The sequence below is a fragment of the Nipponia nippon genome, unplaced genomic scaffold (genome assembly GCF_047370975.1).
Source record: "Nipponia nippon isolate SJK-2023a ecotype South Korea unplaced genomic scaffold, ASM4737097v1 scaffold_15, whole genome shotgun sequence".
NCBI classification, from domain to species: Eukaryota; Metazoa; Chordata; class Aves; order Pelecaniformes; family Threskiornithidae; genus Nipponia; species Nipponia nippon.
This window is the reverse complement of record NW_028262331.1, coordinates 11897722-13001213: the sequence shown is the minus strand read 5'-3', so window position 1 is coordinate 13001213 and position 1103492 is coordinate 11897722. Positions and strand designations below refer to the sequence as shown.

General features: G+C 50.9%; 50 protein-coding genes, 7 long non-coding RNA genes and 7 other non-coding genes across 171 annotated transcripts in view; 33 read left to right on the top strand and 31 right to left on the bottom strand.

The window, feature by feature from the left end:
• UNC119 (unc-119 lipid binding chaperone) overlaps window positions 1–16615 on the top strand; it is a 19267-nt gene extending 2652 nt beyond the window's left edge. Inside the window, exons 2-5 of the mRNA XM_087752052.1 lie at window positions 7553–7666; window positions 8545–8647; window positions 9598–9770; window positions 10632–16615. Of these exons, the coding sequence (XP_087608178.1) occupies window positions 7553–7666; window positions 8545–8647; window positions 9598–9770; window positions 10632–10744 (503 nt within the window). The 3' untranslated portion in view covers window positions 10745–16615. The remainder of the gene's footprint in view (window positions 1–7552; window positions 7667–8544; window positions 8648–9597; window positions 9771–10631) is intronic.
• A 4591-nt stretch (window positions 16616–21206) lies between these two features.
• On the top strand, window positions 21207–40269 carry LOC148056363 (uncharacterized). The gene is made up of 5 exons (XR_015703474.1): window positions 21207–21431; window positions 36038–36130; window positions 37071–37334; window positions 39032–39085; window positions 39919–40269. It is a non-coding gene; the product is annotated as an uncharacterized LOC148056363 (long non-coding RNA).
• On the bottom strand, window positions 26477–48416 carry FOXN1 (forkhead box N1). Its single transcript, XM_087751872.1, has 8 exons — window positions 48297–48416; window positions 45992–46495; window positions 43646–43756; window positions 37427–37554; window positions 36514–36610; window positions 30388–30595; window positions 29317–29844; window positions 26477–27333 (listed from the first exon to the last, which is right to left on the bottom strand). The coding sequence occupies exons 1-8, from the start codon at window positions 48414–48416 to the stop codon at window positions 27071–27073; spliced, it is 1959 nt and encodes a 652-aa protein (XP_087607998.1). The 3' UTR covers window positions 26477–27070.
• A 35698-nt stretch (window positions 48417–84114) lies between these two features.
• On the bottom strand, window positions 84115–97205 carry SLC13A2 (solute carrier family 13 member 2). The gene is made up of 12 exons (XM_087751873.1): window positions 97095–97205; window positions 93497–93625; window positions 93039–93175; window positions 91727–91953; window positions 90636–90816; window positions 90287–90409; window positions 89142–89363; window positions 88942–89039; window positions 88233–88354; window positions 86016–86177; window positions 84919–85056; window positions 84115–84319 (listed from the first exon to the last, which is right to left on the bottom strand). The coding sequence occupies exons 1-12, from the start codon at window positions 97194–97196 to the stop codon at window positions 84188–84190; spliced, it is 1773 nt and encodes a 590-aa protein (XP_087607999.1). The 5' UTR covers window positions 97197–97205; the 3' UTR covers window positions 84115–84187.
• A 2445-nt stretch (window positions 97206–99650) lies between these two features.
• SLC46A1 (solute carrier family 46 member 1) lies at window positions 99651–104359 on the top strand. The gene is made up of 5 exons (XM_087751874.1): window positions 99651–99887; window positions 99970–100822; window positions 101217–101300; window positions 102336–102492; window positions 103048–104359. Exons 1-5 carry the CDS (start codon window positions 99669–99671, stop codon window positions 103133–103135), a joined length of 1401 nt encoding a protein of 466 aa, XP_087608000.1. The 5' UTR covers window positions 99651–99668; the 3' UTR covers window positions 103136–104359.
• Window positions 104360–105390: 1031 nt separating this feature from the next.
• On the bottom strand, window positions 105391–114712 carry SARM1 (sterile alpha and TIR motif containing 1). Its single transcript, XM_087751933.1, has 9 exons — window positions 114252–114712; window positions 111031–111649; window positions 110638–110850; window positions 110421–110512; window positions 109671–109906; window positions 109459–109552; window positions 108785–108974; window positions 108560–108681; window positions 105391–107975 (listed from the first exon to the last, which is right to left on the bottom strand). Exons 1-9 carry the CDS (start codon window positions 114710–114712, stop codon window positions 107846–107848), a joined length of 2157 nt encoding a protein of 718 aa, XP_087608059.1. The 3' UTR covers window positions 105391–107845.
• An 816-nt stretch (window positions 114713–115528) lies between these two features.
• VTN (vitronectin) lies at window positions 115529–121043 on the top strand. 3 transcript variants are annotated; one of them, XM_087751940.1, is made up of 9 exons: window positions 115529–115547; window positions 115636–115733; window positions 117424–117573; window positions 118035–118154; window positions 118479–118796; window positions 118902–119041; window positions 119313–119469; window positions 119639–119788; window positions 120376–121043. In XM_087751940.1, the coding sequence occupies exons 3-9, from the start codon at window positions 117513–117515 to the stop codon at window positions 120972–120974; spliced, it is 1545 nt and encodes a 514-aa protein (XP_087608066.1). In that variant the 5' UTR covers window positions 115529–115547; window positions 115636–115733; window positions 117424–117512; the 3' UTR covers window positions 120975–121043. The 3 variants fall into 3 exon arrangements, with proteins under 3 accessions (XP_087608066.1, XP_087608065.1, XP_009463431.1); XM_009465156.2 differs by lacking the exon at window positions 115529–115547 and having other exon boundaries at window positions 115561–115733; window positions 120376–120648; window positions 120856–121043; XM_087751939.1 differs by lacking the exon at window positions 115529–115547 and having other exon boundaries at window positions 115559–115733.
• Window positions 121044–121148: 105 nt separating this feature from the next.
• KIF12 (kinesin family member 12) lies at window positions 121149–125666 on the bottom strand. 5 transcript variants are annotated; one of them, XM_087751938.1, is made up of 17 exons: window positions 125483–125567; window positions 125107–125172; window positions 124895–124973; window positions 124702–124823; window positions 124457–124532; window positions 124214–124339; window positions 123990–124125; window positions 123644–123735; window positions 123264–123399; window positions 123056–123174; window positions 122811–122915; window positions 122442–122731; window positions 122072–122255; window positions 121891–121965; window positions 121688–121824; window positions 121440–121576; window positions 121149–121286 (listed from the first exon to the last, which is right to left on the bottom strand). In XM_087751938.1, exons 1-17 carry the CDS (start codon window positions 125560–125562, stop codon window positions 121222–121224), a joined length of 2025 nt encoding a protein of 674 aa, XP_087608064.1. In that variant the 5' UTR covers window positions 125563–125567; the 3' UTR covers window positions 121149–121221. The 5 variants fall into 5 exon arrangements, with proteins under 5 accessions (XP_087608064.1, XP_087608061.1, XP_087608063.1 ...); XM_087751935.1 differs by having other exon boundaries at window positions 121688–121965; window positions 125483–125661; XM_087751937.1 differs by having other exon boundaries at window positions 121193–121576; window positions 121688–121965; window positions 122442–122521; window positions 122615–122731; window positions 125483–125666.
• Window positions 125667–125935: 269 nt separating this feature from the next.
• On the top strand, window positions 125936–126917 carry SEBOX (SEBOX homeobox). The gene is made up of 2 exons (XM_087751893.1): window positions 125936–126359; window positions 126453–126917. Exons 1-2 carry the CDS (start codon window positions 126069–126071, stop codon window positions 126687–126689), a joined length of 528 nt encoding a protein of 175 aa, XP_087608019.1. The 5' UTR covers window positions 125936–126068; the 3' UTR covers window positions 126690–126917.
• Window positions 126918–127607: 690 nt separating this feature from the next.
• On the bottom strand, window positions 127608–130395 carry VMA12 (vacuolar ATPase assembly factor VMA12). Its single transcript, XM_087751892.1, has 6 exons — window positions 130155–130395; window positions 130008–130081; window positions 129844–129933; window positions 128659–128695; window positions 128207–128319; window positions 127608–128049 (listed from the first exon to the last, which is right to left on the bottom strand). The coding sequence occupies exons 1-6, from the start codon at window positions 130324–130326 to the stop codon at window positions 127954–127956; spliced, it is 582 nt and encodes a 193-aa protein (XP_087608018.1). The 5' UTR covers window positions 130327–130395; the 3' UTR covers window positions 127608–127953.
• LOC148056361 (uncharacterized) lies at window positions 128219–128733 on the top strand. The gene is made up of 2 exons (XR_015703478.1): window positions 128219–128354; window positions 128472–128733. It is a non-coding gene; the product is annotated as an uncharacterized LOC148056361 (long non-coding RNA).
• Window positions 130396–130436: 41 nt separating the features above from the next.
• On the top strand, window positions 130437–138381 carry POLDIP2 (DNA polymerase delta interacting protein 2). The gene is made up of 11 exons (XM_087751891.1): window positions 130437–130664; window positions 131040–131121; window positions 131809–131906; window positions 132780–132876; window positions 133342–133417; window positions 134013–134120; window positions 134358–134494; window positions 135526–135552; window positions 135738–135863; window positions 136269–136348; window positions 137904–138381. Exons 1-11 carry the CDS (start codon window positions 130480–130482, stop codon window positions 138016–138018), a joined length of 1131 nt encoding a protein of 376 aa, XP_087608017.1. The 5' UTR covers window positions 130437–130479; the 3' UTR covers window positions 138019–138381.
• Window positions 138382–140600: 2219 nt separating this feature from the next.
• Window positions 140601–148050, top strand: TSR1 (TSR1 ribosome maturation factor). Of its 2 annotated transcripts, none has more exons than XM_087751890.1 (16): window positions 140601–140755; window positions 140843–140946; window positions 141285–141501; window positions 141581–141715; window positions 142272–142699; window positions 142987–143146; window positions 143480–143640; window positions 143936–144138; window positions 144591–144753; window positions 144883–144993; window positions 145325–145457; window positions 145876–145992; window positions 146295–146435; window positions 146560–146634; window positions 146730–147052; window positions 148030–148050. In XM_087751890.1, the coding sequence occupies exons 1-15, from the start codon at window positions 140656–140658 to the stop codon at window positions 146906–146908; spliced, it is 2427 nt and encodes an 808-aa protein (XP_087608016.1). In that variant the 5' UTR covers window positions 140601–140655; the 3' UTR covers window positions 146909–147052; window positions 148030–148050. The 2 variants fall into 2 exon arrangements, with proteins under 2 accessions (XP_087608016.1, XP_087608015.1); XM_087751889.1 differs by lacking the exon at window positions 148030–148050 and adding an exon at window positions 147564–147944.
• On the top strand, window positions 144208–144298 carry LOC148056360 (small nucleolar RNA SNORD91 family). The gene has a single exon (XR_015703610.1). It is a non-coding gene; the product is annotated as a small nucleolar RNA SNORD91 family (small nucleolar RNA).
• On the top strand, window positions 145520–145610 carry LOC148056359 (small nucleolar RNA SNORD91 family). Its single transcript, XR_015703609.1, has one exon. It is a non-coding gene; the product is annotated as a small nucleolar RNA SNORD91 family (small nucleolar RNA).
• Window positions 147547–149369, bottom strand: SRR (serine racemase). The gene is given in 6 exon segments (XM_087752092.1): window positions 147547–147698; window positions 147701–147761; window positions 148011–148217; window positions 148421–148489; window positions 148585–148703; window positions 148748–149369. Coding segments are annotated over 6 exon segments (1230 nt in total).
• SMG6 (SMG6 nonsense mediated mRNA decay factor) lies at window positions 148943–264431 on the top strand. 5 transcript variants are annotated; one of them, XM_087751885.1, is made up of 19 exons: window positions 148943–149077; window positions 150491–152252; window positions 154358–154550; window positions 155256–155366; window positions 156104–156210; window positions 157196–157274; window positions 158542–158652; window positions 159318–159530; window positions 175017–175078; window positions 178980–179125; window positions 204402–204518; window positions 205032–205200; window positions 213989–214190; window positions 245599–245775; window positions 248887–249036; window positions 256383–256536; window positions 259909–260120; window positions 260427–260508; window positions 262142–264431. In XM_087751885.1, the coding sequence occupies exons 2-19, from the start codon at window positions 150496–150498 to the stop codon at window positions 262270–262272; spliced, it is 4173 nt and encodes a 1390-aa protein (XP_087608011.1). In that variant the 5' UTR covers window positions 148943–149077; window positions 150491–150495; the 3' UTR covers window positions 262273–264431. The 5 variants fall into 5 exon arrangements, with proteins under 5 accessions (XP_087608011.1, XP_087608014.1, XP_087608010.1 ...); XM_087751884.1 differs by lacking the exon at window positions 148943–149077 and adding an exon at window positions 149224–149529 and having other exon boundaries at window positions 248890–249036; XM_087751883.1 differs by lacking the exon at window positions 148943–149077 and adding an exon at window positions 149224–149529.
• A 332-nt stretch (window positions 264432–264763) lies between these two features.
• Window positions 264764–269304, bottom strand: HIC1 (HIC ZBTB transcriptional repressor 1). Its single transcript, XM_087751723.1, has 2 exons — window positions 268980–269304; window positions 264764–268291 (listed from the first exon to the last, which is right to left on the bottom strand). The coding sequence occupies exons 1-2, from the start codon at window positions 269029–269031 to the stop codon at window positions 266346–266348; spliced, it is 1998 nt and encodes a 665-aa protein (XP_087607849.1). The 5' UTR covers window positions 269032–269304; the 3' UTR covers window positions 264764–266345.
• An 11313-nt stretch (window positions 269305–280617) lies between these two features.
• Window positions 280618–302569, bottom strand: DPH1 (diphthamide biosynthesis 1). 4 transcript variants are annotated; one of them, XM_087752007.1, is made up of 12 exons: window positions 302472–302569; window positions 301637–301789; window positions 299167–299230; window positions 291059–291180; window positions 289155–289309; window positions 288302–288423; window positions 286982–287050; window positions 286002–286158; window positions 284964–285064; window positions 284536–284614; window positions 284065–284196; window positions 280618–280840 (listed from the first exon to the last, which is right to left on the bottom strand). In XM_087752007.1, exons 1-12 carry the CDS (start codon window positions 302533–302535, stop codon window positions 280619–280621), a joined length of 1440 nt encoding a protein of 479 aa, XP_087608133.1. In that variant the 5' UTR covers window positions 302536–302569; the 3' UTR covers window position 280618. The 4 variants fall into 4 exon arrangements, with proteins under 4 accessions (XP_087608133.1, XP_087608130.1, XP_087608132.1 ...); XM_087752005.1 differs by lacking the exon at window positions 280618–280840 and adding an exon at window positions 283057–283187 and having other exon boundaries at window positions 302472–302552; XM_087752004.1 differs by lacking the exon at window positions 286982–287050 and having other exon boundaries at window positions 302472–302552.
• On the bottom strand, window positions 281439–282783 carry OVCA2 (OVCA2 serine hydrolase domain containing). Its single transcript, XM_009465193.2, has one exon. The coding sequence runs from the start codon at window positions 282781–282783 to the stop codon at window positions 282010–282012; it is 774 nt and encodes a 257-aa protein (XP_009463468.2). The 3' UTR covers window positions 281439–282009.
• Window positions 302570–304130: 1561 nt separating the features above from the next.
• Window positions 304131–336928, top strand: RTN4RL1 (reticulon 4 receptor like 1). The gene is made up of 2 exons (XM_087752099.1): window positions 304131–304238; window positions 332924–336928. The coding sequence occupies exons 1-2, from the start codon at window positions 304226–304228 to the stop codon at window positions 334285–334287; spliced, it is 1377 nt and encodes a 458-aa protein (XP_087608225.1). The 5' UTR covers window positions 304131–304225; the 3' UTR covers window positions 334288–336928.
• A 10742-nt stretch (window positions 336929–347670) lies between these two features.
• Window positions 347671–352013, bottom strand: LOC148056358 (uncharacterized). Its single transcript, XR_015703477.1, has 3 exons — window positions 349930–352013; window positions 349112–349187; window positions 347671–348242 (listed from the first exon to the last, which is right to left on the bottom strand). It is a non-coding gene; the product is annotated as an uncharacterized LOC148056358 (long non-coding RNA).
• Window positions 352014–362309: 10296 nt separating this feature from the next.
• Window positions 362310–385290, bottom strand: RPA1 (replication protein A1). Its single transcript, XM_087752020.1, has 17 exons — window positions 385135–385290; window positions 384764–384811; window positions 384415–384493; window positions 383750–383858; window positions 382849–382937; window positions 378109–378195; window positions 376789–376921; window positions 375678–375780; window positions 374466–374534; window positions 374133–374325; window positions 372896–373035; window positions 371124–371272; window positions 369697–369829; window positions 368491–368667; window positions 367093–367200; window positions 363692–363778; window positions 362310–363327 (listed from the first exon to the last, which is right to left on the bottom strand). The coding sequence occupies exons 1-17, from the start codon at window positions 385165–385167 to the stop codon at window positions 363220–363222; spliced, it is 1845 nt and encodes a 614-aa protein (XP_087608146.1). The 5' UTR covers window positions 385168–385290; the 3' UTR covers window positions 362310–363219.
• Window positions 385282–402349, top strand: SMYD4 (SET and MYND domain containing 4). Of its 5 annotated transcripts, none has more exons than XR_015703522.1 (11): window positions 385282–385520; window positions 385598–385745; window positions 385924–386013; window positions 386477–387617; window positions 387929–388111; window positions 388421–388587; window positions 389281–389413; window positions 389856–389972; window positions 390315–390438; window positions 391158–391364; window positions 401469–402349. XR_015703522.1 is itself a non-coding variant. In XM_087752017.1 (10 exons), the coding sequence occupies exons 1-10, from the start codon at window positions 385390–385392 to the stop codon at window positions 391306–391308; spliced, it is 2385 nt and encodes a 794-aa protein (XP_087608143.1). In that variant the 5' UTR covers window positions 385282–385389; the 3' UTR covers window positions 391309–391477. The 5 variants fall into 5 exon arrangements, 3 of the variants coding, with proteins under 3 accessions (XP_087608143.1, XP_087608144.1, XP_087608145.1); XR_015703521.1 differs by lacking the exon at window positions 401469–402349 and adding an exon at window positions 395670–395792; XM_087752017.1 differs by lacking the exon at window positions 401469–402349 and having other exon boundaries at window positions 391158–391477.
• On the bottom strand, window positions 391983–399200 carry SERPINF1 (serpin family F member 1). 2 transcript variants are annotated; one of them, XM_087752026.1, is made up of 8 exons: window positions 398878–399200; window positions 396355–396440; window positions 395751–395952; window positions 395517–395672; window positions 394533–394736; window positions 393597–393739; window positions 392772–392982; window positions 391983–392391 (listed from the first exon to the last, which is right to left on the bottom strand). In XM_087752026.1, exons 2-8 carry the CDS (start codon window positions 396430–396432, stop codon window positions 392132–392134), a joined length of 1254 nt encoding a protein of 417 aa, XP_087608152.1. In that variant the 5' UTR covers window positions 396433–396440; window positions 398878–399200; the 3' UTR covers window positions 391983–392131. The 2 variants fall into 2 exon arrangements, with proteins under 2 accessions (XP_087608152.1, XP_087608153.1); XM_087752027.1 differs by lacking the exon at window positions 398878–399200 and adding an exon at window positions 396582–396645.
• A 135-nt stretch (window positions 402350–402484) lies between the features above and the next one.
• Window positions 402485–411067, bottom strand: SERPINF2 (serpin family F member 2). Of its 6 annotated transcripts, XM_087752022.1 has the most exons (10): window positions 410630–411067; window positions 410381–410510; window positions 409214–409277; window positions 408464–408526; window positions 406986–407403; window positions 406531–406674; window positions 406127–406330; window positions 405168–405310; window positions 404372–404576; window positions 402485–403556 (listed from the first exon to the last, which is right to left on the bottom strand). In XM_087752022.1, the coding sequence occupies exons 2-10, from the start codon at window positions 410392–410394 to the stop codon at window positions 403231–403233; spliced, it is 1581 nt and encodes a 526-aa protein (XP_087608148.1). In that variant the 5' UTR covers window positions 410395–410510; window positions 410630–411067; the 3' UTR covers window positions 402485–403230. The 6 variants fall into 6 exon arrangements, with proteins under 6 accessions (XP_087608148.1, XP_087608147.1, XP_009463439.2 ...); XM_087752021.1 differs by having other exon boundaries at window positions 410381–411065; XM_009465164.2 differs by lacking the exons at window positions 410381–410510; window positions 410630–411067 and adding an exon at window positions 409744–409876.
• Window positions 411068–411191: 124 nt separating this feature from the next.
• On the bottom strand, window positions 411192–423691 carry WDR81 (WD repeat domain 81). Of its 4 annotated transcripts, none has more exons than XM_087752014.1 (11): window positions 423555–423691; window positions 419174–422740; window positions 418776–418883; window positions 418464–418654; window positions 416353–416543; window positions 415918–416083; window positions 415575–415740; window positions 414566–415264; window positions 414251–414396; window positions 413899–414078; window positions 411192–412980 (listed from the first exon to the last, which is right to left on the bottom strand). In XM_087752014.1, the coding sequence occupies exons 2-11, from the start codon at window positions 422727–422729 to the stop codon at window positions 412654–412656; spliced, it is 5730 nt and encodes a 1909-aa protein (XP_087608140.1). In that variant the 5' UTR covers window positions 422730–422740; window positions 423555–423691; the 3' UTR covers window positions 411192–412653. The 4 variants fall into 4 exon arrangements, 3 of the variants coding, with proteins under 3 accessions (XP_087608140.1, XP_087608141.1, XP_087608142.1); XM_087752015.1 differs by having other exon boundaries at window positions 419174–422737; window positions 423555–423680; XR_015703520.1 differs by lacking the exons at window positions 411192–412980; window positions 413899–414078; window positions 423555–423691 and having other exon boundaries at window positions 414262–414396; window positions 414566–414750; window positions 415076–415264; window positions 419174–422981.
• A 1223-nt stretch (window positions 423692–424914) lies between these two features.
• LOC148056357 (uncharacterized) lies at window positions 424915–427355 on the top strand. The gene is made up of 2 exons (XR_015703524.1): window positions 424915–425253; window positions 426960–427355. It is a non-coding gene; the product is annotated as an uncharacterized LOC148056357 (long non-coding RNA).
• A 2097-nt stretch (window positions 427356–429452) lies between these two features.
• On the bottom strand, window positions 429453–438702 carry LOC104016700 (apoptosis-inducing factor 3-like). The gene is made up of 21 exons (XM_009469629.2): window positions 438668–438702; window positions 438094–438201; window positions 437503–437652; window positions 436649–436711; window positions 436361–436470; window positions 436167–436276; window positions 435655–435699; window positions 435488–435569; window positions 435241–435353; window positions 434733–434819; window positions 434180–434271; window positions 433832–433962; window positions 433173–433288; window positions 432600–432671; window positions 432197–432260; window positions 431657–431733; window positions 431458–431575; window positions 431215–431313; window positions 430692–430767; window positions 430160–430264; window positions 429453–430033 (listed from the first exon to the last, which is right to left on the bottom strand). The coding sequence occupies exons 1-21, from the start codon at window positions 438700–438702 to the stop codon at window positions 429991–429993; spliced, it is 1896 nt and encodes a 631-aa protein (XP_009467904.2). The 3' UTR covers window positions 429453–429990.
• Window positions 438703–444331: 5629 nt separating this feature from the next.
• TLCD2 (TLC domain containing 2) lies at window positions 444332–449553 on the top strand. Its single transcript, XM_087751801.1, has 4 exons — window positions 444332–444618; window positions 445036–445118; window positions 445990–446072; window positions 447634–449553. Exons 1-4 carry the CDS (start codon window positions 444437–444439, stop codon window positions 448009–448011), a joined length of 726 nt encoding a protein of 241 aa, XP_087607927.1. The 5' UTR covers window positions 444332–444436; the 3' UTR covers window positions 448012–449553.
• A 1469-nt stretch (window positions 449554–451022) lies between these two features.
• On the top strand, window positions 451023–471577 carry PRPF8 (pre-mRNA processing factor 8). Of its 2 annotated transcripts, XM_087751356.1 has the most exons (43): window positions 451023–451150; window positions 451271–451380; window positions 451459–451627; window positions 452326–452490; window positions 452589–452807; window positions 453400–453612; window positions 453877–454002; window positions 454080–454185; window positions 454696–454886; window positions 455072–455191; window positions 455270–455459; window positions 455643–455762; window positions 456097–456231; window positions 456342–456471; window positions 456849–457045; window positions 457144–457350; window positions 457440–457603; window positions 459071–459197; window positions 459322–459514; window positions 459868–460055; window positions 460271–460509; window positions 461045–461191; window positions 461443–461653; window positions 462005–462121; window positions 462208–462455; window positions 462639–462818; window positions 463303–463438; window positions 463901–464070; window positions 464395–464524; window positions 464707–464853; window positions 465077–465237; window positions 465898–466089; window positions 466701–466938; window positions 467193–467321; window positions 467911–468024; window positions 468159–468332; window positions 468590–468783; window positions 469128–469367; window positions 469459–469600; window positions 469956–470096; window positions 470345–470484; window positions 470666–470868; window positions 471361–471577. In XM_087751356.1, the coding sequence occupies exons 2-43, from the start codon at window positions 451281–451283 to the stop codon at window positions 471513–471515; spliced, it is 7008 nt and encodes a 2335-aa protein (XP_087607482.1). In that variant the 5' UTR covers window positions 451023–451150; window positions 451271–451280; the 3' UTR covers window positions 471516–471577. The 2 variants fall into 2 exon arrangements, with proteins under 2 accessions (XP_087607482.1, XP_087607483.1); XM_087751357.1 differs by lacking the exon at window positions 456097–456231.
• RILP (Rab interacting lysosomal protein) lies at window positions 471525–477012 on the top strand. Of its 11 annotated transcripts, XM_087751367.1 has the most exons (8): window positions 471525–471941; window positions 472522–472645; window positions 473054–473175; window positions 473369–473560; window positions 473990–474159; window positions 474308–474430; window positions 475591–475674; window positions 476054–477012. In XM_087751367.1, the coding sequence occupies exons 1-8, from the start codon at window positions 471675–471677 to the stop codon at window positions 476208–476210; spliced, it is 1239 nt and encodes a 412-aa protein (XP_087607493.1). In that variant the 5' UTR covers window positions 471525–471674; the 3' UTR covers window positions 476211–477012. The 11 variants fall into 11 exon arrangements, 10 of the variants coding, with proteins under 10 accessions (XP_087607493.1, XP_087607490.1, XP_087607488.1 ...); XM_087751364.1 differs by lacking the exons at window positions 475591–475674; window positions 476054–477012 and adding an exon at window positions 474590–475584; XM_087751362.1 differs by lacking the exons at window positions 475591–475674; window positions 476054–477012 and adding an exon at window positions 474590–475584 and having other exon boundaries at window positions 473369–473681.
• A 136-nt stretch (window positions 477013–477148) lies between these two features.
• SCARF1 (scavenger receptor class F member 1) lies at window positions 477149–484252 on the top strand. 2 transcript variants are annotated; one of them, XM_087751358.1, is made up of 11 exons: window positions 477149–477978; window positions 478742–478803; window positions 479124–479225; window positions 479339–479864; window positions 480303–480521; window positions 480609–480737; window positions 480814–480917; window positions 481080–481191; window positions 481268–481392; window positions 481584–481721; window positions 482066–484252. In XM_087751358.1, exons 1-11 carry the CDS (start codon window positions 477884–477886, stop codon window positions 483070–483072), a joined length of 2619 nt encoding a protein of 872 aa, XP_087607484.1. In that variant the 5' UTR covers window positions 477149–477883; the 3' UTR covers window positions 483073–484252. The 2 variants fall into 2 exon arrangements, with proteins under 2 accessions (XP_087607484.1, XP_087607485.1); XM_087751359.1 differs by lacking the exon at window positions 479339–479864 and having other exon boundaries at window positions 480609–480917.
• A 3040-nt stretch (window positions 484253–487292) lies between these two features.
• Window positions 487293–517077, top strand: SLC43A2 (solute carrier family 43 member 2). 3 transcript variants are annotated; one of them, XM_087752153.1, is made up of 14 exons: window positions 487293–487334; window positions 488789–488985; window positions 496387–496576; window positions 497567–497622; window positions 498355–498431; window positions 504789–504881; window positions 505705–505838; window positions 506277–506479; window positions 507085–507228; window positions 510795–510933; window positions 511357–511489; window positions 512451–512524; window positions 513823–513946; window positions 514796–517077. In XM_087752153.1, the coding sequence occupies exons 2-14, from the start codon at window positions 488826–488828 to the stop codon at window positions 514955–514957; spliced, it is 1689 nt and encodes a 562-aa protein (XP_087608279.1). In that variant the 5' UTR covers window positions 487293–487334; window positions 488789–488825; the 3' UTR covers window positions 514958–517077. The 3 variants fall into 3 exon arrangements, with proteins under 3 accessions (XP_087608279.1, XP_087608278.1, XP_087608281.1); XM_087752152.1 differs by lacking the exon at window positions 487293–487334 and adding an exon at window positions 487856–488613; XM_087752155.1 differs by lacking the exons at window positions 487293–487334; window positions 488789–488985 and adding an exon at window positions 493128–493456.
• Window positions 517078–521141: 4064 nt separating this feature from the next.
• Window positions 521142–546303, top strand: PITPNA (phosphatidylinositol transfer protein alpha). Its single transcript, XM_087752160.1, has 12 exons — window positions 521142–521282; window positions 526507–526537; window positions 532152–532297; window positions 532881–532972; window positions 535426–535433; window positions 537785–537859; window positions 538236–538319; window positions 539665–539742; window positions 540690–540800; window positions 542454–542576; window positions 543314–543383; window positions 544718–546303. Exons 1-11 carry the CDS (start codon window positions 521263–521265, stop codon window positions 543359–543361), a joined length of 816 nt encoding a protein of 271 aa, XP_087608286.1. The 5' UTR covers window positions 521142–521262; the 3' UTR covers window positions 543362–543383; window positions 544718–546303.
• Window positions 546304–547434: 1131 nt separating this feature from the next.
• Window positions 547435–566228, top strand: INPP5K (inositol polyphosphate-5-phosphatase K). 5 transcript variants are annotated; one of them, XR_015703537.1, is made up of 14 exons: window positions 547435–547760; window positions 550377–550484; window positions 551174–551282; window positions 554567–554683; window positions 555014–555186; window positions 556259–556370; window positions 556943–557052; window positions 557639–557665; window positions 559395–559587; window positions 559836–559973; window positions 560506–560589; window positions 561836–561940; window positions 563573–563770; window positions 564792–566228. XR_015703537.1 is itself a non-coding variant. In XM_087752156.1 (13 exons), the coding sequence occupies exons 1-13, from the start codon at window positions 549889–549891 to the stop codon at window positions 563669–563671; spliced, it is 1650 nt and encodes a 549-aa protein (XP_087608282.1). In that variant the 5' UTR covers window positions 549868–549888; the 3' UTR covers window positions 563672–564377. The 5 variants fall into 5 exon arrangements, 2 of the variants coding, with proteins under 2 accessions (XP_087608282.1, XP_087608283.1); XR_015703536.1 differs by lacking the exon at window positions 547435–547760 and adding an exon at window positions 548726–550163; XR_015703538.1 differs by lacking the exon at window positions 557639–557665 and having other exon boundaries at window positions 547444–547760.
• On the top strand, window positions 564907–627037 carry MYO1C (myosin IC). Of its 14 annotated transcripts, none has more exons than XM_087752142.1 (32): window positions 564908–565044; window positions 569396–569597; window positions 605700–605855; window positions 606474–606589; window positions 609979–610177; window positions 611199–611279; window positions 612058–612237; window positions 612442–612540; window positions 612775–612888; window positions 613429–613500; window positions 613795–613914; window positions 614142–614224; window positions 614927–615032; window positions 615419–615499; window positions 615900–615991; window positions 617119–617213; window positions 617440–617486; window positions 617750–617830; window positions 618012–618117; window positions 618631–618748; window positions 618970–619083; window positions 619263–619339; window positions 619510–619578; window positions 620020–620104; window positions 620322–620481; window positions 621284–621367; window positions 623113–623206; window positions 623307–623362; window positions 623864–623999; window positions 624865–624935; window positions 625330–625427; window positions 626727–627037. In XM_087752142.1, the coding sequence occupies exons 2-32, from the start codon at window positions 569523–569525 to the stop codon at window positions 626902–626904; spliced, it is 3243 nt and encodes a 1080-aa protein (XP_087608268.1). In that variant the 5' UTR covers window positions 564908–565044; window positions 569396–569522; the 3' UTR covers window positions 626905–627037. The 14 variants fall into 14 exon arrangements, with proteins under 14 accessions (XP_087608264.1, XP_087608268.1, XP_087608271.1 ...); XM_087752145.1 differs by lacking the exons at window positions 564908–565044; window positions 569396–569597 and adding exons at window positions 571521–571653; window positions 625679–625778 and having other exon boundaries at window positions 626526–626869; XM_087752146.1 differs by lacking the exons at window positions 564908–565044; window positions 569396–569597 and adding exons at window positions 575365–575621; window positions 576401–576505.
• Window positions 627038–628647: 1610 nt separating this feature from the next.
• Window positions 628648–654940, bottom strand: YWHAE (tyrosine 3-monooxygenase/tryptophan 5-monooxygenase activation protein epsilon). Of its 2 annotated transcripts, XM_087752159.1 has the most exons (7): window positions 654743–654940; window positions 641377–641576; window positions 635639–635745; window positions 634586–634792; window positions 633623–633759; window positions 631135–631181; window positions 628648–629563 (listed from the first exon to the last, which is right to left on the bottom strand). In XM_087752159.1, the coding sequence occupies exons 1-6, from the start codon at window positions 654804–654806 to the stop codon at window positions 631174–631176; spliced, it is 723 nt and encodes a 240-aa protein (XP_087608285.1). In that variant the 5' UTR covers window positions 654807–654940; the 3' UTR covers window positions 628648–629563; window positions 631135–631173. The 2 variants fall into 2 exon arrangements, with proteins under 2 accessions (XP_087608285.1, XP_087608284.1); XM_087752158.1 differs by lacking the exon at window positions 631135–631181 and having other exon boundaries at window positions 654743–654939.
• A 3462-nt stretch (window positions 654941–658402) lies between these two features.
• Window positions 658403–675978, bottom strand: CRK (CRK proto-oncogene, adaptor protein). 4 transcript variants are annotated; one of them, XM_087751715.1, is made up of 3 exons: window positions 675642–675978; window positions 667675–668210; window positions 658403–661794 (listed from the first exon to the last, which is right to left on the bottom strand). In XM_087751715.1, the coding sequence occupies exons 1-3, from the start codon at window positions 675883–675885 to the stop codon at window positions 661657–661659; spliced, it is 918 nt and encodes a 305-aa protein (XP_087607841.1). In that variant the 5' UTR covers window positions 675886–675978; the 3' UTR covers window positions 658403–661656. The 4 variants fall into 4 exon arrangements, with proteins under 4 accessions (XP_087607841.1, XP_087607842.1, XP_087607844.1 ...); XM_087751716.1 differs by lacking the exon at window positions 675642–675978 and adding an exon at window positions 675185–675603; XM_087751718.1 differs by lacking the exon at window positions 658403–661794 and adding an exon at window positions 664594–664767.
• A 3855-nt stretch (window positions 675979–679833) lies between these two features.
• Window positions 679834–721050, top strand: NCBP3 (nuclear cap binding subunit 3). Of its 5 annotated transcripts, XM_087751712.1 has the most exons (18): window positions 679852–680134; window positions 681880–681945; window positions 683588–683693; window positions 684683–684808; window positions 687136–687264; window positions 689546–689619; window positions 690543–690651; window positions 691415–691514; window positions 691852–691958; window positions 693675–693960; window positions 694782–694939; window positions 696115–696279; window positions 696943–700641; window positions 701688–701711; window positions 702224–702300; window positions 702575–702620; window positions 702835–702964; window positions 703060–703229. In XM_087751712.1, exons 1-13 carry the CDS (start codon window positions 679982–679984, stop codon window positions 697176–697178), a joined length of 1815 nt encoding a protein of 604 aa, XP_087607838.1. In that variant the 5' UTR covers window positions 679852–679981; the 3' UTR covers window positions 697179–700641; window positions 701688–701711; window positions 702224–702300; window positions 702575–702620; window positions 702835–702964; window positions 703060–703229. The 5 variants fall into 5 exon arrangements, 3 of the variants coding, with proteins under 3 accessions (XP_087607839.1, XP_087607838.1, XP_087607836.1); XM_087751713.1 differs by lacking the exon at window positions 702835–702964 and having other exon boundaries at window positions 679834–680134; XM_087751710.1 differs by lacking the exon at window positions 702835–702964 and having other exon boundaries at window positions 696943–700636.
• Window positions 702002–702076, top strand: LOC148056356 (small nucleolar RNA SNORD49). The gene has a single exon (XR_015703604.1). It is a non-coding gene; the product is annotated as a small nucleolar RNA SNORD49 (small nucleolar RNA).
• LOC148056355 (small nucleolar RNA SNORD65) lies at window positions 702913–702986 on the top strand. Its single transcript, XR_015703608.1, has one exon. It is a non-coding gene; the product is annotated as a small nucleolar RNA SNORD65 (small nucleolar RNA).
• On the bottom strand, window positions 720135–832318 carry LRRC75A (leucine rich repeat containing 75A). Of its 2 annotated transcripts, none has more exons than XM_087751714.1 (4): window positions 831467–832318; window positions 780475–780603; window positions 755717–755829; window positions 720135–722401 (listed from the first exon to the last, which is right to left on the bottom strand). In XM_087751714.1, exons 1-4 carry the CDS (start codon window positions 831539–831541, stop codon window positions 721816–721818), a joined length of 903 nt encoding a protein of 300 aa, XP_087607840.1. In that variant the 5' UTR covers window positions 831542–832318; the 3' UTR covers window positions 720135–721815. The 2 variants fall into 2 exon arrangements, with proteins under 2 accessions (XP_087607840.1, XP_009467107.1); XM_009468832.2 differs by lacking the exon at window positions 831467–832318 and adding an exon at window positions 812576–813471.
• Window positions 721963–732297, top strand: LOC148056354 (uncharacterized). 2 transcript variants are annotated; one of them, XR_015703450.1, is made up of 6 exons: window positions 721963–722101; window positions 723343–723539; window positions 725935–726132; window positions 729130–729222; window positions 729349–729667; window positions 730236–732297. It is a non-coding gene; the product is annotated as an uncharacterized LOC148056354 (long non-coding RNA). The 2 variants fall into 2 exon arrangements; XR_015703451.1 differs by lacking the exons at window positions 723343–723539; window positions 729130–729222; window positions 729349–729667; window positions 730236–732297 and adding an exon at window positions 728011–728632 and having other exon boundaries at window positions 721969–722101.
• A 2758-nt stretch (window positions 832319–835076) lies between the features above and the next one.
• On the bottom strand, window positions 835077–854986 carry TMEM248 (transmembrane protein 248). Of its 7 annotated transcripts, XM_087752182.1 has the most exons (11): window positions 852077–852351; window positions 848750–848927; window positions 848099–848291; window positions 847792–847973; window positions 842687–842861; window positions 841725–842010; window positions 840181–840331; window positions 839214–839397; window positions 838600–838743; window positions 838345–838512; window positions 835077–837805 (listed from the first exon to the last, which is right to left on the bottom strand). In XM_087752182.1, the coding sequence occupies exons 5-11, from the start codon at window positions 842843–842845 to the stop codon at window positions 837785–837787; spliced, it is 1113 nt and encodes a 370-aa protein (XP_087608308.1). In that variant the 5' UTR covers window positions 842846–842861; window positions 847792–847973; window positions 848099–848291; window positions 848750–848927; window positions 852077–852351; the 3' UTR covers window positions 835077–837784. The 7 variants fall into 7 exon arrangements, with proteins under 7 accessions (XP_087608308.1, XP_087608310.1, XP_087608311.1 ...); XM_087752184.1 differs by lacking the exons at window positions 847792–847973; window positions 848099–848291; XM_087752185.1 differs by lacking the exons at window positions 847792–847973; window positions 848099–848291; window positions 848750–848927; window positions 852077–852351 and adding an exon at window positions 854842–854986.
• A 149-nt stretch (window positions 854987–855135) lies between these two features.
• Window positions 855136–879781, bottom strand: RABGEF1 (RAB guanine nucleotide exchange factor 1). Of its 9 annotated transcripts, XM_087752172.1 has the most exons (11): window positions 879654–879781; window positions 879075–879178; window positions 869108–869293; window positions 866567–866733; window positions 865398–865517; window positions 862205–862374; window positions 860544–860625; window positions 859506–859638; window positions 859017–859108; window positions 858392–858648; window positions 855136–857347 (listed from the first exon to the last, which is right to left on the bottom strand). In XM_087752172.1, exons 3-11 carry the CDS (start codon window positions 869284–869286, stop codon window positions 856949–856951), a joined length of 1599 nt encoding a protein of 532 aa, XP_087608298.1. In that variant the 5' UTR covers window positions 869287–869293; window positions 879075–879178; window positions 879654–879781; the 3' UTR covers window positions 855136–856948. The 9 variants fall into 9 exon arrangements, with proteins under 9 accessions (XP_087608298.1, XP_087608297.1, XP_087608299.1 ...); XM_087752171.1 differs by lacking the exon at window positions 879075–879178 and having other exon boundaries at window positions 879654–879775; XM_087752173.1 differs by lacking the exon at window positions 879075–879178 and having other exon boundaries at window positions 862205–862371; window positions 879654–879775.
• Window positions 879782–879836: 55 nt separating this feature from the next.
• Window positions 879837–895815, bottom strand: KCTD7 (potassium channel tetramerization domain containing 7). Of its 7 annotated transcripts, XM_087752191.1 has the most exons (9): window positions 895688–895815; window positions 894769–894889; window positions 893841–893955; window positions 891245–891437; window positions 890286–890455; window positions 888450–888628; window positions 882659–887982; window positions 881758–881983; window positions 879837–881302 (listed from the first exon to the last, which is right to left on the bottom strand). In XM_087752191.1, the coding sequence occupies exons 4-7, from the start codon at window positions 891386–891388 to the stop codon at window positions 887573–887575; spliced, it is 903 nt and encodes a 300-aa protein (XP_087608317.1). In that variant the 5' UTR covers window positions 891389–891437; window positions 893841–893955; window positions 894769–894889; window positions 895688–895815; the 3' UTR covers window positions 879837–881302; window positions 881758–881983; window positions 882659–887572. The 7 variants fall into 7 exon arrangements, with proteins under 7 accessions (XP_087608317.1, XP_087608314.1, XP_087608315.1 ...); XM_087752188.1 differs by having other exon boundaries at window positions 879837–881983; XM_087752189.1 differs by having other exon boundaries at window positions 879837–881983; window positions 884842–887982.
• A 1082-nt stretch (window positions 895816–896897) lies between these two features.
• On the bottom strand, window positions 896898–929308 carry TPST1 (tyrosylprotein sulfotransferase 1). Of its 10 annotated transcripts, none has more exons than XR_015703513.1 (8): window positions 928566–928668; window positions 921141–921265; window positions 918927–919870; window positions 911627–911825; window positions 901700–901750; window positions 899909–899984; window positions 898827–898874; window positions 896898–897430 (listed from the first exon to the last, which is right to left on the bottom strand). XR_015703513.1 is itself a non-coding variant. In XM_087752013.1 (6 exons), the coding sequence occupies exons 2-5, from the start codon at window positions 919769–919771 to the stop codon at window positions 898857–898859; spliced, it is 1113 nt and encodes a 370-aa protein (XP_087608139.1). In that variant the 5' UTR covers window positions 919772–919870; window positions 929084–929307; the 3' UTR covers window positions 896898–897430; window positions 898827–898856. The 10 variants fall into 10 exon arrangements, 1 of the variants encoding a protein (XP_087608139.1); XR_015703514.1 differs by lacking the exon at window positions 928566–928668 and adding an exon at window positions 922358–922740; XR_015703517.1 differs by lacking the exons at window positions 921141–921265; window positions 928566–928668 and adding an exon at window positions 929084–929308 and having other exon boundaries at window positions 899914–899984.
• A 21248-nt stretch (window positions 929309–950556) lies between these two features.
• CRCP (CGRP receptor component) lies at window positions 950557–983411 on the bottom strand. 2 transcript variants are annotated; one of them, XM_087751821.1, is made up of 6 exons: window positions 983269–983411; window positions 979663–979699; window positions 976200–976298; window positions 972827–972921; window positions 960566–960623; window positions 950557–951889 (listed from the first exon to the last, which is right to left on the bottom strand). In XM_087751821.1, the coding sequence occupies exons 1-6, from the start codon at window positions 983274–983276 to the stop codon at window positions 951746–951748; spliced, it is 441 nt and encodes a 146-aa protein (XP_087607947.1). In that variant the 5' UTR covers window positions 983277–983411; the 3' UTR covers window positions 950557–951745. The 2 variants fall into 2 exon arrangements, with proteins under 2 accessions (XP_087607947.1, XP_087607948.1); XM_087751822.1 differs by lacking the exon at window positions 950557–951889 and adding an exon at window positions 957870–958676.
• Window positions 983412–983488: 77 nt separating this feature from the next.
• On the bottom strand, window positions 983489–983559 carry TRNAG-GCC (transfer RNA glycine (anticodon GCC)). The gene has a single exon. It is a non-coding gene; the product is annotated as a tRNA-Gly (tRNA).
• Window positions 983560–987863: 4304 nt separating this feature from the next.
• On the top strand, window positions 987864–995985 carry LOC148056352 (argininosuccinate lyase). Of its 2 annotated transcripts, XM_087751632.1 has the most exons (17): window positions 987864–987991; window positions 988091–988153; window positions 989359–989553; window positions 990290–990373; window positions 990685–990741; window positions 990999–991096; window positions 991739–991816; window positions 992125–992202; window positions 992347–992399; window positions 992758–992820; window positions 993039–993153; window positions 993822–993906; window positions 994081–994140; window positions 994419–994502; window positions 994704–994784; window positions 995159–995265; window positions 995745–995985. In XM_087751632.1, exons 2-17 carry the CDS (start codon window positions 988142–988144, stop codon window positions 995893–995895), a joined length of 1401 nt encoding a protein of 466 aa, XP_087607758.1. In that variant the 5' UTR covers window positions 987864–987991; window positions 988091–988141; the 3' UTR covers window positions 995896–995985. The 2 variants fall into 2 exon arrangements, with proteins under 2 accessions (XP_087607758.1, XP_087607757.1); XM_087751631.1 differs by lacking the exons at window positions 987864–987991; window positions 988091–988153 and adding an exon at window positions 989133–989252.
• A 5006-nt stretch (window positions 995986–1000991) lies between these two features.
• Window positions 1000992–1009971, top strand: LOC148056351 (argininosuccinate lyase-like). The gene is made up of 17 exons (XM_087752009.1): window positions 1000992–1001127; window positions 1001241–1001303; window positions 1003347–1003541; window positions 1004278–1004361; window positions 1004673–1004729; window positions 1004985–1005082; window positions 1005725–1005802; window positions 1006111–1006188; window positions 1006333–1006385; window positions 1006744–1006806; window positions 1007025–1007139; window positions 1007808–1007892; window positions 1008067–1008126; window positions 1008405–1008488; window positions 1008690–1008770; window positions 1009145–1009251; window positions 1009731–1009971. The coding sequence occupies exons 2-17, from the start codon at window positions 1001292–1001294 to the stop codon at window positions 1009879–1009881; spliced, it is 1401 nt and encodes a 466-aa protein (XP_087608135.1). The 5' UTR covers window positions 1000992–1001127; window positions 1001241–1001291; the 3' UTR covers window positions 1009882–1009971.
• Window positions 1009972–1014980: 5009 nt separating this feature from the next.
• Window positions 1014981–1023962, top strand: LOC104016074 (argininosuccinate lyase). Of its 2 annotated transcripts, XM_087751408.1 has the most exons (17): window positions 1014981–1015113; window positions 1015230–1015292; window positions 1017336–1017530; window positions 1018267–1018350; window positions 1018662–1018718; window positions 1018976–1019073; window positions 1019716–1019793; window positions 1020102–1020179; window positions 1020324–1020376; window positions 1020735–1020797; window positions 1021016–1021130; window positions 1021799–1021883; window positions 1022058–1022117; window positions 1022396–1022479; window positions 1022681–1022761; window positions 1023136–1023242; window positions 1023722–1023962. In XM_087751408.1, the coding sequence occupies exons 2-17, from the start codon at window positions 1015281–1015283 to the stop codon at window positions 1023870–1023872; spliced, it is 1401 nt and encodes a 466-aa protein (XP_087607534.1). In that variant the 5' UTR covers window positions 1014981–1015113; window positions 1015230–1015280; the 3' UTR covers window positions 1023873–1023962. The 2 variants fall into 2 exon arrangements, with proteins under 2 accessions (XP_087607534.1, XP_087607533.1); XM_087751407.1 differs by lacking the exons at window positions 1014981–1015113; window positions 1015230–1015292 and adding an exon at window positions 1016946–1017200.
• Window positions 1023963–1024608: 646 nt separating this feature from the next.
• LOC148056350 (uncharacterized) lies at window positions 1024609–1025470 on the bottom strand. The gene is made up of 3 exons (XR_015703389.1): window positions 1025202–1025470; window positions 1024788–1024935; window positions 1024609–1024694 (listed from the first exon to the last, which is right to left on the bottom strand). It is a non-coding gene; the product is annotated as an uncharacterized LOC148056350 (long non-coding RNA).
• Window positions 1025471–1025729: 259 nt separating this feature from the next.
• Window positions 1025730–1038798, top strand: GUSB (glucuronidase beta). The gene is made up of 12 exons (XM_087751404.1): window positions 1025730–1026008; window positions 1028544–1028732; window positions 1029196–1029377; window positions 1029897–1030039; window positions 1030585–1030772; window positions 1031944–1032096; window positions 1032850–1033028; window positions 1033404–1033550; window positions 1034705–1034789; window positions 1036351–1036527; window positions 1037163–1037298; window positions 1038572–1038798. Exons 1-12 carry the CDS (start codon window positions 1025745–1025747, stop codon window positions 1038727–1038729), a joined length of 2001 nt encoding a protein of 666 aa, XP_087607530.1. The 5' UTR covers window positions 1025730–1025744; the 3' UTR covers window positions 1038730–1038798.
• On the bottom strand, window positions 1030794–1036357 carry LOC148056349 (uncharacterized). The gene is made up of 3 exons (XR_015703390.1): window positions 1034932–1036357; window positions 1033372–1033613; window positions 1030794–1031613 (listed from the first exon to the last, which is right to left on the bottom strand). It is a non-coding gene; the product is annotated as an uncharacterized LOC148056349 (long non-coding RNA).
• Window positions 1038799–1041036: 2238 nt separating the features above from the next.
• VKORC1L1 (vitamin K epoxide reductase complex subunit 1L1) lies at window positions 1041037–1057948 on the bottom strand. Its single transcript, XM_087751418.1, has 3 exons — window positions 1057713–1057948; window positions 1045816–1045925; window positions 1041037–1045112 (listed from the first exon to the last, which is right to left on the bottom strand). The coding sequence occupies exons 1-3, from the start codon at window positions 1057904–1057906 to the stop codon at window positions 1044886–1044888; spliced, it is 531 nt and encodes a 176-aa protein (XP_087607544.1). The 5' UTR covers window positions 1057907–1057948; the 3' UTR covers window positions 1041037–1044885.
• A 3764-nt stretch (window positions 1057949–1061712) lies between these two features.
• Window positions 1061713–1064147, top strand: CHCHD2 (coiled-coil-helix-coiled-coil-helix domain containing 2). Its single transcript, XM_087751419.1, has 4 exons — window positions 1061713–1061873; window positions 1062394–1062640; window positions 1063221–1063374; window positions 1063834–1064147. The coding sequence occupies exons 1-4, from the start codon at window positions 1061824–1061826 to the stop codon at window positions 1063842–1063844; spliced, it is 462 nt and encodes a 153-aa protein (XP_087607545.1). The 5' UTR covers window positions 1061713–1061823; the 3' UTR covers window positions 1063845–1064147.
• Window positions 1064148–1065725: 1578 nt separating this feature from the next.
• PHKG1 (phosphorylase kinase catalytic subunit gamma 1) lies at window positions 1065726–1073108 on the top strand. 2 transcript variants are annotated; one of them, XM_087751414.1, is made up of 11 exons: window positions 1065735–1065865; window positions 1067436–1067491; window positions 1068081–1068214; window positions 1068505–1068680; window positions 1069014–1069068; window positions 1069666–1069731; window positions 1069959–1070122; window positions 1070730–1070820; window positions 1071801–1071954; window positions 1072042–1072167; window positions 1072794–1073108. In XM_087751414.1, exons 3-11 carry the CDS (start codon window positions 1068132–1068134, stop codon window positions 1073043–1073045), a joined length of 1167 nt encoding a protein of 388 aa, XP_087607540.1. In that variant the 5' UTR covers window positions 1065735–1065865; window positions 1067436–1067491; window positions 1068081–1068131; the 3' UTR covers window positions 1073046–1073108. The 2 variants fall into 2 exon arrangements, with proteins under 2 accessions (XP_087607539.1, XP_087607540.1); XM_087751413.1 differs by lacking the exon at window positions 1067436–1067491 and having other exon boundaries at window positions 1065726–1065865.
• A 791-nt stretch (window positions 1073109–1073899) lies between these two features.
• On the bottom strand, window positions 1073900–1079240 carry SUMF2 (sulfatase modifying factor 2). 4 transcript variants are annotated; one of them, XM_087751411.1, is made up of 10 exons: window positions 1079088–1079240; window positions 1078701–1078836; window positions 1077855–1078041; window positions 1077348–1077462; window positions 1076732–1076776; window positions 1076382–1076532; window positions 1075701–1075752; window positions 1075166–1075250; window positions 1074472–1074631; window positions 1073900–1074122 (listed from the first exon to the last, which is right to left on the bottom strand). In XM_087751411.1, the coding sequence occupies exons 3-10, from the start codon at window positions 1077944–1077946 to the stop codon at window positions 1073929–1073931; spliced, it is 894 nt and encodes a 297-aa protein (XP_087607537.1). In that variant the 5' UTR covers window positions 1077947–1078041; window positions 1078701–1078836; window positions 1079088–1079240; the 3' UTR covers window positions 1073900–1073928. The 4 variants fall into 4 exon arrangements, with proteins under 4 accessions (XP_087607537.1, XP_087607535.1, XP_087607536.1 ...); XM_087751409.1 differs by lacking the exon at window positions 1077855–1078041; XM_087751410.1 differs by lacking the exon at window positions 1077855–1078041 and having other exon boundaries at window positions 1075701–1075756; window positions 1079088–1079239.
• A 610-nt stretch (window positions 1079241–1079850) lies between these two features.
• CCT6A (chaperonin containing TCP1 subunit 6A) lies at window positions 1079851–1087607 on the bottom strand. Its single transcript, XM_087751405.1, has 14 exons — window positions 1087398–1087607; window positions 1087040–1087103; window positions 1085382–1085516; window positions 1084582–1084755; window positions 1084317–1084420; window positions 1083527–1083637; window positions 1082815–1082974; window positions 1082470–1082552; window positions 1081962–1082058; window positions 1081393–1081540; window positions 1080943–1081076; window positions 1080729–1080831; window positions 1080365–1080437; window positions 1079851–1080182 (listed from the first exon to the last, which is right to left on the bottom strand). The coding sequence occupies exons 1-14, from the start codon at window positions 1087529–1087531 to the stop codon at window positions 1080110–1080112; spliced, it is 1593 nt and encodes a 530-aa protein (XP_087607531.1). The 5' UTR covers window positions 1087532–1087607; the 3' UTR covers window positions 1079851–1080109.
• LOC148056348 (small nucleolar RNA SNORA15) lies at window positions 1083782–1083917 on the bottom strand. The gene has a single exon (XR_015703607.1). It is a non-coding gene; the product is annotated as a small nucleolar RNA SNORA15 (small nucleolar RNA).
• LOC148056347 (small nucleolar RNA SNORA22) lies at window positions 1084882–1085013 on the bottom strand. Its single transcript, XR_015703606.1, has one exon. It is a non-coding gene; the product is annotated as a small nucleolar RNA SNORA22 (small nucleolar RNA).
• Window positions 1087608–1090704: 3097 nt separating the features above from the next.
• On the top strand, window positions 1090705–1103130 carry PSPH (phosphoserine phosphatase). Of its 4 annotated transcripts, none has more exons than XM_087751417.1 (8): window positions 1090705–1091169; window positions 1091392–1091522; window positions 1091829–1091934; window positions 1097953–1098111; window positions 1098808–1098942; window positions 1100530–1100675; window positions 1101481–1101629; window positions 1102944–1103130. In XM_087751417.1, exons 4-8 carry the CDS (start codon window positions 1097972–1097974, stop codon window positions 1103052–1103054), a joined length of 681 nt encoding a protein of 226 aa, XP_087607543.1. In that variant the 5' UTR covers window positions 1090705–1091169; window positions 1091392–1091522; window positions 1091829–1091934; window positions 1097953–1097971; the 3' UTR covers window positions 1103055–1103130. The 4 variants fall into 4 exon arrangements, with proteins under 4 accessions (XP_087607543.1, XP_087607542.1, XP_009467230.1 ...); XM_087751416.1 differs by having other exon boundaries at window positions 1091824–1091934; XM_009468955.2 differs by lacking the exons at window positions 1090705–1091169; window positions 1091392–1091522 and having other exon boundaries at window positions 1091542–1091934.
• The last annotated feature ends 362 nt before the right edge of the window (window positions 1103131–1103492 follow it).

The following is a 1103492-nucleotide window of genomic DNA, read 5'->3' as shown; positions in this document are numbered from 1 at the left end:
AGCAGGGCACCGTGCTCACGCCCGGGAGGGCCCTTGCAGCCCTGCATGTGCCTGTGGTGTGCTGATCTTGCAGATGCTCTTTTGGAGCCAGGATTTGCTGTTTTATGCTCGCTCTGCCTGCTGTGGAGCTCCTCAATGCTTCCTGATACACTGGGCAAATCTGCTCGCCCTTCAGCCCTGGACGAGCCGGTCTCTGTGGAGCCAAGCTGCTGCTTGTGGTTGCTACGTGCTGACCAGGCAGCACGCAGGTGGGCTGTTAGCCCTGCTCGGGTGTTTGAGTCTGGGGAGAGCCCTTACTTTTGCATCAGGGAGCACAGCTGGGCTTTCCTCTGCCAATAGGTACAGCTGATAAATGACCAGATGTTAAATGTCTCAGGCTGGGAGGGTGGAGGTGCAGGATGTGGCTCTGTGGCAAAAGCATGCTTACTGCTAACCCAGAGAAACCCGTCCGTAACCAGCCAGAAGAGCCAGCTGGGCCCTGCTCGTAATGTGCTTCTAATAAGCTTAAAGGGGAAGCTGTGCAAACTGTCCTGCATATGCTGCGTCCTTTCAATGTTAAATTCTCCAGCATCTCCGGGGCCATGACGTTTCCGGGCGCGCTAGGGTCCAGCCTGATGGATCTGGGGTGCTGCCCTGGAATAGCTGGGCCTTTTGGCTGGGCTGGCTCTGGTGCTGCTCCAGCTGGATTAGGTATAAGGCGAATGGACCATTTTCTTTGCAATTAGCAGGATTTGTTACTTGCTCACACAGCTGCAGTTACAAAAAGAGGAAAAACCTTACGACGTGATTAATTTAGGATTAGCAAAGAAGCGGGGCAGAGCTTGGTTCAAATTGCAATTAATTACCGAAGCAGCCAGAGGATCAGAGGAGTCTGTCTGCAGTTATTGGGATGTTGGTGTCTGCAAACACTGTGTCCTGCTTCGTGGAGCCAGCGGAGGAGCTGGGGCCTGTCGTCCCTGGGCACTGTCCCTTGTGTCTTTGACCACGCTGCATCTCACAGCTTCGCTGGGTCACGCTGTGCTACTCCCACGTTCACTGAAGGGCGAGGCTAATTCAAGCAGAGCTTTAATTTCTTCCTCCGTCTTTGGGGTTAGAGTCATCGGTGGTCAGCAGAAAGACGATATTGCAGCCCCCATAATGCCTTCCCCTTTTGCCACTGTGCAATAGTACCAGGCTCAGATACGTAAGGAAAGGCAAGCTTCAGCCTCTGAGACTGCCCTGATTATCGCAGCTTCAGGTGCCTCTACAGTTTGTCTGTAATACTAGGTTAAAGCTTATATTTTAAGCTTTATTCTAAAGCTTCTTTTATTTTAGCAAACCGAATGCTAAATACTCGATTACATACTTGGAAACAATTACAAAACAAAACCTAAAAATAAGGAACACACACTTAATCATTTCTGAAACTAATCTCTTCCCCAAGCTGTCATTTAGGATTTCTCTGAGACTTCTCTTAGCAGCTTTAGCTAAAGGCCGGCTTGGCAGAGGGCTGCCTCCACGGGTCGGTCAGGGCAGGCCCTTCACGGGTGACTTTCATACCAGTTTCCCTGTGGTGTTAACGGGACGCTGATGCGTGCGAATCAATCTTCAAAGCTGTTCCTGGACCACGACTTTCCTTTCCTTCCCCAATTATTTGGGAAAATGTATTGTACTAGGAGCTCTGGTTAGCCGGGGGTGTTTGTGAGGAGGTTAATAAAGCACTGTTCCGAGTTGTCCAGGGCTGTGATGTGTGAAAGCATTTTGATATGCTGATTTCTTGTCGCAGAGCAATATCCCAGAGTGGTGTCAGCTGCTCTCACCATGGCTCCTTGCCTCGGCAGCGGCACATATGTTATGAACCTTTTCAAGGCTTTGTGATAACGCGCAGCTCCAAGTGTTGTGTAGACGAAGGGGTTTTTTTGTCTCACAGTACAATATGGGCTGTTAAGATTTCCCGGGGCAGCACACATGGTGCGTGTGTAGCACAGGGTGCCGGGCTGGCAGCGGGGTGGGTTCCTCCTTCTGCCGCTGTTTGGGCGCGGGCCGTCCCTGGTGGAAATGGCAAAGGTGAGAGAAAGCTGTGGCACACGCCGGGGGAGTCAGCGGGGGCTTTGGGCAGGGCCTGGTTGCTTTGGCTTAGCTCCACGTAAGAGGAAAGTGAGCTGATTTTGTTAATGATGTTGTGCACGTGGTTTCAGACTTTGAGTGCAATCAGCAGGAACAAGGGGGCGGAGGGCTGGAAAGAGAGTTTGGATGCTTGGGGATGGGGGAAGAGCAGCTCCATCCTTCCTTAACACAGCCTGGAGGGCTGTGATCAGATTAATCGCGAAAGGGTGAAGACTGGGAAGCTCTACCTAAAAAAAAAAAAAAAAAAGAGGATGAGCAGGCTGCCACAAAGAGCAGAGCCTGGTGAGCCGTGCAGCAGGACGGGGCGCGTGGTGTGGCAAGGCCGGCTGACGGGGGGCACGGGCACCCTAGGGGCTGTGGGGACCTCTGTAAGAGCCCCAGCTCGGAGCGTGCTGGGGTGTCCCCCTCTGTGTCAGTCACAACGTTGGTCAGTAAATGTGCCGCTGCAGAAAAACTCCTGTGGGATCCTCCTGGGGTGAGATTTTTCCTCTGGGGTGTTCAGAGCAGTCTAATTACTGAGCTAGGCGGGAGGGCTGCAAGGTGCCCCCCTCCCCGTTTGCCCCCGCTGTCTTTGCTTATCCAAATCCGAGGGCTTTAGAACTGGCGTGGATCCTGGCTGGCTTAGCTTGCTTCTCTGCCTCTCTCCTTACGAGACTTGAACTGCTGAGGCAGAGGGCGGGGGAAATGGTTTAGTTTTTTCTTTAATTGAACTCCGGTTGTCTAAGCAGGAATATCAATACCACTTGGAACTTGCCCTGCCTTCCCCTTGAGGTCTCACCCTCTGTCCTGCATCCCTGCTCTGCATCTTCACGGGGTTCGTGCTATTTTTGCTCGCTTCCTCCTGAGACTCTTCAATCTGATAATCTCCTAATCTCTAGCTCCTAGCAATTAATCTGCAGTTGTCTTTGCTTTATACCTGTCATGTCTTGGGAGTTGTCTTCAAAATAGCTTCTAACCTTGTTGGCTAATGCATATTAAGAAATAGGAGCCTTCTCATTCCTCAGATTCTTGTTATTGCCTGTGTTGGGGAGAGATGTCCCTATTACAAGTAATTGCTGTTGCATCAGTTTCTTGTAAAGCATCCTCCTGTTTTACACCCATTTCAATGACCAGATTTTGAGTTCTTTCTTACCCCAGGTACACTCTGCTTTCCTTTGTGGGCTATTAAAGCCTTAAAATAGGAGCTGCCTGATCTGAGCTCAGATGCTCTGATGAGCACCACAGAAATATCTGTAATGTCTGTGAGAGGGGACATGTGCTTTCTCCTGGTTGCAGAGACGGAGAAGGGCTCCTGAAAGGAGCACACCGAGCGCTAGCCCTATTGCCCCTGAACTCCTCTGGATAAAACATGCCTGGTGGGGTAGTTGCAAAGGAAGTCTGAAAATATAGGATCGACTTTTAGCTTTCTCTGACGAGGATCAAACGCCTAATCTCTTCCATTGGATGACTGTAATAACAGGGAGAGGGCAGGAGGAGAAAGTGCCTTCATTAGCTTTCTTCTTGTATTATCTAGTGTTGTATTATCCCTCACCTTTTGTGCTCCTTTGTAACACCAGCTTGCTAAAATACATGGCTGGACACATGCACCAGGGTCCACAGTGTACCATTGTTCACAAGAGAATAGGCAGTGCCTGCCATCATTGCCTAGGCTCCTCTGCCGGTTCCTTTTGCAGTCTTGGTTGTTTCAGGGAGGGGAGGAAGGTTTCCTGGATGAGAACTGGCTCTCCTCTGGATTGGGCAGTGGAGGTGCCGCCTCAGAACTGTAAACAGGGAATGAGCCTCCACTGGTTCCGACAGCAAAGACAGAGACCTCTTAATGAGTGCCTCACTATGGATTGCTGTTTGGGATTTCTTTGGAATCACTTTTTCATACAAAGGCAACAGGAGAATTCATGAAGGAATCCATGAAGGAATCCGTTGTGGCTGGCTCAGGAAGTTCATCACCTCTGCTGCTTCCTGAGGCCACTGCAGGGTTGCTAATTGTGCTTCTAAACTCTTCAAAACCATGGTAGGACTTAAGATAGAACATGTCTCCAGCAGTGGGGAGTTGCAGATCTTTGGGCATGATAGAGAGATTATGGGAAAGAAGCTGCAGAGGCACCAGCATATAGTGAGAATACCAGGCACCAGAATAGTGAGGTGAGCGAGAAGTAGCTGCTAATACCAGGCTTGGGCAAGTTGCAAGAGTTTGCTCTTTGCTTTGAGAACAAGTTCAACTCAGTTGGTGAACTCTTTCCAGGAAGAGTTTGGGTGTGGAGGTCTGGGATATGGCAATTCACTGGGCTTTAGGAAGGAATAGGAAATGCTCCTCCATCACCTGTGTTTGCACTACTTAATGGGGGTACTTCAGGACAAAAGCCAAACTGTTGGGTTGTCTAAGGCCGTGCTGATGTGTCCATCCCTTCATCCCTTGTTCAGCGTGTGTGTGCTCTCTGTCAGCCCTGAATCGGGTGAGTACTGAAGGCTTGTTCAGGGAGATACCACGATTATTTGGTTACTAACGGGAAACAACACAACCTGCTTCAGGGGAACTGGAAGAAATGAGAAAATGTTCTGTCCTGAGAGACCAAGCCCACCTTTCTTGTAACAGTTGACTTCACTCAATGGAGGTTTGAGCTGCTTCATGTCTAACGAAAATAGACACGGATGCTGCCTCCATTCCCCAACTTGTGGTGACGGTGAATTAGGATAATGAAAGCAGATGATACATTTAAGTGCGTCACGGAAGTGTGGGCAACTGAGCCCTACAGTAGTTTAAAAATAAGTATGTATGGGATGAGATTAGCAAATCTGACAGTGCTCAGCTAAACAGAAGTATCTGCCAATTGCAAGCAGCCCATTGCGAGTAAGACCTTCCAGTGTAGCTGCGGGCTTCTGTTATGTATGGGGGAAAAAACAGCATGTGGCTACTTTGATTGATTTTTGAACAGGAATTGCAGCAAGCAAATTTAATAGAGACTGAGAGGAATATATATCCCCCTTATTTTTTTCCTGCTAGGAGACTGGGCACTGCCAGAGGAGGAAAAAAACCACTTGATTGCAGTACTCTGACAGCTAATCTTCCCAGATGTCATCCAGTTAGATACTGGCATGTAAACTTAAAAAGAAAAAAAAAAAAGGTTTAAAATATTTTCAGTGCAAAAAGACTTGGAAAATACAGTGCAGGGGTGCAAACATCAATGAGCAGGAGCCTGGTGGGGATTCTGCCTGGGGTTTACTCCTCTTGGTGGTTCTGCTTTGCGCTCCTCTCCTCCAGATGAGTCATGGACACTGTTACTGCAGCAACGCTGCTGCCAAGGAGGGGGATGAAGCTGTTGCCATGGTGCTGGATGGGCAGGAATTCTGCAGGAGGAAAAACACTTAATAATTAACTTGCAGACAAACGCGGCTTCAGACTTTGCCTGCGTGCTCTAGGGAAGGTGTCCCGGGCTCCCAGGCGACCGGCAGCCTGTTCTGGTGCAGCCCATGGCCTTCGCAGAGAGCAGCGGGGCCGAGCGTGGCCGTGGGCCGAGGGAGGCGAAGCCGGGACTGTGGGAAGCTGTGCCTGCTTCTGGCAATTTGTGTTTTGCATGCGGCTGCTTGGATCGGGGAGGTTGTGGGACGGGTTAAGGATTTGGGCTTGCTGATGAGTTAGAACCTAAAATCATCGTGTAATTGCAGGACATCTACCTGAGGACTGCTAAACAACAAGGGGTTGATTTAAATTCCATCTCTTTGGCTACTGTTAAAGACAGAAAAGAAGATTTGTGCAGTTGTTAGGCTATTTCATCTAACAGTAGGCTTGTGTTTTCTTGTGGTAGTAAAAATGTTGAGCTTTTTTCTTGTTCTTCCTGACAATGTGGGTACTGGTGATAGTTTTTCTTTGTGCTGTGTTGATAGGAAAGGGAAGCCTCCCCGCCAGATGCCAGAGATGCTCCAAACACAGTCCTGTCTCCTAAAGCCCATTCCTTTGAGCATTCACCGTCTGGTGGTGATGATGGAGAGCAGTAAAACGGTCCAGAGATTGTTTAACACCTCTGTGCCTTCTGCCAGCGAGCACTCGGACAGCTCTCCAAGTTAAGGAGATTTGCAAAGAATAAAAGGCTTCTAGGACAGTACAGGTGCTGGATGTGCAGTCCACGCTCAGCAGTGCCTAGGAGTGATCTTCCACAGTGCTGACTACAGCTTGCTTTGTCTCTCACTGCGGAGGGGCCTGATTTCTGTAATTACAGATCCCAGCATGGGAGCCTTGCTGTCTGGCTGTTGCAATGCATGGCATTTCGGATGTGCTCTTACTATACCACAGCAATCTTTTATTAACTCCTTATCTATGGGATATTCTAACCACAGCCCATAACCCTCAACCATAATGTAGGTACCCGAGGTGTTCTGCCGGTGCTGAAGTAGGGGTTGTGATGGGCAGGGATGATCTCCGAGTACACTGTAACTTGTTGTCATATATTCAGTGAATAAGCCTTAGGTGGATGGCTGTATTTGAATTTTAGAAATAGGAAAGCAGACAGAAATGTGATTAACGCAGACTAACAGCAGGAATTAGGAGCTGAGAAAGGGCTTAGAATGTATTACTCTCACCTTAGAACCTCCAAAACAGGTCTCCTACAACATGCAGATGTGTGGTTGTTCAAAAGCTAACCTGGCTTGCATATGTACAACATTTATTCAGGTTTGTCAGGATAAAGTAAGTTATTGGAGCTGCTTTCAGTCTGTGCTTACGTGTGCAGTGAAAGGGAAGCACCACTGCTCTTCCCAGAGCGGCGGCGGCTACCCAGGCCAGGGAGCTGTCTCAGGGCACAGTGAGGCTGAAGCCAGGAACGATGACTTTCTCCCGAAGATGCCCTCTCTGGTGGAAGCAGGGAAGGGCTCTGTTCCCAGACTTTTCCTAGTACAGGGAAAGGCTTTGACACCATTTTCAGTGCTGAGGAAAGAAAGTCCTTGCATGGGACAAGCGTCGGTGGAGAGAAGAGGCCACCCTTTGTCTGCAGAGGGCTGGAGGCAGGGGCGGTGGCCCAAGGCAGGACACTCCTGTTCCAGTTAAGTGCAGTCGGCTTAGCGCTCGCAAAGCTGCTTAGCACTTGCGTGTTGCCAGAGGGCAGTTTTTAAAACAGGCAAAGCCTCTTACACTGAAAAGGGTAGGATTTGATGGAGGTGCTGACTATTCTCAATACCCAGAGGGGAAATGGGTGCAGAAGATACTGGCACAGGGCTGGAAAAGGGTGATGACCTCCGAGTGCTGGGGTGAGAAGCCTTTTCCCTGCCTTGTCCAAGCAGGGCAGTGTGAGCGTTCAGAGCTGGGGCTGTCTTCATAGACATCGGTTTTGGATTAAAAACAGGGTAGCAGTGGAGATGCATTTGGGCTGCTTTCACTGCTGGTGGTGACCTGCAAAGAACAGCCAGCCATACCCGGTAATTCTGGGCAGCCTTCATTTAAATTTGCTTTCCTCTGCAGATTATTTGTGCACTCCAGAGGAAAATGTTTACAAGATAGACTTCACCAGGTTCAAAATCCGGGACATGGAATCTGGCACAGTCTTGTTTGAAATCACCAAACCAGCAGCATCAGGTGAGTGCACACACAAAATAGTTTTCACAAACAAACAAATGCTGGTATCTGCTTGCTTTTCCCTTTTCCCACTCCTTTTACTTGATGCATTTCCCCAAAATAGGAGATGCTCTCAATTGCAAGAGCTGGAGTCCCAGCTTGCAGCAGAAATACGGTTCAGGTGTCCCTTTGCACCCACCCAGTGAACAAAACTTGTTGCTGCTGGGTTCTTGTGATTGCCATCTGTGGCGAGAAAGGACAGATGGGTGTTGTAAACAGAGCCCAGGAGGAGGAGGTCACCATGTGTTCGTTTCTCAGCTGCTCATCAGCTAGAGTCCCCCTGTACATAGTTTAGCTGTTAGTCTAACACCTTTCACTCAGGAGCCAGGAAAATGGTGTTTCCAAAAGGGAGAAACTTTGTCAATCGTGCAGATTAGACAAACTGAAAATTTGCATTTTTTTCTTCATAATTTTTAGGGGTTACTTGTAACCATCACAGTGTTACCAGTGGTAATAAAAACCCAGGCCAACTGTTCTTTTCCTGATCAAGCGCTCCTTTAACTCTTCCCCATCTCCCTGCAGGTGAGAGGAAGTTTTCTGTAGCTTAGAGAGAGCAAACCAGACATGCTGCAGTGAAATGCAGTCCTGAATCGGAGGTAGGGCAGTAAGTCACTTCAGAAGATAAGTATATCAAACCGAAGGGCCATCTTGCGATGCTCTGTCTGAGGGACCAGTAGTGGATGCCTTAGAGAGGGTAGGAAGAGGGTAAGCACATCATCAGGTGATCTCAGAATAGTTTCCTGGCTTATAGGACTCAATACTGTATGCTTGCAAGTATTTTTCACTGGGTTTCTGTTTCTCAGACGACAGTGACAGAGCTTTACTTTGCGCTTTTCCAGAACGTGAACACAATGACAAGAAGGACATTGACCCCAATGCTGGACGGTTTGTACGCTACCAGTTTACCCCAGCTTTTCTTAGACTTCGGCAAGTGGGAGCCACGTAAGTAATTGCTCCTGTGCTACTTTTTCTAGTAGAGGAAACAACTGAAATCTTATAAAAAGTGGGTCCTGCTTGTTGACCCTGTCAGGAAGTTGATTTAATAGGGATCTTTTGTTATTACGAGGATCCCCAAACATCTTTGGATGCCTTGCTTTCTCCATCCCTTTAGCTTGTTTATTTACCTCAGGAATAGGCATGGGGTTGAAGAGATTAATGCTAAAAGGGGCAAAATAAGATGGGCAGACCATCCAGGTATTCCAACTTTTTTTCTGCACATTATAGTTTGTTTGTCGGAGGCTCTGCCAGCTTCGGAAGATGTGTCTGCAGCCTTCCACATTGCATCCCCCCAAGCATTAATCCATAGACGCACGGGAAACGGTGACGGAATGTTTGACGCTTTAAGTACCGGAATGCTCCTTGACGTGTCTGGCAGTACTGCTTGCATCCGTCCATAAGCCACACCAAAACGTGACACCTAAAGTATCTTTCTGTAAAGCTTTAGGCCACAGTTATTGCTACTGTAATACAGGTGACAGAGTGTGTTGTTTCCTTAGTAAAAGTTAGTAGTGATTACTACTAACTACACTATTACCACTAATTTACTGCTAACTCTACTACTCACTCTAGTGAGTGATCTAGTGAAGTGCCTAGCCAGTATAGTTGGAGGGATCTTTTCTTCACTGAACATCAGTTTAAATTTGTAAAATTGTCTTGCATGTCTTTTTTTTTCTTGAGTAAAAAGAATCAAAATCTAGTATAATCTGTGATTCGTAATGCTATGTTGTGGCCCTGTAGCATGCTTTAAGAAAAAGAGGAAACGATAATTTGGTTTGCAACATTGCTTTAGATTTTTGGCTTTTTTTAGAAGAGCTCTCTTCTACCTTTCAGCAACGGTTGGAAAATCTTACTTAAGGAAGAAAGCTCATTTCAATCTTGTCCTTCTCTTTCAGGGTGGAATTCACAGTAGGGGACAAACCCATTAATAACTTCCGCATGATCGAGAGGCACTACTTCCGGGATCAACTGCTTAAGAGTTTTGATTTTGAATTTGGGTTCTGCATCCCCAGCAGTAAAAATACCTGTGAGCACATCTATGAATTCCCACAGCTCTCTGAGGATCTCAGTAAGTGCTCTTTAATTACCGGGTTGCCGCATAGTGATGTTAATCTAAGGTGTTCTGAGGAAGCCCCTTCTTAAGAGCCGTCTGTAGAAAGTGGGTAGGGTAGAATACTTCCAGGGAGTTTTGTGTCTGTGTTAGTACAGGTTTCGTTTTCTAGTAGCGTGTATCTTGTCACCCGCCAGACAGTTGGGTTGTGGTTTTTTTTAATTCATAAAAGGGAAGCTTCAGTGTCCAGGAGAAAGAAGATAATTGTGTTATAAACCAACGAAAAAAATAGATTTAAAAAGAAGTCCAATAAAAGGGTGATTTAAATGTTATGTTTGATGTGCTATAGTGATAGCTTGAGAGGCTTTAGTATGAACATAACTTTACTTTCTCTTCTCTCTCCCAAGACACAGTAGCATCAGTACTAAATCTATGGGACCGTATATTTTTTAAAACCCCTAATCATGTACGTCAGAACTAATATTACAGTCTCTGGAAAACACAGTGATGCACTGCTGCGTATTTATTGTCACACCAGAACAAATTTCTTTTGAGTTCACTGTTTTATCAGTTTTTTTAAAACAAAACAAAAAAAAAGGCCCAAACTCTAGTGTGATGCTGTTTTGAGGTTAGGTGGAACACTTACACTTTGTATGGTGCCTTAAAATACTTGGATTATGTGTGAGTTCTTTAAAAGATCCTGCCAACGAACGGTTTGGGTAGGTTCCTGTTTTGGTTTTGGTTTTTCACTTGAGAGTTTGCTGCTGTCTGAGCGATGCTATTAAACGTAACTGAAACCCAGTGCAGAGCGTTGCCTCAGCAGGGCTGCTAGGCAGCACCATTGGTTTTTTTTTTTTTTTTTCTTTTTTCCCCCTGCAGTTCGGGAGATGATCCTTCATCCATATGAGACACAGTCGGACAGTTTCTACTTTGTGGACAACAAGCTCGTGATGCACAACAAGGCAGATTATTCATACAGTGGAGGACCTTGAGCACAGGACGGACAGCCAACCTGCGCTGGCCCTCCCCTTCCTATTGAAGCCGTCAGGGATACCAACACCTTCAGTTCAGTTGCCTGCAGCGTCAACTGGACAAGGATCCACAAACCAAGGACTCTCTGCCACAGTAGGAGTTTCATGACTAAATTTGACAGTCTCATCTTTTTTGAGCTTTGAAGCAGACCTAGTTCTTCAGAACTTTAAGCAGTTCTACAATGCTAAATGATCTTTGGATACCACTTCCCTAAGTTCTTGAAGTGTCTGCTTTGAAAATGGCCTTGTGGGACCTGGGGGATTTTGCCCTAATTCTGCCGATTTGTGTTCTTGCCCTCAAGTATCTTTCAGGACATGATTGCTTTCTCAAAGAATGTAGTCTGAGAAACCACGTGAGTGGATGGATGCAAACGCAGAGGGGTTTTTATTTGTTTCTCTTTGTGAATGCCACAAAGGCATGGCCAATTTAACGTGTACATCCAGCTGAAAACGTCGAGCATAACATCTTAAAAAAGCAAGTTTCATCTTTAGGTTAGTTCTCTAAAGAAGTATCTCATCCTTTAGTTTTGTTCCTTCTATGTAATATTCTGTTTAAGCGTGCAATGAAGACCAGCAGTTCAGTGACAGAGCTGTTTTTAATCAGGTACTGTCCTTTTACATTTCAGATGAAGGCAAAATAGCATTGAGGGCCTATGAACCTCCATAAGCATTTTCCACTAATTTCAGTTTTTGCAAACTGATTGCAGAATATCAGGAAAAATTGAAGGATTTTAGCTTTATTTAACATTTTTACATAGCTAACATCCAGCCTATTCATGCTGTATGTTTTCCATGTCTATTTGCTTTCATCTCTGCTCAATACTAAGATAAGGGCTTCAGCACTGCTTGTTAGAGCAACACTTTCATTTGTCTAGGGCAGTTGGAGAGTGTGGAATTTCTAATTTTCCATTTGTATCTGAATTTGAAGAATGTTATGACAGTGTTTTCCCTTTGTTAAAAATGTTTCATGGCAGATATTAATACAGATGAAACAGTAAGTCTAATAATGTAGGACTTTAAGGCACTGCAAAAATTTAGCAAAAGCTCACTCTTCAGACTCTGTAAGAAGTTTAAAACCAATTTTGCCCAAGTTTCTGAGCATGTGCTTCTTAGAAAGACAGAAGTGCAAAGAAGTAGCAACATCAAAAGAGCAAATTAGTGTATGCAAAACAAAACCTGCGAAGGCAGTGTGGGGTAGCCTCTTGTCATGAAACCCTTACTCTGAAGGTCAGTTCGCTGACACTTTAAAAGGCAGTGGCAGTTTGTAGATATTTCTATAAATACTTGATGTCTCCATGTCTAATTCTGTGAGTTTAAAAGTGGAACATTATATGTTAGCCTCAGATAGGTGTGATTGTAATAATTTTTATAAAATACCATTTCCAGTCATGATTAACATCTTTCTAGTCACAGCCTAAGTCAAACAGAACTACAAATGGTTCCCAATCTAGCCATCTGCCTAAGAACAGGGAGGCTTCTGTGCTCTTATTAGTGTTGTGATCACTATGAAATGTGTTACCATTTGTATTTGGCTTGGCTTTCTTTACTTCTAAAGAAAATGCAGTGAGTTTAGGTTACAGCACAGAATTCTTTATTAAGATCGATAGCTAAGAAAGTACGTAAAGTTCACTGATTTTACACAACTAATGTCCTGTAGTAATTATCACAATGAGACTTGTATTTATCACTAGTTTTGTCTGTAATGTATTAAATCATACAGTTAGCCTATGGCTGACTTATCTGTTTGAGAGTTACGAAGAATTTCCTCATTATTTGTACAATGCTTTGAGCTACTGATCATTAAGTTTTATAGCACAATAATTACTAAAGGTGAAAATAGTTTCAAAAAGTCTAGGTGTCCACCCCCCCCCCCCGTTTTTTTTTAATCAGGGCTATTAAACTATCTATATATTAAATGACATTTTGCAAGTTTAAGTATTTATGAATTTTGTTCCAGCTGTTGAAGGTGAAAATATACCAATTTGAAGACAGAAGAGAGTGTGTGTGTTTATAACTAGCACCCTACACAGGTTTTTTGGGGGTATCTTTCAACTCTCACCTGCTATTCATAATAATCACTTCTGTGCACAAGATTTTTAAAAAACTTCTAGTGAGGGTGCTTGCCCAGACTTGCCAGTCATACCTTTCAAACAGATGGATGGTTCAAACAGAAATACACATCTCGGTATGTTTTGGTGAGAGCACTTGTACTTTGGGACAAACTCTTGTCAGCCCTGGGTTGTGGTACTGAGTACCCTCTCTGTATAGCGTATCATCGTCTGCTGATCTGAAAGAGTCATGTTCTGCTCCTTTTTTATGCTACCTCCTTTTCAGAATTGGGACTTCAAAAGCAAAAGTAATTCCATAAAAATATTACTGTACTCAACGAAAACTTGAGTGGTAGACATGCCCCTTTAAAAACGAACCCAGAGGAAGTTACCTTTTCCCAATAGTGCACTATGTCGTTGAGTGGACGTTCCCACGCTCTGCATTTTATGGTAGGTTTGAGGTTGAAGAGGATGAACTATCTGCTCCCGATCTCCTGAATTCTGCTAACTGGTCTGATGATTGAGATTCTATGGGTAATAATTTCAAGCTGGCAGAAAATTTAGAGTGAATCATATAGGCGATATTTTATTGAGTGAATTTGTTGTCTTCTATTATTAGGAATACTTTAAAACAGAGACAAATATTGGACATTTTTAATAAAATAAATTTCAACCTATTTTAGCTTTAGCTTTTTAGTTTGAGGAATTTTACTTTTTTTAAAAGTCCTCACAGTTTGCTACAAATAACAAGTTCTGATTCTTAAACCAAGGCAAATAACAAAACTTTCTGTGTGAAATGTAATGAAGGTGCTTTTTTCTGTATTCCAGTGTTAACAGTTATCGCTGTTTTCTCTCTCTCTCTCTCTCTCTCTCTCATTTGGAAACGCTTTGTTAGCATTTCTTTAAGGTCATCTACATCCACAGCGTTTACAACCAGGTGGGAATCACTGGCCAAGGGAGAGGTTCCGTTCCTTTTCTACCTGTTCATGCAGCAGTATAATGCATAGTGTTGACACAAGACATTATATTGTTGCACATAACCAGCACTAGAAGAGTGTTTCTTCAGAAACTTTTGCAGTACGGTTGCTGTTCTAATGCCACTTCTGTCCTTGTTTTGCATTAAAACTACGTGCAAAATTTAATGTTAAAGACTGTGCTTAGTACAGCACTGAACAACTTCAGCTTTTACCTGAAAGGGAGCCGAGAGCTCTCCGGTCAGTTGTAAAATGAAACCCACATTTTTTTCCCTTAAATTGGCAGCTGATTCCTATTATAAACCAGTTGAAAATCAAATTTTAACAGCATTGTTCACAGAAAAATTTGTTAGTCTCCTTGGCTAGTTATTATTTTTATATTAATCATTATTGGGTTTACTTTGGAAGTTCATCTACAAAGTCACCAAATATTGGCTCTGGAAAAAGAATTCTTGTATTTGTCTTTGGTCTCATTTAAAAAAATTATTTTAATTAGCACTACAGCTCTGTTTTAACAAGCCAGTCTGGAAATTCAGGATCTGACTTTCTGAAAGTGAAAGAAAACATCTAAGAGCTAACCCAGATTATGTGCTAATAATGACAAGCTGTTTCCTGTCATAAAACAGGATTATATGTGTATTTCATGGAGTGAATTAATCTTGGAAAAAGAAACTAAGTCTCTGTGAGTGCTAATAGTGACATAATTTTTCTGAGAGACAAGGCAGTTGTAACTCAACAGATTCTTTCACTTTCTTAGTCTTGGATTCCTTTAAACTTCAGGTATTTTTTAAAGAAAAGCAACAGTAATACCTTTGTGGTCAGCTGCCATGCTGCATGTTCTGATAGTTCACAGACTTCAGTGGCAGGAAAGAGAACAATTTATTTTTAAAATTAACACATCAAGCATAAGTATGGTTTAAATGCTAGAAACTTTGTTCTCGGATCAGTGACAAAAGCCAAAATTGTTTCTGTGAATGTATCCTTTATGTGGTGACATTTATGAAATAACTGAATACTCCACTCTCCCTGACTTGGAAGAATTTATTTTTTTTTAAATGTAGAAAGTCTCTTCAGGTTTGAAAGCAAGGTGTTGGGGTTTAGTTCTTGCTCATAATCTCTCTCTACATCTTGTTGAGCAGGTCAGTAAGACAGCTCTATTTGCCACCTCTGTCCTCCGATTCAGTTTCATTTCAAAAACTTGTGTAGAGTGTCAAAGCAGTGGCTGCGTGTGAAACATTGCAGGCTACCAAGTTCCAAATTCCTTCATTTTGAGCAAACAGACTCTTAAAGTATAGTGAGAGAGAGTGCTATGTGTTGACCCATAAAAACTAAATTCCAATCTTCTTGACAAAAATTAAAGGGAACTCTTATTCATGCAAAGATTATTTGGGGGCTATTTAAGGTAAGAAAATGCTAAGATCCAACTCTCGTACTTAATAAGTATTATAAAAAATGTTCTCTTAATTATTTGTAACCTGAAAAAAATCTGGTTAACAGCTCAATTTTAATTAGATCTGGTTGGGAATGAAACTGTAGGGATTATTGCTGTCCCTTGGCGGGGCTGGGGGGAGAGCATCTAGAACTGTATGTATTGCACAAGAGCTGGACAGGTTTACGTGCTGTGACGCTAACGGGAAAAGTTATCATCTCTGGGAAAAAATGAGGGAGAGGGACAAGGACAGGAAAAGAGTTAATTTCAGCTAATTTGAACCAAGCGCTTTAAGGCCATGGTAAGTGTAAATGCTTTTTCTCTTGAGTTTGAGATAGCTGGTAGCTTCTGTTAGCAGCTCTTTTCTGTACCCCCAGCATAAGCACTACCTAAGTTTATACAAATGTGTCAGTATTAATCAGATATTAAATCACATTGACAGTTCATATCATTTCCTAAACATGGAAATATATTTGAAGAGCGTGATACTCTAGGCCTCAAGTTGCAGCTCAGTTGTTTTCTAAATCACAGGACAGTCTGACTAAGCGGGTGAACTGGTGTGTTTGTGTATCTGTTCACAGGCTGTAGTTAACTGCCTCCCTAGGATCACTGTGTTAACGCCTACTGTGAAGTCTGCTTGTACCTTAATGCTATGCTGTTTGAGAAAACCTGTTTGAATGTGACATTGACTTTTTTGCATAGAATCAGAATTGTCTGTATTAAAATGTATTTATAAAAAAATATATTTTTTGTGGAAGGAAAGTAGGATTCTAGTTAATATACCATTGGGAAAATGTTAGAAACATTTTTACTAAGTTCATTTATAATTCTTTGTATCTTGTTAGCTACCTGATTTGTTTCCTGTGAGAAGATCCACTGTGGCCCGTTCAGTGGCATTGCAATGCACTGTCATGCAGAGAATCTGGTTTTCAGAAAACTGGGAGTCTTTTGTTTCCTATTGGGACAGTAGGAAACTGAGTAGGTTGCCAGGAGAAAAAGGAACCTTGGCACCGAATCCGCTTCTGTGGCTTTGGCTTCAGTAACTAGTCTGTTTGACTTGTTTGCAGATAGATAAGTAGCGAGAGCAAAGATTGAGACTTCAGGATAAAGAAAATGAGATGCTACAATTTAGTCTTCCTGTAGGAGAAGGAGAGTACTAAAATTAATTTACACAAGGAGTCAATAGGGAGTACACTTGCTTAAAATTATTTAATATTGGCAGCTTAGTCATAAATGTGCATACTAGGGAATATGCTTAACTTTTTCCATTACCTCGGAAAACGGTTAAAAAACATGTCACTTTCATTAGGAAGTGTTTCTTCTCCTGTAACAAATTGCAAAATGTAAAACATAAAACTAAATAAATTATTGATCCTAGAAATGGGGGTGATTGTCTATTTTACTTAAACATTTATATTAGCACATAAAAACATTTACATTTTCATTTCAGATGTCTTCCATCAATATTTGAACTCCAGTTTTGTGCAAATTTATGTAACGCTTCACTTTCTGATGATTATAAACTAACCAATGCACATGTAAAAACGCTTCAGTGGTTTGCGTAGTTACACGAGTAAAACGATTAAATTAAAAGTGTTTCAACAGGATTCAGCTTTCTGACCGGTGAAAGTATCTTGGGGCACAATTAAAATAATTTATTTTCAAGGTATATTAACGGAACTTAGTTGTTCCACAGATCACAGTTATGCACCAGGTTGCGCTTTTGAAAAATCTGCCGGCTGGACTCTGGAGAATCAATTTTTAAGATTAATATGACACCTACAATTGCCGTCTCTGCCACATTGACTAAAACTGAAACATCTGCTCAGGCTGAAGTGAGTTGTATTGGAGTAATTCCATCTTGATGTTTTTGATATTTTAGTCAAAAATTCCTGGGAATATCCCTGTATTTCTCTGTGAAGCAACTGTCGTGGTTTAACCCCAGCCAGCAACTAAGCACCATGCAGCCACTCACTCGCTCCCCCGTGGTGGGATGGGGGAGAGAATCGGAAGAGTAAAAGTGAGAAAACTCGTGGGCTGAGATAAAGACAGTTTAATAGGGAAAGCAAAAGCCGCGCATGCAAGCAAAGCAAACCAAGGAATTCATTCCCTCCTTCCCATCGGCAGGCAGGTGCTCAGCCATCCCTAGGAAAGCAGGGCTCCATCACGCCTAGCGGTGACTTGGGAAGACAAACGCCATCGCTCCGAACGTCCCTCCCTTCCTCCTTCTTCCCCCAGCTCTACCTGCCGAGCATGGCGTCCTGTGGTGGGGGACAGCCCTTTGGGCAGCTGGGGGCAGCTGTCCCGGCCCTGTCCCCTCCCAGCGCCTTGTGCCCCCAGCCTGCTCGCTGCTGGGGTGGGGGGAGAGGCAGAAAAGGCCTTGACTCTGTGTCAGCACTGCTCAGCAGTGGAGAAAACATCCCTGTGTTATCAACACCGTTTCCAGCACAAATCCAAAACACAGCTCCATACCAGCTATGGGGAAGAAAATCAACTCTATCCCAGCCAAAACCAGCACACTGACCTACTCGCAGAGGAAAAGAAGTATAATGGTTTTGTTTGAAAATATCTGCTGTAACTCACTTTGATTCCTCAGAATTACTGGGGCTGCCTTAGTAACGCAGTATCCAGCAGAACAATCATTGTGTCCTGGAGCTTGCAGAAGAAATTTATTAATACAAGGCTTTAACTTTTGGACTATTACTTGGAGCTGCAGGAAATGCCTGCGCGGAGTTCTGCAATAAGGTGATGACCTGAGCACAGGTTTGTAATGCGACTACCGCTCAGCTATCACTCACCAGAAACCTGCAATGAAGATATACTCAAAGCTTATACTCAAAGCTTATACTCAGTTCTCTTACAGGCTCTTCTAAGTCAGAGGACAGCTTCTGGTTTTGCCTGTACAGGTTCTCTGTGGTTAGATGCTCTCTCCTGATTAAGCTTACTCTCGGAATTACCCAAACAACTAGAAGCACCAGGTCTATTTTCTTAGAATTCTTGAAAGGACTAGATGCTGATTTCACTGAATACCTAAGCAGGAGAGATAGTAAAATCAGTACTAATAACTCTAATAAGGCAGGTTAAACATCCTCTCTGATTTTGATGCTCAAGGATAATTACCTGGACTGGTTGAAAAACTTCTGAAGTTGAAGAGAACCTTTAAAAAAAAAAAAAAAATCCAAATTTTATTCAAGTGAAAATTTCCCGTGTTGAATGTCTGCCAAAAATATACTGCATTCCCAATGCTGCTTCATTTTTTTCCTTAGCTAGTATGTCAGTCTCATTTATTAATAAATACGCCTAATCATCCTGGAGATGTTCTGTACCTCTCCTCGCATTCTTATTTCTTACGGCATTTGTCAGCTGCTTAGCTATTGTGGCAAATCTTACGTGTTTGCACCATGCTTCTAGTTCTTTTGTCATTGTTCAAGGGCATTCATCTATCTGTGACATTCCCTGAACATTTCTTAACTGCAGTAAGAACAATTCTCAGGGTTATACTATTCCAAGTTTCCCAGCGTATACCTTTAAGACAATGTGTCTTATTTTTAAATAAAATTTTAGAGATTACAGAAGTCTGTCATTGCATGCTAGGATAAAACAAAGGTATTTTATTCTACCTATTTAAGTCCACAAAAAGGAGTAATTGCTTTACAGAGATAATTTTTTTTTCCTTAACCAGTGCTGTACAAGAACTTAAAATAGGAGGTGAAATCATGCTGGATAATGTATTTTAATTAAAACTACAAAGAGAATTTAGGTAGGTAGGGCATAATTGCACTTGGATGATTCCCAGCCATTATTTTGAAAACTGACATGGGACCTTAAATAACAAAGGCCTGTTTTATTTAATAATAATTTAATTATTCTAGTAGAGGGCGTAAACCATGTTAATGAAGCTTGCATATGGAAGTAATTTGTAGCAAGAAAGAAAAGCAGGCAGGGAAGTTGCAAACAGCAATCTAGAAAACACAGCATGAAACTTACCAACGGAAGTTAACACATGGGGGAGAGAAGAGCTCCGAACACTTGCGGTTCTTCCGTTCCTGCTGAACGGCAGAATGAATCAGAAGAGGGGAAGAGCAAACTGGATATTTTATAATCTCTATAGTTTAGCTATAAAGAGTAAAAAATTATTCCAGATGATGAATTATTGGGATATGCTGGTTTTACCACATTTACTGGAACAGTTATGCACACAGTTGTACTTCTTGTATTTGCTTGACTATGGAAGCGTATGCAGCTTTTGCCTTTTCAGTAAAGGCAAGACAAAAGCTGGAGTAGCAAAGCCTGGGCAAAGGGAAACCTCTGGCAGTTATAGGTAAAGCTCTCAGTGAAATATCAAACTGTTACGTTCATGTACCACTTGCCAGTCCCGTGTATGCTGTAAAGTGTATTTCCTCGCGCATGCAGCCAAGCAAAGAGACGGGCGTACTAAGCATCCTTTGAGCATGTGTACACAGACCCTGTTTCAGCTATGAAAGGTGTCTTCACTACATGCACCAGACCTGAAAGCTAGAAATATCTAGAACCTATTTTAGTAAAAAAAAAACCCACACCAAACCCAAAACATTTTCTTTATGAATGATGTTGTGAAAGGTACGGCGTACCACAGTTATGTGAATGTTACTCTGTTTACTGGCATTCAACTAGTTCTGAAAACCATGTTTTTATTTCCCAAATGCATACCTTACCACCCATATATATAATTAAGCACCTAATTAAACCTGCTGACTGTTTTGATGTCTGTGCAGTTTCGTAAGTCAGGAGAACAGAGGGCACACTACGTCCCCTAAAATTAAAGCGTGCACGGAGACCTGATTATAAGTTCACAGGAAACAAAACTTTCTGCCCCAGACATGCCAGGTCCCTTCAGCAGGGAGATGTCATGTGCCATTCAAAGACGTTCCCCCGCTGGCGTTCATCAGCTGGCATTTGTCACAAACCAAATTTGCAAGGGCGGCCCGGAAGCGTCCTCTGCAGCCAATGCACGCGCACGCTTCCCGCGGCCGTCTGGCAAGAGGCGCTTGCAGGAAACACGGGCACGAGTGTCACCACCTAGATAACTTTAAAGACTATTATTTCAGCTAACATTTGTATTTCTTTAAGATAAGTTAAAATGAGAAAGATAATTTCCAGCCAAAGCAAAACTTTGCAGTAAAAGCATTGCATTTATTTCCTTGGATTAACTGGATACATGGTACAAAATATTTTTCTGTGTGGTTTTTTTTTGTTTGTTTTGGTTTGTTTTTTTTTTTTAATGTTCTAAAGTCATGGAGTTAAAGGTAAGTATACTAAATGCCTTAAGTAATCATTTAAGCCTGGTGCCTCAGACAGGCACAAACATGCTAAGCTTATTCATGTGGTTGAAATTAAGTTCTTCAGTAGCTGCTTGATGAGTGAGATCTTAAATTCTTTGTTCATCTAAATCATGTAAATTCTCTTTTCTAGTGTTTTTTGTTACTGATTCGCTTCTACCCGAGAGCTCGGTGCATGGCCGCCTGCAGCCACTCGCTTTAACAGCACAAATCCTCTGGGCAACCGCCTCCCTGGAGGTTTCTGGGGAGGAAAAGCAAGGCCTGTAGGAAACGCTGGCAGAGCCACACCTGCCTTGCTTTTAGCTCATTACTCATTACCCGCTGGAGGCCTTTCACCTTTCCTTTCAGCGCCTTTCCCGGCACCACAAGCCGCGGCTCTCCTCACCCGGGGCTCTGGTGGCGACGAACCCCGCTCGCGCCCAACGGCCCTTCCCGCCCTCCCCTTCAAATCCCGGCGGCGGCCAATCGGCAGGCGGGGCTGGGCTGGGCGCCCCCGCCGGGGGCCGCCGCTGGAGCCCTGAGGCGGCCGGGACCCGCGGTTGCCCGCCCGCCCGCCCGCCCGGTCCGTCGCCATCGCAAGGGAGGCGGCTCCACAGGAGCCGACGGGCGGCAGGAAGGGGCGGCTCCGCGGGCACGGCAGGCGGCCGAGCGGCGGCTGGGCGCTGCCTGCCGGGCGGCGGGGAGCCGCTGCCGGCGAGGGGGGTCCCGGCAAATCACCTCAGCGCTAGTTTGGGAGGCCGGCGTCCGCCCCGCCTGTGCCTGCTGCTTCTTAGCTGACGCAATTAATTTTCCGCTGACGGTCTTGTGAGTCAGAAATTTGAGTAATGCAACTAATGACGGTCTTCGTTGTGCAGCCGGGCCTAATTGGTTTTGTCAGGAGTAAGTGTTTCATGTTTTTACGCACCTCTTCTGTGCCCAGGTCGAGAATCGATAGGTTCAGAATAGGAAGCCCTCAGTTCATCTAAGCAGCAAAATGTTTCAGTGCGTTGTTATTCGCATGGCTGAATTACAAAGGTTTAATAGCAGCTGCAGTCTGCTCGTTGGTATTTATTGGCCTTGAGGCATGTAGCACACTTTCTATGCATAAAAATGATTTGCAGCAAAGTTGGTGTGAACTCACTAGTTCTTGGAAACCGATTCCAGCACTTGGCATCTTGTGGCCCTTCGTGATTCAGAAAGATTAATCCTAGAAAAGATTGCTAGGCTGGCTGGCTTCCTACTTATCGCTGTGTCCCTCACTGTGCTGAGCCCAAATTGACTTAGAAATCTGTAGCTAAAGGGTACTAGAACGGCATCCAGTCCTGACGTGGAGATAATAAAAGACAAAAAACCATCGCACAATGCTGAAGAGCGCTGGCTACCGGCGTACCACCAGGGAGGGCTGCTATTTGGTGATGGTTTCACACTGAGGGCTCTTTGCTGAGATTTGGCAGTTCATCATGTCTTCGATACGTGCTGTATTGACATACAGTATCGGAGATTTTTCATCAGTGTGCTAGCTGACTGAGGGGCAGCCGGGGCGATAAATCCACTATGTGTTAATGGTGTTCCTACTGCTCTTTATTTTCAGTGTAAACAAGTATTGTTTGTGGGTGTTTGTTTCTTTGTATTGACAAAAAACAATTGCCCTTTTCTGCTTCTCAAAAGGACTGGATTTAAATTTTATTTTATGAACTAACTCCATCATTCATTATTTTAGTGAAGAAAGCAGTAGTTCTCAATTAAATTTTTGCTATGGCCACGCATGGGAAACGCTAGTTTAAAGCTTCCATTTACATTACTGCAGTGAGGGGATGCGTGGCAAACCACGTAGTTCTTCTTCAGCTAGTGCATGTTTTGGTTTTGTTTGTGTTAGACTGGAAGTGGATTAAGAAGTGTCAGAAAAAGCTTATGTAGAACTGTTTACTGGTTTTGATACTTAGTAGTCTAAACACAAACATGTACACACAGATCTGGAAGTCTGACTGAAGTGTAAAAATGGAGCGTCAGCACGGATAAACTAAGTTCTGGAATCCAAATATTTGTTTCAGCCAGTAGTTTAAACTTACTTGAAAGTGCCAATAAGTCAATTGCACTTTTCAAGCTTTGTGTACAAAGTTAGAGACATAAAGTAACACTGACGAGCTATTTAATACTTTTTCTGTTCCATAACACCTATTAATCACTGTCGGTTTTAAGTAGCTTAGTGCTGTGCCAGGGTTTTGAGAGATTGTGCAAAGATTTGCACGTATCGGAGAAGAACTGTATCAACAAAAGCACATGAATCTTCAGGGGTGATGGTTTTATACCAGGAACATGCAAACATAGGGGAGGCAGCCTACTTTAGCCAGAAGTCTTCTGAGTTTGGGCTCATGGCAAGAAAAAAGAGCTCAAAAACATAGTTCTAATATAAATTGCTATTATTTGAATTCTCTGAATTTTAAATGAAACATATAATAATAATAATAAAAAAGGTTAAACTAATAAATCCTAAACTTTAGAATGCAAATTTTTCCTGATCATATGTCGGGAAGGGCAACAGTGAACACTGTCTTCTCTTTGGTAATAGGATATTTTTATGGTAATTATACTTCAGATTTTTTTTTTTCCTAGACAGAAATAGCTGTTTGCATAATGTGTTTGGCTTAGGCTGATTAAGCAAACATTGTTAGCCTTGGACTGGGAAATCTTCATTCTTTTCCTCCTTTCTCCTGCTGTTTTCAGAGTACTACTTAAAATGGTCTTTAATGCAAATGTGTCTGAAATAGATCCGCAACGTGTGCAAATTACTTATTTTATGGTAGGTACAAAGTAAGGTGTCACCAGCTCTACAAATTCTAAGAAAATGTTTACTGTGCTATAAACTGTTCAAAAATTATTTTAAAAGTACTTGCACAAGATATGGATATTCTATACAAATTTAAATAAAAGTAGTTAAATAAACATAGTTAAATAAACATAGTTTTTTTACTTTTTAAAGAATAATTGTTCCAGAATTGTAACTTATAGTATGACTCTTTCCTCATGCACCCATATTTAAGTGGCATTTTTTTCATGTGTACCAGAATCACTAATGCTAAACGGAAGCAAGACAATAAAATTCTAGATGTAAGAGCCTGAAAGGGGCGGATGGGAAGGGAAACCCAGACAACTGATATTAGTTAATAACTTGCAGTCTGTTTAATGACTTTTTTAATATAAGAAAAATCATGTAATGACTTTTAACTTTGGTGAAATGTCCAACCATGTTAAATAGGGAATGCATTGGAGAAAATACTTTAAGGTGCTTAGAATAAATAACTTTATATAGGGAGGACAAACCTCTCTTGTATGTCAAGAAAGTCAAGCAAAATACAAGAAAAAACGTCCTAGAGTGTTCTTTTCCCTTTTGTTCTTTATGTCTGATCACTCTTCAAAGACTTATTACCAAGAAAAATATGGAATACAGTATGACACTTAGATTTCTCTCTTTCTTCCTCCTTCTCCACCTTGTGATCATGTGTATGGTCACAAGCATGGAATATATTGGTGCATCTGAGAGAACGCCCTAGCCTGTTAAACACAGATCGTAGAGTATATGAATGACACATAGGAACTTACAAATCATGAATGAATTGCTATGCCCATAAATGATAAGTCTTTAACACAGAAAAAGAAGCTTAGCTTTTCTTGATTTAAAATCTGTGAATTTGGAGTTTCTGTAGCAGATATTTAGCTCATCTTGGTAAAGTCTTGTCCAGAATCATACTGTCGATTTTCATGGATTTTTCATGTGCCATGGATTTGCTTTAATCACAAATATTTTATTACAATTTTGCTATGTTTTTAGAGTGATGGACCTTCCTGATGGCCTTCATCTGGTATGGTCTCATGCATTTTCTTGTCATCATCTCCCTCTGCCAAATATAAAATATTGGGAAGATTGTTAATTCTGTAGGGTAATATCTTGCATAGGTCTGTGTCATTCTATATACTGGCCATAACATGGTTCACTGTATGCTACTCAGTATGTATCGTTATAAGGATTTTTAGAAAGGGCTAACAAGGATTTGATGCAAATGGTGATAGAAAGTAATTGAGAACTGAGTATCTCGCTCCCTTAGGCCTCTGAAAATTTTGATCTGCGTACCAGCTCTTTGGTGTTTGTAGTGAAGGACTTCTAAACAGCGAGAATCTTATCCTGAAAAGTCCTTAAGGATATAGGTAGCTGTATGCAGACGTCCTGCTGATGTCGGAGCGGCTGGTCACTGAAGTTAAGTGAATGCGTTTGGGGAGCTGGGGAGGGTCTGGACAGGCGGTCCCACCCCGGCGGTGGGGTGCTGGCGCCGTCCTGTTCTCCTCTCCTAGTCAGAGAGCGAGCATAGGAACACAGAGCTGTGGAAACCAATCTCTCAGCAGAAGCCAGATGTGTTGTAAACAGTCTAATGTTTGTGGATAACATTATTTACCAAATATTATTATTATTTTTGGCTTAAGGGCGATGTTGACATATTTTTAAGGAACAATAGTAGCTATGTGTTGCAGAGCCAGCAGGGATACAAAAACACGCTGCCTGAGTGCAGGGCAGGGGGTTGCTTTGGTTTTGCTTTTCCTCAGTGCATGGTTATATTAGGATATATATTTGTTTGACTGATTCTTTTTTCAAAAAAGGTATCTAGGATAAGAGTATTGCTCTTAAAGTCTGTACTTGGTAGGTATTTATTTGTAACTTGGTAACTCTTAAATTATACTGAATATAATGTTTAGCAGCTTTACACTTACTATATGCTTTAGGCTTATTATTTAATGTGCACATTTCTAGTGATGTGGCATACTTAATTTTTTCCTTATTTCTTTATCTAAGTGTTAGGACGATCAATAATTGATTCACCTAGCTCTAGTATGTTTGCATAATTCTTTTCCTGCTGTTTTTTTTTTTTTTTTTTTTTTTTGCATAGAACAGCTTGGCAAATTTGCCTGCATTTCTCACTCTGCATATTCTGTTTGCAGGAATGCAGAGGAAGAGGGACTCAAGTCAAGTGAGGGTTTCTTGATAGCTGCGTAAGGGATTACAAAGTTGCATCACGTGTGTTCTTCCTAAATTGTCTCTGTCTGTCTGCCCCTAATCTGATTTTGTTTTAAGTCTGGGCTAGTAGGCATGGTTGAGGGTGTAGATTTGAACCTGGGTTTGGCTTCAGTCTTAGCTGGCAGTACTCCCACCTTGCTGTGAGAAAACAGCTAATTGAACCTGCATGCATTTATTTTAACAATACTATCTCACTCTTCTGCCTGGTCTGTAGTTTTCATTGTAATTCCTTGCTGCTTTTTCATAGTGTAAGTGACCCAGTCTGACTCGAATTTTAACCTCCTTAGTTTCTTCCGAGTTTCCGTAATATGTGAATAGAGATGTCATTCAAGACACACTGATATTGTTTTGGTTTGTAGACTGTTTTCCTTAGTGTTGTTAAAGGTTCCTGCTCCAGATTGCTTTGTTTTTAGATTGCTTCACTTGAAATAAAACATTGTTCTGTCGTGTCACAAGCAGCACCTTTATGGTAAATCAGAGAGAAGCATGTTCCTGAAAATCTGGCTACTGAAATGCCTTAGTTACCTCCTGTTAGGAACCATACGCTATCCTAATGCAAGGGCTAGTTCAGCATCATAGTAAACCCGGTTGGATGTATCAGATGTCAGCTGGATGTTAAAATAGAAATGCTTTCTGGATTCGGCTAACTGCAACAATTATTGTTCTCTTTTTTGTTAGCATTTTTCAAAATCTTGATTTAATGGTTGAGTAATGCATCTTACTGTTCAGCTTATGTGGAAAAAATTGGAGGAATGAATGTGAATAATTTCCAGCCAAGTAAAAATTCTACTAAATTGTTTTGTTCTTTTTTATTAAAAAAGCAGAGTTTTAAATTTCTTTTTAAACACAGTAAAACTTAGATTTTTCACGGAAGTATATTTGTTGCTTTAGTTTAGTCTGTCAGCAGCTAGTCCTCTGTCTTCTAATACTTGCAGAATTTTCAGCTTATGTTCTTGTCTCTCGAAACCCAGAACTTCTTTCAAGGGGACTATAAATGTTTTAATATGCAGATTTTTTTTTTTTTAGTGGTCTGTGGCAGATGTTGTTGACATCGTTGGCTCCAGGAAATAAATTAGGTTATTGTTTGCTTTGACTTCTATGTTCATTTGCAAACAGCTTTCATAAAAAAAAAAAAAAAAAGTGTCAATCATTTGTTTTCCTCTTACAGTCATTTGTTTCTGGAAGATGCAGAAGGTGAGTGACCTGATAAAATGGTGTTGACCAGTTCAGCCATTAACAATATCATCTTTAAATAGTTTAGACTTTTTTTTTTTTTTTTTTTTTTTTTTTTTTTTTTTAGTATCTGTCTGTAGAAAATTATTATAGTAAAGCTACATATCCTGCGGGCGTGTTCTGGAAAAAGATTATTCCAATGGACACAGTTTCAGCTGACATAAATCAGATAGGTAAGTGTGTGTGATGGTTAGGACTGTATTGAGACAGAAGAATAATAATAGTTAGGCTGGTGCATGGTTCACATTAGTGCTATAGGTTTGGATCCAGAATTACTTAGGTAGGCGGGAGACACTGTATCCAATTCCATAAAGGCAGAGTAAAGAGTAGTGAGCTGTAGGTCGGGTAGGTTGCTGTGTGGAGTTCCGTTTTGGATGTTGGCACTGTTGCTGTTCTCCATCTGGCAGTGAGAAGGGAAACACTGGGAAGACGTTGGGGATGATGAAATGAGGACTAGGGGATCCACAGCTAGGCTGTCATCTTTCAGCTCCTCCCAAAGATTTCCTATAACAAAACAAAATGGATCAGTTCAACTTTCTTCATATATGCTTTCCGAGACATTGTTTTACAGGAGAAGTCGGTAATTATACAGCTGTGTATGCTGTATGTGTAGGTACTCTTCATCACTTGGGACTGAGAAAGGAAAAAGGTTTAGATAGTTATTATTTGTCTGTCTCCATAATCAATTTATATCTGGGAGAAAACAGCATTAGTTTAAGAAAATTATTTCACCTGATAATTGGCAAGCTTCTGTTGCAAATGTATCTTTATGAAGCATAACTTCTATTTGAAAAAAACCCACTCATTTTGAAAGAGGAAATTGCCTCTCTTATCTTTGTAAGATATGGAAGAGCTAATGGCACTTTATGGGACAAATCTCCAAATAATACTACTTTACAACTGGCCTTCTTGTATTCTTACGGTGTAGCGTTCTCTGAATTGCAATCTGAATTACTGGATATGTGATTGACCTGACAAATTAAAAAAGGTCTGAAATATTATTTTTTTTCTAACGTGTACCAAAAAGTTTCTCATCTTTCCATTGAATGTGCATATCACAGTGAAAGCATTAAGTATGTACTGCAGGAGGGCTGTATTTTTCATATTTGTCATTGAAGATCTCTTTGGGGTGGTGGTGGCAAGGGGACCGTTGCTCCAAAGCTACACCCTCCGTCTGCAGGCTGTCAAATGGGATAATACTTAGCCCTTTTGCTAGACATTGGATTTTATTTTGTTTTTATTTTATTTGGGGTGTGTGTGTATAGTGATTTTGCTCCAAGTGTGCAGGCCTTGTCTTAAGTTCTAGGACCTCTAATTTGAGATTTGATAATTTTATAAAGAAAGAAAGTAAAAAGCTTAGATAAGGTTAGATAATTTAAGGTAAAGGGCAAGGATGGAGGGAAGTTGGAGTTGTACCATATTGGTGAAGCATATAGAATATTCACAGTACAAATAAGCGTGTTCCAGATTAACTGAATAAAATGGAAAGAGGTGCAGAGAAAGGAATGGAATGTGAGCTCCGGCTGCCTGAAAGAGCAAGAAGCTGAGGATTCAAAAAACTGTGTTGTTAATCTCAGTAAAGCAATCTGGGCATGGCAGGACTGCAGAACATCTGTGACAGTGCAATGGCAAGGCAGCTGCGTTTGCTGAGTCATGTAGATTATTAAGACTGGTTTTTTGCTCTGTCTTTTAGGTTGCTTTGTGTACCACTTGTCTGTGCAGGAAGGCAATTCTGGCATGTTATTTGGTGCAGCAAGAGCTTTATCATTTGGAACCCACAGGTTTTATTTTATATGTATACATACATACATATATATATATGCACAAACATAAACTTGGTGTGTTTTTTTTTTTTCTTATTTTTGCATGGAAAGCTATGTTCTTAGAGTTCAAAATCCTGTCCATTCCAATTCAATTATTTAATACCAAGAACTTTACTGTCTGTGTTACATGACTAGAACACACCTCAGAAAGTATAATTATTCAGGGCGTAGATGATACGAATGCTTTGCGAAGGAGTAAATAGCATTCTTTTGAGCAGAGATGTGGAAGGTGTTTGAATAAATATTGATAAAGAAAAATGTTACCATGTTAATTCAATCAAAATTATTTCTCTTTGTGCCCCTCATGACAGTTCTCTTGATATGCACTAAATAGTTGTGCTTGAGTAGTTTTCAGTGGAAAGTATGTCTGAATTTAAGAAATACATTCTAAATACTGTATTGCAGTGGTTAATATCAGCAGTCGTAGTCAAGAGTAAGCAGGTTTTTTTTAAGCTCTGGATGTAAAACTGTAGCTTTCTTGGGAAGCTTTTTAAAGATACAATGCAAAATTCCATGTTGTGCAAAATATTGTAACCTAGTAGGCTGGTCTTTGTAGCAGCGGCAAGGACAATTAGTTAAAAAAGGACATAAACGCATCTTGTGCAGGTTGGGATGTGATGTAATAAGCCTGACTCTACAAAATCGAAATGCCGTAGATACCTACCTTGGAGATCAAAATCAGTCAGGGATGGATTAAGAGCATCGATGTCGTTGCTGAGGTCTCCTTCCTGCATGAGTGTGTCCTGCATGGTCCTGGCGGTAGAGTGCTCTGTCAGCATCTTCGCACCACAGATTGGGGGGGTCTGAGCCGGCAGGGGAGAATCCTGCGTGATGCTGGGCTGGGTCCTGAGTTCGCTTTGAGCCTCCCCAGAAGGAAATAGGGTCTGAGGGTCAGGTGAGTGTTGCATCAGTGTGCTTGAGATTGGAGGAAAACCCTGCGGTGATGTATAGCACGCCGTTTGCTGTCCCCCGAGCAAATTTGGTAAGGAGTTCTTGACGTGTAGAGCTCCTGATGCGTGGATACTATGCAATGGCTGTGGTATACTGGAGGAAAGAGAGGGCTCGCATAAGGAATGGGATTGGACTGCCATCTGTCTGGAAAGGGAGGCACTTGCAACACCAGTCGGACTGCAGGACATGATTGAAGATCTCAGCTTTTCGCTTTTGTCGCCTATCAGTGTGTCAAGTTCTTCTACAAAACAAGAAAATAGTCCATGACTGACTGAATCCTAACAGAGCCTTAATCTTCATAGCTTGCAGCTAAAATTTTAGTGTTCCTCAGGAAACGGGTGAGCGGAATGGCAAACAAAAGTGCTAGCCCATAAGAACTCCAAAAGCCTGAAATGTTTTTCTAAATCATCATTGCCAAGTGAGTACATAATGAATTGCACTTTTTTGTTTAAAGGTTGGATACTTATCAGTTAATTTCAGATTTTATTCTATAGTACTTATTTCAGTGTTGTTTTTGTCTTAAAGTTTAGTGAGGTGTCAAGAGAGAATGTTTCCTTAGTCAGGCTTCTTTGTGCTTATGTGGATGCACTCCTGCAAAACCAGGTTTATTTAATTTGGATTTTGATTTTTTTTTTCTTGTTTTGCCAATCACTTTATAACCAGGAAAAATTCTTAAATGCTTTCCTAAATCATTTATAAATTCTCTTATACAGCTTGGTGCCTATTGCAAAGAAGAGTTCTGGGGACCCCTGTTTGAGAACTAATAGGCTAACATATTACTGACCTGGCTTTGCCATACTCTTCCTTACAGCAACTGGGTCTTTCCTCTTCCATTTCTGAAGCTCTTCCTGCATCTTATCAATTTTGGCTGGATTCAGAGCCCACAAGCAGCCTTTCCGAGAAGAATTGCCTGACTTGTTTTCAACTTTCTCAAAGCATTTATTCAAAGATAAGTTGTGGCGTACAGAATTCTTCCAGCCATCTGGAGCTGTCTGGAAAAACAAATCCAGTCTAAGAATGGAACTTCAAGGAAAAAAAAAAATACAAAAATATTTCTCTGTTTTGACTGGTGAAATTGTAAGAAATGCTGTTTACGTTACACTTGCTACAATATGAAACTTGTACATTAGAAACAAGCCACAAAAATGTTATAGTCATGTTGTGCAGGAAGAGAGGAATCAGATGAAATAGTAACTGATCTTCTAAGCAAGAAGGTTGCCCCTTCAGAGGGGCTGCTGAATTTTTAAGAGTGAATTTGCAAATCACAAGAATTAAGTGTGTGAAGAATTATATTCTAGAACTGTGAACTAACAGGAAATTTATCTTAATGTATTTTGGAATACCTAGAAAAATTTCAAACACTCAATTGAAGGACTGTGTGCTACTTGGACTCAAATTAAGTATCCAGGCAGACTTCAAACAATTTTTAGCATGCTACTATAGGTATAACTTTGTATGCTAGCCAATTAGATAACCAAATGGTTTAATCACAAGCCCTACAGATGAGATACAGGTTTCTACACCTGATCGCTGCATCTTTTTGCTTTGCATTTATTTTTAACTCGGTACTGGAAGCTGGAAGGTTCTTTAAACTGAACAATACCTATAAGCTTCATTAAAAGGATTCCTCTATTTTTATTTAGGCTGTTCCCGATCAACAAGGGAAATGAAATTCCCTCCTTTCCCTGAGGACAGTTTTGCATTCAACTGCACAAATGGAAAGAAAAGAAAACCTAGTGCAAAGCCTCTGTTTATGCAATTTAATTTTTACATTTTTTTTTTTTTCCCCTGATTGCTTGTAAAAGAACTTTGAAAACGAATGTTGCTGTCAGGGATGAAGAGGGAAATACCCAGCAAAATGGTCATGCTCAGGTTCTGATGGGAAATGCCTGTCTGCTTGCTAGTCCGAAATACTGATCCTGAAGAAATGACACTGTATCCTTTTATTGCATATAAGTTTTTCTGGTGTTTGTTTATTTGTTTTCACTCATTTCTGCTTACTTAGTCATGCAGCCAGAAGATACGGCCCATCACATCAAGGCTTTGTAAATTAGTATGTGCATTCATATCAGAAGATTCCTATAGTAAATTCCTGATGTGTCACTTCCTTGCTTTTCTTTTGGTGGGTACTGTACGATGCTGTTTGTTGCGTATCTGAGTAGAACTGCCTTAGCTCATTGCCACTGCACTATAATCTTTAAAAAAAAAAAAAAAAGAGCAGGAAGAATGACTTGCTACGTAATGGTAGGAGTCAACCTGAGAAACCCAGCTTCATTGTAATAGATGCAACTGCTAGTCCAGCTAGACTTCCCCTGTCATTGTAAGACCCGTTAAAAAAAATAAAATTGTAGCTTTACCTGTGTCAGTCAAATGATATTCTTTCCAAAAGGTCTGCATTTGCAGAGATGAGAAATCTTGAGAGAGACTTTAGAGCTCATCAGATTACAAAGAATAATCTTCAGTACTAGTGTATGTGAGGCCTTTTTCTTTTTTTTTTTTTTTAACCAATTTTGGATGCTTTTTCTTTCTTGTTTCCAAAAAAATCCTCGTCTGTGTGTCATAAGAATTAAAAGAAATTAAACAACTCCCTGAAAGGTGGGCGAAGGTGTCTATGTGCCACTATTGATTCTTATTCACAGATGCAAAATATTTGTTGTCATAATTGTTTATATCAGCCACAGAGAATTATTGAACGGAGAGCAGAAGAAATAAATATGATTTTCCGTAGTCTTTTTAAAGAGGTTAAAGACTAAAATTTCCCTTTTAGGCACATTAAGTTCCCTTTCCATTGCTATGCTTTATTAATAGGGATCCTTCTCTCATAGAAAGCCAGCTTTTTGATCGTTTCTCTAATTGTTGCCTAGTGTAACGGATGTCCTCTAAGACCATCTTTTATAAATGGACTTGTGTCCATTTTTGCTTTTGCATGATACCCCATGAATTTTTGAACATACTTTGACAGAAATTCTACTTTTATCAGGAATGTAAAATCTCTTCTTTCCTAGCTTGTTGTGAGGGACTATCTTGTGGGTTAAGGTGTTAAAAGCCTTACTGAAGAATTTGAGGGTCAAATTTAATACTTTCTTCATTAGAAAAATTAATTAGTTGTTGAAGTTAAATAGATGTTATTTACTATAAAAGAAACTGTTTTCCCTTCATAGCAGCACAGTTTCTACCCTTTTGGCCCACCTGATGTCAGCATTTCACTATTTTGTTAGCCAGTCCTATAAGTGAGACAATGTGCACTTCTATTAAAAAAAAAAAAAAAAAAGGCAAAAAAACCCTTTAAAACTCCTTCTGCCATAGAGTAATGCTAAAGATGATGAATCAGATTTTCTCTCTTGCAGATAATATTCAAGTTGCTTTCTGGCAGTTCTGAAAGTAAATAAAACTGTTCCTCCTAGGTAAGATGTGTACTTAGCTACTGAATAAGCTGACCTGAAAGAGTATTCATGTGTCTTGCCCTGCACATGAGGCTGCATACACCTCTCTATCTAGACAGGATAATTAGGGTTTCTGCTAAGCACCAGAGAAGATGGGAGTGGCATGTGTTTCTCAGAGGTTTTCAGAATGTGTGGGGGTGTAGACTATGAGATAGTTTTAGAAACGTAAGAGCAAAAAGTACATGGATTTATTCTGGAGACTGCTGCCAAGAGTTGAACAGGTTCTTGCATTAAACTTGGTAGTGCTGAGCAGTGAAAACCAGTTGTCTACCTAGGTAGGCCCTGAAGGGACACTCCGGCAGCGTGTTCAGGTTACAACTCTGTCACCAGCTTTTTAAGTTGACATTTGGTTGTCTGTTAATGAACTGAGCTTTGGCTACTGAAGTCGTTCTCGTGTAGTTGGAATCTCTTTGCTATGGCTCGTTTCTGCCATTGCTGAATTCAGCACAGTGTGGATGAAGCTGTGTGGAATTTGATGCTGCAAGAGAATACTTGCTGCTCTAAGCTCCATCAGACCACAGACCTTTCTAACCTCTTGGACCACTGGCAATAACTCCAATTAACAAGATTAAAGCTTTCTGTTAGACTCACTAATCACTACAAAGAGAAAAAGGATGACAAGCAAGAAATATTATTGTACAGACCCATTGATCCTGACCGCCTCTTGAAGTTTAAAGAGTTCAGTGATCTTGCAAAACCCTTTCTCTTTAAATCTAGGTCTCAAGAGAAGGGAGAGGTACATCAAAGAGTAATTCAACTTTAGCTGCGTAGATGTTTTTTTTAGGACGTAGGAGTTGGATTGCTCTGTTTCAACTAGAAATGAGATTGTTGCATCATAGAAACTAAATTTGCTGCGGCAGCGAATACAAGTTAATTTGACTAGGCTTGTATCATCTAATGTCTCCCAGCAAGATTCTGTGTACACTTGTACTTTGTTTCTCTCCAGCTTAAATTGCTTCCCCTCCCCCTGTTGTATCCTGCGATTTAGTGAGTTCTGGTAGCAAAAACAAAGCGTTCTTTGCTGATTTTTATATTACTTTATCTTGCTAAAGACTCTCCAAAAAAGGGAGGATAGAGGATATTAGCTTTTGCCATGTATTGATGATTTTGTGGGCTGCTGTAAAGACCAGAGGTAGATAGAGCTTAGTGCCCATAAGTATAATGTTTGCTTGCTTATTCTCCCCTGCTTATTTTAAGGATGTTTGGGGTGGAACTGTTCAATCATTTGACTGTAAGTAAAATGCAGAAATAAAGCTGTAACAAAATAGTGAATGTTCCAGTAGTACCCCTGTACCATTCTTTTCCTATAATGCATATGACAAGAGTAACCTCATTCTCATCAATTTTTAAATGAATTAAGAAAAAGACATGAGGATGTGCCAAAAAAAACCCCAAACCAAACAAACCACCACCAACACCCACTCCCTGTGGAACAGGCAAGTTTTGATAAGTAAGAAGGGAAAAGTTTAGATTAGGTATAAAACAGTTGTTAAAGCTGTGGTAGAAATATACCTACTGTACAGATGAGCATATGTACACACAGAGCCGTATGTATGCACATGGACAGACATATGAACACACTATCTATACACATTTATGCACAAAATATCACAATATATACAATACACAATATTTACACACAGTATATACGTGAGGAAAGGGTGTATACCTCCCTAATGTTTCTGCTCTGTCAGAATAACTTTAACTGCAGGACCAGGAAGGTGACACCTGGCACAGCCACAGTCTTGTGTCTGAGGAATTCTCTGCGTGCTGGCAGCAGCAGCAGCATTTGGTTTGCAAGCTGCTGCTGAATTTTATAATTGATTGTGTTGTCAGACAAAGGAGAATTAATTTGTTTGGTCTGATGAATAAACGTGGATGTGCCTGTAAAACTTATTTTTAATATTCCCACTTCTCTGCTTGAAACTCCTGCTATTTTTCTAGAAAGCAGTAATCGGAGAAGAATGTATTACTTTGCTGTAGATCCCATGATTTCTGCTTATGCTAAGAAACGTGGTTCTGCAAAATATCAATTTCAAGATGTTGTGGCCCAGGACCTTTTTTGCAATCCTCAAGCTATTTTCCTTTGGATTATTAATATTTCTTGCAACTAGTGGTAAAAGCGTGGAAAATAGAGTTAATATTCTGTTAGGGACAAAATACAAATCTTGAAATTTATTCGTGTTTTGAAAATGAAAAAAAATTTACAGCTACTATGTTCTTGTCATGTGCCATTCCACCCTTCTTCCTTTCCCTGTTTAGATTACTGTCATTACCTTATTTCATGTGTGTTTAGCCTAAAAATCAGTTGCATCGCTGTGACTTAACAAAGTTAAAGTGCTTCAGGTTTGTTTCAGTGGATTATGAGTTGTCATGTTGTGATGGGGTGCTTATCAAATTATAATGGTAGGCTTCTTTATTTTTTTTCCTCCCTTCTCTCTCAATTTTTTTTTTTTTTGCGGGCATTCTTTATCCTCAGTTAGTGTCCAAAACCATTGCAAAATTGTATCAGAACATTTATTTTTAGTTATTCTTAGTGTTCTTTTCTTAATACAAACGTTTGAATTGCCTTTCTGTAGCTGCTTTAAATTTGGTGTAATTGCTGCGTGTTTATTTGCGATAGGAAACAGGACAGACTCATGTTGCTTTATTTTCATGTCTGCGCCTTGCTAACAGTTGGAGGTCACCTGATCTGGACTTCGAGTGAGATGCTTTTGAAGAATCAGCAATAATGAAGCTCTGTGTTGAGCAGCAGTCGACGATTCTATTATAGCTCTTTTTAAAATCTTAACTGTAATCCTTCTGCTCTTCGGTCATGTGCTGACTAATCACTTTCCACTTGCATTCCAAGTGCAAGACACCATTCTCTTAAGCATGGATTTAAATTTCAATAGTATCTGCTGCAAACCATCCACCCTTACCTTCACCAACGTTACTGTGTAATTATGAGCTTAGTATCATTTCTCACATATTATACTTTTCTTTGTACAGTGCATGCGAGTGACGAAGTTGCCTAAGACGGATATCCCAGCTCCAGAACAGAGCAAGATAACCTTGAACCTCTGCTTCCCCATGAGTCTGGAGGTGCTGTTGATGGCAGAGGAAGCCACAAGACCAGTTCTGCCTGTATTTGAGATCTGAGAGGAAGGAATGGATGTGTTTTTAAAAATATTTATCCTTTTTATGAGTTGTTAGTGAGGAATGGCCACTGTTACTGCACAAACTCAAAGTTGGAGCAGTTCTTAATATCTATTTGTGTTAAATGTTACCGCGTATCATGTTCACATTTCTCCCTTAGGCCTAAAGCGCTGGGTAGTTTGTGACCATGAAGGTATATAGTGTGTAACTGATTTGATATTAATCTATTAAGAAATTATGCCTTTTCATAGATTGAATCCCCTCCCTTATTCCCTCTGCTGCCAGGTAAGCTTAGAGAGAGATTTCCCCCCACTCCCTGTGGAACTCACCTTGAAGTAAGGAAAGTGTTCCGTCATGAAATTGTAAATCTCACTGACTGGCAAACTCCCTGTCTTGCTGTTTTTGAGTGCCATGAAGATCAGGATGCTTTAGGGAGAGAAAGAAAAGTATTTTAGCCTGTTCTGCTTGACTCCTCAGAAGCAGAAAAAAGGACTGTTTTTCACAGTGAGCGTGATTACTCCGGTTTTTCACTGTCATAGCATGAATACCGATGATGCTTAAAGTTTTCCACTCGGTTGTTTATAAGCAATCTCCTTACACTGCTTAACTTCTAGAGGTAATTCTCAAAGCGCATACAGCAGGTCCAACCTGGGTTTAAAATAAAGTAATAGGAAGTGGAGTCAAGACCACAGCCTTCAAATCCAGCTAGTGTGTATTTATTTAAGGTTGTGTTTGAATGCTTAAACTGATAAAGGCCACAAAGAGGATATCAAACTGATGGTGACAGAAGGTATAATTAAAATTTAATTGTCTGGTCTGCTTTGTTAGACTGCTATTTGGGGGCTAAACCTGTGTCGTGACTGGCATATCTGATGTTTTTTTCTAGGCATTTCCTTGCCCTAGTAACTGGAGGAAAAAAAGCTTTAATACAGGTCCTGGAAAAGACAACCAAGTGTGATTAGTCTGGTGCTGATGAAATTTGCAACACCTAAGATTTTGTATTGGAGAAATATCTAGCTTTTGTGGGGGTGGTCAAGACTGTTCACATGCTTTACAACATTTCATTTCCCTCTGCCTTGGCCCCAGAGTCTGGAACATCTTGAGATTCATACAAACAGGACAGAGCACACTGGGAACAAGACAAATAAGAGTAAGCATGTTATTGCAAATTATGCTGGAAATAGGCCATGGGTAAACAGTGTGTTGCCTGTAACATTAGGACTTGAAAAAATATTTTATTACCTGTAGGAGTAGATGGGTTTGGGAAATAGAGGCTGCTGGGATTCTTGACTGCTTTGAGGAGCAATTCTTTGGTAAGGGTAGTGTGAAGAAGTAATATAAGTCACAGGATAGCTGCCTCCCGAGGGATACTGATGATACAATAAAAGAGATGTTACTTGGCTTAGCAACAAGCTCTCAAAATATTTCTTTCTTAATAACTGTTAAACTATTTAGTTCTGAGGCTACTATCCTCTGCCTACATTTAATAGCTGTTATGCCAAGTCAGACCTAAAGTCTTTCTAACATGGTATTGGAAAACATTAATATTACTAGTTAAAGCTTAAAAAGTAAAAGAAACAGGGCATGTATGAGGAGGAACTCACTGATGTGTTGGCTGTTACCAGGTCCTGTTGCAGTGTGTTCCAAATTGAAGTATGTAAAAGAAGTACTTATTTTATTATTGCCTGCCTACTGAGTTCTTGTGAAAAATGGGGGTAACTGTATCTATTAATTGTCTCCAGATAATTCATAGTTTTGTAGACCTAAAGCATATCTCTCTTCAGCCATCTCTCTTGCGGTTGAAGTATCTTAGCCCGGTCAGCCTCCCCTGCACATTGCACTATGCAGACAAGTAAATTCATGATGTAATTTTACTTATATAAGTAATAAAAAAACCCAGAATAAGTTACTTCAAACAATGTACACCATAGAAAAATAAGCCTATTAAGTAAAGCCACTAAAAATATAGGAAGAAACAGGGAAGTTTTGACTGAGCCTTGTTTGGTTTTTTGTGCTGTTTTTTTGGATTTTAGGTGGAGAGGGATACAACAAGGCAAAAATTCAAAGTGTATAAAATCTGAATAGATCTGAATAGAGAATAGCATCCCAAAGCATCCGTTCAATTTGCTGTTACCAGGCAAGGCAGTAAAAAAAACAACCAAACCAAAAAAAACAACAACAACAAAAAAAAACAAAACAAAAAAACCCCAAAACCCCCAAACAAAGAAAAGCAAAAAAACCCAAAAAACAATAACATCAAAAGCTTTAGTGGATGGCAGCAGAATACGTATAAAGTGAATGTACTGTTATAGAATAAGTTAGTAACATCATTCCAGGGGTCAGGAGAGTGGCATAGGAGACATTTCTCACAGGTTTTCCTATTGCCTGACTTGCGCTGAAGTGTAGTCGATGACAAGAAACAGGCTTCTCCAAGAGGCTGGGAGTTGAAGTGCTGTTAGCCACCACCTCAGGCAGCTTCTTTTTTTTCCCCATTTTTTCTATCAGAAAGCTAAAAAGAATAGCCAGGACACCTAAAATCAGATAGCAGTTATGCTACCCTCACCCCACTCCTAGGGACAGGCAGCAGAATACTACCTGAGACTGAGATGCTAAGCTATCTCTTTAAGAGATCTCTAAGTCTGTCCAGCTCTCAAGACACACTAAAGAAAAGGCTGGCCTATCACGCGATCACCATGATAGAAATATGCCAATGCAAAAAAAAAAAAAAGGTGAAAGAGGGGAGATTATACATATGCATAGCCTCGATTGCGTCAGAGTTTCTGTAGGTTTGCTCTCAATTTTTTTCACGCAGCAGTTGGTCACATATTTTTCTTTTCCAAATTACAGTTTAAACCTGCTGGCAAGCAACTTTCGAGTACAAAGAAACGCTACCCTGCTAAGGTAAGATACCATCAGTTGGCTCTCCGTGAGGCAAAGGCTCCCACTGAACTCAGAGCTCAGTGAGAGAGGAATTTCTGCCTCTTACAGATTAATCTTTCCAGATGCCAGGGCTAGGGCATGGCCAAAATTAGGAGTCAGGTCGTATGCTATTAAAAAATCTACCTGCATGCCTTCCCTAGTGCTCAAAGGTTGCTGAGCCCTGTTCTAGTGTTTTACTGCTTACCTTTGGAAGTCCTGTGTCATGAGGTTTTTATGGTTCCTCTGAAAGATTATAATGTAGCTTTTGAGACTTGTTGGGAAAATTTCCTTGGTAATTAGTTTATACCTCTCCTTAGTTTTGTACTGTTATTCCTATTTTTGGACCAATAGCTTCTGCTGTTCTTGGTCTTTGTCCTCTGAAAATGCCTGTGAGAGGCTACCATGTGCTTGCAAAGTGTTCACAGTTTATTTATTCTGGATTCTGAATAATATGTTTCAGTTTCTCAGCAATTTTATTGTTGTTGCTTGAGTTTTTGCATGTTTGCTTTTGTCTTTCTAACATTGAACTGTCTGAAATGGAATGTGGAAAAACATACTGAATACACTAATCTGTTTGCTGCGGTAAGCAGGGTGAAAGAAATGAGATGCACATAATTAATCATGTCCTGCCTTGTTAAACTAAATACCGGGCAGAACTGCAGTCTCCAGAGCAGCTGTGAACTAATTTCTGCGTGCAGTTGTGTGCTGCCTGCTTTGTTGCATTGTGTGCAGGTTTTTCACCAGAGTTGAAAACCAGGCAATTCATACAATAATTTTGATTTTATTTTTTTATTGATTTTATATTTTTATTTCAGTGGCTCTTTGAAAGGAAGGGATACTAAGATGGGACTGGTTGTGATGTCATCACCAAAGGCAAGAACTGGGCGTTCTAAGGATTATTTCTGTTTTATTGGTTTCATGACTCCTTTTTGAGGGAAGAGAGACTGGGGAATGGTCTGGAATGACAGGCTTGAGCTGGTTTTACAGTCGCACAACTGGCATGAAAGGTGTCCGGGTTTTATGGTGGGTGGGTAAGTGATTTCAGTACGTGTCTGCTGTTTCTTTCAGGTCAGTAAGAAGGAGTTTTTCTTATGAGTCATCATTTGTGTTGTGTCCAGCAAAGGGGAAGGTGAGGCCATTTTATCATTTGGGCAAAATTAACAAAGGAGTTGATCTCTCTCATCCCTCTAATGAAAAGTGAGGCATAGTTTGAACACTCTTCACTTCAGGCTGAAGGGGCCGTTCTCTTGCATGTAACTTCCTAGTGATTTAAATTGCTCTACTCCATTCAAATTTGAAATGTAAAGTGTTAATACTGAAGCTGCTTCATGCAAAAGATGTTATTCCACTTCTCAGTCTTGTATCACATGTTCTTTCATTTCCCAGTGTCTGATTATGGCACGTGGACAGCAGTTCTGCCTGTTACGACTTTGGCTGCTTTTTTCCTCGGAGTAGTAGAACATGTTGCCATACTTTTACTATAGTAACATTAAGAAGCACAAATATGGAAAAGTCTAACAGAAACCTGCTGCATGTAAGAGATCTGTCACAGTGCCAGCCTGCAGGTGGATGGAAGACTTTCCTCTTAGTGCTTGTTGCGTCTTGCCTAGCCACTCCCGGAGGTGTGTTTCAGCTTTGATTTTGTAGGTTTTTAGAATGTGGTTAATGCCAATGTATAACAACAGTACTGGTATCAAATCAGCAGTGACAGGGGAAGGGTGCCTGCTTCAGAATGAGTAAAGAAATTAAAAAATATTCAAATGAATTAACAGGCTAACTGGAGTTTCTGCTAAAGCAACACACAAACCTGGCATTTACGTTGTGTGTGAAATATGTGGTGCCGTGGCACATCCACAGTGTCTGCACTGCAGTCCCAGTGGGGAACTAGTTTATGTTTGCAGCAGAGTGGCAAGTTAATCCTTCATTTGAGACCCTTTTCTTCCAAAATAACAATAATAAAAGCAATCAATTTGTACGTTAGGATGGTAGTGTAATATCACCTTTTTATTCTATTTTAATTTTATTATTCCCTTTTATCACTTCTATTGAGTTTTAGGCTAACAAGAAAAAACAAGTAAATTAATTATGATGATGTTGATAAGAACTTAAAGGATAATTAACATTTTGCCACATTATAGGGGGAAAAAAAAAAGGTTCAGTAAATTCTGGCTAGTGGAATGCCAGAGTGATAGGTAAAAGAAAAAGCCAGGAGTGAGATTATTCTCTAGCCGTATTTCCTGAATCAGTGTAGGAAGACTGCTTCTTTCCATTATCTATGCCTTCTCGCATCTATTTAGCATCTGTGCACTTCTCAAGCTTTACAAGGCTACCCACTGAGGAGAGCGGATACCAAAAGCCCTTGATATTGAAACTATTTGAATATCAGTAGTAGCTGGACGCTCTAAGCAAATTGGCCTGTCCTTGCGCAACACCTCGTTGGGGAAGAACCTCTGTGCCCCTGAGTTCCTAAGCTGATCTAAATACAAAGTCCAGTTAGTGGTCAGGGGCTGGCCACAGCTGAGGGAGCAGGAAGAGAAAGATAACAGTAATAGGAACCTGATTTTAGAAGTTTACTTCATGCAAGGGTTGGTACTTGAGGGTGCTTATTGAGCTGCCTTGCCATACTGTCCTGTTGATCATTTTAACTGTCCCAGGCACTAGAAGTTCAGAAAGGCCATAGAAGTCCCTGAAGCTTTTCACGTGGTTGATACAGTTAGTCCCTGTTTTATTCCTTTCTATATCTGAGGGGTCATATACTGTAATAATGAGACATCTTCCTTTCAGTTTCAGTAGACAGCTTGGGGGATTTATAAGAAATACACGCTTAAAAATATGCAAATCCACTACTGAGGTATGGAATACTTTCATTCTTCCTTAGTAATGTTTTACAGAACTGTAACAAATGAAATTCCTAAAAAGTCATCTGTGACGGATGATTTAATTTTATCAGTGATCATAAAATTCCACCATATGTCTATTCTTGTTCTTTATGGTCATTCAGCATGTGTTCTCAGAAGTTACTTAAATTTCGTCTTAAAGAAAATCACGCCAAAAATAACCTTTCTTTTTCCTCATGAGGGACTAAATCCTGATGATGAATGGCATGATTGCTATTTCAATGACTCAGACTAGTAACACCATATGAATGAACAATCCCAAGGAAATATCGTATGGTGACCTGGTTTTTGTCGGTTTTGCACAGTTTTAAATCACTGCTCTGTTAGTCACATTTTTTATACTTCTTGAGCAAGTTGAATGAGATGGTACAGTTGATTCCACAATATCAGTCATCAGTCGCTGGGATCAAAGGAGTTGTAACTCAAGTGTGAGCTTTTATGTTCAAATATTTTACATACATGAATTTCCTGTGAGTTTAGTTTAATTCAGTTCTAATGATTGGGAGTTTTGGTAGTTGTGCTATTTTTGTATATGGATTTCTGCCTATATATCTGAAAAATCCTTGTTGCCTTAATTTCACCTTAAATAAGTTTTGGGGTTTTTTTGTTTGTTTGTTTTTAAATAGGGTGTTTCAAGCATATTTTTATCTCCTCAAACATCTTTCTTGCTGAAAATTTTGTACATTGCAGGTAACTGAGCATAAAAGAAGAAAATTTTCAATGCATTGAACAGCACCACCATTTATATCTAAAGGAAATAATTTAAAGACTTTTCAGAGTCATGAAAATGACTTTCTGTAATACACAGCCTCCCTCTATGCCAAGTTTTCAAAGCTCAGTAGACCACACTCACTAACCTCTGTAAATATGTACTATGGTCACATGTAAGGTTAAGGTATATAGCTATGATTTTACAAAGATACTGTGCATACACTGCTTTGGAAATAGGAACTGACATGTATTCAAATGACATCTAAACACACTCAAGAAAAACAAGGTGTCAGTTACTCCTGTGCATTTTTAGCATTAATAACATAGTTACGTTACGGAAGAACAACCTTAATACTGTGCATTCTCGTGCATCATCAGCATTGTTGTCAATTATGCTTCAGCTGAACAATCTTTCACTGGGGATGATGTAACAGTCAAAAGATTGCAAAAGAGATGTGTGTGCCATCAAGCACAAGGAAAGCGAGCGTCATCTTGCTGTTAAAATTTTGCTTTTTTCTGTGTTTGATCTGAATTTTAAGTATACAGTCACATATATTTAATTTGTTATTCTGAAGTCAAAGCACAGTTAATACCCTGGGATCCTGAAATACCAACAGTTATGTTAATAATTTATCTGGTTTCAAAACCAATTTTCTTGAGCATAATGTGTAAATATAAATAAGCAGTACTAAGATTCCATTTTTACAAGTTGTTTTTTTTTTTTCTTTTTTCTGGAAGACCATTTTAAAATGCATTTAGATGTGGTTCTCTTAAGATCTCATTGTCATAAACATAATGTATGTATACAAACGTGGCCCCGCAAATGCAAATTTAGCAGGTATTGTTTCATCTGCCTTTTTGTATCATTAACACAACTACTATACCATTATAGTGCTAGAAATACAGGGGATTTTGGTCTACACGTTGTACTGACCTGATGGAAAGGATGTGAGGGGCAATACATCTGCTGCACTTGAGGCTGATAGCAATACAAACCAGGCTGCCCTTCCAGCGGGGATGTCCGAAGCTTGATGTCTGAATCCTGCTAGAAAATATTTAAGGAAAGAGTTATTAGAGAAAACACTTCAATTTAAAATACAGTAATTCTGTTAATTACTCTTCTGATTTGTCTTTCATTATACTTACTACTTTTTTGGACTGGATTCTGTCACAGTAAGTGTTACATAGAATTTGTTTTATCACCCAGTGGTACAAGAAGAAACATTGTTTCCTGTATTTATATAATTACTGCTTGAAAGAGGAAATCCCAGTCCAAGTTCCCTACAAAGAGCAATTCATAAAATGTCAGTTTCTGTTTCTCTTTTTTCCCTACATACCCAAACTGCACACTCCAGCCTTCGTTCCTGAGTGTGCACGTGTGTGTCTGTCTCTCTTTTTCATACTCTGATTTTATCTTGCAGACCGTCAGTACCTCAAGCTGACGCTGGAGTTTTGTCATTAGGTAGAGGGTGAGGTCTATAATGCACAGGAAAGAGGTGGCAGAGAAGAATCAAACTAGGCTGGCTACTGAATTGAATCAAGATACAGGAAATATAGTAAGATTGTGATTTATTTCTGCAAATGTGGAAATAAGACTTGATCAGCTTCTCTATGTTTAATTTCTCACAAGTCTGCCCAGCTGCCTGTCCTGGATGCCACACAGGGCTTGATTCTGTTAAGGGCTCAGGCTCCTGGGTGTTAAATGTTGCTGTCTTTCAGTTAGAATGCCAAGTGCACCATACGGGGTGTGTGGTAACACTGGGTGCTTTAGAAGAGCGATTCAAATGAACTGCATGCGAAGCAGAGAGCGAGGTAGAGCTCTAGCTGGTAATAAACAGTGCAGGGAATGACGTGTCCGAAGCAGTGTTCTTATCCATGGGTCTGGTGACTGACTTCAGGTTCCTTCCCCCACTTAACATCCTTGGCCAGGAATTCTCTTCTGAGAGCTGATGTCGTAGACATCTTATTATTTCAAGGAACCAGTAGCGCTTATCCTTCTGTTTTAAAGCAAGGCCATAATGACCATCTTTTATGGTATAGATTAGCGTAGGGGTACATATTAGACTTGATTTGATATCCTGGCACCAAGCAAAGGTCACATCCAGTATTAATAAATGTCCTTGCTATTTTGGGGACCATAAGATGAAGTTTTTCAGAAACATCAACTTGCCAGCAGCATGTAAGCTATTTAAGAGCTTTGAAGTTGCATGCTGACTGAACCAGTGGAGACATTAAAAAGTAGCCAGTCTTTTCCTGAGTAGTCACATGTACTTGGTAAAGGGCTCCTGCAGTGCCAGCTTTATGTTCTCTCCATCTTGCAGCTCAGGGATTTGGGAAGAAAACAGGATTTTTTTTTTTTCATCCACTGCTTATAGATTTTGCATTAAACTCATCTGACCTAGATGAGTATTTATCCAGGAAATAAGAGATTTAGATCAATTTCCTCCTTAACCGGAACGGCTTCAGTCCCCAGGTATGTACCCTGACAACATCCCTCCATTCCCTGGTAAATCGTCTTAATCCAATTCAGATTTCTTTTTTTAAACACCTCTTTCTTTTGGTAACCCTCAAATTCTTTGCCTCACAGCAATTTAGAACCAGTGGTTAGGGCCCTCTCCTGGCAGACGCAGACATTGTTTTTGTCTGCACTAGATTATGAAGATATGCTTTACACTTTGGATCACAGCAGAGATACCTTGTGGAGATACTGGAGGGTAATTTACCTTGTTTTTCAGGGATCTCTGTGCTGCCCTAAATAGGCAGTCGCCCCTATCCAGTATGTGAATTAGCCCAGGTACCTTTACACTGCACATCCCATAAACAGATATTTAATTTTAAGTAGTACTGATGTCTTAGAGTTTCTCTTCTGTTTGCATCCAGGAAAAGTGCAGCTCAGCTGAGGTGTTGTAACAAATCTGATAACGCTTCTCCTCATACTTGAAAAATACTGTTTTGTGAACTTTTGTCCCTTGAAAATACTAGTTGATGACAACTACTGATATAAAACCTGTTGTCAGGAAGAATTTGGATATTTAGGATTCGTGTATTGTGTCTAGTGAAAAACCATTTGTCCTTGTGCACCTTTCTGAGGGCTGTTTTTCAGTAGGGAAAGGCCATAAAATAGAAAACATTAACAAATAAATATGGATGTCTATGCTGAGCTTTAGCCTGTGACTTGACAAGACGCTAAATGCCCATGTAGTCACATTAAGAGATAAGAAAATAATTCCAAAAGTATATTTTTGCCATTGAAAACAGAAGGACAAGCAAAAATACTGACCACGACTTGTGAACCGTGATCTTGACCTGTGTTGCTGTATTGGAGGCTGTTACACCATGGTTGCTCTGTGGAGATGTTCGGAATGTGTGTAGAAAATGACTCTGACTCGTCAGGACCTGTAGATCCTGGTAAACCCTCAAAACCGTCGATGCTTCTAGGATTTTTGAAGGGTGAACCTTCTGGTGGGAGGGCTTGATGTGCTTCCTGGAAGACGTCTTCGCTGATCTGCCTCTTGTAAGGGTGAAAGGGGTTTCTGCTGCTCTTGAGAAACCGGTCATAATTTCCTACAGTACTTTCCTCGTAACTGTACCGTCTGAATTTTTCAGTACTGAAAGAGGCTTTAAATTTGTTCTTGCCACAGGGAATTCCTTGGCTTGTAGGGTATCTCCCATGAATTTGATCCTGGGCTGGAGAAGCAGGGCTGGGACTGTGAGAAGACTCTGAACTCTTCCTTTCTGTCCTGCTGTCTGACTCATATGGTTGGCAATGATAACTGGGATTATCCTGCAATGAATTATTGGCATTTATTTAGGATTAGTATGAGCAAATATTTTATTATTTTTATTATTTACAAAAAAGTACATTAAAAATATATTATTGATGAGAAGTATAAAATTACTAGTCCTAGCCACCTTCATGCAGAGAAGCTCTAAAAGATCTAAAGGGTTTTCTGGTTACCTGGTATCCAAAACTGTTCAAAAGTAAATTAATGAAAGCATTGAGAAGACTGAAGTAATCTTAATTTGTGCAACTATCTTGGAAAAACAGGGTGTCTCAGGTAACTATTGACTAGCTGGTCTGACAATTTCAGGGGAAAGATGATGTATGATCAAGTGATGAAAGATTAAATGACAGGAATATGATAAGTGCAAGTCTTGTCATCTACAAGTTTAGTCAAATAAGCTTGATCTCATTCTCTGACGGTGTTACAAGCTGCCAGATATGTTGCTAGTTACATCACTTCCTTTCATTAACATAGCCACACTCATTCTGTGAGACAGGGAGGCTCTAGGCAGACATTTTAACCTTCTTCCTGTCTCATCTCCTCCCTTCCCTTTCGCATTTTAGCCAAAAGAAAATCACAGCTACTAAAGTGCTCTTTAATCTAGAAGAGAAAGGCTTAACAAGAACTAGTGTCTGGATCCTGAAGCTGAACACGTTCAGCTCAGAAATTATGCATATTTTCCCCGACATCAAGGATGAGTAACGACTTGGATGCCTTTTGAGAAGACATGCTTAAGTCAAGAGCAGGTTATTGTGTTTAGTGAAGGGGAGAATGTAATGTTCCGCGTTACACACAAAGTCAGACCAGATCAAGTGGTACCTTTCCTCTTTCCCCCTCTAAATCCAAGTTGCCCTTACAGTGTTTTAGGAGAACGGGTAAAGGAATATATGCCTTCATGGAAGAATCAGATTTCAGGAAGTTCCAAAGGGAAGTCAGCATAAAAGCCGGTGCTTTCTGCAGAGTGGAACATGGCGCAGCTTTTTTGTTCATCTGCACACGGGTCTGTGCATCAAGGCTGTTAACGTTTTGTTCTGTCGTGGATTCCTGCAGAAAGCAAATCTGACCTCATGACACTTTTGGCTTCTCACATGAATGCAAACTTGCTCAGTTTGTAACTTCTTAATTCTTACTTCCTTGCTCTCCTCTGTAGTCCTAATACATGTGTTTATGATATCTTTTGTTAAATAAGAATTAAAAAAACCCCTATATTTAGTTATATAAAGCTGTATGAATGGCAGTGCTGTCAATTCTCCACCTGAAATGTTCATAATAAAAGTATGACAACTGTTATTTTGCTGTTGTTGGATGAAAACCACTATTCTCAGTTGTACTTTTGTTATGAAAGGTAAACGTGATGAATATATAGGCAACAGGAGAGAGATCATTTTATTCCAAAAAAATCCCAAGGAATTCTGAAATGCTTGAAGGTATCCTCTACTGCCAGGGAGTAGACAAAAAGGTTCTGATGTCTCTCTGTCTGTTGGCTTTTTAAAAATTTATTTCAGAAACAGGATGAGGATTACTTTAAATGCAGCATTTGCACTGGATTAGTAGCTAGATGGATTGCCTGTTTGGTTTTTAAAGTAATACAATTTTTAAACTATTGAATAGGAAATTTAGTATGGAGCTTAAGACTAGCTCAGAATAACAACTCAGGTTTCTACTCTTCAAGAATAAAACTTTCCATGTTTGCTTTGTTGCCAGTTAAGTATGCTGAGATTTAGTACAGCAATTGCTGAATATTGTATCTGAACTTGTGTGTCTGAAGAAAGAGAAAAAGAACTGGGCCATCTTACTCACAGTTTGCTGAACTGGGGATATTGAATCCCCCTGTGTCTTCATGAGGTCTTGTCGGTCCCTTTCCAGAGTGTCCGAAGAAGAAAATTTAATATTAGATTGATCTTGGAGTAGTGAAACCATTACCAAATCCACGTCAGGTAGAAATCCTGTTATGACAAAATCAAATGACGATAAATATTTTCTAAAACTTAAACTGTAAAAGAAACCATCTCGTTACGTGCAGATGAGTGTTAGTTGTGCAGCTGGACAATAACCCGTCCTGCAGAATTCCTAATACAGCTGAATTTTTTTTAGCTCTCCAAGAAATGTTCTGCAGGTGCAATTACAATGAAGATGTGATACAGTTATATGGATTTACCACACAGTTTTTACAAAAATAAGTCACTACTTTGTTTTCTATAGGTTCATAAGATAATGAAAATGTATTGCTTTGGGGCTATGCAAATTTAGTGATACTGCTTTACTGAGAGATTTTATATGAATGCACCCCCATTGCTTTCAGTGGGACTACATAAAATAAAAGGGTTTTTTTTCTATCGTTAATTAGACTGATGGTTACTACAGACTTATATTTTTGCTTTTACTTTTTTATTAGTACCAATCCCTTCAGCCTTCTTGTTCTGTTTTGCATGATTAAATGTATCTGAGATATGTAAATAACTTCATCATTCCATACCTATTTTTGTTAGTTGTATCTCCTCTCAAGTTCCCAGTCTTTGATCTTTGGATATATGAGACACATGGTGTTCTTTGGATTAAGAGCAATATATTTAATCTTCTAGTATTTTGTTTTCTACCATGTTTTTTCCCCAGTCCTTGTTCACTGTAACTGTACAGTAAAACTGCAAAAGAAGAACTCACATCCTCCTCTTATGTCACGCACATAACGCTGCACCAACTGTGTACCTATGTAAAGATGTCTTGTGTTCATAGTTTAGATTTCAGGTGTAAAAGTTGGGGGAAAAAAGCCACTGTACTTCAAGAGTTAATTTGCAAAGTCTTTGCCACGTGTTTAAATGGCTGTTAGGTAAATAACTAAGGGGTTTATTAGGTTTGATTAACAAAGATATATCGCTTAAAAATGTGGAAAACCTTTTTTGTCCTTATAGTTCAAAAAGAAATCTATATTTATGATGAGTAAGACTGCACTGCCCAAGGGAATAAAGCACAGTGGGGCTTGGAAATCAAGTATGAGGCCTGTAGTAGTATATCAGGAAAAAATGATGTTAGATAAAGTTCAGAAATGTCTTGGGTGCAGACTCTTCTCCCGGTAGCTTAACTGGAGGCTGATGAGGAGGTATACTTCTAACTGACGCTCATCTTGAAAGAAGCAGATGGGAGAGCTGACAACTAGGAAATAGATGTGTGTGTATGTTGGTAAGCGTTCTACACTGTCTGCCCTCTTAGTGCTGGTTTCCCACTTATCTTCAGGTTATATAAAGATGCATCTGACCTCTCTTTTATGCTGCAGTTTTTCAACCCAGCTGCCTAATTTGTGGTCTTAAGCATTAGAATTTTATTAAAAGCTTTTGCACAGTTACGATCCTTGCCTAATGACTTTTGCATTGCAAGAAACATTTCACAAATGGTCACAAATAAAGAAAAAGGAGGAGCTTGATTTCAGGAAAATCAGATTAATGGAAATAAGAAATAGGTAAGTCAAAAAGCTCTGATTGCAGAGTACAATAATGCCTGAAGCTTTTCTGTTCTCATGTTTGCCGTTAGGATCTGTGACAGAACCAGATAAAAAGAAGCATTATCTAAAGGGTTAGTTGAACAAGTCAGAAAGGTCTGGCTCTGCTTACTGAAGGCACTCAGACTTCCTTTTTGAAAACAAAGTGAGTACATCATGGTTATTTGGACAGTCAATACAAAAGGCCCAGGAAAACCAAATGATTATTGTCCCTCCCCTCCGAGACTTTTGCCAGGTTCTGTTTATGAATTCCGTTTTGCTGTCTCATGGAGACTGGTAGGAAAGGAGGAATCTTACTGCCATTTTAATACTATAAAAATTCTCCCCTGGACATTGAAAGTGTTCTACTGAATTTTAAATGAGAAACAGCCTTGTACTACAACAATGTTGAGCTGATAATCTGTATCCGGTGGTGGTTATTTAATGCCTTTGTCAAGAATCCATTTCAGAGGGATCTCCCATATGGGGAAAAATCCCAAGCCTATGATCACAGTGCTGTTTTCAGTTTTCACATTAAGATCAGCACTATTCCGAAGCAGCTCAGTAATAACTGCCTCTCCAAGTTATCCTTATCCTAGAAATTACATGCTGTGGACATCTCTTGCTGTGACAGAAAAACCTTTAGCCATGTACTTCTGACTTGCTCATTTTTTTCTTGGAGTCCAAACTTTTCACTCCAAAAACCACGTGCAACTTTACTTTCACTGATATGTATCACAGCAGGGTATGAATACAGACAAGTAGAAACTGCCACATTAACGTACTGAAAAAATCTTTGCTGTTATTGTTCTTTAAATCTTGTTTTTTGTTTTTGAAATGTGCCTTAGAGAGAATAACTTTATTCTGTAGAAATAATATATAACAAAAAACCCAAAACGCTTTGCATTGTTAATATAGATTTTAGCAAAGAGAAATCAGACCACTTACTGACAAATCTTCTTTAAGAGGGAAGAAGTTACAGTCAGTGGAGGTTGTCGATAACCAAACCAGGATTACAATAAATCATTTACAATAAACTGTTCCTGGGAGGCAGAGAGCTTAAGGAAATTGTGGGTTGCCTAGATGTAGGACTTGTTAAAGAAAACAATGATGCTTTGATTTAGAAAAAGGTATCTGATTATCCCAGATGTAGCTGGAACCATTCCTCTCCAGCCCATGTCATTTTTACTTTTGTAAATGTTGCGTGACAATCCTAGGCTCCTATGATAAGATAACTATCTTTAAAAATAGAAAATAGTGAGAAACTGTAACCTCAGCCGAGTGTTTGACTAAGCAAGGTAGCAGCAGCTGATCTATTAGCTCTGCATGACTGGAGTTCTGTGGCAGCAATCCATAGTTTAAACAATTCTTGGTTTTGTGTCTTTTCTGGATATTGGAGGGCATTTTGCCGGTGATACACTTCACCAGAGCTTGGCACTGGGCGGTCTAAGCAATCCGAACTGCTCAAAACGCTGTATGTTACTGTAAATGCCCTCTCCATCCCTTGGGGCTGAGATCAGCTTTCATGAGAGGAAGGTGTGTTTGGATGCTCCCCAATTTGTAATTCATTCTGCATGCATGCCTTGGGCAGCTCACTGAGCCTTGCTTGACACTGGCTTGTGTGATCTGCTCTCTTCTCTGCCCCCTCCCCAAAACACTAAATCATCTTTTTCCTCTCCAAATCATACTGATGTTTTCCAGTGCAAGAAAGAAGTAACTATTTGGGATTTTTTTCCCTTGAGTCTTTTATTAGAAAGGACTCAGAGAAGCCATGAGATCTTAGAATTTAACTTCTCAGTTTATAGTTAAAAATCTGCCCCCCAATAATGTCAAGTTCCAAATATTGTAGAAGTGACCAAAATTTTGTGACTAAAACTTGCCACGTATACAGGAATATTTCTGTGTGTATTTATATGGGAAACTTTCAGAAGGAAAGGAATTTATTAATGAGAATCGGAAATTTTTGTGGCTTGCAATGAATGCAAGACCACCTTTTTAAGCTTATTCCTGACATATTGACACTGAAGGTTGTGCTGGATCATGTTGGTGATAGCTATGATTGCTTCGTGGATCTCTAACATTCTCGTCACTAAGGCTTGCCCTGTTTTTAGAAGACATTTTCAGGAGCGGGATTTCAATCTGTACAGCACAGCACTAAACTGGGGTTTAGCCACATCAGTTTCTTACTGCTTTTGTGCTTATCTTTGTAGTATGTATTGGACTTTGATTATAAGCTTTTGCAGAGCTTCTATGGATTGTATTTTCTTCTCTTCTGAATTTAGATCTGTTTGTGAGTCTTTCTTTAACTGTGCTGGTTTTGCTTTCTTATTCAGGGGTTCTGAGCTCAATTCTCTCATGGTTAGCTAGTAGTTACTGCCCACATTTAGCTATATCTTGAAATAACTTTTGCATATTTAGTGGGAGCACGTGGAAAATAAGCTCAATTCGTCAGGGCCAGAGCAGTGATAATCTCAAGTATGGGTGAAGAAAGTTTGCAACCATGAGACCCTTTCTGCATCACATTACATGGGAAGTGCTTCCTACCCTCTTAATAGTAACTATCAAGGAGGAAAGAGGGCTTGCCTGCAGCTGCGTTACAGCTTGCCTGATCTCTCCATGTGCATCCATTCCTATGGAACAGTTATTCTGAGAGTGATATAAATAACCTGAACATTACAACATTGGATGAATTTACATGTAGGTGGTTGGTTTTCAGAACTACACAGAAGTGTAGAATCTACTCAAGTAGATCTGGTTGTGGAACAATTCCGTGTAAGTATGGGTTTGAGACTTGTTATGTGATCTGACACCTGAACAGAATGATGATGAACTTAATTTCATAAATCTAAACAGAGCAAGTTGTCTAGTGGGGTACTTCAGGGTTTAGGATTAACTCTAATATCATTTATTATTTTCATTAGAGATTTGAGAGAAAGTAAATTGATTGACGACATCCACATGTAGAGGTAAATTAAGACTGTGTGCGTTAAGACAAATATTACTGAAGGGAACTGGGTGCTAGAAACACGGTGGCGTTATGAAATCGCAAAAGATGTAATGACAAATGGAAAAATGAAGAAGAAGCCCAGATCTAGCAATTCTCTGAGAGATTTAAGAGTGATTGACAGCATAGTGGTCTGCAGTATCATAGGCCATTAAGAAGTCTACCAGCATTTTGGGTCACCTACATCAAGGCACTGAATTCACATAAGAGAAGGATGCCATTTTTTAATGAGATCATTCCTGAATTATTAGGGTGTATTTCTTTTCATGAAGGGCTACCTGTAGGCAAGGCTGAATACCAAGTGATCACTGTGTACTGTATAGAGACTTAGGGTAATTGCTGCCATGTCCAGATGTGCTCTCAAGCAGGAGTGGTTGGGAGCTCTAAACATCCAGGTGTTGCCTGGTAGGTGGAGAGAAGAGTGGAGTGTTTGCAGCAGGTGTTTAATCTGCTATAGGAACGCATTTATAAAATACTACAACTATCTGTATAAAAAAACTCTTTCAAAAAAAAAAAAAAGGCATTTGTCCTAAATCTATTATATGAAAAAAAAAACCAAAAAACCAAAAAAACCCCAATACATTTTTAGAGGCTGATCTAGGACATTTCTTTGTGCGGCTGAACGTAGTAAAATATACAGGCAATGCTACTGTCGCTGTGGTCTTTAGTCCAGGTTCCCATCCCTAGATCAACATTTTAGCTCTTATTTTTTGTTTATACTTTATCCTGCCTCTGTTACTTCTGACACCAACTGTGAGGAAGGAAGGGCATGACTGTCCCCGCAGAGGACTTTGTGATTTATTACATTTTTGTTATATTTTCCTCCCCACCATTGGCTTTTTTCCGGGCTGAAATTTAGTTGTTTCTCATTCTGAAGTCATTCCAGACCTTTGGTTATTCCTGCAGCCTTTCCTTGAACAGCTCCTAGTTCTGCTAACACCTTTTGGGGGTGGGTGGGGGGGTGGAGGACCAAAACTACATGTAGTGTTCAAGATGTAGGCATGCCATGGTTTTTACATAGCAGATATTCTCCAAGTACACAGCAGATCATAGGGTTTCTCCTCGGCTGCACTGCATATCTTATTCATTTTGGGTATGTATTTTCTCTCTAATGCTAAAGTATTCATTTATGCAGAAATAGAAAACATAGCAGAAATTCACGCAGTATGGCCGAGATAACAATACTGTAAGAACTTCCATATTTCTTGTAGACTGGGCAAACCCATCATTTGGGAAGCCCTTGATAGAGAAAAGTCCCTCACAGGTATTGAACCAATGTAATTAGCTCAGCAGAAAGGGAACTCAGCATTGAACAGAAACCAAGCATGGCAAAATTTAGCTAAGAAGGTGAATGAGCTTGTCATTCGGACTGGTTTTCCCCACGCCTTGTTCCTCATCATAATAAACACTCATACATCTTTCCAACTACACCAGTTAACCTAATAAAAAAAGATGTTTGCTCTCCCTACCAGCTTTGCAACTCTGATGGTATTTTCAAAACCGTGTCCTCTGCATACTCTGTCCTGTTTTCTGGATCAATGATTGTGCTGTTTCCTGAATGAGGAGTATGAAATTTCATTGCTTTGTACTAGACATCTAAGCATGAAGTCGGACAGTTCCAAGAGTTGAAGTAGTTAATATGATACAGAAACTGTGATTCTTTCATGAATAACCGACTTGGTTGGCAGGTCGAACCAGCACAAGAGATAACGGCGTAGCGTGTTCACGGGCTGATTCTAGCAAGTATGTAACTGAATTCTTTGCGCTGAATTCAGAGCAAAGTTTTACTCTGCAGCGGGTCTGGGGAGTGGGAGTGTATAGATGCAACAAGTATAGTAGGGCTGTCAGTACAATTGGGTGTCTTATAAAAAAAACATAGGAAGAAGCAACAATAAAGCAGCTATAGCCATTAAATTGAAAGGTTGATAAAGAGATACTGTCTTTGGCTCAAAAATTCATGAACTGCAGATTGCTGAAAGCTAGGGGAATATACTAGGGCATTACCCCTTTGCTCTTCTCCAGGTATCCCTCGCAGTCCCTGCATCTGTGCTTCACTCTTACCTTTTTTTATAGCCCTGTTTCACATAATCTTTTGTTCCCATCAGTGTCCCTTTCTCCTGTCATTATGTAGGTTGTCTCCTTCTAAGTATTCCTTTATCTGTCCTCTTTCCTTTCCTCTCCCTGCAATGAGAGTCCTTGTCACTTTCTTCTATCACATGATTAGTTCTTTTGCTATATTCCAATGTATCCCTTTCCCTTCTACTGTGGCTATTCTAGTACCTGGTTTCCAAAGTGATCTACGGGCTATCCACAATATTTTCTACAAGATCTCTTTTTTTAGAGTTCAACATTACGTTTTAATTGAAAGGCACATGTCAGTTGGTTTCAAAGACAAATGCTGAGAGATGAGATTGGTTAATGTTTTGAAACATGTGAGAACCACTGAATGATATAATAAGTAATATGGTCAGGAATTGTCAGCTACTCTGAACCCAACATAAAACACGTTGTGGCCCTGTTCCTTGCTTCTTATGTGCTAGTGTAATAAATGTGATTAATGTAAGATGTTCCCATGAGTTACCTATTGATAGCTTAAGGGCTGTGTGCAATGCAGTGTACCCTATTAATCCTCTTTGGGGAACATCTTGTAGGAGGAACGTGGGGGACACATGGCATAGATCCTTCAGTAGCCTCATGGTTTGTTTTACCTTCCTTTTCTCTCTCAGTGAGTCATGCTCATCTCCCTGTGACTTGAGAGTTCATCCTGGGATCTCATGCCATCTTTCTGTCTTTATGAGAAGGTGTGTATGATGATCCACCCTAATGGTTTCTGTTGCTGGCTGTGGCAGCATGTTTTATGATGGGTGTGGTACATTCCCATTTTCTCTGTTGTGCATGTACAGTATTCACCTTGCAGCCCCACCCGTGGCCACTCCCACCCTCCCACTGGGAATCGCCCACAGTAAGCTCTGTAATTACCTTTATTTGATCTGAGGAATGGATTTGGGAATCTTATTTGCACAGTCGTAAGCTGAGTATGTTAAAACAAAAAAACAAAAAACTTTGATTCACTGAGCAGTGATGTGTTAAGTAGAGAAACAGCAGAGACACAGATAACCGAGTTCGGGGCTGTTTAACTGCTGTGGTTTTGGAGCTTTTGCTTTGGAAACGTCTGACTACAATACATGTGTACAAAGGGGAATTTCACCTGTTATCACCTGTTTTGAGTTCTTAATGTTAGCATTAATGCTGTAAGCTACAGTTTTCATTGGAACAGTTTCTGTTAGTTTTACATTGAATTAAACTGAATCCGTGCAAACTACAGTTTGTACTTGTTTTACGTGTTTAGTCTGGGTTATGCAGTCTGGTTTACACTGGCCTCTAAGACTCTCAGTGAAGAAAAGAAATTGTATGCAGTCAGAAGTAATGCAGCACTAGTTCAAGCATTTAGTTTCTGGGGAAACCTTTGAAAAGAAAAACAAAAAAAAAAACCCAAGACTGAAGCTCCTACTTTGGCTTCTTAAGATCAAAGGTCTTTCAGCATCCACCTGGCAACTAGTGACTACTTCAGCTAGCTCGTAGAAGCACAGCTGATTTGGAGTGATGTATTCTGCTGACACCTATTCCTAGGCATGCATGAAAAATGTTGCATATAAAGTAGTGAAGATGGAGGAACAGGTAATGGACAATGGTGTTTATTTCTCGGGAGGGAACCCACCCTCCAGTCCTAGCAATAGCCTTTCTGTCCACAAAACTTAAGTTTTTGGTTTTGTATGTGCAGTGGTCAATACTAGTTAGCACGTTAAAGTATTTAAAACAGGTATACTGTGGAAATCGGGCTGATAACTTGCTTAGGTTACCAGAAAGAGCTTTTGACAAGATGCTTCATCACAAGCTTGTAAGGGAACTAAATATCCACTGAAATCCTGAATATCCGCAGAAAAGGTCTTTGCATGGATAAATATTTGGTTAAAAGCTAGAAAGTGAAAGGTAAAGGTGAGTGATCAGTTTCCACAAGGAAGGAGGTCACTGGTGCTGGGGGCGATCTTTAGGGGTCTGCTGAGACGTTGTGTTGCTTAATGTATTCACAAACAATGTGGAAAAAGATGAAAAGCACCATGACAAAATTTGCAGATGATACTGTTATTCTGAATAGTTAGGCTGAAGATTGGGTGGGAGGAACAGCAAAAAGACATTATGAGATTCAGTGATGGGGCTTTTAACCTTACCGGTAAACCTAAAGAGAAGCACAAAAACATTGTTTACCAAAAAGCAATCCTAACTTCCTTTAAAAAAAAAAAAAAAGGCATTTAGCTGACCATTAATACTCAGGAAGGAGTAATGATGGATGGTTCCATGAAAACGTCAGCTCAATGATAACAGCAATCACAAAAGCAAAGCCAAATGTTAAGAATTGTGAGAGGAAACCAGAACAAAGAGATAAATATTTTTTCCACGGTATAAAGCCGTGATGCATTGCCATCTTAAACAGCGTGCAGTTCTGGTTCTCCCTATCTCGAAAAGGAGACAGTGGTACAGGATAGGTTGAAGAAAGGGCTGCAAGTCTGATGAAAGGTCTGGACCAGCTTCTGTATGAGGAATGAGAAAGTGGGCTTTGGCCTGGAAAAAAGATGATCGGTGGTGGTGATGGTGAAAGAATGAGAGAAGTGTATTAAGTCACAAGTGGCACGGAGAGGGTGAACAGGCATTGAGGGCAGCTTTTTCTAGTTCAACAGCTGCAGACCATCAAATGAGCCTAGTAGGAAGGAGCTTCAAAACTGGCAAAACGAGGTGGTTCTTTACACAGCGTGTAGCTGAGCCGTGCAAGCCCCTACCACAGGGTGCTGTAGATGTAAAAATTTATATGGATTCAAGGGGTGGCTGGACAAGTTCATGGAAAGGAAGATCCTCTGTGGCTTATTAAATAGGCGGACACCGCTCTGACTTAACAGGTCTGTGACTTGCAAACTACGTTTGCTGTTTCTATGCTTTTCTCCAGGCATTGCTGGAAACGGGATACTGGACTAGGTGGGCTTTTGGTTTGATCTGGGATTATGTGTTTCAGCATCATGTGCACTGCATTGCACACTATTTTAAACACACCAACCCAGAGAATGTTTCATGTTTCAATGAATTCTCTGCAGTGTAAAAGGTAACATATTTCCAGAGAGATGTAGCTACCTACCTGCAGAAGCAGACACTCTAGTTAGGGGAAAAAGGAGAGAGAAAAAACTTTAGGGTGAAGAAATAAAAAGGCAAATGCCTGATTATCCCCACACTCTTTCCTCCCTGCCCTCAAAATTACAAAGTCATTCACACCCCAGCATCAAGTTGAGAATGGAGTTTTGTAATTTAAAGCATCGGCTTTGGAGTACCAGAAGGAGCAAGAGGCAGACAGACAGACTAAAGAATAAATAAGGGACAGTTTGGAGATTAAAGAACCTTATGGGAAAATATGGCCTGACATGGTTTTGCAAAATAAGTAACATACAAATACGCTAATCCTTTAAGGGAGGAATAACTGCTGAGAACAAGATGAGATACAAGCGAATTGAAATTAGGAAGACTAAAAGAAGTGGGGAGGGGGAAGAAAAAGCAAATCTAATATGGTGAACAAAACAAGAAGTCATGCATGAAGGCATTAAACTTCCCAGGAAGAATTATGGATTATTATTCTTTGTGAGCCTTGGAAAACTTAATGTCTGCTGTTAATATAAGTACAAAGGAAGTTCCAAGGGAAAAAAGATCTGAAAACGAGGCAAGTTATGAGAGAATAGGCATAGCTAAAACCATCCCTGTTTACAGTTATGAGATAGGAGACCAGCGTAAGAGTCTCTCAGAACTGTAAATACGGCCATATCTGATAGACTGAGTCGCACCAGGGTTCATTCACCCAATTAACCTCCTCTCCGCTTCACTGCAAAGTGACCAATGATTGTTCTTCTTTGCCCTCCCCACTTCCCAAGTACTCATCCTCTGCTACGCCCACCTGTCTTCCCAATGCCTAATTTATTCCTAGAGTCTATTTCTGTTTCATAAACACTGCTTCCTTACTGTTAAAAGCAAAAGTATCAAGAACAGCTCTTTGACTTTTAAGTTAATACTATTTAATTCTTCATCTTATGCTATTTTAACTCTTTCAGGAAAATTCTTCAAGCTTTGTGAAAACTGTTTCTTCTAAAGGAAAAGCAAAACAAAGTCAAGTTTCTTTCCCCAGTTCTCTTCATTCCTGGTTGTTTAAAAGCACATTGTTCAAGCCAGCATGACTTAAATGCTTGATGCAAAATTTTCACAAAATAATGTGATTTGTTCATCTAGCACGAATTTTTCAGCCAGGTTCCTCTGCCTTGTGAAACGTGAGGTGCTTTTATATTCATTTTTGTTTGGCCATTATCTGACTGAACAGGAGAGCAGTACTAGGTGATTAATGGTCCCTGTGCTCAGCAAAACCACTGAAAAGAAAATGCACAAATTTGACATGCATACCCCTCTTCGGGGGCTTAAGTGGACCTCTTCAGGGCTTACATCTCAAAAGTATTATATCAATAGAGTAAGAAATGGAGACCATCACAGCAGTCTTTTCCATGCTTAAATATTTTGACTTTTTAATGAGTATCTGAAGCAACAGAGAATCTCCTTCAAGAGCTGTATGTGTATTCAAAACAGTGTATCTACTTTCCACTGTTTTTTAAATTCCGAATTCTGTCTGGTTGTGTGTCTGTCCATCTACTGAGCTGATCCCTTCAGGGTAAGCATGTCTACTATATTGATAATTGAGACAACAAATAAGCTTTTAATTCTTTCTGTCCCAAATTATGGTTAATTAAAATATCTTATGGCAAAGTATTTTAAAAAAATAATTAAAACTAGATTAATTAAACCACAAAAACTAGAAAATGTGAAGTTCACAGCTTTTTTAGGAGAAATTCCGTTCTATTACACAACGAATAGCATTCCCCACCTCTCACTTACAGTAAGGCTCCAAAGACTCTACTTTAGAAAGTAGAGATTTCTTTCACCACAAAACATGAAGTAATAACACACTTGAAATAAAGGATAGGAATTTCACAGAAACAGCAAACATCCAAAAACTGTGTGTGCAGAAACAGTTTTGCAATAAACAGTCTGAATAAACAGTCCCTTTCAGTGAGGAAGCATCATTTAAGCAAGTGTATTGAATTACATACGCATATTTGATGCTGTTACAAAGTTCTTAATAGAGATGAAAATTAGAAACAAGAAAAAGGCTAAAATTAAGTAGGAATCATACAAGCCCTGCATTTTCTCCCTGTACTCGTGTTCCATTTGACACACACATATCACCATGCAGCTTATGAAGCACAAGAGATTCTTCCTGGGAGACTCACACCCCCTCTAACAGGGATTTTGTCCGTTCTCTCCTTAGTGTGAAAAATTAACTCCTTTATTGCAATGGAATCTTACATTTTTGGGAGCAGCTAGATGGAGAGAGGTTGAAAGCATGCTCATTTCTTCTCTTAAAATATTAAATGTCAGTGATCCATAAAACAGAATTAACTGATCTAAGGGGATTGCCACATTAAAGAGATGTAAAACTAAACATAGTACAAAAACCATTCTGTTCTCTTATACATAAAAAATAATGCAAATTAAACTTTTTATAGGTGTTTGTTTCCAACACTTAAAGCACAGCTGATAAAGAATATTCATTAAGGGACTAGAAATACAGTTTTATATTATTGCTAACTCTGTCCTCAGAATAGTAATTTCAGGAGAAAAAAGAGAATTGATATATTAAAATGTATTTGTATTTTATAAAAACCCCACAAATCTTTATCAACATTGATAACAGCAACAGCTCACCATATTCCTTCATCTTAAAGACCTCTATGTCATACAGTTTTTCACTCATTCTGGTGTTTTAGCTTTTCAGGTTGGCTAAACAAGTATAGGACTAAATTTATAATATTACGGTATTTTGGGGGACTGTAGACTGTAATGCAAGAACAGAACATAGTGTTACAGATTCAGCGGAATGAAAAAAACATCAGGAAGGGAAAATAGGGTCCTGACCAAAGAGCATGCTGCTTGGAGACCTTTTAGATATTTATTCATAAAGTAATGCCTTGAAATTAATTAACATGTTTTATTTTAGACTTTTTTGTTTGCATTCACATATTTATGCCCTCTGATTTAATATTTTTTCCAGCCGAACCCAAGATTTTATATTATGGTAGCTATCAGTTATGAAGTGTGGAACGTGTTTTATAGTCAAGGAGAAGATTTGTGTTTGGGATTAGTTTTATCTGCAGCTGTGTGAAATGAATTTCTGTATGAGAAGCTGTTGTCAGCTTTAGTTATTCTTTGCTGGCGAAGAGGCCAGTCGGCTACTGGAAGCAACCTCATGCTTTGCTTGCTTTGTCAACTTGTTTTGTGGTGACGGTAGCATCCTACGGCAGTTCTCGTGCTACGATCGAAGCTCATTTTTCTCCATGGTTAGGAGTCTGTAGAGCAGAGCTGTAAGGCGCCTGGTTTTCACAGCTATTATTTCTAATTCATAACAAGATCAATTTAGCAGAAATACCATTGGAACTGAGAGGACAGCTGAGGCTGGAAGGGACCTCAGGAGATCACCTAAACTCACCCTGCTCAATGCCAGGTCAGCTAGATTAAAGTGGAGAGAGGAATATCAGCAGGAAGACAGCTAAAAATAAAAAATAAGAAGCACGTGTGTAGTTTCTTCTGTCAGGGAAATATTGGGCCTATGTTGGTTACAAAAAAACCTGCATGTTTGTTTGAACATTGAACATCACTAATGAACGCATCATCAAATCTGGCTTGCCAAACTAGGGCAAAGGAATTCTTCATATGGGTTCTCTTTATTTGGTTTTCTATAAAGTATTCCTTTCCAAGTTAAATATTGCCAGTTACTACTTCTATTATTGTGATTCTTGGCATATCTTACAGTTTTTTGAGAAACTCAGTGCTGCTGGAATAGTGAATACACAAGAATCATAACTTTTGTTTTGTCAAGAATGCATATTTTTGCATTGGTAATTATGAAATAAAGGTGGAAGCGTGATTCTTATAGCATCTGAAAACAGAAGCAAGTATCACAGATCCATCATACACTTATTTTTGAGAATTCTGTGATGATAAGATTTGATTATCCATATTGTTAAATTCGAGGAGTTCGCTCCTGGTACATCCTACCTTCGGTTTCAGAATATGCATATTTCCAGTTTCCACATTTCCATTCTGTCTTAAATTTTGCTTTGTCATTCTTTCTCAAACCTTTTAGCTCAACAGTGTCCTTATATGTGGGAAAATCTTCGATTCGTGTATACCTGATCTTTTCCTATTTTTGTTGAATATCTTTTTTAAAATAACTTTTTCCGTGGAGACTTTCAACAATAAGGAACACCATCTCTTTGAGCTGAATTTTGCAGTCCCTTTTGCAGTCCTTTTGAGCCTCTCTGCACATATGCATAGATAAATCTGGCTTATTTTCCCTGTTGAAAACAGTCCCCTGTTGCATTTGTATAGGGTCAGGGAGGAAAAAAGAAGAGGTGTGACTGAATTATGCTGTGCCCCATTTTTTTTCTGGCAGTTGAGTTCGTCTGCTGAAAACTACTGCTAGCCAACGCATGTCAAATTAGGCTGCAGGGTACTCTCACCTGTATGAGAATGGACCGAAATCTAGGAAGCCATTACTAGATTTCTAGTGGGTCTTAACCATTGAATGAAAATTTTGTGAGGCAGAGAGTTTTTCCTTACAAGTACGGGTATTTTATGCTGTGTACTGAACGGATATATACCTATGGACAGTAAATTTCCATAGATTTAAATAAGTGGTATTATTGCTCAACGCCTCAGAAGACTATGCACAGACTATCCCAAACAGAGTACCTTGCATTAATGGCTAATCTTGAAAATGTTGGCCCTAGTATGTAATTTTTCAGTGCTTTGGAAGGTTCTTATAAAAAATGTTAGACAATAGTATTTCTTGCACGTTACCAAAACAGAATTCAGATATCACAAAGCTGACCCCCAACCCATATGGTAGATCAGGTGCTCTCTAGACACTCTGCATTTCAAAGAAAAAAAACCCAGCCCAAGTCTATTCCTGGGTGGAAAAGTAGGGCATACATTAATTAGTGACCTTAAAGCACAATGGAAAACTAACGGGGCAATGCCAAGTCAGAGTATGAGAAATTCTGGAATATTAATGTTTGCCTCTGATCTCACACGCTGAAGAATACGTGTGTTCTCACCTCCCAGAGGACAGGGCTGAGGCTTTTTGACGTCTTCAGGTTCAGTGGCCCCAATTAATTTCATTCTAGTGAATTTAGAGAATCAGCTGAAGTAACTACAGAGCTGCAGGTCTTTGAGAATTTGCTGGGTGAGAGTGCCATATCAGAAGAGTGAAAGGAGGTAAATATAGTGCCTGTCTTGAAACTAGAAAGTTTTCCCTAGAAAGGGAATTAGAGATGGCAGATTTAACTTTAATTCCCAGAAAAGTACAAAATTAAAAAAACACCAAAACAACAAACTAAGGAAAAGAAGGCAAAAGTAAACACCATTATGAATTTGCTAAGAAGAAATTGTCATACCGGTGTAGTTTCCCTGTTTACTGGCCTTGTGAGAAGAGGAGAAGGTGTACAGGTAATACAGCTTGACATTAGTGAGGCTTCTACGCCATCCCTTATGATGTTCTCATAAGCAAACTAAGAAAATTTATTTTAGATAAAAGTCTAGTAGAGAGGAGGTAAAGCTGGGTGGAATAGAACCTTAAGAGTAGTTACTGACTGTTTGTTGTCAGAATGAGAGGATATTTTGAGTGGATATCTTAAAGAGTCTGATACTACTTGGTATTTTCACTAATGACGTGCGCGATAGAGGTACACTAATCAAATTTGGAGAGAGTATGAAGATGGAAGGCTTTGCATATGTATTTAGAGGACAGGATTAATATTCAAAAGGAGTCAGGAAAAATGATCTGAAGAAAGTAAAATGCAGTTAAATAATAACTAAGTTCAGCATCTAGGCAGGAATAATAAACCCTGCAGATAGCGAATGAGAACAAGTGACTAGGTAGCAGTTCTGCATAAAAAGATCTTGAGGTTTTAATGGGCTTTAAGCTGAACCTAAATCAGCCACATCATGCCGTAATGACGAAGGCAGACAAGCCAGCAGGTATAAGGTGCTTGCAGAAGTATATTCTGAGAGACCTGTGGAGTTAACTCCTCGTGGTGTTGGTAAAGTACCAGCTGAAGGTCTGTGTCCAATTTTGGGCACGGCATTTTGAAACAATGGACTCCAGTTTGGAGTCCCAGGAGAGGAGAGAGAATGGTCAGAGGCCTAGAAAATGTGACTTATGAGGAAAGAGTTACAGAATTAAGGTTGTTTAGTCTGGAAGAGAATTTGTATTGAAGGACATTCCAACTCTTTTTTTCCCCTTTCATTTGCTCTTCTTTTCTGCAGCTTGGGAGGACAGTGCCTAGCTGTTTAATTATTCCAGCTGGGAAAATAGTAAATTATTTCCTTCTATGAATTACTTACATTCCTGGGAGAACAGGTTCCTGTCTAATATTTCTGGCATCCTACCATTTGCCCACAGAGGGGAATGTTGCAGGGACCTGTCCTGGCAGGTCTGTTGAACCAGCAGTTAAGAGTTTGCAGGGCAGGGATACCTACCCATTCCAGGAGTAAAGTACGGGCTAGGTGTGGAAGTTGTAAGCTGACACTAGATGAGCTCCTTTGAGAGGCTCTAACAAACTGGTGAGGCAGCAGTACAGAGGGAAACAAATTGGGTTAAAATGACAGCATGTTTAGCTTCATTACATGACTCTGATGGAACCTCACCCTATATGCTTCATTCATTTCTGAGCACTTCACCAACAGAAAGATAATAACGCTCTGGATTGCAGTAGCCCTGTCTCATCCAAACATCTTAAAATGATTTTACATCTATTTACTAAGCCTCAGAAAACACTGTCGAGATTTGTAAAGGCTATGCAGGGAACACTTTACTAACCACATGTTTAGCAGCTCCCTTCAGTACTCGGCAACATTTACCAGGGCACAAAGAATGCAGGTTTCATTTGACAATGTTAGGGAATTTAGGTAAAATACTTAGAATAATCTGATGTATTATTATTTTGTTTATGTAATGCAAAAAGCAACGTGGTTGTTCTGTGGACAACTCTAAAGGTCTTGCATCCCAAATAAAATAAAGAATAATATATTTTATCACAGTTGTTTGGAATACGTGGCTCTTTTAAGTGTTGATTTGAAGGAAGAATAATGGCATACAGGCCGCTCGGGAAGAGGGTGTTTGCAAGAAGCTAGCAACACGGCGTGCTGGATTATAGCGAGGGGCCTGAGCTTTCTCGGCGTTGTGGAAGAAACCACTGGTAGTATCTCATGTATGGCCAGGAGACCTGGTTGCACAAGAGGGGTGCAAAAGATGGGCTGTGTTGTACAGGACTTAATTGATTTAAAAGAAAACAACAAAAAAACCAGAATGTTTGTCTGCGGGGTGAGGAGCCAGTTAGGGCAGTAGCAGAGCAGCTGGCTATGATTACGAGGGCATGACTTGAATTTGTTTGAAATGTGGCAAAAGGGTTAATTATTTCCCTAATCTTATTAAAAGTGGCATAGTGTCTTTGATAAATAGAATTGGCCAAGACTTTGCTTTTAGTCCTTCATGTAAGCAGCATCCTGTCGTTAGCACCGTGTTAGGGTATTGATTTAATAGTGACTCAGAAGGAAGAGCAGCACCTCACAGCTCTGCTGCCCAAGACAGACAGAATGATGCTGTTCTGCGGTGATTTATTAGCGGGCTCCTACTCAGGGTGTTCCAAGCTCTTTCAACCTTGCATAGCTTCTGAGAACGGCCACCTTGCTTTCGAATCTTAACTAAATGAAGAATTGCCTTGGAAAGATGTGGCACTGGCCGTACTCACAGATGTACGAGTGGAGGATTTTATTTTTACCTCTCGCTTAATCTGCATTATCTCCATAATTAATCTCTTTGTATTTCAAGCTAATGATTTTTGAGGTGGAGGAGAGCAGAGAGGTGCGTTTGACCCAAATCATAAAGCTCAGGCTTTCTGAGTAGCAATAGAGGACATGGCCACAAACAGTAAATTCTGTCTGCTTGGAAGTGATAGTCATTTGCTGTTTCTATGGCTTATAGACACTGACTTGCCATACCAAAAACTGTTTTGCTTATGCCACATTCAAAACAACGCTTTTCCTTACTTTCCAATGGACACAGTCAGAAAGAGCCAGCTTCCAAAGTTTCTGCATGAGTGAGGTGTAAACAGCCAGAATATTTTGCATCTGTAATTGTTGGGTTTATAAAGAGGACAGAGTGGTACATGTAAAAATTCTTCATTATACACTCTTCAGTATTTTAAGTCCCTGCCTTTTAAAGGCTAAGTACATGGTGGTGGGCTTTTTGGAGGGTTTTGGGTTTTTTTAGTAACTTTATGCCTTTTACATTTTATTGCCTGGATTACTGCAGAACTTCTGCCTTCAGGTTTGGCTGTGGTCACTCTGGCTGTAACCAAAGGCTCCTTTTGGTTCTAATGTGAATCAATTGTCAATATTTTTTGCAGGACTTGGAAATGTCTGTTTCAGATTTTTTGGATGCCGAATCACCGTCTCCCTGTCCTTGGTCATTTAACAGCCTATGAATCTAGGTTATGGGAGTGATTTCATGATTGAAAGTAGTTCTGCATGACACCACTTCTTGTGTTAAATTTCTGCAGTTTGCGGCCAAAAAGATTAGAATGTTGTTGTTGCAGTTAATGTTTAGTTTCCAGAAATCCTAAACAAGTATGTTTTCTTTTTATTTCTGTTTTTACAAAATAGATGCTCTAAAAGGACATAGTGCATTTTCTGTTTTTTTGGTTTTTTTTTTAATGTATCTTTCTCATTATCCCCTTCAAAAACTGTATTTGAGCAGCAAGCTATTCTCCTAAAAAGGAAAAAGCCTGTTATTACAAGGAATGGATCAGAAAGACATTGCTTCATGTAGGTGACCCTCTTTCTACGCTTTCCTCCTTCAGCTCAGTGTTTTGCAGTAATGGCAAGTGTCTTCATGTGGTCCTGGCAGGTTCCTATGTTACACCTATCACAGTGGCATACAGATATCTGCATTTACTCCCCAGAGTACTTGACTGACTCCTATCTCAGTAACTGACACGTGGCTCCAGTTCTATCTAGAAACACGGCAATATTATACAAGTATCTGTGTTCATGTACAAGCTAGTATTATCTCAAACTATACTTTAACATTTGAGGCGAGTGTAGATGCTCAAATTAGCAGGATGTAGTCCCTTATTTCACTTACATTAATACTACTTCTACCCATGTTCATCTCCCCTCTGCAGGATGTACGGTAAACAATGTGCTTTAGTTGTATATTTTCTTGGCAGCATATATAATACAGGGTATCACCTGGCTGAAAGCAAACTACACAATCCTCTACTTCTTAAGAAATATGCACTCTAGATATTTAATATTCGTTGTTCCTCTATGCTCATAATTAGTTATGAACAAACTACATATATTTTCAGCCTAAAACTCATCCAGTTCAACCTAGCTCGTATCAGTATTCAAGTTAGAAACATATGATTTGGATAAACCAAACTGAAACATTTATAGAATAAAGTCTAATTCCCCAAGATTTAATCTGATGTCTAGTAAATTTGCAGGAGGGCCAAGAGTGAATGATGGCTAGGTGTTATTTATAGGTTTGATAATTATTGTGTTTGTAACACAAACAGTTCCTTTCTTGCTGGAAATCTAACAGTCTGAAACTAAGAAGTGAAAAGAAAGCGATATACTTTCTGTGCGTATAGAGAAATAAGAAACAAGTTTCCATTTGCAGTACTCCAATTTAGTAATTTCTGCAGTTAACACATCCTAGCTTCTGTCTGGATGTCACTTCAGTCACCTTTCAATATAGGACTAAGTCTGAAAAAAGTTTTCATCTACTGCTACAAAACACACGAGGCAAAAGTAACAGATTTAAAACGGAGGCCGTAGTAAAAGCAAGCTTGATTTCAAAACATATAACTTCCCAAGTTTTTGATTTACCATTGGAAAAGTTTGAAATAAATCTATTATGAATCTGTGAGACATGAGACTTCCCACTTTTTTTTAGAAATACTTTTCTTGATTTGTCTTTCTGTTATTTAATTCCTTTTTTTTCAGGTAATGGTAAACACTTTCAGCTTTCTTTGTAACTACGGAACAGAAAGCAGTTTAGATTAAGCTGGTATACACCCGAGACAAGAAGAGCTGTTTTTTTTCCTTTGGGAAATCACCTACAGTCTTCATTTCTCCCAGTACTAGACCAATGGATCTATGAACTTACCTGGTGCTTTCTTGACTCCTTCTCTTGCTACTCTTCACTCGCAGCTGATAAATACCTATAGGAGTTGCCGAGGAACGGGATGTAGGTGCTGACCTTCCCCTTCCCTCAGCCTGAAGTTCTTCAAAGTCAGCCTCAGGGACTTCAGATTAAATAGATGAGCCAAGGCAAAAGAGTTCTGCTCCCCCTTCCGTTTGGCTTTCACGGCTGAATTCTAAAAAGCTATATGAAGTTGTCAGAGGTTTCCTCTTACCTTTTTACTGAAGCAAAACGGCGTGCTGCTGCTCCAGGACAGGATTAGGTCATTCAAACAGCCCTGCAGAGAGAGTGGAGGCTCAGCGGTACAGAGTCTCCAAAGGCTGGAAAGATCTGATCTTACATCAGGTGAGAGAAGGCAGCTGGCTAGGCAAGCCAATAATTATGATATCAGCTCTTGTTTGCCTCAGGCAGTCCTGCATTTAATAAGAATACAAATATGACTAAGCTGCAGGTTTTTTTTCCCCTTGTTCTCTTGGTAATTCTTCAGAGAAGTTGGGCAGGTATTGAGCTCTAACTGTCTGGAAAGAGAGTGCTCCCTCTCAGCCTCTCTGGTTTTCTTTTGATTTAAAATACCCATCTGTTACTGTGTTTTGCAAACCTATTATCCACCTGTGGTTATTAAAAACACTCTTTCCTGGCATGGATTTTGCCATACTATCAGAAAGCATTCAGCTACCAGAAATGGGCGTCTTTTTTGCATTTGCTCAGTCTGAACTCTCATTGTGGAAAGGAACTGTGGCTCCACCATAGAATGTCAAAGCATATTGCACCATTTAAATGTGAGAGGAACACTACAAGACCGGTATACTCAAGGTAATATTCCTTCCCAAAAGCAGGCTGCCTTAGCACAGTCATAAAAATAGAACTAGATTGGAGGAGTGTATGCATTTGTGTGGGCATGTATGTATATATATTTATGTGGAGGTTTGTTTTTTGTGTGCAGATATGTAGAGAGGCATATGAGTTTAAATGTGCAATTGCAGGAATACGTATTTCTGCTGCCCTTACCTGGCTTTGTGCACACTCTACAGTCCCCTACACAAACCTGATCACACCTACTGTAATAATACTTACCTACCTCATAGGGTGTTGTGAGGATTAATTAATGTTTGTAAAGTGCTTTGAAGATGAAAAGCCTTGAATGAGTGCTAAATACAATTATCGTCATTCCACAAAAGAGTAGAAACATCTTTGCGGCCCCCAGGTTATTGTATAGGTACACCCATGTTTATCTCCCACGATTATGGTAAGATACTCAATAAGGTCTTGAAACTTTGATAAACACATGCTCTCTGCTTTGGAGGACGTATTTATATTCCTGTTAAGTTCATGCTATTCATGAAGTGTTTTTGTGATTCCTGTTGCAGAACACTTTACACAGATTTGTGATAGAAAAGATCTGCCACATGTCGTGATAGCAAGACCTGTGGAAGAAAACCCATGTTTTTACCTGTGATGAATTATTTCCTATCAAGAGTTTGCCAGTTTGATTTTATTAGCTCTATCAGGAACTTCTGATACTAGAAATGAAGACCGTCAATTTATCTGCTGGATCTTGTAGAGATAGTGGGCATAGAGTGTTGGTGGATACACTCTTTCCTGTCTGGAAGATCTCAGATAGTACTGGATAATTACTTGTCCTTTCCAAGGGCTTTCACATTTGATGTTCCTCAGGGTTACATGTCTAAAGCTGGCGGGGAAGACTCTGAGATGGTTTGGGCTGAACTCGACATCTTACTTAATTATTCCCAAATTCTGCACTGCCCTTAATTTACGATTCTTACTCTGGTGGCTGAGATAGACAAATCTGAGATGGTTTTATGTTAGTAACTTAGGTACTAGCTGCAGAACCAAAGCAGACTAATGGCCTGGTTATTAACCCAGTCTCTGTAGTGAGCTTTGCAGCCTGCCTTGACATCCGGGCCGCTGCAGCTATGTGGCTATTGGTACCTAAGTTAGCTAGTTTAACATTAACTTGTTGGGTGTGTGTACTTGAGCTGGCGTCACAGGTCGATTGCAGTGCAGAGATAAGATCCTGAATGAAAGTGAACCACTGACTGGCAAGCATTATCTTGTCTTTCCTGGGATAACTATCAGGAGGAAATACCTAGAGGAAAGGGGGGTGTCAGTATTTGCTGCAGATTTTTCCTGTTTCTTACCAAGGTGTACCACAGCCTTATATCAACATCCATTTTTGCGAACATAAAGAGCACAGCCCACCTAGCAGTACTGCTTTGTAGTGTTTCTCCTTTTGACTGGCAAAATACTTTTGTAGAATTTGAAGGCAGTATTTTTTTTTTTTTTCTCACAGCTGACTTATAGTCAACTTGAAGAGTTTTGTTAAACTAAAACAGTTTGGTCTTCAGGAGATGAAGCCATATGCCACAAGCAAAGAACAGAAGAGATCAAGAGGCTTACATCAGAACAGACTTCGGTTTGTCAGATCCAGACTAGACTGCTGTAATGAGTTAACTTTAGATCTGTTCTGGGTCTGAGCTTTTATTGAAAGACTAAGGTGTTTATTTGGTGTACTGGCAGCTATTCTAAACTGTTAAATTCTGTTCCCAGATCCAATCTTTCATTTTGGGGGAGAAAAAAAAAAAATGCGGCCATCAAAGTTGCAAAGTAAATATTCAAAATGCAAATCAGTGGAACCGATTCAGTGATGTCTGACTGAGACCATGGTTTGGACGAATTATGTCAGCAGGTGCAAATGGCTCCTGTCTGCTTTCATGAGGGCTCAGCTGCCCAGTGAAAATTACTGAAGGGGCAGTGCTCTTTGGTGCTTCTATACAGGCAGCACTGCACGGGGACAAGAAATGGCAGTCTGCATAACTGAGACGGCACGACGTCTTTGTAAGATGTCCAGAACGAGTGGCTCAAGAACCCGCTTCTGTATTTGTTTCCCTCGCTTAGGGGGAGTCATCCTGCATGATCTGCTTCCTGTAGTGCCACGTTTTGGCATCTGGGGTATATGGGGTTGTTTTGTAATAGAAGTTAGGAAAATATTATTATCTTCTTATTTTCCACAGTTTGATCCTTGTCTCAAAAGTGTTTTCTGGACTAGCTAGTGCTTTTCAAAGCAGAGCACTGGAAATGGATAAGCTGAGCTCAAAGGTGTGCATGACACTGTGTCCAATTCAGAATGTTTGATCAAGTTTAATATGAAATGTTATTGGGCTCCCTTACATGGAAAACTACTGTTGACCTCATTATAAACCCCTCCTGCTATTTAAAATTGGCAAGAACAGTCTTGTTGATCTGGAATTTTGTTAGTGAGGAGTTCTCCCTGTGAACTTACTTCATTTTGTGCCCAACCAGAACATAAATTCATTCGTTTGATAAAATATTCTTACTTAATTTAGTAGCGGGATAATTGCTTATTTTTAATACATTGTTTATATTTTATTATGCAGTGATGGCAGCAGTATTTGTTATCATAAATAGCTTTGTAGGCTTACAATTTTTGTATCCTAACATTTGGATGATAAACTTACAAAATGACTTAAGACGTAATCTAACCAGCTATTCTGCCACCATTAAATAGGAAAAGTGGCCTAGCATCTCCCTTGGGATCACCTGAGGGAAGACACACCTGGGTGTAACTTAACCGTCTGCTGTACTGCCTTTAAATAGTAGTCAGGGCTTGCTTTTTATCTTCTCAGATATCCCTAGGGAATACACACCTTGGTTTAACCTACATACACTTCAGCCCATTTTTGTCCCTAAGAAATAATTCGAAGTGCGTTTCCCTGGTATTTTAAAGTGTCTAGAAAAACACATTGGTAAACTGAACTTGTCGATTTTGGCTTTCAATATATTTGAGTATCACTCTCCTTCCCTTCTGAGCCTCTTCTTTTGGCAGAACATATCTGTCTTTTGCCCTGTCGTTATAGCGTAGAGATGCTGTGAGTTGCAGAAGACTGAAGGATAAAATTCACCAGGGACATCTGAATGACAGCCTCCAAATCTGGCATGCGCACAGGATGCTCTTTTGTTGGCATTTGCAGAACTTTGTTTGTTAATTGTTTAATCTTAAATTAAAATACAGAGAACCATTATTATATATGAAATATAATTTCCTGACCAGTGATTTAGTGTTGCCTATAAAGCATAGCATCTGTAGCAATGTGACAGCCACTATAAGCTATTATTGTTTTGTTATTTTAGAAATGAGGATGAGCTCAAGACATGGTGTTAGACTTGACTCTGTGCCTTTCTGCTCTAGGTGAAATTCAGGTAGGTGCTCTAGACATGTGTTATAGTCATTGTGTCATCTAGCAATACGTTGTGCTTTGCTTTTTTTGACAAGACTGCTATTAGTACGCGACTTTCATTACAGGAGTCAATAATTCATTTAAGACAGAGATATTGGGCTAATGGAGTTATAATCTCTGATTGTCCTAACAGGTTTATTTTGTCTTGTGCTTAGTTATTTGTTCCTTATAACTATTCAGTATCATATGCCATGCTCAGGACCCTGTATTGTTCCAGGGTGGCTGGACCTCTCTCCTGTCCTCAGGGAGGAATGCTTATCCCTCCTTGGAGCTGATCACTGTAAATAAGTAAAGTTTCAGACCTCCTAATCAGGTTGAAATGTCCTGTAATGTATCATAAACTTTCTTCGCTTCTCACAGAATGTAATTTGTGAGGAGTTGGCAGCATTCTGTCAACTTTCCCTTTTTTGTTGACATTGCACTTCAGAAAGAGTCTTTTGTGATTTTCTTCCCTTTTTTGTTACAAGGTTAACAGCAAGAGGGAAAGCTTTCCTAGCCTGAAGCTGCTGGGTAAGTGTTAGGTTGCCAGGCTGTCTTTGTTTGTTTGGTCTTATGGCTGCTTCATTGTTGGCTGCCAGGCTTTTTCTAACATCCCAGAGTTGTGCAGAGCGAGGCTGTTGGGGGAATTTTGGTGTCATGATGGTAATAAGGAGAAAGTCTACCTGACATCAGTTTCCAGAGCATGGTAATTTGAAGAATGCATTCTCTGACAAAGTCAAGAATGGAGAAGAATGTGGCCAATGTCAGAAGACAGATGACTGAATCCTACACGTGTTTCAATAAGCCACCTGACAATGGCACTGGAAACTGTGGTACTGATACTGGAGAGGAAAGAACAGTTGGCTGATCCTCTGTCTAGTCACCTCTAACTCCTCTATCTAAATAGGACTTTCTAAAGGTCAGACCACATGAGATTCAAAGGAGAATGGCGTTGCATTCTGGTTTTAAGGCCCTGAGGGACTGTGGGAGTTTAAAGAACATGTGGAGCTACAAGCGAGGCCTTTGAACTGCGCGAGTCTTCCAAACCCGATCCTGTCACATTCATGATTTGAATATGTTATGCAGGTTTGGCCACTTAGCACTAAGGCATAAGCAATGAAACGATCGCTCATACGTTACATTACCTCATATTATTGCTTCTAAGGCTTGCTGCCTGCTCTTTTTATTTTCCATTTATTTTAAACTGCAAGGTGATTTCAAAGGTGTTGAATAACCCACACCTACCCCAAATAGTGTGCATCTTTTAGTTCTCAGGCTATTTTCTGGTCTGTTCCTCCTTGCTGACATTCTATCATGAACATGCAGCATCCTTTCTGGAGCTGTGACAGAGCTTAGAAACAACATTTGTTTGTGAATGACACGCGATGTTGCTTTGTGGTACAGATGAAGCATGGTAGCAATTTACTGTACTTACACACTCTGCAACCCAAGATGACACACATCGTGTTCTTGCACCGTTCCTTTACAACAGCTGAAGAGAGTCTGTTTTGAATTGCTTGAGGATCTCTCGTGTAGCGCTCAGAACAGCGCTCAGGACCTGCTGTACGTCTCAGCTTGCAGAACCTCCTGTATCCCTTTCAAAAAACTGACGAATTTGCTAACAACTGGAATATTGCTCTTGTATTTGCCTTGCTCAACATATTTTCTGCAGACGTCTAGGAATACTGCAGCTAGAGATAAAGCAGTACACCTTCTCTGTACCACAACATTCAACCAAGTTTCTAACCGGTTAGTGACATGATTGGTTCCGAACAGGATGATTAATATTTAGCTAACTAGAAGACAGCTAACAGTGTTTTACTCCTGCCAGAGGCTTAGGCTAGCACATGATTATCTCCTTATAACTGACTTGGCAGAAGTGTGTGTGTGTTGGTTTAGGTTTGGTTTTTTTTTTAGCCCCTTAACCATGTCTAATAACCAGTACAACTGGTCTGTCTTCTTCCTTTCTTGGAGTGTGCTTGGATGTTCCTAACTACAGCGCTCCATAAGCGGCTAGTGCCAATACATGCACGCCCTTTTAGCGTTTCTCCACGACCATAGACTTTGGGGGAACATTTGTTCCAAGCTTCCCAAAATGCACTGACAATATTAATGTGAGAAATACAGATGCATAAACAGGATTAGCAGAGTTGTATTGCAAAAAAACTTTTAGGAATACAACTCAAATTTAGTTCTTGAAACATGAGTTTCTTAGGAGCTCATTAAGAGAACACAGTTATATCTGCAGTATTTATAGGCAAAGCTGACAGGTGCTTAATATCACCACTCCAAGGCGTTATCTCAAATTCTGCCAGCTAGTATTGCATTGATTTTGAAACAGAAGGAAAAAGTGGGCAGAGTTTACCTGGGACATTCATCAGGACTAGCATACTTGGCTTTTCCTAAGCAATTATAATGCAGACGCAGCCTGGGATGAAGTATTTGACAGTGTAGGGCATTGCTTGGATTTGGGGAAATACGCAGCACGTTCAGCAGGAAGGTTATGGAGCTATACCTGGCTGTCAGTTCGGGTTCTGAGCTGACCTTCCTGGCTCGGGTGTGCACGACTTTAGCGCCATCGGGTCAGTACGCAGAACTATGCGAGAGGTTTCCCCCAGCCCGTCCAAAACCTTTTCACATCTTGCTTGGGCAATCCTTCCTTCATCTTTATCTTCACACACAATAGTGGAAAACATAAAACCTTGTGCTTCCGCAAACAGCAGTTGAAATCATCCCAGAGGTATTATCTTAGAAACTAGAAAATGATTCAATGAAAGAAGGAATGAATCATATAAATACTCAAAGTGTTATACCTCAGCAATGTCCCTCCCTTCTTAGTACAAAGCAAAGAACAAAAGCAGGCTGCTGCCTGGCATGGGCCCCTCCTAGATGACTTACTGGGACTGTGAAATCATCAGAAGCCTCAGAAAGAAGTGCTTATGCAGCGTTTATGGCTTCAGTTCTCTGTCAGCATGCAACTGGTAGCTGTGTTCTCTTGAATGTCTGCATATATTCTAGAAGATGGATGAGGAAGGGCATGGACTGAAGCAAATGTTTTATGTTCACAGATTTCTGGATGGCTTTTACATTTCAGAAACTGAAAATGGATTTTTAGAGATAAAACATATTGCGTGGAAGAGGGGGCATAAACATTATAAGGTCATGAAAATATGAAACCACATTTTCATTGCTGAGGATGATTTTAAACACTCTCTTAGAAAACAAGCAATGTGAAGTTGTGTGGTCTGTTCAAATGGAAAGTTATAATGGGAGGTAACAATCCTGAACAGGCCATTAATTCCTATCTGGCAGACAAACTGAGGTTGCTTTAGCACTTAGAGGAGCTTCAGTGAGAAAGAAATATTGATCTCGGATTGCCAGATTTTAAATTAGATGTGTGAGATACAAGAGTCAGAGTAACCCACTATAGAAGGTACTCAGTGCAAATTGTTTTTTTGGAAGATCATTGTACAAAAGATGAAAAGAATTAAGGAGTATAAAAAGAAGTAATTGCAAGTGAATTGTTAATTCTAAATTCAGTTTAAAATGTTTCATCTTCTTAAGCACGTATTATGAGTTCATGTGATTCTCCCAGCGCTCCAGTCTGTAAGGTTCCATAGGAAGCAATAGGATTGGTTCATCATCACCGTCAACTCTTTGTAAGTCCTTAGTTTTAATGGTTTGTTCAGTAACAGGAGAATCCACTGCAACTACTCTACATAGCTTGAATGTCTCTCTGCCAGTGTTTTTTTTCTTTCTTTTTTTTTTTCTCTCTTGTTTTTTTGCACAGTATGCTTTTCACTCAGGCTCTTGTGACATCAGTGGCGAATGTCTGTGAGGAATTGCCTCAGGCCAGTGTGACTTTCAAAGGATAAGACAATTTGTTACCTTGCCAATGAACAGTTTATTACATTTCTAATTATTGTTATTAGTCTGGCAGGTGGTGCCATGCGTGATATTTTTACAACTGCCAAAGATGCAGGTACTTCTTTCATGACAAAAAAATGACCTGAGAAAGATTTAAAGAAAAACCAGGCATTCTGCTGTAGTACGTGTTTGATAATTCTTTGTGCTAACATGGTGTACACAGCACCTGGCTATTTTTAAATCTTAAGCTGAAACATACTGACTCTTAAAAGATTTTGTTGTGAGACCAATTGTAATTAGAGTGTGTTAGCACCCTAAGTTAGATACGAAGGTATTTTTCCCTCCCTCTTAAGCTCTTTCCTCTAATCTTTATTACTCTACTTGTTGTGTAAATTAAAGACTCATCATATTTATAAACTCTAACTCAGAGTTCGTGTTAATCACCACCTAAGAATACTAAATATTCCTTTCCCAATGAAGATCTACATTCCTAAACACAGAGACTTTGCTTTCTCTGGTTGGTAGGGTTGCATGCAGTCAGATTCAAGAAATAAAAATGATGGAAATACTCTGTGCGTTCCCGTATGGGCTACTGCAATACCGTACTACCCCTTTTGAGCAGCACGGTCCGGTTCCACCCATCGCTATCTATACAGAACAGTTGATAAAGCATGTCATGCCTTTTGCTTTGTCATGTATTGTGTGGCAAAATGTACTTTCTTAAAACAGCTTCACATTGCTTATTCTGCTTCGGTAAATACTGAATGATTTCTGTCACACTATTACTAAAGGGAAGAAGTTAATTCAAAAGGAATTGAGCTGGGAAATAAATTTGCTGTTTTCATGGCCAGCAGTATGTTTGGTCTCATGTAATCAGTATTGCAATAGCAGCTACTTTGTTCTTATTTGTGGGGCTGCTATCTTAACAAACATGAAGCATGTTTTTCTGTCATTCTCATAACACAAAGAAAGTTGCTTTTGTAAAAAAAAAAAAATCAATTTGTTCTTTTTATATATAGCCCTCTTTGCTTCTTCCCTGTTTAGCCAGGAATATCGAACAATCGTATTCAGGAGAACTAGACACTTGGATTTGTTACAGTTAATCCAACTGGATTTTACTCTATTACACTTTAGTTCAAGGAGCTAAGGAGACGGGACAGTCTTCTTGTCCAGCTCTCTCTCTGTCCTCTGCCTTGATGTTTTATGATACGGCTGCATTGTGACAAGACAACGAGTTTCCTTAACGCCACATTTATGTCCTGTAAAAATGGAAGGTAAACTGGCAGCAACAGGAAATTAAGTGGTGCATCTTGTAAGAAAATGAATTGATACAATAGTTCAGTACAAGATTTAGTGGTTTTGTCTTTCTGTGACTTGGAGAAACTGCAGCTGTGCTAGAATGGTTTCAGGATTTGGCTGACTTGTGTATGCACCCGCCAGGGCTCCAGGTAAGAACGGATCTTGCTGGAGCAGAGAGCATGGGCATGCTTTGGAGTCGTTCCTGCAGGGGCTGTTCAGCAGGTACAGTAGGCCAAAAGTGGCACTGGTTCAAAACAGTGGCTAGAAAGATATTACATACTTGACTGCACCTGGTGCAGAGGAAACTGAAGATGTCAGTCCCCTCCCCTTTCCCCATCAATTGTCTCCTATTTCTGAGATACAGGTGTGTGGTTACAGTGTAAACAGACCAAAGATTTTTCTTCTAGGCTAATAAGCTGCATGGTTTTTTTCTTATACCGTCTCTGCCAAAATATGGAAACATACAGTATGAACTCCTGCACTTCCACACACCCCATGCACGCTGGGGAGAAAGACTTTTGTTTCTGGAGCGAGGACAGCAGACAGAACCCCCTCTCCGGCAGTTATGGTTCAGTCTTCTCTGAATATCTCTCGGAAATTTATTTTTGTCTTGTCCATACACCATGCTTTCTATCAACTGTCAGAGCATCTTAAATTAAGAGATAATGTATGAGCATGAAAGTGGAGTTTGGTTTTTCTGTGCCATTCACTGCCATGCTCCAGAAGGACTGGAGCACCAGCTGTGGTCATTGGCTTTCGCCACTAATTAGAGGAAAAACTGTTCTGCCTTCATCCCTAAGCTTGCAAGTTCCATTGAGCGGTCCAGTCTCTGGAAGTCATCTGAACAAATTCTGTTGATGTTACTGTTTTCTGTGTAGCCTGGATAAGGATGTATCACTAAAGGAATTACAAAGATTATTTCAGATTGGCTAGGTAGTATCTTTTGAGACTGCTGTTTCTTCAGCACTGGTTGTAGCTCTTGATACCACAACGCTGCTTCCTTAGGTCTAAGGAGAAAAGAAAAAGCACAGGTGTGAGGAAGCTTGCATTGTACAACTGTTATCTGCAATGCAGACAAATGATTTATGATTGCATGTTTCACGTAGCAGGAATGATATTGCCAGAGGTAAGAATAAGGAGGAAAATTCAAACTCCCTTCAGGTGACAGACGTCTTAAAAATAAAGAGGATCCTTTTGAATTTTCTGGCAAGTCTCATCAGGATAGTCCTACAGCAAAAAGAGAACTGTGACTTTCCCTTTGCAGTCGCTACAACGGCTCCAGAATAACCACTACTCACTGCCTAGGATCCCCGTGATAGGCAACCAGGAAAACTGCTGCCATAACAGCTAGCTGCACTGAGACTGTGTTCCCCTTCTGCTTTTGCACACTACTTTCTCTTCTGACATTATGCAATTTCATATTAATATGGACATTAGTTTCATGGACAACTCTGGCCACTTTTCCTTTTGCTTTATAGAAAGAAGTGAGGAGCTCTGTAATCAGCAGAATTAATGAAATTTGGTGTCCTAGGGCTTTCTGTTCCCTTCCAAAGAATGGAAAGCACTAGGTCCCAGTGGCACGTATTGGGAAAACTGGAAATTGCTCTACTTCTTATAGACTGGACAGGGATCAAGGGAAATGAGGAAATTTCTGTAATGCTGCTAGGTTGGCAAGAGAACCTTAGTACTAATCTGAAGTCGGCTGAATAGTATAAACTTGAAGCAGAGTAAAATTTTGATGTTTTAGTTGATCATACTTAACGCTAATATTTCAAGTACAGTGCCATCTAAAAGTAGTCACGACTAATGTTTTATCAAGATAGATACCTTATGCAGGCAGTTGCATCTGGTCTGATCTAAATCATGTGTAACAAGATGTAAGGGTTGAACCCTTGAATTAACTGTTCTGTTCCTTCTCTGTTTTCAAGTTAGTTTGTGCTTTGGTTTTTTTTTTTTCCTTTTTGACAATTTGAATCAATTTTATTAATTTAGCAGCTATGCCGTCAGGCCCTGCCTTTGAACAGTGTTCCTCTTGTTCCATTACTTTCCCCTTAGCTATTTAAGGGTGTTTTCCGAGGAAGATCAACACCAGACTAGATGCTTGGCCTGGATTTGGGAACTTTGGGCATGCCCTGGTAGCGTGTCTGCAGCCACTAGATGGCACATCGCAAGAGCATCTCCACAGCCTGAAGAGCATTGACGTGTTCGGTCTGTTAGTATGATTAAAGGATAAATAATATTAAATGTTTCTTTAATAGGAGAAAATGCACAGCATTCACAGTAGTGATTAAGTTCTATTAAACAGTTGTTATTTTGGACACCAGGTGATTAGTATGTTCAAACCACTTCATCTCCAGACTTTGGTACCTTGGTCATTACTAACTCAAATCATAAAGTTCAGTGAATCAAGTTGTAAATAGTTTTATTGGTTCCGTGTTGGAAAAAAAATGAGGGTTGTGAAATTCCTTGATGATTTAAAGTTACGTATTTCCTAAGTCCTTGTATTTCTATTTTCTCTTCTTTATTTGGCTGTTCATCATTGCAGAAATTCTGAACGCTGTTTCTGCCGTTGCAAACACTAAAAACAACATGTTAATTGAGAGCAAAGACTTGTATTCCTAGAACAAATATGCCAAATGGAGAGAGCTGGAGTTTTGGACTAAGATGGACACTACTGCCAGTGTGCCATAGTTATCTGAAGGAGGAATTACCTCCAGGGACGAGAGTAGAACTGCTCTTACAGCTTCTGGAGAAAGGTCCATATTTACATACATGCTGATGACTATTGGGTGAAACACAGGACCTTCATGTTTCTATTGGTTTGTATTTTGTTGCCTGAAAATATTTTTTAGCTCTTTGAGAATTATTTTATGTCCATTATAGGATAAGGCTTCCTTCAAAGCAGGTTTGTTTTGTTTTGTTTTTTAAATGAAAGCTCAGGAATTAAATTGTAAGTTCCAGATATATTTCAAGGTTTCAGTACTATACAACAAGGCTTCCTTAAAGTTCATTTTAATAGCTTTTAAGTGACTGGGAGCAAATTTTTGGTTTCTCCAAACCAACTTGAGGATTAAAAAACCATGCTGGCTTTATCCTGTTTTGGCTTTAAAATTGTCATTTGTTAAGTCTGTTTATGATTTCAGTGCTTGATGAAGTGACACTTGCATCACTTACATGACACGCTACAAATTTCTGTCAAGATGTTTACGATGACGTGCCTTTCTCAAATGTAAGCTGTTTTCCTTGTTGTGTTAGCCTGCTTAAAATTCATCTGGTTTTCTGGTGTGGTCATGTGTCGTAGAAATGTCTATGTTTACCAGGGTAAGTCCTTCACGTTGTCTTAGGTGTACATGTATGTGCCTGTAGAACTTGTGTGTGTGCGTGTGTGTGCGCGTGTGTCTGGGCAAGGCAAGGCAAGACAGCACCATAACTCCAGGCAAAATGGAGGAGGTGACTGCGAGTCACCCACTTACTCACTGGCATATACTGTGGGAAACCTGTATTTTGTGGTTTTGTAGAGCATTTGCTTTTTAGAGAAGGCAGGCAAGAAGGCAGACATCCCCTTCTCATTAACAAATTTATCACTTACAACCCTTATGTGAAACAAACTCAGTGTCAACTCTGAAACGAAGGCTGCACTGGAAATCACACCTAACTACAACAGGTGCTGAGCTGGCAGTTTCACAGAAGATTGTGAAATTTGATCACGCAGTGGGAAATAGAGCCACTCCTTGAGGGCAATATCTGGAAACGTAATGGGGAACCACCCTTCAAAGGTGATCTGTGTAATAATGGGGCTTAGAAACACTTTCTACCTGCTTTGCTTAGAAAATTATGAACATTTTAAATAGTGTTACTGGGTTTTGCACAAGCACACTATATTTAGCTGTACCTTGACTAGTCCTGTGCTCAGACACACCCAAGGCAATGAACTGCCCAGTGCGTACTTGCTACTACCATCGCTTCAAGGTGGAAACTGTTAATGAAATTTTCCGTTCTCTTTATGTCCCGGTATTATTGTTAGCTTTTCTTCTCTGTCTACAGATTACAGCTTTTCAGCTGTCGTCTTCTGGAAGCTGGGCATTTGTGTACCCCTTGAGTAACTTTTGCTGCAGCCATTTTCTGGTAAGTCTCTAACCTTTATATACTCATACATGCTAATGAACATGGAACACCCAGCATTATTGCATTGGCCCCATGACACTCTGTGCTACTTGATGTCTCTCTTCTTTCTTCTTGAGATTGCCGTAAAGATTGCACCTGTGCTCCTACATGTACTTATGCACACCACAGCCTCTGAATAATGTAGACTAATAGAAAAGACTTCAAAGAATCATAACACAGTTTTAAAGGGCTGGAAGGAGAGGCTGATGGGAAATGTTATAAGAATTCAACATTTCCTGCTTAGCTAAGCAGTAATTTAGAAGGACATGTAAACTATATGCAAGTATTTCAAAGAAAACAAAAAGCAAACAAAAGCTATGCGCGCTGCCCTGATGCTGTAGACAAAGAGCAAAGAAGGGAGAGGTTTGCAGCAAATCATCTGCTTGAGTTTGTCATTTTTTTGGGTACTCAGACACAGGGTGAGCAGGGTAATGAAAATATTTAGACAGGTTTGGATGTTATTTGATAGAGGTAAATGCAAAGGGAAAGAAGGTGAGTGGTTTAGCAGTGACCTGAGCAAGTCATTATGTGATTGAAATCAATTACCCAGGAGCTCCGTAGCAAACGAGAATAAATGTTCTTCCTTCTTGTGCTGTGGGTATTCTATTGGGTCCCTATCAAATATAAAACCAAAACACTATCTTTCAAAGCCAGCGAAGGGTTAATACCCAACTGTTCGTTCTGGGACAGTGATTTTCGAGAGCAGTTGTGCTTGTCAGGCCAATGAAGCTATCAGTGCAGAGGGAATCAGTGATCAGCAGATACCAGAATTGTCTTGACAGTTGGAACTGGAAAGAAACCACTGCAGGTCAGTGATTGCTAACATTTTATAAATCAAATGTACCTGCACTTTGTCCTCGTCTTCTAATAGTTAGGACAGAGAAAGAAAGAAGAAAGATTTTGAAGAGCGTGCATACTATTCTAGCGTGAAATTCACTCATGTTTGCTCATTGAACCAGTATGGTTCAAGTGGGATTTCGGAAATGCAATAGGCTTTGTGCAAAACTTAGGCAGGCAACAACAGAACAAAGCATTTGGTGCAAAGTTCAGGGGCAGGTATTGTACAACTGATCTGTCTGAACCCAATCTCATTTATGGTACTAAGTGCTTGATTTGGCAGTGTCTTTGGATAGTCCATATCTTTGTCAGTATGGTCATATCAGTAGCACTATGTGCTACTGAAAGTCGGTTCCAGCAGAATAGGGATTAAATATTTAACTGTATTAGAGGCTTTTGAAAAGTAAGATATTGGTTTTGAGAGTCCAAGGAGATTGGACTCTCAATAATGAAGTAATTAATACTTTAAAGATAAGAGGAAATCAATTATGCTAACTTCTCTGATTATTTCAAGATATTTTAGGGAAGCACACAGACAAGGAGTTGACACATGGAAGACAGAACTAGAAGCTGTGATACATAGCAGGAAAAATCTCCGTAACACGGAGGGTACATAAAAAAAATCTTTAATTCAATCATATATATTTTAGGCCACAGGGATTCTCCCCTTCTCAAGGGAATATTGCTATTCTCATCATGACCTTGCAGGCTACAATCTTACATAAATAACAATGGGACAGATATTCAAGGAAAAAATGGTCTTTTACATTCATAACAAGTGGACTGCAAATAAATATGCCTCAAAGTAATAGAGCGGGCTGACAGTATGTGATTTGTCTGTAATCATACAACACATGCCTTGCTGTGAATGCCCATAGAGTATATAACAATCGTACATTTTGAACATATACACAGAGGCCTGTATACTCATGTACAGGTGAATATTTCTATTGGTTGTGACAATACACAGATATATGCGTGAAATCAGGTCCATCGAGTCTCTCTCCTTCCTTTTATATACACACCTCTCTCTTCTTTCTCACTGCAGATTTCAGACTTTACAGGTGGAGCTTGAAAAGCGATGTAGCTAGTACTGGGGGAAAATCTACCCCTGCTGAGACAGAAAATCTAAAGATACCTGGAACAGTTGAAAAGCCAAAGGTTACCTCGTCTTACTGCTGGGGTAACAAAATTACCTGCTAAACAGCACTGTTAGGCAATTCTATTGCTGTTATCAACTGAATGATTTTGCTTGTAGGTGGCTTGTTCTTTTCCACAGACAGGCCTGTCTCTTAACCACTGCCTCGGCAAAACTTGTGTAGATGATAGGCTTGCTCTCATTGCAGTTCTAACAGGAACAGTTGTTGGTTCCCTTGCCTCTCCATCTTACGGGCATGAACCTGTCCTATTTGCCCAAGATGGGAAAGTTTGCAGTTGGAACAAGGATGAAGCCCAGGTGTTGATGGCAAGAGTTATCGTCAGAACTCCTATAATGTTGAGTACAAACCCAGCCTTGGCCTAGAATTATAAAAGAGAAGGGTTATTAGTTGAACTGAATACCTTTTTCCTTCCCTGCTGATTAGGATTGCTTTTATGGTTAGATTTTCTCTTTGGCCTTTTTTCACAACTCCATCAGAACTCCATCAAATTACATTCAAGCTGGCTTTCTTCACAAATACAATTTGTATTAGGGGAATATGAGTTTCCATTTGATAAAACTCTTAAACTAGAAGTCCTGAAATCCTTTTAATCCACTTCTGTAGGACTTCCTCTTCTGACCTGGCATCTGTCTCTAATGTTACTTTGGATTTCTTCTTGGATCAATTATAAATTAGGAAAGTTAGACAGTGCCATTTCTCACTGACAGCAAGCTTCTGTTGGAACACCTTCAGGAGGCCTTGGGTGTTTTTCAAAAGCTCAACAGCATCTTTATAAGGCTCTGTGTATATATTAGAGTCAGCGTGACCCTTTATTAATTCACACATGTATGTTCTTTCCATTTGACTTTAGCTGAGTACAGTGAGTTTTCTAAGACTGTTTCAAGAAGAACCAATGTTACAAAAAGGAAAGATCAAAACTAGTGATGGAAATTCTGAGAAGAATGTGCTTTTGCTCACCATGTCTATAACCTTGAGTTGTCCATATGAGAAGACAATGGCGTTAGGAGGAGTGGCCACTGGGAGCATGAATGCCAACGATGCAGAAAGTGTACAGGGCAGCATGACATAGAGTGGATTGAGGCAGATCGCTTCAGCCTATGCAAGAAGGGAGAGCAAAGATGATGGTTTTGATATACAAAAATGCATACAAATCTTTTGGCAGAAGACTGATTGTATTTGTCCGTGTCAGAAACCTCATTCTTCCACAAACACTGCAGCCACTCATATTTTCGTTCTGCTTTAGAAACTTCTAGTCAATGTCTGTGTGCAGCAAATGCAAGAATTGATTTTGTGGTCAGTGCTTTGTGTTCCCGATTGTGGAATCTGATCACTGCTGCAGTATAAATTAATAATAATAGCTGTATTCAACTCTAAAACCAGGAAAAAATGTAGAGTAGCTTCAAACTGGTTAAGAACAAAATTAAATTATCAGGGGAAACAGGGTAGCCCAAACTCTGAAGGCAAGTGGATCAGTTTAGGGGTTAGCTGAAGTCTGTGATTTTGGTGGAGCTTATTCCAGTTTCTGTTTGGAACCAGTTTTTCACACTGCAGAACTATGTCTACCCCAGCAACAGGAATCTCCTGTGGAAATGCAGAAGTCTGAATTAGGTCATAGAGCTTGACTAACGCTATCACCTTCAGAGACTTCTGGAAGGCTAGTGGTCAGAGTGAAATACAGTAATGGAATGTTGCAGGGAAGCAAATGCTACTGCTGTTGCTGTCTCTGTGCAGAACAAATAGGAAAAAACAAGTACAGCTGGCAGTGACCTCATGAGGTTGTTTAGGCCAGAAGGCAAAGTCTAATATGCCAGTGAATTTAATCCCTTTACTGTTCACCAGCAATGATTTTAGAAAGGTTGAACTAAGCACGATGTGTGTGAATATATGTGCATGCACATACATGTATGTATATTTTAAGTCTTGTATTCCTGATCAGATACACGAACCAGTGCTCGGCTATGTCACCCAGTTAGTTTTTATAATTGAGCAGATGTGTGCTTGGAGAAGAGTTGAAAGCTGTTCTTATAAGAGTATTTTGAAACGCTGGCACTTACCATTGAAGCCAGAATAGGGAGAAAGAGGGTAGTGGTGGCCACATTGCTGGTGCACTCGGTGAAAGTGGCAATAAGGAGACACAACAGGAGAGCAATAGCTGGATGAGGGATGTGCTGCAGAGGAGTCAGTTTGCTACCTAACCATGAAGACAGACCAGATTCCTGTAACAGAGGAAAGAGGTCTGTCAAGATAGTAGGTTGGAGAAGAAATAGCCACATCACAGTCCAATTACATGTCTCATACCAATTCTACCTTCCTTACTTACAGGAGTTCTCATACAAACTGCTTTCTGTAGAAAACATGTAAGAGGCAGTGCTCATAGACATGATAATTCGGTAGGTTAAATAAAAATAAATGTGCTTTCCCTTCCAAAGAATTTGAAAGAAGAAGATACTACGTTTACAGTATGTTATTGATAGAAAATAATTATTTCTCTGTTCAGGCCATTGGTTGTACATGATCAATATTCAGGGCTTTTTTTTTTTTTAATCTAAACAAAGACCTTTGAACTCACTTTCTAAAATACTTTCATATATCTTAGCAGATATTCTAGCAATTTAATGTAATTTTGTCACATTGTCTGAGATCTTGATCAGCTACCTGAAGTTTTTCATACCTTTCATCCTTCTTAGTCACTGAAAAATGCCAGCATCTTCCCTACCATTTTGGGCATCATTATTATTCAGCTGTTCTCAAGAGAACATATCCTGACTGTGCCTGTCTTGCTTCTTCATGCATTAGGGCCTAGCTTTCTTACTGGTTTTGCAACCACCATTCTTCTTCATATCCTCCCTATTTCATATCTTGGCTGCTTCAGCCTGTCTCTTCTGACATGGAAAAGTGCTGTCTCACAGGAGGGCTGGAATCTGTCTTGAAAGGACTAGTCTAATTCCCTGTCCTAGGGCAGGATCAGCTTTACCTAAATAATTATTGATAGATGTTTTTCAAACTTGTTGTTAAAAATCCCTAGCAATGACATTTCCAAACTCTCCCCAGATAGATAATTTTTTCAAGTGCTTAACTATCTTTACAGTTGGAACACTTTCCTACTGCTTAACCTAAACCTTCTTAGCTGCAAATTAAGCCCTTTAGCACCATCAGAATATAAAAAAGTGTACTATCTTCCTTTCTGCAGCAGCTTTTATGTATTTGATGACTTAATCTAGAATAAAATAATGTAATTTCTTGAATCTTTCCTTTTCCCAACATGTTTCCCAGAGATCCAATCAGTCTTATTACCTCCCTCTAAACTTTCTTCATATAGCCCACACATTGTTGAAGATTGATATCCAAAACTGAATACATTACTGTGCCTGAGGACTTACCAGTCCTGAGGGGAAGGATTATATTTTACATGTCTAATGTATGATGGTCCTACCTATAGTTCCCAGTTGTTTGCTTTTTTCTCAGCAGCAATATAAAAATATTGACTAGAAGAAGGTGTACGAGCAGCTTTAAAACTTAGCCAGTCGTTTCCACACCTTGCATTTGTGATACTTGGTTATTTCTTCCTATTTCCCATATTGAGTTGCATCCTTGTTTTCTAGAAACACTTCTACAGGTCATTGTGATCTTTGAATTCTAAACTAGTATTTCCAGGCGCTTGAAGCCTTTTCCAATTTGTTTATTGTCTATAGATGTAATAAATGTATTGTCTGTTCCATCACCTAAGTCATTACTGAAAAATAATTTGTAGCACTGGACTCCTGGCAGATGCCTGCAGAAGTACATCAGTACATCCTTCAGTTTGACAGCCAGATGTTTTTATCTGCTCCTGAAGGTTCTCTAGCTAGCTCTACATTTGTCTTCTAGTAGTTTAATTTAAATCATATTTCCATAAGTAGTTTGTTTGAAATAGTTTGGAGACCCATCCTGGGCACATTATCTCCTCATGCTTGCCACATCAGTTAAGTTTTATTTAATAGAACCTTTAATGTATTGGGGTAGTTTCTTAATCATCCACTTTTCTAGAAACACAGGTAATCATGCTGCCTTGATTGGTAGTACCGTCCCAGTTGCATAGGGAACAACAAAGATTTGTTCTAATCACAGGACTCCTCCTAAGGATGGTGAAGTTTGTCCTACTGCCATGAGCTGGGGAAATGTGCGTTTGGTGCTACCAGCATGCCCTCTTGCGTTCTGGGAGAGCACGGATGAAAAGCAAGACGGGAAACACCCAGGAAGACACAAATACCAGGTGAGCAGAGGAATGTTACCTCGCTGCCTTTGGCTAAGGCAAAGCCACCTCCCAGCAGAATCACAATGTTCCATGGCATTTTCTGGTGAACTACTTTCCAGTCCAAGAGAGGTGGAGGTGCTCGGATCTTTGACTTGCTGCCTAAAATCCAGAAAGATTTTGTAAGCCATGTTACATTCCCCAAAGAAAGGAGGACTTCTTGGTGGGAGGTGAGTTTAGTCTGAACATCAGGAAATGCTTCTGTCAGCAAGATCAAGTAGACTGTGGAGTTATCTCCTAAAGCAAATGATGGGAGCCTCATCAACAAAGCTTTTAAAACTTGACTTGCAAAAATACTAATGAATGATCTGTAGCTGCTCCAAGAGGCATAGTAGAATAAAGGTAAAAGTGAGTTAAAAGCATGGCACCATATCTGCAGAACTGTATGTGTTTCTGTTAAGTCATGTATTCTCTCCTGAAGACTCCAGCTTCAGAAGCTTTTACATATGTGTATACTAGTGTCTGGGACACTGCTGGGATAAGTGTTTCCTACTCAGTTAAATGACAAGAAACAGAGAACTTTTATGGGGTATAGGCCTTACCTAGCCTAAAGCATACAGCTGTAGCTATGCAGGAGGAGCGGTTTGAAATCTTGTTTAGTGTTTGAAATTTCCTTTGTAAATCTAAAATGTAAAACTTCCCGTGTCCCTATTCTGACAGTTGATTTTTTATGCCTTCGGTAAACTTACCTGTTTGTTGCTTGTCTCTGTCATTGTTAGAAATGTCGGAAGGGATGATGAACAACAAAACTGAAATGAAGATGGCAACTGTAGCATCAGTGACATAGCTGCAATAGATCAGTCAGAAATTTAGTCTAGTCATGTTTTCATCTTTATGAAATTTAGCCTACTTCATTTTTATTCAAAGTGAGGAGGAATAGTGGTGATACCTTGTATTATTTTTGTTGAAAAGAACTGTTGCCCAGCCTGGTATGAAGCCAGGGTCTCTTGTAAACCAGAGCAGTACCAGTAGTATGAAGAGGATCAAAACTGCTATTTCTGCAAATTTCATTGAGCCCAATTTCTTGGTCTCTTCCTTGATAATATCATAGGCCCGTTGCTCCTTAGCCTTTGCAGCGGCATTTGCAGCACAGCCAAAATTCTTCTGAAAACTGGAAAAAATGGACAAGAAATATCAGAGAAATTTGCCAGATATCCTCAGAGTTAAGAATCCAAAATTTATACTCAGTCATATTGTCTTTTAGATATATGTATTTATATATGCATATAGAAATTATATATAAATTACTGTCATAGCATCAGCAGCCATAGGTGTTGGACAGTAACTGCATTGTACTGTGTAGTGCCAAGATGATCAGAGGGAAGCTTCTTACCCCTAAAAGCTCATGATCTAAATATAAACAGGTGTGCTATCTGGGCACACGGGGAAATAACGACAATGTTAGTGTGACTGACGCAGCTGTATGATCACCAGGAAGTAAACAGTTGCCAAGCTTTTTAAAATTATGGAAAAGGAGAATTTTAAAAGAGGAATTTGAAGATGAAAGTGCCATTGCAGGTATTGCAGAGCTCTTTCCATTTAAAAGAAAGGAGGTTGGGGATAATACAAAAGCGATAGGCTAAGTATTAAACAGGTAGGTAACGCAAGCTGGTTGTATGGGGCGATTAGCATTGGGAACTGGCACACTACTAATCCTCTAGGTCTGTAGCAACTCTCGTCACAAAGGTATTTACCAGCTGTATGTGGAAATCAATTTCCTGGTTTGAAGCACAACAATCTTTCAGGACATGAAAGCAATGCTACAGAACAGGTTATATGCAGTTATAACTTTGTATTTGCAGCTACAGAGTATATTTAGCTGGGATTTGATCAGGTTCCTTGGAGAAAAAGTTGCAGTATTTTAGCAGATAGTATGCTGTTCTGCTAGCCTCTGTTGTATGTGAGGACTTTGTCGCTTGCTGTCTGACTTTCAAGCATAGGCTCATCAACAGAAGCATCACTGGTGTTACAACACGTAATGAGTACTTGCTAGCAGGCCTGTCAGCTGTATTACAACGTGTAAAGGCTACTTACTTAAAGCCCAAGTACAGTATCTGCAGCCAAATCCATGCCAAAATCAGTAACACGATCATGGTGGGGAAGGCAAAGGAGAACCAAGAGGCAAAGTTGATGATATTGCCATTGTTAGGAAAGAGCCTGTAAAATGTAGATGGCTGTTAGCGTCCAAAATTCTGCATTCTCTTCCGTATTTCATTAATGATTCAGAAAAGAGGAGGTACTATGAGGCCCACTAAGGAAGAGAAGCTAACTTCCTGACAAAGTTACCAAATTGGTATTTTCCTTCTCTGTGTTGGCTGGAAGTCAGCTGTAGCAGAATGATGCTGTTCGGTGAGTATGTAATCCCAAATTCAACCAGACTTACTCATCAACTTGTCCTTGCAGTACCAGATTTGGTGTTGTCCCAGTCAGAGTTGCAATCCCTCCAATACTGGCTGAGTAACAAATGCAGAGAGACATTCCCTTGCATAATTTCTTGTGTTTCTCCTCTAGCAGATTTTCTTTTTTCTTTCTGTCTTCCTCGACTGTCAGGACATGACTATTACCTGGGTGCCAAGACAGGAACAAAAGAGTTACAGGAGCTCGACTGGATAGGAAAAGATCTTGTGCCTGCGTGATTCAGTACTTCAAGGCTAGGACACAACGGACTCAAAGCTGAAGGAGCCAGATTTCCTCATTTTAAGGCTGGCATTGTTAGTTCTTTGATCTTCTGTCAATTTTCACTGGTTGTCTTGATACAGAGCAGTTTTTCAGAGGAATAGAATTTGAAATGTGTGATAAAGCCCGAACATACTGCTGACCTTCTCGATGAACTAGGGCAATGTCTGAACTGCACACGGCAGGGAGAGAGGCAAGAATTCAGGGAGGTACAACAGAGTCAGAGGAGCTGGACTGAAGGGAACTCGTTCTGTACCAGCACGTGACTGCTGGCACTGAGATTTACATTCAGAAACACTTGAGTTGTCTCAAAGATTGGAAGAGGGCAAGACAGCTGGTAAAGAGATATTATTGCTGATTGTGTATCTTTGGATTAGAAAGATCATTTTAATCCCCAACCTTCCGGCATGAAGTAGGCCAGAAATTTTCCCTCAGAAATTCCCTATTATCTGATAAGTTACACAGTAGATAATAATTGAACTAACATATATATATATAGGGAAATATCAAGCCTAATGTGAAGGCTTCAGCTAATGGATAATTGATACATTTTGTTGTTTTATTGATTAGTTATCATCGCTTCATATTTTCAATCTATTTCTAACTTCAGCCAAGTCAGTAGATCTTATTGTGCTTTCATCTGGTTCATGGAGGAGCCTCATAAATGCTCTCTGATACAGTCAGGATACTTTAGGTACATTCTTCTTTTATAATTTACTAGCAACTGTAATGACAGTGAAGAAGGCATCAGGTTATCTTCCATTATCCCAAAGAGAAAAACACCCATAATCAGCTCACCTTTTTCCTCTGTTTCTTTGGAGCTCTCTGGTTTGGTTGGCTCTTCCTGCAGCTCAAAGGCTTTATTGATGTTTTCAGATGCTTGGCCAGCTGCGCTAGACTCTACTTCTGACTTGTGCAGCTGTTCCAACACCGCTTGTGCTATTGGGACCATCATGGCAGTGGTGGCGGTATTGCTGATCCACATCGACAGGAAGGCGGTCACAACCATGAAACCCATGAGAAGTCTGAAATGAGGAGGTTTGAAAAAGCCAGTTCAGAACTCAGCACTGTAATGCCCTTTCTTTGTTACAAAGCTTTGGTTGCAAATGCTGGGTTTGGAAAATGCTTAGCAATTCACACCTAGTACTTCCTCTTACCCTAGTTCGCTTTGTGAATGACACAGTCAGATTTAACATAAATTTTTCTTTTTGCAATTTCAGCCAATTGTGCTTTTACATTCTTATGACTAGGAAAGTGGGAGCTGGTATCTTGGAGCAAACAGTTTATCTAGTCTGTATCCTGCTTATTCCGTATGCTTCAGAGGAAGATGTAACACAATAACACATATTAATGTATTAGAATATATCTTGAAGAGGAATTGCAAACTGAGTTTGATCCCAAATGGCAATCAGTTTAAGCCATAAGGAAGATGATCTCTTTTTTTGTGATTTTATCCCACCCCTGTCATTTAAGATTCTCTTCTTACTCATATAAAATTCTAATCCTTGTTTCAGTATTACTATGTTATTTGTCTCAAAATTATTCTTTAGATGAGATGTAGATTAGATATTAGATGAAAAGGGCTTTATCTTGTATGCATTTCTATTCTATTGCTTTGTAATTTCCTTCAGTATTCATGATCTGAGACAAATTAAATAGGGCCATGGAGCCTCTGCATAGCTTAACGTTCTGGTCTGGTAAACATTTGTTCTTTTCAAAACAAGCATCCCCATATTTTCTCTTCTCTTTGCAATCAGTATAACAGTTAGAGAGTATATGTTTTCTGTGTTTCAGCTGTAGTCTTTCCTGATTGTCTAAAGCTGTGCTCCTGGCCAAGCCTAGCAGCACCCTTGTCTTTTCAGAATTGACTCTCTTGTTGCTATTTCTCCACCTAAAGCCATTTGGAATTCAAAAAAGAGGCACCAGGTCTGTAACACATCAAAGGATCCCCGTTTGCAAGCTTTGCTCAGGCACTGACTCACTTGGATTGTAGAAAAGCATCTGTAGGGTATGATTTGGAGATTCACATAGGAGACTACAGGCAACTCTGAGATAGGAACTAATGCCATAAAGTCCTTTATCCCACAGCGTTTTCGTGACCGTTACTCACAGGGCTGGTCTGACACCAGTGATAAGCAAGACCCGCAGAGCAACGCGCTTGTGTAGGTGCCAGTTCTCAATAGCAATAGCCATCAGCAGTCCCCCAATAAAAAGCATGTTGGTGTCCTTCAGATACTCCCTGCAGACCTGTAACGTGGAACAAGGGAGAGAAAACAGGGACAAGAAGCCAATGTTTAGAGAGAAGGCACTTTCTGAGGGAGAATCTTGTCCCAAAGACATTAGCATGCAGTAGCTAAACAGTGAATTTGGTTTCAGATTAGCAGCTCCACCCAGAGTTCACTCTGGACTCATGCAAGTTCTGTTCCATGGAGAGGACAGACAATTCCCTGTGTGAAAATAGCGCGATTTTCTCTTCTTTGCACCACACTCTGGAAATCACCCTGGAAATAATCCCAGAATAAGAGAAGCTGACCACTAAATACATAGGCAAAGAGTAAGATCTCTTACTGTTGTTGAATCCATGATATTCATTAGTGGGAACAGCAGGACAGGAAAGAGAGCTGTGACAGCCAACGGCAAGGCTTCCGTGCACCAAAACAGTGCCATCACTATGATAACATAACCACATTGGGCCTCCTAACAAAAGAAGAGCACATGCAATCAGAACAGACTGTACATCTCACTTAGGCTTTGAGAAGGCAACAGCCCATAATTATATTCATTGCCTGATAAAGGGATTTGGGAAAAGGTTATTTTCTATCTTTCTCTCCCATCTATCCTCCTACGCATGCAGATTCTAATCAAATTACAAACTATTCAACAACCTTGTCAGAACTGTGAGGAAAAGATTGGAGCCTCCAAGAAACTGAGGAAAAAAACCAAACTGGTGACTGAACCCTTCGTGATAATGGACTGGCAGTCCTTGCACAAGGGACTTCCTGATTTTGCTGATGGTGGTATTTTCTTTTTATATATTTCTGTCTTTGAGTTGCAGAAATAGTTACTGATCCAGTCAAGGTTTCTCCACCTTTTTCTCCGCGTGTTTCGGGACATGGCCCAGATGAACCCCAACTAATTTCAACAGCCTGGATTCCTTGTACTGTAAATACTTTTATCTATTTTTCATTGGATTTTTTTAGCTTAGTACCGACTTTGAAAGGCTCACTGACAAACTGGTCACAGATCAGTTTCAGCTTCCACTGGCTTTGACTTGTTTCTTTCAAGAAAGTATGATCCCCTATTTCATGTTACTCTCTTTCTGAGAAAACATTGATTTAGTTCTGCTTTGGACAACCACTCCAAATTTTATGTGAAAATATTTAACTTGGTCCCATACACTAAAAAGATTCAAAATAACATGTCACCACAGATTTTCATATGGCTGGGCTGATGCAGAAAGCAAGGAAAAGTAACACTGCAGGTTACAGTGTCTTCTCATTTTGGAACTAGCACAATAATGGGCGCCAGCAAATCCAAAGGAAGAAGAAAGTGGTTGTGTGGTCTTGGATCAAGGATGTCCACTAAAATATGCTGGGCAGTGTGAATGAAGATGTAGTGATGCTTATTGAGAAAACAATGAAGAGATGGAAATTGTAATGGCTAGATTACGGAGAAGTCAACCAAGGAGCTGGAATAGTGGCTGGCAGGATCCAACCTGTGATACGTTAGAACATGCTCAGGACGTCAGAACATGGCATGGAAGTTACAGAGCTGGTGAAGGGAAAGGACGAGCAGGGGAGCTGAACAGTCTGGAGGAAAGAAGATAGCAATCTAGGTGGTAAATTACCAAAGCAGCAGGGTTGGAGAAGTAAAGCTGAGAGAGATTCATGAAGGGATGAAAAGAGGCCTTTTTGAGCCTTATTTTTGAATGAGAGTTGTAAGAACCTTAATTATACACCCCAGCAAGCACTGAAAGCAGTTTTCCATTTTGATGATCTTTTTTTTCCCATTTTTGTTATGAAGAGAGGCCCATGGGTGCCTTTTGAGAGACCCTAGCAGGACTTTGGAACATATATCATAAGCACAGTGCTATTCTCTTCCAGCCTGCTGCGAACAGGCTCACAGTAAAAGGCTTTTCACAAAGTCAGTTGTCCTGTAAGGACATTCCTCTGTCTTTAGACAAAATCTTTGGCATTGTCTGCTCTCATTTGTAATGGTTTAGTGTCCAGTGCTATGTCATTATAGGACAGGTTAATAGCTCAACAGAACAGAAAAATGTGAGATTCCATCCTGTAAGTTGTTTGCTTACAACACTGCGTGCTGAGGTACCAGCTTTTCCTGCTGAGCAGTACCACGATGCACAATTCTAACACAAGAAATCTTCTTACAGATTGCAAAGGGAAAAGGCCAGGACCTTTTAAATTTTTGTGTTGCAGCTGACTACGTAGAAACCAGAGAGTCATTTTCAAAGAGGAACTGAACCAAGACTGCCAAGTCATTCCACAGGCAATACCAAGGACTTATTGTATGGTAACAATGACTCTAGCAAGTAAGTTAGCACTCGTGGCCTCAGAACAAAAAAAAAAATACCTCTCTCTTTCTGGCTACTTAGAACTTTTCTGATCCAGATCTCTCTTAACTTCAGTAACTCTTTGCCTATGGAAAGTTAACTAGAAAATAAGTACTTTTTCTGTTTTTCTTAGAATCATAGAATCGTTTAGGTTGGAAAAGACCTTTCAGATCATAAAGCTGAACCATTAACCCAGCACTGCCAAGGCCACCACTAAACCACGTCCCTAAGTGCCACATCTCCCTGGCTTTTAAACACCCCCAGGGATGGGGACTCAACCACTGCCCTGGGCAGCCTGTGCCAGGGCCTGACAGCCCTTTCGGGGAAGAAATTTTTCCTCGTATCCCATCTAAACCTCCCCTGACACAACTTAAGGCCCTTTCCTCTTGTCCTATTGCTTGTTACTTGGCAAAAGAGACAATTTTTCTTCTTAGTAAGCTTTTAAGTGATAGTTTAAGCTTAAGTTTATTTGCAGAGCAAGGGAATAGGAGGACATGCCTGATCTGTGACCACATTTCACCTCAGGCCAGTGCCACTCTATCATTTTTGCTTGCAATCCTCTGGTCATAGCTCCGAAGTCTCTGATAACACTCAGAAAAAGAGCTGTGAGGGAGAAGGAGTTTTGGGACAGGCTGCACAAAAGACAGGGAAGAGCGAGTGGAGTGAAGAGGGAAGCTTGGCAAAGGAGACTAGAAACTGGGAGTCAGGAGGGACTGGGAGACAGGCAGGCAGGCAGAGACCAGAGGAAAGAGCTATGACTTGACATCCAAAGAGCAGTGACAGGAGAGGTAGATTCGGACTAGCTACGTAATGATGCTGGACTGTAGTAAGAGACCTGAAGACCAGAGATAAGATCTGTCTGCATGAAGAGACTGGGAGTGGGGGAAGTAAGCCAGAGTGAAGCAGCAGCAGAACACTGGCAGTCTGCCTGCTCCCAGTGCTGTATTTAAACCATCCATGTCTCAGAAATACCTGTCCCACTGCTACAGGTTTTTGTAGCTAACTTTTTCTGAAGGAATCCTAAGCAAGGTGTCTTCCGAAACTTGACATTTTAGATTTTAAATCATTGGTTGCAAAGATTCTTACAGATATATGCTAAAAAAAGAGAGAAATACATATTGTTTTGTCCTTATGTATCAGAATGCCTTGTCCATCTGACCAAGAAAAAAATGCCTCTTCTGTCTGGCAATGACAACAAGGAAAAAATTAAAAGAGGTTGTGGACTGGATACTTTTAGAAAATCAGAAGGCGGATTAAAATTGAGCCTTAGATTGCAACTTAGGTTCACATGTATGAGCTTCAGCATAGAAAATCCTTTTCTAGATCAGTTAGATGCAAAGCAAAAGTTACAAAATTGCATGTCACTGAGCGTTCTTCTAGAATATGCAGTCACAGATGTATCTGTTCATCCATCCTGTTGCTTTTATATTCCCCCACTGTCAGTGGTCAAAGGGGTCTGCTCAGAAAAAAAAGATCTTCAAGCAATAAATGAAGGAAGCACCTCTGAGAAAGAATCTGTATGTTCTCTTCAGCTCTGTCACTCAAAAGGAGAGATTTGGAGATTTGGCTCTCAAATTCAATTTAAAAAATTCTTACCTTGGTAGGAACAGCCAGAGGCAGAGGAAGAAACAAAAGGGGTACAAGCACTATGATCAGGTATTTCCTGAAGGCTAGGGTCATCTGCAAGAAGCCAGCCATGGTGCTGGAGCTAGCCCAGTGCTGAAAGGTCCGAGTTCTGCTGCTGGAGACTATATAAACACTCGGGAGTATTAACCGTTGACCTCAGAAGGTTGGGTGTTGTTTTTGGAACTGTAATCGGAGAAAGAAGGAAGAGAACAAAGAAGGGAGGGGACAGCAAAAGAGTGTCAGACCAGGAACTTTCTTAAGACAATCTTCCTGATAACTGATAAATCCAGGAGAAAATTAACTCCTTGTGGACCAAGTAGGTTTATTAAAAGCATCCTGAAATGACCTACGCTTTGTTTAAAGAATATTAATGCTTTGGTCTTTAATAATGCCTTCTTTGTATAGGTACCGTTATTCCTCCCATAAAAAAGAGAAACGGCTCCCTCCATAATAGGTAGAAAATTGTTTTAAAAATATGTAGAGTACTGAAAAACACATCTGCATCTGTAGTACTCAAACATAGAGATTAGAAACATCTAGGCAAAATGCTATATGATCGTCCTTGTATGCGCTGAGAAATTCTTTGGGCAGCAAAATCCACTAGAGCAGAGCTCCTGTCACGAGATGCCACATCAAGTCCCCATGCCGAAAGGGACTTGTGGTCCTTACTGCCTGAGAGCAGGGACACCGTCTCTGTGTGGGCCAGGGGTGACCCTCACGACAATTCTGTTTTCTTCTACTCAGAGAGCAACAGGGGAAGTGCTGAGGCCTGGTCAGAGCTCCATTCCTCCCACATGGCAGCCCAGGACGCTGTAAGAAAGGCCTAGGGGCAAAGAGGGAACCCAGGAGCTCTGACACAGCCTGTGGTATCTCAGGGGATTGGGAAGGACTTGGCTACAGTGCATTGCTTTGCAGACACTGGGCTATTCTTTCTCACCTTTCTGATCTTGCAGGTTTATAGGCACAGCTTTAGTAGCTTGCAGGGTGTATTGGGCGGAAAAAAAGGTGCTACTGGGAAATTACCAGCACTTCTTGTCCCGGCTGCAAGAAACTTCCAAAATACAAGCACTAAATTACTTGGTTCTGTAAATACGCTGGAACGGAACTGAAGTTTTTCATTCCAAAGGGAGTGTCTTGTTAATGTCACTTTGATGGCTTTATTTGGTAGGCCATGCAAGCGCATACTTCAGATAATGATGATAACATTTCCATTTTATTGGTATAAATTGTCACAGCTCTGTTTATAGCTTACTCAAGCAGAGAGAGAGAGAAGCACAGACATTAGGTCATCTGGTGTCAGCTCCACAAAGAGCTTCTGCTGTTTCTCTCTCATCCCTTTTCTGCTGGGGCTTGTTTGCTTTCAGTAATGTGCTTATGGTTGAAAAACAGCGGGGTTTCAGTTGCCAGAGCTGCAAACTCACAGCTCTCTTGCGAGCCTGTTGCAAGGCATATTGCTCAGAAGAAACGGCTTCATGTTAAGTAACTGCCGATCCTGAGCTTTAGCATTTCACCCTCGGTACAAAAAGAACGAGAAAGAGCTTTCAAATGAATCCTATCTCCCCCCAGTTTTGCATCCACTTAATGTTGAATTAGTGTCTGAAAAGGTGCAGTGACAAAACCCGCCAAGGACAAAGTAATTTTTCTACTTTCTACCCTTATGTCCTAAGGTTGCAGGGAAAATCTGAAAGGCGGCCTCTTGCTTTCACATCTCTGTAATGCGAAGGTTGGCCTCCGGCTGCAGCCTTGCCCAGGGGATGGAAGCAACGCCGCAGAAGGCCCCCAGCTGATGAATCGCGCCTGTTCTTTAGAAGCAGCACGTCCACAGCGCTTGCTTCCGCTGCTACGTGAGTCCTGTTGCTTTCACGGATGCTATAGATGAACTCTGTAGGTGTGCTACTGCAAAACGAAGGGTTTATGTCTTCAGGGGGACTTGTTAGAGCTTCACCTGTACCCGTGAACACTCCCTCAGTGCTGTTAAAGGAGTGATGCCAATTTACATTAATTTGGAACTACTCCAGTTTATACAAACGGGTTAATCTAATACTCTGAATTGTGTTCTTTGAATTTAAAGAACAACTTGGTCTCTGCTTACTGATCCGCTCTTCGAGGCAGACCAAACCTAGCAGGAAACCTAATGGCACAGCCGAGACCTCTTGTGTGTTACAGCTTCTAAGTTATTTTGTCCTTTAGAAAAAGCAGTATTTTCTAACGTGCTGTGAATTAATAGAAGCGATTACACATTGCTACCGGCAACATTTTTTTCAGATCCTAGTGCATTTAAGATGATAACTTTCCTTTGGTGGGAGAACAATCGGCTTTTACGTTCTGGTTGCTTTCCCGCAGCGCCTAAGCGCTGGTGAAGTTCGTAGCGAGCAGCCGGGGCGCAGGGCCCCGCCGCCCCCCGCCGTGCGCCGCGCAAGCGGGGACGGATCCCGGTGCCCCGCCGCCCCTGACCCGCTTCCCTCCGGGCGCCGGGGCGGGGCCGGGGCGGCCCGTCCCGTCCCGGGCGGAGCGGAGCACGCCGCTCCTCCGCCTCCCGCCGCCATGGCCGCCCCGCCGCCGCTCCCCGGCCGCCGCTGCCCGCCGCTGCCCGCCGCCGAGCCGCTGCTCTTCCTGGCCACCCTCTCCCTCGGCCTGCAGGGCCCGCTCGCCACCCAGTACCTCTGGGACCGGCTGGGGGCCGAGCGCGGCTACAGCGGCCCCAACGCCAGCAGCGCCGCCGGCTGCGGGAACGGCAGCGCCGAGGAGGAGCCCCTGCGGCAGGTGGGGAGCGGGGGCCGCGGGGCGCCCCGGCGCCGCGTTGGGCGCTGCCGCCCGGGGCCTCAGGCGCCTGTTTCTCTTGCAGGAGGTGGAAGCGCTGGTCTCCCACTGGAACCTCTGTATCAACCTGGGAGGCTTCTTCGTTGGTCTCTTCTCCGTGACCCTCTTTGGACCATGGAGCGACAGTGTAGGCCGCCGGCCGGCGCTCATCCTGCCGGCAGTGGGTATGGCCGTGCAAGCAGCCGTCTGTCTTCTCGTCATGTACCTGCAGCTGCACGTTGGCTACTTTCTCCTTGGACGCGTTTTGAGTGGCCTCATGGGAGACTACAACCTGATCCTGGCCAGCTGCTTCGCCTACGTGGCCGACACCAGTGACAAACGCGCACGTACATTTCGCGTCGCCATCCTCGAGGCATGTCTCGGCATCGCGGGCATGCTGGCCAGCATCGGCGGCGGCCAGTGGCGCAAGGCGCAGGGGTACATCAACCCCTTTTGGCTCGTGCTTGCTGCCAGTCTTGCTGCCGCTCTCTACGCTGCTTTCTGTCTTCAGGAATCGGTGAAGCAGCAGAAACCAGCCAGGCTGTTCACGCTCAGTCATTACAAGGCTGTCTACAGGCTGTACACAGCCCCAGAACACTTGAGCTCCAGGCGGAAGCTCGCTCTTTACTCCCTGGCTTTCTTTCTTCTTGTCACTGTACATTTTGGAACCAAGGACCTCTTGGTTTTGTACGAGCTTGGCTCCCCTCTCTGCTGGGCCGCTGATCTCATTGGGTACGGCTCAGCCGCCAGTTACCTGGCTTACCTGAGCAGCCTGGGAGGGCTGCGGCTGCTGCAGCTCTGCCTTGAAGACACCTGGGTGGCAGAGACAGGATTGATCTCCAATATTTCTGGACTGGTTGTGATTTCTCTTGCTACTACAACACCACTGATGTTTACAGGTGATGCTGAATTCATAAATCCCTATATCTCAGGCTCTTAGCTTAGAGATGCCAGTAGATGCAGAATGGCAGTGTGCTTCTGGGAGTTCAAGCACGTGGAGGAAGTTCTGCCCCTGCTTCAGCTCGTGTACTGACAAAACTGTGGCTTGCTAACAGCAAAGCTGGCCGAACACTGAAGGTGAAAGTGCAACCATATAGTTCCTAGAATATTAGGTTTCCCAGAAGCTGCATTACACTGCAGACACAGTCTAAAGTGCATTGTGAGATGCAGGAGGGTGAATTGGCTCTAAATATAGCAGGAGGAAACTGCCTGGAGCTACAGATTTCTGGGATTGACTTTAGAGACTTTATTTTTCAGCCGAGCTTTCCCTAATGTGCTGTATCTTGCTCACAGGTTATGGGATTCTGTTCCTTTCCATGGCAGCCACTCCAGTCATCAGAGCCAAGCTCTCCAAGCTGGTCAGTGAGATGGAACAGGGTAAGGAGTTAGCCACTGCACTTAAGCCAGGCCCTGAAACACTGCCTTCTTGGAATATTGAAATCAAACTGCTTTGGGAGGTTAGGACTTCCCTAGCTCCTTTGGACTCCTGTGCCCCTGCGTTCACCCTCAGGCCCAGGGTAACATTTTATTTTTTTTAAATAATTGTCATTCATCCATTTAGACTTGCTACGTTTTCAGGATGAGCACAAGAGAAGAAAAGCAAGATGAAAAGTATTGCATTCAAGCTCAGGAATAGTTCATTCATCCATCTGTTTCTTTCCAAAACTTGTACAAGGAGCAGGAGTTAAAATGGATTATACAACAAGCAGAAAACTGATTTCCCTGACCATGACTCTTTTCTGTAGATCAGTAACAGTGGGAAGAAACCTAGAGCTGTTAGAGGGTTATATCATTGACCATGGTGAAAGATCATGGCTAACTGGTAGGAGGAGCATATTTGCCTTTCTTCCAGTAATTTGTTTGAAGAGCTTGCACTTGCTGTTGAACACTGCATAGGAATGCCTCTGCAGGCAGACAGGGGAGGAGGGAATCGAGGTGGGAAGGGTCGAACGGTGACTGCGCAATTAGTGTTTCTTATATTAGAATGAAGGTGGCGCACACTTGATACCAGATTTATGATGCTAAATCTGTAAAGTGCAGTCTTCTGCTGTACTTAATGTTTAACAAGCGATAAGGTGTGCTTGGCAGTAAACAGATCTATATAGCCCTGTCTAAAGCATTTACAGTATAATATCCCTGGTCAGCTCCGGTGATGCAAATTCTGGAGGTTAATGAGGTGGTCCTGGCTAGAGAGAAGCTGAGCTTGACAGGTTTGGCCTGCCAGGCCAGCACAGCGTGCCTCGTCTCTGCTGCCAGCTCTTCCTGCCACGCTTCACAATGCAGACCCCAGTTTTCTGATCGGAAGTGCAAACCCTGAGAAAGGGTCACAGAATCCCACTGAAGGAGGTGATGTGGTAAAGACATTTGCAGGCAGGGCCGTCTCGTCATTAACCTCTCGTGTATCTTTTCCAGGTGCTCTTTTTGCTTCCGTTGCCTGTGTGGAAGGGCTGTGTTCACTTGTGGCTACAGGAGTGTTCAACTCCCTCTACCCTGCCAGCTTGCACTTCATGAGGGGATTCCCATTTCTCTTTGGGGCTATAATTCTTCTTATTCCAGCAGCTATTATTGGGTAATTTACTTCACATTTCTAAACTTTGCCATAGGACCTGTGAAGTGTAATATGAAAAACACTATTTACTCTACTTCGGATAGAGGCTCACAGTTTTTAAGGCATATTTTCAGTTATGCTTATGAGAGGGTGTTTAGTGCCCCAGTAAGCAGAGGTGCAGGTCCATTTCTTTGGGCATCTGAATCCCAGCAATTAACCTACAGCCTGAGTAATGTAGCTGCCGACATTCAAAGTGCTCCAAAGTCTCACTCTACCCTCAGAGTGGAATGCAAAATCTGGAGCTGAATTTGAAAGTCCTCCGTTATGGAAGAGATGGAGCTCTTTTGGAGTCTCTTGTCCTCTTGTTTCTCTCCTAATTAAAGCAAAAGTTGCATCATGATAGAAAACAAGTCCCCTGGTAAGTCTTGGGACAGAGAATGTGTTGGGATTTGCAGTAGAAGTGCAACAGCTCCTGGCAGGGTCATTTTGTTCTGTTCCTTTGGAACTTTAAAAGTCACTTCATTCAGCAACATCCCAGTGTGCCTTTGCAGGCTCTAACTGTTCTTTCTTTCTTAGGTGGATAGAAATCTGGGACTCAAACCACGACTACAGTCACTTCTCAGATGCTTCCCTCTCCCCTGCAGATGGCTCAGCAGCAACTTAGCAACGAGGAATTGGCCAGCTCAGCAGTGTCCATCTGAAGACTGCTCTTTATTCTTCCCTTGAAGGACAGATTAGTGTGCGAGGGACACCTTCCTTGTCCTTACTAATTTTTAAATACCAAATAGTTGGAAATCATGGTTCTGACTACCAGTAGGAACTTGATTTGCAGATGTGAATGCCTCCTCGCTGTTGTGTTGGCTCATCTGTCGGAGAAAACCCAAGAGACCCAAAAGCCAATCAAGAGTAAAAGCAATTATTGGCCATTTGCAAGGCCGGTTAGTGGTTTGGGGTTTGTTGGGAAGGGAAGGTTCTGTGGCATGCTTTTAGTGGTGAGAGAGGACTGAATTCTCGTTTAATTGCCAAACACGTTCCCCTCTGAGTACTACAGTGTGCAGCAGATGAGCTGTTGGCATGGGTGAGGCCCAGACCAAAGCCTGCAGAGCAAGGCTGAAGCAGAGGTACCCAACAGCGTGCTGCTGAGGAGAAAGGTCTGCGCTCCGAATCAGTGTGTTGTCAATAAAAGTCATACAAATGTCGCATGTCAGACTAGGCTCCTGCAGAAATCCTTATGGTGGGCGGTAGTTTACCACAGGAGCGCTAGCGCTGTCCTTATCGACTACACTAGCTTTAGCTTCGCAAGTTAGAGGTGTCCGAGGAAGAGAATCTAGTGCATGAAGTGCTTGTAGTGAGGCATGCCAGTGGCCTGTCCTGCCTGCCTGTCTGCAGCTCAGCCCGGGGTTTCAAAGGTACTTTGGAGAAGTAATAGCTTGTGTGAGAATACTAAGGTGCAAGTAGGTGCCTTAATTGACAGTTGCCCAAACTGATGAAGTCAAGGCTAAAATTGACAAAATTGGGCCTCCCTAACTGAAGACCCTTACATTATAAATTTGAGGGCCCAACTGTGATGAGTGTGCCCTAGTGTCATCTGAAATTACTGCTGTGCTTACGGCAAAGCCAGAAGCAGTCCTTCCTCATCCATACACGGTGCTGCTGGGATGAGCCGGTGTGGGGACAGGACTAGTGCCTTTGGAGATAAAATTATGCCCCCAGACTTTGTGTCAGTGACCTCACTTCTGCTGCTCTTCTCAGGATATGTTGATGCCAGCAAGCAAACCCCATGTTCATGGTACTCATAATTGTTCTTCTCAAAGCATTAACTGTATTGCCTCTATGCTATTTTCTTCGAACTGCAATAAACGAGCAGTTCTGTGTACCTTGCATTGCACACACTGTTCAGATGCATGCCGTAATGCCCTTAACTGTGAAATTGCTTAGCAGACATGTTAGTTTCAGAATGAATAAAGCCTCCATTCTCTTTTATGGTTCATAAAAAGATAGCTTTTCTCGTACAGCTGTTGATGTCATTTGTCCTTGCCTCATTCCAGGCTTCTCCCCATTATTTTCATGCTTCTTCCTTTATTGAAGACTCTGCAGTAGAGAAGCAGCAGCAGGAAGTTGTCTGCCTTGCGGAGAATGAGCGTGTAAGAGTCCTGAGTCAGGAAAAATGCAGATTTGGGACTTATAAGCAGCCAAAGCTTGCTTTTCCTGAACACTAGAGTAAAGCTTGCAGGAGTGCTTAGTCTGTAACCTGTCCTTCAATATGCAGTAAATGTGAAATGCTTATATACGGTTTTGTTCCCTGTTCGTTAGGAGTTTGTGATAAAAGCAGGAGAACTGGTGAGTAGAGAAGCAGGAGGTGGAGAAGTAGGGAGGCTTTAAGAACTTGGTGTTATGCCACTTGAGCTGTGTAGTTGTGCCAGTGGACATAGGCAGGAGTTACGTGTCCGATTGATGGGCTAAGCCCAGCATTAGCCTCCCTGAGGAACAGGGCATGCTGTGAGTGTTGCATTAGATGTTTGTAGCTGAACTGATTGTGAAGTAAGTCTTTTCTACCAACAGACTCCATGGACGCCAATGCTGCTCAGTGTTGTGCAGTGAAGTGAAACTTGTGTACTTGGCTCTGCTTTCCTGTTCGTGTCAGTGTGCTTGCAAAGGAGAAATTCAATAGGAACTATTATGCTCTATTAAAAAAATTAAAACAAAGTTTTTCTAGGCTGTCCTCCAAGAACTACAGCCGTGAAGCAAATACATGGTCCATGCATCGTGCCTGTGGGCAGCAGGTAGAGAGTCCCTGGGGATGCAGTGAGCTACATCAGTCCATGCAAAGATGAGCGTGAAGCATGGGTCCCCACAGAGAATGGTGCCTGGAGAACGTCAGTTCTGCTGCCCCTTCAGAGGATGAGAAAGCATGACAGTGAGAGAGAGCAGTTGTGAGAAGGCTGCAGGGAGAGAAGCACGTGACACAAACAGAAGAGAGGTGGGGATTTAGAGTATAAACCAAATTTATTAATAATGTCTGATAGAACAACTTCAAACACTTTCGGACATGACATAGCAAAGGAATAAGGAAGGGTGAGAACAAGAAGGATTCATTTCCTTGAGACTGTCTGCTCGGACTGGAAGGGGCTGGGTATGGAATGTTCTGTCAAGAGCAGGGCGAGTTCCTTGAGGTGAAGATAACTGAATGATGGGGAAACGGGAAGAGTCACAGTCTGGGCAGCTGGAGCACGAGATGGGACCTCCCTGCAGGTGAGACACCTACGCTATAGAGAGCAAGTAAATCTCTACGTTGAATGGTGGGTGAGGAGGTTAATTGCTAGAGAGCTGGGAAACAAGACACGATAATCTTACTGTGTATTACTGTAGGGAGAAAAATCCTTCGGACTGTTTGTGTGGGACTCCTTCAGTGGCCATGGGAGCCTTGACGTTCAATCAGTTACTCAAGACTTTTCCCTGAAGCAGCTCACGAGTGGCTTTTATCCTTTGGCAGATTCACCTTTGGCTTCCTCATATTTAATCTGGAGATTAGATAGATTCTATTTCTGATGAATGCTGGGCAGATATAGCTATTAACCTTTCACTGGAGAGCAAAGGTGCCATTAACTGTGTGCTGATAAGAACTATCTGTAAAGCTGTGATTAAGCACCAGAATTTTGTTTTTTTTCTCAAACATTCATGGATCTAAGCCAAAAGGAAATGTCTTTGTTCCTGCCAGTTAAGGCAGGCAGCGAGGTTCGGGGAGAGCCAGGAGAAGGACAAGGAGGCTGAGACTCCTGAAAGGGTTGAGTTATCTTGAGCAGGGATGGGCAAAGGAGCTTGCTGCTGCAGGGTGGTGCATCAGCCTGGTCTCCAGACCGTCAGGCAGGCTGGTGTGCCCTGGGCATGGCTTGCTCTGCCTCCTGTGTGTGCTCTGAACAAGGATGTCTTTTTGCATTCTTCACTTTGCTCTGCATCAAAAAAGACGAGCTCGGGTAGGAGCTGCAATTTCTGGTCCTAATTGCAAAACGACATGATGTTGAGAGCCTGCTTACCCTCCAAGCAGGTGTGAGAAGCAGGACAAGGCTGGCAGTGCAGAATTCAGGGGAGGGTGCCAGGGTGCCCATGGTTCCTCACCTGCCGCGTTAGCAGCAGGTGCTGCCAGTCCCGCTCCCAGCCGGGGCTCACGCCTAGCAACGACTTCGCTCTTTCCTGGTATTTCAAAGTGAGTAGCTACAAAAAGACCTGGTGGGTGTTGAAGAGATCAGTAGAAAGAAGCAAATGCTACTTGGTAATGCATCCAGCAGAGAGGAGGAACATCCCTGAGCCTGAGGAGCTGAGCCAGGGCTGTCAGGGGTGAGCGGCACTCACCAAAGAGAGACGCCGGCTCCCGTTTGAAGGAGCAGACCACGGGGGATCTGCTGTGGAGCACCAACAACAGAATAAAATACAGCCGGTGTATAATAACTCTGCAAGTACAGTACAGCAATTAGCATCTTCCGTATCTGCATGGATATATGTTTCCCAGAGTCACGATCCAGGATCCTGTGCCTGACAAGTATAGACCTGATAAAGTGGTAAAGCTGAGACATCAGATGGAGGGAAGGGGTCGTTTTAAAAGCACTTTTTGCAGAGACCCTGCGGAAACTTCACGTGATCTAAACCCAAACTTCTATCGCCAGAGTTAAGAGCACAAAGTGGTTTTGCAGCATTAGGAGGTAAAAGGCCCTCTAGGAGGGAGCAAGCTCATGTAATAAAGGGACATTACTGGGAAAGAGAAAGCTGCTGCTGAGCAGTTTAGAAGGCCACTGTGTGTTATCTTTCCCAAACATGGGGATTTCGTTAGGGCTTAGTTTTTATTTGCCCTTTCCTGCTCCCAGCTTCTGAGTGCGATGATGTTCCCGTGGCACCCAGCAGAGGCCATAAGATGCTTATGGACCGTTCCCTCTCAACTGCTCTTCTCTCATGTGTCCTCTTGCAATGTACCCTCACCAGTTCCCCAGCTTTCCGTCCTCAGAAGAGCCCTCCTCTTCGGGCGTGCTTCTAGGGGAAGCTGCAGCTGTTTGCAGGGGTCCGGACACCGTCGTCTCCCTCGCACGCCCTGCGTTGTGCGAGGCGTAGCCTGTGTGTCCTGCCACCCCAAGGGAGGATGTGGAAGACAACTCGTCCGTCCCAGAGTCCACCCTAGCTTCGCTCACCAGGCACTGTATAAGTAAGTACTGGCCTTCTAGCGCCAGGGGCTTGCATTTGGAGGGTGAAGGGGGGCTAGTGAGCCAAGGCCTCGTCTCAAGCCAAGGTACTAAGATGCAGAAAAATCTAGAGGGAGAAATTTGGCCCCACATAAAAAGGGGTCACCTGGGAAGTCTCTGGAGGGGATGAGGCAGCTGCGCTCGTTCTAGGTCTGCCCCAGGGAGGGCAAGCAGTCCAGGCCATTTTCCGACCCAGCCGAGGAGTCCCGGGAGGAGCGGCCCCGGAGAAAGCGGATGATCTTGTCGATTGTGGCCTCCTGGTACTCGTGGGACCACCTGTGTTCAAGGGAAAAATTGAGTTAATTTTTCCATTGTGCAAGATGCCGTGAGATAGCTCGGTGCGTTTGGGTCGGGAGCCAGAGACCCCCTTCCTCCAACCCGGCTCTGTAGGAGCCCCCTTTTCCCCATGGACAATGGAGGAACACTGGATGCTGCAGGAAAGCCCCTGCCCCTGTGCCCTGCCAGGCTGGAGGGCTACGAGCAGGTTGGGATGCCGGCCTGGAGCACTGCTGCACGAAGGAGGAGCAGGAGGCGAGAGGAACCCAGGCGAGCTGCGAAACCTGCCAGCATCATCCTGCCTGGAGGGCTGGGGGCACGAGGGTGGGCACCCTCCCAGCAGCGACAGGGTGGGGAGCTCTGTTACCTGGAGGAGCCCCAAGCACAAAACCAGCAGAAGGGTTATGGTGGGGATGTTTGCTCCCCTCATGCTCTGGAGTACCTGAAGTGCCTCACCTCGCCTTTGGCCTGTTCTGCCTCCCTCATCTGCTTCTCTCAATCTCCTTGTGCTCTTTGCTACTGCTTATGCAAGCTGTTCTCTCCAGGTGTCAAGGAACCCCATGGCACAGATTCCTTTTACTTACTTGATACCATTAAATTTCAGAACAGCCCTCATGTCCTTGGGAAGTGTTTCTGGGTCTGGCCACTCAAAATGGTCTGTAACAGGTACAATGTTCTTCCCAGAGTTCAGGGCTGTCACAATCTCCTGCAGGAACATGTGAGTGCTCAGGCTATGGCCCGTGTCAGCCCATCACCAGCCCTCTCCTGCTCCAGCATCCACCAAGCTCCCAGCTGATGGCATCTCCTACCTTGTGCACCCAGTCCTTGCACTTGGGGTCTCCCATGCATTTATCCAGTGCGTTTGGCGAGAGGACCAGCACAAAATTGCGGGCGCTCATGACGCTCTGGATCAGCTTATCCTCAAACTTCCCTGCCTCCAGCTTCTCCACATCGATGAACACGCTGAAGCCATGCAGCTGCAGGTGGACCTTCAGCAGGCTGGTGGCAAGAGGAGACAGCACCGTGAGGAGAGCTACTGCCAGCGCCTGGGTTTCCCACCACGTCGGCCAAGACATGATGAGACAGAGGAGCAGCGAACGGGCTCCCACTGAGAACAGAACGGTCCTTGAGATGCCAGCTGCCGGCCCAGCCTGCTTACGGGTGTCTGGGCCCACGCAGAAAACACGGGGAGCAGGACATTAACTCCCTGCTGCGATCCCCTGCAGCCCTACAAGCACAGTGTGAAAAAGGGTACGTTGGTGTCAAAGAGGGACAGGGTGGCAGTGATGGGACTGGCAATTAAACTGTCCACCATGCAGCTTTTGGCACGTGCTGTCCCCAATTGCACTGCAGCTTTTGGCAGCCTCCCCCCGCTCCCCACTGCAGCCTGCAGCTCTCCTGGCTCCACACTCTTCCCACAACTGATCACCAGCCTTCACTCTGGGCTTCAGCCCAGCACCATAACATTGCCTGCAGGACTCACCTGGCCAGCTGTGACCCAGTGCTCCTCCGGTAGCTGATAAATACATCAGTCCCATCGGATGTGGTTTGCAGCGTTATAGGGGAGTGAAGCATTTCTAGGCAGAGCAAATGGCAAACAAAAGTTAGAAGTACCCAACAACTCATCCCAAACAACCCTCAATACTCGCCCCCAGGCCCCTGCTCCAGCGCAGCGAGCAGCAGCGGGACCCGCACCCCTTGCAGCAGTGAGGATGCGGATGCGGTGGAAGCCCGTGTTGATGTGGCAGTCCTCCTGCAGCTGCTGCTCCGTCACCCGGTGCAAGAAGTTGCGGTTGATGCCGCACGTCAGCAGGTTGTACGTGTACTGACGAAATTTGGGGTCGATGCTGCCCAGCCAGTCGGCCAGGTTGCTGTGGTCGCAGGTGGAATAGTTTGCGAAGGTCTTCAGCTCTGTCAGCTCCCGGAAAAACCTGGCAGAGAAACAAATGGAAGTGTGGAGCAGGGAGAGGAGGCTGCTGGACCAGGCAGGACCTAGAGACATTTGGTACCACATCTCTTATCTGCACAGGAGAGAGTACAGCTGCATGCCGTGGGGAAGAATGAGCTGAAAGAACAGAAAAAGAGACGAAGAGCTGCATGACTGCAGGAGTGTTGGTCCTCAGGACACGGAGGTATGAGGAGCTCAGCTAAGGGAGGAGAAGCTTGGGTAAGTTCCCATCTTTGGGGGCAACTTGCAGGATCCCACCTCCCCTGTGCCATAGGTGGTCTCTCCTCATCCCACACGTCTCCCATGCATTGGCCCCATTGCAGGCATCCCTCTGGGACTGCATACTGCATTGGAAAAGCCCTGGCAGCCCAGGTTTTGCATTTTGAGGATCTCTGTTCCTGTCTTTGCAAGAAGGGAAAGGCACAGACCTTCTCCCTGGCTCTGCCACTGTGGTGATGACCATGAGAGAGGCCAGTGTGCCGTGGTGGCAGTCCTACCTTTTACGAGTGATGCTGGAGTCCATCCCCAAATCCTCCTGCAGCTCCTCCTCCGTCAGCCTCAGGAGAAGGTCCCCATCCACCTGGTGGTCCTGCCAAGAGAAATCCAGGCTGGAAGGGTCCCAGGAAAAGCTGTTGGGTGAGATGCCTACACCTCTGCTGCAAGATGGGGCAAAAGGGCCCATCCAGGTGTCCCTCCCCCAGCACACAGCCCTACCAGGAAGCTCTGGCAGTATTTGTTGAATCCGATCTGCTGCAGCCACGTCTGCACCTCGCAAGGCTTCCAGTTGGGAACCGTGGGCAGGATGCGCCGAGGAACCTCCTCCCCTATCATGCGCAGCACCTTTTTGGCCAGGGAGGAGGTGGTGCTGCTGGTGGAGTAGCACACTATCCTCTTCAGGCTCTGCGTAGCCCCAATCTCACTGAAAATCTGTGGACACAAAGGGAGGAGACATCACTTTGCTTTCCCTCCTCCTCTCCACAACCTGTGCCAGGCCAGCTGAGGACCAGGGCACTTGGTGAGCTCATAGGGGAGCAAAAGACACCAAGATGCAGTTGTGACATCTCTTCCCTTTTGCATCTCCTTCCTTCAAGCCAACCTACCCTTTACCTTTGTTTTCTTTTGCCTGGTTTTGATGGCAGCCTCTGTGCAGAGGTAGAAGGCAGCGATGCACTGTGCTTCCAGCCGTGAACTGTCCAGCAAGGGTACCAGCCGCTGCAGGTCGTCCGCCGTCCTCCCCTGGCTGTTGTCACTGCTGTCCAACATCTCACAGGCGAACTGCTCAGGATCCAGCGAGGCGATGAACGGCTCCACCAGAGCCAGCGTTCCTGAGCGCTCCACCTCCTTCTCGATTTCTTTGTTGGTGGCCAGCACTGTGATGGCCAGGCACGCGTGCAGGCGGATTAGTTCATCATCTTTTGAAAACACCAGTGGGAAAAGCCACTCCGCCGTCCTCTTCTCGATCATCAGGCGCTGGTTGGCCTGCCCTCCGTACATGGCACAGTTGGCCAAGGCCATGGCGCAGTGCCGCAGCACAATGGGGTCCATCCAGCGGCACCAGTAGAGGATAGCATCCAGGCCTCCATCAGAGATAAGCTGGAAACAGGTCTCCTCGGTGTGTTTGAACATGTGCTCCAGGATACCGGAGACGCTCTGCGCCAGCTGGGGAACATCTCGCTCCTTGGCTAAGTTCAGAATCACTCCCAGACCGATCCGAGCGATCCGATCCCTGCAGAAAGGAGAGGCACAGGCAGGTGAGGGGCAGACGTCCATGCAGGGAGCGAGAACAGTGACTGGCGTGTGAACTCCCCCGTACTTTCGTGGCATTTGCCCCATGACAGCCAGATGTTTCCCTGAGGGACACAGCTGCCAGATATGCCGCCAAGCTGTGATGCAGCGAGATGCGACAGGCTGGTGTTGGAAGAACCTGTCTGGGTCTGATGGAAGAGCTTGTGATGGGACACGACATAGGGCGCATAGCCCAGGACCACCATGCCAGAGACTCTCGTGCTCAAGGTAAGGCGTGCGTAGCAATTAACAGTGCAGGGTAGGCTAATGCCAGGCTAGAAATAGATCTGCTTAGTCAGCTTTGCTGGGTGTGTGTGAGCTGCTTCATGTTTGGGGGTGAAAACTCGTTTGTCCCTAACCAGTGCTGTCCTCTGGCTGCTCTCCAGGTTGGTGCCAAGCCCAGGACAGGGGTTTCACACCTGGCTGAGCAACCACGCAGAACTGGCCACGGGTGCGTGCGAGAGACGGGGATCTGCCCATCCTGAGATGGCAGCATGGAGGCAGCTCAGAGGAAAGCTGTTTATTTCCGCAATCCTGCGCTCTGCTGGAAGAGGACAGCAAGAGCCCGGGGGCAGGCGGCTGAGAGCCACCAGCTACTGCTTAGCCATGGCTGGCCTTGAGCCCCACGTTGCGAGGATGGTCTTAAAATAATGCCTCAGTGGGGCTGGGTCCTAAAAGTGTAGAGCAAGGAAGGGGGGAAACGAAGGGCTCTCCCCTGCCCTCCTGTGAGCCTACCCGGGATGAGAGGGCAGCTCCATTTCTGGCCTTAGAAGTGACCCGTTTGGTGCCATGGTGGAGCTGCTCTGTCACAAGTGCTGGGGTGGATGCCCTGTGCCGTGCTGCCTGTAAGGGCAGTGGGACGAAGGCACGCCAGCCTCTCCGCGCTGGCAGGCAGGCAGAGCATTTCTGGGAAGCCTGTGGCCCACATGGCTCATGCTGACCTTGGAGTGGGTTTGGCAGCAAACGCTGTGGAGAGGTCTGGAAAAAAAGCCCTCAGCCTGGGACTGGCTCTGAGCCCGGACTCGGCCACGGAGCTGGATGACAAACACAGCCCTGACTCCCTGCAGCTGCAGGATGGAGCCAGGACCAGTCCAGCTCCCAGCTAAGCAGCACTGCTGCTGCGCGCAGCTGCTGCGAGAAGTCTGTAAGCCAGAGGCTTGGACCCGGGGGGGACCCTACACCCCCCTGCCATCGCTCGGAGGCTGATGGTGGGTCAGGCTGCAGGGAGCCAGGCGCTGGGGGCCCACAGCTGCTCCGAGACCCTGGCCCATGAACTGCTCCTGGAGCAGAGATGGTGACTCCAGCAGCTGCTTTCTTTTGCCAGGAAGCTAAGTGCTGAATTCAGACCATGCCAGTGATGTTTCCTGGGATTAATTCCATTCTAATGGATTTCCTGATTTAGCTGTTGCTTCTTTTTGCCTTCCAGTGAGTGCAGCAAGGTCCAGGCTGCGAGTCCACAACCTTACAGCAAGACACATCGCCCATGAAGCTGGAGCAAGACCGTAAACTTTGGCCAGGCTTCCTTCACATGTGCCCAAAGCCCTGGCTGGGCCGGCTGAGCTTGGGTGCACCGAGGGAGAGCAGAGCTGCAGAGCTGCCTGTTTGCCTGCGGGATCCCAGGAGAGAAAGGCCTGATCCTGACCCAACTCACGGCAGGTACACAGCTCCTCTCTGGGACCGGCACGCCGCAGGCAGTGCTGCCGGGGCATGCCGTACCACACACGGGGCAGAGCAGAGAGTTTGCCTGTTGGGGGACCTTGTGGGAGCGCGTTCATGGTGTTTGAAGGGCGAGATGCATGCAGGCGCCGCAACGGTACTGCTGCGCGTTTAGATGTGTTGGGTGCCACATCTGCACATGCACCCTTGTACACACACTTAATGTACACACATGCACAGACACACTCCCACCCCACCTGTGCCAATGCTTTGGCAGAGCCAGCCCAGCGCCTGTCACCTCTCCTGGGGAGCAGCACACGCGTCTCTAGCCTCTGAGCTACGGGCCGCGGGCTGGGGGGCTCTGAGGGCTGCTGACCAGCCGGCTCCCTCCTTATGGCCTAACTCCAGCCCTGTCAGCAGCAGAAAGTCTCTGGGAACCGGCTTTGTCCTCCTCCTGCTGCAGTTATGGCTAAGGGGGAGTCGTGTCTCTCATCCTTGGGGTCAGATGCTCTGGGCCAGTCAAACCGACTGAGCTCACCTGTGAAGGGTTTCTTGTCTGGTGGCCCCGGGCTGAGGGTGGCTTATGAGGATACCCCGATCCTCACCAGCATCCCTGAGCTTGGGCTTGGTCCTCCTCCCTCCAGCTGTGGGGGGGGGTCAGGTCATGCCATTGCCCAGGTGTGATCAGCAAGTCAGGGACACCCATGCGCAAGGGCTGGGTGTGGGGGCACACGGCGTGGAGCCAAGGGTGTTTGATGCACCGGGAGCACCCAGAGCAGGGAAATTTGGGGGGTGTGGGTGGAGGAAATCCCTGCTGTGCTCGGGGTGGTGGGCATGCCTGCGGTGGGAAGGGCTGTGTCTGGGGTGGGGGCTCTTTGCAGACTCACCTGTTTTCTGCCACCAGAATCTGCTCCAGGAGTTTTCCTGCCTGGCACTTGGTCTCCAGCTCCGCCGTGTACAGAAGGTTCAGCAGCAGGTCCAGGCCCCCCTCCAGGCGGATCACATCGCACAGCACTTTGGCCACATCCCTCCCCAGCGTGGGCATCCCCCAGGCTTCTTCCACCAGCTGGAAGACCTCGGCAATGGCCCTCCTCAGCTCTGCAGGGCCGGCTGCCTGCTTGGTGTGGGCGATGGCCCGGTGCAGGGTGGGCAGGATCCGGTCCAGGGCTGCCCGCACATCGGTGTTCACCCCGGGGGAAACCTCGCGGTGCTCCTTGGAGCTGCCCCCGCCTGCCCAGCTGCCCGCCTGGCTCACACATTCGGGCACCGCCAGCCTCTCCACACCCGACATAGCGAAGAACCGACACAGTTTATAGAGGGAGACGAGCAGGGTGAGCACCATCGGCATCTCCTAGCACAGCATCCTCGGTCACCCACCTCCTGGGAGCACCCGGGCAGGGCCACTGTGCTCCTTGGGGGGGACCCGAGCTGGCTGGAGGGGAGGCAGAGGAGGGGGAACGGAGCTGGCCCGGGGTCCAGCCGCAGGGCTGGGCAGCTGGCTCCCTCTCCCCTCCCTGCCCTGCCGGGATGCGGAGCTGGAAGCGGTGGAAGGAGCCGCCTGCCCAGAGCCAGGCTCAGCATCTTAGGTCCTCAGGGGCTGATGTCACCCTGCGCAGGCGCCGCCTCTCCAAGGAGGGGCTCATCTCTGGGCAGTAGCATCCCCCTCCTCGCTGCAGATGCTCTGGCATCCCCCCAGACCCCTCCTTCCCCAGCCTGAGCTGGGTCTTGTCCCGCTGTCCCCATGGCCCACGTCCCCCCGCCTTGCCCAAGCTGCTGCAGAGCCTGTGGTCACCTCCACGGCAGGCAGGGACCCCAGGCTGCTTTTGCAGCAGGTCTCTCCTGGACCCTCTGTGACCGGTGAAGGGGGCACAGGTAGAAATAAAGGGCCGGGCACCATGGTGGCAATGGCCGTGGTGATGGTGAGGTTGTGGCCATCCTGGCACTGCATTTTGAACCCGTTTGGTATCAGTCCAGGAGGGTAAATAGCTCCCTTTGCACAGCAGAAATTCAGAGCAGCTCTTCTGGGTGGGCTCAGGATTTGCATGATAAAAGAAAGAGCAGAGGCAGCCTGGGCCCCTCTTATTTTCTTTTTTTCCAGGCCAGACGTGCTCAGGGCAGAAATGCTTTGGACACTTCTCGCCTGTGTTGGGAGGAGCAGCTTAAATCCTTGGCTCCAAAACCAGGTTGTTGCCAGCTCAGCCTGAGACTTAAATTCAAGTTGATGTTTTGATGCGACAGTCGCTTTTAATCCTCTCTGAATCCACTACGCAGGGAGAGACAGAGGAAAGGGACATTAGCTCCCAGCGAAGGATGGTAAACAAGGTGATCTGAGTGGCAGAGTACCGCAGGAGAAGCTCAGCACAGAACCAGTAAGGATTTTCCTGTTATTATTAAGCAGGGGTAATGATCGGGGCTGTTGCAATTGCAGCACAGCAGAGGGGTTTGCTGCCTTGGAGGAGGCTGCTGGGGGGGGGAGGGCAGAATTCAAGCCATTCCCTTAGGCTTGTCCTGACAAGTCCAGAGACGTGAGTTTTGCTTTGCTTTGCTTTTAGTTTTGTTCTGCTTTGCTTTGTTTTGCTTTGCTTTTTGAGAGGGCTTTCCAGCACCAGCAGCCTGGGCTCTGGAAATGGCAGGGATTCCCAGCCTTGCCCTGGGGGATCAGCCCCATTGCCTGAGCTCTCCTCGCTGGCTCTGCTCAGCCCTCGGCTGCAAGGGCTCCCCAGGGCCCTGTGACCCGAACCAGCCCCTCTCCTGTGGTCTCCTCCTGCCATGCTTTGAGCGCAGCAGCCAGAGAAGGGCTCGGCGAGCCTTGAGTCTGCGGTTGCTGGTGGTCAGGAGCCTGGAGCAGCAGGAGGGAGCTTTGTCTCAGCCGATCAGCAAAAGCAGCTCAGACTCTGCCCAGCCCTTCTGCCCCCAGCCTCCCCGCAAGCCTGCGCCCTCTCAGGGTGCTTGTCCCCCAGGTTCGATTCAACAGGGACGGGATGGAGCTTGAATGCAACACTGGGGTGGTGCTTGCACCCGGGGATGACGCCAGCCCTGCCATAGGTGAGGCCAGGGAGCAAGGAGGTGGGTGTTGGGACTGCACAAGTCCTGCCCCAACAGCCTGTGTCTGGTGGCTGCCCTCGGCTCACCAGGGCTTTCCAGGTGGAAATGCCTTTCTCAACACCAAATCAAAGCTCTTTCCAGCCAGGGTGGGAGCAGCTGAGGCCAGGAACTGCCTGTGTCCAAGCTGGCAGAGGCGAGGCCCCTGGAGAAGCGGGCACCCTGCTCAGTTTCTTCTCTTCCCAGATCTTTCATCACCTACTAAAGCCCAGAGCTGCGCCGCTCCTGGGGACAGACCCCACGGAGCTCTTGCCCCAGCAGTGCCGCGGTAGCGGAAGCAGCCAGAGGCAGTATCTCTGTAGCCTCCTGTGTGTTTGCTCCTCGCCCCTGATTAAATAAACATCCTGGAGTTATCAGGGGCTGCTGAAAGAGCTGAGTCAACATTAATTAGTAACCAAAAAGATTGGTCAGAAATTGAATGATGGGAGCAAAATACACAGGCTTTTGTTTGCCTACTGCAGTGAAAGTGCAGAGGGTTCCCGCTCTCCCTCCCTCCCGTCTGCTCACCTCTGGCCCCTGGTCCCCATGCACAGCGGTGGCACCTGCCCCATCCCGAGCCGCCGTGCCTTGGGACTCTCCAGGGCTGCTCCCAGCCTTGCTGACATTGAGAAAGCTGAAATCCCAAGAGCAAGCCCTCCAAAATGGTGACATTTTGGTCAAACATAAGCCCAGGGCTTTTCCCTTTGCCCTCTGAGCACTGCACCCTTGTCCCCTCTTGTTAGGCTTTTTGTCTTGGTGAGACCAGACCGGGAAACAGCCGCCCCTTGAGACGGAGGATGGGAGCTTTAATACCATGAGATTCACTATGAAATAAGTATGGCAGGACCTCAAAACTGGTTCCTGGCTCTGGCTTGCTGTCTCCCCTGCTCTCAACCAGTGCACAACCCGCACCCTGGCATCTCTGCCCCTTTCCCCTCTGCTCTGACCTTGGCCTGTTTGTTTTCTCCCACTGGGCAGGCTGAGCAAACAGTGGATGCCAGGGCCCCAGCCACAGCCACGCTCCAGCCCACACAGTTGCAGGAGGGCTGTGCTCCCGGCCGCCCAGGATGAGGCTGCTCTTCCCTGCTCTCGTGCTGGCCCTGCTCGCCGCTGCCCGTGCTGCTGAAGGTGAGCCGGAGCCGGCCAGCCCGGCACCGGGTGCCTCCCGCTTGCAGCCAGGGTGGGGATGGAGCGAGTGCGGCTCCTGGGCTGATGGAGGGTCTGGGGAGCCCGGGCAGGGTGAGGAGGGGACCAGGTGGTGGCCATGGCCACTGGCCATGTTGGCTACACCTTGCAGCATGGGGAGAAAGCAAGCAGGCAGCACACGGACATCAGTGGTGCCTGGGCAAATCCCTGGCCATCCTACAGCTGGACTGCCAGCGTTGAGCTGGGACCCCAGCACAGCCTGGTCTGTGGCTCCTGTCCCAGTGGGACCTGGGTGGGAGTGGGAAGAGGTGCCGCTGTAGCTCTGGGATGGGGGGTCCCCCCATCTGGGCTGTGCCCATGTTTGCTTTCACACCTGGGGCTGGGGGGGAGGTGCTGGCCCCACTGCCCACCCCGCATTACTCCTGCGCTGTCGGCTCTTGCAGACTCCTGCGTGGGCCGCTGCGATAATGGCTTCGACGCGCAGCACAAGTGCCAGTGCGACACCCTCTGTGTGTACTACCAGAGCTGCTGCAGCGACTACTCCACCGTCTGCAAAACCAAAGGTACTGGCCCTGCGGCCACCCTCCCAGCCAGGGCAGGGGCTGCCGGGGTGGCCACAGGTGCCCGACACGACGAGGGCTTGGAGGGGTCCATGCTGGGTCAGCTCTGCACCCACCCATGTCCACAGGGTGAAGTCAGTGCCAGGGTTTGGTGCTCAGGGTGCTGCAGCACAAGGGATTTTTGGCAGCTGCCTCACTGCCACCTGCAGCATTGGGGCCCCGGGGGTCCGTGCAAATTCCTATTGTCTGGGAGCAAGCGGCTCCCGCACCCAGACCCCGTGGGAAGACACCCAGGTCTCTCGGGGACCAACCTGCTCCCTCCCGCAGTGACCCGGGGAGACGTGTTCGCCTTGCCAGAGGACGACTACCTTGACTACAACCTCACGGTCGACCTCGGCAAGGTAGAGGGCACCGAGGCAGCCCCCACAGAACTGCCCACGTTCCTGTCGCCGGAGCCGCCCACGCTGGAGACCACGCCGGGCTCAGAGCAGGCACTGACAGAGATGCCCGTGGAGGAGGTGCCCAGCACCACACCGGATGGGTTCGGGGAGCGGGACCCTGTGGAGGAGACTGAGGAGCTCTGCAGCAGGAAACCTTTTGACGCCTTCACCGACCTGAAGAATGGTTCCCTTTATGCTTTCCGAGGTACCTCGGGGACCTTTCCCTGGGCACATGGGACGCTGCCACGCTGTCACCCTGCGCCGGTGGCTGCAGTCCCTCCTGCCGCTCCCACCTCCCCTCTCTCCCCAGGGAAGTACTTCTACGAGCTGGACGAGACGAGTGTGCGGCCTGGGTACCCCAAGCTCATCAGTGACGTCTGGGGCATCGAGGGCCCCATCGATGCAGCCTTCACCCGCATCAACTGCCAGGGCAAGACTTACCTGTTCAAGGTGGGCAGGAGCCTGGCCGCAGGGCTGAGGGTGCTCTGGGGGCAGCCAGCATGGCTCCCCAACCCACCCTGTCCCCACCCTGGCACCCTCCATGCACACATGCACACAGTGGCTGCCAGATATCCCCAAATCCCTGCGGCTGTCCAGGGCCCCAGGCAGCCACAGCCTCACCACGGGGCTTCCTAGCATCCGCTCGCTCCCCTCGGCAGACCCGCGCCTGGGGGATGCTGCACCCAGCCCCCTGACCTCCTCTCTGTCCCGACCCCCCCAGGGCAGCCAGTACTGGCGCTTTGACGATGGAGCCCTGGACCCCGGGTACCCACGCAACATCTCCGAGGGCTTCGAAGGCATCCCGAACAGCATCGACGCAGCCTTCGCCCTCCCTGCACACAGCTACCACGGCAATGAGAGAGTCTATTTCTTCAAGGGTAAGGGGTGCAGCCCCCTGCTCCCGGGCACAGCCTGGCACCAGTGGCCATGGGCAGGACACGGTGTCTGAGCACCCCACCACCTCTAGCTGCTGCTCCCCCTCGAGTGCATGTTCCCCACTGATGCCCTGTGTATTCTCTTGCTAACGCCCTGCGCATCCTCTCCTAGACAAGCTCTACTGGTCCTATGACTTCGCCCACCAGCCCACGCAGGCCGACTGTGAGAAGTCCTCCCCCTCGGCTGTGTTCAACCACTACGCCTTCATGAACCGCGACAGCTGGGAGGATATCTTCCAGATCCTCTTCGGCGGCAGGATGAGTAAGGGCTGGGCCAGCCTGGGGGAAAGAGCTGGCGGGTGCCAATATAGCCCGCACCGATGGGGCACGAGGGGTGCAGGCACCTGGGGAGGAGGGTGCGATGCCTGGGAGCACGGGCAGCCTGGATGAGCCGCCGTGCCGGGCAGGAGCCTGGGCTGTGCACAGGAACCCCCAGGCCATGGCCGCGTCTGCCACAGCACCCCACATCCCACCCTCTGCAGCCCTTATGCCCCACACTACTGAGCCCGTCACCAGCCACCTTGCACCGCAGCGTCACTGCTGGGGACCGTTTATTCCCACTGGAGCTGGAGATGCCATAGGAAAACCCCAGCCCTGGGCAAGAGAAATGAAAGATAGGGAGGAGGAGAAGTGGGCTCAGCAGCACAGGGCTGATCCCAGCCAAGGTGGGGGCGAGGGGCTGCTCCCGGCTCTGCCTGGCCCGTGTCCCCGTCACACATCCCATCCAGGCTGGGACCCTTTGGAGCATCCCCCGGGTCTTGGAGCAGGTGCTGGAGGCTGTCTGTGGGGCTGGGCTCCGCTCACCCCCGTGCATTGGTGCCCCTCTAACTCATGCTCTGCCTCTGCCAGCTGGGGTGAGCAGCCCGCGGTCCATCAGCAAAGACTGGCGGGGGGTGCCCAGCCAGCTGGACGCTGCCATGGCAGGCAGGATCTATGTGGCCTCCCGGCAGCCTCGGAGGAGGAAGTCTCGCCGCCAGCGCAAGAGGTACAAGAGCCACCGTTCACTGAATTTGGGATTCTGGAGCTGGCTGCAAAATGACTCTGACTCTGCGGGCGTTGAAAGCGACTGGTTGTCGGGCTCCCAGTGCGAGACCCTCCAGAGCGTCTACTTCTTTGTAGGAGGTGAGTCTGGGGCGGCAGAATCCAGGAGAGATGTGGGACCGGGACCCCCCAGGGCTGCCAGGGCAGGGGGAGGTCTCCTCTCGCTCTGCGATGTCCCCAAGCTCCAGGACATGGTGGGAAGGTGCCTGGGGCTGGCAGCGAGGGCTGGCAGCTCCCCGCAGCTCTGCTCCATGGGCAGTCCTGACAGCCATCTCCCCTTCCTCACAGACAAGTACTACCGCGTCAACCTGCGCACCAAGCGCGTGGACCTGGTGCAGCCCCGCTACCCGCGCTCCATCGCCCAGTACTGGCTGGGCTGCCCGCAGCCCGAGGAGGAGAGCACCTGAGGGGGGGCCCCCGAGCCACCCGGCAGCACAGCCCCTAGCTAGACAGAAATAAACTGTGAGTGCTGTGCAGGCTGGGGAGCCCTATCTGTCTGTCTGTCCATCCATCCCATGGTCTGCACAGTCCTTGCAGTCCGAGATCCCTGTGCCCCAAGGGCTGTGGTTGTCCCCCCAGTACAATAACTGTGCGTGGGCTGTGCCAGATCCCCGCTGCTGGCCCCGTCCACGGCGCGGCTGTGGCTGCAGCTGCTCAGATCTGCTCCGCCAGCCAGTCCGGTGCCTCTTCCCACTGGAGGAGAGGGACGGCGCCGGCGGCTGCCAGCCGGGAGCCAGCGGGGTCAGGTCTCCAGTGTCCCCAGCATCAGCTCCACAGCACCATGCATGAGTGGCTGTGCTCGGAACGGGTGCCCCACCCCAAGGGACCACATCTGAGGCACTGCCCAGTGTCCCCCCAGTCGCCCTGCTCACCTCTCGGCTCCCGCAATCCCGGCCAGGGTGGTGCCGAAGGGATGACCCTTCCCTCAGGACTGGCACAGCGCTCGGGGCCCGGCAGCGCCCGGGTGAGCAGGTGCCGCTGAGACGAGCTCCTGCTCCTGCCCTGGCTCCTGGCGTGAGGACACATGAACAAACCCTGCCCCGCCACCCCCTTGTAATCCCAGGGGCTTCCTGAGCTGCAGCTGATGCCCAGGGGGGTGGCCTCGGGCCCTGGCTCTCACCGCTTCCCCTGCTGCGGCTGGGGGTGCCCGAGGAGCTGATGGGAGCCGGGCAGAGCCATGTCCTCCTGGCCAGGTGGCAGGACGCCGGTGCTTCCCTCGGCGGGGACCAGCTGCAGTGCGGGGGGCCCTAGCAGTGCCTGGGGAGTGAGGAGAGCAGTCAGGCTGCTGTGCCACCCCCTCCGAAGAGACACCTGGGGCCGTACCTGGGACACGATGGCATCGGCTGGCGCGGGGCAGCACTGGGGGCAGCCAGGGCGGCTGGAGGCAGGACGCAGCTTCTGCAAGAGGGGATGGCAGCGGGTGAGCAGCTCGTGCATCCTCACCCTGCTGCGGGTGCAGCCCCACACGAGGATGCCCGCAGAGCCCTGGGCCCCCCACACTCACCGGCAGCCGGGGGCCGGAGGTGGCTGTCACATCAGGCTGCCGGAGCCTCGCGGGGTGGCCAGGGGGGACGTGAGGGCTGCGGGCACTCCGGAGCGGGGGCTGGGTGTCACAGGAGCTGCGGGTGGCTCTGCAGGATGGGCCAGCTGGGACATCACCACTGGGGTCTGGGGACAGCCGGGGCTGCCTGGGGAGCAGTGAGGGAGCAGGGCAGGGCATTGGCAGCCTCAGGCGAACGTCCGAGCCCTGCCTGGCCCCCGGGAGTCCCTAGGAGAGGCTGGCTGACGCAGGGTGCTGTCCAGCCAGGGTCTCTGGCTGCCCCACCAGCCCCTTGAGCCCCTGCTCATGGGTCCTGCGCGTCCCCCCCCCGTACCTCAGCTGCTCGTTCTCCACCACGAAGTCCCGCAGGAGGCCGTAGAGGCTGGGCCAGGCCGGGGCTCCCTCCGATGGGAGCTGCCCTTCAAGAGGGGAGTGATGCAGCCCTGCAGGGCCATACCTGCCTCCCCAGCCCGGCCATGCCCCCGCCCTCGGGGGGGTCCCTGAGACCTCTGCACTCCTTGTCGGCACCCTGGGCAGGCACAGCTGCTGGCGCAGGGAGAGGTTTTCCAGCTGCAGGGCATGGATTTCTTCCTCCAAGGTTCGCAGCAGCTTCTCCCGGGATGCCTGCGAGCACAAGGGGTGGCTCGGGGGGGGTCCCAGCAGCGGGGCAGAGCACCCTGCCCGCAGCCCCTGCCTGCTGTACCCTGTTGGCCAGGGGCCTGGTGGTGACCCTCCGGGCCCGGCTGGCGTAGTGCAGCGTGCTCAGCGTCTCCGAGAGGCAGCGCGAGGACGGGGAGATGCAGGCGACCTGCCAACGAGGAAGAGCCGCAGGTGAGCTGCCAGCCGGGGGTCACCCGTCCCCCTCCAGCCTTCCCTTCCACGGGGTGAGACCCTGCCCCCCCCCCCGTGGCTCCACGTACCCCTGCCCAGCCTCCTCCCTGCACGTACCATCAGGGTGACGCCCGAGCCGCCCAGGGAGCGGGCCAGCAGCTGGGTGAGCTTGCTGTCCCGGTAGGGGATATGCGTCCGCTTCCCTCGGGGTTTGGCCAACAGAGAGATGCAGTGTCCTGCCAGAGGATGAGCCACAGAGGGTGCAACAGGGCTCTGACAGGGACCAGCAGCTCGTGCTCCCATGGCAGGGTCCCCCAACTCTTACCCAGTGCCAGGAGGCTGCGGTTGATGCTGTTGGCCTCCACAGAGAGCTCCCCGCTGGAGCCGGTCTCCTTTACCCGCTCGCTGCCGGCCAGGTCCACGAAGCACAGCGTGCCTTGCTTGCTGGGGCAGGCGCTGGGCTGGGGGACCCATGTTGGGGGGGTGATGCTCTGGCCCCCCTCACCCCTTCCCCATGGCCCACGGCAGTGTCCCAGCCCCTTGGTCTGCGATCTGGATCCCTGCTGCTCATCCAGCCCCACCAACGCATCCTTGGGGAGGAGGTGACCCCCCCCCCCCCCCATCCTGGGGCTGTTTGCACCCCCAGGAAGAGCCCCAGCCCCCTCAAGCCCTCCCCCATGTGCCCGGAGCAGGACACGCGCTCACGGCCCGGCTGCGGACGTGGATGGTCAGAAGAGCATGGCTGCGACTCGAGTGCCTGTTGAGGGCGTGTGCTGAGGTCCGTCGCCTCTGGGATCCTGCCGGGGGGATCAAGAACTGCAAGGGGGGGCACAATGCCCCACGCCCCGGCACAGCACCCACTCCCCACCCCTTGCCAGACACAAGCCTGCCTGGGCTCTGCGGCAGGACAGGGAGCTGCCCCCTTGGCTGCCATCAGAGCCCCACTAGTCCCAGGGACAGCTCTGCGGGGGGCTGAGAACCCCCACAGCGGGTCCGGTACTCCCCCAACATGCCCCTGCATGGCCCCAGCCCTGCGCCCGTGGCTCAGCACCTTGCAGGAGCAGATCAGCGATGGCCTCCAGGCTCTCGAAGTCCACCCTGAGCTGGTTCTCCACGTAAAAGCCACAGGTTTTGCTCCACCGCAGGGGCAGGGCGCACGGCGGCCCTGGGCTCAGCAGATCCCGGACCTGGGGGGTACGGCAGAGGGGAGGCAGCGGCGGAGCGGAGGCACAGGGTGCCAGCAGGGCCTGGCTGGGTGGCCGGGCAGGCGCTTACCTGCTCGTTGTAGATCTCCAGGTAGGAGGCACTGAGAGCCAGGTCAGAGCCGCGGCTCTGGCTCTGCTCCAGGAGGCAGGCGAAGGACCTCTGCATCAGCCCCGGGGCCGCCGGCCGGGTCTCGCTCTGCGGAGACGCCAGGAGGGCGAGCAGTCAGGCTGCTTTGGCACCCACCTCCTCCCACCACCCACGACCGGGTGAGAAGAGCCCGTCCCACTGTCAGGATCAGGTCAGGCATTGTACCTGGGCGAGGGGTCCCATCAGGGTGTAGGTCTTCCCCGAGCCGGTCTGCCCGAAGGCGAAGACAGTGCAGGAGAAGCTGGGGAAGATGCTGAGCCTCAGGCATGGCCCCAGGCAGTGGCACAGGGATGCCACCTCCTGCATGGCCCCGGCAGTGCAGACCCGCCGGCGAGGCCTGGACGGGCACAGCGCAGCGGGCGCAGGGTAAGCTGGAGGGCTGGGGTCCATGGGGGCTCGCCGGGACGCACCCATCTATTGCCAGCTCCACCAGCTGCCTCATCCCGCTGCCTTCGAACACGGCCTCCTGCGAGGCTCCCACATCGAACACGGCGCTGAACCCGAAGGCGGCATCATGCCTGGCCGCGCTCACCTGGGCACGGGGATGGTGGCGGCTCAGGCGGTGCCGCAGCCCCCGGGCCCCGATGGGGAGGTGGCACTTACGTGGACGGTGTCATCACCAAGGCTGTGCACGACGCGCCGGTCACCTCGCCGCGTCTCCGTGCAGGTCAGTGGCCGCACCCTAATGGTGGCGGGGGACGGGGACACAGAGGTGTCACTGCGTGGGGACCCCGGGGAGCCCCGCTGTACCCCTGCCCGGGGCAGGAGCGATACTGGTCCCTGCTGCGTCCCCAAGCCCTTCGCGTCCCCCTTACCTCAGCACCACCCTCAGGCGCCTCTCCCTGCCCGCCGCGGGGCCCTCCGGCCGCTCTCCAGGGCTCCTTTGGGGAACAGAGGGCAGCGGGGTGGTGGGTGCGCCCCGGCTGGGGGAGCTGCCCGCCGGCACCCCGGGGCCAGGGCGGAGGAGCCCACGGTCGCGCTGCGCTCGCGGCGTCCTCCCGTCCCCGCTGTGCCCCGCGGCCTGGCAGGGACAGAGCGCAACGTCCCCCGTGTCCCCGCAGAGGGACCGCCCCGTGTCCCCCGGCCTCTCGGGGTGCCAGCCCTCCGCCGGCTGCCCGGGCGGCCGCTGCCCAGGCCCTGCCTGCTCCAGGACGGGGCGGCCTCCGTTCCCTCCGGCTCCCGCCGACTTACGGTCTCTCCTGGCGCCGCGGGAGCGTTTTGGGCTGTGCGCGCAGCCGGGGCTCCCAGCCCCGCTCCCCCTCCGGCTCCATCCCCCGCACCCCTCGCTCGGGGCGCCCGCCGCACCCCGCTGCTCCCGGCAGCGGCCGCCGCCAGCCAGCGCGGGCCGCCCCGCACGGCCGGTACCACCGCCGCGGTTAAACATTGACCGGTGCCAGCCCCGCGGGAGAGCGGCCGGCGCGGCGGGGGGCGGGGGGGCAGGCGGGGGCACCGCGGCCCTGGGAGCGGGGAGGGGGCGCGGGGGGCGCCGGGCTCCTGCGCCTGCCGGGGGTCCCGACCCACCGCCCCTCCGCGCCCCGCGTCCCTCACGGACCCCACCGTGCCCCGACGGCGGCGGGGGGGGGGGGAAGGCCAGCACGGGCAGCTGGCGGGGCTACCGGGGGTGGCGGGGGGCGCGGAGCGGGGACCGGCCCCGGGAGCCGCCGGGGAAGGGCCGGGGGGGCAGCACCGCCCGCTCGGGGCGGTCCCAGCCCGCCGGGGGGGCCCGGAGCGGATAAAAGCCGGGGCGGCGGCGGCGGGGCCGGGGGAGCCGGGCAGGATGAGCGCGGCCCCGGGCACCTCCCGCGCCCCCCAGCCGCTGCTCCGCTTCCCCGAGGGGCCGGGCGGGCCGGGCGGCGGACGGGCGGCGGCGGGGGGGGCGGCCCGCGCCCCGGGGCCCTGCCCCAGCCCCGGCCCCGGTCCCGGGGGGCCGCGGAAGCGGCGGCGGACCACCTTCAGCCGGGGGCAGCTGTGGGAGCTGGAGCGGGCCTTCGCCGCCGTGCCCTACCCGGACATCGCCACCCGGGAGCGCCTGGCCGAGCTCACCCAGCTGCCCGAGGCCAAGATCCAGGTGAGCGCGGCCGGGACCCCCCACCCCTCCCGGCGCCGGGACCCCCCCTCCCCGCGGGGCCGCCCCGTCTGACGGTGCCCCCGCCCGGCCCAGGTCTGGTTCCAGAACCGCCGCGCCCGCAGGATCCGCAGCGCCAAACCGCAGCCGCTGCCGCCGCCGCCCGGGGAGCGGGGTCCCTCCGCCGCACCCCCCGACGGCACCGCCCCGGGCGCGGCCCCGCCGCTGCCTCCGCCGGGAGCCCGCAGCCCCGCTCGGGGCCTCCCCACCTCGCTGGGCTCCATCTCCGACCTCATCTACAGCGCGGCCATCACCAACCTGGGCGAGCCGTAGCCGTGGCGGGGACCCCCGGCAGCGGGGACCCCCAGCAGCAGGGACCCCCGGCAGCGGGGCCCTCCAGCTCAGCGCCACGATTTCATTAGGGTGTGGAATTACGGCTGGTCCTGAAGGTCCCGAGGATGTCATCCAATATCCTAAATGCCGGCGGGGCCGCGGCGGGGCCCGCTCCCCATCAGCCCCCTAATACCGACTAATCTTTTGGAAAAAAATACCTTAATCTGAGGCCGTATCCGCAGATGATCGTGGCGCGACCGCCCCTAATCCGCAGGCACGTTCGCAGGTGCCGGCAGATCTCCCCGTATCGGATATTAAACCGTGTTCGCAGAGGGGCTTAGCTGCCATCAGAGCATTAATCACCGTGTCCGGCCCTGGCAGGCTGCCCGCCCCGGCACCCCCTCCCCACCGCGGGGCCTTGGGTGCACAGAGCCGGCCCCGCTCTCTGCTCTGTGGTCCCCGAGAAGCCCCTGGGCTCTGCATCGAGGCGCGTCCCCTCCCTTTGGCACCCTTTGGCCGGGGAGGCAGAGAGCTGGGTGCCCCTCGCTGCTCCCCGAGGCACTGACAGCCGCGGCAGCCCCTGTGTGAGGACACCGAGCTGCTGCAGCCAGTGCCCGGCCAGGCGCCAACCCCAGCATCGCTGCGCCGGACGCCGCCGTCCTCCTGAACGGATCTGCGCGGAGGGGGAAGGTGCTCGCCCCAAACACGAGCTGGGTCAGGCGCTGCCACGCGGGTCGCAGGGGAGCAGCGCTCTCCTGAAAGCGGGCAAGGGAGTGGCGAGGGCAGGCGAAGGGAGGTGCCGGCAGGAGCAGGATGCGGGATGCAGAGGGAGAGGGAAGATTCACGGCTCTCTGCGGTGTCTTTTAGATGTCAGGTCGGCGTTCCGCATAGCAACAGACATCTCCCATCCGGCAGGAAAAAGGCTGCAAACACGCAACGTTATTTATTTCCAGAATAAAAGGACAGCAACTTCACAGGGGAGCAGGGACAGCGGGAGCTAACGCCCCTCTCTGTGCTGGGGTGGTGAGAGTCCACAGCTGTGCCCTCTTCTGTTCTGCAGCTGCAGGGTTTTTAATCCATGATTCATTTCAGGAACATTAAGGAGCAAGAAGCAAAGGAGGAGGCCTGAGGAGCGCAGCAGCCTTCCCGGTAGCAGGAGCAGGTACAAAGAGATGGCGGGAGATAAACCTGCCCCAAATTAACGACTCCTGGGGAGGGCAAAAGCCTCCAGTGCGGGGGCCGCGGTTCACGGGGACGCGTGCGATTACAGTTTCCCAAGGTCCCCTTCGAGGGTCCGCACCATTACGTACAGCTCAGCCAGGCCAACCACCGAGGCCACGATTACCGCTGACAGGACGCGCTGGGGACACAAAAAGAGATCAGTGATCCCGTGCGCGCCTCCGGCTGCCGCCCAGCCTGGGAGCATGTGCCTCTGCCGCTCCGGCCTGGCTGGCGCAGAGCGCGCCGTCAGCGGGCTCCGAGGCTGCGGGCTCGCTCGCCGCCGCGCGCTCACTCACCGCCGCAGTCTCTGCGAAGACGTACTGGCTGCCCAGGTACGTGCAGGCAAAGGCGGCCACCACGGTGACAATGAAGTTGAATATGGTGATGACAATGGCTTTAACGGAGCGAACTGGAGAGAAGGGGGAAAGACGATTGTGCTTTTAGGTAAGGCTTGGCGAGTGGGGCTGGGGACAAGCCGTAATCCTGCTAATGGAGCCTGCCTGCGGCTGCCTCAGCTGGACTACAGCAATACGGGAGGATTCGCATGCTTTATGCCTCCAGAAATAGTTGTAAGAACGACCAAGAGGCTGTTCCTTTACTCGAGGAACGCTTTTGTGCATTGAAACCTTCCGGGGAGATCCTCGGGGAGGGACGGGCCACCGGTGTCACCAGGCAGCGGTGCAGCGGCTCCCGCGACTGACCTGCAGGTTCCCGCTGCCCCGCCTCAGCAGGATGGGGAGCCACTCACCTTGCCTCCCAAATTCAGCCAATGTCCCGTTCGTCTCCTAAAAGAAGGGATTAAAGCAACTTGTGATCAGTTGTATTTTAACGTTAGCTGCATAATAAAAGCAACGCCGATGCCCTGTCCTGTCCCTAAGAAGCTCAGAGAGCCGCGGGGCGCCCTGGCAGCGGTTGGGCAGGCTGCAGGGGAGCAGCGGTTCCGCAGGGCCCGGGTTGCTCTGGGTTTACGTTTGTGGTCCGATTCAAGGACGCTGAGAAGGGATCGTTTCTAATCAGAGCACTTCTCACAGCATAAGTGGTTTCTTGCATGCGGGTCCTCCACTGGAGGTTTGTCTTTAATAGAGACAGTAAAGGGTCTCACCCGTGCTCACACAGCTGGCGAGAACTAAATGTTGTGAAGATCTGCACGCTCTTTGTCAAATCAATTTCAAACACTGGATACTGGGGGGAGGCAGGGAAGAACGTGATGAGCACAGGGATGTGGGAAAACTCCTCTGCTTCTCCGTTGTTTGAAAGGAACCCTGCTGCCACTGCTACCCAGCTCTGCCGCGACCACGCCGGTTGGCAGATGAGGCGGCTGAGTTCGACAGAGCAGAGCAGACCTTCCCACAGGGTTAACGCGACAGCAGGATACGCGCAGGGACTCGAATGCGCAGGGACACCAGGGTGAAGGAGGGACAGGCAGGACGGGATCTCGAGGAATGTCAGCAGGAAGGGACGCTGGCTTGTCCAAACAGTCACTGTGCCAAAAGATCCCACCTCTTCCTTGGAAAGAACGAGCGCCCAAACATTACCCTGTTTTTTCAGCTTTTACCTTGACATGAACGATCTCATTTTAAAACCATGATGAAAATGTAACTGTTCAGAAAAGGGCAGCACAGGTGCTCCCAGTAAAACATTCACCGTGGGTGCTCGGTCTCCCTGATCCAAACCCGAGACCTTTGGCACAGCGAGCTGCTCCCAAACGCCGGCATCTCTTCTGTTCCACCGCCCCGGTTACCCCGTCCCACCTCTGCCCTCGACGCCGCGCCTGGCGTCCCCGTGCACGGGCAGCGTGCGCTCCTCGAGTCCTGCCCGTGCTCCCTCCGCCCCGTGCCCGCTCCGCGGGGCAAATCTCCTTTGCTGCCGGGCTGCAGCGGCCGCGCTTCCGAGGGGGGGAAGCCGACAGCGGGCGAGGCAGCAGGCCCCTCACCTGGCCAGTGATGTTGCGGGTCATCCGCCGGTACTCCTCGTTGGCCAGCTTGGCCTTTATCCGCTCCAGCCGGGCCACCAGCTCGGGGTTCTGGGGGAAGGGCAGAGCCGTTGAGGCCCGGGGGCAGCACCGGCCCCCGCGGCCCCCGCCCAGCCCGCACCTACCCGCGGCGGCACCGGCACCTCGGGCAGGTGGATCTCGCTGCCTTCCAGGAGCTCGTGTAGGTGGAGCGGGGACCCTGCGGGGGGACGGGGCGGTTCAGGGCGGCCCGGCCGGCCGCGGCCCGGCGCGCCAGGGGCGGCGCGGCCTACCTGCCTCCCGCAGCGCGGCGTGCAGGCTCCGCAGCAGGGCGAAGGGCACCAGGGCGCCCTCGGAGGCCAGCGCGGCCCGCAGCTCGGCCCGCAGCCCGGCGGGCAGCCCCGCCAGCTCGCCGCCCTCCGCCGCCCGCCGCAGCCGCGGCCCGGCCCGCACCGCCGACGCCATCTTGCCCGGCCGCCGTCGCCTGGGCGACGCGGGGCGCCATAGAGCGCGGCGGCGGGGCTAGAGCGCCGCCGCGGGGGCCGCCGGGAAGCGGAGGGGGCGGAAGCGGGGCCGCGGTGCATTGTGGGCTGGCGGCGGGGTCGGCCCGGCCGCGGGATGTCGGGCTGCGCGGCGCGGCGGTACGTGGCGGCGGCGCTCAGCCGGTGCCGGGCCCGCGGGCTGCCGCTCTGGGAACCGGCCCCGGCCCGCGGGCTGCGGCCCCCGGCCGCGGGGGGAGCCGCGGCCCTCCCGCCGCCGCCGCTGCCGCTGCTGCTGCCGCCGCGGCGGCACCTCTCGTCGCGGTGAGGCCTGTGGGGGGCGCGGGCTGGGCCCGGGGGGCGGCCGGGGGGTGTTGAGGGAAGGGTGGGGGCGAGGGGGGCCGGGGCAGGCCGGCGGGGGGTGCGAGGGGGCTGTTGGGGGGGGGGGCTGGGGCAGGGAGAGGGGGCATTTGCCTAAAGGGGCCACCAGGCAGGGGGTGCCCAGGGCAGCTGGGGAGGGGGAGACTGGCAGGGGGCAGGGAGGGGGGGCACCGGATAGCCCGGTGCCTGGTGGCGCTCTCCTGGGGATGCGTGGTGCCGGGGGGGCCGTGCCTGGCCGGCGCCTGGGGCTCGGGTGCCCCCTGGCCTGGGGGCTGGCTTAGCCCCTGCGCACCCACCAAACCACCCCTCCGCTCCCAGAAACCGTCCAGAGGGCAAAGTGCTGGAGACCGTGGGGGTGTTTGAGGCACCGAAGCAGCACGGCAAATACGAGACGGGTCAGGTAAGCGGTTCTGGGGAGCGGAGCTGACCCTGCGGGCTTGTTCCACAGAGCGTGGGTAGCCGAGTGGTTTACTCCTAAGGAGGCTGCTGCATTGTAGGAGAAAGCCAGAAGTTTCACAGTTCAGTGCTCCCTTGCCTCTGCTGTGTCTGCACTTTGTCAGTCATCTGACAGTAGCAAGTTGATAAGAATCTGCAGCATGACACAACTGCTCCTGCAATGGTATTTGCTCCGCTGGTTTTATTTAAGGGTTTTCTCCGTCTGGCAGCAAAAGAGACAATCACTGAATTTAAGAAATGGCCACTAAACTTGTCATTTCTGTGCTGATGGCTCACAGATCTGTTTCTGTGTTCCTGAGCGGTCTCTCCCATGCTGGTCTCCTTTTTGCACTTCTGCCGTTCTGTTGCTTTATTACTGGTTTAGTCGTTCACTTTTTTGGTAGAGCGATGACGTGAATTTCTTCTCTCATCCCGGACTGTTCTTTGTTTCTGCTCTGGGTTTGCACAGTGACGATTCTCCCTGTATTCCCATCCGTGCATTCATACTCTTTGTAAATGTTTCTAGTTTTACCTCAGTTAACATTTTTCTTTAAATACTATCAGAAAAGGGCTTTTGGCTTCCAGTTTTCTGTTGTGTTGAAGTTGATTAAAGCTCACCGTGTATTCAAATGCAATTATTTGTTCCTTTCAGCTATTTCTTCACAGTGTGTTTGGCTATCGAGGAATAGTCCTGTTTCCCTGGCAAGCCAGGCTTTATGATCGAGATGTGGCTTCTCCTGTCACAGAGAAGTAAGGATTTGTCCTGGTTTATATGTTGTGCTGTTACATTTACATTTTGCAGCGAGTTTCCTGGTTGGGGTAAACAAGACTCTTTAAGGAGGACAATGGTATGGGTCTGTTTTGCATGAATGTAAACTAGATGAGAGGTGCCTAAAGAAGAGACATTGCATGAGTACTAATTTTTTGTTAATTAGAGAGAGGATGGAAGTATGAAGGATGAGAGTGTGTGTTTATGAAGGAAATGAGAAAAAAAAAACCCCAAACAAACAAACAAACCAAAACCAAACCGTGCTCCTGGCATTCTTCGTTATAAAAAAGCCCCTTGTTTTGCTTTTTGAGTTAGGTCTAGGCTCCTGTGTTAAAATTGCAGGCTGCTGCTTCTGTGGGTTGCCAGTGAGCTGGACTTGTCAGCTGCCCCCGCAGTCTCAACCCAGTGGGCCAAGTTCATCCTTCTTGTGGACCGAGTCCCTGTTCACTTCTCTCTTCCATCCCTTTCCCCCGGCGCTCCAACCTGGAGCCTGTGTTGGAGGTGTGCCGGGCGAGTGTGCGTTTGGAGTTGGGAAGGAATGAGGAGTAAGCGGAGAGAGAATCGGAGGGGCAGTTGAAAGACCCACCCCAAACAGGAGAGTGGGCTGAGCAGGAAGAGCGTCCGAGTCGCCTGAAGCAGAGCTGTGGTGCCTGTGACAAACACCGTTGATTGTCATCTCGGCTCGTCTGTCGTTGTGTGGGTGGCTGACAGGAGTTTAATTTGGATGGAGTTGAATGATTACAGACTGTGAAATGTATTTTAAAAAAATAATTGTTTATGAACGTGCTGGGTCCTGGTGACAACAGTTTGCTGCCATCCTGCGCTTGAGCTCAGCACTCTGCTTTTCTTTTTAGAAGCGAGAACGCGGCAGGCCATGGTTCCAAAGAGGTCAAGGGCAAAACGCATACCTACTACCAGGTGCTAATAGATGCCCGGGATTGTCCACATATAGTAAGTAACCAATAATCTTGGTGTTGAAACTCAAATATCTTCTCCTATGTGAATGCTTTAGATGGACAGGCACTGAAAGAAAATGGCTATGATGGCTAACTTGATTGTTTAGAATCTTAGGACAAATTCATTCTTCAAGTCGTATCTTCCCTAAGAAGGATAATCTGCAACGTCGTATGACTTTTCTGGGTCATGTTTCCCCTTTCCAACCTCACTTCCTCATCCTGTTGGCATTCCTGTTCTGTTGCACACAGGTCATTAGGAATGTGGGTTGCAGCACTGAAAATGCTCTTCACTTGTTCGAGTGGAGAATTAGTCTAGAGGAATTAAAAGGAGAGATGTTCTGAGGTGAATTGGTTAAATAAAATAAACGTTACACGCTTTAGAAATCACAGTAGTAAACTGAAACGTGAAACCGGCCCACAACAATCCACACAGAAAGATATAAACCTCCCTTTTTCTCAGTCCCAGAGATCACAGACAGAAGCAGTGACGTTCCTGGCAAATCACGATGACAGCAGAGCCCTCTATGCCATACCAGGTGAGCAAAATGCACCTGTAACCTCCGCAGAAATGCGGATTGTCATGAGGTGAGGTCAGAAGAGTCACCAACAGTCGACGTCTGCCAATGAAGCGGCAGTTCCTACAGGGTATTCCTGTAGTGGGTCTGTCTGTGGTTTTGGGCTGTGCTAGAAACAACAGAATGACTGAAGTACGTGAAGCCCTTTTGGATGGATGGAGGTTGGGCAGACCCTGATCAGACACAAGCGTACCTGCTTTGTTTTCCTGAGACATAGAGCCCATAGGCATACCCTGTTGCATTCTCCTTTATTACTGGCACAGCTAGATCTCTTCTTGTCCTGCGCCTTTCCTGCCCAAAGTCCTTTTGTGACAGTGCAGTCACTTCCCAGGCAGCGTGTCTTTATCAGAGAACTCATTCTATGGAGAAATCTCCCAGGAGGACACTGCCAGGGGTTATTACTGGCCTGTTTCTTCCATTCTCGTATGCAATTTTGGCTGCTGCTGCCAAAATCCTTTTCTTTACATCTCAGTAGCGTGATCCATTTCTCTGTCAGGAGATTTCTGAGCTGCTCTTCGCTGGGGAAGTTCCATGGCTTTTGGGGTTTCTTTTTCAGGTTTAGACTATGTAAGCCACGAAGATATCCTTCCCTACAGCTCCACTGATCAAGTGCCCATCCAGCATGAGCTCTTTGAGAGGTTTCTCATGTACGACCAAACAAAAGGTAATTTCTGGCTTCAGAGGGAAATCTTCAGAGCCGGATACTTGAGGTATTCTATGACAAGTATCCAGAACTCATCGTCTTGGATACAGCGGAGAAATCTTGGTCTGGTTTGGGGTTTCTTATGCTAAAGCTTCCTTTAAATAATTTTTGTAACTACGTGAAAGGAGTTGCTTTGAGGGGAAAGCTCTCTGGTTACGGTATGCCTCTCCTGATAAACTCATCTTTCTCTCCCCATAGTTCCACCTTTTGTAGCAAGGGATACGCTGTGTGCATGGCAGGAGAAGAACCATCCCTGGCTAGAGCTCTCCGATGTGCACCGAGAAACCACAGAGAACATCCGTGTCACAGTCATCCCCTTCTACATGGGCATGAGGGTAGGTCTGTGTTGCCTGTCGCTGTGGTAGTTCTGCCATCTGTTTAACTTGCACGTTTTTCTAAGACCAGTTTACTGACCGAAGGTACCTTCTGCTTACTGGAGAAATGACTTTTTTATCGCAGTTGTAATTTTATTGCCATTATGTTCAGCAGAGGTATGAACATGAAACTGTTTTGTCATTTGGAGAACAGCTCCTGCAACTTAGCTTTTGTTTGTTATTTGTGGGATGGGAAATAGACTGTACTGTTCTGCAGAACAGTGTTAGCAAGATGCCGAGGAAGATTTTTAGGAAGGCTTGTGAAATGGTCCTTTACTGCCTCAGTCAGATGGGCGTGTGCCCAACGGGTGGCACCAAGACCATCTGCCCTGTAATGACAGACGTGTCCGTTATCCTGCCCGGTGGTGAAGTGCTGTGGGTGTCTACCCTTGCTTCCTGGCTCTAACGCGGGTTAGAGGGTTTGGCTAAAGCCTTCTGGATTTAGCTGATAACCATGTGCTCTTTATAGTGTAAGAACTTCATATGGACCATCCAAAATAACGAGGTTCCAATAGGCTTGTGAGTGAGTGGGCTGGGAATTACCGCAGCAGTTTGATTTCCAAGCCCAGACGAGCACAGCTGCTTGCGAGCCTGCGCCGTGGCAGGTGGACATTTTGGTGTGGAACTGCAGCTTCTGCGGAGCCCAACTGATGTTTGTCCTAACCTTGTCAGAAAAACAGGTGCCCGAAGGCAAGGAAACGGGTGTCTCTAGATCTGTAGAAAGTGCGTAATTAACATGGAGCTCAGCCCTCCGTAGTCACGAGATCCTTGCAAATCTCCCACCTCATGATTGCATGTCTAGAGCAGAGCCAGTGCCAGGCGGTAACTGATGGACTGCTTCGGAGAGCAGCTGTCTTTGTGCTCATGTGAGTTGTCTGCGTCAATCTGGCATGGAGCGAGAGCCCCTGTGCTTGTGCCGTGCTGACAGCTGAAGAGGTTTTGGCGCTGAGCGTTGAAGGGCAGCTGCTAAAGTCTTTTGTTTCTCTTGACAGGAAGCCCAGAATTCCCATGTCTACTGGGTAAGTGCCTTTTGTTTCACAAAGCAGCTAAAGGGAAGGCGTTTATTTGCTGTGGCATCATTGCTGCGTGATAAGCTCTGAGGGAGAGTAGCCCTTGCCTGGCAACTGTTTCCCAAAATTGGCTATGGGTTATCAACTGTTCGCAGCTGATTCCAGTTCTTGATAACGGTCTTTCTTCTGTCCAGTGGCGCTACTGCATTCGCTTGGAGAACCTTGACAGCGAAGTGGTACAACTCCGAGAACGGCACTGGAGGATATTTAGCTTGTCTGGCACCTTGGAAACAGTCAGGGGCCGCGGCGTTGTAGGAAGGGTAGGTATCGCGTAGCTGCTTTTGGGAAGCGCAGCCCTTTGCTGGAGTCCCCTTGCTTGGATTGGTTGGCCAGTAATTTGCTTAGTGGGCAGTAGAAATAGATGGGATAGGAAACTGGCAATGAAAAAAAGTCACATGAACTTTTCATCTGTTGTTAGTATGCATGAACTGAAACTTCACACCGAGTATTAGAGAATGGTCCTAAATGACTGGTAATGGGAAAACTGGAATAAGATGCCATTCTGGCGCTACTCACTGGGCGAGTTGTTTGCTGTGTAATTGGTAGCGATGCTCAGGTGTGGATCTCTGTTTTTCTTCTCACCGTATAACTTTCCTGTTGATGCCTGTCTGGAGAAATGTTAAGATCTGTCGCTGATGCAGAGCGGTCTCTTCTTGTCTTCTCAGGAGCCAGTTTTATCCAAAGAGCAGCCAGCATTTCAGTACAGCAGTCACGTCTCCCTGCAGGCATCCAGTGGTCACATGTGGTAAGAAGCACTTATTGCTGCAGTAGTGCTTTCGATATAGGACCCCACAGCGCTGAGCTGGGATGCAGTTTGCGGTCTGGAGCTACGGCTGAAAGGTGGGGGGAAGTGGACTGGATTGGACGCATCTGATAGTTAAAATTTTTATGAGCTTCTCCATAGCAGTATCCCAGTTAGCGGTAAGATCTGTTGATTCTCTGCACCAAGAGAGGTTCCAGGCTCATTTATCCTCCTCCTCTGGTCTGGGCTAGGCTGGATTTGAAGAGACATGAAGCAGTTCTCTGTCATCTTCTGCTATACTCAGTTTCTGTCCCTTTCAGTCCTTGGTGCAAGAGGCAAGGCTTCATGCCGGTGTTACCCAGGCAGCAGGGATGTCTCCACTGGTATCCTCTCTCGTTGGAGAGGACTGGGCTTTGGTTCTGTCCCTGCCTGAAGCTGTGCAGTTCTGTGTCTGCAAGGAATTGGCACGTGGGGTTATTCCCAGTTTAGGCCAGCTAAGGCCGTCAGTCTAACTGGCGTTCAAGTCCCCTCTTCTGCAAGCGGAGGTAGGAAAGTGCTCAGCTGAGTTGTTCTTCTCCTGTGCCACAGGGTTAAAGCAGTTTCCCTCTGTTTTGCATTTCAGCTGGGTTACACATTTAGTGTCATCTCTGTGTGGACAAGAAGTGCGTGGCCACCTCTTGCCTTCTGTATGACAGGTCTTTCTGGCTTGTGTTTTTTAAGTAAATCTGTTTCAGAGTTAAGCTGCTTTGGAACTGCCTTTGAGTTGAGAAAAGCAAGAGAGCACCTCTTTGCCTATAGGATACACCCTTGTTTACCATGTTAAGTGTTTTGCATTGCCTGAGTGCATACCAGCTTGTTTAGTAGCTTTTTCCTCTCTGCGTGCATCCTGAAGAGAAAGAGACAAAGGTTCTGCAGCTCAGAAGCTGCTCAGCTTGACTTCTGCTGTTCGATTGTGTCCTCTCTGTCACGAGAACCTGTTACTTTACCTCCAGGATCCTCCTGTCCCTGTCATGTTCTGCATGAAGTACAGTCGGCTGTAGTTCAGGGCAGTAAAATTCCTTGTTTGTACAAGGACAGGCAGATTCAGTTCTGAAATGCCCTTTCTGAAATGCAAAGCAGAAGCTATTCCAAATTACATCTGTGATGGGATTTCATGGTGTTGCAGGCTTCTTACCCATTGGAGCTTCTGCCAAGAAATACGAATCTGAATTTATGCGTAATCAGTTTGTAAAAATAGCTCAGATGGCTGTCTCCTGTGGGATGGGAGTTAGGTAAACACTGCCGCAGACGCATGGAGTGCACTTACCTCCTGGAGGCTCCAATCGTGACATCTTTATTCAGGAAATGTATATTAGAGATGTGATGTAAACCGCCCAGGGGTCTTCCAATAAATGAGTCATCTTGGCAGGCCGATGTCCTTGCTGCTGGACCGGCCTCGCAAACACAGCCCCAGAGTCCCCGTGCAGGGTGTGGAAGAGCTCGTGTCTTGCCTTCTTGCTGATGATTCCTAGCTGTGTTTGTCCCTGGCCTCAGTGTGATCTCTGCCGTTATTTTGCAGGGGTACTTTTCGATTTGAGAGGCCTGATGGCTCCCACTTTGATGTCCGAATCCCACCCTTTTCTCTGGAAAGCAACAAAGACGAGAAGACCCCCCCCTCCGGCCTTCACTGGTAGAGCAGACCGAGTGCCGAGACCCACAGAGACCTGTGTGTGTTGTAGACCTTTCCCTCCCCACTATGCTGCAGCCAACCAAGAACACGGAGCTTTTAAACATTTTAGACCATTTTTGTTTTAACTGTTGTCTAACGGGGAGGCTTTTTTGAACTTTAATCCTGGCTCTCTCAGGCTGCTTGTAAACGTAAGCTGTGTTACAGTTAACCCTCCCCTCTGTGGCACCTGCTGGGGTTGGAGCTGGGGGACGTAGGTCTGTGCTGCATCGGAGGACTGGCCCCCTTGGCAGGCCTGGACCCTTTCCAATGTGTTGTGAATTCTCCGCAATGTGAGGTTTCTCTAATAAACTGGCCCTTCCAGTTGCAACCAGTCTTCCTTTATAAACCAAGGCCTAGGCTTTGCATCCAGCCTGCCCCAGCTTGTCGCTCCCCCCTTGCCCATGTACAAAGCGGCATCAGCCCAGGCTTCTTACCGCTTCAGGAGGCAGCAGCGGGGACGGTTTAGGGAGCAGGAACGTGAGCTCGGCCTTCCCGCAATGCAGCTGCTTTCTGGGATTTAGCCAGCGCGTGGCAGAGCAGCCTGTGAGCTCCGCTCCTCGTTGCACAGCTTGCCTGGGCTGTGTGCTGGAGCGATACGAAGCCTGCTTTGTTGGAGAAGAGAGCACAGAGCGGGGAAGGTGGCTTGGCCGGTGGTGCTGAGCAGGCTGCCGCCGTGTCTCGTGTGCGTAGAGCACCGGGCTGCGTGTTGTGATCGTACAGGAGAGCTGGAGGGGGCCCTCCCCCGGCAAGGGCTTGCCTCGCTGCAGGGGTGCGCGTCCCAGCTGCTGGAGGATACCTCCCTGCTCGCGCTGTGGCTGTAACCGAATTTCCTTGGTAGTTTCTGCTTTGGCAGGAAGAGCTTGTTCTAACCTGCCGTGCTGTCAGCCGCAGTGAGGCGGTGCTTGGTTTTCTGCTCCTGCTTGCTCGGCTCGGTGGGTTGTGATTTCTTGGTAGTCTGTGCGGAGGGCGCTGCAGAACCACAGGGCAGCGAAACACCCGTAAGCTTACGACGTACGGATTTGTGAGAACTTTTGCTTTTACGTGTGAAGGGCCTGGTCCACAGTGCAGATTGGATGTTAGCTCTTTACTTGGCAGCTCCGAGGATCGCAAGGATCTGGAGACATCGGCCTCCGTGGTGGGTCCCTTCCCTCTGTCTTTGGGCTTCTGAGGCCAGGCTTGGGGGTGACTCGCGGGGGCGGAGGTAGCTGGCGCTGTGATGGGAGCCCTAGGCAGAAAGTTTCAAACCTTTCTTCTTTCCCTGGTCTTGCTTAAAGAACAAGGTATAACTAACCCACAGGACTGTTGTTTTTCTTGATTCAGAAGTATCCTGGTTATCCCCTCTTCCCCCGAGTCCTCTCTGAGCAGCCTCCTCACGTGTGGCTCTGCAAGGCAATGCCGCGGCAGCGCTATCGGCCGTCTCGGCTGATGGACAAACAGCTTTCGGAAATGACAGTGGGAGAGACATGCACGCTGTCCTGCAGGCAGTGGATGCTTGTGCAGAGAGACTTAAATTACTGCTGCGTAAACAGTGTTTATCTGTCACTGGTCTCTTAATTTGATGTCTTCCTTCCTCTCGGGTAGGACATGCTGTCTACGTTGCTGGTAGGGTGAAAGGCTGACAGCCAGCCTGGGCTTAGGGGCAGAAAAGGATCCGTAAAGCAGAGCCCACAGCTGCCAGCCCCACGTTGCCGCTGTCATGCGGATTCATTTGCGGGAGGAAGCGGGGGGATACGGGGGGGTGACGCCTCGTGTTCAGAGGAAGCAGGGACTGGTGGGAACCTGCTCCTTCCCTCCCATGGGATTGCTCAGCCGGGTTGGAGTAGCAGCTGCCCTGCCTCTCCCTTGGGTGACTGGTTTTCACCGTTACTGGCAGGTGCAGCACTGCTGTAAATGTTTAACGCTGTTGCTCACCTGCCCGTGTGTCGGGGGTGCTGTGGCCCTAACGCTTCCCGTAACGAGCGGAGTTATTGCTAAGGGCGGCGCGGTCCCGGGGGCAGAGCAGTGCTGGCAGCCGAGCTGTGCTCGGTGTGACGGGGCAGGGCTGGGCCCGGGAACAGACGTTCCTGGCTGGGTGACGATGGCCAAGAACCGAGGTGACCGGCGCCGCAGGAGCGCGGGGGTGCTGCGGCGGGGTCGGTCCTTGCCGGGGCTGGGCGCGGGGGCCCGGGGCTTCCTCAGCCCCTTCTTCCCCCAGGAGCATCTCCAGAGCGCGGGCGAGCCCCTCTCCGGGGCGGGCCGCCCCCCTCTCCCGCGCGTCGGTCCCTGTACGAGGGCCTGGTCGACAACGCGCTGAGGCCCGGCTGCCGCTCCCGCCTCGCGTCCCCCCGCGGCGCCGCCGGGCACCACCTTCCTTCTCCCCCCGCCCCGGCCCGGGGCTCGCCCCGGCCCCGCGGCGGGGCTCTCCCGCCCCCTGGGCGGGCCTGGGCCCGCCGCTCCTCCCCCTGGGCGGGCCGCGCCTCGGCGCTGCCGCGGCCCGGGGCTCCGCCGCCCGCCTCCCCCGCGCCGCCATTTTGGTGCATGCGCGGCGCCGAGCGCTCCCGGCCTGCCCCGCGGCGCCGGAAGTGACGCACCGGAAGCGGTGCGGAGGCGGCGAGGAGGCAGCATGGTGGCGGCGGGCGCCCACCGGCCCGGGCCGCTGAAGCAGCAGAACAAGGCGCACAAGGGCGGGAAGCACAGCGGGGCGTCGCAGCGCCGCGCTGGAGGTGAGGCGGGGCGGGGCGGGCTCCGCCGGGTTCCCCGCCGGCCCTGCCCTGCGCGGCGCGGCCTGCCTGACCGATCTCTCCCCGCAGGCCGCGTCTCCGTCAAGGCCCAGCCCCGCCGGCGGCTCCGCGACCTCAGCAGGGTGGATCGGCGGCACCAGGCGCTGCAGCTCCGCCGGCAGCGCAAGGAGGCGGTGAGGGCCGCGGGGGAACCGGGCCGGGCCGGTTGCGGTGGTGCGAGGGGAGCGGGGTCGGTTCGGGTCTTTGCGAGGAGGGAACGGGAAGGGGCCGGTGCGGGTCTCGATGTGGGTGGGTGTCTGCGGGGACCGAGCCAGTTCGGGTCTTTGCGGGGGGATCAGGAGCTGGGCCAGGCCGAGGAACGGGTGCCTGGCTCGGTTCAGTTAGGGGCGAGCGAAGCGTTACTGCACCGAAGGGCTTCGGGTTGGGCTGCGGAGGGATCCGGCCTTGATCTGAGGGGCGGGACAGGAACCGGATGGGGGCCGGGGTTCACGCTGTGCAATTGTGCCTGCAGGTGCTGGCTGAGAAGCGGAGCTTGGGCGGCAGGGAGGGGCCCCCGCACCTCGTGGTTCTGGTGCCGCTGCACAGCCGGGCTGCGGCCCACGACAGCCTCTGCTTGCTGCAGAGCCAGGACTCGGCTGTCGTCCGCATGGATGAGGGGAGAGCTGGTGACTTCGCGCTCCTCTGCCCCCGACTCAAGCAGCGCTGGCGCTTTGTGACAGCACAGGCAGGTGAGGAAACGCTGCTGTTGGTGTGGTTCTTGGCTCCGTACCCCTGGCAGCCCCAGTAACGGAGGTGTTCTGCGTGCAGGGGACCTTCACGCTGTCTTAGACCTAGCAAAGGTTGCCGACTCCCTCCTGTTCGTCCTGGATCCTGCAGATGGCTGGGACAGCGCGGGGGAGCACTGCCTCTCCTGCCTCTTCGCACAGGGGCTCCCCAGTTATGGTGAGCGAGTGAGAAACGTCAAGGGCTTCTAGGGGGTATGGGTCGAGGGAGTGCTTGATGGGGATTTACTGTTGTGGTAATTAAAAACTCCGTATGTTAATAGGCAGTCACAGGTCTTTGACCGCGCTGTTTCTGAGCATAGGTCGATCGGCTGAATGCCATTCTCGTGCTGCCTTGTTGTGTTACTGCCCTGGTGGGGGAGCGTTGGAGATAAAAGGGGGAGTTCTAGATTTAGGCCTCTGGGTGTGTGGTGGTGTCAGTATTGAAGTGGCTATCTAGGCCTGCAGAGCGAAGCGATTCAGACGCTTTCTTGCCAAGTTCAGTTCCTGGGCCCTTATCTCCACAGCCTCATTTAGTCTCAGAATCTTATCTCTGAAGACAGATTTTCTGTCCTGAGTGTTCTTTTGAACGTGTGAAGCTGCCTTTGCACCTTGTGGTGTGAATCTGTTTAGTTATTTGGGTTGCTGATAGCCGAGCGTTTGTCAATGCTGGGTAAAAGGGGCATAAGAAGATTTCCAGTCTGATCCCAAACGCTGTTCTGTGCGCTGCTTGGCAGCTCTTGCTGTCCCAGGAGGCACTGACTTGCCACCGAAGAAGCGGATAGATGCCAGGAAGAAACTTGCCAACGCCACTGAGAAGCGCTTTCCCGAGGCCAAGCTCTTCCCCCTAAACACGGAGCAGGAGTCCGCGCTGCTGCTGAGGCACCTCGCCACCCAGAAGCAGCGCCGTCTTGCGTTTCGGGACAGGCGGGCTCACCTGCTCGCCTGTACCGCAGAGTTTGTGCCCGGTCAGGAGAGCGACCTGGTTGGGACCTTGAAGGTGTCCGGCTTTGTCCGGGGACAGACCCTCGACGTGAACAGCCTGGTGCATATCGTGGGGCATGGAGACTTCCAGATGAGCCAGGTGGATGCCCCCCCCGACCCCCTCTCTTTGAACCCCCGAGTGGTTAAAGGACAGAAGAGGAGTCAGGACATGGACGTGCAGGTGTGTGGGAGGTCAGGGCTTTGCCGGTCCTGTTGGAACACTATGTTTCTAAACTTTCATCAGGAAAATACAACTGGGTGTAGGTGGTTAAGGGTGGGAATGGGGTTTTATCAAGAGAGCCAGTAGGGCCGTGTTCTGCCTCTGAGCTGAGATTCCTTGCATGTGGCTTGTAATGAATGTTGTGTTACAACGCAACGAACATGATATTGAAGGGAGTTTTGCTTCAGACTGATCGCCAGCGCGAGTTAGGTGTATTCACAGCTTGGAACTCTGCTCTTGCCCTTCAGGATGACTCTGTGAATGGTACCGATGAGATGGAGGAAGATGTTAAGGTCCTGATGAAGGCAGATCCAAACAAGCAGGAGTCTTTGCAGTCAGAAGTGGTTCCTGATCCTATGGAAGGGGAGCAGACGTGGCCCACTGAAGAAGAACTGCAAGAAGCAGAAGGTGAGTAGCAGCAATACTTCTGTACCTTCTCCTTGTCCCTGTTAAGAGGGTTTTAGAAATCCTCTGTCACCAGGATGGCTGAGGGTGGCTGTGAAGAAGCGTGCTAGTTGGGAGCCCAGGGCTTGCGTTCCTAGTCCCATCGCCTGACTACCAGGCTGTGTGGTTTGCCTGGCAGTTAGCAGGGCTACCTTTTAGCTGCCTTTTTTGGGCCCTGACATTCTGTGCTGGGAAACAGTGATTCTGGTCTAGAGCTGATCTGGGCTGTCCCGGTGTAAATGTTGCTGAGGGAAAGGAGAATTGTTCCTGTATTAAGGATTGGTGGGAATCCTACAGCTTCTCTGAAGGCCAGCAGGAGAGTGGTGAAGGTCCCCAAAGGCACGTCCAAGTACCAGGCTGCCTGGATTGTGGATGATGAAGAGGGCCATCAGGAAGATGATGATGACGATGAAGATGATGACATCGATGATGATATGATGGAAGAGGCAGTTTCCCAGGTACCTCCAAGAGCCAATACTGCAGGTGATCTCCAGGGCGCTATTGCATATCCTAGGACAATCCTGTCATTCTAGCTTGCGCCATGCAAGGGCACAACGCAGAGCCAGGACTTGCCTGGATTAACTCTCTTGCGTGCATCACATTGCTTCTTTGGCCTGTTAGATACCGAAATGAGGGACTGTGCGGTAGCTTGGGGCATAATTCAAACAGTGTGAGTACACGCAGGGTTTGCAGTGCTGCAGGCTGTCAAGAGAGCGCGTGTGCTCACAGGCTTCGTGCTGTCCTCTGTGTCAGGAGGGGGAAAACAGTGAGGAGGAAGAAGAACCTGCAGATGAGGAATGTGAGACCATGACTGTTTCCGAGTGCTTGCGAGATGACCAGTACGATGAGAAGGTGGAGGAAGATGAACAGATGCTGGAGAGATACAAACAGGAGCGAATGGATGAAATGTTTCCGGATGAGGTGGACACGCCACGTGACGTACCTGCCAGAGTCCGGTAAGAAACGGGATGCTTTGCTGGGAGAGGAGCTGGAGGGCACCCTTCTGTCGAGTTTGGTGAGATGGGGCAGGAAGCCTGTGATGTCTTAGCCGTGGTGTCTGAACCTGGCTGAAGGACTCTTCTGAAGACTCCCTTAGGCTCTGAGGCTTCCAGGGGAGGCACTAGTTGGGGGGCAGTGGGTGGGCCTGGGCAGCTCCCTGCAGCAGGGAGAGCTGGGTCCTGACCTGGGAGAGGGAGGAGGATGGTGGAGCCCTGATGCGAGGGCAGGTTGTCTGGGGACTTGGCTGCTGTTTCTAGCTTTCCCTGCACGAAGATCTTTTCTGAAAACTAACGTTTGCTTTGCTGCCTTTGCCCTCTCTGAAGGTGTGAGTCTCCGATGACCACAGAAGGCGCTGGCCAGACACCTCAGTTTGTGAAGTAATTTGTCTTTCCTGTTATCTGTCCTTTAGGTTCCAGAAGTACAGGGGGCTGAAGAGCTTCCGGACTTCTCCATGGGACCCCAAAGAGAATCTCCCAAGGGACTATGCCAGGATTTTCCAGTTCCAGGACTTCTCCCGAACCAGAAAGCACCTCTTCCGGCAAATAGAGAAAGAGGAGACTGAAGGAGCCTCGGTAACAACCCTTTCTCTTCCTGATCGCTTCCTGTACTGGGTTCCCTTGCTCCCAGTAGGAGGGACTTGGCAGGGAGGTGGCTGAGTTCTCTATCGAGAGAAGTATTCACAACTGATCCTCTCTTGGCAGGTTGGCTGGTATGTCACACTTCATGTCTGCAATGTCCCCGTCTCAGTGATGGAGAGCTTCAAAGAAGGGAAGCCACTAGTCCTGTTCTCACTGCTTCCCCACGAACAAAAGGTGACTAAGTATGGCCCTGCTGATACCTTGTAGGTGTGCAGCTCCTTGTCTTGATTCCTTCAGGCAGCCTGGTTTGGAGCTCTGGCTGCAGAGGGTTTGGGTTGAAATCTCCCTGCGTTGTTTGCGTTTCAAAGTAGGTCCTTCCCTTTGGTCAGAGCAGGCGGAAGCTGCCAGGGGCATTCAGGCTAGTGTCTGAGCCTGGCTGAGGTGTCCGCGTTGGTGACCAGCGGTCCTTTGGGAAGCCGTTGTCAAATGCACTCGTCCCTTTCTGCTCTGGCCACCATCATTTGCCAGCCCTGCTCAGCCCCTCGCTGTGCTGCGTCTCCCACAGATGTCCGTGTTGAATTTCCTGGTGCGTCGGCATCCGAGCAACAGTGAGCCAGTGAGGGCAAAGGAGGAGCTGATCTTTCACTGTGGGTTCAGGCGCTTCCGAGCATCCCCCCTGTTCTCCCAGCACACCTCAGGTTTGTGAGGGACTGGTGGCGGGGGGCTGGGTATGCTGGGAGGCGGGGCTGGGGTTGCTAGGGCAGGAAGCCTGTGATGTCTTAGCCGTGGTGTCTGAACCTGGCTGAAGGACTCTTCTGAAGACTCCCTTAGGCTCTGAGGCTTCCAGGGGAGGCACTAAATAGTGGGGAGTGGGTGGGCTTGGGCAAGGTGGCTCACTGGGCCAGGCAGGGTGGTGGCAGGCTCCACGCGGTGAGCTAGTAGCTCAGAGGATCACCTTCATTCCCAGGTGCTCTGTGCCAGCAGAGGAAGGGTGTGTGTCACCTGTTTTCCTAAAGCGCAGAGCCCGTTTGCCAGGAAAGAACAGGCTGGATGGGGTTTCCCAGAGCTCTGAGGACTGCTGTGGGCCTGAACTTGATCGTTGCTGTTCTGTCCTAGCTGATAAGCACAAGTTGGAGCGTTTCCTGCGCCCGGATGCTGCCCTGGTGGTGACCGTTTATGCGCCCATCGCTTTCCCTCCTGCCTCAGTGCTGCTTTTTAAACAGAGAAGTAACGGTAAGTTGATAAGTGCTGAGGAGGTGGTTGGTGTCTGGGAAACAAATGTTAGCAGGCTGTTCCCATACCCCACTGACAAGTGCATCTGTCCAGAAAGTATGACTTGAAAAAGCTGTCCCCCTCACCGTGTTTGAGAAGATTAATGCATTTCCATCCCCAGTATCACTGGCACCTTTGTCTGTCCCTGCTGTGGGGTTGCTCTGGGCCTGGAACCATTTGGGGAAGGGAGTCGTGGTGAGGGAGGAGGCGGTGGAGGCACCTTCTGTGGCGCTGCCCTGTGCATTAGTGACTCTGCCTTGCAGGAATGCATGACCTCATCGCCACGGGTTCTCTGCTTTCCGTGGACCCAGACAGAATCGTCATCAAGCGGCTGGTGCTCAGCGGCCATCCGTTCAAGATCTTTACCAAGACAGCTGTCGTGCGATACATGTTCTTTAACAGAGGTACGTCCCGTCTCCACGTGGTGGGAAGAGGGGATGCGGAAGCGGAACTTCTGCCCCTGCGGGAGCAGTTGTGTTGGTGCAGCAAAGCCTGTTCCTTACCTGCCTTTCGCCTTTTGATTGCCAGAGGATGTGATGTGGTTTAAGCCAGTGGAGCTGAGGACAAAGTGGGGTCGGAGAGGACACATCAAGGAGCCATTAGGTAGGTTTGGTCCTGTATTTCTCTCTGTGATGCTGGGCAGGATGCGGTCCTCCTGGGCAGGAGAGACAGCTAATGGCCTCTTCTGCTCTGCCTAGGGACCCATGGTCACATGAAGTGCCACTTCGATGGACAGCTGAAGTCCCAGGACACGGTGCTGCTGAACCTCTACAAGCGCGTTTTTCCCAAATGGACTTACGACCCCCATGTTCCGGAGCCCGTGCCGTGGGTGAGGAGCGAGAGCACGCTGCCGGTGCAGGAGGTGGAAATGGATTAACTGTCCAGCATGGCTAACGCAGTTTGTGCCTCAGCTCCCTGGATGCTGTTCTCGGCTCGTGCACAGCGAGGACAGCACTCGTGTCTCGGACGTATTACTGCTGGGGTCTGTACAGGGGTGGCTGTCTCACCAGCCGCTGCTCAGGTACCAGCTACAGCTATTTATTTTAATGGAAAATGTTTTAAAAAACATCTGAGTGCCTCTGTCTTGGTGGTGGCCGGCTGCGGAGGCCAAATGGGGAGGCTGTGTGCACCCCTTCCCTTGTGAACCTGTGGCCCACTGGGGCTGTTGCCTTTCCCTCCTGCCCTGCCATAGCAGTGGGTCTGGGGATTTTGCTGTTTTGAGGACAGGAGTTTGCTGGAAGTTATTGTTGAGGCTGAGAAAGAAAGAGCAGGTGGGGAGAGTGACTGAGTGCAGCTTACTGGAGGCCTGTCCCAGAGCAGGGCGACTGGGGAGGGGGGAACAGGCAGTGCTTTGCTTCCAGGCCCCCCCCCAGTAGTGACCCAACGCCAGCTTCCTGTATCCCTCCACAAAAGCTTTAAACCATTTGGGGCTGTTCATCTGTTTTTAGTTAAGGGGCAAACCAGACTGTACAAATGCAGAGTGAGGTTTCCGTTGCTTGAGACGCTGCTCCGTTCTCATTCTGCTTTCCCAGGGAGGTCTGTGAGCCAGGTCAGGGAGCTCAGGTCCACGTTTCCCCCGCACAGCACGATGCAAACGTTCTCCACGTCCCGGGGGACTGCCCGGAACTGCTCTGAGAGCACGGCCGCCACTCCCACACCCGCTGCTGCTCAATCAGCAGCTTCACCCTTTCCCACACCAGCCGCACGGCTCGCCATTGGGACAGCAGCAGCTGTCATCCCAGCAGCAAGTACAGGCTGCTCCGGGGCCGCGGAGGGCACTGTGCGTGTGGATCTCTGCAGCGCTCTGGGAAGGGAGAGCGGAGCTTCCGCCAGCCCTTTCCAGCTGGAGACTGTGGGTGTTGCACAGCTGCGGTGGTCTGCAGGGGCTTGTGCTGTCCTGGGAGAGTGGAGGGGCAGAGCATGGATGGAGGCAGCTGCCTGCCGGCAGCTACCGTGAGAAGGGAGCTGGGAGCGTTTACCTTGATTTCTTCCCCCGAGGCTGTCGGGATGTCATCAGCCGCACCCCTGATGATGGGCCGCGCGTTCGGTCTGATGCTGGCTTTGACTGCACCTGCGATGGCATCCGGCGGGTGAAGGTTGGGGTCGGTTCCCCTTACCTTGGACTGGTAACAGTCCCCCGCGTTGGGCGGCTCAGCAGCGAACGCTTTCACATCTGGTCTCAAAGCCTGCAGAGAGCAGGAGGAGCTGCTCGGTTTAAACTAGCGTGTGCCCGTCCGCTGTCGCTGCGCGCAGGGGGCCAGGTACGCCGTACAGCTGCCGCGCAGAGCCAGGCACGGCGGAGATTCCCACAGCTGCTGCCTGTCTTGGGGAGCCCTGCACTTCCCACGGGGAGATGCAGCCACCGCTTCCCCGATGAGCTGCTGCCTGCCTGGACGGCAACCGCTATTCCCACAGTCATTCCTCCGCCGGGAACCACCGCTGTCTTCACGTCGGGCGCCTGTGCAGAAAGGAAGCGTGAGTGCTCCCTTCCACTGCACCCTGCCTGCGAAGAGCAGAGCCCGGGGCTGGGTCCGGGCTGTGCGTTTCCCTCGCCCGCTCCGGCAGCGCCAGGGCCGTAGTGCCTCACCCCGTGATAACCGCCAGCTCGGGGCTGCGGCGCGCCGTGCCTCCTCCTGTCTCCTGGGCTACGCCAGTGCGCTCCCAGCTCTGCGCTAAGGGGAAGAGTGCGGATGGCCGCCTCTCGGTCCGGCTGGGCCGTGTCCCTGGCCGGTCTCCCCCGTGCCTTCCCTTGTCGCTGGGCCGTAGGCACAGATAGCAGCTTGCTTACAGCGCGGGGCCGTCCAGGGCACCGCCGTACAGGCAGGAATCCCTGCGTGATGAAAGGAGGCAAATCCAACAGCGAGAAAGGTGCAAGCAGCCAGTTGGCGCTGCGGGAGCGCTGCGTGCACAGCCTTGCCTCCGCTGGCTCCCGCTGAGGAGAGGGACACCCCCGCCACTCCCTGGGGCGCCAGCTCTGCACCCCCCGCTGCTCCCTGAGCCGGGCTGGAGGCCGGGGTATGCGTTGCCCCCGGCCCGGGCAGCACAGGTGAGTGGTTGCCCGCGATTCCCCCCGCCCGGGGCCGTCGCCTTCCTCGCTGCGGCTCCCGACTGCGTCCGGGGCCCGCGGATCCGGAAAGCGCCGCTGCCCGGGAGCCGGCGTGCCGGGCGGGGGGGCAGGTGGCGAATTCCCTTCCCTGCAGCCTCCCGCGGCGGAAGGGGAGCCCTGGGAAGCGCTGCAGCCCCGGCCGCTGCCGGCGGAACGGGCGCTCCCGGCCTGGCCCCGGCCCCGCCACCGCCACGTGCTGGCCGCCGCGCGGCCCCGCGGCTCGAGCGCGCATGCGCGCGTCGGCGGCTTTGGCCCCGCGCGGCCGCCGTCCTCGCGCCCCGCCCCCGGCGGAGGGAAGATGGCGGAGGGGCTGGAGCGCGTCCGCGTCTCGGCCGCCGAGCTGCGGGACATGGTGGCGGCGCAGGCCCGCGCCGCGGCCGGCGGCGGACGAGGTGAGGTGGCGGCGGGGACCGGCGGGGCGGCGGTGGCGGGAGGAGGCGGGAGCCGCCGCTTGGGCCTCCCCCCGCCCCTCGGCGGCACCTGTCCGGGGGCGGGCCGGGCCCCTCGGCCGCGCCGCCCGGCTGGGGTAGGGGCCGGGGCCGGGGCCGGGCCGACCCGCTGCGCCCGCGAAGCCCCGGACGCTGTTGTCGCCGGAGGGGAGAGCACGCAAGCGCTGAGAACGGGGGCTTTGCCCCGGGGCAGGCCGGTCCCTGCCCCCTCGGGGCCCCCTCCGGGGCCGAGCCCCGGTAGCTGTGGCTCTCCCGTGGCTGAGGCTCGCTGGTCCGGGCCGGCGCAGGTTGCTGACGGGAGGAGGAAGCCGAGGGAACGCAGGGCGTAGCAGCCCGGTTTCGGTGAAACGTTTAAGGACGCGTTGCCCAGGCTGGGTTCCCTGAGGAGCTTTTGCGTAAATACAGCTACGGAGAGGAGGGGAGAAGCGCTACCGAGGTGTGAGCCGGGGGGATCGGCCCCGTCTGTCGGCAGAGCGGGTGGAGAGGGCAGCGCCTGCAGGCAGAGGGGCTCCCGCACCAACAGCAGGCAGCTGCTGCTGAAACTGTGACGCTAAAACTTCTCGTCCGGTACTTGTTGTGAGCGCTCGAGTATTGCGTTGTGCTTTCTCTGTCGCTTTCTCAGCGTGCCGGCTCTTTCAGGCAAAACCGTTGCGGGATGCGTTCTGTAAGCGAATGAGGCCGAGGATTTGCTCAGCATTGTTATCCTTTCTTGTTTCCTACCCTTGCTCTGTGATTTCCTGTAGGCCTTGACAGAGAACGTCAGATCTGTTTGCTTGGACCTGCCTGGAGGGCATCAGGCTTTTTGCCTTTACTTAAGATCTCCCCTTGAGTATTTGTCGTGATGTTTTTTTGTCCCTGGCTGGCTTGTGGTGGGAATAACTTTCTTCTCTCTGTTTTTCCCCAGAAAATATGAAGGAAGTGAAGGAACCGAGACATCGCAAAGACAACAGGCGCCCAGATCTGGAGATTTACAAGCCTGGCCTCTCCCGACTGAGGAGCAAACTCGTGCTGCCAAAGCACGAGGCCTCAGAGAAGGAGAGGAGCAGAGCTGAGGAGCAGAGTGCCAGCGACAAGGGCCCTTCAGGAGGAGAGGCTCCAGTCACAGAGGATTTTGGCAAAGGTGATGGCCCCAAGCAGAACGGTCCTTTGCAGGAAAATGAAGAGACAGAGACTAAAGGTGGTCTTCAGAGCCAGGAGAACTTGCCCAAGCAGCCTGCTCCGGATGAGTGGTGTCCCAAGACCACCAGGAGAACCAAGAAGCCGGACCAGCAGATCTACCAGCCTGGGAAACGCCTGCATTCAGCTGCTAAAGAACCGGCTCTGCGGTCAGCTGCCGAGGAAGTCACCAGTAAGATGGAGCAGCTGAAAGTGGAGGGAGATGCAGAGGCTGAGAAAGGTACTGGAAAAGACAACAACAGGAAAACCAAATCAAGCAAGGAGGACAGAGACGGGAGCCAGGCAGGGGAAGGAGTGAAAGCCTCAAGGGGAGAAAAAGGAAGACGAACAGAGCGAAGCGACAGGGTAAGGAGAACAAACGATGAGGTGATGCAGGGGAAGCTGGGCTCTACCAAGCGCTACTCCCGCTCTGACAAGCGGCGGAGCCGATACCGCACCTGCAGCACAAGCTCAGCCGGAAGCAACAACAGCGTAGATGGAGCCCTTCTTGTGGATGGGGTGGAGAGGCGGCAGGAGCGTGCCAGAGAAAGAATACGTCCTAGGAAGCAGCTCTCTGCATCCTCCACTGACTCCTTGGACGATGACAGAATCGATGAGGCAGAAGCATACGTCTTCAGCAGGAATTCAGACAAGAAAAAGCGTTCAGAGCAGAGTCGAGCTTCTAGGAGCGAGAGCGAGTGGAGCAGCAATGGCAGGGAAGTCAAGGGACCCTTTCGAGTCACATTTGACAGCAAGACTATGAACAGGGATATCAGTCTGGCAGATACAGATAAAAAAAAGCCCCTGAAGGCGTTTGTTGGTTGCAATGACTCAGAGGCTTCGGAGGCGAGGAGCCAGAGCAGAGAGCCCCAAGGGAGGGGCCGTGGGATTCTGTTCCTGCCTGCCAACACGGACATCTCTGCCAGCACCGCGGGCTCCCCCGAACCCAGTCACCCTGGGCCCAGGCTCCTGCTTGGCGGTGCTGGGAGTAAAGGCCCCCGGAGCAGGGGCCGAGGCGGCACTGCTCGCAGGCTGTGGGACCCGAACAACCCGGACCAAAAACCCGCCCTGAAGAGCCAGACCGCTCAGCTTCACTTCCTAGACACGGACGATGAAGTGAGCCCCACCTCCTGGGGGGAAGCCCGCCAGGCCCAGACATCCTACTATAAGTTCCAAAACTCTGACAACCCCTACTATTACCCTCGGGCCTCCGGTCAAGGCCCCCAGTATCCTTACGGTGGGTACTCCCTGCAGTATCCCATGGGTCCAAGCAACGGTGTGTACCCAGGAGCCTATTACCCTGGGTACCCCGGCCAGGCGGGGCAGTACCTGTGCGGCCCGCTCCCGCCGACTCCTCTGAGTTCCGAGATGGAGCAGCAGATGCGGAACATGCAGCAGCAGGAGCTCAGCAAACTCCTCCGCGAGGCTGGGAACCAGGAGCAGCAGCTCAGCAATCTGCTTTCCAGAGACCGCATCAGCCCGGAGGGGCTGGAGAAGATGGCCCAGCTGAGGTTTGTGGCTGTGCTGTAGAGGGGTGTGTGACCGGGTCATTTCCAGGGTGAACTGCTACCAGAACTGTTATCCAGAGAGTGGTGCTCCTTGGGGATCTGGTAGACTGGAGATGTCGATGTCTCAGAGACTGGGAGATGGGGCAGTGGCTCGCTAGCTTTCGATGTGCTGGGACTGTTTGTCAAGTGCCAGAAGTGTGTGGGGATCAGAAGGAAACTGTGGGCGAAGATATTGTTTGCCTGGGCTGGGAGCTAAGCCATGGCTTCTTGTGGTTGTGGAATGCCTTGCCTGCTTCACAGGGACGCGAGGGAGCAGGACGAGCACCCGCTGCGGCTCTTGCATTCTCCTTGCTTTTGCTGGAGCTGGTCTCTCTCAGTTCCAGTGCTCTCACGTGCTTTCAGCGTTTGCTGGCGGACTTCTGCTTTCTTACCTGTCCTCGGTTATCCGCTGTCTGATTTGCATTGTGGGCTTCAGGGGCGGCGACTGTCGGCTTGTGCTTGCGAAGCGTTGCGTGGGTTCCTGATGCTGTGTAACAGTGACAGCGCCTTTCAAGCACTGGGTAGTTTTGCTCTTGACACCGCTCAACCCTGTGACATGTGGCGGTCCAGTGGGAGTAGCCTGGTGACGCCAGCTAGCGAGAGGGAAGTGACACTGGTGCTCTGGAGGGTAGTAAACATGGCTGTAGCAAGTTTCTACTTGACATCTTTCACATTTACTTGTGACCTCCCTGTCTCCGGGGCTTCTCTGGAGACTTATTTTCAGAGCTGACTGGCAGCAAGTCTAGCAGGTGAGCTCATTTCGGGGCTTGTTCTGTGTTTTGGGGACTTGCACTATAGAGCACAGGGTGGGACGTGTCTGAGCTTGAAGTAGCACTGGAGGTTTTGGGTCTTCCTCAAGGTGTCAAGGTCACCCCGAGCTGTTGTCTGGAGGGAGAGGAAAGGCTGCGCAGTGCTGCTGTGGCCCGCGTGAAGCCCACCCTGCCCTGGGAGCGTAGGCATGGTTGGCCCTGTCCCTGCCGGCAGCATCCATCCGCCTCAATGTGTCTCCTGCCCGCGGCTGAGTGCGCGCTGCCAGCCTGCCTGTGGAGCTGTGCTGGGGCTCTTGGATGCAAGCGCTGCTTGTCAGGTGCCCGTCTGCAGAAACGCCCGGCTCTCTCGGGCGGTGTTGGTGCTGTCCAAGCGTGTGTGTGCAGGGTTTGGGGACTGCGTGGGGTAGGGCAGCAGAACCGCGCTCTGTGCTTTGCACGGGAACTCGCCAGCATCCTTCTCATGTTCTGTCAGGCTCTTCCGGGCATCGCCATCTGGCTTCACTCCAGGCTTTGCTATCTATGCTGTTGCACTGTTTTCTGCAGGGCTCGAAGCATTGTAAGGGATAAGGCTGCCAAGCCAGCAACTGCTGAGGATCCTCTTTACCATAAACTTGCCCCACGTATTGCGGAGCTATTTCTAGCCTGCAACTATTTTATTGAATTCGGGGAGGAATGCTGCTCCGGTGTTCGGGCGAGGCTGTAGGTAGCTGGTGAGGGGAATGTGATTTCTGGGACTCTGAGGCTTTGTTTCCTTCAGGTGTGACATTCCCAGCTCTCATTCACTTTTGAGGAAGCGGGGTCTCTGTTTCTGCTGTGTGGTTTGGTTGGATGGAAGGGAGGTGGGGATTGTTTGAACGGCAAGACCTCTCCTGCCCTTCTGGTTCTTTGTGTGTTTGTTCCTAGCCCTTAGGAGCCTTTGTGCTCAGAAGGAGCAGAGCCTGGCCGTGCACACTTTCTCTGTGTTAGTATCAGGAGACACTTGTGCCTTGCTGTTCCCAGTGGCAGAGCTGTAGCAGAGCTCCTTGCTCTTTGGCAGGCCCTGATCTGTTCCGATGCATATGTAAGAGGGAGGCGGTCCTTTCAGATTTGCCCTCCTGGAGCAGGAAGGGCGTTTGACTGCACCAGCTCCCATCTCCCTCTGGGCCAGGTGTGGTAGCATCGATTTGCCGTAGCATGCGAGCCGGCTGAACTGCTGACGCCTCGTGCTTGCAGCAGGTGGCTCAGCACATGTTTCCTGGCGGCTCAGCCCCGGGCTGGGCAGTTGCTGTTGTATTGACCGCTGATTGTGTTTCGCTGTAGGGTGGAGATGCTGCAGCTGTACGAACGGTGCATTCTGATGGACATCGAGTTCTCCGATACCCAGAACGTGGACCAGCTGCTGTGGAAGAATGCCTTTTACCAGGTGATTGAGAAATTCCGGCAGCTCCTCAAGGACCCTCAGGGGGAAAACGCCCAAGAAATTCGGAACAAACTGCTCCAGCTTCTAGATGAGGTAAGAAGAGAGAAACGTCCCCAAACTCCACTAAACCTTTGGGTGGGATTGGCTGGTGTTTAGAATGGGGTGGTGTAACTGGGCAGCCAGCCTTCTTGATCCTGTTCGAATCTCTGTGCCTTAGACCATCCTTGTGCAAGGAGAATGCTCCGACAGGTTATGGTGTAGTGTGGCAGGTGTAGGTCCAGGTGGACATTTGTTATAATTTAAACCAGGCTTGTTTTGTTGTGTTTTATGTTAATTAGAAATTGATTTAAGCTAAAGTGAAATGAATGCCCTGAAGTGGAAATAAACAGAAGCATTCCTGGAGGTGTTTGTGCCATCTTTCTCAAATTTGCTTAGAAGTCATTCTGTTAAACTGTGCAGCTCTGTTTACTCTTTGTAGAAGGTAGGCTGACAGATCCGAGAGGATGTGTTTTATAGAATTAGGTTGGTGGGAAGGGGCTGCTGGAGGGCTTTAGTCCAACCTCCTGCTCAAAGCAGGACTCCTCAAACACTAGACCAGGTCAATCTTGGTTTTGTCTAGCTCAGTCTTGGAAACCCCTGAGGCTGGAGATCCCCCGACCTCCTTGTTGTTTTTTGAAGAGAAACAGCCCAAACCTCGGGGAGAGGGACCTTCTTTCTTGCTCATGGCAGGGATGGTGTGGTGATTTTGTGCTCATCATCAGAAAGACTGTAACATCCAAGTATGTGTGTGTTTTGCAGGGCACTTCTTTTTTTGATGGCCTACTCCAGAAGCTGCAGGTGTCATACCAGTTCAAGCTAGAGGACTATATGGACGGGATGGCTATCCGCAGTAAGCCTCTGAGGAAAATGGTAGGTTGGCTTCCTCCTGGAGACTTCTCATCCTGTTAATTGTATGCAGCATGCTGAATCGGTGTGCTGCCCTTGCCAAGAGGTAGGCAGCTGTACTCGGAACAGATGTCAGTATGTTTGCAGGGAATCTTTCTCAGCTGTTGGAGAACTTTTTGAACCAACTCCGGTGCATTAACATTTCTTAGCTTCATTTACAAAGAAGAACTTTTTTTGTACCAGCTCTGTGACCAGGGCTAATAAAGGGAAAGAAGTGTCCAAAGGTACCCTGGCTTTGCCTTAAATATTGAACACATTTTATTTCTCTCCATGGAATCCAGAATAATGAACAAGGAAAGCTAAGAGTTGCGCTGCCTCCCTGACACTTGACGGCGTGTTGCCCTGAGCTGCCAGTGCAGGTGCGAGGGACAGCTGGGAAAGGAGGTTTTAGTCCAGCTCCATTCCCGGGGAGATGTGTTTGTCTAACAGCTGTCTTCCTCAAGCTGGTCATGGACTGAACAAGTCTCTTCTGGAGAGAGATGGGACGTTGTAAGAGAGGAGGTGTTCGGGGGATTGGCTTTCCCCTACAAATGCTGAACCAGTGCCATGGAGCCTTGTCATTTCATTCTGCTGCCCTTTTGTGAGACCTTCAGTGTCAGTGACCTCCTCTTAGCTCTCTGCAGTCCCTGTGTGCTCGCTCGGTCTGCAGGCAAGCCAGGGTTGCGCAGGTCCCACGTGACGTACCGAATGCTTCTTTCCAGGTGAAGTATGCGCTGATCAGTGCTCAGAGGTGTATGATTTGTCAAGGGGACATTTGCCGATACAGAGAACAAGCAAACGACACAGCAAACTACGGAAAGGCACGCAGGTATTGTGTTCTCTGTAGCACTGAGCACAGCCCTTCCTCTATCTACAAGGGATGTATCTCCTTGCACACTTAAACTTGCTTCTAGCCAAAGAGGTCTTTTCATGCCTCCTTATTGTATTGCAGTCCTGTGAAGCTTTTCAGCTAGGAGAGCTTCCAGTGTGTCCGTGTGTTCTGACTGCGTCAGGAGTTACTGCCAGTTGTTGCTTCCTGTCACTCTTTTCTTTTTGCCTGGGATACAGTCCTTCTTCTGATCTTTTTTTCTGGAGCAAAGACTGGTGGGGGGGCAAGTGAGCCCAGCATGGGGGATGGAGCCCTGAAATAGGGGGAGGTTTGGCCAACAGGGCAGGGAAAGCTGCCTATTTTGGGGCCTGTGAACGTCATGGAGTACGCTGATATCTCAGGGAGGCTGGAGGGAACGTAGTGGGTTCGCGATGTGTCTGAACAGTGTTGATGGATCCATGTGCGGCATGACATAATCTGGAGAGTGGATAATACAATTGAGGTAAATAGAGAGGAGAATGGAGGGCTGAATGGACTGCCACTGAACAGATGCCTCTTCTCTTGGGATGATTAAGTAACTTGAAAATATGGGGAATGAGCTAAGGAACACAGAGGGTTTGGTCCCAGCTGCCATGGAGCTAAAAGGGGACTGAGAGAGAAACGTTCCCTGAATAACCTGTTGTCTGTGCCTGAGGCTGCACAGGGGACAGCGCTTGCTGGCTCTGGCTAAATGCTCATCTTCAGGCTGAGCCAAGAACATTTCCTTCTGCAGCTGTATCTGCCCCTCTCTTGTCCTGTGCGCCCTCCAGACCAGGTGCAGGCTCGCTGCCTGTGCATGCTCTTGCAGGCAGAGGGCACTTGTGCAAAGGGCCTGTTGCCTGCGGGACTGCCAGCGCTGCAAGGGGAATTCTGTGCCCTTCGCAGCAAGGAAGGCAACCTGATGTCCTTTCAGTAACTCCTTCTCTCTGGTTCTTCCCTTCCTCAGCTGGTACCTGAAGGCTCAGCAAATTGCTCCCAAAAACGGCCGCCCGTACAACCAGCTGGCACTCCTGGCCATCTACACGGTAAGACGCTCATCATGCAGGGATGTAGCAAGCATAGGGAGAGCCTCTGGGATGGCTATGAGATTCCATCTGGTGGAGAAGGGCATTGTTTAGGGCAGTGCTTCCAATGTTTTCTTAAAAGAAAAAAGCTGATGGCAGGATGTGCTGTGTGGATTCCAGCTGCTGTGGATTCAGGCAACTTTGTTAGATACATGCTACTCCCTCCGGCTATCGGCATTTGGGGACTGTTCTGTGGGCTGTTTAGGGTGCACGTGTTTTAAAAGTGGGTTGTGTTTAAAGTTTTGCATAAGATTTTTGTGCTCAAGGCCATGCTGTCATGAGGACGCTGTTTCTGTTTGCCATGTCTTCATTGAACCTGTGGGCACTGGTCTAAGCGACATCCACATGTCGTTCTTAGGTTTCAGCTTTGCTGGCTACTCCAGCCATGCAGGAAAACTTACTTCAAGGAAGATGTGACAGCAGATAATGGAAGCATCAGGCTGGGACATAGGAGCTGGTAGGGATCTGCCCGTTGGCAACACTGAAAGATGCTGGTTTAAAGCAGAGCAGTTCAGAACTGCGGGGTTCAGAAGCGCGTTTTCTTCATGGCTGGGAATGACCTTTCTGACTCTGTGGTGGTTTGTAAGGCCTGCAGCACAGGGGTGAAACCCTAAATGGCTGCGTGTCTTGGTAGCATAAAGACCTGGGGGGGCCTTCTCATGGTATTCCCTGCGGCCAGCCTGTGGGAGACAAGGTGCTGAGAAGTTGCTCGGGCACGAGGGGATCAGCCCAGCGGCAGGCCGAGATGAGGGGGCCGTCCTGCCCCACCGCTGGCAGGAGGCTGGCAAAGCCTCCAGGCTTCCTGGACCTCTGCTCTTTGTGAAACTCGTGTGGAGTCATTTCCATGTTCATGGTAACGCTGAAAAGGGTTATTTCCTGAACTGTCAGGAATTCAGTATTTATACTGTTGTCCCTTACCATCACGTCCGCAGAGAGATTGTTTTGCGTGAGCTTCTGGGTTGATGGTTTCTGTAGCAGCCCTGGGGCTACAGCAAGTGAGTCTGCAGGCTGCGGTGTCACCTGCGCTCCCTAGCCCTGGCAGAGGGCTCGTGCTTTGTGCTGGTGGTTGTAGGTAGCTGTGAATGTGGATGGAGAGTTCAAGGTCCTGCTTGTCATACTGTTTGTCAGCATGTCTGTCCCAGGCCGTATAGAGGGAGAGAGCATGTGTACTGAGGGGCTCTCTGCCCCAGAATGAGTGGCAGCTCTGAGTCTGGTTGTGTTTTTGCAGAGGAGAAAGCTGGATGCTGTCTACTATTATATGCGCAGTCTGGCTGCCAGCAACCCTATCCTCACAGCCAAGGAGAGCCTCATGAGTCTGTTTGAAGAGACAAAACGCAAGGTGAGTCTTGGAGCTGGGCTGTGGGATGGTGCAGCTGCCAGCGCTGGCTCTTCTGTCCTGGAGAGCTGTGATCCAGAGGGGAGGGCGATGGTGGCTTTTGGACTTGGAGTCACCACTTATCTACTTCTACTTCTTATCTACTCCTTCCATGTTGGCAGTCAGATGAGGGACACAGTCTTCAGAGTTACGGTGTCCGTTCTGCCTCTCCTCAGACTCCTTTTGGGGTTGTTTGGGCAGCTGAATCTCTTGTTTCTGGGTCACAAACTGTAAAAAGCCAGGCTCCGCGCGGGCTGTAGGTTGCTGTGGTTTGCAGCATGGCCTTGGCATGTGGCACGATCATTGTCTCATCCCAGAGGTGCCCCACAGGGGTGGACAAGAGAGGCTGCAGTCCCTTTGTGCCCCAGAGGATCACCCCAAGTCAGAGATACAGCATGTTGGCTGTCACACGCTGGGACTGGACACAGCTTTTCTTGTCCCAGGGCAGCTGGAGTTGAAAACCTCTCACCTGCACTGTCCTGTAGTGTCAGAAACCAAATTCTGGAACTGTCAATGAGTTACTGTAGTTCTGAAGCAGGGGGAAGAGCTAATTTCTCCATGAAAATGAAATGATACACTTTTCCTGAACTTTGATCCCCGGGTGATCTGAATCTGTCCTGTCTGCCCAGGCTGAGCAGATGGAGCAGAGGAAACATCAGGTGCTGGATCTGAGCCCCAGCCACCGGGGGAAGGGCAAGAAGTCCACATTGCGACAAGTTGGAGATGATGCCACGCGGCTGGAGATCTGGATCCATCCTTCCCACCCCCGCGCCTTCCAGGGCCATGAGTCCGGCAGGGATTCTGAGCAGGACAACGGTCTTGGGAACCTCAGCCCCAGCGACGTGAGTACTGCAGGAGGCGGCAGTTGGCTTTGGTGTCATGTGTTTGGAATGCAGTGGAATGACACTGGATCTGTTTTGCTTTCCTGTTGCTAAATTTTCCAGTGTTTTGGCTTCCCCTATGGGAGCTGTGCCTGGGTCAGGCCAAGGAGCTGGTGACCTCGTGCCTCTCGTGTTTAAGGCATGTTGTTACCATCCCTTTCTTGGCAGCATGTGCTGGTGTGGCTGATACGGAATAGGAGAGGCACAAACAGAAGATGCTGTAAAATGCCTCTGCTGAGGGCTCTGACTTGGGTGAGGCTGCCAGTGGGAAATGAGGTCAGATGCTGAAGACCAGGGTTGAGAGTGACCCTGTAAGCTCTGAGGCTTGATCTGGAAGTGGATCACTTGTCCCAGCGCCAGGTGATCGGAGGTTTGCACTGGGAATGTGAAAACCATGGTTTTAATTTCCAGTGTAGGTGTCATATTTGCATTACTTGTTCTGCTGAGCGGCCAGACTGGTGCCTTTCTTTCGCAAGGATAAAAAAAAAATGCCGAACGGTATCTCTCGTGAGTGCGTTTGGGCTGCGTACCTTGCAAGAGGAGCCTGAGCGAACTCTGTTTGTCCGGCACAGGAATGCGGGCGAAGGCAGTGGTGGTTGGGAGCTCATCCTCTAGGAATCCTTGCACTGCTTTGGCACATGCGGCTTGCAAGGGAACTTGCCAGGGAGCTCTGGGCTGCCTGTCCTAAAATGGCTGTTAAGGATGCGAGTTTAGAAGAACTGGGAAGACCTTCCCCGCATACTGTGGGGCCCAAAGCTGCTCAGACATGATTGCACTTTTATAACTAGTTTGTGACTTCAGCTGGGTGGAACTGGGGTGAAGTCTTGGAGCGCTGAAAGATAAGCTCTGGCACATAGCTGCAGCATTTTTAAGACGTTACTGCCCTTGGTTGTTTTCCCTCTCCTCAGCTTCTCTTCTGGAGACCTTTGCTTCCTCAGCATCATTGACAGGAATGTGCCAAGCTTTAGCCTATCCATAAATCATTGATGAAGATGCTGTGCCGTAGGATGCTGTGAGCGGTTTTGAGGCACTGGAGTTTCTCTTCTATGGCGCTCCCATGTGAGGCAGTGTAAACACCAGCAAAGCGGGGGGCAGCGACGTCTTGTTTATAGTGCAGCACTGTTTGCTAGAGCTTGCCCGTGGTCTGGTTGACGGGGGGCTGTGTTCTCTGAAGTGCAGGTTGCTGGCAATGCCTGTACAGATTGTGTGTCTGATTACTACCATTAGTCTTGATTTCTTCATCTGTTTGAAATGTTGGCTCGTGGAAAGCTTTCCCCACTAATACCGAGAGGCTGCGTGATCAGAAATACAATGGCAAGAGGAGCTGAGGGCGCAGGTTCGGGCACTGCTGGTTTTGGCAGCCAAGATATTTGTACTCGGGCTGCCTGCGCCTGCTGCGGTGCTGCGCTGCGGCGCTCCACTCGCATTGCCGCGGCCGTGTCACCAGACTGATCTGCATTAAAAATAACCAGGTGAAAAGGAAACCTTAAATCGTGTCGCCGCCAGAAATACCGTGCTGTGAAGCTGCGGGCTGGACAAAGACAGCAGCCCGTCGGGAAGCTCTGGGCTCCTTGAGGCCACAGCCTCTTGCCCTCCTCCCGGCTGCACCCGAGGGCGGTTTGCAGCTCCGTGGCCGGTGCGTGGCCGCTGTGTGGCACTGTTTGCCCTGCGAAGGGCCCTGCTCGCCCAGGGAGGCGGCAGCCCGGCTCCTGGCAGCCCCTCTGCCCCCGGCCGGCCGGGAGGGCACGGCTCTGCTCCCAGGGGCCCCGTGCCGGTGCTTACCTGCCATCTGGGGGAAATGAGTCGGAACCGTGTCGTCGCCTCCTTGGTCCCTTCCTTGCCGGCTTCAGCCCTTGAAAAGGCTGAGGCAAGCCCTATCCTTGCGTTTGCACTGCAGCTGTGCTCTGCAGGTAGCTCCTTGGGCGTCAGTCTTTGTGGCAGCTATTTCTGGGCCAGAGAGGGGAATTTTACAGGGTAGAGTAGGAAAGCGTTCAGCTTCCAGAAGCAGATAGGACACCGCAGGTAGAGACCCTAACAGCTCTGGACATGCACTGGCCAGAAGCACGGGAGAGAGGCTCCTTCTGCCTTTCCAGCAGAGGCTGTTGCTTCAAAGCCAGCCCAAGCCAGAGGTGACTGGTGTTTTTACTGTGGAGATACTGGCTGTTTCACAGGTGACAAGAAATTGATTTGGGATGTTTTCTGTCCTCAGTCATCGCTTTCTTCGTTGTGCAGGCGGTTAGGTGCCCGTCCGATGTCGTGGCACACTTGGCAGGGAGACGCTGAACGATTGCTCTCCCAGGACCTGCCAATGCGCACACTGTCCCTGCAAGCGAGCAGAGAGCCTGCTCAGCACGTGCTTGCGCGTCTCTTCTCACTGATGACTTTACAGGGCTGCAGGAGGGAAAATACAAAGACGCAAACATCACTACTTTATTTCCAGGTTAGGAGCTGACTGCATGGAGTTAGTAAAGCCTGATGGCAAGTTTGCAGAAGGCCGGCTCACACTGCAGCCATTGCTGTGGCAAGAGGAGGTGGTGTGCAGTGCTGGCAATTTCCCTTGGCACTGTGTGTTTAGGTAGAGCCTTGGCATAGCTGCTTCTTTCACAGTTTGCTGCATCGTGTTTTCTAGGAAGATGCAGAACTGGAAGAACGTACCATCTGTCCACGCCAAGGAGCATGCATCTGCGTTTGGCCCCTTCCTTAGCCACTGGCTTTGGCGCTGCTGGCACGGAGGGTGTGGGGTGGGTTCAAAGTAAGCTGAAGAAGTGTTTGGGTTGCGGCCTGGCTGTTCCATGCTTAGGGTTCTGTCCGTTATGCCCGCAGCCTTTTGGGGCTTCATTCTGTGAAGGGCTGTTCTCTGTGGTCTCTTATATTTTGCATGTTTCTAGGTGTGCAGTGGCAGGAGAGTCCGGGCTGACCCAGTGCCCTGCTTGCCTGACAATATTGGGTCTCTTCGTGTGGGATTCCGATACAAAATGCAAAAAAGGAGGCCGAGCCAATGAGCAGCTGTATTGCTTTTTTTTAAAAACAGCTGGATAGGGCAAAGTGAGCTGAAGAGCTGAGTCTCTGCCATTTCTTCTCTGCCACTGGTTTCATTTGCCGTGGGTCTGTCTTGATCTTAAATCTGATAGTACTGTATGCAGCTTACTGTGCAGACTGTGAATTGGTAAAGCAAACAGGGCAAACGTGCTGTCAGTCTCTTGAGAAAGTGTTAATATTACACTGAGTTTGAGATTTTAATCGCCTCTGTCAGGAAATGCTGAGTTAAGGTTCCCACAGTTGCTATTGCCTGCTGCCTGTGCTCTGCAGTAGATGCTTCCTTGTGTTATCACGCAGCATGCATGCGCTAATAAAGATTACTCCATAGCTGCAGCTAAGATTAGGGAAAAGAGATTTTCCCTTGGCACAACAGTAATTGAATAATACTTCTCTCCAGATGCCTGAATACTTTAGCATCATTAAAGAATTAAGTCTTCTAGCCTCTTTGTGAGAGGTCAGTCTTGTGGAGCCATCAGAAGTTTGGTAGGGCCACCCAAAAAGCTCTTAGGAAAGCTAAGGCCAGAGTCAAGATCTGCTGTCTCAGCCCTGTGCGTCGGCTGCAGGAGTCTTCCCGCTGCTGAGGGACAGAGGTGTTGCGTTTGCCTGGCGCTGGGTGCCCGTGGGGCAACAACCCCTTTGCAATAGCAGAGAAATTGCGGTGGAGTCATTAGCTCGGATGTTCAGAGCAGGTTTTAACCTCCATTTCTTTACACAGGCTTTCTTCTCAGCAGCAGGGAGTATGGACAGTGCATCAGTGTTTCCACAAGTGAGCAGTAAATACCACCAGGAGGTCTACCAAAAAAAAGAGGACAAAGTTCTCTCAGTAGGCTGAATACAGAGGGTTTCTTACTTTTGCATTTCTTCTTTATTGCCTACTGTGCTCTTCTTTGGAAGCTTATTGTAACGTTCAGGTGTCACTCTGTGCTGGTAATGGGTGCAATTACCAGGGGACAGAGCGGCGATGTTGGAGCTGTAAGCAGTGCCTGTCTTCGGGTGCTTGTTTGCATTTTCTTTCAGATGAGTAATGCTAGTCTCTTTTGGACCCCTTCGTCTCCTTCCATCTCCCAAGTCCTAGAAAATCAGGTGAGTGCCACGCATTCAGGGAAACGGTCCTCTGCAGCTGGGTGAGGGCACTGTCTTCTCAAAGCAGCGGAGGTTGTGAGAGCTTATCCCCCTTTTTTCCCCCTAGGTCAGGATTCGGCTAACTGGGAGCTTATCCAGCAATGCCTGGTTGGGGCTATCTTTGCAACTTGCTCTGATTTGTTTCTTTCTTAGATGAGACACCTCTAAGGATTCTCACCTTCTGTCTTTCTCAGTTCTTCTCACCTGCTTAGTTTTATTTGACTTTGCCTGCCTCACCTGTGCACCGTAATGCTGTGTCTACTTACACTTCTGCAGCCCAGTCATGGTCCAAGGCTGGAGAAGGCACTTTTGGGAATGCCTGTGCATCCAGGAGCACTGGGGAGTCCTCGGGGCTGCCCAGGTCGCTGCCTCAACAGAGGCCACGTGTCCTTAGTGAAAAAGGTCACTGTCCTCGTCAGCTCCTGCATGTTTCACATCCCTTTTTCCTTGGTGGCGTTTGTTGTTTCTGCTCTGCGCGCTTGTTCCTCTTGGGCAGCAGCCGCTTGGGTGGCTGGGCTGGCTCCTTCTCCTGGCTGGTTTCAGGTCGGTGCAATTTTTCGTCTGGGAGAGCTGTCTCTTGGCCTCGGCATCTGGAGAGGCATGCTGGTAGGGAGCAGCGGGATAAAACCTCATGTTAGTCTGGTAGCAGTTTTGGTGGGAGTTTCTTGGCCATTTTGCTCCATCAGCCTGTCCTTAGCTTGGACCAGTCACACACGGGAGTGGTAGTCACCTGTGTTCAGAGTTGGGGTTGCCTTGAAGCCACTACCTGTGGTCCCTCAGAGTGTTAAAAGGCTGTTGTGGTGTGAGCTGGGCGTCTGTGAGCACGGCCCAGCTTTGCTCGTGCAAATATGCCACAGAGGCACCCCTGTTTGCTGAGAGCGGCTCCCTTCACTCGCAGCTCTTTTCTCGCCTTGTAACTCTTTTCCATTACACATGACTAGAAATAAGTGACAGGCAAAAGTGGAAATGATGTATTGCTATAATGATGGCTGTTCTTCCATGTAGGTCCATGGGGTCCATGGCTGCTTGAGGAACTCGGTGTTTCTGGAGTGTCTGCCGCCGAGTCTGCTGCCAGGCTGGTGGCAGCATTTCCCCGCACTGCCAGCGTGGCTGGGTGGTTTTTCTCAGGACAGTGAAAGATTGATCTTTTCTCTTCCATGCAGGCTCTTATGAATAATCCCTGCTGGCTGAAGCACAGGGCTCCCTCATTTGCTACCTCCATGGTGTCAGGTGGGCAAAGTGCTCAGAATGGTCCTTTTTCAGGAGCCTCTGATCTGGAAAATAAGTCCAGGCTGTGCCTCTGGTTTAGATGGGCAGCGTAAAAACCCTGGCATGCCCACCTTCCCCCTGCTGCCAGGACATGACTGCCCAAAAGGATAACCCAGCAGGCTGCACACGATGCCCTGGAAGCCTGTGCTGACTCTTGCATGCTTTTGGGTTTATTTTTTTTACCCAACGCTATATGCCTGTGCAGAGAGCGGAGGGACTGGAAACCACTAGACCAGCAGTGCCGGAGATGCCCAGTGTGCTTTTCTACCGAAGCCATTTCTCACGCCTGTTAAACATGTGAGCCGCACCAGAGCGGTGGCGTAGGTGTGTCCCCAAAGGGAGGGGACACACGAGGGAGCGTCCCCTTGGTTTTTCTCAGCGCACAAGCCAGTAGCGGGATATACACGAGGTCTTACAGCAAGGCCTTGGTCAGGCTGCCATCGGTGCCTTGTCACAGGAAGGTGGCTCGTGTTAAGTCAGGAAGTTTGTCTCCTCTATGGTTAGGTGCTCTCTAGTATTTGATGTGAGTGATCCCATCTGTGGTCTGTTGCATTATGGTCCGCCCTTGCTGTCAAGGGAAGGCAGTGCTTCCCCTCCAGCCTGCTGCTTGTTGCTGTATTGCCTTGTATTTGATCTGCACCTCTGCAGTGCAGAGGTGAGCCTCTGCTGAGCCTCCCTGGGGGCGCAAAACCAAGCAGAGCAGCTCTCTGGGGCGGGAATGCTGGGCCCTAGCCATCAGCTAAAGGCTGCCCCTTCTTATTTCTCTCCTGTACCCCCCCACCCACGTGAAAAAGCAGCAAGAGGTATTGCATCCTGAATTTTTGTGCCCAGAGTGGGACTTGAGAGGGAGAAACCTGGAGTTCCCTCTGTCCCTTCCAGGCAGCCTCCTTTCCTCACCCCCGCAAGCTTGCAGGAAGCTGTTGGGTTTGGTTACTCATTCGTGGAGGTCAGGACTAGGTCTGGGTTTTTTTTCCTTTGTGTTTAGGAAACGGTTTACAAACTGTTTTGAGCACAGGGGAGCTGGTGGCGTGTGAAAGAGGCTTCTCAGCCTCTTTACTGCTGGACTTGTGTTAATTCTCTGCCCTGCCTCCTTTTCTGTAATCTCTTTCTTGGTTGGCAGCGTGAGTATTTGAGTGCTTTCCCCAGCCTGCAACCCCTCCGCCTCCTAATATGACCTCGATCACCAAACCACCTTGGGGCTTTATTTTTACTCTAGCCGTTTTGTTTCGCGTGGTAAGGTTGGTTTCTTTCCCCTAGCAGTGAGAAGACTTCTCTGTGGAGGAAGTAAAAGAGTGCCAGGCTGCAGTTGAAACTGGTTAAACGCTAAAACCACACTCCTAGCCTCTCTGGGTTTGAGACGTGACATTCAGCCATGCAGCTTAGCACTGGCTTTTTTTGCCCCCCAGTTGTGCACCCTCCCTACACTTAACTTTTTTAATAAACTCTTTTTTTAACTTTAAAATGCTGGTAAAAACTTTCTCAGCTGCAGTTCTTGCGTTAGCGATCCAACCAGAAACCCTGTTGCACCTTGTCCGGACTGGAGATCTTCCGTGGATGCTCGGTGCTGCTCTGCTGAAGCTCCCAGAGCTCGGAAGAGCTCGCAGAGCCTGGTTACCAATTTAGCTTGTGCACGCATGTCGTGTAGAACCCACATGTTGCTTTCTAGCGCAACTTGACCTTTTGTCACTACCCAGAAAGTGAAGGCTAAGCTATCGGTAAGAGTTTCCAGAAGTTGGTGTTGATTTTTTTTTTTTCCTTCCCTTTTCCTTTTAGACCATGTTGGTGGTTTTATTTAACTGTGAAGGACGAGGCAGGGACTAATGTTACTTGAATGGGAGAAACACCGACATGTTCTCCTTCCGGTAACAGGCATCTGGTGCTAATGTGTGTAGAAGTATCGTGGTGGTTCAGAGGTGGGAGCGCTACAAGGACATCAATGACTTACGCCTGTGCGAGGGGCTCTGCTATATCCCAGTGCTCAGAGAGGCTGCGGTGAGGGGGGCGAGACTTCAAGTTCCAACAAGCTTCTCATACTCTAAAACCAAATACAATCATCCCGAAACCGCCTTTCCCTGTCAGTCACTCTTTCCTCATTTCCTCTCCTGCTGGTGCTGATCAGCCAGGGATTTGTGTGTAACCAAACCCCCTCCGGCTGCTGCACATTCGTCCTTCTCGCGGTAGCGGATTTGACGATCCAGGCGCTGCAGAGTGGTGTTGGGAGGGAGAGTTTGCACTTCAGACGAGAATACTGCCAGAATTGGCAGTACTGGTAGGGGAAGTAAAATGCCTAATAGCGGGGTTGGGAAATTACCCAGAGCAGGGTGAAGGCTGTAGACAGTGATTTCTCTTGAGCATTTTTTTTTTGTTAGTCTAACCTTGATCTTTGTCTGAAGTTGGCCCAGGCCAAATTTTTCTGCTGTCTGTTGTACACTTTATGGGATGGGCACCTCGTATTCCACAGCCAAACCTCTTAATTCTGCCATGGGGAGTGTTTATTTCTCTTCAGTGTTGAATAAGCCATTTCCAGACAGGCTTCGCATCCCCTGTGGAGGTGGGTATTAGGAAAGAAACTTCCTTCCGGAGGATCAGGGAGTGGAACCTGCTGGAATCTGTGTCGTTTCCTCTGTCCTTGGCTCTACTCTTCCTCCCCAGCAGATTTCATGGCTGCATGATTCAAAGTGGAGAGGGAGATGTCTCCATCCCCTGTGTTATCCTGGCCAGGTAGACGTGAAGGCTCCAGAAGTACTCTGGGAACGCAGCAGGGTGGGCAGCTCCCTCCAGGCTGTGGGATCCTGGGGCACGGGCTGGCTGTGAGCGGCTCCTGTTATCCCTGCCGGTGAGCGCGGCTGGGAGAGCGGGAGCGTGAAGGTTGCGTGCGATAATGCTGTCATCCTTCTGGAAGGCTCCGTCTCTGCTCAGCCTGCTGTCCAAATGTCTTCTCTGTTGGCCTAACTCCATCCTAAGCCTTTCGGGGTTAGATCTCTTCGGTCTTCACCCTTTTTAATTTCTTATGTTATCTGTCTCCTTCCTGCTTTAACCCCACAAATAATCTACTCCAGAGTAGTGAAGAAGGCTGACGACACCCTGAGCTACATTAGCAGGAGATCTCTTATGACCAGAACTCATCACACGTTTCTTGGAGTCAGTTTTCTATTGCAGGAAGGGGATGCTGTTTACTCCTGGCAAGCAGTATGGGTTTGATTATAAGCTGCTTTTTGCTGGTTGGGGCTGCTTCAGTGCGCAGCACATGGCCTCCCCTTTACCTGCTGGACAAAGAAGGGCTCTGCCTGGGTCATCTCGCTTTCAGTGCTTAACCAGATGCAGCCTTGCAGAGCTGAGCTTGTATCCTGAACGACCTGCAGCACCAGAGCCAATTTGTGAAAAGTTTTGTGTTGAGAGTTAACTTGATATCTCAGCTGAGGACTCTCTGGCATGTTTGCAGAGATTCATAGGGTTTATGGCCAGCAGGGACCATTAGATCATCTAGTCTGATCTCCTGTATATCACAGGTCCTTAAATTTCACCCTGCTACTCCTGTATGAAGCCAAATAACTTGTGTTTGGCTAGAGCAAAACTTCCAGAAAGACGTCCAGCCTTGAGAATCCACCCTTTTCCTCGGGAGTTCATTCCAGTGATAATTGCACTGGTTCTGAAACGCTTATACCTTACTTCCAGAGTGAATGTTTCCAGTTTGTTCTTGCGCTTTGCTATTCTGTGAGTGTAAAGAGCCCTTAAGTACCACGGAGGCACTTCGCACCCTGCAATCAAATCACCTCCCAGTCTTTTTTGATCCACTAAGCAGATTGAGCTGTTTAAGTTTTTCACTGCAAGACATCTTTTCTAGCCTTTGAATCACTTTTATGGCTGTTTTTTGGACCCTTTCCAATTTTTCAGCATCCTTTTAAAAATAAGGGCACCAGAATGGGATGCGGTATTTCAGCGTCAGCCTCACCAGTGCCGTATATAGATGTGAATGTGCTGTCCAGTGCCTGCTCTCTGCTCGTACATCGGAGGGACACGTTAACCCTTTTTACTGGACATTGCGTTGGGAACTTAGCCACTATAGTCCCCAGAGCCTCTCTGGAGAAGCTGCCTCGGGCACGGTCTCCTGGAGGCTTAATTTTACATGATCCCAGATGCATAACATGACATTTGATGCTGGAAAACCCCAGATTTTGAAGCGATTATAATAACGTTGTGTGAACGCGCTGTAGCCATCGTTACTTACTGCTCCATTCGCCTGTGTGTGACAAGAACTTTGACAGCAGAATTTGTTTTCAGTCTGTTGATTAAAAACGTTGCTAGTGGGTCTCTACCAGCCTCTTTCCATCCAGTTTGGTGAGGGTCCCTGAAGACTGCTGCTTTTTAAGAGGTTACTTAATCAGCTTTTAATCTATTTAATGGTAACATTTTTTTCAAAAATGTTGCATATTACTAATTTGTAGAAACCAAACTTAGATACAAGTTTGGTTGAAAAGGAAATAACATGCATATAAATATTTTGTTTGACTTGTTCTCCTTAAATTGAAAGTTCTACTAGTAAATTCGTTATTAAATAATGTTAAATTTATTTATAGGTCAGATATTTGTTTCGGAGCCAGTGGAGTCACTATTGCTTGATTTTTACATCAGCAAAGCGCACAATTTTCTTGCTTGCGTTTCTCATCTCACCTGCTCCCTGCAGTAATGAAGGGAAAAATCAAAAGCTCCTTGGTTTTGCTGGGGGGCTTCCTAAATGCCTCTCTTTTGTCTTGTTGGGTTGCTGACTTGCAACTCTTATAGCCCTGAGATGTGCCCTGGAGCCGGAGCTGCTGCAGCCTGAAAGATCAGGAAGCTGCAGGAGCCTCTCAAGGTCTCTGTACCTGGAAATGAAGGTTGTATGTCTCAAGTCTGCAATACGTCAGGGTTCCCTCTTTCTTCCATGTCATAGCAAATTGGATTTTACATTTGTGTAGTGTCTGATGTTAAGTATCAGGATTCTCCCTGGAATTGCTTTTAATGCTACAGAAAGTAATCTGGTTCAGGGCAGGACATTGCGACTGCTAATCAGAAACCTGCCCTGAACACATGGCAAGAAGCAGCCAAGGCGAGCTCGGTATCCATTTGTGGTTGCAGGTGGTATATGAAGAGGAATGATTATGGTAATTAGCCCAGCTGGAATTTGCCCACAGCTCTGTGGGTATCTTGTAAATACTGCAAAAATGCCAGACAATCTTAATAGCCCTTTTGTCTCACCTCCTTTATGTAGGTAGCCATTTGCACAAAACACTTTCCACCAGCACTTGGTTACGATTGCACCTGTAACAGTAAAAACCTCCTCCTGCTATCTTGCCGGTCGAGCCCACTGCAGCATCTTGGGCTTTTCAGGAAGCTCTGTATCAGTGCTCAGTGATATTTCAGCGAGATACTGCCATGGAAAACACCAGCCAGAGCTCTGCCTTGCAGGTTTGGGATGGCGTGGGATGAAGGCTCAGGCTCGTATTTGTAAGGCCGTCTCCAGGGGAGACAGTGGGCTCGCTGCTGCTGTTGGACCGGGTGGTGTAAAGCCTGCGGAAGAGAGGAGTAGTCTTAATAGTTAACGTGGTATGTCTAGCCTTTGAGCTGGAGTGGGAATATGGCATGGTTTGGGTGCCTGGATGTTATTTCAGAGTTCTCAGCAAGGAGGCTGTGCCTGGAAAAGCCTGGCTGCCCAAGAAACCCTGAAAATATTTGGGATGAGTGTGGTACGTGTTTTGGAGCAGAGCTGTGTGGCTCTGTGGTCTGTATCCCAACCCCTTGTCACTGAGGAGACCCCTAGACTCAGGAGAACGTCCCGCTGTGCTCCAGTCCCTTCCACTCCGGTGGAGGCAGCGCGTTTGTTACAGGCAGTCTTGCATCTGGTCTCTTGATTAATGGACTTGTCTTTTGCAGCCTATTTTGACTCTGACACCGCTTTCTGCTCCACAGATGCTTTGCTGATGTTGAAGAAAGTTTGCCTCGCTTGATAAAGACCAGATCCTGAAATTTACTTCCAAACCTGAAGTAACAATTTTTAACTTGAAATGCTTTTTCCCCAGGAGTCGCCGCTCCAGAATCCTTCCCTTATTTGGTGCCTCCTTCACAGCTGGGACCGATGCTCAGGTGCCAAAGCTCTGCGCACTCCTCCCAGTGAGCCAAATGGGTCTGTGCTGGGTTCAAGCGCGGCAGCTCTGCTTCCCAGCCCGGTTCCTGGCACTCCTTTTCCCGTGCACCCCAGTGGCATTTCCAGTGTTTCTGTGCTGGGATGGGAGACGCCGTTTTCAATCAACCCTTTTCAGTCAGTGCACAGTCTCTTGAGGTTTGGTCTTGCTTTCTTCTTTTCTGGCTCAAGACATGACAAACCTTTCCTGAAGCTGTCTGACCGCCTCTGTTCCGTGTGTTGTCAGGACATACTCCTCGCGGCCTCTCAGTGATTTGAGCTGGCTGTTCCAGGACCGTTGCTATCTCTGCACTTAGCTGCTCCGTGAGAAGTTGTTAGTCACTGTTGATTTCTTCCATGGTAACAAATCCAGTTTGGTTGGCGGTGCGGTGTGTGAATGCTCCCCAAGCAGCAGTGGGCTGCTTCCTCTGGTGAGGTTGCCTCTTCCCAGGTGGATTTAGTCTGTCTGCACATGCTGACTCATGACAGCCCAAACAGCTGTTTCCAGCTTCAGGCACTACTGTGTGCAGGGACCCCTTCTTCTTCTTGACAGCTGGTTTGTTTTTGTAACTAATGCCTTCACTATATGCTCATAACTTCCATATCTGTGATGCCCGCTTTTCAACTGGAAGGGCCAAAATCCATTTTTTGACATAGTTTCATTGTTGTATAAGCTTTACTTGGTGGGCTCTTCCCAAGCGACCAACTGGGACCAGCCAGGTTTGGCCCCTGTCCCAAGGAGCAAAGCTGCCCGCAAAGGCAGCGACGTCAGTGCGCAGGGAGCCCTGTCTTCCCTGGCATCGGCACAAGGGCTGTTTTCAGGAAACCTTTGGAGGGGGCCACCTTTGGACTGCACAATGAGGGAGATGAAGGGAAGAAGTTGTTGCAGGTCTCATGCTAGCAGCGTCAGGGTAGCAGGCACGCTAGCTGGGCTTTGGGGAAGTGTTCCTCTCCGCCGTGCGAATGCAGAACAGCAGGTGATGGCACTTCCTCCTCCCTGCCCCAAAGCCGGGCCGCTCGGTGGAAGTCGCTGTTTCCCTCTTGCTGTGAGAAGCAGCAGGGAGGGCTCCCAGAGACCGAGGGACAGGTGAGTCACTAGAGAGAGTCATTCGGAGAAAAGCCCAGTCAAAGCAGCCCGTGGCCTTAGAGTGAACTTGGAGATGAAAGGTCCAAAGTTAAGTGATGAGCTCATCAAAACCTTGAGGCTGTGAGAGAAAAAGTGATGAAAGTAGTGTGAGAGGTGCCTGCTTGAGATGCCACGGTGCTGGGGCACACAGATCTCTGCCTGGGCTTGCTGGGTTCGTGCTTAAGTTGGCAAGAGGTATGAAATGTGCTTCTTTCCTAGAGGCAGGTATCCTGCTTCCTTTTAAAAAACTTAAATGTATATGCACATATCTATGTCCCAGTTCAGCACTGGTTCCTGTGGAGTGTGACTGGTGAGTCCTCGGGACTGCGAGTGAAAAGGGTGAGAGTGAAACTTGCTCTGAGAAGATGGGGGTGAAGCCGATGCCCTGGCGAGCCCTCCCAGAGCCGGGCGTCTCTGTGGGAACACGCCTGGCACGTCCCCGCTGGGCGCGGGCGTCACTTTCCATTCAAGGTGGGGAGTTTTGGTACTCCCCCGCTGCCAGTAAAGTGTTGCGGGGATTGCAGGGTGAGCGCTCCCGGGGCTGTGGGTGAATGTGGGCCTTGGAGGAAGAACTTCTGCCCCAATTTCTTCTTTCCCCCACGTGCAGCCCGCTGATCAGTGTTGCAACAGGCTTTCCTGTAGAGATGGGTCAGGTCAGGAGCTCCTGCTCTTTTCCATATCCCCTGTCGGAGAGCACAGAGCCTGGACCAGCTCCTGCAGGCAGTAGCAGCACATGGGCTCGCTGCGGGGCTGAGCGCTGCCCACCGCCCCGCCAAGGCTCTTGCACCTGAGCTAGGGGCTCAGACTTGTTAGGCTGTGTCTGTTGGGGTACGTGATTGCAGCTGGAGCTGCGGAGCCGGTCACAAACCAGCTTTCTACCTCTGCACGCTGTTGCCTGAAAATGGTTTTGAGCTCTGAGCTGCCTTGCTGTCCTAAGGAGGATGGTGGAGAAGCAGCTCTACCCAGACTTCACTGGCAGAACGAGTAAGGGCTTTGCTCTGCTGTCCCAGTATTCCTCAGTCTCTTCTGGGTTTCATCTGCAGAGTTAATAAAATGGTGGCAAATAAAGTCGAGTTCCAGTGGAAAGGGCTCTTTAGGGCAGCAGTAAAATAGTGAGTAAGCAAGAACCCCTTGCTGCGGGGGCCAGTTTAATTGGTCTGGGTTGTTTTATGAGACAGGTTTTATGTTTAAACTCGCACATGGCCCAGGAGTGACTCTGCAGCAGGGCATCATTCTCCTGCATGGGTCCTCTGGGAATGCAGCCCGGGTTAATTACACCTAACCGAGCAATCGCACCTCGTGGAGCAGCCGACATAAGTCATGGCGTGAGCCGGGGGGTTCAGCAAATGAGGGTGGGAGGCAGTGCCAGAGCTAGTACTGCCCGTGATAACCATCCCCTGCAGCCAGGCCTGGCGGGGAGCTCGGTGCTGCCTGGCGGCACTGGCCGGTGGCCGTCAGGCACCCTTGCACATGTGCCTGGCTGGGCATTGCCACAGCCCTGCCTGGTGCCCTCGTCCTCCCTCTGCGCGTCTGATCCCCCCGTAAATAGAATTGGCATCGCTGACCTTTATAGAGGGGTTCAAGATACAAAAATCTTGTGTGAATGGGAGCAGAGCGGTGGTGCTCAGACTGGGTCGCTCCTGGTCAGCATCTCCCCGCGCAGTGCTCGGAGCCTGGCTTTTCTCACCGTGCTGAGGCTGTGCAGGCGTGCGGGCGCGAGAGGAAAGCCTCTTGCTGTGGAGAAGGTAAGATCGAGGCCAGTCCACTCCTAGCATGACACAGCCACCTCCAGGGTCAGGCAGAGTGACTACTTACCCACCCACCGCCTTCTTCAAAGCCGTTTAGATAAGGACTGGAAAAGCCCAGAGCTCTGCTGAGCCAGCAGAGGTGGCTTAAAGCAGTAGTAAGTAATGATTCAAATCGGGTTTTGGCGTTACCGGACCTAAGTGGGGCAGAAGCTGCCTTCGTGCCATGTGCTACAGCCAGCTCCGCTCTGTCCCCATAGCTCCCTGTTGTTCAATAGCAGCATTGCTGCTGCAGGCTCTCAGGGGCTTTTCTGATAAATCTGAACACCGTCTCTCTCCTCCTAATTGCTTAAGGCTGGAGTTAAATGAAGGGGTGCAGCATCACCCCAATGCCCCCTTGCTTCTGCAAGCTGCTCCTGGCAGGGCTCCTAGCTTTGCTGCCGAACTCGCCGTGTTGGCTTCACCGCAGAAGAGCGTTGGTGCGGACATCCCGCGCCCTCTCCCCATCGACTAGAGGCTGCTCGGCCTCCGCCGCAGTCGCGGAGCACCGAACAAGTTGCTTCTGTTTGTTGGTTGGGTTTTTTTTCCATTGGTGGGAAACGCTGGTGGGAAAGGCTGCCTTTGGGGACTCCTTTTGCTTGAGCCCTTGGGCTGTGCCGTGGAGGAGGAGCCCTTCGGGCCGGAGCTGCCCGGGGCCAGGGCCGGTGCCCGGGCCCTGCGAGGGAGCTCAGGACCCGGCAGAGGGTGCTGTGTCTCCACCGCCGCTCCCCGCTCCGGCTCCAGCTGTTTGGCACTTGCCCGTGCCTGTGTGCATGATGTTTGTAAGAGTTTGGGCATGTCCATTTGGTTCCCATCTCCAGTGCCACCCCCAGCATCCAGGCCAGGTTCTTCTGTCACTGGGGACATTCTTAATTCACAGGAAATCGGAGAGAGTTTAATTGTTTTCTCCTCTCTCTCTTTTTTTTTTTTTTTTTTTTCCCCCCATGCAGCTGAACAAAAGGTTCATCCTCAGTTTTCTCCATGCCCATGGGAAGCTGTTTACCAGGATTGGGTAAGTGTGCAGGATGTTTATTTTATTTTCCTACATTACAAGTCTTTTTGGAATTTAATATTGTTAGCAACTAAGCTGTGTTTGGAGCCGAGGGCACAGGGTGTGAATTCTTCCAGGCCTAGTCTCCTGGTTCTTATTCTCTTTACCCGCCCTCCGATCCACACTGGTTATTCTTTGGGCTTTTTCTTCCCCCACCTCAAGGCCCGGTCCTGCCTGCACACCGGGACCCTCTGGCAGAGGCTGAGCTCGACCGGCTGATACACACAAGGGTGGGACTGGAGGCTGTATTCTCTCTCCCATCGCCTAACTATGCTCCGTCCCCCTTAATTTCTGGTTTTGCCCCCCCTCTCCCATTCCCCCCGCTCTCAGCCAGCAGAGAGGTGGCTCTGGGGGGCTGCTGCCTGCAAGGAGCACGAAGCCATCAAGGCAGAACCGTGCAGTGGCTGAAAGCTACCATCCGGAGCGTGTCAAGACAAGCCTTGCCCTTCGTCTCCTCGCTGCCATTTCAGTGAAAGCCTCATAGCTGAGAGCTGCCCTGGCTGTGGGAACGGGTTTATAGAAAGTGCCTGTGGCAATTTCTGTCACAAACTGGTTTCAAGTAGTTGAACATCTACCCTCGAAGCAAAGCAAGCCTGATTCAGGCCTGGGCTGAGATCACAGCCTGGGGGAGGTCCTGATGACCCCGAGAGCAGAGCTCAGCCTCGCAGCGGATGGGCTTCCCGTGGAGCTGTCCCTGCCCCGGCTCCAGCCTGGCCCTGGCGGTCAGGTGGTGGGGCGGCCGCATGGGGTGGCTGTTGCAGGGAGACCTCGCGTGGGTTCAGATGGTCTCTGGCAGTGGTGGTCTCTGCTCGAGCCTGCCGGTGCCTCGTAAGCAGATGTAGTCTCACGAGCTCTGTTGGCTCCTTCAGTCTCTTGTGGAACTAATGGCTACAAGTTACAGGGTCGAGAGACCTTATCCAGGCCAGTTAGGTAAAGGCAGTGTGGATGCAAAGCGGCATCTTGTCCCTGCTGTTGGTTTTCTGACTCAGACGTACGGTTCCCTGCCTGTGTCTGGGCCTGTCCCCTTTCCTCCCTGGAGCGGGGAAGCACAGCAGTGCAGGACACAGCGCCCACGCTGCCGTGCAGCCTGAAGCCTCAGCACTTGCTCCATCCAACGCGCTCGCTGGGGTGGCTCATCAGGAGTGGCACGTGCTGGACTTTGGACCCTTCGTAGAGCAAGGGGAAGCAGGAGCTGTGCTGGCCAATTTGTTGGCGATCCAGTTGTCTGAGGGCGAGGGGCAGAGCAATCCGCTCGCTGCCGGTGCTGTTGATCTCTCCCCCAGTCACAAGGCACTGATTATCTGCTTGTGGGCAGCAGGCTGGCCTGCAGCGAGGAGGCAGAACTGGATGTCCTCCCGCCCGCAGGAAAAGAGGAGGAAAGCTGCGAGAGCCCAGGAAAGGTTTGGTAACTGCAGCGCGTCTGTGCCGGAGGGCAGAGCGTCCGGGGAGCTGCTGGTCCTCGGCTCGGCAGGGCCGTGCTCGTGGCCAAGCGCTGGTTGAACGCGTGCCAGCAGGGGGATTAATGGGGATGTTGCAGAGATTGCTTGCACATTTGGCTCCTGGGACTTTTATGAAATTAAGATGCAGCGTTTGAGGCGGTTGCTTCCCAGGACAGTCATTTAGAAAACCCAAGCGTGTTTAATGGTAGAATATCCCCCGAAGTACTTAGAAGAGAACTAGAAAGTAATACCATGGTACAGGAAGACAAAATCGTCTAGCCCTGCTAAACAGCTTCCGTGCTTAAAATAGGTAAAAGGTGAGGAACAGTTGAGTCCTCCTTGGGCAGGATCTTCAGTGATTTATCTGTAAAAAGTACGGAAAAGATGATGTTGCCCTAATTGGACTCTTTTGCTCTGAAAACCACAGGTAAGCAATTTATTAAAAGCTTCCGCTCTGCTCCTGACCTGCTGGTTCCGAGCTCAGTGGGGTTACTGCATGACGTTCCAGATGTGCTGTGGTATCAGAGCACAGCTGGCGGGGCTGAGGAAGCCCTCGCTCCTTCTTGTTATTCCATGGCAATAATCTTCATCTCCTCCCTGACAACCCAACCTGCAAAGGGCTCCTCCAGCCCCAGCGTCCTGTCTGCCCTAGGAGGATGTTGCTGTATACGCTGGATGTGGTCTGAGATTTCTCAAAATGAGGAAGTCTTTAGAAGCAATCAGTTTGCTCTAAATCCCTGGCTGCACCCCAAATCCAGGGAAGTTGCCTCTTACAGGGGGAGCAGTGCTTTTGTACTGGTAGAGCTGCTCTGTTCTGCACAGCTACAAAGTACAAGGGGCCTGTTTGTTACAGCCTGTGTTTGTGGGAAGGTAGCAGAGACTTTGAACTGCTCCAGCAAACAGTGCCCGGGGAGAGGGTACCCCTGCTGCTAGGCAGAACCGGTTGTTGCAAGGCATCTGTGAAATATGGTTAAGAAGAAAGCCATTTCTGTCTTTAAAAATAGAGCCTATTACTGTCCTGAAAGTCTGTTGGGGAAGCCCAGCAGAATTGCCCATGTGGGTTACCAGAAGTGGCTTGCTAATCCAGCCTGTAGCGTGCTGATATCACAAGATCTGAATCTCTCGGGGGAAGACAGAGGAAATTGCTATGAAGGCCCCTGAGGTTGCCTGCCCCAGCTCCAGGTGCCTCGCCCATTGCGGATTTTGGCTCCCTCACTCCCGTGTACGCTCACTAGTACAATGTCACTGGTAACTGGAGCGGACACTTGCTGCGAGACAGGTATTCATTCTTGCTGGGTCTAGCTGTGGCTTTTTCTAGTGTAGGAGCAAGAAGTAGCCCAGCAAGCTCAGCAGGAGAGGCAATGGGACAGGAAGATCTTCCCCCCCCCCCCCCCCCCCAGTAGTTTCCAAGGTTTTTGGCAGCTTCTTGGTTATAAAGCTGTCTTCATGGGATACCAGGTGAGGCCTCTCATTGGGAGGGTTGTTGTAGGCAACCATGTCTCAGTCATTTTTGTGAATTAACTGTGCTCTTCTTTGCAATCAGTTCAGTTTTTGACCCCACTTCAGTTGGGTGGTTGCTGAGGATCCAACAGCTCTGATAAGTAACCTCAGCTAATTCCCCTTGCGATGCCAGATGAAGAGTAGGATAAATGTGTCAGATTTCCGTGGGCGCTTGTCAGCGGTGTTGAAAGCGCACCCCATCCCCGGCCGTGGCACTGCAGCTGCTGGCTGCTGTGTCCTGATGAGCGACAGCAGCGCTGTGTGCTGCGGGGACCGGCTCCAGCTTTGACATTTCCAGCAGCTAGATGAGGCCAGTCATTAGTCTGCGAGTCCCTGTCCTGTGGGGCTCTAAGTGATGAAGTTTAGGGGCTCAATCACGCTGCTGGGGAGCGTGTAGCCTGGGGAGACGGGGCTCGGTGCCATGGGATCTGATCCTGCAGTGCAGAGCCCAGGGGCACCGTTCTTCTGGAGGAAGCACACTCTGGCCAGCATTCAATGCGCTGCAATTGCCACATCCGCAATGTGGCACCAGTGTGTGCAGTTTGCTGCAGCCTGGGTTTCTTGGGAGTCCCATGGGCTGCTCCTGGTCCAAGTGAGCTGCTGGCCTCTTGGCAGCCCTCCCAGATTGGTAGAAGTCAGTAGAAAAAAATGGTTGGTCAGAAATGACTCATAAAGGCCGTGTTTTCCTGCCAAAGGAATGCTGCCTGCCGGTCACAGAGCAATCCCTCGCTACCCTCTCTAAGGAAGGCTTCAGCTGCCTCCGTCGCAGCCTGCACCTTCGTTCCCCATGGCTCCTGGATGGGAGACAGCACCCCAGGGGTCCCCCCTCCCCAGGAGACATGACACTGAGTGAGCTGTGCCGACTGACCGCCCTGCGCCCCGGGGCATAGCCTGCGCTCTACAGACTCTCTCTCTGTCTGCAGGATGGAGACTTTCCCTGCGGTGGCCGAGGAGGTCCTGAGGGAGTTCCAGGTCCTGCTGCAGCACAGCCCCCCTCCCATCGGAAGCACCCGCATGCTCCAGCTTGTGGCAATCAACATGTTTGCAGTGTACAACTCCCAGCCCAAAGGTACCACGTGCTGCTTTAGGGGAACCGGGCTGGGGATCAGCCGCTCTCTGTATGGCCGAGTTGCTCATGGAGAGGGGTGGGGGGGACTCGCCAGCTGAAGATGGATGGGGAAGATGTGGTTGGATGCCTGGGGGTGTCGGCGTGTGTAGGGACAGCAAAGGGACCTTGGCTGAGCCTCGGTGGAGCTGGCTGAGGCATCTGAGGAGCGAGGCGCCATCGCATCTCCCTGGAGCCTGAGTCATCAAGCGCAGAAGGAAGGCGCTGCTTTATGGCTCTGCCTTCCTGGCATTTAGCTTGGGCCATGCTCAGTGCCCACACTGGCACCAGAAGGGCTGGGAGGATCTCAGAGGGCCTTGGCTGTTGGGAGCGTGGCACTGCCTGTGACCACTCGTGTCCACGCAGGAGGCTGGGCGATGCGATGGGAGATGCCGCTCTCGGAAAGGCCAGGCTGGAGGCCGTTCCCCATATTGAGACACCTAGAGATCTCGTATTGCTCGTCCTCCTCCATCCACCCAGGAAGCTGTGTGTGGTCTCTGCCATTGTCGGGTTTAACGTGTTGGTCAGCAGAGATGCCACCAAACCAGAGTCTCATCCACTGAGTTTGGAATGGGGACGTGCTTTCCCTGTGGCTCCCCGACACACACAGCGGCAGGTGCCCAGGTCTGCCCGAGCCGCGTGTTTGGGAGCAGGGATGGGGCTGCGCTCCCCGGGTGGGAGGAAGCAGTGCTTCGCATGCCGACGGCTTGGGATTTAGATCCCAAAGATGGAGGCCTCCAGCTGATGGATTTCAGTCAAAGCCACCATGTGGGCAATCAGGCTGAGCCCCAGAAAGCTGCTGCTGGAAGATTTCTCCCTCGTGAGCCAGTTGGCCACTTGTCAGGACGGTGGTTAGTGGCCGAGGTCAGCTGATGGAGCAAACTGGCGTCGGACGGAGGGCTGGGAAGCAGCTCCTGTGTGCCGTGCCTGCTGCCCGGCCAGGCTCGCAGGCACCTTCCTCTTCTGGGGGAAGCCCTGGGGGAGCTGTCAGTCCTGCTGGCACGGCAGCCTTGCCCTCCTGCCTGCTAGATGCCAACCAGCAGCGGTGTGTTTGTCTTTGAGCTGCAGAGTACTTTATGATTATGAGCAAATGCCTCTGTGCCGCCCCCCCAATAGGTATATTAATAGCAGTGTCTGTGCCGCAGACGGGAGCTGGTGGTAAGGAGAGGAAGAGATTTGTCTGGGCTGTACGGCAAGCCCCTGTGGCAGAGCTGGAAGCGGTCCCAGCTCTCAGACCACTGGACTCTGCTCTTCCATCCCTAGCTGAGTTGTGGATGTGTGTGAGTGACAGAAAGGGAGCGCTTTTTCTCTCATGTGAAAAATAAGTATTCTCGGAGTTTTCTGCCTCCTGCATCGGTAGCTGCCAGCTGCTCCCAGGTTTTGGATCTCTGGAGGAAGCGAACCCGTTCCTGCTGGGGACTGCCGGCTGCGTGCGGAGCAGGTGGCGGTGTTCGCGAAATGCCTGCAGGTTGGATGGCGCTGTGGCTGCCATCTGACACCTAGTGCCCTTCAGGGATTTCCCGGAGGGCTCCTTGCTCTGGTGACCCTAAAATATCACTGAGAATATTGTTGGCAAAGCAAATCGCGTTGTCAGCGCAAATGCTCTGGTGGTCTCCGAGCACTTGTGTGCTAAGTGCTGGCACAGCCCAGGTTGGGCTCGGTGCCGACACTGTGACATTGAGAAGAGCTGGGTGCAGAGGGGAAAAAAAAAAAAAAAAGCAAAGGGCCTGGAGTTTAAAAGGCAAGCAAGAATGTTTGCTGAATTGTTACGAAGTGCCCAGCATGGATCGAGGGTGTTGGCTCCTTCCCCGGCGTGTGGGTTGCTGTGGGCAGAGGCCTGGCTGGAGCGTACGGCAGAAACGGCTGTCAGGAGGGCGCGGGTTTCCATTTCCCAGCACATGAGTCACCTCCCTGGGTTGCAGTAGCATGGGCAGCGGCAGGAGCGGGTGCGAGGGGGCCGATCCGCCGCCGCAGGCGTGTGGGAGGCTGGGAGGGCGCAGGGAGCGGTCCCACCCTGCCGGCATCCCAGTTGCCAGGAAGCATTACCAGGGAGCTGCGAGCCGGGCTCGCTGCAGTCAGAGCTTGGCTGCCTGAGCCCTGTAGAGCTGGATCTAACTTTGCAGTTGGACCGAACGACCTCCAGAGATCTCCTCCTACTGAAATCCTGCAAATCTGGGATCAGAGCGTGTCTGTGTCCTTCCCATCGCACAGGCCCGTCTGACCTTTAGCTGCGAGCTCTCAGTAGCAGGAGGAGATGTGTGCGTTTGGGGCTGGCTCTGCCTGAGAGCCTCTCTTTCCTGCTGCCCAGGGGTAGTTCTCTCTGGGGACAGCTGCTCCCTCCCTCCCCTGCCATGTATTTCCAGGTCTCTGGAGCCCCAGCTACTCCTGAGAAACTTGTAAACTTGCTTGCTTGCCCTGTGTCTGGTGTCTAATGAATCCCTTGTGCTGGGATCCAGTGGTGCTAGCAGTTGTGGGGCGGTGTTGCCAGCAAAACAGTCTTGATGTCGGGAATTTTTACACAATTTAATGCCCCTGAACACAAACTTTTCATCACAGATTCAGGTATTGGGGGAAAAAGGAAACTTGAACAATCAAATGCTTTAATAAACACCTTTCCTCCCTCCTCCTCAGGCCCCATCTCAGTCTCAGCTTCCCCCATTTTCACTGCAGATTGTGCTCAGTCTGTCCCAATTCCTTCAGCGAGGCAACAGGCAGCACAGAAGATTGGGGACTCGTGCATAAATGGTTTATATCTGCTGCTCCTTGCTTTTTACTTGTTTTCTTTTGCTGTGGCATGGGTAGACTGTGGTCCCTCCAGGGGGTCCCTGCCCCGGGGTGGGTCCCTCGTATGGCAGTTGCATTGTGTCCTCCTGCGCGTCTCTGGCTCCTAGCAGCTGCCACTCTTTTGTAAATCAGTCTGTGCGAGGCCACCACGTGCTGTTCTGGCAGGCTGACTTTCTGGGGTGCAGTGGGGTGTTTAAACTGGTATCAGAGTCATCCAGCTGTGAGTGGCACGTGGCATTTCACAGCCTCCTCCCATGCAGGTCACCGCCGTGGCCCCCGGGTACCCGGACCCTGCAGCGTGTGCCCAAGGCAGGGCTCGGGTGAGCGCAGGCAGGAGCCCCGCGGTCTGTGCTCGGTGCCGGCAGCTGAGCTGTGCTGGTCCCCCTGGGGCAGCGCCAGCCGCGCTAGAGCTGGTCTCAGCTGCCCGTGCAGCAGGGCAGCACTGGGAGACCCTGGGAGATGGATTGGGTCTGTTGTTTTCTCTGACAGAGGAAGCCAAAGAATTCCCACATGAAGTGCTTCCCCCGCCGTTTGGCATCAAACGGCTTGTTCCTCCGAGTGAGCCGCTCTCTCCATTGTCTACGGAGGCGTGCAGCCATCGAGGGGCCCTCTGACCTCCTGGCTGCCTCCTCTCGGGAGCGTTCAAGGTGTGAAAAAGCTTCTTGTAGACCTCAAACCCATGGGGCAAGGAGGGCCCACCCAGGGGAGCGAGGCAGAGAGAGACGGGCAGTCGGCGTGGCAGAGCCGTGCAGCTGCTGGAGCTTTCAGTCACGGGACGTAGGTGACTACCAATGTTTTGGGCCATCCTGGGCTCTGGCTGGGGCGGGACCTTTGTGGGGTGGCCCGTTTAACAGTTTGGTAGCCATCTGCACAATCAACTTACAGAGAAGCTTGGATCCCTTTATCCCAACCACAAACACTCCAAGAATTTTAATTTTTTTTTAATTCTGTAATTTGGGGAAATAAAACTCTGGTTTCTGAAAAGGCTAATTGAAGCCGTGCTTGCGGCAGGGGCATCTCGGTGAGGGGAGAGAGAGAAACCCCCTCCCAGCCCATCTGTGCCCAATTTACTCCGATCTGGCCTCTCTGAGGCTTTTTTCTTTCTCTCTCTCTCTTTAATAATTTGTTTTATAATTCCTGGAATCAAACCCATCTCAGACACACTGTTTTATTTTACTGTATTATTGGATTATACTTCCTATAAATCACTGGATGTTATTCATAGGCCACCACCAGAATAACTTCCCCTCTCCCCCCCCGACGGCCCCGCATTCCAAACAAGCGCGCACCAAAGTGGGGGTGCAGCAGCACGGGGCACCCTAGAGACACTTCCCGGAAATCCCAGCAAATTTGCCTGGCTGCGGGTGTGAAGCATCAGGCTGCAACACCTGGATGCCTTCTGGCACTCAGGCCAGTCGCGTTGTGCCGTGCGGAGGTTGTTAGGAGGTCGGGCTTAGGTGGAAGTGGAGAGGGGAGGGGGCTGCCATATGTGCATCCTCAGCACATGTAGGGAATGAAGTTGCATCCCCTGGGGCTGAGCAGAGTCGGGGCACAGAGGCACGGGGAGGTTCTGGCCAAGCGCGTGGTTTTAGCTGTGGACTGGGGAAGTGGCTTGTGTTTCCACCAGAGGAAAGTTTCGGCAGGGCAGGGTGACCAGCCTGTAGGGCGTCTGCTCTGCCAAGGCCGATGGAGGAGGAGGAAGACCCGCTACCTGAGCGACAGTGCCACTGCCAAAGCCCACGTGGGACGTGAGGAGGGGGCAGCCACTCTGGCAGGGCCAGGCTGGGCTTTGGTTTGCGGCCCTCCCGGGTCCGTCGTCTTGAGTGGAACATGGTCGGGTTTTCTGTGCGAGATAGAGTTGGCTGGGAAACCTTGGAGGCTCATGCAGCAAGGGAGGATTCGTGCCCCGCTCCCTGCAGCAAATTCAGAGCAGCGTCTGTCCCCTTTGCGCTGCCACACCAGCGTCCTCAGAGCAGCGTAGAACAGGTCAACACTGCACAGGCCGCTTGGTGTAGAGGTACTCCGCCCGGCTCAGAGAGCCGCTCTTACGCAGCAAGTGTCCACTAACTACAGCCTTTGCAAGGGTTTGCTAATGTGCACAGTCCTGCTTGCTCCTTGAAGACCTACACCAGCTTCTGAGGCACTGATCTTGTCCAAGTCTTCTTGATAGCCCCAACAAAGGATCTCCAGGTTAGTGAAAATCAACTGCAATGTCGAAGCAGGTACAGGACTCCCCCTTTTGCGTGCATGTTGAGCACCCCAGCCTGGCTGGAGAGGACGCATCAAACCCAAAGGACCCCCTGAATTCAGCCTGTGCTTTTGTAACCAGCAGCCTGCTCTGCTGCCATCCTGCCACTGCGCACGGCCCTGCGCTGGATGGAGCGTGTTTCGCTTTGCTGACCACAGCTGCTCTGGCTTGCAAGCTAAAGCGTGAACCCTTAAAATATCCCCGGAGACGTTGCAGAGGCTGGTGGTGTCTGCCCTCAGCAGAACCTCAGCTCTGATCATCTCCACGGTTCTTGTTTGGTTTCTGATGCTCGGACCCAGCTTTGCTCAAAGAGCTAACTGCAGCATCAGAAAAAGACTCAGCGGAAACGAGTACCGCTCTTCTGCTGCAGCCACATCTCAATGGCTTCTCATGAGGCTCTAACCACATCTTGCATATTGGAGCAGACAAAAGGTGCTGGGAGTCGAACACAAGGGAGTCAGTGCATTTGAGTGAGTTTAAAAATAAAGCAGTGCTGTGGACAGCTGCCTTGGTTTGGTGGAGTTTTAAAATTAGGCACAAAACAAAGCTTAATAAACCTCAGGCTGTAGATAGCAGAAGCAGCAACTTGACCTTCCCCTGTCCAGGGAACAGAACCGAGTCCTTTTCTCCTAATTCCCCTCCTTGCGTGGTAAATACGCACTTCGCCATAGTCCATCTGGCTCCTTCGAGCAGCCAGCTCTGTGGGCCGTGCCAGCTCTTTGGGCACAGGCAGATCGATGAAGATGTCTTGCAGGACTGTGTCCTGGGGAGGCTGAGCATCTGCAGTCGTGTGCGGGCTGAGAGCAGAGCCTGCGGGCCCTCCACCTGCCTGGGGGACTCGGTTTTGTAATGCAAACACAGGCCACTTGAAGCAAGGAGGATGGAGTTCAGCAGTTTCATAACCGGCTTTCTCAGGGGTGCTGGGGCTCCGGTCGTCATATAGCAAGCGTGGACTGAAGTGTCTGTGCTGGGATTGCCAGCGCGCACCTGGCAGTCGCTGCGTGCCTTTCCCTGGGAGGCTGGGTAGTGCTGTCTTCAGCGAGGTGCTGTTAAGACATAACGCTTCCCAAGGCCTTAAGTTTGGAGGAGCTGGTAATTAAATTCATCCTTCCCCTCCCTTTGCATTGCTGCTCTTATTTGCTTCGGGTTTGAGTTGTAATCAGGAGAGGAAACCCTGAGGAGGGCTGGCTGGGACTGGTGTCCATCCTCCCCCGTGCTGCCTGGCTCGCACAGGGGCCCTCTGGAGTGAGCGGGTGCTGAGATGTTGCTGCCTGGGCAAAGGGCTTTCATCTTTCACCCCTCGTCGAGTGATGCCTGCTACTCGCTGTGTCCAGGCGCAGCCCAGACCGCAGCCGCGTGAGCAGGACGAAGGGTTGGAATGGCGTGGGGCATGATACCTGGCGTTGCTCATCTCGGGAGCCACGCGACGTCCTGTGCCGAGCTGCTTGCCCGTGCTGAGCCTCCTGAGGGATGCGTACGTGTCCGGAGGTGGCAGCCGACCCTCTGGAGGCTCTCGTCTGAGCGGCTGGGAGTGTTGGAGGTTGGCACAGTTGCCAGGAACTGTCGGCGCCTTTCCTTTCAGGGAAGGAAGCTGTCTCGGACTTGAGACACATCAGCAAAGTTCAGGTAAAAGACTTTTGGCCCAGATCATCTTCAGAGTCTCGCTCTTGGGCTCTTGAGGCTGGTGGCAGCAATGTTTAGACCAAAGTCTTCCTTTGCTTATTCCCCTCTGTTTCCTGTTTAAAAGGCAGATTGTCACATATTTCGGGATTTATTTACCGTAATTGGAGTTATTTTCTTGGCTGCTGGCTTCTGCCCTCTGATGCAAGACTCCTTAGTGAAACGTGTGTCCAGAAAGCCATGTGACTTTTTTTCCCCTTGCCACAAGTGCCAGCAGGAGATGCAATAATCAGCACACTGCAGGGAATTTCCACTTGCAGTTCAGGTTTCTGAAATCTAGACATTGGCTTTGGAGGCAAAAGATCGAGCAGGGCTTTGTGGCAGGGAAGGGAAAGGTTTCCAGCGAAACCGAGCGTTTGCTGGTGTGTCAGACTCTCCAGTCCTGCCCTTCAGCCAAAGTGCAGCAAAAGTCCCCGCCGAGCAGCGTCGGATGAGCTCGCTGGGGGCTTCTGCCCGGTCTGCCTGTCACACGAGCACATTCGTACGTCTGCCCTTGACGCTGTTCCACCAAACACAGGGCGATACCGAGATCTCATTTCAGGGCAACAAATAGAGGGGAAACGATTTGTAATCACAAAGCTCGAGTCTGCTTTGCAGCCAAGCTTTGGCAGCCCGAGCAGCAAGTCGGGACAGAGCCGGTGACAGGCGAGGTCAGGTTGGAGGGGCTTTCATGCTGCAGTGCCACCAAGGCATGGGCCAGCTCTGCGAACGCCAAAACAAAACCACTGTTTCGATGAAGAAGCAGCGTCGCTGTGTAAAATGAAAGGCAGGAAATGGGGCACTGGCACGCAGTGTCCGTCCGTCCTGCTGTAAACTGAGAAAGGAGGTGCCTGAGGCAGCTGTCCCGGGGCTCTGCCTCACCTCTGCCTTGGTGGTGGAGGAAGAGGGGTGCCAGGGAGCTGGAGTGGGGCTGCACCAGGTGCAGTGGCTTTGGTGAAGCTTTAGATGTTTGCACGGTGCCAGGAAATCCTCTCGCTTTTAAAGAGATGTTTCTGACTCTTTAATGTGCGTTGCACCTTTGATTTCCTGATGCTTCTAAGCAGCACCAAGTCAATTACTGTATTTCTGTTTAATTCTCTGAGAGAACATTGTATAATTAGGCTAATTACGGTGCTTTGTGAAGTTGTAAAACTCTTGATTGAGCTTGCGGGGCTGTTTTATAGCCTGCCAGGTGTAGGCAGGGAGGGCTGCCTGCCCTGTGCCCCGCGCAGGTTGGGGTGCAGCCTGCCAGCTCGGTGAGGGTAGCTTCCTCCCTGGGGCTGCCCCGCGGGCTCGCCCCCGCCGGCCCCCTCCTGCCTCCATCCGCTCGCAGGCTGCGGTCCCTCACTGAATCGGGTGCCCGGTGCTGGGGGGCTTCAGCTGAGGACATGCACCCTTGGGGGATCCCTTCTTGCCTTAATGCTGAGGCGGGGAATGGCAGCGTAACCAAGGCTGTGTTTCTACTCTCAAGTGCATCTGCAGGTAGGAGGTGACCCCACGCGGGTTCACCTGCGGAGGTCCTTTATTTTCCCTGGTTAGGGTCTGCCCAGAACCATGCAGCAGCTTCTTGGAGCGTGGTGCTGGCTCTGCCCGTGTTGATCGATGGGCAGGAGGAAGGCAAGGACTTGTTGAGCCTGACCTTCAGGAGTCACCCTGCCTGACGTGATGCTCAGTCCAGCTTCGCCGCTGGGACGAACCGGGACAGTTTAACTCCGGCTGGGTGACAGCACTGAAGGTACGTGGCCCTTCTCTGATTGAAGGGTCATTTTTAACTCTGATTGATGTGGCTTGTGCTGGCTGTGGTTAGTGTGATCATAGGGCTGGCTCGTAGGTGGCACGGAGAGGGCACGAGTGATTTGTCTGTCCCTGAGGTTAGCACGGGTCTCTGCCATCTGCCCGCGGGTCCCGCATCCGGCGGGGTGGGGCGAGAGGCGGACAGGAGCACATCGCCATGGGGTGGGAGGGAGATGCCCTGTAGGGACGGCTTCAGCTCTGGGGTTTCTTTGTTCCCCCTTCTCCCGTCCCACCCGGGAGCGTGCGCTCCCCTGACCCTGCCGCAGTGAACTCCCGGTGCTTCTCCGCCGGACCTGGGAGCGGAGCAGGGAGGTCTTGCGTAAGCAGTGCCTGCTCTCCGGGTAATGGCACGGAGATGGAGAAGGAGGCGCCGGCTGCCAAAGGCGGGTTGGGAACAGCATAAACCCCTCAGTGCGGGGCGTGGGGAGCCGCGGTCTGAAAAGACCTCGTGCCCGGTGCTGGGAGCGGGGCTCGTCCCACCCGAGGGGCCCCAGCCGCGCGCGGGGCCGTGGCGGGGAGCGGCGAAACGCCGCCACATGGGCTTGTGTGTCTTTAAAAGCAGGCGAAGCGGAAGTGATGCTCGCGGGCCCATCTGCACGGGGCTGCGCGGGGAGCGGGAGACGCGCCCCAGCTGGTGCGAGGCCCTGGCAGCCCCAGGAGCTGCCGTCTGTTGGGGTTTACTGCTGTCTACGTTGAAACACGGCTTGGGAAGGGGGGGTCGGTGGCACGGTGCCAGTCCCGGTTCGCCTGGCCTTCTCGTTCCTTTCTCCTCCTCCTCCTCCCTGCTCCCTCCAATGCTTTAAAGTCACATTTCCAGGCCAGACATAGAATTAATCTCTGGGCACTTCACATTGCTGGCAGCGCAAAGCAGGATGTGGGATCTTTTTTTCTCTCTCTCTGCGTCTTGGCTGACTTTTTTACCTCTCGAAGAATTTGGAAGGGCCGTGAGATTCCCCCCGCCCCCCCTCGCCTCGGTGCCGTGCAGTTTTTCAGCACACTGATCACCCTGCTGTGGCTTCACCCTAATAGATTTCATATGCTGACACAGTTGACATCAGTACCAAACTATTTTACATGTGATCTGGTGTATTTCCTGAGGAAATCTGCAAGATATTTATTAAGAACTAATAAAATAAACCTCTCCATGAGCTTTTAGGTAGTTTTCAATTTTTCATGTCTCTCTCGTTTCCTCTTATCAATGAGTTTCTATTTTCTCCCTCCTCTCTGACCATTGCAAAAGGAAACAAAAATAAATGTTTTAAACCGTTCCTGAATGGACACTGGGAATATTTCTGTAGTGATGTATTAGCAAAGTCGTATTTTTAGTGCTGTATTGTCAAGACTAAAAATATCCCGCTGCAGTGCATCCTTTTTATAGGGCTTTGTGTGTGTGTGCGCGCGTGCGTGTGTGCTGAATGTTGTACAAGTTTGCACCAGTGTGTAAAGATCTGTCTTTGTACTACTGCAGCGTTGCCTCCCCATCGCAGCTGGACTCCATTAGGCCTCGAAAATTAAAGTAATCCTGGTTAAGAAAGAAAAAAAAAATCATTCAATCTCGTGGAGCCGCGTTTCCCCAGCTGAGCCTGGATACCTGCGTGGCAGCCCCGCTTTGAAAGGCTCCAGCAGCCCGGGCTTGCGTGGGCCGGCAGCACGCCGTGGGCCGGTGGTTTTGCTGTTGCGCTCCTGCTACGGAGGGTGTTCCCTGCCGCCGGCGCGCGCCGGGCTGAGAGCGGCAGCGCCGCTTTCCCTGCTGCCGCGCGGAGCAGCGGGGTCAAGGGCGAGCTCGCTGGCTGGGGGGCCCGGCTGCGGGCTGCAGTCACCCAGTGGGTTCCTGCTCATTTTTCGTGCTCGGGAGCCCTTGGGGGCCGCGCTGTGCTGGCGAGCGGGAGCGTGTGTGTAGCTGGGAGCAGGCTGGATACTTTACGTTTTCAGAGGAATTTTCTACCTTTCTGCTATTTCTGTCTCCTTCAATTAACTGTGATTGTAACGGAGAGAACCAAAGGTGGGAGCTGGGCTGAGAAGCCGCCTGCCCTCCGTTCCCCGCAGCCAGCGCCAGGGACCCGCGCTCCGAGGGCTGGTCCCCTGAGCCGTGATGGGAGGCGGCTCTGTCTCTCTGCCGCGCATGATTGATGCAGCCATTTCCAAATGTCATTTGGTCGCTGGTTTGCATCCGCAGATACCCGGCGGAGCTCTGCGGCCGTTGCTCTGGCCCCCGGGAACAGCCTTGCGTCACAGGTAGCGGGTGCTGCGAGTGACGGGGACCTGACGGCCGGCCCCGGAGCGCCGTGCGCACGGCACGCAGCGTTTTATGAACTGATGTGTGTCATGCTCCAGCCAGGCGCGAGCGCTCCCCTCCGCCCGCCCCTCCGGCGGCCCGTCTCCTCTGAGTCACTTGCCGCTTTACTCGCGGGTGCCTCGCTTTGCTGTCTGCTGCCGTCTGGAGAGCCGCAGCCTTGCAGCTTCCTGTAGAGCAGTTCAGCGAAAGCAGTAATTAGGGCCCGTAAAAATTTATTTTATTAGCAAGAAGTGTTGGTGGGTAATTGGCCATAATTTGAACCCAGCCAGATTGGAGATTAATAAAAAAAAAAAAAAAAGATCACAGCGATCTTTTTACCAGAAGGGCCAGGGCTGTTACTTGCAAACCCTTCCCGAGGCGGGTGGGACGGGACGGGATGGCGGCTGCTGCGGAGAAAGCGGCCGGCAGCAAGCGCCTGTGCTGTACCCGTCCTTGAGGGTGTTTGACACTGGCATGGGAAGAAAGGAAACCTTGTTTTCCAAGAACTCTGCTCTTTCTCAGCTTGATAAGCATTTAAAATAAAAGCTGCACAATTGGAATTGGCAGAGCATCCTCATTCTTTTGTCTGTCTGTTTATTTTTTTCCCCTCATCCCTCGACATGTGTGCTACAGCCCACGGTTACTACACCCCGCAGAACCACAGGCCTGGAGCTCTGCAGGCGCGTGCCGAGCTCTGCCCACCCCCAGCCTGGCTCTTTGAAGCCTGGCAGAGCAGCAGAGATCCGGCTCCGTCCCTGGTCGGGCCCCAGCCCCGGCAGCCTCTTCATGTCCAGGGCACTGAAGTGTTTGACGAAATGTACGTTTTCAGCCCCTTTTGGTTCCCCTTCGCTCGCGGGGCAGCAAACCCGGGGCTCTGCCTGGAGCGGGAGCGGTGGTTTTGGACCCGAGCTGTGACCGCGCTATACAGACCCGATCGCTTTGGTATTTATAGACTTCGTTAGAATAGCTTGAACGCGGCCAAGGCGTCGGAGCGGGAGCTGTCTGACGGCCGATGCCTGCATCCCGCACGCTCATCGCGATGGCTGGTGTCAGCGATTGGAGAATTAACTGCTCCACTCAGGGAGTGAGGAAGAGCCAAGCCCCTGCACTCGTGTCACGCTCGGTTACTGCTGGTTGAATCAGACTGGGAGCTGCTTCAGGTTACTAGTCCTGGTTGTTGCTTTGGTGTAAGGGACGGGGGGCGTTGCTTCAGGTTAGTAGTGCTTGTTTTTTGCTTGGCAGCCCGGGCTGGAACCTGGTGTAACTGTTTCCCAAAGAATATTTTTGGTTTGAAAACTGAAGGTCAGCAGTTCGCAAGTGCTGCGCTTGCAGCCAACTCTGTGGTTCGCCGTGTGCCACCGGGCCAGCAGCACTTGAAATCCTGATCAATTGATCTGCAACAATATGAAACCACGAAGGGTGACTGCCAGTTAAAACTCCCCGTCTCGCCCCATTTTCCCCACCCAAAGTGTCTTTCTGCCCATATCCCCTTTCTTGCCGCCTGTCTCCCTCCCTCCCTTTCGGCTGTGTATTGGAGTTTTTGTCTATCTTTTTCCATCTCTCTGTCTCTTTTCATAACAGTTTTTAATAATGTTTTAGTTAGTTCCAGCCTTTTCCCTCAATGGATCCCATTGGAAAATGCATTTGAAAGGAAACAGTTATACACTTCCCTTCCTTTGAAACTCTGTTGGCACCTTTTCCAGTGCAGTAAACCATACAACATGGATTTTCAAAGTTTCCAAACACAGACATGCTGGCGTTAAATTTATGAAAAAATATTTTATTCGGCTGTATAGTAACTATGAGTCTCCGAGCTGCTGGTCACAGTGAAATCGAAGCTCGCTTTGGAACTGCAACAGGTTTTCAAATCTCTGCAGGAAACGTAGCGGCGCTGGCTGTACGGGAGCCTGCAGCTCCCTCGCGCCCTCCCGGCGGGAGAGGCAGCGTCAAACAGAAGGGGTGCTGGGCACCCCAGGGCTGAGCCCGCCGCCCTCGGGTGCCGCTTTCCCCGCAGACAGCCCTGCTGGGAACGGTGCAGCAACGGTAGCTGCGGGGAACTTCACGGTCATGCCAATCCTATCTCACATCACAGGGGAAAAGAGGAATTTGGCATAAAATCCTTACGTCTTATGCTTGTTAATGAACATAGAAGGTTAAGGCTTTTTAGTTACTGAGTCCCGTGGCAGGGGGGCTCAATAGCCGGTGTGCGCATGCTGCAGGCTGCACGGGGTTTGGGGACCTGAGGCTCCAGCTACAGGTAAGTTGTTGGAGCCCTGAGATCGTATTTTCTAATATGGGGGCTCGGACGTTAAAGTTCCCGGAGTCGTTTCTCTGTGTGCTGTGGGTTTGTGCCTGTGGTCTCAGCCCTTCCAGCAGGGAATTGCTCACTCGATGCCTGGGAACCTCCCTTTGCGTGGCACCGCTCAGAGCAGACTTTTTCCCGAATGTTCCACAGGAGACCGTGGTCCCCATTCACCGCGAGAGGTCGGGTGGGTGAATCTGGCCACGTCCTCATGCGGACCATTGGGAAGGGTCGTTTCCAAACACAGCGAGCTTCGAAGCCTGTGCTCAGCAGCACTTCCAGGCACTTGAGGTGTGGTGTAATGCAGGTAAGGCCTCCTGTGATAGACGAGATGGTGACGTGGAAAGAGATCCTGGCCTCAGTTTTCTTGTCGTCCTTTTGCTTGTAGAATTCCTTTCCCTTCGCATGGGAGTTTTCCAGAGAAGTCGCTGATTACGTGTTATCATCATGCTCAGTGCCCCATGGAGCATAGGAGGAGCTAGAAGGTTCGGGTCCAAATAACTGGATAGCATAAACTCACTGGCTTCTGTCTTAAAGCATCTCGGTTTTGGATGCCTTTCTGCATGGTATCTCTAATGCATACAGATGGGGAACTGAGCTTCAAGAAAATAACAGGTTGTCTAGTTTTTTGACTGCTCACCTTGAGATGCAGGTGATGGAGTTCTAAAAACATAGTCCTTCAGGAACTGCATTTGCTCCTGTTCGAAGCAGAGTTGCCCAGCGTCTGCAAATTTCATCCCCACTGTGTCGCCACGGCCAGCCAGCAGGCGAGGGATACACAGATACTGACCCCGTGCCTTGAGACCGGTTAAGGTGACTTCTGGATCCTCCTGGAAGTTCAGGACCAAGGCAGAGACAGGATCTGGTTCTCCGGTATAGCGCTAAGCCATCTTAATCCCCAAAACGTTACCGTGTCCTGCAGCCCTCAGCCTTACTGAACGTGTGCACATTTCAGCACATCAGAAAGCAGTTCTGCAGGAGCGTCTCTACTGACCGTTCATTTTCTGTGTTGACTGAAAATGGCAGCTTGGGGGGGGGGGGGAAGTGATATGTCGTTAGGACTACCTTTAATGTGCGTGTGCGATGGAGTTAACTTGAAATTGCATAGATCGCTCTAAAACTGGTGTTCCTGACCTTTGAGTGCTTGACTTTGCGTTCATGTAATGGTTTTTGTATGTGTAATTCCCATCGTTTCTAGAAAAGCAAGCTCCCCTGTGGAACTGGACTGACCTCGTCTGGGATCCTCAGCTGGCCGTAAATCTAGATTCACCACACGAGCCTCTGCCGCGGCAGGAGCGCTGGACGTGCGGGGCTGTTACCCTCCGTGCGCTCCGGGCACTGGGGGCGAGCAGCCACTGATGGTGCCAGCAAAGCAGCGCGGGGCCTGGAGAACGGGCTGCCACGCTGTCCCCTGGCTTGTACTGCTTTCGGCCACTTCTCTACCTGCCTTTCCCTCTCCGCTGTCTTGCCTGGTTTGGTTTCCTCTTCCCTCATCCAAGCAGGTGAACCAGCTGCTGCTTCGGTTGCAGTGGCACATGAGAGCTGTCTGATAGTGAGCGCTCAGATTTCCACAGGCCCCTGCCTTGGCAAAGCAGGGATGGATGGAGGTGGCAGAAGGCATGGCCAGACCCCGCTGCCGTCCCCTGCCAAACTTCTGGTTCCTGCTCCAAAGCGTGAAGGTGCTAAGGGATTTCGCTGAAATGGTCAAAGAATTTTTAACTTGAGAAGAACAATATGTTTTCCCTAACCTCATTCTGGCAAATGGCTGAACCTTTGTAGATGAAATTTTCCCAATAAATTTAGCTCGAAGAAAGCTTTTGGCCTGAAGGGTTGCAGCCTAAATGGTTAAAGTTTGGCAAAGTTGTTAGGAACTAAAACCAGGGTCTTATAATGGAAAGTGTTAGGTAAGCTTCACTGTGGGCAGCGGCTGGGCTGTGCCCCTCTCAGAGGGGTGTCCTGGTGCTGGGGTGGCACTGGCACCAGCCGGGGAGGCTGGAGGGGCTGAGCCGGCGCTGGAGCAGGAGGTGAGGGGCAGGGCAGGCCTGCAGGCATCCCACGAGGACCCTGGGACTCGCTGCCTCCCTGGGGTTGGGGGGGGCATGGGTTTCGCTTTACGTTTTGGCGTTTGCTTTGCAAATTGACAGACTGGCGCTCTGGTCCCTCAGGAAGCTGTAAAAAGAAGAGCAGCAAACGAGCGAATGTGTTGAAACGGAAGCTCCGCACTTTGCTGTTCCTGCCCCATCAAAGGCTGCTTTCTCCGAATGTGCCTGTCTGCAGGCGCTTTCTCTCATTAACTTTTACTCCAGGCTGGAAGCGCTCACCGAGGTTCACACCGGAGGAGGCATGTTCCAGGCTGTCTGTTTGCGTTTGCTGCCAAAGACATGCCCACCTCCAGCACCGGGAGGAGGGGGGTAGAAAAGGCTGCCTTTTATTTGCTGCGATTGTCCTGGTAAAACTTCACTCGGGGCTGGAGTAAACCTCTTGGGAAGCCCTGTTCACACCTCCTCCCCCGTTGTAAATAACATCTGACACAATTATGGTTGGGCGCATGCAGCTCCTGGGTGGGATGCTAGTAGCAGCTTGCCATGCCTGCTGCGTAGCGCCGAGCCGGGCTCCCATGGCACATCCTCCCCTGAGCACATCTGCTGAGGAGCTGGCTTTCCTTGCTGGCCCTTCTGGGGCGAGGTTCAGGGCTCTGGCTGTGCGGCTGGCTCCTTCAGGAAGGGATGAAAGATCTGTGCAGACGGAGGACAGGCCGTCAGGGCTTTTCTTGTATCAGGCTGCATCGTCCTGCCTCACTGCAGTGCCCCTGACACCTCTTTATGTTTCCATCATCCACATTTTTTCTTCTTTTGGTGCAGTGTTGCCTGTTTGGTCCGGATGCCCTCTGCACGTACCGAGCCCTGCTCACCTTCGGGCCCTTTCACCCTTGCAGCCCCTTCAGTCCCGTCCTGCTTGTGCATCCTATAGCAAATATTCCCTCTGCAGCAAGAGACAGCTGGTGCCAGGCTGGTCTGGAGCTGTATACATGCTGATGAGCTGCCTTGCCATCTTGGAGGGACATACTTTTGTACGAGCTAGCCAGGAGTTATGTACATTTGGGTTTGCGAGCCTTTTAGCTGCCAGACAGTCAAATTCATGTTGCTGTCAGTTGTTGGCAGCAGAACCAGTAGCTCTGGGGATCACGTAGAGCCTTGAGGCTAGTGAAGATTTTGCTGTGCCTGTGTTGTAAGTCCTAGCGTCAGCCACTTGCAGCGGCTCCAGTGAAGGCAGTGCTGAGAAATAACAGTTTCTCTGGCGATGCTCCAGGCTTTGCCAGTGTGGGTGAGACTGTAGGTGCCTTTGCCCTAGCCGTGCCGGGCTGCCTGCCTGGGACTGGAGTGTCTCGGTGCAAATGTCACTAGCGAAAGCTGGGATGTACGTGACTCCCCGAGCAGGAGGAGTGTTTCTGCCGCTGCGTGGGGTGTTGCACATCCAGAACTGACTCCTGCAGCCTCGCTGGGGCCAGGGGTGCAGAGCAGGGTCCTGGCCCTGTGGCTGGGTCAGGCACCCCAAGCGCGGAGGGAGAGCTCCGAGTGCTGCTTAGTGCAAGTGGAAATGGCTTCAATCTGTGTTTTGACTGATGGGTCTTTTCAGGAAATTTCTGAGAATAACATTTCTAAAAACGGCTGCTTCTTTCCACTGATATTTCCTGGAAAAGGCTGCAGTTAATTTTAAACCACTATCCTTTTCCCTTTTCAAGTGGAAATGGCTCTGTGCTTGTCCTCAAGGCTAATGTCATTCTTTCTGTCCTAGCCCAGGTTGCGCGGTGGAGGGGGACAGTGTGCCACTGCCCTGGCCTCCTCTTGCAGGACCCGTTGGTCTTCCAGGGCTGCAGAAATTGGGGTGTTGGGGGCACTCTGTGCACGTGTCTGCTTTCCCCGTGGAAGTGAATAACTGCCTCTCCCCCAGTCACTTCACAATGATGTTCTTTGTCGGTGACTCCTGGCCAGTCCCAAATACACAAGAAAGCTGCCTCTAAAGTAATTCCCTTGCCCAGCCTAGAGCTGTGTTCGTCGGGGTCAGGAAGGATATACTGAGCTGGTTATCACACCCCAGGTGCAAGGATCCAGCCCTGCGCCTGGATCCTGGGCCTGGGGGCGGTCAGAGCCGAAGGCGAGCTCCCGGATCAGCCGGAGGGAGCTGGCAGCACGGAGCTGTCCCGGGCAGGCAGCCCCTTCGTGTCGGGCAGAGCACGGTTTCCCCTGTGGCTGTCGGGCAGGCTTGCTGCTTCGGGTGGGAATATGTCATTAATTTTTATACCTTCCCCTGTAAACCATCGACCCTTTTTATGATGTCATGAGGGATTCCTTAATTTTGCAGCTGCTTCCTGGTTACGTCAGAGAAGAGCCTCCCGTCCTAGAGCCCAGCGCTGCAGTCCAGAACGGCTGGAAACAAATGAAGTGTTGAATATCTAATGGCTTCCACAGGGAGAGCTGCTCCATCCTCCCCAGGCCCCCGGCATTCCTCACCTCCTAGGCCTCCCTCCCTCCCTCCCTCGGACAAGACAGGGTTTCAGCACAGAGCAGAGGGAGCCGCGGGCTCCTGGGCGGCCCCGGCTGCTTGGGAACACGTGCAGCCGGCTCCCCTGTACTGCTGCGTGTCTGGGAGCTGCGGCCGGGACCTCCCCCGGGGCCTTCCTGCCTCTCCACGGGGAGAGGTCTGTGCAGGAGGTGGACTGGGGGCATCCAGGTTATTACTGCAGCCTGAAGGTCACTTTGGGAGGGATTCAGCCCTGTGTGCTGCAGGTGGTGGCATTCAGATCGGCCGCAGGGCTGTGCCGGGAGGGCTGGGGCTGCCATTGTGTCTGCTGCCTGCAAATTCAGAGCTAGGGAGCATCTTTCCAGGAAAGCTGCCCGTCATTCCCAGGCTCTTGGCAGGGTATTAGCCAGGGCTGAGCGAGGGCCTCCAGGTTCCCAGGCTTTTTTGGGGGCAGATGAGTGCGTGTGTGACTCGCCGGTTCCCAGCGGAGAGCTGGGAGTGCCCGTGACTCACAGGTCCTCTGCGAGGCGGTGTTGGGGAAATGCCCCGCAGCTGTGAGCATCCCCCTCGCTTTGCCGCTTTATATTCCCGTCGGTTGTGTGCGGTCTCCACCGCGGGCAGGCGGCGGTGGGACCGGCTGCCTGGACCGGCAGCGCGGCCTCTCCTTACCCGCTTCCTGCAGACAGCCCCATCCCGGTGGGCTGCCCCATAGCCCTGCCAACCCTGTGTCTGGCGGAGGGTGACTCACGGGGAAAACACTCTTGTGTCTGACCGATAAGAGAGCAAGCAAACCAATTGCCTTCAGGTGGTGTCAGCTTGGAGGTGACCAGCCTCTGTCTTCTTCCCCGCAGGGCAGCAGCCGGCTGGTGAATCAGTTGTCTGTGCCGCCGAGCTGCTGACACATCAGCCGGGTGCCTTAGGCACGGCTCGCCCGCAGCCCCCGCGCTCGCCGAGCTCCGCCACCTCCTGTGTCCCCTGGCCAGCCCATTATGTCATCCTCGGGATTGTGTCTGGAGACCCGTTCGTTCGCTTGATTGCCTTCGCGCATGGTCCTTTACCATGTCACCGGGGAAGGTGGGTTTAGCTGTTGCTCCCCGGGAGCAAAGCACATCCATGCTGCGCTCCCTGCCTGCGCTGGGGCCACCTGCTGCCAGCGCCGCTGCCTGGAGCCGCAGCTCAGGTTAGGACGAGGAGGTCAGCACGGAAACTGTCTCGCTGGAGTCCTCCCGACCCTTGGCTAGAGCAGTCCAGTTGCCTGAATCAAAAGAATCTGGTCTCCTTTGAGATTAACGCTTGTTTGCTGGTGTTGTTTTAACTGCAAAAGATTCAGCACTCCTTGTGTTAGCTGGGATGGATGAAGGAGCATGTCTGCTGCTTGCTTGCGAGCTCGGGGGTTGCTGTGGCTCGCTTCCACCGCTGCCTAGAGCGTGCTCAGAGCGGAGCAGCTGGGAGCCCTCACTTCCAGCCCACCTGCCCCGTCCCTGCGAGCACCCCTCCGGCCGAGGCCACGTGGCCTGCACTCGCTCTGCCCTGATTGTCCCTCACAGGATTTCCTTCGGCACATGGCACTTGAGCGGCCGCAAGAAGCTTCCTCCAGCAAATCCCTCTCCTCGGAGGCAGCTGTCCCTTGCATCGCCTGCTCTTTTCCCATTCCCATTTCCTGTGGCTGGTTGCGTTGCCCTAATAGAGGTTTGGCATTGCTGTTTTGCACACCCTAGTGGGAGAGGGGATGTGTTTATCACTTTTCCTGGAGATTATCTGTTTAAGCACTCTCTGACAGTTACAATAACAAGGGCAGCGCGTTGTGTTTCCCAGCAAAAGGACACTCGCTGCTGAAAGATGTATAGCACTAATTAGAAATACATAACATCCGGCCACATGGCAGCCTTCTCCCGGCCGCTCCGTTTCCTGAGCTCAGACGACTTTGACGACAGTTGGTTTATGTTTTCTATGAATATAATGTTCTCAGAGAAACACGGATTTCTCCCCGTTACAAAAGTCCCCATTCTCCCCGTCTCTCTCTCCCCCCTCCCCACGCACTCTTTCCCCTGCAAAGCAGGTAGATTTATGACTGTAGAAAGCCTGGGTTGGATCCTGGGTCGGAGCAAAGCTCGCAGCCCCTGCCTGGAGGCAGCTGAGGGCCCAGGTGGACGCTCGCGGAGGGTGCTGGCAGCCGCACTGGCCGGCCCGGCCCGCTCCCCAGGCGCTCGGCAAAGGAAACTGCCTCCTGGTAGAAAAACAGCGCTCTTCGTGCAGACCAGTACCCAGCCGAAGAAAAAAAAACTCTCTTTCCTACATGCGAAGAAACGGGAGGACTCTTCTACAGCTCAGAGGGTTTTCATGATCTTCAGAAAAACCGCCCATCCCTGGTTCCCAGTTGCTTTTTCTCTGTGCTCGCAGTCTGATGCTCAACAGCTCCCATTTTTTCCATCCCATCCCCTCTCCCTCCTCTCGCTCTTGGGCTCTGTTTCAGAGCAGATAGCCTGGGCGTCAGTTGGAGGAGCCTAGGTCCAGTCTCCAGCTCGCAGCAAGCAGCAGTGACTAGTACAAGGACATTTTTTCGGAGGTCCCCGTGTGCTGGATTGCAGCAGGGCGGCTGCTCTGCTGAGCGTAACACAGGTTAGGTGTAAGGGCAGTTAGATGTAAGGGAGGTAGGAAGATGGAGCATGCTCGGGGAGGTGAAATCTTAGAAGGTTTTAGCTGCTGAAATGAATTCCTATTGAATATGGAAAAACTGCTGTATTTCATATGTTTATAGCTTGGCCAAGCATGGACAGATTTCTAGTAGGACAGGAAAACTCTCTGTTAAAAAGGTTATTCTGCAGCAGAATCTCAGATCCCCTTTCCAGGATTTGCAGTTGCTAGATTAGCTCAAGGAAAAGGTTGTAAGTGTTTTTTCTAACAAGGGTAAGCTGCTATCTTGCTTCCTAGCCTCATTCTCACAAGTAGCCGAACTGTTTTGGCTGAAGATTTCCGGAAGAATTTGGGCTGAGACAAGGCACCCAGCATGGAAACTTCAGCTCCGATAGTTAAAGTCTGAGCCAACTGGAAAAAGGGTCTTACGAGTGGCTAGTGTCAGGCAGGCTTAATAACGTGGTGCTCAAAACCCTGCCTGCAGAAAAGACTGTCGGAGCCCATGTCCCACTGGCAGGTCCAGCATCTGGAGCCCTAACCTCCCCGGGGGGTTTGCCGAGGGCTGCAGGGCTCTCGCTTATTTTTCTGGTGCAGAAAGACAGATCTTCGAGGCAAATTCAGCCTATGAAGTGTGGGGTAATGCAAATTACCCAGGCTGTTGGTTCAGTGCTTCATGACATTCCTACTTTAAAATACTCTGCTGGCTCCTTTCTAGCCCTGTGCAGCATTGCACGTACCTCGGTTTTGCTGGCATAGCCGATGTGGGGCTACAAGTGACTGACAAAGCTCCCAGAGGGTGGGTTTTCAGGCCAGCTCAGCTCCCTGCCGTGGCTGCAGCATGGCTCCACGAGCCGGGTGGTGGGGCAGCGTGTGGCGAGGCTGCGGTGTTACCCTGAATCAGTCTTGGCTGCAAACGCTGCAAGTCCTGAAGCCCTGACCTTAAGCTGTGGTTTAACAAGCAGTTATTTAGGTAGCGGTGCCAGCTGTACCCATCCTCCTCTCCCCCCCGCAGCACCTTTGATGGTGATGGCACAGCTGAAAGGTGACATTTCTAACCCCGATGAGCTGCGTGGTCTGGTTCACAGGGTGGCTGCGCAGGCGAGAGCTGAGAGGTGACGTGGTGACAGGAGCTGCCTAGCTGACGCTGGCATTAAGAGGGATGTTTGCCTGGCTGCAGGGGGAGAGGGCGGAGGGGGACCGCGTGCTGGCTGTTGGTACACAGCCCGGTGGTGTGCTGGATGATTTCCTGCAGAGCATCGCTGCTGCAGCTGCTGGTGGCACAGGGGAGCCACATCTCCGACCACGTCGGGCCCGTGACCTTGTCGCAGCTTCTTTCGCATGAGATTTCTGTCCGTAGTCTGCCTGACCACCTCCGCACCGCGCCCCGGCTGTGTGGCGTGGCGGGGTGCGAGGACAGGAGGGTTATCTGATTACCGCCTGACTTGGGGTTTCAGGGGAGGAAGTGGAGTGCAGGTTTGTGGCAGCTTTAGCTGATGGGATGCCCTCGATGCCACCTGAAAACGCCTCTGGCACCAAGCTTTTGGTGACTGCCTGCGGGGATAGGATGTGGGATTGCCTGTGGACCTGACGCTGTAGTTCTGCTTCTCCTGAACCCGCTGTGGATTTGGGGAAAGAGATCTGGGAATTACAGGGTCTGCCCTGAGCTGGGCAGTCAGGACGTCTCTGCCTGCCCTTGTTGGTCTGCAGCCGCTGGTGGCCCCAGGTTATACTGGTGCTGCTCAACTGCAGGGACAGGAATCACCTAAGTGTTGCTCCAGCCTCCAAGAACGTCTCTTTCCATCTCTTTCTCAATGCACTGTGCATTACCAGCAGCACAGACCGTTGCTCAGCTCACAGGTAATGATGCCCTGTGGGCTCCAGAGCAGATGAGTTGCTCCAAACCCCCTTTCAGCAAATCTTCTTACACAGTATTTTTCTCCTAGTGCCAGGGTAAGCTCAGAGACTTTGTGCTGTGGGCGAGAGACCTTGCCGTGGGTGCAGAGAGCTAGTTTCCTTACTGCTCATCACTCAAAACACTCCACAAGTTTCTATCTAAACACCCCTGTTTCGTGAGTTCTCTGCCCTTTGGTTGTACCCTCACCTCGACTGTCTTCTGTGGCGCGGGCAGCCGGGGGCGGCCGGCGGTCTGCCACCCCACGGCCTCCGCGTCGCGCAGGCGTGACCCCTGGCTCCCAGCTCCCCGCTCAGTGAAAGCCCAGGCTCCCTGCCTCCCGAGGAAAGTGGTGAAAAGGCACAAAGAGAAAGTTTCTTCTGATTTATGGTGCTTTCCTCTTCTGTCCTGCAATTAAGCTCTTACGAGCCTTTGCTGGCAGGGCTGGGAGCGGGAGTGCTGGTGCATGTTCAGGGGTCTTGAACAAGCACCCACCTGGATGCTTGTCCTTCCCTGCAAGGTTGTTGGGCTGGGGGAGCCTCCTTGAAATGAGGCTGACAAGCTTGGCCAGGGAATGAACTTTCAGGACCAGGGGAGTTTTGTGTAATTTAATGAGGAGATGACAACACCCACAGTAGCTGAGCTGAAACCCTGGGGAAACGACCCTTGAATTTGGGTGTCCTGTTCCTCTTACCCGCACAGTGGGCAGTTTTGCAGGCTATACCAGGGCTGAGCATCGTTGCGGTATGTCAAAGCACCGTGGCTTTATGTAAACTGGGTGTGAGCCGGTGGGCACGTGGTTCACGTCTGTAGCAATAGGAGATGTTTGGTGGAGCTGTGGCCACAGTGCTCAGCTTGAGCGAGCGGGTCGGGGATGGCTGTCCCTGTGACAGATCACGTACATGAAACGTTTTTACTCTCTTTTGGGTGTTTAATGTTTTATGGGGAACGTGTAGCCTGCAAGAGGAGCTGCCGGTGGCCGTGGGACGGGCTGAGGCCCTGGTACCAAGCCTGGCCATGGCCACCACAAAGCACTGCTCCGGCGCTTGGAGCCGATCTCCGGAATACATCGGGACTGTGTAGTGCTTGTGACCCTCGGCATCACGAAAGCCTTTTTTGGAGGGGGAGGACTTAGCTTTTGTACCAGCCCAGTTTGGGGGTGACTGCAAGTCTGGCTTGAGCACGGTGCCCAGGGTCCCGGGGGTGCTGCCCACCCCAAGTGTGGGGGTGCTTGCTGAACTGCCCGGAGCTGGGACTTGCCAGACTCAGGCATGGCAGCGCGACAGCCACGGTCTTGTTGTGTGCCCATTTAAGACAAGAAGTGAAGAGAGTCCAGCATCTTGCCCGAGTGCGGGAGGAGGGAGCGCGGGGAAGACGACTGTAATTTCTTGAACTGGACTGTGGCCAGAGCGCTGGGACCAACACTCTTGATTGTGGGAAAGGCTTCATGAAAGAGATTTACTGTCCCAGAGTGGTCACATCTTTAGTTTTATGTTTCCTCCAAAAGCTGACAGCCCCTGCAGTATGGCACTTCTTACCATTGCTCTGCGGCACTGGCTCAGCCCTGGCTCCGGCAGCAGAGCACTCCCGTTCAGCTCCCAGGCGCCTCTGGTGCCACCCTGGGTTACCCTCAGCGGTCGCCCCACTGGGTGCCGAACTCGTTGGCAGCTGTAAGAGCTGGCCAAATCAAGCTACAGATCTTCCTCCTATTTTTTCCTGTATTTTCTAGGTGTGCTTTAGTCTTTTTCTCGTTGTTTTTAACCTCCCACCCCATTGCTCTGAAATAATTTGCACTTAAAACCTCAGTGTTTGTTCTCTGCGCCTCAGGTGTTTTGCTAGCCCCGGCTGGAACGGGGTCTCAGTGTCTTGCTTTAATCGTCTTGCCCTTTGCTCAAAATCCCTGGTCTGCCACATCAGGGGAGTTCAGCTTCCAACACCTTCTCCTTGTCCGCATGCAGCTGATGCTTGCATGTGCGGCGGAGGTGCCTGGGAGCCGGGGCTCCCGCTCCCCGTCCCGGCACTGGGGCTTTGCTTGCACGGGCACTGGTTTGGAGTCGGTACCTACATATTTGCGTTCACTGTGCAAATCCTTTGCCTGGCTGGTGGCAGCTTTTCACAGTGGCTGCAGGGTGAGGGCTGGAAGAGCTGGTCCTGCAGCAGGCGGTGTGCAAGCCGGCAAGGTGCCTGCAGCAGAGCAGCCTGCGCAGAGCAAATGGCACGGGCTTGTAGGAGACCCCCGAGTGGCACGAGTGCATCCCATCCCCCTGCAGTGCTTCCCTGCCTCCCTCCAGGCAAGCCCCCGGCCAGCCGCTCCCCCCACATCTCAAGGGAGGATGTGAATTGGGGGCAGAGGGGATTCAGGGGGCAGAGGGGATTCGGAGGGCAGAGGCTGCCCACAGGGCTTACAAATCTTCCGCGAGCAGGCAGCGCGGTGCCTGGGCGAGCACGGGCAGCCTGGCATGCCCCACGGTGCTCTCGGCCTTGCTGAACGTAACCCACGCCCAGCTCCAGGCAGCTCCCTCGAGCCAGCTCCCCGCTGCTCTCAGCAGCCTCAGAAGTGGTTTCTGGCTGGGTGTAGATGTGCCGGGGGGATTTGCTCTCACTCCGAGCCGGCTCTGGAAGAGCTGTGGTCGTGTGGCATCTACTTGAGTAACAGCTTCAATTAAGCTCTCTTGACAAGCTGTTGTGTGACTGGTGAACTAATGGGAGGAGCCCCCTCCTCAGCTGCTGAGGTTAAAACTCCAGCAGGGACAAAGATCAAACATGCAGCTAATTACCCTTTTAACACTTAAACATACCCCCCTCCTTCAGGGGAAGGCATCAGCTCCAAGCAGCAGCTTCTGTGCTGGGAGTCCCAAGTGCCGGCTCAGGCCGGGCTGGCTCAGCACGCGAGGTGGGGTCAGGCATGACATGGGCAGCGTGACTGCAGCCCCTTCCCGCTCCAGAGCAGCTACTCACCACCTTTTTCCCCCCTACGTGGAGCGGTTGGGTCCAGGACAGGTGCGAGCTGGGGAATCGCCCACCCCTGCAGAGATCCCCACTCCATGCGGGATGCGGAAAGGGAGGCTGCGAAGGCGAAGCAAGATGGAGCACCTGACCTGCTCCCCGCTGAACCCTCTCTCTGTCTCCTAGAGTGCATCTCTGAAGACTGCCGCTCCGTCATCCAGGAACAGGCCACAGCCCTGGGGCTCTCCATGTTTGCACTCTTGGTGAGGAGGTGCACCAGCCTGCTGAGGGAGTGCGTGCAAGGTAAGACGTTACCGGCAGGGTCCATGCAGCTGCCCGCGAGGCAGCCTGGTGGGGTTCAGGCCCTTGTTCCCTGCTATCTTGTACACCCCTTCCCATCTGCTGAGGCCCTTGGATTCTGCCTGGTGTCCCAAGCTCTGCCAAGGTTAGGGCTGGATCATCTGGCAGGAAAGCCCCTGGTGCGTGCAGGCAGAAAAGTTTGGAAGAAAGGGATGAATGCAGAGCATGCTTTCTGCCAGCTATTGGGAAACGTCCCAAAACTGGGACCTTGGGATCCTGTCTCTGTGACTGGTGCACTGGCACCCCACTGCCCTCAATAAAAGGGATCACAGGCGTCCCGGCTTGCCCGCCCAGCCAGCGCATGTAGGGAGAACAGATCTGTCTTTGCGCTTGCTGTGGGTTGTGGCTGTTCCCTTGTGCGTCCAAGGCGGGGATGTTGGGATCTGTGTTGTCCCTGCCTGAGCCTGGCTCTTGGCTACGGTGAGCTGCCTCAGCTCTCACATCTTGTATTTGCAGTTCAGCCACGAGAAGTGGAGCAGGAGGATGAGGAGGATGACATCAAGGTCTCTGCCTTGCCCCAGGACCTGAAGGAGCTGCTCCCCAGTGTGAAGGTCTGGTCGGACTGGATGCTTGGCCACCCGGACACCTGGAATCCTCCTCCGACCTCTCTTGAGCTCCCCAAACAGTACGTGCATCCTCTGGTCTGTCTTCTGGTGTCCGCTCCCTCCCTGGGCTCCTTGTGCCACCTTTCCCCCTTGCTTGTGCTCACTCCTGGCTGTGGTACTCTGACCTGAGCACCCAGGAGACACTTGCTGTGCAGGGGATGTCTGGGGGGGACTTGTCACCCTTGGTGACACAGTGACTTCTTCATTGATGCATGGGTGCGGTGAAGTGGCTCTGAGGGGGCCTGGCAGGTGCCCTTTGCTTCTGTGCGTTAGAAAATGTCCCATGAGCTGAGTTTTTACCTTCTACTTAGGACGTGTGTCTGCTTTTGTTGCGATGCATCTCCTTTACGCGTTCTGCTGGCCCAGCCCGCCGAACAGGCAGGGCCTTCCCCTTTGCAAGAGGAAAGTCCATTTCCAGCATGAGCATTTCATTGCCTCTTTTTGACTGAATCAGGCCAACGCTGGTCAGGCTGGGCTGGCCTGGAGCAGCTTGGCTGTTGCTGGAGCTCCAAAAGTCGCCTCCCTTCTCCTTCAGAAACAGCTTGTCTCTACCCCTGCAACACACAAAAGGGTTAATTTTCTAAACTGGCCGATTCCAGCCCATTAGTCCATAATGCGGACTAGGCAATTTGCATATTTTTGGACAGAAAATCGAGTGAAAGGGCCAAGTATGGAGTATGCGAAACAGTGTCTGAGCATGCTCCGTAGCTGCTTTCCCGCAGGATTTTCCATCTGCCTCTGGTACTCCGGATCCAGAGCCTGAAATCACGTCTTATTGTTAATCCAAAGGAGCCAGAACCCAGGGTGATGGGAAGGCGCATTAAGAGTAATCCAGCAAAGTGGCTTAACCATTAATGGGTCCCCGCTCCGTGCGTCAGGTCCAGTCCTGCTCTCCTAGTTTATTGCCTCTTACTCCAGTTCTTTTTCATTTGGCTGAGGAAATGGAAATCTCACACAGGAAGTTCTGGGCCTCATTTTGTGGAGATGGAGTCTGTTTTCTGTTTGTCGGCTGCTCGGTGTGGGACCGCTGCCTGCTCATGTGAACTGCTGCCCATCTTTGGGCAGGAACTCAAACTGGGATCTGTCACGTGAGAGCGCGTGCACCAATCCCCCCTTCCCCTCGCGCTGCCTGCGCAGGGAGCTGCCGAGCCCTTGGCGACGGGCAGCCTCGAGATGGAATTTCTGATTGGGTTCGCGCAGCCAGCGCTCGGCGCCTTCCCCGGGACGAGCTGCCTCCCCTCCTGCGGGGCGCGAGGCCGCATCCCCCCGGGCTGCCAGAGCAGGTGCGGGCTCCCGCTAGCCCATCGAGGCGGGAGAAGGCAGCGTTGGCAGCCCGCCCCGTGGCGCGGCGGCGCGTGGCTCTTTGGGGAGCGGTGGGTATGGGTTGGGGGGCTCTACTCCACAAGGTCATGGTCTACTTGGCGGAGGAAAGAGGGTCTTCATTTTGTAGCAGACACCCAACCCCTTCTTCACCTTGCCCTCTCCGTGGAGCGTGGCTGAGCAGCCCATCTTGCCCCATCCATGCCTTTAGTCTGGGGCGTGGGCAGCCGTCCTTGTGTTGGCTCCCAGCTCCTCCACCCTGGTGCTCTTTGGCTCACCAAGAGCATCTGTCTTGTCCATGGCGAGGAGACGGGCTGCTCTTTCAGCCCAGACCTCTTGTGTTGACCCAGCATTGCGTGGCTGGGCGTCGGTGGTCCGGGATGCTGGGACAGCAGCAGCTGAGCTGCCCTGGGGGTGCGGGGAGCTAGCTCCGCTCTTGGGCACGACCTGGGACTTGCAACGTTTTCCCTAGAGGTGGGAGAGGAAAAGGGGAGCACTGGGTTAGTGTTTCAGCTCTCTATTGACACAAGCCTGCTGTCTGGCCTGGGCTGTTCAGTAACCAGGTAGAGTCACCGAGTCCGGGGGTTTAGATAGGAGCAGCTTCAAAGAAGTTTAGAAGTAAAACATGGGTCAGAGCAGCAGGCGTGTTGGAGTAAGCCAAGGTTTATGGGCAGGGTGAGCTCAGGAGCAGGGAGAGCATGTGAGGAGCAAGTGCAGATGCCAAGTTGCAGAACTGAGTGAGGGGCCTGCGCTGTTCCACGCGTGCTCTGTGCCCCACGGCAGTGGGACGTGCCGCGAGGTCCCCACCAGTGCCAACGGAGAAGCTGGTTGGACATGCTGAAGCTGCCTCCCAGTGCTCTGCAGCCGTCGCTTTCATTGCCCTTCGTGATGGCGCGGGCACAGAAAAGGGACAGTAAAAAAGCACCGAAGCACCCTGCAAGGATGCCGTGAATGTGCTAAAGCTTCTGGAAAAACCAGGCCCCGTACCCACCTGGCAGCCCCCTAGGAGCAAAGGCCTGGGCCAGAGCTTGCATCAAAGCGCAGCTCATCCGGGGCCAGTGCCGCTGCCAGAATGACGGCCTGGGCTCGGGGCCAGCAGGGCAGCTTGTCAAGACTCCGCCAGAGCCCAGGGTCTGGGCTGCCGGGGCTATACGTCCCGAGGCCTCTGCTCACGCTGCGTTCACCATGTTCTCGATTGCTCGTTCTTAGTGAGGGAAGGAGCTGGGGGACTTTGAGAACGTCTAAACTCAGCCCAGCTGTGGCAGTTGGTTTATTGCTTTCAGCTGGTACTTGAACCCGGGTCCTGGTCTTGGAGTCTTTCCCAGGTTTAATCCCCGGAGCTTTCTCTGCAGCTGTATGACACTGCACTGACCCCGAATGAGGATAGGAAAATAGAAACGGTGCCAAGCCAGAGTCTCTTTTTCATTTGGAGTCTGGCTGTCTGCCCATGACCAGGGTTACATAATGGGAAACATAGCTGGGGCTCTGGAGAGCCCGCGTTTCACCACGCTGCCCAGACCTTCGCGTTCTGATGCTATATATCTTCCTAATTGTAGCTCGGATGCATTTATCACACTGCTGGATTTGAGTCCTTACAATAAAAAAAAAAAAACAACACACCAAATTCCTCAGCTTGCTGCTTTCCCCCTTGGACAGAGGCGGAGGGAAAGGTGTGAGGGGTGAGCGCCGCCGAAACCCGGTGTGCGGCTGCGAGCCATGCAGGAGCGGGCTCTGCGGAGCGGGATGGGAGTCTTGGGAGCCTGTGTCTTCAGGGTCCTTTTCTTGGTGGGGGCTTGGGAATGAAGCCCGGCTCCCGGCAGGCATCCTCGCCCTAGCTGGGGGCTCAGTGGTCCCAAATTCAACCTGAATGAGAAGCTACAGCTTTCCCCAGAACCACCCTCCTTGCTCTGGCACATTCAGCCAGCTCTCAGCAACACCTGCACGGTCAGTGTGGCTCGGGATGCGCTGGGACGTGTTTTCAGGCCAGGAGGCCATAGAGAGGTGACAGCCTGCCTCGATCCCTCCCTTGGGGCTGCTGTGTGTATTTGAGAGGCTGGGGGTATCCTTCCCCTCCACCTCTTTGGGAGAGGGGCTCAGCGAGTTTTCTGTGGCTCTTTTCTCAGGTGTTTCCAGGAGCTAAACCTGACCGTGGACATCTCTGCTTCAGAGCAGCAGCGTCCCGTGGCTCAGGGATTGTGTGTCTGGACCAGGTGTTCCCAGGTCTTGCAGCAGCAAGCAACAGTCACTTCTGTGTCTTAAAATTACTTTATATCTGCATGTTTCATGGCAAACATGGCATCGAGGTCTGAACAGGCGGTTGTTTGAAGCAGTTGCATTGCCATGCAGCTGGGTTGGAGCAGTGTCTTTCAGACCAGCTGTCCCCAGGAGTAATTTGCAGAGATCGGGGGGTAAAAGCAGGCAGCCCTGGGGAGAGGGGAGCAGGGTGGATTTCCTAAGGCAGGGATGTTGGCAGCAGATGGGGCGAAAGGCAGATCTCCGAGGAGGCTGCTGTCATTCGAGTGAATCCATCTCCTTTTGGGACATGTGGCTGAAGAACTGAGATGGGTGAAGAGCGCTGGGCACAGGCGAGCAAAGCTTCTCCTTGCTCCGCTTTGTTGCTGCAATGAATCCATTGCTAAACAAAGCACAGGAATCAATGGGGAAGGCACAGGCTAGACAGACAAACTGCCGCAGGGCTGACCCTGGAGAATCTGTGCTCCTTCCACGCTGGAGCGAAGGGCCTCTCTTGGTTTGTGGAGACTGTCTGCAAGCATTTAAAAATGGTTAATTTAAACCAAGTATTAAATTAAATCCAAAAGCTCTGAGCACATTCTAGAGCTTACCTTCCCAGAGAGATCTGCCAGATCGCTCTCATCACATCGCTCTTGCGGAGAAGTGTCACTGAGATGGCAGCTCCCACTGGGAGAGATGGACAGAGTCTTGGACAGGGGTGCCAAGACCTTGCTGGAGTTTGCTGGAGACTAAGTGGAAAATCCCTTTTGCAGATCTCAGCCTTCGTTAGTAATGCTGGCCACCAGAGTTTCCCTATCGAGACATCAAAGCGAGGATTCAGAGGTGTCTTGGTAGTGTAAACCTGGCTGAGAACGAAGGTAAAGTCGAGCGAAGCAGAAGCCAAAAGTCTCCGTGGAGAAGGGGGCTGTGACAGAGCAGAGGCTGGCTGGGAGGAGACTGCATCTCTCCCAGGGAGGAGAGCATCCCTCGAACCGCAAAGGCAGGTTCCCAGGAGAGGAGCGGGTTTATGGATGCCCGGCTGGCCAAAGGGGCCACGTGCAGGGCAGAGCGGGGGAAATCATTGGTGCCACGGGGCAGAGGGGCTGTGACCACCTCATCCCCGCTCTGAGCAGCTGCGTCTGACTGCAGGGTGAGGTTGGTGAACGCCGTCTGGGGAGAGCTCCCACTGCCAACCCCTTTTGTTCCTTGCAGAGGAGCTGCTTTTAGTTCGGCTTCCCCTGGGCCAGGAGAGAGGAAACCCAGGAGGGGGACGCGGAGCACTTCGTGTGGCGGTGCAGGAGCTGGGGTGGGCACCGGTGCTGCCTCGCACCAGGAGCCGGTGGGTGCGCATCGCCTGGCCCCGGGAGCACGCGAGCCCGAGGCGTTTGCCATCTGCACGGCAGCACGGCTCTTGGCGGCTAGGGAACACAATGCAGGGCTTCTTCTGCGCCGCGCTTTCCGGGTTTGTTCTGCAGCTGTGGAGTTTGAATGTTAGTGTTTAAACAAGCTGGTATTACACAGGAAATGGCCACCTCCACAGGCCCCCGCAGGCTTGTAACATGGGGTCATTGTGCTTGATATTAATCACCAGGCGGCCTGCGCCCCCGGTGAAGATGGTGGCTCACGCCAGAGCGCCGCGCAACACCCTGGCTGGCGGGGATTCGGCAAGTGTCAGGCTTGCCCCGGTGCCCTCTGCTCTCCCCTCGCTTCAGTGTGTGCCTTTTGCCTTGTGGTGATGCATGCCCATTGTGGGCATCCGTCTTTGCCAGGAGCCATCCCCGCGCAGACCCGGCCCCACCGGGGCTGCACTCTGTCCCCGGGCCGCGCTCCAGCCTGCGCGCTCGGCTGCGCACTTGTGCGGCGCTCTCGCCGTCGCCTGGCCGGGCTGCGTCCTGTCGGCGTGCAGCTGGGCTGCGCTCACACTGACAGCTACATTAAACCTGGAATCCTGAGGCAATAAAAAAGAAATTAACTCTTATTTTTTTTTCCTGTCCTAGTGGAATAAGCAAATGTAAATGTGTCTGTGGGGAAGTGAATGAACCCCCGTTCTGAGGAAAGACCTCGCGCTAACCCCCTTCTTGCTTCCTCGGTTAAAAGCTCTGGGAGCCTCGTCCCTGTACCTGAGAGCTGCGTGCCTGGGCTCAGTGTCAGTAATTCGGGGCCTCCCTCCGCAGAGGGACCCCGAAGCCGTGGCACTGTGCGTGTGCAGTGCTTCCAGGCACCTGGCCCTGCCTTGGCTTGGCAGAGCGGCTCCGGCACCGCAGTGCCGGTGCGTGACATAAGCCAGAAGTGCTTGGAGGTGGCCGCGGCGGCGGCCTGGGAAGAGGCAGCAGGGAGAAGGCGCCTGACAGGGCTCCCGAGTGTTGTGCAACCTTCCAGGGCGAGTGCGCGTCCCAGCAGATCCACGGGGCCGTACAGTGTCGGCACGAGCTGTTAGCCCTCGCTGGCTTTGCCAGCGGCTAGCAGCTGGTAAATGATCTTGGTGGTGCCAGTGCTGGAGATGCACTACAGAGGAGGAGCTGCACTCGAGGGGAAGACAGAAAATTGTCAGACCCACTCTCTGCGGTGCTACCTCTGTGTCGCAGGAGAAAACCAGAGCAGAAACGCCAACACCTTCTTCTTTGTTGGCTTTTTGAAGGCTCTGCAGGGTGCTGCATGTGAGGGGGTGCTGTCTGACTGCCAGCCGCGGCCGCAGAGCTGGTCGGCCTTGCATTGCAGCGAGATCTTGCTACCCAGGGAGCCAGCACAGTCTGCGGTTTGACTGAAGGAAGCCCAGGGTGGAAACCTAACACGTCCAGTGCAAATGACAGATGTGGCAAGGCACCGCGAAGCTGTAGGGAGCTGTGGATGAAGGGGATGAAGTGACAGGGACTGCTGCCATGCTCAGGGGGCGGTGAGGGGCTGCCCTGCCTGGCAGCGCTGCCGGAGGGCTGGGGGGAGAGGAGAGGCGGCCGCTGGGCGGGCTGGCTGCAGGGGTGTCAGCAGTGTTGGCTCGGTCACTGTTCACATGGCACTTTTCTGACATGGGGTGCCAAGCCCCGTGGAGGGAGACGGCTGCCTGTGCTTCATCTGTGCTGCTCCTCTGCCCCACTGCCACCCCTGCCCGCTGTGCATCCCGGGCCTGCCTGGCATCCTGCCGCTGCTCTCTGCCTCCCTCCTTCCCTCCCTCGCTGCTTATCTCCATCCCCTGCCTGCAGCTCTGCTTCTTGGGGAACACAGGCGAGGTCTCTGCAACATGTCTTTCCCTTCTCCTCCGCCCTGGCCCCGTGCACCTGGCTGTCCCAGCCCCCGGGAACGTCCCCTGCATCGGTGCCTGTCCCCAACACCCCAGTGCGCTCGTTCCCCGGCAGCTGCAGGCGCTCTCCCGTTCCTCTCCCCCGCCGATGCCTGCAGCCTCTGCACCTCCGTCATCCGAGCGAGCCCTCGCTGCAGCCCACGCTGGCAGGGCCCCACCAGTGCTATGTGACCGGACTCAGGCAGCCCAGCCCAGTTGCCAGCAGGGCACTGGGGGAGGGCTGAGCCTCCCAAGCCCTGTGCATCTCCCATGGGCAGAGCTCGCCTTGGAGGTGGCCCAGAGCAGCCCTATCACATCCGGTGCTTGTCTCTGCAGCCTGGGCCGGAGGATAAACTATCAGGGCTGTGGGGCAGTGGATCATTCCTCTTATTATTTTCTTCTTTTGCAGATAGGGGTCGTGGAAAGTTCAGTTCCTTTTAACCCTCGCAGCTCTGTTTATTTTCCAGCTGGTAGCACAAACGCAGCGTTTCCCATTACATCACAAAGGGCCTCGGACAGATCCCTCCGAAAAACGTGTTGCAACTGTTTATTTTTTTCCATATTTAAACATTTCTGACAGCCAGACCTGGCTGAGCCAAGCGATGGAGCTTTGTGAATGAACCCAGCTCCTGGTGTCTGTGCGCAGAGGGCTTTGAAGGACCTCTTCTCCTCTGCAGCGTGCGGGCTGGGGCTGGCTCAGGGACGTGGGCGACTCTGCGTTACATGTGTGCTGATTACGTGCCGGGCTTTGATTAATGGCTCCTCATTCTGCCTGGCTCCCAGGACGCTCTTGAAAACAAGATGTTTCATTTCAGTGTGCTTTCCTGGTACATTGATTCCCGTAAATAACCGAGTGCAGACTCTGTCCACCTGGAGCAGTTCAAAGAGCAGGGGGCCTCCCTCCAGCCCCGGGCTGCCGCGGGCCGCGCTGGTCACTGCTGCGCCCCGGTGATGCTGGCTGCTCTGCGCTTTTCGCTGCCCCGGAGGTGCAGGGTGGAGGAGCAGCCCTCCTTGCTGCCACCAGAAGCAGATCAGCTCCAGGTTCCCCTGTTCCCTGCTTTCGTCCTAGTTTCCGCGCTAAAAAAACGCTCTCTGAGTGCTTTTAGAAACAGGAGGAAGAAATGCAATGCGAGGCAGCCTGGTAGGCTGCATTGCTCCCGTGCTTGTTGCCTGCTTCCCCCATGCTGACCCTCTCTGGGGTGCTGGGCTCTCCCCAGGGTGTGCTCAGCGATGGGGATGCGTGGAGAGCGGTCCAGGGCTGCTGGTGGCCTTGTGTTTGAACCCAGCTCCCCGCATGTCACTGCTGCTCCGGGAGGGTGAGGCACTGCAGAGGCAGCTTTGCAGGTCACTTGCAAGTGTTGAAACCATGGCCAGAAGCAAAACATGGCTCAACACCCCTGTGGCTGGGGGTTAACTAAAAAAATCCTGGTGCTTTAGAGCGTGGCTGCAGCGTGTGGTTGCAGCAGATAACAGCCAGGTGAAGGAGAGGGTGCCCTGGGCTGGGCTGGAGCCCCCCAGCCTGGGCCGGAGCCCCCCAGGCGTGGCTTTTGCCCCGGCAGCAGCGCGGGGGATCGGTCTGTCCTCCCAGCAAGCTTTGAAATTGAGTAATAAGCGGCATTTCTCCCATCTGGAATGAGCTGGGTTCCTGCCGGCACTGCAGGGGAAGCTGCTTCCCGCCGCCTGTGCCAGCTCAGGAGCGGGCAGAGGTGGGCAGAGCAGCGGGAAGGGCGAGATCCTGGGAGCCGCCCCCATCCAGGGGGACAGGGTGGTCGGTGTTGGCGCTGGCGGGCGAGGGCTACGAGCCCTCCTGGGTTCGGTGCCAGCGCAGCTGCGCCTGGAGCCCTCCCGGTGGGGTAGGTTAGCAGCGGCGCAGGGTGGCGTGCCTCGCCTCGCCTCACCTCTCTGGTATTCGCTGCAGCATTGCAGGCAACTCCCAACGCATTCCAGCCCCGAATTGCTCACGTCTCTCCTCGTTCTCCCAGGGTCTCAGTAGATGTGTGGGCGACGCTGGCTGACTTCTGTAACATACTGACCACAGTGAATCAGTCGGAGGTGCCCTTGTACAAGGACCCAGATGACGACCTTGCCCTGCTTAGCCTGGAAGAGGATCGGCTGCTCTCGGGCTTCGTTCCCCTGCTGGTCGCCCCCCAGGAGCCCTGCTACGTGGAGAGGACCTCGGACAAGGTCAGCAGTAGGCCAAACATCCCCCCTCGATTCCTCCAGACTTTTATTCTTGGGAAGTTTTCTGTGCAAACGGAACACGATTAAGTCATTGAGAAGGGTGTTAAGGGAAAATATCGACCTTTCAGCCGCTGACATCCAGCTCTGTGTCATGAAAACCCCTCTCGACTTCCTCTGGTGTGTGTGTGCTCGCTGGCATGTTGTATATACGATCATTTCCTCACTTGTTTAAATAGTGCAGCTTGTGTTGGCAGTGCTCTCGGTGCACTCCAAATGGTTTGCATCATGCTTAAAGCACCCTCCCCCTCCCCCCGGCCACAAAACTCTGCCTTAGGAAGGCAGCCAGGACTTTTTTCCTTCTCTAAAGAGGAGAGTGATAAATAGGTGACTAGAGAGAAGCAGACACCATGTGTTAACGTACAAAAGGCTTTTAGGAATATGAAGCATTCCCCACTGCCCGCTCTCTATTTTCCTTTCTTTGCTCTAGGAGCCCATTCTAGCCTGAACTTTCCTTTGGCTGTTTGTTTTTAGAATAATGAAATCAGTTCCCTTGTTGATGTGGGGTTTTGGGTCTGCTCTCTGCCACCACCTGGCCAGAAGGGACCTGGGGGCTGCGCTTGGATAACGTATCTGAGCCTGATGGGGGATGGAAGAGGCACAATGGCATTTGTTTTGCACGCCCGTGGAGGCACGGCGGGATAAGAGCGGCTCTCAACAGTTTCCTGCTTGGAGGCAGAATCGCAGCACCAGAAACGCTGCTCATCTGGGAGGCTGTAGCGTTGCCTCCCCGAGCGGCTGGTGCTACAAGAGGAGAAGTGGCGATGCAGGGGCTGGTTTCTGTGGAGAGCCTGCGTGTGACGGTGGCAATGTGCCTTCCCATGTGCCGCTTCTTCTTGACATTTTCCTGAAATGACGGTGAGAAATTTAGGACCTTTGTCACAGAGGGACCCAAGAGGTGCAAATTTCTGTTTCACTTCTCTGTCTGCCCGGCCCGTGCTCACGGCACTGCCTGTGGCAGAGGAGCACAGCATCCCAGTGAAACTGAAGGCTCTCCCAGTCTGGGGAAGCACCTTACTCCAGGAAGTCGCTGTGGAAAACCAGATTTTCAAGGCTCTATTTGAAGGGGTGAAAAAAACAAGCATGTGGTTGCCATTGCTGCCCTGAGGTAGCCTGTTTGCCCAGCGTGTGCTGTGGCCTCACAGGTGTGCTGCTGGGGACAGTCCCAGTGCCCCACTGCACAGGGTCTATTTCCCAGCCGTCACAAGCCAGAGCCCCCAGCAGGCAGGTAAGGTGGCTGAGCAGCCTGGTCTGGTGCCCCATAACTGGGGGCAGGGGGTCGGTATTCCCTGAGCTCTGCCTCTGCTAACCACAGAGCGGTTCATTCGGAGTGCCATCGGCCTGCCCTGCCGGGCACTTGCGCTCACGCGTGTAAGAGACGAGACGCGTCTTTGTCCTGTAGCTGCACCTGAGCTTCCTCGCTGAGCTTCCTCGCTGTCCTGGCTCCCCTTGCTCCTGGTGCTTTACAAACAAACTGTACAACGCTGCTGGCGGGAGCTGGTGCCCTTCATGGCGCAGCAGCAGCCACCCAAGCACCCAGGATTATCGGGCACGGTGGTACCAGCTCGGCACCGCTGAGGAGGCAACGCAGATCCCAGAGCAAAGGAGCCAGGCCTGCCTGTGTCCGTCTCCTGTTTCTTTCTTTTCTTTTTTTTTTTTTTTTTTTTCCGCCTCTGTGGGTCTTGTTTGGTTTGAAAGTAGCTGACTTTGGAACCGTGATCCCACCCAGCAGGCTGGGGTGTTCGCTCGTGTTTGTGCAGGTCCGAGCCCCTGTGGTGTGCCAGTTGTGTTGCGCTGTCTTCTGGTCTCTGCCTTACGTGCCCAGCACATCGCACGGAGGCGGACGGAGGAACCCGCAGGTGCCAGCGCTACCCTGGACACGCTGAGCAGAAGCAGCGGGTTCTGCGAGGTCCCTTCTCGATCCAGTACTGACCAGTGTTTTCGTTAATGGTCAGACTGGTGAAATAGCAGGTGTGCATGTTCACTTTGTGGAGGTCACCCAGGGGGGTTAAGGGGAGACCAGTGAGACAGAGCAGAGGTCTCAAAAGCCTGACTTCCAAGAAGGGACTGGAAGAGCTGGGGCTTTTTAGTCTAGAGGAAATTCGGGGAAAATGCAGTGAGCTGTTGCAGAGAGGAGGAGAACAAGCTGTCCTCCAGCTCTATGCTGAAAAGCACAGGAAGGAATGGGCATAAATTGCAGCAAAATAGATTAAGGCTAGACTTTAGGGAAGGCTTCATACCTCTGGGTAGTTAAGCACTTGAAAGCGGCTTCCTTAGCGATTCTGCAGAATCTCTTCAGCCTTGGAGATGTTTAAAAGCAGGCTGGGTGGCTCTCTTGGGTACAAGTTGGGCGGAGGTGAACTGCGTCGGAAAAGGAGGCAAAGTGACCTCTTTGGATGCTCCTACCCCATTTGCTGTGATTCGGTAAAGCTGTAGAAAGGGACTGGAGTGGCAGCTGCGTCGTTACAGTCAAATGACTACCTTGTTCCCCAAATCTTCTCCTGCAGTATTAATGAAGGGAATTATTTGACTCTCCAGAAGTGGGGTGTTGTAGAAGGCAGCGCAGACCAAGCCAGGAAGGTATGGCTGAGAGGCACCAACCCATATGCCTTTCATAAATGACTGTGAGCAGGATACGAAAAGGCCCTTCCCTGCAAGAAGCCCCCAGTCCAACTTAACCGGGGGATCCTTGTGTGCTGTCTCCTGTCCACCATCTGCTCCCTGCCCTCCTTTCAGCGTGCAGAGCCCCGATGAATCTGACTCCTCAGCAGAGGCATCACTGGGCTGTTTGCAGTGGAAGGGTGCTGTGTCCGTGCCAAGCATGGTGGCGCGAGGGGACCCGTGTCCCTGAGCCTCAGTCAGGCAATGGCAGCAGGCACTGCGGCGGAGCAGCTCTGTCTGGCACGTACTGCATCCAGCCGCCTTGCGGGAACCTGCCCCTTTGCGTGCTCCTTGTTGGGTGCCGGTTGACTGAGCTGCGAGCCGGTGAGAAACGGTTGGTCTGTGCAGCGGGAACTGTCCTTCCTGTACGGACTTTTCATTGCTTTTTAGCAGGAGTTATTTTTCTGCACCCAATTTCTTTCTCTTGTGTTCTCAGTCTTGGCCCAGTTTTCAGCCCACATTCCTGACAGTTCTGTGCTGGAGAGGCAAAGAAAATGTACTGCTCTTTATATGGCACCCTGTGAATGTCTTGTGGGCTGGGAGGAGGGTTCTGGTATGCCGAAGTGGCTCTGGGAAGCTCGCTGTGATACCTTTCCTATCGCCTGCTTGGCTAGGAAGAGGTGGTTGGCTTTTTACTGCAAGGATAATATCTCACCTTGCTTGCTGATGCTCCAAATCCTTACCCCATGCTTCTGTGCTGTAGTTTTTTTAATGAATTTGTAACATTTTGGAGGAAAGGAATCTGTTGAAAGGCAAGACTGGAGAGTATTGGGCTTAGACGGTGTTAGGTGATTGGCTCCACCAAGAGGATGGTTGTTTTGTAAGCTGTATAGGACAAACACTGTGCTTCCCACTTCTTTTTGTTCTCCACGTCCCATTTAGCAGATGGAGTGCAGTATTCAGCCAGAGTTTCTCAGCAAGTTTTTGAGCATTTGGCCTGGCTCTTATTTTGAGTGAAAATGTTCTGACTCCGTTCATTGCCATGAAGCTGTGCGTTCGGATTCCTGCTGGAGCCAGTGTGACACTTAGAGCTTCCCATCGTCTCTTGCACTGTCATTGAAGCTGTAACCAACAAAAGCTGGCTCCGGGGTGAGCATAACTTGGTGATGTTTTCCTGGGCGTATGTTGGGCAGATATCCATTGCAGCTTGTGTGATGGAACACCATCGAACGTACCAGTCAACAGCAAACTATGCAGCCTGGTGCCTGAGCTGTCAGCCTGTGTCTGCAGCATTTGCAGCCGCAGGAGACGCTGCCAGGACCTCGCTCACCCAGCGTTGTACCCGAGGCAAGAGCAGGGAACAGCAGCATGGCTGAGTTAAGATGGGGAAAGAAGGAAGGTAATAAATGTGGATTCATCAGGCGCGTGTGGTGCTGCTGTGGGGGCCTTGTGATGGAAAACCCTTGGGTCGTGTTGAGGTTGAAGCAAGCTCTAGTGATGGTGCATCTGAACTGTGCATGGGTCTGTCCTTGCGCAGCCCTGGGAGCCTGGGGCCTGTCCTGGTTTCCTCAGCTCCCACTGAACCCCGTTGTCTCCGGAGCACCCTGCTCCGCAGTGGCCCCAGGGAGCTGGTGGCAAGGCTGGAAGAGGGCTGCAGGTTGCCCGGCATGGAGCAGGGCGGGGAGGTCCTTCTCCTCCATGCAGGCCCATGGCATCGCTGCTTGCCCGCATCCCTGCAAGCTCTGCATGGGCTTGACGTGCACCACCCAAGGCTGAGCCTGCAGCGCCCGCTCTGCCACGTGCCCCAGCCAGGGAGATGTGGAGGAGAAAGTGTTAATGTCCCTTCCCACAATAAACCTCTCTGCATGGGGGGTCCTGAAACCTGAGCCTCTCTCTCCTCCCCCAGCCCTGACACACTTTAATAAAAGGTTTTTAAACGCCAATAAAAAGGCAGCAGCCCCAGCTCACCAGGTCCGGGGCCCAGGGTCCTTGGGAAGGCACTTCACAAATGTGTTTTTTGCATTTTCAGGCTTTTGGCTGGTGAATAAGATTGAGGAGAAATACTCCTTCCCCTGATAACAATACAGTGAGATGCAGGATCAGCAGTGTGTGGATTAAAACCAGACGGTGCATGATTAATACATATGCTTATAGGGCTAGTCACTGTGGTTCCCTCCTCTCAAACAGAAAGGCACTTTTTTTTCCCTCGTGTGCATGCTCATGTGTGGAGTGGACTGTCTCAGATACTCACCACTCAGCTAGTCTCAACCCTGTCTCACCTCACCAGGCAAATGAAAGCCCTGAAATGCAAGGCTCTGAAAAGTAACCAGCAATATTTTACTGCCCCAGACCTACAGGCTGGGTGCTGCGTGGCTCCTCCAGCTCCAGGGTGGCCAGTTAGCTTCCCATACTCGGTGCCATTCTTGTTTCACAAGTGCTTGCTTCCTGCTCTTTGCACTACTCGCTTGTCAGTGCAGACAGCCCCAAACCCAAGCTTTGTTCTCCTTAGAAAGCACAGATCTCTTTCCTCTGTACTGTCCAGCTCAGGTGAACAGTCCAAATTTGACCCTCTCTAGTTGCCCCAGTGTGCTCTAGGTTTGCAGAGCCAGTAGCCTTTGAATTAGCTATTTAGGAGCTAACTGTTATTTAGAGTTGGGCTAAAATTAGTCCTGTCTTGTTATTCCCTTCACTTATTTACGGTATTTCAGTCTTCTTAAGACTTGCAGATATCTCTTGGCAAGGCGTAGTCATGTCTCATGCTTCTTGGAAAGGGAGCCCCAGGTTTAAAAGCCCAGGAGGAATAGCTGTTGGAGCGACCGGGCTCTGTCATGCCTCTAGACATCGGATGGTTTGTCCTTTCCGAGACCTAATGACTCCTGGGATGCCAGGGGTGAAATCCACGTTAGAGTGGCCACACTACAGTGATTTTGGGAGGATTTCTTGCAAGGCGTCAGAGGAAAAGTAGCAAGACCAGGGCTCTGAGAGCACAAGCTCGTTGTAAGCAGAGAGAAAACCCCAGTGAGCAAATGTAACTGTTTTCTCAGCATCCTTTCCATATTCCCATTCCATAGCCTTGGAGCATCTCCCTCCAGCTGGCAGGCAAATGTACTCAGCCCATGAGAGCGAGAGCTTCCAGCTTGGAGTTTGGTCCAGAGAGGAAAAGGGAAACTGTGAGCAGAGATCGGAGCCCCAAGTAGGAGAGTCCAAGGAAGAGTCATCCTTGAAAAACTCCTTCCATTCCTGCCTGCCTCGGTTTCCAAACAAGCAGTGAAAGATCCCTGCCACAGGCAGCCCTGCTCGGAGCGGGGACTTGGCAGGAGCTGGCAGCCCCGAGGCGGCAAAGTTAGAAATGTTTACATTTTCTGACCAGTATCTGAACTCCATCCCAGCCTCGACCTTCCCTTTCATGTGGTGCCTTTGGATTGTAAAAGGCAATTAGGCTAAATTATGGGCCATGTTGGAAGATGATGTCACCGGGCGATGGAGGAGAGGCTGGATTTTATGCCACCATGAAGGCAGCGTGCAGAATATCACCTGGCTTGAACTGCTCATCCATCCTTGGCGTCTCCTTGAGCCGCAGGTGCCAGGGACCGCGTGGGCACCACGGGAGCCGCGCTCTGCCTCTGCCAGGCGTCGCTAGCGCAGCGGGCATCGTCAGGCCAAGTCCGTGTCCCCGGGTCTGGGCGGCGGAGGAGGGTACGCTGGTGTCTGTTGGGCTATTTTAAATGTACCTTCGTAGAAATGGGCACGAGGGCTGTCGCAGTGACTGCTGCTGCATCTCCTAGGGCTGTGCAGGGCACCTTCCAGAGAGGTATTCTGTTCATTTATCATTTGGTCTCGGTTTTTAATCACTCTTTAAGCTAGGAGAGTTTTGAGCTTATTCTTAAAGCTGTGTTTCTCCAGCTGAAGGTATAGGGAACTCATGGCAAACAAGCGCTAGCGCTGCACGAGGACGCTGAATACAGCCCTGGAGAAATCCGCAATGTGGAATAATAGTTCAGTCTCTTAAAAGGGGGGGTGGGTTTAAAAAAAAAATACTGCAATAAATCTAGCGAGTGGAATCTGAGGGAAATGATCCCATCTGGAAAACTCCAGCGCTGGTGCTGCTGAAGGCTTAAGGAGCGATGCAGATCGCAAAAAGAAAACCCTGCAGTCTGAGGATGACAGGCTTCTTAATTGATGTCCATTGCAACTGGTACTCTGCCAGTTTATGTTGGCCACCTTCCAGCGTGCTGTAATTTTGGGGCCAGGTGTGAAGCGTTTCTGTTCCATCTTGTTCCCGAGCACCTACAGAAGCCTCACACATCTCACTTGAGGCTGCAGCCCTGTAGGAAACAGCTGTACAGGTATAGGTGAAGGGAAATGGCACAGCTGGGCTCGCAGTGCTCCCCCGTGCCTGGCCTAGGGCTCTGTCTGGGGGGCCGCTCTCCCCGGGCCGGCTCTGGGGAGGTGGCGGCTGTCACAGGCACACCTGCCTGTCTGTCAGCAAGGTGCTTTGAACATCGGGGAGCTTCTGGGAAGAATGTACGGGTCAGAAACCTCCCCTGCAGAGAGGAGCCCACAGTGGTGTGCCGCAGGCCTGGAAGCGGGGAATCCAGCCCAGGAGAGCCCCGGATGCTGGCAAGCCGGGGAGCTGCGGCCATCTCCTCTGCTCTCTTCCCCCGCGGGAAACCATGGGGAAATTTCCAAGGGAACAAAAGCCAGTCTTGTAGAAAGCACTCAGCCTTGGTTTCGAAAGCCTGAGGACCCATCGGGATCTTTAGCAAACTGCTGCAGGAGCCAATTTCAATCGCCGTTAAATGTGTGTGTTGTTTCCGGGCTAAATTTGTTTTGTTTCAATTTCCACTAATTGAATTTTGCTGTAGGTTGGGAAGTCCTCCATTGCTGCTCTGACCCTGATATATGAATGTGTCCCAAGTCCCCCCATCCCCATCCTCTTTTGACAGGCTGAATAGATGGAATGAGAGCCGTGATGGTCTCTCGGGCATGGTCTGGATGCCCTGAGCCATTCTCACGGCGCTTCTGAGCTGTGGCTGTGCAGGCTCGATGTGTTGCTCCATCAGCTGCTGCACCAGCTTGTAAGGAGGAGGTGACTGCCCTGCTCTGCTGCTCTCCTCCTTGCCCACCAGACGCTACCAGCATCCTGCAACCTTTGCTCCTCGAGGGGCAACTTTGCATTTGGTTCTGTTAAACAGGGTGTTGTTTGCTCATGAGTAGGCGACTGAGCAATTTTGAGTTTTTCGTCTGTTGGTGAATTGCTCTCTTCAAAGACTGGGAGGGTAGGAGATGGTGTCTAATCTGCAGGCTTCATCAGTAAAGGTTTTCTTTGTCCAGGTCACTGAGCCTATTGTTAAGCAGCATAAGCCCAAGCGAGCTTCCCCATGGCCCCGCCAGGACTGCCCTGCTGTTTACACTGACATTTTAAGACCTCTGTTGACCAGATTTTAATCCACTCCATATCCTGTGCACTGCAGTCTCTGGGGCATACTAGCTTTTCACGTCCTCTCGTCCCAGCCGTGCAGAGCGCTCAGGCTGAGGACAACTGCCTGCCTGATGACGCACAGCCGTGGCATCGAGCTGCAGACAGGGTTGAAGGCAGCAGGAGTTCAAAGCTGTGCAGCTCCTTTGCCACAGCCAGGCATTAACAGATCCCGTAGCCCTGGCCAGGCAGGCACAACGTCGAGGAGGAACGGATCTAACAGTACCTCCAGCCAGCACCCCTCTGCAGAGCTGAGGTCCTGCTGCTTTGCCTCCGTCCTGAAGCTGAGAGCTGGTGTGTGAGAACTGCAGTCTCACTATGAGGTGAGGAACCACCTGCCAATGTGTTAAGATCCAGTTACACGTTCTCTTAATGCGCATTAGCAAGCGCGAGAGTGGCTTTGTGGTCTGGATGTGGCTTGCAGGGAAGTACGAGGTGCCGCCTTCCAGGCAGCGACATTTTGGGCGGGAAGTGGGAAGGGAAGAAGCAGCAGTTGGTGGAAACAACCTTCCCTACCCTGAGATGCCTCTTCCCTGGCACATGGAGGGAGCGAGCGACACCCCGGTGCATGGCGAAGCCACGGGGAGTTTGCTCAAGTGGCTCGTGACATTTCCATCCCTTCCTCCCCTGCCTTCTCCCAGCCTTGGATCCACCTCTGCCTCTCCTCCAGGCTCGTTTTGGACAGGGCGCTTCAGCCACTGCGTCGGCTCCAAGTGAATCAGGCAGCCTGGGCGTGAGCTGTGCACGTGTACCAGCACATGTGCGGTTCCTCAGCCAACGCTGCACAGTTTGGCTCTGGTGTCAGCAAAAGGCTCTTTTAAAGTGCTTTCTGGAAGCGTGATGTGATCATCAGCTCAAGGCTCAGACTGACAGGATAAATCAGCCTTGTCCCATGCCTGGTTTCAGGCAGCGTTGGATCTTTCCATGCAGATCAGATGACACTCGTTGTCAAACATCTTCGCTTCTGTCGTCGTCAGGCCGGGTTTATGTAATGAGACAGAAAACTTATTTGTGTTCAGTCCTTTTGTCCTAAAAGCTGCCTCCAGAGGTTCGGCACGGACTCCTGGGAGACGGGAAATGTCCTATTCAAGAAACTCACTGACTGCGTGTTCCCGGAGTCGGCATCAGTGGAGTGACGTAGGAGAGGAGAGTCAAGCCATGAAGTCTCCTGGGCAGCACCTCCTCGGCGTATGCTGCATGCACCCTTCTCTTTCCTTGGGGTTTTTCAGCAGGTAACAGCCTCGATTCTGCCACACCAGCACCCTAACAGCACAAAACCTGCCACGTCTTGGCAGGATACCAGGCCCGGATAGTGCATGGCTCTGGCTATAAAAGAGGTATTCACCATGACTTTAGCGTACTCAGAATGACATATTAGAGTCCAGACCTCATGGAATTTGCTGATTAGTCTGTAAGTATATTGAAAGGCCTCATTAAAACCCCATTAATGCTGGATCCCCTCCCAATGAGCCATCTCTTATTGCTGCCCAGAGAAACCTTGAGGAAATGGAAAGGCTGTTCTGGCTGGCCGAGCCGGTCCCTGGGCATGAAGCGTAGCCTCACCTCGGACAATCTTTGTGGTCCTCAAGACTTAATGTGGCGCTTCTGATCATGCGGGAGGCCTCTGGGACTCGGGGTTGCCTCTTTGCCTCCTGCTTTGCCTGCTGGATCCACCACCACCGCTCAGACTCTGCACTCCGGTGCTAAACTCAGTCCTGGGTCTGACTCTTCGTCTCTGACCCTGCCTTAGCTTCGGGGGTGACCCTGTTTCACAGCACTACCTATATTTTGTCTTTGACCAAGCGAAATGCCTAAAACATCCCTGCTGAAGACGATGACGGCTGTGGTATCCACCAACGCAGCTATTGGAAGGATCTCAGGAAACCTGAAAAAAGACCCAATTAATAAGTCCTCATTGTTATCCTGAATAAGAAAGATCCACGTCCTGGGAAGCTTGCCAGAGAAGTGGACTGGGTGGAATGCAGGGAGTGGTCAGCCCAAATAACAGATGGGGATCTACTCTGTCTCTACGGGAGACGGAAGGTGACCTCTGTCATTGAGCTTGGAGTCTGCTCCCCACGTTTCTGCTCGCAGCCGGACCTCGCGCTTTTTTTGTGGATGCCAAATCCGTCTGCCGGCGCTGGCCTGAGTCTGGGCGAGGATGGAGGGTCCAGCTCCTGCGGCAGGCTGGAGCTGTCACCCTTGGTATCCTCATGCTGTCACATCCCAAACCTGAAAGAGAAGACACCACCGTGGTCTTATTTATTGTTTTCTTTTCTCACCGTCATTGAAGTCAAAGCACTTCTCAGGCATTAATGAACGTAGCTCCACAACACGTTCTGACAGAAGGAAAAGCAATTTCCTTGTTCGAGATTGGCAACAGAGGTACGCGAGGCTGAGGGACTGACCCGGTCCCACAGGAAGCCTTAGCTCCAGGATGAGAACAAACCCCTGATACCCAGGATTTCGGGCCAGTGCCTCAGCCCCAGGCCGCCCGCGTCCCGTAGGAAGATGAGGGGGCACTAAGTGAAGGTTCACTGGGAAGCGTTAAAATTCTTCACAAACATGGGCCTTGCACGAGCAGCATCGCTGCTGCTGGTCTGTGTCTGCGGTGGGACGCTAAAAATGCTGGATATTTAATCCGGATAATTTAATCAAAATTTTCCCCATAACATATTTGCATATATTTGCTTAAACATGTGGTAAACCCCATCATTTATTTAAATTAACAAAATGTGCCATAACATTTTGCATACCAGTATTTTACATAAAGCATTTCCTCCACCATGTAGTGAATGTCTGTAAGTTTATATATTATGAATAGAGACAATAATAGTACATATTTCTAGTTATTTTCTCCATTTTTTTTTTTTATTTTCCCCAAACTTCACTGTACTTGGGATAGGTAGACGCATGTATGAACACGAATTCTTAGTATGAAGACACAGATGTTTTCTGAGGTCTGAGAAGTCATTGCCTGCCTGGTCTGCTTGGTTTGCAAGCAACAGAACGGATTTACATTTCGGTTCCGTATTTACCTTAAGCATAAATGATATAATGTTTATTATAGCATCCATCATTATTGAAGGAGAGAGATTTATGTCTATAAACAGAAGATGGAGTTTGCTCTGTCCTTCCTCACGCTGGGTCTGTTCACCTGGTACCTGGTTCATGCGCGATGTTTCCCGTGGAGAAGTGGCCGCGGTGCAGCGCTCCCAGAGCGTGTCAGGGACATGCTGCTGATGTACGGTTTTGGAACCTACCAGCTGCCAGTGATGTCCCACACTCCTGGTGCTGAAGTCACTTTTGAAGACCGTGCTTGCGCTCTCAAGTCATCCAGATGCTTCTTGAACTTGCACCCACTGCCAGCTTATACTGGTAGCTCCCTCTAGTACTAGGATCTTTTTTAGTTCAGCATCTGTCCTAATGAACAAAGTTTTGATCAACATTGATCTGAGCTTTGCAGAAGCCTGATGGATGAAATGCTCATCAGTCCAGTTCATGAGAGCTGAATTTCCTCGGCAGCTGCATGTTCTCACAGCTGCAGCTTCAGCCGCCTTTTAGGCACGAGCATCCTCGCCGGCTTCCTTGTGACTTGAGAGTTGCTCGCTAGTGGCTGCCCTGACATGGGAAAGGAGAGATCCTCCAGGTACCGGCATGGAGGGACACCTCATGTTTTGGAAGTACGTAGTACCTGCTAAATGTACAAGAGGCTTAATGATGTGGGAAATGCGGGGGTTGTAAAGATGAATCCATGGAGGCTGGAGAGCTGGAAGGGAGTTGTGCGGATGGATTTGGCTAGGTGGGAATGGGAGCGAATGTCTGTACGGGCGCGTTGGATGATTATGTCATTGCAAGCGTGTAGACGGAGCAGTTGCTAAACAGAAAAGTGGGCAAAGAGGTGGAAATGCTGGCTGGGGACAGCAAGGGGCTTGCAGCTGCGAAGGTACCAGCAAGGCACAGTGTGCTGCTGACCTCTGCAACAGGGAGCCGTCTCCCGTGCAGTAACTGGCCATCGCTGCAGGAGAGTTGGAGCCTGACTTGAGGCCACGGCCTGCATAATTCTGCGTCAGTGCAAGTCCTCTGTAGCTCTTGGGTGGTTTAGAGACTGAACGCCCAAGGCGGCATTTCTGAGGGTTGCGTGAGTGATGCGGGTGAGATGACAGAAATGTGTAGGTGTGGCACTTAGGGACGTGGTTTAGTGGCAGACTTGGCAGCGTTAGGTTTACGGTTGGACTTGATGATCTTAAGGGTTTCTTCCAACCTAAATGATTCTGTGATTCTATGTGAGCAGCCGCTGCTCTCCCCATTCCCTGCCCACAGCGTGCTCCGGCGGCGTGTTGGCTTTTTGCGGCATGGGTGGGATTGGTTTGCTGTCAGCATTATGCAGGAGGACTTCAGGATCCATTCATACTTGTTCTTCTGGATGTCCTCTGCCTTTTTGCTCCCAATAGTTAGGTGAAAGTTGTTCCACTGGCAGGGTGGCACCTTTAGGTTGCTTAAGGACACAAAACTTGGCTTGGCTGATGCTGTGGGGTGTGGAGCATGCCTTCCTTGCCTGGGAGGATCTGAGCACCTTCAGTACCTAACCTGTGGAGACAGCAGAGCCCTCATCGTGGCCACTCTTTGCTCCACAGCATTTCTGGCCATCTCTTAACCCCTTTTCAGGATAAAAACCCACCACATTGGAGAACGGTTTGTTTAAATGAGTTATTTTATGGTTTATGTGGGTTTTTTTGTCTAAAATGAAACATCTTGGCATGGTGAAATGTGAGGACAGGAGAGAATTTGCTGGAACTTCTGAGAGGCTTAGCATGTGTGTGCTAACGGGCTGTAATTTCTGTCCTGCCGTGTCTCTCCTCATACAGACTGAAGCGCAAGGGCTGTTCCTTGTTGCGATGATATGCTCGAAGCCTGGGTTAGATGGCTTCGGGGCAGTCCGGTGATGAGGAGGAAGGCTGGTAGGCTGTTACCCCTCAGAGATGCGTGCATGCTCCCATCCCGTCTTGGGCAGTGCCGCCCCTTCCTGCAGGCACCTCGCTCCTCCCGTAGCTCGTGGGTCTCCTGTTCCCTTGGGCAGGATTCCCGCTTTTCAGCTCTTCCCAGATTTCACCTTCGTTTCCCCCTTTTTAATAGGAATGCTTGGCCTCTTGCACTCAGACTCGGGGAGGAGCAGCTTGTTTCTGTAGCTGGCCCGGTGCCAGATGTCATCACTTCAGGCAGTGCCACGCTGCACATCTTCAGCAGTTTGAAATGGAGAGACAGAGAGAGACAGATAAGATCAGCAGCTTTAGGTGATGGCATTGTTTCAAATAAACCATGCATGACCCAAAGCTTCCACTTCAAATGGGGAATGAAATTGCTTCATCCTTTGACAGCTTGCTCCATGAAAGAAATTTATCTTCACTTAATTGCTTTAGATCCCAAGAGGCTGTGTACAGTAATTTCTAGGAGATAATTATATCAAATTAAAAAAATATGTGACTATCCGACTGCTGAGCATGAATGCAGTGGCCAGAGAACAGGAAGGAAAGAGGCACCACATCTGACTCACGCTCGCAGGTTATCGCTTCCTCTCCTTCTCGTGGTCTGCAGGCATGGCACTGGGAGACCGCAGGAGGACTGGGCACCGATGCGCTGAGCAGGGTGCTCGGAGCCAGGAATCCTGCTCTCCCAGAGCTTCTTTGGGATCCTGCCTTCAGTCCCCTGCTCTGAGGCATGGCAGGGGTTTCCATCCCCGTACCTCGTCGCTTGTTGGGGACGGCAAGCTTTGCCAGGCAGGGCTTGGCAGTGCCTTTATCCAGTTCGTTCTCCTGTGTAGTTGTATAGTAGAGCTGAGGAACAAGAAAGCTTGTTGATTTAAAAACATGTATATTTAGAAGCAGAGTGTAAACTTCCTGCCCAGGCTGGGATTGGATTCTTGACTATGTTTGAGTTTCCAGTTTTCATTTCCTTTGCCCTCATACTTAACATTGTGTATCTCCCAGAGTGTGCCCCAGACTAATCTCTCCTTAACCCTCCCTCGCCCCACATTTTTCTCTCATTATTTGCACATCAGTCCCAGTTCTTCCAGGAAGCAGCGTGTCTCCTGACTGTCGCTCCGTGCCAGGGCTGAGCCTGGGCTCCTGCAGGTCCCCTCTTTCCCTCTGGAAGTGGCCTCAGACCCCAGCCAGTGGCAGACCCAAGCTGGGGACTGCAGCAGGGACAGAACTGCTGGCAGTTGCCATCCCTCGGAAGAAGACAGACTCTTTCGGCTCGGGTTGAAATCCTGAAGGGACATTTCTCTTTGTGGCTCATGGGAACAGCCACTGACCAGTTCCAGGAGGGGCGAATTGCTCCGTCATCTAAATCTTCTTCTCTCTCTCCTTCAAATCAGACCGCTTGCCCTCCTTGACCGCTTTGTGTGACCGCTCCTGCCCTGCCATTGCCTTTGCAGCCCATCTCCTGGGGACAAAGGTGATTTTGTCACCCCAGGGCTGTGACGATTTTTGTGTGTGATCCTGCATGGGCTTTGAAATGGTTGTCAGCGATCCTGGGCCAGAAGGGAGCTCCTCCCCACCCCTGTGATGTGCAGGCTGGTTTTTGAAGTGCGGCGCTGCTTCGGCTGTTCCCAGGAAGTCTGCAGGGGAACTGCGTTTGTACTAAGGAGGTAAAGTCCCTGCGCGTTTCTGGAGGGGATCTACTCAGTGGGCTCTTTGATGTCATCTCAGGTTTTGGACTAACATCAAGTAAGTCTAAAAAAGAAAAGAAATGTTTTGGCTTAGCCTAGAACATTTGCACCTGAGCAAGATGACCTGTGGCTGTCCTGGTGTCTAAGGAAGAAATCCACGGCCACCAGTAGAGCTGTGGCCCGGAGCAGGGAGACGGAGGATTCTGGTCCCAAAAGCTGCCCGCCCGGACAAGCTGGCTCCCAGGGTTGTCTCAAGTGGTGAGGTGGGAGAGTTATCACACGTAAAATGTCTCCTCGAGGCAGTCCTCAAACTCAGCACTGGCCCTGTGTGCTATTCAGGATGCTGCTGGTGGTTGATCTCATACCACCCTGCGTGCAGACAAAAGCAGCCCTCTGAGCTGTGCCTGGTGCACCGTATGGTTCAGTTCACACGTGCCAAGGTGAACAGCGTCTCCCATCTCCCTGTGTCTCTAGAGCCCGAGAAATCTTACGCTGTTGGGATGACCATCCCCAAATGTCCCCGTAGTTAATGCGTTGTCTCCAGTTCAGACCTCACGGTGCTGCCACAGGGCTTGTGTTTAATCATCTTCTGGCCTGGCTGCCCAAGTCCAGCGTTCTCCAACAGGTCACGCGTCCTGATCTTCAACTGTAGTTTATCGTTATCTTTTTTTTGTATGAGATGTCCGGACGAAGCTTGGCACATTGCAGTGGTTAGCTGTGTCCGCTGCTGTCCTCGGCGACCTCTGCAGCCCAGATAGCCTTTGCCCTTTTGTGTTCTTCTTCTGGGAATGATCCTGGGCTGGTCTGAGGTTTTGGTCCTTTAGTCCCAGGCTCTGAGAGGAGAGGCACGGTGCAGTTGCTGTGTGGGGACACGCTGTGTAGCTCCATGACTGCCCTGATGCGCCAGTCCCATAATAGTTAGCAATTAATCATCTGGAAAGGGATGCGCTGTTGAGGACAGCGAGAAGAGGGACGTGATCGGAGGTGAGGGACCAGCCGGGCATGGTGCTGCACAGCCACACCAGCCAGGTCCATAAGCTCGAGCCTGGGTCCCTTGGTCCCTGGGGTTAAGACAGCGCCTTCTGCCACTGTGGGTTTTTTCTGTGTTTTCCCATAAAAGCTATGTCAGCAGCAGTCGTTCTGTCCGTCTCCTCTTGTCCTTTTCCTTTTCTTTTCTCTGCTTTCTTGACATACTTCTTCACTTACTCCTTTTTGTTGCTGTTAGTGAAGAATATATCACCTAAAGCCATTTGAAATACACTTTCTGCTCTTAATAGTTTCAAAGACTGGCTGGCCCTGATGGCCAAAGCCTTCGGGGACAGGCGAGGGGGCTGCACGGGGGTGGCACCCTGTTGCAGAAGCCGGCAGAAGAGCATTTAAGAAACTGAGAATACGAGGAGCTCTCATCTGGCTCGAAGCTGCTGCTCCCAGCGTTTTGTTTCAGAGGCCACGAGTGAATGAGTTAATGATGATCCCAGATGGCTTCAGAGTTTGCCTCTTGCCACCCCTTCCTGTTCCCCCAGGATCTCAGATGGTGGCGGGAGATGAAGTAAAATTCTAGAGTTTATTGTAAAGTTCATCTCTCCCCCTAAATCATGCTGGAACTTGTGCGTGCTGCGTTGGCAGCTTCAAGGGGATGCTACCTGGTAATTAATTAGTTGTCAAGAGACAGCCCAGAGGTTCCAACTCTTTATATTCTTGCTAATAGAAATTGCTCTGATTACATTTTCCCCCTTGGCTGGAGGGCTGAAGAGCGCGGAGCAGGAGCTATGGTCCATGGGCAGCTGGCGCACGCCTGCCTGTCCTTTGTTGGGACTCCTCGGAGCATGCTAGCACACGCTTCCGCGAGCACGAACCCCGAGGGAGCCCGGTCCCAAGCCCTGTCTCTGCCAGCCAGTTCTGCTCGTGTTTCTCATCGCACGCTTCCCCTGCCTTTGCAGGTGAGCCCTGCCACGATTTCCCATCAGCTCCTCCTTGGGGTCTTCCCATGGCATCGTCGTTCCCACCGACCCTTCCCCTGCAGCCCCCTCCCCAGCCCCGACAGAGGTGCTTTGCATGTTTTCTTTGCAGAGCCCTTTTTCTGGGCTAAGCTTAGAGACATGTTCAGTGTCTACAGAGATTCTTAGTGTTTTTCTCAACCTCGCTTCTGTTTTCTTCCTTTCATCTTTATCTCTGTGCTGCTGCCATTAGTCGTGAGCAGATTTAGGTTTCTTCTTGCAGAGAGAGGAGTCTGGTCGGGGAGCTACATGAGAGGTGCCTGGATTTTGAGGTCCTGTCCCAGCCAAGCAAGGCACTATACACACAAAACTGGTCTGGAGCTGGGTTATCCAACGGTTTGTTAAAGGACCGTTTACATTTTTGTGCACTATTTTATTTTTTTCCCATCTTTTTGCAGAGGTTCTCTGCTAACAACTGACAGTTCCCCCTTTCCCCTTCTCTGGCCGCTGTCCGTGTGTCCCCCAGCAGCCTGGTTGCATCTGACCTCTTGAGCAGCTTTGTGCCCGTTCAAAAGTAGCATCCTGGGAGCTGAACCCCATCGTCCATCCAAACTCTCCTGCTTATCGTGCTTCTCTGGTCAGCGCCACCATCCTGGGCAGAGCAATGTGTGACATCCCAGCTACTGGGGAGACGTCGCTCTCCTCCTCCCTCTGCAGCAGGACACAGTCGTTTTCTGTTGCATCCCTCAGCACCGTACTGGAAATCAAACCTTCCCGTGGCTCCAGGAAGCACTTGTCTGGGAAGGAGCTCTGGAGACCTGCAGGAGGTGGTGGTGGCCTGCCAGCTTTGTCTCCTTGTGTCTGGGAGAGACTCCAGCTTTCTGCTCCTCCCGAGCACCCCTGGGTGGGCAGATGCAGCAGGGCCGGGAGCTGGGGCTGCTGCCGGGCCAGGCAGGGCGCAGCGGGCAGCGAGGCGAGGCTGCTGGCTGTGTGAGCGGAGAAGCAGCCCAGCTCTTCTGGCAAGCGTGCGCTTGGGAGAAGAGCCCAGCCCGTGGGCAGGGATGCTGCAGCCCTTTGAAACCCATCTCTGCTACCTTAGGGAGCAGCTCTGCCCTGGCTGATCCCAGGAAGCATCCCGTCCGGCGTCCCTCTGGATGCTGTAAGTAAGCCGCCGCGAGCAGCGCTGCTCTGCCGGATGCTCTCACGCCTGCTGGTGCCGTGCCTTCCCTTCCCACCCCCGGGGAGCCCGGGGAGCCGGGCTCCGGCCCACCTGACATGGCTGCCTTTGCAGACATATGGTCCCTTCTCGTTGTGTTTGGTTAAGTGTGGGAGGACTCGATGCTATAACTCCTGTAGCTTTTAAGCTATTGTTATTGCTGATACAGCCCTGCAAGCAGACGTGGCAATTTTACAAGCATGGCCCCATCCCTAACAAAGGCAATTAGGATGCTATTCTGTTATAGCTGGGGGGAGAGAGGTTTCTAGTGTCTGGAAGGAGCAGTCTGGAAAGGGCATAATCTATTGCAGAAGATGAAGACAAAGGCATTTTGGAGGCAGGGTGCGGGGAAAACGGGGGCATGACGAGCTCAGAAGGCAGATGTGCAGCAGGAGTGAGGGGACGGGAGCCCAGCAGCTCGGGGTGCAAGGCAGGAGAGCAGCAGAGACACGCCGCTCTGGGCAGGTACAGGGAGGTGCATCGGCTGGGGTGAGGGTGAGGAGCAGGGTGCTCTCTGCTCGGGCAGGAGGTGGTTGTTCTGGGTGAGAAGGGTGAAGGTTTGGGCTGCAGGGTGGAAAAAAAACCCAAGATGTGATAACCACTGGAGCGTGATCCCACAGAGCAGTGAGCAAAGGCGATGGAGAACGCAGCTGGGACAGGAGCGGCCCAGGGCTGTCAGCGACCTCGAGGCGGCGGAGGTGGCACGGGAGAGCGCAGGGGAGCCGGGGAGGCTGGCGAGGGCCGCGCTGCCCCGCGGCGCGGTGCGATCCACCCAGGGCAAGTCAGGAGGCTGTTTCCAGTCACAGGGCTCGAGCTGCGTTTTATGCTGCTGGCTCCTTCCTTGCTTGGCTTTTCCAGCATCTGAGCTGAGTGCTTGCTTGCAATGATTTCAGTTGTTTTCTATTTTAGCTTCTGACCCCGAGTGCCTGGGCTGGGGCAGGCAGGCACCGTTTGAAAGCCGCCACTTGGCGGCAACAACTGTTCGAGCCACGGAGCAGCACCCATCTAACCCCTCTTTTCACACACTCGGAGCTTCCCAAACATTAACCTTTGGATTAAAATTTTCCATGCTTGGTCTCTCCCCAGATGTGATGTCTGAGCTTTGGTTTGGGTTCATGTTTTTCATGTTTGCTGGATTTGTGTTATGGGAGAATGAAAGAAATACTTTTCCCATTTAAAAAAAAAAAATTATAGTCTCCATTTATTTATTTTTTTTATTCGGGGATTCACCAAAAATGGTTGAAATTTGAAGCTGAAAATAATTAGCTTGGCTGCAGCAAGCTCGTGTGGCAGGCACTCGGGGAAGCGCCGCGGCCGCAGGTGTGCGGTGCGGCAGGTACCAGCGGCCCAGCCCGCTCCAGGTGCGTGCAGGCTCTGCCGGCAGTGCCAGCAGAGCCTCGGTGTGAGTCAGGCTGAGTAACTCCAGATTTGGAGGAGGGCGGCTGGTTTTTTGTTTTTTAGCAAAAAAAAAAAAAAAAAAAAAAAAGTTGTTTTTCAGGCTCCACATGCAGGATCACGATGCGCTGGGGACGCGCGGGCTCCCGGCTGCGGTGACTCAGGCGCAGGGCTCGCCGCGCTGTTTTCAATCCTCTGCTCCGTGTTGCCATACCATCAGCGGGAGATGACGTGCTGTAGACCCAGCGGTACGGTCGCCCCGGGGAGGGTGCGTTGTGGCACAGATCCTGCTCCAAACCCCCCGCACAGCGCGGCTGTCACTCCCCTCCTTTCTTTTGCGGGAGGAGCTCTGCCTCGTTTCAGGTGGCATCAGCCGGTGGCTGCACCTTTCCTTGTCCCGAAGCCAAACGCTCAGATCCCACTCTTGACACCTCCTTGTCGACTTCAGGGCCACCTTGGACACGCTCAAATGCTCTGCATTTCCCTACATTGATTTTTTTTTTTTTTTTTTTGCTGGCTGCAGCACCCCTCCTCTCTGCTCCAAGTCTGCGTGCTGCTCATCGGGTGGGGACCTGTGCTGCTCACACCAGCGCTTGTAATGTCTGGCCTGCAGCTCTGCCAGAGGCCAAAGTTGGCTTTCGGAGCGCGGCTGGATCGCAAGGACAGTGTTAGATGGAGGGTGGAGTGAGCGAATACCCCTCTCTTCCTACTGTGCTTTCAGGAAATGTCTCTAATGCAGCTGTAAGTGTGAATGAAGTCAAAAGGATGGATCGGTGCCCCTGCTCCAGCCCACCCCACTTGTCGGGGCCCATCCAGAGTCCCCACCCTATTGTTCTGGTTCAGCTCCTCCGTTTCGGGGCAGGGGCCCTGCTCTGCGCTCAGCATCCCGCTCCCGGGAGGAGGAGCTCTGCAGAAAACAAAGACACGGAGAATAGTTTTCCTCTCCCCAACAAGCCGCCGTTCCAATTCCTCCTTCCCTTCCCTTCCCTAGGTGTGTTTGCAGCTCTTGGCCCAGCTGGAAGCAAGCGACTGCGAGACTTGGGCCATTAATCATCTGCCAAAAGAGCTGAGTACTGGGTATAAGTAGCAGAGCTGCGCTCGCAGCTTCATTAGAGGCAGAGCAGGATCCGCGCAGGCTGGAGCTCACATCCAGTGCATAAAGTTACCTCTCTGGTAGGCTAACAGCGCGTCTCGCTCGGAGCAGCCCCTCCTCGAAGAGGACATGGGCTCTCAGGCACGAGAACGTCATTGGGAGTCCCCTAAGTGGCAGCATTTCGCTGTAAAGCAAAATACAGTGTTTGTCCCTCCCTGAAGTGGCTGCTGGAAGTGGTGTGAGCTGCTTCCCGCCCTGCCCCGAGACGCTGGGAGCGTGCTGCCAGTGTGGTTCTTGCGGTGGGTGGAAATGCCAGTATTGCTAGTATCTCTGGGGCTGTGGTGTCGCAGCCGACCGAGCTGTGGTGGCATTTTTCTGGTGTTATTACATTGCCTTCCGTATCCCCACCCTCTGTTTTCAAGGGAATTTAGTGGCGGCCCCGACGGAGGAGCTGATGGTCGGAGGAGCTCCTCCCTGCACGCAGCAGCCCCGGCCGTGCTAGCTGCCCTTCCGCTTGGGCTTTGCCTGCTTGCTAGTTCAAAGCAAAGCTGCTTCTCTTTCAACTTCCAAAGTTGAGGGGAGCCAGAGCGCCCCGAGCTCCCCGGCAGCGCCAGGGCCAGCGGGGCGTGCGGAGCAGCAGCGGGGCAGCGTGGCGCTGACGTTGCTCAGTCTGGCTTCTGGCTTGCAGAGCGGAGGTTTCTCATCGCATTGCTCTGACTCAGGTATCTGTTTCCTCTGATGTGGGCAGCCGTTGCTGGAGCTTTTGCCCTGGGCACGCAATTGCTCTGTGGCTCCCAAGGGATGGTGGGATGTGCGGGAGAGCTCCCCGAGTGCTGCCGCGACTGGCCGGTGGCTTGGGTCCCTGGGGTGGTAAAAGCAGCGTTGCAGGAGCAGTATCTACCACACTGCTATGTGTTCAAAAGTTCCCCTAAAATCAGTGGGGCAAGCGTCCAATTTGTGTCCTAGACTAAAAAGTCTGAAGGAAATGAAACACACAACCTGACTCGAGCCGGCACGTGTGCGTGAACTCAGGTTTTGGGCTGCCGCTCCCCGTAACTCACCCGCTCGGCTGGGTGTCAGCTCCGTGACCCTCAGCTCTCTGCTCCCCGTCCAGCTCCATGCAACGGCAACGCCGGATTCCCTTGGCCCAGGGTGCTTAGGAGGGACCTTTTATGGTGTTTATTTGAGTGCGTTTTCCTGGCCGAATGGCCTCCCTGAGCTCGGTATCGTTCTGCCACTGAGACTAACCACTCTAACCAGTTTCCCTTGAGCGGGATCCCAGTTCAGCAGGTCTGGATTGTCACCCTCTGAGAATCGCTTGTGTTTGAGGAAGTGAAAAAACCCGTGGGGAGGCTGTGAGCAGCGGCCAGGTGGGAGCTGTGCTGCTTTAGGAGGTTTTAGCGGTTCTCATTAAAACAGTCTCCTGTAGACTCAGTTTCCTAAGAGAAGAGGAGAAAATTCCACAGGCTTTCATCCCAGTTCAAATATCAACCAGGGCAAGGAGCTGTGGAAGTTACGGTGGGATCTCAGATGACATTCTCTGAAAAGCAAGCTTAACAAGTACAAGTATGAAATGCTCAGACCGGCAGTGGCTGTGCCCTCTGCAAGGGCTTGGCCAGCGTCTGCACCTCTGCCTCTCCTGCGCCAAGCCATGAAGGGCAGAGGGGGGAATCGGGGGGTCTGCCTGAGGAGCCCCTCCGCTTTTGAAGCCTTTGGCACCTCCATGAGATATTTAAATGACAGACAGACATAGAGGGATCTGTAAATACTCATTTGGTGCCAACTAAACCACAAAGAAGATACAGCATTTGTGGTCCAAGGAAGTTTGAATATTTGTGGTCAAACTTAAATTCGACATAAAACTCTCATCTGTGATGGAAGGCGTCCAGGAACTGCATGGAGAACGTATAAGCTGTGTAAACTCACAGAAACGGCTTCCCAACCGGCTCTGCCAGGACCAGGCAGAGTATTGCAGCTCTTACCTCTCCTCTCCCTCCCGCCGCCAGGGTCAGAAGTCAGGTTTGCGAGGGACGTGGCAGCCTGTTAACACCTGCGGGGTGGAAGTCCACCATGCCATGGGTGCTCGCGGCTAACGCAGTGGTTTCCTCGCAGAGTTCACCTTGGAAGGGTGAGAGGTGGATGGTGCGGGCAGGGCAGGTGGATGCTGTAAGGGCGAGCTCTGGTTTGCACCATTTTTTGCTATTTTTGTATGGTAGAACCTCATCCCCGCTCCCCCATTCCTGTGTTGTAACTCTTTTCCTTCCACCACCCGACTTCCCACTGTCTCAGCCCTCTGCTACCCCAGGCACGGGTGTCTTGTCCCGTGGGACAGGAATCACCGAGTTACTCTGTGGGTCAAATCATGGGGCAGTTGTCTCCATGGGGAAGTCCTTGCGAAAGAGCTCGTGCTATCGGCGAGAGCAAAACGCTTGCTCTGCCCCGCTGCCGTGCACAGCACCTTTATCTGCTCGGAGGGTGCCTGGGTGAGGGGTGGGCACGGGGTCCGGAGGGGCTGAGCTGAACCTCCCCGTAGCGCTGCAATGCGGCGGCGTGCCAGGACGGACACGCTTGGCAGGAGTTGTGCATCTCAGGGCTTCCTCCATGTGAGCGCCCCGGCAAGGTCAGCTCCCTCCTGCCGCCGCTCAGGAGGTGCTTTCTGACACGGGGAGCTTGCCAGATAACTTCAGCATTCTCCCCACAGCGTGGGCAGCCTGGACTTGGCTCCTGCCTGGTTTTTTTTTTTCCCACATACCCTGCAAAAGGGGCTTTTACTGTTGCGAGAGCACATGGAGATTTGCAGTTGAGATGTTGGGTTGAACATTCATCAGCTGCATTTCCCAAATTCCAGAAGAGACAGGTCCTAGCCCTGGCACAGGAATGGCTTCTCTGGTCACCGGCACGGTGTGGCCCCACGAGCAGCTGTACCCGAGAAACGCCGGGGGTGGAGAGGTGTGGGGATGGACCGGTCTCATCCCCAGCGCCAGCGTCTCCTGGAGCGGTGGCCTCAGAGGAAGGGCAGCGTGTGTCTGCCGAGAGCGGAGCGGTCCCCTTTCCCTTACTAAGCAATCCTCCCTTCCTCCACCAAAGAGCCTGCTAACCACTTTCTTATCTTTCTTAACTTTGCAAAACAATCTCTGGCAAGGCAGGCATCCTCCGAAATGGCAGAGGAAATAAATTCCCCCAGTCCCTGAAAAGGAAAACACTGGAGGCTCTTGCAGCAGGGAGAACAGCCCATGCCCTGCAAAAGCTGACGGTGGTGCCCTATTGGCTTCGCTGAGGGTACGGATCTTGCCTCCTCCTTCCCAGCCCGGGACCACGAGCTTGGGGTAGGCTCTCAGGGACTTGTCTTCCCTGGGTAGTGTTCCAGCAGGACCTGCAAGGGAGGAGCGGAGCGGGCTCTGGTCTTGGCTTTACTCTCTGGCGTGAATTTTTCTCTTTTTTCCCCCTGGGAAGTTTGGGGATGTGCTGGGAGCTGGGGTGGGAGAGAGGAGGGCATCGAGTTGGCTGTAACAGGGAGTCCCTGGCTGCGACTCGCTGTTTCTCCCAGAGTCATCTGCCTCTTTCGTAGGCCTCTTTCAAAGCTGTGATTTTTTAGCCTCTTGTTCTCCCGACAGACAACTGAAACGTGTGGTCCTGTTCTCGAGGCTTCACCTCGGAGAGCAGAAACGCCCCAGATATTTCACAGCTGCGGGGATCGGTTTGCCCAGCGCTAGGGGCATGTGGCCACGGGGAGTGGAAGCAAATGCTTTCTGCGATGGAAATTCCTGCAGAAATTTCCCGCAGCATCTTACTGGAGGCAACATTTTGCAATGTGGGGAAGCCCGTAGCTCTCGCTGAGCTGTTGGCAGCGATGCCTGAGGACACAATGAGAACCAGGCAGGAGCCACAGTCACAAACCAGATGAAACATCTGCATCGCTCTGTGGAGACCTCCTGTACCCCATCGTCTGGGACTTCTTGCCCAGGCTGAAGTCATGCTTTTTTCTCGTTTTGCTGCTGCCCAGTAGGAATGGGCTGGTGGGGGTAAAATTAAATAAGCTGACCATCCTCAGCCTACAAGGTGTTGGCTGCAGCCTGGCGCCAACTGCTCCCTACTGCGAACGCTGTGGCTCACTGGAGAGATGAACTGACAAAAAGGTTCTTTAGCACATTTAACAGGTGATTAAGACATCAGGGCAAGTCCTTCCAAGCATCAGCAAAAGCCAAAAGCTTGGTTTGGAAGCCATCAGAAACTTTCCTCTCTGGGCTGTGTAGCTCCTCATGCTTCAGAGGAGCAGTTGGTCCTGGGCTGGGCCGGAGCTCGAGAGGGGTCTGAAGGATGGTTTTCCATCCAGAGCATCCGCTTCAGGTGACTTTGGTGTTGACTCTTCCACACAAGTCACAAAAGGTTCCTGCAGCACCCTCAGGTGTATTTTGGGGTGGACAACCCCAACCCCATGGTAAGCCATCACCAAGGAAGGGGAGAGTGGAGAGGGGCTGGCTGCACTCCGTCTGGAGGAGCTGCTCTGTAGGGCAGTGCCAGGCTGTGCCACAGCACAAAGGGTTTCAGGGACGTAGGCTGGGACCTGTGGCAGCGTGGGGCTTCTGTACAGAGTTTTGAGTGTCTTCTGGCCTAGATCAGTAAAAATTCAGTCTGTATTCCTGCCCCACAGCCACTAGGTGCCAGTCAGGGAGAGAGAACTGGTCCCTGGCAGACGGGCAGCTCTGGGGAGGGCCGCTGCCTCCATGTGCCAGTGCAGGGATCCCCTCCTCTGGGGAGGCTTGCTGAGGGCAGGCTCCAAGCCCCAGCACTGCTCACAGCTTCCCCCGCGTTGCTGGGTCTCACCTTCATGTCCTACAGCTGCCGGTGGTGACAGGTACCGGTGCCTTGGGTGCAGCCGGAGGACCTTCATGGTAAGAATCTGTGCAGGCTACTCAGGGCTTCTTCTGATCTCTGACACCAAAACTTGGATGACTCAGCTCAGATCTACCGCTTTGCACCTTTTTATGATCCGTGTGTCCTCTCTGCATCACTGCATGGGACAACAAGGCTGGCCTTAGCCCGGCAAACCCTAGTGATGGTGGGCAGTTGGCTCCCTTTCCGTGCTGCTTTCCAGTTTCAAAGGCCAGTCATGGCTGAGCTACGTGGCCGAGGCTGGAAAGACGGAGGCGTCTGCCAAGGCCAGGAGCACATCTGCTCCGATGACTTGTGTGAGACCATGTGCCCCAGTGCAGAGGCTGGAGCCATGCCTCTGCAAGGCTCGGGGTGCTGGGAGAGAGGTTTGGCTAAGGCATGGCTACACTTTCTCTTTGGGGAGCCCCTGCTTTACAGAGAAAGTGGTTCTCCAGCAGTGGCGATGGGGAAGAGCAACTGGAGTGGTTCTTGTGAGCTTCTCTGTCTTCCCTGGGTGTTTTCTGATGCACCTCTCTGCTGTGGTGGAGCATCAGATAGGGATGTGGTGGGTCCTTTCCCCATGCGTGCTCTGGTTGGCGCTAGGCACTGCCCACGCTCGCACTGGGTCCTGCAGAGCCGGGGCAGTGGTGAGAGACATCGGAGCCAGTGGTGCCTTGGTTTGGGCCCCGTTGCAGCCACAGTGGCTCTCCTGGGTCACGCACAGAGTTGCGGGCATGTGGGAGCCGCGTCCACCGAGCCTGCTTGTGGGATTAGTCGAAATCAGAAGTTTCTCCGAGAGAAGCTGTGGCTGAAGTCAGCCCTCAGCTGCAGAAACCAGGGTTGCAATCCAGCTGCGAGCACCGCTGCCCAGCCGTGACGGATGCCTTGGTCCTCCCTACCCAGGTGGCCAAACCCTTCCAGACTGTATTTGGGGCTGGGCAGGGTGAGGGGCTCCTCAGGCCGCATCCTGGCTGGGGAACGAGCCCAGAGAAGCTGGGCTGTGATAAGTCCAGGGTTAAACCCAGCCCAGCTTTTGTGCAAGCCTGCAAGATGAAAACCCAGAAGGGATGAGACCAAACCGGGTGCTTTCCTCTGCGCTCCTCCTCCAGCGCGCTGGGCCGCCCTCTGAGCCGGCTCCCCCGGGACGGGAGGAGGCAGCACAGGGCACTGGGAGGCATTTAGCCATGGCCCATGTGGATATTTTAGCAGGGCCAGTGCAAATGTTTTAGCTGAGCCATGTAGACGCTGCGTGGTTTAGATCGTTTGGGGCTCACTTGGTTTCAGCATTGTTCAGCTGCTTCAGCTAAGCCATGTTTAGACCGATGTGGCAAAACCAGTGTTATCCCCACGCTGGATCGTGCTGGAGCTTGGCTCTGAGTCCCGGTCCTATCCCGTTCCCATCTCCGAATCTGGGATGGGATCTCTCCGTGCAATGACTCAAACTTCTCATGTCCTTTTCCCCTTCTGAATCCAGCTGTCAGGATGTGCTCGTGTCTCCCCCTCGCACACAGGAATGCAGAGCCGGCAATGGCAGCCCGTCCTCCGAGCAAACCCTCCTCCAAAGCCGCTGCCTCCTGTTTGCTCACGGAGTCTAAGCTTTTGCGGAGAGAGAAGCTGCCGGGGTCCCTCCACACGACGCTGGCAGCAGCGTGGCGCTGCTGCAGGCGCGGGGCAGCCCTCTCCGGACCAAGCCCCCCCGGGATGTGGTGGGTCCCCGCGGCTGAGCGGGGCTCCCCTGGCCAGCTGGCTTGGCTGCCGGAGGCTCTTTGGACCAGCTGAAGGAGTCTGCATTCCTGCCTCCCAGTTATTTGCTCTTTAGGACGCTGCGTAAAATTAACAAGTTGTAAAAGTTGATTGAAGGCGGTGGTGGGTGTGACAGCGATTTGCTTAGCTGCGGGAGAGCCGTGTGCAGGCCAGCGGGGCCGGGCGGGGGGCAGAGGGGCTGCCCCCCGGCTCCAGGCGCGCCTCTGACCCAAAGCGAGATCGTGACTGGTTTCTGGTGGCGTCACCCCGCCAGCACCAGGTGCACGCGTCCCCCGGGCACGGCGCTCGCAGCTCTCGGAGCGAGTCCCTTCCCTCCCCTTAAATCTCCTGGAGGACACGTGCTGGCGTCGGGGCTGCGTCTCCTTGGGGCCAGGTGCCGGCCGCCCCGTGCGGGAGTGCTCTGCCCTCCTCTCCTTAAAGAGCAGCACGCGGCGCTCGGGGAAGCTTTTCCCTGCAGCCTGTTTTATCTGCGGGGGGAAATACAGCCAAGGCCATAGAGGGGATCAGCTGCGTTAGGTCTGGGGACCCCTCATTAGACCTGGGGACCCTGCTCGCCGCTGGCAGGAGATGACACACGCGGGGCACTGGTGGCACCGGCACTGCAAAGTGGCTTTGAAAATACAACAGCTGGTACCGTTCATGCGCAGCCCAGTGGGCCTCTACAGGCAGTTAGTGTGCGTTAATGTGTGTCCTGCTGTGTCCTACTCAATGATTAGTATGTTAATGTATGACCCGTGAATTAGCAGTCGGAGCGCTAATGAGCCGCCTCAGCCTGCCCTAGCAGCCACCAGCCCGCCGGTGGCGGGCTGGTGCTGGGAGCTGGTGGTTGGCCTGTCTGATGCAGCAGGAGATTAGAAACCTCCCGTCTCCGGGCCTGATGAAATCAGGCTGGCGATCGGGGCTGCTGCAGCCGAAGCCACCTCCACCCCGCGGCTGGTCCCCAGCCACGTGTCCCCGAGAGGCACCTCGGTGGCGAGGGGCTCGGCGATGCCTCAGTGGCTTGTGCCTCTGGGGAACTGAGCCCGGGTCACGGACGGGGGCACCAGACCACTTCAGCAATTCTCAGTTTCAGTTTTCCTTTGAGAGCGGCTGCGTGCATGTCAGGCCTATTTTAATACCCAGCGATGACTTGAAGCCAGGCTTTCAGTTCCTGCTGTCTCTCTGCATGGTCGGGGGGGGAAGGGTGTGCAGGGCAGCCGTATTCCCCGCCGGGGCCAGGGTGTCTCCTGCCACATCGCCAAATACGTCGACACAGTGTCATTGTGTCCTTGGCCGTTCCTTGGGGAAGGTGGGCATGGCTCCTGGCATCCTCACCGCGCTCCGCGCCGGCAGTGAGGAATCGCCACGTGAGCTGGCGAGCGCCTTCGTGGCCGTCCCCGCTGCCCCGGGCATCCCGGCACTGCTGCGGGCACTCGCGTTTCCACTCCGAAACAGGAAGTTTCTGACAAAAGCGGGTTGCTCTGCGGCACGCAAGGTCCCGCTCCGCCGTTCAAGAGAGACCTGGGTGCCAGTCACAGGTCACTTCTTTCCCAGCATCTCGGAGGCTGGGCTGCCCCGTGGCGGGGCCAGCCTGGCTGCCGGCAGCCTGGGGCTCTGCCGCGTCCTCCTCAAGCAGGGCTGCACATGACGGGGATGTGCAGAGCATTAGCTCCTTCCCTGTTTTTCATTCATGTGGGCTGGAAAAATGTGTTCATGAGACGAGTTGCTGTGGCATTATGTCATGGGCCTTCAGCTGGGCTCTTTTCTCCCCAGCAGATGAGATGAATTTAAGCATCAGGCTGTGCTGGTTTGGCAGGAAATCTGGTGTTTCCTACTTGTTTCTTCTTCAGGGGAGGAAGGAACGAACCCACCTGCCCTTGTCCCCAGCCCCAGCCATGGGCAAAGGGAGCTCTTCTGCACTCTGCCTGATCATTCGCAATCCAGGAGGCTCTGACAGCGAGACTGAAGCCTTTGCTGTGCAGAGATGGCTGCGCTGCAGCTGTGTCAGCGCCCAGCCCTTCATGCGTACATGCAGCCCTCACGGGTCCTAAGCTAGATGCGATGGCTTTTATTTCTAGAGGTGTCTTGAGAAATCCCTCGGGAATGGTGTCAGGATGGGGTGCCCATCTCTTCCCCGCCTAGCCAGACAGTTCCTGCGTCCCCTTCCCCAATGATGCTGCCATCAGCCACATCTGGCATCCCACGGCACCTGGCTGCTGGCAGCGGGGCTCGGCCCCCAGTGCTGCCACAGGCACATCCCCGCAGCTGTGCCGGCCGTGGCGGGTGCCTCGCTCGCCCAGCAGCCTGGGCACGAGGGAACTGCAGATACCAGGGCTGGAAAATCCCTGGGCTGAAGTCACCCCGTGTGAGTCGGGCCGGGTCTCTGCAGCGTCGGGATCCCAGTCTGCAGGGGATGAAGCAGACGGTGAGGTTTCCACCACTTCCCCCAGGGTGCTGCGGCCCGGAGCTCTCAGGAGGGATGTTTCCCATGACAGCCATTCCCACTTTGCTCTTGTTCTCTTTCCTTCTTACTTTCCCCTGCACAGAATCGTTCCTAAAGGAGAGCCAGGAGGATGGAAATGTTCCTGCGGTGACACTTGCCGGGGTTGCTCCTGGCTGGATGTCCCCAGCAGCAAAGGGCTCTCCCAGGAAAGAGGGTCCCCAGCAGCTGACCTGCTCCCGGGGCTGCTGGGCCTGTGTCACCTTGTCCTCTGCTCACCTCTGTCCTGTAGCACATGTTTTGTAGGAGCAGAATCGGCGGTTACAGATCCCTTGCTCCCTGAAATATTATATTCTTGTGATCACCCTGCTCGCACCCCCTCTCCGCAGCAGTGACTGCCTCCCGTGGGGAGGAAGGGGCTTCTCCTCCCCCTCCGCCTGTCGGTGCAGGTACGGGGGGACACAGGGTCCCGGGGGGCAGCTTCAAACGGAGGTGGCCCCGGCTGCTGGTGCATGAGGGTGCCTCGCTCAGGCAGTAGCCGGGGTGGGAGGTTGGAGGTCAGAGGAGGGTCAGGTTTTTGACACGCACTACAGCGACACGGTGGTTAAAATTAGCCCGCAGAGAGGAAACTGGCAGCGTTGTGGAAGAGCAGAAGTTTCCTCTCACGGCAACCTGGTGCAGCGGGGCTGCTGCCAGCCCTCCGCTCGCCGCGGCATGGCCCCGTCCAGGACATGCACCGCTGCCGGCATGGCACGTGATGAGCCGGTCTGTGCCAAGCCGGGGCCAGGGCACGGGGCATTGGTGTCGCATGGTGTGAGCATGCAGGGGTAAAGCAGGCAGTGTCCCTGGCTGTGAGGCGGCTGGTTGAGTCACCTGTATGGGGTCTGGCCTTCTCCCTGGCATCAGGATCCTGGTCCTGGGAGCCTGCGGGGACCCTTTTGGGATGGGGGTCTTGGAGGCCGCTTTGCTCTGTACGAGCAGAGCAAAACCAGGGTGGTTTGGGGGGGCAGGAGGAACTTGGGCATCAACGTGGACTTTGTCTCTAAGCATGCAGCACTTCCAGCCCCTGTTTGCTGACTTTCTCCCTATAAATCTGCTGCTCTCCGGGGGTGACACCGGTCAGCAGGAAGCACCGGGGGAGAGCTCTGCAGGTGCAGAGCCCCGCTGCGAGGGGATGAGGTCTGAGCCGAGGCCGGTCGTGGTGGAGGCGCCAGCAGAGGCTGTGCCGCACGGAACGGGGCCGCGGAGGCACTGGGCTCCCACACTCTGGAAACTCCATTTGAGAGCCTCATAAATTGGATAATTACCTGAGCTATTGAGTTTCCTTCTGGCCAGATCCGTCCCAGCCTCCCTCACGGGGCTCCCCAGTTGGTCTGTGAGACGGGCCCATGGGACGGGGTCGGGCTGGAGATGAGGAGGGGCTCGGCTTTCTCAAATGCCCCCACCTGCCCGCTCTCGCACCTGCATCCCTCCCCGGCTTTCAGGGGGGAGATTCTGGCAATGGAGCCGAAATGAAACAGTAAGGACAGACCACATCATCCATCTCTCACGCTTCAGCAGGGCTTCCTCCCGTTCGGTGGGGCTGGGCAGGGGGCTGGCTGCCCCCGGCAGCCCTGCGGCCCTGGGGTGCACGGAGGGGGAAGACAGGACATGGATCGGTGCCGACTTTGCCTGCCTCCTTTTCCCTGGGGACACTGGGCTCCAAGGCACGGGCAAACCCCTTCCGTTCCCGTTTAGAAGAAGAGGGTTGCACCCTGCACATCCCCGCAGTGCTGCGCGGTGCCGCCTGCGTCCCGCTGGGCCTTCTAGCCCCAAACGTTTTCCCCTGGCCGTTGCCCGTCTGCCTTCCCTTTACACTGACTTTGTTTTCCTTTCCCTCTCCCCAACCCCCTCGTCCTCACCCCGTAGGTTATTGCAGCCGACTGCAAGAGGGTCACAGTTCTGAAGTATTTCCTGGAAGCCCTTTGTGGACAAGAAGAGCCTTTGCTGGCATTCAAGGGTGGAAAATATGTGTCAGTGGCACCCGTCCCAGACGCCATGGGAAAGGAAATGGGAAGCCAAGAGGGAAAACAACTGGAAGATCAGGTACCGTGCGGGAAGAGCGCGCCTCGGTGAAGGAAGAATCACCCCTGTGGGGCCCAGCCTCTGCCTGCCCTGCAGCTCCCGCTATTTATAGCCGGCGTAGCTGCGTGTGCATTTTATGGGGGGAGGCGGTGGGGGGGCAAGTGGTGCACAGCCCTTGTCTCCCGAGTGTACTTCGCTCATGCCCTTTCCTGCCAGTCCAGCCCGCCTGCCTCTATCTCGCACGCTGCTATGAGTTCCAGATGCTGCTTTTTCATACCCGAAGCGGGGGGAGCTTTAATAACGTGCAGCGCCGCGGCCCCGGGAGAGGAGGTGGGCGAGGGGGTGTCAGGGTTCAGCTTCAGGATCAAGTTTATAGCCATGGAGCTCGTTGCGGCGGAGGCCTGAGCTCCAGCCTCCAGCACACGTACAGGAAGAGCTGACATTGGCGCCCCGTCCCTCCCCTGCTTCTCACATCCTGATGTGATTAAGGAATTCAGCTCTTGTTTTTCTGCCCTTGCTTGTTCCTGTAGGCCTTGCTTCACTCCAGGCTCCGTGTGTGTGTTTAAGGGCCCTGCCAGCCGCTCTGCAGGTTGACTCTTTTCTTCTGTTTAATCTTGCAGTTGGAAAGGCCAGGGAAACAGGAGAGAGGGGCAGAGCATTGGGAGCGGGGAGCTGGGTGGCCCGGCGCTGCCCAGGCTCACTCCGGGTCCCCTCCCTGCGCCGGGGCCGGGCGCTGCAGAGCCAGAGGGGGCATCGCCCCGTGCAGGGGACAGTGCCTTGCCTCTGCCGGCGCTGGGCGGCCCGTGGCCCCCTGTGTCCCGGGGAGCTGACAGCCAGAGGGGCCCAGAGCAAGAACGTGCTCGGCACCCTCCTCGTCCCAGCACCCGGCTCCGGCTGAGCAGGAGGCAGATCTTAGGTGATTTTTTTGCACTGGGGCTCAGAGCAAAAGCCCAGGCAGCAGGAGACGTGTCTGTAAGGTGGGAGGCCTGTCCCCTTGTCCTCTTCTGGAGGCAGTGCAGGAGTTTTTAAGGGTGACACCGCCAAGAGCGTGTGATATGGGGGGATCTTCAGGTTCCAGCCAGTGTCACGACAGGGACGCTCCTGTTCTCCGGAGCATTCCTCTTGTCGGGTTGGTCCCTCCAACTTCTGCTATGAACAAACACAGGATGGAGGATCGCTCCCTCCTGCCTCGTCTCTGCTCGGCTGTGGGAACCTCTGCGTGAGCTCGTTGCGCAACCCTGGAGCTTCCTCCTTGGGCTCTGAGCGCAAGCGAGCTTCCAGCTCGCCAGTGTGACCACCACCGGCCTGGGCAAGCGGATCCTGACCCACCGCAGCAGATCTGCATCTGACACACACTCTGTGCCCTTGCGCGACACTGTCCCTCTGGCAGCATCCCCCCATCCCCTGTGGTCCAGGCTGTCCTGGCCGAGGGAAGTGAGCCTGAGGGCTCCATCTTCCTCCTTCCCATGGCTAAAAAGTCACAAGGAGAGAAGAGTACGTGGTTCTGTGGCCAGGCGGGTGTGCGGTCCGGGTGAAACAATTGAGTAGGCGACTGTGCAGCGCTGGGGTTGTTCTAAAGACTGCGAGCTCCTGCCCGAGTCCCTCCTGCTGAGGCACGCCATGGCAGCCTGCGCAGGGCAGGGCATGTGGCAGTGCTCTTATCCCTCCGAGGGGTCCTCGTGTCCAGGGTCCATCCCCTGCAGCCCTCTCGGGGCTCAGAGCAGGTCTTTCTGCCCGGCTCCCAGCGGGGACCCCTCCCCAGCCCCATCACAACCCTTGGCTTTTGTGCAGAGAAGGGGAGATGGGTGCTGGCAGGGCTTGGGAAGGCCCACGGTCTGCACTGGGGAGCAAGGGGGTCTGGGCAGGCCGAGGGGGCTGTCTGGGTCAGCGGCAGAGCCTGGTTCGTGGGCAGCACGTGCCTGCTGCTGGTGGGACACATGTTGAGGAACGGGGACTTGTGGTCTCCCCTTTGGGCAGGGAGCCATTGGGAAGAGCAGCGGAGCTGGGGGCAGAACTAGGTTGTGGCTGATGCCCAGTGGGACACCAGCCACCACCTTCCTCCCTCCTGTGTCCCGGAGATTTGGGTGCGCAGGGACAGGCCAGCACAGTGTTCACCTGGGGTAGGAACAGCATGGCCTGTTCTGGGGCCTCCAGTTCAAGCAGTGCAAGCATACTGGGAAGGGTCTGCAGACCTCCTGGTGCGGACAACCAGAGAAGGGTCTCTGGGAGAGGGTGAAGATGCAACATCGTCCAGAAGTGCCTGGAGGCAGGAGGCTGGAGAACCAGGGACCCTTCAGTTCAGCAAAGACAAGGTTCCTGGCCAGCAGGAGCATGGCAAAGGCAGACTAGAAGTAGGATGCAAATGCTAACAGAGGAAGTAATTAACCGTTGAAATGACTGACCTCAAGACGCAGTGGATTCTCCATCATGTGGGGCTTTAAAATCAAGATTGAGCATCTCCTCCTAAAACATCTGTTCCAGCTCAGCTGGGAGTTTTGAGGTGGGTGCAGAAATCTCTCTGGCCTATTCAGAGATCAAAACGGAGAAGGGGACTGGGCTCTTTGGTCTCCTGTGTTCATGGATCTGAGTTTCCTGGCAAGTTGATCAGCTTGCATGCCCGGCCTCGGATGAGGCAGCAGTGTTAGAGCAGCGTGGCACAGCCCCGGTGCAGGCAGGTGGGGAGAAGCAGCATTTGCTCCGAGGGGCGTGCGGCCTAAACAGCCAGGCAGAGCGGAGAGACAGGGAAATACCATGGGTTTACAGAACTGGAGCCTATAAAGCATCGGTGGCTCACCCAGGGCCATGGGAAGAGTTTTCCAAGGCTAGGGAGTTTGATTTTAGAACAGAGCTTTAAGCAGGGCTGCCCCTGCCCTGCCCGGTCACTGCCCTCCCTGCCCCGTTACCTCCTGTCTCACCTTGTCATTTCCTGGATGTTTACTATCTTATTTATTTTGCTTGCTTCTTTTGGATGTTTAGAAATAGTCAGTCACTGATGAGCAAGTGGTGATGGACCGTGCCTGGCGGAGATTCGTCTGCTGGAAGGGGGAGAGCAGAATGAGCACGGTCTCTGCCACCAGCATCCCTTACAATGACTTCTCTCCTGTTTTTTGTTTTTTCTGTGTTTCCTGGAAGAAGGAAGATGATGTGAGGATTGAAGCATTTGAAGAGGATTCTGAGGCTGAAGGCAGCGGAGGGGAGATGGACATCAAGGAGCTCAGAGCCAAGAAGCAAGCCCTGGCCAGAAAAGTAGCTGAGCAACAGCGTCGTCAAGACAAGATTCAGGTAGGACGGGCTGTGCGGCTGCAGTGCCCAAGCTGGCTGAGGACCTGCTGTGCTTTGGTACATGGGCTGATCCTGCCTCGCTGTGCCGATGGTGCGCAGCCATTTCCCTGCCTTGCTTCAGGACCAGTGGCCTCTCGGGATGTCCCGTAGCACCTTGAGCTTCCCGGGTGTAGGTGCCCTGCGCTGCCTCTGTGAATCCCAGCAGCAAGCTTAGCTTTGGCCCTTTGGAAGGACCAAATCGGTGCTGCTGTCCCCGCCCAGGGTAAGGTCTGCCCTCCCAGGCCCCGAGGTGAATGTTTCAGGGGCTCCTGTGACGCTCGTGAAGCCAGGCGCAGCTTCTCCGTGGAGCTGCCAGCACGCCCAGGAGCCCTGGCAGGGGAGCGCTTTAGCTGATGGCTGCGGTGCGGTGTGTGCCAGGCAGCGAGCTGTCCCCCCGCCTGGGGCAGATGCTCCATGACAGTGATGTTTGGCGAGAAATCAGCTTTCCTCTGCAGCGGGGCACAGGCAGACAGGGGAGAGGGTGGGACGTGAACGGCAGGGTTCATGTGGGAGCCAGCGGCAGGAAAAATAGTCTGCGAATGGCTGCTGCAGCCAGAGCGCCACTTGCAAAGTGTTGCCATCGTTATGAGGACAAACAGACGGGATACAGGTGATCCTGTCCTGGCCCTGGCCTGATCTGAGCATGTTTTCCAGTGGGAGCTGGTGAAGTAAACTGGTTGGACTGGGAGCAGGCGCCTGGTGGTGCACACTGTTGCTTTAAGAGCGATCTCACATGCATGGCTGTTGGCTGCCTCGTTGCTCGCAACCCCTCTTCCTCCGGCCTCGCAGCCCAGATGAGGATTTCTCAGCAGAGGAAAAATTCTCCCTGGCTCCCCTCCCCCTCACCTCCGCCCTCTCTAATGCCCAGGGCCCTTCACTTCCATAATTCTTCATTTTCCAGCCTTGAACGTAAGCCAGACACATCTGTCTGGCCATATGCGTGAACTCTGCAGTGTGTGCCGAGGTGGTTGTAAAACAGGGCTGCTGAAGGCCCTACTGGGAGAGCGTGCACATGTGTACCCTCCGGCTACTGGCGCCGGGCCCAGAACCACTGCGCTTCGCTTTTCCAAACCCACCCCAACCTTTCAGATTTCGCCTTTTTTCTTTTTTCATTTGAATTTTTGAGCAATTCATATCAAGGCGAAGGTAGAAGTTGCACCGGGAGGGAGGGGCCGCCCCCGCAAGCGAGTCCATTATTGTTGGCAGGTACCTGGGTCGCATTAATACAAGGAGGAAGAAAGCAGCAGCGAACGAGTGAGAGATTGGAGAGATGGGCTGTAAATTAAAGCGGCCTGAAGCCTTCCAGCCTCCCAGGGTTGTTAAGCGGGAGGTGTAAGTAAATTCCCCACTTCCCACTGCCTTGTACAGACACAGCAAACAGGAACTGCACATGTTCGGGGAGGGCAGCGTGCGGCAGATCCCGGCCCCGGCGACTAGCCCAGCTGCAGCAGGGCCCCCCGGGACGGCCGCTGCCCATTCTGCGGGGAGAGTGGGGGCTGCCTGATGTTGTCAGGGGCTTTCTCCCCCCGGCGTGCTCCTCCCTTCCTCCCCAGCCGTGCTGGGGCCAATGCTCACAGGCGGAGAGAGGTCAAAACGAGGGTGTGGGCAGCTTCAGGGGCTGCACAGCTGAGAGCTGAGGTGCAGTTGGAGTCTGAAGGCGCGGGGTGGAGGGGAAGTCCTTGGGGCTTCGCTAGAGTCATCCAGCCCGTAGCTAGCTGGGAACGGCCCGGAGCAGAACATGTGTGCAGGCCCCGGTCCTCTCCCTGCCCTGGTACTGACCACGCAGCCAAAGCCGGAGGAGCAGAGGAGCTCGGGTGGAAAGCGCTGCCTGGGGAGGCCAGGTCGGAGCCAGCTCAGCATCCACCCCCTCCACTTTCCCTCTCTTGGCCTGTGGTCCTTGACCTTGCTGGTCTTCCCAAGAGGTTTTGTGTTTCCTGGGACCTGGGGACCTTCTGCCTGCCCTGTTACAGCCTATTTCTCTCAGTCATTGCTCACTTAGGGAGTTCATGCATCGGCTGCTCTCCGAGTCCCCCTTTCATTGTCCTGGGGACAAGCCACAGCTCCATGTATTCGTCTGAGCCCAGCAGATGCGGCTCATGTCTCAGCACGGCTGAGAGCCTCAGCTCTGCACGCACGGCCGTAAGGCTGTGCCTGCACAGTGGCAGGAACTCGGGTTCAGAGAGCCCAGGTGCCACCGCTGCCTCCCGTAGTCTGTGATGATGATGTGGGCAGGGACCCAGGGTTCGGGGCAAAGCCTTCATCTCTTGGCCATTCATTTTCTTTCTCTCTGTTTTAACACTCCCAGCCCTGAGTTTTCCCTGCTTCTTCCACGCTGCATCCCTTGGCCAGGCGCTCTGTGCCAGAGGGGAGCTTCTCGCAGCTAAATTCACTGTCTTGTCCCCAGCAGGTTTTCTTGCCCTATCCCTGCCTTAGCCATGCTGCCCACACCTTACTGCCCAGCTCCGCTGCTGCTGGAGATCATCCCCCTGACATTTGTCCCAGGGTTGCTGGTTGCACCCTGCATCAGCTGGCGGGGCAGCTCCCAACCATGACCAGTGCTGGGCTCGCATTTACACCTCAGAGGGGGATTTGGGCTTCACTGTGCTTCCTTTGGTGCCTGCCCTGGCTGGGTGTGCGCAGGACTGTGGCTCGAGCTGCTGGGGGAGTATAGGTCCGGGCAGGGTAAATCGCAAACAGGGGTGGCCCTCGGCCAGTGCTGACAGCAAACGGAGAAGGAGAGCTCAGCTCTGTTCCCCTACGTGAGCTTGGACCCCAAAACCATCACTTTGAGGGGGGCAGATGGGCCAGAGCGGGGTTAGGTCATAGTTTCTCATGTCCCTGGGCAGCCCTGGTTGCAAGGAGGCAGCCCTTTGCTGCTCAGTTATGGGTTGACTGGTGCTCCCTGGCTCCACTGCCAGCCTGCCTCTGCCCGCACCGCTTGCCCAGACTGGAACGGAGCCGCCTGCCAGCCCCATGTCACAGGCTGGTGACAGCAGCGATGCGTCAGGACAAGGCAAAAGACCAGGCACATACCTGGGTGCTGTCCAGATGCTTGGAGGGACGAGAGGCCGGGCAGGCAGGTGGACAAGAGGAGGCAGCAGTGGCGCTGCCGGGGCAGGCAGCGTTCTCTGGCAGGGCTGTGTCCCCAGCCAGCGCCGGGTCCTGCCGCGCGCTCCCAGCCGCCCACGCCGCTTGGCCAGGCCCTTGGTCCATGCTGTTCAGCGTCCCCTGTCCTTTGTGCCGCCGCTGTGCGCTGGGAGCGGTCGAGTTTCCTGACCGGTTGAAAACATCCCACCTGAAACATAACAGGCTCTTCCTCTGGATGCTGCTATTGTTTTGCTCAGCATTACAGAAGCAGCTTAACCGGGGCGGCCAATTATGACATGTCTTCCCAAAATAGCCTCTCTCCTGTCCCTTCTGAGCCCACGGAACGGCCGCCCCCTTAAGATGCAGCCGCTCCTTTGTGGCGGTAGTGTGAGTAAGTGGCTAAATATAGCCGTATCCCATTCACGCTCTCCTCGGCGCGCAGGAACAATGCCGCGGGTGCACACGCGCCGACACGCACCTGCCTGGGAGCGGGTGCCTGCTGGCTGCGGAAGACGCACACCCACCCACGGCGGCTCCGCCACGGCGGCGGCCCCGGTTTGCTACCAGGCACAGGGCACGTTTACTCCTGAGGAAGACGCTGGAGATGAACCTTGAGAGGAGGAAGCCCTCGAGCAGAGACTGGAGAGGCATTGTTCTCGGCCCTGGAAAATCCGCCTCCGATCCCCGCGGAGCACACGGGGGCTAGAAGGGGCAGCGACGCCGGGTTTCCCCCGCGGTTGGAGAGCGGGTCCAGGCAGGAGAGGTGGTGGCAGGATGGTGACGACCCATCCATCCTAGCAGAGCGGTGTAACCCCGTACGACCCGTCCCAAAGGTGGCAGGGCACTCATCTCTGCTGGGCTTCAGCTCCGGGCCTCTCCGCCAGCCCAGCACCGTGGGCAGAGGAGCTCTGTGGTCCATGTGCGGAGCCCCGGTGGGGCTGATGGGGAGCCCCCTCCTATTCTGCGCTTACGGTGGAGACCCTCGGGTCTCCCCCCTGGCACTCTGCAGAAAATAGCGCCCGGCGGCCTGGCTGTCAGGGGACCGCTCCGCCGTCCACACTGGAAGCCCTCAGCTGGGCAGCGGCTTCCGGGGAATCCCCCAGGTGATCCCAGCTGATGGATGAGCTGGGAATTTGGGACTGTGTGCGCAGGAGTGTCTGATCTCAGTGCTGCCACCAGCTGGGGCAGCCGGGGGAGCCACCTCCAGCTCCGGCCCAGCTCCTGGGAGAAGCCCCCATGGCCGGAGCAGAGGCCGGGCAGGGGGCTGCGGGTGGGAGCTGCGCCGGCTGCCGCAGCGTGCGGGTGCAGGAGGCAGGAGACAGGGAGCTGCCTGGCCCCGGGGCGAGCAGAGAGCCCCGGCCTCAGAGGCCCCCCGCCACGTCCGCACTGCGGGGTCACTGCCGTGGAGCCGTGCGGCGTGTTTAACCCCAGTAAGACAAGGCTGAGATCTGGCCGTCCTAAAGCACTTGGGCCAGGGCGAGGCTGTACCTCCACTGTTTTAACCACGTCGCTCTCCCCAGGGACTTCTCCAAACCCCACCTCCTGGCGGGGCACACGGGCCACCCTCTCCCTGTCCTCACATCGGGGAAACTGAGGCACAGTGGCACTGGCAGCTCGTTTCTGGTAGTGGTGGTGGCACAGAAGCCGGGCCCCAGATGCAGGCATCCTGATCTGCAACCCGCACTCTCCTTCCTCCCCACGGGACTGTGCCCCACGGACCGGCAGAAGGGTTAACGCGGCGCTCGCCTCCCTGGTTCCCCGCACATGGGCTCCCTTTCATCTCTGGCGTGGGGCCAGCCAGCGTCCCCATGAATCACAGGCCACTCCTCTCCCCCCCGAAACCCCTTGGCCGGAGGCTTCTGCAGCCTTTTACTCACACAAACAAAAATAAATCTCACTGCCGGCCTCTGAACTCTGCAAAGGCGAGTTTCCCTCTGGCTCCCCGAGCGGCCCGGAGCTGTACGCGGGGACTTGGCATGCTCCCCGCCGACCTCGCTCTTTCACTCCCGGCGCATCCTGTGTCCTTCTCTCACCGGGCGGCCCGGCAAGCGGAATGGGACGTGACGGCCGGCACAGGCGTCGCTTGCGGCTGCCAGGAATCAGCCGGGTATGGCCTGCGAAAGCCTCCGGGGCAAATGCCACACATGAGGGTACTGCCCACCCTCTGCCATCACCCCGCGCCCCTCGGCCGGAGGGGTAGGTGAGCTTCCCGCTCGCACCGCGCTCCTGAGGTCACCTGCATGGACTGGGACAAGCCCCGGCGTCGGGGAGCCATACTGGGGCGCAGACGGGGGTCCCCTCCTGCCACTGGCGCTTGCTCGCATAAGACTGTCGTTGCCCATCGGAGGCTGCGTAGTTTCGCCCCCCCCCCTTCCTGCAAGTTCGGGGCCGTTGACCTCTTTGGCCGCCGCACAAGGAACTTGCTCCTTCGCTCTGGGTCTCTGCGTTTGCCGACGGGCCCCTTCTCTGTCTCCCCATGGCAGGTGGAGCTCGGTGGAGCTCAGCAGGTCCTGGTGCGTCCCAAGGACGAGCATCTCCTCCCGCACCCCCAAACCCTGGAGAGAAACCCCACCTGCCACCCTCCTGACGGTGAGGAGGCAGCGGCAGCGCCATGTTGGGGTTGCCAGCACAGGGTTCCTGTGCCACTGGGGAGTGCCAGCACCTCCCTGGGTGAAGGCAGGGTGCAGGCAGGGATGACACCCAGCATGTGGATGGCCATGGCAGCATCTGTACAGGGACACTGGTGCCGTGGTAGCTGCCCCTGCACGACGGCAGGCGCATATCCTCGCGCTGTCCTGCCAGCTCAGCGCTGCTATGCAGCAGATGGGACCTGGCACGCTCCCCGCTCTGCCCGTCTGCCCTCAGGGCTGATGGGAGCTGCGGCCCCAGGACCGGCGCTGCCGGGAGGCGGGTGGAGGCACGTGGTGAGGTTATGGTTGCTGCTTTGCCTGGAGAGATTTGTGGGAGGTGGCAGCATCAAGTCACCTTGATTTAAAGCCAGATGACAACACTTGGAAATGGATTAAAAACCACTTCTTTCCATGGCCACTGCTGGCCCGTGCAACTCGTCGTTCCAGGGTGCCTCCGAGGCTTTGGCGTGACTGCGGGAGGGTCCGGATCCTCGCCCCGGGCAGGGGGAGCTCCCCATAACATTGGGCAGAACAGGGTCGGCGGTGGCCTCCTGTCCCTGGGGTGCGTCTTGTGGGTGCGAGCCCGCTGTCACAAGGGCTTGCACAGTGGATGTGTTCCACAGCAGTGCTGCTGCGCTCCGTGGGTGACCGGTTCCTATTAGAGGCAACAAACATCAGCGAGTCCAGGGAAGCTATTTTTAAGCAGAGGAAGCACTAGAATAGCATCCTGAGTTTTTTAAGCCTGTGACTTACTAAAGAGCCCAAGTCCTTCGATAGCGTCGAAAGTAATATGGGAGCTCTTGGGTCCCATTTTGGCAGCTGGCATTGTCCAGAGGTCCAGGTGCAGCCCCGCAGTGTTGCTAGTAAGACCTAGCAGACCCTGCCCATGTGTGTGTGAGCACCTCTGGTCTCCAGCGGGCGCGAAGGGCTCAGCCAAGGACAGTGCTGTGGGTTTCCAGGGCTGGAACCCACCTGGTTTCCCAGCTGGATGGAGTCAGAAAAGGCAAGGCACGTGTGGGAGCTGGTGGGACAGTGGGTGAGATACTCAGCAAAGCATCCCCGCCCCACAGACCTCCCCTCCTGCTGCCTGCTCGGGGTCCCTGTGTTAGGCTGCCGTTGGCAGGACTTGTGTGTCCCAAACTGCTTCATTTTGGCTGTTGTTGCTTTGAGCTCTTTTCCACCTGGAGCCCAGAACCCGCTTCCTCCAGCCCTCTTTTCTCCCCGCCATTTTGTATCGGGGTCGGTCCCTTGGCACCAGTGCCGATAGTCCTGGCAACTGCCAGTCCCGTAAGTGGGACAGTTCCCAAAACACCTCCATTTTCAAGGCTGGTCCCAGTTGTTCTCTCCAGAGCCTGAACAGGGCTGTTCTCCTAGGAGAGTGATGTCTTGGAGGCTTTCACCATCCCACTCGTGTGCGCTGTGGACCTGCAAGAGTTGGTGTCTGAGGTGCGCAGCCTCCTGCCGGTCCCCTTCACACGATGCCCTCGCTGCGGGAGGCGTGCATGCCAGCCAGGGTTATCTTCTGCTGTCGGGGTCCACGGGTCGTAGGGCTGACGTCCTACTTACTCATCACATATCCTTCTCCTCCAGGCTGTGCTGAAAGACCAGAGTCAAATGAGGCAGATGGAGCTGGAGATCAGACCTGTCTTCCTGGTCCCAGACACCAATGGCTTCATCGACCACCTCAGCAGCTTGATAACACTGCTGGACTGCAGAAAATTCATCCTGGTGGTGCCCCTGATCGGTGAGTAGGGCTGGCGTGAGGTGGGGGCTTCCCCTCTTCCCCCGGCACGGGCTGTCCCTCCGTGCCGGCTCCCTCTCCCTGCCCCACGTGCCCGCAGTGCCTGGGTGGTCTGGGGCTGGACAGTTCGTTCCGTGGCCGGCTGGCAGCAGAGGTGGAGCTGGCATCTGTCCTGCCCTGTCTCGTCCCAGCCTCGGCCGGCATTCCTTCAGCCCGTGTTGCCCTTCTCCCTTCCTACCAGCTTTCTGCCCACGGTGCTCAGCGGGCTCCTCTCCCCCTGGTGCATTTGAGGGTGCCAGGGGCTGGGAGAGGCACACGGGTGTTAAATGGGATTTGGAGGGAATTTTGGAGGGAGCGAGGAGGAGGAATTGTTAAACAATCAGAGCAGATAGCTTATCCCAGCTGAGCTGGGGCTTAGGCAGCCTGAGCAAATGGCCGGCCTGTGTCCCAGCGTCTCAGAGCTGCTCAAGCCCAGCCCTTCTTTTTATCCTTATAAAGCTCGCAGTAAAACAGCAAGCTGGTTCCCGTTATTGGTAAACACTCACCCTGGCAGATAACGGCTGTGCTGCTGGGTGGTCTCCCAGGGTGGCGGGAGGATTTGGTTAGATGCCTTTGCTCTGATTGTTTGATCGCGCTCCGGGCTGGAGGTAGCATTCCTCCAGCCAGTGTCGCTCCGGCGCCCGGTGCGTCCCGGTGCCAGCCTGCCATTCCGAGCATCCCCGAGGGCAGCAGGAGAGGCCGGAGCAGGAGTGGGGCCGAGCCTGGCAGAACCCCTGGGCTGCCCCCGTCCCAACCGCAGCCCCAGGAAGACCGGGGGCCAGCTCTGCCCTGTGCGCATCTCCTGCGTCCAGGCAGCGAGGCGGGCGCTCATGGCAATCTCCTGGCCTGCAGCACACAGGGGTGCCTGCCCTCCAAGCCGTTATGGGGCTTCCTTCTCAACTCCTGTTGTCCAGCAGACAGCTCTGCCTGCCCCAGAGCCAACGTCCAGCAGCCATCCTGCCCTGCAGGCTGAACAGGCTCAGGAGGGGTTCCTGGGGCTGGGGACAGGACCCCTGGGTGCGGGGAGCAGGGCTGACCGCCTGCCCAGCTCAGCTGTGGAGCTGCCGTGGAGCTCCGTGGCTTGGCACTGCAGTGCCAGGGCTTTGTGTGGCAGCGAAGGGAAGGAAGCCGGCAGAGCCTGGGCAGTCCTGGGAGCCGAGGAGCCGGGTAACACCTGAGAGAGCTGGGACCTGCCCTGGAGCCGTGGCCCTGCCTCCCGGTTGGCATGAGGCTTCTCCAGCTGAACCCCAGCCAGGGCCAGCAGTTACAGGAAAGCTGAAGACCCTGGTCCTGTCCCTGTCCAACATGCTGCTGCCCTCAGCCTGCAAAAGGAGCCTGCCCTGCCCTGCCCTGCCCTGCCCTTCAGCGCTCTCCTGTCCTGCTGCCTCCCGGCACAGACCATCATGGGGGGACAGAGTAACTCATCTCCCACTGCCTGCCAAGAGCCTCCCCTGCCGCTGCTGAAGCACCCTGAAGCCAGCGACTCCCTCTGTCCTCACCGGGTGTTGGTCAGATTCCCCCTCGTCCCCCAGGAAAGCCATCAGTGCTGCGACCCGGGGGCAGGCGGGGGAGCCCCGGGGTAAGCGGGGGGCCTGTGGCTGCTGGGGGCAGAGGCCTTGGTGCCGTGCCCCATCGCCGGAGCGAAGACGCGTGCAGTGCCCTCCCCGCGGCACGGGGCACTCCTTCCCGCTCTTCCCGGGGATGCAGCAAGGGGTTAAGCGCGCGGCTTCGCGTTGGGTTTGTTTCTCTTGCTCTTTAACCTGCTCCGTGCTCCTTGAGGCTGACCCCGCCATGGAGAAGCCAGGCCTGGTGCAGAAGCACAAACAAGCCTCCCCTTTGAAGCCTGTTTAGCTTGGAAGCAGGAAGGCGGATTTCGGGAGGGAATACCAGCTTTTCCTGTTTGATGTTCCGTTCTTGCACGGCTCCCCCCACCCCGGGCCCAGCCGTGCATTGTGTGGAAATGGCAGCATCAGGTCGGTAGCAAGAAGAGTCGCGGGCCAGCGAAGAGCAAAGCAGCTCCATGCAGCTTTAATTTGAATACCCAGACAGTGAGTGCCAGTCTCACCATGGAACAGAACGATCACGCAGGCTCCCCGGGCAGTGATTCACAGCACTGGGGAGAGGCCTCAGACCCCGAGCTCTCTCCCCGAACCCCCAAGGAATGCATAGTTCCCACTTGAACTCAGGACTTGGCTCCAGGCTCGGAAACAATCTTCAGAAATGAAGCCATGGCTAAAACACACACTGTGCACACAGAGGCTCCCTTGCGCACACGTGCACACCAGCTCTCTCGCGTGCCCGGCCTCGCGCACACGCAGCCCTGTGCACGATTGCAGGCAAGGACGCTCCTGCGCACATCTGGCTGCATGCTTGTGTGCCCGGCCTCGCCGCTAGCCACCTCGGCGGCATCTTGCTCGCACACGCGTGCTTGCTGTGCGACAGAGCGGCTCTTCCAGCAGCCGTGGCGCCGGAGGGTGGGTCCCTCCTGGAGCTCTGCTGGGGTCCCTCGGGCTTCTGCTGGGCTTGGGGGGCCGGAGGAACCCCAGCCGCTTGGCAGCAGTACAGGAGGCTCTAAGGCTTGACGGGTTCCAGTTAAGGCGAACGGGCTGGGAATGCGCCTGATCCCAGGCTCAGGCTTGTCTCAAGCATGTGTCGGGACAGATGTGCGAACCCAGATGGGTGAGGTGTTGGAGAGAGCGTGTCCCCTGCTGGGAGCCTGGGACGGCGGCTTCAGGTGGGGAAAATGGGGCCAGGACTTTTGCGGGAAAGTGCTGAAGTGGGAACTGCCTGCTCCCACGCGTGACCCTGTTCCCGCGTGCAGCCCCGCGGCGGGAGGGCAGCAGCTTTTTGTGTCTGGAAGTAAGCACAGGGAGCCGAGAGGCGCGGGGCCGGGCGGTGCGATGTGGGGCAGGAGGCATGGTGCTGCTGGCCCTGGCTGTGCTCGGAGGCGGAGGAGCGGGCCGCAGGAGGCTCTGGTTTCCTCGGGCACACATGGAGGTGTAAGGCAGGAGCGTGGGGCAGGGGGCACGGTGGTGTCCCGGCGTTTCGCAGGGCAGAGCGGGATGCCCTTAGGGAGCATTACCCACACACTGCAGGGGCGAGGTGCCTGCGCTCTCGGGGCCAAGCCAGGTGACCCACAGAGGTGGAAAGCAGCAAAGCTTTTCCAGACCCGCAGCCAAGTCCAGGAGTGCAGGGCCGCTGCAGCAGCTGAACCCAGATTTCCTGAGCCAGCTCCCAGTGCCCCGGCCCCAAGGCCTTGGCAACTTGCGTGCTCCAGCAGCAGGTCACGGGAGCACCTTGTCCCATAGTAACTGTACCTCCTCTTCCTGTTTGAAGTGATAAACGAACTGGACGGCCTGGCCAAGGGCCCGGAGATGGAGCACCGGGCCGCAGGCTATGCCCGCCAAGTGCAGGAGAGAGCCAGGAAGTCCATCGAGTTCCTGGAGGAGCGATTCGAGAGCCGGGACAACTGCTTGAGGGCTCTGACCAGCCGAGGCAACGAGCTGGAGTCCATCTCCTTCCGCAGCGAAGACACCACCGGCCAGCAGGTAAGGGACATCCCAGCCCCAGGAGGGTGGGATGCGGAGGCAGCGATGCCGAAGGCTGGAGGCTCTTGGCCACTGCCTCTTTGGGGGGAACCAGGGACCCTGGGGTCTGCGAGCCCTGGGCAGGGGGTAGCTCTGTCCCCACCTTTGCAGGCGGCTGAGCAGTCTTCTGCGGGCTGCATGTGTTTCGGCTCCGAGCAGCCCTGCTCTCCGCTGAGCTGCGGCAGTGCCTGAAGGGCAGTGCAGAAATCAGGGTGGTGGGGTTGCAGGTTTTTTCCTGCCAGGGGTAACGTTGCCCTTTTCTTCCAGGGAAACAACGATGACCTGATTCTGTCCTGCTGCCTCCACTATTGCAATGACAAGGCCAAGGATTTCATGCCCTCCAACAAAGGTAGAGCGTCCTCACATCCTCCTCGTCCCTTCTCTGTTGCGTCCCACGGACCCGTCTCGTTTCTCTTCCACGGCCCTTGGAGCGGATCTTCCGCATTTTGCCTCTTTCAACACCAAGGTGCCACCTCCTGCCTCTGGTCAGCCCCAGGCTGCGGCCCTCTCACCACATTGCCAAATGCGCACCTCGCTGTGCTGGGGATGCCCCAGCCTGGGAGAAGCCCACCATAAATCTCTCCAGAGCAATTTCATGGTGCCAGCAGTGGTGACAAAGGGCCAGAATGAGCCTCCTCCCCGCAAGCCCCGGTGCCTCCTGGCCAGGGCCCTTCTCCCTCCTGATGCCCAGTTGGCACCGGTCACGCGTGCTGGGATCAGACAGCCCCCGGGCTGTTGCCAGGGCAGTGGGGATGGGAATCGCATCAGCAGCTGCCCAAGAAATCAACCCGCATTTGTCAGTGCGAATTCTTAGCAGCTTAACTTGTCAGATTCACAGAGAAACCGTCACCAAATGTTTATGTGCAAATGATGCTGAATTTTGAAATCATGTGGATTATGGGGAATGGGGCCTGACAAGCTGACAGCCTCTGGTTTGTAACAAGAAGGCGCGTCACCAGCGTGGAGAAGAGGATGTTTATTGTTACACATTTCTTAAAGTGTCCGCACAAAACCTCCTGATCCCACTTTCAGCAGCCTTCAGCCCCGGGCCTGCCCTCCCGCCGAGTCCCTGCTCCCCTTCCCCCCGGCACAGGCCGACCGGGGCGCTCGCCCCAACACCCTCAGCCCAGACACCGTGGCCACAGCCTGCGTTCCTGGCCACCCTCCCCTTCCCCTCGTCCTGCCGCTCCCGCGCAGCCAATCTGGGCCCATGTTGGGCTCCCATAAACTCTGTTTTTTCCATTCCCGTCCTGGCTCAGAGGCACTGTGTTTCCTGTGCTCATAGGAACAGTACTCTGGTCACAGGACCCAGCTGCTTACACATACCCCATATGCTTCCCCTGCTTCGCACACACGTAAGCGTGGCTCCCACATCCCAGCCCGGCATGTTGCGTGCGGGGCAGCTCATCCATCTGGGGGCAAGATCCCTTCGGTTATTTCTCAGGCTTCAACTCTCTCTGGCTGTCTGAGCCCCAGCCAGAAACGCCTCAGTGTCAGTGGCAACTCCAAAAAGCTTTGCAAAAAATAAGGGGTGGTTTTAGATCTTATAATGAGATCACCAGAATAATAGCACCAGCTTCCTGCTGGAGCCAGGGTCGCAGGCCATCTTCCTGGCCTGGGTCAGGCAGAGGGACCTCCTCTTCCCTGCCTGCGGCACAACACGGCACGGCGCACCACCCCATGCGGGCAGCGGGCAGCATGGGACCCTGGTGCCGCTCGCTGGCCTTCCTGGCCCTGGGGCTGCGGGCATCAGAGATCACAAATCATCCCCCAGCCGACGCGGGGAGGCGAGAAGGCGGCCTTCGCGATGAGTGTTGTCTGTGCGCTGGGCAGCCTTAGCAGGGAGCGGGCAGCTGGGAGTGCCGCCGGGTGCTGGGCACCCCGGGGTGGGGTGGGGGGCACAGCGTGGGGAGAGCATGGTGTGGGATGGGTGCAAGGGCTGGGGAGGGCTGAGCTTCACACCACGCTTTCTCTCGTTGCAGACGATCCCATCCGTTTGCTCAGGGAAGTGGTTTTGCTGACGGACGACCGGAACCTGCGAGTTAAAGCACTGACCCGCAACGTGCCAGTGCGGGACATCCCCACCTTCCTCAAGTGGGCCCAGGAGGGCTGAGGGGGCCGAGCGGGGCCGACAGCCCCTGAGCGAGTCATGCAGCCTGTTACGGTGGGAGACCGGCCTCAGCGGCAGCCCTCACCACATGCCACCACCGCCTTCCAGCCCACCACGAACAATAAACGCCACGTCTTCAACCCACCCCAGAATGGCCATGCTGCGAAGGGCCCCCTCCCCACGGGCAGACCAGCTGGGAAGGTCATTGCTGTGGATGGTTCACGTGGAGGCTGGGCCGTTGAGGGTCCTGCCAGCCTTTGGGTAGTGCCAGCGCGGAGCTGGCGAGCCCCGCTGGCCAGGGAAGCTTTGGGTGAGCCCGTGCCAGATTGCCAGCCTTTTGCTTGGTTTGCTTGGTTGCAGAGAGCTCGAGTCACGAGTTGGTGGCTCTTCGGGTTTGTAGGCTGCGTAGGGCAGCAACTGGGGACGTGCCAGCGCAGACTTTGGGATTGCTTAGTCTAGCTCGTGCCCCTCAGAGAGGCCATGGACTTCAAGGGCAGGTTCCCCCCTGCCCAGCCTGTTGGTCCTGCATGGTCCAGGCAGCCCCAGACTGCCAGCCCCTTCCCCACCCCACGCCCACCCATGCAGGGGGGCCGCTTGCGGAGGTGCTTGTCCTCTCCCTGGTGCAGGGTTTGCTTGTTGGGTTTCATTTCAGATGTCAGTATAGGTTAGTTTTCAGGTGTGTCCCTGCCTGCTTTGCTGGGGGAGGCTTTGAACACCCCCAGTCCCACCACAGCTGCTTTCGGTTCTGCTCCCCTGCCCACCCCAGCCATTACCTGCCCCTTCCCTCCTCCCCCAAACCCCTCAGTCCCACCCCACTACCTTTAGACACATTTTTGACCCAAGACTCAGCGTGAGGCTAACAAAATCCTCCAGGTCCCCAAGGACCCCAGGACTGGCTGTCCCACAAGTCCCCACATCACCACGGGCTCCTCTTGCCTGTGGGATTCAGCTTCTGCCCGTGGCTGCAGGGCTGGAGAGAGCCGGGGCAGCGCCCGGCCCCCCACCACTTGCCCAGCTGGGAGGGCCCCCTCTTGAGTTGCCCCTTCACCGTGGAGGAAGCCGTGAAGGGACCCCCCTGCCTCATCCCTGGGTCATACCCACCGGGAGCCGGTGCAGGGCTGGGGGGTTCCTGAGTGCCCCCCACCCCACATTGTCCCACCGCTGTGTCCCAGCCCCAGCCCAGTTACACGCCAGATATACAGAAGCTAAGAGGGAGCATTAACCCGTGAACTGGAGCTCTGTTAAGTCCCAGTCCCACGAGCAGAGGGTGGGAGTGACCCCGAGGCTGTCCCCGGTCCCTGCGGGGGCACCGCGGCCGTGGGAGGGAAGCGTCAAAGGTGGCGGAGGAAGCAGTAGGACGGCGCCCAGCGTTTTCCTTTCCTGTGTGGGTGGCTCGGACCCAGTGCCTGCATCAGGAAGCCCGGCGTTACCCCTGCGCTGGCCACCCGGCATCACGGCGAGGGCCAGCTCCGGGGTCGGAGCCTCGGCAGCACCCGGCCGCAGTGGGGCTGCGCAGCGCAGCGACAGAGACGAGCGGGGTTGTGCTTGCTAACCTGTGCCATACGAATGTCCCAGCCTTGGGGCGCCGAGCAGGGCGGCTGCCAGCGAAGGAGGGTCTGCGCTGCAGCACCAGAGCCTGTTCGACACAGACTTTGGGGTGTCTGTGCCTGCTGCAGGGTGCCATCACCATGGCTGAGCCCACCCAGGGCCGCGGCACACACAGCACCCACGCCCCGGATCGGCGCCCACGGCCATGTGCAGCGCCGCGCTGGCTGTAAGCACCACGTAGACTTTGCCTTCTCCTCCACACCGGGTGTTTAAATGTTTGTTTTCTAACAGAGCTGCCCTAGGGCTGCTTTGCAGGGCCCTTCCCGGGGTACCACCAGCTCAGAGGGACCTGCAGCTCTGCCCGATGCCGACCCCTCGCGCCGTGCCACGGGCTTGGCCGTGGGACAGGGGTCTTGCCGCCACCAGACCAGCTGGCACAACGGCGAGCGGAGCAGGGGCTCGCTGGCTTGAGCGCCCCGTGCCTGGGGCCATCTGTGCCAGGCTGCTGCCCCGAGCCCCTGTAAGGAGCCCGCGTCTCGGGGAGGCGGCCACGTTCGGGCTATTTTGTTAAGATGGTTTTAATAATTTTTTAGCATTAAACACTTGTCTGTGCAGCACGTTGTTTCATTTGCCATCGGCGGGCGAGTTGCTGTCGAGCTCGGGGCAGGGGTGGGCGTGGGGGACAGCGGGGAGGGACGGCAGCGGGAGGCGTTTGTGCTCGCAAAGACGGCGGCAGCTCTGTCCCACCTGCAACCGCCGCTGCCCCCCAGCCGAGGGGGCTCCGGGCAAACCAGACACACGGCAAAGCCCCTCGCCTCCCCTCCCCGCAGCTCCGCACCCGCCGTCCCCCCAGCGCAGCCTGCACACCCGGGGTCACCTCCCAGCCCCACGCAGCACCGACCCCGCACCGGCCGGGCCCGTCCCCAGAGAAGGACGCGAGGCCACGCATGTTAATGTCACTTTATTGCTCGTTCAGTTTCGACTATAGAAAAAAAAAAAGGGCAAGGAGCCCGTGTACAAATCGGACGTGATACAGAGGGGGCCGGCGGCCCCGCTGGGCGCTGCCAGCTGTGCTTTGGGTGCTGCTGCCGCTCGCCCCACGGCAGCTCCGGAGGGACGCTGCCGGCCCCGGGGGGACCCGGGCAGCCCAGGGGGGCAAGGGGGCACCTGGGCAGGAGCGGCCAGCTCAGGCTAAGGCACAGTGGCTGCGAGGCCGGGGATGGTCGCTGCTGGCGGCCACCCTGGGGCCTCGTGTGCAAAGGAGAGGAGGGGGCTCGGGGAGGGGAGAAGCTTCACATTAGCCCCAGGCAGAGGGGTCAGGGCACGGGCCGGGGGTCCAGGCCAGGGGGGCTTTGCCCGCACCGAGCAGAAGGCAGGAGAGGGGGTGCGGTGGCGGCAGGGGAGTCCCGCGGGGGGACTCGGCCCCAGGCCACCGCAGCCCAGCCCGGGGCAGCCCCGCGGCTCTGCTCCCCGGCCCCCTCCCGCAGCCCCTGCCCACCTCCCCGTAGCTGACAAACCAGACCGCTTTGTCTTTGTCATGAACCCCCCGGCCCGGCCCGGCCGCGCTGGGGACGGGCATCTTTGGCAAAAAAAAAAAAAAAAAAAAAAATCAAGGCAAGTGGCTGCCCGAGGGCGAAGCCGCTGGGGCCCCCGGGCATCCCTGATGGCGAGGCGCCTGCTGGGGCAGGCCCAGGGGCTCAGTCTGTGACAGGCCCTGCCCCACCTCCCGAAACACGGGGTGCCAGCGGCCGAGCCGCCAGGTTCGGCCGGGAGGTCAGTGCTTGCTCCGGGGCGAGGAGCATCGCGGTTCCCTGGCCCCCCTGGACTCAACCGCCGTCCCCCTGCCCGCTGCTCAGACCCCACCGTCCCCCTCCATCAGTCTGTCCCCGAGCTCCCAGCATGGCCCCGCGGAGTTTGGCCGGCACAGACCCCCCCAGCCCCGGCACAGCCACGCTCGCCGCTCCCGGTCAGGACAGCTGCCGGCGGCTCGGAGGCGTCGCTCCGGCCACGACGGATGAACTACTCACAGGCCCGCGACGGTCGAGGCGGCACAGTCCAGGTCCCGTCAGGGCAGAGCTGAACGCCGGCGGGTCCCGCCACAGGGCCGGGGTGTCGCGGGCAGCTGCCGAGGGCATCCCCCCGCCTGGGGGACGGTGCCGGGGACGGCCCTGAGGTAAGGAGCGGGCTCATGTCCTCCAAAGCCTCGGGGCGCAGCCCGGCCTCACAGCTTGTGCATCGCTCCTGCCCCGGTGCCGGGGGCCCAGCAGCCCCCCACGGCAAGCGGGGGCCATGCCACGAGGTCAGTCCCTGAATTATCGGCTTCTCCCGGGCAAGCCGGGGCGCTCGTCGCGGGACACGCCATCCAGCCGTCCCGGGGAAGCTCTCATGGGACCTTCCACCACGAGCGAGTTCTCCGGGGCCGTCGGCAGCGCTGGGGGATGAGCACCCACCGCCTCTCGCCCCCCCAGCTCCACGCGGGGCAGCAAGGGGAGCCCGACGGCCCCCCCCGCCCCCCGGCCGGGCCGGCGCTAGGGGGGCGAGTATCGCTCTATGGTCCGGGCAGCCTCGGCGTGGAGATGCGGAGCCTGCGCCAGCACCTCAGCCGCCTTGTCCTGGCTCAGCCCCAGGTGCTCGGCCGTGAACTTGGCCAGCGGGTAGAGGCTCTCCATGGCCTTAGGGTCGCTAAGGAAGTGCGAGGTGTGGGAGAGCAGCTCGGCCGCCTTCTCCTGCTTGAGCCCCAGCTGGTCGGCGGTGAGGCGGGCCATGGCGTAGACACTGTCAGGGAAGTCCAGCTTGGCTTTGCCATCGGGGCCGGCCGCGTGCATCTTCATGTGGCTGATGAGGTTGCGCTGCTGGGCGAACTTCCCGCCGCACACCTGGCACTCGTAGGGCTTCTCGCCCGAGTGGATGCGCATGTGCTCGGTCAGGCGGTACTGGCGGGTGAAGCGCATCCCGCAGGCGTCGCAGGCAAAGGGCTTGAGGCCGAGGTGGCTGCGCATGTGGCGGGTCATGGTGCCGCGTTGCGTGAACTTCTTGCCGCAGATGGTGCAGGGGTAGGGACGCGTCAGCCAGTGCGTCTTCTCGTGCTGCCGCAGCGTGGCTGGGTCCTTGTAGGACTTGTCGCAGGAGGAGCAGCGGTAGGGCCGCAGGATGTCACCCAGCCCCGGGCCACCCTTGTCCAGGAAGGGCACGGCCTGCTCAGCCGCCGCCTTGTGATAGAGCTCCTCTTCGTTGTGGGCCTCCACGTGGGCGTTGAGCTGCTCGGAGCTGGGGAAGCCCTTGCCGCAGGGGATGCAGACGTATAGGTTGTCTCCCAGGCTCTCGGGCTCATAGCCCAGGTGGCTGCAATAGCGGTCCAGTGCGTCACCAGGCGAGGGGCCCTCGCTGCTGCCCGTCTCCTCGCTCGTGCTGTTATCGGGCTCCAGGTCGTTGCTCTCCACGCTGGGGTAGCGGGGCTGCGGCGCCGCGGGCGGCGACTCGGCCTTCTCCTCCCGCTCCAGCTCCTTCTCCGCCTCCCCCTCGTCCAGGTAGGGGCCCAGGGGCTCGTGCTTCATCCAGCGGTACATCAGCTCGCGCCCGTCGGCGCGGGGCAGCGGGGGCTCGGCGCAGGGCGGCGTGCTGCGGAAGGGGTCGGGGGCGTGGGGGTGCCCGCCCGGCTCGCCACCCGGCGGGGAGTCCTTGTAGGCGGCGGCGTGGCCGGCCAGGAGGCCGGCGCTGACCGGGGGGCTGTCATGCCGTGGGGGCAGCGAGGGCTCGCGGGGCTCGCCGGGCAGCAGGCGGTCGGTGGGCAGGAGCTGGGCGGAGGGGCCGGTGGGGCTCTTCTTGGAGAGGTCGAGGCCACAGGGCGGCGAGCAGTGGCGCTCGGGCGGGCACAGCCCGTGGGGGTGCAGCGGGGCGCCCTGGGCGGCCGAGGCGTACAGCTCCCCGCACTGCGTGTTGAGCGGCGCCGCCGGCTCCACGGGCGGCAGGTCCACGGGCCGCGGCGTCCCCGAGTAGCAGGCCTGGATGACCGGCGTGGTGGCGCGCAGCCCCCGGCCCAGCTTGTAGGGCGCGTAGCCCCCGCGCAGGTGGCAGTACTTGCCGCTGCGTTTCAGCTTCTTCTTGCAAAGGGCCACCAAGCCGGGGATCTGGAGGTAGCTGGCGGCGGCCAGCACGGCGCCCAGGCTCTGCTCGCCACCCGGCTCGCACTCGGCCAGGCGGCCAGTGTAGATGAAGTCGAGGATGAGGCGAAAGATGCCGGGGCTCACCATCTCGTGGTCCAGGTTGAGCAGGTTGTCATGCACCACCAGCGACTTGAGGTAGGCGCTGCTGGCCGCCAGGATGTTCTTGTGCGCGCGGAAGAGCGCGTTCTGCACCACGATGATCACGTCGCACAGGAAGCCCTTGGTGCGCTGCGTGTTCAGCTGCAGCAGCAGCTGCCGCGAGTGGCTCGGCACCTCCATGGCGTCCAGCATCCCGCTCCTCGCCCGCCGCCCTGCAACACACCGCCCCGTCAGCGGCGCGACCGGGCCCGGCCGCTCGGCCCGCGCGTGGGGGGCTCGGCCCGCGCGTGGGGTCGGGGCGGGGGTCGGGGCTCGGCCCCCAGCCCCGCACGCCGCCGCGTCCCGGCCGCTCTGCGCGGCCGCCGGGCCGGTGCCACCGCTTATATGGGGGCTCGCTTCTCGGCGGGCCGGGGGGGCGGGAGGGGGGCGAAAACCCCCGGAGGCTTGCGGAGAAAGTGACATCACCGCCCGCCGCCGCCAGCGCCGCGCCCGGCCCCGCAGCGCCCGGGAGCCCCGCGCCCACCTGCGCCGGGGAGCGGGGGGGACCGGGCCGCCGCCCCCCGCCCGCCGCCCGCCGTTACCTGCGCGGCGCCGCTGCCCCGGCTCCCGCCGCGCCCCCCCGGCTCTTATGCGCCGCGGTCCCGGGAGCGGCCGGCCGGGCCCCCCCGGGCGCCCCCCGCCCCCGTTTCCTCTCCCCCTGCCCCCCCGGAGGCGAGCGGGGGGCGGCGGGGGGAGACCGGGACCTCCCCTCCCCGCCTCCGCTCCGGTGCCGGTTCCCCCCTCCCAGGTGGGCAAAGCCAAGCGCCCGCGGAGCCGCTCTTTGGAGGGGGTTTCTTCCCTTCTTTTTAAATTGTTTGGGGTGCGTCCCGTCCCCGTCCCCATCCCCCCGCCCCGCTTTACCTGGGCGCCCGGTGGCCTCCGCCAACCAGCCGAGGTCTCGGTGAACTCTCATGGCTCAGCCCCGGGGGGGCCGCCGCCGGTTGCTGCTCCCCTCCACCCTCCTCCTCCTCTGTTGCTGCTGTTCCTCCATGCCCCGCGCTCCCGGCCGGTCCCACGGAACGGGAGGAGGAGGAGGAGGCGGCGGCGGCGGTGGAAGAAGCGGCAGCAGCGGTTCCTCGGGGTTCCCGACGCCGCCAGCTCGGAGGTGAAACCCGGGCTGCGAACTCCCCCTGACCCCGGCCTGAACTCCGAGCAGCGCCGCTGGCTGTTAAAGGGACGGCGGGAGGTTTTCCTCCTCCCATCCCCGGGCGGGGCACCGACAAGCCGGGCCCCCCCCCTCCCTCCTTCTCTTCTTCCCCTCCCTCCCCATCCCGCTCTCCTCCTCCTCCGAGCCCGGTTTTCCCCAGCCCGGTCTCCGACCCCGCCGTCCCCTCGGGGGTCTCCATCTCCGGGACATCAGCGTTAGCCCGGAGCCACCGGGGGGGGGGGGGGGGGGGGGGGCCCCCGGGGGGGCCCGGCCCCCCCCCCCCCCCCGGTGGCTCCGGGCAAAGTCCGCCGCCCCCCCCGGCTCGGTACCGTTCGTAGGGCGCCATCTAGCGGCTCCCGGTGCCCTCCGCCCCCGCCCGTTACCGGTGGCGGCTCCTCCCCGCGCAGGTGCCGCGGTGGGACCCGACGGGGCGGCCGGTGGGGAAGGGTAAAACGTGTGTAAAAGAAGGGGGGGGGGGGGAAGTGTCCTGCTAGGGAGGGGCTGCTGCCCCACGCGGGGGGGCGACACGAGTGGAGGGGGGCGGCCGGTGGGGGGGCGCTTAGGGGGAACCCTCATGGGTGCAGGTGATGTGGGGAAGGGTTTTGGGGGGGGGGAGGCAGCCGGGGTTAATTTGCCGCTGGTGGGGGAGGGCAGAAAGCGGGGGGGGGCCCGCAGCCCTGGCGCCCAGATGTGCGGCGGCTCGGGGTGGGCCGGGGGCTTGCGGCGGTTTGGGGGGAGGAGGGGGAGGCGGCGCCACGTTTCCCCTCGCTCCGTCCCTCCAGCCGCCCCCGAAAAGGCTGCGGGGCCGGGGGTGCGGTGCGGGGTCCCCGCCTCGGTGCGGGGGGAGCCGCCTCTCGCTTCGCGCTTTCGCTTCTCCTTTCTCACGGCCGCAGCCTCTTGCACAACCCCCTTGTACAGCGAAGCACCGTGAGGGGCACCTCCAGGCCAGCCGCTCGTCCTGGGGGGTCCCGCTGGCACCCCCCGACCCGCGCAGGGCTCCCCGACCCTCGGCCATCCTGGCTGGGGCCGCCCGGGATGCTCCCGGGGTTTCACCCCGTAACCCTGGGCCCTTGGTGAGTGGGAGCCAGCGTGGGGTCCCAGGGGCTGGGGACGGTGGCCGGGACAGCGCTGCGGGGGTCCCACAGTGCTTGCCAGCAGGACAGGGTCTGGCCAGCCCTGAATTTGGGAGAAAAGAGGATGGGTGCTGGCAGGGAGGGTGCACGGCCATGGTGGCCCTGGCCCTCCCGGCTCAGCACCACTCGGCTGGAACTCGTCCTCAGATTCCCGTCGGGTCCAGGGTACCCCAGCTCACTACGAGGACACCCCCACGGGGACCGGGACGGGGCGTCGCTGCCCGTGGGGACCCTGCGGTGGGCACGTCCCAGGCACCGGCTGAGAAATCCCCCTCCCTGCTCCCCATCCTGGGCTCGTGCCCACAGGGAGCACCGGGATCCTGGGAGCGGGACACGGGCGACTCCTCGTTACAGAGCTGTGGTTTAATCCCAACTCCCCGGGCACTAATTCCACCCACCCCCCCCTTTATTTTTTTTTTCCTCTTCAATTAACGGCTGGAAGTGTTTCAGGTTCTGGCAGCGAGCTCTGGACGTCGCTGTGAGCGATGGCTCCCGCGGGCTCCGTCCCGGTAATTTATGGGACTGTGCTGTATAAATCACGGCAGCGAGCGGCTCCCAGACAGCTGCCTCCCCCGGGGCCGGCCGGGACCCCGGGCTGCCCCAGCTACCTGCTGAGTGACGCCGAGCCCTCGGGGCAGCGGCCGAGGGGGGGAATGGAAAAACCTTCACCTTTTCCACCCTCTTTTGCAGCTCCTCTCCCATTCCCAGCCTCTCGTGGGAGCAGAGGGACGGGTCGGTGCTCGCAGGGGCTTGGGGCAGGTGGAGGGGGGTTGGATCCACGAATATCCCCCCTTCGGCCCTGCTCTGCCCGCCGGAGGGGTGGCCCCAGCCCCAGAAGGGCCGACCTGGCTTCTGCAGCCGCGTCCTGCACCCAGAGAGCCCCAGACCTGCCCGGGACCCCCCGGGGACCTGCGGCACACGCTCAGCCCCGAGGGATGCCGGGCTGCGGGGCCACGGGCAGAGCCAGCCGGCGAACGGGAGCGCGCAGGGAAAGGGGCATTTTCGCCTCAATGTGCTGAGCAGATTGGAACCAGCTCTGGTTAAGTCATTGGCTCTGTTGGGAGGTCTGAGCTGGAGCGTCTCCCGCCCGTGCCCCCTCCCCACGATCAATCAAAGTTGCAGCAAATTAGCCCAGATGCTGGGAGATTCGGTTCAAATCCAGCTGTGGTTTGGATCGCGTTCGCATGCCTGGCTTCATGTGGGACCTGGGCTTTTGGACAGGATACAGCCCCCCGGTCTCCGCAGGGCCCTGTTTCCCAGCGCAGCCTCTCCCCAAAGCCCACACACATGTCTTCGATTACGGCGCGTTGGCCAGCCGGGCCGCATCCGGCACCGCCAGGAGCCTGCAGCCCCCGCTGGCAGCTCGCACTTCATTTTCCCGGCGGTGCCGGGGTACGGCAGCCCCCCGGCGCCCCGTGGCTGCAGCCCCTGGGCTTGCGGGGGGATGCATGTCCCCTCTGCCTGGGCTGGGCTGAGGCCGTGAAACTCATGACAGCGCTGAGCTGCTCTGGGCTGGGCGTGGGTCGGCGCTGCCCGCCTCCTGCCCTGCTCCCGGCGCTAGGCAGGGCCATGGGGATGCCTGCGCTGAGCCCTGCCTGCTGCAGAGTGAGGCTGGGGGCAGCCCCCGGACCCTGCCGGGAGCTCCTGGGGTGCCCGGGGCCCCCCAACATGACAGGACCCCTGCGGGGCGGTGGGAAGGGCAGAGCCCCTGGTACGGCGCAGCCCCCCACCAGCCCACGGCTGCTGCACCAGCTGTGGGGCAACGCTGGGGTGGGCGAGGGGCCCTTCCTCGGGGGTGATGCTGGGGTGGGCGAGGGGATCCCTTCCTAGCAACGTGATGCTCAGGTAGCTGAGGAACCCTTCCTCAGGGGATGATGCTGGGGTGGGCAAGGGGACCCCCTCCTTGTGGGGTGATGCTCAGGTGGATGAGGGGAGCCGTACCCCCAGGGCAATGTTTGGTGGGGCAGTGGGACCCCTTCCTCCTGGGGCGATGTTCAGGTGTGCGAGGAACCAAATCACGCAGTGGCTGAGGTTGGGAGGGACCTCAGGAGGTCATCACCCAACCCTCTGCTCAAGCAGGGGCACCCAGAGCTGGTTGCCCAGGACCGTGCCCAGGTGGCTTTTGGCGATCTCCAAGGACGGAGGTGACACCGCCTCCCCGGTGCCCGTGCTCCCCTCACGGTGGAAAGTGTTTCCTGATGTGCAGAGAGGAGCCCTGGGCTTCAGCCTGTGCCCATCGCCCGTGGTCCTGGCACTGGGCACCACTGAGCCCGGCTCTGTCCTCTCTGCACCCTCCCTACGTGGACAAGGTGCCTGGAGCCTTCTCCAGGCCGAGCAGTCCCAGCTCGCTCAGCCTCTCCACAGAGGAGCTGCTCCAGTCCTTTAATCTTCTCGGTGGTCCTTCACTGGACTCTCTCCAGTACGTCCACGTCTCTCTCGTACCGGCGAGCCCAGCACCGGACCCAGCACTCCAGGAGCGGCCTCCCCAGCGCTGGGCAGAGGGGCAGGATCCCCTCCCTTGCCTGCTGGCCACGCTCCTCCTAACGCAGCCCAGGGCACCGTTCGCCTCCTCCTTTGCCCCGTTGCTGGCTCGTGGTCAACTTGGTGTCCCCCAGGACCCCAGGGCCTTTTCTGCTGAGCTGCTGCCCAGCCGGGTGCCCCCGCGCTGTTCCTCCCCAGGGGCAGGGCTTTGCACTTCCCCGTGTTGAACTTCATGAGGTCCCTGCCAGCCGAGGGGGCAGTGGGACCCCTTCCTTGGGGGGCGATGCTCAGGCAGACGAGGGCACCCATCCCTGCCAGGCGATGGTTCCTGGGGCAGTGGGACCCCTTCCTTGGGGGGCGACGCCTGATGGGTGCTGGGACCCCTTCCCTGCAGGCTGACGCTCGGGCGGGTGAGGATCCCATCCCTGTGGGGCGATGCCCGGTGAGACGACGGGACCCCTTCCCTTATGGGTGATGCTTCCTGGGGCAGTGGGACCCTTCCTTGTGGGACAGTGCTCAAGTTGGGTGGGGAACACTGCCAGTGGGGGGATACCTGGGGGAGAGGTGATGAGACCCCTTCTCTGTGGGGTGGTGCTTCATGGGGCAGTGGGACCCCTTCCTTGGGGGGCAATGCTTGATGGAGCAATGGGACCCCTTCCCTGCAGGGTGACACTCGGACAGGTGAAGACCCCATCCCTGTGGGGTGATGGGACCCCATCGCTGCGGGGTGATGGGACCCCTGCCTTTGGGGTGATGGGACCCCATTGCTGCAGGGTGATGGGACCCCTGCCTTTGGGGGTGATGGGACCCCATCGCTGTGGGGTGATGGGACCCCTGGCGTTGGGGGTGATGCTCAGTCAAACAAGGGCACCCATCCCTGCGAGGCGATGGTTCCCGAGGGAATGGGACTCCCTTTATTGCGGGGCGATGCTGACGCTCCCCCCCCTTTCCCCGTGGGACACCATCTCCCTCAATCCTCCTCATTTCCCAGCCCCCGCCCCACCTTTGCCAGCCCCACGGGTGACCGCCCCCTCTCCGCCCACACCGGGACACGGCTGCAGCCGCCAGTGGAAAGCCCACGAGATGGCAGCAACGGGCCACGCTCCGGGATGCGACCCCCCACCCCCCCCAAAATCCCGACCCCTCGGGGGCCGCTTTCCCCCCACCCCACGCCCCGGTCCCCCGACGCGCACCGGAGGTGCGCGTCGGGGGACCGGGGCGTGGGGTGGGGGGGAAAGCGGCCCCCCTCGGGGGTGGCGGCGGTGGAGCTGCGCAGCCGGTTGCGGGTGGGCCGGCCTCGGTTGCTGACTAATCCCGGGGCTGAGTCACGGTTGCGGCGGGGAGCTCTGCGGCAGCGACCACCACCCCCCCCCCCCCGGTCCCCGTACCCGAACCGGAGAGCCCCGACGGGGCGGGCGCCGGTCCTGCGTGGGAAAAAAGAGGGGGGGGCATCCCCGTATCCTCGGGGGGGTAAGGCGTTTTGGGGGGGGGGGGTCTAGGGGGTGGCAGCACCCTAAGCCGGGCGGTTGCTGGAGGATGCGGGGGCTGCTGGTGGGTTTTTTTTGGGGGGGGGTCGTTCCCTGAATCCCTCTGCAGGCATTTGGGGGTGTGAGTGGGGAACTGGGGGGGGGGGGTGGGGTTGTGGCCTGGGCCCCCCATAGCAGCGTGCGGCCTTGCGCAGCGGCGGATGCTGGCGGTGCGGATGCTGCTGTCAATGACAACGCCGCTGTTGCTGTGGCGACCGGTATGATGCTTCGCCAGAGCAGAGTGAGGTCAGAAGGCTCCAGTAGAGCTGGGGGGGGAATGGATGGGTACAGAAGGGGGGCAAGGATCCCCCCACGGCCCCCCGGACCCAGCTCTAGGCCCACCCAGGGGGGGCTGGCACTTGAGATGGGGGGGGGGGCAGAGTTAGTCCAGCCCCAAAGGCGCAGCCTGTCCGGCTCTGGGGCTCCAGCGGCTTTTTGGCGGGAGCGTGGGCCAGGCCCCGCTGCCAGGCCGGAGGGGTCAGGGCAGCGCGGTGCTGCCATGGGGTGCCCCCCCCGAACTCGCCCCCCCACCACTTTGTGCCATCCCATCCTCCTGCAGGCCACTGGGCTGGCACCCACGGGTGCACGTGGCACCGGAGGGATGGGGGCTCTTACCGGGGGCGGGCGGGAGGCGCTGCCCGGGACACGGCCGTGGGTGGGAGGTGCAGGTGGGCAGGGGCACCCCGGGGTGGGCGCCCCCGGGGCCCTTCGCAACCCCCTCCCGTGACGGGGGGCTCGGGCAGACCCGCATCGCCAGCCCCGTGGTGACACGGCGAGGCCATGCACCGGCCCCGTGGGGTGGTCGGGGGGCCCCGGGCGGCCACCTCGGGGCGGGGGCAGGGGGTGCCCCAGGCCGCAGCGCCGGGGGTCGCGGGCCCCTCCGCTCCCGCCGGGTCTGGGGGCAGGCGCAGGAGGGGTGCGGGGTGCAGGGTGCTGCTCCGCCGCGCACCTCGCGGAGCCGGGGACCGTGGGGACCGTGGGGGCCGGGGGGGGCCGGGGTCGCGGTGCAGCCCGGACCCCCTGCCCGGCTCCGGGCCGCTGTCCTCCCCCCGCGCCGATATAAATAGTAGCGTCTTCCCGTTCCCTAAATTTCCTCGCTGACGTAGCGCTCACGTCATTGTGTAGGTTGATGCTTTTCTATGAATGAGCCGAGATCCCCGTTACTACGAGCCCGATCCTATAAAAGCCCCGCGCGCTGCGGACAGCGCAGCACCGTCCCCGGCGCCGTCCCCCGCCGGGAGCCGCGGCCGGGCGGGAGCGGGGGCCCGCCGGAGGCACGGCGCGGCAGGGCCGGCCCAGGTAAGCGGGGAGGGGGCGGGGGGGCGGAGGGGGCAGCGGCGCCCCGCGGCACCGGGCGCTGCACCTGCCCGCCCGGGGGGGCACCGGGGGAGCGGGGCGGGGGGGCTCTGCGGCGGCGGCGGCGCGGGGGCGCCTGGCGCAGCCCCGTGCGGGGCCGGGCGGGGGCGGGCGCTGGCGCGGAGCCGCCCCGGGGGCGCCGGGCGGGGCCCGGCCGCCCGCACCTGGCGGGGGCGGGGGGGGGGGGCGGGGAGAGGCGGCGAAGCGCGTCCGTGCCCCGTCCCGCGTCCCCGTCCCGCGTCCCCCCCCCCGCCGCTGCGGGGACACCGGCGCCCGCCGCCCCCGCTCCGAGCCTCTCGGATCCGTCCCCGACGGGACGCCCCCAGCCCCATCCCGCGGTGCCGCCGGGCCCAGCACCGCACCCCCCGGCTTCCCCCGCGCCCCGCTGCCCCCCGCCCGGGTGCTGCCGGCCCCGCAGCCCGGGGGGGGGGGGGGGGCGGCGATCGCCTTCACCCCGCCGCTGCCCGCCGCGGCGTCGGAAGAGCGCGGAGACCCCGTCGAGGAGAGCCCGAGTCAGCGCGTCGGCACCTTGGCTCTAGACTGCTTACTGCTGCGTAGGGACAGGACAGTAACAGTCTACAGTCATGGCTACTGAAGCATGACCCACCGCCGGCCCCGCCACGGCCCCGGCCCCGCCACGGCCCCGGCCCCGCCACGGCCCCGGCCCCGCCGCAGCGCGGGGGGGGGGGGGGGGGGGGAGCTGTCCGTGGTGCTGAGCCGTCGGGGAGCGCTCCCCGCCGCGGGGGGGCGGCGTGGCGGGGGGGGTCCCGGTGCCCGCCTGACCCCGCTCTCTCTCTCCCCCCCCGCAGACACCGAGCCCCCCACGGCGGACGCCTCCCCCCGTCCCGCTGCCGCCCAGGTAGGGGGGGCCCCCCCCCGGCGGGGCGGACCCGGGGGGGGGGGCGGGGGGCGGGGAGGAGGGGGGGGGAGGACGCTCCCGACACTGCCCCCCCCCCCCCAGCACCGGGAGCCCCCCCCGCGCCGCGGGCGGGGGTCGGGCGCGCTCGCTGCGGTGGCGGGGCCGCCTCGTCGCCGTCGCCAAGGCACCGGCTGCCCCCGCGTCCGCCCCCCCCCGACGCCGCCCGGGCGACCGTGGCTTTAGATTGTTACTGTGCCGCTGGGGGGGTAACAGTCTACAGCCATGGTCGCCGGGCCCGGCGCACTCGCACCGCGGGCAGCACCGCCCCCCCCCGGGGTCCCGGAGGCGGCGGGGGTCCCGTCGGGGGCGGCCCGCCTCCCGGGGCAGTAGGAGCTCACATGCAGGGTGCAGCTCGCCGCACATCAACTCTTACTGTTCGGGGGGGCGGGCGCCGAGCGGCTCCTCCTCGGGCGGCGGGGACCCCCCGGCCCTGCCCCCGCCCCGCAGCCCCTCACCTGCCCTCCCGGCGGGGCCCGGCGCCGCTCGGGGCTGCCCCCGCCGGCCTCGTCCCGCCGCATCGGGAAGCGGCTCCCGCGGCGCGGTCCCGCGTCCCCCCCGCCGCCGGTGTGCGCGGTGCCGCGGCGGGCGGGGGGCGGCGGCTGCCGGGGGCCGAGCGCGGCCGGCGGCGGGGCTGGCGCGGCGCGGACTGAGCGCGGCCCGACGGGCCGGGCCGGGCCGGGCCGGGCCGGGGCGGGCGGGCGGGCGGGCGGGGGCGGGCGCAGGTTGCACAACTCGCCCGCCGCGGCCAGGAGATTCCTGAGCGGCGAAGTCAGAGCGGCCCGGCCCGCCCCGGCACCGGGCACCGGGCCCTCGGCAGCCGGCGGCGACTGGTGCCGGCCGGGCAGGGCCCCTCGCAGCGGGCACCGGGGACCCAAAGCCCCGGGCGGAGGGGGCTGGAAGGGGCGCAGCGAGTGCAGAGCCCCCGGAGCGGTGGGGGTGCCTAACCCCGTGGCGGTGGGCTCGGGGGACAGCGGGGACGGGGGGGACAGGCCCAGGCGGGGCGAGGGTAGCAGCGGCGGGACAGGGATGCGGCCCCTGAACGAGGCCCTGCGGGCCCGGGGGGGCCGCAGCCGCAGCACAGGGTCCCACGGGCGTCCCCAGGCCCCCCTGGCTGCCACCCACACCCGAGTCAGGGCTGTGCCAGGCAGGGCCCCCTGCTCGTGCCCCCCTCCAGGTCAGAGCCGCCCCCTTAGGAGCAGCCACCCACCGGGATCCCTCACCCGGCAGCTCTGCCCTCGCCCGGACAGGCACGGCCACCGCTGGGTCCCCGGGGGCCAGCAGGGCCACGGTGCTGCAGAGCAGCCACGGGCAGGGGGACATGGTGGGCACCGGGCCTCCGCCGTGCGCTGCCCATCTCCTGCCCGTCCCCTTCGCCTCCCGCTTTTCCCATCGCTGCTGCTGGCAAGGGGCCCTGCGCCGCACGCCCCCAGGAAGGGGGTCTTTGGGCAGCCCCGCCAGCGCCCAGGTAAAGCCGCAGCTGCGTTCGGCACAGCGCACGCGGCCCGGCGCAGCCCTGCTGCCAAGGTGCCGCTGGCCACGAAACCCACCCTCCACCCCCCGGGAAAACCTCCTTGCTCGTGCCCGGGGTGGGCAGCGGCAACAGCGGCGCAGCACAGTGCAGGTCACGGTGGCACCTGGATCCCCTTCGGGGCGTCCCCGGGTAGGGCACACGTCCCATGGGCTCCACCTCAGACCCCGCTCTCCGGCCCCGGGAAGGCTCCAGCTCCGCTGTTGTTATTTTGAAGGCCAAGTCTCTCCCGCTGACACCCTGGAATTAGTTTTTCTTCCAGAGTCCTTAAAAATATCCTGGATTTCTGACACCAGGACTTGGCTTCCATGGTGCTTCCAAGCTGCTGGGCCTGGGGCCAGCCGTCGGTGCCGGGGGACAGAGGTGTCCAGCTCCCGTGCTCCTCCTCAGCGCGGAGACGATGGCAGTGCCAGGCAGGAACGCGGCGGTGCCGGGTTGGAACGCGGTGCTCACCACGGCCGAGCTGCTACTTGCCATTTCTACGGTGGGATGGTGCTTGGTGGGGCACGGGCACGGCGCAAACGCTCCCTTTACCTCGGCCTCGCTCCCGGCAGCTCGCGGCGCCTGGGCGAGCGTCCCCGCGCGTGGCCGGGCGGGCGGGAAGGCTCTTCCCCAGGGACTCCAGCAGCCACGACCCCACAGGGCCCCACGGCTGAGGACTGGGCTGCAGCGAGGGCCCCCGAGGGGCTCCCCCCGGCTGGAATGTCTCTGTGCATCCCTGGGAGAGCCCGTGGCCCCCACAACCAGCTTCTGGTCGAAGGCTGCGACCCGCTCCCGGCTTTGCCAAGGGGCACCCGTGCCGTGCTGGCACCCCGGGACTTTGGGGTGGGCCGGGGGGCTGGCGGGGGCGCGGGGAGCGGTGCCGCTGCCCCCCCGAGAGGCAGGGCAGCTGCCTGCCGCCCCTGGCCGTGCGCGCTGCTGCTGCCATCTGACAGCTCTTGGCGAAAGCGGCCTTTTGTGATTCAGCCGTGTTTATCCCAGCCCGCGGCCCGGCCCAGCGTGGGTTTCCATGGAAAACTTCCATCCAAAACACGGAGTGAAGGAGCTACAGCAGGAGTGACTCAGCCACAACTGGAAGCTTCTGCGGGCGAAGCGAGGAGGGGGGGGCTGCTCCCAACAGCTTGGTCCCGCTCCGGCAGTGGGGCCCCGGGATGGCCCCCGGCTCTCCCCTGCCCGTGCCGCTGCCTCCGGGCAGGCAGGAGGCGGGCAGCTCGGGGGGAGCCGCGCTGCACGCCTGCCCGAGGAACACCTCGCCTTCTGGGAGCACCCCCTCCCCAGCCGCCTGCGTCGGGCCCCCGCTGGCGGGGACAGGGGAGGAAGAGCGCGAGATGAGTAAGGCTCAAATCCCAGCGAGATCTGCACCCGATGCCAAGCTCGGTGGGGACGTTGCTTTTTCCAGCGCTGCCCACGGGACCCCCCGCCGGTGCCCGGCGAGCCCCGCGCAGGCGGCTGGCGCGGTGGGCAGCGGAGGAGGGCCTGAGTCAGCAGCGGTGCAGGGGGAAGGGATGCAGGGAGCTGGGGAGGAGGCGGCGGGGCTTTGTGGGGAGGCAGCAGTGCCGGCAGCGTCTCTGCCCGTGCTGGCCTTCCCCATCCTCCCCGGGACACCGGGACAGGGCCGGGGCCCGGCTCACCCGGCAGGTGGGGAGCAGAGCCGTGCCCCACCGAGCCCCAGAGCCCGTGCCCACGGCAGCCCCCAGCGAGCGCAGCCCTGCCAAAACACCCGGGCTCCCGGTGCCACTGGGTGACACTGGTAGCCATCCCCAGAGCCCTCCGTGCCCCAGGCCAGTGTCACCGCTGTCACCCGGAGCCCGGGCTCGCTCCATCGCCCCCCAGCAGCGCCCCTCGCTCAGGGACCGCCACACGCTGTTTTGAGGGAAAGCCCCGCTCCCCTGGGCCACGCGGGGTGGGGAAGGAGGGAACCCCCCGGACCGAGCCGAGCGTGGGGCGGGAGGGCCTGGGTCAGTCTCGCCTCCAGGCTCAGCTCCGCGGGCGGCTGCGCGCCGGGAACGGCAGCACGGGGACAGGGCTGCACCTGCCGGAGGCAGGCAGGGGCCGGCGCGGAGGCGTCTGGGCAGTGGGCAAGGAGGCGGAGGGCAGGGCTGCGGGGCAGACCCCTCCGTCCAGCAGGGAGCGGTGGCGACGGCCGCGGGAGCCGCTTCCCTCTCCCATCGCGCCAGGGGCCGCGCACGACCTTGCTCCGCTGCTCGCACAGGCACCTCCCGCGGGCGAGGGTCGCGTTCGTTGGGTTTTATTAATTTGTTTAAACTGGTACAGGAGCCACCTGGCAGGAGCCACCTTCTTACGCGCCCTGGGAAGAGGCGGCGGGTGCCGTAGCACCCCAGCTCGGGTCACTCAACACCCCTCCACGACCCACCCGACGCAGCCTCCCGCGGGGCCGGGACCGTTCTGCTCACTCACCGCAGGCCTGGGCTCCATCTCCCTTCGCAACGGCCGCGCGCCGCGGCGGTGCCTCCGCCCGGGAGCAGGGAGATGCCAGGCGGCGGGGCCACGGTGCAGGCTGGCGGCCGGGCAGCGGCCATGGCTGCAGTGCCTCCTCCGCGCCGTCCTGTGGAGCCGCTCGGGCGAGGAGGTGAGATGCTGCGCCGGGAGACCACCGCGGCGAGCTGTAGCTCTGCGAGAATTAAACTGCTAACAGCGGGCTAGCGAAGTGCTATCTGTTCCCATCCTTCGCCAGCGGCCGCCGGCTCAACTCGGAGAGCGGCGGAGACAAAGGCCCCGGTGCTTTCTCACAGCCGGCCGCCGCGTTCGGCCTCGCTCCCCGGAGCTGCCGCTGCCGCTGGGTGCGCAGCCCCCAGCTGCATCCCTCCCCTTCCCCCCCCCAAACCAGCCTCTGGTGTCCCCGCCGCGGTGACCGAGGGGGTGGCAGGCACCCCGCGCCTTCGCATCGCCTGCGCGGGCAGCACAGGTGCGGCAGCCCACCCGCTGCTGCCCTGCAGGGTGGCAAAGCGGGCAGGTGCTGCCCGAGCCCCCCGGGACAAGAAAATTTCAGAAACTTCATCCAGTTCCTCTGTTTTACCAACTACGTTGCGCCGCACCCCCAAGGAAAGCCACGGTTAGAGAGAAGCCCTGCGAGCGCAGCCCGGGGCACGGCCCCTCCGGGCTGCAGCCTGGAGAGCCCGGCCTGCCCCAGCAGCAGGCAGGCAGGACGCCTGCCGTTGTAACAACAATAAAGATTTCCGTGTGCTTCTGGAAAATATCAGAGCCAGAAATGTAGCGACAAGCTTTTCTTGTTCACAAAGGCACTTTGTACAGAGGAAAATACAAAAGTCTCCCACCACACACAGGCTGAGCCAGCAGACATTTCGCTCCTGAGACGAAACACCAGCCCTGGCACTGCCAGAGACAAGGGGATTTTCTAGACCCAGACCAGCTGAAGGCTGGCTTAGCAGCTCCCGCCACAGAACACAGATCTTTGGGGTCCAGCAGCTGCAGGAGCTGCATGCTCTGCAGGCAACTCCCGTGGCCGAGCGGAGGAACCCTAATTTGGAGGAGCTGGTCACGTCTCTGGAAGCACCTCACAGGCAGGGCAGCGCAGGGCAGGGCCACCCTCCCGTCCGCAGAGCCCTCACTGTCCCACCCGCACGCTCACGCGTACAACAAAGGTGCAAAGAGGGATAACAAGGAACCATTTGGCCTGGCCCTGCGCGAGCGCTGCAGAGCAGCACGGTGAGCGACGAGGACTCTTTGGCCCTTCTGAGGGCACGGAAACACAGCGATGTTTCGCCACGACGGCGGGCTGCGCGTGCCTCGCTGGAGCCCCTTTTATTACAGAGACTGTTATCAAACGGCCCCCGCCCCCACAGGCTCAGTCTGTCCCCGCCCGGGGCAGAAGCGGTCCAAGAAGTCCAGGTAAGCCTTCTTCTGCGGGGCAGCCACCGGGACGAAGTGCCCGCCGGGGTGGGTGAGGACGACAGGCTCCACGAAGTGCTGGGCCAGCTCCCTGCTGAGGGGGGCGGCGATGACGGCGTCAGCATCGCCCACGACGTGCAGCGTGGGCAGGGCGATGGGCTCCCGGTAGAAGTGGCCGTGGGCCGGGGCTCGGCTGGCGAAGCCGGCCACCAGGATGGCGAAGGCCACGGGGAAGCGGGGGTCGCCGCGGGCCCGCAGGGCGCACACCATGGCGGCCAGCGCCGCGCCCTGGCTGAAGCCCAGCAGCCCGTCAAAGGGCCCGTGCTCCGCCAGCGCCGCCGCCACGGCCGACAGCGACTCCTCCAGCCCCGCCGGCGCCGCCGCCACCTCCCCCGCCTCAAAGGTGCCGGGCCCGGAGAACCACCAGCCGCGGGGAGGGTCGTCCCCGTCGTCGTCGTCCCCGCCGCCGCCGGGCACGGGGTGCGGCGCGCTGACCGCCACCAGCTCCGCGCGGCCGCGCAGGGCCTTGCGCAGCGCGCCGGTGCGCTGGCGGAAGCGGCGCTCGCTCTGCCGGTAGCCGTGCAGCGCCAGCAGCCGCAGCGGCCGCCCCTCCGACATGGCGCCCGCCGCCGCCGCCGCCGCCGGAAGCCGAGAACGCCGCTTCCGGCTGAGCCCCCCCTTCCCGCCGAAACACATCGCGCTCATTGGACGGCGCGGAGAGAGGGGCGGTGCCCCTTCGCGCAGAGGCGCCAGCGCGCCCCCTGGCGGCGGGAGGCCGCGCCGCAGGGAGCGGGACCAGGGCCGGGCCGGGGCCCCCCGGTGCGACCGGGGGCAGAGCCCGCAGCACGGCCTGGCCTTGCGGGGTCGCTCCCCGCGGGCAGCCGGGACGGCCCTTGCGGGCAGCGGTGTCCTGGAGGCACGGGGTGCGCGTCCCCATCCATCGCAGCGCCGGTACCGGGAGGCCCCGTCGGTGCTCCCCCGCGGGCGGCCGGTGCCAGCGCCCGCGCCGGGCCCCGGGGCGCGGCGGCAGCGGGACAGGGCGCGGGCTACGCTCAGGGGGCTGCCGGGCCCCCGGTGCCCGGCCTCTCCTCGCCCGCGGGCGGGTTCCCCTGCGGGAGCGGGGGTCAGGACCGGCCCCGGCGATGGGGCTGCCCGGGCTCGGCCGGCGGCACCCCGCGGGCGGGGCCCGGGAGCCGCGGGGCCAGGCGGCCGCTCGCCCCGGCCAGGGCTGGGGGAGCTCGGGCGTCCCCCGCCCCCGGCCGGGCCGGCGCCGGCCCCGTTACGGCTCGGCGGGAAGGAAGCCGCCGGGTGGCGCTTTGGGCACGCGGCACCGGGAGCCCCCGGGCACCGGGCGGCACCGGGACCGCGGGGGACCGGGCACCGGGCGTTCAGCCCGCGCCAAGGCTCCCACCGCCCGTCCCTGCCACCCTGCACGGCCACCAAGGGCAAAGGGACAGAGTGGGGACCCGCTGCCTCGGTGACACCCTGCCGCCCTGACACCCCAGTGCCCCGGTGACACCCCACCACCCCCGTGACACCCCACCGCCCTGACACCCCACCATCCCCATGACACCCCACCGCCCTGGTGACACCCGCCGCCCCGGTGACACCCTGCCGCCCCCGTGATACCTCACCGCCCCCATGACACCCCACCGCCCTGACACCCCGCCGCCCTGGTGACACCCCGCCGCCCCAGTGACACGCCACCGCCCTGACACCCTGCTGCCCTGGTGACACCCCGCTGCCCTGCCACCCCACCGCCCCGGTGACACCCCGCTGCCCCGGTGAGACCCCGCCGCCCTGACACCCCACCGCCCCGGTGACACCCCGCTGCCCCGGTGACACCCCGCCGCCCTGACACCCTGCCACCCCATCATCCTGGTGACACCCCACCACCCTGCCACCCTGTCACCCTGACTCCCCACAGTCCCGGTGACACCCCGGCGCCATGACACCCCATCACCCCGGTGACACCCCCCTGCCCACCTGGGCCGGCTGGCTGTGGGGCAGGGGCCGCGCGCCGGTGTGGTTCACCGTCCACGGCCCCAGGGACTGGCTGGCGTAGAAGTCCATGGGGTAAGGCTGCTGCCACTCCACGTCCTGGAGAGCCACCGCGGCCTGCGGAGGGGACAAGGAGCTGAGCCCCCGCGCGCTGCCCGCCGTGGGGGAGCCGGCGGTGCTGGGAGAGGTGCCAGCGCGGTGGCTTGGCGTGCCAAGCAGGGCAGTGCTGGAGGGAAGCTCGCGCCACCGGGAATCCCACTGGTTTCACAAGAGATCGGAAATTCCAGCGGGACGCCCGGGCTGCGCACGGAGCACAGACAGGGAGCGGAGGGGATGCCACCCGGCCGCAGGGACGTCCCCGTCCTGGTGGCTCGCAGCACCGCAGCTCTGCGGGAGGCTGCAGGGCGTCACCCCGAGCCAGGGCTGGTCCCCCCAAGATGGAAGGGGGGTGCTCACCTCGTAGGGTGTCAGCAGGGGCTTGCTGAAGGCTTCTCCCCAGTCGATGGAGAGCCGGGGACAGGCCACCTGCACCCACCTGGAAGGGAAACACACAGCAAGGGGTGGGGACGAGCGTTTTGGGAAGAACAAGCTGCGATGAAGCCCCACAGCAGCCCCCGGGGAAGGGAGCGGAACGGGCAGGGAGCAAGGTCCCCACTGCTGGAGCCACCCTGCCGAGGACAGCCACGTCCCCAGCGCCCAGCCACCCGTCACCTTTGTCCCCTCCCCGCCCCGTGGGCACAGCACCCGTCGGGGTGCACGCTGCCAGGTGACAGCAGGACAGACGTGGCAGGGGCAGCTTCCAGCGGGAATCAGAGGCCTGGACAGGGATGGGGCACCCTGGGGACCCTGGCGTGGGGGGCTGGAGCGGGGCCAGCAGCACTCACGCATCCACGTCAGGGAAGAGCCGCAGCTTGCTGGGGAAGATCTCGGACAGCAGCACCCGCACGAAGGGCCGGCCCAGGGCACGGAGACGCGACTCCAGGTGCTGCGGGGGGAAAGGCACCCGGTGGCATTAGGGGAGCCCAGACAGATGCCCCCGTCCAGCCCCCCAGGCCCTGCCCACAGCCCCTTCCAGGCCATCTGTGGGTCCCCGCTCTGCCCCATGGCCACGGCCCCTCGGCGGTCGCAGGCCGGGCACAGTGACAGGGACCGCGGCCATTGCTCCGGCTTGTGCCCAGCTCTCCCCAGCGCGTGCCTCAGCCTAATGAAGTAATTACCGCTCAATGACAACAATCTGTTCTCGTTAGTGGCTGCCTTCCCCGGGCCGGCCGCCTGCCACGGGCTGGCTGTGGCCAGAGGCTGCAGGAGAAGGAGAGGGGCCCAGGAGGGACCAGGGACGTCCTTGTCCTCGGCCCCACTCCCCGGGGCCACAGCGGTTGCTGGGACCTTGCTGCCCGGCTCTGCCCGCCGGTCCTTGTGCTGCCCCAAGTCTCACCTGTGGCTCCCCAAAAATTTCTGGGCGTGAGCGGGGCTGCTGTGCTCAGGGCACCCCACTGCCACGGGGCAGGACACCGTGGTCCTGCTCCCCTCACCCGGCCGGGTGCAGACAGCGGCAGCGCAGCGGCTGAGCAGGGACGGTGAACCCGATCAGAAGTTCATCCAATTAAAACAAACCCAGGGAATTAATTGCCGAGCTGCCTGTGCGGGGGGGGCTCTGAGGCTGGCCAGCTCTCCCCAGCAAGGGGCAGGTTTAATGAGCCCTTGTCTGGCCTCCCTCATCCGCTGCTAACTGCCCTGCCCGCTTGGCTCGGGGCACGCAGACCCTGGCCAGTGGCAACCGCTGGGCCACTAACAGTGCCGGTTCCACCCTCGCCCCAGCAGCGAGACCACTGTGCCGACGATGCTATTGCTCCCCTGTCCTTCTCCCCGCCCAGGAGCAGCACCGGGTGCCCAGGCGGGGGCCGTGGGGAGGGGGCCGGTACCTGCAGGATGCCGGGGGAGCCCTGCCGCCCCAACGTGCCCAGGATGAGCCCCCAGCAGTGGGCGCTGGCGGCGGCGCAGATGGCATCCTGCCGAGCACGGCGCATGTGCTCATGGCCGTAGTGCTCCTGGGAGAAGACCTTGCTGTAGGGATCGTACCTGCAAAGCAGAGCCAGGCTTACACGCGCCCTGTCACCTGCCTGCACCCCATCACCCTGCCCCCCAAACGATGCCCCTCCCTCGTTAGCACTAATTGCCTCCCACGGTGTATCTCCCCCCCGACTGATGCAGGGCCCAGCTGGCTCGCCAGGGCGCAGAGACGGGACAAGGACGGGGACAAGGCAGGTGTCCCACCGCAACCCCCAACACCTGGCACAGCCTGGGCCGCGTGCTCAGCTCCACACTCTGCTCCACGCTCGGCTCCCCCCCATCCCAGCTCATCAATTATGGAGAAATCTTTGATTTGTTGCTTTGTTTGACGAGGAGAATTTTAATCAAATCCCATTCGGGTTTCGGCAGCTTCCCCAGCGCCATAAACCTGACGCGCGCCTCCCGTTAGTAACAAACGACCTACTAAGAAATTCAGATTTCACCAAATGGGCCCAGCCTTTCGCTCTTGATATTTCATCTGCTTTCAGCGGCCTCATCATCGCGCTTTATGGCCTCTGCCTGCAGCAGCCGGGCTTTAATGGCTGCACCTCCATGAGCTTTCACAGGTACTTGTCAAAATGTTTATATTCAGCTGGAGTAAATGGCTGGCGTTCGTCTCCCTGCCGCACCTCTTCACCCACCCAGTGGCCCCTCGCCTGCCTGTGCCCACTGCAGGCAGCTGCCTGCCCAGCCCCGGGGCAGGGGGTGCTCCTGGGGTGCAGCGGCGTGCTGGGGGAGCTGGGGTGCTCCCCACCGCAGGGCTGTTGGGGACCACAGCGGGTGCCCGCAGGCTGCCTGTACCTGTAGGCAGGTATCCCCAGGCTGCCCGTACCTGTAGGCAGGTATCCCCGGGTTGGCGATCATGATGGACTCCAAGTGGAAGCGCCCGTCACCCAAATACCTGCCGAGAGGGGAGGGAGAGCTACGGCACGCAGGAAACGGCAGCGCCCATACATGTGCCTGCCGGTTTCCCAATGCAGTGCGTGGAGATGCTGGGAGCCCAAGCTCCCACGCTGGGACCCGGGGGCAGTGCGCACAGTCAGGGCTCCCCCGTCTCCATGCAGCCCCCTGCACGCTGGGGCAGGAGCGGTGGCCGTGCTTGGGGCAAGGAGGGATGCCCACGGCGGCGTGGGGCAGCCGGGAGCTGCTCCATCTCAACGGCTGGTTCTAGACGTTGCTGCTTCCATTTCTAATCGGATTTCAAGTCAGCAATTACATTTCAAAGCCTTTCATTCAGCTGCCCTAATGGAGTGAGGGCTTGGAAAATGAATTCAGACGTAAAACTTGACTAGATTTTGCCCTTAATTGGAGAATGACATTTTGGGAGATCAAAGCTAATTTGTCTGCAAAAGTTAGCCCCAGAGACGGGCAAAAGAAGAAAATAATAACGCGGGGAGGATGCAGGTACGCCAGCTGCGTGCACCTGCATGGGCGGCTGGTTGGTACCGCACCGCGGCTCCTCCAGCAACGGGAAGGACTCGCTCACAGCGATGCAGTGCTGGCCCGGCCACCCCTGCCCACTCCCGACGCCCCTGAGGAGAGGTGGAAAGCAGCGCCTCTCCCCCAGCCCTGGCACGGCTGAGGGCAAAGCCAGAGCCCCGCCAACCCCCTGCCCCAGCAATCTGAGCCCGGCTGCCCGCACGGCCGTGCTCAGAGAGGCACCAGCACTGTTGGCTCCCAGCACGGCGGGCGAGAAGGAGCTTGACAGGGCCTGAACCCACACCCAGGCTCCCCAGCTCCCCCCAAGGGTGGGGTCCTTGTATTTATTTATTCTGCAGCACACTGTATTCACAGTACATTAAGCATTTCCATTACCTAAAATAATTAGGTGATAGGAAGCGAAGTGCTCCCTCTAATTTGCTGTCCTTAAATAAAATTAATGTTGCTGTGATGTTGGGCCCTGGCCATTTGTCTTTTCCAATTATTCACCCGCCCTTCCATCTATTATCTATTCTGATATACGACTCAATTATTTCCTCTGCACTACAAGCACACGCCACTCCGAGCAGCACGGGGAGCTGGAGCGGGCCTGTCCCAGCCCGCAGACGTCCCCTCGCCACCCCCAGCACCGCCCAACGGCCAGGCAGGGGGTACAGGCAGGGCGGGCAGCCTGGGCCAGGAAGGAGGGTCCTGGAGGACCCCTGGTACTTACACGATGGCGTCTGTGTCCTGGGCGAGCCGAGGCGACGTGCAGCCCAGGATCTCCCCTGGGGACAGCGGCTTGCACTGGGGCACACACACCTTGTACTGGGAGCGCAGCTCCTGCGATGCCGCCTGCAGGAGACATGGGGTCAGCTAGCCAGCAGGGACAGGCGGTGGCACAGAGCACGGCCAAGGCCGGCGGTCCCCAGCAGTGCCGGGGACCCCTGGGGACACCCTGGATCTGGCAGTCCCAGCTCCATGGGGCACCAGCAGCAATGGCTGTGCTGTTGTGCCTCGGCACAGCGGCAGCGGAGGGGAGCCGCTCTGCTCGGGGCATCACCGTCACGGAGGATAACGGCCCTGCGCAGCCAAGACGCTCAGCGAGGCTCAGCCAACGTATCAATTAAAAGACAAGGGAGAACGCTTAACGCTTCAATAGCCCCATGTTTAGATAGACATGGCTCAAGAGGCTCATTCATCTCCTCCGTCCTGCCCAGCCGGCCCAGCCGGCCGTTCAGGGGCAGACAGACAGACCCGCCAGAGCTTCCCCTGCTGCTGCCGGCACTGCATCAAAATGCCAAGTGCTCCACCGCCTGCCCTGACATTTACAGAGCAGCTCCCAGGGGAGCCAGGGAGGGGTGCCGCCATGAAACATTGATCAGAGTTATTATAAAGTACTTGATCAACATTACAGCAGCAGCATATTATCGCAGCGACTCATCAGAGAGGAACCATCACCGCCAGCACACTGGGGCAGCCGCTCCACCCCGGAGCCGGGGCAGGGAGGGACGGAGCCGGGGCCAAGGTCGGGGGCAGAACAAGCCCCATCCCGCGCCCTGCACTGCCGGGGGTGCCCATCTCACCTGCACCGTGGAGACGAACTGGATGGTGCTGACGAGGGCCAGGGAGGTGCCTGCTGCGAAGTTGAAGCGAATGGTCTCCAGGAAATGGGATGTGTCGATCTTTATGTCCACAAACACGTAGAGCATCTTCAGCCCCTGCGTGGCGTCGATGGGAACTGGTGAGAGGAAGAGAGAGGATGTGAGTGCCGCCTGCAGACGGGGGATAAAGCACATTGGTGGGGCTCCCTGCGTCCTGGCTGCCCCGGTGCGGGCAGGCCAGGGTGGGCTGTGCCACCCCTCTGCCCGCCCTGGCACCCCAGGCGCCCCGGGCAGGGGTGCAGATGGGAGCCGCAGAGAGCACCCGCTCATTTCTCTCCAGATAATGGCAGCCTGGGGAATCAATGAACACAAATCTAATTACCCCCGGTGCTAAGAAGCCTGTGTCACCACGATTAAGTGAATAATTAAAGTACACAGAGTCCACATCGATCCACAGCTCCGCGTTCACTTCCCATTCTGGTGCTCTTCACCTGATCACAATTAAGTGCAAATTACTCCCTCCCGCGGGGCACGTGGGGCCAGGAGGGAGAGGGCAAGCGCCTGTGTGCTGCGCTGGGACGCGCCCCGCCATTGGCCACGGGGTTCCCCGCGAAGGCGGCTGCACTGAGCCGGTGCTGGGAGCGCTGTGGGCAGCCTAAAAGGAGCCCAGCACCCTCTCAGCACCCTGTGGGCACCCCAGGATGCCCTGCGACCCATCCGGCCTGGTGCAGGCAAGGACCATGCAGCCATGGGCAGTGGATGTCGGCTGGGCTGGTGACGGGCAGCCTGGCAGTGCCTGCCTGTCTCTGCAGGGAGCAGCTCCAGAAGATGTGACTCCCGTCCCCCGGAGCAGCCTGGCTCTTGCACCGGCGTGCTCCCGAGCACCGCCGAATGTGGCCCCTTCCTCCCCTTCCCGCTGTTCATTCACGTAATAGCAGGCTACAAACCAGGGGTTTTATACGCCCTGTTCCAGTGGTGCCCATAACCCTCCCTCTGTAACAAAGCACCCAGCACAGATATTTATCATGGCGAATGCTCGTGCTGACGTGGCTTTCGGGACACAGTTCTCAAGCAGGGAGTCAGTATTTCATACGGAGCCTGGCGCAATTCTTCAAACCCATTTATATGGCCCCATAAACATCCAGGAGGGCTGCCGGGTGCTGGGAGCGCGGCGGCGGCAGCAGCAATGCACATGCCTGCCGCTCGCTACGGCAATTCTGCCGATCCACCTTAAAACCCAGAGCGTCTTATTGTTATTTTTGGGCTGATTCCATCCTGGGTGGACTTCAAAGTTAGCAGCATCTGGGACAGCAGCGCAGTTTCCATGGCAACTGGATCCAGAGTACCGTCCGCCTGGGGAGCACACAGCCTCCTCCTCCCTTCCCCGCCCAGCCTGCGCTGCACCCGCAAAGCCGCCTTCCCCGGCCCCACGCCAGCCGCCGAGCAAGCGGGACCCCAGGCCATGGCTCCCGACTTCCCCCAAAGCCCACAGCTGCGGAGAGGGGGCGAGAGCCGCCCCGTCCCCATCGGCAGCTCCTGGGCGAGCGGGGTCTTGCCAAGCCATGGCCTTGCTGCTCTGCTCTTGGGCACAGGGCCACGATTTGGGTGCTGTGGCAACACATGGCCGAGCAGGAGGAGCACGCCCTGCTGCCCCCAAAATCCTGCCTGCGGGCAGCTGCCCAGCCAGCCTGACCCTGTCCAAAGCCAGCAACCGAGGCTGGAGAACAGAAATCCCTTTGGGAAGGGATTAGCCCTTGGCACTAAGTCTCCGAGCTGGCATCGAGCAGGGCGGGGAGCCACTCGGCACGGCACGGTGGTGGTGATGCAGCCTCCGCAGTGCCACACACGGCTGCCTCAGCAGTGCCCCGGGGCCGAGTGTCACCTACTCAGGCAGCTGTGTCCGTAGTGCACCAAGAAGTCAGCGCCCAGGGCCCGGGCCGTGTAGTCGTCCACGCAGCACGCGCCGTAGGTCACGTCACCCATCACCACCGCCTCCGCGTCCGTGAACCTGCGGGGAGGCACAAGAGTGAGGGTCACGGCTGGCTGCCGTCACCACAGCCCACGTCCTGCCCCCCAGCCCCGCGGCGTGCCACTACCGGGGGACCCCGTGCTGCCATTGAGCCCCTCGCCACGCGCCAAGGAAGACGATCACTGGCTACTCTCCGAGATGTCAACATGATTAAGCTGGAGAGCGGTAATCCGCCTCTTCAATTGGGTAAAGCTGTTTGCAATTCAGCGGATTATCCGCTCATCAAACAATACGCTGCCAGCCTCCTAATGCTCCAGCAGGGAGAGGAGCAGAGGGAGACCCGGCGCAGCGCAGTGCTGCCGCTCCCGCCAGCCGGCCCTGGGGACCAGAGCCACCAGGCTGGGCAGAACAGCCGCCCTGGCATCCCCAGTGATTCCGGCCGAGCCACCACCTCCCCGGGCCCAGGCACCACACGAACTAGTGCACCCCAGCCCGCACCCGGTTGCGTCACCCATGGGTGCCAGTTTGGCCAAGCTGGGTGTGCTCCACGAGCAGCTGGTGCTTAGGTGGGACTTGGCAAGGAAAAGCACCGAGCGAATGCTGGCACTGTCCCCCATCCCTGTGCCGGCATCCGCGTGCTCTGGCCCAAGCCTACCCGGCACCTGCCAGCCAGCGGATGGGCACACACCGGCACCGGATGGCAAAGCCGGGGCTCTGGCATGATTTAAAGGCGCCACCTTTCTGGGTATTTTATTGCACCATTCTGGGGGATTATTAGCTTGGCTGCCTTCCCGGGAAGCCGCTGTGGTAGTTTACGGATGAAAGCAGGTATCGCGATGACAAAGCCCCGTGCCTGGAGGGGCTACTTAAACCAGATGCTAATTCCTTATTTACACGGAGGTTGCACACGCCGCCGTAGCTCGGTGCCAGTGGGGTCCCTGCTTGTGCGGGGCTGGGGCAAAGGGGCTGGGGGAGGTGGGTGCCCCGGCACAGCGTCACCCCCCGCCGGCACCCGGTGCTGGCTGGGGGCCAGGGTCCCGCGCGCTCCCCCCCAGCGCCAGGCAGGGAGCGTTATATCGGCGGCAAGAATAGAAATGGTGGGCAGAGCTGGGCAGATGGCAGAAGGTGGAGAAATGGCGGAGCGTGCTGAATATTAACAGCTCTGGCCCATCCGTCAGCGCCCAGGGAGGGGGACAGGGGAGCAGCTCTGCTGGAGTATCCCCAGAGAGGGGGCAAAGCCATCCCCACCTCCCGTGTCCAGCCTGGGCATCTCCTGCTCCCCGCAGTGTCCCAAGGGCTGGGGACGCAGTTGGAGACCATCAGAAGATGGGCCAGATCCTGCCAGCACCCAAATCCCACAGTCCCTGGCCGCCAGCGTGGCCCAGACGGGAGGACAGCTCCTCCGCTGCCTGCACGTCTGCACTGTGGGGCTGGGGGCTGCCGGTGAAGGTTCGAGAAGGCTCTTTCTCACCCCCTCGAGCCCCCAGCCCCCTCCTCTAATGAGAGGTGATGAGATGAACGTGAATCAGACTCCACACATCTCAGCAAAAGTGGAAAATTATTCAGCTCCTTAAGATTCAGGACGGGGAGGTCTGACTCAGAGCGGCAGCCAGCGCCACTTCATTTTTTATAGATTAAAATGTATGCAAATTGGCCCAAACCCCGGAGAAAGTCCCTCGGGGTGAAGAGCAAGAAAGTGAAATAGCAACGGCGGAGGGAGGAGGGCAGAGGCTGGTGGAGGCGCCCGTGGCCCCTGCCCGGTGCGTGGGGCTGCAGCCACTGGCCCGTGGGCAGGGAGAAAGGGGGCTGAGCCATGGGGAACAGTCCTGCTCCGGCTGCAGGGAGCGGAGCCGTGGCCGAGCAAGGAGCAAAGAGGCCACGGGACGATGCCTGTTGAGGAGGGAGCCCAATGGTGCTGCCATCGCGGCCAGCGAGGCTGGAAGGGTGCCGGCAGCCTGGCGGTGCCGGCAGGAGAAGTGCAGAGGCGCCAGGATGGCACGTGCCGGGGTCACCCGCGCCAGCCGGGCTGGACGGTCGAGCGGAGCAGCAATCATCTCCCAAGACAAATCAAAGGCAAGCGCGGGGGCCTCCCCTTGATGTTTTAATCAGTTTGGTGTCGCCGGAGCCTTTCATCAAACTACAGAGGAAGGAAACGTCAATTAGCAGCCACCTGCCTCTGACGCGGGCCGGGGAGCTGCCTGCCAACCAGACCGGACCGGGATGCGGGCGAGGGGCAGCCATCAGAGCGTCCTTGCAAGTGTTTCACGTCCCCGCAGCTCGTCGCGGTCACGGATGGGTCCCAGTGGCGCGCTGGCAGGGAGGACGCGGTGACGGGGCTGTCCCCACCCAGCGCTGAGCCGCTCACTACAGCTGGGAGCTCATGAATATTGAACACGTGGGGAGGTTATTCATCTTTTACGTCCCGCAAACCCCAGCTCATTCTGAAAAACCGCCCGGCCTTAGCATTTTTCTCATCTCCCCCTAATTTGTTATCTCCTCCTTTAAACAGATGGCTCCCGAAATCCCATTTATAAAGCGCCATGCTCAGCACTGGCAGGATGAGCACCCAGGCAGGCCAAGTCCCGGCCTCAGTCCCAACTGCCGGGACCCCTGGACCCTCCCAGCCCCACTCTTCCCTGAGTGAGTGCGGGGTGGAGGTGACAGCGACCTGGGAACAAGTTTGGGAGCTGAAAATGCTGGGACAGACAGGCACACACAGGGCCAGCATGCCCCCAGGCACAGGGCAGCCAGTCCCCATTAGCTGAGTGGCCCTGATTTATCCTGGCCCCTCGACAAATAAATGAGAGCGTTTGCTGCCGACAGGAGCGTGGGGTCCCCTGACATCGTGGCGGCGTGTGAGTGATACGGTGCTGGTCCTCACCCCATGAAGCAGAGCCGCTACCCCTGGCAGAGAGGAGTCCTCCGCCCCGGCACATCCATCGTGCCTGGCTCCAGCCACCCTGGGCAGGGAGGGGACTGCAGGGACTGAGCTGAAAGTGGCCGGTCTTGGCACCGCGAGGCTGCCGGAGGACGGAGCCGGCACCCAGATGCTGGGGCGCCCGTGTGTCCCGCGGGGATGGGGATGCGGAGCGGGCTGCTCCTTTCCTCACAGTCCCCTGCCTCACCTGTGCGTGGCCCTTCAGAGCACGGTCACGCCGCAGCATGTGTCACCTCCCTGCCGGGAAACACTTGGGATAAGCAAGAGGGTTATGCCCTGCAAATACCCACAGCCAGGCCCCCAGGGGAAAGGCAGAGCCGCACAATCACCCCACAAACCCTACACCCACTGCCTGCACTGCAGCACCCAAGCCCAGCCCGTCCCAGGGACGGGTGCCAGCGGGTGCCGCTGTCCTGGGGCATGGGGGCTGAGCGCAGCCCCGGCCGAGAACAATGCGCTTAATTAGTGGAGACGCCCGTCACCAAGCCCCATTACCAGACTCCCAACTTCATTAGCACAGGAAGGCTGCACGTAATTAAAATAATGAGTTTGCAATTTTACTGCAAATAGTGCTGGAAGAGCCCCGCTGCAGCTGGGCAATCACCGCTTGTGGGCAGCGTGGGCCCCGCAGAGCATCTGCAAGTGGGTCAGGACAGGGAGAGGCGCGTGTCCCTGCAGCCCCCCGGAGCAGTGATCTCCGGCCAGGTCCCCTCCTGCTCCATCCTCACTGGAGGTGCCAGGGCCAACCCCACCCTCCCGAGGGCCACGTCCCAGGGCACCCCAGCTTTGCTGGCCTTGCAGCCGCAAAAAACCCAAAATAAGGCAAAGCAAGGGCCCAGCACATAGTGGTGGCAAAGCCACCGTGGCTGTCCTGTGCCCAGACGGTGCCTGTCCCCTCTTCCTCGCAGCTGGGCCACAGCGCTGCCCATCGGTGCCAGCTCCCCGGACTCTGCAGGAACACAAGGAGGTGGCGTGGGGTACGTGGTGGCGGGTGCCGCATCTGCGCTGGCACGTCCCAGCCCTGGGAGGTGACAGCCCTAGAGACCCCACACACTCCCCCCTGCCCGGTCCCCCCCACGCCGTCCCTGCCGGGGCTGAGGCTTTAAACATCTCCAATGAAGTGAGAACTTCATTCTCCCTAATGATGCTGTTGTGCGGTTAATGACGGTGATTAAATTCCCCTGCACAGTGTGCTGCACCACGCTGCCAGCGCCTCTGGGTTGCGCTTAAAGGACAAGGGGAGAAGGGAAGGCAGCGCCGGCCGGCAGAGCTACAGCACTGCGAAGCTGAGGCTGGATCCTGACTTGTGCCAGTGTCCCAGGATGGCCCTTTGGGACCTCCTGGTGACGTCACCGGCTTTGCCATGCCGCTCAGTGGCACATCGCTCAGTGGCACATCGCAGACCTGCCAGGCCAGGGGACCCGGTGCCCTTGTCCTGCCCACCCGCCAGCCCCAGGAGGGGACAGCCTTCATGGCACGGGGGACCTGCCAGGCACACCAGCCTTCAGGGGCTTTTTTTGTCCTCGCTGTCACAGCCACTGGCCATACCTGGGCCACAGCGGGGCATTTCAAGCCGTGTCAGAGCTTCTGGGCTGTGTACACAACATTTAAATCTTTGCTGCTCAACCAGAGATGATCCAGGACCCCCTGTCACTCTGAAATGTCCCCGTACGCTCCTCGGCACACCGCGGCACGGTCACTGGGATACTCTGCGCACCCCCGCCGCTGCCTTGCATGGCTCCTCGAAAGCCACCGGGCCGTTGGGAGGTGGTAAGGCTGCAGCAGGGCAGCCTGCGCAGGCATCAGGATGCCCCTCGCCCCCCTGCCATCGTCCGCCCGAGCCACGGCTGATTAGCAGGAGCCACTCGCCACTTGCAGACAGAGGGATTAGCAGCTGCGAAGCCTGACAGTCGACTTTATTAACAAGGAATCAAAAGCCCAGCTGAGAGCCCAGCTGATCCGTCTGCTCCCGTCCCGGCTGGGGGAGAGGAGGGGTCCGCTCCCAGCTGCGCCCCCCGCACCAAGCCAGCAGTGCAGGGGGCACCGCTGCCGCCTCCCCGGCACGATGGCGGGTGGGCTGGGGGGCTGCCCCCTCCCCGAGCCGCGGTCCGAGCTCCCCCCACGCGCCTCTCCACGCTGCCGCCCCCCAGCACGAGTTACCCTCTGCCAAATTACATCAGCCGTGACAAACGGAGCCAATTTGGAAGGTGCCGCGAGAGCGTCGTGATGCGGTTTCGGCAGCCCGCCGCCCTGCCAGCTCAGCAGACCCCGGCCCCGCCGCCCCCCCGCAGCTGGCCGCTCGCCCCAGCACAGGTTCGATAATGACAAACTTATTAACGCTAATTAACTGGGCTTCACGCCGGTCAATGCTGTTAAGTGCACTCTCGATTCCAAAGGCTCCAGGCTAAGTACCCCACTGGCCCTTCCGGAGGCAGCGCCATGACACTTCAGCTACATTTTCATCCCCGCAGCCCCTCGGGGCTCGGCAAGCGCCAGTGCAATGCTGGGGAGCCTGGATGAGGCGCCGGGGGTCCCCAACCCGCAGTCCCGACCCCTCCTTGCCCCCACCGGGGCTCCCTGGGGGCCTGCTTGCTCCCCCATTGCCATGGGGGACATGGTGACACGGCCGTTCCTTTGCACGGGGACAGACAGACCCACAGAAAGCACCGCGTCCTCCCCGAGCCACCTGTGCTGCGGCAGAGCGAGGCCACATCCCCGCTCTTGGCCCTCCCCAGCACCGCCAGGCCACAGCGCGAATATTTTATTAAAAGGCAGCTCCAGCAGAAGGGATAAATATTCCATCTGAGTGGCGGCAGACACAGCTCCGTCGAGCCGGAACACACAGGGACGGGCACCATCGCCCCAGGGGCACCAGCCCCAGGCACGGCAGAGCTGTCACCAGAGCACGCAGGGGAGGGGGAGCTCGCTGGCATCCCCAAACCCCAGCTCCCACCAGCAAGGAGGGGGCAGGAGGCTGCGGGGATGGGCTGGGGAGAGGGCTGAGCACTGCCCATGGGCGCAGGTATCCCTGGCACAGGGGGATCGCTCAGCCCTTGCCTCCCCTCCGTCCCCAGCGGGAAGGGGACACGCCATCCTGGGGCCGACAGTACCCCGAGCCCCTGTCCCCAGCCTGGCCACAGCAGCCACTGCTGGAGCACGTGGCTGCAGCGATTCCTGTCACGTCGGAGGCTCGTCCGGCCCAGTGCAGGGTGAGGAGGGCCAGCAGGAGCAGCGGTTCCACATTAATGCCAGCAATGAATATTAATAGCAGGAAGAGGCAGGTACTAATGAGGCCACCTGCCGATTCACACCTCACCCACAGCAACGTAACCGGGTCCCAAGCGCGTCCCCGAGCGAGCGGGGACAGGGCTGGGCTCCCTCCTGCCACGGCCACGATCCTCCAGCCGGCAGTGCTGGTACCCGGCAGGGCCATGTCCCCAGCCAAAATCACCCCAGGATGGCACCCGGTGCTCCCGGCAAGGGACTGGCAGTGGGGTATCTCTGGGTGCTGCGCGGTGCCAGCGAGGGAAGGATACGGCCCTCCTGCTTGGCCTCAAAGCCATCCTCCATCCGATCGCCACCCCATCGGTGCTGCCACGTCCCTGCTTTTGGCCAGGCACCTCTCCCCACGCAACACCCATCTCCACCACCCATCTCCCAGCAGCACCCCCTGCCCCGGCACCCAGCACCCCCCCTCAGCCCTGCGGAGCACCCCCAGCAGGGAGGGCGAGTCCAGCGGGGATGCCAGCACCCCGGCATCCACTGGCACCTCGGCATCCATGGCAAGTGGGGCTTAAGGTTTCATTCAGATAAAAGAGCCCCTTAATCCGCTGCCTTTGAAGTCGGAGACATGAAAGCGGCTGGGTGCCAAAGCTGGAGAGGAGGCAGCTCCGCTTAAAGGGACAAGCCCACGCGGAGCCGCCCGCACTCGCACCCATCCACTGCCCCCCGCACCCGTCCCCTGCCTGCGCCCACCTTCCCGCCGCTCCCTCGCCCAGCCCGAGCGTGGGGCTGCTGTGGTCCCGCGGCGGAAACGATGGCAAAGCGGGGACAAAGCGCGCGGGCACGGCTGCCTTCCCACCCGGCACGGCAGCGGCTGCTCGGCTAGCGGCGGCGGGGAGGCGAGCCTGCTCGGCCAGAGAAGGCAGCTTACTAATGAGTGCCGCGACCCCGATGGCAGACGAGGCACGCAGTGCTATTAGCACTAATTCACTGTGCGAAAACACAGAGGGGCTGGGGAGGGGGCAGCCGCAGCGGGGAGAAGCCGGCGGGAGGGGAGGGAGCGAGGGAGGTGCGCTCGGCCGTAAGGAGATTATGGCCAATTTCTGCGAGGTGCCTGCATCCACTGCAAAGCCCAGCTCCTCTCCAGTGCCTCTGCCTTCACCTCCCAAGAGGCACAGAAAATCAGGAGAGGAGCTGCAGGGAAGGGGCCACCTGGCAGGAGCCGCTTGCAGTCACCCCCTCCGGGCCATCATTGCGGCTTCGGGCCTCCCCAGCCAGAGAAGGGCTGCCCCCAAGCACCTCCGTGCTGCCCCGAGAGCGGCACAGCCAGACCGTGACTGTGGGGACAGGACGGGGCCACGCGGGAGGAGGGCAGGAGACCTGCGTGGCAGCGGTAGCCCTGCTGCCAGCCCTCCCCTCACCAGCGGTGCTGCCGCGGCGAGCACGCAGGCACCAAGCTGGCGTCAGCTGGTTGTTACGACGGCCGCTCCCCAACCCCATCACCCTGGCGATGGCCCCAACACACCGAGCTTGTCAGCAGCTCCCGGCAGAGCAGCGAAGGGAGGAGAAGCCGAGCAGCGAGGGCCGGGCTGGTGCGGTGCTGGCCCCTGTCCTCAGGCCTGTCAGCGAGTCCCTGTGACCTGCCGCAGGGCAGCAGCGTTGCCTGCGCTCCGCCAGGCTGTGGCCGAGGTGTCCCTGCGAGGGCAGCCACGCCGGGGCCCCCTGCACCCCCCTCGGCAGTAGCCCTGGGCCTCATCCTGCCCAGGTAGCCCTGTCCAGCAGCCACCCCTTTCCTGGCAGCAGCCCCCATCCCCTTGCCAGCCCCCGGCGCCGAGCAGGGAAGCGCGGAAAAGCCATCATCTTACCGCTCAATGATGTCCGCGATGGTGCAGGCAAACATGAGGAGCCCTTCTGGCATCTGCAGGGCCACTGGGAAAAAGAAACAGCCCCGGGGTTAGGAGGGGCTGGAGGGGACGCCCCGAAATGGGGACCTGGGCATCAGCCCCTGGGGCCAATGTGCCCAGCTCGAGCGGCAGCCCCAGGAACCACCCTCCCCAAAACAGGCAGAAATTGGCCAAAACTCCCGGCAGCTCCAGCAGCGGGGGCGCATGTGGTCCTGCCTCAGGCCGTATCTCCCTGCTCGCACCCAGACCCTCGCACACACCTCATCCCTTTGTGAACCTGCTGACACTGCTGGTCTCTCTCACTTCCCGCAGTAATGAGTTCCAGATTTTAATTATGTGCTGCACAGGAAAAGGTGCTTTCTTCTGTTTATTTTAAACCTGCTCCTAATAATGTAAATGCATGCTCCTGGTTCTCCCGGTACAAGAAAGAGTGAATAATCAGCCCCTGTTCAGCCTCTCCACATCATTCACAATTCTATGTACCTCTATCACATCCCCCTTCGTTTGCCTCTTTTCCAGCTAAAGGATCTAAATCTATTTAATCTCTCCTTGTACAGAAGCTGTTCCAAACCTTTGATCGTCCTCGCTGCCCTTCTCTGCACCTCCCCTCCCTGCTTCTCTCCCCGTTCCGGGAGGGTGGCCGGCAACACCACGGCATTGTGCCTAGCAGGAATTTATTCATCAGCGAACGATACCTCCCAGTTTGCTCCCTCCTCGCGGATGGGAACAGTCCCTTTGCCTCCCCACAGCGCCTGGGGTCCAGCCAGGAGCCCCCCTTGGGTCCCTCCAGGCTGCCCCAGGGCGGTGGGGAGAAGCAGGGACCATGCTGAGGGAGATGAATGAAGGAGGCCCCATTAATCCCGTTGTCAGTTGTCGTTTCACCGCCTGATCCCACTAAGACATCCCAGCTCCAGTGAGATCTACCCAAACATCCTCTCCAGATCCCCCTCCAACAGAAATCCGCACGCTGCCAAGCCCAGCCTGCTGGCCAGTACGGAGCTGTGTAAAGACCTGGCCCAAACCGGGCTAACTTCACCCTGCTCCAACCTGCAGTGCCCAGGGAAAGCTGCACGTGTTCTGCCAGCCCCTGCCCGAGCTGGCAGGGCCAGGCAGCTCGGGGTCCCAGCGTTCCCCAGCCCGTTTGGGACCACTTGGGACTGCCCCCTGCCCCAGGCTGCCACCAACAAGCAGACCTGCAAACCGCTTTGCCTCCCCCAGCAAGGTGTTGACAGCTGGGTCACTCTCCACCAACACTATGGGGACAGGGGGTGACACGCCAGCCCCCCCAAACCCCGCAGCAGGCAGGGTGCAGGCAGGGCTGGCCGCAGCCCGGCGGGAGGCTGCGTTCCCCCAGCAACGAGTCCCTGGCTGGGCTCTGCACGCGCAGATTTTTAAATCCCAGCACGGCTGGCTGGCTGATGGGCTCCGCTCCCAGCTCTGAAGCCTAAATCCCAGCCGCATATTTACATTTAATTAGGAGGTGCCAAGCAGCAAAACATGGCAACGAAAGCTGGACCGGCACGGCTGGGCGGGCAGCCTCGCCGCGTCCTGATGGGCAGCCCGGCCTCCCGCATCGCAGCCGGGCTGGACCAGGCAGCCCTGCAGCCTCCAGCCCCTAGGCCTCACGGCCGGGACCGGCTCAGGCAGCAGCTCCCTGGAGCCTCCCCCGCGACGCCTGCCAGCTCCTGCCAGCCCTGCCAGCTCGGTGGCAGCAGGCAGAGCCATTCCCCGGTGGACACAGCACTGCAAATCTGGCTCTGCCCGGAGCTCCTGGCACCGCACAACCCCGCAAGCAGCCCCCTCCCGCGTGCAAAGCGAGGGTGGGCACGCTGGTGACACCCGGGGACAGAGGGGGAGGGTCCACGCCCTGATGCCTGTAGCCGATCACACACCGAGAGCCAGCTCAGCCACAGCGGGATGCGCACACCGGGAGGCACAGCCCTGGCAGCACCCCGCAGCACCTGCTCCAGGGCCACCATGGCCACTCCCCACCCCTCCGGGGCTACAGCAAACCCCCGAGGAAGGCTCAGACTGGGGCGTAGCGTGGCCTAGCTCTCCGTTAGCCCCTCCAGCCCCCCGGAGCCCGGCGTTGAGGGGCTCCCCCTGCCTGGCCCCGGCAACGTGGCAGGGAAGTGCAGGGAGAGAGGAGAGCAGCAGGGACCTGGCCGGCATCCCAGACACATCTCGCAGGCTGACAGTTCCACGCGGCTCAACCTGTCCTGTCCGATGCGATTATAATCCAGAGACACAGATCTATTAACCCGCCTCGAGGCATGCCGGGGCACGCCGGGGAGCTCAGCACCAGCCCTGCCCCAGCAGCACTGGCCCTGTGCCCTGGCCCGAATGGGTTCCCTCACTGCCGGAGAGCTCAGCAGCACCGCCCCACCACGCTGCAGCCCCAAAACCCCTCGTCCCTGGGGCTGGCGCTCACCCTTCCTGGCCTGAGCCTGCCGGATCCGCCAGACGGTCTTGGGGATCTCGAAGTTGTAGTTTCGGGGCAGGGCCTCTGCCGCCTCCCGCAGCTCCGCGTTACTGAGGATCTCCTCGGGGATCTGCTGTGCCGCTCGCCGTGCAGGGCCTCGGGCTGTGGGACAAACCGGGTGGCCTAAAGGAGGGACTGGGAGGGCAGGGCACCCCGTAGCCCGTGGGCCACCAGCACCCTCGCTGCCCTCATGGCTCCCCCGGGGACAAGCGGGCAGGAGAAGGGGGTGGGTTTCTGCCCTTCACGCCAGGGGCAGGTTGCTGGCACTTTTGGGGGGAAAACACCTTTTTTTTTGCCCGGAAAGCACCACTGTAACTATGTGAAACCCTGTGAGTGGGGCTGGCTGCCCCCAAGGCAGGGGGACACCAGGCACAAGCCCCCCCGGGGGTCCCTCCTGCCCCACCAAGGGGATCCCGTTATCCCACCGGGAAAAAGGCAACAGCAGCGGCTGAGCCAGGCCCGTCCCCGGGAGCCTCATCCTGAAGTCGGCCCCCGCCAGCAACCGCCCCCCTACAGCTCCGGCGAAGCCGGAGAGCGGCGGGGGAGTGACAGCAGGGGGATTATTCACTATTTCCAGCCCAACACCGGTACTCATGAGCCACCAAACCCTCCCCGCACGGCCCACGGTCGAACCGACAAAGGGCCAGCTGGGCCGGGCCGGTGGCGGGGGAGGCCGGGCCGGTGGCTCCGCCACCGGCCCGGCCTCCCCCGCCACCCGCCCGGCCTCCCCCTCCGAGGCAACCGAAATAGCGCCTGGTACCGGCACCGGGAACCCAGCACTGACCCGGCCTCGACCCGCCTGCGGCGGGCACGGGGGCCGCGCTCCCGGCCCTCACGGAGGCCGCCATGGCTCTGGAGCACGTGAAGGCGGGAAGGCAGCACTAAGCGAGCCCCGCGCTAGGCCAGAGCAGTCGCTGGACGAAAGATCGAGTGCGGGAGCGCGCCGCCGCCGGGCCCCGACGGGACGGGCGGTGCAGCGGGGACCGATGGGGCCCGGCACGGTCCCGCCCGGCCCCTGGGTGTGCAGCGGGCTGTGCCAAGCGCTGCGGTGCCGGGGCTGACCCTCCTCACCTCGGGGGCCGTCGTCCCGCCCCATTCCCCCCGGTGCTTAAAGCCCCGGGGCTGCCGGTCCCACGTTAACGCAGGGAGGGAGCCGGGGCGCCGGGGCCGTTGCCATGGTGACGGGGTGTGTGTGTGGGTGTGTGTGGGGGTGTGTGTGTGTCCATGTCGCGGGGCAGAAGCCAAGTCCCTGCGAGGCTTGGGGGGCAGGAGGGACCCGGGGGTAACGGGGACCCCTGGGGGCGGCAGGGGACAGGGGAGGCGGCAGGGACCCCCCCCGAGGACAGCGGGAACCCCGGCGGGGCAGCGGGGACAGCAGCGCTCCCGGTGGGATAACGGGACCGCCGGTGGGGCAGAGGGGACGGGGCGGGAGGGACCCCCAAGGGGCGGGAGGGACCGCCCGGGGGCGGCGGGGTCCCGGCGGGGCGGCGGGACCCTGATGGGGAGTGCGGGGACAGCAGGGACCGGGGAGCAGAGGCGACAGCAGAGCTCCCGGTGGGGCGTCCGCGACCCCGCTGGGCTCTCAGGGCCCCGGAGGGGACGGTAAGGGGCGGAGGGCACCGCAGGGGGCGGCGGGGACCCCGGGGGGCGGCAGGGACGGTGCCGGGGCGGAGGGGACAGCGGGGACAGCCGGGCCCCCGATCGGGCGGCGGGACCACGGCGGGACACCGGGACACGGCGGGGCGGAGGAGGCGCCAAGGGGCGGGGGGGGCGGTGGGGGCGGCCGGTCCCGGGAGGCGGCGGGGACGGTGCCGGGACGGGGGGGACAGCCGGGACCCCGGCAGGCGCGGGGGGCCGGCAGAGTCCCGGTGGGATCGCGGGGCACCGGGGAGGGGGCGGAGGGGACGGCGATGGGGCGGGGGTGACAGCGGGTGCCGGGGGGGCCGCGGAGCCCCGGGAGGGCGGCGCTGGGCCGTGCCCCGGGGGGCGGCGGGGGGGCGGCGCGGGGAGCGGGAGCAGCGGCACTTTCACGAACTGTCCACGGGAGGCGGGAGAGGCGGCGGCGGCGGCGGCGGAGGAAGGGGGGGCCCCGGCCGGGCTCGCCCAGCCCAGCCCAGCCCTGCCCGCCCCGTCGCTGCCCCGCCCCGCCCTGCCCAGCCCTGCCCGCCGCTGCAGGCAGCGCGGCACCGGCACCGGGCGCCCCTTTATAGGCTCGGCCCGAGGGGGTGGGGGGCGGCGGCGGCCCCAGCCCCGAGGGGGCGGCTCCCCCCTAAAAGCCGGCGGCGGGACGCGCGGCGGGCAGAGGCGCGGCCGGCGCTCCCCGGTGCTCCGGGGCCGGCGCTCCCCGGTGCCGCTGCGGCTCGGCCCGCCATGCCCCCGCGGGGGCCGCTCGCCCGGGCCCCGGCTCCGCGTTCCCGGTGCAGCAGCAGCAGCCGCCGCTGCCGCCGCCGCTATCGCTCGCCGCCGCCGCGCCCGCGGCTCTGAGCGCCGCCGCCGCCGCCGCCGCCGCCGGGAGACTGCGCCCGCCCCGGCTCCAAGATGCTCCGCCAAGGTGAGCGCCGCACCGGGAGGGCACCGGGTACCGCGGGCACCGGGGGCGGCGGGACCGGCCCCGAAGTTTGTCTCCCCCGCCGAAGTTGGGGCCGCGCCGCCGGGCGCCCCCCGCCGCCGCCGCGTTACGGGCGCCGCCGCCGCCACCAAGGCTCGGGCACCCCCGGGGTCCCCGGGGAGCGGCACCGGCGGCGCGCGGCGGGAGCACAGCGCGGCGGGGCGGGGGGCACCGGGAGGAGCGGCGGGGGCGGCGGGGCCCGGGGGCGGCGGCGCCCGGGGGCAGCGGCGCTGCGGCGGGCGCGGGGGGGCAGCGGGGCACGGCGGGGCCCGAGGCGCCGGGGGCACGGCGGGGCCCGGGGTCGGCGCTCGTCCCCCGGGAGGACGGAAAGGGAAGCGGGGCTCAGCGGGGGACGCGGGGGGGCTCGGCGGGGAAGTTGGGGCGAGCCGTCCCGTTCCGCCCCCCCGAGGAGATTCGCTCCGCTGTGACATCACGCTATTTCCATGGCAACCGCCTGGGACATCATAGCGGAGCTTTTTGACATCACAGCGAGGGGAGAAGCCGGCCCTGCCGGGGGTCCGGGGCGGGGGCAGGACCCCGGCCCCGCTGTGCCCGGGCCGGTCCCGGCGAGGTGCGGGGGACAGCGGTGCCGTGCGGGGAGACCCCGGCCGGACCCCGGCTCCCGTCCCGCGCCCCGGGAGCGGGCGGCCGCGCAGCCCAGCCCTCGCCGCCACCACCGCATGCCCCTCTCCGGCGAGGCTCCGGCAGCGGGCGAAGGTGCCAACGCCGCACCCGCAGCCCCCCGCCTCGGGGCGCGGACCCCCGGGCAGGGCAGAGCCCCCGCTGCCGCCCCGGGGATGCCGTTTCCCACTGGGGGGAAAGTCACCTTGCGGCTGCGGGGCCTCGCGCTCGGATGCTCCTCTCTCTGGCTCCCGCCTCGGCTTTGTTCGGCGTATTAACCCAACCAGGATGGCGGTCCTGCGAATAAACCCCGAGCCCTCGGAGCAGCCCCGTTTCCCAGCCCCGGCTCCCAGCCCCGCTGCTGCCGTCTGGGGGAAAAGCATCAGCCGGGCAGGGAAACGGGGAGCCCGAGGGGGAGGCAGGCGGCGGGGCTGCCGGCAGGCTTGCATCCCACCAGGGGTAGCCTGTTAAGGTCAAGATCTACAGCTTTCATTTCTGGAACTAGAAAAACAAAATGCAAATTGAAGAGCCTGTGGGCTAATGCAAAACCTATTCTTAAAGTTTTTGTCTTGTTAAGCAAGGAAATAGAGTGCCAAATAGGCTTTGTTAAGTGGCAGTCTAATTAATAATTTAAAATCTTGTAGCTGTCTTTCATTAGAATTTATCTGTACATCAACCACAAAATCAGTCAAACACACTCATTTATAAGTTAATGCCATTCCTGAATAATTCAACAGGCAGTTAGAGGAGGCCTCCAGCCCGGCGAGAGGCTCTCCCCTCCCCATCTCGCCCTGGCCAGGTGTCCCCGGGTGGGGGGTCCCGCTCCCCGGCGTTTGCCCCGGGGGGGTGCGGAGGGGTCACCCCACACGGGGGGCGCGGGGAGACGGGGAGAGCTGCCGCCGGGGCGCGGGGCCGGAGCTGAGCCCTCCGCGGGGCTCGGGGGCGGCTGGCTTTGTCGAGGGAGGTGGCGGCGTGGGGCTGTGCTGGTGGGAGGCAGCGGAGGCTGATGGTGGCACTGCCACCGCCTTCCCCATCCCGCTGCTGGGGACCGGGGTTGGGCTTGGGGCTGGGGGACGTGGCAGGGCTCGGGGGACCCGCAGGCAATGTCCCCGGGGGAAGCAGCTCCGTGTGCCCGCTCGCGGCGGGGACGGCTTCGTGTGCGGTACCGTGCGAGGCGAAGGTGTTTGCTGCTGGAGGCTTGCAGCAGGACCGGCAGCGGCGGCGTGGCCAGGGCAGCGCTGCGATGCCCGGGGGCGTTCTGGGCCTCCTGCACCCCGTGAGCTCCAGCTGTGGAGGCACCGGGCACCCCCGGTGAGAACTGGGGTGCATTTTGGACCCCGGGACCTCATCGGTGTGGCAGTGGGGGACAGCGCGGGGCGCAGCTCCAGCCAGCGCTGCGCTGTGCACCCTGCCGGAGGTGGCCGCAGGCAGGAGTGCGACGCTGGTGATGCAGGAGAAGGAGATTTCCAGGTCAAGGATGACACCAAGGTCACGGGCAGCCACGTCCCCATCCCTGCCATTGCTCGGCCCATCGATGGGGTGTCAAGCCCCCATCCCTCCCTGCAGGGGGGCAGCCGGCGGGCAGGGTGCAGGCACAGGCTGGGCTGCGGTTCCCGCGCTGGGAAGCCAAGAGCCCAGAAACCTTTCTGCTTATAAAAGTTTAATCTCCTAAAGAGCTGAGAGGAAGCCACAAGCTCTCTGTGCCTACTGAAGCGAGGGGGGTGGCTGGGGGTGGGTCAGGATGCGGCCCAGGCTGTTCCTGCAGCGGTGCTGGGGGGGAGTGAGGGGGGCTTGGGCAGACGAGCCCTGCCTGGACCTGGACCCGGGATGCAAAGGAGCCGTCGCCGCTTGGTGACCCGCTCTGATGGAGCCCGGCAGGGTCAGAGCCACGGCCACGCTCGGCTAAATGTTATTCCCACCTTTTGCCTAAAGTGCCGCACCCAGCGCCCCGCGGTCCCATCCGGGTGCCTGAGGCCGCAGGTGACACTCCAGGTGGCCTCGAAGCGCTGCCCTAAAAACACCAGCGAACCTGCTGGGGAGACGTAAAAATATGCATTTTTCCGGTGTGATTTCACACCCACCTTTCCCCAAGGCACCCGGTGGTGCCGGGGCCAGCGGGGCCAGAGGGGCCAGAGCTGCAGGCGGAGGGTCCCTGTGGTTTACAGGATGAGGCCGTGCGCAGGATGTGGTCACCCCGGGGCTGGGCAGGGGCTCGGGTTGCTGGAAACGGCCGGAGCGCTGATGGGTTTTGGCAGCAAAAGCCAAAACCCCATCTGGAGGCAAAAACCAGGAAGGGACGCGCAGGAGCCTGGGCACGTGGTGGTGGCTGGGTGCAGCCACGGCCACCCCCGCGGGGGTGTCCCCAGGGGCTCTGTCAGGGTGTCCCAGCTCCCGGCGGTGCCCCCAGCCAGCCCTGGAGCAGCGCGGAGGCAAACCCCCCTTGCAGAGCAGTGACCTAGGACGCAGCCACTTGAGCCCCGCGTCGCGGGGCACAGCCACCCATCCCACTCCGCCCCATGTTGGGGCACCCCTGGGTGATGCCACTGCCTGTCCCCACCCCAGGGAGCGGCTCCAGCTGCCCCAAACAGCCAAAGACTTGGATTTTGTTTGCAAAGTGCAATCCCAGGGCTTAGCCGCGTTCAGTATAAACTCTGGTTATTAACGGCAGATTATATCTTTAAAAGCACTTTGGTGGAGCAGCAGGCAGAGGCAGGCAGCAGCAGGCAGGCGAGGTGCCGGCACCCGAGCGATGGTGGCTGTTGTTTGGGTTCCCTGCAGGGTGGGATGGGCGAGGTGCTGCCCCGACGGGCATCCGCCAAAGGAGGCTGGCATCTGGTTTAGGAGAGGAGGCAACGAGCGGGGTGCCGGGAGGCCGTGGGGAGAGCCGTGGGGCCGGCAGCAAGCGGGACGCTGGTGGGGGTCAGCGAGGAGGAGCCGGGGGGTCCGTGCGCCGGCGTGGGCAGGGGGTGCAGGGCATGGCCCCAGGGGCACACTGGGATGCAGGAGCATCCTTGTCCTCTCCGGTGAGGGTGCTCCTTCCCCGCTATTTTGAGTGATGCTGCCCAAGCCCAAGGGGGGACGAACCAGCTCGGCCCCAGGTCCCTCCGCCAGCAGCGCAGCCGGTGCTGTCCCCGCTCTGGATGTCGGCACCGCGTCCCATCTCCCAAACTGAGGAAGCGCTGATCCCCCGTACCATCCCTGCGGAACGGCATCGCCATGGAAACCCGCAGCCCTGCGCCTGCCGCCCGGCAATCGGGGGGACACTTTTAGGAGTATTATTTTTACCGATGACAAATGATGGAGGCTTGGCGCTGATGGAGAAGACGCCCACGCCCAGCTCCGGGCATCGCCTGCCCTCCCCAGCGGCTGGTCTTTCTCCTGCCCGTTCGCCGAGGGCAGGGCACAGCTTGACATGTGCCAATCCAGCAGCCGCGGTGCTGCCCGCGTGTTAAGTGTGGGCAGCGGCAAGCGGCAGATGCAGGACGGGGCGATGTAGGGGCAATCTTCTTTGCGCAGATTAGGATTGGGGGGTTATTAAGCAGAAAATGCTCCATTTGGTGTAGAAAGCTCCTTTTCCTCTTTAACAGCACATGTGCCCGTCGGCTGCTTGCTTCCCGGTGGTGCTGGCACAGCGGCTCCGAGCCAGCCCGGCTTTGGTGAGCGGCTTTTTGTGATGCTCCTGCCCAGGCTCGTAGTGCCGTGACTGCCCCGGTGACTCCCAGCACCGAAAGCCGGTTGCGCTCAGGGCTGCATCTCTCCCCGGCTCGTGGTGGGCCGGCCGGGATGGCAGCGGGTCTCAGCCCCGGGGAGGTGATGGCACAGCAGGCTGGGGCTCTGCCATGGTCCATCGTATCCTGACGGTGCCCGGCCGTGGGGAGAGCGGGGTGCTGGTGCCGGAGGCCATCGGAGATGCTCCACGTGCTTCCCAAGTCCCAGCATCCCCATCACCCGGGGAGACTGCGGCCGTTGTTTACCGGGGAGCGGCGGCAGGAGGGAATTGGGCTGCTGCGCTGGCAGGGCTCCTTACGGAGGCAGCCCTGCAAGTGGAGGGGAGGTGCCAGCGGCTCCGCCAGCCCCGTGTGCCGCACTTGGGAACCGCTTTTTTTTTTCCCAGCTGTGTTTGCACCGGCATTGGCACTGGTTTGCTGGGGGAAACCCTGACCCCGTGGCCACGGGACCCCCACGGTGACATCCGAGGGGGTGTCCTCATGCATGGAGAATATCCCGGTGCTTTGTGGCCTCGTGAAGAGCCCAGGTGGCCCAGGCGAGCTCTCGGCCACAAGACCTTCGCCCGGCCGGGCACCAATGAGCATCTGGGCGCGGGGATGTGCTTGCATGGGGCAGAGCCCCTCCGATCCCCCGGTGTGAAGGCGGAGGGGGCAAAGGCTGCCGGCTGTGTCTGCTGCCTGCCTCTGCCAGCTCCTGCCCGCCGAGCCGCCCTGCCTCCTCGCAGCCTGCCAACGGGGCAGCCCGCGGGGTGCTGGGTACGGCCGCCCCCCGGGCAGCACACCGGCGCCGGGAGAGGGGCCGTGATGGTCCCCCCTCGGCAGGGATGTGCCAGGGTGTTTGTGCTAACAAGCCCGGCGTATTATAATTTCAATGGAATTTAAAAAACAAAATAGTCCTCAGACAAATGGCTCCGCAGTGCCTCTGCCAGGGCCTAAGATCTGCTGCTATCTATTTTTTAATAATTGAGGGTAATAAATATGTATTTCTTTCTCCTTTCTCTCCGTACTCCGCAGCTTGTCAGCTCCCTGCGTCTCTCCTCTGATCAGACCCCATCTTTGCCGCGTGGAAAGAAAAAAAAGGAAAAAAAGGGGGAAAAAAGAGAGGGAAAAAAAAAAAAAGATCCTTTAAGCAAAAAGGATTAAAGCCTTGAAAGTAGGTCTGCCCGAGCTGCTCGGCTCTCCCTGCTCCCCGCCAGCCGCAGCCAGGGCCAGGGCGGGCGAGAGGAGCATCCCCAGGCGGCAGAATCCGGCCCAAGGGGCGTCTGTGGGTGTGGAGCCCGGCCGGGCAGCGGCAAAGCGGGGGCGACCCCCCCGGAGCCAGGCAGAGCTGCCGGGCAACTTGGCAAACCGCTGCTCAGAGCCAGTTCTGCTTCAGCGGCAGATATTCCCCAGCGCTTGATTCCCTCCAGTTTTTGGATGGGGAGGTTGGCCCGACAGCGAGGGGGGGGTGACGGCAGGGCCGAGTGCGGGGCAGGCTGCGGGACCCCCCCGGGCTGCGGGGTGCTGGGGCGGAGGAGGCGCTGGTGTGAAGGAGGCGGCTATTTATAGCTTCCCTCGGCTTTTGTTCCTTTTCCAGTAGAGCTCCTCTCGAAATAGAAACAGCGCCGGCTGCGCGGCCGCTCCCAGGGCCCAGTCTGGCTGCGGGGGGCACCTCCCGGGCCAGGGCGGGGGGACACCCCCTGCCACGAGGTGCCGTCGCGTTGGGCATCCCCCCGTCCTGTATCCCTTGGGATGGGGATGGGGATGGGGAGGGATAGCCCCCCCGCTGCAGCCCTCCCGCTGTGCTGGCGATGCTGGTCCCGGCCCTGGGGAGGGCTCGGGGCTCAGGGGGAGCAGCTCTGCGGGGGGCCGGCAGCGGGTGCCCCCGGCGAGAGCGGGTGCAGCCTTCTGGGGCGCCCTGGCAGCGTCCGTCCCCGTCTTGCAGCTCAGATGTTGCCTCTGCTCTTCCCTCCCAGCATCCGACCGCCCCCCCCCCCCCATCTCTGATCAATATAGCTGGGAAAAACAAAACAAAACAAAGTAAATATTTAATACGATCCAGGGAGCCACGGCGAGCGCTCCCCCCGTCTGTCTCCTCTGCCAGCCGCTCGCAGCAGCTCCCCGGCCCTAATGAGCCTGAGTGCAGCAGGGATCGATGGCGAAGGCAACCTCTGCAGAGGGGTCAGGCCCCCCACGTCCCCCCCGGTGCTGCGCCGGAGCCGGGGCTCGGCCCCCAGGGCCCCCAGCCCCCCGCCTCCTCCTGCCCTGCTTCTCCTCTCCTGCGTCCCCTTTGTCCTCTCCGGCTCCCGGGAGGGATGGGGGCTCCGCTGCTCCAGCGCTGCCGTCCCTTGTCCTGCTGCCACACAGGACACAAGCTGTGTCGGGCATCAGCTCCGGGCTGGGGGCTCCCACGGGGGTGCGGGATGGGGGGCATAAGGCCAGGTCCGACGCGGAAAGCCGGTGTCTGTCCCTGCACTCAGGGAGCAGCTCCTCATGGAGGGGGGCACGGAGCCCGGGGGGTCCCAGACACCCCCAGAGCTGGCGCCAGCTTCCTAATTGGTGCCAAGATGCTGTCCCTGCTCGTGGTGTGACCAGACCTGCCTCCTCCTCCTCCTCCTCGGCAGCCTCTCGCCCCTTCACCTCGGTCCCCACTGGGAACCTGTGTCCTTTGGTGTCCCCCAGAGACCCCGGGCACTGGTGCCATTTGGAAAGCGCCGGTGCCGGGCGGCTGGCAGCCTCGCCCTGGTGATGCTGGTGTGGGACCTGCCTCATTGTGCTTCAGCTCCACGTGTTTTCCAAGTTCGGATTGTCCCTCTTGCTTCGACACCAAAGCCGCCACAGGGAGCTGCCAAATCGCCTGTCGCCCTGACTCAACCGACCTCTGCCAGACAAAGTCCCTGCCGTGCCCCCCGGCCTGCGCCGTGGGTTTAGGAGACAGAGCCGTGCCCCCAGCCAGGCGTTCCAGCGGATGGACCCGTGCATCACCGTGGGGCCTCATTGCACCCCGGGCCATGGCTGGTTTCCCAGTGGGATGCAGACGTGGCACACTGGAGGCAAAACTCAAGAGGGGCACCCGGCTGTGCTCCTCTGTCACCATTAGCACTTTGCAAATTGTTTTTCCGTGGAAAAGTCAATTGTCCTTGGTGGCACCTGGGATGAACCCAGGGCCGAGCGCTGTCCCCGGGATGAGAGGAGAGGAGCAGCCGCCCTGCCCGATGCCCCTCGTCCAACCCTGCCAGACCTCCAGCGCCACGAAGCCCCGGCCAGGCTGCGCTGGGGATGGCGACTGGATTTACAGCTGGAGAACAACCTGGTGCGCTCCAAGCAGAGTGGGGAGGGTCCTTCCCTGGCTTCTGGGGGACCATCGCATGTCTCCGAGGTGACACCGAGCACCTTCCCGCAGCTCGGGGGTCTCCAGGCAGGCGGGGGTGCAGAGGGGCCGGGACAGGACTGCCCGTGGGAACTACGGCAGCAGCGGCGCGAGCCGGAACAGCGGCGCGGGTCCTGCGTCACAGATGCGGGCTTGTGGCAAGGTGCCGAGGAAGTTTTGCAGCAGCATTAGAAAACGTTGACATGTTTTTTGAAACAATTTCAGATCTGATATCTGCGCCAGATTGAGTTTGTAACCAGCTTTATTGTTTAAGCCTGCTGGGATTTCATCAAAGGCGTCTGCTGTTTACCCAGAACCATTTCATTGGAGAAAACAGCAAACAGACCTGCATTTCTATCTGATTTCACTTTTTCCTTTTCCTCCTGAATTTAAGTGCTTGTGAAAAGCATGGCTGATAAGGCAGAGCAATGTGGCTAAATCCCGAGGACCGGCTCGGCGGAGGCTCCACCAGCTGCTTTGAGTTTATCAACGGACTGAAGGCAGTTGCGGACCGGCTGCCGAGCTGCCCTGGCTGGTTTTGGGATCTCCATCCCGGGGGGCAGAGCCGGGTCCTGGCTCCCTGGAATGCCAAAGGCTGGGGAGAGGATCCACGCAGCGCTTTTTTACCGCTTTCAGTACGACTTTGGATTTGAGCTATGAAGGAGCCCGTGTCTGTCCCTCCCCAGGGAGCGGCAGCGACCCGGCAAGCGATGTGCTCCACGACAAGCCCAGCCAAAGCCAATGCAGCCACGGGAAGCAGAGAAAGATGAAGGAGACCCCAAACTCGAAAGGGGCCTGGCAAAAACCGCATTAATCCTCCTCGCACCCTGGTCCCTGGGGGCTGTGGCGGCTGCCCGCCTGGCTCTGCCTTCTGCCCATCGCTGACCTTGGAAACACGGCGGAGAGGAGGGCTGGCGGCTCGAGACGGGGCCCCGGAGGTTCTCACAAGGAGCTGACCTGGGGGCAGCAGCCCCCTCTGCCACTGACTGCTCTGCCCTGGGCACCCTTCCCACAGCTGCGTCACGGGTGCTCCTCGTGGTCACCCATCACCAGCATCGTTTTCTCCAGCGTTCGGCATCTTCCCTGCTTGGGAAGGGCCTAGGTGGCCGTCGCCACCCTCCCCGGCCTTTGGGACAGGGACACGGCGGGCTGGGGTCCTGCCTTTCCCCGAGCCCCTTCGGCACCTCCCGGCCGCCGGTGCTCCCTGGGTGGGTTGTGCCGGTGGCACCTCGCCGCCGCTCCAAGGGCTTGTCTCTTCCATCGATCACACCTGCATGGTGACAATGTAATTTTTATCTCTGGTTGTTTATTTCTCAGACAGAACTACTTGTAAATTCCGAGAAGAATATATATCCCCGCGCGTGACAGATCCAGCACACGGCGATTAATCTGCCCTCTTAAGACCTGAATGCAGAAGTATCCCAATGTCACACCTGGACAGGGTGTCAAGCCCTGGGGCAGCGCTTTGGGGACGTGCAGGGACCCGGTGGCAGAGCGTGCCCTGGTCCAGGCGATGCTCCCCTCCTACTTATTGCACATGCTCTCAGCTCCGGTGGTCCCCGTCCAATGCTCACACCCGCTCTGGCTCTCCAGTCTCAGGCTCCAGCTCCTCTTTTTGGGAGGTTTATGCAAATAGGACTTTTTTTTTTCCCTTTTTTTTTTTTTTTAAATTCCTTGCCGCTGCTGCTCCGCCGTGCCCCAGATAGCAGAAGTGCTGAGGACAGGCGTTTGCGTCAGGTCCTGCGGCACCCGCGTCCCGGCCAGCCGCCCAGCCGAGGGGAGGAGCGGTGCGGGGAGGGGGTGTCCCAGGGGGAAGGGGGCAGAGAGCAGCTGGCAGAGGCCAAGTATGGAGAGGTGAAGGTCCTTTAATGGCCGGTACCTCCACGCCATGCTGGCGTGGGTGGGCACTGGTGCCAGCGGGCATAGGTCTGTGCCCAGCCCGAGCACGGACCTGTCCCCAGTGCGGGGCAGGATGGGGTGGAAGTGTCAGTCTGGGCTCTGCAGCAGTCCGCAGCCCCGTCGGCAACACCCCCCGTGCCATAAAGCCGCTTATTTACAACCTCCTACTCGGGAGCATCTGGGAAGCGAAGCGCCTCATTTCCAGAGAGAGCAAAATGCTGCATATTTCAGTGTCTTTTGAATTTTTTAGGTTTCCCTGAACTGAGCTAATGGGCTGGCGGTGGCAGGAGGGAGGTGAGGGCCCAGCCCCGCTCCCGGCCTGCCTTGCTGCTCTGCCGCGCGGCCATGACTGCATTGCTGCTCTTAAAATATTCAGTGCTGTTGGCCACAATTTCACAGCAGGTCAAAGCGCGCCAAGCCAGCAAGAAGGAGGGAAAGTGTGACAACGAGATTAACCCCGGCCCGGCAGGCCCCTTCCGTGCTCAGCAGGCTGAGCACGACGTGCTGCAGCTGCCTCATCCTGGGGGACGGGCAGCGAGGCCGGGGGGGGCACGGCACCCAAAACGCCTGCGGTCGCCCCATCTTGCTGCGGCCATGGCGTCGCCTCCAAAATGCTATGGAGGGACGGGGGGAGCATCCCGGCTCTCGCCAGGAGGGCTGGGCATCCCCTGGGCTCCAGCGTCCCCCCCGGGCAGGGGATGGCTCCCCTCCTTGCTCCAAGCTGCTGCAAAGCCGGAGCCGTGCCGGGCGCCTGGCATTGCCCTGGCCGTGCCGCCGGTCGAAGGGCTGAGGACACCCCCCAGGTCTCGGGGACGTTGCCAAGAGTCCTCAGCGGCTCTGCACCCTGAGACATCGTGGTTCCCAGGCCTTGCACAACCATCAGTTAGTGCTAATGATGGAGCGGCAGGTTTGCAATGCAAAAGAGCAGCTGCTTGAACCTAGAGGGGATTGTGGACGGGGATTTAATAATCCTGCCATCGGCCCCGAGTTCGCTCTGCAGTTGCTGGCTTGTCTGCCAGGCTTCTCTAAGAAAAGTTCTGTGGCTGGGGGAAAAAATGAAGCAAAGCAAATAGTCTGTGCCACCTGTGCAAGGGGGGATGGTGGGAGGTGTCCGTGCACCGCTGTGGAGCCCAGGGTGGATGGGGGATGCTGCAACAGGCAAAGGGGCTGCGCGAGGCTCAGCCCCGGCAGCCACGTGGTGTCCGGAGGCTGGAGACCTCCAGCAACTGCCCCTCGCACGGGCCGCGCGCCCTGGCGCTGGGCCACGCTGCATGGCCGGCTTGGCCGAGGCTTGGCCTCGTGCCTCCTGCACTTTCCTTGGCTTCTCGGTCCGTGCCGGAACTTTGGAGCTCACCGACAGCGGCACAGATGATCTGCAAAGCCCTTCTCCTAGCATGCAAGCGTGGTGTCGTTTGCAGGAGGTGCTGCAGCTGATGGATGCTCTCCTGGGCTTTTAATGACGCTGTGGCTGAGCTTACTGGGGTGTTCTTGGGGGTCAGGGTCGACCCCTGGCACCCCACCGGCCTCCAGATACAAGAGGCGGCTGCTGGGTTGGGGGCTGTGATAAGGAGCTGATGGTGCCGTGACCCTCATCCGTTCCGGGTGGCCACCTCCATCCCAAGGGCAACCAGCCCCGTGGCGACAGCACCGGCACTGCCCCGTCCCCAAGCCCACCCGCTTGGCCCCAACATCTCGCTCCCCAAGCGTGCCCAGGTGCGTTGGCATCTCCGCTGCAGTCAGGAGCTGGACCGGTGGTGCCCCCCTCGAGCCGGCCCCGGGGGTGCCCTCCTGCACCCCGCGCCGCCAGCGAGCTGGGCTCCTCTCCCTAATTCTGCTTGATCCCTGCTAATGTACCAGCAGATGTTCTCATTATCCATTTAAACATATAATCCTCCCCTGAATCCTGCTAAGCTCCTGGCCTCCCCGATACCTCGTGGCAGTGCGTTCCACAGGTTAATTATGCATTTTTAATTAATCACCGAGCAGAGAGTGACCCATGAATAAGGGATGCGAAGCTCCCGCGGCTGGGAATAGTCGGCAAACTGTCCCCAGGCGGAGCCGCGCTGGTGTCGCGCTCCCCGGAATAACAAACCCGGCTCTAAAAATTCCTGGTTTGTGGTGCTGACGTGAGTGGAGGATGGGAGGGAGCCGTGCCCCGCGCGCATGGGACCCCCCGCGCCCCACGTCTCCCACCAGCGGGGAGGAGCCGCGTCCCCACTGGAGCTGCCTGGGTCCCACCTGGGAGCGATGGAGCGGGAGCCGGGGGAGGAGGAGCGAGGCAGAGAGGGGAAAAAAATCACGTTGTTTTTAAAAGGCATTTTTGAGTGAATGCTGAATAGGGTTTGGGAAAATTGCCTTAAAGGCCTGTTCTCTGCAGGGACGGAGCTTTTCATGGAGCACAAGTATTTTGAAACTTAATTGCACATTTGCACGGGCTAGTGTTTTTATTTCTCTCAGGTCTCCGAGGTGGTCTTTGAAGATTGCTGTCTCTCTGTAATGGTTTTCTTTATCTCAAATAAATTCTGCACACCTGCGAGGTGGAGCTGCTTGAAAGAAATGATGTCAAAATTGGCTCTCGATTTAATAAATCTGCAAATGGAGCTGGGATGCAGAGAGACGAGGTGGCTGGTGGGGCCGGCCGTGCCTCCTCCCCGCTCCCCACCTCTCCCTTCCATTCTCCTGCCCTCTCCATCAGCTCACTTTCAGCCTCTCCACGGGCTGGGGCAAGCGCAGGACCGAGCGATGCGGGTCCAGATGCCGCCCTTCCCCCGGCAGCCGCTGCGGCCCGTCCGAGGGGGCTCCGGCTGAGCGCCCTGTGGTGCAGACCCCTCTAATGCCCACCCAGCCGCCTCCTCCGGCGACGCGTTACCCTGGCACAAACCCACCCGTGCTTCCCAAACCAGCAGCAAAAGCTGCCGTTGAGCAAGTGTTTAGAGCCCTGCCATGTGCCGTGAGCATGCTGGCCGGAGACAAGCCGAATGCCAGCTATCCCAGGGACCCTCCTTCAAGGACCCGCCGATCCCATTTCTTTCCTGGCCTCAGGTTTGGGGTTCGGAGCTGCGGTTTGCTCCAGCAGCTCCTCCTGCGGCTGCCCACTACGTGCTGCCACCATTTCTCCTGTTCCAGTAATCCATGCCATGGCTCCCCAGCTCACCAGGGGACATTTAGCCGGCTCTCCATTTTGGAAGCAGAGCAAAGCACCGGAGAAACGCCTGCGGCACAGTTCAGCGGCGCTGGCTGTGCCACTGCAGCAGGCAGAAACAAATCCCTGGGCGGCCGGGGCAGCGTGTGCCGGGCAGCCCCGCTGTCAGGCGGAGAGGAATGGGCGGCTGCGGCAGTACACAGACAGGTTAATGGCAGCCACGGATACTGCACAATTGGATTTCGCCTCCCCGTTTCATAAGGAATCAGCATCTCTCTCTTGCTCAGAAATCCGCCAGTCCCGCTCCTCTCCCTGGGAGCCTTGGTGGCAGCGGGGTGACCTGTCACCCGTGGAGAGCACCCAAAAGGCCATTTAAAACCCTCCCTCCCCTCACTGGGCTCCCCAGACACCAGGTTACCCACAGAGGCCACGCTGCCTCCTGCACAGACCCCGGCTGCTCGCGCTCACTTGGCTTCAGGCGAACAAGATGCCGGGTGATTTTATTGCATTGCTGGATTTTGTTCCACTCTGTTATTCGTTACGATTGAATTTGCTGCCGTGGAGGCAGGAGCCAGCCCAGCCAGAGCTCCCATGCCGCCCTTGCTGCTCCGGTGGGACCGCGACCTTGTCTCGGTATCCCACTTAGCCCTCGGCTGGGTAATTCGGTGCCGGCGTGGGAGCTGGGCGTTCGTCTGCCTCCTGCCAAGCACCCTGGCGTGATCCGACTCCCTTGCCTGAGCCAAATCCTCGCTCTGCTCCACTTTTAATCGTTGACCTTGTAAATGCTTTCAGGGAAAGCATTCGCCTTCCAACTCCCTCCTCTCTCTTTCTCACGCGATTGTGTCCCTCCGTCCTCATCTCCCTGAGTAGCTGTCGAAGTTTCGATGCCGTGCGCATCACCATGGTACCTGAACCCCTGGGCAGAGCAGGAATGCACGTCCCCGTTATGCAAACCCTCCCCAAGTTTTAGTCACGCTTGCCGGATCACAGTGTCAGCTGGGAAATGGCACTTCATCTTTCTCCTTCCCTGCTTCTTGGACTGGTGTAAAAAACACCTCGGGCTTTCCTGAAATGGTGGTTTCTTGGCCCGTTTTCTCTTTGTGCTGGAAGCCGTGGGGCCGGGAGCATCCCACCCTTCGGTGCGATGGTCTTTGATCAGTGCAAACCCGTACAGTGGCACCGATGCCCCGCTCTCCCCCCGCCGGCACTGCGGCCAGACCGGCCCCGGGACTGCAGCTTCATCACAGCCCCAGCCCCCAACGGAGACAGGGAGCCATTCCCGGTGTGTTAGGAAGCGCAGCTGGGAGCTCCATGAGTGGCGGGGGGGCAGAGCCGGCCGGGAAGGCTGCCGAAGCCTTGCTCTCTCGGTATCGACAGCGATGGCTCTTGTCCCCCACCGCCTGCGCCATCGCCTCTGCCCCTTGATTGAATTAGGGGGCTGTAACTCGCCTCCCTCCTGGCCGTGGTCCCTGCTGCGCCGGGCTCAGATGCTGAACTTGAGAGCCATAATTTAATAAGTCTCAGGCAGACAGTGCGCTCTGATAGCCGTCGGGATCTCTCGCCTCCTCCCCACCCAGCGATGTGCTGATTTATGCTCCCAGGCGACAGCCGGGATCTTGCCAGGGATTTTTGGTCTGCCGGGATGTGTTGCTCTTTTCCCAAAGCGGGAAGCTCGCGGGGTGAGCCGGGAGCAGGAACGGGACCGTATGCGCTGCGGTCGGTGTGGTGTTCGCCTGCACAGCCCTTCGTTAGGCTGGGCCTTCGTTTGGGGGGAGCAGCGCCGGGGAGCGGAGGGACCCCGTGTCCTTACGGCAGCGGCTGCTCTCGGGCTTCCTGGGCACAATGAGTTAAAAGTTGCAATTAGCAAAGTGCTGACGATGGGAAGGTGGGGTGGGAAGCGAGCAGCGCTAAATGAAACCTGAAAGGTTATTGCAATAAGTGGCAGCGCAGTTTGCAGCTGCGCTCGCTTTCCTGGGAGCTGGGGGACGCGGGAGGGGACCAGGGAAGCTGGGCAGGACGAGGGCTGTGGCTCGAGGGTGCTGAGGCACCAGCAACGCCTGCGGCACGTGGGGGCTGCTCTGTGCCCTCGCCGGGAGAGCAGCAGCATGAGAACATTTTGCAGGGGTCTCTTTGTAAGCGCCCAAAGGAAGCGCGTCAGAGGCCGGCAGAAGCTCGGCACTTACTGGAGTGAAAAATATGGCAAGGGAATCAAAGCGGGAGGGGGACAGGCCACTGCGCCCCGAGGATGCTCATGCTGGTGCCAAGCCGGCAGCGCGGTGGGGTGGGTGCTGCCCCTTCTGTGGCCCTGGTGGCTCCTCTGCAGGGGCCGAATCCTGCAGCAGGCACAGAGCCCGGTGCCCCCCGCGTTTGCACGGGGAGGGTTTTGGGGAGCGGCACGAGCCACGATGCTTTGTGCAGGGGATCTTTGTAGCATGGAAAATTGGCCGTGAGCTGCAGCGGGGCTGCAGGAGGGAGCAGAGTGGAGCTGGGTGCTGGGATGGAGAGGAGCTGGGCAGGGCGGAGGTTCCCAGGAACCGTTTCTCTTCCAGCTGAGCAGGCAGGAGCCCGGGCAGGCGGAGGCAGCCAGCGGTGGCCTCTCCCTGCCAGACGTAGCCATTCCAGCTCCACGCTGGTGTGACACCACGGCGCTATTATTAGACTCCAGTAGGTCTCTGTGGGTAGCTGTGAACTCCCTGATGCCTCCAGCAGCTCAGCAGACACCACGGCAGAGCGGGATCTGCCGGCACCGGTGGGGACGAGAGGCCCTGGTGAGCTCGGAGGGGGTGTGGGGGGCAGCGAGAGGCTGCAGAGCCCCCCGGCACGAGGGCATGGGGAGCCGTGCACCGCAGCCTGAGCTGGAGCAGCAAAAGGCAATTAGCTGCCTAACGAGAGAGGTTTGGCTGATGAGGAGGGCACGGAGCCCCTGGGAACATTGGCGGCGAGGAGGGCAGAGCACGGGGGTCGGCGCTGGCCAGGAGAGACGCTGCCTCGGCAGAGACGCGGGACGCGGGGCTCTGCATGAAGCCGCACCTAAAACCCACATCTGAATTTCACAGCATGGAAACGCGATGCTCCATCGCCACCATCTTCGGCAGGAGCGGGGGAAGAGCGGTGGGGCTGCGGCACACCGGGACACCCCATCCCGCGCCACAGGAGGGCTGGGGCTGGGGGACGTGGCGTCTCCCTGCTCCCTCCCTCTCCCCAGCCTGGTTTCCAAGCAGGAGTGTTTAAACGCCTTTTATGTTGTGACTCAAATGATGAAAGGCCCGAAAATGGGACTAACAAAGACGAGTTGTACTTCAGAATAAAAAAACCCATGAAAGCAGCAGATGCTGTCATAGGAATAAATTGTATCAACAGCGATCAGATGGGGAGTAAAAAGTCAGAACGGAGTTGCTCCCTCTTTCCCGTTTCCAGCGAAAATGTCTGGGTCCATGAATTTAGCCAGAATCAGGGAGGATGAAAGGCTTTGTCTGACAAGGCATTTCAAAGCACCTGGGAGCCTCCGGAGAAGATGTGGCCACTTGGACAGGGAAACAGAGCCCCTCAGTTTTAATGAGCGTTTCAGTTGCCTTCCTTTATCCTTCTGCCAAGTTCTTCCTTCCCCCCCCCCCCCCCCCCCAAAATCCCGATTTCTGCTGTTTGCAATTTGTTTCAGCTTTGCAAAACGCGCATTTAAACAACACGACATGAAGAGGCTGAGGGTAGAACGTCCCTGTCGCTCCATACAGCCCGGCCTGTTGCTTCTTGCCATAAACTCCTCGCTGTGGCCAGCCTGGCCATTTTGGCTGCTGCCGGGTCGGCACCATTTGCCCACAGCCAGGACCCTGGCCCCGGGACCCCGGCCCCAGCGGAGCTGCAGCCCCTTGGGAGAGTGCTGGGAAGGGCGGTGGGGCCCCCCAGCCTCCCCCAGCCTCCCCCAGCCCCTTTTGCAGGAGCAGAGCCGCCCATTGGAGATGCTCCTTTGGGGACGGGCTGTGTATTTTAGGAACAGCCCGTCTGAGCATCAGTGAGCAGTGCTGCATTCCCAAAGGCTGTGTCTGCTCCCCCCAGACCAGTTTGCACAGCCTGCCCAGTCCCAGAAGGATGCTGGCAAACTGGGAGGGGGAGGAAAGGATGCTTGCTCACTGCGCAGGGAGCAGGATTGCTTTTGAAGGCAGATGGCAGGGCTCAAAGCAAACTCTTTATGAGCACTGAGAGCCAGCGGGCACAGTCCCCGCAGCCATCCCGCATCCTTCTGCTTCTGCCGACTCAGCAGCTCCAAAAAAATGGGTGTCACTGCCCCCGCAGCCGGGCGATGCCCCCAGCGCATCCCCCAGCCCTTCCCCAGCTCCTTCCCCAGGGCAGCTGGGTCGGACGCTCTCGCTGCTCGGCTGTACTCCACTTCTCTCCACCTTGCAGCATTTCTCCACAGCCGTCTTCCTAATGGGAATTTTGGGCTGTGGGCTCCAGTCCATCCATCCCCAGCAGGAATATCTGTTCCTGGAGAGGCTTGGGTACCACCCCGCCTGCGGTACACCCCTCTCTGGATGCAACTGCGGGTTTTTTCCTTACATTTCTGGCTCATCCGCCTCATCCCTGGGCAGCCTTGGGGGATGGATTGGCGAGGGTCTGATGCCCAACTTGTCCATCCCACTGCTGCCGCAGACAAATGCTGGCGTGGGTGGCTTTACGCCAATGCATGTCTCGCGCTCACCGTTATTACCTAGCGGAGAAGGAATTGTAACAGGATTTATAACGACTTACTGAGAAGCGGGCTCTGATTAGCTTGATGGGAAGCGATGGGCATCATGCTAGGGGTGCCGGCAGCCCCGGCAGCAGGACAGGGCTCCAAAAAGTGGAGGGTGAAGGAGCCGGGCCCCCCCCCGCGTGCCCCCTCCCCAGCAGCCGGGCCGTGAGGGCTGTGCCGTGACCGGAGCCCTGCCAGGGGAAGGCGAGGACATCGGCTTTGAGTTTTTAACTGGCTCCTAAAGCAGCAGGAGATCACCGGAGCCAGTGGAGGGGCAGGGCTGCGCGGCCGGCGTGGTCTCCTCCTTGCTCCCCTCCACATTTAGGGGCCTTTGGCAGCTCAGGCAGCACCTCCCCGCCGCACGCTCCCCTCCAGCCCCTCTGCGTGCTCACGCGTGGCCCCACGCTTCGGTGACAGCCCAGCCTCCGCGGTGGCTGCAGGTCACAGCCGCTTCGGCATCGCCTCGGTTCCCATACACCCGCTTTGGTCCGTGAATACTTGTCCTGGCCCTCCGCTCTGTGTGCGGCATCATTGTCCTCCTTCCCACCAGTTAGAAACCTCCCAAATAATCCAGTTTGGGGCTGGGGTCCAATCCCCTTCCCCAGCCCTCTGCCTGCCCCGGGTGCAGAGCAGGTACCACTTCTCAGCATCATCCAGCATCTCCTGTTCCCTCCCCAGCCCCTGCAATGATTTACCATCTCCCCGTCTCCCCTTTCCGCTGCGACTGGATCACGCGCGGGCTATAATTAATAGAAATTAGACTGTCGAGACCTTGCAGCCCCCATCCCGTAATTACTTGGCCTTGCTGCATTCGAGGCACAGAGATCGGCAGCGAGCTCGCAAGCCACCGGCGATGGCAACGCATCCCGTTAACAAGCTATTTTTATTAAGCTTTTAATGCAGGCACTTGTGTGGCACTGGGGGATGTGCAGCATCTCCACAAAGTCCAGTCCCAGGGGGAAGCGCGGGGGGATATTTTGGGATGAAATGCCGGCATCGGAGCTAGACAAAGCAGGATATTAGCTAAGTGCCATGTCCCGACCACGTTCATTGCTCGCACATTAATTCCCGGCACCCAACCGCCATCCAACCGTACAGATTTCAGGGGCTTGGCAAAGCGTTGATGCTCAGCGAGCAGTGACCGCCCCGTCCTCAGCTCCCCCACATCCCCCCGCGCCCCCAGAGCCGTGCGGGAGCCTAACGATGCCCGACATCAAACTGGGACACAGCACCTCCCCACTGGCTCATTAAACCTCCTAACGGCCCCCGTGTGAGGTGCGGGTCGGTCCCGGGCGATGGGCAGAGGAGCGGCGGAGCACAGCTATTCCCACTGCTCTGCTTTTATTGCTGTGCTTTTCGTGAGCCGGTAAAAAGTTCAGTGCAGAGCACAGGACGGGTCTCTGCAAGGCAGCCGCACTCACGACCCAGCGTGCCGGCACACGTCTCCGGTGGGGATGGGGTTTTGCCAGCGTCTGCAATGCTCGCTCGGCTGCCGACCCGCAGGGACGTTCACCCGCAGGGCTCATGGCATCACGCACCCACCCTGAGAGGAGACCAAGGGCCTGGGGAAAGGTGCTGCTGCCCATTTCGGGTGCGGGAGAGAGACCTGAGGCTGCGGGCTGGGCTCCAAATGACGCCATCGCTTTTGCTTTTTTTTTTTTTTTTTTTTTTTGTGGGAAGAAAATGTGACAGAGCCGGTGGCTTTGATGCCCGCCCGTCAGTCTCCTTCCCCCCTGCTGCAGGCAGAATGATATGCCGCGGAATGGGGAAGAAGGTACATGACAGGCTCCAATTTGCCCTCTTCTCCACCAAACACAAGGACATCCAATAAATCTGAAATGCAGAAAGACTGAAAAGGGATGAAAGGGAGCCTACGCGGCACGGTACGTAATTGGCTTGTGGATCTCGGTGGCACAGGACACTGCTGTGGTCGGGACCTCAGCAGGATTACACATTTATAGAGCTAATTCTCTCCCTATTAGCCATGCTAGCATAAAAACACTGCAGAAGGGCCCTTGGCCTCCCTGTTTCAGGCCGTCATCCGCTCCCTGCTCCATCCAGGTGAAGACCTTCCCCGGCCAGTCCATCCAGCGCATCCCTGGCTTCCCGCAGCCTCCGGTTTTTGCATCTCCTGTGCGCGTGGGCCGGACGGCAGGGCAGCCGCGCGTGCACCGAGAGCCCGGGCAGCTGCCGCTTCGCTCCTCCATCTCACATTTGCTCCGTTCTGGCTGCATTTCTGATCCTAAAGAAACTCTTCGTAGGTCCCGGCCAGCCACTGGCAGGGCAATGAGCTGGTGAATCTGCTTTCGCTACACATGAGCTTGTTCAGTATTTGATACCGATCTGGCTGGTGCTCGTTTGGGGTGGGTTTTGTCATTTCATCTGCAATTGTTTTGCTGTAAAGCCCCGCGGAGGGTTCACTAGCTGCCTGGTTTACAAAGGACACCCTCCTTATTACTCCTGTGAATGAACTACTTTGCATTTCCGTGAATGGGAAGGAAAACTTGTCACCTCAGGACAAAAAGGGAGTGGAAGTCTCTGATGATCCCCTGAGACGCCTCAGACAATCCACTAAGCTCAAGTCATCCTCCTGTATTTCTCTCTCCTTGGGGGCAATTGGAATTATTAGTCCCTTCTCGAGGACCCCAAGATGTCTCTGTCCTTTGCCAGTTCCCGTCCCGGCTTCGCTGCAGGCCAGTGGCGTGTCCCGCCGGAGCCCCGTCCTGCGCTGGGGACCAGCAGCGGATGCCTGGGGGCCAGGACCGCAGCGCTGGGAGTCGGTGAAGCCCCCGGCCATGCCTGAAATCCCGCAGTATCCATGGACGCCATGCTGGGGATGTCCCCTGGGCCACGCCGTCCCTCCCGGAGGAGCGGGAGCATCATGGTGTCCATCGACGCCTCCAGCTGCGGCAGGACCCAAGGACTCAACTCATCCATCAGTGAAGCCCGACGTGCTGTTTCCCTCTGGTGTGCCTCCGCTCCAGCAAGGCCCCAGCGGCTTTTGAGACGCTGGTCCATCATGTGCGATGGGATGAGACGCAGGGGCACAATAAACCCTCCGGCAGCGGGGAAAGGAGAGCCAGGAAAAGAAGGTGATCTCTGCTCCCTGCTATCCAGGGACAGGACGTGTGGGAATGGTTCAAAGCTGCACCAGGGGAGGTTCAGACTGGACGTTAGGAAGCATTTCTGTACCGAGAGGGTGGTCAAACCCTGGAACAGGCTCCCTGGAGAGGTGGCCGATGCCCCAAGCCTGGCAGCGTTTGAGAGGCATTTGGGCAGTGCCCTTAACACCAAGCTTTAGCGTTTGGTCAGCCCTGGCGTGGTCAGGCGGTCGGACGAGATGATCGTTGTGGGTCCCTTCCAACTGAAATATTCTCTTCTGTTCTGTTCTGAAGATCTGCCTCCAGCCCCATGCAAGCAGCAGCCCAGCCTCTGGTTTAGGTAATCTTCTCCCAAATGCTGGCTTTTGGGCTCTGCACCGAGGCACTGGGTTTGTGCCCCGTGCCTGCAGCCGTAGGACCGGCAGCATCCAACTGCAGCCGTACTCCGAGGGCAGTGCTGCAGTGGAAGGAGTACTGCAAACGGGGGTTAAGCAGAGCAGATTACACCGGGAAAACACACTCCGCACTCCCTCTGTTTCTGCATATGTTAGTCCTGAAGCAAGCATTTCAATTAAACAAGTTTCTCTAGCTGAGTTTCCAATCCCACAGCCACTTCCACCGTCGGCTTCTTTTTTTTTCCCCTTTTTCTTTAGCTCGAGCAGAGGGAGGAGGAGCTGCAGACACAGAGAGGAGTGCTAATTAAACAGGGAGTTCCACATTAGGGTACAAATCCTCTGGACCAGCACAAACCCTGCCAATTTCTGTATTTATTTATTATTTTTTCAGCACAATTGTAATTTCCAGCGGTGCCTCCAGCACTGGGAGAGAGTTCAGGGGCTGCTCTCAGAGAGGATTAGCACGCTGGAAGCATTATTACTTTCCTTCGCTGTGAATTCAGGAGTGATTCCCTGATGGCTGCACTCTATATAGAAGTGAATCGGTGCTAATTTGTTTTTGAGGATCACACATCCACCAACATGTGAAAGACAATCCTGCCTCTCGATGTATATTTCGAATCAGTGCCACAGCAAACAATGGAAAATAAGCAAGCAAAGGAAGCCAGACCTCCCTTGCCCGGAAAGCCAGGGCTGGAAAAGAACAGACTTTAATTTTTTCTGATGCCCGTGTGAGCTGGTGCTGTGCCTTTCCAGGAGCATTTTGGGTTTTGGCTGCGCTGCCCGTGGCGATGGGCAGCAGGGGCTGGGGCATCCCTCGCATGGGAAGCCTCAGGGACGCCGCATGGACGGGATGTCAAAGAGACTGAGCATAAAAGGCTCCCTTTTTATTTTTTTTTTTCCTTTTAAATCATCCTCGAGTTTAACTGCAAGAGAGGAATAAATTAACTAATGGAATCTGTAGCGACGGAGGGGCCGGGCACCTGGCGGGAGAGCGGCCGCCCCGCCACCCAGCGCTCCTCTCTGTAGTTGTGTGATTCAGAGGGACGCGGTCCGTGGGGAGATACCAGAGCCGGCTGAAATGGAAGACAAAGCTATTGTTTCAAACAGAGTTATTGATTTTTACATTATTACACTATGAAATTTATGGTCTGGTTTCAAACTGCAATAGGAGTTAATGACCACCATCCAGAAACTTCCAGGTGACCTTGGCCTTGACTTTGGCGGAGGAAGGTGAATAGCTCCAGATACCGGGTCAGCAAACGTAAAATGAACTTGCGACACCCGAAAGGACTTGATTTTTGGGTGCTGCTGACCCCAGGTCTCTGCCCCGAGCTTTAGCTCACGGCAAACTCCAAGCTGGTCGCCAGCAGTGATGGAGGGGGGGAAACGGGACCTTCTCGGCTCCAGACAAAAGCCACTTCTGCTGTTAAGCAACATTTTGCTCCTTTGAAGCAGCGTGATGTCCTCAGAGCTCCCGAGCACGGTTCTCCATCCTCAACCGCCCGCCCGGCGCAGCCTGGCTGACCAAGGGTTTGCTCCGGTCGGTCGCCGCTGGAGAAATGCAAACCGGGGGCTGGGGGATGGCTGAGGAGCACCGGGGAGAGGAGGCAACGCAGCCCGGAGCAAGAGGAACCCCGTACGAGGGGAGAGCAACGGGCAGTGCCCGCAGAGCAGGCAGCTGCCTGCAAAGGGCTTGGCCCATTCCCGGTGCCGGCTGGCTCTCCTGTCCCGGCCGCGCAAGGACGATTTGCTTTTTAACGCTGGGGCTACCAAACCGGGGTCAGGAGGACGTCCAGTTAACACGCGCGATACTGGTGCTACAGAAGGTTCGCAGGGGCTGCAGCACTCCCCAGTCCAAAGCCTTTTCCTGGCTTTTCTTTAAAAGGTGCCACCCAGCGCATCTTTTGGCACCAGCCTCTTCCCAAAGCTTTCCTTAGCAATATTCCTTCCAAATTTCCTTGTATGCTTCTTCCTCTGGGAACAGTCTTTCCACTTGCCAGCAAAGAGATGCCATTTCCAGCTGCCGGAGAAGGATTTTTTCTTGTCGTACCTTCTCCCTGGAACATCCCTGACGCTGCACCCTGAGCTGAAGTTGTGTGAAGCCAGTAGCCTCCAAGCTCATCTTCTGCCTCGGAGGTCATAATTGCCATTAAATCACAGCTTGCCTAACCAAATTATGCAAAACCGAAATTATCTCCAATGATTTTTATGTTGCTGAAATGTTCCAGAACTGCCAGGGTGATGACTGGGGGATTGGGAGCAGCTGTCACTCCATCAGAAACCGTAACTCCAAACAGCTGGGATCTGTCAGTTATTTATGACACCGCTCGCAAAAAAAAAACCCACAAAAAAGATGAAGGTGGATGGGTGGTTGCCACTCTCCGGCTGAAAGGCAGCTCGTGCAGAAAGCAAAGCCCCGTGCCGCGTCCCGGCGCCGGGAGCTGCAGCCGACGCTGCGGGAGCAAACCCCGCGCGGCTGCTCCTGCTGCCGAGCCGCAGGGCAGCGCCTACAGGGCTTCGCAGAGAGGCCGAGAGCAAGCTGCTGCTTGCTGGGGAATTCAGTCTTTGTGACAGTCAGGACGGGCTTGTTTATTTTATCCTCTCTGTTGCAAAAAAAAGAGGAAAAAAAAAAACCCTGCACCTGCTAAGCACGGGTCTGACACCGCTTTGTTGAACTGTCCCAGATCTGCAGTGCCGCCCTCGGCTCGCGCCCCGTTGCTGCCACTGCTCCCGCCTTGCCCTTCGTCGGCCTTCACTTGGCAGATGAAACTGTGAACAGTGGAGGCTTCTTTTTCTCCCGAAACAACAGTTTCCCTCTGTGGCGGTGCGAATGTCCCACTCCGAGTTAGTTCCCAAGTTTCAAAGTATGTTTTCCCCTGGGGTCGCAGTCGTGTCTCTGTGCTCCAGTTCACCGGGGCGGATTTAGAAAGCACCCTGTGATGGATCCAGGGTGTGAACGGGCAGGAAAGTCTCTCTCTGGAGCCTGTTGACAGCGCGGTGGTGTTACCCCGGGTGTGAATCTGGCCGCAGAAGAGGGTGAGTGATGAGTAAGCTTCTGCCTGGTCTGTAATACCGGCTGCGAGCAGAAGCCAGATGCTTTGTCCCCACTTGTAGCTCGCTCTGGTTAAGTATTATTATTTATATTATGTAGTAGCTATACATAGTGTTTTATGGCAGTAAAGATACATAAATCAGCAGCCAGAAGACGAGGGCTTTGCTCTAAAGAGCTTATAAATCTAACAGCTTGAGCAGCACCGGTAATGGACACAGCAAGCAGGCAGTCAAGTTGGATGTAGACATGAGCTAAGATGGGTCTCCCAAAGCAGATGGCGGTTCAGGAGAGATTTGAGAGAGAAGCAGCCTGCTCCATCCTCGAGAGCAGATCCCACCGGAGAATTAGACGGGCCGTGACCCACGTAGCCGGGCCGGGAGGCGAAAGCGCCCGCCTGAGAACAGCAGCTGGCAGAGGGACCGGGCAGGGGCTGGCGAGGGCTCGTGGCAGGGCTGCCTGTTGGGGGGCTCTGCAGGTGCGTCCCCGGGGCTGAAGCATCTACTCTTGTCCTAAGGGATTCTTCCCCTTGAGCCTGAGACTCCCCCTGAATATCAGTAGCATTACATCTTCCTAAATAAGCCAAGGCTCTGCCTTGCTCCAAGACACAGTACGGCGTTAAAAGCCTCGAAACACGGGCGAACTGCCGGCACAGGTACGCGCCGCTCCCTGGACCGAGCAGTGCCGTGGGGACAGGCTGCCTGCAGAGCGGAGCCGAGGCCAGCATCCCCGCCGCGGTGGCAGAGAAGTGCTTCGAACCTTCCCCCCCCGATCCCGGGTATCAAACCGGCTTTTATTTTTTTTTTTTAATTTCTTCCTGTGCTGGCACCGGCCCGGGAAGAACCTGGTCTGGGCTGGAGAGGGATGTGCTGTGTCTGGCCGAGCACGCTGGCTCCGGGTGTCTGCATTCTTCTGGCCGCTTTCAGCTCTTGCACAAATTGAGGCTTCACGCTAAATGCATTATGCTGTATAACAATTAATCCCATGCTACATATAGAAAGTCCTTACTCATCAATAATGCATGCGAGAGGAGTGATTTTCACTCTCGGTAATAAGGCTAAGACAATGGAAACAAGCAGGTAATGGAGAACATTTATAATGATGTTAATCTAATAATGAGTCTAATGCTGTTAAAAGTAAGACTGCAAACTGGACGCATCCAAAGATAAATTATTTCAAGCATTCATTAACTGATGTCTAATTAATGCCCAATTAGAGAGATGCTACATGGGAAATGGCTTGGACAGTCGGACAAATTCATTCCAATCACTGAAACCTCAGTCAAAAGCAGGAGGCGGCAGCGGCACACGGCGAGCAGGAGCCGGGGTGACACAGCGCATCAGAGGGAGAAAGGCAGGGGATAAACACCTCCTGGCTGGGTTTATCGGTGTCGGCAGGGCTTTGTTTTCATTCACTTCACCGGCAGGTTTCTCTAGGATTTTTCCGTGCCGCTTTCGAAGCTCTCCCTCCCTGGTGAGCTCCGACACACGTGCTGGTGACCCTCCATCTGCCTCACACCCTTTACAAGGTGAGGTCAAAAGGGCTGTGTCAGGAATGACGAGTTCAACCAGTTAGGCAGGGTCTAACTTGCCGGAGCCAGGCTGGGGCCTCCGGGAGGCTCCCACCAGTGCTTTCCAGCCTGGGAAGCCCAGCGAGACCCATGGCTGCTGGCCATCACGATGCTGGTGTAACCAGCCTCAGCAGCTCCATGGCTTCCTGACCACAGCCTGTTTGTTTCCAGAGGGTCTCATACCTGGATCTGAACTGTGGCCAAGAGGGCATCCCAGGAGCAGCTTCTCGCAGCACTAGGCTATCGGCAGGTTTTATGGGCTCGGAGGGAAAGCATCCTTGATGAGACCACGTGCCCATAGCGCATCCACGTGTTTCCTCTTTCCAAGTCCTGCCCACCTAATCATTATTTTTTCTAAGCATCCATCCTTCTGTTTTCCCATTCTCCTTACCCCCAGGTTGCAGCACGTAGGTAGAAAGACATCCCTGGCTTTTCTCCCTCCCATCCTACTCTCAGGAAGCCGAGAACCAGAAACACCCCAGGCTACCCCCACTGCCATGCACGGCCGCCGGAGTCCCACCTCCCTCTCCGCAGGAACTCCAGCCCTTAACTCACAAGCGCCTGTTAATTAAAGAGATGGACTCGGTTCTCTTTGACCTTTACCTCCGGAGTTATCCCTGCAGGCAGGGAGCCGCTAAACACCGTGCTCCCTTTCGGCAGGAGCCTCTACCTTGGCCGTGCTCCAGGGAGACCCAGGCTGCCTTCGTCCATCGCCGCGCATTGCTAACAGCCGCCTGTCATCACCATCCCTATACGTGAAATCGAGTCTGCTCCGAGATCCCTGCCCGGCTCCACCTCCCGTCAGTAATCCCATTAGCCTGGCAACTGTCGTGTCACGGAAGAGCACATAAAACTGTTTGGAAGCAATATGTAATCTTCCAACCTGCTGCTTATAGCTGGGAGATGGTTTATTGATTCAGACCCTTGTGATTTGGTATTTGCAATAACAGACTCCGCATGTGGGAGATCGTCACAGCACTTGTGCCTGGCAGGATTTTACTAATAAACATAAGACCTACAGAAGGCTTCGTACTTCAGTGTCACCGAGGTAAGACAGGGAACGTGAAGCCGTTCCACCTCGGCGAAGCACATCCATAGGTAAAGAACCCAGCAGAATGTATCTGCAAATGTAGCTTTATCTTCACTGTTGTTTCCTGGCCCTCGGATAATGGCAATATCCTCGGGATACCGCTGTTTCCCAGGCTGCGCCTGCACGGCGAGTTGCAGCGAGGGCTCCCGTTTTGGCAGGGAGCGCTCGATAGTCAGCGCCGGCACGATGCTCCCACCGGCGCAGCCCCTCTCTCCTCGCAAAGGCACGACAGCAAAGCCAAAACGGCACGGCGGTGACTTGGAGAACGTTCCTTTTCCTACACAGCCGTAGGAGTTGTTGCAAATTAAACGTTCCCGACTTGCAGCCCCTTTCTGGCAGCGGCGCAGGAATGAGACATCCCTCCTGGTAGCCGATGCTTAATTTCTGACGGGCAGTGCCTGGAAGAAGCCCCCCCTTCTCATCGCAGCCAAGGCTTGGTCCAACGCTTTGGCTAGCGATGCTATTTTTTTTTTTATTAACAGCCCAGTCAGAGATGACTGCCTCCTACTAGTGATGTATGGAGAGTCTGAATAACCCAGTTTATCTGAAAATGTGACAACTTTGCCTTGAAAGGATGGGTCCAGATGGACGGGTCACCTGCTGTTAACTATACGGTAATAGATCTCCATACCAGGCAAAAGGCAACGGTGACCACGGAGTTGTATTTCAAACACAATAAGAAAACAGCGAGGGTTTTTTGCCTCCCACTTGTATTCAGCTGTAGGCGCTGAAAAGAGGGACTGTAAAAGCCCAAGGGGTCCAGGCTCATGGACTTGCTGGTGATAACGACGTGGAGTAATTAGAGATGAACTCCACTTCCACTCTCGTTTTTCAGATTATTACAAGCCGAGTGCGAGGCGAGGACTCGTGGGCAGGACGGCAGCGGCAGCTGCGCGCTGCTCCGATGCTACTCCTTTCCCCTGTAAAGTCCGGAGGCAGAATTCATTAGACATGAGCAAATTTTGCGTGTAAGAGGAAAAAGCCAAATCTAGGAGGAAAATCTGAATGAGGAATGACAAGTCTGGTGCAATGAGACTGAAAAGCCACTCAGCGCAGAAGGAATAGCCTGAAAGCAAGCCTGGTGCGAGGAGTGGGAGCGAGACGGGAACGGGGCGGCGAAACCGGCTCTCAGAGCTGAGCAGAGGGAGGGGATGATTACTGCCTTGCTCACTGCTTCTTCTCCGCGGCGAGAAAGCCCCGGTCACAAGCACATACTGCAGCATTAGAGGATGCAATATGCTTTGCCACAGGACATCCATTTAAAAATATGTCTGAGCATCCCACTTCCAAACCGAGTTTTCAGCTCAGCCTTTTCCGCCAACTGCTGACAACATATTTTCCTGTAAATCACTTGGTTTTCGGGGTGGATGGTGGTGTCTAACAACTGTAGGAAAAGAAGACGGCAGGGATGGGTCCGTGCCTTCGGGGGAGCTGGGTGCGCTGTGCAGACGTGCTGCACAAGTGTAATTTTAGGTGATTTCGCTGGGAATTACTAAAGCTTTTCCTCTCCAATACGTAAGCGCGGGCAATTTGAGAGATGCGTTACAGGAGGGGTGGGCACCTATGAGGGTTCGCAGCTCCTGTGTTTGCTCTCGCACATTTGTACAACTGCCTTGCCCCCGACTGCGCTGCCTGCCTGCAGGCAAAGGGCTTTGCTGCCTGCACTGCCAACGTGAATTCCCCCGAGAAAGTTTCTCCTGCCTGGCTGGGGCTGGGAGCGCAACCGCCTGCCTGTTGCAGGCAGGGCGAGGAGGCAGGGAGTGCTCCACACCTCACGTTCAAACTGCCGTGTGACGGGCCCGCTATCAATGCCGCATGGGTAATTCACGAGCGGAGAGGAGGGCTGAGTTAACCGGGGGCGTTTTCCACCCGGAATAGTCCCCACGGCGGCGATGGGTGGGCGGGGGGTGCCCGAGTCCCCGCTGACGTCGCTCTCCCCTCTCTCCGCACAGGGGGGTTTGCAGAGCTGCTCCTGGTGCTGCTGGGGCTGAAGGTGCCCGGCGCCCTGGGCTGCCCCACCGACTGCGTCTGCTACCCGTCCCCGATGACTGTCAGCTGCCAGGCTCACAACTTCGTCACCATCCCCGAGGGCATCCCCGAGGACAGTGAGAGGATCTTCCTCCAGAACAACCAGATCACCTTGCTGCTGCGGGGCCACTTCAGCCCCTCCATGGTCACCCTCTGGATCTACTCCAACAACATCACCTTCATCGACCCCAACACCTTCGACGGGTTCGTCAACCTGGAAGAGCTGGACCTGGGGGACAACCGCTACTTAAGGGCTTTAGCTGCAGACACTTTCCAAGGGCTGGTGAAACTCCATGCCTTGTATCTGTACAAGTGCGGGCTGAGCTCCCTCCCCAGCGGGATATTCAGTGGCCTCCACAACCTGCAATACCTGTACCTGCAAGACAACCACATCGAGTTCCTTCAGGATGATATTTTTGTTGACTTGGTTAACCTCAGCCATCTTTTTCTCCATGGAAACAAGCTCTGGAGCCTCCATCAGAACACGTTCAGGGGACTAATAAACCTGGATCGGCTGCTCATCCATCAAAATCAGCTGCAGTGGATTCACAGGCGGGCTTTTCACGACCTCCGAAGATTGACCACCCTTTTCCTGTTCAATAACAGCCTCTCGGAGCTGCAGGGGGACTGCCTGGCCCACCTGGGAGCCCTGGAGTTTCTCAGGCTGAACGGGAACCCGTGGAGCTGCGACTGCAAAGCCCGTTCGCTCTGGGAATGGCTGCACAGGTTCAGAGGCTCCAGCTCCAGCGTCATCTGCGAGTCCCCCGAGCAGATGCACGGCAAGGACCTCAAGGTGCTAAGAGCAGAAGACTTTAGGAACTGTTCGGGGTCCGAGTCACTCCATCAGATAAAAACACATACTTTCTCCACAGCGGACAGAGGAGCCTCCAAAACCCACCACCCCCACCACTCCTCCAAGGAGAAGGGGAAGGAGAGAGGGGCCAAGGACAGTTTGCACAGCAGCCAGCCCGCCGCCCACCCCAGCTCCCGGCCGGGCTATCGCAAACCCGGCAAGAACTGCACCAGCCACAAAAGCCGTAACCGAACCTCTAAACCGGTATCCTTGGGGCCGCGGAAAAACGGGCAGGAGGTTCCAGACTATGTGCCTGATTATCAGCACAAATTCAGTTTCGGGGCGATGCCAACACTCCCCCCCAGGCGCAAGGGTAAGTGCACCCGGCGGATGCCCATCCGCCCCCCCAGCGGGGTCCAGCAGGCAGCCGGCTGCGCGGGGCTCAGGGCGTCGCTCCTGGTCTTTATGATGGTGTTAGCGGCCGTCATACGCTGAGCCCCGGCTGCGGACGGAGCGAGTCTGTACTGCCACCAATCTACAAAGGACCAGAGTTTCTTTTCTTCTTCTTTTTTTGTACGTGGCGAGCGTTGGCCTGGCGAAGGGAAGAATGTTGTCTCGGCTTCTGACGGTCTCTCCGCGCCCGGCCAGGCTGCCAACGCGGACTGTGCCGAACGCAGCGGGAGCAGATTAAAAGGCATTATCACACCTTGTCACAAACAGCCTAACCGAGCACCTACAACAAAAAAAAGCCAACCTTACAAAAACCCAGAAAACAGGGATGGTAGCCAATTCGTCGGTGACAACAGCGGGACAAGTGGACTGTACCCATGCTCTTGTGAAATCCCGTTCATTTGAGCGCGCTCTGAGCGACCCCTCCAATTACCGAAAGGAACATAATTGCTGTAAAAACGATCACCAGTTAAGCCTACACCGTTTCTCTGAAAGCGAGTGCGAGGACACTGATACCGATGTAGTACGGACATTGGTTCTCCCGCGTTTTAGCCCTTTTGGCTCCAAACCCAGAGGCCAAAGTTGGCTGGGAATCTCTTAGAAGACAATCTCAAACCCCTGAATATCTCAGGCATTACAGCAGAACAGGGCTTGCCTGCTGGGCTTGGAGTAGCCAACAACCAAAGGAAAGACTGATTAGAGGTGGAATTAAACAAAAAAACCCCAACAAACCCAACACTTAAAGAAATGAGGTACCCGCAGGAGGTGCGTTTTTTTGTAACCATGTTCACACATCTGAAAAAAACCCAACAAATGCACCGGCTCCCCCCTCCCCTCAATTATCCATGTGTATGTCTTATAATGTTTATAAACTATATGGAAACTATATCTTCAGAACTAAGGATTGTATTGTTGAATTTATAGCAGACCAGTATATGATTTTTTTCTCAAGAAAACAAACCGGCAGCAGTGCCTACAGATGCTGAAAGCCATCGGGCGGGCTCAGTGCGCACGGGGGAACCACAGCGGACCAATGTTCTCAGCAATTCAGAGCACTAAACTTTGGGGGGGGGGGGTTGTATGCAATGCAGCGAAGTCCATATCCAGAGAGCCAGAACTCACCCTTACATCCTAATTTGTAACTGGGGGGGGGAGAGAGATTAATTTGTCCAAATAAATAGAGCCATAGAGCTCTGTCTCCGGAGAGTGCTGCGAGGCCCCGGGGAGGCGAGGGGCTTTTTTGGGGCTGGAGGCAGAGAGAGGCTTCCCAGCCGCGTCGGTGGCGTGAGGACCTTTATAGCTGGACTAAGGTTTTCACTGGGGCAGCAAGGAGCAGCTCCCAGGCTGCAGATAGTCCTGACAGCGTCAGGAGGTGTTTCGTTTCTTAAAAGGAACGGGTTGCGTCTCGGGAAGAGTCAGAGAAGGGGGAAACTACAGCTCGTAGAGGACCGGCGAGAAGCGCAGTGCCCAGGGTTTCTGTTCCGCCGTAGGAGGGAAAAATAAATGGTCCAAGACAGCCGTAGGAAGGGGGTTGTGGCTAGGTGGAGGAGAGGGAGCAGATCCACGTGTTCCCCTCGTCCCGAATTAACCCCCGCGGAGGAGGGATGCGATTGCCGGTCGGGGGCACGGCAGAGCTGGCGGCATTGCCAACAGCAGCCCACGGGCGCGGGGCGGCGCTGCCCAAATTCTGCAGTTGGTGTGAACTCCCCGTCAGCGTGGACATGTGAGACCAAACAGACACTGAGGTTAATGAAACAAGGGAAATAAAAGTGATCTTGGACGAGAAAAGGCTGCTGTTCATTTCATAACGACATCCCAGCGGCGGCACACTTCTAGCCCGTAGCTCACGTCTGGGGCTGGAAAGCCCAGAGCATCGGCTCGTGTTTTCCCTCAGACACACCACTACCTTCGGGAAGAACGGGCCAGCTCGGGCAATCTGCGCTCCCAGCCTCTTCGGGGATGGGGAGGGGGTATTTACACAGCGGCAGATCCCCGGAGGTACCTGAAAATGAAAAGGGAAACTCCCAAGCAAAAAAAAGATGACAATTCCCCGATGCGCTTATTTTTGAGAGCGGCGGGGTGCTGGGAGCGGGCAGCTGGGGGGGCACGGTGTCTTCTGTCCGCCTCGCAAGCGAGGAGGAGCAGGGGCTCGGGTGCTTCACCTTTAAATAAATTCCCCGTCTTGGGGAATGGCAGGAGTGACTCTGGGAGGAGAAAGGAAGAGGTTACTTCATCAAGCCCTCTCCCTTCCAGCTCCTACCCAAACTTTTCCGTCTGCAGGGCTCTAAAGCTCCACTAAAGGGATGTCCAATGCAGCCAGAACAAATAATCCGTGATCTGAAATAGCTCCCTCATGTCCTACTCTCTATAACCAATAGCAACTGAATGAGTCTGGCACTGTCCCTTAGAAGTGGAGAATGTTGTTATGTTGGTTATTTCGTTTCATACTCTGGAAATCAAAGCGCTCAGTGGGAGAATGAAGAAGAGAAGCACTTTATTAATTTTTTTTAAGTCTGCGTGTAACTCCTGTAATATAGGAGTGAAATGTCAGCACAGGAGATGCTAATGTTGTATAAATGATTTGGGTGCAGCAGGCACGATGGATAGTCTTTGAGATGAATTATATTAGAACAGACTACGCCTGGCTCAAAACCATAATTGTATTTTTAGTATCTTTTCCTTTAACATGTAGGAAAAATAAAGGCAACTCCATGGTGTATCGCGAGCCTTGTCAATCAAGCGCTCTAACTCCTAGCGATGAAGGCTACTGTTTAAAAACCAGAAGGGAGAGATGATACGCTGCTAAAGAGGAGGTGTCACTTGACATGGACCACAGCTTTCTGGTGTTCCTCCTGCCTTCCCCTTAGCTGCCGTCCCTCCCCGCGCCCGTCCCTCCTCCGTGACCACAGCTCTCTGAGGATAAACTAAATTTTTATGGCATGCTCTGACGCTGAGCCTCAATAACTAACTTCCCACCTGCATGGTTCAGCTCTACCACAGCCCCTGGTTCACTCTCGTGTGTTTTTTCCCCAATCCCTTCGTACAGCATGTCTTCATGCATTTTGAATGTTGCTCTGAAGGCTGGCACAAATCCCCTCTTCTCCGAAGCAGCACTCCCACCACCTCAGAGCAAACATCTCTGCGGTCGAGCAGACGCAGGTATGACCACGGCTTGCCAGAGCTAGGCTGGCTCAGGCTGGAAATAAGTTGGAGAAGTTTGAGATTCAATTAGAATCACTCCCAGACACCAAAAGTTGGACGGGGAGGTGCCTGGGGTGAAGGGCTGAGCCCCCGAGGAGGTGGGAAGCACCACGGCCCCTTTGCTGGGTGGTGGTCCACATGCTCCCATTTGGCCACACTGGGTCAATGGGCCGCGGCCAACAGGATGAGGTCCAACAAGGCTGAGTGCTGGTCCTGCGCTTGGGGCACAACCACCCCAGGCACCGCTGCAGGCGTGGGGAGGAGCGGCTGGGAGCTGCCCGGTGAGAAAGGGCCTGGGGGTGCTGGTCGACAACTGGCTGAACATGAGCCAGCAGTGTGCCCAGGTGGCCAAGAGGGCCAATGGCATCCTGGCTTGTGTCAGGAACAGTGTGGCCAGCAGGAGCAGGGCAGGGATCGTCCCCTGTGCTGGGCCCTGGTGAGGCCGCCCCTCGAATGCTGTGCTCAGCGCTGGGCCCCGCACCCCAAGGCGGCCATGGAGGGGCTGGAGCGTGGCCAGAGCAGGGCAGCGAGGCTGGGGCAGGGGCTGGAGCCCAAGGCTGGGGAGGAGCGGCTGGGGGAGCTGGGGGGGCTCAGCCTGGAGAAGAGGAGGCTGAGGGGAGCCCTCATCGCTCTCTGCAACCGCCTGAAAGGAGGCTGGAGCCGGGGGGGTCGGTCTCTTCTCCCCAGGAACAAGCGATGGGACAATTTCTTCATCGAAAGGGCTGTCAGGAAGGGGCTGAGTCCCCATCCCTGGGGGTATTTAAAAGCCAGGGAGATGTGGTGCTGAGGGACGTGGTTTACTGGTGGCCTTGGCAGCGCTGGGTTAACGGTTGGACTTGCTGATCTTAAAGGTCTTTTCCAACCTAAATTATTCTGTGATTCTACAAACCGCTCTGTGCTCCACAGGTCTGCCCGGGCTCCCCTGGCCGTGGCACCGTACCCCTTCCCAGCGAGGGGGGAACTGCTGCAGTTCACCATCTCAGCCTTTGGCCGCACGTCAGCTCCCCGCACCGGGGTCCGGGCAGACCGGCCGCCTGTTGCCGAGGCGGTTAGACGCTGCCGATCGCTCCCCGCAGCTCGGCTGCAAGCCCGAAACGCCTCCCTTGGGAGCCCTGTCACTCGAGCATTTATTTGCTCATCGGTTTCCCATTCCTTGAGCGTTCCCCGGTCTGCCGCCCGCGCCACGCGCTGCTCCGGCAGCCGAGATGAGTCCCTGCCGCTGCAGCTGCCTTCCCCTTATTTACCTGATTGCATCAGTGAGCTTTAATGCTCTAACTTGGGGCTGTTCATGCAAATCCTTTCCATTAAATAAAATAAATGCCAGAGAACCCAGAAGAGACCCCAGACTGTGCCTCTGGAAACTCACCCCGGTGGCAGAATCCCGTTTCCTGAGTCGGAGCCAATTTTCTCTCCATTGTACCACTTTTCCACAGTTTCATCCCATAATTGCTAATACGGAGCTTTTCACACATGCTTTGAAAACACAAACCATACGACACTGCATCTCTTTTATCCTCCCAGGCAGGATGAAAACCAGACGGCTCTCGGATATTGAGAATAAATTTTTAGTTTATCAGTCTAAACCAAGACCACAAGTCCGTGGTTTCTCCCGTGTTCCCCATCGCTTCCCAGACAACACTTGTGCCCCCCAGCCCCAATTCCAGATTATTCCCTTCGTCTCGGAAAGCTGCTCTGTGACACCTACCCCCCTTCAGAGGGGCGGAGCAGAACAAAAGCATCACTTCACGTTTCTCATAAGCTAAATAACACTTTTTGTGGTCCTTCAGGTTCACCCTTCCCTCAGCCCTCCGTCTGTGCACGCTTTCCCTGTCTTAGCTTCAACCACACCTCTGGGAACACTTCCCATTTCCCGCTGCATGACCAAGAATATTTCCCTTTCCGTCGCTTACTAATTCCTCGAGGTCTCGTAGGCCAACATCATTCCTCTGCTCCACCGGCCCCTTCTCTCCCTTAGCGCATCCAGCGGCCCCCGCGCACGACCGCTCTGGTGAGACACGCGGCGCTGACACCAGCCGATGCCGATGGGAGCGGTGATCACAGGGATCACAGGGATGCCCCGGTGCTGCTGGCCGCGTTGGAGCTTGTGGGTTACAGGTGGGAGCAAAACCGACCATGAAAACGGGCCGCAGGACTGCAGCGGTGCTCGCCCCAGCGGCCGATTAGGCGAACAAAAGCAAGCGTTAGAACGCAAGCCCCTCGCTACCCGGCTCGGTGCTGTAAGGAGCCGCTCGCTAAAATCCATTTTTTCCTCCACCCGGTGGTGAAATCGTCCCCAGGCCCAGCCGCTCCGCGGGAGCATCCTTCCCTCTCTGCGGGCTGCTCGGCCCATCCCCACCCTCACCCCCACAACCCCAGCCCTTTCTGGAGCTGCCCTCCATCCTCTTCCTCCTTTGTGAAAACAGAATCAAAATAACTGTTTAACAAATCAGCCGTTACCTTCTCCCATGTCACCAATTCCCCTCTATCATTTCATAATTGGCCAATTTTCTCTTTTACCTTCTCTCTGCTCTGAATACGTCTCGGGAAGCTCCGATTGTGTGTTAAAATATCCTCCCTAATTCACTGCTCAATATCTCTTTCTGCTCTTCTAATTGCCCTTTTAACTCGCTTCTAATTTTTTTATAAATCTCCTAATCCTCTTCCTGCACAAGTTGTTTACACGCACCGGAGAATGTATATGTATTAGCAGATGTTCCCGGGTAAATAATGCGCACAGCGATATTACTGCTTCACGCACGCTGCAATTACGGCTTTCCTCGGAACCAGCCCCGGTTAACCCCCCTGCTCAGGGCACGCGCCCTGCTCTCGCCGCGCATCTCCTGCTGCAGAACATTTCCACCACCCGCTCCGCCACAGCTCGCTCGCTATCTGCTGGGAAAAAAGAATTAAAAAAAAAAAAAAAAAAAAGAATCAAAGGATAAAGGGAACGGTACAGTTATATTCCAACAAATTTTTTTTTTCAGGAACACAGCTAGAAGAAACGAAACAAAATAGCTACACGACTCAAACCCAGCGGCACAACCCAAAGTAATAAACAAATGTGATAGTCTCGGTGCCTTTGATTTATGGACAGCTTACCGCGCTCCCCGCTCTCGGGGAGCCGGTCGCCCAAGCCCCTGGGCCGCAGCGCGGCGCCGGGTCAGGCAGGCGCTCGCCATCCGCTGTGCAAAAGGCTTCCTAGAATTACCCAGAATTTCCTTTCTCTTTTCCATTTCTTCTCTCAATTTGTTTGCCGCCTCCTTCTCACAAAACCCTGCAGTACCTGCCAGATGCTCTGGATTCTGTATTTTCCAGCTAAAGGGGGATGCTAAATCGCGGGTTTAACGTTACCCATCTCATTCAGATGAATGGACTTGGGCCGTCGCCCAGGGAAAGCGACCCTGGGTCCAGGCAGAAGTCGGTGTTGTGCAACCCAACCCTCGATCTCGCTCGGGGACGAAAGGCGCCGCCGGTGCCGGGAAGCTCCGGGAGATGGGGGCCGTTTCATACTTACAGCCGACGCTTACGGAGGCACCTTGTTGCTGCCTAAACACCAAATCGTGATTAACAATAACGTTCTGGCCACCACAACGTCTCTGGGCGCAGCATCCACCTCTGTCACCTCCATCCTGCCAAAACCAGGTCCTGCTATGCCCCGCGGGGCTGCCTGCACTGCGCCGAGCACCGCGCCGAGCACCGCTGCCCGGGGGGCAGAAGATAAACAAAAAAAGAAAATGGAGAGTGAGGAACCCCAGAGTCAGACGGAACCAGTAAAAGCTCACCTCCCGCTTCTCAGGGGCCGCTCTGCCACGCAGGGTCAAAAGCAAAACACTTCTATTAAAACACAAAACTGTTCCTGTGACAGACTGCGCGTTTCTGAGGCCGTTATGGAATAATGAAACTCTTGGCTATTTGCTGACTCGCCCAGAAAGATTTCCATTTCTTCCCTGCATCCATACACTTTATTTCCCAGAGAAGCAGATCCCGCTCCCAGCAAGAGCTGCCATCCCCAGAGACGGGTGTTGTTTGCTTCAACGGGAGCCGCACCAGTCTATGTGCTCCCCCTCCACCCCGCGGTCCCCGCGGGCAGGTATCGCAGCATCCTCAGCACAGGGCTTTGCTGCACCTTCCCCACCTCGCAGCCGAGATTTAACACCTCTACTTCAAGCCTTCCAGCGTGACTTGGTTATTTTTTTTTTTTCCTACAGACCTAGTGAAACTTCTCTCAGACCCGATTTGTCAATAGTGCATGCAAATTGCTCCCCCTGGAAAAGGTTTTCATAGTTATTCCCTCAGTCAATCTTTCTACAGCTAAAACACCCTGTAATCAAAGGTCTTGGCTTCTCACAGGTCTTCTCCAAAGCAGCGTTTCCAGGTGGGCTGTCTCGTGAGCTGCCTTGCATGCCCTCGTGTCCTCAGAATAAGCCCTGTGGAACCCTCCTGCGAGTTCAGAGTTATCTGTATCATTTGCAACTCATGCATTAATCTCCTTCTAAAATATAAAAAATTAAAAAGAGACAATTGAAAGGAAAAGCAGAGCGACCGTTTTTGTGCGTACCCTGCCAAAGGGTCCTGAGAAGGACCAGCCACGCAAAACCCAAAGCCCACCAGCACGCAGAGCCGGCCGCCTGCAGGGTGCCGTTCCACGGCCCCACCTGCCCCGTCCTGGGGGAATCCCTGCCGCCGCAGAGACCCTGCCACGTTTTCAGGCGTTCCTGATCGAAGGAGACCCGGGGACACTTGCTTCTCTCCAGCTCTTACACTAATGCTTTTCTGAAGGCAGAGCTCAGGGAAGCAGCCCCAAAAAAGGAGCACGGCACGTGGAGCGGCAGAACCGCATCCTCGCTGTCGCGGGAAGGCTTCTCGACTCCTTCCTGCATCTACTTAGCACGCAGAAAGCAAGAGGAAACAGGAGAACGCACACATATGGAGCCCCCGTTAAACCTGAACTAAATATACCGCGGGATGCCAACAGCCTGCCTCGACCCGCTGGTGCTCCAGCTGGCGCGCCGGGACCCCGAGCACCAGGTTCGCCGGGTGGCTGGAAGGGTTTCCCGCAGAGCAAACACGGGAAACTCCGAAATCCCCCTCCGCATGTGCTGCGAGCACCGCTGCCGGCACAGCACTGCCCGGGGGCTTTGGTGCAAGCACCCAGGTACCAAAGGGGCGCCGGGAGGCGCGGGGCAGCCCTGCCTTCCAGCAGCTCTTCTGCTGCTCCGTCACCCTGCGCGCTTGCAGGAGCCCCTTCCCCGCAGCGCCCGAGCACGCTGGGTGGGAGCCGCGCTGGGACCGGCCAAGGGCGTCTGCGTGCTCGAGCTGCGCAGCACGGGCCGAGGCCAAGCAAGCGCTCGCCATCACCCGGGGGGGATCTCCAGGGAGATGGGAACTCTCGAGACTAAAACAGTGAGAGTGAGGCAAGCGCAGGAGAGGCAGAGCAGCAGGAAGGAGAGCACACGCGCAGGCTGCGGCGGGTGCATGGAGCCTCGTAAAGGGGAAAAAAAAGGGAAAGGTGGTCATATTTGACTCAAGAATGAAGGAAAGCCAGCTGAGAAATTATTAGAGGCAATTATGTGAGCAGAGTACGTGAAAAGTAATCCCAGCTGCAGGGAGCTGGGGGGGAAAGACATCATGATGTGATTCAAGGGGGCCCAGGAGAAAAAGCGCAAGAGCAGCAATGACCTGGTTTGCAGATGGATCCATTTCTATTTCTGCTCGGATGCTGAAGCCGAGCCTCATCCAGCGCGCTCGGCTCTCCGATGGCTTGCGTGACTCCTTCCCCGACTGGTGCAAGCGTCAGGCACGCGCACGTACTGCGCCGCACCTGGGAATCCTGCTCGCCTTCGCGGGCTGCACAAATGCAAGCGCCAACGGGAATTCACCGCCGACACGAACCGCTCTCCTTCCAGCAGAACTATGTTTTTCAGTCCAATATAATACCCTGTCCCTGAGCGTCAATATTTGTGATATATGCTAATGGCTTTATTTCTATTTTCTCTCTTATTTTTCACATCGTTGGAAACAAAAGCTAATTCATTGTGCTGATGCTGCTAATTTCGAGTCATGCACTAAATACAGCAAGTCTCAAACAGATTTTTTCTTTCCCCCTGCTGCGTGACTTCCCCCAAGTTAGGCTATATACAGAAAAACCAACAGCAGCTTCAAACACCAGGGCAAGAAAACAAAAAGCAGCTCCTACATCAAGCCAGATCCCAGCTCCTCAGGCTTCCAGCACATCTCGACACGGAACTAGAGCAAAAGGGCAGATTATTTAAAGCCATTGCATGTAGGCCAATTTTCACTGCAGTTCCTTTTGGCTCTGATTTTCAGGCCCCAGTGGAGTGGGGAAGTCATGAATAAATGCAAGTAAACTGAGCTTATCCACTCTTATTTTGAGCAGTGGAGTTTACTCACCTCATGCTGCTTCGGCTGGAACACCAGAAAGTAAGTTTAAAGGGAAAAAAAAAAGGGGGGAGCGGGGGATAATCTGCCGCTGCCCTCACCTACCGCCTCAGCGAGGCCGGCACGGAGCAAAGGCAGGGCCAGGGTGCTGCAGACCCGCAGCGTCTCACGCTCCAGGCGCCGAACGTCCTCGGTTATCTCCCGGTGCCGTGGAAGGGCCGGAGAGGGTCCCCCGCTGGGCGACGGGCAGGGTGAGGCTGCCCGTGCCCCCGCCGCGCAGGAGGGATTTACAGCGGGTCCTGCCCAAAACGCCGCACGCAGAAAGCTTCATTTGAGGAGAAGGCGTCCTCAGACGATATCCTCCATCAGCAGGCAGCGCTGGGTGGAGCAGGGCTGGATTTTGACTGCAAACTACATTGCAGCCTTCCAAAGTGAAAGGAAACGGAGCAAACGTTTGAGTGGCAGAGGCGGCCGTTAGCCTCACACCACTTCACCTGGCCGCCGCTGCCCTCCCAATCAGCGAAGCAGGACCAACAGCCAAACAAGGCTCACCTGAGCACCCTCCCCAGGAGGCGGCCGCCGGCCAGGCACCGCACCGGCTGCGTAAGGGCTGACACGTGCTGAACGCCTACCCGGTTCCTCAGAGCTGGGACCGTACTTGCCCACGCGCCTGGGCTGTACGACCTACAAGCTCCTCTGAGCTCTGCCCAAGAGCGGCAGAGCCTGCGGAGACCCACGTAGACAGGATCTGAAGTCTACAGAGAGAAATCCATTATGGTTATCACGTTAAGGAAAAAAAAAAGAAGGAAAAACACTCTGCAATTTTATCTCCCTGCGAGCATCCCTCCCGCTTAGCTTTGACCATAGCGGAGTGACCGCCGCACTGGTCTCCTTGTGGCCAAAACAGCGGCGAGAGCCAGTTTCTTCAAAGTTAAAAGAAAATAATAATAATGGAGTCCCCACATTCCTGCTGTGTTTATAAAGAGATGTTTTCTTCCTGAGCTATACAGCATGGCAGGCTTAATCTGAAATTTCTTTTTAATCATAGCAGGAGTCCCAATTAACGTGTCGGGTAATCGTTCAAGGAGAACTGGAGCTTCGCGGCTGCAGCAAGGCAAAGAAAGGCACAGGATCGGGGTCCCGGGGGACGGGCAGGGACCAGGAGCACAGCTGGGTGCTGCCGACCGGCCTCGCGCCCTCCCCGGACCGCGGCCGGGCGGCGGGGGCAGCTCCCCGGCAAGACGAACGCGCAAGCAGGTCCCCCAGCCCCCCGGCGTCGGGGATGCAGCAGCCCCAAGAAAAACCGCATGGCGAGAGCCACTGCACGGGCACGCCGTGAAGCGCCAAATTGCTTTTCCATGCACCTTCCCAAAGGAAAAAAGAGAGCATCGCAGTCGCTCCTGCTTCAATCCGCAGGCGTGTGATCCAACACATGTGCTTCCAGCGCGCAGGCGGGGAGGGGACCGGCGCTGACCTACTTTCTTTTGTTGCTGGAAGTGCTGATCTCTATGCGGAATTCAGTGCACAGGCAGAAGCCGCTATTAGGATCTGGCTTCACCTCTGTCTTACACCACTTCTTCCATCACCACAACCGCCAGTTCCAGCCCAATTACTCCCGACCTAGAGCGGCCTCAGTGACAGGACGTCCTGACCCCGTCCCGCCCGCAAGCAAAGAAAATTGCTGTGGGTCCGGCAGCGGATTTTGGCCACGCAGGGGGGTTACCTGCAGCCTTAGGAGGTGAAAGCTATACTTACCTGGAGGATGCTGCCACGGTCAGCACGCCCTAACAGCCTAAGCCAAGGCAGCACACAGGCAGCCTTACTCTACATCTTTTTATTTTTCACTCACAAGGAAGTTGCGTCCGAGTTAGGCACCGCGCTGAGCTGGAAAGCAAAGCTCTTTAAAATTCAAACGCGTGCACCCAGGGTGGATCTCATCGGCGAGCGCTAAGAAAACACGGGCACACGAGCTCTCAACCACGCAGGCTGCCCGCTTCGGGTACGGCAGGTCCGGCGCGCGGGCAGCCCCCCTCCAGCCTCCCGCTGCAGCTCCCGTTAGGATGCTGAGCCGCAGCCCTGAGGTTTGGGAGTTACAGGCTGACTGCAGCCACTGGGGCTTGTGTAAATTGGTCTTCAGGGACAAACAACTCCATCGCCTTATGCAAAACCACTCCTTAGTAACCTACTAAAGAGCTGCTTCTGAATTCCTCTTCCCTGTGCTCCCAGGTACCTGCCTTGATTTTGCAGATTTGGAGATAAAAGGATGTTAGGTTTAACTCGCGTTCGTCAGACCTTGTAAGGCAGCTGTGTGAAACAAGCCTTCCCTCTGCCGTGGCTCCAGAACGGGCCATTTTAATTGATTAGTTTGCCCATTACGGATAAGCAGAATAACAGCCCTGCAATTGAACTTGGGTCCTGGAGATACAGAGAGACCCCAGCCTGCGGGGCGCTGGCAAGCCTCGGGGGCTCGCTCCGGCCCTTTCTGCTGCTCCGCTCTCTCCGCCTGGGATCCGCCCAAGCACACGGGATGCGTCTCGACGCCGGGCGGGGGGAATCGCTTCGCGCTGACGTTCGGTCAACAGATTCTAATGATAAAACAATTTCAAATCCACACTTTGATTAAAATCAAAGCCATGGAAAAATCACGCTAAGGTTCTTCTAATGAATTTTTCTTTCCAAAGAAGCCTTTAGCAGCAGCCTGCCAGGGACTACATCCAAGGGGGTAAAGCTAAATTTGATAGTCTGATAGTCATCTTCACCCCAACTCCTAGAGCAGGCTTAGCAGTATAAATAAATCTGTCGTGGCCACCAAGAAAATAATCCCATCTACTTAGCAGCAACAGTCTACTGGGGAGAGGATAAGAGGCATTTGAAGACAAAAACAACAATCTCAAACCGTATATATAGGAAATTAAAGGATGTAGGTAATTAATTGTTTGATAAGATAATAAAATCTGCACTAAGCTAGGGCCATATGAGTCAGAGAAATAAGAGAGAGAAAATATGTTCATCACTCAGTCCACCTCTTTACCAACACATATTTTCTAGCATTTGTCCAGTGTAGGTTTTGTTTTGTTTTTTAAGTCAATGAATCAACTTCTTTGATATTCAGCCCAACGCCAAACAGGAGCTACTGGCATTTGCCGAGGATGAATAAATAACTAGTAATGGTGCAGTCTCGTGAGATGGTCCAGGAAAATCCTGGGAGAGGTTTCCCCGGGACACAGCTAGCTCAAGCTCACTACCCTCTGCTTTCCAAAAGAACGTATATACCTACATATCTCTCTCTCTCTCTCTCTCTCTCCTTACAGCGGCCGTCGCCGCGAGCTGCCCATCCTTCCCCTCTCCGCGATGCTGTTTTGCCTGCCGCTCCCATCTCCCCTAAATACCAAGCGACTTGTTTTGAGAAAGCTCCTTTCTCCCGGCACCCTTGCCTCACTCTTAGCAACCTTCTATTTAAAGTCACAATCTGTTGCAGCAAAGCGGCTTCGGAGCACATAAACAAGCTGTTATGACCCCGCCGCAGGAAGGGGAGGAAATGGCCTGTGCTTTAAAGTCAGCTGCCTTCAATAATTAGAAGCCAGTAGACAAACATGAAAGCAATGACGCTTCCCCGTTCCGTTATTTAAAGGGTACGCCGGCGGCCGGGCCCCTCCGTACCACCCAGGTATGCAGCGGAGCAAAGACGGGTGTCGCCTGCCGCAGGAGCGGGGCACGAGCTTTTTCACCGTCGCCGTTACTGGAAGAAGTACGTGGGGCTTTTTTTTTTTTTTCCTTTTTTTTAAACCAGCCTTTGTCTCTTAGCGTGCAACATCAGCTGCTTCTCACACCAGAAACCCCGAAAGGTTTTTATTAGTCCTAATGCTCCACCGAAGAATCAAGAGGTAACAGCACATATGTTCTGCTCTGCCCCAAAGAGGGGAAAGGAGGAAAACCAGCGATCGCGAAGCGAACGCGTCCGTGCGCAAAGCGCTCCCGTTACGAAGGGGCAGTCTCTGCGTTATCGGCCTGAGAGGGGAGGCGAAAGGGCCCAGGGAGAGCAACGGGAACGCTGCTTTTGGAGCTGCCAGCAGAGGAGACAGTCTCCTTGCGAAAGGCAAAGCAGGGCTCCGCTTTATTCCATCTCCCAGATGGGAAGTGGAGAAAAAGGCAAAATCAGCACTAACATCACACCTGGGAAGCTTACAGTGCTGCGTGGCTTAAAACGGAGCGGGGCACATCTCTCCCATCAGGCTGTCTTGACATTACACTCACAAATAACCCTCACATGCTTTCAGGTAAAAGCCTGAAACTTGTTTGCCGAGGGACTCGTTCACATCAGCATCCTGAGCAGGGAGCCGGCTCCTTCAAAGCATCTTCCTTTAGGGAAACACAACGGCAAGGAGAGCAGGCGCTCGGCTCTTCCAGGAGAGATTAAAGAGGAAAATTAGCAAAGCTACAGTTTATGCCCACACCAATAAGAGCAGGCATTTACCACCACTTAAATAATTAAAGAGATTTTTCACTAGCGACCAGGTTGTCCCTGACTCATCTCGGCCACCACGGACGCAGGCAGCGGGGCGGCGGCGGGGGCTGCCGCAGGGCTCTGCTCCCAGGGCTCCGCGGCCCCCGCGACGCCAGCGCGGCCAGGCGGAGGGGGGAGAGGAGGGAGGAGAGGGGAAGAAGAGGGGCTGGAGGAAAGGCTCCCCACTTTTCCCAGAAAGCTCTGACATGATTTCTTCTGGGATGGGACCCAAGGTTTGTTTTGAACAATTTTTAGCTAGACCATGTAATACCGACTACATTAAAATGCTGAGACTTTGGGAGCAATTATCCCAAAAAATAGCATGTCAGGCGGCACAGTGCGAGCAGGCAATTAGGCTGCATGTTAAGAGGCAGAATCTAGGCATTAGCACACAAGCCAGCGCACGCGGGATGCGTACCGCATTTAGCGTATTTACAACACATGACCTAATAGTAAAAGCAATAATTAGCTACTATTAATACGGATGGAAGGAAACCGAGGGAAAGGGAAGCCAGGTAGCTAAAGACAAGTTATTTCTGCAGAGGTGGCTAACACAAGCCAGGACTAAAGATGGCACGGTGTTGCAGCGTGAGCACGCTCGCCCCAAGCCCCAGCCGCGGCACGGGGGGACGGGATGGTCCAGGGATGAGGGACGTCTGTGGAAAGCCCTGCAGCTGCACCACGGGCACCCCTGCTCGCCGGGAGGACGGGCGCGCCAGGCTGAAGTCGTGGATTTGAGTCCCAGCTACATCGCCCTCCACGTACCCAGCTCGTACGCGACGGCCGCTTTCCTTGGAGGACCTCTCCCAGAATTTCCAAACGAGATGAAGTCGCGCGCGACCTGCGAGGGTAAAACAGAAAGATGGCATCGCCCCCCCTTTTTACTTATCCAAAATATTTCCAGGCAGTTGGGCAAGGCAACAACCGCAGCGATGCAAAGCAACGCCGCACCGTCTGCTAGAGCAAGGAACAGGACTGGCTCAAAGCTTTTGTTAGAGCGGAGAGGGTGCTTTCATAGCACAGCCCTTTGTTCTGCCGGAGGAATTCAACTGCTATAAATTCATTCCCCTGGTAAATGCAGCAGTTATCAGGCATTTTACCACGGGATTCCTGGTCTCCTAGTGAAGTTAAATGCAGTGCCATTACAGCAGCACTTTAACGTGTAAATATTACATTCCTGGTTCTTTAGGAGATGTTCATTTAGTGAAATAAAATCCTGCTAGTAAAACACCTGATCAAACCCTTCAGCTGAACTGGCCCAGTAATTGCTCTAGGACTGGAGGGAGTCCAATGACTGGTTGCAATTTATGACCACTTTAGAAAAAAAATCTTCCTTGAAGCATCCGCTAAGGGCCGAGTCGTGGATGAGATCATGGAGTACATTTACATCGCAGCTTTCTATAACATTAAGTGGCCACTAATTCGTGCTGAATTCCTTTGTAATTCTGATGGAATCGCATCTGACAATCACATAAATAGCAAAAAATTCCTCGGGAATAATGTTACTACAACAAGGAGTAAAAGGCAAAGGAGTGATTCATCTTTCATGGTGAGACATGCCCTTTTCTATCATCTCTACTCACCCAAAATAATTTGCCCAGCCCAAATTTCACAGCCAGGGCTGACAGACACCAAGTTGTAAAGGGGTCGCTCTCCCGAGCCACAACCAAACCGCAGTCGTAGTTTGAGGGAAATGCAGTTAAAATATGAAGCTGCGAGAAAGCATAAAGACAATTAAGCAACGAGACGAGCTGCCCGAGGGAGGCTGCAGGAAAACCTTGATGAAGATTTTGCTGCAGGCAGGGGGCTGCATTAAATGACCATCATCTCCGCTGTTATTAAAAATCCAAGGGTCGTGGTTGGAACCGGCCGGAGAGAACGGACGCAAAATATGACCACTTTAACCATTTCAGTTCAGCACAGAGAATCAGGATTAGAAAAGGGGGGGGGGAAACACCACAATGCAGGAAAAAGCAGAGAGTCGTAAGCGTATCGGAAGCCTACGATCCAGCTGGAGGTCTGCAAAATGGCAGACCAGAGCTCGGAACAACGTCCGAGAGATGGAGCGGTGGGATCGGCACCGATTTTAAGAGGTTTGGCATTTTCTCCTTTTTGCAGCGAGGGTGCATCCTCGCCGTGCTCTGCAGCCAAGCAGTAAAAGCGGGCTTGGGCTCCCTGCATCCCTCCGGCTCCAGAAAGCAAACGCGCTGGTCCTGCCCTGGGAGGAACGCGGTTTCATCACCCCCAACAGCACAAGGCCGCTCCAAAAGGGGTTTATTAGAAAGGCCACGATCCTTCGGCCAAAATTAAAACCCAGCTCAGCTCCCCAGTCGAGCCGGCACACGGGCAGCTTTGGAGACGGCAGATTCCCCTCCCGCCTCCGCATTGTCCCAAGGAGAAGAAATGCCCGGGACATCTCCTCGCCTTGCTCCGGGGACCCGAGAAGCTGGAGACAATGAAAAAGAAGTCGTATTTTGACTGCCTCAATTAACCAAATAGCTTAAAACTTTGTTATTTGCCTGGCACCAGTAGAAACAGGGTCCATATGCTGAACTAGGACAAGAACTTGTTTGAGGAATCGTTGCCTCAACCGTGAGATGCCAAAAGCCAGATGGGGGATTTATAACAGCGCGAGGCTGGCTTAACGGGCCAGGGCAGCTACAGCACAGCCTGTTCCTGGAAGAAAGCGACCGTCACCAAAGCCATGGGAAAGGGTTAAAAATAAAAGCGAGCAACTTTCTTATCACACACTCCTTGCCTTCCACTAAATTAACGTCGGAATCAGAAATCAGGCTGCCTGAAAATTGTTTTTACACTTCTAGGACGCCCGTGGCCAAAACCTAGACAATATACGTTCGGTGTGAGGTGATTATTTAATGAATTAAAGGAGCAGATACATTAGGAGGAGCTGAAGCTCCGCTCTGCTGTTCTCCCCTGCACAAAGGCTTCAGGACCAGCGTCGCCCACCAGCAGGAGCGTCGCTGGGAGGACGACGGGCTGATGCCCCCGCTCTTTCGGAGAGCAAACGCCCTGCGCCTCTCGTTGCAGCGCGGCGGCACGGGCCCGACGCGAGGCAGCGGGACACACAACGTGAAGGTGCATTTTTAGATTCCCGCTGGGTGCAATAATCGTGGGTACGGAGCAGCAGCATCTCTCCTTAAGGCTGTTAATAACGTTCACCTTCACCAGCTAAGCCCATTCCTCTTTCCTAAAGACTGGAAGAGATTTTATAGCAGATTCATCACCTCCACCCTTTAATTCTATTTTTGGAGTCTATTGAACTTTTGCATATGTTGAAATGAAAAGAGTCTATATTAACACAACCACTTTTTTGTTACTGTAATGAGAGCCTTGAAACCACCACAAAGAGAAACATGCCTTTTAGCAGCTGAAACAAATTATTACAGCAACTGAGTCTTAAAAGGAATTTCAAGTAAAAATATAGTATTGCATGAAGTTGTTATGGCAACTGATGTTGTAGAGTAACTGCACTGGGGCAAGTTTTCCTCCTTCATCCCGCTCAGCAAAGTCTGGGAAAAACTTTATGATAAAATTGTGCCTTAATTAGTGAAATAAGTCATAAATATAGCTTATCCCAAAATCCTTAATATTCCAGCCTCATGCAGTCTGTGTGCAGTTAGTCTACTAATGAGAAAATATATCTACTAAAGCCCCACTTACCGTTAAAAATCCTATCCAATATTGTTCTAATACAATTTATCAATTTAAACACATTGCACAATGTAATATTCCGCAGCATTCCATTAAAATGATGAATAGCTGTGGAAAAAACAAGGGATTAAACATACTGTAATGTAATCTAACGGTATTTAAATAATAAAATAATAAATAATAAAACTTAAACACAGACGGGGCAGCGTACCGTATTTGAGAGCAAAAAGAGCGCAAGTTCAGCCACCGCTCTCTGGCTGGGAGTATTAATGGGCAGAGGAAGCAGGGCAATGAGAAATGACAGTCAACTTCAGAGGATATAAAATTTCCATTAGGCTTTGTTATAAGATTACATCAAAGCAGTTCATATGTTTTAATCTGGGGAAAGAGAAAGCAGCTACTTGGGGTCTGTGCCTGGGGGCTGCCTCTGTGTACTGAACCAGACAGTTTGCATAATGAACAATTTTTATTCAATCAGGATTTCAGCACCGATAGCTCCCACTCCATGGGCTCCAGCACAAACGGGGCTGGGAACTGATGCTTTTCTTCAAGCTCCACCTGCTGGCTCCAGCAGAAGAGCCGGTGGCTTTCCGAGGGGCCACTGCGTGGAGGGACACCAAGGCAAATCCCTCCATTAAGTTATTGGGATAGAAATCCAAGCCCAGGTTCTGCACTTCTTGCCTTTCTGAGTTAAAAAAAACGAAACAAAACAACACAACAAAAAAACCCACCAAACAACTCTTCCCCCAAAAAAACCCCCAAACCAACAAAGACTGAAAAATCCCCAGACCCTAAGCCCGCGTTTTTCTCGGGTCGCACCAGTAACTCGGCTGGCGCCCGGTGCTTCGGCAGACCTCGAGCAGCACGGGTGCTCCCAGGGCAGAGGGGCCGCCCAGAGCCCCGGTTTGAGCCCCCGGTGAGCGAGGGAGTCCTCTCGTCCCCAGAGTGCAGCCCGCGGGGGAATCGTTCCGCTCGGCGCGCGCTTCCGCACGACAATGACTTATTTAAATTTTACGCCGCTGCTCGAGCCATTAGAAAATGCACTATAAACAAAGGTGATTTTATGCAGACAAGAGCTGAGCCAGTCATTTTTAAAGACAGGGCAGGGTGACTTATCTCCCAGGATGAGCAGCTCTTACGAGAGAGCTGAAACAAGGTTTATAGCCTAAACCCTCTTTCCAAGGGTTATTCCAGTGGCTGCGCTGCCAGATCACCTTCAGCTTCAGCAGCGGCACGGGGCGCGCTGGCCCCGCCGATGCAAGCCGGGGTCACTAACAGCTTTACGGAGAGGAAGCGCCCAGGCAACGCTTAGCTGCACAAAACTGTGGGCTAAATCCTAGGATATCGGTTAAGGGTTTCAAATACACACCTGATAATTCAGAGTTAATTACCGCCGGCATATTAGAGACGTTTCTGCCGGCACCTCTGGATTCTGCCTATTGATCAGGCGCTGCGGCTGCTCTCCGGCTCTTGGGGAAAGCGTTGCAGTGAATCCAGCCTCCTGCCTGAACCAGGGAGGCTTGCTTCTGACTGGCACCAAATCCCTTCTTCCCATTTCCAGAAGAAAAATAGCTACATTTTAATCTAGACCTTCCAAAGCGCCTGCCATGCCTGTGATGTCCGGAATGCAGAATTATCGCTTTCCCTGGTTTTTGCTCATTTGTCTGGAAGCCGGTAGATTGTTACATCTCGCCCCCAGTACTTTTTGGCTCAATCCAGAAATATTCTTTTATCAATTCGCCTGACAGCGATCCAACAAGAAGGGCGTGTTGGAAGATGATGCTAATCCAGAGAGACTATTCTTCAGTTGGAGCATTCATGAGGTCTAATGAACTATTGGCAGAAAGGGATTTCTGTAGCGCAATTAAAATTTGCTTCTGCGAGATACAAAATATTGCAAGTAAAAGTTAACTGTGCCAAGCAGGGGAGGTGGATTAGCTCAAGGAACATAAATCGGTGAGAGAAGCCACTTCCCTCTCCCCCCCAAGCCTTATGCATGAAGCAAAGCCGAAATAATGAATATGCATCGCAAGGTGTTTGCTACCAGCCTTACGAAGTGCAGAGCCAGGCACTCCTGGAAGGGGGATTTACGGGCGCAGGCACACACAGCTGGCACGCTGGGTTCTGCAAGCTTCAGCTGGGATGAATGCCCCCCGTAAGCACTTCGCACCCACCATGATAAACCAAGGTATAAGCAGAGTCTAACATTCATTTTCAGGAGCATTCCTCGGGGGGAATGCTAAACCACCCCCCTTAGGTCTGGCAAATTCAGCGAGGAACCCGAGCTGGGAGAGGGGATGCAGCGCATCTGCTGCCCGTCGTGCCGTCCTGCCGGGAGCAGCCATCGGCACCGAGGGCCGGAGACGCGCTGCGTCCCCCGTCCCGGCGGAGACGCCAAGCGTCCTCGAACCACTCGCTGAACAGCAGGCAAGGCACGGGAACAGGTTGCTGCTTGGGGACCGGACCCGCCACTAGCACCAGATGACACCTCATTAGTCATAGGAAGTGACACTAACAGGGATCGTTAAAACACCGTGATCTTTCAAAACCAAAAAACCCCCCAAAACCAAAACCATCAGAAACTAAGTATTAAAGTTGCAAAAAGAGATTCACATTCATTGCTTTATCTTTTTGTATTTGTTTCCGAACATGGTAACTAAAATTCTAATAAAAATACAGTTATTCTTTTTCTTAAGAAGAAAAAAGTTTCTTTCTTTCTTAAATCTTGCTTAGTAATGAGCGTGCTCCCTCCGCAAGCCGACACAACACTGAAGTATAACGAGAGCAAGTCAAGCAAAGCTTTCTGCAAGGTGAAGGCAGCTCCTGGGGCTTCAGCACCAGAAGAGCTGCGGCGGTACCGGCTTGCTGCGGCAAAGGCTGGCGTAAGGACCGATGCCCGGGCCGTCCCCGCTGCTGGCCGTGTATGAATACCGCTCCTTTCTTCAAACCCCGTAAGCCTGTATTGCTTCGTGGCAGAGGTTTGAAAATTAAGATATATTTTTTGTCTTATTAATCTCTTTGCAGAAGCTGTACGCTTGGAGACAGCACAGAAAATAGGTTAAGGCTCACGATAAGCTGAATGAGTTAAATCAGAATCAGGCAAGGACGCTGACAGGCAGTAACTGCGACTCTTAAGCTTATGGGCCAAGGTGTGGGTACGAAGGAAACTGCAGTATCAAGTCAGATAAAATGAACACGGTGGTTTTGACTAGTCTATAAGGAAGGGTCAAGCTTTGGCGTGCTGGTGGGACGTACTGCCAACATGAAATGACTGGCTGAAGCAAAGAAGGACTGACATTACTTCTCCAAATTATAAATTCTGCTTCCCAATCTATCTGAATGGATTAACCTCAAAACATGAGATCCGGAATTTAAAGATTCAGAATTCAGAAGCTATTATGAGTCAAGAGCAGGAATTAGCATTTGAGTTATAAATATGCTCTAACAAACTGACAGGAGTCGGCTTGCCGTTCCTTCCCTTTTTGAAGATGGTGGCATCAGGCTCGCAATATTTAGAGATATAAACCTAGAAGTGATTTTCACATCCCAGCTGGATGCTAACAACATGGCTTGTTGGAAGAACGCTGCTCCTCGTCTTCCAACCGGTGCTACCGTGCCGTAAGCTGTTACGGCAAGGGAGGGTCTCTGTTCCCAGCGCAGGGGAGGGGGTTTGTCCGAAGACAAAGCGCTTTCCCGGGACACGAGGCTGCGGCACGCCACCGCCAGCTCCTGCAGGTCCTCGCCCACCCAAAAGACAGGCAGAAGAGAAGCAGACACAAGCACTCCCTGAATAAACAGGAGCCACTAATATCAGAGAAAGTCTCCAGGCAGTAAGTAATGAAGGCACTAAATAACTGTACCCGCTATTCAGCTTTTCTGCCAAACATTAGCCAATTTAAAAGGCGGCAAGAGGCCTTTTACACAGAGAGAATTTCTTTGAGCGCCAACTTAAAAGCTGGAGTTTGGCGGGAAAGTGTCTGAGAAGGATGGGGGAGAGGTAAAAGCCAATTTTACCTGGTAATCTGCTACGCTATGTGTGTCCTACCCAGACAGCACTTGATGCATTAAGAATACACTGCAGCTCTCCTCTTTGCCGGGGTAGCGGAGAAGCTAATGGTTTCTATTACAGGCATGTGCGGAGGGTGGCTGTGGCACGCACATCTGTCTGCAGAATAGATGTTAGCTTTGGAAACTGCCTAAACACCTCCATTCCCCAGCGAACGGGGACGGCAGTGGAGCTTTTCGGGCCCCCGCCGGTGACAGGCAGGTGATGGACAGGGCTCGGAGCTCAAAGCCTGCATGTGCTCCCGCTGTAAACAGTAGGGCTTCAAAGCAGCAGCCCTAACAGACTATTTCACAGACTTAAACCCAGTTACTCTAATGAGGATTTCCACACGCACACACACAAAAGAGTCTACACATTCTCAGTGCAAGGGAAAAAAACCCAGCTAAATAAACAGCTGGTGAAGTGAAATACGAGGTTAGAGCCCTCTCTGATTCAAGAGAAGATTATTAAAACAGCTATAAAGATGGTGTTGGCATCTCTTGAAATGAGTTTGTTACATTCAGAAGAGGCAGTTACACATGACAAACCATTTTCTGTTTAATTAGAGGGCTCTGTGTGGAACACTTCCAGGCGGAGGAGGGGAGCAGATTGCTACCCGGCATCTCAATTATGGGACAGCGCCTTAACGATTCAACATGCAAATGTTTTTAACTGACCGTGGCGGGGGGAAGGGGGCTTTGTTTGTTGAGCAGGGTTCAGGAGCAGGGGCTTTCCGCTAACCTTCAGCAAAGTTGGGCTTTCTTGCAACACATATTATTGCTTAAGGCTTATTTCTGCCCAGAGAACGGCTTCTACTTGCTGGCTGAAAAAGAACTTCCATGGGGGACACCGCGACAGAGCTACCTGGCTGTCCAGCCCCGCTTAAAAGCTTTCCTTTCTTCCAACCAGGTGAAATAATACATGGTTCATGAACAGAGAAGGACCTCGGTATTCACACCAAAGCTCTGGAAGTAAGCAAGCATGGAAAGGAAATTCTAGCTAATACCAGTTAAATATAGGTTATGTTAGCTGCATTTTACAAGCACTAAGAATGTTATTGGAGAAAGCTGTCATTTTTAATGACAGCACAAGCTCCAATTACCAGATAGCTGATACACTTGGGATTTGGAAGGTTTTTTTAAATCACTTGAAATCTAAAAAAACCTTCATTATCAGCTTCTGAGTTCGATGTAAATAACTTCACCTGGTGCTAAGAAGTTTAACATTTCACAGGGCACAAGAACAACTTGAAGCCATTTATAAACGTAGCTTCAGCTTCCTGGCAATTTAAACGCAGTTTATGGCACCTTCAGCGGCAGCAAAGCAGGCGAGGCTGGGCTGCGGGCAGAACCAGCCGGGAAGCCGAGCGAGGCCACGGGAGAGGCGGCGAGGTGCCAGCCCCAGGCCAGCCAAAGCGACGGGAGCAAGGCAGGAACGCGCTGGGCTGCAGCCCGGCGGCCAGGCCAGGGAGAAGGCTACGTCTTGCTGCTAGGCTTACGAAAGGCCGCTTCAGCTTAGAACAAAACCGCGTATCACTTTGAGCCTAAACCAGAGCATACGCTCCCCAAGCGTACACAAGGGCTGCTTGAAAAACACAAACGTGGCTATACCGATAGAAATCCTGTCCGATGGCACCCTCCCAGGTCTCTCAGGGTGTCCCCTGGATTTCCCTTGGTTTTGTCCCTCGCCAAGGCTAGCAAAACCAAAAGCAAGTCAAAAAATCTCCAAACTTGCTTACAAAAAGCAGAAAGCGCTTGGAAAAGTCTGGTTTCCCAGCTGCACAAAGCAGCGCCGCGCACACGGACGCTCCAGCTCCGAAACCTAGAGCAATAGGCAGCAAAGCTAAACACCGAAAATTTTAGCTCCCCACAGATAGCACGAAAGCCTTACAGTCAGCAAGAAGAACGGCAGCCTTCGAGCTTGTGGCAAGCAGAAAGTGGGACTGAATCATTACTTGAAGAACGTGTTTCAATGTCTATAAATAAAAACCTGCGAGGCACGTTGCCAAAGAAGCGCAAGTCAATATAGCTTTTCTATATGCGCTGTCAAACTTTACTTTTAGACAGTATATTAATTGCATAGTCAATAATTGTGGGTTTCATTAGTGTATTAAATACCTCAATCAATAATATTTATCCTTCTCAGAGACAGTCTTCACCAAAAAAAAAGGGAGGAGTATTTTTTGATCCTGCAGTTCAAAAAGTCAGTGCAGCATACAAGCAAGGCTTTAATGGAAAACATAAAACACTAGAAACAGACAAAAATCAGATTATTACTCTTATTTTTCAGCCTTTTGTACAATAAGCCACGAGGGAATTCCAAGAGCTAAACCGATGGCAAAAAAATTAGATTTCTTTCTCTTAATTGCTGAATGGTGATGTCAGAGCGGACATGACAAACGGTCACGTCTCTCATTTCTGCATCAGATAAACCAGGAACCCAGCTCTGCCCAGCCACCTTCTGAGGATAAGCTCCGGGAGCCACGAGCCCGCTGCTGGCGCATCCCCGCACGGCCGCCTGCGGCAGCGCGGCTTTCCAATGCCGCTGCCACAACCCGGACCAGCCCGGAAAATCCGTCCCCACGAGAAGTACCGCCTCACGCGGGACCTCCGCCGAGCTCAGCCAGGCTGAGCCCAAGGCAGGTCGCATCCGGCAACAGAAAAAGAGTTCGGGGGATTTTTTTCTTTTAAAAGCTCCCGCTAAAGGGCAAGAGGCTTGGGACAAACTGAAAAAATGCTTTTGCAAGCGTCCACTTTATTTTAATTAACTTGCAAGAACAGTTAGATGCAAGGATGGAAAAAGAAAAGTACTACAAGCAGCCGAGAAACACTCCCAAAGGCACGCTTTTGGCATGGCAGCGAGGCTGAATTTAACAACAAATCAATGCACTATAAACAGAAAAAACCTAAAAACAAACAACACCCCACCCCCCAAACACAGACACCTAAGTATTCAAATAAAACACACAGAAGAATGCCTAACAGTCCCCGTGAAAAATCCATCTGGCAATTCAAACCACCTTTTTTTTTTTTTTTTAAATATGCATATGAATGAAATGTAAAAATGTAAACATGAAAAACAGACTAAAAAACGGAGAGAAGGTCTGTGGGCCTCTTGCATCCTCACAGATAATATATTAAAGAGAATTTCCACTCCCTGTAATACGATTACTGCTATTTACTGCACTACTCCAATATTTATAATGCATAATATGCTGCAGAGCACTGCCTTCCCTGAGCACAGGCTTTGGAAGCAGGCAGCCTGCTCCACTTCACGCTTGCATGACATTTTGTACAAAAAAAAGGCGATAGGAAATTTCTCTTTCTTTCCGACCCGAGCCACCTGCGCAGGCCGCCGGCGGCCCGGGGGGCGACTCCTCCAGCCGGGGAGGAGGCAGCCCTGCGGGGCGGCCGCGCGTCCCCCGAGCGGCTCCGAGGGCTGGGAAGAAAGGAGGCACAAGGGAAGGCGAGCTGACGAAACCGGACACGGAAGGAAAGCACGTCTGCCTCCCCCCTCAAGGTGTCATGCTGTATCTCGGGCAGCAGATGCAAATACCACCGAGAATCAAAACATCAGGCTCGTCACCTTCCACTCCCGCACCCGTCGCACCAAAGGGACGATCCGACCGCGCTGGACGCGGGAGCCCGCGCACGCTCACCCCAGCTGCCAGCGCAGCAGCCACCGCGCGGAGCGCGCAGCTCCCCAACGCACGCAGGGCGGCCGCTTCTGATCCGTGCGAGACCACCGCTTACTTTTTTTACAGCAGCTCTTAGAGTATATCACTCCTCAAAGCTTTATTTTGGGGGGAAAAAAAACAAAAAACCAAACCAAACCACAAACCACCTGATGCATCTTAAAAACCAGATCTGACTCGAACGGAATCTCCCCTCCAGAGACCCGCAAGGGTCACTAGCAAGTAATTTAAAAGTCACATACAGTGAAAACGTAGTTAAATCGTAACAGCGGGAATTAACGCGAACAGCGAGCGACCTGAACGCAGCCCGCCGAAGCGTGCCCCAGCACTTCCCTCGGCCGGGCACAACTCGGCCTTCTCACGGCACTGCCCTTGCGCCTGCCTCTTCAAAGCCAGCAGCCTCCCAATTTCGTCTTCGCTTTGTACATTTAATTTAAAGCCAAACGTTAGCAGCCACAGGAATCTTCACCTCACGGAGATCTAGTTACGAAGTATTCCAGCGTCCTTTCAATTGAGCAAACGCATATTCAGCCCAGATAACGGCTGAAGCCATCCAGCAATAACCTGGACACGAGCAGGGGGAGATTCATGATGAAGGGAAGGAAGCCACAGGCTTGTTTGCCAATAATCCCAATTAGCATTGTGAGTCCGCTCACTTCTCTTAATTAGCACAGGCAAAAGAGCCCAGAGCCTTCCGAAGCGCCCCGTTTTCCACGGCCCGTGTCAGCGCCCGCAGGGATCTGCCGGGATTTGGATGGCCGTGGCCAGTGGCGGCGGGGCGGGAGGAGGGAACGGAGAGCCCTCCGTCGCCTCCCTGCCCTCGCGCCTCAGCCAGACGGCCGCTTCGGAACCTCGCCTCCTCTTGGCTGACAAACTATCTCCTCACCAATTACCTTCAACAGTTCTAGCCTAGGATCAGGGGAAGGAAGGGAGATATATAAAATATATGTGCATATATCTAAGTGGGAAATCGTATCCCCCTCTCAGGATTCATTTTGCTAAATTAGCTTTTCTAGGCCCCTCCTAAAAAAGATCTTCGTTCTCCTACTCAGCGGTGTAGTCCTCCTCTGTACTCGCCCCAGCTGAGATTCGTTTTTGCCTCTATACGTAGCAGACCAGAACTGTACATGGCATTCGCGATGAGATCGCGCAGCAGAGGCTTATATAATCCTATGGCACTTGTATAGCTATACTAGAAATACCTTGCCTTACATAGCTTGATGTTTTTATCATATACTAGCTGATTAAAGCATGATTAAAACCCTCCAACTCTTCAGTCACTAATGAGCATCCACTTTAGAGCAGAGTTGAGTTTTTTATTAGTCCTCAAATAAGTGACTTTTCACACACACTGTTTTAAGTTGATTTTCTGTTCCACTTCTCAAGGTCATTCAGCTGATCCTGTGACACCTTAATACCTCGGAGTACCGATACTTCCACCTCCAGCGCCCCGGCTGACCCACAGCAAACCCAGCGGCAGGGAGGCGCGGCCGCTGCCCCCGGGGAGAACGAGCCGCCCCAGCGGAGGCGGGCGCGCGCCCTCGGCTCCTAAAGCTGCAACGCCAGCAAACGCGCGCCAACACCAGCGCCCGTTAACAACGCTCACTAGGGTACGTGGGCCCGAGAACTGGAAATGGCCTCAAGGAACATTGCATGACCGCTTGCTACCAGTCCCCTCAGACTGGGAAGGGAGGAGCAGAATTAGAGACTGGTCAGCAGCGTGGAAAGACAGATTATCACCGCTAACCCACCATTTGTCAATCCGGAACCGTAGCGAAGGCTGTAATTTTATAGTCAATGCTTTATAAGCAAGGTCAGAGGGAACAAATACTTCAATAAAAAATTCAAGACAGCAGCAGAAGAGCCCAGTCATGATCCTCGGGATCCAAAAAAGAGGAAGGGGCTGTTTGTGCAATTAACGGGCCCAGAATAACGTCCCTCATGTCCAGCAGTGGAAACGGCACTTACAGTTCTTAAACATAAAGACTTAAGATGACAAACAGGGAAGTACGGGAAATAAGGGCACCAACTGAACACATGAAGAAACAGTGCTCTATGGAGCAAAACAAATAAATAAATTCCAGTTTTGCTACCAGAGACCCACTTCAGTATTGCCTGGATGCTTGGAGCGGTGCAGCAAATGCCAAGCTGTGAGCTGCAGCCAGGGAACACATAATTAATGTGATTAGGAGCACACAGAGCTAGCATGCTCTGCTGACTGAAAAGCCCAGTAGCATAATTACTGTTTTCTGTACTAGCTCTATGTCTGAACAAATCTCAAAGCCTGGTTAGTTTTAGACTGCTGTGTAAACGTCAATAAAAATCCCAGAAGTGCCAGCTCATCAGCATTCTCAGGCACAGAAATGGTGAAAATATCACTGCATTTCCATGCTGTTAACATCAGGCAAAGAAGTCTCCATTCTTCAGTCTAACCTTAGAGTTTGTAATAAGGTAACGTCTCCCCCAAGTGAATACTTATTATTAAAGCTAATTAATTGCTTTCCAGTAATGAGAAGTCTTTGGTGTTCAAAGAAAGCAAAATTCACTACACAGGAATTAAACAGCGTTTATTGAAACAAAGCTCCCCCCATTTAAAGACCTGTTTCTGATTAACATCGTTACAAATAAAACCAAAGAAACTGAACATACAAACATACGAAATAAGCATAGGCAGGAAATGTGTGCTAAAATCAGTCAAAAACCCATAGTATTAATTGAAGAGAAAACTAAAGCAATGCTTTGTAGTTGCCTAGATTTCCCTGGGGGATGGAGAGTCAATGCTTATCTGCCTTCCTCAGAAGAGACAATTTTGATTAATATCAGACCCATCTGACTCAGTCTATTAAACCCTGAAGGAAGGATATTCTTCAGATATAAGAGATATGTCTTTGATTAATAATTCTACCATATTGCCATTCCAAGCATTAACAACTGCATGGCACCTGTGGAAAGAGAAAGCCTTTGAATCCTATGGAAAGGAACGAACTTGCGCTAATGGACCTGCTCTCCTTCGTCCATCTCCAAAAGCTGTACAACGCTCTGCCTCCTGCCCTCTGCTGAACAAGTCAAAGTGTCGAGGTTGTCACTACTTTCTTGCAAAGAAGACACAATGGTTATATAATTCAGCTTTACATACAGTGAGAAAGCAAAGTTACTTCAGCCATTCCGAACGGTTTGCCTAAAGACCCTGGCAATCTGTCTAGAGATGCCTCTTCAGAGCTGTCACAGCTTAGCAGACCACAGCAGTCTACAATATCGCGGCCATTAGGGTGCACTCTTACCTACCAGGGGCGTATCTTCAGAGAAATGCATTAAATCACTTAGCACACTACACTGGACTGCCATGCACGGTGCAACTAATGCCAAATTGTCACACACACAGGGTGGGGAAAAAGTCAATGTAATGTCACCTATTGAGTTTTTCCTGGAAGTTCCAGCTGCAATCAGTCAGCGCCAGCCTCCTCACCCTAGCTGAGCATTTCTCCTGATGCTTGCGATCAGCCTCTTGCTGTATTCTCTGTAGTTCACAGGTTTGACGTCCATTGCTGTAGCCTTAATACGAGATTCATCCTGTGAAAGAGAAACATGGCATGTAAAGGAACGCTAAGCACTCCAGGCATTGGGTTCTAACCTCCTCCTGTCCCAGTAACTTACTGCTCTTGGTATCAGGGTTAGCTGTGAGTGCAAGGTTGACTCCCAGAGCAGCTGTGTTGTTTTCATTTGAACCAAGCCAAGCCTAACGAACCTGAGAGGGAGCAGTGCTAATGACAGCGGACCCCTCCTTCAGTGCTCAAGGCGGACAGCACTTGTGTGAGCAAGTATCTCTGGAGACTTCTCACCGCAGACGTAAGAGGAGGAAGCCACCTCCTCTGGAGACAACAAGCCTAACTACAAAAGCCACCTGCTACACTATTTGCTTTTGGGGGATACTTACGTTGTAAGTCTCCAGTTTTACTCGGATCCTGAACTCATACGTGTTGAAGTTTGCATTTTGGAACACTTCTTCAAACGCCTGCTCGTTCTGTGAGAAGGACAAAGACAGATATCAGCTGCAGACACTCCAGCCTCTGGTAGTGCCATGAACTTTCAGAACAGCTCATCTTTTGCTGATGTTGGCGAAACGGTGGAACTGACCGGATTGCGTAGGCAGAGCTGAATCTTCCGTCACATTTTAGATGCCAAAACCAGAACTTAAAGTTTTTAAGAAAAAGTTTAGTTCGAGGTGAAAGCTTTTTAGCTACCTGAACAAAATAATGTACAGTTGCACTGAATCTGCAACCAAGTGTACAGAATGACAACACTATAAATCTACGCGAGATTCTCTCCTGCCGCTTAAGTGGCTAATTCGGATGGTCTGCTACGATCGCCAACCCTGACAGGGTTAACTATTTCCCTATTAACTGTCTTATTAGGCGTTCTGCTTCCCTGCGTCTCCATCAAGGCTGTATGTATCCTTCACATCCTGACGCAGACCTATTTAAGAGGATGTTCTATAAAAAAGTGGATGCATGTTTTGAACATGCTTGTATAACCATTAGAAGACTCTGTCGTATTTATAACATAAGCTGCTTCTAATTACCATATGAACACTAAACATCATCGTTTATAACAAACAATTTGTCAAAACAGTAGAAGAGAAGCAGACAACTTGTGGAGACTGTGAAAAAAGTTTATTTTTGTAAAAATTAGTTGCAAAAACCTTTGCTGACATTCCCCAAAAACGCTGCAGCCCCCTGATGATACCGACACGTCATTATTAGTGCATTTATCTACCAGATGCACTTGACTCGAGCAGTCACTCCAGCAGCAGACAGAGCATCTGATCTGGAACTGAACCCACCTCAGCTTCACCCACAGTCCAGGCGTTACACCTGCTGCGCCTAAACGTGCGCAGCGCTATTTTTCACTACACAGCGATTCTCCTAAGGTTTAGGAAAGCACAACAAATGAAGGTGAACAGGAGTAGCTAGTTTCACAGGCTGCAAAACTGACGCATATCCTTCCTGAATATTAAAGCCCCTTCTTCTGACCATCGTATGGATCAGAGGATAAAGAAAACTCGCTTAATAAAGCATTTGGCTTCTGTTTCCAGCTCTGCCACAAACTGTGCTAACCATTAGCGAGTGGAAAATGCCTTAGCATACCAGTCACTGCTACCCTACATTACCTCCTTTGGTAACAAGCACAGCCGAGAAGGAGATGAAAAACCGTGCATGCATATCTATGCTTAGCGCTGCACTGGCTGTACGTGGACTCAATACGTACTGGGAGCAGCGGAAAGACTCCCACCAACTTCACAGGATACTGCATCGGGCCTTCAGAGAAAAACCACTAAGAAAAGCTTACTGAAAATGCACCAAGCACCATTTTTAAAGGGTCATAAAAGTGTCAAATCAAAAACAATTTCTCCTGGCACACAAAGCGTTCCCGGCTCAAGGGCTCACTCCGTATTATGTTCCATTTTCTATCCTCAGCCATTTCCATTAGGCAGCTCTTCAAAAATCATTACGTGTTTGTACTGTTACAGAGGATCTGCTGTCTCTCCTTCCCCATCCAGTTCTCTTCAGCATTAAAAGTGACCAAGAAATTTTGTTTGAACTCTAGCAGAGATTAAGCGCAACCAAAGAAAATATTGACAAGTTAAGAATGTCTGAAAATGGAAAAGTGCAAGCACATCTAATTAGAACGCCCTAGCAACACAGCTTCCTACAGAACAGAGGTGTCCAGCCTTCATATCATCACAAAAACTTTCAGCACCCCAGAAGCACGAGCTTTGTACCGCTGATCTTCGAGAGCCGAAGCGCAGGAAATTTCCAGAAATCATTCTTGCATGCAAGTTCCAGGAAAACCAGCCCTGCTTTGCAGAAGCGGACGCGGCCTACCACAGCGTCTCAGTACAACCAGGACTACAGCCTCAGCGATCCCTCCTGCTTCACCTCCCCCCCACAGCCAAGCAACGGGTTAACCCACAACAGGCCCATCTACGGAGCCCCAGGATCAGCCCGCCCCAGCCTGGGAGCACAGCGATCCTCACATGCAATTCAAGAACTTGTTACACTTTCCACATCATCATTTAAAAAAAACAAAACAAACAAACCAAAACCAACCAAACCAAAACCACACAGATTTTATATAGTAGACAACTAAAAATCAGGAAAAGATTATTTTGGTTGGAAGAAAGGAAAATGCAGCAGAGAAGCATATAGCGTCAAAGGGAGGAAAGTACTGTCTGTCAGTGTTTGATGGCTTACAACCTTAAAAACTGTTCTAATCTGTCCAAGAGAGATCACTTAAGCATCTCTGTCAATGACCTGTTTTACCAGTCAGGGTTTTCACGTGACCCACAAAGTTTCTGATGATATTTGGTGGGAAAAAAAAGAACATTCGGAAGTGGGCTAACACGCATTAGTTCAAAAAGCTTCCTGCCTACTTACAAAGATACATACAAAGTGTTCTGGAACTTTTTGGCTTTGTAAACAAATTTTTGGAACGCATTAGGGATAATGTTGTCAGCATTCGCAGCTAAAACAGTTTTTTTGCAGATTCTTCCAATCTAGGTACAACGATAAAACAACTTGTCCCTTCTATCGGAGTCAACACGTGTTAAAGCTGTCAGCCCTCTGAAGGCTGCAGTACTATCGACAAGTCATCGGCTGTCCCACGAGGGCCAGGTGAGAAGGACAGGCTGGCCTCCAGCTTTGAACAGCCAGAAGAGCTCAGAGGTAGACAGACTGACTGTGGGAGCAAACTATGGGGGAGACCAGGCAAATCTCTGTTCTCCAGGCAGATGGCCTGTGGAAAATAATCCCGAGGAGAGTAAACAAGTCCCTGCCAAGAACTTCAGACTAGGGAGAAGCAATGATTTGTGAACTTGTAAAAGACACTGAAGTCCAACATCTGGAGAACAATCTTGGGCTGCCAGGCCCCTGAGCTGGTCTATTACCCAGAGAAGGGGCCAGATCAAATTCTTGCCAAATGAAGCAGAATATCCCTTTCTTTCCTATGGCGCTTTTGTATTTGTTTTAATAATGCTGTTAATTTCCACGGCAACTACATGAACATAACCCACTGCCTTTGCCACCTCTGCCGACTTCGGAGTGCTATACATGCGCACACGGGGATGAGATCATGCTCTCGGATGGATCAGCACTGGTGTTCCACGCGTACCTTACATCTTACTCCAAGCTGCCTTCAAAGTCAACATTACAAGAACATTTCCTTACCAGGAGGATCACAAAAAAGCAAGAAATTTGAGGGCAGCCCAACAACAAGATGTGTGAAGCATAGTTCAACTTCTAGACATTTACTAAAAATACAATAAGCTAATTGACTGACCTTTTCCTTCAGTTCTCCCAGGAAAGCTGCATTTTGCCCAAGAATGAATTCTGCTGACTCTTGGAAACAAGTCACCCACTGATACTCTAGGCAGTCTGCAATGGTCACCTAAAAAAAAAAAAAACAAAACACCAAACACAACTCACTTCATCCAGTTGCCTATTCCTCAAGGAAGACAGAAGACAGTACAAAAGAAACATTTATTTCACAGCTAAAGAGAGTTTTACATTTCCAGTAACTATCAGAGCCCTATGCACCGTAGGTACTTTCCATCACTGAGGGCAGAAGGCAGTGACTTACTACCTTTTTATGCTCCACAGAATGTCACAGCAACTTAACGCAAGTTAATATTGACAGTACATTGTGTCACAGGAAAAAGCCAACAAGATCACAGCGGTATCCACTGATGGATATTCAGCCCTGTTCCGCTGCCCCTGACGAGCTGTGAGCGAGAACAGGTAGCCCAGAACAACCACCACCAAGGGGGACACCTTGCAATCTGCATTTACTTTGTAAATGCCTGGGTATCTGAGCATAAACACATGTAGTACCGCGTTATGAAGAAACTATCCAAACATTCAAGGACAAGACAGAGCAGTAAAAGGATCAAGTACTCTCCTCACATGCATTTCCTGGCTGCTTTGACAATTAGGAATGGGAAAATAGGAGACACGCTGCTCTGAAGGCCACGGTTGCACCCTCGGTATCCCCTTTATGTTCTACGAGAATGATTCTGCTATGGAAAGTAGTTCATGAATTCCTAGAAGTTATCTGCTAGAAATTATTCAGTAGCAGTTTGTGTTTTAGTGAGACTGCAGGGATAGTTCCCTTCTCTCTGCATGCCCACCTGGCACAGCATTTCTAAGAAGCAGATACAACTCTAACTCATAATGTAAAACAGAAGAAGGTTCAATGCTTATGGGGTAAGCAGGCATCACAATAATAATCCTCAGACAACTTTCTGAAGCAGGCTCCATTAAAGCATGAGACAGAACAATACCTACAAAAAAAATGTACTAAATATAGGCAGCAGCTGTAAAAGTGCAATTACTGCTCTCCAGAAATGCCATTTTACTTCAGTTTATCTTCACTACTGAAGAGGCGTAGGCCATCTGTACTCTGCACTGCATAGTACACTTGGAAACCAGAATCAACTGAGCTAGCATCAACTTTTTGGCAAAGAGAAAAGCTTTTAATTGGAGCACTAGGAAAACAAACTGCTAATCAGCTCAATGAAACATCCCTCGCTCAGGTACGGCATACAAGCAATTTAAACATCCCCTAACCCACAGGCACCACAGACAGACAGCACTAACACCCCGTTCTCGCAAAATTGTCTATTTGGACTGTCCAAGGAAAACAGCGAGAAACACGCTCTCCTCTACTCCATTTACTTACCAGAAGCATCATGCGGTACTTGAAGTTGGGGAATTCACGATCACACTTTTCACAACGATACAGTCCATTTTGTTGGTCTATCACTTTCTTATTGCAATCCTGAGAGGGACATGCCTGGTACATACAGTTCTCTTTGCGCAGATGTACGACTGTGCCCACACAGCTAAAATAATCCGCCTAGGAGAGTGAGTGTGCAACATTAGCCTCGAAATACTCAATGTTTTCCAATTCTGAATTAACTACAAAGCAAGGCACCCATACTTGGATATTTAGGATTAGAAAGCTTAACAGCTATGGATTATTGGGAAACTGTAAATCAACCCCTCTGTTGCAATCATTTTCAGGCTTCCATTATGTTAAATAAAGCCCCTACAGCAAGATTATTTTGTGTTTCCATTGCAGGAAACTCCAATTGCTAGGTTTTCTTTAGATAAAGCATATTTGCTTCTCCATTGTGTCTGTTCAAATCTCTACTTTTTCACAGGATTAAGATTCTGTGCTTTCCTATGCTTCTTTGGGGAGCCAATACAAAAACCAGAAAGCCTACTGTGTAGTATTACAGATAAGCATTTGATTAAACTATAGCCTACAGAACAAAATACCCACACACCATACTAAAATAATCATCCTAATGGTTCAAGACCACGGTCGAGTCTTTCAACAGATAAACAGAGGTTGCTTAAGAAGCACGTGCAAAAAATCTCAAAGAAAAGAGCTGAATTACAGGTAAAGGTTTTTTCCTTAGATAGAAGTTCTTGCGCGTCCCAGGTGGCTTAGCACTTCAGTTTGGCGGGGGGAATTAAAAAGAGGTCAAGAAGCAGTACGAGCCTAGGGAGGTTACAGGACTGGAACGGCAGAGACCTGGGTTTTATTCCTAGCTTTTCTATTGACCAAGTGCGCACCCTTGAAAACCACTTCCTCCTAATGCACCCGTTTCTCCTAGAACACTGTGCTATTTATATAAACATCTTTGGGGTGAGCTCCCATTTATACAAGGCTTAGAATTCTCTTGCAAACATAGCATCACGTTGCGACATTGGCAACAAGCTTGAATTTAAAAAAAAAATATTTAATGGCATAGATTCTGACAGGCAAGCACAACTGCTCAACAACTGGACTCCTTCAATAAGCAGGATGCCTGCACGAAGCCTAGCTTTTTGTTTTCTCCCCAAGACGCGAGGCTCGTACTCAGCGGCCGTGCTTTACCTTATCTCCTTGTCCCAAGTTCTCAGATTTGGCTTCAAACAACGTTTTCCAGTTGGTGTTCGCCCCAGATGCTGGCCCACCCCTCACGTCAGAGATCGAGGCACATTCCAGAAGCTGCCCCTCGGAGTCAAACCTGGAACCACAAAGACGCACTTCTATTTTTAGAGAGCGGACCATACAGACTTATCAAAAGCTTACGTTTAGTTTCATGTACTTAATACATGAGGGACTTTTTTTATCAATGATTGCAAAGGAAACAATTACAGTAATTTGTGTATATTGCAAACAAAAATAGCATTTCAGAATAAGTTAATAGTCCGACTTAATTAGCACAGTATTTTATAAACCCACAAAAGGAGGACAGCTTTGTTCTATATAACTGCAATTTGTTTGCCAGCTAGTGGTCAAACCACGCACTGCATGCTTCCTAAAGGCAGGCAGATAACAAGATTTAAGGGCATCAAGATATTTCCATAATTAAAATTAAATTACATGGTACCATTATCTTCGCAGCAGCTTTGAAAGAAAAAGCAAATAGCATTGAACAGATTATGCTTCCTCTGTTAAAATAAGAAAGCACTGCTTTTCAGCAAAAGGTTGTGCTGCCATCCCATTCTGGCGTTTTTTGTGATTTGAGAAACACACCAAGACTCAAAAACTGAACTTAATTAAAGTGTGACAGTAATAGCTAAGACCCACAATCCATTTTATCTTCAACAACCTTCTGAAGTGTGGGAGAACCACAGCTCAATGACAACTGGAGAATGCCATTATAGCTTATCCATGTTTGGGTGATTTAACCAGAACCTGAAAGCACAGGATTCACAAATCTGATGCTGTCGGCACTTAACCCTATTTGTACGTAGGCCACATCTCACCATATTAGTAGTTATAGCAGACAATTTAGCAACTACCTACAGCAGAAGCAACGAGCCACCAAGAAATCACTTTGTTTGCCTGAGAACAATAAAAATGTTATTTTGCTATCTGAAAGGCATCTGATAAGGAATAGACACTGGAAGTCGTCAACATAGCTCCTCGAGCCCATACTAACAGAGTGCATATCAGATTGCACACAATGGAAAAAGCCGGTGAAAAAAAATATTGTTCTCCCAGATAAAGCCTCAGAAAGTGGAGCTGGTCAAGTCTGATTTCATGCTGCCTTCCAAGGCTTTGGGTCAGCGTGCACTACTCCTATTTCAATTTTTCAAGGTCTGTCACGGAATTATATGTTTTTTAATTGAACAACTTAAAAAAGACAGCCTTTCAGGCTCTAGTGCTTTCAAGGAAGGAGTTTCTATAACCCTGGAACCCATATCCTCTGCTACCTTTCTTCAGTACTATACAGACTGCTCAAGTACAGAGAAACAGAACAAAACAGAGTCCGCAGCAGGCTGGAGTGAATCAACACAAACACACACTCATACCATCCTCGGAGCTTAAAAGCCTCGGGGCTATCAGGGTTGATGAATACGGTACTCGAGGACATGACAGACAGGCTTCTACCACCAAAATCGGAGACTCGGGCTCCTTTGATGGCTATCACAGGTTGTCTAGAACCATCAAACTGTTCAGCCTGCATGTGTGAAAAAACAGAAAGCATTAGTAGCACGCTACAGGAAAGGTACTGAACTTGCGGTCATAATTCACAGATCGTGACAAGAGACCAAATCTGAATCAAACCATCTTACTGTATTTAGAAGGTAAGGTTTTAAACGATATCACTAGGAGTTTAAGAAAAGGCAGCTAACAATTAAAGCTGTGATCCTAACACCGCAGTTCCCAGGGAACCACAGAATCCTTCAGTCACACCACTGGTTTGGAAAAAAAGGATCACTCCCCTCCATTAGGGGTTTTACACAAGGATTTTAGAAAGGGAGATGGGTTATGGGAATGGAGGTTTCTCCAAACAGGAGGAATTATTTGGTCAGATGAGACTCTTCAGAAGATGAAACGACTCACTCGACTCGACTGAGCCAATCATGTCTATTCTACTATAACTTAGAAAGTAGAAGTGTGGGTATGCTGACCAAACACTTTTCCTCGACTTTCCATTTTCTGTTCTTAACCTCATAAAGCTGCTTTAATGCTGTTCAATTGCCATCAGTTTGTTATCCGAGTAAAGTCTGACACCAACAAAGAACCTCTTGGCACGAGAGAGGTTTTGAAAGGTATAGATTTTCTGGACCCCACACCACTTAGCGAGCAAAGGAAGGATCATGTGCTTAAAGATTACGAACGAGCTGGAGTTAGCAGTGGCATTCACCGTATCCATGAGATGCAAAAAGAACACAAAACGTAACCCAGCCATTAGGGCAATGACTGTTACAAAGGAGAGAGATTCCAACCCCAAGCATGCCAGCCACACATCACCTCCCCTCAATGCTTGTTGCCGTCTCTATTCTACAAGCAAGCAAACATTTAACTTTGTAAAACGCAGCCCCTGATCTCTGTTGGAAGAGTTATGCCGGGAACTGGCACAACCTGGTTCAAGCTCAAAACTTTGCGATATTGAACTTCGGTTTACTTCATTTATATCAGCAGACAGTTAATGGTGGTCAGCTACCTACAGTATCAGTGCACTTGATCATTTAGCCATAAAGCATCACTGTCAAGCTGGCAGGATCGCTCCCATTTTATAGACTGGAACATAAATCCCTAAGTATCTACACCACTGCTGGAAAACAAAGGAGCCTGTTAAAAGGATAAAGCAGCAGTTTACTGCAACTACTCAAACCTTCAATTCCAAGGCTCTGATGCTTTAAACTCCCAGTCTGAGATACAGCCTCTCAGCCCCCTAGTTAAGCAGCAATTTATGCAAGGCAACATGTATCCCACCCTACGAATAAAACTCATCTCAAATGAGACAGCCGTAGCCACCGGGCTTTTCCATAATCAAATTGCAACTCATATCCTTTCCTAAACTAGAAGCCTGTTATCTTCAGTCTTTGGGCTCGAGACATAATGTCTGCAGTTGTTCAGAGCACATTAGTCAGATCATGTCAGCAGTTTGTCAGAGAAAGGTTAAGAACATCACACCTGAATGAAACCAGACAGTCCTTCACCTTCTCCCTGCCCCTGATCCTTACACACCCAGGACTGTCTCAGTGCTATGCCCATCTCGGGTGACAACAGCACACTCATTTCCTCATCCTACACAAAGGGACCTTTGCTTAAGAACAGGTAAGAGAGCACATACCTCATTTCCCCATAGCGTTGCTGTCACCAGCTTCCCTGATGTATCCATCAGATGCACATTCCTCTTTGATACCTCCCTATTGTTAGCTTTCACTGTAATTTTAGTGACATCTTCATAGCTCTTACAAATTCCAATTACATCTGAAAAACAGTTACAATTTAGTTAGTTACGCCAGGGTCACAATTGGGGAATACAAGATCACAAGAGAAGAATTCAAACCTAGTGTCAGATTTTTTACCTTGTATCCTAGCTCCCTATTCAAATCAAACCTGATATGGAAATTAAGTGTATTACAGTAGGAATGCTCCACTACAGAACTCTTCAGGGCTTTAATTTTGTTGACGAATTCATTAAGATATTCATGAATGCAAGCCTTGCCACATTAGCGAGATCAAGGCATCGTACTATCTCTCCCCATCACATTCTGCCAAAAGGACTTCAGCCCTCATCCTGCAGCACACCCCGCTCCCTGTCTGAGCACAGGTCTCTCAGGCAAGGGGTTTCAACGTGACGGTAACACAACGAAGCAAGTGGCTAGTGCCTTCACTGTAGCCCCGTGACCGCAAGCTGCAACTTAAACAAGTGTGCATGTTTGGGGAGTAAGAGCTAACCCAATCCCCTTTGCGCTCCCTAAAAATATACCATTTTTAATATTACAGATCTACCTTTAAAATTCCTAGCTGAATGCCTCTGAATCAGAGGCATCTTGTGCCTGTGAAACCTGAGAACCCTCGCCCCCACCCAAGCCTCTGATTTTTCCGGAGTGCTCTGCCCAACAAATTACAGAAAAATAAACCTCCAATACTTCACAAAGCAAGCCAAAACAGTCATGCAACTTGGACTTGGATGCAATGCATTATGCCAAAAATCACTGCAGAGATAATTAGATAGTGAAAGAAAGCAAGACCACGGAAGGTATGAAATGCACACGTGCTGAGCAAGGACATTTTCCTTTCAGCCCTTTTCGGTCGAAAACAGTGATCATAGTACAATAAACAAGTAGCATTTACTGTCTTTAGTTTGAAGAAAAATCATTATATGTTGTTAGCAGAGCAGGGCAAAGACATCTTAACGGGAAAACTGCCCGAGGTATTTTTAATGGGAACCATCACTGGATAACTTCATTTAAGAGATCACAACACTCGGCACGTTGTAGGCTCACTACCTCCCCAGTATTCAGGACACAAAAGTAAAACTTCAAAGCTTTAGAGTTTGCCATTTTGCTACTTGGACTGACCAACGATTGAGTCTTTGGGTGTGTTCTCCAAGTCAGAGATGGATACAAACTCAAACTGAACAGATGGAAGATGCTGGGCATCATCACAGGGCACAACAGAAGTCTCACTAGTGAATGTTATCTCATAGTCATTCTTAACAGCTGTATATTGCTTGTTAGCAGTCTTCAAATTGCCTTTGGTAAAATAATATACCTACAAGGGAAAGCAGCAAAAGAGAGGATATTATCAGAAGTCAGACAGAGAAAATAGATTGTGTTCACCTTTAAAAATCCTCGCTATGCTGAAGTTCCTCTTTTCTAGCTCATCTCTACGAAAGCACAATGCTACCATACCTTGTTCAATTCAATGAGTGGAAAGAACTTGTCTGCTTGATCATTGAATGCAGTCGCTCTAATCTCACCCTGCAGGAAAATAGGAGAGCTGGTCAGAACTGAAATTTGGCATGAAAAAAAAAAAAAAAAAAAGAAAAAAAAAAAAGAAAAGAGAAATCTTCGCGATGTTAAGTGGCATCAGTTCTGCAGACACAGCGCGGTCTGCCAGGCTAGCTCCAGGCACGTGAGAAACAAACAACAGTCTCCTCACATTTGTAGTTATAGCTAAACCGACGTATTCCACACCTGACCATCAAAACTCACGTTCAAGTCTCATTAGTATATCTAGAGCTTCAGAATGAAACACGTAAGAACTACATGTATCACATATACACCTCTGAAAAGGTACTCGTGAAACTGGCATTAATTGCCACTACCTGCAAAAAAAAAAAAAAAAGTCCGATAGATGACGCAGCTCCAGAAGCTAGCACACAGTATATTGTGGTATCTCCCGCTCATACGTGATGTCAAGTCTTTAAGTAAGAATTAGTAACAATAACCTCACCAGATATAAATATTGTTTTTTAAAAAAATTTGAACACAGACCGTATACAGAGAAAACAAATGGCCGATGACAACATGTTACATTACCAACCTCACATTTTGTACTAAACATAACCTAGCAGAATCTTGTTTGTTTTCACGACAGAAGGCTGTAATCTGATGAGAGGTTTGACAAACTGCAAGTTTAGTTAGATTAACCAGATACCGTTCCCCAAACAAACCGCAGATGAAATTTCCTAGTATTACAATAATTTGTACTCCGATTTCCTCATGAAAATGAAAGCTTGTAGCTTGGAGGCAATGCTCCTCTCGCCCCTTCTTTTGTAACGTGTCTAAGTGAGGATGAGACCTCGTTCTCAATCTACAGGAAACCACCACAAACCTAAGTATTAGGTTGTCATAAGCAACTATATGTTGAAGCTGCAAAAATATAGTCACACACTATAGACTTTGATGAAAAATCATCAGTAATGCCATACATTTAAGACTTCATTTGGGATAAAAACTGGGTTGTTGATGCTCAACTTAATGAATAGAGGAATACAAGCTTCAGTCATAATAATAAAAAAACCATTTCCTATAAAACACTTTATTTCCTCTATTCTGTCTCTCTGAAGGGTTCATCAGCATCTGACATACATTATGTTTTTCTCAACATATGACACTTACGCTTTCATCAACTAGCTCTATAGAAAACAGCTTTCCTTCACCACGGGAGTTGCTCCATGTGCGGATCTGGCCTTTTTGGGTAACACGAGCACAAATGGTCCACCTGAAATGGTGCAAGAAATCACTGTTCTGTGTCTTTTTTTTTTTTTTTTTTTAAAAGAAGAGATTGAATTTACAAACCTTTGGAACTGGAATGTCACTATTTAAAAGCGAGAATCTTTCCGCTGCACCTCAGCAACTCTACCTGCTTTTCTGCTGCTTTCTATTTCAATGCCCTGGACCATTAAAGGCAGAAAGTTGTACAGAAAGCAGCAACAAAGCCAGCCATAAAGCATCTAGTATGATAATAGCAGCGAACAATACTTCAGCATAGAATGAGGCCTCCAATCTTTTACCCTTCTAGGGTACATTTCTCATACAGCTGTTTGCCTGTTCTGAAAAGCCGTGCTAGAACTCAAGAGCTCAATTACAGGATTCGCATTTAACTTGGGTAATCAAATCAGTTTGCGTAACTTAAAAATGTCATTCATGAAATAATTACATCCTCATGCTTTTCAACAGAACAGTAGCCGAAGTGAATAGCTTACTGAGCTGTTTTGTCATTAAGTTACCAAAAAGATGGTTGCTTTAGGAAAAAAAAAAGAGAAGTCAACTGATTTTCAACTAAAATATTAAAACCGTATCAAGCTCAGCAGGGTAGCTTAACCAAGACAATGCAAAGGCAAATCTCAGATTGTCAGTGTGTTGATGAAATTAAAAAACAAACAAACAAAACAAACAAAAACCAAACAACGCCCCCCAAAAACCTCCCCCAAAACCCCAGACCACAACAACAGAAAACCCCAACAAAACCCAAACCAAAACAAAAACCCAGACAAGAAACAAAAAACAAAGCAAAACCCGTACTGCTGTTTCTATGGAGGGTTTTTTGTTTGTTTTTCTGGGTGGTTTGGTTGTTATTGTTGGGTTTGTTTGTTTGAAGTTAGCCAATAAACTCAAAAGAACTCAAAGAATGATTTGACAGAGATTCATACATGTGAAAGTGAAGAGACGCTATTGTTCCTTCAAGCCTGTGGCACTGAGCAACACCTGGCAAACCACGGTAACTCACTTAGACTGGTACGGGTTCAAGCTGGCAATCGGCACCACTTTGGCCTGCGACCCCCCTGGTGTCTTCACCGAGCTGGGAGCACTCGCTTTACCAAACTGGTTTGAGGGAGCATGGTACTTCGGAGCTGCAGGACCTTTCAAAAACCATGACAAAGCATAAAGAATTTCAGCCTGGCAGACAAAAATCAGGTTCAAACCAACTCGTGGGGCAAGGTCAGGCAGAACTCTTCCCACCACGCTACGGGGAGCTGCACAGGAGGCCAAGTCACACTTAACGCTGGGGGGGCACTTAAAGCTCTGTGCGATGCGGGCACCACAGAGCGGCTCAAAGTTTGTTGAATCGCTTCTGCTCTCGGTCACAAGTATTTTCTAGGCTGCGAACTGCTGCAGAAGAGACACTCTTAGACCTTTACAGCACTTAAGCTGGAAGCAGAGATGCGTCCAGAGTCAATCACTTAAACACGGTCTAAGTGGGAAACAACTACCAGTAAATTCTGTAAACCGTGGCACATCAAGCTTTAGATCTACACCATTTGGGGGAACAACTAGGGAATGGTACCCCACAGTCAATAATTTCCTGACATAAAGCAATACAACTAATTCTGAACTGAATCTTGTCAATGGATAAGCACAGCACTCTCATGATCAGCTTCAAGCACATTAAGGAAGAGCTTGTTTTCTGCTGCAGTAAGCAAGTGTCAAAATTTACTATTCAAAATACTTCTTAACCACAGGGGTAAAGAATACAGACGGGTTAAAGCAGTACCAAGAGCTAGGAATGACAACATTTTTCTTCAAAAAAAGTCTACAGGCTGACATTTAAATTGACTGCCCTTTCCAGTATCTCACTATTTGAAGTCTTGATCAAAAAACTGTATTTATAGACGTACTATCAAATAATTTCAGTCCTGTTCCACCTAAACTGTTTGGCCTCAACACTCGGCATGGGTAACACACCCGTCGGCCAGCTCTGAACCGCAGCCTACCTGGGTGTCCACAGAGCGCTGCTTCAGGAATGCAAAGCTGCATCAGACTACGTTCAGTTTACACTGCTTCGTCAAAGTTGTTTCCTATTTTTTTTTCCTTGGGGAAGAGGAGGGAAAGGGGACAGATATTTTTTTTTCCCCCTTTTAAAAAATGTATTATTAAATCCAAGGGTACAGTAGCCTCTTGAGAGAATTCACCTTGTCAAGCTGTGGGTTAGTCTTCAATGGAGTGTTTCTTGGGCAACACCATTATAGAAAGGACCTTTTCAAAATTTAAGCTGTAGTTTTGCACTGCACAAATGGAAACCAGAATTCCTGGCCGGGATTACTCTTACCTGCTGCTGACAAATTGCCATTTTGTTGCTGTGGTTTGCTGGGTGCTGCGTTTGCTGCTGGAGCTGAAGAACGTTGCTGCCCTTGCCCTGGTAATCAAATGGAAAGAGACCATATAGTACAGTAGGGAGCACAGTAATTAAAACTACCCTTAAGCCTTTTTAGGAAATAAGATTTGCATGAAAAAAATAATTTAAAACACAGAGAACACATGCTAAAATTCAGGTGTTATAAGACACCACAGTAGCAAGCTGTCTGTTGAACAATATTACCATGGAGGAATTTCAGTCAGATCTCTTTCCTCAAGCAACTGCTTTCTACATCGAAAGCATTCAGGGTTGACAGTTATTTAAAAGGACAGCACTGAAGTAATCTTGACAACTTCTCAGTTTTTATAGGCTTCTATTGCTCTGACAGGTAGTTTCTGCTACTACCTAACAGCTAAGATAAAAACTGTAGGAAAATTCTCTCTTAAAACTCAGAAAGGGCCAAAAACCCAGTGGGTAAAGTCAAACCTGAAGTTAACACAAGACAAAGAAAACACCTGCTATATTTTATTTCCAAAATATAAAGATATTTAATGCGGGGATGACGGAGTCTCAATTTCAGCATTCACCAGAGTTCCTCTTGGGACCCAGCAGTATACTGCACAGGGAACAAAGCGATGCCATAGCAAGTATATATCATACGTTTTTTTAGATTCCAGGACTTTTACTTGCCTTATATTGACGATAAATTACAAGAGAATGAGTAGACTGACGTATCTAGAGAAACAGTACATTAGAAGACTAATCTACAGTCCAAAAATTTTAATTACTTTACAGAACAATTGTGCTATCAAATTTTGTCTCCAGATGAGAAGACATCCAACATTTTTGTCTTTTTGGATGCAATTAACTCTTAAGCCATCGGTTTGCAGAATTCCCAGGCCTGAGCAGGCAAAGCCCCCCTGTTTTGGGGTGTGAGGAGTAAGATGGTCAGAGAGAGCGGAACAGAAGGTCCGACCTGGCCCATAAGCACCAAGAGGAACAAACGCGGAGAAGCCCAGACCAGAACGGCAGGGAAAGGTGGCACAGAAGGAAGGTAAAGGAGCAGAAGCGACACAAAGGGACCCCGATGTAGTCTCATACTCTAGAGGTAACCCTCTGGTTGTTTTCAATCCAAAACGAGGTCCTTGCACAAATCCAATCTGCTCCTCTAGCTCCTCTAACTTGCCGCAGTAGAGTCACATCGGTGAACGGGTGACAGCGGTCTCCTTGGCAACAGAGTGACGTCAAACAGCGATGTGCATTTACTGCAGAATCCGCTAGATGGGGAAGCCAGATTTCACCCTCGCTCAGCTGCCCTAGGTACTGGGAGGACCCAGTCAGGGTCAGTGCTCGGCACCCCAAATCCATTTTGTGTAAGAGGGGAAGGAGGAAAAAACCCAACAAAACACATTAAGAGAAAAACGTCTGGCCGGGGAAAGAATATGCAAGAAGAACAGGAATGTGCGCACCAAACAGCAAGAGACGACTTTGCTACTTTGTTCCAAATGCTTTTTTCCCCCTAGGACTTTTTAATTAAAAAACACCTCACCAAAAACCACACCAGAGACCCCACCTACATTAGAACGCTTGTGTATTATGAAATGCAAATTCATGTTTTAATGGCTGCCTACCCACAGCCTGGTGTTTCTCAACAGATTAAGAATATATTAACACATCTGTGCATGTGTTCAAATATGGAAGTAGCAGAAATCTCTCTCCAATTTTCTCACTTGTAGAGTCTAGGGACTCCTAAACTATGAGTTTTGGCGGCTGCTGGCCTACAGATCACTTAAGGTGCTCAGAAAACTCTGTCTGGTTTTTGCTGTTAGTTTTTATTAGCAGAAGCTGAAAAAATACTTAAAACACCTGATCACATTTCTGCTATATATACTGGGTTAGTCAAACCCCAGGGCTTTGGCCAAAGCTAGCCACACAGCCCACTCCAATGTAACAGCCGTGTAACAGCAGCCCTCTGCGCCCAGTAATTCGTTACCGAGAGGTACTGCCGCAGTGCCGTGGCGGCAGAAGACCTGTCCCAGAAGCGAGCAGCAGCACGGGAGCAGGGAGAGGAGGGAAGAAAAAGCATTTTGAAAGAATGCACACCAAATCACAATGGCAGGAAGGGCAAGAATAAAGAATTCAAATGAATGTATACGTATACAAACACTTCAACGTTGAAAGATGAATGACAGAAGTTAAACGCAAGTAGCAATTGTCATAGTAAGAAGAAAGTCCAGCATCAGAGCAATTTGAATGAGATTAATGACAGTAATAACATTACCGTCTAGTTTTCTACCAAGAATCAAACGGCTCAATCTTAATTTTCAATACTATTACGAAATGCTGCCTGAAAAGTTTTTATGATATGTATTAAGGAGATTGTCTCTCCAGCTTCCTTGTTAGGCAGATTAACCTCCTACCGCTCAAGCGTAAAGTGGCCAAAAGCCAGCTTCTCGCTCCCCGGGTCCTACTGTGGTATTACAGCCTAGGAAAGAATATTCCTTAGTCCTAGGTCTAGCACTTTGAGATCTGCATTTCAAGTAAGACCAAAAGTAGAACTCAACATTCTTTTTAAAATACCTGAATTTTTTTCCATGAAAACCACAAAGTGCTCTTAGATACTCTTTCTGCATTAGCCGAGTGTTCCTCAAAAAGACAATCTCTCAATATATACAGGAACCTAAAGAAACTCCAACTTGAGATATACCTCTCAAGGTCTCCTTTTATCAAGGCCTTCATGACAGATCAGGCAGCCCTGCAGAGCAGAAAGGCTGGGTTAAGCATACCTAATCTGAAACTATTACCGTCTGTAACTGAAACCTTATTTAGTATCAAATAAAAGGGTATGAAGTCTGCAGAATAACGTCAGCGTCAAAATGAAATACACATCACATCAAATTCAGCATCTCTTAACGATCTAGTGCAAGACCACACTGACTATGATCATAGACCTGCAATGCCTCCAAAAGCCTTTAGATTTGAAAACTTCATTGCTGAGTACTTTTGTAAGCCCAAATGAAGAACGCAACTTTGATGGAAGTCATGGTAATTTTACCAAAAGTTATACTCGCAAAGGTATATTTTCAGCTCGGTTCTGTAAAATAGCACGTTCCCAGTCGTTTCTAAGCAACAATACGATAACTGAAAAACACTAGTTCACGAGCTCTCATATCACACAAGCAAGGGAAACGGGAGAAAGACACAAAACAGTCTGCTCAATAGCTATTCTGAAAATCTTGGTCTCTACAGCAACTGTGGGATTAAACCATAAAATCTGAGGTGTCAACACATTTTTTAAACAGCAATTAGCTAAGTAACTATCAAAGGAACAAAGGATTCTTTAGGCTCATTTAACAAACGCCCCTCTAATTCCCTAGGAGAAAGAAAAGTTAATGAAGAAAGATGTCTTTGCCTTTGCAATGAAGTCTAATTTCTACTTCGATTAGTAAAGTAGATTTTTAACCAGAATGGCAGTGTACTTACCACCGTCTGTCCAAAATATCCTACAGAAAATTGTTGCCACTAATGTGTGGTCCCTTAGTAATAAAAATATATTAATTCACTTCCACCAGGAAAAAAAAATAATTCTTCAAGAAGAGCTATTTGCTATTAAATTTCAGCTATTATCTGTATATACGTCAATGACAAAGCTGTTCAAATATTTTCTTTAAGTGCTTATTATCCTCTCTCTTTTTTAAAGATCAGAACTGGAAGAACAGAACATACTTTTGAACATATCTCAGGGGGGAAAAAAAAAATATTAATTCAAAAAATGTTTGCGTGAGAACGGTAAGCTCAGCCCATGAAAGTGAAGAGCAGAGTTACTTATGTAACATAATAAAAACAAAAGATTCACGGCAGGTCAGATAAAGGTCCACCCGGCGCATCATGGTTTTTCAGACGGCAGGGTGGGAACGGGTGCTTAGAGAAGGCTGTATGCTGGCCGTGTTTTCGTACCAGTCTCTCATCTATGTGCTTCGAGCAACCTAAGTTTTAGTGCTTCCTGAACTTCACATTCATGCAGAGGATGTATTGTTATGTTTAACAGCCTTTAATGGATTTTTCTTTCACGTCTAATTGCTTTTTGAACCTGTGCCAATTTTTGGCACCCACCTTAGCAAGTTCCATAATTTAACTATGCACTGTTTGGGGGTGCGGTACAGCCTTTGTTTAAAACCACTACCTGACAATATGAGAACTAAAGAGCATTAAATGAATGTAGAAAAAAGAGAGAGAGAGAGAGAGAGATTCATCATTCTTTATTCATCCCCTCCATGCCATCTTATGCTTTCATAGATCATTATTACATCTTCTTCCTGATGTTTTCTTTCCAGACAGAAGAAATTATAATCTATTTGATTACTCATTATGAGGAGACATAGAATAGCTTCCGCATACTTACTGGAACTCTAGGTAGGGACCACTAACAGGTAACAAAAACCTGCCAATGTTATCATATGGTATAGATACTTCCCAATACCACGTAGAGACTGAAGCTTCAGCCATGGTGTAGAGTTTATGAAAACATGAACAAAACCCATTTTGTGTTACACAAATAGAAAGGATTTTCAAGATCTGGACATCACTGTTCCAGGCATAAGAAAGCTGAAGATGTCTGACTGCTTCTTTTTAAACGAAAAGAAACAGACAGCTGAAAGACTATCATAACAGACAGTCTGTTCAGAAAGGTATTTGTTTACAGAGGACACTCACCTTCGTTGTACGGCACTGGATTGCCGATATTCCCACCAACCTTATCAGCAGTTTTCAGAACATCTAAATCCATCAGTATAACCACTCTCCTACAAACACAGAATAGACAGCAATAAAGACTTTTGCTCCCTCTGCAAGTCTATCAGACTCTGAATATCCTTTGTGTGCAGATAAGAGAACCAACCATTAGGGGCTGATTCTTTGGACGAGGGATCTGGAAGACAAAAGCTCTCCACTGTAAACTTAACCCTCTCATGAGGTACAAGTAGGCTTGAAACAGTATCGCGTTTCATCAAGGACAGCAGGCTGAATGGGCACACCAAAGCGGCTCGAAACAACGCAGTGTTTTAAAAGTATCAAAACCATGCCAGATTTTACAAAAGAGAATATATTCCCTGCCTCAAAAGAAGTTATATTCCCTCCACAAAAACACTAAGTAAAAAGACACAGAACCTCACTTCCTATTCTCCTGGGCACGTACATAGCTTTTCTACAATCACTTCACTCAGATCCCTTCTCATTTTGCAGTATCCTACCTCGCTTCCCTCAAATTTCCAGAAAACAAAGACCAGACTCCACAACAAGAAATCTTCACTGTTTCTTTTCCACAGCAGTTAATTTTAAGTGAATTTTAATGGAACTTTGTACAATTTGGAGTATTCCAACTGGAAAATTTAAATTACTAAATCACTGTACTAGACATAACTACACCCGCTGCAGTCATTCTGTAGTTTTTTTTTATTTCTGCTATTGCTTGTGCTGTGTACTTTCCCTCCTGCACCCTGAGTATTTTCAGATAATGCCAGTCAAAAGCATTTGGCCTCTGCTTAGTCACAAAGGACAGAGCACCCACTAACGCAGCTGCCTTTCTGTAGGACCGTACTTTAAGAAACGTATATACCTTCCATCTTTCAGGCTGTTGACAATGAATCTGTTAACCTGGCAAATACACTGGGCTGATAAGCGTTCCTCTTCCACCAGAGAGTTCAGCTGTGTTGCCAACATGAATGCTGCAGAAACAGAAGAAAAACAATGAAACAATTAACACGTGCCAGCCTTAAACGGGGCTGCCATGGCTGGCCACAACTTCTCCAGCCAGTCTGCGAGTGTTGCATTAGATCTACAACTCGCTCAGTTAGTTAACACATAGAAAACAGTGAAACTGCTAACAAGTCACCAAACCCGAGCATAAACTATACTGTATTTATTCCCCAAACTTCAGAGTGCAGTGTTAGCTAAAATGATCATCTATCAAAGAAGTCAGACAAAGAGAACGCTAAATTACTTTAAAATCACCGTTACAAAAACATGTATAGGTGTCTATAGTTTCATTACACCCTGTAGCGAGTCAATTGCTTAAAGCTCACAGAGAAAGTTCCAGAAGAGAAGGATTTTGTCCAAATGTTAAAATGCAGTTGCACACTTCAGAGTCTATGGTGCCCATATAAGCCACGTTCTCCTTCAACACTCGTTTCACCACCACGCACCCAGACGCTAGACCGGAAACTTCAGCACCGCTAGTATCTCCACACTTAGAAAAATCTCACTGCAGCTTGTCATACTTACAGGAGAGTGTGTTAACCCCGTCACTCATCAACACCCGGTAACGTGGTGGCCCGTTTCCTGTAGCAATAGCCCGTGTATTCTATGTGGAAACAACAGGTTATTAGCTCTTGTTTGTTCAGAAAGTCTTCAAAAACATCAAGTGACATCACTAGCAAACGATCTATCTATTCAGCTGGTTTTTTTGAGCACCGATATCAACAGCATAGCCCAAGTCACGTAAAACAAAATAAAGAGCACATCAGCCTCGCTCGGCGCCCCTGCAGAGGAAGCCTGACCACGCTCAGAAGCCTGCGTGGAAGCGTAAGCGGTCACGAAGGGACTGGTGCAGGAGGTAACGGAGAGTACTCACGATGACTTGCAGCACGGGCTTGGAGACGTTCTCCCCCTGCATTATGGCCTGGGGAAAAGAAAGAGGGACCCTCAGGAAGGTGCCGCCACCTCACTCGGGGACGCTTCGAGACCCGCAGCTGAGGGGGAACTGCCGCGGAACGGCCAGAGGCACGGGAGCGGCCGTCACGGCTGGACCCGGCCAGGGCCCTCCCTGCCTCCCGGGACCGGGCCCAGCTCCGGGCCTGGTTTCTCCCCTCAGGACCGGGCCGGACGTGGTGCCCAGCCCCCCTCCCCCCGGGCCCGACCCAGTCCTCGCCCCCCCAGGACCGGACCGAGCCCAGGCCAGCCCCCCCCCCCCATCCCGCGGGGCCACCGGCGCGGCCCCCTCACCGCGATGGCGCCCTCGCTCAGCCGCACGCTCATGGCGCTGCCTCTCCCGCCGCACTCCGCCGCTGCCGCCAAATCCTCCCGCCGCCCGGGGCCGTGCCCCCTCCTTCCGGCGCGCCCTGACGTCCGTGCCGCGCGTGACTCGGCAGCGCAACGCTCCTATTGGCTGCCCGGCACCGTACGGCGGAAGCGCTCCCGGGCGCGCGGTGCTGGCGCCGGTGGGCGCCGCCATCGGGCGCCGCCATCGGGGCACCGGCGATGGCGCTGCCCGTGGAGGAGTGGCGGCTGTGCGCAGCCCGGCGCTGGGCCGCGCTGGAGCCGGCGCTGCGGGAGCGGCTGGCGGCGGCCTCGCTGCAGGACGCGCTGCGCCTGGGCTGCGGCCTCCTCCGGTGAGCGGCGGGCGGGGAGAGCGGGCGGGGAGAGCGGGCGGTGCGCGGAGCACGGAGCTGACCCCCGTCTCCCGCAGGCCCGAGGCGGAGGCGGCGGCTCTGCGGCGGCTGTGCCGCCGGGCGCGCGCGGGCAAGGAGCCGGCGGCCGCGCGCTTCTACCGGGAGGAGGGAAACCGGTTGTTCGGCCGCCGCCATTACGGGGCCGCCGCCAGGCTCTACTCGCAGGTAGGTGCGGCGGGGCAGCCCTGGGGCGGGCTCCTCACGGCCCGGGGCCTCCGGCGAGGGGCTCCCGGGGAGGGGTCCGGCGGGCCCGGCTCCCGTGAGGGGGTCTGCGGGCAGGGGGGTCCCGCGGAGGGCCCCCCGCGCCCCCCGGCCCCCGGCAGCGGCTCTCTGCGCTCCGCAGGCGGCATCCCACGAGGTCCCCGGCAGCCCCGAGGTCTCCGTCTGCTTCGCCAACCGCTCTGCCGCCCTCTTCCACCTCGGCCGCTTCGAGGTAAGCGGTGGGGGGGCAGCGGGACCCGCGGCACCCCCCCCCCCCCCCCCCGGGTGCCCCCCGCGCAGCTCTGCGCACCCCGAGGCGGAGCAGGAGCGGGGACTGGGGCAAGGAAGAGCCCGAGCACCGCCTGCGGTGCTACCGCACAGCCGGGGTCCGGGTGGGTGCTTCTGCAGACCCCAGGATGACGGGTGCCGGGTTGTGAGAACAAGAGGCTGTAGGTCAGGCCTGCTTCCGACGCTGTGCTTAAAGCATCCATCCTTGCCTAAACTTTCTGAAGGGCTCCTGCTTTCCTTCCTGTTGTGTGTCAGGAGGCTTTATTTGGCCAACGGCTTGCCTATGCACGTGGAATGTGCCGATTAACGTACTCCTGTTAAAATATTCTGCATCTTAGATAGAATAAAAGAGCACGAGTCTCAGCCGGTTTTCAAGTACATTTAAAAGGCCTTGTCTTTGTTTCTAGGTTTGTTTGGAAGATATTGCCAGGGCTGAAAGTCATGGCTATCCAGACAGGCTGCTGCCCAAGGTCTTGCTGCGGAAGGCTGAGTGTCTGCTGTGTTTGGGGAGGTTACAGGATGCAGCAGATGCCCTCAGGGTGGCGGAGAATAAAATTGCTGTGGATGGGATCGTGGCTAGTCCTGCACACCAGGCACTGCTAAAAAAGTTGAGTCAACTGAAGATTAAAATGCATGAGAAAGAGAGCTGTCCAGAGCCTGCACAAGAAGCATGTGGTGACATCCAAAGAAAGTCAGAGATCTGGGAAGAGAATGACAGTATTTCAGGCGCATCTTCATCCTTGAGCTTGAATTTTGATAGAGAGAGGGGACGTCACTTGGTGGCCTCCCAGGACATCCTGCCAGGACAGAGCCTGTTGAAAGAGGAGGCCTTTGTAAGCGTGCTCTGCCCGGGGGAGAGCCGCCTTCTGCAGGACAGCAGTGAAGCAGCGTGGGATACTCACGTCACCAATGCAGATCTTTATTGCCATCGTTGTCTGAGGCAGCTCTTAGCCTCAGTGCCTTGCCGTGGGTGCAGCTACACAAAGTACTGCAGCCAGAACTGTGCAGACGTGGCGTGGGAGCAGTACCACAGGACGGAGTGCTCCCTGGGAGCGCTGCTTCTCACATTAGGGGTCTTCTGCCACGTTGCCTTGAGGACTGTTCTGCTGGCGGGATTTGCAGAGGTTAGCAGGCTGGTGGAATGGTCCCACGGTGGTGACGAGGACCTTCGTAACCCTGAGGCAAGATGCAGACATCTCAGCGAGGCACCAGGTACCAGAGCTGGTACCAGAGGTATCCCTGGTTGTAACGACAGTGGTCAGTACCAGAGTTCTTACCAAGCTGTCTTCAACCTTTTGCCACATACTGAGAAGCATAGCCCTGAACATAAGTTCCTTTGCCTGCTGAGTGTAGTGGCTATATGCCAACAACTGCAAGAAGATGGGCTGGAGGCTGCTGTTTTGAATCAGGAATCATCTGAGAAGGGGGCCAAACCAAAGACATCGGGTGAATTGTCTCCAGAGCTGAAGACTGTGGCAGAAGCAATGCTGAGGCATGTGTTGCAGCTGCAATGTAATGCGCAAGCGATCACTGTAATGCAGGAATCGGGTAAGATAAAAACTTTTAAGCCTTTCTCTGTTGTTCTTGCTCGTCTAGCTTGTGTGAAGTGAGGAGGTTGAATTATCAGTTGTAAAAAGCTCCCACTGCAGATGGAAACGACTTGCTTAAAATGTAATGGCCTGTCCCTTACTGCTCTGTTCTTCGGTGCACATGTAGAGGGGACTTAGCTATTATTTATTGCAGCAATATACCAGAAAGCTTTCTGCTGCTGTCTGCAATTGGTCACAGTGCTCGTTGCATAAGCTGCGTGGGCTACTGAGTGTCCGTTCTCAACCTGCTTGTTTTTCCTCTGTCTTTAGGGTCCGGAGATGGTGCTGTTGTAAATAAGAAGTCTGTGCGCCTGGCGACAGCCTTCTTTCCTGTCCTCAGCCTTCTGAACCATTCGTGCTGTCCCAATATCAGCGTGTCATTTAGCGGGACAGCTGCCACTGTCAGGGCATCGCAGCCAATCCCAAGTGGCCAAGAGATTTTCCATTGCTATGGTAAGTATTAACTCCCTGTTTGTCTCAAGGCACAGCCATCCTTTCACCTCTACTTGGCATGCTAACTGATTGCTATGAATGTCATAATTCCCAGTATAACATTGCTAGAGTCTTTGTTTATATATAAGCCTTAATCAAAGATATCAAGGCAAGATTTTATCTCCTGAGCCCACTGTTACATTTTCAGTCTCCAGTTATGTCCTCTCCAAAAGATGATATATCTAGTCTCAGTTACAAGAAAGACAGATTTAGTCTGATGTCAAGAACTGTGCCTGTTTAGAGATTTCTACCCTTGCCATCCCTTTGCAGGGCCTCACCGATGTAGAATGAGGGTTGCTGAGAGACAACAGCTTCTCAGTCAGTATTTCTTTGAGTGTCGCTGTCAGGCATGCCTTGATGAGTTAGAGTCTGATGTCAAGAGTGTGGTGTCCGTGAGAAACTCATTCTGCTGTCCTAGCTGCCGGGCTCCAATGCAGGTAGTTCTTCCATAGTTACGACTGTATAACTTATCGGGATGTGTAACGTTTGGGTCTCTGGGAAAGTCAAGAGTTAAAGACCTCAGTCTGTGATGTCTGCTCAGAAGGCAAAAGCCCCTGTAGAGCCGAGACAGTATCTCACTGTTCTTAGCAGCTTTCTTGTAATGTTCTTGTATGCCAGTCTTCCAGCATTACAGGGAAAATAATGCCTTTAACAGCAAGTTAAAATCCCTTTGAACTTGACGAAGGAACTTTAGAATATCGGGGCCGTGGACTAGGGCAAGGGGGATATTTGCGAAGGAAAATGGAGGCCTGGAGCCTAGAGCAGAAGGTGTGCGTACAGGGGCTGTAGGTAGAGAGTCACGCTCTCCGCAGTTCACAGTATGCAAAGCAGCGTGTAGCGTGGGTCAGACGGGGAGAAGTCAACATCGCATGCATTTTGTACGAACGTTAGTTGTGTACCACGTGACCCTGCTTCGGCCTCATCTATAGCTCACGTAGTCGTAGCTGTTCCTGGAAATTTCCCATGAAATCGAATAAGCTAATAGCAATTTACAAGCAACTCACTTTGTTTACTGAATGCAGCTGAGAAACAATTTAGTGTCTCTCTAACACAAGACAGAGATAACAGAGATGGAAAGTAAGCTTGGAGTTGAACGTGAGCAGGAACGATCACAGGGATGATTTCCACAGGGGGAAGACATGCTTTGTTGTTCAAATGGAGCTTGTGCAGTCTCAGTCAGCAGAGAAAGCCTGTCACACCGTTTACGGGACCTTCAGCAACAAATCAAGAAAGCATTAGAACTGCTGAGAGCCAGGAAGGCTGGTAAGGCTCAGCTTTCTCCTTTAAGGTCAGCAGCTAATGAGTACACATCGGGAGGCGTTGTTCTAGCCATGAGATGGCACTGTTGCTTATGCAGTGGGGGTCTTCTGGCCTGCAGCCTGGTGTCCCTGGGGACTTGAGCTTTAGGTTTTTTATACCCCTGATCCGGGTGTTAATCTAAGTCACACGTTGTTCCACAGTACCTAAAAGAACTCAGGGTAACGTTGGAGTTATGCATTCCCAGGCCTTGCTTTCCTGGAGCGAGTCGGGCCAACGCTGCGTTAGAATAAGCAGGGTTGCAGATGAAGTCGATGTTGAATCCTAACCAAATCCAAATCCAGCCGTGTAAGATGCAAAGATGAGATTGGACTGATTTTATTTCACGGATCATGGAAAGCTGGAGACTGGCTGGTAGGATGAATTTTTATACCCTGTTTTGTTATAGATCAGGCTATCAAAATACTCCTGAAGTGTCAGATGGATGCTGGAAACTTCTTGTCTCCAGAGCATTTGCTGATGGGAGAGATGGAGGATCATCTGGCACAGGTCTATGCTACTCTTGGTATGGCATTGTCTTCTCATTATCTTTAGTTGTCTGAACTTTGAATTTAACATGACTAGCCTTTTCGCTTTTCTCCTACTGCATTTCTCTAGTTTTGACAGAAGGGCTTTCAGAAAGACTACTTTAGCCAAAACTGCGTTCCCAGGAGCCAGTGAACAATAACGTGATCTCACGTTCTTGTAGATTCCCTGTCCTGGTTCTGAGGTCAGCAGCATCCCGAGAATGCTGTGGACACAGTTTATCACATTTTGCACAAAGCCGTCGGATTCTTCGGGTGGCAGTAGCTCTAGGAAGTATTTATTCATGACTCATTTTTTGTTTTCTGTTGGTTTTTTCCACCAGGGAAGTGGCAGGAAGCAGCCAGACACCTGGAGAGGAGTATTGAGATTGTGGAAATGCATCACGGGCCATCAAGTGTAGAAATAGGTCATGAACTTTTCAAGCTGGCACAAATTCTCTTCAACGGGTAAATTTGCTTTCATTCTCTGTCCCTTCCCTGCACCGCCCCTGCGTGTCTGACACAGCCTCATGGCAGGTGGTCCCTGGCACCCTGCAGGGTGTCTCGCAGGACCCTGGGCAGTCTGGCACAGGTACAAAAGTTGGCCATTACTCCAGTGCAAGTTCATTAACCCCAGTGGGGCTCACTTGTACCTCATGACTCTCTTTGGACCCATTTCTCGGCTTTGTCCCTGTCTAGTCTTTTCTTCTCCCTGGCTCCGTTTATTCCCTGTCCTATTGTTTTATTTTGTCAACTCCTCGCCCTTGGTGTTCATGCCTCAGCTGTATAACGTTGCTGACATCTTTTCAAAGGCAGAAGTAAAATCCTCTTGCCCTGTTTTGGCCATCTTTTGGGAAGCAAATCCCTGACTGCTTCTGAAAATCTTCTCACAACACGTCCCTTTAACTGAACTAATTTTAGCAGGAGCTGCAGCGAGGAGGTAGTGGGTACCTATACTCAAAGATAACGTTTTAAGTTTTTGTCCATCTCCTTACCTATTTTCCCCCCCATCTGCCCTTTGCAGCTGAAGCGCACGCTATTTGCCTGGTGCCAGAAGGCAGTGGAGGATAGGATCTGTACCCATGAACAGGTTTAGGTTTTTGTTGGGGAGGGGTTAAAGGTTGCGTAAGCCAAGGAGCTGAATTAAGTATTTTGTATACTCCGTTCTTATGCTCTTCCTATTTCAGATTTGCAGTTTCTGAAGCTCTGAGCACGATTCAAAGAGCAGAGGAGATTTTGTCCGTGCACTGTGGTCCTCAGAGTGCTCAGATCCAGGAACTACAGGAGATGAAGACCTGTCTGTTAGAGCTTCCCAGAAGCATCCTTCAGAGGACTTAATTTCCCTGTCAAAGGAAGCCGCAATGTGATCTTTCATCAAAGCTAAGTTTCATGTGGTAAGGTAGTCATGTGGTACAAGCTGGAAAATCATATGTAACAACAACTTGAATGAAATCTGAAATGCTTTTTAGTGAGACTGTTGTAAATAAAATGACCAGTTCTACCGTGAGGGGTCTGTGTGTGGTATGGTGGGAATAGATGCTGTTGTGTAATTTCTGCATGTGGGTTTGAAGCAAATGTTTGAGATGCTTGTGTATGCCTGTGTTTCTGGAGATGTGAATCTCCCACGTGCGGTACCCTGATGGTTATGAACATGCAGTCATCCAGACCACACTGCCTTTGATTTCTAACGCTATGAAGCACTTTTCTTCTTGCCAGTGTGAAACGTAAATGGTTGGAATGGGTGAGGCAGCAGGCTGGGAAGCGCAAACTTACAAGAGGGGGCACTGCAGAACTTGGGGGGCCGCCAGCGCAGACCTGTCAGTGATGAGGGATTCGGTATAAACAACTGGCGTGGGGTCGGAAGGCAGGATAGGGACAAACACAGTATATGCCAGACTTGACGCTTGCCTGTAGGACACAGCGCTGCATTGTGGCTCTGTCTGGGCAAAAGGGGAGTGTGAAGGCATATGACGTAGGCACACCGTCTTTCAAGGGAGAATACTGGGGCTTGCTGAGATTACTAGCAAAAGCTCTTTTATTGCAGCATGAAGGCATAAGATTTGCAAGTTGTGTCTTTGTGCAGCAGAGCAGGGAGCCAGGATCCCTCCCAGTGCCACCCTTTCCGTTTGGGCCCTACCATTGCAGATTATTGTGAAGGGATCTAAACACTCCGGGGATCCAGGATCTTGCCAATGAAGAGGAGGGTTCCTGTGGTATCATCTCGCAGTACAAGAAGGAAAGGTCTGTCCACGTGATATTCTATGGGGAAGGTCAGACGAGCAGCATTCACCCCAGGATTTGGTGTGGATCTTTCCCCATCTTCACTAAGCTCCAGAATTGCCTTGTGTTGCACATGAGATAGCTTAATAGGTTTGGCAGAAATCTTGGTAAAATCAGGTGATGTGAAAAGTGATTGGAGCCCTGGAGGAAAGAAAGAAAATTCCATTAGCTGAAAGCATAGATTCCAGGTGGGGGAGCAGTACTGCTAACGCTGTGATCCAGGAGGGCACGTCGCTGCTCTGGTGTTGTTTATTGGGGGTAATGGGGAGAAGCAGCTTACATCTGTTTGTACTGAGCTTCTCCCTCTCAATCTCAGAAGCGCTGTATGGGCTTGGTGGAAAGATGTGATAAAAAGTTGAGGAGTCCTGGACCAAGGTGATTTAGTTGCTGGTGAGATCTCTACAGACTGACAGCAGGACCTAACTAATAACCCACCAGCTTCACGTTCTTCTGAGAGCAGGAAGGAACTTGCCCACTGCTTTGAGCCCTGGCAGTCTGTAGAGGGTGTGTGATGTACATACTTGTCTCCTTTAGTGTGCTGCCAAGCGCCTCTTCATAATTCAGCTTTAGTTTGGGCAGGCTTAGCACAGCGTGGACTGTCTTCAGCTCCTTGTCTACATCGTGGACAAACTCAGAAGTAAGGCTTTCCTCAATCAGAGTCATATTCTGGGTCACCTTCGTCGGCAGGAAGAACATGGCGCTGATTTGCTCCGTCAACGGCAGCTGGGCAATCTGGAAGGCCAGTTATAAATAAGAAAGGGTCACATCAATAACAAACAGCGTTACCCATCCCGCACCAGGCACAGGCCTGAATCTCGGCTGCCTGGTCAGCCTTTCCAGTTAACATTTGGTCCTCTTCCCTGTTTGCTTTTATCGGACATGATGCTTCCTGAACCTTCTTGGCGCCTGGGCTTTCGTCAACCCGCGCTGCACTCTCTCTGCTGTTACACGGCAAGTGCTCGCTCTCACCTGTCGAATCCTGTAATGAGCTGCAGCATTGCTTTGGGGGAGTCTCGGCTGGAACACCTTCGAGCTCACGCTCTACAGTGAAAGACTTGTTGAAAGAGGTAGAGGTGGAAAAGTTCCTGCCCTTCTTGCCCAACTTTAGGCCAGGCAATAGAGGCTAGTGGGACCTGTGCATTATTTAAATTCTGGACTGCTTGTCACATAGCCAATGCAGAAGTAGGATATTCTAAGAACCAACGTACTGCCTTTCAAAACAGGGATTGCAAAACTAGCCTGATGGGAGGAGCAAGGCTGTCTTCTGGAATGGGCTAACAGGTAAGTGGAGCTGAGCCTGTTCCTCAGGAGGTTTAGGAGATCTTGTGCAATATTTGCTCTCTGACCTTGCAGTTGAGTTCTGAGTCAAAACCATATCGCAGTATGGCTTTGGGGTCTGACATCATGGACACCTTCACAGTTCTGTCCTCATCCAGATGGAAGTCCTTCAGGTCAGTCTTCTTGGTGTCAAACTTGGTTTTCCACGTCCCTATTTTTTAAAAGATAAAATGGAGGGTTTTCTGGAAAAATAGCATATGAAACCAGGCTTGTGCCTGTGGCTGAGTAATCTTGCGCTTTATATATACAGCATTTGTGCTTTAAGAGTTGAGACACAACTGAGTGATGACAGAGATGGAAATAGGCTGATCGGAGCTACTGATTTACTGCCGCTCTTTGGCCCCTCCTTTTCATCTGAGAATTGGCTGAATGGGAAATAAAAAATCAAGCCAGTGCATGGGTGGAGTAGCTATTGGGAAGCCGATGTCTACTTATGTAATTGCAAAACTATTTTAAAGGGTAACAATTGTGTCAATGCATATAAAGTGCTTCTCTCCCCACCCTTTATTTTGCTCCTTGTCTCTAAGCGATAATTCTCCAGGACGCGGGCTTACAGCATGTTCTAGAACTGCTCTAGTATCTCCCTCCATTCCCCCTACGGTGGTAAAAAGCCTCAGGACACTCTTTAAGCTGTGCCTTCCCTACATGGAAATAGTCTGTCTCTTGCCGTGGAGTTTTGTGAGCTTAAACTTTCTTCTCGGGTCTCCTACTGCGAACAGGTCAAGATTCAGCCTCCCAAGAGTAGTAATTCCTCCCTCGCGGACTATTTCTGTTCAGGTAGCATGCATTTTTTCTTCTTTACTAAACGTTCTCAAACACTGTCTCCTGACACTCTGTCTCTTTGTCAGTCTGTTTGCTCTGTTGGAAGCGAGCGCATTCCCTCGCATCTCTTCTAAGGCGTGCTTACGAGGCCCTCTCCGTACCCGAGTACACAACGTTCTTACCCTTGAAGTAAGCAGCCCCAGCAAGGAGAATACTGACATCTGTGGGCATGTCCTTCATAAACCGCATAATCCTTCCCTTTGTCTGCTGTCGTACCCAGTTGTTGATTTCTTGGAGGTCTAGCTGGGTATTGCCACTTAGTGCCCTCAGACGCATCTTGTAGGACTTCTCTAGTTGGCTGTGAAAACCGGGCTTCACCCGCAGTCCTGGGGAACAAAAACACGGACATTGCAGCTAGCTCCCTTACCAGAACAATCTCAAGGCAGCAGATTGCCATCCAAAGCCCAGCAGCAGCTCTCATAAAGCATCTGTGGCTGCGTGTAGACAGAAACCTGCTTTGAAGAAGCATGACCGAAGGCACATGGAGGAAACTGATCCAAATGCTACAGGATAACAGCACGGGATAACTCTCTTCTGAGAAGGAAAGAAAGGAGATAAGAACAGAAGGCTTGGACACAGCTATTCCTACATCAGTCTTTCTTTCTCCAGCTCGCTTTATGAGTACGGCTTACTCAACCTATTGGATTCTTGGAACCAGCAGGTTCCAAAAGATGGCTCTTAGCTTTCTCAGATGTTTATTGCGTGCCGAAAGCAGACATTTCAAATAGTTCTGCAAGGAATTAAACGAAGGAATATAGCTGAATGCTATCATAAATAGAAAATGTGATTTGTGGTTCTTGGAAGTTAGCAACACCTGCCAGAAAAACTACAGCGAAGCGAAAATTCTCAGCAAGTTTCTTCTAGGTCTCCCACGCGTTAGCTGCTCTGTCACCGGTGTCTTTGTGTGCATGAGTCTGGTCTTTTATTTACGAGCACACAAACTGTCCAGGCTTTTTCTGGAGCAGCAGCAGCAGCATTCCGTGCACTCTCTGTGTCCTGCCTCAAGAGTGTCAGAGCCAAAGCTGTTAGTGCGGTGTTACTCGGTGTGTTCTACCTGCTGTTAGTTATTTAGGTAAAATTTGACAGAGGGGAAGCAAGACTTTTACTTTTCTCCAAGATGACACGGGAGGCACTTTTCATGCTTTTCTCTGGTCCAGTCACGCTGGTCAGTAGGTCCTTGTAAGTGTTGTGGACCTCAGCTTTGTTAAGCAGGTCATAGAAGAGAGCGCGAGAAATCATGTCTTCTGTTCGTTCTCCAGCCCCTGCCAACAAGAAGGACAGCAGTATGAGGGGAGCGCTGTCGAGCCAAGCGGCACGTGAGGAAAAGGGCAAGAACTCACCAAGCGAGAGAGCAGAAAGTGCAGTAGCCAGGCTGAACGGAGACAGGAGCACGTTGGCAGTGGCCGTCCGGCTGGATTGCTGTCGGTACAGGTCATAGCCAAAGTTGGAGACTGCAGCGGCCAGCTTGTTCACAGGGCTCTTATAGAATGGATCTTCCTCTTCGACCTCGCCAGCGTTCGCTCCATCAGCGGTGGCAGAGTTCTAGCAGGTACAGGGAGCGCTTTGCTTACGCTTGCAGTTTACGCGAGTTTACAGTTGTGATAAACATTTCAAAGGCAGCCACTCTACAGATACTCTGCTATCATCTACAGAAATACTGGCTTAATCCTACTGATAGGGAGCATAGGAACAGTTACTTTACTTTAAAGCGTCCCAGTAAAGCCGAAGGCAGCACTCGGATCGGAATCCACTATTTCTGCCTCACGGTCATCCCCTGATGTAACTGGTTTTATCTAGGTAAAGCAGGAGTTAGTCTCATTATGTTGCTAAATAAAATCCTAGTAACTTACGAGGGTAGCGCTTAATCCTTCCGTAAGATTCTCTAACATTAGATTACCTGCTCCCAGTACCTCTCCCTCACTCCGCATGTTGTCTCCTACTCACCTGCTCAGTAGCCAAGTTCTGGGATCTGCTTGGGACAGTTAAGAGACCCAGGAAAAGGAGAACCACTGGAACCTGCATGCCTGAACCTACAGAGCAAGAACATGACAGAGGTAGTTGGACCAACCGAGCAAATACATCTCCACCACCGCTATTTGCTGTACCTGGTTGTGCCAGGAGCTGCAGCGGCACGTGCTGCTGCTTGTCCTTCCCAATTGTGAAACACGCACCTGATCTTAGCGGGTTTTCTTCTTTAGCGTGAAGCGTTCAGCCAGCCTGGCCCCAGTGACTTCAAAACTGGGCAAGCGCGCGTGCCTGGGTGTGCCTGAGCACAAAAGCAGATGTGGGTGGCCCAAACCACACTGATGCTGGCAGTTACTGAGTGCCAAGGTCCAGAAAGCACTAAATCATATCTTCTGAGTTTTAGACTTTAAAAAATTCAATAACTCATTTATAAAAGGTAGCAAATCCATATTGTTGAATGGGGCAGAAGACAAAACTGACTGGTTACTGCTCTGCTACACGTTACCTGCCTCGGGCAGCAGTTCGTCACATTTCTTGTGCCGTCGTGCACCTGGAAGGCTGGACAGCCCGTATGCCTCCTTTGCTGCTTATTTGCAATTTGATAAAGTAAAAGTAGAAGAGCTTTCTTAACAGACAGTAAGGAAAGGGGCTGGGAGTGAATACCTAACGCTGGGCCAGATCTAGGAAGAACTGAAAGGCAGAGCTTGGCTTATTCAACTTTAATGGAGGTGGGAGAAAAGTACCAAACTCCCCAAAGCTGTTCCTTCTGTGGAACCCACTTTTGATGACTCCAGTATCGGCATGTGCGGCCCTTCCAGACAGATCCGTCTGGTCCAAAGGGCAGCGTGTAACCCGGGCTTTCGCTGCGGGCAAACCAGAGCTGCTGCAGAAGTGTCATGCCCCCGGGAGCAGACGCCACGGAGGCTGCTCTGAAGCAATGTTTATATAGATTCCCAGAAATTAAAGGAGGAGGGTTGTATTTAACTAAGCCCTGTGATCCAGGCACCCAGTGAAGCAGGAGAAAGAACATGTGTTTCAGATTAACTTCAGCTATAAAGAAAACATGCCTGCTGGTAGAAATACAACTTAAAGCCACGTGGCTACCCCAGCCCCAGTTCAGGACCCAGTCTGCTCAGGCAGCGGTTTTACTGCCGTGAAGGCAGTTCACTGTTTCCCTTTCCTGCCAAACCCCTTTTTTTTCTGGAGGTAGTTCTGCCTTGGAGAAAAAGGGGTCACAGTGGAGGTTTTAAGTTTTCATCTGTGTCCAGACAGTGTAACACAGAAGCGGCACCCCCTTTTCCCTGGGCGCTTGCATCCCGCTGCTCTGCTAGCTGCCCGGCGGACGAGGCAGTCTGGTGCAGAAGACGGCTATCGAGAGGATTTACGATACTGGACCAAAGCAATGCGTTTGGTGGTACGAGAGCGGGCATGATGCTGGGGTTGCTCATCTCATTGCGGAGTTTTACAATGAACGGGCACCGTGCTGCGAGAGAGGTGGCAGAGGCCCTGCGTGAGTCTAAGCTGAACAGGTCTTAGCGAGGGCTTTGTGCGGGTGCCTGCACCGAGCAGTGCTCTTGCAGGCTGAGCAGAAGAGGCTTGGCTCAGTCTAGTTTAGAGATGAAGGTTTTCCACGGAGCAGAACCTGTGCTCTGAAAAAAAATAATCATCTCAACACAACCTCTGCTTCCAACTACACCGAGCTCCTGGGAGCCTGAGAGCGGAGATTGGTTTTGCAGATTTGTATTGGTTTTGCCAGTACTGTCACCAGCTTCATATTTCTCAAACTTTGCCAAAGAGCAATTTCCATTTTAGAAAGACAAAGCCTTTTGCGCCTGAATTGGCCTGAACATCTGGATTCTATTTGCATGTGTCTTAGCGCACAGCCAAAAACGCAGGGAGAAGAATTTGGTCGGAGCAGAGGCGGGCTGGTTTCAGGCATGGTGTTAAACTCTGTGGCTGCCTTTCAAGAGAAGGGAAGGAGCGAGGGCATGCAGCGTGCGATGTTACAGCCGGGAAGGTGCGGGACGAAAGCTTTGAGAAATGAGCCGAGAAGGAACTCTGTCCGGGGGATGTCTGTCTGTCAGGGCCTGCAGGTGCAGAGGGGGCACTTACATAGATTGCACCTATAGCGGTGCAAGTCCAACATCGGCTATGAACACCCCTGATCTTAGGGGTGCTCTGAAACACCTCCCGCGAGCTCAGCCCGCCGGCTGCCCCCGCTGCGCCCCAGCACCGGCTCCGTCGGGGGCACGGTGCCACCGCTAGCCCCCGCGGCCCCGGCTCTCGCCACCACAGCTGCCGTGGCCAGGAGCGGGCGCGTTCCCGGCTCCGGCCCGGGCGCTGCGAGGGCAGAAGCCCCCGGTCCCCAGGCGCGGCTCGGCCCTGGGCCAGCGCTCGCCCGGGGGAATCCCCCCGCCAAGAGCCGCCCTCCCCTCCCCGGCTCCTCCGGGAGCTCCCTGCTCCCCTCGCCGCGGCGGCCAGCGCGGGCGAGCCGCCCCTTACCTCGGGCTCCCGGGCCGCTGCCCTGCAGGCTGCCGGCGGGGCGAGTCGGGGCGAGTGGGGGCCAGCGGGGGCCCGGCGCAGCCACGGCGGCGTTTTGCCGCTCCCCCGGCCCAGCCTTCGGCTTCAGGTTACAGCGCCCGGGGCTCTTAAAGCGCTCGGCCCCCTTGGCCGCCGCGCCCGGCCACCCCGCGCCGGGCGAGCGCTCGCCCCCGCGCCCGATCGGCCCCGGCCCCCGCGGCCCTGCCCGGCGCAGCGGCGGCTGATGGGTTTCGGGCTCCGCGGCCGGGGTTCACGGGAGAGGCGCCAAGGGGAAGCGGGGCCCGGGGGCGCGGCGAGCCCGCGGTGGGAGGGCGACGAGCAGCGGTTCCGTCCGCTGATCGCCGCCCGTTAACACGAAGCTACTGGCAGAGCTGGCTTAAAGTTTCCGGCTGAAAAGAAAGAGAGTAAAAAGCCAAGGGCTCTTGGTACGAAAGAGGAATTAATGTTGTAGGAGCGTACAGAGCGATAAATGCTCTGGAGAGGGGAAAGGGGCAGAGGGGTGTCATTACTTTTCGCGGTCGAAGACCCCGGGGAGCACCCACCAGTGCACGCTGACATCAAGAGAGTGCATTTTTCCTAGGTATTACATTGTAAAACTCCCTGTAACTAGATATTGCAGAAGATGAAAGATAAATAGATTTGGGGGGGGAAAACCAAGCCCAAACCAAATTAGTGGAAGACGGTTGCACTGATGGCTAACAACGCTGGGATGGAGCATCGGGCTCAGCAGCTGGGCGATGCAACCGGAGGACAGTTGGTTTTCCTTTCCCTGTCATTCTTGGCTGGTTTTTCCCCCGTTGTTTGTTACCGGCTACAGGAAGAGCCAGGGTGCTGGGCTAACTGGACGCATAGCTAGCCTGGTCCAGGGCAGCTGCTTGCCTGCTTGGGAACGCCGCAGGGGGATCGTAGCAGGTCACGGCAGCGTGGGGGCCTGGGACATCGCCTTTCGGGCGGCCGGCCTCGCCGCCAGCGGGCCCTGAGGAGCTGCTCGTGCCTGCTGGCACGGGGCTCACACCGTCCCGCCGCAAAGGGGACAGGACGGCTCTAGAGAAGCACTGGCTGCTGGTTTTGCAAGCCGGAAAAGCAGATCAGGTAGTCTGCCCTGGGTAGTCAGCGCTTCGAAGGTGGCCCTTGCTCACACGAGGAGTCACAGCCCCGCTTTCAGCTGCTTCTCAGCTTGCGCTGTGAGAAACCCTCTGCAGAGAGAGGTTCGTGCTTGCTCGTCTCCATCGGCGGCCCAAGGACGGGGGCGTTGGCTGTGGAGAGATCTTCTGGTGGTTTTCATCTCTTCTTGATACCTTACTTGTGGTATGAAAATGCCCTTTATGGAAAGACCACTAGAGACGTTTTTGCATCTCGTCTGTATCTTCAAATGGCAGCCCAGCTGTTTAACTACAGGTTGGGGTTTAAACCACGTAAATCGGAGTGGCAGTGGTACAGCGTGTTATTACGGACCACGGCAAGCTTTATGCCTGTAGGTGAAGGGGACCCCGAAGCGGTGCGTTGTACCCATCTAACCGGATGCAAGGGCTTAAATCGGTTTTGTTAAATCAATGCGAGCGTTTTACTGCTGTTCTGGTTTGTGTTCAGCAGGCAATGTGCTGTCTGAGCAGCGTTCACCTCTGCTGTGGAAGTACTGATCATGTTCGTATGAATTCGCTCTAGTAAGGAAAAAATGCATCTAATATTAGTGAGATACATTTGATATTCTCAGCCAGTGGCGCAGCTGAGCTGTAGAGCAGACGCCCCGTGCTAGTCGTGTCTTTTCAGAATAGAGCTCGGTCAAAATGAAGGCTTAGCAATGCAAAGGGGAAATTCCTGAGCGGACACATTAATATTACTTTGCATTTTACAAACTGCCTCTTCTGGAGAGTCGGTGGAGCGAAAAAGAGTCTTCAGGTTGGTGTAGCTGATAATTTGTTGAGCAAAGCACAGACATGGAGGGCTGCTGTACTGTCAAATAAGATGAAATTAGTAGTTTGACAAGAATAGCTTGGAGGAGGAGGGAGGGCAGGAAGGCGGAAAATAGGAAATAAGAGCCAAGCTGTTCAGGAAACTGAGAATGAGGGGGAAAAGCTTCGTAGGAGAGGGGGAGCTGGAGGGCAGAGGCGCGAAAAGGAGGACTTGCACTTCGGACTGTGCTCAGGTTGCAGCGCAGCGGGGTGGAACCCAGGGAGGTTGGCAGCGAGGCCGCGGTAGCCAAAGCGGGCTCCCCGAGGGCATGGGGTGGTATTTCTGAATGTTAGAAACGAATCTGTATAAATAAATAAGCTAAAATGTTCCCTGTGGGCTAGAGCTATGCCCTCATAGTAGGGCTGAGTTCTTTTGGGTTTACTTGTTAAAATTATATGGCCCCATAATTACACGCTCTTTTTGAAGGGTACGTGTCATTGCATTGGTTAGAGGGGTAGACATTATCTTTAGCCGTTCTTCCCCTTTTAGACTGCGAGAAATGTGTAATTGCAGGTTTCAGCCAGGACTCTTTATTCCCCAAGTCTCCTGAATCCCCCAAATTCATGGTTAGTGAGTCAGTCCTTCTCTTATTCCAGCAGATGGTGCAGACTATTCAGGGACGGAGGCTCCCAGAAGCACTCTGCTCCTTCCTTTGAGGGAAGGCAGGCTTCCCGAGCGAGGAAACCGCTGCCAGAAGGATGGCCCTCGCGCGCTGTAACTGCTATTTCGCAAAAACAGAGCACCATCCTTTTCACCCAGAAGCTGAGGGAGCTCGGAAGCAGAATCTCCTATGGACAGCAGTTGTTTTGTACAGAAATAGCCGCAGCGTGGCAGGCTACGGTGAGTTAGACTAACATTTCTAAGTGGCAGGATGGCTTGGGTGGGTGGAGGGTTCCCAAGAATTCTTTCATGGTAGCTAATTTCGGACATGCATTGCTACCTCGGAACCAGGACCCAGGGAGCTGTGCCCATCTCGGACAAAAGCGAAGCCGTAGCGGGACATTACCTTTGGCCAAAACAGGGCAAAAGCAGCAGCATTCAGCTACAGGCGTCAAAATCCGCCCCTCCCTCCCCTGGAAGCTGTCCCAACCACCCATAGCATGGTGCTGTGGGGACAGGCGTATCCCAGTAGAAGAAGACATTGCAGATAGCAGGTGCCAGCTCAGCACCGTTGAACCTCCCGGTAGGTACCAGGAACGGTCAGGTGTTGCCCAAGAGAAAGGTTAAGGACTGCCTCGTCACTGCATTGCTGCTCACAGCAAGATGATACCCTCCTGTCCCTGTGCCACGGAGCTCCTGCCCTGACTCAAGGAACTCTGCCCCCACGAAGCCGGCTCTGCCCCGGTCAGCGTTCCCCGCACGCGCGGCAGGCGAGATGCCCAGAGCTCGGTGGACCCGGCCCGTGGGCAGTCTTTACAGATTGGCCCTTTCACCTCCCAGCCCCTGTTGTCCCCTGCGATGGGGCGCAGCAGAAAGCAGATCCTTTGCAAGAGCCCCTCCTGTCTTTCCATCTGTCGCGCCCAGACTTTTTTCCTCCCCATCTTTGCAATTATTCAAGTTGCGTGCCTTTTTCCTTTCTCAGTTGGGTCTTTCAGTGCAACACCTTAAGCAAATATATTCTGCTTTACTCTTTATTATTCTGCCAACATAAAAATTACTAAAAAACACTTTATAAAATATGTCTCAAAAAATCTAGCATTACCCAAGAACCTAGAGTTTCCCAGGAAAAGGGCTGGAAATAAGGACCCAAAGGGGTTTCCCACTGCAGACCCTCCCACATCAGATCCCCATAGCCAAGGAGTGGGAAAAGGGAATCTTTGAAACGAGCCCGTGCCTGGAAATGGCTGTGACGCATCCTAGCGAAGGCAACTGGGTGCTAGCCCAGTTGGTCTAGAGGTTGTTTTCTAGGTGGGTACAGACGGTTTTCGGAGGAACAGTTTGAGGGAGACATGTTCACAGGAACTGCGGAAGGAAGAGCCGCATTAATATCTCTGGCTGTTGTCCAAGCTGCCAGATGCTAATGATGATTCCAGGCTATAGGGGACTCTAATAAGAGCTTAATAAAGACTCTTATTAGGAGTCTGGGGACAAGGAAGTCTCCCTTCCAGGACTGAGAGCCCTGGAAGGGAAATCCAGGCAGAGCAAGCTTTTCAGGTTCAACAGAGGGGAACCCCAGCCTGGAGAAGCTCGTCAAGGCTGGGATGGGCTATCCCAGGACTGGTCTCTAGGGATCTGTAAAGGAAAACAGCAAGGGATTGCCTCCTGTGGCCTCAGAGGGAGGCTGCCAAGGACAGGAGGCCTCTCCTAGCTGGTCCAAAGGGTCAGGTAGCAGTCCCAGAACGCTCAGGCTCTGCTCCTCTCCTATTTGGGCATGGGGTACTCATTGGAATCTGTTGCTTCACGCGAGTCCTGTGGCTCTTTTATCTGGGGAGCGGCATTGGGGTTAGGGTTCTGGACATTGCCTATAAAAAGTGGGATGCCTGTTTCGTCTTCAAAGATAAGGAAGACAAAAGGCCGGTCAAGGCTGAAGGCAGAGACCGACCGTGAAATCGCGACGCTGGTAGCAGCAGATGCTTCCATCCCATCTTCTTTAAGCTCCAGGGTAGATTGATGCTGTATACTGGATACGAAGAGAGGCTCATCTGCGATCTTCTGGAGGTTCGGGCTTGTGAACAGCTCCTGGAGGCCTACAGAGAAAGGAGACGGAGTTAACCTTTCCCAGTTGGTGCCACCAGCTCTGATTTTTCTCAAAGCTGTCCGAAGAGAGCACTTCCCTAGTCTGTTGCTACATGCGTTGTCCACCATGGAGAACTGGCAGGCAACAGAAGCAAAAGCTGCAGTCCAGCCAGGTTCCCTGGTCCCTCTCTGTACGAAGAGCTGGGGGTGCCAACACCAGAACGGCCTTCACAAGCTTTGTCCACCTCTTTTAGAATAGCAGTGTAAGAACTTCAAGCCTTCCCTAAAAAGCAGCAGCAAGTCTGAAGGCTCTTTCTTGCTAGGCTGGAAACACTTTTACAGAGATTATTTTTTTAAGCAATTCTGCAAAACAAAGCAAACTCTTAATTTATCCCCATCTGGAAATGCAGCGCATGGTGTTCTGTTTCAGCAAGCTCTCAGATCCAGGTTCTGTGATCTGCATTCTCTCTTTTGGCAATTTCTGTGTCCTGGACGCTATGTTAAATGACAACGAGGTGAAGGCTGACGCACGGAAGCTGGTCTTGGCTACAAATAGGGGATAGGAAGAACTCGTAAAGACTGTGAGGAGCTGTGAATGCTGCCTTCTCTATAGTATCATCTTGTTGGAGCAAAACATTTGGTGCTAGGCAAGCAAAGAGTAAGGAGGAGGAGAGGAATAAGAGATGAAAGCGTTTGGACGTTATCTGGAGCAAGCTGTGAGGCACAGCTTTAGAAACAAGGATGGCAGCTTTTAGTGTCAGCGAACAGATGCCATATTGATTGATCAGCTCCACTTATTCTGTGCAAATCCTGCTGGAGGCCTTACCCATTTGACTGAGAACCTTGTTGAGTTCCAGCTGGTAGTCCAATTTTATTTTGGGGATCTTCACTGTGGTGGGTACCTCTTTGGGGAAAAGCCTGCACAGCTGTTGATAAGGGAAGGTCTCCAGCACGTGAGAGGTATTCCAAGTGTACTGGTTTGGTACAATGACCACAAAACTCGTGTTACTCTTAAAGGGAAACCTGGCCACCTGGAAATAAAACCAACCAGAAGAATTTATGGAAGAGGAAGAGAAGTCCAGAAAGCGATGCTTTTAATTTAGTCTTTTTCTAGTTGGTCTACGGAGCCAGGCTAGCCATCGGAGGAAAACAGCCTGGTGGGAAGGAGGTAGCTCATTTCTTCGGAGGAGAAAGTTTGTTGGAATAACAGCATTAGATTTTAGTATTTAGCCACTGACTGGTGAAGCTTGAACACATGGCAGAGTAGAAGCCCACATGCGCAAGCGCTGTACCCACTCTGGCAGCAGCTGTCTTCTGAAGGCCTCCAACGGTACCTTGGCTGAAGGAACTCCCTTCCGTGTTTCCTCGTTTATCTTTAACTCGGGGCTTTAAAACTCCATTAATTCCCACTTAGTGGGAATAGCTGTTTGTGGTTCCTAGGGACTGAGAGTGAAGACTCAACATCCTTGTTAGAAGCAAGGACAAAGGATGCTTATTAAATTTTTGTGTGGTATGCCTGTTAAAAGACATTTGGTTTTTGGAGAGAACACTTGCAGTCAGTAAAATACCACAGCAAGAGGAAATTCCAATCAAAACGTGTAGTGCTCCTAATAGAGCCCTACCTGAATGTCCTGGGACTCCAGCGTAAACCAGCTCAGGGAGTACTTCTGGGCTTTCATCATCTCAACTGGGACCATGAACTCATTGTCAAGGTGGAATACATCTGGCCCAGTGAAGCTAGCATCAAACTTATTCCTCCAAAACCCTATCAAAATAAAAGTTTAGAAAGCAACAAAGTTAAATTTGGGTGGGAAAACAGAAACGGCCCAGCTGACACTCCTCCTGTCACGAGTTCTCCAACAAGGCAGATAGCAACCAGGCCAGCAGAAACACAGCGAAGAGAAGCCGGTACCGAGGCTGGAGGAGCCCTAGCAGCAGGAAGCTCTTATCTTCCAGAGAGGGACTCTGGAATAACAAAAGGAGCGAGGATTAATCCTCATGCCTCAGCGCGGGAGATTACTGAAGGCTATGAAGATAAAGTAATGGATGTTTGCACTTTGAAACGTGAAGAGTGTTGCCTTTGTGCTGCGTAGAGTGAAACAGTGCTCCAAGACCAAGCTAAAACATCTGCAGGTTTACACTGGAAGCGAGTGTTTGGTTTCGCTGCACAGCCCTCAGGGAATTAAATGCGGGAGATGTGCCTGACCACCGTGCTGTAGTCAGAAAGAAATCCACAGGAGCCGCCGCCGGGCTCGGCCTGCAGTGAGCGGCGTCTGACCTGGTGAGGATGAGCGGTGAGGTGCCGCCGTGTGGGATCCTGAACCAGGAGGCAAAGATACTGCAGGTTCCACCTGCTGCATTCTGGCTCTGCTGTCAAGTGACATTTTTAGCACATGTGAAGCAGTTGGGAATCATTACTGTAAAGAAATCTAAGCAAGAGGAACAGCAGATGTACAAGAAAAGAACAAGCAGATTGACTAGCAGGAAGCAACGAAAGGAGATGCCATTCAGCTACAGCGCTTGCAGAAAACCAGGAGATTTCTAACGATTCCTCTTGAAAAGTAAGGCCTGTGGAGCTCACCGTGGAAATGGATTGCATTGAGCAGGAGCATCACTGTGTTCTCAGGGAGCTGCTGTAGGAAGGTGGGTATTTGCCCATTAGTTGCTTCCTTTACCCACTTGTTTATGGCTACCAGGTCATCCTCACTCATCCCAGAAAGGGTCATAGGCTTTGCTCCGTAGAATTTCTCCGAATCCTCCAGGAACTTCTCTTTCACCTCAAATCCTGGCAGAGGGGAAGAATTCTACATGAAGTCACCAGGCACTGAAAAAAATTTGCTGAGTGGCTCAGCCAGTGGCATGACGCTCCCCAGGAGGGGTGCTTAGGGAAACAGGCGTCTCCCAGCGTGGCAACGTGCTTCCATCACTCTCTGTCACCGAGAGTTCTATTCTACACCAGGACGGACCCCCCGGGCCAGCTCTCACCCTTCTGCAGGTACAGACGCGATGCAAGGCTCAGGGTGGATTCTGCGAGCCCTCTGCGAAGGGTGCCCAGCGTCTGGTGGAGGCAGGGCACCGACTCCAGATGCATCGCCTCCAGCAAACGCTTCTCCGTCTGATTTGCTGCTCCTAAAAAACAAAGCCAAATTCCTGTTAGGTCATGCCCACGTCATGGAAAACAGGGACGTTGCTCTATCTGCCTCCTGGTAGAAACATACTGTGTGCCTTACAAAAGAGGCTGGAGAAACCCGAGAGCAGGAGCCTCAGCAGGGCCACGAAGGGCAGCTTCGATTGCAATCGTGCCTAATGGAAGCTGCAGGAGCAAGGTGAGGTGGAAGGTGCCGCATTTAATCTTGGCATTTTGCACATTGGTTCCTAGTGCCTCCAGGAGCGGGCACGGGGAAGGGCAGGGGACGGTGCTTTTGTAACTAAGAAGTTACCCAGTGCCAGGTGAGACAAGGCGAGGGCGATGCTGAGGGGTGACAGGATCACGTTGGTTCTGTTGGACTCCAGCTGGACCTCTTTCAGGAGACTGATGCTGAACCTCATCAAGCCATCTGCTAGCCTCTGGCTCTTCTTCCAAGTCATCTCACAGCTTTTATCTTCAGCCTCTCCTTCCTCTTCAGAAGAGGCGATTTCCCCAGATGGTTGCTGTTCATGACAGCCCACAGCCCCAGCTACGGCTTCATCTTCTGGGTTCCAGTCGTTCCTCGTGCCTGGCGGGGTGGTGGTGAAAGGCAACGTGGGTCTGTCAATCTCCTGGAAGCTGTCGTAGGTAAAGTCTGCCAGGTCTGCATTCGGCAGGGTCGGGATGGCTCCCAGCGCAGCAGACTCTGCGACTCCAGCGCTTTTCACGTCCTGGGGAGAAACGAGAGGGATAGCACTGGGAAAGCAGGAGCACGGCGCTGCCTTCCCTCGTGGCTTTTACCGCGCACCTAAATGGGTTGAGAAAACTCTCCAGCTTCTCTGCTCTGGTGGTGTATTTGCTTCAGTTTGCCTTTTAGCCTTGAGGTTAAAAGCACCTCAATGAGTATGGAAAGCAGAAGGTCTTGTATCCTGGGAAAACGGGCCGAGGGAGGGTCGGGCAGCGGTTCCTCCCGCACTGGCTCTGAGGGCCTGGCCCAGGCAAACGAGCCCAACAGGCGCGCGTCGAGGGCGAGAGCCACCACCTGCTCAGCACGTCCTGTGCTTCACCGTTTGCAGATCCTTCGTCCTCAACCTTGATTTCACCACCTCCTCTCACGTACGTTAGGACTGCCGATCTGCCTCGCGCACCGGTCAGCACCCTCTGCTGCTGTCGCAGCCTTCATCCCTTTTGGCTCAGCGCCTCCCCAGGCATCTGTCTCTCCTTGACTCGTCTGTTCTATTCCACCCCTTTTCTCTCCAAATTGTCATTTTCCAGTTTTCTGAGCTTTAGCCTATAGCACTGCTGCTACTGTCCTCACATTTGCATGGTCTTAAACACATGCTTTTTTCCTCGGATCTCTCTGTTCCCGCCGGCACCCAGGTGACAATCCTCTGCCGCAGGAGCGCCGCGCTGTCAGAGCCCGGCTCGGTGGGCAGCATCAGCTACGGGTCTCGCTCCCCAGCACCCTCGTAGCTAGTTGTTTTCCTCATCTTCCCTTATCAATCAGAAGTTAAATAATCCACCTGCCAGACCCTGCCCACACCAGCTGCTGCTGCTTACTCCACACCCTGCCCAGTTATTTAGGCTGGGGCTTCCAGCACAAGAGAGCACAGCATCAGCAGCAGTGGGCAAGGCAGGGAGGGATGCTGGCACGAAGATGGACCTTCTCATTGCACTGGTGCTGATAGACTGCACTGCCTGGACTCATCCTATCTCGGGACAAACTGGAAAACCATTGCAAATACCACAGCATAACTCTAGTCCCCTTGGGTGGAACCAGTTGTCGCTTACCTTCAGCTCCCCATCTTTGTCTAAGAAGAGACGCTTTTGCTCAATGGCATGTGCTGAATAAAACTGTAGGGGGAAAAAAAACCCAAACAATAAAGAAACAAAGTCAGGTCCCAGATAATTTCCTCTAAATTCCCAGTCTCAGTCTTCTCTGCTCCCACTCCCAGCCCGTTGCCACGAGCCGGGCCAGAGGCGGGCACAGCCTGGCTGCAGGGCGGCCGGAGGCAGACCCGGGCGGCGGGGTCCGCCGAGGGCAGGGGAGGCAGCAGGAGCTGGGGGAGCGTGCAGATGCTGGATGTGGTTAGGAAGGGACCCGGCCAGAAGGGCACAAAATGACGTATCCTCTAGAGAGCGAGCAATGCGGTTTTGCAATCTCAGATCTGATGGGGATCCAGATTTAAAACGGGAGGAAAAAAAGCTGTTATTAAACAACCTCCTGTTAACCCCTGGAGGTCATGGTCACTCAATACAGTTGAAGCCAAGTTTCCAAAGGTTTTCTACCGAAATCCACTTGAATAATGAGAATAACCACAGCTATTTTAGTGGGGAAAAAGAAGATTAGAAACCTTGCTGCCCACAGCAGAGCAGCAGTGTCCTCCACCCATCTGCCTTCCAGGGCTTCCCGCGCCGAAGCGCCGGCGGCATTTGCCCGGCACAGGAGAGCCCCCTCGCTCCCCGTGCCCTTTGCGGGCCAGGGCGAGGGCTGCGCTCACGCCGTGGCGGCCCCACCATCGCTGGAGCGAAGCGACTTACCCTTGGGTGGCTGTGCAGAGCAGCTAGGCAGAGCAGCAACGGACCCCAGAGGAACACCATATTTCTGGAACAGAAAGACCAGCCGAGAGAGAAGTTATTTCCAGCTGCCTGGCAGCAGCAGGCTGAGCCTACTCAGGTCTACAGAGAGAAAATTATCAACCTGGCCAAACAGGTTGGCTCAGGAGCTTGCAGAAAGCAACAGGGAGATGAACAATGCTGCAGAGGAACAACACAGGGCTCCTGGGTCTGACGCCAAGGCAGTGAAATCAGAGAGGAACAGGGACCCGCAAGGGAGCAGAGCTGGGACCACAGCCAGGCTCCCTTATGACACTCTCCGGCTCAGATCCTGCATTTCTGACCCCATCGCCCTCGTTTCTCTGGATTTCAAATGGTGTTTCCCTAATCAGCCCTGCACATGCGGTGCCTCTGGAAGAAGGCAAGAGCTGCTGCTCCTCTCCTGTGCAAACCGCCAAGGTCTGGGCACCGCATCCTCAGCTGGGCCCCGGGCTCTTGGGCGCAGGGCTACTAACCTGCCTCAGAGGGGCTGCAGGCACTCAGCAAGGGCTGCGCGGGAGGGACTTTGCAGGTAGAAAATGCAATACCAGAGCAGTTTCTCAGTAATATGTCCTGGAAGAGAGAGTCCTCCCCTTCCCAGCACTCGCCTTCCCCCTTTGCTGGCAAACCCAGCCTCTCCCACCCCCGCACTCCGGTTCCCGTATGGGACAGTGGGAGCAGGGCTTCCAGGGCCGTGGGTGAAACCCCACCCCCTCCCCGGCCACCGCTTCACCCAGCCGCTTTTCCCTTTCAAAGAGAAATAACACATCTTCTTCTTAACATAAAGCCTCCCTGCCAAAGCCCAGCCGTTGGCGCAGCTGCCGTACGCTTTATTCCCGGGGCTGGTCTCCGCTCTCCGAGCAGTCCCCGCTTTCACCCGAAACTGCTGGGCTGCGACCCCCGTCGCCAAGTGGAAGAAGCAAAACTCGAGGCCGTTTCATTCCCCCTCCTCCCTCACCCCCAATCCTGCAGCCACGCGTAACCCCGAATACCCCTTTGGCGGTGCCCGTCCTTAAACCCTCTGCCAAATTCACGCCCCATTCCCGGAGAGACATTATTGCGTATTGGAGGAGCCCCCGTTTACTGGCAAATCTTCCTGCATGTGCCCCTCACCTGAGGTTGTTCATGTCCACGCTGCAGCGGGCAGCCGCTTTGGCCCGGCCGATAGCTCTGTGTGGGGCAGACGCAGCCTCTCGCCAGCCCACCCCTCCTACCCGCCGGCAGCGGCCTTCGGCACCACCCCCTGTTTGAGAATCGGGCAGGCAAATATTGACAGACGGCATCTGATTAAACATTTCTTTGGGGGATAGGAGTGAATTTGTGGTGCATTTGGAGATGGGGAGACGCTTTGGGCTGCTGTACCTTCAAGACGATGTTAACACCGAGGTTACCAGCTCCAAAACTCCCACCAGCAGAAGCAGCACATGAAGTCAGTTGTCCCTAGTAGTGGCTCCGCTTCCAGTATACTCCCTGGGCAGGGAACGCGCTCTTTTATTCATAACCTTTAGTGAAAGCACAGGGCTTGGTATTTATTGCCACAGGGCTCGCTCTGCTTTTGGAATTTTTTTGCCATGGTGATCCTTCCTGGCTCTGTCCGTGTCCTCGGTGCGAGAGGAGTCCCTAAGGAGCAGCGGGGAACGCTAACGGGATCGCAGCGCTTGCAGCCATCCATTCCCTGCAGCAGCTCCTGGTTCCCAAACTCACTCCAGACACTGGGAAGGAGCGGAAAGGAGACAGGGCTGAGCTCTGTGACCAGAAACTGCTTTGGGACGTGCTGCTGCAACATGGGGGGCTACTTCCCCTCGGAAAGCAGATCCAGGTCCCTGCGCGGCAGGGACTGCCTTGCACCCAGGGCTTCTTCACAGCATCTCTCCTCCACCCGCACCGCGGCCCCTCCGGCACAGAGCTTCCCCACACACCCGTCTCTGCATCTCTTTCAAAGAGTTTATTAGAAGTAAATATTTACATCTATTGCAAATGGTTAATAGGCAACACGGGACCGAGAGCTCCCCTCGGGTAGGGAAGGATAGCGAGGGCCAGCCGCTCACCTCCCGCCCTCCCTGGGAGCGGGGGGCAGCCTTCCCAGCCACAGGTGGCTCAGATGAACCGCAGCTGGCTGAACGCCCTTTCCCCTCCCAGGACAAGCCCCAGCAGGCTCCTCCTCTGCCCAAGGCAAGAGCTTCCCGCTCCCGATCCTGGCTGGGACGAGGCTGAAGGGATGGGAAAGGGCTGCAACAGAAGGGAGGCAACCGTTCCTGCTGCTGGGCCAAAGAGCGGGCCCCTCGCCTCCGGGCTGGGAACAGACGGTGCTGTCCCCAAGGGAAGGTCAGGAGACCACGCTGGATCACGCCTCCTGGCTCTCACCCTGCGAGGGCAGGCGGGGACAAAACTGAGCACCTTTTTGCTGTCCTGTCTTCCCCAGGAGTCTGACCAGCACAGAGGAGAGGATTACAAGGAGGATTTCTTGAGGAAGAATGCCAGTGCGTGGCACGCAGGGCACGCCGCACCCCTTAGATCCCCCCGGGATGCAGTGCTGCTGGGGCAGGAACCAACAACAGTCCATCCCTACCCTGCTGCTCTGGAAGCCAAAATCCTGATGGAAGCGTCTAGTTCTGGCCTCCCTAGAGGGACACGCTCCCATCCCAAACTGTCCATCTGCAGCAGCCCATTCCTGAACGAACCGCTGGAGCAGACGGGCTTTGCGCCTTGGCTGACTTCCATTCCGGTCTGTGCCCTGGAGCCAGTAAGGCAGCAGAAGTGCTCTAGTTAACCTCTCCTCCTCCCATACAGGCTCCAACTCAGCCAGCAGAACCTGAAGTTAACAGGGTACGTCCTCCGGGCTGGGAACACAGACCACAGGAGGGGGAGATGCCCGGCACCACGCAGCTCCGAAGGCGGCAGCTCCCAGGCCCAGCTTATGCTACCCTAGTAAGACTGCTGAGTGGTTCAGGAGTGGAAGTGAAGGGCGAGTGCAGACGGCGGGAGCTATACCATTGTGTTCTTGTCACGGGGCACCTCTTACACCTTAACCAAAGGAGGGAGGACACCTGCGGTCCATATTACTCTGGAGGGCAGCTCACAGTCCCCTGGGGATCAGGCACACGTGGTACAGAAAGCTCCAGGCCTCTCTGCAGGGGTGACGGTGACCTACAACGCTCAGTATTTCTCCCAGCAGCAGCGGAGGTTTCTCAGTTATGGCTTTTTTCTTTTTAAAGATACAGAAAGAGGTTAGAGATGCTTTACCGAGCGCTCACTAACAAGCGCACCTCCCCCCTGCATCCTCTCTTCAGAAACATCTAACTCTGCCCCCTCTGTAAGCGACGCTGCCGGCTCTCAGCTCTACCACCCGCACCGTGGGACAGCCACCCGCTCCTGGGCCGGGGTCGCTACGCCAGGAGGCGTATGACGCCGTTGTCCGAGCCCAGCAGGAGATGGCATTTGGTGGGCAGCACCGCCAGGCTGGTCAGTGTACCCCGAAAATTCTCCGAGCTCAGCTTGGTCGTGCTGGTGGGCAGGGCCGAGGACTCCAGCATGGAGTAGACGCCGATCTTGTTGGCCACAGTGCCAGCGACCACTTCGTTGCCGTAGAGGTCAAAGGCGTGGATGGGTTCAGACGCAGATTTGTAGTGGTGCAAAGGTTTCTGCTCCAGTTCCTTCCAGACAGTCAGGGAATGATCCGAAGAGGAGCTGATCAGCACGTTGCCCTCTGCAGCCTGCAGGAGAGGAAAGGCCAGTGAACCAACACCGCTGCAGTAAAAACTCCCAATCTCAACCCGCAGATGAGATTAGCGGGCAGCTGCCAGCAGTCCAACAGGGGCAGGGCAATCCCTTGGGACACTCCCAGCCATTTCCACGCAACTGATGGTACTGAGCAGTGTTAACAAGACATCCAGGTGACACCACAGGACTCCCTGGTAGCTGGCAACCTCCCGCAGTGTTATCAAGGCGTCCGAGAGATGGGCTGTGTCTCTTCTCAACAACATCCTGATACTCAACACAGCCAATTTATCATGTTACTACTGCAGTGGGTACAGAGATTCTCATGTGGTCTCGCTCTCCATCAAACCACCTGCCAAATTATTTTCCTTCTCAGGAAAAGGAACTGGGAGGCTCTCTCACGGGGCAGGAGAAGCCCGGAGCTGCTTATTAGCAGAGCTAGCGAGAGGGTAAACAACCCACGCCGCTGAACTTTGTTTAACCTGCGTTTGGGTCGAGGACACCGGAGCCCCAGCGCTGCTCCCTGAGGGCGGGTAAATATGGACAAGAGTTACTCATTAGAGCAACGCTCTCGCAGGGGGCCGAGCGCCCTGCGGAGAAAGCAACACATTCGCCTCTTCACGGGAGACGTCTCCTCCCTGCTCGTGCTGCAGACCTGCTCGGCAGGGACCGACACCTGGGAGGGCTGATCTCCGTTTAACACAGGCTGGACCAAGAACAGCCGCCCGCAGCACGAACCATGGGGCAGGAGAGCTTGAGCAGCCTCTTAGGGACGCAGCAAGGGATGGAGGAATGCCCAGAGGACAGAGCAGACAAGCCCTGCCAAACCGCGCCTGCCAGAAGGATGCTCCGCGCAACCTCAGAGGATCGATGATGCCCAGGAAGCAGCCCCCCCCAATCCCAGCTGATCTCACCTTGATCTGCAGGATGTCTCCCTCGTGGGCAGGCCACCCCCGCATGATGAGTCCTGTCCTGGTGTCCAGCAGCACAATGAAACCAGAGGAGAAGCCAGCCATAACGCTGCGCCCATTAGGACTGACAGCCAAGCAGCGGATGAGCCCAGCATTCACCCCGCTGGCCAGGCGAAACTCGTGCTGCAAGACAGAGTCCAGCTACTAGGGAGGTGAAGGTCGAGGGGATCCAGCGGTTAGGGGACAAGGCCCAGCTGGCTGTCATGCAGGCGTCACAGCTGGCTTCGGGCCAGCCATGATCCCGTCTTTAAGGACGCGGATGGAGGAGGGTGGCTCAGAGGGGCAGGCTCCCTACCTGCAGTCCTGGCTTCCTGTGATCGATGAAGCGCAGCACGGAGTCGGCGCTGGCCACAGAGATGCTGTGATAGGGAGGCGGCATCGTGCTCACAGCTGTGATGGGGACTTTGCTGTCTAATTCATCAAAGGTCCGGAGAAGTTTGCCTGTGAAAACACGACGGAGCAGTTACAGCAGATGTATGGAGAAGGTACGCAGCAAATCTCCAGTTCTGCGCTGTTTTTTAACAGGAGCCTTCGAAACTCATTATGGCCCCTCTGTCTTTAGGGACTGGACCAGTTCACTCCAGCCAGCCCTCACCCTTTCCCTTCTTACCTGTGAACTGGTCCCAGATGTGTACGGTCCCATCACAGCTCACCACGTGCTGCGATGCCTCCAGCTGGCTCACGTAGAAAACTGACTTCTTGTGCTCGGCGTACGTGAAGCGCGGTGGCACCTCGCTGGTGCCATCCCCGTAGTTGTACAAGGGCCAAAGGCGGACAGTCTTGTCCTTGCTGCCACTGAGAAAGAAGTCCTCGCTGCTGAGCGGTGCCACGCACTTGATGGCCCCTGAATGCCCTGAGAAACTCTGCAGCTTGATCTGGTGGAAGTGGAAGCGGGGGTCATGTTGGCTCACCCCAATCTCATACTGCCAGTAGGCCAGCCAGTTCCCACACAGCATGTGGGTGCTGCGAGGAAGGTCATGCTTCAGGGCGTTCTCCTCGCTGGATGAGCTGGGAATAAAGCCATCAGTGCCAGCACTGAGGCGAAGCAAGCCAAGACCCTCGCGCTGCGTGTCCACAGGGACCTGGATGCGGTTCCCTACCAGCACGCTCCCAAAAGTACCGGAGTGACTGTCCTCGTGGTGGCTGGAGAAGGGCTCGGCCCCTCGCGTATCCTGGTCTGAGCCCACCACGCTCGGCGTGTGTTCCAGGCTAACCGCCTGCAGGCTCTTGGGGTTCACGTTCTCCAGGTAGAGGCCGGCCAGCTTCTCAACCAGCGAGTGGTTGGGCACAACGGTCCGGATAACATCACCTGAAGAGAGAGAACGTGGCTTCAAGGGAAGGAATTTCGCCATCAGTGCCCCCCAGCCCCACCAGAACAAGGGTCAGCACAGGGCTGGGAACGCAACGTCCCCCACGAGCCAGCCGCGTCCTGCTCCCAGCCAAAGCCGCCTGAAGCCCGGTGGGCTCCTGACCCAACAAGCAGACCAAGCCACAGTGCAGAAGCTGTGGGTTTACCCCAGCAGCCCTACACCCTGACTCCTCCCGAGTTCAGGTCCAGCACGCGCGCACAAAGCACGGAGCTCTCTCGCAAATCCCAGGAGATGGCGACCGAGCCGTACCTAGCAAGCAAGAGAAGGGGATGTAGGTGATGTAGGCCATCTCAGGGTTAAACACCTTCTGTAACTCCATCAGCATGGCCAGATCCAGGGCCAGCAGCCTCCCATCCGAGAGGGGCACCTCCATCACCGGCACCTCGCAGCTGCTCAGTGACTCCACCGTCAACCCCTGGACAAGAGAAAAGAGGAAGATACCCAAGATCAGATGCTCTCACCACGTAATTAATTACACAAACACAGCCTGGGGTGGGCGCTGCTGACACCGGTACTGGTGTATGCAGGTACGCCCACCGCATTCCTGCGGCTGGGTACTGGGGGACAGCAGGACCGCTCCCACACCACTGACCTGGTCTTGCAGCTCCTGCAGCAGGGAGAACGCCCCAAAGAAGTTCCTCACCGTGTCACTCAGATGCTGCTGCACCATCTCCTGCCCAATCCGCAGGCAGATCAAGGCAATTAGGCTGATTGTCTTAACGCACAGGACAATACGGGCCTGGGCTCCGCTGGGGAAACTGAAGAGGACATCCATTACCAGCTTGCCCTCCGCACATCCCTTTTCACCTCCTCCACTTCATGCTTTCTGCCTTGTCTGTGTTATCAGAAGGTCTTGAGCAGCACAAGCGCTACGTGCGCGCTGCGCACCAGCGCAAGGAGGTGCGCATCGGGGCAGGAGCAGCCCCACAACCCCAGGAGCGTTAAGACCCTCACAGAACCATTTCCAAATCCCCCGTTTTGAGCTGTGCCGGTCCTGGCTGAAGGCACGGCAGACTGCAGCGCTTACCCGACGGCCAACGAAGTGAGGAAGCCCAGCACCGGGAGCAGCACCTCCTGGTTGATCTTGGGGAGAATGTCCATGAGCGTGGTGTCCGAGAGACACACCACGATCTTCTGAGTCAGCGTCACAGCAGCCAGGAGCCCTGCCTCCTTCCGACTGTTCAGCCGGCCGCCACCGGACCCGCCGCTGGGCGCAACCTGCAAAAGGAGCCCTTCAGTGCCAGGGCCACCACCTCCCCAGCACGATACATCGAGGGTGATCCCAGGACCACCCGAGCTCAGCCTCAAAACCCAGCACGGTCGCAGCTCCTGGGAGAGGAACCTGAGCACTGAGTCTCAGCAGCAGCTCATGGCATCAAGGGATGAGCCTGAAAGCTACCGGGCAGCTGTCAGCACAAGAGACGAGGCTGGAGAGCAGGGCGTGGCACCCCCACGCTCGTGGGCATCCTCTGGAGGGCATCTCCCCGCAGGACGCTCCCACAGCTGGGAAACTCAGGAGAGAAACAGCCCCGGACTGGGCCACAGCACCGCCAGCCTGGACACCGCAGAGCAGCGTTGCCAGCTCAGGAAGAGGGGAAACCTATCACGTACACGCGACAAAGCAAGAATCAGTGTCTGCATCCCATGCTGTGTTGAGCCTGGATGCACAGACTGCAGAGGAACAGTCTTTGCATGAAACACCCAGGCACAAATTATGGGCAAACCTGCTGCTGACTTGGAGCAATCCAGCTGTTAGTAACTTCATTAAGCAGGAGAGCGCATCCTTTTTTGCTGACGATGTACCGATGCCGGTTACAGCAATGCCAAAGAGTTAACAACATCAGCAGCAACACTAAAAGATTTCTTTCTAGATTGTCCTATTTCCTAACTCCCAGACAAATCAAACACCCAAGAAAAGAGAGCCAATAACAAAACCCACAAACAATTCCCAGTTTCCACTATATTTCTTGTACACCTGCCATCTTCCAGCTCATCACAGAGGCTCTTCCTCTCCCAAAGTATCCACGCTGCCAAATCCTGTAAGCAGGATTGACTTTATCCTATTTGTGACCCGCGAGTTTCATCGTTTCAGTATCAGGTTGCCAAATGCTGTTCACGGGGGTATTAATCCCCCCAGCACCCCAGGCAGTAAGTTTAGTAAAGCAAAGCAGAGCAGCTGGAGCTATGATTGCAACTGGGTGGAGAATGATTTTGCTGAAAAATGGGATTTTTTCCCCTGAAAAATCTCCCCTTCAACATTGGAAAAACTGACAATGCCTTTTTGTTTTTTTTTAAATGAACAGCTGTGGCCTCTTTTCCTCTACGTTTAAATTATCAAAAAGCTATTGAAGTTTTCCATTTAAACAAGAATCCATAACCGAAGTGTTTATAACCACTAGAAAGGGAGCAATGTGAAAAATAAGCCTGCTTAAAACATTCGAAAACATTTTTTGATGAAAAATTGGTTTGTTTTTCAACCAGCTGCATTACACACATTTTCTTCTTGCTATTCAGCTATGAATTTCAAGCTGAAGAGTTTGTAAGTCTTGCCAGTATTTTTCATACAGTTGAAAAGCCTCCTTTAGCCTCTCCCCAGCTCATCCCCTATCGACCCCTGCAGACCTCTACGCTCGCTCCAGCAACCCCACAGCAGCCCAAGCTGCTCCACCTGCCCGTTATCACAATCCCACCCTTGTGCCAGCCCCGTCTCGGCACGCTCACCCAGCAAAGCGAAAGACAACCTTTTTCTCTGGCTCGGTGCGCGCCAGCAAAGGGTCTGACAGGGAAAGCGCCCGGCTGAAATGGGGAAGGAGGGGCTGCGGCAGCCCGACGCAGATCCACAGCGGCCGAGGCTTGCTGAAGAGCGAAGCCCCCGTACGCAGCCGGGCGCTTCACTGGGAGCGGAGCGGAGCTTATGGCTGGGGTGTAAGTGCCTCTTTGGCTGCATCAGCACAGCTCTTCCCAGCCAACACAGCAAGAGCTGCTCAGCCCACGCTGGCCCAGATGGAGCTCCACCGAGCACAGGTTTCTGCGCAGGAGGCTCCCGGTCAGGCTGGGCTATTTTCTGTGCATCCTCCTGTGCCTGGAGACAGCTCTCGCCCCAACACGCGCAAGAAGAGGAGAAAAGGCGATACTAACCAGGTAGCTGATGTAGGGCAGGTACTGGTAGGTGAGGACAGGCTCTCCGTACAGGTACGCCACATGCACAAGACAGGCCAGCACTGGCTTGGACACCTGATCTCCCAGCACTGGCCGTTTTTGGTAGATATTTCCTGTACTCAGGGGACTGTTCTCATCGTTGCTTGGTACAAACTGCTGCCTGGTGGGGCCTGCCCGGAGACAACATCATGAGCTGAAGCAGCAGGCTACACCCAAGCCACAAGGCACCCAGCAGAGTGGTTTGGGGCACAGCCCACCCCAGGACCCTGGGGTCCGAGGAGCAGACATTACCGACATAGCAGGACGTGAGCAGACGGAGCAGGTTCCTGGCGATGAAGCGGGACGTGACGGTAGGGCCCAGCTTGGCCGAGAGCCACCTCACCATCTTACAGGCTGTGTCTGCAAAACAAAAACAGTTGCAAGGACAGAGCCCGGCATGGCGCAGATTAGCTATCACCCAGCTGCTGCCAGACCCTGCCTGCCCTGCAGGCAGCTCCCTGGGTCTCAGATCCACATGTTCAGTGGAAACCTGGCCTTTTACACTGGTTTCATCACTGCCACCAAGCTGGGACCATAGACACCCCCAAATCTGCACCCACTTCTTCCCAAGCTCTCCCCTTCTCCCGCTCACTGCTCCACCGGACGCTTGCCACGCTCGGCAGAAAGGCTCAACGCTAGCAGGGTCTTACCCAGGAGTATTGTCTGCTCTTTGTCACTGGAGTGATCCGGCAGCTCCTCTCCCTCCCCGTCCTCCGGCTCGCTGCTGTCATCAGCCAGGGTGACATCCACAGAGGCACCAGCATCCACGGCCACCGTCAGCTCTGCATCAACTGCAGTGTCATCGTGCTCCTCTTCATCACGCTCCTCTTCCTCCTCCTCCGAGTCCTCGCTCTGTTTCAGATCCTGGCTGCTGTCCATCGACTTCAAGCTGCTCTTGTCCTTCTGGGAATCCCCGTCCGCAGGTCTGTCCTCTCCCAGGGACACCTCGCTGGCACTGCTCTTGTCGCTCAGCCGCCCAAGGCTGAGCGATTCCTGCTCCTGAGGCTGCAGGGACTCCCCGACATAGAGGCCGCTCTGGAAGTCCTCGCTCTCGGGCAGGTAGCCTTGGTCGTGGAAGCTGACACCAGAGGTGTAGTCGAGGAGGTCGAGTGCAGCGGAGCTGTGCTCCACGTCCATTTTGATCTCCTCCCCAAACACGCACGACACTGGGCTTTCCCCTCCGCTTTCATCATCTTCGGCCGTGCCGAGGAGGGATTTGCTCTCCTCCCGCGAGCTCTCGATGCCAATGAGAATCTGCAGGATGTGCGGCAGCAGGTTCAGGAGGAAGGACTGCAGCCCCAGGCGCACTATCAACTGGGCGACAAAGCAGTCTGTGTAGAGGTAGAACCTGCCGTGGCGGTAGCAGGGGGTCTCATATGCTCCGATCAGTGGCTTCAGCAAGTATTTATTGGCATTCTTCGGACCTAGGGATTTAGCTATAGGTTCAAAGAGATACCACGCCGCGTAGACAGCAGTGTTCTCCTCGGACATCAGAGATAAGATGAAGGGCAGAAGAATCTCCAAGCCTTCGGGAGTGATTTCAGAAAGGATCCCCTCCAGCTGCTGCCACAGCTGGAAAACGAGTTCCCGGCCCTGACCTTCATCCTCTATCTTCTTTGCCTGATAGGTGAAAATGAATTTGTGCAGGGCTGGGAAGTACGTGGGGAAGGGGACAACAGAGCTGAAGGGGCTGAGGAGCTGCGTGGGACAGGGCGGGGGGAGGCCCTGGGAGATGGGTTTGTATTCAAACAACCGCACCGCGCCCTTGCCCAGCCTGGTCTTCAGGAGCTTCTCCACCGGCACGCTCAGCTGCAGCAGGACGTGCAGCACGTGCTGCAGCGGGGCCGGGATCTCCTTGGGATGGTAGCGGCACAGATTGCGCACCATCAGGAACCGCTCCAACAGGGATGCGTCAGGCTTCGAAGGACGAATCCTTGGTGCAAATATAATCTCTGCTACCAGAATGCCCAGAGCTTGCATGTCCCTCTGGAAGAGGTCCGAGAGACCCAGGGGCGGCTCTTCCCACGGCTGCTCCATTAGCTGCATCTCACTGCTTAAGCCTTTAACCAAGAAATTGTCCAATCTCTCCAGTTCTTCCAGGGCCTGGAGCGGATTGAAGCCTTCGGGAAGCGTGATCTTCATGTCAAGCTGATCCACAGCGCCTGCCTTGCTCCAACGGAGAGGTCGGACACCCAAGGTTTTGCCTTCGGTGGCATAAGCAGGGAGGGTGGAGGGCTGTGCTGAAGGCACAGTGGCACAGGGCTGATCAGCAGCTCTACTAGTGGCAGAAATCGAATCCAGAGCTTCTGTGCCTTGCTCTAAATCATCCTCACCGGCGATGGGTTTCTCCCCGGACCAGGTGGTTTCACTGGGAGTAGCCTCCAGGACCAGACCATTAACCGCGTCCGTCACCTGGCCTTGGATATCCTCCAAAAACACAGTCTCCCTGATGTTCTGGAGAAGAGGCCGGGCAATGGCGGGAGCTTCGGCCGGTGTGTAGGCAGGTCCCACCATGCGCCTGGGATGCGGCTGGTCGAAGAGCTGCACAACCCCGTAAGTCGTCAGATGCGTGTGGTTGTCTACTAGATGGAGGCAGACGTTCTTCTCCTTGACGGCATCCTTCCCCAGCAGCTTGTACCCAAAAGTGAGATCAATCCAGTGGTGGAGGTCCTGAGAAACTTCCCGGCTCTCAAGCAGCATGCGGTGGACTTCGATGAACTCCTCGTAGGAGCTACACCAAGATGGCACGTCCAGGTCGGGCATGTCTGGGTGGATGGATCGGAAGATGGAGGGGTCTGTATAGAACTCTGGGATGCACTCATCCGGGGTCCAGCTCTGCATGCGCTCCATGCTGGCTGGGTACTCGTTGGGCTCCCACTGGGACCTCACGTGGCAGCACAGCACTGCCTTGGGCGTCCTCCGAGCTGTGTACACATAGTAGGTGATATCCGAGAGGACATCGGAGATGTGATGGGGGACGTGGAGCTGCTCCCCACTTGACCCCCCAGCAACAAACGCCTGCTTGGTCATCTCATAGGTGAAGTCCAGCTGCTTGTCTCCCTTGTTGAGTCGGAACTTGGATTTCCTTAGGTCCCTGAACTTGCCGTTTTTGGTAGTGAAGTCCACCACCCATGGAAGAACCGGGTGATAATTGGGGTCTCCCATTCTCCTCCCAGCCAAACTGTTCAGACGCATAAGGTAGTCAAAGTTGCTGACCTGCCCGTGCACCCACTGTAACACCAGGTCTCGGAGGTCCTTCTGGCAGGCGGTGCACCTCGCCTCCTGCCCTCGCGCACCAGCGCTGCTCTGCTCGCTCGTTCGTTCCAGACCAGCCTCCAGATTCGATTCCTCCTTCGGTCCCTCGTACTCTCTGAAGTTCACACGGAGCCGGCTGCACAGCTTCTCGTCCACAGCCACATCCCGAAGAGAAAAGGCGCCGCACGCCAGGCCCGCCTGGTGACAAGCCTTCATGGCCTGCAGCACGTGGAAGAGGAGGAAGAGGATTTTGGCGTGGCTGTTGGTGAGCTTGGCCGGGCTGAACGTCACGATGTCGTGCAGACAGTACTGCACGTACGGGTAGACAACGTACAACGTGCTGGCCGACTCCAGCAGAGCTTCTGCCTGCAGCACGTTGGGGCAGGAGGGCAGCCCCTTGGCGGCCGCCACGCTCTCCTTGGCGGGGGAGGCACCGGGCGCGCTCTTGCCCACCTGAAGGACGGGGCAGCCGTAAGCCTTCTGCAGGGCAGCCCGCAGCGCATCCAGGGCCGGCACGGTGGGCGGCACGTCAGCGTGCCGGTACGGCCGCGCGTAGAGGCGGTGAGCCTGGCACCACAGGTTTCGGTAATTCTGGGAGGCGACGCTCTGCATGAAGCCGTGCAGGGTCTCCAGGCTGCCGCTGCGCTGGTCGGAGGCGGGGGGCTGCGCCCGCAGCGGGTACGCCAGCCGGTCCTTCCGCAGCCCGTGGATCTCCACCCGGGTCCAGCCCGCAGGCAGCTTCTGAACGGAGTGCTGCAGGAACGTCCTTACCTCCACGTCGCTCAGCCCCTCCGGCCGCGGGCACAGGCCGGGCAGCACCCGCCGCTCCTTGAGGCTCACCAGCCATTTCACCGGGACAAAGGCGGTAACGTGGGTCCCCTCGGCAGCGGCGGCCAGCTGCCGGCGGTCGATGTTCAGGTCCTTCTCCACGCGCTGGAGGAAGCCGTCCATATCGGTTTCTGCTGGAAGGAAGACGGCCCAGGGGGGCTGTGAGCCAGCGGACGAGCGCGGCACCGTCCCTGCCCTCCCCGCGGGAGCCCCAGCTCCCCCGCCGAGCGGACGCCACGCAGCAAGTCTCACTTCCCCATTGCCGCCCGGGGAAAAAACCGCTGATTTAGGAGCTTGCTCAGAAGATGCTGTGTCTGGGAGGGGAGAGGGTTGAGAAGGGACCAGCCCTGGCTGGGGGGGGGGGACAAGATGGGACCTCCGCAGCCAAGGAGGGGGACCCACTGGGACCTGCACAGCCCCAGGGAGGGGACACGGTGGGACCGGAGGGGGGACGTGATGGGACCTGCACAGCCCCAGGGCTGGGGAAGGGGACACGATGGGACCTCTGCGGCCCCAGGGCTAGTAGAAGGGACATGGTGGCACCTCTGCAGCCCCGGGGCCGGGGAAGGGGCCATGATGGGACCTCCGCAGCCCCAGGGCCAGGGAGGGGGACACGATGGGACCGGTGGGGGGACACGATGGGACCTCTGCGGCCCCAGGGCCGGTAGAGGGGACATGGTGGCACCTCCGCAGCCCCGGGGCGGGGGCCCGGGCAGCCCCCGGGGGTGCCAGCAGAGGCTGCCCAGCAGCAAGGGGCACGTCCCCAGCCCCAAGCCGGGGGCCGCGGCCGGAGAGGCAGCCGCCGGCACCGCGCCCCGCCCCGGGCCCCCGCAGGGCCGGCGCTACCGGGGGAGCGGGCTGGGCCCCGGGGCCCATCCCGGGGGGGGGTGGGGGGGTGTCCCTCACGGCGCCGGGCCCCGCAGCGCCCGGCCCGCGGCCCCGCGTTACCTGGCGGCGGCGGCGGCGGGGGCTCAGCCGCGGCGGGCGGCGGGGGCGGCGCGGGCCCCGGCCATGTTGGTCAGGTGACGGCGGTCACATGCGGCCGCCGCGCCGCCATCTGCCCGGGGGGGGGGGACGCGCCCCCCACCGAGCCCCGCCGCCCCCGGGAGCCGCCGCTCGGGACGCGGGGCCGGGCTCCCTCCAGCGGCCGCCGGGCCGGGGCGGGGGGCGGGGGGCCGGGGTTGCGCAAGGCCGGGGCGCGGTGCCTATACATGGGCAGGCGGCGGGGCATGACGCGGCAGCGCCGCCGCCGCGGCTGGCTGAGGTCAGCGTGACGTCAAAGGCGCTCGGGGCTGTCAGCTGGAGTCGGGCGAGCCGCGCTGACGAGGCAGCCGGCCTTAAAGGGGTCCCCGCGGCGGGCGGCGGCAGGTGAGTGCCGGGCGGGCCGGCGCAGGGCAGCGGGGCCCGGCCGCCCCCCGCCGCCCCGGGGCCGCCCCCCCCGGGGCCCTCCTCTCCGCGGGGCCCAGCGCAGGCTGCGGGGCCGGGGCGGCCGGGCGCTGCCCAGCCCCGGTCCCCGTGAGCCGGGCCGGGTCCCGCCGCCGCCGCCGCCGCCGCCGCCCGGGCTCTGCCGCCAGGCGCGGGAGCGGCGCTGCCCCAGTGCCAGCCTGCGGCCGGACCCCGCGCGGCCCCTTTAAGGGCGCGGGGGCTCCCGGCGGGCAGCGCCGCATGGCGCGGCGGCGGCGGCGGCGCGTGGGAGTCACGTGGGCGGGACGTGGAGGCAGCCCATTGGCCCCCCGCCCCCCGCCCGCCGCAATCAGCTGTTACTGGGGCGAAGGGCAGGAAACGTCCTTAAAGGGCCGCCGCACCCCCCGGCTCGGCCCGCAGCAGCCAGCCGGGCCCGGGGCGGCGGCGGGCCCCTCTCGCCGGGCCGGGCCGCCCCTGCGCCCTACTCCCCCCTTCCCTCCCCGCGGCCGGCGCGGGGGGGCGCGGCCCCTTTAAAGAAATTGTCCAGTCATCGCGCGGCGCTGCCAAGTCATCGGGGTCACCCGAGTTCCCGCGGCCCCGCCCCCCGCGCTCGCCGATTGGTGCGCCGGGCCAGCGCTCACTTCTGATTGGCCGCCGACTTCGAGCAACTTCTCGGAACCGGGGCTGCGTCCCCGGCCCCGCCGCTGACGGGCGCGGGCGGCGCCGGCCGAGGGCGGGAGGGGGCGGCCCCGCCGCAGCGCCGCGCCCCGCCGGGGGCCCTGCGGGAGGGCCGGGCCCTTTAAGAGCCGCCGCCTCCTGCAGCCGCTGGAAAATGCCAACTCACAGCACGCGGGGCACGCCGGGAGCGCCGCGCCGCACTACAGCTCCCGGCGTGCCCCGCGGCGGGGCGGGCCCGCCCGTTTCCTAGGCAACCGCCGGTCGGCCGGGGGAGAGCCCGGCGCTCCCCCCGCTGGGTGGGCGGGACAGAGCGCCTGCTCTCTCTTCCCATTGGCTGAGCGGCGGGCCGTGCCGGGTCGCCATTGGCGGGAGCGAACAGCAATCGCGGCGGGGGCGCGCTCCGCCGGGGCCGGGCGGCGATTGGCCGGGGGCGGGGCCGGTGGGTGGCTGCGTCATGACTCCGCCAGCTGATCCGAGACGGGAGCCGGCGCGCGGTGGCGGGGGGAGGCGGCGGCGGCACCGGGCCCGGCCGCGGCGGGCGATGGCGCCGGGCCGCGCCGCGAAGGTGGGTCTGGCGGGGCGGGCGTTAGGGGCAGCCGAGCCCCCCGCGGGGCTCGCCGGGGGTCGAGGGGCCCGGCACCCCGCCGCGCCCGGTAGTCCCGCCGGGGAAGGTCACCTTTCCCTGGGGCGGAGTGGCGGGCGGGGGGGGCTCGGCCCGGCGCGACCCTCCTGGGGCTCCGCGGGCGCCGCCAGGGCCCGGCGGGGTCACCGCGGGCGGGGGCGGGGGGGGGGGGGCCGGGGCCGGGGCCGGGGCGCGGCCCCCGCTCCGGGGGGTCCCGGTGGGACGGGCGGGGCCGCGGCCGGGGCCGCCCCGCGACGGGCGGTGGCCGCCCCGGGGGTGACCTTCACTCCGGGGCCGGGCGGGGCAGACTTTGACCCGCGGCCGCTCCCCGCCCTGGGCAAGGAGCGGAGCATCCCGGGCGGCGGAGGGGGCGGGCGGGCGGCGGGGTGCCCCGGGGGGGCGGCGGGACCGGCTGGGCGGGGGGGTGTCCCCGCTGGGGCGGGGGAATTGGCTTTACCGAGAGGGGAGGCGGCGGGGGGGGGTGACCCGGTTATACCGGGAGGGGGGCACGGCGGCGCTCATCGGCGGGGCGAGCGCCCGGCGGGGCCCTTCCAGTGCTGGCGGGGTCTGGCGGCGCCGGGGAGGGGTGGGGGCCGCCCCCGTTACCGGCAGGGCCCCCCCCGGGGCCGGCGGCTCGGCGGCGGGTGCTGATTCACGGCCGGCGGGGGTGGAGCAGGGCCGGGACCCGCTCGCTGGAATCCGGACCAGATGTACCCGGCACGCCAGGAATGCTCGGCATCCCCGCCGCCGGCCCCGCGCCCCCAGCCTCCCCGCAGCCTCCCCGGGACCCCCGCCTCCCCCCGCCGCCCGCGGAGGCCCGGGGCCGGCCGGGGTCCCCAGGACCTTGGGGGTGACGCTGGCGGGGGGATGCTGCGGGGCAGCTGCCGTGGGGGCCGTCTGTCCTCCCCCCAGCGGGGCCGTCTGTCCCCTTCACGCACGGGGCCGTCCGTCCGTCCTCCCGCACCGGGGCCGTCCGTCTGTCCCCCCGCCGGGGCCGGGCGCCTGGGGGTTTCCCAGAACTCAGTCCCCGCGGCCGAAGCGCTGGACGGCGCGGAAGAGGGTTTCTTTTTTTCCCGAGTGGGAGGGGAAGCAGCGGGGTCCCACACCAGGCCCCGGGGCTGGCGTCCTCGTCCGCGGACAAAATGACAGAGAAAAAGGCTGCGCTCCCCGAAATTCCCCCGGCGGTGCCTTGGCAGCAGCCGCCTGACAAAGTGTCTTCCCCGGCAGGCGGTGGCTGGCCCCCGGCCAGGTGGGACCTTGCCAGCGCGGATGCCCGAGGTGAGCAGCCGGGGAATGCCTTAACCCCTACCTGCAGTCGCCTCCCCGCCGCCGCCCGTCCCTGCCGCAGGTCGTTTCCGGCAGAAAAACGGCCTTTTTGCCTTTGCCCGTCGCTCAGGTTTTAGGGCCGGCTGCAGGTGCCGGAGCCGAGGCAGCAGCTGCTTGGGGAGAGGGGAGGGATGGGAAGAGTCGAGGTCGGAGCTGCCTCTGGATCCCCCGTGATCCTGTGGGATCTCGGCCCCGGGGGGAAGGCCGAGGAGGCGGCTCTGGTGGGGAGAGGAGCCGCTCTGCCGCCTGGGGTGGCTGCTGTGGGCGACGCCGCAGCTCAGCGCGGTTCCAGCCTGGCTCTGATGTCTGCGTTCCCTTCCCAGGTGCTGCCCCGCCGCCCCGCTCCTGGCTAACCAGCACCAGTTCTTCAGTGGCAAGCTTTATGTCCTTCTCTAGTAGCTAAAGCTGCCAGTTGAAGAACTGTTGAATGTAGCCACTCTCTTCTCGTCACCGGCACCTCGGATGCCAGCCGGACCCGCGTCCCGAGCGACCGGGATGAGCCGGTCTCCGGCGTCCTGTGGATTGGAGGGCTGAGGATGAGCCCCGCCGGGATGAAGAAGTCTCCTCGCAGCCTCCAGACAGAGCCTTGGCTGGGTGATTGCCAGGCAGCCCTGGCGGCGGGGCTGCCAAGCGGGGTTCCATCTGCCGGAGGGGTGGCACTGAGCTGGGATGAGTAGGGAAGACCAGAAGAGGCATTAAACTTTCTGTTTTGCTGAACAGTTCAGTTTTAGGAAGTTTGTTGCCTGTGGGGTGCTGGGATCTGCTGGGTGGGAGGATGGGGGGCCGCGGACCCTGCAGGGTGCTGGGGGGCGGGGGGCCATGGCACCGGAGCTCAGTCCCTGGCCGATGCCGCGTTGGGGTCCACGGGCGGAGGGTTGCTTGTTCAGGTCCCCTTGGTTTGTCCCGAGCAAAAGAGGTGACCTGAGGCTGGGTGCAGCCCGCAGACCGACCCGCTGCTGAGCTCAGGAGCGAGGTCCATCCTGCGGTGTGCCGGGCGGCAGGATGGGGCCAGAGGAGAGGGCCGGCTCTGCACCGATGCTGCCCTGGTGCGGGTCAGGGCTGGGTGCGGTGGGGCTGGGCCGCCGGGAGCGGGTGACTCAGGGCCGAGTCACGCATGGCCCCAGACGTCTGTTCCGGGAACCGCCGTCCTGCGAGGCTGGGCAGCCCCGTCTGAGGCTGGCCCTGGGGCAGCACCAGGATTCCCAGGTATTTGGAGCCGGCGGCGCTGAGAGGGGCCCGGGTGAACCTTGCTGGGCTCCTCTGTGGCCCAGCTCTGCCTCGCCAGCGGACAGAAGCAGAAGACTGCCCCGAAGGGGACTTGGAAGCTGCTCTCCAGGGATGGAGACCCCCCTGCCTTGCGGTAGGTGAGAGGGGAGCTGTGTCGCTTTCCTGCGGCTCAGCGCAGGGTGAAATGTCTCTGTGTGGACCCAGCAAGGGCTCCTGGAGCCTCTGCACCCCGCAGGCGCCTCTCCCACGGGGCTGCCAGGACCGCCGCCTCCGGGGCTGCCTCGCTGGGGTGTCCGGGCGCTGCTGCTCGGGACCTGCCGGAAAGCTCGCGGCTCATCCCGGCTCCGAGGGTGGGCAGGGAGGCACGGCCCTGCGCTGAAATACGTCTGCACGGTCCCAACCAAATCTGCCTGTCCAGGCTCCAGCCGCCCAAGGCAGGGCTGCTACCAAATTTCGGCACCTGGCAATGTGCAGAGAGTGGCCTGGTGGTAGAAGTGGAGCAAATCCATTGTCCTGGGGTCCTTCCTTCTTATATAAAGCTGCTCTGCTTGGTGTGTGCTTGCTGATGGCTACAAGAAGCCGAGTTTCTTTGGGGTCATTGTCACCCCGAGAGAGTGGGGCTGCTTGAGCCCCCTCGGATTGTGCTCTCAGCAGAAAGGACCGCGGGTGAACCCCTCCAGCGTGAGGCAGAGCGGGTCTCCTCCACCGCAGCTGCCCTGCCGTGAGTCCGTGCAAAAGAGCTGGCGCCTGCTCAGCGCTCGACAGCTCCTGGAGAGCAGCGAGGGGGCAAGAAGTCAGGGGGTTGCAGGATGCACCAGGGCTCGGGGAGCAGGTCCTGGGCTGTGCTCCCCCCCGCGCAGCGCTGTCGGCCCTCGATATGGAGGGGAGCTGTGCGCTCTGGCCACCAGCGTCTCGACGCTTGCATGCTCTGGCGTATGGGTAACGCTTAGATTTGCTGCTTCCTCCTGTCGTTGCGAAGGACCGACCTGCTCTGCTGAAAACCAGCTCTTTCCCTGGTAAGATGGGGCTATTTCAGGGCAGAGGGGTGCCCTGAGCAGCAGCACCGAGCCCCTGGGGTCAGGAAATGCAAAACGCCACCTTTAAGGTCGACTTTTCATGTGTGAGAAGGAGCCAGAGTGCAAGTTTGTGTGTTTCACGCAAAACCAGCGTTGCAGTATCTCACCTGCCGGGCAAACCGGCCGGGGCTCTGGCTAGCCTGCGCTTCACGCAGAAGCAGAGGGGTTTTAGGCTGACAAAGCCAGCGTCCCTGCGGGAACTTGCCCGGCTCTCGGGGCTTACCCTTCCTCCTGCAAAGCCCCATGTGACCGGTGAGTAAGTGCAGTGTTTCCTGTAGAAAGCACAGCCTTGCCTGCTGTTGCCTTGCAAAAACCTGGTAACTCTTTCCTCCAGCATCAAGGCTGCGTTTCCTACAGCATCTGGCTGCCCCTCGAAGCACCCAGCACGCAGGGACGCGGCAGGAGGGGGGTGCCGGCGGGAGAGGGGACGCCGGCCGGGGCAGGGATTTCTCTGGCTGCTGTCAGGGGGTGGGAAGCGCTCGCTGCGGCAGCTAATGCGATATTCAGGACGGCTGTAGCAATGCCAGCAGCTGCTGCTGGCTCAGAGGTGGGATGGCAGCCCTCCGTCTTTAGGGGTAGGGTATTCCGTGAGTTCCTGCCCACAGGCTGTCTAGTTCCCGGCTGGGAGAGCGGCTTGCCTCGGTCACGGCTCCCCGTGCTGGGAAAATGTGCTTTTGCACAGCAGAAGGTCAGCGTGACCGGCGTGCTGAACGGCAGCTCCCTGCCAACAGCAGCGATAGGAGCAGGAGGGGTTGGTGGACCTGCGAACGCATGGCTGCTTCTGCCTGCTCAGACCCTCCGCCGAGCGCTGGGACGCGGGCGTCCTCCTCTCACCCAGCCCAGCGGATCCCCTCTAGAAGAGAGGGGCAAGCGCTGCTTCGCTTTGCCCCTGCGTGCAGGCGAGCAGCCAAGGGCTGGCCGCAAACACAAAATGCAGGCGCTGGGTTCAGCTTTGCTCGTGGTTTTATTTCTCTTGTGCCAGGACGGGAGGATGTGGGGCTGCTAACGCCTGGTTGACTCCATGCCCCTCACGGCAGGGCAAGTACCGAGCTCAGGTTTCTGCCAGCGAGGGTATATTGCAGATGTCGCAGGCCCTGCAAGCGAGAGGTACGTTGGGGATTTGCAGTAAATCATCTTGACTCTGTGTCTCTCGGTGGGCTCCGCTGACATGGGGAACGCAGCGCAGAGCCGCCCACCGGCTTGGTCAGGGCGTCACTTACTCTGCTTCTTCTTTAGAGATTTGTTTCCCCGAGTATAAAACTTCTGCAATCAGAGGCACCAGGGGGTCACTGCTCAGGCTGGCAGCTGCAGTCACGAAGCCGTCCCTGAAAGGGAAAGCGGAAGAACGTGGATCTCTCCAGTGTACGTAACGGCACGGCAGCATCCCCGCGCGCCCTGGCCGGAGGCCAGCCGCGGTTCAGAGGGCTCGGGGCAGGGCAGCTGGTGCTGCAGGCTGCAGGGGCACTGGTGGCAGATCGCCTGGCGCTGCTGGGAGCTGGGCACCGAGCCTGGGAGCAGTGGGGCAGAGGGAGATGTGTCCCGGGCTCCCTGCCCAGCTGGTGCCTTCATCGGAGCTCATCCTCTTCTTCCCTGCCCTGCTTTGGTTTACTCTGAAACCATCTCACTGCTGGTGCAACGGCCAGCGGAGCCTGCAGCGCGCGGCCGTGGCGGGTGATGTGGAGCCTCCGTGGGAGCTCTGCGGGCCGTGGGCGCTGCCGTGTCAGGGCACAGACCGGCCACGGATTCACTCACCTGATGTAGAAGATCAGGAATTTCTGGTGCTCCAGGCTGCCCTTCACAACAGTGTCCGTGTATCCCTGCCCGCAGCCTGCAAGAGAGAGCATGGCAGCCTGCTCGGGGAGCAGCAGCGGCCACCCGTCCCACCTCAGTGCCACCGCAGGTAGGGGCAGAGGGGACAGCGACTGCTGGGGCAGGGGTCCGGGCGGGGGTGGGACAGGGCTGGGGGGCAGGCGTGAAGGCCCTGGGCAAGCAGAGCTGACCCTGAGGTGCAGGACTGCGTCATGACCCCGAGCCTCTCCTTGGCTTTGTGGCCTCTGAGCCACTGGAGATCAGCCAAGCACAAGAGCGCTGGGTAACCTGCCGGCCCGGGGCTCGGAAACGGGGGTCACAAGCCCACCATGGCAGGCAGCCAGTCCAAAACTTGAGCTGCTTCAGGTAAATCTGCAACCACTGTGTGTTTACGAGCCCCAGCTGGTGGATGAGCCGGTGAGCTGGGAAGTGGTTGGGCTGGTCCCGTCTCTCTGCCCCCTCCTACCTGCGTAGGAGATCCTTTTCCCAAGCATCATGGTCCAGAAGAAGGGGACAGTGTGCAACTCCTTCTCTTTCTTCAGCATGTTCAAGGCAGCAATGCGACCTGTGATGAACCAGCAGAGGAAATATTTTTGTTTCTTGTAGGTCCTGGAAGAAGTGCCCCCTGCCCCTTGTCATCCTTCTGCCCCGTCCCCTCGATGCCCATCTCCAAGGGGAGCTGGAACGCGAGGCGGCTGCGCTGTCTCACCGTGGGCCTCAGCCACCTGCTGGTGACGGACGCTGGACCGGTCCCCGTTGAGCAGCGCTACGGGAAAGGAGACCACATCCCCCGCAGCGAAGACGTTCGGGATGTTGGTTTGCATGCGCTAATGGGACAAAAAGGGATTGGCGCAGTGATGAGAGGGATGGGAGTGGGTGAGGACCAGGGATACCCAGCTGGCACCTACCAGATCCACCAGGATGGCACCGCTGTCATCTCTGGCGATGGAGGTGCCCCGCAGAAATGCCGAGTTGGGGAATACCCCTGCAGAGAGAGGAGCGAGGACAAATGCAGCAAAGCTCTGCAAAGGCGGGGGGAAGCTTGGCCTCGGCCCTACAGCAAGCACGTGCCCTGGTGCCTGCGCAGCCCGTTTGGAGCAGAGCAGCTCGCAGCAGTGACCAGCGCTTGGGCTGGTGCTGAGCTAATCCAGGGCAGCAAAACCAGGGCCCTGAACAAGGCGTGCTCTGCTAATGCGGCAGCGCCCTGCGGAGCTCAGCCAGCCTGCCAAAGTCCTACGGAGCATGTACGTAGCTCCTTTCCTCCTGCCGTTGCTCGCGGGCTGCTGACTTTCTCCGGGTGTTTGGGGCCGAGAGGCAGGGTTGGATGATAACAGTGGGAAAGAAACTGTAGGCAACGGCGTCCTAGGAATGCACTGGGGTGCTCTGGCCTTGCTGGCTGTTCTCCCCCTTCCCAAAGCTGCCTCTCTCTCCCAGCTGGGGTCTCCTACCTATTCCCACCACTACCACATCTGCAGGTAGTTTCTCTCCACTGGCAAGAACAGCCTCTGTGACCTAGGAAGGAAGCAAGAATCATTAACAAAGGCTTAGAAATGCTGTCCTAATTCCTGCAGCCTCCCTGCTGCCTCATTCTTTGCTGTCTTTTTTCTTCCCCAGGTCCAGATCACCTTGTCCAACTAACGTGTGTTGCCAAGAACGGGAGAGAAAAAGCACGCTGTTGTCCCTGAGATACGAACACATACTGGTGCCCTTTGAGCCCAGAGTTGTGCTCAACGAAAAGAAATGTGAGGGTCTAGGCGTGGGAGAGGAAAGCCTAGCTGTAGGCACTGGGTTATACCTCAGTTGGGGGTTTTTTCCCCTAAAATGTTCAGGGATCACAATGGCATGACTGACCTTTCCACCCTTTCCTTTCAGCTCACAGAGTTCCGTTTTCATGTAAAACTTCACCCCTTTATTTTGCAGCATCTGAAAAGGAAGAGGAAGCTGGTTTGAGTATTCGCTAGGAGACTCCAGGCTGTGCTGCTGTAAAACCAGCCGGACCCAGCCAAACCCCGGCGGGCAGCCTGGCTGCTGCGCCGGGCTGCAGAGAGGCTTCAGTTGTGTCCCTGGCTGGCGCGGGGTGCCTGGAAGCTGGCTTTGCTCTGCTGACCGGCTCGGGACTGGTGCGGGGTGCCTGGAAGCTGGCTTTGCTCTGCTCACCAGCTCGGGACTGGCGCGTGAGGTGGGTCTAGGACGAAGCAGGGCTCGGGGGCGAAGCTGAGCTGGGGACCGCGACGCGGGCGGGCGGGAGGCTGGGACCGGCCACGTGTGCGCAGCTCCTGCAGAGAGCTGTAGCGAGCGAGGTGGCTGGGCACGCGGGGTTACGGCTCGGCGCGGGAGCTGGATTTCCTGGGCTGCTGCGGATCACAGGGCTGCTTGGCTAGCGCCTGTTCTCCATCCCAGAAATTAGCACCAGGTTTTCCTCACCTTCATGGTGACACCTCCAACGTGAGGACCCAGCGCAGTCTGGAAAGGGAACTCCTTTTTCTCCACCACCGCGATGGCACCAGCCTTGTCTGAGAGGAAGGCAGCTATCTCCATTCCTGCAAGGGAAGGGCATGCTCAAGGTAAGCCTGCTGCAAGCACGAGCCTGCACCCTCCTCCTTGGAAACCTTTTCCCCTTCCAGGTGAGGACAACGAATCTGATGTAGTGCCAGTGCTTAACTGCTCTTCTATGCATTTCTGGGCTGAGGTATTTAGCCCCCCTGTTTGTCATTCTCATGCATTACCGACCCAGATATTAGGCAATGCAAAGAACAGCTCCTGGTTGTGTGCAAAATAGCTCCCTTTCTCTGCCTTACCCCCTCACTTTCCCAGTGCTCCTCTGAAGGACAGTGACCTTTTCGTAAGGCACATTTCCCTCTGTCCATGTCCAGGACCTGCTCGCAGCTCTCAGAGTTTCTGGCTCTCGGACGAAAGAGTGCACGCTGCCTGGCGCGTCCCCCCACCAGCTACAGGGCTGTGGGGAGGAACCCAGCCAGGCCTGAATGAACGTCCCTTCCCCGAGGGCCTCTTAATCTGCACACGCAGCAGGAGCGGCTTCCAAGGCTGTCACTGATGACTTGATATCCCCTCCAGCCTGGTACCTATGAACGAAGCTCCTACGATCACCAGATTCCTCCCAGTTGCCAGCTCTAAGATCTTGCGAGAGTCTTCTGGGGTTTGGAGAACGCACACGTTCTGCAGGTCTGCTCCGGGGACTTCGAGGGAGCTGGAGCTGAAAGAGAGAGGACCCGGCTGTGTCTCATGATTAGAAATTAAAGACAAAGAATGAGTGGGGGGAGCACAAACCCATGCAATCTCCTGGCTGCGTCATCCCACCCCGCCCTTTTATCTCACCTCCTGCCACCTCCCTCTCACGCGCCCCTAGGAGACCACCAAGCCTTCTGCTCCTGTCTAAGATTTTGTGTGTGGCAAGTGCTTTGTGCGCTCACTGGCTGCCTGTTGCAATGAGCAGCTGATTGTACTTCTGAGAGCACCCGTCCACGAAGCAGACCTTCTGTTTCTGGAAATCCACCGATGCTGCCTGCAGGAGAACGGAGGCACGGATCAGCCAGGTCCCTCTAGTGCCCTGGTGCCCTGCCCCACCAACCCATTCTGCCTGCCCGTGACTGCGTGCCCTATTTCTGGACACCCAGGTGAGATGAGGAGCGCTGGAGTCCTCTCTCTCACCTCCTACCGGTCCTAGGCTTTAGGAGCACTAAATGCGACAGCACCAAGCCTGGGTTCCTCTAAGGGGTGTGCAGACGGCTAGTTTCAAGGGCCATCCTCTTTGCGTGTGCCAGGGACATCTGTCCATGGGCAGCACAGACCAGCGTTACCCCCGGGGCATGCACACCATCCCTAGCACTGGCCTTGGAGCGTTGGCCCAGAAGATAACGCGTGTGCTTAGGCAGAGCCCTAATTTCTATAAATACAGCACTATGCCTGCAGGCACGGGCAGGGCCGGGACCACGGACGGAGGATGGAGCTCAGCTGCTCTTGTACCTCTTTCTCTGTCCAGACCTCTATGCCGCGGGCATCGAGGAATTCAGGTTTCCTCAGGTAGATGTCCTCAGCTTTCAAGTTCATTTTCTGGAAACAAAACAGAAATACAAAATAAAGCAATTCTTGCAGCCAGCAATACTCTTGCAGTGTTTACTGGGAGGTAAGTTTGCATAAGAGGTAAATTTTGCATCAGTAAATCACAGCTCCCCACACTGCCCCATCATCTTCTTGTCCCCCCGCAGAAAAACCCATCCACTCAACCTCTAGTGGGAAGAACTCGGTGAAAGGGGATAAAACCATGAGCTTACGGTGGACTCTGATCAAAGGCTTTCCGGGAGGACAAAGTGAGATGTTAGCTGGAAATTATACCCCTTTTCCTTGTGGGTGCCTCAGCACTCCTGCCTTGCCAGAAGGGCTCGCTCGGTTGCTCAGCCTGGTCCTGAGTGCGGGCCATGTCCCAGTTCACACGGGGTACCCAGGCACAGTCCTGCCCTTCTCGGGTACAAACCTTGCTCAGTTTGGTCTTGTCATATGGAACGTGTTTCTCTTTGGTGGCCATGATGATCCTGCCAGTAAAGCCCTCTTGGCGGAGTGTCTCTGCACACACCAGGGCAGCCGCACCTACAAGAGATGCTTATCTCAGCCCTCTTACAAGCCACCGCGGAGCAGGAGGAAGACGGGAGGTCCTCCCTGGAGAGGAGAGCGGCAGCTGACGGCGCCTGCGAGGAGGATCCGGTACAGGCTGCTTCGCTGACCTCCCCCTAGAAGCAACACCGTGTCCCGGTTGAGAGGGCATCGCTTGCTTGTGTCCTTCACCCTCAGGCCGCTTTCAAGATCCTAGAAGAGAGTGAGTGGGAAATGCTGAAATCATGCCTAGCCCAAGGTGCTGCCTGTGCTGGGTGACAGCAGGTAGGGTCAGTACCTTCTTTTTTGCTGTAACAAACACCTTTCCATCTTCCACTGTTACCTGCAGGGTGAAAGCAGAGTGCATTGATGCGCTGCATTCGTGAGGCTGTGGTAGGAGCTTTCCTGGGAGGGTCTGCTCCCGTGGGCCATCGGTCTGATACACCGAGAGGGGCTCGTAGGGATCTGGGATGTCAGATGATGCTGAGGAGCTCGTGAGCTTTTCTCCTCATCCCAAGGGCACTCAGGAAGAGATGTAAATCCTTTTTTCTTTCCAAAAGAGCTGTCCTGGCTGTGATGTGTACCAGGATGTATGGCATCACCTTTGATGGAAAGGAGCTTTAGGACAGGGAGTACACGATCCCAAGAAATGGTCCCATGTGTAGCTCTGTCTGACCCGGACCACGGAGCCGTGGCCAGGGCAGGATCCTTTCAGTCGGTGTCGGGAACAGGGAGCTCGTAGGAGTGAATGAATGCAAGTGGTATGGAGGACACGGCCCCAGCTGGGAGGAGGAAGAGGTCAGACGTCACCTTAAAGCAGGGAAGGCAGTCCAGAGAAGGGTACTCCTCAATGTCTCCGGTTTTGATGTTAAAGCAGGCACCGTGCCAGGGGCAGCGCAGCCTCTCCCCTTTCAAGACTCCTGCAACAGAAAAGCCCCCCCAGCTGAGCGGTGAGAGCTGACCTCGCCGATGTGGCTGCTCCCCCTGCCCGGCGCCGGGCGTACCTTTGCTCAGCGGGGCACCATAGTGGGGGCACTTGCTGCCCAGGGCGCTGAACTCCTTCTTGTTCCTCACCAGCAGCACCGGGCAGCCGCCCACCATCACCTCCCACAGCCTGCGGGAGAGGCGGAGAGCTGGGTGCCCCAGGGAGCCGAGGACTGGTGCCCCGCAGCCACCGTGCCGCTCCCTCAACCAACAACAGGGCGGCCACCGACGCGGCGGCATTTGCCATGGCGGTACCACCCCTGCTGCCTGCGGGCTGGGCCTTGGCCTCCCCCCCGCTGGGTACTCACTCTCCGTCCCCAACGTCATCCTCCTTGCAGACCTCGTCGGTTATGGTGTCGTCGCCGTCCATGCTGCGGGTGAGCAGAGGGAGGGGTTGGCCACCATGGATGCAGTTGCCTGTAGGAGCTGTTTTTCGCCCCTGGCAGATGGTCCTCCCCGCGCACCCTTGCGCCGCCGCTGCAAAATCCCACCCCAAAACACAGGGCCACCGCCACCCTGGCTGGGAGTGGGTCGGTGCTGTGTGCTCAAGGGGTCCCAAACTCCCGGTACCGCAAGAAAAAACCCACAACTGGTAGAAAACACACATTTCCCTCCCTTTCTTAACCTTGTCTCCAAACCCAAAGCCCGTTCCTCCGCCCTTTTTTTCCTCCAGCTTAACCCACTTTTTTGTGTTCAGCCCCTTGTCCCATTAAACCCCACTGCAGCGCAGGGTGAGCGAGCAAACGTGATTAACAACGGCCGTGTTGTAAATCAGTGCAATTATTTATGGCGAGGCGCTGCCGCCGTAGCCAGTGGCTCCTCCAAATCGGGGTCTGAAGAACCGCTTCAGCCTCGCCCAAACCTCACAAATGTTGGCATTTGTGCAGAATTGTTATTGGCGCTAATTGCCATGAAAGCAGTAATTCATGTCCAAAATACCTCCCAGGCTAGAAAAGAGCTGAAAACCTTGGTCCTTAGCGCTGTCCCTGCCTTAGCAATCTCCCTCTCTGTTTTGGAGGAAAAAAAGCAAGAAATGGAGCAGGGAAGGGTCGTTCGAGGCAGGTTTCAGCGCAGGGTGGTGACTCGCTCCTGCAAATCCCCACCACACCGCTGCCCCGCTCCTGGGTCCTCGGGAGAAGTGGGTACGTCAGTGGGTACTCACCCGGTCCCACCGTGGGGGGCTCTGGCACCCGGCCCCTGCGCCAGAAAGCCACCGCTGTCACCGTCTGCGAGTTTCTCCTCTGCAGAGGTGACACCCTCGCGTCTTATTGCAAGTGCTCTCCCTGCCCCCAGCCCACGGCTGGGTGATGATCTCCCCGTTGCACAATGTCCCCATCCATCAGGAGACTCATCTCCTGGACCCGGCCGCCTGCCAGCGAGTCTTATCTGATTTCTGCAACTGGTCTGTGCCTCATTAAGTGTATTTTGCTTGGGTTTAGAATTGCAAAAGAATTGAGGGTATGTAGGAATTATGGCGCAGGTGTGGTCTAAAGACCAGGTGCGTTGTGCGCAATGCGAACAGGCACTTGAGTGGATGCAGTGATACCCCGCTGCGGCTTCCCATTGCCCCCTTTCTTGATGGAAAGCGCTCTAGCTCAGTGCAATGCATCTTTGCAGCATTTTGGAATGGTATCACTACTTTTTATGTATTTTTATAGCATCTAAAATTATTTAATTTGATGTTTTTGTAAGACAGACCCTCTCCCTCCATTGATTTTAAGGAACATGAAGCGTTCGGCACTTCTGCACGTGCCTTAGGTGCCAGCTCTGCTTCTGGTTCGGTCCGCCGATGTCCAGGCACGTGGTCCCGTCGTCGCTTGGTCCGTGAAGGATGGCACAGAGCAGGCTGCTGCTTGTTGTACTATTTTTGCAACAGAGTGGGAGTCGCACAAAACCGGGAGTAACGCCTACGCTGTTTGTGTCTACTCCAGTACTTATCTCTATCTCGCAGTCAGTGTGTTTCACAACCTTAAAACATGGCTCAAAACTTAGGGAGGGAAAGTTGCTAGCAGTGTGCTTCCATCATCTCCCTTGCAGAACCGGAGCTTCGCAGGGACCAGCTTTCTGCCCCGCAGCACGTTCCCAAATCCAGCGTCCGGAGGGGATAAAAGCCCTTCGGTGGGCACGGCCTGGAGAAGAGGGGCACGTACAGGGGCGCTCGCTAAGTGCAAGCTGGTTTACTGGCGAAGCAGCTCGCTGCGTCAGACCCGCCGAGCTGCGAGCGCCCCTTCCAGCACCGGGTGCCGGGGCGCTGCTGTGCGAGGAGCGAGCTCAGCCCGCGGGCGACGCACACCCATGATGGGCGCAGGTGCGAGGCGTTTTCTCACCGTGCCAACGAGCAGCTTTTGGGCTCTGCCTTCATGGCCAGGAGCCTGAATGTGAAGCAATTTGGCTGCCAAACATCCCTGTTTAAACTCTCTGTAATTATTCCCCAGAAGCGCGTTCCCACGTGGAGAAGCAGCAGCCCTCGCGGAGGCATTCTCTGACTCAGCAGAAATCGCTGAAAAACGTTGTTTGCTTACGGATGAAAGCTGCCGAGCACCAGCAAAATGGCAGGTACAAAGGTGTGCGGCTGTGGGAGGCTTCGGGACGAGCCAGGTGGAGCTCGATCCCGTGCAGCGGCGTTTGCACCGCGGGGCTGAGCAGCTAATGCGGCTGCTGGATGCCGATGGATGCTGCTGGATGCAGCCGAGCACCTGGGGAAGGGCTTTTGTAAAATGAAAAGGGATAAAAGCAGAACAAAATGCCCATCTCTGGTGGGGCAAAGATGATGGCAAAGGACAGAAAGTTGAAAAGGGCATTGGATGTAAGGGGGAAGGTTTGGGTTAGCTGCAGGGACGCTGCGTTACTGCGCCTCTGAGAGCCAGCGCCTAGGAACACACGATATGCCCTGGAGGCGTTCAGGCAATGGGATGGGACTGGAGGCAGGTTTTTGGGAAGATGCTCTGTAAGCACCCTTTGGCCCTTTGTTAGGTAGCCCAGAGGTAGGCACTCAGAGTGGTTAAGACCTTTGCTTGTAACACGTAGCAGGATTAAACATAGGAAGGGAGCAAAAGGAAGCAGTGCCCTTGAACGCGAACAGAGCCCAGGTAGGCATCGGAAATCTCTGAGCAGACCTGCTGCCCGCGTGGGTGCTGCCTCACACGAGCCGCCGAGCTGCCCTCCTGTTTCGTTAGTGTCTTCACTTTTGCTGTGTCTCACCGGTATGGTCAGCACTCTGGAAAATTCAAGTTTCAAGGTGAAGATTTAGTGGGGGTAGCTCTCCTCCCTGCAAGTCCCCACTACTATCAGCCGGTGTAGCACATTTTTTGGTGCCGTAGTGCAGCCGTGGCCGTGGGGAGGTATCCCTGTCCCACCCTTGCTCGCCCCCGGCTCGCTCCGCTCAGGGTCCTTCCCTGCCCTGGCAGGCTTGCTGACTTCAGCCCAGCGGTACCCCCAGAGCCGAACGTTATTGAAGGCTGTTCAGGCGCAGGAAGAGGAAGCGAGGTGAAAACTGCAGCACAGCTAAAATGATTATTGGGACACCGCGCTCAGAACAGCTTGGTTTCTGATATTAATAACGAGAGAATTCAGGAGGGAACCTAATCTGTTCCGAGCTGCGGAGCCGGCAGCAGCAGGAGACGCAGTTAGGAAGCTCCTGGGCTTGTATTTGTGATGCAGGAGGAATCGAGTGGGCTCGGCAGCGTGTGACGCTGCGAGGAGTGGGTGCAGGGGCTGCGACGTGCTTCCACCTTGCAGGGCTCATTCTGAACCCGCCTGAATTGCAAAAAAAGCTTGCGGTCACAAATGCATCATGATGTAACCAGAAAGCACATACATGTCCACCAAAAATTGCTTAAGCTTGAGAATGGTGAACTAAACAGGGGAAAAAATGTTTATAAACGTTTTTCGAGTCTTCACATGGAAAAGGGGATACTTAGTGGGAATGAATTTGCTTACAGGGTAAGAACACTTATACGTGCTGTTTCACATTGTCTTCCTAAGCATTCGTGTCTGGCGGCGGTGAGAGATGGGATACCGGCTGGCGGGCACCTGGCCCCGTGTTTCTGTGTTCACCACAAGGACAGAAGGAACCTGAAACGTTACTAACAGCAACAGATAGACAACTGAGAAAGCAGAGAAATTTGGGGCATGTCAGCTACCGAAAGCAGGGGAGGAATACAAGAAACTGCCCGTGCAGCTGTGCTTGAAGAGGTTTTGCCGCTCAGTGAGTCTGTCAATGGAATTTGGTTTTATCCCACAGCATACCTGTGCAACCGGAGCGAGGAGGAGGGAGCGCATCCTTCGTGCCATCGAATCACGGCAGCCGCTCCAGCCCCAGCCCTTGAGAGACAGCCGGGCCCGCAGCAGCCCTGGGGACGCTGCACGGTTGTCACAGGTTTCTCCTACACGGCCCTTTGGCCAAATCCTGAGAAAAAAAGACTTCCAGTCCTGGGAAAAAGGAAGAAGGCCAAAAGCAAGAGCATCCAGAGCAACCTGCCACGGGGTTGTTTATCACGCGGGCAAAGCAGGCTCTGCCGGGGTGGCTCTGGCTGCGGGGCGGGGGGGATTCCTGCGCGCCAGGCTGCAGAGCGCAGCGCGCCGTGCCCGGCTGGCAGCTGGCACCAGAGCATCCCGGCGCTGTGAAGCTCCCAGGAGATGCTGTGTTATTCAAGGAATGATCTCGGGAAGGATGACCAACCTGGGCGGCAGAACACCTGCAGGCTGGAGGGGAGGGAAGAGTCTCCCTCTCGTGAGGCCAAGCTCGCAGGCTTGAGCAGGGCGAATGGACGGGCTGCGGTGCAAAGCCAGATGATTCCCTCTGCCAGACAAGATCTAATCCACACCAGCAGAAATCCTTCTCCTGCTCCCCACGCTCACAGAGACCGACGTGCCTTTCTCCAGTGGCTACGGCGAGTATATCCCCAGTTCCACCTGGAGAACACCCAGCTTCCACATCAGGAGGGTGTTCCTGGCTGGAAGGTGTAGACGCTCCAGTTTGCATTGATTTCAGCTCTCTTCACAGCTCCCTCGGCAATGCCTGGGCACGCTTTGCCGTACACGGCGTGCGTTTGGCACAGTAGATCCTTTCCTAAGTGTGGAGTTAACAGACTTTCTGAATGAAAAAGTGGATATATAGAGTAAAGCTTTCCTGTATGGTCTGACCTCCTACGGCCTAGCAGATAGAGCAGTGACACACTTCAGATAGGGATGAAGGCGATGGCTAATTAAAGTTTGGAAGTCAAGTTGCTTGATTTGTTTTGAGACCTTGGACTCCTCGAATTATTTTAGGTGTGAGCCAGGTCTGGCGTTAGATGAGCAGATGGGCTTTGTGCCTCCGTGGCTGGAGAGAGGCAGATGAAGAGAGCAAGGCTGTCCAAAAAGAGGAGCGGGACTTTGCCAGAAGGACTTTGCCATGTCAGAAGCTCCCATGTCTCTTGGCTATGGCGAGCCCCGGGCGCCGTTCGGGAGCAGAGCAGGCTCCTTCTTGTGCAAGGGATGGCAGAGCTGCGAACGCACCCACACCCCGTCCAGGAGCAATGAGCGTCTAGGGGAGGACGCCGTTTATCTGGCAGAATTCTATGGGGGACTGTCAATAAACTGCCGAACCATTGCTGTGGAAAACGAGTTACCTCTCCCAGACGTGCTGCAGAGAAACTCCAGCCTGTGAGAGGGAGAAAAAAGCCACTGTCCAGCTATTGAAGAACCTGCTGCACCCTTGATTTACCCCCGGCTGCTGCTGTGAAGCCCCTGCCGTGGGATTAGCTGGGGTCCCCGCGGCGTTACGGGATGGACCCGGGCACGGCCTCGCCGGTACCTGGAAGGAGTCCCCTGCCCGGCCGGGAGCGGGCTCCGGTAGCGACCCGTCAGCAGGCAGAGCTGCCGCCCTGCAGAACACGAGGCCCTTTGGGGACTGTCGGAAACTGCACGAAATGTGGGTGAAAAAGGCAATATCTCCTACTGAGGTGCGCATGAGGAGTGCCACCAGCTCGGGCTCTGCGGCCGCCGCTCCGGCGAGCGCGCAGGGACCTCTTGTGGCAGGAGCCCCGGGGCTCCGTCCCGCTCTTCTCCCGCCACCCGGGGCTGCCGGCGAGGGACCCGCCCGTGCCCGGGGTTGGAGTCTCCATCGAAGCCATCCCCAGTTAACGCCATCGCCGCAAAGGAAGACAAGGAGAAAAGGCTGGAAAGAGGCCTTGTGAGAAACCACTGCCCAACGGCAAGTCCTGGTAAAATTAAGTAAAATCTGGGCTAAAATTATCTAAGAAGTATTTATGTAGCTGTTGCTAGTGCTGTAGCAGTGGGATCAAAGCCCCTGAACCAGAGGCTCAATTAATCACGGCTTAAATTCCTCCCATGCGGAAGTGGTCGGTAAAAGCTCTCCAGCGTCCAGAAACGTTTTAACTGTTCCCGTCCCCGGCCCGAGCCCGGCCAAGCGTTCACCGTTAGCCCAACAGCGCGAGGGCAGGAGCCCTGGCACAAACGGGGCCGGGCCTGCGGGCGTTTCGTGGCCGGGGCTTCTCCCGCGGGCAGGCGGAAGGGGCGGTCGCGATTTCTGAGTCGTCTGCAGACGATGTCTCATTAGGAATCGTCTCTCTGCAATTTTATCCTGCAATTAATTGTTAAATGGTTTTCCTCCTCGGTGCCCTGAGGCATGTCTCCCGTTCCTCGGCGTATCTTATGCTCAACAGAAATGTCTTTGCATTTGGCCTTCTCAGTAACAGATTAGCCTCTGGGATCCTTCAAGTCCTAATACACGAGATTATTTATAATCCCCCGAGCACTCAGGTCTGCCGATTACTTCACGCAGCGTCTCCCCGCCACTTAACCACTATGAAATTACATTGTCTTTTCCAGCTTTCAAGCACAGTTCTGCAGCCTGAACAGATGCTTTTCGGTCGGTCGGGACTCTCTCGCCCCTCTCCTTCACATCTGATTTAATCTCTCCCCTCCCCAGCGTCCCTTCCATCGGCGTATCACTTGTTGATGCTGTAGTGTCCATCGCCCCAGCCAGGGCAGCGACCGAGGTTCAGTTTCTGTTTCAACAAAGAGAAAATAGAAAATTTCATCCAAAATGAATACCTCAAAGGAGAGGCAGTTTGACGTTAATGAGCGCACACACGGTGACTCACCCGTCTGCGAAGAGACGCAAGGTCTGTGCAGCAGCCACGCTTCTGGAGGAGGCACCAAAAAGCAGCAAGGGAGCGACCAAATTACGGGAAGCTGGAAAAGCAGCGGAGGATGGAACTAAAGAAACTGTGGGTACGGGGTCCTGAATTCCCACAAACCCTGGCAGCGGAGCTGGGGTATCCCAGACATCGGGGAGCGCTTCTCGGGACCAGACACGGGACAGAGGGACGGAGGACAAGAGCGCTGCGGGCAGAGCGGGTTTTTTGGCGGGGCAATTGGACTTTCTTGCACAGCGTGTCTGCGTGAGGGCCGGCTCCGGCACCGTGCAACGGTGGAAGAGCATCACGCGAATTTTTTCTCCCTCTCACAGGCTGGAGTTTTCTCTGCAGCACATCTGGGAGAGGTAACTTGGGGCGAAGGACCGCCAGCCGCAGCACCTCACGGGTGAGGCGTTCGGCCACCCGGCCTCACCGCGGCCGAGGAGGAACCCCAGGGGGACGAGGAAGGCGTCCCCAGCTCCAGCACGGCGACGGGACGCCCAGGCCCTGGCTCCGTGCCCCGCTCGCAGCCGGCTGTGGGGCTGGCGGTCGCTCCCGCCATGCGATGCCCGGGGAAGGCTGGCGGGGGGCGCCGGGGGCCCGTTCCCCCCCCGAGCCGCAGCTCCCGGGGCAGCGCTGCCCCTGCGCGTCCGCGTCCCCGCGGGGGGCTGCGGGCAATGCCGGCGGCGGGGCGGCCCCCGGGGCCCACCCCAGCTCCGCGGGGCCGGGCTCGCCGCCTCCCCCGCGCCGGGGCCGCGCACCCCGGCCGGGCCGGGGCCGGTGCCCAGGGCGGGCCCCGGGGCGGTGCCGGTGCCCGGGCGGGGCCGGGGCCGGGGCCCGGGGCGGTGCCGGTGCCCAGGGCGGGCCCCGGGGCCGGGCGAGGCGGAGCCGTCGGGCAGCGCGGCCGGTGCCCATGGGAGCGCGGCGGGCGCTGGGGGCCGGCGGTCGCCCATGGCTCTCAGCCCGGGCTTGCTGCTGGTGGCCGGTTCCTTCGCCGCCTTCCGCCTGCTGAACCGGGGGCTGGAGCGGCTGGTGCCGCCGCCGCCCTCCGCCCGCCGCAACCGCTGGAAGTGGCGCAACATCTGGACGTCGCTGGCGCACAGCCTGCTGAGCGGCGGCGGGGCGCTGGCCGGGTGAGCGGCCCGGGCACCGGGGGGCACCGGGGAGCACCGGCGGCTCCAGGGGCGAGCGGGGGCGTCGAGGGACCCCGACGGCGAGGGGGGCACCGAGGGAGATTGAGCCCACGGCGGGGCGGGGCGGGGCGGGGGAGGTGTTGGGGGAGCCTGAGGAGCAGCGGGGAGGGTGTGGAGCTGGGAGCCGGGGGGCTCTGAGAGGCGGAGGAGGGATCAAGGGGCGCAGGGGCCCGAGGGACAGAGCGGCACTGGGGCAGCAGGGGACAGGGAGACTCCGGGGGCACAGGAGGAGAGGGGGGGCCATGGGGGAACAGGAGGGCTCCGGGACTCAGCAGCACCGGGTGGGCACCAAGAGCGCTGGAAGGGAACTGGGGGACCAGAGGCACTGCCCAGCGCTCACAGCCCCTCTCCCCGCAGGTTCTGCCTCCACCCCGGGCTGTCCGAGGACCTGGTGGGCACGCACCCGCCCGGGGCACACAGCCTGGTCGCGGTGTCCGTAGGTGAGGCGGGGGAGTGGGCTGCCCCCTGTTCCGCCCCCGGGGGGTCTCCGGGGCTGGTCGGTGCCTGACACCAGCCCCTCCAGCCACGTCGCGGGCAGCGATGTCTCAGGCACCCCAGACAATCGCCCTATTCTTGGCAAAGGACAGTGGCTCCTTTCTGTCCCACGGCACCTGCAAGCAGGAGGTGCTGGGCACCAGGCCGCCCACCGCTGTCCTCGCGGGGCAACCAGGGCCTGCAGCATCCCCAAAATGCCCATGATAGGGGGTCGACGCAGATCCCCCCAAAGCCTCGAGCTAAACCTGCCGGCGTGGAGGCCAGGAGCTTTGAGTCCTCTGGCTGTGTGAAGCCTTTCCTCCCCTTGTCACCTTCTGCAGCTCTGTCACCAGCCCTCGGGTCAGTGCGAACAGGCTTCCCGGCATGGCTACAGCTCAGCAAGGAGCGCCGAGTATCTAAAATGCCGACGTGGGGTTGGTTTGGTGGCAGCAAATCCTGCAGCTGTTAGGGGCTCCAGGCTGAAAGGACGTGGGGTGGGATCCGATCCCGGGATGGTAACATGGGTGAGGGTCCGCGTGCTGCCTTCGCTCTCACCCTTCTCCGGGAACGGATCCGAGTGATCTGTTAGTGCCTCTCCCTAGGAGCACGTCCTACAGTGATTGCAGGAGGCCCCCAAAACACAGCAGTTCCCTTCTCCTGCTGCCTGTGGTCCTGCTCTGTGCGTGACTCGCCACCCGCCCAGGGCTGGGGCTGCGCTGTGGCCCTCGCGTCCCCGGGGGGGTGCTCAGCCCAGGCCGGTGCAGGGCCTGCCGGGGGTGTCCCTTGGCACAGACCTTCCCGGCCCCGCTTCTTTGCTCACGGCCTCTCTGTTCCCAGGTTATTTCCTTGAAGACTTTGTGGACATGCTGTGCAATCAGAAGCTTCACCAGTCCTGGGAGCTGCTCTTCCATCACTCTGTGGTGAGTCCACCGGCCGCTCTCCGAGGGACAGACCCCGGCACTTGTGCCACCAGGGAGGCTGGGGGACCTGCTGTTGCTAGTGTGGGCATTTGCTACCTGTTTTGCTACCTGTTACAAAATCTGATTTTATCTGCCTGGAGAGTGGAGCCTGGCAGCCCAAACAGCAGGGCTCAGGGCTCCTCTTGGTCCTGTGGGACTCGCGTACTCTTCCAAGGTCTGCAGAAAGGCACCCAAAGATGTGGTAGGAAAAAACCCCAAGTGTGCACGCACAGAGAAGGAGGGCAGAGAGCTGGGCCGGGGGGCTGGTCCATAACGGTGGTGTGGACAGGCAGTGAGTGATCCGGGTGTCCCCGCTGGCTCTCGGCCGCTTGAGCAGCTGCCAGGAAGGGCTGCACATCGCCTCCCTCCTCCTCCCGCTCCCCCGGGCGCTTTCCTCTCATTCGGTCAGAGCTGAGGCCACAGGGCTGGGGTGGCTGGGGCAGCCCTGGTGCAGGAGCCCTCTGCCTCCCTTGCTCCTGGCTGCGCCCAGCGTGGGCTTCTCTTTGCTTCCGATGTCCGGATGCCGGAGCTGTCCAGATGCCGGAGCGCTGTGGATGCTGCAGGGCAGGGGGGTGGCACAGCCCGGAGCTGAGCAGCAGAGATGCTGTGGGGTGCAAGGGAGGCACCGGGGCCTGGTGGGGATGGGGGACAGGGACAGCTTTGGGACCTACCTGGGATGAGGCGGGGGAGGCGATGGTCAGACCTGCTGTCTCGCAGAGCCCAGCGAGCCCTGCGACTCGGCCGCTGCTCGCGAGTCAAAAGGTCATCTCCACAATAGAGCTAATTCCGGCCAAGACAGTGACTTAACGAGCAGGGAGCAGATAATCTCATTAAAGAGCCAATACAGAGAACAGCATTAATGGCATAAACTGAAGAAAGGCCTGTGTGTGCTGAAGCGCGGGCAGGCAGAGCCTGTCCTCCTGCCTGGCAGGGAGGGTGCGGGGCAGGAATCGTGCTCTGCCCCCAGCAGCCCCATCCTCTGCATCCAGCAGCCCCAGGGTGCTGCAGGCCAGGCTGGGGGCATCCCACGGGGCTCTCATGCACTAAAGCCACTTAATCCCTGCAGCATGCCTGTCCTGGGGAGAATCCCTGAGCCAGCAGCAGCCGGAGCCCTGGGCCTCCTGCCCTGTTCAGCCATTCACTGTGTGTGGAAAAACCTGCTGGGCCACAACCGACTGCATTCCCGAGGCCACAAAGGCAGGGCTGGGCCTGGCTGCGCTGTCTCCTCTGCCAACCTGCGGTTCGTAGAAGTGTTTCCTTCTTCTCCCCCTAAAAAAAAACCCAAAGCCCTCAGGCTTCGTGCAACGGTGAGGAGACTTTATCTCGTGCCCGAGGCTGCAGCGCTGGCTGGAGGCTGCAACGCTGCAGAGAGATGTGTGGGGTGATGACCAGCGGTTTGGCACAGGCGTGATAACCATTTCCATCTCTGCTCCACGCTGCGCCCAAGCATGGAGGGCTCCGGCTTGCAGCAGCTGAGAGCAACCAGCTCCCGGACTCAGCCTCTCTTCTTTCTCCTTCCCAGGTGATCGTCTGCTTCGGTATTGCAGTGCTGCTCCACCAGTACGTTGGGTTCGCCCTCGTGGCTTTACTGGTGGAGATTAACTCCATCTTCCTCCACCTGCGGCAGATCCTGCTGATGGCCAACCTGGTGCACACCACCTGCTACCGCCTCAACAGCATCATCAACCTGGGCACCTACGTGGTGTTCCGCATCGCCACGCTGGTCTGGATGACCCGCTGGCTCTTCCTCAATCGGGAGAATGTGCCCCTGGCAACGTATGCGGTAGGCACGGTGGGCATGGCAATCATGACGCCCATGAACATCATCCTCTTCTACCGCCTGCTGCGTAGTGACTTCTTCAAGTCCAGCCGGGACATGCAGCGGGAGAAGGAGCAATAGCCCCCTTCTCCGCGGGGTCCAGGGGACGAGCAGCCCTGAGCCCGTGGAGGAGGACAGCAAAGCGCCGTGGAGAGCGAGCGTGGCTGTTTCAGTACCTTGCATGCAGGGTCCACACTAACAGAGCACCCGGGCTTTTCTTGTGGCTGCAGATCCTGGGCCCTGCACAGCAGAGAAGGTGCTCACGGACCAGGCCCCGGGGCTCTGCTCCCCCCGCACCTTTGGATGACGTGGTCGGATGAGCGGGAGCTGCTCAGAGAAGCTTTGGCAGCTCTCGCAGCTCCCCGAGGCACCGCTGAGATGAGAAGGGAGCAGAAGAGCACTGTTTCCCCACTGCTCTTCTGGACATCCAACCACCACCATGTGTTTCTAACCCTTTTGGTGCTGCAGCCCGCAGTGTCCTATCAGCCAGGGGACACCGCGCTCAGCCCTGCGCTCTCTGTGGCACTTCCCGTGGGAGCACCACCAGGCAGGAGAGGATCCAAGGCTTCGCCCTCGAGGCCAGGGCCAGTAAAAGCCAAATCCCGTACTCATGAGTCCTCCCCGAGGAGATTGTCCCAGGTGGGTGACGGAGGGAGAGGCTGAGACCTGCCTGGCTGGGACGCTGCCCGCTGCGGGGTCCAGACCACTGGGCAGCGGGCGCTCCGCCGCTGTGCTCGGGGCCGGGCTGCTGGCTTCTCCTGACAACTGGACCTTTTTCTGCGTTGTTTTGTTGCCAGATATGTTAAGTGCCCATAACTGAGCGTGGGAGAGAGTGAGTCGCTGGCCAGGGTGATGGTCACTTCCCACAGATGTGAAGTTTTCAGGCACAGGCATCTGTTGGGGTTTAGGCATCTATTAGGAATGAACAGTTCTGCTGCAGAGCCCAGTGTAACGCTCTTGCCCAGCAGCAAGAGCTCTTACTAACATGAGCCTTTAATAAACGGCTGCAAATGAAACGGCTTGAGGGGAAGGGGCTTAGAAGGAGAAAGGGACTCGGCACGCCAGCGTGCTCCGGGGGTGTCACGGCTTAGCACAGCGCTTCTTACCCCGTGTCTCCCCGCCGCAGAGTAAAAATACACCGTACACTGGCACGGTCTACCTCTTGCGGGGTTCCCCCCCTCTCCTTCCTATGGAGGAAGCTGAAGGCTGACGCTCTCCTGCCCTCCTAGGCAAGGGGAGGCTGCGCTTTCCTTGGGGCTGGCAACTGGGAGGCTAAATGGCGGCAGGACTGGTGCCAGCTCCCGCCATGGCTCTGCCCTTAGCCCTGCTGCACCGAGCCGCTTGCGACCCGCGGCGTTCGGAAAGCGCCAGCTGTGAAATCGGGCGGCTGCAGGCGGGGCGCCCAGCATGTGGCTTTGCTGCTCTCATTCCCCGTGCTGGACACCAGCTTGCAGCAAAGCTAGGATCCGTGTGGTTTGCTCTGCCTGTCCCCGGAGGCTTCCTGGGACGAGGAGTCAGAATTTTTAAATTTTTTTTTACTCCACATTTCCTTTTCCCCACCGATTCCCACACACTGTTCCCCAGCAGCCCAGCGCCATGTATTAAAAACAGGATCATCCCACTCAGGGTTACGTGTACCAGTTATGAGAAATCCACTGGATCTGTCGTGCTTTCTGTGTGGCAAATAACCTTTAACTCAAAATCCCTCCTTTGGTTTGAAAAGCCGGGGACAGGCTGAAACAACGCAGCGCTCGGAGTGGGTGGCACTTGTTTTGAGGAGCAAAATAAGGGGACAGACACATTTCTGCCTGGGCAGGGAAAGACGAGTGATGCGTGTGGGCAGCAGGAGGCTGGAGACGACTCCTGGCCAAAGCTGCTTACGTTTCTATTTGTGGAGAGCGCGGGGAAGCTTGCAGGTGCTGGGACACCTACTCTGTGCTTGGGACGGCCACCTCCAGCGGTGGTTGTACGCCTGTGCGCCGCTCGCGGCTCCCAGCCGGCGCGGAGCTGGCAGCCAGGGCTTTCTCTTTGGTTTGACCCATTTACGCTCAGTTTTTCAGAAGCTGCGCCGCCGCTCCCTGCCCTCAGCACAGCCTCTGCACCCGCTTAGCAACGCTGGCTCTGTCCGCCGGCCTCTGCCCACACCGGGCCGTTTCTCAAGGCCTGGATTGTGTTACCGCATTCCCGCCCTCACGCGGACGTCGCGCACCCCGGCCGCGCGGGGTTGAGGCCAGGGAGGCCTTCTTGGCAGCCTCTGATCAGCTGTGATTTTCCCACAGTGCTACGGCTTCGCGGCTCGCCGCAGCCGGGCGCGGGGGTACCCTGCGCTTCTCCGTCCCGACGAAAAATGCCACAGCCTCGGCTTGAAGGGCTTCGGGAAGGGACCTGCCCCTCTCAGCCCCCCACACCGGGGTCCAGGGGCTGGAGGGAGCGCCTCCATCAGGGAATCCCTCGCCGGGGCACTATGCCCCCGCCTGCCGCCCGCCCTTCGCCCCATCGCCCAACAGCCCCGCTCCCACGGGGACGCCCCGGGAGCCCCCACCCTGCCGAGGCCCTAAGGCGGGGGCCCGCCCGGCGGCAGGGCGGCCCCGACGAGGCGCTGAGGCCGCGGCCAGCCGGGCCTGGCGTTTCGCAGGGCCGCACAGGCGGCCGGCGGGGCTGCGCGCTGCCGGGGGCGCCGGGAAGGGGGCGCCGAGCGGCGGGCCGCCTGCCGAGGCCTCAGGGGCCGTCGAGCGGCCGCGGTGCTGGGCGGAGGCGTCGCCCCCGGGGCGCGGGGTTCCCCCGGCCCGGGGCTGCGGGGCGGGCGCAGGCGCGGGGGGCAGCGCGGTCCCGCAAGGCCCCACGCGGGCCCCGCAGCGCCCCCCGCAGGTGGCGTGGGCTGATCTGCGCTACGCGTTGTCCAATCAGAGCCGGCGCCGAGCTGTCACCGTTGCCTCTCTCCGCCAATCCAAGGCAGCGAAGGGCGGGACCGGAGAAGGCCGGGCACGCCACCGGAAGTGTGCTCCAGGCACAACTTCCTTTCCTGTTCCGCCCTTTGTCCCGCCTCCTTCCCCTCCTCCGCGTTCTGATGGGCTGCGCCTGCTGTCACCGAGGCTGCCCGGAAACTGATTGGGCAGCCCTCCCGGCTGCGCGCTCCGCCCACATCCGGGTCTCCCAGGCGCGGTGGCGGCGGCGCTGGGCCGCCATTGTGGTGGGGAAGCGCGGGGCGTCGCAGCGGCCGGTGAGGGCGGGCGGGGGGCGATGGGGGCCCGGGGGCGGGCGGGAGGTGCCGCTGGGGATGGCGGGGGAGAGGCCGGGGGTGGCCCCGTCCTCGCCCTGAGCCCCTCTCCGCCCCCCGCAGGTGCGTCGCCATGGCCGCCGTCTTCCCGTACCGCGGCGGCTGCGCCCCGGTGCCCAGCCCGCTGGCGCCGCTGCCCGACTACATGTCTGAGGAGAAGCTGCAGGAGAAAGGTGGGTAGGGCCGGCCCCTGCGCCGCCATCCTCCCGAGCGGGACCGGGGCTGACCCCGCCGCCTCTCTGTCCCCGCAGCCCGCAAGTGGCAGCAGCTGCAGGCCAAGCGCTATGCGGAGAAGAGGAAATTCGGCTTCGTGGACGCGCAGAAGGAGGACATGCCCCCCGAGCACGTCCGGAAGATCATCCGCGACCACGGCGACATGACCAACAGGAAGTTCCGTCACGACAAGCGCGTCTACCTGGGGTAAGGGAGCCCCCCGCTCTGTGACACATGGGGAGCCGAGCTGAGTCCTCCTCTGCGGCCTTGTCAAAGCTCCTCGCTGGTGGCTGAAGGGAGAGCCCCTTCTCCAAAGGGCTTTCCATGTCTGCTGTGCATGGAAAGCAGCATAGCAGCTCGAGGAGGATGGGATGATCAGTTGCGCTGGGGTAGCAGCACAGGCGAGGATAAGCAAAGGAAGTTGTTGCTTTGAATTTATGAGAAAAACATTACCCTGGATCACACGTTACCTTAGAAGGAGCCAGGGGAGAGTATGAAGTAGCCAGTGTGCGGTTTTTGTGTGATTATGAAGCACCGTGAGTTCTTCTTTGCTGTTTGGGTTCAGAGAGCTGTCTCATGCACATCGCGATCCATTGCACTAACTTACCGTTACCCATAAAAACTCTGGAAACTCGTTTGAAATGTTTCGTTTTCCTTTGTAACGTTCTTAATGCGCGCCAGTCTCTCGGAAGCCAAGCCAGTAGAAAACTTTTTGGTAGTGAGATGCATAAAGCATAAGGATAGAATAGGAAGTTTGTGGATTAATCACTGGAGGCCTTTATGAACAGGTTAGATGAGCAGTTTTCAGGAGTGAAAGGTGTAGAGGTAGTTGGGCTTGTGGCGGATGGACGGCCGTTCTCTTGAGATCCCTTCCAACCCTGATTTTCCTTGATTTCTGCTTGTAGTGCTCTGAAGTACATGCCGCATGCTGTTCTGAAGCTCTTGGAGAACATGCCTATGCCCTGGGAGCAAATCAGAGACGTTCCGGTCCTCTACCACATCACAGGCGCCATCTCTTTTGTGAACGAGATTCCCTGGGTCATAGAGCCGGTGTACATTGCCCAGTGGGGGTAAGTGCCTTCTGCCTTTGCCCTGGTGGGAGCTTGTGAGCAAACACTTGCGCGTCCACAACAAAAGCGATGTTTAACGGTCTCTGGGTTTCTGCCAGGTCGATGTGGATTATGATGAGGCGAGAGAAGAGGGATAGGCGTCACTTCAAGAGGATGAGATTCCCCCCGTTTGATGATGAGGAACCCCCTCTGGATTATGCTGATAACATCCTGGATGTGGAGCCCCTGGAAGCGATTCAGCTTGAGCTGGATCCAGAGGAGGATGCCCCTGTGCTGGACTGGTTCTATGACCACCAGCCGCTGAAAGACAACAAGAAGTATGTCCCTCTCTGGTAGCACAATTCACTGGGAGAGGGGAAAACCATAAATTACCTATGCATAGCAGTATATAACCTTTGGTTGCATTATGCTGGGCTACGTGTGATGTTGGGGGGAGAGAAAAACCTTCCCTCAAGGGTGGGAGGGAGAACCTGATTGTTGTAAAGCTATACCTCTTGTCTTCAGCATCCAGCAAGGGCACACAAGGCGTCTCTGTCCAGGAGGGCTCCTGCCCAGTTAACTTCTAAAACTATGATCTTTATTACCATGCCATAAAGATGACAGCCTGGGTTGTCTAGTTGGCATTTGCATTGATATTTGTTAAGAGTGCACAGATGTTCTGTATCAGTTTGGATATGGAGAAGGAGAGAAACTGGAGCAGCCGGTATTTTCTGGGCAGATGTAGTCCGTAGTGGTCTTTAGCAGTCCTGCAGCCTTTCTTTCTGCCTAGAGGGGCCTGTGTGTTAGCTGTCCTTATTATTTTCAGCAAATGATGGATAGTGAAAGGTGTTTGGTTATTTCTGGTCCGTTGGTAAAGGCCCTGTTGTCTTCTGGCTGCGTAGTGAGTGTCTGTGCTGTGGTCTTTCGCAGGTATGTAAACGGTTCAACGTACCAGCGTTGGCAGTTCACTCTCCCGATGATGTCCACCCTGTACCGGCTGGCCAATCAGTTGCTCACTGACCTTGTGGATGACAACTATTTCTATTTGTTTGACCTGAAAGCTTTCTTTACCTCCAAGGCGCTGAACATGGCTATTCCTGGAGGTCCCAAGTTTGAGCCTCTTGTTAGAGACATCAATCTTCAGTAAGTGTTGGGTTTAGGCGGAAAGATAAATGGTTACCTGGGAAAAGGGCTGGGAGGGTTATCTGTTATCAGGTGTCTTGCCTTGGGTGAGCTGTTCCTGCGTGTTTGCTCTCTTCAGCCTGTGATGTGCTTGCTGCTTTGGACACGGAATGGTTGTTAGTGTGAAGGCTAAAGGAAAAGCGCTGATACCACGTCTTCAGTCCAAAATGTTTGCCTTTCTGTCCCCCTGAATGCTCATATAACAATTTTTTTATCTCATTTGAGGGATGAAGACTGGAATGAATTTAATGACATCAACAAAATCATCATCAGGCAGCCGATCAGGACAGAGTACAAAATCGCTTTCCCATACCTGTACAACAACCTGCCACACCATGTCCACCTGACCTGGTACGTGCAGCAGCCTCAAGAGCAGGGAGAGGAGGGGAAAGCTGTCAGGACGCTCTAATGCATATTTTGTGTTGTAGGTATCATACTCCAAATGTCGTTTTCATTAAAACAGAAGATCCTGATCTCCCAGCTTTTTACTTTGACCCGCTGATCAACCCCATTTCACACAGACATTCTGTCAAGGTGAGTCACTGTCCAAGAGCGCCTGTGATAAACCCTGCGTGCGGAGGTGATTTGGCTTGTAACCTTGCTTCTGACAGCGGCACATGCGTAGATATTTCGGGAGAAAGCAAAAGCCCTACCGCAAAAAAACCCACAGTTGCCATTTTAGTCTTTTTCTACTTCTAGAGTTGCACAAAGCTGTCTCCTTTGGTCTCTGTAGGATAAAGCGGAATGCATAATTAACAGTGTTATTTTAGAGTCTTCTGATAGGTTATTTATCTTTTTGGTTGCCCTTAGAGAATTCATGGAGCTCTCCCTTGAGTTACCTCCATAACACCTAGCTCAGGGTCTAGTAGCCAAAGTGATTTCTCAGGCCCACTGGGGCCTTGTAGAGGGCTTTTTGCTTCTCTGATACTCAGCACTGTCACGCTTCTTCCGTGAGAGCAAAGAAGTGATTTTTACTTGGTTAACTCGGAAAACTGAGCTGAAGCAACCAGGAGAGAGACGTTGTGTGGTGTTTCTGCATTTCAGAGTCAGGAGCCGTTGCCTGATGATGATGAAGAGTTTGAGTTGCCAGAGTTCGTGGAACCTTTCCTGAAGGACACCCCGCTCTACACAGATAACACAGCCAACGGCATTGCCCTGCTGTGGGCCCCACGGCCCTTCAACTTGAGGTCTGGGAGGACTCGGAGAGCTCTTGATATCCCGCTGGTCAAGAACTGGTGAGTTTTTTCCTGGGAGAAGGGGTGTTCTAGTGCTTGTGACGTTGTTATCTTGTTACAATGAAAATAAAATAAAGATATCCCATGGTGACTGGTTTCTGGGGGTTTTAGGAGACTTTCTGGAGACTCATTGTTTTCTAACGGATGCGAGTTATCTGAAAATTTGAAATATGATTTATCCCTAGGTATCGTGAGCACTGCCCAGCAGGCCAGCCCGTGAAAGTGCGAGTCTCCTATCAGAAGCTACTGAAATACTATGTTCTGAATGCGCTCAAGCACAGGCCTCCCAAGGCCCAGAAGAAGAGGTGAGTGGGGGTCTGTTCAGTGGGGAACTGCTGACCTGTGATGAGGATTCAGCTGATGATAGTCTCTGCTCTCTCCAGGTACCTGTTCCGCTCCTTCAAGGCTACAAAGTTTTTCCAGTCGACGAAGCTGGACTGGGTGGAAGTAGGCCTGCAGGTGTGTCGCCAGGGCTACAATATGCTGAACTTGCTGATCCACAGAAAGAACCTGAACTACCTTCACTTGGATTACAACTTCAACCTGAAGCCCGTGAAGACCCTCACCACCAAGGTATTGGTCCATGTGCTGTTTTACTCGAGAGTGAAGTTTACCTGAAGGTTGTTAAGTAGCTAAGTGTGGTAAGAGAGGCCACAGTGCCTCAGCTGTTCAGTTGTCGTACAGACTGACCAAATTCAAGCTGTTTAACTCTTACATAACATTGTTACATAAATCCTGGATTTTTGTCTCTTCCAGGAAAGGAAAAAATCTCGTTTTGGTAATGCTTTCCATCTGTGCCGAGAGGTTCTGCGGCTGACTAAGTTGGTGGTGGACAGCCACGTCCAATACAGACTTGGAAATGTGGATGCGTTTCAGGTAGGCTCAATTTTTTATTTATTTTTTTAATTTTTTTAAAGGTGAGGATGGGAAGTGAGAGGAGGAGTGGAATATCTGGGCGGGCTTATAGAGGATGCACAATATGACTGAATGTTGCAGCATGACAGAGAAGAGGGGGAACAACGAAAGCGCGCAGCATGATGTGAAATTCTGCTTTTACCCTAGTTTACAAGAACTGATCGTTGTATGAGTCAGCGTTAGGAGCTTTGTATGGCCTAATACGCTTTGCTTCTGGCTGTGAAATAAACCTGGCTTCTTGAGGCAACGTATGCAGTGGGTGTTGTTATCTCTGACTGTGCTCCCTGGGTGTCAGTTGGCAGATGGCTTGCAGTACATCTTTGCCCACGTGGGTCAGCTGACAGGAATGTACCGATACAAGTACAAACTGATGAGGCAGATTCGTATGTGCAAGGACCTGAAACATCTCATCTACTACAGGTTTAACACAGTAAGTTCCGCCTTTCCACGTGATGGTGACCCCACGTAAACTGAGCAACAGGGGAGGGATTCTGGAGTGTCAGTAAGTGACCTGCTGTTACCATGTCTCTCTTCTTCCAGGGGCCTGTGGGCAAAGGTCCTGGCTGTGGCTTCTGGGCTCCAGGCTGGAGAGTATGGCTGTTCTTCATGAGGGGCATCACGCCGCTGCTGGAACGCTGGCTGGGGAATCTGCTGGCCAGGCAGTTTGAAGGTCAGCACACTGTGTAAATCTTGGACGTGGGATGAGTGTGTGGTAAAGATTAATACTATTTACTTGCCAGCTCGAACTCCAGTTTTCTGTTCCAAGTGGTGGTCTGTATCCATGCTCCATGTCAATCCCAAGAGCTATTGACCAGTTTAGAGCTCTTACGAGTCCAGTGCCCGCAGAATAGATTCCAAATGGCAGTGGGATTCCCTGCTCCGTAGCTCTCTGGGGTCCATAGCCTCCTAATCGTCTGCGCCAAACTCATCGGTGATGTTGTGGCAGTGTAATTGCTTCAGACATCCTGCACCTCTGTGCGAGAGACCCCGTATTAGGAGTCCTGCCCAGTAATGTCTTGAACTGCTGAAGTATTTTGCCCTTTCCAGGCCGTCACTCCAAGGGTGTAGCAAAGACGGTCACAAAGCAGCGTGTGGAGTCTCACTTTGACCTGGAGCTGAGGGCAGCCGTTATGCATGACATTCTGGACATGATGCCAGAAGGAATCAAACAGAACAAAGCCAGAACCATCCTGCAGCATCTGAGCGAGGCCTGGCGGTGCTGGAAGGCCAATATCCCCTGGAAGGTAAGTCTCTCGCTTGGCCTTTCGGTTCAGTTTTAACATCTCCCAGGTAGAACTGCTCTTCTCATGCCTGCTCCCCTCATGTTTCTGTCCCTCCCCAGGTGCCGGGGCTGCCAACTCCTATTGAAAACATGATCCTGAGGTATGTGAAGGCAAAAGCTGACTGGTGGACAAATACAGCTCACTACAACAGGGAGCGGATCCGTCGGGGTGCCACTGTAGACAAAACCGTCTGTAAGAAGAATCTGGGCCGGCTGACCAGACTCTACTTAAAAGCGGAGCAGGAACGGCAGCATAATTACTTGAAGGTACTTCTGTCCTGCCTGAGGTTGCCCAAATTGGTGCTGCTTTCATAGGGAAGCTTTCAGTGACTGATGCTGGTGGTGTGTTTCTGCAGGATGGGCCTTACATCACTGCGGAAGAGGCTGTTGCTGTGTACACAACCACAGTGCACTGGCTGGAAAGCAGGAGGTTCTCGCCCATTCCCTTCCCCCCGCTGTCCTACAAGCATGACACCAAGTTGCTCATATTAGCCCTGGAGAGGCTGAAGGAGGCTTACAGGTGAGCAGTGGGAAGTGACTGTGTTCTGCCAAGGCGCAGATATCTGCACTGGGAAAGGCTGCTGAAGCTTTTTTGTTTTACGTTTTCCTGGAATTGAGTATGCTGTTAAACTTACCCTGAGGGAGCGGTAAGGGCTGTAGGTTGTGGTACTGCCAAGGCCACCTGGGGGGTTCTCCATGGGCTCTGCCGCTTGGGGCAAAAACAGTACCATGCTTGTAAGGGTCATTGGGCATCTTGGGGATGTGGACTGCAAAGATGTCACTGATCAGTGGTTAGGTCGCTTAAAGAATCACTGTCACGGATGTTGGCAAATAGTGATTTTAACAAAAATTTATAAAAGTGATTTAACAAGGTTCGATGGCAAGGTTCACTCTTTTACTTATTAAATGAGTGGAATATATATATATATATAAAGAGAAAGAGAAAATGGAGGTAGAAGAAAATACAAGGGGGGGGTAAAGGAGGCCCCACTGTTGAGTCACGAGGTTCAGAATGGACCCCCTTGCTTTCTGAACTCCTCAGAGAGGAGCCTAGGTGCGGCTGGATCCAATCCTAGTCTCAGACTTGGTCAGCGGTTTATGTCTAAGGATTATATGTGTCTAACAGCTGTTGAAGCTTTGTTCACAGTTAAGAGAGAATCACAGGAATTTAGCAATAACTAATCATTGGTTAATTTAGTATTCACAAAGTGATTAAATAGCATTTACTACAATATTTGAATCAATTCATACACACACGCAATAGGCCTGTATAAAGGTACGTGGTAAAAATTCCCCTCAAGTTTAGTGAAATATTCACATCAAATGATTGTCTCAGCAGTCGAAGGTTGACTCTGAAGGAGCAAAAGGCGCCGGAGGTCAGCCCGGGTCCTGTTGTTGGGCCTCTGTATGCAAACTTAAAAGCTCACAGCTCTGAGAGGCGTCCCACTCAGAGGGAGATGCTGGCGCAGCCCGCTGCGGTCCGGGAGAGCTCAAAGGGTCTCACTTGTTACCACTGTTTATAGGGTCGCGAGATGATTGACTTTCGTCATGAGTAAATTTTTATCCTGTTGTCACGGTCCAGGTCGGTAATTACTGGCGTTCTCAAAAATTCAGTGATGTTGGTACAGATCCACCCATACTAATCCGCTCGAGTTACGACCCAGACAAAACATGTTCCAAGGCTGTCAGGGGGCGACTGATTATTCCTGGTACGGTCAGTGCTACTCCCACCTTAGCCATGCAAGAGGTTCTGATGCAGTCAAGGGACGCTTCACCACCAGACTCATTGCACAAGGGCCAGGTCTTGATGGGAATTACTGAGATCGTAAAGCAGCCTAGGAAAGGGGTGGGGGGAGATGCACCTCCACGGAAGAGTTACGGATCTTGTCTTGATCTGCTTGGCTGAGCAGCGTCTTTCATCAGTTTAATGCAGTGGGCAGGGCTTTGTTCATGCTTGAGTGCATGAACTGTTCTTTCTCACTTCCAGTGTGAAATCTCGCCTGAATCAGTCGCAGAGAGAAGAGTTGGGCTTGATTGAACAGGCTTATGATAATCCTCATGAAGCTCTGTCCAGAATCAAACGACACCTTTTAACTCAGAGAGCCTTCAAGGAGGTAAATATCCTGGTGAAAGCCAGACAGTATTAGAAGTTACGTTGCATTCAGGAACTAACTGGCGCTAAGGGGACTTTGTGTTCTGTGTCAAGCATAAGCCTCAGTTTTGCCTCTTCTTTTTTAGGTGGGTATTGAGTTCATGGATCTCTACAGCCACTTAGTTCCTGTTTATGATGTGGAGCCCTTGGAGAAAATCACAGATGCTTATCTGGATCAGTACTTGTGGTATGAGGCTGATAAGCGACGACTCTTCCCTCCGTGGATCAAACCTGCTGACACTGAACCTCCTCCGCTCTTGGTGTACAAGTGGTGCCAAGGTTAGTGGGGTCTTGTATTCCACGCAAAAATGAGTTTTCTTACCGGGAGCTTGCTTCCCACAAGTCCCCTTGGGAGCCGAGTTTTCATGTTTGCAACTTGCAGTCAATAGTCATTACAGTCAGAGGCTGTATTTTGTAGGTTGACGTATAGATGTATACGCTGGAGGAGGAGAACTTCCATAGCATTTGTGGTTGATTACATATTTCTGTTCCCATTTCTGCATAGACTGGAAGGACCAGAGGCTGAAAAATCAGGCATTACAGGAAATAATGCTGACTTCCCATGCCCAGAAGGGTGCTTCTGCACTCTGATGTGTCAGATAACAACATGACAAGCTTGTTTGTCTCCTCAGGCATTAATAATCTGCAAGATGTTTGGGAAACGAGTGAAGGTGAATGCAATGTCATGCTGGAGTCTCGATTTGAGAAGATGTACGAGAAGATTGACCTGACGCTGCTCAACAGGCTGTTGCGTCTTATTGTTGATCACAACATTGCCGACTACATGACAGCCAAGAACAACGTGGTGATCAACTACAAGGTAATGACTGCGGTCAGGAAGGGGAACATGTGGACTGTAAAACTGAGAGCTTTTGGACCCATGGGGGAGGAGGGGACACAAGACTTGCCAGAGAAAGAAGCAATGATGGGAGTGAGAAAACCCTTCTTGGTCCTGCTAAAGAGCAACTGCTCAGGTAAAAGGTCTCTCGTGTATTGTGACAGTCAGGTTCTCACAGTTCCCCTTCGTTTCCTCAGGACATGAATCACACAAACTCCTACGGGATTATTCGTGGGCTGCAGTTTGCTTCCTTCATTGTCCAGTATTACGGGCTTGTGATGGACCTGCTGGTGCTGGGTCTGCACCGTGCCAGTGAAATGGCTGGGCCTCCCCAGATGCCAAATGACTTCCTCAGCTTCCAAGACATTGCCACTGAGGTGGCCCATCCCATTCGCCTCTTCTGCAGATACATCGACCGTATTCACATCTTCTTCAGGTGAGAGCTCTCGGGCCCTGCTTTCCTCAGCGGAACTTTCGTTCTGGCATCTTGCAGCAGATGCTGTGAAAGCGGGAATTAGTGTGCTGCTACTCCAGGCTTTTGTTCCCTTGGCTAAGAAAGATCAGGAATATTTAAATGGACAGACTTTCCAGAAGAACCGGGTGTCCAGGTGCCTCCTCTTGCTTTCTCAGTTTGCTAATAGAGGAGAGCTTTTTTACAGCTTCACAAGACCACTAGAAAAGCAATGATGTCAAAAGTTCAGTTGTTACAGGTTTTCCACTGGTAAATAAGCCTTTTCTGGCTTCCCAGCAAGCGGACATAAAATTTTATGTCTGTTCATGGAAAACCCAAACAGTCATGGGTTGGACTGTGCTAATGCAACTGAAGTCCCCTTCAGCGGGAAGACAGAGGAATTGGATAGATACCTCCAAACATGCTGTGGCGACCTGCTATCCATAAGCAAGTCCTCATCTCTCTGGGTGTTCAGGGCAGTTTGTCACATAACTCCAGGTCCTCTTCTGTACATTTCCAGGTTTACAGCAGATGAGGCAAGAGACTTGATTCAGCGGTACCTGACAGAGCATCCGGATCCCAACAACGAAAACATTGTAGGCTACAACAACAAGAAGTGCTGGCCCCGGGATGCTCGGATGCGCCTCATGAAACATGATGTGAACCTGTAAGTGCTGCAACCTGGAAAAAACAAATGGTGGGAGGGTGGGAAAATTATTTGTAATAAATAACTGTTGGAGACTGATAGGCAGATGCTCAGGAGGATAAGTAAGAAGAGGTGAGGGGTCTGTGCTATAATGCTGACAGTGAGTGATGGGTGTGAGAGACTGTACTGCTAGGAAAGCACTGAGAACTCGCCCAGTTTCTGTTTCGCTTCAGTAACGGACAGCCTGTCGCTGTGTACATCTTGTTTTTCAGTGGTCGTGCTGTATTCTGGGACATCAAGAACCGCTTGCCTCGATCAGTCACTACAGTGCAGTGGGAGAATAGCTTCGTGTCCGTTTACAGCAAGGATAACCCCAATTTGCTGTTTAACATGTGTGGTTTTGAGTGCCGCATCTTGCCCAAGTGCCGCACCAGCTACGAGGAGTTCACCCACAAGGATGGTGTCTGGAACCTGCAGAATGAGGTAGGGCGAGGGTTTGACGGGGTGGGAGAGCAGTCCCTGCTTGGCCTGTACCTGGCATCGAAGCAGGGTTTATAGCTGCTGGTGGTGGGGTGCCTAACAGCATGAGTTTGCTAGCTGTGGAACCGGGACCACTAGCAGGCAGAGTTAAAATGAGCTGGGTATGAACTTTCCTCCCTGAGAGGGATGGGAAATCCTTGTCTGGGGATGAGCGGGGCACCTGAAACTGTAGAGGTGCTGTTCAGCTTCTTCTCTCCCCGTGTTTCATAAATGCCTGATGGCAAGAGCTCGCCTTACTGTCTGTGGTGGAGAGATCGCTCCCAGGAGGGAACTGATGGCCCTCTGCTCTTGCAGGTCACCAAGGAGCGCACAGCTCAGTGCTTTCTGCGTGTGGATGATGAGTCTATGCAGAGATTTCACAACAGAGTGAGGCAGATCCTCATGGCATCTGGCTCCACAACCTTCACTAAGGTAAGGTGGGAGGAAGATGTGTGACAGAGCTTTCTGCAGATGCTTGGAGAATGGGCTGAGAACTGATCCTTTGCTTTCCTTCCCAGATTGTCAATAAATGGAATACAGCTCTGATTGGCTTGATGACATATTTCCGGGAAGCTGTTGTAAATACTCAGGAGTTGCTTGATTTGCTGGTGAAGTGTGAAAATAAAATCCAGACTCGAATCAAAATTGGTCTGAATTCCAAAATGCCCAGCCGTTTTCCACCAGTGGTGTTTTACACCCCTAAAGAGCTGGGAGGGCTGGGCATGCTCTCCATGGGCCATGTTCTCATCCCGCAGTCTGACCTGAGGTGAGTTGTGCTGCTCTGACGCCCACGTGAGTTAGGTGTTTTGTTAGATACTCTCTCCTGTAAAAATACACGAGAATGCTAAACCACGCCTCGTTATAGGGATATGTTGCCTTTACAGTAGGTCACGGCAGCGTGACCTGTGAAGTCCTGCTCTTACGTCACTCTTGTGCCTCTTCGCTGCAGGTGGTCCAAGCAGACAGATGTTGGCATCACTCACTTCCGCTCAGGAATGAGTCACGAGGAGGACCAGCTCATCCCAAACTTGTATCGTTACATCCAGCCGTGGGAAAGTGAATTCATTGACTCTCAGAGAGTATGGGCGGAGTATGCCCTGAAGCGGCAGGAGGCTATAGCCCAGAACAGGTGTGTTTCCCAGGGCAGTCAGGTCCGGGTCTGTGTCTGTGTGGGGACAGGCAGCGGTGTGAGCTCTTGCACTGTCTCGGGGTTCTGGAGACCTTGCTGGCCCCGTCATACATGCTCTAGGCTGCCTGCAAAGCTGCTATCTTTGGAGGAGGTATGGACTCTGCAAGCAGGTAGTGCGCCCATGGCACAGTTTGAGGGAAACTGTATGCCAGGTGGTGCCAGGAAAAGCTGACATCAGGCCCGTTTGCAGTTAGTTCTGCGCACTTACGGGGCCAGGCTTTTTCTTTTGGCTGTTTGTCATCAGTGCGTTCATAGCAATGGCTGTAGACACTTTGCTGAGCCTCTGAGTGCTTGGCATTTTAGAACCTCTCCTGCCAGAGCCCCGAGGTCTGTATTATTTCTGTGATCTCATCACCTGAAATAGTCATTCATGCATTGCGGTAAAATTGAGAGGTAACAAAGTGTGGGGATTTTTTTTCTTCAGGCGTCTGACGCTAGAGGATCTGGAGGACTCGTGGGACAGGGGAATTCCTCGTATTAACACCCTTTTCCAGAAGGACCGGCATACCCTAGCTTATGATAAAGGCTGGAGAGTCAGGACTGACTTCAAACAGTATCAGGTATTGACTGGGAATTTCTCTGGCTGAGCGTGAGGTTCAGATACATGTTCCAACGTCCGTTCGCTTTGCATTATTGCAGGTGCACTTCCTTGTCTGTTTGCTGCAGGAAGAACTTGGAGCCATGGGTTGGGACTAGTAGAGGCTGTTGAGAACCAAATGCTCCAAAATCTGTAGCTAACCACTGTGGAAGCATTTGGATAGATTGTAGTGTCTTGGGGAACACGACGCTTAGGACAGCTGAGTATTAAGAAATCGGTTTTGGAGAGGGGAAAAAGGGTCCCAGAACAAACATTCCAAATATGCTGACTGAACTCCTGTTGTAGATGAGCTGTGTCCTCCAGGACTGAGGGCATGAGGCTTTTTACTTGTTAGCTGACATCATCATCTCGGTTCCTGCAATTAGTGCAGCTGGGTTAAATGACCTGAATACAAAGCTGCTCACTAGTGCGCTGCTGTCTCCAGGTCCTGAAACAGAACCCGTTCTGGTGGACGCATCAGCGCCATGATGGCAAACTCTGGAACCTGAACAACTACCGCACAGATATGATCCAGGCACTTGGTGGAGTGGAAGGAATCCTGGAGCACACTCTCTTCAAGGGCACTTACTTCCCCACGTGGGAGGGTCTCTTCTGGTAAGAGAAACCTTCACGTGGCCTTGTCTTGCACGCTGGAGCTTAGCGGTGCACCAGGAGGAGTCCTCGGCTCAAGCTGTACTGATTCTGTTGAGCCTTTTCTGTTTTTCAGTCACCAGTTGAGCACACTGTAGAGTTCAGTGGCGAGGGTGCCTGGGGTTGGGCTATAGCTGAACTTCAGCATGCAAATCCATGGAAATTTCTTTGCATGAAACAATCTTCCCCACCCCTGGTGTGTGTGTTCCCTGCCTCTATTATACGTGGCACATGGCAGTCAGCGGAGATGAGGGACATCTTATGCAACTGATTGTCTGCCCTTTCTAGGGAGAAGGCCAGTGGTTTTGAGGAGTCCATGAAGTGGAAGAAGCTGACGAATGCCCAGAGATCGGGTTTGAACCAAATTCCAAACAGAAGATTCACCCTGTGGTGGTCCCCTACTATTAACAGAGCCAACGTAAGTATCTGGAGTTTGTACCTGTAGAAACTTCCACTAATTGAGAGCAGTTAATTGATCTAAGTAATTCTTCCAGAACACCTCTTACAGATGAACTAAACCTCCTTAACAGTAGCCGTTCTGTTTTCTAAGCTTCATCAGTTGTGCTGTTGCGTGTTCTCACAGCTGCTTTTCCTTTGCAGGTATATGTTGGGTTTCAGGTGCAGCTGGATTTGACAGGCATCTTTATGCACGGCAAGATCCCCACACTGAAGATTTCTCTCATTCAGATTTTCCGAGCTCACTTGTGGCAGAAGATCCATGAGAGCATTGTCATGGATTTGTGTCAGGTGAGCAGTATGTTAACTCAGTTTGCTTCTGTGCGATGCCTGCATGCTCCTTGTGTACCAACGGCCTCCTGCTAGCAACAGAGATTGCCCCAGGGATCGTAGCAGGGCTACCCCTTCTTCAGCAATTTGACAGGGAAGGGTGCCTGTTTTAGCTCTGTGTTGAGGATAGATTCTTTAGCTAGGTTGCTTGAACACAACCCATCTTTGACTGCCTTTTCCCCAGGTGTTTGATCAAGAGCTGGATGCTCTGGAGATTGAGACAGTGCAGAAAGAGACGATCCATCCCAGGAAGTCATACAAGATGAATTCCTCATGTGCAGATATCCTTCTCTTTGCTTCCTACAAGTGGAATGTGTCACGTCCATCATTGCTTGCAGATTCCAAGTGAGTGTTTCCCTTTTCCCTCTCCTCGATCTTGCTGCAGAGCAGAGCTGCTGAGCCTGTCATCCTGAGGCAAAGCCCGTATCTCTTGGGCACCTGGGGTTGGTTTTCTTTGGGGACGCAGGAGGACGCAATCATGCCTGACAAAAGCGCAGGGCTCATTTGGGCAGATGCTTGCAGCACCTCCTAGCGCTGCCTTCTGCAAAACATGAAGACTGCTCCTGTTCTCTCCTCCAGTTGACCTTTCCCATGAGCTCAGGAGCTCTGAAGGTTCTTCAGGAAACCCCACAAAGCTGTGCTGTCCTAGGGCCAGGGTCTGGAGTGAATTGGACACTACCTGCACCCATGCTGTGTTCAGTTCGACTGAATCCCCACCAGACAGTCCCCGGGGGAGATGACCCTCATGACTACACAGTCGAGGAGTAACTGTGCTGCTTTGGTTAAACCTGCAGCTGAGCTCCATTGGCTGAGGGTTTCTCTTAACAGCTTCTGCATTCAGCTGGTCTTTGAAGAGAGTGGTAGAGTCCCTTTTCAGGACGGTGTGCAGATAGTAGCTGGCTCCAGTGTTCGTGCTTGGTGGCCCTTACTCTCTGTCAAGGACATGCAGCAACTGCAGGAGAGTTTTGTGCAAGATTAAATTGTTCTGGCTTGCTTTCTCCTTAGAGATGTGATGGACAGCACCACCACGCAGAAGTACTGGATAGATATCCAGCTGCGCTGGGGAGATTACGATTCCCATGATATCGAGCGCTATGCAAGAGCCAAGTTCCTGGACTACACTACAGACAACATGAGTATCTACCCATCTCCCACTGGTGTGCTCATTGCCATTGATCTGGCCTATAACTTGCACAGGTGAGATCTGCGCCTTCTGTATTTTAACTGTCGTCGGTAGTTCGTGGCTGTGTCCTCGCGCGTCTCCGAATTGGGCTGTATTCTAGGCAGGAGGATGAGGGGAGAAGGCGGAAGCCGGAGGTGTGCAGTGGATGGGATAAGGCATCTCGGCAGTCCTTTCAGGTTGCCCGCTGTCTGCTCATTCAATAACACTGGTTCAGCTCTCCCAGCTCACTAATCGTTTGTTCTCTTAGGGGATTTCTGTCAGGCTCTTCTTGGAGCTGAAGGACAGGCCTTGTTTCAAGGCCCCCTACAAGTGAAGACAACTGTTCTTCACTGGAAAACTAGGGGGAAAGTCACAGCAAGCAGGCCTCTGCTCCAGTGTGCTTGTTAGAGAAGATGCAGCTTTTCTAGCACTGCAGCATGTGTGTGCTGTGGCTTCCCAGAGAGGAGGTGTAGGGACAAGCCGTAGGTGAACAGCTCCCAAGGACACCGCAAGAGAAATCATACAGCAGTATTCAGCAGGCAGAAGGGTGCCTGGCTGCTGCACGGAAAGACTTGCGCATGGCTGTTGTCTCTTCATCTCAGAGCTGATGGCAACAACTAGGCCTTCTGTTTGTTTTCTTCTTCAGTGCGTATGGGAACTGGTTCCCTGGGAGCAAACCTCTGATCCAGCAGGCCATGGCCAAAATCATGAAAGCAAATCCTGCGCTGTATGTGTTGAGAGAACGAATCCGCAAGGGGTTGCAGCTGTACTCGTCTGAGCCCACAGAACCATACCTTTCCTCCCAGAACTATGGAGAGCTCTTCTCCAACCAGATCATCTGGTTTGTGGATGACACCAACGTGTACAGAGTGACCATTCACAAGGTGAGGCCGGAGGTGTATCTGCAGGGGGAACAGCCAGGGACTGCAAATGTCCTGTGCTCAGGGGGGTGGTGGAGGCACGTGTGATGGAAAACTAGCAATCAACATGGACCCAAATCTTTGCAGTGTGCACAGAGCAGCTCTTACATTCCCCGTACAGTTCCTGCTCAAAGCACACAGCAAGTGGGCTGTTGTGTAAAGGTGTGGATAGGCTATGTTTGTCTTCCTGTACTTTTCACTTTCACTTGCTTTCTCAGACTTTTGAAGGGAATTTGACCACAAAACCCATCAATGGAGCCATTTTCATCTTCAACCCCAGAACTGGACAGCTCTTCCTGAAGATCATCCATACGTCCGTGTGGGCAGGACAGAAGCGTCTAGGACAGGTGGGCCTGGCTGCCTGCTGGGCTTTGGGCTGTGAGCTGGGGATGGGCTCTGACTGCTTGGGACACTCGCTTGAGCAGAAAACATGAGGGTCTTCATCTCCCTGCCTCTTCACAAGTTTGGAGGTCCAATGTCCAGTGCGTAACCTGCGCTTAGGCAAGCGTTAGCATGGGATATAAAAGTGAAAGAGTGCAGGCATTGATGTTGCAAGGTTTTTGAGGCTCTGAAGTGTAAAGAGCCTACATCTTCCAGCAGGGCTTGCGAAACAGCGCTGTGCTCGCTGTTACAGCAAATCACGTTGCACTTGGCCATACATCCAGTGCAGAGACAAGCCTCTCAGGTGGCAGAGCCAGGGAGGCGGCGTAGCCAGCTGTTTTTTCTGAGCCAGTCAGGAGTAACTGAACTCCAGGGATGGGAACTGCCCTCTGTGATCAGTAAGAAGGAAATGCTGGGCCTTGTCACTGATCGGGAACAAGCCATAAATTCAAGTTGTGTTTTTAGAATTTGGTTTGAGTCTCTCTGACTCCCAAAGGCATGGAGATACTGCTGTTAGCAGAGAGAGGTTTCTCTAACCCTGCTGTCTTTCTGTAGCTGGCCAAGTGGAAGACTGCTGAAGAAGTGGCTGCCTTGATTCGATCACTTCCCGTGGAGGAGCAGCCTAAGCAGATCATAGTGACTCGGAAGGGCATGTTGGACCCACTTGAGGTAACAATGCTCTGTGGGGACACTGTGAAATCTTTGGGAGATTGCAGAACAGTCCTGTGTTCTTGTGAAGGACTTCATCCGGACCGATGTTCTGCAGCAGTTGTGAGCTAATTCCTCTTCTCGATAAACTCCAGGTGCACTTGCTGGATTTCCCCAATATTGTGATCAAAGGCTCAGAGTTGCAGCTGCCCTTCCAGGCCTGTCTGAAAGTGGAGAAGTTTGGTGACCTCATCCTGAAGGCTACCGAACCCCAAATGGTTCTCTTCAATCTCTATGATGACTGGCTGAAAACCATCTCTTCCTACACGGTGAGCCCAGCGTGCCTAGTCTGCATTTTGTTTTGCCACTGATGATAAATGAGGCAGGAGCCAAGGCTTCGGAGATCCCGCACAATTTGTTGCTTGGGAGCACTTGGCTCAGAGTCAGCCTGGGTTTTCCTTCGGATTGATTCCGCTGGCATGTCCCGCACAGTGTCGGTGTGCCGAAACAGAGGAGTGCTGTACTAGGGCCTTGGACGTTTGGCTTCCTTCTTTCTGACTAACTGCATCTTTTTTTCTTCCCCAAGGCATTCTCTCGACTGATTCTGATTCTCCGGGCACTGCATGTGAATAACGATCGAGCCAAAGTCATTCTGAAACCAGATAAGACAACCATAACGGAGCCTCACCACATCTGGCCAACCCTGACAGACGAGGAGTGGATCAAGGTGGAGGTGCAGCTGAAGGATCTCATCCTTGCTGACTATGGCAAGAAGAACAAGTAAGCCACTGTCCTGTCAGCCTTTCCTTCCTGCTCTAGAAACTGCGTGGGCAGAGTGCTCCTTGGGGAGAGTAGAAGACTTTCAAGGGCCTTCAGCAATGAACTGTCAGCTTTGTAGGGAAACTGGTTCTTATTATTAATTGCTTTCTAGTAAGGCAGATAAAAAGGTCTGCACCAAGCCTCTTCTGATCTGCAGATCATGTGATCTGGTCCCTCCTCTTGTCTAAAAAGTTGTGGTTTCATTTTTCATAGCACCTGGAGTGGAAGTTCTGAGCTTGTGCCTTGGTGAGAAGGGTCCAGAACATAGTTTGAAATGCCTGACTTGGGTGGACTTTCTCTTTCAGCGTGAACGTTGCATCCCTGACACAGTCGGAGATCCGAGATATTATCCTGGGCATGGAGATCTCTGCCCCTTCTCAGCAGAGACAGCAGATTGCAGAAATTGAGAAGCAAACCAAGGAGCAGTCACAACTGACTGCAACGCAGACCCGCACCGTTAACAAACACGGGGATGAAATCATCACCTCTACAACCAGCAACTACGAAACCCAGACTTTCTCCTCCAAGACAGAGTGGCGAGTCAGGTAGGAAGGCAGGCAGGGCCCTTGTGCAAGGAAAAGGTCAGTGCTCAGGAAGGGATCTGTGCACCCCCTAATAATCGTCTCCTTTTCACAGAGCAATTTCTGCTGCCAACCTCCACCTGCGAACAAACCACATTTACGTTTCATCGGACGATATAAAGGAAACGGGCTATACATACATTCTTCCCAAGAACGTGTTGAAGAAATTCATCTGCATCTCAGATCTGCGGGCCCAGGTGAGCATGCAACGAGTCCGTTACAGTTGTACTCCACGCTGCTGGGCACCCCGCAGTCCTGGGCAGTCAGGAACTGGCGGCGAAGGGCTGGGAACTTGCTGCTGTCCCTGTGGAGCCCTCTGTGCTCGAGGCAGACGCTGGCAATATGGCTGAGCACACGAGGTCTAGGCAGGTCCTTGTGGCCCAGACTTGGGGAGGAGACTCAGCACTGAACAACACTGCTGTGCTCTCCTCTAGCGAGAACCTGCCGGCCAGGAGATCCTCTCCTCGGGAGCTAAGGGCAGGGCCCACCCACGCTCGCCCGCTTACACAGAGGTCTCTTCTGGGCTTCTAAGGCGGGCGCCTGTGTTCCTAGATTGCAGGTTACCTGTATGGAGTGAGCCCTCCCGATAACCCCCAAGTGAAGGAGATCCGGTGCATTGTAATGGTGCCGCAGTGGGGAACGCACCAGACTGTGCATCTCCCGGGGCAGCTGCCGCAGCACGAATATCTCAAGGTGAGTTCAGCTTCTGCTCCCGCTGCGGCTGGGAGATCACCGTCTCCGGTAACGGGGACCAAAGGTGGCGGGGCAGCTTCCCTCGGTCTGTTGTGGATGCCGGACTTAAAAGGGCTCGGCCTGAAGCCAGCCTGGTCTGGGGTCAGGTGAAGGGGAGGCCTTTAGTCCCTGCGTGCTTTTTGCCAGGCTCGAAGCAGTCTTGTTTTAAACGTCTTCCGTTTCTCTCTAAAACACTCTCTTTTTGTCAGGAAATGGAGCCTCTGGGGTGGATTCACACCCAGCCAAATGAGTCCCCTCAGCTCTCGCCGCAGGATGTCACCACGCATGCCAAGGTCATGGCTGACAACCCCTCCTGGGACGGGGAGAAGACCATCATCATCACCTGCAGGTGAGAGGCAGGGAGGCTTCTGTGTGCCCCCTCTGCCGAGGGGGCCTGCGGGTGCGCGGCGCTTGGGAACGCGCTGAGCTCCCAAACTAAAAACTGGGCGGAAAGGGAGTGTGTGCTCCTTTCTGGTTTCCCTCCTCCGCCCCAGCTCAGTCTGACTTGCCCCGTCTCTCCTTTCTTTCAGCTTTACGCCTGGCTCCTGCACGCTGACAGCCTACAAACTGACCCCGAGCGGCTACGAGTGGGGCAGGCAGAACACGGACAAAGGGAACAACCCCAAGGGCTACCTGCCATCCCATTACGAGAGGGTGCAGATGCTGCTGTCGGATCGCTTCCTCGGCTTCTTCATGGTCCCAGCGCAAGGGTCCTGGAACTACAACTTCATGGGTGAGCCGCCCTGGGGAGGAGAGGGGAGCAGCTCCTCAGGGAAGGGCTCCGTACCCTTTCCGAAGCTTGCCCTTCCTTGCAGCGGCTGGCAGGGTTGACCCGCGCTGTGATCTGACCGTTCCTTGGTACCAGCGCTGAGATGTCAGTTCTCAAGGATTTTTCAGTGGCAGGAGAGCAAACTCTGCTAGAAGGGGAAACAGACATCTTGTCTGTCTGGTCTGTTGCCACCGAATAATTAATCCCCGTCAGGCACAAGAGGTGATCATGGAAAGCGTGAGAGAAAAGTTGAGCTGGGTGGGGGTGTAACAGCACGGCGAACCCCAGACGGGGTCGGGAAAGGAGAGTGGCAGAGAAAACCTTCACTACGGGGGCGTTGCCTGTCAGTCCCTAGGGCGAGGGACCCGGGGGGGTCATTTTGTGGATTTAGAGCCCGCTCGTGAGGGCGGCGGGGGCAGGAGCGGCTCTCGGCGGGTGACGGGCTCTCTCTTCCAGGTGTTCGCCACGACCCCAACATGAAGTACGAGCTGCAGCTCGCCAACCCCAAGGAGTTCTACCACGAGGTCCATCGCCCCTCTCACTTCCTCAACTTCGCCCTGCTGCAGGAGGGAGAGGTCTACTCCGCCGACCGGGAGGACCTCTACGCCTAGCGCGGCCCCGGCCCCCCCGCCCCCGGCCCCCCCCGCCCTCTCAATAAATGTTTTCGTACGAAGGGCAGCGCTGCCGGTGAGGGCCCGCCCCGGGGGCGGCCCCGGGCGGGGCGGGGCGGGACGGGGCGGGGCGGCCGCGGGCCCCGGGCGGCGGCGGCGATGGCGGAGCCGCGGCGGGGAGCGGAGCCGCTGTGGCGGACGCCCCCGGGCCGCCTGGCCCCGCCGCACGTCTACCGCATGGCCGGGGCGCTGGGCGCCGAGCTGCGCCGCCTCTCCGGCCGCTTCGGGCCCGAGGCCGTGGCCGGGCTGGTGCCGCCCGTCGTGCGGCTGCTGGAGCTGCTGGAGGCGCTGGTGGCCCCGGCGGGCGCCGAGGGGGAGGCGCCGGCCCCGGCCCCGGCCCCGGCGGGCGGGCGGCAGCAGGCGGAGGTGAGCGGGGCGGGGGGGGGCTCGTCCGGCCCTCGGGTCCCCTCGGCGGCGGCGCTGAGCCGCCCTTGCCCCGGCAGGAGCCCGTGGGGACGGCGCTGACCCGGCTGTCCCTGTCCCCCGGGGTGGCTCTGACCCGGCTCTCCCCGTCCCCCGGGGTGGCTCTGATGTGGCTGTCCCTGTCCCCCCCGGGACGGCGCTGACCCGGCCGTCCCTGTCCCCTGAGGTGGCTCTGACCCGGCTGTCCCCATCCCCCGGTATGGCACTGACCCGGCTGTCCCTGTCCCCCCGGGGTGGCTCTGTCCCGGCTGTCCCTGTCCCCTGGGGTGGCTCTGTCCCCCCCTGGGACGGCTCTGTCCCGGCTGTCCCTGTCCCCCGAGATGGCTCTGTCCCGGCTGTCCCTGTCCCCTGGGGTGGCTCTCATGTGGCTGTCCCTGTCCCCCCCGAGATGGCTCTGTCCCGTCTGCCCCCATCCCCCGGGGTGGCTCTGTCCCGGCTGTCCCTGTCCCCCCCGGGACGGCTCTGTCCCGGCTGTCCCTGTCCCCCCCGGGGCGGCGCTGACCCGGCCGTCCCCGTCCCCCAGGACCTGGAGCAGAGGCTGTGGGAGGCCGAGCGCCGGGAGCGAGCCCTGCACGGCCGCCTGGTCCGCCTGGAGGAGCAGAACCGGCAGCTCCTGGGGCAGCTCGCGGAGAGCCAGTCCCAGGAAGGTGGGTGTCCTGGCGGGTTCAGGGTCCCCCTGCCACCGTGGGGCGTTCCCAGGGGAGACAGCGGGCTGGGTACGGCACTGTCCTCTGTGCTGCCCGGCCCTGCAGACCGTCCCGCCAGGGAGCACGAGCTGTCCTGTTCTGCGGGCCACAGGGGCCCCAAATGCCCAGGGCACCCCCGGGGGGGGGGCAGACACAGGGTGCGGGCCGCTGTTGGAGCACAAGGATGCGTCGGGCACAGCCTAAAGCCCTCAGCTCCCCTCCTTCCACTGTTCCTACTCTGCCGTCTACCGGAGCAACGGTAGAGCGATGCCTTGCAGAAGCATCAAGAAACCCCGCAGCGCTGTGGGGTCGGGGGAGTCCTTGGGCCCTGGGGGCCGCTCACGCCTGTCTGCCCGCGTCTGGGCTCAGATAGCACGGCGCGGAAGGAGCGGGAGGTGATGCTGCGGCTGAAGGAGGTGGTGGACAAGCAGCGGGATGAGCTTCGTGCCCGGGCCCATGAGATCGTCTGCAAGAGCCGAGACACGGAGGCGGTGAGCGTGTGGGAGCTGGCGGGTGCGGTGCGCGAAGGGCCTGGGGACCTGCTTTCATGTCACCTCGCCCTGGGGCTGCGGTCGCGGCTGGCGAGCCTGCTGGGGCACATGCCTGTCCCATGGCGCTGATGTCCCCGGGTGGGGACCCGGAGCTGATGCTGTGCCTCACTCTCGCCTGCCCCGGGCCCTCCAGCTGCAGGAGCAACTGCATCGCTTCATGGCCATGAATGAGGACCTGCGTCACAAGGTGGCCGTGGTGCAGGCTCAGCTCAAGAGCGCGCTGGAGAAGAAGTCAGACCTGGAGGCCGCGATGCTGCGAACCCAGAGGGAAATGAGCAGGAGGAGCAGGACTGCCTCTGAGATCCAGCAGCCAAAGCCCAGCTCAGTGAGTCTGAGCCCGTGGCCCCACTGCTGCCGGGCATTGCTAATGATCCGACCTTCCCGGCCCTGCGTGGGCTCCTGGCACGCCCGGACCCGCCGGCTGCCAGCAGAACGCGGCCGCTCGAGTAAGCCCCGCCGCTGAGAATTGAACAGTGTGGTGTCTGCAATGCCGTAAAAATTGGTAGGGGCGGAGGCAGGAGCGAGCAAGGCGAGGTGATGGGAGGAAGAGGCGGGTGGGACTCGGAGGACGAGGAGGGTTTGCCACATGTGGCGATGGGCGGCGGGTGCTGGCTGAGCTGGGGAGCCACCGTGGTCCATGGCGGGCTGCGGCAGCTCCAGCCCAGCAAACTCATTCCTGAGACTTCTCCATCTCTGCCTGCACGTGGGGCTTCGGTGTCCCCGCTTGCCTGCTGACTCCCTTCTGTCCCTGCAGGAAGGAGCGCCGCCGCCCGTGGAGGAGCCGCAGCACCAGGACGCGGATGCGGGCAGGAGCCCTGCTCACTGCTGCTTTTCCAGGGAAGAGCTGCAGCAGATCCTGCAAGAGCGGAACGAGCTCAAGACCAACCTGTTCTTGGTGCAGGAGGAGCTGGCCTATTACCAGCGGTGAGCCCTGCCCTGGCAGCACGGGGCAGCGAGCCGGGTCCCTCCGGTCCCTGCAGCCACCTGTGGCCCATCGGAGGCTGCTCCAGGCACCGTCGGGGCGGATTTCTTTGCCAGGCTCTTGGTTAACCAGCTGGCTGCTTTTTGCCAGGGAGCTGCTGAACGAAGAGAGAGTTCCCAGCTTCTTCTTGGATGCAATGAAGTCGACTATCAAAAGACAGAGAAAAAAAATCAGAGCCAAAATGCTGGGAACGGCGGAGGAGTCGGCGAGCAGGTGAGTCCTGCTCAGCGGGAGGGAGGACGGGGAGCCTCCTGTGCAGGGTGGGTGCTCCGGGGTTCCCATGCGGTGTGACGCCCTGGGAGGGAGCTCCCCCAGGCCAAGAGCTGCCTCCTCCCTGCCTCCTTCCAAAGATCAAAGGTTTCTTGTCTGCAGTCCATGTCTTGCTCTGGTAGCCCTGGGAGCGCCGCAGGGGCTGGGCTCTTCTCTGCTGCCGCTCGCGTGTCCCTGTCACCAGTCACACATGGCCTGGTCAAACGCCACTCGTCCCTGCGTGGATGTGGCGAAGGGGAGGCGAGGTGGTGGCGCTGGGACCGCTGGACGAGGCAGGCTGGTCCCTGCGCTGTACGGTTGGAGGCTGTCCAGTGGCGAGCCTTTGAAGATGACAGTAGAGATGTTCCCCGGAGGCTCTGCAAGACGTTTGTGGGCAGCACTGGCTCCACCAGACTTCTCACGATGGGGCGGGGAGGACCCTGCCTGGCACCCGCCCCGGCTCTGCGTGTCTGCCGGCGGCGGGGGGCGAAGCCTGCGCTAAAGCCGCTGTACGGCGTGGGGGGAGCTGGATCTCACTGGCTTTTAGGGGCTTTAATAAAGGTCTGAAGGGGGCTGAGCTCTTCTGTGCTACTGAAACCTGCTGCTTGCTTGCGCTGGGGTCTCTGCTGGCAGCGGGGGGGCCGGGGGGTGTTGGGTCCTGCCTGGCGAGGGCAGCCGCTGCCTCGTGGTCACCTCTCGTGTGTCACCCCGCTCCCCTGCGAGGCCTGGCTGGCTGTTCCCCTGCAGCAACATGCATTTGCTGTGCGGGGCGAGCTGCCTAAAGACTTCCCTGCTGTGGCAACCGGGGACACGCCATCTGCTGACCGGTGCCGGGGGTTTGAAGCTGGTGTCTGACGAGCCTTGTGGCTTGAGGTCACCGAGCCAGGGCTGGGCTTGCCGTGAAACACGGCGCTGTCTGGGACACGAACATCGCTACAGCTGGCTGCGGCTTTGGGGCAGGTCGCAGCCCAATGGTGATTCCCGGGGACGGCAGCTCCAGTCCGCGTGCCCCTGGCTCTGCAGGGCACCCTGCTCGGCTGGGGACAGAGCCCCGGGGTGGCTCTGGCACTCGTGGCAAGCCTGTGACTGAGCGCAGGTTTTTCCCCCACTCCTTTGTGCTGCAGTGATGAAGACGAGGGCTCCTGGCTCCCAGCTCGCGGTGCAGACTGCGTGGATGCTCAGCCTCCCGAATCCAAAATTAGGAGCTTGTAAGTTTGCTCCCATGCTGCGGTGCTGCTGGGGACGGGTGGCTTTGCAGGCAGAGAGGAGCTTTGGGGCTCGGCTGGGGACCCGGCGCCCGCTGAGCTTGGTGCCTGCCCTGCAGGGTACGGCGGGGACAGAGCCGGGCTGCCCGGCGTGGGGCTGGCGGGGATGCTGCTGCGGCGCGGGTCGCTTGGTTCGGGGGGGATCTGCCTTGCAGGCAGGCGAGGGCAGGCCTGGGTGCCCCTCGGGGGTGCTGCACGCTCCCGGGGGCTCGCAGCCGGGCTGCGTCCCACCGCTGCCACCAAAGGCAGAGGGAGGCTGGGATCTGGCCGCTTCCCTGGGAAGGCTCTGCTCCCCCACGGCCGTTATCTGCTCTCTCTGCAGTTTTGGGCTGTGGTATCAGGGCAGCAGCAAAGACCCCCCCACATCCAGCTGCTCTGGAGCCTGGGAAATCATCGACTCGCTGGACACGCAGCTGGAGCCCGAGGGAGAGAGCGAGCCGGCGGCCGGCTCCCCCGACAGAGCCAGGCCGCCCCTCTGACCCCACCTGAACGGGAGCCGGCCTCACGGCAGCGCTTCCCGGCTCCTCTCCTCCTGCCGTTTTCGAGAGCGGCATGGCAGCCCTGGCCGCTTCCCCACGCTGTGGTGATGGCGAAGCCGCAGCGTGGGCAGCCTCTCTGCAAACCTACCAGGATGCTCGGCCATGGGGTGCTGGCCTGGCATGGGACAGCTCGGCACCTCCGGGCATCGCTACCCGTTGACCACCCTTTCGTTGTGCCCATGGCTTAACTACAGGCGTCCTGCACAGCCGTGACCCCACTCCCCGCTCCTCCGTGCTGCTCAGCGTGGCGGGGGTCTGCACCCGCTGCTGCAGCCCAAAGGGCTCTTCCCCGCCGCTGCTGGCTCCTTCTGCCTCTGCTCACAGCCCAGGTTCCCCTTGCCGGATCCTGCCCTGCGGGGGTATCGCTTCACCCCTTTCCACTCATAGCTCCCCCCCGTCCCTGCAATGTGAAGGTCAAGCTGGGGTGCCCAGGCCGGGCGGCTGGGTGCTGACCCAGGGCCACCGCGCGGCTGGGAGGGTCTGGGAGCACTGCACCGGGTGTCCGGGTGCTCCCGTGTCTGGGCGCAGTCAGGATCAGCACCGCCAGTGCCACTCCTGCACTTTTCAGGCATGGGGTGAACCAGTTTTGTACTGATTTTTGTCCCTGCTACTGCTGGGAACTGGAAGACTGGAACAATCCTCGTGTTTGCAGGGCGAGTCGGTCCCCGCGGGTCCAATACTTTCTAGCTCTAGAACTGGCGTCAGAAATAAATGTTTCTTGTTTCTCCTCCGAGGTACCCACCGCAGCCTCCGCTCTCTCCTTGCTTGGGAAGGGCGCGGTGATGCTGCCAGGCTTCGGTCGCAGCTCTCCAGCGTAGCTGTGGCTTTTCACGCGCCGATGCAAAGGGCTGTGGCTGGCTGTGCCGCGCCAGACCCCAGACCCCCTTTTGGGGGGGCAGCTACGATGGGGAGCGGGGCTACGGGGGCTGCAGCGCTGGGTGCGGAGGAGTTAAGTCCCGCGTGGCGGGGGGAGCAGCGTGCTTCCAGCCCAGGGCCCCCCGGCCGAGCCGCCCTCGGGTAGGAAAAAGGTGTTTCCTGTACATCTGCTGACACAAAGCTCCTGGGGAGATGGCGAGGTGGGACGGCGGCCAGCAGCGGTTCAAAGGCCAGCCTGGGGCACGCTGTGTCCCCGGGAGGGACGTGGGGACCCCTCTCCCCAGCCTCTGCCAGGGGTCAGCAGTGCCGTGGGGCAGATCGCAGGGCTTGGGGCGGGGGGAGGCAGCAGACGCCTCGTGTGGGTTGGGGGGATGTTGGCTAAAACAGCTTTGGGGGTGATGGAGGATGGCACCGGGGGAGCGGGATGACCGCGGGCAAGGTGTTCGGGTGGGTGCCGAGCCCCGCGTGGCCGTGCCGAGCCTCTGACCACCCGTTTCTGCTACCAAAGTGGCAGCAAGGGCCAAAAATAGCCCGTGCAGCAGCATTCCCTGCCTCCCCCTCCCCGCCGCACCCCTGACGTCTGGATCGGGGCGCCTCCTCCCGCGTTTCCTCAGGAAGAAACCCAAGGCTGGTGGGAGGAAGAGGCCGCACCACGGGAGGGACGGACGGACGGGACAGACGGACGCTGGCGTGGGACTGGGGAGCCACCGGGACTCGGGCCCTCGTGCCCCGCCGGGATGGGGAGCGCCCGGCCCATCCTCTGCCTCCAGCTGTGGCTATGGGTGCAGACCTCTGCCCAGGAGCTCGACCCTGGCGGCAGGAACGTCTGCAGGTAGGTGCCATGGGGGTCTCTGCTTGTGCTGCTCCATCTCCCGGGGCCTCTCAGTAGCCCCAGGGAGTCGTCATCCGTCTGTCCTTCCATGGACAGACATCTGCAGCCTGGCATCGCGTGGGTGCTGAGACTGGGGTGATGCTGGGGAGCACGGTTGGGGCACGTACGGGGATTTGGGGCACGCACAGGGATTTGGGGCACCCAGGCCCCTTCTCTAGGGGTTATTTCTCATGCGCCCACAGCGCACGGGGCAGCGGGGGGATGCGGGAGCATTGGCAAAACTTTCATCGTGCGCCAGGTGGGGAAACATAGGCGCAGCAAACCCCAAAGGGCTTTTGGAGCTGCCATCCCCTCCGCTTTGCTGCTACGTTGCCTCTCCCGTTGGCCTCGCCATCAATAGCAGCGCCTTTGGTTGCTTTTGCTCTGGTGCCTTTTTTCTGAGTTGCTGGCGAAGCCCTGAGAGCTCAGAGCGCCGGGGACCCGGCACGGGCTCCGTAGCGGCAGTCGCGGCAGAGCCGGGCAGGCCGGCCCCACCACCCAGCCCCGCCGCCCGCTCGGGCTGCAGCCTCTTAAATTTCCTTGTATTTTGCTGGTTTCCTTCCGGAGCGATGCCCTCAGGGCCGCGTCGCCTCCCCGCCCGCCGGGCCCAGCGCCCGCGTTCGCTTTGCGTTAGCCGAAGCTGTGAAGCCGCGAAGCCGGGGGTGATCCCGTGCCAGCCGCGGCACCCCCCGCCCCGGCTGACGGCCCCCGGTCTCTCCCGCAGGCTCCCCGCCGGCCCGGCGTGCTGCCCCGGCTGGAAGCAGGAAGGGCGGGAGTGCACGGCGGGTGAGTGATGAATGGTGACGAAGCCCCGAGCTCGGTCCCCGCGCTTGGCCGGGCGGCTCCTCCAAGGCGCTGGGGGAAGCCCTACAGCTCTCCCTGAGCAGCAGCGGTGGGGTCCTGCACCGTGGGGACCCCCGAATGCCCACCGAGCAACCTGCTAATGGTGCCGCGGCTCGGCTGGAGGGATGGAGTGGGAAGCGGGATGGCGGTTTCCCAGGGAAGGCCACCTCAGCAGGAGGTGGCCAGGTGGCAAGTGGTCCGGCAGAGGGGTGTGAGCCCGGGGGGGCTGCCACGCGCTGACGTGCCTGCCCTGCCGCCAACAGCGCTGTGTGAGGGGGAGGACGCCTGCGGGGCGGACGAGGTGTGCGTGAGACCTGGGGTTTGCCTCTGCAAACCCGGCTTCTTCGGAGCAGACTGCAGTTCCCGTGAGTGTTTCCCCAGGGCTCAGCCCTCGCCATCCCCTTTGCCGGTCTGGATGCTCGGGGGGTGCCGGGCTTCCCCGTCACCCCCCATCCTCGCCATCTCCCTCCCTTCGCAGGCTGCCCCGAGCAGTACTGGGGCCCCGACTGCAAGCGGAGCTGCCCGTGCCACCCCAACGGGCGCTGCGACCCGGCGAGCGGGCGCTGCACCTGCGACCCCAACCACTGGGGAGGGCTCTGCCAGTTCCCTTGCCAGTGTGGCCCCCACGGCCACTGCGACCCCCTCACCGGCGCCTGCCGTTGCGAGCCGGGCTGGTGGGCGCCCACCTGCAAGAAGCAATGCCAGTGCAACCCCGCCAGTTCCCACTGCGACCCGCTCACTGGCCACTGCCGCTGCCTGCCGGGCTGGTGGGGCAGGAGGTGCAGCTTCAAATGCTCCTGCAACCTCTCGCCCTGTGCCCAGGAGACGGGCAAGTGCGAATGCAAGGCTGGGTTTTGGGGGCCGGCATGCCAGCGGCGCTGCGACTGCCTGCACGGCTCCTGCAGCCCCCTCAGCGGGCACTGCAGCTGCAGCCCCGGCTACCAGGGCAGGAGCTGCCGGGACCCCTGTCCGGCGGGGAAATACGGGTCTCAGTGTGTGCACAGGTGAGCCAGGGGCAGCGGGGGGGTCCTGCGGGTAGCTGGGGGCAGCGGGGGGGTCCTGCGGGTACCCAGGGGCTGCAGTGAGACCCTGGGGGGGAAAGTCATCACAGTCGTGTCTGTCCCTTTGGCTGGGCAGGGAGACCCATTCTGGGGGTTTGAGCATCCCTGGCTGGATGCAACAGCAGTGTTGCCCCAAAAGAAACATCTGCAGAAAGCGCTGGTGTCACCCCAAAACCTGGTCATCCTCGGTACCGCTCCCCGGGGCGATAAAGCAGCATCTCTCCCTGCTTGCCTGCTGCCCTGTCGCCACTACAGCGCGTTGAGGGCTGGAGAGTATTTCCCTGTGATCCAACCGATGCTGAACGCTGGTGTGGGGTGAAACCTGCATTTCGGGGGGCCGGGGGTGGGCGTCAGGACCTCACCGCCCCTCTGCCCGTGCAGCTGTGGGAGCTGCAAGCGCAGCCAGCCCTGCTCGCCCGTGGACGGCTTCTGCCTGGCCTGCCAGCCCGGCTGGAACGGGACCCTCTGCAAGGAGCCCTGCGCACCCGGCTTCCACGGCGAGGGCTGCCTCCAGCCGTGCCCCCGCTGCCGGCGCGGGGACATCTGCGACCCAGAGACCGGGTCCTGCCCGCGCTGTGAGCCCGGCTGGATGGGACCCAGGTACGCGGAGGATCAGGCCACTGGTCCTTGTTGGGGGTCCCTGCCCTGGGGTGCAGCGGGCTGATGCTTTGCTCTCTGTCTTGGCAGCTGCAACAGCTCCTGCCCCGCGGGCACCTTCGGCGACGGATGCCAGCTCCTCTGCCCCGAGTGCGTTGCGGGGAGCTGCGACCCCGTGTCAGGAGCTTGCATCTGCCAGGCAGGCTACTGGGGAGCCAGGTAACGCCGGGAGCGGGGCAGGGCCGGGGCCCCGCTCTCTCCGGGGGCATTTCCCCTCCTTTCCTCTCTCTTCCAGCTGCAACGACACCTGCCCAGAGGGGTATTTTGGCGTGAACTGTTCCTCGCCCTGCCAGTGCTCCCGGGGGACCTGCCACCCCGCGCGGGGTGACTGCATGTTGAGTAAGAGCGACCTCAAATCTACTCCTTGGCAGTGGTCAAGGGACCCTGACACCCTTGCTGGGGACAGGGGTGCTGGTTGCCAGCTCCTGCGCTCCCTGTGGGGCAGCTCTACGGGCTCGGCAGCCACAGGACACGCCAACTCAACCCATCTTCTCCACACAGGTTTTAAGGACCACGGGGCCCTGGCAGCCGCCATCCTTGTCCCTCTCCTGCTGCTGCTGCTCTGCGTCGCCTGCTGTTGCTGCGGAGCCGGCCCAGCAGATGCTAGAGACAGGTATTTGTTATATTTTGCAACCTTCAATGCAAAACCCTGTCTTCTGCACCCCTTCACACCCCCCTCCCCTGCGCAGGGCGGCCGTGCCGGACGATGACGTGGTGGCCCGGATGAAGCACCATGTGCGGGGGGTGCTGGCAAACCTCAGCGCTATGATGCCTTGCTTTTCCCTGGGCGGCTACAAACTTCCCAAAGTCACAGGTAAAAAAAGCAGAGCTGCCGACAGCCCTTCCAGGGTGTCACCGCCACCCTGTGCTCTTTGCATTGGCGCCGTTTGGGGTCCTGCCCTCTCCCTCACCCCACTGCATGGCTCAGGGCAGGTGCTGCTCTCCCACCCCAGCCCCGAGCACCCCGGGGTGCCCGAGCTCAGCTGGGTGTCTTCTCCTCCCCAGTTTCCCACCACGACACGGAAATCCCCTTCAATCCCAGCTTCATCGAGCCGCCGTCGGCCGCGTGGGTTTCAGACAGCTCCTTCTCCTCCTTCGACACCGACAACGAGGGACCCGAGTACTCCGTCCCTCCCAGAGAAGGTGATGTCCGCGGCTGCTGCTCCTCTCCCTGGCCACCTGCAGCCCTTCTGGGCTGCCCAGGGTCAATCCTGCCCTGTTTTTAAACTTTGGCATCCCAGGGATGGGTGCAGGCAGCAATTATTTTCATACCCTCGTTCTCCTGTCTGCGAGGACACACCAGGGCCACGCTTGGTCTTGTGTGATGGGACGTGCGTGGCGTGGGCAACCCCATTTCACAACCTCCTCCCAGGGAAACGCTCCCAAGGACAATCCTATTGCATCAGCCCCTGTCCCGATGTCCCCGAGTGTGTCCCTGGGCAGGGGGGAGCTCCGCCAGCCCTAACCCTTGCCCCTTTCTCCCGCAGGCGTCCCGCTGCTGGGGGGGGCCGAGCTGCAGGACGGGGTGTCCCCCCTCGGCGAGGCGCTCCCGGACCCATCTGCCTTCGACTCCGAGGACGTCTCGCAGCCCTTTGCCATCCCCCGCACCTCCAGCATCGCCAAGGCCAAGCGGCCCTCTGTGTCCTTTGCTGAGGGGACAAAATTTGGGGCGGCGGAGACCCCCAGCCCCGGGCGGAAGCCCAAGACCCCGTGGGGCCCATCCAAGCTGTCCCCACCGCTGGGGGACGTGGCAGCTGAGCCCCCCCCTGCACGACCAGCCAGCGATTGCTACGAGAGCCCCGAGCCCTTTGGCAAGGGGGAGGAAAGCCACCGGCCATCGCCCCGGGCCACCCCGGGGGGACGCCGGCGGGTGGTCTCTGGCACCAGGCACGTGGCTCAGAGAGTGGAGGCACTTGAAGCGGCTGCGAAATCCGGCAGCTGGGAGGCAAAGGGGAAGGAGCCCAACGTCACCACCATCTACATGATGGTGGGAACTACTGGGCAGGACCCCAAGACGGAGGGCGGTGGCGAGGGACCGGTCCAGGCTGTGCTCAAGCGGCTGGGCAGCCTGCAGAGGGGCAAGTGGGCTTCAAAGGAGGAGCCCAGGGTGAGGAGGAGCGTTGAGGCCATCCAGAAACCGCCCCGCCGGGCTCTGGCACAGTGCAGAGACTCGGTGAGTAGCTGCAAGCAGAGGGAGAGTGTCCCAGGGGCTCCCACTGAGCCGTCCCCTGGCAAGCACCAGCATCTCCCTGGGAAGAGACACTCCTTCCTTCTCGCATCTCCCTCGCCAAAAAGCACTGGGGCCCAGGATGGGGCCAGCGATGCCGTAGGTGCCACGGAGAGGGGCAAAAGCCCTGAGTTAGTCCTCAGCCTCGAAACAGAGGGACAGGCTGTCCCAGAGGAAGAGCCGAAATATGAAAACGTGATCAGCGGCAGTGCCGATTCGCCCCCCGGCCCCGCCAAGGAGCCGCCGGCTGCCCCTGCGGCCACCTGAGCCACCACGGCCTGGGCGGGGGCAGCGGGAGCCCAGGAGGCCCCTCCGACCCCAGCGTGGGGGGAGCCGAGGTCCCCCTCCAAGCTGTGAACTGGAGAAGCACCGAGCCTTTCCACTGACCCCCTTTCCTCTGCGCTGCGTTGCCGGTGCGGTCCCTCGCTGGCCGGCACAGCCGGCAGGACGGGTGATGCCGAGAGCCCCAGCGGTGGCAGCCCCACGGCGCTGCAGTGCTTCAGGGCTGTTTTCTGCTCCCCCTGCCCTGTGTGCCCCACTTTGTGTCTGCCACAGCCCGGAGGGACAGCGATGCTCTGGACGCAGTGGTGGCACCTTCCAGTCGCTGTCGGCATTGGGCTTGGGGACACATCTCCTCAGGAACGGGAGTGGGGCTGCTGGGGCTCAGCTGGGAAATACACGGGCAAAAACCAGTTTCATCCCATCGGCTTGCACCTTTCCCTGTCCCAGCTCTGGTAATGCTGCTCGGAGCCTCTTGCTGTAAAAGTGCTTCTTGCTGGAGGGGATTATTTTGTGGAGCTGGGCTGGGGAGAGACGATGGGCTGTCACAAGCAGCTTCAGCAAAAATTAATTTTAGCTGCTTATCTTGAAGGGTATCTGGCTCTGCAGGGGTTTATCTGTGTGGCTCTGGCTTTCGTGGCAGGCTCTGGCTGCCTTCATTTCTATGTACACGCATAGCACATGGAAAGGCTCGTGGCACGGCACGGGGTTTATCAACGGCCTTTTAAACTCCATGCGATACCAAGCTGCAATTGTGCAGGAGCAAACGTGGCAGCCGGGCCATGACCGTCAACCTGTGCACCCAGCGCTCTGCTGGCCCTGATAAGGATGAAAGCTGCACGAAAACGGCCTTTCTGCGGGGGCCCTGGGCGCCTGCCCTCTCCCACCCCTCGGTCCTGCTGCAGCACCGTGCCACCGTGGGCGGCGGAGAGGCGGCGAAGGTGCTGCAGCACCTCCAGTGCAGCCAGAGGACCTCAGGCAGCGCGGGCGGGACGGGCAGGAGGGCTCTGCTGCCCACGCAAGGCGGCCGAGATGCCAAAGAGGATTTGCAGCGTGAACTGGTTTTAGACGTAGCTAAGTGGTAGAAGTTTCTTGTATATTTTTCTGTTATTTTGCATGGCATGAAAGCCTCTGAATGAAAATTAAATTTTACCAAAGCCCTTCAGGATCTGGGTTTCCCAGCTGCCCTCTGAATCAAAGACATGGTCCTAAATCCTCTCCGAAGTGTGGAAACTGCCGGCAGCCTTAGGCTTGCTTTTTTTTTTTTTTTTAAATTTTCTGGTTCTGTTGAATTCTGAACTCTCACTTACGGAGCTGAGCCCAGAGCAGCGCTGGCGACTGGAGGGCAGAGGGAATGCGGGCGGGCTGTGAGCACCCGGAGCACCCACATTGCAGGCTGCATCTTGCGCATCGCACCCACGTTGCAGGCTGCATCTCATGCATCGCGTGCGGAGCCCCCACGTTGCAGGCTGCATCTCGCGCATCGCACCCACGTTGCAGGCTGCATCTTGCGCATCGCACCCACGTTGCAGGCTACATCTCACGCATCGCGTGCGGAGCACCTGCGTTGCAGGCTGCATCTTGCACATCGCGTGCGGAGCACCCACGTTGCAGGCTGCATCGCATGCATCATGTGCGGAGCTCTGCGTGAATCCTTCTGGTCCAGCACTGCTGGGTTGGGGTTTAGGGTTCGGCGTGTTTCAGAAAACAGGGTGGGTTTTGCATTTTCCCTTTGGCTTTTCGCGGGTGCTTCTCTGCAGCGCAAGGCACTGAATCCCCACGGTCCCACATGGGTGAAGCTTCCAGTTTTGCAGAGAGCATGCAGCACTCCTTCCTTCACCAGTATCACACACTGCCGTGATTATAACACCAGATATTCTGGTATAGAAATAAAAATGCTCATCCTGGCAAGGCTTGAGCAGCAGCCTGAGCAGACCTCTGCTCTGCACGGGCTAGTTCTTGTTTTGACACTATTTTATTACAGTGGCAGGGACAGTCCCACATTTTATTTATAAGCAGCCATTTTTTCCTAATTGGTCGGATATTTTCAGCCCGGGAGCCGAGCAGCATTGTGCCAGAAGCAAACGTCAGATGATCGGGTTTGCCCCGGGTACAGCATGTAAATAGCTGACAGCAACCCAACAGCCTTTCCTGATGCCGAAACAGGCACCCGGCCTTGAGAAAACGCTGCTGCTGCTGCCAGAACCTTCCCCGTTCCGGGGCTGAGCGGTGAGGCTGGGTGCTTCCCTGCTTGAAGATGAAGCATCTTCACCCCGTCCGGGCGGCGCAAGGAAAACAAGCGGTGGCTTTTCAGCGCGTGGCTGCCCATGCACACGCCTGCAGCGTGGTCGCGCTGGTGTCTTCTTGTTAGGGATGCTTCGGTCCAGCTTTGCCGCGGGTTTAATTCTGGATGCGGGCTGTCTGCGAGCCAGAGCTGGCGGGTAAGGGGGGGTTAACGTCGTCCGTGCTGGATCTCTGACTTCCCAAAGCCCTGCAGTGGTCTGAGGCCCGCCAGCGGGAAGCGGGGCCCCTGGGCAGGTCCTGTCTGCAAGCAGAGGCGTCCGTGCTCTCTGCTGGGGCAGCTCTTGGCCCCCCGCAGGAGCCATCCCCCATGGCTGCGGGGTCTGTCCCCTGGCACCACCGCCCTGTCGTCGCCTGTCCCGAGCTCCCCGAGCTCTGCCTTTGAAGAGGACCACGTCGTTTATGCCAGCGGCTCTGCCCGAGCCCGCTGAGGAGCTCCCTGCGCGGCTGGGCAGCAGCTGTCACCTCCCTCCCAGCCCAAACTCACTCCTGGCCAGTTTCTAGAAATGGGTCTTTGTGCCAGTGCTGTTATTCAGCTTCACTTTATTTTTTTTCTCTCCACGATGTTTACCCAGTCCCCGGGTGTATTTATAGATGGCAGCAGATCACCTGATAGCTTTTCTCCTTCTAGGATAGGAAAACCAAGCCCCGCCACGCTCTCGCTGTAGCAAAGGGTTCCCGTGTCCCCAGACAGCCTCCGAGCCCCCCTCGTGCTCCTTCCCGCCGCGGTTCGTGTTTCTTGGACGCAGCGCCCGGGTCGGGGTGCTGAGGTCTCCCAGGGCCTCGTGCTGGCAGCCTTCCTCTGCCTCTGCTGAAAACAGCACTGATCCAGGCTGCCTCCCCGTCTTTGGGGTTTTTTTGTTTGTTTGCTTTGGCTTAAATCCACTTTCCAGCTGTTGCAAGGTTTGACCCTTATCCCGCAGCCGAGGAGCTTCCTCTTCCCGCCCGCCCCTTTCTCGGGGTGCGGACTCTCAGATGCCTACCTGTCACAAGCACTGTTTGCATCTCCTTCGGCCGAGAAAAAATCCCCTGTCGCGATTTCCAGGGATCCCTGGCCGCCTCCCCCGGCCCGGGACCTCGCTGCCGACCCTAAGAGAGGGCAGAGCGGCGGGGGCCCGGGCGCGGAGCCGCTCTCCCCGCCCGCGGCGGTGCCACTGCCGCCGGGAGGGCTCGGCCCCGGGGGCAGCCCCGGCTCTGCTGGCTGCCCGCTCCCGGAGCGGATCCGCTGCGGGGGCGATGGATCCCCGCGGTGGGGCGGGCGCTGCCGCCGGCACGGCTGCGGGCGCGGCGGCGGCTGCAGGGCAGAGGCGGCTCCCCCGGCTGCCGGCGGGGACCGGCACCAAACCCGCGGGGAACTTCCCGCCGTCCCCGCGCCGTGCCGGGAGGGGCAGCGGGCGGCCGGGGGCCCCGTCCCGCCCCGCGCCCCGCGCCCCGGCGGGGCCCCCTTTTCCAGCGCTTTCCCCGGCAGGCGGCGGGGCCCAGCACCGTCCCCGGCGGTGGGGGCAGCGTGCGGGGCGGCGGGGGGTGCTCGTGTGTTCGCGGTCGCCGCGGGGGGCTCCCGGTCTGCTCCCGGTCTGCCCCCAGCCCGGCCCCGCCGCGGGCTCCGGCCGCGGGAACAAGGGGCGCTGGGTCCCGGGTGCGTGTGGCCGCCCCGGCCGGGAGAGCCCAGGTGCAGCCCGGTGCGGGGCTACGGGGAGCACAGGGGGGCACCGGTGCGTGGCTACCGGGGGGGCACCGGGGGCTATGGGGGGGGACACCGGAGGGCGCGCGAAGCGGCACGCGTCCGCGGCGGCAGCAGCGCGCGCTGCCCGGGGCCCGGCGGCGGGCGCGGTGATTGGCCGAGGCGACAGCCAATCAGCGGCGGCGCCTGTTTGCCCCCGGAGGACGGATAAAAACCCCGGGTGGGAGCGCGGCGGCGCGGAGCGGAGCGGAGCGGGGCGCGGCGGGGGGTGAGCGAGCGAGCGAGCGAGGGAGGGGGCCGGGAGCGGGGGGGTTTGCATCGCAGCGGGGCGCGTGGGGGGCTGTGGGGAGGGGGGGAGGGGGCGCGCTGGGGGAGCAGGGTGCGGCGGGGGAGGGGGGGGCAGGGTGCGGCGGGGCTGCTGTGGGAGAGCTGGGTGCGGGGGAATTGATGGGGGGTGCGGGGGGCGCGTGGTGGGGAGGGGGGCCGCACCTCTCGCCGCAGAGCGGCCCTGTGCTGGGCAAGGGCGTGCGGGAGTGGGGAGGGGGCGTGCGAGGCGGGGATGAGGAAGAGGAGGCGGCGGTGGGGGGGGGGGTGCCCGGGGGGGCGGGGGGCCCCTGCAGCGGCTGCTGTGGCTGGAGGGTGGCCCTGTCCTCCTGGCACCCTTGCGGGGAGCCTGCTCAGGCTCCCGCGCCCCAGAGCAGCCAGGGCTGGGGCCCTGCCCCATGGAGAGCCCTGAGAAGCGGTCTGGGGCCATGGCGTGCAGCCGGCTGGATTCCCCCGGTGCCTGATCGGGGCGTGCTCTGGGCTGGGGAAAGGCTCAGCTTATCTAAAATGGCCACCTGCCTTATGGCCCAGGGTTGGCCCCGGTGCTGTGCACCCCTGGGCCCCCTGCAGCAGCCCCTCCGCTAGCCGGGTCTGCTCCTGAATCTGCTGCTCGCTCTCCTGGGGTGGGGAGCTGGAGGTGGTTAACCCGGCTGCAGCATCTGCGGGGCTGCCTGGGGATGCAGGTGTGCTGAGGTGGAGCAGAACGGGCCGTGGGCTGTCCTGGCCAGCACGCCTGGCTGCACAGCTGGGACGGGGCAGGATGCGGTCTGTCCTGTCTCCCAGCTGGGCGGTCTGGCAGTTGGCAAAAAGTGCTTCTTGCTGAGCCATCTGTGGTATAAACTGCATATATAGGGTCTGGGGCACATACAGACCCATGCTCACCTTCCAGAGCAGATCTGTGCTCCTGCCTGGGGCAGAGCAGAGCTGGGGGGTCACTAAAGCCAGGGCTGCCTCCCCAGTCCCAGCCTCTGCCTGCAGGCAGCTGGGAGATTGGGGTGCTGGCTGAAGCCCCCCGCTCTGGCATGTGTTTCCTCGCTGCCTTGCAAATGGGCCACCTACCTCGTACAGGTGACCGGGGAGTGCGCTCCGGGCAGTTGGTGTTTGCTGCATTTTCATACCTGTTGCTTGGGAAGTGGAACGGAGTCCTTGAACGCTGCTCTGTCGCATGGTGTGTGCGCTGGAGGGGCTGCTCCAAGGGCACCCGTGCTCCCCCATCCCTCCAGGTAACCTGGCAAGCTGGTGCCTGCAAAAATGAGTTTTACACCTGAATGCCTTAAATTCAGCAGGCAGGTTTGCTTGCGTTCCAGTAGAGAGATCTCTTAAACCATGCTTTTTTGCACTTTTGAGCAGCATGTGCTGTGTCTGTGGACTCACTGGATGATGTTCTGGTCCCTGCAGGTTGAGACTCTGAACGAGGCCATCTTCCCACGCAGCAATGGCACCCACGCTTGCTACCGCCCATCGCCGGCGCTGGTGGATGGCGTTCACAGCCATCGTTGAGAACCTGCTCTTCTCTGCTGTCCTGCTGGGCTGGGGGTCCCTCCTCATCATGCTGAAAGCAGAAGGTTTTTATTCCTACCTGTGCCACGAGTCAGGTAAGGATGCTCTGGAGACTCGTGTGAATAAGTTGCTGCTGAGGTTTGCTGGTGTGGTTCCCTGTCTTTGGGTGGTGTGGAACTGGCTAGAGCAGGGCTGAGCTCCAGGTCCTGGGGTAGAGGGAAGGGATGTGCGCTCCTTCCCAAAACCGATGGCATCCTTGTGATGGTGTGATGTGCCTGTAGTTTGCTGTTGCTTTGCAGAGTGATTGGCAAAGAAGCCTTTAAAGGCTGGGTAAAGCTTTTCTGGACAGCCTTTTCCGCTTGGCCATGAGTTCTTCCTCTGTGTGGTGGCCTGGCTGATCTCTGCAAGGGGAGGCCCGATGGGTTCTGGAAGATGATGATTTGTGGGGAGGGTGTCCTGAGTTTGTAGGAGGAAACTATGGGCGTTCTTTCCTTAGTGGTAGGAAAGAAAAGAGCATGGGTGAAATTGAGATCGGGGGAGTCCAGCGCTGCTGTTGAGGAGAAGCTGCAGAAGTAAATGCTACTGATGTTTTGTTCCTCTCCCTCGTCAAACACCCAGGGCGTGCTCAGACCAGGCTGTGTCTCTATGAGGGCTTGAGATCCGCCTGGCCCAGCCAGAGGAAGGGGTTGTCTGTGTTGCAGACAGCTGTGTGGGGAAGGAGGCAATCTTGTGGTGTGGGAAGGGTAACCCCGGGAAAAACAGCATGCAGGTGGACATGTATCCCCAGCCTGGGTATGGAGAGGCTTGTGGTCTGGGGAGTCCCACGGTGTGGTAGGGTGGACAGCGGAGTTAAAAGGAACCTGAGGGTAAAGGGGTGGTGTGGATTTGGAAAGCTGCTTTAGTGACAGAAGGCTTGCACGTGCTCAGAGAAGGGAATAGCAGAGTGAGGAGAGGCAGGAGCTGGGTGTCCAGAAACGTGTGGTGGTGGATGAGATGAGAACGTGGATCAGCCCGTTCAGGGCTGGTGGGCATGGAGATGGAGCGGGAAGCAGTAGGGGAAGAAAGAGGTGGAAATGAGAGCATGGACCCCCAGGGCAATGGCTGAGAAGAGTGGGGGAAATCTGAAACGTGGGGAAACAAAGTCCAAGCAAACAGTGACTGTGAATAGTTGTGAGGATACTTTGGTTTTTTCTCATTCATCAGCTGCTTGTTATGGTCTTCTCGTCTGCTTTGTGCGCCTGTGGGCAGCTGCCTCGGTCTTGTAGAGCCTGGGTTGGTGCTCCTGGCAAATGCGCACGTGTTTGAGTCTTCTACCAGCTGTTGCTTGGCTGCTTAATCTCCTTCCTATCCTTTGCTCGCAGCGCAATGCTTCCAAGCGTGTCCGTGCGGCTCGGGTCCCAGCGGCGCTCCAGGCTGCGTGCGGCGGAGACCTGAGCAGCTGGGCACCCTTTAGGGCTGCTCTGTTCTCGCCAGGCCGCGGTGACTTCGTCACGGGCCTCTCTAAGAGATCTCATGAAATCTATCAGGTGGAGGCTTTCTGCTACTGAGATAAAACACGAGAGTTGATAAGCAAATGCTGACTGTCTCCGAAAGCAGCGATTTTCTATCTGCTTCCTGAGATGCGCCCTGCTGACAAAAGCCCTGCTTCACTTGGGGCCCACCTCCTACTCTTTGCTTTGATTGCTTTCAATTCATCCGCCTTTGCCCCAAATCAGCAAGATTTGCCTCGGCTTCTCACCCGTGTTTGCCGACCTGTGGTCTGTCTGGCTCTCCCTGCGGGAGTGCCTGTTCCACAGACCGCAGGGAAGATGCAAATGTTTGGGCAGCGGTGAAATTGCTGTCCTGGGGGCAATTTCTTCCTCTCTGTGACCAACCTGTGCCCTGAGGCAGGAGAACTTAATCCCTGAAAGAAATTTATGTAGTCAAATGTTCTCATTGTCCTCAAATATCTGGCCATCGCCGCTGAACTCAGTGGTGGCTTGTGATGAGCACTGAGGACCAGTTATGCCGGTTTCCTCGTTTGTCCATGCTTACTCGCTTTTCTTCCTCTGTTTTTGTCCTCATTGTAATAATCTTGGCGATTTGGCAGGGAAGAGCCCTAGCTCCAAGCGTGGGGAGAGCAGACTCCCTCGCAGCTGCCCTGCGGTGGTCACTGAATGACAGGCACCTAGCTGAGGTTGACCTTTGCTGGGATTAGGATGGCCCGGTGGCTGCCTTCCGCAGCACAACCTATTGAGTCCTGCAGCCTGAGTGGGCACTTGGCTGGAAGGTTGGTGCAAACAAATTATAACTAGTAGCCTTTGGGCACTTGTTGTTCCTAATGCTGCTGTGTGCATAAGTATTGCAAAAAAGACTTTTCCTAATGAGCCAAAGGTTCTTGGCAGGGCTTTTTGTTTGTCAGCAAAAGCTCTTGCACTTTGTGATGCCTTCCAACGAAAGAGAAAACTAGACCTTGTCCCTTCTGCAGGCTCTTCTCTGAAGGTAGCAGCAGCTGCCCAGAAAGTGGCTGCAGTGCATGAAGGGCTCCTTGTCTTCTGGTGAATCCCCCCCTTTCCCTGCCTGCCCTTGGCTTCTGGTATTAGATTTTACTCAGCCGCCATGCAAACATGTGGGGGTCCAACGGACTCTTAACTTGGCTGTGTGAGGGTGGAGATGGACACCTAGAAAAAAATCCACATCAAAATAACAAATACTTTTGAAGCAGTTGTGCAACAGGGTTTGAGTGGGGGGTTGTGCCCGTTCTGGGCGGCAGGTTTGACCACATCCCGAGAGGTATGCTTGAAATTTGCTGACAAGGAGTCTGGTAGTGGCACTTTGTTCCCATTTTAATTTTACTACGCTACTACTTGGCCTTTAACCAACTGAAGCAGCATCTTTTATTCGGTACAAGTGCTGATTCCACAGTCTTTATCAGTACTTGGGCCTTATCAGTTGTTGGGGAACTTGAGCTGTTCAGGGTCTTGCATTGCTGTGATGTTACTGGGATTGGGAAGCTCAAGGCTTGGGTCTGAGATGTGTTAAAAAAAAATAAAAATCTTGAACTTGATGGATAATCTGCTCACAAAGAGCAGAGGTAAGGAGCCAGCTGGACAGAGGGCCTTCCTCTGAGACAGGGCTGCAGGAAACCATAGGGACGATAAGTTAATTCACTTACGGCAGGTTAACGCACCTTAACGCGGGCATAGGAGGAGGGTGCTGCCTTGCAGCTCTCTGCTCTTATTTGTTTGGGGTCTGTGGCAGGGAGCTTGCAGCCTGAAGGTCCCTTCCAAGCTGGTAAGATGTGACGATGGTTTGTGGAGAGGCTGCGCACGCGACCCTGTAAACAGGAAAAGAGTAAATGTGGTAAAGGTTCAATTTCTACAGGAAACACGCTGCGTTGATTAGCAGCTGCCAGTGCTATTGGAGAGCTGCATGGGAAGGTGCCGGCCCCGGGTGAGAATTGCTGCAAAATGAAACGGCAGCTGGGGGGAGAATGTGCGTTTAATTGGAGACCGTGCCTCCGTTAGATGAGGCTTTCGGCTGGGTGCCCAGAGAGGGGGTCCTGGCGGCGCGAGTGGATGGGCAGGCAGAGAGGGAAACCTGAATTAATTGCGTTTGCAGTGGTATAAAGCAAGAACATCTCCTCCCAGTTCCCAGAAGTATGACACCATTCTGAAAAGAGAAAACATGTTCATATGTGGGCAGACTGCAGATCAGTTGTTTGCACATGTCTTTCACTGTGAGGTTTGTTTTTTAACCAATGCTCCCAGACTCTTTGGCCCTGATTTTTTTTAACATCTTTTTCTCTTTCCGCCTTTTAAAAAGGGTAAGGTGAGGCTGTGCCCCACAGAGCTATTGCCGGGGCGGCTGGGGGTGTCTCGCCTGCTTGGCTCAGTCTGAGCCATGAAACAAGATGAAAGGAAAGCTCCTCTCTGCTGTCTGAGATGGCAGTTGCTCTTGAAAAAGCCAGACTCATTCCTCTGGTAACATGGTGTGTGCCTGGGATTTGAAGAGGTCAGCAAAGAGTAGTTAATGATTGACCCTCTGATGAAACCTACAGCACTTAATTTGGGAGAAAGGATGACTTTAAATGTTCCAGTACAGCCTGAACAAATCCCAGCGATGAGCTTGACATAAATGATAACCAAGGCAGCCTTCCTCTCACCTAAGCTGTCATTCTTTAAATAGTAACTTGAACTACTAATTGGGCAGTAGAAATCCTGCTGCTTGGAGGGGGAGCGCTGTAAAAATAGGCAGTATGTTCTTGTAATTGCTGATAAAGACTTGCAGCTTCTTCTAGCTTGACAGTGGGACAGCGGTGAGCGTCCGCGGACTGAGCCGGCGCTGCTGGCGTACCTGGGTGGCACTCGTGCATGTCAGACCTGGCATGCTTGCACCCAGGTGGACTTGGCAGGAGAATTTGGGAAGGGCACCACTGTCGGCACAGGCAGCCCTTCCCCAAGCACTGTTGCAGATGGAGCCAGGCACGTAGGAGACTTTCCCCAGCAGTGTGGCGTGCACTGATCTGGAACAGGATCTGAGCTGTGATTGAGGGAAACTGCTGTTTGCTGTAACCAGGTGCATTAGGTAGGTGAGTAGTTAGGCAGGTTCTCTGCCCATTAATCTCCTCCTAGCTGCGTGTCATATGCTGTCACTCGCTCTCCTGTGCTGGTGACCTGCTGGCACATGAATCCGTGCTTCCCAGCGAGACGGCTCTCAGCTGGCCCTCGTGCGTGCTGCACGCACCTGCGGCCCCTCCAAAATGTTCTATTTAGGGGGGTGGCTCAAAGGATCAGAGGATGTCAGGGTGCCAAGGGCTGCTTGAACCGTTTCCATTACGCCTCGCTGGATCTTCTCTTGTTGCTCAGGGGCTGCTTCTATTTTCACAAACAATTTGTATTTCCACATAGCCCTGTTGCCTGGCCCCTCCTTGGAGCTGGCGATGAGCAGCTGTAAACAAGGTGGTTGGTGCAAGCAGGGACTGAAGGTTGGTGCCCTGTTCCCAGCCTTCCTGGCTGCAGCGAGTCTTCGGAGAGGGCCAAGTTTCCTTGCTGTTTCTGGGCTGTGTCCTCTTCGCCTCCCGGTGTTGCTGCTCATCGTGTGTGCCATCGGAGGGTCTGCTCGCAGGTGTATGCTCTGGAAGCTCCTTGGGGTCACGTTGCAACTGTACGTGTCAATACGTTAGCAGTAATTCATCTACTCCAGCTCTGTGCTGAATATTTCTGGTTTGAGATCTCTTTGTAGGGAGGGTTGACAGGCTCTTCAACGCGTGCAGCCAGAAGTTATAAGGTCACTGCACTGTCCACGTCCCTCCACCCTTCTGCCACTCCACAGCTGAGCTATCTCTGTAGAGTGCTGACACAGGGAAACCACTACTACTTCGTCACTCTTTTTTTTTTTTTTTTTTCCCCCTGCCTTGTTTTCCTGAGTTTAACCTCTCACCCACATCTGTTTCCTATGAATTTCTTTGTGGAGAGCCCAAAAAGCCGTGATGCTGTGGGTGAAGCTGTGTGCCTGTGCCTGCCTCGTGGAGATGCTGCCAGAAGTCAGTGTTTAAGATCCTGGGCCACACCAGGAGGAGATTGTGAGGAAAAGATGGATAAAAAAGACAGATGTAGTGTGAAAAGTGCAGAGAGCCTCCCAAGCCGGTCCAGGGCTGACTTCTAAGGACGTGACTTGGGAGCCTGGGGCTGGAGTGCAGCCCTCCCTGCAGACGGGATGCTGATGGGACACGCGGCCTCGGGGGTACCTCTGTTGCTTACTCCGGCTGTCCATGGCAAGAGAAGGGACAGGTTAAGTTATTGATCGGGAGCACAAGGCAAAGGGGAGGAACAAACAGTCATCACCGCCCACAGGCGGTTTGACACCATCCTAGCGAAGGTGTTGGCGAGAGCAATGTAAATGGAGAGAAATGCCACGCACCTTCCCTGGCGTGCTGGGAGGGGGCAGAGGAAGGTTTGCAGGCAGCTCGAAAGCCTCAGATATCAGCGTCTGAATTCCTGCTGATACCTGGTGTCCGGAAGGTGGAGCGTGCTTTGTTTGCAGTGGACACACAGCTGGGAGGGTCGTTTTGGCCAGCTAGAGAGCTAGGGTGAAACTAGTAACTGAATGGTGCTGAGGCTTGGGTAGAAGGGAGGGAGTTGCAAGACAGGGCTGCAATCTCCAGAGACGCAGGGCGGGCGAGAGCAGCCAAGGGGATCTCCTCCACGAGCCGACCAAGCGGCGAATGTGAAGTCACTCGTACGTGAGGGATTCCTGCTAATTAACTAACTAACCGGGGCTCACTGGGAACCTCTAGTCTCGCTTCATGCGGATGGTTATGTAGGTGACTTCTCTCCCTGTTCCTCCTTTAATACTGAACTTTGTCGGATCAATTATTAAATATGGAGGAGAGCGCTTTATGTCACTGGCTTGCGGCAGCAGTGGGAAAGCAAGTGCTTTGTCATACCAGCAAAGGTTACTTATAAGTCAGATAAGCCTCGGGAGAAGGAGGGGCGGAATGCACTAGAGCTCTGGGTTAATGAAAGTCTAAAAGCACACGTGCTCACTTGAGGAGTTGTAAGCTACCTCGGGATAGGCTTGTAACAGGAGCGGAGCTGACATGAGGCAGTAAAACTGCTGCTGCAAAAAAAAGGGAACTACTTCTTTCCTCTTTTTTTTTTTTCCCAACTGTCCTGTTTGTCTCTGTTACACAACGTGGGCTCTGTTCAGCGTGGGAGTTTGCATGTGGAGTTCCTCATGTAAGGGCAAGAACAGAAAGCTGGAGATATAATTGATCTGTGTGGCCTAAACCCACTTGGAAAGAATAGAAAATGCTAATTCTGGGGCAGAAGTTAAAGATGCATCAACCCTTGAACAAATGGAGAAGGCAGGTGAGCTGCCAGCCCTCTGGGAACAGGGCAGTTAAACCCAGGAAGGATTTCTCAGAGCCAGGGTGGCTGCTGCAAAGCCATTCCTCATCCCGATGCCCGCAGTGAGCGTAGGAAGCTTTTCGTTTGAGCAGGCTGCTGCTCTGTGCCAGGCCTTGTCAGCCCAGTGTCGGGACCCGAAATAACTGATTTGGCTGTGGTTATCGCTCCCAGTTTAGTGAGGGAAAAGATATGTGGGAACATGCCAGTTGTAGATTAGGAGGACCTTATTTTTGTGTTAGTCCCTTCAGGTTCTGCTGGGTTTAGTCGCCTGTAATTGCCAGGGCCTTGCTGTATAGTTGTTTTCATAAATTAATGAATCTCTGTCGTTAGGTTGTTAGCCTGCTGCTGCCTGGGACACTTGTCCCCTGGGTGCCTCACACCCTTCTCCTGCTCCCAGCTGAGCTCATCAGGTTTCCCTTGTCCTGCTGCTGCTCCTCTTTCCCTTCTCCATTTCTCACTGATTATAATAAAAAATGGAGCGTGGAGGGTGCACGCCCAGCGTGTCGTGGCACCCTGCGTGCGGGGCTTTGCTCTTCCCTCCTTCCTGCAACGCTGGAGGCCTCATCCTAACGCGCTGCAGCGATGATCCTCTGTCATCCCGTGTAGGAAACGCCACCAGCGGTGTTGAACACGAGAACAGCACGGCCTCGGAGCACAAATGGCCTTCCTGCAATGCCCAGGATGAAATGCTGAACTTGGCCTTCACCATTGGGTCCTTCCTGCTCAGTGCGATCACGCTGCCCCTGGGAATTGTCATGGACAAGTACGGCCCTCGCAAGCTGCGGCTGCTTGGCAGGTTGGTGTCCTGGGCTCCCCGGGCGGGCTGAGGGGTGAACTCGTGTGTTTTCTGGGGCAGACGGGTGCTGTTTGGGTGCTGGGCTTGTTGCGGGGTCCCTGCAGCCTCAGGAACTGTATGAGGGATGGGGCTGGGAGCTGCTGGCCATGCACAGGGCACCGGAGCAGCTCTGGGATGATTTTGGCCAGCACAGTGAATTGCTCCATAAGGGAAGGGCCTGGGACTCCACGTCCACACTTCAGCTCTCCAGTGTTGCTCCCTGGCCAGATGGAGCCTGGAGGAAGAGCGGGAGTCATCTGTGAGTCACGGAGGGTAGCTGTTTCCTTCGGCTGGGAACTGTGTCCTGGGAGGCACAAAATCAAGATGTTACATCATCGTTTGCAAGCTGGGGAGTTAACTCGGGGACAAGCACGTCCTGCCTGCCTTTTCTAGGGCCCTTCTCTGCCATGTGGTGTACACGGCTTTCTGCCTCAGATAGCAGGGTCGTTACTGCTTCTGTCGCGGCATGCAGGGATCGTGGCTCGTTGGGCACAGTGGACTCCAGCACTGCTGAATTTTAATGCACTGAACCGTACCAGAAACCAAAGTGGCCTGTAGGCAGAGTGGGAAAACCAGGGCAAGTCTCTGACGCAGACCCCACTGGGGAGGAGCAGGTAAAGGCTGCGAGTGCTGTGACCACAGCTGCATCTCGGGACGAAGGCTGCTGCTTGTCTTTGGTCACCTCGAGGTGAGGGCTGGCAAAGCTCTGTGCTGGAAAACCCATAGGGAACTGGGTCCAGCAAGAGCTGCATCAGTACTGCTGCCTCCACGCTTGTGCAAGGTTTGTCTGTAATGTTTGGGTATTTCCCTGGATTTTTCTTTCCAAATGGCCAGCTTCCCTCCCTCTTACAGAAATTATACTGCGCTCGCTTAACGAGGTGCTGAGGCGGTAGAAGCACGTGTAATTTACTGTGTGTAAGGCTAAAACTCATGGCTTTGGTTCCCTTCCAGTGCCTGCTTTGCTGTGTCCTGCGTGTTGATCGCCTATGGTGCCAGTAACCCAGACTGTAAGTAGGCATTACTCTGCTGAGCTGGGAGGGCTTTGGGTTGTGGCTCGGGTTTTTTGGGGAAGCAGAGAAGCGTGCGTGGCACTGCGTGCTCTGACTCACACCTCCAGTGCTGTCCGGGGGTCTTGCTGGGGACGCAAGCCAAGCGTCTGCTGGCCTGTGGGAGCCACGTGGCTCTGGGGAGGGCTGGTGTTTCACAGCCCTACGTGGACAGCGTAGCAAGGGCCAAACATCTGAGATAGCCAGGTCTCTCAGCTTTGCGTTTGGGCAGGGCCAGGTCCTGCAAAGGAGCAATTCCAAACAAGGTAATGGCTTGTTCAGGGTTGGGAAATAGGTAATAGCACACAGCGTGTAATCAGCTTTCTCACTGGGCATAGATGGAGCTTGCTCCTCAAGACCAGATAGTGAGATGACACTTTGAATCCAGTTCTTCCAAGTAAACCTTCCTTTTAAGACCCATTCAGACAAGCTGCATCAGCGAGTCTGTTCCCTAGAGAAAAGAAACCCTTCCATCCTGGAGAGAGATGATCCCATCCTGAGCTCTGTCCTGGAGGAGAGCCCTGGCCCTCCCCGGTGTGGCTGGGGAGATGGGTGCTGGGTCGGGAACAGCGTGGCACGTCCTGAGGCGGTTGATCCACCGAGGTCTTTGTGTCAGGACCGAAGCCCTCGGGGCTCTGCCTCCTTTCCCTCTCCGCCCCAGTAAAAGCTAAGGGCGTTTTTTTATTGTTGCAGCTCTGTCTGTGCTGATATTCATTGCGCTGGCTCTGAATGGCTTTGGCGGGATGTGCATGACCTTCACATCGCTTACGGTAAGTGAAGAGTTATTACCTGACTCTATTTTATTCCTTGCTATGGCTGTGAGCTGGGCTAGCAGGAAAGAACAAAGTGGATCTTTTGCCTGTGGCTTGAATAGCACATGTTCTTGTTTGGTACAAAGTCACTCTTCTACCTGAAAGGCTGAGTATTAGGTGGTTATTCTAAGGCTTTTTTTTTCCACAGTCCTTTTTTTTTTTTTTTTTTACTTGCCCCTTGCATCTCAGGTGAAGGTGGGGGAAAAAAGGGAAGTGTTTTTGTCCAGGACTCAAATTGTCCTACGCCTGTACACGCAGTGCTCAGCTACCTGGCGGAGGCTGGACGTGTGTTTGCACTGGATTTAGCATTGACGTACTGCAGGAAGAGTCAGCAGGGCCCAAGCCCTTGCAGCTGGGTTTAACCAGCTTTCTGCAAGTGCAGTTTGCATCTCACCCCATGAAAATGGTTGTTCTTGAGCACAAAAGCTTTTGCTCTCAGAAGGGCGAGAACCCCATCCAGGTTCCCTTAGAAATGCTGCGTTGTTGGATGCCCCCAGCTCCACCTGCGCAGCCCGCTTAGATCTGTGTGGTCTGTGGATTGTATTGCAAGCAGCGGTCAACAGCTGTCAGCTGGATCTCTACATTTTGGGGATCTTTTTGCCTGGAGACAGAAGCAGTGTTGTCCTCCAAGTAGCTGCTATGTTTTCTCTCTCGTTACCCTGATCCCTGTCAGAGTGGCTGAAGCAGGGCTGGGTGGAAAGTCCCCCAGAAAACAGCCTGGGAAGCACGGATGTTTCTTGAGCTGTCATTGAAAACTTTCAGATTTGGACTGCATTACCTTGAACTTGCTGTTTGAAGTAAAACTTTCTGTTAAGGTTACCTCTGATTTAACAAGGCTCAGGCACTGGCTGAACGCCTGAGACCTAAATTTGGCAGAGGCTGGGTTTATGGATCACTGTGTGTACTCTGCTGTTGCTTTCATATATTCGAAGCTTTCAAAACTCTGTGCAGATGTCAGTCTCTCCTGCGTATATCGTGTTCTTTGCTGGAAGCCTTGGCTGTGGTCCCAAAGAACTACGGGGCAAATGTCCTGCCACGCTTCAAATAAAAGCAAGGAAGAGAGGAGCGCACCAGTACTGCTGTGGGAGAGGCGAGGATTCCCATCCTCCTGCTGCCAGCACTGGTCCCTCTCTCTCTGGGTGGTTATTAAGGGGTCACAGATTGTTTTAGAGCCACTGGTGATGATAGGAGGGAGGGCAAGGATAGGGCAGGACTATACTGGATGTGCTGTACTGTGGCTTTTAGCACCAGAAGCAGTAAGCAAAGCCACTTATTAGCGCCCTCATTAGCGAGCCGTTCCGCGGCACTAAGGAGGTACGGTGGCAGGAAAAGGGTCAGATCTTCCAAGAAGAAATCCGGGCCTTGAGGAGGTCTGAAGCAAGCAGCGATGCCGTGCGTTCGCACAGGGAGACCTCAGGTGGAGCCCATCCCCCCCAGGCAGCAGCGGCTTTTGTAAGGAGCTGAGGTGGCTTCAGGCCTGACTTCTCAAATCCAGGTTCAGATGTGGCTGCTTGTGCCTCCCTGCAGAGCCGCACAGAGGCATTTCGGTACCCGAGGCATGTGACTATGATTAGAAATAGTCTAAAGTGGGAGGGAAGCACTTCTTCACCTGCAGCACAGCATAGCTGTGGTGGCGACTGTTAAAAGCAGGTGTATTTTGCTCATTGGCAGCTTACTGCTTTGTCCCTGCGTGGTTCTGCCGGCAAGCCGGGGTGCCTGCAGTTGGTGTGTCAGGAGCCATCTGCGGTGGCATGGTGGTCTCCTGTGGGTCCCTTTCACCTGTGGCCCACAGAAACCGGGAGCGTGGCAAGGGAGGGACATGGGGATGACGGGTCCACGGCTTGCGGGCTCCGGGCGACGTGGCTTGCGCGCACTGTGCTCTCCATTGTGCCCAGGAGAGGCTAAAGTAAGTGTTGAAAGGGGAAACTCAAAGACCTTTTTAAGGACGTTCATTACGCAAAGGCGGTGAGCACTAATCAACTTCTGGTGCCAAGCAGGCTTGTTCTGGCTGGCGCAGGCACCGGCTGCCGAGCGTGCACGTGCGGGCGCAAATCACAGCAAGGTGACTTCCTTCTCCTGCCAGCTGCGAGTGACCTGGAGCGCTCCGGGAAGCGGGTCAGACCCACGGGCGCGTGAGCTGGTCCTCTGTCACCCCAGGCGGGCGGCAGTCGCTGCTCCGTACCAGGGTGGCTGTCGAAGGGAGCCCCTGCAGCCGGTGGGGCTGGGATGCTCGCCGGGCGCTGCGGCTTGTGGGGCTTCATCGGGTGTCGAAACCTCCTGGGACACCTGCGTGTGTGGGCATGGTGTGACGGGGCAGGAGACGGGGATCCTTGGTGCCTGTGCAAGGGATAAACGGGATCTCTCGGGATTACAGCCTGGGACAGCACTCCGCAAAGCTTTGCCTCTTGGATTTAAAGTCTTTTTCAGTAACGAGTCCCCGGGGTATCACGAAGGCACATGGCAAACTGCGGAGCCAAAGCACGCTGCCGTTCCTGGGTGCCTTGCGCGGTGGCTTGGGGAGGAGGGGAGCGAGCGGTGCTGTTCCCAGTTCTGGGAACAAGGTCAGACTGTGCCTGTTGTTAAAATGCAGAGGGGAGATTTCTGCCTCGTGACTTGGTCTTAGCCAATATAAGTGTAGACTGGAAATGGAAACAGATCTGTGTTGGTGGCTCTGACAGCAACACAGGAATCTGGCGCTGGTTCTGCTCCGGAGCTATTCCATGCAAAGAAATAAACATGTGTGATAAATTACCACAAAGAGCCTTTTATAGATTGTTTTCTGTCCTGTTTTCCTTTCAAAGAATTACAGCTGCTTTGCTTTTATTTTCTGCTACAAACAGCGCCTTTTAATTGGAGCGGGGGATCTCTGTGTAGGGAATCTTCTCTGCTCGGAAATATTAGGAAAACTTAGGGCTCTGTGATCTTTTGTTTGTTGGAGAATGGGAATGGGAATTTCCATATGCTTTGGACAAAGCGGGCAGTTTGAGGCTTTCCTGGAGAATGTATTTTTAGCGTCTGTGTAACTTCCAAATATACCCCTGATGGGGAAAACAAAGTTAGCTTGAACAAAAATACCATTCTCCAGTTCTCAATCCCTTGACTTTTTCCACTGTTCTTTCGAGCAGTCCTTGCAAGAGGAGGGAAATTGGGTTTGGTGGTACTACTGGGGTATCTTCTGTATGTGGATTGTCTCCAGGAAAAAGCGGAAACAATTACAAAAAATGATCGAAGGTCTTAAACTCACTATAGGGCAGATGAGAAAATAATCTGCAAGAGGAAATCATTTTATCAGTTTAGGATTGCATACCTGTAATAAAGGACTCCAGGGGAAAAAAACAGTTATGCTATGGCAAAATTCAGTTAGTATCTTCCGCACGGGGCATAAAGTTGATAATACATTGAGTATTATTGACCTTTAAGCAGAAGGCGTCAGAGTTTGTCACTGCAGGTCTTGCAGAATTGGGGCTGCCACACCAGCGCGGGCAGGAGTTGGTGGCGGGGCGCCTTCTGGCCTGCAGGGACAAGGTCAGAACGAGGATCGGATCGTTTCGGTGGCAGAAAACCAAAGAGCCCGCTTGCTCTGTGGCTTGGGTTTTTTCTCTCGCTATGGTTCATTTTTTCCAATGCTTGCTGCTACAAAGACAGCATGAAAAACGGCTTAGTAAATATGGTGTGTTATTTTAGTAGCTGGTCTTTAGACGAGACCTGCTCAGGCATTGCCAGTGCTGGCACTTGCAGTCTGAGAGTTTTTCTGCCTGGGTAGGGACTGCGTCTTCCCTTCGCCTCCCCTCTGCCCCTCCAGGTAGTCTCAGATTTCTTTTCCTCCCAAGAGCTCAGTGTTTACAGTTTCTGCTTTGATTGGGTTGGATGAGACCTTAAATCTCCTATGTCCTTTTTTTTTTTTTAATCTAGCTGCTTGCTTGGTGCCAAATAGGATTTTAGGAAATCTCCAGCCTTTCTAGGACTGTTGTCCCCATCGAGGCAGGAGCAGACTTGGGTTTTCCCGGACACGACTGCTTGCTTTCAGGCCTGCTCGATATCTCCAGTAGCCCTCGGAGCAGGAGGATCCACCTGGGAGTTGCTAGTCTGCTGTATGAAAAAGGCTTTTTGTGATCTCTGGGGCTCTAGGGAAAACCAGCGTGAGCCAAGAAGCAGCTGTGTTTGCGGAGCTCTTGCCCTGCTCCGAGCTCCCCAGCAGGAGCAGCTGCTTGTTGTAATTTCTGGAGATTATTTTAGGTTTGGGGTATCTGAGATTAAATGAGCGCCCTGCCTGGTGACAGCGATGAGCCTTTCTGCAGCCTGCAGATACTGTATTCTGCAGATGCTGTTTGCTGGGGTGTGTATTTAGGCCACTGCCTCCAAGGAGAGGTTTTTTTGTGCCTGGTAACAGACCTTTGGATCCTCTGCCGTTTCCTGACTGCAGCTCCTGAAAGCAGCCTGTTGGCAGCTCTCCCGCATGCAGGGATCTGGGGATGGGTGTGGGGATCCTCGCCGCAGAGGAGTGCAGCGTTTTCTGCCTCTGCCGGCTGCGTCTGCTCGGGGTTCACCAGCAGCAGCAGGCTCGGCACATCATTGCTGCTCTTCCCTGGCTGGGGTTATCTGAGGACCTGGAGGCTGCACTGCATAGGAAGCTCTGCAGTGAGACAGGGGGATGATAAACAGCCAGATGGATCCTAGAGTGTTCCTGCACAGGAATACTTGGGTTGTAAACACGCTGGTCCTGCCGTGACACAAGCCAGATTTGCTTGCCTTATATGCTACTCCTGAGAAAGATGGATTTGTTTTTCAGCAGTGGAAGGGGAATGTGATGACAGCATTTGCTTGCTCAGACTCGGTCTAATGTTCTCTGAATCATTTTGTTCAGCAGCATCTTTAAACGGATAAAATGCTGGTTATGCTTCCAGTCCTAGAAGGCACCCACAGCGTCCCGCTCTGAGGCCCTCTGGGGCTGGCGTGGCAGGGATGCTCAAGTGAATTTGGGGAGTAAGTGACCCAAAAACAGAGGTAGGAGGGAAATCTGTCTGCTGCAGCCAGACCTCTGCCCAGTGACCAGCTTCAGGAGGTATCGGCTGAGCTCTCTGTAGCCTACAACTTCAAAGCTTCTCCCCGTGATTTCCAGTTTGCAGGCCATCATTAGTCAGTGGTGGAAACTTGTTCGCTTCTGGTTGTTTAGGAAAACGGGGAGTTCCTCCTTTCCCAGGAGAAGCGGGAAGGTCTTGCAGCTCTTTCTGCCCGCTCTGCTCTGCTTTGCGGCCCTGAGTGGCAGCAGGGGCTGGGAGCCGGCCTGGGGGGGCTTTGGCTGTTGAGGTGGCAGAAGCGGCTGCTGTGAGCTGCTTGTATCTGCCCCTGCTGAGGGCTTTGCTTTCCCCGTGGATCCTTGCAGAACCAGCCTGGTCTGCTCTCAGCAATGCCATCGCACCCGATAGGAGCCCGGGCAGCGGAGTGGGGTGGGTGGCAGGAACAGCAACATGAGGTGCTGTTGCCTGCTGCTTGCTGCAGAGCTCGGCAGCTTCGTAGCTGCGCTGGCAGTTAAAGCCTTGGATATCTGGTGTTCGTGATTGCCTCCTGCGCCTAGCTCCAAGCTAGTGCGCTTGGGCATCTGAGCCATCCAGCTGATGGAGAAATGACCAGCTTTAGCTCCCCTTGCAGGGAGAGTCTGCCTTCCCAGCAGGAGCCAGGGACTTAGCTAGAAGTGGAAATGCAAAGAGCAACACAGTTCGTGTTTGTCTCTGTTCCTTCTTGTTATAACAGGAACTTTCTGGTCTACTGCAAAGATTTGGGTGCTGACCCAAGGTGCATAAACAAACCTGGCAGTTCAAGCTGCAGGGTGTGTTGAAGACTGTGTAGCCGTCACAGCCTGCGTCTAACAACTCTTGACGGAAACGAGGGTGATATGTAGAGAACTTGGGCACGTATTTTTCAGAGAGGGAAAGAGGTGGTGGCTACAGGCTTGGGATGAGGAACTCTTTTTTTTGTGAGAAAGCACAAGGGCTGGAGCAAACAGTCCTGTGCTAAAGGTAACCAATGCAAAGTATGCTGTCAGTCTGGAAAGAAGCAGTGTCATTAAGCAGATAAATCTTGGATCGTAGACGTTCCCTGACGCTGGAGACACCAATGCAACCTGCAGAGCAATATCCTGAAGAGCTAAGTTGTTCTTGAGTAAAACGGGCTGCTTCAGATTCTGGTATCCAGAAGCCTTAATCCGAAATACCGGATTTATGTCTGCCATTAGCTTTGTCTTCTTAAGAAAGCCTCCTTCCCTCTTCTTGCCTTCTCTTGGCAGCAGCTTGTTTCAACCAATTTTTCTTTCCCTAGCTGCCCAACATGTTTGGTGACCTTCGTTCCACGTTCATTGCTCTGATGATTGGCTCCTATGCTTCCTCTGCTGTGACTTTTCCAGGAATCAAGGTGAGGCCGTGGGATCGTGACTCATGACTGGTGGTGTTACGCGGGAGTTTTGCACCATTTAGCAATAATGTGGCAAGAAAGAGGGACTGTTTGTTAAAGCACTTGTTCAGAGACGTGCGTTTGCAAGATTCAGTTCCCGTCTGTTAAAGACTTCCCAAGTGACTGCCACAGGACTGCAACAGACACTGCAAAGAGAATGGTCTGTTTGCTAATAGATGGGAAAATTGTAAAGGTGCTAAGTAAAAGTGAAAAACTGAAGATCTCTTTTATGAAAGGCTGCTTTTTTAAGCTCTAAGGAGTATAGATATGTATTTTTAATACACACGTATAATTAATATGCGCGATTGTCACTGGTGGTTGGCTTTGAAGACAGTTCAGAGCTAGCAGACAGCGCTGAAGACGGTCACTTGGGCTGCCTCGGTAGGTCGTTCGCGGTTCCGAACCAGAGGTGTTTCATTGCAGAGTTAGCGTAAGGGGGAACAGCAAAGGTAAGGCAGTCTCAACTGCACAGGGAGGTTGCTGCTGGCTTTCCAAGGAGAAGGTCCCAGATGGAAGCCTTTGATGGCAGTCATCTGCAGTACAGCTGCCGGCTGTTCCAGCTGGCCGTCCTGTGGTCGTGGCTGTAGCTGCTGGTAAAGATGTGCATATACATCTCTTTCCAAGCCTGTTGTCCCAGAACTGTTCTTTGTTACCACCTGAGTTAAACCCGTTTTAAATGTAGCACGTTGTTCTTTCCCACAGCTTCCCCTCAGACCTCGTTCAAAGAATTCTGAAGTATCTTTCTGCTTTTATAGCCAAAACCATATTCCCTTGTGATTTCCAGGTTATATACGACTTTGGGGTCTCCTTCATCCTTATTCTGCTTGTCTGGGCAAGCTGTGCAGGACTAGTTTTCCTCAACTGTTTCTTCAATTGGCCTCTGGAGCCTTTCCCAGGACCAGAAGACATGGACTACACGTAAGTGTCCTCTAGACTGGCCTTGAGGGCTAATCCCATTCTTAATCCTCTAGAAAGTGCTGGCACGGCTGATTTAGAGGAGTGGACAGGGAACTCCCTTGCATGTTGTTTATTGCTGCCATTCCTTCTTAGGTTGAGGATTTATGTCTGCCATTAGTGTTATGTCTTGACTGGTGAATATCTGTGGAAAGCTGAACTTTCCAAAGTGTAGGAATTATGAAGGAAAATGATCTGTCAGTAGTCATAAGCGTTTCTATATTGACCTGTGCCAAATTAGCCCAGGGGAAGTATCTCTGTGCTCTGGATCCAGACCATTTGTGGTTTGTAGATGGAAACTAGTGCCTTAAATCCACACATAGCCTTTCTGACTCCTGCAACTTTGCTGCCTCTGATTCCCCACCCTGTGTTGCAGCTCTCATGCTCTTTACTGCCCAACAGGGTGAAAATAAAGTTCAGCTGGCTGGGATTTGACCACAAAATCACTGGGAAGCAGTTTTACAAGCAAGTAACGACTGTGGGGCGCCGTCTCAGTGTGGGGAGCTCCATGAAGGGCCCCAAGGAGCCGACAGCCTTGCAAGAGAACAACAAGCTCTGTCTGTCTACGGTGGACCTAGAAGTGAAATGCCAGCCTGACAACACAGGTGTGGTTCCACGAGCACCCCGAGGACGCTCGTGCTGGCACAAGGCCGTCGGCCTCTGCTCTGCTCCAGACCTGTTTATGAGATAGCGATACGTGATCCATGTGTTGCCAGGGCCACGTGCCAGCCACCATTATTTAAATACAAGTTCAGTTATATAAGGAAGCCTGTCCTTGTATACTTGCCTAAATACAGCACATGTTGTTGCCAGTGGCGGGGACGGCATGGGTAACTGGTATGGCCGTGGAAGGACGGCGCGGCTGGTCACTGCCGTCTCTTAGGTAGGCTGTTGCCATCATGACCAAGCCTTCCTTACTCAGGGGTATGGCAAAAGCAAAGGGCTTGAAGCTTCCTTTTGCTCTAACCCACAGAATTAGGTGAGTTTTCCTTCCTGTTCCCCTTGCCCCAGCTACTGCCAGCCCAACTCCCAGCATCTGTAGCTGTTCATTGTGTTCATTGCTAACCGAGCTCCCTGAGCTGCCACGGGCACAGTGTTGAATGACTAGCTAGCTAGAAGACCTACCCCAGAGGCCAAAGCCTCTTCTGAAATTGTAAGTGTTTACAAAGGTATGGTGCCTTCTTCAGAGGCTCTGTTATTCCTTCTGCAGCTTCTCCCTCCTTCATGAAGAGTGTCTTCAGTCCTATTTTGTTGCTCAGCCTTATCACCATGTGTGTCACTCAGCTACGGCTCATCTTCTACATGGGGGCCATGAATACCATCCTTGAGTTTCTGTCCGGAGATGAAGATCAAGGTAGGGTAACCTGAAGACTTTTATCTGCTTCCTTGGAACTGGTACCTGACCCAGACTCGGTCCTCGCAAGAGGCCAGCGAGCCTGATTACTCAGCAGATACACCGTGTATGGCCATTAGTGGTGTCGCAGTGCAGCTGACAGCTGCTGGTAGGGTCTAGTGGAGGGCTGGACCTGGCCCAGGACAGAGGGGCAGCAAGGTAGACGCTTGAATGTCAAGCTAATTTTAGCCCAGTGTCTGTTAAATACTATTCTGTGTTATTTCCCCAGATGGGTTGTTGAAAGTAGCCTCTCAGGATGGACCGCAATAATTTTTTTTTTTATTGGAAAACCTATTTCATCAGGTATTTGCTTTGCTTATCCTAAGCAAGCACAAAGCACAGAGCAGCTGACTGCCATGACTAATGGTTGGACTAGGTGTCTCAGCCCGGCAGCCGGGGGTGGGAGAAATGAAGTCATAGCTGTTTTGTGCAGCCTGGTGTGTGCCGGGGCGGCTCGGGGTGCTCGCTGCGCTGGACTCCTCTGTATTTATAGCTCTGATTCAGTCCATGGAGCAAACAGGAAAGAGTACATTAGTTTACTGTTGTTGAAAATACCCAGGATTGCAAAACAAGACTTAGCTTTTATTTTTTTTGTCCTTTGTAGTAAGATCCAGTTTGAACTTGTTAAATATGGATTGCATGAAGCTGATAAATCAAGAGGCACTCCTCTGAAAACAGGAGCGAGCTCTGGGGGAGGGAAGGAAACTCAGGAAACTCCAAGTGCCCTGGCATTCCCTGAATCGCTTTGTTTCTGGAGCCTTTGACAGCCTACAGCATTCAGCTCTTTATCTCCTGGCTCAAGGGCCAATTTGGACATTAAAGAGTAAACAGGACAAACTTCACACTGCCTACTTTTCCCAACATTTCTTAGTTTTCTGCTTACCTTGTAACTCTTTCACATTGATTCTTTTTCTTTCTTTTTACCCTGGCTTGCTCTAGTTATTTCTCTTTCATATTTTCCTCTCCTCCCCTCCTTGGTATTTTAGAATTAATATTAACTATATATGCTGCCAGTTCTGTTTAGATCAAGCTCCGTGTTAGAAGGGGATTGTGCCCCGTGGGTGCCTGGCGTTTTCTCTGTGCCACCTTTGAGATTTCTTCCCGTTTCCCCCTCCTGCCCTGAACGCCGCCGGGGCTCGCAGCGCGGACCGCTCGCTGTCTTGGTGTTTCCATGGCATCAGCAAAACCCTGGTATTGTCTGGTCGCAGCAGTGTCAGGCTGCAAGAGCAATTCCAAGATGTGTGCAGCTCTCCAGAAATGTAATCTGTGCAGATCGGGAGAGGTTGGGATGCTGCTCCCTTGGATTCCTCATTCTCCTTGCAGTTATTTACTTAACGTGATTTGTTTAGAGAGCTCCCTCTACCTGCAGCTGTTCTCAGGAGCAGTCAGCAAGGGAAGAAGAGTTGAGTCAATCCTGCAAGTGTTATGGTCAAAGGAAACTTAAATATTCCTGAGAGCAGAACAGGAAAGAAGGATGTGGGGAAATCATTCAGATAGGGAGTAAAGTCTTTAAGTTTATGAGGCACTAAAGTCTTTAAGTGCACAGTGAGGCACTGTGTCTTTGAAAGTCCTGCTTTCTGTGCAGATTATGGTGACTTAGACCTGTCATGAAACCTAGGGGTGGCAAAAGCAGTCAGCCTGTGGCTTCTTATCTTCTGAAAATCCCCAAAAGATGGGGGAGAAGCTAAGGGGTTGGGTAGCTCTGCAAAGGACTCTGTCATTGTGTTGTAGGAAGGCAGGAGAGAGGAGACCTGTCTTAGAACTTGAAATTTGGCTGCATCTTTTGTAAATTGTCACCTTGCTTTCAAATGTGGTAATGCTCGGAGACCTTGGGTAGAATCAGGGCGGGCTGGAGAACTCAGCTGTATGAGGTGCTTGCTCAGGAGAGGTTTGAGGGAAGGACGTGTAGAACAGTGGGTGTAAAGGGCTGTGCCCGTGTGTGCACCCTTTGTCCGTTTGCTCTATCCAGGCTTCTCTTTCTGCTGGTATCTGCTAGGTGGTGTTCAGTTTTTTAATTTTTTTTTTTCCCCCTTCTCAGGAAAGAATGTTTTTTTTAAGATGATAGATAAATTAAGGAGGCCCTGTTTTGTAGCAGCTACTGTCTCTCCTCTTCTCCTGCTGACCCCATAGATCTTATTCCTTGCTTCAAGTTGGCTTCTGCTCTTGCTGTTTAGAGCCCAAGATTAACTGTTCAGAATAGCATGAAGAGGCAAAACATGACAGCGTGGCTTGCTTCTTACCCTCTATTAAAAAATAACCAGACAACAGCAAATCAGCTCCGGGAGTGGCTGCAGAGGGTGATGGCACCTGTCTCTCTTGGCTGCAGCAGTTGCTATAATGAGATGTGATGTGGGGCTGCTTCAGGGCTTGCCTTTGCAAGGTAATGGGGGCAGGAATGTGGGGCTGGAGCTGGAAGTTCCTCTTGGTTCCCTTGCCAGCAACTGGAGCCAGGAAAGTATCATCAGGTGCCATGCCTGGGCAGAGCAGGCGGCCCTGCTGGGGTTTGCTACAACCGATAGGCGAGAAAGGCTTGTTGGAAACTTCTCTCCATTACCAGGTTGATTTTGGTGTAAGTCCTGGCTGTACGGCTTTGGTTAGATCTAGAAACGTGTTGGGAGGGACAAGCTAAGATTCTTTTTGGTTGTTTTGCTTACAGTGCTGTAACTTGTAAGCACTCTGTGCTGAGAGGGGCAATTTCAGAGTTACATCCTTATTTCGGGGCCGCGGTACACCGTGACTCACCAGCCCTTGGGTGATGCCTACAGATCCATCACGTGGGCCGCGGAGAGGAAGCGAGAAAAGCGGCATGGGGTGGGGGAGCTGTTCGGTGACAGGAGGGGACAGTTTCCTCTCAGTCTGCTGGCATCAGCTTCCCTTAGCAAGCCATGTAGACGCTTCTCCCAACTTTAACACATGGGGAAGTCTCATCACTTTGAGTTTTTAGTGATTGCTCTCAGATGCTGTGTGTTTTTGCTGCCAATCTCCCCTCCCCCTGCCTCCAGACTTGTCTGTTCTGCGCAAAATGGGTTAGTCCTCACCTTACCAGCCTGGCTTGTCCTTGCTGGAGCTTCCCAGCTGGAAAAGATGCAGGTGGAGCTCCCAGCAAGGCAGGAGAGGAGATGACTAAGGCAGGGTGTATTGCTTGTAAGAACTTTCCCTGTTGGTCCTAGCCAGAAGCAGCCTTGCTGGCAGTGAGCAGTTGCTGGGTCCCGTTCCTGGAGCCCGGCCTGCTGTTGGGCTGACACTGCTCAGAACAGTAGTGCAGGATCAGGATGGCTGAAGCAAGGCGCCCAGTGTGCCCACTCTAACGTCATGCCTCTGGGAGGCTGAGTGGTGAAGTGGGGCTTTGGTGTCCCAGCTCCTTCGGCCCTGCCCGTTAGCCTGGGGGAACGGGGGGTCTGGGCTCTGAATGAGAGTGATCAGTGGGGAGGAACGCTTTCCTTTCTGTCATTTTTTCTGTTGCTGCTATGGTACCACTTGGACTGACAACTTTTTAAATCTTGGTTTGTTGTTTTTTTTCCCTGCAGTCGCTCTCTACACTTCCATTTTTGGGGTACTGCAACTGCTGTGCCTGCTGACAGCACCTGTGATCGGGTACATCATGGACTGGCGACTGACAGAATGCGATGATGGCTCAGAAGAGAACGAGGAGAGCAACGCTGAGCAGTGCGTAGCGCGTGCCACACGGGACACGCAGCCGCGTAGCAGGCCCCCTCTGCTCTGCATGATGTGTTTTGTGGTGAAAGACTGAAAAGAATATTGGTTCTTCAGTATAGAAAGAAAGCCTGAAGGAAGACTTGATAATTGCAGAGGAAAGGACCAAACTATCTTCCATGTCCACTAAGATGAGTCAAGAAGAGCAAATGTAAACGGTAGCAGGGGAGGCTCAGGCTTCCCTTCTAGCCCAACAGTAAGAGTAACAGCACTGAAATAATTGCCCAGGTGTTCCTCAGCTTCCACTGATGGAGATCCCACCACCTCCCTAGACAGACCTCTAGACAAACTGGTTTAGATAAAGTTGAGGTGATATGCGAGTTCCAGTAGCTGCTGCAAGTGTGTTTTGTAACATAGGTTTTGCTGTCCTTCCAGAAGTGACAAGAAAAAGAAAAAACGTGATCGTCAGATCCAGAAAATCACCAATGCCACCAACGCCTTTGCCTTCACAAATGTCCTGCTGGTTGGATTTGGAATCACCTGCCTTATTCCCAATCTACCGTTGCAGGTGAATAGGTCAGATGGATGGGTGGGCTGGAGGGGCTGGCAGTGGGGGTCCTGACACAGTGACAGGCACAACCCTGCCGGGAGGTCCTGCAGGCCAGCAGGAGCAGCTGGTGGCAGGAGGGCGTCCCGGCACTGCTGGGAGACTTCTGGGCTGCTTTGGGAACCCCAGTCTTAGAGCTGCAACAACTGATACCGTGCAGTTTACATCTCTTGAGAGAACCTAAAGAAGCAGATATAGTTAAAATGTCAGAGTTGATCCACAATTTATTGGAAAGAAGTTTCTGCAGCTGAGCTCTACAGCAACAAACGCTTTCCTGCTGAGATCCCCTCAGCAGTGCCTGTGCATGTAACCTGCGCGCGAGTTAAGCTGCTGGTGGTCGGAAAAGTTGCTGTAAGAAGCATGACACTGACGTACAGCCGGTTACTTCTGCATCAAATGCTATGGCCAATGGTACCTGTGGGATTGTAAACCTGGTAAAATATTTACTTTGTGGCACCACCTGTCTTTGGCAGAGGAGTTTAGTGATTTTATGCTATACTTAAACATGCCTTGATGATGCAGGCAAGCAGATATAGCTTGCTCATACTTGCATATTACCCGCAATAACTTGTGGAAAATTAACTACATTGCCCACAAGCACAATGAAGAAGCGTTGTGACCCTGGCCACAGGCTGCTGGGGACACGTCCCGGCAGCAGTGCCATCTAGAAATGAGATCGGTCTTGTGTGTGGTTAACCTCAGGGGGCACCACGTGTTGGCCTTTGCAAAGTAAGGGAAGCAGCGCTTTTAGAGATGCGTACAAACGTCTGCCCTTGTGCTGATCTTTCATGTTTTGGTTCTGGGTTCCTCAAGCCCACCTTTGTACCAGAAAGGAGAACGGCTTGCAGGAATGGTTGCACGTTGGGGTCTGGCACACTTGGGGGGTATCTGGGATGTGACATTTTTCTGCTTCTCTTCCCAGATTCTTTCCTTCATTTTGCACACAATCGTGAGAGGATTCATCCACTCGGCTGTGGGAGGCCTCTATGCAGCTGTGTAAGTCTCTGCTTACCTGTAACATGCGGCTGGCCAGATAAACTGGTTTGGGGTGATAAGCTGTCCAGGTGAGAGGGAGATCAGGAGGTGAAGTCTTCGCGGTCAGAGGAGAAAAATGATGCAACTCGTTTCCTCAGTCACCACTGGACGTGACAGTAGCTGGACTGAAGTCCTAGCTGATGCTTTCCTTGTTTAGAAACAGCTAAGCCCTTTGGCATAGCTACTGCGGAGAGACAGGCACAGCTCTATACGGGCCTCAGGTGAGACCAGGCTATCGACACTAAGGTTATATAGTAAAAACTCAAGGCTTTTTTTATCTTTTAATGAGTAGCTATGTGCATGTGTCCAGGTAAAACATTAACGTAATTGAATACACTGCTACTGGTCTGCTCTGAAATTACATTGGTAAAGCATTGCTCATTAGTGATGCCTACTCCCTTTCCCAGGACAGATCATCCATCCTGTTTCCAACTTATCAAACTTATCAATAGCTGAAGCTGAATACTCTCTTCCTTATTAAGCAATGTTTTTTGGATTTGAAAACAGATCTGCCCCTCTGTCCTGAGCTGTTGGACAGAGGAACAGAAAGAAGCTGTTGATCTGTCAGAGAATCGCAGAATTGTTGAGGTGGGAAGGGATCTCCCGAGACCATCTAGTCCAGCCCTCGTGCTCAAGCAGCATTTCTACTAATTTTTCCGTTAGTAGTATCTGATATTCAGCACTTTCCAATCAACAGTATTGTTGAGTTTGACATAGGATCAGACTTGTCCTCTAAAAAGGAAAACACATGCTAACCTGCTGTGCAGGTTTCACTGACTTCTAAAGGGAGCAAATTGTTATGACCAGATGAAAAAGATTGCTCGGCCGCAAATGCTGTCATCTGGATAAAGAGGCCCTGCTCTTAACTTGCAAATATCTACACTCTTCTCCCTTTGCAATAGGAACAGCAGTTGTATAAGCACTTCCACCTGCCTACGTTACAGCTGCAAAACAAAACAAGTGCTGGATCTGATGCTGCTTATGTTTGAGAGCTCAGGATGAGAATAATCTGGAGAGGAAGGCTCCAGCCTGGTCGCCAGCTGCAGTCTGCTCTAGAGAGCACTGCGCGCCTTCGGGTATAGCTAAATACTCTACAAAATAGAGGCAGTTATACGTATGTCCAGGAGAGAGAGGTTCTTCACGTTGTGCCTGTCTTGGGACTGTGCTCTGTTGTGTTAGTCGACTGGGAATGTAATCTGATGTGGGTGATGTAAACAGTCACGGTGACACCTAATAATGCTGTTGCTTTCTGTTGACAGATACCCCTCTACTCAGTTTGGCAGCTTGACAGGGTTGCAGTCGTTGATCAGTGCCCTTTTCGCCCTTCTGCAGCAGCCTCTTTTTATGGCATTGACGGGACCTTTGGAAGGAGATCCTCTCTGGGCAAGTTCTTCTCAAATTTAATGTGAAGGCTTATAGTGGTTAAGATGATTTTGGATCATTTCTTTGAAAACAAAAGGACTGCTGTGCATGGACCAAGGTTAAAAACAGCTGGAATTTTACCTGTCCCTCAGCCTGCTGTTACCTTGGTGCTGTCCAGGAGACCCTTCCCTGTTGAGTAATGATTCCCTGGGAGGGAAAGCCATTAACCCTTACGCTGGTGTGTGGACGGGGAGGAAGGGAGAGGGCTGCATGAGTGCTTCCTGCTAACAGCTTGTGTGGCGACTCAAAATCGGTCAGGTAAAAGTGAGTGAATCTGCGTGGACCTCAAAATGCAGCAGAAATACTCTGTTCCCTTCAGAGCTGTTGGCTCCAATTACCAGTCCATTTGGGTTTGCTAATGTCTGAAAAGCCAAGCGGCTGTTGAGGGTAGGGCTAATGTGGTGTCTTGATGAGAGTCTGTCTGGGCAGCTCATTAAAATCATGACACGGGTGGTCCTGGGGAGAGTCCCTGGTCTCCAGGCTACATGTGCCCACCCCAGCAGCCTGTTGCTCTTCACTCAGCAAACTTGGTGTAAAACCTGCAGCTTAAAAAGCCCTGCCTGTTCTGTGGAACAAGACTCTGCAGCCGTGATCCAGAGCAACAAATTCTTGCAGGATGTAGCGCGCGGCGCTCTGGGCACGGGAGTGTTCATGTCAATACGGTGGAGGCTGTTGCCAGTGCACTGAGCAGGGCGTCTCCTGGTTTGCCTGCAGCTGGGTGACGTGGGCCGGGTTCTGACACCTCGGTATGCGTGACGGGGTTGGCGTCTTCCTCGCCTGCCTAACTTTGGTTTGCCTTTCTTCCTGCAGGTGAACGTTGGCTTGCTTGGCGTGAGCTTCCTGGGTTTCTGCCTTCCAATCTACCTGGTCTGCTACAGACGCAGGCTAGAGAGAGAAAAAAAACAGAAGATGGATGATGCCAAACTTTTCTTGAAAATCAATGGCACTCCCAATGAGGAAGCCTTTGTTTAAACTGGTGCTTCAAATACAACCTCCCCTGTACAGGCTCCTACCACCTCCGTGGGTTCTACCTGTGGTGTAAGCCAGGCTTTTTCTCTCCTGGCTCTGCCAGTCTTTACTCATCACTGGAGTGAGGGACAGACATCGTGACTGAGCTTTCCTCAGATATGTGGCAGGAGGAGACTTCCCACTCCTTACTCCAGAACACGGGACGCTTTTCCTTTTTATAAAGGCCACGCAGATATTGTGTCTTAAATTATCCTCCGATCACACTCCCCAGCAGCAAAGTCTCTGCATAGGAAATTGGGGAGAGAAGGAACAGAGGGATGGGGGAAGAGGGGAGAAAGACTATAATTTGAGTTTGCAAACGTAACACACTGAAGTCCGTTTTCTCCCCCTCTTCCCCCAGCCTTGGCTGACATTGTCCCAGATGCAAGCTGCACTCTCCTCCCTCCCTGAGCCTCAATAATGGTCTTTCTGCTTGATATGTTGCTGGAGCCACTGGTTTTACTGTCTATCCAGACATACCCCAGACTGTTTCTGAGGCAGGGAAGGGGATTTTATTCCTATGTGTATAAGCACAGCTTCAGTGTATTGCTAAATGTTGGCTGCTAGCACTGACAGCTCCCAAACCTTTTATTACTGCGAATGACGCAGACCGTGAGCAATGGATCTGCCTTCCACACGGAAATGAAGAGCCTAGTGGACTGCTTGGTCCTAGGCCAAGCCTTCAGAGGCTTGGAATTCCTCTTCTTCCTGGCCCACAAACCACCTGTACGTGTTTTAAACTGTCTGCAGTCCTGGAACCTCCGAGATAGGAATTGGATCTTGTTTACCGATGAAGTGCTTTGAGACTTGTTGCCTTTTGCCTCTTCTTCCCTCCGACGTGACCCTGGGAGGGGAGCAGCAGCGTGTATTTAGTAAAGTGGAGAAGCTTCTTGAAGCTGAGTTCTGGGGCTCCAAATACCTTGGTGTTCGCATGTCGTGAGCTGACTTGCTGTTGAAAAGAACCAAGAGTGCAGAACACTCCCTTGTGTCTGGTAACTGGATCCTGTGGACGTATGGCAGGGTGACGTGGTGATGTAATTCTTCCTCTAGCCATAGCTCATTTACATTGTTCTGGTAATAGCTGAACACCAGGTTACTGTGACTGACCAAAAAGCTGCTGGTTTGGCTGTATTAAGAGCCTTCTGTGATGTTGATGCTCTGTCTGGACAGAGTACGCGGTGATTGATTGTATGGTGAAGCCGACCTACAGAGCAATACGTGTGGGTAAAGGTGCCCCAGGCCTGTTCACCGTGGAGGGGAATACAAAGGGAATTCTTAACCTGCTTATTTTTATAGAGGTTTTCCAAAGTCTTGTCTAAAGTCGACTTTTCTGCCCTTAACCTTCTTGTTGAGGTCGGTAGCTCAGCCTCTGTAGCCTTGTGACGGGCGTTACCCACTGCACCGTTTTGACCTGCTGGGAGCAGGACCGTGCAGCGCTGAGGACGAGCATCGCCAGCGGGCACGCAGCAGCACGGGTGCCGCGCTGGGCTGAGCTGGTGGCTGCGGGAAGGCTGGGGGCAGAAATAAAATGGTTATGGAGATGTGGTGGTGGTGCTTTCTGACCTGCCAACTGCATTACTGCAAAGCCTGGCAGGGGGTAAGTCATTCATTCGACTTCTGTGTGTCTGGTCGGAAAAGTACAAGACGCCATCCCTGCCCCGTTTGCTCTAAGCTGGGGATTAAACAGCCGCGTGCTCGGACCTTCCTTTGAGAAGTGACCTGGAAACCGGGTGTTAACTCCTCTCCTGATGGTTTGAAGCTGCAGGCACCCTGCCCAGCCAGCCCCCTGCCCTGCCTCAGCAGCAGCCAGTGACCGTGCCCAGGGCCTGGCCGGTCCCAGTGGCCCGGCCAGTGCGGGAGCGGGCCGCTCTGTGGGCCAGCAGCGCCATCTCCAGTTGCCGCCTCCCGCCAGCCTCCGCCGGCAGTTCAGATGCTCCTCCACTTCATGGTACCTCTTAGCCTTCCGCCCCTCGTTTGGAAATGACTTGCCACTTGAGTGTTTTACACATTTGTGGAATTTTTTTAATGTGTTGCCTTTATTAAACGTGTTTGTTCCAAGACAGCCTTACTGCCTGCTGTCAGCACTTCGCTCTTCTAGGACTTCTTGTCTTTTGTTGGCCTCTAGCTTTTGCAATGATTCCGCGACCTTCCCGGCTTCTCTCTCTTTTGTGTTGAGCAATAATTAAGGGGGCAGAGTTTTGATTCATTTTCCTCTTCACCTGGCATTGTCCTAAGTACGTGTTTGGAGACCCACCAGCAGTAGTGCAGCTTGCCTAGATTTCCAGAGGGCTTTCTGCAGATTTCTGCATTTCATATTACCATACTTCTAGTTTGAGAAGATTCCTACTCTTGCTCTGAGATATTTGTGACATGACAATGACAGATTAAGTCTCTTTCTCCAGTAAGAGCTCAGACAGGTGAGTGTCTGAGCCACAGCCCTCAGACTCAGTGTCTAACAGAGAGGGCTGTTGGAGGGCATCAGTCCGCTAACTCGGCATTGCTTCCTCCTCGGTTTCAGAACACCGAGCGCGATAGCTTCCACTCGTGTGTCGCTTGGATTCCTGATAGAAATGTTTTTGCAAAATGGTGGAATACAGAGCGGCATATTTTCATGAAGTCGCAAGGGAGATGATGCTGCCTTTGAAGCATGTGCAGCTAAATGAAACAAAACCCACCCTTTTATTCCTGCCGTCCGCCTCCCTGCTGCAGTTCCAGTCCCTGCCCTTTACCAGGAACATCCCCTAACCCAGTTTCATCTGATAAAATGGGGGACGTAGGTGGTTGGTGTCTCTGCTGCCATGCCGTGGTGTGAGAAGCTGCTGGCCAGCTGTGTGGCGTGGAGCTCCCGCCTTTGAGTCACGGTTTGGGGCTGTTTGCAGACTGAGAGCAAAGCGCGCCTTTGGCTTGCGATCGCAAGGACTGGTGGTACAGAACGGCGTTGCGGTTGTTCAGGGTGGAGCAGACACACGGGAGCGCTTTCTCGCACAGTGCAAAGTCAAACTGGGGAATTCACTGCTGCAGAACGTAGTGGGGAACAGAAGTATAACTTGTTTAAAAAGGGGCTGGTTAAACCATGCTCTGATGCATCCACTAACTCAGGGAGATTTTAAGTTGCTGTAAATAAGAAAGTTATGCCAAGGAAAGACTACTTTTCTACATGCTTGCTCTCTTAAGAATTGGTCAAAGATGGAGAAAATATGTGCTGGGCTAGGTGAAACACTGGTCTGATCCTGTGGGGTTTAATTTACTCTGACAGTTGCAAACCAAGCTAATTTTTAAAGCAGTCTCAAATTCATCTATCAAAAAAGCTGTATCCGCATGCGAGATGTGCAAGCGTGCTCCTGACTGTGGCGTAACTGCCGAAGCGCTGTGCCTCCCGCGGGGCCGGCCCCTCCGAGCACAGCGTTCTGGCTGCAGCCGCTCCTGAACGTCGTCTTGCATGGCGCAGAAACGAGCGCTGCTGGGACGGTCCTGTTGCAGGTGGCTTTCGTGGGCAGTTTGCCTCGTTCTTTGGTGCTCGTGGAAATGCAATTGTGGCTTACGTTTGGAGTGGAAAACAGCATTGCTGCTTTCTAGCCAAGTGATGCAGGACCAAGAAGCTTCCTGATGCGCTCTTCTGTGTGCATGAGCCACCTTGTGGAAAAAATAAATGGGCTACCAAAGACTAGAGAGCCACAGCAATGTAAATCAAGAATCCTTTTACCTGTATAGCTCACCTATAGCTCAAGTGCTTAACTACTTTCATAATCCCTAAATGCTAGAATTTGTAGGAGGTTTCTTTATGCCCCTCGTACCCCTTTACCCTGCGAGAAGTACGAGGAGGTTGGTCGTGGGAAAGACCTCGCCCCCTCCACAGAAGCACCCCCAACTGCAGGTAAGGAAGCAGAAACCCGGCCTGCGCGTCCTTGCTGGTGTAGGAGCCCTCAGAGTCAAGGGTGTTGCTGTGTAAAGGTGACTGCACCTTCTGGAAGCCTGCTCCTGGCCTCTACAGACTCTCGTGTGCATTTAATATGCATCTGTATTTTAAAAAGAATATTTAAAAATTAACAGAGCAGGGAAGGGCGGGATGACAGCTTTTTCCTTTCACTACTCTGTCCGTACCTAAGCCCCATCGATGCAGTCTTTATAGCGCTAATGCAATGATGCTCTCAAGAGTAGCGGAACAAATCTGTGCTGTTTTGCTTAACAGGACACTTATTACTTTATTCAGTTACTGTCAGAGTATCTGGATCCTTCAGATGAAACTGGATGGGGATGTCTGGAAGAAAAAAAAAAAAAAAAAAAAAAGTAAATCTTTCTGAGACTCCAACTTAACAGCAATGCTGCTGCAGCCATTGAAATGTTTAACTCGCGCACCAAAGCCCGGCCTCGTCCTGTTCTGTCCACAAAGGAAAATTGTAGGATAACGAGATTTTAGCTAAGTCAGTAAATCACTAAAATGTGTTAAAGTAGGAGATCTCCCTCTTCACAGGCTGATGAATTTGGAAAATATGCCACAAAATATAAAGCAGACACTGTAGGGTAGAAAGAATAAAATCTTTAAAACTACAAGTTTTGTTACTTCCCCCCCTTTGAGTCTTTTCTGCATCTGCAGAGCTTTTGGCATTGCCTACTTTCCAGTTTAGAAGTGTGAAGTATTCATAATGGAAACTAGCATTACTGTAGCATTTCTGATGGGAAGGAACTATTGGGTTGTTTTTTAATTTAAAAAAAGTTCATCTTTTTATTTAAAATAAAAAAGCCATTTCTGGTTTATATTTCGCGATGTTATCTTCTCTGGAATAGCTGAAATGATGATGTGTTCCGTAGATGCATTCTTACATGTTAATTATAAACCCTACAGGTCCTTGTTTTTCTGCCTGTGCTGCTCAGCCCGTCTCTGCGCAATCTGTTTTTATCAAGCGTCCTGTGCTCCGCGTTGTCATCCTCCCTACTGCTGCTTGTCCCTTCCTCGTGCCTGGCCCTCCGTCACTCGCTTTTTAGTCCTGGGACAATCCGCTTTTCCAGAACGCCCCCTCTTTTTAACCTGACGGCGTCAGCCTCCCCCACCTCCTCCTGGTCGCAAAATTTGTGGGTAGTGTTTGTCAAAGTTGAATTGTAAGCTCCTTGGGGCAGGCCTGTGTCATCTTTTCTGTGTTTGTAAGGTGATGTGCGCTCTTGCGGTACTACCTAAAAATAAACGTGGCGTTAAGTTAATCATTAGTTTTCCTTCTGAGGCTGAACATAATAAAGGTATTGCTTGGTTCCCAACGAGACTGCGTAAGCATGAATGCTGCTGCACGTTGAATGTTTCCTTGACTTTTTCTTCTCTAGGTTAGGAGCTGACAGCCAGATTTTAATTCATCTGTAGCTGAGAAAAAAAAAAAAAATATCGTAAATTGATTTTATTTATGCTGACAGCAGGTTGAGAAAGAGACCAAGCTCAGTTAGACAGGGTGGACTGGTAGCAAGCCGTGAAAGATGAACAACTGTGGCCTTGGAGGGGAACGCGACGGAAGAGAGGCCGCGCGCGAGCCGGGCGACGCCGACGGTATGGCGTTTTAGCTGTCCCATCAAATAACGACAATCCTTGCTCTGCGATTCCAGCGACGAAGTATTAAAACTAGTGCTTTTATAGTGTTTTTTATTGAGAGCCAGTCACATAAAAGGGTTTTTTGCAATTGTCTTTAATAAATATCTGGGGTTATTCTTCGTGCAAAGGACAGCTCGGGTGGCTGCTGCTCCAAGTGAAGGAATGGAAGCGGGCTTGCAAACGCCGTAACCCGTGACGTGGTGGCAGGGCGGAGCCCCGTTCCCTGAAGTCCCGCTCGCCCTACCGGCCTGCAGCCCCGACTGCTCCCCTCGCTCTCCGCCTTAACGCCCGCGGGGCCTCTCGGCCCCCTCCCCGCCCTCCACAAGCGGGGGGCCGGCAGCGGCCCGGGGGTGGGCGCCCCGGCCGCTTCGCCTCGCCTCGCCTCGCCTCCGCCGCCATGAGGGGACGCTGGCGCCCGCCGCCGCGGAAGGCGGGAAGGTCTCGCGCCCGCTCCCCCCCCACCCCGCGGGCAGCCTCCTGCCGGGGGCGCGCTGCTGAGGTAAGGGCGCCTGCGTGGCGCCGTGACGCAGCCGTTGCCGCAGAAACGCCCCGCCCCTGCTCCCGCCGCCCCGGCCCCCCCCCCCCGTCCCGGTGCGGCGCGGCGCGGCTCGGCGCGGTCCGGTCCGGCGGAGCGGCGGGAGGCGCCTGTCACCTTCAGCGGGGCCGGCCCGGGCGGGAGGCGCGCGGCGGCGCCGCCATGGTGCTCATCAAGGAATAGTGAGTGCGGGGCGCTGCCCCCTGCGCCCCTCCGCTTCTGCCCCGGTCACCCCCGGCGGCGCCCGCCCGCCCGGGCCTGGCGCGGTGACCGGCCGCGGGGGCGGCCCGGCCCGGCCCCGCACTGCGGCCGGCGCCGGGCCGCGGAGAGGGAGGGGGGAGCGCTGCGTGCGGGCCGCGGCGCCGGCGGGGGCGGGAGTGAAGGTCACGGCGGCGGCGGGGCGGGGGCGCCCCCGGGAGCCGGCGGCACCCCCCGCCTGGGCGGGCACCGGGCCTCCCGCGGCCCCGCTCCGCGCACCGCCGCCGCGGCTCCCCGGTGCCCGGCCGGCGGCCCGCTCCGTGCCCCCCGTGGCCTCCCCGGCTCCGTGCCCTCGCCGCCGGCTCCGCGCTCTGTGCGTGTGGCGGGGGGGTTCCCGGCGGCCGGGGGGACCGACGGCGCCGAGGGCCTTGACGGAGCCGGGAGCCGGGCTCCCCCGCGGCGGGGCCGCCGGGTCGGCGCTCGGCCGGCTCCGCGGGAGGCGGTGGCGTCTTGCCCCCCTCTCCTCTGCCGGGGCGCGGGGCCGGCCCGGCTCCGCTCCGCTCCGCTCCTCGCCTTGAGCTCTGCGATTTCCAACCGGAGACTCCAGCGGCAGCGAACCGTGCCAGAAACGAGATCGCTCCGAAGTGTTTTTCGGGGTGGAAGCCTCACCCTGGACTTCGTTGCCGTCCCCGAGGCGGCTGCGGTTGCTCGGCCCCGGGAGGGGGAGCGGGGCGGCGGTCTGGCTGCCCTCTGTGGCCGGTGGTCGCCTCGCTCTCCCGGTCCTCCGTTCCGCTGCCCTGTGCTGGCTAACGTGGTGCTCTTTTGGACCCGTGCACTTTGGCTAGGTGTCTCTGGGCTCTGCGTGCTACTGCACGCATTGCTTTCCTGAATTCTTAAGATTAACATAAGTGCATTCTTAAGTTCAGTGCATTCTGTCATTTTAAACTTCTGATTGATGGAAGAGCTTTTTTTTTTTTTCTTTGTTTCCCCCCTCATGGAAGATAGCTGTGATCCCAGTGATAAAGTGGGTTTCCAGCTCTTCGATACGTTTACCTACATGACAGTGTCCTCCTTATAGCAATTATTTTGCCAGATCACGGACCGCAGTGTGGATTTCGATATTAAAACTATGTTGAAGGTTGTGCTGATCGTTGTAGTTGTCTTTAATCTTGATTAACTTATTTTTTTCACCAATCCTTAAACACTTGCTATTCTTATCCAACAATAGGGGTGTAGAATTTAAGAGCAGCAGCAGAGCTGGTCTTTGTAGCACAGAGGCACCGTTACCTCCTGTAGTGTTAAACTGGATAGCAGACAGAAACCTGGGCTAAGTGCTTCGTTTCAGAAAAGATAATTAGCTTGTTCTTCTCCGACATCTGTTTCATTGATATTTTCCTATTAATTTAGTTGGTTAATGTACTTTTCCTCTTACGGCACCTGTCTGGTTTATTTCTGTTCACGTTCATGTATCTTTTTCATGCTTCTGCTTACGATCTCTTGCCCTGTACTGCAGTAAAGCTCACTGGCTGGTGAGCTGTGCTACCTACAGGGCGCCTCGTAAAGATGGGAACATATGTACTTTGAATTTTCAGATTTCTGAGAGTATGAAAAATTCATTGTGATGAGCATCACTCAAAGTCGTTTTACTTGATATTATCGTTTACCTCACCAAATCAGCATGTCTACTGGTCTCTCGCACTGCCTTTTCCAGAAACAAAATGTGAAGTGTGACTGTTAAGACTAAAGATTAAAACACCAGAATTACTAAATTTGTTTCTTTTTACACGTTTCCATTTCTATTTTTGGAAGGGTCACCAAACCTTTTAAGTCTTGTCATTAGCTATATTGTCCTGTTTCTTTTCTTCCCTTCTCTGTGCTTTTATTAAGACATATGTGGCTCTGAGGACAGTCAGAGTTGCTACTGTTCTTCAGAAATGAGCATTTGTGTTTGACTTGTCGGGATTCCCAGCTAACTCTACCAATTGCACATTCCGAGTTGTGTCACTGCATTGGTTCTGGTATAAATCTTCCTTGATGTTGCATGTGAAAGTTGCCTGTTTTACATGCTATTTGAGATGTTTCTTCGCTAAATCTCATGTTCCAGGAAGCAGTTGTTTAAGGCATATAGAAACTGCTCGTTTTGGTGTGACCTGGATATTTGAAGTACTTTGCTATTGTTGTTTTATTTGTTCTGGTTGCCCCAGCACTGCACACAGGTGCCTCGCTGCCTGCCTGGTGTAGGTGGTAAAGATGTAAGTGAGCTGTAACTGCATGTCATCTGAGCAGATTATTCTTCCATCGCTGTGACCCCTTGTCACATCCTCCCTGCTAAGTCAAATGGGTATTAGTATGTGCTCCATAGGTATTTTAGGAGATGTTACAGAAATAGAGCAATATGTCAAAAATCCGATGTCACATCTTTTATTGTCAGGCAATCTGTATCGTCTTTTCTGTACAGTTTCTCGTACTGATGGTTATGCAGTGACAGCTTTAACGTTGTCATTTGATGTCCTATCAGTCTTTCAGACTTACCTTTCAGTCCTACCTACCCATGCTACAGATAGGCTGCATGGGTTTTGTTCATTTGTTTGTTTGACTGTATTTTTTTGGTTGCAGGGTTTGTAAATGCTGGTTGAGGTCTTGCTCGCTCTCCCTATTTTGATTTAAACTGCATCGGAAGACCTTGAAGAGAATCAGAGTGTAGAGACTCACTTCCCTTTCCTGTGAAGTGACGATGATGACACCGACCTTCTCTGCAGCTGTACTTCCCTTTGCTGTCATCTGAGGCAGATTTTAATCTGGGAAGGATCTTAAGTGTTCTTCATCCTTTTCAGGCCTTTGATATGGCAGGCAACCACATTGTATGATTTCTCATAAGTCGATCAAGTTCTGTCCCGAAGTTAGGAGGCTTTGTTCCTGTTGCTGCTCCTGCGAAGCTTTTCCTCCGGATCCTCTTGAGCAGTCTTCCCTCCTCCTCCTTTATCACTTGACTACCTAGAAGTTAGTCATCCCCCGCATTCTTTGTTTGCTGGGCTAAATGATTGTAAACTGCTTAACTTCTTTGTTTCTGTTTCTGTTCGTGAACATTGAACTCTAAGATAATATTCAGATCTAGTGTCTTCCAGTTTCCTAAATGGAATTTCATTAGCTTACATCAGTCTTTTTACGCCAGGTTTTCTAAAGAAAAAGATTTGAACTCCATTCCAAAGCTGTTGTTTCCTCCCTGTTTCTTGGTCTTTTGCCTTTTCTTGTCATCCTGTCCCTCTTTTCATTCTTACTGCAGTTTTATCCAGCTAACTAACCTAATGTCATACTTGATGGCATGGTCTACTTGTGGATATCCATTTTCTGTTTTTTGTTCTCCCTTATATAAGGAATGCCATACTGAATTGGACCAAAGGTCCTTTCCCATCTTGCCTTCTAGCAGATATTTTTAGGAAACAATATATAAATAGTGAGTAGAACGATTGTTGCTCAGTATATCCTACCAGTAAGTGGCATACGAACTTCCATGAATTGATCAAATCCCATTTTAAAATTGCTTATACTTCTTGTGTTTGGCAAGGAATCCCATAACTTAAGTACGCATGATGTAAAGAAGGACACCTGATTGGTCTTAAATCTGCCGCCTAGTGATTTTTATTCTGTCCTGAGTTGTTCTATTGTAAGACATAGTCATTGTTCCTTCTCCATTCACTTTTTCACATCATTCAAGACTCTCTAATGCTCTACCATATCTTAACCCTTTAACTGTTTTTTTTTTCCCAAGCTGAAAAGCCTATTCTACTTTCTTCTTACACAGAAGCTTTTTCCCATCTCTGATCATCTTTTTTGCCTTCCTTCACTTGTTCTGTATCCTCTTTGAGACAAGGTGACCAGAACTATATGCAATATTCAGGATGTTGATGCATGAGAGATTATAGTGGCATAACTGTCTTTTTTTGTGTGGGGGTGTACGTATGGTGTTCCAGTTTCTGAGGTTGTGTTTACTTTTGAACTGCCGCTGAGCTGATGTTTCCAGATGCTTTTCCATAAGGACACCAAGATATTTGTTGGCAATAGCTAATTTGGGGCTCATTAGCCCCATGTGTTTGGGGAAAATGAGTGCCTATCGTGCATTATTCTGCTTGTATTGATGCTGAACTTCTGCAGTTCTTGGTAGCTCTTTCTGCAGTACTTTGCAGCCAGCATAAAGCATTGCTGTCATGAGTAATCTTGCGTAATCTGTAAACTTTTGCCTCTCTTACAGTTTGTCTTGTGGTGTCTTATCGATAACATTCCTCTAGTGTGGAAAAAAAAATTCAATTTTCACCAGTACTGCCTTTTAAAATTATTTTATTAATAAAAAGAGGACTTTTTTCTGATCCCATTATACCCTGATTTCTTTGAGACTAATTCCCAAAGAACTGGGAATTCTTCCACCCACAGTAGCCATATCCATTTCATATCGGTATCTTGCTTTGGTTCCTTGTTTGAACATCATCCTTACGGAAAGCAGAGGTCAAATACAAGTCTAGTTTTAGAGATATATATAATATTTTTAAAGGCCTTAATATGCATGCATTTTTATCAGCTTTAAATTTAGTTTTATTCTTGTCTTTTTCAAAAAAATCTGTGTGACTTCCAGCGGTTTTGGCTCTGTAGTCTAGTCAGTTGGTTCTAAGAGGCATTGAGGAAACCACAATGCGAAAAAAAGTGACTCATGTATAGAAATGGCAACACCTTCCTTCACAGTCAGCTCTGAGAAAGCCTCCCATATAGTTCTCTGCTTAGTCTTGTTTCCTACTGGATAGGACGTATTAACAAATCTTGCAAGGGCTTGTGACTACCACAGATCTCTGCAAAATTGTTGAAGCACTACAACAGCGTGACGAGAAATAAGATGTGGCTGTTGACAGGATGTAGTGAGGAGGAACATGCAACTGTTCTGACGCTGTGTAGATTTGTAGGCTGACAAGATATTCCCAATAAGGGTCTATGAGAATTATGCAGTTTTAGTATAGGATTGCAATTATGCTATATCACGTATTGATTCTCTTTGAGGCTGTTGTATAAATAGTCTTGGGACTAAAGAATAAGCGCTAGGGATGCTAGCACTAGGTGGATGCTGGAATGTTGGGGGGAGAGGAGAGCGGGGAGGAACGTGTCACGTAAGTTCTGCAGCTGCAGGGATATTGGTTAACTCTCTGTTTCTGTATTCCCTTCCAGCCGCGTTATCCTGCCCGTGTCTGTGGAGGAGGTAAGTCCTTTTCTTGTTGCTTCCTTTCTTTAGGACTGTAAATAAACTTGTGATCAAAGCAGTTTGTATGAACAAAAACTGGAAAATTCAAGAGAAGGGGTATAGCTGTCTTCAGGAACCCTGTGTGCTGTTACTTATTCACCATCATTTTAACCAAAGAATTGAATTTCTTTAAGCCTGAGGGTGTTGGTACTCTCCTATAGAGTACTTTCAGATGTGTTGATTACAAATCTTGACTTGTCAGACTGTTCTAAGGTGCAATTTCCTTTTGATTAATGTTATCGTTCTTTTTTTTTTTACGTAAAGAGAAAGCTTTAGTACAAATTTCAATTACCCTTTAAACTGTGTTTTGTTGCAACTCTTTTGTTTTAAACTCTTAGACAAAGAGCAACGATTTCTTCTGATTTGTGAGGCTGGTATAGCAAAAGGAAGGATTGTGTATATCTTACTTAGGACTCTTTAAGACCTGTCTTCTTTAGCTTTTGCAGAAAGAAAACTTTCTTTTTGTTTAGATAAAGCTCTAATTGAGAGAAGAAATGTAGTTTATAATGGAGACGGTCATTTCGATTGCCAAACTGGCCATGGAATAGCTGTGCAAAGTCTGCGGCTGGTTCCCTGCGGTTTTCTCCGGGAGCTGCAGCTTACCTTTCCTTCCTCCCTTCTGCACTGAACAGCAGTCTTGCAGAGAATCTGATCGTATAAATGTTTTCAATTTTTTTAATGTTCATACTAGCAAGGTAGATGAGAAATTGAAATGACTGAGTCTATAGCATTTCTGTAGTAGATTCCTTCCTCTGGATGTATTTTTTTTTTTCCTTGTGATCCTTGGCTGTAGGCCTTCTGTTTGTGAGCTCTGATCAGGGGCTTGTTCTGACTCTTGGGGAGAGCGGCGATAACAGCACTCTTGTTCATTTTTCTTTCCCCTGGACATAGCAGCTACTGTGGCAGAGACAGTGGTGAGCCGGATTGTGGCATCACTGTTTCAAGCATATCCCTTTTATAACTCTACTCCTTTGACAGAACACAGTTTAGAACTTGGTGTAGTGTATTCCTGTAGCCATGAGACTGGCTAGTAAAAGAAGAGCAATGTCCGAGCCGAGTTCCTTGTTCCTGTGGATCGCGCTGCTGTGACAGGCACGACACGCTGATGGAAAGCCTAGACCTCCGATCAGAGGGTGGGTTTAGGTCTATGTACTATGTTAATGAGACGGTTAATGCCAAAAGTCTGTCTGTTGCTTACTCCTCACCTGCAGATTATATGCTTTCTGCATGAATCTGTTCCAAGCAGATGTAACAGAAGTCTGACTGAAGTATTAGAGTAGGTATGTTTGGATCTTTTATTGTGCCTGAGTGCTGCTTGCGTGGGCAAGTCCTTGACAAAGAAAGGACTAACATGATAAGCTTTAGCAAGTAAGCAAAGGATCCAAACTTGCAAGCTAGAGAAAGTTGTGGGTAAACGGTGAGGTACTCCAGAGCTCAATAAACAGAAGACTTTAGTGTGAACAGCAGGAGCCCTGCCTCGTAGTGATATGCCTCCTAGGTATCAAGCTGTGTAAAGAGAAAGCCGAAGCATGAGCATACAGATTGTTTCTTTGAGGGGGGTTAGACTGGATGGAACCCAGCACAGGGTTTTTCCTAGTTCTCTGATACCAGGATTAACTTTCATCCAGTTAAAGCGAGTCCCTCGCTATGCTCTTTTCCCTCCCTGGCTGGCTGTTCAGTGCCAGGCATGTTTGAGCCTTGTGTGTAGGCTGCCTGTGTGGAAAACTGAGGTTTCGGGCGGTGTGTAAATCTGACAGTCTCTAGCAGCCTCCTTCTCTGAGGATGCCCTGGGGTCATCTGTTTGGGAAGGTGTATTCCTCTCCCCTGGGTCGGAGCAGTTCCAGAGAGTTGAGTAACCTACTGAAAAGTCTATAAAGTGAAGAGCAAATAAACATCATTAGAAGAGAAGGAATGGAAATACTAGAGAGAACACCTTAATGTTCTTGGATTGCGGCTGGACTGCCAACTTGACCAAACTTAATTTCTCCCCAGACTTGCGTATTGTCACCACATCCCCTGAATGATGCCCCCTTTCAAGGTCTGGTGCTTCTCATGTGATAGGCCAGGCTTCAGGAAACCGTTCCCTAAGTAGGAGGAGTTCTAAAGTTCATGTAGCTTTGCATATGCACTTCTGTGATATGGTAGTTTTAAAGGTATGCTTAAGAAGAAAGGTTATTTCCAGTGTTGACTCAAAGGATGACTACTGCTTTAAGTTTGTGTATTGCTTCATCCCCCTTCCTGTGTGGAAAGATGCTGACACATCTGTGCATCGCTTGGTCACTACGCTGCTGTTGGTACCACAAAACAGCTGTCACATTCATTGCTTTCAAGGATTTCCTTGTGCACAAACTCTTAAATAGGGCTCTGGAGGCTTGTTGTGGCTCTTGACTGTGGGGTTGCTCATTAAGCACCTCTGGCTAGCAAGAGGACTTCTGATTTCACTTTAATACGGGGAATTTTTGCTCGAAAGACTTAGGAGTTCACGCCTTCAGCATGTAAATTGCTGCCAAAAGTCTAATGCCAATGCGTAAGATAGAGAATGAAATTAATTGTGACTTTGAGGCATTGTAATAGGGCTGAGGGAGTCTTCTGTGTAGGTCTGTGATACGCCGGGGATTCCGCGTGCAGTCCCCTCGCCCCTAACAAATGGAGCTTAACCAAGAGTAGGGAATTCAAGAGAAAACCGGTGGTCAGGAAGACATTGGGGAGACGTGACGAATAAAGAGACCAACGCTGAATAGTTAGCCAAGTGGCTGCTAAGACGGGAACAAAACAGTGGAGGAGAAGCCCTGGCGATGACTAAAACTTGAAGGCTGGGATGTAGGAGTTAGACTGTAGCAGACCGTCTTCTGTAGGAAACTCTGCCAAAATGTGGTCCTGCTCCAGTGCAAGCTGCACTCCTGTGTTGTTTAATGCATAGTCGCGCTGCAGGGAGCAAAAAGAAAAAAACCTTGTTGTATCTTAGGTGCTGACCTTTACTCTTGTACTCTGACCGACATCGCGTTGCACAGTGCCAACTTGGAGAGCGCGGACCTGAGCGGCTGTGTGGGTGTCTTGGCAGCTGCCACTTTGAAATGCTGGTATGGATTAGAGCTGTGTGTACACATTCTGTGCTGCCTCTTTGTTCCTCTCACATGGGAAGGAGCTTGCCAAACACAAAGGACTCTTATTTATTAATGGTGTTCAAAGCTGCTTTCAGGAGAATAACTGTTCTTGAAGATGGCTACATTGAGATCAGGCCTTCTGAAAGAAATTTGGTGTAATGAAGATAAGCTGTCAGCTGTATAAGAGGTGGTGTGGCACAGGTCAAGAGGGATAACTTTCTGCAGAAGGGAAGAAGGTTTTGGGGAGCTGTCAGGTCTGCAAGGATGGGCCTGCCTGATGCTTTGGACTTCATGGAGCCAGAACCTGTTTTTCTGTTAACGTTTGCAGGCAGATGCTGTGGGATTTGTTCATTGGGACAGTTTTGTTTTGGGCCTTTTCCTCTTTTATCAATGTGATTAAAGGATCAGAAATAACAGGGGAGATTAAATGGTGAAGATGCCAAACCAAAGGGCTTATCTTCTTATCGTCTGAGCTTTGACCCACGTATTTAAAAGGGAGAAGGAATGAATGAGAGGCTGTTACTAAGAGGAATTAGTTTGTGCCCCTGGAGACCTGTCCTGAGACTTGCTGCAAAGCAGTCAAAGCCATTCAGTCCTCCCTCTAATGCTGTAGTTGCCAAACTCGTGATAAGTTCTCTTCTTTATGAGTGTGCATGTGGCTCTTACTCTGCTAAATCAACCTGCTTCGAAGATTTCACAACTCTCATGTTTTGCTCTTCTGGAGGGAGGTGAGTAGTCTGTTTTGTATGGGTCATCTGTAGGGAGTCATAAGGAAAGCAAGGTGGCGTATGAAATGTCAGAAGGCAGGGAGTTGTATTGCAGCCCAAAATCCAGGCTGAAACCCAATCTGCTGGTGACGGCGCAGGAACTGTCCAGCCAAGTGAGGGGTCCTTGTGTAACCGGGGCCTGTACCTTCTGGAGGGGACCAGCAGAGCTGTTGCTCTTAGCTCAAAAGTGGGCTGTAGATTCCTTTTCTTATAGATTACTTTTACTGGATGGCTGTTTGTTTTCCGGGGTAGTCTAACAAGTAGTCAGGCTTACTTAATATGCCCGTGTGTTGAACTTGAGACTGTATAGAGCGCTTGTTTAAATCCCTCTCGTATGCTTTTTGCCCTGCCCCAGATTAACTGAGGCCAGGACACCTAGCCTGATTACTCTGGCTTACCACCTCCTACTCTTCCAATAGGAATAAATGTTGTCTTGGTCTTTGTTGGCACCAGATGGTACAAAACACCATAGAGCTTGGGTAGCGTTTTTATTTTGGATGCTCTGACAACAAAATTTAACTACTGTAGAAATCTTCCTTCGTTGCTGAAGATGTACCAGCCCAGTGAAGTATTTCTGGGTTGTCAGCTCTGAGCAGTATTCCACTTTTCCAGCCTGGGCTTCAGTGCAGGGAGTGGTGAGTGAGAGCACTTACAATCTTATCCCGATGCTGATGCGCAGCCCTACGCTGGGGAAAAGGACAAGGCCTAAACAGTGTTCCGTTACTTTGTAGTTATGTTTTGGAGTTATTTGGGGTTTTGGTGTTCTGGTTTTTTTTTAATCATTGCACTTCTGATGCCTGACACTTTGTGGATTACCCTTTCAGACTGCCTCTGCGTACTGCCTTTGGCAACAGTTGGCTGTTTTGCTCGTTTTCAGTTCTGAAGACTTGACTCTGTTAAGTTTGAACCGTCCTTTTGCTGTAGTGCTTTAGCTGCTTTGTCCTCAAACCTTGTCTGCTCATCTAACTTTGCCTCAGAGGCCTGTGTGAATTTTCTTCATTTGATCATATTTCTTTTGAGCTCCGCATCCTCTTTCTTACTTACCAGAGGCAAGAGTGTATTAGTCTTCACATCTTCTGCAGAGAAGAACGTTTGGTTTTGCTCATATTCTTGATTTTCCTCTGCTCTTCCCTGTGAAACATTTGGGTATGCTTCTTAAGAAAGAGATTGCATAGTATGAAGTAGTTTGTGTGATTCCTGGGAAATAATGCTGCCATTTTGTCAAAAAACTTCATATGAAGTTCTTTGGGATTCTTCTGGATAAAGTACTGTACGCTTATTAGTTTAGGACTGGCAGTGCGTTATTCTCCATTTGACCTGAACAATCGGGGCACTTGTGTGCCAAAAAGATTGAAGAACAATGGATTTTGCTACCGTATGCCTGCGGTCTCCTGCGTTTTCTTTAAATGTTGTCCTGACACTCCTTTAACCTGTTCTACTTTCTCCTCAATTTGTGTTGGTTTGGAGCTTGAGGTTTAAGGGTTAAAGGTAACTATCCTGTTGGCAGTGCTTTCCTCCGAACTACCACTCAACCTTTCTATATCAAAATGAAATTAAATGAGCTGCTTATCTGGACACACAAGTGGATGTCCTTTTCTTTGCCTTCTCCCCAGATAATAATTTATCCTTGGCTGCTTCTGGTAAAGTTATTCCTTCTGCTAAATTATAGCTATCACAAGAATGTGTCTTTAACTTCTTTAGTATCAAGTGGGACAGCTGTATTCTGTGGCGGAAGCCAGTAAAAATGAAACTGGTGGAGGCGAAGGAGTGGAGGTCCTGGTGAACGAACCCTACGAAAGAGATGGAGAGCGTGGGCAGTACACGCACAAGATCTACCACTTACAGAGGTATGTGAAACGTTCTATTCCCAGAGTCGGGCAAGGTTCCTCGGGCAAGAGGAGCTGGAGGAAGCTGCAACAGGGTTGCAGTGACTGGGTAAATCACAGGTTATGGAAAGGCTGAAGGTAAGGCAGGAGTATAACAGCAGCTGGCACGTGGTACCGCTGGAAGTGAGCATCACTGGTACACCTATCCGCCCCCGTAAGCGTGGCTGTTGTCCCAAGAAAATCTGGCTCTGAGCTTTTCAAAGCAAATATGATCCTGCTGCCCAGTATTCTGATACTTGAATTTGGCTAAAGAGCAAAATGCCTCCTAGATTTCAGCCTGCGTTCAGCCTCCGTTTTTTTGTTTCCCCTTCTTTGTTCTTTCCTTTCATTACGTAAAGCAGGTTTAGATTAACCTGTCCAATTCAGCAGTCTCTAGAAATCATCGTACTGGGAGTGGGGAGAACCCCACCAATTCCACCAGTGTGCACGTGTGCCAGACTCTAGCGTCTGCATTTCAGGTGATATTCTGCCTGTCTCGGAGCGTCTGGGCTGTAGCTCTCGTTACATGTCGTTCTTATCAACGCCTGCCTTCCTATTCCTGCAGCAAAGTGCCAACATTTGTGAGAATGCTGGCCCCTGAAGGAGCTCTGAATATACATGAAAAAGCATGGAATGCCTATCCCTACTGCAGAACCGGTGAGTGCGTGGGGAAGGGTTGTGGATTGCGGGCTTTTTGGTTTCTTGGGGGTGGGTAGGAGGGGGTAACGAAGAAGGCAACCAGTAGGGAAGCTGTTTCAGCTGTTACCTTAGATTTCTGTTCTCTAAGCCCTTTCTGTGGTCAGGAAAATCAAAATGTAGCGCTGTGGAGTTAAAAGAAATGCTCGTCTGATGGGCTGCTAATGAATGACAGCGGAAAAGAACAGACCAAGAAATGGATTTTAGTCCTGCTAAAGGAACAGATGTGTAACACTAGTGAAGCGAATGTATGAGGGGTGATTTTAGGTACTCAAGCGCAGCATATCCTGATGGGGAAAAAAAATGGAAGATGCAAGAGGGGAACAGGGAGGATCTTGGTTGCCTCTTGCTTAGCGCGGTTTGATGGGAGCAGCGGTGTTACGCGATTGATATTTGCTCAGTTGCAGCAGCCAAGGTTACGAAGGCTGGACAGGGAACGCTACAGCTGCTTCTGGGCTGGGGGCTTGACACAGATACCCAAATGTCATCCAGCAAGTGTAAAGTGAATCCATCTGTAAAGTCTGGAGTGAGGCTCTGGAAGCTGTGCAGAGCAGTGAAATAACGTCAAACTCATTTTCTGCGGGAGTGTTCAGTACCTTACTCACTGAAGTTATCAGCCACGATGTTCAACCACTACTGTTTTTCTGGTCTCTGTTGCTGTAGGAACTGCAAATTTGACTTTGCCTCCAAACTTATGTAGTATTTTTGGCTGTGTTTTATGCTGTTTGTATCTTTGAAGGATACATTTTCTGCTATTTGGTAGTGGTACCATTGCTATGGGAACTGTAAACTTAAAAATTCCAACTGTTCTTGAAACTCAATATAGAAAAACTTATTTTTCAACAGTTTACTTAAGAGAATTTTAAAGTGTTTTAAAAGAAGGAAAAAGCTTTGCAGTGGGGGAAGATAATGTTACTTCAGTATGTGAAATTACATGCAGCAGTCTAGTGGAATGGATATTTCAAATACAAAAATCAGATACTGTCGTCATCAACTGCAGAATAAGTTTTTAATGTGTCACATAATTCAAGATACTGAAACAAAGTTATTTACAACTTCTCTTTCTCATTTTTATGCAGTTTTCTTGCTGCGTATTACTTGAATTAGCTAGTAAATGTCTAGTTTATTTCTGTTTTAAGTACACTGAACTGGTTTAAATGCGAACAGTTCTTTCTTTAGTTCTTTAAATTGTGGAAACAGATCTGACTAAGTCGACTCCAGTAGGTTTTGTTAGACGTAGCGCCTAGCTGTATCCTCCTCCTCCTCTTTTTCTTCTCCACCAATTGCTGAAGCAAAGGTATGGAGTTAGCTTGCTTTGTCACTCTTAGCTTTGTCACTCTTAGCTTTGTCACTCTTAGCTTTGTCACTCTTAGCTTTGTCACTCTTAGCTTTGTCACTCTTAGCTTTGTCACTCTTAGCTTATTATGTAGCAGTTACACGCTGCTAACATTCTACTTAAGTGGGAAAAATGTGATACTAAAATCAAGTACAAGACTTTCCAACACAAAGAAATTTCAGATTTTGGTATGCTAGAAATGATACCATAACAAAAAAAAAATCCTCGACTGTAATAAACACCAATATAATATGAGATAGAAAGTGCTTTGTTGTGGGGGTTGGAGCAGAAGGCAGTTTTTATGCGGAGGCTGACAAATCTGTTTAGAGAATCTGCCAGCCTGACGTGAATCAAGAAAAGCTCAGAAAAATTGCTGAAACCTTCACTTGCTAGTACTGGGCAGGAGGGAAGAACCCGTGTACGTGGTGTAGGCTGCCTTGCGCATTACCGTTTTACTTGGGGACACGCTCGGATATTTTGGTTGTACGTGAGAAGACTTGGATGGCCTCATCTGAATCTTTGTGCAACATAAACTGCCATGCTGGCTTTCGGTCCTCTCACCAGGCTTTGAAACTTGAGAGCCAGGGACACAGCAAGAACTAACCCTGGTTTGACTGTGTAGGAGTTAGTGGTACTTCTGCCTGTGCCCTCCTGCACCAAGGCGATATTAGCGTGCTGCTCTCGGGAGCACCGCTTACTTGCATATCAGCTATCACATAGAGCCTTTTAAGTTTGAATAAGGCGGTACTTTCAGTTAATTGTGCATCATAGTATTTATTTTTAATTATGCGAGATTATCCTTCTTACATTTCCCTATTTCTCCTCTGAAAAGCTCAATTATTACTTTAATATGCGTATTATATACCGTTATCAAAGTACTGAAGGTTGAGGGAATTTAAATGCCCAGCTTATAACTTCCTGCAATTCTGCACACTTGTTTGTGCTGTAGTATGTTGGTTTTATGTACTTTGAATGGAAGCCTTGCTTCGCTCCTTTGAGAGCATGAACTGTAAATGAGCTTGTCGTTGTATGCATTTACAACTTCTACAGTAAAAACGAAGTGAGGATTGCCTAATAGTTATAACTGTGGGCTGGTGCCAAGGAGAGCAGTGTTCTTGGTTCTTCTCTGCAGTCTGACTTAAATATTAATGTCGCTTAAATGTTTTTAGATAAGCAATTTGCTGTGTGTTCCACTCCTCTGGGTGTCAGCATGAGATGCCTGTGGCCAAATGTCAAGAAATTGAGAAGTTATAACTGCAGCTGCAATGTGTAGGAGTTGCTGCTGTAACGCCTCAAGTGCAGGCCGTAATTTGTAGCAAGCTGAGCATCTATGTTTTAATGGACATTTCTAAAGAGATTAATTTGTTTGCTTTACAAGTGAGGAGTCTTCCCCACAGAGAAGAAATTAGGAAGGTGACGGAACCTGTTTTAAGGCAGCTGCCTAGTCATGGCGCATAGTCAGGGAGCAGCAGTTTGTCACGGGAAGGTGGGAAGGCTCTGGTTTATAATTACTGCTGGTTTATTCAGTATTTTGGGTGGACTAGCAGGAAAAAACTCCTTCTTGCAGAAATAATGAAATGTTCTTTGAGATGAAATTCAGCCTTTTAAAAATTAGCTTCAGCTCTGCTTGCTTGTTCTCTCCCTTCACCCCAACACGTCAGTCTAAATAATTAGCCTCCTGTAAATTGATGTAAAAAGCAATTTTCAAATTGTTAGGGGTTTAGAGCAGCCCAAGGCCCAGCAGTAGGCAATTAAGGTAGCTGGATGTGCATGGTAGGTGATAAGGGATGGTACTGCCTACAGGCGGTTGGGTTGGAAACTCACAAATTGTAATAGTCCCGTGAAAACAAAACTGCTTCTTAGTAAAGCCCTCACGTTAAACTTCAGAACAAACCGGCAAAGTTCAACACTGGCTTCAGTCATCCTTATTCTTAGAGTAGAATTGCTAACGTACTCCGATGGCTCAGGTAGAACAGATGCTGACTGTTACAGGATCTTTAATTGCTTTTCTGTGTTGAATAATTGAGCCTTACTATCCAGGGAGTTCAGTTACCACGAGCAGGAGAGATGCAGAGGGTCTGGTTACTGCGTGCAGGAGAGACGAGGTCTGCACTGGCCTGAAATCCAGCATGTGTTTGCTTCAGAGCTACGGAGAGGTTTCTTATCTGCAAGCTGAGAAAGGATTGGTAAAATGCCGTCAGCTGAACATACTTATTCCATCTTCTCATCCAGCTGGCGGGAGTCCAGAGAGCAGAAGTGGCAGCACATAATTAATTGCTGCTCCTCTGGGTTTCTCCAAGGCTGAGAATTTCCAGAGGAGAAGGGGTGAAGTTAGCTGGTTTCTATTGCCTTACAGGGTTTCTTCCTCAGTAGTATCAGCAGCCCCCCGGGAAGCTGAAGTTGTCCCTGTTTGGCTAATAGGGGGAAGAGGGCGATGGTTGCTGTACGTTCTTTTTTCACTAAAGTACTGTATCTCTTTCTTTTCATGTGTTGATTTCTTGGACCAGTTATTACAGTAAGTACTGTTTTTACTGACCATCTATGGAAGCATGTGTAATGTCTGAAATGAAGTGTTCTGGGTATAAGAAGCTCTTCAGCCTGAGCTAAAGGCACTTGAGCTTTTGTCGTTGGAAGATCACGTAGATTAAACTCCCTTACCAGCGGTGGCGTATCCACAAGCCCTTTGTAAGTAGGGACCGAGATCTTTCTTTACTGCAGCAATGCTCAGCTTTACACATGGGAATGTGCCATTGCCCAGATAAACTGACGAAAAGAAAGTTAGCCCATACCATTATGTCCCTTTGAGTAATCCGTCTTCTGAATTTGATATTTCCTTTTTACATGCTGAGTGTTTCGCTGGCTTGTGCTTTTGTTTCTGCTCCCTTGAGGGAGAGTAAGGTTACCTTTGGAAGTCCTTTTCTACTCACAGTAATAATGAGAAATGGAAAGTTTTGCTTACTTGGCAGAACTGTGCTTCTTGTCCCTTCCCGTTCCAGTGTCGAAAGCTCTCAACACATCAGTTTAGTATTGTTCATTTGAAGAGTTGCATCCAAATATGTACTCGGTGCTAGATCAGTCATCTCTTTGAAAAGACGATTTCTGCCTAGTTAACTTGTTACCCCTTCTAAACTCTAAATAGAGTGGCAGCTATTGTCCTTTAAAGAAAAAGCTATTTGTAAACTCCAGATGTTTCACTAAAACAATGGATCTTGTGGTTTTTTTCAGTGAACAGGTTGTGGTTTATTTAATATTACATATTTAGTCATCAAACAATTTTTCTAAAAGCAGTGATGTGTTTACAGATAATTCTGAAGTTCCCTAAGTCAAACCCCAGTCAAGTTATAATTCTTTGAGTTGACTTTTCTGCTGCTTATCTAGCTAATAAGAAGACAAGTTATATATCCAAAGAATAACAAGAAGCTTTATTTTGATGACAGAATGAGTATATGAAGGATGACTTCCTGATCAAAATTGAAACCTGGCATAAATCAGATCTTGGAACACAAGAGAATGTAAGTACTTGTGTTGTGTGTTTTATTCATCTCTTTAATGTCACAGTGCTGCTTTCCGTGCTAGATTAGAGAATTGCTGTGTGGAACTGTCTATTTGCTGTGTTCCTGGATTTGAAATGCTTATTGCACCAGCAAGGCAGAGACTCCGTCCCACCGGCTCCTCCTGTGCTGAATAAAATCGTCCCTCAAAGACTTGTTCTGTGTGAGCACCTTTGCTGCTTTAGCAGATCTGGTATTGTGTGTTGGCCATGGTGTCCTCTCTGTACGTGGACGGGGAACGCTGGGCGTCCGCACCTCCATCTGTTTTTTTTACGATCTTAGAATGGGAGTGTTCAGTAGTTGAATCAGTTACGTTAGTCGTGTACTTTCACTGCAGGTTCATAAACTGGAGCCAGATGTATGGAAGAATGTAGAAGCTATTTATATAGACATTGCTGATCGGAGTCAAGTACTTCCCAAGGTATGGTAGGTGGGCAAGAGCTCTCTGGTGTGGGAGGCCTTGTGCTAAAAGAGGGATAATGCACAAACTGCGTTCCCAGGGATGGTCACCGGTAACAGGACAAGGCATTCCTTAGAAGTCTTTAAGCAAGCTAGAGGAAGAGCTCTTTTAAAAGCTACGTCAGTACTGTCTGTAAGATGCGTTGTCTAGCCGTACAGGGCATGTAACAGTGTATATACAGTTCTGCAGCACTGCAGCTGACCATAGTGCTTGCATAACGAGAAATGGCACTGCCCTTTCCATGCAGGATCTTCTTTAAGCTGCCGCCTTTTGAAACTGAGCCATGGCTTCACAAGTGTATCTTGAAACCATGTAGCTAATACCTTGTTCTGAAAATCACTACGGTTACTGTAAGGAACTAAGGGATGTTTCTGTACTGTACTGGGAAAAAACCCAACTATATAAAAATGAATGTTGTTTTGAGTTTCCCCCCTTAGTATTTCTGGTACCACTCAAATACGGCTAATTTACATGTTCTCAAACTTGGCCTTGGGTATTAAATCAGAACGATTACTTATTTTAGCTTTTCTTTCCAATAAAGATGAATTGGTAGAACATGAGTAGCATCTGATTCTGAAAGGTTAGGCAGGTACTAAGCTGTGTCTGCAAATGCAAACTACTCTGAATTAAATGCTGCCAGACAGCAAGGAGAATTCACCTGGAGCAGAAGGCTCCTGAAGAAGATGCCACCAGTTGATCACTTTGGCACTGAACTGATGACGGTTTGAGTTTGTTTTCATTTTAATTGAATTGGCGGCAGGAGTAGAGTACACACCCCGCTCTTAATACAGCGCGCAGGAAGGGAATGCTGCAAATCACTTGCTGTGCAATAGGGGGCATAACTAAGGTCTCTTTCTTTTTGGTGGTATTGCGAGTTTGACTGTACTTTTTTCTAGCGTGCAATACGTGAGCATCATGCCGATATACTGCCGTGGAAAATACTAGATCCCACAGCTCCAGAGAGCATGGCTGTTTCCTGCAGCAGCAGTGCTCAGCTCCCAAAGAACGAGTGGTTACAGGAAACCTTTCCTGAGGGTTTCTGATCGCCTTACCCCAAAGGAGTCCTTACAAAGGTCACATCAGTTTGTTACCACTTCTTCACATAGGTCTAGGACACAGCACAGGGGGGAGAAATATGTTTCCTTGAAGAGTGCCTGACCTAATGTTAAAGTCTGAAAACAGTAGCTCTTGAGAAGGCAGTTAGAGGTTAGTCTTTGCCCACCAGAAAAAATAAATCGTTTGTGAGAGTGAGCAGCTGGGTAACAGTAGGATAATTTGTGTTTAATCTTGTGTGTCTGTCCAATAGGATTACAAGGCAGAAGAAGATCCAGCCAAATTCAAATCTGTCAAGACTGGACGTGGACCTCTGGGTCCCAACTGGAAGGTGTGTATTGCACGAGTTCAGGAACTATCAGCTTGCACGACTGAAGCGTAGCTGTTGGGGCTTGAAGCCACAGATATATATGTAAAACATTTGATTTGCTTCTGTGGAAGGAAACGCGGAACTCGGCTGGTGATGTGTTCTGAAGTTAAAGGAAATGGAAGAGTTTGGTACAAATAGATAGAATGAGTTCCAAGAAATCGCCATAGCTGTCTGGTGTTCAGCCCAAGGGTTCACCCAAGAGAATTCAAGGATGAAATAGCTGAGTTATGAGCAGCAGTGTTTGACCTTTCACTTAAATCCTTGGAATCTGAAGACTGTAGAAGTGGAAATATGATACCAGTCTTTAAAAGGGACCCCAAATGAGATCTGGGGAGCTACGGGTGTGCAAGTCTGATCTCCGGCAGGCAAACTTAGAAGCTGAGGTTGATATGATCCACTTGGGAAGAGCGGATATGGCTCCTGTAAAAGGAAGCAGGGAAGTCCACCTTACAAACCTTGTGGAGTTTTCTTTAAGGCTTGATAATTATGTGGATGATTCAGATGATATAATCTATTTCCAAAATGTTTTAGATAGGGACTTTGTCAAAAGACTTTTAGGGAAACTAAGTAGCCATGGCATAACAGTGAAGATACTGAAAAACATAAATTTAATAGAAGAAAAAAATGGAGAAGAGAGGAGAGGAAGGAATGGTGCATTCTCAAAATGGAGGGAAGGCCACCTGTGGAGGAAACTATGGTCTGTTTTCATCGTGGTCTTAAATAGCCTGGAAAAGGGGTGAGCAAAGATGTAACAAAACTTGTCGATAAAAGATAGGCAAGGTGTAAGGATGCAAGATGATTGTGAGGAATTGTGGAAAGAGAAACACTTCATAATTATGACTGAAGGAGTTGCTTTCCTGGAGACGTTTGACCCGAGTCCTGATGTGAATATCTTTGTGTCTTTGCAGAAGGAGCTGGGGAAACAGACAGATTGTCCGTACATGTGTGCTTACAAACTGGTAACAGTCAAGTTCAAGTGGTGGGGTCTGCAAAACAAAGTTGAGAACTTTATACAGAAGGTAAGTAAACTCTCTGATGGGGAGAGGTGTGGAAATGAGGCATGTTTCATCTCCCATCTGCTTTAGTACCTCAGCTTCTTCTAATAGTGTATCCTGCCTGGAGATATTAACTTGAAACCCAGTCGTGTCACCTCAGGCAGTACAGTCAAGGCCTCTGCCTGGTACACCGCAGCCAGTTAAAGTTGGATTCAGTCTGCTGCTAATCAAAGGGCAGGGCTGGCTGATCGTTCTTTGAATTGGCTATTGAACTGTTTTCACTCTAACATGTGAAGGTAGACTGTCTGTTTTGCTTTGTTTAATAGATCAGCCTGAGAATTGCAGTCATTTGGTAGTTGATTTGTGAATGATGAGATGATGCCTGTGTACTAGGGTTATTCTGGTCAGGCACAAGACCTGGTTTTGTGGGGAGATAGCTACAGCTTCAGTTATCTGGTCCTAATCAGCTGAGGATCTTTCTGGCACGTCCTAGAGCTCTAGTCATGTTTTCCTCTCCCAGTCTGCTGCTTGAAAAACCTGTGTTCAAAAGTAAGCAGATGGTGGAAAACTTCATTAACTTAAAACATGAGTAATTGGTATCCTGAAAAGAGCTTTTTCTGCGGCAGAGTTCATAAGCCATGAACTGCAGCAGGATGCTAGGCCTCGGAATCAGTACGTGCAATCTTGCAGGCAGTGCCATGTTCGTAAAATGCCTATGACTTCAGATCATGGAGACTTCTCTGTGGTTCATATTGATAAACTACAGTGCCGCTTTGCAAAAGCAATTCTCTGGTGATGCAATCTAAAGAGAACTCCAAGGGGGAATGACCATGCTGCTGCAGGTTTTCAAATACCTGTAACAAAAGCCCTGAACAAAGCAGTGTCTTGAATCCCTTTCTCTTCGTGAGTGTCTCTTCAGCTACACATTTGCGTCAAAGTAGTTGAGCTGCTTTTGATGAGAGCAAGTTATCCGATGTGAAACCATAATTGGTAAAACTGAAGTGTCCTTCCTTAATGAGAACTTGCCAGGAGGCATTGTATACCCCTGTCTAATATAATGATTTTGTCCAGCTTATCGCCTATAAAATGGAAGTAAATTGCTCCTAACTTGAAGTAGCTTGTGCACATTAGTTACCTCTGCTGAAAGGTTTTCAGCTGCGGAAAACAAGTTTAGGCTTTTTTTTTAGGTCGCTGCAAAAGAAAAAAGTCAGATAGGTGCACGTCAACGCTTTACACTTGCTAACCTCCAGTCTTTAGCAAGTCAAGGATTATTTTAAAAATACTTTTATTCTATTTCTCCTTTTTTCTGCACCTTCAGGCCAAGTATTGTGCTCTAAGTAAATCCAACCTGGAGCACTTTATTCAGTCAGAACAATACTGTCAAATCAAAGGAAATTACTAAAGCATTCACTAATTCTTTCAATGCACTGTGCAGGCTGCGGTCTAGGCTTGAAAAAAAATGCATTTCTCTGGGGATTCAAGGCTCTAGATATTCTGTTAAAAGAACAAAAATTAGCTAGCTCCAGTTTCCAATTGTGGCAGCTATATAGAAAGGTGGGTGCGGGAGCTGGTTCCTCAGTGTACGCATCTCTGAAAACTGTTACGATCGGGTTAGCTCCATGTTAATTGCCCTATGAGTAAGCTCGCTTGTATGTTTTATTCCTCCTCCTTTTGCAGCAAGAAAAGCGTCTCTTCACAAACTTCCATCGGCAGCTCTTTTGCTGGCTCGATAAGTGGGTTGATCTGACTATGGAGGACATTCGTAGGATGGAGGAGGAGACCAAGAGACAGCTGGATGAGGTCAGTGGGAAAGCAGGGCAGGTGTGGGTTGTGTGAGGAACTGTTTCTGCCCCGTACGGTGGGGAGAGGGAAGGCTGCTGCATTGTCACAGCATAGTGTGTATTGTCCTCCTGCTATGTAGGTCATGCTGCTTGTGGTTTGAATGATTGGCTATGACTCCGTTGTGCTGGCATCTCCTTCTAATCATTATGGACTTCTCTTTGTTGTTGAGCCAGTAAATGTATTGAACCACAGGTAATGAGGGTATGAGTGGCAATGATTCATTTGCTGCTTTAATATCCTCTATTAGCTTTTACCCAAAGCTGAATGGTCTTTTTTGTCCTCATTAGTTTCCGAAAACCAGTTCAGTAAAAGGATTTTTAGCTCTAAGTATTATAAGCAGGTAGTGGGGATATGTAACAGGGTGCTTACCATGAGAAACACGCATTTGGTAACAGTGAGTACATTGTTCCATGGTTTGTGTCCTGCACTGTACCCTTCTCTTCCTTCATGCCTCAGGATATTTTGCTATGGTTTCGTGTACGCTCTGCCCTTTGGATAACGGTTCCAGATCCCTCGCAGACCTGCAGCTTAACCAGAAATGGTGCCTGCATGTGCATGTTCACAAACACTGATTTGGGATGCTCAGATACAATCAGTGTCTTACATAAAGGAGGTAGCTTAACGTGGTCCGTACCAGTAAATTTTGAGATAACATCATCTGAGAATCAGTACTTGAATGGTGTTTTCTCTTTCAGATGAGAGAAAAAGATCCAGTGAAAGGAATGACGGCTGCAGATGACTAACGTGACTTCTTCCTTGTGCACTGTAGGTATCGAGAGTTTGACAAAACTCTGTACTGCTCTATTTAGGAGAAAAAGTACATTTGGGTAAGAAATGATCCTGGTCATAGTTGCTGGCAGGCAAATCTGTGGTATTGTTTGTATAGTGAACCTGTGTCACTGCCAGGTTGACAAGTAAGGTTACTGTCTTGTTTCAGAACTATTCCAAAGAAATGTCGGAGTGAAAAGTGTAAGAAAAATGTGTTAGAACATTTTGTAGACTTTGCTGCTATTCTTATTTTTGTAATGCATGCGTTCCTTTCCATGACTTGCAGAGGAACTTTTGTCAGTCCCAAAAGAATAAGTTGGACCTGCAAATACTTAGAATACATTCAGAAATTGAAAATTCCTTGCGGATATGCTTGGAATGTACTTCTTGCATTGTTCGTTAACAGTATTTACTAATGGGCCAAGGCCTGGAGCAACACTTGCACATTACAGGAGAAGCAGCAATGACAATTTAAAAGTTTTTGACTTGGTTTTCATCTGTTCCATTATGAGTATGCTAACTGGGCAGGGGAGGGACTGTCATACTGGAGAGCACCTATGAATTTGCCTTTGTTGGCCAAATCCCTAGCCTGTATTCTAGACAGCATGCTGGATGATAACCTGCAAGCAGTGCTGAGAATGTTGGACCTTACTCTATTAAATTGTGTAATCATTTTGGGATTTCGTTTTGGTGGGGTTTTCTTAGACACTGTGCAAAAACGTGGTGTAGTATTAGGGGAGTAAGGCGGCGAGGAGAAAGAAGTAATTGTCCATTTACGTAGAGGAGTCCAAGTTGCAACACAGCTTTCCTAGGGCAGCAAAATGCCATCCGAGCTGTCCGTGGGACGAATGGGGTGGGGCAGAACCACGGCCTTATCAAGGAGTGGCTGTTTGCCTCTGCTTGTCCTCTGTTATCTGCTGGTTGTTTGGTGGTAAGTGGGGAACAGGAGGTCAGGGAGTGTCTGAAGGGGTGTCTTCTGATAGATATGTTTTAATTTTTTAATGCAACTTAAACCTTTTTAGTTTCTTCTTCATTCACATTTGTTCTAGTTCTTAGAGAAAATGAGTTGGTGATCTTCTCAATTGTATCGTAGCCTCTGGACTTGTTGGATTGTTTAAATTGCAATTTCTGTCTGTAATTTTTAGGCTATGTTGGAAATTCTGCTCTGGATCGGTGCTGAAGTGTAATGGTGCAGTGGTGCGTTGCCACTGTCTGCACTGGTGACAGCGTGTCTCACATTTGCTTTCTGAAGGTTCAGGCTGACACTTCTTTTGGCACACTGCTCCTCCAAAGTGGTTCTAAAATGTTTTCCTGTTGTCTCTTTATTTTAGTTTGCAAGACAGTCATCAGGAAGGCCCGGGGAATCCACACTCTTGACTGACGGACCATCTCTGGATCCAGCCTTTCTATATCCAATCGGCAGGCGATTTTAAATCTCCCATAGCTAGTTCTAGATGCCCCTTAATATTGTGAGCAAATAGACCGTCTGGTACTAAGCACTCCAATGTTAGCACGTATATGAAGGAGGTAGCTCCTTGGAGACGTGTGACTTAGAGATTGCTGTATTTACGACTCCTCCCTCCTTTTTTTTCATTGTGTTCAGACCAATTTCCATGTGGCCCTGTTTGATTTCCAGGTGACATTTTTTGCTAAAATAGTCTTGTGATGTGGTGACTTAGATTTTTTTTTTTCCCTTTTTTTTTTTTTTTTTTCCAAGTGGGATAAACTGCCACCTTTGTTCCTGCCCAGCCCTTCACCATTCTTTGAATGTCTGTTTGGAGAGGGAAACTGTCAGTGTTTTAGAGTGCAAAACTATTCCACAAAATGCTTTGCTCTGACCCTTGCTCCCAGGGCAAGAAATTTAATGGCATGTAATCTGAATACATAATCAGGAGTAGCCAGATGTAGTTCTTGGTCTGCGATGAATTGTGATAAGTGGCTTCTGCACGGCATTACCCGGTTCTGTCTTAGCACACACGAATTAAAGACTGCACAGAAGCTGCGTTCAGCATCCCCGTGCGAGGGCCTTCAGCACCGAACTGGTGAGGTTCACTTCAGTGGTAGCTAGGTTTTCCTTCAGCTGCGTGTGTCAGTCTGACAAAATCATTATGAAAAGTTGCTTGACCTATGTTGCAACTTCCTGGTTTTTTATTTACTGAGACTTCCCATAATTTACAAAGCTAAAATTATTTTGACTGATAATAATGTGATTCCTCCTGGACAAATTGGGATGTAGGAAAAGCTGGTGTACAAGTAAAGTCTTGGTATCTGGTTACATCCAGGTGCCTGGGTCGGTGGTTCTGCTCAGCAATAATATTCTTCCCATTGCAAGACTGACTAAAATATCTCCATTCGTGCTATAAAAAAGCCACTTACGAAGACCTGCAGTTGTTTTCTAGTGTATCTGTCAGTTACTATAAATCACAAAGGATACTGTTAAACAATGTAAAGAGCTCTGGTTATTTAATGAATTCCAATACTTACTGTAACTATCCTTATGTTGATATCAGCTTTAGACAATCAAATAAGCAGAACAGAATCAAAGAAATGCTGCTTTATTAAATACATATGAGAAAAAAACCCAATTTCTTTGCTTATGCCTAAGGCCCAATGTTTGATTTTTCTTTTTTTTTTTTTCCTAGTAGTAATCACTTTATTTTCCACATCTGTATTTGGCGGCACTAACACGAAATACTGAATGCCAAACACAGTCGTGGGTGTATCGCCACTTCCGAGGAGTCTTTTTGGCCTTCTGTAATGCATCCGACTCCTTCAGCCCTTCACATTCCTGCAAGCAGGAGATGCTGAAGCGATCCCATGCCACGCCGAACAAGCGTCTGCTGGGATCGGAACCGTTTTCAGTGCGAGGGCAGACGAGGCATGCTCCGGAGGGAGAGGATGGCGTTTGGCTTCTGGGGAGGGGGCAGTTTATCCCTTTATTTTTAGTTTGTTATTTTGCCTTACTCATGTCTAAGTGCAATAAGCTCTGAATTGTACCAGTAACTCTGGCAGGCTCTTCTCAGTGACCTCAGACGGTTTTGCGGGGTGGGGTTTGAGGGATTTTTAGCAATCTCGCCAGGCTGAAGTAAAACAAATTTATTGTAAAATAGGTGAAGAAACTAAATTTTAATCTGCGAGGCTATTTGGGACCAGGATGTTTCGTGGCATCTTCTATAGCTGTTCAAGAAGTATTCTAGGAGCGTAGGCCCCACTTATAGTTCTTTCAGTTTGAAGTGTTTTTAACTGAGAATTTATGCACTGACTTCGTTCGTGTTTGTCGGTTACGTTTTGAGGGGTTCTTACACTTGAGGACAACCTGAGGATGCACATGGCACACTTGTTCTTTCAGTTTGTGTTATCCAAGAGGCTTTCTACCCGATGACACTAATCGCTGTGGAAGCAGATTGTAACATTCCACCATGCAATCCTTTTTTGATCCTCTGATTTCAGAGTAAGAGCTTTTACACAAAGCTTTCCTGATTAGTGGAAAAACTGGAGGGGGGGGGGGGGGGGGAAGCAGGAACTCCGGCCTGAGTGCTTCCCCCTTCCCTGCCCCTTGCTTTCTTTCCTTCCAGTTTAATGCAAAGTGAAAGCATCCCTCAGCCTTGGGATGGACAAATCCTGTAAAGACCTTCCAGTCCCGATGCTTGGTTCCCGCGAGCGAGGCTGGCGCGGCGTTGCCGCGCTGCAGCCGCTCGTTGGCTTTGGGCAGAGGCCTGGGCCTGCGCTGTGCCCCCCACCCGACCCAGGCGCCTTCGGGGCTCCGCAGCAGCAGCCTCGCCGCAGCCCGCGTCAGGCCGGCTGCTGGTGGGGCTGCTTGCCCCCTGACGCTGCACCCCTCTGGGTTCATCCCCGCTGGGCCTCCCCGACACCCTCTGACGAGTTCATCGTGCTCTTCCCTTTGGCAACACACACTTTGTAGAATGGGTTAGATTATCTCGTTGTTTCTTTAATGTGAGTTTGTGCCTTTTTTTGTCTCCTAATCTTCCAATACAGGCATATTGGAAACGAAATCTAATAAAATACTAGACAGAGCTCCACGCCTCCGCCTCCTTTGTCTGGGTGCATCCCGGGGGTGCAAAGGCCGCGCTGCTGCTGCTGCTGCTGCTGCTGCACGCGCCGCCGCGGTCCTCCCGCGCGCCGGGCGGCGTCCCCGCGCGCCGCCGGCCTCCCGCCGCCCCGCCCCGCCCGCGTCACGCGGCCAACGGGCGCGGAGCCGCTGAGGCGAGCGGGGAGGCCGCGGGCCGGGCCGGGCCGGGCGAGGGGAGGCCGGGCCGGGGCCTCCGCCGTCCCCTTCGCAGCGCTTCCCCCGACCGGAGGCCCGGGGATGGAGCCCGCGGGCCCGGCGCAGCGCGGCGCCGTCAGGGAGCTGAGGTGAGCGGGGGGGGGGGGGGGGGGGGGGGGGGCGGCGGGGCGCGGGTCTGAGGGCGGCTTCGGCGAGTGCGGGAGAAAAGTAGCTCAGTCGTTACGTAATTAGCCGAGAATTAGCGAAACGTGTGTTCCTGCTTATTGCCAGGGAGTGCTACTAATTGGCGATGTTACGTAGCCATATGAAGGAGAGGAGGAAAGCTGATTTTCTGCTTTGAAGGCGTCGGTCCCGGAGGCGTGTCGCGAGGCTTGCTGAGCGTTGTTCGGGTCCTTGGGACTTCCCGGAGACCTGCTTAGGTTTAACGAGGGCGAGGTCTGCTGCGCTTGCTGTTGAGGTGCCCAGAGCCTCAAATTCCCCGCTCGTCGTGAGGAAAGAGCTTGAATAAATGCTTCGCTTCTGCTTTTACGGTGTTTATGTGTTGCGTCTTCGCGTTGCGTCTTCTGTGGTGATAAGTTGCGGTGTCACGCGCTGTGGGCTTGGGTCACTAGAGGAATCTCCTTAAAGGGTAGTCGAGTTCTAGAACAGGAAAAATAAAAAAACCACCACCACCAAACACTAACATTTACTCAAAAATCTTAAAAGTCGTCTTAATATAGTATTGTAAACACTATGACCCTAAAAAATTCTCTGCTGTTGAATCATTTCAGGACTCGGTGATGCTAAATAATGTCTTCATTAGTTTGCTTGTATTGAGCAATGTGTTTGCAGAAAGCGTACCTGAGACCGTGCTCTAGTGGCACTGAAAGCCTCCAGAATAGTTTGAGCCTCCTCCTCCTCCCTCCGGTGAAGGCTGTCTTTGTGGCGTCCGGTGAAAATGGGTATGGCTCTACGCTCCCCTCCTTGCTGCGGGCAGCGCTTGCACGGCCATGAATCGTAGAATCCTAGAACCGTTCAGGTTGGAAAAGACCTGAGCATCGGTACCCCTTTGGGACTGCGTAACGCTGGAGGTTGGTTGCTTTGCAGATGCCCGTACGTTCCTCACTATGAAGTTTTTCCTGCAGGCGTAGTCATAACCTACAGTGAAACTGAATTATTAAGGATGCTCTTGAAATTTTTACAAGTATTTTTTCTTTTGGTGTGAATTCTAGCACTGCAGTCTTTCCTGGGTTCTTATCAGTAGTGTGGATACTGGGCACTTTGAGGAATTTCATTTCTGTCGGTAATGACTGATGACTTCAATATCATTTCAGTTTTGTTTAATCAGATAATTATCTTACAAAATTAGTAACTGGAGACCGTTCCCAAGTGATACATCTCTGATAGCAGAATTAGGTCTGCAGCACACATACCTTTTTTTCTTCCCCCTAGAAATTTGGTTTAGAATAGCTTTTGGCTGACTTCAGTGTAGTCTTACAAACTATTGGTGAGAGAAATTATGGATCATTTTAGTCTGGTATGCCAGGTCACTTTCCAGCTCTTCCACATACATTGTGTGTCACCTCGAGCAGGCAGCTGATTGGGGATAAAAATATGGCCCTAATAATGGCTGTATTGGTAGGATTCACTATTTAACTATCAGTGTTTATAAGGTCCTTATAGGACCCTAAGATGGATGGAAAATTAACGGCTTACTGTTTTTTTAAGCTTGTCTGACATGTAACAAGACTGACGGTAAAGTGAATCCCTTTTTCGAAGCTCTGGTACTGAGATTACCGTCTTATAAAGAACCAATAGACAAGTCCTGTGGCACGCGGCTGTGTCTGACAGTGCTCGAGAGGAGCAGTAGCTTTGCTTGGTTTTGGTCAGAACTGTGCATTTGCAGGTTTGGGAGCTGGAGATTATATTTCTACTAGCCTACAGATGGAGGCACATGATTGAATCAAATCAACAATAAGTTCTTTTAAATCTTGAGCTTATAGAATTAACCGCATTAAATCTATTGTGAAGAAACAATTCCCTGTGTGAGGTGGGATGTGATTGCGGCTTTTGTAACAGCCCATTGAGCGTGGTGGTAGTGCTACAGTTTTTTTCAGTGTTGCTGCATCTACGTTTGTCCTTTTGCGTTAGAAGCAATGCTGAATTTCACATGAGTGAAAACTTGATCTGGAAGACCCTTAGCCATCTGTTTCTTTTGTACTTTGGATTTTAATGGGCTACTCCTTCAGAGCGTAGTTATTCTTTTCTTTTGAGCAAATGGCATCCTTCAGTCGTGAAGATGCATTTCAAGATTCAGCAGCCCTCTCCCTAAGTGATTTAGAAAGCCTGCACAACTTCCGCAGCCGTTCTGCAAGCGTCAGCAGCACAGGGTCCAGCGGCCGCTTGCAGCTCCGTCAGCGGGTAGCCCAGCTCATGGCTTGTGTGGAGGACATCAGTTCGGATGATGAAATTCATGAAGAAGTGTCTCGCACGCTAGATGAAGCTTTCCTTATCTGGGGGAAAAAGCTGAAGGATAAGTGGCGAGAATTCAGGTTTTGTTCCCTCTAGTTGATTGTTTTTGTGTTGTTGGTTTTTTTTTTTTTTAATGCTAGCTAATAAATAGATTTCTGACTGATGAAAAGTGACAGAAAATCTTTGTTTTCTGTAGATAAAAATTCTGTGGGGAAATTAGGTGCTCTTAGGGTTGGTTACCTGTTCACGTTTCAGTTTTAGCATTTGTGTGATTTTTGTTTGTTTGTTTGTAGACTGCACTTAGTTACCTGGAACGTGGGCACAGCTTCTCCACCTCCTGAGGTCACTAGTTTACTTCAGCTCAATTCACCGGGCCCAACTATGGATATGTATGTTATAGGGTAAGTATATGTTAGAGAACTTGCTTTGTAAGTTTATTGCAAAACTGCCAAGTCTCAGCAGCTTACTGTCTGTTTTGGGAGGACTGTGCTGTGTGAATCACTGCCTAGGAGGTGGTTTGACATTATTGCTAACAGAAGGTAAAGGCTAGAGTTAGTGACTTAGAACCGAGATGACTTATAGCAAGAGAATCTTCTCTCCTTTCCGCCGTTGTTTGTGGCAAAATCCAGAGTATCTTTTTTCGAAACACACAAAAAGTTTTTGGCTGCTGTTTTCTTTGTTGGCACGTAGAGGCGTATTCATTTTGATATGAAAGTTATCCAAAATTCAGCATGTTTTAAAGAAATTAGTGCAAGCTTATTAGGCACAATCTGCTGTCGTGTTTTCCAAACTGTCTTGAAATTTTAAAGACCTGACAGTCAGGTTACTTGTCATAACATGTCTCGAGTCTAGCATTGTCTTAACCTCTGTCTTCGGGTGTATATAAGCTCCTTTAACTTTGCTTTTCTCGGGGTTAGATGTGTTAGACCTGTGGATGGGTTAAGCTGCTTGCAAATGAGAAACTGACCAGCAAGAAATTTCTGACTTAGCCGAGAGAGGTCTGTTAGGGTGTTGTGGTCTGTGCTCTGAAAAGGTTATGTGATTCTGTCAAAACCAGGTGGTACAGTGTGAGTAATCTTGATGTATTCAGCTTACAGGAGGTGAACTCGAGAATCACAAATTTTCTGTCTGACTTGGCATTTGATGATCCATGGAGCATTTTTTTCATGACTGTGTTGTCTCCATTGGGATATATCAAGGTAATTGTTTACATCTCTTAAGTGTCACAGCAGTGAAGGAAAATGTCTTCCCCAGCTCCATTCAGATTTCTTTCCCCCTCAAACTCTCCATAAAAGATAAGTTGATGGTGTTTTTTGCAGGTGTCAGTCGCTTCCATAGGTACGCTTATGTTAGAAGTGATTCTTCATCACACTTGGGTTTCCTGGTTTGTTGATAAAGGCAATTTGATAATTTTTCTCTATTAATAATAATGTCCTTAATTTTAGCAGTAAAAATTGGACATGGGGTTTTTCATTTCTCATTTGGAATAGTTGGGCGGTTTTTAAGCTTCTGCAGCTGAGATGACAAACAGCAAGAGGTTGCTCTGATATACTGGCAGTGGCCTGTGTAGGTGCTGCAGAGCCGTGTGATGAACGGAAGAATACTCCTGTCGTCATAAGAGTGCATTCTCAAGGAACAGAGTAATGGAGATTATTTAAAATGAAATGTGATGCAAACTTACACTCAACAGCGTATTTCTTGTGGCCACAATATCTTTATCTCTCTCTTGTTTGTAGAAAATTTTTTTGCTCTGTGCAATATTGGGGAACTGTATTGTGATGCTTCTAATGTAGTCTGCTTAAGTACCTGCTTTCACTATAAATATCCCAAGCAATGGCAGTGATTTTCGTTAAGGTTGGTAAGGTTTCTTTTTCTTTTTTTTTTTTCCAACTTGTTTGCAGGTGAAAATAAATGGCATATATGTAAAACAGGATTTTAGCATGTATATATATTTTTTTCTGAGGACTTTATTTTTGATTGAAGGCCTAGAACATTGTATGGTAGTTTAAATGACAAGATTTTTGGTAATATCTGGGGCATAAGATCAGCTAAAGTACTAGCTATTTTAATAATGCAGACGATAAACATAGGAGGATATCCTGAATTTCTGTAATAAAGAGATATTAAAAGCCTTTTGGATGTTGTACTGGTTTTCTAAATCAGGCATTACTTCAGGGTGATTTTGCCGAGATGATTGTATTATCTGCGTGCTAATCAGACTCGGTAGTGGTGCCATTCTTTTAACTGTAATTAAACAAAACAAAGGACCCATTGGGAATTATAAAAAGGAAAAAAACCATTGTTCATTCTAGTGTAAGTCATTGCTGATAAACATTCAAAATCTGACTGCGGGCTGACATTCAGGCCCTGTATACAGACAGTTAAAAAGAATTCCTAGCGGTATGCATGGTTGATTTTGAAGTCTCATTTATAAACGTGGCGCTTTGGACACACTAATGAATGGATGCTGCCACCTAATGGTTTTCAGCAGGACTTGATTAGCTCTAATAATAAGAGGGGACTGTCAGGCCAGGGCAAAATCAAAACAGGCAGCCAGGAGAGCTCGTGCTAGGACTTACCTGGGGCGTTGGCTGAGGAGGGGAGGAACGGTTACCCCTTCCTCGCTGACCTGTCGCACGGTTGGGTGCAGAGGGGCAGTTGCCATCCTTGGGGCATTCTGACCCTTCAAGGACAGCGTCTGGTTTCAGAGTGTTAAGCTGATTGGAGTCAGTCGATTCTTTCCCCATAAGCAGAATCACGTCCCCTCTATGAAAGGTCTTTGCTTGATTTGGCACTGCGTATTGGTGGGACTAGGGCTAATTCCAGCAGAAGAGGGATCCGTTGTGTTTTGGTGTTCAGGATCTACGGAGAGAAGAGGTTTCATACGGATCTTGAGAAATGTCTGGGGACTGGCCCACAGCAGAATGAAATGTAGCAAATAGTAAAGGGACTGAAAGATTTTGCTATCTCATGAACGTAATTATGGAAAGGAGAATCCTGGTTGCACCAAATGTCTGATCAGATAGAAATATTTATGCATTATCTAGTAATTGCCATCCATCATTTCAGTATACTGTTTAGTACTTTGTTGGCTTCAATGAAAACATTAACATATATTCTGAAATCATTTAGTTGTGTAGATGTGGAGGCAAAGAAAGGAGGAATTCTGTTTTAAATTTTGGGCTGAGTTTGTGTACTTCTCCGGCAGTTGTATAGTCAGTGTTATTCTTAATATCAGGTTTTATTCTAATGTAGTCTTTCTCTAAGTTCATCCAGCATAAAATTGAACTACAATTAATGTATTTCAATGTCTGTATTTTAAATTGAATCATTGTCATTAAAACAAACACTTAAAATGAGTTTTGTGTCTCACGCCAGGAACATTGTAAAGTTCATAAATTTTTAATGAAGAACATCTTTGTTAGACTATTTCCACATACACACACCCAAAAACCCAAACCACAAAAAAACCCTGATATCTTAAAGCTTAAGCAGTGTCTTATGTGCTCCCTAAGCACCTTGGCTTTGGAACTATTCGGTAAATCAGTTTTTACAGGCATTGCAGGCAAGAGTTACTGCTGTTTGCAGCTCGTTGTCTTTGCAAATGCCTAGGAGGAACTGCTGTGCTTTTTAGGCATTTTAATGGGGTTTAGAATGATTAGTTATATGCTGCAGGATGTTTCAGTTTGAAAAACTTGCTCCTGTTGGAGGACAGTCTACAGTCGCAGTCTACAGCTTCCTCACGAGGGAAGAGGAGGGGCAGGCACTGATCTCTTCTCCCTGACCACCACCGACAGGAGACCCGAGGGAACGGCAGGAAGACATGCCAGGGGGGTTTAGGGTGGACATGAGGAAAAGGTTCTTCCCCCAGAGGGTGGTGGAGCACTGGAACAGGCTCCCCCGGCAGGCAGTCACGGCACCAAGCCTGGCAACGTTCAAGAAGCAATTGAACAATGCCTTCAAACATAGGGTGTGATTTTGGGGGTTGTCCTATGCAGGGACAGGAGTTGGACTCGATGATCCTCGGGGGTCCCTTCCAACTCAGGATATTCCATGATTCTGTGACTTGTGGGTGGCATTATTAAGATTATAGGTGAAAAATTGAGGATTTGGTTCTTCATGAACAGAATGCTTAAAGGTAGAAACAAGAGGCTGGTGAGGCAGCAGAAAGGTCTTTGCAGATGTTTGGGCAAATACACGTTTTGAGGTCAACTTCAGATTTGTAATAAAATGTTATAACTAATGTTAATTAGTTGAGAGATTCATCAGAATTGTTTATAAGCAAGGCTACGGTAAGAACGTATTCTGTACATCACTGAAATGCATCCTCATTTACTGGTCACAGTATTGACGCCAGGCTTGGCGAGGGAATTGCATGACTTCTGCTATGGCATCCTTCACCTAAAAGCTCCTATGAAGTAGCCCCAAGGCATGCCAGATACCTCCCTGGAAATGACCGTTCCCTCTTCCGTATCTCTTCCAGCTCTCCTCCATTCGCATGCAGGGATTGCTACTTCTGATCTTTGTGAAGCATGCCCACCTTCCTTTCATACGGGACGTTCACACCCACTACACACGCACGGGCCTGTATGGATACTGGGTAAGGAAGCGTCTGGGACTTGATTGCCTTGGTCACTTCTGCTCACGGTGGTGCGTGCCTCTGGATACTTTCACGGTGGGAGAGAGTGTCTGTGGTTTACTTAAAAATGAATAAACTGGCGAGCAGCGAGACTCGCTTGTTTGAACCTCGTATGCAGCATAGACCGTAATTTTACCAGTTTATTAGCTGATATACAACAACTTATGTAGGAAGAAATGGTACTCATTTAAATCTAAATAGCAAGATTTAAAAATTTATAGGTGGTGGTAATAGTTGCGCCTGCAGGTGTTGGCTACAGTTTCAGAGAACGTTGTTAATCTTCCACGCCAGGGGAACAAAGGAGGAGTCACCATTCGCATGTCCCTCTATGGTCATACAGTTTGTTTCATGAACTGCCACTTGCCAGCTCACATGGAGAACACAGAGCAGCGACTGGAGGACTTTGAGAAAATTCTGGAAATGCAGTTTGAAGGAGAGGATATTCCAAGTATCTTGGATCATGAGTGAGTTGTTCACTCGTCATTTGGGCCACTGATTGAGCTGTTGTTCCTTAATTCTGCAGGAGTTGTTTGTATGTTCCGTTGTTTTCATGTGCTGGGGTCTAAAGATGGTGATAGAACGGCTTAAAAAAGGGTTGAGAAAAGCATTTTAGTTTGGTAATTTTTTTATACCCATAAAACTGCCAGGACACATAAATCCAGAATAGATATGTATTATCACTTTAATTGTTAATGAGTTCATTAAAATTAGGTAAAAATGTATGACACATGAGTTTCAAAATCATTACTTTTCCTGCCTTAGTATAAGTGTTTGATATTTCAATTTAATGTGTTTCATTTTCTTGATTATGTGCATGGGCATGTACCAAATCACCTACTGTCATCTTCTAAGAAGAAATTACAAATGGCATTACAATAAAAGTTTTGTTTCCATAAGGTGAAGTTTGGGGTACCCACCCCTGAACAAAACGTTGAAAGTAGGGATTTTCAAAGAGAAGTGAGTTTACTTGAAGAGGGAGCTTTCCTGCTGTGTAAAGCATTGCTGACGATACACTCCAGTGCTCCGCAGTAACAACTCTCTTCCCTAATAACGATAGAACACCCAATATGTGTCCCTGCTGTCCCGAGGCACTAAACCAGAGCCCTCATAAGTCATGAATTTTGTGAATTATTTTACCTACTGTTGAAATTTAATTCTAAATCTGTCTCTAAGAGAGATGTAAGTCGTTAGGAGACTCGGGATAAGTTAATACCCAGGCAGTAATGAGCAAGCGACAAGAATGCAGGGGACTTAATTTACTATTTCAATTCCTTTAAATTTTGTGTTTAGCAGCAGGTTATCCCTGTGTAAGCTTATCTGTAACTACTTAATGTTTGTGTTTAAGCTGTTTAGATTAAATAATAGAAGTGATTAGAGCGCCTAATTAGCGTAATGGCTTAGATTGTATTGAATTCTTCCCTCGTGTTAATGGATTCCTATAAATCTTCCCTGTTTTTTCGCTTTTCGCTTTTTTCTTTTTTTTTTTTTGTTTTTGTTTGTTTGTTTGTTTTGGGTTTTTTTGTTGTTGTTTTTTAGTGTTCTCTTCTGGTTTGGAGATCTGAACTTCCGGATAGCAGATTATGGCATACATTTTGTCCGAGAATCAATAAATAATAAGCGTTACAATCTGCTGTGGGAAAAAGACCAGGTGTGTTGTCTTAATCTGTTTGGGGGTTTTGTTTGTTTGTTTTGTTTTTAACGCATACAAATGCAACAGAGTTGTTAAGGTTACCTCTTGAGTTTCCAATTTTTATTAAAGAGCACAAATTCAGAGTAGTCATGAGGTGGAACAGATCTAGCTGTTCGCTCTCTCACTTCTCAGTCATAAGCCCCAATTAATTGCAACTTTTTCTGCTTTTGTTTAGTTTGTTACTCATTTGAAATACTCATGTTTGACTGAAGCTTTCTTTGAACCTCATGGCTTGTGAATTTTTCTTCACCTTAATTTCTTCTCCTTTTTTCTTCTCCCAAAAATTATTTTTAAGAGAAGCTTATTCTGGAATTTGTGTTGAGTAGAACCACTACAAAACTTTTAAAGAGATCGTGTCAAGAGTTTTGGCAGTAACAGAGAGGCGCTTCTGAATTTACCTTTCCAAATATGTTGTACTGACTGAGATGTTTAATTCTTCTTGGAAGTTGCTTTCTCAGCTCCTTTCCCAACTGCCCTTTAAGCTCTGATTTTTAAACATAATCTTAAAAAGTTACTTTTTATTTCTGCAGTTAAATATGGCAAAAAAGAAGGAAGCATTTCTTCAGGAATTCATAGAGGGTCCTCTGCAGTTTAAACCCACCTACAAGTTTGACCTTTATTCGGATGTGTATGATACAAGGTAAAAGAACGATAAGATGAGTTTAGGCATGGAATATTAAAGTGAATGTGGTGCTGGACTAAATAGTACTGTAGTAAGCAAACCTGAATTTGCTGAACGTACCGGTTAGCGGGGGCTCTTGCGCTATTCTGTTAGGCTCCTTCAGTGGTCAAGTCTGAATAAGTGAATATTTCTGACTGAAGAAGCCTGAGTCTGCTGATTGCATGAGGAAAGCAGTGAAACAACCAAGCTTTCGTTTTGGAAAGACTAGATTAACAGAATAAACCAGGGCTTGTTTGAGCCACTTCTTTTTTGTTCTTTAATACTAGAAGTGCCCATTGGTTCTCAGAAGTGAGCAAAAGGAAAAAAGTAATTGCCGTTTTTGTTTTCCTTTTCTATTTAAGCATTCCATTGGATAGTGCTTGTATTTGAAAATAAATGTAAATGTGTCTTAATAATTTCCTTTAAGTTGAAAATGGAGTAGCTTATGTTTCCAAAGTTTTTCTCTGACACTGAAGTTTGTTGTTAAGTATTAGTCTTATGTTTTAAGAGAAGGATAAGTTCCTGTCCAAACGGGTTTTGTACTGATCTTTTTCTTTACTTCCAGAGAGCAGAAGTCCCTGTTTTGGTTTAAGTAAGAAGAGAACTTTCTGGATTTCATAGATTTGTAAATATTTCAGAATCAAAACAATGCTCATTCCCGAGCTTTTGATTTGATTTTTGTGAAATATTTGAAAATCAGATGGCAGCTGATTTTCTTCAGGGATTTTCTGAACCTGTCTGAAAGCTGTAGTGTTACCTACTCTGCTGTTGCACTTAATATTGGAAGTTTGTTTATTTGGATCCAAAGACATTTTGCTCCCTAATTGAGTGTGAAGAGATATAATGGGACCAGCAGTAAATCCAGTTAACAGAAAATACTTATAATAATCCAAACCTAGACATTCTAAGAATGATTCATAGCCTAATAGTCTGTATTGGCTCATTTAAAGAACAAAAAGCATGCTTACGCGTACTGCGTGCATTCTGCTGTTGTTAGAGCTAGCAGAGATATTCTGGTTGGATGGGGGGTGGTCAGTAGACCTCAAGGCACACACCCTTGAAAAGTATGCTTTACATGAAGCACACGGTATTTTGTTATCTTTGATCCTTTCTCACTGTGGATTTTGAGGTTTTGTTTCCCATCCGATATGCCATTTTCTCTAAAATAGCGAGTGTATTAACTTCAGCTGTTCTTTTGGTATTGCACAGCAGAGCAGAGATACGGCAGCTCATAAAGATTTCTGTTGGTTTATGTAATTATGGACTAAGTGGGATATGTCCCCGTAGTCATTTAAAATCTTTCCACCTTATTAAAGGTGAGCCAGACTTTTACATGGGAAGGGGTAAAACAAAAGCATGTTGAATATTGAACTAAATGGCATTTCCAGTTTATGATGATTTTCGTATTCAAAGTTATTAAACTGACAGTTTTCCTTACACATCCTGCTCATTAACTTTTATAATTCAATCCAGTCCGTTCTAATTCCTCTTCCATAGGGCATGATCTTTTCTCCATTTCAATTTGAAGTGATACATCCATACAGAGAGTTGCTGTTAAGTCTTCCTCCCACTACAGAGAGAACCACGAAAGGCTCATGTCTTCTGTTGTTATTGATATGGTATAAAAGGAAACTCTGAATTATGATTACAGTTTGATGTATTGCACACTTGCAGGTTGCAGACGCAACTTTCTTGATTATGGAATCTTTAAAGCCTTTTTTTATGAGGCAGCAATAGCTTACAGACTTGAAATACAGGCTAGTAACAAGTTAGAGGAACTTTAAATAAAAGCATTGCTGTGTCACCTGTGATGAGTATAAGCTGCCTAACTTTGTCTGGTTTTTGTTGTTAAAAGAAACTTGTTCTCGAATGTTTTGAATAATTTCAGACATCATTCAGACTATTCCTACATCTTCCTTAAGTTTATGCCCCTTTTCTCAGAATGACTATACTTCTGAAGCTTGGGGCAGTTGCTCTATTATCTCAATTTTCTTGCATGTTTTCATGGAGTCTTTTAGGAGAAAGTATCATTTCCTGTACGAAGCTGACTAACCCATCGAAATGCCCTTCTCCCCTTCATTTTACTCCTCTCTCAGAAACGCATGAAACTTACCTGTGGTAAATGGAGTTGAGTTCAAATTCAGGAAACCTTGGTTGTAAAGCATATTGAACAGAGCTGTAAAATGAAGCTTGGATGTGATTGCCTTCTTTTATTAATATGTATCTGACAGTCTTTCGACTTTGAGTAGATTTTGCACAGTAATCTTAGCTTTTGGCAACTGTTTTTCTTCTCATTTCGCTTTTCTCTTACACTTTTGCAGTGAGAAGAAAAGAAAGCCAGCGTGGACTGACAGAATTCTTTGGAGAGTGAAAAATCTCTGCCAGCATGCATCAAAAGAAGGCGAATTCTCTGAAGAAGAACAGACAATTTCTGTTACTTTGAGTAACTATATCAGTCACATGAGCTATGGCATCAGTGATCACAAACCTGTTACAGGAACTTTTGGGCTTGAGGTGCTGTCCCAGTTATGTTGTTAAGAAAAAGTTTGTTTTACTGAGTCTTGCCTTGCAGAAGCTGTTTTTTTTAAACTTTGTAAGTCACAATCTCTGTTTCATTCTGATTATAGTGAAGGCAGCAAATTGCTTTCAGGTTATTTCCATTCAGTCAAGAGTCCCAAGCAGGTGTGGCAGAGAATAACTTGAAAAGAATACCTGAAAGAATGACAGGCTTGACTGACTTCAAATTCTGTTCTTTTGTCTAGTTGAAGCCTCTTCTGTCAGATCCTTTGGTCACGCTGAATCCCGAGGGTGAGTGGAGTGCGGAACACGATGTTCTAATCAGCTATTCCGCAGTGCCTGAATTCCCAAGCAGTGCTTGGGACTGGATCGGACTCTTCCAGGTAATGTTACTGCGTCATGGCTCTTTAGCGAAGATGGTGAATGTGTCTGGAGGAGGTAGTTGATACTCTTCTGTCATAGGACATTGTGATTCTTGCTAGGGCAAAACGCTCTGAAATATTTGTGTATCCTTGATTGCTGTTAGTTTCTGTATGCCGACAGTTTAGTTGCATAGATGTGAGCTCTTTTGCACCCTTTAAATTCTCTGCTAAGATAACGTGGCGATTTATTTAAGTAAAACAGCGCAGAAGCTGTGAAAAGGAATTGTCCTCCCCTAATGCCTGCGGTTCAAAAGATTTATGCAGCAGAGAAAGAGCAAAAATAAAAGTCAGTGGAAGGGTGAGAGAACAGAGCACTCGCACCTTCTCAGAAACAAAGGATTTGTGCATGCCCTCAGATTGTTTTGATCCTAAAAGTGAAGTGTTTTAATGGGTTCAGTGAAGTAGCCCACATCTCTCTCACAACTTTGAGTGTTCCATGTAGTACGGTTTTCGTTGCCTTCGGAAGGCTGATGGTTTGCATCTTCCCTTGCAGGTGGCTTTCAGGCATGTGAATGACTATGTTACTTACGCTTGGGTAGAAGATGATGAAATTTCTTCTAACAAAGACAGTAAACAAGTAAGCCAATTATATTTCTTTCTAATGTAGTTTTCCATAGAGTAGCATTCAAGTCTGTTTGTTCCATATTCCTTTCCTCTTACGGGTTCTGTATCCTCTTTCCCAGTCGAAGCTCATGGAGAGTGATGATATTGTTTAAAATCCCTCTTCCTAATTCTTACTAATTTTCAGGTAGTCAGTCTAGCACACCTTCTCAGGTGTGATCATATTGCTTAGGGGAATTGATGAAAAAGCAATTTATTCCTGTGGTGTCTTTTCATTGTATTAAAAACTACTATCATTTTATATTTTGGTCTGTTTCTGCCACTGAAATAAGTAACTGGCCATTTTTTCATCTGATTGCCAAAGTTGCTGAATGTATCCTAAATATTTATTGCATGATTGTTGTTACAGGTGTAAGTACCCAATGTTCCTAACACAAGCAGTTCCAGATACCTAATACAGCTGCAGATTAGGGCTGCTTAGACTTTTCTTCATTGTGACTACTGAGTGTTTTGGTCCCTCTTTAAAAACTGCTGTTTGTTACGTAGCTTTCTAGTAGTGATTACCTGAAATGAATGCAGACAAACAAACAAACAAACCTTATTTTGAATACAAATGATCTGTTTCCAGAAGTATTTATCTCAACAAACAGAAATTCAAATTTAATGTTGGAGACACAGTGAGTGGAAGGATGGATGAGATTTTCCAGACAACAGTGGAAAGCAGTTATTTCCTGTTAGAGATTTTGTAAGTTAGCATTGAGTTTACAACAGAAGCCCAAATTGTATTGTATCAATATTCTGATTATATCAAAATTGCTCTGCTATCATGCTTTCCTATCGCTAAGCTTAAAAAATCTAAGCGCTATGAGCGTCGTTTCAGCAGGATGCTGTGGGCTGCGGTTTAGGATCTTTCGGTAGTGCCAAAGGGAGGTGGGTTTGCTCTGCCGTTTCATGCCGTCCATCTCCCTCCCTGCTGCCTGGGCGGCCCTGCCCCTCCCTCCCGGCAGCACTGGCTTCTCGCTCCTCGCTGAACCAAGTCAGCTTGCTAACGCAGGGAAGGACATTCGCTTTTCCTCCCTGACTTAGTTTTCGGATGGTTTCATGAGTTAGTTCTGTCCTCGTCCTTTTTAGCTTATGTTTAAAAACTTGCTTATATATAGTAAATAACGATTTTTATGGTGTCCTGAATGGCAGACGCTGCTTTTTTGTAAGCTTCTTTCTCTGCGGAAATTGCCCATTGCCTATTCTTATTCTTTTGACAGGTTTACATGAGTGCTGCGGAAATACCTGATACGGGAGGAGAATTTTTGCTTTGTTATTATAGCAATAATTTGCAGTCAATAGTTGGTATCAGCCAGCCTTTTCAGGTAATATATTTGGAAGCTTTGACTAACGTTGATGGGATTTTTATTTCTTTTGCTTTCGTATGCATCTGAACATAGGTGTGTGCAGCTCTATTAATCCTGGGGGAGATGGCAGCAGAAGTAATTGCAAAAAGGATGTGTGCTGGCTAACAGCCCGTAAAAGAATTTGCTGATATGCTAAAAGACCCTGAGTAACTATTTTTGCAGCACACTGTTGTAATGAAATTAGACAGGTTTCTCTCTCTCAGCTTTCATTTTTGGAACTTCAGGCTCTGTCAGTTAGGTCCCTAAGTTTCTGTAAAGATGAGAACTCAACTCAAATGCTGCCAAGTTTCTGACAGATTGTAAGTGAGCTCTTTGTGCTCTGTTCTGTGGTAGACTGGCCCTGTGCTGGGCACTGGTGAGGCCGCCCCTCGAATGCTGTGCTCAGCGCTGGGCCCCTCACCCCAAGGCGGCCATGGAGGGGCTGGAGCGTGGCCAGAGCAGGGCAGCGAGGCTGGGGCAGGGGCTGGAGCCCAAGGCTGGGGAGGAGCGGCTGGGGGAGCTGGGGGGGCTCAGCCTGGAGAAGAGGAGGCTGAGGGGAGCCCTCATCGCTCTCTGCAGCTGCCTGAAAGGAGGCTGGAGCCGGGGGGGTCGGTCTCTTCTCCCCAGGAACAAGCGATAGGACGAGAGGGAACGGCCTCAAGCTGCGCCAGGGCAGGGTTAGGTTGGATATTGGGAAAAGCTTCTTCCCCCAAAGGGCTGTCAGGCCCTGGCCCAGGCTGCCCGGGGCAGGGGCTGAGTCCCCATCCCCGGGGGGATTTAGAAGCCGGGTGGATGTGGTGCTTGAGGACATGGTTTAGTGGTGGGCTTGGCAGTGCTGGATTAACGGTTCAACTTGATGATCTTAAGGGTCTTCTCCAACCTTCACGATTCTATGATTCTATGATTTGCACAGAAGTGTTTCCTGTATATTCAGTCACTTGAGTTTGGGAAAGACAGGACAACTGGAACTCAAGTTATTTGTTTAACAGGCTTCTTTGTTTAATTTCTGAAAGATTGAGATATGAGATAACCGGCACAGACTAGATGAAGTGACCAATCATTGCTGCTTCTACACAAGCACTTTTTGCCAAAATCATTTTGTTTGTGTATAATTTTCCATGCTGTCGTGGCTGTGCTAACGTGTTGTAGAATGGTTGAAGTGGAAGTTCTCCATTGTTGTTGGATGAAGCGGTTTTAGAAGACCGTGAAACTCCGTTACCTTAGGGGGTACAGTAATGGAAGTTGCTGGGCTGGCTGGTGTATCTCAGCAATACTGTTCATATTTTTCTCTCTATATTGGTGAGAAACACTGCAGAGTCCAGTATTTCAGTTGTCTCTGAGCTTAATATCTACCACAAACTCTGCAGGATGGTTGTCAGTTGTATCTGGATACAACACACCATCTGCCTTTCTTTTTGCATGACAGTGTTTTGATACCAGTTTAGTGGGGTTTTTCTACATTTTTTTTTATTTCATAATTGCTGCATAGATGCATTCTCAGTATCTAGCAAGTATGTAAGACATCTTTATATAACGGTGTATTGATAGCATAGAGCAAGACAGTATTTCTGAATGTGTTAATTTGTTTTTTAACTACTGTCTGTCTTCTAGATTCAGCCTAACAGAACATTGCTAGAAAAGGATCTGACACAGGAAGAGAACAGTTGGATGCAGAAACCTGACAATCTGGAATCGCATGATGAGTTCTGAAGGCAGAAAGAGCATTTAGCGGTCCTGACTCAGGAGTCAGATGATTCTTTATGTCTTAGTGGTTGTAAGCTTTTACTCTTAGAAGTGCAAGTAAGACAGGTAGGATTGTTCAGAAACTTTGTAAGCTCATAGAAGATAATTTATTGTGGAAACAGATATTTTTATTGTTACGGGGAGAGTAACTCTCTTGCACTGGATGAGAACCGTAAAAATAGCACTTAATGAATGCTGTATGCTTTAAGGTGACAGACATTTCTAATACAATGATTTGACCTAAGTAAGTTGTGTTCTGTGATAGATTTTTAGGCTTGCTCCTTTTTTGTAGAGGATATTTTATTTACAATACAATATTTACTATGCTGTAACCACTTAATCATTGATTTCCAAATTCGGAGTTTAAATGAAGTTATTTAAAAAATTACTTATTAGTTACAGCTAGTTAGCTTGTTTTAAAATTTTATTTGACTTTCAAATGTAAGCTAATTACCTTTTGGGAAACACGTGTGGCAACAAGTCACATGAAAACATCATCTTTGGGGTGTATAAATTCTCCTTTGGTAGCAGGTCCCTTTTCTTCCTGCCTTACTGATAACTGTTTGTAGGATTTTCCACTTCTGATTTTTCCAGCTTGAGATACGTTTATCAAAACACACTTTTCCTGATTTTTTTTTTTTATTCTTCTTTTATAAATCAATTCAGCAATTTGCCTATCGTGTTTGTCCCTCTGATTTAAAAAAGTAAAATAAACCCACTTGTACCCTGGTCCCTGGCTCAGAGTTGACCAGGATCCCACCGTTTCTGAAAGAAATTGCTTAAGTTGAGAAATGCTTTAGCACAGGTGAGCAGACCGTAGTTCCTGAAGCGCTTGTTGGCAGTGATCATGGTGCTAACCCCCATTGTTTTCTGCTGTCATATTGGATTTAGAAAGCTAAAGCCATATTTAAGTACTTCCTTGATACCATCCTGCCACGTAATTGCTACGCTTGCTACAGAGATGATGGGAATTACAAACGGGGAATTTCCGTGGAACAAGTTCGTTCTTATGGCATAATTCGTGCTACCAAAATTGTAAATCTCTTCAATTTATAGCAATTGGTCTGCAAAATTTCTGTTTTTCTAGAGGTGCTTAGACCTTAATGTATCCTGTGCACTTGATGGCGGAGATGGAATAAGAAACATCATGTACCTTTAAAAACCTGAAAGGTAGTTAGCTTCAGAAATGGTTTTGTTTCCTGATGAGGAAATGGAGATGTTTGGAAAGTATTGGAAGAGGCACCAACATTCCGCAGAATCTCAGACTGCAGTGCCGGAAAAGAGCACTTGTGAGTCTCCCATGTTCTAGATACACAGCTCGGAGCTACCTACGGTGTATGGTAAGTGAAGTTAGTTACTAACCGCTGTTGGTGTGTTGATGCTGGAATATTGCCTCAGAACAGAATGGGTTCCTTTTTGCTCTTTTTCTCAAAGCCTTAGTTTTTTCAGGATTCTCTTGAGACAGAAAGTTAACACCATATGAGATTTGGTTTGCGGTTGCTTATATCATCCACTGTATAAAATCTTCTGGGGTCCGGGCATCTTTGTGTACTGTGGAAACTATAACATAGGTTATCTGGTTAGATAGTTGCAGATGGGGTTTAAGAACACCTAGCCTCTGTAAATTTTATTTAGTTGTATCTCAGCTTAATGCTTGGTGTTGGGAACTGTTTCCAGTTGTAAGTAGTGAGGGCAGGTTCAGAGGGCGCTGTGTTCATTGCATGGATTCAGACTGCCTCGAGGCTCACAGTTTGTACATTCCTATGACACTTTGGAACAATATTAGAAACAGTTCTCACATTTGTACCAGTCTCACAAGAATTTGTTTTGCACTAAATCTTTGGGATATGTGACTTTTCATGGCACTTAGGGCATCAGACAAATCCCTACCGAATTGCAAAGAGCTTGCAGTTCTTGAGTTGTACTCCGTTTCTGATTTTACTTGTGTAACTGCATTGCCGTGCTCCATGCAAGGAGATTCTGTGGAGAGCTCAAAGAACAGTGGTCTTTGAATTCCGGACCACAGCTGACGATGTATTGTGGACCAAGATCCAGTTTCTTCTAATCAGGGTGCATCTGCTGTTCATGAGCAGCTCAGAGGGGGAGCCATACAGCCGCTTTGCACGGGCAAGAAACTCCAGATCCTTGATGCTGTGCACGAGCTGATAACCCTCTCAACCACTGGACGTAGCAGCTGTGTTTTGTAAACTAAGCCTTTGAATCGCAGGACTTCACTGAAAATGCCCACAGCAGCTGTGATTGAATCTGCTCGTGTGTGAGTAGGCTGCTGCACAGAACTCTGTACTTCTTTCTTAAGTATTACGCACACAGTAGCACTTTTGTTTACTACTGTTACCTATGGTAGCTTTTCAGACTATTCCATGACCTGTAATGATACAATTTCTGATGAAATTTATCTTTCTTAAAACACCTTTAATTGGATGTTATAATCACTGGAAATGGTTTTATACTCATGTGTTTTCTTTTCATGTACCACTAAAATAAATCCTGGCAGTGAAGTGTTCTACGTGGCCTCTATTAATTTGAGAACAAACACATCAGTTTGGGTGGGGAGGATCAATTCGTGCATGGTAACCTTTCTCCGAGCAACTTTGGTCATGTTTAATGTGCAGATACAACGGTATTTTAGAATGGAAATATGTCAGTGATAACACATGCGGTAGGGCTTCGGACTGCAAAAGAAGGGCAAGGGCAAATACTCTTTTTCTTTTGGACAAAGCAGATTGACCTACTATTTTTTTTTCCATTTGAATGACTCCAGTATTAAATGGCTGCTGTTGGGGATTTTCTGTCCCCCCTCCCCCTCTGAGGAGGTTTTGATATTTTCCTTGTAAAAGTGCTGAAGCCACTGAAATTGCTTTAATTTTTAGGAACAGGTTCTTCTAAATTCACTTTTTCACAGTAGGATTTGAGATGTCTTTCTTGTCTTTGTGAAAGATCTGCTACATTGTACTTTGTGTTTTAACATAAATTTGCTGTCAGATCATTTCCATCTGAGGGTAACTTTTCATCATTCCCTGCTGCTAGAGAATTTATTTTAAAATAGGAAATATGTCTACCAAGGAATGTGGTCCAGTGTAGCCTTATTTAACTCCCCTGCGTTTCTGATTCCTAGCTAACCTCAGGATGTGCAGTGTATCATTGCACATAGATAGTACAGCTCCTGTAAACAGGAAATATTTCTAAGCTGTCTTGCGTGTTTGTTAGACCCTAAAAATACGTTCTGATAAAGACTATTGTTTCTACTACCACTACTTCCTTCTCTGCTCTCGGACACTGAGTGACACTCAGATGAACTTGTCTTAATTAATGTACTGCAGTGGAAAGGCCAGTTGAACAAAGCGTGAACTAGGTTTTCCTTGAGAGAGGAAACGATACCTTTTTTTGAGAACTCTGCATTACTAACAGGAATATTTCCGACGGCCCTTTCTGTCCTTGGATATAGGGATTCGCTACTTGAAAGTGATTGAAATGAAGCAATTTCTTTTGTAATAACAAGATACAGAGAGCACAGAAAGTTCCCGGTACTCATCACTGCATGAATGCCGATGTTATTTAACTTTATAACTCATGCGTTAAGCAGATAATATCCTAGTTTCCTTATACCTGTTTTTTCTTTATACCGATCTCGAAAGAACGGAGAAAAAGATTTTTGTGTAAAGATGGCAGCGTTGGAGGCCAGTTGTCCGTATGCGCAGCTTGCTTTCTTTTATCTTTAACGCGAACACTAGAGTTGTGTAGCATACGGTAGTGCAGAGTAAGCTGTTCCGTGTGAGGCTGCTTCGTTCAGCCGCGGCGGCGGCGCTTCACCCGCTGAACCTGTGCGGTCCTCATCGGGTGACTCTGGCAGCTCACCCGCTCGGGAGCTGCGCTGAGCTGCTCCGTTCCATTGCTTCAGCTTCAGCAAGGTCACCTATCTGTGTGCGCACGTCCCGCCTCCCTGGGTTACATGGAACCGCCGTCTTCCCTTTACGAGGTCGCTGCAATTAAAAGGACGAACATCGCATGTGTGCAATCTCGAAAGTAGCTGGAGAACCTGTGTGGGAGGTTCTGAAGCGCAGGCTGGAAGAGTCACTGGGGGAGAGCAGGGAAGTCGGAGGAAGTGTGAGCTCTGGGAATGCAAACTGCCAGCAGGAAAGGCAGAGGTGTGGGAAGAATTCAGAAAATAAGAATTTACTAGCGCCACAAAAAGAAGAAAAACACAAGAGCAAACATTTTAACCTGTTAACATACTTTGTTTGAAACAGACAGCTATCGAATACAGACATCAGCCCTAGCAGGGAAGGTTGCAGCGTTGTTTATCAAACATGAGCTTCACTCTAACTGTGGTTTTAAAGCGTACTGCTTGTGTTCCTCTCTTCCCTCTTCTATTTTGTTCTCTCTTTCATATATCTGTTTTTTCTTCAGCCTCTTTCCACTTTCTTTATCCTTTTCTTTTTTCCCTCTTTTTCCTCACTTACTTGCAGTCCATTTTCAGAAGTTTTTTTGCACATAATTCTGGTATCTGCATCCCAGCAGTCATTCCAGTTAAGCAGCCCTCATGTTCTAGACTAGTACTAATCTTTGTAATTTCTCTGTATAGGAAGGGTAGCTAAGATAGGCTAGGTCTTGCTCCATGTTACTGAGTGGGGCGGTTTTGTTTGCGGAAGTGACAGTGATGGGTTTTTCAAAGTGATAAAATCTCTTTCAGTAGAACCCTGTATTGGGAAGTAAGTGGTCAAGGAAGCAATTGTTGGACTGTGAACAATCTCGTCTATGACAGCTAAGGGAAGTATACGAATAATTCCAGATGTGAAACACAGAGCAGTGACGGGCCGTTTCTTTTCAGTTACCGGACAGAATGGTGTTCTCCGTATCTGCTCTTGAATGGCCAGGTGCTTGTTAATCGTAACGTCTAGGTAGTGTTTTGACAGGAGGTGTCATCGGGAATTAGTTGGTAGTAAAGCTGAAAATTCAAATGTGGCTGTTCGAAGAAGACAGAAGGAATTGTCCCCTAACAGCAAGTCTTGGAATACCTGATAGTCAGACTGATCTTTTTTCCCCCCCGTCGCTGGCGGGATGTCGGCATCTGCTGGGGGTGTAGGGGGGTCGTAGGTCAGGAGACTGCAGTAACGGAGGATGCGGCTGTGGTAAAGCTCTGGAACTGCACTTAAACCAGTGCCCACCGGATTGTTTTTCTCATATTCGTAGTGGGAATTTTTGTGCAGTAACATGAGCAAGTTAATTTCCCCTGTCATGATGAGTTAGCTGCTCAAGGATTCATTTAGTAACGATTAGGTCTGCAGCAATTTGAAGAACTTCCTGTAGTTACCAGGGGAGCAGTCGGTATTTTCTGTTGCTCTGATCTCTAAACCAAGTGTCCTGGAGGCGAAGGTGAAGAATCTTTTCTACATAAAATCTCTTGGTAGATTTGTAAAGTCTCCCGTGTGATTGTTTCGTGCTAATACCTACGGAACGGCGTCCGCAGCGACTTGACTTTCCTAAGTCCGCGGGGACTGAAATGGAACATCAACAAAGTTTGCGGCCGTAAACACGAACATAAATTTAGGCTTCTTGGAACTGTCTTGACACATTGTAACTAGGGGAAACTAGTCTTGAACTTAATTGTTGTTTCAGCTCACACCTACGCTTAGTATAAATACAGAGGTTCATCTCTTCCTCTCGCAACAGGGCTCTGAACCAGAGACTGCCGTTAGCCAAGGTCTTCTCCCAGGCTACTCGGGGAGTTGTGCTGCTGTGCTTTGAAATCGGAACGATCCGTAAAGAATAGAGGGATTTATTGACCTACCTTGGAAAAATGGAACTGCAAATCGAACGTGTTCCTACCGGAGAAATCATCCGCGTGGTTAGTCGCAATGGAGAACGCAAGACTGTAAGCCTGTTCTTTATTGTTCTCTTCTCCCTCCTCGCAGTGTTAGCGACGCGATAACCAGCTTAGTGAACCGAGACGTGCGAAAATAGGAGGCTTCTGCAAGACCGGCTGCTCAGTGGAGTGACTGTAGCTGTCTTGTGAACAGCTTTCTCTCACTAGGATGGAATTAGGAGCCATGAATGGCAATACTAAGCGACTGGGAGTTTAGAAAATCATTGAGGTGTATTTGCTGTGGGAATACCTCAGCGTGCCGAGGTTGGTGTGACTGGCAGTTGGTGTTTGGCCTGGCCGCGTTCGTTCTCTCAGAATTCTGGAAGCACTTTCAAACTACAAAGGCAGGGAAACGGCTTTGAAAAGAGTGTTTGGATCCTCTGGTATCGATAGGTCATGTTGTCGCTGGATTCGTGCCCTGAATGTTACAGGAAGGTTCACACATCAGAAATTCAGTGGTAGAGGAACACGGTATCGGACTGTTACTAATGTCTCGAGGACCTGAGTATTCTGTTAACTCGTGACTGTCATTGGGCTGGGTTCAGGGTTGGTGGGGAAGCAAATGGGGAATCCCTGAGCTGATTATTTCTGGTTTGACGAGGTAGGTGTAGATAGTTAAGAAAGACGCGGTACTTTTCTAAGAATCGTTTTAGTTTTCAGTACTTGGAATGAATGCCATTCGGCGTGTTTTGCTTCAGAATATTTTCTAACTGGATTTGTATACTTGCTAATTAAAGGAGTCCAAAGAGAAAGAACTCTGTAAAAGTTTTTGAAATCCTCCTTATGTTTAAACGTTCATAAATGCGACTGTGAATTTATACCTCGTTGTCAGAGGTACTCAAACTGTTCAGTGTGCCTCGGTTCCGGCAGCAGACTGCTCTGGGCAGAGCCATCGGGTACTGAAGTACACATCTGCGCGCGTTGCTCCAGTTTCCTAGCATTGTCCTAGTGAGCAATCCGAAACTCCATCTGAAAATTAGCAAAGACATCTACTGCGTGCATCACACAGTCCTTAGAAAAGCCTGAGAGCTCTGCCTTGTGGGAAGAGGAGATAGTGGCGGTTCTGGTATTCTCTGGTTTCCAGTACGTGGTCCGGGAAGGTCACTGATGCCTCGTAGCGACAGCAGAGGCCCCGGGCTGGGCTGGATTGTCTTTCCCAGGGGGAACTGTTCCGTTAAACCTCATCCCGGATAGCATGTGCCAGGATCCTGGGGGAGGCATCAGAGAGAGCGAGCTGCTAGTTCAGCTTTCTAAAGAGTTTTAAATGCTCATTCACAGTCCGTAAAACTGTAATTTGCTACTTTGCGAACAGCAGTCTGTATTTGTCAAGTACTGTTGGTGCTGCGGGAACGGCCCGAGAAAAGCGGTTCCTGATGGAGCGCGGAAGCTTCCAGGGGAGGATGCCTGAAGCTGCTGCGGGCGTGGAAGTGCAGAGCTTCGCTGTTGCAGCTCAGCGCGCTGCGGCCCGTTGGAGTGCAACCGCAGGCAGAGCTGCCCGCGGGCCCTGGCCCGGCTGCCCCCGTCCTTCACCGCTGGGCCAGGCGGGCCGAGGCGTTGCTGCCCGGAGGGATGGGTGCCCGCTGCGGGTTCCGCTCCCGAGGGGCTTCGCCCCGCGTCCCCCCGAGAGACGCGGTTTGAGGGTTCCCCCCGCAGGGGCGGCAGCGCGATCAGCGGCGCCGAGCTCTGTCCGTCCTGCGCCCGGCGGAGGCAGGCGCGCCCGCAGGCCCGCTCCGGTAGGGGCTTCTCCGCGGGACGCTCCCGTCCCGCACCGGGCCACGGGGGCGAGCGGTTCCTGCCGGCGGGGCCCGGCGGCGCCCAGCGCTCCCCGCCGGCCGGGGCGGGGGCCGGGAGCGGGGCCGGCGGGGGCCGCGGCCGCGGCCCGCCCCGCGGAGCCGGGGCAGGTGAGGGCGGGGGCAGGGCCGCGGCCTCGCCGCCCGCACTCCGCATGCCCGGCGCTCGGACATGCTCACTAGCGGCGCGGCGCGGGCTCCCGTGGGCAGCCGGCGCCGAGGCGCTCCCGGAACCGCCGCAGGGCCCCGGGTCCCCGGCGGGGCGCGGAGCGCAGGTGAGCGGGGCCGGGGCCGGGGGGCAGCGGCGCGGCCGCCGCAGGGCCGGGCCGGCCGCAGCCCGGGCCGGGGGTGACCGCGGCCGCCATCCGCCGCGCCGTGCCCGCCGAAAGGCGCCGGGGCTCGGCCACATGGCCGCGGGCTGCCGGGAGGCGCGGAGGGGCGCGGGGGCGGGCGGCCGCGGCTCGGCCGTTCCTCCCCGGACGCTGCGGCGTTTCCACGGGGGAAACAAACGAGCGGTGCCCGGCCGGCGGCATCCCCCGCTGCGCGGCGGGGGCCGCCCTCCCCTCCCGTAGCGCTGCTGGCGGTGCCCGAGCGCCGCGGGGGGCCGGGGCGCGGGGGCCGGGCTGGGCCGGGGCCGGGCTCCGGAGGCGGCCGGCGAGGTCCCGCCTCGCTCCCCCGCGGGACGGCTGGCCGCGCACACCGGCCTGCTGCGCTCCCCTCCCGTGCCGCGCTTACCGGCGACGCGTCCCGCTGCGGGGAGCGCTTAGATCTGCACTGGGATCGTTCTTCCCGGTGTGCCAGTGCTTGCGCAGGTGCCTAAAAGCACTTCACGAAGAAAGGTCGGTATTTCCAGTCCTCTCTTACAGGTGGGGATGTGGTCAAACACCGTAACTTCTCCAGCGTAGGCCACAGGTCTGCATCCCCCTCAGACTCAAGGGTCCCCATCTGTTGTGCTGCTTTCTGTGCCAGTTTTTCCCTTTCCTAATATACCTGGCGCTAGTGGCCGTAGGTGACAGTGATTTATGGAATTTTATGACTCTGCGCCGAATGAACGTCTCATTCCAGTAACTTGAACTTTCCAAGTAAGCCGGCTTGATCTGCGTCCTCGTATTTGGGGGGATTACAGAAGAAAAATGCTTCTGAGATACAATACAAAGATTATTCTGGTGTTTATTCTTTCTGTGACAGTTGCTCGAGGTGGAAGGCTTCTCCAGAAGTACTGGTAGGCGGCAGCTGCCTGGCCTTAGAAAGGAGAAAATGCGCTTGGTTGGTGGGACAAGCCGTGAAAGCAGAGCCACATCTTAGAGTAACTGGGAAGAAAGGCGTTTTTCTTTCATCTCCCTTCGGAGCAATAGACAGTTACCAGCTGTCAGCACCTTTTCAAAACTCTTTCAGAAACTGCCTGAGGCTTACAGAACTGATGAGTTCTTAATTTTCACGGTAGGCCCTGGTATGGCAACCACTGTCATAACACTTAGGGATTTTCAGTTTCGATGCTGGATATAATCCTGTGTTTTAGGGAGGGCCTCTGTAAATATAAATCTTCTCTTCTGCATGGCAGGGAGCAGTGATGTGCCAGACTGTATGCGCGCTATCCTATTTATCACGACATAGATTTTTTTTTTTTTTAGAGAAAAAAAAAAATAATCTGAATCATAGTATGCGAAGGGAGTGAGAGATCCCGTGTGACTCAGGACCCAGTGTGCAATTTCTGTTCCCTTTTGCATAACCAGTAGCAAAGAAGCTTGTGATTTATGATACATCTTCAGAATTTATCATATCTATAAGAGGAATTATACAGATCCTGACAAAATTATTCAAGCCAGGTAGAAGACTTTTTTTCTTTTTTCTTTTTCTTTTTTTTTCTTTAATTTGCTCTAAGCCCACTGGAGGAAGGACGGTAAAAACCTGGGGGCCAAGAAAGCTTAGTAACAGATTAAATACAGTAGTTTTTTCCATGAATAAGCTCAAACGCTGCGGATGCCTTTAAGCAAAGGTGAGAGAGTATCAGCCTTGTTCCAGCAGTATTCAGACATTGGGGGGGTTTCTGTTGTTCGTGGCATCGTGTTGCTCAGAGGACTTGGCCCTCTCGCGTTGGGAACTGCCGCTTTCTAGGAGCTGTGCAAATGCCTTTGCGCCTGTCAGGACGGACAGTCTGCACCGAGCGCGGGAGCGACAAAGGCACAGCTGGCCGCAGAGGCAGTCACAGTCAGGTATCGGAGCGATGGCCCCCGTGCGTCGCGGGCCGCTGCCGCCTCCCCCAGCCGAGCGCTCTCACCTGCTGCTCCTCAGTAGCTCCAGCACGCACAATGCTGGGGATCGCTGGGCGAGAGCGCTTTGCCTCCCAGTTTGAAGGAGTAACGGGGGAGCACCGTTCACAGGGTGCTTTCGAATAACTGATGCCTTCTGTAGGACAAATTTATATTTGGGAAAATGCAGTGTGTTACTGGTGCTGCAGGAAAGGAGGTGGGGAGAACTTAAATACGGCGGATTTTCCTAAGGATGGTGTGTCCTTCTGCCCCTTGTAAGCGATGCAAATGTAACCAAATCACTTCTTTCGTGCAAGCTAAAGCACCGTTTCGAAAGGCGTGTTTCTATGTTTCTGAAATGTTGCTGTGGGAAAAACCATTTGTACTGTGCTTCGGCTTACCTGTATCGATGGCGGCCAAAGAACTGATCCAAATTAAAACTGAGTAGGCCAAGCAAATAGGTAATTTGTCTGGAGCAGTTTCCCAGCTCAGCTCGCTGTGTGAGCCCGTGAACGTCTCCGCCTGCGCGAAGAATACGCTGGGGCAGGAGGAGATGGCTGGGACGGGGTGGGGGCTGCTCCGGTGGCAGCGGCCGGGCTTCGGACTGGTGTGAAGCGATGGCAATCACAGCCCGTGCTTGTCCTCCGTCAGGGACTTTACTGTGTTGTATGCTGCTTCACTGCTTTATAACCACCTCGTGAGTGGTGTGGTTGGCTTTGACGAGGATTACTATCCCCGACTTCGACAGAAACCATACATCTAGCCTTCTGTTGTCTTTTCTAGTGGATGAGGTTTGCATGGGTTGTCTTTCTCCGAGATTGTAACACGGTTATTTTTCTGCCCGGAGGGAGCCACTTTTACTGTGCCTCTGTCTGGACTGAATGATCTCTCTGCTGGAAAATAACCTTTTGTGCCCTCCTCTGCATACTTGACAGGGCCAGTACTTTTTCTGTTTAATATATATCTTCAGTGCAGTCTGTCCTGTATTAAATTCCTGTACTGGAAAGCGATAAAGGTTAGTATTTAGGACTCCTGTGGCATGCGTGCATGGATAGCTCTCCCTGGCAGCTTTTTTTCTGTAGGAAAGCGCTGGTCACACGTGAATGGCGGCGACCTGTTCTTCGCGGGGACACTTGCAGCCCTTTAACCAGCGCGTTGACCTTGGTCCGGCCTGGCCACCGCCCTTCCTGTAATTCAGTTCGGCAGCTGATAATAAATGGACATGGGGTTTTAGCATTTGGCAGTACCTCCGGGGCGCTGGAGCGTTTGCCTCCTAGGCAGTAAGGCCCTGGAGCTGGGCGATGCAGCAGCCTGCAGTTATCGGAAAGTTTTGTGACCGACTGGGCAGTGTAATTGTTGGTGGCAAAGAGCGTTAGGCCAAAACGCGTTCTGCTTTCTGCCAGGAAATGCATAGTCTATGAATGACAAAAAAAATCCTCCATCCACGCTGTCCCAAAATGATTTTTTTTTTTTTTCCTTTCTCCATAAAAGAGCTTTCTGAAATCGCTGCTAGGCAAAAAGGTGGCACGTGGACAAAAAGGCAATTACGATGGCATTCACCCTGCTGTTTGGATGCAGAGTGGACCTCATAAGCTGTAGTTGCTTTAAAGGGATGTGCCTGTAAATTATGATCTCAGTAATTTCTTCTGGAGGCACTTTTCTGGCAGAAGTTTACCACGGATGCTTGACTCTCTTTCCTTGTAGTGTTCTTATACCTGAGCAGAGATTTCACCCTTACAAAAGGCAGCACAGATCTTTGAGACGGTGTGCGCTCGCAGCTGGAGAACAGCCTCCGTAGTGGTCCGAAGCCTTCAGGGGAACCTCTGTGTCTCGGCAGCTGGGGCTGCGTTTCGTTAGAGCGATCGGTGGGGCCGTGTGCCAGCTGCCGATGCCAGGTGGACTTGGCCATTGTACTAATGAAGAGGAGGATTATCGAAGGAGCTGTAATTCAACTAGGGACCAGTGTTTGTCAGAGGATTGCGGTGAGCTTACAGGTGCGTTTTTTTCTTCATTACCATACACTCAATATTTTGTGGTTGTCTTCATGTCTGTTTTCGTTACCGCCTGCTGCCTGGTCTAGATGGGAAATTCCTGTCCAAGAAAGATCAGCTTCAGTGTTACAACGACAAACTGAGAACAGCAAAGAGGGTCAGCCCAGCTCTCTGGCCGCGCTTATTGTTCATGGCCGAAGGGTCCAGTTAAGTCGATGTTCAGGTGTATAATAAGAAGAGAGCGATCGGATTAGCTTTCTAGAACACTAAATTCCACTGAAACAGTATAACTGGAACCATAGAAGTAGGAGGAAAACTATTTTCCGTTCTGAAGTATGTCTTTGTGTAGTGTTCGGAGTTGGGCTTTTGAAACTTGCTAACAGTAAGTAATAACGTCTGCGTTATGCAGTCCGCACTGAGTCATTGTTTGCTCAGGGAAATGACTTTGAACAGCCAGACTTGTTTGCTAACTTTAATAACGAAAATATGCAGTTCCACGCATTGTAAGGCAACACACTATAATCAACATTTTTTCAAAACAAAAATTGATACCTATTTGCAACACCACGCTGCTGCATTAGAAGTAGTGTTTCTGCGGTTCGGGTTTGGGTCTGCAGCAAAGGCACTGGTGCAGTTTTCAGAAGAGGAAAGACCTTTGCACAAAATTAGTGTTGGTTTTTTTTCTAGAGTTTTATTGAACTTGCCAAATTAGAGACCAGAAAGCCTTGTTCTCTGTCCACACATCTTGTTGTTTTAAATAACAGGTTGTCTTACGCTCTTAGGATTTTGGAGTCTGTTCAGAATTGCCTCTTCTGCATCTTGGGAGGGAAGCCACACCTTTGCACCAGGAAGCCGGGAATTCTCCTTCTGACAGAACTGGAACTTAGGTAGCAAACCAGATGTTTCTTTTGCCTTATTTTAAGCAAGTGCTTAAAATATTTTTTTATTTTGTGCTATTTTGTGTTAGCACATTGTTTTCTCACAGATATTACAGGCAGCTTTCCTACCCACCCATCACAGCTATTAAGACTGTAATAACAAGCGGGGTTTGTATACCCGATTGGTTTTTGGTGTACGGAACAAATGATGCCAGGTGCACGCAATGCAATCTAACAGGGGTTCTCCATCGGTTTGTTCGTGCGGGAATGAAGTGGGGGCAGCTAAGTGTGCCTGACTCCCGTGGGAAGAGTGTTTGGACCGTTAAAATGTAACTTTTGGAGATATTTCAGATCTCCCTTTTGAATTTATGCATTTCTGAATTTTGTGGTCCGTTCTCTTTGCTTTTCCTTCAGAGCTACTAAGTACCGTGTAATTAGAAAAATATTGCAACTTGGAGGAGAACATTCAGAGCAATATGATTACTGGAAAAGCATAGCAGTGTATAATGAAGAACTGCTTTTGTATCTGTTGCACCTTCCAAAAACAACAAACAAAAAAAAGTACCTGTCGCATTTCTCAAGTAAACCAAACACTGCATTTTGAATAGTGTATTCAAATGTATATTTTTGATTTCTCCTAAAGTCACAAGCTTTTTTGGCCACAATGTTGTTTGAAAATAGAAAGGAAAACTTAAGGTCTCATTTGAAAATGAGGGCAAATATAAAATATGTGACTTCCCAAATCCCATTTTATTTGTGCGTGGATTTGTTGGTCTTAAAGTTGGAGGAGGGGATGAAAAGCAAATTCTGCAGAAAAGCAGGGAGTGTGGTTTTGCCTGCCTGATCATAGCACTCTGCGGGAATGCAGGTGATTTTTAACTTTAATCTTGCTGACCTTCTCTCCAGAAAGCTGGTGGATAGGAACTGGGAACAGCAGCTTACGGAGCCATTAGCAAAGCTAGAACATCTATATTTGTTTAAACAAGCATAGTGGGGATTTGCATCACCCCTAAACCTTAGGAAAGCGTTGCTCTGAAACTCTGATTTTTACCATCTCAGAATTTGTCATGTTTTACTTTTGTACCTCCATTAACACAATTGACTGTGCAGTGCTATGAGAGTCCTAGCAGGATTTGGAGTTACTGAGAGAGCCAGCACGTTTCCGTGGCCATAAAATCGTGCTGCTATGACTGCAGGGTGTCTGGGTGGAAGCTGGCTTGTTTCTGGTCAGCTAGGGTCAAAGTACGGATGCGCTTGGATAGGGAACTTACATGTTCATAACCTTAAGGGGATCTGAATATTTTGCGCAAAGTATTTGTCCAAAAGAAAAGTAGAGGCCGAAAACGTGTGGGAGGCCAGAAAGAAAAGTGGAGGCGGGAAAGGGCTGGGAAGCCAGAAAGAAAAGTAGGGACCGAAAAGGAGCGGGAGGCCAAAATGGTGTGGGAGGCCAGCAGGGAAAGCAGAGGCCAAGAAGAAGGGGCGGCTGGAAACGTTCGGGAGGATAAAAAGGTACGGGAGGCAGAAAAGGTTGGGAGGCCAAAATAAGCCTGTGTCATAGATCCAGCCAGCCTTATTTTGCTCTCCTTTTTCGTCTCTGCGTCCTCCTGAAGTAGAGGATCCACGGATAATTAGCAGAGCTGAAGAAAATTAGAGCTCGGCCTTATGAAATAACTTAAGGACAAACGCCTGTGATATTGGCTCTCTTCTTTTTTCAGTTGGTGCTTAGTTTGAGCACTTACAATTTTGGTTTCCAGCAGAAAGCATTTCTTTAAACTGTTTGAAATCTCGGTTGTTACAGAAGTACAGATGAGCAGTAGCGCTGCCTGTCAGTTAGATGTCGGCTACTTTAAATACTGTCCTTTAAGATGACCAAAAAGATGTCTCCTCAGTCCCCAGAAGAAACAGTGCTGCCACGACTGCTTATACAGGGACTGGAGAAAGCTAGGAGCAATTTGGGATAACAGAAGGGATAGTTTGTGCACTTTTATGAGGTATGTCTAAAACAGGTGTGTTAAGAGTCCCTAGAGCATTTAAGAAAAACATGTGATGACGTAATGATACGAGCACAGTATCTTTTCTTTTTGCCTGATAGAATTAAAGAATACATGGGTTGGTGGTTATGGGCCATTTATATGTTTGGGTAAAGCTTTCAGGCGTTATTTGTCTCGGGTACAAACTAACCCGATTTGAGATAATTGTGTCCTGATACAAGGAAGAAGTATAAAGGAAAAAAGAGTCAAAGATGAGCAGCTCTGCCTGGAGGTCAGCGCCGACAGTGACCGCCTTGCAGCCTCCCTCTGCGGGGCGGGTGAGAGCCACCGGAGCGGGGTGCCTGGTGCGGGGAGCCCGGCAGGTCGGGAGCGAGGGCCTCTGTGCTGCTCTGCCAGCTGGGGCAGGAGGGCACCCTGTGAAGAGGAGATGTTGCAAGAGATGTCAAGTGCTGCATGCGAAAAACTCGCTGAGCGAAGGCGGGTGTTTGATCTCTGTCTTTAAACTGAAACCTGATGGGTTGCCGAGCGTCTGTTTCTGCTCCGATGAGTCTGTGTCTAGGTGGGGACAGCGGGGAGCTCCTTCCAGCCTTGAGCCTGGAATATATTCACCTGGCAACTGCTGCTATCCCAGCCACTTTCTGAGCTCAGCTTGCAATGGGAGGAAAATTCCTCAAAGTGTCTCCGTGTAGGATGAGAATGTGAACTATGTCCAGGCTGAAGTCCATGGAACTGAAAAGCTGCGCTCATGTAACTGTTTCCTTTTTTTCTAGAGGCTTCAGTTAAGTTGGCTGTTTGTCATTGAATGCATTTTTGCCTGAAATGCTAATTGCCTGCCATCAGAAATAGGGAGCCTCTGTGAAAGGATCATGTTGCCACCCGAGTGGAAGAAAATCAGTGTTGCTGCAGGTTGAGTGCACGTGTCCAGAACAAAATCTTTTCCGAGCATTGTACAAGCAAGCTATTACTTTCCAAGGAGAAGTTTTGTTGTGACAAATCTTGCTTTTTATTTTGGATAGGCTGGAAAGGTAAATTCTGGTATAAAGATCTAAAAGTAGCTGTCAGCCTGGTACCTGGCCTTCTGTCCGGAGCAGTGAATTTCTCTGGTTAACCTCTCTAGCACTGTGCTGAACTCTTGAAAGTGCTTTTCAGGCCGTACTTTCACTGGCCCCAAACCAAATTATCTTAAGTGCAAACCGTTTATCTGAACTGATGGTTAGTCAGCAGAAGGGTGACACGGTGCTTATTAGAGTAGAAAAACCAATCAGTGTTTAGTGTGGGCTGGATTGAGATTTGCAGATTGATAGGGAACGGGAGGGTTCATTTGGGTCAGTAACTGGCGCGGTGATGAGGGTGCGAAGCGAGCAGGCGAGTCCAGCGTCGTCAGCCGCCCGTCCTACGGCACCTGCCAGTAACTGCCCGCACTCTTGCGGAATAGCAGACCGGTGTGTTGGCTAGGATGCTTCTGCTGGCGAGTTTGGTGTGACATAGATAGCCACGTGCGTCAAGTCAGGTAATTTATATTGTTGGTTTCCTGATTGTGGAACGCTACGGCTGACAGTCCTGTAGCCTTGTCCTGGAGGCTGCTAGTGGTGATGATATACGTGCGTTGCTTCTCAAGGTTTTAAACCTTTGGAGGCATGTGTATGTGTAAAGGCTAGGGGACGAAGCAAGCAGCCAGAGTCTTAGAGCTTCACCCGTGTTGCTCTCGGTGAAATGCCCTTCCTTCACTTGCCTGCCAGCAGGATGTGTTCCCCCCCGGTATCCAGGGTAAGCTTATACTGACATGAAGTTCTATTTAAATTGGTTTTGCTGTAGTTCTCCACTCCCTGCCTTGTACCTGCGCTAGCATCCATTTGACCCTTTGGTGAATCAATTGAAACAAAGTTTGGAGAACAATGATGAAGAAAAAAAAAAGAAAAAAAAAAAGTTTTCTGTTTGTTTAGTTCCCTGAACCGTTTCACCCCAGAGCTGAACAGATATCAGTCCCAGTACAGAGAGGGAGAGGGCCAGGACAAACACAGCTGGGGACAGGGGACGGACTGCAACAGCAATGCCGGCTGTGGGTGAACTCACAGCAGCCTGGGGCTGCGCTCTGCCGCCTCGGAGGACGCTTTCCGTGCTCTTTTCACCTTGGAGAAGCGTCTGTAACATAATGCGGGGGGAAGGATGGCTTGTGTAGCTGTTCTCTTCTTACGCTACTGCTTTTTTCATTCCTTGAAGTCAGTGGTAGTGAGGAGAAGTTTGAGTTTGCTAGAAGGTTCTGCAGTCATACTGGGGGACTTCTGTGCCCTGGTGTGTGGGCCGATTGGCAGTAAAACCTCCCAGCCTGTTGATATGGAGCTAGGCCAGCTGTTTGGGACATAAATGGTAATTAGCTGTCTTCTAAACATTGGCTTTATTAAGATTTACAAATAGAAAACACTATCTCCACTCCACTTCTTGTAATGGGGATTCCCAAGCTGTAATACTTAGGATAGCTGCTCAGCAGTACAGCGACCATCTGCCCGTGGGGCGCCTGCGTCGCTGCGGCCCATTCACGCGGTATCAGGTCAGAGCCGAGCCGCGCTCATCAGCGCTGCTGCAGCCAGCCAGGGTGAGCACGCTTCGACGCCGGGTCGGGAGAAACTGGTGCCTGTTCTGCCTCTGCCGAAGGAGCACGCCGAGTGGCCGGGGTTCAAGGCAGGGAGCGTGGACCCGGCAGGGCGGTCCAGCTGGGCACTGGTGTCTGGTGCGTTTGGCCCTCTCTGGAGCAGGTACGCCTCTGCCGCTTCCCGGGGCAGCGCCCTTTGCGGAGGGAGGCTGGGAGAGCCAGCGCAGTGGGGGGACGCCCTGCCCAGCTGGGGACGCAGGGATGCCCGCTCTTGCACTGCTCTTCAACAGGTCTGAAGGCTCAAAGGGCCCTGTGGGACTCCATAGCAAGGTGTATGTGTGGGGTGGTAGGACAAGGCTACCGCGTTGTGGTATCTGAGCGTGACGTGATCGACGCAGGCAGAAAGGGTAAGGGAGAAGGAATTCATCCTGCTGCCAACACCTTTCGTACGAGAGGTTGGATGTGGATGTGCGCCCTTTCTGGGCAGGCATGCAGGTTCCTGCAATGCGGAGCTGCTGTTGTCACCACCAGTAGTGGCACCCAAGTAAACAAAATTTGGGAACGCCATCCTGCAATAGAAACTTGCAGAGGCTATTTCTAGATGGAATGGAAGCCCCATGTGATTGAATGGACTGTAGCCTCATTGTGAGGGTCGAAGGCAACCAAAAGTGGTTTGAACTGGAATTCTTTAGAGTATTGTTGCTAACGCAGTAGTGGGCAGCTGGATGGAACTATTTTGCAGCTTTACTCCTTTTTGATACCATACTAGCGTTCTTGTTAAAGAGGCTTCATAACAAGCTCAAAAAGCTTGGCAATTTCTAGTGCAAGCCCATATTTTTAGATGCTCTATTGCTCCCCACCCCCGAAGAGAGATATTCTGGCAAAAGGCAGTGAAAGAGCAACTTTAAAATGTGTATACTAAACCCAAAGGTTATCACGCAGCAGGCAAGCTGGTAACGGGTTAGCGCTTGGATTAGTGAATTTTGGAACAGTGGGGTTAAGCTTTGCAGGGAAGGGTAGTACCTGCACGTAGCTACTCCTGTGACCCATCAGCTGTTCCAGGAATTCTCCAGAATGTGGAATTTGCCAGCTCACCAGACAAGTGTGTGCCGCCTATCACAGACACCGGGAATCCTGAGAATGTGAAGGATTCTCAAACTCCAGTTCTCCCTCCTCCTGGAGGGGCTGGGGGAAGCGGGAAGGGAGGTCAGGCTTGACATACCAAGTCAAAGAAGAGGGATCTGTGAGTATGCGGCAGATAACGCCCATGGCTCGCTGTACTTTGCCACTCCCCCCATTGTGCAAAGTATGATTAAAGTCAGCCGCTCCGCCCTGTCTGAACCATACATACATGCACAAATGCCAGATTCTCTTCATTCCAGGCTGCTGACTTCAAGAAGGACTTGCTCTGACAAGCTGGAAATGAGGGCTGGCAGCTTCGTCTGCAACTCAAAGGCTTTATCTCCCTTAGACGCTCTCCCTAACACTGCCCACAAATACTGTTCTGCTGGTAGGAGCTGCTGTACCCACAGGACGCCATCAGGCACTTATGAATAAAGCCTCACGTTGTGTAACTCTCCTTAGACCAGGCAAGGAAAACTTCACAGAGCGACTGGCATCAGGCCCAGAGGAGAGCTTGCTCTCCTTGCGCTTCAGCCTCATTATTTGGGAGCGGTAGGGAGAGTCAGCTCAGCCTTCTGATTCTTTTGTCCTCCTACCCAGAGCTGGTGTTCTTTCCTCCACAAACCTGCTGCTGTCCAGCCTTCGTCTCCCGCTTTGACTGTTCCCATCAGCTGATGCTGCATCCATCTCCAGCTTCCACAGCGTATTCCTGTGGTTCATCACCTTGGCCCCTCTCTTTCCTCTCTGAACTAACTCCCACCTGGCTGTCCCGTCACGTCTTCCCCACTTCACCATGGCAAGCACAAGTGGTTCTTGCTTCTGTGCTCCAGAAGCAGCTTCTGTTTCCCTGATCTTGCCTCCTAGCGTTATTGCTTCGCTGCTGCTCCTGCTCAGCGAAGGATGCCAGCTGCGTCCACCTCTTGGGGATTTTTGCATGCGCTTTTAAGCTGTCCGCTTATGCTGCATATGCAGTCTTTCACTTAGCGTATTTATACGCCCTGACCTATCTCAATCAATCGATGAACTCAGCCTTCAATAAATGCTTTCCCGGAGTGAAACCTATTTGAGAGATGTAATAATGGTTGTAGAGAGCGTTTGTGCCAGTAACTGCAAGATGGCCAAGCTCTTCTTTGGATGTTGTTTTTATTTCAAAATGAGTATTAGAGCAAGTATATTTTTAGATGCATATAATATTTAAGACATGAAATTGAGATAACTTTAAGCTTGATGCAGTAAGGCATGCACCCTGATATAAAAATTTATCATAAATCAAAATTGAGTAGTCATTATGGTTGTGACATGATTTCTGCTTAAAAGGGTATCGTTGATGTCGTCATCACATTGCTCCCGAAGCAGCTTGCCAGCGTTATTTCAGGTTGCGGAGGGTGTGTGCACGTAGGTATTTTCTAATAACCATGAGACCTACCAGTATGAAATGTCTGCCCAGTACCTCGCAGATTTCACAACTGACTGTTCGTAGGCAAAACCTTTTTTTTGGGGCTGATTTTTGAGGGAGGGCTTTTTCACAGGGGCTGTGGCCTCGACTTGTGGCTGTACAACTAATCCTGCTGAGCAGCAAAGGGATCCCACTAGTCTCAGCTCCAAATCTTCTCTCCCGACCATGGGACTGTGCTTTCTGGACATTGTGTGAAAAAGATTGGTGAAACAAAACCTCTCATTTCCCCTTATCTAGCTTAATATGTGCAAAGAGCATGCGGCTCTGAAGCAGCGATGTAAGAGAATTGGAATCGGCGTCGTAGTGAGGATTTTGGACAAGAAGCTGGCCTGAAGAAGCACCCATAGCATTTAGCCTCTGTGTTTTATTCATCCTGGAGCAAGTGTAATTTAAAGTGACACCTCTATAATTGATGAAGTATCTTTTTACCATTTGTTTAATTACCAGTTTCAATGTCTAGAAAGCAGTGGATCAATAATTTACAGTGATGAACCTCCCCGTGTCCCTCTGTTTTTCTAGTTCAGCTGTACAAACAACAGCTCCTGAAACAAACCCTCAAGTTTTGATGCTTTTCTTTTTCTTTAGGTGATTTGAAAGAGCTGAACCTTTTTTCCCGCCACAGGTGTACTGCAGCACGAGTGAAGCTGATGGCAGAGCTCCTGCTGGCCTCAGCGAAGCGGGGTTAATCCAGGGCTTGCCCTGCACACTGTATCAGCTCTCATCTTTTTGCAGTCTCATTATTGCAGAGCGGCTAAGGCTGGGCTCACGTTGTTGCTACAATGCGAGTGATGCTGCGCTGGCAATATCTAAGAGCTGTTAGAACAGAAAATTTAAGCAAAGGAACCAAAGCTGCTGCCTGCATTTAGTATGTATTTCTTACACGATAGTCTTTGATAACATGTACTGATTTTCTGTGGGAGATACCTATTCTTGAGACTTTTGGACCTTTCTTTCAGGTTAGGGCTCAGATTCCCTCATGGCCCTGGATCCCTCACTTTCCCAAAGGGGACCTATGCCTGTCAAAGCCGAGGGAAGAAAGTGTTTACCTCCCAGTGGGATGAGACTTCTGACAGTTTCTGTCGTCATCCTGGCTGCCACGGGCTGTAGGGTTTGCTCAGACAGCGTCACAACAAAAGATGAAAAGATATCTCACTTCCATGAGATTTCCAAATCCGTGCACTCCTAGCGGGATGCGGCCTTACGTGGAAAGGGCTCCCAGCAGCGCACGGGTAGCCTCGAGGCAGGAGGATGCCTGTCGCTTTCTCGAGGATGCGCTCGTTATCTGCACCAGCACAAGTGGATGCTTCCCCTTTCCTGTCTCTTACTCTTCGGGTGCCGGTCCTCACCACCTGCTGGAGAACAGAACGCTGCGGGACAGCTGGTATTTCTGATAACGTCCCGACTGTCACAACCAGCTGATGATACCCGAGTAACAGGAGCTGTGGGAATTCCTTCAGGATCTCTCGTTTGAGTTGGAGATCGCAGCCCAGAAGTTTTTGTTTATGTGGTAGATGTAAAGGGTCAATAGGAAGATTGCTGGGCCTGCCTGTGACTGCCTGTTTTGTCTGCCTCAGCAGGATTTGTGCAGTTTTTCAGCCACCCAATGTAGGACTGTAAGTAAATCAGAGAGAGAGAAAGGAAGGATTTGGACCTAGCCACAGCTGGGGAATGAACGTTCCCATTCACTGCACAGGCCCGTGTTTATCCAGATGTGGAACACGCGTTCCTGAGAACCATGAAGGAATGGGCTCCCTGATTACTCCTTAGTGTGTATTTTGTCTTTGTTCTTGATTAAATCTATGTCCCTGATAATGCGGGAAGTCTTGAAAACGCTGTGAGCGGGATAGTGTAGTTCTCCTGAGTGAGCAGGGCGTTGAAACCGTGTCTTGGAGAGGAGATATTCCTTGCACTTCCAAGGGTGCTTACTAAGTTGCAAGCCAACGATTTTTTTTTTTAACATCACTGTGATCCCTTCTTCTTTTACTTTTAAAAAAATCTTGATTTAACGTAGTTTTGATTCAATAGGAGAATCAATTTTTGAAATGTTGGAAAACAATATTCTGGATCATTTGAGGAGTGCAAGCTGATGCCAGTGGATGTGGGATGTCCTTCTGAAGTGATGTCTGTATTTTCCAGGCATCCTGGAATACTTTTGCCAACACGATGGCAGCTCATCATTCCCTGTTTACTGTTAACTGAGGATATATCTATTTTAGGATAAGAATGTTTGCAATTCACAAAACCGTGAAAGGCTTTGTTCACTGTGGGATCTTTGGGGTAGCGTCCAGCTGGTCAGAAGGAGATCACCCCAGGCGATACCCTTCATCTGGTGGCTTTTACCCTCCTTTCCAGCAGCAGCGGCACAGGCAGGGTAAAGGGAAGCGGTTCAGACACAAGGCAGCTGCAATGTCATCTGCCCACGTGCTCCTCTTGGTTGCCAGGCCTTGCGTCTGACGCGCTGCCAGAGAGCCAGTCTGCACCCTGCGCCTGCTCCCCCTTCCTCTGCTCTCGGGAACCGCCTAGGCCGTTTCTTTTAGCATAATCTGGAATTTCTACAGATCCCTGGATATTCTTATTCTGGGTTCGTGATCTAGTTTTACTCCAGACTGTTGTTGAAACCCTTTCTTTAAACTTTTCATAGGGGACTTGTGCCATCACAATAAATGTAAAATGCTCTTTGTTCCCTTACAAAGAAGGGTTTGAAAGAAGTTCAATACCATGTGTGTTCCTAATAGTTTTATTAGAACTTATTTATAGCTTTTCACTGTCCCAGAATAACTGCCTGCCTTAGGCCAACACAGTCAGTTTGGGACAGAGGAAAAAAAGTGGTGAAGTACAAATTGTGCCTGTAAACTCTACGCTTACAAATCATCAAATTAAAAACTGCTGCACTTGTTGGAATGTCTAAAGCATTGAATGTGGCCTTTTTCTGGGCTCACAGAACTTGGCTCCACTTGGTAGGCTGTAGTTTGCTTACAGCATTGCTAAGTTTGCATTAAAAAAGTGTCACACCCAGAAGGAAAATAAGAACTCGTTTCTCCCAGGTATCACCCGCTTCTGGCGTCAGAAGGAAATGTCGCAAGAGTACTCGCCGGCGGGCGGGTTGGGTTTTTTCCTTAAGGGACCTATAGCCATTGCATGGCACAAACCTGTGACAGATGCCATTGTACCGATACAAAATGTTGCTCGTAGCAACATTTCCCTAACTTTGGGGTACAAATTATACAGATATATACATCTTTACGCTACTATAAACTTCCCATACTAGGAATTTTGTTACACTGACAGGAGTGGGGAGTAGAAGTAGTTGTTGGGGCATCGCTCACGTACAAGCTATTTTATAATTTTTATAAATGGGGTTTTACCCCATAATTTCAGGAAATATCTTCCATATGTGATCCTCTCTCCTGTGCTCTTCAGGAAAGTTTTAGCCTTTTGGCCTTTATTTTTCTGACACTGGAAGCTTGAACGTTCTAGTATAATCGAGATATTACCTGTGCTCCAGTCTCCACATGGCAGAAAAGGTCATGATTTTGACAGCAAAGTAGGAGTTCAACAATAGCTTTATTTGGGCTTTACGAAAAGGAAAAGCTGCATGTTAACTAAAAGAAACAATGCCATTTGGCTCTTTCGGAGGCAGGTATTTCCTTTTTAAACTATTTTTCACAGTACCAAATTGTCTGGTTTTGGGTGTGGTTCGCTCTAATGCAAAACTGCAGTGATGAAAGTTGTCAATTAAAAGAAAAAAGGACAGCGTAAGACAAGTCAGTCAAGTTTAGTTGTTTCCTAAACAGTATAATAGACTGTTTCCTAAAAGCAGTCTGATAGAGTAGATAAATCTGTTATTTGGATTTCTGTAAAATGATGTGCGTTGACATAATTAAGAATAATGTCATTCAGATAGCCTTCCCTAGGTTTCGGATTTGACCCACTAAAGAAAAGAAAGCAGCTTACACTTACCGATTTGGTGTCAGCAGTTCTAAACAGACAATTCCCATATTTAGAGAAGAACTTTAGTTATCATCGGTGGCATGGGGGAAACGTGGGATCCTCTCAACGTAACGTTAGTAGGGATGGTTGATCTCTGCTTCCAGACTCCTCGTCTCATACCTGTGGTTCTGCTCACTTTTTAGAGCCAAGACAAATATCTCATTTCTCCTGGAGCAGACTTTCTGAAGCTGAACAAACAGCTCGCTGACTGCATCCTTTGACTCGGCATGATAAATAAGTAGAGAAGACAACAGCGTTAGGGTCCAGGCTTAAAGCTGAGACTTCGTACTGACTTAAATGCAGAGGGGACTAGTTCCCAAAACGTCGTTTTTTCCAAAATCAGTTAACTTTCAGATACCGCTGACCACAAGCAATACCAGCACAGGCCATCTTTCTGAACTGCTTTATGATTGTTATGGAGCAGTTATTACATGAGATAAGAGGCAAAAGCGTGTTTAATATAAATGCTTGCTTGTAGTTGATTTTCTCTAAGAGGCATAACCACTTACGTTTACTGCTTCTGAAAAAAACCTGCCTGTTGCCTGCACTTGTTTTCCCCCTCACTGCGCAGGCGAGAATGTGACGTATTTAACTGGACAAAAATTAAAGGTCAGTTTAAAAATCTTCAGAAATCAAGATGTCCCTAAAGATAAGTCAAATACGAAACATCCTCTTGGGACAGAGTTGCTGTGTGCCCTGGAAAGCTTGACGCACCCTGGAACGCACACCCTTTTCTGGCCAGGTAGGATGGGGACAAGGGCAAGGGATGAGCAACTGGTGAGGAACGTACCTGGGAGCCCGGTTACACTGGGGCAATCCTCTGGAGCAGCACAGGGAAGTGTAAATCTCAGCCCTGTTCTCATCGGGACTGCGAGGCTCCTGGCGCTGCGGTGTAGGAGAGTGCTGCTGCTGTCAAACCGTCTCGCTGTCTCGTCAATGAGCCTTTCATAAGGGTAGCCTGGCTTGCTTTTTTAAGGCTCTTAGCCTAACTCTGCTGTGGCAAACTGACTGCTTCAGCTCAAGGAGGTCTTACCAGCTAACACGTTGGAAATCTTGGCTGGGATTTGGCCTCAAGTTCCTCTAGAAGCTGTGCAGCGCTGCAGGGGCTGCGTTTGCAGACAGGAGAGAGAGAGGATGTCGCAGGGCTACAGATACAAAATTATTTGTACATTTTGTCACAAATCTCTGTTGCCGTCAGGAAAAAAGTCTGGGTGATAAACCTGTCTAGGAATGTATATTGTACTCATTTCCGCGGCAGCTGTGGGACTGTGTCAGTCTGTTTGCTCAGCAAGCTGCTCTGCGCTGGGAGAGGAGAGCTGCTGGCCTCATCCAAAGACAAAGCAGAGATGGAAAGATACCCTCACCGGGGATCGCAGGGAAACGTTCCAGTTACATCACTTCATCCAGACGAGCTCTTTGTGAGCATTGTTGTAGGAACTCCCTTTTATTTGTATAAGGAGGAGGAAAATCTGCCTTTAACTGGGCTTGCAGGTTTTGTGCCTGCTGAAGCGACAGTGAAAGGCGTGCGTTGGAGCTGCAGTTACGGCTCGGCAGCAGTCAGCCCGACGGTTTTGCCGAGACGCGCACAGCGCGGTGTAGCCACGTGCAACCGCGTGCTGCTGAAACTGCTGGCCTGCGAGACGCTAATGCGTAACTTATGCGGGAACGCTTTGAAAGTGAAGTTAAATGGCTCCTTCCGCAGGTGCCCAGCATCTTTACAGTGTAAAACAAAATGAGCAAGAGCGCGCTGGCCAGTTCGTGAAACGCAGCCGCGAGCTGTTGTGCTCCGTGATCTCCTGCCTGGGAAGGGCGGCCGGGGAGCTGTCGGCCTGCCCTCCGCATTAGCGCCGGCCGCGCCGCGCTGTGGACGTGCCGGTGTCTTTTCCTGCCCTTCCCCTGTCGGAGTTGGGCTCAGCCTTGCTTTGCAGGCGCTATTGTGCAGATTTGAAAGTCTATCCGCCTGGCTTTTTCCTCCCATGAAGAAAAGCAAGGGCATGATAGAAAAAGGAGATAGCAGCTCTAATGCGTACATCTAGTTTTCTGTTTTGGGCTGTGGGGGAGGCCCCTCTCTGCTCCGGAGGGAAGAGCCACAGGTTAAACGCTGTCCATCTCTGCGGAGGGGAACCGCGGGTTGCTCGTGCTGCCTTCCTGGAGAGCACCGACGTGTGAAGAGCCCCGCTCCGCCGTTGTGTCCCTCCCCGGTGCTCCCGTCTGTTCCTCGTTTCCAGACTGCAAACAGTTTGGTGCTGATCTGGCCTTATATAGTAATTTCCTATTATTAGAAACATTTCCTTGGGATCTTGCTCAGGGAGTAGCAGAGGGAAATCCTGTTTCCTTCATCTGACATGCAGGCAAAGCACCACGGTTCACTCTTTCCTTATCTGGTGTCGATAGAAAAAGAAGTTTTTGTTATGATATGCTTTTCAGTCTTAATCCCTTTCTAACACTAAGCCTCTTTTCAGAAATGCAGGAAAAGAAATTTGAAGGAATAGGAACTGTCAGCCACCAACGTGAGCTGTGGAGCGCTGCCTACAGCCTGTACGTTCTGCCCGGCCTTTCTCGGCCATGTTGTTCTCTCTCAGATTTCGTCATCCTGATGCTTTGGAAAAGCAATTCTCTTTGTCGTGTTGGCTTGTGTGAAAAACAGTATGACAGGGTGTTTCACCGGAGCCTGCCGCGGTATCGACAGAAAGCTAGTGGCTGTGTTAAAAAAGAGGAACGACTTTATATTAAGGAGGGAGAAGTTTTTGTTCTGCGTGCAATGAGAACATGTTTTTAAAGGAGAGACTGGTCACTGAAATATGCACAGGCTTGGAGCACTTAATTTTTCCTGTGAAAACATTTTTTCCCCTTAAAAGGAAGATGTAGGTCCTGCCACTGGGAGTGACTGTTTAGAAAGTCAGCTGGGAGGAATGCACAGCAGCGGAGCGGAGTCGGGCTGTTTGTGTTAGCAGCTCCCTCGGAACGGCCGCTCGTGGGTTTGCTGCAGACTCTGCAGGGGAGCTGCTTGAAATGACGGTATCGAAGTAAGGGCAAAGCAATCAAACGGAATTAACTGTTGTTTTTAAACTCTTTGCTATTGAAGTTAGTTCAACAATTACTTGTTTGTAAAAGCAGCTGAAGCGGCGACCGTCTCGCGGTCTGTAAAGCAACCAGCAGAGCCCTCGCGCGTGAGCTCTAACCCTGACCCTCACGGGGGAGCAGCCACGTGCGTGAGACAAACGGGCATCGCGTTAAGGGCATCTGGTAATCATAAAGTGGGACTTTGTTCTGATGGTCACCGTCAAAGCCGGTCATCCGTTTCTGGTTCACTGGTTCGGCAGAGAGCAACAAGGAGGAAAATTTATCTTAATTTGTTAGATTAACCCAGTTTCGGTTTTCACTCGCATCAGAGACCCAGAATTATTGTGTGTGTGCGGGAGCCATAACTAAATATGACTGCTGCGTATGTGCTATTTAATCTGCCGTTTCTCAAACGCATCTATCGTCAGAGGTATCAAAACAGTGAGTAGCGCTTACAGAGAAAGCGTAGGAGTCCCAGGAGAGGTGTGCATCTCCATCTTCGTTTTTTGTAATATTCCATTTTTTTGTAATATTCTTGTTTATTTGTGAAAGACTGAGCTTGGGAAGAAAAGCAGTTCAGTGTTCTCACTGTTGAAGCTTTCTTGAAACAAACAAAACCAGTATTGACAGTTTTAGGCATTACAAAGCATAAATTAGAATCCAAAATAATAATTTAAATATTCTTTGTCTTCTGGTTTTTGAACCCTTTTGGCCACACCTAACATACTTCTAGGCTTTTGTCTATAATTGTGCAAACACATTCACACAGAATCGCAGAATTCGGAGAACTCATGTCATGAAGTCTGCAGTAAAATTAAGGAACTTCACCATCTTGAGGCACCTTTTGAGTGAGTATAACGGGCGTTTGGTTTAACCTTTACAGCTCCGCAGTTTCACAGCGGACCAGGAACGCTGTGTCTCCAGCCCAGGGTCCTGTGTCCAGGCTGCTGATCCCAACGACTCGTCTGGGGAACAGCTGGCTACCGCGTGGGGAAAGAGGCAATGCATTGGTACAAAGAAAGAGAGGGCAGAAACAGGCAGTTCTTAGCAGAGCTAATGGTATGGGGAAGAGGCTCTGCCTCGTCATCAAGGCTGTTACAATATCGACTGCTGGTTCTTCGGCAGGGCGTTGATTTATCCAGTTACCATGCAGTCAGACGTTCATCCTCTGCTGGAGCAGGGCTTTTTTTCCGAAGCAATGGGCCGAATGTCCCTCAGACCCTCCAGTTTCTGCTATAGGGTGTCTCAGGAATGCAAGGCATTTTAATCAGTTTTAGATCGGTGTAGTCTGGACAGCAGGACACATGTGATAGGTTAAGGAAATTTCTATTTTTTGTTTAAGACGTTCCTCTGACCTGCAAGAGGAAGGGCTCTCAAATTCCTGGCCTGTTGAGGGTGGTTTGTTTCCCATGGTATCTTTGCCAAGTGCTTTCTAATTATGGAATGTGTGTTATTCTGTAGTTCTTTTGCAAGGCAGAAATAATGAATATTATAAAAATCCAGAAAAAAAGATATGCGTCGATAGATGAACTTGACATCTTTTGCTTTTGGAATAATGTAGATGTGATCCACGTTGATTTTTGAACAGCGTAAGCCCAAGCCAGCATCCCTTACCTCCAGATTTATACTGTGGAGGGGAACCTGCACAGCAGAGGGGAGGGCTGGTTTGCTGACGCCGGTTTCACGGGGCCAAACTCTTTTTTGCCAGTAGAGCCGCTGCTTGCGGGTGCAGCTCGGCGAGTCAGGCACCGCTCCGCGAGCCGCCAGAGCAGGGCCGACAGGAAAGGTTTCCAGTCCCCTTGCTTTGAATGTGGAATTGTATGCAGGGAGTCAGCTGCTTATCAGCAACGAGCAGAGCAATCCCAGAGCTCTAATCCAGGGTTTATATGAGTCACTTCTAACTGGCGAGGCCTGGAAAACTTGATTCATCCCTCTGCCTGTAGTTGCCTGTAGTAGTGACACAGACCCAGCCAGCCCTCCGCAGCAGAAATCGCAGACAAGGGCTGGGCTGTCTTGCTGAAAAGGAGGAGCCTGGTTTTATCACCTTAATACTCCGTGATCAAGATCTTTTAAATCAAAATTATGTTGGTTATCTCTGCTTTCCAATTATTATTTTTTTCTTCCTAATTTAGGTTAATCCACAGGCAGGACTGTTTTCTCTGCCAACAAGAGCTGGGCAGTAGTTTGCCTACAGAAAAAAAAACGTTTTGAGTAAAGGTCTTCCCAGTGAATAAATAAATAAATAAAAGGCTTCTCCTGCATAAAAGAGCCAAGGGAAATCTGTAAAAAATGTACTTCTGAATATTGGGCTCTTGTGTATTCTCCTCCTCCGTGGCATTTTCAGTGATGTGTTTTGAGAAGTGTTAGGAGGTGTAAACTACGGGAAAGGTGAAGTTGTTCGCGTGAAGATAACTCTATGCTAATACTTGACTTAAAATTGTAACCTGAGTTTTACTGTCTCTGTTGTTTGGCTGCAACTAGATTGATTCGAGAAATTATGATGGAGAACTGACATTCTCCTGAAGAATTAGAGCTGCCAGGCTACGGCTCTAATTATACTTGGAAAACTCCTGGCTCAGGGCTTGCTGTTGTGATTAGCAATGGCGAACGTGGCTCAGTCTGGGAAATGTAGCTTAGGTTACCTTTGATCTTACCCGTGCTCCCGCGCTGAGCAGGCCTTGGGAGTACGGTCCAGTTCTTCAATGCTCCAGAACAGACCAATGCTAAACCCACCTGGACCGCGTCCCGAGGCTGCCTCCGTTAATAATTCACCCAGCTCCTCAGTTGGTTGATGATAAGAAGCAAATAAAAATCATGCCAAATAGTTGTGCAAGAGTTGAGAGGTACTACGGATAATTTTTCAAAACGGGATCTAACGGGGGCAGAAGAGCTGGTGGCACCACAGCTCTCTTCAGAATCGCTATCCGAGCTTCATCACGAATCCCCGTAACCGCTGGCACCTTCTGCCCGTGCCGAATGACATCCCCCCAGCGCAGGGTCCCGGGGATCGAGGCCTTGGTCAGAGGTAATTAGAGAGGAGTGCTGCTGGAACCGCTGACAACATCTGCCACATCGCTTGGGTTTTAAATAGCCTCCTATCGGAGTAGCGGCCGTGCACAGTCTTGTTTTACTTTAAAAAGCTTTAAAGTAAAGCAAGTAGCTTTTTGATTGAAATCTTTTTACTTTAAATTTACTTTTGATTGAAATCTTTTTACTTTAAAGCTTGACTTTACCCTTTCTGTAATAGAATTTGGAAAGTATGCATTTTGATAAGAAAACCCCCCAAACCAACAACCGTCTTTAAGCAGAGCTGACTCCCAATAGTCCCAGTCAAGAAATACCAGCAGTCAAGCCTGGGAATGGTTTCATGGTTCTGCATGTTCAGTGGTTACAAAACCCAAGTTTTGCCTTTTGGTGCTGCAAAACTTGGGTGACGACTGCCGCGAGGGACTGCTTTAAATGGGTTCCCGCACCTGAGACGCTTGTCAGTGCTGGTTCTCGGCAGACACGTAGCGCAGGGCTTCCTCGCTCGTGCTGCGTGCTGCCTGGGGTCCTGCACTCCATCCGATCGGAGACTAGCACGCCCAAAAAGGCTCGTTGGCCCTTAGAGAAAGAGCATTGGGTTATTTCCGCTTTCTTCTGTTATCCTGTGATCACAAGAAAAGCCTTCCCCACTTAAGGAAAGAAAAATAATATCCTCCAAAAGAGTTTTGTGATGACAAAAGGGCATTATTCAGTCTGCTACCCCTGCTCACCTGCATATGGTGGTGAACTGGCGATGAGAGCCGACATTCAGTGTGCCGGTGACTTCGGCGTGATACCTAAATTTCAGAGGCGTTTGAACAGATGCGAGCGAGTCTGCAGTAGTCTCTTTTCAGAAGATGATGCACAGCAGGAAAGGTTATGTTCCCGTTAATTTTGATAAGGTTCTTGTGGAAAATTAGGTGCTGTTTGGGTCAGGCGGATGTTTGCTCAGTGCAGATGTGGCTGTATGCGTTTAGAGCGAATGACCTCTGAAAATTCAGCTGAGTTTGGAGTGTTAGACTAAGTTTGAGACCTCCTAACCGCAGGTGCAAGTTTTGCTTGCGTGTGTGGGCAGGGCCTTGTACGCGGTGGATAACCCTGCGCCTAGTTTGTAGCCCTTTGCGTGCTCTGGGCGAGTTGCGGCGTCCCACGTTACGGATCGCTCGGAGGGGTCCGTTCGGAGGGTGCTGTAAAGGAGGAGTGGGTGGCAGCGTGCTCTGTGCAGGCGGTGATGATCTGTGGTGGGAGACGGGCAGACAGAAGCCTGTCCTCCTCGTTAGCTGCTACAAGTCAGAGCAAATGGCTGACTAATTTTTTAGTCCCTGATGCTTGGAAATAGGAGGTCCTCTGGCTGAGGGCAGAATTCCTCTCCTTCAGGGCTCTGCCTGGCCTCCTGTGCCGCTGCCGGACAGCAGCTTCGTACGCTCCCGGCGCGGACTGCTTGTGACCTGAAAGGCCTGCAGGCTGGCGTGCGTTGGCCGGGCCCCGTGCCAGGGCAGCGTGCCGTCTCTAACAGACCTAGAGCTTTATTTGCTATACCTGTAGTCCGTTTTAGGATGGACACGTAGCTTAGACCATTGAGGAGCAAAATAATTAGTAGAATCATAGAATAATTTTAGGTTGGAAGGGAGCTGTGGAGATCTCTGGTCCAACCCCACCTCCAGGCAGGGCTGAGTTAGATCAGGTTGCTCAGGCGTTGTCTGGTTGAGTCTTAAACATCTCCAAGGATGGAGTTTCACAACGTCTTGGGGCTCCTGTTCCAGTATTTGACAGCACTTATTGTGAAAAAAAATTTCCCAATATCTCATTGGAATTTCCCTTCTTCTAGCTGGCGTCCATTGCCTCTCGTCCGTTCCCTTTCCACCTAGTGCTAGCAAAGGCTGCATGTACATTTTGATTGTTGTCCCAATGCCCTTATCTCTGGGTGGTGGTGGTTTTTCACGCTCTTGGTGTAGCTATGGCCATTTTTTTGTGGGAGACCACCCCCTGATGGCCTCAGAGACAGCTGAGTGTGCTACTTCTGTTTGCAGGGGCTGGAGACGAAGGGCAACGGTGGCTTGACTGTGTCCTGCTAGGAAGGGCGCTGCTCGGTAGTGCAGGTTAGCGTGTGATGAGGACCTCGGAGGCCTCCATGTAGAGCGGGTGTTAGCCGACACGCTAAGTCCTTGCGAGGGCAGGCAAGGCAACCTGTCTTACCCCTGGGCTCTTTGTGGTCCTTCGATCTGCTGAGAGCGAGCACAAGTGTAATTGTAAGCCCAGGAGATTTTGCTGAGGTTGGGGTGAGTTGGGAGCGGGCCCGGGGAGCCTCTCGATGCTGCTGCTGTTCAGTGCAACAGCTCGCCGTAACGGAGCGTATCGCTGCCTGTCCCGTTTGCTGTGGCTTTGCCTGTTGGGCTCTGCACCAGGTTTTCCAGTGCCTGTGACTGCTTTTCTTTCCGCTTTTCCCTGTCGTGGGGCAGCGGGACTCGGCAGGCAGGCTGCAGGCGGGGGACAGCTGACTGCTTTTCTCTTGGACTGCCTCTCCGAGCCCTGCACGTCCGTCTGTCCTCTTTGGGAGGGGAGGGGAGGAGAGTTCCTCTCCCTCTCCCTGGAAAACGCCCTCTCCAGGATGCTCCAGTGGGAGCTGGTGGGAGGGAGGGAGTTCTGACTGCACCGAAAATGTCATGAAAAAAAAAAAGGCAACTGACAGAAGAGAGAACTTGTCCTCAGATTCCTGCTTTTTGCAGCAGCTTAAACTAAGTCTCCGCAAGTGCTGTGGGAGCTGGCAGGAGGCAGAAATGAAGTTCAGAGGCGCGGTAAGATTTATTCAGCTGTTTTGGTGGTTTTGCAGCTTTCAGTTGTGTATCGAGTCTGAGAAGAAGGGAGGTAAATTTTCAGGGTTTCAGCAGGAGAGTGAAATGCTTCAGCCTGCTTTGCGAAAGACCCCTTCATTGGAACGTTATGTGAGAGGGGCTGAAATAGGATAAAACGCCCAGGAGGTGCGTGTTTTGAGGAGGACGCCAAGGTGGGAGTTGAGAGAGTGGGAAGCAGAGGGGGAAAGCCGCGCAGTGAGTTAGGGGAGAAGAAAGGGTGGAGCTTTTGCTGGGGTGGAAGGGGCACGAGGAGGTGATGTGCCCCGCTGGTGCTGGGCTCTGCTCCCGTCCTTCCCAGGGACGGGGGCTGCTTTCCCTGGGACTCCCACCCTCGGGAGTGGCAGGAAATCCCTGCTTAAGCACTCATTGCCAGTCGGTTCCTCCAGGGCGTGTTTACTTTAGCAAAACTTCGTCCATGTTTTAGTGGCAACCAGAAAGCCTGGGTCTGCGTACTGCGTTGCAGGACAACCACCCGGAGCTTTGGAAAATGAGTATGTGGCAAAAGATTGAGGAGATGAGGATTGTTACCTGGAAAAAGAGATGAGTAAGAGAGGAGGGGAAAAAAAAATGTATATACAATAGTGCCACAGAGGAGGCAAACCGTGAGCTCTCCCTTCTTCTGTGTTGTAACATAGGAAGAGGGACATTCAGTGAAGTTAAAAGTTGCGAAAGAGATGCAAGGATTATTTTCATACAATGCATAATTGGGCCATGGAATTCACTGACACTGGAAGATGTTGAGGTCAAGAATGAGGGAACGTTATAAAAAAGAGCGTATGTGGGCTTTTGTCTGGATCAGAACGTTCAAGGCTTTAACTGGTAAACTTACCAAATTTAGGAAGAGAAGGACTGAAAACGTCATGTCTGCAGATTTAAGCATTCTGACCGTTGAAGAAGCGTTAGGATGGGACCGGAGCGTCCCACACCTGCTCAGTGTAGAGATCCTTGCCTGTTTTCCCGAGTCCTCTAGTGTTTACCACTGCCTGAGAAAGGGGCTCAGTGATGAAGGGAGGTGCAGAGCTTCTGCAGGACCTGCCCGGTGCCTGCCTGCGGCACGCGTTTCAAGGTGGAACAGATGGTGCTCGAGAGGCTTCTGCTTGGACATCTGTTGGCGTGGAGGACTGCAGAAGCCAGCAGAGCTCTGTACAGCAGCAGATAGAGAGAAAGGGTTTTAGGTGTGATACATGTGAGCGTGATAAGCAGTGATGTTGTCTAGGGTGGTGCTTGATATTCTCCGAGAGAACATGTGGGTGTGGAAGTGCCCTTCACGTGCCCTGGGAATGCACTGGCTGCTTGTTGTGTTTGGAAAGTTGACTATCTTTGAAAGCCGTAATGGTCTGAAATGGTTGTGTGGGGCGTGTGGAATCCAGCGGAGAAGGTGGGAACGTGTGGCGCGGGGAAGGGCAGGGTGCTGCAAGAGCAAGGGTGAGACCCGCGGTGCAGCGAGGCGAAAGGCCGCGTGCCTGTAGAGGGGAACGAACAGCAGTTGTAAAGACCAGGGAAGACGGGCGCGGGGTCAGCTCCCCGCTGCTGCGAGCTGGGAGCCGGGGGAGCAAGTGCATGCCCCGATTCTTACCTGCAGGCCAGTGATTGAGTTTCTCCTCCCCTCCCACCTCCTCGGTCTGATCTGGAAGTCCATGGCAAAATTGACTTGGCAGGGCAGGGATCCGAGTTTTTGCTCTTTATGCCATCTGTTTGTCCTCTGGAGCTACTGTGGGATGCCCAGGCCGGTGGCCTGAGGTCACAGGTAGTACTGCTATGGATACTGCGCTCAGCAACAGCTTTGAACTAGCAACAGCTTTGGTCATCTGTTCAGGAGCAAAAATGTCAGCTCCCTAAATATAGAAATTCAGTGTATTTACTTTTCCAGCCTTGGTGATCTTTCTGGTTTGCCTAGTGCATTTTTCTTACTGCTACCTTATACTTCGCTTGTTGATTGAAATATCAGCATCCCCTCAGGGCTAAACATTTTTCTTCTCCTTCAAATCAGTTCTTACAACTACTTTTTTCTTTTCACTACTAACCGCTTGTCTTTTTTCGTAACTTACTTACCACCCCCACCCTCCCAGAAAAGTAAAGTCCAGAAAACGCAGTTATGTTCTATAAACATTGAACAAATGGCGCACCTGCTTGCCATACAGATCTCCATGGCTTGCTCTGGTTTCTGGTCATCATAATTAGCATTTCTAATTTACATTTGAGCTCCTTAGATATGGATTCTTACTATTCTAAAAGCTGCAAGTGTCAAATGTCATTGATTAGTACATTCAGAGTCGTAATTAATTGCAGCAACCTCCACACCCTGCGTTATTGTTTTTCAAAAGATCAAAGTTTTGCTTTCACGGTTCTAACTCCCCACGACCTACGTGCATTTAATAGATACTTAAAATAATGCACACAGTGTGATACACTGCTCACATTTCCCATTCTGCTTTGCATTTTAGGGCGGGAGATTGAATGGTTCTGGAGCTCGGAGAGGGAGAGAGGCAGAGCTTTAACTTCCAGGCAGTTTGCTAGTGGGGCATAGCAAATCTTTGTGAGAGCAGAATAAGCTTGCTCACCCTATATTTCTGATTACTGTGTGTTCTGATGTGTTCCGGCTTGTCCCTACTTAAAATATGGAAGACTTCAAAATAAATTGTTTACAGGAACTAGTTAAGGAAGTGGCAATTCTCTCTCCTTAATACCATTTTTTGAATCGTGTATTCTATAGTTAAATCCATTTAACGCGTGTTAGGATCGGGAGGGGAAGTATCAGACAGGGAGAACCGGGTTCTGAGCACGGGCAAGTGCTCCCTGGCTCCAGACATTCCTTTGCTGGCGATGTAGTGCTCTAAAAGGAGCGAGAATAAAAACTGATTCTGCTATAAATGGTCCTTGAGTGGCAGCTGCTGACATGGCAACTTTTTTTGCAAATGGAAGTTGTTCCCTTTAACTCTACTAGTCTGTGTCACCAGAATTGTCACCTGGTTTTGATCCCGTTTGATCTGACAGATCTGATTTTTCTCAAGTTGTCTGCTCAGAACAGCTTGCTGCCTGGTGGGAAACACTGCACTCTTCATCGGGCTTACATAATTAAAAGCAAAATAAACCGTTTCATTTTGTTATGACATTTTTTCATTAAACAAGTCCAATACATGAGATTTGGGTCGTATAAATTATTGTCTGAGCTCAGACGGCTTCAGAAAGCGCAGGTAAATCCGTGTGGTTGGTTGCAGAGGGTGTTTGCGGGAGATGGGGAGCTGCCTCCCAGGGAACCCTCTTTCCAACCCAGCTGTTGACTAAGTTTTCCGTGTCCAAAATGCGCAGCTAACTTTCGGTGTGGCAAAAGGGAGGGGGATCCTAAGTGGCTGCACTTCAACCTGTCAGGGATCCGCTGGCAGGCAGCGAGGGCTTGACTAACATCCCTTGGTCCAGGTCCACCTCGGTTGTTTTCATTCTTGCTTTCTCCATGGAACCGGAAAGAAGAGCTATCCCGTTCTGCACCTCAGGAACTGAGGCCCTGGGTAAAAGCTGATTTTTGTCTGCTCTGCTGTCTAGCCCATGCCGTGTCCAAACCCTTTCCCAGGCTGTAGAGTGGAGTAGAAACCGGAGGATTTTTTTTTCCTTCCTGCAGCTTTGGCATGGCAGTGAAGAATGTCATACTGTCCAGGAGACAAATGTGGTTTAACTGCCACCTCCCCACAAGAAGTTCATTCTTGGTTCAGACTTCTTATTGTCTTCCAGAATCTAATCTGAATTTCCCTTCCCACTCACATTTGGTTCTTGCCTGTTCTTCCGTTCCCGGCTTTGTAACTATTTCTGGAACCCGCAGATCAATCATCCTTCGCTTGGTACCCAGATAAAGATGCTCTGTCCATACGGCACCTGCTTCCTGCGGCCGCTGGAGTGCGAGCGTCCTGGTCTGCTGAATGCGTACTAGCTAATTTGTACAAATGCATTGTCAGAGGAAGATGTTAAAACATACATTGTTAGATGTTGAAGCGGAAATCTTGTTTACATCGTGTGACTTTTCTTTCTAAATCAGATGATTATAAGGCTTCCCTGCTCCATGTAAGACCAAGCACTCCGAGAGCTCCAGGTGTTTCCAGGTGCGTGGCTCATGGCTGCTCCAGGAGGGAGGGAGAGTTGCCTGGGCTGCCCGGCGCTGCCTGTTCTCCCAGGGTCAGCAGCACTGGTGTGTCTGGAATTGCTGTGCCAACACTGACCGTTCAGTTGCCCCTCTGGGAAAATCAGGCTGGGAAATTTTGGTGTAAAAGACTCCTTCCTACACGTGTTGGGCCAGTGGGTATTGCACAGCCATAGAGCAGCTGAGGGACAAAGCAGTTTCTTGCTCAGTTCCCACCACCCCCGAGCTCCTGTGCTCATGGCAGAGTTGCCCTCCATCTTCCTTCACAAAAGAAAATTTCCCCGAGGTACTCCGAGTGACTCCAGCACTCTGGATTTTGCTGTGCAGAGCAAAAGGCCTGGGTTTTCATTTGTGAGGTGTGTTAGATCTCCAAGTTCTAAGCAAAGTCTTTATCGTACTTTGGCATTTAGCGTCATTTAAAAGAAAAGCGTTTCTTTACACCTTCACAATAACGTGTCAGAGGCTGACTAGTTCAGTTTAGGAAACTCTTCGGTGTAGCCCTGAGTGCTTTTGTACTCCCAGGAGGTGGTTGTGAAGGGTATTTTCTGCTCTTGTTGACTGTTGTATGAACACAAAGAAAGGCTGGAAGCTCAGCCAGCGTAAACCTGGCTCTGCAGGCTGCATTGAGCAGCACCAGTTCACACCAGCTGAAAGTCTTTCCCCAAATTTAATCACACGGAAGAAAAACGCATGTGGCAGTAGTACTGCTTTGGTAATTGCACTGGCGTGGTCCCCACCATTCAGGAGTGACAGCTTTTCCTTGCCTGGCAGCGAGCCACTGTTGTGCTCAGGGCTCTGGAGAAGAGATTAAAAGCAAAGAGTGGGTTAAAATAGTGTGGGAATGAGTCCCTTGGAACCGTACCTCGGGGTGGGTTTGAGAAACACGGTGGCAAAAGTCAGCTTGTACTCTCTCAGGCAGGAGTGACCGTCAGGACAGGGATTTTTAGTATGGGATAAAAGGCCGGATTGAGAGAAGATCCAGGCACTCCTAAGCCCACAGGCACCAAGCTCCGATGGAGCTTGCTCAGATTTTTGCTGTTCCCTGTGTGCAGCCCGTGCTGGGTGTGGCGTTAGCCATACAAAGGTTGGGATTCTGAGCCTGGTCCTCCTTTGTTTCCTATGGGCAGGGCGAAGTTGCGCACGGCTGAGCTAACGCGACTGCCTGCTGCTGTCGAAAGGGCGCCTGTCCTCCCTCCCCTCCTTGCCCCGGGCCTGACGTTCACCTTGGTCCCGTGCTAAGGTGCTTCAGCTCCCTGGGTTGACAGAAAACTGCCCGCTGCTGTCTTCCTGGTCTTTGCTTTGCTGATTTGCATTGGTCTGGCTTAGAGACAGGTAATGGCTTGCATTAGCACATGTCAGGGTGGCAAAGTCAGAGGAGGGGATGTGTTCGGTTTGGTGGCGGTGAGCACCTAACTTGCCTCTTGGGTGGAAGTTTCACAAGCACTTCGAGAAACAGCAGGACCTGGCCCTGCTGCTGAAATGCTTGCTCCTGCCTGTCTCCGCCGCGGTTCCCAACCTGGTGCCACCGTATCTGTTGGCCATTGCGAGTGATTACGTGAGGAGCCAGTGTGGGAAAATGACCTGGATTAATAAAAAAAAAAAACATCTGAGTTCGTTTTAATCCATGTCGGCTTTCCAGTCTCGCTTATTGCAGAAGCGCTAGAGCCGGTGCAAGCCAGAGGGCCGAGGGCCGGAGAGACGGCCCTTCCGCCTGCGTTCTCGCTGTCAGAGCGGCTCGTCCTCCACTGTCCTCCCTCAGCAGCTCGAGGAAAACTCCTTTTCCCACACAAGGGTCTCATCAGACCCTCACAGCCTAGTTCTCCTAATTATCTGGAGTACATACTCCCTGCCACGGGGCTTTCAGAGTTGTCCAAGCTGGTCTCTTGCATAGCGCGGAGCAGAGGACGTTGTAAATGAACCGTGCGTCGGCCGGAGGCGTTTTGGCGGAGATAAATCTATTCACTACAGAGAGCTAAGGGAGCCGGTCCTGTCCATACGCAAACTGCTTTAATGGTTAATTAGCTTCACTGTAACGTAACCCCCCAGACTGGGTTTTCTACCATTAATTTACAGCCACCAGATTTGATGTCTGCCTGCTAACATAACCTAACTAACATTTTAGTTATTTTAATTTATTCGGTGCCTTGCTGTCACACTCATCGTTCAGTAGGAACATATGGTCATCACTGTGATTATTTTTTCTAAATAGTGTCTTCTTTCCCCGTTTTCTTCCTTCTGCGTTACTGTTCTGTTTCCATTTTGCGAAAAGGATTTATGTTCACCTCCTTTTGCATTGCATCTGAAGTTATCGGCAGTCAGATAGTTAATGTTGACATTTTAAGTTGGTGGTAGACTTGGACATAAGCAGTAAAGCAAACGAGCAAATGCTGGCGCAGAGAAGCACATATTGCTGAGCTGCGGTTTATGACTGATGTTTATATTTGCATTGAACTAAGGCTTGGGAGCATGCAACGCTGTGATTAAAGTTTATGTGCTGGAGAATCTGACTGCATGATGTTGGCTAGGTAACCTGGTCACATTTAGTTATTGCTGAAAAGTTGCGTTTGGTTTGCGTTTGGTTTGGTTTTTTTTTAAACTGACTGAAAATTTCAGGTAGTTATTTTGTTCTCACGGAGAGAGGTAGGAGTTGAATGAGGAGAAAAAAGCACGGAGGAAGCTGAAAGCTACTTAGCCTTAAATGCCTGTCCCAGAGGAGGCGCGCGGCGCGCTGCTGTAAGTGGGATGGATTGCTGCTTCCGTAGCCTGGATGTGTCCAGCTGGGATCGGTCTGCCCGGGGCTGGAGGGAGGGGCTGATGAAGGAGCTGCTGAAACTGCTAAGGGACGTTTTCTGTGAAAGTCTGCAGGATTATATAAACTTGGATTGACTCTGCAAGCGTGGAAGTTCCTCCTCAGTCATTTTGGAGGCAGCTGTGTTTTAAAACTGTATTCATAAGCTTACCCACTTGACAACTGGTTATTTTCTCTTGGGTTTTGCCTTTGTTCCCATTACCTTGTCCAAAAGCTGCTCCAGCATTGCACTGCTCTGATAGAAGGATTCTGATTTCTAGGCAGAGTTTATTTCTACGTGATTTATCCCTGTTTCTTTTGCCAGCGTTGTCCTTCATCTCACCATCTTTCTTCTCCAGGGGTCCTCCCTTTGCTCTACACCGTGGCGAATAGGGTAGAAGACACCAACAAAGCACTTTGCTGAAGGTGTGGAGGAATTGGCTTGGAAGCTTTGGGGCCTTGTAAAGATTACTTACGACAGTATCTGCAGAATTCCTCCCAAAGTGGATCTTTCAAAGCTTAGAAATCAGGGAGACTAATGAAACCAGACTAATGGGAAAAAAACGAGACTAATGGGAAAAAACACAAATAAAAAGGGGAAACGAACGTGATGTTTCTTCGTGGTGTTTGAGCCATTAGAGTGGCTCTGGATTTGAGCTTTCCTAGTAGCAAGTTGTAGGAACGAGTTTTTCTTTCTGAAAGCTGCAGGTTTCATGCAATCGCTTATGCCCCGGCGCTGGGCTTTCAGGAAGGGAGCCAATTATATCTTGCAGAAACAGGGAAAACTACATTTGTAAATGATTGGTAAGACTAAACAACTGCAGACTGAGGGAATTTCCACCCGTTTGGGCCCAAATTTATACTTCCGTGGGTCTTGCCTTTATTACTACTTAACAAAACGTAAGGGAAATTTTCTTCTGACCAAGGTTGTTTTTATTTTTTTCCCTACACGCCATCAGTCCCTGTGCTCTGACCACTATTATATCTTGAGAAGGAGCAGAAAGGAACTACCTGACAACGTGATTCAGCAAAAATCATCTACGTCATTGTGCAGGGTTTGGGGGCTGGACGGCAGCGTTGCAGCAGGGCTCCGGCATTCCCGGTTTGCAGCACCAATGCAGGAGAGGGTGCCTGGGTGTTGCTATCCGTGCACGAGCCCGTTCAGGAGCAAGCTCCAGTGGCGTTTGTGCCAGTGATGGCAACATCCCAGAATATAACAGCAGATTCTCTGAAAAGCCTTAGTGCTTTAGGGAAGTGATTTAGGAGAAGGGTGCTTGCTGTGAGGCGCTGGCAAAATAAGAAGGGTTTAAGAATGTGATAAGGAAATGCAGACGGATGTGAGGCAAATTGTTTAAAACGTTCTATCTCCTGTCTCTGATTTCTGTAGTGTCTGTTGTCTTCTACGCCTTGTACGTCGTCTGTCCGTCGGGTCGAATTGCCTTTAGTAGAAGTTCTCCCTGCAAGCAGCAGCTGAGTCACACGCTGCACATTTCCTCTCCCTCTTTTAGTACGTGAGGTTGAATGAAGTAAGAAGTCAGCAGACCTGTGTTTTCCGAAGATGGTTGTGTCTGAAGCACATCACGTTGAAAATGTGACCTTTAAAAGAGGGTCAGGGAATAGAAGTTGCCTGATGCATGGGATAGATGTTGGTGTCACCGTAAATTCAGTGGCATGGGATGCAGAAATGCCCATTTCTCATTAGTTCCGAATTTTCCCATTGGGTGTCTTGCTAAAGCTTTTAAATTGGTCAGCAATGTGAAGCCGTTTGCTCATGAGATGAATCATCATTAGTCATAAAAGATTCCTTACCTCGAAACGACTTCCCGTTGTGAAATGAGGGAGAAAAGGAGAGAGAACATATTGCAGTCTCGCTCCTGCTAAAGGATGCCTGGGAAAGGAAATCCAAGTTTTATTCTCTTTATGAAATGCATGTTTGATTGAGTCCTTTAAAGTGATTGGCAATTTAGCAATAACTTTTCCTTAATGCTGGCTTCTCTTCCCTCAAAGCAATTAGTATAAACCAATTGATAAAGTGTTTGTATACACTGACTAGCGTTTTCAACAGTAGCGGGGTTATTCTAATATCCTCTCCTGTTCATAGGTTGTCCATGGGTAATTGTGCTTAATCGTTCTTGTGGGCTCAGCGAGCTGCACACAAAACCACAGATCTCCCAACCTTCCTCTGCTTTTGGTTGCAGGGAGCGGGGACTAACGGCATTCGGCTGACCATGGAGAGCGCCCTGACGGCCCGCGACCGGGTGGGCGTGCAGGATTTTGTCCTGCTTGAGAACTTCACCAGCGAAGCAGCGTTTATTGAAAATCTGCGTAAGCGCTTCAAGGAGAATCTGATCTATGTGAGTAGCAGAGTGACAGATGCCAAAGTGTTCATCAGTGACCTGAATTTGGGTGTTTGCTGCGGAAGACGTGCCATAGCTTTGCTCTGCAGTTGGATTTGGAGATGGTGGTATCAACTTTAATAGACCGTGGTTGCTTGTGTCAGAACTAGTCTGGGATGCTGTCGTGTTAACAGATGTAGGGACTCATTGCAGCGCTCCAGCTGAGGTCTGCTGGCATTTACAGGTCTTGCCAGCACTGAAAATCCAACTCTCACCACATTCTTCCATTTTGTGAATTCACTCTGTGGTGGGCTTTCAGCAACGCCAGGCTTGAACTTGATCCCAAATGGTATGTCAGAAATAATCCGGTGTTCTTGCTTGTTAAAACCGTTCATAGGTGCTCTTTTTTCAGCAAAGATAACGTGTCTGGCGTAACTCCTGCAAAGCCATTCTCACTGCGCTGAGAGGTCGCTTCTTCAGCACCCTCGGCCTCTTCGGAAGCCCTCAGCAGCGTCCCCGGTGCACCGCTGCGGGCAGCCCTTGTCCACAGCGTACGGCCTTCAGAGCAGCCTGGGCTCTCGGAGGATCTGCTGCCAGACCTTCTGTAACCTCTCTACTTTGTGTGCTTTTTTTCAGACGTACATTGGCTCAGTTCTGGTATCTGTTAATCCATACAAGGAACTGGAAATCTACAGCAAACAGAACATGGAGCGATACCGTGGTGTCAGCTTCTATGAAGTTTCTCCTCACCTGTGAGTGGCCTGTGGGTAAACAGTGCAGTTGGTGCCCTTCCCACACGGGCGGGTGCGATAACGACATGTGAAAACAAGCAAATAGGACTGTTCGTGTCCCAGGTGCAGCACTCAAAATCATAGCGATATGAAGGATCCTTCGGAGGGTGTGGTGTACGGCTCTTTCTATTCCTGTTCCTCTCTCCGAAGAGGATAAGTTGCCTTTGCAAGAGCAGTATTTGGGAAGGGAGTTGGTTCCTTCCTGGCTGGAGGAACAGCGCTGCTTACCCAGCCCTGGCAGGACAGGAGTTCATTGTTCCAGGGTTACTTGGGGTCTGCGTGTCCGGGCCGCGAGTTTCCCCTGCCGCTGCATCGCCCGTTCAGCACAGGGCTAACGGGGGGAAAGAGTGCGTCTGTCCGTGGGGTGGTTGCTTTCCTACCTCTGCTGCTGCTGCCGACCAATATTTATCTGGTATTTCCCTTGTTGCTAAGAGACGTCAGCCTGTTGGAACAAGGAGCGTATTTATTTATATGGTCTGGCCTGGTGAGCATTCCCAATTTCCCATTAAAAAAAAAAAAAAGTTTGAGGTTTAAAGTTATTTTTGAAAGCATTTGAATTTTTTTGTCAGACTGAAAGAGGAAGATGACTGAGAGCTGAGGACATTTGGCTCCAAAATGCTTTCTTTTGGGGCCAAGAGCCAAATTCTGGAGCACCTCTTGGAGGTTTTTTGTGGTGATTTTTTTTTTTTTTAGTTTTTTTTTTAAGAGGTCTTGGAAGAGTAAGTGATATTATTTTTGAGCAAACTATTTGGATTGTTTCTTATTACTGGCACATAGCCCAGGAGAGTAAGCAAAACAGAATGCGCTACAAGCACAGAGAAGGAGAGAAGCACCATTATTTGGGAAAGTCTGAACACTTGAAGTTGTATTTGTTATGATAAAAATGTGATTTTTATAGTGTTTCAGCTTCTTGTGTGGACTTATATGGGGACGATTAAACCTGAAAAACCCCGCGTGCCAACCTGCGAAGCGCTCCCCTTGATCTAGGTGGGTCAGTGCATCGGGTCTGCGTGCAGGTGCCCCAAGGAACAGATCTGCCCCAAGGAGGTGCCTGGCAGTGGCTTAAATCGGCATCAGGCGGTTCCTGGTGGAGCAGCTGAGAGGGCCGGAGGGAGCCGCGCCGGCCGCAGGCTGGCCAGCATCCCCCGGCCGCGGCTCCGCTCTCCGCTCTGCCTTGCAGGTTGTTGTTGCCGCATGGGTTGCCTTCAGCCCTGCCTTCCAGGCAGAGACCTGGCCTGGGTGCAGCCGCTTCTGCCTGCGGTCAGGGCGCTCTCAAGGGCTTCTCTGTTCCTTGGGTGAGGACGTTGTGACTCCCTGGAAAGTCGCTGGGAATGCAGCTGCCTTTTTATTTGTGTGCAGTAGGTACAGGAGTGAGCGTGATGGCGATGCTCAGGTCTAACATGGCGTGCTAAGCAGCTCTAATGCCTGTACGTACTACACAAAGTGACTTAAATCATAGAGTAGCTGATTATTACTTAGGCTGTTCTCTTTCTTGTTTTAACTAGAAACTGTAAAACGTGCAGCTCATAAGTAAACCCTTGAGAGCTGCAATACTGAATACCAGTGCTGCTCCAACTGGGAGAACGGTATTTTTTTTGTTAACTGTTTTTATCGTTCCATTGCAAAACATTACATTATTTGATTATTTATGCATTTTTAAATGCTCTGAGGAGCACTGAAATGCTCTGTACTGTAGCACTCCGTGCTTTTCTTTTTACAGTATTTCAGATGTCTTTTTTTCCTCTTTCTCTTATTCTAAACTGATTTTAGAAAGCCAAAATACTTCAATATTGCTATTCCAGTGTCAAAATTAGTTTAAGGCTAGGTCTGATCAGTGGGTTCTCTGGGAAGTGCGTCACACGTAGTCATTCAAAGGAGAAAGGTTATCCGCATGGGCCTGAGACACGGCGTACTTCCCCGAGCGATCTGTCGCATCCTGCCCCATTTGTACCCTGCCGGGGGCTCGGGGACGGCGACTGCAAATGGGACCATGACCATCTTGAAGTGATTCCGTACGTGATATGCATGACTGCTAGCTTTCTGCTTGAATGTAGAGTACTGCAAAATCACCCAATAAAGGCACGCAGCCTAGAGGCAGTTCTTAAAATTTAAATTAAATTTACATTTATTCAACTGTTTTCAAAATACTCCAGAGACAGAATTTGGATGGGAAGAGAAGGGCTTGATGACTTAGTGGGGTAAGCGTGCAGTTGTGTTGCTAGGTAGCTCGTTGGTGTTGCCTTAGCACCAAGTATTAATAGACTGGAGAAGGCCACGGCTGTTATTTTGGTGTGATTATTTCTAATTAATTTCACAGCATGAGAGTTGGGGGGGGGGGAGCAAAGCTACTAAAAGGTTGTCAAGTGTATGAAGACAGGATATCTGCTTGATCACCACATGTAAGACAGCTGAAAATGTTGTTACGGAGGTCGTCTTCTATGAGTGCGTTGTGACGGGCTAATGCTCCTCTTTTCTCTTATCCTCTTCCATTGCATCTGCCTGGTCCTTCTTTCCCTCTCTCCCTCTGTCAGCAGTCGCCACCGTTGGCAGACTCATCCTCCCGCTCTCTGGTGTTGTAAAAGTGCGTGTGATTCTTGGTGTACGATCCTGTCTGGTCTGTCTGGGGAGGAAAAGAGCAGAGGAAGAAAAGCAGCAAAGGAAGAAGCTGGGGTCCAGAGCCAGAGCAATGAACCCTGGCCGCATGCAGGCAGGAGGAACGGTCTGGTATTTCGGGTAGCGTTGGGCCTCAGCTGGATGGCAGCTTAAGTAGCCTGCAGGACGCTTATCAGCCGGTGCTGGCTTATCCCATGCTTTCCACAATCCAAGAGAAGCTGCGAGAGGTTGGGCTATTCTGGAGCCACATTATAGGAGCCACCCAGATAGCAAAGTGCAGTTGTGACCTTCTGAGTGTGTCATCACTTAAAAGATAAGCTAGAGTAAAGATTGACGGAAAACGAGACGTTTCCTGCATGCAAAGCTTTTTTGTCCTGTGGGACCAATGTTGAGAGATCACGTATATTTAGAAAAGTAACTTTATCAGCACCATTTAGTCATCTTGTACAGAAACTCTTCTTGTCAGAGAGAGTCAAAAGAGCAGTTTTTAAAGGAATTTGATAATTTGTGCTATCACCTTGCAGAAACTTGGCTCAGTGGCTGTGTTTAGAGATGTTAGTGATCTCCTGTGTCGTCAGCAGCGTGCAGAAGCAATACGCTCTTACCCGGCCCACGGACACGTACTTCTTTTTGAGGCGTCTCCGCTAGGAGTTCGCACTGTGGGATGGTCTTAGCCGAGGAGTCTGCGCCCTTCGCTTGTGGAAACAAACTAATGCCTGCTTATCGTTGTCCCTTAGCTACGCTATTGCGGACAATTCCTATCGCTCCCTGCGCACGGAGAGGAAGGATCAGTGTATTCTGATCTCTGGGGAGAGCGGGGCTGGCAAAACGGAGGCCACCAAGAAGATCCTGCAGTACTATGCCGTGACCTGTCCGGCCAGCCAGCAGGTTGAAACTGTGAAGGACCGCCTGCTACAATCCAACCCCGTCCTGGAGGTAACCCTCGAGCCTGCGGCACGGAAGCTTGACGTTGAGCAATACCAGCAGCACTCACATTTTCCAGCTGAGGGGGTGGGGGCAGCTGGACCGCACTGGGCATGACCGAGCTGCGCAGAGCGGATAGCATGTCCTGGGAACGCTGGTTCACCGCACGTGGGCAGATCGTGTGCACTGCACACAGGGGAATCCCTGTCTGCTTCCAAGCCAAAGGAATGGCCATCTGCTGCTGAAGCCGCTTGGCCCTTTCATAGAATCATAGAGCCATAGAATCGTTAAGGTTGGAAAAGACCTTTAAGATCATCGAGCCCAACTGTTAACCTATCACTGCCAAGTCCACCACTAAACCATGTCCTCAAATGTCCAGTCCACCAGGAGCAATTCTGGAGCGGGCAGGCTGCGGGGAGAGAGAGGCATTTGGTGTGGGAAGAGTTCTGGTGCGCTGCGTAAGTTTGCAAAGCCAGAAGCAGACGCCTCTGCTGTGGGCAGCGTTGCCCTCTGATAAATGCATTTGTGGGTGCATTGTCTGGTGCTGTGGTGTCCTCTAGTGTCCAGCCCTGAGCTGTCTGTGGTTCCCTCGGACAGTTCCGCTCTGTGCTCCAGCGTGTGCTGCGTGCGGGGAAAGGTCTGCTCCCCGAGAGAGGGGAAAGCCTGGCAGGCCGCGGCCCGTCGGGTAGTGCCCGCTGCGAGCGGAGCTGCGGGTAGCTGTGATGGAAGAGGAAGCTTTGAAAAGACTGTCAGACGTGACATATGCTGTCAGCAGTGAACTGGCATTAAAATAAGCTTGCTGGGTGGGGGTGGAAGTGTTTTCAGAGGCATGCTCCATCTGCGATGCTTGCGCTGGGTATAAAGATCAACATTAGAATTTGGGTAGCAATCTGTTTCCTTCTTGGTTTCCCTCGCTGAAAGGAAAAACCGAGGCTTTGATGGCTGCAAATAAACAACTGGCAGCTTCACCAAAGTGTTTATAAATAATCTTATTTGACGCTTATTTATTTTTCTCTAATCGTTTTCATTTCAGGCCTTTGGAAATGCAAAAACCCTTCGGAATGACAACTCCAGCCGATTTGGGAAGTACATGGATGTGCAGTTTGATTACAGGGTAATTTAAAATCTGTTTTAAACTTCCGAACTGGTCCCAGTCCTGGCCGGTCTCTGTCGCCTGTGCTTTCTTGTACTGATGCGTGCGTGGAGCGATCGTTGTGCATTCCCTTGTCGACGGTGTAAGCGGAGTCGGTGGTAGCAAAGTGAGGTTCCGGAGGATTTTATAGTACACATTTTCCTTTCTTTCTTCCCTCATTTCTGTATATAAGGAGACAGTGAGATTAAATCCTCTTATTTCTGGGCTATATGTGCACTGTGCAAATGGACACTTCCAAACTAAATCCACATAAGCCAGCTGTGATCGGAAGATAATCTCTGTCCTGTGCAACTTTGCATAGTGTTTGTTTCGCTTCTGATCCAAGTTGCCGCACACTGTGAGGATGAGCGTAGTGCAAGAGCTGAGTAGCTCAGCATACCGCAGTCGCTTAAAGGGCTCAGTACGTAATCCCTCCACACTCACAGTTTTATGCTTTTCCTTGTTTTCCTCCTGAGAAGGAGTTTTACACAAGTCAGGATCCCATTCCGTAGGTGCTGTAGCCACGATCTGTATAATGGCATGTTATTTCATTTGATATCTCGTTTTGCATACACTTCAAAACTCAGATTGCCCCTATGGTTTAGCTGAAATAGAGATCGTGGTACAAAATGACAGATAATTTTCTGTCTTTTTGTAGGCTGTCATTTGGTATCCTATTTGCCTTTGAACAGACCACCAAGAAACAGAAATGTTTTCCTCTGTGCTGACCAACTATTTCCATGTATCTGGTTTGGTTTAGGGGGCTCCTGTTGGGGGCCACATCCTGAACTACCTCCTGGAGAAATCCCGAGTTGTGCACCAGAATCACGGGGAGAGGAACTTCCACATTTTCTACCAGCTGCTAGAAGGAGGGGAAGAGGACTTACTGCGAAGGCTGGGCCTCGAAAAGAGCCCGCAACAGTATCACTATTTAGTAAAGGTGTGCGTTAAGTAGTAATTCTTACAATATCGTTACATTATAGGACCGATATATTCTCAGTGGACTTTGTAGTTTCCTTCCCTCACTTCAGAAATATCCCTGAGGTGACTGCTATGAAAAGAAACACGTAGCAGAAGCGCATTGAGCATGAGTAATCTATCTTTGACAATTATTTCTTATTTCTATCAAACTGTGTCTTTTTAGGGTCACTGTGCAAGGGTGAGTTCCATAAATGATAAAAACGATTGGAAGATTGTGCGAAGAGCCCTGTCCATTATAAGCTTCAACGACAGCGAGGTGGAGGTAAGACACGTTTAACAGCACAGCTGATTTCCCTACTCTTAAGGACTTTTTCAGCTTTGATTTGTTATTTCTGACCAAAGGCAGCTTTCAGAATGAATGTGTTCTCTGAAAAAATCCTGGAAAAAAAATACAAAACGTTCTCATAAAATGTTAATGAACACAAAAATCTCACGGCCTTTTCTCATTGTGCATTCATTTCATCATCCCGGTTTTTGCCTGTTGCTTCCATCCTAGGATTTGCTGAGCATTGTGGCTAGTGTTCTGCATCTGGGGAACGTGCAGTTTGCTGCTGATGAGCAAGGCAATGCTCAGGTCACTACAGAGAACCAGATTAAATACCTGGCTAGGGTGAGTGTCACCAGTTAGAGATATATTACATTAAAGATGAATTAGAGAGGTTTCCTTATTTTGAACTTGGTCCCATCATATCATTTTAGAATATGGTTTAGAAGTTGTCATAGTCTACTTTTAGTTGACTTAAATAAAGTGCAGATATTAACCCTTTAACTGACAACTTCTCTATTTACCATTTGATGCACCACTGACTTGAGGTTTTCGCCTTCAGGCAGTGGGATGGGAATAGAGCTACTCTGGAGAAGAGTTTTAAAGAAAGAAGAACCCTGGTGGCCTCGCTAAGCCCGTTCCTTGTGCCAGAACAATCAAGGCAGTTCGTTTGTTAGGTCATATCCCTGGCAGGAGGGAGGGGGTGTGCGGGAGGAAAGGGAAGGACTGCCGTTGCAAAACGTCTTGCAGCGTGAACGGGAAACGAAGGGTCGTCCTTCCACTGGACTGTGATTTTGGGGACTAGGCTTTTGATCTCTTAAAGCTAGAACTGATAAATCGAACATACTGCTTCATCAATTAATTTAATACTCTACTGCTTTGCAGCTTCTGGCAGTTGAGGGCTCTGTTCTTCGAGATGCATTGATCCACAAGAAGATCATAGCAAAAGGGGAAGAGGTAAGAACATGAACTGGGGATCTGGGAGGCGCATGGAATTAAATCAAGCTAGCGATACACTGTCAGCTCTCTTACCAGCATGAAACAGTTCGCTTCCCACTTGTCAAAGGAGGCTGCCAGCACCAAGAGTCCCATAGCCTTACGGTGACTTGCAGCCTGTACGGCTGTGAGACAGCGACGTGAGCGGGGCCCAGACAGGATGCCCTTAAGTGGCTCTTTATTAACAGTGAACGAGGGAAATGTAATCTCTCAGTGCAGTGGCTGTTGAATGGCTTTTTTCTCCTTTTCATGCAGCTCATCAGTCCTCTGAACCTGGAGCAGGCAGCCTACGCGAGGGACGCGCTTGCTAAGGCAATATACGGACGCACTTTCTCCTGGCTGGTGAACAAGGTTAACAAGTCTCTTGCTTACAAGGTAAATGACCCTGTCATTCGTTGATGTCCAACCAGGCATGAAAGGAAGTTTCAAATCTTTTAGCTGCAAAGCAGAGAAATGGTAAGCTTCGTGCTGTACAGTGATTTCTAAATGAATTTGTTTTCCATTAAGAAGAGGGTAAGGAGTAAATGCTGTAACTGGGTAAGATCCAGTGAGAGACTGTAGCTGTGAGCACATACCAACATTTATTTTTTGCCCTATTGCAGGAAGGAGAGTTTCCGGGCTGGAGAAGTACAACGGTTCTAGGATTGCTTGATATCTATGGATTTGAGGTTTTTCAGCACAACAGGTTTGTTTCAGTCGGTGTCTTTGAGTTTTGAGTAAACTCTGCATGACTTCATTCGTTAGAGTGTTTTCTCTCCGTTGTGAAATAAGACATTATTCCATCTCTGGCTCTCTTAGTAAGAGAGAAAGAGAAGATGACGTTTAAACTTCAGGAAATCAGCTGAATAACTGATAATCACAGGGCTTGGAACGCTTGGGGCGTCCAGCTGATACTTGGCATTTACAGCTGTTAATGTTCCTGGTATTTCAAAGAGACTGTTGCCTTTTTGGGGTGTATTCATGCGATAGCTTGAACTCTGCCTTTGCCCAGCTCTCTGGCACAGTGCTGGCTGTTGTGGCATCTTTCTGTGGTGACGTGAACGGGAAAAAACCAGCTATAAGGCATTGTCTGGGACCACGTCAGGGTCGGGAACCTGGCTCTGGCAGGTAGCAATGAACTGAGACTCTCAAATTTGCAGTGTTATTGGGCCCTTCTTAAAAGTTTTTGTGTTCCACCCTTCATGTCTGTTTTTCCCTCCTTCTGGAACTCTTTCATGCGATTCACTAAACTTACTAAATTGATACGCTCAGTAAAGAAACATTTCACTGAATCTCTTCTGTTTCTCTTGATTGACACAGAGATACACCCATGCTGCTGCCCACTGATTGTAGCTTCTTTTATTTGCGGTACAGTGTTAGTGATTATTTTTCTGATTTTTGTTTGCAGCTTTGAGCAATTTTGTATTAATTATTGTAACGAAAAATTGCAGCAGCTCTTCATAGAGCTCACGTTAAAGTCGGAACAAGAGGAATACGAGTCGGAAGGCATAGCGGTAAGAGCCGATATCCTCGCTTCCACTGTCTCCTTTGGAGCACCTCCTGCAGGCCAGAGGACAGACTGGAAAAGGAGCTGCCAGTAATGGTCTGCAGAGTAAATGAACGCAGAGCTTTCCTTTGGCCTTTCTTTTTGAAGCACTTGGGTAACTCTGTGTGATACAGCTAGAAGTCAGTAATGCCATTCCAATCTTCTACTCTGATTAAAAAAAAAAGCTTTTTAAAGGGAATGTTAGGAAAACAAATTTGATGAGTGAAAAAGCTTTGTTTCAAATTTGACAGAAAGATTATTTAAGTAAGGTGCTGCCTGAAATGTTCTGAAATGTTCATGTTTTTTTCCAGTCTAGAATTGTTTTCACCCAAGTGTGATTTCTTCTCTTTGTAGTGGGAACCAGTTCAGTACTTCAATAACAAAATAATTTGTGATTTGGTGGAAGAGAAATTCAAAGGCATCATTTCCATTCTGGTGAGTTGACGACACCTTTTTAAATTAAAAATTTGGGGCAGTGTAGTGGAAAACAAGGGGAAGAACGCAGGAAAAAAAGGTCTCGGCTTATATCAGGATTATTTGGGCAGGTGGGAAGAGCTACGATACACTGAACAGTGACACCATTAAAAGTCGTACTGTATCGCCTCCGTCTGCTCTCAGAAAAGAAGCTGCCAATCCAGGCAGTCTGGAAGGAGGAAAGCGTTTTCCTTTTCAGCTCAACAATTCTTCGTTTGTTGAACTAAGAGCTGGCCTGCCTGTTAAAAGGCCAAGGCGTCAAACTGGGGCAGTGTTTCAGTGAGACAGAATCAGAGAATTAGCTGGCCGGTGCGCTGACGAGGACAGTAAGACATGAATACCGGAATGTGTGTGTTTGTAGGATGAAGAGTGTCTGAGACCCGGGGATGCCACAGATACAACGTTCTTGGAGAAACTGGAGGAAACTGTGAAGAACCACCCTCATTTTCTCACGTGAGTGTTCACGTAGATGAGGGCCGTTGTACTGGTAGGATCCAAGCATGCGACAGAGCCCAGAGCTTTAGTTATTCCTAGATGACATTATAACTCATTGTGCGTACGGCAGTAGCATCCTAGGTATACCGGGTCCCACATAAAAGATGATCGCGTTTTCTTTTGCAAAGAGATTAGATTGTGAGTTAAGGTAATACAGAATAAGCTGTCAACACAAACTGCCTTGCTCTTCTCCAGACTAGGCTTCACAATACAATAGGGGCAACAAAACTCTTGGGACTGACTTGCCTCTTCACCAGTCTCTTCCTGGCATCCTGCTGCTAATATGTGCAAGGAGTCTGCAGCCTTGCAGCTTCTTGGCTCTTCCAAGATCCAGCCCAGTACTTCAGGTGTGACAGACTTTCTGGTTTGGAGTATTAGGCCAGATCATCCCCCAGCGTTGATGACTCGAGTCAGGCTTAGGAATAACTAGAACATGGAGCAGAATTTTACTGGTAAGAATAGTGTTCAGAGGTGTATGTGCATTAGAATGATTTAAGCAGTGTTAGTGCTTTTGAAATTGAGAGGTTTGTATTGCACTAACTCGCCTTCGTGCCCACCTGCTTCCCAGACCATGTGGATACTCTCGGGCTTTGGTAACCTATCCGTGCTGCCGCCACTCCAGTTCAAGTTCTGAATTCCATGTTTCACCTTCCCGATTGTTTACTTCGGTTTTGGAGCTCCGCATGTCTTTCTGTTCTTACTGAATGTTCTGCTTATGCTCAGATTAGGGTCTGTACGGCACCTCACGAGTAAGCCAGCCTGCTGCCAGCGTCTCCCCTGCCCTCTTGCCTGCTGCCTCTGCTCCAATTTCCTGGGCACACAGAGCCACTCTGCAACCTTGCCAGGAAGCTGAAAGTTCATCCACTTGAAATAAACATAAATACGTTTTATGACATTTTTGTGATTTGCTGGTTGATAACTCTTTACTTACTTTTAGTCTTAAAAATTAGCAAGTCAGATTTATTCCTCCCCTTCTGTGTTCCCGTAGTCCCACTCTGGGATCAAATGCCGTAGTGCTTTTTGAAGCGAATCCCCCCATGAAACAAATGTTTGTTTCTCATGAAGCTTTTTCACTTTCTCACCAGGCACAAGCTCGCCGACCAAAAGACTCGCAAGTCACTGGGGCGGGAGGAGTTTCGGCTTTTGCACTATGCTGGAGAGGTCACCTACAGCGTTGCGGGTAAGCGTGTGCCTCGTCTCCGCTGTCTCTCACTCTTTTCTCCTCCTCCCGTCCTCTGCCCTTTGAATTAAAACAGCTTCGCTATATAGTAAAGAAAAATCTGGGCATAGAATACGTCCACACATCATTTGATTAACCAGATTAATTTCCCATCTCAAATTCCTGCCTTGTTGTGAAGTTCCTGCGGAACAGCGGTGGCAGCCTGAGCGGTTTCTTTTTCTTCCAGGTTTTCTAGATAAAAACAATGACCTTCTCTTTCGGAACCTGAAGGAGGTGAGTGTGGACAGAGGATGTTTCCAGTATTCAGCAGAACGAGGAGTCGGGTTTAAAATGGGGTGGCACCTGAGGGAAAAGATTCTTCTAGACTCCACCTGGAGAATGTGTGTTCATAGGGCTGCACTATGAGGTGCCCAAAGTTCGTTTAATTATGAAAAAGCAAAATAAACAAAAAAAAAATCCAATTTTGTCCCATGTTTCTTTGATAGTTCTCTGAAGAGTACTCTGTACTTTATCTCTGAAAACGTCTCTCTCTGCAGACCATGTGCAACTCTGAGAATCCTATCATAAATCAGTGTTTTGACAGGACGGAGCTGACAGACAAAAAGAGACCTGAAACGGTAAGAACACGAGAGCTGGACGGAAGCGCGGCTGTTTCCTCTTTTTAAAAGCCATGCCCTGTCTAACATGGTCATGCAAGCCTCTTGCGTTTAAAGCTGGGGAGGCTGAGGTGCGTTCTGCAGCCACACGTGCTGGCTGTAAGTCCTTGCTTCACACATAGTTTTCTTTCTTTTCTCGTAGGCAGCAACTCAGTTTAAAAACAGCCTCTCCAAACTCATGGAAATTCTGATGTCCAAAGAACCCTCCTACATTCGTTGCATTAAACCTAACGATGCTAAACAGGCTGGTACGACCCTGCTGACTCTTCCTCTTTTCTACGGCAGCTCTGTAGAGACCGCTGGGTCCCAGTAGCGAGGCACAGAAAGGCGCTCAAATGACAGAGTCCTGCAGGGTTTTTTCATTTTGGGTCTGTGCCAGAGCTTCCTGCAGGGAGGTGGGGGCAGTGCCAGCAGCCAGGGATCGGAGTGGGAGCACTGCTCTGGGGTGGAGTAGGGTCATGTTTAAAGTGAAGAATTATTAACCTGCATAACTTCCTTTTAATGACCTTTATTCTCCCTCATTTCTTCCTCCTGTACGCATAGAACATCCTAAAGGAGAACTTTGTTTTGGAACTAAATGTATATTAAAGGTGGGGGGGACAGGAGACACAAAGTAACTTGTGTGGGACTCGCACCGCGAGGATGGGTTAGAGGTTAAAGATAATTGTGTAAGATATGACCACGAACGGAACATTCCCCTCCTCCAGCTGAAGGGACAGCTATACATTGATCATGTTTCTCTATTTTCATGCTCGCTCAAGATCGATTTGATGAAGTTCTAATCCGACATCAAGTGAAATACCTAGGATTGATGGAGAACCTCAGAGTGCGCAGAGCCGGGTTTGCGTATCGAAGAAAATACGAAGTTTTCCTGCAGAGGTAGGCTTACCCTGGCCTGCTCTCTCCTGCTGCTCCCTCCCCCTGGTCTCGCTCCCGCAGATGCGGAGCCTGGGGAGCTGTTCCGAACAGCAGAGAGGCAGCCCTCACACCTGAAAGACTTATTTTCTTGAGGGAGCGAGAAGCATGGCCTCTCTCCCTTTCCATTGCCCTGTACGGATTGGGCTTCTCTCCCTAAGATTTCTTCTGCTGTCGATTTACAGGTACAAGTCGCTTTGTCCAGAAACGTGGCCTACATGGGACGGCCGGCCCCACGACGGGGTGGCTGTGCTGGTGAAGCATCTTGGCTACAAGCAGGAAGAATACAAAATGGGACGGTTAGTTCTTCTGTTTTCTTAAATAGATTATGAATCACTGGACGTCCATGTCATTGCTTTTAAATAAGGCTTCTTTTTCTAATGGGTGAGGAAAAGATTAGAGATCCCAAAGGGGATGCTATGGGCAGGAAGCAAACTTCTTCGGCATGTTAAACATAATTCTGCATTTCTATTTCTAGAACAAAGATTTTTATCCGCTTTCCCAAGACCTTGTTTGCAACGGAAGATGCTCTGGAAGTGAGGAAGCAGAGTCTGGGTGAGTCACACGCTGCAGTAGCTTCATGGACAGTTAGCTCTCTGTTTTCTGTTTGCCTTTTTTTCTGTTTGTTTTGGGGGGGGGGGGATTTTTCTTTAAAAAGTTGACCCTTCTTCTACCAAAATCTGCTCAGTCACAATTTCAAATTGCTGCTTTCCTTTCAATTTCAGCAACAAAAATGCAGGCCACATGGAGAGGTTTCTACCGTCGAAAGAAATTCCTGCACATGAAACACTCAGGTAGGAGACAGAGAGAGGGGAAACTGCAGTGCTGCGTAATTGTGGGTTGGAAGGGGCCGTTGGTGTCAGAGAGGACTTGAGTTGGACGTGCGAGAAGGAACGTTCCCCAGGCCTTGCTGGAAGCAGAATGGAAGATGTTGGTGGGGTACCCAGTCCTTCCACCTTCCGTCTGTGAGACTCGGAGCAAGAGCAGCAGACTTCCCTCGCGCTCACCCAGCAGCCCCCATGCAGCGGTTCCCATCTGCCCGTGCTTTTTATTGACATTTAACCGTGATATCGTATTGTTCAGAATTTAAATTCTATTCTTTCCCGTATGGCACATTGACGGGTGGTTACTTACACAGCGGGCTTTCTTGAGCACTCGCTGTTGCCAGCTTTGTTAGGGAGTCGATGTTGGTATGAAGGAGCTCACTTAGTGCAAAATCTTTGTATTATTTTTAGCAATCGTGATCCAGTCCTGGTGGCGGGGAACGCTGGGACGCCGAAAAGCTGCCAAGAAGAAGTGGGCGGTAGAGACTATCAGAAGGTGCGTAAAGAATAACCCAAGCCATCAACTGGGTACTTACTTCTTAACAATAGGATGATAAGAATAAACTTTCTTGTCACTACAGCATCAGTGATTTTTTTAATAAATTGAAACTATTAAGTAAATCCCAGAGAAGGGTTTGGTTGGAAGACACCTCTAAATACCTCTAATTTTGATCACTTTTCTAATTTTCTAATAACATTTTCTTCTTCCTCAGGTTCATTAAAGGTTTTATTTACCGGAACCACCCTCGCTGCCCAGAGAATGAATATTTCCTTGATTACATCCGCTTCTCCTTCCTGATGAACCTCAAGCGTAATTTACCAAAAAATGTGTTGGACAAATCCTGGCCGACTCCTCCGCCGTCGCTCTGTGAGGTAGGCACAACTGCGCCGGGGCAGATGGAGGAGACGTGGGATGGAGGAGACCAATGGCCGCATTGACGACCGCGGGCCACCGAAGGCCTGAGGGGACCCTGCTGCTACCAGAGCAAGAGCGAGCCAGCTCCTCGCTCACCTTCCACTTTGCGTTAGCATCGCTACCAGTAGAATTAATCCACGTGTCATCGCATGGGTGGGATTACAGCATATCGGTAAAATTATTAGAGCGATAGTATTGCAAGCTCTTGAGCGTGTGGTGCTGTTGCGACACCATTTTCTACTGGTTTTCCCATCCGTTTCTGAAATTTTCTTCCCTTTTTCTCTGAACAAATGAAGTTCCCTCGGGACAGCTAAATTGGCTGTAATGACAATGCGGTTGCCTGTGAAGAACATATTAAACTTCCTCTATTGCCATTATTATTCTGCATCTGGCAGAATTTGTGTTTTATCTGACCAAAGCAAAATATTGCAGCGAGTCCCCGTCCCCCTCTCCCCAGGCCCTTGCGTGTTTGGGGTGCAGGGCCAGCTGGAAGCAAGGAAGGGCAGAGCGGTGCGAAGGGGAGGGCCCTGGTGGTCGTCCTCCATTCTAAAGCGGCTGGAGAACGTGGTGGGGCGAACTCTTAGAAAGGTGGAAAACAAACTTCCTATTATTTAATTTTAGAAGCGACTCTCAGTAATGAAGCGGTATTTTAGTCCAGCAATGCATTTTGTGCAGTTGCTTCTCATCTGTCTTCGCTGTTTGAACTGGTTTGTCAGGCAATTGGGGCTATTTTCAGTCATTGTGTGATTTCTTCTTCAGGCATCCCAGCTCCTGCGACAGCTCTGTATGCAGAACATGGTCTGGACCTACTGCAAGAGAATCAGCCCAGAGTGGAAGCAGCAGGTACGAGACAACTTCACCTTACCTCACAAACTACGCTGATGTCCCCAACCAGAGGAGGGGTTCTCGGCGTAACGGACTGTGAGAAGCGAAGGGGGGAGCAGCTGGGCGGGAGGGACACGGGTGCTGCTACCGAGGGAGGCACAGAGTGGGGGTGAGATGGAGCAGCTCGTGAAGCACCGCTTTCTTCGGTGGCTGGAAACGGTTCACTCTGATTTTTTTTTTTTTTTTGAGACAAAAAACTAAAAGACCAGAATGTGTATAAAATGAAAGAAAAACCATTATATACATATTTCAATGCATATTATTTAAATGGTGTTGTATATCCATGCACCTATATAGTTTCTATACTGAAAGGCCCTGTTGTTCTTCCCCTGGAAGATAAAAACGGGAGAAGCCGCATTATTCTGCTTGTACCACTGTCGTGGTTTAACCCCAGCCGGCACCTCGGCCCCCCGCGGCCGCTCGCTCGGCCCCACAGGGGGAAGGGCAGAAGTGCTACCACCACTATCCTCATCCCAAACCCAAACCACAGCACTAGGCCAGCTACCAGGGAGAAAATTCCCTCTACCCCAGCCAGCCATGGAAAGTAGAGAGCAAGCACGCTGCAGCCGCCCAACCAGTCATTTTCCAAACAGAGGAGGCAGCTGAACAGGTACAGCTGCTGTGCGAGCTAAAAAGAATAAAAGTGATACTGACATTTGATTTGTCTTAGTCATGGAAAGGTAAGGGGAGGGAATTTTTTATATTAAAAAAAAAGCTCAGTGCAGGGACATCATAGGAAACGCATACATTGAACAGGTTAGATGTAACTGTTTGATAGTAACGGTTGCCATTGTTTTTATTGCCTAGTATATCACACTGCTTATGAAAGCCTGCAAAGTATTAAGCACATGTAATGAAATGCTGCGGATTAGTTAGTGGCCGAGCCTGTGATTAAGGACGCAGGCTTAACACCAGCCCTTGCCAAGCTGGAGGTGGAGGCGCAGCAGAACGCTTCCCTTTCCCCAGCAAACCAGCCTCTCCCACCATGAGTATCTTTCATCCACATTTTTACCAGTAAATCATCTCAGGTGCTTTGTGCTGCCTGCCAGCACCACAGCACGCGGTTGCCCAGGTAAAGCAGAGGGGATTTCCTCTGGAGGACCCCAGCTCGTACCCAGAGCCGGGGCGAGCGGAGCCGGGGTGAGGTGGAGACGAGGAGCAGGCAGAGCTGTGCTGGATGGGGTGCAACCGCCGGGGAGGACGGCGCTGTTTTGTCAGTACGTCAAGTAAAGATGTTGACCAGCTGAGAGGCTTCGGGGGGGAAAAAAGATCTGAACCATGAAAAAAGCCACGGGGGGGTAGAGCAGGAGAACAAACGTGAAGCTTGAGGAGGAAGAGGTTAAGAGAATCGCTGCAGTTTTAAACATGGGCATTATCAAAATCCAGAGAGTAGGTGCCATGTCCAGATAAATTCAAACCAGCAGTATGATGCACACTTTTGAGATGAAGGAGAAAGGGGAAAGAAAGACAAAAAAAAAAGGGGGTGGAGGAAATTTCTACCCTAAAGATTGGTGGGTAGCTGTTGAAAAAGTAAGGGATGTATGGAATATTTTGAGTCATTTTTTGACTAGTACGATTCAGGTCAGAACTAGATGACAACTGCTAAAAAACCCCAATGGATAACATCTCTTTTAAGACAAATTTGTCTTTTTATTTAAGTAGACATTTTATACAAAACAAGACTACATCTTTTGTCCTTGCAGTTGGAACAAAAAGTAATCGCCAGTGAGATTTTTAAGGGTAAAAAAGACAACTACCCTCAGAGCGTGCCTAGGCTCTTCATCAACACGCGACTCGGTGAGTAGGTGGTGTGAAGTTTAACAGAAAGAAGAAAGGGATTTAGCTACTCTTGCTAGAAATTCCTCTTTCTGACCTCGCCTCTTTGGTTTTAATACAGGTAATGAAGAGATAAATGCGAAAGTCCTTCAGGCTTTAGAAAGTGAGGCAATTAAGGTGAGATGTGTCTCCTAATACTTCTGTCAAGCTTCTAGACTGATTCAGCAGAATATCAGATTAGATTCCTGAAGAGAATATAGCAAGAATTTTACATTATACTAAGCTTGTAATACCTTAGAAGACAGTCCGGGGGAAGAGCTGATGGCTCGGGAATACAATTTTGAGATGTGGGCAAGTTTATGTCAGTGAAGAATTGAAGGGGTTGCAGCCGGCGTGGCCGGAGAGGAAAGGAGCGAGGAAGAAGCCTACGCAGCCTGAAGCCAAACCGGGATTTTTCGAGCCCGCTGTCAGGCAGCTGCAGTCATCAGGCTCTTGTTCAGAGCTCCTCCAGGTCAACGAGGGAGGCTGGGGCAGGGGGAGAACAGGGGACGCAAGGATTGCCTCCAGTCCCAGTTCACCAGCCACTGGTCAGGACCTCCTGCAGGCTCCCTAGGCTAGAGGGAAGGTAGCTGGCACTTAAACCAGGTGCATTTTTAGCGCTCTTAACACTTATTTCAGTATGCAGTTCCTGTGATAAAGTACGACCGGAAGGGATACAAAGCAAGAGCGCGGCAGCTGCTTCTTACCCAGAGCGCAGTCGTCATCGTGGAGGAATCCAAAATCAAGCAGCGAATCGACTATGCCAATCTGACAGGTGAGAACGGCGACACGGGGTTTGGCTCGCTCGACTGAAGTCGGGCTTCACCTTGGCCACAGTCAACGAAGTAATAACAGAACCAGTTTGTCTTTGTCCTGGACAAGAATGGAATTATCCGATACTGACAAGCATTTTAAGTCCGTAATATCTTGAAAGTGAGTTTTTCTAAAATTAAACTCCATAAAGTGTCACAAAAATTACTCAGTTCACCTCCCCCAAGCCCCCTCCCCAGCCCTTTCCCAGCTGCACATCTCTGCCGCAGGGGAGTTGCGCCATTATCACGCGGCAGCAGCCTGGGACCCGCTCCAGCTTTCGGCCTTCTCAATATTTGACACAGACTTGAGGCTGGGTCAGAGAAACCGGCCGAGTCTGGTGCGTTGTGGTCCTTACTGGGCTTTGTCTGAAACCTCGCCCTTCGCAGCCGCGGCTCTGCTATGGCTCCTCTTTCCAGCCAGTTTTGGTGCTCATCACCAGCGTCAGCCTGATGCAGCTCTCGGGCATCCGCCGCATTCGTAGCCGTCTCCCTTTGAAATGGTTTCCAAGGGCAACACTAATTTGGGGCTCCGCGACTCCCATAAGACGCTCTCGCGGCAGAGATGGATGTTTGTCTCTGCTAGGGTTGGGCTAGCTCAATTGAAATAGCTAATCCCGTTTGCATCTAGTGTCAAGATATTAAAGTCCAAAAATAAACTATGAAGACAGACGCTCCTGAAAGCCGGCGCGGTGCTCCTTAGCCCCTGCCCCAGGGAGAGGGTTTTTCCACGTAGCAAGCGCGAGCAGCTCATGGCGGAGGCTCGGCCTCTCGCGTGCTGCGCGGTCAGCGGGCGCCGCCTTCGCTGTCGACGGCTGTTCTCTGTTGCAGGCATCTCCGTCAGCAGCCTGAGCGATAACTTGTTTGTGCTGCACGTGCGCTGCGAGGACAACAAACAGAAGGTAGGGGGCTCAGCCAGTTCTCCAGCCACCTCTAGAAATTTTAAAGGCACAAAGAGAAGATGCAGCTGGGGGAGGGTGCACATGGCGACACGTGTGTAACTCGCGTTGTGCCAGCGCTACGTAGCGTTTCACTTACGTTTACTCGTGCTCACCAGTGACTTGTTCACCGACAGGATTGGTGCTGGCCCTTCCCCGTTGCTGATGCCAGGTCACTGCCAGAGGTGCAGCGTGACCCCCGAGAGGCCCCAGAGGTCTCCGTGCTTGCTCCCCTTGGAGTCGTGCTCTCCCGTGCTAACCTCCGGAGATAGTTCTCTGCCCGTTCATCACAGCGCCATCATTTCAGCGTGCGGCCTCTGCACAGCCGCCACCATAACCCTTGTCTCGTCCCTCCCAGGGCGATGTTGTGCTTCAAAGCGACCACGTGATCGAGACCCTAACGAAAACGGCCATGCAGGCAGACAGAGTCAACAACGTCAACATCAACCAGGGCAGGTGAGCGAAGCCTCGGTTTTCTCGTGTTGGTTCTGGAGGGAGCTCTGCTTCAGCATTGAAGGGCTACAGAAAACCACGCCCAGACAACATCAAAACGCACCCACTGCACCTTAGCCAAGGCTCCCTTCCTTCGACAGCCCCATCTGTTGCAGCCAGGCGTCCGTACGAGCCAGCCGCTGACCGAGGGTAACACGGAGCTAGTGGAGAGGTCACAAAACTCACCAAATCGGTTCTCACCTTTCTCTTTGCAGCATAAAATTCACCGTTGGGCAAGGCAAAGAAGGCATCATCGACTTTGTATCGGGATCGGAGCTGCTCATAGCCAAGGCCAAGAACGGCCATCTAACCGTGGTGAGTGCAGGCCGCGGCAGGGCAGGCTGGCAGCTCGCTTGCCGCGGATACAAACGCAGCTTTTGGCATCGAGCGTTGGCAGCAGACGGACACGCGCCCCGGGCCACCCCTGCCGGACGCGCTGCCTGCTCTGCCCGCCTCCTCCCAGCTGGAGCTGGGCCTTGTTCTCCTGCAGTCTCCAGAGGCCAGGCTCCTCAGACCCAGCGCCTGTCCTATCGATCATCTTGGGGTTTGTTTTTTTTCCTCCCCAAGGTTCAGGCTTCCATGCTCTACTCTGTTGCAAATCAAGTTTTAGAGAAACATTTAAAAATGCAGGAAGCAAAAAACAAACCTCCTCTTCCCTTCTCAGATTGTTTGTAGCCTTCCTGCTGGTCAGGTATCATCATGCCACCGATTTATGCGCTGTCGGATTAAAGGTTATTGAGAAATAAATGCAGAGCGCCTTCAGGCTGCGCTGCCTCCCCGTCCCGCATCAGAGCCGAGCGCCAGCCCCCGTCCAGAGCAGCCCCCGGCCCCTCGCTCCGCTGCCAGGCATCGCCCCGCTCTCCGGAGCGCCCGGGCTGCAGGGAGAGAGGAGGTTTGCCCCGCGTGCCGCCGCGAGGAGGGGGCTGCTCTACGGGCTGTCGGGAGCAGCCAGGCAAGCGGCTGCTCCGGCGATGAAGCATTTCTGAAGATGTTTAGGCGCTAGAACGGTTGCGGCACCTTTGCTTTCAGCACGCTTTCTAGCTTCTCCTCCTTCTCCCGCAGGTCGCTCCTCGCCTGAACTCTCGATGATGGAACGTGCCAGCGCGAGAGGACCTTTCCCTCCGTCAGGCTGCGCCCTACAGAACCGGCTGGACGCCGTTCCCAGCAACCCCCCGCCTCGCTTCGCTCCTTTTGTTTATTGTTACCAAAGACCTGCACTTTCAGACAACCCACAAAATCCATCTTGCTTTCTTGTCTTAACAGGACGGTTGCAAAAGAAAGGCCGCTTCCTCCCTACCTTAGCCGCAACCGCGTGGGTCCAACGCAGCGCCTGCGAAACCGTGCCGGGCTTCGAGGGAGAGGTAGCGCTGACTCCGTTAGGGAGTTTTTGACCAAAATTTGTGCTTGTCGTCATCAAAAAGCACAATCGGAAAACAAATAATTCTGCTGCTTTGTCAGCCAAATCGATGAAATGCCAAACTTTATATTCAGAAAGAATGTTTTATGAAGAATTTTGCTCCGAGACGTTTTGATGCTTTGTGTTACAATATATTAAAGCCATATTGTGTAAATGAGTGAAACCCTGTAAATACTTCATAGCCGAGTATGAAAGATGCACTACAAGAAACGGAGTTGATGTGGAAACTTCTGTTTTAGATTTGGAATTTGTGTTGTTTTTAGTTTACGCTAAGGTGTTAACCTGAGCAACCCATCACCTAACTTCCTCACTGATCTGGATCCAGAGACGCTTGCCTTTTTTTTGAAGTCGCCTCTCCCACTTCTTGCTCGGTAGCGATATTTTTATACCGTAGGAACTCTTTCATATCCACACAGCCGAACTGCAGAGGCCACCGCTTCTCTCTGCCACCCCAGGCTGGAGATGAGCCCTGCAGTCCTCAGCCGTGGGACATGCGTGTGAGCTTTCCCTCCTCCCCGCACCTCTGTGGGGCCGCCGCTGCCCCTTCCCCCACAGCTCGCCAGGCTGAGAGCAGCACCTTCAGAAAAAGTTGCTTTTCCTCTTGGTTTTAGCAATAACTGGAAGTTTGAGTTCCCACACCAAAGCTCCACAGCGCTTCTATAAACGCCTCTCGGTACTGCCTTAAAGGGGGAGGGGAGGGCGGGCGAGCGCAGCACTGCTGCCCTTCCTGGGCGGCTGCTGACGGCTCCCTCACACGGAAGCCTCGGCCCCGGCGGGCTGCCTCGCTTCATTTCTGACCTAGCGCCAGCAGGTCTCAGACTGCAGCACAGCGGCTAACGCTAAGCGCCTTCATTGAGCAAGGAACCAAACAGCTACAGGGTGGGCAGCGAGCTGTCAACTACCTGCCTGCTGCAAATCCCCGCTCCCCTTTCCAAGTTTAGGCCTCCAACGGTGCATTTTGCACTCCGCTTGCCTTAGAAATCCTTCACGTTCCGCCTCTGTCCTGAGGCAGTACCGACAGCCACAGTAAGCCCCAAATAAAACACAACCAAACACGTTGCCACTCGCCCACCATCGGCTCGGTCTCCTGCTCTTGGTTTCTGGCATTCTGCAGTTATCCGACACCGTCCCAGGCCTGGAATACGCTGTAGTGCATACACACCATACCGCTGTATATGCTAGAGTGTATATACTAGACAGCGCTGTCTACGCTATTCTATAACCTCTTCGAGACTACGCTCAATAAATTTTTAGAAAAAAACCCTTGTCTGTTGTAGAAACCGTTTCATGGCATTTGTTAATTCTTTGGGGGCAGGGTATGATTTTGTCACACGGCCCCGCTGAAGCCCCGGTTCTTGGGCCCCCCCTGCCTACACCGGGGGCAGCCCTCCAGCGTCTGTTACACAGAGCAGGCTACGCCCAGCAAGTTCAGGGCGGACAGGAAGAAGCCACATCTCCCTTCTCTCCGTCCACGAAGGCGGACCAGCTGAGGAGCGCAGTCAGGGCAAGCGAGAGGAGTGCACCAGCCAGGCCAGGGCTTTTTGTGCAGTCAGGCAGGGAAGAGCCACCGCCGCCTGCGGCGCAGCGGGAGGCCTGCCTCGAGGCCGTACTACTTACGCGCATGACTGGGACCTTACTTTATCTCGTGTCTGAAGAACAACGCTGTTACTTCTCTCTCTCTCCCCCTCCAACTGTCCCTACTACAAGCAACAAAGGAAAGTTACTCTTGCTGAAATAACTAAAATATAAAAGAAAGTCATAGTAATATTTGGCATTTTTAATTTAGGTCTGTTTTATTTAAGTTTAATTGTTAATTCCATGCTGTGTTTCAGTAAGAACAATACAGATTCTGTATCTGTGGCTCCAGTCAGATATCCAGTAGTACAAATTAGCTTCAAGTTACACATACTGAACAAAAGAGGTTGAGCGAGCGAAGGGAGATGGGGAAAGGGGAGGGAGAAAGAAAAAATATTGAACACGCATGCAGGCTTATCAATGCCACCTTCAATGCTAACCTGCTTTGAGGAAAAGTAAAGAACAGGCAAGAATGAGCAGCCACGGATTGTTGAACTGTTACCAGCACCATGATTTTCAGCAACATTTCAGCAGTCTGGAAACTTTTGTGTTCGTACAGTAAAACCACTACAATATATGTCCCAATGCAACCTGTAACTTCAAGCTAAACACCCAATTAAGTTTCAACATTGGTATAAAATTCAGTTTAAACAGTTATAAAAAAAAGAAAAATGCCACCACATGCGCACTACCTCACCATAACGAATCTCTCCCCTACAAGTCTAACGGTCTTCAGGTGAAACATCTGCTTCTAGTGGCAATCTCGCCACATCTGGCAGGAGACAATACAGTAATGCTGAAAGAGCCTTTACGCAGTCCTGTTAGTGTCTTAAAGAACCTAAAAGCTGGCACCAGTAAAATCCACAGAAATTCACTCTTGCCTTTAAGAACTTTTAAACTGTGTAAAAAAAATAAAGAAGCCCAACAGGGCAGGAACCTAAATTCTGAGACCCAATGTAAAAGTCAGATTTGGTGGTTCTCAGAGTGACACTGAGGGTTTTTGTGGGGAAGGGGAAGGGTGGTCAGAGATGGGTTCTCTTGTTGGCCTTTGTGTCTCACTGGTTTTCATCTTCCACATCCTGCAGCGCTTCTTTATTCTGTTCTTCACCTATGAAAGTGTTTAAAAGTAAGGAAGACGTTAACTTTGAAAATCGAGACCTGCGGAACGGCTTAACAAGCATCTAGAGATTAATAGTTCCATGCAAGCACACACGCTCACTCCCACGCTTGCACGAATGACACGCGCGCGCGCTCCACAGCCAGCTCCGGAGTGAAGCATTCCCATGGAAATGAAGCCTTATAATCCCCTTGTCACGCCTCACACAGAACCGCAGCGCAGGCTATTAGAAGACGTACTCTGTCCTAAGGACAAACACCACACCGCCCTGAAGACTGCAACGGCACCTGACCAGTCCTGTCGATCAAGAGGTGAACAGCCACGACTAAAGTCGTCAGAATGGCTGCAGATCAGCGTCCCCACATCAGAACGTACCTTCCCCAAAACCTCATCGCTACCCGCGGAGCGCTAAGGACATCTATGCTCTAGCTACAGAAGTGAGACCAAACCAGTTTTTAGAAATTCAACTTTTTTCTGCCCAAGTCCACTCAAGTCTCAACAACAGCAAAGTACTGCAGCCCGTTTTATAGAATGACACTGATGGCATGTATTACTAAAGGTACCAAAAGAAGTATGAACACACATCCCTACTTCAAACCCAACATGACAAGAAAGCCTAGGCTTGAGGGTGTTAAAGGAAAACTTTTTGTGGAAATTAATTTCTCTTGAAAAACGGCCAGTTTGGACCTACTCAACCGGGCTGCGACATGCAGGGAAATGGAGTCTGGCCCCAGAGACTCTCGCAGAAGTGGTTCTACATCGGTTGCCCCAGGTGAGATGCATGCAATGCCTTCTGCACGCCTCGGCCCCATCTCTACTGCACCAGGAAAGGGTTCATCGTACTCCAGCTAGTGCCATAACACATGCACAATTAAGTTAATTGATAAGAGAAACAACAAAAGAAAATGTTTTCTTTACAATTATCCTTAACCATGCGAGATGGTACTCTCTTAAGGGCAATAAACAAAAACTACCTAGTCAAAAAAATTAATTTGCAATAAAATCCGATCGAATGAGACTAATGACTTTCAGCATATCATCAGAATGCCTGCTCAGAGCATGTCCAGATTCAGGATTATCACCAGGTGCAATACAGGCAGATTTTGGAAGAGGTGGCCTAGGCACACAAGACACCTGACGTTCAACAACAATAAAATTTACATTTAAAATTACGTAACATCATTTAGGGGAGGAAAGCAGAGGCCCTAACCCACAAAGATGATGATTAAAAGAAGATCTGAGCATGCTCTAGCCAACACACATAAGCAAATACTCCTGTAACAGGCGGCTGTGAAACTACTTTTCATGCCCAAATATTCTTAATATCCATCCAGGTACGCAGCTCAATTCCCAAACATGTAAGTTACTTTGGATCTTAGTCAAGCGTATCGGACCTGGGCAGGGGTAACAGGTCACAAATTGGTAGGACGTTGCTTAGCCCTGGAATGGAGTCAAAGATACAAGCCATTTATCAGCAGCAAGGGAGTGACAGAGGCAAGCACGATTAGTGATCAGAAGAAAACTGGCGCTGAAAAGTTCATTAAGCCATGACGAAGACTTACAAGGTAGAGTTTTTAGGAAATGAACAGTTGGACTTTCCTTTAGGAATCTATACAGCAGGAAAGAAGGGGAAAACAGGAATCATATGAAGACGACATTACAAGTGTGAAAATAAACTAAACAGCTCGTCTATGACATGGTTAAAAGATACAGTAAATGAGGTGGGCAAGTGCAGCAGCCGAGTAACACCCGATTTTAGGAGGTCATTCCCTACAACCTACACACTGACACCAAAACAGGCAAAAGAACAAGCCTTTTTCACATCTCCCCCGCCCCTTAGGAAACTGGTAATTGCAATGATCCTTCTCAGTGCCACTATTAACTTTTAGCAATCTTCAAAGGCTCTACGCATTTTGGAAATACGGAGTTCTGGAAGCAACAGTTTTAAATGCACTCAGTCAGCGTACGAGCATGGTACGAGGAAATGAGAAAAGTTAGCTTTGCACCTATGTGTAAACACCATATTTTTTGTGGACCTGCACACCATGATTTTAAGTAGTTCTGCAGTATTTTAAATTTTGTAATCATTATCTTTCTGGCATGCATCATAAACAGTAACGAGGATAATGTGAAATACTTCAGGAAGAACACAAATATCTATTTTCTATGCTATGGAGCTAATTATGAAACAAGAAATCTGAATCTAGATTATGCAAAAAGAAATATAAAGAGCCTCTGTAAATAATCTTGTTGAACTTCTATGATATACGAGATACGTGAGACATGTTAGTCAGCTTACATGCAAATAGAGATAGCTTTTGGAAGATGTTCTAACGCTACTATCTCGCAACAGCGATCCAGCCTTGTTACTTCACTGAAATGGCTTCCTCAGTGTTCCCACAGCACCGGGATACTTGGCTCCATTAAAAAATAAAATAAGAGGTCATATCTTAATTGTGGGAATTGGGAACAGATTTTTTTCCAATGCCTAACAAGGCAAGGAGGCATCTAATACTGCCTGCAGTATTTAGAGCAGAGTCTGTACTGATCCATCCAGGGTACGTACATATGCTTCGGCACCCTTAGGTAATCTTACATCTTTGAAAGCAAGGTGCGGTCCCTTGCAAGAGACTTAAGCGCTAGGATGTAGGGTAACCTAGGAGCCAAGACCCTGCACGTTTACTTTTCCCACTTCTGTCAAAAGCCCAAAGAAACAGGGGTAAAACATGACCTCACGATCTATGCAAAGAGCTAGAAGCTACCAAGTAACAATACTTCTTTAACACAAACCCATCAATCCTACACAAAAACAGGTCGTCAGTAAAAACTTAAAGAGATTCTACAATTGCTTTCAAAAACACTACACCGATAAAGTACTGCAAAGTAATGCTATACGGCTATCACCATGCTCCAAGTAACATCTTCCAAAAAAATTCAAGACACTCATTTGTTTATCTGAAGTTAAGCAGCAATGTTGTTTCACACCTCTGTGCATTTCTAAGTACCTAACATACTTTAAACAGGACTGACTTTTTTCCCCCCCTCCAAGTTAAAAGTAAAGAAAGTCAGCTCTTCCCACTTGTCTCTCCAGGACATAATTTTTTCAGAAGAAAACACAAGTGTAATCTTTCTAGATAGACAATATGATCCATTCACTACCAATAATCAGTGAAACAGAAGGCATACCTCGAACTAAAGAGGAGTAAATTTATACTTAGCATTGTATGCAAAAAGGTAAGAGGAAAAAGTCCATTCAGTATGGCAAAACAACCCACCACTTCTAAAAATTTAAATAACTATCAGATGTCAGATGCAATCAACGTCCCACCCTCTGGTACTGCCAGGGGATATGTCCAGTATTTGCTCTGGCAATAGCCCACTTCAGGAGTTGCAGCCTAGCATTTCTGGGAGTATTAAAGGAAGTACTTCAAACATCTCAAATAGCAATTTAGATTTCCCCAAGCTCCCCCCCCCCCCCGGTAACAAAGTATTTTACAAAATCCCTCTTCCTTTTTCCTCTTCTCTTTGTACTCAATTCTTCATAAGAAGAGTATAAAAGATATGGAAAGTGCTGTAAGGTGAAGTGATTAGTATGATGGCAGTAGACCTTCCACTAACATGCCAACAGAAATATTGAGTGACCTGGAAAAAAAAAGGGGGGGAACTAGATCCTTTGCAATACTTCCTCCTGCGCTGGAAATTCACATCTGGTTGGAATGACAACCATAGATGAACATGACAAGCCGTAAGAAAGAAAAGCTGAATTAAATGAAGTCACTGCTTTTAAAATAATCACAGATGCCTAAACAGCCAGGTGGGGAGGAAAAAAAAAATTATGTTACTAATTCCATATCTCCTTCCTTCAAGTGAGAGCTGAAAAGCTTCTCAAAAAAGCTAGCGTCACTTCTATCAACTTAGCCAGTGTTAAGAAAGGACAGAAGTTCAGGAAGGTCAATCATTATGAAAGACAGAAGTAAAACACCAAGCCCATCTACATTTCCATGCTCTGTTTTCATGGCACAGCAGCATTTTAGAGCAGAGTTTACTTACCATCACCCTGCATGTCTGAAGTCCATAGTGTCAGATTATCACGTAACAACTGCATGATAAGTGTAGAGTCCTTATAGCTTTCTTCACTCAGTGTATCCAGTTCTGCAATAGCATCATCGAAAGCTGCTTTTGCCAACCTATGAGCACAGAATATATCAGATTTAACATACATTGCTAAACAGAATCCAGAAGTTAAACCGGTGTCTCAGAACACCTCTCTCCTAGTTTGGCTACGTAACATCCATAGCATCTCTAACAAATTTTTATATTATTTAACAGTGTTTATATGTTCATCCAAGTATCTCCCATCTTCAAAACCAGTCACTTTATGCGCTTCAGAACAGCGTCTCTTTACTCAGGAACATTGGTTTCATTAAACATTTCTACATCTTGCAGTACAACTGATCAAGGTCTGCTAAAAGCTTAAAACAAAGTATATTACATAACCTGCAACGACAGGAATAAAAGACAAACGATATTTGCTTCAGTCCTCACTTTTATGCTCATTGAGCTGAACCCCTATGGACAGATGAACTCCTGTCATTCTACACATGCTCACAGTTCATAGACATCAGTAACATGACCCCTCTTTACCTTGTGTAATAGCCAACAGCAAGAGAGGCAAGTTAAACCACCTCACACTTTTTGCAGGATAAAGGCATGCAGAGTTAACATGGCAAGCTGTTAAGCTGCCATTAGTTGATCAATCCAAGGTTATCACTATTCTGCTTCTCATACATGATCCGCTCCCAGATAAACAAATGGGTCTGGACTCAGAAGAAAATGGCAAAGTTGAAAAACTTTCTGATGAATTGACCTCAAACAGAGCAAGTCATCAACTACTAGCAGGAAGAAAGCCAGCCCAGAGTTTCTGTTGAGGAAAAGCAGTTACCCAAGTAGCAAGCACTTCTGGCTCGCTTGGTATTCACATAAGTTTTCTCCATCTTCCTAGTCACTACCTACCTGCAGGCACGATCAGGAGAATTAAGAATTTCATAGTAGAATACAGAGAAGTTGAGCGCAAGTCCTAAGCGGATAGGATGTGTTGGCGGGAGTTCTGTCATTGCAATATCACTAGCAGCTTTATAAGCCACCAAGCTATTCTCTGCAGCCTCCTTCCTGTCATTTCCTGTGGCGAACTCGGCCAGATACCTATGGTAGTCCCCCTTCCTGCGAACAGAAACAGAACGTACAGTAAGTCAGGAGTCCTTCGCTTCCCCACCAGCCGCCTCACAAATGGCTCAGTTCTGAAACTGATGTTTATAGAATCACACACTAAGGACACTGCTGCTGAATTACTGTCTAGAGAACAGCGCGTTAGTACTTAAGGGAATTTTTAAACTCTCAGGCAGGAAAAAGGTTTGGTTCACTTATTTTCTTGCATTAGTACATGAAATCATAGTATTACCTTCTCCATCACCCGACTGTTTCTCTGTACAACTGCATCTCATCTGAACTAGACAAGTTTTTGATCTGAAGGACAGAGAACTTAACTAGAGAGGAAAACACTCTGATCATTTCAAGATTTAAACTATGCTTCAGAAAGTACAAAATATGCATTGAACTAGTGACTACAGGAACACACTCCAAGGCCAAGTTTTGACTGATCATGCAATTTTGAAGTTGACACTACATGACAGTTATCTGTCTACCTAATTTTCTGCTCTTTATGCGGAGTGTACAGCTCAGGCAAGAAAACACTGAAGCAGGGATGTGGTCTCTACATTATTAGCTCAATTAAAGAAAACGGCTGTTTCTTACATTTCAGAGCTGCACAACACAGTTTGCATGACCTTATTCCAAACAACAACATCTATCTGAAACCACACGATCAGGACACTAACACCTCAAAGGCAGCCAAAAAGGGATACTGGTTAGACATGACTGAACTGCCCTCTTTCTAGAAGAAGTTACTCTGGTTGAGTGGGCAGAAAACACATGTATAGCTACTTTATTTCTGTCTCTAGTTCAGATACAGTAAGAGGTCAGGTCCTTGCCTCACAACAAGATACTTACATTTTGTAATAGAAAACCTTGGACTCGCCAGTGTTAGCTGCTGGAATGAGGTGTTTGTCCAGTACATCCAGAATGTCGCAACAAATTAACTTCAGTTCGGTCTCAACCTATTAAAAAAACAGAACAAGAGGTGAAGTTAGCACATAAGACTAAGCTATTTCAAAAATATCCAAATTATCAAACAGGCAACATCATAAAAATCCAAGGAGGGGGAGGACAGAAGAAAAAAAAAAATTCAGCTGCTCCACAGGAACATCAAGCAAAACAGTTCTGCATTAATTAGCCAGCACACAAAAGAGGCAAGAACTGACATATGATGAAATGCATAACTGAATAATGGAATTATAAACTCCCTGAAGACATCTTGCTAGACAGTTGCATTAAGTCTGTCTTAGGATATAATTCCTTACTGCAAGGCTTGCACAACTCCTGATTCCTTAAGTTTTTGATCCTGGAAGGCTGCCCTAGAAGTGACAGTGGTGAAGTGGACAATTTGAAGGTAATGAATACAAATCGGCTAAACTCCATTCCACCCCAGAGTTAAATGGCACCTTCAGAACAAGCTTTAGTGACTACTTGGGAGGCAAAGCTCTAACAGAAGAGCCTTAAGACAAAAATTCATGGAGTATCAGAACAGAATAAAGATGTGCCACACAAACAAAAAGGTCAGATACAAGAGGAAAACAAACTCCAGAAGATGCAAACTTCAGAAGCAGGCAAAAAAAAAGCAAAGAGTGGCAACTCAGAGAAAAAGCAGAAATCATCAGCACTAACAGTGACATCTGTGGCCGAAGAAAACCGATATATAAAGCCTTATTTAAAAACAGATATTGGATTTTAATAGCCAAAGTGGAAAATATGGTCACATCAACTTTTTTTTTCCTAATTTAAAATATAAAGCAAGGTCTATGAGGTTAGGTTTTACCACAGAAAGTTTCACACCTGAAAGCAAAGAAACTAAGCATACCCAAAAAAGCTAAAAACTGTCTCTTGACATCAGCACTGCCAAAACCAGACTTGCTCTGAGCATCCCATGTCATTCACAGTAGGAGTGGTTGGTTACATGCAAATAGTAACCTATTGCTCGCTCTTTTTCACGATTTCACAGTAACTTTCATAGCTGTAGCCGAAAACAATTCTGGCTGAAGCGGCTTTTATGTACTACAGAGGTTTTCAAGCAAAAGCATCAACATTAGTTACAGGAAACTACCTGTAACTGCATGTCTTGGATCACAAAAGCAGCCCCACTCAGTCCACTATCCCTTCCTATCCTCCCACCCATGCACTTTTCTTTCCTTCCTTCTTTAAGCATTTTTCTTGCCATGTAGTATTTTTATCACCATATAGCTCCCAAACTGTTAGGATTTGTCACCACAACATCTATCCTCAAAAGCTGTTATAGATCCAAAATAAATGTTAAACTGGCACACACATACTGATTTGTACAAAATGACTTAACAGATTTGCAGAAGTTCCTTTAGAGAACAACCTTTAAATGAATTAGAGAAATTAATCTACAGCAAATTTAATACACAAACAATGTCAGAATGCCCTGACATTCAGAGGAAGAGTTAGATGCTATACTTAAAGTTATGTGACAAATGCTTAAGGAAGTTGCTGAAACATGGTCACTTGAGAAGAATCTACTTCATATATTCTTGGGCTACAAAAGCTATAAAACCTTTGGCCAGCAGTCAGTTCCTGCAAACTTCTTTCCTCTTGATCCTCTTTTTCAATGACTTCTTTTGCAGAGAGATCTTCAGCAAAACTGCAAAGAATTAAATCAGTTTCTAATCCTCTTTTGTTAAATAACCATACACGTACAAACTTCTATTTCATCTCAGACAGACCTTTTTCAGCTTTGCTTAAAGGATCAGTCACACAAGTTATCAGAGATCAGCCGCTGTCCAGGGCAACGTAAATTTCCTGATCAAGCTTAGTTTAAAAAGATTTAATACAAATCGAGTTGATTAAGAACAATACCCCCACAACAAAACCCTAAAAGCTCTTTTACAAGAAGGATCTGTTCTAGACAGGGTGGCTCAATGAGCTCTGCAGCACCAGAGCCTGCACTAAGCCTGCTCAGAGCATTCAGAAAAGGTAGGTGTAGGCTCTATCACCATTCCAGCTCCAAATACAAGTACTACAGGCTCTGACCGGCAAGGAAAGACTGCTCACCCCGACGGGTGTGTAGAAGCCCCCACAATCCACCATCCATCTCTTTGTTTTAGTGGTAGTGCTAGCTTAATCAGATTCCAGACTGTGTTCTTAGCTCTGCAGATACAAAAGCTTGTAAGCCACCTGGTGATCTAAATAAGGAAACTCATTAGAAGCAACCAGGGGAAGGGTAGCCTGTACTAGTTCTTTGGCCTGTTTTAATACGTAGCCCCCAAAATAGCTGCACCTCACAACTGAGATGCAACATGAAACTAGAATGGTAGGAAACAGTTGCTAGAGGCTGTAACCTCCCTCCCTCCCTCCCACCCCGCCAAAACAAACAGACAGACCACTCACATTTGTGCCGATTCATAGCGTAACCTTTTAAGAGGGGAAGGAGAAGAGAGCCCTGCAGCTGCCCCCGAATACAACCCAGGTTTTAAGTCAGAGCACTAGAAACACACGTTCTCATATGCCACAACTACAGACCAGTAAGAGGAAGGTGTATACTTGTCCTATGCTATTGGGGAAGGGATTTGGTTTTACTGCAAGGAAGTGAACTGATTATGTGCAGACGTACACCACTTCATCCTCACAAGGATGAAGAATGCAAGCTTCAGCGTGTTCTCATCTACAGAGATGCAGTCAGAGGAGAAAGCCAGGGGCTCCACTTTTGTGTGCCCAAATGGCCACAGGACCCCAAAAGCAGCCTGCCTACAAAGGAAGGAAGTGGCATTTTCCCCCATGGCTATGTATAGGGTTTGCTACGTTTATCTTAAGTGGCTTGGCACAGCCTGGCCTCTTCCATCGCCTCTCAGTGTGGCCTACTGTACGCCTCGGCCGAAACCAGCCCGGCCCTGCTCTGACAACACCATCATCCCTCGAGTTCTGCCCCAAGTCATGCTGGCTAGGAGCTCAAACAAACTCCAAACATCTTTCAGAGCCATGTGCTAAATTATAATGAACACTGATGTAGACCAAAACCATCAAATAATTACTTCCATACAAACTACACCTTCCATTTCAACTCGAGCAGCAATCTATAGCTGAGCAAGGTCACACCTGCTTCTGGTGGTAGGCGAGAGATGTGTTTTTCTAGAGATGCCGGTTCTCTCCCACTCCCCAGCGCTTTAAACTCGGCCTGTCAGTCCCCAGACAATGTGTTTTGGGGTTTTTTCTTCTTCAGACCCTTTCAAGCCTGGGAAGGGTCTCCCAACAACACTGAACTTACTCTAAAAAAATGCTACAGTTATTTGTTGACAAGGTAGCATAGTAACCAGAACTCTGCTGTCTGTACTGGACCTTACCTGTTCAGAGAAGCACTGAGCATGACAACAGGGCAGCTGTGCTGCTGTTCCAGCAGTGACAGCAAGAAACAGCATCCAAAGCTTTGCAATATGTTCTTCAGGCCCTTACCGCTCCCATGCCATCTTGCCAAACCTATTAACACTCTCCTTATAGCAGATGCTAACTCATAGTAAGTCTTCCAGCAGCTACAAACAGGACTTGGTCTTCAGCTACAGACAATACATAGAAGCCTCCTGGAAAACTCAGGCTAGAGTTGAGTAGACACATCTGGTCTTTCTCCAGTACGGAACTACGTTACAGTTCTCCACAGCACTCTTCCACCCGAAGCAGCTGTGATAGCTATTCCCTTTAAGGATTTAACAGCTGAAGATACTGTTGGCATGGCACTGCACTTCATGTGGCCCCCCTCTCTCTCTCGATAAGATACCTCAAGGACTACATGCATTTATTTCTTGCACACCATGTTCTGCATGGTACTTGCTCTCTTTACAAAGAGAGATGCAGAACAACACCTTTTTTACAGTCCTTTCAAAAACAAGAAAAAAGTCTCTTCATGACTACATGATCTTTGGCAGAAGACAGTAACCGCCCACAAAACATTGTGCAAAAAGAACTGGAAGCACACAGTGTTAAGACAAATTTAAACCATCATCAGACAAGCTATTGTCTTATTTTATATGTTCTGTTAGAAAGATTTTAGACACCCATCAAGAAATGGTATTTGGGACTGTATGCAACTGGCAGAGCCTCATCCCATCAGCATGCCAGCATAAAATTAGAAACTCACAACTTAAACAATTCCATGGAGCAACAGAAACCCTATGAGTCAACAGAAAGTAGTCCAGAGCCATTCCTGAGAAGAGATTTCCAAGCCAACATCATTTCCATTGGTGGTATATGAATCAGTGCCAGGTGATATAATACACTCCACTGTTTCTCTGGAAGTGAAGATCTGAACCACGTGGAGGCACTTGTCCTCAAATAATGGAGATTAAGTCTCTGCAGAAACGTGTGGGATTTAAATAGTATGGGAGCATGCCTGCTCCGTGCTAATCCATCATTCACGGAAGGGGGGAGGAGGGGAACAACAACTCACTGTTCTAATAGCTGAAAGTTTCATTAGCCCTTACCGATGAACGTCAAAGCTTGCTCCAAGTTCTCCATTTTAGGTAAAGTTGCACAGACTGACTAGACTCAGCATGAAGTTATGTGCATCAATTTCTCCCCCTCTCAAGAGAGAGAAAATAGCAAGGCCCTAGAGGTTATTACACATGCAAGTTTCACAGTTGAGATGACCATAGCATCTTAACATCCCCCATCCCCAGGAACAGAGTGCTTTATCCCAAACTGATTGCTTTAACTGCTATCAGTGTAACTGACCAGCTTAGGGCAACAACAACAAAAAAATGTCTATATTTTAAGAATCAGATGCTGTCAGAGAAGCCATACTATCTCAGCACTCATTTCAACACAGGCATAGCTGTCTGAGCTAATAATAGTCTGCCAGTTCAATTGTACAAGACTAACTAGGCAACTATTCTTCACTGTCACCCAACTGCTAAGCACTTAGTTTACAGCAACTCCTGTAAAGTCTTCATCTGGGGGAAAGAGGAACAAAACAAGGCCAACGTATATGAAATGTGACTATCACAGTGATAAAGACAAGGTACAGGAGGCAAAGAAAGCGGCCATTTGGCTTACACTGCCTGTCTTTATGCCCAGAACACCACCAAAGATCCCTCCCCATTGGCATTTCAATCAACAGTGTCAATATTTTGAGCTCCGTAGGACAGAGTACTGCAATAGCACCCAGCGTCAAAGTCTGTACGAGCCAAAGCAACTTTTACCAGAGGTAGACACTTAACAGCCAAACACCTCCTTTGACATGGTTAACCTTCCAAAAACAGTTGCTTGGGATAAGTCAGGTTGGAGGGGAAAGGATTTGGCCTCCTGAGCACGTGCAGCCTCACACTTGAGTAAGCAGGGAACAAAGTGCCAGCACCATTCAAATACTTAGCAGATATGTAGACGCACTGAAGGAAAAGCCCTCCTTTTCTCCTTCCAGTCTACCGTCCTTTTGAGTGTTTACACTGAAACACCCAACCTTTCCCTTCACCAAGTGTATTTATTCTCCAGACAAGGAACAAACTTCATCCTTTCAAGACTGTCACCTTATTACAGCTCACCACGCTGCAGGCAATCTAGAATACCAGGACAGTTTATGGCAAGGGTAACAAAAGTGGCATTATGCCACAACACCAACTACATCTTACCATTTGTCGATATTCCCGAATCATTTTTAATTTATCTTCTCCACCTTTGTTTTCTTCTTTCTGTTCAATGCTGCTGATTATTCTCCAGGAAGCTCTTCTGGCTCCAATCACGTTTTTATATGCAACAGAAAGCAGGTTTCTTTCTTCCACTGTCAACTCCACATCCATTCCAGCCACTTTCTTCATTGATTCAACCATTTCTAGGAGGAAAAGGTCAGACCATTATTCTCATAGCTAAAGCATCTTTCAAACCATTCAACAGAAGTTGTATGTTAATGACAGCTTATGAAAATAGGCTCCCTCCTCCTTTCATACACAGTTATTCCTCACTTTTATGCTGAAGTGTTCCAAACAAATCAATAAGCACATACACAAAGGAAGTACCTGATGTTCTTTTTAAATGCATTTGACAAGGGTCCCCAAAAAAGTCTTTAAAGATAGTTTGCTTTGAGGGGTTTTTTGTTTGGGTTTTTTTAGGCTTTTTTTGGTTGTTTTTTTTTTTTAAGAGACAGGCAAAAAAAGGATTTAGCCTTAGGAGCAAACATGTTTTCCACAGCAGATTATAGCTATCAGTACAATCCTACAGGAATGCATGTTCTTCAAAGCGCTTCAGAAAAGGCAGTGAAGAGTGAAAAAAGCATGAGCAAATGTAAGCTACCTTTCAGCACAGTAAGGATAAACTGAAGAATTACAGAACGCTACACTGATTTGTCAACTGGAATACAGTGTGGTAATTAACCAAAAAATAAATTCCAGATTTGAACAGATGTAGAGAAGTACGCGTACTGTTATTAGGGAAGCAAGTCCAAGTTCCAAGAGGAAACCACCCCCAAAAAAATTAGGTTCTTGGAGAAGTAACAAAAAAGTCATCCTGAGGATAACCAGACCAACCATATCCACCCATGCCAAGCAGCTATTTATATTTTGTGTGATACTTTTCAGTGTAAATTAATATTTGTAGTTTAAACCTTTTGAAAAAGGCTTCTAAACCTGAGGTTAAGAAAATTATTATTAAATATAGCCTTCCTATACTCAAGTGGAAGTAAAAGCTTGAACTACTTAGGAAGGCTATAATCCTTTCATTACCTAACCACATTATGATTGCTCGTGACGTATTAGAAAAGTGAAAGCTGAAAATGTTAAATATACACTGATCAAGAGCCTAGCATGAGACATCCAGGAATCACAGGTTTTCTCCTGCCACACAGCGCTTCAGTTCATTCACCATTTACCTCCCAGCTTCTAGAACTGGTGGGAATCCCACAGACAGAAAAGACGACCATTAATGAATGGGACTAAGCCCCAACTATCCCATCTACTCCACAGGACAACTTTTTCATAGCTATCTGCCAGGTAGAGGGACATTAGATGATACAGAATCCATTTAGGTTGGAAAAGATCCTTAAGACTGAGTCCAACATGTTTAGCTTCTGCCAATTACATGATGATGTGATTAGGCTATGCCTCCCATAATATGATGCTTGACTGTTCTGTGGCCTATTTACATCATCCCTCCCCCATCATTTTACCTCCTTATGTTCTGCTGTGTCATGGCAGCACGAGCAACGGGAAACTAATGAAGCTTAACTGTCAATTTTTTCCTTGGGTGCCAAAACTCAATCTTAACAGGCATAAGCTATTTCAGCAATGGAAACTGTAGGCTCAATCTTTTTTCCCTGGCAGGAACAATGTTATCAGTCTTCAACAGGTCTCCACGTGTGTAGGACAACATTTTACAGTGGCTCTATTCTTACCAGAAGTGGAAAAAACATCCCTACCTCTACCAATAGATTTTGCTTCTCCAAATCACAGAAAGGAACAAACCAATCCACCAAGGGTTTGATAAAACTTACAAAACGCCATCCTACTATTGCAAAATGGTGAACTGTTTTTGCTGAAGACTTCAAGAGTTGCCCTAAAACACTCCACATATATACAGTCAACATTAAATTACAAGACTGCATGCTTATGTTAAGTTAGCCAAGTTAAAGGCAATATGATATAGTCACAATATGCAACTTGTCATATATAGTGCTTGCATTATTTATTTCCTGAAAGATGTGACCCTACCATCTATACAAAGAATTTACTTCAAAGCTGTGAATTTTTTAAGTTATGCAAGTTAAGTCATCTCATATTTTGAAGTTTAAGATTGCAGAGCTACACCCAAGATAACTGTGCTGGTTGCGGCTGGGGTAGAGTTAATTTTCTTCCCCGTAGCTGGTATGGGGCTGTGTTTTGGACTTGTGCTGGAAAAGGTGTTGATAACGCAGGGATGTTGTTTTCATCGTTGCTGAGCAGTGCTGACACAGAGTCAAGGCCTTTTCTGCCTCTCCCCCCACCCCAGCAGCGAGCAGGCTGGGGGCACAAGGCGCTGGGAGGGGACAGGGCCGGGACAGCTGCCCCCAGCTGCCCAAAGGGCTGTCCCCCACCACAGGACGCCATGCTCGGCAGGTAGAGCTGGGGGAAGAAGGAGGAAGGGAGGGACGTTCGGAGCGATGGCGTTTGTCTTCCCAAGTCACCGCTAGGCGTGATGGAGCCCTGCTTTCCTGGGGATGGCTGAGCACCTGCCTGCCGATGGGAAGGAGGGAATGAATTCCTTGCTTTGCCTTGCTTGCGTGCGCGGCTTTTGCTTTCCCTATTAAACTGTCTTTATCTCAGCCCACGAGTTTTCTCACTTTTACTCTTCCGATTCTCTCCCCCATCCCACCACGGGGGAGTGAGCGAGCGGCTGCGTGGTGCTCAGTTGCCAGATGGGGTTAAACCACGACAACATGCCTGACAGTGTTAATTTTGGTGAACAAGATGACAAACAGGAATTAAGACTTGCAGTCTCTGCTACGTGGGTACTTTTGCCAAGCTCCAGCAAGAAACACAGGGCTTGTCTTTAAGCTTAATGTTTAACTGCCCTCAGGTAACAGGAACAATTGAAACTGCACTGCATCTGCAGTTTAAGAAATTAACCTGTATTTGTGAATGCATAGCCCTCCCTTCAACCATCAGTTGTAGAAGTTCATGAGCTGAAGAGATATCCTCTATGTAAACACAAATAATTTAAGAAGTGTAGAAAAAGGAGGGGATAGTCATGCCATACTATTCACCTACGATGCTCATTCTCAGGCATCCACCATCACTCTGAAGATCTTTGGTCTGACCCAGTATGACCATTACGCTTTAATCAAACACACGTGGTTTTAGATATGTGGCAAGCTTAACTAACCAAGACCACATTAACTTTATCCCATTAGATCTTCTCTGAAGTTACGAAAGCTAGAGGCAACTGAGCAACACTAACACCTTCTCTGGAAGCAGCTGGTTTCTGAAGTACGCCCTCTCTTTTTCAATTACACTTGCAACCTTGTGCACCCTACCAGTAGTGTCTAGCGGTCATAGAGCAACGCACAGACTACAGAAGATCTAGCTTTTCTTTAAAACAGAGTTTATACTCTTCTGTGCTTTACCAATTGGTATTACTACAGAGCATTTCAGTCATACTAAGGGATGTGCTACGACACTTTTACAGAAATCCTGCCTCTCAATGAAGTAAATCACTATTCACACTTATCTCTTATATAATAAACACTGATACATAGGTGATAATTACTCCAGAAGTGCGGAGGTGAGAAACATGTACAGTACCAGTTTCCAAGATCTTCCGGCCTGTATCAGGGAATTGCAACAACTGGGGAAAAAAAATGGACAAGTTTTATCAACTGTGCTACAGGTTTCCTTCACAATCTCTTCCCTATAAGCAGATTTGCCTAACATGGAAATTTAAAAGAAAGACAACCTATACACAAGACTTGCTGTTCCCTGTAAATGAGTATCTGATTCTCAGAGCACACTCAAACATATCATTACAAATGTAATCAATTGCTTAGCTTCTGCAGGATTTTATCTGTTGCTAGCCTAAACATCTACAAGCCCTTGAAACAGGGATCCAACGTCTCTGTGCACTGGAGGAGAAGTCAAATTTAAGCTGAGCAATAGCTTTTACAGAGGCATACCTAGGACCCAGCCCTACAAGAAGCACAGCCTCCATCACTACATATTAGCCCTGTTGCATCTCTTCAGTCTTCTGCAAAGAAGGTCATTAACTATCATCTCGTAGAACCATGACAACCAAAGCAACGGTGCCAAAAGAACAGTCAAATGCTCAGAACTACTACCAGAAAACAGGCCTTCTCACCAAGATTTTTACAACCCGAGTTGTTAATAAGCCAAATAGACTTTTTGCCAAGCAATAGCCATCAAGAATGAGATGCTGGGGGGAGCACCTGAGGTTTTCTTCATTTGTGCTGGAACACAAAACCCTCAAGCTTCACCAACTCCTCATACTAGGTACATAGCCTCTCTTAATACACTGACGAAGGGAACTGAAAGGTCTTCTTTTCATCCTGTTGCTACTTAAATACACCACCACAGCTTAAAATCCCAGCCATAAACAAGTGTCTTACCCAAAGGGAAAAGATTTATCAGCCTACCCACAAAGCTGATGGAGAAAAAGGTTTCTAGTTTAGTAAAGAGCCCAATTTTACTTACAATACAAAAATCTGGCCTGGTATTTCAACAAGACAAAATAATATTATGTGGTCTTCCACAGTAAAGCCATAATCCAGCCCTGAAAGTTTAAGCCTGATGAGTAATCTTAACAACTCGGGCAATACAAAAGCAAGAGGACAGCATATCTGTATCTTCTCCAATAAAAAATGAATTCTATACAAAAATAGAGCCATAAATGCCTGCCAACAGAACAAATATTTTATATTCTAAGTGCAGCTTTACCCATCTGGAAGATTCCACAAGGAAGTGAAAAGCTCAGAGACCATTCAAGACAAAATACAAGTCTGAAATTACATTTCAGTAAGAAGGATTACTGCAGTAATGACAACTCATTGCCTATACAATCCGGAGACGCTTACACTGCATTACAGAAAAATTAGTGTTATGCAGATTCAAAAAACCAAAGATTGTAGTTTAAGTGGTTAAGTTCCAGCCTTTCACTTGACCACAGCTGTCACCTTATCATGCTACCGTTGGATCATGCCACCATCAGAGCAGGAAATCCCAAAAGTGCAAGATGTGGAAGGATAGGGGAATATTCTGGAGAATGACACGCTTGCCTTAGATTTAGATCCTTCCCCAGGCATTTGCTGTTGGCCGTTATAAGAAATATCACAATAAATAGACAGGTGGTCTGATCAGGTTTGTATATTCTTACAGAAAAAAAGGCTTTTAACTGAGACTCAAAACAACTGCCTAAGATACTACAAAAGTGTAATAGTGCCCATACCATTTTTTAAGTTCCTACATTCTACAACTACCGTTAAGATGCTTGGCTCCTCATTGCAAACATTGCTGACTCACAGAGTAACAGTAAGGACACACATGCACAGCTTGTAAAACACAAAGGATATGGACCGTGGTTGCCACTACAGAGTGCTACCTACAAAAGATTTTTTTAAACCAGGCTGGTACATGGCTTGGGATTGAGCTTTTTCGTTTTAATATGGGAGACAAAGATTATGCCTTACTCTCAGCTAAAAAGTAATGGGTAAGTTCACAAGTGTTGAGAAGCATACATTTGATAACCATCTACTAGGAGCCAGCCCACAGAACATGTAGGAAGGGCACGGTTGCTAGTGAAACTTACTAGGCCACAAAATCCTGAACGCCTCCTTACCAGGTGAAGAGCACAGAATCATGCCGTTGTTTGGGTTGGAAGAGACCCTTAAGATCATCAAGTCCAACCCTTAACCCAGCACTGCCAAGTCCACTAAACCATGTCCCTGAGCACCACATCCACACGTCTTTTAAACACCTCCAGGGATGGGTACCTAACCCCTGCCCTGGGCAGCCTGGGCCAGTGCCTGACAGCCCTTTTGGTGCAGGAATTTTTCCTAACATCCAATCTAAACCTGCCCTGGCACAACTTGAGGCCATTTCCTCTTGTCCTATCCCTTGTCACTTGGCAGAAGAGACCGACACCCACTCCACTACAGCCTCCTTTCAGGCAGTTGTAGAGAGCGATAAGGTCTCCCCTCAGCCTCCTTTTCTCCAGGCTAAACAATGGCAGCTCCCTCAGCCGCTCCCCGTAAGACTTGTGCTCCAGACCCTTCACCAGCCTCGCCGCCCTTCTTTGGACACGCTCCAGAACCTCAGTGTCTTTCTTGTAGATGAGAAACTAAGTATTTGTTGCTTCTCAAATGCTACAAATCCAAGCAACTCAGGGGAACTGGAACGTCCCTGCGTAAGGAAATATGGAAACAGGTGACGTACAGCAAATTTAGTGGAAAGACTAAAAACCTTCCTAATACAGGATACAAAACTCAAGAAACAGCAGACCATACCAAAGGAGTAGCACCATGTATCAAACATCAGTATTGGACAGTTCTGTCAAAGTTTGTGCTTGTAACAGAAACCACTTGGCCTAAACAAGGGCTGATGCACTAAAGAAGAGAACCTGTTGGGGCGAAGCTACAGTATTTGCAACCTCTAGTTCAGGTACCATATAGTGCTTAAGTCTCACACTAAGCATGACACTACAGTGTCCGATTTTGTTTGTTTTATGAAGCACCTAGTTATATAGTGTATGACGGGGCACTCCTAATCTGATTTTCAACAATACACAGAATCTACTTCAACCTTACTACTGAAGTAACTAACCTTTGCCACAGCACACACTGGTTCAACATTACCTCAAGAAGAACAAGAACTAGAAAACCTATTAGTGGTGTGCTTAACTTCCGAAAGAGGAACGACTTAAGTGAGAAACCTTGTTAGAATAAGAACAGAAAAAGAGCTTGCTGAGTAAAGGTGGGATGGAGATGACTTGATGGTCATCATACTGAAGGCTTAAATCAAAATGAGCCTTAGGAAAACCCAGAAGGTGGCATTCTTAAATACTATGAAGGTAACAGTAGCAGAAGCACTGCACTCCAGAAACTGAAGTGGTGTTTTAAGTTTAATCCTTTCTATTCCTCTTATCTAAGAGGAATAAAGCAGACCAAGATCTTCAAGCTTCTAAGCTGCTGCTCACTATCTATTTCAGGAGCTAAAAACTGCAATGAGCATCCAGCATGATGTGAGGATACGAAGGATACAGCAGAAAAAACAAGTCTTCCTACATGTGTTCACCACAGAAGATCGTGCACCATAACCAGTATTCAGAGAAGAACAAGTACTAGTCTTCTACTTGGTCATTCTTGGAATGAACAAAAGATGACCAGTAACAAGTCACAAGAACTCAAAATGAAGTATCTGATCCTAAAGTGTTGTGTATAGCCTCTCAGTTAAGATTTCAGTAGCAGCAGCAAACACAAAGTGACTAACGCTATGTCAATTTTTAAGAAGGGTTCCAGCAGACACTCAAGAGGAACTACAGACTCATTAACCTAACACTCACAAGGGGTCAAGTTAACAGGAACTATATAAAAAACCCTGAATGAGTGAGTATATGCATAAACACTATATTGTAGAGTATGGCCTTCTGTAAACGCACGTAACACCTCACAAATCTACTGGGATACTTTGAATGAGTCAAGTACATGGACAAGGAAGACACGATTGATATAGGCTACCTGAATTTCCCAAAGGCACTGACAAGGTCCCTCACCCAAGGCTCTTTAGGGAACTCAACTGCCATGGGATAAGAAGGAAAGTCCTCACATGGATAAACACTTGGCTGAAAGACAGGAAACAGGGTATGAATATAAGACTCAAGTGTTCAGAACAGAGAAAGATCACCAGTGGAATCACACAGTGATCTGTGCTGGGAAGCGTGCTAACATTTGTAAGCGATCCAGAAAAATGGAAGCAAATAGTATTAACTTAATACTAGCAGCAAACTGCTAAGAACAAACACAAAGACAAAAAGGAGCTGAAGAAACAGGGGCAAGCATATTTTCTTCATTAAGTGATGAGCATAACTGAAGATTAATGCCCATAGATTGCATTTTCCCTAGAAGCGCAGGCCTCCACCTGGCATCATTGGGCACCATCCTATACACTACAATAATTATCTCCAAATTCAAGCCAGGAGGAAGTTGGGCTTATCTTTTCATCCATTAGCAACTCTTCTTCTGAACACACTATTACACTGCCCGCATTAGATTTTTCTGTTCTCTTAAGTAATCCTGCATTTGGCAATTAAGACTGAAGAGATGGCTAAACCAGTCCAGCAGCTTGCAGGGAAGTGGGCGGGTGGCTTTCCCCTCCATCCCTATCAATTCCGTCATGCCAGTTCAACACCTCTCTGACCTCTCAACTGGCTGATTCAGGTCACCAGCTCAGAAAACAACTACTCAGAATTAAAAAAAAAAAAAAATTACTCCTAATTTAGAGAACTGAACTGGCTCTAAGGGTCAGACTAGAACCCAAGTAAACATGAGAAACGGCCAGGGAAGAGAGGACATCCCTCTTTCAACAGTGAGCTGTCAGATTAGCTCACCCCACTTTGCAGCACTGCACCTTTAGTTTCTAAAAGCATAAAATGATTGCAACATTTACCCTTACACACTACATGAATGTTTGCGATTTTTCTTCAAAGGTTTTCATGTGCTTGAAGCACTCCGAGTAGATTATTACAGGCAATTAAAAGCAGGGTGCAACTACTGAGATACTAAAAATTGATAATCCTATCTTAAGCTCCCTATCTAGAGCATGCCACACTTACCACGATGTATGAGTTTTATACAAACGAGCATAAAAACTTAACAACTATATTCCCAGAAATATAGCCAACAGCCAACAGGCAGAGGGGGGAAAAAAATACCGAAGAATATCCACCCTGCACAGTGGCTTAGACTACGATTTTGTGCAGAAAGCAGCAGGTTATACAGCTATTCCCTGTATAAGGTGTACAACAGCTGGTGCAGCCAAGACACTTCCAACATCTGATTGCGTGACTCTGCAATACACAGTTCCACAAAGCATATATGTACTTTTAGGCACTTGGAGATACAGATGGGTTAAGGCTAAATTATCCAAGCAACAGTGGTATCTTCTGAATAATCAATCCTACAGACTATCACAAGTCTTTCTTGCAACAAGAACACGATTTCTAAGTCATCACTATTATCTCCTCAAGCTGTGAACATATGCTTTACTAAACAAAAGAGCATTTCTCCAGTATTTGCAATAAAAATTTTAGTTCGAAAGCAAACATAAGCAAATCTAAAGACTGAGTCTCATCATACATTTCTCTGCTTGATTGAGATCTGCTACTAAGTAATCTTCTAATACAAGTACTGAAGTAACTTAATGGACACCAACTCAGCTTCTGGCCTCCCTACAGAGAACCAAACCACCTAACTGTAGAGCTCTGTCCCCTTGGTTGCTCTTGGTACCTCAGGAGATTCAAGAAGGCCATTATAGAAAAAGGCCCTCTCTCAAACAACTCTTCGTGATCAGAAGTTCATTTTTACAGCCCAGTATGTAAACAACTATCACTTAAAAAAATTAACCATTTAATTCCTCCAACATTGTCTTCGCCATACTCTACCTCTTAGATGCCTACATTTCTTAGGAATATACTGAGATTTTTCTGCCTTTTAGCACTTTCACATCTACCCAATTGGGAGAGAAAGACAGCAGTCATACCCCACGTCACTGGAACAGTAAGACCTTTGACAGACAGGTGTAAGTACTCACCATTAATGTGGGGGGAAGGAAAAAAAAAACGAACTCAAAAAAACTTAACTGTGCTTGACATTTGCTCAAAAGAGACAGGTCCTCTGCAGGCTGAAATTAACATGCAACTTAAATTCTAATTTGTGACTTAGTTTATTGATTGATTCATCAAGCTGTAAGTTCAAGACTTGTTACTAGGAGACAATTTTTTCTAAAATGGGTTCAAATCTTGAATGGAGTCCACTGTTGCACACCTTACTGCCTTCATAATAAATACACATTTCCCTGATAGACAATTTATAAAAACATAGGAGTCAGCTGTTAGCTTGCTGTATTGGGAGTCAGAAGAGCTGTCAAATAGGTGGTTTGTTTGTTTGGTTGGTTTTTTCTTCCTACCTGTACCTTGACCTATTACCTGGCTTTGGGGGAAAAACACCCCAACACCCATTTCTCCTCACCTCAGTTATACCATACGTGAATTTCAAGTCATATGCTTCAATACTTGCAGTACAAAACTGCTGTTTAGAGTTTAAGTATCTGCTTACAGTCTGCCTTTTGTCATAGCATGTTTCTCACCTGATTAAAAGAAAGATGCTACCTAGCTTCCACAATGAAGAATTGGTTTTGACATTCAGCAGCAGTCTACAGCAATGCAGGTACACACATTCTCTTGATATAAATAACTCAAGTATTATTAAGGTAATTTCACAAACCAATACAATATTACCCACTCCAATTGTTTAAAAAAAACCCACCAGACAATTTATACTTATATATTATTCTATTAATAATAGTCTTTGAAGAAACAGCGGTAAGTGAGATTTCTCACAAAGCTCTTGTACTCTAAGTAAGCTTCCTAACATTTTGTGATTGGTCATGACATGCCTAAGCAGATCTATGAAGATAGTCAGACACCCAAATCTCTTAATATCTCTAGAGATCAGGGCTTAAGTGCTACTTACACTGCAGAAGTACCTAGAAAGTTGTCCCCTTAATCTGGGCCAATATACTGAAGACAGTACAGATACAGGACTACGTTTCCAACAATTCCCAAGTACAGCTCCCAAGACTACATAAATTCCCTAAGTGGGTCAGGTAAGTAACACCAAAGCAGCAGGATGCCCACCATAAGGGCTGCTATAAATGCCATGAACCATACGTAAAACAACCCACCACACAGCACTCATCAAGTCTCAAGAAGAAAGAAGATGGGACAGAACACCATCCTAACATTAAACATGAAAAATTGTCATTTCACACTCATATTCGAGTTACACAAGAGATTTGTATTTCATGTATTTGTAGACAGTACTTACCATCATACCATTTTATATGCACCAATTTGTAACTGTGACCTTATGATCACGTATCTCAAAGATCAAGCTGAAGAGCAAAATTAAGACTAACTTACACTTCCACCATACTGCTTCCCAAACAATTTCGTTCACAGAATTATTTAGCAGTCTCAGCTATGATCTTGGCAGAACTGCACTATTTCATATAAACAAGAACAAATTATGCCAATAATTTTTAATTGTTTCAGCTGAACAAGAATACGAAATTAGATGCTAAACCAGTATCTATGAGCCATATTCTCCCAGGCCATGACGTGACAGACATGAAGATACATTTAGAACAGCTAGCAGAATTAGAAGGTGCACCTTAGATCTGCTCACCCAACTGGATTCCAACAAACTCTGGAAGTCTAAAAACCACAGCACTGATTTAAACACAACAACTTTAAGTTTAGTGTTCCCTCCTAGATGATAACAGTCTCATTACCATTCAGAAGCAATATGGCATAAGAAGTCTCTCACATTTTGATCTAGCCAGCTTGTTTTGCAAACATCCACGACACTGGTAGAATAGAAAGTCCATCGAGGGAAATGCTGCACCAAGGCAATCTGTACTAATCAATTTTTATTAGTTGACAGGAAGCCTGATTGTTTTGCATCGCAGATCTCTACAATGGGGTAGAGTCTGATAACTTTCTAAAGAACTGATTTACCACTGACTTAAGAAAACACCAGAAAGACAGTCATGCCTAAAAAGCTCCCAAAGCTGATGAATCCTCCAGGACACGGGCCGAGCGTCCAACCTGGGTTTCCACTACAAACCAAAGCCAATGCTTCCAGTTGCACTGACTCATCCATACCAGGCGGAGAACCCCTTCCTCCCTACTCACCCAACCAACTCCAGAAATGCTGCTGGAATGGGAATGGGGGTCAGAGGGAGTAAATGCATCTTCCCATCTCACACCCTTTAGGGTAGGCAATAAGATACTGAAAAAAACCAAAACCCCCAGCAGAAGTTGCACACTTACTGTGGAATATGGAATTGTGTGCTTCCCTCCGCCCAAGTCAATAATTTGTACCCCAATATCTGTTTTTTTGGGGGCCATTTTTTTCCTCTAAGTCCTTACAGTTATTGGGGAGACTCCTGTCTAACTCTTTTCATTTAGTGGAATTCTTAGTTCTACCCCACTTCCCTGCTACAACAGTCACAGAAGGGGGTCTTAATTTAGGCCTTTCTTTTTTGTTGTAGCTTCTATTTTCCTCCCCAAAACAGGCATTTTTCAATAGTGCTATCAGAAGCTTCCTAAGCACAACTCAGTAAAAACACGTTATTTGGTGAGAACCTGGTCACGCTGTCTATAAAAATTATGAACAGAAAGCATCTGGGGTGTCTTCCTACCTCTAAATGAAGTGTAACTGCATTCACGCTTTTTACATACAAGGGTATTTATTTCACTTTAAATGAATAAACATAGGGTCTTATGGCAAAAGTAACAGTCCCAGAAGAGTAACGCCATTGAGAAAATTAAAGGCCCTTTCTATTATATGCAAGGGAAACATGTTTAAAGAAACAGTTGCAAGACAGACATTTTTGGGGCAAGAGACACCATCCAGGATTGCCAGTTCCTCCCCTCTACCCCTTTTTCCCCAGATATGAAATGGCCAGGCATAGCACACAAACTTACAGGTGAAAAAGGATGAGAAGACGATGCTGGAAAAGTAAAATGATGTGTAATAATTTCTACCACATAATGAAAGCATATGCGTTTTCTTTAGGCAATGAAGTATCATGTACTCGATCCCTCCAGGGCGAGAGCTCGCTCTCTCTGGGTTTGCCAGGGGCAGCAGCGTCTCCAACCGAAGGCAAAGGAAGAGAAAGAAAAGCGCTGCCCCCCTCCCCCGGGGCCCAATACGGCGAGCAAGCCTCTCCCCACCATTGCCTCCCGAGGGGCCGAGCGCCGGGCACCCACCTTCCGGAGCGGGGCACTGGGCGTTGTCTGCGGCGAGCCGCCCTCAGCCCCACGCCGCCGAGCCCCGCGAGGCCCGGCCCGAAGGGGAGCAAGGCCCGGGCCGAGCAGAACCGCCCCAAGCCGCGCCAGTCAGCGGCACGATGAGGGGGAGCGGGGTCTCTTTGTCGGGCCCCCCGAGGCGGGGGCGGCTCCCCTGCTCCCCCCGGGACTCGCCCTTCGCGGCCGCCATTTTATTCCCGGCTTCTGCCGCCACCGCCCCCCGAACCGGGCCCCGCCCAGGCCCAAGCCACCCACTCGTTCAGGCCCCCCATCCCCAGCTCCAGCAGCCCCTCGGGGCGCTCCCAGTCGCCATTTTGTCTGTGCCCCCCTCCTCCGCCCCTGCCCCCCCTTCCCCGCCCAGCCGCCATTTTGTGGCCGCTCCCTCCCTCCCTCTCCCCTTGGCCTTGCACGGCCTTCCTAGCCAGCGCTCACCATCGTAGCGCTCAGCCTGCTCAGCCAACTTGGCCTGATAGACGAGGTCCTCCCGATCGTCCATGTCCTGCAGGCGGGGCGGCGTCGGGGACTGCACGGGGCGGATGGAAGCCGATGGGTCCGGGGGGCTCAGCGGCTACCAGCTCGCTGCTCTCCGGGCAAATATGGCGGCAGCACCGCCTCCCGCTGCATCCGGGCACTTCCGCAAGTGTGCGCATGCGCGCTGCGGCCTCCCATGGCAACGGCGGCTCCTTGGCAACGGGCGGGAGGCGGGGGCCGGAGCCGCGGCGGGGGGCGGCGGGGCCGGGGCCGGGGCCGGGGCCGGGGCCGGGGCCGGGGCCGGGGCCGCAGCCGCCCGCTCCCCCGGCCGCTTGTGGCGGGGCCGCCACCGAGAGGGCGCCGTTGTCGTAGGGAGGCGGAGGGGCGAGGCGCGGGGCCGGGCCGGGCCGGGCCGGGCCGCTGGCAGGGGGCCCTGCCTCGCGTGAGGGCGGGGGCGCGCGGAGGACGGCGCTTCCCTCAGGGCGTCTCTGCCGGGGAGCGCCTTTCTGCTGCCCTCAAACGCCGGCGGTGCTCTTCCATTACCTCTCTGTATTTTTGTGCAAATCACCGGGTGTGCTCCATACATGCCTAACGGTGAATCTAGAAAGGAGTGAAAGGCAGAAGGTCCGATTTAGCGGGTTTCTGCAATCTCCCTGGGTGCTTACTCAAGCAAAGTATCACATCCAATGCCATGTCTAAGGTAGGACATGATAATTTCACAGTTTTAAGAGGCTAGAAGAAGTAGAACTTCAAACTGAACGTTTCACAAGTTCTCCACAGAATACTTCTGAAAAAATGGAGCATACACTTAAATAATTGAGATAACGCCTCGATTTCCAAAATGAGAATGGTGTGAGAAAACTGAAACGGATTATGCTTGGCTGGCATAAATTTAACCTTCCAAGATTCGCCCAGGGTAGCTGTGAATGAAGCCTCGGATCCCTTTTCCAGCGTCCCCCGGAGCAGCGGGCTGCTCGCCACGCCGGGTACCCTTCCATTTACCCTTCTGTATTGCGCCCACTGAAACGGGCTCCTGATGCGGGTCTGAGCACACCTAGAGCACAATTTAAAACACGTTTTTTAAAAATAGTTTATTGTTTCCTGATTTGTTTTAACATACATTATTTCAGCTGGTGAACAAGAGCTTTAGGGTATGTCAAATTAACGTAACCTTATGGTTTTCTTACAAATAAATCTAAAAATATAACCATGATTTTCATACCGCTGTTTGCCTACCCAGAAAATCAATGGTCTGTTTACATGGGACGTTTTGGGCCCCAACTCTTTTTCAAATCTCAGGATTATCTAGTTAGAATTTCATAAAAGAAAACACACAGACATTAGTGTGTCTGGGCTATGGTGAAAATTAGATGCCAAGTCCAGAAAAAAAGTTCCTATTTTCAATTTAGACGAAATATGATCAAAAACCACAGATTTTGTTGAAACTGGGAACAATTATATACCTTTACCTCTAAATTGTTTGTAAATACGTGGTACCATCACCAAGGCAGTTCTGGCGGGCACCCAAAAGATCCCAGCAGTATACGGAGCCACCACATATTTGGGTAAATATACTAAAACTCGTTGTGAGACTTGCAAATCACCTCTGCACTTCATAAATCTTGACCTTTTTCAGCAACTGAGACTTAGTTTTGTATGGGAGCTGTGCACAATAAATCAGATTTGCATCAATTTAGGAACTTTCCTGTGATCCTCGTGTTCAGCAGGTACTCAAGTTGTAGAGAGCTCAGTGATATAAGTAATCCAGGTCACTTTAAGCATAGTTATTTGCCCAAAGTGAGGTGCATGCTCGATACACTTGCTGCATTATAGCGTATTGTCCAAATACTTCAAATATTTTTGAACGCAGTTGTTACAGATGGCATGCAATATTTGGAAATTGGTCAGGGATTTGGCAAAGCATGAGGAGTAAAGAGTCTAATGCAGGGAAATCCTCAAAGCGGAATTTGCTGATGCAATCCTTGCTTGTCTCTTGCACCCTCAGCATTTACATGAGTTGATTCAACCACTGCTGCAGTCGAAAACCATTGTTGGAAGGAGGGTGAAAGGAAAGGAGGGGCAGTGGTTTTCTGCACGAGCCCTGCGTTGCATCAGCTCACGGCGGAGTTCTGCAAACACCAGTCTGAGGGTACGCAGCAGGAGGGCACGGCTGGCAGGGCAGCGTGGAAAGGTGTACAGAACCTCTTCCTTTTGGCTGCCGTGAGCTCTTAAATTATCTCAGGTAATCTCATTAAAAGGCACTCTTGGATCGCAGCTCTGCTGCAGCCAAGTTGTATGAACACTGGAGCAAAGCTGGGGGCAGTACTTTCACCTAGGAAAATTTAATTTTTTCCCATCTGAAGCTGATAGAATAATCTTTATTGCGTGGAGACACAACAGGAAAACTTGGCTGGCATCTCAGTACACTCAAATGCAAAGGCACTCCTTTAACAAGTGATGTCCCACTTGAAGACTCCACCGAACAGCAGTGACTGGGAAAGTCAGCAGCAGCAGCCAGCCAACTGAACGCGAATCAACTAAAATCTGAGGAGCCATCGGCGTAACGCAGCGACTAAGGAAGCAAATGCTGCCCTTGCCCTTACCAGCAAGGAAGATGAATGATTACGGCAGTACTAACGTGAAGAGACTGGTCCTTGTGTGCTTTCAGGAACAACGGACAGTTAAGCAGTGTCCTAATGGGGACAACAACATTTTCCAGCAGCGCGAGCCTGTGGAAGCAGGCGGCACGCCAGGAGGCCAATGCTTTGAGGGATTTTGCGTGCCTCAAGGTTTTGGTCCATGACTACGGCACACCAGGCTAAGGAACCCCCCGGCGCGGAGCTGGAGCTGTTCTTTGGTGCCCACCCCAAATTAAACCCTCTGGCTTTAGATCTAGTACTGCCATCAAGATTCTTATCCTTGGGGGCCCGGAGGCCACTTCCCCTTGCAGCTTTTAAGGATTACAACGGAAAACGCAGGTCTAATGCAGATTCACGGTACAACTGTTCTCCCAGATGGGATACAGGCATTCTGGTCCTCATTTTCTGTGCTCCATCCCTCGACAGTACACTGCGCAGCTTCGTCTTCCATCGAAGCAGCGCTCTCCCACTACCGCACGTAAAAGTCCTTCTGAACCCTTAGCAGACTCTTGGACAAGATTCTTGCTGGTTATTAATTTGCATGCTCAATGTACATTTTTACTGACAATGCTAGGAATGAATAAAGAGCTGTTTATCTTCCCAGAGAGACACACATCACTCGGAGAACCCCCAAACTACTTCCCGATGCACCTGTGTAGGCAGAAGCGAGACCAACAGCTACGAAGTCTCACCTTAACATTCCTCATGGTGCCCTTCCGCGGTGAGCATATCCTCTTCTCCCCACCCCCTAGCCTCAAGGAACTCATTGGATTACAGAAAGTCGCCTTGTTTCAAAAAGGCCATAACATTTGACTGGTCGATAAGTTACTTTAGTTACTTCGGTTTGTCTGAAGTCTGCAGGTGTTATGTTTAATCGTTTTCATATGAGTATGGCCAATTAAAAATGGCCATACCCGCAGTTCTATTTTTAGATTATTAAATGCAAGTATTCCAATGACAGCTGATGGAAAATGACACCGAGTCAAAGTTTTGGCTATACTTTTATTTACTTCACATACTATGAACATATACATTACATGCTACAAAAAAATAAAAAAAGACTTTAACTGTCAAGAAAGTGATTAGTGTTATAATACAATGGCACATGTTCATATTTTTCTTCAAACGGGTTTGGTTAGAATCCTTCCCCAAAACCATTAACAAAAATGAAGTGTTTTACTCTTAAGATGATTAGAAATATTTGCATTATTAACAAATACAATTCAAACAGATTAACAAGATTTAACCAGGTCAAATATTAGTAAAAAGGCTGGGGTTTACCAAAATGAAATATATATTAAAAAAACATAGCAGCCAGTTGTACTTTTTAGTGTGATATAATGTGTAAATGCACCAGAAGAACACAGTGTAATCGAGCATTCTGCTTTGACGGTGTGTTTCTAGAAATGATTATCCTAGTTCTAACACCTGCCTATGCACAAGAGACCAAAACCACAGCCAAGTAGAGACAAGGGATTGTGACCAACGTTCTTAGCAATGATTTTTTTGCACGCACCGGGGAGAAGGGAGGGAACAAACAGAAGAGGATAAACAAAGGCCACAAAAGGATTTAATCTACATGTTCATGAACATATGTGCTACCAAGCTCTTCAAGGAAAACAGGTAAGTTGAAATGTCTATTTCGTCCAAAAGCAACATACTCATTTCTACCACCTATGAAACAAAATCACATTTCGGCTTAGAACTGAATAGTGGAAAACAGTTGCATTAATGTATCAGTTTACTAAGAAAAACAGCTTGACAAGAACTTAGGATTCTAGTGCAACAGCAGCTATTAAGACTCCTCTAGTTTCCTTTTCTTTTCTGCTCTTTCAAAGTGTACAAATATTCGCAGTTTATACAGTCTTAACAAAAACACGTCTACAAAGTCTGCAGGGTATTTTCTAGTTAATTCAATTTATGTCTTTCATATTAAAAAGGCAAGATTTGCATAATAAAATTCCTTTCAGAAAAAAGTTCTTTTGGTATCTTAAAATAATGGCTGATTGGAAAGGTACAAACATACAGGCTTTCATTAACTGCAATTGGAAGAAATACTTCAGAACAAACTGTGTTACTCTAAGAACACACAGTTCATTATGTTTCTTTTGCAATACCTGAAGAAAAATATAAGCATATATGGGCAACTGATAAACTCAGTATTAAGTCTGTTATTTAGAGTGCAGCTGTTGAGAAAAATCAGTCCTATTAAATATCAAGGTCAGAGGAAAAATACAAATTAGCCTTAAAGAAACCAACGTGTTACAGAACCTAGAGTTAGTTTCTCAATTTTTTCCCTCAAAGGAGATTTTGTACTAAGCTAGAAGAGATGCCACAATCGCTGGCCTACCGCCCTGACCAGAAGGGCGATCCAAGCTAGAACAGCACTGCGACCCCTCTGTTAGGGTTCTTCCTACACCACCGTCACAACGGTCGGTTTTCCAACAACCTTCAGTAGTGCTCACGAGAGCGGCGACGGGAAAGTATAATGAGTGCACGTTGGCATTAGTCTACAGAATTAATGAGTGCCCGTTACCTGAAAATTAGTCAGACTTGCTGATGGATTAGCTTTGAAGTAAAACAGCTAGTACTTAAATATAACAGAAATATTATCGTTTCCAGCATGTTACACGGTTCTGAGGTAAAGTGTTACCAGTATTCTGCTGTACGGGTCGGTGCCTTGCAGCAACAGCCTTTGCAGCGGGAACTAGCCCTCACAGCATTTACAACCAATGAGCCCTTCTCCTCACATGGCTCCTATCATCAGAAATAACCTTTTTAATTTGATACTATTTAGAAAAACTGTTCTGTATGGATTACGCTGCCGTTAAAAGTTACAAGATTCGTTTGCTTAAGTTCGGTCACTAGAGTGCTGTTCGGAAAACGATCCAGGGTACAGGCAAGGGATAGTTACTTCAGTGTTTAATTTCAGTTTACAAAACTTACTGACTCCATTCTGATTTATGTTAGAGAAAACCAGATCATTAGAAGAACAGACTAAAAAAAAAAAAAAAAAAATCAAGCAGTGCACAAGACCGCCTATCCAATGCACTGGCTTGCATTCTGAGCTCTGAAGCCATATTTACTCTATTATGCCTTTTGAGAATCAATCCAGAAGCACACAAGTATTTTCCATTAGTTTATTAAAAATAAAATCCTCATGAATTCACTATCAAATATTTTACAGATGGGAATTAGACCAGAAGAGTCCCCAGAGTAACTTGAAAATAAAAGTAGTATTTGGTTTGTCAGTTCACCATGTTTGACACTGATTTGTACTGTAAGAGTATTGTACAACAGGAGTATTGAAGAATTCTAGAAAAGTTAAACTGGCCCTATATAATTTAATTTTATTGGAAAGCAGTGTCAGTATTTTAGTATATTTAGTGAATCAAACACTGCTTTAAAGCTATGCATTAAAGTGCTACGCACATATTTTTCAGCACTGATATGGATGTTTACACTTCCATAAGCCTTATATTTGTGGATAAAAAGAGATATCGGTGTGTTAATAGAAATCTGAATTTAAAATCAGCTGCTATGTTTGAAGCATCAACAGTACTGAAGAAATCAATCTAGTGTCCACAAAATTCTAGAATTCCGAGGCTGATTTGATCTGTCATTTACCATTAAAATGGTAAGCATCTGTAAATCATAAGGCTGTCCCCAACGGGCTCTACGTAAATCCGTACTGTGCAGAGTTAACTACCATACAAGTACGACACAGCCTTTCTAGGACAGAGAATTCAGGATGGAAAAAAAAAAAACAAAAAAAAAAAACAAACCACGGAGAAAGCTCCAGGATAAATTTGTGAAATTCCTATCTATACATTGAATTGTCTAAGGTTGACGTTCATCGCCTGAGGAAGAAGCAACATAAGCAATAGGACCAGAGAGAGCTATAGACGTTATCGTAACACCTACGTTACTGCTTTCTCCAACTGCTGCTGCTGGCAAGGTCCAGTCTGCTGTGCACGTGGACATAAGCAGGCATTACAACCTATAATCACGCACTAGTTCTGCCACTTGACACACGAGTTATCTACTGTCGTACCCTGAATTACTTGACCCTTGATTAAGGAATGGTGGTGTTCAGTCCCAGGGGTTTGCAGGTTATCAGAATGCTTGAACAAGCAATACTGCTTTCAACATCTGTCGGAACATAGTCTTGATGGCATCTGCAATAAAAACAAGTTGAGATTGTTCCCATCTGTAAGCGCAACTGTTGAGCCACACTCAGCTGAAGTCCTCGTCAGGATTCTGTTGATCCAGCAGGCGGACGTGCGTGAATGGAAAGTGCCCGCGTCTGCCGTTACATTCTCCTTCCCACTGACCGCTCACGTTTATCTTTGTGACCTTTACCAGCTCACCGACCTGCAGGATAAGAAACAGGGAGGCGTTACAACTCATAAAAACACACAGGATGAGCTGCTACCCCTCCCCTTCGGTGTCAGTCACCCCAGTGTACCAGATACATTCCTACACAACATAGTTTCAGTTCGACCATTTTTGACACACCAGCCTACCACCCAATGTCATTCACTCCTGAAGAAGGTATAGAGAGAAAGAAGCACCTAGATCAGGTGAGAACCACCTCCCTTGAAGAGCCTGCAGCCCAACACCCGTCCTTCAGAGCGCTCTTGGGCCTTGACATCACCCCAATAACCGCACCTCCCCGAACGGAGAGGCCTGCACTCCGCTGCATCAGCGGCCTCGTTAAGGGAGGGGAGGCTTGCAGGGTACAAAGCGCACAGGAATCTGCAAGCTAAACGGCTCCGTCATTCTGAAATTGCACTAAGTGCTTTTCAGGTAGTATTGAAAAAGCTCTGGATAAGTGGGGGATATAGATAGATAGATAGATACAGCCACAGATTATAAAACACTGGGAGCATACGAGGGGGAATAGCAAGTAGTGCCGCAAGGCTGCTCTGCTCTCACTCTGAGCATCCACAACTAGCCACGCCTAGAGGCAAGGCCGATGATATTTCGGTCTTGCCCACCATGGATTTCTCGCATAAATAAATTCCATGGGTTTAGTAAAGACAATTGATGCCCTCTACCTCTTATACCCGAATTGTTTGGCTAGAAAAAGAAAAGAATGGTTACTGTGGACCGATGAAACAATACGCTCTAGTTTAAAAGTATCCAGCTGTAATGTACTACGCTAAATAAAAGCACAGTAACGTATCTCATATTCTAATCTCCAACCTAATACTCACATAACCAACGCTAAAGGTATCGTCCCCCTTTGACAAAGGTGGAACTCTGCAGAGCAGTCGCTTTCCCAAGGCTGTGCAGTCACGTAGCTCAAGCCGGGGCCACAAGGCTAGGCCTAATCAGTCCCCAGCTCTGCTGCGTCTTGAAGGGTACTTTTATTAAGTAGCGCTTATACGACCTAAGCAAGCACAATTTACATTGTAAAGACAGTCACTGGAGAGATAATAAATGCAGCATTGAAAAACTGTCTACCCATTTCTACGCCTCTGTGTAGAATTTTATCAATAATCTTATTTGCAAGTAACACTCAATGGTTTTCAGAGTCTTTCCCGGGTCCCAGATGGGGAATGCTTTGGGACAGATACATTCTATTTTCTGTCACTAATACTGTAAATAAACTCGCAAGGCATGGCCACAAGCCTTACTGCATTCATCCAGAAATTCACTGAACATACAGTTACTAGTTTACACAGATGCTCATCACCGTGTTCCAAATTCATCCAAACTAGAATCTCATTATTCTCACTTTCCAGGCAGCGAACGAAGAACAAGGAAAACAATTTAAGATGCTACCAACCTCCATTAGCTTTACAGGTTTTAATCACTTGCAATCTTTTGCCAGAACAGCTTTTAACAGTTCATAAATTCAAACCACTACATGGACATTTAATTAAGCTTCCCATACCTCGGATGATTACTTATCCGGTAATGAGAGGCACGCTTGGGACTCTGTCTGTAGCTCTATTTTCTCCTTTCGTAGTCATTAGTATAGACATCTTAATGTATCATATTTTGAAGAAAATCCTCTTATGTATTTGCTACAGGCAAAAAGGAAACCTTCCTCGACTACTGAATCCTAGCGTCAGCTCTTTAGGAATTTAATCTTGCAGCATGTATAATTTTGCTACTGCTAATAATCACTGGGGGGTTGTACCAATAATACTCTGTTGACCAAAACAAAACACCAGCTATAATTTAACGTGGATAAGATTAAATGTGACAATACTAGAAGCAGAAAATCCTATTTCCTAATCACAACCATTACAAGAACACTACCCGAGATAACTTTGAATTGCTTCATACCTGGACACAATCTACCTATCAGCCTTCAACAGAAGGTATATAACCTCCAACCCACTAGGAAAGAAAAAGCACAAGTTGCACTTAAGCTTGCTATCTCTAAGGTATTTCTCTTGGACTGCTGGCCTCTGTGCTCTTACTGAATATCACCCACTACTTTATGTTCATGTAGAGTTTCTCTCGGATACCTTACGGCAAACTCACCTGCAAAAGGTGGGTTCGACAGTGCAACGGCAGTGAGCGAGAGTACGGGATGCTTGCGACACTCCCTCGCTCCCAGAAGCATCCTGTAGCTGTTTGTTTGGGTTTCAGGGGTGTTTCAGGGTCACTGCCGCAAAGCGATACCCATTTATAAGTTCTCCTTACTATAAGAAGCTACACCCGAAATTTGCATTTCAATAATTGTTAGAAGAGGAAAGACCTCTGAGCTTAAATACTCCTTTTTTACCATTACAGTAATTTCATTTAGCGACCACTCTTGCTTTCCGATACAGTCTTTCATTCACATTTCATTTATACTTATCTTCTCATTTCATTTATATATATATCTTTACACCTATCAAAGCAGGACTGACTTTAAGTAAGCACGGGTCATTTCACAAATGCTAGCTTAATAAAATGGGTCCGTTAGTTCCTTAACAACTTACAGCTCTTTCTAGATCTGCTTTGAAACTCTGCATATTAATCTATAGTTCAAATACTCTCCTGAAGACAATACAGAGAACCTTTAAAAAGAAAATTACTCATTATTACAAGTGCCGGAATTTTAAAACATTTAGACTAGAACTGGACTCTGAATTCTCCTTGCTTTTACCATTGACTTATGGTATTATCAGTCGTATCGTGCATCACCCACCAAGCACAGCACCTCAAGAACAACACTGTACCCTGCTATAAAGCCAGATTTCTCTCAGTCTTCATCAGAAGTTTTAAAACTAAATATATCCCATATGCATCAAAGCAAAACTGATGGTTCGTGTGAAGACTTCTGTATGCTGTGGTTTTATTCCAAGTACTCCTCTTTGGTAAGGTCAAAATGGCAGAGTTCTGCTACTGTTACAAAGAAAAAAAAATACATTGATCGATCTCAGAGTCATTCACCACAAAGATCTTCCCTTTTTCTCCTCTCTCTTCTCTTAATTAATACAGACTGACAACTCCTTGAATAGGTCCAGTTACAAGCAAAATAAAAGTTATCTTCTCCTGCTGAATCTTTTTTCCATAATACAGCACAGCCTTTATTAGAACATCGTTTGCTCTGATCCTCCTTCCTCGAGCTCTTCAAAACCACGTCAGTTTTAAAATAATACAACAGTACAGATACTCTGTTTGCAGTTTGGGCCAAAAACGTTTGATGTTAAGAATCTATTTCCCTAAGAGAAACACTGGGATCCACCCCCACCCATGAATCTTGCCAGATTTAAGGATAAGAGTTTTCATTTGGAAAGAATCCCGCTTTCTATATTTATAGTTATTAAGAGGTCTGGGCAAAAATGGACTGATAAGATTTACATAATGCTTTCTACTAAGTTATCTAAGAAAGAGATCTCTAAATAAACAGAGAAGGAACACCATGAAGTGAAAGGGAATGTGAAAAAAGGAGACAACGAGAAACAGTACTTTGATAGACAGGATGAAGAAAAACTTGCAGAAAGTGAAGAGCATGTTGCTATTTTTTCCTGTACAGACATTGACAGCAACTCAGCAACACTGTGATTTGAAATGATAAAAGCTGCGAAGAAGCCAGGAAGGCCTACTAGAAGCAGTGATACATGGCTCACATTTTGAAACTAAAATTTCCCAGTATTATATACAGAATAAAGAACCACCACTGTGGTTGCATTTCTTAAATGTAGAGCTGTAGCAAGGCAGGAATACATCACCCTAACCAAGAGGTTCAACATGTTAACTGGTAAGTACTTAAAGAAGTTTACAAGGCCTACAAAGGCCGTTGTTCTAACACAAAGGTAGAAAGACGCTATAAATCTGCCTTACATCCTTCCACAGCTGGGCAGGGCCTACACACTTCTCAATTCCCCCCTCCCAAACACGTCAGCTACCTGGCCTGTTATCACCAGTCAGTAAAAGACACCGCGGTGTGCAAGCTAGCTCAGAACAGAGATGCTCTCCACGAGAGGACACTAAGCACAGCATCCTCGGCAGATCACGTGAGTTTTAGCGGAGAGGACTGAACTAACAGATCAGCCACGGCACTCACGAGCTGCTCTTTAGTGCGCAAAGGATTTTGGCTTTCGCTCAAAGTCCCTTGTGATGGCCTGGATTATCGGTATTTTCTCACTCTCTCCATTTCACTCCATGCTACCAAACTGTGAGCTGGGCAGCGTTGGGTTCTGCTTTAAGTGAAATAAAATGTAAAGTTAAGCTTAAGAGGACACGAGTAGCACACTAATAAATAAAAGCTTAAGAACAAAATCCAGAAGGAAAACCAAAAGGTTTTGATAAATATGCCACAACATAAGATCCAGTGGCTCAAAGAACCTCTACCATCTGGTAACTGCAACAGTTCACAATGACATTCAGGAGGATTTCCAAGCTCCAGGAGGTGGCTGGGTGGAAAGAGTGAGAAAAAGAGGGAAAGAGACAGCATTTTAGGCTGTATGAAAGTCTGAAGGTTAAAATCTTCACGTTTCCCCAAAACGTGGTGAGTTGGCATAAATCTCTATACCTGCTTCTTAACCCAAAAATTTACATTCTGTATCCTGGCTCTCTTGATTCAGAAATACAACAGAACGTATAGTGACTCGGAGTATATTTACATTGCTTCCCTAGACAAATTTTTACCTACAACGGGGAAAAATCTGACATCTCCCAGGTTGTACATCAATGGTCGCATCTGTAGAATGCGCTGCATTTGCCAGTTCTGTACCGAAGACACATACCTAGAGTTGCCACATCACTGAAGTGCTTTTGTGCTATGCACGATTAAACAAAGTATTTGAGAGTGAAGAGGAGATGCTCTGACTCAGCACAGAAACTGTTTTTTCCCAAGTACTTAAAATGTTATACAAACAGGAAGTCAATTAGGTATCAGGAAATTCCAGAGCCTTTAGCTCAAAGACAGCCTAGATTAAAGGATACAATTTACATATCATCCTAAGGCAAAGGTCTGCCACTGAGAATACCTTCGTCTCAATTTCCTCAAATGTAACTTGGGGGATAACTATCTGATGTGTAGAGATAGAGCACTCTCGTCTCCTTTTGAAGGGGGGGGGGGGGAAATCAAAAAGGGCACGTACAAGTACTTGATCCTATCAGGAAGTGAATCAACCTTAGGGAAACTCACCGCTTTCCTACAAATCATGCTCCATCAATCACTGCTTTACACGAGACCTCCCTAATGAATTGGAATGTATGTTCCTGCTTCACAAACTAAAAACCAAAGTAATCTGCTTGAGGTCAAGATGTTACGATAAAACCCTATGTGTGATCATCATCATCATCTCAGTCAGTGTCATTTTAAAGTGACAATCAATGTTTCCACTGATTGCTTTTAAGCTGCTGACAGACTGAAAAAAAAACCCAAACCAAACCCAAACAACCCAGCACACGTTTTAAAGATTGGGGTGAGGCAAGCAACAGCGAACACAGGTTCAGACACACAACTTATGAACTGCTCCCACTCCCTCCCCCCAAAAATAAAGACTTCAGAAGTGAAAACACGGATGGGGAAACACTTATGTTAGTGATGTTCGACAAAAGACATGATATTGGTTCAGTAACCTAAACATGCTACAATAATCAAACTCTAGTCTACAAGTGACTCTAGTCACTTATTAATTTAAAAAAAAAAAAAGCCTTTTTCCGTAACTTATTAATCATGATGTAAAACCAGTATTACAATGCTTTTCCCTTTCTTATTCCTACAAAACTATAATGTGATTGAAAGGGAAATCCCTTGAACAGATCTCTTCTTTCTAAGTTTTGCCCATTATGTACCTCCAAAGCCAAGGCTGTCTTGTCGTAGGCATTAGGGACTCGCTTCTGGATAACCCGGGCATAAATAGGGCCATTCTGAAGGTTAGGGAGCGGAGTGTTGATGCTGGGCTGGGCATAGGGCCCTGGCTCCGGCCCACCCAGTGGTTGTGGGTGGGAACTATCCTGGTTACCTCCAATCAGAGTAGATACTGAAGCAGAGGAAGGTCTATACTTCTCGACGTAAGGAACAGGTATCATTCCCCTCTTTCCTTCGCTGTCTTCTGCATTCCACCATTGCTCTTCAGGTTTATCCCGGATTCTCAGTATGTCTCCTTTCTTAAATGGAAGATCTTCTTCATCGTTTCCATTAAAGTCAAAGAGAGCTCGCACATATTCAGCTTCCTCCTGCCTGAGGATAACACCACTATTCTGCCTGGATCGGGAAACCGGTTCTATCAAGGTCGTAGTGTCCAAATAGTGTATTTTGTAGAATTCCAGTAAAGATGGCAAAGAATCAAACTCTTGGTCACCTATTCGAAATCTGGTGGGATTCAACCCTGAAAGAAGAAGGCAATATGTCAAAGAGAGCATACAACAGTTACAACTGTAAATTACATATCTGAGAAGACGAATACATTTACAGATAAGTAATTTGATATTGAATTCAGTCATCTTTAGATCAACATTCATCATATTCGGCTCTTCTCTGTGCTTCTAATCAAAGGCAGCACTACTGTCATCATGTGGACAGAGTTTTATTTTTAAAGATTTTGTCAAAGACGGAAAAAAAAAATTGTTTGGCACTGCCAAGCTTCCCAAATTAGGATAGAAATATCTCATTTCCTCGAACGTTGTATGGGCCCAACAGATAAAAATGTTCAGTGCATCTGAGTTTCTCAGGAGCTTACACCATTTTCAGTAACAGACAATTCCCTTCTTCCTGTTTGATGCTCTAATCTAGAAAGCAAATGAAATTTTGACAGCTCTAAGTTGTTTCAAAAGGACAACACTGCAATAATGGTTATTTACCTGTTGCAATGTATCTCGGGTTAGAGGCACGGACACTACAGAAAACTGCTGAGCACAGCAGCAAACAACTTATGTGAATGAGCAAATGAAGTTATTTTTCATTTTGATACAAGGTACCATTAGAGAGAATTATGTACAGTTTATGCAAGGCAAAGCAACAACATATGTTTTCATAATGGCTATAATTCAGTCTTTTAATCTCAAGTCTTGTAGTTTGCCATATTTGTCAGATGGAGCCTAAGGTATAAATCTGAACCTCAAATACATTAAAATACAGATGATGTTCATATTCAAGTCATTAGAAGTATCAAAGTGGAGCTATCCATTTCAGTTTTCAATCTGTGTGCTGCACTTTTTATCCATTTTACGTTCTCCAGGCTCAGCTGGGGAAAAGCATACACATGATGTTCTATTTCCACCATGCACCATACACCGTGTAATCAGTTATGGGAAGAATTGTGGAAGGCTGGGGGAGGGTAGGGGAGAGGAAAAGATTTATGCTTTAATGAGTAACTCTTAGCAAGAAAGAGATGCTTACTTTGCAAGTCTGTGTCTCTGCAGGGAATATCTAACAGTTCCGAGCCTTAGCTCTCGAGTACAAAGCTAGCAGAATTCTTCAAGCTGTCACTGATCCAAAACCCCCTTCAAAGTAGCACTGTCAGCACGGAAAGCTAACAGAAGAAGTTCTTTCAAGAGAGCAAAAAGGGGTTCTAATAGAGAAAAGGGCAGATTCAATAAGATCAACATAGACAAACACCCGATAAGTAAGTTTTGAAGTATCCTGAAGGAACATAAACATCATGAAGCTAGTTAAAGGAAATTCAAAGAAGCAGAACTAAGTCATCGGAAAACGCACATTTGCATGCATTAACAGCCCTGAAAGACTCTCAAAAGAAATCAACACAAATGCAATGAGCCAAAAACCAAAAGCAATACCCTCAAAAAATTACAAAAAAACCCCCCCAAACTGGCATCACCAAGAGATAAGGAAGCTAATGTAAACATCAGTAAGAAATATGAACCCAGCACGGAAAGGGAAGATTCCATCTTATTCTCCCGAAGCATAGTGCCGAAAAGATGCAAAACCCTCTCGACTTACAGCTCTAGAGTAGGTTTGTCAAAAGAAAAAGTCACAGACATTTTAAGAGGACCAGGGCAAAGATCTTTGAAGTCATACAGAGAAGACTGAATCTCGGGTAAGTTCACTGACATGGGACCTATTTCACATGACAGAAATCTAGAGCCTGGAACAATAATTTACCTTTGTAAAACCTGCTACAAGCTGACTCAGTCAGGAGGCCGAGATCTGTCTCCAGTAAGTGTAAGTATGTGTACACAGAAGAATCATAAACTCATCGGAAATGAGCAGTTCACCAGTAACATTCATCAGCCTTGTCAGCACCTAAATCATCACTAGGATGAACAAGGTTTTTTGTGGTGTCTCTTTTTTTTTTTCTTTTGAACAGGTTCACCCTCTTGAATTAATGCATAACAGCCTCAAACAGCTGCCAAATGTACCTGAATAAAACCAAAGTTGGACTCTAAGAGGAAAGTCCGCTGGAACCTTATGTATGGGGAAGGAGTGACTGAAATCAGTGTACTCTATCTTGGAAAATCATAGTCTAAAAGACATTTTTCATAACTGAAGAAGAGTGAGAGAACACAGACCCTCCAAATACGTTCTAGGATCAGAAAGATCAATGCAATCCTTGACGGGACAGATAAGCAGCAGAAAGGAGAGACATGATCTTCACGAAGAGAACGCTCCCAGAACACCACATGCACTTCTGATGCTTTTGTTTTAAAAAGAAACTGAAAGCAGCTACAAAAATGGAAGGCCTGGGAAACCTCTTTGCAACAAGAATCTACGAGCTTAATCCAAATTAATTACCAAAGCATATAAAGGCAGCAACCTGGTCACTGTCCGGAGAATTTACATAGAAGACTTCTAAATTCACCTAAAATAGGCAAAAAAAGGACAAAATAGTTGCAAGTCACAGGTCGGAAATAAAATACAACTACACCTTGCCAAGCACATGGTAAACTCTCCATCAGTTTAAGTCTTTTGTGTCTACTCTTGTTCAGCTCCAAGGTAATGAGCTGAATGATGCTCGCTTACGTAGCAGGGAAACAATTCTACTCACTATGGGCTTCGAAGTTTTGTCATTCCCTGGTACAATGAAATTCAAAGATTAACAGATTTCAGGCTCAGAGGAATTCTTCAGCTTCTTGTTCGAACCGCAACACTTCTCAGACCCGTAGGCCAATAGAAAAATTAAGGCAAGATCTACCACAAGAAGAAGTTCCAGCAACAAGGCAAGTGTTTTTTGGAGAAGCAGAGCTGGTTTTCTTCATAATTCTGGGACAGTTTTCTTGAAAGCACAAGTTTGAGCAGCACATTGTCCTCATCTTCTGAGGGCTCTCAGGAAGAGGAGAAGGCGTATAAAGGTAAGCCGAGCTACTGGAGGAACTTTAGCCACTTCCTATTAAAGCTGGACAACCAGAGTACCAGAAATTCTCTTCCCTTCTCCCCAGCTCTGCAGGGCCGAAGGACGAAGAGCTGCTCAGCTCACACCTCTACCAGCAGCACTACTCAGCTCTGCAAGATGACCCCTTTGAATGAGAAGCACAAAGGGCTGAGTATCATCTTTCTTACTTATGCCATCCTAGCTCCCTCTGTGCTAGGACTTAACCTGACTCCAGCCATTTCAGCATGTCAGAACAGCTAGCGAAATCTCTGCTCTCAGGAGGGTGAGGAAAGAGTTAAAATCCAAAGCGTCCCAGAATTAAAGAAAGTTGCAAACCTGGACCCCGTCAGTTCTCTGCTGATGACACACATTCCCTCCTGAAAAAACACTTTTACACTGTATTGGCTTCAGATCAGTCTGGAAAATATTGCTTATATGTTTTAAATATTGTACAGATACTGGGGAAGCAGAGGTATAAAACACCTATATTCCACTTCTTGAGAGTGCAGGCAGGCGGCATAACCACAAAGCAACTTCTCACTTTCTCAGACGTCTCAGGGGTTTTACATTTCTCTCTTCACTCCAACTGTGTTAGTGCCACTCGGCAGTTTTCTCTTCATTCCCGAGCTTTGGTAGCTTTTCTTTTCAGTGCAGGGAATACCTCGCAGAAATACAGGTTTTCATTTTTGTTTCTAGATCTAGTCTGTAAGGGTGCCCCCCCCAATTTATAAAGCATGTTTTGGGCAAGAAAGCTGTTCTTATCATGCAGGGTACCGAGACACAAGGCTCTCATTTCAAAGTAAGACATCACAGTGATGTAAGCCAGTTTCCTCCTGCAGCATATGGGAACTCTGCTGTGAAGGCATCCCATTCCAGCCTGTGTGTTTCCCCCACTCCCATAGGAACACCTTTTTTCCTTGTTCTTAAGTACCTGCCTACTCCTGCCTGAGCAAAACAAGTAAGTACCCATGAATGCTCCATAAACCCAGTAAAACCCCGTTCGTTGCCTCCTGAGAAGCTCTAAGCACAGCAGGAGAATATTCTTACAGGAGTTACACATTGTCATTTCTGCAGGTAATCAGAGGATGAGAGGAAAAGTAGATGTCTAGTGCACACACTTCCCAGGCTTCCAACAGCTTGCATTTTAAGACCTTAATACAAAAAAAACCCAAACCCCAAGTGTCAGAGTTAAATCATACCACTCACACAAATCTAAAGCCATTTCATATAGAGTTGAGTATGGATATCATTATGTAAAGATTATACTACTCCAGGAAGTACAGTCTGAATTTTTTAAAATCACAATGGAAGTGATTTAGAAGCGTAGGTTAAACAGCATGTTCTTAAAATGCATACTCAGTGAAAACACCACCTTCCACGCTGTATCTGTCATACCTTCCTTCTTCAGAGAGACAAATTTTACAACTCTAAGGGTTCTGGCTTTATCACATTGTACTTTCAATAGAAAGCACATCTTTCTTTAGATATACGAGGCATTTTGTTTTCGTGCACATCATACCTTTCTACCCCAGACTCACTGCAAAGATACGATGTATTTAAATATTTCCTCTATTGTCCATTACCGTGCTAATGCCTGCATGGAGTACTTTGTCTTGTTTGGGATTTCTTTACCCTGAGACTGTGATATTTGATCACAAATAGATACCCTAATTCTGATTCAGTTGTTAATCTCCATCTCCACTGGAAACAGAGAGTTTTTCTTTCCCATAATTCAGTGACTTATCCAATTTTCTTTTAATGGTCTTAAAACATTTCAGGAAGACGTAGCTATTTTGAGAAGTTCTGTTAAATTCTTTTTTTCTTTATGCTGAAAAATCACCTGCAAGAAGTTAGAAACTGCAGCATATCAGGCAAAAGGTGAAAGTAACAAAAAGTTAGCAAGTTTTATACTTTAGAAATGGAAGAAAGTATCACGTTTTTGTGACACTATGGCTTTTTATATTAGGGAAGCCAAAGCTCCTCATCTCATTCATTCTGTACTGAAGCTAGGTTCCTAGTATCATCTGCACACAGCAGCGTCAAGCAGTCATGAATTGCATGCACACTTACCGAGACAAACAAAAATCAACCTAAGAACCTGATCTGGCATATTTAGATTTCCCAGGGAGAAGTGTGCATTTGCCAATCAATTGCTAAAAAAAACCTATACCATACAATTAACACAGTAAAGTTGTTCTTCCTAATGTTTTAGCTTGACCACAATAAATAAACATCACGTTTTGCAAACATCTACTCATTTTACTGCATTAGCTTCCCTATCCAAACGTGAAATCATCTTCTATCTTCTACCAATGTTTCCATCTCCCTCCCATTGCAGAACATCCCCCCACTTACTTTTTTCTGAAAGAAAAACTTAGTTACACTTTCAGTGTAATTTAATACACACACCACCCATGCCTTCTTTCTTTGGTTTGAGTGTGAAAAGAGAGCATTATCAGCATGGAGGCATGATTTATTTAAAACTACTAAAATCTCGGCATAGAAGTATCTGTGGTGCAGGAGTGATGTATCACCTATCCTCAGAACATCCGGGGGGGGGGAAAAAAACCAACCAAAACATAATTATACTTTTTAACATATATCAAGCCCACTGTGCCAACAGCCTACACAGCTACAATAGCAGCTACTCTTCTAAAACAGATAAAGATTTAAATCAGAAGAGAATACCTAAGAGACACTGAGCGATTTTTAAAAAGAGCACCAGAACTCCAGAGTGTTTTAACACCCATAACATAAGCCAGCCCATAGAATGGCACGAAATGTTACTAAGCTTAGGAATATAACACAATAAAAAAAAATTTAGGATAGCTATGTGCTAAAGTGATACCACAATAACATAAAAATACTGTTTTTCCAGAGATGAGTTGCTTTCTGGAAAACAACTGCCCAGAAGCGAGAGGCACACACACTCTAGTGTTTTTCATCACTACTGTCTTTAAAATCCAAATAGGCTGGATTCCCTAACAAACCATCCTGGTAACTTATTCTGCTCTGCGTAACACCAGTCATGCATTTCCACAATCCCCACATCAAGCCTCCGCAAACCTATGGCAATAAACCTCTGTCTTCGCAGACATGACGCAATGGGGAATCCACCACCTCTTGTGGCAAACCATTTCATTTCACTACCTGCAGCAGTAGTGGCTTCCGCTTTGCTGCCAGCTGAATTCAGCCACCTTTAACTTCTACCTCGTGGAGCTTTTCGTGACTTGAGTGCACCCTGCAGCTGTAGGAGGTTCCTGGGATAAACACGATGACTTCAGGCTTTCCCAAATTTGCCAATTTGAAACGTTCCCCTGAGCAGGGGAAATTACTGTATAACGGTGAAAACCTACTGGCACCAGTTTTATTTTTTCTTAGATTATCTCCTTCTTAGTCAACTACAGTCTGTGCAGAACCTGAAAAATCCTTTCCATAACAAGTATTGTTGCATCTTCCCGATATAGGTCTCTTATCCCAACCCTAGATCTGCATCAGAAAGTGACTGTCTCTGTAGCAATCCGTACACTGTTTACTTTCTGCCAAATAAGTTCACCAAATCTCTTACCACACAGGTTTACTACACTTCAAAATCAGGTAGCGGCTCCTTTCTGAGATGCTAGCAAAACACCCACACCGTTTTGCAAGCGTTAATATCCAAGCTTGAGCAGTTCCGCTACCAATTCCAGTAATGCCCCCAGCAGGGATACGGCTGCCTTTGTACTGCGTGTTCTCATACATCTGAGGACACTGCATTGCTGGGGGCTCTTGTCCATTTAGTTACACTTGTACTTGCGGACACGCTGCTTCTCACGGCGCGGCTTTCCGTCTGACACAATCAGTATCTTCTGCTCTATAAGCGTGACACTTAAACACGTTGTTTTCATATCAGACGTTAGGTTTATGAGCAATAATATCAAACTTTCGTTTTCAATACACGGGGGGGGGGGAATTGAACTTCACATGTGATTTAAAGGAACAATTGCCTTTACATTCCTGAAGAGTTCCCACTACTTAAACTACCCACACAATACTTTGATTCGTGACTTGAAATTTAGCCTCCCCGTCTGCCTTGCAACGCAAAACTCTCCTGTCAGAATTCAGACTTTCAGATGACAGTCCCGCAGAACCGTCCCCCAGCCGAGACGGCACGCAAAATCCACCAACTACGGTTAACCGGCTCATGAAAACAAAGGAACGTGCGAGCGCTACGGCTGCAGGATCTTTCAGGAGGGCTGCAGTAACTCCGAGTATCTTCAGCTACGCTCCGAGGTCGTCGGAAGGCAGGTGCAGACGGCTCGGCTCGGCCAGCAGCCCCAGCTGCAAAACGCGACTTAACTCCGCCACAAAGAGCGTCGCGACTTGAAACGGCGCCCGGGGCGGAGCGGAGCCGCCCACGGGGAGGCGCAGGCCGGGGCCCGGCTGCCCCCGCTGCCCTCCCCGGGGCGGCAGGGGCTGGGGGGGGCACCGCCAGCCCTGGGGGTCACTCACCCGGGGCCCCAGGGCCCTCGCCGCCGGCCCGCCGGCCTGCCGCCGGCCCCAGGCTGTTGACGATGTAGTGCGAGACGCGGGAGCTCTCGGACACCGAGAGCACGAAGTCGCCGGGGATGGTGCCCGAGTCGCGCACCAGGAAGGTCCCGTGGCGCTGCCCCTGCAGCAGCGACACCGCCTCGGCCCGGCTCAGCCGCCCCCAGTACCAGCTCGCCCGGTCCTCGGAGTCGAACTGCCCGGCCATGGGGGCCGCCCGCCCGCAGGCCGCACTCGCTGCCCCCCCGCCGCCGTGCCCCGCTCCGCGCCCAACCCTGCCACCCAAAATGGCGGCCCTGCCCTGATCTCACCTACCGGATGTGACCGCACGCGGGAGACGTGACGAAGCGCGTGGCGTCATCCCCCCGCGCGGCGGTAGGGGGGTGGGGTGGGGCTGGCGCACGCGCACGCGCACGCGCCGTGAGGGCGTGAGCGGGTGCGCGCGCGCGGGGCGGGCTGAGGCGGGAGGCGGGAAGGCGGCGCTGAGGGGAGCGGCGGGAAGGCGGCGCTGAGGGGAGCGGCGGGAAGGCGGCGCTGAGGGGAGCGGCGGGAAGGCGGCGCTGAGGGGAGCGGCGGGAAGGCGGCGCTGAGGGCGCCTTCGCTCGCTGCCTCGGTACCGGCGAGGGCTGCCCGCCGCCGGGATGGCCCGCTCTGGGTACCCGAGAGCGGCAGCCACCGCCTCCAGGGCCGGTCTCTCCTGACGCCCTGCCGGTGCTCTCACATCGGCTTCTCTGTCAGGGGCGCCGGTGTAGCCCGGCCCTTGCCCCAGGAGGGCGGCTAGGACTTGTCTCTGCCGTCGGTACGTTCCGTTAGGAGGGCTGCAGGGTGCCCCCCTGAGTGTCCCCGTTCCCCGATGGCTTCCCGGCTTCTGCAGCTCGCTGTGGGAGCGCCTGTGAAGCCGGGCTTGTCCCCACGCTGAGGCTGCAGCTCACCGTGCTTTTTCCTCCAGAGCTGTGGCAGCAGCTCCTGCCCTCACCTTCCCTGCCAGCTGCGCGTTCCCAGCACAGCTGTTTTCATGGGACTACATGCTGAACGGGGGCCAATGAGCTGTTCTGGGTTAAAAATAGCCCTGCAAAAGAAAAAGGTTATTTTTATGCACCGCAGTTCACTGACCATGTTACCACGGGGGCCTGCGAACAGGGAAGAGCTAAAGTTCCACTGGTACCACACAGGAATGTGTGTGTGTCTGCGCATGCACAAATTAAGAGTGATGTCTCTAAGAAGGGAGCAATAATTACCACTTTTAGATCATTCTCCAAGATCTCTTAAATTCCAGAGTAAGGTCTATAGAGCCTGGATAAATGCGTATTGCATTCTGTTCCAGCTCTCCTCAATTCTGTGAGCTTTTTCCAGAAAGGAATGTGCTTTTTCAACTGTGTGGTCTCCATGTGGCAGCGCTTGCATGAACGCAATGTTAGAGCACAGCCGTCCTTAACCGTGCGGTGTTCCCGCCCGGCTGACAGCACCTCTTTTTCCTTGCAGGGCACTTTGGAGCCCTGCGACCGCCTCCTGATGGGACCCTGGCGTTGCGTCAGGTAACCGGGGCTGTGTTAACCTTCACAATATCCCAGGGGAAAAATACTCTGTCTTACAGGTGGGAGCCTGGGGTTCACCAAATGTATAAGAAAACACCAGGTGCTTGATTTCAGCTTATCTGGTGGTTTAACAAATGAACATCCTTCCTCCGCTGATCCTGTTCTCTCTCCAGATGGACTGTAGGTAGGAGCCAGGCATTATTTGGAAGCTAGAGGCCCAGTTTCCCTGGTGACATGTGGCGCTCGCTAGCCAGCTGCAGAAGTAGCACGCTTCCACGCCCAGGTTTTTTACAGATTTGAAAAGCTGCAGATCCTTGTTGAGAGCCCAGGACACTGGGGGAGTTAAATCACAGCAGCAAGAAAAGATGTCTGTTCCGTTCAGTTGTTCACAGACTTCAAACAAACCAGGACTATCTTAACAATGGCAAAATGCACCATTTTTCTGACTCCTGCCAGACCGCTGTAAAAAAATTCTCCTTTTCGCTGAGGGCCCATAAACTGCCCCTTTTCCCCTCCCTTCCCGGTCCCCACCCTTGTACCCCATCTCCCCGTTTTCATGCAAAGCTACAGGAGCCGGTGGGGGTTGTCACCAGGTTTGGTGTCTCGGCTGGAAGCAGCTGGGAGCCCTGCCGCAAGAGTTCCCTCTGGCGGTCGGTGACGGGGCACGGAGCAACGCCTCCCTGGCCTAAGATGCTACTTTTACGCTGGAATCGTTTCTTGTTCGGTCACTCTCTGGCCATCGTTATTCCTAACAGCCTTTCCTTACTCAGGGCTTCTCCAGAGAACGGCTGGTAACCTTTTCCACGTTCCCTTTTCCTCCCGTAGTTAACCCCCGCGCTCCTCAGCAGCTTGCTGCCCTTGAGCCCCTTTCTGCGCAAAGGCGACGAGAAAGGCGCAGCCCTTCCGCCCAAACCTGCTTCCCCCGCCGGCCTTCCGCAGGCAGAGGGATTGCGGCCCGAGATGAATGCGAAGGAAAAACAAAGCTCTTGGCCGCAGTCTCAGAAGAATAAAACTACATCAGCTTGTCATTCTGAAGAATTCACTGTTAATAACAATTCTGAAAGAAGCTGTAAAATACCAAGAGAATGTTCCGTTCACCTGCTTGGCAGTAAAAGCCCCACCGGCACCCAGGCCTGGTTTTCCTCTCTGATTTGGTTGTTCCTACCCATCAGCCGAGGGATGATTTTTTCCTAAGGAGCTCTCAAACTTCGGCAACCGATCTAAAGCCCCAGTTAATCGGCAGAAAGCTTCTTGCTGAGTTCAGTGAGCGAGGCTTGAAACTGTGCCAAGCGGAGAGCGCTGTATATAGCAACGTTCTGTCCTAGGTGACATTCAAGGACGTTAAAACAAACTAAGGGAGCATCTGGGTTAACCGAAGGCTTCGTCTGCTCGCGACAGCGGCGCGAGGCAGCCTGGCGTCGCGCAGTCCTGCCCTAACCGTTCCTCGGGGGTTGGGCTTTGTCAGCCTGGCCCAGATGGCCTCTATCAACACTGTGTTCTACTTACAAAACTAAAGCGAAAGGAGGAAAAGGTGCATCTTTCGGTTTCTTTTCCCTGTGACCTCAAGAAATAGCGTTTCTGCCACAGAAATCTATTTCCTCTTGCAATTATTTCTGAGCCCACTCCTCGCAGGAGGCGCCTGTGTCCTCTTCGCTACCGGCGTCCACCTTACGCGCGCCCGGCCTCTGCCACAACCGCTCGCACCTGCCTCGGGAGCGTCACCGGCGCCAGACGCTGGCTACGCGACGTCGCCACCACCCATAGCGCTGTTGGTGGACGCAGGTGACGTTCGCTGTTGTGCACAGACCTCCGCACAGAGAGAAATAAATAAGCTGGGAGCGTGTGAGGGGTAGCAAAAAGGTAGCTTAGGATTATGTGTACGGGGAGGAGCGTTTTTGTTGCCAGCTGCAAAATTTCTTCACGATGACGTCAAAATTTGCTACTGAGTTTTGCTGGGAAGTACCGTCAGTTTGGGGGGAGGGCTGTGGTAAAACGTGCAGAACTGGGGAACGGAGCAGTCCGAAACGGAGCAGGACGGGAGGGTCCCGCAGCCGGAGAAATATCGGGAATTCTCACGGGAATCGTCTGGGTGACGGAACGGGGCGACCGTTCGCGGTGGTGAGACGCGCGGCGGGGCCCGTCACTTCATGGAATCACAGAGCCGCCGAGGTTGGAAGAGACCCTTAAGATCGAGTCCAGCCGTTAACCCAGCGCTGCCACGTCCACCGCCGCACCACGTCCCCAAGCGCCGCGTCTCCCCGTCGGCGCTACGTCACGGCAAACGACGGCGAGGCCGGAGCAGCCCTCGGCTGGGACCCGGCTCCATCGTGCGAGGGGGCAGAGCGGGCAGCGCCACCAGGGGACGCAGAACTCGCGGGGGCAGATCAAAGCCGCGTTACGGAGGCCGAGAGGAGACGGGCCCCGGGCCCCGACACAGAGGACAGCGCGGCCCGGCAGCAGGAGGGCGCAGGCTCGCTGCCGAGCGCTGCGAATCAGCTTCGTTTTATCAGAGGCGCCTGGGGAAAATGGCGGCGCGGCCCTCGGCCACGCCGTAGCCCTGGAGGACCGGGGGCGGCGCGCTCTCCGCGCCTCTCTATGGCCGCGCTCTGCGCCTGAGCGTGTTGCCCCCCCCCCCTTCCCCCCGCCCCGCTCTGGCTTCGGGTGGCGCTCTATCCGCCCCGGCGGCTCGGTGGTGGTTCTGGGCGGCGGCGCTCTGTGCCGCGGCGGGGCCGTCTCGCTGGCCGGGCGGAGGGCGGGCTTGGCGGAGCCATGGCGGCCGTGCGGGGCCTGCGGATCTCGGTGAAGGCGGAGGCAACGGCGACAACGGCGGAGCCTCGCGGCCCGGAGCCTGAGCCTATGGAAGTGGAAGAGGGCGAGCTGGAGACCATCCCTGTGAGGCGCTCGCTGCGGGAGCTTATTCCGGTGAGGGGCGTGCGGTGGGGTCACGGGCAGGGGGGACGAAGGAGGGACCGGCTCCTGAGGGGGGTGAGGGTGGCGGGGAGGGGGTCTGTAAGGGCGGTTGGAGGTGCCTTGGTGGGAAAAGGGGCGACATGGGGTGGGAGGCGCATGAGGGGAAGCGGTGGGGTGAGGTTGGGGGGGACTGGGGCCGTGAGGGGGCTTGGAGGTGTCTGAGGGGAGTTTGGGGGCAGGCTGCAAGGGGGGGGCGGCCAGGATGTGCTCGGAGCGAAGGGAATAAAGGAGGTGGTGGAAAAGAGGGTTTGGGGCGTAGTGATGGGCTGTAGAGGAAGGCTGCGGATAGGAGAGTGTAAAAGGAGCGCCTGAGAGGAGAAATGTAGGGGACACCTGGAGCAGGGAGGTGACGGCGGGAGACCCGAGTCGGAGGCGCTGGGGGTCTGGGCTCTGGTGGGTGGGTTTTGAAGATTTTCTTCCGCCCCCCCGCCTCATTTTTGCTAATTGTTCCTGTATAAGTTTTAATAGCATCAGGTTTAACACATAAAAATGGGTCAGAGTTCTTCTAACCTCCTAAGTCATCTTTTGCTCTCAAAACTGGTGTGGAAATTACTTGAGAAACTAATCTCTAATTAGCTGATTTACCAACGTGCTCGAGCTTCGACCAAATGCGTGGCCTAAGAGACAGCAGCCTATTGTACTTCCCTGTGCTCCATGAGTCAACCTTAGACAGTGGGGGTTTTTAACTTAAAAAATAATGCTTATTTTGCTTTTCTTTTTAATAGCTCTAAACATTTGGCAGCTTTAGACAAACTTTGATGCTGTTACTAAGAAAAGCAGTTAGATTGTGTGTACTTTGGTATTTCTAAACTGAGGCTGGCCTACTTTCTAGAAAAAGTCCTTTAGCCAAAATAATTATTGCAGCACGAGTATAAAGAACACGTTTTCTCCTGAAAAAAGCAAGACTTTCTTCCAGCTGGTTCTTCCAGCTCCAAACTTTTGCCAGGTGATGGTCCTGAGGGTGCCGGAATGAAGAGGTGCCATTTTTACATATGTGTACAATGGAAGGGACAGAACTGGGTCATTGGTCCAGGGTCTGCGTGGTTTAGTGCAGTCTTGTGAGTTCAGCAGTCCTGACTGATGGAAACGAAACTTGTAATTTTTTTCCCCACGTCATTCTCCGTTTTTACTCTTTATCAGTAGGATCGTGTCAAAACAGTAACGTTTCATCTGCCTGGTATTTGGAAGTTGGGTTTGAAATAATGATAGGAATAAAAAGTTACTTGTTTAATTGTGGATATGGCTTGGTGTTCTGACTTCTGAGACTAAAAGCTGCAAACTGACAGTTCGGGAGTCAGGTATCGCTGTCAAATCTGTTCATGTTTTATAAGGAAATTATACCCAAAACCAAAATTGTGGAAGTTTATAGTTAGGAAGGGTGTTCGATGACTTCCCCTGTATTGCTGAGAGAGAGTAAAGAAAACCCTTAGCAGTGGCAGAGACAGAAACTAAATTTTGCCAAAGGAAAGAATCCTTGTAGTAAAGGAAGTTTGGTTCAGTTCGTATGCTTTTACCTTCACTGACATCAGCGAGAGTTACTGCTTGTGTACCTGTCTACCTAGGGATGTAGCTTGGAGTAAGGATCAAGGGAAGGAGGATGTATGTGTTGTAGAAATGGCCAGATTTTTTTTTCAGCATAGCAAGTGTGTTGCTTTTGGTGTTCATTGAGATTTCACCACCATTTTTCTTTGTTTCAGGACACTAGTAGGAGATATGAAAACAAAGCTGGAAGTTTCATTACTGGGATAGATGTAACCTCCAAGGTAATTTTTGCGCTATGGTTCTTCAACATGTTCTAATTATTGCTACTGGAAAGGAGGAACTGTTTCATTTATTTCTTTCCCAGCATGCGCAGAAGCTTGGCCCCGTGTTCAGATAGCTGGCATTTTTCAGTAACTAGTGAATTCTCCTTTTGTTGGTTGTGGCCTGCATCAGGACCTGATATTTCTTGTAAACTGTGAGAATTAGCATTTTTAAGTTACAAAAATTTGTGTGCCAAAAGCTGAAAATGTTTCTATCGAAATTGCCGTGATGCCACTCAATATTGCACAACAAAGCGCTTTGAGACAAGTCAGCTGCGGGTTTTCCTCTTAGGTGAGTGACAGAAGGAAGAACGAGCGCTTGGCAGGAAAATCTAGTTTCGTTGCCTTGTATCTTCCAAGGGCATCTTATTGTTTAATTATTTAAGGCATAGTTTGGAGAATGTGAACAGCTCTTGCATTTAAATAACTTAAAGTTACATAATTCTGTGGAACTTCAGAAATGTAATCCTACAGCTCATCTCTGTACATTTGATACCAAATTGGCAGTTGTTTCATACTGTACAATTGACCACTGTGTCTAGCATTTGGTAGCAGAGAAAAAGCATCCAGTCATATACTTTATAGGCCTGATACGATTTTACGTGTTCTCACAAATATGAATCCCCACCACAACAGCGTGTTGACAAATGACATGAATTCCCGTTGTGCGTTACTGAAGCTCAGAAGATTGTGCTTATCAAAGGGTACAAAAAGGATTCCAGATGAAGACTGAAAATCAGCTTTTTGGCTTCAATATCTGCCTTGTGTTATTGTAATCCGGTAAAGAATTTGAAGTTTCCCTAGTTAGGGGAAAGCTGTCATCTTCCGTAACGTTCTTTAATGATGCAGCTCTGAAAAACTTTAAGAAATGTGGTCAAAGATGTTTTGGCAATCTTTACAAACTAGTAAAAAGCCCGTGTTTATTTGGGTATCGTTGGTGGCAGTTTTTGCCTAATCACAGTTTGTGTTCCAGATTTGACTTTGGTTAGGAACATCCAAAAATCTATAATTCTTCCTAATAAATTCTGTAGAATAAGGAGCTTCTCAGTCAGTTTCAAAAACTGCACAAGATCCACATAAGCTGTTGCTCATGAGCTACTTAAAAGCAGCTTGAATTGCCAGTCTAAGTGAGATCTCTAGAGTCAGCACTCCAGGTAGTGTTGTTAAAGTCATGCTCAGAGAGACAAGTTTACACTTTTGTATATATTTAAAAAACAGATAGGGAAAAATCTCTTAAAAGACTAATTTTCCATGTGGCAGAAATGCTTGTTCCAAGAGAGGTTTTTTTGAGCACGGCCTCTGTACGTTTGTTAGGAAGGAAAAGATAATGTTACTGTTCCATCATGGAGTCTGAGCACTGTCCGAGATAGCTTGTTTTCCATGCATCTTCATTCCAGTTGTGTTGCTGGACCTATGTGAAAACTGTTACATGGCACAGAAATGTTTCAATGGATTATTTCAGCATTCTGAAACATACAGGTCTCTTTAGAATTAATAGAATTATTAGTATAGATTGTTGCCATCTAGGGAATTTTATTTTAAATCTCTTGTTGGGAATGCTGCTGTGATTCCTGTTTTGAGTGCATTGTTTTGCATTTTGCAGGAAGCGATTGAGAAAAAGGAACAAAGAGCAAAACGCTTTCATTTTCGAGCTGAAGTGAATCTCGCCCAAAGGAATGTGGCACTGGATCGGGACATGATGAAGAAAGGTACAAGTTTATCCCACAGTCAAGAAGAAAAGATCCCTTTGTTTACTTCCTCACAGTTCCATTACTTAATTTATTCTATATTTCCTGCATCCCAGAGGTTTTCCCAGGTCGCTGCCAAAAGAAATCAGTTTGTTTTTTTTTTTTCCCACCACATTTTTCTTTTAATATCATTACTTCTTAAACTACTTGACAGTTACCATTTTGCTCCTCGTTTTACCAACTCCAGAAAGAAGAAAACGTTTTTCGTGTACGTTATTTACTGTTTGGCAGCGGCACCTAGTGCTGCGTGTCCAAGATCCATCTTCTGGATCAGTGCTGCTTTAAGAATCTTTAAATTCTTTGAAAAGGCCTGGGTCGCTGTTTGTGTATGAGCGGAGGACTCTGTGCCATGCACAGTGAGATCGGATTCTGCTGTACGCAGAGCGGAGCTGGACTGACTGCGCCTGTGCTCCTAGGTGGCAAGCTGGGCATGGTGGAGTGTGAGCAGCTCAGCCAGGAGATGTGTGCACAACAGATTGGCGCTTTCGGCATCCAGTTAGTTCTCGAGGCTTTTTTTTTTTCCAACTGGCAGCTTGGACCCCCTAAGCCGTGGCCTGTAGCAGCTCTCCGTCAGCTGTTGCAAGGGGAAGTGCTTTGTACACGTGTCCTGGTCGCAGGCCTCGTTAGTATTCTGGCTCTCTAGTACTTAATGGTAGTACTTTGGCAGCATTTAAAAACAAACGGTTTTAAGGCAGTTTGATTGCTATGCAGTACCTACATCTACCAATGCTTGTAATGTTACCTCTTTTTAATTTTCAATTTATTAAAGTTTTGCATTGTGGAATAATAGGTCAAGTTATGGTGCTTTAGAATGGTGTACATCATACTTTGCTCTCAGTAGCTTCCCTTTAGCTTATTTAAAATGTTTGCTTTCTAAACCCATATGTTACTAATATAAAAGCTTGCTCTACAGAAATAAGTACCAGGTTTGTATCTCTTCCTCTTTATAGCAATTCCTAAAGTGAGACTGGACACAATTTACATTTGTGGGGTGGATGAGATGAGTACGCAGGACATCTTTGCCTACTTCAAGGAGTATCCTCCTGCTCATATTGAGTGGTTAGATGATACATCATGTAAGTAAACGGAGTCTTTTGTCTGTAGTTCTTACTCTTTTTTTTTTTTTTTTTTTTAAATATCGGTCATAGCTGTACCTCAGATGTCTTAGTGGCTTTCAAAGTCACCGATCTTTGTCTCAGTTTCCCTGTCATTTGCCTTAGTCAAAAGAGATTTAGAAGGAAAGAATTAATAACATGGTGAAAATCAAACCCGTTATCTGGCTGAGTATTTATTATTGGAAAGAGATAGCACAGAATAACTTTCAGGTCTCTAAGTGGGGAAAAAAAAAGTCTAAAATTTTGTGCTGCTTACATCCTGACATGAATCGTATACCTGCTTGTGAGTGTCACAAAAGATGACGTTCTGAGAGAAGATGATTGAGCTGTGGCAGTCAGGCAGGTTGGTATGGTTTTGTGCTGTGAAGGAGCAGACTTGTTGCCATAATTGTTTAGTGCATTCTGCAGGAGAAATTAGTGGGTGGAAGAAGGTAGCAGCTGAATGTGATTTACATAGATTGGAAAAGGAATTGGATTGGATTGGGGAGCGAGCATGCAGTGAGACTGCCAGAACGATACAAGGTTGTTGACAGTCATGCCTTCTTCAGTGATACAAAAGACTGTACAAGAGCTGTTTGCTGCGGTTGGGCACTGGATCATGGAGCTGGAAGGCTCCAAGATTGTCATGCGGCTAGAAATGCTGTGACAGAAATCATAGAAGAAGAAGGAGCCAGTGCAGGTTTTCCAATTGGATTGGGATTGCTGGAAACTGGTTTATTGATGAGCGTGGTTGAGACCTGAGAATTAGTAGCATGGTTCCCTGGAACGACCCTGAAGGAATTATGTTCGTGTGCCAGGTATGCTACAAAATACTGGAAACCTTCAAGTCGCTGTGTGACGGCTTGATATGTGGCCACAAGCTGACAGAAAATTTGAAACGCAGTGAGCCCTGGGTGGGCAGTTGCAGTAAAGAGCTGCTAGGTGAACCGGTGGTGATGCGTAAGCTAGCAAGCGCACAGGTTAACCTGTATCTGAGGCTGCATTTCTAAAATTGTCTGATTATCCTTTTTCTTAAGCGTTACATGCGTGAATTTGGCATGGAAACAGAGTGAACTTGCAGTGCAAAAACGCAGGCTTCAGAATAGTAAGAGCACTTTACCCAATTATAGTTAAAACACATCTTTTTTTAGTGATTAATTTTCATGCTCTGAGTTAACGTGCCAACTACATTTGGTGATAATTCCAAGAAAAAGCATTGTCTTTTCAGCATAAATTTGCATCGCAGCATGGTAAAAATGTTAACATTCCCAACTGAATTACATCTCACGATGTCTTAGTGCAAAGGTGAATTTAGACTGTATTCTGTGTTTGAAACTGATGAACATAAAATGATAAAGGCTTTGAAAATTTGGGTATGTGAAGAGCAGGTAGGCATACATAAATGAAAGGTTATTAGCTAGCCAGTCGTTGCAGTTAGTATCTGGGTGTTCTTCACCTTGCAAATCTTGTCTGTTCAAGTAATTGAAGAGAGAATCTTTTATTTTTGGACACTATAGTTTTCTTGATATCTGAATATACTCTGCTTAACAGCAGAGCAGTAAATGGCATTTGTTGCTCTGTTTGCACTGAATGCATCCATGCAGAAAGCTTTTGTTCAAAACCTGTTTATAACCAGTTTTAGCTCTTTCAATTTTGGCATCTATAAAATGCTTTTAATTGGCCTAAGAAGTTATTTTAGTTATATTTTAGTACCATCTGCTGATACTTAAGGCATGTACTGAATCATATTGTTGACCTGTGTATGCTATAATCTGTGCTCGAGCAGTCTCTCCTATTTTCCCCTATTTTCCTGCTTTTTGGAAAAGATTAACAGAATTCTGCAACGAAGTCCAAGGTTCTGTTAAATTGCCAAAGGGAAAAAAAATCGAGGCTTCTTTCTTCCCCCCCCCCTCCTTTTTTTCCCCTCCTGTTTTTTCTCTCCCCCCACCCCCCCCAATAGCATTCGTGTGCTAACACATTCATGAAATATGCTGACCCTGATTCAGTGTCCTAATTTCTGTGCTCAGGAAGCAGTCTCTAATATATATGGTTGTGCTTTTCAATGATTTTGGGTTTGATCAGTTGTGTGTTTGGTGACATGTGATGAAAGCTGTGTGTCCTCCAGCTTAGCAAGTGTGTTAAAGCACGACTTCCCCTGCAGAAGGGTATCTGATTACTTTGTTGTTGTGTCGCTATATAAGAGCGCTTCTGAACTTTTGTTAGTAATTCCTCTCCAGAAAGGCAATGTATGTGACTCCTTGATTATACAAACTGCATTTTGTTTTTGTATGTGTTTATATATGTCATAGGTAATGTGGTCTGGCTTGATGAAGTAACAGCAACACGGGCTCTAATAAATATGAGTTCCTTGCCTGATCAGGAGAAAACAAAAAGCAGAGAAAACAATGAAGAGAAGACAGCTGAAAAAGCCAAGAAAGGTAGTCGGAGATATGCATATATAGACATCATCTAGTTAAATCAACGAAACTTTAAACTTGTGCTTGGGTACTGCGTAATCTAAAGTACTGAAGGAGCTTCTATCATATAGTTTCAGGTAAATGTATTCTGCCACTTTAAAAAAAGGCTTTCATCTTGGAAACCTTTTGAAGAAGCTGCTTCTTAAAAGGTGGGTTGGAGCTAGACCAAAAGCAGTAACTCAGTCGATACTGAACATGTTAGATGCGGGGTCATATTCAGCGATGATATTTATAGTGGTACGTGTTGCACAGAACTGAGTCTGTGTGATGTGCGTACGAAGGCAGTAAAAGGATGGCTTCTAAGTGTGGAAAAAGCAGGTGTAAGAAAATGTCTTACTTTTGAAATACCACAGTTGATTCCTTTCTTCATACACCACCATCCTTCAAGCGTATCGTTCACACTGATGTGGCAGCGTATCGCCTCACCGCTGTGGATATCGCCTGTAAATTTGGCTATTATAATTTCAAGAAAGAAGCACACTGAAAGGTCAGCTATAAAAGAGCAAAGCAGCAAAAGTACATATAATGTTGTGATAAATCTGGTGCCTGACTGCCTTAATTGTAAACTTATTTTACGGGTGTAAATTAAAAATCTTTTGCTACCTTAGGACCGTTTTGCTGTTAGGCTGGTGTGATAAATTGCTGTGGTTCCAAGTACCGTACCACACAGCACAAAGCAGAGAGAGATGTTGTATTTATTAAGTCTCCCGTAGATTTTGCTTAAACATGCTAGATGAACAAAATGCAAATAGCCAATCTCTCTCTTAAATATTTGCAGTGTTACCAAAAGCCCTTCTGGAAAGTTTGGGCTTTAGGGCTTTGTTAAGCTTGTGGATCCTTCTAGCTCATCCCCTTTTTGCGTTGCTTTTCTCCACAATGTGGTAGCTCCTCAACAGTCCGGGTGACTTTAATTTTTGGGCAAATGTTGATAATGCTTCAAGTAAGACTTGTTATGAAGTTTTTGGAGATGAGTGACTGTCTTGTTTAAATGGAGCATAAATACATGTATTTAATCTTGTTGGCTACAAATTACATATTGCGTCATCGTTGCACCACATCTTAAAATAAAAATGCCACCTAAATTACTCCTGTTCATCTGGAAAAGCGGGATATTAGATAAAGTGCAAGCTGTTCAATTACATCTTAAGGTGTGAGATGCATACAGATACACTGGAGTAGTCTGGCTTAGTTGCATTCCTTCTTCAGATAAGCATTTGAGGGCTGTTTAGGCATTCAGGGAAGCAAGAGACTAGTCTTTACTGTGAGAAGTGTGACAAGCTTATCGTTTCGGGGGAAAAAAGTGCTTAAATGCTGTCCCTAATGGAACTTAATTATTCAGGCTTGAATTTGGCTCATTTGTTCACCTGAATTCTCTCTTTGGTCTCAGTTTGGTTAATTGTGCTTTACGCTTTTCTTTTAACTTGGGTATATCTTCAAGATCTTTTGAACAGCTACTGCTCTCTATTTTAAGTTTTCAAGTCTGTTGTCGGATGAGATTAAGATAAGGAACTCTGAAATAGAAAAGAGGTTTTATTTTAGTCTTATGGCTATGAAGTATTTTGAGGTCTTTGCAAATGATATTGGTATATGTTGATAGCGGTCCATATTCATTACTTGGGTTTTTTTTTCCTTTTTCCTGAGGACTGTTTGGAGAAAAAAAATAATTCCAATGTCAATTTTCTTACTCTGAGCTAAAAAGAGCCCTGAAAAATCTATGCAAGCATCTCACAATTTTAGTAGTTCTGGAAGCGTGCATTCTTCTGTTAGTTATTTCACTTCGAAATTAAGTCACTAAGGTTTTTTTTTCTCTCTCGGAAGCTTCTGCGCTTTTGAATAATAAGCTGTTTTACATCGTTAGTATTGGATACTTGCAGGTACTTGCAGCATTTTAAAGGGAGGCTGAAGGAAATAGACTTTTATATGCCTTTTACAGTCTTGCCTTTGCTGATCTCTGTCATACCCTGAAATGCAGTGCAATTTCATTTGCTTTCAAAGAATTAATAATCCATGTGTGCTGCCGCAGGCAGTTATCTGCACAGAGGCTGTCTACTTAATGTTATTCTGTGCTCATGCGTGCTTCGAATTTCTGTAGACGTCTACCGTTTTGATTATTCTCTAGGCTGCACAGAAGAAAGGATCACACCTTCAGTTTCATTTCAGAGAATGTAGGTAATAATAATCAAATGTGACTGACACTAAAATGGAGGTTATTTCCCCCCCTCCCAATTATTTTCCTTCTTAGAAAAACAGGAGGAAAGTTCTGATGATGAGACAGAAGAAGGCGAGGTTGAGGATGACAATCCAAGTGACGTTGAGGTCAGTACAGAAGGAAAGTGAAAACACGATTACAGAAGTTTTGCTCTGACTGGTGTAAAGTCTTTATAACATTATAGTTTTAACCATATATATTTGCAACTCACAATTTAATTATCAAAGTAAATGAGGTGGGGAAATGACATGAAGTGCAGATATGCTGTTGGTGAGAATAGCTACGTAAGAGTGTTTTGTGAAAGTAGATTTTGAAGAGTGCTAGGGCATCCAGCACGTCAGAGCTAGGCTGGCTGCTCTGCTCTGCTGAGAGGAGGCAATGAAAGAGCAACAATGGAAGGCAACGGCCTTTCAGCAGCGGAGGCAGTGCTTAGAGACAAACAGGATTTAGGCTGGCCGCAGAGACGTGTGGGAATCGGCATACGCACTGATGTTTTGTAAGCGATTTAATCTTCGCTGGCTGAATATATAATAGGTGTGATTAGTATTTTCTTTAGGAATGGCTCAGTGAATGCTCGTACGTCATGGAAGTCTGAATTTTAGTTTCTATAAAGCAGATATAAATGAAAAAAAAAAAAGCCTTTCAGTCATTGTGTGAGGGCATGAGAACCTGTTAGTAAAACCATTCAGATATGAAACAAGCAAAAAAATCAAATAGTTGTTTTTCAGTGTCCAAGTTGCGCTATTTATTTTCTGCATTTCCGTCGGTAATACAGTGTTATTTGACAATTATTGGATTTAATAATCTGAGATAAGGTTAAGAAGGAAGAGAAGGAAATATTTTAAATCTTTAGGGCAAATTACTTTAAAAATTCACATTAGTTTGTCAAGAAAAAAAGCAGAGTTCATTTGAACATAATTTGAAAAGTAACTTTCTTAATAATCAGTTGATTGCTTCTCTGTAAGCAATCCATTTTTGTTCAACAGTAATTTCATTTTTGAGTCCAAAATACCTTTTTTGCCCCCCAAAGTTGGATGCCCTCTCCCAGGTAGAAGAGGATTCTCTCCTGCGTAATGATCTTCGCCCTGCCAATAAACTGGCTAAAGGAAACAAGCTATTCATGAGATTTGCTACTAAAGGTAAATGAACAGCTTAACAAGCATAATGAGTTAATCGCTTGTTGTAATTTTATTTGTTGACTAATTAATGACTTGAAGTACCTAATTTTTATTTGCAAAATTGTTAGGTTTTTTGCTAATCATTAGGTATTAAGATTTTGCAATAAATCCCCATTTACTCTGTGAATCAACTTCAGTTCAAGTTGTATGAGAATTACTGTACATAAAAATTTTACCTTGGGCTCAGGGCGTTCTTCCCAGTACCGTAGAACAGGCTGTATGGTGCCCTTCTCCACAGAGGTGAATTTCACTTTTTATAAATATGAAAATTATTGGAGATGCTGATGAGGTATTAGTGGAAATTATTGCTAAATACAGTTGAGGTATTAAATTATATTTATGAGTAAAACGAAATTCCATCTGATTTCTGGGCCATGTGGAAAGTGACACATCCATAAAGAACAGAAAGGTCATGAGTAAGGTAAGTACAGCCTCCAGCAGTTGCAGTGGGATGTAGTGCTCTCTTAAGCTGATAGGTAGAAACTCAGTCTCTCTAGAATTAAGTTTCTAGACACAAATAAAACTGTGGTGGTAGGAGAAATTTCAGAGGTGTCAGCAAAATGGTATCCTTCGTGAAGGAGACGGAAGTAATGCTGATCTGTAAGGTGTATCCAGCCTTACTTTCACTCTCTGTGTCTTTGACTGGACGGTTATTTATTTTTGTGCTGGTGTTGTAAGGTATATTCTAAGAGGGAAATATTCCTTTAATTTACGTTTTCTTCAGATGACAAAAAAGAGCTGGGAGCTGCCAGGCGAAGCCAGTATTACATGAAATACGGCAATCCAAATTACGGAGGCATGAAGGGGATTCTTAGCAATTCTTGGTGAGTATTGGATAGAGGAATTGGAACGTTGCAGGTAATTGGACAAGATAGTCTAAAACTGTTTTAATTTGTGGATTTTCTTTCTTTTCAGTTTATGTAGATGCTTCTTATGCGTAAATAATGTTTTTGCAATGTGACTATGAATTTGCAAGGGGAGTATTTTCTCATGGAAATAAAGAATGTTTATATTCAAAACATTCAGCACAGATCTCTGACATACGCGTACGTCTGCTGTTAAAGTGAGCGATAATTGCACATGCTTAATGCAGGACTGAATATGGCTCAGTCGTGATGCCTTTTCTGTGACAGGAATGTCATTCTTTTTATGGTCTTTCAGGAAACGAAGATACCATTCACGTCGAATCCATCGAGATGTGATAAAGAAAAGGACGCTTATCGGGGATGATGTTGGCTTGACTCCTCCTTATAAACATCGTCATTCAGGTAATTGATGCCAAGATGTCAACCCTGTAAGAAAACAGCTGGGGAGTGGAGGTCTGGAAAGGACCTGAAACAGTGCCTCGTGTAATCCCCTGCCGTGCGTGGAAGTGAAGTGTACTTTTAAAAAAAAATGTCTATAACTGAATCACATTTTAAAGAGTTCGCAGGGAACAACTGAGGCAGAAACTTCACGCTGCTCATTGGCTTACCAAGATAGCTGCTGCTTTTTATGTGGCATTTTTCTTTTACAAACTTAGGACATAGGGGCTATAGCATCAAGGGCAACAAGAAGACATAACTTCTTTAAACATCTTGGCAGTTTGTCATACTTGCTATGTCAATTCTTCCATTCTATGAAAAAGCAAGCTGTAGATGTAGAACAATAAAGATTAGAAAAATTCTATTAATTAGGCTTGAATATCTTCATCTACTCCCTAAGGTGGGGGGTGTGCATTAGAAAAATAATGAGTGTAAAAACCTTTGACGTGAGACAAATACAGTGTCAAAGTTTCATATGAGTGGTGTGTTAAAAATACAGCCATGGATGTATCAAATCTCATGGAAGATTTTGCATGTTGATGAGGTACTGCTTTCTGAAAAGATACTTGCACGCTGCTGATGACTAAATTTAAGTTGTCGATTTATATTTAAATCAGTATACGTGTCATGGTTTAACCCCATCTGGCAACTGAGCACCACGCAGCCGCTCGCTCACTCCCCCATGGTGGGATGGGGGAGAGAATCGGAAGAGTAAAAGTGAGAAAACTCGTGGGCTGAGATAAAGACAGTTTAATAGGGAAAGCAAAAGCCGCGCACGCAAGCAAGGCAAAGCAAGGAATTCATTCCCTCCTTCCCATCGGCAGGCAGGTGCTCAGCCATCCCCAGGAAAGCAGGGCTCCATCACGCCTAGCGGTGACTTGGGAAGACAAACGCCATCGCTCCGAACGTCCCTCCCTTCCTCCTTCTTCCCCCAGCTCTACCCGCCGAGCATGGCGTCCTGTGGTGGGGGACAGCCCTTTGGGCAGCTGGGGGCAGCTGTCCCGGCCCTGTCCCCTCCCAGCGCCTTGTGCCCCCAGCCTGCTCGCTGCTGGGGTGGGGGGAGAGGCAGAAAAGGCCTTGACTCTGTGTCAGCACTGCTCAGCAACGATGAAAACAACATCCCTGCGTTATCAACACCTTTTCCAGCACAAGTCCAAAACACAGCCCCATACCAGCTACGGGGAAGAAAATTAACTCTACCCCAGCCGCAACCAGCACAATGTGATAAATTCATACCAAAAAGCACGCACGTATCTTTAGTATTGCTGCTCGCAGGACTTGAAAGGATTATTGCGGAGCCAGCGGTTGTCACGTTAAGCCCTGCAAGATCATAGGAATTGTTATCCTTGGTTCAGGAAGCGTGAACTGCACCTACTCCGGGAGGCAGTTGTACCTTATGTAGTCGGGTCAGCTTTATGCCTGAGCAGGCTGCTGAGATAGGGAACGCCATGGGCTATTTTTCTCCTGTGGCAATTTTCTTCCACTTAGGCTATTCTGTAATATGGATTCCACTCTAGAATATTTCGCAGAATACTTTCTCTCTTTAGCCTTAGAGAACTACAAAGACTCGTTTGTAGTGGGTCATTAATTACAGTACCTTTTTTTTTTTCCCCTTGGTTTTAAGGCACCTTATATGAATGATAAACTTCAGTTTATCAGAATCAGTTTGTTTTGCTACAGGCTTAGTAAATGTTCCTGAGGAGCCTATTGAGGAGGAAGAAGAGGAGGAAGAAGATCAGGATATGGATGAAGATGACAGAGTTGTGGTAGAGTACCGTGATGAACTGCAAGCGTTCAAACAGTCCCGAGACCGCAGTGCAGCACGACGATCCAGTGCTAGTGCGTCTGACTCTGATGAAATGGACTATGACCTTGAACTGAAAATGATATCGACACCCTCTCCCAAAAAGAGCATGAAAATGACGATGTACGCAGATGAGGTGGAATCACAACTGAAAAATATTAGGTAAAAGTTTCTTATTTACAAGTATCAGTGAAAAGCCATTCTAAATTTTAATTACTGACAGAGCTGTCAAAGCTTAAAGACAAACCGTTGAAGCTACTTTTTCAATTCTTAACATAATTTTGTAGTAGATATTTTAAAAAGAAATACAAAATGCAGAAACTAGTGATACAGGCTTTTAATTACAATTAACATTCTTAAAATATAGCTTCCTTTGCGGATTTCTGTAACCCTCCTTGATAATAATGAAGCTCACAGTGGAATGAATGGAAATGTATGCAAGCGAGCACAATTAACTTCTTGCATTTCATAGCTAGGCCAGGGAGAAAGAACTCCTTTCTCTTTTCCCTTTACCCCTTCCTCTTTTCTCAGGAAGAAGAATAACCCTTAAGTGTTGATGACAAAAAGGAATTTATGTTCATTATGGGCATATTAACCAAAATCGCTTATATTGTAGGTTATTTTAATAACTTTAACATGCGTCCTTTCAGTAGCATGATTATACTTCGTTGTAATGTCAAGGCCTTTAACAATTTTGAGGTTGCTTATCTGCTCTGAATTTTGACCCAGAGGCACAGCCCTAAGGAGACAAACCCGATACCTGCCTTGAAATGGATACTGAGGTATTGATGGGATTATTGCTGAACTTTGGATTCTGACTGGAACACGTGCTCTTCTAAATAATGTTTTTACCTCTGTTTCTCAGTAAAGAAATCCTGATATTACTGTTTTCTATGATGTAGTTTTACATACAAGAAGACTTAAGAACTATACTAGATTTCATTTCATTTAAGGGACATTAAATCTATTATTATTTTATGTAGGAATTCCATGCGAGCAGATAGCATAGCAACCAGTAACATCAAAAATCGGATTGGCAGTAAAGGATCATCAGAGAAAGTTGCAGATGTAAGACTACTGCTAGAAGAAAAACGTCAGAATAATACTGGGCCACGTCAGCCAAACAGCACTGTAAAATCAGGTAATTTTAAACTCTTACGTTGTGCAGAACTGTGACTGGCTCGTTACAATGGATATATTCACACTGCAGCTGACGATCCTGAGGGAATTCTGTTCAGCAGCAGTTTCGGCATCCATACAGTTAATTTTTCCTCACCAAGAGACTGCGTTGGGGATTGCTTTGGGGAAAAATGACGTACATTTGAGTGAGAGAGTGACATTTATTTTTATCCAACTCATTTGCCTGTTTCTATTTCCCCCCACTTTTTTGATTTGCTCACTCCTTGAGGCAGAGATTCTGTGTGACTCTGAGAAACATAGCATGGGGGGGGGAGGCTCATACAAAATGAAACGTCAAACACTAGCTACTTATGTGAAAGAACGTGTATTACATGAATATGGACGTATTTTTCAGTTGGCAGAGTTTATTTTGGGGCTTAATTGACTTGCTTTTTCGACTCAGGTGTGTGTAATTTCAGGTACTTCTGACGTACGTAGTATCCAGAGGATTATCTCTGACTGATAAGTGAAAGATACTTTCCTGTATCAATGTAACGTAGAAGTTATGTTAGTATATTTTACCCCTCCTGCACATTTTGGGGTTCTGACAAGTTGACACACAAATCCTGTAACTTCCTTTGTATGTTTTTGTTTGAACCCTCTTTAAGACTAGGAATATCTAGCTAAACCAGACAACTCATGATGCGAGTCTTGCATTCTGAAGTTTAAGTATCAATATATTTAGGATTCTTATATTCTGGTTTTCATTTTATTCTGCAAAATATCAAGCAGTATTAGAATTCTAAAGCGAGGTATCTATTAAGAATCGTGGAAGGCATACCAATTTTTGTATAATCATACCTCGTGCCGGATGCATACACGCTGCGCTGCTAAAACAGAAATGCAGCAAGCCACGGAATAACTTACTTTTTCGATCTTCTGGACATAGCACAACCTGAAAACATTAAATGTCAAATTTATTGCCAAAAAATAAGAAAAAAGTAATCTGGATAAATTTTATTGCAGACATTGCCAGGACTGAGATCTGATTGTGAAAGACTTAACGAAAAGACTACAGAAAAGATAAAACCAGAGAATCTGTCTAGTTTCAAGTTCTTCAAATTGTGCAATTAGCTGGCAGAACTAAAGTAAATGCATCATGATTTTTGTCATTTTAATCACTGAAAATATCCCTAGATGTGCGGCAAAGACTGGGAAAAAGACCGCATTCTCCAGAAATGAAACCTCCAAGTAGTACCTCTGCTCCTCGTCGAGAGCCAATATCAGATGTGCATAGCCGGTTAGGAATCCCCAAACAAGATGTAAAAGGCCTCTACTCTGATACCAGAGAGAAGAAATCAGGTTGGTTTTATGGAGAAGGTGTAATACTGCAATGCCTTTGATTTTAGAGTAGAAGAGAAATTTCAGCAGAAAATCACGAAGGCTGTTCAGTTGAGTGAAATTAAAGAGGAATTAGGAAACATTCGTTCAGAGCTTTGAAATCTAAATACATGTATCGTATCCTAGAATCCTAGAATGGTTTGGGCTGGAAGGGACCTTAAAGACCATCTGGTTCCAACCCCCCGCCGCGGGCAGGGGCACCCTCCACCAGACCAGGCTGCTCAGAGCCCCATCCAGCCTGGCCCTGAACACTGCCAGCGATGGGGCATCCACGTGGGTAGGCTGAGCTGAGTATTTTTGTATGCTTAAAAGTAGAGGACCGCTTTAAAACTGTGGTCAAAACAGGGCACTAAAACAAGTGTATTGAACGCAGCAGCGCTTCGGACCTGTGCGTAGCATTCTCTGGAAATGGGAGACAGTGAACAGGACTGCACTGAGCCTCCCATGTTTTAATTTCAACTACTGCTTCAAAGCGTAGCAAGTTCCATGCCAAACATTAAGGTGGGAGGAGTGGGAGGAGTTTAAAGAGATGCAGTGAATTTAAGGCTAGGTTCCTCAGACTTCCTCCAGAATTTCTCCTAGTCCTGTCTTTTTTTAAAAAATGTTTGTTTTTCACCTGATCAGGTAATTTATGGACCCGGTTAGGGTCTGCTCCGAAGACACAAGAAAAGACTTCAGATAAACCTGAAAACTCTGTGGCATCTCCAGAGGAAGATGATTCAGAGCTCCAGCGGGTTTGGGGTGCTCTCATTAAGGAAAAAGAACAGTCTCGGCAAAAAAAGAGTCGATTGGATAATTTACCATCTCTACAAATTGAAATCAGCCGAGAAAGCAGTTCTGGATCAGACACTGAATCATGATTGTTTGTACGTTCTGGTCCTCAAGATTGTGACTCTGCAGTGTGGCAAGATTTCCTTTGCCCAAAAGCTGGACACTGGCAAAGGCTCTGCAGCGAAGGTTCCAGAAGCGTCTCTGTTCCTTTTATACAAAAACAGAGACGCGCGTACCACTTGAAACCTAAAGCAATCACGTTTGTCTGGAGTCTGTGGTCGGCCCTGTGTTACGTAGGGCATTGTCGTATATGTTTATTACAGCAAACCTGTAGTTAATTCTAGCAAAACACTTCTCCCCAAGCTTTGAACTTAAAAGAAGAGGCAGAAATGCTCTGTATTTTTAAGATGACCATTTTTAACATGGAGCCTTTTAACAAAATATTTTTCACAGTTCATCCAAAGAGCAGGGCATTTCATAATCAACACCATGGCCTTGCCCTTCTGGCTCTTACCAGCCTCTTTCCTTTCCTCTTGGAGTAATAACAATAATGCTTCCTGGGTAGGCAGCCAGCAAGGATAAAGCGTGAAGGGACTGCCGCATGCCCTTCCTCCAAAATACTGAATGTAAATCTGAGTTACGTGTTTCAGTACAGTGAAATTTCACGTTAGGATCCACGTAGCATCACTGCTCTCGAGGAATTCTGCTCGTTTATGTTGGTGATACTATGTCCTGCTGTAGTAGGGATCGAGATGTTCAAGACTGCAAAGTTGGATGTTTGAGAATTGTGTAAATTCCCAAGGGTTTAATTTTTTTTTTGTTACATGATGAGAAATTATATTTCTTTCATTTTATCTGTATTATGTTTTGAAGAAATCTAACAATTTAAAGGCATACACTTTTATATTTGTCAGAATTTTCCTGTTGGCCACGGTGAAAGCTATAGTGGTGTTTTCCTATGTGCTGTTTAACTATATATATATATATATAACTGAAAAAGAAAAGGAAAACTATAGGATCACTGTCTCATGTCAATATTTTTGAATGTTCTTACTGTATAGTACGTGTGGATGTGCACATGGTTGACTTGTTACATTCAGCTTTTTTACCCGCATACCCTCTCTGAGTCGGAAAAAGGTTTGATCAGTGTGCAACTGCAGTTTTTTCTTGTTGCCTAGGGCGTTTCTTTTGATTGCCAAGAATTCTAAATAAGGAATAACGCTAGCACATCACATTCTGGTAAACCGAACAGGTAGCAAAAACGTTGTCTGCTCCCTTTTGATAGTCTGAAAATTTGTTGGCGTTGTCCCTATTTCCTAGGTTCTGTCAGTCCAAACCGCCTGTGAATATCTCTTCCCCTTTCTGCTTTCTAACAAACAAATGTTTTATCTTTTTTCCCCCCTATTTTTGTACTAAGTTGAAGTAGGTTTGAGGCTTCACAAAAGCAAGGAATCTGCAATTAACTTTTCTGATTGCTTTATTACGTGTAAGAATAGCAGCATGTTTAAAGGTAAAAATGAAAGGTACAGTGACTAGAAGGGTAATCTGGGGCCCGACTGGGCTTCGAGCCTTATTATTTCCTTGTTTTGTGACACTCATCCTTGATTTTATATTTAATTATTGGATATATAAATATGTCTCATAAAAGTACTGTTGAGAGTAAGCGACTGCAATGTCTGATCACTGTAATAATTCATTTTAAGGTGTGCTTTCATTAACACCCCTTCCAAAGCTTTCAGAGTCATACCCCTACCATACTCATTTCTCAAGATCCTGATAAAATTTATTTAACCGGTGTCTTTTTGCCAGTGAACCTTTGTATTGTGTTACTGCTTTGGATCCGTTCTGACCTTTCCTTCTTCTGAAGGGAGATGGTGGATACAAATCGTGCACCTGGTCTATGAAGACAGGCTTCTGCACCGCTGTGAATCTCTGCGTGTTTTTAAGCTCGGCCACTGGTTGTGGTCTGCTCTTAACGTTGCTGATAACCGCTGTGTTTCCAGGTACAACTAATGGATGTGTGAAGTCGAGAAAAGCGACGCAGGCAAAGGCTGGCGTTTGAGGCAGGGGCGCCGGTAGCAGCGGGTCTCTCTTCCAGGCAGTCAGAAAGACGCCTTACCAATGCCTCCCATTAGCCGGGTCTGTCACCGTTACAGTTTGGGGAGGGCTATGTGTGGTAACGAGACCGCGGTAGCTTAGCTGCAGGAAAAATAGAGGTTTACTGTTGAAGGGACCTGTAGAGTTGTTTGTAATTGAGCGTGTGCCTGGTTTTGCTTTTGCTGATGTACAGAGAAGCCTTGAAAAGCATTGGCTGGTATCGGGAATTCCAGCTTTGGTCTTGGTTACCTGAACGTGGGCTGCTGGGGTCTGAGAATTAAAAATAGGCACTGAATCTTTAGTGAATGCTTTTTCCTCAACATGGTTAATTTAAATGCTATTTGACCTAGAGCGAGATCGCATGGAGAATTTTGTTTTAAGTCCCCTTCTCTTTGTGGTCAGCCGTTTTGCCCTTAGCTAACGTGTTCTTGATCTTTCACGGGACTCCCAGATATTGTCACCTTCAAGGAATTTGATGCAGAAATTAATGTTCTGATACTGAGACGTGCAACCTGTGTATTTTACTGAAATGAACTTATGTTGAAAATTGCAAGAAGGGGAAGTTTGGCTTTGGCTTTTGCTGGAGGATCAATGCCTCGGAGGAAAAAACGTTTCTAAATTGTAGGTGACTCGTTACAGGACCGCTACTAGTCCTTCTTCTAGAAAGTTTTGCTGTTTTAAAAAGGTATTTTTTTGGTAAATGGTTCTGGTGACCGTTACGTTGTGCAAAAGAAATCGTCGTGGGGGCTCCGGGCTGTGCTGCAGCCGTCCTCGGGCAGGCTCGGGGCGTGTGGCGTTGATGGGGGTGAGGGTGTGGGGTTGGGTTTTGGTTTTGAGGATGACGGCCGATGTGTTTGACAGGGAGAAGGAAAGCAAAAGAACTTTTCCGATCAAGATGACATTATAATGTGAAAATAATGAAACTTTTATTTAAAACAGCTGTTCTGTTCCAAATAAAAGTGGTCTGAAATCGCACTGACCTACCCAGTTTTGCTGGAAAACGCATCACAACGGGCAGCGCTGCACCTCCTCAGGGTGCAGGGCCTGCGGACGCTCCCTCGGCTGCCCTGAGGGGACTGGGCATCCCGGCTGCAAGATGAGGGGCCCCGCTTCGAGGTGTCGCCCGTCCCAGCCCAGGCTGAATGAACCCACTTTCCTGCTTTCAGCCGAGTAGAGGGGTGCCTAAAGTCAGGGTTCTGCCGGCCCAGCGAGGCTGCGCGGAGCCCCCCGGCCCGGCGCCCCGCCGCTCCCTCCCGGGCCGCGCTGCAGAAAATGGACGCCTCGCCCTCCCCCCCCGCCTTGCTGGAGCAGTGGTACGTCCGGCTCCCCCCCCCGCCGCGGCGTGGTACGTCCGGCTCCCCCCCCCCCCGCCGCGGCGTGGTACGTCCCAAGCCTTTATAGGCGGCCGCCGGCGCCATTCCTGCCCTTTCGTCCTGCGCGGCTGGTGGTGGTAAGGTGCGCTGCGCCGGGCTCCTGCGCCGGGACGGGGCGGTTGGGCGTCGTGGAAGGCGGGTAGGGGGGAAGCGGAGGCCCGGCTTGCGGGGCGAGGCGCCCTCACCGTTTAGCAGGCCGAGGTGAGGGCCCTCCCCGCCGGCAGTGGTGGCGTCCGCCGTGCCTCCCGGGCCGCGGGGCCGCTGGGCCGCTGGGGCCGGGCCCGACCACTGGAGGCAGCGAGGGGGGGCGCCGCTGGTGGCGCGCGGGGTGTGGCTCCCTTCTCCCCGCAGGGCGGCCATGGAGGCGGGCGGCGGCCCCCCGCGGGCCGGGCTGCTGCGGCGGCGCCCCGGCGAGGTGAGGGGGGCTCGCCGGGGTCGGGAGGCCTGCGTCCGGGGTCGCGCCGGGCATTGCTGCTGTTGGCCGCCCGAGCCGCAGCCGCGGGGTGCTTGCAGGGAGAGGCTTGGGAGGGCAGAGCCCGCTGACATGCGCTTGCCGCCTCCTCACGGGCCCCCGGCTGCTTTCGGGCTGGGCCCTTGCTGCTCGCAGCGTCGCGTAGCGCTGGGGCAGAGTCCTGCCCGGCCCAGGGCTCCCGAAGGCTGTGGCGGTGAGGCTTGCGTGGTTGGTGCTTGCCGTTCGCGTGCCTGCTGTGCCTCTTTACTTTTACGACGCTACATTTAGCGAACAGGGCACTTTTTTGTTTGTTCGGTGTGCCAGACCCTTTCTGTGCAATGAACGTCGCAACCCGGAATTGACACCGTGTGGAGTTCAAATTTAAAACCCGCCCTTATGGGGAATGCAATCTGGCAAGCTGCGAAAGGGAGATTTCCAAGTTTCCTGATTAAAAACAGTTTAGAGACAATTGTTGACTACTAAAAGCAATCTGTTTTTTATATAATAAATAAAGATTTTGGTGCTTCGTGATACAAACACGAACCTGAGTGGAATTACAAGCAGATGGTTGGTGGTGAGGTTCTGAGTTTTTGTTTTTCTGGATAAACCTACTTTATTTTTTTAAATCGCTGCTGAAGAATATTCTAGTAATGCTGCTTTTGCTTTTATTCCCACAGCAGAAAGATGTCCTGAAATAAAGAGTAAGTTAAAGTTTATTTTGTACTAAGGTGCACAAAGTTGTTAAGAAAGTTCCAGGCCTTTACTTACATGCTAACGATGTAAAGCAGTTAAATACAGGACTGTTAGTCGAAAATAACCTGTAACAATTGCATCTTAAAAAGAGAAGTAAAAACTAATTTAAACTAACTTTACGTACCATTAAGTTAACAGAGCTGATGCCCCTTATAAATGAAGGGGGAAATGTACAACTGTTGGTTCAAGATGAAACAATGACTGCGTTTTAAGTAATCAAATACCAAAGTTGTTGGCTGTTGATGATGATAACCCTGAATAGGAAGTGCCGTCAGATGCGAGAACTGACGATAACCTTCTTATTTGTCTGAAATACAGCTACATGCACGCAGAGTGTGAGTTCTAGAAATTTGTCTTCTAGAACTAATCGGGCAACTTTTATGTACACTTGCTTTCTGTGAAGAGTGCTCTTGTAATATCTAACATAGCTTCACGTCCGTCTGTTTGGCTTTATCTGCAGAGCCTGGTCTTCCCAGATCAATGTGACAGATTAGGACTGGCAGCGGGTCGCTCTTTGGAGGCGGCCCTAATGTGAAGGTAAGTGGGGAATTTCACTGGACCGTGTCGAGCTTTATACCCAGTGGAATCGAAGTTGAGAATAAATCAGGCTGCCAAAAACTTGAGAGGCACATTTTGTACATTCAAACTTTCTAGCTCAAATCAATCTGCTTTCCCTCCTCTCTTCCTCAAAATTCAAAGCCCCGTGATACTTCATTTCCTGGTGTCTATATTTAGGTATAGCTTGCAGGTCTCGGCTGCCATGTACTGATTGCTACTGATGTCTACTAATTGATGTTACGGCTCTTCACAGGTCCTGTGGAAGGCAGTGAGATGGCAAGAGCAGGAGATTGTCCTGGGTGAGTTTAATATTTGGTGTGCTGTTAGTTCAATGATGGTTCTTTGGCTACAGTCTCGGAAACATTACCTAGTTGAGAACGTTCTCATTGGCTATGTTTCTATTTCTGTATATTCTTAGCTCTATAATTAATGAAGTTCTAGGAAAAAAAAATACTTTATTAGACTAAAATATGGACAGTAAATGTTTAAGAGCAGCTGTCTTCTGCGCTACAGTTTTGCCGACAGCGCTGTAGAGCGAAGGGATAAAGGTCTTGCTTCTGCTAGGAACGTATCAGTTTACCTAAAGATATCACATGATGAAACTAACCGAAAATTGCTGGAATTACCGGCAGATTGACTGGTGGTGAGCAAAGGTTTTTCTGATGATATCCCTTCCGTTAACAAGTGGGCCAGCACTTGGTGTTGAACGGGTAACTTATCCGTGCTGTTGTATTGCAGGTGCCTATGCTGAAAATGTCTGATGAAGAAGGCATCCAGTAAAAGGTGCGCAGGAGCCTGGGGACTAGTGTTTGTAAACGCTATGTGTTTTTCTGCACAAAGATGTTAAGAAATGGTAACAGTTACAGTTTTGATTACACATCTATTAAAATTCTCTCAAAAAACCCCAACTGGGTCTGGTTTTGTCACTTCACTGCCTGAAGGAATGACTTGCCGTTACGCAACACGTTTTTAATAAATATGCTGAGCACTCCTAGAATTTGCTGTATGATAAAGTAGGTGTATATGCACTGCGGTATAATTGCTGCAGGTAACGTGAATGGATTTTAGCTGTGCAAGCGTTCTATCTGCTGTTGGTAATTTGCTTGCTTTGAACAGTTTAAACAAGTGATACTAATACTGCTGCTCTAATTACTGGAGAGATTAGGCCTTAAATACCCCAACAGCAAGAAGAGCAAATGCAACTTCCTGTAGCTTGTTCCAGGCTTGCTATTTCTTCATTCTTTTGGCCTCAGCCTTTGTAAAGTCTGCTACAGAGGTAACAGAATCTCTTCCTGCAGCAATAGCATTCTAGCCGCTGTTCTGAATCTCTTCTACATAATGGTCCAAATGTGCAAATCTACAATTAATTGCTAGATGTGGAAAAAGGGGAGAGAGACTCGTACTCTGCAACTTGTCAGCATTCTTCAGTGTCGCTAGCAAGAGTGAAAAAGGCCGCTTTTGTGGCAATGGCTCCTTCCAAGGTTGGTCTACAACGAAGAGAAGGTAACAAGTTTGGGGGAATCTTGGGGATTTAAAACGAAGGTGCCTGAAGGAGAAAAACAGCAGCTGAGGCCGAAACTTTGACAATTAATAACTGGCAGCTGTAACGCTTCAATGCTCTTTTTATATTTATAGGAGGTTTGGAAGGTAAGAGTCTTCAAACCTAGAGCGGCTGAGCGTGTCTGCGGAGACAGTTCAGTGCAGGTGCTGCTGATGGGTTTGCCCACTTGGTGTCACCAGGTGAAAGGTTTTCATGGTCGTCTTTAGCATCTGCTTTTTGAAAAAGGTAAACATCGTTAATAAACTGATTCCTTGGGAGTGCCTGCTCGTTCTGTGCCAACAAGGATCAGGGTAACGTTAACTGTACAGCTCCGAGTAGAAGATACCTTGGTGCTGCTTCTGCAAGTGAGGAAACTTTCACCCAGTTGGAAGTTTTGCCAGAGGGGGTGTGGCTAGGAAAAAGCTGTTCAGGATGGCCGACAAAACGGTCAACATGGTAGTTTGTGATGAGGAATATTTTTACTGTAGCAGTTTAGGTGAGCAGTTCTTGGTTGTCGTAAAATACAAGGCAGGGATACAGCTTTACCCAGGGGTCGTAGTCCATGGAACCCCTGTCGCAGTGCGAGCTTGCTCGTTTTTGTGATGGGACAAGGGAAGAAGCGGTGGTGGCAGCGGGACGTCAATGTTCCACCAGTCCTGGGTCACAGGTGAGACTCCAGGGGCTGCCCCAGCCCAGAGCGCCCTTCCCTGTGCAGCTCGGGGAGACCCGAGGCTGTTGTCTGGACTGTTTCAGCTGGCTGATCGCCCGAAGGAGAGGTGCTGTGGGCTGCTGCTGCCCTTCTGGCATCGCGGGTCAGCTCCCCGTCCCTCTGGCGCAGCGGGGAGCCCCGATGGCCGTGGAACTGGCGGGACTAGTGCGTCTCTGCGCTTGGGGCGTAAGTCGTGCGAGATGCGGGATTTCACAGAGGCTTCTCATGGAGGAGTCGGGTGCGTACTTCAGCCGTGGAAGAACAGGTGTAGCGTTTGTCAGAGAAACGTCAGAAAGGGATAGCGTGCCTGGTGCTCTGACGTGCGGGTGAGCTAGGCTGGGTTTTCCTAGGAACACCGCTGCCGTACACGCAGGGTTTAATAGAGACGTTCAGCTGGTTAATGGAGCAGGCAAAACTTGTTTGGAACCCATTCGTTTCTTTTTATCTCGATGTGTATTTGAGCAGTATGAAGAACAGGCTGCTCCAAGGTTTATTTTAATTAAAATTTAAAGTAGAGTTACATTCTGTTCCGAGTGTTTAATGAAACAAAACTATTTTTGCCTGATGTTGAGAGCTCGTGTGTTGGAATGTGTTGACAGAGGACGTTTCTTAGCTGATACGATATGCGTTGGAAATAAGTGGTTTTAAAGGTTTCAGAAAGAGCACAAGGCATCCGCCCGCTGTTTTTAAACGCGATGCTGTACGCCACGGATGATAGTGGCGGCATGCGTAGCCACGTGCCCTCGGGAAACAGAAACGGCTCCGCAAAGTTCTGCTTGACGGTTCAATGTGCTGTTTAATTTGCTCAAGATAGGTTTGCTGCAGCTTGGTTTTGTAATTGTTCTTTCTTTCTGGTATGCATCAGAATTCTCCCATTAGAACAGAGAGGAATTGATTTGGGAATACTTACATAGGCAGGGAGCAGTTTATCTGGGTTTACTGAGGGTGCGAGTTGGTGGTATCTCTTACAGTTACCTGTCCACGAGTTTCACTTCAGTATTGCTTGTTTATTGTTTGCAGCAAAACCAGAGTTGCTCGGCAGGGATCCTCTAGCAGGCTGGGTTTTGCTAAGATGAATGAATGTTATTCCTATTAGAACAGGGTGCCTTTCGAACGAAATCGGTGTCCTAAACGTAGTACTGCGATCTTACGCGGGAGCATATATAATCTTACTGTTTATCTTGCAGTGCTTGGGGGGTGAGGAAATAAAATAACTCTGGTTTGATTACTTTTGGAGCACATCAACTTTACAGTGTTGGGGAATAAGTAACAGAAAAAAATCCCGATTGTAAAATACAATTATTTTGGATTTTCTAAAGGTTTAAGAGAACAGTTAGCAGGAGTCCCTGGAACTTAACGACAGCCACCAGCCACAGATAAATCTAAAACAGATGAAAGGATTAAAGCAGAAAAAAAATCTTACGCAGTGAAGCTAAGAAGGGCCGAGTGCCAGCTTTTAGCAATGAGAGAGATGGCAGTGCCCCGCAGTAATTAATTTGTGAGGGCAAAGCCAGCGATGAGGTATTCTCCACAAAACGGGTTCTGTGACCGCTGACCTGATGGAGGGCGGCTGCTCCGGGCAACGGTCTCCCCGCTGGCGTCCGTCCTCCTGTACCGAGATGGCGCAGAGGATGCTGTAAATGCTATAAATGCTGGTTGTCATCATTATTTCTTGATTAGTATTATAAAGCAATCATATCTACATCAGCATTAAAATAATCACTCGTGCAAAACCATAAATTACTGTAATTAATACATCCCAGCTATTAACTAGAATCTAAAGATGTGTTTGTTCTTGCCTTGGTAGCTGCTGTTTCAGTGGGATCGGTTTTAGCTGGCTGTACCCGCTTAATGAGAAGGGAGGAAGGGATGTGCTGCATATTTTACCTTTTCAGAATGAAGTCGGTCCTGAATTGTGAAGCTTCGCTCCTTTTCTCTTGAAGGCAGATGGGAAAGCAGTTCATTTTTCAGCTCTTCTCCCCCTCATTTCAAATTAGTGAAAGGGAAGCAAAGCACTGTTGAAGGAGTTGCTGTTTTCTAGCACGGAACAACTGAGATGATATTAGTGTTGTGCAAGGAAAATGGATGGGTTTGTTGTCTTCCAGCTGCCGCATTAGCAAATGCTTTGTCTGTTACAACCCGGATGCTACGGGCAGCGACTGAGCTGCTCTGAGCGAAGGGGGAAGGCTCAGACTAGCCGGGGGGCGTTTGGCCTTTCTCAGGCTCAGCAATGTTCCTAGCACCTGGGTGACTCCGTGCTGCTACGGTTTCATCCCATTTCACGTGTTCCTGTACAGAAGGACAAGGTCGACACACCACTGAGTGGTCTGGTAGGACAAACACGCACCTTATTTTTTCAGTTCGTGTCATTTAGTGTCTCAATTTTATGCTTAAAGTCAATTTTAGCCCAAATGTTATGAACTGATCCTAACACTGCTTAAAATTGTAAGAATTCAACAGGTGTAATTTGATTTAGAGCAAGCAAGGAGGACGCATTTAAGAAACAGTAAGCGTTTTGTGCTCCTGTACTCTACTCCAGGCAGAGGGAGAATAACGTTACCTGGTTTGTCTCCCGATGCTCGAGCCCACAAGATGGTGCAGCGATCAAGTTCGGGGCGTTCGTTGTAGAGGAGGAGATTCTGCAGCCTTGGGAGATGCTTGTTTGGGAAACGGGGGTTTACTGCTGGGTCCTTCCCGGTTGTCCGATGAGATTTGCAACTCTTACGAACACGCAGAGAATCCCCCGCACGGTGAAAACGTCGCTCTGTAATTGGCTGCTAAAGATGTTTCCTAGTGTGGGACCAGCAAAGGCCGAGCCTCCGTTTTCTGTGGCGCCGTGCAAACCCATCGTAGTAACGGTCCCGGCCCCAAAGCGTCTGCGGTCTAAGCAGACAGTGGTGACGCAAGACTGCGTGAATAAACCGTGAGATGAGGGGCTAAAGGAGTTAAAATTGACTTTTCTTTAATAATAAAAATCCCACGTGAAGAACTATTTGCCCGCCGTTACCTTTCGCTCCACTGCGCGCGGCAGCGTGCCGGAGCCCCGCTGGGTCTCCTCGGTGGCGGGCGTTGCGCTCCGGCCCCACCGGAGTCGGTGAATGCCTCGCAGCGCTGCACCTGGGTGTGGGGCCCGAAGCCTGAACAAGCTGCAAATGAGAAAATCATTCACAGGATGGCGGCTGAATCCGAAATCCCTGCTGTTTTAATCAGCTTGAAATGTTGGAAGTTTCATCGCCAATAATTAAGACCTTTCCTGTACGTGCCTTTTTTTTTTTTGTTAGACTCCTGTTAGTTTTTGCAAGTCAATACTTAGTTTTTTTTCGTAAGAGGGTTTTTATTTGTAATGGTTTGTGGTAAAATAATTGCATAGCATAGCTGCAACGTGAACTCTCTAAACAAATGAAATAATGGTCCATGTTTCTAAAGCTGCCTGTGGCTTTCTGGTGGGCTGTCCTTGGGGTTTTTTTACCATTTTAATTTATTTTCTAGATTTTTGAATGACTTCCTTGCTTGTGCTTTTCCAGATCCTGTAGGAGGATAGTTTCTTCAGGTTTGGTTGTTTTTTCTAGTGTTCTGTAGGCATGCTAACTGCATTTGCTGATTTGTTTGGGTTGGCTGTGAGTTTGTATTGTTATTAACAATAAATGCTGTTATTAACTGGACGGTGGAATAGGTTTGATAGCACATTCAGAGACGAGCTTCCTAGCTAGGAGGCGAAGTCTAAGCTTATCCCCCAAATAATAAATTCTCCTGAACAACTTAAACTTTATCGATAAATACCTGGGTCACGATACTAGCGGTACGGAATGCTGCCTGTAGTCGTTTGGCTGTCGCAGCCCTTACCCGACAGCAGGTGCATACTGGTGTCAGGGGATCGCGCGTCCAGCCGTTGGACGTGGCCCGCAGCGACAGCAGACGAAATGCCTGGTACAACGCTTTATGTCTCTCGCGCCTCCATCTGATGATCTTGAAGCGGTCTGCCGGCGTTCTGCGCAGCCACGTTGCCTCCTCCTTACGGACGAAGGAGCTGGAGATCAGAGCCTCGCTGGGTGAGTAACGGGAGGGCCAGCTTGGTCAGTGGTTGGATAAAGCAATTTTACTTAACTGTGCCAAATCAGATATTTATTACCTTCAACCGTAGCAGTAAACAAAATCCTTGTGCCGAGTGCTCCTCGGGATGTGAGATGCGCAGGATGCCTGCTGTGAGGGAGATGAGAACTGTTTCAAAGCAAGGTGCGAACGGGGAGCTTTGCAACGCAGGGTGATTTCAGAAGGTAATGGGGAGGCGCCGTGCCGAGGCGCGTGCGCTTTGGTTTGACACGTACGCGGTCTCCCTAAGCCAGCCCGTACGCTTCGGGACGGGGGAGGAAGAGGCTCTGTGTGCAGGAGGCGATATAAAGCTTTTGTGTCGGCGCCAGGCTGTTTGGTCGCCCAAAATGGGAGACCATATCAAGGGGAAAGTATTTCAAAGCTACTGCTTTTAAGCTCCAAAAGGATCTTTGGAGATGACAGCGACACTGTGTCACTTGGCAGCGTATCAGCAGCTCGGAGGCTAAAGCTGAGGAAGGAGGAGGATTTCGGGGAGGAGAGCAGGACCGAGGTGACAGCAGCACCATCAAAATTGGGTGAAGAGCTGATGTGGCACCCGGAGCTGGTCCCGTGGATGAAGGGACAGCTCTGGTCTGATGGCTGCCCCTGCCCTGGGCGGCTGTTGGTAAAGCTCAGCCCATTTTGGGGGTTGGTTTCTCTGGTGGTTGTGTGAAAACTCGTCAGCTTGTGTCTTTGGGGAGAGTTTCTGGTACAGAGGGAGGTGAAGGTGGCTCCGCTTGCAGGGAAGCGCCTGCCACCCAGCCCGCCGCAGGCTCGGCGGCTGGGGTGTGCAGATGGGGTGCTGCGAAGGACGGGTGAGGTACACGGGGGAAATCTGAGATTGTCCAAGTTAGAGGAAACAGATAGAAAGTAGAGAGTGGCAGTGAAGTTATACTGTACTTGGGGAAACTCTTTCCCCCCTCGGCTCCTCTGGAGAGCACGTTCAGGAGCCCAGTCACTGTGGGTGCGGAGTTTTGGTCGGGTCGGGGAGCATATTTGTGCAGAGCTCTAACCACAAAATAAGATTTAAACTGTCAGATGCAGTGGAGGCTTTTTCACCAAAGCCTGTAGGTTCATCCTTCACAGGCAGGTCTTGTTCCTGATCTGGGGCATTAAAATTGCATCCCGGCAGCCTGGCAGTTTCCCTCATCCCCCCTACAGCCCCCGAAAATCTGATCACGTCTTAAACAGCAAGGTCTGCAGGTCGTTGCAAGAAGGGGTGGCCCAGTCCGTGTTGAACAATCTGAGAGCTTGAAAAATCTTATTAAAAGCCTCAAAGCTGCTCGCAGACCGATGCAGGGCTTGGCTCGAACAAGGTCAGGAGGTTCGCTGACCCTCACTGATTACACGGCTGGTGCTCGTTGGGGCCCCAGGTGAGGCTGCTTACCTCCCTTGTGTTTTAAACACCCCCTGCCCATTTAACGCTCCCCCGATAGCTCAGGCACAGGGCAAGGATTTGGGGTTTTCTGTCTGTCTTTCTGTCTGTCTTCCCTTGGCAGAATGCAATACTTTATAAAAACAATACCACGCTTATCTCATTTCTCCTGCTGCTCGCAGGGAGGCAAGCTCCAGGGATGAAGCAGCAAAGTTCTGGGCAGTGCGGGGTGGCTTTGGAGGTAGGTGAGGAGGGGAAGCTGTGCTGCTGACCGATGAGTAAGCAAGAAGCCTCTGGCGTTGTAGATGAACAGGCAGAAGGTCACAGCTGGAAGAGGAAGAAGAGGTGGTGCCTACATCCATTCGAAGAAGAAATTAAAGCAGGTAGGAAAAATCATGGTTTCCCAGAGAAGCTGGTGTCTAATCACACCCTTCCGATTTTCCCAGAAATGAAGGAAGGAGAGGGAAATAATTGGTGGTTGTGGGAAAATACTGATCCTGGTGCGTGGAGGGACGTCGAGAGGAGGCTGTGGGTGTCTGTTAGTTTGGAAGAAGTTTTGGTGGGCTGGGAGGGAAAGGGAGAAGAAACGGATGATTTGGAGGAGCACACACATTAAAATAAGCACAAGATAGCAGAGACCTGTAGGCACTTAAATGTGTAAGAGTTGTACAGCAAGGCAATGGGTTTTTGTGAGTACATGGCATTGCTTCAGAAATGTTTAGAGGTGGCCTTGGCAGCGCTGCGTTAACGGTTGGACTGGATGATCTTAAGGGTCTTTTCCAACCTTAGCGATTCTGTGATTCTATGAAATGCCCTGGTCCGGAGTTTATTTCCTACCGGGTATTACCAATTGCTAGACTCTTGCTTGGCGGTTATCAGAGAATGCTGGTTTAACCCTTTCACGTGAGCTGTGCTGAATTTGTGTGGGACTAACTTTTAAACGAGGCTTGCCCGGCACACGTGGAGTTGGAGCAGGCTTTGCCCATCAGACGGGTGATTGTGCTGACGTGCAAATCTGAGCTGCTCAGATCAGCCTGCAAGATGTAGCTTATAGGAAAAGCACCACCTAAATTACAGCCGCAGTTCCATTGTGCGCCTGTACCGCGCGTTGCGTAGGTGTGGGGAAAATAGCTCTTGCCTTCTACCACTTCCTAACTAGTATTATCGCTTAAAGAAGCAACATCCACTCAGGTTAATGAGCTAGAACGAGGACAGTTTCAGCAGCGAGCGACGTGCAGAAGACTGAATGTAACCACCTCTGAGATGGGAAGCCGGGTTTTCTCCCAGCGACGCGGGGGACTCAGTTCATTTAGCGCGTGGCAAACGCCTTCCTGTGCCGCCGCTGTACCGATCGGGCCCGGCGCGCCGCTGGCCTGAGCTGGGCTTCGGACCCACGCTCCAGGAATGAGCAGTAGCGAGATACAGCTCGTACCTCCTCGGTGTTGCAATGCTTTAACCTGTTCTGCTGCTTTTGTTTTTTTTTCCCCCTGGCTGAACACTGGAGTGATTTTTACAGCAACTTTTGCCAATTGTTGGGAAAATGCGTATCACCCGCTTGGCTTTAAGCGCGCTTGCGAAGCCTCTCTTCTCCAGCTGCTCGGAAGGGAGAAGTAGGTGCTTTGTTCTTTTGAAAATCTCCCCCTTATAATTTGCCTGATTATCTTTTTCTTTCCATCTCTTGCAAAGAACCTGAAGATAGCTGGCAGGTTGTCGTGGCAAAGGGAGGCACGTGAGGGGCACGAGGAAGGGCTCGGTTTTGCATTGTAGCCTGCAGCTCTGTGCAAAGCCGTTCCCAGTGCAGGTGGTGGAGGGGAGCTCTGAGCTCGCACGAAAGCACAGCTTCCCCCAGAGCGGCTGGAAAAATACTTAGCCTTTAAATTCATAATTTTACAAGCAGGTGTGTACAGTGAAGGAGATGAAATAACACAAGAAAATAATGGTGACGTTCTCCTCCTATTGGAAAGCGATGTGTGAAGGCACACGGTCTGGAGCAGATGCCTTGTATCTTGTGTGTTTGAAAATCTGTCCACCTCTGAGATTTTCTGCCTGTGTTTCTACACGCAGGATGCAACAGGAGTTTGGGAGCAGCCGGGTTAGTGTGCGCCCAGAGCACGATGCACGTGGTGCTCGGGGCGCGATTCTTCACCGCCACCTTACATACGTGAAATCTAAGACAAGCTGGAATTGCGGGTCTTACCTGGGGGTAGTAGCAAGACAAGAGGCAGCTGCAAAAGAAGAAAAGGGAGGCTCATTCCCAAGGTGATGTGGCTGGATTTTCCATATTTGTTATAGCGAATGTCCCTTCCTTTATCTTGCAGTTTTCTGTATAAATTCCTGTTTTCCATACATACAGAGACTCGGATATACCCCTTCCAGGAGGTTACACCTGTAGGACAGGCATGCCTGTAATAAGGTGCTCTGAGGTCTAATGACATAGCTGTGGCTTTCACGTTGTGCGTAGCACGTCTGTCTCTGTCGCTTGTGGGCCTGCTGCTGGCGGAGACCTTGGGCTGCTGCTTGCAATGCAAAATCCTCATCGCAGAGCACCTCCGCAAAGGCTCGCACAAGCCAAGGTAACACGGGGACCCGTTGGGAGAGCCAGAAGCAGAGCGGCCTCACCTAGGAAAAACAACAGTGATAAAGGCACGGGCCAAATCTTCAGTGAGTTATATATTGATTTTTCTCCTCTTTTTGGCACAGCACAAGGCAGTGGCCCTATGCTTCTCTTTTTCTAAACCTCAAATGTTATTTCTGCTTCCACTAACAACTCGGAGGGGGATGCGGCATGCAACAGGCTTACCGAAGAGCCGTGCTGGCAACTGGTTGCCCAGCCAAACGCGCTGGATGCAGCTAAGCAAACCCGTCTTGAAGGATGCTATGTAGGCTCCACAGGTTTATTTTCTCCTCAGACTGAATGAATAAAATAGCAAAGAAGGATGAAAGATGGCACAAAAGTCACAGAATCAATAAGCTATTAGGAGGCAGAAAACCTGGGGAATGAATTTAGAAATCTGCACAAATAATTAAAGGTGGTGGTGAGCAGATTGCATCTTTTCTGGCTTGACTAAATCAGATCTCCAATTTTCTGTAAAACCATAAACTAAGCCAGAGGTAAAAAGAGCTGTCTCCTCTGCATATTTACAGGAGAGAAGACAGAAAATGCAAGCCCAAAACTGCCGGGGGGGACTGTAAACAAGGCACCTCCAACTCCCCATCCGTCAGGAGTAGTGCAGCCATGGGCTCATGCAGTTTTCATGCAAAAAGCTGGCACTGTACTCCTCAACGCCTGTCCTGCGGAGCCGCTGGGGAGCTGGGCTTCCTCCTGTCCTTTCCAGTTAGCAAAGCTCTTGCAGTTCGTCCTCGTGAACAAATTCTGCGCTAACGTTTGTTGATGGTAATGCACAAGCAAAGTAGATCGAATGCTTTCTTTCCCCACCAGCAGATTGTGGCTGCTCGAAGAAATAAGCTAACATCCACATTTTATTTCCAGCAAGCCTTCAGCTCAATATAAATCATGTATTTTGGATGTACAGCTCTTTTTTGCCATTCTTTCACAATGTTGCTTGGAGAGGTTGGTTATTGCAACGTCTGAAAAAGGAGGTCGGTCAGTTTGGTTATAAGCACGACCGTCTCACAGGCCAGCAGAAGAGCAGCAGTTGCCGCCACCTGGCCAATTGCCACCGCCTTTCTCCGTGGTAAAGCTTCCCGTGCGTGATCTGCTGTAAATGAACCGGTCGTCCATCACGCAGCAGCTTTCTGCTTGGCAGGCAATTAATGGCTGCATCAATGAAGTGACTCAATTTAGCCGTGACCCCTGAAGGCTGATCTGCCAACTTAGCGGCCTCAGCCTCTTGGTGTTAAGGGAGCCTGGCAGGCTTTCCCGGCGCTCTTACCGGGGCAGGGCACGTGGATTGCGTAGCAAAATCTGCGAGGTGTTTCCAAGGCCAATATTAATCCTGACGGTTTAGGAAAACCGGTCTTCAGATCCATCTTATTTAAAGAAGTCACTGGGGAGTCGCTTTTGCTGGCTGTTGGCTTTTGAGCGCGGGGTGGAAGGGTGCTGTGCTGCCCGCGGGCCAGGCAGGCGGCTGTTGGGTCTGCACAGCGGCGGCTGCCGCGGAGCCCCGGCCCTGGCCCAGGCCTGTAGCGTTGGCATAAGCATCAAAACCATAGCATGCATCTGATTTTTTTTTTTTTTTTTTTAATTGTGGTTGTAGTGAAAGGGAAATTTCACAATTGGGCGGAATATTTGCTCACTGGAATGTAGGAGATCGTTGATGGGCTGGAAGGGGAGCGTGGTCTGATCCATCCATCCCTGCTTGCGGGGGGCTGGTCCTCACGGTGCTCGATCCTTGCCACCTGGCACCTTTTTTCTGAGACCTGAAGTATTTTGGCGTTGGCCTTATCGCTCCACCAAGGAAAATGATTCCAACAAGAACTGCACACATCTGAACTGCAATGTAATTTTGGTTCAGAGCTCCTTGATCAGCAAGAGCTAAAGCCCCTCTGGTTTCTGACCGTGCTTGCTCGGTGTTTTGTATGTAAAACGGTAGTCCTTGAGGGATAATATGTAGTTGCTTTTCCAGATGCCGCTATATACATTTTTCCCCTGTCAGCTGAGCTGGAGCAGACTAGTCGCTATCTCCAGGACCAGCGTTAAACACACCAGCATGAGCTGCCAATAAATAATGCAAAAGATTCCCCGAGCCAGGATGTTTTCTTCTATTGGTAAGGGGAAAAAATAGCAGGCTTCAGGTAGCATGGGAGCAGCTCAAAGTTTTAGCCTAACCTCCTCCGGGGTTTTTATGCAGATGGTTTTTTTAATCCCAGATACTGTGGGTGAGACTTTCCCAGGTCTCAACCTTCTCCCTTTTTGTGTCCTTCATTGCAACCCCATTGGTGTCGCCTTTCCCTGGGAAAGCTGCGTCCTGCAAGCGTCCCCCTCGCTCCTCCTGCTTTCTTCTCCGTCCAGCCCGCTGCAGCACGCTCGCACGAGCTCGTTTGCCTCGCAGCACCCAGGGTATTGGCGTAGGTTTTGTATGGCCTGGCTCGCAGCCTTCAAAAGCGCTCCCTAGCTGTTGCGTTCTGGTTTAGGTGGAAAAGGCCTGATTTTGCGTGTGGCCTGACTCATGATTTTGGAAGGAGAGGCCCTGGGGTGTACGTAGGGCTGGTAGCTCTCCTCCGCACCCGTCTGCTCAGGAAAATGGCAGCCCAGCATTCCTAAATTTTGGATATTGGGATTGCCACTGAGATTTTGACGTAGCTCTGCTCTGGGCAGCTCGGCGCTCTCCTGCCTTCGAGGGCTCGGCCGTGTCCGCAGCCGGGAACGGCAGCGCCTGCTCGGAGGGCGCTCGCTGGCATTGGAATCCGTCTCGGTTCCCGTGGAAGCTCTGCACGCTCCCCAAGCACTGCGTTTTCCAATAAATATTTGTAATGATGACAGACGTCAGCCAACCTGCTGCTCTCGGGGTTTTCAACTAGGTCAGCTTGTTCTTGTTTGAAAAACATGTTTTTCACATGGAAAACCCACCTTCTTTTGCAGCAGTTGTGATTATTTTTCATTCACCCATTCCCCATAAACAGCCATTTCCTATGAAACTGCTGCTTTACAGCCCAGAGGCTGCAAAATACAGATGTAAGAAAAAAACCCAGGCGCCCCCTCCAGTTTAATTACGATTTCAGTTCTCCCCTGCAGTGCGGTGCGTTCCCGGGGAGCACACGGGGAATCCGCCATGCGCTGCAGTGCTGTAGAATCTATTTCTTTCTTAAAGCTTGGAAGGGAATGCAAATAAATACAATTCAAGTTGCGTTTTGCTGTGGCAGAGAGGAGGCTGCAGCAGGGAAACCCCGGCCCTTTAGCGAGTGCAGACGAAACCGCTGCCTGCCCTGCGCCGACCCCTCCCGCGTACCTGGCCTTCGGTTTTTCCTCTGAATAAAGAACGGGAAAGATACGGAAGAAAAAAAAGATGATTTGTCCTGAAGGTGGGTGTGATGGGTGTACGTAAAATGGGCGAGAACAAAGGATGCGTTGGGCTGTGTGCTCAGGGAGAGGGGCCTTGATCCCCCAGGGCTGGGTCCTGGTGGGGAAGGGATGGCACCTGCGGGGATTTGGAGGAGCCTCTGGCACAAGCAGTGGATCGCAGTGGGGCGAAATAAGTGGCAGCCTCGCAGCCAGCCCTGGGCTAAAATTTCCCCTTCTCTCTTCTGCCCATCTCCCAGCTGGGAACCTTCCTGCCCGCAGTCGCTAGCTGCAGATATTTGCATTTATAACGCCTGTGGGGCTTGTGGCTCAGCATGGCCTTGCCCAGGCTGTTGCACTGGGCTCAAAGGGGAGCGTCGGGCTGTAATCGGTGCAGGGAGATCGTGTTTGCTCCCTGCTTTGCCTTCCTCCCGGACCAGCTGTCCTTGACCACGCACGTGTAAATACACAGTAGGACCCAAACCTGTTGTATTTCTTATTTTCTTGTTTTTTGTGTGATAAGCAGCAGCCACGATGTGCTGCCTGGGTGTGTGCAAACCAATGTCTTGAAGTGTGCAATTGCTGGTCGTGGGGTGCTGCAAGGGAGGGGAGCGATCCCCACCCAGCCTTCAATGCCACTTCATCATCTTATAGGACATCTCTTCCTCCAGGGCGTGGAAAGGAACGGCTGAATCTCCAAAGCCTGGCGGGTTCTGGTATTGCAGGGTCATCAGCTCTTTTGCTTACGGCTGTTGAACATTTGAGATTATTTCTTGAAGATGGGGCCCGCTTGTATGAAGCGGTGAGACTCGCATCGCTGGAGGCTGCCGGAGGACTGTGAGTGATGGATCTCCTTTCCCGTTTGTCCTTCAGAATTTAGCATTAAGACATTTAATAGAGCTGGAAAGTCACATACTCTTGCTGTGTGTAATCTGCTGGTGGAATATGGCCCCCAGGCAGATAGAAACTCAACCGCCCCCGGAGCAAAGGACGAGTGGGATCGCTGCGCGATGGTTCCAGGACGACATCTGCGTCCCAAAGAGGTCGGGAAGAGATTAAATCTGTTGCTCCCTCAGTACATTACACTGGAGAGGTTAGGTTAGTTGGTTTTTTCCTTTCCTCATAAGCATTAATACATGAATGCTGCTAATAAGGTCAATCGGTTTCCTTGGCAATAGTGGCTACCAGCGATGCGCTGCCCGGTAATGGAACATGGGAGCCTTTGTGTTTCTGAGGACACGAGCGGTCCCTGCGTGGGCTCAGGAGCCTCCTCCTCCACCGCTGCTGAAACGAGGTGTGCTGGACCGTAGGAAAGCCCTGAAATGTTTGTGCCCGAGCGCAATGTAAGTCGCAGTGTGATAACCCGGTGTGGCCTCGCTGCCTGGGGCAGGCCTCTCCCCGCTGCGCCGCCGCTGCCTCCCCCGCTGTCCCCTTCATCCCTTGGGTCACTCTTTTGCCTCTCCTCCACGGCAGTTTGGGCAGTTTGGGCAGGCGCTTGGGCAGTTTGGGCAGGTGCTTGCAGTCTCCTGCTCCTCTCCGAAGGACTGGTGAGCAGCAAGCAATGCATTTGCCCAAAGTGGTTTTGAGCTTCTTGATGTCCTCATCAGCGCTTTCTGTGCCTTCCTGGCTTTCCAGCACAGTCCCTGCTTGGGGGTGGCCATCACCAGCCCTCTGGCCTGCTCCCAACCCCCCCGGGAATGTAACCCTCATTTAATAATTGATAATCACCTTCAAAACCCAAATGGGGCTTGTGCAAACCCTTCCGAGATAACCCAGCTGGAACGAGCCCTCCAGGGCATGGGGCATCAGCCCCCTCCTGCCGCTCCTTCCTCACCCGCTGGTTTGATTCCCCTCGGTTTGGGCTCCTCAACGCGCGCAGAATGATTTCCAATTACGTTTTTGTTGCTGAAGGCATAAATCTTCTCCCACAGCCTGGCTGCTTTCCTGCACAGGCAGAGCTGTGTGGTGCTGGTGGAGATAACCGACGAAACCGGGCTTGGGTGTTTTATGGACTTTTTTATTTTATGGTGGACGTTTCCTCCCCCCTTTGACAACAAATGACCTCAGTCAACTTTAATATTCTAACAGCAGTGATTTTCAGTACTTGAATCCTTCTTCCAGGGCCCTTTAAAGCTTCTGACCAGAACAAGCAGCCCAGGGAACATTGGTTATATATGGAGTGAGCTCCAAGGTTGTTTTGATGCTGATGGGCTGGGAAGGGAAGCAATCTCATGCCGCTTTCTTAAAAAAACCCCACTCTTTACTGAGCCCACAGGATCATCGTCATCCTGAAGTGCAATAAGTGGCTAATTGACCTAATCCACACTGCGAGGAAGAGACTGATTAGCTAAAGCCTTCTTGTTTTTATAACCGAGAAATGGTCTCTACTAGAGCTGGGTTTTTTTTCTTTTCCTATGAAAGTCAGTAATTTGGTGCAAGCTTCAGCATGCACAAATATATCGATAAAAGGCCTTTTCTAGCTACTCCCCTTTCCCAGAAGGGCTCAGTCCTCCCTGGGCACAGAGGTGCTGGCGCGGCCCGCCCGTGCCGGCGGGACAGAGCTGGCTGACGCGACGCAGCGCAGCGCCCGCCCGGGGCGAGGGCTGAGGGGCGCGGGCTCCTTCTCCGGAGGCTCAGCCTCTGCAGCGTGGCCCTGGACGCTCGCGCGAGGGACCCAACCGCAGCGTTTCGCAGCGGGGGGGGGTGGCTGGGACCAGGTGCTCCCGATTCGCGGCAAACCTGCGGCAGCGCTGGGCGCAGAGCCTTGCCGTTAGCCCTCTGTGGCCGAAAGTTGAGCCGGGGGGCTGCTGGCAGCCCCTTGCAGAGAGAGCCTGATGGATTCAGAACGTCTCCCAGTTGATAGATGTTTCACAGCAGGTAGAAGCTTGGCTGGAGGGGAAATGCGGCAGGAGCAACCTCCTGGGTGGTTTGTGTCGGTGAGGGGAGTGAGCGTGCAAAGCACCCATAAATGATGCAGCGCTCTAAATGCAATGTTTATGAATTTGTGTGGCCAAACTGGGGGGTCCGGACGGATGCTGAGGTCCAGGACGGCTGGCTCCTGCGCAAATACTTTAGCAGAAAATAAAAACCTTGCAGCAAGGAGCTTGTGATTGAAATAATTCAGACAGAGAGAGAGGCCTGAGCTGTGCATAGGAAGGAGGGGAGCCCAGTTCTGAGTACTGAGGTACCGAGCAAACCATGCCTGACCTCTTATAGAAGAAACTGCCGGAATACCTTTTTTTCAAGGAGAAATCTTGTTCTTGATGAAATCCCCATACGCTGAGTTAAATCTCCGTGAGGGGTGTACTGCTGGCACACCAGGGTGGGGCGTGCACGTGGTGGATGGAGGAGTGATGGTGGATTCGCTGCCTGTGTCTCGTTGCCTGCCCTGGGCGTAGGCGCAGGCTCCACATGCTGCCTGTCCGTAGGAGCAAGACACACGTGCCATGGGCTCCGTGCCATAGGCTCCGTCCCGCAGCCTGCCCCCGGCAAGGAGATGCCTGTGTGTGGCTCCTGGGGAGGGGGAGAGGTGCAGCCTCCCCCAGGGATGGGCTGGTGGTCAGGGATCCAGCTGGGACCTGGCCACCCTGGTGCATCCCATCCTGCTTAACTTACACCTCTGCTAAAGGTACCTTACCGAAGTTGTAGTAATGCTGGAAATAGTCCCCGAGCGCCGCAGGGAAGGTCAGTTAGGACAAACCTGGCTGCCGCGTCCTGGGCGAGCCCCTGCCGTGGTTCGGGTGCTGGAACAAACATCATCTAAAGAGTCCTTGCTGCAAATACAAAGCCGTTTCCTTCAGCGCACGGAGACCAACGCTGGAGGTGAATACCCTGCGGCGCAGCGTGCCGTTCTCGGTATTCCTTCCTCGCACCTTAGTTTTGCAGACTGGCGACATTTAAAACGTGACAGATGCTTTTGTGATGCTTCTGTGTCCACCTTGTGCCTACCCTGCAGAATCCAGCCCATAAACTGGGCTATTTATTTCTCCACCCAGCTGCAACAACCCTTTTTTAAAGCACCCTGGCGAACCGGGACCTGCAGCACTTGGCACCGCTTTCTCCTCCGGCCGCAGTTTTTGCTGGGGTGCTCTGGGCTGCCGGGGGGCATTCAACCTGTACAGAGGAAAAATTCAGCGCTGGATCTTTATTAAACATTATCTTTTATTTTGATTACGGAGAGCTCCTTTATTTCAAACAGAACAGTTTATTCACTGCAAATTTTTTCATGCCTGTTGGAAAGGGTTAGCATAAAAAAAAAGGGAAAAAGGCTTGGATACATGCAAATCATACTGAATGTTGCCAATGTATTAAAACGAGTAGCAGAGTTTCTTCTAAGTTATCTACTTGCGTACGGAGGAGAAACGGTCACTGACAGCGTGAAGCCCCTCTGGAAAAAGCTTCCCGCTGCGGTGATGTTAAACAAATGGAGCCAAAGAGACGACCAAAGTCTGACTGCGTTTGCACCCCAAAAAAGCAAAGCCAGAGAGTCGCTGCTGCGAGGCAGGAAAGCGATGCTGCAAAGCTGGGCAGGGGAAGGGCTTTGAACAGAGAGAAAGGGGCTCCCTCCTAGCACGGGGAGTCACGTCTGGTCCTTTGGCCGTACGGGAGAAGACGTTTTTCACGCTTTCCTGCTCTCCCCCAGTTTAGGATCAAATGAAATTCTGGTTCAAAAGCCAAAGTGCACGTTCCAGCGCTGCTGCTCTGGGCTGATCCATTTTCCATCAAAAATAAAATAAAATCAAAGCCATATCTCTTAGAAAAAGGCCAAAGCAACATTTTAGAAACAAAGCACTTCTGGTCCAGGGGCCGATGGGTGCAGCCAAGTGGCCCAGCGGCCTTTCCCAGGCCTTAACTCTCCGGCCGGCTGTGCCCGCCCGGCCCCTGGTGGCAGTGATACAGGGATGAACCCCAGCATTATTTTTGCTTTTATAAACCTTCAGTATTGTGGTCTCTTTTGTCAGCAACAGCAGTGAACCCCAGCTGAGCCCCGGCTCCGGATTTTGCAGATCGCTCCCCAAAATGGATCAAATACTCAGCGTTGCTGGTGCAAGCTCCAGGTACCACGGTAAAAGCTCTGGAGTTGTTACAGCAGCACGGCTGGTGGGAAACTGGATTTTACATCTGAATAAACACTGGGCAGGCACAAGTGCCAGCCTGACTTCGGTAAGGCTGGGGGGCGGGAGCGGCGTCCAGGCACGCTGCGGGCTGGGATTTAGTTCCGCACCAGGAAAGCAAGGCTCGCCCTTCGGGCTGGCTCACAACATGAAGAGAAACGGCCCCGGTTAGCGTGGGATCAGACCTCTGTTGTACCTCAGCAGATACGCTATTCATCAGCAGCTCCTGGAGTCAGGGCTGGAAAGGATTTCAGGTTTATCTCGGCAGCAGCCCTCTTTGGGGTGACTGCTGCCTGTCCGTCAGGCGCGGGAGAGCAGCCGGGGCCTGGCGAGATCCAGCGCCGAGGAAAGGGAGCCCTTCCCTGCAATGGCTGGGCACCTTTCTGCTCCCCTTTTGTGCTCCTCTAAGGGCCTCGTGTTACACCACCTTGGAGCTGCGTTTTGAGAGGTTAAAAAGCATAGCACATCACTAATGTTTAAAAATACCTGGCCAGCTTTTATAAAATACAAGTATTCAATGCAATCACCTTTATGTGTTCTTTGAAAAGAAAAAAGTTGACATTCATCATACGGGAGGAAGGCAGCAGTCCGGGCTCCCGAAGCATCCCCCCGTGTGAATCGACCCTCCGCCGGGACCTCCAACGCTGAGGACTTGGTTTTAAGTCATCCTTGCTCAAGGCGCCCACCCAAGAGCCACGGAGCCGGACATCATGTCTGCGGCATCGCAGCACCTTGCTCCGAGGTGGGGAGCTCCCCAGCCTCAACTGTTCTGTCCGTCTGCTGCAAGCTTATGTTGTCAGTCTTGCCTGCTCCAGCTTGCAGGTCTTCCTGGCTCTCGGCCAGGCCATCTTGGCTCTCCAAATCGCTCACCTGACCCTCGCCAAACTCCAGAATGGTTGGCAAGTTGCCTTGCTTTGGGCATCGTCTCTTCAGGCTGACCAAGAAGGGCTGCGGCAAGGAGAAGATGTCCACGTTGTTGCCAAGGTCGATCCAGGTGATGCTGGGGAACTTCTTGGGGTCCTTCAGGGTTTCGGTGAGGTCCCGTAGGATGGCTTTGGTGAGCCGGTTGCCGTTGAGGGAGAGGGTGGTGAGGTGGGGCAGCACGCAGAGCGCCGGCAGCAGCTGCAGCAGCATGTCGTCCGTCAGCTCCGTGAAGCACAGCTCGACCGTGTCGATGTGCTCCGAGCTGTGCTGGAGGTAGGACGTGACGCGGTCCAAGTCTTTCAGCGTCAGTGGGATGCCTGACAAGTCCACTGTGTTGTCCTGAGGCTTCCCCATCAGGACAGCTTTCAAGCTGTGGGGGAAGAAAAGGAGAGGGACGTTAATGTGGGGGCATGTCTGCTTGGTGGCATTGCTTTGGGCTCCCCGGCCCCTCTCGGAGGGGGCAAGAACGTGAGTTATTTAGGTGGGATGTTCAACTGGGGCTAACCATCTCTTCTGTAGAGGCCAGGAGTGTGTCTGTGCAGTTGGGGGGCAGAGAGACGTTTCAAGGCTGTTTAGTGACAGAAGGTGGCCAGAAACAAGGAGACCATATTCAAAAACCATAATTCAGAAAGAGTGTAGGGTTCTCTTCTACAGCCACTGCAAAACCCTGGGATGAAGAGGCTATCCTACTGCTTTTAAAGGTGCAAAAAAGCGTGCGGAAGCCCTTGATTAGACGGAGAGGAATTGCTGGTGCCAGGGTAACACTTCTCACCCTGCTGCTTATGAAGCTCTTTGAGCAGGACACGTGTTTGTCCTCTCGGCTGTACAGGTGGGAAACCGAGACCCCAAGCCAGAATGGCCGTAGCCCAAGAGAGCAAACGTAGGATAGACACCTCCAGGGCTGGGTGATTTGATCTAGTATTTCCAGTGCGTTAGACCTATGATGTCTCTTCCGTCTAGCTGCCGAGGAGATGAGCACTATGGAGAAATCCTTAGATAAATAAATTAATTCTCATGATGGCCCTACAGAGACTCATTAGCATGAGCTAGACTGGAGTTTCACAGGTCAATTTATCTTCTAAAGTGAATCAAAGAACACATCTACAATGAGGACCTGTCGGCAGCCTCGTGCTGCTGAGGACTTTTTGCTAATGAATTATTCTGAATGAATTAGGAGGTGGAAGGAGCCTCATGCATGTTAATTGCTCACGTCAACTTGGTGCGCTTCCACGTCTCATCTGCTCGGTGGCACACGCGTTAGCCTCACGCCAAACCAGCCAGCTGCAGAAGTGCTTTTGCCTTCCACTACAGCCTGAGACGGGGACCGGTTCTGCCCAGCACCTGCTGTTTTTTCTAGCTGAAAAGGCGAACCAGCACCAACACTGCTTTTCTTAGCCGCTGCGCAATGCCCACCACTGAGCAAGCCCACCACCTCCACCGCGCAGATGCTCAAGTGCATCCGCTCCAGTGCCAACGCGCCTCGTTTGAAACCTGTCTTGCGCGGCACGGTAAGCTGTTTTTCGGCTCGTCCCAGAACACGCGCCCCAAGCCTTGAGCTCTTTGGCATCTGGGGTGGGTGCAGGCAGCTGGTAAACGTCGGGCTTTTCCCTGAGGAGTTCCAGAAGTAACACAGCTAGAGAGCTGTAAATCGTGCTGAGCTTTATGCGGTAAATAACGCACACAGGCAGACAACGTTGCAAGGTGGTGTGAGCTCCCCACTAGGCTGGGGAGAATAACTTAGAATAGAGGCAGGGTGGAAGGAAATGAAGGTTATTTGTAAGTACCAAAGCATTTTATTGTTGGCTGATCAATAACCGCGTTCGCCACTGGGGTATGAGGAGTTTGCCATGGCCACTTGAGGTACTGGAGACCTCCGAGCCACAGAGGAGCAAAATTCCTGCAGTTCCTATGGAAATAACCCCCAAAAAATGCATGGGGTGTGTGTACTTTCCAAAAATCATCAACACCAGAATAACTTTCCTAAATAATCACAGGAAGGCTGAAATCGCAACGACCTACAGTTGTTGTGCCCCGCAACTGCTCTCTTGACCAGCACAAAAGCCAGGTGCTGGGTGCCGATGGCCACAGGTTGGCTATGACCCAGCCGAGCCGGGGAGGGAGCAGGCAAACTCCTGCGTGCTGGTTTTAGACCAGAAACATCTCACAAATCCCAAGCAGGTTGCAATGGGGAGGCTGGGAGGGGTGAAAGATCTCTTTGAGAGTCCCCTTGGTGATGCTGGATTATGCTCCACGGTCTGTTTAGCAGTACTTTGTTCCTGCTCCTCCACTGAAGACCTTATTACAAGGAAGAACTGGCTGCAGATAAGTACTGGGATTAACGTCAGCTTCCATCTGGAGGCTTGGCTAAGCACTAGGAAAACAAGCTCTCTTCCCAGCTTCAGTGTGCACTTAAGCTGTGGCTTTCGGATATTGCGGGCGGTAATTTCACAGAGCCGCCTCGGCCGGAGCAGGTACCAAAACCGGGGCTGGCTGCAACAACTGTGCAAAAGGCCTTGACCATCACCTGGCTCTCGGATCGGAGTCGTTTCACATCAACTATCTGTTTTCAGGGAACACCCCATAGGAAAGAATTAAATGTGGTTTTTTATTTGTGGTTCCCTGAGCCTTTTATGGGCTCGTGTGGCCCAGCGCATCCCTCCTGCTCTAACAGAAAGAAATCAGGAGCAAAGGGCCGTATCCAGCACGGTTAGGTAGGACCCCAAGGAGATGGGTGATCGCGGGAGGGGCGAGATCTGCAGAAGCAAAACCAACACAGCTGGAGGCAGAGGGAAAGCCCTTTCCTTCTGCGTACGGCACCAGGAGCAGAGAAACCAGAAAGCAGCGGCACGCTGGGCTTTTATGGGTGTATTATTTATTTAATATGTGGTTTTGCTTCTCCTGCTTGGATGAAATCCAAGAGGGTCATTCCTTTGGCTTTGCGGGAACAGCTTTAGCCGATAATAAACTGAAGCCCTGGCACAGAGCTGTGCTCCTGCAGGGTCCTATGCAGCCAAGTGGGATTTTGGGGTTAAAACACAGCATCCCTACACGGGCACGAGCAATCCAGTGGGAACTGTAAGCACAGCTGGGTGCTCCAAGTCTCTGCACTTGCTTTGGGCATCCTAGCAGGAGAGCTGTGAGCTGAAGAAACCAAATCGGCCTGATGGATGAGCCGCCCTTCGCTAAGTGTTTTTACTGTGGGCTGGGGCTTTACCAACAAAGACAAGCCCCAGCCTATAATCACCCACGGCAGGCTCTGGACCTGTGATTTAGGCCCATTCAAAGGCACACAAATCTGATTGGAAAGCTTTTCTTTAAACAAATCTTGGATCGTTAAGTGTGTGCCCGTCCCTTATTGTACACATCAGCCACCGGCTGGGGAGGGGTGGGGTGGGAGGAAAGGCTAATGAGAGCTGCTGCTACCGTTTATTATTATCTGCATGGTTCAGTTGCTGGTTTGCCCTGGGAAAGATGATTCATGCAGGCTGCTTAGGCTGGCGAGACAATTTCTATGTTTTTAATCGTTTCTTTAATTTTGGTGCCTTGGTGCAATTAGCACTTTCCCCTCCGGGCTCCTCTCAGCTGCAAGATGCGGTGAAGCTGGGATGCATCTGCTGCACCCCTCTCCGCCACCTTAAACCTAACTGGTTTACCGAAGTGTTACCGAACTTGCACTGCGAAGTGGAGGGGGCGCGATGGATAATGCTACCGGTTACCGAATGTATTCCATGCTGTGAGCTGGGCTGCGCAAGGGGCTGGAGGAAGGGTCAGAGCTTGGGCTCGCTCCCTCATCCTCTGCCCTGCCAGCGGCAGCAAGCCTGGCTTTGCAAGGCTCACGCTGGTAGCCCAGGCTGCTCAGTCTAACCAGCGCAATTACTAACCTGGTCTTTGTTGGTCATGCAGGTGCAGCTGTAGGCAAACGGCTACCCAGCCTAAAACCAGCCAGAGCAAAGTTGTGTCAGTGAAGTGATGCACATCCCCTTCGCCTTAGGCAAGACCCTGATCTGCTCTTCCACGGGAATGTGTTTTAAATCAAAATTGCCAGGCTCAATCTAAGCTTCGATCATCCAAAGAGTTGCAGCCTCACTTTAACAGTGTTAGGTCAGTCTTAAAGCTTATTTAACACAAGAAAATAGCTCAAAATTTCTAGAAGCAAACAGCTCTGGAAGCTCTGGTAGAACTAACTTACCTCGGCGGGGCTCAGGCCTCGAGCACAGCTTGGCAGCAGCAGAAGAGGGATTTTAAAAAAAGTTACAAAACTACTGATGTTTTTCCTTGTTTAATATAGGAGGTAGGGTTGTGGGGTTTTTTCTTATGGCCAGACAGCTCATACAGTGCAAAGAGCATTATTAAATGATGCGGTGCCGAGCTCCAGCGGGTACGGCAGTAATACCTGGTGCTCAACACATCGGGACTCGCGCCAACTCCCCTGTGCCTCGGGGACCCGTTTCACTGCTGCAGTCGCACTTCTATCAGCGACAGTTCGCGGTTTGCTGGGTTAGCTGGAACCTCAAGCACACCTCCGCAGTAATTTAGCAGAGCTATACTTATCGCGTTACAAGGTCTCATTTAACCTGTATATGTGGGCAGAAAGACAGCTGTTAATGTGACGTGGTTCTCTCTACTGGTATTTTTTTGGCAACACTGGGAAAGAAAACAATGAAATAGTATATTTATTATAAAAAAAAAAAAAAAAATTGGTGTTCATATGTTGGCAGCTACTTCCCTCCCATAGGTACGTCCGCATCATTTTTTGGAAGCAGCCCTGGTGAGCGAGGTGTAGTGAGGCCGGGGCCAGGGCGATGCCCCGGTAACACGCTCTTCCCACCTAAAAACCCTAAATTACTCTTGTCCTGCAGTCTTGGAGCATCAAAGCTGGTTATAGCGGGATCTCGCTCTCAAATAAAGCACATAGTATCCCTGCAAATAAGTGATAACCAGTTAAAAGCATGGCTAAAATAAGCATTCAGGGCTTGATCCTTGTTTTATCCAGCATGGAAATCCCTTGCATGGAGCGATGCTGCCCGCCTGCCTTCGTGTAACTTCTTGTGGGACTTCTCGTGTGGCTTTAATTTAAAAATCTATAACCAAGAAGATAAAGGGGGAATGGGGCTAAATTAAGGGCAGCCTTTTTTTGGTTTGTTTCGAGCTGCTATCACTATTGCTTCACATTTGGGTTTTTTCCTTGGAGCATGCATACAATTTCTGCCAGCAAGTAAAACAGAATTTCTCTCTAGGGCTTTATCCTTTTCCCCTTGCAAGGGATTTAGCTGATACCGACTGAAACGGATTGATTATCGTGTACAAACAGCCTTTTCACCCTGAAGAGCTGCAGTCTACATCAAAGGCAGAGGAGCTCTGCAGCTCACCGGGTCGGGGCAGCCCCGTGCCCGTGCTGCGGGACAGCTTGCTGTTTTGCAGCAGCCTACGCTCAGTCTGTCCCTCGGGAACCAAACCAACCCCAAACACGATTTAATAAAAATAGTTCTGTGGATATTCTGAACCATCTCATGGAAATGAGGAGGATATTATGTTAACAAACAGCTGTAAAAACTTTTATCCCTGCTATAAAGTTTGCCACAGAATGGCCCCAAATCTCTGTAGGCAGATCTTACCATTAAACAAATCCCTACGAGCTTTAGCGGAGGATCAGTTACACCCACTCGGTTTCATCCTCACATTTTATGAGGATATTCCATAGGGGAAGACACAGATTTTTTTCCCAGCTGGAACCAGAATGTGGGGTTTTGACCGATGTAATGACAGGCTTGGGCATACAACCACGCACTACGCCCCGCTAATGCTTTGGCAGGATGCTGATTTATACACACTCACGCTGAACTGAAAGCTGTTTTGCATGCGGTACTGAATCAGATCAGAAAATGTTCACGTGAACAAGAATATTGATGTTTAGATCAAAGAGAATTAAAAGAAAGGGATTTCCTCTTGATTTAAATTCACGACGTTTCTCTAAAGCAGCGCACAGATGGGGACACGAGATGCCGATGCGCCATGTAATAACGCATAATTGGGCTATTGAGCCACCACTGCCTTGGAGGGCAAAGGAATAGCTCGAGCAAAATGAAGAAGAGGCGGCCCCAGAGAGTGAAGCACTACAGTACAAAATTTATAGGATAGCACTGGTGAGAAAACTATTTATGAAAATGGTCAGCAAAAGAATTATTGAACATAATGAATCATCAGAACCAAAGTAAAGTGTTGAGATAAAAGACTTGTCCTGAAATACTGGTGGCATCGAGGATAAGTATTAAACAGCTTTTTCAAAGTCCCTGCTCCTACTTCAAATGACGACAGCCAAACACTGGAATAGATACTTTGGAAACGGAGGGAAGGAATACAAACAAACGCATGTACTCTGTTAGTAATAATGTTGACAAAAGGGCTAAGCTCCCCCAGCCTGAAAGGAGGAACGGAGCCAAGAAAAGATAATTGTTTAGCTTAAATGAAGAATGCGACTGAGGTGTATATAATAATATATTATATATTATATATTATATATTATATATTATATATTATATATTATATATTATATATTATATATTATATATTATATATATAATGTATAGATAATAATAAGGATGAATAGAACAGAGACGATGAGAACAGACTGCTCTTTCTTTGCCTCCCATCGCGCGAGCCAAGGGACAGCCACCGACGCCGACAGACGAAGCTCCCAGCGGATAAAAGGCAGGCGTGCGCACACAGAGCTCAGCTTAACCTCCCAGCTTCGGCCGCGGGATGTCCCGGAGATCAAGGGCTTTCTGGGAGGTCCAAAGCGGACACGGCACTGCTGTGGCTGATAACATCAAAAGTCATGTTAGGAATTAAAAAAAGAAACAAATTGGCTGGGTCTATGTCCTGGAGTGTAATTTTAGACCTTCTATAATTCACCAAAATGGGGCCCTTTTGCTTCATCGCCCCGGGCCTGGATGGGGACGGATGGGCTGCTCCTGTGTGAGCAGCCTGTTGCTGACCAGCAATGGCCGTGGGACCCTGAAAGGCTGGTCCAAAGGCTTTGTCAGGAGACTGGGGATATAAAAATATACACGCACGTGCCGCTGTCTCTGTGTTTTGCAGCTGCTCCTTGTTTAATCTAGGGAGAGGCACTACAGTCCCAGAGCAAAAATGCTTCTACTTACGCCAGTGGCAAGGAAAGGACTGTATCCCAAGGTAAGTTAATAAAAAAAAAAAAAACCAAAACTTTTAACAGGTTTGTGATGCTGCCTGATTGAATATTTTTCTTTTTTCCTCTTTCTTTTGTTTTAAAAAAACCTAACACTCATCAAAACATGAAAGATGAAATCCAAAAATAACATAGCCAGAGCCCAGACCAGAACCAGAGTTGCCAAATTCTCCAAAACGCGGAGACAGGCGCGTCCGACGCTGGCCCACCCCAGCTCATGCTCACCGTTTACTGCATGCTTAACTTCTGCCCATCGGCGCTTCAGCACGCGTGTGCTGCTGTGACTCGTCGTTAGCTGGTTCAGCTCGTTGTTTACTGCCACAGAAGGGTTTAGGGGTTTACTAGCAGCCTAGTTTGAAGTCTCTGTTTTTCACCGCCTTTATAAATGAATAGCTTGGAAAGATTTCACTCCTCTCTTTAGAGAGATGCAGGGTAAAGAGGATTTTTAAATATACAGATGTGTAACTTGGAAGCCCCTTTAGAGCTTACCAATAAACACATAAGAAATTCCTAAGTCTTTACGGTTAAGAGGGAAAGTACCAGTGGGGATTCGTTACTTTGGTCTCTTCTTGTTCCAAGAGCCTTCCCAGTTTTGCTAAGGTTTGCAGCTTTCGCGTCACAAAGCCTAGGCCTCCCCGGCATGAACCTCCTTCCCCGCTAGCAAAATCCCAGAGCGCTCCTCCAGCGAGCGCCGTCGGATCGGGGGTGGGAAGGGCAGAGCGCTCAGCCTGGGGCTCGTCATCGGGGGGCTTTGCTCCTAATTTTGGCCCTGGTATGTGACTTCAAAATTAACTTTATTATGGCCGCTTATAAAATAATTGTTGCTGCTGGGAATGCTTGGTGGGACTCACATTCCCTAACGTCCCTGAAGAGGATCTGCTATTGCCATTGCAAGACCAAACACTGGGCTATTTCTCAGATCCAGCACAGCATTGTTTTAAGCATCTTAAGAACATACCTGGAGGGAATAGTACAATTTTCTCTTAATTTTCTCTTGCAGCAGCATCCCCAGCGTCGCATGCTGCTGGTCGCTGCGTGTGTGATGCTTGCAGCAATACCTCCCCTGCGTGCCCAAGTGCGCGGGCTGCTCCAGGAATAACTCTTTGTTTACACGCCTTTCCTTTCCAAATCCCACTGAATTTTCTTTGGCCCCAGACCAAGATACACAGGCCTGTTCCTCCCCTACTGCAGGCACAAAGCTCGGTAAGTGCATGGGGTGTTGGACGGGAAGAGTAATTTCTGCGCACCCAGGAGCATCCCCTGCACCAGGAGAACCGACACGGGTCTTGTGGCTGCAGCCACCCTGTGGTAGCGGAAGGACCGCTGGCATCAGAAAGATCTTGATCAATAAATCCTTCCCACCATGGTTAGATAAAGTCAAGCATCTCTGATTTATATTTCTTTACTAAATTACTTCAGGCTTATGTAATGTCTCCATGGACACGTATTAAACTCTAGAAGCTTGTAATATAAATAACAAGAAAAAGTAATTTTTACCCCTGGACGAGTGCTGACCATTTCCATCAGCCTCAACTCCTTCATCTCGACGCGCCTGACGAAGAGCCATCCACTAGAGAGCAGTGTCACCCAGCCCTCGGTGCCTAAAAGCCAGCACCTCACCCCAAACCCAGACCAGGAGGGACACAGCCCACGAACTGCGCCTTGCCGATGGGTTCCCACCTTGCAGGGGATGGGACGCTGCCTCATCCCTGGGGCGGTGAAGGGGTGAGATGTCGCCGTGCCATCGGATGTCCTACTTGCGGCACAGCCCCCAGCTCTCCTGCCGGGTACGTCGCAGGGGCTGTTATCTGAGAGCTGACGGTGGCTTTGGACAGCTGCACTCAGGCTTTGAAGACCCAGATTGGGCTCTAAACACACCTAGGCGTCCTAATATTCAAAATAACATGCATGTGGAGGAAGGAAGCTGATATTTTGGGTGCAGCATCTCTCTGGGGAGAAACAGAGTGCGGAAGAAGAGAATGGAGGGCAGAAGAAACAGAGAAGAGTCTCTGTTTGGGGCTGGGTGGATTAATTTAGTTTAACAGTTCCCAAAACGCCTCTAATTCCACCCTAGAGCATCGTTCTGAGGAAGGAAAATAAAGGACAGAAATTTTCTTTGCATTAAGTATTTTGGCAATGCGATATTTAGCCCCCTTCTGAGGCTGATATGCCTCAATCTTGTGCTAGCACAGAGGAGAAGGGAAACCAAGGGGAAGGAAAGTCAGGCAGCTCGGGCAAAAACTGCAGGCAGGGACCGGCTTCTGCCCTGTCTTTCATGGGCACATGGGCTGCGGGAAGTGCAGAGACTGCACTGATTTTGGAAGCTGAGGAGGAAAATATCAGTATATGAAAAGGAACCAGACACATTGAACAAGTTATTGAAATGAATTCAAAAGGGGGAAAAAACGTGGCATGGTTTTGGTTTTCAGTCCAAACCACATAAATTTGACCCACTAATGTTGGCCAAGTGGAAGTCACAGATCCATCACCCGGGAACTCAAGGAACTCCAGTTTGGACTTGATGATCTTAAGGGTCTTTTCCAACCTTAACAATTCCATGAAAGTCCATCCGGGCCCGATTGCTGGGACTCAGGCCCAGGCTGCTGGAGACGCAGCTGCACGCGGTGGGTATTTGGTGACCTCTAGCCACTGGTGGGGCCCTACAATGGTAACCCCTAGAGAAGGTCCAGTGGTAAGGTTAAACCAAAGAAAACGTGTGGGATGGACCAAAACAGGACCCACGCCTTCCCGTGGCCGAGCTCCATCAGCGAACCGCTCTTCCCTCCAGCATTCACCACTCTACAGCTGCGAGGTTACTGCTGCGTCGTAATTTCAAAGCATCTCGGTGGTATTTAGTAAAAGGACCCAATTAAACCTTTAAAAGCAACCAGCTTCTTGCAAAATGAAGTACTGTCATCCAGAGAAACAACTTGATAAATATCTCCAGTAGGGATAATTAAGCAGAAGAACTGCTCTCATTTGCATGCCGCACAGCCAGCGCCGCGTCATGCTCCAGAGCCGAGGAGGCTGGATCCAAACATTTAGTGAAGCGATGGTCTTTTGCTCTGTATGAGAACCACCATCATGTGTTACAACAACAGGGATTTTTCCCAACTTGTTTTTAATTCCCTATAAACAACATTCTAAAAATAATCATTTGGGGTCCATCAAAATGCTTTGCTATAACTACAGCTCTATTTAACTGATTGAAAAAAACTGTAAATATCCTGCTGTTGGAGCACTCCATTTTTCTTTCCCCATCCTCCCCGAGCTGAAATGTATTTATATACTCCCTCCTATGACACATTTTGCTCCCAAGAAATCTGCATTTTTCTATAGAGAAACTGTGCTGGAATGTTTCCAACGAACTCCACTCCAGCGTAATAAGAAACTGCAGCTGACGCCCCGTTAATAACATGCATTTGCAGAAAAGGCAATTTGCACAAGTGCCAACAGAAAAACAATCAAGAATTTAAAAGAAAACAACATGTTGGATTGTTGCTTCTGTAAATGACCTCCTGGAAGAGAATTGGATGAGAATAAGAAATTGTTCAAGTTTGCAATAAAATAAACAACATTTTCTTTAAATTCTAACACAGGAAAAAAAAAAAAGGCTGAAAAGACTCTTGGAAAGGCACTTTTATGATTGAGTATATAAAAAATACCCAAGTAACTATTGGATTTACATGAGCAACGCCCCACTAGAGAGAAAGGAAGCTGATGTGCTCTGGTTTGACTGGGAAAAGGACCTTTGAGTTGAGTTGTAGTCCTCAGTGTCCAAAGGGAAGAGGCCATAGGAAATCACTAGTAAATTGCTCATAAAAACATACAATTTGCTGCCAATGCGTTTAGAACAGGTCCAAACTGGGGAGTTGAAAGGAAGAGGAAGAAAAAGGAAGGGGGGGGGGGCAAGAGAAGGGGCTGCGATAGTGGGGGCTGGGAGACCCGTAGGGACGGATGGAGCACGGCAAGGCAGCGCTGGCCGGGGCTCCAGCCCCTCCGGCGAAACGGGGACGGATGGTTGCTTGAAATCCTTCATTGCAGCCTCTCCCTTGGGTTTCGCTACCGCTTTGTCTCATCATTGCAAGGAACGGCCCCGCAAGCAGGCTGGCTGCGACCCCCACGGTGGGGTGGGGAGCGTGGCTGCTCCCTCTCTGTCCCCCTCGCCACAAATTTTAGAGAAAAAGAAACGAGTTTCGACACATCTTGTCTACTTGCAGATGAAAGGGGCTGTTGTTAATTGTTGATAATTGTTGATAATTATCTCCATCCCTTTCCGGGGCCGGGGAGCTTTGGGGTGGGGGACATACGGCCAGGCAGGGCGACTTGACAGGCATCGGCTCCTGTCTACTTCTGCCCACCAAAGTCCCCTCCCAGCCCTCAGACCTGCCCCTGGTGCTGTCAAACAACAAAAAAATCCAAGGAAAAGCTCGCAGAGAACTGCACATATCAAACTGACCAGGCTTTCGCTGAAGGTTTGAGGTTCACACGTTGTGGAGGCTGTTTGTGTTTCCCGTTCCTTGAAATAAGTTGAATTCCATTAATACAAAGGGGAAGAAAACAGAATTTTTGCTGGGGGAGGGTGAGGGGAGAGAAGCTTCAACTCCGATCCTGCAGCCCAGTTTTCTCATCAGAAACCAGCCCAAAGAAGAAAAAAAACCCTCTCCCAGCTGCTCTTCCCGCAATTACGGAGTGATCAGCTGCCAAAGTGTGTGCCTGGGGCTTCGCTTTCCCTAAACTGTTTATTTTATTGGAGCACAGATCACATTTGGAAGAGTTTAGGCAGGCAGAGGTCCCCTATTGCCTGTGCCGCTCTGATGAGAGCCAGAGCACGAGATGCAGCCGCCAGCCCGGCTCCCGGGGTCCCTGCTTGTCCCCCACGCTGTTTGGGAAGAGGTTTTCTGCAGGGCCAGGAGCTGATACCACCCCTCGTTTTCCCCTTGCCACCCCCGATCCTTGGCCCATCTTCCATTTCAAGCCAAATCCCTGCCCTTCCCGCCACCATCCCGACTCCTCCGGTGTCCGAAGAGAGGGTTTGAATCCCGACACGGGTCCTGGTGCACTGACAGGTGGATCAAAGGGAAGCCACCTACTCCAGCCTGACCGCGGACACGTTTCAGACCGCTGGGTTTGGGGGCACACGTACCGCTCCCCCCCAGGGCGGAGGACGGCCAAGCCTGCAGCCGTCCCATCGCTGGCATCCTCCGACCACGTCCCCCCCGCTCCCCCTGCGAGCTCCCTGCCCACGGACCACAGGGCACCCAGGCGTTTGCGGCAGCAGGAGCTACGCAGCGAGCAGGGCTCGGCTGCAAGAGAAACTGGCTGCTAAATGAATTGGAGACGGGCAAATTGAGACAGCCAAGGTGAATGCCTTTCACCTGATGTCTGGCCTTGCTATCAGTTTTTAACTGTAATTTGCACATCTACCAAGCCAAGAAAGTTCTGTTTTGCATGATTTTCAATAAACAGACGTTCCGTTGGCCAAGAAAGCCCCTGTACTCTCACCGGCCTGCTTCCCTGCAGGGGCATACGATACTCGGGGAGGGACGAGACCCCGGGGATTAGGCAGCGTCAAGCTAATGAGACCTGGCGGGTGCGCGACTGCTTCCCTGAGCCCTCCCCGCGCCGGGAGGTGCAATCGGCTTCACATCAACGGCACCGGAAAGAACGGGTCCCCCTCAGCCCAGCAGAACAGAGCGACCGCTGTAACCTCAGCTTTCATCAAATGCGGAATAACGCTGTACAACCTGATCCACTACCAATTCCCTCCTCGCGTCTTCAAAAGAAGAAAGGGAATTTTTTTTGTAGCTTTTCCATAATCTGTTCCAATGAGAAGATTTCATAGTACCCCTGTCCTCCTCTCTTTGTAAGTACAGCAAAAAGTCGCTCACTGGGGCGGGGGGTTGAACCTGCTTTATTTGCCTCCCATAGGTTCCTTTTCCTGCTGGGCACGGTTTCTCGCGCAGCTTTGCCACCCGCCCACAGAGCGATTTCATTTTCACAGACCCCTTCCGTCAGCAGAAAGCAGCCGCTGCCATCTCTGGGGCTGCAAAGCCAAACAAAAGAGAACGGGCGACGACGAGTGTCTTTAACCGCCCAAAGAAACCCCCCCCCCTTCCCCCAGCACTTCATTACTTTTGGCAGATTATTTCCCCGCTAACGTGGGGGATTTCAGCATTCAGCTCCCCTGAAAAGATGAAAACTGAGCTAGTATCAGCGGTGAAGCTGGCTGCCAAGGCTGCCTTTTCAGCTGGGCGTAACAGAAAAGCCATTTGATGTGCTGCTCTTCACAGCAGAACATCAGTGCTGCCCAGCTCCCCGCGCCCCTGCGGCACTGCAAATCCTGCCGGACAAGCAGGAAAACCACAAAACCTTCCCTGGATTGTCCCTGACTGGCTGTGCAACCTACTTGCTTTTTGGCTAAAAGACAGGCCCTGTTATCAGCTGCATCAGCAGAACTACAAACCGATCGCCCCTCCCGTTCAGCTTTCCAAACGCAAACATTTTGCCCTTTTCTCTGTGTTCTGCACCCATCAGTGATGAGGTTTCGTGTCGCTGTGCTCCGAGCTGGCTATTAGAGGGAAACGAGGGATGCTGAAGAGATCAGCCCAACAACAAATCTTCCCAAGGCAAGCAATTTGTCCGTATTACGGGAACACACACACATATATTTCTTTTTTCCAAGTCTCCAACTCATCATCTTTGGGATAATGAGCCACATTTTAGCACTCAGTGGCCAGCATGACCCCACAGCTGATTAAACCAGGGAACGCAGGAGAGGACTCACTCCAGATGGGCATTTCTCTTAGCCAAGATGCTGCTGAGGAATAATCCTCATCCCCAAAAGCAAGGTGAGAAGCGACCTTCACGACAGACTGAGCACACAGGGAGGCAGCACACGAGGATGGCTTCCTCCCAAAACGCCCCAGCTCCCCAGTCTGGTGCTAACCCTGGATAAGGGGAGGGCGAGACCCCTGAAAGCATATTGCCACCCTGGGCTACACGCTGCTGGACAAAAGAAATCAGCCTTGGGGCTGAATGCCCCGTTTCTCGGGGACTGGGATGTGTCAAAACACAGGCTGCCGTGTGTTGGCAAGCTATGCAAAAGCCAAAGCTGAGCGCTGGACACGGGCAGGGTCTGCACTCTGCAGTTTGGTCTCCCTTTTCGTGGAGGTGCCAACCAGCCCCTTTTGAGATGCAAAAGAACCGTCTGCCCTTTCCTGCGCGCTGGCAGGATGCTCGGCCCCTGGCCAAAGAGGGCTTTTTACTCCACCCCATCGCCCATGAGCCAAGGGACTACACTACGCCTAATGACGAAGTGTCAGACTGGAAGGGGACGAGTCAAGTCTCTCCCATGGGGTGAGCGGGGACCTCAGGGCCGGGCTCCCAGGGGACAGATGGAAGCACCTGGTTATGAGCAACCGGAGCAACCAGGGCTGCAGGCAGGCTGGGCTGGAGACGCCGGAGCCCATGCCAGGAAAGCTCCAGCCGTGCCGGCTGCTGGTGCGCTCGCACGCTTCATCGCAGCCCTGCTGCGACCTGCACCCCGCTGCTCCCATCTCCTCCTGCACGGCTCGCAGCCCTCTCCGGTCCAACCCTCCCCACGGGGGCTCTCCCACTCCTGCCAGCCCCACAGCAATGCACAAGAAAAAAGAAACAACCCAGATCCAGCCCAAATAGACCTCGGTGCCCCTTCGAAACGCTTGATGCCCAGCTGCCACCATCCAAAACCTTCGTGCTGGAAACCTGGGTCCAGCCCTTCTCCCCACGGCAGCGCCTTTGCACCGCTATTTTAAAGCATTATTTTCATTCAAAGAGAGCAGCAGTGGGCGCAGGAGGTGGAAACTCGCCCCGACAGCGAGTCGGAGCCCCGAGTCGAAATGATGGATGAGCTCACTGAACACCTTCATTTACCACTGCTAACGATGCATGATGTGAAAGGGCTTGAAAAAAAAATTTTAAAAGCCTCTATCAAAGCTTCATCATAAAGCTTGATTGTCCTAATTGGGAAATATAGCCGGGGGTGACAGCCACGCGGGGCTGGCTGGTAAGGAGACGGGCACCGCTGCTCGGGGGAGCCGTGGCACGGTGGCAGGGGACGAGCCCGGCGCGGGAGCAGCAGCCGGCCCCGGGCGAGGGAGCCAACTGCCCCTCACCAGCTAAAAAGGGACCGAGGCAGCGGCTGTTGTAGACAAGACAAATAACCATGGGGTGTTTGGAGGACTTCCAAGGCGGGAAGGAAGCGCGCGTGTGTGGGGATTATTTCACCAGCTGATTCCCTCATTTAATAACAATTTCTACTAGTTGATTCCCGGCTCCGCAGCACATGTTGTGAGGACAGATTTAAATAATCGCCGCCATGTGTCAAAAGCAAATCTAATTTCCACTCCCTCCAGAGGCAGAGGAAGTGGAGGAGTAATTTTTAAAAAATAAATTAAAAAAATCACACTTTTCACAGTCAAAGGCCTTTTCTAATCAGGCACAGGACTAGAAAACATATTTAGGGGACCACAAGTACCTAAGTGCAAGGAGGCGGGATGGATGTTCCCTCCAAGGGGAGGAAAACTACTGGGTTACTCCTCAGTCGGGCAGCAGGAGGGAGAGGAAGGAGGAGGAGGAGGGTGGCGTGAAATGGAGGTCTGAAATCACAGGTAGTGCCCGTGACTGCCTGAAGCTTTTCAGGCTGCAGCGAGAGCGTGAGCAAGCTCAGAAAAGCACGGAGGTAGGACGGGATGTCCCGCCGCTGCGAATCACCTCGTCCCAGCCTCGCTGCCACATTGTTTTCTGCTTTAGGATATTTTCTAGTACTTCTGGCTGTCAGCTCATTTGCTCAACGAGGGAGCAGCAAAGGCAATTCAAGCATTTGGTCAATAATCATCAGTGGGGAAAAAAATGGTACTCTGTGGTTTGGGTTAATTGTTTTATATTCTGGAGCAACCCAGACGACTTGCGGAGGACAACGAACAGCGTAAGGGCTCATTTTACAGAGTCAATGGAAAACCTTAAGCCCCTTTCGACACAACAGCTTGCCCTGTAGCACTTACCCGGGTGGCATTTCAATATGCATGCATTATTTACAGTTTAGCTCCAACAGCTTAAAAAGTAGGTCTTTGCTAACACCAACTCCTTCCGACTGAGCAAGGTGCGATGGGGCTGGCACGGCAGCTCGGCTGGCGCACGGCGAGGAGATAACCTCGCCATCAGCAAAACAGCAGCCACGAGATGACATCTGCCCCACCAGCAACTACCCTTCAGCTCCACGGAGGAGGCGGACAGACCGACGGAGCCGGGACGCGCTGATGCTGGATGGCGTGGGCGAAGGCAGGGAGGCAGCCGGTTACGCACCGCAAGGTTCCGTAGGTCGGATGTGTCACAGGAACAGAGACCAGAACCAACACAGGGCAGAAACCTGGCTCATAACTGGGAAGCCTTACTTGTGATGTGTCTCATTTGAACCTTCTGAACGCAGGGATAACAACCCCACGCTTGCACTCCCTGCGCTCCGGAACGCTGTAAACGAGAGATCCCTAACGCTGCCCAGCAAAGCACCCAAACCCAGGGGATACCAACCCAAGGGCAACGAGCCCCACGGCGGGGCATGACTCTGACCATCCCAGTGATGCTTTACAGCTGGTGGGGGACACGTAACCCATGTCCCAGCCAAAATCAACGCTGGCTGATGCCTTCTTTCAAAACATCCCTGCCAGGAGTTATTTCAGGCAGGAGAAATTCCCCTGAAGAGGCATTTGCTGTTGGTAGGCAAAGGGGCACTGCCTCCAGCAGCGAGCTCTCGGTGGCCAAGGCAAATTCCCTATTTCCAAGTCAAATTACACCAACTCCAGCCCCATGCATCCGAGATGCCAGAACCAGACTTTGCTACTGAGCCACGTTCTCCCAAACGGCCAAACCTGACTGCTCCCCCCCGCCAGCGACCGGCAGCCCCAAACCTCCAGCTGACTTCTTCAGATCAGGCAGACGCTCATCCCACCTCGTGTGGCACAAAATCATTGCAGCCGCTGTCTCTGGCTCTCGTGCTTGAAGTGCTGCATCATCGCACTTGCCTACGTTTTGTTTTCCCCAGATGTGCTGAAAGCTTGCAAATTCACAGCCAGGCTCAGCCCCTAATAATCTGTTTGCATACCCGTGCCCTGAGGTCTTGAAAGAGTCCCGAGGCAGCCACGGTACTTTCCGATAAAGCGAGGACACCGTGCTCCCTTCCCATGGTTATGAACCTCTGCAAGCAGAAGCACTCTCAGTGCCTCTTTCTCAGCTGCCAAAAAGGCTTTTCTGGACACACAGTGTTGGGATGTGGCCTGTTTAATCACCGAGTCATCTGCCCGAAATATCATCGGTCCAACTATCATCGGAGCCAAAGCAGCGAGCGAATGCCCAGCCTTTCCCTGCTCCCTTGCTTCTGCAGAGCGATGCTTGCTGCTAACACCCAGGAGACTTTAGGAGAAGCACGGCTGTGGTTGCCCATGGCTCTCAGCCCCGTGCTGCTTAGGAAGCTGTGCTGGGTCGGCAGCAAACCAACCCCGTACATCAAACCTCACGGCTGCCCTCTTACCTCCTGCAGTTTATCAGTACCGGTGGCAGCAGCTTAAGGCTTGATGCTGCAAAGCATGAGCATGCTATAAACACCCTCGGTGTGGGAGCTGGGATGCACCTTTCTTCAGACAACTCCACTGGATGTCGATAGGATGGAGAGGAGAGGAGAGGAGAGGAGAGGAGAGGAGAGGAGAGGAGAGGAGAGGAGAGGAGAGGAGAGGAGAGGAGAGGAGAGGAGAGGAGAGGAGAGGAGAGGAGAGAGGAGAGGAGAGGAGAGGAGAGGAGAGGAGAGGAGAGGAGAGGAGAGGAGAGGAGAGGAGAGGAGAGGAGAGGAGAGGAGAGGAGAGGAGAGGAGAGGAGAGGAGAGGAGAGGAGAGGAGAGGAGAGGAGAGGAGAGGAGAGGAGAGGAGAGGAGAGGACGAATAGAACAGAATAGAATATTTCAGTTGGAAGGGACCTACAACGATCATCTCGTCCGACCGCCTGACCACGCCAGGGCTGACCAAACGCTAAAGCTTGGTGTTAAGGGCACTGCCCAAATGCCTCTCAAACGCTGCCAGGCTTGGGGCATCGGCCACCTCTCCAGGGAGCCTGTTCCAGGGTTTGAATGCACTGATCTGGTGCGCGAAGGGGCACAGCACCCCTCGCTCACGCACGCAGGTAGGAGCAGCCGTGCCTTGTCCCAGCAAACCCCTCCTGTGCAGGAAGGCCGCAGCACTGCGCTCTCCGGAGCCATGCCAGCCCGTCGGTAAGCCACTGCTCTGCAGCAAACAGCCTGATGATTTCAACTCACTGAGCATCTGGGCAATTTAACCAGTACTTCCATCTCTGTTGCACAAACAGGGCCCCACGGCCAGCAGCCCTGGCTGGGAAGACTTCAGGCAGTGCCCAGCAACAGTCCCACCTTCCAGATGCTGCTGCAATATTCAGCAAAAATAACTCATTTCCATCCCAAACTTGCCGATCTGCTGGCCAGATAACTCTCAGTGGAAATGAAGAGCAAAATGAGTGATTTCACCACCTGCTTACCCTCCCTATTTGGCACGTTTCGGGGTGTGCAAAATGCCCACGTTCCCCAGCAATGCGGGGAGCAGACCCGACGGCTCTCACTCCGACAGGCGCAGGAGAAATCAAATTTCCCCTGAATATCAGCAACAAGCAAACAGGATGGCAGCTTCTTTAACTGCCACGGACAGCACATTGCAGAATTATTTCTTAATCACAGCCCTCATAAATATTTGCTTCCCCAGATTTGCAGTGCTTCACCTTTCCCCCCACAAGAGGCATTTAATTTGCTCGCCATTTAGTCCTGTTTTCATCGCGCCAAAGGTCGTTCCAGTGTCTCCAACTCTTTAAGTTCAACCACAACCATTGCAGCACTTTCCTTTCGGGAAAGGCAGGTCACCCTGTCGTCTGGTGCAGACTGACGTGTGCCGACACGTCAGGGGACCCTGGCAGGGGGACGCCCCCGGCTCGACTGGCACGGGAGCGCTTCTCCTCCCTGCAAGGCATCAAATGGCTTCGTCTCCCAGGCCGGATCCCGCCTCAGGTCAGTCTCGGCACAGATCTCCTCTGGGGACTGCACTTCTAACTCCTGAGGGCTCTCCAAAGCACGCGAGCAAGCAGAAATAGGTCTGCCCCGCTGGAGACAGATGAAGTGGGCAGAAAAATGCCAGCGATGGAAGGGCAGGCTCGGGACTCAGCACCGGTTGTATTTGGCCTCTCCCTTGAAAGGCAGAACGGTTTCCGACCCATGCAGAGGAAGCGGTGCAAGCCCAAGCCAAGGAACGACCAGTTCAGCCTCGCCACCGCGTTACGCTGCTTTAACACGTTCCCACGTTGTTCACTGGTTTTCCTACCAAGACAGAGGGGCAGGGACGCGTTGGGTGACCTCCCGCCCGGAGGGAGCCTCCGCAGGTGGACGGCAGGATGCTGCAGACCCCGGAAAATCTCACCTCCGCCCTGCGCTAATGCTGCTAAGCTTCAGTGCAAAAGAATAACCATTCTGGGTCACACCAAGGTCCATGGCCAGACCCCGTGTCTGGATGTTAGTTAATGTTTAGGTGAAGGATCTAGAGCTTTATTCAGTTACTCCTCCCTGGCAAACCCTCCCAGCTCCCCGTGCTTTAGAGCCTTCTTGAGCCAGGGGTTGAGCCTAAACTATGGCGTTTAACGGCCACTGATGAAGCTGTCCTTAATTCCCTTCTGAACTCTCTGGGCTTTTGGGCCCTTCAACATCATTCGACAGGGACAGCTGGGTGAAAAAGCAATTCCTTTGGTTTGTTTCCAGCCGGCTACCTGCTGATGTTGGAGCTCTGCTCTAACGATGGCGCGCTCGTTCAGCTGCTCAGCTGGGGGGGGCCGGGAGCCGGCTCAGAGCATCCTGAGCACCATCAGGTTCGGCCCTCCGTTCACGCACACCCGCGGATTCGGGGGTAAAGCGCACATCAGGGACAATCTAACGCCCTGGTATTTATACCCCACTAGCCTTAAAAGAGCATTATTTAAAGCAAAAGCCGCTTAGTGCTGTACATTATTGACTTTAAAATGACTTAGTTGATTTTTTCATTCCTCTCTCATTCAGCAGACATAGATCTTTCTCCAACTGGATGAAACCCTTCCCCTCTTCCCACCCGGCTTAGCCTGCGCTGCTGACCTGCGGTGGATGATCGCTGGCCTGTCCAGCAGCCGTTCCCACAGGAAGGACAAAACGTTTCGCTAAGGTCCTGCATGGTCACAGAACGTCGGACCCGCCAGACAGAATGTCCTCGCGTTAAACAGCATTTTTTGAGAAGAGGTTCATCAGATTTTCTACACAGCAAGGGGAGCACTGCCATGCATGCCTGGCTGTAGATAGCTGCATCTCAGCGGGGTGTCCGCAAGGGCTGGTGATTTCCCGGCTCCCGGCTGGCGCCGGTGGGGACGGGGCAGCTGCCCCGCGCCGTGCGGGGCCAGGGCGCAGCCACCGCCGCTCGCCAGCATCTCCCTCTTCTCTGGGAAGGGGCTTAGCCACGTTTAACCCCAGGCTTAACCTGCCCACTCCACTCGCTCACAGCCATCCGTTGGGGTGCCAGCGTGGAGCAAAAATTCTGGCCAGCTACCTCGGTGCATGCAAATAAACAGCCCCAAAAGGTTGCTCCGGATCAGCTATTTTGGAAAATGGACTCTCCACAAACAAAGCAGCCCCTGACCAGGCAGTTTTGAAGCCACATAGACCAGTGGAGAGCAAAAATACAGAAGGCACTGTACGTCCAGCCAGAGGGAATAAATTTAAGAGGCAGGAGCCCAGAAGCATCATGCAGAGGACACTGAGAACAGAACAACTGACAGGTCAAACCATGATTGTTTCAAACCCAGCTATAAGAGATGTAAATCATCTCTTGAGTAACTTTTAAAAGTCCAAAGAGTCCCAGGCCGGCGGATGTAGGAAATGCCCGTGGCCACGAAGGAGACGGAGGTGGGAAGGACAGAGGCGATGAAAAATGCACTCCTGTGACACACGCTGTAAAACCACCCACATCCGAACAGTCCTCCCAACTCCTTATTGTCTCCTGGTACCTCAAAAGGTTTCTTTTTTTTCCTTTTTGTTTTGCCGGGGCGTATGCTTGAACCACAGCAAACCTGCTCGTTCGCTGTATGTGGCCAAGAGCCATATCACCCAGCCGATCGCAGCGCACAGCCCCCTCCCACGCGGTCCTCTTCAGTGTTGCAGCAGTTTCCAAACATTTCTGCCAAAGTATAGAAAATACTCTGGGTTTACGTACATTGGCCGAGTGCTGCGCGTACCAGAGCAAACCTAGGGTGGGTATCTCTGGGGAGCTGCTGGAGGCGATACCCGCGTGCCAGGCACCCTCCGCACTGCGCGACGCCGGTGCTGCCCACGGGCGTACCCGGGATTTGCTGCCCAGGGCCAAGCCGGCTCCCTCTGTCTGATACGGGGTTAGTGCCACACCTCATCCCGCTATTGCTCTCCTTACTGGGGCAATTCATTAATAACGCTGAGCAAAGTGCTTTAGCCGTCCGAGAGCAATGCCTTTGAAGAAAGGCCAAGCAAAAAGACAAAATAAGATAAGCGGGCTGCCGAATGCGGGGCGGGCAGGACGCCGCTTGTGGCGGGGGGCACCGCTGAGCGCGGCCGCTGGGCACCCCCACAGCAGCGCCGGGGCAGACCGGCCGCGGCCTCGAGCTGCAAACTCACTCGGCACATCCCCGCCAGCAGCCACGGGAGAGGGCTTTTGGTCTTGCTCCTCCTCCCCTTGTTTTCCACTCTCTCTCCCAAAATCTTAGCTCCCTTCTGACTTCTGTGTCACTCCAGGTTTTCCCATCACATGAAGTCATCCTTCTATTACGGGAGGATTACTCAATCCCCATGGTTAACCCTCGCCACTCCCAGTGCTCACACAGGGACACCTTTCAGATCAGGCGGATCTGCAGAGCCTGCTGCCCGGGGACGCCCTCCTGCATGGCCAAGAACTGGCACAGTGACGAGGGACAACCGGACATCAGACTCTTTTGGTGGTCATTTAATATTTCCAGAGGAAAGTCTGGTCTGCCGCAGCCAGGCTGGGATTTGAATGCTGAACCATAGCAATATGCAGAGATTAAATTCTAATTTCCAACCCTCTTGGTACAGACAATCACAAAAGTAGGGTACGATAAGCCTGGAGACGGCCTCTCTTGTGCTCTTAGGGCAATTAAGAGAAAAAACGTAGTACATGACCACAATATTTCTAATGCTGCAGGGTACACACAGGGAAAAGCTCCGCTCCACCCCAGTAGGGCTCTTGTTAACAACTGCCACGCGCGGGCAGGCAGCGGTTGGTATTTAGTGCCTACCCTGGGAAATGAATTGCTGCCCGCCTGCGTCCAGACTGCAATCGTCTCGGAGACAAACAGAGCTCTGTGCTGCAGCCGCAGCCAACGCACGGGCAGCCGGAGCTGGCTGGGAGCTTTGCAACGCCGCACTGGGGCAAGGACGAGGGCAAACGCCGGCAGCCTCCTGCCGCGGAGGGTCCCAGGCTGTCCCGGCCCGGGGGTGATGCATCTTCTTGAGCCACCACCAAATCACAGCCACCGCGGCAGATATTTAACTCCCGAGATGGATGCCAGCACAAGGATTTATAGACACAGTGGCCCCACAGGTGCACGAGGCTGCAGACCTCGGTCACTGTGATGTGATCCAGCAAAGGTCAGAAGATCCACCATGGCCAGGAGCAGCTCTGTCCCTCACCCATCTCCTCCTGCCAGATGCAAGACCCTACCTGTAAGCCAGGGCCAAGCATCCCCCTGACGAAGCCCGACGGCCGCAGTTCTCAACCCCAGGCAGCCTGAAGAACCACCAAGAACCAGAGTTTGGCTCTTCTCCATCCCAAACACATGCACGAAGTCCCAGGCTATGCAGGGAAGAGCAGAGAGGTTTGGAAATTGCCTGCTTTCCACTGCACAAGCTGAGTGGTCTGCAACACACCCTGAAATTACAGCAGCAGGCAATATCCCAGTCTGGTTTTTGTAGCATTTGCTCCATGTGCTGGAAAGCACTTTGCTGCTCTGTCCCTTTTGATCCTGGGACAGTCATGTAACAGGGCGAAATAAAGTTCCTTTGACACAGACAGAAGAGATCGCCCACTCATGGGTCCCAAAGCTCGCAAATTCTCCGCTCTTCTGCAGCAGCTACCAGCACGCCCGCTGTGCACATACACACACACACGCGCATAGGTGGGATTTTAAGGAAGAGGAGAGACTGCATAATCCTTGCTCCAGCCGCCTCCCACCGCCCGCGGATTTGCGTTGCATGCGCTGAAGAGACCGTTTGTTGCAGGAGCTACGACTTCTCCCATCGCTCGCCCACAAGCTGCCGGCAGCAGCGGAGGATTCTCATCCACAAACATTCATTCTCTTTCTGTTTTCAAAAGGAAGGGCACATTATTCACGCACCAGGCTTCCCCCCTGCGAAGACTCCCTCTTTTTTGCTTCACAAGGGCTTTATAAAGAAATGCAAGCAGGCACTGCAAACAAGTATGAAAAATCAGCACCCAGCATTCCTCCCGGACAGAAATGTTTTGTGCCCCTGATGAAATTAGGAGTGGGATGCTAAAAAGATCATTCCTACCAACAAAATAAGGCTGCTTAACCCCTGTAAGTTCATCACTAAATCAAAACACCCTTCTCTTCTGTTTTAACAGGTCTCTCTACCTGTTAACCAAACGCAATGGAGAACATCCAAACCACAGGTAACCACGGGTTAAAAACTGCTGCAGCCTGCTGGAGCCTCCTGACTTCCCAAAGCTGTCCCGAGCTGTTCGCTTGCACTCTCAGCCGGGTGTTTTCAAGGTCATTTCTAATGATTTCACATCAGAGGGTGGTAAGAGAGCCAAGGGGAGTTCAGGCTGACTCCCAGGTGTAAAGGAGGACCCCGAAGCGTTCTGCCTTGGTGAAATGCGTTTCCCTGGCGTGTTTGCACACCTCCTGTAACACCATGGAAAACAGAGCAATACCGAGGAAAACCAAGCAAGCAGCGGTGCCACGGTTGGAGGGGTGAACTGGTTTGGGAAGAGCCAGGACGGGCAGCCCTTGGCATTCGGGTGCTACAGTCAAACAGGAGCTGGGAGCTCTGCATCCCACAGAGGTGAAATACCTCCAAATTATTGCTATGCTGACCCTGAAAAGAAGGGAGAAAAGCACATTTTCAGCTGCCCCCAGCAGCAAGGGACCATGCCAGAGCCTCGCGGGGCTCCGCTCAAACCCCATCAGCGTGCCGTCTTGGGGACGACGCCTGCCAAACTTTCCCTATTGCCGCTCCTGGCGGATATTTTGGCAGGTTTCCGCAGTGTCATGCGTGAGGCTCCGGTGACGCCTTTTGCAAAGCGCTGGGCAAAATCCCGGGGTGGCACGGGGGGAGGCAGACTCCCGCATCCCACCGCGGCGGGAGGCAAAGGCAATAGGAGATGCGTACAAGCGAGGAACGAGGGGTCCAGGAGAGGTGTTTGCGCTTCCCCTGTCAGGGTTAAAAAGCAGCATGTTGCTTTTATAACTGACTAGGGTCTTGCTCAGCAAAAGGCAACTTGTCACACTCTTCCACTCTGAAGCAAAGGGGGTTTAGCTTTCCGTGCAGACAGGGAGCAAGGTGGTCTCATCCCAGGCACACAGCACTCTTCTGCGGGGAAAACCTATCTGGGGAAAACCTATTCTCTGCATTTCCCCTCGTGAAGCCAATTCCTGCCTCCACAAAGCAGCAGACACGGCTCCGTCCTCCTCTCCAGGACAGCTGCTTTGGCAGCACCTGTTTTCCCAGCTCAACAGATCCAACCTGCGGATGCATAAACCCAAGCTCAAACCCCAAATGTCCCCAGTCCCAAACGCGCCGCGGGCCTGAGGGCTGGGGACAAGGCGGGAGCCCGAGGCAGGGCTGGAGCAGGATGAATCAAGCAGGATTTTTGCCCTCGGCAGCAGTATTTTACACCACGCTGATGGAGCTGGCACACGGTGGATATGGCACGCTGCGGCCGCTGGGCCAAACCCTGCAATACCAGGGGCTGGAGGTATCAGCCCTTTAAACCAACGCCAGGAGGGTTTGTCTTCCACCCTGGGCTACCAACTGTCCTCCTTGGCTTGCTGCAAAACAACGTCTCACAGGGCTAAACTCGGGCTTGTTCCTGCCCAGGCGCTGCTGGCACGAAGGGATGCAGAAAGCGGGAGGAAACGGCCACTGCGTTTTCAGCCCTGCTTAGGCTGGGAAAATCAAAGAAAACAAACATGAGATTCTGTCTTACTTTATCATGCATAGCCCTGTAATTTGCACATATTACATGGAGAAGTACCTACTATGCAGGGGCTTTTACAGCCCCAGTGCGGTTCCCATTGAGGCAGGGCCACAGGCAGTAATTTCCCTGCAGAAATGTATGGCAACAGAAAAAAGCCCTGTTTGCTGCTTCCACCCTATTCACACCAACCCTCGCAGAGAGACAGAAATGACAGCTACTGTCGGACACCTTTATGGCTAAATAGATCCTCCATCTCAGAGAATTACAACCCATTCGAGACAACTTTCCTAACCTGTCCTGAAAGAAAAATGATGGCTTTCGAGCTGCAGAATTGTTCGAGACGAAGAAAAATCAACGCTGCCCAAGTGGCGAGCCGCGAGCCAAAGCGTGCGAGGCTGCCAGACCTCCCTTGCTGAGGGATCAGGGGCTCACCCTTCGCACGGGCAATGACGTACCGAGGTTACGCACGAGCAGAGCATCCCCGTGGGTGCTTGGTTCGGTCCCTTAGGCGTGTTAAGAAAACAACAAAATAGAAAATTAGGCTTAAACAAGAGAGCGAAGAAAATAAGTACCTAATATTTGGGTCCTAAATCCATATGCAGGCTCCTGAGAAGAGACCTGACTTTTCCAAACGCAAAGTCCTCAGTGGATCCCGGTGCGCTCGTGCCACCCTGCAAACTCCGCAGCTCCACTTTCTCTTCACTGACCTTGTCCCTTGCTGCCACAGTTACCTTAAGAACCCAATGGCGATTGTGGTAAAACACAATAAGTGAGTATAAACACGAATGCTCCTCGAGTGGCTTAGGAGCAATGTCATTTTTCTGCAGACTGACATGTTAGAGTAATGCATAACGAAGCAGGAACGTGGTTTAGCACCGGCGAGCGCTGCTTGTCGAGTGGAGATGAAAGAATACTGTTTAAACTGGAATTTAGCTGAACAAGATCTAGTGCAACAAAGCAATAAAGGTGCTTTTGGACTGGAATGAAGGAGAGACACAGCTCAGAAAGCCCGTAAACGAGGTGGCTGCTGCTAAGAGACAGGGGAAATGCAGTGGGGAAAATCATAGCAGCAGAGATCCAAGAAACTGCAAGAAGAAAAGTGAACAATGCGACATCTCTTTGAAGAATGTGACATCCCATCGAACGCCGTGACATCCCACGGCAGCGAGGCAGCGACCGCTCTAGCTCCGACCCACTTCGGAGCCCCAGGCTGGGCAGCGCAGAGCGACCGTGCCCACTCCTCGCATCGGGAGGTTGGTGTTAACAGGAGGTGATGACATCTCCATTTCACCACGAAATTCAGCTGGATAAAGGTATGTATCTGCTCTGCAGTCCATAACCGAAAGCTCCCTACTCTACCTGGGTACCTACAGAAGTTGTGTTTGTGCTACTGCTACAGGATTTGGCCCGTAGCTTTCAAGTGATCTGTGTTCACAAGCTAAATACGAAAAATCCTATGAAGCTATGCCCTGCGTGCACAGCGGCCACATGCAGCAGGCAACGTGTGAGCAGAGCTGGTTTCCACGCCAGCATGTACGTCTCAAAGAAGGGCAGCTCTTGGATTTATGAACAAAATACAAATAAATTATATTCCTGCTGTTACCAGAGCCAGCAAAGAATGTTGCCCTTGTTTAAGACCTTGTTTAGACCAACTATGGGCATGATTCATCCTTTATGTACATAAATACTTGGGAAATAATTAAGATTCTCCATCAGCCATAGGAATGGTCTCACGCGGGGCTGTGGGAAAGCCGGCCAGCTGCTCCGCAGCGCTCCCGGCAAAGAGCAACAGCGAACGGCCCCTCTTCCTGCGAATCCTCACCGGGCGCATTCCTGGGGCGGCCGCGGAGCCGCTCTCATACCAGGGTGACAGCCCCTCACCCTTGCACTGGGCCAAGCGCTCCCAGCTGCTGCCCACACCTGCATCGCGCCCGAGCCCCGCAGCCAGGCTGGCCCCGCCACCAGCAAAAAGGACAAGAGGCAAAGAAAAGAGAGCTGCATGGAGCTAAGTAAAACTACCTGAAAAACCCACGTGAACTGAGAAAAAAATTCAGATTCTTGCTCTTCACATGTCCCAGCACTGGGGGGAGGACTGGCACGAGCGAGTGCCGGGAGCTCTGAAACATAAAATGGTTTTAGACAGGGAAGAAAGCGCCACGTTGGCTGACGCCGGTGTGGACCCCCGCATAAGCTCTGTACTAGGCTCAGGGCAGGCACGGGCTTCTTTCTGGGGGTTTCTCCGCTTATTGCAGATCAACAACAGAGTTAAAAAATCCACAGATTTAGGTCCAGATTGACCCCATTTAATTCCAGTGCTCAAACTGAGCTGCTTCACCCTAAATTCCTCCATGCTTTGCACTCCAGCGGCATCAACAGGAACTGTGTGTGAGAAAGGGTTTCACCTGATGGAAACCGCCGTCACGATATGACTAATTGATATTCCTCCAGAGGCTGCCACCGCTCAGCCTGGCGGGGCACCACCGCTCCGTCCCCTCCCAGGTGCGGCCCTGCCTCATCGCTATCGCTCCCGGGCACAGCGGCAACACGGGTGGCAAACGAAGGTACCGCACTGGCCACGACTCCCCAGGGATGGGAAAGGCACAGCAAAGCCACGGCGGCCGTTTCCCCTGGGAAACGCCTCCTCCCTGCCCACGAAGCGTCCCGGCCCGCGCTCCACAGCAATTACGGACGCACGGAGTTTTGATTACCAGTTTTGCTTTTGTGATGCTGAAGGCAAGCGCTTGGCAGCAGGAGGAGCAGGGAGATTCCAGGATCTAATGCAACACTTGCTAGTTAAACGCTGGACTGTAACCATGTCCCTAGGCAGAGCCAGAGACATACAAATTACTTTAGCAGGCTGGTTTCATCCTCCTGCTGTTGGCTACCCTCCCAGGCAAAACGCTGATTTTCATCCTGGATGTTTAATATAAATATATGCGATGCAGAGGGAGGCACAGAGGGGAGACAGCAAGTGAAAGACAGACAGATTTCTAATATGCAAAGAAAATACGGTCATTTGGCACAGGTTTGGGCGCTCCGGTGCCAGGCAGCACGGCAGAGCGGGGCAGCCAACGCCAAGAGCTTCTCCCTCGGTTTGGCTCTTTCCACGCACACACCGAACGCGATGCCTGGGGCGAGATGGCAACGGAAAGCGCCAGCCTCCCCCTCTGCCTACGCGGCAGGCTGCCTGGCCGTAGCACGACCGACCAAAAAGATCAGCTCTGGTTCTTCCCATCATCTGTCCCCGTCCTCCTCCTCCGGCTGCTCTGCTTCCGATTATCAGCTGTAACGAATACAGCAGTTGCAGAATAAAGAAAAGCAATTTCCCCTTGTAATTATTTTGCCACATTTCTGGTGAGACCAATTACAGCTATTTGGCTTTGCTCAGCGCTCGGTTGAGCTGCGCCCACGCGCAGGGCTCTCGCTCACCGCGCCGGCGAGACCTCGGCAGAGGTGCCGGAGGCCCCAGGACGGGCTGGTCCAGGAGGGACCGATCCACCCCACTGCTGGTGGCTACGTCCCCCGATGCCTGCTGGAAATGCCAGGCATTTAGCGAAGAAGGGATACTAGCCCACTAATAATTTGGCTGTGGGCATGGGAGGAGGTGGCAATACAATGACACCCAGAGGCCACCAGCCCTTCGCTAGCCCTGAGCAAGAAGAGGGAAGCACCCCACTAGTGCCTGAGGTGCCTGGATCCCACAACTGCGGAAACCTTTGAATCAAAGAGAGGGATCAGCATTGCGCTAACGCAGCCGATGAGACTGCATACCAGCCTCCGTTTCCCACAAATGTGCTCCCAATAATTAGGGATAATTAAACTCCAATTCCTTCCCAAACCCTTCCAGCATGTCTAACCTAGCTGCAGGGGACGAGGGACTGTGAGCATCAGGAGACGGGCGCAGCCGTGAGCCCGGAGAAATGCTGCCTCTTAATGAAGCCATGGCACAGATTACGATGCTTGTTTCTGCTTGTTACGAGTCAGTGTGCTAACGAGCGTGCCTCTGGCAGGCGGGACCCGGGAGCACGATGCATCCCAAAGATACACATTTCTAATTAACAAAGTATTTCTGAGTAACTCCACAGCTCCGGACCGGGAGCTCTCCACGACGGGCTCCGCCAACCCCTGCTGTTGTGCTGCAATCCCTAATTATCAGCAGGAAACGAGGGACAGAGCCAAAACACTCATTACAAGGTCAAGAATCACCGTGCAGGGGACAAGACACCAGGTTTCCACATCCAAAGCACACGGTTACGTGCTTCCCGCAGATGGATCCTCCAGTCAGGTCGCAACACAGGACAGCGGATGACTCCAAATTGTCCCTTTCTGACCCCAAAGTTGTCTTGCAGGTGAGTCAGAAAAGAAAGAGCAAAGAAAGAAAGAATCATAGAATCACAGAATAGTTTGGGTTGGAAAGGACCTCCAAAGATCACCTAGTCCCCAGAGCAAGCACCTCTTCCTACCTACGACCTCCCGCTGGGGGCTGCTGCCGTAGAGAGGAGCCACCGTACACTGGGCTCTCCTGGGACCTTAGCGACCTCGCTGCAAAGCAAGAGTAATTCCAGGGAAGCTGAGGGATTTTGGAGTCTATAAAAAAGCAGTCAGAGGAGACTTAAGCCCCAAACATGACTGATATCACCACGACAGGCAGGATAAAACAGGCTTTGAACAATAAACCCCCCCTGCTGTGAGCGAGGCTACATCTGTGCTGCCCACGCTTTCAGCTTTAGTTTTCATCCCTGCAAAGAAGAGCCCGGGCAGAGGGGGCGAAGGCTTGCAAGGCACCCATGAACCTGTGTTCAGGGCCACCGGGGACCGCAGGGCGGGCCACGGGGCTGCGCGGGCACCCGCAGCCTGCGGGAGCTGCAGCCCGGGCTGTCCCTCCCGCCACCGGCGCAGGCGGGCTCGTGGGCCGATTGCTGCGCTTTTTACCAAGAAGTCACTCTCTTAAATCATTGTTGCAACACAACGGCATGCACAACCCACAACAGCATGCATTTTCCAATGCTTTTCCCTTAATAACCCAGGATGGCAAGCACTGACGGAGCCCCCTGCGCTCTGTCCGTATGATAAGCAAAGGCTCACTGTCACAGTTGTGAATTTCAACCAGTTTCCCCCAAAAAACAAGGAAAGGGCTTTTCCTTTTCAAATGACGGCTGTGACACCCGATCTCTGCCCCAGACTGGCCGCTGGCTGCACAGTGCCGGGGGCCACCAAGGAACGTCTCTGAGCATCAAGGAGAGAGAGCAAGCGAGCCCTGGGCTCCTGAGAGGAGCAGTTAATCCACAGACTGGTGGGATCCATGCCACAGGTCCCAGACTTCCCAGGCACCGGGCTGCACTGCTCCTGAGCCTGCACAAACAGGGATTTTACAGGGGCAGCCTCCAATAAATCAAAAGAAACCATATCCTAATTGCAAGGGTCATCCATAGCTCCTTACCAAACACCTTCCCCACGAGGGCACAGCCAGACCCCCCCAAAAACCAGCACACAAGGAGGGAGAGGAATGGGAGGAATGGGAACTTTGAAGAAAGCCCAGGAATCGCTTGATTTATTGGCTCTGTTTAGTTTCAAAACAAAAAGCAACCAGCAAAGCAAAGGAACAGGACAAGATGTGGCCTGATAAAACCAGCTACAGAAAGAGCTGGGAAGGTATTCCCACAGGCTTCGTTTTTATTTCTTGTAAAACGGACCTGTCCTCTCCTACTCCACCAGCGGGGACCAGGGTCCCTCTGCTATCCCCGCACCAAGCTGAGGCTCTTTTCCTTGCAAGGAGACGGATGCGAAGAGGGGCTCTGTAGCTCCCTGGTCATTAGAGCCAGCTGCTAATTACACCCTGCAGCAGAACACTGATGGTTGTGGGTGGCCAACAGACAGGGTAAAAAGTGTGTAAAATTAATATTTAAAAGTTCCTGCAACATTTGGCAGCAGGGCTGGGTCAAGCCAACGCCGACACCTGGGAACAAGACCCCATTACTCCCTTGGAGGCATCACAGGGCACTTGCAAACCCCAGCCCAGGGCAGGGGGCTCTGGGGAAGCACCCGCTGGTCGTCGGCTGGGGAAGGAACGGAATCACCCTCCAACTAACACACGCATGAGAGCAGGAGCGTCCCCGACAGGGTAACTGCCGGCACACAAATCCCAGAATCACAGAATCATTAAGGTTGGAAAAGACCCTTAAGATCATCGAGTCCAACCGTTAAAATAAAGCAGCGGGTGTTCAACCACAGGGAAGACAAGAGAGATGTTCTCTCTATTCTTTATATATTCTCTCTATTAAGGCATTTAGACCTTAGCAAAGGGTCGGCTTCAACTTCTAGCAAAGAATCATAGAATCATAGAATCGTCAAGGTTGGAAAAGACCCTTAAGATCATCGAGTCCAACCGTTAACCCAGCACTGCCAAGTGAGGGTTGGCTTCAACTTCTAGCAAAGGGTTGGCTTCAACTAGCCAGCAGCCAGCGCCACGTGTTGGCAGCCCCGGGGTTGCTGCCCTGTGGTCAGGGCTTGTTACGGCCAAAACCTCATCCCTGCTATTAAAACCGTGAAGAACCTCAGCTATTTCCCGGCTCTTCCAAGGACAGGGAAGCGTTACGGCAGGCTTGTAAGATAAAGCCTCGCAGATCCCCGGCACGCAGACATGTTCGCACAACCGCTCCAAGCTGATAATTAAGGACAGGGATTGGTAATTAAAGACAGAGTGGCACAAAGCACTGCTTTAGCTTTTTTCATTTTCAAGAATTTCTTGTCTTTTGGGCTCTGAAGAGCTCCCTGCTGCCACATCAGTGTAACTTCAATAAAGCCTTGATGGGATGACAAGGGGTGTGCATTTCCTAGTCTGTTTAAGAACAAAACCCACGAGGGTAACGGAGCTCCCGGGCTCCTTACCCGGCCCCGTGGGCCGAGCCAGCCCGCGGGGTACAGCCTCGCAGCACGCAGCCCCAGCGTACTCCCTCCACTTCTGCTGCTTTATGGCAAAGAGCAAATTTCAGTCACCAATACACCTTAAAAACGCTCAACGCACAAAAGCAGGGTTACCGCTGCTGATGGAACGGAGGCGTTTCTCCACGTTTGGGTCTCTCAGGACAACTGGGTGCAAGGGATGCCGAGCCAGATCTCTGGGAGACGCGGTCTTAACCCTATTTGGCCATGCAGTCCTTTATTCCCTCAGGTCTGTTCTCCTCTTGCGCCCATTTTCCTCCCCTCTCCTCCTCTATTCAGCCTAAGTTTTTTCACAGGATTAGTCCCCACTATGGCTACAAACAGCATGTACTACAACAGGAACCAAAACTCTCTTGGGACCACGAGCAAGCACCTGGATACAAATCCTGACTCTGCCAGATTGTGGCTTCTTTTGTATTTCTCACTTCCTTAAACAAAAATAATAAATTAAATATGTAATGCATAACATCATGGAAAACAAGAAGCCCTTTTTGTTCCCATCAGCCTCATCCACAGGTTTTTGGCTCCATGGATCCAGGGCATCGGCAGCTGGGACGCTTTGCGGAGGACCTGGGCGAGGAGGGGACCGGGGTCATTTACTCCCGATTTTTAATCAAATGGTTCCTTTTGTGTAAACACACGGCAAGCCATGGAGTACGCGGCGACACGTTGGCATGTTAATTACCAGCTAATTAGGACGTCTTGGAGCAGTTTGTTTCCTGCTCTCCGATGCCCAGCACGGGGATGTTTGGAGGATGGATGGCTCGGGATTTCCAGGCTGTTCCCCCTCCCTGGGCACCACCCTTCTGCTCTCCTCTGCAACCGCAATGCAACAGGGAAAGGAAAATGGAAAAGGAGGAAAGCACCTCTGCGTGAGCATGGAGCAACCTGGTCACACAACCATGCATGGGGGAAACACCGGTGAGACTGGAGACAACCGAAGATTTTGGAGGCTGTGGCAAGCTCGGAAGGTTTTGACCTCCCGGCTCCCTCGCAGCCCCGGCTAACGGTTTTAAGCACTTTCCTTCATCATGGTGGATTTGTTCCTCCCATTGCTGCAGGTGTGTCACAGGCAGCTCCCACCAGCACCCACATTTGCACACTGTGGCCAGAAGCATCGTGGAGAAACCCCCTTCCCACCACCCTGAGCCTGCGGGCGCTCCCAAGGCCTCAAGGGCCAGGGAGGGGACAGACGCATGGGGGTGACCGTGGCTTTCGAAAGCCGACTCACCAGGACTGGGGTTTCCTCTTCATGATGCCCTGGCGTCTCCACTGCGAGTGAGGGCTGAGGTGGTAGGTGAGCTGCCGGCAAAGCTTCTCCATGGCCCCGAGCGAGTCCCCCTCCTGTGAAGACAAGGGAAGGGTGCCAGGTAAGGTGTCTGCAGCATTACCGTGATGCCCGTGGGATGCTCTGACCCCGGAGCGGCTCCCTGCTAGGAGCTGGCGAGTCCTAAGGAACCACACACACTAAAACTTGTATAGGAAGGGAGAAAAAAAAACCAAAACCCAAACCACTGATTGCCAAGATGCTGCAGGGACGGGGTGTTTCACCAAGGGCCACCCCGTCCTGCGCACCGCGGACGCTGCTGCTGCAGAGCGAAGGCAGGGGCGCGCGAGCCCTGCCCGGCGAAGGGTGGCCAGCTCCCTTCTCGGCTGCTGCGCGGGGGTCAGGGGATCCGCGCACCGGCGCTCTGCGGTTCATTCAGCAGCAGCGCTGTTATCGCTTGACACTACAGAACAGCTTTCAGCACTAAAGAGATTGATTAAATAAACCAAACAACCCATCCGTTACTGTCAAAACTGCTTTACAAAAGAGCAAATGCCAAGAGGCTTTGTGAGCTGATGGAGATCTCGGGAACAGCGCTCACCTGAAACTCTCAAAACGTGTTTTTGTTAGGAAAAAAAAACGCTTCAAGGAAAACAGGGATTTTGGTAGAGTCTTCTCAATTCTGATTAAAATTTCCACCCAAAAGGACAGTGGCTTGGAAAACTTCAACTCTGAAAGTTTCTAAGGATTTGGTTCTAGAAATTTTGGTTCCTAAAAATAAAATAAAATACAAATACCAGTATCTGGACCGTTGAATCAACTTTTCATTTCAAGATCTTTATATGCAATGCATGATACGACATCCAATAATGCAAACCACCCGTCTTGCCCTGCCTGGCTTGCTCTCTGAAAGGTCACAAGCAGAGATTAACCTGACCTAAAGAACAATAATGATTAAAAAAATAAAGATGTGACCATTGGCAGCATCTGCCTGCTTTTATGAAATTGCTGCATCACGAAACATCTTAGCGAAGACACAGAAACCGAGTAGGAAGCCCTAAACTAAGCAACTGGCCCGGGCTCGGCTCGCTGCTGCTCTTCCTCCACGCCGAGCGCTCAGGATTTTGCTGCGTGCGGGGACGAGCTGGGCAGGGTCTGAGCTGCTGCTTCTCTGCCTGGACACCCAGCTGCCGCCGCCCTCACGTCCTCCCTTCGGGCCCCTGCGCCCCGGCGGGGCCGCGCGTTTCGGGCAGCCTACCTCAGGCAATGCATTCTCCCGCCTCGCCTCCACGTCAGCAGAGCGGGACCAGCCTTATGAAGACATTATAAATATTGAATTAACCAAGGAGCAATAGGGATTTTGACAAATCGCCTCTGGGTGTGCAGGGAAACAATTACAGCAGGCTTTCGCAGGGTAAAAAAAAAAAACCACAGAACCGGGACAGAAAGGGCATATCTGCAGACGGCTGGAGCTGAAATACCAGCCTAGGACTTGCGGTCTTCAGCTTGTCTGTTCAATCCACTCTGCAAGGTACAAAGCCTTGACAGAAATCAGGGTAGTTTATTCCCAGACACGTCCAAGGGCCTGTGCGGCGACTAACATGAATCAAAAGTGGATTTAATTCGGGGTGATGCTTGCCCCGCTCCAGCTGCGCAGACAGGCAGGGAAGCGACGGCACCGGCGCTCACCCCCTCCATCGGGCGCGCGGCAGCAGGCGGTTGCGGCAGCTCCGGTAGAAACTCAAGCTCCACGGATACCAGCAGGGCACGGCGCACCCCGGGTCCGCGCTCCGAGTCAGGAGCCGTCTCGCATCTGAGCTCCGTGAGCGTTTGACGGCCGCACCTCCTGTTTCCCAGTTTGCAGAGGAGGAAATATGGGTTTAAGAGCATATTTAAACCCATGCTTTTCAACACCTCAGTTATCACCACGCTTAACTTGAAATAAGGGTTTTAATCCCGCAAATTTCAATGGGACGTCAGCCTACGCTAAACCTCAGGCACGCCGAAATCCCCCCTCCCGCTGGCGACGCTGCGGCAAGAAACATCTAGCACTCTAGGTCTGCGGATGGATGGACCCTAGGAGACTCAGCCTGTCAAATTAACACAGAAAAAATAATGAAAGAGAAGGTTTTATTTCATGTTTTCCACTGGAAGGTCTGGAAACACATTGCAGCCATTCTTTAATTAAAGCCTCAGAACGTTTTGGGAAGGCGACAGCATGTGCGGCTCCCTCTCACCGCTCTCCGTTTGCTCTCTGCCAGCAACACCTTCCTCGCTGTGTAACCAGCATCCCTAACGCGAGAAGAAAACACCATGAATTTTGACACCTACCCTATTTTTTTTAACTTTGCATAATATCCACAGCAAGCTGCCTGGTGCCATCAGCTTTCGTTTCACCTGTTTTCTTCAGCCGTTCCCCTTGCAAAGCATTGGGAAGAGCAGTGTCCCCCCTCAGCACCGCGCAGGGGTTTCCACCTCGAGCCCTCCCTGCATTGCGTGGAAAAACTCTTGTTGAAACGGAAACAACCGGCTAAACCGCGGTGGGGTAAGCAGCCACCGCGTTGCAATTCAGCACTGCAAATTGCCTCCAATATAACCCTGAAAGAGAGAATTAGAATTGTCTCCAGTATTACCCCGACGACTAAACTGTCGGGGAAGTGAAACGATTCACAGGAGTAATGTGGCAAAAAAGCAGAGAAAGTAAAAGAAAGAAGTTTTTGCTGGTACCAGTGTGCAGGACCATCTTCTCTCTCCGAGAAGAGATTTCTTCCCCAGGCAGCGTGCAGCCGCCAGACGTGGCGCGTCCCGGCGGCTGGTGGAAGCTCAGACCTCAACTTCACATAAAGCCGATTTCTGAGGAATTCAGCCCAAAGAAATCCCTTCAACAGAACCCAGCAAATCGGCCATCAACGCCGATACAGCACATCAGGGGCTCCGAGGGAAGATGCTAGAGCAAGGCAAAGCATGTTTTAATCCTTATCTCCTTACGTCGGTGGCCGCAGGCAGCTCCCCCTTCAAACGGTCGTCCCCACCAGCCCACGGTCAGCCCTTTTTTCTTCACAAGCAAGCTCGACCCCCAAGCCCCGCAGGCACTGGGCTACTTCTACTGTGGGGTTTAAAAACGTGGTTTAGAGAACATGACTTCTGCACACAGCAACTCATGCATCTCCTTCTGGTCTCGGTACCGTGCAAGGGTATAAGCCAACCACAAAAGTATGGTCGTTTCCACACTGGTCTGTAGTGGTCTGTAGATAAATGCCCCAGTTTAGCACTGGGATAAATAAACAGCCCATTTCAGAGCCTTCATAAGACATGCTAATTTTGGGGTTGGGCTCCTTGCTTCTGCACATCTCATTCCCATCACTGTGCTTCACCTGCCCACGAGGGAGAGACAAACCTCTGCTTCAGGAACCCGCTTTTTTTAGGTCCCGTCCTAAACCTCTGCCATTCCTCCCGAGAGCTTTGCGGGAGGCTCCGGAGCAGCCCCGGCCTGACTCCCGGCATACGAGAGCTGCCCTGGGTCGCACAAAACACGTGCGCAGAAGAAGGGATTTAGCTGACGCGGCGCCAAAGGCAGAGCTGGACACTCGTCTGACGGCCTAAACAAAGGCTTTTTCGTTGTTTATGATCCAAGTCTCTCAGGAAATAATTGACGCTGACACACACCCTGGTGGGACTGAGCCCAAGAGCTTGTTTGAAAACTGAGTCAGCTTAAAAATCAGCCCAGCTCGCTCGTGTTGACGAAGTTTTAATCTCTCTGCCCAGCAAATGGGGAGAGCACTGCCTGCGGGGCTGCCAGGGGAGCCGGGGGCTGGCGCATTGCTGCAGCAGGAGCGGCGATGACGAGCACTATCCCCGTGGGCAGCCGTCGGCTCCCTGACGCCAGGCCAGCACGACACCACGACGCCGACCCTCCCTTTGATGCAAGGTGACACTCCTGCTCTCCGTCCAGCACGATCCCCTCTGCTCTGTACCACCAGCATCCCCCGGCGGGATGCCAGAGACGACACAAACCCCATGGGGTGGGCGGCTGCTGCCCCCCTTGCTGCTTCCAGTGATTAACCACTGCCCCCAAAACCAAAGGCACCGGCCAAGGTCTTTCTGCCCCACCTGCATCGCATCACTTATTGAACAGCTCCTCCGCTACAGCCGTAAGGTCAATATAAGCCTGGATTTTTTTGCGGTCAGAGGGTGCACGAGTGGCAAGGCAGACTTACCTCAACCTGCAGAAATTCAAACCCGCAGCACGGGCTTTTAGCAAACACTACGTGCCCATTCCGTAGAAGGGACAATAATCAAGCACAATGCATATACAACGAGAGCTGCCGTTTTCACTAAGCGTGTTGTCTTACCACCAGAACCAAACTGCAGCAGTAATCATTCCTGAAATAACACATAGGGATGAATCTCCAGCAAAGGCATCGCCAGCAATACCACGGGAGACCCGGCTCCTTCGAGCATCAGGCGTTCACAGTGCGCGCGCGTGGGAACATGCAGTTGTTACTCTGGTTTCCAACCTCTGGGAGGAAAACCGCAAAGCATCTCAGGGGTGGGGAGATGGGACAGACCACACAGCGAGGTCAGCTTTCCCAGCTGATGATGCTGCCAGGAACAAGCCTGTTGTGTAGAGCTGGGATATGCCCTTTCTGTTAGCACCACACTCACAGGCCAGCTGATCAATGCTGGTAAGAGGCTGGCGGCGAGCTTTCCCCCTGCAGATCCATCAGCCGCACACCTGGAAACATCTGCGAGTTTGCAAAAGCTCTCGGCGCTGTGATCTCGCACACGCCTGTACAGCCCCTGCGCCAACAGGGAGAGAAACCTGTGCCACGCACACAGAAAAACTGCTGCGAGCAGCACCCCAACTGGGAGCAAAGCCTCTGTACAAGGAGCAAGAAAGCCGTATGGCACCCTCTTTCCTTTTAATTTATCTTGGCTGCTCAGCTGGAAAGTTTTCAGGAGAAGACGTGCCTCGCCGAGCACGTTTATGCAGCATCCCAGCTCTCAGCAGGACTCACGGGCAGCCGCAGAGCCCACAAAGAGCAAATGCAGGTGGAGCAAGCATCGGCTCAGATAAGCAGTTTTTGGGCAATGTCTTGGCTCCTACTCGACCATGTCCTCTCCGAGCTGGCAGAGACCCAGCACAGTTCCTGGCCATCAGACGCAATGCTGAGCACAGGACGGAGGAGGGATGAGGGAAAGCTGAAAGCAGAGGCTTTCAGCAGAGCAGAAGCCCTGCAAAGGGCCCCTTTCCCCGTCGTTCCTCCTCCATCCTCGCCTGCATCCAGCCCTCTGGAGAAGCAGGCGGCTGCTTGCTGCCAGGAGGAGCCCAAAGATTCATGAGATTTTAATCCCTTAACAGATTTCAGCTGAGAGAGGGATTCATGCCACATGCCCCATCTGTGATCCGCAACCAGCCCCGCACCACCAGGATCTCGTTCTACTGGAAAACGAGGGGGAGAGGCACGAGCCGAGCCCAGCCCCGTCTGTCCCCACGGCAGAGGGGGTGCCCAGGCACGTGCCGGGGACCACCAGGCTCCTGACCCTGGCTCCAGCCCCGAGGGGAGAGCTCTGGATGAAGGGATGGAGCAACAGCACTTGAAATGGGACTCCCTTACAGCCCAGGGATAAATGAGAGCAGGTAGAGGCTAGGAGCCAGGCTTGCCCCCGTTGCGTCCCGCTAAACCTGCCCTGGTTTCTGCAGCAGGACCTGTTTTATCCTCACTGATGGTCTCACCTGCGGCACAGGAGAGAAACTGTTCGGCCTCTACCAGCACCACGCACTGACAGATCCCGTACGGCCCGTCGGTGAGGTATCGCCCAGCATCTGCTCACCACGTTCAACCACAAATAAGCGATCCTTGGACGCGTTCCTCGCCGCTCTGCCGGGGGAGGGAGGGGGTAACTGGAAACAGAGGGATGACACCATGGGAAAGCAAACATGGGATGAACAGGCCCGCGGTTTCACTGGGGATAAGCAACCACAGCGTCACTGCCTGCCCTCCTTGCATCACTGTGCGGCACCGACACCGGGGCGATGCAAGGAGGTAAGAGCTGTATTTACAACCCGAATTTCAGGGTTGCTCCAAAAGAAGCAGCCAGAGAGCTCGGAGGAGGACGCAAAGCATATGAAAGCCTTGTGATAAAGATGTTATTGCAAATTAATTTGTTGTCATTAATCAGCCACTCCTCCCTCAGCAGCAGAATCCCTGGCGGCGTGCAGAGCCCGGGGGGGGGGGTTGCACCGAGGCCAAACAAGATGTAAAATAGGCCAACACTAATGGATTAAGGAGCCCTGGTAAAGAATTCCTGCTGCGGCGCAGCAGGGGACTGACCCAAATTAGAACAATTAGCCATTGTCTCGGGGTGGAGGAAGCGACAGGTTTTTGCTCGCATTATTACACAGTTCCATGTTTCTGTCGCTTGCAGTCAGCCTCTGGGCAAAAAAAAGGTGCTGTACTGCAAATCATAACACGCAAAAAGTCCCAAATTGACTGTCCAAAACCATGATTTTGACTTAATTAGAATTTAATTTTTTTTTCCCTTTTCTGTTTCTTTTAAAAAGCTTTTCAAACTTGCATCATTCCTTTCTAGATGCTGCAGGATTTGCAGTTGCCGCTTTGGTGCACACAAAGCTCCGTCCATGCACAAACCCTTGCAGCCACAGGCCAGGGAAACCGCACTCATCCTGGGAGCGCCATTCCCTGCACACGGAATATTTGGTGTGGAGACCCCTCAGCCAAGATGTTTGCTTTCCATACAGTTCAGTGGATGGTCACCCTTAAAACACGACCTATTTCATACCCAGAAAATACAGAGAATGATAGATTGCTTTCCAAATCCTGCTCCTTGTTTCATTTGTCTTGGGCAATTAGCTAGGACAATAGGATAAAAGTTTGGACTATTAAGCAAAAAAAAAAACCAAAACCCAACAGTTGAAAGAAAAAAATCTATATTCAACAATGGTAAACAGAGTTATTACACAGGAAAACAAAGACATAAAATAGTGAGAGATGCTCTAGGAAGCCCTAGGACAGATCATCCTCAATGGTTTTGACATGCATCAAATCAGTTATTACAAATTAGCATGAAGCAAAGGAGAAGAGATCCCTGCTGATGTAGGGATAACCTTTGGGGTTTGGAAAGGATGGCAACAAAATGGAGAGGAAATGGGATCTCAGCACGTGAAACGTCCCCACGTGCAAAGCTTTCACAAGGCCAGGAGATCCCTAACGCGTGCCAGAGCTGAGGGCCCCAGGGACCTCCAAATACCTGCTAGGAAGGCAGCAAGAGACAGCACAGGGACACATCTCAGGCAATTAGTAAGGGAAATCCACGTCCACCATCCTCCAGCGCAGAGCGGCTGAACCCAACCCAGGTCAACGCAGCAGCCGGGAAAAAGCTCTGCCCACCCAAAACCTGCGGCCGCTCGTGCGGCCCGCAAAGGGCTTTCCCCAGCCCCTGGCACCAGAACGGCATCCTGCTCCCTGCCGCTGGGGCCCTGGGGTTTAATAGAAACTGAATTTACGACGCCTTCCCTTTTGATGTAGTCACGCGGAGCTGAAGTCATCTAATGGCTTTCTGGTTTCTTTTTTTCTTTCCTTTCTTCTTTCTTCTCCCTCCCCCCCTTGCTTCCAAAGCATGGGGCTAAATTGCAGCCTATTGTTGCATGCAGACATCTGCGCTGCAGCCAGCCCCGGCCCCAGCAAGCCACCGCCGGGCTTTCCTTTTGAAGCCCTAATGGAGTTTTCTCCAGCAAACCGTCCGCCTCCTGCAAGACCAGGAGCCAAGGAGGTAGGAAAGGCTTTAAATCCACTGCTCCCCTCTCACCGAAGGCCGAAACGTGCCAACACCCAGCCGGCAGCACTCAGGTTGGCGTGAGATCGTCCCACCGCAGGAGCCGCGGTGGCTGCTCCTGCCTACAACCCCGTGCAGGGGAGGACCCACGCCAGCAGCAAACCCCTCCTGCTGCACGGCTGGCTGCTCACTGAGCGCCGTGGGCAAGGCGTGAAAATGCACATGGGAAAATCCCCGTTGTGCTGGAGGGAAGGGCTCTCCACTGAGGTGTCCTTAAAATACCGCTGTACGGATACTGGAATTCCCTCCCCATCATTTCAGACTCCTCTGGGAAAGAGACCCTAGTGCGTGGGGAATGAGTGATGAGGTGGATGATGCCCAGAGGCAAGCAGATATGGGCATGGTGGATGTAAGTGATATATCTTGTCCACACAGAGGAAAACAAAATCCAAATGAAGTGACAATCTGGCTTTAAATGGGTCCATTTGACCACCCAATACCCCCGGGCAGAAATTCTTTCGAAAATAAATCAAGGCCATTTTAATTCAAATTAGAGAAGAAATGGAAAAAATTTAATAAAGGCCAGTTTAATAAGAATGAGGTTGCTGCCAGCAGGGTTCACTGCAACCGATCTAATCCACTTGATCTTTCCTGAGTTTCGGGAGGCACGCAGCCACGGGGCCAAACAGCGCCCGGGCCTCCCCCTGCTCGGGGCTGGGGCCAAGCCCTCGCTGGCAGCAGAGCCACTCCGATGGCTGTCGTAAGGGAAGGACGTGCCCCAGAACGAATTCACGTTATGACACGGCCAAGAAAAGGCCAGCTGCTCCTGGAAGAGAATCTTATATGACAAGAGGCATTTGGCTTCTTGCAGGAAAAAATGCATTTTTTTGGCATAGGAAATTCAGATTTGGGCTTGGTGACCCCCTGTCAGCACAGCTCCAGCAGCGAGCTCGCTGCTGAGTCCTCCCTAAGCTCTGCTTACGTCCCCTCTCCAGCCATCCACGTAGCAGCAGGAGACTTGAAAAGACAACAAAACCAAACCAGCTCCCGATTTCCCACTGCGGAAGGGCACTTGGTGGTGGAGCTGCGTCCATGGGGTGCAGGATTCGGGTCACAGACCTGGGAGCAGCCAGCAAGACCCTGGCAGAGCTGTCGAATTACCATGCACCGCCGGCTCCCTTTCTCGCATGCTCTCTGCCAGGAGAGGAGCATCTCCACCTCGGACAAACCACTCATTTCTCTCCAGCAATGTCGTATTTTACTGTCGGTGGGTCCACAGGAACTCAACAGGTCTTACAGAGTGTCAAAGCCTAGCATCAAATAAGGTACTCTATCTTATTTCAAATCACCTAACATAGGGCTGTTTTCATATAAAACTATCTCAAATATTAGGAAGTGGTTTGTGGGAAATTCTACTGAGAGTATGTTAAAAGATACACAGAAATAGACATGAATAGACATAGAAGTTGCACCGAAATGCAACGCAAACCCACCAAACACAGCTCCGGATGCTGTTTGGATAAGGGACATTGTTCATGCGGGAAACCTTACTCCATTCCTGCTGGTCAGCTAGGATATAGGCTTTGCCATCAAAAATTCCCACTTAAAGGAGGGCAGAGGTAAAAGCAGCAGTCTAAAGCAGCGTAAATAAAAGGCAAAGAAAAAGATGGCTTTTTTTTGAGGAGGAGAAGGACCAGTCTTCTATCAAGCAATAAACTATGCTTGGATAAAAGCTTTCCAGAAAGTAAAACTTCCCGTCCAGCAGCAACCCTTCTGTACAGGAAGGGGCATTTTTGAGATCTTGCAAGGAATGAGAAGACGAACCACTTCTCATCAGCGTTTCTGATCAGAAAACCCATCCCATTACCTGGCCAAACCCAAACCCAGCAACCAAACCATCCAGTACAATCTCAAACCCCGTGCCCAGGCCCGCAGCGATCAGGCCAGGAATGCAGAAAGAAGAATGACAGCCCCAGCTACTGCACAACAAGCTGAAAATGCTTTTGCATAAGATTAATTGAAGGTTGGGGCTGTGATTAGCTGCAAGCGCCGGGCTGAGAGCATGTAGCTTAAGCAGCACTTCTGGCCTTCACCAGCTGATTGGGGAAGCCTGACACACCGGCAGGAGCAGCGGCTGAAGGTGTCCCTTAGCAGATGGCGGGTACTCCGTGCCAGGGCAGACAGCATCAGCTCTGGCAGCAAACACAGCAAAATTAACATTTTGTGGAGTCCTGGCCAACGGCAGCATAAAACTCAATGAGGGAGAAAGTCGGCAGCTAGTGCAAACCATAAGTGGCCTCAGCCTGAGGACTTCTGGGCAGGAGGTGCCCGCAGGGATAACCAGGCTCTCGGCTGAGGGTGACTGCCTGACCCATCGCTCCTCGCCATGCTCATTGCAGTCCATCTCCAGAAGGTCCTGTTATCTCCGTGGTCCAAAAGGAGCAACCGGCTTTGATCAAATTAGCCAAATACTCAGCCATCGAGCATGGCGCAAGCATTAACTTCATGGTTCAAAAAACCCCAAAATCCTCTTCTTCCAGGCAGATCTAGCAATGGTGCAAACCCTCTCCCCAGCTCAGCCCAAACCACCAAGGCACGGGATCACCACGTCTTGCCATCACATGCCGGTTGCAGAGATGGGAATGGACGTTAACCTCCTTGAGATGACCAGCAAGGGACTGAGCACCGGCAAGGTTCAATTCTTTTGCTCTCAGTAAGGGATGTGCTCCTGTTCAACTCTTACACAAACCAGCCAGACCAGTGCAGCTCTGGACTGGCCTGACACCACAAAGCCACTGCCAAACCTGGGAAACCCCTGGCTGAGGACATCTACACTGGGCATGCTGGGCATCCCGACACAGTACTGAGTGCTCACCTAGGACAATCCCAGAGTACCAAGGACCCTGGCAATTAAACCCTGCCTTGAACTAGCCCAAATTAGGAGCTGGCGAAGCTGCAGCAGAACATTGAAAGAGGAAATTTGTGGAAACAAAGAAAAGAAATGGAAACCAATTCTGCAACTCAGATACCGCTATAAGAAGAGCTCATCATCCGCTTTGACGAAAGGCCAAAGTGCGACGCGTTAGATTCAGTGTTGACACACCAAAACGAAAAGCAATGTACAATAGGGCTTATCGAGAGCGCCAGAAGTACAAGATGAATGGGGTTGCAGCAACTCAGGAAGTTATTCAAAAGGATCCTGGAGTAATATTACACTTGGACTTCAGAGAAGCAATTAAAGAAGGCAATAAAATTGGAGGTGATAGATGGCCCCGAGGGGAGCATGTAAGATACAGGGAAATTGCAAAAAAGAATATAAAAATCTTTTGTGAGAGCTACTGGAGGGTACCCAGCTTAGCTTCCGCAGCAGAGGGTAAATGAGCAGCAGTCAAACCGAGGTGGGGAACGGCAGGGGATCTGCGTGCAGCTTTGCACCCATTAGCGGCATTGCCCCGGGCTGCGATGCCTAATGCCGCTGACTGCATCCTCAGTTGAGATGTGCACAGCAAAACTGCGACTGCGGAGGAGGCTTTTGAGCACCACCGCTCCAGCATGTGCTCCTGATATACACAGCTAAGACCCTCAGCCAAATAAACTGGACACACTTCAGTGCTATAAACAAAGTCACTAATGGGAAGGCCATTGAGATGCCAGTGCTCATTCCTGGAGGGGTCACTGGACCAACCTTTTAATGCCAAATGCATCTGTATCCTTCTGATAGACACAGGGAGTTATCATGAAACAAAGCAAGCAGCTAAAAACCCAGAAGAGCCATTCATTGCCCTGGAAATATCTCCGCAAACAACCGACTCAGGAGTTAATCGTTTTAGCCGGTGAAGAACACCAAAGACAGAAAAACACCCAGGGTGCTGCACTGACTGGACTGCAAACGGGAAGAGGGGTTGGAGGTGCCGACCTCTGACGTCTACTGAAGGCAGTGTCTGCAGTGGATGGTGGCACTCGCCATCCTCCTACACGCAGACGCAGGGAGGATTCATCCTGGGGCCTTGGGGGATGCAGAGCCCCTGGCCGCTCCTCCCCAGCGGGGTTCAGCCGCTCCCCATCGTTCCCTGCCGCTGCCCAAACACAGTTTGCAGGCAAAGCTCCCCTGTGTTTTGGCAAACAGCACTGTCCATCCCCTACAGACCTGATGTCTCTGCTCACCCGCGTGGCCCCAGGCTGCAGCCAGCTCTGCATCTCCAGGGGGGCTCCTCTGTTTGCTTTGCAGGCTCTCAGGCCCTGCTCGGGGGCGATGCACCCAGGACGGAGATGGCTGCTGGAGAGTGAGGGGTGCACGGAGCTTTGCACGGTGTCCGCGATACCTCCCGCCATCCTGCCTTGAGCAAACGTGGCTCTTCGGCCAGCCCCTGCCCTAGCCACTCTCTCTGCAGGAGCCGGCATTTCTCAGGGGGCATCCTATTGGGAACCACAGGTTGGAGCCCAGCACCTGCCTTTGCTGATAAATACAGGAACCGCTCGCCATTCTTTGCACCCCTCTCACCGTGGGGTTAAACCAGAAGCAGATTATTTGGTTATTTATGTCCCAGATGCAGGAGAGCACGTAGACATTTTCCCAGCCCAAGTCTCCTACGGAGCCTGCGTCTCAGCTGCACCGCACCGGATCCCACGGGAAGCAAACCCCAGCCCAGTCCGTTATTGCTTTGGAGGAGAGCAGGAGCGTCCCCAGGATACCACTGCAAATATTTATGTCATTCCATGGGAGCTCTCAGCCCCTCGCCACAACCCCTGGGAGTCTCGTGACGCGCACGAGAGCCTGGGAAGGGGTGGCAGCGACCCCCTCGCATCAGTCCCCATTGCTCCCCGCTGCAGGCGGGCACAGAAACGTGAATCCCAGGGCAAGGGCATAACCCTCAGAGCAACGCTTGCCTTCCGCTCATTAACCACTGTGGGGCCCTCGTAGGCACAAGAGAACTGGGAATTTTCTTTTTTTAAAGAAAAAAGATATGGCCACAGTAACGAAGCAGCAGCAGCCAAGCTCTGCCAGCCATAGCTCCGGGATGCAGCGAGGCTTGAGGGAGCGGCGTCACCTCACCAAGTGCTCCAAGCGGATGCGAAACCACAAAGGCAGACACAAGCGCTGTGCTGGGGATTTCCTGGAAAGCTGGATGGAAAGGAGAAAAGGGAAAGTGACAGAGCAATCGGGAGGATTAGCAAATTACCTAATGATTGCAAAAGTCTTTGAAGATGGAAAGGGTGGGATAAAGCTCTTACCCAAATCCCCAAATATCCCAAACTGAGATAATCACTTGCTGGACTTTGGCCAGAAATCACAGTCCTTGTCATCTCTGAAGAGCAATCACTGAAAATCCTGCTGGCAACTTCCCTATCTGCAAGACCTTGGCTCTTTGCATTTCTTTATTGCTTTTTGCCCAACAGAGACAGCGCGGCTGCATCCCCTGGGAAGGAGCAACCGCCTGGTGACTCCCAGGGGAGGGAGGACACATCGTGCCCGTGGGGTGAACCAGACAGAGGGGCTCCCCTCGCCTCATCAGCACCCCGTGGGGTCCTGACCCACCCCAAATCCACAGTGCTGCTCACCGACACGTCTCTAGTTGGCTGGGTGAAAGCATCTCGGAGACCTGGCACAACCAAACCCCCGAGGGGCTGCAGAGCTGCCCCGGCGAGGTGACTCTGTGCTGGGGGCTGCAAAGGCAGAGCTTGGAGATCAGCAGCAAAAGGCAAAGCTTCACCCTGCTCCAAGAAACAGCCTGAAGCATACATCAAGACAGCTGCAATGCTGCAGATGGGCTAAACGCGAGCAACTCCTCAAATTCCCGGGTGAGCGCTGGAAATGCAAGTGCTTCCAAGACCCAGAGGTGTTTTGGTTCAGCCCTGACAAGTGCAGTGTTGTGCACAGCCCTTCCCAACTCCAAGCATCGCTTTCCCCTACTGTGAAATGCTGATAATGCTCTTTCCCTTCTTCATACGGGGCTTGAGGAACCAGCAAGGAAAGGGCACGGAGAGCTGCTTGGCACTAACAGGGTTTTATCCTCAAGGGCTTTCAGCTCACCCTGAAGCATCACAGGTACTCAGCACCTCTGAACTGCCTGCAAAGGCTGACCACGCTACCCAGCAAAGCAGCTGAAATCTGGGGTACAGGCCAAACAATGGCTTTTTCTTCAAGTCCACGGCATGGGGCAAGGGCAGGATTCGGGGCAGGCGATTGCACCATCGCGTAGGACCCCGTACCTACGTCGCTCAGTGCCGCTAAGCTCCGTGTGCTCCTCAGCAGGGCTCACTTTGCTGCCCTTCCAGAGACTCTGGACATGTCACCATCTCCCTCCCTTCCCCCAGACGCTGGGGAACTGCCCCTGCTTTGCAGGAGAGCAGCAGGCTCACCGGGATGCAACAGGGCTAACCAAAACGTGCCCTGGGCACTGACAGCCTTCGGTGGTCAGGGCTGAGAAAGGGGGCACCAGTTGCTTGCAGCCCCAGAACAGCTGAGGTTGTGTCGTAACATCTATTAGAGCTTCTTTCACCATCTTGACAAATGGTGAGCAGGACTTTTCTGCCTGAACCGAGTCAGACGTGGCCATAATCTGTGGCTGGGCAAATCCAAGTGGTCTATCAATAGAGAAGAAACCCCTCCTTATTAAAACCCTCAAACTCTCCTTATTAAACCATTCATTTCTGCAAATCCACATTGCCAGCAGACCATTTGCTGGCTTAGTATTTGCACACCTGTGAGTCAGGCTGGAAACAGATATTAAAATACCCACCTAAGTGCCCAAGTCACCCAGCTCTCCCCTCCAGCCGTGCCACGGGAGAGGTCCCCACCACACGCTCTCAGTGCTTGCGGTAAATAAACAGCGCTCCCGCGAGGAGGCAGGGAATCAATATGCTCCCTTCCTTTGCGGTAAATTATATTCTGATTAAAAGCTAAACGAGCGGAACTCAAACATCAATTACCATCAGAAAACATCAATAAAATATATTGTTACTGTTAATAAAGTACCTGTTTCTGCATCTGTCATTTCCCTCGGGGACGCTCGCTCGACGTTACCGGAGAGGCTCCAGGTGAAGCCCGCGGCAGGGCGGACAGTCCGGGACGCTCAGCTCGGGATGGCGCTGGGAACCTGCCTTTGCACCGGCACTTGTGTGCAATGACACACAACTCCCGGTGGCCAGAGCCGTGCCAGAAGGGTCCTTAGAAAAGATTTAAATTTAACCAGGGCAACTACAACCCCTGCCAGCTCTAGGAAAAGAAGCTCAGCTTCAGTGCTTCATCCTTCTTCATCACAGTTTTTCCTAGCGATATTCCCCGTCTTTTGATTCTTTGGGAGCATGGGACAAGCCAAAGTCTGCTTGACCCAAATTAGTTTTGTGGCATGGATTGCATGCAAGTCGCTCTTCAATGTGGGTGACATTTTTGGAGGGGAGCAATGCATTGAGTGAGACCAGGGACTCGGTTCAGATGCTCTCGACATTCATTTGCTTTCTTATGCTCTATCACATCGACAGGGCTGAGCAGCGAACCCTTCCCATGTATTAACAGATTGACTTTTCTAGAATTGCAGAGCATTTTCATCCAGAGACTGAAAAATGCTGCCTCTGACAACCCGTTTGGAACGCCGGTACCAGTCTGCAGTCTCATTTAAAGATGTAGTTTCTTCTTTTATGTCAAGGCAGAGCTGCGGAGCCCCAGGTGCTGCCACAACACAAGTATCAGAGCCTTCTCCAAGAGACTCCACCGACACTGGAAGCGAGCCTTGCTCGTCCTGACCAACAGCAGAGTATCTCTTATGGCTCTTTCTCTTGCCCACTGTGAAGGGAAGGCCACCGAGAAGCAAGGTGAGAGAAGCCTCTTCTCTGTCCAGCCATGGAGCATCAGTGGGAGAGGCACGAGCAGGGCCAGCGGGGGTCTATGTCATCTCCTGTGTTTTTTTTTTCTCTAGAGGAGAAGAAATTGGGAAGAGAAACAAGGAGGCAGGGAAGAAACAACTGACCCAAGGATTTGGTAGATCCTTCCAAAATGCAGCCACAGACCTTTTCCTTCTCTTTTTGGCATTAAAATCCTTGTGCTGACCTGCCCCCTTCTCCCTCTTCTTCAGCTTTGGATTCAGCTCTAAAGTTTACCTTGGGTGCTGAGCAACTGCTGCCTTTGGAGAAAAGATGGGGCCACCACGAAATGTCTTTTCCTGCTCCCAGTTCTTTTTTTAATCTTCTGCTCCAACTCCGACCTGCGTGACGATGCCCATCACCGACAACCGGTGTCACCCAAGACACCCTCGACTGCTTGGCAGAAGAGGGGAAGCTGGGCACGGAGCTCTTCGCACATCACTCGCCGGCTCGTGTGGCACCTGACATTTTGGAGGCATTGCAAAATCCGCCTCCAAGCTGACAAAATCCACCCTGCGGCATTTAGGAGGGTTTGCAGATGGTTACGCAGTGGTTAGGAAAGGTCGTCTTATTATTATGGGAACTGAGTGAGCGGCCTGGCAATTCTGCCGGCTGGCGTTGAGATTTTGGGTTTAAGCAACCCAAAAGAGATAAAGAGAGAAAAGTTTGATAAAAGTCACCCTGGCCACACTGGACTTTTTTTTTTTTTTTTCCTTTTTTTGAAAAGCCTCGGTCAGCTCATCCAATAACCATTTGTGTTCATACAGCCTCTTTCATCCCAAATTGCGCCGCAGCATTTCAGAGACTTCCAAATCCCAGATTCTCTTTCATTGACCCCCACATGGTACCAGTTAGGTAGCTGGGGACGTGAGAAAGACTTCTTTGTCTCTCCACACTGCAGTATGAGTTGCAGACGCTGCCATGCCTTAGCCCAATCCCATAAAAAACGCAATACTTTTTAATCCAAGGGAATTTTTTATGTCACTGATAGCAGGGTGTGCAGGGTGGGCTTCCCCAGGCTGTTCCCCCACGCCTGCCTCTTCTGCACCGACCAGGCTCACCTCCCATCGCAAGCTGCGTTTCCCTCAGAGACATAACTGGTGTAAAAGTCTGTAAAGAAACACCTAATTTTCATAAATAGCCCAAAATTTTCATAAATCAGCCCGGTGCCCAAGGGAGACACTAGCTAGCCAGAAAGGGGCGTTACCCCATCACACACAGAGAGGGGAAAATAAAGCAGCCCGGGGGCTACGGGCAGGCAAACCCTACGCATGCCTGCCCCCAACAAAAAATCACGGTCCCTTGCACAAAGAGAGGCCGGTTTGTCCTACAGCCGTGACACTGGTGCTGGGGGGGAATACAGATTTAGCATCTTTTATAAGGTGCTGTTGCTTGAAATACAGTTAACCTACCTGACATTTTAATGTGTTTTTTTTTTTAAAGGGCAGGAACTCCCTCCCTGGGTTCCTACGCCATGAAGCGTGCTTAAACCAGGGTTGCATCCTGCCACTTCCCCGCTGATGCTGGCAAGGTGTGTTTTTTAGAAAGAAAAATAGACACCAGCAGAACAGCACTACGGCTCAGACTGCGATTAATTGCTCAGCATCTCCACGTGCAAACGGGCTGCGTGCCGGGGAGCACCTTCGTCAGGCAGGGAGGGACAAGGGCAGGGGGGCTTCCTCGCATCACACCGGCTTTGGACAAGGAGGCCGTGGCAGGGCTCATCCCCTCTCCCTCTGCAGTCCCACTTCACACACGAAACCAGCAATTTGCCAGTAGTGGTACCATCACAGTCCATCCAGACCTCACCGTTATTCCCTTTTAGCCTTAATATTTTAAAAAAACGACAAAGTGCAATTTTCCCCTATTTCCAAGGCACTCTGCTCAGCTTTAGCTCATGCGCAGGGGCTTTGGAGAACACCTCTCTTTTTGCAAAGACAAGACGAGCAGAGGGCATGACACGTTCAGTTCGGAAAGAACCAGAGTTGTCATCAGGGGGGTCTGAGCTTCACAGCCTGTTTCATACTGCAGGATATTTTAATGTATTGCAGATGTCTTAAATACCCATAAAGAATGATCTTCACACTTGGAGTGAGACCAGCAAAAAAAAAAAAAAAAAAAAAAAGAGGAGCCATTAATACAGAATACAATTGACTTAGTTGAATAGCCATCATCCCCTTTGCTTTTATATCAGGTATTTGGGGTATTTCATTCATAAATCAGCTTCCTTTTACGATCTTTCTTAGAGCAAAGAACAAATACTACTTAGCGCTCTCGTAGCGCTTTGCATCTGGAGTCTGAGAGCTTTGCAAGAGGATGCGCGAGATGCGTTTTCCTTGCGCATCTCATAGCAAAAGGGAAAGGTACGAACTCGTGGAGGCTGACGAGCTGACAGACTGCGCCTGAGCGTCCCTCTGCGTCATCCCTCATACCTACAATTTCAGCTCACACTGCTGTAAAAACGAGTGTGAGGTCAGAAACTTGGAATGATAATTTGAATTCAAGATCAAATAATAACACGCGTGGTGGAGGAGCTGGATTATGTGCTTGGTTTGGGGATAAAGGCACCGAGCTGGTGGTCACTATCCTGATCCTTTGTCCTATGTAAACTGAGTTTATTACTACAGTTTTAGCCATATATCACAGCACACAGGATAGTAAATAAGAGGAAAAATGCCCATTTTAGCTTCAATGCAGCTCCATCAGAAATAACACATTTTTAAAATGCAGGGCATAAAAACCCATCATCATCTGTAAGTTAAATCCTTATACCACGGGGCTGAAGAAGGGTTAGAAATAGATTATTTCATCCAGATCACAATAACCACTTTTTCATTTTATGTTTTCTTGTTTTCACGGGTGACAATTCATGTAATCAAACCCATACTGCAAACTTGATCAATTTAGAGCTCACGCAGGAAAAGACGGCTGAGCCAGGGACGCAGCTAAGCATATATTTCTCAAATGATGCAGAAGCGAACAAGAAAATAGATCTTCACTCTATCTGGAGCTACGCGGGCAGGATCCATTTTCCTTCCAGTCCCAGACTCCAGCTACACCAATTTATTAGAAGAGTTTTTAAACGCCCTCCCTAACACATTGCTGTCACCATATATCTTGAAACGCTCCAAATTGTGGTGAGGAAGCTGAGGACCACGTTATCTGCCGCACGCAGCTTTCCCGCCGAGATGTTTGCCCGTATCTAGCACCCTACAGGGACACAGGATTTCATCGTTCACCTGTCTGCTTAGCGGAGCTGCAGCCTCAGAGGTCCTGGCACCGATAGAAGAACGGACAGGCAAAGCTGGACTTTGCCATGGGGTTTTGCTAAGCTGCTCTGCCAGCCCTTCCCTGGCCACCCACCGGCAGAAAAGCCTTCCTCCGTGGAAAACAGCAGGACGGGGATCAGCAAAGCCAAGAACTCATTTTGGATTTATTCTGGGCAGCCTTCAGGGGCTGGAGGAGCTTCCACGGTACCTCCCCAGGCCGGTAAGGGCTGGTGCAATCAAACACCCCAGGGTCACAAGGGAAAAAAGCAGCCTTTGCCCAAGGCTTCACTTTCTCCTCTCAGCTCTGCTCAGCGCTTATCCCACGTTCAACAAGTCCTCAAACTGGAGGAAAGCCTGACTCACTCCCTATCACGGTCATCAGTCATCCATACATGTGGCTTTGGTCTGTGGAAAAAGAAACCCGTTTAATTTTCCAATAGTTTATGGCCAGATATTCCTGCTGGCAAAAAGAGCTGCGAATTTTTTACAGGGGCCCTTTGCTCCTTACGCGTTTGTGTTTTCAGCTCCTTTGCCTGGAACAACTCCCACTGGAAACCTGAGCGGCTGCAGGAAAGATATGGGGCATCAGGGCAGCTCTGTCCCATGCCACGTGGCTTTGCCAAAGCAGTTTGTCCCCTTTCCCCATTCCTGGGGACAGACAGACATCACCCCGGGGGCCGAGAGCACCCGCAGCACCGGCTGCCTCCTTGCCCTGCCCCGTGTTTTGGAAAGGGGCGGCTGCGGGCTGTGCCGGGAGCTGAGCCTGGCACCTTCCCACGGGCACCGGGGTTGGAGAGAGGCAGGAAGGTAAAAGACTGCCCCAAGGTCATGGCTATGGGGAAGAAAACACTTGTTCAAACGTCTTTGATCCTATGCAAATACCCCGTTGGAAAAGCATTGCTGTACAATTTGTTTGAGAGTTTCCTGAAGAGCAAAACTGCCTCTTCTAAGGCACAATAAACACCCAAGGTTTACAATAGCTGCGCAAGGCGATAAATACGGAGCACAACATCTGCGGGCACCACTCAACACAACCTGCACATGCAACGATAGCATTTATTCGATCTGAAAGCTTCCCCACCAGACAGCAACCCGGCAAGCCACAGCCAGAGCCGGGCGGTTGCCCTCGCACGGCTCCGTTGGCATTTCTGGAGGCACCGCGCGACCGTGCGGCAGGCACGTCCCGGCCCCTCGGGGAAGGGGCACTCAAGACACCTGGTTTCGGTTGAACTGCATTATAGGTTTGTAACTAGGGATGGGACCAAATCCAAACACTGACTTCCAAGTGATCTGGAAAAGAGTTTTCACTTGGCTCCTTTAGCAAAATCACCCGAACACACATGCCTCAGGGAAGGCTGGGATCTTATCGGGGTCTGGAGAGACACAGCCTTTGCATGACATACCCCAGTGCCCATACGAAAGCTCACCCAAACAATTTCCGCGCTCAGGCTCATTCAAAGCACTCCAGGCTCCTCCAGCACAAGTTACGTTTCTTGCCTTGCTGCTGGTTTGAATTTACTTGCTGGAATAAGCATCCACTAAACTGTGCTGAGCCACAGCCACGTCGGAGAGCCCAGGCCAACTTTTTTCTGGCCATACAGACCAGGACGTGTTTACCCAGAGCTTGGAAAAACGATTCAACTTTTATTTTAGCTCAGAGGAGAGACCAAGGGGTCACCTTTAAGCTAAGGGTGGTATAAATAAAGGCTGAGTGAAAAAAGCTGGAGAAGTGCTCTCTCCGGGAGGGAGGAGGAAAGCAAGACCCCATAACCCTGAGCAGACATGTATTTAATAGAGCAGGTTAATAGGGACCAAGGTCCAGGTCAGCCCCATTCTTCAGCCCCATCTGTCCCACCTCCGTACGGATGCGGGCAAGTTCGCAGGGGCCTCAGCTTACACATTCATGTCCATTCGTGCCACGGGATGCAAGAGCCTACCTTCGGCAGGCAGCGCAAAAGCCAAAACTTCTGCAACACTCCTGGCCCTGAGCTTTCTCCTGCTCTCGTATGCAGCTGCCAAGTCTCTGTGAAAGCAACTGCGCGGAGGGAAAGAGGTCTGGGGGAAAGGAGGACTGGATGCTGGAAAAGAACCCAGGTGACGACGGCATGCAGGTTTTGGGGGACATAAAGAAAATCAGTGTCTCAGAAAATCACAACCAAACACTGGGATGAAATTGCTTTTCACCCAGCACCCTCAGCTGCCAAAAAAAAGAGGGTTTAAAGCACAGCTGGTGGCACCTAAAGCTCGAGCAAGGCTAAGTCATGGACCAGAAGCCACAGCACAGTCCTGCTTTTGCTGGACTTGTCGCTTGCGCGGTCCCTGCTTTCCTCTCCAAGGCAACACCCATCGATCTCCCCGGGATGCTCCAGGGCTTAGCAACTGCCTGTGAGCCCCTGAGGACCCCGATGGAGCGCCTCGCTGCACGGCAGAATATGGCGATGTTTTCTTTGCCGTATTAAATACAGCTGTTGCCGCTCTCAAGCAACCACTTGCCACCATTTGCCGCAGCAGCCGCATAAGGGACAGCTGGCCAGGAGAAGCTGTCCCTTGCTCTAGCACCAAAGCAACTGCATGGTGTGGTGCAAACCCCGAGCTGTGCGAAGGAAGGGGAGAGGACCGAGTACCTCCACCGAGCAGCATCTCATGCAGAAGAAGAGGCTCAGTGCTGCACGGGTTGGATTTATTCGGGTTTGCTATTGCATGTTTTACCACCACGGTTTGCTAGAAGCCCATGATTCGGTATTAGGAGTTTGCATCTCTATGATTACACTGGCACTACCTTCTTCGCAGCATGTAGTGCCAAAAGAAACGTGCAGGGAGACATGCGAATGCAGGTATTCGGCAGTGGAGCAGTTCGCCGTTGCATCAGCGGCCTCAGGTTATTTTTACGCGGAGCGCAGAGCGCACACTTGGCCGCGGCTCACCGTTAGTCTCCCAGGGCAAAATGTGGAGGAGAAACCAGCTTAGTCACGATGCTTTGGAAAAGGGTAACCTCGGCGGGGGAACGGGGCCTCTCTGCCTGGAAACACGCCCGTCAAAATAGGTTTCTCCAGTTTCCCATCTCATTGCCCCATGGGGGAGGAGAGAGGAAAGGATCTTATTCTCCATAAGAAAAGGGGAAGGGATACATTGGCATCCTTGCAGGGGTTTAGCTATGCAGCACAGGGATGTGTCTGTATCTTGAGCTCACGCTGTAGGACATGGCACATCCCTCCTCGGTCTAGAGATGGAGATTTGGGTCCCCGATGTCCCCGAGCCATGTCTGCACGTGGCTGCACTCGCTCCACCCTTCCCAACACAGTTTATTGAGTGTAGAGAGTTTTATGAAGCACTTCCCGAGCCAGTTTCACACCGTAGCCCAGGCAGACACACCCCAAGCATCACCACAGCTTTTCCTCAGCAAAATTAAAGGAATCTTTAAATATTTCAAAAAAGCTATTTCCCTCATTTTTAAATAGCAGTGGCGGCTATTATTAAGTAAAACATCCACAAGAAACAGCAATGAACGACTCTGTCCCTTCACACACTCTTACAGGAAATTAAAGACCCATTTTTAGCAGTAAGCATGGGAGAGCGATGCCTCCAGGCCCCAGCTCGGACCCCTGCCCTATCGCACTGGGCGCATCACACCCACGGACGATCCCTTCCCAAGAAGAGCTTAACAATGCCATGTGCAAATCAAAAGGAGACATGAGATGGTAAACACCTTGTAGTTCAGCAGCAGAATGAGAACAGATGAGCTAGCTCCGAGTTTGCTGTCTCCAGGAGGGAAAAACGAACAAACAACCCCCTGCTCCAACAAAATCCAAGGATACAGAGTGCAACAAGCGTGTTCTTGGCAGAAATTCAGAGGCCTGACGGGCTCGCTGGGATCTGCTGGGAGATACACACATGCCCTCCAGGAACACCCAGAAAACATCTGGGGTTATCCCTGGGGGCTGGGTCTTGCTCAGGTGTCGTCCCCCCCTCCCCCGAGACCTGGGTGGGACACTGGTGGTGCTGCCCTCCAGGAGGGCTGCAGGCAGGGCTGCACCCCTCTGCATCGCAGGGGGTGGACCCACAGACACCAGGTACGCACCCTGCCTGGGGCGTTTGCACCTCTCCTCCCCGCTCCCGGTTACGTCAACCTACGAAGTCTTACGTGTGGTAACGAACCTGGGTGATTGATGCCAGGGCACTGCTCCAGGCAGCTCTTTCCCAAGGACAAAAAGGCATGGGAAGGGTTTGGAGGTTGGGGAAGGAGAGTGTTGGGAATAACATGGCCTGGGAGGTGGTTCCTGGTGGCCCTCAAACAGAGCTCCATCACATCTGCAAGTGTGACCAGAGCCAAACACAGTTTACGGGGGTGGAAGGGCTTCTTTTTTCTCAAAGTGAACTTTTTGGTAGCTTATTGGTTCCAGACAGCAAGTTCAGGGAAGCCACGCAGCTCCCACACTCCCAGGGAAGCTGTTACAATGAAGATGTCCCGTCAGGAAGCTCTGCAACCCTCCTTCGGCCTTACCGGAAAACATCACTCAGCCTCTTCCTACAACTCACGTCATTTGTTTTAAACGCAACCTTAATTCCTGACAAGCAATGTGCAGGGGAGAAGAAAAACACAACCGTGATAGCTCAGCCTTCGTCTCCCCCACCGCACTCTGACCTGTACCAGACACACACGATGAAGCACGGACAGAAATGTCTCTTTAGGAGGAAGCCCATTCCAGGGAGTTTCAAGAGGATTCAAGGGAGCATCACCAACTACAGCTCGCGCTCCCCCACAGCCTGCAGTGCTCTGCAGAAGAGAAGTATTTCCTCGGAAAGGTGCCTATCTTAGATGCTTGCAACCGATTCATCTTTGGTGCACAACGTGTCACCATGACTGCAGTGCCAGGACACATCACACCCAATTGGCAGAGCTGTGCCATCCTCCCAGATTACAGGTGGGGAACTGCAGCACAGGAGGACTAAGAGCTCAAAAACCCCCAGAGATCTGATGCCACCTACATCTCCTGCGATCACCCTCTGGTAGCTTTTGGTCTTCTCTCTTACCCATCTTCCTCCTCATCCAGCGCGTTTTGAGAGATCAGACCTTTCATACCTTTCTAAGCCTAGGCTGCTCTGCAAATCAGACACCAACAATATTGCTTGTTTAAAAGAAAGCCTGGGGAAAGAAACCTTAATTATCCAAACAGCCAGTGGCCAACACGCAAAGTCTCATTTACCAGGGAAGGGAAGGGAGCCAGCCTGGGATTTTCAAAAGCCCTTACGCTGCTACGGCTGCCAGCGAGCAAATGGGGCTGAGAGTTTTAAAAGCCCACGTCTGCCTGGGGCTGCGCTCACAGGGAAACCTGCTTATGCCCAAGCCCAAACAGCAGCCCATGGAGGCTGCGCTTTTTTGGGAACCTGGCCTTGAAGGCACAGCCAAGGACTCTCTCGTCATTTGGGGTCGCGATAAATATCGCACAAGGGCGAGGAACGGTCTGTTATCCTTGCAAGGCAGAAAGTGTTCCTGATGGGGTAAGGTCTTTAACACAGGAAAAAAAAAAGTGGCAGAAAGCAGAAATCATTTGCAGAACAAAGTGCTAACAGCCAAAGTACTAGCGTTAGGTGAACGTCACTTGGTCAGCTGGAAAGCCCGATACTGTGCAATCAAACCACGATGTCCGAGCAGGTCCTCTCTGTCCAAAGACACACAAGCACAGCAGTAACCAGCAGGCTTTTTCCCCCAAACTCAGAGGTAAGCTCCATGCTCCCAGCAGAACAGTTTCCCAAGCCAGCACAGTTATGGAGGTGTGATGAGACCACGGTACCTACCGGTTTGGGGCAGTGGATGTATCTAGCAAGGCTGATGATCAAGTCATGAGTGATTGGATCCACCAGGTTTCGAAAGCTGGCATATCGATAGAGGACATCATCCAGAGAGGTCGACTCCATTCCCAAATCCTGCAGAAAACAGCGTAAAGGAGCAACATGAGATGTGCTACAAAAGCCAGTGCTAGTGTGGATCTTAAAATTAGCCCACATTGGTGGTCCCCACAAAGAAAGCAATCCCCACCACCACCCAACACGAGGAAGGGACACGTGAGCATGTCACCCCGGGGAAAGCTCACTCCTGTGCTTTATCTGCTCTGCAAAGGGGCGTTAGGGCTGCAGGATGAACGCCCTCATGCCGCTCACAAGCCATAAATCCACCGAGCAAACAGTACGCTTGCAACAAGGTAAAATCAAAAACGACTCCAGTGAACATGACAGCTCGATCAGCATGAAACTGGAATTGGAGAATAAATATAGCATAGATGTGCTCTGGGTCTGCTGTGCATAGGGAGGAAGGAACGAGCCTAAAATTGCAGCAAGAGAAACAGGAGGATAAATTGGTGGTTTGGGAAGAGCGAAGTGCTGGACTAGATTGCCTGGGGAAGGGGTGGAGGCTCCGCCGTTGGCGACTGGACAAGGATGTGTCAGGAACCGTTCAGATTGAGCTGATCCTGCCCTAGGGATGGATCAGACCTCCTGAGGTCCCCTCCAAGACTATTTTCTAAGATTTCCAATCCTTAGACATAATAATTTGAGGAATTTTGGCAGAGAACTCATCATTGTATTAAATACGTTAGTGCACAGGGACAAGGAGGGGAAGAGCTATATATAGTGTACTCTTACTTCAAATATTTTATCTCCACTATGGTTGTTCCTCAGCAACAGCCGATCAGGGCACAGGACAGCAGTCCTCTCAGGTGTTGCAGCGAGGTCCACCAGCCACCCCATAGGAAAACCCCGTGCCAGGGTGGCTCCACCGAGGAGATGTGCCTCACAGGTCTCGTCCAACGCCGGAGCTCCAGGAGAGCTGGGCTCATTTTCCAGCCCTGCCTTACTGGCTGAGCTTGAGCAAGCCATTTCCCTTTTGCCTTTTATTTTTGACAGGAATAAGATGGTTTGTATTTCTCTTCAAAGGCCTGCTTTTGCTTTTAAAGTGTGAAGCCCAGAAGCAGCCTCCTCTACTCGGTACGGATGGGATTTAGCAAAATGAAGACCCCGGCTACAGGGATGAAATACAGGAGGGGAGCCCGAGGGCAGGGGGTGCTGCTGTGTGGAGCTGGGCAAAGCGGAACACAGAAGTTATTTGTAAGGTGCCAGTAATAGGAAGGTGCTACTTGGCCACATGGGAGTCTCAGTCTGGCGAAGTGACGCAATTAAAAAAAAAAAAAAAAAAAAAAAAAGTGTCAGACACAGCACAGGGCGGGCACAACCTTATTCACCATCATCATGCAAAAAGCAGTCCTTCCTGACTCTCTCTTTATTTATCGTTTCGATTAATAACTTATGTATTGAACATTTTGCACTTCTGCAGAACTTGTCATGTGAGGACATCAGAGCATCTCGAATGCAGATTGCACTTCTCACCCACAACCACAAGTCCTTACATTTAGAGGCGATGCATTTAAGAGGCAGGCTCACACAGAGGCATCACCTCCCTCACGGAGCTGAGCAGAGCGGCTCGGTGAGACGGCAAGCCCTGCAGATGTGAGACAGGAGCCCACCTCAAACCCGTGCTACGGCCAGCGCACCCCAGCGCTCGCACTCTAAATGCGGTTTTTGCCCAAACAAGTAGAAGTGCAGAAGGGTTGGATACAGCTGCTGTTGTAGGAAATAAGGAAATCAACACGGCAGTAAGAAAATAGCTTTACACGGTCTAAAAATAAAAAAAAAAAAAAGAAAAAGAAAAGGAAAAAGGAGATAATTCACAGACCTGAGTAACCTCCCTTTGTATAGGTACACATGGATAAAGACCAGGCAGAAAAGCAGAAATACAATTCAGGAGCTTCAACTATCAGAAATTCATGACCCCTGTCAGAGCCAGGCACAGACGGGGACAGAACCCTGTGGCTGCGGGTGGGGACCGTCCCCTAAATCCTGGCAGCACTTCGCAGTTCGATCAGCTTAGGTGCGTGTTAAACCCCCCGAGACCACGGTCCTGGCTGATGCCCCCGCGCTCGGCTGCGCCAGGGTCGCCGTCTGCAGCTCACCGCTGACAGCCACACACGCAATTTGTTAATAATTTACACGAAAAAGTTCCCTTTCTCCTGCCCCCGGTGTTTTAATACAGCAAATCCAAGGCAATAACACCTGGGCGCCCTGCAATAAATTGGAGCCTGTCCTGAGCTCGGAGACGCTCGGCCCCAACGAACCGCGGGGGAAGGCAAGCTGTTTGTACATGCTGATGCTCTGTGACTTCAGGCAGGCTGGAAATGATCAGCTTCACTTAAAAAAGAAAAAAAATCTATTCCACCTTAAGACACTGGCTGTAGCAGTCAGAGGGTGCAATTCCAGCTCATGCCACAGACGAGGTGACAAGTCCTCAGCGTACTGGTTTCCTTGTTATTTTTAGAGGCACCGGCTTTGCTGACGCTTTGACTGCAAACACGTCATTTGGTAAAAAAGAGCCGAGGCAGTTAAAAACCACACGTATGGGGCTGTTCTCCCTTGCCGGGAGCACCAAAAAAGCCCCAAAACAACAAATCCAACCAGTCACAAAACCCAACCAGCCAACGCTCCCACTGATTGCAAACATGCCTAGTGTCGTGGTTTAACCCCAGCCAGCAACTAGGCACCACACAGCCGCTCACTCACTCCCCCCCGGTGGGATGGGGAGAGAATCAGAAGAGTAAAAGTGAGAAAACTCATGGGCTGAGATAAAGACAGTTTAATGGGTAAAGCAAAAGCCGCGCGCACAAGCAAAGCAAAGCAAGGAATTCATTCACTACTTCCCGTCGGCAGGCAGGTGTTCAGCCATCCCCAGGAAAGCAGGGCTCCATCACGCGTAACGGTTACTTGGGAAGACAAACGCCATCACACCCAATGTCCCCCCCTTCCTTCTTCTTCCCCCAGCTTATATACTGAGCATGACGTCATATGGTATGGAATAGCCCTTTGGCCGGTCTGGGTCAGCTGTCCTAGCTATGCTCCCTCCCAGCTTCTTGTGCACCTGGCAGAGCACAAGAAGCTGAAAAGTCCTTGACTAGTGTAAACTCTGCTCAGCAAGAACCAAAACATCAGTGCGTTATCAACATTATTCTCATCCTAAATCCAAAACACAGCGCTCTACCAGCTACTAAGAAGAAAACTAACTCTATCCCAGCTGAAACCAGGACACCTAGTTTGAACAATAAAGAGGCTGAAACAATTTCTGATCTATCCCACATCTTCTGCCAAGTTGGCACTTAAAGAAAAACCAGAATTAATCTCAGCATCGAGATCTGGAGCTAAGATGAGGGCGTGCGCTGGGCTCCCCAGGAGCAGCACGGCGATGGCCAGGCCTCCCCACCAAGGCCGCTCGGACGTGGTTGGGTTTAATTAGGCTGAAAAAATGAATTCCGTTGCTCAAGACAGTCTTCCTCCTCATGCAGTTCGGCACCGCATGGACCCACAGGCGACTTCACAGAACCGATGGGTTCAGGAGCTTGGGCTCCTTTGCAAGAGGGAAAAAAGGGAGAAGGAGAAATTGTGCAGATAACGTAGGGCAAGGAGAGCCTCAAAGCAAACCCCCACTCTTTCAGGGAGAGAAACACCTCTCCTAACAGCAGTGTGGATGTTACCTTCCCAGTCTGGTAGAGCTCAACATTAGGATTAAGAAAACATCGAGCAGAAGCTGGATTTGGCCCACGGCCACACGGCATCGCTGGCAAACACCACGCGCTACCGAAGGAGCTGGTTTGGGGCTTGGTAGAAGTAATCCTGCACACGCAGCTCTCAACACGCTGGGATGTTTGGGGATCAAACCAGGCTTAGCGTCCTACCACTTCCCTTCAAACATCTCAGAAGTCTGACAATTTTCTCTTAAGCTACAATTAAAATGTAGAACCAACAAACCGGAGCATCGCTCCTCTCTTCTGGGGGAGCTTACATTTTTCACACGAAGTATTCCCCCCTCCCTCCCGGTACGCACTTTTTACGCACAGATGTCTTCCTCAGCTGCTCCCTAAATCTCTCTGCCACACCAGCATTGTCTCTTTTCCACCACATGTAATATTTGAAAGCCACTCAAAGCTGAAACTTGTTTGAGGCCAAGTGATGAGCTCATCTGCAATTTAATAACTTAACACCAGTTCATGCTGTCAGCAGCAAACCACGAATCGCGAGCTTTGGAGAAAACGCCCAGCATCTGGCTCGAGTCCCTTGGGGTTTTTTTCAGCACGCTCCCTTTTCCCAGGGGATCTTTACCTGAATAGCAAGTGCAACTCTCAATAGGTAGGGCATAAGGGTTTAAGATGATGGTATTTATGAGGCAGGCAGGACCATGGCTTTCTTGGTGTGGGCTGGAGGGGTGCGCACCCAACACCCCGCGCAGCGCTGAGATGGTTTGGGAAGGTTTGCGCGCGTGCGGCAGGAGAAGGGGAACATCTCCGCGTCCCTGAGCCACCTCGAGTCCCGACATCCCCACGGGCGCTGGCAGGAGGAGGCCGGGAGGACGTTTCAGAGCAGCACGTCCAACGGCACATCTGCCCCCGTGAGGCAGCCGTCCCCAATGCCCAGCTCGAGCAGGATTTGGGATTAACGACACAAAACAAGCAGAGAAAGTCAGGAACGCAGAAGGGACTGAAAGCAACCCAAAGGCTGCGAGTGGATCAAAAAGCACCGGGGAAGAAGCTGCCGACCCTGACGTCACGCAGCTCCCCGCAACTTGAGCTGCTGCCCCGGAGTCTGTCTTACCAAACCGTGCCTACTGCTGAGCACGTCCGCTAAAGTCCTGCTTTGCCAGGGAGAGGAGATCGCTTCGGGACTAAGTAGAAAAGCAAGAGCCTCGCTCAGTTCGTTTTGCTGCACCGCCACCCGTGCCCACGGCTCCCTGCCGTCACCCGTGCCCCTCCTGCAATTCATCTGCCTGGGTTCCAGCTTTAGGAGGCCAAGAGAGAGCCAAACCGCTCGGCAGTCCCTGGGGGTGGCTTCCCACTGGATGGAAAGCTTCCTGCCACCCACTAGTTGCATTCAGTCTCCACAGGAGGAGACTTCTGCAAATGTAGCAATGCAAAGCTATTAGATTAAAAAAAAAAACCAAACAAAAACCCCAAAACAACCCAAACAAAAAAACTGCAAAGGAATCAGAAATTTAAAACAAAGTAGTCCAGCAGAAAACTGTAACGCCTCCCTCCGTGGCAGCCAGCAATAGAAACTTCCCAGCTACAGCCATGAAAGGCATAAGAGAACCCGATTATTTTGGAAAACCACCACGACAAGTGGGAGCGCAGGCACGGCCGGTCCCGCTGCCCCGCAGAGCTGATGCCGTGCTAGGTGCTCTCTTCAACCTGGGTCCCTTTTGCAAGCAACGACCACAGAAACAGCCCTTCCACCCAAAAACCAGCCCCAACTAAGAGCTCACCCTTGGCTTCCCCAGGCCAACGCTACACAAGCAACGCCACTTACCCAGTGAAAAAGGAAAAATAAATGCAAGCAAGGCACTTGGGAGCTGTACCCCGAGCTTATCCTTCCTTAGTGCCCCATAAAACAACTTGTTATTCCCCTTCTGCTGCCTGTCAGAAATTGCAGCATGACAACAGCTAACCGTTGAGCAACCGGCTTCTGAAGCTCCAGGTCGTGTTTCCATGAGACGCAGCATCGTGCAATACTCCCCTAAGCCACAAGGAGCCATAAACAACAGAAGTCAAGCCCATTTTCGCTTATTAAACTATTTATCACTGCAAATTGCAATTAGAGGAAAATTCAGCAGGTCCACGTGAGAAGTCATATGAGAAAGCAGGTTATGCTGTTGCTGCTTGCATTAATACGTACAGAATGCAGTTACCGGCTGCTCCAATGAGGTTAACATCTAAAATATCACCCTGAGCTCCTGCAGTCATGGCTGCTCATAAATATCCTGATAGCTGCTATTTTGGCCAGCACCTCTTCCAAAATTGTTTCTTATCTCCACTAATAGCCAGGGCAGCATAACGAATTTCCAAGCGGAGCGGTTGGTATTATAAACGAGGGTCGGGCATGAAGGAAGAGAAGGATTAATATTGTGTGCAATCAATCATCTGCAGCAACCTATCTGGGAAAAATCATTTCATGAGGTGAGCGTTAGCAATGCGGCGAGTAAGGTCAGCTCCGAGCCAGAGGCATGTGAGATGTGACTCAACAGCCAGCACAGCGTGGGTTGCTCAAAGGCTACGGGGTTGGTTGTCTCGGTGGAGGACATATTTAGCTGCTCAACCCCCATGCCTTGTGAAGTATCCCCTTGAAAACAAGCAAACAAAATACTTCTTGCCTTTGATCTTTAGGATGTTCGACTCCATTGCAAATCCTCCGACGTCTGGTTGACTTATGAGGTTAGTAAGCCTCTGTAAAACTTGGTATTTATGGATTTGCCAGCTGCAATCAGCCATGGCTGGCCACAGCCTCTAGGATCAGCCTCCACCTGCTTTGCACGTGAGGAGCCCTCCGGCATTTGCTTCACAACCAGTGAGTTTCATGCTGCTTTACTTTCCTATGAGATAAGGCCAAGCAACGTGGAAGTGCATTGCTGGAAAGATTATCTGCCTGGTGCATTTATTGTAGCCCACCAGCTCCCGTCATCCGCATACACCCCCTATAAACCATGCATTTATACATTGCAATAAGGTGTTTCACACGTGCTCTAAGTAGCTTAATTTCTAACTGGGTATCCTAAGGAAACAAGGCTGAAATAGTCACACTGTCCATCCATCATCTCCTCCTCTTCCCCAAACAGCTTTTTAACGCAGGAACCAATGTCATGGGCTGAGAGCGGAGTAAAGCACCTGAAAGGTAATGACGTTCCAGCAGGGTTTGGGAAAGAACAGACCTCAGCAATGCAAAGACGCCCAGGTTTGCACCTCGGAAGAGGGCAGGCAGCATTTAGCAGCCACGCGTGGCTCGGCTGCAACTGGCCAGCCGGTGGTGGGACCAGCACGTCTGCGTGGGGCACCGCAGAAGGCACCCTGGGAACCTCCACACGAACCAGCAACTGCTGCTGCAACTCCCTATGTCTAATCCACCAGAATGGTGCAAAAATGGAGTTTAAATATGTGGGATATTTTCTGTTTAAGAGAGTAAATACTGGTTTGGAACCACTGATTGCTCATTCAAGCCTCAAGCGAGGGTGCAGTTAGAGAAGAGAGTCAATGCTTCAGGGATGAAGTAAACATTTCCCTGGCAGATTGACTCAAATAATAAATGGTGGCAGCTTGAACCCCCTCCAGGAGGCTGAAATTATAGAAACTCAGAGAGATGGATTAATGGGCAGAGATATGATGCTGCCATCCAGATCGTAAACAACTGTGAATAAGAGATTTGCAGAAGAATGTGCTGCGTTTATTTTAAACTGCGAGGCAAACGCAATTACCCCAATTGGAGTTTGGCCAGACCACAGCTAACAGACTTCTTCAGGAAAGTGCCTGTGGATATTTAATGAGAATAGATAGCCTCAGCTCCCCATCCCAGCTTGATTTACAGAGCCACTGGGATCCCAGTATAGAAAACGCTTAGAAACACTACCTGGGGAAGGTGACTCCAGAATTTGCTTTGAACAATTCAAATAATTTAGATCCAACACTGCCTTTAACACAACCATTTGTCTTAAGCTCACAAAATATCATCCAGTCATCCCTTCTAAACCAGCAGGAGCTGCCCGCTTCCCGGTTTCCCATCCAACCCGGTGCATCAATCTGGGGCTCCAGCCCCAAGCCAGGATCCTGCTGGCCACGCAGAGCCTGCACCAGATGGCTTCTGGCGGGACTTGTCACCTCTTCCTCCTGCTCCCCAGACGGATGGGTGACAGCAGCAACCTCCCAGCAACGCGCCCCAGCCAGTTGCAGCCCTAAGGTGGAAGAGCCTCTTTTGCTCTGCCCTAAAACGCTCCCAAGGAGAGCGATCCCCCAAGGTCGTCTTCCTGCAAAGGGAAAGACGGGGGCAGAAGAAGCCGCAGGTCTAAGGGCAAGACGTGGAGGAGGCCGTGAGCAAACACACCCGTCTCTCCAGTTTGCCAACAGCTGAGTGCAAACACCGACGGGCCACTCTCATGGCCTCCTCACCTCCTGCTAGCCAACTCCCCCCAGAGCCCACCACATTGCATGGCTAAAGTTCAAAGAAAAAGGTTAATGCATGAACCCTGCAAGACACCTGCCCTATTAACTCTGCTGTTGCTGCTGGAACTCCCGTTAACAACTCCGTAGTGAAGCATTAGAAGGAAACAGGACAAATTTAATCAAGCATCTGCCATTTCCATCCCCGGGTGTCTGCTAAAAGAGCTTGTTGGAGCAACCAGATGCCAACTGCAGTGTCCAAACCACAGGTCAGAAGCAGAACTTCAATTTATCATTCCTTTTGCTCTGTGACCAGTACCTTTCACTACTAAAGGCAGCAGGGGTTGCAGAGGGCCTCCTGCCCCAGCACGGGTCAGTGCCTGATCCCCAGGATGAAGGCTATGCACCAGCCCCAGCCTTGCCTGCACCGTGCCGCCGGCTGCCAGCTCCTAACTGCACCTCTCCTCCCTGCCACCCCACGTGCAAAAAAATGCGTATTTGCCCTTGCAAAAATCTCCGAGATCTCTGTCACAAAACAGACTTACAGGCCAGGGTGCATCTCATCTCCCATCAGGTAAGGATCCAGACTTGTCACCTAAGCTCCGTCTACTGTCAGTTCATATGAAGATGGTGATTCATCCTATCCTAAGGCAGCTGCGCTGAGTCAGTCTCTGGATGTGGCTGTCTCTATCAGTTATCCGCCAAGAAAAGCCCCTCTAATTAGCTTATCCTAGACATTTACTGTTTAGGCAACTGGAGCCGGAAAATCCCACTCGTACTGTTCCCACCTTTGTTTTCCAGCACAGCATGCGCAGAGCTCTGCATGGCTTTCGTGCCCACTCTTCCAGCCAAAGAACAGCCCCATCTGTTTTGCAGCTGATCGCCCGTTAGTATTATTTACTTTTAAGTTTTGCTTTAGGCCCCCACTGTTTTGTTGGAGATAACCGGGAGCTCAAACAACTCTTGTCCTTGGAAGGTGACAGTAGATGCCTTATGAGCACTGAAGACTTTTATTTGTGCGTGTGGATATTGTACCACGTTGTGTTCACACACACCAAATACACACGCATGTCTAAGTATTTACGGGAACAAAAAAAAGGCAGAACTGAGATCCTTGCAGGAAAGGGGAAGAGATTTCCCAACAGAAGACAACACTGTCAGATGGGGAGGAATCACTCGTCTTCATAATTTCCACTGCCCGTTAGAGATGGCTCCAGTGCCGGGGCATACAGTAAGTGAACGATTCCGGATACAAGAGCAGCATTCACGATCACACACCTTTCCCTGTTTGAAATTACAGACGAGTCTCCCTGCACGCACTACAACTGATGAGAGTTCTTGGAGCAACACCGAGTCTACAAGCAGTTCGTGCAATCTGCTCCTTATCCCCCACCTGCACGTACTGCGCTGCACTAACAGCAACGAGCCAACCGCCCTTGCTTTACACATCCCTGCAAATATCTCTGCTAAGGGATACGCTGAGAAGAGAGCCCAAAAATCTTGACTCAGATGGCCCAACCTTAATGATGAACCAAACAGGCAACAAGGCTTGAGCGACTGTGCTGTCTGTCCATCCTTCCACCTCTCTGTCCCTCCCCAGGTAACTGTGTGTCAGCCAGTCTCATTAAAATATGGGAAAGGGGCAAAAGTCTCAAAGGTCCTGGAAGTTTTGGGGAATCGGTGTCAGGGGAAGGAAGAGACCCCAGCAAGGGAAGGACCAGGGCTTGGCTGTGGTACAGCCTGCATGGCAGCAGATGGATGGACAGGAGGACGGATGGTCTGCAACTGGGCCAGATGGTCCATAGCTGCCGTCAGGGTGGCCCAGCCGGGACCTCAAGGAGGACACTGGGAACAGCTGGGTTTTCCCAGAGCTGAGGTGTGGCTGATGTGATGGACAATCAAGATAAGCCTGCAGGAAAGGCAGCCTCACCTGGCCCTGCACCGGGGACCACCCTCTTTTCTACACAAAGGATGAGAGAACAGGAGTCCTCACCTCTCGCTCCTCCCTGCTCTAATCCAGCCGCTTTCTCCAGGTCGCCCTCACTTCACAGATTAACACAACACAGCGTGAGCTGCCTGGCTCTGGCATTAATTCTGTTGAACCAGCCTCCGGTTAGCGGGAAAGCAGGATTTATTGCCTTGGCCCACTTAAGCCCCATCTCCTGTTTCCAGCAGCTGCCCCTGTAAGAGATTTCAGGAGGTCAGCGCGGGTCTCCCTCTGATGTGCAACGATGCGATCCTGCCCGCCGGCTGAAAAGTCCTCTCTGAGCACAGCATAAGCAGCTGCTCCCAGGAGAAGGCCATCCCAATACAGCCAAGCACAGAAGGAATTGCAAATCATGGCTGAAAAGTCACATTTGCTTTTCTACCCATTCAAAATGCTTCTTTCTGAAGATCTCCCCTCCTCTGCTCAGCCAGGAGAGCCGTTGCAATCCAATGATGGAAGAAGAAACTTGATGACTGGGGGGATCAATGAGGTCTGTGTTAGCAGTGCTGCCAACAATGCTGAGATGGGGATTACCCACACCTATCCGATACAGAGTTTTGTTTTGATGTACAGCTCTGCCAGGCAGCGAGCACGCAGCAGCCATGTGAGCCGCCGGGAAACGCTCCCGCACCATCCCCAGGTACTGAAGTTCCCAGGCACCTCACGCTGAACCTGCAGCATTGATAATGACGACACCGCACCACCGGGAAGCCTCCCGGACCCCCCCAGCGCCCAAAAGAAATCAATCCCTTACTGCACATACAATAAGAGCTTGCAATCCAATAACTGCTATCTAAAACCTGGTTTCAGTTCCAAGCCCTGGGTTGATTATTATTGCATTAGCTATGGAGGGACGTATTGTTACTGCCCAATGAATGCTAAGCTCTACTTCAAAGGGACTGAATTTCGGCGGTGGAAGACTATACAAATGCTTCAACAATTGCTTTGGGATCCTTCAAAGCTGATAGGTGCTAGAATAAAACCTAAGATCTTAGTGATACAGGCGCTAGTAAAAATAAGCGTCAATGATTCCTCAACACAGCTCTTTTCCAGAGTAGGTTATTCAAGAGAAGTAATTTAAGACATCTTTGAGAGAGAGAAATATTCAATTAACTCTTTAAACCAGCAGCCGCGGAATGATGCGAACATTACAAAAAGATCATTTAAATGAACAAATTGCAGCTGACTCCAATAACAGCATGTCAAGCCTTTTTTTGTGCCGTTTATACCACTGCAGAAGGCTGGGTGAGAGAAGAGCAGGGACAGCAATGGGTTTGGATAGATAGTGGCGAGGGAAGAGCCAGACACCGGCACACGTGCACCACCGGCACTACCCAAAGCACCAGATACATCTCCAGTGCGCTGCCGTGCTCTTGGGCTGCCATCGGTAAACCCCGGAAAGCAAACGCACAGCTGAACCAGAAGGGGAAATGTTTTGCCATAGCCAAAGCCATGCCCCGGTAGGCAAGGCAATGGATATGCTCCTCTCCCATCTTAGCCTGAGCACCCCATCCTCTACATAGGTACCCATGGGTGCATCCTGCAGGAGGAGAAGTGGGAGCGTGTGCATGTCCCACAACGCGCATGGCGCTGCTGCCCTTCCCCAAGCGCCCCACGCTGATCCTGCCGCTGCCCCAAGACGCCACTCCCTACCTCATTCCTCCCCAAAAGAGTTCTGTCGTCTTCTCTTCCCCCCACCCAAATGTGCACCAAAGGAGCCGCGCTGGCAGCTCCACGTTGGCCAGACCTAAGCATCCACCACCTGAATGCGGCTGAAGGAGCAATCTCGACTCCCTGATCCACAACAGGTCTCCTTACCTCAGCCTTGGGTTGCAGGCACACGGACATCTGACGTCCAGGTATATCACTGGTTTTCTACCAGCAAGCAGAGCGGAGTTACTCTTTACAGCTACCTTGCTGCGCTTAACACAAGAGTCTGGCTATATATCGCTGCAAGACGGCACGTCTTAGATTTTGCGCTGTAAGACCTTAGAGGGAACAAGACACAGGTAGATTTTACCTCAAAACAAAAGATGAGAAAATAGGGTTGAACTTGACATTGAAATAAAACCTCCCTGCCCCTTTTCTGCATTAAGGCTTATCCTGAGCTAACAGCAGCCTATCCCCCAGCAAGGATGAAGCCTCTTTCTACGCTTGGTACCTTCTCAACAGTTAAAAGAGGCTTCCAGCAAAGGAGCAAAACAAACAAATCCCACAGCACCAAACTCATTTTCTTACTTAAGACAGAGCAACAGGAATGGAATAAAAATAAAGGCTTCCACAGCTTCTAACGGCTTGCCAAGAAGGCCAGCATCGCACAAGTAATTAATATGGACAACATGAATTTCAATTCTTTCATTTGCAAATCCAGCATCACAGTTAATCTCAAGCATGGACAAAGTCCATTAATAAAGCAGATTCATGTAATGGGATTCAAAGTAATGGCAAATCAATACATAACGCACTTCTATGCTAGAATAATCTATGCTTTGCATAATAATCACGGTAACTATAATGCTGTGTATTTATATGGAGACATATTCAAGACTGGCCCAGGCCACCTAAGGAGCCTGGCGAGGTCTGTTTCTCCTGCAGCGGGATGCAGCCGGCACCAGGAATGAACGGCCGCCAAAGAGCCACCCAGCAAGGAAACCAGAAAAACGCATGGCTGCAGCGGTTGCCGCTGGGAGAGGAATCAGGGAGGATGCTGTTTAACACAGAGGGCTAGCACGCCTAACCTCACCTGGAAAAAGGGAAAGGGATATATTATTCGCCATCACCTCCTTGTGATTATGATAAAAAAAGACTTCCATCGCTGAACAGATGCGCACACCCATGGTTACCATCCACCGTGTTCCCAAAAGCCACGCGAGGGGCAGGGCTTGCCTGAGCAGCGCAGGCAAGGGACAAACTCAGCAATCCCATCTCATGAATTAGACTGGGAGCTTGCAGCTGGTTTCTCTCCAGACACTGACAGCAGGCGGTGCAGAGGCAGTTTCATTAAACACCCACCACACGCGCTTTTGCACAAAGATACCCACCGCGCCGAGCCAGCGGGCTATCCCCCTAATTACGGGAGGATAACAGACGCACTCGGAAACCAGCCACATCCACGCCGCTCCAGCCTAGGGAAAAGCAGGGGTATCACCCACTTCTCCGATTAACTCCCAATCAAGCCTGTGAAATGCCTTTTTTGCAGGAGCTGTGCCTAAAAGTATGTGATGCCAAGGTGATACGTAGCACGAGAGCTAAAGCTGCATCCAGCAAGGCAGAGCACGGCTGTACAGCCGAAGCCCCAGAGGATGCCTGGCACCAACGCCACAGGCGGCGAGGGTTTCCCACTGGCGCTGCTTTGCCTGTGATGCTCCGACCACCACCGAGCTCCGCATCTGCCTAAAAAGAAAAAGATGCTGCGAAGGCGTCGGAGCTAACACCAAACGGAGAGGTGGAGCAGGAGCCAGGGAGAGCTGCTACCTGCTGTCCCCACCTCTTCCTTCTGCTTTCAGGCAGCTTCTTAAGTGACTTTCCCGATATTTCATAGGGGAAGGAGAAGATCAAAGATGCCCTAAGTCTCACAAATGATGGAGCTATTCTCGTTTTGGGGAGGTCCCCCCAGCCCTGTTCGTTATCAGCAGCGGGAGTCAGGCCTCTCCACGTTAGTTGCTGAATTGCTGCAGAGTCTTGGGCAAATAACTTGATTTCTCTTTTCTTCAGCTTCCCCAGAAGCAAGGTGGAGGAGAAAACGATGGAAAACTGAGCAGATCTACAGTGGCGCAAAGGTGCCTGAAGATGAAGGCAGCTCCCTCCGCATTTTGGAAAGCCTGGTCCCCAGCCCTGGGGCAGCGTGAGCTTATTGAATTAATCCTGATAACCACACTGCTTAGTCCCTCCAGGGTGAAATCAGGGAGGGAAGGGAAAGTATTTCTTACACCCCCGAGCGAGCACTGCGTTAGCCTCCCCTGTGCAGCCCTACCGAACAGCCGACGAGTGCCTCACGCTGCACAGCTTTTCAAGGTGCGAGATGAGATGATTTCCCTTAAAATCCCTCCTCAAGCCCCTCCGGTCTCGCCCTGGGTGCCTGGCAGAGCCCTGGAGCTCATCAGCCGCTGGTGGGACCTCTCCTCCGTCCTCCGCTGCAGGCTCAGGTGCATTTACCACAACACCCATCCCAGCTCGTCTCCTCTTTCACTTAACCACTGCCCTTCTCGTCACCTTTGATGCCTCGGAGCCCCCGTGGGGTATGCAGAGAGCCTTCCCCTGACCAAACCAGAGAAACTGAGTCCAAGCAAGGTCAACCCATGTCCCCAGACTCACACACGGCTGCCTTCTGCCTTGACCGTCCACATTTGCAAACACCTTCAGTTGGGAGGCCACGGTTCTGCTCTCCTCCTTCTCCTTTGGGATATCTTATCTCATGCTTGCCAAGTTAGAAAACCACTTAAATACCTGATTAACTACAAGCACATGTTTAAGTCCCACTAAAGCCAAAGGGCTTTGATTAGCAGAGCACTTACAGGTTTTTGCTAAGCAAAACTTCTCTGCTGCTTCCCTCTCCACCCCAGTCCCTTCATGGCAGCACAGGGTACGACTCGAGAAGCAACGGCCAGGACACACCACGAACATCAGCTCACCAGGACGAAATGCAGCTTAAGTGATCAGTGGAAGAGCATTTTGCACAGTATGGGGCAATGAGATCCCAGGAGACGCAGGCAATTTGCAGGCCGGGCTGGGTCCGAGAAGCGCTCTGTCCTGCGAAAGCCAGCATGCTAACTCGCCAGAAAACATTTCCAGTAAGTGCTATTAGCATCCTCCTCTCCATTTCACCACACATTGCTGCAGAAGGGCTCGAGGGTGGTGGCTGCCAGGGATGCGACAGATTAACCCCCATGCGGCCAGAGACCCCTGCACTTGGCCAAGAAGAGAAATTCCTCCAGGTTTCATCAGCGGTGCTGAACAGACACAGAAAATAAACAGCCTCTCCGCTGTGCTCCGTGCCTCCCGCCCTGTCTGCAAGCTCTGGGTCCTCTGCAAGGGGGAGGAGGTGCCCTCTGCACCCCCACACCCACAGCAGCACCCCAAGCCAGGCAGGCTGCGGGGCACGGGGAGAAGCAAGCACATCCCCTCCCGCCCGCCCGGGAGCTGCCGCCTGCTCGGACAGGCAGCAGTACATCTTGTTCAGCAATAAGAGTCGTCAAAGTCCCCTCCCGCAATTAAAAATGAGAATATTCCTGCTTTGTTTGACAGTCAGGGCCATTAAGCTGCTCTTGTTGATATTTCATTTCCCAGCAAAGATGCCGGCAGCGTGCGCCAAATGAACTCGGGACGACCTAGACAGAAAACATACCTTTGCCCAGAGAGCTTCTGCGAAGGCGATTCAGCACGTGATGGATTTGTGGCGGTGCAACGCCCGGCAGACGATAGCACGCTATTAGCCGACACTTGTGCGTGACAATAACCACGGCTAAAGCTCACTTTGCAGGAGGCAGCTTCACGGAGAACCTGCTGCTTCCACTGCTGAGTCACGCCAGGGCTCGCATGCTTCTGGCTGATGCAATGCAGATTTCAGCACAGGCTTTTGCTTCTCCCAACCCCGTTAGGAGTTTTCTTCCACCGGTGGCTTCTACCAGCCTCCACTGTTGGGGTCCGAGACAAGGACCAGAAGGACCAGTCAGTCCCAGTAACAAGGCAGGAGGCAGCTCTAGAAGGGGTTTACACTGGAGAGCACGATTTCTGTGTCAGCTCCTATTCTGTGTTATCACACCCATGGAAGCACGGCTGAGCTCCATGCCCTGGTGCTCCGGATAAAAGCCTGGACTTCTACAGCTGGTTCTCACAAGTTTAGCATGGTCAGAGAGGCCAAGACGCAAGCAGAAATTGGGGCCGGCAGCGAGCTGTGGCTCGCGGGTGCTCCACTGAGCTGCACCAAGCGAGGGCTGCAGCGCCCTGCACACCACCGTGCCGCCTCCTCCTCTGAAGGTAGAGCCTGTGCAGCAGCAGAGTCACCGTTGGCACAGAACAGGCACCGCTGACTCAACCATTAGCTATCCCGTCTGGAAGCAGCCAAAGCAGGAGTTTCCACTGGGGGATGGAGGTGCCCAACAGGCTCCAGGGGTTTCCTTCTTGGAGAGCGACAGTGAGGGACAAAAGGATGAACGGACAGCTGGTGCTTCACTCTGATTTTTGGCACTGGTTTTCTTGCAGACAGCGCTTCCAACAAAGACACTGACATAAACCTCCACGGGATGGTTCTGGGATGAAGGCTTGCAGCATCCAGCATGTTAGCTGGTCAGGGCAACCCTCAGGTCCTGCATCTTAACACTCGGAAGTCTTCATCCACAGAGAAGCAAAGCAATTTTTCAGTTAACATGTTGCCTTCCCTCCCCACCTTGTCCCAACCTGGCAAAGCCCCCAAAACCACACTGAAGTGGACTTGAGTGTTGAGGTCTCCCTGAAGTGTTATTTCAAGCACATCTTTCCAGGCTTCCTCTTCAACTGGGTCCCAGATAAACCCTTCAGCTGCATCTTCTGAGCTAGAGCAGCCATCCCAGCTCCAAATGGCTGACCAGCTGCCCAAGACCTGCAGCCTGCACCTCCGGCACCAAGGCACAGGTCACCCCTTGGGCTGGCTCTCGTCACCTCCAGCCCTGCGAGGTCCCGGCTGTCAGCCACACACCAACATCTTCATGCACCATGTTGGAGAAACCACGGCCTCTGCCACAGTGATCCAGCACAAGCATGGGCTGATCTCTCCCTCAACGCAGGGCTGGCAAGTCAGCTCAGCCCCTCCACCCCATCCCTAACAGCTTTAGGTGGTTATCAGTACATGCTGTTGTATTTTCCTTCATTTACCCTACTGCAGATCCTTCCTTCTCCAGTAATTCCTGGCATCCTTTTGAATTTCACCCCCCAGACCTGGCTGCTGACCCCCAACACTGCTGCCCACGCCGGCAGGGTCCAACACACAGCAGCCTCCGGGGCAGGCGTCCCCATGCCTCACCCTGCGTTTTGCTCGGTCACGACAAGGAGCCAATTTCAGGAGCGGTTTTTGCGCCTGGGAAACCTGCCTATGAGTTCTGCTCGTGCAGTCTGCAGGGACAGCCCGAACCTCCCCTGACACTAACCTCGGAGGAACATCAGCAAAGCACTCAGCAAGGAAAGCCTCTGTCTCCGTGCCCTATTTCCCTACAACGTCACACCACCCCCGGCAGCGTCCCCAGCCAGACGCAGAGGCCTGAAATGCCGGTGGTAACAGAGCACCCTGCTAATCCCTTCTCCTCCTCCGCGGGTGGTTGAGCCTTCCTGGGAAAAATAAACTAGACCCCATGAAATGCTATGGCCAAAGAATATTTTCACAGGTGCCAGAACAAAGTCTTTGGCTTGAAATTCCCACCACAGCTCTGGCATTACAAGCCAGGAACATTTATTTTCCGACTTCAAAATAGCCAACACTAATATTTTTGACCACCAGTTTCTCCTGAAGTTACCAGCAGAGAAAGAAGAACCCGAGAAACCTTCAGGACGCAGGACCAACTTCTTAATATCGTTCTCCAGATACAACCGCAGGGCTGAATAATTGCTGAAACCTGATGCAAGACGATGAGCCGAGCAAGAGCAAAGCCAGGATGAGCTCACTGCGCAGCCCTGTCCGCCGGCGAGCCGAGCGCTCCCTTCCCTGCTACGGTCCCACCGAGACATCCACAACCCTGGGCTGAAATTCCTCAACTGGCCATGAAACAGCTGACTTCAATATCAAGACAGCACCGAGACGTGACTGATACGGTCGTTGGGCTGGTTTCTAAGTGTAGAAGCAACTGGGCTGTGGCGAACCGGATGCCTACAGCCTTACACACAAGAGACGTGGGTAAACCATGGCGTTCGCAATGGGCTGGGGTGGCATTTCACAGAGCAACACCAAACAAGTCTTGGGACCTTCTTCCCCCCAGGAAACACCAGGGAATCATGCCTGAAGGAACGACTCCTTTTGCAAGACATTAAACGAGAAGAAAAAGCCTTGTTTCTCTCTGAAGATGCCACAGGCTGATCCAAAATCACCACTGACAAGTAGAAAGGGTTGGAAAAACCTGCTTCTGAGGGCCAGCAGGCTGACAAGGAGACGCAACTAGCGTTATCGCTTTCCTTTTTTCCCCCCTAATCTTTCTCGACATGCACATTCAGGAAGAGATAAAGAGCAGCTGCCCCGAGCCCTCCTCGTGGCTCCGCCACCTCTGGACACCACCGTCCCCGTTCTTGGGACTATCCCTGCTCCAGAAGACGCTCCCTTTCCCCTTTACTGGGAGGACGCTCAGCCTTTCTGCCCCTCCATTCCCTCTGCAAAGTGAGTAGGACACGTGGGTTTTGAAGGGGTGATGAAGGCAAACCCTGCGAAGCACCCAGCTGCTGCAAGAGGGGAGCCACGAGACCCCGTCTGCCCACTTCCCAAGGGCGACACACCTTGGCTCTTCACCCATGAGCACTCAGCCCTTGCAAAGCCTTTTGGCCAAGCTGATCTCACCCATGAACCAGCCCCTCTCAGTTTGCCAAGGGCTTTCTCTGCTCCGGGCTGAGCACAGCCCACCAGCATCAGGCAGTGAAGCCGCGTCTCTCCCCGTGCACCGGGGAGAAGCAAAAGCCTGCTGCAACCTGCTGCTGCTGCTTGCTCCCTCCGTACTGCCGCCTCTGTTCTGCATTTAGCTGCCGTAACAGTAAAAGTTGGGTCAGGCCAAAAAAGCACGTGTCCACACGTGCATTGCACAAACGCACATAGCAGCAGCTCAGGTCCTACCCCAGGACCCAACCACAAAACCAACTTCTCCCAACTCTTGCTTTTGCTTTGTGCAACTCTCTCTGGAGACGGTTTCATTCAGTTTAACTAGCGGCACGGCCTGGAGTGCCTGAGCTGCAAATCCGCCCTGCGGCACCCCGCCGGCTCGTGGACGGGTCGGGCAGAGATGAAGTATCCAGAGACGGAGCTTGGTCAGCGCTGGGTCCCACCAGGACTTTGCATGTGGTACTCAGCAGCAGGGTGTCATTCTCATCCTTCTGCAATCAACGGAGGCAGCACTGTGAAATGACCTAAACCTGCAGGAATGGCGCTTTATCCCTGCCTTTGGGATTATTTCAGGCTTCCATATTTTTGCTCTGGCACTGTCTCCTCCGAAGGGAGGTCACGTAAGCAAACACGAGTCCTTCTAGAAAATACAGTGGATTTACAGGATGCAGCAACACTAAAAGAGAATTTTATAAAAATGGCTTGCAGGAGAGGAGTTTAGCTTATTTATTTTCTTAGCGTTGGTGGAGAACAACAGCTGATGGGCAAGAGATGAAAGCATCCCAAGCAGAGACTTCTTAACACATTTTGGGGAGTTAATCTCATCAGAGAACTGCTTTACATCTGTTTGAACGGGGGATGAAGCAGTTCAGCGGAGCCAAACTTTGTGCTGATACAGAGGGGCTGACCCTGTCGCCTGCACCGTGCCAAATTCTCCACCCTCCTTCTCTGGACAGCAACAGGGTGGGAAGGAAAACGGGGAAAGACCAACCAGCCCCAAGCCCAGGGACTCAAAAAGGAGGCGTCAGAAAGCAGATGTCGTGCACGTGCAATTCAAAGACGCCTTTTCCCCCTGCTCAAGCCACGTCACTGAAATAACTCAGCTGAATGCTTAAAGCACGCTTGCGCTAGCAAGGCTCGGAGAAGAGGAGCTTTCCCTACAGCGGCTCCCCGCGCACCCCGGCAGATGCGGTTCCAGAGCACGCTCCTACTTTACACACAGGGAAACTGAGCCACGAAGGGCCCGATCGAACGCAGCAGTGCCAGCTGGGGCTACGCCACCCTGCCGCGAACAGCGCCAGCCACGGCGCCTTCGGCACGCCGCTGCCTCTCATTTGGGGCAGAAATAGGGCTTTCACCGATGGCCATCAAGCGCTCGCTTGGGTCGGGGTCTTTCCCAAGCCCATTGCAACAGGACATCACAGCCCAGGCACAAGTAACACCGCAGAGACGTGGAAGGGCCCTCTTCGCACCACCCACGCTGGTGTTTTTAAGGGCACTTTGGTATTTGGCTAAGAGCTACACTTGTAATCTGAAGAGAGGACGAAAAGCACAGCGTCGCGCTCAGCGACGGCGAGCACAGGAGGCGGGGGCAGCGGGCACGGCTCCATACCCGCAATGAACAGGCCCATGCCGAGTGCTCTTAATTCCCCTCCAAAGCTATCAAGCACAGCCCGCCGTCCAGACCGGCTGTATAAATTGCAGCCCTCCGCCCCGCTCGCCAGGCAGGCGGTCTGTAATGCCCATTATAGGGCCCGACAGGCTGGTAATGGCGCACATAACAATACATTGATTTTGTCTGCTGTATGAGAGGCTGCCCGGCAGCCCGAGGAAGGGATGAGGCTTTCCTTGCAAAACACCCACAGACAAATGGGATGCTGATTGGGAAGGTAATGGGTGAGACCATCAGCTGGGGCAAATTAACTCCACTTTTCTCAGGGTGCTTCAAAAGCCTCCCGTCTTCCCACCCCAAGGCTCAATCAGCCCTGTGATTTACACCACGGGGAACTGGGAACCTTGCCCCTGACTTACAGAATATATCATTGAAGGCAAGTCAGTAGGTTTGGGGGGTTAAGGGATGAAATGAAGCCTTTCCCATGTTTCATCCCATGTTTGTGTGTTTTTATTTACAGCATAAGACTTTGAACCACCAGGTAGAGCGGAGGCTGTTCTGAGTTGGGATCTGGTCAGAGGTATTTGGTACTTGGCTCAGAGGGAAGAAGCTTGGAAAGTAAAATCTTTCTTGAAGACTTTCATAGTAGCTTCCCCCTCTGGCGCCAGGGAATCTGGATGCTTCTCTGAGGATCCGCTTTGGCAGGTGCCTCCGAACTGGGGCTAAGCAAGGCATGGCAGCGCCAGGGGTGGGATCCTCCCCGATCTGACACGGACAAAGACAGCATCTTCGTTGTGGTTAATTCACCCAGCCCAGCTCAACGCTTAACTTCACCAAGTCAACGAACAAATCAGGAGTACAACGCCGAAACGCACGTTTTCCAATCTGCAAGTAAAACTGCAACCTGAGCGGCCAAGATTGCTAATCGCGGTGACCAGAGTGTAATTCATTATGTACAATTAATACTCGAGGTAATGAATCAACTAGTTTTAGATGTAAAATGTGTTTTGAGACGTTTACCTTGCCTGCCCTACATATCCAGCATATTTTGAGTTCATTAACTGATCAAATAACATTTAAATACTAGTTTTCTGCATTTTAAACTCTTGTTTTCCTCTCCATGTAACTTGAGTCAGAAAGACAAAAAAATAAATCAATCACATAAACCCCAAATTCACCATTTCCCACCAGAATAAAAACACACAAAACTAATCACCTCGCTGAACAGCTGCCTGAATAAGCGCCCCAGCCCCACCAGGCTCCTTGCTCCGAGAAGGAAGCCTCCGATTACACCAGGCAGAAGCAGCTTTTCACAACCAAGCAGGAAAACATCCTCTTCCTTACAGAATGACCAAAATAAAAGCCTGCCCACAAAAACAGACCGCTCAAATCAAGATTGCCTCCTTGCTGATTTTGGCTGCCGTCACCGCCATGGATGTAGGTCATTCACACGCGCATCCCAAACTGCTTCGCACTTTCTGCCTTCGCCCTGGCAGCCCACAGCAGCCATCAGGAGCGAGATTTGCCCCAGATCCCCTCTTCTTCCAGTCCTGGAGTGGGAAGAGCTGTATCCAAATAGATGGGATACATGGAAATGTATGAAGGAATGCCAGAATGAACGAGAGCTTTGTTAGCTCTGTCCATGTGCCACCACGGGTCAACAGGGACCTTCAGAGAAAAGACCGTCGAGGATGGGCTGTTCGGACAGGTCTGAGTCCTGCTTCTGCAGAGATCTGTGCTCTGCCATCCTGATTTCGGTGAGCTCCGGCTGGACCAGGGCCTGGGGCTTATTCAACACGAGCAAAACCCACGGTAGATGCTGCAGCGGGTACCACGCATCCCTTGTGCGCGGGAGTTGGGGCTCTGCCCCGATGTCCTCTTTTACCTTTTGGGGCTTGCCCCCCTCAGGTCCAACCTGAGGCTCTTGCCATCTCACAGGACCCCCAACCTCCTGCTTTCCACTTCCCACCGGAGGTGAGGGCCCCCCAGACCATGGTCGGAGAGGTGGCACCAGTCCCCGCCACAGGCACCGTGCGCCATGGGACCGGCTCTGCCGGCACGGGGAGAGAGGTGTCCCAGCAAAAACGCTCTGCCCAGCCCTGGCTAAAATAACCATTTCCCACCGTAGACTGCAAAAGGCTGAGGGCTCATCTGCTCTCCTTCCTCAGCAGATTTTGCTTTCCCCTGCTGGGATTTAATTGTTGTGCCAAGATCTGCCTGGCCTTGGGGAGGATGGGGGCGAAGGAACGGCTCTGCAGAACGAGACAGTAATTAATCGCTCGCCAGCTCCCAGCCATCCCCCGAGGGGGCTCAGTTTAAGCATCCCCAGAGACGGAGGAAGAGTCAGCTCGGGGAGCGTTTCCCAGCGTGGTACCCGGCCACAGGACCAGGGGCTCCCAGGCCCAGATGTGCCTAAAGCCCCGTACCCTTCGGTCATGCAAACATGGGGAATCTCTGCCTTTGCACAAAGAAGATTGCTGCCTGCGAGAGACGAAGACACGAGAGCCATTAAAGGCATGATTGTTGGTTTTTAATATCATGTTTTCTGAGCTCATCACGCCTCGGAGGGGGCGGAAGGGACAGACAGCACTCACTTGCCTTGGCGTGCTCTGCATGCTGAGGTTTACGGAACGGTGCTTCGCCTCCCGCGTAGCTGGAGGTCCCAACCCGGCGGGTGCCGCAGCATCCCCCCGGCCGGGCGAAGGCAGGGGCCAGCACCTGCCCCGTCCCCCCAGCTTGGACGAGCTGCTCTGCACCCTACGGCCCGCGCTGGTGGCTCACCTTTTCTAACCCGGCATACTTTTGCTTTCCCAGCTAGCGTTCATTTTCTGTGGCTAAATGTAAAGCAAGGAGCTGAGAAACCCAGCACACGCTTCCCCATCCTCCAAAGAAACACACACTGCCAGCCCCTGCCCGAGGGCCCTGCTCAGAGCACAGGCGGGTCGGTCAGGCTCTTCTTCAACTAATTAATGATCATTGTAACTCCATTACTATTAGAAGTTTAGGGACAGTGCCTTAGAAATAATCTCTTGTGCAACACAAGAACGCAATCCCGCGCCCTCCGTGAGCACACCCACGAGCGCTGCAAAGCCTTGCGGGGCCGGGCAGGCGGAGCAGCGCCAGCGGCAGGCAGGAGCAGCTCTGCAGCCAAGCGGCCTTGGAAACGCTGCTGCTATTTCCCAGAAACCAGCCTCAAAGGCAAAGGGGACGTTAAAGGACCGAAAGCAGCAGCCCGATCCGCTGCCCGTGGGTAGCAGACCTCCAGGGGCTAACAGGGACGCACAGGCTGTAGGAACCCACGCAAACCCAGAAACGTCTCGTAAAGAAATTCCTCCAGCGATATCAAACCTGAGTCCTGCTCTGTAACGGCAAGACAGCCAGGCCTCTAGGAAAATATCAGATAAAGAGGCCTCAGGAATGAGACATCCACTGAGACACCCAAAGGCATCAGGAAGGAGGCAGCTCCCTCCTGTCGGCTCCGGCACGTGTCCGAGGCTCTCCCTCGAGCCGGCGATGCCAGGGGCCCAAACCCTCGCACAAAGAAAGCGTGGCTGACTTTGAAAGATGAGAAGTCTGAAAGGTAAAGGGTCTTGAAAAGATCTGAGAAAACCAGAAAGCTCGAAGCAGCTCCTGCTCGCAAAGCAGCAAGGTCAGAGCCAGGAGTAACTGGAGCTAAAACCTTCCGCTGGGGGAGGAATGGAAAGGACAATTTACTTTTGCTTTTAGAGGCAAGATTAAATATACCATTCCCTGGTGTTTTCTCCAAAATTTGGAGGAGAAAGAAGCCGAGATACACAAAAGAGAGAAAGGGAATTAGGCATTAAATCACATTAGGCTTTCGGCTGGGACTTGCAGAAGAAGTTAAATGCTAAAAAAATCACGTATCTCTTTGTACAAAAATAAAATGAATATGAATATATAACCATCTCCCTTACCTAAGAGGAGGCCACGGTCACCAACCCCCCCAACACATGGAATATTATTATTGATCTAAAACTCTCAAGAAGCTACAATATACCAAATTTCAAGCGCATCCCCCTGTGTCCCTGTCCCCCGAGTCCCCCTGCACGCCCAGGCACACCGGCCCAGCGCAGGGCCCAGCGCCGCGACCTGCGGGCAGGTCTCCCCCCGCACAGCCGTCACACCCACGCGCTGCCAAGGGAGAGGAGGCATCCGCAGAGACAGGGCTTTTACAGTTTGAAGCAAGATAAAAAGGAAAAGGAAAAAAAAAAGGTGCGCGCCAGCCCGCCCGAGGGCTGGAGCCCCGAGCCGCCTGCGTTTCACATCAGCTGCGAAAGCCGCAGCAGCCCGGCGCGGGGGAGACCCATTCCTGCTGTTCTATGAACAGATGAACTGGCTTGCCAACTGCAACCAGTAACCTCTCCCAGCTTGGAGCATCTGGCTCTGGAGAGGGCACAGGCAGGACCTCCTCCTCCGTTCAGAGCAGCCAGCTGCCCACTACCCTGGCCAGCAGCAGGCAGGCCAGCCCAGCCTAACCCGGCCCAGCCTAACCCGGCCCAGCCCTGCAGGTCCGGAGGAAGGAAACCAAGGTCCAGCCCAGCAGTTCCATCTCTGACCCTTTCAGACGAGGCAGCCCCATGCTGCATCACCTCCTGGATCCCCAGCTATGGCACATGTGGGAGCCACCACCTCGAGCCAGCAGCGCTTCCAGAAAGGTTGAGCCGTGGACCCTTGGAAAGCTGGCCGTGGAGGAGCTCATCCAGGACGTGCTCCTCAGATGCACGCGGATATACGAACACAGATCTCACCCCTCCTCAGGCTCTCTCACTGCCGTCCCTGCAGTGGTTGAGTCCCCATCCCTGGAGGTATTTAAAAGACGGGTAGACGTGGTGCTCGAGGACATGGTTTAGTGGTGGCCTTGGTAACGATAGGTTAACGGTTGGACTCGATGATCTGAAGGGTCTTTTCCAACCTTAATGATTCTATGGTTCTATGATTCTAAGCAGGGCCTGCCCAGCTGCAACGCGTGCGTTGCATTAATGCATCCACTAGCAACGCTGATTTCTTATGCGCGTGATTCCCCGGTCCCAGGGGGGAGATCCCTGCTAGAAGAGAAAACCCGCTCTGCTCCGTGCCCGTGGCAGGGGGAGCATCACTGCTGCACAGCGGGGCTCCAGGGACTGAGCCCACGCTGCTGAGCACGTACCACCTCTGCCCTCCCCGGCGCTGCCTGACTGTCCCCTCCCTCCCTACATCTCAGCATCCCCCAAAGACTCATTTTCCTTAGGAGGAGTAGAGGCAGCAACCTTCCAGGGAGTTAATTAAACCCAGGCTGCTCGGATCCCAAGCAGACACTGGGACGCATCCACCTGCAAATCCCGTGGGGGAAGGAAAAAGAGCAGAAGGAGCCAGGATGGGAAGCAAGCAGAAAAATGATGCTGCAAGAGAGCAGCTTGCAGCAGGGCAGGGCTAGGGAGCATGGCAAGGAGACCAGAGACACCCGTTTGGGGCAGAAAACACCCCACCACTGCCAGGCACAGTCATTTGCTGTCAACGCCTCCAGCAGCTTAAGGGTTAAAAATAACTGTGGGGAGCGCTGGTGGTTTCATCAGCAACCCAAACCAGAGGAAACGAGTGCTAATCCCAAAGCCGCCCCGCTGGGTTACCCAACTTCCACCGTGCAGCGCCCGGTGGCGCAGGCAGAGCAGGCGCCCGGCCTCGGCCCCCGGCCCCCGCCCCCGGGGACTCCTGCTTGCAGAGAAACAAGGCCAATGCTGCAAACCTCTTCATCCCTGCCCTCCTGCCCGCAGCTCGCCAAGAAACCCCAGCCCTGGTCACCTCTGGTGCATTGGCTAGTCTTAGCGCTCAGGAGGAGGGACCAGGCCTTCGCTTGTGTGGCAGAAACGGTTCCGAAGGTCCTCCAGCTCGCCGGGGGCCGCAGGACGGTCTGCACGGGGACGATGCCCCACGGCTGGTGCGTGCGGGGCCAACAGCAAGCAGAGAGTGGCACAGTCCAGCCGCGAGGCACCTGCCGGCTGCGGCTAAGCTGCGTCAGATCAAACAGACCGCAGCACTCCCCAAGGTCTGCTCTGGATGTCAATAAGCACGTCCGACCGCACGGCTCAGGAGGAACGTTTAAGCAGTTTTGGCATCGGCAGGGCTGAAGCGCGTGCTTCGAGGCTGGTGCAAAGCCGGGGGCCAGCATCCTTCAGGGAGAAAATTTGAATCTGAGACAAGGTGGCACCGAAAAACATCCCCTTCATCCTGATGAGCTGCCAGAGTCGGCGCAATCATTGCAAACTCGCCTGGCAACATATCCACCTCCATGGGGAGCTACTACGCAACAGCATCTCTGCCTCTTAAGTATAGTTTGGGGAAATAAATAACCCCGAAGGCACTCCTGACCCACAGCGCGCACCGTTGTGCAACGCACAAGGGCTGATATTGGGCCATGAAATAGTTCAGGAGCTTTTATCGAGCATGCAACGTTTTGCCACGGGGCCAAACTCTGTCTTCACAGGTGACTGCTTTTCGGTGTAACGCTGCCCCGCTGGGCTGAACTCAGGTAAACCTTCCCCTCCCCATCGCAGCACCTCCCAGCACCCACGAGACGCTGGAGCTCCAGCAGGAAGGCTGGGAAACATCCACGTTTCTCTCTTTGAGAGCTCCAGAAGCATTCCTGACCCTCCCCAGGAAGGCTGCCGCCCGCTTGATGTCTCCTTGCTCCCTCACGGGCTGCCCCAGCCATCGGCCGTGGCTCGCTGCCTTCGCAGCCCCGCGCCAAGCTCTCCCCAGCAGCTCCTGCCTCCCCGGAAAGTGCAAAATCCTGAGCACTGGGGGAACTGGGGGAAGAAAATGGGGACTGGTGTGATATAAATCACAGGGACAACTGAGATAAATAGCCCTCCATCTACATCAGTTGCCATTTAATGCACTTACCAACGTTAATTAAGCAGGACTGCCCCTAAGAATGGCTTTTTAATTTTATCACGCAGCCCTTTGCTGGGGTACAGCAGGGAGAAGGCCACGGGAGCCCCAAGTGAACTGTCTCTACATTAGCTATATATATTTTTTTTTAAACTATTCCCCCTGGCCAAGCCCCCTCGTACAATGAAGATACTCATCATTTAATTAACAAAGCAGCCCTGCACCACACAGTCCCCATGGCACCAGGCAGCTGCTCAGAAGTAGCAGGCATTTACTCACCGACCCAGCAGGGCGGACGTCGGGACGTGTCAGGACACGTCGGGACACGTCGGGACACGTCAGGCCCTGCTCCCCCCAGCCGCTGGCTGCAAAACCCAGGGGTCGGCCTCGGCCGGGGCAGGGATCCCGCAGCAGGGATGTATTTGGGGGACAGACCACGGGGATCGCAGGCTGCCCACAGCAAAGGGCAGCTGCCTGCACCGCGGGCGCAGGGTCTGCGTGGCTCGGTGGGCGTCACAGCACGTTTGCCCCGGCCCCTCCTTGCAGATCGGAGCTGTCGCGGTGTCCCTGCCCTTTTGGGGCCTGCCCCCCTCCCCTGCCCTTCACACCCCGCCACCGCCCGGGCGAGGCTGGCGTGAGCAGAGAAGCCGCCTGACAGGTGGAGGAGCCTGGCCACACCTCGCCATTTGGCTTCTGGCCCTCTTCAGCGCCCAGAGCTTTTATTACAATACTTTGCCGTCTTTTTCCCTTTTTTAATTGTTTTAATTCCTGGGACTGTTGTACACCTCCTGCCCCGCGCAGGTGATGCCCAGAGCCGGCGGATGCCTCCTCCTCCTCCTCCTCCCCTCTCCCAGCTCCGCCGGAGCAGCAGCAACAGCCCAGCGAAACCTCCACGTCGAGCCATAACCAATGGCAAATTCTTCGAGTGAAACGTAATGTGCTGGGAAGCGCCTCACCATTTCACTTGGGAAAACGATCCGTTTGGCAGCGGAGACGAGGAAAACATGCTTTGTTTTACAAATCCTCTCCCCCAGCAGGAGAGACACTCCCAGAATTTAATATACTGACGGCGCTTGGCTGCTTTAACTGCTGAAACTCAAGAGTATCAAAAAAAAAAAAGTAAGAAGCGGTACGCTATATAACATTAAAGCCTAGCCTGTTCTGCAGCCGTGGTGACGGCACAGCGGAGCGGCAGTTCTCCCACCCGTGACAGCCGGCAGGGGCGGGGGACAGGGTCCCGGGCTTCTCCAAGTGCCGGACACCCTTAATCAATTCCGGTTTCACCCTCCCTTAGCGTGAGGCCCTACAGCAGCTCCTGGCAGGGAAGCAGAGAAGATGCCAACAGGTAAATCTAGGACGTCGCTTTATAGCGGAGAAACAGAATTCAGAGTTATTCAGCACAAGGATTACTTCCATGAAAGGCAACCGGCTCCATCCAGGAGACGAGCAAGCTTCTTGTAACCCCAAACTCTGGCCTCAATAAAATGTTAAGTATTTCAGTGTATTTTCACTTATCCTCCAATGTGTTTAACTGCCAAAAGCATCCTGCGGGCAGCATGGGAGAGGACGGCTTACGGGAAAACAGACCTCATCCAAAGAGGGCAGCAGACAGCGCTTTTTTGGGAGGGGATTTTAATTTTGCAGTGCGGGCTTTGGGCTCCAGGCAGTTGACGGCGTTACCAGAGCAGAAGGAAAGAGCAACCGGTATCTCCAGCTAACGAACCTGTCATTAAATTAGGCTGGCTGTGCAAAGGGAGCACATACCCTCTCTAACGGCCGCTGCCAGCCCCTGCACGCAGCAATAACCGCCGTGTTATTTTGAGGGCAGGCAGTGGGATCAAATTGCCTCCGCCCCAGAGACCGCTCCTGACCTCTCTGTGGAGCAGCCTCGAAGCAGACACGTCCATCTGCTGTTCACATTTTTACCTTTTAAACAAAAAGAAATCTTCATATCTTAGCGCTTTTACAGTCGTTTGCAACCTCCAAGCATTCTTGGAAATACTAACGAATCCTTAGGAGAGCCGGGAAAGAAAACAGCATTGCTCCCATTTCAGGGGAGGGGAGCAGGGCGGGTAAGTTTGGTGAAATGCAAAAGGCCACGCTGGACGTTGGTGCCAACGTGGACCTGCCCGTGCCCCAGCACAACGCCTAAAATATGGGTTTGCTGCCCTGCCCTCTGGCTGATTATCAAACACGGCTTTTGTGGGGGCCCAGGCAGGCGGGAGGAGAAGCCCCCCGAACCCGGTCTTGCCGGAGGTGGGTTGGGCAGGACGCTGTGTCAAGGCAAGCTGAAAAGCCGGTCAGCCTCAGCTCCGGCAACATGCTCGTCCTGCTCAGAAGAAAGGACGGAGCACCTCCAAACCGCGGGATGCTGTCACCTACCCCCTCGCCAGCGCGCCAGGCCGGCCTCAGAACTTGGTGAAGTCGGTGGAAAGGCTCCCAGTGACCTAAACGGCTGGGACTTTCAAAAAACAAAAAGACTACACAAAACCGAGAGCTGGGCACCAGGTCGCTAAGTTTGCTTGGAAACCCCAGTTTCGCAGCAGCATCGCACGTTCCGTTAGCAACTACAGGGACCAGCCAACACCACAGCCCCTCTGCGGTGGGTGCCGCCGTATCAACAGCTCATGGGAAGAGGTCTCTACCCGCCGTGCTCTCCCGTCCATCCCTCCCTGCAGGGGGAAGCTCGTCCTGCCCCCCAAATCCGCATTTTCAGGCTGGGACGTGGCAGGAGCTCAGCTCTCCGAGATTCCCCCTGCCTCACAGCTCCTCGGGAGCGAACCGAGCATCCCTTACAGCCACCGGTGCACCCCCAAAACGCCACCTCCCAAAGTCAGCCCATCAAAAACCACAGCACTCGGGATTTGTTCAGTGGGACATCCCACATTCGCTACCCAGAGGCAAGGAACAATACCGTCTTGTTAAAAATGTGCTTCGAGTCTATTATAGTATCTAGGACAACGTGTTCCCTATTTTGACACTCCAAGATATATTTTATCAGAGCAAGCTCTTCAGAAACACTCACTCACAAAGACTTATCTGACTGTAATAGGTTCTTTGCTTCCCCCAGCATTTTAAAATTAATTTCTAGCTTTTTTATCCCCCTTAGTCAGATGACGGGATGCCCCCACGGTCAGACCCGTCACTGGGGCAGCCGCTGTGACACGGCCCCGCTCCCTCACGCCCCGCACGGCCAGCCCGCGGGGAGGGCGGGCGGGCCAGAGCGTCGCTGAGGAAAAACAGGATCTGAAGCCAGAGAGAACTTGGGAGCAACTCACGGTACTGCACAGGCACCAGGATTTATTTTTTTGGGGGGGTGTTTGATATAAACACCTTCTAAAATTAGCACCTGCCTTTCTGCCAGCTCCAATGGGCTGCTGGGGCAACGATAAAGGTTTGGCAGGGCTGAGAGGGTGCGACGTTTTGGCAGGGATCTGCTGCCCAGCTCACGGCCACTTCTGCCCACGGGGTTTTCCCCGCCACGCGTTTGACCCGCCGCCGCCGCACGGGTCCCGCGCAGAGAGGTCCCAAAGAGTCGTACCCCAACTCCCAGGGAGGGGGCACGTTCCTCTCAGAAAAAGCACCTTATCTCCAGGTTGAGAGCAAGGCGCGAGAGCTCTCCATAAAGGAACGCAAACGCATATGAAACTGTTCAGGTTCCTCAGCTGGGCTGCTCCGGAGACAGTCCCGAGTCACGGGAACCGGCCGGGCGAAGGGACCCTGGCCGACGGGGTCAATGGAAGTGTGCCTCTGGCTGGGGTGAAGGGGCCAAGGACATGCCCCAAACAACACATCCACTTGCTAAAAAGTTAACAGGACCAAAAAGTGGGGGGAAAAAGGCAAAAAACAAAATCAAGAAGAAAACCGCGAGCCCCTGGACCAGCTGTTCTCATGTGGACAGGCTGCCGCAGAGCAGATCTACGGGGCCAGAAAGCAGCTCCCGATGCCCCGCGAAGATCTGAGCAACCTTTCCCCAGGTGGTAGAACTGGTTACGCCGAACAGCTGGGAGCCTTGCGGGCTCCTTGGGAGAAAAATCAAGCTTGAAGACAGGTCTGGTTTCAGTTTGCATGGAAAACTTGCTGGTTTTCAAAGCCCTGGGTACCCCAGAGCCTTGAAAATGCCCAGCACTTGGGTCTCTTTATCACCATCTATCAGTAGAAAAGGTTAAATGCTAATTTGCTGGATGCAGAGCAGTGCTCCTCGGCTGCCTTTCTGTTTGCTCACAGCAGCTTTCCGTGGTGTTGCTTCTCAGCTAATGCCCAGCTCAAACAGGCTTGCAAGGGGAAAGGTCTCGGGCTCCGTACAATTAATTCCCCGCTCTTGCGCAGCGTCTCGCACGCTCCTTCCTACGAGCCCCAGTCAACACCAGCAAAACTCCACCAAGCGATCGTGCGTCAAAAAAGAACAAGATAAAAAGCAAAGCTGCCAACTGGTGGTATTTCTGAGCCGGGAAGAAAAGAGCCGATTCTCAAAAGCTGCTAGCTCAAATTGCCTCGGTGCAGATCTGCTCTAAACACCGAACTTTCTGAAAGTTGAGTGGGAACCTCCTTGAGTGGGCTGCGCATACTGCAAACCCCAGAGCTATCAGCGCGAGCAACGAAGGGAAGGAGAAAAATGCACCCGGCAGGGCTCCCCGCTGCAGACAATGCAAAGCACCTCCCCGGGGTGATTTTCCCATCTCCAGCACCATGACCACCCTGCAGCTCCTCAGCCACTTCCCCCAAATCCCACCATGAAAGTCAGACCCGCTTTGCCCGCAGGCTTTGGAGCCCGGGGTGCGCTGTGCCCCCAGATGACCGCGTCCCCGCCGCAAGCAGGCGGCCCCCAGGAGGAACCTGCCCGTCCTCACCTGTCGCAGGTGCCGCAGCAGCTCGGTGGCCTCCTCCTGCTTCCCCTGCTTCACCAGCACCAGCATGTCCTGGATCATGCAGATCCGCCGGTGGTAAGGGGGCAAGCTGCTGCCGCCGCCCTTCCCAAACTTCTCGCCGGACTTCACCACGAGGGAGGTGAGAAAGTCCCCCCGTTCCCTGGGGGGTGCTTTCTTGCGGTGGTGGGCCGGGGGGCTCTCCCCAGCGCCGCCCGGCTGGCACCCCTTGGTCTGCTTGGTGCCCATGGCGTGCGGCCCCGCTCCCGCTGCCCCGGGGCTGCAGGCAAGGCGGGGGGCTGGGGGCTGGCAGCCGGGGAGGGGGGGCACAGGGGGACGCGGGGGATGCGCAGGGGGATGCACAAAGGGGTGGGGGAGATGCGCAAGGGGTCTGGGGGTGCACGGGGGGTCGGGGGGATGCACAGAGGGATGCGCGAGGGGTCGGGGGGATGCCCGAGGGGTTCGAGGGGTGCGGGATGGGGCTCGGAGCCCCCCGGCAGCCTAGCAGGGCGGCCGGTGCCCGGCGGCGGAGCTGCCCCGCTCCCGCGGGCGGAGGAGAGGACGGCTGCGCCCGGCGGAGAGGAGCCGCGCCGCGGCCCCGCCGCCCCGCTCCATCGCTGCGGGGAGGCGAGGAGCCGAGATCCGAGCGGCTCCTGCTCCCGGCCCCGGACGGCGGCGGCGGGATGGGAGCGGCAGCGCTCAGCGCTGCAAAGCGGCGGCGGCTCCGCGCAGCCCCCGAGCCTCCCCCCGAGCAGCCCTCGCCGCCGCCGCCGCCTCCTCCTCCTCCTCCCGGCGCCGAGGGGGCTCCCCCGGGGCGGGGGCGGCCGCGGGTGGGGGGCAACTGTTGCGCGGCGGCGGGAGCTCCCCGGGGAGGCGGCGCGGCGGCGGCGGGGCGCGGCGGGGGAGGGCCGGGGGCGGGCACCGGGCACCGAGGCAGGGCTTGCGGAGGAAGCTGGAGCCGGACGGGGCCCTTCCTTCCTCCGCCGCCGGGGCTCGCCCCGCAGCGCTGGGATGGCACTGGTGGGGGGCTGCACCGGGGGGAGCTGCACCGGGGCTCGGCTGCAGGCAGCCCGCGGGGGCGGCGGGGGCATCCCCGCTGCTGGTTCCCGGCAGGGGCGCGGGGGGGTCCCGCTGGGCTCTCGCCCCGGGGGCCGCCCAGGCGCTTGCCCGCGGCCGGCCCCCGCAGGGCCGTGCTCCGGCCCGCAGCCCTGCCGGCCCCTCGGGCGCCCCGCTGGGCCCGCCCGGGCCGGGGACGCGGCGGGACCCAGCTCCCCCGCGCCGCGGTGCCGCCCCAGCCCTGGCGCCTCCGGCACCTCGCGGCCTCCTCCCTCGCCTTCAGCCCTGGCAGCGGCCGCGCTGCTGCCCATCTGGAAGCCACCGCTTGTGCCCTGCCATCCCCTGCCCCAGCCAAAGCCCCCACCGCCACCCTCACCCGGCGCTGGCGACCGCCGCTCCTTCAGCAGCTCCCCATCCAATATGCCATCGCTCCTTATCTCCCAGGCGCTCCGCTGGCAGGGCTTAGGGCTCGGACCGAAGCTCTTGGATGAAGATCGTGACGAGCGACTCTGTTCTAGAGAGGGACCGCTCACCTGCTGCAGGAGACAGACTGCTGGGGAAACGCCCGGGAGAAAGCAGCTTTGGACTGAGGAGGCCCCAGCAGCAGCCTCAGAGCCTCTCCTGGTGCCAGGGGCCGTTTTCCAACACGGACGTGCGGCAAACTCGGTGCGTTCACCCCCGTGCCTCTGCCTGACCAGGGCAGGAGAAGCCCCGGCGCAGCCGTTACGCTGCGCAGTGCCAGGGCTGGGGAAGGCATCTCCTCCTGCGGCAGCAACATGGTACGGGGCATTTTGCAACTGTGTTAGAAATAACTCTGAAGCAACAACACATGAGAACGTTTTGCCTCCTCTGCACCCTCTGCAACTGCACATCCACGAATACACACGTATCGTTCTGTTAACGAATAAAAGGCGGCTCTCCTCCGCGGCCGAATGGCTGGAGGCCCGGGTAGTTGTTTCTAAAACTCGGAAGGCCAGCCGCTGTAATGCGCTTTTGTACATGGACCCCAAGAACGGTGCAGAGCCCCGCAGACTTCCGTAGGGTTTGGCTTCGGTTTACAGAGCCCTACGACACGGGATCCAAACCCAGACCGAACACCAGCATCTTCCCCCAAGAAGACAGCTCATGATTGCTGTCATGAGCTAAAAACTACATTTCGCTGGTTCGGCCATATCAAGTTAAGTCACATGAGGAAACACACAGCCACAGGGGTTTGCAGAAACCACAGGTTTGTGTGAACCAGAGACCTCACCTGGCAGTAAATCTCCCCAGAGAAGTCAGGGAGAGGCAGACGATTTGCTAACGTCAACAGGAGGCAGCAGAAAGCAAGGCCTGACCCCCCCCAGCAGACGCTGTCCTAGGTCTCCTCCCTTTAAGAGGATCGGTCCTCTTCGTGCCATTAGCGTACGGTAACACGTAACAACATTAACCGATCAAACGTTGTTGTGACCCTGCAAGACGCTGCACGGGGCCCATGTCCACAAATCCAACTGTAGGAGCATCATTTCAGACCCGGAGCCTCATTCTGTGCCCCAAAGCCGGTGGGAAGGGGACCGGTCACCTCGCAGATTCATTCTGCAAAAGGCAGCTTTCCCGCCTGAGCTGACTGAGCATCATCGGTACTTCCCTGAGCGGCAACCACACGCTCAGTCCTGCCGATACGTGCAACCTTGCTGCCTAACGGGGGCTGGCAGACAAGGTGCTTCCAGCCCTAAAGTCCTCTGCCTGTCCCCGAGTTTCGTCTTGGAGCCCGTTCTTCACACACGTCTGTAAGTCTGCTGCACACCAAGAAGCCAGCAAGATCAGGTCAGTTCACCTCGCCAACAAAAATATTAAATAATGGAAAAGAAGCAGAAAGAGAAACCCCTGCCAGGGCTGGGGTCCCCCGTGCCCCTCGGCCCCTGCAGAGTTTGAGGCCAGGCAGCACACCGTCCTGCCCCGAGCAACAGGGCCTCCTCCGAAGAGACATCACCGTACGAACAGGGCATCTCATCCGAGAAGAAGGGGAAAGCATGCGTCTCCCTTCGGCCAAGAGCCAAGTTCTTACGCCACCAGCCCAGCCCAGTCACCCGCAGCCCGTCCAGCTGACGGCCGAGACCCCAGAGGTTGCACAAAGCCTCGTCTCTGCTGGGAGCAGGCAGAATGGGTCCTGTGCCCATTACCATCTTCGTGCTGGTCCATACTGGCTCTGGTAGTGGTTTGCAAGGCAGATGCTGGTCCTGCAGGAAAAGGGATTTGGACGTGGCCGTCCCGGCTGGGCTGGGCGGAGGATGCTCACCCCCCAGCAGCAGGCTCCTGAGCTCAGGTGAGACCCAGCACCCACGGGCACAGCACAAAGCCAGTTTGCAGCACCCTTGCTCACACCAAGAAGCACCGGTGGGAACTGCTCATCCATGGGATATACAGCCTGGTCTGAGGAGGGAAGCCACGGAGGGGCACGGGGAGAAAACTTAACTACTTCTGCTGGTTCAGGATTTGATCTTCTAAGACTCTATCAGGCTAAACGCCTTGTTCCTAGAGGCACACGGAGAGCCAAATCCAGCCCAGCACTGATTCTTCCCCACTTGAAAACAGGCTGCTTGTGCCAAGCCCCGTGCGATGGGGCAGCTCTGTCAGCACGGGCTGTGGGACCGACTGCGCCAGGAAGACACGGCCGCCTCTCCACCCCTCCAGGTCCATTCAGTGGGCCATTTCACATCTGCGGGGAACACTGTACCCGTCCCCTGGGGATCCCGATGGGATGGGAGCACAGACCCCCTCCTTTCACCGCCCGCTGCCCTGGGGGAGAGGGGAGCTCAGCCCTCGGGGAGCCCAGCCAGGCAGAGCCACATCCCGGCCAAGGAGGCTGTTTTGCGCAGCAACCGCGGCCCCGAGTAAATAAATAAAACCCAACCTTTGCACTTAAGACACTTTTGTCAACAGGGCAGAGAGTTTATCTGCTGCTCCCAAGCAGGCTTATTTATAGCACACAGGACAAAGCCAGCAAAAAAAAAAGCCCTAAGAGTGCGGTGTGTACTCTTGTTACACCAATGCAAAGCAAATGCCAAGCGCTGCCGGGTCGGGTTTGTGCTCCCCGTGAGCGCGTGCAAAGGCACCGTGGCCACTCAGGGCAGCACAAGAGTAACCTCCAGGCTCAGCACTGGCGGCTCGACGGTACAAGACATGCAGATCCCTCCGCAATGCTCCATCCCGGGGTGTTACTTCTACACCCACGGAAGGGTCTCACCCAGCTACAGACCCAACCTCATGGCAACGCTCAGCTTTCACACACACACACACAATTTTCCATACACACTCAAAACACCTGTGTACAAACCAAGCCCACTCAGCACCGAAAAACCCGACCCCAGCACTTGTGTGCTGGGAACCAGGTCTGCCCGCCGCTCTCCACGGGCCAGAGCTCGCTCTGCAGCTCTCCGACCGATGAAATATTCTGCTAAACTCATTAGCGGATCCACAGCCAATATGCATTTTTTTCCTTAGTGCAGATGTGTGCAAACTGCAAATTAGTAGATGTTTGTCTAAGGAAGTTTGCCCCCCCCCGTTCATACTCCTTAGGATATCTAATATTAAGGGTATGTTAGAAAAGTCCACTGCTTTAAAAAGAAATAACTTCAGATCATGAGACCATGGAAGAAAACCATTGCTCCTCTCCCACAAAACTCGGATTTAAGAACGTTCTCGCTTCTACATCAAAATGAAACTAAGGCTTTTCAATGCATTCTGCAGAAGCCAGGGAACATCCGTACCACATGAGGGAATAACCTGATGGGACAAACTGGTGTGCAGGAGATCCAGCATCAAATACCTGAAAACAGAGATATGCAGCCTCAGTTCCCTGACCTCCCCGGCGCGGGCACCCACCACCAACCCGCTTGGCACACGTGTATGCATACACGTTTGGTTTCAGATCAGTCACAGATAAAACGAACTTCCCGCTTCCAGGAAGGACTGACTGGTTTTACTGGAAGATCACAATCTAGTTACGCTTCTCTCTTGCCAGCCCACTTGTGTTGTCCTTTGCGCTGTGCTTTTCAAGGGGCTGCAGCTAACCCCTGTCTCCATGTACTCACAGGCTTAGGTGGGGGAGATGAATTTTGCAGCTTGCCTAAGGTAGAAAACCCCTTTCTGATCCCAGGGTTTGACCAGAACTCCCACCCTAAACTGGAAAATCCACTCTGGACAAGTACAGTCCAACATGGGATATTCAAAAGAGGGATATTGCTCAAAATGCTTGTAGACCTCCATAAACGGGTGTCTTGCAAGACATCCCCACCATCGCTTCTGTACTGGAGAGCTCTCATACTCCACTGGGACACCCAGCCATGTGAAACCTTGGAGTTCATGACTCCTTCCTCACCCGACAGGTCTTGGAGGGGTTTCTTGGCAGCTCAGCTCTTGCTCTAAACCCCACAGTTACTGTTTCTCTAAGAAACAGAGCAGAAACAGCCCCAAATTGAAGGACAGTTGTTCGTTTTGCTTGTCAGGGCACCCCCCCCAGCATTTAACCATTTCATCACCCCAAAAATCTTTTCCACAACACAGATCTTGGCAAGACTGAACAAAGCCACGGCAACTGGAAGCACTGGGAGCACCAACCATCTCATCTACATCTGTCCCTTCCCCAAACGTTCAAGGGCGTTCAAACCAGAGACGGAGCTGGGACCAAGCTGGGCTTCTCGTCAAACTCTCTTGCTTCGGAGGGCAGCGCAGGACTTGCTGATTTTTCTTCATAGGGATGGAATGATTAGGATTAATTTTAAATGTCAGCATCAGATTCAGGTTAGTGCTGCTCACTATGTGGAAAGGACTAAACTGACTACAAGACATATTACTTTCAAGATGGCATTTAAAGGAATCCCAGCGTTAATGTGATTTTTGTCTCTTACTTAAAAAAAAAACAAAACCAAACCAGCCTTACTGTAAGACACCACCAAATCCAGCAAGAGGAGAGCAGTCAGTCTCAACAGACAGTCTCTGGGGAAGAAGGCCAAATTGAAAAATACGATTTTAAAAGAACAAAAGGCTATCCATATCCTAAGCTTGATTCAATTCGGCTTTGACAAGGCATGCAGTCAGACAGGGTTGAAGGGCCCTGTGAAATGCTGCAAGATGTAATTGCAGATGAACTAAACTCCAGGATAAACAGGGCGATATAATGATGCGAAACATTGCATGTACTGAGAGATGTTTTTAAGGAGAAATGAAAGAATTTCACGTAGAAGCACTTGTGTTTCCTCCAGGCAATGGATGAAGCCTTCCCATATTCACCTTTGAATTAATTCTCCACATTTGGCCTAAGCTAGAAAAGGCAAGTGAAAAGGATTTAAAAAAATATCCCTGTCTTCATCCTCCAAAGCAAGGCGGAACACAACCTGAGCAGCCAGAGAAATATCGGTGCAACAGAGAGGGAAGCACCTTCCTCCTGCTCGTCCTTGCTGCTGGAAATCTGTCCTGGGCTTGGGCGTCTTTTCAGCAAAGCCCAGGGGAGATGGCCAGAGATGGGCCAGGGACGAGGACAGCAGAGACGTGTTCATCAGGCCTGGGAACCGGGGTGAAAAAAGTTAGAACAGGCAAGAGCACAGAGCTGCCAAAATCCCCAAGCCACGATGTGGAAAGCTTTCTTCTTAATTATTAAGTTGCTACGCCTTATCACTTTTATTTACACTAGAATAACTGTACCTACACAGGCGTTTTCAGAAGAAAAGAATTAGCATTCAAATCAAACCCTAGACCCCTTCCAAGCAATTCTGCTGCGACCGAAGGAAATTGAGATTTTTCACACAACACTGTTGGCCAAACCATTTCACCTCCAGATGCCCCATTCCCCTCGCAAAGCCGGGCTCGCTGGGGGGCCACCAAAATGTGCCGTCAGGCCGTTATCCCACCAAAAAAAAATCCAGCAAAGGCTCTGTTCATCTCCCACAGAAGGCACGGGGGGGTTGTTGGGGTTTTTATTGCTTTAGGTTTTGGGGGGGCTTGGGTGTTTTGTTTTTTCTGCCCTGGTGAGTGTTCAATCATTTAGCCCAATCAGAAGAGTAGAAAAATATTTGTTAGATAGCAGCAGCATTTCCTCAATAAAAAGGGCCGGCCCGGAGGGGTGCTTGCCTGCATGGGTGCTGGGACGACGAACCCCTCTGCATCAAAACTGATCCCTCTGGAGCAGAGGGGAGCAGGACGGCCCGCCTGCCCGCCACGCTTCGGTGTCAAATGTGCACAGGGATTGCTGTCAAGAGACGCTTCTATAACCTCAGATTTTTCCAGATTCAGGTGCTTCCCCCTCCAGTGCCACCTCTCTCTCCTTCCAGATTTCCCATGCAAAATATGTCCAAACTCAAACCCTTAACCCTGAGAGAATATAAAAATACTTAAGCTGTCGGAAGCAATACATCTTCCCTCCACGTGATGCCTTCAGCTTTTTTCCACTCAACAATCTGGATGCCGTGTTTATAAAACCAGAAGACGGTTTACACACTGTCCAAAAGTTGTTTAGCAAGAGCTTAAAGCTGCCAAATATTTTTCTGGAGTCATCTTGAAAACTACCCTCTGCTTTCCCTCCAGCAGGATTAAACACGCTTGGACAGTTTTCTGCACTTTGGTCCATAGGGAAAAGTTACTGCTAAGCATCTCAAGGCAATAAAAAAAGATCAGTGAGCATTTTCATGGAGAATTATCCTTTTGTGCTGTTAGAGTTCCTGCAGGGAAACGGCCAATTCAAATATGGATTTGGGAGTCAAAACTCTGGGAGCGTGTCCTTGAATTTTTCCTGAAGACGGCTTCGTGCCCCAGAGTCGCATCCCCTCCCGGGCTCCGGGACCCGATCCGTAACGGGATGCGAATGCCCCACAGTGCTGGAGGGGTTCATCCACCAGCAGCCGAGCGAGGGAGGGTGCCAAGGGCTGTGGCACGCAGCCTAAACCAAAGGGCTGGTTGCTGGGTGAATCGCAGGGAAGGGGGAACCCCCCCAGGACCAGCCCCGCGCTTGGGGAGCGCTTTGCCAGGATGGCACCCAGCCCTCCTGGAGCTGCCGGCCGCTCCGCACCATTTCTGCGGCAAGGGGGAAGCGAGCACAGTGCCTGGTCGGAGCCAAGAGCCACGAGTCAGTTTGACTCACGCTCCTGATGCTTTCCAAATGTTTCCCAGCATCCAGCCGTGATGTGAAGACAAATGTTTTGGAGGGGCCGACCCCATCCGTCCCTGCCACAGCCCAACTCTGACCACGTTTGGCCTTGGGAAGAGGGGTCATCAGTCATTTCGGGTGTTTATTATAAAGTCTGTTTTGCACATGCCGGTGTCTCTGGATTAAGCACTCCGGTTATTTGCTCTCTAATTTCTGCTCGGGATTAACGCCTGTTTGGTGAGCTGGCCTGGGGCGATGGATATGCTGCTGGGAGCACCAGGCTGAGGTGGCTTTTGGGGACAACGTGGGGCCACGAGGACACAAAACAAGCTCGCCGGCCCATTTCACACCACAGGCACTGCCTTTCCAGCCATCACTGCCCATTCCCAATTCCGATCAGTGGCTTCAGAAGGTGAAAGGTTTCTCCTATCAGGGGCACCAACATCCCCCGCTGCGCGTGCCCCCGAGCCCCTCCTGCTCCATCTGCTGCTCCAGGGTGCGGAGCCCAGCCCCGGAGATCACGTTGCTGCTCTTTGGCAGCCTCAGCCTCATCAAATCTCAGCGCCAGACGCAGGGGAAGAGCGATGCCAGCCCGGTTACCTTTACAAGTGTGCACAATACACTGCCAGCCGAGCTCACGGTGCCTTTTGTTTAGAGGAGGCGCAAAATAACCTCTACCCACCCGAGCTGTTCGGGCTGAGTAGGAGGAGCTGAACTCGGGGGTTGTTTATCAGAAACAAACTGGTGCAAATCCTATTTGTGCAAAGCTGCTTAACCCTCTTGTTCGGAGCCTTTTCATTTTGCCCAGCGCAGGGCTTGGGCACGTTTGCTGATAAGGGTCAGGGAAAACCAAGTTTACAGCCTGGGTTTGCCATCGGCCTCGACACCCGAGGGCTGCATTTCAAGCAGGCTAGAAATTTGCGGCTCTCCAGGATTAAAATAATAAATAACTGAAAAAAATCTAGGCTCAGTTACCTGCTGCTCAACACAGCCTGAAAGGGAAATAAGTGCAGATGGGACAGGGAGGGCAACAAGTAAATCCTCATCATTTCATCTCCCTTTTGGATTGCGTACATTCGCTGACTGGACGTCTCCTCGGCGAGCTGGGCTGTCGTCGGGGGCTTTACCTGGGATGAAGGAACTGTTTTCAGTGCATTCAAGAGAGCAGAAAATTTAGGCTTAAACTCTCAGTTATGAGAAGCAAACTCCATCCTGCACAGCACAACAGCCTAGTCTTAGTTTAATTGCAAAATTAAGTTTTACCCTCCTCATTTTAACTTTGTTAAAGCTGAAAAGAATTATATTCTCTTTAGAGGAAAGAGAGGCATGGCATGTTTTTCCAAGCAGGAGTAGGACCCCCAGCATGGACTGCACCAAGATCTGGACCTTCCCAGAGTCCAAAGTGATGCTGTGATCCAGCTCGGGCACCTTCTCTATTCATAAAACCAAAAAGAGCCGTCTTTTGAGAAGGAATCAGTAGTGTCTTTTGTGTTTGCAGTTCAAATCTCTCAAGCATGGGGTAAAAGTGACCTAAATCCAAGACTTTCCGGCCACAGAGAGGCTTAAACCACGGGTTTCTTTCCAACCTGGAGTAAAAAGTTGATATTTCAAAAAATAATAATTATAAATCAAAGTTTTCATTCACTTGCACAAGGAAAACTCTGATTTTGGAAACGCTAATTTTCTTATCGGTTTACTGTGACAAAGTGACTGAAGCAAGGCAGCTGGCATCAACGTTACCCGGCGTTTCTGTTCAATACCGCGTCTCCTCCTGCCGGCATCCTCCCTCTCGGGGAGGGTCCTGGCCTGGCTGGGCTCCAGGGATCAACCCGGGACGATGCCTCTTTCCGAGCCGACCTAACAGGGCATCTGCCTGGCGCTGCAGGGTTAGGCCTTGCTGGGAAGCCTCGTCCATAGGGTACCATAGGCAATAAAAAAAATAACTTGCATCATGCAATGCACCAGCAGCAAGATTCAATTTCATTTCATTGAAATACTCAAACATTCTGGGGTCATTTCAGCAAAACACGGTAATGCGAGTCAGGCTGACCTGATCCAGCACGATAGAGTCGCTTGCCGCTCCCCTGGCAGAGGACACAGCCCTGGGGAGAGGGGAGTTTGCCGAGCAATCCCGAGTGCTCGCGGGGCCACGAGCCTCCATCCCCTCCCGCTGCAGCGGGGGAGCAGAGCAGCCGAGAGCTTTGTGAAACCAAGCCTGATTTTACATTATATCAAAAGGATTTATTCAGGCATTAAAATCCCGATGCTCCCTCGGTCTGGTCCCCGAGCACATCCCCAGGTAAGCAGCCCCAGTTCCCAGCCAAGTTGCCCCAGACCCCCGTCAGCGCAGCAGTGGGTACGGCTCAGACTTTAACCTTGCTGACGAACGCTCCCCTTCCTCCTCCAGTCACCCCCAAGGGTCAGAAGAGTTGACGGAGCCGAGGATTTCCCCTTTTACAACCTGGCAGAGAAGCCCAGACCCAGGTCTCAGCCACCGGAGCTCGCCCAGCTCCAGCTCCCGGGCTTGTCCCGGTCCGACAGCGCCGTCCAGCACCAGGCAATGAGTTATCCAGCACCACAGCAGGGGCCGGTGAAGTCCTTTGCATAAAATACTTGTTTCCCGGGAAGAGGGGGAGGGGAGAGGCAGCTTAAAACATTCCTTGGGATGCCTAAATAATCCAGCCCAGATGGAAAATGTGTTCATAAAAGGAAGATGTTAATACAAAACAACTCGGGGGGGGGGGGGGAATGCAGAAGGGCAGGAATGGAAGGGAAAGAGCCAGGGCAGCGCAATTCGCCGCCTTCACGCTGCAGGTGAAATCCAAAATCTGCTCCTCTCGGTTTCATTTTTTTTTTTCTTTTTTTCAACAGCACAAACAGGATTATTTTTCTCATCATGACAAGGGGAGGTAGGGCCAGGAAATAATAGCACAAACCTTTTGAAGAAGGCAAATAGAAGGAAAGAAACTGCAGTTTTCTTAAGGAAAAATAAGAATGGGGCTAGAGGAAGAGGATACAGGTGGACAGCCCTCTCCCCTTCGCACATGGGAGCGTCAAGAGTTTAGGGCACTTTAGCAAGAAAAGACAAGCTGTGCAGATGAGCCACAGCCCAAAATTTAGACCTAAGATCTGAGGAAAATTTAGAAACAGTGTTGAGAAGTGCAGATCTGATTTCCCTTTACTGTAGGGCTCCTTCCGTGGCATCGCTCAGCATCTCAGCGATACCGCGTGCAAGAGCGATGCAAACGCGACAATACTGTAGGATCAGAACGACGACATTTTTAAATGCAGTCCCTGGACTTAATCTCAGAGCAATTAAAACCAATAGCCACCATCACTTAGCAAAATTAACATTAAAAACTACGACAGAAATCAACCACCGATGGATGGGACCTTCATCGCGCCTCTGCGGAGGCTCAGCACGGAGGCCACCCTCCAAACCCCAGCCAGTGCCGGAGCTCCCCTGCAGAGCCAACGGCTGCCGTGCCCAGAGCGGCGCTTTTAGGGCTCTCTATCATCAGCACAGCGATAACAGCCATCACTTCACAGCTCTTCAACGACCCAGAGCCTCTGCTATTACCAGCTGCCATCAGAGGGGCAAGAGCAGCCGGGATGCTGAGACAACCAGTCCAGACACTCAGTGATTTTTTCCCCCCAGCATAACAAGCACAAATTAACCCAAAGCCACAAAAAGGTTCAGCAAAGAACAGACAAAGCTCATCCAAGTGCCAGACGGTAGCAGTCCTGACCAAATTCAAAGGCCTCTTCCCTGCTTAGTCTTCTCAGCCCTAATCTAGATAAAAGCCCTCGCTTCTTGAGCGAAGAGCTTATTTTCCGCAGTAAGAAGATGAGGGTGTTAAATCTTGGAGAGCCAGGGGAGCGCTGCTATTTAGAGGAGGTGATGAGACATCCCAAGACCTAACTGTCTCGGATCTTGTACTAAATGTTCCCAATCTTGACCTTCTTTGTAAGTGGGGGCAAATCAGTAGATGACCTGGGATAGCCTACAGCCCCATCAGGAAAGAAGAGCCAAAGCTCTTCCAAGTCATTTTGGTTGGTTGTGACCATGGCTCGGACCCCTGAAATAACAATTTTGCCAATGTGTGTTCGCATTTTCAGACATTTCAGACCCAGGTTTGTAAGGCTATACAGGCTTCCAAATGATAGAGCAAGCCCACCCATAAGCAAATCCCTGGGGGAAAGCCAAGCACGTGCCTCTGTGGATCACTCTGGAGGCTGTTTGCAGGGGACGGAGTCTGGATTTCCATATGGCACCTTCAGAAGGAAACCCGTGCTAGGACACGTTACCCCAGCGGCACGTCTGGCAGTGGAAGGTCAGCCCACGGATGGGCAACGGACACACCAGGTTTCCCCGTGCTGTCGTGTGGGAATGCCCTGGCCATAAACAGCAGGAAAAACTCACGAAGGCACAGGGAGACCTCCCCTCTCAGGTACCTCCTAGTCCTCGCTCTTGCTTATCAAGACAGCTGTCAACATAACCAGCCGCATTTCTGCTGCCAAGGACGGGAGAGAAGCCGGCTGCCTGGCAGCTGCAGATAAGGGACGAGCCGACGGACATGGGGGGGTGGATGCTGCGGGGTAGGAGGGAAAGTTACGGCCCTGAAAGTCTTAAAAGGCACAAGAAGAAAGAGAAATCAAACGGAAGTTAAATGCTGCAGCTCTCCCTCTCGCTACAACCTTCAGCATTGAAATAATCCAGGAGTGCTTTGAATTCCTGCAGAGAGGGCTCGGAACATCTGATTTTGGATTCAAGCGGCGGCGCAGAGCAGCGAGCACTGGCAGCGTTAACCCGGCGCGCGGCGGGAAGCACCGAGCCCTGCCTTTCTTCCTGGCTATCCCAGGGAGGCTTACAGACCTTGCCACCCCCACAAAATCCTTCCAAAACGCAGGCTCTCGTTTAACGAAGATGGATACAGAGATGCGAGACTGCCACCTACGACTACAGCAGCCTCCCGCCGACGCTCTTCCCTGCCGAGTCTGTCGATCCTGTCCCAATCCGGGGCTCTTTCTGCCTTCTCAGCCACTGGGGCAGAGGGGTTTTATCCCTGTTTTGCAGACGAGGACATGAAGCAAGAGGCAGACTGGAGCAGGGGCACGAGGTGGGCTCCAGAAGCCAAGGTCAGGGTCTCTCTCGGATTCACTCAAGCTCGTACCTTTGCCACAACAGGAGAGTTGATTTTTTTTTTTTTTTTTTTTATTTAAAACCCTACGCTGCAGAGGCACGGCTGTGCTTCTTATTCACGCCTGCTTTCTCTTAACGCACCCCTAGCTCTGTAAAGCATTTCCTGACCAGAAACAGCAATCTTAAATTCTTCATGAACAGCGGTTAGTCTCGCCACGATTTTTATTGTGCATCATGAATTTTAATAGAAATACACACAAACCCAATCCCTCAGCACCAAGGCATCAAGACAGGCGAGGCTTGTACAAGGTGAGAGGTGCTACTGGTTTTTTTAAACACAGCCACAGCAAATAGTTGTGGCGGGCGAGGGAGAGCCCAGCGGAGCTACTTCCATCCACGGAGAGCGCGGAGCTGCCTGCAACTTAGGAACCACCTTGGCCAGGCCCTGCGTCACAGCAGGGTTTCCCGACGTGGGTATCAGCATTTGTCAGAGCTATGACGGCCCCCAAAACCACCCCAAAAAACCCAAAATGAAACCAGTGAACCTGCCCACACCCATCGGACACGCAGCGCTTCCCACCCCGTCCCTCCGCGCAGGAGGTGACCCCGCGCACCAGCGGCCCGCCCCGCCGCTGACACCGCCCTGGATAAGCAGGGCGAGAAGCCCCAAACACAGACCCAGACCAACCCAGAGCCATCAAAGGGATTCCTGGCTTAAATGATCTTTCTGGCGCTGCCGAGGGGGTGGTTCTCCATTGTGGCTTTGGTAGCAAATAAATCAATCGCTTTGCTTTCTCTTTACGTCAGTCTCGAAAATGCCCCCCTCCTTTCCAGACGCCCGTGCTGGCCTGACGCAGATCCCTGCCTGCCCACACGGAACGGGTCAGCAATTCACCCTCTGGTTTCGGCACCTCTGGAAGCCCAAGAAATTAAACTCCTCTAACACATCCCTGGCACCTTCTCCCGGAAGCTTAAAACAAACAAGTAACAGGCAAAACCACACACTTTCATTTGCTGGAAGGAAAAGCAACCCCTACTAATGCTCGGCATGGAGAAGCGTGGGTGATGTGATGGATGGACAGTTGGTTCAGTGGAAGGTTTCCCATTTCCAGGAACGGGCTCGCTCACAGGCATGCCGAAGGTTGCAGTCTCCTCAGCAGCTTTCTGCAACAGCAAAAAGCCCAGATGCTTGTAGTTGGAAGCGACCCGTTTTGGGGAAATGAGCAGAACCACGCCCAGAGCACCCTCTCCCCGTGGAGAGGGCACCAGGGAGGGAGGTTTCCCAAAAAATCTTTTGGCAGCAAGGTACCATCTGGTTTTGCAATCAATGGCATGCTTATGGGCAAAGCCGTGGCACATGGAATAAGGCTGGGAGGAGGAGGCAGCAGCGTTACCAGCATTACTAAGAAGCCCCAGAAGAGACAGAGCCCACCAGAGAGACCTCTCCAGCAGAAAGCCGATGGCTCTCCTGGGCTGTCCCATACAGATACGGCAGCTCCTGGAGACATCGTGCTTCCAGCAACGCCAACATTTGCAAGCTGCTCTCAGGAAACTTGGCCGCAAATAGGAGACACGTTGTGCTATCCGCAAGAGTCACAAGCTTTTGGCCCTCACACCGTGTGTCACACCATGGGAAGTCGCACCGTGGGACTCGCATGGAGAGCACCCGTAGCAGCTCCTACTCCATTCACCAGCCTCCTCCATCACGCCATGGCAAGCTGTCTCTGTGCTAAAAGCTCCTACAGGCCATGCCTGTACCCAGAGAGATGCTCTTTGCTTTTGAAGATCCTCCGAGAGATGCTCTCGGTGGAAAACACGCTACCGTCTTGCCTTCAGCACGGCAGCAAACAAGAACCTGGAGGCGTGAGTGCATCCAAGTCTCACCAACACACAGAGGGAGCGGCGGCTCTGAAGTCACGGCGCTTTCCAAAGTCACCGGCTGCTCAAAGCAGGTTATGAACCTGGGAGGATTCAACACTACCAGAAACATTGATTTCAGCAATTTTCTGTTGCCCATGACCTTAAACACCACGCCTGTTCATACACAGCAGCTCACGCCCTGAAGCAAACCTTCGCCAGACCTGTTCCCACCCCGGTCAGCCCCCAAAGGCAAACGCTCCCCACGCCTGGGTAAAGCCCACTCAGCTCTCATCCACGGTTAAGACATTCCCAGGGTGGCCAGGTCCGCACAGCGCCAGACGGCCTCACGGGACTTAGGGCTTGCGAGGGTTTAGCAGAGATGCCAGCAGCAGATGGCAGGCAAGGGGAGAAGCCCCTCGCCCTCGGCGGCAGGGTGCGAGCACCCTCCCTGCGCAGCGCGCTCCTCCTGGGGAGCATCACCACCTCCCCCCCATCCCATCCTCCCATCCAGGAACGGCAGCCTCAGCTTCATTGCTGGGCAGCTACGAGCTTTAGCTCGAATTTAGCTCTGTCTGCTGCGATGATGCCACAAATGAGGAGATCTTGATGCTGCAGTAGCTGGCACACGGACCCAAGGCTGTAGCAGTCAGTGCATGCTCGCACTTAGCCCTCCGGTTTTCAGCAGATCTGCTCAGATCCCAGTTCTCAGTGTTCCGAGAAGTGCTCCTCTAAGTATTTTGACTTTGTCAGGGCGACCGTTCCAGGGAGCCATTATCTGCTCCAGCGTATTCAGCTACCCCAGCTGAGCAAGTCCCGGCAGCGCTGGGCTCCAGCAAGCCCTGGACTCCCTCCTCCAGCCAGTCAGCTCAAACACAGCAGCTTTCAAGCTGCTTTAATTGACACTGGGGCCCCTGCCAGCCTCCAGCTGTGCCCAGGCTTTGAGAAGATGACGGCCACCTTGTGTGCCAGGGTACGGGCTCCCCCCCGCTACGGTCACTTGTTTGTTTTACGCATGTACGGTCATGCCCAGGCAACCAGCTGGTGAAGGGAGCTTTTCTGCTGAAAAACTGCTTTGTATTGGTCTACATCCCTTCTGCACACAAACTGCTGTGGAGGCAGTAATGCCTGCAGAAGGGCCGCGTTGGCACCGGGCAGATCGCGGTGCTCTGGCGACGGCAGAGCATCCTCGTGCGAGCGGCGTGCCCGGGGCAGGCGCTGCTGGGAGATCTCCGGCGATGAAGGCTTCCTGTATTCCTACAAACCATTTTATTCATGCATGATGGAGTGTCATAAATAATTACAAGCAGGCTGTGCTCCCGGAGCACCGAGCGCAGCACGGTTCGCCAGGAGTTTGCCTTATTTGCTAACAGCCAGCAGGAACCGTGCGCGCAGCATCTTCATTCAAGCAAGACCTAAAGCGGTGGGAGAAAGGAGAAGAGTTCCCTCATGCACCACGGCTGGGAAACACGGGGACTGTGGCTTTATTTAAAATAGGAGACGGGGGAAAGCTCAAATCCTCCAAAGAACAATGGGGCACCGAACTCCTGTGGCCTTCAGAGCAAAGTTAGGCACAGGAGGTGGGTCCTGGTCAAGAGACACTGATGTCCTGCTGCCAGCAAGGGTTTGAGCCATCTTCCTGGAAACATTGCCTCTCTCCTCCCGATACCGCTGTTGGTATTAACTCTGACTCAGGACAGACCCTGTGCTTGTTAGCCAGCACCAGCGTCAGACCTGGGGGGCTGAGGTTTATGACTGTCACAACAGAGAAAGGGAAATCTCCTCCGCAATACCTCCTTTAACTGACAGCAGGAACAGGCTTGTCTAATTGCTTTGACCTTTGCTCGGTAAGCCTCCCGCTCACCCGGCTGGGCTGCAGCGGGGGAGATCCACCAGCCCAATTTACTCCTTACAGATTTCCTGCTGTTCGCTTTCCCTGCCTGGGAGCAAGGCCCAGGAAAAATGAACCAATTCCCCAGACCTTCTCCAAGCAACCGCAGGCGTGGAAGGACCTGTGGGAACAGAACCGAGCCGAGGTATCGGGCCGTCTCTGCCGCACCGAACCTATCGAGGAGCCACTTCTCCCCGACGCTCACCTGGAGCGAGCACCGGTTTGTAGGACCAGCCGTGAGCCAGTCTAAAAGCCCGACAAAGCAGCCCTGGGATCCCGCAGCTCTCCCTGTCCGCAGCAGCACCTTGGCTGGGTCTGGTGGAAGGGGAGATGCCAAGGGGCACAGCCTCGACTGGAAGCTACAGATAAAGCCAACCTCACTGAAAAATCCCCGTCTTCGCTCCTACAGCTGAGCTCGCTGCACAAAACCTGGGCTCTGACCAAGTTCAGGGAGCACATGGACCGAGAGACCACTTGGGAGCACCAGGGGAAAGGGCTGGAGAACTGCTGCTGCTCAGACCATTTTCCATCCCTTCCTAAATGAATCCCCCCTATTTCAGGGGGTCCGGAACATCTGACAAGGATGCCTTTGTCGGGAAGGAGGGATGCAGCCCGCCTTTGCTCCTTGGGAGCGTCTCGTTCAGGAGACGCAGCCACGACGCCCGGCAGACGCCGGCTGCCCGTCGGTCCCAGCAAGGGATGCTCCCACCTCCCCTGGGCTCCAGGCCCCGGGGGGCTGCGGGGTCCCCGGGCCGCGGCTTTTCGAGACCAACGGGGCCCTCCCAGCTGCAGGCGGAGCCACGAGCCCCTGCTGCTGGCCCGCGGCCCCGGGGGCTCTGCCTGAGCTCCGTTCCGAGCGGGGCGGGTGGCAGCACAGACAGACAGACCGACCGACCCTACCAGCCTGCGCGCCCTGGGCTGGGGACACCTTACGCAAGGAATCGGCAGCAGAGCCAGGGCGTAGCTTTGCCAGAATCGATTTTCCCCTGCCCTTTCCCCGCAGGATCAAGCGGCAGAAAGGGGTTCGTGTGCCCGGCAGCCGCGGCAGGACAAACACCCGCTCCCAGACCCGCACGAGGAGCCGCCCCGGCCCTGCAGCGCTGGGGTACGGCCGCTCCCCCGAGGCGCCGCGCGCTCCCCCGAGGCGCCGCGCGCTCCCCCGAGGCGCCGCGCGCTCCCCCGAGGCGCCGCGCGCTCCCCCGAGGCGCCGCGCGCTCCCCCGAGGCGCCGCGCGCTCCCCCGAGGCGCCGCGCGCTCCCCCGAGGCGCCGCGCGGCGGGGCCGAGGCTGAGCTCCCGCCGCCATCTAGCGGCGCGCGGCGGGGAGGGCCCGCCCGCCCGCCCGCCCGTCCGTCCGTCCGTCCGTCGCGCCTCGCCCGCCCGGCGCGGCCCCGGCAGCTGCAGCCCCCTTCCCCAGCTGGCAGCTCTCGGTTTCTCCCAGCGCTTCAAGTCATTTGCTTGCCGGAGTTGCCGGCTGCTTTGCCTGACCCAGAGCAGCTCTCGGTTTCTCCGTGTTTCTGGGCTCCCGGCTCTGACCTGGCTGAGGGTTTCCCTGGGGATCCTCGTTTCCAAGCTACCTGCTCCCTCCCCGAGCCTTGATGAGCACCAGCAGGCTTTCAGGAGGGCGAGGCTCACAGGCTGGGGGCACGTTCAGCCGCCCCCGTGGCTCTGAGCCCCGTAGCGAGCCCTCAGCCCGCTCCCGCAGCCCCTTTGAGCCCGCTCCGAAGCCCAGCTTGGCCCCAGAAGAGCAGAGGGGCGGCTGGAGGCCCCGCCGCAGCCCCCCGCCCCGCAGCCCCCGCCTCGGCACTCACCGGCGCCGGAGGAATCCAGCAGCTCCAGCGCAGCCTGTTCGCTCCCAAGCGGTTACTGGTATCACGCTGAGCCATCGCACCCAAACCACCGATTTACTGCCCGAAATACCTCTCCAGGGTCCCCCGGGGAGACAGGCCACCCCGCCGGCCCGGGTGCAGCAGGGAGCACCGGGTGGTGGCTGCCCCCGCTGAGCCACGGCCTCCCGCTGCCCAGCTAAGGAGCAATCAGGGGTAACGAGCATCTCCTGTGGGCAACCACCGGGCCCCACCTCACAGCCTCCCCAGCTGCGCCGGGCCAGGGCTCCCGGCCTGTGGCTGAATGCCAGAGCAAAACCCGACTGGCTCTGTCTCGGTGGCACGCATGAGATTGCTCATCGTTACTCTGCAAAATGGTGAATCCACCCAACTGGGACCCTGCACAGCAGAGCAGGCAGTAACCCGGCGCCCGCCGCTCCGCAAATGCTGCTGCCAAAGGCGGGAGAGGGTGAGAGTCCAGGGGAAACAGAATTCAGCTCCTGGGTGAAACCCCTGCCCGGGGCGTCGAGCCGTGGCGAGCGCTGCTGGGAGCAGATGGACGCAGCCACAGCCCCGTCTGCGGGCCACGACATCGCGTTTCTTATCCGTTTGTGCCTGCTAGGAGACGATGGTTTTGTTCATACAGGGCTCTGGGGTGAAGTGGGAACGGGACGTAAGGGGTTTACCCCCGCTTTTCAGTCACTCGCCTTACCCGAGCGGCTCCTGGGCTCTCACCCTGTCCCCGCAGACGGAGCTGCATGGCGTGGCTTATACCAAGAGCACGGAGAGGACATTGCCATCCTCCGGGCTGCGAAACCCCTCGGGCTAGGAGGCAGGTCATTACCAGAAGGCATCTCTTCAAAGCATAAATGATAATGTAGCACATTGCGAAATGTTTTATTCACAAACATTAATAAGGTCTATGAAAAGGCCGGTCAATGGATTGCCCTACTCTTTTTTTTTTTTTTTTTGTAGCCACAGATTAAATCTTATGTTGTTACTTATTTAATCAAGGTGCAAGACTCATGTTGCAAGGAATAGAGACAACACAAGGAAATCTACGCTTAGGTCCCGCCTGTTTCTTTAACATCCTGTAAAGAAACCCCTTCAAAAGGTAAACAGGGAATATTGGTTCTGCTGGGAGCCTCGCAGGTGAGGCCACGGCCTCCCCCTCCCCGCGGCAGCACGGTCAATCAGATGCGCTTGCTAGCCGAGGGTAAGCTACTTCTACCAGTGAAGGCCACAGCACTTAGCAGAGCTGAAAAAGCCCTTTATAAAGGAGAAACCGAGACCTGCAAGCCCAAAGCAAGCGCCCAGTCACCCAGCAAGGCGCCCAGATCTCCCGAGAGCGGGTGCAGCGCGCTGAGGGACGGGGACGCGCTTGGCATCGGAGCTGAAGGCAGATCCGCCTCCGGCAAGCTGCACCTTGCTGCTCAGCACCGCTGCTATTTATTCAGCCGAGCTGGTGTCAACGCCGGGTTAACAAGACGCCCCAAGGGCAGGGCGCGGGCTACCTCTGAGAAGCCGGCAGAAGCCACCAGAAAGGATCCCCAGCGATGGGTGCCACGAAGGAACCTCTGTGAGCGCGGCCTCCCGGGGCTCTTCCAGGAGCGCGGGGGGGGCTCAGGAACGAAAAGTCTGAAAGTCACCGGGTTCGCTGGTTAACAGCAGACCAACAAGTCGCAAGAGTTAAACGCGTACTTGGTTTTCTACCTTTAGCTGCAGCTCTATTTGCTCACTCTGCCAGGCAATTCAACACCAGCAAAATTTTGATTAGAGCTGGAGGGAAAAGGAGAATTTACAATCCGAATTTCAGCAGCTGGCAGCACACTCGTTCCTAGGAACCTTTGAGAACGCCATTTCTTTGCAACTCTCTATTTTGAAAAGGCGGCTAAAGAAATTTGCTTGCAGAAGGCAGGCGCTGCTGTGAGAAGACAGATGCTGTTCCTCATTTTCAGCAATACTTCCACGTAATACCAAAATATTTGGCATGAAGCACCCGATTAAAGAAATGCCACCGCTGATGGCAGATGGTGCTTCTCATCCCAGTCTGTAGCAGCCTGCTAATGTTAGATGTAATCTGATTGCAAACACAGCGCGGGCGTTTTTTCCAGATGAGCAAGCTTTACATAATTTTTCATTGCCCTTATTTCAGTTTGTTAACAAACATCATTGTTCTGAGCAAACAGCCCGACTGCAGCGTTAACAAACGAGTCCCTCTGCGCACCCCACCCTTCGACTCCCAGCACCTGGAAACGTCCTGTTATACCAGCAAAGCAGCCTTCTCCCCGCGCTGCACTACCTGCTTGTGGCACCTAGGCGTAAGCTGCTCCTGCTGTCGGGCCAGGAGGCCTTGAAAGAACCCGGCTCAAGGCGACGGCACTGCATTACAGCGAGACTTTCCCTGTGCAAGAGGCTGGGGAAATATTCCGGGCAGCAGGCTGCTCCCCTTTACCTTAGGACAGAATGAATGCAATCGCATAGGGATGTGCCAAGCGCTTTTTTTTCGTGGGAACTCGCCATAGATCCTCCTGTAAGCTGACTCAGGCGTAACTCTAGGCAGCAAGAGCTATGAAAACAGGATTTTCTTCAAGGAAGTTGCACTTGTATAAAACTCACGGAACAAAGCTGTGCTCTTGCCAAATAGCGGCTGCTCGAGTTATGAAAGAGAGTTTGTTTAACAGAAAACAAGTGAATACGTGTCCGACGGCCCCGCTCTTCCTCCCCGCTGGCCGAGGGACAGCACCCAGCGGAGGCCCGGGACGGCTGCCGTGCTGACTCAGCGGCAGACTCGCTTCGAGCGGAGGCCGTGCGAACACAGGGCACCAGCGCTCCTCCAGGGCGGACGCTTCGGAACCAGCCGGGTTTCCCAGAGCCAGACCAAGGGGATTTGTAAAAACTATTCTATTGAAATCACTTTTTTCTCCTCATTCTCAGAGTCTCTCTCCCCAGTGAAAGTTATAAAACAATGTCACAGATTTGCTTTTAAACAACGTTCGCCACCAGATCTGAACGGGCACCGTTCGGATGCTTTGAGCTCTGTCCTTCAGAGAAGCAAGGCAGGCTGGCCTTGCGCTTGTCGAACACGCAGCGCCTCGCTTCCAACAAGCTTCCAAGAGCAAAACGAGGTTGGTTTTCCTCCTCTTCCAAGCACTGAAAGCGTGCAGGTGCAACTCGTTCCAGCTGCCCAGTAACCGGAGCTAGAATTTAACAGGTCCCCTTATCTCGATTTCAGCAGCCGCCCGTGCAGGTCCTCCAACCGTGGCCAGCCCCCCGCGGGCCTTGGGAAACACTCGGCGGCTGGGGCGAGGAGGCAGGGGACGGCACGATCACCAGCAAGGAACAGCAACGGGAGAGAGGGATGGAGGCCGCGAATTCTGCATTTCTCACGCTGGGCACCAGCTCCGTTCCCTACCCCGTCATGCAAAGAGGAAAAAGCCGCCGCCGGGTGCTCACTGCACCACAGGTACCACCAGGGTTTGAAACCCCCATCCATCGTGGACTTTCGCTACCAATCTCCTCCGATGGTCCACACAACGGAGGCGATTTATGAAACCTCCACGACAACTGGGCCGTAGAAATAAAGACAACAGGATAAACGTCATCGGTTTTATTCTGCAAAGCAATATGCACATCTTACAAACACAAAATTAATCTAGGAGAGAAGTGTCATTTCCAAATCAGCTATTAACCATCATGCAACAAGACAAGTGAAATGTAAGAACAAAACAAAACAAAAGCCATCTTAACCCCACAATCACCTGCAGAGGGTTGAAAACCAAGGCTCAGATTTTCTATGTAACGCCAAAGAAAAACGCAGAAGAAAATGGCAGCTTTCTAAGAACAAGAAAACACGTACAAATAGAATCAAAACTGATTCAAGTCATAGTTAAAAAGAAAAAGAAAACAAAAAAGGAAAGATCAATATGATCTGAACTTTAATATTAAGTTTTTACTCTTCTGTTTGGCTGCATTTAACTTTTGTACATCGCGCCTAGGAGCAATCCGGTGTTCCTCAGTATTACAGCATTTCAACCTGATGGACACCCTTACCGCTCCGCTGCAATACAGGGGTGCAAGGCGATAAACTAAGGCCAGAAAGTACAACTCTACCATTTTCCCTTTTGCGTTTGTGGGTTGCGATCCTAGTATTCCTGGGTACTTCAGTACAGTTCGGGACAAGCTGCAAAGCAGGCTCCTCCAATTACCACAGAGCAAAACCAGATTAAAAAAGATTTGTTTTCCCTAACAGGCCAAATTCCAGTTAGAACATTGGGAGTTTGATTCTTAATTTGCTGAAAGACTCAGCTTTGCTTTTTTACAGGAGTCGCGTTATGTTGGGTGTTCTCTACGTATTTCCAGAATTTGCAACGCCAACCCACTCCGTTTCCTACTCCTGCCTTTGGTCCCCAGATCAAGCCACCCTCGTAGGCGACTCCAGCCGTCAGGACTAACGCAGGAGGCTGGGTATGTGCGAACTGGGAACAGCTCGGACCGTTTTCATGAGAAGCCGTCTACCCGTTTGGACTTCACCGATTCGTTTCAGCGAGGCAGCGTTAGCCCATAGCAGCATCAGGAGAAAACTGGAAGCTTCCATTTTATCCCTAGACTTCAAACTAGGCCATCTCTAAAGCTTTGCCTTAACATCCCCGGAGAAAAACACGTTAGTTAACACCACTTAAGTAACTGAAATTCTATAAAGGAAACATGTTCGGAAGGAAAGCGTGACTGTTTTGCTTCAAACACTCCCAAGACTTGTGAGCTCACTGAAGTCCCATAGGTGCAGGCCTACAGAGCAGTAGGGTACCATTCAATAGTGTCTATCGGTAATAAACGAAGAATCGTATGCCAGCGTAACTGAGAGACTGAGATTTTGACTTGGGGGGGTTCTTTTGTGTAGTTTAGAGTGAAAGGAGGAGGAGAAAAAAAGCGGAGGTGTGTGCACGCAGCCCTACAGTTACACTACCTGACAAGAAGCTGAAGGACACGATGAAAGGTCAGTTAAGGCAACCAGTGAGATTTTAAAAGCGGCGGTGGAAATGTCTGCAGGAAAACCCCGACTCCTGACCGTTAAGGAGGCTACTCAATAAGGAGCCAGAAAGAAAGAGCAAAAGCCAGAATGGGAACGGGAGCAACGCACGGAATAAAATCTCTGATTTAAGAACGGACATAGCGAACAGTGTGTGTTTTACTGGGTGGTTTCTTTGACCTTAATCACAACAGCCCTCGTCCTCTCCTTGTCATCTTCCCCCGAGCGGGCAGCGTTAAATGGAAATCGGACAACGCCAATAAAAGTGTCATCTTCAGCTGCCCTTCGGAGATGGATGGGGCGTCCCAAAGTGAAGCTCTCCAACAGACGATGGGATTTCTTTTCCTTCCATTATTTGCGCCTGCCCGAGGCTGCGCAGAGCCCCAACAGACTGTTAATACAATACATCTTTTTATTAAGTTTCACTTTCTAGAAAAAAAAGTTTACAGAGAGCTGCTCTGCGGCAGAGACGCACAATCCTGGTTTGAGGGCTGCGGACGGGAGGCCAAGCGGAAAGCTTTCCAGGCAGTCTCTATGCTGACTGATTCTCTGGCATTCAGCAAGCCAAATGACCAAAAAAAAAAAAAAAATTCAAACTTCGCACTTTTCAATAAGAAACATTTTAAAATGGGACTTCACTTCTTAATTTGTTTTACTATGAATAAAAGCACAAGTTTGTCCTAAATACAGCTCTATTAAAATGTGAATATGTATTTCTTTTTTCAAAAAAAATCTAAAACGTTGATATCTTTTCTTGCAAGCAAGGAACAAATGGAAGAAAGTATTAGGCCACACAAATACACATTTAATTCATGTAGTAGATTGGTGGCTTTGGAAATGCAGTATTATATCAAAGGTGCATACTGTTTCAAACACACTGTACATACCATTGGGCAAAAAACAAAGATCTGTTGGTTTGTTTGAGACACTTGCAAAGGCATCTTAACCTGCCCAGATGCAGCTAGACAAAAATATCTTGCTCTGACTATATGTAGCCATATCACTAAACATATCTACACAAACATTCGGCTATGTCCACAGGTAAAGACTGAAGGTTTCCGGCCGCACTACAATCCGGAACGAGTGCATCATCTGACCTATTCTGGATATACTTTTATAAATATGTACAAATCAATTACAGGCACTTGAAATGTCTTTGGTTGGAATAAACCAACATTGCAAGATAATGTATTCACAGAGTGTTAAGACCCGTTCTGGGTTCAGCAGGCAATGATTACGGTTCTCAGTCATTCTCAGTAAAAGGAGACGATGGATTATGCTTCTGACAAAGTAACCTAAAAAAAAGAAAACATTTAATTAAAGTCAAATCCTTAATCCCGTAACAGTGATATTACTTATCTCCATGCAGCTGGCACATCTGTCCTTGCCTTCTCAAAGAGCCTTGACAAGTCAAACTTGGAAAGGAAATCAAAGTAAGTCTGAAGGTGTTTTGTACTTAGCATAACCAATTAAAAAAGGGGGGGGGGGGGGGGGGCAAAAAACCCCCAAACCCAAACCAGTTATACTACAAAATATCACCAAGATCAAAAGGTGCCAACATTAGCTTCCTACTTCACAATTAAATATATTCGCATTTAATCCTTCAAGCAAAGTGCAGGTCTCCGAGGCAGTACTGAATGACTGTTTCAGTAGCTTTGTCATTATTTAATTTTAATTTAACTTAACCATTGAATAAAACGTGACACATAATTCTGAAGTTTTCAGTCTATTGTGATAAAAGAGAAATACAACTACTCAATGCTATCTATTCAATGCTTCACACAAAACGGTGCAAGTAGCTTCAGAAGAGGTGCAGCAGCAGCACAGCACTTACTGAACTGCAGTCACCCGCTGCTGTAGCAGACAAGCCTGACGCTGAGGACCTACAAAGCACGTACGTGTATTCCGTAGCACCCGTCTGTACTGTCCACAATGAAACACCCATGCCTCTCTGAAAGGGAATTAAATCTACATCTCCAGAGATAAGAAAAACCAGTCTGCACTATGTAAGAAAAAAAAAAAAAAAAAGAGGTTTTCTTTTCCTATGTTTTCTTATCAGAGTCAACATTTTGTTATTACACAGACTCACCTTTTCAGAGCAGAATTCTGTATTGCTTTGCCTCAGTTTGCTTGGTCTGCCTTTAATAACTGCATAGCAGAACATTGTAATCACCATCACAAAAAGAAAGTAACTGGTATGCATGAGATGCAGGTTTATTAGAGAGCGATCATCCTGCACAGAGAATTAAAACCATTTACTGACAATGCACCAATAATGGGCGTTTTATATTAAAGCAATAATTATCCGATCAGCACAGAAATGACTTCACGAATCAACCTTCTCCCCTTTGCGCAGCTGGCGCAGTAATGAGAGTGATTCCTAATTGCGGCCCATGAAGAGCAAAAATGTTCCTCATGTTAAAAATCTGCACTGGAGAACTCTTCCCATATACTGGCAGCGTCTTTGGTCAAAGGCTTTCAAAATACAAACGCTCGTTATTAAAGCTGTGAGGCACATGGGGATTCCAGGGAGACCATCATGCCCACCGGGGGTAAAGCGTACCCAACCCTGCCTCAGCCCTTGCGCTACCTAATAAACCAGCGCTGAATACGACTATTTTAGGACGTGAACAAAATCCTATTCAATTAAAAGAGAGCTACGCATTTATCCAACACAACACGCGAAACCACCGTGGCACTTACATCTGGAACTATAACAGTTAGTTTGGGGTTCAAAGCATGATACACTTTGCCGATTGCTCCTTTGTAACACCAGAAAGGATTATAATCTTGTGCATATTTCGTATTAGAGTCCCTTGCTGTGGTAAAGATCTTGTACCAAAGCGTAGCATTGCTGTATGTTTCAGGAACACAATGTGGTGGCTGACTGCAGAAAAACAGAAATAATTAGCACCCCAATTGCCATTCTCCACGTTCGGTGAGGCTAACTTTTGTAGCTGAGTCAAGCCCAGTCTTCTCAACAGCAGCCTAAAACACGGTTTTATTTTGGACCTTCCGAAACAACAACAACAAACTAAGCTTAACCAAAAGGGTCTACAAAACCCATATGATTCCTATACTAAGATTAGAATTTAACTGCATGTTGTCCCAGTAAGTCAACAGCCCACAGCTTAATTAGAAAACCACTGGTTTTCATAAGGCTTCACGCAGTCACGTGAATCTCCCCGGCGGTTCTGCAGGGTATCCTGCCTAGTGTCAGAGAGGCTAGGGAGGCAAAGGGAAGCTACTCCGATGAAAGGTCTGTGTCTGCCGGGCTGTGGCAGCAAAGCAGCACCCCGCTTACGCTGGTCTCTCAGCAGGGAAGAGGATAAGAACCTTAGAGGGAAGCTTAGCTCTCACACAGGGTAAGGAAACTAAATTATAGGGTATCTTTCTTAAATATTCACAGATTCTTTTGTTCCTAGTGAGTTTAAATCACAGGTAGCATGTTGAAAGGCAGGTAGGGGCTATAGTTCAAAACATCCACGGAAAAATCTAGCGTTGCCAAAAGACAGCAAGAGTCATAAGCCTCAAGACCGGGTTTTTACTGTGGGGGAAGGCAGACAGGTACCTCATTTCCACGTTCGTCAGAAGGAACCACCTCAGAAAGCAGCTGAGGAATTAATCGCCCGGTAACCAGGCTATGAAGGAGTGTTTAAAACGCACTTACACTGTGACAGGAAAAACATTGCTGGCTGCTGTCACAGTCATGCAGGTTGTGAACACAACCTGCTCGCAGTGGCCGTGAAGAACGCAGTCGTCTGAATTCCAGGCAGCCGGCAGGGTGAAGGTAATATTTATCTCCTCATGGGATTCCCTGCCTTTGAGAAAGAGAGAAGGAAAACTGCTTTCCATTCACAAAAGTATCTGGGCAACGATCACTAGGATAAGGACAACACGCAAAGGACTACGGCAGCAACCATAACCCCGAATCTGTACCTTTGAAGTCATCCGGGATCTTTACTATCAACAAAGAGAGCAAAAAGAAAGTTAAAAACCAAGCCAAACTACAAACCCCCCAGCCGCTAGTCTTTCTAACCTCTCCTGCCCCCAGAAGACGTGGGGTCACCAGACTCCTTTCAGAAATTAAAAACTCGCTATTTATAAGTGAATTATAATATTCATTCTTATCATTCGTTGTTTTCAGGTGAACAATCAGAATAACGTTCAACATAAACTTAGCAAGCTAACTGCTGGCTGCCGCTTCTCTAGAGCGGCGCGGCCCTTGCCACGTACCGCGCACGTTCAGAGAACTTCATTAGAAAGTAAAACCACGGATCTTCAGCCTTTCTCCTCCCAAAGACTTCATTCCACATTTGCTTTTTCTGACACTTACTTTTCAAATTGGAGATATGCATGGAGACAAAAAGGTGCTAGCAGATATTGAACTGCAGAGTAAGTAGCGTACGTTAACTCCTTGTGGATATATTCATACTGAAAATAAATCCAGGCTACTGGAAATGGAACTTGCATTTGATAGCTCTTAAAGCAGTAACAACATAACAACATAAAACACAGTAATACAGATTTACAGCTATGACAAATGTCTCTTCACAGGTCTCTGAGGTTGAAGACACCTTCAGGCGTTGTTATAAAGTGCAACCCTGGCTAAAAGCTAAAATTCAATGAGGTTCTATTATCAATTTCTACTCATTTTCTACAATCTCCTGTCAGAACGTATTGTCAGGGCAGCCACACAGCAGATCAGTCTCATCACACCGCAGAAATTGTAACCATCAATTTCAACCATATTTGTTGCTGTTTGCGATATTAAAGCTTATTCGTGTATGCATTTTAGACAAACTGGATTTTTTAGACAACGTGCTACTTGATCTCTAATATACATTAATGCCTTTGAGGTGTGAGTAGAGGACTTGAAGGTGTATCAAGACAGAACTGAAGCTAGTCACTGCAGAAGCTTTTGCTGCTTGGAATTTTGTTGGCTTAAAAATGACCTTCCAGTGTCGTTAGGTTAATCATTTAAAACTGCAAAGCCTAATCTTGGCAAACCTGCGGGTTCTTTTCCATTCTAAATGCAGGGAAAAGTTTTTCTAGTAAACAAGTAAAGGGGTCTATAGAGGAACAGACTCACAACAAATCTGGAAACACACGTATGTTCTAAGCAAAAGATTTCTCTCACCAATAATAAGCTGCTGAGTTTTTATTTGATTATATAGTCATCATTCAAATTTATAAAGGTCAAGTCTTGCATACCTGAGAGTCCAATTTGGTGTCCAAAAATTGTGGAACTTAGATGTGTGACATTGCGAGAATATCCGCCAAACGGTCTGAGCGGGTCCAGCGTCAACGTGATTGTAACAGAGATGTTTATTGGGCCAGAGTCCTCGAGAGCTTGTGGAGACTGTGTAGAAGATCTCGCCTGGCCGCTGGTCACGGTGCTTTCTGGAGTTGTGGTATCGTTGATGAGATGCTTTAAGGTTTCATTCTCCGATATACAGAAGTCCAAATCATTAAACCTCAGAAGGAAAGTATTCCAGTCCTTAAAACAAACGTGAAGGTTTCAACCAGATTAGCAAGTTAACCGTTGGCTGCCGCTTCTCTAGAGCGGCGCAGCCCTTGCCACGTACCATCCCGCCCGCAGTTCCCAGCCATTGAACGGGAGTTACGTGGCTCACGAAGGGAGCACAAGTACCACCGCGGCTATCTCAACGACGGGGCAAGTTGTTTACAAAAGTCAGACGCGTTCAATCGCAGCTACTGCCTGACCGCAGCTCAGGACAGCGGCAGAATATCCTTTACACTACAGAAGGAACGTACTAACTTGGGCCGTTCTCACCACGCTCAGGGCATGAGCCGTTTCTAGCAAGGTTTCCCTCCTTACAGAACAGTACTACTAGGTAAGATCAGAAGTTTCACAAACAAGCTAGCTGGCACAAGAGGATAAGGAAAGGAAAGGCTCCTGGCCATAGTAGGGAAGATCCACGTCTGATGATTTGGCTTGAAACTAATGAAAGACGACTATTCAAACATTCACACCAATAGCCTCTTTCCTTAGGAAGTCAGAGGCAAGTATAAATGAAGACAATCTCCCATAAGACTTTGTGCACTCCCATGAGAGGGTTCTTGGAGGGAAAAAAAAAAAAACCTCATTAGCTTTGGGCATGTTTTTCAAACTAGTATTCCCACTGTCTAGCTCAGGAACTTTTTGTACCTACCTCTGTCATTTCTGGTGACTTGATCTCCTTGATTTTGAAGAAATAACCCAGTGTCAGAAAAGCTATTGCCATAGCGCTTACGCTGATCATAAAGACCACAAGCGGAGGTCGACTGCTGATGTAAACCTTCAGGTTCTCCAACAGGTTTATGTTGAACATTATTCTGATTGTTCACCTGAAAACAAAGAATATTACAACAGTGACTGGGCTGTGTGTTCCAGGGCAGGGCTGGCAGGTCACGTAAGACAAAAGTGTGACAACAAAAAATGGCATCATATACTAAAATGAGATTCAATTATATGACTCTGTACTGTTCACTGAACACAGACTCAGCATGCCTTAAATAAAGCACAAATCAAAACATGCTTGACTTCACCTTCTCAGCGCCTAAGTTGCCAGCTAGGAACAGATTTTAAGAAATGAGGACAACTTCTGGCATGGCCAAATATTGCTGATAAGCAACGAAACCACTTCATTTCTTTCCCCACATACCTAGGCAGGATATACACTGCTAGACTTTAATTCCAGCAATATTTGAATTCATCAAATTACCGTGCGGATGGAGTTGTAATGCAGCCCACAGGTCAAACTTTGTACATCCCTGCATATACTTTCAAAACTGAGGCTGAAACCTTGAAGATCCCCCTTTCCCCCGTCCCTAGCCCCAAAGCGCCAGACGTTCAAAATGGGATCCGAAAAGCAGCCGAAAAGCATCATTTTAGGCTTCTGCATCCAGAATCCTGTGCTCAGAAACACCTAACAACTGCATCAGGGTGGAGGCTGGAAGACTCCTGTCTTTACCCGATTCTTGCAGGATCTAGAGAACTTTCGCTAGAGTCCGTAAACAAAGGGAGGACCTTACACATGCTGAGGAAACGTACCGAATCATTAATTTTTGTCCATAATATTTTGCCCCATTCCCCTTCTGAATTTTCCTTTCATTTGCAGAGCAGAAGACCCAACCTAAGTTTGCTGTATCAGCTTCCCCACCTCCACTCACCACGAAAAGCCAACAGTCTGATGTTAAGGGGCAGCCTTGCGGCATTTACTGCAGAAGCTCTGCAAGGAAGGGACTTGCAAACCTCTTATCTCTGCCTTACCTACAATCCTGGCTGAAAAGGCTTTTAACCCCAAATAAAGCAGAAGGGCTGTAACTGTTCCTAGCAATGCGTTGCTTATCCCCAAAATCCATAGGAAAAGGCAAGCTTCAAGACTAGTGTTTAAAGAACTGAGCACTGCAGTGGTTAACGTGTCAGCATTCACACAGATCTGATAACTTCTAATTAAGTCAAGGACTCCGCTCCCTGCAGGTCGGGGTGATTCTCACCGACCCTTATGAGAAGTCAGGTACAATCCAGATGTAGCACGGCTGAAGCCATGGTCTGAGGATGAGAGAGGGACAGGTCTTGAAAAAGAGGGCAAGGGAGGGAAACAGCAGCCTTTGATCTGATGTACTGATTTAAAAGAAAGCAAGACAAGGGGAAAGGACAAGCTTTCAGACAAAGTCTTTTTCAGATCACACAGTGTGCAATGATCACAACTTTCTTGTGTATCCTCAAGATTTTACCGGCAGAAATGCTTCTGTTATTCTTTGTAGAAAGAATAGTGACAAAACCTGCAGAACTGCTCCAGAGGGGAAAATCCAGCTCGCTGAGAAGAGACCCGAGATGCCGCGGCAATAACCCAACACCCAGCTGTGCCCGCGGCCTTTCCCCGTCCCCCCCCCACACCTACTTGCTCGCCTCGGTGAAATCTGCTGAAGCAGGGCTCACCCCAGAGCACAAGATCACGTCCCGGGTTTACTGTTTTGCACCGTCAACCAATTTTCATCCACTCTGCAAAGACCAGGAAAGCCGGCAAGAATGACCGGGTGACAAACACCTCGACAAAACCACATAGTGTGTCTGTGAGTGAAAAGCAGGGTGCAGAGAAAGGGTGGAGAGGAGGAGAAGAGGGGAAAGCAAAGGCGATGACAGATGTGCACTGTACCAGAACCGCTATCTTTGGCCAAGAGCAGCCGTGCCATGGCCCAACAGGCCAGCGGAGGTGTCGGGAGAAGGCAGGAGCGAGGGAAGGGGAGAGCTGGCGTGGGTACGGATCACGCTGGGTGCGATCCCCATTTCTGTAGGGTCTGATCCTATCTTGTCACTGGCAGCAAATTTCTTAAATGAGCCCTAGGTAAAAATCCCAAACACTCCATCTAGAAACGTTGGAGACACATGTTGAGATGGAAAAAGATCAAAAGATAAACCAAAAGCAGAGTTGTATTCAGTGTTCCCTTCTGAATTTCCTTTTGAAAATAACACCGCAGATGGAGGCTTTATTACAGCATTTAATCAAAGCTGAATGTCACCCACAGCATATACGGCACTGTGATTCCTTTTTAAAGGGGCTTCCAACAGCGCCATTAGCATGCTTGTTTACCACAGGGTCTAAAATCAGCCGTAAAACTGGATGTGCTGAAAAGCATACATATAAAAATATTTGGGCTAATATTTTTATGTAAGAGATCACCAGCTTTTAAGTGCCAGTTGCTTAATAGGCTCCCACAACTCAGCGGCTTTGAAAGCAATTGGAAAATGCTATAAGCTGCAATTTCTGAAGCGCAATATGCCTTTTGAGCATTTGTGAGAGGAAAGGGAACAACTCTGGATTTCAATACTAGAGCTGACGTGCAAATAGCAATTGGACACGGTTAGCGCAAACCAGAACGAAGAAGAATGTTTCCGCACTGCTGCCCGAAGAACTACCAGTTTTTTATGAAATAAAGTGCTTAAATAACAGTAATTATCACAGAACTTGTGAAACAGATCGGTGCACGTAAGTCAAAACGTCTATTCCCACCAGATTTTAGGGGTTCGGTTAATGGTCCACACACTTAAACTCCTCCTTTCTGTTAGGACCTGCTAGAAACACAACGCAAACACAATTCTGCTACCAGCTCCGGCTGTAACTAACAACCTCCTCTGTGCAAATGAATAACCTAAAGAACATAATTTAAACTTTTATTTCTTTTTCGCCCAGTTAAAAAAAGAAACCGAATGCTATTACCTCCTGGTGGGTCAGGAAAGCAAGATCAGATTTCACTTTTTAGCTAAATAAATAATTTAGAAAGCGGCTCTAATAACTGCTGCCTGCCTCTCTCCACTCCGGCTAAGCCTTTTAATACTCCTGCAATAAAAATCTCCACAGTCAGCCTTACAAGGAGCTCAAGCGCAACGGGAAGAATGAAAACTGCCAGCCCGGAACATTGGCCACCAACTCCAAAGTAATTGCTCGGCATTGAGGTGTATCCATCAAGACCAAATGCCGCGTTCGGGCGGAGTTACAGCTGACGGCACGCACCGGGAAACACTCGACGAGCACGGGAGAGAGATTGCGCTCTTAACTCAGGCCCTACAAACCCCAGAAATTGTTATACAGTTAAAAAGATAAAAATGGTAAAGGATGGAAATACAAAACAGTTAATACTTCAGAGTCCCAGGCAAACACAGAATTGCGTAGCCATCCAAAAAGCGAGGAAATAGTCATTTATTCTACAGTTTAGGGAGTCTTCCTCCCGTACAGCTCAAGACCATGTACAGCAACCTCAAAGAAGTAACATTTTAAATTCCTCCTTATTTGTATGAAAGAGTATGGAAAAGGTAACTTCTGAAACAGACCCAGGAGGTTTTTCAAGAATAAATTACAAATAAGGAAAATCTTGAAGTGTATTGCAAAGTCCAAAAAGTCAATGAAATGAGTCATAGCAGGAGCATTAAATTCCTGTTTTGGGGCTTAATATTGAAGGAACTGAATTCCTAACAACAAGAAAAACAAAAAAGCGTGCTGTACTAGAGCAGGTATTAAAAGTAAAACTGCAGTTGCCAAAAGGAAAAAACCCGAAAATGTGAATTTTTACAGAGATCAAAGTAAACATCTGGCAACTTTTACATGTATCTTGCCATAATGTCAACTACCATCTTTCCCCCAGAAAGCTTAAAATCATGTAATTTCCTTACAAATATTTCCCCTTCTTGTGGTGCATGTAAGATAGTCAGTCCAGAGGAGAAAAACATTTGGAGGGGTTTAAATACTAACCCCCCCCCAAAATATCTTAAGGACGAGAAGGGCAGCGCTGGCCCATCCCAACAGCACTCCGTTAAGACCTCACGTGCTCTCCAAGCCTGAACATCTTATTGCACATAATAGCGCTTAATCTTAACTGTGCAGCTCAGTTTGTTTATGAATCAATTATATTTTCAAAGATGCCCCATTACTAGGAGTACGATGGGGTTCGGAAATGGGTCACACCAGGGTTAACCACTTTGAATGAAAATAACGTTGCGTGCCAGAAAAACAGTCATAAACACAAATCAACCGAACTGCGATCTTCCTAGCAAACCATCCGTAAATAACATGCAAACAAAGAAACGGTGTTGATCTCCAACTAAAGTGCCTCTCATTTAAGAACAGTAAACAGCAGCAGGTACCAAAAATATCTTTAATTTGTTTTTTTTCTCTTCAAACCGAACTTGATGTCTAACACCTAAAACGCAAAAATAGTAAAGCAAAATAGATCAGTTGCGTTAACTGTGAAGCTGCCTATTAAAGTTCAAAATATTCAAAACGATCTGTCAAAGCTTTACAAAGACTAATTAATAAGAATGTCTGTATCTCTAACCTACTATCACCAGCCTGTCGAACAGAACCAGCAAAAGTAACCACAGCTGATCTTACAGCTGCAAATAAAGCCTCTGCTGGTTCTCAGAGCAGCAGCAATTATCCCCCCCTCCTTTTTTTAAGGGAAAGAAAACAGGATAAAAATTAAAATTAAAAACAGAAGCTTCGAAACTCACCAGAAGGCTGCCCTTTTATGCCCCGAAATGAACCACTCATTTCTACTACATAAACTATCAGAGCTTTTACAGCCAGTTTCTTTCAGGAATTGGGGAAGGCTAATCAAGATTTTTTCTTTTTTTTAATTTTAAATCTTCGTTAGAATTTCACAACATAACATTTTTATCACAAAACATGCAGTTGGGAGGAAAAGAGGCGTTTCCTACTAATTTTATAGGAAGACTTCCTTTACCACACTGATATCTGGAACAAAGAGGTGCCAGTACCTGCAGCTGCTTCAGTTCATCTTTTCAGGAAGCGTATCAAGACCCTGCGGGGTGGAATCGTGCAGCCCAAACCTGTCAGCAGCAGCAGGGCAGGCAGGGCTGACTCCTAGAGCGAAGGGAGGGGAATCCTCCCGAGCAGAGCGCTTTTTCTGTCCGGCTGATCCTCTTCCCCTTCTCCTGTCCTTCAGTGTTAACAAAACAAACCGAAGGAAACAGACTCATAGTAAATGCCATCGGTCGTCTTCACAAAGTAGAGGAAGAGAAGTAATCAAGACTTGCGGAGGAAGAAAGCTGATGAAAACCTCACCTCGGATCCTTCAATCCACTGCAACCAAATACAACCAGAAGAGCAGCAGCCAGATGTGCACAAACACCTCGACTCCCCCAGGAGAAGGCACCCAAGTGGGAGATAACAGTGAATCGGCTCAAACCAGTCAGCGGCTCATCACGGGTTTCTGAGCTGTTTTATCCCGTAAGTATGTTTACTGATAAACAAGAGCCTGGAAGCAGAAAGCGTGGCAGGAAAATGGCCCGGCCCTTTGCACGTGCAAAGAGCGGAGCCGGCAGCCGCCGTACAGCAGGAAGGAGAGGGAGGACGTGACCTGCTGGGAAGGGGTCCTGCCTCGCCTGGCTCCGGCAGCGGGGCCGGCCAGGAGGCAGGTCACGCACGGAAGCCTGAGAGCCCGGAGGCTTGCAAGAACAGAATGAAGCAAAATGCTTCATACTTGCATGAAATGCTTCTTTTCACCTCTCACAGCACTTTTCAAAGCATAATTAAGCATTTCAACATCCCCAAGAGCTACATAAACAGCAAACATTTCAGTTTTACCCATAAAACAAAGCCAAGGAAGGGAAGTAATTTGGTCAGAGTTATAGTAAATGTTAAGGATCAAATTGGTACTGAATTTCAAACACCCAAGCTCCTGACTATAACTCTTGTTAAAGACAGAAAACTTACAATAAAAAGTAGATGACATAAAAAATAAAAAAGGAAATTCCGTGGCTCAGACGTCGCTCAGTCTGTGTCTGCAACGCTTCCAGATATTCACAGCCCTTCCCGACAAAGGCGTGCTGTAGTTCAAAACGTCCGGGGGGGATTTAACGCGAGCACCTGAGCAGTATGTCATCTGATGCCCCTGCAACAGCAAAGCTGACTGTAATTCACCACTTAAAGAAAAATTTACACAGAAACAGACAAACGCAGATGCCTTCCCGATACTTTTTTCAAATGCTAAGAGTTTTAAAAAATTGAAGAACCAGAAAAGGGCAGAAAACCTATAAGCCAGAAAATACAGATGATGCGAGGAAAGCCTTATTTCACCGGTTCAACAAGCCCCAAATTCTGCCTTTTTTTAAAAGTGAAAAACACAATTTAAAATATACCCAGCTGTAAAGTGAAAGTAAACCTAACCTTTGGTTGAAAACACACATTTTGCTGCCAAACTTTAAAAAAGCAGCCCTGTTTGCCAAGCGAGCCCGCGGCAGGGGAAGGGGTACCCTTTCATATACAAGGGTTCCGGCTTCGGCGTTTTTGAAACCTTCCAACTTTTACGAGTCAAAGTCGTGACTACAACATGACTTATCACAATCTAGATCCCATGGACTACAGTAAAACATGCAATACTAGACTTAAGGGCTTTGAAGTTGTATTAAAAAATGCTATTCTGGTTACTGCTGATTAGCACGCGAACCTGGGAGAGGAAGGCAGAAGTAAAATGATTCCGTTGTATAGGATCTGTCAAAGTCCCATGAGAAATCAAATTCCGCATGTACCGTACTGACAACAGCCAAGCAAACGCAGTTCACAGAAAGGCTTTACCCCAGGAGCATGAAGTGTCTCAGTAACAGGTTAATAATCAGAAACTGGTTCAGTGACCAATTGGGGAAGGTTAATCGTTGACTTCATTAAGGCTGCCCGTTAAGGAACGCGGTACAGCATTCAGCAGCCTAAGTACAGAAAAAAGCCAGAAAAAGGCTCCTTGGACTGTTTGTAGTGAGAGGTGGTGCTCGTAACGAGCACTGTAAGGCGACGGAGACGCAGACAGACACACAGCTTGACTCACAAGCAGAGAGCGACTGGCAAGTTGAGGAAATGGCAGCGTTAGTGGAAATGGCAAAGCAGGAGTGCTGGATGTAGCAGGAAGGCAGCGCTGGCTGGGTGAGAGAGGCAGGACGACAGCCTGTGGCCACCAGCGAAGGAGAGAGCGCAGAGAGCAGCAGGAATGACCGAAGCAGGGACTGGGGCGATGGCTGGACTATCGCTGATAGGGCAGTTGTGTTACCGCGTCTCTATACTTCATCCCCACTGGTCAAAAGAAATCTGACTTCAATTTGCTTAGCCCAAACTCATGTGAAGAAGTACAGCCTCCAGTTTACAGGCAGATAATTAACAAAACCCGACATGCCAAATTTTCCTTCAAAACAAACCCCGGGAGCTGTGAGTCCTGGGAACCAGCTTTATTCGCAGGTCAGAGCAGTCTTCTCAAAAAAATGAAACTCCCAACACAGACACGCTTTCGGCAAGGGGAGATTTGGGAAAAGCAACAAAATTCTGACAGCAGCGAGTTTCATTACTACTTAGCTTAGGGCTCATTTGATAAAACAGCTTCATTTCTACAAAAAAAATTATGCTATTTAATTAAAAAAAAAAAAAGACGATCACAGCTAACAGATCTGCAGGAACACTGTCAGGGAGCCGCGCTCCTCTGGTGACATCCATCCGGGCGATGGACGTGCCAGCCTCCCGTCTCTCTCGCGCCGGACGCATCCAGCTCACACAAAGGCCACCGCGGTCTGTTTGTCCGTGCCCTCAGACGCTCCTCGCCGCTGACAGAGCCCGCTGTTTTGTATTATCAGGTGGCATTTCAAGTTCTTGTCTTTCAAGTGGAAAAGAAGAATCGCATTCCACCGGCCCTGGGCCACTCCTCAAAACACAAGAAGTAACAAAGCTATAAAGGTCTTAATCCTCTCTGATGGGACTAAACCTGGGGTCAAAGAGCGTTCAGTTCAGTCTCAATTCAGTATTCTCTCGGCTCGCTCTGCCTACAGAAGTTGTCCCCTGTCCCGCGGACGCCTGCTGACCAGAAACCGGATTGCAGCCATCGGCTTATTCCCAGAGACCGGAGGGAAAGCAGGGAGATGGACGTGGCAGCAGCTCACTAGATGAACCTAGAACCACTTTCTATGTCCAGCCTAGAAGCGAAAGGAGTAGCATGTATTTCCTACACCTCAACTGCTTATAAAAACGCATTAATGATTTACCGCAAGAGACAGGCTTTCCCTCCACGACGTACTGCCAGTTGCAGAACTTCTGAGAAGTTCAATGAGGATGTGGAGAGTAATCCTTAATGAACTCTTATCTAGAGTCAAGATTTGCCCAGCAGGCCAAATTTACCTGTCTAATTATACCACGAGAGCTAATCATGCAAACAAATTTCCCCAGAGAAGACAAGCCCTTAAAAAGCAAACAAAGGGAAAGGAGAGAAAAAAAAAGCTGAGATGTAATTTGTTCTTTGCCCTGTCAGGCAGAAACGTTTCCCAGGGTGCCCATATCTGTGATCACGATGTACGGCGCAGATTCAGCGTTAGGGATCTAGCAGCCATGTTCTAGGCACGATGCACCAGAATTTTTATTATTAAAAACATCATGACATCTTTAGATGAGCTTAATCAAAAAAGTAAAAGAGAATAAAATATGGATCTGGAGTGGATAGCGAAGAAACGAGGAAGGAATCGCTACTCAGAAGCTATTTTGAAATGGAAGTGTTTTTAGTGCTACCGGAATTACTCTTTCTCACTATGTTTTCCTGGGACGATGCCACACGTACAAAGTTCAAGCTAAGAACCCTTTAAAATAAATTTAAAGTAAATAGCAAAGTAAAGCTAACGCTAAAATATACCAGCCAAGGCAAATCCCGCCCGTTTCGCACACCGCCGCGTAGCTCTGAAAACAAACGGCCCGGCAGCAAACCTCGGCGCAGGCCGGGGCAGCGGCGGCAGCAGCAGGCGCCCGGCCCGCCCGCCCTCCCCCGCCGGCGGGGCCCAGGCTCCGGCGGGGCCCAGGCTCCGGCGGCCGCTCCCGCCGTGCCGCAGCCGCCGCCGGAGCTCCCCGCTCGCCAGCCCGCTCTGGCCGCCGAGGCCCGGGGCCGCCCCCGCCGCACACCGGCAGGACCCCCCGGGGCGGAGGAGGACGAAGGCGACCCCACGGCCACCGCGCCGCCCGGCTGGCGACGGCCGGGACCCCCGCGGGCCCCGTCAGCCGGAGCCGCCCCCGTCCCCACCTTACCGGCGCCCGAAGCGGGGAAGAGGCCGCCGGGCCGGGCGGGTGGAGGCCCGGAGGCAGCGGCGGGGCTCAGAGGCGGCGGGGCTGCCGTGCGGGCGGGCTCTGCACCATCCTCCTGCCCTGACGGGGGCTGCGGGGCCGGGGCCGGCCGGACGGAGCGGGGGGAGGCCGCTGCCGGCGCCGCTGCCCGGACGCCCGCCTCCGCCTCCCGCTGCTTCCGGGGCCGCGCCGCGCCCTCTCACCCCGGCCGGCGGCGCGGACGGCGGCGCGGGGGGGACAAGCTGCTGCGGCGCCGGCAGCGCGCGGGCGGGGCCAGGCGGCGGGCGGGGCCCCCCCGCCCCGGCCCAGGCCCCGGCTGCTGCGCCAGGAACGGGCCCGCAGGCGGCAGCCCGGGGCCGGCGCTCGACCCTCGACATCACCGAGTCCAACCATTAACCCAGCGCCGCCAAGGCCACCACCAAACCACGTCCCTCAGCACCACATCCACCCGGCTTCTAAATCCCCCCGGGGACGGGGACTCAGCCCCTGCCCCGGGCAGCCTGGGCCAGGGCCCGACAGCCCTTTGGGGGAAGAAGTTTTTCCTAATACCCAACCTAACCCTGCCCTGGCGCAGCTTGAGGCCGTTCCCTCTCGTCCCATCGCTTGTTCCTGGCGAGAAGAGACCGACCCCCCCGGCTCCAGCCTCCTTTCAGGCCATTGCAGAGAGCGATGAGGGCTCCCCTCAGCCTCCTCTTCTCCAGGCTGAGCCCCCCCAGCTCCCCCAGCCGCTCCTCCCCAGCCTTGGGCTCCAGCCCCTGCCCCAGCCTCGCTGCCCTGCTCTGGCCACGCTCCGGCCCCTCCATGGCCTTGTGGTGAAGGACAATGCACTTGCCCCATTTCCTAGCCCCTCTTCCCCCTTTCTCACTTTTAGTGATTTTTACTATCCAAAACACCTCTTTTTTTTTTTAGAGGTGTCCAATACCTAGAAGCGTTCAAGATGAAATCTTTAAAGCAGAGGGCTTAACAGAACAAACCAGAAGAATAACATTTTAATTACAATGATGTTCACAAGAGGAGAAGGTGAAGCCTCGGACCTGGAGGTGTAACGCCGGAGCGGAGCCAGCAAAGCGCGACGCAGGTGGTGGAGGGATGGGTAAAGAGAACAGGGCCGGGCTCGGAGCCAGGCTCTTCCCTGTGGCATCCCGGGAAGGGACAGAAGGCAAGGGGCTGTGATCCAGGGGAAGGTAACAGCGGTACCGAGCTGTTTTAGCCAGCTACTCCCTCCCAAGCCTGCTGCTCCGAGCCAGGGCCGCGGCAGCACCCTGCCGTTCCCAGCCCGGGCCTGGTGCTGGCCTGTCTCTGACTCCAGCGGCAGCCGTTTGACGAGCTGGAAGGAAAGCAGCTGCAAGGACTTGCGACAGCTGCGGTGCTTTGGAAAGGCAAAACTACAGTATTTTCCTGAAGATGAGAAAGGTCAGAAATCGCCCCGTCTTGGAAGACGTCCAAGGACAGTACTGAATTACTCGCCTTGGTTAATGACCGGCTCCCTCCTCGACTGGGGCTTTTGGAAGGCAGGAGGCAGCAGTGCCAATGCACGTTTGGCAAGCCTCTGCGACGATTAAAGCCAAAACCCTATACACTAGTTCTGTACCCGTCTCTGACAAGAGGAGGGTGGCTGTAGATAAAGCACAAGGACACCTCCTCCCCTGCCGGATACCTAGACGAAGCAGCAAAACCCTTTTGTCCTGCGTTGCAGCCGCTATACATATCAGCCCCCGAGGTCCAGGTCTCTATCGGATGGAACACTGCTCCTCTCCCCGCAACCACTGCAACCCTTTTTTTCAAATTGCTGCTGAACAGCGCTAGCTACATACATCAGCATCTATCTGTGCCTCCCTGCCTTCCAGCCACGAGAGAATATACACCAGAGAATTTGTAAACATTGATGATAACTGGGTAGAAGCAGCAATTTAATTTCATAATTCAGTTATGCGAAACCAGAGACGTACAGTTTAATTAACCGAACTTCCTGTAAAATAGGTTCTCTACTACAGCAAAAGAAATAGGTAGTTCACATGCAAAGGAGTATTTACAGCTTCCGATTCCTAGGCGCGAGCTCACGGTCCTCATTTGGAGTAACACAGACCTAGGAGTGGGCTGCCGAAAAAACCCATTTCTGACACTGTGACTGTCGCAGAGCCCAGCAGCCTGTGCTCCAACTCACTTTAAGACAGTATTTCAGTTAAACTCTCTGGTTGACAAGTAACTTGTTCATAGACACTATTTCCTAACCTTTTGCATCCCTGGGGTTTCTCGCTGTCTCTTATCCCAAACTCGCGGGCGGGAGCAGAGCAGCTCTGCGCTGCTGCGATGCCCCGCACCGAGCCTGCGGCCAGTCCCAAGCCGCGGGGACGCTGCTTACCGGGGGTTCCCCGGCTGAGCCAGCGCCGCGGCAGCACCTCCCCGGCTCGGCCAGCAGCACCCCGCAGCGCCCTGGGCGCGACGGCTTGCCCAGTCTGAATTTTTAAACACCGGGAAGTTACTCTGCAGTTATTACTACGGCAACTGAACTACCTTACCTCAAGCAAGACAGAACTATTTACCCGCTTCACCTACCGACAGGTCATTTGCCTAATAAAATATTGACAAGGTCTTAAAGCGCTCAAACACTAGAACGCAAGCTCCTGCGAGAGCTGCTCCCGGAGTTGTAACGCTCAGGCTACACCATGGCTGGGGGCAAACCACTCCTGCTTGCTAACTTTTAGATGGAGCATGGAAACCCCTCTTACCTGCCTCGCGGGGGATTCGGAGGATTTGTTTGCTGAAAACACTCCCACCTTAGTGGCTCGATAACAAGATGGCATAGGAATAAGAGATACTTTAGTTACAAAGGCACCAGCAAGTCGTTCTGAAGCCCTTAATCTCTACAATGGTCTTTCTGCAAAGAAAAAGACATTGTCACCTAGACTTGCACTCGCAATTCTGTCTCCCACAACACAGAGAACGCAGAAGCAGTCACAATTATATTCATATTAATCATTAACAGCATAACAAAACGCAGTGACGAGATCTTTAGGAACTCATTAACGAGGGCATAATGTACACACTTTTATTTAAACATGGCAATTTACACAATAGCTAAAAGTTTGCTTTTTTTTTTTTATTACCCCCTCAGGAAAACCTGTGTACCTGGATATCGGAATTAGCACCTAGTGTTTATAAAGAACATAAAGACTTTGCAGTATTATTTACTGCACGCACTGGTCAGATCCTAAGCAACTTGGGCGCAGTGACACATGGATACGTTAAATAATGTAATTTCTTGTGATCATCCGATTAGCTCATTGCTCCACCTCAGCAGTGGAGTTTTGGGTAACTGGTTCTCTCGGAACCACTGGGAATGCATAGTTCGTAAGGCTAACTACATTTGACAGAGAGGGACAAATCACAGTTGTGGTCTGAAATTATTGCAGTGCAAATTTAAAACAGCAGGGTTTTCAGAGCAGTGGAACATAATAGAGAGGTAGGTACTTTCCTCCTTAATGCTAAGAATTTAACATTGCTTAAGAATAGTTCGAGCTAAGTAGCTTTCTGTTAGATATCTCAGGTACACAAACAAGTCGTGGCAGACTGGATTCACTGGAAGATATTTAAAATGATATATAAAATGTTTCACTGGCATAAAAAAGTTATATTGCAAGAGGTTACTTTTTGTGGATGAGCTATTCGTAACTTGAAATACACCAGTTAAACTTCTAGTGACATACGGCCGTATTTACCTTGACGTTCGGTACCTCAGCAAGGTGACTCCCCCAGCTAAAGGGGGGCACTAACGATCAGAAGACTGCCGTTTCATGAAACTAAAGTGCACTTTTCTGCTCAGAGCAATGGCTCATGCTTCTTCCAAAAAGCAGCCTCTAATTATATGAACTTATTTATCTACCAGGATTGTCAAAAAAAGCAACCGAGACCTAAACCACTGATGGAAATTACTAGGCAATGCCAGAAAAGATAGCCACTTTTGGTGCAACTCTTGCACTCTCTCCTCCCCGCCCCCTTTTTGTTCCACCTTATGCAATTTTTAATAAAAATATTTCCTGCCTTTCTGAAGCTTGGCTCAACATCCTCTTCAAAAGCAGTAATATCAGCACTTACGTGCACCACCGAAGGCTATCAGGTGTACTGACAAAGCAGAGAGAACGTCTACATGAAGAAATGTCGTATTTTAAATAGCACTTTTTTTTTTTTTACAGAGCAGATTACAAGATGAGTGTCAAGTTTTCAAATCACTACAATATCCTCTCTGACTGCAATTCATCAGTTATACCATCTAGCTTAAACATTAACAGTGTACTTGCCTTTATACTGCAACGTGATTTAACTGAAAGGTGCCAAAATGAACACTTTGATATCATTTTCACTCTTACACAAAATGTCATGCACAGTCGAGACATTAGATTTTAAATCTATTTACAATTTTACATATTTTACAATATATATTTCATCTTTACAGCTACAGAATAAATTCAGACTAACATTGGTACCGTTCGAGTTTCTGTTACAACTCGAATTCTTTAAGTTAAACTAATTATTAAAAACAAGTAAGTGCATGCCGAGAAGGAAGCTTTCAGGAAAGATGTCAATGGACTAGTGTTGCTTAAAAATTACACCGGTTTGTGTAGAAAATTTAAATTCAGTTCAAAAACCCACAAAAGCCTAATAGAAATCTACTTGACTAAAATAAATACAATTCATTACACTTAACAAAAAAAATGTACCTTTAAAAATGTACTGATTTAAGCTCATCTGATTTTTAGCCTTAAACTTACTTCCCTTCCCAAGTAGCAGGTAGTGCTAGGGGAGGACACGGATGCTTTTCAGAGTTAACACTGACAATTATCCTGCATAAACCTGAGGCTGCAGTGGTGGGGGCAGCTTGTCATTCTCCACATTTTCAGAGTCAATAGCTGCTAAGGCTTGATTTTTTGGTTTTATTTCTAACGGATATTTCTCAACAATATCTTGGACTTCCTTTGTAATTCCATCAGTCCAATCTATTAGGTCTTTCTCAAGCTTCTTGGCTTCATTGACAATTCTTTCCTGTCTCTCATTCAACTGAGATAGTAGGTCTAAGTTTTTATACATTTGCTTAACACCCAGGCACACATCAGGTGAAAAACTGTCAGATTCCTGCTTCTTCGGGGATGTCTGGCCAGTCATAAAGCGATCGAAATCTTCTTGGCTTAGGTTTAAAGACTGAGCATCCAGTTTTTCAATGAAGGCCACAGCACAGCACTACGAACAAAACAGAGAGTAAGCATCATCGTGAGCTACAGATCGGAACTTCGGCGTTCTATTTTGTTATCCTGCCGTTAGACCAGTAACTGATTATTTTATTTAATGCCTCAACAGATTGCTCCTGAAGAGCTTTTCCAGAAGCTAACTACATCAGACAGGTCACACGCCTCTCTCCTCTCCCCAAAGTCTGAAGAAGTCGAAAACTCGGACAACGATACAGAAGACACCATTTCAGCTGAACGCTACGGACTCACTGGATAACGTCCACCACAGACGGCAGGGGCACTGCATTTTGGAGCTGAGAGACCAGAAAGAACAGGCCATGACAACTCGACAAGAGCACTATATTGATATTTAATAATCTGATCAGCAGAGATCTGCTAGGCTCTCTATTCATTTGCTGAAGGAAGGAATGCCAAATGCCCATCTTACCTTGTGGATGCTTTCCTCCTACTGAAAGGAATTTTTAACATTCCAAATATTTCATTGAACTACATATTTTCTCTCGAGAATTGCTTTACGATGAAATGCAGAGAAGCCAAGTCCGTAATCATAATCCCTTCTAATATAAACAAGCATACCTACAAATGCCTCCTGCAGAAGCTTTAAAAAGCCCGTTTACCTCCACACATGAACGGCCTAGGTCTGCGGTCCCTTCAAGAGAGAAACTCGCGTGGGCTTAAATGGGGAACTCTGCACCTCTAACACCTGCACAGTCCAAACTCAGGATTTTAGGAACAGAAAGTACTTATGTCCCTACAGAATAAAAATATACCCAAGTCTTAGCATCAGACTGTTCAAATAAAGGCTTTAATATTATAAAGAAAGCAAAGCACTGATTGGTTTGGAAAGCAGAGAAGGAAGAGAGAGGGGATATAAAGCAAAAGAGCTTGCTGTACTCTAAGTAACCTCAACCACTATTTGAAGAGTAGTTTTAATTTCCCTTCTACGTTATGCTGTGTTTGCCTTTACTGGAAATTCCTACATCCAAATAAAAGACAATCTTCTTGTATAAAGCGTCAATGCTATTCCTGCACTTACCAGATTGGTAAAATAGTAGCCGTCCTCTCCTGTCATGAGCCTGCTTGGATTACAGAAGCGTGTTATATACTGGATGTTAGACTGCAGGCGGGGTGGGTTTCCCTTCAAAACAATGTATATAAGTGTTGGAAGAAAGTCATCAGCAGAAGCTGGTTCATTTTTTGTGATTTTAATAGCATTAAATATATGCTTGCTGCACTTGGTGATGCACGCTAATTTATCACGAGGGACACGCTTTGAATCCATTTCAATAATATCTGTAAGATAAAAAGTTCTCAAATCATTAAAACCATATTAATCAGACACCCGAATGAGTAGGACGCTTACTAGACAACACTAAAATTGCATCATTGTTATCTGTGGTGGGTGATGTTCCATAAAAGTATCTGTTTATTCAACCTTCTCTTGCCTCAGTCCAAGTATTTAAAATAGATCAGGCAAGCCTAAATGCTTCTGTGATGGAAAAATTATTCCCGCTTCACAGATGATACACTAGTCCAACACCACAAAGACTACTGCAAATCTGAAAGCCAGGACCCCCTTCTGATGACAGCAGAAGATAATTTCTATGAACAAGAAATCTGAAATTTAAAGCTGTAAATGTAAACTTTTATCGTTCACAAACCTGTAATTGCTTTTACAACCATATCGGAGACTTCTGGAATTTCTTCATTGACAGGAACACACAGCATTTGTGGAGTTACCCAGTGCAAAGCCCTAGGACAAGAAAAAATGTGAAACCGTTCTCTGCCAGGAACATTCAGGTGTTTGAAACCAGCTGCTTCTTGAATTCAATGAACAAGGAGCGCTTTGTGTAATGAGGCACTAGTCCAGCTATAACCTAGTTTATTCCACTGAAGTAATTTATTTTCAGAAAAAATATTTTCTTTTTTTGCTGCGGTTGAACAAAAGCACACCAATCAGTTTTCCTAGCGTAACAGCTTTCATTGTTTGTTCTATTCATTCCTTCTGTTTCTTAAATAAAGTGTTTTTAACTTTCTGGTTAAAAAGCTTGCCATTTTTGTATGTACGGCGAAAGATTTTTAATGTGCTTGATTCAGAGCTCATTCACAGGACTGTGGATTACGCAACTATTTTTCTTTCAAAGCCTTACCTGATTCTCTTTTGGACAGCAAGATCTTTCTTCTCATCGTCAGTTGTTTCAGGGCAAAAGACATATTTATACTGTCGAGTCATAATGTATTTTTCAATCTGATCCATTGCTTTCTCAACTTTTTCAGGGGGCACTGAAAGGTACAAATCCCAGCCCAATACAGTAAATCAAGTATTCTGTGGCTGTTTGGCAGATTTAACACAGTTTGGTCCCAACAGCACCAGGTCAGTACTACTGACTTGAGCCAACCGGAGTTAACGCAGAATGGATATACCTGGAGTATTTGCACTCTCTACAGCAGAAGTAAAAATATAACGGCGAGAACACCATAGTGACGTACGTACACGGAACAGATTCATAGAATCGTCTAGGTTGGAAGCACTGCCAAGCCCACCACTGACCCCTGTCCCCAAGCACCCCATCTCCCCATCTTTGAAATACCCCCACGGACGGGGACTCAGCCCCGGCCCTGGGCAGCCTCCACAGGTTCACAATGAAGCACATTCAACACACAAACCAGGTTCAGCTGCTTGTAGCTTACAAGACTATTTCTCAAAAATACAGTCTTTGAGAACAAACCCAGTGAGGTCTTCCAAGTCCTCTGTTCCTGTTTATGTCTAAAAAAATCCCTGGGTATGTTTAAGCTGTGCCACTTACATACCAGGCACGTAAAAACAGTCCACAACAGCAACGCTCCCGTCTCACTGGCCTCTTGTGCATTACCGTGTAACATAAGGCTCACAGCCCGCTAACTGGGTTGAGCCTACACATTCAACCTCGGTTTTAAACAAATAGTATTGAATTTAAAACAAGAAATGAGAACAACTGAACCACATTTAATTGAGAGTTTAAGAAAAACCTGTAAAAACAAATAATTTGGACTGCGAAACTTTATAGAACTGATGCAGCTAGGAATAGTTCTAACTATGGTGCTAGAATTTGTTAACAGCATTTCTGAAAGCTGGTTAGGAATGCTTCATTTTTACTGGAAAATGCAAGAGGCTTTATCCTCAAATCATTACTTTCTCAGCATGATACCTTTCCAACGTGTCTGTAATTTCTCTGCTACATTTTGATAGAAGTCCTGGGCGCATTCAGATTGCTCCTCAATACTTAGGTCCTGCAACAGAAAACTGATTAAGTGTGCATGTGTGGAAGAAATGGCAGCAATGCCTCTTGGGTTTGGTTTTGTTTAAGGAAAGTGTCCAGCTGCAGTAACAGTCTGAGAATGCAAATGTTTCGTCAGAGGTGTTTATGTTGGCTAAATTATATTCAAAAAATGTGAGAAGCCAAGACACACTGGCTCTGTAACATGTGAAAGACTTACGTTTACCTGCTGAACAGATGTATATTAGCAATGGAACTGGACAGCTGCAATGCCCTTTTCCTCAGACACATCCCTGAGTAACGGTGACAAAAGAATTTAGACTATTAAGCAGAATGCTCGCTCCCAATTTTGTGTCTATAACTTTTAAAAAGATGATATACAGCATACCAAAAAACCAAGAACATAAATCACATATGTGAAAGGATATTTATACAGTAAACACTTCTAATGATAAAGTTACTATGAAATATATTCACAATGTTATTTGTGAAACAACATTGTCTTTTGAGCATTAACGGAGCTACTGAAGAGCATAATGGAGGTCTGAAGGGTTAAAACCAACTTACAGATCAAGTCACGTTTCACCATTAAACGGCACCATAAAACCATACGTTAAAAAAAGGAGAGAGAACTTAGTTTCTGGATTCTCCAAGGCCAAAAACTAGACAGTTACCCTGAACACAAAGTCTCAGCTCTGATGGCAGCGCTGCATTTTAGGCCTGGTTTACATGTGGGAGCAAATTGGTTTTGAGAAAGACTTCTTTTAGATTAGCACAAGCTATCAAGGAACCAGGAAACGAGAGCCCCTTCGGTGTTTATAACCAGTAATAACACACTATTGTCACAAACTCTATGCTCAGAATGAATCAGTTCTAAAAAGAAAAAAAAAACTTCAAGATGTTGTCAAAGTGGAGGGCATGTAAGGTTCCATCAGAACCCCCTTTAATTTCCAGCCCAAGTGGAGGATATAATTTGAGTAACTACCTACTGAATAGGGAAGGGGGGGAGAAAGTGTGCTGAATACTGACTCATTTCAACCATAGGTGGCACTACAGACACGTTAATATTTCAAGAACATTGAATTTTTTATATGGAGAATGAAGACGTAACCCTTATTCCATATTAAAAAAAACCAAACAAACCACACAACCCAAACACACACAGTCAAGTTCTCCTTCCCCAAAGAAAAGGAGACATGTGGTTTGATACTGTATATCTTCATAACTTCTTAGACTTAAGATACCTACAAACTTGTTATGTAATATATTATAATTTCCATTCATATTTATCGAGAAAATTGTTTGTTCAACAGACTTTTTATCTTTCAGAACTAATTTATTCGGGATGCAAGGAAAGTTCTCCCAAGACACCCGAGATACCGAGGTTTGAGGGTTTCTTTGGTCATATACCGTACCAGAGAGGATGGCATTCAGAATTTAAGACACCACTAGATCTTCATTTGACTAAGCACATCGGCTGAAGACTCCTGTACGCAACACACAAAACCCAAACTGCTGGAAGGAGAGCAGCATTTTCTCCAGCTCTCCTTAATTTCCCCATTTTATTTATGTAAAAAGCATGCAAAACTTACCCTCTTATGATTCATTGTGTCCAAAAATAGTTTACATTGCTTATAGATATCTTGTCCAGGTTTATGATATGTCTTGAGAAACTCTATGAATTCCTTGGATACTCGATCTGTCTCGATGCTAGCCTGCCTGTTGATAGAAGGGCTGGGAGCCTTGGCTTCTTGGATCTCTGCTGGGAAAATTTGGGCATATCAGATTAAAATTTTACACTGATGGATGAATTCAGGAAGCATTTAACGTGTATTACAATTTCAAGTTTTTTTCAGCTGTGCAGATGCATAAGCATTTATTTCTGAAGCTTCACCAGTGAAATGCTGGATATTATTAAACAGAACTCTAGGAAACCAAGTGTTCCACTGAAGCGAAACACTGATAGCCACATACTCATTTACACTAATGGCCTTTTTATATTAGCAAATTACTGTAACATGGGTTTGTTTTCCGGCTTCTTACATTTTCATTCCCAGGTAAGGCATCTCCATGTAAGGCCAAGGCTTCCAGAGAGGATTCTGCAGCAGTTTAAGATAACGGAGCAGTCCCGTTTCCATTTTCCCTCACCTTTGCACTTCTGCTCCTTTGCTTGCACCACCTGGCTCACGAACTAGCGCAGGGAGCAGCAGCAGTTCAGGGCAGCCCTAGTCAGAAATGGGTGTTTCTCAGGGAGCTATCTTTCAGCCTGATCAGCTCCCCAGGCCGGCTTCCTCCCAGGTCACAGGAGCAGCACAAGGCAAGGAACGGGAGCACGGGGTTGGTGCAAATGCTGCAGCCTCCTTTGGCTGGGCAGCAGATGCCAGCATCGCACCTCCGTGTAAATGAGAACTTGGCCATTTGTGTTTCAGCCAGAGCAGAAGCACCGCATCTCTTCCGGGAAGCATTTGCTTGGCACTCAAGAAGGAGAGGAACACAGACTGCACACAGCACTGGATGCAAGTTTATATAGCTGCAACCACCGGGCTTTTCCACACAAACACATCTGCTTTTCCAAGGTGTACGTTGCAAGTCAATTGTACTGATCCAATACCTTCACTACCCAAGTTTAGTTCACCCACCTTTCAACTTGCCAGCCAACACTGTTCAAAATGAAGGATTGAATAGAGATGATGTAAATGAACATGATGAAAAGCAAGCAGCAGAGAGACAGAAAACATGAAAATATTCATGATCAATGTGATACAATCGTACCTTTCAATCTGAAAACACCAACATGCACAACAAAAAAAGCCTTGTTTCAATAAGCATACATGTAGAACTCCAAAACAGAAGGAAATAAATGGGATTAGTGTATTTAAATTGGTATGTTTCATTTGAACTTGAGGTAGCTTATTGGGGGACTTTTGTTTGTTGTTATTTGCTTTTAAAGAGCAAATAGCTGCATGATCCAGTGCCTAACAAACACTGACCATCTGGCCAAAGCACAAGGCTCATCAGGACCTCTACCCTTCAGCATAACCTTCTCCGGGTAGTCTGCTCAGGTGCCACTGGAACATTTATGGTATTTAGGTGATAAGAATGGAAAAGGTTTTACAAATATTTACATTCTAACTGTAGCAATCGACAGCAAGTGCAAGTCAATGTCCTTTCTCGCTACACAAGCACACTTCTTCCAGAGGGGATTTCCTCCAACCTTCTTCATACCCAAGATTTAACACAGAATGCCCGCGCAGTGCTCAAGCTGAAGGGCAACCATTACTGCAGATTGATCTAAATTTGTCACATTTAATATTACATGACCGGTAAGAAGAGAGCATAGTTTTGAAATAATAAACAAAGCAAGCAGGTACACTTTTGAAAGGCTAGAATGGTAAGATATTTTTTCCACAATTAATTACCGACTTCATTTCAAAGAACAGCTGAAGATTTATTTCCTCATTTCAACATTGTGTTCACTGTATTATAAAAATAACGAACCTCATTCTGCTATTTGACCTTAAGGGACACGATTATGATTTTTTCAGTCACAAATTGAAAATAGATGATTTTTTTGGTTACTAGAGAGATGTAGTCAACTGAGGCAGGTTACTGTTAATGTAGGCATTAAAAAAACCAATGTTAGAATGAACTGTCTTTTTAACGAGTCACACCAGGAACTACATGCGGTCACTCAGAAGTGTTGCAGCTTCATTAATCTCTGCATTGAAATCCTGATTTAAGGACAATGAATCTGTACAACGCGCACTGATTACTAAGGACTGCAGGAACACATGTACCTTCAGCAACAACATATTTTCAGCTTTGTCATGTACTCTACAAGAATTAAGTCTAACTAAAAAGAAGCTGATTACAGAAAAGAAATTCCATCTGAACAAGTTAAAGAGAACCTAGTAGAGGAGATATGCCAAAACAACGAGTATGGGAAGAGTTAAGAAAGGATCACCTTTACAAAGAATTAACACTATTAATATTAAAAGCTTTCTCAAGGCATTCTACAAAAATGCTACTTGTCACAGCAGAACATTAGCACTCCAGTGATTCACTATGGTTGTGCCATGGTCATGGATCCGAGTCCAAGGAAAGAATACAAAAAGGTGTTGTCATTAGCTCTACTGCACACACCCATTCATCATCTTCATGTAATTTGCAAAATAAAGAACGGTACATCTTCAAATTTCTTTAGTCAGCAGAACACGTCAGAATTGCAAACAAATAACATAGGACGAGATCCTAAAACTGTTTGCATCAAGGGTTTTGGCATCCTTTGGGTTTAAATGAAACCAGTATGTCTTCTCTTGATTTGAAATTGTCTTCTTGACTAATATCATAAACATCTGCAGATGTTTTGAGAAGGCACAAGTTCTTGAAGCGTGAACTATACAAGTTGAAACTACTTCAGTTTAAATCGGATTTATAATGGCAACCTGGGATTATTTTTTGATAAAAACATGAAGCAGCACAAGATCTAGCTACTTCTTCCAAAATTCTTATTTTTTTGAAACTGCATAATCCTTCAGATGTCACGCCAAAGTAGAGCTCAAAGAAGCTTCAGCTTTATTCCTATGCTCTCCCTACCAAAAAGCAAAGAATTGGTTTAGAGATTCAAATTCACTTCAAGATGCTAGACTTGCTTTTTTTGTCATCTTCATATCCAACAGCACAAGTTATAACTGGCACAACCCTAGTTTGTATTTTGCAAAGCCCAGCTAAGAAATAAGCTTACTAAAATCAAGCAGCCAGCCTGCTCAAGCTGTACTGCATTACCTTCAGTAGGGGAAGCCAGTTCCCAGGAGGGAGTAAAAATCTCCTTCAAGTCCCTGAGAATGTTATCAGCATTTCGCTCCCTCCCAAGCTGTCCTTGCTTAACGATTTTCTCTTGAGCCACTGAAATAAATGCAAAAGCAAGCAAGACACCAAGAGCGGGAGCATGTCAGGAGAGACGGTGAATGGGATAAAAAAAGAAAATATGGAAAGTGAGAAGAATGAACGTAAAAAAAAATTTCTTCTTAATACATAGCTGAATCCCTCATTTAGCCAGGTGCTGCCCATGCGCCAAGACAATTCTAAGATGAAATCCAGACATATTTAGAAATTCTTATTAAGGAAATGCATCATCTACGAGGCTAAGATACATTAATATTGCTTTTTCTTCTGGAATGCCTCCTCCACAGTCTAGCATTTTCCAGTTTCTGCCTATGTAAGCTATTGCTATGCAAAGGCATCAGTGCCATTAATCATTCTTACTTGTAACATATGCTGTAGAATAAACATTCGGCCAACCACAAACTTGATATTCACAACCCACACGCGCATAAACACTACAAGTTTCCTTTCACATTTATTTTCATTTAAAGGCACCCTGCTCACACATTCCATTTTTCTCCTAAAGCTGTTGAAGTGATCCATTACGGCAGCATCATCTGATATTTTATATCAGCATTTCTTTCACAGTGAGACATACCAGTTTGTCTGAGGTGACTGACAGCCAGTACCTTTTCTCCTCCTTTCTCAGGAAGAGCTCCCCTTCCAGTCCTAAACCACAGTATCACACTACGGCTGACTCACGCATCCAGCAAGAATGTGCGTCACACGAACAAGATACCTCCACTCACCAGGGCGGTGGCAGACCACCACCAGGAATACGCTCATCCTACAGTTTAGTGGAAGCGCTCCTGTGTAACTAACACAAACACGGCCACCGATTTAGAAGTGCACTGTTCTGTTTAAAAGATTGTTTGGCATCACCCAAAAGCTCACGTTTTTCTGTGTTTTCAGTAAGACTCCACATATCGCTCTCCGGAAGCATCATTATTGCAACTTTTTAAAGTCAAGTCACAGAGCATTACTCTGCCTCTTCATACAATGCATCTATCAAAAATACTTTTTAACTTAACATGTTGTACAGAACCATTAAGAGCAAAGGAGAAAGTTACCCTTCTTAGCTCCTGTTCTGGAAGAAGCAGTGAAGAACTTCTTCACAGTAGTGACCTTTCGTGTTTTCTCATTGGTTTTCTTTTCTTCAAACTTTGAAAAGGTCAGGGACTGTGCCCCTTGGGTACTCTGACTGCTGGCGTACGCTTCTTCCTCCTCACGCTGAAGCCTGAAATTAGAAAAATGTAGGTCTCATTTAAGTGCTTAAAAGCAGCACAAATAAGCTAATCTCCTGTGCAATAAATTAATTACTCATTTGACATGGTAACTGCCCTCTGCACCCATCTTCATTTCTTGCTTCCTACCACATTTCCCTTCACTACACTAAGTCCACTCTTTCCATGTTGTAACAGTGGAAGTGAGGGAAAGCTTGAGATGGCCAGGGAGGATTAAATAGCAAGGTCAAAAGGGAGGAGACTGAAGTATAATCATGATCACCTGCCCCTCATGTCACAGCCCTGAATTCTACAGAGGCAGAGGTGAGAGGAAAGACTGTGGGAGCGCTTCCAACGATCGATTCAGTCACCTTCCGCCCCGTGTCCTGTTCCGAGGCCCGTCACCTATTACCACAGGCAGTCCTTTACCATCTTACTGAAGATAAAAACCATGGCCCGCAGCTGAGCAAGTGAAATAACCCGTCACGGTCGCAGAAATATCCTGGGAGACGTTACTGTTGTCATGATTTGTCTTCAAAGTCTTTGGTAATACACATGCTTGATTGAACGAACGAGGCAAATCACTTCACTGCAACGTTGATGGGTGCTTTGCAAAGACCGAGCCCATCTTTCAATCTACGTGTACAAAGTAGGAGAGGGCAAACGTACTAATCCTTCAACGGCTACTTTTCTTCCCATGCAGGAGCATGAAAATAGGTTAAATTATATTGCCCTTCAAGATGCTAAAAGGTTGAGCAATTTTCTTTAAAAATCCATCCAGCTCAGGATGGACCATAAATGGTCTTGCATTTGTAATCTCTTGAGGCAGGAACTGGGTCTTATCTCTGCTGACAAGCTTGTCCGTTCACTACGGCAAACAATCACAGCTTATCTGTTCCTTTAGCATCTCCTACTGCAGAGTTACTTATTAAAGAATTCCTTAAATGCACCGTTTTATTGTACATAGATGTTATAAGACAGCATAACTATCTGCTCTAGCAATACTGAAGTCCTTGTTAACTCTTTAAGCCAAATTTATGGCAGAGGAAAAAAATGACATGTCCTCTGTACTGTACTCAACAGCTTACCTGGCACCTCCTGATCAGGCTAGGAAAGGTTTCAAGCACTTCCTTCTACCTGTCTTTGCAGTTCATCCGTTCCAGTGCCAGACAGTAAAGAGAACTTTAAAAACAAACAAACTGCTTCAAGGCCTAAGCTAAGAGGGTCTAGGGTAGTTTGATAGCAGAAAACTTGGGGCTTCCAAACCATAACCGTGAGTTTGGACCCAACTCAAGTTCAGAGAGCTTCCACAGACATCACCTTCTTCAGGCAGGCTGATGTGAACACTGCACTTAACGCCTCTTTTTTTTCGCCTTCCTTTTTCGCCCCCCGATGACCTTGGTTAACATATGACTAGGTGAACTCAAGCTCACCCAAGGGTTCCAGACTGGAGTGCAGGCACGTGTCTGTCATTGGCACTCTTTCCTAGAGTTCTGGTATACACCACTAATACGTTAAGGTACATGTATATAGCGAATCTGCGTCAATAGGAACAAACAGCTCAAGCCAACGGCCAGTCAGCTCTTAATACACAGCTAGATGCTCCTCCATCTCAAGAACTGACGTAACCCTGAAACAGTTAATTCTGAGGGGATGCCATGTAACTCAGCCTGGAAGCACACAAAGGACAGCTCTAGTACAAAGGAGGATGCTTTGCACTTTCTCAGGCAGTGGATAATGCTTTTGCTTTCTACCCAAATCCAACAAAAAGCAGTTGTCGCTGCTCTTATTTTCTCACTCAAGCATAGATTTCCTCCAACCCCCATGTTCAAGGTCAAGCATTTATCACACTAGGAAAACTAGACTGTTTTGCAGAAAATACGTGCTTAGAAAAATGACCTGAATTATTAAGGCTAAAGCTTTCATGCTTTTGGGCTTAACCCTGCAGTTTAAAAGAATGACTGCAGACCCAATTTTTTAAACCAGTAGCTGAAATGTAAAACCAGTGTGCTGGCTATATGCAAGACCATAACTGCAGTCTCCAGAGGCAGAGGTACTTTAATCAAAGCTGTCACTTCCACCCTTCCAACTGCTAGTTAGAATTATAGATTTCAGTATGCAAATTAGGTCAAAGTATTTGCTGAGAGGGTGGGGGGTGTTTACATTTGTTACTTCTCAGACTTTCTTTTGAAACCTTGTAAATTAGAATGTCATAAATATTCACCTTTGCATCAAAAGGAAGATTTTAATTCCTGCTGGAGAGGTCAAATTTGAGAACTCACAGTGCAACTGAGCCAGCGTAAATAGGACTAGAAAACAGGGGACAGGAATAGTGTTCAGTGAAGTCACCCTACTGTAAAAGGTGAAGGAATAAAGAGGGCTCTTTACCGCTCTGCCAGTTCCCAATCCTCTTGAATCTGTTTCTGCCTGGCCTTATGGTATTCCTCTCTCCAGCACTTGGAGCAAAATCCCTGCCAAGCAGGATTGCCATAGTAACCACATCCCTTCTTGCACAGTAGCTCTGACTGATCGACGTGAATCCCTCTGCGTTCAGATTTCAGGTTCATTTTCTTCCTGTTTAAAGAGAAAAGGGTTAAAGGCAGAAACATGATAACAGCCTGCTAGAAATGATTTCTCTTGAAGGTTTGTCTTTTAGAAAGAAGTCACCTGTTTTAATTGAATAGTTCCATAATAACAAAATAAAGGCCACAGGAGGAAGGGCACAGTTATACAACCGCACAGCCCCGACAGCCAGCTGCAGCGTTAGCATATGTTTGCATAGCTTTGACCTGCAAACGGTACCAGACAGCCGGCCTGGAAAGCGGTACCAGTCACACAGCTACGCACACACGTGGAAAAAGGCACAGTTCTCTGATCTCACCAGCACATTGCTCTAACAGTCGCAGAGGCACAAAGCAATGGAGGAAAAAAGAAATACAGAAAGTTACAGTCACCACCAAAGAGAAGCAAACTGAGTAAGCGACAAAAGGTAAATAGGTTTGTATTCAGGCTGAGACTGTCTCTGCAAGGAATCACACTGGCGAGACTTTAGGTAACGTATCCTTGGCCTCAAAGAATACGTCTTCGCAGCGCCGCGAAGCATCACGGCTAACTCAGCAGGGGACATTAACGTGGACGAGGCGCACCTCCATTTCCTTCAGTGCTCAGGCTACTTCAGGGTTAAGTTGGGCATCTGTACAAAGAACAGCTCTATGGAATTTATATATAGTGACTGCAACGAAAAGATTTATTTTCATGCCTACAGTACCGCTGTGCAGAGCCTGTCTTCCAGCGATCCAGCCCTCCCCTTTCCTTTTTTGCTTGACAGAAACCATCCCACATGCCAGCTTGCTCCCAGGGGCATTTCAACGCCTGCATTCTCATTCTAAATGCTGGATTCATTGTAGAAGAAAAGCAGCACAGGACCACCTGCGCTAACAAGTTTAAGGTCCGCATATTAAAACGTTGACATTTGGATTGCAATACTGACATACACAGACACTAGAAATATTGCAGCGTGGCCGTGGAAAGCAGGTCTTGGGCCCCAAATCCAGCCCCGTTTTCTTCCTGCGATCCTCAGCACAGAGTGCTTCGCATAAGCTGAGCGAGCACCTTCGCCGTTCGGTTTCTTGCTCTCACAGTCATAACCAAAGGCGCGGTGAGGACTCCTTCCCTCTCACAGGAAAGCCAGAAGACTTTTAAACCAACCCTGCCCTCCCCTCCAGCACATTACTTAAGATCACACATGGAAAACAGAGCACACGTTGAGATGCAATGCATGGAAAGCAAGATGAAAAGTCATCTTCTGAAATCAAAGAATGTCAGTAACTGTCAGAGTAATCTTGTTTCCCCCTGAGATTCGTAATGACCCCTAAGTTCGTATGCTCGAGGAACCTGGATCTCTGGTTGCTCACGCTTCTGCCCAGCAAAGGTTCCTCGCCCTGGAAGCTCTTGCACTCAAGAGGCTCAGGCAGAGCCCCAAACTCTTCTCCGGGTCATCCAGCAAAACGGAGCTGATACGCACCACTGTCGTTACCAAAGACCGTTTGCTCCCATCAGAAGTAACAGCTGTTTTGTTCCAAGCTGAATTGTACAAGATCAACCATTTTAAAAGACTGATAACGTTTAACATTTCCCATTAATCTAAACAAGTTATTTTAAGTAAAGTAATGGAAAACAGATATGATTTTCTCTGAGGGGGGAACAAATTAAATATTCCATCTTATCTACGTAAGTATTAAGGCTTCTTCCACTAACATCTTTTCTATCTTTGAAAGAAGTAATGAGTTTCTAAAAATAATCTGAAAACGGTTTCATTGTAGGGACCTGTATATTAAGGGAATCGGTTTCTTAATAGCATAATTTATAAAGACACATTTTCTCATTTATACAGACTGAGAGCAGCTGAATACTCTTTCCCACAGAAATGTCTGATAGTTAAACAGGCACTAATATGCTTCTGCAAAGCAAAATGAAAAAAAACCTAGATTTTAAATATTTGAGAGCGCTTTACTTCATTCCCCTATGGACAAATTAACAACGGAAAATAAGTCCACCGCCTTCACAAAAATCCTTCGGTTTCTGTACTACCTTCCTTTTCCAATTCCTCTCGTGAGGTCTTTATGTTGACTCGAATGGTACACGGATCTGCTGACCGACAACCTGCCTAGCGGACCAGAAATCAAACATGAGGTGTTTGTCAGCTGCACAGCCTGGGACAGAAAGAGCACCTCGGCAGGACGCGGAAGCGCAGCCCGTTCCCAGGGCATCGCCCATGCCCTTCATCACCGATTCTGAACAGAACGGGGAAGCAAAAGCTCGAAACCCTTCAGGTAACTCCTGATCCAGTTTAAAGACCACTTCCTAAAAACAGGAGCCGCAGCAGCACTTTGATTAGAGACTGCTATTGCGGGTGCCTGTACTAGAAAAAAAACCATCATGCATAAAATTTTCAATATTGCCATGAACGGGAGAGCTGATCAGCCCGAATGTTTGCATTGTAAACTACAGGGAGCCACAAAGACACAACAGGTAAAGACATCTTCATAACACAAACTTCAGAAAAGTTTTACACTGACCTCCACCGTCCAAGGAAGTAACACCCCTGATCCTCACACCCCGATCCGATCACCCACTACAACGGAGCGAGCTACAACGGTTTGCCATTGCCGTCCGTAGGCCAGTTTCATGAATTCAGGTGCCTGTTGTTATTCAAAAGCACCGTGCTTCGGACACCCAGAGTTTTTGAAAACTAAAGGAGCGGAATGAAATACATGACCATGCTTCGATCCCACATCAACGCCCTGCTTTCTGAAAGCTGAACAGCATGCTCGGTTTCTATGCCAATGATGCGCTTCCACGATCTCTATACAGCCACACAAAAATTAGCTTTCTGGATCCGCAGAGCTTTAACCACACGCTAGTGCCACAGTTACCTCTGGCATCCTGCTAGCCCTGTGTGTACATCAGAACTAAACATACGGTTCTGTTTAGCAGCCAACTTCGGCAGCTTTCCCTGGAGTAAGCAACGCGGGCCTCTTGGTAGCAAGACTCATTTTTTTTTTTTCCGCATTCTTTCGGGAGAGGTTTGCAAAGAGCTGCAAAGCCAAGCCACCAGAAAGCAAGCTGTTCTGCTTCCTCCCCGTCAAGTATTTGCGATTGCAGTTACATCAGTTTCAGACCCAGGGACAAAAGAGGTCACCCTGAATCAATACGAAGCAATCACATGCTGCACTTAAAGCAGAGGCTCTCTGTTTCCTCTAAAGACAGAGGGCCACTACAAAAAAAGTGTCACAGCCAGTTTTTGCAGGCCAGCATTTACATTTTAATGAATTGAACAACTCAAGTTTTCATAAACTGAATATGAAAAAATCTACCTCAAGTCAACTTTCTGCAATTAAATCGCTGTGTACTTTATGATCGTTCATTCCTAAAAATGTTTTGTCGGAACTTTTGAGTGTTTGAAATGCTTCCCCCCCCTTTCTTTCCTCCCTTCTCCCCCTCCCTCTCCAGCCAAAGGTATATCATTCTTCACTCAAAGATCAACCACTCCATGTATTTGCACGGTCAGATCTCTTCTTTTCATTCCTGCCCTGACTGCGTGACCTGTTCAAAGCTCGCTTCCGAGTAACGTCACCCAAAAGAAAGGGCAGATGTGCTGCTCTCCTGGAGTCGGGGAGCAGGCAGCTCTGAGCAGCGTCCATGCTCCTCACCACTGAGAGGTCAGGAAAACAAGAGTAAGGAAGATAAACTTCCACATTAAAAAAAAATAAAAATCACCTAATCAAGAAGGACATAAAGTACCAGAAGCTTATAAACAAAATTAACTAGTACGATTTGGAGAGGTGCACTGCGCCAAACGTCCTTTTTACATCTCCTGTATCCCAATTAAAACACTTCTCAACAACTCCAAGAGGCACGTCCCCCTCCCAGGAGCAAACGCCTGTGATTTAAAGTATACTCATACACCGCTTTGCTCAGTAATGCTTCAAATAGTTCTGCTGTGAGTATCGTCAGGGAAAGCAGAAGTGACGCTTTCTTACGCGGTTCCTCAGAAATACCACGATACAGAATCTTCATTTCTGTACCCGTACTAGACCTCATCAAAGGTTAATATCTATGTTAATTAGTATCACCCCTTTGAAAAGTTTAGCAAAAGGCTCCTCAACTTAGTTATTAATTTACAAAAAAATCCCTTTACCCTTTTTACTTATTTGCAAGTAAAAGCTTCTTCCCTCCCATTTTCTTCTGAAATGGAAAAATGGAAAACACCCCTTTCTACGATCACGATCTTTAAACCCCACCTAACGCACCGCGTGTGCGGCTGCTCTGAGGATCGCTGCTAACGTGTGCTGTTACATCATGGCTGCGAAAGCGGGTTTATCCTGGACAACTGCGACACGGAAAGCTGTCCCATTGCTGGCCATCAGCGTCTTTGTACCACAGGAACACAGGACCAGGCTGTATGGACACCAAAGAGCTCCTGGTGTTACTGCCACACGCGCTCCCGGGCCGGTACCCACCCGGCCCGACAGTGTCCTAACTCCGAGCTACGGCATCAGCTGCATCGTTCCACGCTGTTCTAGATGTCGAGCTTTATTCTTCCAAACTGCAGTGATATCAAGAGCAGATGAATACTTGTGCGCCGTTGGTAGATGAGGCATACGATACATGTTATGTCAGATATGTTTGAAGGGTCGCACATCAAAGGTCTCTAATGAGAGATCAGATTGCCTTCTGAAGCTTTTTCATAAACATCTTAGAATATTTAGTTTTGTTACTATGTCTAGCACGTGGAAAAAAACCCCACTGTGGTTTAATTAAAAATTAGCTTTTTACTTGCTTTAACGCAATTCATTCTGAAGCTCTTGAATACATCTTCCTATCGACACATTTTTCTTGCTGTACCTAGACTCATTTAAATTTTTTTCTTTTTATTCAGTAGTATTTTGAGCACTCATTTACTTAGAGCAAATACTTTTTAAAAAGTGCAATACCAACTCAGAGGTTTCTCGTCCCTTGCTCACACCCCTAGATTTTTCCTGTCAAGTTTGTCATCCAAGAAGGCCATCCAATAAACCATAGCTCTTGCTTCAGAAAATGGAAATTCACATCATTTTTTTTTAGGAAGGATAAACCAGCTGTCTGCCCAGCAGTTCCTCTGCGACTCTGTCAAAGCTGCAGCTGAAACCGTGTGTGCAAACAGTACGGGGTTTCGGTTACCACAGTCGTGGCAGCAGACATCTGAGCCAAAACCAGAAAAACCAACTTTTCTGCAAAATACTGCTGGCGGACAGCCACATCACTTTCCCCGAGTCACATACTTCAATCCCTCTTTGAAGATTTACTAAGGAAAACACAGAAAGAGTTAAGACACAGGAAACACGCATTTTGTTTTAAGTATTGTCAAAGAAAAAGAACCAAAGCGTTCAGGTCGGCCGGTGGGGTCAGGGGAGAGGGGAGGAAAGAGGAAGGGGTGGTTTTTTAAGAAATGTTTTCCATTGACCCGAAGCGCAACAGTATTCATTGAACGCAGGTGCTTAATAAAACCCATGTTCTAGTTTTCAAGGATTTTCAGTTTCAGGTCTCCGGAGCCCAAGTTTCTCATGGGAAGCGATAAGGATACACCTAACTCTACAAAGGGATTCCATCAAAGCGTTCAGTCTTCAGACACTTGCAGTCTACAATCTTAACTCCCTACACACCACTGGGAAACAGCTACAGACACCCGAACACGACCCACAACAGCCACCAAAGCTCAGGCAGCAACACCTTGCCTACGTCTCACCTTAGATGCCCACGTTCCTGTACGGGTCTAGGCCCAAGTTCCTCAGGCTGGACGTCCGACCTCTGGCATCCTGACTGCTCGTAGAAAAAGACAGTGAAGCTCACCACCACCAGTGCAGAACTAACCAGATTGCACTGACACAGAATTAGGCAATCATACTATTTTAATTCTTTTGTTCTCTGATGATCTTCCACTACATTCCCATGGGACTAAAGATAAAGCCTTCAGAATCAGTGCTATTTCACAATTAAAACTACGGGATAAGAAGAGACCTGAGAAGTCTGCCAACACCCGATGATCACAGGTGGCATCTTGACGTGCAGGCCAGTTACACAAAGCACAAAACTAGCTCTAAGTTTCCAAAAGGCGCTCTCTCCTCCAATTCTAAGTCCATAAACCCTTAGGCCATTTCTGTCGGTATCCCGTAATGGGGACTGAAGTCGCAGCAGTTATTGCTCCAGGACACTGTACTTTTCAGATCAGACTCAAAGCTCTCGACAACAGCAAAAGACTATATTCTAATTTTTACACAGACCAGATTACAAAGCAGATGGAAAAATTCATAGTAAACTTATTTAAGGCAGGTATCACAGTCACAGCCAAGAGCAAGCGCATTCTTAGCTTTTATGCACTATGAAAAAGGGGCTCCTTTCATCAAAAATAGGATCTGTCGCTAAGGGCTGCTTTAACGCACACACGAAAGACTATTCTTATGCAACACGTTCTTCTCGGCAATAAATCTAAGGTAATTTTCATAACACATTAGGGTTTCCAAAGACTGCAGACACAGCTTTGGCTTCAGGACAAGCACCGTGTGCGAAATAAGGTTTAGAAGTCGTATCACTTTATCATGAGTTCAGACACCACCGGCTCGTTTTTCTTGTTCCTCTCTGACACGTACCTACCTTACCTCCCAGGGACCGAGTCTGCAAACAGATACCTTTATTGTCAATGCAGACTGCATCGCTGCCACAACGACAAGATACTGACTTTTTCATAAACTATTTATTAGTCCTGGATTGTTTAGGTCACCTTTGATGGAAGAGCTGGCTGAAAAAGCTCACATACCAAAACTGAGTAGAAAGGGGTCTCATTTAATCAATCTACAGGCGCCTTTAGTAAGAGGTAATTGCAAGTCAATTTATAATTATATTACAAGCGATGAAAAACAGTTTTTAAATAACTCTGCCTGCTAACTCTGGAAATGAAAGCAGTGGCTTTGTAAGACCGTTCTGTAAATGAGTTTCAATATTGGCACCAAATTCATTAAACATATTTAAAAACAGGAAAAGACTTCACCTTGCGGATTCGAAACAGGCAGGCTGGCACAAAGGTACGAAACCGCCTTTGACTTCTGCGAAGCCTTTTCCAGCCTTCTACGCTTTTGACCACGAACAAAAAAAAACCTGTCTGCTGACATCTGACTCCCTCCGCCTGCTTGTGGTTTGGGTTGGGTTTGTTTTGTGGGGTTTTTTCCCCCTCTCATCTCTTTACCTCACCCTACTTCCTGAAATCAACAGTCGTCTGAAAAAAATCTTGGCACAACTCTTAGCAACAACCTACACCAGTCTTCTCACTGGACTGAAGCAAATGGGATTTGGTTCTTCAAGTTTAAGTCTTCATAGCACTAAATGAACACGGTGCTTTAATTCTTCTCATTAAAAAACATCAAAGTGCTCCAAAGAGTGCTCGCAATGTCTGATGCAGGATCACGCACTGAAACTGGTCATTAACGGCCATCCCCAGGCACGGGATTTTAGAGCAGGAAAAGAAGAAAAACCGGGGAAGTCTCCAAACACACAATTCTTACAGTAGCGGTTGCTGATTCACATTCTGCTGGTGCCTGAACAGTACGCCGTACTTCACATCAAGCGAGTAGCAAGTCCCATCTAAAACTGCAGGCAACTTCAGAGACTGAAAATAAATTTACAAGGTAGACGAGAAAGCGCCTCAGAACAGAGGGGGTGGAAGGATGGGACTGGGTTAAGGTCTCTAAATACAAATTTTGCCAGTGGAAAAACATCCTTAAAATAACATGGATTTATTTCAAAGAGCAACCACTGACCCAAATGCCACAAAATTCTTAAGAGCCATGTAAGCGTTGAAATAGTTGTGATTCATGTGTAACCCTAAACATTCAGGCACGTAATTAGCAGAAAGGTAATTAAACATGAGTTAACTTCCTCCAAAGGAAAGGGTGGGGCTACATGATCCAAGAGACTCGTGAACAGAAAATACGAAAGCCATGAGACACCTTCCGAAGCAGGAAAGAAAGACGGTAGCTATCTTTGCAGCGTAGATCAGATACGTCTTCACAGTTTTAATGTGCATCTTTCTGGCAATTAAGACATTTCAGCTGTAGCGGTTGTTTCCTAGTGGAAACAGTACAGGTTGCTAAGGATCCTGAGAAAAGCAACAGCTGTTAACTGCGATGACAGCCGCACAGTCCGATCAGCCACCTGGAAGCAACCGCGCTCTTTGGAACTGTAATTTGGCAGGGGAAATTGCAGCCACTGCTTAAAACCGCTGAAACCTAATGGCCGTGAGGCTTCAACACTCTGCCCGCAGAGCTCACCGCTCACTCCAACCTGATGCATCTTCCCCCTCCAACGTCAGTACCGACCTTAAGCTACGGTTTTGTTTGTCCGCATCAAATTCTTAACTACCGCCCGTAGCAAAGACCGCTCAGCTAGGAGCGGCGTGTATTCATGAATTAACAGACTGTCTCGCCAGCGACATGCGACTCATAATTGCACTTTTAAATGAAATCACAAGAAACATCTAAAAACGGCTTTGTACTGTTTGACTGGGAACTCGAGTAAGAAAATGAAGAAGGTGAGCTAAAACTTCTAAAATCTCCTCAGAAACAGCAGCGATCGGCTTCTACAGGCTCTGTGGTTTTTGCCAAGACATCAACCGTGCTCACCTGGATACAGATTAAAACTAAGTTTCCTCTAACCTCAAAGAAAAACTTCTCAGCATCTTATGCGCTTTGTGCCTGACTTGTTACTGACGGCATTTTAACAGGACTTCAGAAGCACAATTTTTAGGTCTAGTTTTAGGTCACAAGTAGTCCATCATCAGAAAAAAAAAAAAAGCATAATTGGGGATTATATAGCAAACATCAGGAGGGGAAGGAGGGAGCTGAGAAAGACTGTTCTAGACTGCAAAACAAAATTAAATACCAGAATCATGGACTATCTTCAAGCTTATAATCATAGTTTGTTGCGTAAAGCGATCTTATGAATTGGTATAATTGGCTTTACATCCTATTCTTCCCTTCTGTGGCGTGCTGGTTTGGTTTTTTGTCAGCAAAGCATTCCACTGAGCTACCATTCTCTTCCTAGTCCTCCCCCCTGCAACACGCTTGTGTAACCACGTCCAGAAGGCCAACACATTCGCTTCCCGAGTAACGTACTGCCCCGGGAAAACACCACGGCCTTCTACGCTGATCCGTCGTTAGTCTCAAAGGAGTCTCCGGTAACTGGAAAACCAAGAGCTGCCCAGTACACAGCCCAGAGTACTGGCACGAGGAACTGCCAACACACAGCACCGCTTCGAAAACAGCTCCGTGACTATGAGCCCAAACAAGAAAAGCACGGCAAGTCACGCCAATAGCGGATTTACATCGCAGCCTCCATAATGCCGCCCTTTCCCCAAATCTGTGCAGCGCCACTAATTCCCAGCACCGGGCCAGATCAGGGCCCCGCTCAGCCCAAAAAAATGGTTTGAATTTTGCCTGTAGCAACCCCCTCCGTTAGCCCACCGCCCAAGGGGGTGCCCCGCCGCAGACCGAGGCAGCCCGGAGCAGCAGGACTGAAGACAGCGTGGAACCACCCCCTCAGAGAGGTTTTTTGTTACTCCGAGTGCGTCATTCATCTTTCCGTATCTCACACCCTCTCTGAAAATACAGCCACTCCCTACTTCAAGGGAACAACGCGAAAAAAAAAAAGCATCCAAAACGCGCTGCTCAGCATTTTAAATATACTCCAGACTTCGCTTGGCTGGAGTTTAAAGGACTTCGATCCCCAGCCTTACAATAACAAGCCACGCAGCGGTAATACTTACAAGCAAAGAATCAAAACCCCCTTGATCCACAAGGAATTTAGCAGGGAAACAGGCTGAGGTCCAGATTCGCGACGTTATCAGCGGCACCTTCACCCTGATTAACTCTTGAAACGTACCCACAGAATTAAGAAATATTAAAAATACACATTACAAAACCAGCTTAGTTTTAGGACCTGCGCACGGAGGGAAGCGGCTTCCCGAGTTTCTCCGTACGCCAGCGCGTTGAGCCCGGTTGCAGCCCCGCTCCCGGAGCCCGGCGGACCCCTGGCACCGCCGCAGCCCCGCAGGAGAGGCCCAGGGGGGAACCCCGCAGCGGGGCGCCGGGCGCGGCTTCCGACGCCGCCTCGCCTCGCCACGAGAACCGTAACGACCGGCGGCGGGGGGCCGTCGGCAGCCGGCAGCCGGCAGCCCCTGACTGACCGACTGCCCGACTGACCGACTGCCCGCCCCCGCCCGGCCGCAGCGCAGGGGACTCCCGCAGCGGGGATCCCCTTCCCGCGGCCGGGCCCGGCGGCACCGGGCGGCCGCTGACAGGGGCCCGGCGGCCCCACGGCGAGGGGGGCCCGAGCGGCGGCTCACCGGTTGCCCCGGGGCGGCGGGGGCGACCCCCGCTCCGCGCTGCTCCGCTCCTCCCGCGGCGGCGCTTCCCTGACGGCAGCCTGGCGCTTCCTCCCCGCGGCGGCGGAAGGGCGTGTCGTCACTTCCGGGGCGGGGCCTTTCCCGGAAGGAAGCGAGGGGCTGCTTTGCCCCGGGGAGCCCGGGCTCACGGCAGCCGGCCCCGGGCTCACGGCAGCCGGCCCCGGGCTCACGGCAGCCGGCCCCGGGCTCACGGCAGCCGGCCCCGGGCTCACGGCAGCCGGCCCCGGGCTCACGGCAGCCGGCCCCGGGCTCGGAGCCTGGTCAGGGGAAGGGGCCGGGGATCGCCGTGGGCCGCGGCGGGAGCGCAGGGCTGCCGCAGCACGCCTGCCCGAGCGCGGTATCACCGGGGCTGCCCGCGCTCTCCGCACGGCGACCGGGCTGGAGAGGGGAACAGACGCGGCCTCCTTCCCTTCAGCCTCAGTTTGCGCCCCCGGGCCGCCCGCCGCCGTGCTGTCCCGCGGGCCCCGCCGCTCTCCGGGAGCTGAGGGCTGGCTGCGCTGCCTGCAGCAGAACCGGAGGCAGCTGCTGCTATTTGAAACCGATTCCTCTTTCCCTTCCCATTAACACCGTCCTGCCCAGTGCTGGGCTCAGTGTCTTCCCCCCCCCCCCCCCAGCTCAACACAGACACCCAGTTGCGAAAGCAGAGGTCGCTTTAGCGAGACGACGGGAGGGCAAGGGAAATGTTATTTTAGTGCCTTGGGAAACAAGGGGGTGATACCCAGCAGCCAGCTAAGCAAACCCAGACCCTTCCTTTTCCAGCGCTGCACGAGCAGGGCCAGCTCCAGCCCTTCCCGGGCTGTGCCGCACGGAGGGGAGGCAGGAGACCCGAATGACGGGATACCCGCCAGCAGGCTGCGGGCGCTGCCTAAGCGCCATCCGTGAAGGACGCGATGAGGAGTCAGTGGCTGGCGCGGTTAAACGAAGCCTGGGACAGACACCGGCGTCTTCAGTTGCAGGCAGGCACAGCAAACTCCCAGGGAGCGAGGAGGGGGACGGCAGCGGCTGCAGGCCCGATGAGCCAGATTCCGACCATTTTCAGTATAATCTACTTTTATTGCACAACACAAACTCTATATCCACATTTTCTTCTATGTATTTTAAATAAAAACCAGACTACATATTACCTGAACTGAAAAGCCAAATGTAGTAAGAAATAATACACGACAGTACCGCAGTATTAAACATCGCACATCCACTTACTTAAAAACAAAACACATTTGGAGATAATTCCGAACCCTGATCGTTAGCATCCAGGCTGGATTTTCAAAGGCGTTACGGGTTACGATGCATAGACACGTACAATTTATAATTCAGCAAAACAATATCCATTTATAAAAGTCACAGTGAAAGTGGAAGTAAACTTATACTAAGCTCGTGTAAGTAAAGTGAGTAACAACTGCTGTTCCGGAAAGCCATTTCCAGTTAGAGCACTATGTACAGAAGGTAACAACAGAACAACATTGCCCTCTGAAATCTAGCTTATTTGCAGAGACAGCGAAAGACTGGAGGTTTTTTTTCTGTTCGTTAAATGAAATTACGTTTCCAAAACTCAGGACTATCCTGGGTCCTCTCTGCTGTGTCGGAACAACCTGAAAACATTTACAGTTGTTTACCTACAAATAACCAGAGCGATCAATACAACTCCAGGGTTCAGTAATGCCAGTCGTAACTTAGAGCCAGGGGGGTCTATGAATTGTCCAGAGTAAAGCAGGTATTAAATGCAGAAAGTGAAAGACATAGCACGTCCCAGAGATTTGTGATGAGATAAGGGATCATCTTTCTACGGGCTTTGCTCTGAAGTCTTCTCTTACCTGTCAGGCAGGTGCGTCCCAAACTTGGCTACTGTGCTTTGCCACGCGGCAAAGACAGACCCAGTGCATAAGCTGTGGCATCAAGGTCCTCAGGCCTCTAACCAACGATGCCGAAATGCCAGCAGTGTGACCCACAGCCACCTCCCCGTCACTGCTGGGCTTCCCAGTGCAATCCACAGCCACCGAATTCTCCCACCCGCTTAACTCGATGCCTCGCAATACCATCAACTCACACAGAGACCGGATGAACACCGTCGAGGCCGGCTGGGCTGCGGGACAGGCTGGATCCTCGGCCTGACCTCACGTCAAGGGCGATGAGCGTTCCTCTGCCTCACGCAGCACGGGAGTTGAAATAAAATGCAAAGAACGCTCCGCAATGCAAACAATCCGCTCCGACACCAGACTTTCCCTGGGGGCACTCCCATCGTCGTCCTCATCGCGTCACCTGTCCCGCATCATCTACAAACAAGAACGAGCAGTGAGAATAAAGCTGGCAGGAAGGGTCCCAGGGCTCGCGAGTGCCAAACGAAGCTAGGAAATCATGATGTTTAATTATACCAGTATTTTTTCTTTTTTAAGAAAAAAAGCAAACAGATGAGATCATGCACTTATCCTTCAGCTCACAGCAAGCAATCAACAAGGCCCTCAAACCCCGAAGTACAGGTACTTAGCCTGAACATGTATTACTATGAAACAGATGTAAGCCTTTAAAAGAAGAGTTTACATCACTTAACAGTCTTTAGAAAAAAATAAAGCAGAAGAGTGAAATTAAAGTGATTATGCTCTAAATATGTTTTTTAAATTCATTTATTCAGGTATTTTTGTCAGTGATAAGATTTTCACCGGTTCTTTAGCAACTATCAGTCACCATATTGTAATATTAAAATAATCCCATTCGTTTAAAACGGACTAAGTATTCATCTTGCAAACAAACTTGAGGGTGCAAGAGAGAGAAGTAAAACCTGTCCCGCACAGCGAGTTGTACGTCTTAAAGGTCAGAGGAAGGGGTGAGGACGAAGGGGGAACCCAGGCAGAGCCGTCATCCCACGGTGACCCTTCAGACTGGACACCTCATCCCCTCGTGCCTCTTGCACTGCATCCAGCAAAGGGAGCTGTGGGGGAGCGGGAGCTCACCGAAGCCCTCCTTCAGAGCCAGCGAGGATTGTCCCGGGGGAAACCCGCTGCAGAACTAATTCCCTCCCACCTTCCTATTTGCAAAAGCCAGCACATGCTCAGTGCACAGGATACATCTGAAACGGGCTTTATTCCGTTCTGGGGGGCAGCGATCAGCAACCTCGCTCGGCTGCAGACTTCGCTAGGAAAACACAGATACACCGAGAACCACAAACAGCAGCCCCGGCCAACCTCTCCCTCTTTCACAACACACACGTTGGGAGGATCTGGCTCCAAGCAGATCAGGGCTTAACAAAGCTATCATTTAGAACAGTTTAAAATACCAACATCTGTCAGAGTCTGCTGGAATTTTAGCAGTCACTTCAGCAAAGGCCAGATTACGAGCTTGTGCACACCAGTACGTCTCTCACGTGACAGAAGTCCGACTTCTGCCTTCAAGGACTTGTGCTGGCCCCAGCCCCGTGACCGCACTGTTTCGCTGTCGAAGCGACAGGCGTCCGCGGGGCAGAAAGGAGACCACAATTGGATTAACGAGTACTGATTCTCCGGGTGGACGCATTGTCGAGACTCAAGGAAGGTTACTGATTGTCCTGGAACTACAATAGCCTTTGCTTGTTCATATATTGAACACCTCTGGGATGAGTGATTTTACAAAATGGGGGCAGGGGATATCTAAGGCATAAGCAGGCTTATCAGAAAAGCAATGTTTAACTCAACCCTTAACTCTCGGGCTCGTTTTAGGAAAGAGTATTACACAACTGAGCGACAGCAACAACAAAATCTCAAAAATATTCCCGTTAACAAGTTCAGGTATTTGCATATATTACATCATGAGGTGTCTCCCCGGCAGACTTCCTAAGGCTTAAAAAATCCATCAAAAGGGGGGTGCGCAGAACCTTCTGCTGCAGTAACTCACTGCTTTTGCTATTCAGATAACTACGACCTGAAACCCCCCAAACAAACCACAGAACCCACACCCTCAGCAATGCAGAACCTGATCCCTCAGTATGGATTTTGGTTAAAATCAGCTTAAAAAAAAAAATCCAGCAGTCTCAGAAGGAAACATGCACCACGAGGACAAAAGAGACTTTGCTAATGGCTCGAAGGCTTCCCAGATCAGAGATGCTAGCACCTTCGCTTTCCCCCCAGGAGGAGGGAAATTCAGCAACGTGCATTTCAGATTACCACATGTGGTATTCAAGTTCAGAAGCCCGCACCAAGTTGAAAAGTTATGTTCTTTTTAATTTTTTTTTTAACTTTTGAAATCAACAGTCATTAAGTGGATGCTGCGCACAAATATCTTTTCACGTCATTTTTGAGTGCTTTATAGAGACGAGCAGGTATCCTTCCTATTCCACAAGTGTAAAACAGACGCAGGAACATGTAACGCGCTGTGCAACGGCCACGTCACTTAACGTGAGGCCTGGCAGTAAGACCTCCCTTTGCTTCCTGTTAAAAACCACTAGACAATGCATATATAGAGGGGAAGTTAAAGACGAGTCTTGTTATGTTTTTGTTCAGACACACAGCAACCCCCCAAAAATAGCTAACAATTCTACTTTTTAAATAACTGTCCCACCATTACCCCCAGTATTCATAAACCGGAGTAGCCACTGCAATCCAGATGTGCAATCTGCGCTTTGAAAATATCCGAGACTTCTTATTTACGCGGGGGGGGGAAGAGTCGATTCTAACAGACGTGCTCCCGTATACCAATCCGGAACCAAAAGTGGCATGTATCGTCTCAGAACACGAAACAAAAAACGTCTTTCCTTCAAACTGAATGAGCTAAACGGACTGGCATGCATTGTCCTTTTAACGATCTGCAAACAGGATATTCATAGCAACATTATACTGATGACATGAGGCTGTTTACTGCGTGGCCAATTTGCCTACGGTGTCAGCTCGCAAACACAGGGTATTTGGGAGCGTGGGGGTGGCAAGGTAGCTACACAGGTGATAAAGTGGCAAAAAAACTAAGTAGAAGCACAGAGAAATAGGTAAAATGTTCTAGCAAACCTCTGGCCTAGCCAGAGAGAAAGAAAAGTCCTAAAGCAAAAAAAAAAAAAGAAAATGAAACAGTATTACATAGGCATTTAGTTTAATTAGACAATTATAAAGGATTCCTGACATACAAAAACATCAATCATCTTAAACATGGATTTAGTAGATCAGCTACTCACATTTTTGTTGCAAACGCAGAATTTCAAAAATTACGCTATACTCCAAGAAAAGATAAGTCAATAATGTTATATAAACCAGTTATTAGATTACACTCCCCTGACATCCGCCTGCACAACTCTTCTGTTTCTGTCAAAAAATGAGTACATATTAGGCAAGATCATCTAAATCAATGTAAACAGAGACTGCTTAGAACAAGTGTAGTCAATAACAACACTGGTAACTTGCACAAGTCACAACACACAACGTATGTGTTTAACGAAAGCACGTTGGCTCAAATTCGCGTTTTCTTTTGCAATATTGCACTTAATGTTTGCTCTCTTCCGGAGGATCTGAAGGATGAAAGCTTCAATTAAGATGCAACTGATACAGACCAAGATTTTAACTTTTATCTTTTTGGTTAGGTGGTCCTCCTTCCTTATTTAAGCAATAAACAGGAAAAAGTTATAAAATATCAGTGTGTGCATATTACGAACTAGCAAACATGACTGAAACGGGAATTTTGTCATCATAGCTTCTCTAGAACAACAGCAGAAAAATTCTTAAAGCCAAACCAAAAAACATACTGTTACATCAGACTGTGTCCCATCTCTGCAAGGAGCGCTGAAGTTCAAACCAGAGTTATGTCCCATGGAAACACGTGTATGGGAAGTGGCAAAAAACACTGATTTACCCAGTAAAACTGCAATTCTCACTGTAGTCTCTAAATAAACCGATGCTGAGAATCCTGAACTTAAATGTCTGAAGTGTACAAGCAGCCAAAACTTCGTAAGCCTCAGGTTTAAGATCTTACGTCACATTATTAGAAACTGTGGTTTGCAGTTTAAGATTCCCGGGGGCGGGGGGGGAATGAAGCCAGCAGAGCAGTGAAGAAACCATGCAAGCTTCCTCTCATTTTAGGGAAATTTTACTAGTCTCGGTTTGACTTTTAGTTTTGGGTTGTCAAACACAAGTACAACTTGTAACGCAAAGGCCAATATTTAAGAAAACAATTCAAACAAACTTAAAATAAGATCCAAATGCACGTAATTTCCTGCTTCCCTCCATTTCAAAAATTAAGGTCTGGACTTGAAACTCAGCACTTGACAGTGATCCTCTGCAAGTAAACATTTGAAAAGAGATCATTAGAGCTATGTGCCCCCACCTCAGAGAGACAATTTACTAAAAATTCCTAATTAAACACATAACAGTGTGACAGTGCAAACAACGTGCCTCTTTTTTGCAAGACAATTTCATCGTGAAGTTCTTCGAATTATTCTAAAAATTACCTCAGGTAACTGAGAATTTTTATCATTGTAATTAACATGGTTCTGAAGTGTTTTGGTCAAAAGCTTAATTAAGCAGTAGTCTTGGATTAACTAATCCAATGGAATGCAATATGCAGACATTTACTTTCCCTCTCTTTAAGATTAGTTTGAGGCCACTTCAAGCGGGGTCCTTTAGAAGAAGACTTGAGTTTTCTGTACCTCACAAAACAGGAATATCTTCAGATGTTTACCTGTCAAGTTTTGGACATAAGGTAATTCAACTTGGGGCTGTGGTTACTACCGTCAGAAGCGCAACAGTTACCTTCTGAAAAGAATATGATTCCCCAACGGCTGCCTCTCTCAGCGTGGCAAGACATTTACCACCCAGGTATACTGGTTTATAATTGGAGAAATATTTGAATATGAAAGTTGATTTTTTTTTTTCCTGATATTACACCAGGAAGGGTCAACACGAATGTTAAAAATGAGACTTAATTGTCTGAAGAAGGTGAGGTGAAGGAAGCGCTTGTCTAGTCTCATCATTTGACTCTAACCCTAGAACAAAGTTTAGTATCACAGAAAGTAAAAAGAGTCAGTAATAAAAGAATATACATTAAATATTCCTCTTACTTCTGCTAATAGGAACGTACATATAGGGCCTTCTCATTTACCAAAAGCCTTTGTAAATGACCTGATTCTATAGAGCTTCTTTTTTTGTAGATACTGTAAACATTTAGAATTTCTAAGGCTAAAATCAGGCACAAGTCTTCCATGAACAGTTATTATTCCTAAAAGCATTAAGGAACATATTCCCAATCTGCTATTCCTTTTTATAACAATGGAAATAATTGAAATATAATATTATAATTCACAATGTAAATTCTTAATTAAAAAAGAAATATAGCTTCATCGTGACAACAATTAATAATATATAGGGAACACTACTTTTTTTTTTTTTTTTAAATGGTCTATTACATCAAAATTACATTTCCAGAATCTCTGTGCTGGGTGTTACTCGACTTTATAAAGTGGTAAGTTTAAGTAGTGACTAAAACATTTCTAAGAGGGTAAAATTCAACCACGTTATGTCAGCATTATTAGCACCCCGGTTTTATAATAACGCAGGTGAGATCTGCAATATCCATTTTGCAGACCATGACACTGAAGCCACACGGTAGGTGGCACCTTTTAAAAGGTGTTAGACGCTCCTCTCCGTAATTTCCGTGAGGTGATTTTGTTTTGTGCCTCGTTAAGGTACCTGAGCCAACAGTCTTCTTTCAGGCTGGTTTTTGAAGATGTCAGAGGTTTTTCACCCTCTGTAGCAGGTTCCCTTTTGCTGAGCAGCTAAGCGTTAGCCAACGTTTCAGCAGACTGATTCCAATACGTGGTAGCAGCAATGCATTTCCAGAGACACGTTGCAAAAATATTAAAAGCAATTGTCGTCTAGAAGTCCTTTTATTCCCTGCACTGTTCTGGACAAAATAACTCACCACCAAGTAATCTTGAATTCATAGATAGGACGCTTGCAGTAATAGTGATTTATCAGGTGTTTATCACACACCCCAATACACTGATGGTCCACAGTTATCCCTCTGTCAGACAGGTCTGTCACAATACAGTGCAGGAGATCGTACACATCAGCCACGGCCTCCCAGGGGCCAAAAGAGACATCTACTTCGCAATGGTGTTCAAATAGCTTTGTCTCACTTTCACTCCTTTCAAAACGCAAAGAATTGAAATGCGGGCATTCGTAGGGAGTGATGGGCATCTCTTCTTTGAAGACACAGACCTTCAATTTTGCAAATCTTGCTTTTCTTTGCATAGCTCTAAGCTTTGCTATTTCGATTATCCGTTCCAAATGATCTAAAAAAAAAGTTGAAAATAACAATGAAGCACCTAGTAAAAGAAAACAAATGCAATTATTTCATGTGAAACATATTACTGCAGCGTTTAACAAGTTATTCTTAACATAATATTAGCAGCAACAGGAAGCTGCATGTAGCTAGATATATAGTAATTAAATCAATCTCAGTTATCTCGTGAACTTGGTGTTCTCACGATACGCCCGAGTTTATTCCATTGCAGGTCCTAGCGGAACAAATGCAGAGGCAGAAAAACCTTCTCGTTTAATAACCCTTGCATGTTATGGCCTAGATCTTGCTCCCTTTCAAGACAGCGCAAAAATCCACATCCTTGGATACCGCAGGAACAAATCTGGCGTGGAGACCTCAAAGATCTAAAGAGCATGGAAGGTACCCAAAAACCTTCTCAAATACAACAGAATCGGTTTGAAAGCTGAAAGCGCCATGTGTACTACTACAATCATACTAGAAGAAACAGTCAATACTACGTTGTTTATTTACCTTTGTAATATGGCATTAGGCCCAGGAACGCTTGTCTAACTTTTTCTCCTTTAAGAGGCTGGATATCCTCTAGATTGTCCAGCAGTGGTCCTATGGAATAATACTGAGCTTCCTTGTAAACTGACCTCACTCGTTCTCTCGGTGGCAGGTCACCAGATCGTAGAAAGTTAAGTATGTCTCTAAAAAAAGGGCAAAAATACTGTTAAGTAACAAGTTTCCACCAGAACTGCTGCAGGTGGGAAAGGAGAGAAAACGCTGGATATTCATTGTTTCTTCTATTGAGACAGAAATCCTCACGCTTAGACAGCAACTGAAGTAAGTGAGAGTCATATTTCCAACATATGTTTTTAAAAGCATTTGCCACGTTCCAGTTTCCAGGGCATTTCACATTTTGCCTCTGTTAATGTCAAAACTCATTCAAAACACCACCATCATATTTTAAACAAAAAGTTCAAGGTGGAGTAACCAATTAAAATAGAAGAGGACCCAGTATTCCATGTATTCCCAGTATGTATATTCCCAGTATTCCATGGGAAAGAGATCGTAGTCACTGAATTTCAAATTTAGGTCTGTGACAAAATCTTTTCCATTTTCCTGGAGAACCATATCCACGGACATTTTATCCCACACAGAACCAGGATTCTAACTGAACAGATGGTGTATTTGCAAAGGAAGTATTCTCTTCACAGGATCAGTGTCATACACACTTGTAGTATATATAATAATAACAACAGAGAGAACATTGCCTTGTAGTTCTGCAGCACTGTTAAGCTACAAGATTTTTAACAAGAAATCCCTTTATAAGCATTAACCAACAAAATTATTACTGTCCATATCAAATAAAACAAGCATTACTGCAATCTTCATTAGAACATCAACAAATACAGCAAGTGCTGACTTGCCTCTCTGTTCCCCCTGTATTTTCAATTCAGATTGATAACATCACAAATGAATTGATTTTCCAGCAAAGCGGCAGGCACTTCTAAACCGCCAAATGTAAATAAACAGTTATTTTCCAATAAATATAGTGCCTTAATCTATTTCTGTCCCAGATTATGGTACAATCGACCAAATGTGCTTTGAAAATAATTCAATCCTCCTCTGTCGAAGAGATTAAGGAAATGTCTACAAAGGAGAAACAAGAAACGGAAGTTAAACTGCAAAGTGTGCTTTGGGCAAAGACCTTAACCCAAGAACATTCACCCAGAATATTGGTAAGATCATGGTTAGTTTAATTAAAAATGAAACAAAAGCTAAACACATAAGAAGGAACCCTGAAGGTGAAGGAATACGGCACTACCAGCAAAAATAATTTTAAAAAAATTCTTTGAGGCTTGTGCTTTTTTACCAGTTACGTTATATCCTGTTTAAACGCTGAAAACATCAGTTTCAACTGTTTAAGAAACCTAGCTGCATTCCTTCCATTTCCTCTTTATCATAAATGCTGTCATATCAATTAAAAAAGCAGTGTTGTACAAAAGAACTTCCTATGAAAAGCAATGCCAAATGCATTCTTTTTTAAAACATCAAAGGAACTTGATACCGTGAAAGGAGGTACTCCAGAGGAGACAACACACAAATTCAAAACAGTACTTGTTTTTCTTTTCCCATTGTAAAACTTAAGCCCTTAAGAATAAAACAAATCGTTTTTTAATTGCAATATACTCTTCTCTTGAGACATTTTGAAGGCGCAGATGCCAGCCAGTCACACTGACCTACTACACAAATATGATTCAACTAGAAGGAAAAAAAAAGAAGTTAAAACTTATTTGTCTTTGAAAATAACGTTCTTCGGTAACAACTTTGGAAGCGTGCTACTGAGGACACTGTACCTACCCAAAGTAGGTGCCGTCTCTGTCAATAAAGTATCTGCCTTCAGCATCTGTTGGAATATAGTGTCTTCCACTGAACATAGCCGCCAACATTGTGTCCTCATAACGTCGCAGTGTTGACAGTCTTGTTGTAAAATACATGCCTCCTACGTTTAGTGGAACAACTTCTGGAAACTGCGAAAGCAATCACATCATCAGAAATGAGCCTCTCGTCCTTTGCAGACACATTCAGGCCAAAAGGGTTACAACTTCTAGAAGACAGCATACAGTCTTTGCCACCGTGACATAATTTGGTCTAACAAATGCTTCTTTCCTGGTCTGCTGCCACAAAACACTGAGGTTCAAGGGTTAATACCCCAAATACTTCAGCTGGCTTCTGGGTGTAATCAGTGAATGTTTTCCTTTCAGTTGGACATCTGAAACAGCAGTAATCACTCAGCTTTAAAACCAGATATTCATTAAAAGCACGAATGCCTCCTCTTGGCTCTTCTGGGGGAAGAAAAACAAAACAAACACCCCCCTGCCTCCCCTTCCATACACAGACACACCAAAAACACAGGTAGGAAATCTCAGGCCAACCTTGGGACTTGCACTCAGTTGCTACTCTACTGGTTCCTTTACACGACTATACTATACACTGAAAAAAACAGTGATTCTGTATTTACATTAGGTTCACAGCAGGCCTAAAATCTTAGTATCACACCTTAAGATGCCTCGGGACCAGAATAAAAACTTACTTGTGTTTGTCAAGTCCAAACAGGGATGGGAATTCTGAGTAATGCTGCCAAGCTACTGAAGTAAATAGTCAAGAGATTTAGTTTTATGCCACCCTTTAGCTACTAATGGAAACCGAGCTGGACAGCCATAAATACTCCAACAAAGAAATCCTGAATTCTCTGGCACCTGAGCAATACGTGCTACAATAACTGGACCTTATCAGATGAAGAGTACCAGAGCTCTTACCTGCTGAGGCAGCAGAGGTAGTGCTTGTCCTGCCTGGGTTGCAGTAGGAGTGGCTGGCTCTTGGAAATCATCCTCGGCATCTGAGCTCGACATGGCATCATCCGGGTTTCCACTCACTTTGTTCTGCCCTGTAACTACCACCATCCCTCTGGCTCTCGTAAGCAGGTCTGCTGGGTAGGCAGCCGTGGCAATGCTAAATGGGAAACAAGACCCAAATCGCTTAGGCGCTCGCCCCACCAGCTGCAGAAGATCACGCGGCAGGCATGGCACGGCACGGCACTCCCCCGCGTTACGCTGATTATTTACGATGGCATTGTTATTACCGAGGAATGAATCACAGCAAGGATGACTATTGTGCTGAGAGACAAACTCGGCGAGGGCTGTCTCTGCAGGAATGCAGTTTGCAGAGCCGTGCCAAGGTCCTACAGTCACAGAGCCCTTGCCAGTGGCTGGGTAAGAGACCGGCAGCCATTGGCCGCGCGGTGCAGTGCGTGATTGGCTCCGCCGCGCTTTTGCAGCAAAATGTCATTTGCTGGGCGAATTTGGGTGGCTGCTGTTCCACCCCGTCCGTCGCAATAGGCCGCCTGCAGAAGCACGTCCTGAATGCACGCTGTCATTGGCCGCGCGCGCTGTGCAACACCCCGCGCTCCTGCTCCCAGCCAAGCTCCCAGTCTATCACCTTCAGCTGCAAAAGCGGATCGGAGCCTGCTCTGGCCAACGCCAGGCGCCGCGAAGGCTCTCTCTCTGGTTCTAGCGATTCCTCTGAAATGTGAAAACTGAGCTTTCTCACCAGACAGAGAAAACAGGCGTTTTCCTGCCCACTGCATCACACCGTGCTGTACACGAACACACGCATCTGATACGCGTGTATTTAACTCCACATATTATCCGGTGCGTTTACTGCTAATTACCAATTTCCTTTCCTGCACAGACAAAAATGCATAGCAACGCCAACTACAATGCTTTCACAGGCCATCTTCAACCAGCAGACGGGAAGGACTAACAATAAGCTGCGTTATAAAAATAATAATTGAAAGAGCAGAGTAGGAAAGACTAGAAACCCTGCGGTTCTCTTAACGCTGCATTCTTATGTAAAAAGGACCTCTGTTTACAAGATCGCTGGGGTGCCTCCAGTGGCATCACAACATCCTAACAGACATTAGACTACCGGGTGCTTTAGCTGGCTCTCTAGCCCTGCAAGCTCCTTCTCTCGAATCACTATAAAATGTAAAAAGAGAAGGAACGCTTGCACAAGCACATCTGGTACATTTATTTATTGACTAAATAAATGTTTCATAAAGGTTGCTTCCAATCAAAATCAACAAGCAGAAATAACATAAAATTTTAATAGCCACGATTAATTATTCTGCCTTACTAATTCTGCTAATGCAGTCATTACGCACATCGCCAGGCTGCCTGTACCTCTTAGCTCCTAAAGGAAAAGCCGCAAGTTCAAAATGAACCCAGACAGAGCCGGGATGCTCCCGGTCAGAACAGACACTCTCGAGAGCTAATGCGGTCACAACCTCCACATTCTGTGGGACTGTGCACAGCCTCCCTTCACCACAATTTGGAGGCGAATTCTAGGTCCTGTTTAACACCCTAATAAACCTAGACAAGTAGGTACCGCGAAGTTCCAAACATTTCTTTTTAAACTGCAGCTTGTTAAGGGGTTTGTCTCAGCTCAAGATAGGTATTTAATTTCTCTTCTCTACAGTTCTAAAGATGGACATCCACTTCATAATCTTTTTTCCGCCACAGTACAACGCATAGGCAGATTAACAAGGATGGAAGGGCTTCTCAGTGTCCACACCCTATGAACAATTCTGATGTTTGTCCTGAAACAACATTTATTCTGACATCGGCGATTATCAAAACAAGTCAACTATGCCTCACAGATAAAGAGCATACACAACATAAATGAAAGATTATTTTGGTAGGGACTCCTTTAAGGAGGTAAACAAATTATCATCAAAAAACAGCTCGCAGAGGCTCAATTTATAAGATGCATAGTCAAAATTGAGTGTGAGCCTGTATTTACTGTGACTATATTATTTATAATGCTGTTACTTGACACCAGTGCTGTGACTGCCATATTTCCAGTTCTCTTAAGACTATTCAAAAGAACTCAAGACTGACCAAAAACGTGATCTTTAATTGTCTACATTTTTCAAGAATGTCCCATAGATTTCACATAAATGGAGCGTACTCTGAGCAAACAACATTCAGCTCCATTAAGTGCATCGGAACCATGGACCACAGAATGTGTTGTGGGTACGTTCATCCATTTGGCACCGTACCAAAAAGGTCCTCTTTCCCAACAGAAGTAGAGGTTTGAGAAAAAGGAATTCTTCTTCCTCTCTCATAATCGTCCTTCAACACGACACCAAGGTTTAGGAAAAAAACGTGGGAGAGCATACATGAATTATGTTATGCTCATGAGTAATAACCTTCTTTGCCATTGGAACATCCACACAAAACAACCTCCTAAAGACTGAGGCTTAGCTTACAAGAGCTCAGCCCATAATTAGTCCAGGATTTCAAGAATAAGATTAGTGGCAGTAAACCGAAGAGACTGATCATTGACAAGTTTAACCTGTTTTCTGACGTTCATTAAAAGGTAAGTGAAGTTCCTCTCTAGGTTTGCTTCACTTCTTGTTCATCCACGGATAAGTGAAACACCAGTATGCTGACTGGAACAGAGAGTCTTCCTAGAAGAAAAACATAAGCTAATCACTGGCCAGTTTTCTGACATACAATCTTCTGCATTTTGGTTCTCGTCATCTCACGAAGAATATGCATCCATCTGAATATCCTCTTCTTGCCACTTAAAGCATGCACAATAATTATTATTAACTAGGCACAAAAACATTTCTGTTAAATATCTCATTAAAGTTACAGGGTTTGTTTGGTTTGTTTAAACTAAGTAAATGCATCCATTTCACTTTCAAATATGTCTAGGTCCAGATCCGCCAGATAATTAATGAGAAAACGTCCCCAATAAACAAAATAATTACTAAATATTTAATGGAACCATACGTCAGCACCATCCCACTCTACCAGAAAGACCTCCTTCCAGCTCACACGCTACCTGTCGTTTAAACGGCAGAGATTACTTCCCAGAGCTTTATTATCGACAGCTCAGATGCTGTCTCACGTACACACACCAAAGAAAGCTTACTGAACGAACGGGACCTGCAAGTTTTGCCTCATTCCCTAGGGAATGATAGCAACCCTAGAGCTGCATCGCGTTTTACTTGATGCTAAGATTCAAAAAAGCTTTTCAAGGCTCTGCTGTTCCCTCAACTTTTCCATATGGGTTTAAACAACCGCCTCTTAAGATACCTTCTGAGGTTACGTGGGTGTTGGCAAAGTTACATACCTATAGAAAAGTGACGTAATGGTTACACGGTCAAAGTCTTTTTCATCAAGGTACTGATGGACAACTCTATCATAGGAGACCTACACAAACTGCTATTCCAAGCTAACTCATCGGAACACGCTTGTTTTGGGGAGATACAAACCGGATCATTAGGAAGGCTCTCCCTGTTTCCAGAGAATCTGGGTCCCTGTGAGGACGCAGAATGAGACGTGACTTAGCAGTCCCTCCATGGCATTCTTCAAGAGACTCAGGTGATCAAAGGTCTGTGTGCACAAAGCGGGAAAAGACACGACATCCAGTTAACTCTAAGGAATCCGCGTCAGAACAGCGAAAAACATCCTGAAAACGGGCAGGGATCCCTGAGCGGCAGTAAACTGCGCTACCCGTTTGACTGTAAAATTCTAGACGTGCTCGGCATCTCCAGTCGTTAGCAAAAGACAACACAGAGGATGATGAAGGGATACCGTAGCTTAAGTTTTGTACCAGAGAGCAAAGACACGCTGCAGGGGAGGATACGATGGGATGCTTCGTCGCCAGGGACCTTCTTGGGCGGGAACAGGGCGGCAGGGAGGCCTAACGGGAGGCTGCCGAAGGACAGTGGGTAAAGGCCACTCGGGCTGTGCTCACGGGTTGCAGCGACTGCCGCCTTACACAGAATTCCACGGCACGGACAAGCTTCCGTGAGCGCGAAGCAGCTTTCCAGCTTCACCTCCCTGAGGTGCGGAGGCATCGTCCCACTTGTGGACGGGGCAGCGCAGTCCCGAGCCAGCTCAGAAACCGAGCCAGACGCGTGGGTAAGCCAGGTGCCCAGCAAATTACGTACCAATTAGGCACTGACATGCATCAACTGCCGGTCGGTGCTTCCGAACAGCCCGCAGGCTAGCGGAGCTCACCGGGCAGCGCCCGCCGCCGCGGGAGTTGCGGCAGGCCCAGGCCGCGGTCCCGCCGCCACCGCGGGCAGGGCGGCAGCTCCCCGCTCCCCCCCGACACCCTCCCGTTCCCGGGGCCGCGCCCGGGCAGCGCCTCAGCCCGGCGCCGCGGGCTGCTTTCCCGCCCCTCACCTGACAGGCTGCCGGCGGCCGGTTAACGGGGCTCATGCCGCCTGCCGGCCCGCGGGGGAACCCCCTGCCGCCGCCGCCGCCGCCGCGCCCGGCCCGCCGCCACAGCTGCCGGGGGAGGGAGACGGGCCGTCCCGGGGGCGGCGCCGCCTCTCCCCCGCCCGCCCCGGCACCCGGCTCCCGCCGCCCGGGGGAGGCGCGGGCCCGCCCTCACCTGCTGCGGCGCCGGAGCGTCGCGCCGGGCCCATCCGGGTCCCGCGCGGGCGGGGCCGCCGGGCGGGGAGCGGGGCCGGGGCCGGGGCCGTCCCGCTCACAGCACCACGCCGGGGGCTCGGTTGGGGCTTTCCCCCCCCTTTCTGCTCATCGGTGAGGGGAAACGCCCCAAGCTCATCAGTTCGCCACCGCTCCGTTAGCGAAACGCTTGTGGCGGCAGGCGGCTCTCCCTCGCCGGGAGAGGGCGGGCGGCCCCGGAGGCAGCGCTCCCTGCCGCGGCACCAGGGGAGGCTCCGCGCTCGCTTTTGCCAACAGCCGCGCCGTTGGGTAAATCCGTACCCAACTGTAAAATCGACTCGGTTCCCGAAGGCACTGGAGCCTTGTTCATTCACTGTTGGTTTTGCACAGACGCGGTCACGATCTCGAAATGCAGTTGTACCAACAAAGGAAAGGACTACCAAAACTGTTTCCAATCCTGAGGCAGAAGTTGTGGAGACACGAGCATTTTGGGAAGAACTAAAAAATGGGTGAAGGCCGAGGCCACCGCCAGGGCACCAGGGCCCAGGGAGGCGAGCAGAAAGCGAGACACAAAAGCCCTCCCAGCCCCCCTTACTGGAACCATCGCCTTCCGCGCCGGCCGACGGACGCTCGCACCTTTAGGGTACCAATCTCACAGCAGGGCTGTCAGAAGCAGTCGCACCCCAGCAGCACCTGTCTGAACAAAAGGGCTTTGGGGAACAAATTCAATAGGCCAAGAGTTACCCGCTTTTTCCTTCAGCAAGCAAATCTCATATTACTTCTTTATCCCTCTCAGAAGGATACTCCAGTTTACTTTTTCTCATCACCCAGCTATTAAAAGCAAACTGAATGCACTAAAGAGAGATCCAAACCTATATATGATATTAGATCAGATCTATGATATTAGATCATATCTGAGTAATACGTAAATATCTCGAATTATTTAAATCTTAACTCTGATGCAAACACATTAATAGAAAAATCACATTTAAAGCATTTATTTTGAAAAATAAAATACAAAAGATCATTGAACTGTAATTATACGTACATTATCACCTTTTTTTTTTTTTAAATAAAAGATACTTAACAATTTCCACACGTGAATAAAACAAACAACTGTTCCACCAAAAATCTTTTAGGGCAAGCACAGACCACTCTTTTGAAAGCTGCACACATTGAAAACCAAACTACTACAGGGAAAAAAAAAAAGTCTTTGAAGATGGAGTTGCAGAATTAAGACAGAATAGCAATTTCAAAGACAGGCATTGCTTTGTGTTTTTTAAAACCTTAAAAAAATAGTTGTGCAGGTGTAATACAGTTCTATATTAACATCAGTGGGGTTTTTTTTAGACAGGTTTACATGCGCTCACAACAACAAAATTTTGACCAAAAACAGTGTGAAAGAAACGGGGGAGAAAATTCTGAAAAAAGCAGGCCATGAGCAGTACACCTCACTGATGTCAGTGCGACAGTCCTTGCCAGGCCATTTCCATTGAAAAGGCAGCAGTCGTTTTCCTAAAGAAGAAGAAAAATAAAAAGTTATGTTTGAGCTTTCAATGCAATATTCCGGTTTTATCCCTGACAACATTTTGTAATTAGAAATAATGCATAATTAAGTGTAAGCCCCATCATCTCAGTAGGTAAAAAGTCAGTCAAGACTAACCACAGGCACTAAAAACTTCTCTGTAAGGAACGCGGCTGCCTTTCCCATCATTTATCTTTAGAGTTACTTCTTGGAGCATACTTGGATGTAAAAAAAAAAAATCTGAATTTGCACTTACATTCAAAATACCTGTGACAGTGGGCTGTATTTACACGCTGGAAGCGTCTCTTTCATGGCAATGCACCAGTGGTAGTTACCGCTAGGGAGTTAACAATTTGGTTTCTCAGAAACCGGACAGCAGCTTTAGATAGAAATATTGTAGTTTTAAATACATTTTTCAATGAAGTAGATGTTTCAGTCATTTTAACACTGACTACATTAAAAGATTATGGCTTCCCTACCGATTTCAGAATTAAGGCCTGCAATTAACCTTTGGAAAACGTTAATATCCATTATTTCTAATTGGTATGATGCTTTTGGCTATATTTAGGGCTATAGAGCGAGCTATTTCTATGGCCACATAATAAATATCTACACTAGGTATATTTGTGTGGCATGCTGCTTTTGGCTATATTTAAACTGGATGCATTTTGCTATCTTTTGTTGTCAAGCTAGAACATTTGATAACGTGGTTGACAAGTAAAAATCCTGGATTAATACAGTAAATCTGGCGCCACTCGTTTGTTGACTAGGCTGGAATTTTCCGACTTCCCTGGGCAATCTTGCCATTGTTAATTCAATGACTAAAATACAGTTTACTGAAAATACTGGCTATGGGGCATACTAAAAGCAAATGATACAAATCAGCTCATCTTCAGCCACTTCCTCTATCTAGAATGGGCAATAGATTTAAAAAAGGAAGAAAACGATGATTAAGAGTCATCCTTAAAAGTTTCGCTATTCTGTTAAAATGGGGACCGGAATCTGTTGCGCAAGTATGCCACAGTGCTGAAAGACACAGACACTAAAGCAAGCAGGAAACTCTGCTGCAGAATGCCTGGACGAAGAACGGTACGGTTTTATGCACTCCTTTCAATTCCAAGCTCTAAAATCGTGCTGACAACCCAGTACTGCGAGTTGTGATGAGCCACGTAGAACTGCATTGACTCTTAAAGCACACGAACGATGCTTTTGTAGCCCTCACCACTAGGACTTACCTCAATGTGATTTTCACAGATTCTGAATCAAGATCCAGATCTTCATATTTTTCTTACCCAGAATCTTACATGGATTTACACAAGTTAAAAAAAAATCACCTTAACTAAATCAAGAGGAGCAAATAAGCAGGACTGCTTGCTCTTTTATTACCTTCTGTGCAAGAAATATCCATCGTATCTTCTATTCCATAGGTTCAGTCTGTCAAGTAAATAATTAAAATGAAATTAGCTATTTTACATTAGAGGAAAAAATACCATCATCATCAGCAATGTTTGTACTCAAAACCATCTAGCTGTTTAGTTACATTAATTTTATCTTTAGTATAATACTAAAGGAAAACACTATCAGCATCAATTTCAACTCCAGCATCAGTTGTTGTGGTTTAAGCAATATACTCTCGCTATTTCACACGCCTTATTTTTGCTTTTTAGACGAACTTTCTTTACTTTGGATAAATCTGCTCAGAGTTTGGTAAATGCTGTGATCATACCAAGCTAACTGCATAAATCCACCTCCTGAAATTTAGCAGAGTCCCATTTTGAAACCTCCCTACTGTATGGCCTGCAAGAGGACAGGCACTAGTAACTGCGGGCCAAGTTCTTTTGATGTATCACAAGGCAGCAGGAAAATACAAACAGCGTAATTTAACAAACGGATCCCGTAGGCGGATCAAGGATCATTAACTTTGCTAGCACGCTATCTACACGCAGCGTGTCAAGTTTTAAAGATAGCTCAGCTCCCTGCATTTTCCAGAAATCCTTATCAGCAATATTTAATCTCCTCCTCTTCTGACACACCCTACGCTTGCAGCCATATATGCTGCAGCTTTATCTGTAAGGCTGTAGATCATCTTGCAATAACCCCAATAATTGCATTTGAAAGCATTAGCAATAACTACAGCGCATTTTCTCAGTACAATTTGCTGACAGCAACTTTTAAGCAGCACACATTTAAATAGTTGTCTTGCCGCTAAGCTGCGTAGACTTCGTGGCCAGCAGTTGAGAGTGAACAATGCTGTGAGCAACAGCACAGCGAGCTGCACGGTGCCAGGTTCTTGATGGTTTTCTATTAGCTGAGCACAACTTGCAAAGCATGAGCACTAACTGTTCAGAGGTGAGAGCAGGCAAACATCCAGGAAAAGAGCAAAGCCCACATTAGAGATGACACAGAGATTTATCAGAAAGACTTGGTGCCCACAGCAGGAAGTTATGTTCTGAAAACATGAAACAGACACTACAGCTATTCGACTTTACTGATCCATGTTCATTTTATCTTGCCACGAGACTTCCTTTCTACCGTCTTCTTTGGCTGGAACAAAAGAAACCAATTTTCCTTTTTAATCATTAATTTTCATTTGAATGAACGGAATAAGTCAAATGCTTTGTTTGCATGTGGTAGGTTCTCCTGTGTATTCTTCAATCTCTACATCTAACAAAAGTCAAAGAGTCTTTTCCCAATATTGGCGATCCAAGGTCAAGAAAGCTTGTGCCCATTAGGTTTTTTTTTTTTGCTTTTAAAAGTAAAGATATTGCAAATTCTTTTACTGTCGATAGGCTACTTACACATACATTCTAAATAAACTTCTGTACTGTATGTATCGTTAAGGATGGGAAATAGAGTAGAAATATAAAGTAACGCAGGCAGAGAGACACGATCCTGGAGGCAAAGTGCCCCTAAAAATGCTTTCTCTCCCCATTTTGCAACACTGCACTCCTGTAGATGCAGGAGGAATTGAAAAAAACCAAGTATTTTCCTACTTGGGTTTACCCGAACACCCTGTGACAGTAACAGCGATGAGCCGCTTCCTGCTTTTTCTATCAAAGCACAGTGTAGAGCGCGCTTTAGATGGCATTTAGACATTTAACATCAATTATACAGCCTACAAAACCTGGTATTTTTTATAAGCCTAGTTGAGCAGCTCTTACTCAAGAAAACAAAACCAATTGCTACATGTTCTACTTATATAAAATATTTCATTTAAGCAATAATATACAAATATTTGTTATTTCTTTGATAAAGGTGAATTAAATGATTTGCTCCTTGTCTAGATCATCTGCTCTGATTTTTCATGGCTAGATTAGCAGAGCTTAGATCTGCAAGGCTATGGGAGAGAGAATTAATTTCACTACACATCGGAGAGGGGAAAAAAAAAAACCACACAGAGAGAAGCCCTTCAAGCGAGTGGAAGGGAGCACTCCGGCAGGCAGCTCCATGGAACTCGGCCACCTTCTCTGCTCTGTCACCTTCAGGGGACACGGAAGAGGTGCCCAGCAGCAAGGGATGCCATCCTCCACACCAGCTCCTGTGCCTGTGAACGGGCTGGCGGTTACAGCCCACAGCCTCTCCATCATCTCTACACGAGGCTGGGAGCATGCCTCCCTGGGCACATTCACACAGCTGGGGAAGGTATCAAGAGATCTGGCAGTTTGAGCGCGCTCCATGATAAGGATTCGGCTTTTCCAACCGCTGTTGCAAAGGTCAGGTCCCTTAGGTAGCTGATGACAATTAACAGCATTTGAAGGGTGCTCTTGCTCTCCTCTGCTCGCTTCATTAAGTCAATACACCATCACTATACATAGCCGAACTGTTTGTTTCGCCCGATACAGCAGTATTTCTTTTTAAAAATCTCTCCTTACTTATCTCTGCTCTCTGTACCATACTTGCTTTAAACCATTTATGCAAGGCAACAAAAGAGAAAGCTTCTCTACAAGTAACAAACTTTGCAATTTGGTCTATAGAAGAGAGTCAAACTTCCCTCGAGCTCCACAGCAACATTCAGGCGCCTCGGCTGGCAGGCGCACACTGTTAACGCTGGGGTTACGCACTCGAGCGAGGCTTGGGACTGCTGAGTGCGAGAGCACTGGAGAGTCAGTCTCATGGATAAGCTGTTCTCTTATAATCTCTAGTCACATATTCTCTTACGAGCAAAGACAATCAAATTTATGAAGGCGTGGTTTACAAACACGGGTTGCGTGCTAACTTGTCACTACACCCGCAAAAAGGAAACTAATCCAATACTGTACCTGTGGCACTTCTTTAAGAAAGTCAGGAAGCTGAAATTCACCTTTATAGACCTGCAAAAACAAAAAAGAATATACTACTCAAAGCTAGCATTCACTGCTGTTTGAAATGCTGAAGAGCTTGTTGGGGGGGAGGATTCTTCTGGGTTATTGCATCCAGTAATGCTAAAACAGCTCTACCTGAGCTGAGCACAACCGATTTGTACACGTAGGTTTTATTCACGAGGCTGGTCGTCCGAAGCAGTTCTACGGCTGTTCGCTCAGTCCCGGGCTTGCTGTACTCTGCACTCTGACCTTGTTTGCATTAAAATGGTAGAACTATGTAACTCATAATAATTTGAGGAAGCTTGAAATGTAATAAGTCCTGCGTAATCCATTCACTATGCTTTTAGGAAAAGAATTTTAATAGGATGATTAAACACGCCAAGAGTGAGCTGCTACAATACGTACTTTGTTTCAAAGTTCACATAACAAATCTGTTGCTTCACATTTTAGCATCTTCAATAAATGAAGTTCCCTTTGGGCTTAATTACAATTTAGAATTAAAAGAGTCTCCATTTAAAGTCTTCTGAAAGAGCTGCCTGTCGTGATCTCACAGGCCGCGTCAGAACCGACACACCAGCCAGGCAACGACCGACATTCAGTTCTCAAAAACATTTATGTTTTACAACTTAGAAAATCAACAAGTGTCACATAATGCAACATTTTCTGATGCATCATGGTGTGTGTCACGTACAAAATACATATCGTTCATGCAAACAGAAGATTCACACCTGAACAAGCGACCCCACCTTACTGTGATGGCAAAGGAAAGTTCTGTTAGTTTTCATACAGTTTATGGAGACAACACAACTACCATCAAAGGCTGGAAGTGCCAGTAACTTCGCTTTCAGTTCTGTTAAAATGGTCAACACTCCAGGAGCGTCAGCATCTCCTTCTACCCTATTTTACATGTATCTGTGCCTTCGTTCTACCTAGCTAGCTGGTGTAATTTTCAGATAAAGGAAGTTAATATATTTGCTTTAATCCTTAAAGACACACAGGTACCATTGTAACAGGTACAGATGTATTACTAGCAATTTCCCCCACGTACGCCGTGTCAGGCCGTGAGCCACCTCGCAAACACCGCGCGAGACCAGACCCGTGACTCCTTCCCCCGCAGGCTGTAACCGCACACCTGCAACCCCCGGCTCCTGGAGGCAGAGCACAGGGATGGGTAAGGCTTAAGTTTTCCTTTGTTATTTTCATACCATGTAGTCATTAATTTGCTTTTCATCTACAGAAATGTAAAAAAAACCCAAACAACGGGACAATCCTTTCCTATACTAACAGGCATATAGATTTAATAGCTGCACATACGAGTACAGAAGAGTTCCCCTTTGTTTCACAAAGTTACAGCCAGCAACTCTTATGATTATGAATTTCTACAATTGTAGCCTCATTACCAGCCTGAGTTCATGAGAATTTGTCATTACCACAGCTTCTGATCTTTTACAGCATAATATTACTTTTGAAACAACACTCTTTGGAGAAAGAGCGAGCAATAAATATCCTCAAACACTCCAAAAGCCACGCCATCAAGTGTTTCCACTATCTGACCAATTAGGAGATAAATTGGTAACATACTGTCTTCTCTCTAGAGGATACTTCTTAAAAGCTGTTTGCTTCCGAGATTAAACTGGAATACATTCCAGAGGGGGGCGGGGGGGAAGTATTCTGTACTAATTCCCCCCCCCCCAAAAAATAAGCATACTCGAAGAGTTTTACCATCTACTGAAACAAAAAGACCAAACGCCCTCATGTCAGGAGTTCTTTGTAGTCTTGTATAGCTGTAATTGCATAAAAATCAAAAGCCACAAACCTAGTTAGAAAAATTCTATAAAGCCATAAAATGGAAACGGGGCTACTCTAAAGCCTCGCTCAGAGTTGCGCTCCCTGGTTTGCAAACTGCAGCAAAGGAAGAAGATTGGGGCAGTCAAGGGATGCTTATTAACAATCTCTACTTTCTCTGCTTTTCCCTAGATGACCGGGATACAAAGACGCACTCCTGCTGCCGGGATGCTGCAGCGGCCCAGGGCTGCAGCCGAGGCAGCTCGCGTTTCCTCTCTGCAGGACGCCGCAGCCCAGAACAGGCCGGCAGCACGAAACCCCGACTCACCTGGAGCGGGCCTGCGAGCCGGCAGTTCTCCTCACTCCATCGCCAGGCTAAACATACCCACACAACAAGGCTTCACTAAGTCCCAACACGAGAGTAGGAGTTGTTGTACACACGCGGTAGAACTCCTCCTTCCGATATTCCATGTTTTAGATAAGGCAGAAAGGCTGATTCCAAATGATAGGCACAGCGCTCGTTTATATTCAGCCGGGGGTACTGTCATTGCCATGGAAACCTTGCTGAATTTTTGACCAGTGTGGCTTTCATCATGTGGCTTACTGGAGCCTCGATATACTATAAATATTTATAAACGAAGGAGAGTATTTCATATTTGCAGCTTTTAACCAAGCCATTAAAATGCAGGCTGTATTCTAGAGAGCAGAAATGGAAGTTACAGATCAACAATATTATCACATCAAAAAATGCCACAGAACCACCCTGGCAAGGTTCACAAGAAAAACCAGGGTCTTTCATTAGACTAGTGCTGATGTTGGAAGAAACAGGCAGACGGCGTCACCTGTGCTGGCAAACCACGGCAGTCATTCTCTGGGAATTCTTAAAACCAGTTAATACTGGTGATGACGGTACATTGCGACTGGTTCAGAACCAGAGTGACCAAAACCATGTTTGTCTCTCTAGAGGCCTGCTTCTTTCCTTCTCCTGCAATTATGACTTGGTCTAATTTTTATGTCATATCTATATATACATTTGTCTGCTCTAAAAACCTTACCATTGTAACGTCCTTTGTAGCAACAGCATTTACTCCTAATAAGCATCAACAGTGGATAGTCAAGGGCATTTGATATTATGTTCACATTAAATATCATGATTTTCACACCACAATTTACAAAGGCAAATCTGACCAACGACAGGCCCAAGATGTGTCTAGATGAGGTTTCACACACAAGTGTGCCTCATTCGGGTTCAGAACTGACATAATCTAGAATGCTGGTTTTGTCAAGACTGAGACTGTATATAAACTGGTTTAAAGTAGCTCCAAAACCAGTAAGTGGTCCCTTTTGAATCAAAACCCAGGGATCAACTGCAATCCAGAAATTCTAAAAACAATGACTCGATGTGCAGCCAAAGGAATTAAGAGGTTTCAGATTCAAAATTCTTTTCTGACCAATTTCTAAGTCTGAAACACATTCTTCAGAGTGGCAGCAGAGAGGCAGAAGCAGGACACTGGAATGATTTCCAGTCTAAGCAAGAATTCAGTAAAATGGAGCAGAAGTGGTGTTTACCATTTCTAAGGGAATTATTTTGCAAGTCCAAATGGATTTCCAAGGGGGGGGGGGGGGAATCTGGAGCCTGCGTCAGCTTGTTGTTCAGTGCTGGCAGTATTCAAGCTGTTCTATTAAAAAACCAAAACAAAGCAATTCTTATAGCCAAACTAAATGCGTATTATTCTCAAAAAGAGATCAGAAAACACATTTCACATCCAGTTCTCTGAGAAAACCTTTATGAATACACAAGGAAAACTTAAGAACAGAAGTGTAACTCAGAAGTGTAACCTATAATTCATCTTTAAAGAAGATTAAAGTGCTCCTTTTCACCCACTTTCAAGCCTGGTTTAGAAAGAGTCACATTATATTTGGTCAGTTCCAGCACACAGAGATAACGGGTCTTTTTGTCTAAAAGTTAGTCTGCAAGTAAGCGTACTTGGGCTGGCTGGATTTCCAAAACAAAGTTGCAGAGTACAAAGCTATCGATGTTTAATTGTCAAAAAAAAAAGGCAGGGGGGCACTGGCAAAACCAGACCAGAGCCCCTTTTAGAGACAACCCTTTACTGCACAGTACCTGGAGGCGCCCTCGTCTTGCTCTTTCAGACTTCCCTTAACTTTTAAGGCAGCTTACACAACTCTTCACCTCTTTGCTGGAACTGCCAAGAAAGGGGACATCCGAGATGTGAATATTTACCCAGTAGGAACAACAAGAGCAAGATTTTAGACAGGCCTATGCATGTCTACCAAGAGGCAGCTTGCAAGCATAGCTAATTTTGTATTTTGTTTGTTAATAACTCTGTATGCCTTACTAATCATATATATGCATAGTTGGGTTAAAAAAAAAAAATATATCAGCACCTCTGGAGAAAAACAATGCAGTTGGGAATCCACATGCTGGAAGAAACACCCACTAAAGAGAATATTAAACAAATGCAAAGGACGCCGAGAAAGTCTGTGCTGTTGGTGGTCACAAGTCAGATGAAACAGAAACCCCCATTTTTGTTTTAAATATCAGAGAAAACGCCCACAAAGCCAAATGCCTTTATGCTTAACCAGCATAAAGAGAGATGCACGGCCTTGAGCGGCCTGTCATTACAGCATACCTCCACAAGTACACATCTTTGACAACATAATTATTCTCATGCACTAGCAAAAGTGTACTTCGCACCCTTTATCATAGATTGTTTGTCTTTAAAACCTCAAATACAGAGTCTTGAAATCGTGATTGTCTTGGAGGTCTCGTCTCTTAACAGCAGGAGACATTTCCTCACAATTTAAAACGGGCACAAACCAGGGGTTAATAGAACTCTGTTTTCCTTTAGATGTTACTGCAGAAAGTACCATCAACAGAACACGAAACAGAGAGAGAACAGCTTTCAGATGTGATTAGAAGAATCCGCCCGTATTTAAACAGTCATGATGAAAACCACAGCTTTTTCTATAGAATTCTGTACACTTCCGTCTCTCCAGGGCAAGGAACACAACTTCATGAAGAAGTTAAAAGAAGTGACTGGAGTATGTATTCCAAGCATACAAATTCATTTAGTGGGAAGTATGTGCCAAAGAAAATCTGAAGTAATATGTTACAGATGTGAAAGGAAACCACGTAGCCAACCATAACAACAATAAGCCAGTTTCTACTGGGCACAAGTCAGTCTGGCAGCGACGAGCTGTTCTCCACTTTCGGTATATTCTGTTCAACTGCTGACATGCACTTTTACACAAACCCACAATATTGATAAGGACATATCAGACATATTCTGCTTCTGTAATTCATCATATAGGGACTGGGCTACCAGTTCAGACAGCTTAGTTATTTGCATTTTCTGCATCATTTGCAGATGAAAACTCCTTTTAGTTACAGGATGTTATTTTCCTTTATGTTCAGGATGCAGAATTTGTTCAAACTCGGGGGGGGGAGTAGTCAGTTATGTATCTATAAGGAAGGGACACTTGCAATCATAGTAAAATGAACAGACCAGCAACAGGCTGGCAAGAAAACCACAAGACAGCACAATTCCGCAGTCCCTGAATAACTGCGGGTTGCCTCTTGAGCAGGTCCCACGCAGAGATCTGCTGAACAGCATGCCGCTATTCAGACCTTGGTCCCTCTGCTCTGCCCTCCTTAACCGAGGCAAGGGAAAGTGTCATAAGAGGTAATATTGTTAGGCCTAACATAAAACAGATAAAAAGTTAATGGCTTTGTTATTGAAAGCATCAGAAAAATCCGTTATACTCGTTAGATTTGTCCTCCACCAGTGCAGACACTGTCGGAGATGTCTGATTTCATAACGCCACAGAGCACTCTGAGACCAGCAAAAGAAGAGATTAAGTTAGCTTCACGCTCTGTTACTTCATAAAACAAAACCAGAACTAAGATGACAAAAAGTACAAACGCTGCTTGCATCTTATTATTTTTGTGCTGTATTACAGGAGCATGGAACATTTTGGTGTCCTAGGCAGGTAACATTAAAGTGAAAAATCTGTGTTCAGCAGAGCATTGTTTTCCTTGCATTACCTACAAGCACTTGGAAATTGTAATTCAAGCATTGTGCACTGTTAAGCTGGTGAGAATCATCATTTTGTTTCCAGACTGAAGAAAAGAAAAATATTTAACTTGTACACATGCAAGTCACCAGCAGGGGGACAGAAGGGAGAAGAGAAAAACAAGAACAGGACTTAACTGCTTAGAAAGCTTAGGGGAAGCCAAGATTTTGCACCACGCTAGCCATTCCTTTCCATTTTTCTCCAGTACTAGCCCTTGTTTCAGGTACCCTGACACCGGCGGTTCTTACCTTTGGGACTAACAGCAGCAGCGGATCGGTACTTGCACTGTTGAGTATAAGTCTAACTTGTAGTCTTTTCCAAGAAGTGATAGATTTTGCTCAGTGCAGTTAGTGCAGTGTCGTATAAATGCTGTTCTACAAGCAGCATTTAAGCACATTTTAGAACAAAGACATCGCGCAGTTTAAAGTTTGGAATTTTTTAAAATTCTCTTCTACAATACACAGACTTCAGTCATAAAGTGCTGAACTGTCTGCATTCAAAAGAGGCTTTCTAGCTACAAGTATGTTTTGCATCCTGACCAATTTTCCTAACTCCATTCCACTTGGCTTTATGATTGTGTGTACAGTACAAAAAAAAGCTTTTACTCGTACAAAACACGAGCTCTTCAGAACAACAAGAACCGATTTGTTTGTTTTTTAACATATCTGACAGCAATGAGCTCGATGACACAGTGTTGTTCCATCTTTAGGTGGAGCCAGAGTCTCCCCTGCCAGTAATTCCCGCGGCGCTGGGTTTCCACCCTGTTGTTGCAACTTCCCCGCTCAGTTTACGCCAGCCTTACATAACCCCCACAAAACTGAAAAACTCCCCCTCTCAAAACCACACACACAAAAAAAAAAGATTCAGTCCTTTCCCCTTACTGTTGCTTTCCGTTTGCCAGACAGGGGCAGCTTCCTTCAGCTGAAGCGCTAGCTCACACCATCTTAAACCGACCCAGAAACTCCGATGCTCCCGGAGTAGCAAGTGTCAGGTAATTCAACATTATTTCAAGTTAGTCGCTGAGGGGTTACTATACGAACACGATACAGTTCGGCTTTAGACATCTAAACTTTATCTGTTTTCAGTGAATAAAATTCAAGTTCTGTGCTCCGTTTGAAGTTCTCCGAGACCACAAATATAAACATAATAGAACAGCTTCCAAGCACAAAGTGTGCGATAAACGGTTACATGCAGGATTTATGTAGATTCTTATTAGGTACTGAAGAGTAACTTTGGGAAGGTTTTATTTGGACAGCTTCACCTCCAACAGTATACCCAGTACAAAACTCTGTGAAAGACTATCCTAGGTGAAGAAATTTTAAAATTTAAAAAGAACAAAATTAGTGCTACAGTAATTTGCAAATTCACCAGCTAAGAGTATGCAATAACACACTTAACTTGTCAAGTGCCAGTTCCTAAAGGCTGGAAAAAATCTAGATGAAGATTTTTTTTTTTTTTAATAACTGTCCTCTTCTCCAAGCTGTAGCAGCAAGAAATAAATTAGTGTAGGTTCATGAAAGAGCAGGGGAAACCCAGAGGGCAGCGTATGCTATCCCTGACAGGCAAAACTAACATCACAGCTCCCACTCCCTCCTCCCTGCCCCTCCCGACTTTTCCCAAACACCTTAAAGTGTTTTGAAATATCTGTCCCCCTCCCCAAATAAAACCAAAATAAAGCTGTGGGGAAAACAAAACAAAGCATTTCAGAAGTGAGTCAGCTCCCACGGATCACCAACCAGAGTATCGGTTATTTCAAAGCTCACTTGGTTCAAGGCCAAGCTCAGCAGCCAGCGTTTTGGCGATTCACCAGGCAAGACGCGTGGTGGCCAGGAGGCCTGGCACTCCCGAGAGGGCAGCGAGCCTCCTGCCCCGAGAATCAGGCAACCTAAGCAGCAAACTGGTCTGGGAGTTGGGAAGCCTTAAATCTTGAGACCCGAGGAAGGCAGGACATCAGTGTTTCCATCATCGCTGAGAAAGCCAGAGGACCCGGCGGTCGGAGCAGGGATTTGCTGGGAGGACACAAAGCAGAGCGACTGGGGAGGAATTCGAGCCGTCCTAATGGAAACTCGAACACCGACTTGAGCCATCGTTTTACACGGCTCCTTGGGGTACACAACATTTTGAAAGCCTCATTCCTTTCTGTTTTCAAAAGGAACCTTGTAAGTTTTGAAGATCAGCAGTCTTTAATCCTTTTGCTTTTTTGGATTTTAGTCTTAATTCAGGACATCTCCCTCATTTTATCTACCCAAACCATATATATGCAAAAATGATTTTGTTAAAGAACAAGTGACTAGGAAAATATATACTGGGTACTACAATAAATAACAAAGTTAAAATGCTATCTTGGGCTGTAAGTAAAACTATTAAGTTAAAACACAGCAGTCAAAATATTAACAAGTGTTCCATACACTTGCAATATTTGGATCAGCTATAACAGTAACCTCCAGTTTTTCACAGCTGTTTTTAACATTAGTAAACAAACTAATTATGCTTCAAAGTAAACTTGTGAAAAAGTCTCAATGCACTTCAGCCTTTTAGATTAGGTTTTGATTTTTTTTTAAAGGTATGCTTGTGGCTTTGTTTATTACCTGAATTTCTCTCTTGCATTTTGAACTGAAATAGATTTCAAGAAGCCACCCAAAAGTAAGCGACTGAAATCCCCACAATTTTTACAACTCAGACTGAGCTTGCCATGCACAGGTAGAGGCCTCAGAAAGGTCACCATGCCGTAAAAACTTATTTAAGTTGTATCAGTACGAGATAACCAACCTTCAATTACTGCACTACAATCCAAACTTGAATCTGAGTCACTGTTTACAGTACGTACAAGTAGGTGCATGAGGATTTTGCTTTCAGGGCTCCATGAAGTAGTACGGAACACTTTTTTTAAAGGGTTCCAACTGAGTGCAGAAGCGTTAGCTTGTTTGTGAGCCTTTTAAAACAGTAAAGTACCAGGAAACCTATAAGATGCAAACCACTACCCCCTCCAGAAGAGGCGGGTTGCCTTTGCCATGCTGAGCTAACAACTGAAAATTGTCAACCTGCCATCCTTTAATACATTGATCAGCTGTTTCATCAAAGTTTCCCAGGGAGGGCTCCTAGAAAGAAATAATGCAAAACATTTACAGACCTCACAAAAAGCGATTTTTTTTTTCATTAGTGTCTAGCCGACCAGCATACCAACCAGGTTTTTTTTTTTAACATTGGAAGGCTAGTGGAAGACAGTCCTTTTAAATCGTTTAATTCAATTTTTCCAATGATTACTTTGCTGCAGCAGCAAAAGTCACCTTCTTTTAATAAAGTATACGTTCTCAAAAGAACAGAAGTATAGAGTTAATTATTCTTATTTCAAACAATGGTAATGAGCTTTTCAATGGATACCTCCAGGGATAAACAGCTGTATAGCCTAACTACTCAAATTCCAACAACATTAAATTCAGACTAAAATCCTTAAGTTTAGGTTAATCAGCACCAGACCTTCCTCCATCTTTTGTTTGTTCTACAAAGGACAGGAAAGAACTGGAAAGTCTGACATTTTGATCATTTTGGGCCATTTCCCATGGGTCACTTTTCAAATTCTACCAAGTATTTGGGGTGTAATTTCGTGACAGAGCTTCTGCCAACCCTCATGTATAAAAACCTGAGCTCATCAATCAAGTCTGATACCCAGGCGAGAAAGCCAGCTTTTTCCCATGACTAGGTAGTCCCCCAACTATCTGGACAGTTCGAGAGGTTCAGCTACATACACCAAAGAACACAGCTCAAGCCTGGGGTTGGGGTAAAGGAAGATGAACCAAACTGAAGACAAACAGCAGGAGCCAGACTTTCAGTGTTCAAGGTCCCACAGAATTCTTCCTTCTTCCCCCCACGGCAAGGAAAACATATTGCTAAGTATCAAAAGGTATTAGGAACAGACTTAAAAAAACCCAAACAAAACACAAGACTTCTACTCTACAGATCACATCCATTTGGTCAATAATTAAACATACAATAACACCTTACCCTCCTTGTGTTTTCCACAACTTTTTGATCTGGCTTTCCGTAATTTGGTGGATTAGCATACGGATCATAGCCCAGTTTTGCTAGCATGGGTGCAATCACGGGCATATCTTGCAGAACATCAGCAGGTATCTTCCCAACCCACTTTGACAGTGCTTCCACATTGACTGGTTTGATTACTTGGTCAGTAGATCTTTCAACCCTGCAGGGGGAGAAAGAAAGGTTATATTTTGCATTCCAACCAATCCTTGCTTCCTCACTAGCATTAAGACCTTTAGCTTGGTTTGTTTGGGATTTTTTCACCCCCTTCCTCTTCTTTCCCTCTCAAAATTTCATGTTTCTACAGAGCTGATGAGAAGTGAAGTTTTACTACGTAAGGCTAAAATGAGAATAACTAGCACAACATTCACGCATGCGTTCTGGTTTAGGCTTTCACACAGGATGTACTGATGCAAGTTCTTTACATAACGACACCAATGAAAGCCAAAGAGCTGTCAAGTGAAAAGTACGCACACGCCTACAATATAAAGCTGTTTTCCCACTGGCATATTCCCACATTTGCTGTTTCATTCTCTTAAATGCTCTTGGAAGTTGTATTCTAAATTAAAATCCATGTGCCATTTATCCCCCCCGATTTTTTTTTTTTAATAAAAAGAAACATACAGAAATGACAGAAAGCTATAGATTGCAATAATATTTTTCATAACCATTCATTTTACTGATCGGTTGGTCATTACACAGTTCTTAAAGACAAGTGCATAATTGTAGCAGTGTCATATGCACTGTATTTAGTAAATAGTTGATTTTTTGCTCATTTAATCAACAGTCCTAAAGTCATTTTCATTCTTGCACCCTGGTTTTGTTGTGTGTTTTTGTCATTTTTTTTTTTCAAGGGAAGAAATCTGGCATCACTTTGTTTTCCCACATTCCTTGCTTCTTTTAGATTAGAAGACGTACAACCTCTGTACTGTGTTTATTTCTGAAACAGGCCAGCAGGACTCGGAACAGGCTGAGTAATTTAAAACTCTGCGTTTTTACTCCAAGTAATTTAAAACTTTTTTCTGAACTCAGAAAGAACGCACATGCATTTTGGATGTCAAGGTTTATCTTTCTTTTAAGGCAAATTAAAAATCAGGTCTGTATATATAAGCTGCCTAAAGGAATATCTGCATCTGCGTTGCAAGTAATACCCTAAGGCACACCACTCCATCAGTAGCTCCTGCCGGCTGGGCGTACCTGCCTCAGCCCCGATGCCAAGCCTACGGCTGTCACATCCACTCGCGGCTGCCGTCCTTCCTGGGCCTCATTTACATCATAAAGAATTTTGATCTCAAAAAGCTCTACCACCCAGAAAACAAAATTGTTATACTGGAAAGTAATAGTACATAGTATAGCACCAGTACCTCATCTACACAAGGTAAAGAATGCGGACACCGAGATTCAAATTAGTTCTCAAGCAGCTAATTCTTCAGTTATACAGCAGGCAGAATATGAGAAAACTTCTTCTGAGAAAAATAAACGGAAGTTTCCTGAAATACTCCTGATAGTTTCCAAGTCCAGAAGCCTGAACTTAAGTCAAATTGCCCCGAAGACTGACATCAGTCACCTCACAAGAGGAACAAGTTTGATTACAGTTATCTAATGAACCTCCCGAGTCCAAGAAGAGGCTGAAGAATTGCTGCACAGCAAACATTAAATCAATAGCGAGAGGCATCCCGTTTAGATGCACGCTGTCCTGTGCAATGAAAGCCTTAAATTACAAACTATGCGTGCATGTCTGCCAGTCATTAACTCGATTTGATCTTAACACCAGTCTTTACCTTGTTACTCTTTTTTACTTGTCATCATAGCTAAACTTCTTCCAGGACAGAGGAAGGACGTTAGTCATACAATACTGGAAGGTCAGTAAGTTAGGTACTTTAAACACAATCAACAAAGAACAAACCAGACAGGGAAATGGTCACCCATGGGAAACAGTCTTGGCAAGCAGGGCCTTCCCAGATTGCTGCAGGTGTTTAATGGAAGCTGATGAGTAAGCACCTGACAAACAAAAATCTGTAAGACAGCCCCCAGGATCTTCAGCCTTGCTCTCTTCAACCATTTTCAGTAGCTCACACCAAAGGCAGGAACTCAGAATGGGATTCTGGGGCCAGAGAGGTGTGACCGAATTTCAGCCTTCCTGAGCGCTCCTGGCCTGAGATCACAAGTCTGTGTAGCAAACTAAGAAGTCTGGGCATTGCCTTTTCGATCCTTATAATTAAAAGATGAGCACCTGACTTCACATCAAATTAGCAAGAAAATAGCTGTTAAGAGTTGAGTTTCCGAAGTTGGAAGTGGCAAGGCAGAGGACAGAGCACCGCAACAGTCAGGAGTCCTTAGAACCATGGTGGCTGGGACCCTCAAGAACAATTTACCACTAGGTGTTTGAGAAGTGTAAGATTTACGGTCCTCACCCTCTCAGAGCCAGCCAAGCCCAAAATCCCTTCACCAGAACTGTAGATCGATTCGACTGTTTAAAATAAGGGTGATACTGTGAGGACCAGGTCATGGGCTTGGCTAATAGTTTACTGGAACCCCAAAACAATGGGTGCTATACACCAGTTAGGACCTAAATCAGTACACGTCTGAATACCTCGTCCTGAAGTAAAGGCATATTTAAAATGTGTATGTTTTGCCCCACTGTCACTTCAGTCTTTGCTAACAATACGCTCAGCATGAAACATTTCGTGGTGATTAACAGTTGGCAAGACACAAGCATTTAGCTGCTCCTAGGCACCGATTCAAAAATATACTATCCCACATTTGGTCTTCTGTGTAAATCCCTTTCTGTCCTTTGAGTTAAGGTGGGAAGAAAAGTAAAACACAATTGGTGGGAAAGATTCTTCAGACCAAAGAAGATCTGAGGAGTATGGGGGAAGGCAGAGACGAGATGGGAGGAAAAACACCCCCTAAAATCCAAACAAAGCAAACAAGGGAACATACCACGTCCTGGCAAATTTGGTGATGTGTGCACATGGCAAACGCTGCCTGGTCAGTGCTTCCAGGCTCCGCTGCAAAACCGCAGCAACAGTTCCAGCTTTGAAAGCAGCTGGTAGCACGGAACACAGGACTAACCCCAAATACTCCTACATCTGTACTAGAATCAAATGAAAGGTATGTATTAAAAATAGTATATTCTGAAGTCATTTTGCCTAGACAGCTATTTTCATAATAAGCCTAATAAAAATTGCTATAAGAGGGGTGACATTTCTTTGCATCAGTGGTCACCACAGCTGTTTTCAGTTAGGAGGCAGATGCCAGAGCTGTATTAACAATACTAGTTATAGCATGTAGTCCAGCCATAATACCTTCCTTGAACAGCCACGTTGGCACTTACTTCAAACCACAGCTTTCGCACTACTACAAATGCTGTGGTGCACATCCTTAAAACCCTTGCAGCGTTTCTCCTCGCAGCTGGATAAAAAACAAAATTAGGGGCAAAAATGCTAAGTAAAATAGAACACCAGTGAGGCTAGGGCTGCGTGAGCAACAGCAAAAGCAGGGATTACTAAGCAAATGCAGAAGAGAATAAGGCAGCCAACAGTTTCCTCAAATCAAGCAGCCAGGGGAACAAAGTCAGAATCTTAAATACAGACTGTCTAGTATCTAATATTGCTATTACCAGACTATTGCATAAGACTGAGTCTGGAAAAAGAGAAAAATGGAGTCAGCTCGCTGCCTGAAGAACTCCACAAGCCACTGGGTGGCTAGCTCATCCCTGGAAGAGAAACAGCCCGCACGCAGAATTTAACTCTATATACAATGGAAAACAAAACACCTTACGCTGACCTAGAGCCTCGTTCATCCGATACAGATTTCATTTGACAGAGTTAATCTTGATTTCAGATGAGTTAAAAATATATTCTTAAACATTCGCTTTCTGCTACCAGGTAATAACATCATTATAATGATCTTTTAGCAATACTGCTATCTCTTTCTCGAAGTCTTTTTAAATACTTCAAGACAACAAACTCTTGTCAGATTTCTTTTCAAAAACCATTCGACAGTTCAAACACCTCCAGGCATCTTATGCTGGACCCGACTTGAGCAGGCGTTCTGCCTCCGAAGTGGAGGCTGAGTCTGTCTGAAAGTCTTGAAGGCGAGTGGAAGATGATTGAAGCAGGTTTCTCTGCTCATTTTCTTAAGTCTTTACACAGTATCACGGCCTCAGTAGATTATAAACATTGCGAATTCTTTGACTTCAGAGGTTTTCCACCCTACCTAATACTTTGCAGACAACTAAGGAACTACTTTTATCTAGATCTTCACACTCTCCATACTATGCTACAGAGGCCAGGCCTATGTGGCAGTGTCTTTTAAATAAACATCACATTTCAATACAGATGATTTGGTACTTGTGATATCCTGCTCCTGCCAGTAAAAACTGTAATATAATTTGAGTGTTCTGATTTTAATATACTATTATGAAACAGCCTGAAGCACTTGGTACCAGGCATGTGGTAAATTAAAGCTCTGTGAGAAGACAAAGCTGTAATAGACAGTAGTGTTTTAAATTTCCTTAGATTATCTCTGAAGTGATCTTCAGCACCATCCCTTTCAATAGTCAAGTGGGAGAAAGCCGCTCATCGGAACACGGAGCTCCACTGCTCCAGACTCTTGTTTCTGCTGAAAGACGACAGCATTCACTCTGTGAAGTAAAAAGCACTCTCCTGTAAGCCTGAAGAGGAATTGTAAGTCATAAGAGAGCGACATTGGTTAGAACCCGACCCAGAACTTAACAGCCACACACACCCGAGGCCATAAAGGATTTTGCTGCAGCTGAGAACAAGCCAAATGCAACTTGATAGAAGGAAAACTAAGTCTAATGCAAGGTATATTTTGTTCAGCTGTCAAAATTTAATAAGCTGTCTGTGGCAGACTAAAATTCTCAGTAAACCACCTAGCAAGCATCTTTTCAAAGAGTAATTTTTCTGGGCAGTTACCCCCTGCTCTGGGCAAGGGCCCCCCAGGCAGGCAGCAGTCCCTGTCCACAGCACTGCTGCACACGAGAGGGCACCGAGGAGCCGGGGATGCCAAAAGCAGGAGGTTTTAACCGGTACAACGAAATAAAATTGGGAATCTGAAGCTCCCCCTACACAATTTCAATTAGTATCATATAAATACACAAAACAGACATCCAAGTTAGAGAATGTCATGTTCACTGTTTTTTCTGCAGCCCTTGAAAGACTGAGTCACTGAAATCATTATCAAATTATAAAGGTCTCTTCCAACTGAAAAACAAATCTCGCCGTATATTTCAAGGGTATTTGATTAGATAGACACCACAAACACTAATAAACCATTCTTTTTCCATCATTGCCAAAGCCTTCTGAAATAATAAATTACTTTCACCTATCATCTCATGACAGATAATAAAAGCATAAAGAATTCCATGACCAGATTGAATTGAGGGTCACAAGAATACTTCCATACTCATTTGTCTTAAATTTGAAAGTTTGATTAAAAAAATCATGAAGCTACATCTTACTTTCAATAATCCTTTTTCTTAGTTTTTAGAGACATGAACAAGTATTCTCAGCTCCTCACATGCCATTCCACCAGATTTAGCAAGAAATATTACTTGAAACTGTATGAATTCAGTAAGACTACTGAGTTTCATAGTACACGGGCCTATTAATATTTAAAAATGCTAATCTGGAAGCTGTAAGGTAGTAATATTTTACTAGAAATGGCATTATGCATGGTTATTTTTAGAGGACACTTAACAAAACGTGGCAACCACCTATTTATATCAGTAAAAGCGAGTTTACTCCCCCCTTGGCCGCCACTGTGAGGCAGTAACATGATACGTATAACAGAAGAGAAGTTCACATACAGATACAGCTTGCAGAGATGTACAACAGTACCCTGCTTCAGGTTAACAGCATCAGGCGGCTTCAATCTGCTAACGAACAATACCACAAAAAAAAAAAAAGGCTGAGATGTCTTCTTGATAGCTCTGTGAACACAGTGGTGGTGGCTGTGTTTCTTCAGTGGGAATGGTGAGGCGAAACCTCCAGACTGTAAATTTACGACCATTATCTGAGTTTTAAGTTCCCTTTGTAGCCACTAGTAAATCTATGATTTGCTTTAAATCACATTCCCCTGCAATATACGAGAAAATCCACACAGTCGCTTCCCTAGGCATGAAGCAAACCAAGTCTCCCAATTGTTATTTCTCAAAACTGTGGTTTTAAAAAAAAAAATGAAATCACTCTGTATTCGACAGTTTGACATGTCTCTACCCAGCCCGCATTGCTTGCTGTGCAAGGTGCCTCTGTTACTCAGAAGCACCTGGCCAGCGATGAATATTCAAAAAACAGAAGCCAAGGAATTTCACTGGGCATGCCTTGCTGCTGGAATAGGGCCTTGTAATCAATATTTTAGAACCTTAAACAAGACAATCTGATAGACCTATCCATCATAGAAAAAAAAGGGGAAGAAGAGAGCTTGAAACGTTCACACCTTTCCCCCCATAAAGACTAGTCAGCTTCCATATCTCAGAAGCTCCACTGTAAATGGTGGCCAAGAAACCAAAAAGAGTAGCTTAACTGGAGAATTAATTGGCTTTTTTCCCCCCCTTTCACAAAACCTACCTAGGTTTTCTAAGCAGCACTGGATTTTGGTTTCTGAAAGTAGCTAAGTCAGGCGCACAGATGGCATGACAGAATACCGAGAGATTTGCTTACAACAAGGTTAATTTTATTCAAAATGCTTGTCCTTTTAGGAGCACATGCCAACAGAAGAGCACGCCAATTCTGCTTTCTATTTTGTTGGAACAGTTTCTCAGGTTTCCTGGAAGAGTATGTTCTTGGCAAACATAACTCGAAGGCCATTCTTGCATTGACAACAACACTTAAGTTCCTGAAATCAAACGGGTGATCTTGCTAGGATGAATAACACCCGTCTAGATAAAACAGTCCAGCTTTATTTTGGGGCACAGGGAAAAGCAAAGCTATATTGGAAGAAAGGCTGACACTAGACATCCAAATTCAAGTTAGACTGACCATTAATTAAAAGTTCGTTCATGTGCTCCATACACATATGTTAGCGGGACAGTTGTTCAGCAGGAGCAATTGAAATTGCAAATTGTTAGTTAACAATCATTCTTACTTTTCAGACAATATGCATTATAAATCAGCTTCCTGAGACATCGTTAGCTACTTAAAAACTGAAACCAAGTTATGACTAGTCTTTTACATGCAAAATATACTATTTTACCTCTTAGAACAATAGAGGGTAAAGGAGGAATGCTCATACTCACTTTGAAAGAGAAACACCTCCTGCTTTCCCAATCATTTCTTCATGGTGCAGCACTGCTTGGTTCCATGGTATGCGAAGAAACTTTAAGAGAGTTCTCATCCATCTTTCAGGGTGCAATACGAGTTGTTCGTAGTGTACCAGCATGCACCTTTCAAAACCAACCTCCATACACTGGTTGTACATAGTTTCTATAGCACGATTCCACTTGGTCAAGCAGTCCCTGTAGCTGTTAAGGTCAAATCCAGCTATCGTGACTTTTCTAGATATCATGGAATGCACAGATGCACGACCATCCCGCACCATTAGAAGAAATTTGGCATTGGGAAAAATTCTAGCAAGATAAGTTAAGGATTTTAAAGCAAAAGGATCTTTGTTACACAAATATGGAGCAGGCTCTCCATGTTTCACAATGATTTCCAATAGAAATGCTTGCATGGCTGAGTCCAGAACCTCATCTGTGACTCCAGCTTCATCCAGTCGGATCTTCTCTTTGCTTGATCTAGCCCACATCTGCTTAACTGCCAGAATTCGCGGGATTACCCTCGTCTCTTCTCCGCATCGAATATCCGGATGGGCATCAAGCATGGCACGCATTAAGGTAGTGCCACTTCGAGGTACTCCTCCAATAAATATTAAAGGCATGTCTTTGTTGTAAGCAAAGGTTTTGTTTGCATTTACATCGGAAGCAGTTCGTACTGTGCTTCTCACGCTTTCCATCCTCACAGGCTGGCTGCGTTCTTCTATTCGATGGTGACACTCCATAGCATGCTGGCCCAAATAAAACACCGTCACCGAACTGATCACCAGACATGCCAACAGCAAGTTCTGTTTGAGTTTTCCAACCATTTTGATAAAGACTGTCCCTTCAAAATAAAGAGACCTTCTATTTCAGATTATCTTCTAGTTCACACGCCATGGGAATCCTAATCCAAAATAAATTAAGGTCTGGTGAGGGAAAAAAAAATTTAGAACTTTGTTAAGAACTACTATGATAAATCAACATCAGAAATACCTGATAACATTCACTAAAACTATTATCTCCTGGTGTTATGTTAAGACCAGTAAATGCAAAGTCTAAACACAATCATCCCATAATAAAAAGCCTTTTTGCTTACCCATAGAAGCAACACAAAACGTAACAAGATTCACAACTACAATTACCATTTACATAGAAGTTCTCTGGTACATTTTAACAACGTATTTGAAAGAATTCTACCACTGGATACCTACTGTTAAACTTTACAGTCAAGCGAAGACATCATTTATAGGGGGCTCTACGCATTAAAAAGGTAATTATTAAGAAAACACTTTACTTGAGCTTTTACAGCAAAAAAAAGTCCAAAAAAATATCTCTCTGAGCCAGAGTCACTTAGATGAAACAAATGAACAAGACACCCCACACAAATCACGTTAGAAATCACAGAAGAATTTAAGTATTAGAATAACTCTGGCTTGCTGAATAGCAGCAGTATCCTGCTCATTGTCACATTTTCACTTAACTACATTATCTCCTGTTTTGCTTGAAATGCTCTATTTCCTTCACAGGATACGAGATGAGAGTAAAAGGTGTTTCACAGTTACATATCAACACTGACAATGTCCAATTTTTGATCAAGGCCTTTAAGCAATGAAGAAAAATAGTTTGCAGCAGGTAAGGGAAACTTCCATTTTTACTTCAAGGGAAGCTTTGATTAAAGAAGTGTATAGTCATTAAAAACTACAAACACAATCCAGGATTAAAGCTGACTAAGACCAAAACTAAGATCAGTCTTGATTTAAATAACAACAACAACGAATCAACCTGTGCAGACTTAAAAATGTTCATCCATCTCAGTATCCAGATAATACAAAGCAGGATATACAGAAGAAAACTAATTATTTCATCCTAACTTCCTTCTTTATTGTTTTCTTTACCTAAAATTGGGCCCTTAGAGATATTTCTCTCAAACAGAAACCGCACCCAAACCCAACATAACCAGACTCATTCGTTACTCCATTGATTAAAAAACACAAAACAGTCCTCTCCCCCCATCTTATCTGGAGTTCAAAACACTGCATAAGTGTTAGCTGAAATACTAAAAAATAGAATAAATTAGGAAGAAAGAAAAATAGATCCTGTTCGCAACCAGCACCCCAGGGAAGAGAGTTGAAGCCTTGCATAATTTTGAGTCGTGTAATAAAGCACTGCCAGAATAAAGCATATACTGCACTCTACCTTCAAATAAGAAGGTTTGGATTCCTTTTAAGCAGTGCTCGTAAGCTTGCTCTTTCTTTTAATCTCTTCTACTTCATCTTAGGCAAGTCTGCATTTTTGCTGGTATGAGAGCAAGAGTCTTCCCCCTCCAAGATAAAACATAAGACTTCAGAGTTAAGAATCTGAATGCATGGTTACTGCACGGAAAGGTTTATGGCAAGAACCCATGTAGCAAATCCAAAGTCAACTGACAAGAACAGTAAGACAACTATGCTTTATAAAGCGTCAAGGCAGCCCACGTTAATGCAGCTTATGGTTATAGTCATTTCGTATTTACAGCCTGGAATAGAAATCTATACTGTAAAAAATGTAACTTGTATCATAGCATAATCTTCCTTCTGATTCTACAATATCACATTTAAATTAATCAGTCCATTTTAAACCCTTACAGCTACTACCAAAAAAAAAGAGGCAAATCAAGGACAACCACTCATCTATTTTGTGAGGTATCAAGAATATGGCTTTCATTCCACTTTCTAATCTACAATTTAAGCGGTGATGATTATTCTGTGACAGAACAATTTTTCAGTATGACTACTGTTTGAACAAAGTGAATTTTACCACACCAAAAGCCACCGCTTTTCTCCTGAAAGTTTTTTTCAGATAGGTACGGTACTATTTTCTACAATGGTAGTATAATTCAGTATTTGAAAACAAATTAGACATTAGAATCAAGGGTTTGCACAGCTAACACATCTACTGCTAAGTATTTTAGAATTGAAAAAAAAGGGGGTATAGAAAAGTTATTTATCCAAGCTGTAATGAGAGATTAAGTCTGAATCCCCAAGATACACAAAACAAAACCAAGGTTTGTTTTTTTTTTTTATTTAGGACTCTTAGAATTGCATTATTTTAAAGTAATTTTCATTTTTACAGATGAGAAGAAAAACAAAGACTATATTAGATGATTTCTGGGCACACATGTGAGTCTGAACAAGACTTGTAGATAGAAAAAAAAGATTTAAAAATCTGTCTGCCGAATTCCAACGTGGACGCTTACAAGAAGGGCTAAGAACACGCCATGACTTACAGTGAATACCAGTGAGTTGTATTCAACACTGGCTTAGATACATTTGCTACTCTGCCGCCCAGATGACTTCATCTGTTCACACCACCCTGTACACTGTGTCTTTTATTTTTTCAATTCATAACAGTTAATGTATAGACAATTGTTTTACCTGTATTCTGTAGTTCAATAGCTTTGGATTTTCAGATAAGGTAGGCGGAAAACTGTCTCTGCCTCTCAAAATTCAAATGAAATTGGTACTCTAATTGAAATTTTAAATAAGAGCTTGCTTCTCAGAGCTGAAATAACTTGCTGAACAGCATGAATCACAGATGCTTCTAATTGTAAGAAGCTCCGAGTACTGAGGTACCGCCAACATTTTAAATGACTGGCTTCCTCAAAGCTTTTCCATCTCTGTCAGCAATGCATGACACATCCCTGAATGAAGAACATGCTTATGCCTACTCTCTACCCCCTCTCCAAAGCATTATCCATTTAACCTTTTCCTCCACGCAAATCCAGTCTCCAGCTCAGAAATTCTCAAGTCACCATCCGAGCAAGACTCTCCAGGCCTGCCCGGGAGTCCCAAACTGGTCAGCGGTAGCAGGCAGGCTGCCCTGCAGATTCTGCTGCAACTCTGGGCAGGCAGGCAAGTGCCTTGCACTTGGCAGTCCCTGTTTTATGAGGCTGTGCAACCAGACAGCAGCAGCCAGGCAGAGGACAGAAATTCCCACTTCGTGCCGTAACAGCGCAGGGGCAGAAGGGAGGAAGGGAATTCCTCGTGCAGGCATCTGTCACGGCGGTATTTCTCTTGCACTGCATCCAAGAGAGCCGGTCGCCAAGCTGTCTTGCTTGAACGTCTTGCCCCCTTCACACTAACAAAGCTTATTCCAACCAACGGCTGTCACAATACTACACTCAAAGTTGAGCTTCATAGTTTTCATTTCCAAAATTAAATTGGAATCATAACTTAAGAACTGTAACTCTTACCAGAACACCACTGTTATAATCAGTTCATCCTCTGTAACAAGTTTCATTCTACTTACATACCTCTCCTTGCTGAAGAGCTGGCTTTAACTGTACCTAAAATATCTGGACATTAAAAGGAACAAAATCCCAGAAATTTAAGTGGAGGGCATCTGAACAATGCTCAAAAAAAAAATCAGTCAGTAAATACTTCCATGGCACCAAAAAGCAGAAAGCCTCTCTCCTGAACAGATTCCTCATGAACACCTAACTTTCAATTAGGGAAACTGCTCTGCTTAAAACTAGCAACTAGTACACAATCTCTTTAAATGTTTTAGATACAGTAAAGACTTAGTTAAAAGTCAGTACTCATTTGAGAGAAGAGTTAACACAACAGAAACAGTATTTTGCCACAGAGCACATAAGACCTGCAAATATTTATACTTCATACAATCCCTAACCTTATTCAGTTTGAGTAATTCTGTAAAACTCATTTCCTCAAAAAAAAAACCAAACCCAAAAAAACCCAAGCAAACAAACAAAACCCCCCAAACCCTCCACAAAAATCTTCACCTTCCGAACTAAAAACTAGTCCTTGAAGACACTGATGTTCCACAGATGCAAAAGTTAGGTAGCTGATCACTAGAGAAAAACATATGAAGACCAAGTGCATCAACTGCTTTACTCTGATCATTTATATTAGGATAGCACTTTAGAAACCAAAACAAAAACAAATGAAAACCAGCACCAGCTTTCAGAACCAAGCTGAAGAACAAGCAGCATCAGAGGAAAGCCTGTTGACTGAAGGCTGAAATCCTCACTTCATGGGTTGGGTAAAGCAGAGTGACGACTCACTCTCAGCACAACTCCAGCTGTGAATGCAAATACATTGCAGTCTAAGAGCACGTTTCCTAAGTTGCTGTAAGTATTGATCACTCACGTACAAAAACAAAAATCCCATCCACACGACCAAAAAAACCCCACACCAACCAACCACAAATACTTTCATTTGATGCAGTAACTTTTTCGATAAGTTCAAAGATGCCAAAGGCTGAAAGACCATAAGAGCCAGTGTTAAGCTGTCCTACAACCTTCTGCGCTCGCTGTTTTCTTGCCTGGAAGCAATACCCGGAGCAGGCGACTGCCATGAACTGTGGCAAGACCAGGGCTCTGTACGTCAGGACACCAACAGAGGAGCAGTCAGAAACAGCACCTCTCAGCAAACTGATCCTTTCTACAAGCCAGCAAACTCCCTTCTGCGCCTGAAGTTACATATAAAGCTCTTTGGGACAAGCACGACGCGTGGAGGTTACCGCCCTTCCAGCAGCTTGCAAACAAAACCCACCTTCTCCCTCCTCTACGTGAGTAAGCGCTCTGGATCACATCTGTCAACCTGAAGGATTATCACAAGTCATTACGGTTCTGCTGTTAACAGTAACTTAATTGGCAGCATTTAAAAATCACAGCAAGATAATCACCAATCCCTTGTCATCATTTATGTAGAGCTTTGAAAAATTGTGGTTTTACCCACTGTAACCTGAGAAGAGCAAACTGCCACTCCACCTAAAACACACAGACAATTCTTAATAAAAAAATCCAAAACAAACAACAAAAAACCCTAAAAAAACTAAAAAAAACAACCAAACACCACCAACAAAAACCCAAGCCATCGGAAAAAAAAATCCCAAACATCCAAACCAAACACAGACATCCCCCAGACAACACAGTCAGAAGTTGAAGATGACTACAATGATAGCAGAGGCCTTTAGCAGCAACAGTTTCAAATGACAGACTAAGACGAATTCCTAGAAAAATAAGTGCAACTCAAAAAAAGACAGTTAGGATCTACAAATTTCACCATGAGAAAGTGCAGCTAAGCAGAAGTGCATGTAACTGAATTTTATTCCCAGAAAAGTCAGACCTATGAGTCAGCCACGAGATGATGTTAGCAAAGCAAAAACGACTGCTTTGTTCCCTCCTTCGGCAGACACTGGTTCTCTCTCCCTCCTTCCCTCCCCCTACATGCAGCAGGTCAAGACCTTTTTCCTCAAGTTCATCCAAAAAATGTTGAAGATTTTTAGCTCAGGCAAAAGGCAAGTCATTCATTTGCATTTTATGTTAGAACAGTTTAGGTTTTGTTGTTTAAAGCATTCCCTGCCAGGGGAAAAAAGATGATCCATTACCACCCAGTCATAAGAAACCCTCAAACTCTAGAGCTCAGACTTCCACTTCAGAGTCTAGAAAGTGTGACCACCTCCCTTCTCGTGTTCAACCAGGCAGCTTTTTCCAAGGCTAAATTAACAGGACAGCTACACTGGCATTATCCATCAAAAAAAAACCAAAAAACAAAAAGACCCAAAAAACAAACCAACAAAAAAAACCCAAAACCAAACCCCCCATATATATAAAATATTTTCCAGTGATTAGCTTGTCCTCTGCTTCCATCTCAAACTTCTGGCTCAGATTCTGATAACCAGACCTCTTTCTAGGAAGGACAAGCATAGCAGTACTGCTTGGATTTTTGTGGAGTGTATCTTGTTCCTGCATCTGCCCAAGTGTTCATTGCAGTGTTTGACCTCAACACTACTGGAGAACTTCACTGGGAGGAAAGATCACACTCAGCTCTGCGTCAACGGGCCATCAGGCTTCCTAGGCATCCCCCTCAAAACGCCGTGCCCTCCCACCTGTGCTGGAAAGCAGGAGCAAGACAGAGGTGAGGGGAAGAACGCTAGAGTTCATACTATTGGAAAGTTGTCTTTCCCCTCACACTCCTCTTACGATTTACCCTCATGTCCTCCTACCATGTTCCTATGATTTTCTTCTCCTACTTAGGAGGTCTACTCAATCCCTTGGGCTCTGGGGTTATGACACCCACCCCTACCCCCCCCGCACGGCTTTATGCAGCAGACTCCAAAATACGGACTCCAGAAACAGAAGATTCTCACAGTTCAGAGATGCTTTCAGATGCACAGCCACAATCTGACTCCTGCACCCAAAGTTTGTGGTATAAATCTGCAGGGGAAATTCATTTTACAGTGGCAAGGTAGCTAAGTTGAATGGTAAAAAATCCTAAACTGTTGCTATCCATTGTCACTCTCTGCTCTTGACTGTAGGAGAAATGAAAATGCTGCTAGGACTTAAAGAAGCAAACAAACATCAACCCTGTCAGTATCTTCCTTGCCTGTTCTTGCACCTTCACTTTTCCTCTGCAAAAATAAATACTGGAAAGGCAGCAGATACCGAGAAGTCTCAAGAATCCTCTTCAAAACAACATACATTTAGAAGACTGGAGACAATGTCTTTCTTAGAGCAAGTTCTATATTAAACTCAAACAGTCCAAGGAGCCCCTGCATATAACGTTAGTCTTTCAGCATTCCTAAACTAAAGTTCAAGAAAGGAATTCCGGAAACCCTTTCCTTCAATGAACTGGTTTGTTTCTGGCTGTTCGTGTTTGTTTACCACAAAGAAGATTGCATAGGAAAGCCGACAGTTACATGATAATGGTATAGCACAACACCAAGGAACACGACTGAAATATTCACAGTACACCACTTCAAGAAGCTATCCAAACCGTCACAGGCTCATTTAGAAGATCATTCCAAAAATCATTTAAGTATTCGGGAAGCATTTTTACGCCTTCAAAGCGGCGTTTGCGCAATCACCTTAATGATTTCCCCAAAGACCAGATACCACGTATTACTACCAGTCACGTAACAGAATCTGAGAGGCATGCCAAAGCACAGCACAAGCAAGCACACCCCGAGCAAAACACTCAGCAAAGCTAGAAATAAAAAAAAAAAAAAAATCAAGAAGCCTTGAGTACCAACTCCATCTTTAGCTTTTTAAGTCATCATGGCTCTCAAGCCCTGCAGCTGTTTTCTCTAGATTTGTCCCCCCATTAGTTATACAGTAAAAAAGGATGACAAAACAGAAAGAGCGATTGTTATTCACCTCCACAAAGAAATAAGCAGTAGGTCACCTGGCGAAAAGCATCTGGGATGAAAGACAGCCAGACCTAGTGAAGCCTATCCTCACGCAGAGACAGAGATGGACAGAATTCGTATAAGGAAATGCGTATGTGCGAACAACATTCCTGTAGTTCCTACAGTGTGAACTGTAAGGGAACGCTGTTCACACATTTGCATTCCCTTGAACCTACACTTTTTTTTTTTAATCTAAAGCTCTGAAAAATTGTAAAGGCCAAATTAACCTTCACAGCCATAGACCACTGCTGAACCCAAAAAGCTTCCATGTTGGGGAAGACTGCATACAACTACGTAATAATTGCACAATTTCTAATAAAACCACATTACAAGGAATAAAAAAAAGAAAAATTACATTCTCATATTTATGCATTTCCCTCACATCATCAATAGGTAAAAGATGAAGCAAGCCGTACCCTTTCCTTTTACCAGTTAACACCCCCCCAAAAAAGCAGCTTTTTTCATAATCCTATACTAGACAGATACATAGATGCACACACAAAAGCGTGCGTGTAAAGAGAAATTCAGAAGCATTTGTCCTTCCTCTGGATCTACTAATGCTTACAAGCTTTCTTAACAAGCAAGAGAAAAAAACATACCAGATCCAAAACAGCTAATGAGGTTACCAAAGCACTCAAAATTCAACACTTACGGGTTTTTCAACATTTAAGACTTCTAAAATGAGTTTGAAGTACAGCTAATTAAAGTGTTCTGCCTCAAATGAAAGCAAAGCACTCTACATATTCTGCTCTACCTACATATGTAATACATACGGCAAGTTATCTGGATTTGCGTATTGAACGGTCAAAAAAGAGTTACCAGCATGCTACCAGTTAAGCAAGAATACAGAGTGTTTGTGAAGTACTACAGTTACCGCTGGAGAACAATTCAACAAAAGGAATTTTACTGGCAACACACTTGGATTTCCAGCTCTTTAATTTTTTTCTTTTTTTAAAGAAAAAGAGAAAAAAAAGTCGGTAGCACACTAATAGCAAATGAGCTACTGTTCTGTGCAGTTTCAGGTGGCCTGTGCCTCCTAAGAGGCATTTCAGCACTTTGTAATGCAGTAAGGCACTTCAAAGAATCGAACTGCTTAATAACACTAAAAAGGGACGGACCTACAAAGAAACGCGCACATCACGTTCACAATAACATATGCAAATGGCTTCTTCCAGCAATACCACCAGCAAAACCCCTTCCAGCTAAGAGACGCCTTAGGTCTGCCGCTATAAAACGACTGCTAAGCTGCCTGCGCAGGCCGCGACTATCGCAGGTCGCGACTATCGCGGGTCGCGCTCGCGGCGCCAAAGGCAGCGCTGGGAACCCTGCCGCCAGCCTCCCGACCCACCTCGCCGCTGAACAAAGGCACCAGGAGCGCTGGGAGCTCCCTGAAGCAAGTCAGCCCGCCCGCACGGAAACTTTCCCCTTTACCCGGCTCGGATCCGCCTCGCAGCCCGCCACGGCAGCAAGCGGCGCGCCGGCCCCGCCGCTCCCGCCGCGCATCCTCGGCCGCTCCCGGCTGCGGCTACGGGACCCGCGGCGATGCCCGCACAGCCGAGCGCCCCGGGCAGCACGGTACGGCCCGGCCCGGCCGCCCCGGCGCCTGAGGGGCGCTGGCACGGCACGGCACGGCACGGCACGGCACGGCACGGCACGGCACGGCACGGCACGGCACGGCACGGCACGGCACGGCACGGCACGGCACGGCCACAGCGCCGACCCCCTCCCGGCCGCCTCAGGCCGCGGCCGCCCCCCGGCCCGGCCGACAAAAGCAACGGCTCCGGCGGCACCGCAGCCGCCCCAGCGCCGGGTGGGGCAGGGCGGAGCACGGCGGCCGCCGTCGGGGCTGCGCGGGCGGTGACGGGGGGGGAAGAACGGCGGCGGCCGGGGCCCGCCCCGCCCCGCCGCAGCCCCTCGCCTCAGGTGCGCGGCGGGCAGCGGCTCCTCACCTGCGCTGCCGCCGCCCCCGCGCCGCGGCGGCCGCTGCCAGGGCCGGGCTGGAGCCGCGCAGCAGCAGCAGCAGCACCGCTGCCCCTCCTCCGCCGCGGCTCCCCTCAGGCACCATCGCAGTGGGCCGGGGCCGGGGCCGGGATCGGGATCGGGATCGGGATCGGGATTGGGGCCGGGACCGGCTGCGCCGCCGCCGCCTCCTCTCAGCCGCGCGGCTGCGGCTGCCATGGAAATCACAACCACGCCCTGATTGGTCGCGGGCCTCGATGTGTCGCGGGACGCGGTTGGGCCGGCGCTGAAGATTGACAGCTGAAGGGGCAGGACCGGACGGCGGGAGTGGGGCCGTTAACCCCTGCGGGCGCGGCGGGAAACAGCTGGAGCGCACAGCTGGCGCGGGCGGGGCGCGCATCTGGGCGGTGGCGCCACGTGAGCATCTGGAGGAGCCCATGCGCACCCCCGTCTGGACAGCTGTGCCGGACAGATGTTGATAGCCGGGAACAGCTGGATTTCGTCGCGGCTCGCTCCGCAGGCGCACGCCGCCGTTGCTGAGGAAGAAGGGTAAGGGCTTGAACTGGAAGAACATTTTAACAAGAAAACTCTGTGCCGAGCGCTGCCCACTGGCTTGGCTTTCGGCGGTCGGTCTTGCAGGTGAAACCATCCAAAACACCTGGGCAAACGCGTTTTAGGTGCGGCGCTGCAAGTGTCCGATAAATTGAGCAAAGCTACAGGTAAACCTTTTCACAGGCGTGAGGCGGTGAGAGCGCAGGGCAGCCGGGAGCACCGCCCGGCTCGGGGCGCCGGCGTCCTCTGCCCTCGCGCACCCGCTTTGCGGCAGCGGGGAAGCACAAGCCGTGTGCCCACCCCGTGTGCAGCTGTGGGAACATCTGGAATAGCGTCAGGCTGGAGCACAAGCCCCCAGCTCCTCTGACCCGCAGCTGCGTGAAGCGAGGATGATTTGCGCCAGCACTTTGCCCCTGGAGGTGCAGCCATACCAGGAGACTCCCACCTATAGATTAACTCCCCTCTAACAAAGACTGACCTTAGGCCGTCCTAACCCCTTCCTTCTCAGTGCTCTATGCAGAAAGACAGCTTTTATCCCTAAGGAGCAGGAAAATAGGTGGAATTTGACTTGTTAATATTAACATACTGATACATAAAGGCTGAATCAAACTGAAAACATACTGCTTCTTTACACACAGGAGCTCTGGCCCAGCTGCCATCACTGTGTGCAGGCAAACAGCCCACGGAGAAGTCAGTGCTGCTTCAGGGTCATGTCAAAGAGAACAATCCCATGGGACATTCCCCAAATTCGTGTTGCTTGCTAAATGGGGAGGAAGGAAATCGGCTAAAGGGATTTATGCCTTTAACATGATGCCACCCAAAATTCAGCCTGGGAAAAGCCGCCTCTGCAATGAGCAGCGGTAATTGGCACTCGTCCCTGCTCAGCCCCGAGGGGTGTTTGCGCCCTTTGCCCTCTGCCTCCCAACCCTGCTGCGGCTGGGGCATCGCCCCCGCCGTCGCTGCAGCACGGCAGTGCGGCACGGGGGCTGGCAGCTAACGCGAGCCACCACCGATTCGGTGCCACCGGCGTCGGTGAGGGCTCGGCTGACCGGGGACACCAGGGCTGGGGGACAGCACCAGCAGCGAGACCTTGGCATAAAAATGATGGAAACCACTATGTGGGAGAACAACCCCTTTTAATCCCGAAAGCCCTAAAATTGGGTCTGACTCACTGTCCCATCTCCTGCAGACACGGTACAAATCCTGCGTGGCTGGGGAGATAACCAGCTGGGCTCTGCCGCCGCCCCAGCCTCGGGAGATGCAGGGCGACGGTGCCTGAGCTGACAGCAATACCACCAGGATGCAAGAATTAATCACAGCCCATTACCTCCTGTCTGATAGCCCTTGCAAAGCACCTATCATAAAACTCTTATGAGCCCGTCAGGACGTGGTTTCCACCGATACCGAAGAGCCAACGCTCGCCGTGGCGCTGCCTGGAGAGCTGATACGGATGAGCGCTTGCTCTGCTTCACCGAGGTGACGGAGAAGCGTCGCTATCGAGTGGGGCGAACGTGGTGTGGCTCATGCGTGTTTTATTTGCTAAGAAAATGAAGCGAAAGCAGCCATGCGAGCAGGTATGTCCTACGTGCAGGACAAGTATCTTCATGTCGGGAAAGGCTCTGCCCTGTAAGGCCTGAGTTTGAAGAGTACCTAACGTCTGTACGGCTGTCGGGCGTGCTCAGGGAGCTGCTGGGAGCGCAGGGAAACCAGCAGCTCCTTTCAGATGGTAAAATTCCTTTCAAATTTCTTTTCTCTGACAGCTATTGATGGGGAATAAATGTTATTTGCTCCCAAATGCAGCTGGATTTGAAGTAATGATTTAAAGATGAAACAGTCTGTATCCTGTTTCCAGTAAGTTTGCCTCAATCCATTAAACAGCACTTTTCAGATCGCTTTATTGGTTTTTCTTTTATGGCTTTAACTGTGACTCACACAGATCTTCCCTTTTAAAGGCTTCCAATCTGTGGCAATCAAACAGTGCCTCCAGGGGGGAAAAAATGCCGTTCTCCAAGGGAAAGGGGAAAAGCACCACGCTGCTGTACGAAGCAGACGGAGCTACTGTGCATAGCGGGTGCCCCACGCTGGGCCCTTCTTTAATCTGCGTTCATCTGAGAGCCACGGCTCAAATAACCCATCAAATATTGCATCACGCAAAGCCTCGGTACGGGCAGGGCGCAGCTCTCGGCTGTGAAGTTGCTGTTGCCGGTGGATAAACACTACCAAAAGCAATAGCATTTAATTGCTCATTATTTGACAGTTGCATTGGCTGCTCCTTGTTGGCTTGTTCCTGTTTTGTTCCTTAAAGCTGGGAAATCATTCCTCCTCGCCGGGGGCTCAGCCGCGCGCATGGGATGAAGGATGAGCCCAGGCCCGCAGCCGCAGCGCTGGGGGGAGCGGGGCTGCTGCTGCAGGGCCACAGCCCAGGGCTTCCCGAGCTCCAACAGAAACGGAGCGGGTCCTGGTGGCTGTGCTGCTTTCTGCCCGGTTTTCCCTTGGCAGCGGCACGGCTTACGGTTGTTCCCGTGCTTTAAGGTCTAGCCGTGCCACACGGTGCGTCTGGGACCACTGGTGGGAGGAGGAGGAGGGAAGAGCAGCCCTGAGTCCTGAAAGCTGGTGCTATTTAGGAGCCCACATTAAAGTTTTTTTCATGTTATTTCCGAACGTGAGCCACAACATAAACCAAGCTTTTTGATCCCAATCACTGCTATGGCAGAGACCAGCCATACGACATCGCCTGGAGGGACCAAGCCCGGTGGCTGCGCCCACGCTCCCGCCGCGCATCCGGTCCAGGCACATCAGGGTCCAGGGCAGGCTGGAGGAGCCAGGAGTCGTCCCGCATACCCTCGGGCTGCCACAGATCCAGCAGCAGTGACAGGCTCTGCCGCCTTACCCTGCCCCAAGGCCTGCCGGGCGAGCGGCAGCTTTCCTACCGCAGCGTGCAAGTCGCCGGGCCAGCGCGCGAGCGAGTGCAGTCCCCAGCGCGCTGCCCTGGCCTCTGCTAGCTGCAGACCTGGCACGTTCGGGGACAAAAATGGGTCTTTTCTTTTCCCCTCCCTGGACATCCAATACAATGCTTTTCCTGACACCCACTCCACCCCAAAAGTAGTCCCGAATACAATTCCAGTGTGATGCTTAAAAGCAAGAGAAAGCTTGCTGGTCCAGATATCCTGGCCTTCATCCAGGAGTATTTTACCTTAATTCCTCCTAAGAATGTAAAGAATTTCACTCCGGCTCTGCCCAGCTCACTCCCCGGCCCAGAGCGAGGAGAGCCGCGCTTGCTGGCTTAAGCACGTTCTTGCCAGAACTGTTAAATATTATTCTTTTTCCTCGAATGCCTCAGCAGCGATTGCACAACCCGGCTTTTCGCTGGCCGTCTCGCACGGGGAGGCTCTCTCCTTCGCTGAGAGGCAGATGGAGGAGGGCTGGTGCTTGTGGCTTTCGTCCCCATGCTCGCTAAAGGCGGCTTTGAAAGCCAGGGGGGCGAGAGGCTCAGCTGTCACTTCTGCCTCAAAAAATCTCCCGGTCACCTCCGTTATAGAAGGTTATATATCGATAGATCCATTATAGAAGGAACTGAGGGAACAGAGGAATTTGGAGGAGGATACTGATAGGATAAAGCACAAAGAAACTCGGTTGGATTTAGCTTGTCCTGTGCGTCTGGGAAATTCATTTGGCCTTCAGGTAGAAGTAACTGAGAAATCCCAAGCCCCGCGTGTGCCTGTGAGCAGCCCGGCCGGGCACCCTTCCTCCCCAGGCAACCCCGCTTAAGTGCTTAGTTGGCTCTGTGTCAAAGGCACAGATTGCTTAAGTCAATCCTGTTATCTCTGCCTTTATGGATACGAACAAACTGCCCTCTGACTAGGGGAAAAGGATGGACTTAACACCTTACCGGCAAAGTAAACTGCTGACAGTTAAACCAGCACGGACGTCAAGCCCTGGGCTGGTGCCTTGGTCAGGGAGGGCCACGGGGCAGCATCGCCCGCCGCGTCCTGGCCTCTGAGATGCCCTGAGCCTGTCTTGGGCTGAGGGTTATTCCAGACCCCAGAAGCAGGGGCAGGGGACAGAAACACCCCGCTCCTGGCTGCACATCGTGGCGGGATGGGGAGCAACGGGGGCAGCTGGCACCCAGCACCACCAAGGGATCCCAGCGGTGTCTGTAAGTGCAGACTGAACCAGAAAAACCTAGCCTAGATATTCAGGGAAGACTTACGATCCGCAGAGGAGGAGAACATCCAAGGACTGTGTCCACGAGCCTCCGAGTTTAGGGAAAACAGGCCCCACAAGACATTAAGCTGATGACATTCCTCTGCATCCCCTCACAGCAGGAGAATAAGATATTTCTGCTGAATAGATGTTTCTGCATCCAGAATCACGCCTTGCACTTAACACAGTCTGTCTTATGAGCAGAGCAAACCTGTCAGCTGCGATCCCAGCGAGGACACTCTTTAACTTGGAAGGATGCTAATGTCTCTCTCTGCGTTTCCCAGAGGCACGCTCATTTTTATTGCTTTTCTCTGCTACCGCTATTATTTTTCCGACCTGGCTGCCTCGCATATCGATCATGTTAGCAGTGCAAAGTTTGCCCCAGGGGATGCCGGAGCAGATGTGGTGCATGCAGCAATGCACTGGGGTCCCGCTGGGCATTTTCGATAGCCCCACAATTTGTATTTCACAGCCAAAGCCAGCAAAACCAAGCCCTGGGAATCACTGTGGGACCAGAAAGGTGCTGTTCTCGGTGTTTGCCTGCAAAAAGCCTCGGCTGCCAGCACAGGGATCCACCGAACCTGCACGCACAGCACCATCCCTGTCACTGGTCTGGGCACGGTGGCTGAGCCAGACCCTCCCGGCTCCAACCACCCGGGTGCTGCAGCCTGAGAAAGCCACCTCCCCGCCAGCTCCAGCCCCAGCTTCGACCCCTTATTTCCCTAATCCCAGCAGGACCACGCTCCACCGCCAAGCAGGGCTGGTTTTTCTGCTCCAAGCACCATTTCAGGAGGGTTCAAACCGCGATTATCGAAGTCAGGAGAACACGGACTTTTCTTTAGGTAGCTGCAACCCGACCTTAACCCGCTTGCAGCTCAAAGAGGACCGAGGCGCTTTCAGCTCCGACCCCGTAAAGCAGCTCTGTGTGATAAATAGCTCCATATTCCCCCCTCTCTGTCTGATCTCGTGTCTGCTGCTTTCTAAATGTGACAGCTCAGAACTGATATTTCCACGTGCCTGGAGAAATAATTATGGGGCTAGGAATATCTCTGTGCAGTCCTCGTCCCTGTTCTTGCAGGCGAGGCATTTTAGGCATCAGATGTATTTATTTCATGGGGAGATTTTTTCCCCAGCTGTAGGAGCCTCTGGAGGTGCGGAGTCCTCGGGTTTTTCCAGCTGGTAGGCAGTCCTAGCCGTCCAATAAATATAGAAGTAGCTGTTTTTGCAGTCAGAAAACAGGAGTGAATACTCTCCTCTTTCACATTTATAGGCATCTTCCCGTGTTCTTGGCTTGCGGACAGCTGCCTATGTGGCACGACGGACGTGTGCAGGCGGAGCGCTCATCTCTGGCACAGGAACATCCGAGAACAAGCCATTGCCTAATTCCTTTCCCTCCTTTAGGTTTCCCTAAAAAAAAAAAAAATAAAAATAATCCAATATCACAGTGACCGGCTAAGCTGGAGCTCTTATAAAGTCTCGTATGATCAGCACCACGCTGCTGAAGGCGCCTGCTTGGAGCGGTGGGCGATGCTCTCACTGCTTTTGCCGAGCTGCCCTGCGTGGCCGGTCATGGAGGCAGGGAGCAAAGCGCCGGGCTTTCATCCGCCAGCGAGGAGCGATGCTCCTCAGAGCCGCCTTGCGCCCGCACCGCCCGTCCGCAGCACGCTTGTTCATCACCTTCACGGGCGTCTGCCAGGGAAAGGGAGAAAAAGTGGCAGTGAGGCACCGGTGAAATGCCTTGGCCGCACACGCCGTGCCGGGCGCTCGGCTGCCGGTGCGCGTGATGAGTGTCTCCAGAGCAGGGCGGGCGGCATGGCTGGTCTTGCAGGACTCGGCTCTCACAACCGTGGCAGCTCTGAAAACAAAAATATCCCGTCGTCTCAATACGTTGGCATCTCTGTCGCGCGCCAGGCGCGGGCGTTTTGAAAGCAGTGACTGTACAGCGAGTGCCCAGCGGGCCCGTCACGCGTCCCTTCGTTAGCTGGCCAGCTGGCAAGCAGCTATAGAAGTGTAAACAGCTTTAAAATTACATAAAGCTCTGAAGGAACACCGTTAATGCTGCTAATGAAATCGTACGTGGTGCAGCCCTTGTCTTTGAGCTTCTTACAAGTGCTGTTAAAATTCACACTATTAAAGATGAGACAAGACAGAATTTAAATCCCATCTCCGCCACAGTTTCTTGTTCCAGACTTGCAGTATTTTCATCCTCCCCTGCCTCCCTTATGGTTGAGCTTGAGTTGTCAGCTAAAAGAAACGGAATTAAACCCTAATTCTCCCTCCACGGGGGCTGCCGTGGGGCCCCGCTGCCCTCAGGCTCATCGCCAGCCAGCGTCGGTTCAGTGACTGGAGTTTGGCGCCTTACCTGGCGGGATGAGGAGGGTAATGCGATGCCCTAAAAAAATAATAAATAAAATCCCACTGCTTTGGGGGACAGGCTCATTTGCTGGATCCAGCACCCTACCCTGGCAGTGGTTTGGGGTTGGGTTTTTTTTTCCCCATTTGCAGTAGCTGAAGAGCTCAGTTTGGGATGTTGCTTGAAAAACCTTGGTTTAGACCCATTTTTTGTTCCCAAGGCCGTATCTTTAGGTCTTGAGTGAGGCACGTTGTGAAACAGGTGAAGCCGGAGCCCCTGGGCCAAAGTCTGGGAGAAGAGCAAACAGGGGAGGGGGAGCGGTCCCTTCTGCAGAGCTCCCCTTCTTCTTTGGTTTCCATCAATCATTTATTTTTACGGCGGCCTTTCAAAACGGGAACGCGGCATTTAATGCGTTCTCTGAGCTCGCTGAGACGCTGCTGGGTTTGCTACAGGGACGGGAAATCTCCCTGACGGAAAATAGGAGCGGCACCTTTGCTAGAGAGGTGATGGGAGCGCTGAGACCCAGCTGAGAACCTGAGGGTGTGAAGACATCTGCACCCACTGAAGAACGGCCTATATGAAATTATAAACTCATTGTAGACAAGCTACGAAATCCAGACCTCCTTTCTCCCCGTCCCCTGCTCTAATCACCACATAACATCTCTCTCAACCATAAAACAGATGTTAAATTTAAAAAGCAGTACAGGGAATAAAATGCACCAAAGAAATAATCTGCTGAGCTTCTGCACCTTTATGCAAAAAACCTAGGGCACAAAAAGAACCAATCTCTTTTTCTTAAGAAAACCAAAATTGCACCAGCAGAGGGAAATAATGACCCCATCTTCCTGCAATAGTACTTTTAAATCAATAAAGGAGAGCAGCCATCAATACACCGATTTTCCAGACTGCGATGGAGAGAGAGGGAACAGTGCTTGGCAGCGCTGGGTTAACGGTTGGACTCGATGATCTTAAGGGTCTTTTTCCAACGATTCTATGATTCCATGATTCTATGAACAGAAGCGGCAAAATGGGGACTCGCTCGGCCCATCCTGCATCAACCCCCCCCGCATGGCTTCTCCCTTGTTTCCAAATACACACACACGCAGAGACAATTTACAGTTAATGCTAAATGCTGTTCGACCTATTGCCATAGGAACCTGCTGAATTCTGTAGGTGTATTCCCTAATATTAACTTCTGCACGTTCTCCTGCATTCAATCCTATAACAATATTCTATTCCTTGTTTTCCTAAGGAAAAATGAGACTTTCTCTGCCAGAAACGGAGCAAAAAGGGCAGAACTCCCTAGCCAACGTGCTGCTGACGCTTGTAAAATGAAATAAGAAACTTTCTTCACTCGTGTGGCCGGCGAGAAGCTTTTGTCCTTAGATCAGGGCTTTTGATTCCAAATACTTTGGGTTCCTTTGGGCAGAAATCCCTGCCTGGCTCTGCAGACAGCCTCTGACTAACCCGAGATGGATGGAAAGCAGTTGGTTTGGGGTTTGTTTTTTTGTGGACACATCCACAGCTCATTGCACAGACTGGCCGAGAGCCAGCAGGGACACCGGTAGCAAACCAGCGGGGACCCAGACCTGCAAGGTGCCACCTCAAATCAAATGCACCCATATGAACGACGTCCCCGTGCTGCCCGGGGCGAAAGGCAGCTCTTTCCTCCCCGCCACCTGCGCGCTGCCAGCCCGGCAAAGCGTTGACCTGCAGCCGCCAGCAGCAGCGACACGCAGTCCCGTTTATCTGCACGGAGTCGCAGGGGCATGCCCTAAGCAAGGGCGTGAGAACCTCATCCTGCTTTGCCTAAAATGCTGTTATATATATATATAATGTACATACATACGCTGGAACAGGCTCCCCAGGGAAGTGGCCACGGCACCAAGCCTGTCAGAGTTCAAGGAGCGTCTGGACGATGCTCATAGTCATCTGGTTTAGTTTTAGGTAGTCCTGCGAGGAGCAGGGAGTTGGACTCGATGATCCTTATGGGTCCCTTCCAACTTGAGGTATTCTATGATTCTATATGCATATATATGAGAATTTCTGCCCCAGTCCCTGGTTTTGGTGGGGTAGCCTTGACTGACTGCCGGGCACCCACCCAGCCGCTCCCTCACTCCCCTCAACAGGACAGGGGAGAAGATAAGATGACAAAAAGACGGGAGATGCCCCACGGCCCCCAAAGCACCGCTCCAGCGGCTGGAGGAGCACCCAGCCATGGCGCAGGGGGACACAGCCCCTCCACTGCCTGCGTTGTCCCGCACTTTGAGTTTCCAAAAGTGTCCAACATGTGCCTCTTACCAGCACAGGATCGATGCAAACCGGCCGGGACGCAAGCGAGGCAGCTCTGTTTCTCCTCCAGTGACTAAGAAAATGTGACTGTGCGATCAGCCCTCATGAATGCATTTGGGGAAGCCTGCCAGCGCCTGCGTTTGATTTCTTGCCTCAACTCCAGCCAGCTTAACGCAACATCAGCTTGGAAGCCGTAAAACATGAGACAAACAATGTAAATCAATGTGACCAGCAAAATTTAACAGGAAACAGGCTGTGCTCTTGATTTTCTGGATCGGAGAGCAGCTGGCCGGCACAGCCACAATTACCTCCAAAAGCCCTTGCACCCATTTGCTTATTTGCAAGCAGGGAAAAGGGAGCTGAAAGCTGATTTCATGTAATGTGGGGTTTGGTATACATCAATCGTATATGACTTAAAACTGGACGAAAGATGGAAAAGAGATGGTTGAAATACTACTAAACTAACAGACTGAAGAAAAAGCAAGTAGCAGGATGAAACTGATGTCTGGAGATGCTGGGATTTACTGCTTATCTAAGGACTGGCAGGAAGGGCAGCGGTGTGCGTCGCTGCAGGAGTAAATATCTGTGCTGTGGAGCTACAAATAGCTGCACTTAACACCTCTTTGGGGTGTTTTAAGGCAGGCAGCACGGCTGGCAGAAAGCTCAGTGTCACTTCTCCCTCCAGCAGGTACATTCTCCCCCCAGCCGTGGTCAGTGCTGTGCTGGGGGGTCTCAGCTGTGCTCCCCGACAGCGCCCGGCGCGTCGGGCCCGCGGGGCCGCAAACGGTGACAGGGATACAGCCAAAACACACCAGTGGGAAGGCTGGGAGCCCAGCGCCGAGCTCGCGGGACGTGATTTCAGAGAGCTGTCGGGGTCAGCTCACAAAGCGCCTGGCTGATATAATCCCTCTCACAGGCTGATCAAAGTCCACTAAAATCCATTCCATTCATTTTTTCTCCCCCTCCATTCCCCTTACAGAGCTGCTGCAAACCCCCGGCAGCAGCGCCCGCTCGGTGCTGCGTGTCCCCACAGGATAACGCCGTCATACCGCTGCAAACGCTGTCACATCTCCAAACCTGCAAGGCCAAATGGGGTTTCACCAAAACCAGCCGCTGCCCCCGGGTCCGCCCCACCTCGTGGAAGAGCATCCCGCTCACCCCTGACCGCAGCGACACAGCCCCCAACTCACGGCACTGCTGAATTTCACCTTTTCAGACTTAAATAGGCGATTCTGGGCCCCGCTGGCAGCGGAGGAGATGGCGCAGCCCCGAGTGCTGGCTCCGGGCAGACCCCGTCCTTTCCACCGCAGCCACTGACCACCGAAGGGCTCACCAATATTTGAAGAAGGGCTCAGCCCAGAGCTGGCGCCTGATTTCAGGCAGATGGGAAGGATCGCCGCACGTCGGGAGGCGGCTCGGGACCCGCATCGCGTCTTTGGTGCTCTCTTCCCACCAGCTGCTATTTCTTCCCCACCCGCTTTTATAGGAGCCTGATAGCTCCCCTTGGCTCGAGGCACACTTATTATAGTGACTACTATGACCCATTTAAATTGCATTAAACAATTTCTCAGTTCATTGTCCTGCAGAGATTAGTTACATATAAGCATATTTTAATGATTAACTATTGGGCTCTGCTGAGGCCCCGGCAAAAAATGCAGAATCCGCGGCCTCCCTCCCTCCGCTCCTGCCAGCTCCCCTCTTCATCGCTGGTCTCGCAATATTTTGGTTTTCCTCGGAGCCCCTGCTCCCGGCCCGACACCACCAGCCCAGCTGGCACCAGAGGGAAGGCTCCAGCTCCCGGAGCTGCAGAAAGGCTGGGAACAAGGCTGGCAAAAGCTCAAAACTCAGAGTCCAAAGAGGAAGAAGCAACATTTGGAGGTTAAATAATGAAGCAGCAGTGTTGGTAGAGTCAATCATAGGTTTCAGAGTGAATCGCAGGCTTTCTTGGTGCGTTGGGCACTAGGGATGAGCTGGAGCCTGGGGTCGGACCTCGCTCTCCGATGCCCTGATGAAACCCAGAGAGCTGCTGTGGGTGGCGGTGAATTCAGCTGGGACACGGGGCGGCTTAGTGCAGGACCTGCCCCGCTTGTGGCTGGTGCCCGCTGCGGTCCTCGCCCCGGGCAGCTCTTCCCGCACACGGCCGCAAGGGCCGGGGCTCCAGCCGCAGGGCATTTCGGGGCTGGCGTCGCCTTTTGAGCCACTCCCAGCAGCCGTGCACAAGGGAAACAGGTAAGAAAGCAGCAATTGCTCGTCCTTACACGCGCAGACCCCCGTCCAAGCAACCCCTGGCCCTGCACCCACATCTGCAGAGCAAAGCTTCGCCTGGGCAAAGCGCATCAACCCTGCGCAACAAGGCTGAATGGGAGAAATTGCATTTCGCCAGAATAACACCGCATACTCGTACGCTGCTCATCACTGCGCGGGATAAGTTACACACCGACCCTGAAACTGCTGCAGGGTTGGGGGCAACATCCCTGCCTCCGGCTTGTGCCGACGGCCGCGGCTCGGTGCCAGGCCCTGGGCAGCTCTGCGCACCGCCACGGCCTGCAGCCGGTCTGAGGCATTAACCGGGACTTTTGCCATAAAGCCGCTGCAAGCCTTGCCGAATGCTACGTCGGTTTCCTCCCAGAAATGGGAAATTTAAGCATTCATCTTACCCTGCAATATTAAAAGAGGAGCGTGATTGCGAGCCAAGCCCACGGCCGTCCCAGGAGCGGGGCTGGAAGACCCCGTTGGCCGCCCTCCGCCAGCTTTTTGGAGCAAGAGGAGCATTTTGGGGTCATTTCCAGTGCAAGACCCACAGCGCTCGAGCCACCTTCTCCGGTTGCTTCAACCGCTGGGGGCTCACCCAAGCCAGCGGCAGGCGGGCGGGGGTCCCATCCCACCCGGAGCAGCCCCACAGGGCTGGGAAAGAGGCAGCTTTCCGCTGGGCCCACGCCTGGGGCAGGATGCTGCACAGGAAAAGGGAAAATGTTTAAATTGGCCCGAAGCTGCCCGTTTCCACCCCCGGCCCGCCCCTGCCACTGCGACGTGGGCAGCTGGAAGCAGCAGCGTCCGGGGGTTTTATGGGCTTTGCTGGGCGGTGAAGGAGCAGACCTGCGGGGAGGAGGCAGTTGGGTCCCGCTGGGTTTTGAGTGGGCGTTTTCGGCGCTTCCTTCGCCCTCCCTCACGCCGCCCGCTGGCTGCCGCACCCCGAGGAAGCCTCCAGCGCTGCCTTGCCGTGGCGTTTGCTGCAGAAATCGGGGAACATTACAAAAGGGGGAAAAAAAATCCTTTGCAGATGAATTGGCCAAGTGCCCGAGAAGGTGAGCCCCATTGTGGTGGCACCGACGGCTTTCCCCATGGGACAAGGGACACCGGGTGCCCAAGGCGTTGGGATGGGGACCGGGATGGCACCTGCAGAGGTACCAAGGTGCTCGTCCTGCCCATTCCCCCAAAGCCCGCCGGCTTTCTGCCCAGCCGTGACATTTCAGAGCTCACCACACATCACTGTCCCATCCCGGGGCAGTCGGGTAACTGAACACATCTCATTAACAAAAAAATAGCATTTTAAATCTGCCGACAAGCGCCCTCAGCCCGGTGCCGGAGCAGACGCTTGGGCCACAGCTGCTGATAAAAACCCTCGGGTTCCTCCCGCCTGATGCCCTCCCTCCTCCACGGGTGGCACGGGGAGCAGTAAACTTGAAGGTCCTTTTAGACTTGGCAAAAATATCTCTAGTCCAACCGAGCACTTTTTTACAGCCCTTAGCATGTCTCCAGGGGTTAACTTTCACTCTCTCTATAAATATATGCATATATAAAGTGTGGGAAGAGTTGGGAGAGCCCCCCCCCTCTTTGCTGAGCTGGGTAATGTCAACAGCTCAGACTTTCTACTTTTGGATGCCTTTCTCTCGACCGCATCTGGTCTGTAACAAAAGGGATTTGCTCCCCCGAACTGCCATCCCGCGACGGAGGAGGCGCGGGGACCAGCGCGGGGCGAGAGGCGAGGGCAGGGAGCCGGGCTGGCTCTGCCGCCTCCGGAGATCCGCAGCTTTCGGTGGCGGAGCAGAAGGGCGAGCGCTTGGGGTGAAGGGGGTGGTTCATCCCGGGGGCTGGCGGATGGGCAGAGCTCTCTGTGGCCGGAGGGCAGCTCCCCGCCGGGGCAGGGGGTTTCATCTGAGGCTTAACGTGACCTTCTCCGTCCCCAGCACTCTGCAGACCCCATGGCCCATCCCTGGGAGAACAGGCTGGGTTACCTGAGGCATTGCCCACTCAGGGATGGCAGACCCCATCCAACACCCTGACCCCATCATGGAAAGCCCTGGGCTAACAAATCGCTGGGTAAAGCGAATATTTACCTTTGATTTTGTGTAAGCGCTGCAGGGGTCAGACACTGGGGCCGGGACAAAGCCCAGCGAGAAACTGCTCCTCCGCCGGCTCCTCCACCGCAAGCACGCGGCAGAGCAAATGCTCCAGCGGCGCCGCAGAAACGCCCCGAGCTCCAGGAGCAGCAGCCGACGCACGCTTTAGTGCCGTAGCTTTTGAAAGGAAAAAGCCAGCCAGCGCGTAAAGAGCAAAACTGGCAGAGGAATTGCCCCGCTGCAGAAATGCCGACGTACCAGGTCCCCGACGTGCCGCAGCAACCCAACGCTGACGGAGCGGTGGCGAAGATGCCTGGTTACTCGTTTCCAGCGGGGACTGACGGTTTGAGCCCATCCCCGTCCCCCCACGCTGCTCTCCCAGGTTAAGCCTTGCTCTGTGGCCCCGCTGCTGCCCCGGCTCACGTTAGACATCGCGGTCCTGCAGCCGGGGCTGGCTGCAAAGCGACGGGGCGGCTGTGGCCACGCTGTGCCCCTGTCCCCAGCGAGACCAACGGTGGGGATGTTTTGGGGTGAGAGGTGGAGGACTTCACAAAATAGCTGCGTTTGGTGGTTTTTTTCTTTTTTCTTCTTCCTTTTTTTTTCCCAGTGAACAATGAAGTTTCTGCCTGGCCCCATAAAAGAAAAGGGCCGGGTGATTCCTGCCAGCTTTTCTCTCGCAGCTCGGCAGGGGCCTGAGTGGGAGCCCAGCGGGGCCAAGCACTAAATGCACGCAGCGGTCGGGCAGCGAAGCTCTCCGTTAGGAGGGGACAGGGAGTGGGGTGCACAAACAAGGGCTTTAAACCACATCGGCAGAGCGAGCCCTCGCGCTCAGCGCCAAAGCCCATCCGGAGCGACCAAAGGCACCGGTGCCAGCGCTCCGCTCCTGCGCCCAGCGCTGCCTCGCCAGCAGCCTCCAGCACGGCTGGGAACAGCCCGGTCCCCGGCCAAGGGAACAGGAAAAGGCTAAAGTAAGCCAGGCTATCCAACAGCGCTGCAAAGCCTGCAGGGGCTGGACGCCAGGCGAGGCAGAACCACGCTGCAGCCAGACCCGGGTGGCTGCATAAAAATGCACCATCGGCACCATTTCACAGGTGGCCGCGAGGAAAAGCCCCCGCAGCAGGTTTGGCCATGGGGGAAAGAGCATCTTGGCCAGGGACCTCGGTGCCGGGCGTCTCCGGCGCTCCCATGAAGCGCGTGCCCCAGCGGCCTTGCCATGACGTGGCAGACGCTGGCAAGAGCCATCGGGGGATGCTCTTTATCCCCCTGTACCGGCCAGCACAGCCGCGGTCCCGCCGGGCGCCCAGCCCCGCTGGGACCGTTTGCAGCGTCCCTGAGCCCCCCTGCAGCTCCCTTCCCAGCTTTCCTACTCGCATCAAGCCCTTCGCGAGGATTTTTTTGGCTTTCCCTTCTCTTTCAGATGTTCGCTCATCCCATTTGGCTGGTTCTCAGGCTGCCTTTGTTTTAATTATCTTTAAGTTTAACAGCATCGCAGCTACCTTTGAGGGTTGTTTTTATAAACGCTAAAGTTAATAAAATAAAGATCCTTAATGCAAAGAGAAATTAATTTAAGCAACGTGTGCGGGGAGACTCTTGCTCGTGGCAAGCAAGGGTTCTTGGGGATAACAAATGTTTCCTAAGCGCTCGCTGCATTTTAGTTGTGCTTTGGCCGCAGCTCTGATTTTTTCAGCACAAGCATTTATTTTTGCTCAATAAAAACTTTGCAGCGGGATTTCTTTCTGTGGGAACAGAAAATATTTTCTCTGTCAACATCTTCGGCAGCTCCAACCTAAACAACGCTGCCATCGACTCCCTGCGGGCCGCTGGCTGGATCCCAACCTGCACCTCAATAGCAGCCTTTCGGAAGGGGGCTGACACGGCCGGCCTCTCCTGGGAAGGCTACAAAACATCACTTGTGGTTTTTTAAGGGTGCTTTGGGCTTCTTTAGAGCATTCCCTGGGCTCATCTGGGGTGGGGGGTTGGATGCATCCAAGCTGCTGTTGAAATACTTGAAAGAGCTTTAACATCCCAAGGCCAACCTGTTCCCTGCCTGCCTGGGCCCAAACCCCCTCCCCTTTTACAGGATCCCACCCGGGAACAGGGATCCCAATCCCCTATCCCACAGCCTGGCATCGGGAGCGCTGGGTTATCAAGCTGGCGGGGAGGAACCAGCGTCCTTACGGAAGGATGCGATCGCCCCAAGGCCTCGCTCTCCCAGGTGAGGAGGAGGCGGCACGATGCTCGCTTTGGTACTCGCCGCTCATTCACCTCGCGGTGCCTTTCCAGCTGCCTGCTCCCTGCCCCGCTCCTCCCACCTCCCCGCCCTGGGCCCCCACATCCGCGCTACCGCGGGGCTCGCTTTGGGGCACAAACCGGCCCTTCCCCGCCGACACCTCGCGATGCAGAGGCCAGCGGTGGTGTCCCCCCATCGCCCTTTGCCAGCTCTCTCGCTGGGATGGCGCCGAGCGCTGCCCTCCCCACGCTTTCCTCGCCACGGATGCTCCTGCACACGCTGCTGTTGTGCCACCATGGTCGGGAGAGCAACGTCCGTCTACGCCAGCTCAGCATCTGCCCCATGACTGCATTTTAAACACAAGAGGAACCTGTGTAATTTAGGTTTCCTGCAGAAACCTCCATTTGCCATTAAATGATTTAAATTAGCTGCTTCTCTGGAAAGCATGACTTTCCCCTGCTGCAGGGGACGTGGCCGCCGGCCCCGCGACGCTCGGCAGCCCACGCACAAGGGAACGCTCTCCTTTGGCGTCATGGCTCCGCTCCCTCCTCAGACTTGATCTTGTGCCCAAATCAAAAGCGCAGATGTTTTCCTTAGCAAGTCACAGTTCAGGCAGTTCAGCTCCCTCTTATCTCTGCTACAAGCGCTGGGAACGACGCGCAGCACATGCAGGACATGCCTTCGTGGCGAGGTAAGTCCTAGGCGCGCGAGGCTGTGAAGTCTGGCACTCCTCGTCCTGTGAAATTCCCAACTCGACTCCCGGTAACGAGGAACCTCCAAGGGTTCACCGCAGATATATTCACCCAGTTCACCGTACGCGGGGACGCGGGGACTGCCGCGGGAAGGGGACAGCCCCAGCAGAGCCTGCGAGCACGGTGGACACCCACACGTCCAGGAGGACGGGGCCGTGGTCACGGCAGTGCACGGGGAAAGCCGAGGGCTGCAGCCTCCTCAGCAGCTCTGTAGTTATTAGTAGAGAAGGCTCCCTGAGCTGTCAGGACGCACAAAAATCTCCCCCAAGCCCTTGGGCAGCGCTCCTGCTGTCAGCCTCGCCGCAAGCCCCGAGCGACAGCCCTGCCCCTGCCCAGCTGGTCGCTCACCTGAGGGTCCCGAGGCCTTCGTGGAAAAATAACGGCCTTTGGCCGAAGAAGAAATCAGGGCAGAGAGAAGAGAAACGACTTCCCCACAGCCACGGGCCGGTGGCAGAGCTGGCGCTTGCTGATTGAGCCTGGCTCCAAAGCTATCGTGTCGCTCTCCTCTCGCTGGCTGGGGGGTGGGAGAGACCCAAGGGCAAGCTCTCAGGGTGGCCAGCGCCAGCCCTGCGATGCGGCCCCCTCTCCACCTGCTCCTCGTGGCCCAGCACCTGTCCCACGGGCATCTCCCGTGGCTGGGACAGAGCCACCACTCCTGCCGCGCCGCCGCCTGCTCCGCGCCTTCCACCCAGTGCTGCTCGCCTGCGGAAAGGAAACAAATCTCCGAGGACAAAGACCTGACCGCCGGGAACAGCAGGAGCTGAGCTTTACTCCCTGCCCGGTCGCCATCTCCTCCTAAAGGGAGGATAGTTCTTGCTCGGATTTAAATGTAAGGCTCTGTTTTGGTGGGTCAGAGCACGACGAGGCAGCTGCTGCTGCCGGCCGGGCGGTTAAGTCGTGAGCATCACTGCCTCTGCGGGAGCGGTGTTGGCTGAGATATTTCCATGAGTCCTTCCCAGCTACCAGGAACATTTCATAGTAACCACAGATGCTCTTATCAGCGAGGCAGAGCTCGCAGGGCGAAGCGCGCTCTGTTATTTAGACCGACTGGCACAATTGCAAAAACCAGACAAGTTTTCAGGCATGAAAGGTCATCTTCATGCTCCTTCCGCAGTACGTCTTTTGGAGCAGCCTGCCAACGCCTTCGCTCGGGGAGCTGGTACCAGGCCCAGGCGGAAAGGGCTGGCCACGGCTCGCGGCTGGAAAACTAACAAAGTGGGAAAAGCCCGGTCTTGGCCGAGCCGAGGCGTGCGCAGGCTCCCCTGCCCCCCTCGGCCCTGCCAAAGCCCTGCGCGTTTCAGAAGTCCTCGAACAGCAGCAGCTCCCGGGGGAGAGCAATGCTTCGAAGCCCGTGGCCAAAGACAGGGAAGCGGATTTCACGCCTGGGAAGCGAAGCGTTTTCTGGGATACGGAACGCGCTGTTCGTACGGTGCCGTGGCAGAGCTGCCACCCCAGGGAGGCACAGGCAATGAAAAGGTTAATCATAGGAGATGCAATACAGAAAAATGTGTGCGTTTCAAAACTGGGATCCAGAATAATCCCAGTTTGGGCTGGGTCAGTTCACCCGTGGCTTGACTCAGAGGCGCCGAGCGCAGCCAGTGTCAGCGAGTGAATGCTGCTGTATTTTGGGCCAAATTTAAGACAGCAGAGGCACCATGGATTAATTCAGCCCATGGAATAACATTAAGCAAAACACAAGAGAAAATGGTGCTTAAGATCCCACTGGAACACCGCCTTAACCCCCGCAGCATCCTGAGACGCATCCTTCAAACCGGAGGAGCCTCTTTGGGAGCAGACTCACCTCGCCGGCGTAGCTCCACCGTGCAGGACGCTGCTGACGCACAGCAACTTCACAAACTCCCATTTCAGGCTGGGATGAAACCACAGGCACACCACAAAATCCTGCTGCGATCCTGGTGAGACTGTCCTCTTCTCTCTGTCAGCATCCCAGAAATAAAGCATCTGCGCCGCGCCAGAGCCCCGAGCGCCCGCCTGCGAGGGGGCCGCGCTGCAGCGGGCACGGACGGGCGGGGGGAAGGGAGAAGCCCCCCGTCCACGGTGCTGCAGCTCGTGACGAGAGGGGCCTTTGCCTCCGCGCTAGCGAGCAAACGAAACGTCCCGAGCCCACGGCAGGAGGAAGGGAAAGCAGACGGACGGGAACAGCGGGGCTGGACAGGAGCTCTGGAGATCACCTAGTCCAGCCGCCCCGGCTCAAGCAGGGTCAACCAGGTCTTCCCCCTTCAGCTATCCGTTGGGAGAAACCCGTATTTCCAAGGGGGTGAAGAGCAAAGCAGGGATTTGGCAGCGGCAGCTCAGCCCGCTCCCTCCGAGCAGGCCCCGGGAGGGTCTGGGGCCAGCAGGGATCTGTGCCAGGGCACAGGCTGGCCGCCCTCCGCCCCAGCTCCCCGCCTTCTGGTTGCATTTCTCGACTTTCTTTCTCCGAAGGCATGACAGTTTAAAGGATACGTCCAGTTTGGTTATTCTGCATCTGTCCGGGGTCTGCCAGCAGCCGCAGGCGTCCCTCCCCGACGCCGCATCGTGATGGGACGGGTTGATTATCATAGGGCACGATTCTCAACCCACGTAAATTGGCCCAGTTTGGTTGACTTCAAAACCAATAGCTTGCCTATGACCGGTAGAGATTTTAGTAAGTGAAGAGTTATACACAGAACTGTTTATGACAGGACCTTTTTAAAAACATTTGGATGAACACTTTTAAACATCAAGACACTCTGCAGATGTCGGTTAACCCTTGCAGCACACTGACGCAGTAGGCTTGGATGCCATTTCAATGTCCTACTTCAAGGTCGTTTGAAGCCCTGCTTCAGAAGAAAACCCGCCCAAAAGAAAACCTGCTTCAGAAGCGAACCAAAACACCAAACAGTCGGGGTTTGCTTTTTCTAACTAAGACTCCACACCGTATCCAGCAAACACGCCACACACGTACAGGCAAAGAGAACGCACCGCGGTCCCTGCAGGAAAAGGGGGCCTTGTCGGATTCCGCACTTCAGCGGTGGGCAGCAGCCTCGCGCGCAGCCCGGCCACAGCCCGGCCGCCCCCACGGCTGCCCCGCTCATCGGCAGGGATTGCCCGCGTTCCTACGGCATTCCCGGCGGACACCTCTCCTTCCAGTGCATCGACTCCCCTTTCCCAGCACCAGAGCACCGCCAGGCAGGAGCGGCAGCTCCTTCTCCTCCCATAAAACAAAACTTCTTGCCAATAAAACTTCTCCAGCAAGAGAACGCCAAACAATCCTAGAGAAAGCTGGCCTTCTTGGGCTTGAATTTATGAGCAGAGAAAGCCCAGGTATTTTAAAGCATCAAAACAGCAGAGGACTTCTGGCGGCTCGTTCCCCCTTTCTCCCAGAGCAGCGACGAGCACCAGCGCTGCCACAAGCAGAGCCGCCAATCCGCCAAGATCCAAATGCGCGACACGGAATAAAAGCGAGGAACGCACAAGGAATGCGAAAGCTAAAATACGCACTTCTTAACCATTCAGAAAGCGTTGAGTACTCTGCCCTTTTCTTCTCAGAATCAGGGACCGAGCTTTTAAGCACCCCATACGCACGTACTTCTTGTACGCAGGACGCATCCGAGGGCCGCTCTCTCCATGCCGTCTTGTCTCCTTGAAGAGAACCAGCAGAGTACATTTACTGTGTTAGGGACTGATTAGTTAAGAAAACAAAACACAGCCTTGGGAGACAGGCAGGTCTTTCACGTAATATAGAGGGCACTGGAAAAATGGTATCCCATACGCGAGATGACATTTGCTTTCCATAAATCGTTTGAGTCTCGGCTTTCCAAAGCAGGCGCCGAGAGTGCACAGCACAAGGCGAAACCTGCTGTGGGCCAGAGCAATCCCTCACCTGCGCTTCCACGGGCAGAGAGCACAGTGGATTTAAACAGGATTTCTTGATGTAATGCAGACGTCGAAATCCCCGAGCCCTTCAAATGTTACTCAGTATTGCAATTTTAGGGAAATTACAGTTTACGTATCTTAATTGAGACTGAACCAGCTATCCCTGCGTTTGCACAAGTGTAATATAAGTATCCATCTGGAACTGATTTTGATAAAAAGGTTTAATACAATAGCAAGTGAACGGGTTCTTGTATCTCGTACAACATGCGCACACCAGCAGACAACATGGATGCTGGCAGAAATCCGTTACGATAACAGATCAGCAATTCCCAGGACGGAACATCCCACTTCAGAGATCTGTTAAAATATTCCTGCTGGCTAAAGAGACTCGCGATCTGCTTCCATCTGCTTTTCGTAAGTTCAGAACATGCTTCAGTAACTTAATTTTAGAAAAAGACGACAGCTAAAAATGTAAACACTTGCAGCCCAAGGCCACAGGACGTCAAACGCCACCAGTGACTGCTAAGGGTAAAAATGCTAATTTTAAAATTAATTTCACATCATTCCGTGGTACGATCTACTCATCTCTTTTGTTTTGTTGCCCATTTAGAGAGAAAATGTATACTGATGGATCACAAAAACCACCAAGGACTTTTCCCCTCATACTATACTTACCTGGTCAAAACACACCTGTAGTCTTCAGCCTTGGAATGCATTTAATGTAAGATAAATTACGTTTAAGAGGTAACAAATGTATTTTTTGGTAATTTCCTTTCCTCTCCAAACATCAAAGGAGCTTAAAATACCACGGAAATGCATATCATAAATCCCCCAGACCCTGGAAGTTATCACTCCCTTTCGTATAAAGCACAACTAAAGCTCATGAAGTGTAAATTCTTTGTATAAAAACACAAAATAAAACCATAACAGAAGGGGGGAAGACTTTGAATCAGAGTATCTGACATCTTGTCTATAAGCCACAAAATTCCCAGGATGTACTCCAAACTTTATTTCTATTTCCATTATAGTAATTATAGAAGAATCGTAAAACCAGTGCCGTGTGTAACTCATGACTTTATGTATATATACAAAAGATTTATTACAATCATCAATGCTTTCAACATTAAACACTTGATCCTGAAATCTTTAATCAGACAAAAAGCTCAGTACGCAGAAAATTCTGCCTCAACCAGGACTGATTCTCATTCTTCTAAACCAGACGAGGACTTCGCTCCAGCGTTGCCTCATTCATTTATTCCACGGTCGACGGCACGTTCGCAGGACTGTGCCTTGTCTACACATAAATATGGGAGCAAACGCTCACAGGGAAAACATACCCCTCACGCCTAAACGTCCTTCTGTTTGTATTACTAAAGGCCTTAACGGTCGAGCCCAGAGCCTCAGCTGCCGTAAGCTGGTCCAGCTCAGCTGATTTCGGTGGCAATGTATCGATTGAGCTGGTGATCTGGATCTCTCTTTATCAAGCAGGGACCGTCAGACGCCCTTGAGAACAGCTCCCCTACCAACAGATCCCCTCACCCCCACGGCGCCAGCAGCCTACCTGAAAGCGTCTGGCCAGGCACCAAGCGGTTCTCGTACACTCCTCTGCTCCGGCCCCTGAAAACAGCCCTTTTCACAAGCTGGCTTTCTATTCTAGGCCGTATTCTGAAAACCAGTTGGGCAATTCAGAAGCATATGAAAGCAATTACAACTATAGTACTGCTGTGATAATTAAACATTGTCGGCTGTATATAAGCCTATTCAAATGTACAGCTGTTATATGGGTGATGGAAAAAATACAAAAGCTTCGGATTCTGTGACTCGTAGTTTCTCAGACGGCTACGTTACAAACTCTGTTACTACCATGTATGACAGAATGCCAAAACAATAGCGTCCTTTTCCATGCTTTCTTGTAAACAATTGGTTCCCTCATCACCTCTGAGTAATAAAAATTGTAACATATTTTACAATGATGTCCAATACAAGATTAAACTGGTAGCAAGTAAAAAACAGAAAAATATTAGCTGATTCGCTTCTGCTGAGATTGTTGCCAGCTTTGGTCTAGATGCCTCCTACGCCTGGTCACCTTTGCCTTCGGTTGCCATTGCCGAGTCTCTCTGTTGTTCTTCTGGATCCCCTGGAAGAATACTGGTGACTGTCTGGAGAAGCGACTCAATCTGCTCTTCTGTCAGCCTTTCCTCGCTTTCTTCTACCATCTGCAGGCCAGAAAACAACCTGTTGTTATCGTTAAATCCATATTTCCTTCCTCAGCTCCAAACAGAAGGACTCAACTAATTGGGAAATACTGTTTTCAGTGGATGCAAGACATAGCCTGAGCTCGTTACAAAAGCATTTTACAAAGTGGAATACAATATTTAAAAAAAGAAAGAAGAGCTCCATTGTTAACCACAGCAATTGGCCCTCTGTAATGAGACCCTGCTTTCTTTACAACAAGGAAAACACGGCACTCGGGCCAGGCTTTCCTCCCTGACTTCTCCTAAAGCCCCTCTCAACCTACGCATCAGTGTCCTGAGCCAGACCACTCATTTAGCCCATCTGCAGAGCGACCTTCCAGAGCTATTTCCCTAAGCTCCTGTGCTTTCCTGCGAGAACTGAAACGACATAACCTGACAGTGGTTACCTGAACCTTGGTACCTTACCCAGCACCTAGACTACAAGTAATGAGGCCATAAAGGAAGCCATCAATCCTACAGGAGCCATACGTTATTGGAATTTACTTAAGATTGCGAGATTCCTGAATATAAAAGCATATAAAAGCTCTGAGCAACACAAAACGTGCTGTCACGAATCAACAATAGAATTCCGTAAGATTAATTAGGGACCTGCTCTCACTGCGGAGCTGTGGGAACTCTTGTATCACCGCTACCAGTGAAAACAACTGCCCTACGTTATAGGCAGCTGTTAAAAGGAAAAGCTTGTCGGAGGCCTGGAAAGGCAAGCCAAATGAACTCTTCAAACGCAAATGAAACCAATTAGGGTTGCAGGGTTTGAGATTTTCTTTTTTATACAAAGTCCTTTAAAATGTCCTTTGAAGAGCGGTGGTTTATATTAATTATGCTTCCAAGTCAACACAGGTTTAATCAGTTCTAGCTATCAACTGTCAGCTATTCAGATGCATCTTGCCTTCTAAAAAGCAGAGTGGTATATTCAATTAACTTTTTTTTTCTTCAGTGTCCTATGAGCCCTCTTTGCACAATCCGATCATCTTTCATCAGCCGTTACCCACAGATCCTTGACGAGAGGAAAGCAAGCACGCTAGAATCCACTCATGTAATAAAGGCAGACAGTGAGTATCCATTTGCAAGCAACTGTTTCTGGGGACCATCCTGATCAAAGGATGAAATTCTCTGTGCAGTGGCTTTCCAGCTACGGTTACTTCAACAACTACTGTAGGACCCTGGCTTGAACAACAGCCCTGGCTCCCATTACCGCCAGCTGCTCTACTATACACTAGGAGCTAAAACATACTAAAGATCCCCCTAACGTTACCCTTCTGTGTAAGCAACTGCTGCAGCTACTGGAGTGGCATCGGATAATTGCCTGCTAGGCTGCATTTCGGAAGTGATGGTCTCAGCGGCTTGACGAGCATACCTCGGAGCATCAACGCGCTACAATAAAGTACGTTACGCTGCGTAAATACACGCTTTGCTGCCGATACTGCTGACAAAGCCATTACTCTACAGATGACCTATGCTATTAAGTTTTGTAGATTATCAGCCTGGTTTTTGGACTGGATTCTAGTGTTATTAATTACGGTTACATCGAACTTTAAAGGGGACAGTCCCATAGCAGCAGGAACCGTACAAAGAAAAAGCCCGCATCCTTTGGACAGGCAATATCACTTGAGGCAGAATGATTTATCTCTCAGCGGCCACCGTCTCCCGCATTCGCTACCATCCCGCTGCTTTCCTGCCTTCAGAAAAATGGCACCTTGCCCGGTTTAGATTTGATTTATTGGATCACATGAAGTCTGCCCCTCTTCCCCATTTAGATTTCATCCCTCCCTATACATCTCTTTTCCCTTTCTTCTCCAAACACTTTCTCCTTTAGGTGCTTGCTTCAGGTAGCCAGAGTTAAACACAAGGATTCGATCAGAACTGAAACAGATAATAGAGAGTGACTTCCAGGTCAGCAGCAACTCTTCTCAACTTCTGCATTTAAGGCAGAATATACTTAGCGAGTGCCTAATCACCGCTTCTTACACGTTCCGGAGTGCCGAACGAGCAACGCCCTCACTCCCAATACGAACAGTCACGGTGACGTCATTTGTACGGGCTGAGCACGCAAGCCTGCAGGACTGACAAACTGCAGACACGGCTCGGGCCATTGACAGATGAGCTCTGGTGATCGCTCTGGCAGTTTGAGAAATCACACTCTACCAGAAAGCTGACGAAAGAAAATAGTCTCTCATGTTTCAGATGCATTGGTGCTGTAACCAATGTCTCATTGAACTGCTGAGAAAAACATCTTTAAAGACAGATGCCGGATACTGCACCGAGGAGCGGGTAAAGCAGCTCCAAATTCCCTTCTGTTGACAGATCTGTAGTCTCTGCCAGGGAGGAGTGGTAATTCCTTAAACTGTGTAGCAGATTCACCAACGGCTCACCTCTCGGAGCCTCTGAGCCGTGCATCCTCACCGCCAGCTCTCACCAGGAATTACCGACAGACAAAAATCTACATTTGGAAGGATGGACAACTCCAGTTGATGCTTCAGCGCTATTTTGCTGTGATACTGTTCAGGAGTTCAAAGGGTCAAATGCATAAGCTATAAAAATCAAATTTTTTCACTCTTCAGGGCAACAGCCTGAGCAGCGACTTATGAAGACGTAAGCAATTAGGAAGCAGCAAAGCAGCGTGCCAAAATGAAAAAATTCAAAAACGAAGCACAGAGAGCATGGAGATAAAGAGACAAATGAAACCGTCCTAAGGAAAACAGGTAGCAAGGGCAAGAGAAGGTCACTCAGAGGCTCATTCTAGATTCGGCAGATGTTCACAGAGTCTTCTGATTTACAGCTGTAAGACAAAATACCTTTGCTACTGGTAGTACTAGGAAATAATTTTATGATGCTCAGAAGAGAAATAATGTGTAAGAAATAGCCTAAGAGGCAGAAAGAAACAATTGTATTCAAGTATCTACTTTCCCAGCAAGAATTTTACCAATGTATGAAAAAATATCTATCAAAAAGCCGTGCTAACCCCTAACTTGCAATTGGCTGAAACTGCTCAAGCAACGGATTCAAACCATAAGCAGTCAGGAATGCGAAGTTTATATTAAGGAAAAAAAAAGCAAATGTTTTTAATAAGCGTATGACATAAGACGTTTATGTTGGCAGTGCCACACACCCCAAATGGAAGTAGATTATCCTCACAGATGATGCCACGTGCAAAGTGTAGGGTATCGTCAACCAAAGCCCTGCTGAACTGTGTGTTTTCAATATTCAGGGGTTTGCGCAAGTCACAGAATTGGACAACGTTACAGTAACACAATTTATAGATGAAAAGCCCCCTGATGCGCAGCAAGACAAGCATGTCTCCTTCGCAGGGCTGAGAGCAAGGATTTTCTTGAAATGAACACAGAGAAAGGCCGTAAGTCACGTCAGCTGTGCTGCTTCTTGCACTAAATAACTCCTAAATTGTTACCGCTTTTCAGCATTCAAGTCTATGCTATCCCAAAATAACTACCGTGTTTTTGGAGCAAATGTTGCAGCGTATCAATGGCGTTCATGCATATACACAGTTTGTATTCCCTATGAAATGCAACTACGTGGTCAAGATCAACTCGGTCAAGTCAGGCCTCGGTAATAACTTCTATTTCACTCAAACTAGTAACAGTTAGTTATTAAACTCTGATTGCAATATATTCCTACAGTAAGCAATCGTCACATTTCTTTCCCCCCCAGTTCACGCTCTAAACAATATAACCTACAAGACGACCAAAGAAGGCATCAAGGAAGGAAGCAGGAAAACTTTATTTGGTAACTTCATTGGCATAAAACTCTTACAGCTAAAAAAAAGGAGGCATGTTCCCCCTGCAGCTAGTATAGACTTTTCAAGCCTGAGTACGTAGAGTTGCTTCTTACTTTATTGATAAACGTACTGATAAAAACAACCAGATCTTCAGAACTGTGGAATACACACAAATTATTCAGAAGGCAGCTGAAGCCACTGCGCTGCCCACCTTTGAAAGCGATGCTACCTTTATTTGGAAGTCTAATAACGAATTTTTCACCTGCTTAAGCACCTTGTACCTACAACTGTTAAGCCACAGCTTACGTATTGACTTATTTCAAGTACTCAAGAAGTTCAACTAACTTGACTTGACTTGAAGCTTAAAATTAGGCAAACATTTACTAAATGGAGAGTATGTCAAGAAAAGGATGCCAATTCTGTTCTGCCTCTCCAGATACATCCACACATGGGCTTTCTAAATGAAACATGCATCCAACATCCATCACTGATCTTGCTGCAAGAGAACAAAAAGACAAATCGCTCGTCAACTGCCGAATTAAACACTGGCAGATGCCTTGCTCAGAAACGTAACTGCTGCTGGGAACCAGAGCCGTGCTTATTAAACAAATGTGTATGTGGAATATTTTACTACCGTGCAGCCTTTCCCAGCTGCACATTTTAACAGTAGCTTTTTTTAATTGAGCACTATGTATGAATTTCTCGGAGGAACAAAACAACCATAATTGCCAAATCAGAATGTAATAATAGAATTACATTAAGCAGTAAGTCACACTAAAGCCTGATGATAAATTCTCACGGCAGGAAGCCATCTTCAGAAGCTTTTAAAGATTTTATTTATCGAGAAGGCAAATCAGAAAGTAACAGCTAGCTTGACTATCAAGATAATTTCATAGAATCATAGAATCATTTAGGGTGGAAAGGACCTTTAGGATCCTTGAGTCCAACCGTAAACCCAACACTGCCAAGGCCACCACTAAACCACGTCCCTGAGCGCCACATCTGTGCTGCTTTTAAATCCCCCCGGGGATGGGGACTCAGCCCCTGCCCTGGGCAGCCTGGGCCAGGGCCCGACAGCCCTTTCCGTGAAGAAGTTTTCCCTAATACCCAACCTAACCCTGCCCTGGTGCAACTTGAGGCCATTCAAAGATTAAAGCGCTTATTCATAAAATGAATGTGCAAATCTGTATGTCCATAGTACCCATGTAAGTACACATGTAGTACACATGTAAGCACAAAATACGAACACAGACATACATACACACATGCATACTTGTCTAGATTTCTTGTACTGAAAGAAGTACAAAGGTTTTAGGAACATGCTTTCCCTAATTATAACCATACTTTATCTTTTCTGCTTACCCAAGTAAAAGCAAAGTATAAGAGACTTCATCATCCTCGCTGGGCTTCTCTGAGGCTTTCAGTGCTGAGGTTTATTTCATTTTGCCTCCTGAGACATGACAAAACCCCGCAAATGCTGAAGAATAAATAAAGCCACACTGAAGAACCCTGAAAAGTTCTGAAAGAACTGAGAAACTGTCTCAAGGATAAGTAATATTTGATGGGTAACAAACCTCAGCATCACAGAACAGAACAATCCTTGGGTTAAAAGCTACTGTTTATTTGCATAATAAGCTAAGAATTCTATGTAAAAAATAATCAGTGAACTACAGCAAAAGGAAATCGGGGTTCTGATCGCTTCCAAAGCTATCAAGCACATAATTTAACTCCAGTGTAGGAGGTACGTATTTTATGAGACAATGACTGCTGTTTCCTCCTTTGAGCAGTAATTTGAAATTGTTCAGCACAAACACGCTAATAGAAAAAAAGCCCATAAAAAAGAAATAAAGTAAAAGGCCGAACGATTGGATTAATGTCCCTCAGACATAATTAACCAAGTATGCAAAGTGGGAAGCAAAATATATTGTTGACAAAACAGAATGTTTAAATCCTCTAACATCTTCCATTTTCCAGAAGAATACTTTACATTATTATTTTCTATTCAATAATAAAAGACAATGTGCAAGGCTGGTTATGCAGATCACACATCGCAAGGTACAAAGCTCTCCGAGAAGGAAATCTAGTTTTAAAAAGCACAGAATTAAAATCTACTTTTCCATTCAGAAAGAAGAACGTGGAGCAATTTGTTAATTAGAAAAGACGACGCTTAATCTTCAGACCCATCACGGTTCAGCATTAAGTAAAGCTGGACCACTGTCATGGTTAGATCAACATCACCCTCTTTTTTCCCTCCTCTGTGAATGACTGAGCCAGGAACAACATGTGTTAAAGATTAAAACAGGAGGTCAAGAGAGCTGCAATGTGTACAGTGTCTTACCCTGCGGGATACGAATTAGAATTTCATGCTCCTTTTGTTGCTATTGTTGTTTGAAAATAAATCCTGGCACACAGTCCAGAAAGATAAATATGAATAACTACAGCAATGTATGCATAAAGACTTAGAAAAGAACTTGACATCAAAAGGCCACAACATCAATTTGCTTTTTAGCTTAAATTTTATCAAAATTGATTTATTGTTTGCGTACAACTAAAACCAGGGAATTTTATGGAGGGAAAGAAAAAAACGAAAAAGCTGGAAAGGCAAAAAAGCAACGCGCAGCAGTAAATACAACCGTCCTCTCACATCGGCTGCTAAAAGCCTATCGGGTAAATTTGACTTCATTCCGTGGACAGGCAACACTGAGTAAAAGTTTGAGACATCAAAACTACTTGAGCAAGATAGCTTGTTTGGCATTTTGTTTAAAGCTGGCTTTTTAAAAAATAAGATTGATTTGCCTACATTATATGAAGCGGTCAGAAGTTTTCATCGTCATTTATTTCAGATTTCAGTTCCAGGAGCGACTCAAAGCTTTTGAGCGGCAGGGGCAAGTTCAACGAAAAGAAAACGAAGGCAATTTTAGACCTAGTATTCACTTCTCCGGAGGTTCTCTCTCATCCACCAACGGCAGTGAATTGACTTGCCTGCACGAAATCTGCGTACGAGTAATCTTCTCCCTGCCGACACGGAAGAAGAAAACGCTGGTAGCCTCCACAGCTCTGCATTATTTTATACTCAAAGATGCTCAGAGAAGGCAGAGGTTTTCTGTGTTCAAAGACATCGCACTGCTACAATCTCCTTCCCCTGTCATCACCAGAAACCAAGATGATTCAAGACAGCAATCGAACAGCAAAATCATTTCCTTGCTATTGCTCCTAGTCTCTGTATTTCACTAACAAAAATGGCCTGCGCTTTCCTAGCAATTATTGAGCTCAAAAGACTTTGATGTGCTTTGATGAAAGAGTAAGTGTACTGCAATTTTGGGGAGGCTTAATTTAACACAGTGCTAACAATCCAGTCAACCTAGTTCACCGTAATACTAGTTTTGGAGAAACTTGCCCTGGGAATCACAGGGGTATCGCAATGGAACAGAAGTAGCTGCATCCCCAGTACTTCCATGATGATACAAATTCAGGCTCGTCCCCAAATGTCTGAATATTACATTTTTCACAGGTTGCTTTTGATCATTAGAGAAGGGTTACGTATCAATACCGGGCTGACACTGAACTCAAATCTCCTATCTGGATTCTGTAAGTTTTAGCAACGAGCTTTATCGACCTTTGACATTACAAACTTTGGAATACCTAAAGTACGACACTACAGAAACCTGACTTCTCATATAAAAGCCCAAATTTCTTACACTGACCTCCTGGACTTCAAACATGACACAGGAGCAAAACTATGTTCAGTATTTTATGGATAGGTAAGATAATGAGGAACTAGGTAGGATAACGAGGGGCGGAGGGAAAAGACAGGAAAAAAAACCAAACAGTGTCACCTGAAAGCAGCAAAAGATTATTGCATTTAAAGAAGAAAAGGGAAAAAAAGATAGTATATGGCCTATATTGGAATATAATAAAGCTGTGGCGAAGCACATGAAGCTAACGAAGGTATGAGACAAGCTCTACATAATCGCTTATGACTAACTTCCTAAGCAGAACTCATGAAGCCTTAATGCTCTTGGTTGGGCTGATGACTGACACTGATCTCTTCAATCACAAAACACAGTATTAATTCCTCAGCTAGAAGCATTCTTTTACGAGACGCCTTCAGCATTATAATGTCTACTCCTTGGCTACAAACGAAAAATAGTCCTACTGCTACCTCTTTAATCCTCCCCTTTTTTGCAGCAAAATACGATCCCATTACTACATAGTTTGGTTTCAGGATAAGATTGTAAACAGATGTTCTTAATTGAAGATCTTTATTAAAAGAATATCCTTACTATAATAATCTCTTTATCACCACAGGATTTTGTATTCCTAAGGAGATACTTCAGAGAATACAACCATCTATTTCTATTTAGCGACAATCCCTCTTTACGTCAGAGTTATGCTTAACAGCTTGATAACGGCTACTTTCCATCAGAAAGGCTGTTTATATCCATTTCCCATTCTGCACCACTGCTCAAAATTCCGTGTCAGTCATTACTCATTCCCTTTTAGCGTGTTTGGTTTTCCTATAACATAAAACCCTGCCATCAAACCAACCATGTCATCACAGCTGCCAAAAAGTGAAGTACCTGATTACAGAGCCGCAGCAAAAAGACCCAGGTTAAACAGACTCTTCCTTGCAATGCTGTAACTAACCTTTAATGACTGCAGTGGGCACGTTCAGTACGTGACACGGAAGCAAACAGAGGTGGAGAATCTGTCTGAGAGAAAGGGGGGCAAGTCTCTAAGGAGGTCTCGGAGAGGAAGCAGAATGGATTTGAAACCATCGATGTAAAGATGTGCATAAAGGGATACATTCAATCACTGACCACGAGAAAGTCATTATTCAATTCATCTTCAAGGTTAAAGCTGCTTTCATTTAAGCTCTGAAAGTCAGGAGCGTTGTTACTCACCAGCTGTATCTCAACTGCCGTCACAGGCCTGTGGTTAAGCAACTGGAGCTTTTCTGCCCTGGTTAAAAGAAAAGCGTAAACCAATCCGCATTACTGTATAATTTGAGCGTCCCTTCAAATGCCTGGTAAGATGCAGATACATTCCTGACAACTTAGGGATGAAACGCCACTGCCAAGAATAATTCTGGCTGGGTTTGCAGCGAGGTTTAATCACCATGATAATTTGGATATTTTAAATACCGTACTTTCTTCTGTGTTTGGACATACTGCTGTCCCCACCTCTAGTCCAAGGTGGCAAGGTGGAGGCCCTTAGGTCATTGGTGGGCAAGCATTAACTAACAGGCACTCTTGCTTTGTTTAACGCTGTACAGAAATGCTAAACAACTTGTCAAAGATCACAGACTCTTTTGCTATGAACACACAACCACAAGAACAATTACCATAGCTAAGAGGTTACAATCCATCAGCCAAACAGCAGTAACTTTATTCTTTTAGCCCACTGCAAATGGCAAAGTTAAAAAAAAACAGCTTGAAACCACTTGGTCACATGTACTCTCTGCAACCCATATGCTTTAGGCCAATGCATTTTCCCATACGTTATTCAATGGGCTGAGGCCATATTTAAACATGTATCTTTGAGCAAAAATATATCTTCTCTGTTGCCGTGCAAATCTGCCTTTCCGTTGTGTTTCTACAACTGTTGGGCACCATGCAGCACACCGGCTGGGGACTGAGCAGGGCCGTAAAGACCACCTCTTCTTCCTGGCTTGCTTTTGACTCGATTCACCACACAGTCCCACAAAGACCGGCATGACCACGAACAGCAAGGTAGGAAAGATACAGAAAATGCCAAAAACCCCTCACCACCCTCAATCGGTGCCTGAGGTGTAAAAGTATGATCACGTATGGTGGTTCAAAAGGCAAGCGCCAAGTCATTAATTTACAGTAACTCACTGCTGATGACCTGCCCCCGTTCCAAGGCAGACAGAAAGCGATTCTGTGCGTTCAGAGTTGCAGTCCTGTGCCTTCAGCGCACAAGCGCTTCAACCAGTATTGGCTTCTTTTGGTTTGACTTTAGATATGAACCGTGTTGCACCTCTGTTTTTAATAGTCCAATTCCATTCTCCTCTACCGACAAGGGGGAGAAGTCAGTGAAACTTGTCTGACGTTGGTACTTAAACAAAAACCACTTTAATATTCAGAGAGACTGTTCAGCACAGTGGCCAAGTTCCGGACACGTTCAGAACCATCCTTGAGCTCACCCAGCCTCCCTGCTTTTCTGGGTTTATTTTCACCAAACAGCTACTAGCTCTCCTTTCTCATCACAAAATCACGAGAGCTCACAAATGTCCACTTAAACACTTTGATCATTAAAATAGAAAAAAAGGGGTATGAGGGAAAAATGTCATTGACATTTAAAAATCGCTCTTTTTTTTTTTTTTGGAAGACGTGATCAAACAAGTATGTTCATTAAGTTCAAACCACAACATTTAGGCAATAGCTCTGCAGCCAAAACTTATTAATTTTACACCCTACTTAAATAGAAATCATTCTAAAAACAAAGTAAAAAAAACAGCCGTCATATACCAGTAATGCATATTTCATTAATTTCAGAAGCTCGAAACATTAACATTGACCACATAACAGCAGCGTGGCTAACTATCGGAGCCGATCTTTGTGTTTTAGAACAGAAAAGCACAATAATACAACACTCCTGAAGATAAACCAGATGTTTAAAAGGGCATATGAAACAGTAACAAATGCACTTTTATAATAAAAACATACAATTACAGTGTAATAATAAGAGATATAATGAGTAAAGAAACCGGAACATCCATTTTGGGGGGGGATCCCGTACGATCACCACCTGACACGCAGCCTCTCCTACAGCCACCCACGTTTACGCTACACCTCTGTCGCACACACCCATGGGTTAAGGCGAGAACTGACAGCTAACATGCACGACTTCCACTCTGTGATACGGTAAGGAGCCACAATTTTGAAGAATTAAAGCTTGCGATGATTTATTATTATTTAAAAGGCATCTTTAATGCATATTTAAACTGACTCTGAAGAGTTTCTCCCTGGTTTATTGGGCCTGTGGGTGGCCTTCAGGAGAACACAGATGCTGTAATGCCCAGCGCCGAGCTCTCCCGTGCCAGCGTTTACAACCCACAGGCCAACGTCTGTGCGTCTGCAGACACTTCCGAGATACCCTCTCTTTTCAAACGGCCTCTGACATCTAACACCGGCTATCAGCTTATAACATCACAACATATAAGCTATATAAGCTTGTATCAGCTTATAACAGTCAGGCACTTCAACACTTTATCATTCACATACATGCACTGGCACGTGTTCAAAGACCAAGGTGTTCAGCCTTCTCAGGAGAAGCCTTTGACAAGCGATGCGGCTGCCACCCAAAGAGAATAAGGCCCTTCATTTATCCACGGAACTCACTGAATGAGCAGCGCTGGCATAGTATTTTCCTGGCTTATGTCTCCTGAAGGAAAAATCCTGTATTACCACAGATTGGATGACCTAACAGACCCTCTTCAGCTAAAATGCCCATGACTGCAAGCGACTTAGTGATGGGAACAGGACTACGGGAGGCTCTGTGGCTCAGGGAAGACAGCAGCTTTGCCGATACCAAACATCGAGCTTCATCGTACCGGAGGGTTTTGCAATGCGTATTCATAGCCCTAAAGAATAGAAAACAGCTTTGAAGAGATGACATGCTGACGGCTGTTTTTAGAGCCAGCCTGCTGGTGACAAAACCAAAATCCTACAAAAGAAAAGTTTTTAATTGTTCCACCTAGTCCCTGAGCCATTCTGCCATCATTTTTATAAAATGCTGGAAAATAATTCTCATCATGACTTTCAACTTCAAAAGAAATCATCAAATTAGTTCCTCGAGCTTGCCCGCACTTACTTGTGTGTCTTGTATAAAGTAGTAAGGATCACTACTCCCATTTTACAGACAGTAAGACTGAGGAGGAACGATTAAGCGGTGACTGCTTTAAAGGCATTGGGTTCTGGAGGCCTAAGAATGGGGAAGAGATGTGGTGTGCGAGAAGAGGAAAGGCCCTTGAGACAGTGCATGGCAGCAGACGTTGCTACGTTCTCTGAAGGCTCCACTAACTAATGCTGACAAGGACTGTGCGGTCGCGGCCCCCGGCGAGACCTCCTCCTTCCTCTTGGAGATTCTGTAGTGCCCTGAAAAGGATCTGTCCTTGCATTCGTGAACTGTACGGAGTATCCAGGCTGCAAAAGCACAGGAGGATGCTGGGGGAAAGGTCCTGTCTGTCATCTACAGTGTAAATCAGTATTTAAAGGCAACTCCCTCTGTAGTGACTATGCTCTCTCTTTCCTCCTGCAGAATAACTGTTCACATTTTTCCCCCTCTCCTGTTAAAAACCCTTGGCAGCGCAGGGTTTGATCTTAAAATTCTGAATATTGTGATTTTACAGACGACACAAAGGAATCAGAATTAGCTTGGTTAGCCAGATTTCTTAGGTTGCTTTGGTTTTGGAGAATCAAGGATGAAAGCCACATGTGTTTCCCTCGGTGGGAAGCAGTGAATACGCCTCCTTTGTTTTCCCATGCTAATCACTTGTATCTATTTGGCAGCTGGATGTTTACAACAAGAGACTATTAAAAGCATGGCTGAATTTCACCCTGAACTGAGAGCACCACTGTTGGCTGCTTTATTGTCAAAAAGATAAGGGATTTATAACTGCTGCCATTTACTACTGTCGTAAGTAATGAAAGGACAGAAATAAAACCTTAATATTGACAGGAGACAAGTACTGAAACCATTTAGACCAGAATTAAAATTGAGAGCAGGACATTTAAGGAATCAATGAGAGAAAAACCCCACCTTTGTAAAACTGTAACGAAACACATCGCTGCCATAGAAGCAGAAGTCCTAACAGAGCTGGGTAAAGAATATTAATAACATCTTCAGCACACAGAAATCTGGCCAGTTCATCTGAATGAACGTGTGAAAGATTTAGCGCTTTTTCCTCAAGAGCTAGGAAAGCGCCTGGTTCAGTGCCTGGAGCCCTTGGCGGAGACGCAGAAGCTGGCGCTCTGGTCCTGGCTTTCAACGTTGTTTGCTTTACGGTCCCTGGCCAAGCACGTGTCTGTGCCTCAGTTTCCAGACATCTAAACCAGAGACAACGTTTGCAGCTCTCACAGGAGAGCCATGCGGGTATCTCCTTGCAAAACCCTTCCCCCTCCTCCCAGAGCCCTACGTACAAAGACAGACTGTCACCTTCGCCGCTTAATGAATTCACACAAGTTTCTCACTGCACTGAAGGCTCACACGCCGCTTCGGAGATCAGAGCCTTCCCAAGCAAGTCTCTCTTTACTTTTGCAGCAAGACACATCCCAATCCAATCCTACAGCTCCACCACATCTCCAGACAAAACACATTATTTGACTTGTATAAAAGAATACATTTCTCATAGTCTTGTTTTTCAAAGGAAATTTGTTGCCGACAACACTTCAGAGCCAAATAAACAGGATCAAATAACCAAAGCCATATCATGCCTGGGCATGAATGCAATCTTATTTATCCAGAGCTATTTTCACGTTTATCACAGAAAGATTGCTGGCAGAGCAGGTAACAACAGAAATAAATTAAAACCAGTTCTACACCGTGACTACAACGATCGGTTAGTGGAACTGTTCGTGTTTCCTGAAGAGAAGAAATACAGGACACGATAAAAAAGGTCACCTCTCCAAGACTTTTTGCTTATAAGCCATTAACACGACTATGACTCGTTAGGGAATAGATAGAAGTTTTACAGTCAGGACAAACGGATCTGAAAAGCGTTATTTCACAAAGATGGTATCATTCAGAGTATCTGCGGTTTTTAAAATGTGTACAGAAGAATGAGAGCTAATTTGCAAGTAAGTCATTAAAATGTGTTATCTGAGGAACGTCATGCCTGGTTTTGATCTGCAAAGCTCTCTGCTGGAAAACTGACTCAGAACATCAAAAGAGTTAGCAGCAGGGTGCAAAAACCCAAAAGCTACATAAATGACATATTTCATCTGAAGGTGCTTGTGTAGCGTTACAGGGCTTTAGAAATTATAAACTCTAGTTAACACTAAAAAATAATAAGCTTTAGACACGTTAACGTTATATAATTATGATTTAAGCAATGCATTTGTTTTATTTACATAGAGATTGAGTCCGAAGACACAGAGAAATGACCAACTATTCAGTGTCATCTGAAAATCGGTACCCAGCTAGTTACTTGCTGATCAGCCTAAACATCATTCTGATAATGAAGATATGAGTTATTTTATTTTGGCAAGATATTGCAAGATGGCAAAGGGATAACTAGCTGTAACTGAAGACATTTGGACAAATTTGTTGACACTAGTGCGGGTTCCCTGGATGCCCGTAGGGGCAGGCACGCTCCTCCTGCCATACAGAACAGTAACATTGCATCTTTTCTCTTCTGTTCAGTAAATATCCAGCTGCGAAGATCGTTTAAGAAACACTGAGCATGCACGTGTGCAAGACACGCACGGTCACCTCTGCTTCCTCGAGGCCCGCGTTAGCAGCTCTTCCTGCTGTTTGTACAGAACACAAGCATCCACTCCAACTACGAAACTCTGAGACCAGCTCGGGGACCCTCCTGATGCGCGGGTCCCAGCTCTGCTCCCTGCGTCCCACTGCTGACCTTCCCGACTCGTCACAAGCGGGGTGCCCAGAAGGGTACCGCTCTTGGCATCCCCTTGAAGCACGCACTCACAAAATGCCTCTGAAGTTCAATGCTGCAATAGAGAACTGGATTCCTCAGCCCCCAAGAGCAGCGGTAAGCAGCGTCGCGCTGCACGCAGGGTGAGCTGGAGCTCAGTACCCACTGCACCGACTTTTTTAACACTGATACCAAAAGTTGATTGTTAAGGTCAGAGTCTCTGTGCACCCAGCATTTCTTGCTAGCACGTACACAAATCAGAGCCTGGAGACCCACAGTTCCATCAGAAACAAGCTTTGAGGAAGGCAAACGCTGCAAGCCTGAACACGCCTCGGTATCAGTGCTGGCTGCAGTATTTTGCACGGGCGCAGACATGATAAGCTCGCATTTAGTTCATCTGAAAAATAAAAGGAACCTTTTCCAGCTTAGATAAGTCAATCTTCACACTTTCTACAGCATGCATGTTTACACTCATGCTCATTAAATAAAAAAAGATAACTGTCCCATTCAACTAAACAGAAGGTGAAGAATATTTTCAGCTTAATTGCCCCCAAAAAAGTAAGTCTTTGTATTTTCTCTGGACTCTCTGGATTTTAGTAACACTGTCTGGAACACGAAAGCTGCTCGTTCAAGAGAAGAATACATACAAAAGATGAATGACAGTTGAAAGCCATTTTCTCACATAAAAGCAAGATTCCACTCATCAGAGTTAATCGTCCGTTAGCAGACTCTTACAGGACCTGCCTAGCAAGAAATCCCAAACCGGCAATTGCTGCTGTCAGGCCGAGCAGTGCCTCCCCGCTTCCAGGCCACAGCCAGCAGCAGCTGGGACCCAGCTAGAGCCAAGACCAGCATTTCCAGCTGAGGGCAAAGCGATGTGGAGTGGGCTGCGGGACACGTAAAGCTCGGGCTGCGGGAGACAAAAATGTGTGCAGTTATGGGAGAAGAAAATGGGCGTGAGGTCTGCGTTTGAGGGGAGAGCGTGTGTTGTAGGAGGTGAGGATGCAGGATTACATTACGTTCATGGTCAAAAAAAAAAGTTCACCTAGAAGACAAACAAACAAACAAAAAAATCACTGTCTTGAGGTCAAGATCACACCGCACATTTGGGTAGACAGAAGGGACAGAACATTGCTCCAGTGCATAATAAACTCGGAGATTCTAAAAAATAATAAAAACAGTTACATACTGTTGTGTAAATAAAGACAAAATGTATCCTCTTCTGTCAGCGGCTAGCCAAATATTTGCAGCATTTATATTTTAAACAAAACCTGGTATTGAATGTCTTGGTATTGCCTATTTTGTAGCTACTGAACTCCTAGACCATATGTAAATATATATGCATGCACATTTTGTTTTTCTAGGGAGAGATCTATAGGCATGGGTCAGAAGAGAACAGTATTAGTGCCAAGACACAGCACACAGTGCTAAAAAAAACCCTAAAACACCTGTGACTGTGCAGAGGCAAATTTATCCCCAGGAATGTATGTTTTCTAGTTGCTAGGAAAACCATAAAGTAACAGCAGTACCCATAACCACGTCTTTTATTACTAGCTGAAAATACTTAACAGTCAAATCCTACGGTCTTGAGTCGACCACGGCAAGTCGTGTAAGATGTTGTCTGAATCAAGATCACGGGATTGGGCTCACGGATGCGCCGTCGCGGGCTGCGGTCCGTGGTCTGCGCGCGGTCCGGGCACGCACACCGGGCCGTATTCTCCACAGGGGTGACCGCTGTGCTTCCATGTTGGTACATTCGCGCAGGATGACACCTGAGGTAACCTAATAGTATCTGAATGCAAAGAATTGAGCAACGCTGCTACAGGTCAAAGGGTTCATTTCAAATCAATTCAGTGGGAAACACAATGGTCTTTGAAATGACTATTAAATGATGCTGCTGTTAAACTAGCACCATCCTGACTTTGGTGTTGAATATTCACTCTGAAAGCTCTGGAGGAGACAAAAATTACAAAGTAAATCATTCAGCCTTTAATAATGTAGAGGTTTATATTTGTGGTAGTTTTTGGCAATAATGAGGGAAAATACATTCTAAAAGCACTACTTATTTTCAGCTCAGTACTTCCTTGAATGTGTTGATTTAAAGACAAAAAGGGCAATATTTATGTCCAATTTTTAAAATTATGACACCATACAGTGATCGGAAATTTGATTATTCCAAAATTAGATCTAAGATAGGCTATCAGTAAAAGGAAGAAGTACAAGTTGAGCCAATTTTCATTTAACTGCAATTACAGAGCGCAAGCTTAATAAATGTTCTTTTCATGCGATGCCATTCACGCTACCTTACAAAATATGAAACCATTCCAGGGACTAAAACTGGAAAATTAGCTGCTAGTGGCATACTGTATTTCCAAGTACAACATGGCTTACTGTACCGTAGCGTTAGCCAAAGCTTGAGGCCTCAACAAGGTAATAATAAAATTCACTATGCTGTCAGTTCAGAACTTTTAATTTAAAACAATCTCAGTTCTACAGTTTCAGTTTTACCAAAATAACTGTTGACAAGGAAAAAACTGTGCTTTACCATACTTTACTATGTCAGCGAAATATAGGTTTAGATGCCTCTGAATTTGCTCCATTTAGCAAGGCAGCTATCTGCAAAGACTCCGAAAGGTTTAAGTTGGTTTCACACATTAGTATTTATTTTTAAAATTTGCCTTTTAGGGAAAATTACTTTTTTCTGCCTGTAACACCAATGAGAAAAACCCATCACAAAATTGATGGCTATCAGCAGAAGAGACATGCCGGTCTGTTAACCTGGTATTTTGAGTAGCAACTATCAGCAATAACGGAAAGAAAAGACTTGAGGTGATTTTACAGGAACTGCACCATTTGCCAGCACAACGCTGTCAGCTCCGTAACTGGAGCCAGAACGTTTTAGGACATCGCGTGCAGCCCGACGAGCAATGCATCCTGCGTGGTTAGTACTGCAGGTTTGCAGGAGGAGGGCAGGAAAAATGAGAACTCACTTGATTCAAAGCTCCGTTCTTTACATGAATGTGCCTCAATTCTTGGCGCCTCTCTGGACGGCGCCTGGTCTTTCTTCACTACCTCGACATTCTCAGATACACTGGCACAACCTAGTGCTTGTGTGCTGCAATAACATGCTGAGCAGGGAAAGTCAGCTCCTCACACTACCTCCCTCCGTCAGGTTTTTAGATAAAGCTGCAAATCCTTCTTATATTCAAAGCCCTGAAGCCCGTGTATTAGAAAAGAAGTTGCTGAGCCTAATTAACAGCAGAAAGACACTGCTTAATTGTTTCCTCCTTGATTAGAGGCAGTCATAACAAGGAATTTAAACAGCAGAGGCAGCAGACTGAGGTGAGGGGGTGTTTCTGACTAGTCGGGCCTCTCCACCAGAACCTCTACTCCTCCTGCAATGAGAAAACAGAAAACGCTGCTGTGCCCTCACTGGGGACAGACACCAACTAATATATATCTTAAATCGAATCAGCTACCTTCAGGAAACTCTTACCAGCAGAGACAGCATATGACCAGCCAAGAGATTAAGGGAGAGAGCCCCTCTTGGAATGCCTTACCCAGAAAGGAAGCAGCAAAGACTCTGGAGCTCATTACTCTTCGTGGGAAGAAAGGTCATTACAGCGAGATCATGTAAGCAAGGTCCCGGAAAGCAAACAGTGCAGGTTCTTTCCTCTCAAAGGGGAGGAAAGCTCTCTACCAGCTAACTGGAACGAAATCTCTAGTGAAGCCTTTTAAACAAATACCACCTCCATCCCACAGCATGGAAACGATTAAAGCCTTTCATTTTTAATTCATTTAACAACAGAGCAGCGTTGAAACGATCTTGGTTATGAACCAAAGGGTAGTTCAGAATTTCCTTGGAGGCATTATTATTTTAAGTGGTTTAACATAAAGTGCATTATACAGTAATTGCGCACCATATGCTTTCTGTGTTTCGGTGAGAAGAGGCTGCCAGATGGGCTCTCATACTTCCAGCTTGAAGCGTCTGAATGGAAAAGATTAGAAGAAAGAAAAAGTGCCAGGATCGCGCTAAACAATTCCGTTCCTTACTTGGTAAAGTACGTGGCAAAAACACTGCTGGCAAGTTCGTTACCAGATGACAAAGAAATTAACTAAAAGTAAAGTGGAGGATGCTCGAGAAACTAAGGCATCACAGCCCAATCTGAGTTCCGATAAGCCATAAACGTGGTAAATTTGTAACCTAGACTAGTGGACGGCTCTTCACTCTTGTCCTTCTGCCTTCATGCAGATGGAAACGACTTGGGAGTAATTCTCTTATCTCACAGACTCTGATTCAGAGAAAAAGGACAGAGAAGATGATACCTAAAACTAAAGGCACTTCCTAGCATCCATAAAAAGAAGATAAAACAGTCAAAAAGCTCATTTAAAGGTTGTCACTATTTCAACCTTTGCAGCAGTACTCTATTCGCGTTCAAATAACAAGCAGGCTTGGGCAGGCGAATATTTGGGTAGATCTTCTACAAAACAGGTAGGCGGTATGGGAGACCGTGACACATTCTGTAGCTAGAATTCTCCGTGTTATGGCCCAACATCGAGAACTTCAGGCTCGGATACACCACATAGGGGAGCAGATGCGGCCAAGGTAGCGAACGTGCTAACAGAGCTCCCCTGCCTTTTTTGTAAGAGTTAACCCTGAGGTCCTGGTCCAATTCTACCAGAAAGAAGTTTAGAAATGAGCTTTAAAACAAAAAAAAAAAAGCCCTTTGACTTTTAATGGGACTTTTATACCTAACTCATTCAGCTACTTCTAAAAAAATCTTATTCTCCCCCCAGCTTTTTGCTGTGATACAGCACTCTCCTGGGGCTTTCCTACCTGCTGCCCTGCACACACTGAACAAGCTTATTTCCCTTCAAAGAGGACGACTGTTTCACGGTACCAGAAATCAGGGATGCTCGCTACTTACTCAAAGAAATAGTTCTTTGCCGATTTTAAGATACTCGTTCATTTCCATGCTATCGGGTCTTTACAGTGAACAGGGTATTTTCTCCATACTTGAAGATCTCAATGTCAGAAAATAATTAGGGTATTCTTGCCCACTACATAAATTAGTATCCTGCTATATAAAATGAGCTATGGGAGGACTAAACACTGACATACTGACCTGGCAACTTTAGCTCTACAAAAGCAAGCACTACAAGCAAAGTTACAATACCCAGGACAAAGCTTCCAAGTGCTGGCAGCCCTGTGTCTGCAGTGACAGCACTACCGTGATCAGAGCTGCTGATGCACTGGGTGTGAGCATAACTGTAGAGAGGGGGCACTGAAAGTCAACAAAATAGCTGACAATCCGCTTTCCACTCAACTTCCTACACTTTGGACAGGGTAAAAACGTGCCTTGTAGCACTGCACTCTCCAGGTGCTCTCACTTTGCATTTCTTTTTATGACATAACCAAAATACTAATAAAAGCCTCATTCCCAGAGCATGAACTCCTTGGGAGTCCTTCCACCAGGGAAGAAAAATGCAGTCAGTGTCTACACAGCATAAACTACTCCTTCGCGGTGAAGGGGGAGTCATTTAGAAGCAACTAAATCTTCGGTTTTTCTGCGTTCAAAATCAGATGACTGATTAGAGCTATCCAAGCAAGTAGCCACCTGATTCAATTTCTTCTGGGTCTGATTATTTACTCACACTCTGGCGAGAGGTTCAAGAGGATCATGCGTTTCAAGCACTGTGAACCACTGCCAAAGAGGAAAAATGCCCTTTGAGTCTTCTTGTAACTGTGAAGGAAATCTTTTATTTGCAGGACTTCCAAAGTAAGAAGAACGAACTGTGTGTTCACCTTTACTAGAAACTGCGGGGCAGGGGGAAGGTTGAGTGACACAATATTTAGGTAACTGAAACGTACATCTCGGAAATCCTAGCGGGCATAAATATCAGTGGACAAACAGCACAAAAAGAGAAGATGAACATCTTGGTTTGCTAAACGTCGGTTAGAGAGCACAACCCTGAAAGATGACCTGTAGCAGCTGGGGTTCACAGATTCACATAAACCAACTTCAGAATAACATTCTCTCTCATACATCTATATATTAGGATTTTATTTACTTATTACCTCCCTGCCATACAGTCACCTTTTTCACCTCTTAGGAATGAGTGCATTTTTGCTTAAGGAAGTTCATAAAAATAAGACTGATAATAAACTGACGCTGGGTTGGGTTGTGGTTTTTTTGCAGTTCTCTTAATGTGTTCAAAACCCATTGACAACTTACAACTTCTTCCTCAGAAAACATTTTATGAACTCTACTTTGTGCTTGGACCAAGTGAAAACATGCTAAAACCCAACATACTGACAAGAATCTGTTTGAGAAATACACTGGTGAACACAGGCCCACCTAAGGAAATAGTCATCCATGTAGGCGTTAACGAGTGAAGAAAAAGATATTTGGATGAGTATTTAAATTATGGGGAAAAAAACGTTAATCAAAACGAGACAGATTATCACACTGTGCACATGGGGATCAGTTTTTCAACACTGCCATGAGTTTATACTTTTCCTCAAAGGCACATCTCTACTTACTTAGTTAGCTTATGGCCTTTCATCGCTACGAGGAAATCTCTCACAGTCTCAGGGCTCTGGTACCTACAGGGTGTTTTTGAAATGTACTTCAGTGTCTGCAATGGATAGAAAGAAAGTATACATTATTTCACAATTACTATTTGCTTTACCAGTTGTGCATGCAACAAGCCAATTTTGAGAAGTCTCCTCAGATCTACTCAGAAAAACTGGAAAACTCAGTTCAGGTTTTGGGGTTTGGCTTTTTACTTTTTTTTTTTTCTCCTTTTTTTAACGGTGGGAAGCGCTGCCATAGGTGACACAGATCACTCACATATTTCTGTCTTCGGTAAGACTATACTGATATTTGCCGAGGGAGTAAGAAACAGGCAATACGTAACTACAACTTCACGTAACGGAAATTACATTAGCACTCACCCAGAAAGCCCCCGTGAATTCATTCCGCAAAGACGTGACCCAGCCAGCTCGTTACACACCCAGGTGAGAATCACACCTTTGCCTATTCCCTCTGCGGCTTTCGACAGCCATTTATCTGATCGGTTCAAAGCCCAAAGTTGCATGTTGAAGAGTACAGGAAAGGAGCGAGTTTTAGCTCTGCCTACTAAAAAAACACCTGCTGTTGGTGAAAAACCTTTGCTTTCTTGGTTTGAAATAATCTCAGGTGATGCTAAGACTGTGATCAAGACATACTTACAGCTGTGCTGAATAGTATCACTCGCATTTACTTCTCCTTTTACAACCAACAAACATTTACAGATTCAAAGCTAATTTAAAAAGGTACCAAGATATGGGGTTTGGGGTTTTTTGGCGTGTTTATTTTTTGTTGTTTTGGGGTTTGTTTTTTAAAAGCAGTAACACTTCAGAAAAGTCAAATATTATTCATCCCTAAAACAATGTTACCTTCTGCCAAGTTTTCCTGTGCTCAGTGCCAGCGATACTCTCGCTGCCAACGCATAAATAACTCATTAAGCTCTCCAATCTATGGTTGTTTTCATCTTTTATATGCATATTTGGCAATGCTGTCTTAAAGTTCATAGAAGCAGGTTAGGTGGGTTGTCATGAAAATCTGCAAGAATACTGTAGTATTAGAAATGTTTATCTGACTTGAGACAATTTATCTTTGCTCCGTGTTTTACATGTAACACCTACCAACCTCAGCTAACTTGTGCAGCAGATGGTACATCTGCTTGCTTTATTTAAAACAACACGACGCCCAGCAGACCGGTAATACATAATGTAATTTGACCCGAGTAAAAAAAAATTTGTTGATTAAAAAAGCCACGCAAATTCCAGTTCACAGCTGTCTTTTCACTGGAAGTAGCTTAGAATCTTCCTGAATGCTGCTTGTGGCTTGGATCAGTCCCCAAAATGAAGAGTTGGAAATAACGAGCATCAATGAAAAGTCAAGGAAATCCTTCTGTTGTCCGCATTGTGTGCATCAGCAACAGAAGGGTTCAAAAGAGTATGGGCAATGCTTGTTTTGCATTAAGGAAGAAAACCTTCATCTGTTGATACTGCATAGCTACACAGAAAGCTTAGAAGTATCAACACAATTGGCTCACGATGCACTAACTGGACTGCAAACAGAGAGACACGTGTGGTAGGATACCACATCCACAGAGTATCTATAATAATAATAAAACCCCCATAAAATTCTATATGATACTCTTTGATTTTCTTTCTCAGAAAATCTTTAAACTGAGTATTTATACTTGAAAAGTCAGAAGCCAAAAAGCTGAATCAGCATTCACAGAGCAGAAAACGGCAGATACTGGGGAAAAAATGAGCTACAAGATCAGTATGGCAAATACGAAAATATGCAAATGTATTTCCAGTGTATTTCCATTAAAATCTGTTATCATTTAAAAATGCTAGGTAAAGGAAAACAGATTTCAACAACACAGGATAATTCATTCCACCTAACAGGTAGAGTGTTGGTGAAATCTGAATCACTGGTATTCTTAAGGACCAGTTTCACTGGACTACTGAGAAATATATTTAAAAGCAGAATAAGGTGTTAGATAACCCTCCCTTCTGTAAACCCTGTCTGGCCTTTTCAGATAAAATGAAATTGTTATTCACCAATAATGACTACAATGAAATCATCATATTGTCATGTAATAAAATTATTTAATGGGAGTAATGTCTTTTCCAGCTTCGTCTTTTTTTTTTGGCAATTTCAAATCAATCACAATGCCAGACATACAGCAAAGCACAGCTCCGGTTTAGCAAGCTTCAGCTCGTTATTTCAGTACCCGTGGATACAAGCCTGCACAGAGCTCATGAAGACACACTCAGCATGAACAATCCCGTAAGATCAAATTCTGGGTTTCTTTCAGTCAGCTATAGAGAAGATATACCTAGAGTTTACACCAGCTTCGCTCCATGCACAGAACCGAGCATCCTGTAGGTATGTAACATGTAGCGATACAACAAGGCAATTTAAGCTCTAAGGTGCATTCTGACAAAACACACTTGCAGGATCTTTCTCAGCCGTTTCAAAGAGGTACTGGAAGAGACTGTTAGTCTCCATAAAGATTTACATCGATCTTTTGTAAGCCCCTATTTTGTTGAATACGAGGCTTAGGAATGACAACTCTATACCCTTTCAAACAAAGCCAGAACTAAAACAAAAACAAAGCCTAGGCCAAATCTTATTCACATCAGTAGTTCCACTGCTCAACGGGATTACTCACGCAAGCAAGGCAAACTGCTTTCAACGCGCTGCCAGTCGTGGTGCTACTCATGCAATTCTGACACAGACACAACAGGTCATACTGCAAGTCTGATGTGAAGTTGCTAATTCGAGATATTTCAAATGTTAATATTTGTATTACACGATTTTGAAAGTTCTTCCTAGCAATAGATTAAACGTTTATTACCAATCTGGCATCCACTGATGGTGCTATCTGTACATATGATTTTGTTATTCTTTTGACAAAAAAAAAAAAAAAAAGATCTATTTTAGTTGGAAATTATTAGTTTAATTCTGGTAATAAAATACCATATGTGATCTGTGCCTCAGCTTTGAAATCATGATTACATGGCATCACCAATTCATCAGATGATAGCAAGTTCTGCCCTGGGTCTTAAAAGGATAGAATATTTGGAATAAAAAAAACTAAACAGGTAAAAAACAGGGGTTTTTTTAATTCTTTTTGTGATAGATTTTAATAAGAACAGCTGCATGCCTCTGCCCTGACAGCACAGTTAACCTACAACCTGAATAAACTGACAACAGAAAAGTGGCACATAAAATATTTCACTGTGCTTTTTAATAGGGGAAATTTGATACCAAATTATTAATACACAGACCTAAGGATGTGAGTTACTCCAGCTTGGGCTAATTTGCAAGGAATTTCACAGTGCTACTCACTTCATACATGATTGTGTTCAGATTCTGCTGACCAGAGCTCTGTTTGGTTTTTCCACTCTCTTTGCGCTGCTGCTTAAGATCAGTAAGTAACTGGAACACCTGGGGAAAAAAATGAAGTGTTTTAGACCATTTGAGAGTATTTCACCTAAAAATACTACAGCAGGAAAACACGAATGAACAACGCGAAATCCTATCAACCAAAGAACATCAAAAAGCATGGCTGCTTTGGTGAACGCACCAGCAATTGAAATGAAAAATGTTTTGGCACCAGAATGATGAATAGATATGTAAATCGTTTTTTAAAAGTTGTGACAATTTTAAACAGATTTTCAGCACTTGTTAAATGTTATCCAAGAGCCCCAAAGGAGAAGCTGCCAGGATGAATTATCCTACTTGTATATCTCATCGCATGTCCTGAACAGAGCAGGGCCGTACCCTGCTGCACTGGCACAGAGCTCCCATTTAAATCTGAGCGATGCCTGAAGCAAAATGTCACACAAGTTTATGGCCCTGCTGGATTTGTTATGACAGATGTACCTATAATATGAAAATGGGTATACATTCTGTCTCACAGAGATGCAATTTTACATTATCTGCAAAAAAAAGTAAACTCCACAACTGTCACACTGCCAGGAACCAACTAAATAACGGCTTGACCTATAGATGCTCCTGGGATTAGCGATCCTACTGTAAATTCCAGTGGAGTTATTCATAATAGTAAATGTTGCAGTGACCAGCACGGTGTTATGGTATGTTAGGCCACAAAGATTACATTAGCTCCCTATTTCATCACAACAGTGTCATACAAGCGGACATTCCTGAAAAGAATGTAATAACGTTGTCTTCACATTTATGACGCAGTGAATACTAACGTAGGAGCAAGATTCAGAGGGCAGGACTGAAGGCAAGGAAGACGTCTTGATTTTTGCAACTGTGCTTTGTCCAATCTGTTGTAACACAACATCTTTATTCATCACAGCTAGATACGCAGCAAAATGCTGAGACAGCATCACAATTACTCTTTTATTCCCATATTAAATCACATTAGATTGAAATTTCTTCAGATGTTTTGCTTCAGGCTTTACGGTATATCCAAAGGCAACAACAACAGCAAAGTAACAGACCACTTCGTACTGTTTATCCCCTAATTTTTAACTAGCTTCATTCGAGATCCAGATCCAATGGCATTATAAACTGACAAGTCCATAGAAATAAAACACAAACATTTCCAGACGGTGAGAAATAGGAACATTACCAGCTACAAATCCTGCAATTACTTTATCCTGCGTCTTCTATGAAAAAGGAACACCTTGTTCATCAACCACCAGTAGTCAATCCTCGCTTGAAAGCCAAAACTGAAGCTATGAACTTTTATCTAATAAACACTTGAAGAAAATATAGCCAGTGACAGCGAGATACCAAATGACAACTCCAAACTCACAGAGTAAACGTAGGCATAGGACATACAACATGTCAGTCCTGAATACTCCTTTCAAACACCACTTTCTGTGCAAAATATTACCTCGATAAAGAAAGGGTTAGATATGCCAGTCAAACTGCAACTGGAAAGAGGAGCAAACAGAAAGAGATCGGTAGTTTTAGGGGAGTCAGTACTGGGAAGAGCGGTGAAAAGCCATGCCCCCAAAGCCTACAGCTGCAGACACTGCAAATCCCTGCCTGCAAAGAATCGAAAGCTGCATGCACGACAACTGCTGCGAAAGGGAAACGAGAAATACGCGCTCTCATCAGTAACTTCGTTCTCCTCTTTCTTTTGCTCTTTTTCAACACACGTGGTACATTCACCAACAGAAAGACTCAGCTGGAGAAAGTTCTGACTGAAGAGCACGAGGAACGGATTCGGCAATTCTCCCTATTCTGGGCCGTACCTTCAGGACACCTACAGATTTTACACAACGTGACTGCCACCACTACTTGAACCTCAGCAGGCTGTAATACCTAGATTCCAACAAATATCCCAGCAAATGAAGAAGAAGGAAGCAGAGATAGTTTTGCAATAAATAATCTCTGAAATACTTGCTATTTTGTGTGCTGCGATAGTACGTGTTTTTAACAAACAGACACAACGCTCGTTTGGCTGACATAGTATCATCTATTTCTTAGGCAAGCTGGTTCTTTCCAAGTACCTCATTAAAGCTCTTCTGACAGTCACCAGCTGGTTGCTCTGCTGTACGCAGACAGATGCAGCTCAAGATAAAACATTTCAAGATTTATTTTGGAATAGGATGAAACAGCTGTGCAACTTTCAAGCTCCAGCAATAAAACAACATAAACAAAGCACTTGGGTTATTAAAACCATTCAAAAAAATTACATTCATAAACAAGCACTGAAATCTTTCCACTACCTGGCTGAAGTTAAATCAAGAACACCACTACATTTCCTTCCACCTCACTAAAAAATACCTTTACTCAGGAGAGAGGAAAATGATTCAGAACTTATCTACGCCAGAAAATAAGGTTATTTTATGTGCATGCCAATATTCAGTGCTTGCTATGACAGGGCACTGCAGCTTCCCCATGACACCAGGCCAAGGTACATCACCGGCTTCTAGGAGTGTTTATCCCGAGTAACACATCTCAGATCAGCAAACTGCCCGTGCTTACTGTAACCCTGCTTCGGAAGCACCTCAGGATCTTTAAAAAAATACTGTCAAGCATTCAGAGGTGTAAGGCTGCATTTCCACTAGCACTGGCTTTAATAAACCTGGGCATTAATGAGTTACAGGTTCTCGGATGATACTGCACATCACAAGGTTAAAGTTAAATACGAAACATTGATTCTAGCAGCAGCCATCTGCGAAAAAGGTTTGAATTTTTCTGCGAGAATTGTTATTTGCAATATTAAAGAGACTCCAGCAATCAGTGTGTCACACACTTTGTGGTATATTGGCTTATCGTAAGATAAAACAACAAAAAAAAAAAGATATTTTGGACATTGCTGCCAAGTTAGAGAGGTGTCAAAATTCCCGATTTGGGATCCGATGCACCATACGTCGTACAAAGCACCAGTGAACCCAGTGCACTTGCCCAAATACCCAAGTGTTTAAAGACATGGAGAATCAAATCCTAAATAATAAACCACCACACACGAGGATTCAACAAACCACACAGCAGTAGTGTAAACACAAGGCTGAAGTTAAAAGTTACTGACATTCTGAAGATCTGCTCCTCGTCTATTTGAAAAACATCTGTATCTGTTTCTATAGCTTTGGGACCAACCAAATAATAACACAGCACCCATTGCTAGTGAGAACGAGTAATTTTCTAGAAAACTAGATTTCCTCTAAAAAGTTTTTTTCTTGATAACAAGTCAAACGGAGGGGGTGGAAATCGCATACAGGTCTTGCTGATTGCCACTGGCAATTTTCAGCTTCTAAAGCAGTATACGAGTGCTCGATTACAGCTTTCGGCTGCTGGTTTAAAACCAGGACGCAGATAAACTTACCTCAAAGTTACTTAGCAATGCGGCGTTTGCATCTTTCCTAAAAGGAAAAATGAAAATGATTAATTTATGTCCCAAATAAAACTGTCCGAAACTTCTCTTTGCTGAGTCACGTAGACTCTGTAAAAGCAGACACTACTTTCATAAAGTTTAAAAAAAAAAAAATCATCAAGAAATCTATTTTTGGCGATTCTACAATTACCAAGTTGTTGCCACCTCTGGAAAATATTTTTTCCGTATTGTTAGTAGAATTATTACATAAATATACAGTATATTTTGCACAATTTGCCCCATAAATCATAATACACTTATACAACGTAATCTTTTTACTCAGCCACACTATCTCATTCACTCACCCTGTTTTACAAACTAAACCCAAATTGCCTTCCCTCTTCCTTACAAAAAAGGGCCTCCGGTTTTATTTGAATAAAGACTGACAGGAAAAATAATTCAGATTACACACGCTATTTATTTATTAGTCACAAGTACAAAAAAAGAAAATACTATTTCTAGTACAACGTACATATGCGTGTGTATAGATACAGATACGGCACTATATTTACACATACTGTACTGAGTAAAAAAAGAACTTATTGCCTTTCCTCTTTATTTATTCTTTGGCTCTTTACGTGCCCGCTCCTTTATTAGCGGGTGTCCCGGTTTCCGTCAAGGCCGAGTTTCTCGTTCTCCCCCAGCCAAACGCTTCCCCACTAATTCCGTCTCAACGAAGCAAGAATCGTTACTACCGCTGGTAGGCTGAATGCACTGAGGCAAGCACATATTTAGACTAATCACAACTCTATTACTACCAGATATTGTAAATGTATATTTTAAATTAAAAAAGGACAAAACCTGACACAGGACACCCTCTGTTCCCTGAACAACACATTCTGCTGAGCAGTCGGTAGCCACAACAACAGAAAGTTTCCACACAAAAGGAAAAAAGGCCTCTCAGGTCCGTGCAGCAGCTTATTAAAAAAGAAAAAGAAAAAAAGGTACAATGTATTGTTAAGCACCGTCAATCGTTTGAATAGAACTGTCACGTTCATCACTTTCACACGAGTTAAACGCATCCACAAACTTCCACAGGTTCTACCATTGTTTTTAAATGAAAAGGACCTTCTAAAATACGCTGAGATGAACTCCAACTTCCATTTCGCTGACGCGAGTGAAACGTCAGCAAGTCAGCTCACACACGCATTAGTTTTCATTCATGTTTTACAAACCATATAGCTTTTGTTGTTAGGTAAATGCAATTCTTCAGAATGTTTGCATTCAGGCTACCGCTACAGAAATCCCTATGGATCAAAGACATTCTTTGTTTGAAATAATAACGGTATAGAAGAATTACATAGGGAATTATTCTGTTAAATAAGTGAAAGGGTCATATAGAGCAAATACATTACTATGTAAATGAGTCTGCGAAATCTATCTGAAGTTAAATTATTTAAGACAATTGCTTCTTTTTGAATTCAAAAACACTTTGTCATTCAGAAAAATATTTATTTTTTCTTCTAACAATGGATAGCAAATGAGTCGGTCTCAAATCTTCAACAGTTTTTGTTTTGCTGAAATACCAGAATTATAAACTGATAAACGAGAGTAGTTTCAAAAACTTTTGCAGAACTTAGGAAGTAGAAATAGTGTTCTTCAGTCCTCTCATGAATCAGCTATTAATTTTACATTCAGAAAACGAGAAGTTATAAATGATGAATTCTAATACATGTTTTTAAATAGTCAACTAAACAGTATGCTTAATTTTTATGAGATTAGGACTTAAGCAGAAAGGAAAAAAAAAAAAAAGTCTTGTTAACACCAATATGTAAACACCTTCTGGAATCTCTAAATAGGTAATATTTGCCCAAATTTTAGTCCAAGCCCAAATATTATTGAGGCCTTCTGCATATATCAAAAAATATCTTAGTATATGGCATCACACCTCTAAAAATATCACTGACACTTCATGTTTTTAAATCTACTGCTTAAAACATGTTGCATATTTAAACGACAATGTTTTCTGGAGGGTTCTTTTCTCTAGTAACAGATACTTCCGACATCCTAAGAACTTAGGAGAGGTTTTCCTAGTCGCAGAGCTTCCCTCTCTGAAGGCCATCAGGCGGGAGGTACAAGATTAGGAAGATGAAATTTCACCAGCAATTCAAGTGCAAAATGGACTAAGTTGTTCCATTCCAACGCAAGGGACACCCGCCCCCAGCTCAGGACTTCAGCCCCCAGCTCTTCCACCCCTGATGCACCTTCCTGTTGGGACTAACAGAGGTAGCACCAGTACAGCAAGTTGGGCTACTCAAGGTAATAAAAAACAGGTGGATGTGTAAGTGGCATCACAGACTTACTAGTAATGGTAGCAAAAGCATCCTTCTCAGCAGGGCAATCCTATCCTTGCTCACGTGCAACAGCAGCTTGGAGGCTGTGTGTGTGTTTCACAGCATTTTTCAGTATACAACAGCAAGAACAGCTCATTGCCCTGCAGGCTGCTACTCGCATTAAGGCTAACGTCATACAAACCCGTACTTCAGTGGATGTGTCTTATTTGTTATCTGCTTTTGAATTTTACATATAGAAGATTTAATGATAATAAGGCACCCGTGGATAACAGGAACGGCAACGGCTCAGCTGACTTTGGTGGATGCTGACATACATCCCACGCGACTGGCATCTTCCACGTCCCCATTCACGGGAAGCCAGCACCACGCACATGTATATAACCACACAACGAAACAGGCGCCACAGAACTCACAAGAATGAGTTTCCAAGCTCCAAAATAGGTCAAATCCTATTGTTTTGTGCCCAGGTGATACTAACAAGACAGAAACACAGCTGTCAGCGTAGGAAAGCAACAAAGCTTGCTGCCTGGAACGGCAGCCTGGGGGCTGGCTGGCGCAACCGCCACGAAGGATCAGCTAGCCAAAATTCTGACTCGCCTCTTGTGTTTGCAATTGCTATCGCACACTCGTTAGGTTTCCTCCTTCTCCGGCACATTCAGCTCCTACAACGAGCCGTGTACCCGACGCTCACAGGAATAAGTCTCTCCCAGAAGCCGCGGCAGAGGATTCACGTCTCGCCTCTCCTGGGGCAGAACGGAAAATGGCGTGCGAGGAGACAGGAGGGGCAGGGGAGGTGGGGACGGGGAGCGGGATTCAAGCTGAGTTGCGACACCTTTTGCCCAAACAGATGCCTCAGCAAGATTCTTAAAAGAAACAAAAAAAACCCCCTGTATCTCATCAGAATGCCTGAATACACTGCTGGTTATAGGGGCGTTAAAGGCCCAATATAGCCCCCACACACTGCTGGCAGGCCCATATAGATACAGCCCCACACACACCAGGCAGGCCCATATAAATATATCCCCCCCCTACACACACACAGCCCAGGCAGGCCCATATAGATACAGCCCCACACACACCACAGACAAGCCTATATAAATATATCCCCCCACACACACCCCCCAGGGAGGCCCATAGAGCTGTACCCCCCCACACACACTGCAGGCCGGCCCATATGGATACACCCTCCCCACCCTGCCCTGGAGCCCCCGCTGCCGCCGCAGAAGGCCGCGGCCCGTCCCCGCGCCCTCCCGCCGCTCCTTACACCTCCATCTTGTCCGCCCCGGCGCGGCCGGGCGCTGGAGCCGGCCCCCGCCGCCGCGGAACTTCCCCGCACAGGCACACGCCCGCAGCCCGCCCGGCGACGGCGAGGGGAGCGTGGGGGAGGCCGGGGCTGAGCTGAAGGAGGTTTCGGTGGCCGGGACGGAAGCGGAAGAGGAAGGAGAAAGAAGCAAAAGGAAGGGGAAAAATAAGTAAATTTCAACTGCATTGGCCGGGAATCGAACCCGGGCCTCCCGCGTGGCAGGCGAGAATTCTACCACTGAACCACCAATGCCCGTGATGAGAACGCACCTCCCGCCCTCTGGCTTGTAACTGCTGCAGCCAGAAAACGACAAACCGCTTGCCAGTGGCTAATTGTCCCGCAAGCCCCGGGTTCCGGCAGCTAGCCACCGCCACGTACGGCAAGTGTTGCAGAGGTCCCGCCAAATCAAATCGCCAGCCACGTGCCAACAGAACACTGTAAGGCTGAAGGAGCCGTGTAATACTCCTGTCGCGTTAGAGCACCTGTACATACAGCTGACCAGGCCCAGCAGCAGCAGATGTCTTCTCCTGCCATCACTGGGATTCCTGCCCATTTAATCTATGTGCTGCTAAGTTTTGCAAGAGCTCTTTTCATTCTCGAGAAAACTGAAGACACTTCACTGAGTGCAAATAACAAAAATCCTGTTGGCTGCAGCAAGGAAAATTGCCTGGCTCAGAGACCGAGCGCCAGGGAAACATTAATTCATTTATTTTGCCGTTATCTCTCAGGCAAAAGTTTACATGCACAGACACCACCACTAACCCCCTAAGGAGTCACCTACACATGCACTTGCTTGTTTGCAGCGGGGCTCTAAGAGCAGTCGAGGGAACGGGATGGGTTAGCCACGCTCGCAGCCGCGGCCGTGCAACACTAGCACAAAACCCACCAGCCGCTTTTCTCTCCAGAACGAAGCCCGAAGAAAGCCCACTCCCGCTTTTGGGACTTTGCTTCTCCTTGGGGTGTTGCAAATTCTCGACCGCTTCTGAACAACACGAGCAAACTGCAGCGCTTCAGGAGCGGTCTTCAGAGCCAGGACAGCGGGCAACAAACAGCTCCCAGCTCTCCAGGAGCCATCATCATCGGATACCGAAGCGCCGGGCAAAGTTTAAAAGCCTACTGCAAAGCTTCTTCATCCCTTTGCAGCTGCAGACCCCTAAGAAAGTTTCGGCGGACATGTGGGCCCCATCACACACAGACGGTAGTACAGACAGAAATTCCTGTATGCTCCAGAATCCTTTGTCTTGGAAGCCTACGGAAAAGGAGCTGGGAGAAAGGTCTCCAGACTGCAGCCTGAAAGCCCTCGGCCGGCCTCAGCGGGCAGGGCGTAAGGGACGCTGTCCTTTTTCGTGGCAGGATTCACCGACCCCGTGCGTTGGCCAAACGCGGCGCAGCAAATGCTCTGTAACTTCTCTGCCGTGGTTCAAGCCCTGCACATGAAACTGCCTGCACGCCAGCCCCCAGCCAGGCTGCGGGGAAGAAGAGAAGAGGGGGATGTCAGCTGCCATTTGAGATGTGCTATTTCCAGATTATCAAATTTTGGTTTTGTTCCAGAAATCTACTAGTCCTTGCCTGCCCCTCATCACTCTCTTTAGCTATGGGTTCAGGATCTTCAGCATATTCATTTTATTTCTCCTTTGCATCTCCTCTTTATATTTCTCACCCAGCACCAACTTATCATCCTTATTTTCACTGCTTCTCCGAAAGTTTCATTCCAGACCTTTGCTGATATGCTTTTTTACAGTCCACGATGATGACGCCTGATCCCAGCGGCTGGGATGAATGAGCATAATACAAATGCCTCTCTCAACAGCTTTCAATTTTTTTTCTAATAGAGATATTCTTCCTAACTATTTTCCAATGGAGACATATAGCCCGTTAGGGTGTAAATACACACACGGACCAGCTGCAGGTCCACTGACATTGTACAAGGAGAAGGGAGAGACCTACGAGAACCCATTGCCCGTACCTACAACTTTTCAGGAGACGAGGTGATTAGCTCCGTTCCCTTTGCTTTTAATCGCTGCACTTAGGGGTTAGACAGTTATGCTACACCATCCATAGGGAATGCAGACATGGGTTTTTCTAAACGTGCTTAGCATGTCGACATTTTAAGCATTGGCCTGGGATTGTTCCCCCTAAGGCCTGGTGAGAGAGGGGCCTCGGTATTAACTATTGAAAGCAGGGGGCCTAGCAACTGCTATTGAAAGCAGATCTGCAGGGTATTTGTATTCTTTGTCATGAAAGATGTTTACTGTATTCAGCATTTCGCTGATCACCCTATAGTGTCATTTTTTCTTTTACGTTCAAAATTCATTAAACAAAGTCATTTTTTTCCTAACAAAAAATGTCAGCACCGCTTCCCTTCCGTCTAGCTGACGGTGCGTTTGCCTAGCGCTTTCAGCCCACAGAGCTTTTTTTCTTTTTCTAAACCAAAATGACAGTTAAAAAAGAATGCTTTTAAAGAAGGTGCACCGTGGCAGTTTATGCCATCCTTTTTCTTCACTGGACTCAGTTATGAAAGTATGTCCTATTATGAAAAGCGTGTTTCTAGAACCCACTAAAGCACTCCTTCAGAGCTGCGCTCCCCGAGTATTGCACTCTTCCAACCAAAAATGCACTCCTAAAGAAATACTAAAGCTGTGACTGATTACAAAAGCAAGGACAAATAAAGTTCAAATCTTTGAGGACATTAAAATACATTTCATTAAGCTTCTCCATGCTGCAAAACGGGCAATTTACTCTCCAGTAGATTTACTCTCCAGTACTGCCTCACTGGACGTCAGCGTGGAAGCGGGCGCAGCTGGGAACATCCCTGCAGGAACGGTGTGCCGTTCCTGTGCCAGAAGGGCAAAGAAGTGGCAGACCTTTCCCTCGGACCTTCCTTGGTGTTCAACTGTGGGGTGGGGATTTGGGGGTTAATAGTCCTCTTTCACCAAGCAAATAAAATACTGAAAGAAGATGTGGGGAAGTGGAGAGCCATCCAAACCAGAACAAATAGAGAAGACAGTAATGAGAATACGGTTCAGCGTGCATTAGAAAACCTATTTTGCAATGCTATTTCACTGTTTTCTCCTCAAAAAAGTTCAGCTCTCCAGCTCCAAGCATCTTTAAGAAATCCTATTTCTTCAATATTCATTTTTACGTGAATGGCTTCTACTTGGATTTACAGTTGCACTTGTGTTTTTGTTATAAAAATATTACTCTATATTCTACATTGCTTGTTATACAGAAAGGAGAGTTATTGCCTGTTTCATCTAAAAATGGGAAAAGAGAGAATTAATACTCTCCTAGACGCAACCCGGGGCAGGAGTTGAGCAGCGTACCACAAGCAAACTAATCCCTGCGAGGTTCGCTCAGCACAGAGGGCTGCTGCTGGCAGACCCCACGTGAAGGCACGTGTCCTTGCCACATGTAATAACAGCCCGAGATTAATAAGATCTTACTGACATAGATTCACTCTGGTTATAAATTCGGTGCTTACTATTTTCCCAACACACCAGCAATCTCCTGTCAAAGCCCAGAGTAAGGACAAGGGCACTCCTAAAGGGTGAACGAGACAAGAAAAGTGGTAAAAACGGGGTATTTCAGAGGAGGAAGGAACACGACCAAGCAATGATCAAGCACTGTTTCCTAGTGTAAATGTTCTGGTGTAAAAAGGACGAGGTGATAAGTTGCAGAACAGAGAACAGTAGAAAAGGACGAGAGGGTCAGTTATAGGGAAGAAAATAACCCAACAAAATGTGGACAAGAAAGCTGGAATATGTTTCTTGAGCTCGGTGAAAGGTTTGGACCGTGCAGATGGAAAAAGATGATTCTGCCGTAGTGCGCTCAGTAAGGCGAACCGGCCTCCCGCTTTCCGCGGGGCGGCTGCAGAAGAGTGCTCTGTGTCTGAGGCGTTCGCGGGGAACTGGTGCTGAGCCGCAGCTTTGTGAATCGCTGCTCCCGAAGCTCTCGGGTATTTTAAAGCCGTTCTTTACGTCCATGCTATGGAGGGTTTGATGAGTTTAAGATGCGGGCTATTCGCCGAGGCTGCAGAGCTGCAGTCTGAGGCTCACGGGAGCCTCTTGGCGAGGCGGACCCCAGGGCACTGCTGACAGCAGGGGAGCCCCAAAGCGGGCGCTGCAGCAGCCTTACAGGTGGGGAGAAGAGTCCCAGCCACACAGAAATGGGAAAGGGCAACTAGTTCCCATCTATTTTATTCTTGCGTGTTTGCCGGGGCGGCAACGGGGACAGAGCAACGATGATCCAGCCATCGTACCAATCACATTCCCGTCAAAGACTGCTCGTTAGAGGGCTATGACACAGTGAGGGGACTCCGTCAGTACAGGGAGCCGCCCTGTCCCCGCACCAGCCCCCCAGGCACGCGGGAGCCCTGAAGCGGCACCGAGGACTTCAACAAGCGACGTGAGAGCCCCTCTCCCGCCCCCCCTCCTGGCAGCGGCCCTGCCGCCACCCCGCTCCTCTCCCCCGGCTGCCGGGGGCCGGCAGCGCCGGGCCGGGGCGGGCAGGGCCGAGGGGGCGGCGGGGCCCGGAGCGGGGCCGGCCCGGGGCCACCCCGCCCCGCCGGGGCGGGCCGAGCCGCCAGCCCCGCTCCCAGGCGGGTAAAAGCGGGGCGGCGGGGCCGGGGGGCAGCGAGCCGGCGGCGGGGCTGCGGAGCGGAGCCGAGCCGAGCCGAGCGGGGCCGGTGAGCGGGGCCGGGCGGGGACCGGGGACCGGTGAGCGGGGGCCGGGACTGAGCCTCGCCTCACCTCACCTCGCCTGACCTCGCCGCGCCGTTCCGCAGGTTGCACCAGTGGCCGGGGTCGCTGCACCAACCAGCAAGACGGCGTCCGAAATGGCAGCCGAGGTGAGGGCGAAGCGGGCTCGGGGGGCAATGGCGCGGGCCTGCGCGCTCGTTCGGGTGCTTCTCGCCACGTCTTTTCTTTTCCCGGGTTTTAAATGGAGAAGGGGAGAGCGAGCGTATTTGCTGCAATATTTCTGACAACCCACCTCCGATTCTGGTGAAAACCCGCGCTGGTGACGATGGACGCCTCGCAGCTATACTCGGACGCCTCGTCCCCATCCGTGGCTGCCAGCACTGGCCTTTCGCACCCTGGCCGCTGGCCCGCTCACCCCCGGGGGCTCTGCTTTCCCAGCGCAGAGCTGCCAAACTTTGCTTTTTCAACTCCTGCTTCAAAAAAAGGCCCCCAGCACCCGTGCCCACCCCCCGGCCCCCTCCCGCGCTCCCCGCAGGCCCGCCGGGCCGGCCCGGGCCGCCGCCCGCTGTCCATGGTAGCCCGGCGGGCGACCCGGCCGCGCGCTGCTTCAGCGACCCTCGGGGGTGGGACCGGGCCGTGGGACTTGTCTGTCCCTCTCATTTTTCCCCAAGACTTGTCCTACTGAACCTGCCCTTCGGGAGTCTGCACCCTAACCAGTTCGATGCCAATCTTATGCCAAAGCGTGCAAGAGCATCGTGGCCCCGGCGACGCTTCCCACGGCGACGCCGAACGCTTCGCAGTTGCAGGGGTGCTTTAGAGGATGTGCCTTGCGCTGACCCGCAGCTCTTTGTCAACCGAATATTTTCTTACAGTCTCCCTAAAAGAGTGCGCTTTTTAAATTGTCATTTCAAGTAACAGTAGATCCTAGCTTTCACTATATCCCGGACTCGCTTACTTTTTTTCCCTGCCAAGAAACTACCAAAGGGTCAGAGATCAGCAGCTGCTTAAATGAGGGATCCGTGCTGGGCTTGCAGCACGGGCCCTGACACTCGTTCTCAAGGCCAGGACACACTCCCTCCAGAGTCTGCAGGACTAAGGGATCTCGGGGGATTCCTGCGCCAGAGCTGACACCTCAAGGGCTGAATGCCAGCGCCAGTGCCAGTTCTCCACCTCTACAACTACCTGCCAAAGCTCTTAACGTGCAGGGCTTTTCTGCTCAATGGTACAGCACTGAGAAAACATTCCCGAGTATGTCCTCAGTTTTACTTGGATGAGGAGTGGGATGGACAATAACTGATTTTTGGGGTATACCAGTAAGTTTTTTGAACATGCCTCTTAACTTCATTACTTGCAGGGGGATAAAATGATGGGAGGAAGGTTTGTCGGAAGCACAGACCCAGTCATGGAGATGCTCAACGCTTCCATTACCTATGATCAGAGACTGGCTGAAGTTGACGTCCAGGGGAGCATGGCTTATGCCAAAGCCTTGGAGAAGGCTGGGATCCTGTCTAAGACTGAGCTGGAGAAGATCCTGAGTGGCCTGGAAAAGGTATTTGTTTCTTCACATCTGTCACGCGTGCTGGAACGCATGGCTCCTTTTCCAACAGCATCTGTAGTAGCCTCCCTGAGTTGCTGTTCTAAAAAGCATCTTTAAAGGTCCTCGTGTCCTGTTCCTTAGAGGTAGGCATGTGCGGAAGTGCTTTGTGAAAGGGAATGCGCTCCTAAAGCATGGACGTGACAGGCCCACGTGTATTGCCCTCAGTGCACTTGGAGGCATCAGGGCAGGGGATCGATGCTGAAATCGCACCCCGCTAAAGGCACCAGAGCCCAGCAGTAGCATGAGTTAGGAATATTCTTCTTCTGCTGGCACTTGGGATCCTTTCGAGCCTGGCTGCCTGAGTTAGTAGGGGGCAATGCACAGCTTTGTACAGGGCTGAAGAGAAGTCCGCAGCTAAGCGCTTTTTGAAAATATCCATTGTTGTTGCTCACCCACCGTGGACAATGGCGAGTCTATACGATGTCTGTATAGGGAAATCCTCGCGGAGAATGCGAAAGCAATCCCCGACATTTCAGCTCCCTTCTTCATTGCATTGCTTAAATCCTCCTATAGCCCTGGCACTGCAGGGTCATCACGGGGAGAGATGAATCCCACCGCGTGCAGTGCAGAACATCAGGATCTAGCAAGCAGCCAGCCTTGGTCTGACAGAACAGGAATGGCAGAGCTCCCGGGAGACTTAACACTTTGGTTTCCAGTGGCTGACTGGTGTTTCTGCTGATGTTTGTAGATCTCTGAGGAATGGTCAAAAGGAGTCTTTGTGGTGACCCAAAGCGATGAGGATATCCACACTGCCAACGAACGCAGACTAAAGGTTTGGGTCCTCCAGCCTCTTGTTCCCGGTCCTCTGTAGCTAGATCTGCCTGACGTGAAGTGCACGCGCCTCTGTCCCACTCTGAAATTCCTCTGCACCTCGGGGCACAATCAAGTGTCCCCAAGACCCCTTTTGTGGACCGAGGCACCGTACAAATATAGAACCCAAACTTGCCCTTCCCCAGAGGAGGCCCCGTGGCTGCTCACAGGATCCTAGAGCCGGGTCCCTTCCAGGCAGGGGGAGGTCTGCTCATGCGGAGCTTCCTCCTCAGAACACAGAGATGCTGACAGAAATCCTCCTCTTGTCCTCAGGAGCTGATTGGAGACGTAGCTGGAAAACTGCACACTGGGAGAAGCAGGAACGACCAGGTATGTACGGAATCTTTTTTTTCCCCTTTGTACTCCTCTCCCACCTCAATTCAGGAGACCTTGGACCGGAACGGCCTTTGGCTCTCTTCCTGGAGAGCAAGATGTAGTGACATTACCACATCAAAATTACCAAATGATGAGAGGAAGATGCACCTTCCCATCACACAGAACAAGGAGGGCTTTACTTTGCACTAAAAGTGGCCAGGCACGAAGTACGTCACATTCTGCTTTGCCTGACTGTGGCCAATCTCCTCCAGGTCGTGACTGACTTGAAGCTGTTCATGAAGAATTCCCTCTCTGTCATCTCCACTCACCTCCTGCAGCTCATTAAGACCCTGGTGGAACGCGCTGCCGTGTAAGTCCTTTTCCATACCCACGGCCTTGGCCCTGCCCGGGCAGGAGGCTTCCAGGCTTGCTCTTTGACTGACACCCGTCAGGGCAGCAGCGGGGTCTTCTGCGGAGGACGTTACAGCCAGGCAGCGTGCGATAGCGCGGGGGAGGCCGACGGACCCTCCTTCTCCGCAGTTCCCGTCACAGAGACCTTCCTCTTCCCCCAGTGCACCCTGGCAAAGGAGCTGGGGTGGGAGGTCCAGACGAGACCTTAGAAGGCGCCAGATCCATCTGAAGGAGTGGGGAACTTTAACATGGCTCAAGTTGCTGCCTATGGGAAAAGCTCGGCTGTGCTAACTCCCCGTCTAACTGCTCCTCACAAACCACAAATTCCACAGGGAATCCTTGCCTGCCACAGAGGCATTACTGTACCAGGGAATTTTCCAGGGAGGCCTGGGGCAGGCCCACCACACGGGCAGATCGGGAGATCTAACCGCAGGGTGCTTAGGGAGCAGGCGGCAGGGAGAGGAGGCGAGAGATCCAATTCGGCACAAGCCAGGCCAAAGAAGTTCTCTTTGTGACCTTGCTAGAAAAGCCTGGCGCGCGCCTGCCGCTGCCCTCCATCCTGACAGCTGCTGCTCCCCTCTTTCTCTCCTTTCCCATGCAGAGAAATTGATGTTCTCTTCCCTGGCTACACCCACCTGCAGAAAGCTCAGCCCATCAGATGGAGCCAGTTCTTGCTCAGGTAAGCACCTTTCGCAGGTGGCTGGAGGAAGCCTTCTCCACCCTGGGGGCCCTGCTCAGCCGGAGCCTAGAAGTGCAGCGTCCTCCGAGGGGCAGCCCGGGGTGGTGACAAACCAGAGCGAACCCTGCAAACTGGGACAGGAGCTCCCCGTGTTCCTGCGTGGCTCTGACCAAGCCGGGACTCAAGCGCCGAGTGGGCAGTGGAGGCCGACTCCCTGAACGCCCCATCCTTGGGCCACAGTTACCTCTTGGTCCTTGGGACATTTTCTGACTGCAGGTGCTTCAACTGTCGTGATGTTTTTTTCCTAGCCATGCTGTTGCACTGACCCGTGATTCCGAGCGCCTGGGAGAGGTGAAGAGGAGGATCAACGTCTTGCCTTTGGGAAGGTAAAGTTTACTGTTTGTGTACTCTCTGGGCCTCGCTTTGCTCTGCAAAGTCTTCAGAGGTGCCGTCCCTGCTTCCTAGAGCTCAGTTTTCGTTGGGTTATGCAGGGTATCATGCATGACTTCTGTTTCTTTCTCCCCTGGCAGCGGCGCTCTGGCTGGCAACCCACTGGACATCGACAGAGAGCTTCTGCGTAGTGGTAAATGTCTCCCTATGACTGAGAGGCACAGGATATCTAGGAGGGAGGGAAGCATTGATACATGGCTCCCAAAGACAATGTAATGCACTATCCTGGAGCCAAAGCCTTTCTTTCTTAAGGCTTTTTACTGCAATGAGACAGGCAATGCCTCTGAGGTTGGAGCAGGAAGAGCCACCTCTGCGGCACGCTGGCTGCCTGGGGCTAACAACAAAGACCCCAGCCAGTGTAACACTTAGGCATGCTGGTGTTCCTGGGACTAGTCAAGGGCTCACGGTCCCCTGCGTGCTGGGGCACCCTGCTGCATTCCAGCTCCAGCCATGCCAAGCCTGACCTCCTCTGTCCGTCGCCTTCCTTACAGAGCTGGACTTTGCTTCCATCAGCTTGAACAGCATGGATGCCGTTAGCGAGAGAGACTTTGTGGGTAAGCACAACTCGATCACTTCTTCCCACCGCTGTTTTAGAAACAGGCTTCCGAGACCTTCCCAGTTGACCTCCTTTAATAAGGGGCCTGAAATCCCCCACTAGGAGGTAATTATACAGAAAATCGGCTTGCTCGTGTTTAAACTCCAGTCAGGGCTCCCTGGGTTGTCAAGCTAACAAGCACCTCTTTCACCTCCTGATGTCCTGCCTTCTCTGCAGTGGAATTCCTCTCTGTTGCCACCCTGCTGATGATCCACCTGAGCAAGATGGCTGAAGATCTCATCATCTACAGTACCAGCGAGTTTGGCTTCCTAACCCTCTCTGATGCTTACAGGTGGGTCTCTGGGCAGAGAGCCCTTCCCTTAGTCTCTCCTCCTAAGCGATCCTCACCTGCGAGAAGGAGACAGTGGTGGGGGCCTCCCCGCTGCACGAGGCTGACACAGCAACAAAAGGCTGGCAGAAAGGCAGCCTTGGGGTGAACATCCCTCAGTCATGAGCGCTTATTTCTGATTCTGGTAACTCCACAAGCCTGCATTCAGCAGACACTCCTCCCCAGCACTGCTGCCAGAGAGAACTTCCTCCTCTGCTGGGAACGCCTGCCAAAGCCCTTCCTTGACGAGCCGGGTTTGCAATCCTGACAGTCTTCCCGTCTCTCGGGGCGGCACAACCACAGCCCTCCCTCCCTGAGGTCACAGCAACACTCAGGCTGGCCTGCTGATACCAGCTCTGGAGCGGCTTGGGGCAAAGTCTCCTTTTTCTTCCCCTTTGGGAGGTGGGACTGTCTGGTAGCTCCAGACAAGACCACAAAATCCAAGGTCTTGCGGTGGGAAACACGAGAAGCTCAGCACACTCGGTTCACTGCTTTCCTACACCCTAGAAAGGTGTCCGGGGACGGGGGACCTACCTCTCACCTTTGGAGGGCTCGGTCGGGCCGCTGCAGGACCTGTGCCTGTAGGGACTGGGGTCTTGCTCACCGGTGCACTCCAAACGCCTTTCTTTCAGCACTGGCAGCAGCCTGATGCCTCAGAAGAAGAACCCCGATAGCCTGGAACTGATCCGCGGCAAAGCGGGACGAGTGTTCGGACGGGTGAGCCTGCTAACAAAAGAAGCGGGATGGGGAAACCGCTCATAGCGGGGCTGAAGAATCTTGTTTCTTCTTGCCTCTGCGTAAAGAAAGGTGCCCAGTCTGAGCTCTGAGCCTCTGCTGGGGCCACGTGCTTCTCTTCTTAGAGCCAACCGCCTCACCTCTTTCTCTCTGCAGCTGGCTGCTATTCTCATGGTTCTCAAAGGACTTCCGAGCACCTACAACAAGGATCTGCAGGTAAAACAGACGTTAGTTTTCCACCACCTCTCTGAGCAGACACAGCTCTCTCCTGCTCTCGAGCAGCCTCGCGCTACATTTCCCTGGGCAGGCCCTGCTGCGCGCGGGGTGCTGAGGAAGGGGCTGAGGCACGGCACGCTGCCGTCGACAGCCCTGACCCTCGCAGGAGCCCCTGGGATGCCGGCCCTGCTCGCTCTGCTGGCCGGGCTGCTCAGGCCGTTGGCTTCTGGGCTGCATCAGGTTGACTTAGAGCCATTTCCATCCCTGTTCCACCGCAGGAGGACAAGGAGGCCGTCTTTGATGTTGTGGACACCCTGAATGCTGTGCTCCAGGTGGCCACCGGAGTGATTTCTACCCTCCAGGTAAGGCTTCAGCCTCTCTCTGTTGCACGTGGCTGGGGTGCACATTCTGGGAGCAGCACAGGTCAAGGTGCTCTGGGCTGGTCCTAAGATGAAGGCTCTTCAGTGGCTCACCCGTACTCGTCATTATGGCCCCCAATGTCAGCGAACATGTCCCCAAGGAGGAGCTGATGATAATGTCTCCCTCTGACCATCCTTCTGCAGATCAACAGGGAGAACATGGAGAAGGCTCTGAGCCCTGAGATGCTGTCTACTGATCTGGCTCTCTACTTGGTTCGTAAAGGAGTAAGTATCAGAGGGAGGCGTGGAGCCGTGATTTCTTTGGATGCAGAACACTGCTCAGCGAGGGCCTGAGATGAGGCCTTCTGTTCTGTCCCCAGGTGATGAGCAGCCTGGGTCCACAAACAGGAAAGCTGGAAACCCATTGTTTACATGTATCCCAAGTAGTGGAACTGCTGCCAGGTGGACTTGATTGTAATTTACAGGTGGAGTTTTACCTCCTAACGCCTCCCCTCTTCACACCCCAGAAAACCTGGATGCACATGGCATTACCCTAAGTGAAAACAAGCCCACCCAAGAAGACAGCACATCCATTTTTTCCTTTGAGGCTGCACCCCAGGTGCCTGGTCACTGACTGCGGCCTCTGCTTCTCACTGCAGATGCCATTCAGACAAGCCCACGTTGCCTCTGGGAAGGCCGTCCACCTCGCCGAGTCGAAAGGCACCACCATCAATAATCTCAGCCTGGAAGACCTGAAGAGCATCAGGTTCGTACCCCCGTGGTTCTGCCGCGCCTGCCCTCAGCAGGCGGGTACCGGCCTCCCTTCGTATGGGCCTGCTTATGGCGCCGCTGCCCCAAACGCCTGGGCCAGGCAGCTCCCCAAAAGCCTCCTGGCCTGAATAGCAGCGCTGCTGCTGCTGCTGGGCCGGAAAGAACTGCAGGGGGACGGCATCCCTCCCGTTCAGCTCCAGCGGGGCACGGGCAGCAGCTACTGGGAGGGACTGGAAGAAACTCAGGCCTTGGCCCCAAACCTCCTCGCTCTCCCCTTGGAGCTGACTCCCCTGGGGTCTGCCACAAGCGGCTACTGCCAGGCACCAGAGGTGCAGAAGCAGGGCTGCAGGAGGCCTTTCCCCTTGGAGAAAGGCTGCGTCTGCGCGCCCTCCCCGTCTCTGCAGGCAGTGAGCCGGTCAGGCCAGCACGCAGCACCAGCGCTCTCCCCCGACCCCTCTGCTCTTTCCCCCCCAGCCCCCTGTTCGGCAGCGACGTCTCCCAGGTCTTCAACGTTGTCAACAGCGTGGAGCAGTACACGGCCATGGGCGGCACCGCCAAGAGCAGCGTCACTGCCCAGATCGAGCAGCTGCGGGAGCTGCTGAAGAGGCATAAGGAGCAAGCTTAGAGTGTGGGGAGAGATCCCGTGGATGCAGCGGTGTGCCTGTCACACTAAGCTGGAGTTAATAAACACTGGGGTGCGTGTAGTTCACTGAAACTCCTGTCTTGCGTCTTTCTTCTCAGGGGCAAGATTGCGCAGGGCTTCCTCAGCCCTGGTGAGGCTTGGGGAAATGTTCGCTGGTGTGAAAGAACGGGGGCTCTCTTCTCCCTGGCAGCGGAGCTGTGCTATGGGGTGTTCAAGCTCTCGGGGGCTGGTAGGTAGAGAGCAGCAGGAGCGTCTGTCTACAACAAGAGACCTGAAAATGGTCCTTCCTCTTGGAAGGGAGGGTGGTGGACCAGGGCAGGAATCGTTCCCCTGTGCTGGGCCCTGGTGAGGCCGCCCCTCGAATGCTGTGCTCAGCGCTGGGCCCCTCACCCCAAGGCGGCCATGGAGGGGCTGGAGCGTGGCCAGAGCAGGGCAGCGAGGCTGGGGCAGGGGCTGGAGCCCAAGGCTGGGGAGGAGCGGCTGGGGGAGCTGGGGGTGCTCAGCCTGGAGAAGAGGAGGCTGAGGGGAGCCCTCATCGCTCTCTGCAACGGCCTGAAAGGAGGCTGGAGCCGGGGGGGGTTGGTCTCTTCTCCCCAGGAACAAGTGATGGGACGAGAGGGAACGGCCTCAAGCTGCGCCAGGGCAGGGTTAGGTTGGATGCTAGGAAAAACTCCTTCCCCCAAAGGGCTGTCAGGCCCTGGCCCAGGCTGCCCGGGGCAGGGGCTGAGTCCCCATCCCCGGGGGGATTTAAAAGATGTGTGGATGTGGCGCTTAGGGACATGGTTTAGTGGTGGCCTTGGCAGCGCTGGGTTAATGGTTGGACTCAGTGATCTTAAGGGTCTCTTCCAACCTAAATGGTTCTGTGCTTCTATGCAGCACAAGGCTGGATCCAGCAGTGCCAGAGCAGGCTACACAACGTGCTGAGGGAGGCTGGTGGGTGTGCACAAAGAGGGATACCTGGCACTGCATCTGCAACGCGTGCCCCATCTCCAGCTGTCACTGCCCTCCTCACAGGAGTAGGCCTGCCTGCCTGCCTGCCCGCTGGCAGGGGGCATTAAGTCGCCAAAAGAAGTCTCCTCACCCCCTGGCACCAAAACTTGCACAGCCTAAGGCAGGACTTGGCCACAGGTCAGCCCACAGGTCACTCCAGCCCATCACAAACCACCTTTGGCTCTGGTTTCCACCAAAGCACAGGGGCTGTATGGTCCCAAGTCAAGCTTTTTCCTCTGTGTGACCCAGGCCTAGCTAGCTGGGGCGGAATGCTTGAAAAGAGACTGGTGTGGCTGGCTGCCTCTTACAACCTGATACCGTCTTCCTTCTGTCCTTACAAAAATATAATCAGAACAAAGACCAGGAAAAGCCTCGCTTGGGGAATGAGAATGCAGCAACCTGTGTCTTTCACAGGGTGAAAATATTTGATTAAACAAACACTTGTAACATTATTCCCCACTATTGTTCTGCAGTGATTTCGGGACAGAATATGCCTACTACTTGATTCAAAAGGTAGAGAAAGAACAGTTGCCTACAGGCAAGGTGGGGCAATTTTCACTAAACACTAAACCAGCTCGACCCTGGCACCCACAGCACAGTAGTGCCAGCTTTGTTACGGACAATCTCTTTTCCGTCACAGCATTTTAAAGCTGGTGTTTTGCTCAGCACCCTGCCCTCCACGCTGATGCAGCAACACCTTATTGACTCAGTACTGCAAGACTCCGTAACCCACGTAGGTAATGGCAGTAATGCAAGCATTGCCTCAGCACGGTAGGTTAAGGGCTGCAGCCCAGACGGTGCTAACTGCCACGAGCTAAATCTCCTGCCCTTAACGAAGTACCCCAGGAGACACAAAGTGCTTTCATCCTACCTTTGTAGCATTTGCACTTTAAACACGTGGGAGAACCAGCAGCAGAAGTTCCTTTTTTCAACACTTCCCCCCAGGCTCAGCCTCCCTGTACTCTGGCCCTAAACCTGATCTATTCTCCTGGCATTTGAAGAACAGCACATTTCAATCACCGCTCCATAAAGCTCCCTGGTGTTTGCTCTGTTACGTCCTGCTGTGGTTCTCTTTCGGCACTCGCGTCTCACTCTCCAGGCAGGTGAGCTGTGGCCGGGGAATCGCTTATGCACACTCAGCGGAGAGGGGAAGAGCAAGAGAGGAAGGGGACACCAATACCCAGCACCAACAGAGTCAGAAGAAGGGATATCTCCTTGTCTCCACCTCACAGTTCTTTTTTTCCCCTCCCATAAGCCTTCTCCATCTGTGCCACTCCCCTCTCCTTCCGTATTTGTGTCTTCTAGCTCCTGCCCAGCACCTCCAGAGGCCTCAGCTGAACAGATTTTCTCGTGCTCCCACAGCAATGTCCGGCACGGTGCCTTCTGGCCCGTGCTGAGCACCACAGGGCCCTGCCAAACCGGAAGCAAAAGGGAGGCCTTAGCAGACGATCACATCTTGGTTTCCTACTTAAATGAGCAGTTCATCATCAGTGGTACTTCCCACCCACCCACCCTTTTCTTAAAATTGTGAAATAATTTAGATTGGGAGGGACCTGTGGAGGTCTCTGAAGCTCCACAGACATTACAGGAGTATGTGGGCCACAGCGTCTTCAGACTTTCACCATCACCCTCCAATGCCTCGTTGTGATTTGGGTTTTTAGAGCCCTGTCCCTTCCCGCAGGAAGATCTGTAGAGACAGAAGGAGCAACGGCTTGGACACTGCTCTGGACTTGGTCTAAAATGCCGGCTCCATTACAGACCACAGGAAGGGACTTCAGCCAAGAATTCATGTAGGCTGATCACGAGCTACTGAAACTCTCAGCACACGGCTACGTAACTCTGATCCGACACCCAAGCAGCTCACAAACCTACAGAAGAGCTCCTGAAACATTACAAAAAGTAGGGAACTCTTCACTGGATCCCGTGAAGGAAAAGATCTCTAACCTGCTCTTACACTCTGGAAACATCCTGCTGAATGTTTTGCCTCCTGAACAAATTGCTGCGCCTGGTCTTTTTATCCCCTAGCTCTCCACTGACGAGGCTGAGCTAACACCGCTTCTCTGCCGCCCCAGGAGCCGCGACAACAGACGCGCTGCGGGGCTGCAACGGCCCCTGCGGGCACCGCGGGTGAACCCGAGGCAGCCGCATCCGACCGTGCCCATCTGGGCTGGCCTCCTCTGCGCCAGGGGCAACGCCAACCAGCTTCACTGAGATTCTTCAACCATTTCTATTCCTCACCTTACAGAGAAATGCCCGTACAGATGAGCGGAAAAAAATACAGAGAGGCCTGGGAGTAATGGAACAGAAATGGGAGCTTTCACTGTTATATTTAACCGTGTTAACTGTTTAAATACAGGGAACATTTAGAAATCAAAACTGTCACGTATCACACATACATGGGGTTAATGATGTGAAAACACAGAGAGCAAAACAGATACAGGGGAACCCTGCGAGTGCCACCGAGACCCTGTTCTCCCTTCTGCAGCCCTGGGGTCACAAACGGTGCCCGAGGGCGCGGTGGCGGGACAGTGGGGTGCCCGCCGTCCCCTCCCGGCTGCCGCGCCGCGGGCACCCTCCCCTCCCCCTTTGCACTTTGGGCAATTCCCGTACTGTTTCTTCAGGGAGAAGGAGGTACAGCCTTCGCGTGGGTTGTGCATGTTCCACGTAGCGCTGAGAGCCCACAGCACAACCCCCGGCAGGTACAGCGTCTCCCCGCGTATGATTCATTCCGGATGGAAATCTAGTCCTTACTGTTTTGCCAAATCCTCAGCAACCTCCTGTCAAAGCCCAGAATAAGGACGAAGACATTCATAAAAGATGAACATGTCAAGAGAAGCTTATTAAAAAGCAGGGGCTTGGAAGAGGAAGGAATCTGGCAGCAAAAAGGTTCGAAGCGCTTTCTCAGTGGGGACAGCACGATGCTCTGCGCATCTGCAAGCCTGGAACTCTGAAAGGGAACAGGGTCGTTGTTACCCCAGAAAAAACGATCACAAGGGGAAATGTATGAGAAGCGGTGAATTCATAGCTGGCTATGAATCCAGATAGAGAGTTTAAGCCTTGTTCTGGCCTGATACTAAGGGCAGCACACTGGAAACCCAGCTGCAAAAGGTACTTGCTCATTCAGGCTGGGTAGCCAGACGCTGTCTGACGCTAGCCACGTCACTCCGCCTGCGTCCTCCCTGCTACAGAAAGCAGCGTGCCCTAAGCATGCAATCCCACTGTGCCCTAGCCTTCATCTTCACTCAGAAAGGGAATGAACTACTGTTCAGAGGAGAACATCGGAAAGGCAGCCGGCCTGGGTCCCTTCCTGCCTGAATTATCCCACGGGCCTGTGACAACAGGGAGGTGAGGGGCACCCCTGTGCTGGGCCCTGGTGAGGCCACCCCTCGAATGCTGTGCTCAGCGCTGGGCCCCTCACCCCAAGGCGGCCATGGAGGGGCTGGAGCGTGGCCAGAGCAGGGCAGCGAGGCTGGGGCAGGGGCTGGAGCCCAAGGCTGGGGAGGAGCGGCTGGGGGAGCTGGGGGGGCTCAGCCTGGAGAAGAGGAGGCTGAGGGGAGCCCTCATCGCTCTCTGCAACTGCCTGAAAGGAGGCTGGAGCCGGGGGGGTCGGTCTCTTCTCCCCAGGAACAAGCGATGGGACGAGAGGGAACGGCCTCAAGCTGCGCCAGGGCAGGGTTAGGTTGGGTATTAGGAAAAACTCCTTCCCCCAAAGGGCTGTCAGGCCCTGGCCCAGGCTGCCCGGGGCAGGGGCTGAGTCCCCATCCCCGGGGGGATTTAAAAGCCGGGTGGATGTGGTGCTTGAGGACATGGTTTAGTGGTGGCCTTGGCAGCGCTGGGTTAACGGTTGGACTGGATGATCTTAAGGGTCTTTTCCAGCCTTAACGATTCTGTGATTCTATGGACAGGGCTGGTTAAAGGGCAGAAAAACCCAAAAGGGGGCAAGAAAACGGGGATGCGCTTCTTGCCCGGAGATAAAAACGCGCTGTGGCGGCAGGCGAAGGAGCAGCGGCCCCGTGCTGCGGGGCGGGGGCCGGGGCGGGCAGGGCCGAGGGGGCGGCGGGGCCCGGAGCGGGGCCGGCCCGGGGCCACCCCGCCCCGCCGGGGCGGGCCGAGCCGCCAGCCCCGCTCCCAGGCGGGTAAAAGCGGGGCGGCGGGGCCGGGGGGCAGCGAGCCGGCGGCGGGGCTGCGGAGCGGAGCCGAGCCGAGCCGAGCCGAGCGGGGCCGGTGAGCGGGGCCGGGCGGGGACCGGGGACCGGGGACCGGTGAGCGGTGAGCGGGGACCGGGACTGAGCCTCGCCTCGCCTCACCTCTCCTCGCCTCACCTCGCCGTTCCGCAGGTTGCACCAGTGGCCAGGGTCGCTGCACCAACCAGCAAGACGGCGTCCGAAATGGCAGCCGAGGTGAGGGCGAACTTTGCTTCCCTGGAGGGGGGGTCTCGGGTGCGCTGGCAACCGCGAGTTCCACCGAGTTAAAATCTCAGCCCCTGCCATTGCCGTCCGGTTCTTCCCCCCGCCTGGGAGAGACAAATAACCGCTGCGGTCCGTTCCTGCCGGCCTGCGTGTAGGCAGGAGGCACTTTACAGCAGCTTGTGCAAATACTGCTCTGGACAAAAGCTGCGTTTTCAGTTTCCGTGCGGGTAGGTGCGACGTGAGCAGCCGCCCTGGCGAGTCACGCTTTCTGCCTTCCGGACGGCTGCCACAGCCCGGGCCTCCTCCGCTCTGGGCTGCAGCCAAGGGTCCAGCAGCCGTCAGACTGTGCCTGCCACTTCTCCAGCCAGAGTCCTGCAGCTAAAGTTAATCTTTCAGTTTTGATTTCCCGATTGCAAACGTGTCTGTTGCAATGTTTCTGCTACCCCACTTCTTATTTGGTGGAAACCTGCAGTACTGAAGATACACCTAGATGCCTGTTCCCCATTCAAGCGCTTAGCCTCTGCTACTGGCCTTTAATTTCGCATCCCTGAGCCACGCTCCCATGGGCACCAGATGCCTGCGGAGGGCCTCTAACGCTTTTCTTTTTCAGTTCTGATCCCCCCCTCTGCCTCCCCTCAGCTCTCCGACAAAGCTGCCTTAAAGATGTCAAAAGGCACGTGCCCACGCTCTGACCTCCGCAGGCCTCTCCCGCCGTCCTCTCAGGCACGGTGTTTCAGCAGCCATCGGCAGAGATGGGAGACGGTCACCAGGACAAGCGTTTCTAAGGTTACTCACCCGTGCTTTGGCTGACTGATAAAGCCTGGCACAGATCAGCTTGCGGCTGCCCCGCAGCTTCTTGCTGTCCATGGTAGTTACAGTGCACAGCATGAGAAAGACTGACAGGGGCGATTAAAAAAATCAAGTAGATTACTCATTCTTACCCACTCTGTAATGGAAATTGTGTTTGTGCCCTTCCTCTAAGTGTCCTCCCGTTTCTTTTTTGTGCCTGCTGGGGCTGGAGAGTTGCTTTTGAACTCTCGGATAAGCTGTAAGGTCTCCGCACAAGTGAAATTCCTGTCCGTGTCAGCGCAAGGTTGCCAGAGGCAGGGCGTCGGGGTGCCCTACCCGGGCAAGCAAAAAGCTGCTGATCAAGCGACAGAGGCGGCTCTTAGCCAGCGAATCCACTCAGCTGCCAAATCACTGGGGAAAACGAGCTGGCGCACACCCTGCCGTGATGCACAGCTGGAACTGGGTACCTGTCTTCGGTCACCCAGGGAAGCAGGGAGGTAGATAACGCATTCAAGTGAGTGAGGCCACTATACGAATCGTGGTTTGGGTGGAAAAACAACTTTTGTTCCTATGTGTTTTAAAAACCCTCTTTTTGTTGATTTATTTTTCTGATGCTGAAAGGTACCCAGACCTCCCCTTCTGGAGTCTGCACCTTAGCCAGTCCTATGCTGATCTTGTGCCAAAGCTTGCAAGCACGTCATGGACTCTGGAGATGCTTCAAATTGCAACTTTAAACACTTCATAAGGTGGCTTGTGCTGGCCTAGAGCTCTTTGTCAATCAAAGAAAAATCTCCCCATTAGCTCAACAGCACAAAAAGCCTTAGAAAATACTAGCCTTCACTATATTCCCTACGGACCGCTTTACTTTCCCCCCCTTTAAAAGGCTATCAGAGGGTTGTTGACCTGCAGCTGCCTCAACAGAAAAATCCATGCTGGTCGTGCAGCCTATGCCCTGCTACCCATTGCAAGGACTCCCTGGAGTCCTGCGGAGGGAAAGCACCGTGGAGGATGCCTGAGCCAGACCTGACCCCTCGAGGGCCAAGTGATGGTGACAAGTTCTCCACCTCTGCAACTACTGGCCAAAGGTCCTGCAATCCAGGGGCCTTCCTGGTCAGTGCTACCACATGGAAGGGACATAGCTGAACATGGCCTCTGTGCTGGATCGACAGATCACTGGATGCTCCATGCATAGGGCCATAACTGCCGTTATTAGGCCTCTTTAATTTGTTTCTTCCTCTCTCTCAGGGGGATAAACTCTGGGGAGGAAGATTCAGCGGAAGCACAGACCCAGTCATGGAGATGCTCAACGCTTCCATTACCTATGATCAGAGACTGGCTGAAGTTGACGTCCAGGGGAGCATGGCTTATGCCAAAGCCTTGGAGAAGGCTGGGATCCTGTCTAAGACTGAGCTGGAGAAGATCCTGAGTGGCCTGGAAAAGGTATTTGTTTCTTCACATCTGTCACGCGTGCTGGAACGCATGGCTCCTTTTCCAACAGCATCTGTAGTAGCCTCCCTGAGTTGCTGTTCTAAAAAGCATCTTTAAAGGTCCTCGTGTCCTGTTCCTTAGAGGTAGGCATGTGCGGAAGTGCTTTGTGAAAGGGAATGCGCTCCTAAAGCATGGACGTGACAGGCCCACGTGTATTGCCCTCAGTGCACTTGGAGGCATCAGGGCAGGGGATCGATGCTGAAATCGCACCCCGCTAAAGGCACCAGAGCCCAGCAGTAGCATGAGTTAGGAATATTCTTCTTCTGCTGGCACTTGGGATCCTTTCGAGCCTGGCTGCCTGAGTTAGTAGGGGGCAATGCACAGCTTTGCATAGGGCTGAAGAGAAGTCCGCAGCTAAGCGCTTTTTGAAAATATCCATTGTTGTTGCTCACCCACCGTGGACAATGGCGAGTCTATACGATGTCTGTATAGGGAAATCCTCGCGGAGAATGCGAAAGCAATCCCCGACATTTCAGCTCCCTTCTTCATTGCATTGCTTAAATCCTCCTATAGCCCTGGCACTGCAGGGTCATCACGGGGAGAGATGAATCCCACCGCGTGCAGTGCAGAACATCAGGATCTAGCAAGCAGCCAGCCTTGGTCTGACAGAACAGGAATGGCAGAGCTCCCGGGAGACTTAACACTTTGGTTTCCAGTGGCTGACTGGTGTTTCTGCTGATGTTTGTAGATCTCTGAGGAATGGTCAAAAGGAGTCTTTGTGGTGACCCAAAGCGATGAGGATATCCACACTGCCAACGAACGCAGACTAAAGGTTTGGGTCCTCCAGCCTCTTGTTCCCGGTCCTCTGTAGCTAGATCTGCCTGACGTGAAGTGCACGCACCTCTGTCCCACTCTGAAATTCCTCTGCACCTCGGGGCACAATCAAGTGTCCCCAAGACCCCTTTTGTGGACCGAGGCACCGTACAAATATAGAACCCAAACTTGCCCTTCCCCAGAGGAGGCCCCGTGGCTGCTCACAGGATCCTAGAGCCGGGTCCCTTCCAGGCAGGGGGAGGTCTGCTCATGCGGAGCTTCCTCCTCAGAACACAGAGATGCTGACAGAAATCCTCCTCTTGTCCTCAGGAGCTGATTGGAGACGTAGCTGGAAAACTGCACACTGGGAGAAGCAGGAATGACCAGGTATGTACGGAATCTTTTTTCCCCTTTGTACTCCTCTCCCACCTCAATTCAGGAGACCTTGGACCGGAACGGCCTTTGGCTCTCTTCCTGGAGAGCAAGATGTAGTGACATTACCACATCAAAATTACCAAATGATGAGAGGAAGATGCACCTTCCCATCACACAGAACAAGGAGGGCTTTACTTTGCACTAAAAGTGGCCAGGCACGAAGTACGTCACATTCTGCTTTGCCTGACTGTGGCCAATCTCCTCCAGGTCGTGACTGACTTGAAGCTGTTCATGAAGAATTCCCTCTCTGTCATCTCCACTCACCTCCTGCAGCTCATTAAGACCCTGGTGGAACGCGCTGCCGTGTAAGTCCTTTTCCATACCCACGGCCTTGGCCCTGCCCGGGCAGGAGGCTTCCAGGCTTGCTCTTTGACTGACACCCGTCAGGGCAGCAGCGGGGTCTTCTGCGGAGGACGTTACAGCCAGGCAGCGTGCGATAGCGCGGGGGAGGCCGACGGACCCTCCTTCTCCGCAGTTCCCGTCACAGAGACCTTCCTCTTCCCCCAGTGCACCCTGGCAAAGGAGCTGGGGTGGGAGGTCCAGACGAGACCTTAGAAGGCGCCAGATCCATCTGAAGGAGTGGGGAACTTTAACATGGCTCAAGTTGCTGCCTATGGGAAAAGCTCGGCTGTGCTAACTCCCCGTCTAACTGCTCCTCACAAACCACAAATTCCACAGGGAATCCTTGCCTGCCACAGAGGCATTACTGTACCAGGGAATTTTCCAGGGAGGCCTGGGGCAGGCCCACCACACGGGCAGATCGGGAGATCTAACCGCAGGGTGCTTAGGGAGCAGGCGGCAGGGAGAGGAGGCGAGAGATCCAATTCGGCACAAGCCAGGCCAAAGAAGTTCTCTTTGTGACCTTGCTAGAAAAGCCTGGCGCGCGCCTGCCGCTGCCCTCCATCCTGACAGCTGCTGCTCCCCTCTTTCTCTCCTTTCCCATGCAGAGAAATTGATGTTCTCTTCCCTGGCTACACCCACCTGCAGAAAGCTCAGCCCATCAGATGGAGCCAGTTCTTGCTCAGGTAAGCACCTTTCGCAGGTGGCTGGAGGAAGCCTTCTCCACCCTGGGGGCCCTGCTCAGCCGGAGCCTAGAAGTGCAGCGTCCTCCGAGGGGCAGCCCGGGGTGGTGACAAACCAGAGCGAACCCTGCAAACTGGGACAGGAGCTCCCCGTGTTCCTGCGTGGCTCTGACCAAGCCGGGACTCAAGCGCCGAGTGGGCAGTGGAGGCCGACTCCCTGAACGCCCCATCCTTGGGCCACAGTTACCTCTTGGTCCTTGGGACATTTTCTGACTGCAGGTGCTTCAACTGTCGTGATGTTTTTTTCCTAGCCATGCTGTTGCACTGACCCGTGATTCCGAGCGCCTGGGAGAGGTGAAGAGGAGGATCAACGTCTTGCCTTTGGGAAGGTAAAGTTTACTGTTTGTGTACTCTCTGGGCCTCGCTTTGCTCTGCAAAGTCTTCAGAGGTGCCGTCCCTGCTTCCTAGAGCTCAGTTTTCGTTGGGTTATGCAGGGTATCATGCATGACTTCTGTTTCTTTCTCCCCTGGCAGCGGCGCTCTGGCTGGCAACCCACTGGACATCGACAGAGAGCTTCTGCGTAGTGGTAAATGTCTCCCTATGACTGAGAGGCACAGGATATCTAGGAGGGAGGGAAGCATTGATACATGGCTCCCAAAGACAATGTAATGCACTATCCTGGAGCCAAAGCCTTTCTTTCTTAAGGCTTTTTACTGCAATGAGACAGGCAATGCCTCTGAGGTTGGAGCAGGAAGAGCCACCTCTGCGGCACGCTGGCTGCCTGGGGCTAACAACAAAGACCCCAGCCAGTGTAACACTTAGGCATGCTGGTGTTCCTGGGACTAGTCAAGGGCTCACGGTCCCCTGCGTGCTGGGGCACCCTGCTGCATTCCAGCTCCAGCCATGCCAAGCCTGACCTCCTCTGTCCGTCGCCTTCCTTACAGAGCTGGACTTTGCTTCCATCAGCTTGAACAGCATGGATGCCGTTAGCGAGAGAGACTTTGTGGGTAAGCACAACTCGATCACTTCTTCCCACCGCTGTTTTAGAAACAGGCTTCCGAGACCTTCCCAGTTGACCTCCTTTAATAAGGGGCCTGAAATCCCCCACTAGGAGGTAATTATACAGAAAATCGGCTTGCTCGTGTTTAAACTCCAGTCAGGGCTCCCTGGGTTGTCAAGCTAACAAGCACCTCTTTCACCTCCTGATGTCCTGCCTTCTCTGCAGTGGAATTCCTCTCTGTTGCCACCCTGCTGATGATCCACCTGAGCAAGATGGCTGAAGATCTCATCATCTACAGTACCAGCGAGTTTGGCTTCCTAACCCTCTCTGATGCTTACAGGTGGGTCTCTGGGCAGAGAGCCCTTCCCTTAGTCTCTCCTCCTAAGCGATCCTCACCTGCGAGAAGGAGACAGTGGTGGGGGCCTCCCCGCTGCACGAGGCTGACACAGCAACAAAAGGCTGGCAGAAAGGCAGCCTTGGGGTGAACATCCCTCAGTCATGAGCGCTTATTTCTGATTCTGGTAACTCCACAAGCCTGCATTCAGCAGACACTCCTCCCCAGCACTGCTGCCAGAGAGAACTTCCTCCTCTGCTGGGAACGCCTGCCAAAGCCCTTCCTTGACGAGCCGGGTTTGCAATCCTGACAGTCTTCCCGTCTCTCGGGGCGGCACAACCACAGCCCTCCCTCCCTGAGGTCACAGCAACACTCAGGCTGGCCTGCTGATACCAGCTCTGGAGCGGCTTGGGGCAAAGTCTCCTTTTTCTTCCCCTTTGGGAGGTGGGACTGTCTGGTAGCTCCAGACAAGACCACAAAATCCAAGGTCTTGCGGTGGGAAACACGAGAAGCTCAGCACACTCGGTTCACTGCTTTCCTACACCCTAGAAAGGTGTCCGGGGACGGGGGACCTACCTCTCACCTTTGGAGGGCTCGGTCGGGCCGCTGCAGGACCTGTGCCTGTAGGGACTGGGGTCTTGCTCACCGGTGCACTCCAAACGCCTTTCTTTCAGCACTGGCAGCAGCCTGATGCCTCAGAAGAAGAACCCCGATAGCCTGGAACTGATCCGCGGCAAAGCGGGACGAGTGTTCGGACGGGTGAGCCTGCTAACGAAAGAAGCGGGATGGGGAAACCGCTCATAGCGGGGCTGAAGAATCTTGTTTCTTCTTGCCTCTGCGTAAAGAAAGGTGCCCAGTCTGAGCTCTGAGCCTCTGCTGGGGCCACGTGCTTCTCTTCTTAGAGCCAACCGCCTCACCTCTTTCTCTCTGCAGCTGGCTGCTATTCTCATGGTTCTCAAAGGACTTCCGAGCACCTACAACAAGGATCTGCAGGTAAAACAGACGTTAGTTTTCCACCACCTCTCTGAGCAGACACAGCTCTCTCCTGCTCTCGAGCAGCCTCGCGCTACATTTCCCTGGGCAGGCCCTGCTGCGCGCGGGGTGCTGAGGAAGGGGCTGAGGCACGGCACGCTGCCGTCGACAGCCCCGACCCTCGCAGGAGCCCCTGGGATGCCGGCCCTGCTCGCTCTGCTGGCCGGGCTGCTCAGGCCGTTGGCTTCTGGGCTGCATCAGGTTGACTTAGAGCCATTTCCATCCCTGTTCCACCGCAGGAGGACAAGGAGGCCGTCTTTGATGTTGTGGACACCCTGAATGCTGTGCTCCAGGTGGCCACCGGAGTGATTTCTACCCTCCAGGTAAGGCTTCAGCCTCTCTCTGTTGCACGTGGCTGGGGTGCACATTCTGGGAGCAGCACAGGTCAAGGTGCTCTGGGCTGGTCCTAAGATGAAGGCTCTTCAGTGGCTCACCCGTACTCGTCATTATGGCCCCCAATGTCAGCGAACATGTCCCCAAGGAGGAGCTGATGATAATGTCTCCCTCTGACCATCCTTCTGCAGATCAACAGGGAGAACATGGAGAAGGCTCTGAGCCCTGAGATGCTGTCTACTGATCTGGCTCTCTACTTGGTTCGTAAAGGAGTAAGTATCAGAGGGAGGCGTGGAGCCGTGATTTCTTTGGATGCAGAACACTGCTCAGCGAGGGCCTGAGATGAGGCCTTCTGTTCTGTCCCCAGGTGATGAGCAGCCTGGGTCCACAAACAGGAAAGCTGGAAACCCATTGTTTACATGTATCCCAAGTAGTGGAACTGCTGCCAGGTGGACTTGATTGTAATTTACAGGTGGAGTTTTACCTCCTAACGCCTCCCCTCTTCACACCCCAGAAAACCTGGATGCACATGGCATTACCCTAAGTGAAAACAAGCCCACCCAAGAAGACAGCACATCCATTTTTTCCTTTGAGGCTGCACCCCAGGTGCCTGGTCACTGACTGCGGCCTCTGCTTCTCACTGCAGATGCCATTCAGACAAGCCCACGTTGCCTCTGGGAAGGCCGTCCACCTCGCCGAGTCGAAAGGCACCACCATCAATAATCTCAGCCTGGAAGACCTGAAGAGCATCAGGTTCGTACCCCCGTGGTTCTGCCGCGCCTGCCCTCAGCAGGCGGGTACCGGCCTCCCTTCGTATGGGCCTGCTTATGGCGCCGCTGCCCCAAACGCCTGGGCCAGGCAGCTCCCCAAAAGCCTCCTGGCCTGAATAGCAGCGCTGCTGCTGCTGCTGGGCCGGAAAGAACTGCAGGGGGACGGCATCCCTCCCGTTCAGCTCCAGCGGGGCACGGGCAGCAGCTACTGGGAGGGACTGGAAGAAACTCAGGCCTTGGCCCCAAACCTCCTCGCTCTCCCCTTGGAGCTGACTCCCCTGGGGTCTGCCACAAGCGGCTACTGCCAGGCACCAGAGGTGCAGAAGCAGGGCTGCAGGAGGCCTTTCCCCTTGGAGAAAGGCTGCGTCTGCGCGCCCTCCCCGTCTCTGCAGGCAGTGAGCCGGTCAGGCCAGCACACAGCACCAGCGCTCTCCCCCGACCCCTCTGCTCTTTCCCCCCCAGCCCCCTGTTCGGCAGCGACGTCTCCCAGGTCTTCAACGTTGTCAACAGCGTGGAGCAGTACACGGCCATGGGCGGCACCGCCAAGAGCAGCGTCACTGCCCAGATCGAGCAGCTGCGGGAGCTGCTGAAGAGGCATAAGGAGCAAGCTTAGAGTGTGGGGAGAGATCCCGTGGATGCAGCGGTGTGCCTGTCACACTAAGCTGGAGTTAATAAACACTGGGGTGCGTGTAGTTCACTGAAACTCCTGTCTTGCGTCTTTCTTCTCAGGGGCAAGATTGCGCAGGGCTTCCTCAGCCCTGGTGAGGCTTGGGGAAATGTTCGCTGGTGTGAAAGAACGGGGGCTCTCTTCTCCCTGGCAGCGGAGCTGTGCTATGGGGTGTTCAAGCTCTCGGGGGCTGGTAGGTAGAGAGCAGCAGGAGCGTCTGTCTACAACAAGAGACCTGAAAATGGTCCTTCCTCTTGGAAGGGAGGGTGGTGGACCAGGGCAGGAATCGTTCCCCTGTGCTGGGCCCTGGTGAGGCCGCCCCTCGAATGCTGTGCTCAGCGCTGGGCCCCTCACCCCAAGGCGGCCATGGAGGGGCTGGAGCGTGGCCAGAGCAGGGCAGCGAGGCTGGGGCAGGGGCTGGAGCCCAAGGCTGGGGAGGAGCGGCTGGGGGAGCTGGGGGGGCTCAGCCTGGAGAAGAGGAGGCTGAGGGGAGCCCTCATCGCTCTCTGCAACGGCCTGAAAGGAGGCTGGAGCCGGGGGGGTCGGTCTCTTCTCCCCAGGAACAAGTGATGGGACGAGAGGGAACGGCCTCAAGCTGCGCCAGGGCAGGTTTGGGTTGGATGCTAGGAAAAACTTCTTCCCCCAAAGGGCTGTCGGGCCCTGGCCCAGGCTGCCCAGGGCAGGGGCTGAGTCCCCATCCCCGGGGGGATTTAAAAGATGTGTGGATGTGGCGCTTAGGGACATGGTTTAGTGGTGGCCTTGGCAGCGCTGGGTTAATGGTTGGACTCAGTGATCTTAAGGGTCTCTTCCAACCTAAATGGTTCTGTGCTTCTATGCAGCACAAGGCTGGATCCAGCAGTGCCAGAGCAGGCTACACAACGTGCTGAGGGAGGCTGGTGGGTGTGCACAAAGAGGGATACCTGGCACTGCATCTGCAACGCGTGCCCCATCTCCAGCTGTCACTGCCCTCCTCACAGGAGTAGGCCTGCCTGCCTGCCTGCCCGCTGGCAGGGGGCATTAAGTCGCCAAAAGAAGTCTCCTCACCCCCTGGCACCAAAACTTGCACAGCCTAAGGCAGGACTTGGCCACAGGTCAGCCCACAGGTCACTCCAGCCCATCACAAACCACCTTTGGCTCTGGTTTCCACCAAAACACAGGGGCTGTATGGTCCCAAGTCAAGCTTTTTCCTCTGTGTGACCCAGGCCTAGCTAGCTGGGGCGGAATGCTTGAAAAGAGACTGGTGTGGCTGGCTGCCTCTTACAACCTGATACCGTCTTCCTTCTGTCCTTACAAAAATATAATCAGAACAAAGACCAGGAAAAGCCTCGCTTGGGGAATGAGAATGCAGCAACCTTGTGTCTTTCACAGGGTGAAAATATTTGATTAAACAAACACTTGTAACATTATTCCCCACTATTGTTCTGCAGTGATTTCGGGACAGAATATGCCTACTACTTGATTCAAAAGGTAGAGAAAGAACAGTTGCCTACAGGCAAGGTGGGGCAATTTTCACTAAACACTAAACCAGCTCGACCCTGGCACCCACAGCACAGTAGTGCCAGCTTTGTTACGGACAATCTCTTTTCTGTCACAGCATTTTAAAGCTGGTGTTTTGCTCAGCACCCTGCCCTCCACGCTGATGCAGCAACACCTTATTGACTCAGTACTGCAAGACTCCGTAACCCACGTAGGTAATGGCAGTAACGCAAGCATTGCCTCAGCACGGTAGGTTAAGGGCTGCAGCCCAGACGGTGCTAACTGCCACGAGCTAAATCTCCTGCCCTTAACGAAGTACCCCAGGAGACACAAAGTGCTTTCATCCTACCTTTGTAGCATTTGCACTTTAAACACGTGGGAGAACCAGCAGCAGAAGTTCCTTTTTTCAACACTTCCCCCCAGGCTCAGCCTCCCTGTACTCTGGCCCTAAACCTGATCTATTCTCCTGGCATTTGAAGAACAGCACATTTCAATCACCGCTCCATAAAGCTCCCTGGTGTTTGCTCTGTTACGTCCTGCTGTGGTTCTCTTTCGGCACTCGCGTCTCACTCTCCAGACAGGTGAGCTGTGGCCGGGGAATCGCTTATGCACACTCAGCGGAGAGGGGAAGAGCAAGAGAGGAAGGGGACACCAATACCCAGCACCAACAGAGTCAGAAGAAGGGATATCTCCTTGTCTCCACCTCACAGTTCTTTTTTTCCCCTCCCATAAGCCTTCTCCATCTGTGCCACTCCCCTCTCCTTCCGTATTTGTGTCTTCTAGCTCCTGCCCAGCACCTCCAGAGGCCTCAGCTGAACAGATTTTCTCGTGCTCCCACAGCAATGTCCGGCACGGTGCCTTCTGGCCCGTGCTGAGCACCACAGGGCCCTGCCAAACCGGAAGCAAAAGGGAGGCCTTAGCAGACGATCACATCTTGGTTTCCTACTTAAATGAGCAGTTCATCATCAGTGGTACTTCCCACCCACCCACCCTTTTCTTAAAATTGTGAAATAATTTAGATTGGGAGGGACCTGTGGAGGTCTCTGAAGCTCCACAGACATTACAGGAGTATGTGGGCCACAGCGTCTTCAGACTTTCACCATCACCCTCCAATGCCTCGTTGTGATTTGGGTTTTTAGAGCCCTGTCCCTTCCCGCAGGAAGATCTGTAGAGACAGAAGGAGCAACGGCTTGGACACTGCTCTGGACTTGGTCTAAAATGCCGGCTCCATTACAGACCACAGGAAGGGACTTCAGCCAAGAATTCATGTAGGCTGATCACGAGCTACTGAAACTCTCAGCACACGGCTACGTAACTCTGATCCGACACCCAAGCAGCTCACAAACCTACAGAAGAGCTCCTGAAACATTACAAAAAGTAGGGAACTCTTCACTGGATCCCGTGAAGGAAAAGATCTCTAACCTGCTCTTACACTCTGGAAACATCCTGCTGAATGTTTTGCCTCCTGAACAAATTGCTGCGCCTGGTCTTTTTATCCCCTAGCTCTCCACTGACGAGGCTGAGCTAACACCGCTTCTCTGCCGCCCCAGGAGCCGCGACAACAGACGCGCTGCGGGGCTGCAACGGCCCCTGCGGGCACCGCGGGTGAACCCGAGGCAGCCGCATCCGACCGTGCCCATCTGGGCTGGCCTCCTCTGCGCCAGGGGCAACGCCAACCAGCTTCACTGAGATTCTTCAACCATTTCTATTCCTCACCTTACAGAGAAATGCCCGTACAGATGAGCGGAAAAAAATACAGAGAGGCCTGGGAGTAATGGAACAGAAATGGGAGCTTTCACTGTTATATTTAACCGTGTTAACTGTTTAAATACAGGGAACATTTAGAAATCAAAACTGTCACGTATCACACATACATGGGGTTAATGATGTGAAAACACAGAGAGCAAAACAGATACAGGGGAACCCTGCGAGTGCCACCGAGACCCTGTTCTCCCTTCTGCAGCCCTGGGGTCACAAACGGTGCCCGAGGGCGCGGTGGCGGGACAGCGGGGTGCCCGCCGTCCCCTCCCGGCTGCCGCGCCGCGGGCACCCTCCCCTCCCCCTTTGCACTTTGGGCAATTCCCGTACTGTTTCTTCAGGGAGAAGGAGGTACAGCCTTCGCGTGGGTTGTGCGTGTTCCACGTAGCGCTGAGAGCCCACAGCACAACCCCCGGCAGGTACAGCGTCTCCCCGCGTATGATTCATTCCGGATGGAAATCTAGTCCTTACTGTTTTGCCAAATCCTCAGCAACCTCCTGTCAAAGCCCAGAATAAGGACGAAGACATTCATAAAAGATGAACATGTCAAGAGAAGCTTATTAAAAAGCAGGGGCTTGGAAGAGGAAGGAATCTGGCAGCAAAAAGGTTCGAAGCGCTTTCTCAGTGGGGACAGCACGATGCTCTGCGCATCTGCAAGCCTGGAACTCTGAAAGGGAACAGGGTCGTTGTTACCCCAGAAAAAACGATCACAAGGGGAAATGTATGAGAAGCGGTGAATTCATAGCTGGCTATGAATCCAGATAGAGAGTTTAAGCCTTGTTCTGGCCTGATACTAAGGGCAGCACACTGGAAACCCAGCTGCAAAAGGTACTTGCTCATTCAGGCTGGGTAGCCAGACGCTGTCTGACGCTAGCCACGTCACTCCGCCTGCGTCCTCCCTGCTACAGAAAGCAGCGTGCCCTAAGCATGCAATCCCACTGTGCCCTAGCCTTCATCTTCACTCAGAAAGGGAATGAACTACTGTTCAGAGGAGAACATCGGAAAGGCAGCCGGCCTGGGTCCCTTCCTGCCTGAATTATCCCACGGGCCTGTGACAACAGGGAGGTGAGGGGCACCCCTGTGCTGGGCCCTGGTGAGGCCACCCCTCGAATGCTGTGCTCAGCGCTGGGCCCCTCACCCCAAGGCGGCCATGGAGGGGCTGGAGCGTGGCCAGAGCAGGGCAGCGAGGCTGGGGCAGGGGCTGGAGCACAAGGCTGGGGAGGAGCGGCTGGGGGAGCTGGGGGGGCTCAGCCTGGAGAAGAGGAGGCTGAGGGGAGCCCTCATCGCTCTCTGCAATGGCCTGAAAGGAGGCTGGAGCCGGGGGGGTCGGTCTCTTCTCGCCAGGAACAAGCGATGGGACGAGAGGGAACGGCCTCAAGCTGCGCCAGGGCAGGGTTAGGTTGGGTATTAGGAAAAACTTCTTCCCCCAAAGGGCTGTCGGGCCCTGGCCCAGGCTGCCCGGGGCAGGGGCTGAGTCCCCATCCCCGGGGGGATTTAGAAGCCGGGTGGATGTGGCGCTTAGGGACATGGTTTAGTGGTGGCCTTGGCAGCGCTGGGTTAACGGTTGGACTGGATGATCTTAAGGGTCTTTTCCAGCCTTAACGATTCTGTGATTCTATGGACAGGGCTGGTTAAAGGGCAGAAAAACCCAAAAGGGGGCAAGAAAACGGGGATGCGCTTCTTGCCCGGAGATAAAAACGCGCTGTGGCGGCAGGCGAAGGAGCAGCGGCCCCGTGCTGCGGGGCGGGGGCCGGGGCGGGCAGGGCCGAGGGGGCGGCGGGGCCCGGAGCGGGGCCGGCCCGGGGCCACCCCGCCCCGCCGGGGCGGGCCGAGCCGCCAGCCCCGCTCCCAGGCGGGTAAAAGCGGGGCGGCGGGGCCGGGGGGCAGCGAGCCGGCGGCGGGGCTGCGGAGCGGAGCCGAGCCGAGCCGAGCCGAGCGGGGCCGGTGAGCGGGGCCGGGCGGGGACCGGGGACCGGTGAGCGGTGAGCGGGGACCGGGACTGAGCCTCGCCTCGCCTCACCTCACCTCACCTCTCCTCGCCTCACCTCGCCGTTCCGCAGGTTGCACCAGTGGCCAGGGTCGCTGCACCAACCAGCAAGACGGCGTCCGAAATGGCAGCCGAGGTGAGGGCGAACTTTGCTTCCCTGGAGGGGGGGTCTCGGGTGCGCTGGCAACCGCGAGTTCCACCGAGTTAAAATCTCAGCCCCTGCCATTGCCGTCCGGTTCTTCCCCCCGCCTGGGAGAGACAAATAACCGCTGCGGTCCGTTCCTGCCGGCCTGCGTGTAGGCAGGAGGCACTTTACAGCAGCTTGTGCAAATACTGCTCTGGACAAAAGCTGCGTTTTCAGTTTCCGTGCGGGTAGGTGCAACGTGAGCAGCCGCCCTGGCGAGTCACGCTTTCTGCCTTCCGGACGGCTGCCACAGCCCGGGCCTCCTCCGCTCTGGGCTGCAGCCAAGGGTCCAGCAGCCGTCAGACTGTGCCTGCCACTTCTCCAGCCAGAGTCCTGCAGCTAAAGTTAATCTTTCAGTTTTGATTTCCCGATTGCAAACGTGTCTGTTGCAATGTTTCTGCTACCCCACTTCTTATTTGGTGGAAACCTGCAGTACTGAAGATACACCTAGATGCCTGTTCCCCATTCAAGCGCTTAGCCTCTGCTACTGGCCTTTAATTTCGCATCCCTGAGCCACGCTCCCATGGGCACCAGATGCCTGCGGAGGGCCTCTAACGCTTTTCTTTTTCAGTTCTGATCCCCCCCTCTGCCTCCCCTCAGCTCTCCGACAAAGCTGCCTTAAAGATGTCAAAAGGCACGTGCCCACGCTCTGACCTCCGCAGGCCTCTCCCGCCGTCCTCTCAGGCACGGTGTTTCAGCAGCCATCGGCAGAGATGGGAGACGGTCACCAGGACAAGCGTTTCTAAGGTTACTCACCCGTGCTTTGGCTGACTGATAAAGCCTGGCACAGATCAGCTTGCGGCTGCCCCGCAGCTTCTTGCTGTCCATGGTAGTTACAGTGCACAGCATGAGAAAGACTGACAGGGGCGATTAAAAAAATCAAGTAGATTACTCATTCTTACCCACTCTGTAATGGAAATTGTGTTTGTGCCCTTCCTCTAAGTGTCCTCCCGTTTCTTTTTTGTGCCTGCTGGGGCTGGAGAGTTGCTTTTGAACTCTCGGATAAGCTGTAAGGTCTCCGCACAAGTGAAATTCCTGTCCGTGTCAGCGCAAGGTTGCCAGAGGCAGGGCGTCGGGGTGCCCTACCCGGGCAAGCAAAAAGCTGCTGATCAAGCGACAGAGGCGGCTCTTAGCCAGCGAATCCACTCAGCTGCCAAATCACTGGGGAAAACGAGCTGGCGCACACCCTGCCGTGATGCACAGCTGGAACTGGGTACCTGTCTTCGGTCACCCAGGGAAGCAGGGAGGTAGATGACGCATTCAAGTGAGTGAGGCCACTATACGAATCGTGGTTTGGGTGGAAAAACAACTTTTGTTCCTATGTGTTTTAAAAACCCTCTTTTTGTTGATTTATTTTTCTGATGCTGAAAGGTACCCAGACCTCCCCTTCTGGAGTCTGCACCTTAGCCAGTCCTATGCTGATCTTGTGCCAAAGCTTGCAAGCACGTCATGGACTCTGGAGATGCTTCAAATTGCAACTTTAAACACTTCATAAGGTGGCTTGTGCTGGCCTAGAGCTCTTTGTCAATCAAAGAAAAATCTCCCCATTAGCTCAACAGCACAAAAAGCCTTAGAAAATACTAGCCTTCACTATATTCCCTACGGACCGCTTTACTTTCCCCCCCTTTAAAAGGCTATCAGAGGGTTGTTGACCTGCAGCTGCCTCAACAGAAAAATCCATGCTGGTCGTGCAGCCTATGCCCTGCTACCCATTGCAAGGACTCCCTGGAGTCCTGCGGAGGGAAAGCACCGTGGAGGATGCCTGAGCCAGACCTGACCCCTCGAGGGCCAAGTGATGGTGACAAGTTCTCCACCTCTGCAACTACTGGCCAAAGGTCCTGCAATCCAGGGGCCTTCCTGGTCAGTGCTACCACATGGAAGGGACATAGCTGAACATGGCCTCTGTGCTGGATCGACAGATCACTGGATGCTCCATGCATAGGGCCATAACTGCCGTTATTAGGCCTCTTTAATTTGTTTCTTCCTCTCTCTCAGGGGGATAAACTCTGGGGAAGAAGATTCAGCGGAAGCACAGACCCAGTCATGGAGATGCTCAACGCTTCCATTACCTATGATCAGAGACTGGCTGAAGTTGACGTCCAGGGGAGCATGGCTTATGCCAAAGCCTTGGAGAAGGCTGGGATCCTGTCTAAGACTGAGCTGGAGAAGATCCTGAGTGGCCTGGAAAAGGTATTTGTTTCTTCACATCTGTCACGCGTGCTGGAACGCATGGCTCCTTTTCCAACAGCATCTGTAGTAGCCTCCCTGAGTTGCTGTTCTAAAAAGCATCTTTAAAGGTCCTCGTGTCCTGTTCCTTAGAGGTAGGCATGTGCGGAAGTGCTTTGTGAAAGGGAATGCGCTCCTAAAGCATGGACGTGACAGGCCCACGTGTATTGCCCTCAGTGCACTTGGAGGCATCAGGGCAGGGGATCGATGCTGAAATCGCACCCCGCTAAAGGCACCAGAGCCCAGCAGTAGCATGAGTTAGGAATATTCTTCTTCTGCTGGCACTTGGGATCCTTTCGAGCCTGGCTGCCTGAGTTAGTAGGGGGCAATGCACAGCTTTGCATAGGGCTGAAGAGAAGTCCGCAGCTAAGCGCTTTTTGAAAATATCCATTGTTGTTGCTCACCCACCGTGGACAATGGCGAGTCTATACGATGTCTGTATAGGGAAATCCTCGCGGAGAATGCGAAAGCAATCCCCGACATTTCAGCTCCCTTCTTCATTGCATTGCTTAAATCCTCCTATAGCCCTGGCACTGCAGGGTCATCACGGGGAGAGATGAATCCCACCGCGTGCAGTGCAGAACATCAGGATCTAGCAAGCAGCCAGCCTTGGTCTGACAGAACAGGAATGGCAGAGCTCCCGGGAGACTTAACACTTTGGTTTCCAGTGGCTGACTGGTGTTTCTGCTGATGTTTGTAGATCTCTGAGGAATGGTCAAAAGGAGTCTTTGTGGTGACCCAAAGCGATGAGGATATCCACACTGCCAACGAACGCAGACTAAAGGTTTGGGTCCTCCAGCCTCTTGTTCCCGGTCCTCTGTAGCTAGATCTGCCTGACGTGAAGTGCACGCACCTCTGTCCCACTCTGAAATTCCTCTGCACCTCGGGGCACAATCAAGTGTCCCCAAGACCCCTTTTGTGGACCGAGGCACCGTACAAATATAGAACCCAAACTTGCCCTTCCCCAGAGGAGGCCCCGTGGCTGCTCACAGGATCCTAGAGCCGGGTCCCTTCCAGGCAGGGGGAGGTCTGCTCATGCGGAGCTTCCTCCTCAGAACACAGAGATGCTGACAGAAATCCTCCTCTTGTCCTCAGGAGCTGATTGGAGACGTAGCTGGAAAACTGCACACTGGGAGAAGCAGGAATGACCAGGTATGTACGGAATCTTTTTTTTCCCCTTTGTACTCCTCTCCCACCTCAATTCAGGAGACCTTGGACCGGAACGGCCTTTGGCTCTCTTCCTGGAGAGCAAGATGTAGTGACATTACCACATCAAAATTACCAAATGATGAGAGGAAGATGCACCTTCCCATCACACAGAACAAGGAGGGCTTTACTTTGCACTAAAAGTGGCCAGGCACGAAGTACGTCACATTCTGCTTTGCCTGACTGTGGCCAATCTCCTCCAGGTCGTGACTGACTTGAAGCTGTTCATGAAGAATTCCCTCTCTGTCATCTCCACTCACCTCCTGCAGCTCATTAAGACCCTGGTGGAACGCGCTGCCGTGTAAGTCCTTTTCCATACCCACGGCCTTGGCCCTGCCCGGGCAGGAGGCTTCCAGGCTTGCTCTTTGACTGACACCCGTCAGGGCAGCAGCGGGGTCTTCTGCGGAGGACGTTACAGCCAGGCAGCGTGCGATAGCGCGGGGGAGGCCGACGGACCCTCCTTCTCCGCAGTTCCCGTCACAGAGACCTTCCTCTTCCCCCAGTGCACCCTGGCAAAGGAGCTGGGGTGGGAGGTCCAGACGAGACCTTAGAAGGCGCCAGATCCATCTGAAGGAGTGGGGAACTTTAACATGGCTCAAGTTGCTGCCTATGGGAAAAGCTCGGCTGTGCTAACTCCCCGTCTAACTGCTCCTCACAAACCACAAATTCCACAGGGAATCCTTGCCTGCCACAGAGGCATTACTGTACCAGGGAATTTTCCAGGGAGGCCTGGGGCAGGCCCACCACACGGGCAGATCGGGAGATCTAACCGCAGGGTGCTTAGGGAGCAGGCGGCAGGGAGAGGAGGCGAGAGATCCAATTCGGCACAAGCCAGGCCAAAGAAGTTCTCTTTGTGACCTTGCTAGAAAAGCCTGGCGCGCGCCTGCCGCTGCCCTCCATCCTGACAGCTGCTGCTCCCCTCTTTCTCTCCTTTCCCATGCAGAGAAATTGATGTTCTCTTCCCTGGCTACACCCACCTGCAGAAAGCTCAGCCCATCAGATGGAGCCAGTTCTTGCTCAGGTAAGCACCTTTCGCAGGTGGCTGGAGGAAGCCTTCTCCACCCTGGGGGCCCTGCTCAGCCGGAGCCTAGAAGTGCAGCGTCCTCCGAGGGGCAGCCCGGGGTGGTGACAAACCAGAGCGAACCCTGCAAACTGGGACAGGAGCTCCCCGTGTTCCTGCGTGGCTCTGACCAAGCCGGGACTCAAGCGCCGAGTGGGCAGTGGAGGCCGACTCCCTGAACGCCCCATCCTTGGGCCACAGTTACCTCTTGGTCCTTGGGACATTTTCTGACTGCAGGTGCTTCAACTGTCGTGATGTTTTTTTCCTAGCCATGCTGTTGCACTGACCCGTGATTCCGAGCGCCTGGGAGAGGTGAAAAGGAGGATCAACGTCTTGCCTTTGGGAAGGTAAAGTTTACTGTTTGTGTACTCTCTGGGCCTCGCTTTGCTCTGCAAAGTCTTCAGAGGTGCCGTCCCTGCTTCCTAGAGCTCAGTTTTCGTTGGGTTATGCAGGGTATCATGCATGACTTCTGTTTCTTTCTCCCCTGGCAGCGGCGCTCTGGCTGGCAACCCACTGGACATCGACAGAGAGCTTCTGCGTAGTGGTAAATGTCTCCCTATGACTGAGAGGCACAGGATATCTAGGAGGGAGGGAAGCATTGATACATGGCTCCCAAAGACAATGTAATGCACTATCCTGGAGCCAAAGCCTTTCTTTCTTAAGGCTTTTTACTGCAATGAGACAGGCAATGCCTCTGAGGTTGGAGCAGGAAGAGCCACCTCTGCGGCACGCTGGCTGCCTGGGGCTAACAACAAAGACCCCAGCCAGTGTAACACTTAGGCATGCTGGTGTTCCTGGGACTAGTCAAGGGCTCACGGTCCCCTGCGTGCTGGGGCACCCTGCTGCATTCCAGCTCCAGCCATGCCAAGCCTGACCTCCTCTGTCCGTCGCCTTCCTTACAGAGCTGGACTTTGCTTCCATCAGCTTGAACAGCATGGATGCCGTTAGCGAGAGAGACTTTGTGGGTAAGCACAACTCGATCACTTCTTCCCACCGCTGTTTTAGAAACAGGCTTCCGAGACCTTCCCAGTTGACCTCCTTTAATAAGGGGCCTGAAATCCCCCACTAGGAGGTAATTATACAGAAAATCGGCTTGCTCGTGTTTAAACTCCAGTCAGGGCTCCCTGGGTTGTCAAGCTAACAAGCACCTCTTTCACCTCCTGATGTCCTGCCTTCTCTGCAGTGGAATTCCTCTCTGTTGCCACCCTGCTGATGATCCACCTGAGCAAGATGGCTGAAGATCTCATCATCTACAGTACCAGCGAGTTTGGCTTCCTAACCCTCTCTGATGCTTACAGGTGGGTCTCTGGGCAGAGAGCCCTTCCCTTAGTCTCTCCTCCTAAGCGATCCTCACCTGCGAGAAGGAGACAGTGGTGGGGGCCTCCCCGCTGCACGAGGCTGACACAGCAACAAAAGGCTGGCAGAAAGGCAGCCTTGGGGTGAACATCCCTCAGTCATGAGCGCTTATTTCTGATTCTGGTAACTCCACAAGCCTGCATTCAGCAGACACTCCTCCCCAGCACTGCTGCCAGAGAGAACTTCCTCCTCTGCTGGGAACGCCTGCCAAAGCCCTTCCTTGACGAGCCGGGTTTGCAATCCTGACAGTCTTCCCGTCTCTCGGGGCGGCACAACCACAGCCCTCCCTCCCTGAGGTCACAGCAACACTCAGGCTGGCCTGCTGATACCAGCTCTGGAGCGGCTTGGGGCAAAGTCTCCTTTTTCTTCCCCTTTGGGAGGTGGGACTGTCTGGTAGCTCCAGACAAGACCACAAAATCCAAGGTCTTGCGGTGGGAAACACGAGAAGCTCAGCACACTCGGTTCACTGCTTTCCTACACCCTAGAAAGGTGTCCGGGGACGGGGGACCTACCTCTCACCTTTGGAGGGCTCGGTCGGGCCGCTGCAGGACCTGTGCCTGTAGGGACTGGGGTCTTGCTCACCGGTGCACTCCAAACGCCTTTCTTTCAGCACTGGCAGCAGCCTGATGCCTCAGAAGAAGAACCCCGATAGCCTGGAACTGATCCGCGGCAAAGCGGGACGAGTGTTCGGACGGGTGAGCCTGCTAACGAAAGAAGCGGGATGGGGAAACCGCTCATAGCGGGGCTGAAGAATCTTGTTTCTTCTTGCCTCTGCGTAAAGAAAGGTGCCCAGTCTGAGCTCTGAGCCTCTGCTGGGGCCACGTGCTTCTCTTCTTAGAGCCAACCGCCTCACCTCTTTCTCTCTGCAGCTGGCTGCTATTCTCATGGTTCTCAAAGGACTTCCGAGCACCTACAACAAGGATCTGCAGGTAAAACAGACGTTAGTTTTCCACCACCTCTCTGAGCAGACACAGCTCTCTCCTGCTCTCGAGCAGCCTCGCGCTACATTTCCCTGGGCAGGCCCTGCTGCGCGCGGGGTGCTGAGGAAGGGGCTGAGGCACGGCACGCTGCCGTCGACAGCCCCGACCCTCGCAGGAGCCCCTGGGATGCCGGCCCTGCTCGCTCTGCTGGCCGGGCTGCTCAGGCCGTTGGCTTCTGGGCTGCATCAGGTTGACTTAGAGCCATTTCCATCCCTGTTCCACCGCAGGAGGACAAGGAGGCCGTCTTTGATGTTGTGGACACCCTGAATGCTGTGCTCCAGGTGGCCACCGGAGTGATTTCTACCCTCCAGGTAAGGCTTCAGCCTCTCTCTGTTGCACGTGGCTGGGGTGCACATTCTGGGAGCAGCACAGGTCAAGGTGCTCTGGGCTGGTCCTAAGATGAAGGCTCTTCAGTGGCTCACCCGTACTCGTCATTATGGCCCCCAATGTCAGCGAACATGTCCCCAAGGAGGAGCTGATGATAATGTCTCCCTCTGACCATCCTTCTGCAGATCAACAGGGAGAACATGGAGAAGGCTCTGAGCCCTGAGATGCTGTCTACTGATCTGGCTCTCTACTTGGTTCGTAAAGGAGTAAGTATCAGAGGGAGGCGTGGAGCCGTGATTTCTTTGGATGCAGAACACTGCTCAGCGAGGGCCTGAGATGAGGCCTTCTGTTCTGTCCCCAGGTGATGAGCAGCCTGGGTCCACAAACAGGAAAGCTGGAAACCCATTGTTTACATGTATCCCAAGTAGTGGAACTGCTGCCAGGTGGACTTGATTGTAATTTACAGGTGGAGTTTTACCTCCTAACGCCTCCCCTCTTCACACCCCAGAAAACCTGGATGCACATGGCATTACCCTAAGTGAAAACAAGCCCACCCAAGAAGACAGCACATCCATTTTTTCCTTTGAGGCTGCACCCCAGGTGCCTGGTCACTGACTGCGGCCTCTGCTTCTCACTGCAGATGCCATTCAGACAAGCCCACGTTGCCTCTGGGAAGGCCGTCCACCTCGCCGAGTCGAAAGGCACCACCATCAATAATCTCAGCCTGGAAGACCTGAAGAGCATCAGGTTCGTACCCCCGTGGTTCTGCCGCGCCTGCCCTCAGCAGGCGGGTACCGGCCTCCCTTCGTATGGGCCTGCTTATGGCGCCGCTGCCCCAAACGCCTGGGCCAGGCAGCTCCCCAAAAGCCTCCTGGCCTGAATAGCAGCGCTGCTGCTGCTGCTGGGCCGGAAAGAACTGCAGGGGGACGGCATCCCTCCCGTTCAGCTCCAGCGGGGCACGGGCAGCAGCTACTGGGAGGGACTGGAAGAAACTCAGGCCTTGGCCCCAAACCTCCTCGCTCTCCCCTTGGAGCTGACTCCCCTGGGGTCTGCCACAAGCGGCTACTGCCAGGCACCAGAGGTGCAGAAGCAGGGCTGCAGGAGGCCTTTCCCCTTGGAGAAAGGCTGCGTCTGCGCACCCTCCCCGTCTCTGCAGGCAGTGAGCCGGTCAGGCCAGCACACAGCACCAGCGCTCTCCCTCGACCCCTCTGCTCTTTCCCCCCCAGCCCCCTGTTCGGCAGCGACGTCTCCCAGGTCTTCAACGTTGTCAACAGCGTGGAGCAGTACACGGCCATGGGCGGCACCGCCAAGAGCAGCGTCACTGCCCAGATCGAGCAGCTGCGGGAGCTGCTGAAGAGGCATAAGGAGCAAGCTTAGAGTGTGGGGAGAGATCCCGTGGATGCAGCGGTGTGCCTGTCACACTAAGCTGGAGTTAATAAACACTGGGGTGCGTGTAGTTCACTGAAACTCCTGTCTTGCGTCTTTCTTCTCAGGGGCAAGATTGCGCAGGGCTTCCTCAGCCCTGGTGAGGCTTGGGGAAATGTTCGCTGGTGTGAAAGAACGGGGGCTCTCTTCTCCCTGGCAGCGGAGCTGTGCTATGGGGTGTTCAAGCTCTCGGGGGCTGGTAGGTAGAGAGCAGCAGGAGTGTCAGTGCATGTGATGAGGGGGGCTTGTGTGTGTCTACAAAGAGAGACGCTTCGTACAACACCTGCGACACGTGCCCCATCTCCAGCTATCACTGCCCATCTCACAGGAGCATCTTCCCTGCCTGTGGTCTGGCAGGGAAAATCTCCTCGCCACCTGGCACTGGACCCCGCACAGCCTCGGGCAGGGCTTGGCCACAGGTCAGCCCAGTCACTCCAGCCCATCACAAACCGCCTTTGGCTCTGGTTTCCAGCAAAGCGCAGGGCTGCATGCTCCCAGGTCCAGCTCTCTCCTCTGCGTGACACGTGCCCCCTTTTGCCTCCAACCTAGCTGGGGCAGAGCACTTAAAAAAAAAAAAAAATAAAATCCCTGGCTTTGCGTTGCTGTTGCCTCTGACAAAGATCATTTACCATCTTCCCTTCTGTCCTTACAGAAGTAAAATCAGAACAAAGACCAGGAAAAGTCTTACTGGAGGAATGAAATGCTGAGTCCCCTGCTGCTTGCTGCCACGCCTCCCTGGTTTAGCGCATTCGTCTCACCTTGCAGCCGAGAGAGCTGTGAGGGAAATCAATTAGGTGCACTTAATTCAGGTGGAGAGGTGACACCAACAGCCCCAGAAGAAGGGATTATCTCCTCCCCCCAGCTCACCGTTCTCTTCTTTCCTCACGCAAACTTTCTCCCTATTTGTATTTTCTCTTTCCGATCAGTACCTCCCCAGGCCTCCGCCGACCGGACTGCTGCTTGTTCCCAGCCGCCGCCGTTGAGCGTCTCGGGGGCAGTGCTGCGTAACGGGGGGCTGCGGAAGGGAAAAAGGCGGCGGTTTTAGCAGATGAGCACATCTCTGTCTCTCGCTTAAATAGAGTTCGCAATCACTGGTCCTCCCCATTCGACCCTCCGCCTTTCTGCTATCCTCACGCGTCACCAAGCCCCCACTGCTCTGCAGCGAACCGAGCTGTTGCGTCTGTAGCCGCCTCAGGTCCGCACGACTGGCGGCTGCCCGCTGCGCGGGGAACCGCACCTTCCCAGCCGGGGAACCGCACCTTCCCAGCCGGGGAACCGCACCTTCCCAGCCGGGGAACAACCACCGCCTGCAGATGAACGCGCTGCCGAAGGGAAGTCAGCCCGACGGCATTTCCTTCCCCCGGCCCCTGCGGTGCTTCTCCCCGTCCCGCTGCGTTCCCAGCGCAGCGCCGCGGGACGCGGCTTGACCGGAGACGCTGCCGCCGCAGAGGCCACCCTCCTGCGGCTCCCCAGGACGCCGCCGGGCCACCAGTGCTCCTCTTTGCCATGCCCAGCGCCTTCTTGGCCTCCCGCTTCAAGGCGTAGCTCAGTAAAGAGAAGAAACCCCCCCGCGCCAGGGCAGCGACCCTGGCCGCAGCCCGGTCCCCGAGCGTGCTCACGCCGGGAGGGCGGCGGCTTTGGCTGGAGGCGCCCGCAGCCCCGCCCGCCAGCAGCCGGGCCCTGCCGCCGCCCTGCCGCCGCCCTGCCGCCGCCCTGCCGCCGCCCTGCCGCCGCCCTGCCGCCGCCCTGCCGCCCCGGGGCGGGACCTGCCCCGCCGCTGCCGCCCCGGTGCCGCCCCGCGGCCGGGCACTGCCCACAGCCAAGATGGCGGCGGCAGCGTCGGGCGGCGGGGCGGGCTGCGGCATGGCGGGGGGCTGCCGCCTGCTCCTGCTGCTGCTCCTGCTCCTGCTGCGGCTGGGGCTGGGGCTGGGGCGGGCGGCGGCCGCGGCGGGCGGCATGCTCTACCCCCGGGAGACCCCCTCCCGCGAGCGGAAGGAGCTCGGCGGCCTCTGGAGCTTCCGCGCCGACTTCTCGCCGGGCAGGGACGCCGGTTTCGTGCATCGCTGGTACCGGCAGCCGCTCCGGCAGGTACGGCGCGGCCGGGCGCGGGGCGCGGCAGGGGTCTCCCCTCCCGGGGCAGGGAATCGCCGCATCACAGGAGGCTTTGGGATGGACGGGGCCTTTCCAGGCCATCCAGTGCATCCCCCTGCCGTGGGCAGGGACAGCTTCAGCCGCATCAGGCCGCTCACAGCCCCGTCCAGCCCGGCCTTGGATGTGTCCAGGGATGGGGCATCCGCCGCCTCTCGGGGCAACCTGGGCCAGGGTTTCACCACCCTCAGCGTAAACAATTTCTTCCTTAGATCCAGTCTGAATCCACCCTCTCTTAGTTTAAACCCATCACCCCTTGTCTTATTGCTACAGGCTCTGCCAAAAAGCCTGTCCCCGTCTTTCTTATCAGCCCCCTTTCAGCACGGCAAGGCCGCAGTGAGGTCTCCCCGCAGCCGCCTCCTCTCCAGGCTGAACCCCCCCAGCTCTCAGCCTGTCCTCCCAGCAGAGCTGTTCCAGCCCTCTGACCACTTCGGTGGCCTCCTCTGGCCCCGCTCCCACAGCTCCATGTCCTTCCCGTGCTGAGGACCCCCGAGCTGGACGCGGGGCTCCAGGGGGGTCTCCCCAGAGCGGAGCAGAGGGGCAGAATCCACTCCCTCGCCCCGCTGCCCACGCTGCGGGGGATGCAGCCTAGGAGACGCTTGGCTTTCTGGGCTGTGAGCGCACATTGCCGGCTCATGGCCAGCTTTTCATCCCCCAGCACCCCCAAGTCCGTCTCGGCAGGGCTGCATGCAATCCCTCCATCCCCCAGCCCGTACTGATACTGGGGGTTGCCCCCACCCAGGTGCAGGACCCTGCACTAGGCCTTGTTGAACCCCATGAGGTTCACCCAGGCCCACCTCTCCAGCCTGCCCAGCTCCCTCTGGATCCCATCCCGTGCCTCCGGCGTGTCAACCGCACCGCTCAGCTTGGTGTCACCTGCAGACTTGCTGAGGGTGCACTCGATCCCGGGAGGGCCCCCTGCACAGCGGGCCTCCTTCCTCTCCCGAGAGCAGCCCTCTGCTTCCCCAGCGGGCCTGCCCCCGCCGAGTGCCGTACCGCCGTGCAGGGGGCTGCCTTGTCACCGAGGCAAAGCGGCACTCTCCGGTGACCCTGCTTCGGCTCGGGAGCCAGAAAGCATTTGAATGAACTACAGCCTCCTTTAGCTGTCGGAGAAATCCCCGCGCTGCAGAAGCGAGGCGCAACATTTACCTACAGTCAGCAGCACGGAATAAACAAAAGCATGCCTGAAAGGGCAGGCTTCAGTTATTTATTCCAAAGTAGCCAAGTGCAGATAAACAAGCCCTGGTGTAGCTGAAATCTATTATGAAATTAACACCGTTACCTACAAGACAGAAGTTATGATGTATTCTATGCATAAAACGTATGTGCCCTTCACCGATTCTGTTTTAGCCCTTTGGCCAATTTTTTGCCAAATTGTGGAAGGAGAGAAGAGCTGACAGACGCTATGCTGCGAGTTTTGTGAAAAGAGACAGCCAGAGGAGAGGAATCCTGGACTACGCCCCCGCAACGGGAGGCTTAGACGTGTATGCTCAGCCTACTTGAGACATCAGAGAATCTCCCTGAAGGAGACACATGTTATGGCCATCCCTGTCCAAGGTTATCCTGTATCAGATACTAGAAAATCCACTTCACCGTCCAGGGATTTTCTGATGTCTAATACGGGCGCTGAGTTTCTCTGCAGTGGCGGCACAGCTCAGTGCTGAGTCAGCCGCGCACATGATGCTCACCCCTGGGCGACCAGGCCTCCCTCGTTCCGCTCGCCGTGGAAAGGCTTCCGTAGGAAAGGGGAAGCGCGCTGCTGCAGCCCTTGTTTGTGCAACATCACGAGCGCAGCAGGTGCTAAAAATGAACCGCTCTATTTTGCAATAGTGGCCAGTTACCTCAATGTTAAATGAATTATGGCACTGCCTGCCTATAATCCTTATATTAAAAACCAGCAAGTGAGTTGACTCCATTGTAATCCTAAGGAATCTATGTTACTTTCAGGGAGTGAGAAAGGCTGGACTCATCCCAGCCAGTCTCCATGGACCTTCGCTAGGGGATCAGGCCCAAATTATCCATCACTCTTGCCACCCTTCTACTACAGCTCTTAGCCTGACAGGCAGCACCACCGGCATTGCTCACCAAACAGCTAGAGCTGTGCAGGAGAAACTACAGTTTGTGGGAAATCCCAGGCTGAAACAACAGCCTGAGCATTTATTTTTTTTCCCTTCACTTTTCTGATTCCTCAATACCAGAACCATGAATAAAATCAGGGAGGAAAAAAGATAGGAGCAGCTTCTTCCTGTAGGAACAGGCAGGTTCCTGGGCCTGATATCAAGTAGGACGTGTGTAGGACCTGTGACAGACCACACCAGTTTCTAAACAGGTTTTCCCAAGCATTCCCACTTGGCAAAGGGATTGTAAGGCTGTCAGTGGAAGGGGACACCTCCAGCAGTACAGGTTGGACAGCCAAGAGTAAAATTTCTTTTTTTAAATGATCTGTTCCCTCCCTTTCTGTGCAATTCCTGCCAGACCGGTCCTGTGATTGACATGCCAGTGCCTGCCAGCTTCAACGATATCACTCAAGACCCCAGCTTGGAGAACTACATCGGCTGGGTTTGGTACGAGAAAGAGGTGCTGCTTCCTCTCCGCTGGCTTCAGGACGACCTCAACACCAGAGTGGTGCTCCGTTTCGGCAGTGCCCATTACTACTCCATCGTGGTACGTCGCACGGGAAATTGTCCATGTGTTTCGAAAGTCATGCTGCACTCAAACCTGTCCTATGACTTCTTCAGCAAACGCTTCTCTGCCGAGGTTTTATATCCGTTTGCTATTTTCTTAACTCTTGGCTGTTTTCCTCCAGCCAAGAACCTGGCCATGCTTCCCAAGCCTCTCTCCTCTGGTCCTCCAGTATCAGGACTAGTCACCAAAACATTTCCTTGCTACAGGGTCTGCCCAAAAGAGTGTCTCGCAGCCACACTTGCTTGTACGTGACCCAGGCCTAGCTCCCAGTAAAGGAAGGGCTGCTGGATTGATCCCTCAAGGAGTAAGAGCCCAGAACAAGGTTCAGGGTTACTGGGAATCCCGACTGCCCTTTGCTGGGCTCCTGCCCTTCTCCCTGCTACGCTTGCCACAAAACCCCCGTAACCCTGCCTCCGGGGCTCACGGGTGTCTTCTCTTGCAGTGGGTCAATGGAGTGCAGGTCGTGGAGCACGAAGGGGGGCACCTCCCTTTTGAAGCAGATATCAGCAGCATCGTCCAGGGCAGCCCAGGGATCCCCTGCCGCATCACTGTCGCGCTCAACAACACTCTGACACCCCATACTCTGCCTCCAGGGTCGATTCAGTACATGAATGACAAAACAAGGTGAGTCGCTAAAGCGCTGTAGGGTTGAGCTTGTCCCGGGGAAGAGAGTGGGAATTTATTCAGCTGCTGGTTGATAAGAGCCTCCAAGCAACTGACAGAAGCACGGGCTGTATTTGTGCCGAAACTCATCAGCCGAGCAGGGAGCAGTCTAAGCTTTGGTGGCAGGAGGAATCTGCACTGAGTTACTGCATCTGATTTATACACAGGAAACAGATTAAGCGATTTGCCAAGTTGAATCTGGCCGATTTGAGAAGCTTGAGTTCCGCTGGAAGCTGCAAGTACCAGCTATCCTGAAGGATCCAGCCTATTCAGTGCATTAGATGTTTGTTAGCTGGTAGTCCCCTTCAGCGCAGCAGCAGTAGCACTACTGAGAGATAGATCCATCCTTCTGTAAAGACTGTTTTACTAGCTGGCATCTCTTTTTACATGACTGTTTTGCATTGCTAGCATCTGTACGCTGCCTTCAGTTCTTGTGTGATGAAACATAATGTAGCCATTTCTCCTGTCTTGCTCACTCAGGTATCCCAAGAACTATTTTGTACAGAACATCAGGTTTGATTTCTTTAATTATGCTGGAATCCATCGCCCGGTTGTGCTTTACACCACTCCTTCTGTCTACATAGATGATATTACTGTGACAACTACTTCATCAGAGAGTGTTGGTAGGTCCAGAACAATTACAGCAGCTAACTCGGGCTCCACATGGAGATGACAAGGGCAGCAGAGAAAATATCCTGCAGAAGTCCGATTGAATGTGTTTCTTAGTGGCTTTTTCTTGAACCTGAGCTGGTCTACTGCACAGCCCAGCAGCTGCAAGAGTATGGTAAAGAGTTCAGAAGCAATAAGAGAAAAAGAAGTGCTTGACTACTGTTAGAGGGAAAGGACGATCAGGTGTTTCTCAAAGCAGAATTTCTCCATAGGGGCAGTAGTCCTGCCACTTAAAGCAGGATTATCTCTAAGTAACAGTTGTGATACACAGATCTTGCTGGAAACTTCTGGACCTCAAAACAGACAGGTCGTGCTGCTTACATTCAATTCGTGCTGCTTACATTCAATTCGTGCTGCTGACATTCAGTTCGTGCCACTCTGTTGTTCTACATCTCCCTCATTTTTTAATGCTCCTGTGCGTGAAAACCCTCCAACATCTGGTGCATGCGTTTTTCCTTTCGTGGCAGCCTGTGATTGTCTTTTGTTTCCTTTGAACCAGCCGTGGTGCAGTATCGGGTGTCGGTTGTTGGCAGCACGCTCTATTCCTTGTCCCTGAGTTTACGTGACCAAGAAGGGAAAGTGGTTGCTGCAGGCGACAGGCCAGCTGGAGAGCTAAAAGTCCTGAACCCAAAGCTTTGGTGGCCTTACCTGATGCACGAGAACCCCGGATACCGCTACTCCTTAGAGGTAACAGTGACGTTTCTTCCTTTCTGTGTGCGTTTCCTCTGCCTGTCTCAGCGGGTTAAGGACCTGCCATGTGGCCCATCTTCCATACTCGTCTTCTCCCATGGAGCCTGTTCACGTGAGCAGAGTGGCATTGCTAATTATAGAGTAATCAAACCAAGCTTTGCCAGCTTCCTGGGTGCTGAACGGAAAGGTCTTCTGGTGATGTGGCGGGTTGACCTTGGCTGGGCGCCAGGTGCCACCAAGCTGCTCTGTCACTGCCCTCCTCAGCAGGACAAGGTGGGGAGAAAATAAGATGGAAAAAACCCCTTGTGGGTCAAGATAAAGCCCGTTTAACAAAAGCAAAAGCAAAGGCCATGCGCAGAAGCAGAAGGAAAACAAAGATTGTATTCTCTGCTTCCCATCAGCAGGCGATGTCCAGCCACTTCCCAGGAAGCAGGGCTTCCGTACACGTGGTGGCTCATGCACTCTCAGATGCTTGCCCTTCACATTTAGGGCCCAATCCATCCCTTGCGAAAGGACCCTTTGAGACAATACAGGGGAGGAGATACCGCAGAAGCGGAGAGTCTCTGAGGGGCAGGCTGCAAACCTCTTCCACGTGCTCCTTTGCCATGCCATGAGCTTTCTTCCCACTCTGCAAGATAAGACTTCAGCGTCAATAGCACGAGCCTGGAAGACTCTGTGTGAGCTAAGGATGAGTAGTGAGGTGTAGATGCAGAAATTAGGGCGGATGAGCTGCTGTGAGTTTCCAGGGGCTCAGGCTCGTGTCTCTCGTGAGCAGATGATGTTTCAGTTGTTGCCTGGTATCAAGGTGCAGGGCAGAAGAGGTGCACCGCTGCCGTGCCTGAGAGGATGAAATGGCCCAGATGAGTAAGGGGAAAAGAAGCTGAAGCTCCTAGGGTGAACAAGCCCCAAAAGGGTCATCCAGGGTTCATTCTTCATCCTTCAACTTCCCCAGCTTGGATGTCTGCTTAGTCAGACCTTGCTCCTTCCCTGAGGAGGTACATGGGGACCGCGGGAATCAGCTGAAGCAGCAGTGAGGAGCAGGCAGCGTGCCGAGGCAGGGCTGGAAATGGAGGGGAGGCCAGGATAGCCCTTACAGACAAGGCGGAGGGAGGACAGGGCACCCTTGCGAAGCCCAGCACGTCCCTTGTGTCTCCCCTTTGGAATCCAGGTGAGAATGCAGGCGCAGGTGAACGGGGCATTGCTGGAGGACGTCTACACGCTCCCGGTCGGCATCCGCACCGTCCACGTCACCAGCACGCAGTTCCTCATCAACGGCAGGCCCTTCTACTTCCACGGCGTCAACAAGCACGAAGACGCGGATGTAAGTGTGCGGCACCCATGGCGGGGCACCTAATGGCGCCTCGCTTTGTGCCACTGAGGCAGCGCCGCTCTCGGCTCCCCTCGCCACCCAAAGGGGCCGTTTCCTCACACCCTCCTCCCAGGCTGGGAGCTGCCGGGGGGCTGGGGTCAGCTTTTTGCCGGCATTGAGGGGACACCGTGCCCAGTCCTGCCATAGTTGTAACATCCCTCTCGGGGTGCGTGGGCAAGCCCGGGGGTGCTGGCAGAGGAGCCAAACCATCTCCTGGCCGCGGCTTCCAGTCAGAAAGAGCGCTCGCGGTTTCCCCACCCCGGGAAACGCCGGGGACGAAGCCTCCGGCGGGGAGGTCGGAGGAGCCGCGGGGCGGCGAGGCGCGGCCCGGCCACAGGGAGGCTCCGCGGCCGCGCCAGAGGCCCCGTCCCCGCCGCTCGCCTCAGGGAGGCGCGGAGCCCCGCCGGTCCAGGGCCCTCCGTGGGTAGCGCCCGCAGGGAGGGCGAGGGCGGCCCGGGCAGGGCGGCAGCAGTGCCGGCAGCCTGCCTGCAACTTCTGCAGACCCCCGGGGTCTGGGTGTGCGCGCGGCAGTGCCCCTCAGAAGGGCAGACGCTGCACGGAGAGGGGGTGCAGTCAGCTAGAAATGGGACCTGAGGCTGGAAGCACCCTGGGAGCGAGAAGGAAAAGCGGTGGTGCCCAGCTAAGGCGTGAGGAGAGGCCCCGGCGCGGCAGCGGGACGGGCCGTGATGTCTCTCTCCCCCCCAGATCCGTGGCAAAGGCCTCGACTGGCCCTTGGTCGTGAAGGACTTCAACCTGCTGCGCTGGCTGGGGGCCAACTCCTTCCGCACCAGCCACTACCCCTACGCCGAGGAGATCATGGACCTGTGCGACGCCTACGGCATCGTCGTGATCGACGAGTGCCCGGGAGTGGGGATTAAAATGCCGTAAGCGATTGCTCAAAGGACCCTTCCCCTTCTTTCTGTGCTCATCCCTGCCGCAGCGCCTGTTGTCCTGATAATGGAAGTACTTTGCTCTATTTAGAAATCAGCCCGTTGCGCCATGTGTGCCTAGTGAGGTTGGGCAACCGGAGGGCGTTTTGCCACATGGCCATCGCGTCATTTGGTCTGGCTCGATTAACGAGCCCCGCCACGGCCCTGAACCGTGCAGCAGGCTTTGGGGAAATAGGGCAGAAGCCATATTCGGTGTCAAGGCTCAGCTGTGCTTAGACAGCCCAGAGGCTTGAGTTTTCACCGGGAAGGGCAGAGGGGATGGATTTTATACCCTCACCTCACCAGGTCTCGCTTCCTTTTGTCTTTCAGCGAGAGCTTTGGGAACAAGTCCTTGCAGCATCATCTTGTTGTGATGGAGGAGCTGATCCGCAGGGATAAGAACAGGCCGTCGGTCGTGATGTGGTCAGTAGCCAACGAGCCGGCATCGGAGCTGCCCCCAGCAGCTTACTACTTTAAGTAAGTGCGTCTGCTTGCACACAGAGCTGAGGCTTGAATCTTGGCAGATGATGCATCTTCTTCCTTTGGGATGGCACAGAGAAGTAGTAAAGAGAGGGAAGGCATTTTTTTGGGAACCCTGAAGCAGTACCCACAGATGCAAACTGAAAGTGTAACTGCTGCATGTGTTGAACTGATGCTCAGAACCACACAAGTCTCAGCCTGTTGTTTCTGAACCAGTAACGCTCTGCAAAATTACCAGGAGTCCGTTTGGTCTGAGCAGCTCTTCTTGACCTAAGGCTGAACCAAAAGCAGAGCTGATGGGAACAGGATATTCCTTGTTACCAATGGAAGATGAGGGCTAAATTATTTGATAATTAGAGCAAAGCTGTAAAATAATTGGCCTTTCATTCTGGAGACAAGGTTCTTCAGTTAGTGCCCATTATTTGTTCTGCAGGGGATTGTGACACCCCACTTCAAAGCCACTGCTTCAAGTCCCTGCAGACCCCTTGGTTTTATTTTTAAAGAGATTTAAGCTTTGGATAGCCAAGAGTCATCTCTGTAACAGGGTAGCAGACTGTCCCGAGTAGCTGCAGGTACATTAACAGGTAACTGAATTTTCACCACCCTCCTGCACTGTCAAGGCGGCAGCAGAGCTTCACCCTCCCGTTCTGCCTCATCTCCCTCACTCAGGGTTTCCGCAAAAGCAGCCAGCCTTTGAGGGCTCTGCCTGCTGCGCTGTAGGGCTACGGCCTCCGCCTTTGCGGGAACCCATCCCAAGAGTTGTTCAGAAACTTCCCGCTACCCTTCTCGCCTTTTCATGCCCAAACTCAGTCCCTTCCCCAGCTTGCAAGCTGCTGGCACCGACAGACAAACCGACGTCTCTGCGTTTGCTGTACTTCCACTCTTTTTTGCAGGTGGGATAGCAACCAGCTTTGTGACAGACACAGGTCCCTGCCATATTTATACTCGTGCAGAACCGGCTAGAATTGCAGGCACTTTATAGCAGATCATCGCTAAGTATCCTGCAGTATTTAATTAAAAATACTCCCCCTGCTAAATCAAAAGCAGCTGCAAATGCCTGGGGCGGGGGCGAAAGGGGCAGAGAGCTCGGGGAAACGGGGCTGGGCTTCTCCACGCTGTTGCTGAACTCTTGCCTTACTGTTTGCAAACAGGACAGTGATAGCTCACACTAAAGCTCTCGATCCCTCCAGACCAGTAACCTTTGTGACAGATGCTAATTACGCTCTTGATCGTGGTGTAAGTTTACTTTATTTTCTAGCCTTTTTTTTTAATTCATACATTAAATTTCCTCCTCTTGTCCTTTGTTGTACAGTCCTTTCCCCCCACCTCCCCAAGTTTACTGGAGAGATTTACCAGGGAGAGGCAGAAGAAAACTTACATTTTTCTTTCTAGTACAAAGCACCTGATCCTGTAGTTGTAGTCCAGCTGGAAAAAAAAATACCTGTAAGAGAGAAGAAGAGTTCTTTGTCTTGAGTGAAGTATGCAGCCTCCATTAACATTGTCAAGCTTTGCTGTTCCACTGATGGCGTTTACTAATGCTCAGGATTTTCACTTGCAATTAAACCAAAGCTTAAACCTCTTTAAAATACTAACAGCCCTTGTGGAAGTCTAAAGGAAGGAAGCTTTGCTTTAATTCCTGCTTTAAACTGCTCTAGATCTTCTTTGGCAGGTGTCTGTTAATGTTGAATAATCTAAAAGCTCTTCCAGCTTCATAATTAAGGTCTGTCCTAGAGCGGCACAAATAGCCAAAAGGCGCTTCTCTTGGATGGCTGTGCCTTAAGCTGGCCGCAGCACAAGCCAAGGATCTTTAACACACATAAATTTGTTTCCAGGGTAGTTCCTATGCCATTTTTTAATTTTTCAAGATGGCTTTATACTACTTGTCACTACCGTGCAAGAAACACTTGTAGCGGGTGAGCCTGTAGGTACACGATACTACCACCTATCCCCGCTACAGGTTACACTCTGTATTTCTTTCAGCCTGCCCTGCAATTAGCAGGAACGGCTTCTGTGACCCCGAGAGGTCTGTTCCTCCCCAGCCCGGGAAGACAAAACCGGTGGCCCTGGTTTTGAAGGAGCCCAGCAGGGATCTGCTCTGGGACGTGGCTCTTTCATCAGGCACCAACACGGACTCCGCCACCCCAGCCCCGGTGTTCTGACTAGCTTGAGACAACGCAGGAAAACAAACCCAAAGAACAGATCTCATACGCTGATGCGATATTAGAACTTTTTTCCTTTTATTACAAAACACATTAAGAGAACATTGAACAAGTTACATACAACATCACTTTATCCTTAGTGGGCTTCGTGCCCTTTTATCATACTGTCCACGTGGTAGAAATGGCATAGAACTTGCAGAGTGCTTAGTCTTAGTATTGCACCATGGATGCACAAATTTAGTTGCTAGTCAAAATATTTGACCACTAACTCGATCATCACATTCCAATACTCATAAAGTCCATCTAAACGTACCAGCAAGCCAGAGACATCTGGAAACTCAAAGCCTTCTAACAAACCTGAGGATGAAATAGGTTGATCTTGCCTAACTCTTTGCTGTGACTTCCTAAGTCTGTAAGAAAAATGCCAAATTAATATGCTGTTAGCTTATTAAAGTTATCCTGCTTTTTTTCGGGGAAAAATGTCACGTTGGGAGGGCCTGAGTGATGGGGGAAAGACTTTATTCTACGTGTAATAAAACTGGCTTCCATGAAGTGAACCAAAAGGAGGATTTAGCTTTAGGAGTGACGGTGTCTGCTTTGAGCTCCGTGACAAAACTCTCTCACCTTGTTTTCTGTAGGCTCCTTATGTGGACGTAATTTGCGTAAACAGCTACTTCTCCTGGTATCACGACCCAGGCCACCTGGAAGTTATTCCACTACAACTCACAACGCAGTTTGAGAACTGGTATAAAACCTACCAAAAACCCATTATCCAGAGTGAATATGGAGCGGACTCGGTTCCTGGACTTCACAGCGTAAGTGTTACAGACGCCCTAGATGGAAAAACGCCCTGCGCGTCCTTCAGGGTCAGAAAAGCTTAAGGAGAAGGGATGGGCACCACTGAGCCTGGCTACTTACTCCGGAGTTGCGTTAGCTTGTAAGTGTCCGGAAGACGCCAGGACTGAAATCCTCCACTGAAATCAATGAACTTTGCCACTGGCAAAGGTTAGATTCTACCTAACGAGACGTTTTTAGCTTTGAGTAAAAGCACTGAGCACTTTGCAATCTGTCCTTTGGCATTTGTAGAAAATGCTTAATCGGAAGATAGGACGCTGGAGAGTGGACATTCATGTCATGATGCGGTCCTGCACAGAGGGGGTGGCACTCCCGTACCTGTCGGGATAAAGCACCAGTACGATCAAAGCCACGGACTCCCCCCAGGTGTACCTGGCATCATGTTTGTATTTTATGTGCGTTTCCCCTTAGCATTTCAGCAGCTGCTAATCGTGGCCCAATAGCCGTTGTTAACGCAAGGGCAATGAAAAGACGAAGCACTTGCACAGCCTGCCTTCAGGAGGCCGGTCCCCCGTCAATAGGACGTTACCATGCGGAGCCTCTGCTGAGGTTAACTTCACCTTCACTCAAGGCCACCTCTTTTTCCCGGCTGTAGGATCCACCTCTTATGTTCAGCGAGGAGTACCAGAAAGCGATGCTAAGCGAGTACCATTCCGTTTTTGACAAAAAGAGGGAAGAGTATGTGATTGGGGAGCTCATATGGAATTTCGCTGATTTCATGACTAATCAAGGTAAGCTTGTATTTATATTCTAAACAACTCTCCATCCTCCCCGCAAGTTTAAAATTGTTTATGATAGGCAGAGAATACTGTGCTGTAGGGTAGGGCGAGAGGGCCCTCTGCTTACCAAGACAGAGCGTAGCTGGGTTCGATGGCAAAGTCCAGCGTGACCACAGCCAAGAGGGAAGGTCCTGCCCGTCCCTAACGCACCCTCTCTCTCCAGCCTGAGCGCCGAGATGTCCCATCTGCAAAGGTGCCACCCCGAACGTGACACTGCGCGCCAGGGCAGAACGCAAGGGAAGCTCGTGAGCAGGCCCAGATTACTTTGTTCCCTGGCCATCCTCAGTTCAGAGCTTCAGTCAGCCGCTAGGGACGTGTCTCGCCTGCTTCACATTTCATCTACAACTGCCCTTAGTAAGAGCACCTTAAATAACGTATGATTAACCTGGTACAGAGGTTTAGCAACAGAGGACCAGATGCCACACTAGTAGACAACTGTCTATCATGACACTCCATCCACTATTAATAAATAAGTGCATTCGCAAGGTATGGGGCATTACTGAGCCTACAGCGCAGACAGTCACACGGAAAGGAAACGATTACAACTCAGGAGACCTCGTAAGGAATCGGTTACGCGTATGCCGCCTGCCGTGAGTTAGGGTGCTGAACAGTCAGCGTTCCTTTCAGGCAGAGAAACACCATTAAGAATAATCTGGAGAGCACCAAGATAGGTATAGAAAGCGAAGTCATCGCAGAGAAGCAGTCAGAAAAGCGGCAATAGTTTCAAATAGGAGGATGGAAAAAACGTAGACAAGTTCACATACACATACGCAGTTCCAGTCTCTCTCTACGTGTTGCGATCATCTTTTCTAGTTTCCTATGAAAACTAAAATAGGCAAAATAGACACCACTAAAGGACAGTACAGTCAAGCAGTTGGTGATCAACGTTTTCACCATCAAATCTCAAGGTGGAGCTAATGGCAGAAGGAACATCTGCAGTAAATACACTACTGATCGAGTTAATGGGCACGCCTGAAGTAACTGTCGTCAACTTACCAGTTGTAAATACAAAGAATTGCAGCTGTATTGCTCAGTTACATCAATTGATCTTGCCAAGATGACGCAGGTTACATCTGCCGAGTTCCCCGTTGTACCTGACTGTGTAGGAGAAAGTGCATAGGTCTCTTCCACCTACCCTGATTTAGTACCTACATCGGAACAGTTCACAGTGGGGGATGTAAGAGCATTTTATATATACTTGCTTTATTTTACAACTTCTCTACAGGGACCACACGTGTTTTGGGGAACAAGAAAGGAATATTTACCCGCCAACGACAGCCCAAATCAGCTGCATTTGTTCTTAGAGAAAGATACTGGAAGATTGCGAATGAATCAAGCTGTCTTCCTCCTATAACAAAATCACATACCCTCTTTCTAAAATGAAATCAAAAGGTATAGTGGCTGGGTACTATGCTGAGCTTGTTCATTAAATTTCTGTTTAAATAATATTTATGCCTGACTCAACTCTTGCAAGTCTAATGCAATTTCTAGTCCCCCTGAAGTAGTCACTACGACACAAAGCAGATCAGAAACACCGGTTTCTTATGCTTAGCCATACCTGTTTCCAGGTAGTAAAATGGATAGCCAGAGTTTCAAGGAGCTGAAGTTAGAGACCCTGACTGAGGTATCTGTTTATGGCAAAAAAAAAAAAAATTTACATGATACAAATCAACGCTGAAGACTTAAAAAAATCCACGTCACTCTAAATGAACATCACATCCCTCCAATGCAAATGAGGTTTTCCAGTTCTGCTCCCCTAACAGTTACACTGCTCGGATCGCAGCAAGCTGTCCGCAGGATTACTGAAGAGCACGATTTGTGTAGCTTCTCTTGCTGGACAGAACGTACGCGGCTGGCTGCGAAGTTCTGGGAGCTGACAGCATTCAGGAAGCGCATGAATCACTTCTGTGAGGATACCCAACATACTCCAGTACAGTATGGAATTCATACTACAGCAGCAAGGTGGAATATGTTAGATGGGTAGGTACTACATGAACTGAACTTTGTTTAAAACTATTTATTTTAGTCACAGTACCAGAACTGCCGCTATGAGATGCGGCTTTACCTTCCAGCGTGGAAGAGCGTCCTTCGTATTAAACTGTCACTATATACTACAGTAATAATAGTATAGAGGGTAAATTTGATCTAACTCTTTTTGATACTGGCCTGAAGCACTCTGGGGTAGGGCGATGTGTAAATTAACGTGCACACGCTACTTGAGACGGCAACGTAGTGTAGGAACGTCCCTTTCAGGCTGCACACCAGTCTTCGAGGACTCCGAAGGCCAGGGTTTAGGCAGGAATAGATTATGCCAGTACTCACAGAAGAGCTCAGAACACTTGGTCTGCAACGTCCCGGGGCTGTCCCGAGAGCAGCGTCGCCCGTAGCAGAACCACAAGATTGGAGGCTGCTGACTGAATTTTGGAAGTAGGCACAATTCCGTAGTTCCGTTATTCAGATTCACAGATACCGCGTGAAAGTGTTGCTATGACTACTTTTCCTGCAACTGGCTCTCCTGCTAGTACCTCAGGAAAGTGACCGAAACATCTGCCAACGTAAAGAAAGTATTTGCTCTCATGTGGTGTGGCGGCCAAATTCTCTTTCCTTTAGACGCGATACTTTAGAAACCAACACCACGTCCCACACTGCCACGTGCAGAATAAGGACATACGTGCTTACTGCAGACTTCAGAACAATTTCTCTTGAGTTTTTAAGGGAAAAGAAGAAACATACTATCCACATTTCTTACGGTTATACCGTGTTAGGTTTACAGTTTGTATATAGAACTAAAAATGCAGAACAGAAAAGTCTATCCATAGTAAAAAGACACTGGCTCAGATGTACCATGGCATAAGAGCGAGTACCGTATTTAAGCCCACTACCAGTGTTCGAAAGTCATTTCAACTTCTCGATCTCTAGACATAATTTTTTTTAAACCATTTTCTTCCCCATTTCAACAGACATGACAAACCAACAGCTGCCACACCAAAATACAGATAAGACTCGACGTTGTTAACACATGACAAACCAGGGCTCAGAGCCCTGTAACGCACAGGGCTTGCGGTTGCGGAAGAGAAAGGTCTTACTTTCATTCAGTCCAACGAAACAGATGCAAAGTTTAATACCCACACGTGTGGGAAGCACGCATTTCAGTCTTAGTTCCTGCTTGTTCTTAACAGCTCAGCGCGATTGTCACCCCCAGCCGCCTACCCAACCCTTCCCCCCCTCCAGAAAAACAGACAGGGGTTTCCAGATCCTTTGCGATCCTGTTGGAGTGGAGTTAAAGCAGACCTACAGAACCAGGGAAAGCAGCAAGTGGTAACAATAGCATAACAGGTTTTTGCATGTTGCTTAAAGAACTGTAAACAGTTAAAGCCTCACGTCAATGCTGCTCAACCTTTACACACCCATGTGCACACAACATTCAGCAGGACACGAGGAAGCTGCAGAAATTCTATCTATAATCGGGTATCTCCAGGCACCCAAGCGCTTTAACCCTTCTACTGCTAACACACAGTGTCTTCGAAAAAAATCACAACTTAGTACAGTTCTAGAAACAGAATTACAGTACTGACTTGAAACACAGTTTCTAAGGCTCAGACTAAGTCCAAAAAGGCCTCTGATTGGGTTCATTCAAGCTCTTATGTTTGGACTGCAGGAGTGCAGCACAAGAATGATTGCAGCAAGACATCCACAGGTAATTTCTACATTTATTTTTTTATACCAAAAAGTTATGTGCAACAAATAGAATTCGTACATATTTACAGTTTTACCTGTTAACAAAATTGTATCCTAAACCTCCAATAGAGAATCTCTCAGCCCATACTGATAAAAGGAACACCTGCCCAATGACTCCATTTCAATGGATGTTTAATTTGGAGTTTAAAGCACTAGTAATAAATAGTTGATGGAACATACTCGACAGAACAAACACCTAATATTTAGGCCATGCTTAATACAGTTTTATGGTAACAGAATACTTCATCTTTTCTGGACCAGTTTTGTCTAGATCCCCTTGAAACGACACTGGCAGAACCAAAGCTATGCCATCTCTTTGACTTCAGCCCGTCTGAATTAGGAGCACCAAGTGCTGCCTGAAGCACCTCACCAATCTGAACAATCGAGAGACTCGGGACAGCAGAAGACACATGCGTACTACGGTATGCAGAAATCTCGTAATAGAGAGATTTATTGTCACTTCAGGTATCAAAGGTGGCAGGGAATGTTTCATTGGCCTTAGCGTTGCAAACACTTTACAGTAAGAAACTTCCAAGAACATTCATTTCCTAAATGAGACTGAAATGCTTCGTTGGCCTTAAGAGTAGCAAGTACCTTACAGTAAGAGGATTTCAGGAATGTTTAATTCCTAAGCAGGTTTTGGGATGAGGTTCTTCTGCCTCTCCAATCCGCCCCTCCCTGCAGGACTTTGAGAGCCAAGGAGGGGGAGGAAGAGCCCAAATTCAGAACCACGGTTTGTGTATTGCAAATTTCTCACGAGCGTTGAAACCACAGCCAGAATCTGTGTAACGACACTGCCCCCGGCCCTCTGCCAGACCAGGTGTTACTCACTGGCTCTCGCCCGTACTCTTGGATCCTCACGATTTCTCAGAATTTGCCTTTGGATTTGTAAGGGTCAAATTAACCTCAACCACATATTTGCCACGACATTTGTTTTGGCCGGGGGCAGTCGCATGAAGCACTTATCCGATTTCCACCACATTACTAATTGTAACCTGAGCCATTTTACTGGAAGAAATATGCTTTTCTATCATTGGGAGCAACGAGGAAAGAGTCAAAGAACCAGAAGCAAAAAGGTCCAAATTTCTACCGCTAACACTATTTTGCCCTTTATTCAGGCCAACTGCATTTCTGAAGCACAAGAGAGAAAGTAGAAGAGTTAGGGCCATTTCTAGCAAATCACTTCCAGTAAAAAGTAACTGCAAGAAAAGCACACAAGACAAGAGAGTTCACAAGTAAGGATCAGATTTGCAAGTTCGTGCACAAAGCGTAGCTGCAGATTCTTCCAGACCCCAAACACGGTTTCCATTCGATCCCTACGTGCACACAAACGAGGAACGCAGACACGGCTGCTGAAAATCTGGCCCTAGACAATTTTACTAAACAAACTGAATTAACAGACTATGCCCACACAGACAAGCACAAGACACAGTGAAGTCAGCCAACACCTATGCTTTCAGCTGATGGGGCGCTTTGCCTTCTTTGCGGTGTGCACTACGCCCAGAAACGGGACCAAGCCATCCGTGATTATCCTTGTCTCCACTGCTGCTTGTTCTGAGATATTAGCACTGCGACTAACCGTTTCGGGCAGCACGTGTCCACCTCCTCCTTGGATGAAAAAGATGCATTCCTGTGATCTACCCTAAGGCATCAAAATAAATCTATACAACATATTAAACAGTGATATTGCCTCGAGGCTTGCGAGAGAACAAAGTAAAGCCTCGAGGGACCAGTTTAAAATCATTCACTCCCCTCGTATCAAAGTTCAAGGCATTTGAGAGACAGAACTAAACATCAAGACAAGCTTTAACTATACTCTGGTCAATACAAAACGCATTTAATGAATTGTTGTCTAAAACTGTTGGACAAGAGGGACAAGTAATTTAGTGTTACATGCAACAGATGTTACTCATACCACAGAATTCTATACATAAAAGCAGTTTCCACCTACATCCTTGATACAAACCACAAAATCACTTCAGCAGTAATTTAAATACTATTTTGTGAATTCAATCTAAAAATTCTATTTTCTCTACGGAACACCGCATGTTTCACCGTCAAGTTTATCCTCAGCAACTTAGTGTTTATAATCCATTTCGCCGTACAACGTAAGTGTCTCCGACATTCACGTTTAAGAAAAAAAATCCTAAAATTAGTTCAACTAATTCTTTAAATAAATGGGTACGCAGTTGGAATTCTTCATATTTAGAAGCTGACAAGGGCAAAAAGCAGCACAGCACCAATTACAGAAAGCAGCTGAACCTATACATTTTGGTGTCACAGAGTCTGAAACACAAGTATTTTGCGAATCGCATCATCAACCTTCTAGCGCAGTGATTTAAGTTAACGGAAACAACATTGCTACCACTTCTCAGTCTAAAAACTAAAATAGATCTCTTAATACTCTTCTGTCCCCAGCAAGTTTGCTGGGAAGTTTGTTTGTTTGTTTGTTCATTTTTAAAGCAAGGACACTTCTGCCTGCCAAGTTCAACACAAAGTATTTGGTTTAAGATTTTAAGACAGAAGGCACTTTTAACATTCAGCCTTAGAATACTGAGTGCAGAAACAACATTTACAATTTTGTTCCTTTGCTTACATCTGCAGTTTAATTTTTTTTTTTTCCAATTAGTTATTAGAAAGAGCAATGATAGCACTATATCACATTTCGTTTTCAGGAGCACATTTACTTACTTATCCCACTAAACAGGTTGCCCTTCCAAGGGATCTTATGTGTGTCAGGCCTAAAGTTCATTTCCCAATATAGCACAAATCAAAGATCCTGACGGAGATCAATTAAGGAACTGCTTCTTCAGTGCACTACTTGGTTATCCCGCTCCGTCAGTGGTTTCCACTGCAAATTGCAATTCTATACTGCAGCATTCATATAACATCAAACACTAGTAACACTGGCTGGCTGACCGCAGTTTAAAAATGAAACAGCTCTGCGTGGAAATTAAGTCCTTTCAAAGACCACTTTGATACTCCAACCCCCAATCTGCATATAACATCCCGGTGGCAGCTTTCTATTGACCACATTAAGCTATTTTCATTCTGTACAGAAATTAATGAAGTTGTGGTTTAATGAACGTACTTCAGGTTTCAGCTTTAATTCCATTTTCGTTACTGGAGACGACAAAAAAAAAAAAAAAAAAAAGGAACAAACCCCAACCATCATTCTTGTGAAAGCACTAGCAGTGAGTGCAGCAACACGGTATTCTCTATAGAGGTCACTTCTTCCGTCCTGTCAGTCGACTGTTAGCTGAACACTCCGACAGCTCCTAGGCTAACGAAACTGATTGTACAGTGAGTTCTCCAGGGATGAAACCAATATTTCTAATTTTATTTACAGTATAAGTCCTAGTCGAATCTAAGTCCATCAGCTAAAAAAAGTAATACACATACTGTAAACATGGCAACATTAAATATGGTAATGCTAGTCTAGAATATTTAATGTCATGAGCACATCTTGTTATACCTGAATTTATATACAGGGTATTTTATAGCAAGTGTTACCCACTTCACAAGTGGAGGGGGAGGAGAGAGTCTAGGTTTTGCTGTGGCTAAAACTCCTTCAAAGTAAAGTTAAAGCTTGTCTTTGATTGTATTAGAGCTTTCTTTCGTAACCACATTTATACTGAAGATTAGCACAAAAAAATTATCTAGGGCCCCTTCGAATTTATAATTAAAAATTCAGTTATGATTCTCGGGGAAAGTGTCTGATATGGAGAATAAAAAATTACTGCAAAATAAACTTAATGGAAGTTGGGTCTTCAGACTGTCAGTCAAAAGTTCAAACAGGCGTTATTCCTGTTTGGGTTGGAGTTGCCGTTTCCAGGCCTCGTTCAAATAAACTAGTCGTTTGTAGTTGATGATAAAGAGAATGAAGTTCAGCAAATATGTGATGACGCAGACAATGCAAAATTCCTTCAGCACGAAGTACAGAATGTATGCCAAGTACAATGACCCTACTACAGACACTATGGAGGATGTCATGAGGATTAGAGCTGCTACTGCACTTGCTGTCATACCTGCAACAAGAGAGAGAGAGTTACTACCGCTGCTCTCGTTCCCCCCTCCACACAAAGCAAAACGCCTAAGCACTTAATTCAAACCGAAGGCTACTCAGCAAAGTTGTATTACATGAAAGGCTGTTTAAAATACCATGACTTCAAGATGGCTGACAAATCGCTATTTGGAGGGGAGCTTCTAGGTTCTGTACGACAGTCCTTTGATAAGAAGTATGTGTAGTATTTACCATCTTCCGTATTCCTGAGTTACGGGAAAGTTACAGGTTGGTCAAGTTATGTCTGTCAGCATTAACAGCTTTATAGCAGACCATATAGTTAGGAAGAAATATGTATACGTTACATTTCATGCACTTTTTTGCCTGCCATCTCTATGACTCCTGAAAAACTTGTATATTCCATTTTATTTTCCTCTCTTTTCTATCATGCAATCCAATGCTAAATATATTTAAGTGAAAATACCAATGCAGCAACTGTCTTGACACTTATTAATAGCACAGCAGGAGAAAATGCAATTGCTCTTGTTATCAGTTGGGTTTTTAAGCCCTTTGGACAGATGTATCATTAGACTGGTGCTAAAAAAAAAAATAAAAAAATCACATGCATTTATCTGGTCTCTTGCAGATTGCACAACGTATAACACGCTCCTCTCTCATCACCACAGACCTGTTTTATACTTTAGGCTCTAAACTGAATTAATACTTACCAAGTAGCATTTGTAGTATATAAAACACGAGGCCAAAAACACTGTTTGACTGATTTATTGCACTGTCCTTTCCAAAGATGGAACCCAACAGACCGAATCCTCGACCCCATCTGTAAAACAGGGAAACTAATTAACTTGGATTTAGGCATCTATTGCTTGACATCAGTATTTTCAATTCATCACTGTTGGGAAAAAAAAAAATAGGTACATATATTCTGACAGGACCACTGCAGTCCTGTATGAAGTTCAGGGTTATCTTGGCAAACCAAGCAGCTTGCAACAGGGAGTGCGCTAGGTACAACGTTATCCCACACACTGCTGATTGAAGTTATTGGACACGCCAGAAACTACGAAGTTCACACAGTTGCAACTTCACCGAATACCGTGTCTGCTTCCCAGGGTTCTCGTTTAAAGCTCTTTTCTCAAATAAACACCGCCTTCCTCCAAGAACAGCTTTAGCCGTTCTCTCCACCGCAGTAAGCGGGACACGTGCTCACTATACAGCTAAGGGCAAGTGGTACAACCGGGCAGCTAGTTGTTACCAGCTCCGCCGGCACTTACCTCGCTGCCATCAGAGCAAGCAAATCAGAACATACGTTGGCACTTCAGCTGCTCCTGATCAGCCTCAGCACCTTAGGGGAGCCCGAATCTGTCACGCAGACAAGCTGGGGATGGGACCGTAACAGGATTCACAGACCTGCCCTGTTAGAGCCCTTGCACAGCGTGACATTTTGAACTAGCACCTTAACCACAAAGTGACCTTCAGCTTTCTAGTGGTAAGGTAGAAACCGGCACAAGCCCTACAAAACTGCTGCTGCAATAAGAGGGATAAAAGATTAAATTAACAAATGTATTTGCGCTAGAAACCATTAACTTGATGCCCTAGGGCAGATCACACCATTATTTGTAAAAGCAAAGTGAGGACCATACTCATTATCGTCACTTGAAAACATGGAGAAGTTAACACTACTTTGACATGCAACTTAATTCACTGTCAAGAGAACGTTAGGATATGTGCCAGCACGTCTTCAGAGCACCAAGTTGAGCACTACATAAACGTAAGGCTAGGTTCACATTAACTGTCACGTAACTATGTAAAAAAAGAGCAATTCCTCACTGCTGTTGCAGTAGAAAAGGCTAACGTGCTACATTTACGCCAACAGAAGTGCGGTTTCCGAGTAGGTTGTTGCACTAGAGGCAATGGTTCTACTAAGCCAAGCACAGGTTTGCTCTCTGCACGCTACAGCAACGTTGCTGATATACCTCACCATACGTCCGAGACCCGTGAAAGGCTACCACCACATTACAAGCAGCTTCCTCACACGAGAAAGGTACCACGATAAGTACAATTTAATACCATCTCCAAAATACTTCATAATCTCACGGCCATTTGTGCAACATTTTCAAAACATATTCAAATTAATCATTTTAAGTCAAACTTAGTAACTCTCTGCAATTAACTGTTACACCCAAGTCTTGTGCTCTTCTCCCCAGGAAACTGAGCAGAGAATTAGGTACCGATTCCTAAAAAGCATGTTTATTGCATAAACAGCAAAAACCCCAAACATACTTTCAACTGGTTTGGTCTCAAATCTTGTAAATGACTGAAGTGAAACTCGTGTGCAAAGACAAAGCTTCAAGCCAGCACAGGAAAGACGGACAACGCCTCGCGTCCCAGAGCTGCGAGGGGCTGGAAGGACCCAACGTCAACTGCTCGGGGGAGCAGGGCAATACGGCCTTGCTCCCCAGTAATCCCAGTGCAAGCCTGGGGCTGTGCAAACCACAGGGGACAAGACTGGTTACACATCCTCCCTGAAGGCCAACCAATTAGCGTATGGTACCGTTTAGTTTATGGGCGAAGCAGTATCAAGGATGGATGGCAAAGATTTGGAAAAGCAGCTGGAGAGACGTGAGCGCAGCACTTCACAGCTACGGGAGCCATGCTTCCAAGAGGAAGGGATTTTAAAAGAAGACCAAACACTGTGCAACAATACATAAGCAAACATTATAAAGAATACTGCAAGTTCCAAAGAATCTCAGCTATGACAAGACTCTCCTCCCACACGCTGAATGGTAACTGGATTTTAAGTGTTTATTTCTTAGCCTTACTTTGATAAGGTGGCCACAGCACATGTGACAATTGTCTCATGTTGTCCAGGTACCAAATGCAGTAATAGGGAGCCAGACAAATATATTAAAGGTATCATCATTTTGCATTTAACAGTCTTATTTTTTTCTGTATTACCACATTTATAGCTGCTTCAGCTTACTGTCCACAGGTGCAATTTATTGTTCTAGTCTCCAAGTAAGAATTCTTCGTAGGGTGACATTAAACTCTATTTCCTTACCGAGAGACTAAGCAGCCTAACTCAAGGCGTGCCTAAGCCTGCGGCTCAGCATTAGCCTAGCTCAGAGCAGGATGCGAACTCCCACCCTCTCCCTGCCCCAGCTGCGTGTTCTCGCTTCTTCTGCTGCTCATCAGATCCTGTCATGTCCGAGAGTAAAGACGAGCTTAAAACATCAGAAACTTCAGACTACAGAATCTGACCCTACAGTCATTCTGCAAGTGAATAAAATGTTGCTAATGGGAAGATAACGAGTTCAAGCCCTTCCTGGCAGTCGGTGTCCCCAGGTGATCTGTTCACAGCTGCAAGGCGGCCAGAGCACGGTGAAAGCTTTCTCCACATGCAATAGTTCATTAAGTATCTTGTTGGCCTTGTAGCAGCTTTAAGGACATGAGGTATTACATTTCAGTCCATGGGGTACAGCTCTAATCTCGCATCTTATTCCACACACTCCAAGACAGCAAAGAGGCCCGTGGTTTAAGAGGAAGCACTTTTTCCAGCCTTACAAGGGTTGAAGCGTGAGAAAGTTTTCTGCACCTGTTTCAGTTTGCAAACTGTAAAGCAAAATATTTAGATTTTGTATATTTCTATTTCCATCTACTTTCTCTACTGAAGAGGCTAAATCATCGCCTAATTCCATCAAGGAGGTCCCCAAAGCCACCAAAAGGCACAATGAACCAAATACTTTTGCAAGCAATTGGAGGAAGGAAGAAGACGGAGTATGATAACCTTCCTTCTCATGCCAAAATCACACCTGAGCTATAATAACTTTGAAAGTTTAAAAACATATGGCAAACAAATAGCAAGAAGACAGACTGCAGTCCTAACAATAGAATAAACTCCAAGAAACAAAACAGCAGCAAAAAGGACTATAAACTGCTCAGAAGTTCTTCAGGGACCCTGCCTTTCTTACAAAGGATATAATTTACAAGAACTATTGTTAACCAGATCAATTTTTCGGATACAGAACGCTAAGGAAAATGAACCATTGCTTGCACAGCAAGATAAAAGTTCCAACATCACCAGCTTTTTCCTGGTACTGACTTGGGGCTCCCACGCCTGCAGCAGTCAAGTGTCCCGTTGTGAAAATCATGCTGCAGCCGCCCTGCGTGACTCAGAGCGCTGTGACAGCCTCGTGTGGCACGCCGGCTTTCGCCGCGCCCGAGTTTCACTCCTATTTTAAAAAAAAAAAAAAAAGGGCAATCTGAACTAACTTCAAGCAAGTTTTTAAATAAATTTTTACGACATCTTCCTGTATGTTTCAGGTCACTCAAATTCCCTCTCTGTTCAAGATGACAGCCTGCTTCACTTCTCATCTGCAGGCACAACTTGGAATGTTCCTTAAAAAAGTGTTCAGAATAGTGATTCGAGAAATCCAAGACAAAGTGTTTAGAACTGTTCACGTAGTTTCCTAACATCTAAAATTGAACACCACAGTGACCTTTAGTCCAACATGCACTTCCTTTTATCAAAAGGAGGTCTTGAAAATCATTATCCGCACTCTAAAGAACGTCCCTTTTGGCTTGTGATATTTAACAAAGCTCAGAAGCGTGGCATCTTTAGACGTTTAAAGCAGTATTTACATGCACTTGACACTTCTTAACAGGAAGACAAGAACAACTGAGGTCATTTTGATCCACAAGTGACAAATCTCCAATGAATCTTACACTGCTAAATCATTACCTCTTTTGCACAATTATGAACATCCTCTGTGTTCCAGAAGAGCGTAATATGGGAGTACACTTTAACCATTTTACTGTAATTTAGCAGAGGCAATGCCACTGGCAGGAAGGCAAGCAAGAGAACCTAATGCAGTACACTAGTATCTCAGTCATTTTAAAGGGCAAGTAAACAACCTCCATGTTTAACAAGTTAAAAGCTGTAAGAGTTACCAGTATTAGCTCAAAAAGGAACAGAATTCCAAGCCTGCCAAACACAAGTCGTCAAACAAACAAACAAAAAGTACATATTTAGCCAGGACTCAGATTATTATCTCATCCGCTCTCTGCAAGAAATGCTATACTGTTTTTTCTAGCCAAGCACCCCACTTGTGACAGGTACCTGCAGGAGATGTTTTTAAGGGCTTTTGCAGAGAGGTCATTCCCCAAGATGCTCTCCTTGACCTCAATCATCATGAAGTTAAGAATCAGCTTAAGAAACTTCTGAACTGGGGTTTCACCTACATCAACATGGTCAGTAGCCGACCTTGAAGCCTTCCTGAATGTACCTAGATGCCTTCCGAACACACACTGCTGACCGCCACAACATCCCCCAGTAACGACCTGCAGAATCACATCACCCCATTTTCACTCGGCAATCCTTGGTTCTCATGCCGAGGGAAGAACCGACTACTGCATGTTCACTTCAACCTGAAAATAACCGTACTAGATCAGGCCAAGTCCAGCCAGCTTCAGTACCGTGTCCCTGATCAGCGAGCAGCGGATGCCTTGAACAAAGCACACGTACCATACTTCCCCGTTCACATTCGAGTCTCCTAAACGTCTAGTTGAAAGTGCTATCAAATCCTTCAGGAGACCAAATTATTAAATGGCACGTATGATTCAAAATCTGAGAACGATCTGCGTTTGTGCAGCAGCAGGTTTTGCAACACATTTTTCTCTCTCTCAGGTTTGAGGTTTGCTGCAATGAAAAGGGCAAACACCAGTAATAATAAAAAGATTGTATTTTCAGAGAACTGTAAGTAAAGAACTCAAGCTCTGTTCTCCGAGTAGCTTACTTAAAGCCCCTAATTTCAGGATTATTTTTCATCCCATAAGCATTATTTCATTATCACCAGCAAGCACCATTTACCGCTTTGTAACCCTGAGGAAACAATACATATTTTCTAAAAAAAGCCTACACATATGCACGTTTCCTTAAGCGGCATCTGACTTCTGAGGCAAGTTATGGTGCAGAATGAAAGTTCTGAGGAGGGGAGCAAAGCTGGCCTATGCTCACACATCGCCTTCAGTGAAAAGCTCATATAAAGGTCAAAGGATCTGGAGCACGTTAATCCTTAGCAATGTTAAGAAACTTTTTGTTGCAGCTTCTTTACAGCTTCGCTAGAGGATTTTGGATTAAACCTAGTTCATGGTTACAAGGTCGCTTAGGCCACTCTTAATAAATTAAGTAAAAGCCTTCAATTAGAAGCCACAAGAAAGAAAGGAGATTAAAAATTCTCATTGGTAAGCTTGCCAAGAGTGCTCAAAATTTTTGATTCACTTAATTTCATGTTTAAATCTATTAGCAGTATTTACCATAAACAAATGAGATTTTGTTCTATATATCCTCCAGCTCTACCTCAGAAACAGTCCAAAAAAATCTCGGTGTCTAAATCAGCAAAAGCTCAAGCAGACAGTGGTTATTTTATAGCAGCCGTTACAGAAGCAGTAGTTATTCAAGCTACAAGCCAACAGCATTGTATTCCTTCTAAATAACGTCTTCTATTAAGCTATCATAAATGAAGTCCAAATTTGAACTACAGGCACTTTGTGGAATTTACTTTGCATCAGGCAAAATAATTTTCAGCCCTATTGCAAATTCTAGTCAAGCTAGAAATGATCTATTTATGAAAAGCAAAAATACACATGTTCGAAATCAGATCACTGTAAGACTGGGAAAAAACCTCACGTAGCTAGGATACTGCTGTATTTTATAAAAGATGTGCCTCAGGCACTACGTATTGTATCAGTCTGAAGTATTAAGTAATCAATTTTCCATTAAGAAAATGAGACAAAAATCACTTGAACTGTCAGCTTCTGCTGCTTTCAGAACAACCGGCTTCAGAACTAACAAAGCTGGTTTTTGACAAGTGTTCCTGAAACCCCTTCCTTCCCCAGCACACAAAATAACCAGATCCCTCCCAGCTCACACCCTCCAGTCTCCGCGCCCTGCCTCCCCAGTCAAGTCCATTATCTACCAGCTCCGACTCCTGTCTGCACATGTGCTGCCCGTCTGGCTAGCAGACCAAACGCGACAAATAACCTGAGCTCACACGGGAGGTTTTTTTCCCTTCAGCAGAGGTATTACTTTGAGTCCCTCTCCCCTCCCCTTTGGCACTGAATCTGTTTCTACAAAACTTTAGTAGCTTGTATCCTTTGTTAAACTTTTCCATTAAAAAGTGAAAAATTATAAAAGAAATTAATACACAACGGCAAAATCTTCTCAGAAACCAGGCTAAAAAAGCAGGATAATACAACCGTTCTTGGCCTCAAGTCGTCTGCGCTTTTTCGGCTCAGGTCCTTAGCTGTAAAAGGGGTATCACCCCCATCTAGCTACAGCGAGGCCAATTCCCCATCACCTCGAACCTGCAGCACTCCAAATCCCGCTGAAGCAAAGTGCTTGATGCGCTAGATGGATTCTGTCGACACGGATCTTCCCCTGCCCAATCAACAAACTAGACATCTTCAAACCTTCCCTCAGACAGCAAAACCAACGAATCCCTGCTACAGAATAACTGAAAAAGCACCATTACCCCTGCTGTCTAACAAGTCACAGACCTCAGAAATAAACAACCACCAATTTTAAATCATGGGATGGATTTTTATCTTGGTCTCAGGCGACCACACTTTTATGTAAACTATTTCCGTAGCCTAAGAATCACAACTATGATTGCTGTTGAATGACCACCAGCTGCTCCACATACTGCCCTTCAGCTGCTTAATCAGACTTCTATCTTTTCCTATACAGAATCAAAGATGCCTAACAAAACCAGTAACTTAGCTCAGGTTAAAGAAATTACTGACTAGCAAAAAGCAGAGACTAACAAAACTAGTAAAATTTCAAAAAAGCACATGAGCATCATTTGCCTATGCTGGTTCACCAGAAGGGACTAAACAAGCCTCCCCCTTTATGCTACCTGCATAAAGCTACCTCTACCACGTCTCACCTTACAGCAGCCGCTAACAACTGCAGCTGTCCACCTCAAACATACCTGAATGCTTGCTTACAGCAATTAAAAAAATGCTGGGACATCAGGAACTTACCATTAATATGAAAGAAAACTGCTATATAATGTTCTTAACCTGGAATCAAGCAAACTTGACAGACATCAAGTTTACAGGAACTGCCCCACAACAGAACTGAATGGGAACCTGCAATATGGACATCAGGTTAGGGAGGGGGGCAGGGAAGTTTTCTTCCATGTCCCGTTTCCTTAGATAATGGGGTTGTTCTTGTCAACTTGGTCTCTGTTACGGTCTGCGCTCTATAAAGATGCACCAGAACAATAGTGCTGGCAAGGTGTGCTCCACTGAAAAAACAGCACTGGTCAAAGTTTTAACTGCAATATCCGATAGCGTAACTGCATGCCCACTCTGCAGAGGAATCAGCTCTCCACCAGCATAATTATACTCTCACAACATAGCACCGAAGTACTACGTCACAAGACTAAGCAATTCAAGCATAACATTTACACAGCTCTAAACTCACTGTATAAGTTAATTACGAAGGTGAGCAGAACAATACAATACTACTACAGTTGTCACAGGTCACACTTGGCAAATCCAGTAAAACAACTGCATGTCTGCGCAGCTCTGTCCGCAACACACGCAGAGTTTTACAGATGGACATTTTCAAGAACTACCAGATGATTACTTTGGTGCACCCACTAGGAGACGTAAGGCCGACATGCATGTTAGACTTTTTCAGACCAGGCATTTCGGAGTGGCTCAAACACAAGACGACAATCCAAGACCTTGCACGTTAGCCTAAAGTTCAGAACAGGGAATCCCTAAAATACGTCATCTATCAAATTATATCCAGATGAACACAGATTCTTAAAATCCCATTTTGACTCTAGAACTTCTTCAGTAAGTCAGCTAAAGATGTTAACCTCGATCAATACTGACTATTTCCAAACCTCTTCACTCACGCAGCAGGCCAAAAGCTACAAATATTGCTAAAGATATCCCCTGACATGTGCCCTTTGGTCATTCACGCCAGCTATCTTCAGCCTGTATTAAAGTTGTTACAGCATTAACGCATGCCGGGCTACAAAATTTCCTTCAAAAAGAGCCACCCGCTAATCTGCTCTGCAGAAACCTTAAATTAATCAAGACAGAAAGCAGAAACACATTAGAAGACCCAAAAGTCTCCCAGGGCACGCAAAAGAACAAAGCAAAGCGCTCTGGGTCTCTGCATTGCTACTTAAATGTCACATTTTATGTCAAGCCATAGCACTATCCATATTACTTGAAACTTGTCTATTAGTTGAATTTCCTCTGTGAAACTACGGTAACAGCAAAACCAAAAATATTTTTCAGGAACTGTTATTAGCCAGTTTCATTATAAATAAAGCCATTCTTGCCACTTAATTATTCTCAAATACAGGACAGCAATTCACTTAAAAGATCTACAGCAATTGTCAAATGAAAACGTTGGGTATTTCCCTAATACCTTCCCTTATTATACGGTCCTTAGCTGTTTTTCTTTTTAAACGACTTCATGAACTTTCCCCGTTATAAAAGCTTGAAATATGCTGACCATTAATATTTTGAATAAGGGATACTAGGAAGGTATCTTTCCAACATAATCTTCTGGATGAGTCAGTCTCTGATATAAGATTTTCCATGCTCCTCCCTCTGCATGCTGGTAATCTTTGCAGCATTTCTGTTCTCATTGTTGTGCCAATACCAGATTTAGCTTAAAAGCAAGACTTGGAAATACTAACAGCTTATTAGTGAAAAAACTCCTCCCCAAAGACCAGAACTTAGTTCCAAAGTAACTCAGCTCAGGGAAGAATACGCTAATTTATTCTGATTATTCTATACAGTTATTAAGATTAATCCCAACACCATGATGAGCTTTTCAAAGTTCAGTCCGCTGCTAGAGTCAACACTTGAAATGTGAAGATGGTTACATTCCAAGTTCCATTAGTAAATCTAGCTTAAATAAAAAGCCACACAACTGAATGAACACTCTAGAAGCCAGTAAAAGCCACAAAGTAAAAGTTTCTCACCCATTTAACTCTGCAGAGTTAACTCTGCTAATCGGCTAATATAATTTGTGATTGCCAGTGTAATAGCTCAATAAGAAATGGTTGAAAGTTAAATCTGCACTACATGGGAAAATGCTGGAACACTGTATTTGAAACCCTGCCCCCTCCGTGAAATCTAAGTAGTAGTTAGCAGTTCCTTTTAGAAATCGAGTTTCAGAGAAACTTTGGTGACATGTGATAGTAACAAGGAATATTCAATTGGAGAGGGAGAGAGAATGGCTGACGGATAGGGAGCTGTGGCAACATGGAAAATAAGGTTACTTTCTTTCAGTGCTATTCTTTTTCAGTTCTTACTAGCTTCCCTCTTCTCTTAGTTTTAAAGCAATACTCCTTTTTTGTCTGTGTCCTGTACAGCGCTGAAAGCACATTCTTCTCCAAACATGGTTTGACTGAACAGAACTCGCACGCTCCTTTTACCACCTGCTCTAGTTATCATGAGCTATCCTGACATTTGCAATACTTCAGTCTTTAAGCATGATTCTCCTGGCAACTGCTACTGAGATTTGAGTTGATTTTATCCCTCACTGTTCATATTATTATATAGAATTCCTGCAGTAAAGCATTTACAGGTCTTACCATGGCATACTCAACATTTCATCTGCAGCATTGCTAATGAACACTATAATTACCAAGCATTATTCCATAATTAGAAATACCGAAAGATATAATTGGAATTATTTTACTTCTTCAAAGCGTTTAGTAAACTTGCATTAAAACTATTACTTCAAATTCCCCATCTCAATAGCAGTATTTGCAATAACAATAAAAAGCTCCTGAAGGACCAATTCTACACAAGAACGGACTACTACGGAGGCTACTTAGGTGCTTAAAGCCCTGTTATTCTCTTTTTACCTCTATAGCTGTAGTAAATTTTCAATTACTGATGATACTCACATGGTTTAATCTCAGTAGCCGACGCATAATTTTAATTTATAACTTTAAGTAATCTGTCAAGTTTATTGAAGTCGTCTTCCCATTTAGACTGAAACTTCTCATTTCAGGACACTTCTTAAATAGAGACATGAAAAAGCACCTTCACAAACTAAAGATTATCCGATGACAGACAGAAAAGCAGAGTTAAAGCCCTCATTCAATCACAAAAGCCTCCTTTCAGGCATCTATAGACACACATCGCTCTGTAACATAACAGAACCCCCACTCCTGTCACCACAGAAGTGGTTTTAAGAGTAAGAGTTCTCTGTATATTTTGCCTAAACAATTTAACCCGCTTCCACCCTGACAGAGTATGGGCATATTCTCCCCCGTTGGCTTGTTACGATAACACAGCAAGTACCTTTATAGAAACTGGACAGCTTTTACACAGGTTACACCGGGGAGGGGGGGAAGCTCAAGTGCTCATTCAGGTGAAGGCACTACCATGATAATAACAAAATTCTCATTAAAAAAAAGGAAACATTTAACCTATACATTTGCTGAAGAACCAAAACCCTCCCCTTCCCAGCTCCTTACCAGTGGATACCTTTGCATATGTCTTTATATGCCTATATATACACACACACATATATATATATATATATATGCACAGAGCCATTTTGAAATTGCTGACAAATCATCTTATTACTTAGTTGAAATACTTGAGAATATGCTTTTAGGAGAGTTTCTTAGCTAAACTACACCTAAAAGTATTTTCTGCAGCGTGTTTATACTGGTAGCACTTGTAACTATACAGCAGGTTAAGTCTTTTCATTATAGTGATTCAATCAACTAGTTACTTGACAACAAGTCAACCTAGCAGCATATTAAAATTTATACATCGACTCTCCTAACAGAAATAAGAACCATTGACCTTTAGAAAACAACTGCTAAAGTAACTACTGACAGGAAACCGGTAAAATAAATCAAGATTCGGCCTGGGCTTTTGCTGCTGAGGCATACAAATCTCTCTCAAATTAAGCACGTCCCCTGTATCATGAAGACAATCTCCTGTGCTGCCAGGTAACATTATAATGAAAAAGCAATTCAGATACTCCAATTAAAACCACCCAAAGCCAGTCACCTACAACTGTACGTGTTTATGTTGGCCTTAACCACTAGTCACACCTACAGCATTTTACTCTAACGTGCATTCGCCACTAAAATGCCTGTCACTCCAGCTAATCACCATTGATTACAACACAGAAATTGCGGGTGCCTCGCCCTCCAGCCCGTAGCCATCCCCCCACACCACAGCCCTTCCCACACCAGCCCTCCGGCGAAGGGGCTGCCTAAACGGGGAGCCCCAACACCCCCTCCTCGGCCGCCCGCCCTGCGGCCCCGGCACAGGCCCAGCTGCCCAGCCCCCTCTGCGCCTCAGGCGGGCCCTGCCCGGGACGAGCCCCGGCCCGCAGCCGCGGGCTCCTGCCGCCCGTAGGCTCGGCCAAGCCCGCCCGCCGCCGCCCCCCTCGGAGAGCCGGCCCGGCCCCCCAGCAGTCCCCGCCTTAGCCCCCGAGGCACCGGAGGCAGCGCTCCGGGGCCCGGCCCCGCCGCTCCCCGTGCCCCCAACCCCTTCTCCCCGCGGCGGCCTGAGGCGGCGGCGGGTCCCATCCCCGCCTCACCTGGAGGTGATGGCGGCGGAGCAGCGGACCCGCTCGCTGAGGTCGCACAGGGCCTGGTAGTGGAGGTCGCGGCCCTTCTCCCGCTCCAGGTGGCAGGCGTAGAGGGACAGCAGGATGCCGGCCGCGCACACCGCGGAGCGGGCCACCCGCTCCCAGCGCGGCACCGACACTCGCAGCAGGACGGGCGCCGCCATCTTACCCCCTCCCTCCGCCTCAGCCCGCGACGCGCGCCCGGCGCCGACGAGCCGCGCACGCGCGCCCACACCCTATTGGCTCGCTGGGCGGGCGCGCCCGTCCCGCCCCGCCCCTCCGACCGCGCCGGACGTGGCGCTCCGCGACGACGTCACGTCAGGCCGGGGCGGGGGAGGAGGGGGGCGTGGCGCGGCGGGCCGTTATGGCGCCGCCTGGCGGCCAGCTGCGGCGCTGCAGGGCGCCGCGCCCGCGCCGCGCCCCCCGCCATTTGAGCGGGAAAACCGGCTCTTCCCCGCTTCCCTCAGAGCCGGGCCGCTGCGGGAGCGCCGCGAAACCCGGCACGGCTGACGCGACCCTCGGGGCCGATGCGCCCCTCTGCCACAGCGAGGGCGGCGGCGGTCCCTCCGACAGGTGCGCCAGGGAGCGCCCCCGGTTTTCTTCCCTGATTTTGGAGAGAATGAGCCAAACCGCCACAGCCTGCAGCCACGCAAAGCCCACCTGGTGCCTCCTGTGCAGAGGGACCTCGCTGAGGGCCTGTTACGGTCCCAAAGTTTACCCTGAGGCTTTCTGGGATGCGAAATTTGGACAAGCGATATAAAAAGCGCATTAAAAGTTTGTTTTTTCTAGCGCGCGCCGTCGCCTGGTGCTCCGCCTGTCTCTGGAGCAGCTGTCGATGGATTCCCCCAAGCCTCGCTCGGCCGTATCTTTGGAAGAATACACTTCGCACTTGAGCATCGGGGTTTCGTCATCTGTTTCACAGCTCTAGGATCACATTCGTATCACACCTCTAAATATAGCGGGCAGACCTGTCAGCCAACAGCGCTAGTCAGAATTAGAGGGATACAACCAAAGGCGGTCAGGGCTGGATCTTCTTCCTCTCGTGTGCGTCTGGCTTCTATCAAAGTAGCACCATAGAATCATTTAGGTTGGAAAAGACCCTTAAGATCATCGAGTCCAACCGTGTCCCTAAGCGCCGCGTCTGCAACTGTTAGTGACTGCGCATTCGGAATGGATTATTCAGATTACTTGTAACGATATTCATAGTCAACCTGTTGCAGAGTACGTGAGGTGGAGAAAAAGCTGTTTGATCCAGTGCTTTGGATACTACCTAGCAGTACACCACAGTACCTGTCTGGCTGTAGTTTAAGAAACCAGCTAATACCTCTGGGCTAGCAGCACCGAAGTCGAGTAGCTGAAGATCTTTGCTTACTGTGAACACCCGCCGTAACCACCATTATTGCTTTATTTTGAGGATGGCCACCGGCTACTTGTCCTCCTTCCCTTCCCCGTTTCCTTGTACGCACATGGTTGCCGGGCATTTGCAGGTGGAAGAGCAAGGCCGTGCAAAACGAAGCTCTGCGAGTTCTCCCAAGGCGGGCAGGATGACAAAACACAATGGCAGCATTCATACCGCCAGTTACGCCATCCGCGCCTCCATTGTTCTGCAAAACAAAATGAATTCAATGGGAGACGCGTTGCAAAACGACTTCAGCAAGAAGAAGGAATCCCTCTGCCAGCAGAAATGGGAAATTGAAAACAATAAAAAGAGTTTGAGAAAACCATTAATTAAGAAATGAGTTGTTTGAACTCTAGCTAGCGTATAAACTAATTTAAAAATCTCCTGCTGTCAACTTTTCTGCTATCAGTGGGAATAAGGGAATAATGGGAAAGGAGCGGAGGTGACCAAGACAGAAGGGGCAACCAAAAAAATAACAGAAGTACTAAAGCTGCAGGAAAAGAAATCACCCTATCTTGCATATTTATAGGTTAGCCCTTAAATAAGATGCGGTCTAGTCAAAGCTTTCCCTGTTTGTCAGCCATAGGGACACCGTGGGAGGCTGGGCCCTGGCGGCACCGCTTGGGCTGGCAGCAGCGGACAGAGGAGCGGGGCCGAGCTCTGCCCTGCCAGGCTCTCAGCGGTCCTGCCGTGCCCCGGGAGTCATCCACCGGGCCGACCGCAGGAGGGAAAGTGCCAAATCTGAAGTTAATTACTTACTGTCTGCCTGGAGTGCAAAACTCGTAATGCTTTCGCAGGCATTTGACAAACCCAGAGGTGCTGAGGAAGCAGCCAAAACGGAGGGAGGCCAGGAGTAAAAGAGCCAGGGAGAAGAGGCGTGCAGAGATGAGCTCCTGCAGTAACGCCAGCGGTCTGAACCTGCGCGGATGCTGCTGTTCTGAACTGTGAGATGTTGGTCGTACTTATCTCCTAACATATTTTACATTAACACCAACTGCTTTTCTGACCGGAGCTTTGCTTTTGGATTATCAGTGCTATATAAACTCACAATATTCACGCTTCCTGCGTCAGACAATAGCTACATCCCCTTACGTAGCAGGTGTTGAAATGACCGGTCTTGCGTAGCTACTTCCCTTACAACCGAATAAGTTGTGAACAAGCGATCTTGTGCCATGATAACGGCTTCATAATGAAGTGATGATGTTGCAGGGTGGCAACTGCATTTTGGGGCTGAATGCGTGTATGCGTACTCTAAGGACAAGAAGTGAGGTGCTTGCTTATAACGGGAAACGGAGTTGTTTGAAATGTCACTTTCTGTTGAGCCTAATTTGAGTTTATTAACTCATTGGGTCTCATCCTGTCTATGTTAGTCATCTCAACCCTTTTCATTACTTTCAGTGGGGTTTAGATGAAGAAAAAACCAAACAACTTGCGTGCTATATTGAGTACGTAGGGATCAGATTTCAGCAGAGCGGTTTTACCTCTGGTATATCTGGGCTTCGCTGGAAAACTCTAGGGACTATATGTTCATTCTGTCCCAAGGTATACGACATAACTTGTGCCTTTCTCCTGAGCCTGATTAAATGATTCGTTCTTTTCTAAACCTCTGCTAAGGTTCATAACTCATAGCAGATTCCAAAAATCATTTGTGTTTTGTCTAAAGAACTCCCTCCATCTAACAAAGAAAGCGCAGCGCCCTTCACTTTATTGCAACAGCTCCGGATCTGGTATCATGACTTACGCAGAAGGCCTGGCTTTCATTTATTCTCTTCCGTTTGCTGTTTTCATTGTGTTCCCCTCCCTCGACTACGCAGTACCAGCCTTTTCAAGCCGTCTTTCACCATCTGCCCCCAAACTTCCCAGCCTTTTTTCTTTTTTTTTTTTTTTTAAAATAAGCAGCCACATTCCAACCCCGATTCGGGGGTGCAGACCCCTCCGCCCACAGGGACAGCCGAGACGGGCTCAGCCCTTGCTGGAGCAACCGGCGACCGTGGCGCTGCCACAATGCATCCCGTCTTAGAGCTGCTTGTGTAAAATTAATAAATTAACTAATTAATAAACCAATCAATAAATTTTTAAGACATCCCTCAAAATACGGAGTTTTAAAACAGAATCCTGATGAGCGCATGCAGATGGCCTCATGCGTGAGGGGGGCAGGAGGTGCCCTCGCTCCTTTTTGGGGCAGACGGCAGCGAGCCCCAGCTTTTGGGTGAAACTCAGCCCTTCTGAGGGGCTGGGAGGCTTCTGGAGGCTCCTTCCCGGGGCCTCGCGGGCCACCTCTGGGCTCCCCCGGAGAGAGCCCTTCTCACAGGGCAGGCGCACGTTCCTACGCGCTTTCGTTGTTTATTCCTAGAATCACAGAATGCTTTGGGATGGAAGGGACCTTTAAAGGTCACCTAGTCCGTCCCCCCTGCGCTCGGCAGGGACATCTTCAACCGGATAAACGCGACACGGCCACGGAGCCGCCCGCCGCCATCGGCGCCCCCCTTCCCGCCCCGCGGCAGCGCCTCAGGCGGGCGGCGAGGGGGCGGGGCCGGCGCAAGCCCCGCCTCCCCGCGCGGCGTCCCGGCAGTGACGCAGGCACGCACGGCGGGTGTCGGGTGACCTTCAGAGGCGGCGGCGGGCGGCAGGGCTCTCTCGTCTCCTCTCCTCACCTCGCCTCAGCGAACCTCGCCCGCCGCGATGCCGAGGGGCGGCCGGAGCCGCACGTCCCGCGTGGCGCCCCCCGCCAGGTGAGGGCCGCTGGGCCCCTTCCCTCCTCTCCTCGCCTTCCCCGCCCCCGTGTAGGCCGCAGGCGGCAAAGGCCTTTCCGCCATTCCGGGCTTGGGTGACGCACCGGGGTGGGGGTGGGGGGGTGGCCTGGCTGCTTTCAGCTCGATTGTAGCGGGGTCGGCGCTTTGCGGGGATGGAAGTGGATCTCGGCGCTCACTGGGCGGCAGGGCCCGGCCATCCAGTCCCGGAGCGTTAAGGCCCTATTTAATCAGCCCCTTGTAGGTTATATCTCATTTCCCGCCAAACAGCGCAGTCCTTTGGGGTGGGGTGGGGGGCGGCTGGTCCTTAAAACAGCCAAAAAGAAGCCCGTGAACTTTACCCTGTTGTGCATAAATCACTCACCAGAACGTTGGGTTCTTGGCATCGATGTGGAGGGCGTAACAAGGAGGAACTGCAAACGCTTGCGCCCTGCACCCAGGTGGCCTCTGCCCGGTGTGAGTTTGGAGCGACGATGTGAGGTTTCTCTTTATATCCTTGCAGTCGGGCACCACAAATGAGAGCTGCATCACCGGCGCCTGCTCCTCGGGCACCCGTCCCCGCAGCGGCCCCGGCTTCTGCTGTGGCTGCTCCTGCACCGAAGCAGCCTGGTCTGATGGCACAGATGGCTACAACCGCTGCCGGAGTTGCCGTAGGCTCTGCTGTAGGCCATACCATAGGCCATGCGCTTACAGGAGGATTTGGCGGAGGAAGCAGCTCTGAAGCTGCAAGGCCTGATATTACTTACCAGGTAAGAGAGAGCCCAACTGGACACCAGCTAATGAGGCGCAGCTAACGTGGGACATCAGTTACGTATAGGCTGATGTAATTGCTGTTGACATAAAGACCGCACAAATCATGGCTGGGAGAGCTGGGGCAGCTTCAGGGACTTGATCTCTGAGGTAACTGCCACAATCACCATGAGCATCTTAAAAGTAGTTCGAAGGGGTGCAGGAGCGGTATGTGCTTGCGGTAGGGTGTTAGTGTTGTGTTCTGCTGTAGCACCCCTCTGACTCAGACAGGACTTCTGTGTTCCAGGTCTGATGACAGTAAGATCTACTGCAAGACCTTTTTGTGCTGCTCAGACATTAAGATAATGCTGTTACCTTGCCCAGGTGCTGTCCAGCGTTACCTAAGCGTTTGTGACTTACAAAAACCGCTCAGGAAAACTATTTTGTACTTCAACCCATTATTTGTTTTCCATTTAAAAAGTAACAGGACATTTTGACTAAAACGCAGGGAAGAAATACCCAGCAAGCAGTACTGGGGTGGTGCGGCTTCACGGGCTGGAGCTGGCGGAAGGGCGCTGAGGGGGGTGTCTGCCGTTTCAGGAGCCCCAGGCAGCTCAGCCTGCCCAGCAGCAGTCGCAGTTCGCTCCTTGCCAGTACGAAATGAAACAGTTCCTGGAGTGTGCGCAGAACCAGACTGACCTGAAGCTGTGCGAGGGCTTCAGCGAGGTGCTGAAGCAGTGCAGGTTTGCTAATGGTAAGTAGACAGTGCTACCGGGCAGCTACTAAATGAGCTAATCAGTACAATTATCGTGGGAATAATGTCCTGGTTTTTCCAATCCATCCGGTAAAGAACAAGGATTGATACAGAGCACATATGCTGAGGTCGGTTAAAGCAGTTGCTGTTCTGTTTGGCTCCCTGTTGTGGTCCCGTACGTGTAGCTGGAGGGGACGGGGTGGAGGGAGGATGAATTCCTGCCGCTTTTGCCCGAAGCTTCGGGAGAGCGGTGGCAGCAGGCTTGGAGAAGCAGCGGAGCGTTGCTGGTCACCCAACTGGCACAACTGCCAAAGCGCCCTGAGCCGGGAGAGGGGTGGCTGCCCGAGTCTGTGGTTCAAGGGGAGAGGGGACGCCCTGACGGACACCTGCCTTACAGCAAGGAAGAGCGCCTGCCGTTCAGGGACTCCAAACTTACCGCGATAACTTCTTCCCTTGCAGGTTTAGCCTAAGCCTTCAGAACAAGGTTGCTGAAGACCATCTTACAACAACTGACCTGTGAATGAAAAAAAGCTTCCATAATAAAGTCTCAAGCTGTCTGATATCTCGTTAGTTCGTATATTCACACTATTGTCCTCGTGGCTTCATTCCTGCCATAGCCGCTACAGATGTGATACCACTTACAGCAGCAAATTAGCACAAAATGGAAGGATGAAGAATAAAGCAGAATGAGCTGATCTGGGTTACCTGGTTTGCTGATTGTTGTGTTGAATGTATGCGATATGGTGTAAAAATAAACTTCTCTCTAGAAGCGCCTTGCTTTGGTGCTTTGGCTTGGGAGTTACGTCTGAGGGGCGAGCAGGCGAGAACTGATTTTGGCCAGCTGTGCGGGCTGGAGCTGCAGGCGTTCGGGCACACCCGTAGCTCTGTGGTGGCCGGACACCTCCTGCTTGCGCATCTGAACCCCGCTGCTGATTAAAACGCGGTGACGAGGGAGGCCGTGGCTGGCTCCGCGCTGCCCCGCCTGCGGTGGCTCCCAGTTCCCCAGCGGCCGCCTGTCGTGCTTCTAAAAATGAGCTCTATATTCAGATTCGAGAGGTTCTGAGAAATCTCTTCCCTCCGCTCAGGGGATTTGGGTGGTGGGGCGTCACCTGCGCAAGCCCGCGCGCTCTCCAGCAGCCGTGCGCTTCTAAGACGACGCAGCCTCGCCTGGGACCCGCGGTTCCCAGTAAGGAGCGGAGGCTGGAGCGTTTTACTCCCCCACCTCGGGGCAGGAGCTGTGGGCTGGAAGGCGAGAGGCGGAGGCCGCCCGGCCTTGCCTCCTGGCACCGGGCTTGGGCAAGGGACAAAGCTGCCACGTGAAGGACAAAAAGAATAGTTCCGTTCGAAAAGTATTCACTGATGCCAAGTGAAAAAACCTCCTTTTTCCGTCAGAGGGAGCAGCGGGCTGGCGCCGGGAGCCTGCGGCCGAGCTCCTCCCGCGGTGCCGGCCCGGCCCGGGGGCGTTGTTGCCGCCGGGGGAGCGCCGCACGGCGCAATGCCGGTTAGAGACGCTGCCGGGGCACGGCCTGTTTGCCTGGGCTGCTTGTATGCTGCTGCATGTGCTGCCCCTTCCTAAAAGCCCTCGTCTCTGAGCGGCGGCTCCCGGACCTGACGCGGGAATCGGTGCAAAACGGGAAGGGTTAAAAAAACGGGGGCAGGGACGCAGCCCCCGTCCCGGTGTCGCGCCTGGGTCGCCGGGTGTTTCGGCGTCCTGGTGACGAGAAAGAAAAACAGTCCGGGGCAGAAATGCCTGCGCCGGGCTGCTGAGATGCGTTCCGGCGTTGGGAAAAGCGCGGCGCGGCCGGTAGCGCCGTTTGCAGCTGGCGGCGGCTGAGAAGCAACGCCCCGGCGGGAGAGAGGCGGGCAGGGGCCCGGCCAGCGGGGCCCGGGTCCCCCCGCCGCAGCACCGCCGCCCCGGAGCGGCTCGGAGCCGAACCGGAGGCGGTTTAGCCCCGGCGCCGAGCGCAGCCCCGCGCAGGGCAGGGTTAAGGCCGGCGGCGCGGCGGGGCCGCTCCCTGCGCTCCCCTTCCGCTCCCCGCCGCCGCCCTCCCGGCTCGGGGGCGGCCGGACGGGCTCCCCCACCGCCCGCAGCCGGAGGGAGCCTCGCTCCGAGCCGTGGCCCAAGACGCCCGCCCGCCCGCCGCGGCTGCCAAGTCGCGTTGCGATTTTATTTTTGGCTCGGCGGCGGCGGGCGGCCCTGAGGCGGCGGCGGGCGGCCCTGAGGCAGCGGCGGGCGGCCCTGAGGCAGCGGGCGGCCCTGAGGCGGCGGCGGGCGGCCCTGAGGCGGCGGCGGGCGGCAGCTCCCCGGCGGCCGGGCCCCTCGTCCCCCCCCGGCCGCTGCCCTTCGCCAGCCCCAGCCCCGCGGACGGGATCGGCGGCGGACCCGGGCTGCCTGCAGCGAGCTGAGGCCGGCGGCCAGCCGGGACCCCGCTTGTGGAAGAAACGGGCTTCAGGAGCCGGTGCTTTCCGGGCGGGGAGGATATCGAAGCCGGTGGGTTTTTAGCTACCCCAGAAAGCTGCTTTCGGTACCATTTTCAGCCTGACTTCCCTCTTGCTCAGCACCCCGGGGCTGCGGTGCCTCCTTGCTCGCCCTCGGTGCGGAAACCCCCGGGTATTGGGAGGGGGGGGGGCACTCCCGTGCTGGCCTGAAACCTGACTTCAGCTTGGGCTTTCCCGATTGATATCAATAAATATTTGCATGTTATTGAATATTTACCAAGGCAAACATTTCAACCCTTGTCTCACAGCAGCGGGCCGGCCAGCCACGTCCAGCGCCGTCCCCGTTAGCGTTCCTCCATCTCTGCCTCAAGACAGAAACCTCTCCCCAACCCCGTTTTTTTCCCCCCTTGCACTCCCATGGAGCTCGTACAGCTCCGATAATTAAACCGGCTTATCCTGTTAGTGCTCCGTACCAGCTGCTTGTATAGTATAAGGATATTTTAAACAAACTCCTGGGCTTTTTCCTCCCAGAAGGTGGCACAGAGACCCCGGGCAACGCTCCGCAGGTGCTCCCCAGCCTCTAGCCCTTCCCTCGACACCAACCCCCTGGACTTTGACTTTCAGCTTTTTAAAAAAAAACAACAAACAAAAAACAACAAATCAAAGTTGTTGCTTCTCCCCCACCTCAGAGATATTTTCTTTTCCCTACTCCCTGATCCTGCCTCTAATTTATAATTTCAGCCCTCAGTTGGTTTGGCATTGCTCACAATATTTCCAACAGCTAAAATTTTATAAATTAAATCAAACTCATGGCTGTTTAGAAATGCTCCAGCCCTCGTTAGACGTCCCTCCCAGCAGCAGACAGACACCGAAAACAGCATCAGTCCTTAGAACCAGGTCAGGACAGATACCCTTTGATAATAAGATTTAAATGCACTTAGAGCTGCAAACCTGCCTGGGAGCATCCCGGCAGCGTTACTGCCACCTCAGCGGGAAGGGCAAAGGGGAACCCGCAGCTCTCCTGCCCACCCACTCTCTCTCCCCCAGCAGCAAGCTGTCACCCCAAGGTGACAATTTTGCTGCCCAAGCTTCTAAGAGCTGCTTTCCACGCTAGCTGCTTGGTCTCTGCCTACATTTGCAGAGCAGCTGGACCTGGACAGTCGGGATTTCAGCAATGCCGGGCACAGGAACAAGCTGAGGACATCCAGTTCCCAGGCCTTAAAGGGAAACGCTGGTGAAAATTAGGGATCAGGGCTACTGGTTATTTCCCCCTCCCCATCAAAATACTGTCACACCACCCCTCCTCCGGCAACGGCAGCACATCAAAAACAAAACAAAAAAAAAAAAAGGAAAAAAAGAAACGGGACAAAAGCCTTTCAGGAGCTTTGGAGGCTGCTGGCAGCTGTACGCGTGTGGCCGAGGGAGCTCGCTCAGCCGCTGTCCTCAGGCTGGCTCGGCCCCGGCTGACCCCGCAGCGCTGGCTGTCCCCAGGCCCCTGGTCCCCGCCCGCACCCTGGCCCGCCGAGCCCCCCACGCCGCTTCACCGACCCTTGCCACCTGTTTTCCCTCCTTAACTCTTCTCCCTTCACTTCAAACACTATTTTTTTCCTCCTTGTTCTCAGCTAAACTGTCCCGGACAACTTTGTCATCTTAATCAGGAGAAAAAAGCAGAAAAAAGGCAAGGCAGATTTCAGTGCTTCGCAGGGGGCTTTGGGTGGCGTCAGCGTGGGGTGATGTTTCTGGAGGCTGCTGCTGCTGGGGATCTTTGGGCCTGTTTGTGCCAGCACCACCTTGCTACTGGGCACCTTTGCGAGCTTAAGGTGCAGCTCCGCCACTGCCTCCCCCACCAGTGCTGTCCTACTGGGAGTCCCAAAAAATTAATTAAATTGCTTTCCCAGGTGGGAGGAACCAGGAGAAGCGTGGCGTAGCCCTTAGCACACGGCAGGAGCTGGAGGACGATGCCCTGCGAGCTGGGTGCGGGTGCTCTGCAGAAGGGACGAGGTTTTGGGGTGCTGCAGCGCTTCCCAAAGCCTTGGCCCCAGCCAGGCTATGGGGAATCCAGTGGGATTTCTCCTGTTCTCAGTGGGATCTCTAGAGGGTCTCGAGGGCAAAGCTTTGCTTTTCCAACCAGCAAAATACCCGCTTTGGTCTGTGGTCCAGGATCCTCCTCCTCCTCCTTCCTCCTCAATGTTTTCTCCTCTGGAAGGGATCGGGGCTCCCTGCCCCAGCTGCAGCGAGCGCCCATCCTTGCTCTTTTCTCCTTGCAGCCCCTTTCCGCCGGCAGACGAGCGCAGAGCGCTGCCTGACAGGAGCCAGAGATGACCAAGGAAGAAGACCTACCGGACTGGAACTCGTCCAAGGAGTTTTATGAAAAATATGAGCCGAAGGAGGTTTTGGGCAGGTAAAGCTGTTTTTGTCAGCCATGGTTTCACATACTCCAGTACCTGATAGGAACAGTGTCTCCTGGGAATCTGATATGAACAGGGCCCATAGCAGCATGGGGTTAAAAATAGCACAAAGCAGCACTTTCCATCAGCTCACACTCTTCTGTCCCACCAAGACAGGGTAACAGAGCGAGATCCGCTCGCGCATGAGAATACCAGCCAGCCCAGGTGCCGATGGCACGGCCGTGAGGTCGGGCTGGGCAGGGAGGAATGGAAAGCCCCATCTTGTTTGTGTTGTCCCTGGCAGGGGGGTGAGCAGCGTCGTCCGTCGGTGCATTCACAAAACCACCCGGCAGGAGTATGCCGTGAAGATTATCGACATCACGGCCGGTAACATATCCCCCAAGGAGGTGCAGGAACTGCGAGAAGCCACTGCTAAAGAGATTGACATTCTCCGGAAAGTCTCGGGCCACCCCAACGTCAGTAAGTCAGGCTCTGAGCATCAGGGCAAGGGGGGTTTCTGCCCCATTTATTCTTTGAGGTGTCCCCAGGAAAGGTTTTTGGGGTGAAATCCCTGGAGGGTCAGACCTCTGATAGTCCTAACGTGACACAGGGCACCTGCTTAGAGCATCGTTTGCTCTACCTCCGTGCACACGCCAGCAGTGCCCACAATGAATTTGGTTGCCTCCAAACCAAAACACTAGTGAAGATCAACTCCTCATTAATTCAGTTAGCAATTAGATCAGCACTTTTTAGTCCATTAGTGGACAGGAACACGCTATACACTGTGCTCACAGCCCCCGTGTTTTATTGCAGTCCAGCTGAAGGACAGCTATGAATCCAGCACCTTCTTCTTCTTGGTGTTTGACCTGTAAGTACCAGCTTGCCCCTCAGCCCAGCACCATCTCCCCAAGCCCATTCCCACTCTGCAGACAGCCACCAGCCAACACTTGCCCCAGCTTTTTATGGCCCAAACAGGGCAAAGCAGGGGGACAACCAGCTCTTGCTTACGGTGGAAACAAGCCTTGATTGCTGCGAGCCAGCTCATTGCAGCCTTGCCACCGGCAGTGTTTCCCCTCCGTCAGCGGCTCAGCGCTGCTCAGGTTTCCCTGTAACCTTTGGCGGGAGCTGTCATGCCTCCCCGCGGGTTATTTATATGCCCAGTGGGACCAGGGTGCGCGTGACACCGCGACTCCTGATGCCGGGGCACTGGGAGAGCCCCGTCCCTGTCCCATCCGAAAGCTGCCCTCTCTAGGGACAGCCTTTCCTCCTCTTGCCTGATGTTTTGCAGCAATACAGAGGCATTTTTACCCCTTTTTATGAAAAAGTTGGCTTGTCCTTTTGTGCAATGGGTGCCCTGGGGCTGTTAAGGGGCAGCGACCCCCGGGCGGTCCTCCCCAAGGGCTCGGGGCCGGTCTGCCGTTGCAGCTCAGCTGCTGCCTGCCTCCTTTTTCCCTCCTGTGCACAGGATGAAGAGAGGGGAGCTCTTCGACTACCTCACTGAGAAAGTCACCTTGAGCGAGAAGGAAACCAGGTAAGGCCAGATGCAAATGGCTGAAAATCATGTTGCAAAAGCAGAGCCTGGGTTCGAAGGACGACCTTGCAGCCAGCACGGCACCCATGGGCTAAACAGCACCCCGGGCTGTGCCCTGCGCTCAGACACAGGGGCTGAGCTGCACGGTCCCTGTCCCCATCCCCATCCCTGGGAGCGCAGTGCCGGTGAGCGTTTGGGCTAGGAGAGGTGCTGTCACCCATCCCCAGGAAGATCATGCGTGCGCTGCTGGAAGTGATCCAGTACCTCCACTCCATCAACATCGTCCACCGGGACCTGAAGCCGGAGAACATCCTCCTGGATGACGACATGAACATTAAGCTGACAGACTTCGGCTTCTCCTGCCAGCTGCGCGAGAACGAGAAGCTCAAAGGTAGGAGGACGACGAGGCGGGGGCAATGCCGGGCTGGCCCCTGGGCACCCCGTTGGTGCAGTGCTTGTGGGGAGTCGGTGGAGTCTCTCTGGCCCCACTGTCTCCTTGGGGCCGGTCCTGCTGCTGCGGGTGCAAATTAGCGCCTGTTGGCTTGGGGTGCCCTCCTGCTCACGCACGAGCCCGGCTCTGCCTGCGGCACAGCCTCCACACCTCACTCCTTGCCATGATGAAGTTGCTGCCCATGAGGAAAACCATCCTATTCTTTCCGCTTTTTTCCCCTCCAGCTGACCCTCATTACCTCATCCATTTACTGCCCAACATTAAGGTTTTTCCCCACTCCTACCCTGCGAAGAGCCACATAACCAACAACGGGCATCCCCCGCCACCGGCATCCCCATCGCTCTCTTCACTCACATTGTAGCCATCATAATCCACCAAGAAAAGTCACCAGCGAGATGCACGCAGGTTGCAGTTACTCCCTGCGAGCACCATTGCTGCGAAGATCCCAGCTGGGATCCAGACCCCCTCATCGCCTGCTCGGGGGTGGGTGGGGATGGCTCAGACCCTCCCGGGCGGCTCAGGGGGATGCTCTGCCCCGTCTTTGCAGAGATCTGCGGCACGCCTGGCTACCTGGCCCCCGAGATCCTGCAGTGCTCCATGGACGACGAGCACCAAGGCTACGGGAAGGAAGTCGATATGTGAGTGAGACGCTTGCCTTTTTGCCTCGGGCTGCTCCCAAAACACGCGTGGTTTGAGACACAGCAAGAGTTGTGCAGATAGGAACCAACTGGAGTGTTTGGAAGGAATTAAGTGATGCGCCAAAAAATGCCCTCGGGGGCTGTGAGGGGCTGTCCTGGCGACCAGGGAGCTCTGGCACAGTGCTGGAAGAGAAGCAGCCTGGGGACGAGCCTGTCTCCCCGCTTTGCCCCGTCAGGGAGGGGGGAAAGCAATGCTTTCTGCTCATAAAAATCACCTCAGGGGCTAGAATCCAAGACACAGGGCTTTTTAAACACTCCCCATAGCGAGACATGAGCCTGGGGCAGCCCCCAAGAGAGCAGCCAGCTCAGGAAAGCCCGTCAGAGCCCAGTCTAAGCCCCGTGGGGACTTTGCCACCATTTCTGGTGTCTTTGGGCTCAGGTCTGCAGTGGTCAGAGCTGTAACCACCCACTTGAGACACACCAGGGCATTTCAGCCCCTTTTCACTTCCAATACCTCCATTAAGCCCCACACCAGGACAGTGAACGCCACAGCCTGAACTGAGACAGCCCCAGAGCATCCAGCCCTGCTGGCGCCACCACGTCCCACGCTCCCACATCCTCTTCCTCCCCTAAAAAACCCAGAAAACCCAAGAAAGGCAAACAGCTCCAACTCACAGCTTCCTCCTGCAGCATCCAGGAGAGCAGCTCCACATCAACACAGCTCAAAAACCCTAAGCCCCTCCCCAGCAGCAGGGCAGCCCCTGCTCCTTATTACCCATCAGGGCTAACGAGCCTCAGCAGCGAGCTCAGCCGCCCGTGTTACACACCACGCAGGGCAGCGTCCTCCTGGTTTTCCAGGGTGGCAAAGTGCAGCGTGCCCCGGCCAGGGGCAGGCACCGAGCCACCCCCGGGGCGCAGATCCAGCCAGGTGCCCCCCGGGTGCTGCTGGGGGCTGGAGGGTCCCGCTGGGCTGCCCACAGGTGGAGCACCGGGGTGATCATGTACACCTTGCTGGCCGGCTCGCCTCCCTTCTGGCACCGCAAGCAGATGCTGATGCTGCGGATGATCATGAATGGGGACTACCAGTTTGGCTCCCCAGAGTGGGACGACCGCTCGGACACCGTCAAGGACCTGGTAGGCGCTTGGGGATGGGGAAACCTTTGCGGGGGGTGGTTTGCAGACACCTGGGACACCCTGGGTCAATCTGATGCCCTCGTGCAGATCTCCCGGTTCCTGGTGGTGGACCCGCGGCAGCGGTACACGGCTGACGAGGCGCTGGCCCACCCCTTCTTCCAGCAGTACGACGTGGAGGAGGTGCGGCACTTCAGCCCGTTCCGGAAATTCAAGGTGAGGTTGGATATGGGGGTGTCTCGGTGTCCCAGCCCTGAGCCCGGGAGCTGGAGCAGCCGAGCAGTCGGATGCGTTTCCCAGCTGGGCTGGGAGAAACTGGGAGTTCAAGAAGGCTGATGGACCCGGGCTTTGGGAGGATGCGGCAGCCTGGGCGGAGGCCCTTCTCCAAGCACTGGTTTGCTTGCTTCCTGGTCCTTCCTAGGGGCTTTTCACAGAAGAGGATTAAATAAGGGAAAAGCCTGCCTCCCCCGCAAATCATTAAAAAAAAAAAAACACTTCTAAGGGGAAATTGATGAGCCTGACATCACACGGGTGCATCAAATGATGCAGAAGTTGGTAAAACAGAGGAATCCTTTCCCTTCCCTCCAGCCAGCCGTTCGGGCAGCTCAGAGGTACCCACAGTGGCATTAGGTGACACATTTAGGACCGACCCGCAGTTTTGACGTTAAGGGCACACTTGGAAAAAGCCTGTACCACCCACACGGGACTCAATACCCGTGCCAGCAGCCGGGCTCCCTCCCGACTCCTCCACACGGGTAGCAGCCACGTGGGATGCGCTGGGGCCGATCCAGTCCCGCGGCAGGACTGGCCACGCGCTCCAGCCCCTTCCCCCTGTGCTGCAGGTGATCTGCCTGACCGTCCTGGCGTCGGTCCGTATTTACTACCAGTACCGGCTGGTCAAGTCGGTCACCAGGGAGCTGGTGGTGCGCGACCCGTACGCCCTGAAGCCCGTCCGCAAGCTGATCGACGCCTGCGCCTTCAGGACCTACCGGCACTGGGTGAAGAAGGGGGAGGCGCAGAACAGAGCCGCCCTCTTCGAGAACACCTGCAAGGCCATTTTGCTGACCCTGGCAGCCGAGGAAGGGCTGTTTTGATCGCCGCTGCGTAAGCCAATGAGTTTGCTCAGAGCTAAGGCAAGTAAAATCTTTGAAAACCAACCAGTGATTTCTGTCGCTTTTTCTTAAGAGCTGCGGCTGGCCTCGGGTCAGGCGCAAACGCAAACCCAGCAGACGGCTGCGATTTGCCCCGGGGGCGTCCCGCTGTCAGGGATGGATTTGGAGAAGCTGCCTCTAACAGAGCCGTAACCAGATGCGCTCGGAGCAGCAGCGCTGCTTGCGGAGGGCTCAGCTCGGCCCCGCGGCAGGACCCTTTTGGGGCAGGTGCAGGTGGAGGAGGGATGAGCAGCGCCCGGAGGGGCGTCCTCACCCACCCGTGTGCTCGGGGCTTTGGTGGCAGAGATTGCGCGCAGCCAGTTTGCAGCCCTTGTGCCGGCTGTGACACCTGGGAGAGGGGGGTCACTGGTTTGTGTCATCCATGCGCTTCGAAACGAGCATACGCGTGGTTTTGCCGCTGTTTAAGGGCCGATAAAAGCACCTTGTTTCACTTCTGGGAAGGCTTGGAGGCTGGTACGAAGCTGGGATTTCCCAAGGAGACGGGGACGGATGGACGGTTCCCCTTCCAGGGACGTGCCCCCATCGCCCTCCCCGCAGCCGCCCGTGAGGGCAGCCCCATGCCGGCCGTCACGGGGGGCTGCGGGTGTTCGCTGGCTGGGGCTGGGGCTCCGAGCAGCCCTGGCCCGCTCCCACCCCCACCCCCCCCCGCTTATCTAAACCAGACACCGAAAGGAGAGCTGCAATAGCTACCGCACCAAGAGGAGGCTAAAGACAAAACGCCCTGCCTGCCATTCCCAATCGCGGCTCGCGCCCAGGCGTCCCAGTGCGGAAAGGCGTTTCAGCTGAAAGTATTCCTGTTTAATTTTTAAAACTGTCTCGATGAAAGCGACTGCTGGGGGTTACTGTTCGTCTCCACAGGAGAAAATGCCTCCAGGTCTTCCCGAGCGACCTCTTCAGAGCTCAGGTTTGGTCCGGCTTTTCTCGGCCGCGACAGGCGGGACGTCGGCAGCGCAGCGGAAGCTGAGGTTGTCGGAGGCCGAGTCTGGCGTGTTCCCCATTCTCACGGGGGAAGAGAGACCCAAAGTTAGGGATCCTGCCTAGTTAACGCTTACATCCTTTAACGTGCCCCTCTATAACAGACTAGAAACATCTTCCACTTCCCTCGAATAACTTCAAGAAAAGCATTTAATTCTAAATACTTGATGGAAAACATGCATGATGTGAGAAGCAATTAGGAACATATTTATAGCAGGAAAATTTTTAGCAGTATTTGTGGTATGTTTTCCTAACGGCTTCTCAGAGAAATTGCGTAGGAACAAACAAACGTCTTTCAAACTAAACCCCCCTCCCAAAAAAACCCAGCCAGAAGAAATCGCTGCGAACGGCGCCTGGGCGTTGCCAGACCTACCTGGTAGCGACGCGAGCTCTGTGATTCGCAGACCCGTCCGCGGTGTCGATCCACGAGGCGCCTCGCAGGACCCGCATGTTCCGAGCGCGCGGCCGGGGCCCCGGCGGCAGGTACTCCGACGCCGTCCACTCCCAGGTGTTTCCCAGCAGGTCGTAGAGCCCTGAGACGCAGGCGGTTTTGCGTCAGGATGACGAGAGCACATTTGCCAGGGCTGCAAAAGCGCTTTGGTGTACGGGAGGGGGGCACAACTTTCAAAGCATCACTGTAAGAGTGTGGTTTAATGGTGAGACTGGGAACCAGAAGCTCGCTATTGCAAACCAGCCCGTTTACAGCTCAGCCTTCACCAAATCTCCCATTTAAACGGGCCTCACTGTGTCCCGCCTGCATGAGGCCATGGCATCCACTGCCCTCAAAACAACGCGCTTGGGATTTTCAGGTAAATCACATGGAAGTGCAAAATAACCGACTGCTCGGGGACGGTTTGGTGCCTTGAAGCGCCCCGGGTGCCCTCAGCCAACGTCGGTACCCACCACCAGCGCTTTTCCTGGGCTCGGTTGTTCTATCGAGATGCTGAGGCGACCCTACGTCCTATCTGCAACCTTGCTACAGTTACGGGATTTCATAATTAGCGTTGAATGGATATTAGGACGCAGACGCCATCCCCGAAGCCAGGGTGGGGATGCCTGCTCCGTACCGTAGTTGTTCTGAGGAGGGAACGCTGCCACCGGCGAGACGCCGTGATAACCGTCTTCAGCTGTGTCGACCCTCGGGAAGTCGCCCTGTGGGAAGAAAGATCACGCCGAGCAGAGACCCCCCGCCGAGACGCCACGAGGTCCTGCTCTGCCCAGGACTGCCTTACGCCCAAATAACAGAAACAACGCCATCGCACGCGAACTCTACGCAGCGTTTCTGGCCAAGAGAGGAGTCCAGCCAGCTGAAGTTCTCCCAAGACGCCCCCCTTTTCAAACAAATTCCTGTATGAATTTTTGGTTACGTATGAGTTTTTGGAAGCGCTGAAATCCTGGTTTCCCAGGGAAGCTGGGCTGACTCTGCTCCCTCTACGGCTATTTCGGATAACCTCCCCGGAGCTGAACTTGGGCACCCTGCGGGTAAGCCTGCATCGCCTCCCCGGCCCGCGCAGCCTGCGCAGGCAGCCCCGCGCACTCTGCGGGCGCGTTAAACGCCATGGGAAGAGCTCAGCGTCGACAGGATGATTTTTAGGATCTTACCTGCCACAGATTTGTACGGTTCGGCTGAAACTTGTTTCCCCAGGGATACTCCCTTTCTGCCAAAGAGGAAGAGACGCCCGTTACCCCCGTCTCGCTCCAGCCTCTGCATTTGCCTATTTTTAACCAGGCTTTTATCACCGTCCTTTCCCGCTCAGCTCAGGACACCGCGAGGGGCTGCGTGAACGGGGCTGGTCCCTCTAATCCCTATAGACACTGCCAAGGAGGCGAGGAGAGACGGGAATCGGCAACAGCTTCCCACTTACAGCCCATCGCTCGCGGCAGGGAGGCGCGCGGTCCCCGCAGCGATCCCGGCGGCTGCTTCGTGCCGCCGTCACTGTGAGGGGCGGGCGGTCGCTCCTGGCCCCAACCCCGAGAAATGGTATTTTTAGCTGGCAGAAGTGCTTTGTTCAGGAAGATACATTAAGCCCATAGATAAGTCACTTCTATAGTAGTAGTAGTAGTAGTAGTAGTAGTAGTAGTAGTAGTAGTAATAATAATAATAATAATAATAATAATAATAATAATAATAATAATAATAATAATTTGATTCCCAGGCCAAAAGAGGTGGTGCAGCCCCCAGATTAACCTCTGAAAACATCCCTGGACGGAGGTTTAGATCCGGTAGACCTAACATTACTTGATGCCTCGGTTTGGGAAGAGGTCAGAGCTGGCAGTACGTACGCTCCAGTCCTCCCCTGGCAGCAAATTCCCATTCCTCCTCCGTCGGGAGCCGCTTCCCTTTCCAGGCGCAGAACGCCCGCGCGTCGTTCCAGCTCACGTGCAGCACCGGGTAATCCAGCCTGTCCTTGATGCTGGAGCCAGGACCTGAGGGCTGGCAGGAATTGCGCCGAACAGATGTTAATGGATTTTATAAACTTTTCCATTAAAAAGGGACTAAAGGACAGGACAGACCAGGGCAGGGAACGTGCAGCAACCAGAGATGCTGTTTTTCCCCCATTTTCGGTCAGTACGGGTCAGCACGCACCAGCACGCTCCCAGCACGGAGCGGACTCACCGCCACCAGGACTCACCTGTCGCCAAAAAGCCTTCTCGACGGGCAGCCACCACGGGGCAGACTGGGAAAAGGAGGGACACCAGATTAAAGCCGAACCAGTGCCCCCCCCAGCAGCGCATAAAGGGCGCGCGTTAGTCTGGAAATGGTTGAAGGCTGCGGTTTGAGCTGGGTTGTCACGGGCGTTTGGACAGCGCTTCCCAACGGAGTAGAGGTGTCTGCTTTTAGAAGTGAAAACAGACCAAGGCGGCCATGCTGTTCAGTGTTTCTATTTTAAAGTTTGATTAATAAAGCACTCGAAGGCGCTTTGCTCTCTCCCAGCTCACTGGAGCATCTCCCGAGGCCAGCCTGGCAGTGTTCGGAGAGGGGGTAGACAGAGGAGCGCCAGAAACCAACCCAGGCTCAACCCTGCTGTTAGTCCTAAAAGCAAAACAACCCAAGACTAAAGAAAAACCACCGAGAACGGCCGGACTCTGCACCGAGAGCTGGCAGCTGCGCAGTGGAAAAGCAATACCGGCAAGGCCTCCCTGCCTGGGTTTTTTTTACTTAAAACGGAGAGGTCGGACAGGGACGCAATCAGAAACACCACCTCCACCATCCCCACTGAAACTCAACCCCCAGGGATTTAGATTTACCTCCAGTCTTTGGGTGACTTTTTTCTTCAGCTCTTCGGATAAGAAATCCTCAAAGACAAAGCTCCAGCCAAATGCTTCCGCTTCCGTTTTGTATTTCTTCTCTCTAACAAACTCCCTGGCACAAATACAACACGCTCAGGCGGCCGGGGAAGAGTCCTTTGAGGGTCGTGCCCCGCCGCGCGGAGCGACCCGCGCACGCGACGAGCTCTGAGCAAGGCAAAGCGCGCAGGGCCCGCGGACCCCCGCGCGCGGGGAGGCCCGGCTCCCCCGGCACGGCCCCGGCCAGTTCCCTGCAGACGCAGCAGATCCGGCGGTCCCACCTGCACCCCTTCACAGACCTGATCGTTTTACCTTACCCGTGCAGGTAAACTCATCCCGCAGCCTGGTCTTCCATGAAATGTAACAGTCGCACAGACCAAAAATCCCTTAAAGCCACTAAAACCTCCGGCTGCTGAGTTAAATGTCCCCAAACGCAAACCACTGTCACATAGCGCTGCATAACCTCACCCTGCTTTGGCCCCGTCTGCTTCCCCATCGCCCGAGCTGCAGTAACCGCCGGTACTGGGTGTTGCTGGGCAGTCACTGGTGTGCGCGAGCATTGGCTCTTTTGAAGCGACAGGGGCTCAGGCGGGCGAGCGAAGGCGCTTCCCCCGTGCATTTACTGCTGCTCTGTGCCAGGGCTTCTACCGACCGCCTGGAGGAGCGGAACCCTACTTACAGATGGGAACCGAACCCACAGGAACCTGAAATCTCCAAAGCCCTGTTAGCAAGGAAAGGACACGCACGCACAAGCAGGTTTGCAAGGAAAAAGAGAAAAGAAGAAAGAGAAAAGAAAAAAGAGAAAAGAAAAAAGAAGGAAGGACAAGGGAGGGGAGGGAAAAAAGACAGAGGGAAAAAAGACAGAGGGACGAGAGGGAAGGGCTTCAAGCTGCGCCAGGGCAGGTTTGGGTTGGGTATTAGGAAAACTTCTTCCCCCAAAGGGCTGTCGGGCCCTGGCCCAGGCTGCCCAGGGCAGGGGCTGAGTCCCCATCCCTGGAGGGATTTAAAAGATGTGTGGATGTGGTGCTTAGGGACATGGTTTGGTGGTGGCCTTGGCAGCGCTGGGTTAACGGTTGGACTGGATGATCTTAGGGGTCTTTTCCAGCCTTAACGATTCTGTGGTTCTATGAAAACAGACAGAGGGAAAAAGAAGGGAAAAAAGGCAGAGAGACAAAAAGGCGAGCGCGTTTGCACGCCCGGGGCGGGGCGCCTCAGCCCGCCCCCGCAGGGCCGGTTCATCACCGGGGACGTTTCTGCCCCCCCGAGACCGGGGCCGCCCCCGCCCCGCCGCCGCCGCCGCCGCCCCGCTCCTACCGGAACTCGGCGTTGGTGACCGGGCGCTTGTCGATGGCGAAGGGCGCCACCGCCACCTCCCGGGGCCGCCGCTCTTCGCTGCCCGTGCGGAGCCGCCCCCCCGGCAGCCGCACGGCGCCCGCCTCCTCCCCGAGCGCTGGAAGGGAAGCGCGGCGGTGGCGGACCTCTCCCTTCGCGACGCGACGGCGCCGCGGCGTTTGGCGGCGGGGCCCCGGGGCGGCCCTGGGCGAGGCCCGCGCCCCCGGGGCACCAAGCCTGAGGGATTCCGGAGCCGCGTTTTCGGAGCCTGCCCCGGCCCCGCTCAGCTCAGCCCGCGGCCGCCCCCTCCACGGGCGGCTTCCCCGCCGCCGCCCCGGCCCCGGCCCCGGCCCCGGCCCCGGCGCTCACCCCGCGGGGCGCGGCCGCCGCCCAGCAGCCAGCAGCAGAGCAGCAGCGCCGGGGCCAGCGCCATCCCCGTCCCCGGCGCCATCCCCGTCCCCGGCGGCTCGGGAGCAGGGCAGCGAAGGGCGGGCGGAACCGCCGGGCTCTGCCCCGGAAGAGCTGCGGCCGGCGGGGAGGGGCCCCGGGCCCGGCCGCGGCCGGGGCTCAGCGAGCAGGGCCTCGCTTTTTCAGGAGAAGGGACGCTTTGGTGGCGTGGCCATGACGTGCAAAGGCCGGACAGCACCAACACCCCCCCCCCCGCCGGCATCCACGCGCCTTTCGCCCGCAAAAGGAGTTTTGGGGGTTTTTGTGTGTAAGAAGGTTGTTCGGTCAGGCAGCGCTGACAGCACAGCACAACCGGGGCGAAGGAAAATCACCCGAGACCGCGGCTGGATTCGCTCCACCGCCTCGCGGCAGGCTTGACCTAAAGCCCGGGACGTTGGTCTAGCCCCGGCCTAGGCCTCGGTGTCCGTAAAGACTTTAACCCAGCCGAAAAAGTGCTAAAACCATCCACCCCTGCGCCACGACGCGGCTGCCAGCACCCACCGGGACCACGGGGGAGCAGGGAAACTCACCCAGTTCCGTACGAAACAGGCGGCGATGTGTGAAGGGCTGCACCGGCTCCGCTCGGGCAGCGGGGTACGGGCAGCGGGGTACGGGCAGCCCACCCCCACTCACAGAGGCCGCAAGCAGCACGTTCACGAGCTAAGTTTTAAATAAGCGGCAGGCCTGAAGCACAGACGTACGAGTTTATTGGGTAAAAAGGAAAGGGAGTGCAGTTGCACACTTCAGTGAGATCGGAAATAAATAGCAACTGTTTAGAGCCAAGCCTTTGAACAGCTGCCGAGGGTCTGGGCGGCCGCACGTACCGGCGGGGGCTGCTGGCTCCGGCAGTGACCCGCTGCGGCAGCGCGCGGCGGCGGGGGGCCTCTCGGAGGGCGCGGGGGGCACGGCCCGAGCTGGCCGTCGTCGCCAGCGGCAGACCCCGCTCAGCCCTTCAGGGAGGACATTCCAGCTCGCATGATCTCATCCACCAAGAGAATGTTGCTGGCGATCACCGTGCTAGAAATATAAAATAAACGCTGTTAGAAGAGCGGGTCTGATGTAGTTCGAAGACAGCTCGGCTTCACTCCCGCTTTTCGAGGCAGCTTCCTCCACGTGGGATCCCCCCATTCCACACCGCCCCAGCAATTTCAACGACCGAACGCCCAGGGCTACGTGAAGTGAGAACACTGAACACCTACCACGAGTGAAGCAGTTGCTTTTTGACGTTGTAATTATCCCAGATTCCAGCCGCCGCAGCCACCATCGGCTCCCCTGCAGAAGCAGCACAAGCCTTTAAGTGACCAGTTCACGTAATTCAAAGGACGACCTTCCACTGCCCGACACCGCTACATCCAACACCGCATCGCCGCGCGCTTTATCTTTGCAAAAACCAGAACGCGTGTAAGCGCCGCGGCAGGCCAAGGCCTCCCGCAGCAGCAGGGCCCCTGCCAGGCCTCCCGCGTAGCTTCCTGTGAAAAAGGAACGGCTCTCTGCATTCAGAGCAGCTTGATTCTTCAGGGAGCTGAGCCATGGCGGTTTCCCGTTAGTTTAGAAGGTTCCTACCAGTGTTCAGATCAACTCCAGTGAGCTGCCCCGATTCCGCGTGCTCCGTCTGGACCTTCACCAGCGTTTCCTGGGGATCGTAGCCAGAGTTCTGGGCGAGAACCTTTGAGAGAACAGAGACGTTATTTCGTGCTGTTAATTACGAGACCCCCAGCAGGGAAAGCGATGGGTCTCAGCGTGCTTTGAAGCCGCTCTATCCAGGAGCTCCTCATACCTTGGGAATGATGAGCAGAGCGTCTGCGAAAGCCTGAACCCCCAGCTGGGCTCTTCCTTTGACGTTCGGTTTATGCTTAACAAGAGCATTGGCCACTGCCACTTCTAGAGCACCGGCCCCAGGGACCACACATCCTGCAAGGGAGAACTCGGTATTGAGATGGCGCAATAAGCGCTATTCCAATTTAAACAGTTAATTTTTAGTCTAGTTTGATCTCTGCCCTCGCCCTTAAGAGGACAGCTTGTACCTGACCAGTAGGTACCTGCACAGTTATCAACCACTTGCAAAATACGGGGTGCAAGAACAGTAACTAAAAGCACTTTGCACTGGATACACTCAGCTTGGTGCCCGACTGCTGCAGACACCACGGAAGCTGATGCAACAGTCACTAATTTGGGGATGAGTTTCAACAGAAGACCCTTCACATCGCTCAACGGAGCGGAGACTTACCATCCTCGATAGCGTTCTTAACAGCACGCAGACCATCTCTTACGGCATCCTTGATCTGTGTCAGCGTATGCTTGTTCGGCCCCCGGATCAACAGGGTAACAGAGCGGGGGTTGTCACATTTCTCAATGAAGGTGTATTTCTCTTCGCCCTGTAGAGCAGGGTTACGCGTTCGTGTCATACATCTGCTTAATCAACGTGTATGTGTAATAAAAAAAAACCTGAACAGACACTTTCAGGTTCAGTTCTGCACTAACAGCACTTCAAGAAGTGATGAGAAGCAGCAGAACCTTCTTTCCGTTGTCTCAGTTTTACAGATATTAAAAGCATAGTATGGAAACGACAGCAGGAAAACACACCGCAACAAGAGCAAATACGCAGGTAGATGCTCACATCCAAGTGCACGCCGGGCCGTGAAATGCCACCAGCCTTTATTCATGCTCGCGCGTAGCTCTCAGAGCACTTCAGAGAAATCCACGCACGGACATACCAAGGCAAAGGAAAGCTGGCGCCAAGCGAGATCGGCCCGGGCGTATTTAGCCCGGCTTCGGCCGAGAGCTCGGTGTACTCACCAGCGTATACTCGTAGACGAGCCCTGCGTGTCCCAGACAGTCAGGAGTGAGATCCTCCACAGAGTTCATGGCAGTACCGCCGCACGCAAGGGTCAGCCTGGGAGAGGGTAAGAGGGTAAGCCTGGCAGCTTAGCACTTGCTTCGTATTAAGTAAAACCTGAAGTCACTGACGTAACAACAGTATTTCAGCACGCCGACCACCACGCTGGTTACGTGGAAGGCTTGGAACAGCTTGCTTCTGTTCATGAAAGAACTCTTCACAAAAACAAGCCTGTAGAAGGAAGTCTCCTCTACAGGTTTAAAGCATATTGACAGCTTAAATTCCTACATCACTCCGCATGCCCAAGTGACATTTCTGTGGTTTGTAAAACCACCCCGATACAGCAGTAAGAGCCGGACAGACCAAAGGGGACTTTTAGTGCAAGTCCTTGAAGGTGGATTCAAGGCAGACTTGGCCTGAGTTTGGAAGAGCAAGTTATTTTACCCCCTCCTCTCCCCAGGAACTGACCTTTCCATGTTCCTCCTTTTAGCTCTCCGCAAAGCAACTATTCCTTCTTTCGCAAGTGCATCCAAGGAAAACGGGTCAATTCCCTAGAAACAAAGGAAGTGGCCATCAGGATAAAGAAAAAGCTAAAAACACCCTCTCTCAGCCTGACGCTAATGGGTAAGTTCTTCCTCAGGGCTCAAAGAAGATCTCAAACAGGAACTGTAGGCACACATTCAAAAGTTCAGCCTAAAAATGTAGCTATTTCTGGCTGAAGAACTGTACAAAGCGAGTCAAACCGCACACGGCTTGCCAAGAAAGCCAGCATTCCCAATTCAGTTTTGTAGTGAGTTATGCCCTTCATCTCACCTTCTGGTTGATCACAATAAAGCCTTTATCTGAATCGCCACAGACTCTTCGTTTCAAGTCTATGATTTTGTTCACTCTGTCTTCAATGAACTTTCTTTCTGCTTTCACTAGCTTCTCTCTCTCTTCAGCACTTTTATAGAAGAATCCAGAGCTCACCTCTCTGCGGGAGGGGAACAAAAAATAAAGGCAGTAAGAAAACTATCCTCTCTGCTGTAGAAATCAACTTAAGCATAAGGAATCAATCCTTTCAGCAACATTCTGAAGAAATCAGACAAACCAAACGAGACCCCCCACCCAAACCAGCGTGCAAGGTACAGCTGTCCCTGCTCTCTAGTTCAGAGCTTTTCCATTGCAAGAAAGAAGGCACGCATCTGAAACGGAGCGAGCTCCGGAGGATACTTACATGTTGGCTCTGCCATATAAAATTATGCCCAAGAAAGGACGGACTTCCAGCCTTTTTTTCAATGAAACCACAAAATAAAAACCACTGCGAAGCTCTGCCTCTCAAAGACATTTTCTCAGCCACTGGCTTCCCTTTTCCAAAAAAGGGCTGCAAAAGGAGCGTCACCTCTTCCATTCCACCTTCCGCACTGCCTGCCTGGCTCCAGAGGAGTCTATGCACTCCTTTCGGTTCTTACTTAAGCACACCTTAAATACAAGTCTTCTAAGACATGAGCGTTTTCTGCTCTTCACCTTGTTGCTGTGTACTTACGTTTTCTCATATTCTAGGGATACGTTGCAAGTAAGAACATAAGCATCTTCCACTCTTTTCTTCATGTCAGGGTGACGAGCGCCGTGATCCAAAACCAGCCCCCTAATCAGCCTGGAAGATTAAAAAGCATGTCGTGTGTCAGCATACTCATACAGAAGATACGCGCTTCGTGGAAGCAGGGAGCAGTCAGAACTGACAGCGCGACTGGTCAAACATGAGCTGCCCGTGCGCCTGTGTTGGGAGTAAACAACGATCGTGTATCCCACTTCCAAGGGCATGCCCATTCTCATATAAAAAGCATGCCAATCGGAGTGCGAAAAAGGAATTTATTCTGGCATAGTGTCTGACTGCATTAGCTACTGCAGAAAGCTAGTGCAGAATTCGCCCATGCCCCTGAGGTAAATATAAAGCCTACGGAATATCCGCTGATGACCACAATCCAGCTTCCATTTATCGAATGCTATTTTGTACTTGTAATGAACAGATACCAGCCTAAAGCAAGCACTATTACTAAGAAAAAAAAGTATTTATTCAATATGGTTATGTAAAAACCTAAGCCAGTGCTACTCTGCTATTCAAAAACCTCTTGTCAGGGAATCAAGTTCAGTGACCGGGGGACTTCTGCTGCCTACATCGTTTATGGCTGAAGTCTGTCTTTCTGCCCCTTCCCTAATCACTTTTCCAGGGGGAGCTTTAGGACACCCAAGTTCTAAAAAGAAAACAAAACCGCACGGACTACTCAAACATCAGGGCACCATTAAACCGAAGCTCAAGGCTACGCATTACTTACGTTGTGTCAGTTTCTGATTTGTGCTTCATCTCCATGATCTCCACCATGTGGAGGTCAATAGGCTCATCTGGTTTCCTGACTGTCAAAACGGAATCTACTACAGCCTGGAAGAGAGGGGAGGGAAAAAAAGCCCCAAAAGGACCATAAGTCTTCCGAAGTGCAAGGTGACATCTTTCCATCCACCCTTCACTCAAGTAATAATCACAGCACTTTAAAACCTGGACCTCTTCACACAAAAAGAGGCAGAAGAGGGACAGGCACTTACCTCCGTTAGGATGTCAGCAAGCTCGGTGTGAACTTTAGTACGGAGGGATGTTCTGGCAACATCTATAAGGGTCTCCCTGTCCATTTCCTTGGTTACTTTGACCTGCTCCAAAACTTCAAGTGCTTTTTCCTTTGCAATCTCAAATCCTTCTGCTACTATTCTAGGGTGCAAACCCTAATGCGAGGAAAGAAGGGAAATCATTAGACAATAGAAGACAAAATGGTACCTTTTCACAAACAGATCCTGTGGTTTCAACATCCCATGTAACGTCACAACATAGGGAATATGCATCCTACAAGAAAATGTACTGTCCTTCTGAATACATATAAAAGGAATGCAAATCCTTCCAATGCAGAGGAAAAGCACAGCTTATTCTAGCACAGAATTGAAACCAAGGGAACTACAAAGCACACTTGGGTGTTCACTGTGCAATACGAATGCCTGCTCTGTACCTTATAGTATCCAAAATACCTAACGTCAGGGAGGATCTCCTTGTTAACGTACAAGTAAAAGGAGTGATTTAACTCACACAAAACAGACAGAAGTAACAGCAGGTATCAGAGAAAACCTTACTAAAAGCTACAGTATCCACAATAAGCAGTTTTGATTTTGAACAAGTCTTAAGTCCTCTCCAGCTTTTCCCCATTTTACAAGTTCTGTGATGCACTCATTTTAAGCAGAAATATATATTCATTTTCATGTTTGACTTATGAGCATTAAGCATTAAACACAAACAAGCTGAACGGTCTCAGATGAAGCTTTTACCTTGTCCACCTCCCAAAGAAACACTGCATACGTACCTCAGAAATATAGAGATCTGCCTGCTTTAGGAGCTCTCCAATGATCAAGACATTTGACGTGGTACCATCTCCAGTGATGTCATCTTGCGCTGTCGCTACTTTTGCTATCAAGGAGGCTGTGGGGTGTTGTATTTGCTAAACAAAAGTAAGAAGCTGAGCGGTAAGTCTTACTGCACTGGTACAGGAAGCAAGCAATCTGAAATCAGCTAAACAAAATATTTACGGACTAGCTGATGTTTTCATGATTCACCTCAATTTAGCAGGTTTCAACACATAACACCAATTACCAACAATGATCTCTTTGACAATAGGTTGACTGAATTAATCCACGTAACGCTACTTCCCCCCTCAGATTACGCATCTATACACAAACACGTTGAGAGCCAAAGTAGTCCTCAACTCATTATGAACCTGACAGAGCCCTTTTCTCCTGTAGGCAAAGGATTCACCATCACAACTGGACCGTGGTGGGCACTAAAACCAGCATGCTTAGAGCTAATTTAGGAATCTCTGCACGACCAGTGCTGTACATCCCCTCACTGGTTTGCTGTTTCTTTGGCAGTTTATTTTACTCATTCTCATGAAACCAAAGAACATTCAACTAGTTTGTTGCTTGTCAGTTCCTCTGCTAAGGAGTACATTTGGTGTTCCGGCTATGAACGTCATTCCTGTCTGCCCAAACTTCACAACCACCACACATGACCTTATGCTACTTACACAAGTCAGCCTTTTAATTTAAGGAACATGCACATCACTTAGCACCTCCAACGGCTGACTGAAGAGTATTTTAACACAGGTTGAAGCCTATGAACCTACAGAACAGTACCCCCATTTGAAGGGGTTGGTGCTTGGTAACTGTACTAGAGTGAGATAAAATCAAATGGGACCATTCATACTGTCGTTTAGCTTTTTACCATTATTTTTTAAAGCACTACCTCTAGTGTGAAGGAACCGATGTAATTAATTTTTCCTGTTTGCCAGACCACCGTGTATATTAACTTAGACACTTTATGCTGAATTACAAGAGCCGGCCAGTGGAGTGAAATGCTCCAGGCACGGGCTGTGCCCACCCGGGGGACGGGGGCACGCTGCAACCCGACAGCCCCAGGACCCAGGGCCCACGGGTGGGCCCGGCCACGCCACCGGCTCCCAGCACAGGACAGCCTGCGGGGTGACATCACCCCACGTGTAACCTTCACCCCTACGTGGGAAACTGGGATACAACCCCAGTTGTATCGGCGGGAAGCCGATACGAGCTGCATCCATCACCCAGATTTAAACACTTTCCACGCCCACTAAGAACTCATGGAGAACTCTGCTGCCTGAGGCCTGCTCAAGTACGACAGAAGCACGTGTTCCGTAAGCGGAAGAGAAGGCGACAAAAATGCCCATTATTTAAACAGCTTATGCTTCCTTTTTAATCGCCAAATTGGCAAGCACACTTTATTCAGCATCTGCCAAGCTGCACTTATTTACCTTCCTCCCAAGGGAGGGTTTCCCCCCAACGCACAGGGCTAAGTGCCCCAGCAGCGCAGGGGGGGCAGCAGGGGACGCGGCCCCCTCCGCCTCCGGCACCCTGAGGGAACACGAGCGGGCTCCGGCTCCCCACGTCCCCCCACGGCTGCCCAAGGTCCCCAGCCCCCCGAGGCCCGGCTCACCATTTCCTGCAGCAGCACGTTGCCATCTTTGGTCAGCTTGATGTCTCCAGCCCCCGACACCAGCCTGCGGGCGACAGGAGGCGGGTGAGCAGCCCCCCCCCCGGCCCCGCCACCCGCAGCGACCCCCCTCCATTCATTCGGCCCCACCCGACCCGGCCGCCTCCGCCTTTGTTCCCGGCCGCATGGCGGCGGCAGGAGCGGCGTCCCGGCCCCACACCGGCCTCCCCCGGCCCCACACCGGCCTCCCCCGGCCCCTCTCCTCACGCTTCCCCTCCGGTCCTAACGGCCGCCCGCGCTTTAAGACGCCGCGCCCCCCCCCCCGCCCCAACCCCGACGGGGGCGCGGGGGGTTCCCTCACATCTTCATGGTGCCCTTGGGGCCCAGGTTGGTCCTCAGCACGTCCTGGAGCCCGCGGGCCGCGCTGATGTTCACCGCCAGCGCGGCCTGGGCACGGGCCACCTCCGCCTTGGGGTTGAGGGCCTTCACCGCCATGGCCGCCGCTGCGCTCCGCGCTGGGCCAGGCCGCGCCGGGCGGGAGGAGCCGAGCGCCGCGGCGAGGGGCGGGAGCGGGGCAGGCCACGCCTCCCCGCCCTCCCCTTCTAGAACACTCCGAGGCGCGCGCGCGCGCTCATTGGCCCGCCGGCGCGTCGGCCGCGTTCCCATTGGCTGCGGCGCCTGGCGCTCCGCCGGCCGGTTCCCGCCCCGCCGCTGAGGCGCCGTCGGGGCGCGGCGGTTGGCAGCCGCTGGCTGTGGGGAGCGGGCGCGGCGGTTAACGGGGAGCGGAGCGTTCACAGGGAGCCCGGCCCCTTGGGGGGGAGCGGCCGGTGGGGGCCGGCGGTCAGGCGGTGTGTGTGGGAAAGAGGCCTTTGAACGGGCAGGGTCGCTCGGTCGTTAATCCCACCCACTCATGTGACAGGCACCCCCCTCCCGGCAGGTTCGCAGAACCGTGAGAATAAATAATTAAACCCGGTGATTTAACATTAAATGGATGGAATTAATAGTTAAGCGGACCGGATTAATAATCAAAATAGTTCCCGGTAAAAATGCAGACTTGAGGTTAATCAAAACTCGTCTTAATGCAGAAGCTGCTGCGTGGGCCGCCGGGGCCTGCACAGCCACCGCAGCGCAGCCCCGCACACCCAGGCCTTTCCTGAGCCTGAGCCCTTCCCAGGGCTTCCTAAGCACGGGGGGTGAACTCCCCTGAGCCACGCAGAGGTTTCCTGTGGGGCCTGTGGAAGAAAACCAGAAATATTGTTAAGGCAGTTTTGATGGGTGCTGGAAGCGTTCGGCCTACGTGGCCTGTCAGGGCCCAGGCCCTGAGGCTGCACAATGTTCATATCTTACCGGCTTCGGGCTCCCGAATGGAGGACAATTGACAGCTTCCTTGAGAGGAGCTTGAGAAGAGAGCTCCTGCCAGAGCTCCTTACACGCCGCAGGCACAGATTGCACCGAGTTTGGCTCCCACATTGCCCCATCCGGGCTTGTACCCCCAAACCCCATCTGCTACCTCCGAGCAACTGTCAGGCATGGCACAACCTCCTCTTCTTTCAGGGAAGGTGCTGCCCCCAGAACAATCATGGCTGTGGCTGCGGAGGCGTGCCAGGGAGACCCAGGCCAGGCGGGTTTGGTGTTCCTGCAGCCCATCTGCTCCGGAGGGCACTAACCCCCAGAGAACAGGGACAACTGGCCCCGAGGCCAGGATTTCGTCAGTATTTGGTACAGAGAAGACAGACAGCCTCCCCCAACACTCGCTCAGCAGGCGTGAGGATGGCACAGGGTTAATCTCCCCCACTCCGTCCCGCTCTTTGCAGCAGGGAGCCCCAGATGCAGCCCTGGGTGCCGGGCTTTGGCAACCCACCGTGGCGGTGCTGAGCAGCAATGCAATGGGCTGTTCACGCTGTCACACCGCTTCCAGTCGTGGAGTCTAAGCCTGCTGTTGGGTACAATGTTGTTGCACAAATGTTTTGGGGGAGCTTGACTGAAAGGGTCGGCGAGTGTCAAGTGTCAGGGCAGCCTCGCCGGTTTTGGCAGGAGGCTGTGGCACCTGCTGGGAATCTGCTCTGCTGCTCTGGGCGAGGATCTCGGGTTTCCAGGCGGAACGCCACGCCGTGCAGGAGGACGCCATGCATGGCCCGTCAGTCTGTCCTGGCAGCTCTGGAGGGGACAGCTGCTCATATGCTTGGGTTTCTGGTTTTTAAAGGTTTTAGATGGAGCTGGTGTTTGAGCATAGTACAACACAAGTTTGGAACCCTCTTGTTTAGCTGAGTGGTGAAATATTTTAATGGTGACTCTTTAGTGTAGTGGCTGGGCTTTCTGTTCTGTTACTGTAATCATTAGAAATAAACATTAAACATTGCAAAATGCAGGAAATTACACTTGGCATTTCAGAACTGGCTCTGGAACTCTGTTAACGTTTAGTCTTCGCTTTTGTTGGGATGCTACCGGCCTGCTGAAACCGTAACAAACCAAACCAAAGCAAACGACGCCAACCCAGCCCCGAGAGGCCGCAGCGCTATACCTGAGGTGCCTAGATGCGATGCCCAGTTAAAACACCTGAATCCCCAGCTCTGCCCCGGATTCTGTAGCCAACAGGTCACACACAAAGATTTTGCTATTCTTTGCTTCTCTGGTTTGTAATATTTTAGCCTTGATCCTCTCTCGGGGCTGCTCTCAGCAGAGGGCAGCCTTGTCCGTCCCGTACGCAGGCAGGTTGTATTCGGTGTTTTCCTTGTTCTGTGACCCTCGTGGGTGATGTCCCGTGGAAAGGCAGGAATTATCCGTCCCAGACACCTGCGACGTGCGGGGCTGGCTGCTGACAGCGGCACGGCTGTTCCCCAAGCAGGTTCAGCTTTGTGAGGGGAATTATCGCCGGGAGAAAATAAAGCAGTTGTTCTGGGAAAAAACAGTTTGAATTTTAGATGGATTTTTTTTTTGGAAAACAAAAGGAAAGCCATTTTCAAAGATACTCTAGTCCTTCATGTAGGTGGTTTCCGCTTTTCGTACAAACGGAGAGGTTTTGTAGTCATGTACAGGAGCTACCTGCTGTGCTTGTGTCGACAGTCACACATCCACGTGAGCTGCGCTTTTCACTCCTCAACGTCCTCTTCAAGCTCCCAGCAGAACTCTACGTGTTTCTTTCCTGGATCATGTGTCTGCGGATAGTTATTTTATGGTGTAGTAGCATTTCTCATTAGCATTTTCACATTAAATCACATTAAATTCCCACATGAAATCCCCATTTTGCAGCATTTCTCAGACATCAGGACAAGCTTTTCTACATTTTTCAGTCTTACCTGTAGTTGTTGAACTGTTCTGCATGTTTGTTTTTAATGCATGGTAAAAATACAGGGCAGATGCTTACTGGGCCTAAATTGTCCTTTGAAATCAATGGATTTACAACAAATTACACCAGATTAGAATCAAAAATATGTTTAACTGAATTACAACCAACATGTCTGTTAAACTAAGCCAAATAAAGGGACTCTCCTTCATGAAATATTCAGCAGCAATTCTCTTAGTCAAATCATGCACGGCTAGTTCTGGCAAAAAAACCTCCGAGATTCTCAGTAAAAGCACTTTTCTTTCATCTTTATCAAGCTCTGTTTTCATTTAACCTTATTCAAAGAAATCCTTTCTAAATCTGTTTTAAAAACATGCTGTCCTGTCATGATAAAGCTAGCAAACAGGACCAGGCTGAACAGTGAACCATGTCACCGGTTTTGCAGCAAAGGGGCTTGGTACCAGCTTCTCCCGACACAAGAAGTTACTGATAGATGCTCCCATTGACAAATGGTCATGTACTGAGGAAGAGACGGGAGGAGAGGCAGGCGAGGCTGTTGATTTTAATTAAGGTATGTCATTTTGAGGGGTAATACTGCCAGAAAGGCAAAAGAGATCATGCACAGAATGCGACTGGTGCATCCAGTGGTGCGGAACAGCCTTTCAAGATGGGCAGCAGTCATAAGACTCCTATCATAAGCGAATGGAAGAAGCTAAATCAGCTAAACCCAGCTTTCTTGACCTTGAACCAAGCAGGCAGCTTCATCGGTCTGGGCTGGCAGCCCCGCGTTTCCTAACCAACGTCCACAGGGAAGCTCTTCCACGGGATGCCAAAGCACGAGCACAGACAGGTTTTGCAATTCTTCCGTTGCTTTTGACAACATTGCATTTGGGGAAACAAAACAGAGCCTGCTCATGAGCAGAAGCTTTAATTTTGCCTTCAAAGCTTTTGATGAATTTTGATTTGATTTTTTGGGGGTGTAACATCGTGCAGTCTGATGCTCCGAGTAACAGCTTAAGCCAAAATACAATATTGCTGTCTTAACTCGCAAAACCTTTCATCTCATCCACAGTGAAAGAAAACAGCGTCCCTGCCTCGCCTCCGATTTCACGCCAAGAGAGAAACTCGTGACTGCTGCTTGTCGGAGCCCCTCCTCGTCCCTCGTCCCTCGCCCTCCCGCGCGGGCGCTCTGCGTGGAGCAAGGTGAGTTTGCTCAGACCCGTCTTGCTCTCCGTGCCTGGCTGACGGGCCAGCAAGCTCCCCATCATCTTGTGCGGCGGCTGCTCCCTGCCAAGCCGTGCCTACCCGAGCTGGGAGCGCCCCAAACTGGGCCCGAGCGGCTCCTCCCCCGGCGCAGGCAAGGTTACACCTCTCTCCCCTACGCCTGTCAGCGAACAGCTGGACTTCTCTGGTTACATGTGTGCAACCATTTAAAAAAAACATCCAGGCTGGCTTACTCAGCAGATTATAAAAGAGTGATTTACAAAATGCGGCTTTCTTCCAGAGCAGCCCGTGCCGTTGTATTTATGTGACTGAAGGTCTCAGCTGATCCCTTCTTTTCTTATCCAGCCAAGAGGTTTGCAGCAGCAGCAACAGCCACGGCCAGTACAATACTGTAAGTCACTGGGAACGTTTTTTTCTCTCAGTTTGGAAGGGGTTGGCGTTTGGCGTATCAGATCCATAACACCGTATTTTTCTAGCACAGGAAATGAAGAGTATCTTCTGCCGGGGCTGTGACTGTGCTGCCCTGCAAGACGCAGCAGCAGTGTGGTGCCTGTTTTATAACAGCGGCATGAATGAATGATGCAATCATGCAGGGGGGAAGCATCATCATTTTGTCAGGGCAGGCAAGAGGGGATTGGAGAGCCGGGAGGTGTATGTCAACATCCGTCAGGTTCTGTCTGCCCCTCTTCAACGACTTTTTAAGGGGTGCTTAAATAAATTCACTGCTAGGCACTGCTGTTCAGAAATTAGTGTATAGCCGCAAACAAGTCATCTCTTGACTTGCATACCGGTTTGTATTACTGCCTTTAAAACTGAACAGACACCCAGGAGGCGCTTAGTGCTTAGTGAGGCTAAGGACTGAACCTTTCTATTCTCCCACTGAAAACCACAGGAACTCTCAAGTATGGATGGATGGGTTGAACTTTTAGAGTAGTACTTGCAGGGAAACAACCAGCAGTCACAATTTGCTTAAATATAACTCATCTGCTTAAATGAGTTTCCTCTAAAGCTTTCAAAACACATTGCTAATTCTGAGAATGAGACCTCAGCATAGAAAAGCTGCATCGCTATATTATTCCCATTTTTCAGACATAGGACGAGAAACGACGAGGATTAAGTGGTTTGTTTAAACTAATACCATGGAAACACTCCTGTGAACACTCTTACAAGCAGGACCACTCCTGTAGTGGGAACAGGTCCTGAGAAAAGTTTCAACAACTATTTTCTCCAAATCCCTTCCTCTAAGCACAAGTTTCCCTTCGGTGCAACAGAAGCAGTTTAGTGTGGCTGCATTTCTGTTAATCTCACTGCAGGTTCAATGCAACGTTATTCTGCTGCGGGAACCTATCTCGGTGTATGGCAGGGAAGTGCTCGCTCTCACCTTGTGAAACGGGAAAGTGAATCAGAATCAGAAACACCAGAAACTGTTTGCAAACTAGAATATTCCGGAGTGATCTGTTTAAAAAGATATTTTAAGTAATATTTCATTAAGATTCACTTAATCTTCATTTTTTCACAGCAATAAATGTGAACATAATGCAAAGTAGCAGCGTAGCAGCACTTCTGAAAGCTGAAACATGATAACAAGCGAAGTCTAGTCACGATGAGGATTTTGAGATCTCGTCGAGATCTCATCAAAATACAGCAGCCCCAGAGCACCCGGAGTTCCGCGTACCACCTTCTTGTGCCTCTTGCATTACATGCAGCAGACGCTGCGGATGTTTCAGTTTTTCACAGTGTGGCGAGCGTCCTTCTTTGAAGGGTCAGCAAACAGAAAAGATTTCAGTTGTTTTCCTTTGACACATGGTCTTACATAATTCCTGTGCTCGCTTCTGTGACTCCACCCTCTCTGTTACAAAACGGAACTCTTTCTTGTGGAAACGCCAGGTTTTTTTCCCAATAGCCTAGTGAAGTACTTCATAGTCTGGAGGCAAGGAGATCTCACGGGAATTCCACTTTTCCCTTGTGATTTCCTTTTTCTCCATCGTTATCTCAAGTTTCAACCTACCTCTCTCCCTCGGTCACTTTTTTCTTATGTCTTCTCTAGTCCCTTCTTTGCCCATTGTTTCCTCTCTTCCCCATTTTCTTCTTTTCAGCTTTTCCCCACAATATTTTGTTATCAGACCTGTTGAAATGTTTGCTGCTTGGATGCTTTTCCAGCATGCAAATAATAGGATAGGAATAGATTACCTATCTGAAATTCAATGGCAGAAAGATCAGAGATTTTCTACACATTTTTCATATGGAGCCAGAACTCATTATTTGTGTGAATTTCTTTTTTCTTACCATCTCATTCAAACATTGATGCATTTAAGCAATCAGATGCCCTGTATTTCAGAGTAATTAATCTCGGCCAACTCTAGAGGCCTATACCACTCTGGAATAAAAAACTGCTGTTCCCTTACTACAGCTGGTAGAGATTTGTCTGTAGAAAGGTTTTACACAGCTTCAATTCTTTTTGCTCACGTTTCCAAGTGACACCTGCCTGTGGACAAGCTACGGTGTCTGTCCTTTCCTATGTGCACTCACCCGGAGGCGAAGCCCAGGCAGCTTCCAGGTGGACAACGTGCCAGGACGGCCCAGTGACAATCTGGAAAACAAGGGGAGGAGCAGAACCTCTCCTGCTTGTATTTTGCCCCACTCCTGTTGCCCATTACTCAACCACTAATAGCCCTTGCCTTATGCTCTCATCTACATCTAGGGCTGGGAAAAAAATGTCAGGAGTTACCGGAATTGGCATGTTACCATTTGGAATGGCGTTTGCCAGCCTCTGGAGCTGACGGTGACCCCTGGAGCTCTGTCAACAAGGGCAGAAGAACCTTATTTCACTCCACGTGAATCACCTTTAACTCCTAAAATTTGCTTTTCCCACCAGCAAGACTCCCTGCAATAGCTGAAGCTTCCTTCATAGGTCCTCCTCTCTGCTCCTGTATGAGCTTCCCTACTTCACAGTTCCTCACAAGTCCTCCAACGTGTGTGATGATACGTTAGCCACAACCAGGTCTGTGTTCCCCAGGACTCAGTGCCCAGCTATGGCAGAAACTGGAAAGACTTTAGCAGGTCACAGGACAAGGGAGGTCAGGAACTACTGATGGTTTCTGCATTTCAAAACGCAATTCTTCCCTTCCATCCAACTTGTCGTTTTTAGGCACTATAAACCACAGCTTGAAACCCTCTGGAAAGAGTTATTGCATGGAACAAGAGAGGGCAGGGTTAATTCCAACCATGGCTCCACAGCTGGTATCCGTAATTCTTCCTCTCAGTCGTCTACTTGTCCACCAAAGTGCAAAGTCCACCACAGCGGTGGTCTCGTCATTGTAAGGAGCATCCAGAGGGGAAATGACGATACCAGAGAGAAGGAAAAGTTAATGTCTCTTCCTTCCTGCTCCTAATGTGTGTTCCTAGCGATAACATTTTTCTCAGAGAGATTAAAATTTCGAAGACACGGATCCAGAAATATATTTCAGGTTCTCGCCAAGAAATCACATCACAGTGCGGTGTCCCCACACAGTGACGTTGCGTCATAATGTGGTAATGTTGCAGTGCAGCCTCGGGTTACCACGAGGCAATGTGATGGCTTTGCGTAATAAAGAATCAGTGTTGGAACACCGTGACGCAAATGTCACAGCACAGTGATGCAACAAGTTTGTCCAGTAAAGCAAATCTTTAAAATTGGCACCAAACCCATGGCTGAAATTTTGGTGAACTTTATAATTTCCAGTAGGATGGAAAAAACTAACACCCTGCCGCTTAAAAAAAATGTTAGTGGATGTTTTTTTTTTTAATTCCGCTGCACAAATATATCTAGCGAATGGTTGTCAAGGCCTGCCCTAACATCAGAGCCCTCCTGCTCAGAAAATCAAAATCTTCCACTGAAAATACACAGTGCTGCGGAGCCAATGTCAAGTCAAGGCTAACGCAAAGTAAACCTGGAATTCACGTGTCTCCTGCCCACCCACTGCCAAGTCTCAGCTCAGAACCAGCCTCTGTCAGAGGGAAGTTTTTATATCTGTAGCCACTTGAGAGAGGTTTTTCTTATGTGCCGTGCTGATGGCGTACGACTGTATTTCTTATATGTACAGTGCAGTCTTTATAGAAAAATATAAAAAAGCACGTGCTGTCTGCAGCCAATAACTTTTAGTGATGCTTCTCAGGCTAGACCAGAGTTTTACAATATGTCCGTGCACGGAACAGCTCTGATGCACCGAGAGCAGACACCTGTCAAACTATGGTTCAGGCCTTGTTTCTGCCCTTCCCAGAGGCGGAGTTGGTAAAAGCCCTGGTCTGGACTAGCTCCTCTTCACGGCGGACCCCTCGCCTTTGCCTTCTGGCACCCTGCGGGGGCTGAGCCCAGGCTCCATCCTACCTTCCCACACCTGAACCGAGCGCACGGGAGGGACGCATGGGCGGGGGGATACCTGCTCTCCCATTTCGCTCCCACCTGCGACGCAGATGAGCACCGAGGAAGCCGCCGGTCACCTTCCCGGCCTTGCGCAAAAGCCACGGACCGCCTTTGGTTACCATAGTAGTGTGTTCACACCAAAAAACTCGAGAATAGCTGGAGCGGCCCTCCCAAACAGTCCTGTTCATGGCTGCCTTTGGGTACCTTTGCCTTTAATGTGACTTGCTCTCTCTGTCTCTTGCTATTTCGTATCTCCCTGTTAAAGAGAGATTCTCTCTTACAAATATGGTTCTCAGCTGTTCACAACAGGTTTCACCCCTTAGGTTTGGTGGCTTCATTTATACAGACTTTTACCTTTCAAAGAAGGACTGGAGTATTCCCTTTTATTCTATACACACGAACAGAGAAAAGATCAGTGTGTGTGTTCTATACGTTTTTCCAGTGATTATGGTAATTTTTCGTAAAGCCTTTTGTATCCCAGTATTCACCCTATGGTTACCAGTCGTGGGAATAAACCCAAAGGTTCCTGTCCCTGCTTTGACCATTAACTATTTAGCTGTGGTCTCTCAGTGAGCACACAGCAGTCACCTCGGGAAACAGCGCTGGTGCTTACCGTGCGTGATCCCTGGATGACTCCTGCCTGGCAGTGAGCTGCACCAGTACCCATCAGCTGCTGCCCTTTCCACAGCAAGGTACATAGTGGTCGTCATCTCCATCTTCACTGGAGCCTTTGTATCTGGGGGTGCAAAGTTTGTCCAAAAAGGGCAAAAAATCAGTGTTTTGTGGGAACTTGTGTAAGACCTCTCACCATCAAAATTCACATGATATATGGGAGAAAAATAAATTAGCTGAGTGAGAGGAAAACAAAAGATGAAGGTATAGAACATGACAAAGGTACAGAACATGACAAAGGTATAGAACATGCTGTTTGATGATATTTTTTTCCCTATCCCAGAAAAGGAGAGAACCTGCTACCCAGACCAATTACACAAGACGCGTCCTAAGAGAAGTGTAGGAGATTAGAAGAGACAACCAAACAAAAGCTTTTACAAAAATCTGGGAAGTGAGATAGATAGAAAGCTGTATTTGTGCCTAAACGTGCGGATTGGTGAATAGTGAGGTCCACGCTGAATTCCCTTCTGAAAGGGTGAAGCACAAGGTGAGCAGGATAGAGTAAGAAAATACTTGATTAACACCTTGTGCTTCTGATCTGCAGAAGTAGTGCTCAACAGCACTTTTAAGTGAACAGATATAAAAAGGAAGAAAATAAACTTTTGTCAGGCACTGTAATGGAAAAAGTTGTGTCATGATGTTGCGATATCTTAAGGCATTGAGTGAAATTCCCAAAGCCCAAGACTTTACTGGGGTTTATAAAAGGCTAATTCCTAATGCTAATGGCCAAATCTTCTATGCATTCATAGATGATGAGAATATTGAGTTTATATTAATCAGGACATAGAAAAGAATCTAAATCTTCATGATTTCGGGACAACCGCTCACTGATAGGTTTAAGATGGTTATGTCTACTGCGATCAAGCAAATCCTTAAGGGCCGGGTGTCTTTTACTGTCTGCCGGAGCGACTGATTTGACACACTAGACTGGGTCTGATGAGAAATCAAGATCCATTTGAGCGGTGAGGGCAAGATGAGACAGGGAATTGCAAGTCCCACACAGCAGTTGGCAGTCTGATGGTTCAGCAAATGCCAAGTATTACAACCTTGAACCCCCTGTGAACATCAATGGGCCGAGCCTGCAGAGAGCAAATCAGCAGCTGACCAGAGCTCCACAGCCCACCTGTAACGTAAATTGAACATCAGTAGGCAGCAACAGGAGAGAGCAAATCAGCAACCGAGCCAGACCTCCACCACTGCTCACCCTCTTTGATAAAAGCTGGCTACCAGGCTGTGCTCGTCCCTACTCGCGAGAACCAGATCCGTTGCGCCAATGGCTCAAGACGGAGTGCAGTACTGTCACTCAGAGAAAGACTTTATCTTGTCCCCTCACAGTAAGAAGGTTCCTAAAAGGATGGCATCCCTTTTGGAGATGAAAGAAATCTTCCGCAACGCTGATGCAGTATGCTTTGATGTGGACAGTACAGTCATCAGGGAAGAAGGCATTGATGAGCTTGCAAAGTTCTGTGGAGTCGGAGACGCCGTCGCAGAGATGTATGTATATTTGCTATTTACACTTCATAGGAATAGTAGTAAAAAATCAGCACGGATAAGGTTAATCTGTGACAATGAATTTACAATAGGGATTAATGCAACTCTGTCAGAGGAGATTATTAGAGTTTATAAAGGATTTTGGGAATAAGAAGTGGAATTAATGAAGTAACTTCTTTTGGAATTGTGAAGCCACTCAACAAAACTATACTGACATAAATTCTCTAACGTAAATTTCTTCGATAGACTAAGGCCAGCCTCATCATTCAACATGGCTAAGCACGAGCAAGCCTTACTGTGAGACGGAGGAGAGGGGACAACTCTCTTAACACTCCTCTGCGGCTGATGTTGTCTCCATTGACACTTGCAGGAAAAGTTCTGTTAACTTCAGAGCAGGGCACCCGAGCGGCAGTTTAGCAATACTGGTCCCAGTGGCTCAGATGCGCTCACAGGGGGAAGGAAGCAGTTTTCCTTTGCCTCACTGGTTCTCCCAAGAGCTCTGATCTGTGGCGATTTTCTGCCAGTGGTTGCTACCAATCTTTTCAGTGTACCAATCTTCTCCTTTACGATACAGATCTGGTTTAACCTAGGACCTACGGACTCTTGCCTTGTTCCTTGTCATTCTTTAAGTAACTGTTCTCGGGAGAAGCCTCAGCTTGTTAAGTGTCACTGATTTGTTTTCTTTGGATCACAATTTAGGACCCGCAGAGCTATGGGTGGCACAGTGACATTCAAAGCAGCTTTAACGGCACGACTAGGTCTCATACGTCCCTCCTATGAGCAAGTGCAGAAATTAATATCTGACAACCCACCTCAGCTAACACCAGGAATAAGGTAAGAAGAATTTCAAATGATCTAATGAAAAAGTCTTCCAAAAGCACATGGTGTAACTCAACAAAATTCTGTGACATTAGTGAGGCTGTAAGGCCACAGCGCTGGTTTAGATTGCCTTCCTGCTCCATTTCCAGGTTGTCCGTGTACAAAGCTTGTATCAGGAGCTTGTAACGGCCCGCGTCCATGTCAGGCGGCTAGGCATCCATGCAAAAAGAAAACAGTCTTAGGTGTCAACTGGCATTTTGGCCAGCAAGCTCAAATGCTCAAATTAAACGGGCATTGAAAATAATCTGTTCAATCACATCTGTTTTTTGACGGGTGATGGAACTGGGAGGAGATTTAATACCCAGTACGAACCACTGGCTTGGACTGTTCTGCAGTTCTATTACCTCTCTCTTACACTTCCGCGCGCAGTCACCCCCCCGGACGCAGCACAGGGGATCCATTGGTCAGAGCTACCCATTCTGTACTGAAGTCCCTAAAAAAGTATTAAAAAATCATTGAGGGGAAATACATATATATGTGTGTATTCATTCATCTTTGGGTTTGGAATAAACATTAATTATTTAAACGGAAAAGGTTGGTTTTTTTTTTCCTATTCAAATTGTTTCAAACAATTGGAAAGAATTTCGTTACTACAAAATCTGGCCATAGCTCCAAGCCTAAAATATTTTTAGCACGTACAGGAGTTTCAGACGATATTGTGCTTGTGTTTTCTCCGTGAAATGAAGCACATGCTCAGCTTTTTCTGTAGAAGGCATAGCTAGATGTAACTACAAAGAGAACATTGTTTCCTTGTTTAGAATCACATGATTTTCCTTTTCATTCCTTCCCTTTCTTCCTCCTTTTCTGGGTAGCCTGCTTTAAGCCTCCACTTTGCTTCTTAGTATTTAGCATTTCTGCTGTTACTGCTACCGCTTCTACCGCTCAGCGTTGCTGCATGCTGATCCTCCTGCTTCTAGAGCCAAATCCCGTAAACCTTTTAACTGCCATCAAGCCCCGTTGACATTAACTGGGTCCAAAAACTTCTACTTTTTTGATTCCTTTTCTGTAGCTGGTGCCCTCTTCTAAAGACGGCATCGGTGTCTGGGGAACCAGCTCTGAGTTAGAAAATGTTTGCACTTTTCAGCCCACTTTTGCATTTTGGCGCAGTGGCTTTATCTCCCCCACGTTCCCTACTTTTTTGTGCATTATAGATTCATTTTCTTGCTGTTGTTTTAATTCAGAAAAAAAATCTGAACTGGGTCTGCTCTCATGTGTTCAAGGGAACTAATGCGAACAGTATGAAAGCGTAAAGAAAACATTTCTAGGGAGCGCTTGTTTCTGAGCAACTAAATACCTGTTTGCTCGGGATGCGATGGCTTTGTTCAGCTCTTTTCAAGCAAGGTGTACGCACAAACTTGCAAGGGAAGAAGGAAAAGCTTTGGGCGGCAGAGATTGATGGAGCTGGGAAGCAGCACACATCCCAGCTAAACTGGAATAACTCCAAGTATGGGCAGCCTGGTTTAGGGAAGATGTGTTTTAACTTTCTTGTTATCCCTAGACGCTGCCAGGCGCTCACGCTTGGCGACTGCTCTTTCTTCTCAGGGAGCTGGTGAGCAGGCTTCATCAACGAGGCGTCCAGGTCTTCTTGGTCTCGGGGGGGTTTCAGAGCATCGTGGAGCACGTGGCCTCACAGCTGAACATTCCAACAGCAAACGTCTTTGCCAACAGGCTGAAGTTTTACTTTAATGGTGAGATTCCCTTAAAAGTCTCTTTTCTCTGCTCCTTAATGCTGCTTTTTTGGTTCAAACTGTCAGATACTGGGCTACAGATACTGTCCAGCCTATGTGACCTCGTTACCAATCCAGCTAGCTCCAAGTAGGAAAATGGCAAGACCTTACCAAAAACATGAGTTCAGGTCATTTTCCAGACATATGAAACAGAGCTGTAGTTACTTTTTAATTGCAAGCTGTGCCAAAGGTAAAACATGAGGTAAAACAAAGTTAAAATTGCTGTCAGCAGAGTTTCATTTTCTCTTGCTCCTTCAAGTTCAAGGGGTTTATTACAGTTACCTGCTTTCAGAGGCAAACTTTACTTTCAGTGACTCTGAGGTATGTATGGAGACCGATGTACTTTAGTAGAGCTGCTCTGGACTTTAAGCTGGTGTAATCAAGCAGAACTGTAGTTAGTGAGGTTGTTTCTTACTCGGTGTTTCATACACCGTCTACACATCATACCAGCTGCTGCTTTTGAAATGCTTACACCAGAATGACTGGACCAGAGGGACTGGGAGTGGGTCTGTAACACTACCCCACACAGGGTTTCTACTTTTGTCTTAGCATTTCAGCTCTTTGAAAATATCCCCACTGAAGACTTGGCTCAAATCCTAGTTTTTATGCTTAGCTTCTAATTACTTTTTTGGGATGCTGATATTGCGAGGCTTACAGGACTGCATGTAATTACCTGTTTCCTGAAGTGAAGACCATAGGCATGTATCTTTCTTCATTTACAAGAAAATATGCTATGCGTCTAACTTCTCCTGCCACTGTGTTCTAGGGGAATACGCAGGATTTGATGAAACACAACCAACAGCTGAATCAGGGGGGAAAGGAAAGGTTATTACTCAGCTGAAGGAACAGTTCCACTTCAAGAAAGTAGTTATGATTGGAGATGGAGCTACAGACATGGAAGCCTGTCCCCCTGCTGTAAGTATGAAAGAACTGGAATTCTAAATTCCTCTTGAGCAAATCCTTTTTGGGGAAAAAAAAGTGCAGTTTGAATTCTTTATAGGACTTCAGGGAAGATCTTTAGCACGTCCCACAGCCTAAAAGAGATCTGTGTAGGTAGTTTTCCTCTAGAAAGCCTGCATCGTGCAATGGTTGACTTCTCTCAGTTCGGACAATCTCAGCGAGGGTGTCACCCCCTGAGGCAGGGTGCTGGCTGGCTCCAGCAGTGCTGTGTAACAGCCTAGCCGCCTGTCCCAAATCAAGCTGCTATCATCACGTCTGCCTTTCCCCTCTATGTCCCCACGGTAAGCGCTTGCTTCTGGGCAGAGGTCTTACCCTGCCAAGATCCTGGTTCGGAACGCTGATGAATGGTGCTTAGCACGAGGGTCTGGCACAGATCTGGTGCACATTTACCCAACACTGGCCTAGCAAGAGGGTTCATCTCACTGTACAGTGATGGTACCTCTGAAGATACCAGCCCTGACAGGGTGAAATAATACAAAAATTAATAGAATTGGTCATTTCACAGAGGAGAGATCTTAATTCCGTCTCCCCTTTAGCGCCTTCCTTTACATAAAAGTACCCCAATACCCCTTCTTCGCCAATGCCGAGGGACAGATACCCCGGTGCACGGAAATGCACAGGAGCAAACTCCGAGAGCTGCTGCTGATGTGAGCTGTGACACCTGGTCCCTTACTGTTGAATATGTGCATGACCAAAGCAGCTTAGTATTTGCTTAATGCTTTCCACCTAAAGGCAAAAAAGAAGCAGTGGAAATTTTAAACACTGCACTTTCACTGCAGATGGTTTTCTAAGATGTAGAAATTATGATTGTTCCTGGTTAATGATTGAAGACATGGTTAATGTTTACTTTTGGTATCTATCAAATGAGGTAAACAGAGTTAAGATAAACAGTATCGGCATAATTGTGAGATGCTGCATGCATGTTCGAACGTTAACTCATTCTTGAATAGCAAGGCCTTATGTTGCATCACATTTCCATCAGATTTTCAGTAAAATCTCAGATCTGAACAATCTTGAAGTTACGAGGCACTGAGACGCAGCTTTCCTACTGGGACAAAACTAATAACCAAAGTGGTGCAAAATTAAATGTCAATGAAGTTCTTGTTAATAAATTTGAAAAATGAATATGCAAAGTAAAATAGGGGAAGAGGCAGGGAGGAATACCATAATTTTAAAATCCAATCTTAAAACCAAACTTAGTTGCTGAGAAGCTCCAGTCCTTACATGGGACTGCAATAATGCACGTGCCCACTCTTTCTGTTTTGCCAGGACTGCTTCATTGGATTTGGAGGAAACGTAATCAGAAAGCAAGTGAAGGAGAAAGCTAAATGGTACATTACTCACTTTGACGAACTGCTAAAGGAACTGGAAGAACGATAAGTTATACAGAAAAATAATATATTTAACAACTATAAATCCATTATACAATGCAATTAAACATATATTTGTTTGCAAAGTTGTGTTCTGGATTTTTTAATGATTCTGGGTGTTGGGTACCTTCCTCTCTGGGCTGAACCTCGTGTTGCAAATGGCACCACTCTACTCAAAAGATTTTGTAATGAAAACGGTAAGATTTTGTTAAACATCTTTTCCAAGGTGGAAGAAGTCAGTTGATTATTCACTCGCGAGTGAAGACCAAAGGTAGGAAATTATCAGTAAGTTAAAAACACCTTAATGGATTGGCCCCTGGTCAATATTGCATATCTATTGTTTCAGAATCACTGAAGCTAATACCTCTACTTATTTGGGGTGGCAAAAGAAGAAGGGGGCCACAAACAAGAAGTTTGTCTAATCAATAATAATAAATAACAATAATAT

Bases quoted from the DNA above. Each gene is read 5' to 3' on its own strand.
- CRK (XM_087751718.1), bottom strand. From the start codon at position 675,885: ATGGCCGGGCAGTTCGACTCCGAGGACCGGGCGAGCTGGTACTGGGGG. The intron at 668,211-675,641 runs GTGAGTGACCCC...TTCTTCTTTCAG, and splicing joins CGAGGGCCCTGGGGCCCCGG to GGTTGAATCCCACCAGATTT. The intron at 664,768-667,674 runs GTACATAATGGG...TTGTAACAGTAG, and splicing joins AGACAGCCTTGGCTTTGGAG to CAGAACTCTGCCATTTTGAC.
- KIF12 (XM_087751934.1), bottom strand. From the start codon at position 125,562: ATGGAGCCGGAGGGGGAGCGGGGCTGGGAGCCCCGGCTGCGCGCACAG. The intron at 125,173-125,482 runs GTAAGTCGGCGG...TGTTCCCCAAAG, and splicing joins CCGCGGCGCCAGGAGAGACC to GAGCCCTGGAGAGCGGCCGG. The intron at 124,340-124,456 runs GTACAATGCCTG...GCGTCTCCGCAG, and splicing joins TGATGGGACCCCTCGCCCAG to AGCGAGACCCGGCCGGCGGC.
- RILP (XM_087751360.1), top strand. From the start codon at position 472,198: ATGGCACTGACCCGGCTGTCCCTGTCCCCCCGGGGTGGCTCTGTCCCG. The intron at 473,176-473,368 runs GTGAGCGTGTGG...CGGGCCCTCCAG, and splicing joins AGAGCCGAGACACGGAGGCG to CTGCAGGAGCAACTGCATCG. The intron at 473,682-473,989 runs GTAAGCCCCGCC...CTGTCCCTGCAG, and splicing joins AGCAGAACGCGGCCGCTCGA to GAAGGAGCGCCGCCGCCCGT.
- SLC46A1 (XM_087751874.1), top strand. From the start codon at position 99,669: ATGGCCGCCCCGCCGCCGCTCCCCGGCCGCCGCTGCCCGCCGCTGCCC. The intron at 99,888-99,969 runs GTGGGGAGCGGG...TTTCTCTTGCAG, and splicing joins AGGAGGAGCCCCTGCGGCAG to GAGGTGGAAGCGCTGGTCTC. The intron at 102,493-103,047 runs GTAATTTACTTC...TTTCTTTCTTAG, and splicing joins ATTCCAGCAGCTATTATTGG to GTGGATAGAAATCTGGGACT.
- MYO1C (XM_087752138.1), top strand. From the start codon at position 564,907: ATGAGGAAATGGAGATGTTTGGAAAGTATTGGAAGAGGCACCAACATT. The intron at 613,915-614,141 runs GTAAATGACCCT...GCCCTATTGCAG, and splicing joins ACAAGTCTCTTGCTTACAAG to GAAGGAGAGTTTCCGGGCTG. The intron at 619,340-619,509 runs GTGAGTCACACG...TTTCAATTTCAG, and splicing joins AGTGAGGAAGCAGAGTCTGG to CAACAAAAATGCAGGCCACA.
- SLC13A2 (XM_087751873.1), bottom strand. From the start codon at position 97,196: ATGGCTGGCTTCTTGCAGATGACCCTAGCCTTCAGGAAATACCTGATC. The intron at 90,410-90,635 runs GTAAGTCTGGTT...TACATTTTACAG, and splicing joins CTGCAAGGACAAGTTGATGA to GCTCTTTCCTAACAATGGCA. The intron at 89,364-90,286 runs GTAAGTAGCCTT...CATTTTTTCCAG, and splicing joins ATACTGTACTTGGGCTTTAA to TTTTCAGAAGAATTTTGGCT.
- RPA1 (XM_087752020.1), bottom strand. From the start codon at position 385,167: ATGAGCGTGCGGCTGAGCGAGGGCGCCATCGCG. The intron at 384,494-384,763 runs GTGAGTACTCTC...GTTTCCACATAG, and splicing joins AGCCCGTGCTGCAAGTCATC to AATACACGGGCTATTGCTAC. The intron at 376,922-378,108 runs GTAAGAGTAATC...GGTTTTTGAAAG, and splicing joins TGGCAATTTGTCAGCAGCAG to GTCCTGCAGCTCCGAAGTAC.
- SERPINF2 (XM_087752021.1), bottom strand. From the start codon at position 410,562: ATGTTTAATCAGATGCCGTCTGTCAATATTTGCCTGCCCGATTCTCAA. The intron at 408,527-409,213 runs GTAAGTCGCTTC...TTCCCCCTACAG, and splicing joins CTCTGCACAGCCACCCAAGG to TTTTATTCAGCACATGCCAT. The intron at 405,311-406,126 runs GTGAGCTCCACA...TTATTTTGATAG, and splicing joins CAATGCAATCCATTTCCACG to GGTTTTGGAGGAATAAGTTT.
- FOXN1 (XM_087751872.1), bottom strand. From the start codon at position 48,416: ATGGTTTCACTACTCCAAGATCAATCTAATATTAAATTTTCTTCTTCG. The intron at 43,757-45,991 runs GTCAGTATTTTT...AATATTTTCTAG, and splicing joins ATCACGGTTCACAAGTCGTG to CAGGATTCAGACATCAAGCT. The intron at 37,555-43,645 runs GTCAGTACAACG...TTGTATCATCAG, and splicing joins CCTCACATCCTTTCCATCAG to TATCCCTCGGGAGGCAGCTA.
- SCARF1 (XM_087751358.1), top strand. From the start codon at position 477,884: ATGGGGAGCGCCCGGCCCATCCTCTGCCTCCAGCTGTGGCTATGGGTG. The intron at 481,192-481,267 runs GTATTTGTTATA...TCCCCTGCGCAG, and splicing joins CCAGCAGATGCTAGAGACAG to GGCGGCCGTGCCGGACGATG. The intron at 481,393-481,583 runs GTAAAAAAAGCA...TCTCCTCCCCAG, and splicing joins CAAACTTCCCAAAGTCACAG to TTTCCCACCACGACACGGAA.
- WDR81 (XM_087752014.1), bottom strand. From the start codon at position 422,729: ATGGACGGCTTCCTCCAGCGCGTGGAGAAGGACCTGAACATCGACCGC. The intron at 415,741-415,917 runs GTCAGTGGTGTG...TCTCTTGTCCAG, and splicing joins TGCAGGAGCTGCAAGACCAG to GGGTTGACGGTGGAGTCACT. The intron at 412,981-413,898 runs GTGAGATCAGCT...CCTCTCCTGCAG, and splicing joins GAGACATCCTGCAGATCAAG to GCTGCAGAGGGCAACGTGCT.
- RABGEF1 (XM_087752172.1), bottom strand. From the start codon at position 869,286: ATGAACCTGAAATCTGAACGCAGAGGGATTCACGTCGATCAGTCAGAG. The intron at 865,518-866,566 runs GTAACTTTCTCC...CATTTATTTCAG, and splicing joins CAGAACAGGAGCTAAGAAGG to TGGCTCAAGAGAAAATCGTT. The intron at 862,375-865,397 runs GTAATGCAGTAC...AAATTTTCCCAG, and splicing joins ACTGGCTTCCCCTACTGAAG to CAGAGATCCAAGAAGCCAAG.
- INPP5K (XM_087752156.1), top strand. From the start codon at position 549,889: ATGGCATCCTTCAGTCGTGAAGATGCATTTCAAGATTCAGCAGCCCTC. The intron at 559,588-559,835 runs GTGCTGTCCCAG...TCTTTTGTCTAG, and splicing joins CAGGAACTTTTGGGCTTGAG to TTGAAGCCTCTTCTGTCAGA. The intron at 561,941-563,572 runs GTAATATATTTG...TCTGTCTTCTAG, and splicing joins GTATCAGCCAGCCTTTTCAG to ATTCAGCCTAACAGAACATT.
- SERPINF1 (XM_087752026.1), bottom strand. From the start codon at position 396,432: ATGCAGGTTCCAGTGGTTCTCCTTTTCCTGGGTCTCTTAACTGTCCCA. The intron at 395,953-396,354 runs GTGAGTAGGAGA...TGTACCTGCTAG, and splicing joins AGAACTTGGCTACTGAGCAG to AACTCTGCCACCGCTGATGG. The intron at 395,673-395,750 runs GTGAGTTCTTGC...TCTTGTTGGCAG, and splicing joins ACTTTCTGCTCTCTCGCTTG to GGGCTGGAGAACGAACAGAA.
- TLCD2 (XM_087751801.1), top strand. From the start codon at position 444,437: ATGGCTCTCAGCCCGGGCTTGCTGCTGGTGGCCGGTTCCTTCGCCGCC. The intron at 444,619-445,035 runs GTGAGCGGCCCG...CTCTCCCCGCAG, and splicing joins GGCGGCGGGGCGCTGGCCGG to GTTCTGCCTCCACCCCGGGC. The intron at 446,073-447,633 runs GTGAGTCCACCG...TCTCCTTCCCAG, and splicing joins TGCTCTTCCATCACTCTGTG to GTGATCGTCTGCTTCGGTAT.
- LOC148056352 (XM_087751631.1), top strand. From the start codon at position 989,148: ATGCCAGCGCCAGTGCCAGTTCTCCACCTCTACAACTACCTGCCAAAG. The intron at 990,374-990,684 runs GTTTGGGTCCTC...TCTTGTCCTCAG, and splicing joins CCAACGAACGCAGACTAAAG to GAGCTGATTGGAGACGTAGC. The intron at 992,400-992,757 runs GTAAATGTCTCC...CCTTCCTTACAG, and splicing joins CAGAGAGCTTCTGCGTAGTG to AGCTGGACTTTGCTTCCATC.
- LRRC75A (XM_009468832.2), bottom strand. From the start codon at position 812,839: ATGGGCACCAAGCAGACCAAGGGGTGCCAGCCGGGCGGCGCTGGGGAG. The intron at 780,604-812,575 runs GTGAGGACGGGC...TGTTTTCTGCAG, and splicing joins TGCTGCGGCACCTGCGACAG to GATTTGGGAATGGAGTCGAC. The intron at 722,402-755,716 runs GTGAGTCGGCTT...CTTCCCCCACAG, and splicing joins AAGAGGAAACCCCAGTCCTG to CTTGAAAGCTGTCCTGATGG.
- KCTD7 (XM_087752188.1), bottom strand. From the start codon at position 891,388: ATGGTGGTAGTTACAGGGCAGAACAAAGTGAGTGGAAACCCGGATGAT. The intron at 890,456-891,244 runs GTAAGAGCTCTG...TTGCTTTCGCAG, and splicing joins TACCTCTGCTGCCTCAGCAG to TTTCCAGAAGTTGTTCCACT. The intron at 887,983-888,449 runs GTAAATAAACAA...TTCTTTTACTAG, and splicing joins CCTAATGCCATATTACAAAG to GTGCTTCATTGTTATTTTCA.
- SLC43A2 (XM_087752153.1), top strand. From the start codon at position 488,826: ATGGCACCCACGCTTGCTACCGCCCATCGCCGGCGCTGGTGGATGGCG. The intron at 496,577-497,566 runs GTTGGTGTCCTG...GTTCCCTTCCAG, and splicing joins AAGCTGCGGCTGCTTGGCAG to TGCCTGCTTTGCTGTGTCCT. The intron at 513,947-514,795 runs GCAAGTTCTTCT...TTCTTCCTGCAG, and splicing joins TGGAAGGAGATCCTCTCTGG to GTGAACGTTGGCTTGCTTGG.
- LOC148056351 (XM_087752009.1), top strand. The intron at 1,003,542-1,004,277 runs GTATTTGTTTCT...TGATGTTTGTAG, and splicing joins TCCTGAGTGGCCTGGAAAAG to ATCTCTGAGGAATGGTCAAA. The intron at 1,004,730-1,004,984 runs GTATGTACGGAA...AATCTCCTCCAG, and splicing joins GGAGAAGCAGGAATGACCAG to GTCGTGACTGACTTGAAGCT.
- LOC104016700 (XM_009469629.2), bottom strand. From the start codon at position 438,702: ATGAAGGCAGAGCCCAAAAGCTGCTCGTTGGCACG. The intron at 431,314-431,457 runs GTGAGACAGCGC...GGTTCATCACAG, and splicing joins GCAGGTGGCTGAGGCCCACG to GTCGCATTGCTGCCTTGAAC. The intron at 430,265-430,691 runs GTGAGTGAATCC...TTTCCCTTTCAG, and splicing joins TTCCTGATCTTCTACATCAG to GGACGGCTTCGTGACTGCAG.
- PSPH (XM_009468949.2), top strand. From the start codon at position 1,097,891: ATGGCTCAAGACGGAGTGCAGTACTGTCACTCAGAGAAAGACTTTATC. The intron at 1,100,676-1,101,480 runs GTGAGATTCCCT...ACTGTGTTCTAG, and splicing joins GCTGAAGTTTTACTTTAATG to GGGAATACGCAGGATTTGAT. The intron at 1,101,630-1,102,943 runs GTAAGTATGAAA...CTGTTTTGCCAG, and splicing joins TGGAAGCCTGTCCCCCTGCT to GACTGCTTCATTGGATTTGG.
- CRCP (XM_087751821.1), bottom strand. The intron at 972,922-976,199 runs GTGAGTAGCACT...TATCCATTGCAG, and splicing joins TGAACACAATCATGTATGAA to ACACTGAAGTACATTTCAAA. The intron at 960,624-972,826 runs GTAAGTAGAGAT...TCTTTTAACCAG, and splicing joins AAAGGCCATAAGCTAACTAA to GGCAGAAAAGCTCCAGTTGC.
- HIC1 (XM_087751723.1), bottom strand. From the start codon at position 269,031: ATGAGAGTTCACCGAGACCTCGGCTGGTTGGCGGAGGCCACCGGGCGC. The intron at 268,292-268,979 runs GTAAAGCGGGGC...GGTGTGTTGCAG, and splicing joins GGAGGCCACCGGGCGCCCAG to GGCGGCGGGCGAGGAGCGGG.
- VTN (XM_087751940.1), top strand. From the start codon at position 117,513: ATGAGGCTGCTCTTCCCTGCTCTCGTGCTGGCCCTGCTCGCCGCTGCC. The intron at 118,797-118,901 runs GTACCTCGGGGA...CTCTCTCCCCAG, and splicing joins TTCCCTTTATGCTTTCCGAG to GGAAGTACTTCTACGAGCTG. The intron at 119,042-119,312 runs GTGGGCAGGAGC...CGACCCCCCCAG, and splicing joins GCAAGACTTACCTGTTCAAG to GGCAGCCAGTACTGGCGCTT.
- SMG6 (XM_087751883.1), top strand. From the start codon at position 149,436: ATGGCGGAGGGGCTGGAGCGCGTCCGCGTCTCGGCCGCCGAGCTGCGG. The intron at 256,537-259,908 runs GTGAGTAGGGCT...TCCTGTTTGAAG, and splicing joins CCTGGTGGTGCCCCTGATCG to TGATAAACGAACTGGACGGC. The intron at 260,509-262,141 runs GTAGAGCGTCCT...CTCTCGTTGCAG, and splicing joins TTTCATGCCCTCCAACAAAG to ACGATCCCATCCGTTTGCTC.
- TMEM248 (XM_087752185.1), bottom strand. From the start codon at position 842,845: ATGTTCAACATAAACCTGTTGGAGAACCTGAAGGTTTACATCAGCAGT. The intron at 840,332-841,724 runs GTATGCAAGACT...TCTTTCTCAAAG, and splicing joins ACACCAAATTGGACTCTCAG to GCAGGGAATCCCATGAGGAG. The intron at 838,513-838,599 runs GTGAGTCTGTGT...TTTCTTACATAG, and splicing joins CAGAATTCTGCTCTGAAAAG to TGCAGACTGGTTTTTCTTAT.
- SARM1 (XM_087751933.1), bottom strand. From the start codon at position 114,712: ATGCCGATGGTGCTCACCCTGCTCGTCTCCCTCTATAAACTGTGTCGG. The intron at 110,851-111,030 runs GTAAAGGGTAGG...TTGTGTCCACAG, and splicing joins CCAGGCAAAAGAAAACAAAG to ATTTTCAGTGAGATTGGGGC. The intron at 110,513-110,637 runs GTAGGGCTGTGT...TTCTCTTGGCAG, and splicing joins AATACTGCCAGAGCTTCCTG to GACCACCAGGTGGATGGGGA.
- DPH1 (XM_087752007.1), bottom strand. From the start codon at position 302,535: ATGGCGGCCTCCGTGAGGGCCGGGAGCGCGGCCCCCGTGCCCGCCGCA. The intron at 285,065-286,001 runs GTACCGGCCCCC...TTCCCCCCGCAG, and splicing joins GCTCCCCCGGCATCCTGCAG to CACCTGGAGTCGCGTCTCCG. The intron at 284,615-284,963 runs GTGAGTGCTGCT...TTTCCCTTCCAG, and splicing joins CTCTTCCCTGACGTGGATGC to GTGGGTGCAGGTGGCCTGTC.
- NCBP3 (XM_087751713.1), top strand. From the start codon at position 679,982: ATGGCGGCCGTGCGGGGCCTGCGGATCTCGGTGAAGGCGGAGGCAACG. The intron at 693,961-694,781 runs GTAAAAGTTTCT...TATTTTATGTAG, and splicing joins TCACAACTGAAAAATATTAG to GAATTCCATGCGAGCAGATA. The intron at 694,940-696,114 runs GTAATTTTAAAC...AAATATCCCTAG, and splicing joins AAACAGCACTGTAAAATCAG to ATGTGCGGCAAAGACTGGGA.
- SEBOX (XM_087751893.1), top strand. From the start codon at position 126,069: ATGAGCGCGGCCCCGGGCACCTCCCGCGCCCCCCAGCCGCTGCTCCGC. The intron at 126,360-126,452 runs GTGAGCGCGGCC...CGCCCGGCCCAG, and splicing joins TGCCCGAGGCCAAGATCCAG to GTCTGGTTCCAGAACCGCCG.
- CCT6A (XM_087751405.1), bottom strand. From the start codon at position 1,087,531: ATGGCGGTGAAGGCCCTCAACCCCAAGGCGGAGGTGGCCCGTGCCCAG. The intron at 1,083,638-1,084,316 runs GTAAGTAATGCG...TTAATCTTCCAG, and splicing joins AAATCAGAAACTGACACAAC to GCTGATTAGGGGGCTGGTTT. The intron at 1,082,975-1,083,526 runs GTAAGTACACAG...CCCCTCCCGCAG, and splicing joins TCCCTAGAATATGAGAAAAC to AGAGGTGAGCTCTGGATTCT.
- TPST1 (XM_087752013.1), bottom strand. From the start codon at position 919,771: ATGGTTGGAAAACTCAAACAGAACTTGCTGTTGGCATGTCTGGTGATC. The intron at 911,826-918,926 runs GTGAGTATGAGC...CTCCCCCTGCAG, and splicing joins GGAGGTGTTTCTCTTTCAAA to GGTTGAAAGATCTACTGACC. The intron at 901,751-911,626 runs GTAAGGTGTTAT...TTGTTTTTGCAG, and splicing joins TTGTGGAAAACACAAGGAGG to GTCTATAAAGGTGAATTTCA.
- PITPNA (XM_087752160.1), top strand. From the start codon at position 521,263: ATGGTGCTCATCAAGGAATA. The intron at 538,320-539,664 runs GTATGGTAGGTG...TCTGTCCAATAG, and splicing joins GGAGTCAAGTACTTCCCAAG to GATTACAAGGCAGAAGAAGA. The intron at 539,743-540,689 runs GTGTGTATTGCA...GTGTCTTTGCAG, and splicing joins CTCTGGGTCCCAACTGGAAG to AAGGAGCTGGGGAAACAGAC.
- OVCA2 (XM_009465193.2), bottom strand. From the start codon at position 282,783: ATGAGCGCGATGTGTTTCGGCGGGAAGGGGGGGCTCAGCCGGAAGCGG.
- TSR1 (XM_087751890.1), top strand. From the start codon at position 140,656: ATGGTGGCGGCGGGCGCCCACCGGCCCGGGCCGCTGAAGCAGCAGAAC. The intron at 140,756-140,842 runs GTGAGGCGGGGC...CTCTCCCCGCAG, and splicing joins GTCGCAGCGCCGCGCTGGAG to GCCGCGTCTCCGTCAAGGCC. The intron at 144,994-145,324 runs GTGACTAAGTAT...CGTCTCCCACAG, and splicing joins TGCTTCCCCACGAACAAAAG to ATGTCCGTGTTGAATTTCCT.
- PHKG1 (XM_087751413.1), top strand. From the start codon at position 1,068,132: ATGACCAAGGAAGAAGACCTACCGGACTGGAACTCGTCCAAGGAGTTT. The intron at 1,069,732-1,069,958 runs GTAAGGCCAGAT...ACCCATCCCCAG, and splicing joins TTGAGCGAGAAGGAAACCAG to GAAGATCATGCGTGCGCTGC. The intron at 1,070,821-1,071,800 runs GTGAGTGAGACG...GGCTGCCCACAG, and splicing joins TACGGGAAGGAAGTCGATAT to GTGGAGCACCGGGGTGATCA.
- PRPF8 (XM_087751356.1), top strand. From the start codon at position 451,281: ATGGCCGCCGTCTTCCCGTACCGCGGCGGCTGCGCCCCGGTGCCCAGC. The intron at 452,808-453,399 runs GTATGTCCCTCT...GGTCTTTCGCAG, and splicing joins CCGCTGAAAGACAACAAGAA to GTATGTAAACGGTTCAACGT. The intron at 460,056-460,270 runs GTAATGACTGCG...TCGTTTCCTCAG, and splicing joins ACGTGGTGATCAACTACAAG to GACATGAATCACACAAACTC.
- SUMF2 (XM_087751409.1), bottom strand. From the start codon at position 1,079,169: ATGGCGCCGGGGACGGGGATGGCGCTGGCCCCGGCGCTGCTGCTCTGC. The intron at 1,076,777-1,077,347 runs GTAAATCTAAAT...TCCTTTTCCCAG, and splicing joins AAGTCACCCAAAGACTGGAG to TCTGCCCCGTGGTGGCTGCC. The intron at 1,075,753-1,076,381 runs GTACGTACTGCC...TTTGGCAGAAAG, and splicing joins TGCCAGGGGAGGACTGGAGC to GGAGTATCCCTGGGGAAACA.
- YWHAE (XM_087752158.1), bottom strand. From the start codon at position 654,806: ATGGACGATCGGGAGGACCTCGTCTATCAGGCCAAGTTGGCTGAGCAG. The intron at 635,746-641,376 runs GTAAGATGTAGT...TTTTTTTAATAG, and splicing joins TTCGGGAATATCGACAAATG to GTTGAGACCGAACTGAAGTT. The intron at 629,564-633,622 runs GTAAGTAAACTC...ACACTTTCATAG, and splicing joins TTCAGACATGCAGGGTGATG to GTGAAGAACAGAATAAAGAA.
- LOC104016074 (XM_087751407.1), top strand. From the start codon at position 1,017,099: ATGCCTGAGCCAGACCTGACCCCTCGAGGGCCAAGTGATGGTGACAAG. The intron at 1,020,377-1,020,734 runs GTAAATGTCTCC...CCTTCCTTACAG, and splicing joins CAGAGAGCTTCTGCGTAGTG to AGCTGGACTTTGCTTCCATC. The intron at 1,023,243-1,023,721 runs GTTCGTACCCCC...TTTCCCCCCCAG, and splicing joins GAAGACCTGAAGAGCATCAG to CCCCCTGTTCGGCAGCGACG.
- POLDIP2 (XM_087751891.1), top strand. From the start codon at position 130,480: ATGTCGGGCTGCGCGGCGCGGCGGTACGTGGCGGCGGCGCTCAGCCGG. The intron at 130,665-131,039 runs GTGAGGCCTGTG...CTCCGCTCCCAG, and splicing joins CGGCGGCACCTCTCGTCGCG to AAACCGTCCAGAGGGCAAAG. The intron at 133,418-134,012 runs GTGAGCAAAATG...TTTCTTTTTCAG, and splicing joins AGCCCTCTATGCCATACCAG to GTTTAGACTATGTAAGCCAC.
- VMA12 (XM_087751892.1), bottom strand. From the start codon at position 130,326: ATGGCGTCGGCGGTGCGGGCCGGGCCGCGGCTGCGGCGGGCGGCGGAG. The intron at 128,320-128,658 runs GTGAGTGGCTCC...CCTTCTCTCCAG, and splicing joins GGCTGAATTTGGGAGGCAAG to TTCGCTCCGTTAAAGCCATT. The intron at 128,050-128,206 runs GTGAGTGAGCGC...TTGTGTCCCCAG, and splicing joins TCTTCGCAGAGACTGCGGCG to CGCGTCCTGTCAGCGGTAAT.
- VKORC1L1 (XM_087751418.1), bottom strand. From the start codon at position 1,057,906: ATGGCGGCGCCCGTCCTGCTGCGAGTGTCGGTGCCGCGCTGGGAGCGG. The intron at 1,045,926-1,057,712 runs GTGAGGCGGGGA...CCTGTTTTACAG, and splicing joins TCCGCCGCCATCACCTCCAG to ATGGGGTCGAGGATTCGGTC. The intron at 1,045,113-1,045,815 runs GTAAGTATTAAT...CTCTTGTTGCAG, and splicing joins TATACTACAAATGCTACTTG to GTATGACAGCAAGTGCAGTA.
- SMYD4 (XM_087752017.1), top strand. From the start codon at position 385,390: ATGGCGCTGCCCGTGGAGGAGTGGCGGCTGTGCGCAGCCCGGCGCTGG. The intron at 385,521-385,597 runs GTGAGCGGCGGG...CGTCTCCCGCAG, and splicing joins CTGGGCTGCGGCCTCCTCCG to GCCCGAGGCGGAGGCGGCGG. The intron at 389,414-389,855 runs GTAAGGCTCAGC...GTTTTGTTATAG, and splicing joins GCTGAGAGCCAGGAAGGCTG to ATCAGGCTATCAAAATACTC.
- CHCHD2 (XM_087751419.1), top strand. From the start codon at position 1,061,824: ATGCCGAGGGGCGGCCGGAGCCGCACGTCCCGCGTGGCGCCCCCCGCC. The intron at 1,061,874-1,062,393 runs GTGAGGGCCGCT...ATATCCTTGCAG, and splicing joins CGCGTGGCGCCCCCCGCCAG to TCGGGCACCACAAATGAGAG. The intron at 1,062,641-1,063,220 runs GTAAGAGAGAGC...CTGCCGTTTCAG, and splicing joins GGCCTGATATTACTTACCAG to GAGCCCCAGGCAGCTCAGCC.
- GUSB (XM_087751404.1), top strand. From the start codon at position 1,025,745: ATGGCGGCGGCAGCGTCGGGCGGCGGGGCGGGCTGCGGCATGGCGGGG. The intron at 1,034,790-1,036,350 runs GTAAGTTTACTT...TGTTTTCTGTAG, and splicing joins ATTACGCTCTTGATCGTGGT to GCTCCTTATGTGGACGTAAT. The intron at 1,037,299-1,038,571 runs GTAAGCTTGTAT...ACTTCTCTACAG, and splicing joins TGATTTCATGACTAATCAAG to GGACCACACGTGTTTTGGGG.